General features: G+C 40.4%; 1 protein-coding gene across 12 annotated transcripts; it reads left to right on the plus strand.

Annotated features, from left to right (window-relative positions):
* Window positions 1-428,155: 428,155 nt before the first annotated feature.
* GRM7 (glutamate metabotropic receptor 7) lies at window positions 428,156-966,741 on the plus strand. Of its 12 annotated transcripts, none has more exons than XM_073351193.1 (12): window positions 428,156-428,895; window positions 449,637-449,672; window positions 587,988-588,204; window positions 691,496-691,637; window positions 697,314-697,468; window positions 753,656-753,796; window positions 780,620-780,820; window positions 791,943-792,082; window positions 839,716-840,651; window positions 905,539-905,785; window positions 915,631-915,723; window positions 965,540-966,741. In XM_073351193.1, the coding sequence occupies exons 1-11, from the start codon at window positions 428,317-428,319 to the stop codon at window positions 915,699-915,701; spliced, it is 2,865 nt and encodes a 954-aa protein (XP_073207294.1). In that variant the 5' UTR covers window positions 428,156-428,316; the 3' UTR covers window positions 915,702-915,723; window positions 965,540-966,741. The 12 variants fall into 12 exon arrangements, with proteins under 12 accessions (XP_073207294.1, XP_073207290.1, XP_073207292.1 ...); XM_073351189.1 differs by lacking the exon at window positions 449,637-449,672 and adding an exon at window positions 522,399-522,470; XM_073351191.1 differs by lacking the exon at window positions 449,637-449,672 and adding an exon at window positions 522,402-522,470.
* The last annotated feature ends 186,692 nt before the right edge of the window (window positions 966,742-1,153,433 follow it).

The following is a 1,153,433-nucleotide window of genomic DNA, read 5'->3' on the forward strand; positions in this document are numbered from 1 at the left end:
ATATTTGGTTTCTCTTTGTATAAATAACTTTGGTGGATTTAAGCAGTCTCTTTGTATAAGGTTGTTTGAGTTTCTTTGCATATACCTCTCCTATGGATGGATGAATATGCTTTTAAAATCCACATTTGGATAGACTGGGGTGAGCTATCTGACTTTTTTTTTCATATTCCATAAAAATAAAGGCACTTAGAGAAATGCTAAAGCTACACAGCTAAACTGCAGTATGTATTTGTATGGGGCGGGGTAGTGCCTAGGAGGCCCAGCCAAAGACCAGAACCTGGGGTACATATCCTTGAGCAAGGATGAGTGGGGGAGTGTGTGTTTGGGGTGGAGAATGGATCTGTGAGTCATTATTCCTTTTTTTGCCCTTCTCCTGGTGCAGTCTAGCAATCTACTGCCCCTTGCTATGGTTGTGTTAATGACACAATGTAGCTAAAAATGTAAATGTAGCTAAAAAAATGTACTATTCCTACAGTCTTCAGATCACTCCTACACAGCGTCTATTACATTTTTTTGTTACATTTCATGTACACTTGCACTATCTTTTGTCAAAATGGCTCAGTATATCTTTTGACCTAGAGTGAGATTCTGCCTCAGTTACACTTGTTGTAAACCTAAAATGACTGAAGTGAAACCGTTAGGAATCTTTTTTTTTTTTTTTTTTTTAAAAACTTCTCTTATCTTGAAAATGTTTTCAGTTTGCTCAGCAGATTTTTTTCCTTTCAAACAGCCTGGCTTTCCATAGTTGTAATTCAGGGGTTATGATAGTTTCTGTAAGTATGAAACTAGTTTGCATGTACATACACAGTTCTTTTCTTAGGTGCAATTCAGTGACTACAGAGGTAGGTGGTCTGCATATAACTTATGCAGCCATATAGATGGCAGCATATAACTTGGTGGTTGTACCAGTGTTTTAACTCATATGGATAACTGTAACTGGGTGTCAGACTGAGACCCTATTTATTCTGGTGATTCAGCATGATAGATTAGATTCCATTATCTTTACTAAAGACCCTTAAATGCTGAATATCTGAAAATTAAAGGAGCTAAGGAGATCATCAGCAGTCTTGGTAGAAATACTCAGAAGCCTTAACCCTCCAGCTGCCTTATGTTTAAAGTACATTCCAGCCTCACGGGGGTGGTTGTTATATGACTAAAGGCAATTCCAGGAAAGGGGAGAGCTTGGACAATATCCATTGTTGCTGTGTTAGCAGGCCAATGGTGATATCACCTGTTTACAGTGATTTTCATGGCCTGTCTCTTGTACACAGAATAATACAAACAGCTGGAAGATGATATCCATGAGCAACTAAGGGGGTGAGGTAAGGAGACTTGTTTGCTCAGCAAGGGCCATAATAGACTTTTACCAACTTCCTTGTCAACCAGCATCAGTTATTCCTCCCCCACTCCCCTCTGGAGATTTAAGGTCAGCTTCTGAGTCCTGGAACACTGTACTTTTGGACACCATAGAGAGTACAAAGAGTATGATGGAAATATATGCTAACATACCATAAATCTGAACAAAGTTCTATTAGAAAATATCTTGTATTCCCAAGTAGGTCTTCAGCTCTAAAATGTCTGTTAGAACTTCATTTAACTTTTATTCCAATTCTTCACTAGTAATCTTCATTACCTAGGGCACAAAGAAGCAGTTGTCCCTCCCATCTTTCCCACTTGGCAGAAACATAAGGTTGCATACATCAGGGCTAATTGAACAAAAATGCTTGTGAAGCTGAATACAGATCCCTGTTTTCTCAGCTTTTGCTCACGTTGAGTAATACTTACCTATTAGTCCCACTGAACACAGAGGGACAAGTCATTTATTGAGAGAATGGGTTGCAGAATTGGGCCCCAGGACAAAGTTACTTTCCAATTCTATCAAACAGAATATTTTCTGGTTAAAAATAGGCACTACACTTATGCATCCCAAGAGGTGACAGTAATTATCTCTGGCAATTTTCAAAGATGACCTTGCAGACATTATTGAAAGTATGCAAAATAAACTATCAAAATGCAGCGGTTTCTCTGCCTTGAACACATTGTGTTGGTCACATACTGGCTAAAGCTTTCAACTTTAATCACCCATACAAATGACATTGCAATAGTGACTTCAAGCTGAGGAGGTCCGCAGGTGGCCATATCCACCAGCAGTGGAAGTATCCACATGAATTTGTCTGAGTGGAAAACACCAAGCTAAGTAAACCACTAACATGGATTACGGTATTTGTCCTTTCCTTGCCATTTTAGTGAGCTATTTGTTCATTTTTTGGCACTCATCAACTGCAAAATCTAAAGTCTACTTTCCTTCAGAGGACCATCTTTGTGGTAGGGGTATAGTATTTACAGAAGATCAATCAAACACTTAAGTGTGTGGCGTCCAGATACAATATTTCAATTCTGTTCTAATGCTCAGAGCTACTCAAGCACTGTCCTAGAGCCATGCATCATTCAATGCTTAATGGACTACGCTATACAAACTAATGACATTTTACAATTGGTCCAATGTTGTACACTTTGCTCAGGCAAACGTACCATTCATCGAGCATAATGACCCTGTGTGGAGGTGAGGTGAACATTCTGGCCTATCCTATTTTCACTGTGTTGTATCCCTTGTTCTTGTTTACCTTTTACCCAAGAAAATATTTACTGTCAATTGTTTTCATATGTCACAGGGTGACTGGTCCCTTTTAAAGGGAGATGGGGGTGGGAGGGCAACCATACCTGTGTCTGCTTCTCAGTCTGAGAGGATGGGACTAAGGAGGGTTAGGTGATACCTCAATGGACATGAGTCTTATAAAAGGACTGAAAGATCAGTTGGGGAGTTGGAATCACAGTGAGTGGGAAGACTCCTGTGGAAGGCCTGGAGCCAGGGTCTGGAGGAAGCTAGGTACTCCAGGGGAACTAATTTGGTGGCAGAGTGCCCTATCCTAGAGCCAGAAAGACTTGCACAGGTAGCTCAGAAAGGTGCTGAGAACAGGGCCTGGAAGTGGGCTGAAGAGAAGTCACTGAAAGGCAGAAGAACCTTTGTTTGCTGGGATTTCAGTTTGGACAATTGCTGTCCCTGAAAGGGTTAAGTTTTTTTTTGTTTTTGTTTTTGTTTTTTGCTGGAGGGCTAAGACCTATCTTCAGCACACAGTTGTGTGGAGAGTCAAGGAGACACATTTTGGGGAAGGAAAGTGAGGCAGGAAGTGATGGTAGCACTATGTTTGTTTGTCCAGCAGGGTGCTGTGCTCCACACCAACATATAAAATAGATAGTACTGATGTCACTGCTTCTTTCACAGATTGTACATCTAACAGAGATATAAGTTCCAGTGTTCTAATAATCTGCACAGCAGTCACAATAAAAGCAGAACATCAAAATAGGGCATTTTTAAGTTACTAAAAAAATCAAAGCCTTTCAAATCTAAAACTTGATTCCTATCTAATGAGACTGACAGCCAAACAGATTGCTGGCTATTATATACTGAATCAAAACCTAGCCCCATCTACCTTTTATGCTCTTGATTGGTTGAAGCTTGTGGTAAGCACTTCTGTAATGCAGCTATTCATTATGGGGACAATAAGTAACTGTCATTCAGCTACATTGACAGCAGACACAAACAAGAACATCTCCATCAATTATTTGTCGGAAAATAAATAGACAATGTAATCAAATGCAATTACAGGATCCACACTTCTTACTTTGAAAAATAAGATTTGGCTTTGTCCTGACATGTTTTCTTGTCAATGTCTGCACCTCATTGCGGCCGTTATCTGACAGCAAGAGACCATTATGTCTGAACAACATTCTATTCCACTGACAATCTCTTAAACAAACCAATAGCTCTCATGTTCCTTCCCCTAGTGCCCTTTGCTGTACTCAAGAGATGTCTCTCACAATAAAGTATGTGCAGGGCAATTAGTGTGGCTGAATCTGTTACCTGGACTGGAAAAGTAAATTTTTGAAGCTTCTACATAGTTTCCCAGAGCACTTACTTAAGGAGTTCAAAATATCCTCCTTTATTAACAAGATCTAGAGGACTTTGGCCATGTGACTACATTTCCATTTATTTTTCTACACATCATAATTAGCACATTGATATCTTGCTTTTTCTTTAGCACGTTCAGATCTTAACGTGCATTACAGATATCTGCAACTTTAAACTTTATGCACCACCCCTCTACCGATAAAGGCAGGGATGGGTATTGCCAGCTGGCAAGATACTGTGGTAATCCCTAATTGGTGGATGGCACCTTGGGCGGGTCATACCCCATCAGCATAAATTAGAAAAACCCCAAAGCTTTGCTAATCTTCCTCAGTAATAGGATAAGCACAGAAATGGACCCAGAATCAGAGTTGCAGCCAGATCCGTTGTAGCTTCCTCTCTCAGTTCTGCACAGCTGAAGCAGAAGATGGGTGCAGCTGAGAATCTGAGCTGTAGTTTCACAGTAAAAATAAATAAATAAATAAAAAATCAGTTTGCATTCTTTGGATTTTTTTCTTTCAATTAGGACATTTTTATATCCGTTATATTGGCTAAAATTTGGACCCACAAAGACTTTCTATAAGTTTTTTTCAGTCCTTACCAGTTTGTTTTCCATATGCCTGCCTCATTAGTACCATGATGGGAGTCCATTCAGTCCATGTCTACACTGCAGCGGGGAAGTGTAATTCCCAACTCGGGTAGATTGAGCTAGCATGCTAAAAATAGTGCAGCTGTGGTGGCCCAGGTGGTATCTTGGACTAGCTGCCTGAGAATGCACCCAAAAACTGAGATGGGATTGTACGTGGGTGGCTAGCCTGAGCTGCCATCTAGGCTGCTGTAGCCACACTTCTACTTTTAGCATGCTAGCTTGATCAGAGCTAGCATGTGTACATCTACCTAAGCTAGGAATTAGCCTTCCCAGCTGCTGCATAGCAATAACTTCTCTGTCAAACACAACAGTTCCTTTCAAATCCAATCAGCACATTGCCACAAGTGGCCTGGGGGATTAAAGCTGGCTGAGCCAGGATTCTGCAATAACATAGCTAAAGGAGGTTATTGTAAACTGGATAGCCACGTTTCTAGTGATGTAGTTGACCCTCAGTCATTTTACTCATCTGAAAATAGAATGTAATATTAAAGTAATTTTTCATCACTTAGTGCTACAAAATGTCATGCCTGGATAGTTATTTTCATAGAGACAAGGTGGGTGAGGTAATATCTTTTATTGGAACAACTTCTGTTGGTGAGAGAGATAAGCTCTTGAGTTTACAGAGACAAGTTTGAAAGCTTGTCTCTCTCACCAAGAGAAGTTGGTCCAATAAAAGATTTAACCTCACTCACCTTGTCTGTCTAATATCCTGAGATCGGCACACAGCTACAACAACGCTGTGTATTCATTTTTATGGTTATTAAAACTAGCAGTGGTGCTCAATACTTAATGTCCTTAATCCAGCTGTGCAGTTCTGTGCCCTGATCACACTCCATTCTGAATCCTGTAGCTGCCAGTCTTCTGCACCGTTATCCTGCTGGTTCAAAAAAGTCACGTAACTATGTATCACTTCTTACATTTTTCATGAAGATAAAAGCTCTTAATTTGCATTTTCAGTCTGCAAAGAATTGTGAAGAGTACAACAGTCATCCCTTGCCATGGTAAAACTCATTGGAGGGGCTCTGAGGGAGGAAACCCCTCTTGCTCTGCTATTTCCCTTTCATCGCACATTATCCAATCAGGCAGGTGGGGTTGGCTCCCTGCAAAGAGGCCATGGGACCTTCCCTGATCCTGGTGGATTCCCAGTGATCTGTATGAGTAGAGTCCTTTTTGCCTCTTTCATGCAGTGTTTTGTTCCAAGCCCATTGGAGTCAATGGGAAGACTACTTTTTACTCCAGGGCCTTTGAATCAGGCCCTTCATGTGGCACCTACATCACCTCTCAGTTTGGGGCAGCATAACTCCATTGAGTCTTGGACCCAGAGTCTTCCATTTCTGTGACTACCCTGAACCACCTTGAAACCGTCCATCCCTTTTGCCTGCCCATGCAGGGGGCTCTATGGCAAGGATAATACACCTCCATTTTCTGACTCCCTTTGACCCCACAGCCTGTAAAGATGATGTGCATCTTCCCCAGGGAGTGCAGGAAAGTGCAAGGCTTCCAGAAGGGGCTTTGGTGATGTGGCTTATTGAGCTCTTGATGTATTCATCCTGCTGTTTAGGGCAGTGCCCTTGATGGGCTCTCATCGTATGTGAATCATATAACAGTTTTTGTCAAGGCCTTTTAGAGCTTGAGGTGGGTGCTCTTTTATGTAGCTAGTACAAATCTCAATAAATAAATGAAAAGTATTTAAATAATGAACATTCGTATCAATAGACCTCTGTATTCCACTCTGGTAATACCCTGTTTAGGAAACTAAGTGCCAAAACAGTGCATGTAATTTATTTCCAAACAATTTATGGACTCTGAAACCTGTTCTTTAATAGTGTGACTTTTAAAAGTCTTATTAACATTTTATCTAGTGTATCTAATGGAGTGTAAAGTAATGGAGAAATAATTTGAGAAATGAAGACCCTAATTTTTTTCACAACTACACTGACTGCTTTAATAAGAGTAACCCCAGAGAAGATTACCTAGCTTCCTGGGACTCTGTCTGCTGGCGGCTGAGGGAGAGGCACACTGTCCCTGGGAGGGAGAGGGAGCCAAGGCAGACTCAGAGTCTGCCCGGCAACCAATAGGGAGTGAGGAGCCCTTCCCAGGGTGTCCAGGAAAGGGGAGAAGCCATTTTTGAGTCAGTCTGGAGCCAGCTAGGCCAAGGGCAGGACTGGCTGTGTTGGGAGCTGGTGAGTCCCAGGCCTGCATGCACGGTTCTCCCTGAAAACTGGCCTCCAGGGATCTGAAAGCAAAATCCCTCAGCTGGGCTTTTCCCTCTCCACTGATGACTCCCAGTTTGTAGAGTTTTGCTGGGAAACTTCCCCAGCGAGGCTGAGTTAGCCCTCCAGCTCCCTAGGTGGTCCGCTCTGCTAGTTCAGGCCTGCTGTGTGTGTGTCTGGATACTGGGCTAGGAGACTACAGTTTGGATTTTAGTACAGTTGTGTAATCTGCACCTGGAACCCTGCACCCCTTTTTGTGGTGAGGGGAAATCCTGAGACTGAAGCAGCCTGATTCCTGCCTGACGAGGATCCCTGCCAGCAGAGATCAGCCCCTCTGCAGTGTCTGAGGAGTCCAGAGTCATCTCTGAACCTGAGGATCATTCATGGAGTTTGTGGGTGCACCATCTTTCAGTCAGGGAATTTGTTTTGGGGACCCCCCCTACTCCCTGAACTGTGTCCTTAAGCCAGGGAGTAAGGGTTTGGGGATTTTATAACCTGCTGCATATTAAACCTGTGGAGGGATTTACCACCTTCTCCCACTTGTGAGTCCTTTGGGCTGTACTGAACCCAGTCAGCCACACTGCTAAACCACTGCAGAGAAGAATTTTGTGGTCATAGGTCATCAAGGGCCCCAACAAAGTACGCGTACCAAAGGGACACTGATCTTACATTTGCTACATCAAGTCATGTGACTTGGAAAAGTCACAGGTATTAGCAGCGTGGGTGCTGGTGAACCTAAAAATAGTGTTTTACCCGGTTATGTTATATTTGTCTCCTGTTTAATATAATTATCATGCTGAATATATTGTATGTGTCTGTGTTTATTTCTTGGAAGTTTCCAACTATCTGGCAAGTAAGTGGGGATTACCCTGTGGTTAGAATTTTCCTCCCAAGCGGCCCTGGTGACCCTGCCAGGAAGGAGCGACGGGAGTGGAGGCACCGCCAAATAAATTCATAGGGAAAAATAAAGAAGATACACCCTGCCGAGTGGGTGGCGGGATCCAGAAGAACCCAGACCTGTCCATCAAAACCTGTAAGCAGATTGGCATTAAAGAAGGTAACCAGGTGGAGAGGGGGTGCTACATAAGGTACTTAAAAAACACCATAATCCTTTGACACTAATGCCTTCTTACTAAAAGTCCCCAGTTACATACATATTCCAACTTGCTTTTATTTTCTGCATTAAATCTATTTTTTTTGGTTCAAACAAGTGATCTTATTGCTATTAAACAGCACCATTAAATTACATAGGGTTTCTTAATGTCTGTTTTACAACATGTGATTTTAGTAGCTCATCATGGCAAATGACATATTTCACAGCTATTGTTCCATCTTTTCATGAGACCTGATCCTGCTAATGCTTTCTAAGGAGCAGAATGCTTTCCCATTGAAACAGAGGTTTGCAGGCTTGGGCCCATGATGATCAAATCTCATTCGGAGCTATTTTTGTTCCAAGCAATGAGCTGATACAAGCAACTCCCTGCACTACCCTGGCCTGCTCTTCCCCAGGTTGGAGTCACACCCGCAAGAGGATATATGACTGCAACCATTGCCTCCTCTGGAGTTTCCAACAAGACCTTTCCAGGGCCCTTCTGGATGAGGCTGCATTAAAATGGATTTCTATTGGCTCCATTAGCCATAGCCCTTGCTCAGTCAGCACTATCCATTGTATGCTCTGCTACTCACAGGCCTCCCCCTCCCCCGAAAAAGGTGGGGATCCTACACAATTCCCCCAGCTTATACAGGAAAAAGGATAAATATGGCCTTCTGTGAACTACTGAATGGGAGAGGGTTTGGATGAGAAAAGGCTTTGCAGTATATGATCCTAATATTTGAGCAGAATTTTATCCGGTCTGTTTCTTCAGGTCTTCCAGATCCTTTACTGTTTCTCCCCCTCCTTCTCCCCCCGCCAATCCAACTTGATTCCCCAGTTCATCCTTCATTCACTTGATCATTCTTCAGTAATGTTCTCACGCTTTTTACCCTAACTGTGGCTGGTATGAAAGAAAAGATTTAGCATAGTTATGAAGAGATCTGTGGATGCACTTAAAATAGGTGCAGGGAACATCCATGAAACCTCAGCTATCTACCCCAGAAGAACCAGGTAATCTCTGTAGAATTAGAGGTGTACCTGTTGCAGTCATGCTCACTCAATATGGCATGAGTCTGTGTCCTTGCAAATCTAAACCCTCCATTGGAAGGACTGGATATGCTTTATGTAAATGACATAAAATATATTGGACTGGGACTTGGGAGATATAGGTTCTGTACCCAGCTTTGTAATAGACTTCTTGTGAAACTGTGGGCAAGTCTCTTAATATATCTGTGAATCCTGGCCCCCAGTGAATTCAATGGCAAAACTCCCATTAACTTCAACAGGGGCAGGATTGCACTCTCTGTCTCCGTTCCCCGTTTGTAGAATAGAGGTAATACTTTCTTACCTTGTGGAATGTTGTCAATTTACCTACAACAGTGAATGGGGCCACAGAAGTACCATCTATAAATAGATTTATGTGAAGCTCTATAAAAATTGTAGAGGGTTTGGTGGAAAAAACCTTTAAGGTATTTAAAAAGTCAAGTTAGTTACCAAGTAAGCAAAAAGAAAATCAAACCCAGTGTGTCAGCCCTGATAACAATTAGACGAAACTCTCCAACGTATAATTCTACCTGTTTACAAATGCTGATAAAATAGACACAATCTTTCTCTCAAGCTTTAGCAACAGTAAAGGTTGGAAAAAGACCCCCAAGCTGTTTTTATTATGAAAAAGTGAGGAACAGCTGTTACTAATGCCAAGAAACTGAGATCCAGCTTTTTATTTTTAAGAAAATAGACTATAGATCAAAGTACAAAATATGTGACAATTTTGTTGTGGGCAGGGTGAAACCTTATGGGTTGAGTGAAAACCCCAGTGAGATTGATAGGTGTGAACTCACCCTTCAATTAACATAACTGTAAGCATAAGCCCCCATCTAAGGAAAAAAGGGGTGGGTGCATGAGAGAGAGAGAGGAAAAAACCCCACAGACTGATTCGGAGCTTTTGGCTGAGTAGTGTTTTGGGTGCCGGGAAGGGATGTATGTGTGGGAAGAGATCACATAGAAATCGATAACAGACAAGAACAGCGAAAGAGGCAAAAAAGTGAGACCAGAGCCTGTGAGGCTGGAAAAAGCTAGATCATGCTTTCGGACCTGGTGTTGGCTAAAGAGTTTTCGCAGATATGAGCTAAGAAAGCTTCTGCATTCAGGGACGGGGCTTTGTACATTCCTTGTAAATCAAGATTGCATCAAAGAAAATATCAACTACATCAATTTCAACTTCCAAATGGAACATCCCCAGGGCCCTGAAGTTTGACAAGTTGCTCAGCTCAAAGAGGGGCAACATTATATAAGTGAATACTTGATCAGCCACATGTAACATAATTGATGAAGACGTGGTAAATTACCTATCTGCCGTGAATTTTAGATACCAAGGAACCTTATACTTCCTAGGTGTAAAAATCTTAATTCCATACGAATGAGGCAATTATAAAGTTGCAGGCCTTCTTCCTTTTGTCAGTGATATTCCCCTGTTTGTAAGCATTTAATCTAACGGGGTTTATTAGGAAGAAACCTAATAGAAATTGCGTCACTTCCTTGATAGCAATAGTTGTTCACAGAAAATGGAGGGAATATAATACTCCAAAATTATATCTGGTGTGAGGGGTCATAGCTTTATTGATTTCAGTGGAGCTGAGAAACCTGGTTTCTGAACCTGGTTCTGAGTCATCTTTGTCTCATAAAAAGTTTGTTATATTTAAATGCAACTTATGACTTCTAGTTGATGTCCATTTATATGCTCCTCGTTTCAGTGCAACCTTCACAAATATGGGTAATTTTAATAATTGGTCCCTACCCTGATTTGAGGCTTATCAATATATCTGGAGACTCTATTACTGGAATAGTAGTAAACCATCCAGGTGTAATGGGAAACACGAACACAATTATTTTGAGACATGAGCGGACAGTGTTTACCTAAGAAATCATAATGAACTCAGTGGGACAACTTACTCATGTGAGAGAGCCTCTTCCATGTAAGGATTGTAAAACTGAGTCTGAGTGGGCTAGCATTTTCTTTAGACATAATGTTCAGCTAAAAAGGTACCCTTGGATGAAGCTGGAGATGAAGGATGAAATCCTGGCTCCACTGAATTCATTGGGGCCAGAATTTCACCCAAAATTGGTCAAGGAGCCTTGCATTTGGAACAAGTTAGTGGCATAGATAACTTTAAGCTTAATCTTCAAACACACGGCAAGGTTTAGGATATGTCTGCACTTTGAGCTGAAGGTGTAAATGCCAGTTCAAGGGGACATACCTGTGCTAGCTCCGAGCGAGCTAGTGCACTAAATATAGAGTGTAGCTGTGGTGGCGGGAGGGGTAGCTGTCCTGACTGTACCCATCTGAGACAGTTAGGCACATGCTCGGGGGACCTAGTCCCACTTGCCATACTCACTGCCTGTACCGACACTCTATTTTTAGCCTGCCAGCTTGATCAGAGCTAGCGCGGGTATGTCTTCAAACGGGAGATGGAAGTTTCCACTCAAGAAGCGTAGAAATACTTACTGACTTTGCGTAAGGCTTCCTACCATAATAGAAGTCAAGGAAACACTACCATGAAAACAAACATCTAGAGTTACTCCTGGAATTTGGTCATGGCAAAGAAGAGAATCCAGTAAGGAAAGTGCTTTGCAGATCTGTCTTCCCAGTTCAGCACTATGTTGCTGTCATTGTTTACAATAGTGCTTAGCACTTTATGGGCGCTTTCTGAAGATTTAAGAAAGAGATTAGTCCCTGCTCCACAGACTATTGGGACAGACAGATGTGAGGAATTAGGTAAGAGGAACAGCAATAAGCAATTTATATACAAGTCACCTCAACTGGCGTTGAGCAGTGTGGAAGATGTGGGTATCTGAGTGTCTTAATTGTGGACAAGATAGTGATCTTGTGAATGAGTTGTAGTGATACGTACATATGCGCGGTCTCATTTTTTAGAGAGAGAGACTATAGAAATAATGGAATTCTGTGTGACCAGACTGGTAAGAATTTCCAGCTGCCTTGTAGAATTGGCCAAATAATTAAATGCATTTTTTCACTTTTGTGTGTTTGTGTGCGTGGAAGGGGAATTCTGTTTTTCTTCAAAAATTGCAAATGAGATTCAAATACTGATTGCTTCCAGTATAGGAGCAAACAGCACCGCTCATTATTTTAAACCTACCAGGTAAAGAGCTGACTTGAGTTTGATATAGGATCAGGCTGATTGAATTTACCTTTAAAGATCTTTTAACGAATGGCATGTTCAAGTGTTGTTAATGCTCCATATAATATGTACCCTAGTCTGCGTAGCTGTTTATGAGTCATGGTACACAGAGATCAATTTTTTTGTTAAAGGCATCCTTTTTTTTTCTGGCTGGAAGCTAACTGGCTTGTTTTTCAGTTACCAGCCAAATATTTGAAATAGGTGCATTATATTATCCAATACAAGAAGATAAACAAATTCTGGTTTCACAAGAATGGGGCCTATAATAGTTACGAGGAATTGTGGGCTGTCAACTTGCAATGAAGCCCAGGAGTGCCAAGAGTTTTTATCCCCTCACAGGATCAGGGTCTAGAATTACAAGGATTTGAACTGTATTTAAAAAAAAAAAAAACATTTGTGGAAAACTCAGATTCTTAACTTGATTCGCCTGCTAGGTTTCTGTTCCTCTTATGACTTGCAATTAATCTCTCCTCCATTCTGAAGAATGGTTTCCAGTTGCCAGTTTAAAGTACAGGGATATGTACTAGAACATTAAGAAAAGACATCTCTCAAATTGCCTCTTGCTCACTGGGTTATTTGATTATCTGTCCTCAGTGGCCCTACTACACCTTCGATTCGATAAGATAACGTGTGTGGAGAGGGGTGCTGGAATTTACTGCTGGCAATCACATTTTTGATGGACTAGTGACTTTACTCTGCGGAGGGAGAATGTGATGTGATCAAATGTGGCTGCTTCACGCTCAAGAAATTTGAGGGTGACACAGAGCCTGAGATTATCCAAGCTGTTTAAGGGAATTGGATACAAAATTCCCATTAATTTTCATGGGAGTTAAATATCCACGTCCCCTAGCTGGCTTCACAAAATCTCGACCTTGCGTTGATTGGAAGCTCTTTGGGTCAGGGACTGTCTCTTCATTTTGCATCTGTACTGCGCCTAGCACAACAGGGCTCTGGTGTGTGACAGAGGCTGTGATGCACTATTGCAATACAAATAATCTGACACCCTCCCCGCCCTTCCAAGGCTAATTTACAGCATTTTCCTTGCTTTCATTTGCCTAGACATGTTATGCTAGATGTTAATTGGTGCCATACACCAATTAAAAACCTAAGTGTACATTGCCACTTCCTACAAAAACTAATTTTGCACATGGATAATTGCCATTCTACTGGATTTATTCTTCTTAGCACAATTACTCAGCCTGTATTTAAAAAAAAAACCCTAAGAATAAGGTCTACAAATCTCTATGCAAGCAAATCAAATTAAACACAGGCAGGAGGTTTAGTGTCTGATTAAAAATAATTTTAAAAAATGAACAAGCTTCCACCTGTGCCACCCACTTTTAAACTCTTGTCCCATACTCATTTTTGTCTTCGAAGTGGAATCAAATAACTGTAACGTGCAGCTATCATACTAACAGAATATTGCAGTGAAAGAAGGGGATTGAACTTGGTTATTCAGTCATCTGCTAAATGGAAGGTTTTAGGGAAAATTTACCGAAGCTGCTTTTAAGATAATGCTTTCATGTTACTACACTTTAATCTGCCATCAGAGTACCTTTTTCTCCTAAGTATGTATCTCCTTATATTGTATATAGTCAGCTCCTGTTTCTTACTTTGATTTTTGGTGCTAAAGCTTCAATTCCTAAAAGTATGTGTGTACTTAACTTTAAACAGAGTAGTCCCACTTACGTCAAGATGGTAAAGATGTACTATCAATATGGGTTCATATGTCTGACCTTAATATAAAAAGTGGGTTTTCAGGGGAGTTTTAAATAAAGGGTGGGAACCTTCATTACTGGGATAAGGAGATTGTGTCTGTCTGTCTGTGGTACTGGGGGCAGCATGAAAGAATATTATGAAGATTCAATTGAGAGGAAGAAATTAACGGTGGTGAAGTTGGCCTGGGAGCAAGCAATGAGAAGCAGAAGTGTATGCAGGGGCACTTTGTTCCACTGTGGTGAAGGTAAAGAGAGAAATCTTGAATTTGATCTGGTCAGTGGGAAGAAAAGCAAGAGGTCACTTGGTTGGGGAGAGAGAGGGAAACCATTCTGTTGGTAAACAGTATCCAAACCCCTGGGGTATGATTTCTGATCTCAGTTGTGTTAGTGTAAACTAAGAAGAAAAGGAGGACTTGTGGCACCTTAGAGACTAACCAATTTATTAGAGCATGAGCTTTCGTGAGCTACAGCTCACTTCTTCAGATGCATATCGTGGAAACTGCAGCAGGCTTTATATATACACAGAGAATATGAAACAATACCTATTCCCACCCCACTGTCCTGCTGGTAATAGCTTATCTAAAGTGATTTCCAGCACAAATCCAGGTTTTCTCACCCTCCACCCCCCCACACAAATTCACTCTCCTGCTGGTGATAGCCCATCCAAAGTGAACCTGGATTTATGCAGGAAATAGCCCAGCTTAATTGTCATGCACATTGTGTAAAGAGTTATCACTTTGGATGGGCTATCACCAGCAGGAGAGTGAATTTGTGTGGGGGGGTGGAGGGTGAGAAAACCTGGATTTGTGCTGGAAATCACTTTAGATAAGCTATTACCAGCAGGACAGTGGGGTGGGAATAGGTATTGTTTCATATTCTCTGTGTATATATAAAGCCTGCTGCAGTTTCCACGATATGCATCTGAAGAAGTGAGCTGTAGCTCACGAAAGCTCATGCTCTAATAAATTGGTTAGTCTCTAAGGTGCCACAAGTCCTCCTTTTCTTTTTGCGAATACAGACTAACACGGCTGTTACTCTGAAACCTGTAAACTAAGAGAAGCTCTGCTACTGTCAGTGGTGTAAAACTAGCATGAGATCAGAATCTGGTACTGTTCATGAGCCCTGAACTCACTGTAAATATGTATATCTTTGCACACACTCTGTCTTATTGATTTTTTTTTTTAATGAAAGGAAGTAAGTGCCTCCATGCATTTCAAGTGCGAACTTTTTTAAAATGAAAAAATCTTATAGAAGTTACCTTTAGCCTTCACAGTTATTGATTTAATACAATGAATTTGGCTTCCATTTGTTTGCCTCCAGTGATTTACCTCCCCCCTCCCAGGGAAAAAAACACACTTCTTTAGACTTTATTTTACTCTTTTAACTTTTCCTTGGCTGGTGGAAACTTCAGCCTGCACAGAGGAGAGGCTGAAGGAACATAATGAGCTATGAAAGAGTTTCTCTGGAAAGTCCTGAAAATAGAATAAGGAAAATTGATGGAAATGAGGCAGGCCTGGAAACCTGCCTGGTTTCCTGCCAGTGTGCCCCCTCCCCCGACACCTCAGCAGCCCACCTGGTGGGCTGATGGGGAGTCCCAGCTCAGTATCAGAATCTAGAAAGGCTGGCTTCCAGTACACATGAGGAACTAACAGCTTGTCTGCTGGAGGACCCATTTGTAGAGATGCCCCAAGATCCACAGAACTAGATAGCTGTGTATTCTGTGGGACATGACGCTTGCATCCTCTGAATATCATTGTGCCATCTTACAGGTGGACGGGTAAATGGCTCACCCAAGTCTATACAGTGAGACAATAGCAGAGAAGGAAATAGATCCTGGTCTCCCGACTACTGCTCCTGTGCACTGGACCACATGGCCTCTCTCTCAATGTACTTATTACCATTTTAAAATCACTCTTAAGATGTGTTCGTTGTTATGATTTATTGGCACAATTCAGTCGCCACTATTCATGAAGGTTAGAACAGTACTAAAAATCTTGCAAAATAGCACTTAAAATATTAATGTTTACCTGCCATAATGCCGTACCACACTGCAATATGTAAACATGCCGTTTCCAGGAGGATAGTGGGTGTAGAGAACTCTAACCTATAAGGAAGGCTGAAGAGTGAAAGAATAAAAACGCTAAAGGGCCCTGTCATTGCCAGTTCATATAGGAAGCTTATGTGGGGAGCTGAAGGGGGAAAATGCATTTCTATAATAGACTAAAATAAATGAAAAGCGAGGATGACACAGTTATTGGTCTAAATGATGGTAGTGTCCCATAATCCTTTAAAATAGCAGTCAAACTTTCTTCTGAAAGCCTTTGTATTGGTTTGATTTGTTGAGTCCCTCTTGACTGAGAGGGAAAGTGAATTCTGCTTCAGTGGTGCAAGTGAACTGCACTGAGATACGAGACCTGCTTTTCCACAGTCTTGTATAATCATACTGTGCAAGATACGCTTAAAATATTCCTAGTCACATTGATGAATGGAGTATTCCGACATGTTTGGTTTTTTTGCAGTCATTGTATATAGATGCAAATGACCACACGTGTGGATAATTCGGGTTCTGTACTTGTATTTTATTATTACAAAGGATAAATATTCCAACAGTGGCTCTTAAGGAGACTGTCCTTCAGAGAGGATATTCATTAGACAGGATTATCTGTAATGGAATTATCCTAGAATGAGGTAAACCACTGCTGAGTTTGTGCTGTTATCATAGTCCTAAAAGGTTTTATAAAAAAGCATAAAGGAAGGACATCTGTTTTAACAGCCATCCGCACATGAGAACACAGAGGAGGAAACTGAAGGCTAGATCTTCAGCTGGTGTAGGATTACATAATTCCATTAGTTTCCATAATTCCATGGAGCTACTCTGAATTACATCAGCTGAGAATCAGACACTAAAGTCCTATGTGTGCAGGAAGATCTTTCAGTTGCATTGAAACAACTGGTTAAGGAGGAACAAATACTGATGACCTTCTCTCTGAGAATTAGGAATTGGTGAATTTCATGGAATTTGAGCTTTTGTAAACCAAGTTTCTTTTTTTTTTAGATTGGAGAAAGTGCTACAAGTTCCTGAGTCATGTATTTCTGTAGCTTAACCCTTAACAAGGTTGACTAAGTTTAAACAAGCAGACATGACTTTCCAGCTGAAGGGGAGTCTGTGCTAGTGGGGGGGAGGGAACTCACTTTAGGGTAGGTGTCATAAATATAAAGGGAAGGGTAAACCCCTTTGAAATCCCTCCTGGCCAGGGGAAAGCTCCTCTCACCTGTAAAGGGTTAAGAAGCTAAAGGTAACCTCGCTGGCACCTGACCAAAATGACCAATGAGGAGACAAGATACTTTCAAAAGCTGGGAGGAGGGAGAGAAACAAAGGGTCTGTGTCTGTCTGTATGCTGCGCTTGCCAGGGACAGAACAGGAATGGAGTCTTAGAACTTTTAGTAAGTAATCTAGCTAGGTATGTGTTAGATTATGATTTCTTTAAATGGCTGAGAAAAGAATTGTGCTGAATAGAATAACTATTTCTGTCTGTGTATCTTTTTTGTAACTTAAGGTTTTGCCTAGAGGGGTTCTCTATGTTTTTGAATCTAATTACCCTGTAAGATATCTACCATCCTGATTTTACAGGGGGGATTTCTTTATTTCTATTTACTTCTATTTTTTATTAAAAGTCTTCTTGTAAAACACTGAATGTTTTTTCATTGTTCTCAGATCCAAGGGTTTGGGTCTGTGGTCACCTATGCAAATTGGTGAGGCTTTTTATCCAACATTTCCCAGGAAAGGGGGGGTGCAAGTGTTGGGAGGATTGTTCATTGTTCTTAAGATCCAAGGGTCTGGGTCTGTAGTCACCTAGGCAAATTGGTGAGGCTTTTTACCAAACCTTGTCCAGGAAGTGGGGTGCAAGGTTTTGGGAAGTATTTTGGGGGGAAGGACGCGTCCAAACAGCTCTTCCCCAGTAACCAGTATTAGTTTGGTGGTGGTAGCGGCCAGTCCAAGGATAACGGGGGTAATATTTTGTACCTTGGGGAAGTTTTGACCTAAGCTGGTAAAGATAAGCTTAGGAGGTTTTTCATGCAGGTCCCCACATCTGTACCCTAGAGTTCAGAGTGGGGGAGGAACCTTGACAGTAGGCTAGACATGTGGGTGTTCTAATATAGACAGAATATATATTCTAACATTTAGATTTCCTCTCTGCCTCACTTTGTTTCCTTTTTCACACTAAAGTTCCATTGGATGTTCCTTCATCTTACAGATTTTTCCACAGTTTCTCCTATTAATAGAACACAAACCTAATCCCATTCCCATAGGGGCAGAGTTGCTTTGTGTGTTTGGACGTTTTGGAATGCCAGGGTCCCAGTTTGATCATGATGGTGGAAATGCTAAGCCGCTTGTTGGATGATTCTAATTGCTCTGTGTGAGTATCTGATCTACAGTAAGCAAACATAGCAGTATTACTAAAAAACAGTGCTTTGGGTATTGTATGCACACAGGCAGAAAAAAAATACTACACCCATGCATCTTTTGAAATAGTGAATTGGAAAAGTAACATTGAAAATACCTACCTTGCTTGGAAACACTCTTCCGAATTCTGTCAAGATAGACTCCTCCCTTAATCCTGCTGATAGATAAATTCTACACATACCTTTTGGAAAAGACCTAAAGGCCGCTGTCTGATCTGCTGTGTGGGGACATTAACTATCCCAGCAACTTTTTTTTGTAAGTGTGTTCATTTGGCCAAAAAGTCTAGTGGCTTTGGCCAAAAAAGGTCCACTCTCCAACTGTTTTGCATCATGCTTCCAGTACAGAGAGAGTCTACCTAAAGTTGTTAATTCTGCATGGGAATCAGTTAAATGCCTGGTATTTGAAAGCAAAAATTCTAAGGCCAGAAGGGACCGTTGTGATCATCTAGTTTGAAATCCTATGTAACACAGACCAGCAAAATAATTCCTGGAGCATGTCTATCTCTTGGAAAAACATCTGATTTTGATTTAAAATGGTCAGTGATGGAGAATCCACCACAACCTCTTGGTAAATTTGTGCCAATGGCTAATTACCCTTGCATTAAAAATTTACCTTGTTTCCGTTTTGAATTTGTTTAGCTCCAACTTTCAGCCATTGGATCGTGTTATACCTTTCTCTGTTAGATTAAAAAGCCCATTATTAAATATTTGTTCCCCATGTCGGTATATAGACTGTAATCAAGTGACTCTTTTATCATTCTGTTAAGCTAGATAGATATAGAGATTGAACTGAGTCTAAGGCATGTTGTTTTTTTAATCTTTTGATCGTTCTTGTGGCTACTCTCTGAGCCCTCTGCAGTTTGTCAACATCCTTCTTGAACTGGACATAGGATTCCCGCAGTGGTCATACCGCTGTCAAATACAGAGGTAAAATAACCTCTCTACACCAATTCCCCTGTCTGCATCACAGGATTGCATTAGCTCTTTGGCCACAGCAACACACTAGGAGCTCATGTTCAGCTGATTGGCCGCCATCATCCCAAAATCTTTTTCAGAGTCACTGCTTCCCAGAATACTCCCCTATCCTATAAGTATGGCCTACATTCTTGATCCTAGATGTATACATTTACATTTATCCTTACTAAAATGCATATTGTTTGCTTGCACCCAGTTTACCAAGCAATCCAGATCACTCTGAATCAGTGATAGGTCCTTCATTATTTACCACTCCCCCAATTTTTGTGTCGCCTACTAACTTTCAGTGCTGATTTGTATGTTTTCTTCCAGATCACTGATAAAAATTGTAAAATAGCATAGGGCCAAGAACTGATTCTTGCAGGAACCACTGGAAATGTACCTGCTTGATGTTAATTCCCCTCTTTAGTTACATTTTGAATTCAATGAGCCAGGTTTTAATCCATTTAAAAAACTAGAATATAAAATTAACCTGGCACACATTAATCAGTGTCACACAGTATCAAGTCAAATGCCTTACAGAAGACTAAGTATATGATGTAAACACTATCACTTTATCAACCAACCTTGTAGTCTCATTAAAAAAAATCCAAAATAGTTGGACAAGATCTATTTTCGATAAACCCATGTTGATTGGTATTCATTACATTACCCTCCTTTAATTCCTTATTGAGTCCCATATCAGGAGCTCCATTCTTGTGTGGGATCAATCCCAGGCAGACTATAATTACCCAGGTCATTTCATTTATCCTTTTAGAGCAGGAAGAGGGCATTGTAGTGCCCCTCCCCCAGGTATAACAAAGCTGTGGTCTAAGGTTTAAACCATCCTACTTGTCTGTCATTCACTCGCCTGCTTGTCCTCAAGTTACTAGTGCATTGCTGAAGACTGTTTTCATTAAATATATTGATTTTTTTTGTTTATATCAAGAGGTTGCTTGATATAAAGGTGGCAAATAAACTGAGCAACTTTTAAAAATATGGCTTAATTGAAAGACTATATCCAATATTCATTAATATCTCTCACAGCTAGTCCATTTGAAATTTGCAAAAGAGCAGATCATGCTTCAGGGCAGCCACTAACAATTTTGTCTTTTTTTTTTTTTTATTCTAGTATTGCAGAACAGATAGAGGTGGAAGCCAGTTAACTGTGACCTTTAAAGTCTAATGTAACAATACACACGCTTTCATGATGAACACCACTGAAAACTTAGATTAGAAAGACATTTTTCTTTGTAACATAAATGCTGCATTAGAATTCTGTTAACCCAATGACACAGCATTAATTTCTAATTCCAAGTCAAAGGCTTTCACGATAACTAACTGGGGAGAGGTGCACATCAACTGAAAAGAAATCTGATTTCCTACATTGCAATTTAATATTTATTTTTGTAATGGTCTGTCTTCACAAGGGATAAAGAAACCTAAGGCATATGTCTATACTGAGTAGTGTCAACAAGATATCATAGATCATATTGTGGAATCATTTTTATAGCACTAGTTGAGTTTAGCACAAGAAAGTTTGACAAACTATTCCCATCAAACTATTTTCTAGAGCTACCTGACTTCTTGAATTTTTTAAAATTTTGCAGTGTTTCCATTGAAATGTCAAAGTATTGTAATTCCTTCCCTCCTCCCCTGTATTTTGATTATAGTTATGGCTTGCTTCTGCAAGTGACTTGTATCACTTTCCTTTTACAAGGAATTTAAGCCTTTATTTTGTAGCTGACTACATGGGGTAAATTCAGCAGTTAGCCAGTTCACTGTCAATTACAGAACTGGGGCCCTTATATTTGCCAATAAATATACACTTTCCAATCCATTGTATTGCCTATTATTTTAAAGAGACTTTTCCCACAGGTCTTACCTGTCCCCAAAATAGTGTCCATACTTATGCCATGGTGTTGGTCACTCCCCCAGCAGTATGTGGAGTCCTTTGGAAATCTGTATTCTTCTAGAGTACTCGTACAAAATAGCAGCCATTTGGAATAGTTCACATGGCCATCCTGCCACTCTTAGGGAAGGCGGCCGTGAACTCAGCCATCCCCAGAACTGACAGCCAACTGCAACAGGACATCATCACCAATGAGGACCAGAAGATGATCATGATGGTGGACATCTCAGTGCCCTTTGAGAACAGGACCCTAGCCTTCCGCAACGCCTGAGCTCAAAAGGTGGAGAAATACGCCCCTCCAGCCGAAACCTTGAGAGCTAAGGGTTACCAGGTTCAGACACATGTGCTGATCTTCAGAGCCCTGGGTGCATGGGACCGAGCAATGAGCGAGTGTTGCGGGAATGCAGAATTGGTCAATGCTATGCTCGTTGGATACGGCAACTCCTGGTGTCTGACGCCATCAGATGGTTGAGGTACATCTATCTAGAACACGTCACTGGGTATCAGTAATACCGGGAAAGATGAGCTGGAGCGCTGATGAGAAGCGAAATCAGAAAGTAATAACTACTTCTGATGGTTGTCCCTTAGTCGATATAATCGCATCCTAAATCCTCAATGACTGAGGGACAATCTATACTCCATTCCTATATTTTCTTTCTACAACCAACTGTCAGTATGACTTTTCATGAGTGATTTACGCGAGTATTCGGATTCTAATTTCTAAACTGTATTGTTATATTTATCTAAATTTGGGTTATTGCAGATTATGTACTATATGTATCTTTGGAGTTTTTAAATAAATTTTGTATTTGTGGATAATCTAAGCACTATACCCAGATGTACAGACACTTTTTCTTAACCTGTGTATTATATAATTTTTTAACAAGTATCCTGTTAGTGTATTAATTTAAATGTGAAGGTAATACCCACACAATTTTCATCACTAATTATTGGCTGGACAAATGTTAAAAAATGAATGACTATTCATTCAAATTCTTTAACTTTTTTTGCCTGTGCTAACCCCTCCCCCTATTCAATTGTTTTCTGTAGTTAGTCAAGCAAACAATATTCTTACCAGGAATATGTGTAGGACTGAAACTAATATTACTGATTTGGAGAAATTAACTTTTACACTTGTAATTATGGAGACAAGGCGAGTAAGGTAATATCTTTCATTGGACTACCTTCTATAGTTGAGAGAGTCAAGCTTACACAACACTTCTCAGGTCTGGGGAAGGTACTGTATACAAGGTGGAACAGATGGTTTAGCAGAAGTAGTTAACACATTCCAAGGTAAAGTGGCCTGTTAACATTTTTCCAGTCATAAGGGCGGTGGGGAGAAGATGGGGCAGGGGGTTTACTGGATTACAGATTTATGTAACAAGCCATACATCCAGTGTCTCTCTTGAGTCTTTGGTGTGGTGTGTGTTTGTTTGTTTAGTGTTTAGGAAAGTTTTGAATGTAAGCTCCCAGGCTTTTCTTTTGAAGAAGTTGTGTGGATTTCTGTTGTGGATGAGGACTGAGCAGTCTGATATGGAGTGATCGCTTTGTGAAAGTGGTTGCCCACAGGTGATATGCTGTTAATCTTTTTAAATCCATTTTCTGTGAGCGTTCATTTGAGAGTGTAGTGATTGTCTCATTTCACCCACAATTATATGAATTCACACTGGAAACTAGGATGAAGTCCTGGTCCCATTGAGTTATGGCAAAATGCCCATTCATTTCAGTGGCACTAGGATTTCACCATAGGTCCTTAGAGTTGACCTCATCTCAGAAAACATACCTTGTGACCTGTGTGCAATCAAAATAGCTTATATTTGGAATGTCTAACACTTACTTATTATGAACTGGTCACAAATCTGTAGATCAAAAATATTCAGCAAATATTCTGGATAAGAAACAAGTTTGCAAAACTCCCAATTTTTGTTTTTTCTGTTCAATCTACAGTCTATTGATTTGGATTAATTAGTGTAGTTACTTGCCTCTTTAATTGTGTACATTGTGTACTTTTTATTTTGCGTATAGATAAATATTTTTGCTATCAAATTTACTATTCTTAACTAGCATCTCTTAATCAATTAAACAGACACTTTCCCTGGTTTACTGTAATTTTGCAGTTTCATAATACATATGCAAATGAAATTAGTGCTGGCAAAAATAATTATAGTTGCTCCTAGGAGGATTAGTACCTAAAGCCTTCCCTGCTTCTGTTGAGTTTAATTTAATTTTTTTGTTGCGTGTATTAAATGAGGAAATTAATTATGATCTTTTGTTTGTCAGTTAATGTGCAGTCACATGAATACATGTTTAATTACACTGAGTAATAGGGGCCATGTGTAAATATATATTTGCATGTCTGTTGTTAAGATACAGATATTGGTAAGTAGTCTGTGAATAATGCTGGCCCAGTGCTTCAGAATGACATGCTGTAGTAACCATTAAAATATTGCCATTCACAGCTTGAAAGAAATTAGTGTTACTACATTATTACAGGTATGTTTATAAGATAACATAGTATAAACTGTCCCCTTATAGGGCAAGTTCAAAACATTTCATGGAAATCAGACGTATAGAATGTTTAGGTTTAATATAGAGAATTCTGTAGCAGAGCTATAAATCACTTGAATTTGTGCCTGCTTTTCCACTCAGTTACATTTGGTTTAGGCCAGTGAATTCTCCTAATGGAGAATCAGGCCCAAAGTGTTGATGTGAAAATTCTGTGGAAAGGATTTGACTGCTGATTCCACTCTAGATAGTGCTGAAATTACATCGGTAATTAATTAGATTAAAGGCCAAGATTGCATATAAAAAAATAAATGACAGTTGTTGTGTGGCAGTCATGTGCCCTGAGTGAGATGTTAGTTGTTAAAGCCTTGTCTACGCTGGTGGCAGTGTGTAGGGTACATCTAGCTAACGAGCACAGTGAAAGCCAGGCTGCGTCCACAGTGCGGTGTGTAGCTACATGCAGGAGGGAGGCTCTGCTAGTGGAGAGCTGTTGTAGCCTTTTCCTGCAATGGGGAAAGCTCCAGGGGTGGGACACTACACTGCTTTAAAAAAGGGAAAAAACAAACAAACCCCACAGCCTACACATGGATGACACTGTTTGGATATGAATGGAGCCATATAAGGTACGTACCTTAAGATTCTCGCCTTTTTCTACTTGCCTTAGCAATTCCACACTGTCTATACTTTTTGTTTTTACCCATGCTAGGGGTGGCATACTGTGGCGTGCTACCAGTGTAAGTGTCGAGACAGCCTAAATTTGATCTCTGTCCCCAAGCCGAAACTGCCATATGGAAAACTTGTGGAAACACTATTTCTGTGCAAGATAGGGAAGCCTTTCCCGCCCCACCTGTATCCTTCTCCATGTCATTCTTAGCACACCTGTTCCCTGGCTTGTTCAACAATTATGGGAACGGAGGGCATGATGACAAACCCCAGCAAGTTAAGCGAGTTGATTGAAAATTACCCACCAGCATCTCAAACCCATTTATCTAAGTAGCAATGTGCTTAAGAAAAGTAGTGATCCAGTTCAGTTACATGATTTGATCATGACTCTCTACCTCTGTCTGGATACTGACATCCCTAGACCCTAGAGGTTCCTCAGACACACGGTATCCTTCATGCATGGTGAGGGACTCTTCCAGCAGTTCAGGCTGTCAGAAAGGGATTGAGAATAGCAGTTGCCAAGGTCAACTTTGTCCCATGGAGAAACAAGTATAGGAATTCTTTCCTGATCCCTTGGGCGCTCTGTTTAGACCCTGTTGCATGCTATTTGATTGATTAGGTTGCCATGCATAATCGTAAATCTTAGGACCAATCAACAGCACTCAATTCCCAGTGAAATCAATAGGAGTTGAGGGCACTCAGCACCTGGCAGGATTGAGTCCTTTCTAAGTGGTCATGTAACTATCTGGCCCTTTTAAAATATCTTGCTATAGTATTTGAGCTCATGACTTCCAGCAGCAATGAATTCCACATGCTGACTGGATGTTGTATGAAGATTGAGTATTTCCTTTAATTTGTTTTAAATGTATTGTCCATTAACTAATGGAAGCATTGATTTTTCTGAAATTCTGGTTGCTGAATGAATGCCTCGCTGCAGGAGAAGGGAAGGTGCTAACTTTAAACAACAAGGGATAGGCAGAGCAGTTTCGGAAACAATCGCATGAAAACCTTTAAGTTTCTAAACCTAGCCTTGTGGTGTAGAAATGAAATAACTGATTTTTGGGGGTAGATCCTTAGCTGGTGTAAATTATTATAGCTCCATAAGACATCTGGCCCCTTTCATATTTTGTGCCCTTTCACAAGTGCATTGCTACAATCTGAGAGAATTCATGGATATAATGTACACTATCAAGTGATTACATACATTCAGCATCTGTAATAAAGCTATTCTAAAATTTCAAAGATTTAATAGATTCTAAGGCCTGGAAGACTGTTCAACAGTCATTGATCAACAGTCAATGATCCTGACTGTTACACCAGCAATAGAGGTCTCCCTACAGGATGGGGAGCAGGCAGATACCAGACACAGTGTTAGCATACAATATTCTAAATGCTGTTTATTATTACAAAACGAACCTTACTCATTCCACATTCACACCCCAAACATACTATACCAGAGTCCAAACGTCAGAATGGTCCCGATGACCAGTCGAGATTCCTTCCAATCATAAGATGTGGGGACCTGGTGAAAACCACATCTGTATCCACACAGGACTCTGGATCAATAAACGACTCCAATTTGCAGAAGTCATAGGCAACCATTTATAGTCCATTCCATCACATTGGTTCTTTGCCTTTGTTTACGAGGCCTTCTACCCACACAATTCCAAAGAGACCATCCTGGGTGGGCCGCCGTGATCCAAGGGGGTGTGTGTGTGTATAATCTCCCAACATTCCCCACTCTTGAGACAATAATTAATGGCATTAATCATCTATCACTTTATATAAAATTGAATTGCTTGGAAATTATATCACTTGTTCCAAAACTTCTTGTTGCTTTCTTATTTGGCAGTATGAACATAGCATAATAAAGGTTGTTCAAATCATTAATGCAAATAATATGACAATGGGATGTAGCATTAAATTTAGAAAAGCTGTGACACTGGGAGTCCATTCTTTAAAAATATCATACCAATGAGAAATTTCCAATTCTTCTCCTTTCCCCAATTTTAATATTTGACCGTTGTGGATCAAAATGTTTATTTTTCCCAGCTGAGCAGACTTAGATACATCTTTTGCATATTGCCTGATTTTTTTCGCTTTCATCCATGAACTTTTCCCATTGTTCCCAATGTATCCCCAAATCAAAGGCCCAGTCCACATCTTTTGGTTCCCAAACAATTTCCTTTTTCAAAAATAGAGGACATCTGTAAATAATTCCATTAATATTGTCTTCTGTTATGTTACATTTGCATGACTGAATTAGGCCTTTTTCTCTCATACTTCCCCAAAATACATGTTTTTCAGTGGTTACCACACAAATACACCCATTGCCTAAATCAAACTCTTGTGCCATTAGAGGCTAAATATTGCATGGTACATTGTCTGTCTGCTTGAATGGTTCAAATGACATCCCTCTAGGGACCAGGTTAGTTGTGGGCATACCCATTTACTTTGTTCCCACTCTTCAGAATGTTTCGTTAATTCTACGAATTTATAAACCCTTCCTTCTTCAATCAAGTGTGTCCCACTTATTTCTATTTGCCATAATTCTCCATTAATAATTTTTGGCAACACACAGGCAATTGCTGCTTTTTCTTGCTTCCCTGTGTTCTGTAACAGTATTCTGCCTTTCTACTCTCCCCTCAGCATTGCTAGACCCCAATGAAACTCCATATATTTCTTCCATCCTGCAATTCGTTGATTCCATATATGAGGATCTTTGAACGGCTCAAAAGGCCATTGCCCATTACTTAACAGATTAACCACTCTCTATATGTATTGAATCCTATAAGTTTACACATTGTATTGCTAGTACAGTTTTATGGTCAGTCTCAGACATACCATAAGGCTTGGCTTGTTTCAACTGGAGTTCCACACTTCTTATTCCTCGTTCCGATAATGCACCAACATTTTGTCACATGTCTATATAGCCCCCCAAATCTTACCCAAAGCTGACATTTTCCCTTTTAAACTCATTTGATATTGAGACGTTACAACTCCAGCTCCAGCACCAATGATACCTATGATATATTCCCCTGTAGCTCTTATTTTGTATAGTCCCATCTCCCCATTGTTGTTGCCACTCTTATAACAGAGACAAGGCATACGGCATACATTCCGGATGTTGTGCACTTATGCTTACTTGCGCTTCTTACAACCAGATTGTTTGATCCACGATAGTTGGGGCTTCGATTACTTCTCCGCTCCTATATGGGTGCTCATCTGCCATGATTCTTGATGCAATCTTGTTTACTGGTATCTGATTGATAAATGTAAAAATCTGACCATATCCCTGAAAATATATTCCACCATTAAATTTTCTAAAACAACTCATTCTTGTCATTATGGAAGGATTTGCTATTATACCATATTCCCATAATTTAAGAGCCATTGACTCATTCCATCCCACATGAGTATTAGCCCGTTCTTGTTCATTAGTCACATCTACTAGGGTGACTACATCAAATCCCAAACTCCAAAAGGTACAGTTCAGGGTACTCCTATTCAGATTGTTCTCATAACTAAATCTAAACATTTGGTGACCTTCCCTACTTAGTATGTACAAATACCTCCATTGCTCTTCCAAATCTTTTGACTTTAGATACTCTCTCTCATGTCACGTTTTTGCCATCTTCCCATTATATTTCAAATTTTACCTCAAGGTTTTTCTTTGCATCTGGTTTTGTTTGTTCCTGTTTTTCCCATTCTGTCCCACGAATAGTCGAATGTATTATTCCCTTTGATCCATATGAGGTGCTCCCATATGTATATCCATGTACCCCTACATTTCTCCAAATATTCAAAAAACATAAAAGCCAAAACCCATATTTCCACCCTTGTTGAATTTGAATTATGAATTATCCTCTATTGAAGCCATGACCATTATTCCATAGGAATAATGTCTGATGCTTCTGGCTGTATTCTAAATATTTACACTAACCTCTTTTATCTTCGCTCGAGCTCTGGTGGTTTTTTTTTTTTTTTTTGCTTCCTGAAATACAATGCACACAACACAATTCTTCTCCTAATCACAAAATTCAAAACAAGCATAAGCAATAAACCAATTACAAAAATTCTAGCACCGTATCCACACTCCAAATCCAAGGTCCATACAGGATAATCTCTGGTGCAATTGGACATTCCTTTCCCTCTGTAAGATAAACTCAAAGAAAAAGAAAGGAACATTATTTAATCTTTAGGTCATAACTTTAATTGTGATGTGTGGACCCACTTTCTTTTCTCTTCTCCCTCACCTCCTTGTTAATCTGCACTACAGGAGGTGAAATTTTATTCATGATGGAAAATGGTCCAACCCATCTAGACTCCAGGACATGATTTTTTGATGTTAATTTCAAATATGTTACTTTATCTCCAATTTTCCGTAATTTACTGTCCTGAGCCACACAAGAATCCACATTGTGTCTCTTGCTTTTTCAATGGCGTCAGTTTAAATTCCATTTTTTTTTAAGTTCTATCGCTAACTCCCTTACCCATTGGCAGGGGTGAAAGTAAGTCGACTGACTTTCCGGTATGCTAGGGCCAGCTCTGGCCTGCGGCAGGGGCGGAGCTGAGGGGGTCAGAGCCAGCCCACCCTGTAAGGTAAGAGCCCCCCTTTTTCCTCCCCCCCTCCCACCGGGGAAGCGGTAGCAGCAGCAGCAGCCCAGGGCTCCCGGGGCTATTTAAAGGGCCCAGGGCTCCACTGCTTCTACTGCCCCGGTCCTTTAATTAGCCGCCGGAGCCCTGGGGAAGCAGTGGGGCTCCAGCGGCTATTTAAAGGACCGGGGTGGCAGAGGCAGCGGGAGCCCCTGCCCTTTAAATAGCCTCTGGAGCCCCGCCACTTCCCCAGGGCTCTGGGGGCTATTTAAGGGACCTGTGGCTCCCCTGCTTCTACCGCCCTGGTTCTTTAAATAGCCTCCAGAGCTCTGGAGTAGCAGCAGTGGGGCTCTGGCGGCTATTTAAAGGGCTGGGGTGGTAGAAGCAGGGGAGCCCCAGTCCTGCTAAAATAGCCGGTGGAGCCCCACAGCTGCTACCCCAGGGCTCCAGCAGCGGGGCTCTGGAAGCAATTTAAATGGCCCGGGATTCCAGCCACTGCTGGGAGGCCCAGGACCTTTAAATTGCCCCCTGGGGAAGCCGGGCTCCCCCAGTACCGGGGCGCACCAGCTTATTTTCACCTCTGCCCATTGGGTAACTTATACCACTTCTTCTTTTGGGTACAGTAAAGGGCTCCACAATCTCATAGGCCTTCCAAAGAGAATTTGATAAGGCTGGTAGCCAGTACCCAATCGATCGCTACTTCGGATTGCCGCCAAAACCACTGGCATTTTATCATCCCAATCTTTGCCAGTTTCTTACACTACTTTGCGTAGAGCTTGTTTGTTGGTTTGATTCATCCTTTCTTCTGTCCCTGACGATTGATGATAGGGGATATGTAGTTGTTGCTTTATTTCTAAAGCTTTTAATAAACTTTTTATTACTCCTACAAAATATGCCCATTATCTGAATCAATTACTTTTGGAGTTCCATATTTACTAAACACTACTTCCCACAACTTTTTGGCAGTGGTCTCTGCAGTATGATTTCTGATGGAAATCACCTCCACCCATCCAGAAAAGGAATCTATTATCACTAATAAATACTGATTCTTCCTTTGGGTCTTAGGCAGTTTATCAATATAATCAACCTGTATTCTACTCCATGGCCCCACAATTCTTTGGTGCAATAAGGGTCCAAAATGTGGTGGTCTACTCCCATCTGCTACACATCTTATGCAGTTTTTAACCAAAGTTTTCTATGTCCTTTTGCACCTTAGGCCATATTCCGATTTGTTTTACCTTAAAGACAGTATTCTGTATTTCTTGGTGGGACATAGTGACACAGGTTAATAATCTCTTCTCTTTGAAGTTTGTCAGGTACCCACTTTACCTCTCCTGGTTTCTTATTCACCACATAGCCACTTTGAATTTTCCAGTTTCCCACCTGTCATAAACATACAGCTAAGAGTAGCATAAAATCCCCTTCTTTATCTGTAAGGGGTTAAGAAGCTCAAATAACCTGGTTGGCACCTGACTAAAAGAACCAATAAGGGAAGAAGATCCTTTCAAATCTTTGGGGGATTTTGTTTTGTGCTTTGTTTGTTGTTCTCTCCGGGACAGAGAGAGATCAAGCAAGTAATCCAGCTTCTACTGAAATGATACATCTAAAATTACAGAAATTGTAAGTAACAGCAAGGAAATGCGTTAAATTATCTTTTGTTTTAGCTTGTGAATTTTCCCTATGCTAAGAGGGAGGTTTATTCCAGTTTTTTGTAACTTTGAAGTTTTGCCTAGAGGGGAATCCTCTGTGTTTTAAATCTTTATTACCCTGTAAAATTACTTTCCATCCTGATTTTACAGAGGTGCTTCTTTTACTTTTTCCTTTATAATAAAGTTCTGCTTTTAAGAACCTGATTGGTTTTTAGTGCCCTAAAAACCCAAGGGTCTGCTCTGTGCTCACCTTCTTTACCTATTTGGTTGGTATATTATTCTCAAGCCTCCCCAGGAAAGGGGGTGAAGGGGCTTGGGGGGATATTTTGGAGAAACGGGAACTCCAAGTGGTCCTTTTCCTGAATCTTTGTCTAACTCACTTGGTGGTGGCAGCACTACCATCCAAGGACAAGGAAGAATTTGTGCCTTGGGGAAGTTTTAACCTAAGCTGGTAGAAATAAGCATAGGGTATCTTTCATTCAGGTCCCTACATTCTAGATGATCATAATGGTCCTTTCTGACCTTAATATCTATGAATCTGTACCCTAGAATTCACAGTGGGGAGGGAACCCTCACACCACCTTTTGTCAGGTTAACCTCCTGTTTTATGGCTTGAGCTTTAGTAACCTCCATAACTCTCGTCTGTTTTATCATTCCAATATCATCATCCCTTCTCGCTTTTGATGACCTTTAATATGTCTTGCTCTTAATTTTCCCTGGGTGTTTTTTCCAACCAATCATAAATGGATTTCCAGTGCTCCTTTTGGAGCAAATTTTTCCCCTGAGCTGTTTCCCAATGATTCTTTTTCCAAATCCCAATCCAGTGTAACAGTCCCTGTACTGCAGTCTGAATCCATATAGACATAAACAGTCTGCAACACTATTTTTCTGTTCAAGCAGATCACTGAGAGCTCTGCTCTCTGAGCTGAAGTCATACTCCTAGAATCAGAAATAGTTTCCCCATCAATTTGTACAGCAGCATATCCCGTATATCAAGTTCTCATGGTATGAACTACCATCTGTAAACCAAACCTCCGAGGCTTAACACTTCATCTACTGGGGGTGCTTCTTCAACTAACTTTAGTTCTGTTTCTGGAAGTGGGCATTCATGCTCCTTTCCTTCCATCAGGAGGGCATATGGTAACATCCTTGTTTGTTGTTTGTTCTCATAAGTAACATCTCTACTAGTTAACATCAAGGTCCATTGGGTCATCCTGGTATTTGATACTCCTTTCCCCTGATAAAATATACTTCAGGGCAGAGTGAGGTGTTTGTATTATAATAGGGGCTGTGCCAGTAGTCAAGCAAAAGCTTCAATACCCCACAGAGCAGCTAAACACTCTCTTTCGCAGATCCCAAACTGCTGCTCTATAGGGGTTAACCTTCTAGAATCGTATGCTACCATTATTAATTTCCTGCATTAATACTGCTGCTAGACTCTGTTGGGTTGCTGCCAACGTAATCACAAACGGCTTGTTTATCTCTGGGAATTTCAATGATGGAGCTTGCATCAAGGCTTGTTTTAAATTATAGAAAGCTTTTTCTTGTTCAGGCCCCCCACTTCCATTCTTCTTTCTTTTTAGTAAACGCCACAAGGGTCCACTTATAATGGCAGAATTCCAGATGTGTTTCTTGAAATAGTTAAACCCTCCTAACATCACCCTCAACACACGAGAATCCTCTGGTCTTGGTACGTTCATTAATGATTTAACCTTTTGTTGATCTACCTGAATTCCTTGTTCCCTTAGGGTCACCCCCAAATAATTCACTCTCCTCTGCACTAGTTGAGCTTTCTCTTTTTTAGTCTTGAAATCCGTTTCCTGGAGGAGTCTCAACACTTTTTTTTTTTTAGTCTGCTCAGTCACCTCCTCTTTAGTGTCTTCTCCTACCCCCCCCCCCCCCATATGTCATCTTCATATGAGGTGACATTCTCCCGATTCTCTTTGGATAATTTATCCAGCATTCGCATCACATGTTGGTGCGCAATAGCTGGAGTGCAGTGTTGGCCCTGGGGAATTCTTTTAAATAAGTACTGTTGCCCCTTAAAAGTAAACACAAAGCAGGCCCAAAAATCAGGATGCAATGGATGGCAAAAAAAACATTTGCCAAATCTAAGACCAAGAACCATTTAGGGGCCCTCTGTACTCTTGCCATCACTTGAGGTAGATCTACTATTGGTGCCATCGGGGGTAACTTTATTAATTTGTCTAAAATCCACTGTCATTCTCCACTCTCCTGACGCTTTTAATGTGGGCCAAATTGGGCTATCGTATGTGGAATTCCCCTTTTCAATAACTCCCTGTTCTAATCAATTCCTACCTCTGCTTGCACAGGATATTTATATTGTCTCTCTGGTGGCACTTTGTCCCCCATGATTTTAACACATGTTTTGATTTTACCGCATTCTGCTTTATTCTTAATCCATACATCGGGAAACTCCTTTACCCACACATCCTGTGGATCCAATATAATTTCCTCCACTGCTTCTGCAGCACATACTCTTGAAAATGTGCCCTGCTGTCAGGACGCTTTCCACCCAGCCGGGCACATGCCACAGAACTCTATTAGTTAAATCCGAAACTAACCGATTGCTTCTCAAAAAAGGAGTCCCCAATATTACTGGCTCAGCTACTTGAGCTATCTGAAGCATTTGTTCTTTACAACTAAACTCCCCCACTCTCTCTCTGGGTAATAGCTATTTATACTGAATGATACATTTTTCCTGTTGTCACTCCTTCCCCAATATAGAGTCAAATCACAACTTCTATTTACAATATTTACACCAGCCCCTCTGTCCAATAGGGCATCTTTGGGTCCATTATCTCCCACAGTGACAGTTGTCCTTGGCCTCCCATTTGAATCCCATCTTAAACTCAGGACAGTCCGTATTTTTCTCGGAACATAAGATTGGTTTTACACAAATAGTTCTAATAGTTCTTGACCTTATGGGGTCCAAACCCCAATAAATCCGTTTTACCTTGTATAAAGTTTGTACAGGGTAAACTCATAATTTATTCGCCCTTTAAAACTCTGATAGAGAGAGATGCACAGCTGGTTGCCCCCCAGGTATTAATACAACTCTGGGTTAATTAATAAGTAAAAAGTGATTTTATTAAATACAAAAAGTAGGATTTAAGTGGTTCCAAGTGATGACAGAACAAAATAAATTATCAAATAAAATAAAACATGCAAATCTAAACCTAATACAGTAAGAAAGTGATTACAGATGAAATCTCACCCTCAGAGATGTTCCAATAAGTTTCTTTTACAGACTAGCCTCCTTCTAGTCTGGGTCCAACAATCACTCACACCCCTGTAGTTTCTATCCTTTTTTCCAGTTTCTTTCAGGTATCTTTTGGGGGTGGAGAGGTTACCTCTTGAGCCAGCTGAAGACAAAATGGAGGGGTATCCCAGGGGCTTAAATAGACTTTCTCTTGTGGGTGGAGACCCCCTCTTCTCTCCTATACAGAATCCAGCTCCAAGATGGAGTTTTGGAGTCACATGGGCAAATCACATGTCCATTCATGACTGAGTTCCTTACCAGCCAGGCCACATTCCCGGGAAAGCTCAGATGTGGATTGGCATCTCCAAGTTCATTGTCAGCTTAAGTGTTTCTTGACTGGGCACTTACTGAGAATAATCTTTTCTCAGGAAGCTGACCAACTACTTCACTGAGGCTACTTAAAATTAAACAAGTACGTAGCCAATATTCATAACTTCGAATACAAAATGGTACATGCATACAAATAGGATGAATATATCCAGTAGATCATAACCTTTGCAAAGATATGTTACATGGCATATCTAGCATAAAACCTATTCCAGTTATGTCATATTTACTTTCATAAGCATATTTCCATAAAGCATTATGGGGTGCAATGTTACACCCTTTATTAAATATTTGTTCCCCTTGTAGATGTTTATAGACTGTAATCAAGTCACCCCTTAATCTTTCCTCTGTTAGACTGAGCTCCTTGAGTCTATTCAATTTATCAGTTTAAGGCATGGTTTTTTAAAATCTTTTAATCATTCATGTAGTTCTTCTCTGAACCTCTCCAATTTATCAATATCCTTGAATTGTGGCCGCAAGAACTGGACACTGCATTCCAGCTACAGTCACACCAGTGCCAAGTACAGTGGTAAAATAGCCTCTATTCCTACGTGAGAATCCCCTGTTTATGCATCCAAGGGGATCAAATCAGCCCCTTTTGGTCACAGCAATGCCAGTTATGCAAGCAACTGTAATAAGGTACACATGGGACAGTATATCCTCTGTCAGTGCACATCATTTGCACCCTCTGTCAGTGCACTGGCAGTTTGCTGCAAACTGAGGGTATTGTGGTCCTTTGCTTCATTCTGGAATTTTTCTCACTGTGCATTGTGGGATAGCTAGCAGAAGCCAGTCTTTCATATTTTCAAAATCCTGTGATTCATCTGATTCCACCCCTTATTCTTTTTGAGTGGACTAGCCAAGGGAATATGGCTTGGGACTTCCCCTGCTGCAGCACTGAGCAGGTGATGTGGTGGTGGCGGCGGCAGCTACAGCAGCAGGAGCGTCTTTGGTGGTGCAACTGGAACACACGAGGAAGATACCAAACAACTGATAGTAGAATACAGGTTCCTGGAATGGCTTCACAGTTCCATATCTGGGCTTGGAAAGCCATTGGTGGGAGAGGATTGCTCTGCAGACCTGGAATGAACTGCGGTGGTAAGAGAATTTCAGGTTGGGGAAGGCAACCTTTTTGGAGACGTGTAGAACTAACAATGGACCTATAGCAGCCATGTCCAACATGCAGTTCTCTAGACCCATGGACAAGTGGGTAGCAATTGCCATCTGGAAGCTGGTCACCCCTGGATACTACCAAGCATTGCAAACCATTTTGTCATGGAGAGACCATCTGTTGGCACCATTGTCACGTAGATGTGTGATATGGTAAAGGTATTGTTGGCCTAGGTAAACTTAGCAGTTGTCAGGAGGTTATTGATGGCTTTACACGCATGGCATTCGCAAACTGTACTAGGGCAGCTGATATGCACCAGCTTAAACAAGGGAGGGGACATTGGTCAACTTGACCCCAGAGGGGGGAGTGGGAGGGATGGTGACACACATGTAAACCGACAATTCAGCAAAAGTTACTCGCAAAGTTATGCGAGATAGTTGTTGGAAGACTACTAAAGCAGTACACAGTGGCATTGAGAACCCTTGAATCATAGAACAGACTGAGTTGCTTCGCAGCAAAATGTAGCTCACTTTGAAAGAGGACTCCAGAGTGTGTGTGGAGCCTGTGTGCTACAATGAATTGCATACACCTGATGCAAGTGTTTGCAGCTTTTTTTAGTTCATCCACCTTGCAGATTAAACCCCCTTCTAGACAAGCCATTGGTGTACGATGAGAGACAACAGATAGATAAAACAAATAGCTTGTGGGGAGGCAGGACAAAGTACCCATGACACCCATCATGTAATAAGCAGGAGTGCCAACATGTCAGTTGCCTAGCTAGGTAAAGATTGAGGCTCTGAACATATGGTCATTAAACATCCCCTGGCATTTATTGCAATTTAGAGTATGGACAGTCAGCTTTTGACTTAAAATTGCCTTGCTACTTGGAGAAGTACTTCTCCTGCTCCGCCCTTCCCCTTAAAAATAGGAAAGAAAAAAAAAAAAAAGGAAAGTTGGATTCTTACTACAGTGTGGTTTGTGTGTTCCAACCTATTCAAGGCTGAAGATACCAATCCATGCAACTTGTGGAGTGTTTTTATAACTTTCCTGGATAAAAGTACTACATAAAAGTAAGGCAATATTTATTGCCATTGACAGTGTTATTTAGGTACTCCTGAGAGAGGTGAGATCCTCAGGCAACAGAACACTCTAATGAAAGCTGGAGACAAAGTATTCTCAGCGGTTGTCCCTTAAAAGCTATGCAGTTCTTTGCCAAAGGGGTTGAGAATGAGCAGGCCTAAGCTTTTAGGACAAGAAGCAGAAGTCCTCTCACTTTACTCTAACTCAGGAAAACAACTTGAACTTGGAAGTGAAGGGAAAATCTGAGTCTTGTGGTTGGATTTATTGATGAGAAGGCTGGTCTAGCAGCAAAGTCACTGGACTGTGACTCAAGAATTAACCCGCAACTCTGCCTCACCCTCAGCAAATCACCTAATTTGCCCTGTGCCATGGCTCCTCATCTCTAAAATGGGGATAGTACTTCTCTACATGACCGGGATATTGTGGGGGTAAAATCCATTGATTGGGAAATGGTCCTTATCATTGCTGTGTCAGAACATATAAGCACATAGATCTACATTTTGAGGTGCTCACGTACTACAGTAATTGCGGCAGCATAACTACCTACACCTGATTCGAGCAATGACTCCATGTGGATGGAAATCTGTACTCATGTGGAGCTTCACTGGGTGTAGGGGCCTGCTCATCTGCAGCAGCTGGCTGAATTGAGGCCATAGGCAAGTATCTGTAGATAATTCTAGTACAGAATAATAAAACTTGGACTCTTTTTTATTGCAATTATATGCTGAAGGAGAATCAGGTGATTTTAAATTGAATTTTCAAGAGAAATATATTTTTGCAAGTAGTTTATCTAAGCTTCAAAGATAAAAGGTGCTCAGATACTATAAATCCTGATCTTACTCATTAGCAAAATGAATATGATTTTGTATGGAAATAAATTGCATTTTTTTATTTTACAGTTTAGGGCCCAATCCCGCAGGCTTTTACATAGGCAAATTTCACTAGTACTGGCGGTAAAATCATAATCTATAATGAATTATGAGCAGTTTTGCCTGTGCCATGGCTGCAGAATCAGACCAAAACCATGGGCTGCTCTGTAAAAATATTAGCTACTGTACTTGACCAATGTTCAGTGCTCTGTTTTACCTACTGAATAGTTTAATCTTTAGAGAACCCAAATGCTCCTGTAATAAAAAGCTTTAAAATACACAACCTGGTACTTTCACATATCAAACTGATAGTGTCTAACTTACTGTTAGAAATTCTTGATCCTAAAATAAAATAACACAGATCACCAGAACCCCGGTTAGACTGGCCTGGGACTGCACGTGACTTTAGGTATTTTGACGTTAGTTTTCATTTTCTGTTTGGCTGTAGATGGAAAATAATATTTCATAGGCCTTTGCTTTTTGTATTCCATGGTACTTTATTTTTCCATAATAAACCATTGAAATACCAGATTGCAGACATAAGCAAAGGGTTAAGCTGAATAATTTGATGTGGATGGATTCACATTAAAACCTTTTATGAGCAAAAAAAGAACCATAACATTAGCACAAGTGCACATATCTATGCAGTTCTAGTATTAAGGGTCAAATACTGCCATAAGGAACGCTGTTGAAACCAGGATTAACTGAGAGCGGAAGCTGTAATGTAAGGTAAAGAAGAACATCCAGATGTATTAGCAATCACTAAGTCAGATAAATTATCTGATTTTTTTGACAGCCAGTCTTCTCCATATCTTCTGTGTCATTTATATCAGTTGCCCTGAACAATGCACATGGCACAGGGTTCAAATAGTCAATAGCACATTCTCTCCCTGGAAAAGGCAGGTGGGTGTTAAGTCTGAGCTATGCCCGATACTTTGTTTGGGAACAGCCCTACAGGCAAAATATGCATCTATTCAAATGGCCTGTTTTTAATACACCTGTTATCTTTTTTTTCAGTGCCAACATTTTCCCCCCACTGAATTGTTTTTTGTGTGACTTGTTTTCTACTGTACTATTGAAATCTGCAACCGTGTTTGTAATGGTAGCTTGATTCAGTATAACTTTTGTACCAGTATTAAAAATCATTTTAAAAAAAAATCAAGATCAAATAGCTTTTTAAAAGCTGAAGCAATAGCTGGCACACAGTTTTCATGGGGGTCAGTTTCTGTTGCAATTTATCTGCACTTCTGCTAGCCCCCTGACTAATGCTCATATGGATTTGACTCTCCCTGAATGGAACTCATGATGGGAATGAGGCATTATTTTGTGACTGGGGTTGAATCTGTTCTGCATCTAGAAAGTTATAACTAACCTCTAATTCTTCTGTCACCTTTTATTGGCCACTTTTTTTGTGTATCCAGCAAACCTTCCCATCCACATGCAGCTGATTTGCAAATGAGAAGAGGACAGATGTATATGATTCTATGATTTCCAGTCAGATGCATGACCATCTTTTTCTCACTCACTAGCTAGGTGCCTGACTACTTTCTTCAAGTCTCTTCACCATTCTGTCTCAGGGCTGGTTCTATTTAATGTGATATCTGTTCCAAGTTATTGCTAGGTACATGAATACTGTTTGTGTGCTATCTCCCGTCATACTAAATTCTGGGATTGAATAAGATTTGACCAATTTTGGGTGCACCCTTTCACTTCCTTCCCACCTTCTAAAAGAAAACATGCTGCTTAAGCGAATTTGTGTCAAGATATGCCTTTGAAGAGGTTCTCAGCTTCACTATCCGCATCGTGCTGCATTCACTGAAACCTATTGCCATGTATATTGTTCACCTTGAATGCCTAAGTGATAAAGCAATTTTACAGTGGCTCATCTACATAAAACTATTTCCTTCATAGTCAGAGTTCACATTCCCATAACTGCTAGGGATACATACTGTTTCAGATTTTTAAATGAGAGATTAAATAGCACAAGACTGCTGAATGACTCATTCCCCCACTTCAGTCAGTGAACAATGTCTGGTAGAATTGCTAAAGGAAGCTTTCTTCATGGCTTATTTTAGATCTTGGCTTTTTCCTACCACCAGTAGAGCTGAGACTGCAGCTCCACTGCAGAGATGTGCTGCCAAAATTCTGACAAGAGCCTACCTTAAATGTTCTGCATGAGTCAGTGATGCAAGCAACATGCTCTGGCAAAAATTATTCCCCTCCTCCTCCTTCCCCTGCCCCTGAAAAATCCATTAATTTCATCTTTTTCTCACTCCCATATCTATCACTTTCCCATCCCTGTGCTCTGGCCCAATATCCCTGGAACTACCATGCTACCCCTTCCTCATTACCTGTGATGCTGCCCTAGATAGCTCCCCCGTCCCCCTGGGAGTGGTTTCTTGCAGCACTAGGTGGGTTATGTTGCAGCTTTTGCTGACACACTGTTGTCATCCTGTGGTTTCTAGCTCAGCGGTGGATAGTCACTGGAATGTGATGGGCTGGGGGTCGGGGTGGGAGGGTCACTTTTAAGGAATTGGGTCCCCTTTGTTTCTTGAGGTGGCCTGGCTTCCCTGATGGGTGGAAGTCTCCTGTAGCTTGCTTCGTAGCTGGAAGAAGCAGTCTACCCATGCTGCTGTGGGTGAGAACAGGGCTTCAAGCTCTCTCCAAATAGCGCGTCTTCAGATGCTGGCCTGGCACTGGGCAGAGAAGCATTAGCCGGAATGTAACTGGACCATAATGGTTCGAGAGCTCCCACTGAGGGCAATAGTGACCTGGTTCCTGGTTCTCTCCTCCTCTTGCATGATGTTGGGAGTTGCAGAGAGTGTGGTGTGTTTCCTGTGTGCTGGTAGAAGAATACAAAAATGAATAATCGTTGCAGCAGCTGCCATGATAGTGGGGGTGGGGCCAGTGAGGAGGGGTGGGATCTTGTCTTGGCTTCAGCCACTTCCTGTCCACGTGCTTCAGGGCAGCAATGGGACTAGAACTCAGATTTGCTATCTCTGAAAGCACTGACGCCTGTCACTTGAGATCCTCTCCCTCTCTCCCCAGTTCTATCAGCTTAGAGGATGCAGTACAGGTAGCTATCTGGGCAAAATTAATTCAATCCATGAAATGGCTGTGAAACATGTGTACACTAGGTGGTTCACCCTTTCTAGAGGGAGTTGTAGAGGTACAGAGAAATTAGGTACCTGGGGTAGAATCCTGTCCTCATTGAAATCAGTGGGCCAGCACTGTACCCTGATATTATTGTTAAAAGTATATGCACAATTATGTATGTAAAATGCATATCAAATGTTTTTTTTAATGTATGCCCTCATTACTGGGATGGGACATGCAAATTGGATATTGGTCAAGCACCTATCCAGTTGTCATCTTAGAGAAGGTCAAAAATAACCATATTATATGTACAACTTTTAAGAATTATAAAGTGTAAGAATTATAAGAATTATAAAGGAATTTGAAAGTGGTTTAGTTTCTGTGCATCTTCTATAACAGTGAATACTTCAACTGAATTGCTAGCTTTGTAACTTACTACAGCAATACACTCCATCTGCTTCAGCAAAATGGCACTAGTGGGATTATTTTTCTTTTCAGCTGCCACTAAAGGCTGTAGTATATCAAACACAGGTGCTTTCTCTACACTGTATCAATGGATCATATACTTAAAGTACAGACTTAAAATTGGCAAACAGTAGCAATGACCCGTTCTAGGCTACAAGGCTCCTTTGGGCTAGATAACCTATCAGTGGATATATAAAGAATTAGCCAAGACTGGGAAGCATGATTATAATATACTTTCTATAAAATGGATTCTTAATGCTTTACATGCAGGAAGAGCTCCATATTTTGGCTCTTTATATCTTTAAAAGTATAGATTATAAATAGCTTTTTGAAGCTTTTACTTTAAATGAAAGGGCACAGAATGTCTCTAAACAAAGGTTTCAGAGTAGCAGCCATGTTAGTCTGTATTCGCAAAAAGAAAAGGAGGACTTGTGGCACCTTCGAGACTAACCAATTTATTTGAGCATAAGCTTTCGTGAGCTACAGCTCACTTCATCGGATGCATACTGTGGAAAGTGTAGAAGATCTTTTGTGTAATATACACTTTCCACGGTATGCATCCGATGAAGTGAGCTGTAGCTCACGAAAGCTTATGCTCAAATAAATTGGTTAGTCTCTAAGGTGCCACAAGTACTCCTTTTTCTTTTTTTTCTAAACAAAGTACATTTTGAGACCTTTCTTTTTTCTTTGCAGATATGTAATCTGAAGATCAGATTACTTTTAAAGTGTCAAAACAGTTTGGACTTTGTTCTCCATGTACTTCATGTCAGCATTAACAAACAAAAATCCAATCCCCGATCTTAAAATAGGGGTTTACAATGCAATGGATTACCAAAGTTTACAGTATATGCAGTACATGCATAATCTCTGCATATGTACAAAGAAAATGGAAACGGCAATCTTTACTCTACCTTAGTGACCAAACCATGTCTCTCCCAGCGAGCTGCTTCCTCAAGTTTGTTCCTGTATTTGCTTTTATTACTCCTTTTGCTTCACCTGAACTTTCTCATAAGTAGATCATAGGCACGTAGGGCTGGAAGGGACCTCGAAGTTGTCAAATGTATTCCCTGCACTGAGGCAGGCATAAGTAAACCTAGACCATTCTAGACAGGTATTTGTCCAACCTGTTCTTAAAAACCTCCAATGGATTTTTGAGGATTCCCAAACATCCTTTAGAGGCCTATTCCAGAGCTTTTCCCTACCCTCATAGTTAGATGAGATATTTGGAAAATAAATCTCCCTTGCTGCAGATTAAGCCCATTACTTCTTGTCCTACCTTTAGTGATCATGGAGAACAATTGATCACTCTCCTCTTTATAACAGCCCTTACCATATTTGACGAAGTTTTCAGGTCCCCCGCCCCCACCATCGTCTTTTTTCAAGACTAAACATACCTAGGTTTCTAACCTTTCATCATAGGTCAGCATAACAGGGTATGCTCCCTCACCCTGGATTTCTTTTCAAGTCTCACTTTTATGTACATTCACCACAGTGCACTTCATTTGCAATGTCTTATGCAGCTTCATGCCCCATCACCTTAAAGCTTTCCCCAAGCTTCAATGTACTCCCTAGTTGCAGGGTGGGATGAGAGGTCCAACCTCTGAGATCCTGGACTGCTTTGCCCTTCCTGTCAGCCTCCTCCCCCCCACTTCTTGTCTCCCTTTTAACTGTCCTCAGCACCGGAGCGGAATCTCCTTGCTAATTGGTTAATCGTGCAATCCTAATCAGTTACCTCCCCAATTTTGCCTCTGGGGGGAAGCTTACAGAATGGTGAGTCAGCCTTAGGCTACTCCCGCCCTGTCAGGTTTTTATTTATTTATTTATTTTTGTTCTCTGGACTCTCTCTCCAATTTGTCCACCTGTCCTAAAGTGGGGTACCCAGATTGGGCACAGTGCTCTGGTTGAGGGCTTATCATTAGCAAGTGGTAGGACCGTTACCCCCCATGACTAACATGTGACATGCATGTTACCCTGCAGAACAGTAGCCTTTTTTTACAGCAACATCACATTAATTACGTTCAAGTTGTGCCCCACTATAACCCCCCAAACCCTTGCCAGCGGTACTACCACGAGCCAATTTATTCTCTGTTTTGCAGCTGCGCATTTATGTTTTTCTCTTCATAAGTGTAGTGCTTTCCACTTGTCTTGATTGAATTTCATTCTGTTGAATTTAGACTAGTTTTCCAATTTGTCAGTCATTTTGAATTCTGATCCTGTAAACCCCTCCCAAGTCGGTGTCATCTGCAAAATTTATAACCATACTCTCCACTCCATTATCCAAGTCCATTAATGAAAATATTGAATAGTACCAGATCCAGGACGGATCGTTTGGGACCCCACTAGATATGTCTTTCCGTGTTTGACAGCAAACCACTGATACCTATTCTTTAAGTATGATCTTTCAATCAGTTGTGGACCAACTTTATAGTAACTTCCTTTACACTGCATGTCTGTAGTTTGTTTATGAGACTGTCATGTGGGACTGTGTCAAAAGCCTTCCTAATATCAAGATATATTGCATTGCTGCTTTCCCACTAACTAATTGGCCAGTAACCCTATCAAAGAAGGAAATTAGATTGGTTTAGCATGGTTTATTCTTGACAAATCCATGCTGGCGATTCCTTATAATCCTATTGTCCTCTAGACAATGCTTACAAATCTTGCTTACAAATTTTGTTGTTTTATAGTTTGTTCCAATAGCCTTCCAAGTTACAAAGTTAGGCTGAGTGGTCTATAATTTCCTGGATTGTCTTCATCCTCCTTTTTAAAGATAGGTAGTATGTTTGCCCTTTTCTAGCCCTCTGGGATCTCACTCATACTCCATGAGTTCCTGAAGATAATTGCTTCATCTTGTTCCATAAGAACCTTAGAGTGAATTTCATCAGACCCCGCTAACTGTACATTTTCTTTAACCTATCATTTCTCTGTTTTGGCTTGCGTGCCTTCCCCCATTGTTGAGTATCTTTTCAGTCAAGTTTGATGCAAAATAAACATTAAACACTGCAGCCTTCTTGATGTCATCAGTTATTAGCTCTCTTTCCCTGCTAAGTACAGGACCTACTTTTCTTTGTCTTTGTCTTGTTCCTAATGTATTTAAAGAACCTCTTATTTCCTCTGTCCTTTGCTAGGCGAAATTCATTTTATCCTTCGCTTTTGATATTGTCCCTGTATGGTTGTGGTATTCATTTGTAGTTCTCAGTTTTGTAGGATTCCTTTCTGATTTTTCAGGTCCTTGAAGAGCTCCTTATGGATCTATATTGGCTTCTTGCTATTCTTCCTATATTTCCTTCAGATTGGGATAGTTTTGCGATTGTGTCTTTAATATTGTCACTTTGAGAAACTGCCCTCTTAAATTTCTTTATCACTTTCATTTTCTTCCCATGAGACCTTACCTACCAGTTCTGAGTTGGCTGAAATTTGCTTTTTTGAAGTCCATTATCCTTATTCTGCTGCTCTCACTCCTTCCCTTCCTTCAGAACTTGAAATCATCATCATTGCATGATCGCTTTCAGCCAAATTAGCTTCCATCTTCATCTTTAAAAGAAATTCCTCCAAGTTAGTCAGAATCAAATTTAAAATGGCTCCACCTTCCCCCCTGCCCCCATGACTTCCTCCACTTTCTCAAACAAAGAGTTGTCCTCAATACATTCCAAGAACTTGTTGGAAATTTTGTGTCTTGCCATATCTGTTTTCCAAGAGATGTCTGGGCAGTTAATATTGCCTATTATTACCCAGCAACATTACTACTACTAAATGGCACAAGTAAAGTCCAGGAAAAAATTGCAAATATTAAAGATCTTGAGCTAATTTCACCAAAAAAAACCACTGTTCTGGTGAACATCGTGGGAAGTGTATGCTAACAATGTCTTGCTTGTTATTAAATAGTATAAATGTAGCGTACAGAGGAATAATGTCATCTTAAATACTTGATTTTTTTTACAATTGCACAAGGCTTTAACATTTAAATAGATAGTTTTACACTTACCCAGGGTATATAAGTTAGTAATTATCTGCAAATGCTTATTAAAAGCTTTCTTGCCTCCCTAGTAGCCATCCCATAATTTCTTACTTCATCTGCCTAACCTATGACATTTGTGTTACGGTGCAGAATGGCAGCCTTTTTTTTTTTTTTTTTACAACAGCATCACGTTAATTACATTCAAGTTGTGACCCACTATAACCCCCAGATCCTTGTCAGCAGTACTACCTCATCAAGGTCATAATTTGTTGGAAACTACTGCTGACTTGATTGGCTAATTGTAATTGTACCCAGAATGATTCACTCTGTAATTATGAATCAGCCAGAACCCAAATAAAGCTATATCCAGTTAAGAATCATAGAATCATAGAATATCAGGGTTGGAAGGGAGCCCTGAAGGTCATCTAGTCCAACCCCCTGCTCGAAGCAGGACCAATTCCCAGTTAAATCATCCCAGCCAGGGCTTTGTCAAGCCTCACCTTAAAAACCTCTAAGGAAGGAGATTCTACCACCTCCCTAGGTAACGCATTCCAGTGTTTCACCACCCTCTTAGTGAAAAAGTTTTTCCTAATATCCAATCTAAACCTCCCCCACTGCAACTTGAGACCATTACTCCTCGTTCTGTCATCTGCTACCATTGAGAACAGTCTAGAGCCATCCTCTTTGGAACCCCCTTTCAGGTAGTTGAAAGCAGCTATCAAATCCCCCCTCATTCTTCTCTTCTGCAGGCTAAACAATCCCAGCTCCCTCAGCCTCTCCTCATAACTCATGTGTTCTAGACCCCTAATCATTTTTGTTGCCCTTCGCTGGACTCTCTCCAATTTATCCACATCCTTCTTGTAGTGTGGGGCCCAAAACTGGACACAGTACTCCAGATGAGGCCTCACCAATGTCGAATAGAGGGGAACGATCACGTCCCTCGATCTGCTCGCTATGCCCCTACTTATACATCCCAAAATGCCATTGGCCTTCTTGGCAACAAGGGCACACTGCTGACTCATATCCAGCTTCTCGTCCACTGTCACTCCTAGGTCCTTTTCCGCAGAACTGCTGCCTAGCCATTCGGTCCCTAGTCTGTAGCGGTGCATTGGATTCTTCCATCCTAAGTGCAGGACCCTGCACTTATCCTTATTGAACCTCATCAGATTTCTTTTGGCCCAATCCTCCAATTTGTCTAGGTCCTTCTGTATCCTATCCCTCCCCTCCAGCGTATCTACCACTCCTCCCAGTTTAGTATCATCCGCAAATTTGCTGAGAGTGCAATCCACACCATCCTCCAGATCATTTATGAAGATATTGAACAAAACCGGCCCCAGGACCGACCCTTGGGGCAGTCCACTTGATACCGGCTGCCAACTAGACATGGAGCCATTGATCACTACCCGTTGAGCCCGACAATCTAGCCAGCTTTCTACCCACCTTATAGTGCATTCATCCAGCCCATACTTCCTTAACTTGCTGACAAGAATACTGTGGGAGACCGTGTCAAAAGCTTTGCTAAAGTCAAGAAACAATACATCCACTGCTTTCCCTTCATCCACAGAACCAGTAATCTCATCATAAAAGGCAATTAGATTAGTCAGGCATGACCTTCCCTTGGTGAATCCATGCTGGCTGTTCCTGATCACCTTCCTCTCATGCAAGTGCTTCAGGATTGATTCTTTGAGGACCTGCTCCATGATTTTTCCAGGGACTGAGGTGAGGCTGAATGGCCTGTAGTTCCCAGGATCATCCTCCTTCCCTTTTTTAAAGATTGGCACTACATTAGCCTTTTTCCAGTCATCCGGGACTTCTCCGGTTCGCCACGAGTTTTCAAAGATAATGGCCAATGGCTCTGCAATCACAGCCGCCAATTCCTTCAGGACTCTCGGGTGCAACTCGTCCGGCCCCATGGACTTGTGCACATCCAGCTTTTCTAAATAGTCCCTAACCACCTCTATCTCCACAGAGGGCTGGCCATCTCTTCCCCATTTTGTGATGCCCAGCGCAGCAGTCTGGGAGCTGACCTTGTTAGTGAAGACAGAGGCAAAAAAAGCATTGAGTACATTAGCTTTTTCCACATCCTCTGTCACTAAGACGACAGTTCATCCTACTTCAAGAATGAGGTTTAAGGGTAACATTTTCAAAAGAGCTTAAGTGTTTAAGGTGCTTGGGGCCCAGATCCTCAAAGGAATTTTGGTGCCTAACTCTTATTGACTTTCAATGAGACTTAAGTTCCTAAAGGCCAAATCTTTAATGGCATGTAGGTACCAAAAGTTGCAGATGGGAAATGGATGGGAATTAGCTAACTAGGTGCTTAGTGTGATTTTTTCAAAAGTGCCTATTTGCATCTTTATGCTTCTAAATCTTTTAAAAATCTGGCCCTAGGTACCTAAATCACTTATAAGAATCAGAACTAAGCTTTTAAAACTTTATCCTAAATGTTTAAGTGCCCAATTATGCCGTCTACATTCAGGGAGAACTCCATGGGTGCACAAAGATTCTCTGTTAATAAGTCATTCTGATGAAGCTTTTCCAGCACAGCTAGAGTACGCAAATGATCACTTTCAAGTGTTTACAAGCTCCAGGGACTTGATACTCCTAGCTGAAGCACATAACATTTAAATATTTCTGTATTCTTTCTCCTTCTCTGTATCACACACACTGTAGTTGCGGTCCTGGCACTTTTTATTATACATACTGTGACAGGGCAAGGCCAGATAGCTGTAGAAAAGTAGTGGGAGATAGATATCTATTCGTTCCAGGCTAAACAAATCCCTGGTACCAGGATAAGTGAAATGGCAGCTGCTCCAGGTCAATTAAAGCACCTGGGAAAATAAGAACTTTCCAGAAGGCAGGGAGAAGGCTAGGTTGATTGGGACACCTGAAGCCAATCAGGGGCTGGCTGAAGTTAAAAGCCTCCAGTTAGTCAGGTGGGTGTGCATGTCAGGAGCTGTGGGAGGGAGTTGTGCTGTTGGAGAGACTGAGTAGTACACACCATATCAGGCACAAGGAAGGAGGCCCTGAGGTAAGGGTGAAGTGGAGCTTCAGGAAGTGAGGGCTGCTGTGGGGGAAGTAGCCCAGGGAATTGTACATGTCCTGTTTCTAAAAGATCAGCTACTATAGCTGATACTATGAGGGTCCCTGGGCTGGAGCCTGGAATAGAGGGTGGGCCCGGGCTCCCCCCCCCTTTTGCCCCCTGATTAATCACTGAGACTGGGAGACAACAGAGACTGTGCAAGGAAGGATAACTTCTCCTCACCTCCCTTGCTGGCTTATGATGAAAATGGCTCAGTAGACTGTGACCCTTGTCTCTAGAGAAAGAAGGATTACGTGGAGGGTCGCAGTGAGCCTCTGAGGCTAGTGAAATTCGCCACGGAGACAAGGACAAAGCTTTGTCACAATACATACACATTTTGTCATAGTAAAAGCACCACAGTGTCACATCACAATGAATGGTAGACAAAACACAGAAGCATTGTCCAGCAATCTTCCTTCACGTTGTCCAGTCTTCACACAGCCTTGAAAAATGCAGTATACTGAATCCTATCCAGTCAGCCACATCAGTGAACGACACTCGCTGCAGGTGCCCCTGCCCCTGCTGGCCATCCTTGCAACACTTACTTCAGCAGTCTTCCTCCACTCATCTGACCCATGTGTCCTACAAACTCAAGTTTTCTTCACCAGATTGTTTTGATATCAGGTATCTCTCCAGACATGCTGTAAATTTGGGCCACTACAGCCTCATTAGTTGTGTGTGGAGTATAGCTAAGGCACAGCAATCACACATAACATTTAATTTGTAGGCAGAGAGCCTCAATGTTTTCTCCTTAACATCCAGTCTCAGTGTGGCCAAATGCACCCCTGTATTCACACCCGACATATCATTGTCATAATCTTTGTACAAAATATACCTTGTAAGGTATTAGTTAAAAACTAATAAGTTGTAGGTCAATAATATCATACTGAAATGTATGTATAGGAAGATGCTGAAGACAAGAGAGTGCAATTTCATTTTACACTTCTTGATAAAACCTTTGCTTCTCAAAATGGGACAGAGTATTTCCAGAGCAGCAGTTGCAAGATGAGTTCTAAATCCTGATGAACATCCCTTGTAGTCCTACTACCCAGACATTTTAAGTGCTCAACAAACTCCAGTGCCTCCTCAGATTTGGGTAGGAATATCTTCATCTTTTCAACACACCTAGAGGTTACCCTGGTCTGTCTCTTTCTGCACAATCTGTAGGCCTAACTTCTCTGCTTCCACACTATTGTTTTTAGCAATTTTGCACGTCCTTTTGTGAGAATCCAATCAGCTGAGGATCACTGATGAAGCACAGATTAACTTTTCATCCTCCAGGAGATACACCCTCCTGTAAATTTCTGTTCTTAAGATTTCTTCAAGATCACAGTTGAAGTTGGTTGGTGATAGCAAGTTGTCCTGTGTTGCACTATCCTCAAGTCAAACCAACTACTCTGCTCATGCCCCACAAATGTTGAAGCCATCATACTTCCACAGATATTTTGTATCAGGCTTATTACACTTCACTAACTCTGAGCAGCCACACGGGTGCCCAAAGAGGTTTGTCATATGCTATCAACTGCCTTAATGAAATCAAACATGGACCACCTTCTATCATCCTCCAGCACAGTTCCTGCAGATCGAATATTTGCTTCAATGTACTACTTTTGAGCCTAAACCAGCCTTGTTCTTCAGCCATGAAGTTCTCTACCTTGGTTGCAATTCTCTTCAGCATGATGCACAGCAGTATTTTGCTAGGATGTGTCAATAAGCTTGTATTCTAACTTCTACAAACTGCCAAATCCTCATGATTCCTATATATATATATATATATATATATATATAAGAGGGGACTGTATCCAAGCCTTGGGACACCTTCCACAATACCAAATTATGTTGACAAGCTTATGGCATACCTGGGTGAGTACCACTCCTCCACTTTTAATTTAGTTTTGTTAGTATGTCATCCATCCTAGGGGCATCATTTTTTTTCAGAGTCTGTGCTGGTTCCTCAACTTCAATTGTAGGAGGAGGTTCATAAGGATAAATCAAGCTGCTTGCATAAACATCCTCTACTTATTTCATTTTCAACTTAGAATTTGTGTCACTCATAATACCTGTTTCCAAGCAATACCTACCCCAAGTGTTGGGTGAAATTATATTTTTCCTGCTAGAGAAACCTCTTGAGACATGAGGGTTTGGTAGACCTTCCTAATGGCATTTGCCCCAAAAGAGTCCTGTATACTGTTGTTCAGGCCAATCTTCTTTTGCCACTTTAATCAGTGCATTCAGATCGTATGGGAATATTTCACTCTTGCAGTTTCATCAGTCTTTCTCTGTGCTCCTAAGTCCCTCATTGAGTTGTGTGATTAGTCTTCTCGTGATCCAAGATTTCTTTAAGATCTGTGTTTCCCCAGGAGTTTATCTGCACTCTCTGTATAGTGCAGCAGGAGATGTTTTCAGTCTGATCAATGCTACTTGTGCAGAGGTCCATGGTTTGCAGCTTTTGTTCAATTGTCTTCTTGAATTCCACTTGGGTTTCATGGGCTTTCAGTTTGTCACCACTCTAATGGACTCTGAAGATGCTTGCTAAATTTTCTTGCTTCACAGTTTGGGCGGCGTTGCTTCTAAGTTATGATTGGATCCTATGTTGGCTTTTTTGAAGATTTGACTGGCATCACATTGGAACCCCATCTCTTTGAAACGGTCATGATGAGGACATTCTGATTCAGCAAATCCAGTGATGTTCAAGTCCATCACCATGCTGGTTTGTGCTTAAACAAAGCATTTAATACTAAGTTGTTTGCAGTCACAAACTGCATGAGTTGCAGTCCTCTGCTGTTTGTCTTGCTATACCCAAACTTCCCAATATAGCTGAACCATTTTGGATAACTCCCAGGAGCAGCACATGCATTGTAGTCAATAGGTACAAGAAGGGAGATATGTCTCTGGTAAGCAGCTACTAACTCCTCCTCAATGTCACTGTAGAATTTTTCAACCTCTTAATCATCACAGTTGCTAGTATGGCCATAACTTTAGAAAACAGTTCCATTAAAAGGATGAGCTGCCAATCTGAGGGTCATCAACCTGCTGCTGACTGATTTGTAGGCCATTGTGTTGGGGCTGATCTGGTTTTTGATCAGCAGCACATCCCTGTGCTGTCTTATCCTGTCACCACTCCAGATCAGCATGTTTCCTTCCTCAGCAATCGTCATTCCATTCCCAGTCCATATGGACTCTCGCAAACCAATCACATCCTCTATATACAAGGAGATTTCATTTTGTACTAGCTGGAGGTAACCTGCTTTCATTTTACAAACATTCCACGTGCCGATGGAGAAAACTTGTTTTGACCAGTTTAATTTGCTTGGAATCCAGGCACCCCTTCTCAAATGCACTGCTAGAATTACCCAATAAAAATGTATTGATTTCCCTGAACAGGGCAGCAAATTTGTCCACATCTGTGCTGAAGTGTTGCTATATCATCGTCCGTGATTATGGACAATAATGGTCAGTAGTGTCCATCTCCCCTTGAACATCCACTGTTGTTTTTGTCCATCCTGAGTGGCATGGCACCCTGCTTTGTTAGGAGTTCCTTCTCCTAGGTGGGCTGTCTACCAAGACTGAAGAGGATAGCCTTCCCTGAGCATCTGGTTTCTTTATAAGAAACCAGTACTCACCTTTCATCAGCAAGGAAGTATATGCTCTAGAATGGTGGCCAAAGCAAGAAGAGGCATACAAATGTTTAGCATATCTGGCACATAAATACCTTGCAATACTGGCTACTCCACTTTCTGGTGACATTATAAATAAGAAGAGGGCAGCATTATCTCCTGTAAATGTGAACAGACTTGTTTGTCTTAGTGATTGGCTAAACAAGAAGTAGCACTGAATGGACTTGTAGGCTCTGAAGCTTCACATTGTTTTGTTTTTGAGTGCAGTTATGTAACAAAAAAAATCTACATGTGTAAGCTGTACTTTCACAGCAAAGAGATTGCACTACAGTACCTTTGTATGAGGTGAATTGAAAAATACTGTTTATCATTTTTATAGTACAAATATTTGTAATCCATAATATACCCTTTGATTTCAGTTATAACACAATACAATATATATGAAAATGTAGATAAACATCTGAAATATTTAATAAATTTCAATTGCTATTCTGTTGCTTAACAGTGCGATTAAAACTGATTGTGATTTTTTTAAATCACAATTAATTGTTTGAGTTAATCACGTGAGTTAACTGCAATTAATCAACAGCCATAAAAGGGGAATATATGAAGACAGGAATTTGATCCAGAAACTCTCATTCATATCACTTCCTGAGTCCTATTTTTGAACTTGTCGGCAATGAATGGAGATGAGGAATATTTGGCTCTGCTTCTGACGTTGTAGATAATAAAGAATTTCTGTTGTAACCTCTGTCTAAGCACAAGATTGGAGTTTATTGGGGTGTCTATCCAAGACTTGCCCTTGTTTGGATTACGTGATTTATCCCATTGTAGCTATATTGTTTGTTTTTTATGTCTCTTGTAAAATATATTTCTTTTCACACTATAGACCATGCTATATTATCTTAATAGCCTATGTATGAATTTCTCTGGTACTGAAAGAACTTTAAGGGTCGGATCCTCGAGTGCTGTAAATCACTTGAGCTCCAGTGAGACCAGTGGAGCTAGGCTAATTTACAGAACCTGAGGCCTTCAGCTTCTAACCTCATGATTCACTACATACCATAATAACTTTAAAATTAAATCTGCAAACATCATGGTAAATCAATATAACTCCATTAACAATAGTCCAACTATTGAGTAAACCAGCTCACGGAATAAATTACTGCAGAGAGTGATGACAGAAAACCTTGAACATACCTATTAATGTAACAAAGCAAAAAATGCTGCCATTGTCTGTTTAGTTACATGCATCTCTGATGTTGGAGGTCATGGCAATGTCGTTGCTCGGATGCTATGATGGTTTGCTATTCATGATATATATAAAAATGCTATAATAACCAATACCCACTTTTATCTTTTTCCAACAACAAAGGTATCAGCTATCTCTTTACAGCTGGTTATTCAGTCATGCTCTTCAAATTCACTGATTTTGTGTTCCTCATATGTGGTACTGTATTGTATGATTAAGTAGACATAGTGGCAATGTGATAGATTTCCCAGTTACCTCCTTTCTGTGAGATAAAGCTGGACCATTTTGCTTTAATCAAGTTTTTTTTATTTTCGTTTCATAAATTTACACAGTTAAGCATAAGACCATATCCTAATATGGCAGCATTTTATATCAAATATTTTTACTGCTTCCAGACAACACAATCATGGCAGTGAGACCCAAATGACCTCTCCCTCTCGACTACAGGGAGAAATCAATCTAAGCTACGCAATTTGAGTTACGTGAATAGCATAACTCAAGTTGACGTAGCAAAGATCTACTTACTGCGGGGTCCACGCTCTGTGATGTTGATCCGGTGGAGTACAGGAGTCAACGGGAGAGCGATCCGCAGTTGATTTAGCGGGTCTTCACTAGACCCGCTAAATTGACTGCCGATGCATCGATCGCCATGTATCGATCCCCCGGTAAGTGTACACAAGCCCTTAGATCCACTCGTCTATCTCCTTGATGCAGGATTGTGATCTACAATATTTTCGAATGTCTTGTTTACTTTAATTCTGAATGCCCTAAGCCATAGGGATTCTAGGACTTCTCTGAGGGAGATTATTCTACCACTTAAAGCCGCACCCACGCTTACTTGCTGGGTGAGGCCATGAAATGACAGGGAGAGGGAGGAGGCTGGACAGCCTTATGGTTCAGATGAATGTCAATGAAATTTTTCCCTCCGTGTTTCTCCAAGAGGGGGAAAAGGGAAGTCTCTTTTCATGGAGGAGGGTGGGTGAAGTATTTTCCATAGAGGTTCTTTATAAAATAACTTCCTATTAAGAAGTACAGTAGAAAATGCTGTGCTATCTTGTAACTGCACTCCTAAAAGTTGCTCCTTAATTCCTTTCCAGCTTCTTCTATAGATAATTAAATACATTTTAAAACAGATTCACAAATTCTTGATTTTTTTTAATATCCTACACCTTGGGCAAAGTTAATCATTTAATTTTCATTCACTGTTTTTTTTCTTAGAAATTTTGTCAATGTTTTAAATGACAGATCATTTTTAATTCTTTTGCTATTAACTTTACTCCTATTAATCAAGAAAAAAGACTTTGGGCCCTAATGAAGATGTAATAGGTAATTTTGAATAAATTTAATTCTTCTTGTGATCACCATGAGTGGCATTATTAATTATAGAGGTATCTACAGTTACACATATTTACCAACTCTTTTAAACTAAGCCATGGCTTTTGTTTAACCAGAGGGTCCTTTGTGATTCCCATGTAACCCCATTGAAGTAAAACGGTTGGAGATGGGGTTATTGAATAAATAATTTTTGAGAGCTCTTGTCAGCACTTGGTAAAAATTGTCAATGAGGGAATCCATGGTAGTGGCTTTGAATGCTAGTGTTACACTCTCAGACCTGCAGTTTCAGATTAGAGTATTTGATTAAAGTTTGTGCTAGAAACAGCCTGCACCTCAGTTTGTACAAGCCCCCCTCCTGCAGAGCTTTCCTAGAGCACCATACTGTGCTGCAGGAACACCTTTCACCTGACCTATGATGTTCTGACCTTTCAGTAGACCGAGTACTGGAAAACGCAGTCCCGGCCTTTCATCCAGTACCGGGTAAAATGGACATTTTACACAAAGGAAGCAGGCCCCACTTACACTAGTGTACACATTTCAATTTTTGAGTGGTACATTAGGACCTACCGTCTGTTTTTGGCCTTAAGAATTTGCAACTGAACAAAAGGAAGCAAATCCAGAGCTAGCCTTTACTGCTTTATAAGGTACATATTATCTGAAAGACGTTTATAAATACATTTTCCTTTACTTTGTTGATAATCCTTACGGTTAAGGGTATTTTTGAGTTAAATATTTTAGGGGACATTCATGCCTGGTGTCACTGTATTGAAAGCCATGGGATGAATTTGGCTCTTTTGCTCTCTGGCCAAATTATAAATACAATACTTGAGTCAGGGAAACGCATTTAACTTTCCAAAAATAGGAATGGCTGACACTTCATATAATGAAAATCCACAGCAATCAGGACAAGGTTCCATTAAAGGACAGACTTTAAATGCACAAAGCTTTGTGATGTTGTCACAAGGTGGCAGCATAACCTCCAGTTCTTTAAAACATATTGGGCTTCATTCTTTATTGAAACGGCCCTTTCCCCTGCTGCTATCAACCATAATGCAGTCCCTTATTGATACCCTTAATATCTTGTTAAATGTGTTTGTAATCCATTAATAGAAGTGAATGCTAAAAATCAACAAGCTCCATGCCTCAGGAATCCAAATGGACAGAAAGCTTTTTATTTTCTACAAAGCCTAATACATGAGTTCATTGATCAAACTAAAGCTGTAGCTGTGCTACGGTGACACAGTGGGCTGTTTCTGTGATAAATGGCCGTTAAAGTTCTATAACTAGGAATACCAACCATTATCCCCCACCCATTAATATTTGCCAACTGCCATAAAGTTGACTAACACTTCTGGACAACCTGGGGGTTGAGTTTTTATGAACTACACAGAAGGGGATGTATGGCATGTGGCTGCTCTGGTAATTGTCTTCTCTCTCAGTATCAAGTTCATTTGGGTCTCATGTGAACAGACAGTTCATTTCTCTCTATCAAGGTTGCTTCCATCTACATTTAGTTTGTAGTCAAATTTGCTGTAGCAATGCAGAAGTGGCAGGCAGCTTTATAAATGACACAAGAGAAATTGCAGAGTACTCACTCATCAGACTCTGTTCCATATTTTATTCATTATGTGATTGAGCTATGCCAGTTAGTCCTTTGCCTTTCCCAGGGTTGAAATAATAGCATTCTTTTTCCCTCTGAATTGCTACTGAGTATTGAACATGTTTAGATTTGATTAAAAATCTAGACGTTAACAACTGATTTAAGAAGAGCTATTTCTCTTCCAGAGCTTGTTTCTGCAAGGTGCTGAGCACTTGCAACCCTGATCAAGCAAAACCCTGAAGCATGTGAGCTGTTCTGTTGTGCTTGTTTTATAGGATGACTCAAATTCCTGGTTAAACACATACTTTGCTGGACCAGGGTTTAGAATGCTCAGAGCCTAGAAGGATTGAGCCCCACAGGATATTCTTTATCTACATAGCCATATATGCAAAAAAGCACTGCTTTAGGTAACTGTCCCAAAAGTTACATGAAAACAATCAAGCAAAAGTCCATTCCCTAGTGAGGTGAGGACACATTTAAAGACACAGTCCCTTCTCCAATGGATGTCCCACAGAAATTCAAATAAGACCTAACGTGCGCATCCTAGACAAAAACGGGAGCGGGGGAGCAGGCCTGGGAGGACCAAGTTGACAGTAAGATGACCTCGTGGCTACTCAGGGAAGTAGGTGCCCATCTTGGCCCAGATTTCCCACTCCTAAAGTTGTCAGTCTCCAGGCAACCACCAAGATCTTGGTGCATTCAGTGTGAAGCCAAGGTAATTGTTCAGAGGCTCTGTGACCGCATTCACTCTTTTATCCTCGTGGCTTTGGTGCCTCCCCCTCCCACTCCTTCACCTAGTTCCTGTATTGCCTGTCTAATAATGTCTGCTGGGCATGAGTATTTCTCCAAAGCCCTACCTCTGCCTGCTCACTCCTTCCCTGCACCAGCCCACCCTGTATACATCCCTTCTAGGCCTGCATAGCATTTAACTCCCAGAATGCATTGTATGGGATCTGGGGAAGATGGGAGTGACACTTCTGTAGAGGTTGCTGAGCCCCAATTCCACACTTGGAGGGTCACGTCCATAGACAAATCGGGTGGTGGTGGTGCTCTGACTTCTGGCATGCTGATAAGAAGAATATAAATATATGGGCAGACAAAGAAAATGGGATTCAATACCAGCTGATGCATCAAAATAAGTGAATTTATATTCCAATTGCTATGCACAAAGAACCCAAAACTTGATTTCCAGTTAAGTTTACTGTGATATCAGTGAGAAAAATCTTTTGCTTGTGATCTGAGCAAACTCCTAGACTCAGTTAAGGTGGACGGACTCCAGGATGCTATTTTTACACTTTTTTTTTTCAGAGTATTACTGTACTTTAGCTCTCAGGATGCAAAATTAAATGAATGATGAATAGATTAAGGGATTTTCCACCACCTATTGAACTATTATAAACAGCAGATATTGGACATTGTTCTAGACTGGAATGCTTAAGGCTCTCTCTATTTATTTGGGTTTTCTGAGAGATGTAGCAAATCAAATTTCTAGTGAATTTACTGAAAAAGAAATGCTCCATCCCCGCCCCCCCCCCGCCCCAACTTGACTGTCCCAAGAGAAGGACAACTTAATTGTAGAGAGAAAATGATTTCTCAGATGTCAACTCAATACAATATATTAATAGTACTCGACCAAGAGAAAACACTAGCAGAGAACATAGACTATCAGACCATACAGCAGACCATACTTCCTCTTTTTCACACTATGGGAATTTTGGCATGTCATTTGTGGTGGGGGTGGGGAGACGGAAGGTAGAATGATCCAGGAAATATCAATGCTTTATTTATGACCACATCAGATTAACTTTTTTGTGCATGAATTGACTTTTGATTACAGTAGAGAAACCTAGATCTGATTTTTTTAAAAGTAATGGGCAAAAATGGTTGTGTAAATGTTTGAGAAATTACTGAAGTTGAACATGCAAGTGGCATAATTGCACATGCAAGTGAATGATTATTTTCACACTATCCAAGTTGTGCATGCAATTATTGTAATTGTCTATGTCAGTTAGGCATGCAATTGTGTGTGTGTATTTATATATATATATATATATATATATATATATATATATATATATATATATATATTTAAATTGGGGCATACGAGTCTATTTATTGTGTGAGAGAGAGCATGTCATTCTATTTTTTGTGGCTGCTGTTCATACTTCCCATATTGTATCTACACTGTTAGCAGTAAAAATCAGAGGCTTCTCATAACAACCACGGCGGTGAAAATGTTACATCTGAACTATAGTGTATTTTACTTCATAGGGGAAAATAAACACTTACTAAATCGTGATACAACCCTAATTTGAACTCTAATAGTTTCAAAATGGTCTACAATATGAACAACATTTTATCAGGTACTAATACTTTGCAAAGGGATCTCATCAAGCATTTTTTTAAACACGTCTGTTACTAACAATAACATTGTAGGGCTAATAATATCTTTTCACCATGTATTTGTTCAAATTTCTTGGCAAAGTCATCACATTAGAGCATCAAGAGATATGGTCCAGGGTCAAATATAATACCCATTCATGTATGTTAGCGTGTCGTCCACAGTATTTTGAAACCAAAAGAGCTATAATATTTTGTGTTACAGACTATTTAAAAATTCAGTATGCTTCTGTTGTATGTGTTTAGATGATTCACTCAATTTCTAATAGTGGGATAATAGCTCTTTTTTTTTTACAGTGTTACCAGTGGAAGCCATTAGCATTGTGTTTCAATATTATCAGTGTTTCAGAGGGATTTGTGGAGCTGGACTAAAGAAAAATGACACTGGTGTGTTTAATTTATTATTTTTAGTACTTCAGAGCAGGAGTACTTATAAAGACCTATACCACCTAATCAGAGGGGAATTTTAGAATTGATGTAGCAAATAAAATGCTAAATGGGAATATCATTGTTATTAAAATGCACCAACACTATTAAAATGCAATAAATATATTTAGCCTCTCAACTGTGCGCTTACAACTCCACCTAATGTTTGAAGAGGCCAAGCAGGTCACTCATTTACATGACAAATAGAAGATCTCCTACCAAGAACAGAAATGTGTAGTTTTAGATGACAGAATTGCCATGGAAACTGAAAGTAAATCAAAAACTAAATGGGGCTGTGAATATCTGGTCTGCAGCATTAAGCTCATGGTGCTTCAAAATGGAAATTCAGAGGAATCATGCAACTGCTTATCCACCGCTGGAGATGGAGACGCAGTAGGAGCAGTCTAACTTCAACTGGATGTGAGGTTCTCAACAGCATATTTCTCTATCTGTCCAGCTGCTTTAGTGTACCTCAGGCTGTCTGCTTAGCTTATGTGTTTGTGTTGTCCCAGTTTAGCCAGTTTATATGTGCAGTTGTGGGTTTATTCATGGACACCAAGCCATGTGACTCTTGTGCTAGCCTTTGAGAATGTAGTCCTAGACACTTTACTGGTGGGGTTATGTTGTTTTGTGTTGTGTTGGGACAAAGTGTTGATAATGGGGACATCAAATACTTGGAGAGAATCTCTCTCTCAAATTAACTCTTTGTTGTCAGACATGTTTTTCCAAGTCCTCCTTCCCTACAGTTCAAGTTTCATTAAAATTCTAGACCAAGATTTTCAAAAGTAGGAATAAAAAGTTAGGCTGTTAAATAAATTATTCAATTTTCAAAATGCTGAATAATCGCTCAGTAGCCTCTGACTTCCATGGATGCCATTTTCTACATTCAAAACAATAAAATAGTATCGATTAAGTAGTTGATTCTCCAAAGATATATGCATGTGCCCCACTTTATGCATTGTGCACCAGATTAAGCACATGCCTCAGTCTTTGAAGAATTGGAACCCAGTTAGGGAACTAAAAAAGGGAATCCCTAAATCCTATTTTCATCAGTCCCCAAATCCTCGTTACTGATGAAAATTCCAACCTCAATATCTTGGTGAAGACCTAGGATAAAATTTTCAGTGATGTCCACTAATTTTGGGTGCATAGGCACTGACTCTGTGGTTGCGCTGGGTCTGAAGCACCCATGGGAAAAAAAAGGGTGCTCAGGAGCCCGGCCGATCAGCTCCTTCCCCTTCCTGCAGTGTCTTCTGCCCATTGATAATCAGCCACTCAGCAGTGTGTGGAAGGTTCTGAAGCGGCAGGAGGAGCCAGGGAAGGTGTGGGGGAGATGGTGGCACATGGTGGGAGGCAGAAGGGGTGGAGAAGGGAAGAGGCAGAGCGAGGGTCGGGGCTTAGGGGAAGGGGTGGAGTGGGGGAGGAGCCTGGGACAGAACAGGAATCTAGCACCCCCGGGAACTCAGGAAGTTGGCGTCTATGTTTGGGTGCCTCAGACTTTGGGTGTTGCATGATTGTAAAAGTAAATCTGTTACCTGCTGCAGGGAATCACGCCTAATTATAAAACCTTTTTGCATGTTCTCATGCAATCTGTTAAAAATTGATATGAAATTTTCTGACTGAGAGTATTCCGTATATTTAAATAAATTCAGTATTTAAAATACAAGGGCACAACCCTGTACTCAAGTCAGTGGCAGAGAATCAGTTGACTTCAGACCTCCAAAAGTTCTATTCTTTCTTTTTCTTTTTCTTTTTTTTTTTTAAATCCAGATTTATGAACCAGACCCTGGATAGAAGTCATGCCCTAAATAGTAGAGAATGGTGTTCTCTTGAGGCTTCTGGTCTAATTTTGTAAAAAAATATACTGTTTATTGAATTAAGAATGGTGTAAAAAAACAAAACAAAAAAACAACTTCAGCTTTATTCCCCTGTGAGATCCAAAGCATACAAATAAAGTGCTTCATTACAGGCTTCTCTTTTTGCCTCCCTTCTTATTAAGCAAAAGTAACATGCTAGCTGTACTGCACACTCTCATTAACGAAGCGTTGGATTCCCCTGTGGTCCCTGTGCTATTCATCACTCTTACCTTGTGCTTTCAAACCTGAATGTATTGTATGATGGGATTGACAGTAAAAACTGCAATCCAGTTTTGTAGGGTGGGTCTAGTGAACAATAGGCAAAATTCTGTGAACCTTCCTTTCTAGTATTTTGCTATTTTATAATATCTATTGTACATATAATTTATAATTCTCTCCCTTTCTCTCAGGGTTAATTATTGGTTTCTTGCCAAAGTATCTGACCTTCTATCCTTTGGTTACAAGTGGTTCCCTTTATATTCTGCACAGAAATGTCACCAAGATTTAATCCATTCTCCAAATGCTATCCTGTCAATTCTAGCTGTAAATCCAGCAGCAAGGTCACTTTCCACCTTGGGGGCTGAATGCTGCTTTCAGATCAGTGCATTTCGGGGGGGGCAGGATCAAGCTCTCTCTTTCCAATGTCTGAAGGGCAAATAAGTGGTGCTTCTCCCTGACTATGTACAATACTGTGGTACAGAAACATCAATTTTCATATATCTTGAAAAGGAGCCAGAGGCTATAGAAGTCAGGCCCTTCAAAAAAAGCTTGTTAGGTTAAGAGAACTTAAAGTATTCTCTGGCCTAAAGGAAAACTAATTTAAAATCTGCAGGTCAGATCCTCAGCTGGTGTAAATAGATGTAGCTCCACCGAAGTCTGTAAGACTCAACAGATTTGTACCAGTTGAACATCCAGTCCTTTATTTAAAATATTTAAGGTTGGGAGTCCCAGTAAGGTTAAATACATTTCCAGCAGCATCCTGGGCAGACAAAGGAAGCAAGAAAAGTAAATACTTGTTTATACATTCATGACAGGACAAATAATTTGTGAGCTATTTTTTATTTTATTTTTATTTTTGATGGTGTTGGGTAACCTGTGGTTTGCTGTGCATTCTGGGTTCCTGTCTGTGCCTGATCCACAGGTGATCTGAGTCTGCTGTAGCTCTCAACCATGAGGCTGATTCCTTTAGCTTATGTCTTAGAGACTTCTGTTCTCGGCTCAGGATGTCTCAAGTCTGAATGCACGTGATGGCAAGGAAGATGGTTGTTACATTTGCTCTTTTGGGAGCGGAGGAAGAGAGAGGACAGTTTCTATCCTATAATATACCCCTTGAATCTTAGTGAATTTCCCTGGGTCTGATGGGGGTCTTTGCACAGATTTATCCAGAGCCTTCAATGTACTTTGAAACCATACCAAGGCAATCCATTAGACCAATATAAGATGTCTAATGTAGACATCCAATTATTCTAATGATAAAGGGACTTCAATAAACTGTCTTTGCTATGTTGCTTGTGATGCACTACACTGCCAGCCTGGAAAGTTTGGGAAAAGCCTGAACTTGTATATGGTGAACTCAAATGGTGATAAGACCACTCACTGAGGGACCTCTTGGGCTAGTCAGCAATAAATAGTGCCTGATTCTCCTTTGCCCTACATCTTGCATAGTCGTTGACACCAGTATAAAGTATGTACAAAATGCTACCAAGTCAGAAAGATAGAATTCTATGCCCACTCTTCAGGGGTGTAAATGCCATGCAGATGCAGGGCAACTGAGAATAAAGCTTTTACTTTTGTTACAATTGCCTTAAGTGACTTCCTTTAACTATATTTGTGTATTAAGTGCATTAAAATTAGAGTTTAACTAGCATTTTAAAATGTTTTTATTTCAGCTCATAGTCCTCACCGCTCCTGATTGGAGTATTATTTGGACATCGTATCCAATAGTCCATTACAGAGGTAGGGCTTGCACTGAAACCAAAAGACCTCTTCAGCAGAAAAGTATAGGGAGAAAGGGTAGGGGGAGGAAAAGGCCTCGATTGTTCTCTCTAGAATTTTCATCTTGACTGAACTCCTTTCTCTATTTTACATTATATGAAAACAATAGCTTATTTTATCATATTTGGAACACCACCTAAAAAAGTAATAAGTAAGGCTCAATTTGCATCATTTTATTTTGCTGAAAATAAGATTGTAACCTTGACTTTTTTGAAGCTGTGCTTCTATTAGCAACCTAACCATTAATTCAGAAACCATGTTGCTTTCAAGCATATTAATCCTGTTGTTTATATATCTAGATACATGGTGATGCATAACAGTCTAAATGAACTTGGCAGTTTTGAATTACGGTATTAGTCTGGCAAATGATTTACATTTATCACCTCCACCTCACTTGATTCTAACAGCAGGAAACATGGAGTACTCTTGAGGTCTCTTCATATACTGCCGGAAATATAGGCAATTTATTTAATGAGTTTTAAGTAGCATGTGTCATTTGGCTGTTTAGTGCTCACCTACAAAGAATTTCCTTATTAGTATTTTGCTGGTTTCTTGGTAGATACAGTGACTAAATAAAAAATACAAGAGGCTTCCAAAGTTAAGTCTATGTTACACTGTCAAATGAAAAAGCCTGTCAGATGTTATGGAAATATTTTTCTTTCTATTGCTTTCCAGACTGATTTTGTTCCTCACATACCTGAAGCCACATACAATTATTATAGTTACTACAATAGGACAAGCACAAACAAACAAAAAAAAAACCCAAACCAAAAAACCATACCCTAAGAATTTTGGAAATGATATAAACCATCATACTACAAGGCTAAAACTATTGGAATAGGAGGAACATAGGAATTGCTACACTACATGTAACACAAAGTCCATTGTGCCCACTATCCTGTCTTCAGCCGTGGTCAGCACCAGATGCTCCTGAGGAAGGAGTAAGAATCGTGCAGTAGGGGGATTTGGGATAATCTACTTCCCCACATTATGCTTCACCCTGGTCTCTGGTAGTTAAAGATTGGTGTAAACCCTAAAGCGTGAGGTATAAGATAATTTCCAAAAATGTTCTTAGCATTTATTATGACAACTCTGGATATTCTTGATATCCATATAAATGTCCAATTCCTATTTTTCAATCTTGCTAAGTCTTGGTCTCAACAATTTGCTGTGACAAAAAGTTCCACAGACTAATTACAAATTATGTTGAAAAAGTATTTCATTTTATCAGTTTTGAATCTCCCACCTTGTAAGTAACTTTCCCTGAGGACAGGTTATTCCATTATTTCATTCTGCAGGATTTCTTACACCTTTCTCTGACACATGTGGTACTGGCCACTCTCGGTGGCAGGATACTGGACTACATGGACTGGACTTCAGGTCTGATGTATTTGGGCAATTCCTGTGCTTCCAAAACAATACAATAATGAAAACAAAGGTGCACTGAATTACAGAGATTCATCGCCACTGCTTCTCCCTGGGGTTTTCCGCTGTATGTTCTGATGAAAGCTGAATAAGAGGAAGCCCCTGGGGTCAGGGACTGTCTTTTTGATCTGTGTGCATAAAGCACGTAACATAGTGAGGTCCTGGTCCATGGCTATGGGTCTGAGGCACTTCAATAATACAAATAACAAATAATAATGAGCATAGCCCAACCATCGTAGTCCAGATTGGCCACTCCAATTTTGTGGGCTGCACTAACCAGTTCTGGGTTTTCCATGTAGAGTGAGCATTGAGCCAAATGGAGGTGGTAACTTGGGTCTTATTGACAAGCTGATACAATGCAGAGAGAATTGAGCTCTGAGAGCTTACTTTTGCTCTCGTTTATTTGGCGCTGCAACTGGAATGATTCCAGTATCCTCTAGTGTAACTGAGACCAGAATCTGACTCTTAATTGTCTTTGTTTAAAAGTATATTATGAAATGTGGACTGCATCCTCAGCTCACATACATCATTGCAATTGCTTTGACTTCAGTTGAGCTATAGTAGCAGTTTACACCAGCTGAGGACCTGGCCCAATATATATACTCTGAAGAGTCCCTTCTCAAGCTTTAAGTTTCACATTGTGCCTTTTATTCTGTTTGGCCTTAGAGGATTTCATATTTGTGTGAGTGCAGCAGTAGCCATCTGTGAGTCATGCATGCATCACAATTTTTGAGCTGAAGGGGAGTCAAGAAAGTTACAAATTCCTCAATGTGTTAATGCCAAGGTATTGATTGTTTCTCTGTCGGACACTAGAAATGTGTAAAAATGGATTTGAGAGTGAGCCAATAAAAAAGGGCTTTTCAAGTCATTGCTTTGACATTTTACTTAGGACACATCATTTATTGGTGTGTGTCATTTGAAAATGTGTCCACAAAAGTATTACACATAACAAGATGACTATTTGAAAGGTCCTACTCTCTTTATTTTGGTGTATATTAAGATAATACAGAAATTTTTTCAACAAACACTAATTTTAGACTGGAACTTGATCTTTGGAAAATATTGTGTCCTATGTAATTGACTAGTTAGAGTTGTGATCAAACCCACTGAAATACAGAAAATTACCTTATTTATCAAATAAATTTACAATATAAAATGCAAGGAGAGGCAACATCTCTTCCTTTTGTCATCCTGATTCCTTGAAATTTCAGTTTGTTTGGTTCCAAATAATGATGTTACAGAGTCCACAAAGCTCAGAATGTAACTTTGGTTTACATTAACTCCCAAAGGTTTGGATACTTATCAAGGCTATCTGAACTTTGTGAGTCTATCACACATCTGCCATTGTTGGTTGTTCTAGGATGCAGTAACATCTGTTTTATAGACCCATGATACTTCCAGTGATGAAAGTCTTTGTGTCAGGAATATGGATTTGTATCTTCCCTGCACATCTGGTATAGCAAGTGAGCAACGTCTCTCTCAAAGTTAACAGTCCAAAGTTAACAGATCACCTAGGGGTAACTTGGGATTGCAAACTTGCAAACATACAATATGTAATTTTTTTCTATGCTTTTACAGTACCTTTGAAAGCATGTTGATTGGACTTCTAAAGATGACTCATGCCACTCCATGTCAGCAGCACAGATCATTAAATAGTATGTGGAATATATTGTCATGCATTAAGTGGGTGCTTGCTCATGCAGTATAAATGTTACATCGTATTTGTGTTATGTTCCAAACAACATCCACTTATAGCTGACTCTCTTTGTACAGTATCGTAATAAAGTACTTTTAGAATCTAATACAGTAGAAACTCTGTTACGAACGCCTTGGAAATAGAGGTTGTTTGTAACTCTGAACAAAATGTTATAGTTGTTCTTTCAAAAGTTTTCAACTGAATATTGACATTATAGAGCTTTGACACTTTACTATGCAGAAGAAAAATGCTGCTTTCCCTTTGTTATTTTTAGTAGTTTTCATTTTACACGGTACTGTACTGTATTTGCTTTTTTTTTTTCTGCTTGATTGCGTATTTCCAGTTCCAAACGAAGTGTGTGGTTGACTGGTCAGTTCGTAACTCTGTTGTTCGTAACTCTGAAGTTCTACTGTACTGCTAATGCTAACAGCATATGGCAGAGTTCCACCAGTGTGGCCCCCTTACTGCAGTATAGTTAAGGCAACTGTATTGACCCATTAAGTCACATGCAATGTTGTGTATGTACAGCGAGAAAGTGCTGATGCCACTGTATGAAAATAAGCTTTCCTTTTTGGCTTGATCCCATTATTTTACTTAGGCAAAACTCCCACTGATAACTATTTTTATATTAATATGACTAGCAGCTACTATATTTAATATTTTCCTTGTCTGGATCTCTTGGTAATTTTTCTGTCCTTCATATATGTTTAAATGGTTGGCCCACACGGATGGAATTTGCTGAGCTTCACAATTTGACCTACTATACAATTCTTAGGATCTGGAAACCAAGCTTCTTCAGGATCTAAATTGCCCCCTGTTTGCATTGTTCTTGGGGAAAATAAAAACCAAGTTAGGGATGTTAGGGATTTGCCTTCCTCCAATACATAGGGTTTTGTTCATGAGCTTATGTCAACCTTACTCAAGCTGCCTAATTGCTGTAAATTGGGACAGAATTCTTACAAGGATAGAAATGTCCAATATTACTTGGTTCCAATCAAGCCAGAAATATTGTACCATGTCAACAACTTTTTTTCTCCGTGTTTTGGCTCTTCTAATACCAGCTGGAGGTCAGAAGTACATGAAAGGCTGAAACAGTTCTCAGTATTATCTGCATTCAGGTTTGATTTTAATTTGAGTCTAGAAGTTCAGGTCAGACCTTATTTTAGCTAAAAACATTTCTGCCATTCCTAAACAAAATAACCAAAACCATAATCCAGCAAGGCACTTAAGCATAACTTGAAGCTGGTCCATTGACTTCAATTATTCTAACTTTGCACATGCTTTAATGATTGGCTGGACCAGAGCCAAATAAGTTTGAGGCTTACTGCACTGTGATGTATTGGTTCTAATAAAAGAGTGACACAGAGAAGAACTGGTAGAAGGCTACTACTTTATTTATGGGAACCAATGACCTGACGTGAGTTAGGGTTACAAAAACGTTAATATACTGTCACATGGCAGGAATCGGTACCCTTGACTATATTGGCTAGTAAACTGTGCATTATGCAGTGGTATCAAACTTGCTGATCCTGGATATGTGCATATTCCTGCTGATGTCATTAAATTCCTAGTGCACAGCAAGATTATAAATAAAAGAAACCACACTAGCTTCAAAACTTCTGTCACTAAATGAGGTAAAAAGGTTTTCACAATAGAAAAACGTAAAATAAATGAGGATTTTAGAGATTCTCAGATGACAAATACTGAAGAGGAAAAATGAGAAGCAGGTGACAATATTCCTTTAAAATATATAATGTGGTCAAGGTAGATGAATTGGGAAGCTGGTGAATTCAGAGTTTGTTTTCTCTTTGATGGAACAAGTGATGCAAAAATAATATATTGGTTCTGAAGAAATATTGCTCATGCAGGCTCCTGTAACCCTATCTCTATTTCAATAGGATGCTAAACTTTACAACACAATAACCTTGTGTGCATCCAAGGTGCTGCCTTCTGCACAAAATATAATCTCATTTAGAAGTACCTGTTTTATAGCATTGAATTGAAAGAGTAATTTAATATGGAACTGTCATTCCATTCACTGCCATTCACAATTTCATAAAGGTCTCAACTCATCAAATATCTGCTGCACATTGAAGAGCAGATTCTGTGTTTCCTGTGTCTCTCTAGATTATTGTTTACCTGACTTGGTGCTTGTTTATATAGAAACCCGGTATGGCTTTAGATGCAAGCTGGATTGGGCTCTGCATTTTTAGAGGGCATCATGACTTTGGAAGCAATTTCATGACAGAAAGAAATTGTCCACTATGAAAGATCCACACTCTCACATTGCACAAGCCCATCTCCAGTGCTAGGGCAGCAAGAATAGACCATCTGGCCCAAATACACTGTGCTCTAGGCCACGTCCCAAGAATCATGGGTTGGGGGAGAAGCCAGCTACCTTAAAAGACTCATTTCCCATTTTAGCACTGATCCCCCAACACTTGATGTGTCAGGGTTACAACTGCGGGAATAGAGAAGAAGAAAAAGGAGGCTAAACTTTTTTGATTGGCAGAATTGGGGGGGGGGAGGTGGTGGTGTCAAAAATTCTTCAATGCATGCAGCAGTACAGTTAGGGTCATCCACAACCAATAATGTGCATTATTTGTACTCTCATAGGATTGTATGTTACTAAACTGTTTTCTATAATTTTAGGATAAAGTCCATTTTATTTTATTACTGAGAGCTGAAAATTCTCTCCCACTATCTCCTAGCTATTCTGCCAGAGGCAAAGCTTTTCTTCCTCTTAAAATGTAGAGGCAGCAATATTAAAAGTATTCATTTCCCAAATACACAGAGGTGTTTACAACTCAAATATGTGAAATACACTTTATCCATTTTTAGAATACGCACTAGATTTTGAAAAGAGGAAGCATAATTGCAGCACTAAGTACTCACTGAAGCAGAACTATTTCCCTGTGTTGTTCAGTTTAACAGTATAGTTAGTTATTGTGCAGTGATATCACAGAACTCACACAACTGTCACTTTTTAGAAATTAATATGCCAGTATTCAAATTTTATTTTGACCAGCTAAATTTGTAACCACCAAAAAGAGGCTCCTTGTATTAAAACAAATTCCCCATATAGTGGCACCCATCTGAAAGAAATGGGGATGGAAACCCCTGTTTGTTTGGTTTTTTTTATGCAGCAGTGAGAAGCCATTAATATGGACTGTGACATTAATTTCACGGGGAAAAATGTGGAGTCTGTAGCCTTATACATCCTTTGTCATGTATTTGTGAGCAGCGTGATTGCTTATTTTTCATAAGAACCTGCTTGCTCTCATGTTGTCCAGTCTTACACATCAAGATGCAAATGCTTTGGTCCTGCAAATCCTTGTGAGGTGCCAGGCATGGGACATAAAGTTCTTGCGCAAGTGCAAGACGTGGGCGGTATGTGCAAACAGGTAATAGTCCTCCCTGAGCATATCTCAAATGTCCACTTCCTTATTCACAAGGGCACAGGATACAAAGAAGGGTAAGGCATGAGCAGAGAAGATAGGTCTGAGAGGATGTGGGCTTGAGTGTGATCCTCATCATGTCCATGAGGTGCTGCTCTGTTACCTGCTCTCCTCTTAGGACACAAGTGTCCTCCCATTGGCTTCAGTGAGTGTTTCACTATTGATTTCAGTGGAAGAAGGATCAGACCTATAGGACTGACTCCTGCAACTAGGCAGAAGTAAGTTGGCAGCTGCACAGCAGGTCTGATTAATGCAGGGCTATATTCCCCTGCTTCTTGACCGGGACTTATATAGGTGCCACTCTGCACCAGCACTGAGCAGAATGACACCCGAAGCAGCTAAACAGAAATCATTGTACCAAAATATGTACTATTTTCAGGCATAGAGCTACACAGTCTTTGTGGGTGAAACTGTTTATTAGAATACTGAAATGGTCCACATTTCATCCCTTTGCCTAAAATGAACCAAATTCTAATTTTTTCAATGTACCATTTCAGTAAGACACTATCTGCTTTTTCCTATCACTTACCTAGACTCTCTGCCCCACCTGCCTTTCCCAATTAAGAGCTCCAGTCATGCAAGCTTGCCACCCATCAGCAGAACCACTGCTAAGCTGTGGTGTTCCTCTATCAGTGAACTTGGTGCCTTTCATCCACATTCTGGGTTATTGAGAAGCACAGTAACCGCTCTTTGAAATTTTAATCCAAAATGTTGTCTTTTTCTAAAGTCCTCAATCAAAACTCCCACTGGATTCTATGAGAGGTTTTTAAAAATATTTTGTTAGGGCCCATAGAGTGTGGGATGTTTTTCTCTTCTAACCCACACGCACTCACTGTGGAGCAGTAGCCCGCTCTGGTGGTGGGTGGGCCACCTATAGAAGTTGATGCGCCTTGAACGCAGGCCAGGCTAACAGATGTCAATGACTTATCTCAGAGAATAGCATTTTGTGCCTATAAAAGCAGAAGTCCTACATTCAATCCCCACTGCCGAGGGTCTTCTTGAAGATGTTACCTTACATTATACAGAGAGAAGCACCTGGTGACAAAAAAGGGTGATTTCATGTGAGAAGAAAAGGGAATGTATACAAGATATGAACATGACAGGAAGTTACTATCAGGCAAGAGCCAAACTGATACGTAGTCAACTATTTAAAGGTACACTCCTGATTTCATTGGTTTTGGTAGGAGTGCAATCTTTTACTATGTTCCTCGCTATAAGCAAGATTCAGGTAAAACTATAACCCTGATTCAGTAAGTTACTTCATCACATGCTGAACTTTAATCAACTGATTGCTACCCACATGCTTAAAATTAGGCACTGTGACGGGGCAAGGCCAGATGGCTGTAGAAAAGTAGTGGGAGATAGATATATATTAGTTCCAGGCTAAACAAATCCCTGGTACCAGGTTAAGTGAAATGGCCAGCTGCTCCAGGTCAATTAAGACACCTGGGGCCAATTAAGAACTTTCCAGAAGGCAGGGAGAAGGCTAGGTTGATTGGGACACCTGAAGCTAATCAAGGGCTGGCTGAAACTAATTAAAAGCCTCCCAGTTAGTCAGGTGGGTGTGCATGTCAGGAGCTGTGGGAGGAAGTTGCGCTGTTGGAGACGCTGAGTAGCACACACCATATCAGGCACAAGGAAGGAGGCCCTGAGGTAAGGGTGAAGTGGAGCTTGAGGAAGTGAGGGCTGCTTGGGGGAAGTAGCCCAGGGAATTGTACATGTCATGTTTCTAAAAGGTCAGCTACCATAGCTGATACTATGAGGATCCCTGGGCTGGAGCCCGGAGTAGAGGGTGGGCCCAGGCTCCCCCCACCCACCCTTTGCCCCTTGATTAATCACTGAGACTGGGAGACAACAGAGACTGTGCAAGGAAGGATAACTTCTCCTCACCTCCCTTGCTGGCTTATGATGAAAATGGCTCAGTAGACTGTGACCCTTATCTCTAGAAAAAGAAGGGTTACGTGGAGGGTCACAGTGAGTCTCTGAGGCTAGCGAAATCCACCAGGAAACGTGGGACCCACGGAGGCAAGGACAGAGGTTTGTCACAGCACATACTTCAATTCCATACTAAACTGGAACCTACATTTACATTTTGCTGTTAATCCAACAGGCTGAGCTATTGGTTAAGTGTTTTGTTCCTCTCTTGAATAAACTTTTTTAGTTTTTATTCAGTAATTAACTCAACAGACATTGCTTTCAGAAGCTTTTCAAGAAGAATGAGCACAGTTTGTCTTGATTTCCATTATTTTTGTTGGTGTTGGTAAAGGACCCTTTGAAAGAGTAAGTGAATTGTTGCAGTGAGAAAAACAGCGAACAACTATTTTCTAGATATTTAAATTCTGGAAATCAAGGCTGTATACTCTAAAGAACACTTGGGATAAATCCTTTATATGTCCATTAGACTCACTTTGCTCATTCCCACAGCATGTGTCTGATTACTTCCTGGGGAAACCCTGCTAAACACTTTAGCTGAGTCCTGTCTCTGAAGCAGTCAGCTAAGCAGCAGCAGTATTGGGAAAAGGTTTTACTTTTCTTTGAAATGAGGGAGTGAATAGGAGAATCCATACTTTCTTTTTACAAATAGTCACTGGAGTTTACAATAGGTGAGATGAGGAGAGATTTTGGAAGACAGGATGGGAACACAAATGAAAACCAGGAGGTTTTATTACTGTCACATCATGGGGACTTTTTAAAAAAAAACAATTAGCCTTCACAACATGCAAGAACTTTAAGCATAAAAAGGAGAAAGGTATTGTTTGAAATTTATCCCCAGAAGTCACTAATAAATCCTGACCATGAACCAACTCTATAGGTTGGGTAGTCAGGAGTTTTATTAAACCCTCCTGCATTTTAGGTGCTCAAAAGTCTAGTCCTCCTTTGAGTTCCCTTAAAATTCTCACAGCAATTAAGAGCACTGTGTTCTGGAGATCAGTGATTGTGCTTGGGCTGTTCATCCATACCCTTTGGGATTCCTCCAAGTGCTCGATGGCATTGTCTTTATTTCAGTTCTCCATAATTGTTCCACTTTGTGGTAGAGTTCTTCCTACTTTGCTCTCTTTTTTTTTAATGTTTCTGTTTGCTTGGCATAGCAATATCAATTAACATGGTGTGATGGAGTTTGCAGACCTCCTATTAAGGCTAAAGGAATGGTGGAGCAGTATTGGGCCAAGAAGGCCCTGCCCTTCAGCAGCTGCAGAGCATGTTCCAAATGGAGGTCTGACGTAAGAGGACTCTGACAGTCAAACTGGGGTGGGGGAGTGAGTGTGACTGTCTCTAGGAAGGCAGCTAGGCTTTAGATTTTGGGACAGGGTGATCTATAGGGGATGGGCCTGGATTGTAGTGAAGACCTGACTGGGATGCCAGAGGCCTGACCCTTTTTCTCCCACCTTCTCTCTCTGAAACTGGACATTCAAACTGAGCTGGGAAGCCCCAGCTAGTTATTTGATGAGATTGGGAGAGCAGCCCTTTGAGAGGAAAGCAGAGTGCCAGGATCATGCCCCAAACTGAAAGAAGAATAGGAAGGTAGGAAGAGGCCTAGGGGAGGCTGGCCTGATATATCAGCTAACAGGGCACTGACACTCTCCTCACCTCTTCCCCTTGAGCCTTGGGCTGGGCCCTGGTGGAGAATGAGGACCTGGGTCTCTGTATCCTTTCCTTCTTCTCCTCCTCCTCCGGCCAACTGGAAGACTGTCCAGCAAGGCCATCCCAAGACTCTGGGAGGCTGCTGAGCTACAGCCTGCCAGCCCCCAGGTGAACCCCACTACACATGGTCTTGTCATCTTTTCTACAACATCTATGTCCAACCCGTTTGCCTGGACTGTTTGGTCTGTGGTGATTTGCAGACCCCATAAAATCTTAGCCACTTGGTCCTCTGGAGAGCTTTCAATTAGGTGATCATAATCCTGCATAGTTTGTTTGTTTAATTCTGTACTTGCCAGAGAGACTCCAATGCAGACACTTGGTGACCTCATTGTGTCTGTTCATATATTCTCTCCCAGCCAGGCTCCTGCAGGCGCTCAGTACATGCTCCACTGCCTCTTCCTTTTTGGAACATATTCTGTAGTTCAGAGAGCAGTTCTGTTGGTCATTTTTCTTTAGAAAGTAATTAAGCCTTAAGGACTGCTCTAGTGCAGTCATAATGAGGCTCACTGTCTCTCTTTTGAGGTACCCTTCTAAAAGCCAGGTGTTTGTTAACCGTTGATCACTAATGGGCTTGATCTTTCTCTCTCCACCACTGTCCATGCATTGATTTCTGTGTAAATCTTTCAAGTCTTTCTTTGACTATTTGCTTTATCCTTTCTTTTTTTGCTTTCTTGGGTTGGGATGCATGTTCAGCCATTGTTTATCACAACCAGATGATATTTTACTCTGGCTCTTACTCCCTGTGGCAGGGTGGACCAGGTCCAGAGGCTCCCTGGTGGAGGCCTTGTGGCCCTGCATCGTCCTGCCCAAGAATATAGCAGAGGGAAGTCCTCCAGGCAGCGTAGAGTGGCCACAGAGGAGCGGCTAATCAGAGGGGCTGATGGAGCAGCCATTCTGGGGCCAGAAGAGCCCTATATAAGGCAAGCAGCAGAGCAGAGTTCAATTGCTGTGTGGAGTTCGAGGAGTGAAGGCTGGGTGCTGACTGGCTGGAAGAGCAGCAGTACCATGGACAGTTCACTGTGGCGAATTCACTGCAGACAGGACTGAAGGCCAGGGAAGGCTGCTGAAGGCCAGGTGCCTGGCTGTCAGGAAGAACAGCAGGACCAGCAGAAGGTCAGTGTGGGCAGGCTGAAGCCCACGGGGACTGAGCACAGAACCTGGCTGGGCCAGAGAGGGTATTGAGATGGGCCCCTCTGGTTTGGTTGGAGACTGCACCCAGAGAGGCCTACTGAAACACCACCAGCTGGGGGTATTGAGATGGGCCCTGTCTGGGTGGTTGAAGAAGGCAGTGCCTCTGCGAGAAGCCTTAGCGCTATGGCCTCATACCAGGGCCAACATGAGAACTTGGACTGTATACACTGGAAGGGGGTACAGTGTATGTGGCTCGGCCAGGAGGCTGAGTCACTGAAGACCCACCAAGAGAACCATCAGCTGGGGGGGGGGTGTGCTTGCGAGAGGCAGGTGCCACCCCAATATAAGAATTAAACCCAAAAGTAGGCTCACACCCAACCAACCAAAGGGGGCTACCCATGAGAGGTGGGTGCCACCCCAAAAGAAGACTGTAATTGCAGGTATATCAGCCAGAGAAAAGGGGGCACTTGCAAGAGATGGATGCTGACCCCGTTATACTCCTGTATATTTTGATGTTGTAGTCTTCATTGTCAGTTGCTTCCTCTACGGATAGCAGACCTTTTCCTCCATTGCACTGTTGAATATACATCTTGTCTTCATTTTGAATGATACTCATTATGCTATTTGTTATCTTGAGCTTTCTTCTATGGATTTCACTTGTTTCTTCTTCTCTTTTTTTCGCTCCAGCAATATACCATATGATTGGTACTGCCCATATATTAATGGTTTGGAACAATTTCTTTGAGTTGAGTTTTGTTCTTAAAGTAGTTCTTATTAATCTCTAATATTCCTTCCTCATTTCTCCTTTGAGTTCCTTATGTTGTTGTTCCAACGTTTCCCTGATTCCATGTTCTTTGTAGGATTCATGCTGAGAGACCGCTTGGGTAGTACCTTGGTTAAGTTGTATGCCATCTGTTTGTATCCGTTTGTCCCTCTTAACAGATATCAACACACATTTAGCCTATCCTAGCCAAGACAACCCACAGCATTATATCTTCACCGTCAGTCTCCATATCCCCTTTTGTCACCATCCAGATAGTTTCAGATTATCCACGTATAAATGGTTAACTGCTTGTTGCACTCTCCTGATCTGGTAACTACAATTTACCTCACGAAGCAGCCATGTCAGTGACAGCATCGCTACCATGAACAGCACTGGTGATAAGGAATCTCCTTGAAAGATTCCTGTTTTAATGTGGATCTCAGTGACAGTCTCTTCAAGGTAGAGTCAAGTGTTCTGCATTTCTGCAAACCATTGATTGCTGCAGAAAGGAAATGATCTTTGGATGTGCATTTTCAGTGTTTTATGCATCCACAAATGTGGGAGGCTGTCATATGCTTTTGGGTAGTTGTTCACACCATCTCTACATTTTTGTTTTTTATCTTCTGCAATCCTCCAGTTCAGCCGAAGTGGTCTTTTGTCCCACTTGTGTTTTACTGTACAGTCACTTTTGCTCATGAGGCAACATTCCTTTGAGCTAGCGCTATCCAGAACTTCTTGGCAAGAAATGACATTTAGAAGTTTCCATATGGTTGGTAAAAAATATGATTAGTCTTTAACTCACAGGATCACGACAGCCTTCTCTATTCTTATTCTTATTATTTTTCATATGAGGACAGTTTTTCCTGTCACCATCCATCTTGGATATCCATTCTTGATACATTTGGTAAGTTCTTCAAGTAATCAGTGATGGAGAGTTGTTAGGTGTTTCATCTATTAAACCTATTTTGTCTGGGTCCTTTCCCATTTTTCATTCCTCTCAATAACTCATCTCTTCCATTGATATTCCTTGAATTCCTCTATTGCGTGGCTTTTAAAAACTTTTATAGTTTACATTATTTATTTATTATTAGAACTGTCACTTTTGATTGTGGCATCCAAGCTTGAAATAGACGTGGTTTAAAATAGTGATGAAGTGTACTTTTTGTCTTTCCAGTTACTGTAAAGTGGCATCCAAATTTGTGCCAGCCCAGACTGGTTTTTGATGATGTAGCTAGAAATGTTTGCTCCTGAGATGTTACAAGATGGTATCATGTTACCATATAGATCAAATCATGATCATACAGCCCACTGTGAACCATATATGGGACCAAAATAAGATGAACTCCAGCCTTTTCACTGGATGGAATGGAAATACCTTGAAATGGCCAGCTCTTGCAATATTTTGCCCCGTACATGGCCATCAGTAATTAAATACCTTTTTAGCTACAGATGATGTAGCATCCCTGTTGTAGCTATAAGGTATTACATGTGAGGCTGTCTATAGGGCCACTGTGTCACAGTTCACATTCACTATCTCCTTACTCCTTCCTATTTACACAGCTGAGATCATGCACTTTGCCTCTGTGGCTGAAGAGGGGACAAATACTGGTTGGTCGAGGACTGCATCTGTGGCATCATTTTTCCCTTTCCCTAGATTCCATGGAAGCAGCTGTGTTCAGAGCAGAATCCATGGCTAGAGAAGTGGTGAGGCATTAGTACTGACTTTTCTGTGTGGTGCCCTCTTTGTGCTGTGGAAACCACAATTCCTTCCTGAGTGGAACTTTTGGGGAGCATGGCAAGAACAGGAGCTCCACTGCCAGAGAGGGGCTGTGAAAGTACAGGGTAAACAGTGAGGCTGCTGTTTACTTAGGTCTCACTAACTTAGGTCCTGACTGTTACCTATGCAGAAGGACTTTCCAGCTCCTTCTGTGTAGGTAACAGTCAGGACCTAAGTTAGTTCAACAATAAATTTAAGTTCATGCTAGGGACCAGGCTCCCGAAACTCCCATTGAAGGTGTACATGTCTTGTGTCTGAGTTCTCTGCATATGGGTGTATTTCACACTATGCAAATTAGTCAGCCATATGCTGTGTGTGCTAGCTACCAGATGTGAGTATTAGTGTGACTGTATTAGGAATAAAGCTATTTGTATGCAAATAACTCTCAGAGGCATTTCTCCTTATTAGACGATGGAGGAGATCATCTGAAAAAAGATGTGGTATGCTTCATCTCTGGTTTAGCAAATTTGTATTGTCTCAACAGCATTCTAACAACAAGACCAATTGAATAATGCAAAAAGAAAGCACAGGAGACATATGGTTTATGACACTTACGTTACCTTTACTGTGCAAGGTGGGTGTGAAATTTTTTATGGCGAGACAAAAAGATGATGTGCAATTAACTATAAACTCATGCAGCAGGTTTATCGTATGCTCAGCTCATCGATCTGCAGCTGTCTCCAGGGGACTCATGAGTTTCATCAAGAAAGCCATTTGCAAGCCAGCAGCCCAAAACAGATCATTTTCAGCTTCAAATTCACTCAAGGTTTCTCCCTAGTTTTGCTCTATTTTTAAGATTCATGGATACTGCATGCACACAGTAATAAAAGATGGTCAGATTATCTTTATTACTTCCGGTGGGCCTGTATATTGAAGTATATCTCATTAGGAACCCAAATCTGCAACACCACTGCCTATGAGTAACTTTATACACACAAATAATTCCAATAAACTCAATGTAGTGAAGTGGAAAATGCAATATGTAACTTCATTTGATTTTTTTCAACTTCCTAATTTTGATGATGACCATGATAAATTAGGCTCAGAGACTGGACCTTGAGGTTAAAGCACTAGACTGGTACTCAAGAGATTGAAGTTCAGTTTCCAACACATCCACAGACTCTGTGTGTGACCTTCAGTAAGTCACTTGATCTCCTTGTGCCTCAGTTCCTGATCTGTAAAATGGGGATAATTCTACTTTGTCTTGTCTAGTTAAAGAGCAGATTCTTTGGGATGAAGACAGTCTCTGAAGACGCCTGATACAAACATGCACCAATCTCATTCGAGTACTGTAGGTACTTATACAATATAAATACTGATTGGTAATGGAATGCTGAGCTTTTCAGCCCAGGGTTACTTGTCCCTTGTCCCATTCAGATCAGAAGTGACTGACTGAGTTTTCGGTGGCCCACATGAAGTGAGTTGATGGTCTTAATTAGGATCCCAAAATTCTGGAGTATCTGCACTGTGTAAACAAATAAAAACGAATATCAAAATGTATACTTATCTGGCAGCATGTTGCAGCTCTAGCGGGTAGCTTGTTCTCCTTTGCTGTTCGATTTTTGCTCCATGTGCAATTTTATTCCTCAGGGTGGTTCCCTCTCAATAGAGGTAAAGGCCTAGATCCTACAAAACTACTTAGGCACCTAACTTTCACTTTAGGTGCCAAAATCCAAAATTTAGGTACCACTGAGATCACCAACCCCCCTGCTCAGCTGCCTCCTAACACGGGAGGTGTCCAAAATCCCTTGGCACCTAAACTTCTGCTGTAAAAATCCATCTGTCTTTGGGCTATGTATTAAACTGAAGTGCACGTCTTCGGTCAAATTAACAGGCTGGTGTGTGCTCTGTCTCTCTGGAGGCAGTGAACCTAACTTTGGTGAGAGGCAGACCTTGCAGGGGAGATGATTTTGGGAAGACTCAGGACTAGAAGTGCTGTTGGTATCACCCTGCAAGGAGTACCCAAAGTTGGGGGAAACCAGCATGAGGCCACTGTGCTGTGTGCAGGCTGCTGGTGTTAGGACTCTGAGTCAAAGCAGCACAGCAGAGAAACACCCAGGGCAGGCAGTGATATAACCCCTTTCTTATCTGGGTAAAGCTCCAAAGCATCACAAGGTGACTGGCAGCCAACTCACACTTGAGCCCCAGCAGGATCCTCAAAGCTGGTGACTCCAGATGTTTTCTCACCTATCTTGCCTGTGGGTCCAATCCAGTCGGGGTTATCAAAGTATGCCTGATTAGACACACTCACTTGTGCATTGTCCCAATGTATATTTAATTATACGCAGTGGAATGACTTCAGTGGAGACGGGGAGAGAGAGAGAGACCAACATCACAATATCGCAGATCTGAGTTGTTAGGGCACTCACCTGAGTGGTGGGACACCAATGTTTAAACCCCTTCTCCTCCTCTGGGAGAGGGAGGAATTGAACTGAGGTCTCCCACATTCTGGGTGAGTGTCCTCACCACTGGGTCAAAGGTTACAAAGGCCCTTTCCTCCTTCCTTCCCCTCTGGCTGTTTCATGTGGAGTTCAGTGTGCACCACCACTGTTCTTGCTAGAAACAGTTTGGGCATCTGACCCCCAGAGAGAGGTCCCGGCTGTGGATCTCCAGTTGCTTCCTCCCAGCCTGGATTTCATTGCTTAACTCATGAGAGGGATGAGGCTTAAGACATCTCTCCACTCAGCATGTGCTGTTGACTAGGTTAGGTAAATTCTCACCTACAGCATTGGCTTTTTTGGATCCCATTGTTCATTAGTTGCCTTTCTCCCCATGGGTAGGGATAGTGCAAGCAGTCCTCACCATCCTATTTTCTGTCCTGTGTATAAATGAAGGCTGCTTGCACTGTCACTACCCACGTTATCAATTAACTTTTTGTTATTTCATTGCATTGTGTTATTGCTTTAAGTGCCCCAATCATGGTTCCATGTTGTAAGTACTGTCCAAACACTTAAGAAAATGATTATCTAAAGAGGAGTTTACACCAAACCGGTTTAGTTCAGTCTACTACTTTCCTATGACTAGTTAGTTATGCCTTTTTTAAATCCCAGATCTCTTTCCAGTAAAAGTTGAGTATGATGTAGTCATGCTGCTGTCTTCCAAAAGGTAAACAGAACTCATTATGATACATTTACCGAATCTGTACCGATAGACTTGCTCATAACTGCTGTCTCAAAACTAGAAATGTCCCCGAGACCTGGACTGGTGGGTTCTGGCTGATGGAGCCGCAAGGAATCACCCACGCTGGTGAGCCTGGAAACCCTGATGCTCAATGGACTACATCGTCTGGAAGTGCAGTAGGAAGTGACCCAGGGAGAGTGCACAAGCGGTACCTCCCACTCGAGTGAGGTCAGCGTGTTTCAGTAGGAGTCCCCGCTGACCTAATGGTGGACCACTCTGCCACTGTCGGGGCCCTGGGTTGAGGCCCAGTGGGGTCGGGTGGGACCAGGCCTCCCTACACTGGTCTCCATCCCCTAGTGGCAGCCCCTTCCTTCTCCCTGGGTACTGGCCATTGGGCCACACGGCCCTACGTCTAGGGGCTGCTATATTGACTCTAGCCATTGGTTTGCACTGTCCTGTACCCGAAGGCTGTTATATTGACACTGGTCCTTGAGTGTCACCACGCCACGCATACGGGCTGCGATATTGACTCTGGCCATCAGGCCACAATACTCCACACCAGAGGGCTGTTATGTGGACCCTGGCCATTAGGCCATATTGCCCTGCTCCTGAGGGCGGTTATATTGACTCTGGGCGCTAGGCTGCCCTGAATGCCAGGGCTGCTAGACCATCTCCAGTCTCTGGGTCATGCCGCTTTCGGCCTAAGGAGTGTCAGGGAGACTGTGACAGCAGCGGTATCTCAACTCTACCCCGCCCCAAAAAGGGGACAGGATGTGTATAGCCCTCAACAGTGCTCCACAATAACCCTTGAGAATTCTCACCTAATCCTATTCCACCATTTATCAGACATGGGTCTCTCGTAACCAGCCACCTTCATTGGAGGAGCGGCTATCTGATACAATTTACTGTAGTGAATGGCTCACTGACGTTCCGTGCTAGCATGATACCACATAGTCTCCTCACCCTGATGAGCTGCTCTCATGGCTTTTTCTGGATTTTTATTATGAAAAGTACCTTGACTTTGATAGCAATAGCAGTGTCAATTAATGGGATGGGAACCAAAACTACAAAATTTGGGCCTTTTGCACATTTCACACATGGCTGGAAAACTAACTGCAGCCCCAAAATATCTGAGTGAGTTACAAGTTCTCATTTTCTCCCTGATTCAAATCCCCATGAAGTCAACTGAAGGATTCCCCCTTGATTTATATGGGCTTTGGATCAGATCCTTTTGTTTCTGCTTGTAAAAACTAGAGCTTCAGAGCAAATTCTCTCTCCAGTCTACATGGCAGACCTAATCTGCTCTGTTAATGGCTCCTCTTCGGCCAATAGTCAATAAAATCTCGGTTTTGTCAGGGAATAGTGCAAATCGTATATCTTTCTTCAGCATTTTCCTAAGGGGGTGGATTGAGTGATGGATGAGTGGATTAAAAAGGGAGAATGTGATTTGTTGTAGATTATTTGTTTTTGTGACTTATCCATTTAAATGTGTGTGTGTTTAGTAAAATTATAAAGGATCAAAACATTAGTTATACACTTGACTAAATGAAAAAACCCAAAATGATTATGGATGCAGAAATAGATTTATTTTTCTATTAAAATTTTTTTCTTTTACTGCAAGAGGGGATGGTGTGGAAGACATGAATTTGGAGTTAAAATCCTTGCTGCATTGAAGTCAGTGACAGTTTGGCCATTGATTGCAGTGGGTTAGGCATTTCACCCTTGATGGAGCAGTAGAGCAGTTTACATTTTTATTCTACCAAACTTTTTATTAGCTTTATCAGTGTATGATCTAGTCTTAGCCCCTCTTTCTATTTGTAAAATAAAGAAACATATAATCTGAGGGTTTTGTTGACAATTTAATTCATCCCTAAACCCCCCCCCCCCGACTTCTTTTTCTGTAATCAAGTGGGAGGAATTATGAAAATCTTATGGTATGCTCAGATTTAGAGACTGAAGAGATTGGAATATGCACAGAACTCAGCCTTCCCCTCTCGCTCTCATTTTCAAAATCTATCAAAGTCTCTACAAGCTTTAAAACGCAGATCAAGTTTAATTATGGTCAACAAAGGGCGGGAGGGAAGAGACGCTGGGGAGAAAGCTGCTCTCTTACTTGCATACACTTTCACCTCGGTAGCCCTTGTTAACTTTACCCTTGAAGGTCTTCTGTTGCAGATGTCTGCCTACTGCTGTAACTGTAAAAATTACAAAGTCCTGAAGATGTTACTCATGCAAAGCTCCCTTTGAATTTAAGCAACTAGATGAGGAATGCAGTAGATGGACTGGAAAATGGAATTATCATATCCCTGGAAGATAAATTTTTTGCCGATTAAAATGAGTTAGCTATGTTCAGTGAGAGTTGAGTATTTCAAATGGTTGAAGTCAATAGGCCAAATTCTCATGTGCTTTTCAGTGTGAGTAAAAATATCAAAATCTAGCCCTAAAATTAAAAAGCTTAGTAGTGTGTTGCCATATGTAATTTCAAATCCAAGGTATGCAAGTATGAACATATCACAGTTAATGATTCAACACCATGCCTTTCCTCTAGCCCTCTGTTTTATTTAGATAATGAGGAACTGTTCCCTACTGTGGAGGTTCATCTTAAGGTTCTCAATTTCCTCTTATATTTGTTGCTCTCAAATGGTAACCAGGACATTTGTTCTTTGCCACATGCTCCCAGAGTTTGTCTTCTGGTCCGTTTCATTGAAGAAAAATAAAATGCAAAATGCACAAATATGAGTGTGGCATTTTCACATAGTGCATAGTTGTTTCATTCCAAAATGATTAGAATTAATGCTAACATTCAAGTTAATATTTCATTATTCAGAAAGCAATAGTAATTGTACATGTATAAAAACAGATATACATGATGGAACAGAGCCTAGGAAGTTGGGCCTCACTCCACAAAGTGACTCAGGGGTTGCACCTATGAACAATGCAATGCCTAACTTTTAGGCACCCTACTGCCTAGTTAAATCCACAAGTAGGTAGCCAGGCTGCCTATACATTGCAGAGGAGAGGGAGGCACTGTGATGGATTCCCTGCCTGGGTTGCCACCTGGAACTTGGATACTCTGACTCACCAGCCTGACTCACCAGCCTGTTGTCCTTCTCTCACTGTGCTGCTGTGACAAGCTGAAGACCCGCTCCTGATCCTACACTTCCATTAGCATTCACACAGATAGGGATACACCCAGCTGCAGTTACATGCAGGCTCTCTGACTAGACAATAAAAAGGCTACAGCCAAAGTAACCACCAGTTTTCTAGGGCTCTACGGTCCTGCCCTGGTCCAAATCCAAACCAGTATGAATTTATTATCCAGTTCACCTCCCCCTCAATCTGGAGAGGAATATGCAACAGCCCCTCTGATCTTAGATTTCCACACACTTTGCTCCAAACTCATTGGTTTAGATTAAGCAAAAACAAGTTTATTAACTACAAAAGAGAGATTTTAAGTGATCAAAGGTGATAGCAAACAGATAAAAGCAGATTATGTAGTAAATTGACTTAGTTTGTGTTTTTGTTTAAGAAACTAGAAAGATGGGATATGAATTAACAAATCCTCACCCTAGCGGAGGATACAAGCAGGCTGCAGATTCTTGAGGGACAGGCTGCACTTGTTTTACAGCTTGGAATCCTTAAGTCTTTCATACACAGGCTAGAAATCCCTTTAGCCTGAGTCTAGCACTTCTCCCAGTTCAGTCTTTGTTCCTCAGGTGTTTCCAGGCGTCTTCTTGTGTGGAGAGTGAAGAACAACAGATAATGTAACTCCCTGGCTTATATAACTTTAGCATATGGTGGGAACCCTTGGTTTCAAAGCTTGGTTCCCAGACTAGTTTGTGAAAAAATACTGGCATCCCAAGACGGAGTCCAGAATCATGTGGCTGGGTCACATGTCCTTGTAGAGTCATAGCAGCCATCACTTACAGGCTGTCTGGAGTGTTCTCAGGAAGACTCACCAGGTGGGAGTTAAGCTTCACCTAAGGCCTATTGTTTTCCTAATGGCTCAGTGCCCTGAATAGCCCTTCTCAACCAGCATCGGGTCTAGTGCACATTACCCAGATGTAACTACAACTGAAGTACAGATACAGTCAGTATTTATAATTTCAGATACAAAAATGATACATGCATACAAATAGAACAATCATATTCAGAAAATGATAACTTTTCCAATGACACCTCACATGACCTGTCTTGCATAAAATGCATCCTCATTATACTATAATCATATCATAATATCACTATAAAGAATATGGGGTGCAGTGTGACAGGCACCTTAGTACGGCATCCACAAAACCCAGCATGTTACGTGGGAAACCACCTAACCTAGCACAAAGCAGCTGTCTAAGTCATTTCTTGTAAGAATAGCTGCAGTGAGTGCCTAACTCCACACAACACAGCCAGAGGTGAGGAGACCACTCTTATAACCTTGAACCCAGGGGGTACGCACTCAATCTGAGAGACCCCAGTTCAATTCTCTCCTCTGCTTGATGAAGAGATGGGATCTGAACATGGGTTTCCAATCTTTCATGTGAGTGCCCTTATTACAGGACTATGAGATATTCTGATGTAAGAGTCTCTCCTCTTAAAGCCATTCCCCTTTGTAGAAATAATTAAATATGGTCTGGGACAGAGACAGATTGAGAGTGACACCCTTGTGCAGTGGTTAGGGCAGAGGTGGAAAACCCTTTTTCAAATTCCTTATCCTCATCAGGTTATATGGGAGCTCATCTCCCATTCCTAGGCCAGTTTGGGGGGGATCAGGCCCAACTGGTAAGATAGGTGAAGTCTTAAGCATGATGAGGTAGATGTCCAGAGACAGAAATTAGGCACCTGTGGGACTTTAACTGTGGAAATTTAGGTACCTACATAGTTTTGGGTGCCTACAGAGTTTAGGTGGCAGCTGAATAAAGGAGTTTTGTGGATTACATTAGTGCTTAAATCCCTCTGGGGATTTGGGTTACAAAGCCTGTCCACCATTCAAATCCCACTACATAGACTGTATGCTGAAGGAGGGGGAGGAGGCATCTTTTTGTTCTGTTTGTACAGCACCTAGCCCAATAGGGCCTTGATACACAATTGTGACTCATAAGTGCTGCTACAATACAGATAGATAAGTTGAACTGCATAGGCCCAGTCTTATAACAGTTAAAACCAATGGCAACACTTCTAGCCACTCCTCTGGTTCAGGACCCAGTCCTACATAGTAAGGGCTGCTTACACAAGTAAGACTTGCTGGATTTGGATTAGAACGATTGCACATTACTGATCTCTGTTTCAAGCTAATATGGCATCATATGGCTTTTACAAGCTGCAGACTTTCCATTCAGAACATACAGTGCTGTTTTTCTGTCCATATTACTTTCAAACGTTTAACAGAAATTCTAGCAAAGAGAGCTAGAGCATGCAGGTCAATGAAATAGACAAAGCACTGGTTTCAGCATGCTGGCAAAGTGCATCCAAATTTGTAGAGTTCATTACCTTCACAGCTCACAGATAATCAGTCAGTTTCAGGAACTTCAGCTGTAGTTAATTTACATTAATTATCTACAGACTGGAGACACCTTTGCAAAGTTTTACAGTATAGTTGCTAAATTGTTTATTAGCATGTGAAGAATGCTGATGAACTTTCTTCCCCCTCCCCAGCCCACACAATACCTAACACCTCTCATCTCTAATGTTAACAACACTCCTCTTGAGGCCTGAGCGTCTGCTGCTACATTAATGTCAATGGAACTACACTGATCTACACCAGCTGAAGCTCTGCATCTGACTAGTTTGGTTTAAGGGCTCTTTTCTGCTCAAGCAATATTCCCTCCACTGTAATCCCACGCTATAAGAATCACTAACCAGGATTTAATAGAGGGAGTAATATTATTTTAATACTAATAGCCAGATACATGCTATATTTTATTAATTCAATGCATTTTATTAAGTTTGATCCAGTAGGTATCCAATGACCTTAAGAAATTAATTAGATGTTTCATCCCAGATGACTTTCCTCACTTTTAATGAAAAGGATAGTTTTTTCAGGGGTCTCGGTAGCAGTAGCCATTTGTGTTGTCCCTGCAAAATGACAGTTTTTCTTAGTGGATCTCACTCCAGGATCCAGGTGTTAGGTATTGTGTGGGCTGGGGAGGGGGAAGAAAGTTCATCAGCATTCTTCACATGCTAATAAACAATTTAGCAACTATACTGTAAAACTCCAGGATCAGGACCAAAGTTTGTAAGTGTGTTGACTTGCATGATTAAACCCTCACATTTGTGTATGCAATTAGGTGTTTTTTCAAGCCCTTACTTGATTCTTGGGTGTACCTAAACATTTTATGCATATGTTTATACAGTACTGCAGATGTTTTTTATCTGCTTACTGTGTGTGACTTAAACTTTTTGAATGCCTGAAGCAAAGGAGAGGCCCTTCTAAAATATAAATATGAAGAAATAAAAAATGGTTGCAATGCAAATTTTGCAGTTGCATTGAAAGAATACTTGGCCATAAGTGCTTTAGTTATAGAAAACCCAAAGTGGTCTGGGATTTGCCAGTTTCAGAGTTTATCTTTCTCCTGGTGTTATACTGCCATAAATATAATCAGCAGATGCATTTAGAGTGGCTTACAAGGGACAAGGACTGCAGGGAATTCTATCGCCTGTATTATGTTGGCAGTCAGACTAGATGATCACAGTGGTACCTTCTGGCCTGTAAATCTAGGACTCTATTAATGAAGTAGGGTGACCAGACAGCAAGTGTGAAAAATCAGGACAGGGTGAGAGGGGTAATAGCACTTCTATAAAACAAAGCCCCAAATATCGGGACAGTCCCTATAAAATTGAGACATCTGGTCACTCTATAATGAAGTGAGGTAATTCTGCTATCAAACAGATGCATCTGAAAAGCAGTAAGAAATGACTTGACTGTTTTCTTAGTGGAGCAGGGCTCACTGGGCACTACACAGCAGACATAGTAACCACAGAGTGGCTCTTTTCATGCACAGATCAAATAACCCAGGAGGACAGGGTTCAGTTCCCACTTCTGCTATGGAATTCCTTGGAAGTCACTTAGTATCCTTGTGCCTCAGTTACCCATCTGTAAAATAGGGATGGTATTTTTTTTTCCTCACGGGGATGTTGTGAATATAAATTGATTAATGTTTATATGCTCAGGAACTACTGTGATAAGCCAAGTAAGCAGATATTTTCTGGAATGTTTTTTCCCCAAAATATGCTAAATATATAAAGTAATAACAGCTGAAAGGGGTTAATGATTTAAATTAAATGATCAAATAATTAAGCTCTCATAAGTGAGTGCATACAGATTACATAGCTAATAGGATGCACTGGATATATTTTAAATAATTAATGATTGATTAAATACCAAGCAGTCACTATTCTATGTCCTTAAATTCTAATTACCTAATGAAAGTTAATGATTATTTTTTAAACATGTGTTAAGATTGAACAGCCCTAAAGTGGATACACAGCTGATACTTAGAGTACAAATTTCAGTAAATAGGTTTTGATAAGTGAAATATTTTAAAATACAAACTAACTGTTTTATAAAGAAAAAATACAATCTGTGAATCTTTGGGAATCTTAATTGAAAACCTTGCTAAGATAAGAATTAAACAATGAGGTATGGGTGCTAGACACTTTGGAAAACCAGGCCAGACACAGTTTCAGGTGGAAACAATTTTTTTTCTCTAGAAGCAATAAACTCAGAAAAATGAGGCTTACAAAAAAAAATTCCTTAAACTATTTTTACAGTAATTGGCATTGTTATATTTTGATTGGGTAACAGTCGTAAGGCATTCACGACTAAATTTACACTATCTAGAGCTTCTTATTGAGTTTTATGCTTGGCATGTTCTGGACATTGTGAAGCTATATATTGAGGTTACTTGATCTGCTGGGTTCCCATTAATAGAGGTTGGGAAGCAGCAATGGGAGTGAGAAGGGTCAAGGCTTGTAACAAGAGATCTGTAGGGACTACATCAAGGATTGGCAGATGATATGGTCTTACTTGGATCCCTATAGGTTACAGAAGAATCTGAACCAAACCTCCAAACCACTTTTAGTTTACCCATCACTAGTTACTGCAGTTACATTCTGACTGAACTTAACTGGAGGCCAAGCAGTTGATTCTGTGCATATATACGAGTAACTTCTCAGCAAACACTTTTCCAGATGCTCATGCTATAATATCTATTTTCCATCTACAAAACAAGAAACCATGCACTATTCCACATTAAATAGCCTATATGGTACTGTAGGAACTTAGGTGGCATTTTGGTCAGCGGCTTGTCCCCAGATCTTTTAGCCTTGGGTTTACTGCTGTAGATACTGGTGCCAAAACAACAGGATACAATTGGTAAAAATTGAGACATCTTACCATCCGCATGGCTTGACCTTTCTCATCACTGGACATTGTTTGATACTCAGAAACCCTATGTATAGCATGGGGAGACCTACCCATAGGAACCCTAACCCCGGGATGGGGAGCCCTACTCATAGGTACCTTAACCCTAGCCCCAAGTCCCCTACCCATAGGAACCATAACCCGAGGGCGGGGAATCCTATGCATAGGAACCCTAAACATAGGACAGGGAGCATTACCCATAGGTAACCTACCCTAGCCTCAAGTTCCCTACCCATAGAAACCCTAATCCTTCCCCAAGACCCCTACCCATTGGAACCCTAACCCTAAGGCTGGGAGCCCTACCCATAGGTACCCTAAACCTAGGTCAGGGACCTCTACCCATAAGAATCCTAACCCTTGCCCTAAGTCTGCTTACACATAGGAATTCTAACTCTAGCCCCAAGTCCCCTATCCATAGGTACACTAACCCCAGGGTTGAGAGTCCTACCTGTAGGAACCCTAACCCTAGCCCCAAGTCTCCGACCCACAGTATCCTAACCGTAGGGAAGGGAGCGGTACCCATGGGAACCCTAAACCTAGGGCAGGGAGCCCTACTCATAGGAACCCTAAGCCTAAGGTGGGGAGACCTATCCATAGGAACACTATCCCTAGGGCAGGGAGCTCTACCCATAAGAATCCTAAACCTTGCCCCAATTCCGCTACCTCTAGGAACTCTAACCCTCGGGTAGAGAGCCCTATGTATAGGAACCCTAACCCTAGCCCCAAGTTCCCTACTCACAATACCCTAACTGTAGGGCAAGGAGCCATACCCATAGGAACCCTAACCCTAGCCCACAGTCCCCTCCCACAGGAATCCTGACCCTAGCCCCACATCTCCTACCCCTAAGTACCCTAACCTGAGAGCAGGGAGCCCTACCCATAGGAACCGTAAAGCTAGGGCAGGGAGCCCTACCCATAGGAATCCTAACCCTAACCCCACGTCCCCTACCCATAGGAACACTAGCCCCAAGTCCCCTATCCATAGGAACCCTAACCTTAAGGCTGGGAGACCTACCCATAGGAATGCTAACATTAGGGCAGGGACCCCTACCCATAGGAACCCTAACCCTATGGTGGGGAGCCCTACCCATGGCAACCCTAGCCACAAGCCCCATACCCATAGGTATTCTATCTCTAAGACTGGGAGCCGTAGCCATTGGAACCCTAACCCTAGGATAGGGAGTCCTGCCCACAGGTACCCTAACCATAGGGTGGGGAACCCTACCCAAAAGAACCCTAACCTTAGCTCCAAGTCCCCTTACTATAGGAACCCTAACCCTAGGATGGTAAATCCTACCCATAGGGTGGAGAACTCTACCCATAAGTATCCTAACCCTAGCCCGAAGTAATTCTTACCCTAATGCAGAGTCCTACGTATAGGAACCCTAACCCTAGACCCAAGACCCCTACCCATAGGTTCCATAATCTTGTGGTGAGGAGCCCTACCTGTAGGTAGCCTAGTGTTAGGGTAGGGCTCCCTGCCTTAATGTTAGGTTTCCTGTTGGTAGGGGATTTCTGGCTAGGATTAGGGTTCCTATGGGTTGGGCTCCCCACCCTAGGGTTAGGGTTCCTATAGATAGGGCTCCCCACCCTAGCTTAGGGGACTTGGGCTAGATTTTGGGTTCCTATGGGTAGGGCTCCAGCTCTTGTGTCAGGGTTCCTATGGGCAGTGGGCTTGGGGCTAGGGTTAGGGTTCCTATGGGTAGGGCTCCTATAATTCTATTATTCTTTTCCCTAATGTCCAACTTAAACCTCCCTTTGTGCAACTTAAGCTCATTGCTTCTTGTCCTATCCCTAGAGGTTAATGAGAACTGTGTTTGTGTGTGTGTGTACGTACATACGTAAATACCCCAAAAAAACCAACAGTCATAGACATCATCCTATCCATTTCATTTTGATGGAGGGAATAAAAAGGGGGTGAGGAATTGAAAATCTTTTGGTGAAAGTTATTTCAGTTTTAATAGGCTATTTTTCATTTGACCACCTTTAACAGAGAGTTTAATAAATTTCCTGTTAAAAAGAGGCCAGGAGGGGGATGTACTACTGCAAATCTGTCTGACCAGCATTAAAATGGGACAGAAAAGGAAAACGTTTCACCCTCCTATCCAGTAAGTCAGATTCACCCCTGCTGGTTAAAATTTCTTTTGCTATTTTACATAAATTCATGTATTTCTCTGTAACTTTCTGGATAGAGTGCCTAACAGTTCTCAAAGGCTGGGTCCGGGAGGTGAGGTGTTCAGAGATCCGCTTCTTGAGTTGTGACACTTAATTAAAATGAACGAAAATATTTCCCCCACCCTCACTCTCTCGTTCATGCAGCTCTTTTGATTAGTGACCAGACATCTTTTGCGTGCACGCACACAAAAAAAGGCCAGCATGTCATTGCAATGGAGATGAATGGCAAATGTTAGCATTAAAAGGAGCCCGTGACAAAGGCTGCTATTCTGTTACCTGGTAGTGATTGCAAACAGAGTTGAGAATTTTTAAAGAGTGAGTTGAAAGCAATAACATGCCAGTGAAAATAAAATAGAGGGATTTGTGAGAAATATAGCAAGGAAAAAAAAAGTCATTGTTATGGTTCTTTAGAGAGGCCTGGTATCAGGAGCCAGAAACTAGAATTCTAATCCTGATTCTAGTTCCCATCGTGGACTTGGAGAAGTTGTGAAACCTTTCTGTGCCTCTTTCCCCATCTGTAGAACAAAGCTATTAATGCATCTGAACCACACATGAGTAATTTGAAAATTTAATATTGGTACACTGCTTTGAAGGTGAAATGTGCAAAATGGAAGCTAATTAGCATCATGGTAATTTATGTGCTTTACAAGGGAGAGACTTACCAGGAGTTAGATGGGTAGGGTTCTGTCCTGGCTGTGCCACTGCCTTGCTGGGTGACCTTGAGCAAGTCACTTCCTTTGTCTGTACCCCATTTGTAAACAATGAAGAATGACGCTTGTCCATCTCTGTCAAGTGTGCTGAGACCTCAGGACAGAACGTGCTATGAAAGTGCTAAGCATTACTAACAAAGCGACCAGAAAATAATAGTGGCTGATGCGTGACATTATGAAATTGCTGAATGGCTGGAGCTTCCCATGCTATCTCACTGTCTGTTGGTGGCACCTCACAGCCTCTGTCTCTTTGTAATATAAGCACTAAGGTAATTCTCTTAAATTAAGGTTTATTCTACTGTTGTTACTGGTTCTTGCAAAATATATTTTGGAGTTAGGGGAGAATTTACTACTAACATAGTAACACTGGATTGGGACTAGAGGTGCAATCTTAGGGTTTTATCCTGCCACTGGTCACTATGGTATGAATGCTTTCCATGGAGTAAACCTCAGTTGGGGATGTGGCAATATATTCTCATGTCTCTAAATGTAGTTTGTTTTTTCCTTTATAGTGTGCACTGATTCTCTTTTGCCAGACGAAGTCCAGCTCAAGGACAGACAGCTATTTCCTCATTGTAATTAAAATGAAAGTCCTGCCTGGAAAGTTCTTCCATTGAATATGTAACAACAAAAGCACAACAAAACAAGGGGGGAGGAAATCAACCCTGTCTGAACCATTGCCGGCAAATTAATTCCTGGGGACAAATGCAATTTTATTAGCTTCCGAATACTTAAATCATGGTGAGCTGCTTTGCAGAATTTCCAGTTATAAAATACCCTTACACTGTACAACTATATGTTGGAAAGGCTCTCATTATAAATAATGTTTGGTTGTCACCTCTGTGCCTCAGTACAGAGCTGCCTTCACCACTTCACATCATCATTCATCTTGCTATAAAATGCAGCATTGTCTTAATGTTTAATTAAAAGCCATTTTTAGTAGTTGAAGTTCCTCTCCGTTTTGCCTATGGTGGAAGAGATGTGTCTCAGCAGACATCATGTATAATCTCCTGTGGCTGAAATCAACCCACATAAGGCTTTTCCCACCATTTAAGTCTTATGTTGCCTCTCTGTATAATATCTCACTGGTCCCAGATCAGCTACTGTGTGGCTACTGAAGCTGGATTTAAATCCTCTGCGTTGTGGGATGCAAATTGCCTGCAGGTGCTCTCATATTCCACTGTTCATTGTGTGTGTTCTGTTTTCCCCCATCCAATGCCTGATCCACAGAGGATATGAATCTGCTACAGCACCCCAGCTAGGGTCTTGTTCTTTAAGCTCAAGCTCTAGAGGCTCATGTTCTGAGCTCTAGAGGTCCAAGTTTCAATTCCTGGTGATTGCCGACATGATAATTTCTTGTGTTGAAATACTAGTTGCAGCAGGGCTTCATTGCAGCAACACAGACAGCATGGGGATTGTTAGATGTGGATTCTAACTGTATCTCAATGCTCGGGCAATTCCTTGCCTGGAGCCTGATGATAGGGTTGCCAAGATTCTAATCGCACAAAATCTAACACCCTTGCCCTGCCCCTGCCTTCTCAGAGGCCCCACCCCGCACTCACTTCATCCCCCCCTCCCTGTGTCGCTTGCTCACCCCCACCCTCACTCACTTTCACTGGGCTGGTGCAAGGGGTTGGGGGGTGAGGGCTCTGGTTGGGGGTGGGGGCTCTGGGGTAGGGCCAGAAATGAGGGGTTCAGGGTGCAGGAAGAGGCTCAGGGCTTGGGCAGGAGGTTGGGGTGTGAGAGGAGGTGTGGGCTGTGGCTGGGGGTGCAGGCTTTGGGGTGGGGCTGAGGATGAGGGGTTTGGGGTAAAGGAGGGGGCTAAGAGCTGGGGCAGGGGTACAGGCTCTGGGCGGAGTTTAGGGTGCGGGAGGGGGTTCCAACTTGGGGCACGGGGTGTGGGAGGGGGTTCAGGCTCCAGACGGGCGGCGCTTATCTCAGGCGGCTAAGGCAGGCTCCCTGCCTGACCTGGCTCCGTGCCTCTGCCAGAAGTGGCCAGCATGTCCAGCCCCTAGGCGGAGGTGCGGCCAGGCCGATCTGCATGATTCATGCTGCCTGACCCCCACTGCTCCCATTGGTCACGGTTCCCAGTCAGTGGGAGCGACAGAGGCGGCACCCCAGGCGAGAGCAGCACGCAGAGCTTCGTGGATCACCCCTGTGCCTAGGGGCTGCAGGGACATGCTAGCTGCTTTGGGGAGCTGGGTGGAGCCAGAGTAGGCAGGGAGCCTGCCTCACCCCTGCTGCACCGCTGACCGGACTTTTAAAGGCCCAGTCAGGGCTGCTGACCGGAGCCACTAGGGTCCCTTTTCGCCCGGGCGTTCCGGTCAAAAACCGGATGCCTGGCAACCCTACTTGATTATAGCATTAGACTGTGTAAAACTCAGCCTTCTTGTTTAGCAAACTTAACCTAGAGCTCTGCTTCAGAACCACAGTAGCATGCTAACTCTTAGAGCATTATGGACGGTTTTGTTTGTTGTCTTCGTAGGAATAAAAAGAGGTTAGTGTTTCATAAAGTAACCATGTTCTGAAGCACAAATGGCACATTTAAAAAGCAACACCAGAATGGAATCTAACAGAACATGAACTTCAGTCAGGTGAATCTGTCAGTCTGTCTAATATGTATATCTATCTGAGAATCTAAAAATGTACTGCTTTAAAATAATTAGATTCCGTGCAGACTTAAGTAGGAAAACTGGTATCCACTCTCCAGGATTCTCAAAAATGTGCTGTACAGAATTGGCTAAAGGTACCTGTGATGGGGTGGACTCCCCACACTAGTCCTGCAAGAGCTGAATTAAGCCAGCTGGGCCTAATCAGGTAATTAGGTTGGAGGTAGCTAAATTAAGGTCAGGCTCACCAGTGCAGGAACAGGTAGGGTAGCTAGTTGACTGTTGAGCTGGAGGCCGTTGTTGGAAAAGGCTACAGTGGTGGGATTCGGAAAGCTGGCAAACCCAGCCCAGGGGGGAAGCCAGATAAGTAGGAAGAAGCTCAGGGAAACAGCAGTAAGGGATAAGACTATGCATAGTCCTTGGCTGCTTATTATAGGGACTGATGGCAGTGTACAGGGCATACCTGGGTTCCCCTACCAGACACTGGGGAGCAACAACAACATTAGAGACAGCGGGTCTGGAAGTACTTTGATTTCCCTGGAAGGGCAGGACCTTAGTGACCTGGCTGGAGGGCCAAGCTGCAAACAGGAGACTGCAACCCCTGAAGTGAAAGGGGCTTCAGGGTGAGATAACACAGGGGATGACCCTGCTGGAGTGGGGAGTGCAGTGCCTGGCGAAGCTAATTTGCAGGACGGTGAGCAGGAGGCACCGTTAGCGGTGAGTAAACCCGGTGATGGCATCATGTTGGTGTTTTTAATAAATTATTTCTCCTTTTAAGTTCCAGCTTCTGCTACTCCACTTTTTTTTTTAATTGAACATTGTAACAGTCTTGGGGTTCATTAAATAACAAACCAGTGAAAGAGAAAGGAATACAATTTTAATAGCCATGTAATGTTCCCAACCCCTACCTTCAGGGCACATCTCCAAATTCCTATGTTCGTAATATGATCCCTTATGAGGGAGGGTCTCTGATAATAGTTTACAACAATATCTGTACAAAAATATACTATAAAAGCTCGGCATATAGACAGGACTAGGATTTTACTGCAGTTATCTAGCCAAAGGAAACGGATGGTTGTGCAGGAGAAGTCTGGATTTGGACACAAACAGCTTTTATCATTTTAACAAGGGAAATAAAAGGAAGGTGGGGAGGAAGTGAAGGATTGGCCCCTTTAATTTTTTCAACAAAAGAAGTCTCCTTTTGCAAACTTGCTCTACTGTGAAGGCCATTTCCTCAACAAGAGTTCTAAGGGTTTTTCTGTATTATGGCTACGTTAGTTATTTCCACACTATTGATGACCATATGTAACTCAGAAGTAGCAAAGCAAAACAGAGCCACTGATTAATTATGTAAAAGGTCAGCAATGATGAGTTAAAGAAATGTATTCACAGCCATTCCACTAGGCCTTGTATTTATGTAACTGTGTTTTTAAATATCAGATTATTGGGATGCCTTTTGTTAGTTATTGTCTTTTTGGCACTCTTTCCATTCACTTCCCCCAAGATGCATATTGGCTCTTTTTACTGGTTGTATTGTATTCTACAGGATGAATCCTAGTGCTCTTATTCAGGCAAAAACTCACACTGAAGCAAATGTGCCTTTCAAAAAGTGGGAAGCCCAAAACTTAATGGATCTAAACTAAAACCTAAGTGAAGTCATCATCTGGTCTCCATGGCACCACAGTGAGTTGCACAGAAGCAGATGTAAAAAATATTTATCCATGGGCTGGGGAGGACCTGCTGGAGGTGGAGCAACTCCCCAGGAGCAGTAGCCACTTCCCCAGCAACAGCCACAATCAGGGAAAGGTCCACTTGACCCTCCCCTCTAGACTGACAAGGCCTCAGAATGCCAGAGATGATGTTAGGCTGCTGTTCATAATTGGAACCTTGTGCATTTAGTGTCTGCTTCCTTGGTCACTTACCCTGACCACCTCTGTCATCTTCACACTCTCTCTGCTGGTAGCTTTTCCAGTCATCCTTTTCTCCTCCCCCTCCTCCCCAGCTGTTGTACCTCTTTACTCATCCCAGCTACCATTTCCCATGCTCGTAATAAAAGAATGGTCCTTATTGCCACCTTTGTCACTTTGTATGCTGCACCCCTTTGCTTCCCTGTTGTATCCCTCTGTGTTCCATCCTCTTACACTATGAGCAGTTGAGGACAGAAACTGTCATTGTGAATGTTTGTACTGTGCCCAGGCACAGAGAAGTACCAATCCTGATTGAGACCTTTTGAGTGGGGCTGTCATTAAATAATGACAAAGGAATGTTTTATGTATGGCACAGGGTAAGGAATTAGAATGCCATTTATGTAACATCCCTGATCCAAAGAGTTTACATTCTAAGTCCCTGATCCAGAGCCTATTAAAGTCAATGAAAAGAGTCAAACTGACTTCAATGGAATTTGCATCAGGCCTTAAAGGGCCAATATGGGACAACGTGTAGAGAGAGTGTGTATGTACATAAGTGTGTGGGTGTGTATCTATATATAGGCTCTACACGTCCCACTGGATATGGGTCTGAACTATGCAGCCTAGGTCTGGAGCTAAACATTCTCAAAGCCCAACTTTCCACAGAACAGGTATGGTGTGGGTTGCGAAGCATTGAATATACAGTAGCTAACCATGAGGCATTAGCAGCAAGAGTCAATGAATCCTAAATAATATTACTTACACAAAAAAAAAATTCCCAGTGATCAAAAATGGTCAAGGAAAGTATTGTGATCTGTAAAGAAAATTACTTACTCTTTGTGAAAAGTCTAGTGCATATTTAAGATCAAAAATCAAGTAACATTTAAGAAATTTCATTTATTCTCCTTTCTCATAACTTCGAGGTTCCTTAGACACAATACTTTAGTCATAAATTATGAATCGCATTGCTTCACCTCCATTATGCAGTATGTCTACATGCACCAGCTGCCCACTGATAACTAGCGAAATAGAAGGGGAAGCCATAAAATGCTTTATGGAGAGCATTGAGAAAATACAAAGTGTCTATCCAAACTACATTATTTCTTTTCTCTAATCTTAGAGCCATGATCCAGAAGACTGATGATGATCCAGGAATTAATTTGTACCTTTTACATAATGCTAGCTAATTTTCTTAGAGCTTGTCAAACAGCTTTTGGAAGCATTATGTGTGTGTTGTATGCCTCACTAGTTTCTTTTCAACTAGGGGACTGCATACTTATTTTTACTTTCCACCTTTGATCATTGCATTTGAAGCATATTTGACAATGGCTTTTAGCACTCCAGGACTACAAATCTCAGCAAGAATTTGGAATCGAGATAGGGAGTGAAGCCAATGGTAGAAAAACTAAGTAGCGTAAAACTGACAGTCAAAGAAATTCATGAGTTTTCCACTCTATTACGGATAAACCAAATTTCACAGTATATAAATATCTGAGCTGTAAAATCAGAGCTCTAGAAACTCAGGAGGCTGCATATTTACTAAGTTGAGTCCTAAGTTTCAAATGTCTAGACAATTTCTGAATTATGAATTTGAGGAGAGTTGGTTTCTCATGTTTGCACCAGTTATTATACTGTCATTGATTTAGGGGAAGTATAGAACAGACAAAGTAATGCAGTAGTTAAATTAGAAAATATCACTCAATATTGCATATACAATTATTAATTCTCGATGATGTGCAGACATGCTACCTGCACTTAGTCTAATTAATGTTTTGTAATCCAAATGAGTTTGTCTTGATATACCCAGGAATGAGAGAGAGCCTGTATCACTGATCAGTGACATTGGGACTTATCTGAAGAATTTAGGCTTTCACTGAAACAAATTTCAAACACTAATTGTTGCAAAGGTAACCTTCTGAGTGTGAAAATCTCCCCTATTCTTTCTTTTTCACTAACTTAGGTGTACAGTGTTGGACATGTTTGCTTGTAACTGTTCATAAAAAACAAAACCAAAGCTGATGTGTGCTCGTGTGTGTGCTAAAGCTGAAAACCTGACCGGTTAGCTTTAAAAGGAGTGAACTGCATCCTTCACCTGTATTGGTGTTGTCTGTGAAACCTATTGATGACTTAAATGTCAGTTCTGATGGTTTTGGCAGAAACCTCCAGTTACTCTGGAATTATTTACAGATCTTGAGTGGGATACTACTGTAAATCTTCCCTAACCTGACTCCGGGACCTTCCCAGTGTCCAGTTATAACACTGTCTGTAGAAAGTATAATTTTCCTTCATAAAGAATTTGATCTCCAACAAAAAGCAGCACTCCCTACCAAAATGCTAGAGCACTTCTTCAGTAGTGTCTCATGGAAAAATGCCTCCTACTGAATCTCCAGGATTACTTCCTAGACCACTGAGGAGTCCCATTAAAAGAAAATGATTCCGCTTAGATCTTAAGCTTACAATATGGGGAAGTATGGATGCTGAAACTAAAGATTGTCAGATTTTAAAGATTTCTGTGTCCTTTGGTTTTTCTCTTCTCTGAAATTCAGAGATGTTGATTCGTTTGTTCTAACAGAATGTTTTTAATAGGCAAACTAATGTTTAGTTATAGGACATTTGTGTTGTCTTTTAACTCATGAATGTTTACCTGATTCCAAAACACTGAAATTCCATGAGACCCTGACTTGAACTCTTTATGAAAAAATCACTTTTCTCTATTAATTACACATCTCTGTGCATGCAGCTATGCATAGGGATTAGAGCGGGGTGAAAGTTTTGGTCAAACAGTTCCTCCTCCCCAAATGAAAAATGCAGATTTGGATTGACTGACTGAAGCAATTTGCAAATTTGGGTTGAATTCACTGAATAGTTTAACACCCCAACCGCCCCCACCCAAAATATAGAAAAAAAAATATTTCAACACTTTTTTGAAATAAGTGTTTCACTTAAAAATGTAGAATGCCTTTCTGCTTTGAACTTTACTTCAGTTTTATTTAAAAAAAAAAAAAAAGTGGGTCAAATGATCCTGGCTCTATCAATATCAATGGGAATTTTGAGATGGAATGTTACACAATTGGCTGGATTCTCTGCTGCTTTCATCTGCTAATGCTCTCAACTCATGAGGCAGAAACTTCCCACAGAATACACACAAATGACTTGACTCTCCAATGCCTTGCACCTCTGCAAATTACTACTATGTTTTATTTGGAAGCACTTTATGCTCACATTGTACCATTCAAAATATCCTTTCAAATCAAATAGTATCACTTCATGCCCCCTCTGCACTCACTTTGCACAGGTCTGAGTGACTATACAACATACAAGGTGTGGCGAATCCAGCCCCAATATGTTACTGGATAGGACTGAGCACAACTGCAACATCTGGGATCACCAATGTAGCACTCTCTTAAGGTTTTGCTGCTGTTTATCTGTAAGGAGGCAAACATAAGGGAACTGCTGTCCTGCATAGTTCTGATTGTAGACAGTTCCTTGAATCCCCTTTTCTCCATGCCACTCACAAGGTTCAGAAGGATTATTGCAGGTGGTAGACTACAGCCCAGGGGCTAGTAGCCCTATCATTTTGAAAATACTTTCATGGGTGAAGATGTCTGTTTCTGCATGATCATTTTTCAGCTACGCTAAAAGGTACAGTACACTGTCACCATATTAACCAATAGCTGGTGTGCCCCAGCCCATCATTTAACAGGTGCTAACACTTTCAATCATGAACCAAGTTACAGTTTCATATTTTGTCCTCTTGGACTTGCTGAATCAATAGCAGAACCTGTTTTGTCCTCTGATCTCACCTCTGGGCAGATTTACTGCTGCTGTGCCACCTACAAGAAAACAGAAATGACTGGGGCAAAAATAAACCAAAACCCCACTTATTTTTAATTATAACAATCTAGCTGTCTACACCCAACTGTCTCATGTAGGCACATGAACTTGTGGCCTTCATTCCACCTCCTGTTGTGAGTATGACAGACTTGGTCACAGCTTCTGTTAAATTAGATTGTAAACTATTTGGGCCAGAAACTTCTTATGTGTTTGTCCAGTGCTTGATGCAGTGGTATCCTGGTCACAGTTTAGGTCCTACTGTAGTACACAAAATTAATAATGATTATTAAACACTGGTCTCTCATTAACTTTAATTAAAAAGGATTACTTCCAAAGACCGGTCTCTCCAAACCAATTTACCCCAGCAGATCCAAAGGTTGTTGCACTTGTCTCATTTTGCACACACATGATGTAGAAAAATCACTGAATTGTTGTGGTTTTGTGCCTATTACCAGAGGAACAGATGCAATATTAGTCACTAGTACCACTCCTCCCCAAACTCATCCAAATACATTAACATAAAGACTTTGGCTGCCAGGTCCTCTGAGGCCATCTAAAATCAGGGCATATGACTCTTACCTGGGCAATGGTTACGTAAACAAGAAAGATGAAGTTACTATACAAGATGCTTCATTTCTGGCGTGCTTGAATGGCCACATTTAATTTCTCAGCTATCAAAACATGTAATAACGGCACAGTCCCCTGGCAACGCAGGAGTTTCCCCATAGGAATTGTTTGGCCCCTCTGAAAAGGAACCAATAAAAACAAGGAAGAAGAAATCGAGCCCCCATGATCACTTTAAAATGCTTCAGAAATTCCCTTTAGGCTAATGAACATCTGCACACTATATTGCCATACGTTGTTTCTCTGTAAATTGAGTCAGTTGCTATGTGTGTACAGATGAAGGAAGATCCCTGCTTCATTCTGCATAATACCCAAAGGTGGATATAAAATAAGGTAGCCCTATCTTATTCAGTGCACACTTGAATTGGTCTTGTAGGATGAGGCAAGAGAAATAATTGGAGTTCCATGGTTCTTCTTTTTCTCTTCAATATTGTCTCTTTTTTGAGAACTGCACTGTCCTTGTAATCCAGATGCGGATACTGACTTGTGAGTAGGTGTCCTAATGGCAAAACTTACTAGCATGGTGATTTACATCAGAGAGCCAATTTAATCATTGCCCTTGCATAAAATACCATGATGTCCGATATATGGCATGCATTTAAGAACTTGATAGTCCTGCAGTAGGTGTTAAACATGTAATCAGCAAATTGTATTGTGCCATCCTCTTATTAATGTTAATGCAGATATGGCTAGGGATTTTCACTTTCCTAGTGGCTGTTATAAAATGCAATAATTTCTTTTTGTTTAATTCACATGGCGTCAACTTCTGCCGGGTTTCTTAGTTGTAACATCTTCCACTGAAGGAAGAAAGACAGAAATATTTACTGCCAATGTGCTTGTGGGTTAAAACTGAATGTGTGGTGATCAGGAGAAAGGAATGCAGTGTCGTCATTCATTTCAATGATAAAATGTCATTCTCCATGAATGTGTCACTGTGAATAGCATCATTATTGGTTATATCTAATTTGACATCTTAAGGGATTTAAAAAAAACACAATGATGATTCTTTCTAAATCTTGTGATTAATTTGAATTTGCAATTTGAGACTTTGCTGTTCATACCTGGTAGGCATGCCAGAGCATCAGAACATAGTTTTGGTAACTTTAGAATCTAAGGATCTATGTCTGAGTAATGCCACTGACTTCAGCATAGGGTGGGAGGGGAAACTGAGATGTGTGCATCCTTGTTAGGTCACTTCACTTAAGTCAGTGGCAGACCTGGGAACAAATCCTAGGTCTTCTGACACATTAACCATTAGACCACACTATCTCCCCCAAATCTTCAAGTTTATCATCAAGTATGTGTAGCCAACTCTCTCATAACCTAAACGATCAGTTACAAGACTGAGTTAATATCCGCATAAGATACTTTGCCATTTTTTTCCCTTGTGGTATCTGTAGAATATCAAATAGTGAGAGTGGTTTGTGAATAATTTATACAGCCAATATAAGGCAAACTTTGCCAAATTTAGATTTATAAATACCTCTAATAAATATTCTGGATTCAGTAGTCTGTGACTTTTTAGTGTTTTTACAATAATAGGTATTGATGACAACACTATGCGTCTTCTCTTTGCAGTTATTCAGTGTTCTGCATTGCATCTTGAATGAAAAACAGAAATCTCAGCACATGGCATTTATTGTGCGTGCGAGAGAGCCTTTACTTAGAAATACATGACACCTGCTCAAAATTATGCCCTTCTCTGAATGAACTGGGCAGCATGAGAATCTGAGTAACAAAGAAAACTTCGCTGAAATGACACAATGGTCACATTTTATCTTAAAGGGTGCCTGGCCCGAGCAGTGTTTCAGTAATGTTGTCCCACCAATGTGACTTCAGTTTCTGAATAAAATGTCTAAGTAGTCATTCAGGTGTGTTATGAAAACTAAAGAAAAAAAGCCTTTATTTTTATACAGTACCATTTACTATCATTAGCCTGAATTTCTGACTTTCCAGAATACTTTCCATGCGCTAAATCATGGTCTTAATGAATTCCGTGACAAAACTCTGCTTGACTTCACTAGGGCCACATATAGTTAACATACCAATAGTTCATTCCATAAAATTATTCAGTTTTTTCCTGTCTGTTACCACAAAAGTAATTAAAAATCCCTTGTTTTTAAGCATTATTGGTTTAATATTTCCCAGAAGTCTTAAAGCAAACTTTGTCTTGAAAAACCTTATGTTCTGCTCTCCCCCTCTTACATATTGTTAGTTACCACAGTATTCTCTAGCTGTGAAACAGGTACATAAAAGCAGTAATGTGTAACGGGTTTCTGCTGTTAGTAACCTAGTCATGCTGTAGAGCAGGGTGGGCAAACTATGGCCTGCGGCCACATCGGGACCATCCTGTCTGGCCCCGTAGCTCCTGGCTGGGGAGGCTAGTCCCCACCCCCTCGTCTGTGCCCCCTCCCCCGCAGCCTGAGTGCACTGCACGGGCAGCGCAGCTTGCACCTGCCCACCTCCCAGGCTTTCACATAAGCCTGTCCTGCCACTCTGAGGGGAGGGCAGGAGGTCACGGGGGACAGTCAAGGGATAGGGGGCAGTTGGATGGGGCAGAGGTTCGGGGGGGGATGGTCAGGAGACAGGGAGCAGGGGGTTGGATAGGGGGTGTGGTCCCGGGGGGGCAGTTAGGGATGGGGGCCCTGGAAGGGGGCGGTCAGGGGACAAGGAGTGGGGGAGGGAAGGGTGGGTGAGTGGATGGATGGGTCAGGGGTCCCAGGGGGCCCGGTGGGGGTGTGGATAGGGGTTGGGGCAGTCAGGGGACAGGGGGGTTTGATAGGGTGTGGGGTTCTGGGGGGGTGAGTGGGGGCAGTCAGGGGACAAGGAGCGGGGGGGATTAGATGGGTCAGAAGTTCTTAGGGGAGCAGTCAGGGGGCAGATAGAGGGTGGGGGCCAGGCTGTTTGGGGAGGCACAGCCTTCCCTACCCGGCCCTCCATACTGTTTTGCAACCCTGATGTGGCCCTCAGGCCAAAAAGTTTGCCCACCTCTGCTGTAGAGGAAGAAGGGTCTGTGTTTAGAGATGGGCACTTGTCCTGTGAAGCTTAGCTGAAACCTTTACCTCTACAAGAAGCTGCTCTGTGCTGTTCTGAGACCGGCTTTACTATCATATACATGAATAAATGGAAAAATGTCTCTCAAAGATGAAGTCTAAACATGTACTACAGTTGAAATATTGTCTACTCTTACCCCTGCTGAAATGACAGGAGAACAACCCAGAGCAATTTTAAACATACAGCACACAGGAAAATATTTATATTGGAGTCTTTAGTGGGATTTAATGAGGGCTGTATTTGGACAGGGAATCTATTTTCACTAGCTGATGCTTTCTTAAGTGAATAAGTCACTGTTCTGTAGACTGCTAGCCTAGTCATGAGGGATGCTGAGCACCCTCAGCTCCCCTTGAAGGCAATAGTGGTTGAAGGTTCACAGTTCTTCCTAGGAGAGTTCTGCAATCAGCGGGCTACCTCAACTTAAACAGAGAGAGAGAGAAAAGAGTGCTACTTGGTATTTTTGTAGGACTCTAATGTTTATATTGATTATCGCATATTCTGTAGAAAGAAGGAACTGATTAATTAGTTCAGGAAAACTGACCATTTCCCTTCAGATAAATAGAAACCTCTGCATACTTATCACAAAATGATCCTCTGTTTACTTAAAACCCATTTATGTTTTGTTTAGTAGTTAGAGCTTGGGCAAGTCACTTCACCTCTCTATGCCTTTTTGTTTCCTCATCCGTAAAATACGGATAGTGATACTGATCACCTTTATAAAGTGCTTTGAGATCAATTGGTGGAAAAGGTCTATATGAGAGCCAGAGGGGAGTGGGGTTTATTTACAAGTCGACACATGACCTAAAATTGCTGAGACCTACAAGAAAAGCTGTTCTGATGAGAATTTCAGGTCCAGTTCCTGCAAACCTAAGAGTTTTCAATGGTGTGGATAAACTTTGAATAAACATGCAGGCTTATCTAAATAGAAACTAAAACTTCCTAATCCTTTTGGAGGCTTTATTATCAGGAAGAACCAATGTTTGAGAGAGAACAAAATCTTTCAATGTAAGGAGGGAATTATCATCATTTCACTTCTTAAAAACTAGGTGGCTGATTACTCAAAACAGCTGTGGTACCTTTTAGACCACTTATTGAGATGTTCTATTGAAAGGGGGTGGACCTGGGGAGGGACAAGCAGATTTGCTTCTTTTTGGAGATGGTGGAAATTGTAGCATTGCCTTAATCAGACTAGCCCCACCAAATTTCAGTTTGCAAAGTAAGACACCAATCATGGTGTTTCTTCAACAGAAGGGGTAAACTGAAGTGACAGCAGATATCTGAATTACCTCAATGAAGGACATTTTGGGAGTGACCAGATCCTGCTGCCAGACTTGTACAAGCCTATGTGAATTAGCACTATCTTAGAGCCTGATCCAGTATTACTGAAGTTAATGCTAAATAATCTGACTTCAATGGGCTTTATTACTGCCCCCTTTCCAGAGTAGTTGCCCTGGGCATGCATCAACCTGTACTGATTTAAAGGAGGTTTTATTGTAGAGTCTTTCTGAGGCCTAAAAGATGATGCAGACCGCCTTGCACAGAACATGCGGTAAGGTGCCTGATCTGGTAATTTTCAGAGCACCTGATGCACCTGAGTTCTGTGTTCTGCTCTCCTACTCACTTGCACTTGCCCAAAGTTACAGAGCTTAACTATTCTGTGTCTCATTTTTTCCATTTGTAAATAATTAACCATGACACTGAGATGCTGTAAAACTTAGTCTTTTGCAAGACTCTCAGATGAGGTGTTCTATAAGGAGGGCTGGCTGGAAAACAATAATTCCATTTCACAAAAGTTTTTGAAGTTTCAACATTTGTTTCCATTCTGATGTGGAACAGAATGAAGGTTTTTCGTGAGAGAGTGAGTGAGACACACACCTACCTTAGAATACCAGTAGCTTGTCGGGTAGCTAACTAACCTGGGATGTTGGAGCCCCAGATTTAATCCCTGGTTTGCCTGATTTTGGAGTAGGTACTTATCTGGGCCTACCGTATCGCAGGAGAGTGATACCCTATCTGCTGGGCTGTTAGTTTAGATTTGGAAACTATCATCAGCCAGAGTTTTATTTGAGACACTACATAGACCCCAGTGCAACGAAGCACATGTTTAACTTTAAGTCAATGACTGCAGTGAAATCACGCACAGAACGTGCTCTAGTGGTTACTTCTGTATCAGGACGTTATTTCTGTTTCTTGTTTAATTCAGTATCTTGGAGACTATAGTGTGAAAACTGGGTAAATACTGACAGTGAAACAGTTAAAATGAGAAAAGGAATATCTTCTGATTAAAAAAATAAATAAATAACCTTCAAAATGATAGAGTTTTTATGTGAAGACCGGATTAGGAATAAATGCATAAGCTAAAGAACCATTTTGTGCATCACAAAGTGAATTAACATATTGTGTTGTCAGCTTGAAAGAATCCATTTGGGGTATAACTGGATGATAGTTTTCTTTTAAACAGGCATGGTACGTGTTAAAGAAATAATTACAATATCTTTTTGAATATGAATCAACATTATGTGCTGCTCAGGTTCATCCGTAGCATAAATAGGAAATCAAACACCCAACAAGTTTGTTACATTTCTACTGAAAGTCTGGAGGCTTAATTTATTCAACAAACTGAATTAATTATCCTATTAAATAGATGTTTTTTAAAATGTGTATTTAAAAAGTGACTTATTTTTTTTTTTTTTTACTCACTGGTTGTTCTGTGACTCATTCCTAATAAGTTGTAGTTAGTTTCGACAAGCTTTCTGTTGCCTGGTTGCCTGGATTGCTTCAGTTTTAAGCATTTCAAATTTTGCTGCCTGTGAAGAGTTTGATTTCTATTGGAATCTTCCCAGAACAAATTTCACAAGGGGTTAGGAGAAGCAGAATATGCTGTTTGTGGTTTTTTTTTAAATATTGTGCTTATTGAGTTAAAAGGAATATTATTTCAGCTTTTTCCCCTGGTATCCTTAATGGTTGTATGCCATTATATGTCAGCTGTCCAGAAATTCTTACGTTTTAACACAGCTATTTGAGACTGTATTTTTCCTGACACGCTCTCGGGCAATGTCTTTGACTAAATCTCTCTCACCTTACTTCCATGTGTTTAGACATGTTGCAGTCAACTGGGCTTTCTGAAGTCTATAGCTGTACTGGCAAAGCCTTCTACTGTAGATGCAGCTTACACCAGCAAAAAAATGGTTTTCCAGTATAGTTCCACAAACAAAATAAGCCATACTGGCAAAAGTATATTCTGCAAGTACAACTGCATCTATGCTAGGGTTTTTGCTGGTATAGAAATTTTGGTTTTAAAAATCGTACCCCTAAATGACATTACCAGAAAAAGTTTCTAGCATAGACCTGGCCTGAATAAGACTAAGGCCTTGTCTAGATTCATAAATGGATCCAGTTACATTAACGGTAACTATATTGGTACAGGTAAAGCATTACAACACCTATTGTAGCCACAGTATACTGGTGTAGGTATTCTCATAAAGGTGTCAACAGTAGAACTTGTGCTTGGATATCCATAAAAAAAAAATTAGTTCTACTTTCAAGTGTAGACTAAGTCTAACAGAATTCAGCCTGTTGGCAGAATACACACAAGATCAAATGATTTATATGGGGCATAATTACACCTTAGAGTTCTGCTCTGCAACTGATAGCATGCAGATAGATTTTCACACCTGTGTGAAGTCCTATGGACGGTTAAGGAGGCCAAGTGTTGATGCAGTAGTCTATATCCTACCAATTGCAGGATCTTGGCTGACGACAACAGTCAGAGTTAATGGTTTTTTGGTACGGTTTTTGATATTTTGTGTAAATTTGACGACATAAAAATGGGTCAATTACAAAGGCTTAAAAACAAAACATCATGGACAATCTTTGTGAAAATATCAGGTTATAGTGTGTGACCAGCTATAGTTGATGACAGCTACAGGTGTTAGCACCTCTAACAACTGGGCCATAACTACATATGTCTGCCATTTTGGCACATGACCTCCCATTAATATTTTGCTGGTTTCACTGGAGTTTTCCGAATTACTATGCCATCTAGCTGGCAGATAGCAATTCCATCCCACAGCTGTGCCCTGATGTGATTCAATAGGCCATCTGTGATGCAAGGTTGGGTTTTTCCTGAATTGCATTTGCCTATTTACATCTTTTGCATGATGCAGTTTCCACCTACCTCATTGAACTTACCCTACCTTACATCAAACTTCTGAATCTGGCCACTGGGGAGGAAATCAGTCTTTAGGCTATTAATTGGGCCTAGTCCAGTGCCTTTCCAGGGCAGGGGCTTCTGCTCAGGCTGATTTTTATATCCTGTTCAATCCCAAATTATGTCAACAGAATTGCCTTGGGGTTATAAATCAACCCTGGTTCTGGTGTGTGGGTGTGGGGGAGACCTGTGTTTTTTACCTTGCCTTAGTTTGCTTGAGTCCCCTGCCTTTTATCAACTGTAGCCAAGTTTGCAATTCCCTCAGGCTCTTTTGTGAAGCTTTAACTCTTTGCTTGCTTCAAAAGGCACTGACCTCTGGTGATTGATAAACTTCCATTAATCAATGCTGTAGTAGTTGGTCTCCCTTCCTGTGGCACAATGCATAATGGGTTAGCTTTGCAGGATGTGGATGCAACCAAATTCCTTAATTGGCTTGGTTACTTCAGCTGCATTTTCTTTACTCCACTTACGCACTCTTCAGGTCAAACCTCCTATCTACTTGGATTCTGGGATTTTCAGATGTAGGCTGATTTAATGAGTGTGAGGACAGCTATCCAAACATCAGCTGCTCTCTTACCTAAATGAGGACAAAAGCTAAAATATTTGAGGAGGAAGAGGGGATTTGAAGAAAGCAGATGCTCTGCTTCTTTTTATTACTTTCTTCTTAAGTATTATGGTATTCCTTAAAAGAGACAGAAGCAGTTGAAGAATTTATCTGCTTAACAGCTAGTTGTGTCATTCTTAACTTTCATAGCCTAAAAGCATTCTGCTTTTTCTTCCCTATTTCCATAAGCTAATACAGCAGGTCTCCTGCATTTGAGGTTTTAGGTCCTTTTTTGGAATGTGAACTCGTAATCAGTCTTCTGTGTCTAACTAGAAAATGAAGTTTCATCCAAGTGTTTATTAGGAATATTTATTTTATTTGACCAGTGCAATGTGTAGGCATTAAAGAATATAATGGAAAATATACAGAAAATGTAGAAAGCACATTTGTCACTTGTATTCTTGCCTTCCTTCTGGCCTAATAAGTATTTTTTTTCTTTGCCTGCTGTTTCTGTCCTTTGTTACTTAGCTATGCCCTCTAGTTTTATCTTCCTCCTCCAGGTAAAGCTACATTTTGCTGCAGTTGCAGTTCTGGACAAATGTGATCAAGAGATGGGAACTGACTCATCACCTTTTCTTGAATGTTCTGGAACTGCATTGGCAACTCTCCTAAAGGGGAAAGATCAGGGCCATATGATTTCAATTTAGATTTCAAGGAGAGAAGTGGTGTGTGGTTTTTTTTTTTTTAAAGGCTATTGTCTAGTGTTGTGGCTGTTTAGGTTCTGATCTTTCTTGCTGTGACTTCCACAAGAGAAGAGCTGGAAAGATGCTGGATTGCTACCTCTTGGAAGTTAATTACCATTTCAGAGCAGCTACATCCTAGGGAAACGGCAGTGAGAGTTTTCTCCCCACATTGCTCTGTCAATATACTGCTATCTATGGATGCAGTAATTCATTTTCCATTCCTGTTCATCAGTAGGTCCTTTTTCAGTGACTGCCTGCCATCATATGCTCTCTTTAATGGTGGATTTAACATTGATCCCTACCCACCAGTAACTGGATTGAAATGATCAATTCATTTCTAACAGTCTGCTGAATCTCACTCACTAAAATTTGGCCACTACCAACCTGAACTTGACTTCAAATGGCAAACTACAGGCAATAGCCTTCCTAGGCACCACATTGAGTGCCTAGATACTGCAGTGCATGAATTAGGAGTACCCAAGTACTACATCTCCCGTCACCAACCCACTGCTGTACTTCGCAACATCTCTTCTTCCTTGACATTCGGATGGATTACGTAATGTGACATAGTGGTGTGAAAGATGTAATTACAAAGGTCAGCAAGGAATGCCATGGGACTTAAAGATCTGTGATCTTCAGTTATTATGGTGCACAGCACTAATATTTAGGCAGCGAACCAATTAGGAGAAATAGTTTGACAAAACTTCACCAGAAACCTTCTTTTTAATATATTGATACAAGGTATTGGTAATGTTGGATGTCTCTAAGAGCTGCAAGGCATTTTTTTTTCCTAATAGGGAAGTCATCACATTTTAAAGAATTTCACTGTCTGAGAACATATTATTTTTAACTCGTATCATCTTTTACATAGTAAGTAAACTAAATCAATAGATAACTGGCCCCATATGATTTTGAGAATAGTAAATGACTAAAATAGCTTTCGATGAGAAAAAGGCATTAAAATATTTGATCACTGTTTTTTCTGTAAAATATATATGATGCATGTGGCTTACAGAGAATGAAAATGTACATAGACACTGAATGAGTAGCTCACATACAGAAAAGCCATAATTCTTGAACTAGAAATAAAACCTTATCCCAGGAGTACAGAGAAGAGAACCATAGACCACAATGCTTTCATGCATTGTTAAAAAGATCATTTGCCACTTGAGAGAGCTGCATTTTAGTGGTGAGTGAAGCAATCCTTATATAAAGAGAGCAAAATCCTGTTCACGTCAGTCAGACAAATACTTCCAGTGACTTCAGCTGGATTTCAGTGGATTCAGCTGGATAAAGAAAAGGAGGATTTGTTCAGATTTTGTAAAATGTAGCTAAAATCAGAATTTTGGTCAAGCAAGAATGTCAGGATTGGACCCTTTTAAGCCAGCTGTGCTCACATTGTTATTGGCAGACACACTGGTAGTCTGTGGAAAAGTGACTTGCCATCTAGGGCTGGCCTTCTGCTTGTTTCCAGCTGGTAAACCACATTAACACAATGACCAGTTAATTTGATTTTTATTTTTCTGTGTAAGCTGTAGTTGTCAGAGGCAAGTTATGTGAGGTTTTTTTAATGGAAAAGGAAGTTGTCCATGCCAGCGTGGGTTAGATGGAATGTGATCATGAGCCAGGCTATATACTGTGATGTGGTTATGCCCAAGAAGAACAAAATGGCTGTTTCAAGCTGGAGGAGAAATATTTGTGCCCCCAAATTCAGCACCAAACATCCCAAAGTTTGTGGCTTTAGTTTTTCTCATTATAATGCTAAAATGAAGCTGTTAAAACAGAATCTGGCCTCTGATTTCAACCTTGATCCTTCCCATTCCAAAGTTGAGGTATGTTTGAATCCAGGTTTTCAGTTCAGGCCATCCCTAGGTGAAATAGTTCTGGTTTTTATACTAGGCTGCAATAGGTTGGACTGTGTTTCCCAGCTCGGTTAGAATGCATATTCAGCCATTACATTTTTTATGTCCTTTTCCCCCTAACTCCTCCTCTTAATTGTATGAAATGTTGAAAAGAAAAAAAGCTGTTTGACTTCATGTGCATCTAGGAGGGGGCTGTTTGAAAATACAGTTCTCTGAAGATTCATTTTCAATCTCCTGTATAGGTAAAATGTTCCTTTTAAGAAAAGGGTAATGCTTGTCTAATCTCTACTGATCTGCACACAGCTATTGCCATGCAGCAGCCTCCATTTCAGATTTATCAGTCACATTTGGGGTTTGGTTTTGTTTTACCAGGAGGGAGGTTTTTAATGTTGAAATCGATTCCATTTCAGGAAAAAAGGTACAGTACATGAAATGCTGTTGTGATGTGTAAAAGGTTTTGTTTCTTTTGGCTTATCTTTTCCCCAGACTTTTTATATTCCACTAGCCTGAATGTGAAATGCAAGGTCAAATAGAAGATATGGTCCCTTCACTTCAATTTGTCAGACAAGTGAAAACCTATTGATTGTTGAAAGTAACATAGCAAACTGAGAGTGCATGGTTGGGACAATAGTATAAGAGGAAAATGGAGAATTTAAAGGCATGGCATACCTGTGTATGTGGTTTGAATTTGTAAATTTGTATGCATATTTCTTTAATTTCTATGCACCATGTTTTTTGATTCAAGCTTAAATCCCTTTGTGTGATTTAAATAGATCTTGCATTTCCACCACATACTGTAATTGTGGAAGGGAGCAAGGACATAAAGGACATAAAATCTTTAAAAGTTTGTCTCTATTGGATTGAAGTTTAGTCAGTTGGTTTATATTCTTTTAGTGAATGTACCTTGGCGAGCCAGTTTATAGCAGACTTTTGTCAAATTCAGTTTTCCTTCCTTCACCTGGATGTATCCCCCTTCAGCCTGCCAGAATTCACTTTTGAGTTTGCTCTCCAATGAATTGAAACTGACAAGTTTCACCTGGTTTGCTGGTGGGACTGAGGACTTCTCATAATTTTGCATGCACAATGGTAAACTGGCCCAGAGGTTTTCTACCATGTGAGCAATGTGAACACAGGTTTGCTCCTAAGGTTATCAGAACTTTAAGGATCCCATTCTGAGTGTTAGGTTTCCAATGAAATTTAAAAACATGATGCAGAAAGACACAAGATTGGAGGAATAGATAGGGTTGGAAGATTAAAGTTCAGTTTTGGTCACAGTTAACTTAATTTGATAGCAAGATTTCCATGATGGGATGTTGGAATAGTCAGGTACTTTAAAGGTGGCATTTGGAACAATGACTGCAGATATCATCACCCAAAAATATGTTGTAAAATGAGAAGAGGAGAGGACCACAGGAGCTCCTATGAATGTATATCGCCGAGCCTCTGTCTTTTTCTCTGTCATCTCCTGCATGTCTCAAGGAAGAGGACCTGTAAAAAAGATACCGAAGGGAACACCAGAAAGATTAGAGGAATACTAGGAAAGGGCAGGAGCCCAAAAGCCTGGAAGGGATACAATATCTGGAATGGAGGGTATGATCTCTAGAGCAGCAAAGAGGCCAAGGAAGATGACGTTGCAAGTTTTTGTATGATTTTCGTGTTCTTATTTTAGCTAACATGTTAAAGATTTGTGTTCTCATGATGTAGTGTACCTCCATTTGCACTCCTAGATCAATATAAATCGTTCAGTAATCAAGTGTGGGGTATGTTGTGTGGTTTTTTTTGTTTTTTTTTCAAAGCCTCATGATCCCTTGGGGGGGGGGGAGAAATGGTCACATATGAAAATAATACAGAACTTGCTCTCAAGATAGAATCCACATTTGTTATCCCTTTGAAAAATATTTTTTACTCACATATTATCGTGTGTGGCAGAACTATTGATTGTTCTTGAGGTCTATACAATGTTCATTAATGTGTACAGCACATAACTTCAGTGCTTAAAAAGAGACAATGACAGTGAGGTTCCTGACAAGTTCAGGCACTAATATCTGTAATATACTTTCGTCCTGGGGATTTGGAGACCTGCTTGGCAGTAACTAAACTAAGACTCTGAAATATCTAAGTGAGGATGGAACAGTCTTTGTGGATTTTTGCAGACCTCAAGCTATTTTTTTCCGTGTTTTCATACATAGTTTGTGCATCTGTTTTCTTAGCAATTTAAACACATGTTGGGGTTGTTTTTTTTTCAAGACCAATTCAGTTTTAGAGCTGGTAAAATGGTCAAAGCAACTGATACATTTCTCCAGTAGTGGGAAAATGTGGCTCATATATTCATCAAATAGCATTTGATCAACTTACTTTCTCTCTCAACTGAATGAAGTGGCCACATTTTCAAAAAGCTCAGCTCCCACTGACACACAGCTGAAATGCTCATATTTTCAATTGGGTTCATTGCCCAGCAGCTCCCGTTATTGTCAACAAGTAAATAGTAAACATGTGGATTCCATTGCTCTCGGTGGGAGCTGCTAGGTGCTCAATGTTGTTGGAAAAATTGGCGGCTACTTTTAGATGCTTAAATGGTAGATGAGGTCTCCGGGAAATGTTCAATGGGATTGGATCAGGCCTTTATTGAGGTGCCTAAATGGGAGCTGTGGGATGGCAAGCTCTTTGAAAATCTGGCCCTAAATGTTTTTTTTTTCTATATGGTGTGGATCAAAGAACCCAAGCAGTGTTATCACCATGTTTATTACTGATGGCATTTGAGGCACTCATCCCAGGTAGCATCGGGATGCTTTTTTTTTTAACTTATACAGCCCCTTAAATAGACAGACAAGGTCCCTGCCCTGTAGAGGTTAAATCTAATTTTAGTCATCCTGTGACATGAGAGGAGATAACAACATTTTGGGGATTGGTTGAAGAGCGGCAGGTCTTGGTTTGCAGCAATGAGATCAGTTACTTGGTTTGGGTATGGGAAAAGGGTGATACAACTTTTGTTTTTGATATGTTTAACAATAGTATTGTTAGCATAGTACTTGCATGCATTGTGGAATGAATCATAGAATATCAGGGTTGGAAGGGACCCCTGAAGGTCATCTAGTCCAACCCCCTGCTCAAAGCAGGACCAATTCCCAGTTAAATCATCCCAGCCAGGGCTTTGTCAAGCCTGACCTTAAAAACCTCTAAGGAAGGAGATTCTACCACCTCCCTAGGTAACGCATTCCAGTGTTTCACCACCCTCTTAGTGAAAAAGTTTTTCCTAATATCCAATCTAAACCTCCCCCACTGCAACTTGAGACCATTACTCCTCGTTCTGTCATCTGCTACCATTGAGAACAGTCTAGAGCCATCCTCTTTGGAACCCCCTTTTAGGTAGTTGAAAGCAGCTATCAAATCCCCCCTCATTCTTCTCTTCTGCAGGCTAAACAATCCCAGCTCCCTCAGCCTCTCCTCATAAGTCATGTGTTCTAGACCCCTAATCATTTTTGTTGCCCTTCGCTGGACTCTCTCCAATTTATCCACATCCTTCTTGTAGTGTGGGGCCCAAAACTGGACACAGTACTCCAGATGAGGCCTCACCAATGTGAGTTTTAGGCTGGGAACTTCAGTGACCCTCTTTGCAAAGTTTTGATATTATAACAATCGCATTTCTCAATTAAAACACCATCCTTTCCACCCCCTTCCATAGCACTGAACTTGATCAACTTTGAGGTGGAGAAACCCAGCTCAAAGGTCATATGATGGCAGACTCCAGATCATGTAGGTAGTAAAAAGGCTTGGATAAAGTCTTGCATCTTGGGTTTGATTCAAACTTTTGAATCCCGAGTTCTGTATCCAGTGCACTTTATACTGGACACAACTACTCTAGTTCATCTATGTATACTTCCATATAACTCTCCCTCTGGTATTTCATTGCTGGGAAAAGTGCATTAGCTGGAAGATTCCTATTCACTAATTACAAGTTTTTGTTTGTTTTGCTGGAGCTGAGAGAATAATTCATTCAGATTAAACCTCTGTTTTTCCATATGCAATCACGATGAGTTCAGAGAAACTTTCTCAAATGTGTTAATTGTTTGAAATCAACTTTTTAATTAAAATTAATGACTTATCTTGCTGTTAAAGCTGTGTTGCTTACCTGTGAATAGTTGCATGTGTCTTATAATAATGTTTCTTTAGCTAGATTTGATTAATGCGACACACAAATTATCCAAGCTCTGAACACACGCAGAAAAGGAAATAGAACACTTCCTTTATTGAAGCATTTCAGGGTCTGAGCTCATAATTCAGGTTTTCCAAGTATTCGTGCTAGTGAGGCTTGATCACATGATACTTGTGCAAAGCAAAGTGGCTGAGGTGAATTTTTCCTTCAGAAATTAGAAATGTTCACAGAATGTTTGTATCTGTGCACGCAGTGATTGACTGGCTCCAGGATCTGTTAATGAAACTACTATATAGGGTTATGCATGTTAGTTAGAGGACAGTCCAGTTGGCATTTTGATCATTATTTATTCTCTGTTACTAGAATTTAAAGTCCTGAGAAGTGTTGACAATAAAGCCGCAAACCATGTGAAGCCCAACTGACACCAAGTTTCACTACAAACTCTTGACTCAGAGCTAACCCAATTTTGCAGAGGTTTGTGTATCTAATGAGCAAATGAGGGCTCAGGTTCCATTAGATGTTTTGCATCAGTCATCTGAAATTCATGGTTTCATCTGCTTTCAATGCAAAACCAGGTGAAACTTGGGGTTCTATAGACTGCTTTGGTTATAAAATCTTTTATAGAGAACTCCATGAAGAGGAAAATTAAACAAAATGTTTCCACAGACCCTTCTGAAGAGAAACCACCACACCACACAGTTTTCATTCTCAAGTCAGAGAAATGGCAATCAGAAATTAAATCCCTGTTTACTTTTTATAAATACTGGACACAGCCTAATTATGAACTTCACATTTTTGCTGTCAGCTCAGTCTCTGCAGTGATGGCACAATGTGGTGGCAAGAAATATTGTACGTTCAGGAGAACCTATGTCTTTCAGGAACATTTTCTGTGTGTGTGTATGCGCTGTCAAAGTATTATGTGTCATCCTGAATTATTTGGTAGCAATGGGAAAAAACACCTGCTTCCTGGATGTATTTCTTTCAATTACCTGGAAAAATTCTTGTTGGTGATGTATTATTTAAAGTGGTAATGGCAACCTGATTTAAAAAAATAGGGTACGTTATTCTGTTTTACCATGTGACACCAGCATTTGCAAAATGAAATAAACATGTAACAGTTTTTATCCATTACATGCATGTATGTATAAGGTATACTAAGCCTTTTGAAATTCACTGTGCAGCAAATGTTCCTTTTTAATTATAAATATGCATACAATATGGAAAAAAAGATAAATCTGATAGGCACAAAGAGTAGAGCAAGAACAAGAAAACTGCATGGGGCAGAATCAGGGGTACTGAGCAGAGCTTCATGACAAGAGCACCAGTGCTAAAAACTCAGTGGGTTGCACTGATTGTCCTTTAGGGATGCAGGCTGAACCATTATGGAAAATGATAGTTTAATAGGAAAAATAGCCTTGCTTTAACTTGTTTTGAACCCTCTGACTATTTAGTTATTTTAAAACATACCTTGATAGGGAGCAGAGTTCATGTTGAGAGAACTCTAAGAATTACATGTGCCCCATCTCTTTAAACTCTGAGGCAAAAGAGGCATAGAACAGTCTGCTATGTTGATACCATCCTCTAGAATTTAAAATTCCTATAATGGATTTCGGTAGGGTGGTACAAAGGGTGGAACCGTTTTGTATTAAAATCTGTGGGTTTTTAAAAAAAAAAAAAACCCACAGATTTTTTTTAAAAAAAAACCCACAGATTTTTTTAATTTTCCACAGAAAGTAACCTTAAAATCCCTATCAAATTCTGTATGATTTTACCTGAAGGAGGTAAATCATTTTAAGGAATCATTTTAATAATGATTGATTGCTGGGTACTTTATTGAAGTGGGAAGGATAGCCCAGTGTGTGATATTGTGACATACATGATTTCAGTTATTTATATATTTAAATTTACATCCCCTGTTAAACTCTCCTCATTTTCCTCACCCTCCTTTTGCAAATCTAAGCAGAGAGGCTCAGGGTGAATGGCCAGGAAACTGAGTTACCTTTTCATGCCAAGGGGGAGTGTCTCTCCTTGTCAGAATTGAAGCACGTGCGTGGTCCAGTGCAAGCAAAGCTTGCACTGTACTCTTTGTTGCAATAGGATGCTAAGTGGGGTCCAGAATTTGGGTCCTAGTGTCCATCATTTGTTCCCTGAGAACCTTTGAGAGAGTGAGTGTTGCTCTCAAATGCTCCCTCTGAATATGCTTATCTGTCAGATGTCACATTGCATCAAATGAATATTAAGGAGCGCTGGACAGCACCCTCCTTAGCCAGAATGAGTGTGATCACATTACAGAACTTGGGGTAAGAACATGAATAAAGCAGGAGGGCTAGGAGACCCCCAAGGGTAACTATATGTAGGTGTTGCTCTGTTTGTGCAACAAAAGGGTTGTTCCATCCTGGTCACTAAATCCCATGTTCAATGTGAAAGGTACAGTTCAAACCTCTCTGCAGAGCCCTTTCCTGTGCAAAATATAATTTCTTAAAGAGCAAATGTCACTGGTTGTTTTTACACTCTTTACAGCCTGGTGTGTGTTCCCTTTGACAATCCATAATTAGGACCAAATCATATCCTTGGATTCTGATAAAACCCCACACAAAGGCAATGGGGTCACAGGGGTATAAAGGTGTCCTCAATTGCCCATGAAACCCCATTGAAGTCCGTGTGAAATTTATTGGAGTAAAGACTGTGGCATTTTGCCCATAGTAAGCAAAGCCTGGAGTTACGCTACGAGTTTTCACTGAGAGCATTTGTTTAATTTGAGTTTTTCAATAAGTGGTCCTTTATTTCTCTTGCATTAATTATTCTAAGTTCCACGAGGCCAGAACAGCCTTTTGTTGAAGCCAACAGAAGTTTTGACTGAATTATGCTTACAAACTTACCCCATTGTTTAATCTTGCCTTAGAGAGAATAATATTTGGTCCTGTACATATATGGTATCTGATAATAGGCCACAGGCTACACTGTTAAGCTGGCGTAAATACGGAATAATACCTCTGTCTACATTTACACTAGTGAAACTAAGAGCACCTTTTTGACCCTTAAGGCCTGATCCAAAGCCCCACCCCAAGTGAGTGGAAAGAATACATTTGACTTCAATGGACTTGGATTAGGCCCATAGTGCCTATAACTACTCTAAATAATACCTATTTAGAAGGTCAAATCACCTCATGCAGTCTGTCTTAGAGGCATTATTTTTTTATATTTATATATATATTATAAATATAAAAAAAAGTTGGCTCTTGCCTGACCTAAATTAATATGATAGCAAGAAATGCATAAAACAAGTTAAATTACACTTTAGCAGAAATCACAAGCAAGAGACACTTTTTTCTATGAATATTTCATAACAGGTATTAATAATTCTGTTGGAATATGAAGATCAGAAAGTGACTGCTTGAATCATGTAGGGCATTTATGTAAGGTTCATTTCTTTGTACATGCTATAATAGATGCTATTCATTCATGAAATTCAAGTCATGTATGAACAAAAGTGACACATTTCCTTAATTTCTTTTAAATAGATTTTTATTTAGTTTAGTTGGGGCTGAAATACACATAGCAAGTTCTTCCTCTCTCTCCCCACCAAAGAAAGCTTTATTAAGACATTCCAAATCATGCAGATCATAATTTATGGGTAATGGAATGTTTTATTCATTAGCTCTAATACATGGGTTAATACATCAGTTTCCAAGAAATACGAGTGCTTGTTACATTACTCATACTTAGAAGTCTCTCAAGCCTTCAGGTGATCATAAAAATAAACTCCAAAACAACACTTGATTGTTCTTAACCCCTCTTCTGATGGTTTTGAAATTGTTTCAGTGAATGGTGCATCTATTTAACTTTGAGTCTGCGAGGGAAATGAAAACTTTGTGAACTGCTAGCTTTAATTATTCAGAAAAGCAAAATACCATTTTTTTAAAAGTGATATTGGCAGCTCTATATTGGATGGGAGTAGCAGACGTACAGGCCAACAGTAACTCTGTAAGTAGATGCAACTCCATTAACTAGAGCAGGTGTGACTTCTTTAACAGAGCCTTTCTTGGGAAATTATCTGCATTGATCCAGGGAGTATCATAAATTTGCATGGTTCTATAGTGTTGCCAACTCATGATTTTACTGTGAGTGTTGTGATTTTTTGGTGTCTCTGTTCAAGCCCTAGCTCCTGGAGTAAAGTGAATTGGTGAGACTCATTCTATAAAAAATTAAATTTCTAGCCCATATGCGGGGGGGGGGGCAAAAAGACTGAAAACCTGACTTGAGCGCACCCTAAAGACTCAAACGGCAGAAAGTAAAAAGAACCCCACATTTATTTTTAAAATATCTATTTTTAAGGCACTCATTTATTTTGAGGGGCCTGAACTTGTTGCTTGTTGAATTCTTGGGGTTGGCAACAGTCCTCCCCACATTTTCTGGCATCCCTCACTAGGAACCATGATGTCATTGGCAATCTCTACGTTTGAATGTGTCCTGGTAGTTGAAGACAGTTCGCTATGCGGAGCTGAATACTCCCAACATGGTGGTACTCTTCCAGAGCTTAAATGTTAATGCCATAGAAACCTTCCCACCTCTTCCCATGGTGGTTACATGAAACATGGGGCAGTACTGGCAAACCAAAGTATGAAACTGTAAATCTGAGCGGGGATCTTGGAGGTGGGAGTATTAATTAGTTCAGTTTATAAAAATGTCTTATCACAATGGACTTCTTATATGCTTTAAATAAAACCTCATACTTTTATTCTGTGTCCTTAACCTTTACCCCAACAAACAATTTCTACCTTTTGTCAAGAACTATTGTACAGAGGTCCACTGCTATCACTTTTCTTCTCCTTCTCAGACCTCTTCCACATATCAAGTTAGGACTGATCTGTAGTTGGGGTATAAAAACGACTAAAGAGACTGTCTAATTTAATATCCCATCAGAAACTCAAATACAACAGGGCGCTTTTCATAGTATAAAATCAACTCATGTAGGAGAGATCCTCTTTCCTGCAGAAAGTATAAGTTTTTCTAGACCTCAGCCCGCCCTCCTGCTCAAATAGTTGAGAGAGAACTCAAGCCTTTGCAGCATTCTCTGAAAGTTAACCGATCTGGGCAGGGAAGGGAGTGAATCGTAAAATTCAGGGTCCAGGGGAGAACATTCTCCTATTGCTATCCTGTCTTTCATTTTGAAGCAGGACCATTGTGAACACTTTGATCCCACCTGCATCAATATGGCACAGAGAGAGAAGGTCTTTCTGGTAACTAGGTCTCAAAGCATTTTGAGTTTTAGGAGTTAAAACCATCAGCTGGAACTCCACCTAGAAATTTACCAACTGCTAGTGTGGGTCCTGGAGCAATGATATACCATAGTCCCAGGGTGAATTTGGCTGCCACAGTCTGCAAGGATTTCATTCCCTGAGTGGTATAAATGAGTAGGCCCATGTAGAGATCATTGCAGTAATCTATTCTCAGGGTGACCAAGATATGAGTAATAGGGAAAGTCTGTCTTGGAGAGTGAAGCTTATGTCTGTAACTAACAGAATTAGGAATCTGAGAACCTTCCAGTGATCTATGTTACACAATAGGTTTTATTTTTATCACCCTCATCCCCATTATGTATTATCAATATGTCGCCACTTGTAAGTTACTAACAACTGAGTAATTGTTCATGGTTTTAGTCTTCTCATCTGTGTATTATCTAGTCAAATAAGACCATCAAAAGAACACTTATTTTGCTTTACCATGCATAATTAAGAAAAAGCAATAAACATTCAGTTAACTATTGTTTGTTTCTTGGCTTAGATATTGCCTCTAGTTCAATGTAGTAAAACTAGAATGTACTTATTTCCAGTATTATGTCTACGCTGCAGTTCATTACCATTTTTCACTGCCCTATGATCTGTTCTGCAGTGTCAAATGTGCTATTAGTACATGATAAATTTTCACAATTTTACTGTTGGAAGAGCTTCTGTTTTTTTTTTCTTTCCACTTAAAAAAAATCATTTGTACAACACTGCAGATTTTATTAGAATGTGTTGACCTTCTGGGGTCCCTTCCCACCCTGATATTCTATGACCTCTAGAGATAGCATGGTACTGGTCAAAAGCAAGCAAGCAAAACAAAATGTGAGGCCAAGTTCAATAGTATATAAATAGTAAAGTAATGTAGCTTGCACAGAGATGCTTATTTAGTGGGTATGAAGGAGTTAGAAAGGGAGGGGGAGCAGTAACATCAGTCAACAAGAGGGGATAAATTAAACATGGGTGGAATAGATTACATTTTGACTTCAGAGGAATTACTCTGGAATTCTATTAGTGTAATTGAAATCACAATAGAGCTCAGTTACCAAAGTTATTGCCTATTTTAAGTGTAGGGGAAAATCAAGGTACTGGAAATACCACTACTACCTCTTGAGCAAATGCAGATTTTTTTTTTTAAATGCCATCTCTTGTACTTTGCCATTTGTGTCCATTTTCTATCCAGTTCAGAGCTGATGTAAAATTTGTGTCACTGTATACATTGCCTGTGAATTTGTCTCCAACATCATGGAAGTTGAATTGGCATCCTCCAAGAATTTGGTTTACTACATTGATTGGCATAAGCGGTCATCTGTAGAAGTGGTTTTTAAAGATGGCTTGATTATACAGAGGTTACATTAAAAAAAAAAAAGTTAGCTACATGATACTTATTTTGGGTCACTACTAATGTGGATTTGAACCATAGCCTAGTGATGAAGAACTCTGTATCTAGGACAGGGGTGGGCAAACTATGGCCCACGGGCCACATTTGGCCCAACAGTCTATTTTAATCTGGCCCTCGAGCTCCTGCTGGGGAGCAGGGTCTGGGTCTTGCCTCGTTCCCATGCTCTAGCCAGGGAGTGGGGTCGAGGCCACTTCATGCAAGTGTGCCACAGCTCTCTGCAGCTCCCGAAGCAGCAGCACGTCCACCTTCCAGTTTCTATGTGTAGGGGCAGCCAGGGGCCTCCACATGATGCCCCTGCCCCAAGCACCATCGCCACAGTTCCCATTGGCCAGGAACTGTGGCCAATGGGAGCTGCAGGGGTGGCGCCTACGGACGAGGCAGCGTGCAGCGCCGCCTGGCTGCGGCTCTGCATAGGAGCCGGAGAGAAGATATGCTACTGCTTCCGGGAGCTGTTTGAGGTAAGCGCTACCTGGAGCCTGCACCCCGGTCCTCTTCCTTGCCCTCCAAACCCCTCAGTCCCAGCCTGGAGCACCCTCATGCACCCCAAACCCCTCATCCCCCCCGCTCCATCCTGCAGTCTGCAACCCCAAGTTGGAGCCCTCACCCCCCCCCACCATGCCCCAATCCCCTGCCCCAGCCTGGAGCCCCCTCCCACACTCTGAATCACTCAGTCCCAGCCTGGAGCACCCTCCTACACCCCAAACCCTTCATCCCCACTCCCAGCTGGAGCTCTCAACCCCTCCTGCACCCCAACCCTAATTTCATGGGTATTCATGGCCCATCATGCAATTTCCCTACTCCTGTTTGGCCCTTGAGCCAAAAAGTTTTCCCACCCCAATCTAGGAGCTAGAATTTTGATATTACAGAAACTGGTGAAGTTCCATGAGTAACTTCATGTTTAGAGAGGATAATGTGAGATGCACATTAAGTAGAGCTAAATGGATCCTCCAGAGTCAGAATAGCAGGGATTAACAGTGTATCTAGGAACCTCTGTATCCACACAAGGTGAATGGGCAAGATTAGTTTCACCATATAACTGCCCCATGTTTTGTGTTGTTTAAATAGGGCAGAATAGAATCTTTCATTCTCAAGCCTCACAAGAAAACAGCACTGATGTTTCCAAAATTTCTTTCCTTTCTTAGTCATTTTGCAATCCCTTTTACTAATCAATGCCTGGATAATCGAAATTCCCTTCATCAGTTCTGTGGGTATATCTCCAATCCTCCTTTATCTGCATAAACATTTGCCGATCTATCTTCTATTTCCAACCTGTAACTATAAGCGTAGTGTCTCGCCATAATTTACTTACTGTTTCAATTCAAACTCACTCTGCACACTCTACTATTATAATATAGTTCTGCATGTCATGGAATAAGAGGGAAAGTCCTGTCATGGATTGGTAACTGATTAAAAGATAGGAAACAAAAGGTAGTTATAAATGGTCCGTTCTTAGAATGGAGAGAGGTACATAGTGGTGTCCCCCATGGGTCTGTACTGGAACCAGTCCTATTCACCATATTAATAAATGATCTGGAAAAAAGGGTCAGCAGTGAGGTGGCAAAATTTGCAGATGGTACAAAACTTCTCAAGATAGTGAAGTCCCAGGCAGACTGCGAAGAGCTACAAAAGGATCTCTCAAAACTGGGTGACTGGGCAACAAAATGGCAGATGAAACTCGATAAATGCAAAGTAATGTACACAGGAAAACATAACCCCAATGACACACAAAAATGATGGGGTCTAAATTCACTGTTACCACTGAAGAAAGTGATCTTGGCATCATTGTGGATAGCTCTCTGAAAACATCCACTCAGTGTGCAGCAGCAATCAAAAAAGCGAACAGAATGTTGGGAATCATTTAGAAAGGGATAAGAGAAAGTATCCTATTGCCTCTATATAAATCCATAGTATGCCCACATCTTGAATACTGCATGCAGATGTGGTTGCCCCGTCTCAGAAAAGATATATTGGAAAGGGTTCAGAAAAGGGCAACAAAAATGATTAGGGTTATGGAACAGCTTCCATATGAGGAGAGATTAATAAAACTGGGGCTTTTTGTCTTGGAAAAGAGACAACTAAGGGGGGATATGAAGAGGTCTATAAAATCATGACTGGTGTGGAGAAAGTAAATAAGGAAGTGTTGTTTACTCCTCCTCCTAACACAAGAACTAGGGGTCACCAAATGAAATTAATAGGCTGCAGGTTTAAAACCAACAAACAAAAGGAAGTATTTCTTCACACAATGCACAGTCAACCTGTGGAACTCTGTGCCAGAGGATATTGTGAAGGCCAGGACTCTAACAGGGTTTAAAAAAGAACTAGATAAATTCATGGAGAATAGGTCCATCAATGGCTATTAGCCAGGATGGGCAGAGATGGTGTCCCTAACTACTGTTTGCCAGAAGCTGGGAATGGGCGATAGGGGATGGATCACTCGATTACCTGTTATGTTCATTCCCTCTAGGGCACCTGGCATTGGCCACTGTTGGAAGACAGGATACTGGGCTAGATTGCACCTATGGTCTGACCCAGTATGGCTGTTCCCATGTGCTATGTCTTCCTCAGACATATTAGCTTTTATCCATAGAGCCATAAACTGTCCCATCCTGATGCCTAAATCACTTGCTATAGGTTATAAAGCCTTTTTAATTTACCACACTGTTTCATATCCCATACTTTATATTTTGTACTTAGCATTTAACAATTATTGACCCTTTTTAAATATGCTGAGCAACCCAGAACATCCATCTTTGACTGACTGGCAGGAAAACGTAATGAACCACTTTACACATCAGTCATCATGTAACGTAGGATGTTTGAATGCTATTGTTCATAACCTTAGCCTTACTTTCCATTACATTATTCATTGCCAAATGTCTTATCACAATGGACTTCTTATATGCTTTAAATAAAACCTCATACTTTTATTCTGTGTCCTTAACCTTTACCCCAACAAACAATTTCTACCTTTTGTCAAGAACTATTGTACAGAGGTCCACTGCTATCACTTTTCTTCTCCTTCTCAGACCTCTTCCACATATCAAGTTAGGACTGATCTGTAGTTGGGGGAGGGGAGGGGGATTGAACAAAGTTACGCAACTTCAGCTATGTGAATAACTTAGCTGAAGTCGACATACTTGTATCTACTTACCAAGGTGTCTTCACTGTGGTAAGTCGATGACTGACTCTCTCCTGTTGACTCTGCCTGCGCCTCTCACCCTGGTGGAGTGCTGGAGTCGATGGGAGAGCACTCGGCGGTCTATTTATTGCGTCTAGACTAGATGCAATAAATCAACCTCCACTGGATTGATCGCTGCCTGTCAATTCAGCAGGTAATGTAGAAAATCCCTTAATTTCAGCTTGTTTTCCTTTCATTCTGTAGTTGGCCTGCTTCTTTGGCCTACTCTGAGTTCTCCCATGTTTTCCTTCTATGCTTTTACTTCATTCCCTGTATTTAGTTATGAATTCTCCTGTTGGCTGTTTTCCTATTTTTCCTTTTACATTCTAAGAAGATGAAGAGAATATTCTTAATTAAGAAAACTTTCCTTAAAAAATGTAATGAAAATTTTGAGATGAAACACAAGTTATTTGACCAGCTCAACCAAGGAAAAAAACAAGCTACATATATGTTAACTTTATTGTGTGAAGTGGACTTGACACATCACTTTTCACAATTAACATCTTTATAATTTTACCTTTCTGCCTAATAAGTATTATGGCTGTATTGTGGTAATCTTTCTATTAATATAAGAAATAACATGGTTAGGGTTATTACTTGTGAATGACAGCCATAAAGATTTTAATACTAATATTCATGTTCATTATCAAGACCAATATTTCACAGTGCTAATGGCTCATAACGAGACACTATTTCATAGTCCCTGGCCTAATTTAAATAGGAGGTATGCCACTCTTATTTGTGTGCTGAACAACTTCTTGGTGTGTGGTGTGGTTTTTTTTTTGGGGGGGGGGGAGGGGGTTGGTTAGAAGTAGAGAGATCAACAGAAGTTTCACAAGGGATGAAGTCCATCCAGAGAGATTATATTAGTGGAGATCATTAACATTTTTCAAATCACAAAACTTTAATACATCTTGTCAATTTGAAAGTTTGATTTTTTTTTTTAAATGACAACTTGATAGTTGACCAACTAGAGAGCTGATTTGATGTTTGGGGAATTAATTACATTTAAAACTTTACTTTTGATGAAAACATGGGGTGACAAATAATTTCTTCCCCTGTTTTTGGACCAGCTCTAGATATTATTGGCTTCCCCCTCTATCAATAGCATATGAGTAAATCTTATAATGATTAAGCACATAAGAAATGTCAAAGAAAATTGCAAATACCCAGGTGACAGGTATGTGTATGTATAATAATCCTAATGTTTTTAAAATTACTTTATATATTTAATGTTGGTGTATTTCAAGTAGTACATAGTAAGAGTTCAATAAAGCATATTACAAGTATCCCATACGGCAACCTTCAGGTGTTACTTAACATCTATCTACTATAATTCCCTAGAGTATTTTAAAGCAGATAGAGCTGCTACAGAATTTACAACATAACTGAGCTAAGTGTTATCCTCACAGCTCCCACTGAAACAAATGGGGACACTTCTGTACTTCCTGAACTTCAACAAAGTTGCCATTCAATATTTAAATAGCAGAACTAGATGATGATCCCCTTCAAATGAAACCTCATGAGTGAATGTAACAGGACAACTGTTCAGCTTCCTTGGAGAAGTCCAAAAGACTGTCCTGTAGAAAAGCGATAGGACATGATGAAGGCTAAAATGTTTCATGCAGTGTATCCACTAAATGTTTTAGCCAGTTATCAAAATATGTATTTGTGTTTGACTCTCATTCAAATTACAGGAATTTGTATCGGTATGTCTCAAGCAGAGGTGTTAACTTTTCCCTTTCATATTTATTTTAACTTCAGCTATATTGGAAAAACGTGCAAGGTAAGGAGCTGAATGCAGCCAGCTATAAAATCCTGTGGCTACTGCATATAAAAACTAAGTTTCTTGGCGTTCTAAACTTCCTGCCTCTCTGAGCTAAACTCTTCAGAATCCTGCACTAATTATTGTAGAGGCTGCTCAACTTCTGCTGGAAATTTTACATAATCTACTAGACTTGTGATAACTCCTGAGTTAAAATGCACCAGTTGGTCAGTGGTGGCACAGGCTCTGATCTTGTTGAGTGGAAGCATTTCCAAGGTAGAATTAGCAAATCCAGAGGAATGTCAGACTCCATCCCCTCTAACCTCATTCAGCCTGCATGGTAGATGATGGGAAGAAGGGTCTGTCAATTCTGGCTGCTGTTGAACTTGCTTATGGAGCTGGCTGGAAAATTTTTCCACTGAAACCATTTTTGGGTGGGGGAAAAAAATCATCTTTCAATTGAACAAACATCCTGAAAAAGTGTTCCCTTTTGATATGGGAAAAATGGCCCTATTGTCCAAAAATTGAAGCCTTTTTGGATTTCCAGACAAGTCAAACATATATTTTCTCCATTCAAATTTTTATGGGGATGAGGAGGAAATATGGATTTGGTCAAATACGGATTTGTTTCGTACTAAAATGGAATTTTGTAAATTCCGCATGGGCAGTGATAAATCTATTTCCTCTTGAAAGAAAGAGGAAAATTTAATTCCCCTTTATATTTTTATGGGATTCTTTCCCTCCTCTATAGAATATCTCCAATACCTGCCACAATAGCTGGCTGTTAGTTATTGTATTGTACTTTGTAATGTTAAACAGGAAAACATGTTAAGTTTTGAGGGCTTTTTGCCTGTTCCTAGTGCCTTTTTAGAGTGGGGGCAGATGCTGCATTTTTCTGTGGATGTTACTGGAGTTTTTCATTTGACCCTCATGAACTCTTTTGTCTCCCTGTACCAGTGTTTCTCCCTGCCTCTAGCCCCCCTTTCCCCGCAGTAGCATGATTTTGTGATCACACCCGTAGGTATTGAGGGACATAACAATATTTCAGCTCTGCTCATCCTGTCAGACTCATTTTAATCTTTGGGAAAGGAAAGAGCCTTTTTTCCCCCCTCCCTTCTGTCAAGAAGTGCTATTGACTTAAAAGGAAATTTAGAATAATTTTATACAATGAAGCACAGTCCTAGTTGCATAATTTTTACCTATGAAAATAAATGACAGGACCTCCTGCCACTGTTAGCAACTGCTCAGCAAACAATAGAAGAAGGAAAAGATTGCAACAGGAGTAGGCAAGTTTCCAGTAGCTTTTTTTCACCAGTATTTCTAAAAAACTGAGGGAGTGGGGAAACCCACTATTTATGTTTTTGCAAGCTAATCTGTCATGTTTGGGAGTAAAACTTCCACTGCTGCATTAGATCTAACATCCACCAGTTCTATTAATGCCAAATATAAAGAAGCTAAAACTATAAATGTGTACAGTAAAAGAGCATGTCCGTTTCCCTGGTCTCTTGGGGCCTGATGTTAGGACAGTACTGATGCTCCCAACTTCCATTAAAAGTAGTGGAATGGTGCACATCAGCTCACATAATTGGGCCAGGTGGTGGTGGTTTTTGTTTTCACTATCTTACAGATATGGCTACTACTTCTAGAATATGAAAGTATTACCTAAAACGTTTATTTTAAAGCTACATATCACTGTTCAAACTCCCACCCCCACCCTGAGGAAAACAACAACACAGGCAGTGCTAAGGAACAGAGGGACAAGAGAGGACAGAGTAACCATGGTAGAGCAGTTCAGTTGATCCACACTTGGGGGGATTCTTTCTTGGTGGCTTGGGCTGTGTAATGCCTTTGGCGCTTTATCAGGGTGGTCGTCTTTCATTCTGTGCAATAGAAACAATATGAAGAAACTACATGGGGAAAGTGAGATTCCAAATAACCATATTTACTAAATACATACAAGTACTTCAGGCTTCCCTAGATAGTGCACTCTGACTAGTTTCAGGCCTTGTCTTCCTGGTAGATCCCTGCGCAGGACTTCTTAAAATCTCACTCCCGCTATTCTGGCAGTGGGTCCTGCAGAAGCTGTGGGATCCCAGTCCCACGCAGGGCTTTACTTCACAGTTCCAGCAGAGTGCACGAGAGGGGTGTGATTTGTAAAGTGCTTGAAGGTATTGTCTGCTTTTGTATTGTGCCCAAGGAACTGGGACTTTGTGCACATTCTTTGTAAACAAACAAGCTTGCCCCCAAAGAATGTACCTGACTTGTAGAATCACTTTTTTCCCCTTCTATGGAAACAATTCTGCAAGGCTCAAAATATTGTCTAACCCCTTTGGCCAAAGGGGGAACACCCGCATCATAGAATGCCCATCTCTCTCCATCTTCCTTCTTTATAGTCTCTTTACCTCTGCTTCACTCCATACCCGCCCCTCTTTCTTCTCATCCCCTCTCTTCACTTTTTCCATTAAGCTTCCCACCTGCTAACTAAGTCTGCACCCCCAAATATTATGGAACTAACATAACATTCGCTGCCATCGCATTGTTCACTTTGTGTGTTATCAGTTCCCCCCCACTCTGTCTGCCTTGTTTATTCAGATTATAGACTCAGCAGGCCGGGGACTCTCTGCTACTGTCTGTACAGCACCTAGTACAAAGGGCCTGCACTCTTAGTAGGTCCTTAGGCTGTGCCATAATAAACATGAGACTAAAAATAAAATATGCAATAAAGGAGACTACAAAATGGGCTTTGTAAGGTATTTTTATGTGGTAAATCCTGGAATCATTTTTTCCTGTATGTACATACATCACTGATGTAAACATACCGAGCATGCTAAAGTTCCGTGATTTGGGAGCTTAAATGAATACAAGGAAAAGATTCATAACAGTCAATTTACTGTTCCCTTTGCCTTTTGTTTTAAGGTCTTATCTCTCAAAACATTGACGTGTTCAATGTACATTGATTGTGCACACTAAAAATGATTCAAGGTCCTATTGATTCATGTAGTCATTACCACTTATCCTTGTCCCTTATATTCAATTACATTTTATTTTTCCTGTGCTTAAAATCATAGCAACAATATACAAAGTGTAAGTGCAAATGAATTGCAAATAAGGTCTCGGCATTTTCTGTTTTTAATTAGTAATATTTTAATTTTTTTAAATGGCAGAAAAATATTAGCTTTTTTTCCTGTAGTCATTACTGCAGGAAAATAGACTGGGAATTTCAAAATTGCACAGTACTGGCCTAATTCTGCTCCCATTGAAATCCATGGTCAAACTCCCTGTGACGTGAATTGGAGAAAAGTTAGACAAATGCTGAGCACTTTTGGAAATCTCCTATAAGTGAATTTATATTTTCAAATATTTTCCCAGGTTATAACTTGGTCACAGAAATTACTTTTTTTTTCCAGAAAACCTATGGCTAGATACTTCTTCCCTGACTCCTCTATTTCATGTGTGACGGGGGGGAATAAGATTGCATACCACTTTCCCTTGTAATCATTTACAACATTTTTCAAACTTTAGTTGCTCAGGCTGAAATCTCTCATGTGTCCTGCTGCCTCAGGTAGACTTTTTTTGCTTTTCTTTTAAGTTTTCACTCAAAACAGTTGTTACTTATTTATTTTTTTAAATGAAGTTAAGCACATTTGTAAAAACTACCAGTGTTTAACTAACTGAAGAATTCTTATTGAAGAGTTCAGATTTTGGCTCTTTCTGTCTTCCTTGATCCAGCTCTGAGATGCTGCTACCTCTGGGTCAGAACACAGGTTGTATAATAGTACATATCTGTTCAGAATGAGCACAGAAACAACAACAAACAAATCCACAATTGTATCCACACAACCAGGTGAGTTTACAAACGTTTGTTTCAGTATTCTTGTGGTGTTCTTGACTGTGTAACACACACAGTGTCTTCTCAGACAAATAAAATAAACTTGAATCTTTGTTACTCGCAGATACATTCTAACGTACTTTAAAAAACCACAAAGCATTTGACTTCAAGAGAGACAATGTTCTCTTGCTAGAAAATGGAATGAGGACTTGCGTTCCTGTTGCTACAGTATATGACACTTACTAAGCATAGCATGTCAAGTTATGGCAGGTTAACCATACATAATTATATATAACATGCCTTCAGACTGTCACTTTTTTCACACTTAAAGTTTGGTGAATTTGATCACTGTACACTGCCTATGAGAATGGGGAGTTCTCTATCAAGAAGTAGGATAAAGTAACATGTCTATGTGCTTCTGTAACATAAATGATCTAGAATAAATTGTAAGTTTCAAGGTAATTGTTAAAAATCAGGGAGTTCCCATGGCAGTGATGACTTCATGAACTAAATAGTCTTCCACCTCTGTAGATTTGACTTAAATCATAAATAAAATGAGTTTGACATCATCTTCATGCCAAGAGAATACTGCTCTCATAGGACAAATCCTTCTTGCAGTAATTCTTGCAAGTTTTATTGCTGGGTTTTGTTATACTTATTACATAATAGATCAGGATTGGTCCTACATTAATTGAACTTTCATTGGTCCCCATTCCAAGAGCTAAAACAAAACCTTCTAGTCTGTAAGTACACAAAATCCATCAGACACAGGTGTGGAATGGCAAATAGAACTGATCGTTCTGTCTCCAATAAAATGATTGGCGGAGGGGAAGGGATGTTGCTGGGATTCTTAATAGTTAACAACTAAAAAGAAATGTATGTTTGGATGTGAAGTTACTGGCTCAGTAGCAACAGTTGTTCTTTTCATATTAAATGATTGTGTGCATTCAGAAAATAAACTTATTTTTTGAGTCTAAATACCATTCAGATTTTCTCTATATTAGATCAGATAAATACAACAGGGAACTGACAACTGAGTGAGGTGTGGTATTGCTCAATTATATATGTATTTTGCAGACTTAGGAAAACTGAAGTAGGATTTATTTATTTTTTTAAATTTTAGGGCCAGGTGCTTACCCCTACATGGGTGTTTCTTGGAATTATTCCTTAAGGGAGACTGTAGTGGGGAAGGCTGGCTCCAGCAAGAATCAAAGGAGGTCAGCTGTCAAGACCGCTGGAACATCTGAGTCTCCATGTTCTCACATCTACTCCATGGCTCCCATAGCAAAATGACTCCTACAAGAGCTCCCCTCTAGGGTTCCCTTTATAGACTACTCTCTTCAAAACCCTTTCAGTAATACAGGGTTTCATATGGCTCTGGGAGAACTGGAGTTGACACCAAAAACCCCTGTAGGGTTGGGGGGGTTGCATGACTTGATGTACAACAGGTATTCCCTCACAATTCCAAGTCAACCCACCCCTTCATTTCCAGTGGGTTTTCGGGGGTAGTAGGACTGGCAATTTTTTATCTAGCAGTCCACTCCCTGTAATGCCATAGGGAGAATCTGTGCTTTCTTGACTAATTCCACCTATGGCTGTTAGGTATATACGTGGAGACCCTTTTGTCTAGGAAGACACCTTGGAACTGTGGTTAAGTTTCTGTATGCAATGATTGCAACACTAGCATGGATCATATTGTTTTCATATATGAATTTTTCCCCATAGCCTCTATCCTTGCTGTTTACACCTGAAACTGAGTGATTTTTCCATGCAGAAGTAACATTGATATCAAGAAGAACTTTCATATTTATAAAAACAATGAAATCTTTAGTAGCAACAGTATTATTGAACCTGAGGAAATATCTCACAAGACAAGGTTTTTTTGTTTTTTAAACCCCATTACATTAATGTTGGACTTTAGCAGTGCCAACAATGTGATCTGTACTATCCCCTTTCTGTAACTGCTAGTTGTTGGGGTGTGGCTTTTTTTAAGCTCCCATCTATTCAATCCCTGTAGGCAGTACCATACATTATTGTTAGCATCCACTACAGGTTTATTCCAAACAAATTTTTCCATTCTCTAACTCGAGCTGAGAAAGTAAATGTCTGGTATATGAATTATGGTTACTTTTCTTAGTTCATGTGTAGTTATCAATTTTACTAATCTCTTCTTGGTAAATTTTGGAATACATCTATGTCAACTTACACTTTCTTTCTGTGCCAATATCTTAATTGCTGAGCCATCCTAAAAGTTCTCAAATGAAGATGTGGCTCTTTCTTCCTGTTTCTTCTTGCTGTTTCTTCCCTTGGATGGCAAACTTGGCACGTGTGGCTTACTGCCTGGATAACAGTACTCAATCCTGGCTAATGAATGGCATTCAACACTCAATTCTTCCAGAAGATGTAATCATTTTGGGGTCAGGCAGGTCACAAATGATTATATGTGAGAGCAGTGCTCAATTAGAAGGGAGGCCTTGTAATCAAACGCATAAAAAGAAACCTCTTTTCCGGGCCTCTAAAGGTTCTCAAACATGTTTTACCATAGTCTGGCTGAGGTTTTGTAAAATATACACCACCTAGATATTCAGTTCACTATGTGTGGTGTGCTTATAATCTACATACAAAACAAGGAGGAACATTAGCACGTCCAGCAAATGAAAGAAATTATCTATCCTTAAAATAAAGAAAAGGAAAGATGAATATATAGAACAGTGGTTCTCAAAATAGGCCCGTCGCTTGTTCAGGGAAAGCCCCTGGCGGGCTGGGCTGGCTTGTTTACCTGCCAAGTCCACAGCTTCGGCCGATCGCAGCTCCCACTGGCCGCTGTTCGCCGCTCCAGGCCAATGGGGGCTGCGGGAAGCGGCGCGTGCCGAGGGATATGCTGGCCGCGGAGTGGCAAACTATGGCCAGTGGGAGACTGCATCTGCAGGTTCAGCCAATCGCGTCTCCCACTGGCCATAGTTGGCCATCTGGCTTTGCCAAAGAGCAAGGTTAAAATACTATCTAAAAGGTCTGGATTTCAAGTTGAATGAGAAAGGTGTGTTAGTTAATATTTCTGACTATTAAAATAGGGACTAAAACCAAAATAAGATCTTAACGGCTCCATGCAGGGGAAGGAAAGTGCAGTACTATTTAGGACTTGACAGATGTGTTCAATTTCAAGCAATGCCAGACTTCCTGTGTGACCTTCAGCAAGTCACTTATCCTCTCTGTGCATGAGGTCTTGTCTACATTACGGGGAGAGACCAATCTAAGTTAATCAACTTCAGCTACGTGAATAACATACATTGAGTACAGTTCTGGTGATTTGCCAGTGTGGTGTTTGGATGATTTCTAAGCAGAAGTTTATGCAGCTCTCTGTAGTTGACCTTCCCCTTTCACCTGTAGATGGTAGCAGAGAGCACCTTCTATTGTCCAGCTTCCCTCCATTCTTTCTCTTGTTCACGAACAGATGGTAGCAGCAAGCTTGCTACCCTCTTTAACTTCAGGCCCCATGACTTACACTAGCAACACAGGAGTGGGGAGGGTTCATTAGAAGGCAGTGTAATGCATTAAAGTGCTTTAAAGTATCTGAACGTGTTTGCAAGCAGGTCTTGCAGTACATATTTAATCTTTCAATTAATCCACAATGGAGACTATCTAATGCAAGAATAAAAATGATTGTCCTTCACTTTTGAAGAGGGGAACCCTGGGAAGAGGTAGTGTTATCACACCCCTTTTGGTAAGTGTCTATACAACTCATAATGTTTTTGTATATATTTTTTTTAAAAGCCCAGCAAGGTCTTGATTTTTATATATAAAACTCAAGGCTTCACAAAAAAGCTATTTCTTGCCTGTTTCTGACTGAATGATACAGTCAAAGGAAACCTGTGTTCTGTTTTATGCACTATGTGAAGGCCATTTATTCAGGTTTGCACAACTGACAAAAAAAAAAACTTCAAAAACAGATTCCAATGAGAAACTGCAGAACTGGAATTAATTTGCAAACTTGAAACCATCAAATTAGGCCTGAACAAAGACTAGGAATGGATGGGTCACTACAAAAAGTAATTTCCCTCTGCTGATACTCACACCACCTTGTCAACTATTTGAAATGGGCTATCTTGATTGCATTGACCTCATTAGCACTACAAAAGTGATTTTTTTCCCTACCTTGGTATTCCCCCCCCACCCCTTGTTGAGAATAGGCTACTTCTACCTTAATTGAATTGGCTCGTTAGCACTGACCCCCCCCCCTCCCCCACTTGGTAAGACACTCCCATCTTTTCATGTACTGTGTATTTATACCTGCCTACTGTATTTTCCACTCCATACAGCTGATGAAGTGCGTTTTAGCCCACGAAAGCTTATGCCCAAATAAATTTGTTAGTCTCTAAGGTGCCACAAAGACTCCTCATTGTTTTTGCTGATACAGATTAACATGTCATTTGGCTCCAAGTGATTTTTCCACCTTTTGGTTTCCAGTGAAACAACAATAAACATTGTGTGACAGGAAAAGGTATTTCCTGGAAAATTCTGCTTTGCCAATATGTTCCCTGATCACTTGCGCACAGGAATTTACCAGATTATATTTATCTGAATAAAACAGTAAGCAAAATATATGAAAATGTGCTTTCTTACTTTAATAGCAGGGGAACAAAATACACAGTAATCATCTCAAGGAGTGTATTATCATTTACGAAAAATAAGTATTTGTTAAAGTGTGGTTGCTTGTATTAGATGTGAGTTTATGTATGAAATTCTGATCCCCTGATGTCAATAGCAAAGCTGTCATTGACTTCAGTAGTATGGATTGGGCCAAGAGAGGGAGACACAAACTGTTTCAAGCTCCTCACCATTCCAAGCGGTGCTACATACTCCTTCACTGACATTGACTCTCACTGCTAACACGGGGCTCAATCTTAAACACACACACACACACACACACACACAAATAAACCCCATCTCACAATAAATTCATGGCAGAGGTTTGCTATTGACCTGCAAACTCAAATCGGGATGGAGATCCTTCAATGCAATAGGTTCTCAATGGAATGCATAGGTTTGTAGCTTGCTGTGAGTACCAGGTGAATGGTTTGGCCATCCTACCCTAACACAATCTAATCTAATACAATCTGTTTTAGTTCCTTAAATCACACTGTTCCTACACCTATGTGAATACACTGATGTGAATAGTAGCTACCCAACAAAAGTGAAGGAAAATGATTCTTCCCTTCTTAGGTAGACTCCATTTTGGGTTAAAGTGGGAATATTTAATGTGTAATGCAAGACCTGCTTTCAGACAGGTTCAGATACTTATAAGCACTTCTGCTAAATCACTTTTGTCAGTTTTCCAGTTGGCTCCATTAATGAGCACCATACTGAACTGAATTTCACAGTCTGGAAGCAGAGCTATCTGCTAGCTTACTAATACATATATACAGATATGGCCAGCCTTCTAGCATTCTAAAGCTTACAGTGCATAGAATGACCGAGATAACACCACTACCCTTAAAACAGCCGATAACATATGAAGAACATTAGTCAATGTGGACTATTTTTTTTTGTTTAAACTGCTTTGAATCTGGTGACAAGTACAACAGAAAGCTAGGGCTTTTGTGCCCCAAGGTCATGGCAATTCTTACTGCAGAGGTAATAATTCCAACGTTCTTCATGAAAAGGCAAAAAGAAGGAGAGTGTAGTAACACTAATTTGTTTTTGTTGAAACTCCCTTTGGCTGTTTACAAGACAGGGGGCTGTCAGAAACATGTCTTGTGTGTGTCCCTCTACCCTGGAATTCACTGTCATCCATTTCTGTCAAGCAGTTGCCATCTGGTGACCTCTAATGCATATAGAAAGGGTCATCTTGGATGGACATTTTGGGGATGGGGCACTGTGTGGAAAGGATGTGTATTCTAATCTTTGCAGAAGGACTTGGTTTTCTGGGATCTGCTAAGAATGGTGGGTTTTTGGTTTGTTTTTTTTTTTGGAGGGGGGGGGGGAAGTTAATTGTTTTCAATTTTTTCCATTTTTATGGATGGGGGTATTAATATTTTTCCGTGCCAGGAATCTGTTTTTATTTAAAAAGGGATAAATAAAATCATGCAGGCAGCAACTGTAGAGGTATATGGGCCCCATGACTGTCGAGGCAAAAGAAGAGTATTTGGAAAGGGCATGTGGGTAGGAATTTGGTTTTTGTTTCTGGGAAACAGGCCAGCTGTGAAAAAGTAGGAAAAAGACTGCACGGTGAACTGTGGATAGTAGCCTCAAGATACTATAAATCAGGACGGGTACTTTAAATTGATCTCACTTCTTACTCTGTCCAAGCTCCTGAGGCCTAGATTTTTAAAGCTATTTAAGAGTCGCGCTTCTGAATATTTCAGTTCCTAAGTCTCATTTTCAAAAGTGCCTTAGGTGCTTAAATTCCATTGACTTTCAATGAGACAGGCTCCCAGGGCTAGACTTTTAAAAGTATTTAGGAACTAATCTCTCATTGAAAATTGAGTTAAATACCTAAGTAGTTCTAAAAATAGGGTCTTAAGTCACTTCAAAATGAGACTTGGGCGCCTCAGTTAGTCATTGTAATGCTGGGCAGAACAATGCCTAAATGCCTTCAAAAATTTGGTCTGGAGACACATTAATACCCCATCACCTTGCAATTTTCTCAGTCTCAATTTAATACTAATTATAAATAATAAAAGGGGAGAAAATAGACTGGCAACTGAGAAGCAGGGAAATTATATGGACAGCTCTGCTTGATGAAGGCAACATCATAGTAGCAAAACTTCTGATTGTCCTTAATATGAACCCTGTATCATCTGTTAACCTATAATTATCAAGTAGCTTTTGCCAAAAGAAAATATTACACTTTGGTGTTCCAATCTAGACCTGTTGATTTCAATATATTGAAATAATGACTTTTTCAGATACTTTTCCTTTTTAAAACTGAAAGCAAAAAATAATTTTTTTTAGGTACACAGAAACCAAAGAAGATGCACTTCAATAAGCCAATATGGCAAGCTGTTATTCCTAAAAAGGCTGGTAATTGATAGTATTGATTAGATCAAGGTGACCTACTCTCTTACAATGTAGCTCTTAAGATCTGAAATTCATAACAAGTATGGTAACTAGGATTAATAGGACAAATTTGCTATGCCCAGATAGCACTCTTAACATAGCTTCATATGACTGGGTTTGTATTCTAGATTCAGAGTACACTAACATCAGATCTAACACAATGTAAGTATGGATCTTAAATTCAAGAGCAGTACAAAATTATGTCAGAGCCTTTTAATGAGGAGCATATGGACTATATCCTCAAAGCATCTCCATTGATATTACCTTTTTTTTGGGGGGGGGGGAGAGGCTTTCTTCCCCCTTCTCCTCAGCAAAAAATCCAAGTTTATTTTGCACTGGCTTCATTTATTTCTCTTTTCATCCTTTGTTTCAGCTTGAGGTTAGTCAAGTTCTTTGCACAGTATGCAGCACACATGGTTGACTCAAAAATCATTTGAAAGATACTAGTTGAAATAAGGAAATCTTTATGAAAACATGTCAATAGTACAGTGTTAAAATGGTGTCAGGGAAGGAGAGGTAGATGGCATTGTATCTGCATGGATTTCCCTACTCTATTTCTAAAACGATCTCAGAATTTCAGGGGGTTGGTTTTTCCACAGAGGATTCTAACATGAGGAAAAAGGAAAAAGCCATAGTAACAACCACTATAAAACCCAGGTTAGTGATATATTAACGATATATATTGTTTTCAAAACTATATATGTAAGTATAACTGGACAAACATAATGCATAGCATGTATGTTAATACTCTTTTTAACTGTGAATAAACTTTAATTTGTCTCCCCCCCGCGCCCCAGCAGGCTGTATCTCTGAAATAGTCTCTCAGCTCAGCAATCACACTTACTCTACTTCTCTCCATCACACCTATCTCCTTTATTCTGTCATACTGATTATTATATCCAGAATGTCTTGAGATGACCAGTTACATCCACTGGAACAGGGGTTCTCAAACTGGGGACTGGGACCTCTCAGGGGGTTGTGACCTTATTACTTGGGGGGGTCTCCACCCCAGATCCTGCTTTGCCTCCAGGATTTATAATGGTGTTAAATATATAAAAAGTGTTTTTAATATATACGTGGGGCAGGGGAGGTTTACACTCAGAGGCTTCCTATCTGAAAGGGGTCACCAGTACAAAAGTTTGAGAACCGCTGATCTAGTCTAACCCCCTTCCAAGATGGAGGATTTGGTGTGTCTAAACCAGCAGTTCTCACACTGTGGGTCAGGACCCTATTTTAATGGGATTGCCAAGGGCTGGCATTAGACTTGCTGGGCCCAAGGCCAAAGCCCGAGCCCCACTGCCCAAGGCCAAAGATTCAGGGCTGAAGCCCTTGGTGTGGCAGGGCTCAAGTTACGGGTCCCCCGCCTGGGGCTGAAGCCCTTGAGGATTTGGCTTTGGGGCCTGCCTACTCTAGGCGGCAGGGCTTGGATGGGCTCAGGCTTCAGTTCCCCTTCCTGGGGTCATGTAGCAATTTTCGTTGTCAGAAGGTGGTCATGCTGCAAAGAAGTTTAAGAACCCCTGTTCTAGAAACAAATACACTACTTACTTCCAACTAACTTCACTATAACACTTTAGCCATTATGGAAGAAGAACATGCTGAGTCCAGAGAAGAAATATGCCAGATTAATTGTCCCCCAAATGATGAATACACCAACAAGGCCAATTGAGGTGACGGTATAGTATATATCTAAATAAACACTCTGTTTATATAAAACCTATATTAGTTGATGGGCTTATTCTACTTATCTGCAGCCAATCAATATCACACTGTTCTTTAAAACTGTCTAAAAGACATGCATACATTCTTTTATCTGAGGAATGTAGACAGTATTTTGGCACAAAATGATATTTAGTTCACTTGTGGGTCCAAGCTGAACACAGCAGTTATACCTGAGAAAATCATACCGCAGAAGAGAGAGATTCAGGCAGAAGAATACTTGGAACATGCAGAACTTTTGAAAGCAAACTGCATCACAGCTCACAATCACTTCTCCCTGGTCTAACGTTAAGATATACAGAAGGACCAGGATTAGCAGTAGCTCTAGCTGGTGATATAATGTTGCAATAACCAAATTTAAATCAGCCTGATTATATTTGTTCTCAATTGAATCCTTTTTCTTCTTCCCCATACAAGAAAATAAAATTGGGTTAAATTCTAAATTTAATTGAAGATATTGAGGCCATGCAGAAAAAAGAATAGTGAATGAGCTAAAGAGAGAGAGGGAAACTAGCCCAGTGTGGAGAGAGAAACCAAATAGCCATGGAACCAGAAGGAGAGAAGGAATATTTCCTAGAGAGAACTTGAGAGAGGAAGACAAAGTGTTCGTAAGCTCTTTATGGGAGGGAACATCTAACAAATAACGAGAGGAACTTGCTGACCCAAGGAAATTACTCATGTGAGTCATCTTGTGTGAAAGTCAGAATACAGTAGATGTTGAGTGCCAGAGTAACCAAGGCTCAGTATTTACTCGATTACTTGAACACTGCAACAGGAAGAAGATCCTTTGTTCTGCCAAAGAGTCAAACTTGATGAAATTTCAGCTGACTCATGCCAATTACAGCAGAAGCCTTGGAAAGAGGGAGCTGAGTACCATAGCACCTACTATTTGGCTTTTTTTTAATATTACATCACCCTATTTTACCTGAAAGCTGCAACTTTTAGTTTTCTTTAAAGTTTTTTACTTTAATCTCTTTATAGCAATTTTTCAAGGTCTGTAGATACCAGGGAAATGATGTACCTACTGGCTGATCACAGAAGACTTACTCTCATGAGTAATCAAAACTCATAACAGGAATAAAATGTTGTGAGTTTTGATTACTTGTGTTAATTTGTAAGAATTTATAGAATCTGGCACTGTATCAACCCTTAATGAAACCTCCACAATGTCAAATTATCCAGTTATCCATCAGTATGTTAATGCAGATATGTAGTAGAGCCAAGTGTCAGTGAACAGATTACAAGTATCTCTGTCATTGGCTGGGGATGTGACCGTCAGAGAATTTTCAGCACAGTAACTGCATTTCATCAGTTTTGTGATGGTGTCTGACAGTCAGATGAAACATAGGAAAAGAAAAGGAGATGCTGAAATGTATATAAATACAAATAATCTGACGGGTATTATTGCATTATTCCCCATATTTCGTTCAGGAATGTCAAGATGGATGCTTCAAAGCTATTACGAACAAGAAATTACTTGGCAACCTGAATATTGGGGAGAATTACTAATCAGGTGGACGAATTTAATTGACTCAGAAGCGAACAGAGTGGATAAGCAGACTTTCTACACGAAGTCTTTCCCTACAATCAATGAAATGATAGGGAATGATAGTCCTACTCCATCATGAGAACTGGCGTTTAGATAATGAAGTGGAATTGGGTTCTAATATGACAACAAGTCCGTTAACTTGTCACTTTTGCAGACCTATCCCATGCAAGGAGAAATGTGTTTCTCAATAATAAGGGAATTTTCCGACTTATACTGTTAAGTGAAGGATGATAAAGTATCCAGCGTACAAAAAATCAGGTTGCAGGAATCTAAGTAAGGAGACTGTGCATAAAACAGGCTACATCATTTGCTTGCTGTGTACAGCGTATAAATGAATTTAAAAGTGCTTTCGGCACAGTAATGATCTCGTTTTTTGTCTTCAGTATGCCAAAACTGTAGAGAAAAATGTTACTTAAGTTAATAAATCATTCAATAAGAGTGCAGTGGTGTAGTCCTTGCACAACATAATTAACAAGCTAAATTGTGTATGTGGCATATCAAGGTGTAGAGATGATTTTTAATTAAAAGTAGGACAGCTTCTAGTGATTTGATTTTGTTTCAAGTTAGTTTCTGACTTTTACACAGTGGAATGTTAATCTGGATTTTATAAACTGAAAACCTTTGTGGGGTTTACTTTCAGGTACTGAAATTAAATAATGGGTTTCCAACTTGTATTTTTGTGGAATGCTAGGTTTCTCACACTAATGCTATGAACAGTGCTCAGAAATTCTGAGAACAAAGTCCCCTAGGGATGGTGGAGAGGTGGGTTAACTAAAACTACACATTGAAACTTTAAAGTAATTTCAGGACTGAAGTTTTCTTGCCAAAAGCAACTCTATGCACATCGGTATTCCGTAAAGCTTCATCTCTCATATTTAAATGTTTACAGGATTATGGCCTATATTTGAAATCTGTATAAACAGGCACATTTGGGATTTACTAGGCCTGATGGGAGAGCACCAGAACAGTTTGTTTCTGAGTTATCGTGCTTGAGTAAAGAATGGAGTGGCACTATGGTCCAGTGGCTAGGATACCAGCTTCAGACTTGGGAGACGTGTGTTCAATTCCCTGCTGTGCCATAGACTTCCTGTGTGACCCTGGGCAAGTCAATAAGCCTCTCTGTGCCTGAGTCTTGATCTGTAAAATGGGCTAATAGTAGATCCCTATCTCACAGTGGCGTGATGAGATTAAATAATTTAAAGTTTGTAAGGTGCTCATATCCCAAAGTAATGGGGACCAGATAAGTACTTATGATATGTATACGGCTTGCCTGATGAGCGCTTTACTGCTGTTGCAAAAGAGGTCCACAATGTGAAAACGCTATCCCTAAATGCTGGGAAGCTCCAAACTGGATAACCACACTAATTCAGGCCTATGGAATGTTGCCGGATGTATTAGGTGGACTCCTTGCCTGGGTGCTAAGAGTGTTAAGTCCCTGTTTCTGCCTTGCACATTGTTACATATTTGAGGATTCAGGGATTTGTATTAGTATTGTAAATAATTTAAAGTTTGTAAGGTGCTCATATCCCAAAGTAATGGGGACCAGATAAGTACTTATGATATGTATACGGCTTGCCTGATGAGCGCTTTACTGCTGTTGCAAAAGAGGTCCACAATGTGAAAACGCTATCCCTAAATGCTGGGAAGCTCCAAACTGGATAACCACACTAATTCAGGCCTATGGAATGTTGCCGGATGTATTAGGTGGACTCCTTGCCTGGGTGCTAAGAGTGTTAAGTCCCTGTTTCTGCCTTGCACATTGTTACATATTTGAGGATTCAGGGATTTGTATTAGTATTGTATTCGGGGAAAGAAGCTGTTCTCTCTCTCTTTTTTTTTTTTCCCCTCCCCTCCCTTTAATTGATAAAGCTGCAGCTTAAATTGTTTAGAACCTGAAGCTGGAAAAGGACAATTAGTAGATGTGTATTTAAGTGAGAGACTAATGATACCATATGTACTATTACAATAATAGCAGGAAGTTATTGTAGAAAATCAAACTGCTAATTACTGATTAGTGGCAAGAATATATTCATTATTGAAAGTAACCCCAATTAAGAATTTCAGCTTTGCCATTTTACTCAGAAATAAAAAGTCCCTTTGAATTGCAAATGGAGAGATAGGTCTTTGCTTGTCTTTAATTGCTAAGGCTGTATAAAGACAATCCACGCTGTCTGTTACTATAGGAGACAACACTTAACTTTGGCTTTTCAGTCAGCAGCTTTAACTTTTTTTTTAGACTAATATTAAAAATGCTAATGATGAATGCTACTAACGTTTCTTTTAGGCTAACATGAATCTTTCAAAGACAGGGACTAATCTCTATGAAAAGTCTGTGAAGTCTTAATAAAAAATAAATTCAAAATCGTTTTCTAAGAAATGCTAGCAGCAAGCAGAACAGAAAATCCCGATGCTGTGTTTTACTTGACATTATAATTAAATCAGGCTGTATTTTTAAAAGAAAAGACATAAAAAATCCTAACTTGAAAAACTTATGACTGACTTCGGAAATCTGGCAAAATCATAATGGGAAGACTTCGCTCATTACTAATCTATACAAAGAGCATGGAAGATACCAATGTTCAACGTTGGTGTTACGACTTTTTAATTCGGGAAGTCTGGCATAATTCTTGTTTGAAAGGGATTTTCCTTTTACTCCAGGCATCTGGAAAACTCAAATTACTGAGAGAAACCTATTGCTGCTTTTGCATAGAGGATTAAATTCACTAGTGCAAAGATCATGTATTGCTTCAAACCTATTTGAAGGACTTAAATGGTGCATAAGCCTTGTGATGAGCTTCTGCACAAGGGTGACTTTCACCTGAAGAAAATAGTTGCCACATGTGGCTGTGAACTCCTAAAATATAATATACTTTTGGATTCTGCTAGTTTTTGATCTCATTAACACCATTTTACAAATCGAGCAACTAAGACGCCATCAGATTAAGGTACTTCCTTGCAAGTCAATTTGGTCTAAAAGATGAAGAGTGGGATTGGAAATCACAAAGCCTGGGTGATATTTTGGCCCCACTGATGTCAATGGGAGTTTTGCCATTTCTTCAATGGGGCTGGGACTTTAATCCTGTCTTTTTATCCTATTTCTGACACTGAATTGCTGTATGACTTTGAGCAAGTCACTTTACATCTTGGGCCTTTGCCTCCATTTGTGTACGTACTTAATGGGGCATTGTGAGGCAAAGATGGTATGTTCATAATGTACAAGTTTGAAAGGTGTTATTAAATAAGTCACTGGTATAAACTGGAATAGCATTCAGAGTTTTGGGTTCGCAGTCACGTACTTAATCCTTAGGGTCATGTGCAACCTACAGAGGTACCACATTTTTTCATTTGGCAAGTCACTCTATAACCCCAGTTACAGTCCTTAGGGTAGGGGTTGGCAAACCTTTTGGCCTGAGGGCCACATTAGGGTATGGAAATTGTATGGTGGCCCATGAATGCTCATACAATTGGGGGTTGGGGTGTGGGAGAGGGTGAGGGCTCTGGCTGGGGGGGTGCAGGCTCTGGAGTGAGGCTGGGCATGGGGGGGTGGGGTGCAGGAGAGTGCTCTGGGCTGGGACTGAGGGGTTCAGAGGGTGGGATGGGGATCAGGGTTGGGGTAGGGGTTTGGGGTGTGGAAAGAGGTCAGGGGTTCAAGCTCTGGGCAGCACTTACCTCAAGCAATTCCTAGAAGCTGTGGCATGTCCCCTCTTCAGCTCCTACATGGCAGCATGGGCAGGTGGCTCTGCACCTGCCCCGTCTGCAGGTGCCGCCCCCACAGCTCTTGGAAGCAGTGGTATATCTGCTCTCCAGCCCCTATGCGGAGGCATGGCACCACCAGGTGGCTCTACGTGCTGCCCCATGTGCAGGCGCCATCCCTGCAGCTCCCAATTGGCCGGAGTTCCCAGCCAATGGGAGCTGCAGAGCCGGTGCTTAGGATGGGGGCAGCGTGTGGAGTCTCCTGGCTGCCCCTAAGCGTAGGAGCTGAAAGGGGGACATGCCACTGCTAACGGGAGCCGCGTGGAGCCACGACATGTGTGGGGCAAAGCCCCTGACCCCGCTCCGTGGCTGGAGCGCCGGAGTGGGGAAAGCCTCTGACCCTGCTCTCCGGCAGGAGCTCGAGGGTCGGATTAAAATGTCTGATGGTCCGGACGTGGCCTGTGGGCTGTAGTTTGCCCACCCCTGCCTTAGGGGCTACTTGCCTACTTAAGTGCTTTCTGGTTTGGGGCCAGCTCTGGACAACATTTTGCATGCAAGGTGGCTTTTTTTTTTTTTTTTTCATGCTCTAGGTAAAACTTTTTCAATTTTCTGAAACTCTGTGGGAAAAACTGGGCAAGGGATTCAAAATCATGGTAACAAATGGTGTTTTCACAACTTTGTATGAATTGTCTCCTCTTCTTGCAAACACAAACGCCCTGTCTGTGACCCCTGGAAGTACACTCATGAGTAGGAAGCCAAATATAATTTGCATTATGGTGAAACAATATTTACTGCAAATGTAATGTTTCCCAGCAAACATGGTCTTTGGCCTGCTGTTTGTTTTTTTTTTTTTTTTTATTTTGCAGTAAGCTATTATGTTTGTTGTAGTTTATTTAACACCGTTCACATCTTTAAAAGCCTTTTAAATTATATTTAGTATTTTAAATTTTTTCTTCATGAGCTGTCTTGATATAGTTTGCATACAGCACTATTTCCTGCCTCTGGCTACCAAAATATAGATAATTATACTGAATTTTAAAATGCTCTGAATCTTCCTTAGTCCATGATAGTGAACAGTCTATGTGCTATATATGCTGTATATGAAATTGAGGTTTTTCTGAAACATGTCATCTTCCCAATTACACTGAATTCCATAATCCTCATATTTTCCTCATCACTCAACATTTCTCTGGTGGGAAGTCATTATTTCTTATCTGTGGACCAATAACATCCTCTCCCTCATACCCTACATACTCGCATATGGTATGAAGCAGAAAAGCTAAAAGCTTTTTTTCAAACTTAATCCCTCATTGGATTTGAACTTTCTAAATTGCATTCCCCTGTTTGCATCAATTTCAGTTTAATTGGTGGCATCATTTAGCATTCTACCCTCTGTCATGCTTCATGTCACTGGTGTGAATAGCAGTGACAAATTAAGACAAAAATACCTGAACAAAACTTGACATAATGACTCCTACAATGTCACAAGAGTATATAAATTTTTGAAGGTAGAAATATTGTAAATAATAAAAATATTTGAAAATGAGGGTGGGGGTCATTTTTTTCTTTAAATTTACAAATTATCTCTCTGATCTTGCAATGGTCTCGGCTAATGGGGCTCTGTGGATTCATGGTATCCATCCCCCGCACAGAGGTCACTGCAGGATTGAGACCCATAATATAAATAATTGGACCATGAGTTACACTTGCTGTAAATATTTTTTGTTTGTTTTCCCCATGAAATCCAGACTAAATTCCTTGTTTCTGTTTTCTCCAAGGTGGGGAGGGAAGACAGTATTAGGATTTTGTTTAAAATAAATAGCTTATACCTTATATTGCTCTTCCTCTTTGAATGCTTCTAATTAGAATTTAGCCAAAGTGCTGACCATTTTTAACAACTAAACCAGAGGTGGGCAAACAATGGCCTGCGGGACCCTCCTGCCCGGCCCCTGAGCTCCTGGCCAGGGAGGCTAGTCCCCGGCCCCCCTCGCTGTCCCTCCTCCTCCGCAGCCTCAGTGCGCTGCGCCACTGGCCCAATGCTCTGGGCAGTGCTGTTGCGGACCCGCGGCCTGACCCAGTGCCCTGGGTGGCACGGCTGTAGCACCCCCAGCCACCGGAGCTCCAGGCAGCGCGGTAAGGGGGCAGAGTGCAGGGGGGGGTTGGCTAGAGGGCATGGGAGTTGGGGGTGGTGGTCAGGGGGCGGAGGTGTGGATAGGTGTCGGGGCGGTCAGAGGGTGGGGAACAGGGGGTTGGATGGGGCAGGGGTCCCGGGAAGCGGGAGCAGTCAGGAAGGAGAAGCAGGATTGGATGGGGTGGCGGGAGGAGTCAGGGGCAGGGGTTCCGGGGGCAGTCAGGGGACAGGGAGCAGGGGGTGGTGGATGGAGTAGGAGTTCCGGGAGGCCCATCAGGGGACAGGGCGGGTTGGATGGGGCAGGAGTCCTAGGGGAGCCATCAGGGGGCAAGAAGCAGGGACGGGGGGGGGGGGGAGAAAGGGGTTGGATAGGAGGCAGGCGCCCGGCAACGCCTGGCTGTTTGGGGAGACACAGCCTCCCCTAACTGGCCCTCCATACCTTGCCCGTCCCTGCACTAAATACTGCTAGATTTAACTGATGCCTATTGCTCATTTCCCAAACAGTTTACCTGTTAGATCTAAAAAAGCTCTAGGTATTCTATACCTTTGATTCAGTCAGTAACACTAATGTTAGTGTAGCATGACGATGGACACTGTACTTTAAAAGGTGCAAAAGATTCACGTCTCCCTGCAAAGCAAAATACTTTGTTGTTTTATCTGGAATTTCTTTCATGGTCTAGGTAATTTCTAACTGGTAAGTAGTAGTAGTAAATCAGCTATTCCATTTTACACTGATTTACCTCATAAAAGCAAAATTACTAGGCCTAATTCCACCCTATTGCAACAGATGTAGTTATTTTTTCTTAAGCGTAATTGCATTGGACTAAAGTGAATTTCTTTGCCAGCAGTTCATTATGCAAAGTGAAACATATTCATCTAAAACATAAGCTTGTATTGATTACCCAACCAAATGAAATTATTACTGGCAGGCAGGAAACAATGATTTAGAAGTCGTGGCAGCATCGAGTCAGATGAGTTGTACACACTTCTTATCACCAGTAACCATCTGATTTCTGTTCAGATTCTTTTGAGTTCCCAGCAATGGATCACAATGAAAGGAATTAATTTGTTGAAAGCAACAATCTTTTATTTTATTTCTGAAATCTCAACTCCAAACCTCACTGTTAGTAAACATTAGTCTGGAACAAAGCTGTACTTTAAAGCCTCTACTGTGACAATCAAAGGAACTCAGAGTTAATTCCCTCATTTAGTTTTTATTATTTCCTCCTCTGCTTTCTGTATAGGCCTGGTGTAAACTACAAGGTTTTGCCAGTGCAGTGCTGTCAATCAGGGGTGTGAAACAATCATATGCACCCAGTTGACATAGCTGTGCCAGCCAGACCTCCAGCGTAGACACAACTATGTTGACTGAAGAGTGTTTCTGTCAACTTAGCTAATGTTGTTTGGGAAGGTGGTGCCACTATGGTGGCAGAAGAACTTCAGTCAGTTTACATTGTGTCTGCACTACTGGGCTCTGGCAGCATAGTTCTGTTAGTGTAATCAAGGCTCTGGGAGTGGATGACAGGAGATGGATAACTCAATGATTGCCTGTTCTTTTCATTCTCTCTAAAGCACCTGGCGTTGGCCACTGTTGGAAGACAGGATACTGGTGACATTCACCGATGTGCAGAAGGCCTGCCCTAAGGCCTGTTCATAAGGCCTTAATGTGGGCCCAAATCATTCCCTCCTTCCTTTAAGAACTGTGAGGGGCCCTCTGGTGAATGAAATACCTGTGTGGATCTTGCAATGGAGGCGACATTTATTTCTCCACAGGGAGGCATGCAAGGCCTGCCTCTAAACTTTGTGTTGGTCTCTGATAGGAAGGCAAAATATGCATCCTTTGAGACTGGGTGGCTTAAGGATTTGGGAAAGGGATACAGAGTCTTGGGCTGGTTTTAATTTGGCTTAGGGCCTTAATGCCTGAAAGGTCATTGCCACCTGGCATCTACTTAGCAGTTTCTTTGAAATATGGTGTTTTTTCAGACTAGTTTCTAATGAACAAATAGACACATTGTTAAAGGGGATGGGGAAGGAAGAAACAGAAAGGCAAAGTTGGTGCTGGTTGATGTTCTCAGCATTTGGTTTAAAAAAAAATCATGCTCCCTCACTGTGGCCAAAAAGGCTAATGCAGTCCTTGGATGCATAAACAGGGGAATCTGAAGTACGAGTAGAGAAGTTTTTACCTCTGTATGTGGCACTGGTGCAATCCCTGCTGGAATACTGTGTACAGTATTCAGTGTAGACAGTTCTGGTGTCTACAGATCAAGAAGGATGATAAATTTAGAGTTTAGAGAAGAATCATGAGAATTATTAAAGAATTTAAAAAAAGACTCAAGGAGCTCAATCTATTTAGCTTAATGAAGAGAAGGTCTAGTGGGTGACTTGATTAGTCTATAAGTAGCTACAGAGGGAACAAATATTTGATGATGGGCTCTTCAATCTAGCAGAAAAAGATATAACATGAGCCAATGGCTAGAAGTTGAAGCTAGATGGAAAATAAAGCATACATTTTAAACTGTGAAGGTAACTAACCATTGAAAGAATTTACTAAGAATGGTGGTGGATTCTCCATCACTGGCAATTTTTAAATGAAGATTGGATGTTTTTTCTGAAAGGTCTGCTCTAGGAATTATTTTGGGAAAGTTCTGTGATTACATGACCACAGTAGTCCCTTCTGGTCTTGAAATATATGAATCAGTTGAATGAACATTGAAACTAAGTCAGCCACTCATCTCTAGGTGGTGGTGTCCTTCTAGAACTTGACTGAGGTTCTCACTTGCAGAGCAGGATGGAAAAGATTGCAACAGTGCTGCCTCTAAAGGCCTTTTTCATGGGATACAATAAGATGTAATTGACTATAGTAAACCCTTTAGTTTTTCCTCATCCACTTTCACCAACTTCTAATGATGTAGATAATTAGAGGACTCCACTTTCTAGAGTTGAAATTGATTTGAAAAAAATTATAGGAGGAAACATTCGTTACCTTTAATGCTGTTGCACATCTTTGAACTTCTGAAACCCACTTGGCAGTGCCAATACACACTGTTCATGTAAAATGTAGAACCTACTTAATAAATAGATGCATACCTAAAGTTCTTCTAAAAAGTTTTTATGGTTCATATAAAATATTAGGCAAGTTGCATATTCATCTTATTTTTGTGGGAGAAGCCTTTGGTGCATGATGGCTAAAACAATTTAAAAAGATGGGGCTATTTTGCTCTAAGGATCCCATTTTTTACTGCAATCTCATTCTCATTGAAGAAAATAAAAGCGAAGACTAAGACATTTAGGCTCCTAAGTCCCACTGACTTTCAGTGAGACTTTAGCCTATATTTTTAAGGGTATTTAGTTATTGCAATACCTAAGTATCGTTTTCAGAAGTGTCACAGGCATTTAGGAGCCTGTCCCAAAGAAAGTCTACTCGTTGTTCTGATTACAACCTATTCCGTCCTTCAATTGAGATGATGAATGAAGGTGCCATTGTTCCCCCTTCTCCAGTGGTTGTCCAAATCTAAATTAAAATTCCATAATACATCTTTGAATTAGTGGGGAACAGTATTCTATTCAGAAATACATGTATTTGGAAACATTACCCAATGTAATGCTTAGAGCTTGGGCTGTTCAGTAGGTGTGAATTTTTTTTCTCATACTTTTACTGATGGAGAACTTGGAAAAGAAGGAGGCTAAGTGACTTCCCCAAAACTATAGAGCTATTCAGGATATGTCTACACTTCGAAATGAGGTGTCATTTCCAGCTCAAGGAGACATACCTGTGCTAGCTCTGATCAAGGCAGAGTGCTAAAAATAGTGTCTAACCCTAGGGCACAAGCAGCAGGAGGGGTATGTACTTGGGGTGGTCAGCTGCTCCTGCTGCTTGTGGCACCACAGCTACACTCCATTTTTAGCTCTCCTAGAGCTAGTATGGCTATCTTTCCTTGAATTGAGAGAATTACACTCCCATCTTGAGAAGTAGACCTATGCACTGCGTCAGAACCTGGATTTGTAACTCAGGATTTCCTGGCTCCCAGTCCCATTGCTCAGTCCTCCAGGTCACACAATCCTCTTCTCAACTCTGAATAAAATGTTCATGTGTTCAAGCCTGCATGGAACTTACTGTACTTCTGAACTCTCTCTCTCTCGATCTCTCTCTGTGTTATGGCCCTTTACAATAATCAGATTTGAATTTTGAAAATTTTCAGTTGAGTGGCAAAGAGGACACGTGTTTTTGTTTGTTTGTCTGTTTGCTTTTGAAGTTTTGTGAAAAAAATTCTCATTTTACTACCAGGTATAATATATAACTTAATTAAGAAGCCTATTTAGGATTTTCCTAGGATAAGGCTTTCACAACTGAGTCTTGAATAATTCTGGATCAATAGTCACACCTGGTTTAATGAACTTTTTTTATTTTAAGAAAAGCATTTTACATTTTTTCACATTTCCCTCTTTTGCATGGGGAAGAGAGGTGGTCCCAATTAAACCTTGTTGCAAATGATTAACACTTTATGAGATTTCAGGAGTAAGTTATCCTGCTACAGATAACACAGGGTCATCTGAATGCTTAGTCTTGTCTGCCATCTCAGGATTGTAGTATGTTTGCAACTAATAATCATTAATAATCATTGAAAAAAATAGAATTACAAAATGATATTAAGCATGCTATCAGCATTGCTCTTAAAGCACATTTAACTTCTACTCTTTATTAAATACTAATCATAGTAGCTGTTTTAGGGCCTGAAGCCTCTAGAGGGCAACAAGACCACATACGCTTCAAAGATATAATTATTACAGCCTGGGTAATACCAGTGATCACACTAGTTTCCCTAGGTCTGATATGCCATCCAGTAGAAGGCCATGGTACATATTAGCATGTCCTGCTACAAAGTGTATAGTTGTATTGTTCAGTGTGGCTCTGCTAAGTGGTTGGTTTATTTTAAAAAATTGAAGCTGTTTTCTTTTTGCAAGATTTGAAACAGACTTTTTTTTTAAAACCATCTTTGGTGAAATTTTATTGAATTTTGTTATAAATTTGTATCCATTTTATCAGAGTGATTGTTGAAATGGTTAGCAAAGTTTCATTTAAAAAAAAGTCAAGAGTTTTGCAAAATTTTTCATTTTTAAAAAAGGCATTTCTTCAATTTAATTTTTTTTCATGGAAAAAAATCAAGCAGCTGAAGGCTTGGCACAGTGAGGTGTCCAATCTAATGGTGTACTTCTAAAAAGTCTGGGATGATGGCAGCCATTGTAAGTCTGACCTCTAGAGAACAAAGCAATGAAAGAATTTGTTTCTGACTTGAAGTTTTTTTTGTTTTTCATCTTGTGGGTCTATTTAGATGCTGATTTTTAATGAAGGTCAACCTGCAAGAGAGAGTTTGATTCTCCTTTTCACAGGTGTAAATGACTACACTAGGTTCAGGTAGGGTGACCAGATAGCAAATGTAAAACATTGGGACGGGGTTGGGGGGAAATAGGAGCCTATATAAGAAAAAGCCCCTAAAATCAGGACTGTCCCTATAAAATCGGGACATCTGGTCACCCTAGGTGCAGGGCAAATTGGGAGTAAGAATGGTAGCTTTTACACCTATTTTTTCACAAGTATAAATAACTACACAAGATGCAGGAAATGAAGAATCATGTCCATAGAGTTTAGTAGAATGCTAAAGCTGTTAGCACACATTCCATCAAGCACATTATTGTTCAGCTTACCATAGTGATGAGTACAGCATAAATAAATAGAAAAAAACCCCAACATTTCAAAAGGAATTAACATCAAATACGTTATTATGGAAGCATTACAGAGGGAATCAAGCACAGCAAATCTATATGGACCCCTGCTGAATTATGTTTGGCACTGACACGAACATAATTTTCTCTGCTGGACTTTTAATCAAAAATCTGAAATGTATGTTTCTTTCTATACTTCAGATCACATCTTTGTACGTGAAATAAGAACACTCTCTGGAAGCATTTAAGATTAAAATCAATTTACAGTTATTCCATTGAACGTATATATGGGGTTGAAAAGATTAGCTGGCAGCTTATTCTGAATTTTCAGTTTGGACCTTCATGTAATGGTGAGTGTATATATGGCAAAACTAAGGGATCTCATCTTGCATCTTTTCACAAGGCAGTGCTGCGGAGACCCTATGAAGCGATGAAAGAAATATAACAATATTCCATTGGAGTATATTATTTCCAGTTCCACAGCCTCTAAATTTAATGACTTGGTTTGACTTTTTTTATGAAGCCATGATGCATCCCCTGAAGATTATATTTTTTTCAAAACTCAAATCTGTTGGAATCAGTTTCATTTGGATCCCAATCTGAAATGTACTTCAGTGAATGATTGATGTAATGTATTTCACTGGGCTTTGGATCAGGCTCTGCATTTCTAACCATGTTCCTATGGGTATTTTTGGTATTTTAAAATTTCTAAAGAAAAGACTGACTTCTTAATATTATTATTTTGCATTCTTTTATTGCAAAGGAGAAGACATTTTACAGAAAAAAATACATTTTTCACATGTGAAAATGACTTCTGCAGCTGGAACATTTCGGAAAGGAAGTGAAGGCTCCAAAACTGACTGCTCAGATCAGTAGCCAGTTATTGGTGAGCAAGCATCATATCTGATTATGTAATTGGTGTGGGAACGCATGACTGTGTCCAGATACTATGGGCCAGATTCTGCCAGAATAATACTATTGAAGTTAGTAGAGATACACAAGGTTAAATCGGTATGTGAGCGGATGATTTTCCCAAGAGGTTCCAATTCAAACTCTCTTTCCTAGAGTTTGGCTTTTTTTTTTAAGCAGAGAAGCTGACAAAAAATAAGGTTACTTAAAGTTCTTGTCAGTTTCACTGCTACTGAGGTTCCTACCCCAGAAATGTTCAGCACATGTTCGAGGTCATCTCCCAGTAGAGCTACTGTCACCACTTTGACTAATGAGCCATCCCCAGTAAATCAGAATTATATACTTTTTCCCAATGGGATAAAGACTAGCTAGCAGGTAAACATTGCCAATCTATTGCACAATGTAACTAAGATCAGAATTTAATCTTGGGTACAGCCTAGCCTGGCTTGAGGTTGGATTACATGAGTAACTTGGTGGAACATATCCAATTATCAGCATGAACTTGAGTTCCTTGATCACTCAAAACTCTCATTGAAACAGGGATGGATTATCTGAGTTACAAGCCAAAATGCTAATGTACTGATGATACACTCTTGGATATCTGATATATTCTGTAATGGGAATGTGATCTTTTTCTTAAACATTCAATATTACATGAACCACCAAAGGTAGGAGGCTGTGCCAGGCAGCATTGGAAAGTGAGGATTTCTAGTTTTGCAATTATTGCATTCTATTTTTTTCCATGGAGGGTTATAACTTCTTATCCCTTTGTAGAGGCCACTAGTCACCCAGACTATGCGTAAATATAACAAGTCATCACAGGCTATTAAATTGATGGGTCAGGATCTGCTTTTAGCATCCCAACCACCCTCAGACTATACACATCTGCATCAAAGTAAGTGAGAGTTCTAAGTGTGCAAGAAATGCAGGATCAGATGTCAGAAGCACCAGTTCCAGTGATGCCACATTTAATTGATACTTTATATGACCTGACATCAGAAGTGTAGTAGTGAAGAAAGAGAGTCATTGTGATGTCTATTCAATTCACCAGTAGAATACAGTTGGATCATATTTTTGTTAACAAACTTTAACACTGAGCAATATGTGTGAGTTTGTATCAGTAATTGTTTGACTCCAGTCCTGATCATAATGTGATAGGTCCTTCACATCTCAAACCTCTATTAGTTTATTTAGCGCATATGTCCCAGTGCAAGATTATTCACGATAATGTTTTCCAGTACTTTTCTAATGTTCAAGGAACCGGTTTTATTAAGCTTGGTTATTGTGAGCTGCAAGGTCACTTGCATATAAGAGCATTTCTTTAAAGGGGTTAAACGTCTAATTTGAAGGTGTAATTGAACGAGACTATCTCTGATTGCCAGCAAAATTGGCATGGAATGATGTTCTAACTGGCTGGTAAAATATCACCCCTGCTGTTCCCTGGTACTAGTCTGTTGATTGCAAGTGTGAAAACCAAGGACTTTTTCTGCTAGTTATAAGGAATTTTAATAACATCTTGCAATTGATTATAGGGTAGGCTTTTCTAAGTATCCTGATGTGAGACACATAGTATGAATTAACTATTCAGTGTGGTTCAGACCATTTTGATTTATAAAAAAGAAATTTGAGGAAATTTCTTCCCGTTTTGGTTCCCTAATCTGTCAGAGGTAGGCAGAACATAGAACCATCTGCCAGATCTGGGGGGAGATTCCTTTCTTTCTCTTGAACAAGGGGTCAATTTGCTGAAGGTTTTGACTACATTTTAAGCAGATCTGGCCTTATTCTTGTCTTGGACCTGAAAAGAGTCAGTACATTTTTGTTAGACTCACTGCCTAGGAGGCTGTCTCTCTGACATCTGGTTTAGAACATCTTTCATCATTGAAGACATATAGGGAGAGGAGAGGAGAAGAGCTCCAAAAAGTTTTTGTCCTACTGGCAAAATCAAGCTGGCAAGCTGTTCAAAATTTAGAAATTTACTGCCCGTTAGTAATCTTGCTCTCTGCTGCAAGCCTGAATACCTTCATTAGGCATCTCAAGATGAACATGAGCCTAAAAGGAAACTTGTGCCACCACACTGGCATGATATTCAGGTTTTGCCCAGTAAAGGAGCCAATTATGATGAGGGAAAAGAGAAATACCTATGCTGAGAGAATTCTGAATGTGGTTTTTAGCTTACTTTTCAGATTAATTCCATGAAGGGACTGTAGGGAATCTTCACTCAAGGAATGTCCTTCACGTTATTCTGTGGACCGATTTTCTGCCCTTTCCAATTCTGCTTGGAGGAAGGAAAAGGCAGTCAGCTGAGGGAACCTGGATACCACAATATGGGTCCACCTCTACAGTGTACCTCTACACTGCTTCCCAGCCTCCCTCAATGCTTCCATGCCTCCATTATAGTACACCAGCATAGTACAGTGTAGTTACCTCGTTGTTTGCTCCCTCCAAACATGGGAGAATCAGCCTAAATTAATGCTGATCTAGGGTATCCCCATAGGGTTGAGAAGCCACTGTCTTCCTTGATGTTTTTCTGTCCCCAGTCCAGTCCTTCCAATTGGTGGTTCTGGACTCCATAGAACATCCATGGAAGGAGGTCCATGGGGACAGAAGGAGGAGTAAATAAAGCCAAAGAGGTGACAGTCTTCCCTTCCCCATCCCTGTCCAGGTCCACTGGCTTTTCTCCCCTTCCATTTTAGTGATCTCAGACTGCACTAGGTGAATTCAAAATATTATTTTGAAGAGAGAAGCAGAAACTCCATAGAGCTTCTCTCCCACCTCTATCCCCATTATTCAGGCACAGTGTAATGAGCTAGTGAATTTACTCTGAGGATTTCAGTCAGAGTCAAAATCCTTTATCCTTTTAACTTGGCTGACCTGATTCGGTGTTAATGGATGGGACTGAGAGCAGTAGCTGTTGAAGATACTTCAGTTGCTCAGCCTGGCTCTGTCTGACCTCTGGGTGAAAGAAAGACTGGAAGTGGGAGGGCAGGAACTAGCAGAGAGTTGAAGAGAGAAAATGACCACAAGGGATATGTTGCATTTACTGCAGCCATTGTTAGAGGAGAAAGAAAGGTTGGAAGGGGGAGGGGGGGTGGCGGGAAATGTGTACTTGCAAGGGTGGACTGATCCAGGATGTGAGTTGGTGGAAGTATCCTATTCTGTTTGGAAAATGACCTACGTTTTTACCTGGTCTGAGACACTGGTTACCCTTTGCTCTCATGAGGTACCATGGATATAAATTTAGTGCTATACAACAATGGAATACTGAGGGACTTCAGCTTTCCAGTGGTGCATAGTAATTTCTAGTTCTGGTGTGTCGTGTAATATCAGAATTTAAAAATCATATTATTCAGATTACAGCCTTTCCTGGTAGATCCATTTTGTACATATAAAAGAATATCCTAGCCTGTGACCTGGCCTGTTCATCCCTGTTGCTCCTCAGCTGCATGAAAGTACATCATCCAGTGTATTATTCACTACACGACACTTTTTCCCATTAAGTTCTGTTGTTTAATTGCTTGTAATAGTAATTCTTAATCTTGCTAATTATTGTAAATCATGCTTTGTCAATCAACCTTTCTTTCAATGGCAGTAAGCCCTCATACCCCCCTTCCTGTGAAAATGATGCAGTTTATTATAATTAAAGTATATCCATAATTAAGATTTTATTAGCAAGGGTGATAGAGGAGTGTTTGGCTGTACATGAAAACAACATGCTGGGAAAAAAAGTATGCATTTCTTAACATTAAAGCATTTCATTGACGTTAGTGGCATCCAGTAGAGTTTTAATTGTATGTCTAACCTAAAGTAGCCCAATATATGCCCTCTAATTAAAATCATTAGATGCTTGCGGCATTGCTGACAAATTGTTTGACAGTTGGAATTTTACCTCCAAGCAATTAGCATTTTCAGCAGCGCCTGCTGGCGACAATGTCATTCTCCTTCAGGTGATAATCTTCTAAGTCTTTGTATACATACTGTATTTTACTTCATGGCTCCGCTTTTTCTTCTAACATCTCTGCAGCTGTTCTTTGTTCTACGAAATGTTGCAAAAAATAATCCCCGTTTAAAAGAAACTTGCATACTGAGAGAAAGCAGGATGCTTTTAATCTTTTGTGACAAAATGGTCTGGACTGGCTCATGTAATAGACAATAGCTTGCTAATGTCATTGGTTGTTGAATGGACTCAGTGTCAGATTTGTTAAAAAACAAAAAAACAAACAAAAAAAACCACAAACCCATATAAAGCACATATTTATGTATTCAGCAATTTTAATTAACCATGATGCATGCATTTGTAAAAAGGACCAGTAGCAGACTGAAGTATTGGACCAAGGTTTTCAAATTTGAATGGTTCCTAATTTCTTCTTTAGGCAGCTAAATCGCTTGATTTCAAAGGACAGTGGTCAGCAACCACAACTGGGGGCCAACTTTCCAAGACCACTCAATTACCTAAATGGAGCGATCAGATTTCCAAGAGTGTTCCACACCCAGCAACTTCCAATAAGTGCACATTTAAAAAATAAATAAATCTGGGCATTTTTGTTTAGGTGCCAAAACCTGGTCAAGTAGGGTCTGCTGAATGCTCAGCACTCCTGAAAATCTGGTCACTGCCTTAATGAGGGGTTAGCCTGAATTAAGGTTCCTATTTATAAAAATCTCAGCCTTTGTGGTCCTTCCCCATAGAGCTTTATTTGGCAATTTCACAGGGAAAAATTGTTTAAATAACTTGTGGAGACTGTTTTCTGTTCAGTGTGATCTCATTAAAAGTTCTGCAGCTGCATTTCTGAGAATGAAATTCCTTTAACAAACATTGGTTTGTTTTATGTAAAATGAAAGTTATAATATACTTGAAAGTAATTATCTCTGTAATTATCTCATTATAGAGGGATGGATAAATCAGTTACCAATGTGGATGACATAATAATGAGGATAGTGATTGTGCAATATGTTATAAAACAGTGATATAGCAATGTACATTTGCATTCTACTTTCTGGGACATGTCTCCATATACTTGTTTTTCATTTCTACAGTGCTTTCCGTCAAGTGTCTTCAAAACCTATCAATAACCTTGATTTAAGTATGCATAACTAGAGACAGTTGATGAGATCCTCAACTGATATAGATCAGTTGAAATCAATGACCTTGATTTACTAGCTAGGGATTTGGTTTAGGGAATCTGGATCTAGGTTGTTTAAATAGGGTGACCAGATGTCCCAATTTTATAGGGACAGTCCCGATTTTTTTGGCCTTTTTCTTTGATATGTTCCTATTTCCCCCGCGCGTGCGCCCCCCCCAATTTTTCACATTTGCTGTCTGGTCACCCTAGGTTTAAATGAGGGTTCTGATCCAGATTAGATTTTATGTGAGGGTTCAGAATTTGAACGGTCTTTCTGTGTATTTATAACATGGATCATTATCATTGCATCTGAGCACTTTAAGCATGATGTAGAAGGCAGCTTCTGAGTTTCAACTAAGGGTGAGTGAAGTATACAATTATGAGTTTTTTGTGTTTCAAGAGAACAAGTATTTAACAGGCACAGTCTATAGAATACAGACCTGCTGATTAGCCTGGGAAGTATAATAGAAATAAATGAGGAAACCACCAGAAATGGTATGGTTATTTTCATAAAAGCAAACAAATACTGGATTTTTTAAAATGGGAGACTAGAACACATTGGTGATGGTTATAAATGGAAGAATAAAATGCTGGATTTATAATACAATATTATCTCTTCATATATGAATGTTGTCCACTATTACTGCATGTCTAATTGCATTCACTGCACAACTCACTAGGCCTGAATTAATATAACACAGTTCACACCCTGTCATGTCTTATTCCACCCAGCTGTGCTCATAACTGGTAACTACAGATATTAGCTAGGTCAGACTTGACAGTCCTCTTAACCTGATTTCATTCCATTATGTGCTTATGTTCCAATCCTATAGTCTATAAATAGCTACTACTTTTCAACTCCCATTCATTCCATTACATTCCTATCTTTCTATTTTGTACTTATTAAACAGTAACTACATCTTGTGACCCAAAAAAGTGATCATTAAAACCTAGGCTAGTTTCTCCATCTGACTTCTAGCTTTAGAAGGGGATTTTTAATTGTGAAAATTAGATGAGCATTCATTATCTCCCACATCTCAATTTACATAGCTAGTCTCATTAATAATTACTTAGTATAGATGTAAAACAGATTATTGGCATATTTAACAGGCAATTATAGGTTGTCGTCTAACTGTGCAACATAATTGAAATCGTTTGGTTTGTAAATGTGAGACACTTGTTAGAATGTAGTATTTGCTGGAAATATTTTGTAATTTGGGGAGGGCACCTAACATTAATTGATCCAGTTAACTTCTGTCCCCAAAAGTTCTTCCATTATTATTTGTTGTTTCTATTACAACAGCATCGATAGGTCAGGGCACCATTATGCTAGAGCTGTACAAATGCAGAGAGTCCCTGCCCCAAAGAGCTTACAATCTAAATTGACAAGATGGACAAAAGAAGTAATCTTATTCTCACTCTATAGAGGGGGAAATGAGGCACCAAGAGATGAAGAGAGAGTTACCCAAAATTTCACAGGTTCACTCTATAGAGGGGGAAATGAGGCACCAAGAGATGAAGAGAGAGTTACCCAAAATTTCACAGGACATTGATGGTAGTGCTGGGAATTAAACTCATCTTTCCTGAGTTCTAGTCCAGTACGTTAATCACAAAACCAATTTTTCTCTTATTTGTCCCATTTCAATTGGGAGATAATTTAAGACTCGTTAAGAGATTAGCATCTATAATGCATTACAGAAACAATTTTCAGAATTAACCTTTGGCTTTAGGTGTCTCAATTTTTCTGTGCTCTAAATATGAGGCCTTTGGCACCCCAAATTAATGGCAACTTTTAAAGAATTGTCTGAAGAGGCAGATTTGGTTTGCTTCATCCATAAATAGAATTTTCTGAGTCAAGTTGCTGCCACCTTTTTACATCTTTGCATGTAAATTGATTAATACGTATAGTGAGAGAGAGTTTATTCACTGTCTAGGATTCACAGTGTAAATCTGAAACATTAAGCAAATACCAGCATCAAGGCTTCTGTATCAGTATTAGCTCAGCTGTGTTGGACAGGCTATCCTTGAAGGAATGCATACAACTCCCATGAAAATGAGTGAATCCACACGGTGTAAGAAAGTGGCCCCACGTGTCTGCAGCTAAATTACATTACGGTATATCAACATGGTTTTAATTTGTAACGATCCAAACCACTCTATTCAAATCTGAATTTGGATCCAAATTTTTTTAGTTGCAGTTCAGGCCCATTTCTATTGATTAATGATACAGTTTGCAGTCCCAGCAATGTGTATCCAAATCTACACTACAAATCAATGTGGGGCTCATTTTCAGTATAAAGAGATTGATTCTCTGATATCTTGCATATCACATATGCCTTTCCATCTATGCAAGAGGAGTGCTAAGTGGAGATGAGGCTGGTGCTGGGGGATGGATTGTACTGTTTTGATTTGGTAACATATTATGCCCACTCTGTACAGGCGTGAATGTCTTCACACTTTTAAACTAATGTGCTTTGTGCTGCTTCCCCTTTAGTGTTACTATTCTACCAATACTTGAACCATATTCCACAAATGTTTCATCCACTTATTTTCTGTTTGTGGAAACATTTTTATTCTGGTACAAGAGTGCTTGTACAATTTTAAATTTGCACATGCAGGAATTAACGCAGGAAGTGCTTGTATGTTTATCTAGTCAGGGAACAGAAATGATGCCCTGTGATATGAAACCTCACTTGAATGCCAAATAATCATGATAATTTCACAGAGTTAAAAAAAATTCCCAAAGATGTTTGTGGAATAAATATGAAGTGAATATGACTGGTGAAATTAGTTGCATGAATATTCCAGGAACAGAAAACACTGTAATTTTATAAAGTTATATATTTTTGGTTTTTGGCCTTACATTATAGTAATGGGGGCTCCTCAAGAAAATATCTATACCTCAAGGTATATCTTTCACCGCTCAGTGCCTGAATTTGTGGTGTTCTTTTCTCCCCCCTTGGATTTAGGAAAAAGCAAATTGATATTTTTCACTTGTCTCTGGCAATTCCCCTTCACACATCCAGGTAAATTGTTCTTTAACCCAATAAGTTTTGTGCAAACATTTGTGTTCACCGTGTAAATAAACAGAGATAAGGAAACTAGACTCAGATTCCTATGCTGGAGTCATGATTGCCCAGCCTAAGGGAGTTAGTAAAGATTGACAGAGGTACTGACATTTTGATTAGTTTATCTCCAGGAATGTTAGTGATCATAAGCTCAAGCTGTGTTAAACATGACTTCTTTAATCCATCTGAGCAAAAACAAAACAAAATATCTTGATATAGAAAATTTGCCTCCAGATTAGTGTAGTCCTTTCACTTCAACATTTACTTACTTAAAATGGTTGATAGTAGAGATGGATATGTACTGAAATGCTGAATCCCCAAATCCTTGAACTGTGGAAGGAAGCAGAGTGGTTGGGTGGAGGCACAATGGGATTTTAAAATCCATATTCAAACCCAGTTCTGAATTATGAAATGCAGGACTTAACCCTATTTAGAAGGTTGGTATTTAGGACTGAGAGCTTTTGGGTTCTTTTTCTAGTTCACTCTAGTGCAGGGGTGGGCAAACTACGGCCCGCGGGCTGCATCCGGCCCATGAGCTCCTGATGGGGAGTGGGGTCTGGGGCTCAGCCCTGCTCCAGCTGGGTCGTTGGGTTGGGGGCACCACCATGCAGCTCCCAGAAACCGCAGCATGGCCCCGCTCTGGCTCCTTCCAGTCGCCCCCTCCAGCACTCCAATGGGAATTGCAGGGGCTGTACCTGCGGATGGGGCTACAGCGCAAAAAATTAAAATAAAATCCTTCTCGTCAGTAAAGCAACTCCCAGCAAAAAAAAAAAAAAAGTAGACATCCAGATCTCAGGTCAGCTATTCACACTTTATCCATTCTCATGAATATGTCATGTTATCTATTCTGACTAGCAACACTGTGCAGCTGTGCAGGTGTTTTGTCTTCCTAAGCAAAAGATTGAATTATTCCTGACTATGTGGTATGTCCTTTTCCTGTTTATAGTGGCTGAGTACACAAAATGGCTGTGGCTATGTCAAGAACAGTTCTCATAACAAAATGACCCATTTTATCATTCTGACCCATTATAAATTTGCCCTTTCAGAGCAGCTGGAGAGAAAGAAATGAAAGAGACAACAGTTGCCAGTGGTCAGGATTTCAAACTTCCCATTTGACATAAATGTGGCCACAATTTCTTCTGATATATTAACTTTTCTACACCTTTTTAAAAGTCCTGTGGTATAGCAAGATGAGCTGGTCTACACTAATGCTGTAAGTTGATCTAACTTACACTATTTCAGTTAGGTAAGTTTCGTAACTGAAGTCAAGGTAACTTAGGTAGACTTACAGCGATGTCTACACTGTGCTATGTTGACGGGAGATGTTCTCCCATTGACACAAATTCCATCTCTCGGGGAGGTAGAGTACAGACATCCATGGGAGAATGCTCTCCCATCAATTTAGTGTGTGTTCACCAGACCCGCTTAATTGACACCACTGCATCAAACGCAGCAGAGCCGATTTAGCTGGTAGTTTAGACATGGCCTGAGAATACTGGTCTTCCATGTCTGTAGAAAATAGTCAGGAACATTCAAATAATTATTGTAATTAGGGATTAAATTAGCTTGGTAAAAATAACAGATAGCTGGAAGTATTTGCTCCAAAATAAAAATAAATATTTTTGAAGTTTACAATATTTGGTTAATTTAAAAATATATTTTTCACTTGTGAAGGGTTGTCGCCCCCAATGTGCGTGGGAAGTGCTGTGGGCTCTAACCCCCAAGCTGGGCAGACCTTTCTCACACGGCTTTGTCGGAGATTCAGACAGCCTCACCAGGCCCTGTTATTACCCAACACGACAGCAGGTGGTGCCACACACCCAACTGAATAACCTGAGTGCTTTACCTAAGCCACTCTAGGACATAAAGCCAATTTTCCAGCTTCCCTGCCTTGCACCCCCACTGGAATATAAATTCAGAATTATACTGTCTTACACTGCACAGGGACCTGTACAAAGTAAGCTCATTAATATAGGTTACTCTCCCCTTGATGTGGGAAAGATATGCACGACAAGCTTGTGTTAACCAAGCTGAGATTTTCCCCAGACACTCAAAACGCACTGGTAAAGATGAAAACATAAAACAAGCTGATTAACTACAGAAAGATAGATTTTAAATGATCATAACTAATAGCAAACAGATCAAAGCAGATTACCTAGCAAATAAACAAAAACACAAACTATGTCTAACATACTAGATGGAAAGGATTTGAATTACCAATTTCTCACCCTCACTGATGTTACAATCAGTCCACCAAGTTTCCATACACAGGCTAGAAATCCCTTTAGCCTGGGATCAGCACTTCCCACAGTTCAGTCTTTGGTGTTTCCAGGAGCTCTCTTGTGTGGGGAGTGAGGCTAAGAGATTTCACTCCTACCTTATGTAGCTTTTCTATATGGCAGGAACCGTTTGTTCCAAACTCAGTTCCTCGTCCAATTTGTGGAAAAATATGGGTACCAAAATGAAGTTCAGTGTCATGTGGTTTGGTCACATGCCCTTGCATGCCTTGCTGAGTCCTAGCAGCCGTTATCCATAGGCTGTCTGGAGCACTCTCAGGAAGGCTCACCAGGTGGGGGATAAGCTTCTCCTAAGGCCTATTGTTTTCAATAATGGCCCGTTACCTTGAATAAGCCCTTCCCAACCAGCTGTCTAGACTGGAAGCATCTTGCCTAGTGGGTGTCACCCAGGTGTAACTACATTTGGAATACAGATACATAGTCAATATTCATAACTTCATATACAAAAATATGTGCATACGAATAGGATAATTCTATTCAGCACATCATAACTTTTCCATAGACACCTTACAAGACACATCTTGTACAAAATTCATCATAATTATGTCATCATTGTATCATAATCCTACAACTATGAAGAATACGGGGTGCCGTATCACATCACTTTCAACTATGTCTGTATGTCATGTTTGCAGCTAGAAGCAGAAGTGCTGAAATACCATGATTGACGGTACTCTGAAAAGATGATCTTATGGCTAGGAATTAGATGGAAATAGGTTTGATTTCTTGCTGTGTGTCTGTTGACCTCTTAGTTTCCCCATCTATAAAATAGGAATTGTGTAACTACATTATTATTTGTAAATCTCTTTGGTGTTCCTAAATAGCAGAAAATGTGGAAGTGCAAAGAAGTAGGATTATTATTATTATTACCAATGCCATTTTTTTGCTGATAAGTTTGGGATCAATAAGAAAATTGAAAGGTGGATAAGGAATTGGTTAAAGGGGAGACTACAACGGGTCCTACTGAAAGGTGAACTGTCAGGCTGGAGGGAGGTTACTAGTGGAGTTCCTCAAGGATCGGTTTTGGGACCAATCTTATTTAATCTTTTTATTACTGACCTGGGCACAAAAAGTGGGAGTGTGCTAATAAAGTTTGCGGATGATACAAAGCTGGGAGGTATTGCTAATTTAGAGAAGGACAGGGATAACTTACAGGAGGATCTGGATGACCTTGTAAACTGGAGTAATAGTAATAGGATGAAATTTAATAGTGAGAAGTGTAAGGTCATGCATTTAGGGATTAATAACAAGAATTTTAGTTATAAGCTAGGGACGCATCAATTAAAAGTAATGGAGGAGGAAAAGGATCTTGGAGTATTGGTTGATCATAGGATGACTCTGAGCCGCCAAAGTGATACGGCTGTGAAAAAAGCTAATGCGGTCTTGGGATGCATCAGGAGAGGTATTTCCAGCAGGGATAAGGAGATTTTAGTACTGTTATACAAGGCACTGGTGAGACCTCACCTGGAATACTGTGTGCAGTTCTGGTCTCCCATGTTTAAGAAGGATGAATTCAAACTGGAACAGGTACAGAGAAGGGCTACTAGGATGATCCGAGGAATGGAAAACTTGTCTTATGAAAGGAGACTCGGGGAGCTTGGCTTGTTTAGCCTAACTAAGAGAAGGTTGAGGGGAGATATGATTGCTCTCTATAAATATATCAGAGGGATAAATACCGGAGAGGGAGAGGAATTATTTAAGCTCAATACCAATGTGGACACAAGAACAAATGGATATAAACTGGCCACTAGGAAATTTAGACTAGAAATTAGACGAAGGTTTCTAACCATCAGAGGAGTGAAGTTTTGGAATAGCCTTCCAAGGGAAGCAGTGGGGGCAAAAGATCTATCTGGCTTTAAGATTAAACTCGATAAGTTTGTGGAGGAGATGGTATGATGGGATAACATGGTTTTGGTAATTAAATATTCATGGTAAATAGGCCCAATGGCCTGTGATGGGCTATTAGATGGGGTAAGATCCGAGTTACCCAGGAAAGAATTTTCTGTAGTATCTGGCTGAGGAATCTTGCCTATATGCTTAGGGTTTAGCTGATCGCCATATTTGGGGTTGGGAAGGAATTTTGGGGTCGGGAAGAGGCCCTGGAGGTTTTTCGCCTTCCTCTGTAGCATGGGGCATGGGTCACTTGCTGGAGGATTCTCTGCTCCTTGAAGTCTTTAAACTACGATTTGAGGACTTCAGTAGCACAGATATAAGTGTGAGGTTTTTTTGTAGGAGTGGTGGGTGAAATTCTGTGGCCTGCATTGTACAGGAGGTCAAACTAGATGATCATAATGGTCCCTTCTGACCTAAATATCTATGAATATATGAATCTTAAAAATGCACAGAATAAAAAGACATGGTTGTTCAACATATGTTTCCAACATGGCCATTGTTACCGTTGCAACAATCTCAGCTTCTAAGTAAACCTCTCAAGGTGGTAACTTAAATCTGATATGTAATCATCATAATGAAGTACCAATATCTCCCTAAGTATAAATAGATTAAAATGAGTTAGCTAAATTCTGAACATTATATCTAGTAGAGACTAGGAAATCGACACCAGGTCCTCAACTCCTTCATTTATTTTGCAGTTAGTGGTAGTTGCTTCTGCATTGTCTTTATTTGTTCTTTAATGAAGAAATTCTCTCAAAAGATAACAGGCTTTATCCTTTTTGGTCTGAGTTGGCATGTGAACATGTTCGGTCATGCTGCTCGTTTAGTTGGATGTGTGATTTCAATTTATGTGACTTTCTTTGAGGAACAAAAAAAATATCTATCTATAGCGTATTTTGTGGCCTCCATCTTACTAGAAAAGAGACTGAAATAGTTTGGCAAATTCAATCCCTCATTCAACTTCCACCGCTGGTTCATCTAGGTTGGGATGCTCAGTTTGTGGATGGAGGGAAGGCGATAAGGCCATATCCCAACCCACTCTAGGCCCCTCTTTTGGGTGTCTTGCACTACTAATGGCATTATGAAATCTCCACTCCCCTTCCCCCCTTTTTAGGGCATGCAAGATGCAAACAGGACTCTGCCTGCCCACAGTAATGGACTGCATAGAAGGAGGGTTCTCTTTGTGAGATCACATGTTCTCACCTCTCTTGTGCTGCCATTTAAGTAACTGTCTCTGTAAGATGTTTTTCGGTGCTTGAAAAGGTGAAGTTGGTGAGGTTGGGCAGGTCAAGCAGCTTTCATTTCTGCACTTTCTCTGCAAATAGTGGCCTCTTTATCTTTATTCTCTGTGTGGTTATTAAGGTGTTTACAGCAAAAACAACGAGGAGTCCTTGTGGCACCTTAGAGACTAACACAATTATCTGGGCATAAGCTTTCGTGGGCTAGAACCCACTTCATCAGATACATGGAGTGGAAAATACAGGAGCAGGTACCCATCTTTTCATGTATTTATACCTGCTCCTATATTTTCCACTCCATGCATCTGATGAAGTGGGTTCTAGCCCACAAAAGCTTATCCCCAAATAAATGTGTTAGTCTCTAAGGTGCCCCAAGGACTCCTCGTTGTTTTTGCTGATACAGACTAATATGGCTACCACTCTGAAAGGTGTTTACAGTCACTTGTCAGGTTGATCTTGTCAAGTCCAACCCATTAGACTACTTCACACCAGGTTGCCTCAGTCATATTGTGTTACGTTATTTGGTTACTCATGCAACCTGAAGTAAGTCACCACAATGCAGCATATGTCAACTGGAAAGTTAAAAGGGAATCTTTGTTTTTTTAAAGTGCAGCTAATACAAGCTTCCATCTGGTTGTGTGTGGGGTTTTCTTATTTTTTTTTTTTTTAAGTGAACTAAGTCTATTAAAAAAGTGTGGCTGTTTGGGAGATGTTAATACAGGAATATTTCTGTAAAATAAAACCTATCCTTTTTATTTTCTCGAATTCCTTAGGATAGACGCAGCTTTTAGCGACATTGCTATGGCACTAGAGCCGCGCCGCTAAAAGACATGCAGTGTAGTCGCTGTTTGTCGGCAGGAGAGAGCTCTCCTGCAGACAAAAAACTTCCACCCCCAATGAGCGTTGTTGCGTTGTCAGCCGGAGAGCGCTCCTGCCAACAAAGCACTGATCACACCAGCGCTTGTCATCTGCAGAACTTTTGTCTTTCAGGGGGAGGAGGGTTAACACCTCTGAAACACAACAGTTTTATCTTTCACTTGTCAGTGTAGGCAAAGCCTTACTCGGGTCCTACACAAGCAAATCTCTGTTTGGACCAAATTTTGTACTTCTCAACATCAACAGCAGGTTTGCCTGTGTCAGGACGGCAGGATTAGGGACAAAGCTGATACTACTTTTGACTTCACTGGCAGCAGAGTTAGGGCAATGCAGAGTGCTTGGAAAATCCCACCCATAGGCTGTTGTGATTTGGATTGTTAACAGATCTTTTCATTCCATATTGTGATTTGATTTTATTATAATTTTGTCCAGAAAATAAAACCATAAACCTTTTGATATCATTCACACTGTATCCTCTGAAATAGAGGTCTGTTACACTGTTTTGCTTTTATTAGTCTATATTTAATTTGTTCCTCATTCTATCTCCTTTTCAGATGTTAACTTCCTTATAAATTATGAGATCTAATACATTCAGATATTGTTCTTTTTTCTAATAACAAATGCTGTAACATGGTTACAGAAAAGGGTAATAGTATAGATTTTTACCTTTAGTCATTATTGCATACTCTTAGAAGTTTGCTATTCCAAAATCCGGATGAATTTACTTTGTAGCATGTAGATTTCATACTGTATTATATGTAATATGGACCATTTCATTTCCAAGTAACAGAGGCCTGAATGATTTAGCCCTTGTTTACAAAGGGGTCTCTCTCTCTTTCTAAACCACATTAAAAGTGTGAAAATTGAGAAACGGAAGTGGCAAAAGGTTAAAAAGATTATTTCCAGCTCTGAAGAAGATCTTGGAGTTCAACAAAGGAAAACAAGCTAGAAATATTTTCCCATCTCTGATATCACTGCATATCTTAAGAGGCTATGTGGCGCTTCAATCCAGTAATTAGTTTATTTTTGAACGAAGAGAAATAATTGCTAGAGCTAAGCAAATACCACACATTACACCTGCACCTACCCTCAAATATTGGAAAAAACTATCTACATCACCCCCATGTATTCTAATGAGGAGCTTTCCTAGAGAACAATTTGAATTAAAATAGAATTGGCCAACATGATTAGCAGGAAAGCAAAGACAATGTGTCTTTTGTTCTGAATAGTCCTAACAAAAAAGGGAAGAGAACCTATTAGCCATTCTGAAAACATCCTTCTCTATTTTATTTTTCAGGCCTTACAAATAAATGATGAGAGAGATCCCTCTATCTACTACCTCAGGGGATATGTATCTTCTTTGTTTGTGCATGTACAACAAAAGAAAGATGTCAAATCAATTACTAGATTTAGAGACTGAAGAAGAAAGAGCAGAATGGTCCAATTCCACTGTATTCTTCTCTTTCTCATATGTGAGCTGGGGTCTTTCTTACCTTTCCTTCAAAGGCACCAAGCTGGGAGTGTCATTTCAATTTGAGTGCCTGCACCCAGACAAGATTTGCTCTGCATTTGCTCCTTTATAGCCTACTGAATATTGTATAACATTTTCCTTCATCCCTTCTGCGGCTGATACCTTTTGTTGTGAGACAGCATGTTTGCCTCTATCATAGGGTTACACTTAGCAACATGGGTTTTATAACCTACTACAACTGGGTGTGCTTTCCAGATTTGCTTTTTCCTTAACAACCAAAATGTAATAAATACTAATATTTCTGTTTTCCGACACAAGTGCAGAAAGGAGTTGGTTCTTAGAAGGGATTCAAATGAAGTGGCAGCCACTGAGTCTTTATCAGATATCTTGTTCTCGTGTTTTTAAGGTGCTTCCTGATCATTGCCAGAATTATAATATATAATGCCCAGGATACTAGTCCCTAACCTGAACAGGTAATTTATAGTGAACTCATGAACTGATATAGTGAACTGAATTCCCAGTGCAGTTAATAGGAGCAAGAGGCCACTGATAGTTCTTATTTTTCTGCTCTCTGAATGTATCTGAGCAGATTATTTCCTTGGATTTTATTTGTTATACAAATTTGCATGCTCCTTTATAAAGAGTTTTCTTTTTTACTCTATAGACTGATCACAGGTAGTTCACTGGTAGTATTCAGTTTGTGATGTTTGACACCCAAAATGTTAATGATATTGGTGATGAGTTAGTATGCTGTTGTTTCTGTTCCCCGTATGGATGACTTTCATAGCACCGGATTCATGCCTGTAGAAGTCAATGAGCACTTTTAATGTTTACACCCTCAGTCTTTACACTTGTATTCTGCCAGGTATAATATGCAGAGCAAAATGGCAGACATGCTAAGGTTGGGTTTCACAGCGGAAATTTAGATGCTGCTATTAGGAGCATTGCAGCATTTATGTTTTAGGTTTTCTGCCACCTAATGGAATTCACAACCCTGAATTAGGCACCCGGGATCCCTGTGCAATGCATAGGGAGAGTTAGGTACTTCAAAAAGGAATTTACAAAAGCCAGCATGAAATGAAGAGGAGTCGGGCCTAAACCCTGCCCTTCAAAGGGAGTTAGGTGCCTTAATCTGGGTCAAAGGGAGGCATCTATCTCCAGCTAGAGTTAGGTACCTGTTCTAAGTAATTTCTTTTTCAAAAAAGGAACTGGTGCCCCCTTTATAACTCTTAGCCCAGTGGCTAGAGCTCTTACCCAGAACATGAGACCCAGGTTCAAATGTTCCCTCTGTCTGATGAGGAGCAAAGACTTGAACATGGGTCTCCTACCTGCCAGGAGAATGCCCTAACCACAGGTAGTCAAGTACAGGTTTCTCTCCATCTCTCCTGTTCCACTGTGTCTAAATAGTTAAATAGTAATTGGACCAGAAAGCGTGAGAGAGGCATCCTTCATCTCGAAAGCAGCAATGGGATAGTGATGCTGTAGGAAGGAAAAATAAATAGAAGGTGGGCTAAATTTATGGTGAAATGGAAACCAGTGAGAGGTCCCTAGATCAAAGACTGCCGGCAGCAAAGATGGAAAAATGATCTAATGTTGGCAAAAAGCTCTTTTAATCACATCGGATATACAGCAGGGATGCTTGGTTGACATAATGATTTGTTTAAGTGGCCATTTTGAATCTGTATTAATAAATGCACACAAGCATTTAATATTAGCTCCATAAATAAAAATAATAGAAATATATTTAGCAATCTTTTACAAGCTCCCCACCTGTGCCAAGGCCAGCTCCCTTGGCCCCAGTAAATAATGTATTTTATATTTAGCATCTGGAAGGAGGTAGAATGGCATCAATGCCAGGAAGAAATGGTTGGGCTTGAGGAATAAAGAGAAGAATGGAATTGGGCTTATTTGCCCTGATTCAGTAAAGCACTTAAATACTTACTGAAGTCCTGTTGACTGAATGGAACCTAAGTACGTGCTCCAAGTTAAGCACATACGTAAAAGCTTTGCTGATTTGAGGCTGAAAAAATAATAAGATGCAGAGATAAAGGAAGAAAGACCACGTAAGCTTCGGTTACTGTATTTCAGCCAGGTGTTAACATATTTTGGTGTTTCTTCCCAAACTGAAGCTTTAAGAGAGCCTTGTCCTTTTGCATCTGTGAATTGACAAGCAAAACTTGTCTTGCAAGATCTAGAAAACTGCAACAACAATTAAAACAGATCTGAAAATTTGTTTAAAAATTCTGACCATTTATTTCCTTTCTGATGCTTGCAAAAATCAGAAAATCTTGCAAGACCTATTTATGCAATTGTATCTCAGAAGTTGTACTGTACTTTAAACTGTGGTACTTCATCAAGTATTCCTCAGGTTCTTTTAATAATGTGTCAGTCAGAGTCTCTAGAGTCGATGACATTTAGCAATGCCATATGTTCAGCTTCAAAAATGCATTTCAGTTGCAACCTTCCCATTCATCACAATCTGACAATTTTAATATATGATGTACATTAGTTATATAACCATATCTGGAAGGGAGTGTGTGTGTTTATATACAATATAAAAAATATTTATTCTGTATAAATTTTTCTCCAGAGTCTCATAACTCTCTAAATCAGACTAAGATTTGTTTTACCCAAAATACTCGAAAGAATGTTTGTTTATAGTTGTGGAAAGTTTGAGAAATCCATATGAAATTAGGTTTCTTCTGAGTCAAATTATAAAGGAGGCCTTATTCAGGTTTTATTTGTACTCCTGTACTTTTGCACGTGGACAAGTGTAATGTCTCAAGTGGGATTGGCACTTATAGATTTGGCACTTATAGATTTTTATTGCCTGCATGTGCAAATTCTGGAGGCAATTATCTGCATATGTACAACAGTTGTGAAAATGCATGTGCTAATAACTGCATCTGCAGAGCTGGACATCTACAAAGGGGAAAAGGATGGGGTGATTGGTGCTGAACATATTTTTACTTCATTGCGGTATTTTGATAATACTTCTTTTCTTGTAACATGCACTATAGAATCCTTACAGGAATATCTGTTCTACATAGCAATCAGCTGAACTTTTGTTTTTGTTCTGTGTCTTTATAAAGAGTTTTTGCCACTGTAATATCTGTTAAAACCTTTTTTTTTTTTTTAATTCAGTTCCTATGGGCTCAGACTGCAGAAGTTCTCCTTAGAATTTCAGGCTCAAATACATAAAAGAACGCCGTGATAGCCTAAGCTAATGAGTTTGTGTTACTAGACCTAGGTGAGCTGAAAGCCTGTGAACCAAAGCAAATGTTGCAATCATCCTGTCTGGAGTATGGGTTGTAATGAAAGTTCTGTGTTGTTGTACTGAGCATGTTAGATCTGCAGAGTTCTCATACCCTATCAGGCTTGTATCTTGATGTATTCTACTGCCAACCCACTAGGCCGTTTGTTATCAAAGTTGTGTTTTCTCAATAGCGTCAGAAATCTCAGTAAAAATAGAGGTGATTTTTTGATGAATTGCCGCATAAAAAATTATGGCCCAAGATTATACATCAGAAACTTGGTACTGACTGAATCATGAGAAACCAAAACAAAAAAGCAACAGACAACCCTGTATCAATAGAGGAGGGAAATGCAGCCAGTGCAAGTTTACTACATGCTTTGTACTGACTCACCTTTAAGTTAACATCAGAGCAAAACATATTGAGAGGAAAAGAAGTGTTGTTGTACTGAAAGGGCAAGGAGAGAAAAATTATGAAGAGGGACTGGGGGAGGTTTCTCTTTAGCACTTGGAATAGAACCATCAGTTTTTAAATCTTAGAGATTAAACAGAGATGATAAATCTGCTTAATGGGAATCCGCCTTTCAGGGCCTGTTGCCTTATTTTTGGAGGTTAATATTATTATTTTGGATAGTATAGGTTATAGGCTTGCCAATTAATCTCTGATCAGAAGTTAATAAGGTTCTTGTCCCAGGATCAGACCACATAGAGTTTGCAGAGGACCCTCAGGGGTATGACAGGATGCTCACACTGAGATAAGTATAGCCTTGAAGACTTTTTTTACTGAGATAAATGGAATTATAATCAAATGGTAAAATAATCAGAATTACAAATGCAATAATATTGTACTAGAGAGGCATGTTATCTTATATACTATAACTCTTTTGGTTAATATACTCACACCCTTCTTTGATAACCTGGTGGTAAGAGACAAAGGACCAGCCTGGCCTCTGGCATGCCAGGAGAGTTCAGGTCCAGGTTCCTCAGTTCTTGAGTTGGAGCTGTGGAGTTTAGGAGAAGCTAAAGAGCTATTGAAGCTAACTTACAGCTTTACTTAACTGACTGAAAACTTACAATTAAGACTAATAGACTAATAAACAAAGAACTAAGAGCGAAGAAGCTTGGAGCTTAGAAAACTTCGAAAACAAGCTTCCTTGGCAAGGTAGGTCACTGCTTTTATAGGGCATGGGTGCTTGAGCCCTCCTTCTATGTCCCAGACATATGTATGCTAACTTTGCCTTAGCTCAACATACAGGATGTGGCCTGTAGGTCCCTTGCGTTACAGACAAACTACTTTAATATAAACTGATAAACCTATTATAATAAAACAATCAAACTCATAAGAAAATACGAAATCTATAAGAAAAGATATATATGTAAGCAAGTAGGTTAGCCCTATAGGCTACAGGCCCAGAAATAATGAGTTATAAACCACTGGGTGCCACTGGCTGGGTCTGTGATGGTGCACAAAGAAGATGGGAGAGCAGCTCAAGTAGGCTTCCTTACACCTGTTTTACTCCTGGGCTAAGATCAGCCACTTCTGAAGCAGGGAAACATGAGTGCCAGATGTCCCTGGCCTCCCCTAAGGTGGGATGGAATGTAACAGTGGGGCTATGACTCCCTCCTTAACCAGTCAGAGGTGTTGCAGGGTGGGTAGATGGACGGGATAGAGGGTGGAGAGAGCCTACAGTGCACCCTTCTAGTCCAAAGTGTGGTGGAGCTTTTCCTCTAGTGATTGCTCCCCAGAAGCCCCAGAGGCGTTCTGGCTGACTCACACGGATGGAATGCCTCTAGGATCCTCCCACAGTTGTCTCTCTCCCCCACACAACCTGCCTGAGTCACATGTTTACATTCCTACTTAAAGCAGAATATTTACTTTCCTATTATGAGACATAAGTGCATGCCTTCAGTTTTCTTCTCTCTGCCCCACCCCCTACAATCTGAAACATTAGACTGGGAAAGATTTTAGCAAGCTCTAGCTATGTGGGAATTTATTTAGAAGACATCAGTTTTCTGAAATGTGCTATGTCATGGATGAGCTGGCAGTTGAGTCCCACATAGCTTAGATTTAGTGTGCTATTTGAATTAGGGAGCCATTTGAAGATAGGCAATTTACAGAAGTAAAGTACAGAGGAAAAGACAGAAGAGAGGACAGAAAAGAAAACAGAAGACACTAAATTTAAGCAATGTCCTCAACTTCCTATTTTTAAAAAATGATTAATAAGAAAGTAAGGTAACAGGAAAAGGAGAAAATAGTGTCTCTTGGCCCAACCCCAGCAGAAGCCAGAGGCAGCATTGATTGAAAGATGTAAAATGCTGAGGGAGAAACTATGGGAACTACAGGAAAGCAGCATAAAACTTGAAGCAAGGGCTAAGTCACTCAAATGAAAAACAGAATGCTCACTTTCTGACTGTCTAAATGAGAAGCCCTTCTGGGTGGTGGTTTTGTTTCTATCATCAAACACTTCATTCCTTCTACCAAATTAAGCATCCAGATCAGTAAACCTTTGGCTCCAGTGAGGCTATTTGTGTGAATCAAGACTATTCACTTGATTAAGGGTTTGCAGGATGATGCTCTAAACTTAATACAGAAATTCCAAGAGAAGCAGAGATCCGTGTGGTGGTTTGTAGCACTGTTGCTATAAAATGCTATGTTTTAGACCGTCATTTGGGAATAATTTACAGTTATAACATGATGTCATCACATTCATTTTAAGACAATTGGTTGTAAATTGTTGTGCCTCATCCATAGTGGAGTCAGAAGCTATGGACAAGTCTCCATGTTTAACTTTTGTTTATAGAACTGTTCTACAATCTAATTTACCCCTTCATCAGATTCCAAATGCCTAAAGATTTAAGACCTTCCAGTTCTGAGCCAGGTCGACTTCTTTTTTTTTTTTTTTAAGCTATGTCTACACTTGTACACATACCTGAGTAGTGGAGCACAGAATGTTCCCAAATGCTTCCCGTACCCATGCCCAAGAGACTGTGTGCTGTGCTGGACATGGGTATAACACTGTGTGCACATGTATACGTGTGTCCATGCTGCCGCTGTTGATATGTGACATTAGAGCTACCATTCTGGGGGCAGTGACCCAGGTTTCTGTGTCGCAGCGAGATACTCTAGGACCCGCACTTAGCTGTGTGGTGTTGGTACTGTCCCCTGCCTTCACACATTTTGCCAGTGCCAGTTCCTGATCACATCACCCCAGATGATGGGCGATGTTTTGGTTTTGCCCCTTTATTGAGGGGCATGTGCAGTGGAGTGGGTGCTCGGCAAAATGCTGGGTGGAATTTGGGCAGCATTATCTGACATGTCTGTGATGGCTGACCTTGAGAATCAAAGACAATTCATTCAGCTCACACTGTACAAATATGGTGAATGCCATTATTGTCCTCACATGCCCTTTTTATTGACTATCACTTCTGGTGCAGGAGAACCAGCATGGTGTCGGTTCACATCATTTTGGAAACCTGGGATGACCAGCAGTGGCTTCTGAACATCCAAGTGAGGTAACAGACCTTCGTGGAGCTGTGTGAGAAGGTTGCACTAAACCTTCTGTTCTAAAACATTTGATTCAGAGAAGCTATGCCAGTTCAGAAGTGGGTTGCTATTGTACTGTGGAAGCTGGCTATACCAGACTGCTATTGGTCTGTTGCAAACCACTTTGGGGTATACAGATTTGTGAAACATTTAACAGTGTGATTTTTTTTCTATGGGTAGTTGCCATAAGAACAGTTCCAGAAATAATAACTGGATTTCAGAGGACAGGGTTTCCAAGGGGCTATTGAGGCCTATACCAATACTTTGCTGACAAGGCAAGTGAGTATGTGAAACAAAAGGGTTACCATTCAGTTCTGCAAGGATTAATGGACCACAGGGGCAGAATTCCGAATACAAATATGGGTAACACTTGAAAGATTCAGGATGCTGAGGAGATTCAGGATTGTACCTGAAGCGGGAAGAAGGGACTTTATTTCTCAGAAATTATATGGTTCTGTACGGCATGTCTGTGTCAAATGTTGTTTTGGAAGACCCTGTATACCCACTCCTGCCTTGTCTCATGAAACCGTACCCCAGCATCAATGACCCTGAAAAAGTGAAGTCAGTCACAAGTTAAATAGCTGCAGAATGGTTGTGGAGTGTGCATTTGGTAGGCTGAAAGCTCATTGGCACTGCCTACACATCTATCTGGATACCAATATGGGAAAAGTCATTCATATAAATGTCACCTGCTGCATGCTGCAGAACATTAGTGAGGGATAAGGGGAATGCTTCAATCCCAAGTAGGCTCAGGACAAGTCAGGTCTACAAATTCTGTGAAGGCAGTCAGATCCCACTCACAGGCACATGGGTCCTGGTCTCCCATAGGCAAGGGACATCAGGGATGCCATAAGTGCACATTCTTGGCACAGCAGGGTGGTAGAGGATGACATCTGCCTGTGCTGAGGGACACCTTCACATCCTGTACAACTGCTGGAAATGCACATGAGCAAACATTGGTACTATCTGTGGGGCTACGTTGCTTTGTGAAGGTTTTGTTCCTAAAAGTAGCCAAAGATCATTAGCCCTTCTTTCACGTGACATTACACACATTTAAAAACAATTATAACCCAATGAAGGTGCCCTATTACATTGGGGTTGATTTGTGCCATGGAAGGCAGCAGCCAAGTTGTTGTTCGTAATGCTTTTGTCTTCACTATTCACACTTCTTCAGCTCTGATCGTGAACACTTCAACTTTTTAATGAGCTTATGACAGTTTTATTTGGGTGGGAAATAGTGCACCCATTGTGGTTTTTGACTTTTTATTGTCAGCTTTGCTAAGTGCAATTACCAGTCTTAGAGAGCACTAACCTTAAGGCTGAAACCTCTTCAGGTTGCAAGGAAGGGCATGTAGTGGCAGACACTGATGTTGCTGGTATGTTCCCCTTTCTTTGTTCTTGGGTTTTGATTTTCCACAGGTGTAATAAAGCCCTTGAAAACATTGATTGACCTCTTTTGTATGTGTTAGGTTTCTGCTATGTAGAAAAATAGTAGTGCTTTTAAAAAACATTTTACACCATACACTGCACTTTCCCCATCCCTCCCATGTAGCTGTACAACTTTGTGGGTGAGACTCAAAAATACTTGCACTATGATGGAACATGATTTTTACGCACCATTCTGTTATGTGACGTAGGAAGCTTGAGGCCCATTCAAGAACCCCCAAAACCCTTCAGCTCATCATTGGGAAGGAGGACCCCCACACAGTGAAACAAAGCATTTCATTTATTAAAAGTATGAAGTGGAATGTTTAACAGAAATATTTTGAAATCAAAACTACAACATATTGTTATGGAAGTAATGGTTCACCATTGAGAACACTGCTGATAGTTTAATGTTTTTGCACCCATCTCCTTCCTCTCCTCATCCAGAAAGGATGAATGACCACAGACAATGATGTCCCCGATTCTCACTGAGCATCTCCTGTGAGTGGTATTGGGGGGGCAGTATATTTGTGATGGTCTGATACTCCTGCAGGCTCTGTGTTCTTCTTCTGGCTGGTCGGGGGAGTGTCATTGCAACAGGATCCTCTAGGTTTGCAGCACCGTGGATAGCAGCTGGAAGAGGAGGAGATAGTGATTGAGGGGCTGGTTTTTAGGCCCACCATAGCTGGCAGACACTGCACTCTTTTGGCCACTAGTTTAATGAATGTTCCTATTCCCCATGTTGTGTCTAAGTGCCCATTTTATAATTTGATGATTTTATAAATGTCTCCTCCTGCTGAAGAGACAGCTACTTTCACACCCTGAAGAATGCAAATAGCTCTTGATTTCTTCTGTCCATCCCTATGAGCAGCTCCTCAAGGGGCCTTTTCTGTCTGCTTCTGATGTCTCTGGAGTGCTGCTCCTGCCCTCTTGATGGCATGGTTTTGTTCTTGGGAGCCTTAAGTCCTGCCAATTTAAAGAGCAGAGGAACGCTATATTTTTGATATTTGGAAGAAGCTGAGAAATCTCACCCACATAAAGTAATTTTGCGTTAGACCACAATTTTGATACTCTTCATCATTCCAGGAATGTGGCTATCTCACTATCCTTGCATCTCAAACAACCTTTTCAGCTCTTGAGGAAGGAGCAGGGGCTAATAATGGTAAGTAAAGTGTGTTAGTGTTTTTAACAATTTAAAATTTTCATAATGTCTCAATGGGAGTGAGGGGAGGTGGGGTAATTTCTTCCATGGGCTGTGTTAACAGTTAACAATTTCTTCCCTTAAGTCTGGCCAACATTTGGAGAACATAGCATTTTTCAAAGTACCAGAATGGGAAAAAGATGTGGCTTTGCCAGATCTCCTCCACAGGGCTGGAATCTATGCCAGCAGTAGATGTCTGCTAATGGTCATCCTTCTACATATTGCTGACTGGATGGGTTTGGTTAGCAATGAAGGGGGATAAGCAGATTTGCAATACTGGTGAACCTTAAGAACCAGCTGGAGTTTTTGTTGCAGCAAGAAATTTGGTGGTATGTGCTTATAGGATTGGGAGGCAGTTCCATTGGAAATTTGACTACATTTTCAGCTAGCACAGGGAAGTTTCATGCAAAAGGAGATCTGAATCATGAGCCGCTCCCACTCGTCCGACTCAGCTTTACCTGAAAATCCTGGCCCTGTGCCTACCTAACAATGGTGAAAGGGACAGGGAAAGACAGAGACACACCTCATATTCACTGGGTTTCCTGATGATTCTGCTTGGTGCTAAAACCCCTCTGTGGCAGTCTGTATCCCCTATGTTCACCCCTTTTTATAGGAGTATTCATAGTTATTAAGGTCAGAAGGGACCATTATGATCATCTAGTCTGACCTCCTGCACAATGCAGGCCACAGAATCTCATCCACCCACTCCTGCGATAAACCTCTCACCTATACCTGAGCTATTGAAGTCCTCAAATCATGGTTTGATAAATTCGTACAAAATATGCCTTGTGAGGTATCATTTGAAAACTAACAATGTGCTGATTATTGTCCTTGTAAAATGTGTGGCATGTAAAGTTATAGAATTACCAGACATGTGCTAAGACTGGGGGGAGCAGTCACAAACCAGTTACACAGAGACAAAAGGCTAGCCAACGCCTCAGCCAGGTGTCAGCCAAATCTATTGGACCATCACCTGGTTAAACGGCCATTCTTTGGCAGGAAAGAATATGTGGGCAAAAATCTACATCTTGACAAAGAAATAGTTGGGGGTTCCCATCCACACAGACTTTCGGTCTCCTGAGCTGGAGATGATTCTCAAAGAAGAGAAAAGACTATAAGAAAGGAGGCAGGAGATGCCCCAAATACTTCCTCCCTTTCTCTCGATCCATGGTGTCCACAACAGCTGAAGAACAAAGAAAAAAAGCTTTGGACTGGAGGAGGGCTCCTGACTGAAAGGAGTTCAGGTAGGAAGACTGCTGAAGCATGTGGTAAGAGACTTTTGCTTTGAATTCATTTAGCTTGTTAAGTTAGGTATTTATTGAGTTTTACTTTTATTTTCTTGTAACCAATTCTGACTTCTATGCCTCATTACTTGTAGTCACTTAAAATCTATCTTTTTGTAGTGAATAAACTTTTTTATTTTATCTAAATCTGTGTGTTTGGAAAACTCCATTTGAGATAACAGGATTTGTGCATATCCTTCTCTATTAATAAATGATGGACTTTATATGAGCTTGCGTTGTCCAGGAGAGAGCTGGGTAGTACAAGACATACATTTCTGGGGAAAGTCTGGGACTGGGAATTTGCTGACATTGCTTTGCAGTATCATTCAAGAGTGACTGGATATAACACTCATATAACTGGGAGTAACTTACGTGCTGGAGGCTGTGTGAGAGGATATCAGGAGTAGGAACTCTCACAGTGGACCAGTTAAAAAGGCACCCCAGCTTGGAGAACTGAGGAAGCAGAGCAGTTCATCAGTCCAGACTGTACCTTGGGTAATATTACACCCTCTTTTCAGATAACTAGAGAGGGACATGGCGCTGTTTTTAGCTGATTGCCAGACCAGATCCTTCTCTGTCTCCCACTCCCCACCAGTTCTATGTCGAAGATAGACACTGGGGACAGAGACTGTAATGACTTTGTAATCTTCCAAGGGAGAAAACACTGGCATAACTAACTTTTCCTTAGACAACCAACTGTTCCCTTCCCCAGCCGAGGCCTTATCAAGCCCCCTGGGGCCATCGCTGCCTGACGGTTGGCTGAGAAATGCACTGACACCAGGGTGCACTGATTTTTCTTTAAACAGTGTTTGAAAAAATTGCTTTAAAGTTGTAATTGTTCACCAGAAATCAATAAAATAATTGATTCAGAACTCTTTCTTGAGATCCATTTTGGGGTGAAGTAGAGTGGGGGCTGGATGGAGGGGGGTAAGTTGGAGGCATTTGGTAAGGGGAGGGACATGATAATACCATAGCTATAGTACTGCAGTTCAAACACACACAGATGTAGCAGTACTTGGCATGTTATCCAAGGAGGAAAGGTCAGTGCACAGTACTTCAAATGACCTTGATCTTTAAAATCAGAATTTGGCATCAGAGCAAGAGGGGATCCTGGTGAGCAGGATGGAGGTCCATTGTAACTTACCAGCCTCAGCTCCTAGTTCCAGCTGTGGCTCAGGGTCTTCTCAGCTCATCAGGGAGAGGGCTTCTTCAACTGGCTCCTCCGGGAAGAAGAGCAAAATGGCATGTTCCTCATGCTTTGGGCATTCTCCACGGTCTGACTGCCAGCTCACCTTGGCTCTTATCAGCAACCTGGAGGACAATGAGGCTGATCGAGTTGAGGAAGGCATCATGGAGCCAGTACGATGAGCCCTCCCGAAGTGACTGTTCAATGTACAGGAGCCTCAAATGCTTGATGTGTTCCTGGGCCAGAGTCCAATTAATCCCTTCCTGCTGCAGCCTCATTATATTTTCCAGTACAAGTGAATGTTCCTGCCACTCCACGGGGTAGTCATGGAGGCTGGTGTACTCTGACCACACGTTGATCAGTACTCAGGTGTGGTCAGCATTCTAGGCTGCTGCTCTTGGAGCAGCATCCATGTTCACTTGTAATGATCTGTAGAGCTCATCAGAAAGCTGTTCTGAGGTGGTTAGACTAGATTGGGTAAGGGTCAGGGAGAAAACCAGTGCATTGTGGGAATGAGGCTAGAGTACTATTGAAACTCAAGACTTGGTACATGCGTCTTGCCTCTGTTCATACTGCAAACTGGCATGGGTATGGGCCAAGGCACAGATGAGGTATGTACTTACCCATACCCTCAGGTGTACTAGCTTACTTTCCCTCCACTTGCCTTCAGACACGTGTTCTGGGGTTTAAGTGTGGACAATATGAATGTTATGGCACAGTTAGACGTGCATAGACACATGTACCGTTGCTACTGTAGACTCGCCTTTGAGTTTTAAAGGCTTTTTTTGGGTGTGGAATCCATCCTGGATTATACTGGTATGACTGTGTGTCTTTCTGCAAAGAATGTATAATCTTTTGCAGCTCATCCTTTGTTTTTGTACATCTCGCTGTCTGTGTTTGTGGTTTTTTTTTTGTCTACCACCAGCCAAACCAGTTGCTTTTCTTCAGTAGCTCCCCAAGAATTGTATAGGACTTTACTGTGATTAACTGGGAGGTATAGATTTTTAACATCTGTTTCATAATATGGTCAAGAAAATTATTTAATAGCATGCTCAGATGGTGTGCAAAGCACACCAAAGATAGGAAGATGCCAATTCAAAAGACATTCTCGACTGTCAGTGAGGATAAGGATGTTGGGGAATAACCCAAATCTATATCTTAGCTGTTGTGTAGATGTTAAAAATATATAGCTTCTTTTTGTGGCTTACTACTAATGTCTGAGGCGGGTATATTTCGGAATGAAACACTGTCCATTGTAAAATGAATGTAATGCAGTGTTTATGCACTTGTGCACACACTCTGCCTCTATTCTCGTTTGGATTGGGTGCATTGTTGTACAATTGCAGGGAGGGTCAATGTTTCAAAACTATATTCAAGATGCTATAGTAAACCTTGACCTACCATGGGCAGCAATTTTGAGGTATTGGCTTTGTGTATTGCATAGCATAAAAAGTTTACCAACTGTGCCAGTTGCTGTCTAGTTGCAGTGATCATAGGTTCCAGCGTGTGGTGATGATCATGTTTGTAGTTTGCTGTTTGTTTTGTGATGTCTACAGCTGTTTGACATTTAAAGAAGAAAAAAGGGCATTTTCTCAAAACTATTTTTTTTTGTGGAAGATTTTCATATTTTTAAATGTTCTGCTTTTTTTTTAATTAAAAACAAAAATCAATTTTCCAAAGCCAAAATTACTTTGTTTGCTGGCTGAGAAACTGGAAAATTTCCATGAAAGTTTGGGGAAAAGGCCCCAAATGTTTTGTTTCTTTGGAAATTTTTTGCTGAGAATTCTTACCCTTTACTGACTAGCTCAAGTGATATTCTTAGGGAGATATTTTTGCCTTCAGGAAGCATAAGGACCTGCTTCTTTAAGCAAGACTATCCAATTATAATTTTTCTTTTATAACATGTCTGCCAGTCTTGTGAAAATACAGCTTCATATTTACAAAATAAAAGAATGGGAGCCTGTCAAGACGACAGACATCAGTGATGGTGTGGAAGGACAGATGAGCTGCTGTTGACCCCAAGGGTTTCACCATCATTGTCTGAGTCAAACTGTATAATGACAAGACTGAATAAAGATGAGTGAACTTTGAAAGATGTGGAGGTTCAGACCTGCACTTTGCTTAAATTCTCTGCCTCCCCTTACACTAGGCAAGGGCTGTCTCTTTACCCCCTCCCATCTGCACACTGCATGGCCATGCAAGGAGAGCTGAAATCTTGACCTTACCTGCCTTACCCAATACAGCAAATTACCCAACTGAGTTCTACACTTCAATGACAAAATTGGTCATCTTTGTCAGTTATTTGAGACAGAATGGAAAAATAAGGACAGGGCTTTTTGATTTCTAAGCCCTTACTTAGGTAGCTATAAAGTGGGTTAATTTTAAAAATTGCTGATCACCTAGCAGCTCCCACTGACTTCAACGTGAGATTCTGTTCACCACTTTTGAATATCAGGCCATATGTCTAGCTGCCTAAAAAAGGATGCTGGCACGTAGAAATAATTTTCAAGAGTGCCTAAGGGAGTTAGGTGCCCAGCTTGTGTTGAATGTAGATAGGAGTTTGGCAGCTCACTGCCCTTAGGTGCCTTTGAAAATCCTTCTATGGGGCTTTTTAAATCTTAGTCCTGGAAAACAAAAAGAAAAGTAATGAAGAAAGGAGAGAAATATACAATCTCTAATGTGTGTAAATTAGCAGGAGAGGAAAGTCATAAACATGCTGTGGCATCTCAGAAGGTACATTAAATCTACTAAAAAAATCAAAGAGAAAAACATAACCAGAGAAAAAAATACAATCAAATAAAAAGGGTGGTGGGGTGGGGAGAGCACTGCACTCGGACATGATAGCAACAAATAGCAGATAAAACCACCAGCATGAGGAGGAATGCAGAGAAAGCAAAAGCACCAGGATGAGAGAAAATGAATGATACAGGACTCCTAGGGAGTGGGCTTACATTCCCCTCAGGTTCCCAATTTAAATAAAGGAGGCACCTGTGGGAAAGTTGTGCCCTCTCTGTAGGAACATTGCACTGTTCAGTGTTCAGCATTAGAAGAAGAAAGAGAACGCTGCGATGAAAAAACCAATAGAGACCAAAGACTCGAAAAGGCTCTCTAGTGGGGAAGCTGTGTGTGTGTTTGTGTCTGTGTGGGGAGGGGGGAGCGTGTGTGGGGAGGAAGGGGTGGTGCAGAAAACGAAATGTGTTTAATACAGAGCCTGTGGGTAAAACAGCTTTATTCTATTTTAAAGGTCTGTGTTTGTGGAGTGGAAGAGAATGTTTTAGTAAATCATTGTTTTGCTGGTGTGGTCACTAAACTGGGTGTTAGGACAGTGACTTAGTTCATGAGCACAGGTAAATCTGTATCCAGAAAACTAGAGACTATTTACTACTACAAGTATATATGTGACCATGAAAATATGCTAAATCAATCAAATAAGTTATTCACTGTAAGTTCATCTCTCAGCTCTGTTGGCTGGGATTTCTTTCTATTTATTGTGTTTTAAAAAAAAAGCATAAACTGTAAACAAGCCTCTCTCTCACCCATGGAAAATTACTCAAGTAATTTCTCACTGGAAAATTGTTTCAAAAATGTTAATAAAGCCATGAATATATTGTGAACATTTTAATTGCATATTTTAAAGCAATTATCCAGCTAATCTTATAACATTAATGTTTAGTGGTATATGAGGAAAATATTTAGTGTTATTTTGGAAAGTAATTTGTACACTGGTAGGAAAGATCAGAATATGCTCTAATAAAAAGCAGTTGCTAACTCGCTGTCTGTTAGGAGCCTATATCAGTTTTTAAGAACCACTGTTTTCACAACAGCCGTTGGTAGTAGCACTGCCCGTTTCAGTAGTTTCTAAACTATTTTTAGTAGAGCAGATAAAACAATATAGTGGCAAGGAAAGTGGTGGCTGGTACACTGCAAAATATTGTGATTTTCTATGAAATCCAAACCATCCAAATTGAGAGACGGGTGAAATCTATAGCAATAGCTTCTTTGGCTGTTAAATGCTTCCTCTCTGGATTCCTCATTTTTCTGTAGGTTGAGAGACTTGAATATTCTTGAACGGAAGAAAACAATACAAGTCTTCATGAGCTAACACTAAAGCACGCATCGTTGATGAATGAATAAACTGGTTGGAGGACACATCTTCCCTACCCCAAACTTTTACTCTGCTTTATTACAGCTTCCTATTGACCTCTCTTTTCAGATGCATCATCCCACCTTTGACTCTTAAACCTCCATTTGCATCACCCCTAAAGCAACCTGTGATGGTGTGTACAAACCCCACACTGGAGTGGAAAGGGTTAAGGGCCTGCTCAGGGTCCAGGCAGCTCCACCCTGCCACATCTGCAATCATGCACAGGCTGGAGGAGATGTTTTAGAGGGGAACAGAGTAGCTCGCTTGCAGGCAGCCAGTGGAGTGCCTGGCACTCCCTCTCTAGACAAAAAGAAAAGGAGGACTTGTGGCACCTTAGAGACTAACACATTTATTTGAGCATAAGCTTTCGTGAGCTACAGCTCACTTCACATGCATCTGATGAAGTGAGCTGTAGCTCACGAAAGCTTATGCTCAAATAAATGTGTTAGTCTCTAAGGTGCCACAAATCCTCCTTTTCTTTTTGCAGATACAGACTAACACGGCTGCTACTCTGAAACCTCTGCAGACAGTGGGCGGCATCTGAGGCAAGTGGACCACTTCACATGATCCTTCCTTTGCATCTCTGACACAGTCACGGGTCCTCATGTAATCTTGCCGTGCGCGCGCAAACAGCATTATCTGGCCATCTCTTAAATCTGTTGTAGAGCTATTGAAGCAATTTAGTATTTATCTATTTGTATTATCGTAGAGCCTTGGAGCCCAGCTGTGGACCTAGCATTTTAAATCCTTATCCTGTAATACACATAGATCTAACAAAGCACTTAGGATGTGCTTAATTTTAAGTACATGAGAAATCCTCCTGACTTCAACAGGACTATTCACATGCTTATGTGGTTTGCTGGACTGGGGCCTTAAAATGTCCTGCTCTTAGTGAAATGGCCTGAATTCCATGTTTTACCAAAAAGTCAAGTTTTAAATGGCTTCCCCTAGCGCCTCTCTTCATAATTATGAACACCTTTACTACGTTGCTGTAAAGTTCACTTTCTCTGCTGAGAAGAATTGCAAACTCTAAAAATAGGCTTTAAAGCCTACGCGAACATCCTGTGTGCCTGCTTTATCCTGGACGTTGTATCTTATCCTTCCCATGAGCCAGTGACTAAATCTGAACAAATGGGGCCAGATTGACAAACTCAGATTTTTCAAGTGCTCAGCAGCCATAAAAATGCTCAACAACCAAAAGCTCCCATTGTGACACTTGTGGCCAGATTTTCAAAAGTGCTCAGTACTTGGCAGTTGCTAACCATTGGAGGTGCTGGCCACTCACTTTGCATCTTAAATGACAGCCAAGCTGTGGTGCTCAGCACTTTTAAAAGTTAGGCCCTTTATAATCTAGGTGGGATTTAACTAGCATTTAATACTGTTTATAGTAACATTCTATGTGATTGATACTCTTTGTAACAGAACGGAAAGACTTGTGCTTCTAGGTATCCGTTACGGTATTTCAGTAAATGCGAGAAGCCTACTTTCTCACCAACTAATATTACTGATGATATGTAAAGAGAATTTTCTACTTATCGCTTACCGTATCTACCCTCGATTGCCTTCTGTCAGCTTCATATGCCTTTGTGCATCTAATGATAATCCATAGCAAGAGAAGCCCCTGCAGCTTGGAATGCCATGTATCCTTAATTTTTGTATTATTTAAGTTTGTTTATCCTGTCAATTGAACTGCCTCTGATTTTCACTTTTTTCTATGCACGTAAATCATGATACGATTTATGTTTGTTTCAACATTTTGATTTTTCTATCTGATCCCTCTTTGGTTTTTCTTGACGTAAATCTGTTAGGTAAAATATGCCTATATTAACATTATACTTTCCATTTGCCTCCCCAACCATCTTCGAGATGCTCAACATCTGAACAATACTTTGTGCTTGTCGTTCCTTACTTTGGCATGTAATCAGTATCTTCAACAGATATTTAATATGATTACTTGATATATCAGTTGAGCAGGATCCTGTTCCCATTCAGGTTCATGGGAATTTTGACAGACTGCAAAGGAAGCAGCATTATGCCCACAATGTATGCCTGTATTAGTATTCTTATACATCACTTAATAACTAGGCTAGATTACATATGAAGAGATCACATATTTACTAACACATGTTTTTCCTTTTTGGGGGGGTCAGATTTATATAATTGAACTAGTGTTGATTTAAATAAAGACAGACAACCAGCTCCTTTCAGCTGATGTAAGTCAACCTAGTACCATGGATTTCAATAGAGCCATGCCAGTTTACATCAGCTGAGAATTGGTCAACAGTTTCAAAAATTATGAATGGTTTACCATTTGTTGAAAAAAGTTCATGCTTGTAGAAAGGAAAGACCTTGTGTTCTGGTAAAGTTTCTTTACTTTGGAGTCCAAAGTGTCCCATTCCTGCTTTCCCAGGATTTCTGTGCACAGTCCTAGAATGAGTACTTTCTTATCCTTTTTTCTGATACTATTTCTCTCTCTTTTCTGGCTAATGTACTCAATGCTTTTTTTGCCTCTGTCTTCACTAACAAGGTCAGCTCCCAGATTGCTGCGCTGGGCATCACAACATGGGGAATAGATGGCCAGCCCTCTGTGGAGAAAGAGGTGGTTAGGGACTATTTGGAAAAGCTGGATGTGCACAAGTCCATGGGGCCGGACTAGTTGCATCTGAGAGTGCTAAAGGAATTGGCGGCTGTGATTGCAGAGCCATTGGCCATTATCTTTGAAAACTCGTGGCGAACGGGGGAAGTCCCGGATGACTGGAAAAAGGCTAATGTAGTGCCAATCTTTAAAAAAGGGAAGAAGGAGGATCCTGGGAACTACAGGCCAGTGAGCCTCACCTCAGTCCCTGGAAAAATCATGGAGCAGGTCCTCAAAGAATCAATCCTGAAGCACTTAGAGGAGAGGAAAGTGATGAGGAACAGTCAGCATGGATTCACCAAGGGAAGGTCATGCCTGACTAATCTAATCGCCTTCTATGATGAGATTACTGGTTCTGTGGATGAAGGGAAAGCAGTGGATGTATTGTTTCTTGACTTTAGCAAAGCTTTTGACACTGTGTCTCACAGTATTCGTGTCAGCAAGTTAAAGTATGGGCTGGATGAATGCACTATAAGGTGGGTAGAAAGTTGGCTAGATTGTTGGGCTCAATGGGTAGTGATCAATGACTCCATGTCTAGTTGGCAGCCGGTGTCAAGTGGAGTGCCCCGGGGTCGGTCCTGGGGCCGGTTTTGTTCAATATCTTCATAAATTATCTGGAGGATGGTGTGGATTGCACTCTCAGCAAATTTGCGGATGATACTAAACTGGGAGGAGTGGTGGATACGCTGGAGGGCAGGGATAGGATACAGAGGGACCTAGACAAATTGGAGGACTGGGCCAAAAGAAATCTGATGAGGTTCAATAAGGATAAGTGCAGGGTCCTGCACTTAGGATGGAATAACCCAATGCACAGCTACAGACTAAGGACCGAATGGCTAGGCAGCAGTGCTGCGGAAAAGGACCTAGGGGTGACAGTGGATGAGAAGCTGGATATGAGTCAGCAGTTGCCAAGAAGGCCAATGGCATTTTGGGATGTATAAGTAGGGGCATAGCAAGCAGATTGAGGGACGTGATCGTCCCCCTCTATTCGACATTGGTGAGGCCTCATCTGGAATACTGTGTCCAGTTTTGGGCCCCACACTACAAGAAGGATGTGGATAAATTGGAGAGAGTCCAGCGAAGGGCAACAAAAATGATTAGGGGTCTAGAACACATGAGTTATGAGGAGAGGCTGAGGGAACTGGGATTGTTTAGTCTGCAGAAGAGAAGAATGAGGGGGGATTTGATCGCTGCTTTTAACTACCTGAGAGGTGGTTCCAGAGAGGATGTTTCTAGACTATTCTCAGTGGTAGAAGAGGACAGGACAAGGAGTAATGGTTTCAAGTTGCAGTGGGGGAGGTTTAGGTTGGATATTAGGAAAATCTTTTTCTCTAGGAGGGTGGTGAAACACTGGAATGCGTTGCCTAGGGAGATGGTAGAATCTCCTTCCTTAGAAGTTTTTAAGGTCAGGCTTGACAAAGCCCTGGCTGGGATGATTTGATTGGGGATTGGTCCTGCTTTGAGCAGGGGGTTGGACTAGATGACCTCCTGAGGTCCCTTCCAACCCTGATACTCTATGATTCTATGACAAGATCTGCAGATAAGGCACTGGCACACCTTGCTTCTGTTTTATAGAGCAGAAGACGCTTATGAAGGTTCCTGCTCAGTCTTAGCTCCCAGCAGAAGATATCTTTTTCTCTTTGTTTAGGCGAATATTCCCTATGGCCTCTTTCCAAGCCTATTCTGATTCAGGAAAACATTGAAGCGTGGGCCTAACTATAAATAAGTGCTTAAGTGCTTTGCTGTATTGGGTTACTGACCTGAAGATGGGTCCCATCCCAACCTACCTTCCCAAGTATTTAGTTCTATTTAAATATTTCAATCTGTTTTTTTCCCCATGCCTGCTCAAACTGACTCTTGGGATATGTTTGCACTGTAGTTGGATGCATGCTACCCAGTCTGAGTAGACAGACATAGAGTAGTTCTGTTTGCCCTAGCTCACTAAAAATAACAGTGTAGCTAAGGGTAGCGTGGGCAGTAACTTGGGCTAGCTCCGTCAAGACCTAAACAGGGGTTCAGACTGGTTTGTACTCAGGTTGCTGGTTGCTAGCCCAAGCAACTCCTCAACTACCTACAGCTACACTGCTACTTTTAGAGCTCTAGCTTGAACGAAGCTAGCATGTATCTGTCAAGCTGGGAAGTATGCTCCAAGCTGCAGTGTACACGTACCCTAAGGAACTTTCTCTCCATTCTCCATTTCTGCCTCCTCTATCTCTCTCTGCTCCTTCCTTTGTTTTCTCCGCAGGCCCTGTTTCTTTCCCTGGACACATACGTATCATTTTTACCTTTTTTTTTATTGTCTTCCTAATGCTGCTGATGCCACCCTGCATTGCTTTTAAAGTATTTATGCTACAACATACCGATTTCGAGGCCAGGCACTTGGGAAATAAGTGTATTCTAACATAGTCTGCGTACCATTATAAGGACTTTCAGGGACACCAATGCAGTTTAACCCCGCTCCCTTGGGGCTCACTCTACCAGGGAAAGGATCGGTCTTTCAAAAGGTTCCTGTCCATGAATAAAAATCCAAGTGATTAAATTTGAGGGGTTGAGAAATGTATTTGCACACATCCCCACCCATTCCTAATATACAGGGAAAAAAGCTAAAGTAGGACAGCACTCTCATTTGCGTGACAAAGATAATAATGCAAACAGAGAATGGCTCAAGATTAGTGTCCTCTTGAGACACTGAATACAAATGAGAGTGCAAAAGGTGCCAACTGAATGCCTTCTCATTGGAAGCTTTAGACTGATTTATTGTAGTCCTTCTTGGACAATGTAAGAAGGGTATTAGTGGAGGCATCTTGTCACATGGATTATTGTGTTGGTTTGAGAAGGCATGCAATATATACTGGTTACACTTTCATATTTGTAGTCCTGATGTACCTTTCTGGCCACTTGGTTTATTGTAAGGTGCCTTTTTTAAAAAAACTGGAAATGTGTGCAAACTATGTATATCCACACCGTTGACTTTGTCTGAAAAGAGGGTGGCAACATCTTTAAGCCACCTGGTTTATTTCTGCAGGTAAGCGCTGCCTCTAGCAGGTTGCTATAAATGATTGATTCTGCTTATGCAGTCTGTTAAACTCAGCTGTCAGTTGTCTTGTGCAGGTATTTTCTAGGAGATATTAGCTTTTCCTTTGAGGGCATTATGTACTTCAAACCAGTGTCATATCTTAGTCTAATAGTTAGGAATATCTATACCTATGTGTCAGGGTAAACTAGTTATTATATATCAATCTATTTTTACATAAGCTTCGTCATGTAAATCTGCAGACGTTATATTTCGCTTTCATTTTAAAAAATGATGACATCCAGGAATATCTTGACATTTAGATTATTTTTTATCTGCCTGTGCTCATGTTACACCTGTGGATGCACATCGTGCATGACTAAGAATACTGCTTTCTCCTTCTCCCTGCTAAACCTTTATGCAGTCCTATCAGGCTGGTTTATCAGAAGTCACCATCAGTGTAAGCAGTTGAGTAGTTTTACTGAGGCTGCTCCACCAGGAGTCTCAAGACTTTAAAGGAGTCTAGTAGAGAATAAAGACCTGATACAAAGCTTATTGAAGTCAGTGTCAAAGCTTCTATTGATCGATGGTCTACAGATATGGCTGTAAGGGAGAATAATAACATTCTGTAGAATGGCAAAGGGCTATAATGGCGTATTCTGCTGCAGATGTAACATTATACAACTCTGTTAATTTATTTTATGTATTTCTTTCGATGTATACACACATGCTAACCAAGAGCACTATTCCATATGGTCTAGGTGTCCCTGACCTAACCAAAACCACAACAATATTAATGGCCAAACATAACTAAAGTGCAGCGATACAGGAAAGTTATAATATTCCCCATCCTTGTAGTCCCCCTCTTCTTCCACCCTCATATTCAGATGAGGGGATAAAATAAATTTACCATATGCCTTGAATCTCATCAACTTCCGACTATTTCAGATCATGGTGGGGAATGATTCTACAAGGTCCTCACAGGAAATAAGCAGCTGTGTATACCATGGAGCCTCAGATCCAGCACCTTTGATATCTTGACCATAGTGTATATGGGAAGAGTGTCTCTATCATATAGATAGTGCCTTAAGTCATTGAGGGCTTTGTAGGTCAAAACCAACACCTTAAACAGCACCCAGAAACCTACAGGCATCCAGAAGGAATTTTTGCAACCATCAGTAAATGATTAAAAAGCCAACCTGGCCATAGCAGCTACCTGATCTTGAAGTAGAATTCAGAGTCCAACCAGACTCTTTGGTTATAAACCCAGTCAACAAATGGTGGACATGCATCCTCATTTAAAATGGTACATAAGGTAGTGACTGGGCAAGGCCAGATGGCTATAGAAAAGTAGTGGGAGATAGAGATATTAGCTCCAGGCTAAACAAATCCCTGGTATCAGGATAAATGAAATGGAAACTGCTCCAGGTCAATTAAGACACCTGGGGCATATTAAAGAACTTTCCAGAAGGCAGGGAGAAGGCTAGGTTGATTGGGACACCTGAAGCCAATTAGGGGCTGGCTGAAACTTGTTAAAAGCCTCCCAGTTAGTTAGGTGGGGGTGCATATCAGGAGCTGTGGGAGGAAGTTGCGCTGTTGGAGAGGCTGAGTAGCACACACCATATCAGGCACAAGGAAGGAGGCCCTGAGGTAAGGGTGAAGTGGAGCTTGAGGAAGTGGGGGCTGCTGTGTGGGGGAAGTAGCCCAGGGAATTGTACATTTTATGTTTCTAAAAGGTCAGCTACCATAGCTGATACTAATAGGGTCCCTGGGCTGGAGCCTGGAGTAGAGGGTGGGCCCGGGCTCCCCCCCCATCTTTGCCCCCTGATTAATCACCTAGACTGGGAGACAACAGAGACTGTGCAAGGAAGGATAACTTCTCCTCACCTCCCTCGCTGGCTTATGATGAAAATGGCTCAGTAGACTGTGCCCCTTGTCTCTAGAGAGAAGGGTTACGTGGAGGGTCACAGTGAGCCTCTGAGGCTAGTGAAATCCGCCAGGAAACGTGGGACCCCCGGAGGCAAGGACAGAGCTTTGTCACAGTATCTAGATGCTTATCTAGTTCTCTTTTAAACCCTGTTGTATTCCTAGCCTTCACAATCTCCTCAGGCAAGGAGTTCCACAGGTTGACCGTACGCTGTGTGAAGAACTACTTCCTTTTATTTGTTTTAAACCTGCTGCCCATTAATTTCATTTGGTGGCCCCTAGTTCTTATATTATGGGAACAAGTAAATAACTTTTCCTTCTTCACTTTCTCCACCCCTCTCATGATTTTTTATACCTCTATCATATCCTCCCTTAGTCTCCTCTTTTCCAAGCTGAAAAGTCTCTCCTCATATGGGACCCGTTCCAAACCCCTAATCATGTTACTTGCCTTTCTCTGAACCTTTTCTAATGCCAGTATCTTTTCTGAGATGCGGAGACCACATCTGTATGCAGTATTCAAGACGTGGGCATACCATGGATTTATAGAAGGGCAATAAGATATTCTCAGTCTTATTCTCTATCCCTTTTTTAATGATTCCTAACATCCCGTTTGCTTTTTGACTGCTGCTGCACACTGCGTGGATGTGTTCAGAGAACTATCCACGATGATTCCAAGATCTTTCTCCTGATTAGCTGTAGCTAAATTAGCACCCATCATATTGTACGTATAGTTGGGATTATTTTTTCCAATGTGCATTACTTCATTTGCCATTTCGTTGCCCAATCACTTAGGTTTGTGACAGGTTTCGGAGTAGCAGCCGTGTTAGTCTGTATCCGCAAAAAGAAAAGGAGGACTTGTTGCCCTTTGTTAGTCTCTAAGGTGCCACAAGTACTCATTTTCTTGTTTTAGTTCTGTGAGATCTTTTTGAAGTTCTGCACAGTCTGCTTTGGTCTTAACTATCTTGAGCAGTTTCGTATCGTCACCCATCCTGCCGTTTCATATGTGAATCAAACATGTTGGCACAATTGGCAAATGCACATACACAGCCACCTGAGTTCTGCCTGTACATCACTTAAACACCTAAATGTTGGTGCACAGTTTTGAAATCAGGGCCTAAGAATGGGATTTTCAAAGTCACCTAAGTGACTTAAAAGCATGTTTCCTTTTGAAACTCTAGGGGACTTGTGGTTCTGAAAATCCCATCCTTAATGTGCAGCTTTAGTTCACCGCATGCTCCATTTATGATCCTGTTCAGGATGTGGTTTTATGTCTAGGAATCTAAGCAAAGTGCAGTGTCATAATAGTCATCGCTAGCAGTTGAATGGTATGCTGTTCTCATACATAAGTACTTGCATGCCAGTGCTTATTTTAAGGCTTCGCTTTTAAATTTATGTACCTTAATGGGAGTTCTTATTCACTAAACAGCCTTTTTTGTTCCCATACGGTCTTCTGGTTATAAACTCTATGAATATCTGTTGGCTAGAAAACCACTTTTAATTTGGATCCAGTGAACGAGATTCTGGGCTTCACTACCACTTCTGTGCACCACTCCCTGGGGGTCCTCAGGCACTGGGCTATTGTAGCCATTTTATACCAAGATTTGATTGTATCTACTCCAGCACAGCCTCATCAGATACTTATTTTCTGATTTTAAGACTAGAAACTGATATATATTTTGCTAAACTAAATTATTCAGCTTTGTATCGCATTAATCATAGCCGTGTGCCACACAGCCCTGCAAATCCTGTCTGAAAAAGTCTAGCAATGCATAACAAACCGTTTAAAAATATCTCTGCTTTTGATCAGACATATGCAATTTATGTTGAATGCGGGGAGAATGAATACAGAAGAAAAGGCCCTTTAGAAACACTTTCTGGGTATCTTTCAAACTGAGAGAATTTAAATAATTCATGGAAAATTCAGTGCAGATCTCTAATTAAAACTAATTAGAATCACTCCATTTTATCACATGCAGTTTGTCTCTGAACAGTCTCTGTCTCTCTCCCCTATTCATATGTATGCATTAGTTTGGTCTGTGATTATTGCAGATTTTAAAAATACCTATTGTGAAATGTGGGTGGGTGGGGAGTGGGTTGAGGAGCAGTTTAAGTCTAAAAAAGGAGGAAAATAAGTGTCTCGTCTCTTCATGCTGAAGAGGATTGTATATCTAAGAAGAAAATGCAGCAGGGTCTTTTATAACACTTCATGTGAACAGCCAAGAAACCTTTGCATTCCTGAAGCACTGTATTTTAATATTTGGCCCCTGTCATACAACTTTATTAAAACTGGGTTGCACTAATAATCTCCTTAAGGCAAACTAATTTCTGAACAACACAATTTGAAAGAATTTATTAGTAAAAGCTACACCCCAAGGTGGGTTTGTTTTAGTTATTTATATAGCCTGCCTGTTTCACATACACGTTTCTATGTTCAGCCATCACTTCAGTGCTTGAGGCTGTCAGGGTTCCCTCCCCACTCTGAACTCTAGGGTACAGGTGTGGGGACCCACATGAAAGACCCCCAAAGCTTATTTCTACCAGCTTATGGTAAAACTTCCCCAAGGCACAAACTTTTTGCCCTTGGGGGGTATGCTGCCACAACCAAGTGATTTAACAAAGAATCGGGGAAAGGAGCACCTGGAGTTCCTATTCCCTCAAAATATTCCCCCAAGCCTTACTCCCCCTTCCTGGAGTGGCTTGAGAATAATATCCTAACCAATTGGTTACAAAGTGATCACAGACTCAAACCTCTGGGTCTTAGGATCATAGAGAAATCAGTCAGGCTCTTAAAAGAAACAGAACTTTATTAGAAAGGAAAAAGGTAAAAGAAGCACCTCTGTGAAATTAGAATGGAAGATAATCTTACAGGCAGTCAGATTCAAAACATAGAGAATCCCTCTCGGCAAAACCTTAAGTTACAAAAAGACAAAAAACAGGAATACCCATTCCCTTCAGCACAGCGAATTTCATAAGCCAAAACAAAAAAAAAATCTAACGCATTTTCTAGCTAGATTACTTACTAACTCTATAGGAGTTGGATTGCTTTCTTTCTTGATCAGTCCCCGGGCAGAGGTATCACACAGATAGACAAAGCTTGCAGATCATCGAATGAATTTTTCATATGAAAGTATCTTGTCCCCTTACTGGTCTTTTTGGTCAGGTGCCAGCCAAGTTAGTTGAGCTTCTTAACCCTTCACAGGTAAGAGGATATTATAGTACTGTATCAGAGCTTCTTAACCCTTTCCCTTTATATTTATGACAGAGGCACTGATGGAATCTTTTTGAACATGCAAGGTCAGCACTAATACTCCTCAAAACACATCTATAACAATACTGTCTGGAAGTAGGAGAGTGGTGTGACAGGCGATATTGTTACATTTGTCTTCTATTTTATGGTCTTTGCTCAGTTGTCTGTAGGCAGAGTAACATGCTGCCATGTGGGGTTCAGAGTTTGGGCCCTGATCTCAGTCCTCAGTGAGGTCAAGAGCTTTGTATTGCACTCAAGTCCCCACTTCAGGCCAGCCTAGGAGTGGTATTGGTGGGCGCCCCAGGGAGCTCTGTCCTGATCTATTCTCTTGGAAGGAAGTGTGTAAGCTAATGAGAATGGATTTAAAAGGGTATTTATGGAGGATTGCCTCTGCCCACCTCTTGCAAAAATATTATGAGACAAAACAAGTCACAGGGGCTTGACATGTTTTCTGATGTCAATTGCAGAATTAGGGCCTAACTCATTTTGGGGTGTTGTAACTGTTGTGCAATTAATATATAGTAATATTATCATTGTTCTTTGCATGGCTCTGTGTATTACCATTTATGGGCATTGTGCCACCAGGTGGCACCTAACAGTAGCCCCTTCTCCAAGAATCCTCTTCCTCAGTCCTTCCCTCAGCATTTTTTAATGTTCTGAAGGTGAGGCTATATAAGGGGGTGCTGCATCCTCTACCACCTCAGTTCCTTCTCACCATTGCACCAGCTGGAAATGAACTGCTCCAGTACATTCAGATCTGTTTCGCCCCCCCCCCCATTGTTGGTGCTTTTTGTAGTTTTTGTTGTTCGTGTGTAGTGTAGTTAGTTTACTATAGTTGGTGTTGGGTTTGGTTTTGTGTTAGAGAACTATTAGCAATTATCTTTGAGAACTCGTGGAGGACAGATGAGGTCCCAGAAAACTGGAAAAGGGAAAAAAAAAAAAAACAACAACCTTGTTCCCCTTTTTAAAAATGGGTACTAAGACGGATCGGTAAACTTTTTGGCCTGTGCCACATCAGGATTGCGAAACTGTATGGAGGGCCGGGTAGGGAAGGCTGTGCCTCCACAAACAGCCTGGCCCCCCGTTCCTATCCACCCCTGACCCATCCACACCCCACCCGCTCCTTGTCCCTTGAGCGCCCCCTCCGGGACCCCCGAACCATCCAACCCCCTCTGCTCCCAGGACCCCCCGCCCCAACCGTCCCCCTGGGAGCCCCACCCCCTATCCACATGCCCGCCCCCTGACAGGCCCTCCGCGACTCCCATGCCTGTTCAATCCCCCCCATTCCCCGTCCGCTGACTGCCTTTCCCCCCCAGAACCTCTGCCTCATCCAACCGCCCCTTGTCCCCTGACTGCCCCCGGGACCCCCTGCCCCTTACCCAGCCTCCCGCTCCCCGCCCCCTTACCATGCCGGAGCAAGCCATGCTGCTGCACTGCCCGGCAGGAGTGGCGGACCAGAGTCCTGGTGGTGCGGCAGTGTGGCTGCAAGGGGGGGACAGCAGGGGAGGGGCAGAGGGCTAGCCTCCCTGGCTGGGAGCTCAAGGGCCGGTAGGACAGTCCTGCAGGCTGGATGTCCCATCTCTGTATGAAGAGGAACTGGGGAATTGTGGACCAGTTAGCCTAACTTGGATCCTGGAAAGATACAGGAAGCAATTATTAAACAAAGAGTTTGTAAGTTCCTAGAGAATAGTGTTTTAAGGAATAGGCAGCAGTTACTGGCCTAGTGGATAGGGGGAAAGCAAGAGACACAAAATCTTGAGTTTTAGTAAGGCTTTTGACTCAGTCCAATATGCCATTTTTATAAGCAAACTAGGAACATGTAATTTTATCCAGACTACTATAGGGTGGGTGCAAAGCTGGTTGAAGGGCTATTCTCAGAGTAGTTACTGGTTCACTGTCAAATTGGGAAGACTTATCTAATGTGCCCCAATGGGGTCAATTCTGGGTCCAGAACTAGTCAATATTTTCATTAATGACTTGGATAATGGAGTGGAGAATATGCTTATACAATGTGTGGATGACACTAAGCTGGGAGGGGTTGCAAGCACTTTTGAAGACAGGTTTATAATTTAAAATGACCTTGGCCAATTGGAATGTGGGTCTGAAATCAAAAGATAAGTACAAAGATGTCAGTTAAGCAAAAAAAAAAAAAAAAAGCAGCGCACAACTAGAAAATGAGGAATAACTGACTAGGTGATTGTACTGCTGAAAAGGATCTGAGGTTATAATGGATCACAAATTGAGTATGAGTCAACGTGATGCAGTTGCAAAAAAGGCAAATATCACTCTGGGATGTTGTGATAGGGTATACAAACCCCACAGTATGACGGAAAGTGTTAAAGGACAGAATTGGGCACAGGTAGCCCCATCCCTTCAACCCTACAGACATACTCCAGCTGGAGACAGGGTTGGAAAGGAAGTGACCCAATTCAGAAGGGAGGGGAGCTAGGGAGGAAGACGGACCTATCCTGAAGGCTCCTGAGAAAGGGGCTGGAGAAGGCTCCCGAGGCAATAAGACCATATGTTAAACTCGGTTGGGGATGATGGTTTGGTTTCCTTTTCTTTTTCCCTTATCTGGGACCAGAAGATGTGGAAGGAAATCAATAGGAAGTGATCCAAGGAGGGTAACTCAAAGGGCCCCCTTGCAGGTCAATTGTTGCTGATCCTCCTAGAGCCTTGGGTCAGAGCCTGGTGATGTCGGTGGACCTGGGCTCCCCTAACAATGCCCCCACTACTGGGTGGGTGCTAACCACTAGGCCACCTGGCCCACAAAAGACCTATTACACGTGCATTAACAGGTGTCCTATATGTAAAACATGGTAGGTAATTGTCCTGCTCCAGTCGGCACTGGTGAGGCCTCTGACTTAATACTGTGTCCAATTCTGGGTGCCACATTTCAAGAAAGAGATGGATCAATTGGGGAGAGTCCAGTTTAGGAAACATGACCTCTGAGGAAAGGTTATGAAAACTGGGAGTTTTAATCTTGAGAAAAGACTTGGGGGGACAGGACCTGATAAGTCTTCAAATATATTTAGGGCTGTTTAGAAAGAGGATAGTGATCAATTGTTCTCCATGTCCACTGAAGGTAGCACAAGTAATAAGGGGCTTAATCTTCAGCAAAGGAGATTTAGGTTAGATATTAGGAAAAACTTTAATTCTGATCTGGAATAAGCTTCCAAGGGTGGTTGTGGAATCCCCATCAGTAGAAGTTTTTTAAGAACAGGTTGGACAAACACCTGCCAGATTTACTTCGTCCTGCCTCAGTGCAAAGGGCTGCACTTTATGACTTCTCAAGGTTCTTTCCAGCCCTACATGTCTGTGATTCCGTGACACAACTGAAGAAGAAGAAACCAGGATTTAAGAGATGTGCTTTATGATTAGTTGTCTTCCCAGTGTGGGATGACCATGTGTCTGAAGTGCTTCAGGGGAAGGTCATTCTTCTTCTGGGTGTTCCATTGTCAGACTTTGATGCTCAGAGCATGCAAAGAGAGGCAGAATACACTGAGGTGCTTCTCCTTAAGGAAGCTCTAGCTTCTAAACCCTCCAGTTCCAGATGGTTGTCACATCTGAAGCATAAGATATTGGGTTTGACTCCTGTGGCTTCCTCCAGCAAGACTAAGCTGCTTAAAGCTTCCAGGACATCAGGATCTTCATTGGTTCCAGCTCTGTTAAAGTTGTCAAGATGCTGTTAGTTGAAAAAGGCCATCTGCCTGCAAAGGGACCTGGAGCCACATCATGGGCTCCAGCTATATTGGTTCCAAGGAAGAAGGCAAGAGAGAAGATGACCACAGTTAGCAGTACTAGATTCTGAACATCAGACTGATCAGAGCTGTCTAATTCTGACATGGCGTCTGTGGTTCTGACTCTGAAAGCCCAGTCGGTTCTGGGTTCAACTTGAAAGATCAGAGCTGAATATTTCTTTGGATCTGATACTTTCCAGGGCCATAGGACTGGCTCAGTCTTCTGCTCCTGTTCCAGGATCATCCTAGGGTCTGAAGAGGACTTTTACAGTGGTGGCTGATGTGTACCTTCCTGTGTCTCAGCATTCCTCAGATGTGAGAGAAAGGCACATGGTGATGAGGAAGAGACAGGTATCTTTGTTTCTGGGTCTGCATCTTTTTCACCTAAAAATAGGAGAAGAGACGAGGAGGTTGTTAGCCTTTCTCTGGATCCATCTACAACACCTCTTCCTGAGACTCCTACGGGATCCCCTGGAAGATCTTTTTCATTTTTTTTCCCTTTCTCTTCACCCTCCAGTTCCATTGTTGTTTCCAGCGCAATCCCTAGTGGATCTGATGTTGGATATTGATTTAGAGTAGGGTAGAGGCAGAATTAAGAGATCTTGCTCCTGATTTGTCATCTGGTGAACATATGGGCATGGCTTCTGCTGCTTCTGAGGATGCTTTGCAGTTCCATGATCTGGAGAATTATATGGCATCCACATTGAACCCTTTTTTGGTAATATGCTGACAGGAAGTAGATGTTCACCAAATACTCTTAGCAGGCTGTAAAAGATCATCAAGAATTGGAAATTACATCATATTCCTGGAGGAGGGCTCAAAATGTCTTTTTGTTCTGGAGTCGGCATAGAAAGAGGTCTTTCAGATCCATACCGAGGATGAAACAACATGTTTCCTCCTCTTCATTTCCATTGAATACCAAGCCTCAGATATGATGCGAGGATCATGAATTGTGGACAAATCAATGAGGACCTGTCCCTTCCTTTATTTGGAAACTGGCTAGTCCAATGTTTCAATAAAAGGAGGCGTATTACATCAGACTTCTGGGTACTAGAAATTATAGAGAAGGAATAAGCCACTCAATTTGAAAACCTGCCCCTTTTCAGTTCATCCTACCCTTTCCTTTTCAGGGAACCTGAAAGTAGAATAACTTCATGAGAAGAAGTATGGAAATTGCTCTAGATAGCAGCTGTCAAGGAGGTACCCCAACATCTATGGGGACAGGGTTTTTATTTAAGGTACTTTCTGGTACAGAACAAAAGTTGGGGTTTCAGTCCAGTTTTCAGTTTTAGAAAATTGAACAGATACATTTGGAAGTTCTGTTTATGTATGTTAACCCCAGCTTCTTTTCGAAATTTGAATGCTGTTTTGGTGACTAGTAGATCACTGTGCATGATACACTTAAAAAGTTTATGTAGGGGCGATCTAATAAGTATCCTCCTTTGAGAAATCCAGTTCCCTCTTGGAACCTTTAATCTGGTTTTATCTAGGTTGATGAAACCACTTTTCTGAACACTTGGCAGGCTGTTCCTTATTTTCTTTATTAAAATGGTATTCATTATTGCCAAAAGGGTGAGTGAATTTCATGCTCTAATGGTTGATCCACTTTTCATAAACAAGGTGGTTCTTAGACATGCTCCCAGGTTTTACCGAAAATAGTGGCTGACTTTCAGATTATGAAAGTTACCAGTATTTTTTCCAAAGCCATATGATAATAAAGGGGCATATGTTATATATTTTAGATGCTAAAAGAATGCTTACATATTTAAATAAAATTGTTTCAGAAAATAACCTAGTTTGGTTGGTTGTCTATGCTAAGAATTGTATGAGGTCTGCTCAGTGTCTGCTCAGACTATTTCTAGATGTGATAAACAGTGTATCGTTGAAAATTACGAGTTATGAAATTCCTGTGCATGCTGGAAATTGTACAGCCTGATGATGCTAGCTCTCTAGTAGAACCTTTTGCTGGTCTTAAACATGTTCCTCTAGGGGAAATTTGCAGGGCTTCTACTTGGAAGTCAGCACATTCATTCACTCAGTATTATGCTCCAGATTCTGCTTGGAGAGCAGATGTCCAATTTGGCAGAGCAGTGATTCAGTCATTACTTAACTAGGACTCTGTTCCCTCCTCCTGAGTTTTCAACACTGCTTGTCCAATTACCCGTAAGTGGGAATATGCAGAGCTACTCAATGAAGATAACTGATGTCTAATTGCAGTTGCTTGATATGACTCTGCCTAGTTACACTTTCCACCCATCTTCCCCTCTTTCTCAGTTTTATTATGATTTCTGTAGGTTGGCGATTAAAGGAATTTAAAAGGTGTATGCCCCCGTATACAACTTTGCTCTCCAAATGCTCAAAAATGCCGAGGAAAGAGTAGGAGGGGGTCAGGTGACTGTGTGCTCTAACTCCAAAGCTTGGTGAAGATTCTAGCATTAGGTGGTGCAATACTCACAAGAATCAATATGCCAAGTCATCTGGAAGAACTGTAATATGTAATATAATGTAATAATCCAGTTGTCTGGAAGAACTTTGGCTACCAGTAAATAACCTTCATTTATTTCTCAATATCAAGGCTTCTAGTGACCAAAAAAAAATTTTTTTTAAATGCACAATTTCAGAGGAACTCCTACACGGACATAATTCCCCTACCTGCCTTCTTATCACCCTCTCATGCCTGCACACCACACCCTCAAAAATGTATCTGCTTCGGCCTCAAAGAATACTAGAAATGCCCTCAGAGGGCTATCCCAAGAGAGAGAAACCAGGTGTTAAAGTTCCCATAGAACTTTTGTTAACGTTTTTAACAAGAAGGGTGTTTAATCTTGGTATCCTGACTCGGTTCCAACTGGAGATAATTAAATTCTGCCTGTTCAAACCTTCCCCCTGTAGTTTCGAAAGGGTACTGTATTGATTGTTTTCTATCCTATGCTACTGTGTAGTATAGCTGTTAGCTATTATTCAGTTGTTTCAATCTACACTTGGCTGCATTTCAGGATGGGGGATGTGGGAAAAGATCACTTTATGTGGCTTGTAAATTTGCAATGTGGATTAGAATCTAACAACAAATATCACATTATTTTTATTATTTAGTATATAACAGGAAAAATTCATATGATGATCTACAAGTTTTCATTTTTACCCGATAAGTTAGAGAGTGGTTAGATTGTTTTAAAACATTCCTTATTTTTGTGTAGCTTTAAGTCTTACTAGTGGAGTTTAAGACTTGTACGTGCATTTTGGTGTATTCTTATGTTAATATTTTATACATATTACATATAATATCTGAAAATATAATGAAACTGCCCAACCTTCAAAAATTTACAAATTCTTTTCAGTATTTCTACCTTCTGATGTTCAATATTCTTCAAATACTGCAATAAAAAATCACTCAGGGAATACAATAGAAGGATGACAAATTTCTTCCATTCACACAGCTTTTAGTGCAAGACTTTGATGTTCAAGTCAATCATTTTAACTAAAGCATATATTCTGTTTAACTATCAAACAGCACGTTTTGTGGCCTTTATTATTAATAAAGGTACATAGTAATTGCTTACTTTACACTCAGTAAATGCTACATATTGTCAATGACCCTGATTCGACAAAACAGTTAAGCACATGCTTAATTTTAAGCACATGCTTGAGAGATGGATTTAAGCCTATGCTTAAAGTTAAGCATGCATTTAAGTGCTTTCCTGAATCAGGGGCTTTGTGTATCTTTTCCTTGTTTCTTGCCTTGTTTGTTTCCGCACAATCTAAAAATGGGTAGTTCAAATGGGTTTCTAAAGGACTCTTCCCCCTTCTTACTTTTTGAATCCAAGACCACCTCTACTTGTCCGTTCTAAACGCTAAACTAACTTCTCTTCCACTAAAAGCAATAAGTGTTTGTTTTTCTTGCCCTATGGAGGGTGATCTAGCTGTCTCATTTTGTTGCACTTTTAGATACCTGAACAGTCTTACTTTCTTCTGCATTGAGAGATTTTGGGTAAGAGAACTGAAGTGACCCTTTACAAAGTTCTAAACGTCTCCTGTTAGCACAGAGACTTGTCACTTACAGTGCTCCCTGGAACAGTAACAGACACAGGAAGCTGGCCATCCAAATGCCAGCTCCATGGGCTAAGTGCTAATTAGTTCATGAGGGTTGGCCAGAAGCAAAACAATTCAACTACCAACTAGATCTGGGTCCATGTATGTAGCTGTAACAATGTGTTTATTTAAAAAAAAAGGTCATATGCTAAAATTCCTTAACATTAATCCTTCCATTCTCCAACTCCTTCTATCACTTTAGATAAGCTATTACCAACAGGAGAGTGTGGGGGGTGAGAAAACCTGGATTTGTGCTGGAAATGGCCCACCTTGATTATCCTACACATTGTAAGGAGAGTGATCACTTTAGATAAGCTATTACCAGCAGGAGAGTGGGGTGGGGGGAGAGAAAACCTTTTGTAGTGATAAACACCCATTTTTTTTCATGGTCTGTGTGTATAAAAACATCTTCTGTATTTTCCACAGTATGCATCTGATGAAGTGAGCTGTAGCTCATGAAAGCTTATGCTCAATTAAATTGGTTAGTCTCTAAGTACTCCTTTTCTTTTTGCGAATCCAGACTAACACGGCTGTTACTCTGAATCCTTCCTCCCAGTATCTGATGAGCCTCAGTGACTTATTCAGGAGTTCTTACTATCTTAAAAATAATGATCACCCAATCAGGGAACAAAAATAACACCATAATGGGTTTCAAGTGACTGACCCCACAGCTCAAATATCAAATTGCAAATCCTCTTAGTGAACAGGCCATAAGAAATCCATTGTTTACACAAAAAATTCATTGAATAAATACAAAGAACTAATGATTCCATATAAACCATGATTTGTTGTTTGAAAATACACAGGAAAAAATTGACCATTTGATCGTTTCATAAGCATCACTTGCATACCTGTTACCACTCACTGTACTGACCTGAGCATATGACTTTGTACAAGGATGGAGCATTTGTCTTTATTGCTGCATATGGCATACTAGTATGTAGTCTCAGTGCCAAGTGTTATATAGCAGTGTGGGTATGGAGGATGGACACTGAATTGAGTGTGGTCCATCCAGGTTTGGATGTATTTGAGTTATTGTAGTATAGGATTTCAATAGGTTGATATGATGATGAACACGGCTGAGGTGAGATAACAGAGTAGAAAATATCGTCCACAATAGACTCCATCAGGAGGAGGGAGAAAGAAGGGCTTGTCATTCTTCCAGCATAAGAAGCTGGTTAATCAAGTTGCTGAATGGAACTGCAAGTGCCCTACCCAGCAAACATCTCAGCAAACAGTGATAGGAGGCCAGCCAAGCAAAAGGACAGTGAGCATAGGGAAGCATGGTGGGGGACAGCTTTGTGCTGGTGGCTGATCACAGCAGGAGAGCAGCTGGCAGATAAGACAGCCAAACAAGAGGGCAGAAGGCTTCAGCACCTAGACCAGCCAAGCTGGCAGAAGTCCCAGCTAAGTAGGAAGGCAGAAAAAACCAAAAGGGTAGCACAGACATCAGAGTCGGGGTCAGCTAAGTTGGCAGAGGAAGTAATATGCATTAACACCCACTAGTGAACTATTGTAGTCGCAAGAAACACCTAGTCATGAATCTGGAGTGTGTGTGTGTGGGAAAGTATAAGTAATACTGTTTTATTAATGCTAAATATTCTATCTGTGACAGCCTAATGGTTACAAATAAAGCTACTTGGAAGACGTCCTAAAATGTTTTACATATATACACATGCTCGCTTTCTCTGGCATATGCAAATATATCATCACTTGGGCATGGATTATCGTGCTGGGCATTGCTCCAATGTTCCCTAGGTTAGCAGCGTTTGAGAGACACTATAATACAGTGTGCAGAAGCAAATAATATGGCTAGAATTCTGTATAGCCTGCAAATACAATTCTATAGAAATAGTATATCAGATGGCAATTGGAACTATACTCAGCAAAATGATCAATGCTATAACCTACTTGTTGTGTAAAAATATGCAATGTACATATCAAATAATACATTAAAAGTATAGTGATATTAGTGCAATTAAGCAATATTTATAATACATTTTATTTCCATATTAGCATTTTATTATGCAGAATAATCCTACTTTAAAGAGAAAAGTTTTGAGATGGGTTTTACAAATGGGGGAAAAGAGAATTTCCTGGCAAGTTGATTAAGCAGAGTCAAACCGGTACCAGTTTTTAGAGTTAGAACAGGTCAGAATATATTGAAAACTGGAAATTTCAAAAACATTTTTCCACAATTATAAAAAAAAATCACAAAAATATTTCCCTATTTTTCACAGAATCATAGAATATCAGGGTTGGAAGGGACCTCAGGAGGTCATCAGTCCAATCCCCTGCTCAAAGTAGGACCAATCCCCAACTAAATCATCCCAGCCAGGGCTTTGTCAAGCCTGACCTTAAAAACCTCTAAGGAAGGAGATTCCATCACCTCCCTAGGTAACCCAGTCCAGTGCTATTTTTCAGTTAGTACAACTCAGAGGTTTATGTAACAGAACATAAGACTGGCCTTACTGGTTCAGACCAGTGGTCCATCTAGCTCAGCATCCCATCTTCCAACAGTGACCAATGCGAGGTCATTAAGAGGGAATGAACAGAACAGGGCAATTATTGAGTGATCATCCTGTCGGCCCATCTCAACTTCTGGCAGTCAGAGGTTTAGGGACACCCAGAGCATGGGGTTTGGAATGTTGCAAGTATTTGTGCTGGAGGTGAATTAGTGGGCACACAACAGGTGAGGCAATCAAAGGTGCATGTTAAACTAATTTATCAGAAGGCTTTGCAATTTATCATCCTAGATATCACCCCCATACCTGCATGTGCTTTCACAGGTCGCAATTGATATTAGGACCCCATTGCATAATCACTACACAAATACATAGTAAGTGATGGTCCCTGTCCAGAAGAAGGAAGATGATAGAGAGGTTTAAAAATTTAACAAGAGTGTTTAGTGCTAGGTGAGTGGGTCCGGTATATTGTTAAATTATCAGTGTTCACTTTAACCTTGGCACTTGTTAAGGATTTTTTGGTACGCTACTGAAAGCATTGCCCTGAATGCAGAACATTCAAAAATTGTGTTTGCTGTGTTGGAAGCTTCTCATTGGTTTGGTTTAAGTGGTGATGCCATTCCATGAAGTATTCCACAGGCTGGGTATTTGGTGTGATAGTCATGGGTGCACCTTGATTTCAAAATCATATTGTTAATCCAAATGGTCTGTGTCAGTGTCTCTGAATGTGATATCCTTCCAACATTAGAATGAGATTCCATCAGAATAAATTGCAAAGCTGCATGGGATGGTGAAATCTCTGAGGAATGATTCAGAGACCATAACTAGTCAAATGTGCAATGTGTCTGTCCTCAAGAGGGTGAGGTACTTGGTGTGTTGAAATAAGCTGAAAGCTTTTCTTAGGCTTTGAGTTTTAGAGGTGAGAGGAAACATCACACAAGATACTGATTTATGCTACATCTTGCATAACAGTACAGTCAAAAAGGCTGTGGTTTGAAATTCTAAGTTTATTAGGTTATGGCTAACAAAAATCTTCACTTAACAGCGCATAGGTGCTGGAACTAAGCGGGCTGGGGGAGCTCTCCCCACCCCCAGGTTAAAGTGGTTTCCATCATATGTAGGGTTTACAGTGTGGGTGAATGGCTCTTGGCACCCCCACAATTCAAATTGTTTCAGCACCCTTGTAAATGTGTTGCCTCTGATATAAATATTGCTAATTTTTACTAAGTGTTAGAACTCAAAGAATTTTCTCTTCCTCTGAGAAATTATCTTTAGGCTGAGAACCAGAGAAATTCACTGTTTGGTGGTCAGTCACCTTCAACTAATACTAAATTCACCAAGGTGGTGAGGTTTTTTTAATGGTGAAGAAGGAACTCTGATCTTCAACATTGGCATGACACAAAGGTCTAGATACAAGAAGAAGGAAGATTCTGTACTGCAGCAAAAATTACATATTGGAGTGGGATTAAGGGGCAATAAACAAAAAATAAATCTTAATTCCAAAGAGTATACGTTTTAAATTAACATATTTAAAACGTACTAATCCTATTGAAATCAATAGCAGAGAACTCTGTGGTCATCAGTGGAAGAGGGATTGGTTTTTAACAATATTACAAGAGAAATAGTCAAGGCTTCAGCCGTCTAGAATGTTTGTTTTGTTAAAAAAAACACAGCTTGAAATGAGATGTTACAATGATTAAGTCTTTTAATATTGACTGATGTTTATGTATTTATTTTATAAGAAAAAACTTGTAAAAACTGAGGATTTAAACGTGAAAACCTACTTCTGAGCATGTGCAGTTTTCATAATCTTTTTGCAGACATCAGTACCAAATTGAAACCTTGGTCTCAATCTGTGAAGTATTAACTTTCAATTTTCATGTTGTGATATCTGAGCTGTTTCCAATTACAGGTATGTTAAAGGGGAACATGTGTCTGGCTGTTGTTGATTTCCCCCCCCCCTTGGGGGGAAAAACACAGTATCAGTGACACTTTAGGATGAGCATAACATGGACACTAAGATGTGTCTGCATGTTATTCAAGGGCAGTATATATTTTTGATCTTCTATGAGGCAATCCCCCAATCCCACTGTAATTGTGAGACTTGCTGTCCTGCTTCATGGTGTGTGTGTGGGGAAACAGGGGGAGGTGTCAAAGAAGTGACGGGGGGGGGGAGGGATAGTTCAGTGGTTTGAGCATTGGCCTGCTAAACCCAGGGTTGTGAGTTCAATCCTTGAGGGGGCCATTTAGGGATCTGGGGCAAAAATTGGGGATTCATCCTGCTTTGAGCAGGGGGTTGGACTAGATGACCTCCTGAGGTCTCTTCCAACCCTGATATTCTATGATTCTAAGTGAGGAGGCCACGTATGGGGAATCCAGTCTTCAACTTTATGGAAAAGTACAATATTCTATCCTTGCTACAGATTTTTATGGGATTGTTCAAGAAAACCTAGGGAAGAAATATCCTTCTGTATTCAGTTCTATGACATGGTGTTATTTTTAGAGAACCCTTTTCGTTTGACATTTCCATAATATTCTATTGGTTTAATCCTTATTAACGCCTAAACTTTTGTTCTATGTGAGCTGCATAGCACAGAGCTGAATTCATGGAAGAGCACAACAGAAGCGCATGAGAGGTTTGTGACCTGGGTCAGAGGACCTAGGTGTTTGCAAATATATAAGTCCACTCACCACAAAGCCTGATGGGAATTCACAGATGTAGGCCATAGCTGCAACTATTAAACATAGGCTATGATGCCAGCTGTGAGCCAGTGTTTCTTTCAATGCATTAAGCAAGTGGGTCAGGGAGGATTCGACGCCCTTCAAGCTGTGTAGGTTCCCATCTCCAGTGTGCACGGTCTGTAGTGGGCTAGAAACTCATGCGGTATGAACTGGCATAGCTTCATTGAAGTCACATGATCAGTGGATTTCTTTTTTTTTTCCACCCAAACTGAAGCTTAGTGTCTATAAACAAGAAATAGCTTGGTTTGTTTGTTTTTGCTTGTTTTAATAGAATGCTTTTATAGGCCAGACAAACTAAACTCATAGGGCCAAAGTTTGAAAGGCTCTTTAACTTGGCCTCTCAGTCTGAGCATTCTGTACTTTTATGCCTGCAAATCAGATAGCTAGATGTCCTGTATGCTCACAATTGGTTGTACACAAAATCGTAGAAACCATTTTTAAAAATTGGTTCATAGTGAAAATCATTAACCTTGTGTCTTGAACTGTTTTTGGGTGCTCTTTGCTTTTAAATTTCATTATTACTAGCTATTTCTCTTGCTGAGCATGACACTGAAAAACAAAATTTAAAAAGGGGGAAAATCAAGTAATTTTACAAGGGGCTTCCTTGTACTTCCATAGGAGAAACCATTTAAAACTCTTGTATCTTTCCCCAGAAATCTCCTAGTGATACATTCCATTATCTTTAGTAGCAAGCATTTTAGACTTTCCAAAAGCTTTTGGGAGCACAGTAGCTGAAGTTACTATCTTTGACGTGTACCGTACATTTGTTAATTATACAGTGATCACCACTTACAAAGTCAGAATTGGTCACACAGTGGTATCTGAGATAAAACAGGAAATGATTTGACAAGATTCTGAAAGTAAACTCATGTTGGGCTACTCCTGGCCTGGGGGAATTCTGCACTGCTGTGTGTGCACAGAATTCATGATCCCGCAGATTTCTTTGCTTTCCTGCAGAAAAATGACTTGTTACGGGGAAGCAAACGGAAGGCACATGAGCAGGCACATCATTTCTAGTGCCCGGAGAAGTTGGCAGAGAGAGAAATCACAGCAGAGGGGTAGGGATGGGGATGCCCCAACTGGAGGCTCCTACCCTGCACTAGGCTCAGCTGCTAGTCCCAACTGGGCTGAGGGCAGGGGAGGATGCCCCTCAGCCCCTTACTCTTTCCCTGCAAGGGGTGGGGCCGGTCAGACCCACCCCCAGAAACCTCCACTGGCTGCAGGAAGCCATACCCTCCCACATTTCTTGCCCCCATCATTCCTCAGCTGTGGGGGGAGGGATCACTGTATGGGAAGTTGCTCCCCATACATCCAGACCCTCCTGTTGAGCCCCACCCCCTGAATCTGGAGACCCCCTGAACCCAGACCATCCCCCACAGAATCTCTTGAACTCAAACCCCCACACCCCTGCACCTGGGCCATCACCCTACTGAGCCCCAACCTGCTGCACCTGAATCCCCACTCCGCTCAGCCCCATTCCCATAGCACCCAGATTCTCCCCACTGAGCCCCCCACACCAGAACCCCCATGCAGAGTCCCAATCCTCCTGCACCCAAACACCCTTGTGCATCCAGATACTCCCACACCCACCAAATTGCCTGCACCCAGATTGCCCCACACAGAGCCCTATCACCTCACACCTGGATTTCCCCACACTAAGCCCTTCCACACTTGTATCCTGCTGGGCTGAGCCTGCCTGCTCCACAGCTGGACAGGGGGCCAGGGCTGGGTGTGCATGCGAGCAAGATTCTGTCCCTCTCGCTTACTACCTTGGTATGCCTGATGTGGAGGGGCAAGGCCACAGCCCCGGGGTGTTTCTGGGGCAGGTCTGACTCTTGTGTTGTGTTAGGGTTCGGTGCAACTTGACTGCCAAGCCTGTGTCTTGGGTGAGGCGGGGCTGCAGGGTGATCTCCCACTTGCATGTAGCCAGTGACCTTTGCTCCCCACTGCTATGCTGAAGCTTCCAGATTATTTATCGACAAACAAAATAGGCAGAATTTTAGGGGGTGAGAGAACCTGGATTTGTGCAGGAAATGGCCCAACTTTATTATCATGCACATTGTGTAAAGAGTTGTCACTTTGGATGGGCTATCACCAGCAGGAGAGTGAATTTGTGTTGGGGGGTGGAGGGTGAGAAAACCTGGATTTGTGCTGGAAATGGCCCACCTGATGATCACTTTAGATAAGCTATTACCAGCAGGACAGTGGGGTGGGAGGAGGTATTGTTTCATATTCTCTGTGTATAAATAAAGTCTGCTGCAGTTTCCACGGCATGCATCCGATGAAGTGAGCTGTAGCTCACGAAAGCTCATGCTCAGATAAATTGGTTAGTCTCTAAGGTGCCACAAGTACTCCTTTTCTTTTTGCAGAATTTTAAAACATTGTGCCCAGAATTTTTGTGTGTGCATGCGCAGAATTCCCTCAGGAGTATTGGGTGAAAAATTCTTTGCCCCACATACGGGTTATTATAGATTAAGACACTTACTCATAATGAGTAGTATATCAGAATTTGTCCCTTGGAAAAGGTAATTGGGTGTTTTCTTTTTAATTGCAAATACTTTATAGTAGGAAAGATGCATATCCACTTTTCTCCTTCTGACATTTGTTTGCTGTAGGGAAATAAAATCCACTTTAAAAATGTGTTAAAATAAATGAAAGAGGTTTTCTATTAATGTAGCGTGCTGTGCTTTCTTGGGCAACAAGGAGAGTTTCATAAACATATATTTCCCCAAACATAAGAGAATCACAAAGACTCATGCCACTAAACAGAGCAGCACTAATCTAATTTCATTACTTTCAATAGAACAATGGAACTTCTAGGCTATTAAGTTTATCCAAGCATAATAATTTCTTCTTATAAATCAGAAAAAAAGGAGAGAAAACACTTTTGCACAGACATGTCCAAAGGAAACAATATTGGTGGGTTGGTCACAATCTGTAAAGGGCTTTTCAGGATCAGTTTATCAGTTATATTATTGAACAGTGCAGCTAAAAATCAAAACAACTAGATTCAGAACATCATCATTTATTTTTATTAAGAACAGATGGATGGAAAACTCCTTTGAGTGCTTTATTAACTGTCTGCCATTCACTGAATGGCAGCCAATAATGCACTCAGTGGACTTTTCCGTCCATCTGTTAGTCTATCCATCCAAATTTCCCTGGCTTAGGAAACATTTCAAACTCAAAACTTCAAACATCATAGTTAAATGTCAGATATTTTGTAGTATTTATAGATTACTAGTTCAGATTCCAGAATACCTTTTGTGATTCATCTTTTTTCTCCATTTTTATTCATATTTTATTTATGATTAACAGATCATCTTAATATGATGTATACATTGTTATAGGTGTGCACAGAGTTATACTGCAAGATATTTAGGATGGTGATGAGAATTTACATAACCTAATATGGTACAGTTCACTATTGCTTAACTTTTATATGTATATCAGTTCACATTAGATGTACTGTTTTTTGTCCAACAGATTCTACTACGTTGGCCAGAAACAGAAGAGTGCATTTTGTTTGTGTGGGTTTTTTTTCTCTTTAGTAGAGGTTTGCTTAGTTCTGTTAGTCACTTGCCCTTTGTCCAAGCATCTGTGGGAAGGGAGAAGGAAGAGTTTGAGTTAAAATTCCATGTTCACTAGGACCAGGGAGTACCAATGGCATGCACCAATAGCAAACAGTTGATAGTTTATTACCATCTTTGGATTCTACACAGTATGCAAGTTGTGTTGCTCATGATTATCTGCACTGCATTAGTGCCTTCAATGTGCTAGATGCTGTACAAACACAGAGAAAAATACAATCCTTGTGCCAAAGACATAAACCCATTATTGAGATACCAAACACACCTGTGACTTCGTTTCTTAGGACTGTCATTCAAATATTAGTTTGTTCACATGTAACAATGTTTTTTTCTCGTTCTCACGGTAGCCTGGTTTCTCCCTATCTCTGATGAGGAATCAGGATTCTGCTGGCGAAAATCTTGGCCAGAGTATAAATCAGGAGAGGTTGAAATTGGTAACAAAGCTACTGTTAGGGGGCTTATTCCTTCACCCACTTACTTCCCTGGTCCTTCTCGCATGAACAGAAAGCAACAATACCCGAAGTCCAAAGGTGCAAACAATTCGATGTTTATTGGGGTGAACTTCCAGCAAGCATGATTCCAGTTTCCTTCCTTAGTGTCCTCCTTCCCAGCTCTGACACCACAGAGCCTTACCTGTGTCCCTGTTCCCATTCCTACCCTTAGCCAAACATGATTCCAATTTTCTTACCCCCATTCCCTGTTCCCATCTCCCACCCACACCCACTCACTTCCTCATTGACTACAGATTATATAGTAAAACTTGAGTTCTGCTTAGCTATACCTTAACCAATCATTTTCCTGAAATTTAACTAACCAATCCTAACATATTGTAACATGATTATGTACCCAATTATATCCCACCACCTTAATAGTTTACACCCAGCAAAATTAATTATACAGCAGACAAGAACAATCACAGAAACAGACAGAGATTATACAGACAAACAATAGCAAAGTAGGAACTATAATGACAAAACAATACAGAAGAGAGGATTTCACATCCCAGCTATTGATAAGTGAGTTCTTGCCAGACAGGATGCTATCAAACTAAGTTTCCTTTTACATTTTCTAGGCACTTCCCTTTCTCTGGAGGTGATAGGAATACAGGACAGGATTGTATTCCTAACAGCCGAATAGCACCTTATTTCAGTGTGACTAGTTTGGAATGTGAGGATGTGACCATTCGCTTCCCAGCTTATGGCTGCCTCTGCTGCTTAGCCAAAGGCCTTAGCCTAAGAACAGGGCCTCAGACTGTCACAGTAAGAGAAGGCCCTTACACCAGCAGACAGTGATTTTGATTCTTCTTTTATACCTCTAGAACTAGCCAAGTGATAAGAATACCCCTAAATTCTTAAAGTACAGGCCTTTGCAGACAGGCCTGAATATCTATATCTTAACAGCTACCATCAAGGGGAGGCAGCTTCACATGCTGGAATTCTCTGAAGTGGGTCTTAAAGAGGTTCCTATGATGGGCTGCAGGTGAATGTTCCAATAAGTTCCATAACTTTTGGGGATGAAGCCGTGTGAGTAATGAATGGCCTGGTTTTATGGAGAGCCTTGTTCTGGATAAGTTGTGAGTTTTGTTGTGTACTGGTACTTTCCATTTAAATCTTTAAATATTTAGAGGTTTTTTATTTAAAAAAATAAAAACCCTTTTTTAAATGCACCCAATGTACATTTGGGCACTGATGGCTTAAAATTTTGCACTTTTCCGATCTAGGTACTGCTGTTGACAGGTCCATCTTGCTTTACTATATTAGCACAGCTGGAGAACTGCTCCAATTTATGCAGGGCTGCAACAGACACAAGAGGCAAAAAGCACAGATGAGGGATCTGCATATTTCAGGAGTATCCTCCTCACACCTCCTATTCCTACACCCAAATACTCTTTTTCTTGACAAACAAGCAGCAAGGAGGGTGACTGGTGTAAAAGTTCTGCACCACCAAAATATCACCCTTACACTGGGACAACCCTCCCTACCTGGATGCTTAAGACAGGCTTATGTCTGAAGTGTGAAGCAAGTGGCTGCACAACACTGGAGGATCTGGCCCATTATTTGCTGTATATAACATAAACTCTTAGCTGTCTCACTCTGAGTAGAATGTGATGGATACCCAGGAATCCCTTCATGAAATCAGTGTTTCTGAACACTTTCTGGATAAATCTATCTATCTAATCTAGTCTATTTTATCTAATCTATCCATCCATCTAAGGTCCAGATTGCACTTGTAAACACAACAGGACTTCTGCATCCTTGCTTTTAAGTTGACCCAGTGGTGGGGTATAAGTATTTTTAGTTCAGGCATTTTCTCCTCATGTTGAAATTGCATAGCTAGAAGAAAAGGCTTTGAAATAGACAAGATTTGGAGGGGAAGTGCAAGCAGCTATTAAACAACAACAACAAGAAATGGCAGAAAGGATAGTAATGAATACAAATAAGAAGATAGGAATTATAGAAAATCGATAAGAGAAGTAAAGGGACATAAAGAGAAATTTATGGCCTGCAGAGTTAAGGACAATAAAAAGAACTTGTTTAAGTATAATGGGAGCAAAAAGAATCCTGATAATGGTACTGATCCAATACTAGATGGAAATGGTAGACTTATCCATAATAATGTGGAAAAGGCATAAGTGTGCAATAAATATTTCTGTTCAGTATCTGGGGGGAAAAACAGAGGATATAGTTTTCATCATATAATAACTCTTTTCCATTCCACTAATATATCCGGAGGATGTTAAACAGCAGCTACTGAAGTTAGATTTTTTTTAAGTCAGCGTGTCAGGGTAATTTTCATCCAAGAGTTTTAAAAGAGCTGCTTGAGGAACTCAATGAACCATTAGTGTTGATTTTTTTTCAATAGGTCTTGGAACACCAGGGAAGTTCCAGAAGACTGGAAGAAAACTAATGTGCCAATATTTTAAAAAGAGTAAAAAGAATGATCTGGGTAATTATAGGCCTGTCAGTCTGACATTGATCCCAGGCAACATAATGGAGTGGCTGATATAGGACTCCAATTAATAAAGAATTAAGGGAGAGTAATATAATGTGATGCCAATCAACATGGGTTCATGGAAGATAGCTCCTGTCAAACTAACTTGATATGGGTTTTTTTGGATGAGATAAGTTTGGTTGATAAAAGTAACAGTCTTGCTGTAATAGACTTCAGTACAGCATTTGACTTGTTACCACATGACATTTTTGATTAGGACATTGGAGAAATATAAAGTTAATATGGCATACATAAAATGGATCAAAAGCTGGCTAATTGATAGTCTCAATGCAGTTGTAAATGGGAATAATCACTGAATACATGGGCAGTGGGTATAATAGGCCAGAGGAGACTAAGTCTTCCCTAAGCCAGGCCCTGGCCCTGCCCAAGCCAATGCTCCACCGTCCGCAAAGCCAGCAGGACCTCAGCTCTGGCTGGAGGCCAGCAGCCGGCTGGGGCCAAGAGTCAGCCCGGTGCTGGGGTGGGTGGGGCTCCGGGCTTGGACTAAGGGATCGGGGAGGGGGGGGGAGGGGGAGGTAAGAACGGGGCCTTGGGTGGAAGGGCTAGCCTCCCATGATTGAACAGGTGGGTTTTCAGTGGAGTATTGATGGGATCCATTCTAGGCCCTACTCCCATGTACTAATGGGTTGGAAGAAAACATAAAATCATCACTGCTAAAATCTGAAGATGACACAAAAGTTGGGGGAGTGGTAAATAATGAAGAGGACAGGTCACTGATCGTCATCTGGATTGCATAGTAAGCTGGGTACGGATGAACAGTATGTGTTTTAATATGGCTAAATGTATATATCTAGGAATAAAGAATATAGGCCATACATAAAACAGTGGGAACTCTCTGTTGGGAAACGGTGACTCTGACAAAGATTTGGGAGTTGTGGTGGATAATTAGCTGAACATGAGCTTCTAGGATGACATTGTGGCCAAAAGGGCTAAAGCAATCCATGGACTCATAAAGAGGAGACTCCTGAGTAGAGTAGCAAGGTTATTTTACCTCTATATGTGCAATCGTTGCTGGAATACTTTGTCCAGTTCTAGCATCCACAATTGAAGAAGAATGTTGATAAATTGGTGTGGGTTCAGAGAAGAACCTCATGAATGATTAAAAGATTAGAAAACAGGCTTCATAGTTATAGGCTCAAGGAGGTCATTCTATTCAGCTTAACAAAGAGAAGGTCAAGGATGACTTGATTACTGTCTACAAGTACCTACATGGGGAACAAATATTTAACAATTGGCTCTTCAATCTAGCAGAGAAAGATGTAAGGTGATCCAATGACTGGAAGTTGAAGCTAGACAAATTCAGATCGGAAACAAGGCATACATTTTTAACACTGAGAGTAATTAACTATTGAAACATCTTCCCAAGGGTCATGGCGGATCCTCCATCACTGATAATTTTTAAACTAAGATTTGAAGTTTTTCTAAAATATATTCTCTAGGAATTATTTTGGGCAAGTTCCTTGGTCTCTGGCCTATGTAGGCTGTAAGCATGGTCCCCCTAACCTTGGAATCTATGAATCTAGGATGCAATGCTGAGAGCCATCAGGATATCTGAACATGAATGATTATTTTTAGAAATTGGAAAATTTTTAGAAATTTAGAAAGACTTGGAGTCACTTGGGCCTATGGCATCACTTATACTTCTCCATCAGACCCACAGATTAGTGAGACCCACAAAGTCCAGCAGTAAAGTTGTTGTGGAGATATCCATAACATAAAATAGTTAAGCATAGTGCTGGTTGGCTTTTCCTCTGTTCTGTTGTTTCTGTTTAGTACACATTTTGTACCTGATTCTGGTCTCTCTCTGATTTTTTTCATTAATATAATGCCATTGGCTTACATGGACTTACTCCTGACTTTTATGAGTATGACAGCAGAATCAAACCTTTACTCTCAGTGAGTTTGGCCTTTTTATGTTATCCACGTGACTTTTGTGAGTAGCTTCACAGCCCTCTATTTGACTTTTGATAAATTGACTGCTAAATAGCTCAATCTTGAGGTTCCTTCTATATTTTGATATATTTGGTGTCTTTGATGCTAAATACTGTTTTAGTTGAATCAGACAACAGCTCATTGATTTGCAATTTAATCATCTATGGAAAGTCATTTGTAGTTGAGGGACAGTATATAAACTAAAATGAATAAAATTTCTATTGCTTGTGATTAGAGCCAAATTTTCAAGAACTTTTGTATATGGTAGATAGCCCACATAAAGTGCTTATAGTCTAGATAAGCAATGAGATGTATGCCATCTATTCAGAAACTCCTTAAGTTACTGTACAATATCAGTGTCGTTGATATGCTACCAAAGAGGCTAATTTCAATACAACATTATACTTCCATTTCCTGCAAGGAAAATATTTAGAAATACACCCTTCTAAGTTCCTTTTTACTCCCAAAAGAGATGTTAGTCGACACTGCAGAATCTGCCTGTGCAATATAACAGCTGAAACACCACTGAAATATAGTTGCAGGAGGAAGTTAAATGTATTTTTTTCTTAGCATTATACTTGACATGACGTTTGCCTACTTGTTTGATATTTATATTTGGCATTTTGTAGTAGCAGCTTTCTTCCTGGGCTTGATGTGGTCAGGTGGGCCACTAGACCAGAGAAGTTTAAAGAGCCATCCGTCTGCACCTACAAAGAGGTGGTTTACTTTTAGAAAAATACTGTTTTGAATATTTAAGATCCTTTTCCATGTTTTCTGTTTCAGGGTCTGTAAAGTATGTTAATTTTTAAATGTCCTGGGCAAACTTAATGCAGCATAGGATAAAGGTTCTGTACATCCTTTGTTGCGTCCACCGTAACAGTCTGACTCTCCAGGCACAAGCAAAAGGTACATAAGTTCTTTGCTCTGATTTTTGTCTCCTAGGTGGTCTAGTGACAGTGGGTCAGATTTCAGTTTGAAATTGTGTGTTGTATTTGATTGCATGTTAAATTAATTCATTTAAAGTGAACCTCATGGTATTGTCTTTATTACACCGCATAAGAGTTAGACTCAAGAGTAATTTAAAAAAAAATCCAAGTAGAGTTTGATATTACTTTTAAGACCAGGTGTCTTGCAAAATATTTTGTGATCTCATTGAAGATGAGTTTGGAAAACTGTCCAAGAGCTATGCCAGTTTATAATTGTAACTGGTGAATTGATTCCAATCCCATTTCCCCCTCCTCAGTCCCCCCCCCACATCTAACCCCCCAAAAAACCCAACCCAACCTAAAACAAAAAGTAAACTTTCAGATTAGATGGAATAAATTTTGTCTTTGAATGGAATCAGTAGTAATTTCTGAAGAATGAATGTACATTTTGGGTTTAGATTTACTGCCTGTCTGCTAAAGAACAGAACACATAAGGGCAAAATGCTTGCATTCTTTGAAAAAATAGTTGCAAGAAAGTTCATTCTAAACTAGTAGGAAGTCAGAAGTGCAGAGGCATCTTAAAGAGAAGAAATATTGAATCTCTGAAATATTCTATATAGGGCTGTCAAGCGATTAAAAAATTAATCACGTGATTAATCGCACTGTTAAACAATAATAGAAAACCATTTATTTAAATATTTTTGGATGTTTTCTACATTTTCAAATATATTTATTTCAATTACAATGCAGAATACAAAGTGTACAGTGTTCACTTTGTATTTATTTTTTATTACAGATATTTGCACTGTAAAAAACAGAATAAATTGTATATTTCAGCTCACCTAATACAAATCCTGTAGTGCAATCTCTTTATCATGAAAGTTGAACTTACAAATGTAGAATTATGTACAAAAAACTGTTTTATTTTTGAATGCAATGTAAAACTTTAGAACCTACAAGTCCACTCAGTCTTACTTCTTGTTCAGCCAGTCACTCAGACAAAAAAGTTTGATTACAATTTTCAGGAGATAATGCTGCCCACATCTTGTTTACAGTGTCACCTGAAAGTGAGAACAGGCATTCACATGGCATTGTGTAGCCAGTGTTGCAAAATATTTACATGCCAGATGCACTAAACATTCATACGTCCCTTCATGCTTCAACTGCCATTCCAGAAGACATGCGTCCATGCTGATGATGGGTTTTGCTCAATAACAATCCAAGCAGAGCAGACTGACGCATGTTCATTTTCATCGTCAGATGCCACCAGCAGAAGGTTGACTTTCTTTTTTGGTGGTTTGGGTTCTGTAGTTTCCGCATTAGCGTGTTGCTCTTTTAAGACATCTGAAAGCATGCTTCTCCCCTCGTCCCTCTCAGATTTTGGAAGGCACTTCAGATTCTTAAACCTTGGGTCAAGTGCTGTATTTATCCTTAGAAATCTCACACTGGTAACTTCTTTGCATTTTGTCAAATCTGCTGTGAAAGTGTTCTTAAAACGAACATGTGATGGGTCATCATCTGAGACTGCTATAACATGAAATATTGGGCAGAATGTGGGTAAAATAGAACAGGAGACATACAATTCTCCCCCAAGGAATTGAGTGACAAATTTAATTAATGCTTTTTTTTTTTTTAACAAACATCATCAGCATGGAAGCATGTCTTCTGGAATGGTGGCCGAAGCATGAAGGGGGATATGAATGTTTAGCATATCTGGCATGTAAATACCTTGCAATGCCTGCTACAAAAGTGCCATGCGAACACCTGTTCTCACTTTCAGGTGACATTGTAAATGAGAAGCAGTCAGCAGTATCTCCTGTAAATGTAAACATACTTGTTTGTCTTAGCAATTGGCTGAACAAGAATTAGGACTGAGTGGATTTGTAGGCTCTAAAGTTTTTCATTGTTTTGTTTTTGAGTGCAGTTATGTAACCAAAAAACTTTACATTTTCTAAGTTACACTCTCACAATAAAGAGATTGCACTTCAGTACTTGTATGAGGTGAGTTGAAAAATACTATTTATTTTATCATTTTTACAGTGTAAATATTTGTAATAAAAATAATATAAAGTGAGCACTGTACACGTTGTATTCTGTTGTAATATAAATCAGTATATTTGAAAATGTAAAAAACCCCAAAATATATAATAAATTTCAATTAGTATTCTATTGTTTAACAGTGTGATTAATCATGATTAATTTTTTTAAATCACAGTTAATTTTTTGAGTTAATTGTGTGAGTTAACATGATTAATCAACAGCCCTAATTCTATATGAATGTTGAACGCATGTATAGGGACAATTCTTGTTTCATTCAAAGCAGTTTGCCTGTCCAACTGTTGAACCATTCTCAGAGACATGACCATCTTCAAAAATTCTTGTGAAATAAATACGATGAGGATGAAGGATTCTGTGAGGATTTACAAAGAAGTAACCTTATATAGGATTTTTATTCTCAGTCATGCATGGATCACTGATAGTTCCCTTGTACAGAATACTAGATGTTTCCTAGGGTTGGCTAGAAATATGTAAAGCTAAGTCCAAGAGCTCATGGCAGTACAGAGTTAATAGGTATGTTGCAGTTTCAGAGTATGTGCTATAGTGTGCCGTACAAAAGGTAATTTAAAACAGGTTTTGATCAGTTCAAGTGGTCTAGTTTAAAAATGAATGTGAACAAGGGTGTATTATTTCAGAGTGAAGAAATTTATCTGGGCCATTCAATTAGTGTAAAGGGATTTCTCTTGCTCCAAGACAAACCCAGACAGCACAAAAATGGCTAACTCCATCTGTGTTAGGGGACATCTATGGACTTATAGAGCTTTATATCTATTATTGTAAGGTTATCCCAGTTTAGCTGATCGAGCAAAGACCACTCATAAATTCATTGTAAAAATGCAATAATTTGTTTGGAAAGGGTATTTTATGGCATAAATCCAGCAGCAAAATCAGGCTGTGATCATACCAAATCTCAGATACCCAAGATTTCAATCCCATTTGCTCTTAGATACATATGCCATTAAGGTAGGGATAAGAATGGCTTTTTCCCCAGAAACAGTATAGGTAAGCAAAGGTGGCTATATAGTCCTATTGTAAATAATTTACAAGGGAAGTCAATCTGTTAGGTATCTTCAAACTGATTGATCAATTTCACTCATTCTGTGAATCTGTTTTTGTTGAGAATATGATGAATGAAGCAGGTATCCACTGCAGTCCTATCTCATTCAGTGCAATTGTCCTAAAATGTGCATTGGGCTATATACATTTTTTGTGCACTGGACTGAGCCATATACTATAAAGTGTTTGTTTGTGTATTCAAGGTGCATGTGTTTAAAATATCAATTTCTGAGGCTTATATTTTGCATGCTGTATGCTGAATTTATTGAATGCCTTCTCTCCTTCATAGCACATTGTGTATGGTGCCCCCACAGTCCAAGGAGAAAGAAAAGGAGTACTTGTGGCACCTTAGAGACTAACAAATTTATGCTCAAATAAATTTGTTAGTCTCTAAGGTGCCACAAGTCCTCCTTTTCTTTTTGCGGATACAGACTAACACGGCTGCTACTCTGAGTCCAAGGAGACAAGACCTGCAGGAGCCGCAATCAGTATGGCAGAGCTGTTCAGGTTCATTCCAGTGCACAGTTAGAAGGGTAAAATCTGTGCAGCTTCTAAGGTGTGTAAATGAGAGTCTTGTGTCTCATAAGATGCGTACAATAGAGCATTAAGGTTGCCTTAAGAATTTTATGTATCTTGAGGGAGGGAAAGAATCCTAGACTGAATGAAAGGTAGAAACATAAAATAAGAGACTGTCAACTTCGAGACCATTGCTACAGGTCCTTGTGGGGGGGGGAGGCATGTGCATGCGCAGGGGATGGTGATGTTGGAAGAAGGCAATTTGTCAACAAGTTAACTAAATGATTAAAGGATGGAAAACATGCCTTATAGCGAAAGCCATGTACTCTATCTATTTAGCTTATCAAAGAGGAGGTTAAGTGGTGACTTGATCAGTCTATAAGTACTTACACGGGAAACAGAAATTTGATAAAAGGACCTTCAGTCTATCAGACCAAAGGTGTAACGGAATTAATTGCTGGGAGCTGAAGCTAGACAAATTCAGACTGGAAATAAGGTTCACGTTTATAACAGTGAAAGTAATTAACCATTGGAACAACGTAGCAAGGGATGTTGTGGATTATCCATCACTGGAAATTTTGAAATTAAGTTTAGATGTTTTCCGAAAGATACACGTTTTATTTTAACCACCGCTACTGGACTTGAAGCAGTGATCAATTCAGGGTAGTCATATGCAGGATGTCAGATTTAGACCATCTCAAAGGTACCTTTTGATCTTAAAAGGTATTATTCTGAATTCATTGTTCCTTGGAATTTACAGTAACAACAATCAGGTTTATCATCCGGAAAAAGAGAAATGGTAAGTCATGCCCTGGAAAAATCCCAAAAGGTTACATAGTTTGAATAAATGACCAGCATTTATTGGGTTATCTGTTTCAGAGATGAGATTGTTTTAGGGCTTTAAAAAAAAAAATATTAATATGCATTGTGGGACAAATATAACTCCTACTGAATTTAATGGAATAGCTCACATGGACTTAAATGGAAGTTGGATTGGGCCCTGTGGGCCTTTCATATTTGTACATGATTCAAGTAATTACTAAGGTATTAATATACTTACTCACTATGGAGATGAAATCATGGATGCACCTAAATAGGTGGGAAGGTTCTATGCCTTCAGAACTGACGATCAGAACTGGCCAAGAGAATATGATGAATGAAGCAGGTATCCACTGCAGTCCTATCTCATTCAATGCAATTGTCCAGAATGCTTTCTATTGACCAGAATGCTCTGTAGCTGATGTCCAATGACTGATCAGTGCAGAATCCTTGCCAAAAAGCAGCAGTGGCAAGCATTAAAGGTTAAGGTTCCTTATACAAGGAAGGTGGTATTATTTGTAATTGTTATAAAAGCAAATGAGGGAACTTATTGTCATAATCTTCTAAAAGACATCTTTATTCTAAAACCAAGAGGTAAGCAAAACCAGTAAATGTTGGTGAGGGGTCTGAGCCCAGGAAATATTCACTTGAACATATATAAATACTAAGTTATTAATAAATTATGTAAGATGCGTATATTAATTTACATCAGCTAAAATGAAAAATAAGCCGATTCCCAACCTTAATATTTTTATAATAACAGTCCATACAAAGGTTACTACCCAGCAATGTAGCAAGGGCCCCAAACATCAAAATTAAACTCGCCAGACAGTAATTCAAACACCAAAATATACCCCATGATACTCATACCCTCAATCCACCTCAAGCACTGGATAATAGATGGTCTTTGCAGCATGCTTTCTTGTTCAACAAAATGTGTGCACTACTGCAGATCAGGGGAGGGGAGAGCAAGTTCTAGAACCAAAGAGCCTTTAAGCTGGTGGGCTTCTTCACCAGCCTGAGAAGAATTCATTGCCAGGCCCAAGTCTCATTTCAGATCCTACCCTGAGGACACAGGTTGTTAATAAATACAGAAACTTACAGGAATATCTAAACCAAAAGCTATTCCTCGAGAACAGACAGGCCGCGAGGACTCAGAGGTTTCTTCCCTTTTCCCAGAAATGGATACACGCCTTCCTAGAAAGCCCTGCTGAATTACATGACAGACAGTCCTTAACCATTCATTCCACTCTGTCACAGGCCCGCACTTAGAATACACTACCAGCAGCATCCTCTTTCACTATAAGGATATGTTTATAGAGGCATTGCACAGCCATGTGATCAGTTTAATTTATCACCTTTGCCACTTGCAATCTGCCTACTAATCTGTCCCCCCCAAGCATATGTTGAATTGCCATACCTCTGAGCAGCATTTAAAAGGTGCCATTTTCAGGTTAAAACCAGGCCACTTTGCACAGTTCTGATTTGAAACCAGGCATGACTGGTTATATTTACAGGTGAGTTTCTCCTTGGGTTTGTTCTAACCTGAGTCTCAAAACAAAATTCTGAGGGTGAAATACTAGCCCCCTTGAAGCTGATGGCAAAATTCTCTTTGACTTCAGTGATGCCAGGATTTCATTCCATGGTAACGGGGTGTGATTGCAGCTAATGTAGTCATACCTGAGCTAGCTTTAATCTCACTAGCTCAGGTGTTAGAATAATGAAGCAATGGCTTGAAATCCAGAGTAGCTATTCAGGTGGCTAGCATGTACTGAAGCTAGAACACCACCTTGTCACTCTTACTTTTGAATTTGAGATGAGCATTCTCCTATCACAGATCACTTGCACATTTCTCTCCATTTACTCCATGGCTTTTCTGTTGTGCTTTCAAGTGCATAATTGAGTTCACCTTTATCGTGTACTATTAAACCTGAGTACCACAATTTTTGTACCTTTTTGGTAGTGTTTCCCCCCCTCCCGACTTAGTCTTGTTGTCTTCCTGCAAGGTACCATCAAATCAACCAACCATATAATCTGTTCTATTTCTGGTGATTCATGCCATTCCTTCTAGGTGTGTACTTCCATCGCTAAATCTTCTTGCACTTCCTTTTTGCTCTTCCTCACAAGCAATATATCATCTGAAAAAAAGCAGTCACCAGGGTGCTACTCTCTGGATGTTTTCTGTAAGTGCAATGAGCACCAATGAGTACAAAAGTGGCTTAGCATCAAGCCACATGGCTTTCTAATGGTAATCGCACCCTTGTACACATTCTAGACAAATCTGATATAGTCTTCCTGCATCTGTTTCAATCTCATACATCATCAGGTGGTTTCTCTTGTAATGTGGTCATAAGTATTCTCAAGATCAGTGAATAATATGTGCTGGGTTTTCCTCTTTTCTCTGTTTTTTCCACAAGCAATCTTAATGCAAAGATAGTATCCATTGTTGACCTGCGAGGCATGAATCAAAACTGATTGCAACTGACATTTCCTTCTTTTTGTAGTCTTTTATCGATAACTTTCTCCTAAATCTTCTACATGTGGCTAATGAGTTTAACGGTGTGGTAGTTATCACTGTCTTGTATGTCTCCTTTTTTTCTCTTAAATACATATCTCCAGGAAGGTATTAAACTACTACTAATGAAATGTAGAAATGCATATTAAATTGAAATCTCCAAGAATGTTATGGAACTTCATGACTCATAAAAATGCAAATAAATAGAAAATTGCATATATTTTTGGAAGATAAAGTGAATTTTGCTGCTTTACAGATCACTCTTAGTTCCCTTCTTTAAATAATATCTGTCACAATTGCCTTGGTGCTTTTTATAGGACCAAATCTCAGTGCTCTTACTATGCTATTTTTCTTATTTTTATTAGTGGTTGAGGAGCGGGTAGTATGCATTCACTCAGTCCAATTAGTGAAACAAAGACCTATATGGCTGACAAGTCTTTTTTTTTTTTTAATTGACTCCACCCAGCAATGCTGTGGTGTTTGCCACAATATATGAAGTTCATGGGTTCTCGATATTGGAGTTGTTACCCCTGAGGTGTATCAAACATTTCCGTGGAGTCCCTGACCTCCTGACCATGTGGGTGACGTATTCTGAAAATTTATTTGTTTGTAACATTGGGTCCTGGTATGGAAGCGGCTGAGTGCCACTGTGCATGGCTCCTTTCAAATGAGTTCTAGTGCAGAAGAGTTTTGAAAGTATGAAAAATGGCTGAAACTTTTAATACTATTCTATGAAAAAGAACAAAAACTCATAAGGGGTGAATGGGTAAAAGGGTAAGACTCTCTCCTTACATCTGGCAGTAAGTGGAAAAGAGGACATTGGCAGCAGAATAGCAATAAAGGAGATAGTGAAGAAGGAGAAAAATAAACTGAGTTTAGACCTACCTTGTTTTTTATAAGTGGAGTAGAGAAGAGAGGGCCTGATCTAAAACACACCGAAGTCAGTGGTAAAGCTCTCATTTTCTTCAGTGGGCTTTCGATCAGGCCCCTAATGAAGATGGCAGTTAGACTTCGTCACCTACAAAGTCATCCCAATAGAGCGAAAAAAAGCTAACTGTGATGTCTCCAGCAGCTAACAAGAAGGAATGCCAAGAGGTGGTTGTTCTTATTAAAGTAAGGCAAACTGCTAACCTTTGATCTTGCCCTACTAGTATTGACATCTGAATGTAATGAAAACATGTGAGAGAGACAAACTCTGTCTAATATGCCTCTTGTTCTGTTTCAGTTGCATGTGGGATGCCCTTTAACCTTTATATCATCATCTGCTAATGAGATGTTAGAGAAGAGTAAAGGAACTCTGCTGAGGGTTCCTCCTCAAGCAGAAGGTCATAGCAGTCTTCATGACACACAAACTTTATTTTGTGTACAGTTATCTATGGTAAAACTTGGTGTTTGAGAATAATAATATCAAGAACCTGTACAAACAGCTGTAGAAATTTTTTTCATGTCTTGTTTGTATGAAAACCTTTTGAATAATTACCACAGTAAGTTCCTTTCAATACACACTGTAGTATCAAATGCTTTTTTTACCTAATTAGCAATTGCAGCAAGAAATGGGTAAAGAGCTGACAAACAATTCTTTTCTCCTGATAATAACAACCATTATTATTTTAATGCCTTTCATACAATGACTTAAAACGTAATTCAGAAGCAATCAATCAACAACTAAAAGATAGAGGTTGGCATGTGTCCTCCAGTTTGCAAATACTTGCTTTCTTAACACAGCAAGTTAAAGGCTGTAGCATCCTATTGACTGAGAGAGAATTTAGGTCTGAGAAGAATGACGTTAATACATTGATTTATTTGCATTGCTTCAATTCTTTCACTTCAAGTGACTGTTTTTTTTATTTCAGGACATTCAGCGACTTTTAATAATATTCATTGGTGGAATCCTTGTAAAAAATTCATGTTAACATTAATCAAATAACATATTTTTACTAAAAAGCCGTTTGTAACTTTCTTACAGCGCTTAGGTGGTACTGTCTGTGGGTCTATTCCTACAAACCTTTTCTCCTGCACTGTTCCACTGAAATCAATGGGGTTCCATACAGGAACTTCAAAAGACATGATTGTAGCTGTTTGCTGTTGTGGGCTGATGTGTAATCCATATTTTACAGTGTATGAACTTGTAAAACCCTTGTTAAGGTCATGCCATCTTGTTTGTTTTAAAGCTACTTGTGAGGGGGTAAATACTTTAAATTAAAAAAAAAAGGTAAATAAACACTTTTAGAGTACAAGCTCAGTAGGGAGTAAGAAAACTCAGGTCCTCTGGCTTATCCCAAAATGCTGCTTGAAGGAATTATAGTTTAGCCATTCATAGCGGTCTGTTGAAGCCAGTTGAGAATATGGATGTTTAAACTTGGAGACTGATTTCCAATGGGGTTTTACTCAGGCACAAAGGTGACCATAGGATTGGGCTCTTGTTTGATCAATTTGAAACTCATTAAACCTCTGCATAAAGTTTTACTTGGATCAGATGCCATTGGGTTTGTTGTTCCACTAATGAGAAATTATGAAGGGGTGGGGGAAAGCAGTGAAAAATCGTGCACAGGATGGCCTAAATGTAACTCCAGAAATACCCAAACCTTCAGACTTCTTAAGGACCTTCAGAGGAGGAATTGTTTATGGCCACACAAGGGGATAACTAGGAATCAGGTTATTAAGGAGAGTTTAAAGTTTATCGGGGGGAAAAGAAACTTCTCAATGGTAAGATCACTGTCCTCACTGAAGGCCAGTATTGGAAAGCCAATCATTTTCACAATTTAAAACTGGAGTGGACAAAATATGGGCAGATAGTCTGAAGGAAAGAGTATTACACTGGATAGGATGACTCAAGAGTGTTTTTCATCTCCTCTATATTTTCACAGTGAATCATAATGCATGTCCCAGTAAATGTTTGGATGCATACTGAAGAGGCCAGAAGCCCTACTGACTCCTAAACAGGATAAATGTTTTGCTGTCAGTCCCATTATTTTACTGCATTGGTATTAGCATGGTACTAGAAATCATTGCTATTCATTTTTAGGGATGAACAAACCACTTCCAATGTAAAAATAATCGACTTCAACTTTCAGCCGAAACTTAATGTTGTTTTATTAAAAAAAAAATGTTTATGCATCTCTGCATTTTCTGAGTTTGTCTGGAAGATGAAATACAGGACAAAAATGATATTTTTGTAGTAGTTCTGACCCAAAATGAAACCAGAAAGCTATTTCTCATAATGATCCAAGTTCTGAAGTTTTACTCACTTTTTACTGAGACCTCATTGATGCAAACTCTCCTCTGAAGCCAGTGTAGCAGAGAGATTGTGGATTGAAGCCAACAGATATTTTGCCTTGGGAGGAACGGAGTAAAATTAAGTAAAGACTTCAGGATTTCACCCAAAATTTCCAGCGTGATTGTTGGATGTATGGCTAATGGGAAAATATGGTGAGAGAGACTAGATGATGCCAAATACTGCACTATTATGTTCCATGCTTGTAATAATTTAATTGAAATATGCCCCTTTATAACACAAATGTCCCTTGTTCAGTGGTGCTTGCAGTATGCTCCTGCTGAAACACTGCATTAAGACAGCTGCTAAGCAAAATGTGGCGTATTTTGAAAGAGCATTTAAATGACATCATTATTCTGAGCATCCAAAGCTTTGAACGGATTGAGTAGCTGAACGTCAAAATTTCTTAACATTCTACCATAACCACTCACTGGGGGGCCAGACTCTCATTGGTGAACAATTACTCACATAAGTAGATTATATGATCCTGCAAGCATGTACACGTGGGTAACTCTGTTTGTGACTTCAATGTGAGTATTAATATAAGTGAGGAGTTCTCAATTCAGCCCTGTAGTTTGAATTTTTAAGCAGATATGTTTTTAAAATATATAAAACTCCCTGGTCTAAAGGATTAAAGGACTGCAGTTATTTTACTGTAACAAGACCATTCCTTTGGCAATGCACATCATATAATTTTTATAGCAAATGTTTCTGGGGTGAGGGTGGACCACATGTGTGTGATGGACATCAATCAGCTTTCAACAGTGTTGTTATAGTCTGATGGTTTCGTATATCAGTAGGTGTCAGCATTCGGTTACTGTGTAATTGAACAGTGTGATTGAATACTCATGGCAGTGTGCCTGTAGAATTAATGCCAAGCACTCTGCAAACTGTGCTTTAGGATATGATTATTCAACCAGAAGTTTCCTGATCTGAAAAGGGGGGGAGAAAATCCTTAAATCTCTGTTCTCTGTCCAAAAACCTAATTTAACTGCTAAAAATAACACCATCCTACTTCACACTTGTTTGATTAGTACAATTGAGAAACATAAGTATTTATCCATGCAGAATCTCTCTTTGGTTTGTATGCTTTTATTCACTTAAATGCGGTTGCTGTATCTGTGCAATTCAAGGTATCAGTGACTGGGTCTAAAGAGCTGGTTATGTAAGATGTTGTTTTCCTCAGATCCCGCTGAGATGGCAGAGATCAGCTGGAATGCTCTTTCTTCTCAGTTCCTGGAGTAAAACTGTGAGCTTTGCTGTCTTTGGACTCCCCCCTCAGACCATGCTGCCACAGCTCAAGTCTGCTGAGTTTAAAAGCATGTTTATGTTGTTTTACATTGGGCAAGTTTGTGTTCATTTACAGTATTTAGCCTTCCGCTTTGGGGGCGGGAGGGAAGTGATGCAGAGCTGTACTATGCCAGGGGGCATATGGATTGATATTCTGCTTCAGAGATGTTTTGTGGCACTTCTGGGTGCCCAGGGGAGCATACAAACTGCAATGCTATTTGGTAAAGGAGGGTGGTGGAGCTATGACCACCTATTCCTCACCCCTTCGCAGCATCTTTTCTGCAAGATGCTCTTGTGGGGGGAACAAATCTATAGCTGCCTTTGCTCTCCTGCAAGTGCATACACTGCAATTCTGGCCAGCCATAATATGGGCTATGCACGGAGGGCGACTGAGGCATCATGATACTAGATATGCTCCAAAGAGATTACAGCCTAAGATTTGGTCCCATTGAAATAAAGTGACCAAAGGGTAATTCTCATGAATAAATATTTGTAATATGATTTGGACATAAAAACACTACAGCTCCTAGGTATTGCTACTACTTTTAACAAATCAAGGCTTTGATCTTGCAAACACTTATGGGTGTGAGCAACTATGTAAACACCTTTTGTACACCAAGTGTTTGAGTTCAGTGGGACTATTCACATGCACGGTTAGGTGTGTGAGTAAAGGCGTTGCAGAATTGGTGCCCAATTTATTTTACAGTATAATGGTTTCTTCTAGCTTTTATACCCATCCTACCTTGATTTCCTCTGTGTTTAAACCAAAAACAGAAAAGCTCCTCTCTGTCACCTCTGCTTCAAAGCAGGGCTACTGCACCTCTGTTCTGATTTCAGCTGAGTGTCAGGGGCAACAGCAAGCAGCAGTCTTGTTTGACAAACGTAAAGGGTGAATGACATTGCGTGTATTAGCCTGAAGGAATCTTGCTCACCTTACTAATCTACATCTTCATCAGAAAGTTCACTACAGCGCCAAAAATCCATATTAAAAAAAAAAAAAGTAAGGGCTAGATTCTCTGCTAGGTCCGGCTTTCAGTGGATATAGCAGAGAGCAAGGAGATCAGAATTGGCTATGGCTTCCAAATCCTACGACTGGCCCAAGGTGCAGGTTCGATCCAGCATCAGCTGGCAAGGATTTCTAAGAAATTGTCAAACCCTTCTGCCTGACATGCTCCCTGCACTGAGCCTGTGGGGAATTAGGGATAGGAGCCAGCTCTGTTGGATTCTACACGTTCTGGAGACTCTCTCCAATCCAAGGGAATCCCCAGCTGCAGGCCAGGTTCTGCTCTCTTTATAGTTCTTAAGCAGCACAAAGGGAGTGGAGCATCTTAGAGAAGCTGCCCCTAAAATTTTTAATTTTACAGTAATTATCGTAAGTAAAATATAACTAATTTTATTTTTCTGATCATTTATTTTGGAGTTGGTTTGATTTGATGATTCGTTTGGAATTGGGGAGACAGTGTAGCCTAGTGGAGCAGTAGACTTGCACTTAAGAGACTATGCCTATTCCTTGTTCTGTAACTGGCCTGCTGTGTGACCTTGGGGAAGTCACTTGACCTCTCTGTGCCTCAGTTTCCCTATCTGTAAAATGGGGATAATAATACTTACTACCTTTGTCAAGTGCATTGAGATCTACTGGTGAACAACTGCTACATAAGGGCTTTTCAGAATATTATTGGGTTAAAATATTGGTAAAGGAAAAAAGATTCAAATGTTGTGTCAAAGTTTCTTAAAAAAATATCTGGATGCATTATTAAATAATTAGAGCTTCATTGAGCTGTTAGAATGTATCTAATAGCAACAGCCAATATGCTTACAGGCTTTCATGAAATATGCAGGCTTGTTTCCCTCATTTCACCCATGCTGATTGTTTCTATCTCATTTTACCTTGCTATTACTCTAAAGAGTAATGCTCCTGGTCCAAGACTTTAGCCAGTCCTGATTGACATGGTGATCCTTCCTGAAGAGGCTCTCATGTTTTCCTGGATGCCACAGCATAGCTCAGTAGAACATTCAAACCTTAAAATAATGACTTCAAGTTATGACGCTAAAACGTTTTTCTTCTCGGGACTTTAAATTATTCTACCTCTTGCTTAGCTGCTGTCTTCATAGAGTGCTTGAGCAAGCAGCATTGAACCAGGAGCATACGTATTATGAAGTGGCATGTTTTAATGAAATAACTATTTTGACAATGGAACATAATAGTTCAGTATTTTACCTCATCTAGTCTTTCTGATCAAATTCTCCCAAGTTCTAAAACACTTTCCAAAGGAAGAGGAGAAATCTCTCTTGTCTCCGTAGGATTGAGAGCATTGGTTGGATACAGCGTTCACCAAATTTGTGTTTTTTATGTTACAATCAAGATAAATGAAATCTTAAAGTATGTTTTATGTGAATTGGGTTTATTTATTTATTCTTCTTCTCTCTGATCTCCTATGTAGCTGTCTGTACCAGATCTCTTTCTTTACTAACATTACAAATATGAGTGAAGGTAGATAACAGGAGGTAGAGACTTGCTCAGCTACTGACTCAGTGGCAGAGCTTGCAATGAAACCTTGGGGTCCTGAAAAAAAAAATCAAAATGTTTTTTTGAAAATATTCCCTTGTATTTTTTTTTTTCAACCAGCTCTAATTTTCATTACTGTTTGGGGAGAAATCCACTGTACCCTGAGTTATCAGGCTTTCTGTGGGAGAGATGCATGTGGGCCAGGACATAGGACTGCAGGATATCTTCGCTCCCTCTGCCTCCCTACAGCTGGTACTCCAATCATGAGCCCCAAGGGCAGTAACCCTTCCATCCCATTTGTATGAAATGGTACGGGCCACATTAGCTATGTAGCTGTGCATTCCTGACCTACTGCTTGATCTAACCTGATGCCACCTTGGTTGTGTGGCAAACTTCCTGTGATTCATAAGGGATACAGAAACCTCCCCATGCGTAGTGTCTCCCCACTATGCCTCTCAATGTGGATCTCAAATGATGTGTAGGACCTTGTGGTGGCAAGGGATGTTTGTTGAATTACACTCAAAGAAATCGGTGAACGCTAATCTGATTTTACATGCTTTGGGAGAGACTGTTATTGAGTAAGAAACATACTGGCACTGCAGTTATAATTACACAATCAGGTATCAAAGGAGTTGGGGGCATATAATGTTAGCACGTTCTCCCTAGAACAGGAAACAGGCATCATTAGGAGGTTTCCTGGAGGTAGCCCATAACTCAGGGCACAGTTTCAGAGTGTCTCGTAACAGAGATGCTCCAGTGGGACTGCTGCTGTTTGAAATTTTTGCAGAGCTTTCCAAATACTCCTTAAAATGTACCACTTGTATAATAAGCTAGCTCAGTCAAAAAGAAAAAGTTAACCGCTAACCTACATTGGACCCTGACATTAATTCTTCAGGGGCATAATACTGGGGCTGTACTGATGTCAATTCCTTTTGCTTTCTTTCCCTCTTGTCTTTTTATTATTATCATTTTGTGTGGGTACGCTAATCTTGCATAAATTCGGATGCTCAGAAAGATAGGGCAGCACTTCTGCATTGTTACTTAATCCCATTTTCCTCCTTTGCATAAGCAGTTTACCAATGCGTGCTGATTTGACTTTCCTGGCACCCCACTTACATTTCACTTTTCTTTATCGGTTGATTTGCTGCTTCCAGACAGAAGATGAATAGTTTGCACTGTGTACTTTTAAATCAAAACAGAATGGAAAAGACTGGTTTAATCATATTTTATTGCAGCCCTACTTATCTCCATCACCTATTGCTTAGCCCTGTCAGGAATGATATGTCTGCAATATCCTATCTTCTGCTGTTAGCTCATCACAATGCCAGGGGTTTTGCTTATTCATGAATCCAGCTTTGTTTTAGAACAAAGCTGCATAGAAAACTCACAGAACAGCTTATCTGTGAATATGAGGGTCTAAACCATTGGCCAGATTTTAATCTGGAATAATATTTCAATAATGAGTAACTGTAATAGTTTGAGTGGTATTTATTTTACTGATAGCAGTACAAATAACTGACATAATATTTATTTTAACTACTCACATGGTGAAAGTTAAGCACCTGCTCAAGTATCTTGCTGATTCAGGGCCTGAAGCCAGAAGGTGGATTCACATTTCTGGATTTGAATTTGCAATTTTGATTCCAGTTGGATTCAAAGCCAGAAATGAAGAGCTATACCAGTTATAATAATTAAATTAGATTTTTAATGTTTTTCATGTTTTGATCATCTAGTGTCATTAACATGGGGGGAAAAATATCAAGGCCCAGACTTCCAGCCAGACGCTCACAAATCTCTTGGTCTCATCCATATGTGTGTACATCCTGATACACGTGCATTTTGGGGAATTTGGGTGTATGCATTTGAAAGCATTGGCCATGATTCTTATGCTTACGTTATTCCACAATTGGTATAATATGCAGTGAAAAGAACTGTAAAATCTACTGTAGTTCAGCAATACAAAATGTTTTATGATTAATTTTAAAGCTTTATTTTGGGTGAACGGCCTTTGAAATGTTAAAAGCTTCATTAGTGAAGATGGGTAATTTCCCACCCCCTTTAATGCTACCTGAAATTGGATGATTTGGTCTGTCTGGCTTGCTGAAAAATCAAGACAATGATGTATTGATGTATAAGTTGAAGGCTATCTTTACAACCAAAAGGGATAGAAGCAGAATTTTATTTTAGATGAAGATTTTGGTTCTGTAGACCAAAAATAGCTGCAGACAGAACCCAGAACAATAACATTCAGACATTTCAGTTGTATTAAATATAATAATGACTTGAAAAACATTGTTTGTGAGAAAACTATTTGACCCAGGAAATTCACACTTTAATGTTGAATCTATAGAGAACAGGGGTTCTGAATATGGTTAGTTTAAACCCTGAGGTAGAAAAAGCATCCCGGTATTTAGCACACATCCTTGTATTACCAAGTATTCAGAAAGAGCAGGTCCTGGGGCCCACTCCCTAGCTGTGCAATGCCTGACACACAAAGCAAAAGCCACATTTCTGCTGTGTTTGGAGCTCAGGAAGAAGAGGGCCTAGCAGAGTGGACTCTCTCATTCTCAGTATGGTGCTGGGCTTGCTCTGAGGGAACGGGAAGGAATATTGAGAGGACTATGGAGTAGCAAAGCTCTATCGATCCATTAGACGACAACCCTCGTGGAGAGTGGATGGTCTTGGTACTGTTACAAGAGAAGATACTGTAGCACAGTGCCTGGTTCCATAAGTTCTCCAGAAACTGATTTTAGGTTTGTTTTTTTTTAAAAATGTGCCTTTCACATGTCCATTATAAAAATAATAACAAACACGCACACATACAAGAAACCAAGATCAAATTGCAAACTTATCCCATCCAGCCCAGTAGGACTGACACTCTCCTTAATACAGTTACACCTTCCTCAACTCACACCGCTTTAATTTGCTTGAAAGTCATGAGCTCTATGGGAGTGGCCCCCTGGCCCTTGCCCCTGCTCAGAGCCTCATTGCAAGATCAGGTCCTGTACTGGGAAGTATTCAGTTTTGATCCTATGGCAAAATGTGCACTCCTGGTCACACGTGTACCGTCTTTACAAAACACAAGCCTTCTAGTTTAAAAGTTTCTTTTTCATTTGTTCATCTTACCTTGACTATAACATTGTTACTGAGTAGAGAAATTTTTGATGTAAGCAGTGTGTATTTTATTAGTGGTAGAGCACAATTGAAATAAATGTAATGTTTGAACCATTGGCTCCAGCGAAATCCCTGTGTTAGGAATAATGCATGGTAATGTTGCATGTAAAGATATTTTATAATGAGGATAATGTGGTTAGGGATATGCTTTATTTGATAACAGTCTGTGACAACTTTCATATTCGTTCCATCATGTACTTTTCCCTATTGTTTTTCTACTCAAAGTACATAGTGATGAACAAGGACCTGTTCTGGCACAGAACATGTGACACTGAAGAATGGCACATTCCCTTCAGTCTTAGACAGTTTCTTCAGCATTTTGAAAGCTTCCATTTCCACAGCCACAGCACAGGCATGCTTTGCCAGTGAGCCTTATGCTGAGCCATAGAACTCCGAATGAAAGAATAACATGCAAAAATATGGTGTGTTTTAAAGTTGTGTTGAACGACCAGCAGCTAGAGATTCATGCACTAAAGTAGGCAGTGGGTAACATTATTAAAAGCATCTCAGGCTCCTAAATCCCATCTTCAAAACAGATTTAGGCATGGAGGCCCAGATCCACAAAGGTATTCAGGCGCCTAACCCCCACTGCTATGGGTGGTCTGGGATACCCCTGTTCAAATCCTTTTGACCCTGCTGGAGGGTGGAATTGAACCGATGTCTCCTTCATCCCAGGTCAGTGCTCTAATCATAGGTTTAAAAAATTATAAGGCGGCTGCTGCTGCCACCACTCCCACTTTCTCCTCCGGCCATTTTGTGTGGAGCAAGGTGTCTGCCTCATTCGTTCTCATAAGAAATGACTTAGGGACCTAAGCAGCCTGACTCTAGGAAATGGATTCTAGCAGAGAGAGTCCCTTCCCTGTATTGTGGATTTAGGCATCTAGCTTCAGGAGAGCGGTAGGATTTAGGACACGCCCTTCTTCTCAGCATCTTCCATTGGCTAACTTAGGCGGCTCCCCACCTAGCATGCTGGCTTTTGTGAATCCCATTCTGAAACACTTAGCACGCCCCATTCATTTTATAGGACACAGGCACTTAACGCAGGCTTCGTGGATTGCAGTGATATTCCTATGATTTTTTCTAGGTGCCTGAAAGGTAGGTGTTGTGACTCCTACGTACCTTTGTGGATCTGGTCCTGAGGGCCCACATTTACAAAGGTATTTAGGCATCTAAAGATGCAGACAGGCATCTAGTGGAATTTACAAAGGTGCCTAAGCAGGTTAGGCACCAAACTCGTATTGAAAGTCAGTCCAATAGGATTTAGATGCCTAACCTGCTTAGACACTTTTGTAAACCCCATTAAGCACCTATCAGTATCTTTAGGTGCCTAAATACCTTTGTAAATTTAGCCTTTAGGAACCTAAATCTCACTAAAATCTAATGGGATTTAGGATCCCAAATAAATCACTTTTGATAAAAGGACTTAGGTGACTAAGTTACTTAAGCACTTTTGAAAAATTTACTTCACACATTTCTTTTAGTGGCAGTAAGGTAACGTGAAAGGAGGAACTCATGTGAATCAAAATGGGCTAAAAAGGGGGCTCGGTCTGGCTTCAGTTGAAGCGAAGAGCATTAGCCACTAATTTCAGTATACCAGGATTGGGCCCCAAGAATGCATGCTCACCTGAGTTCCAAAATAGTTGAGTTTCACAAGACTCTAGTTAAAAATAGCTTGCTGGCCAGGTGGGGCGCTCATGCTCTGCCTGAGCAGCACATGCTGTCCTGTTCTTTTCTCGCTTTGATAACATTTTCATGGCATTCTGTATAATCCAATTAATAAATGCCACTTGTTCTATTTTGACCAATCATGCTTTTATTGCGCAGAAGCTCCTTTTTTCAAGAGTCAAAGGACGCTCCAAGTGCTGCCTTACTGAGATAAAAGACAACTCTGAATTCAGTCAGGCCAGTTGAATTATTGGCCACCTCCACGTGCGAGCTACTGCATGAATCACCATGGAAGTGATTCATGCTGAACAACCACAGGCTTGCTGGAGAGGGCGGTGAAAGGATGGGATGTGCTGTGAGCAGCTAATGCCAGTTTTAACCTTTTTATATGTGTAAAAATGCATTTGGCTTCAAAGGTCCCAGCTTGTCCAGACCGAAACGCTTATTTTTTAAATTACATATTTATTTGTACACTTCAGCTTTATGCAGCTGGAAGTTGTTTTTAATGTCTCATGCCTTCACAAAGCTGCTATTGCAGTCACATTTGGTATCACTCTGATGTTACAATTCCCTTCTTATAAATCTACTTTGTTGAACCTAGAGCTTTACGTTTTGCCCAAGTAAGTTATAAATAAGATGCTGTTCAATATTATATCAAAACCATTGATGGGCACTGATCAGAACCCAGGATCTCATACAACCTGCCAGTGAGGACAGATCACAATCCAGATCTGAACAATGTGGAGCAGACTTGTCTTGAATCAGAACCAATGAAAAACCAAAGAAGCACACAAAATATAGCTTTATTTATAAAGCATCATTTGTTGCCCCTGCCTGAATAGTCAAGAAATGATACAACTATTTCTACATTCAGTATCAACATCATAAAACACAATAACAAATACCAGAAGAATCTGTAGAATAACCTGCTCCCAGGTAAAGCTGTAGAAACTCCCAGTGTTTTATTCTCACTGTTTATTACCTAGAAAAATGATTACAGACTAACATAAGGATATTGAAAACAGCTGCTTCTCTAATTAACATACTGACTGCTTATATGATTTTGTTTCAAAGTGTCAAACTGTTACATTGCAATGCAAATGGAAGACAATTTGATGTAAAAACTGAGAGAGAGTCTGCCCTTAACGATGTGAAAAATCAAACTAATTTGAACAATAAAATAAAAATTGACTATTTCAACTTTCATATTATGACATCAGTAGCTAGCTGTGCATAATATGATACAATGTCGTCATGATTTGGGGTATGTTATGCACTGCTGCTACTGATGTGAAATAATATAAAAATTAAAAAATGAAAAATAAAAGGCAATTTCAGAATTCTTGTTTCTCAGGATACTTTGAAAATATTTTTTTCTATTACAAACAAATTTTGAAATGTCAGAATTTCCAATTTAGGAAATTTTGACAAGTTTTAACCATTTTGAGTGGAGGAATGGATTGACATTTTTTATTTTACATTGATGTCCAAGTTTTTCTTGTCTGTTCCATGCGTTTCACATCAATTTGATTTGAGACTGGTCTTTCAGAAGTTGAGATCAATCTTTATTATTTTTATCCTATTGATAGCTCAGTGCATCTGAGAGAGTTTCACACACTCCTCAATGAGATGTATCCGGTTTATTATTTCTCTGCGTTTAGCTTGAATTCAATATATGGCTTGCTCCAAGGTGAATGAATCATGATTAAGACGGTATAAAGTTTTTGTAACTACACCAGGCAAATAATCTCAGTTTCTGGTTGTTGGAGGTTGGGGAAACTAACACAAGTTTTTAACCAACCCACTGCTCCTCAAAGAAAAGTTTTTTCCATCAAAACCAAGCAAAAATCAAGAGTTTTTGACAGAATTTCAGATTCAAACTCCAAGAGAAACATGGTTGCAAACCAAATAAATTATCGGAAGCAAAAAAGCAAGTTTCCCATTAATCTAATTCTGATATAGTTGTAGTTCTGGTCTTTGATATCTTTTTTTCCCTCCACTTTTGAAACAAGTAATTTCAGGAAAAAAATATTCAGGTTTATTAAGTTCCTTCCTCAATATGAAGTCTTTGATATCATTATCCTCTAGATATCAGACACTTAGACACATTCGATTATTCACAAAGTGTCTGATGTCAAAAATAGACTCACTCTGATATATTTTCAGGACAGCACATAGGAGAGTTATTATTTTACAAAGCAACAGCTTACAGTATTGTTTAAAGTGAAGTAATATATTGGAAGAGAGATGATGTTGGAAGTGACCAGCTCTGAAAAATGCCTCATTTTTCCCCCAAACCCTTTCTGCACTCCACCACTGAATGTTGTTCTGAAGACTTCTACTTGAGTTTAGTCACTGTCACATATTCTCAGTGCTATTGGTGGGAGCTGAACACACAACCCGTATTTTCAATGCACTGAAAACATACGTTTTCACTGGAAGCAAGGAAAATGGAGGATACAAAAGGTTTAAAAGAGGACTGTGAAGTGAATCCTCAAAACAAGTGTCTAGGGCAAAGACAGTGAATGGGGGAAGAGGGGAAGCTCACCATTTTAGTCTTACGGACTAAAAGTAACAGCCACATTTGTGTTGCTTTGAGCACAAACCAAAAGAAAATTTTGCTGAACATATTGTACATTTTCTTTGTCAGGGACCTCTTGCTGAGCAGTCGTCATGGAGTGAAGTAGGTTTTCTTTTGTGAACCATCAGGGAATGAAAAGACTGAGACACAAACACATCCCTGTTATAACTTACATGAAGTCACTGGAGTGACATCAGGCATAAAATCACCTCTAAGAACTTTATGGAATTCCTTTTAATTTAGGGCTAGATGGTGCATATATACTAGCTTATGCTAGCCCCGGAGTAGCACAAGGCATGATTCCTTACATTGTCACACGTTTCAGGTGCTAAGTAAACCACTACTGACAGTTACCATCAGCAGATTACCAGTCACCTGCACTAGATGGTGCTTTAGAGCAGTGACTCTCAACATTTCCATATTACTGTACCCCTTTCCAGAGTCTGATTTGTCTTGTGTATCCCCAAGTTTCACCTCACTTAAAAACTACTTGCTTACAACATCAGCATGAGAAGTGTCTCAGTACACTATTACTGAAAAATTGCTTGCTTACTTATTTTTACCTTGTAATTATAAAATAAATCAATTGGCATATAAATACTGTACTTACATTTTAGTGTATAGTATATAGAGCAATATAAACAAGTCATTGTATGAAATTTTAGTTTGTACTGATTTGCTAGTGCTTTTTATATAGCTTGTTGTAAAACTGCGCAAATATCTAGAGTGGATGTACCCCCTGGAAGACCTCTGAGTACCCCCAGGGGTACATGTACCGCTGGTTGAGAAACACTGCTTTAGATGGGGCAGAGCCAAAGCTCTGCCCACTTATTGAGGGGAAAAGTATCAGCATGTAGTACCTACTTTACCACAACGCACTTGGACCCAAGCTCCAGGATGACTGTGCAGAGGGGTGTGTGTGTGTGAGTGAGAGAGAGAGAGACACACACATCTGTGTAGCTGTATAGGCAGGCCACAAAGTAGCCTTATTTAATTAGCTTTAATGAGAACATGTGGTTGTGAAAGAGAAATGAGCTCAAGCCAACACTTTGTATCAGAACATAGATTTTTTGAATACCCCTAAATTCAGTGATGTTAGAAATTGGAGTTTTGAGGCAGCCTATAATGACAATTCGCAAAATTCAAAATTGGGTTTGGATTTCACACCTATCAAGGTGTGTGAGTATTCAGATTTAGGGGGTTGGTTCAGACACACTTCTATTGCACAGTCCTATCAGATTGCTACTGTGTTATCACACCAGGGATGAAATCAATGGTAATATTGCCATTAACTTCAGTGGGATCAGGATTTCACCCTAGGTGCCTTTGACTGGAGAATACCATGACAGGGCAAGACAGAATGAGCAACAGCCAAATGATTTAGGAACAAAATATTCTATTGTGTGTTTGTAAAGTGAACATTTAAGTAAGTAGCCATAAGGAATGTACAGAAGGAAGTATTTTGCAGAGTGAAAAAAGCATGATTATTCCTAGTACTGTCTAGTGTCTAACAATGAACACATTTTTAAAGTTTAGCTCTTGGTAACAGAATAAAAGATGTCCTTTACTTTGCTGTATTCTGATAACATTCATGCCCATGGAATTTAAATACGTCTTAAATTTGTTCTAACTTATATCCTTCTTTTCTGCCTCACCGTTAAAGCAGTTCTATAATGTGTATGTGATTCATTGAAACTAATCCTATTATCTGTATAACTCTCCTTATCTCTATTAAGTCTCCGGTTCCTTATTTGCCTGCATTTCTCTCTTTAATATGCAGTGGATATATTCCATCTCAGACTTTTCATTATGCATTTAAGGGAAGATGCATACATGGGTAAACCCTAAACGTAATTCAGAAATGCATTCCTGCACGTGAAAGGAGATCTTAATACTTGGTGTGTAATTATCCTTTTGAACTATGTACCTGAAAGCCAAGAAATGAATGACATCTGCTCTCTAGAACAGTGGTTCTCAAGGTGTCTGGGGGCCCCTGGGGTGCCACAAACAGGTTTCAGGGGGTCCTCCAAGGAGGGCAAGTGTTAGACTCACTGGGGCCCAGGGAAGAAAGCCAAAGCCCCACTGCCTGGGGCTGAAGCCCGGGGCCCTGAGCCCCACCACCTGGGGCTGAAGTCAAAGCCTGAGCAACTTAGCTTCACAGTTTCTGTGGGCTTTGTTAATGGGGCCCACTTTTCATTCCCTGGCCACTTTCCCTCTACAAGTACATGTATTCAGTGTCTCCTCCTCATTGATTCACTGCCTATTTTCAAGTCACGTCTGAAAACGTATTTCTTCTTCAGTGGTTATGTCTCCTAATTTCTCTTTTCTTCTGCTATTATTTTAAGTTTATAACAGTATTATATTCATTCTGTGAAATAATTTCTATGAAATACATTACGTGGAATAAAGTTATTGTATTGTGTCAGTAATTTATCCATAAATTCTTATCACAAGACTCCCCAAGTAGGTCAGACTAATGGCTTTACACAACATTTGCTCAAGCTTATTAGTATTGTGAAACTCTGAATGTTACAGTCTTGCCGTTCAGCTGTATCTTTCAACTTGATGTATTATCTTGGCTGTCATGGGAATGATTATAAAGAATGTGATTCCAAAATGGCATAACAGGCTTGTAGCTCTTAAGCCAACTCTTTTAAAAGGTGCACATGATTGACAATGGGGATACTTAATCAATGTGATCAACAAGGTGACAACATCTAACTAATAGTATATATTGCCTAGACAGGATAGTGGAATGAAATTTCAGAGAATGGTCACTGAAATTTGTAAGTGAATTCAAGTCTGAATTTATTCATAGTTCATTTTTGAGTTCATTGTCTGTGAATATCTTTGGATTTAAGCTTTTTATTGGTACATACACTTGTGCTTGAATAATCACTGAAAGGAAATTTCAAAATGTATAATAGCTGTAGTTACCTCTATAAGTTATATGGTATTGCATTTGTTCCGTGATTGGTTGACTTGATTACTTAACCCATGGTGTGTGAATTGCAAATATTACACTTTAATATGAAGTTATAAATTAACTTGTGTGGTGAATATTTTGTGAGTTAATTCAGCAAGTTTATTTACATAAATTGCAGTTGTATATTTGACTGTAATAGTAACCATTTGCACTTGCTACACTAGAAAGCCAATAATTATTTACTGACGAAATTCAAAAGTAATGAATGCATTTGATGATTTTCTTCTTATGTATTCCAGAATAGGAAAAAAAATATTCTATAGTGCATTCTTTGCTCAGCTTTAAAATGAAAAAACAGCCAATGAAGTTAGTCATTAAGGACATGTCTACATTGCAGTGTATAAGCCCAGGATTAGTGGAACTTGAGTTAGCAGATCCTGGGTTTGTTAATTGGCTTGAACATCTACACTCATTTGTAACCCCAGGTCAGGAATTGTTGAGCCTTGGATCCCAAAGTGGGGCTCCAGTGTTTATACACTGCTTTATGTGGGTCCAAGTCCAAACACCCATATGCCAGACTTCCTTGTGCCCTCAGAAAATGTGGTTGCTCTATCCCTTTGTTCATGGAGCAGTGTGGGAAAACTTGGCTGTCCACCAAACTTGATTGTCCAGAGAACAAAGGAAGTTGGTCCATAGGATTATGAAATACTTTTGATGGACTCCCAGAGCGCAAGTCCAGTGGAGTTGCATCTACAGTGCAAAGCAATAGAGCTTGAACCCTGTGTGTCGTGGCTTGACTCCAGCTCAGACCCTCCACTTGAACCTCAAGGCTCATGTTTCGAGCCTTGAGTTGGCATAATTTGTGTGTGGATGGAAGTGGGGGAGTTAGGCTTGAACCTGGACTTGTATTGCAGTGTAGACATACCCTAAGATCTTGATTCATCAAAGTCTCACTGATTTCTGTGGGGGTTGGGCACACAGATGCTTTTGAAAATCCCACTAGGTGCCTTTCTGAATCTTTATGTACTTAAATATCTTTAAAATTCTGGCCCTAATTGCTTTGGTGATTCAGGACCTAAGGTAGAGTAAGTCCCTGTAGGGCCTGATTCTGCAAACACTTAAGCATATGAGTAACTTTCCTTACATGAAGAAAATTCAATGCAACTACTCGTGTGTAAATTTAACTGCTTAGTCTCTGTCATAGTGTAATTTAAAAAAAAAAATCATGTCACCCAGCTTGATTGATCTAGTTTTTTTCCTGGCTCTCATTACACTGGTCCAAGTAAAAGAAGGTTTTTCCTGCACCAGCATGGACCAATATAGTCTCCCACCACCTTTCTGTTCACCTGGTGGGCAGGAATGAGTCAGCATCCCCATGCTAACCTATTCTGCCACTGCAACAGAAAGTCACTCCATGGTTTTCTAGCTCTTAAAGCGGAACACACTTTTCCCCAACAAGCCAAACAGCCCCCCACTGCTTAACATGTGGTCATTTCTGAGGTCGTATTGCTTGTTTATAAAAGTGGAAGGTGCTTTATATATCACATTGTTTTTTGTTTTTGTTTTTTAATTGCTCAGTAGCAGGAATTTTCCAGACTTTCAAACCACTGTTAGATAAACTATGGAGAGGCTTTTATCAACCTTCTTTCCTGCATAATTTCACCATTAATTCTGGCTGAACTAAACATTCTTAACTGAGCACTGGCAGTTTTGGTTTGTCTGTTGCCAGCTACCAGTGCGTTCCCATGGACTTCATTTCCAGTTACAAATCAATTGATGCTTTCCCGCTTCACTTTTAGGAAAACTATTGGTAAACATGAAATAGGAGTCAGCTTCTTACATGCAGCGCCCGCTCTAAACAATGCAGTGAAACCTCTCCTTTTCGTGGAAATGAAAATAGTTTTATATAGAATTACTAAGCATTACCCCTTTAAAGTGGGAAAGTTTCACTTGTATTTTTTGGAGTGTGTGTGTGTTAGGACTGATCAAAACTGTCCATCAAAACTGGTTTTTAATGGAAAATTGGGTTTTTAGTCACTTTCTATGCAAATGAAAATTGAAATGCTTTCCTTTAATTATTGTTCATTATCTAGCTGTATAGATGAAATCCAAGAATTTTCACTGTAAAACAAAAAATTCGGTTATAAACGAAAAACTTTGTTCAGAAAATTGATGAATTTGATTTTCAGTCTTTGACAAAAAGTGTTATCTGAAGAAAAAAATCATTTTCTGAGCAGCTGTAATGTGTGCACGCGCGCACATGCCCATGCGTTTGTATAAATACTTTGCCAGGCCCTCCTCTTTGACAGAGCACCTAGCATCTTCAACTATAACTGGCATGATGATGGTAAAGGAAAACAATTATTTGCCAAGCAAAGACTCGTTTAAATAGGAAAGGGAGAAGAGCAGAAAGTGCCATAAGGTCTATTATGAAACCTTGCCATGCAGATTTAATTTACCTAGGCAACATTTAGATATGATATTTAATAGAGGCTATGGAAACATATACATATATATATATATATATAATGTCTGTAATATATGGGACGCATGCAAAACACATGATGGTGTGGTGTAAAATTTTACCTTTACTCATCTGCATAACTTATTTAGGGCTTCAGTACTTCTGAGTAACACGACCATCCTGAACTCATGCTAGGTTTTTCCTCATAAAGGCACATTCAGTGAATACTGACAGTTCAGACTAGATAATCAATGATTTGTATAAGTTGTCTGTTTTTATTTAATGTAAAGAGTTAAATTAACCCCCCCGTCCCTTAAATACAAAAAAAAAAGGCTCTCATGAAAAGCTCAGAGCCCTGGGGATTTTAATCTTCGTGTTAGCTACAGGCAATTTCTGCTCGTGCACCACTGATGTGCCATAATCCTGATTTGGCAAGACCATCTCTAGAGGTTGAGAGAATTGTTCAAATTCCATTTAGTCCTTGACCTTCTTGCTGAGATAAGAGGAAGTACAGTGTATTTATAATGTGGACATGTATCCTGTAGGAAATGGACTATGCTCAAAAGGTCATAGGTGAGTGAAAAGACAACAGAGATTTATGAAATTATCTCTGCAACTATGAGATCTCTGGTGAGCAGCAGTTGCTTGGCAAAGTTTCATTGGTGCTTTCATTTGTCATTCTGGCTGCTGGACATTCTTTATCACAGACTCTAGTAAATATTAATGTGAACCAGCTGGAGACATACTAGGTACTTTATACAAACACACAGTACAAATCTGTATCACAACAATGTAAGTAATGAGTGATATCTGTTCTTGATTTGTAGATTAGGTTATCATAGTACTACTTTCAGTAAGCATATCAGTGAATCACAAGGAAATGCTTCCTGGTGGATGAATAATCTTTGGGTAGCCAAGTGCTTTCCCCCCTGTATAGACCAGATTGAATCATGTGCTTTAATCACCTGGAAATAATGACTAGGAGAGAGGAGGGTGCTTCTCTTTTAAAATCAGATGGTGTCTTAACATTTATAAAAAAAAAAATGGTAATGAGTAGATTTTCCTCAAACTGCGTGGATTTGTACTTAAAATTGGCAAAGCTATCACGATGGCCTAAAAAGGTCACTTTTTTTCCAGCCAAACTGATTCAGAGCTTGGATTTAATTGTCTGACTTTTTCATCCACTCCTTTTGATGGATGGAAATAACTGAAGATATCTTAAGCAAGCGCTGCTTCCAAATGTCTTATGGAGAAAAAATATATATAGTTCCTGTTGTGTGGCTTAAGAAGTTGAACTGTTAATACCATGCTTTTAAAAAAAACCACTTTTTTGTATTATCCCTTGTGGAAAGTCTCAGAACTTAAAAGAGAACATATCTGTAGGTTTTTTGAACAATCCTCTTTGATTACCCCCCATGTAGAATTCTATAGATGTTTTAAAAACCTATAAAAGGAATATAATTCTTTTATATTCTACATGATTACTCAAAAACCCCATCAAAAGGTTATCACTCTGTTTTAAATTCTAGGGGCCTGATTCTCATTAACACTAAGGCTGCTTTACATAGCTCTGGGCCTTTAAGTGGACGTTAATCCTCATCTCACCTTTGATGGGGCTAGGAGCCATGGATGCACCTTATAGGGCTGGGGAGTGGAGGAGGGAGGGAAAGGCAGATTTCAACTGGAACCAGCTGAGGCAGTTTTCTACGTTCCCCTCCCCCCCACACTTTCTTTTCTCATTCTTCTTCCCTTTTTTTTTTTCAGACAGAATCGGGGGTCTGCTGTGTCTCTTCCCCATGCCCCTTTACTGCCTCTTCCTTTCTCATGCTGGTGGTAGGGGAGGTAAAAGGCGGGCTACATGCTGCATCTGGGCTCTGGGGTTTATCCCATGCTCTGCTGCTGCCACTGGGTGGTATGGGTGGGTGATTGGCTTCCATTTGGCAGTGGAGCATGAGAGGGTTGATACGGTTTGCTTCTAAGGAGGAGCCATTGTGGGTTTCCTGTTTTGCGCTCCATCCCACTCTAAATCTAGGCTGGACCTCTTGTCCAGCTGAACTAGGGTAAGTAGCTTTGGGACCTGGAAGAGATTTTTCCCATATGGCAAAACTGTCAAACAGCTGTGTAATTTTTTTTTAATTATTATTACTATTTTTTATCCTCCATTAGACTTCTTTAAAGGTCTGGTTTGGATGTCGTAAATAACATGCATCTCAACTTTGGCAGGTTACAATGCAGTTGATCGTTTAGAAAGGGTCAGACTGAGGTTCCTGTAACCTAGTGGATTGCTTGGGCATTGGTCCTGGGCATGCCATTGCAAGGTGAGGGGCTGTGCTTCTGTCTCATGCAGCTTGTCGCTCCACTTATCTTATCTCTCCTACTTCCAGTCAGGAGGACTGGAGTGGCTTGGGACTCTGACTTTCACTTAGGGTTCCTTGTCCAGCCTGAAGGTGTACTCACCCTCTGGTTTATAGTCCTCCAGGAATCATTGTTGCCACTTGAGATCCAGAATGGAAGAACCCTGCCAGGTGGCTTTGGGGTAGTTAGCCCAGTGAGATAACCGTTTTAAATAAAGTTGAGGTCTCTCCATTTAATGATATTATGACATCTTTCTCCCATTGTTTCCTGATCCACATCAGTGTGCTCTGGTAGACTATGGAGGCCTTAAAGTGGGCATAAATGTGTGTCCTTTTTAAGGTCCCTTTTCACTGCCAGAATGGTATAAAGGGACCCTTAGTGTAAATGAGAATCAGGACCTAAATATTTTAGACTAGTTTTTATAGAATACAACTGGATTCACCCCTATTCAAGTCCATGACAGGGAATACTAAAAATCCCCCTAGCTTCCTCTCTTTAATCTGTCCAGTAACTTATTTGTTTTCCTTCTCTCATAGCAACCTGCTTTTGAGAAAAATGTGCATAGTCCCCTAAAATATGTAATGTTATTGTTGTAACCAGCACTATGCAAACTGGAAAAATTGCAGGTACTTTACATAAATATCTCAGGAGCAGTGGTCTCCACGCTTCATCCGCTTAGCGTATTCAGTCACTCAACTGTCTACACTGTTGCATGTTTAATTCACTTTCCGATACAGCAAAGCAAAATATTTTTACATTTGGGCAATCAAATTGTCACTTGTACCGAGCTCCCAGTGTGACACTCTGTGCTTCAAAGTAGCATCCTGGAACCCCCATATTCACCACTGTCGTATGATTACGATATGTTTTGTACAATGCATGCCTTGTTGAGGTATCATTTTAAAAGTCTTGATCTGTTGAATCTTAATATCATGCTTAATTGTATGTATTATTGCATGTGAAGTTATGAAATATTGCTAATGTGTTACGAAATATGTTGCGAGGTTGGGAGACACCCACAGCTGGCCTTTCAGAAGTGACAAAGGAGCAACTATTCCTGGCCAGACAGGAGTTGATGGTCCATCAAGAAGAATCCACTATCCCAGAGACTCCTCGGAGAAGGCACATAAACAATGAGGGCTGTCTTGCCCCCCACGTCACAGCAAGGATCTTTCTAGCATCTGGAAGAAAGTATGAAAGAGGGACAGTGACATTATCACTTGGCCTCTCTCCTCCCCTATCTCAATGCCTGGAAGACAGACTTTGAACTGGGAGATTGGTCCCAGGTTGGGAAGGGAATCCAGCCTCTGTATTGAGAACTGAGAGCTGCCTGTAACATCTATTAGGGTGAGAGACTGCATAGTCTGTAAACTGATTCTTATTTCTTACATAACTCTGATCGCTGTGCCTGCTACTTATAATCACAGAATCGTAGCATCATAGAATATCAGCGTTGGAAGGGACCTCAAGAGGTCATCTAGTCCAACCCCCTGCTCAGAGCAGGACTTAATCCCCAACTAAATCATCCCAGCCAGGGCTTTGTCAAGCCTGACCTTAAAAACCTCTAAAGAAGATTCCACCACCTCCCTAGGTAACGCATTCCAGTGTTTCATGACCCTCCTAGTGAAAAAGTTTTTCCTAATATCCAACCTAAACCTCCCCCACTGCAACTTGAGACCATTACTCCTTGTTCTGTCATCTGCTACCACTGAGAATAGTCCAGATCCATCCTCTTGGGAACCCCCTTTAGGTAGTTGAAAGCAGCTATCAAATCCCCCCTCATTCTTCTCTTCTGCAGACTAAATAATCACAGTTCCCTCAGCCTCTCCTCATGAGTCATGTGCTCCAGCCCCCTAATCATTTTTGTTGCCCTCTGCTGGATGTTTTCCAAATTATCCACATCCTCCTTGTAGTGTGGGGCCCAAAACTGGACACAGGACTCCAGATGAGGGCCCACCAATGCCGAATGATCACGTCCCTTGATCTGCTGGCAATGCTCCTACTTACACAGCGCAAAATGCCATTAGCCTTCTTGGCAACAAGGGCATGCTGTTGACTTATATCCAGCTTCTTGTCCACTGCAACCCCGAGGTCCTTTTCGGCAGAATTGCTGCCAAGCCATTTGGTCCCTCGTCTGTAGTGGTGCATGGGATTCTTCCGTCCTAAGTGCAGGACTCTGCACTTGTCCTTGTTGAACCTCATCGGATATTTTTGGCCCTATCCTCTACTTTGTCTAGGTGCCTCTGTGTCCTATCCCTACCCTCCAGCGTATCTACCACTCCTCCCAGTTTAGGGTCATCTGCAAACTTGCTGAGGGTGCAATCCACGCCATCCTCCAGATCATTTTATGAAGGTATTGAACAAAATCGGCCCGAGGACCAACCCTTAGGGCACTCCGCTTGATACTAGCTGACAACTAGACATGAACCATTGATCACTACCCATTGAGCCTGACCATCTAGCCAGCTTTCTGTCCACGTTATATAATCTTAAAATCTTAAAATCTATCTTTCTGTAGTTAATCCATTTTATACTTTAACCAAAACCACAGTGTTTTGGTAAAGTGCTTGGGGAATCTCAACCCAAGTGAACAAGGGCTGTTGCACATCCATTACTCTTTTGTCAGAATAGCAAACTAATTAATGAGCTTGCACTGTCCAAGTATGTTTTGAGCCATGTAAGATGGTATATTTCTGGGGTGCAAGGCTGGGGGCTGGGGTGATTGGCTGGGGCCTCTCTCTCTGTTTCATGAGTGGCTCAGGGAGCATTCATTCAATTTAGCTGGGTGAGGGGCTCCACATGCTGATGGCTGAGTGATCACAGTGCCTGGAGGGGTTTGCTGCTTGTCACTGGCATAGCTTTATGAGAGACAATCCAGGCTAGAGAGTTAAGGAGGCACAGCAGTCCCACGGTTCCAGGCTGTACCCCGGGGATCCCATCACACCTAGTAAGTAGGTATGAGTAAAATAGATCAAATGTCAGGGGAAGAAAAAATGACTTACACTTTTTCATCTATTTTAGTTTTTTTTTCTTTTCCCTTCTATGTGCAATTTTTCAGATGTCACTGAAATTTAAACTGCTACTGGTAATGGAACCTAAAATAAATGGCTTTCTGAAAAAAAAAGGATGATGATGAACTCAGGCTTTTATAGCTTGAATGGTGATATTCTTCTATAGAAACGCTTCTATATAAGCAGATCCTACTGTATATGCATTTAATAATGGTGCAGCTGAAAATTATATTATGCAGCTAACTAGAACAGAGTCTACATATGGGACTCAGGGTCTGACCCAAATCTCATTAAAATCAATGGAAAGACTTCCATTCATTCTGATGAGGGGAGGATCATAGAATCATAGAATATCAGGGTTGGAAGGGACCCCTGAAGGTCATCTAGTCCAACCCCCTGCTCGAAGCAGGACCAATTCCCAGTTAAATCATCCCAACCAGGGCTTTGTCAAGCCTGACCTTAAAAACCTCTAAGGAAGGAGATTCTACCACCTCCCTAGGTAACGCATTCCAGTGTTTCACCACCCTCTTAGTGAAAAAGTTTTTCCGAATATCCAATCTAAACCTCCCCCACTGCAACTTGAGACCATTACTCCTCGTTCTGTCATCTGCTACCATTGAGAACAGTCTAGAGCCATCCTCTTTGGAACCCCCTTTCAGGTAGTTGAAAGCAGCTATCAAATCCCCCCTCATTCTTCTCTTCTGCAGGCTAAACAATCCCAGCTCCCTCAGCCTCTCCTCATAACTCATGTGTTCCAGTCCCCTAATCATTTTTGTTGCCCTTCGCTGGACTCTCTCCAATTTATCCACATCCTTCTTGTAGTGTGGGGCCCAAAACTGGACACAGTACTCCCAGATGAGGCCTCACCAATGTCGAATAGAGGGGAACGATCACGTCCCTCGATCTGCTCGCTATGCCCCTACTTATACATCCCAAAATGCCATTGGCCTTCTTGGCAACAAGGGCACACTGCTCACTCATATCCAGCTTCTCGTCCACTGTCACCCCTAGGTCCTTTTCCGCAGAACTGCTGCCTAGCCCTTCGGTCCCTAGTCTGTAGCAGTGCATTGGATTCTTCCATCCTAAATGCAGGACCCTGCACTTATCCTTATTGAACCTCATCAGATTTCTTTTGGCCCAATCCTCCAATTTGTCTAGGTCCTTCTGTATCCTATCCCTCCCCTCCAGCGTATCTACCACTCCTCCCAGTTTAGTATCATCCGCAAATTTGCTGAGAGTGCAATCCAAACCATCCTCCAGATCATTTATGAAGATATTGAACAAAACCGGCCCCAGGACCGATCCTTGGGGCACTCCACTTGATACCGGCTGCCAACTAGACATGGAGCCATTGATCACTACCCGTTGAGCCCGACAATCTAGCCAGCTTTCTACCCACCTTATAGTGCATTCATCCAGCCCATACTTCCTTAACTTGCTGACAAGAATACTGTGGGAGACTGTGTCAAAAGCTTTGCTAAAGTCAAGAAACAATACATCCACTGCTTTCCCTTCATCCACAGAACCAGTAATCTCATCATAAAAGGCGATTAGATTAGTCAGGCATGACCTTCCCTTGGTGAATCCATGCTGGCTGTTCCTGATCACTTTCCTCTCATGCAAGTGCATCAGGATTGATTCTTTGAGGACCTGCTCCATGATTTTTCCAGGGACTGAGGTGAGGCTGACTGGCCTGTAGTTCCCAGAATCCTCCTTCTTCCCTTTTTTAAAGATGGGCACTACATTAGCCTTTTTCCAGTCATCCGGGACTTCCCCGGTTCGCCACGAGTTTTCAAAGATAATGGCCAATGGCTCTGCAATCACAGCCGCCAATTCCTTCAGCACTCTCGGATGCAACTCGTCCGGCCCCATGGACTTGTGCACATCCAGCTTTTCTAAATAGTCCCTAACCACCTCTATCTCCACAGAGGGCTGGCCATCTATTCCCCATGTTGTGATGCCCAGCACAGCAGTCTGGGAGCTGACCTTGTTAGTGAAGACAGAGGCAAAAAAAGCAATGAGTACATTAGCTTTTTCCACATCCTCTGTCACTAGGTTGCCTCCCTCATTCAGTAAGGGGCCCACACTTTCCTTGGCTTTCTTCTTGTTGCCAACATGCCTGAAGAAACCCTTCTTGTTACTCTTGACATCTCTTGCTAGCTGCAGCTCCAGGTGCGATTTGGCCCTCCTGATATCATTCCTACATGCCCGAGCAATATTTTTATACTCTTCCCTGGTCATATGTCCAACCTTACACTTCTTGTAAGCTTCTTTTTTATGTTTAAGATCCACTAGGATTTCACTATTAAGCCAAGCTGGTTGCCTGCCATATTTACTATTCTTTTGACTCATCGGGATGGTTTGTCCCTGTAACCTCAACAGGGATTCCTTGAAATACAGCCAGCTCTCCTGGACTCCTATCCCCTTCAAGTTAGTCCCCCAGGGGATCCTGGCCATCCGTTCCCTGAGGGAGTCGAAGTCTGCTTTCCTGAAGTCCAGGGTCTGTATCCTGCTGCTTACCTTTCTTCCCTGCGTCAGGATCCTGAACTCAACCAACTCATGGTCACTGCCTCCCAGATTCCCATCCACTTTTGCTTCCCCCACTAATTCTACCCAGTTTGTGAGCAGCAGGTCAAGAAAAGCACCCCCCCTAGTTGGCTCCTCTAGCACTTGCACCAGGAAATTGTCCCCTACGCTTTCCAAAAACTTCCTGGATTGTCTATGCACCGCTGTATTGCTCTCCCAGCAGATATCAGGAAAATTAAAGTCACCCATGAGAATCAGGGCATGCGATCTAGTAGCTTCCATGAGCTGCCGGAAGAAAGCCTCATCTACCTCATCCCCCTGGTCCGGTGGTCTATAGCAGACTCCCATCACTACATCACTCTTGTTGCACACACTTCTAAACTTAATCCAGAGACGCTCAGGTTTTTCTACAGTTTCGTACCGGAGCTCTGAGCAGTCATACTGCTCCCTTACATACAGTGCTTCTGCCCTGCCTGCCTTCCTGAACAGTTTATAACCATCCATGACAGTACTCCAGTCATGTGAGTTATCCCACCAAGTCTCTGTTATTCCAATCACGTCATAGTTCCTTGACATCACCAGGACCTCCAGTTCTCCCTGCTTGTTTCCAAGGCTTTGTGCATTCGTATATAAGCACTTGAGATCACCTGTTGATCGCCCCTCATTCCCAGTATGAGGCAGGAGCCCTCCCCTCACAGACATTCCTGCCTGTGCTTCCTCCTGGTATCCCGCTTTCCCACTTACCTCAGGGCTTTGGTCTCCTTCCCCCGGTGAACCTAGTTTAAAGCCCTCCTCACTAGGTTAGCCAGCCTGCTGGCAAAGATGCTCTTCCCTCTCTTCGTAAGATGGAGCCCGTCTCTGCCCAGCACTCCTCTTTCATGGAACACCATCTCATGGTCAAAGAATCCAAAGCCTTCTCTCCAACACCACCTGCATAGCCATTCGTTGACTTCCACGATTCGACGGTCCCTACCCAGGCCTTTTCCTTCCACGGGGAAGATGGACGAGAACACCACTTGCGCCTCCAACTCCTTTATCCTTCTTCCCAGAGCCACGTAGTCCGCAGTGATCCGCTCAAGGTCATTCTTGGCAGTATCATTGGTGCCCACGTGGAGAAGCAGGAAGGGGTAGCGATCCGAGGGCTTGATGAGTCTCGGCAGTCTCTCCGTCACATCGTGAATCTTAGCCCCTGGCAAGCAGCAGACTTCTCGGTTTTCCCAGTCAGGGCGGCAGATAGATGACTCAGTCCCCCAGAGGAGAGAGTCCCCGACCACCACCACCCGCCTTCTCCTCTTGGGAGTGGTGGTCGTGGAACCCCCAACCTCGGGACATCGCATCTCATGCATTCCAACCAGCAGAGTCTCCTTCTGCTTTCTCGCCCCAGACATATCATCTGGTCCACTCTCCGTAATGGTACCTGTGGAGAGAACATGAAAGCGGTTAGTTATCTGTGTCTGTGTTACTGGAACCCGGACATTCCGCTTACCTCTTCTGGAGGTCACGTGTTGCCAAGCTTCTTCACTGGCCTCTTGGCTCCTCTGTGCAACCTGCTCTATATCTTTAGAGCTTTGTGCCCCTAGAAGCACATCCTGAGTTTTGTCCAGAAAATCCTCAGTTTCTCGTATGCAATGCAGGGTCGTTATCTGTTGCTCCAGACCTTCAATCTTCTCTTCCAATATGGAGACCAGCTTGCACTTTGTACAGACAAAGTCGCTTCTGTCCTGTGGAAGAAAGACAAACATGGCACATCCAGTGCAGGTCACAACAGCTGAACCCCCCCCCCTTCCATATCACCTTCCTACTATGAGCTTCCTCAGAGCAGTTTGCAAGACGTAAGCCTCACTGGGCTCACTCCAGGCAAACTCCCAGGCAAACTCCTGCTGTGAGCTGCTCTGCTGTCCCCTGCTGCTCAGCTGGTTCGCCGCCGCTCAGCTGGTTCGCGAAGCTCTGGCTATTTTTAAACAGCCAGGCTTCTTTGAGGCAAACAGACAGACACCCTAATGCCCGCCCCCTGCAGGCTAGCAGCCAATCAGATACTCACTCAGGCTCTCACACTGCCCTCCCAGCAAACACACGCTCGGATACTTCCTCAGCAAGCAAACAAACACACACTGCAGGGGGCGGGCCTGGATCAGGCCCTTAATGACTGGAAAAATCAATTCCCATGTTTCATTTTTCATATAAGGTTTGAACAAGTAGGGAATACCTTATGAATGATTTTTGAATGCTCCGAATTGCCAAAGAGCCAGATTGAGAGCATCCTCTGAATTGTTTCCTCCGATGGTCTTGTGATGAAGTGGGGATTCTCGGTAAGTGTGTGAATTACTTCTCTTTCTGGTCCTCATGATGATGTGCAAATCAGTCAGTTCAGTGAGTTCCAAAATAAGCACAGGACAAAAGTGGGGAGATGAAAGCAGCTTCTTGTGGAGCTTGTGCACGAGACTAGCCCTGTGAATAAAAGCATGTAGTGCCGTGTCCATCAAAGGCTTCTATTAGATGAGCTAAAATGTTGGCAGCTAGAACTTTCAAATCACAGAAGACTTCCCTCAGGTGGTTCAGGGATTCACAGAGAAAATTTCCACTATTCACTATCTGTTAAAGCATAATGCAGCATAATGATCAAAGGAGAAGTTGACACAAAGAAATTTAATTCTTCTTTGCCTCCAAAAAAATGCCAAACCCAACCCAGTTTCAAAGGTAACCATAGAGCAGGAATGAGGACATCAGGGTCGGAGCAACGTGCTGCCTGAATAACATGAGCTGAGAAAAGAATGAATGTAAATAGTGGAGTAGAAAATGCATTAGTTGTCAGTCTGAGAGAGAATATTGTGGCAGAGGCTTACAGATCATTGAAATGAAGAAAACAAAAGGGTGCAAGTTAAATACATTCCAGAGTCTATATGTTTTACTACTTGCATGCCTTGCTGTGTGTGTTTATTTTTGTAACAATCTGCAGGGCTAGAACCTGGGACCATTGGGATTCTAGGCTGCTGATGCCACTGGAGGGTTAGGCTGGGCTCCCACGGGAGGATCCTGTGAGTCTGGGCTCTACGGGAAGTACCACCCAGCAGGCCCTGAGTGGCAGCCCCTTATAGCCCACTGGTTGGCTAATACGAGTACTTAAAACCAGGAAGCCATGAAAGGGAGCTGTCTGAACAAAAACAGAGGCCGCCTGACTGTCTCTGCTCTAGACCCTACTTGCTATAGACCCTGGGCTTTGGTTTCCAACCCTGGTTTGTCCTTGTCTTCATGTCTCAATTGCTGTGTGTAACCTGGTGCCTGACCCTGATCTCCTGGTAATCTGACCTTGCCTGCCTCCTGCCTCTTGGTTTGGTTTGTCCTCTGGCATATCTGAGTCTGACCTCCCAGTGCCTGACTCGGCCTGACTCCTGCCCCGACCACTAGCTCTGACTGCCCTCATCTCTGTTGTGACAATCATAACTAAAAGTCATTAATGTAAGAACTAATGGAAGCCAGAAGAGGCCACTTCCTCATTATCTTGCAATTCCACAATATTTAATGGGGACATGATTTTGTGCAAGGAAAGATATACAGTACAAGGGGACAAAATGTGTATAAATAATGAATATGAAGAATATAGTGATCTAATACTTTGATAGTTATGGATATCATATACAGCATGGAGAAAAACTTTGTGAGGCATTTAATATGTAAGCTACTTGTAGCTCTGTCTTAAAATCAAGTCCCATAGCTCATTAAAGTTAATAGGAGTCTTTCCATTACTGTTACTTTTGCATCTAAGAGTATTTTGAAGTGACCCCGTGAGAAACCCTACGCTGCTTTGCTCAGAAGGGATTTAAGATTTTGATTTCATTTCATATAGGGTTGTGAGATTCTCTTTCAGGACTTTCCCTTGGAAGTACATTAGGAAGTAACAACTTTGGGCCAAGTTGCCTGCCAGTGGGCATTTTGGCTTTCAGCACTTTTAGTAGTTGTGTATATAAGGGCTTTCATGTATTTGCAGCAGTGAAGCTGCAGCAGCATAAGCATCAGCGTGGCTTGTTGCAAATCCAGCTGGAACCCTAGGTAATTATTCTTTCGTTAACCAAAGAGTCTTTGATGATAGCAATTTCAAGAATCTGATATGACATATTAACAGAATGATACCTGGTAGGATTACAGGAGGGGAAAATAAGACTCCACAGTTGTCTTACAAATGTATTACGGCACTGGATCACATTCATGAAAATATCATAGATACAAATAAGGTAGTTAAAGTAATGCCATGTATGCCACTTGACAACTTTGTTTCTACCACAAAGCATTGTTACAGTGCACATAATGTATTTTGAGACCTACTAGCACAAGAAGCTCATGTTACTGTATCCGCTTATTTTTGAGTAATGCACAATTAAAAGAATGTCCCAGCGCAATGGAAAAGTGTCATTTCACAATCTGGCATGCTAAGGTTGTTTTTGCAATGAAACCTATGCATTATAATACTGAACATGCTTAAATGTCACTCTTAGATGCTGGGGAAGATGAATCGCCATAAAGTAGAAACACAGAATCTTAATTTTAAACTGAGTCACTAAATAGCCTTGTTTATAAAGGGTAGATTACTCTGCTTCAAGAGCTGGATCCTACCAGGTGCTGAATAAGGTGAGATTTTCAAAAGCACTAGACATTGAACTAACTGTGACCATTAACGCCAGTGAGAGCAGAGATATACCAATACCTATTTATAGTTTCTCCTTAGAATGTGTTGGCCAACCCCAGTGTTTCTAGGGTTGTTTGTTCATCTGCAATGGACTACTGTTCAAAGATTGCATTCTTGCATTATTTCCACAGACATGGTCATAGATATGTGTGGTCTCGTCCATTGGCATGATTTCACCCAAGTCTGTGTTGTCTTATAATCTTGCATCTATCACGTTCTCTTTTCACTGCTATAATTGGAAGTGTTCAAGACGCATAGCTTTCTTGTAATCATTTAAAAAAGAAATACAGTAATCAGTTATACAGAAGAGTCCCATTAACTGAAACACATTCATATCCATTAGTCAGGGGTGCTGGAACAATTTTTATAGTGGGGGCACGGAGAGCCATTGAACCAAACTGTAAACCCTGCGTATGATGGAAACTTTCAAACCAGTGGTTGCGGCAGCATGCTCAGCACCCCTAGTTCCAGCACCTCTGCTATTACTGTTTTCACATTCAGAGAGAATCTTGATTTAACAGAAGGCATGTATTGTTGCTATTATCATTAGCAAAGAATTGGCTTGACTTTCGGATGCCAGTTTGAGTTTAAAGCACTAGTTTGAGTTTGAAGCAATAGTTACAATGCTTCTTTTACTGCAGCTGTCTATGGATTTATTTATGTATTTTTATTGGTTTTGTTTTACTTTTTTGATGATTTTTTCAGATAAACTTCAACTGGGCAAAATGGAGGGAAATTTCACAAACTTATCGGTTTCCCATTTTTTAATCAGCAGTACTTTTTTTTGGTAAACTGAGTATATTTGATATAGAAATTATAGTTCCAATAAATATGGAACACCATAATGTGGAGAAAGTGATTTTGTAGACCTCTATCATATCCCCACTTAGTCTTCTGTTTTCTAAACTCAACAGTCCCAGACTTTTTAAACTAAGTTTTGTTGCCCTTTATTTTATTGTATTGAGATGGGATAACCAGAATTGCATGCAGTATTCAAGGTGTGGCATTGGATTTATATAGTGGCATTGTGATATTTTCCATCTTGTATATCCCCTTTCTAATGGTTCCTAACATTCTGTTAGCTTTTTTGACTGATGCTGCACATTGAGCAGATATTTTCAGAGACCTATCCGTGATGACTCCAAGATCTGTTTCTTGGGTGGTAACAGCTAATTGAGATCCCATCATTTTGTATGTATAGCTGGGATTGTTTTCCAAAGTGCATTATTTTGCATTTGTCAGCATTGAATTTTATCTGCCACTTTGTTGCCTCATCACCCAGTTTAGTGAGATCCTTCTGTAACTCTTCACAGTCAGGTTTGGAATTAATTATATTGAGTAATTTTGTATTGTCTGCAAAATTTGCCATCTCACTGTTTACCACCCTTTTCCAAATCGTTTATGGTTGAAAAGTATATATGCCCATACCACTTGAGCTAGAACTAAATGAGAATGAAAATCTTCATTTGTTCTTAACTTTATCAGGGATGTGTCACATTGGTGAGCATTTCTGGTGCTGTCTAGGAGATGGCAGTTGTCCACATAGGCGTAGCCAATTTTGCTAAAATAAAAAATTACAATAGAAATAAATAAATTTCTGCATGCTTGAAAATACACACAGAAAAATGAGAAACTAGAAAAAATAAGCAGGTGTTTGATTCTAGATAAAATGTATAGAGAATAGAAATGCCAGTCAGTTCCTATCTCATGAAAAAAGTTTGTACTGAACTTTTTTTTTAAGGTGGTGTTCACCTGCTGTGTAAAGATGCAGAGGCATGAATAAGGGAGGTAGAAACAAGGGCTGCACTAAAGAAAGACCTCAGGGGGGAGAGTATATTTCTATCCTGTGGAAATGCTGTGCAAGTTGTGGGAGGAGTTCTTGCCAACGTTCTGGAAGGGGTTTTTGTTTAGTGCTTTTTGAGGTGAGTCAGAGGGCACAGGGAGATAAGGAAAGAAAAGATAGATTTATCTTTATCGTTGAGATCTGCTATTTTGATGGGAACGTGGTCAGCCACATATCTGGAAGGAAAATTGTTATATTCACAGCCCATTGATTTTTACAGTGGTGAGTTCAATTGAGGATTATCCCCAATAGAAAACCAGATGTTTCCCCTGCCTCCCATACTATACTCTTTCCCTCTGTTTAAAATAAAAGTGTCTCTTTTTTGGAAACTATATAGTGTCTATGGCTCCAATTTAGCAGTCTGTTCCTATTCAGCAAAGCACTTAAGTATGTGCTAACTGCCCAAGGGACTGGGGCAGGATCGATACCTAAATGGACAGGGTGGCTGCACTTCCCTGATTCATCCTTGATAGTGATCCTTCCAGATCAAGACCTAGGCATACTAGTGGAAGGAGGGAGCAGGGGCTGCTGCGTTTTGTTTTATGGATTAAAAATGCCTGATCCAAAACTACTGAAGTTAATGGAAAGACTGCCATTTCGCTTTGGGTAAGGCCCTAAAAGTATGTCTACACAGCAATTTGAAACCTGCGGCTGGCCTGTGCCAGCTGTCCTGTGCAGGCTAAGGGGCTGTTTAATTGCAGTGTAGATGTTTGGGCTCAGCCTGGAGCCTGGGCTTTAAGACCCTGCAAGGTGGAAGGGTACCAGAGCTTGGGCTGAACCTGAGCCTGAACGTCTACACTGCAATTAAACAGCCCCTGAGCCCGAGTCCTGTGAGCCTGAGTCACATAGCACAAGCCAGCTGTGAGTTTTAAAATGCAGTATAGATGTACGCTAAGAGAGAATTCTGTTGGCAGAGCTTTCACTCCTTAATATCAGCCAGCTAACCTCTCTCCTCCCAGCCCCCCCAAAATATGGAAAATGAAAAATCACAGCCAAGGACTTCTCAAGGCTGATCCTTCCTCACAAGGATTTTACACTAACATAACTCCATTGACTTCAACAGAGCTACTGCTGATGTTCAGCGGTGTAAGTTAGGTGCAATTCATGCCCTTCCTTTGACAAATAATAGAGAAAATTCACTGTGTTACATTATGGCTCTGCCAGTTCTCATGTTTCCATTCATGGCCATTCCATCGTTGAATGTGTTGGGTGCAAATGTTTTGTGGCTGCAAGATTTTGCCAAGTTCTTCCTAATTGGTAAAACATCTGCTTTTGTTGAAGTTAATCCAACTTTTTTCTGCAGATACAATATAGATGAAAGTCTCATCTGGGCTGAGTGCCAGATAGGCACTATGCTTAAGCAATAAGCACAATTATCTTGCTAATAAACACCAACTAGGAATTAAACTCATGTCTGCAGATATATGGGACACTTAAATGCTAAGTGGAATTAATTACAATCTAAAAGAGCTTCTGTTACAGACATAGATATAATAATAAATCATTGTGTGCTTTCAATGTCACAATTACCTCACTTTTTGCTCCTTTCAAAATCCAGTGTTTACATTTACTCCCTGTTTACCATGTGAAAAAGCTTTAGCTAAACTGTGAAAAGTTTACACAAATAAAAGTTTTCTTTTAAAATCATGTCAGTAAATTAACCAATACAACTGTGTAAAGGAAATCTTGTGAGTATATGGTTCCCTGCATGATAACTCCAAGTCCATGGGAAAAGGTATGTATTCATTAATAGCCCAGTAACATTTCATATGTTGGGAGTCTTCAGTTAGATATTTCCACTGAGACCTATTTAGTTCAGGTTAAATTACTTTTAGAGCACAATTCTCTGCTCTGATCTTCATGGAGAATCTTGCCTCTAATATTCTACTCTTTCCACACCCACGGTTCTCCAACTGACATTAATGAGAGATCTCTGTAAAGAGAAAATAGGAAATTGGAGCTGGGAATTTCTGTAAAGATCACATGAGATTATTGCCCATAATGTCTGAGAGAGCTCAAATTATTTTTCCTGAATGATTTACCTGCCCCTTGAATTTTTTCCTGTTCCATGAGGCTTACATACATTGACAAAGTACTCTACATATTAAGAGAGAGATTGTTAGTTGTAGAGAACAGATTTTTAGATTTCTAGTTTAAAATCTTTGTCAGGTGACGTAGGATGCAGAATTATTTTGTTACGCTGCGATTCATGACGCTGTGTTGATTCCAGGTTTAGGGCCAGCCCATCTTGGGAGCAGAGCCAGCGTCATTGCAGTAACACTTGTCGTGGCAGAAAAGGCCCAGCTAGAAGCAGTGCTAGCCCACTGGGGACCCTAAGCAGGAATATTTTTGAGGACCACTCACACACACACACAAGACATACTACAAAAGTGAAGAGGGGGCCCTCTTGAGCTGCTCAGGGCCCTAAGCAATTGTCGAGTCCGTTTATGCCTAGCGCTGGCTCCGGGCACCGCTGAGCTGTGTGGGCTGCATACCCACCAGTTTTGGGCAGGTTGGTTCTGGGTACAGTTGATTCATGCTTCTGCTGCCACTACCTGTGCTCGTGTGGCAAGACTGCTGTTTACATGAATGTTAGCTCGATGAGAGCTAGCGGGTGTGTGTGGGCGCAGGCAGGGGAATCACACCCTTACCTTATAGTGCAGACGTAGCCGATTTCATTTATTTTCCATTCAAGTGTCATGCAGGTATTTGTATCTCAGGTGGAGAAGAGGGCACCATCTACATGAATCCTCTCTTCTTTCCTTTCAGGTTGCAGAATGTTTGTTCCATTCCCTGTCAAACCCCCTGGCAGGTGCTTTTGTTTGAATCCTTCATAAATCTCAAATATCTGGGCAGTTATTCACCTTCATGATATTTTCTTTTTGTTTTTGTCATATTTGGGATTTTTGTAGATATGTATTTTATTGCATTGAATTAACCAACAATCCTTATTCGTGGGGCAGTGTGTGGTGCAGAGGTCCACTTGTGTAGAGCTCATTGCAGGACCAGGACCAAAGTGTCCTTTTACAAAATGCTGCTCATTTTCCTCTTCCTCGCTTATCTTCCTCACCTATTTCCTTTCTCTTTCATCTTTTTCAGAGCTTCATTTGCCCTCAGTCCTAAATCCTTCCTAGACACATCACACACCCCTTCCTCATTTGCCCAGATAGTATTTTTAGCTTTGGCTTTCATTTTTTCTTCATGTTGCATTTTCAGAGCCTGGTCATGTGCCTGATAGCGTGATTCACGGGCTGTCATAAATATAAAGGGAAGGGTAAACCCCTTTAAAATCTCTCCTGGCTAGAGGAAAAATCCTCTCACCTGTAAAGGGTTAAGAAGCTAAAAGTAATCTCGCTGGCACCTGACCAAAATGACCAATGAGGAGACAAGATACTTTCAAAAGCTGGGAGGAGGGAGAGAAACAAAGGGTCTGGATCTGTCTGTATACTGCTTTTGCCGGGGATAGAACAGGAATGGTGTCTTAGATCTTTTAGTAAGTAATCTAGCTAGGTATGTGTTAGATTATGATTTCTTTAAATGGCTGAGAAAGGAACTGTGCTGAATAGAATGACTATTTCTGTCTGTGTCTCTTTTTTGTAACTTAAGGTTTTGCCTAGAGGGATTCTCTATGTTTTGAATCTAATTACCCTGTAAGGTGTCTACCATCCTGATTTTATAGAGGTGATTCCTTTACTTCTATTAAAAGTCTTCTTGTAAGAAAACTGAATGTTTTTTTTCATTGTTCTAAGATACAAGGGTTTGGGTCTGTGGTCACCTATGCAAATTGGTGAGGATTTTTACCAAACCTTTCCCAGGAAGTGGGGTGCAAGGCTTGGGAGGATTTTGGGGGAAAAGACGTGTCCAAACTACGTTTCCCAGTAAACCCAGTTAGAGTTTGGTGGTGGCAGTGGAGATCCAGGTACAAAGGATAAAATTAATTTGTACCTTGGGGAAGTTTTAACCTAAGCTGGTGAAAGTAAGCTTAGGAGGTTTTCATGCAGGTCCCCACATCTGTACCCTAGAGTACAGAGTGGGGGAGGAACCTTGACATGGGCCTGACTCTTAAAGAGGCAGTCACGGCTGTTGCTTTTCTGTGACTGTCAAAAGATGCTACTTTGGGGCTTTTTACCAGAGCTGAATTACCCCCCACCCCCACCCCTACCCTGAAAATCCAGCTTCCCTAGTGTCCTGGTCATCTTCCCTGTCAGAAGGGTGAATTGCTTGCTTGCACCTTTGAAGGGTATCAATAAGGACAAATCTACTTTGTGGAAACACTCTGCATGGAGAAAGGAAACAAAAAGATGGAAAAGAAAAACTAAACTATCTGTAACAAAAATGCTTTTCAGCATTTTAATTGGACTCAATTGTGCTATGCAGTGTAGAAAACTACTGCTAAGAATGGAGCTAATTAGGCAACATTGGGTTAATAGAGGGCAGAGTAGTCAAATAAATGGAACATTTCTCACTAAGGCTGACGAGTACAATGAAGAATATAAATGCTATCAGGGAAAAATTACATTCAAAAGAAGATTTCACCATGGTTAATTTAAAACAAGGCACAATCGGCTGAAATGGGGGATAGAAAGAAGAAGGAAATTTCATTTAAAAAACAAACACATATATATGTTCTTAGTTGTTTGCATAAATTCCTCTTGTCCAAACTAAAGTATAAGTTAAACATTTTCCTGGGGTCTCAAATAACTCTCAGCAGTTTACCTTTAAGGTATAACATTCAATTCAAAGTTTTTAGCTATTTTAACATATGCATTTGTGACCAGTGTGTTAAATTCTGGCTGACAATGCACAAAGACTGCAGTGAAAGCTGGCCATGAGTTCTACCTCCTGTGTAAAGTCATGGAGAGAGTGCCCTACATGACTGACTTCTCTGAAGGGGAAGTGGGCTGTGGCCACAGAAGAGAGTGTGGTCTCCATGCATAAAGCATGATCCCTGTGCATAGATCCCAGCACATATTATTCCTGCTCTCAGCAGAAGAAGACTAGACAGGTCTTTTGGCAGGATGAATACATACGCACTTTCCCACCACTTGTGCAATGGATATATGTGCACTATGTTTGGAGGCGTTAACTCCACTTTCTCCACCCAGCCAGAGTTTTGCCCACTGTAGAGTGAAGTTAAAATATGGTTGAAAATGGAATCAGAAAAGCAATAGATACTCTACTTCATGTACACCACGGGGTTCCAAAGAATTAGGAGAGGTTTGGGTATGAGACAACCTTTCATGGAGCTAATGCTTAAATAATAAATGTCACGATCAGAGAAGATAAATGGCTGGAGTGTCACATCCCACAGAAAAGCCAATGAAAGGAGAATTGGGAGGATTCCTTCAGAGTTCCTCACTAATCATTTAGTTGGGAGTGGACATAGCCCTCTTTCCAGGTGGGTTAGGCTATAGAACCACGCAGAAACCATACGGGTCATGAGGGTTCTGCAAGAAGCCAGGGTCATCCATGCAAAGCACTAGCTACAGAGAGCCCTAATGCTTCCTGACAGCATGACTCCAGTGCAGCCACAGTGCCAAACCTCCCCAAGGTAGGGCTGGCCACCAGGATTGGCTAGAAGCCGTTCCCCTCCCGCAGAAGGGTTAAGTCAATAGGATCTCTTCCATTTAAATCACTGGGAGCAGCTTCAGGCTTAACATTACTAGGGGCCAGTTTCTGACATTATTACTCGTACTATTTAGTATCTTACCCCATGAGTAACACATCACCTTCCTTGACTTCACGGGGACTATTCTCAAGGTAAGGTAGCTCTCAATTTGGGTAAGACTTCCAGAATCTGGTCCTAGGAAAGGCTGCTGATTTTATTATTATGGTTCTTCCCTCAAATCTACACCAATTTTAGTTCTTCTGAGCATCTTAGAACTGGGATCATAAGTTCTTAGCAAACTGCTATGGCTAATGAGCAGTACTTCCTGTTTCACAGTTAGAAAAAACAGGTTATATTATCCCTTGTAACTAGACTAGCTGAATCCAGTTTAACAAGAAGCATGGAAGAAAAAGCTGAGATGTAGATCCAAATGCTCTGAGGATGCAGGAACATGCTTCATTCCATTAATCTTGAGACAATGATATGCCAGCAATACGATCCCATAATGATTCTGTTCCTGCTTCTTGAAATGGTTTATGAAAATGGGATTCACCCACACACCATCTTTTTTATTTAGTTATATATTATCAGCCTCGCCTACAATAATGGCCTTATCTTTTAGACGGAGATACACAAATTTGTAAATTACAAGTGATTAAATAAATATTTTCAGGATAAATTATACTTGAATTCCTTTCAAAGAGTGACCCAAATATTTTTTTCAAGGTCAAATGTAACACCTGCCTGCAGTCAGTTATCCCAACAAGATCATATCTTTCCAGTCAATCAAATAGGGATATTCTGAACAGGTGTGTCTACGAAGCAACAAAGTTTAATTTTGTATGGTGTATCCCACTCAGTAAAAGCTTGATAAGTAGCTTTAAAGTTTTTTTTATCTAATAACTGCTGTTAGAAGAACAGAAAATGGCTTAATCACATCGCTCTGCATTTTCATACACCTTGGGATATTTTCCTTTTCCCAATCATGAAGCCAGCACATCCCCGGCACAGAAGAAGCTATAGATGATCACTGTTAGAGCTCGGTGAGTATCTCAACACTCTCAGTGGATATTTGATCAAATAAAAAAAATGAATTAGTTTCTCTGTCTTCATACTCTTCTTGAATTTGCTTTCTGTGACTATTTGAGCCATCATGATTACTAGGAAGAATATTTGTAGGCAGCAAATATTAGAGAATATTTATGAAAAGTGAAGTTTGAACTCGATCATGAATATTAGTAACCAAAATCTGTGTCTAAGAGTTACACGGATTCATACAGATAACAGCAATATTTCAATGTGATCTATGTGTCCATTCAAAACCAACAAACACAACTCAGATTTGGTAACAAAGTATGAACTAGAAACAGCAATTACACACACAAATCATTTAAAATTAACAAAAAATGTTAAGTGACTCTCAGAGAATTTAAAAATGGGAACAGGTGCACAGACGGTTGATCTTATAAAATCCAATGTAGATTAATAGGTAAAATAGCAAAAATTAATCAAATATATTATTTTCTCTGAGGGGATGCACTCAGGTCTAATAATTGTCATTGCTCGCCATATTTAGTCCACCTATTTTAAATATTTCTTTCAACTAAATACAAGTTGGCTTCCTTTCCTTTTAAAATCTGCCTGTAAACTATTCAAAATGCCATACCGCCAAATATGAGAGACTTAAGACCATGAAAGGGCTGCAGGCCTGAGTTTGCCCCTGGAATGATGTGGCTCAAAAGGTACTGGTTAAAGCTGAGACAAAACAGGATATTCTGGATTTGAGCAGAGAAAGGGCTGCTTTCTCTCTCTTTCACGGCTGCCAGGAAAGATTCATTTGGGAGTTATCTTGTTTGAAGTTAAGTGTAATAAATTGGCTGCCACTTGGCCAAAAAGATTCTCATGTCTGCAAGTGGGAGGGGCCCAGGAGGACAGAGACAAACAGTCTCACCCACAGGAGGTCCCCTTTTTTTCCCTTGACAGCTTAAAGGATGTTGTTCCTGTCTCTGAATTTTGATAAAGTCAGGGTCAATGTTCCACCAGGTTCACATATGTTTTATAGCACTCTCATGGGAATGCTAGTGCACTTGTCAATGTGGATGGATTCATGCCTTAAATCAGCAACCACAATTTTAGACAACATTTTTCCTTACCACGGGTTAACTGCATCAGATCCTGTCATTCCTGGGGTGATGCTAAGAACTCAAATTATTTGTAATTTGTTGTTTATTATCCAGTGTTTTAACAGCACGTCTGTGGACAGAGGACTTCTTACAGTGCATTGTCCTCTTTTGGATTAATAAGATAAGTTTTCCTTTCAGTTTAGATTCTGTTTGAATGTGTAGTCTTGCTTTTTAGTCCTTTGAGCTACAAAACCTTGTTTATTTTAGCTATGGTGATTTTGAATCTTTTCTTTTCCCCAAAAGCATTGCTGAACTTCTGTGATGTATCTGTTTGAGCAGGGAGAAATTTTATTAAGTGGTACAGAGAGCTTCCCTGCTCAAAATTTTCTGGCTGCATACTAACTTGTGCTGTTAGAGAATGGAGTGTCTGAAGCCCAGCCTTTGAGCCCTGTGATCATGACATTAAAAAGTTTGTGTTTTCAGTCTTACCATTTCCTTTAGGCATTATGGGTTTTTTAGCAAGCTCCTTACTTGAAACTTACTGACTCTTGTTGCAGTTTGGATCAGTGACTTCAGTATATGTGGTCTGCCTTGTAGGGACTGATACTAACCATGTCTGTTCCCCATGCTGGCTACTTTTGCCTTCCCCCAAGATGCCATATTACCTAAATAGTCTGTTAATTTTGTTTCTCTTGTGATCCATAAGCTTAAGGATATAGTATCCTTGCCTGCAAGGGATCCATGTTCAGAGTTTCCCTTCGTTGTTATAAATTACAGGCATTTTGCAGTATGGCTGAAAGGCCACAGTAAGGATTATGGCTCTCTGTGCTAAGAGCTGTAAAAGGTCTCTGTCCTGAATTGTTTACAGGACATTTTAAGACCAGACACACAAAAGGAAAAATGACAAGCAACAGCAGGGTGGTGATGCTGGGAGGGGGATGCAATGACAACATGTTGACATAGGGTTACAAAGTGTGTAATAAACCTATTCAATTAAATTCTTTACATTTATATATATGTATAAAAGTAAGTAATTATGAACAATACCCTCTAACCTTTCTCCTAGCTATTGTTAGTGGCCAGTTTGCTGTAAGCATCAGGATAGAAGTAGCTCTTCAGAAGGCATGTGAAAGAGGAAAGGGAAGTGGCTTTATCAGCTAGTTCAGGGAAGTCACTGGGAGTTCCCCATTCACAGCGCTTTCAGAATCAGTCCCATTAGTGTTAATGGGAGTTTGAATAAGAAAAACTCCAAAATGTTGGCATTTTGATGCTTTTATTGGGAGAACCATATACAGTAGAAAACATTTCAACTGTATCCATAGAGAATTATATATGCACATCTGATGATTTAACTGGGAATGGGTCCTGCTTTGAGCAGGGGGTTGGACTAGATGACCTTCTGGGGTCCCTTCCAACCCTGATATTCTATGATTCTATGATCTATACCGAAGGGTATAGACCCTGCTTCCTTCTACGGCTGTATATCAGGGCCTCATGAAATATGATGACACATCACGTGGTTGTGTTATGTTGCATTTCCAAATATGTGTAAGGTGATGAGTCACTCCTGTGCTAGGCTTCAGCCAATCCACAAGCCAGGAATTGGTCTGGTGACTCTCAGGGAATGTATATAAACCTTACAGGAGGAACAGCAGCTCAGCCTGCTCAGTGTCACTCTATTGGCTTTTCTCTTGCCTGACAGTGGCAGCAGACTCCCCAAGCCTTAGCCTCTTCAGCCTTCCTGTTGCTCCCACCCTGTTCCTAGACCTGCTCCGGACTTGCTCCAATTCTGCTCTGGAGTCTGGATTCTGTCTCTGACTCCTGGCTCCAAATATTAGGCATGACTGCTACAGCTCTGACCACTCTGCCTGACCATCTCCATCACTGTTTTTGACCATACTCTATTTAGAAAACATTAGTTTTAGCATGAGGAACAACACAGCATAGTATCAATGAGCTGTCATCATATTATCAGACTGAGCAATCATTTCATAAAATCTTACACATTTCTAGTTATATCTCAATAACTCTCTCCTAATCCATGTACTCATGGGTGTAATATTTTCAAAGGTATTTAGGTGCCTAAGATACAGATAGGCATCTAGTGGGATTTCAATGGAAGTTAGGCACCTAACCTGCTTAGGTGCTTGTGAAAATCTCACTTGGTGCCTATCTGTGTCTTTAAGCACCTAAATACCTTTGGAAATCGGGCCCTCGGCCTTTGTGGTCCAATAAAAGGAGTGTATCTCTGCAAACTGTTGTGACTTTATTAGATATGTAGTATACTTGCAGAAATATTTACATTACTAAAGAAATTCCATTTTGTTGGAGGCACCAAATACACATTCTGCAAGCTAGGTTTATTAGAGGGCATAAAAGAAAACTCTCGTAATCAGTTGGGTAAAAGTAGATTTATAGTACGAATTGCATTGCTTGGACTGAGAGACCATTTTGATTGTGACTTTCTTAGAGGAAGAGCTTGATGTTTATAAAACCAGACAGCACATCTGAAATGACAACCATAAATGGATTCTGAACTTAGAATCATAGAATATCAGGATTGGAAGGGACCTTAGAACTGCCACCTTCATCTTTTAATTAGTACAAATAACCATATTTTGTTAAATAGACTTATCACCGAGTTCATTATTTCCCAGTGAGATTAAAGAACACTTGGTTTTCACTCTTGGTCCCAGGGGTATGATAATCCCTGTAATTACACTATATTATCCACAGTTACTCACATATATCATCTCTAGAGATACTGAGATCTTTTGTAGATCCTTTGACTACATTAAACAAATAATTGCTAATCCACTTTATTCTCATTCTACAGAGGATGGTTACTACGTTGTCTGTTATAAATCTACTGCAATTGCCTTTTACTTACATGCTATATTAATCACCCTGCTGATGACACCTATTGTACTCAAAATACTTTAAATACTGGGATCCAAAAAGCAGTGGTTCAAATAAGATGTGTATCCCCCATTGTATAAGCCTAAGGGCAAGAGCTGGTTGTCTATGTAGAGAAAGTATTGTACATTGCTGCTGTGCTCAGTTAGAAGATACCCTGGTGGCAGTTTTATCCCCCCCCCCCACAAAAAAATGTAAAATGGACATAATCTCTCTTTCTGCATCCTCCGATGGTATTATGAGATGTGAAGATTTGCTTGAGATCCTAGGATGGAAGGTGCAGTGAAATGTAGTGGCTCAGTTGTGGAAGCCGTGTGCCACCACCCTCCCCATGGGAGTAGCATGGAGTTGCACGCTGGGAGCACGGCTGCTGCAGCACTTTTAAAGAAGGGACAAATTCTCTTCCGCTCAATACCCATCCCCTCTCGACTGGCTGACGTGGAGTCGAATGGCCCCTTTCCCTTTGAAGAGTGGTCAGCAGCACTCACACTGCAGAGTTCCATTGGACTTGGCCTTGCACTGGGGCGCCAGAGGGATTTCTTGGTCCCTGTCCGTTCTTGTGTGCGACCATCTGGGGGCCTGGCCCAATAAATGTGACTTCATGTCACAACACATCTTACTGATGCTAAGATCCATCAGGGATGGTAAAGGATCACACCAGGAGGTGACATTTGTTCTCCGCCAGTGACCTCCAAAACCGGTTGCTGGTACTTGCAATGACCCCAAATCCATAATCCATTGTGGACACATCCTATTGACCCCTTTGGCCCATGAAACTGGGCAGTGGCGTGAAGCAAGTGCAGACTTTGGGGGGGGGGGTGAGTGTAGAGGGGCCGCTGGCTGTAGGGAGGGTGGAATGACTGAAGGAATGCTGAATGAGATGAGAATGAGGGGAGTCAGGGAATGCCTGGTGGGTGATGCAGGTAGTGAGCCTCGCATGGGATGCGCTTGGTGTGTGTATGTTGGAGGGCAGGGTACGGCTTGCTGGAGAAGAAGATACTCCTTCCCTCCTCCTTTCCTTCCTACCTGCCTGTGCCATGTTTAGACGCAGGAAGGTACCAGTGTGGAAGCATCTGCCTGATCTCCAATTTCTCATGACATTCAGCCAGCTCCACTTCTTCCTTTAGTCATGCTTCCCTAGAGCTGACTGCGGTACAGCTGATTGGCAGCTACAGGGAATGGATGACCTATGCGGAAACATTGAAAGTTTTGGGCATTTTTAGTCTAGAGAAAAGAAGGCAGGGGTGGAGTGGGAGGGGGGCAGGGAACACAAGTCTTCAAATATGTAAAAGGTTTTTATAAGGAGGATGGTGATTAGTTGTTCTCCTTGTCCACTGAGGGTAAGACAGGAAGTCATCTGCTTTATTAGCAGCAAGGGAGGTTTACATCAGATATGGAAAAACTTTCTAATGATAACAATAGTTAAGCACTGGAACAGGTTACCAAGGGAAACTCTGGAATCCCCATCACTGGTGATTTTTAAGATCAGGTTCCACAAACACTTGTCAGGGATGGTCTAGGTATATTGTTCCTGCCTCCATGCAGGGGGATGGATTAGATGACTTCTTGAGGTCACTTTCATCCCACCTTTCCATGATTTTGTGAATGTCTCTTCTCTTGCTGGATCCTGGGTGCTGCCCTCTGAAATGTTGTCCCAAATAGTTTTTAGGAAGAGATCTTGGCTGCTATCCAGTTGACCACCTGCCTCATGACCTCTGGGCTGTTGTGGCCCCCAGGCAGAGAACTGCAGGACTATGTTAACAGATGTATGTACAATGAGTACTTAACACATTAAACCATTAGTGATCTGGGGCCAGATCCTCAGCTGTTATAAATCTCCATGAACTTCAACAGAGCTGTTCCCTTTTATTGCAATGGAGGTGGCCACCTAAACAAGAAGTGCTGAGGTTCAAGTTTAGAATACACCTCTGCAAAATGTGTGATCCTCCCAAATGATTTAATTGAGCCCAAAGATTTGGCTGTCAGCATGTTCTCTGTTGCCCTTCCTAGCCGCAATGTACACTACCAAACTGATTCACTTCTATAGCAGCATCTGATTAGGAAGAGTGACTTTTTGATTCTGAAGCAACACCTTTCTAGCTTTTTACCTGAAACAATGTTCTTACACTCTGGTTTTTCAATATATTTTTGGTCATACAGCTATTGTGTGGGAAGCACAAGAAGGAGCAAGCATCTGGATTGCAGATTAGTCTGTTGACCTGACATTCGCCAAGCTTTAGTGTGTGCGCGCTATAGAATGGGCTATAATTGAGAACACCTTCTCAACTATGTTTCTGAAGAAAATCCCTCTACTGGGGAAACTGCAGTTAAAAGCTGGTTGAGCATGAGAAATGATGCAAAAAAATGCACCTCTTATAAGCAATTAAAATTAAAATTGCGCAGGAATATGTGATGGCTTCTCTCTTATATTTCAGTGTAGGCACAGAGATAGAGAGTAAATTGGATTTCTCTCTATTTTATTAAATTTGTAAGTCATCTGAAAACACACACAACTGCAGTTCTTTGCCCATCTCCCACTCAGCTGTGCGAGGATGGTGAAAGGAATGGCTGAAAAGGTTTTCCTTCTTCGTCTTAGTCATACATCAAATTGACTACTTGTTTTGCAACAGACAAACATTGATGAGTCCTGGGATTGGAGATGCTGTGTTCGCTTTTCCTCCTACACTTTCCAAGGAACTAATCCATTTAGTCTACTACTTTTACATCCTCCCATATTTTTGGCATTTTTCTAATGTCTTCTTGATGGGTAGACAAAATAGAAAGTGGACTTTTTTGGACCCTAATGTTTAGCTTATTGGGGCCAGCTATTCAGCTGGTGTAAATTGGTGTCATTCCAGTGAAGACAGTGCAGCTTCTCTGACTTACACCAGCTGAGGATATGGCTCTGAAAAGTAATTCATAGAGTATGTGCATTTTGTTGGCTGACTGTAGGAAATATTGCCCTCCTACAAGAATAAACACAAAGCCAGTGCATTGACAAAAATACTTCCCAAGGTGAAAAAACACCTTGCAGTTCAGACATTTCAAGATAAATGAGGAGAAGATGATAAATATTACAAGCGCCGGAAGAATATCACACAACGGTGGGCCTGCGCCACTGAGGATCTGGCCCTCAACTTTCAAATTATTTAAACATCTGTGCTTCATGTAGTGCTAACCTCTACTGATTCTACAAGGTGAAGAATGGAAGACATTTGTGCTGCTAATTTGTAAGGAGCATTCTCCCATTGAAATCAAGGTGATTTGATGTCACAATATGGTCGATATTAATTTGTCATGACCGCTAGCGAATGTGAAATCGTACTCTCTGCTGGTGGAATGACAGCGGGTTAAAAACCAACAACAAAACAAAAAAGCAACAAGGTCTCTTCTTATTTTACATTACGAGAGCAAAGTAAGTTAGTATAGCCAGAAAGTAATCGCAAAATCTTCCCAGTTTGGGGCTGAAACCATTCCTATTGCACTTGAACAGAAGACCAACATTTTAAAAGATCTTCTCTGATACGAGCATGCCTATAGCCCTTTCCCTGAGCACCTGTGCAAGGGACGCCAAACTGGAGTTAACGCCTTGTTTACCAAGGAGTACAATTGCACCCTGTTTCATACACTTAACATGATGTACAAAGGGGAGATCTCCAAGGGCACAAAGGAGAGCAATTTTCCAACTCCCATTGGAAAAATAACACAGTAGTATGAAATATCTTCCGGTCCCAACGGCATCGCAGATAGCACTCATCTTTGCTGTGAAAGCATAAATTAATAAATAAGAGTCATAAATAAAGGGAGGGCCATCTTGCCTTAGGAACACAACTTGATATCAATGATCTCATCCTTATTATCGGAGACAATCAGAACCTTTATATATGCAAACTTTCTTTATTTGATTTAAGAAAACAATGGGTCTCTCAGGGCTAGCCTCACTCATACATGTTGGATTTTTGTGTGGTTTGCCAAGGGGCACTCTAACTCAGGCATACATCAGTGCAATGCAAACAATATAACGCTCAGTCTCAAATAGCAGACAACAATGAGCATTCACTATTTCAGGGCATCTTTATTGTAAGCTCCTTATGAGAAAGGTTTAGTTTCTAGATACTGGACAGTGCTGAGTGCTTGTTTCACACTCATTTTAGTTACTTGGGTTTGAATGCCCAAAAGGCTGCCTACTGGAGTTTGTTTTAGTAGGGTTAACAGTTGTAGCAATATTGGTTCTAAGAGCTCCTGGACCATGAATAAAATAACAGTATTAATTGTGATAAACTCAGGACAGACAGCTGCAAGGGTGGGGCAACTGGGGAGGGGTGACTACAGGTCAATCAGGTTCAGCTGAGAAGGGGTTACCAGAGATTAATTAGGATCAGCTGAGAGAGAGTTACCTGAGGACAGTTAGGATCAGCTGATTCCAACAAGGGCTGCCTGATACCTTTTTAAACCCTCCCCTGGCAGGGGGGAGGGTAGGGAGAGTCAAGCTGCCAGTAGGTGAGGAACAGCAAGCCTCACCAGGAGGGGAGGCTGCGTTCCCTCCCATAGGGGAGAAAAATAAGCCTAAAAGACTGAGAGAAGGAGCGGACTGCTCCTGTGCAGCCAAGAGGGACTGTTTTACCCGAAGCTCGTCTCTCCAAGGCTAAAAACAGCTGAGGCTGGTGAGACCAAGAAGGAGCTTTGCCACATAACACATAAATACCTTCCACTGTCAGCAGTTTTTATCTGTAAATATGAAACTATTTCACAAAGGAACGTAAGTATTATTAGCCCCACTTTACAGATGGGAGAGTTGAGGCCCAGAGAGACTGAATGATTTGCCCCAGACCACAAAGAGCTTCAGTGGAAGAGCTAGCAATAAAACAAAGGTCTCTTTTCTCCCAGAGATCTGTCTGCAAGACCACAGTGGGCTTCCTCAAGCTACACACCCATCAAGGATCCATTTTGGATATACTTTAGCACACAGAGGAATTCGATCTATGTAGATCCTTCCACGGCTCACATACTTTAGCATCTAAGCACTTACGTTTTGTGGCTTAAAGTTACAGGCTACTTTACTTTTCGTAGTCAAACCACATGTTTCTGAATGCTGTAAAAAGAACCACATTCATATACACTGTGACTACACTTTGCAAAAGGATATGTGTATCTGATGGGAAACTGTCTCCCTTAGGACTACATTAGCCACCAGAGGAGTCTGACTTGGGCATACAACAAATAGTGGGTATGTATGCAAAATCCACCTCTAAAGGCTGCATCATGTGTTGAGATGAATGGTTAAAGTTGCTGAAGGGAGTAAGGACACAGAGCAGAATAAGATGGAGAGCAGAGTGGAGTAGAATCCTTTACTACCCCAGATTTTTGCTCACCTGTATTCTGAATAATGTACCCTAGCCAATGCATATAATACTCAGAACCCAATTCTATACCTATAATTATCGTTTACTGACGTGTTAGATTACTCTCTAGATAAAGTGTATGCTATCCAGCCACTCTGGAGACAATAGCTTCCAGAAAACCTGTGTGGTTTTACAATCCTAAAATCAAGGACTGAGGAGATGAGCTAGAGAAGCTGCCAAGCAGCAGAGAAGTTGAACATTTTGGGGGCTACAATTTCAAGGCAGTGTGAAACAGTTTCACGTACAAATCCCATTACTGATTAATGGAATTTGTGCATACCACTCCTACACAACCCTCTGACAAGCTACCCGTGAGAACGTAGTGATTTAAAATGAATGATGGGCTAGGATTCAAACATTCCTCCATTCAGTGCTCATCATGTGTGGGGAAATGCCTGCTGATTCCAGCACTATCTTCCCATGTGGTACAATCAAACACTTAAGGAGAATTTACTGTACCAGAAGTGCTGGGAAAGCAACAGCAGCAGCTGCTGCTCTTCCATTTGGCTCCTGCCATTTTACAGGGCTAAGGTATTGATTTTTAAAAACTGCTGCAAGATGGTTGGAAAGAAACAGCATGTACTTGGCAGAAATGGATAAATTAGTACTTAAATTCTGTGGACAATGGACTTAATCTGCTCATTGATAATGGTTGCACTGTTTTGGATGCAATTTATCACACACAGACAAGAGAAAAGGGAGAACAATTTTAGAAAACGGTTGAGCTGTGCTAGCAAATTAACAAGACTTTTGGCTGGAAGCTTAATGATAAGTATGCAATCTCTAAACAACATTTGTAAAGTAAACCCAGCTGAAATGGGCTACAATTCAGGTCTGTTTATAGTACAGTATGCATTTGATGATTCCCCACAGCTGTTACCCAAAAAAGTTCCTGTATTGTTCATTCCTCTTCAGCAATTTGCTCTCCTAATAATTGCTCCTTCAGCCTCAGTGGGTCTGATCCTGCCCTGAGGCACAATGCTTCAGCTCCTATTGAAGTTGTACCTGTACATCTGAAGGCAGAAATGGGTTCAGTGGCATGGATTCATCCCTAGTCTGCACCCCCACTGTATCAGCATAGTCCCTGCACTGAGCTGTGACAAATGTCCCCTGTACCTTGGGCAAGCAGGTGACAAAAGGGACAAACTGGGAGCGGAAGTAGTTACAGCTGGGATATTGATCATTCTCCAGTTATCCTGCAGTGGACGATGTCCCATAGGAATTGTCACAGCCAGAATGCAAATTCTAATCTGGACTGGTGGCCAAGCTAGCAGGAGAGGGGACAAACTTTGCCTTCTCCCTTGGTGGTTGTGCCAGGTTTAGCTCTACTACAGGAATAAAACGGGGACTATATTTATCATTGTTTGCAGGACCCGCTGCAATTTAAATTTATATTTAATCCTGCAATACCTGAGAAACTCATGGATTTTGGCCTCAACCCACTTAAAGCACATGCTTAACTTTAATCAGGTGGTGCCACTGGGACTATTTTATGTGCTTAAAGTTAAAAACATGCTTAAAAGGTCACAGCTAAGAAAGGCGTTTTTTGTATATGAAAAATGGGCCCTCAGTATAATAAAGTTTGGTAAAAGTCACTGTAATCTGAACCGATGTCATTTCTGGTGTCAGTCCAGAGGAGGGTTGCAGTAGGGGTGATCTTGTCCCTTCCTATCAAAATACTGTATATCCCCAATCATACAGTCAGCAGCGATTCTCAAAGCCGGTCCACCACTCGTGCCGGGAAAGCCCCTGGCGGGCAGGGCCGGTTTATTTACCTGCCGTGTCCACAGGTTTGGCCGATCGCGGCTCCCACTGGCTGCGGTTTGCCGCTCCAGGCCAATGGGGGCTGTGGGAAGGGCAGCCAGCATGTCCCTGGGCCCACGCCGCTTCCGACAGCCCCCATTGGCCTGGAGCGGCGAACCGCGGCCACTGGGAGCCGCGATCGGATGAACCTGCGGATGTGGCAGGTAAACAAACCGGTCTGGCGCGCCAGGGGCTTTCCCTGAACCAGCGGCGGACTGTCTTTGAGAACCACTCTAGTACAGCATGTCCTACATTTCAACACTTTTCCTCAAGTCTCCTTAAAGGAATGTTTAATTTTTAATAACTTCTTGGAACTGAAAAAAAGGTAGGTCAAATTTTGGAGCCTCCTATTTTTGAGAGAATCTCTTTAAGCTGTGTAGCTGATCCTGAGTGTATACTCCGTGACCAAGATTATTGTCTAATAGACTTACTTCTTCAGAGTCTTAATGCCAGGTGGGGTACCTGGTAATTTTAACCTTCTCCTAATAATGTTCAGCCATGCTATTTAAATATAAATTGGGATAATACAGCACACCTGCTCTTTGTACTTAGTGCTAATACTTCATTAAGAATTATGCATTATATGTATTTCCATAGCACTTATGAGCCCGAGCCATGGACGAGGGCCCCATTGTGCTACGTGCTATACAAACACAGAACACGAAGATGGTCCCTTCCCTAAAGAGCTTACAATCAAAGTAGACTTTGGATCTTCCTAGTAATATTTATCAGTAGTCATTATATTCTTGCAATTTATTTATTTAGTTACTAATTTGTACTTATAAATGAACTCTCTGGTCCACATATACAGAAATTACTGGATTGGGCTGTGTGTATATGTGATCATGACTCCCTCTACTGGCTATTATCTTCAAGGGTAAAGCCATGCTACTTATTCATAGCTCTGATAGCTGTTTGTGGGTCACAGGATGTTACTCTTACCCACACTGAATAAGAGCTCTCTCACTCTGGCACAAATTGGTAGGTCCAAAACTACACTCAGAGGAAGAATGGTCTAGGGCAGTGTTTCCCAAATTTGGGATGCCGCTTGTTCAGGGAAAGTTCCTAGCGGGCCAGGCCAGTTTGTTTACCTGCCGCGTCCACAGGTTTGGCCAATCGGGTCTCTGACTGGCTGTGGTTTACCACTGCAGGCCAGTGGGGGCTGCGGGAAGCGGCGTGGGCTGAGGGACATACTGGCCGCCGCTTCCCGCAGCCCCATTGGCCTGAAGCAATGAACCATGGCCAGTGCGAGCTGCGATCGGCCGAACCTGCGGACGTGGCAGGTAAACAAACCAGCCTGGCCCGCCAGGGGCTTTCCCTGAACAAGCAGCATCCCAAGTTTGGGAAACACTGATCTAGGGGTTAGAGTATTAGCCTAGATCTTGAGAGATCCTGGTTTTGTCTTCGCCTCTACCACAGCTTCCTTAGGCAATTCACTCTCTCTCGCTCTGCCCATGTTCTCATGCTGTGAAAAGAGGAGCATATCACTTCCCTACCTCACAGGGGTATTATGAAGATAAATGCATTAAAGACTGTGAGGTGCTCAGATACTATGGTGATGGAGGCCGTATAAGTACCAGATAGACAAAGAACCACCCCATCATTCTGTGATGATCACAGACTAGCATCATCATTCTATGATGATCATAAACCCTTTACTTGGGGAAAAAATTACTGTTTCTTCTTCTCATGCTCTTATTCTTGAAGTGAGCCAACCACTGTAGGAGAGACATGATTTCCTTTATATAACCAGCATGTTACACAATCTCAACACAATACAATACAGAAATAAAGAGCTCTGTATGTCTTTCTTGAGGACAAAATTTATCAGGACATTCAAGTGAATTCTGCCTGCAGCAGCTGACCCGTTTCACATTTTTTAGTTTTCCAACCATATGCATGTAGTAGGAAGAAAGAACTTCTTGGCAGCCAGAGTCAAAACCTCTCTTGCTTGATATTTAACAATAATTAGTAATATATATCATAGTCAATAGAGCTATCCTAGATTTATTCCATTGTAAACAAGAACAGAATTTGCTCACTAGAAATAAACATAGACTAATGGGAGAGACTTTCAAAGACATAACTGGAGTTAAGTTCTCCACACCCATTGGCTTTCAGTTTTTGTTGGGCACCTAGCTGCCTTTTGTACCTTTGAAGAACTCTCCCTAAAAGGTTATCCCAAGCCTGTGTTTCCTCATTTCCTTCCCAACAAGGAATTAAGTCCAAAAGCTTCTTGAACTCTCTAAAACAAGGACAATAAATGAAGAGACACTTGAGTGCTTACTCTCTTTAACTCATATTAATCCCTGATACAGTAAGGGCCAGATTTACAAAGGTAGGGAGGTACCTAAAGATGCAAACAGACACCTAGTTGGGTTTACAAATGCACTTAAGCAGGTTTGCGGCCTGACTCCCACTGAAGTTACTGTGGTGGTGGGGAGCACATACCTGCCATTGATTTTCATTGGAATTGTGGGTGGCCAGTGAAAATCCAGTCCTAAAGCTGCAAATTCTGCCCTCACTTATACCTCAATCAACCCCATTACTTGAAGCCCATTCCTTATTGCCTTGTACCTTGTAAGTACAAAACTCTACTGCTCTGATTGGGTAGCATTGTACAGCCTCTTTGTACTGGTGTAAATGACTACATAAGGCAAAACAAGCAACAAGGAACTGGGGTCCAATGCGGTTGTGGAAGAAGCCAAAATTTGTCCTTGATAGTTTATACTAGCAAACAAGACAGGAAATAAGGGAATGAATCTCAGTTACCCCATTTCTGCGATAGAGGCAGGATGGAGGTGATAGAGGTTAAAGCCCCTTTTCACCCCCTCTTCTGGAGCTGTGGAGGGGCCTGGTGTGAGTTAGAGCAGCTTTTAGATCTGTATGGATCCTGGGAAGCAGAGAACAGCTGTAGTTCAGCTGATATGCCATCCTTTGGCAGGGTCTGGGTGTGGTGCTGGTATATAGTCCTTACCAACTGTACTCTGGCCAAAAAGAGTCTTTTGTATAGGGAGTATGATTGGGGGGCATTTATTCCCATTTTAACTCCCCTTTATGCTGCCAGCGGTAACTGAAAAATCAGCACCAGCCGACTTGGGCTCATGGAGTGTGGGCTGTGAGGATGTTTCATTGCAATGTAGACTTCCAGGCCTGGAAGTCTACGCCGCAATGAAAGAGCCCTGCAGCCCAAGCCAGCGAGAATTGGTTGGCCATGTTTAGACATACCCAGAGAGTGCGGAGAATACAATACTGTTTTGACAGCTATTGCAGGTGTTTTGCCAGCTTCTAAAACTGTAGCATGCTGTGATAGAATGCTTGTACAGAACTTACTTTGGCACGCCATCCAGTTTACTTTTTTTGTCTCTGCAGGAAATCAACTGCAAATTGTTTGTGTCACTGTGGCATTTCATGTTCAAATGCATATTAATTACAATATGGGTTTATTTTAACAGAGATGCCGGGGATTGTCTCTCCTTTCAATGAAAAATTAAAGCTGTTTTCCATTTAATTAGCATGACTGACTTGTAGCTCAGTTTCACCAGGCACCTTTCTACTACCAGGATCTAACCAGATGTTTCATGATGCATAATAAGGTAATCTCTCTCTGACATTAGATTATTTTAACACATTAGGGTTTAGAAGTAATTTGATATTTAGCAAAAAATTAGTCACGGGAAGTGTTTTCCCCAAACTTCAATAGGATTTTTGGGCTGAGAACAGAGTAGGTACAGCAGGATTTGATGTATGAAAGAAGGTCAGAGTTGAAGTGTATGGGTCCACAGACTGTGCCCTCCAATGCTACACCTATTCCAAGCAGGAATCTCTCTCCTCCCACATGGAGAGTCAGCCACCTTGGTGGCACTGTCTTCCCTCCCGCAAGGGGCTTAGGATCTGTGTGAGAGAAGGGCAGGGAGACTAGGGGTGCAGAAGAGGCAACCACATGTTGACTGGGAGTTGGATCTGGGGTCTGGACATTGTATATCTTCCAGCCTCAGGGATATTCCTTCCATGAAAGGTTCCCACAGAACTTCCCCCTTGGCAGGGAATCCCCCATTAAGCATATCCCATAGCAGCTCTGGCCAAAGGAAGTCCTCGGAAGTATGGTTCCATTTGACCTCTGCTATCAGGAAGGACACACCAGGGAGCATCTAAACAGCCACATAGATACAGACCAGTGGCAGCGAGGGAGTTTGTGTTTAAGGCGCTAAACTGGGCCTCTGGAAATCTGGGTTCAATTCCAATCTTTACACGGGCTTCTTGTGGGACCTTGAGCAAATTACTGGGTGGAATTTTCAAAAGGGTCTAACTCAAAGCACCCAACTACCACTGATTGGGTGGTATTTGTACTTTCCTATATTGAGAGGTCTTTTGGGGGTAGGGCTCGTCTGGAATTTTTCAACCAAACTTTTTGTTTGGGTCAGAAAATGCCAATTTGTTGAAACTGAAACTTTTTGTGGAAATGTATCAATTTGGACAAAACAGTTTCTCAGGTGAGAGAGTGATGCAGGTTATAGAGTCAATGGGAGTTGTTTCCTAACCACTAGGCTATTGGATATTCTGGGGTCACACTCACTCTTTCTTTCTTTCTTTCTTTCTTTCTTTCTTTCTTTCTTTCTTTCTTTCTTTCTTTCTTTCTTTCTTTCTTTCTTTCTTTCTTTCTTTCTTTCTTTCTTTCTTTCTTTCTTTCTTTCTTTCTTTCTTTCTTTCTTTCTTTTTCTTATTCTAATGGGGAACAAAAATGAATTTCAAACCCTCTAAATTTTTCACATAACAGCGTTCTTTTCCAGCCAATTGGGAGTCATCAGAAGTTGCTAGAATAAAGCAACTTAGCTAAGTGTTGTTCGAGTCCCTTCTCTCTCTTGTCTTTGGATGTGGCTTTATTTGGAAATTGATTTGGAAATTGCATGATTTTTCTGTAATTTTTGGATAACAGTTGACAATGGATTTAAAATAAATGATGATCAAAATAGGATGCAAAACTAGCCAAGTTGTGAGTTCTTAGATGATTCATACCTACAGGAACGTTTTTTAAACCAAACTTTTCTTTTCATAAGGCGATTGAACTGAAAAGCAAATACAGTGTCGTCATCTTCAGGAAATTCTATTAGTAAATTGTCAGACGATAGTCGTATGTCTTGCAGCAATGATTCACCTCCATTTCCACCTCCACATGATTTAGCAGCAACCATGACATTCCTGGTCAATGTCCATGTGGCGACTGCTTGTCAGGCCCAGGTGCCAAGCTGTGGAATATAATTTCCTGACAATGTATGGTATCTGGGTGTGTAATTGGCCTCCTGACTGTCCTGGTCTGCTATAGGCTCTTTTACTATGTCTCACAGCTAGTAGTTTTTAATAACTGTGAAAATTCATCCCGTCTGTTTATGGATTGTCCAGCCTCTGGAGCACTGATTCTTCAATTCTACATTTCTTGCTCTATCTTGCTTAAGGGTCTGCCCAGAAATATTTCATGTCCAATCCATGATTTATTATTTAAAACGGCTATTAAGCAAAGATATAGTTTTTTTTTTTAATTCGTGTGAGGGGGTGGGGGGAAATCATCAACATGCAAGTGAACACCTAAGGTTAAAACTGAGTAAAATTTCCAGCCTCCTCAAGCACTGCCAGACCAGATCGTATCCCTTGTCGCATGCTCATGCAGTGAGGTTGGAAAGTCTAATGGTCCCTCCTCACTCCCCTCTGCTTGCTGCCTGTATCATGGTTAGCTGTGGCTGGGTCTTTAATCCCCTTCCCATATGGGTGGGTGGGGAGGGTGTGGAGCTTTCACTCCATTTCCTCAGGGTGCTGGCAAGCACAGCTGAGTAGCACGGATGGGGGGAAAGTAAGTTGCACCAGGAGAAGAGCTAGCACAGTTTATTTCCTCACCAAAGCAAAAAAAGAAAGCACTATGAGTCACAGGTTTGTCCCTGGCCTGCTCCAGATATAACACAATTACATACTGCACCTTATTTGGGACAGATTGCAAGATTACAATGCAATCCTAATTGCTTCACAATACTCTCATGAAATAGGTACAGTGTCTGTTATTACATATGGGGGGAAATGAGGCATAGAGAGATGCCTTCCTCAGTGAATTGGACCACAGGATTAGAGTTTAATCTATCTATTAGACATTTCCTTTCTTCCTCCCTTCTGTAAAACATGGAACGTGCATTCGGGTTTTAGTCTGACATGTTGCCTACATCCAAATAATTCAGTATATTTAGAAGCTTTGAAAATCTGTAATATGTTTCCCATGAAGAGATCTAGTGTTAGGACCTGATTCTATAAGCTGCCAAGTACCTCCTGCAAGGTGGTAAATGCTCTCCACATCAGGCCTTTAGTGCTGTTTATGCTTATTGTTCAGCCCTTAAAGTATGTTTGCCTCGTATCCTATTTCAATTGTATGGCTTCCCTAATTTCCCTCCCTCCCATATACATCAGCTCTTATGTTACATTATATTACTCTGATTTAATGAGATCAGAATAGTATGAATCACAAAACTGGTGTCACACAAAATCTAGTGCTACGTGAATGAACCTCCCATCAATATAAGATTCCGCCTTTGCTAAATTTTGTTCTCAATGTGGGATCCTCAACAGACATTTCAAAATCCTCAGAGTCATGGGTGGGGTGTGACAAGTTGAGAACATCTATTATAATATCATACTAGGCTAGGGTGACCAGACAGCAAGTGTGAAAAATCGGGACGGGTTTGGGGGGTAATTGGTGCCTATGTAAGAAAAAGCTCCAAAAATGAGGACTGTCCCTATAAAACCGGGACATCTGGTCACCCTATACTAGGTAGCTGTCTCTTTCCAAATGCTATTGACTGGGCAGATAATCATGAATAATGAGACAGATTTCACCATTTTTTGTGTGTGTTCACAGATAGGGATTTTTTCAACATAGTCACAATTTTTTCCTGCTTGTGGGCTCAATTCTGCAAGGTATTAAGCATTTCCAGTTAAGTTCAGACACTCTTGACTCTGGTTGAAGTGAATGGGAGTTATGGGTGGTCAACACATTGAAGGATCAGGTCCTTTGGGGCCTCATCCAAAGCCCCAAGTAAATGAGACTCTTTCCTGGTCTTTGTAACCGGTATCAAGTCAGGGCGCAAATTAACTCCCATGAAATCAGTGGAAAGACTCCTGCTGACTTCAGTGGGAGCTGGGTCAGCCCCTAACTAGCTTGAATAGTTAACTTCAAAAGTTCAGACTTCAGAATATGAGCAGCCTCGGTTAGCTACATAAGTCATGGTCTATTATTTCTCTTCTCTGATTGGATCACAAAGATGGGTAAATTGAAATCAGTTATAGAATTAAAGTAAATATACACAGACATTTTTCCTACTATTTGCTCACCACTCCCAATGAAAGCCATAAAAGAAAAGGATATTAATGAATGCTGGTGCACATAATTCAGCAGTACCTTGGCACCTAAATAAAATCTAAAGCATTTAAATGGCTGCTTATTTATAAGCCTTAATACATTTCAATCAGTCCCAGTAATTAGTTTTTTTATCCAGATCCTGTAGTAACATATTTCAATGTGCAACATATGAATTGTTAGTATTTTCTTGTTTCTTTTTTACCATTTTAGCATTTTGCTAAGATCGACACCTCCTTTCCTCACCCCCTCATGAGGACATCTGTACCTCACCATGTAAACGAGGGGGTGTTAATTTAATACTTTGCTGGTTCTTGTTAAACTAATTTATAATTCGTAGTCTTTTGAGTTCATTAACACCTTGTCTCCAGCACTGGTAGCCTATCTCATTGCTTTAGCATGCTGTAAACTGAAGAATAAAAACTATGCCACCAAACATTAACTACGTGAAGAGGTAATAAATTCATACCTAATCAGAGGGACTTCAACACTGAATAAATCTTGTTGTTCTTCACATTGTACGAACGCTATAATCATGTGCCACAGTGGGAATTACTCATATATTTCCAACTTGCATTCACTGCAGTGGGAGATGGAAATACTGAATACCTTGCAGGATGCTCTCAACATGTCCCAGGCTCAATCTCTTATGGACTAATGAGCTCTGCTTTTGTAGGTTCCTCTGGGGATGAATGGGGGTATTACGTGTTACTCATTGACAACCTCTGTATCAACAAGGGAAAATACAAGTAGGCACATAAAACGCTTGAATATTTTTAAATAGGGTTATAACATAAGATAGAAAAAAGCTCATTATATAATAAGGCTACAGTCTTGTTTTTTAGCTATTTCCAGTGTTCACATCTGGGAGCTAGTACTCATGCAGTCCTTCCTCAGTCAAAGCTCCCAGTTAGGCCAATGGACATTTTAGATGAGTAAGAACTATAGGATTGGAATGGTTAGTACCACTCATTAGTGCTTCAGGTCAAAGCATTTAAGAGAACATGTTCTCTATCTTGATGTTAAAAAACCCCCAAACACATCAACCTATTTTATCACAGTATATTTCATAAGTACTAAAGATCATTTTGCTTCCCTCCGAATCATTTTATTTAAAATCAACTTATTCATGGAGTACAATAAAGAAAAAGAAAGGAAATCAGACTCCGTAATTTGGTTATGCTTCCAGTAGTTGTTTTTTACTTTATTACTTGCCAAAATGCCAGAACTGACAAATTATCCAATAACACAAAACCGAAAGCAGTCTCCAGCTTTCTGGTCACCGTAAAGCAGGATTAGTTTGTAAAATATCCTTGCTGGGTTTCATTAAAAGAGTAACTTATATACAGCAAACCTATTGTAGCTTCTTACATGCTATTTCTTGTTTTTTGTTTCTGGCAATAAAAGGAGCAGGAGAGTTAGACATTTATTTACTTGTCAAAATGGAAGAAAGTCTTCAAAAAGAAAAATTGTAGGTTACCTCAAATGTTTTAACAGTTCAAAGGAAAATGTGTTGATTTCTAGTTAGCCTGAGATTCTCTGACTAGTTATGTTCATGACTTGGGGGAAAATACATATCTTTAGCTGCATTGTAATTATCGAGTACTGTTCTTTGTCTAGATACTGTGTTTATATTCGTTAATATCCAGCTTCGAATTTGCTTAGAAATAATGCATCAGAGTTGCCAGCGATGGCTTTTGGGTATTTGCTTTTACAGTTGTGAACTGTAACTACCCTCTAAACTTTTAGGTATCAATGGATTTTGTTGTATGTGGAAGGCAACAGTATGGGCCCAGATAAGGCAACCTCACTTGTGTTGAAATCAGTGAACGGATTGTGGAATAAGGTACTATTCACATAAATAAGGGGGTAGAAGTAGGCCCTTAGGGGACATTAGATTTTATTTGTATTTATTTTTTTACACTCTGCTGACTTTTAAAAGAGTTCAGGGTAGACTGTGATTCTAGGCAGAGCCTTGTGCAACATGTGGTGTGTAAGCCTCACTACTTCAGGAGTAGCAAAGGAGGGGATGGGAAAGGGATCTCTGTAACTCAGAAATAACCCCCCAAGTCATAATTCTTCCCTGCTCTACTAAGGTAGTAATTTATTGCTGGCTGATACTTCCAGCAAATCAACACTATCCATATTAGCTCAGATGTGCTGTCCGGGAAGTAGAGGGGTGGAGCCAACATTGCCTTAATTTTTTTCACCACTTCACCCAGTCCTTCTGGGTAGGGCGGGGGCAACACCACACAGCACCTGCTTAGTCTCATGCTCCTGGACTCAAGATCTATCTAGCTCATCCAGGAGTGTAAGAAGAACTCTTAAGCTATCTTACTCCCTTGCATGGGCAGATAGGCTGTCACAATCCAGCCCTACATTGTGTAATAGTATTACTGAGAATTAATAAATATAGGGCCAGGTCCTCAGACATAGCCAAGACAGAGCAAATGGAACATCACCTACAATGATGGCATAAAACTCACATTTGCACTCCCTTGATCCCGGTACTGCTCCTGTCAAGCTGTTCCTGCCACGATATGGAGCTTGAAGGGCTGCTCTAGTTTATATTAGGTTTCAACAGAGGCAAGGGCTGAATCCACAGCTGAACAATGGCAGAAAGGTAGGCCGTCGTTGCCACCTCCCCTTTCCTGAAGGTATGGCTCCTTTTCCCCCTTATTCAGGTTCCTCACAGGAACCTGGATAGGAGGAAAAATCAGCTCTATGACATCAGAGGATCATGCCAATTATGTCATGATCCTTTCTTGGGCTTTTAAACTGGCTTTACGCTAGGAAAGCTGATGCAGTGCCCCTCAGAAAAATTAGAAAGCGTGCTACTTGGCAGCCTAGCCCTTCCATTGTCCAGATGAGGAGCCATATAAGGGATGGAACTTCTTAGAAATTGCCTGGAAGGTGGCATGAGCCCTTAAAAGAGGCACTGAACTGGGAATCAGGAGAAGGAAGGATGGTCCAATGGTTAGGATATTAGCCTGGAAGACTTGGGTTCAAGTTCTTGCTCCAGCTTAGACTTACTGTGGGACGTTGGCCTCTCTGTGACTCAGTTCCTCACCTGTAGAATGGATATAATAGCACTTCCCTATTTTGCAGGACTGAAAGGAGAACAAATACATTAAAAAGTGTGAGGTGCCCCAGTACCTCAGTAATGGGGACCATGCCAGTACCTTAGATAGACAGACAACTATGCTCCCACTATGCTATTCATTCACCATGCCATCTTGAGCACTTCTTAGTGCCTCAGTTTCCCCATTTGTAAAATGCAGGTAATGATATTGTCCCATATTTGAAAACACCTTTAAGTAGATGAAAAGTACTATCTAAATTATCCATGTTAGTAATCACAGTATCAAGGGGCTTGTAGCAGAGGTAATGCTGCCAACTTTTGTGATATTTGGTGCTTTTCTTAAAGCTGCAGCTTCTGGAGTCATGTGACTATGTGATCCCAGTGTTCATTTTTAAGGAAGTAAGTTACTAGCCTTCATGGTTGTTGGCAAGAACTTGAAAATGTGAAGCCAAAAGGCTCAAATGAAAAGCCCTCCCAATTTATTATATTAAAATCTCATTATGTTTAAACTGATCTTTAGGGGAGCCTGGGTCCTCCCCTCCCTCATTTTTGGAATTATTGGGGTTAGTAATATTGCAAATTGCTCATTTGTCAACTCTGCCTGTTGGCAGGGGAGAGAAACCTTCTGACTCATAGTGACAGGTGTGGCTCATTTAATTCACCTTGGTTAAGAAGCAGATGGGAGTAACTCTCAAGAGAGGAGCTAGTTCTGAAGACAAGACAAGCCAAGGGATTAAAGTATTGGCTAAGATTTGTGGTGTGTTTGAGCTACCAGTGTAGCTAAAGTGTGGGGATAGGAGTGAGTTTGGGCACAAACTTTGTCTGTGTGCTCTTTTGAGGATAAGGCAAGGATTCAGCCCTTCACAGAGCTCTAAAGTAGGAATAAGGGGAAATCAGTGAGTATACCGGAAATTATTAAAACAGTTTGGCAGTAACAGATCAGAGAGTGAAGGGTGAGTTAGTTTTCCTTACAAAAAGAGTTCATATGTAGCTTATGAGGATTACATTACCCCTTCTAAAAGCCTGATCCAGACATGCCTTTAAACATAATTTCCCCGTACTTTGTTTGCTGTTTTTCAGTCTTTTGAGGACAGCAGATTCTGAGGATACTAAAACATATATGCCCGTGACAATGGACGCAGCTCAGTGAATGGCTGGACTTTTCATTCCCCCCTTTTGTGTTCAAAGATACCCCTCTGAGATACATCTTTATACCCTGATACAAACAAGTTAGTACTACCTCTGACATAGTTAGTAACTGCCCCCGAAATGGCTAGTTATTACCCATCACCTTGTACATGTTGGTTTGATCAAAACATCTCTATTATGTACTATAATCCTGACCTTATCTTTTAGGAGGGGCCAGTATGTTTCTGTTATCCTTGGGGAATGTTTTTGTACCATCCATGATATAGGAATGTTCTGGTTCCACTTGATATTGAGATGTGTTTGCATGAGTACTCTGTGCTTAGCACTTCTTAGGAATGTGTATTTCTGCATTTTCAGCCCTGTTCTTGCCAGATTCTGTGAGCAGGACCTGCCTCACACCAGGCCTCTGATGCAAGGGCTTATGTCTCAGGCTCTCTTCTTACTACAATGGCAGGTTTCAGAGTAGCAGCCGTGTTAGCCTGTATATGCAAAAAGAAAAGGAGGACTTGTGGCACCTTAGAGACTAACAAATTTATTTGAGCAAAAGCTTTCGTGAGCTACAGCTCACTTCATCGGGTGCATTGAAGTGAGCTGTAGCTCACGAAAGCTTATGCTCAAATAAATTTGTTAGTCTCTAAGGTGCCACAAGTCCTCCTTTTCTTTTTTCCTACTACAATGGGAACAAATACATCCATGGCATTTAAATGCTTGTGAGGGCTCCTTTACTGTTAATGTTTATAGGAGGAGAGATTTTGTTTTCATTATTGTGGGGTTTAATGACTATAAAAAGTGCCCAATAGGCCAGAAAAGTATTAACTGAAAGGAGAACTCTCACAATAAGTCTGGATAAACCAATGGGCCTTGTCTTGCCCACTGAATGGTTGGTAGGGGATACCCAAGAATCCCTAATCACACTGCAGTGAGGTTTATTAGGTGAAACTTTCCCTTCTAAGTAATTGCAGAGGGAGTGGGAATTTCCCATCCCCAAGAAGACTTTTAGCGAGTCAGTACCCTTGGTAGGTAATTCCTGATGACCTACAGAATGGAGTGACACAGATCCTGCTTTAGGACCTAGGGGATGGAGGCAAGATGCGGGCAGGTAAATATCCCTGGAGATATTTAGTGGTAAGGAGGAAGCCTGGGGGAGCGGAATGCCAGGGAAGGCCTAGAGAGTGGTTGTGTGTCTGACTGATTCACTAGCATCTGCCAACCTTGCGAATTGTCCGCGGATTTGTGTTCTTCCAAAGGAACTGAAAAATTCACTTGTGTTAATTCAGTCTGCTAGAGATAAAAATGCCTAGGTTTTGAGAATGGACTCAGCTTTTGGTTTCCCACACCCTGCTGATGAGAAACTTAACATCTTTGGAAGCAGAAATCTTCCCATTTGCTGTGCGGGGTGCAAGAGAAGGAGGGCTACTCCAAATCTCCCTCCATCCCACTTGGGAGAGCAGTTGATCACAGTCTGACCCTTGGTAAACTCCTGCCAGATCACGCAGCTTCATCATTATTTAATGGATTATCATTGATCAGCAGGGTGGGAGCTGGCCAATTTGCCGTGTTACTTTACCGGTTCGGCTCGGTTTGTGGTAATAATCAAAAACTAGAAGGAAGATGTTGAGGCAAATCACACATTGATTTATTCTTGAAACTTTGATAACGTGTCAGCTGCTGTGTGAGCCTTGTGAAATCTAGATGCAGAAACATCTGTTTCCTCAAAGCTGATGCCACTGACTCAGGCAGATGTTTATTTTTTAAACAGACACCCAGCAAGCTATGACAATCATGAAGCAGTCGAGATTTTGTTCCCATGTCAGTTGACACTGAAGGAGAATATGCTTATACATGTTCTGTTGCTAGGCTTGTCTGAATTAACTCTCTCAGTGCTGCTGTTGGATGGTGGAGCAACCCACCTAGCCATTTCTCCTTAGTGTATCTTCCATTTCCTTCTTGCTCTTGAAATGGAGTGAAATTATCCTCCTTACCCTTCAGTTCTTCTCTTTGATTGAGCTCATGGTTTGATCCCTGACCAAGGGGATACAGAAGGGAAATTTCCCGGTAATGTAAACCCAATGTGTCCTCCACTCCTCCTAGGTGTAGCAGGGCATTGCTGGGTAGGCATGGTGAAGGACTGAAGCCAGAATGCACTTGTGCTTGAGCAATCTCCAGCCAAATAGGGAACCACCAATTTGACCTCCAGCTGGGTTGAGTCTCAGGGGAGGGAGAAGATGGGTGATGCAGAGCTACCCTTCCCCCCCAACTGGGTGCTGAGCTGAATACAGTTTAGCCATTCCTGGGTTGTGGCCTTTATGGTCTAGATTCAGGCTTGCTGTTGATAGCAGAATTGGAACTTAACGTTAGGAAAGGGAGACTTCATTTAAAAAAAAAGAATCTAATTGAAAATATTAGGTTCTACACCTTAAACTTTTCTAAATCGGGAGATTTAATATCATTTGGGGGGCCTGGCAAAACTCAAGTTCTTAGCTTTTCCTGTTTTGCTACTTGACAGTCCTAGGGCTAAGGAAGAATGACTTTCAAACAAGAATCCTTCACATTTGCATAGGATGAGTACAGAATTCCATTCAAGTAATATAAGGGGCCTACCAACAATCAAACGTAGGCCCTGACCCCTAAACCCCCCCCCACTTGTTACCCTAAGACCCACCCCTCGGGGATATTAATTCTGGGGTTAAGACAGACATGTAACCGGAAGGAAAAGGTGTCATGTGATGCCTCTAAGAAGTCCTTCCATTGCCCACTATTAATCAGGATGGGTTTCACCCCCCCGGGACTGCTCCAAGGGGAGATTTGACCAATCGGGGTGTTCTGGGGTGGAGTGACCCATCTGGAAGTGGGTTGTGTGACCCCTCTAAGAACTCCACCCACCACTCTCTACCAATCAGGATGAGTTTCAGACACAGAGGACCTCCCCGAGAGCAGATTTGACCAATCAGGGTGTATTTTGGGATGTAGTGACCTGCCCGGAAGAGGGTCATGTGACCCCTCTAAGAGCTCCATCTGAGGAAGGAACAATGAGTTGTCACCATCACCTACAGTAAACTTAATTACGTCCCTGTCAGTAAACGCCACATCAACACCGTCACCATTGAAATAAAGACAGATCAGAACAGACACATTTCATTTCGCTTTGGCAAGGAGATTGTCAAGCTGCACCTGTGTTCCCAGAGAGAGTGAGGTTTCTAAAAAGCAAAGCGCTATGGTGCCCTAAAATATTACGGCAACCCCACCATCTACAGCAACTATTACAAAGCCCAGGCTTGATATGCCCTTTCTGGGTATCATGGGGCCCCTGTGATGTACGGGGCTGGTGTGGACGGAATATTTTGCAGCCTCTTTTGAAAAGCTGCACCACTTTTGAGGAGGGGGCTAGAGATTATTAAACGCCATGTAAAAAACGCCACTCAGAATATAGCTGTTCTGGAGAAGGTGGAGAATCCAGCTGCACAGGAAGGATCGGGGCTGATGTACATTAAAAGGAGAAAGAGAAATGCATCAGACCCGTGACGCACAGGTCCCCCAAAACCCTCTAAAAGAAGGGCTTTGACATGCAGGCCGGCCATAAGTGAAAGTCCAAGAGGAAGCCTGGGCGAAAGAGGAGACACTCTCTACCTGGTAAAAGAGAATGAGTTTAATCAACGTGGCTTTTGTTCACTGCAGGTCTGAAGAGTGCACTAAACCTGAACTAGACTTGTTCCAAATAGCCCCTACGCAGACCAGCATCGAGAAAAGCATCTACATCGAGGTGCCACCTCTATTGGCCATTACGGAGGCTGCCTCCATTGACTTTTTTTTAGCAAGGAATGGCATAGATTATATGGATCTATAAACAACGCACTGCTCTACCTTTTTTGCAAGATTGTAAAAGGAGACGGAACTGAACTCACCAGGGACACCGAGGTGGGCCTAAGCAATTACCCCATGGCATCTATTTTCAGTCCGTTGGATGTCACACTTCCGGTCATGTGTCTATCTCAACCCCACAAGTAATACCCCAGGGGGCGGGTCTTTGGGTGACAGGTGGGCGGGGCCTGAGGGGTCAGAGAGCGAGGCCTATGTTTGATTGACAGTAGGCCCCTTACACTACTCAGTCAGTTTAAAAAGACACGTGTTTTGGTTACAATCCTCTTGAAAGACAATGATTTAAATTAAGAGGAAGAAAAAACTTTTTTTGTGAGCCTCGGTAAGGAAAGTTTAGCAACAGCCAGAACCTTAGGAGCTTTCACACAATCCTGACCAGCTCCCAAGGTCCAGCCCTTCTTCCCAGTATAAAAATGACACAAGCATTGACAGCCAGGTGACTATAAAGCTGAACCCATGAATTTGATAAATGTTGTGGTTCAAATGATTTTACTTCCATGAATAATTTTTCTGCCCAAATACCTTTATTTTTGGAGTAGGATGACTTCTGGCACCCCCTCTCTGAGAAATCCTCATAGGTCCTTCAAGTATTTCCTCTTCAGCGTTCTTATTTGTTTGTGTGCTTCATGTTTGTACTACAGTTTTGTTCTTCCTGTGCAGGCCAACAGAATCTCTGCTTCCATTATTATTCCTCTGTTCCTTGATTTTTCAGTCAATTGAGGATGTTTTAGAACAAATGTTCTTTATTTTTGTCTTTGTACCTAATCAAATATGCCATAGACAGCCATAGAGGTGGGCAAATACATGCAAGCAGCAATTTTAATATTTGTACTATCGTTAATTTAGTATTTTAATATCTGCAGTGCATTTAGCTGTCTATTATTTTCTGCTTCCTTGATGGGTGTTCCATTATAATAATTTTCAAACACCTCTAAGATTTATTTTTTCAGTTGAAATATTTTTTGTTTTAGTTTTTTTCAGAAAAAAATATGTTTGACTAAAACATGTTTTTTAATAAATACTTGAAAATTTGTTTTGATGAAAATGAAAATATTTCAATTTGTACCTGAATTTTTCACAGAGGAGAGAGATCATTTCCCTGCCAGCTCTACTGAACATGCAAGAAAAACATGATATTTGGTTTGGGAGTCCCCCTTTCTTTTACCATTATTGAATGGTTTCAGAGAGAATATTAACTAGTTATTTTTAAGCAGACCCTTTACAGTCAAGTTGGGATTGGTGTTAAATACAGGCACATTCAGGCTAGGAAAGAGAAACTGTATGTCTCTTTGCCAGGCCAATATATGGGCTGCCTGCTAGCAGAACACAGTACTCTTTCCCTCAGAGCATTTTCAGGGAAAATGCTGTTATGATGCTGCTCAGGGCAAATGACCGGACACATTCCCTTACAATTACAGGTGATATAAGTGGCCAAGATTATCCTCCCTGATACTGTATCATAAATACAATAAGTTACTGTATCTGATACTCTCAGTGGAAAAACAGGAGAGGACTAACTCTTCTTGTGAATTCACCTCCATGGATAATTCAGTAGCCCATATAGGGCTGGTTAAAAATGCCCCAGATGGACTTCATCTCCCATGATGCACTATGGCCATGGAATGGTCATGATGCACCACTTCCCCTCACCAAGAGGGGAGACTGCAGTCCATCATGGGAGACATAGTCCAACCATTGGGTCAGGCCAATAGGGGAGAAGGGTTGCATGAGGTACCTGAGCACCAGCTCCCATGAAGCACGTTGGCAGAGCTGCAAGGTCTTGTCATTTATACTCGTATCTCTATTGACTTGAAAAAGAATGACTAACGGTTTACATCAGCAAAAGTGAGGGGAGAATCCACACCCACAGTACCTAAATTCTCCGACTATTGCATGGATCAAAATGGCTTTGAACATAATCATTCAGCTACACACAGCTGTGCAATGAATATGATTCAAGGTATTTGAGAATGGCATAATATAGAGAAGGCTTTAAGGAAGAGGAATTCTCCTAGGTGGGGCTTTTTAGCTCATTTGTGTTTAAGACAAGCAATAAATGTATAGGTTCGTAAGGGACATGGGATTTCATCCTTCAGTGGGTTGATACTTCCAGACTCAATTGCATTCAGAACATTTGGGGACATTCAATGCTTTGCAGAATTGACCCCACAACAGAAACCTTAGCATAGTTGTTCTCTTGAAATCTATAAACAGCTACTTATTGTCTCTGTGTTTCTGTGATTTTCTTATGAAAAATTTATCCTTATTGTTAGAATTCAGTGGATAGAAACAGCATTATTGCAGGAAGATATGCACATTTCCAATCTCACTTCACACAGCTTAGGAGGAATTGATCACCATTGTTGCAGCTTCCACCCTTATGACCAGGGTCAGGTTAACACTCATATGGACACAGGGCTATTAGATTTTGTGGGGCCCCTGTATACAAGTCTTTTTCCTAAGTTAAAACAAAATTATCAGAATTATGGCATTGAGGCTATTAATGCTATACTAAACTTGCCTTTTAATTAACATAAAGCCATTCTGTGGTTACATTTCAGTCTTAAAACATGTAGAATATTGTTAATTCAAAATAGCCTACTTCTTACCTTAGAACAGCTATTATATTAGTTTATTTCTGGGAGGGAGTTTGGGTGCAGGAGGAGGCTCCAGGCTGGGGCAGAGTGTTGGGGTGCAGGAGAGAGTGAGGGGTGTGGGCTCTGGGAGTTTGGTTAAGGAGGGGATTCTGATCTGGGGCAGCGGGTTGGGGTGCAGGAAGGAGCGCAGGGTCTTGGAGGGAGTTTGGTACAGGAGGGGATTCTGACTTGGGGCAGGAGTTTCGGGTGCAGGAGGGGATGTAAGGTCTGGGCTCTGGCTTGGAGGTGGTACCACAGGTGGCTCTCGGCCGGCAATGTAGCAGGGCTCAGGCAGGCTGCCTCTCTGCATGCCTTGGTCCCATGCCACTCCTGGAAGCGGCCGGCTGCTGGCATGTCTCTGCGTGCCCCTAGTGGGAGGGGGCAGCGTGTCTCCGTGCACTGCCAATGTCCGCAGCCAATGGGAGCTGCGGGGACGGCGCTGAGGGAGGGGACAGCATGCAAAACCACCTCCCCCTTTCCCCACCAGGGGCTGCAGAGATGTGCCAGCAGCCGGCCGCTTCCAGGAGCAGCATGAGGCCATAGCATGCAGGCTGCCTGCCTGAGCCCTGCTGCCATGGGCCCCCCTTTAGCCCTGGGCTGCAGCCCCTAACCCCCCTGAATTAATCTGACCCTGCTTATGACAAATAAAATTTCTCCTTATGATGAAGTCTAGGCCCTGCATGAGCAATGAAAGAAAACAGAAGTAGGGAAACAGGTTAACAATAGGCAAAATATAAACTCACAAGTAGACTTGTAAATAACAGATAATTAGTAAAGAAATAGTCAGAAGAGTAATGTGTGATAAGCTTGCAGACGCAGCTTTGCTTATTAGCATACTTTGCAGTTTGTGGACAGTTAATCATCTGTACAGGGATTGGTTACAAACATTAGTAGACACTCATAAACTGTGTTTTACAATGCATTAACCAATAGTATTAAGTGTAAGTGTGTATATGAGCTGATTTGTGATTATGTACACTGGATGTGTGGTATGCCCTATGCTCACCCCCTATGCTTGTCTTTAATCAACTTGACATAGCTTTGTTGTATGCCAAACAAAGGAACCTCAGTGGTGAGGCTGGAGTCGAACTGAGTTCTTGGGGAACTGAGTGGAAAAGGTCTTGGGGGACCCCCAACATGAAGTTGCAAAGCAGTTGGCATTTATAAGAAGTTTGATTTTAAGCTTGTCTAGCCAGTGACAGCTATAGTTTTTTTTAATATCCAGCTCTGTGTTTGGGATATTTTACTTGCAAAATATGTAACTGAAATAAAAAAGGGCCAAGATTACAGCTGTTCAAAGTCTGTATGAAACTATAAGCCTGCTCAAACTGTGCCTTGGTTCTGAGATTAGATGCATTCATGAACCTTGGGATTGGTTAATGAAAATTCAGAAAACATGAGCTGAGATTGTGAGCAGAGCTGGGAAACTATTGAATTTCTGTTCTTACTGCAGCATGTCTCCTTCCTGTGCAGCCAACCATCTCTTAGGACCCTCCCTCAAAATGTTTGAAAGATCCTGAAGCTTCTTGGTGGGAAGAAGCATCTGGAGTAGCTTGACCTTGGAACTTTGAGGATGGATTAATTCATATGTCCAAGAAAAACTACAGGGCTGGTTTACTTATTTCTCTAAATGATAACCAAACTTCAAGGTTCATAAATCCCTTGAGATCTTACATGTAACTTCAGCTAGGTCCAAATATTCCTTCTCCTACACAGCCAAATTACCACCCTAGTGTCTTCAAATGTACAGAAATATCGCACGTAACTGCTTTCCAATTTAACTGCATTCATAAACCCTAGCAGCACGGGAGAGTCGCTATAGTAAAGAGTGTTTCCAGATGAATCTACAGTCTTCACTTTGTGGTTTGACTGCCATTTGCTCTGGCTATAAAACAGCTTTAAAATTAAAGTGTGGTATTAAGAAGCTAGTTCATGAAATATATACAGATATATCGTTTGCCACTGGTTTCTCCTTTGTCTCACGCTAGAGAGGAAAAAGTGCTGAGTCTCAACTAGCAAAGGAAAGTTCATTATGTCATCTTTGCTGGTTAGATGATAAATTGTACCACACAGAAGGGATCAGATACATCTAATAGCCTTCATCATGGAAATAATGCTTTAAAAAAGCAGTATGGGATGAGCGTAGGGCTTACACACGTGGCATTGACTAGTATCAGGGATGGTAAATACAAGTGAGCATTGCAAAATATTACACCACTTAATTACACCACCACACTACTTACATCTCTTCCTAAGGACTTCTTGCTAATCCAGGTGGACAAATACAGGGGGAAATTGTAAAATGCGTTAGTGGTGTTGATGTACAAATCCTTTGTTAAAGGGCTAGAAAATTAATTAGTTCCCACGCAGATTATAGATAGAAACTAACTAAGTTTAAAGTGTTTATTGGTGGCAAAAAAGTGGAGTTCTGGGCTGGGGAGGAAGGAGGGTTTTTGGCTGCTAGAAGGCAGGTTGGGTTCCAACTTGTCCAGAATTTCCCATTTCCTGGTCTGATGATGTCACCAATAGCTCATTCCTTCTTTGGGCTAGTACCTGACAGACCATGACAGGTCATACTGCCAATTTCTAGGCAGGTTCAGAGAAGGAGGACCAGCTTGGAGCTTGAGTGGGTCTATGTAGCAGGTGGGTCTTGCAAATAGGAGAGATGTGAGTATGAAGCCAAAACCGTGCATTAGGGTCGGAAAGGGTGGTTGTCTGGATCCTCATATCTTGCAGCAATGAAAAGCTACAGTGTTCTATATTACTAGCCTCAAACTTTGCAGTATCCCTATTGTTGCAATGTTTGAGGGGAGCCCTGTAGAATGCTCTCATACTCTTTTTTTTTTCTTTGCAAGGAGAGGTTGATTTATGGGGCAGTTCAAAAGCGAGGAAGGACTTTGTCCTCTTTGGTAGGGGATAGTGATAAAAAAGGGTTGAGACAGAAAGACTCTGATTAGTGGAGAGGGATGAGTATACTCCTTCTGTTCTCTGATGGGAAGAGTGCTGCCTAACTCAATTAGCTATTTAGCAAGGCACATGTAGAGCTATCCTTTCCAGGCACTGGTGCCCTACTCTGTTACATTAGTCAGTATGAGAAATTGGGGTAATGAGAAATGTTAATCAGTAAAAGAATAAAAACAAAAGGAAGATAAAGATGCCTTTGTAATGCCGTTACACCATGGAGACTTCAGAGTTAACACAAATTACAGAATGCTTTGCTGAAGCTGGTGTGTAAGGTTGAATCTGTCCATATTTCTCTCCCCCAAGTCTCATTAACTATTTTGCTGAACATTACAATCATTACTCTTCTGCCAGGTTATATCACATTTTTCAACCTTTTAGGTGTAGACCTTAGAATTATTGATCCAATGAATCACACTGACTTGGGTGTTGGTTGCTGCAAAAGCACTTCTGGGGAAAGCAGAATGTTGGCTGAGTATCAGACCAATAGATTTTGTTTTCAGTGTATCCTTTGAGGGAGGAGGCAAATGGTAACTAGTCTTCTAAAGAGTTGACAAGATAACTTATGCCTCCTAACAGAGGCTAACACCCTCTGAATATTTTTGTACTATCAATATATGCCCTTGAATCATCCGATAACAATGAAACATAATCTAAATGCACAACCCCAAATAAGGCTAATTGTATATTTCCCCCCTTGCTTCCAGTGTACTGAATAAAATAAGAAAGGCTAGCTGTGTGTAGAAGAGGTCATCTTGCATTGCTCTCCAGAGCCCAGTTCCACAGTATTAGAGCGACAGCATTTGGCAGAGTTGTTGGTTGTGAGAACACCTAAATTAATGCATGCACAGTAAACGACTGTTATCTGTGCCAAAGCGTACCTGGCACAGCCTTTTCCATTGTCTGTTCAGACTGGAAGCTGTACAGGGTGAGCGCTGTGCCTTCCTTCTGTCGGAGTGCTCCTCACATTGTGGGTATTATTAGAAAGGGCTAATATATAATGTCTGAAAATTCCATGGGCCTGGTTCTCTAGTGCTTTGGATTTTGTATGGTCACATACACATGTGCCAAGTGTGTATAAAATGCTACCAAGTCAGACTGGTAACACTTTGTACCCTCTTTGCATGGGTGTAAATGACTACACAAAGTGCAGGGCAGTGGAGAATCAGGCCCCAGGCATGCTATTTTTTTAAAACAAACTTTGCCAATTAATAGATATGCTTGGTTCTTTATAGAAAGTTTCCTGCACCAATCTAAGTCAGACAATTCAAAACAAGGGGTATAAATGTCCATTATGTCACTCTACCCATCTCTTTATATTGAATATAATTTGTAAAATAAATTATTGACAGCAAAGATTAATATTTCTCCAAGGAACAGAGAAGCAAGATGTTAAAGGGGAAGGTGCCAAAAGCTGAGATGGCCATATTTGTGGTTGGCATATGGATGGGGATTTCTGAGGGCAATAGCCAATCAGATTGCATGGAGAGGGGAATGAAGATCATAGTTCGGTAGAATAACTTAAATGCGGGCTGTTGACCTGATGGCAACAACAATATCTAAGGCTATAAACGCGTTGCGTTTAGCCTCAGAAACAGAAAACACTTTCTATCCAACATGTGAAAGCCTGTGATTTAATTAATAGTTTGGTTCTAGAGTTTAAACCAAAGAGTGAGTAATTCTAACCTAATGCTAGTCATTTCCCAAGAAGGACAGTGCTGTTGCAGATAAGCTTTGGTCATTATGTCACTTTAAATAAAAAAAAGAGAGAGTCTGAAACGTAGAAGTCTGAATTTTTTTATTTATTTTTTTAGTGTGTGAACGACAGAGTGACACACACCCATTGATGTGATCTCATCCCTAGCAGCTTTACACTTTGAGTTTTGATGACTCTGATCTTAATCAGGACCTCTCTGAGAGCAAAAAACCCTGGGCATACAGTTTACATGCCACGTTTTTATTACCAGAGTCTCTAGAATCAATTTCCATTCCCATGTGGTGTACTCTCCCAGACTGTGATATTAAATAGCTATAGAAAATGGGCAATAAAAGATTAGATCTTTCACAGAGGAAATTGCAAAACTAATGGAGTAATCTAATTCAGTCAGGAATATAGGAAGTACACTCCAACTTTTATAGCTTTAGCCTGTTACATTAGGTATATCAGTAATCACTGATGAGCTTCTGTCAGAAGACACAATAACATCTTAAATTCTAAAACTACTAGTCTGTTGGTGTTAAAGCTGAGAAATTCTGTAGCTAGACTCTGAGAAGCCTTATACATACAACTTAATCTCACTAAAATCAGCAGTAATACACAAACCTCAAATTTGGGTCCAGGTCAGGTCAGGAGAGATGGAAGAATATGAAACACTTTAGGGCCAGCAGAATTTTGAAGGATCCTAAACTTAATCCACTTGTTTGTAAATTACTGCAAGAGTGGGAGTTTTTTGGGACAGGTCTGAGAAGAGAAGTTAATAAAGAAAAGAGGAAAACAGGAAGGATACTTTATTGCTTTGTCTCTTGGGGAAATTATTAATTTATATTTGTATTACACGAATACTTACAAGCCACAACAGAGATTGGAGCTTTATGGTGATAGGCCCTATACAAACACACAGTTCCTGCTCTGAAGACAAATGGACAACACACAAATAAATAAATGGCCAACATTGACAAATATAAAAGTATTCTCTTAATTTTTCATATAGCACAGAGAGATTAAATGACTTGATCAAAGTTATACAAGAGGTCTGTAGCAGAAGGTGAAATTGAATGCTCACTGCCTGTGTCTGGTCCAGTGTCTGAATTACAAGACGATTCTACCTCTCTTTTGAATATTTCAAAATGACTATCAGTTTGGGTTCTCTGTCATAAAATGACATACTCAGGTTTAAGAGTGGTGTGTGAACTCACGTGCTTCCCTCCACCCTCCAAAGTGTAACACAAATATCATAACTAAATAAAAATACAATTTTGTCCCCAAATAATACCAGCATGAGTTGTAATGACTTGTGAAATTCTTATAAGCATAACAACTTTATTGCTTTGTATTTGTAGAACAAATGCATAATTAATAAGTGACTGTGCCATGCAGCTCCTAACATTAAGCTGGGACAAATTGGTCTACCAAAAAAAGCAGACGGTTATTAGATTTACCTCAATACACATTGGCAGTTAACTTAAGAAAGACAACATATTGTGACAGTTCTCTGTTACTCTCCTTAGCACACATAAAGAATGAGTTGTCTGACTTGTTTTTTAGGCAAATATTGTGATTTCATACTTAATAGTCTATTATTTGTCAATTCATTGATATTCATTTTCTTTTTAAAAAATAGATGGATGAATTGGAATCGCTACTGACAAAATAGTCTTGCATGAAGTCAACGCTTAAAAACACAAAACAAAGAAAGTTACGGTATTCTATAACAGTGGTCCAAAATAATTAGGCAATAATGAGCAGTGCACAAGCAGACCTCAATTGTTGTTAGCTTAATAATACATTTGTTATTGTAGTTTTATGTAATAGTAATATGCTATTATGGAAATTTGGAAATGAAGAAATAAGAAAGTAGCATTTTGTTAGATGGCCAGAAGAACTTTTTCCTGTCATAGAACTGTAGGTCAATGCTTGAACAATTGGTATGATAACCTAGTGGGGGAAATGTTGCATCTTGGACAGAGCACAGTCAGAATATATGAGGTTTGGTTGGGCTTTCTTCCAATCTAAGTGACAGCACAATGTTGTGAGAATTCAGAAAACATTAATATCACTGTGCTAACCCCCTTGGGACAAGGGCAATCCTTTAGAGAGAGTTAAACTCCTTGAGATAAACTGCTGTTAGTAAGAAACTGTACTTAGCAACCATGATAATGTATAAAACTCTATGAGGAGACAAATCTCTGGCCTGCAGTAGGGCTCCAGGAGGCGCCCAATACAATGGAACTGTTCTGGCTGCAGATACGCTATGTGGGGTGATTCTGCAACCCTTGTGTACCACAGAGCACTCCTCCATGGTAGCATTCAGTGTGGCAGGTATGGGGATAGGTTGAGATTGGGCCAAGAGAGGGACCTAGATTTGTTACTATAAGTATTCAATGAGTCTTCAATATAGGTATGTTAGCCATCTAGTTGTAAGTATGTTTTACTCTCCAAGTGTACAGATATTTAAAAGGCAATTGTGGATATATTCTATTTTTGCTCCATTATTTAAATACCCTCTTTAATTGTGCAGTTGGTCATTCATAAAAAAGTGAGCTTTTAGAAAGTATTCCATATTCACCTAATTTCTGCTTCCATTGGAGACCATGGTAAAACTCCCACAAATTTCAGTGGGAGCCAAGTTTGGCCAAAAATAAGGGTTGCTGAAAATTCTGCCATGGGACTGGTTAACTAAAGCACAAAAGGACATTAAAAGAACATCAAGGTTGCAAAGTCAGACACTCAAAAATTAGGCAATGCCAGATTTAATGTTGTCTCTGCAACCTTAATTCAGCCCTCTTGTTCTTAAGATTATGAAAATCTTTGGTTATATGATTACATACAATTTTTTCCACAGGACCCCTGCCTCATTGAGTGAACAGGTAGTTATTCAAAATGTCTTTCAAACTACAAAAGTATATTGATATCAGTGCCTGTTTAAAATCTGTGATTTTTTTTAAAAAGTTTGATATTAATGACTGAACTTTATATTTCACACCTATAGATGCATCTCTTGCAGTTAACATATGAGATATTACAATAACTGCTTGTGTTTATACACTTCTCCATTTCACTAGAAATAGACCATACATCAAGCAAATATATTTTCATTGAGCAGAAGAGGTGACTTCAGTTTAAGCCCCAACCAATATATGTTGAATATGCTGCATATTTCCAGTTTGGAGAGTTATGAACGGACTTAGGAGAGCTAGTCCCAGGTCAGATAATGCTGAGTGTTTTGTAGTAGTCAAATGAAGTCTCTCTACGGGTGTTGGGTAATGACGTTCATACCATTTGGTTCATGACTGGTAGTTACCTCCACTCTGGAAAGTTCCAGTGTATAAAACAGTATATATACTTCATTTAAAAGTGCCTTGTATTTAAGAATTATTGTGTTTTGGCTTTATGTGGGACCACTTATGCTCAAAAACTCCAGTGGTCTTGGAAATACATTATTCTAACTTTCCAGGATCTGTGTACCTACATTAGACCCCAGTACTGTGGATCTTCTTAACAATGACTTCACTGACTAAGGAGTACCCCATAGGATTGTGTCTTTGAAAAGGAAGGGACAGAAGCAGGAATATTTTAAAACAAGATTAGACAAAGCATGGGAAGAAGCATTATTATTTGATTATTTTGAGCAGCAAAATAAGTGCTGATTTGAGGCCTAAATGTTCTGTAGGGAACAAACCTACATTGGTGCTAGGTCTTTCCATCTCTAGGTTTTGCCATCCATTCTTTGGTAAGCATTCAAAACCTCTGAAACAACAGGGTTTCCTCACTTCTTAAAAATAAAGAAGAAATGGGCCCACTTAATTCCTGGTGTGGTTCTGATGTACAGGCTTTGTGGGTGTGACTGAGCGATGAGATTCACCCAGGGGATAAGCAGTTTATAGCTCTTGTAGGTGTCAGTTCTTCTATAGCTCAAGTAGGAGAAGTTTCATCTTCAGCTCACCCTTCTCTCTAGACCCACGCATCCAGGATGCATCCAAGTCCTGACACTTGCAGCTTCATAATTACTAATCAGTCTGTCCAGATTTCTAAAGTTCTTATTCTGGTCCTTAGTATCTATAGATACTAAGTGGTCTGCTAATCTTCCTTTTAATCCCTCCTTGCAATGCATATCTGCTGTGTTGCTTACAAATCACTCCCTCGTGTCACTGGCTGGTCAAATGACAAGCTGTGATTTCTGTTTTTCTGCTGAGGCTTGTTTGTTTTGTTACTTCTGCCTCCCACCCAATCTTTCTTTTTTGTCCTCCTGTGGTGTCTTGCCTATAAAGTAGATTTTGAGCGCTCTGGAGCATGAGCTGTCTCCTTTCTAATATGTCTATACCAGGGGTGGCAAAATTTGCTGGCCCTCTGAGCCGCATACAACAATCTTCAGAAGTTGAAGAGCCAGGGCGTGCCTGCTGGGGGACAGGGCATGGGGCTTCAGCCCCACGGTAGGTGCATGACAGAGCTCGGGGCTTGAGCTTGGGGCTTCAGCCCTGCTCCTGCTGAAACCTCGAGCCCTAGCAGGGGTGTCCTGCAAGTCTGAAGCTCTGAGGACCCCCCCCTCCACTGTGCACAAGAGCACTCTGCTGCAAGGCAGGGGTCCTGAGCTTCCCCCCATTTCCCCATTCTGAAAGGTGGAGAATGGGGAGCGGGGGGCATTCTGCAAGCTTCACTTTAATGGTAAAAGAGCCACATGTGGCTCACAAGCCACAGTTTGGCCACCCCTGGTCTATATAGTGCCTAACAAAATGGGGTCCCGACCCCTGATTGGGATTTCTAGGGACTACCATTATATAAATAATGCAGATTATAGTCTCTATTACCTGTGTATGTGATTCACTTAGTGATTGTATCTGTTGTAGCCTATGGATACATTATATAGTTACAACAGGGATACATTTGGGTTTTAGTGATTACTTGTGAGACTATATACCAAATCCTTTTTTTTTTTATTTCAGTATTTATTTTCCTGCTGGTGTTTGGAAAACAGAAATCTTAGATTTTTAAAATAATATAGATCAAAAATTTCTGTCCAAACAATGTTTTTCGGTGGGAAATTATTCATTATTTCCTGAATTAATTTTTGTGAAAAGGGTTTGCTCTTTGGAAAATTTAGGCTTTTACTTTTCAAAAAAACCAAAAGCTTTTTGGACAAAAACTTCTGGGTTTTCACTGAAAAGTCATGATTCCTGTGTTCTACCCCACCCCCAGATGGCTCAACTAGAAAACCACATAATTAATCCTCAACGTTTGCGATATTATCTGTGCTAACCATAGGTAAGACACAACTGCTGCAGTAACGTTATCTAATTATTTAAGACAAGCCTAGTAAGCTCAAAGTGATCACTGCTTTTCATTCACACATACTCCTAACTACGTCAGAAGAAGCCAAAATTCATATGCTATTTTTCTCTTCCTCCCTTATCTATAATAATAATCAAATTGTAGGATTAACACTCAAAAAAATCTTCACACTAGATGGATTTGAATTTTAGCAGATCAATTCAAGTACCTCAGTCATCTGTAGAAGCCACATGGTTCATTGTAAGCATGGCATGTGGTGGGCTTTTTTTTTTTTTTAGAATTCAGAAAGGAAACCTCAGATATTCAGAAGATAATATGAACAGAATAGACCAAACCACTGGTGTGAGCTAAATTTTTGTGGTGTTGATTCCCATCTGAGAGTTGCTTTCCATTGCAATTCAAATGCCAGCATGTGGCTGTGATAGATATTGCAACCCCATGCAGTACCTTTTGTCTCCAATGTTTCAAATAAATGGTTTATGTCAGAATGTGCTGTACTCCATGAAGGAGGGCTACCCAGCTCCTCCAGGAACTAAAAAGAGTGGATGGTGATTCAGCCAGGTTTACCCTCTTATTTTCTCCCACGGCCCCGCAAAAAAATACCAGCTCCTGAGGAGATGCTTATATACTAGTTCAAAGTAGATTCTTCAGAGGCCAACAGAGAAGTAGAGGATTTTTGGATAAACAGCTTGAGTTTCGATTGACCCAGTGCCTTCTTTCCAATCCAGCAAATGGGCAGGACCTTCTGCCTAAAAATGGGGCCAATTCTTATAGAAGGGTGGAAGGACTTCACCTATTAGAGACCCATAAGATTGATGAATGCCCTCTGGTAAACTTTTGGTGTGATATGCTTTCTCTGTAATGCTTTCACCTTAAGAATAAATGTGCTTGTTTAGAAGGAACAATTTGGTAACTTGTGACTTCAGGCAATACACTGGGCATAGCCTTTGGTGAAAAAGCAAAGCATAGGCACTGGCCTGTTCAGGCATTCTGGCTTGCTGGGGATGTCACAGTGTAATCCAGGGAGCTGTGCAGCCTTAAAACCCAGGTCCGGAGGGAGTGAGATATGGGTCTTTGCCCAAGAGAGGTGACAGCTGGGAGTCTAAAAGTGGGTGCCCTTGGTGGACCATGGAGGGGGAATACCGATATAGTTAGCCTGAAACTGTAACAGCAGCAATACTCAAATGCTTCCTCATGTCGTGGCATGGAGCTCTGACTTGATGTAGGCAGGAGATGTGTATATATGAAGACAGAATTTAGCCCATGATGGCAGCTTATAGATTCAATTTCATTTTCCTGGAGCTCTTTTGGGTTTCTTTTGGGTCTCAAAGCCAGCCAATCAGGGAAGGATTTCTCTTAGGGGATATGCTATACAGTTGCCCTGCTCCTTTTTAAATTGTCAGAATTTTGGCTTAAAGCCCATCTTGGAACAGTACACTTCAGCCATAGTGTGGCAAAGCATCGGAACTAAGGCTGTCAGTTACTCACCATTAACATGTGTGATTAATGCACAGCATAATTAATGCGTTAATTTTTTTTAACACACGTTGGTCGCAGACCCTTTGGGTGGGAGGGGAGCATCACCTGCTGCAGAGAACCTATGTCTGGTCAGGCACAGTAATGCAAGCCATCACTGGAGGGCGGGAAGAGAAGAGGCTAGAGAAAGATGTGGTTCTCATCCTGGCTCCAGCAGAGAAGTAGAGATCTTGACACCTCCCCACCCAGGGTGGCCATATTTCTTAAAGTAAAAACAGGATGGCCAGGGGCTCGCCCAAGCCGCCCTCCCCATGTCGCCTGCAGCTGGTGCCAATCCCCCTCCCCCAGATCCACGCCTCCCCCGGCTGAGGCTGAGCCCTCCCCCCAGCTCTGTGCCACCCAGAGGTCAGCTCTGAACCCAGCATTGCCCTCCAGTGGCAAATTTCTCCGCTTTCCTGCTGGTGGGCAGTGCTACCTTCAACTGATCTCTGGGCAGCAGCCGCCACTCTGGGCAGCAGCCGGGACAAATGCCCAGTTTGGGTGAAAAATTAGGGATGGCCAGGTCAGAGCTGAAAAAGAGAACTTTCCTGGCCAAAACAGGACATATCATCACCTGAGCCAGCCTATGCCCTATTGTTCCCAGCTGGTCCATCACTCCCAGGACCAATGCCCTTGCATCATGCCCCATTGCCCTTAGCCAGCCACTTGCCCCAGGGGTACCCCATAGAGAACATGGGCCTGGCAATCTCAGCATCCCTGCACCAGCCTCTCCTCTCCTGCAGTATGATGAGTCTCTGCGGTAAAATTCACCCTCTCTTGCAAACAAGGGTTCACTCAGCAAAGGGAGCCCACCTAGCTCAGTAAAAGAAGGTTAGTCCAGTACCAGAAACCACCCTTCCAGAAGCAGCAGCAAGACACCTCCCTCATCATCCTCCTGTGCATGTTATTGCTGGCTTCTCCCCATTTCACCCCCTGTCCTCCCAGACTCTCCTCCTGCACAAGTCATTGCTTACTTTCCTCCTCCCCGTCCTCCCCCAACACTGGACGTTTGTTTGTCTGAGTGATTGGCTGAACAAGAAGTAGGACTGAGTGGGCTTGTAGGCTCTAAAGTTTTAAATTGTTTTATTGTTACGTGCAGTTATCCTTTTTTACATAATTCTACATTTGTAAGTTCAACTTTCATGATAAAGAGATTAAACTACAGTACTTCAATGAGGTGAACTGAAGTTTCTTTTTTAAAGTGCAAATGTTTGTAACAAAAAAAAAGGGAGCACTGTCCACTTTGTATTCTGTGTTGTAATTGAAATCAATATATATGAAAATGTAGTAAACATCCAAAAATATTTAAATAAATGGTATTCTATTGTTTAACTGTGCAATTAATCACAATTATTTATTGCATGATTAATTGCAATTAATTTTTTTTAATTGCTTGACAGCCCTAATTGGTACCACTGGCTATCTTAAGGTTTACTAATAACTGACATTTAAACTTACCCTCTTGTGAATTGCTCAGATTCTGTCATTTACAATAACTGATTTGCAATGTTACTACATCCCTGAATGATGCTACAAGAAGAGTTTTAGCTTTTATGTTTAAGAAAATCCTGCATTTTTTCACACAGACTTTGCCTAACTTGTACTGAAGAAATATGAGTCTAATGGGATGCTCTCATCACTGTGTGTGTGTGGTGTGTGTGTGTTGCTTGATTCATTTACCTTTGCTTTCCACTAGCTGTGGTTGGTCGAAGTGTGCCCTATGGATCAAATGTGACTCCGGCAATTTTACTGTACAGCTTGTAAAAGCCCAGAAAGATTGCAGACCTTACCATGCAATGTTCCAGCTGCAACAAAGTGGTCCCTTGGTGGAGGATTATATAAGCAGAAAAAAAAACCCTTAAGCCCACAGGATGCTGAGCATAAAGTCACCCCAGCTGTGATTGATCATCAATAATAATACACGCACACACAGGTAAAGTAGCGTTCTTGTTAGGGTATTGGGTGATTATTTATCCTGGATGAGCTAGTAATTTCTAGTTTTAGCAAAACCACTACGGTTTGTTGCTGTCAGAGCTCGTTTCATAATGTAGGGTGGGATGCTCCTCTCCATTTGCGTTGGTGGAAGGGAGTTAACTAGACATCATGGCACAAAATTGGGATGGGCTGTAGCAGCTAGGGTTCCAACCACCTGTCTTGAGTCCAAGGGATCCCTTTCTTAGCCTCAGGAGTTTGAGCCTCCAAGATTCAGGGGCAATAAGGGGTGGATCCAGGTGGCTTGGCTCACTCTGAGTTCATTAAATTTCTGAGGAGAATTCTGTGTATAATTAATTACATGTCAGTAATTCTTCTTTCCCATAACTTTTTTGTTCCTTTTGCAGGGTGGTTCAGGGAAGGTTCACATTTCAACCCAGCCTAGGTGGGGTTGTAACTGAGCTTCTTAAGCTCTGCAAAGGTACTGCAGAATTTCCGGGCTACAACTGTTCACTAGAGGTATCATAATGTTAGAAATGGGAGAGCATGCTTGGGCCAATAGTAAATTATTATTAATAGAAAATTAAACCATTAACACTAGCTCTCACACATATTAAGGATGCACAATTTTCTTCAACACAAATTGTTCTTTCATAATCTTTTCATGCCCAGTTATGTCTGATTTTTTTAACAAGATCACAAAACTATTGAAACTTTACATTCTTTGTATCACACATGATGGATTCTAGTTCACAGGGATCCCAGCTTACCGAGCATGCTGGAGGCTTTACTCAGTGAACATATAGTACTTACTTTACTAAGTATTTTTATTCCACCAGTTTGTAGGTGTCTGTTTTCCAGTACATTTTCATGAATGTACAAGCCACAAAATCCTAATGTAAATGATAAAAACAAACACGAATTAAAAATAAAGGAATCACAGAGAGGCACATAAATCCCAAATTGCACTACTGCTCAAGAATGAGTGATTATCTTTGTGATTCTTCTGAGAGATTGTCTTCATAGTTACTGCTCCTGGGAAATAAACACACAGACAAAAGCAGTCTAATGAAAATATCTTAATCTGCCCATAAATATTGAGGGGGGAGAGCGATTGTGGTAGGCAATAGAGTTGGGTGCCTTTGGCGACTGGGTAATAGTCCAGCCCTGGTAATCTGAATATTCATATTTACACTCCTTTATGAGATTCACAGGAGCAAGCTTTATAAACAACAGTACAGGAAAGATTGAGATCTGCTCCATTTCACTGTTTATACCTCATTGTTCTGCTTCTGATCCAGCTCCCATTGAAGTCAATGGCAGATTCCTGTAAATTTCAACTTGGATTAGTTTCTTCTTCATTAATTTTCAGTTTTCAGCACCAAGGACAGGTCCATCAGGACATTGTCTCTAGCCTCTAGATATTCTGAAAAACCTTCCATGTGGTGGTTAGGGAATTTTTGTTTTGATGAGCTTAAAGCAGGAGTCTTTCCCATTGGAGTCCAATATTCTCATCTCTCAAATTATGGCAAAAATATTGCACAATATTGACAATGATAGCAATTTTCTGTACTGGGCAAATCTGATAATTTTCCTATTGAAGCTCAAATGAGTAAGAAGATATACCATTGGTAAAACATGTTTTCAACTTCCTTCACAGACTGCATGTTATAATCAAATAACAAAAATCTTGCAAATGAGGGAGGAAAAGTAAAAGACTGGAAAAATGTTTAAACACTTCATTAAAATTTGATATCTCTCATCAAATTTGGTTCAGATCCATCTATGTAAGATTCATAAAAGAAATCTTCTTCTTGTTTACTGTGTATAATAATTTCACATAGAATAGTTTTACAATAGTCTACAAAACTTCTTATGCATAATCCTTTCCCCTATAGATATGGCAATATACTTGCTGGAATCAAGTGGATAGTGACAAAGGGACTTTACAATGATGTGGAAGCTCTGCTTACTATATCTCTCTGTGCACCATAATTGATTGCTGAAGATGGCTCTGTTCTTGCTAGTTTAAAAGATGGCACTTAAGAAAATGGGGTTACTGATTAGAAGTATTCAGCTGGGAGGTCCGATATTTCTGAAAATAAATCTTCTTAAACTCAGGAAATGATTTTATTGTTCAGACTCTTATCCCTTATAAACATTGGGAGAAAAAAAATTGCAAATTAGACACAAATGACTAAAGAAATCTTTTAAAATGTAATTCTTCTTTCTTACCAGTTTTACACTGGTGCAACTCTAGTGAGTTTAATGGGATTACTGTTGATTACACCATTGTAAGTGAAAGTAGAGTCAGGCCTGTCAAATCAAAGCAGGAGTGTAGAATAGTGGTCAAGAGGGTATAGAAAAAGGACAAAGAAAATGTTGCATTGGGTTGAAAGTACTTTGAATCTGTTGATAATCTATGAGACTCTAGAGAATAGATTGGAAAATATGAGAACAGTGTAAAAATAGCATTTAGTTCAGCTTTGCATGTGTAGGATGGTTACAGTATTTCCAGTACCGAATTGTGTTACCATGTTTTTAAAAAAATGTGGCTTAACAGGATAAATGGTATGAGGAACTGATTCTAGAACCACTAGTTACATAAACTAATGGTCAGAACTGTTGAAATTGTTCAAAATTTTAAAAATTGAGTTAAAATTTACAATTTCGATGAGAAATTTGTCACAGATGAATTCTTCCTTCCTTTTTTAAAAATAAAAGCAGCAGGGTTATTAATGACATAGTGGCTATAATAGTGTGTTTGTAATAGCATTTTCTTTCCGTGTGATAATTGTGGTTAACTCCACTGGAACCAATAACAAGAGCACATTTTACTTTAAGAAGTTCATGTTCTATAATTGTACAATTACATCATATAACCAGTCTATTTAACTGACATTTCCCATAACCTTTAAGTTCCTATGTAGCTTTTTCTCATTTCCTTGTTATCATAGATTCAGATCCTGTGGTTCAATGTCTGGCATGGTGCATATTTCTGTAGGGCAAAACATTGTCTCATATTGGTGCATCCAACTGCTGCTAACACTGTTGTTATTACTATTGCCTTTAGCAAAATCACTTCCTGTGCACATATAAAGGAAGTTTTTCCTTCTTGAAATAGATCCTTAAATATATATTCAAAAACAAGTGCAACAGAAGAGCAAAAGATTCATGTATATTCCAATACATCAGACTGAAACTATTGTATTTATGCATGCTTTATATATACATTACTTGGTGACCCATCTTCTTATTGTTTGTAACGTATAGATCACGTTTTATCTAGCTCTCTGTATTATTGTTTGCTCTATTATCTGTGCCCTTTTTCTGTTTTCAGCTTCTCCTGTCCTCTTGGTAAAACGACACAAAACCAGAAATGGTTACGGTTGGCTGACGGTAGGCGGACGCCATAAGAGCTGTCCTTCTCCATCCCCATCCTCTAAGCCACAGAGTGGTCCTTAGGTGATATAAATGCCCTCTCTCTCCTCCAAACCGTCCTCCCCAATCCACATAGTGAGAACTCCCACAGAACTGAAATCCATGCTGCACAAGGTGTATCCAATATCTGTATGCAATTTAGATTCTGCTTTCTTCCCCAATGCAATTGAACCTCAGTGGTTCTGGTGTAGGCAGGGGCCCCTGAAAACAAAAGGAAAACGAGACAAGATTTTGGGTGATTGTGTACAGCAAGTTTATGCTCATGTATATAATCAACAGGGTCACTTTAAAAAAAAAATTTAAAATAAAATTACAGAGAGGATCAAGGGGTAAATTTTTGTCTATCCCCTCTCTTTTCAGGCACAATTTGCATCTTCACATCTTTATCTTTAAATGAATTGTGTGTGCAAATCAGAGTGTTTCCACCTATAATTACCTCTTATGCTTCCAGTCAGTAAATCAGAGGTTCAGGCATTTTGATTTGTGCCCAGAATTTAACTGTGGCTAAAAGTCAGTTCACGATTTTCTGTCTTCAACTCTTGTGCACACACAATATTTTTGGGTCCAAATATCCTTTCAATTCATAAAGATATTTCTTTTTGGGGAAATAAAAGGGCAATTCCTTACATATTTGATCTGTGGCAGCTCTTTCTATTAAGATATCAGCTGTGTAAGGTTGAGTATGTTCAGAGATGCCAGGGTATGTCTGTTTGGACTCTGACAGAACAATTTCCAATACCAAAATAACAGTGCAAGTGTAGCAACCACACAACTTCTCGGCCAGACCTCAAACAAGTAATTAAGATATGAAGCTACGAAACACTGCCCTAAATGCAAACGTTTGTCTGCAGCTGCCAAAGCAAGCTTATTTTTGGCCATTGGCACTGGCTGTGATACTTGAATAAACAGCACTGAAATGAAAAGAGGATGCACAATGAACACAAGATGCTAGAGTGTTGGTGCCAAGTTACTGCTGACTCTGCATGTGCCAAATGATGTTTTAATTGCTTTTTTACACTGTTTGTATGGTCAAAGAAGTCCGTTCTTGGAACAGGTATCTTTTGCCTAAATCTTAAATATGAAGCAAGTTAGTCAGTGCAACATACTGTAGTCAGCCGAATGATGATTAAGTATTTTCATGGGATAATCCTTTTTATCCCCTTTAAAATTACAAAAGACTTGCATATATCCACCAGGTAACTAAATGGCTCAAGAGTCTTGTTTATGCCTTTCTTTGCTGTGTATCTAAAGATTGTGTCTGTTTCTATTTTTGAAAACACAAGCCATAGTAACATAATGTTGTTAAACTACAGATGAGCTCAAGCAGCATAATTTGTATCCAGATTTTTATCTCAAATTCACCAGATATTTGGGAATTTTAAGTTGTGTGTAGGTTTTTTAGGGGGATGAAAGTGATGAGATGAACATATTTGGATCTGTGGGTTTGGTCCTTTATAGTATTGGGGTCCCTGTACAGAAGTTCTATTTGCATCTGATTTGCAATGCAAATTGCTTAAATATGGGACATCAGTTCAAGCCTACCTCTATTTACAATTGTTTTAGTAGCAAACAATCTTTTAAAGATCTGGTTTCTATAAGTTCACAGATATTTAATGGCAGAAGGTACTAATATAGGTCAGAGAATTTCACCTAATTGCTTCTGTATTGAACCCAAAAAATTGTTTGACTATAGCATATCTTCCAATCAGGCATGGAGTCTTATAGCAAATATACATGCAGTAGCTACTACTGCCATTTTTTTTATTGATTAGAAACTCCTATTTTGAATCTGAGCCAGTGTTGAAAGGGCAAATAATTGATTAAAGGTGCAAATGCTGCACAGTGATTTTAAACCATTGTGATGCAATCAGATAAATTCAATCATTTTTACTGGCAAATAACTGTGAATGCAACTACTTGAAATTATAAAATTGCACCAACAGTATTCAAAATTGGGTTTAAGGTCCCTTGACAAATCAAGTCCACACTATAACTTTGGCTGCACAACAAATTTTTTTTTTTCCAAAAAGAAGGCTGGCAAAACACTTCTAAAAGATTACAGTTCATTATGAATTAAAGGTTAAGCTACATCAAACTATACACACAACACTTTGTCATATGAATATTTTCTTTAATAAATACTAATGAATCACTGGGGATGCCACTTCTGTATTTCTCCAGATCAAGCAACCAAACAATCCAAAACAAAAAACCTCAATCTTCTCTCATTTTTTAAAGTAAGAAAAAAAGCAACAAAAATGACAAAAATTTCCTAAAACACACATTAGAGTAAATATTATGCTGAGAAATATCAAGATTCTGCATCATTTTAACTGGAAGTCAAAGTTCCCCCAAGCCAACTGCCTGACCCACTTAACATACATCAGTTTCATATACAACAGTACACAGGGAGCCAGCATCACATCCAAGCACCGTTGACTTCCCTAATCTGATGGATCAGGTACTTATTTTGCAGCTGAGTGAACGGGAAGTGATCTTTCAGTATGAGACTGAGTGAGATTCAAACACACAACCTCCAGGATTGTAGTAAAGTATCTTAACCACTCAGCTGCCACAACTACAATCAGTGATAGGGGATGGATCAGTTGATGGTTGGGCGACGGGATGGATCACTTGATGGTTCCCTGTTCTGTTCATTCCCTCTCGTGCACCTGGAATTGGCCACTGTCAGAAGACAGGATACTGGGGTAGACCTTGGTCTTACCCAATATGGTTGTTCTTATGTACAACTGGAAGTCCTAGAGCAAATAAAATAAAGGGGGCAGGCTGGTACTTGAGAAGAAATGCCCAGTATACTAGAATGTTACAATAGTTCCTTAGAATATTAGGCTGATAAATTCCAGTAAAGGTTGCCAGTCCCTTGGTGTTTGGTTTAACCATAGGTTTTACCATTCCCTCCATCTTGCTTCAAAGTCAAATTGTTCCTTGGACTCAAATATCTCTCCTTGTTTTGATACTTTTTTGGTCTAAAGTGACAAAGGACAAATTTTTCTTTCTTTTTAAAGAAACTTCTTAATAAATATTGCACAAGACCTAGAGTTGAGATTGCTTGTGAAGTAATTAAGTAGACAGCTTCTTGGAGCTGCAGAGCTAATATGCTGGGTTTAGTGCCTGCAGTGAGATGCTGCATAGCCATCAGTGAGAGAGACCTCCGTGCTGTTTTCTGAGTAAAGAGCTAGCTTAGCATTTCAAATACATTTGCTAAAATGTCTATGATGATGATAGGTCTAAGATGCGACCCCAATCTGTTTTTTCCCTCCCACTTGTAAAATAAATGTGGGTTATTTTTTCTGATCCTGCTGTGTGTTAGTGTAGCATGAAAGCCCCATTTATTGAAAAATTGGTTGCATAGTGAGTTCCAGAGCTTGAATTTGCTCACATATATCATAAGACACACTGTGGATACTCCTACAGGGTTTAAGATCATAAGGGTTAAGAGTGAATTATAACATTTTAATGGGATATTAACTTCAGATAATCCAACTTCACTGATGTGTCTTCAGAAAAAAAAATACTTGAAATACAGCTATTGCATTTTGTAAATTAGAGATTGTGATCTGGGCCAGAGCCTGTTCCCGATGGCAAAACTCCAATGATTTCAAGGAAAGTGCCCAATACTTTGAAGTATAACACTATTATGTCAGAGCCCAGTTTTGCACTTGATTACAAGTGTGTAACACACACCTGGTTCCCATGGTAAAATGGCCATTGACTTCATAGAATCACAGAATATCGGGGTTGGAAGGGACCTCAAGAGGTCATCTAGTCCAACCCCCTGCTCAAAGCAGGATCAATCCCCAACTAAATCATGCCAGCCAGGGCTTTGTCAAGCCTGACCTTAAAAAAAATCTAAGGAAGGAGATTCCACCACCTCCTGAGGTAAGCCATTCCAGTGCTTCACCACCCTCCAATTGAAAAAGTTTTTCCAAATATCCAACCTAAACCTCCCCCACTTCAACTTGAGACCATTACTCCTCATTCTGTCATCTGGTACCACTGAGAACAGTCCTTCAATGGGACTAGGATCCAACCAGAAATCCACGAAGCTGCTCCTGTGTGACTGAGGTAAGAATTGGGCCTTCCAGGTTTATAAAACCCACAAACCAAGCTGTACCTCTAAGCCATAGAGCATTAAAGCAGTTCAGGGATGTGGGAAGAAGTAATATCACTTAGAAATAATCATAGTTAATATTTTAAAATATTTTTATTTGCAATGAAAATATTAATTGAATAAATGTAGCTGCTAATGATTTGTCTGCTTCAGGCAATGCTTGTGTATTCTGGAGGAAGCTGACCAACTAGAACATTAATATCATGAGCAGTCTAAGTGATAAGACTCAAGGGAAACAGATTAATAAAAGTCATTTATCCAGAAATTAACCTCCTTAGATGAACAATTTAATTTTCAAGAATCTCCTGAGAGAAAGATGCTCTGTGGTAACTGGTACTTCAAGTAGATTTATAGAAACATACATTTTTTTTCATAAAATCAGCATCATAAAGCCCTGCTGTTTGGTTTAAAAAAATACAACAACTTATAAATACTGTTAGATTCATGTAAAAAACACAGGGATATGAAAAGGCTTCTGAAGTTGATGCAGGACTTGGAGGACAGGAAGAAGTATGCTGGAAATTTCAGCAAATGGACCTGATTTTTCTATGGATTGTTCAGCTCCATGGTTTTCCAGGCCCTTGCCTCCTGTATGTTCCATAGCCATGGTCCTAGAGCACTCCCATGAAGTGTATCTACTTGAAACCCTTATGATCTTTTGTCTCCCATTTGTTACCATGTACAATGAGGTTGCTCATATTTAACGATCAAAGGCCTGACCCAAAGCACAGTGAAACTGAGTTCTTCCATTTATTTCAATGGGTTTTGGATTGATTGTACCTGTTAATAAATATTGACCCTTTTATTCCTCTTCTTTGAGTATTAATTTCATTTATATATTAATTATTTTCCCAAAATCTTTATGGTATTGTGTGTTTTGAATAGTAAGGCCAGAGTGACCTCTGTTCAGGAATTTCAGATGATTGAGTACTGGACCATAATTCAACGTGGCTGGCACCTCCAAGTCTGTGGGAAAAGAGATGTTCAGTAAAGATCCTCCTCAATTACCAAAAGTATCTACGAAGATTTAAGCAGGATTGCTTAATAAGGAACCAGTGTTGTTGCAGATGCTTTCTGTAATGATGAAATGGGGATCCATTAAAAGATGTTTTGGGGAACTGGCACTTCACCCAGCTGTTAGAGATAGTGACCAGATTAGAATTCCCTTTTTTGCCTGTCAGTCATGTAACATACAAATACCATAAAGGAAATTCCATAAGTAACGAGGTTAACAAAAATGTTTAAAACACAACATATAGTGAGATTGGGAAAGTATTATTCCATCCACAACAAGGGGTTTCTTTGTCTTGTATCCTATAAAATGACAGAGGTATTGGGACTTATGTAGAGAAAGCAAAACTGCCAGCATCTCACCAGATACAGAGACGAGGGAGACAGAGGCAAACGCTTAACCTTACACCAATGATGGCAATGTATCTATTCTTTCTGCATTCTGTTATGGTGCTGTACTAATCTCTGACTAATAATCTTTGATGAAATAATTCCATTTGAGCCTGTTATTTGAGAATCTCAAATTGTTGTTAAATTCAGACACACAACAGGGCCAAGCCCCAAATCGATAGCTTCTTAGCAGCAGGTACTTGCCCAATTTATTTTCATTCATAAATTAAAATACGTAGTCTGGTATCCATTACTTATAAATTGTCATGATCTCTTGCTTAACTTTAATATTTGAGGAATCTAAAATTTCACTTCATTCTTCGAAGTATCCAAACAACAGGGAAAGGAACCCTATGATTTACATGGAGACAATACTGAAAAGGAAAATAACTGCCCCCCCTTTCCCTCAAATCTGCTTTTGCCACCCAGCTGAAGCATGTTTTATTTCCTAATAGGATTTAAACATGTAGCATCTTCTCACATAGATAAAATGCTTCTGTTGTAAGGAAACAGACAGTCAATTCTTCTGAAACTCCTCAGGGTATAAATTTGTGAGAGCTGTCGAAATATATTGCCTATCTTCAGTTCACTGCCAATGTGCATTGTTTGGTATGCTTGATAGCCATGTGCTTTTTGTATTCAGATTAGTCTCTACCTCACATTGGAATCTGCATGGCATTGGAATTCCAATGGTGCTTTTATATATACAAATACAAGAAATGTTTGCATGCTAATAAAAAAAAAAATACTACAAGAGATACTTCCTGAGAGTGGCATTCTTTACAGTATCCATAAAGACTGCTTATGGGGAAGGAGAATGTGCACCACCAGCCAGTGGATTTATTATGTCTATGCAGGCCAGTTGGAGCAGAAGGAGCAGTGGGGGCAAGTAGCACGCAACAGAAGCAGTTAGTATTCCTGTAAAGCAGGGGGGCACACATCCCACCAATACAGCTGTCTGAGGTTAGTTTACCAAGCCTGATCACAATGCTGAGGAGAATTAAGATTTTTGGGGGATCAGTGGGAACGCGAATTTGAGATGGAAGGTCTGTGGCGGGACGGGAGAGTATTTACTGTTGATACTTTTAAGGTGATGAAGAAAAGGCAGAAGGTTGCTCCTGTCCATTAAAACAAGTTTAAGTGATTTCTTGGGAGCCTGCTGTTATTAGCCACAGCACTGTTACATTATGCATGATTCTTCACTGATCAGAGCCTGAATAAACTGCAGAATGTTTCATTAGTGATTTTTCCTGTTTATGCTTATTCTTCTAATCATAGACAGCCCATTACAATGGGTTTTGCTTTTCTAGACAAATTAACAAAATCGCCTTCCATCTGTTAATATAAACATTTTGATAACTGGCATCGAGTGTTGTGTAAACACACAGAAATCAAGGGTTTCATTGTGGTACTGTGTTGTAAACACACACAGGAATTTAACTGCCTCCCTGTGAGACATGTATTTAGAGGGATGTATACAACTGCCTTGCTACTTTTAGAGCTGATAAGAATATCTAACTGCAGGTGAGGTTAATGTGGTTATATTAAATTTGGAGGGTAGAGGTGTGTTTCAAGTTAATGTATCTCTGTTTCAGATTTGCTTTTACCAAGAGGGAATCACATGTAACTTGCTCTTTTCCATGCTTCTCACCTTTCCTTAGTAATTATAAATTATGAGCACTTCCTTCCATAAGACTAAAGATGCCAGTGTTGCAGCAGGCAATTTAATGGATGTTACAATCCTTATTTCCAATCACTTGAATTCCAAAGTTTCCCAGTAGGGTTTTTGTTTAAAATGTGCACAAATCTGGGTTCAGAGGCTTAATGAGGACAGGATATGGCATTAACTAATAACTGTTAAGCTTTGTTCTATTGTCCTGGAATTGTAAGCAGTTAATCACGCACATGCACAGAGTTTGCTGAGCTTTTAAAAATCTCAAGTACGAGTGCACTTGTATACAGGTTAGATAGAGAATACTATGGGGAACTTACTTTATTATGTGCCTTTTGACAGCCATTTAGAAAAATACTTAAAATTCACCAATTTCCCTGGTTCCTCCTTCCCCTTAGGAATAAATTGAAACCAAATATATTTGTCTCATTCTTTTCCAGGACTGTAGTATACCCAGCAGTATCTTAGCAGCATCCAATACTTCCAAGTCAGTATGATTCATTGAATCAGTAATTCTAAGGCACTACCTAAAAAGATGAAGACTGTGATATGACGTATTAGATGAGTAATGATTGTAATGGTCAGCAAAATGGCTGGGGTATATTTTGTGAGAACAACAATGTCACACTTCAGCCAAATTGTAGAGATTTCTTATTTTGTGTTTCAATATTTACTAGTTAGCACCTTAAACATATGTGATCTGGCACTACTATGTTATGCTGCTGTACCAGATTTGGAGTGGTTGCAAAGTTTGCTTATGCACTCCAGATGTGTTCATCATAAGATCCTTTAATGCTCTGCCATGTATGGCTGACTTTCATTTAAATAATGTATTTTACACACAGTGCCACCTAGTGGCAAAATGTATAATATGGCTTAGCATTCCATTACATCTTCCCCTTTCAGTTCTGCATTCATACCATTTATGATATTTACACTATCACTCTGTCTTTGAAGTTAGTACATATCAGCCTAAATGTCTTTGAATCATACTGTTTTTCTAATGACATGACCTGACCATATACAAACTTCATCATCTGACTGTGGTTGGTCTTCTTGTTCTGCATCTGCCACTTGTAGAGTTTGTTCTGTTAATTGTTCTTTCTGAGGAATACACTGTAGATGTCAGTGATTTCTGTTGAACTCTCTATTGTCAGTCTTGATCACATATGATCTAGGTGCTGAAATCTTTTTCTTTATGATAGTTGGAGTGGTCTACCCTTTTTCTTCATCCAATTTGATGTGAACAGTTACCAGATTCTAGACCCAGCAGATCTCTGACTGAGTAATGTCCGTTGTAGAAGTGATGTGATATGTGATAAGGCCACTGTCTTCATGGCCATGTTGGAGATGGAGATAGAACTACTATTCCAACTTCATCCAATTTGACGTGAACAGTTACCAGATTCTAGACCCAGCAGACCTCTGACTGAGTAATGTCCATTGTACAAGTAATGTGATATGGCCACATTGGAGTTAGAATTACTGTTCCAACTTTGGAAAAGAACCTGTGTTGTCTTCACTCAGGAGTTGTGCTGCACTATATCCAGTAGCAGCAATTGGTGGTGTTCTGTAACTCAGAAGAACAAAGAATGGATCTTCTTTTTGTAAAGTTTTCTTGGCTGTTTGTACAGCTCTCTCAGCCTCTCCATTCACTTGTGGTTAATGTGGGCTGCAGGTAATATGATCAAAATCACATTTCAGAATGATTTAAATTCTGCTGTAGTAAACTGTGGTCTGTTGTCAATCATTAGTTGTTCTGGAATACCTAAGTGAGCAAAAGTGAACTTCAGTTTCTTGATAACATTGCAACAAGTACATTATTTCTATATACATGCAAAAATAGTCCTCAATAACAAGGTAATGATGGCCTCTGAATTTGCATAAATCTTCCAACATCTCTCTCGTAGACTTGTTTGTACGCTTCATGATTCAACATTGTCTCTTAAATTCATTTGTACTGGATCACCTCTCATAAGTCCTATATCATCAAATCCTCCATCAAGTTCTTCCACCTTTCGTATGAGGCCCATCAGGGTTGCCACATAGCAGCTGAGAAGGTAGTCTGTTTGTGGTCCTTTGACCACATACACAGAATGGATCACTTTTGTCTTTGTTAGTTGTTTCTATGGTGAACTGGCTCATGCGTTTAAGAATACCTTCAGGGCTGGTCAGAGCTGTAAGGGAACTTCAACTCTGGGAGTGGGCCGAAGATAATTTAAAGTCCCTTGTGAGATGACTGTGACACCAGCTCCTGAGTCAATTTTAAACTCAACAGTCTTGTCATGAATATTCAGTTTTGCTCTTGAGGCAGGCTCTATGCCAGTACATGTGAGAGATTGCAGAAACAATGGCTCTTGACTGTCTGTAATGTGAGTCAACTCCCTGATAACTTTAGTGCTGCAAACAACTAAAAATGTCCATATTTTGTGCATTCATTAAACCATGCGCCTCTTGCTGGACATGCATAATCTCTTGGGATATCACTTTTACCACACTTTGTGCTGGAATTTTTCCCTCTTATCTTGGGAGTTCTTTCTCCTCATCTCAGGGGTTATATGATAATTACTTTTAACACTCAAGTGCCTGTTTATAACTTCTAAAATATGTTCAGGTTTTTCAAGTTGTTCCTGTCTTTGTTTTATTGTTTGACTAATTCTGACGGATTTGCTATCTGCATAGCTGTGGCTTGGGTTAATTATCTGTTCAGCTGTAGCTGCTGTGAAAGGTTTCTAACTGTAAACCCAATAATCAGCGTCTCTGATATTTTTATGTTTTGCATTCCTAAAGTCACAGTTTTCAGCCAATGTATGCAAAGCTCTTATAAAACATTCAGCATTTCCCCCTCATTCTTGAATTTGCTGGTGAAAACATGCTCTTTCATAAAATACATTTCTCTGAGGTATAAAGTATGAATCAAACATAGAACCCTTCCATAGTCATCTTTGTGACCGTCTTCAGTAAAGTCAAAGGATTTAAAGACATGCTTTGCTAACTTCTCCATAGAATAAATTAAAGATGATACCTGTATATCTCCAGTTTCTTTGTGCAGCTTGGTAGCAATGTGAAATCTTGAAAAATATTGTTTTCCAGTCTGTCCATTGCGAAGGTTTGTCAAAGCTGAAGTTCTCTGGGGCATCAAAGAGTGGTATGTTGATGCCATCCTGCAAACTTTGTTGCTTTGTTCTTTCTGTTCGCAACCTTTGTTGTTGTTTTTCCTTCCTCCTTTCATTCCTTCATTCTGTTAATTTCCTACTCACACCATGTACTTCTGTACCAAATATGGACTGAAGCTTGCTTAGACACACCATATGTGTTCATAAGATCTTTTAATGCTCTACCAGGTATGGCTGAGGTTCTTTTTAATAAGTTATTTTATACACAGTGCTTCCTAGTGACAGAAGAGTATGATATGTTTTAGCATTCCATTATACACTCCAAACCTTATATTTAAGTCTGTGTTTGTTTAGCTATACTTTATTGAGGCAGTATTTATTTTATTCAGATACCAGTTTGCACTCATTCATGGTATTTTTCATCCAACCACTTTTATGATCTTAATTTTGATCCTGTTTCAGCAAAGTACATAAATACATGGATAACTTTAAGCACAAAAGTAGTCCTACTGACTTTGTCTTGCTTGCAGTAGGCACTCAAATCCATGGGTCTGCTTGAGTACTTAAAGTTAATCATGTGCATAAGTACCTTGCTGAATCAAGATCCTTCTAGCTAAAGGCTCAGTTCTGATCTTACTGAGGCGAAATTCCATTTGCTTTCAATGGTAGCAGGATTGGACTCTGTTCTATATGTTGCAAATGTATTTGATGTTAGAACAGAGGGTAAGAAATCGACATATAGTGCTTGATGGTGAGATTCCCCCAGGCCAGAAGGCATGACAAATTATACTGGGGAGGGGGCTCTGGCAATTAAGAGTAGAAGCTGTGGTAATGATGGTGCAGTACCAAATCCTTTGGGAAGTACAGTGTCTGATGATTGCACCAAGGAAAAGAATGACTTAAACTTTCAAAAAGACTCAGCAGAGTAGGAACACAAAATGTGAGTAATATGTAAGAAGGGAAGCTCATCATCCAGACCATCTTTCCAATTCTTTGTAAGATAGAAATAAGTGGAATCTCAGAGCAGCATTGGAAGAATAGGGGTGACTTTGTGACAATGGATGGATATGCATTGTACTACTCTGGATCTGAGAAAATGGGGTTGCATTTATGTTACCCAGGGAGAAGTCAAAGTGTGTGCTTGAATATGGAGCACAAGTCCATGAGGCCGGATGCGCTGCATCCAAGAGTGCCAAAGGAGTTAGCGGATGTGATTGCGGAGCCATTGGCCATTATCTTTGAAAACTCCTGGCGATCGGGGGAGGTCCCAGATGACTGGAAAAGGGGTAATGTAGTGCCCATCTTTAAAAAAGGGAAGAAGGAGGATCCTGGGAACTACAGGCCAGTCAGCCTCACCTCAGTCCCCGGAAAAATCATGGAGCAGGTCCTCAAGGAATCAATTCTGAAGCACTTAGAGGAGAGAAAAGTGACCAGGAACGGTCAGCATGGATTCACCAAGGGCAAGTCATGCCTGACTAATCTAATTCCCTTCTATGACGAGATAACTGGCTCTGTGGATGAGGGGAAAGCAGGGATCTGTTGTTCCTTGACTTTAGCAAAGCTTTTGACACGGTCTCCCACAGTATTCTTGCCAGCAAGTTAAAGAGGTATGGGCTGGATGAATGGACTATAAGGTGGATAGAAAGTTGGCTAGATCTTCGGGCTCAGTGGGTAGCGATCAATGACTACATGTCTAGTTGGCAGCCGGTATCAAGTGGAGTGCCCCAGTTTTGTTCAATATCTTCATAAATGATCAGGAGGATGGTGTGGATTGCACCCTCAGCAAGTTTGCAGATGACACTAAACTGGGAGGAGAGGTAGATATGCTGGAGTGTAGGGATAGGATACAGAGGGACCTAGACAAATTGGAGGATTGGGCCAAAAGAAATCTGATGAAGTTCAACAAAGACAAGTGCAAGGTCCTGCACTTAGGATGGAATAATCCCATGCACCGCTACAGACTAGGGACCGAATGGCTCGGCAGCAGTTCTGCAGAAAAGGACCTCGGGGTTACAGTGGACGAGAAGCTGGATGAGAATCAACAGTGTGCCCTTATTGCCAAGAAGGCCAATGGCATATGGGGATGTATAAGTAGGGGCATTGCCAGCAGATCGAGGGACATGATCGTTCCCCTCTATTCAACATTGGTGAGGCCTCATCTGGAGTACTGTGTCCAGTTTTGGGCCCCACACTACAAGAAGGATATGGAAAAATTGGAAAGCGTCCAGCGGAGGCCAACAAAAATGATTAGGGGACTGGAACATATGAGTTATGAGGAGAGGCTGAGGGAACTGGGATTGTTTAGTCTGTGGAAGAGAAGAATGAGGGGGGATTTGATAACTGCTTTCAACTACCTGAAAGGGGGTTCCAAAGAGGATGGCTCTAGACTGTTCTCAGTGGTAGCAGATGACAGAACAAGGAGTAATGGTCTCAAGTTGCAGTGGGGGAGGTTTAGGTTGGATATTAGGAAAAACTTTTTCACTAGGAGGGTGGTGAACCACTGGAATGCATTACCTAGGGAGGTGGTGGAATCTCCTTCCTTAGAAGTTTTTAAGGTCAGGCTAGATAAAGCCCTGGCTGGGATGATTTAGTTGGGGATTGGTCTGCTTTGAGCAGGGAGTTGGACTAGATGACCTCCTGAGGTCCCTTCCAATCCTGATATTCTATGAAAACATAATTCAATCAGCAATAGAATAATTACAATGTGCTTTCAGGAAATGACAGTCAATATGCCTACCATACAGGTTTATGCCCCCACAACATCATGAGTTCTATGAACGACTTGAAGAGACACTAACTCAAACATGAAATAAAGATATCACTCTTGTAAATGGGGACTTGACTGAACAAGCTGGATCTGTAAACTCTCATAAAGAAATAAGGGGAAATTATGGTCTGGGTTCACAAAATGAAATAGGAAAGCATTTAGTTGAATTCTGGTCCTCTGCTCACACATTCATTATAAACACCATCTTCACCCAACATCCTAGACGTTCATACACTTGGAGGTCACCAAACGGAATGGCAAAGAAAAATTACTATGTAGTACAGCAATGCTGGAGATCAAGTGTCCAAATCACAAAGACTTTCCCAAGTGCAGAGTATGTGTCAGACCACCAGCCGTAAGCCTCAAACGTAAAATTAAAACTTAATAAATACAGCAAGTGATACTGTGTTTAGACTTGTTCAGAATCATGGAAAATTATATAACTTCTGTGTGGAATGCTATTCTGCTTGAACCAAAAAAGCACATATTCTAGAAAGCTATGTTCAACATCATGCTTAACTCAGTTGTTTGAGCTGGTAGCAAAACCAGAATTACCAGAACAACAAGATTTCAGAGAAGACCAAATCACACATGACTAAATCACGAATATCCATCACATGACTGAAAAATGCAGAGTACAGTCACCCAATGATCATGTGCTTCATTGGCTACTAAATAAATATTTGACACCATCCATCCATGACTTCTCTGGGTGATACTGACAGACATGGGGATTCCAAAGCATCTAAATGAACTCATTGCAAGTCTCGACCAGTCTAACACCAGTGCACAGTGCAAAAGGTGAGTTTCTGGATTATTTTTGAAAGCAGTTCCCATTCTGCTAGACATCAGGAGTTCTTTAAAAGAACCAGGACTATGCCTCCTTTTTAAACAAGAGTATGTTGTCATACGGGCAATAAAATATTCAGATGAAGTTCAGCCATTTATTTGTATCCCCAGGATACTTGTATTGTTTTGTTCTGTTGTATGGATCTTGGGTTTCCTTGCAACAAGTTTAGGACCAGTCCTGCAAGCTTCTTCTCACTGGCAGTGCCCTATCCCTACAAGGAACCCCACTGACGTGGAGCCAGATTGCATTACACAGACAAATGCACGTTGATTTGTCAGGTGTCTCTGTGAGCGCTGGGTTTTATTTGCATAGAACAGCTTGCAGGATCAGGGCCTTAGTCTCAAACTAAAGTAACCGGATCTGCCTCATATTCTTAGGGCAGGTGGGCTTTTTTCTCATTTGTATGTAGAAATAATATAAGCTTGCAATGGTTATATATATTAGGCAAAGGAAGGCTTGCTTTCTTAATATAATTTTGTTTTGTTTTGTTTTTAGCTCAAATTCATTACTGGAATAAGTGGATACTTGCTCCTCTTGATTCATAATTAAATTTATTTTTTTCCTTTTTGGCAACTAATACATCAGCATACACTTGATATATTCCTGTATATTCTTTGTGGCTACAATTTTAACAAATGTTTTGAAGTGATGACAGAGAAAATTACTTTCCCTTGCCTACATTAACAAGTAGGTGTTGTGTGTTTTAATTACTGTGACCAAGCTGCAATTACAGCTGATAAACGTATGGAGATTAAGCTGCTAAAGAAATGAAACATTTACATTTTCTAAAGGAAATGCCACCTAGAATAATAGAAAAAAGGCGGCAGTGCAGGGGGAAAGACTATGCCAAACATACTCATTATTAATAATTACAATACTCTACACTTACGGTATATAGCAAACTGCATTTCAGGATCTCAAAGAACTTGACAAACATTTAAATAAATTAGACTCCAAACACCACTGTGAGGAAAATAAGTTGTCATTGGAAATAAACTTGGGCACCAAGTGATTAAGAGGCAGATATTCTGAAAAACTGTGTATGCACAACTGTGATGGCAACAGGTGAAAACTGAATGCATGTATAGTTACATAATCATATATGCAAATAGTCTGGACATACTATTCCAGTAGTAGTTGTACGACTGCCAAATACAAAGGCAATATAACCTCTCTAATCCTACTTGGTATATTCCTGTTTATATATCAAAGTATGACATTAGCCCTTTTGGCCAGTGTCACACCTGGAGCTTATATTCAGCTGATTATCTGTCATGACTCTCAAGTCTTTATCAAAGTCACTACTTCCCAGGTTAGAGTCCTCCATGCTCTAGGTATGGCCTACATGCATATGTGCATAATTTGGAAAATTAGACCATAGGTGATTTGCCGAAAGATCACACAGGATGTCTGTATTGACTCCCGTGTTACTGCCCTGACCTCCTGGTTGTCAGGCCTGTCATTTCACCATAAGGCTATAATTTTTCTCAACAAGATTCATGTAGGGAAGTTTTCCCTGCATTTGGATGTTAATAGCTGTAACCTGAGGCCTTCTGGGGAGAAGTGTTTTGAAGATGACAAACTGATGAACACTTTGAGCACTGAACTTGAATGTTTCTGAAGAGATTGGAAGGACCAATGTTGATGATCTAGGCACTTCTGTAGGGCGGATATTCTATAATGTGTATAATTTAAAATGGAGCTTTGACAGCCTGGTAGCCTCCTTCAGGGAAGGCTTTACTGAAGAGCTGCCCTATGCTCTTGCTGTGAACATGTGACATTTTGTTGTTGTTGTGCCATGTCTAGTAGCTTCATGCATGTCCTTTTAGACAAGAATAGGACACAATGACATGTCTTCTTACTTTGTGACGGTCAAGGACATCAACTGACATCTGGCATTGAGGAAAGCTTATGAAGAGATTTTTCAGTCGAATAAATTGTTCCGCTAAAAATACACTGAAGGAAAGAAACCATTGGCTTTCTTGTCCCTGTTGAAATGCACATGTATTAATTGATCCATAGTATCCTTTAAAATCTATTGAAAATGATGCTTCTGTGCCTTCAGTGCATTACAGTAAAGATCTGCCCAAGTGTAGAAATATTGATGTATAACAGAATATGGTACAGTGTAAATGGCAAAAGAAAGAGGGTGTGACTGACAGAGAAGATGGGATTTACTTTTATAAATTATGACCGAATATTGTTTGAGAGAGTGTGTTTGCCACATACTTGATGCTGAAGCTTCTTGCCTGAAAGAACCTGAAATGAGCCCAAACCCGAGATTCAAATATCCCTTGAACTTTGGGTAAAGTTCTAATTCTACCTTGGCAACTCATGTTCCTCTCTCGTTAAACCACAAGAGGGCACATCCTTAGCTGATATAAGTTGTCAGCAGTCCATTGTTATCAATGGAGTTCTGACAACATAATGCCAGCTGAGGCTCTGTTCCCAGATGTTCACTAGCAGAGAGACATGAGCCCCTTACATAATCTTATGTTCCCACCAATTTACCCATGTGGAAAATCCATGATAATATCTGAGTTTTTAATCCTATGTTAATGTGAGCATTTTATATGTGGAGGTACATATTTCTTTTTACTAAGTTGGTAGCTTGATTTAATTTAGGACAGAAGAATCCAATGCACTGCTAAAGACTAGGGACCGAATGGCTAGGCAGCAGTTCTGCAGAAAAGGACCTAAGGGTTACAGTGGACGAGAAGCTGGATATGAGTTAACAGTGTGCCCTTGTTGCCAAGAAGGCCAATGGCATTTTGGGATGTATAAGTAGGCGCATTGCCAGTAGATCGAGGGACGTGATCGTTCCCCTCTATTCGACACTGGTGAGGCCTCATCTGGAGTACTGTGTCCAGTTTTGGGCCCTACACTACAAGAAGGATGTGGAAAAATTGGAAAGAGTCCAACGGAGGGCAAGAAAAATTATTAGGGGACTGGAACACATGAGTTATGAGGAGAGGCTGAGGGAACTGGGGATGTTTAGTCTACGAAAGAGAAGAATAAGGGGGGATTTGATAGCTGCTTTCAACTACCTGAAAGGGGGTTCCAAAGAGGATGGCTCTAGACTGTTCTCAGTGGTAGCAGATGACAGAACAAGGAGTAATGGTTTCAAGTTGCAGTGGGGGACATTTAGGTTGGATATTAGGAAAAACTTTTTCACTAGGAGGGTGGTGAACCTAGGGAGGTGGTGGAATCTCCTTCCTTAGAAGTTTTTAAGGTCAGGCTTGACAAAGCCCTGGCTGGGATGATTAATTGGGGCTTGGTCCTGCTTTGAGCAGGGGGTTGGACTAGATGACCTCCTGAGGTCCCTTCCAACCCTGATATTCTATTCTATGATTTATTTGTTGTATGAGAATTTCAAGGCAAGATATATTACATTATGTATGAAGATACTGTATTGTGTATCTTGAATAAAGATATTTACATTATAGCATATTCTATTTTACAGTGCTAGATACCAAGATAGCAATCCTAAGAAACAATATGTTGGCGTGGTGGTGGTAAGACATAGAAATTCATGGGGCTTCTTGTGGCTGTACATTTTATGGTAAACTCACCCAGTTGTCAAGAGTCATTGTAAGACCTTCGGTGACACTAGAGACTTGGAGTGGGGTGACTATGGGGAGTTCTCCACGCCTCAACATCTTCAAATAGTTCATTAGGATTGATTATCCATTGGTTTTGGGCTTTGGGAGCCATGGTCCCAAAACTTCTATATAGGCTGGACGAGTGACTCTAGATGGGTTGTGTTACAGCCTGCTGCCTGCCCAGAGCCTGGAGGAATAAATTCCATTCCTACCTCTACTCTTGCGTCCTTCCCTGTTGACTTGCATTTTACCCTTTCTGCTAGTCTTGCCTTTGAATCTGTGTTAATAACTTGAGCAAAATACTGTGGGATTCAGTCTCTTGTCAGAACTTGGCCTCATCACAAATGCTGGCACAGATTAATACTATTGTACACTTCAGTCCCTTACATTTTTATACATCTGTTGCACATAAAAATGTCAGCATCTGCTTATATGTTTCTAATGCTGACAATGGTAAAGATTAATTATCAGCAACCAAAATTGCCTAGATAACATCAATGTCCTAAAGGCATGAGTTGTATTCCAGTGGGCTGTTGAAGCCGGTAGCGAAACTCCCATTGACTATGTGTGATATTTTTAAAGGAACTTGGGCCCCTAGAGAGGCTAATAGTCAGCTAAACACGTTGGAAAATTCCACTAGGTAACTAGTTGCGACTTTAGGCAGCTAAATATTCTTAAAAACTGTCCCTATGTGATAAAACGTGATGCTTTGGGAGTAGTGGGACACTTCATGATTTGAACTAGAAAGCCAGAGTTTGTGGGCCAAATTCTTCTGTGTAACAGCCATACAAATCTGCAGGGCTTCCACTGACATTCAGTAAGACATAATGGATTTTAACCCGCACACATGAGAACAGAATGGGTCCTTTGTCTCTTAATGGGTCTTTGTGTATATATTGAGGAAAGATAAAATGTAGATTCCCACCCCAAGATTCCAACTTCACTAGAAGTTGGAACTTTGAGTAGTTAGTTTTGTGAATGGTATTTCATTGACCAGTAAAATCACTGTTGTACAATTCAGTTTCTCAGCCAAGCTCAGGTTAGAAAATATTCACCACAGTTTCCAGAGATTTTCCTTTAGAGTAATAAACACAGAACCCTTCAGCCATAACTTCTTGTTATTAACATGCAGAAATGTTAATTGCCACCATTTCATGTTTTCCTTTATAATTAATAGAAATGAGATTCTAATGCTTTTCATGGCAATTACTCACAATTGAAACTAATTTGCTTGTTCAGTGTAGGAGAAAGTGTAACACAGTTTAAAAGAATATTGTAAAATAGTATACATTTTAAAATGCATCATCTTTCCAGTATATTGGCTGGCTACATTTCAGAATATAAATGCACCTAAGAAGGTTTTATATTGTATTAAAATTCTTAAAGAAATGTACATGGTTAGAATAGCATCTTGAATTTTGGTTTGGCTAAAGGCTTCTTGAAATCAATGGAAGAGGAAAGTAATTCGCAGGTTGCTAACTTTATTGAGCATGTGATGGTGGTGATATAGATGTCATGTGGAGTAATTGTTGTTGCCTAAGACTTTCCATAATAAATGGCCATTTTCAGTTGCTTATTACTTTCTCAAAGTTGCATCCTTTTAGGTAGAAAAAAAAGTCACTTACTGTTTTCGCCCGTAAAGATCCTGCCTCATTCACTGCACATGTAGGATGGTGACTAATGCAGGTTTGTATCAATGAACTGGTCTACTTATGCAGACCTATTCACTGCATTAATTGTATTGTGTATCATGAGTGAGGTGGATGTCCATCATTCACTGCAGAAATTGAATAGTGCGTAGTGATGGAAGCAGGGGACTGCTGCCAGAGAGAGAATGGTTTTGTGATTGAGGTAGTATACCAGGACACAGAAAATCTTGTTTCTGTATCCTGCCTCTGCTCCCTAGAACTCTTCTGACCTTAGACAAGTCATTTTAATCTCTCTCTGCCTCAGGTTTGCATCTGAAAATGGGGAAATAGCACTTATACTTCCTGACCTCATGAGGTATTGTGAGGATATATTCATCTATCTTTGAGGGACTCGTTTATAATAAGGGATGCTCTGATTTATGTCATCTGCACATGGTCACAAGGGGCCAAAAGTACTGTCAAGGATGAGTATGGTGTTGGATCACCTTAGCCATTTCCCTTTTCCCTGCTTGGGGGGTGTCATAAATATAAAGGGAAGGGTAACCATCTTTCTGTCCACAGTGCTATAAAATCCGTCCTGGCCAGAGGCAAAACCCTTTCACCTGTAAAGGGTTAAGAAGCTAAGATAACCTCGCTGGCACCTGACCAAAATGACCAATGAGGAGACAAGTTACTTTCAAAGCTGGAGGCGGGGGGAACAAAGGCTCTGTCTGTCTGTGTGATGCTTTTGCTGGCAACAGATCAGGAATTCTCTTCAGAACTTCTGTTAAATGAGTAAGTAATCTAGCTAGAAATGAGTTAGATTTTCTTTTGTTTAATGGCTGGTAAAATAGCTGTGCTAAATGGAATGTATATTCCTGTTTTTGTGTCTTTTTGTAATTTAAGGTTTAGCCTAGAGGGATTCTCTGTGTTTTGAATCTGATTACCCTGTAAGGTATTTACCATCCTGATTTTACAGAGGTGATTCTTTTACTTTTTCTTTAAAATTCTCCTTTTAAGAACCGGATTGCTTTTTCATTGGTCTTAAGATCCAAGGGTTTGGGTCTGTGTTCACCTATGCAAATTGGTGAGGATTTGTATCAAGCCTTCCCCAGGAAAGGGGGTATAGGGCTTGGGGGGAAGACGTCTCCAAGTGGGCTCTTTCCCTGTTCTTCTTTTTTTAACACACTTGGTGGCAGCAGCATAGGGTTCAAGGACAAGACAAAGTTTTTACCTTGAGGAAGTTTTTAACCTAAGCTGGTAAGAATAAGCTTAGGGGGGTTTTCATGCAGGTCCCCACATCTGTACCCTAGAGTTCAGAGTGGGGAGGGAACCTTGGCAGGGGGTGTCATATGTGACCCCTGATGTCAGCTCTGTGCCACACGAAGATCACACTTGCACTGGAGTGATACTTTTTGGCTGGTTAAATCTGCTTCAGGGTCAGATTCTGCCAATATGGCGGTGTAAAACAGACACATTGCACTGGCGATCTGGCCCACGTTGGCTTATCCTCACCTGACAATGAGATGGCTCTAGGACAGTATGTGTGTGCGGGTGGGAGGGTGCAACATCTGCCTCACAAAGGTACAGCCTAGTCTGAAAATGTTTTACGAGCTGCAAAATCTCATTTCAGCTAAAAACTCTGTAAAATTCTAATCAGATGTTGTAGCAGGTAAAAGGGGGAAATCTTGATTTTTAAGAACAGTTTCCCAGGTTTAACACTGTCCCCTGGGACTTTTCACTAACATTACAGGATGCCGGGTATATTTAATTAAATTTTGCATTTAACTGGGAATAGTAAAACTTTCTTAATTAAATAATGATATAGTAAATAGGAGTATTGTGTATGTACAAGGACAGTGTGATCAATGGCCGCACGTCAACTCCTCAGAGATGCAGGCACTGAAGGCTGCCATTTATCATCCATATCTGTGCACAAAATCATTCAGTCTCAAGACCTACATATACAGTATGAGTAATCTTAAGAACCATACTTCCTTCCAAACAGAATAATATGCAGCCTCTGCTGACTTCATTGCAAACAGAAGTTCTGAGCACCAGGCATTCTCTGAATCACAAAGTTACTGCTGCCTCCTTTTCTAATCTCTCAACATGAAACTAACATAGACACCCATCACTTTCTTTCTTTATATATTCAAAGTACAGCTCTGAACATCAAATCCATTACATATTAAGTGATGAGTTTATGAACTTCCCAAAATGGAGGGAGTTGTGTTAACAGTTGCCAAAGGGTGGAATTATGGAAGTCACTTTGTTTACAGTTAATTGTTTTTTTTCTATAGCAATACAGTAATTTCAACACTAAAACATCAACATCTCCACCTCTGAATTTGCTGTGCAGCCATATAAATACCTCCTCAAGTAATTCCATATGTGGTTGTGTTTTTGCTTTGAAAAAACAAACCTCAGTAGTTCTAACTTTTTTGTTTGAAAACTTGCCTGGTCTGGCTAAATCTGGACTGAAAACCTATCAAAGCCTAAATAACTACCTATAATCAGTGTGAGGCAGGTAATCTGTGTGAATTATGGATGTGTCCTCCTCTATGTCCCATACACAGAGACGTGGGTCTGTTCCGGCTCTCAGCTACAATGCCTGGCTCTCTAACTGAAGCTGTAAAGACTCATGCTTTTAGCTCTGGTTCAATGTTCATTCCTAGTGTTGACTAAGATTGCAGCTCTCGGGGTTAAATGTCACTTGCAGTCCGTACCAACAGTGTATTAATTAACAATGAGCCTGAAGTTATGCCAATAAACTGTATGAGGTTGTACCTATGAGCTGAGTACAGCAGTCCTAATAGAATCAGCACTGCCGTTGATATCAATGGAACTGCAGGCCCTGGTTCATTGGCTTCAATATGGTTAAATGTCTAGGGATTAAAATGAATTCTTATGGTTATGTATGAATATGGTTAAATCCCTACATATACGGCATTGAGACTTGAGAGGCTAATGCATTTTGACAGCTTTAAGTTGAACCTACAGTTTATAGGATATATGTAAGGATGTCATTTATCTATAATATATGTGTTGATTTGACATCGGTACCATAGAAATGGTCGTCTTCATTGTGGTTAAAAACATTTTTGCTTAAGGAGTTAATTTATGCCTAAAGATTTGCTGTAGTTTACAATTAAAGAAAGAGAAAAGAATCTTTCAAGCCACTCAGGATTGAATTTTTCAATTTCATCTGATTAGGCGAGAAGGCTGTTTTGTTGTCTTAAATTATATTTCTTGTCTTTCAATAAATCTTCTGAAATGTTTGCATGCCTACGGGAATTATAAAACCCTACCCATGTCTAAATTTAATATTCCCAATATTGCTACACGAATCTTCCAAGGTAATAAACTTTTAGTAGTCTTGGCAAGTTTTATGACTCAATGGGTCCACTGTGTTGTGTATCATATTTCACAGTAGTGTGCCTGAATAGATTAAATCAATTTTATCTCCTAATTTGTTTTGGGTTTTTTTTTCTACCATGAACCATGATTCATGGTTCCTAAATTTACAGATTATTTGAATTGCATTTAAAGAAAAACAGTTTTGGCACAGATACAATATTATACATTTCTGTGGTACAAAGGAGTCTGGAATAATAGAAGGTAGATAAGGAAAACAATGTATTCATAGATCCCAAGGCCAGAAGGGATGATAGTGATAATCTAGTCTGACCTCCTGTATAAAACAGGCTGTAGAACTCCCCCAAAATAGTTTCTAGAGCAGATCTTTTACAAAAACATCCGATCTTGATTTAAAAATTGTCACTGATGAAGAATTCACCATTACTCTTGGTAAATTGTTCCAATGCTTAATTACCCTCACTGTCAAAAATATACAGTCTATTTCCAGTCTCAATTTATTTAGCTTCAACTTCCAGCCATTGGAGCATGAGTCTAGTACAGTCCATTTCCTTCCCAGTTCAGGATTGGTACCTATTGTATATTTCCTAGTTTTTGGCTAGCATAATTTAAATGTACCAATTGCTTGGGCTTTTTGTCAGTTCCCTTGGTAGATTTCTCTAAAGGCTAATCAATCTCACTGTCTGGAAGCCCTTTTCCCCTTGATATTCAATATAAGCATTCACTTTCTTAATTTCACCCCATTATTTTTAGTTATATACTTTTTATTATTCTAGGGAAGATTTTTATTATTCAGGGAAGGTGGGGGAAGGGCAAAAAGATTAGTATGCACCCAACTCCTATTGTCTAAACTTCAGTGTGGCTTTGAAAATCTCTTCTATTGTGTTTGTTTACACACTGCAGTCACCCTGGAAACCCAGATTTGCCTTTCATAATTAGATAAAGGTTGCCACTGTATTCGAAGTAGGGACTAACCTGGTAATGTTGTTTAGTTATAAAGGCAATTGGAAAAGTATTTTAGAGTAACTACTGTACTGAGGTATTGAGAGGCAGTGTTCTATAAATAGTGTTAAGAGAAACACATAATACTCTATATAAAAAGGTTTAAAAGTACTATCAAAGATACCATAGAAGGGTTTCTTGGGGCTTTTTGAATCTGCGTATTAAAATTCAGCCAGCAGTTGAAGGAAAATTTGGGGTGATGCTGGTAAACTGTCCTTACTAGAGACAATTTGTCTCGGAGTTGCATATAAATATTTCTAAGGAGCAAATGTTTTGTCTCTGGAATGCAGCAGCTTGCACCAAATGGCAGTTATATTCAAAATTTGTTAGAGGAGGAAGCCTCTAGACTCTACTATAAGGTTTTCATCAGTTCTCTTGAAATTACACAAGCAGAGCACTGTTCTGCTTTATCACTATATTCCAATCAGATTTTCAGGAACCAAAGTAAAAAAACACTTCCAGCAAATGCATTTAGTATAAGATTGTTTCCTACCTGTCTGTGTAATTTTATAGTTTTCTATAGTACCCATCCCCTTCATATATTCCATATTCCTTAGTTATGATGACAAGAGAGCATTGTTGTTGAAATGAGAATATGAATAAATAGGTTGCTTCACCCCTCTTGCTGCTTTCTCTTGCACCTGAGGTGCCCCTGAGACTCTGGGATTTACCACAGACCAAGTGTACAATGTTCACAGGAGTCCTTATTTAAAATATTGGCAACCCATCTCTGAAATATTTACATCTTCAGGCTTCTCATATCCACCATAGATTGTATAGCTAAAAATGTTTGCAACATACATTAGAAATTGAGTTCTTCTGTGTTTGACTTGATATCTATTCTGTATCTCATTTCAGGGCTTTCTACAGTACTTTGTTCCATTCTTTCATGCAGTAGGAATAAAATTCACACTCTCATACCCTATTCGACTGTTGCTAGGTAGCTGGGCGCATAATTCATATGTGGATGCAATTATCATTAATCTGTGTGGAGAAAAGCAGATTTATCTCTGAAGAAAAGGGACCTTCCAAATCTTGCAGAAATCAGTTCAGTGTTGACCTTCATATAAATGTTTGACGTCAGCTGGCATCCTATTGCTTTTAATTCTGATTTGGTTCACAAGGAGTAAGCAGATATTTCCCATCATGAACATTTAATATGGTACACTCCTATTTTAAAATTAATATATTTGGGATTCTTTTTATTTTCTTTCTGGGTTTTAAGCTATTAGGGTTTTGGTTCATATACTCAAGTGTTTCTCTTCAACCATGGGGGCTAGATACTTTCTATTCAAGATCAATTTATATGGAGGGAGGCTCGGTTTGGCAAAAATCTGACATTTACGTTGTCCTGATCAGGGTGCTCGTTAACTGATATTTCACTTTTCTGAAAATAAGGTAACTGTTCGCTGGTTTTTAAAATATCTTTTAGTTGGACATTGCTGAGAAGGGAAGTGGCTGTGGAAGGAAAGGAGGGACTTATTATCTATGCTCTTGATGAGAAATAGACAATATGATGATCTGGAAAAGAGGAAGAGAAGATGCTCTAGGAAAGAGAAGAACAGTGCACTAGAAATACAGCTAGACTGTGTGTGTGTGTCTGTGTGTGTGTGTGTGAGAGAGATTTTGCTAGGGAACAAATGATAGGGCAGCATTATCCAGAGAAAGAACAAGTAATGGCAGACAGCAGGTGTTTTGAATCTGACCTAATTTCCATGAATTGCCATCCATAAAATCTTTTGCTTTAAATCTTTTTTTCTAAATGTGTAATGTGTGGAGTCCAAAACAGATTTTCCCAGGGTCCAGGCTAAGTGACAGGGAATACTGTGGTGCTGCAAAAATTAGAGAACATGGGAAGACTCCCATTGACTTCCAGGGGGCCAGTATTGCACCCAAGTAGTTTTGGCCATATTCAGTTCATGCTGATAGTAAGATCAGATTTGAGGAAAACCTGGGAAAAGGGAACTCTAGGAAGATGAATTTTGTTCTTTGAATTTTTCCACAAAAACTACCTGTGAAAGAATCTCTGATACCAGGAGAAATACTGGGGAAAAGGAAACCTTTGTTGTGGAGGAGGTTTTTCTACTTGACCAGAAATCCATGGGCATTATTTTTCGGTGTTTGTTTTGGCCTTTAGTGCCCACAAAGAACTTTCCACATGGCCTTGTGAATTATTCCACATGCATGCCCATGTAAATCCATATTCACACATCCATACATCTGTCTCTTTCCACAAATGTACTTTGCTCATAGGAATGTTCAGTGCAAAAGGTCACAGATACCATCAGTGTGAATCAGTGGTTTGTATTTGAATTAAAGTATTCACACAGTTCTTCTTAGGAGACGATCTGGTATAAATATGCTTTTTTTTTAAACTGTATATTCACATTGAGTATATGAGGTCTGATTCTACACCACTGAAATTTAAATGGAGTTTCGTCATTGAGTGTTGCCGTTTCTCAGGATTTTATCATGAGACTGATGACATTTGGTTGTTTTTTGAATGCTGGGGATTGGTAATACTGCAGTGACCTAATGGAGTGTAGGTTCAGGCCTCTAGAGAACAGGATGTCTGTAAAAGTATGTAGCTTTATTGTTGACCTTCAGCATGTGAAAATATTCTAATTTATGTTTTTGCATTTAAACCTGTCAGGAATACTTGTCTCAATTGTCACCACAGCTGCGAGAGAGAAGTTCCCAGGGAGTGAATGTGTGTTCACCCAAATACAGGTCTTTTAAGTCTATAGCTTCATTTTATGTTACTATGGAATGGAGCTTACTGCTCTGGCTGTGAAATTGTAATGAGTGTGGGATAATTTGCCTAAGCAGGTCTCATCTCCACAGTGTGTACTTTACAAAAACCAACAAAACCAACCAAAAAACCTTTGTATTTTAAACAAATAACACACCATCCACTGTATGCGAGTATGTAGATGGACTGATGCAATATCACAGTGCAAGTCAGAAAGGATTTGAATAAATGCAATTAGAAAAGGAAACAGCAACATAAGGATGCATCAGCAATAAATGTAACGTAATGTATCTATGAACATGTAAAAACATGATTTCTCTCTTGCCTACTGAGGAGTTAAAGTGAAGCCAAAAAATGGTAATACTCCAAATGTTCTACAAGCATTAAGCTTCCCAATCTTGCTCTTTGGTAAGTATTATCCTCGTTTTACAGAGAGGGACCCAGAGGAAGAGAAGTTAAGTGTCCTGCCCAAGTCTCTATGGAGAGTGAGAAGCAGAAATGTTCCTGACTGCCTCTTCTGTGCTCAGATTGCTAGACCATGCTGCTTCTCCAAAGAAGGAGGTTGTAAGAGGTAATTAAGGCTATGTACTCTGGCAGCACAAGTAGGGTACGCATAGCTACACGCTGCGGTGGAAAGCCTGCTGCGTCCATACTGGTTTGGGCAAATAGAGTGTGTGTCGGCAGTGTATTCTCATATATCTCCACACCCTTCAGGTGTGTCTTTACTCACCTAAGCCATATCTCACTGGCTATAGTACTATTTATACTATATACTATTTATATATATATTTATATACTAGGGGAGTTATGCACATATGTACTTTAAACACCACTGAAATGCGTGTGCAGTGTAATTGTACCTTCAGAATAGGATATGGATTGTGAATAATGGAAGACCAGGATTCAGAGAGAGACAAGATGAGGAAGATGAGCTCTGTTTAAAAAAAATAGCTTTTGCAGCTTCCCAACAAAAGTACTGAGGGCTAAAGCAATCTCCAAAACTCAGAGAAAACTGAAAATATCCCTATTATCAAATACATCCCTGTTACCAATTTTCAAATACAATTTTAAAGGACTCAGCCTGCTTCTCTGGGTCCCAGAGTATGTACATTTTTTTGGCATTTCATGTCAAGTCTTTAATTAACTTGTTTAGTGAGTCTCCAGACATCATGTGAAGTGAGCCAGAGAGGTTTTCAAGATTCATGGTTAAACTCTCTTCCATGGAGTTTAACCCATTTGCCCCACAGTCTCAAATTGTGGAACCTCTGTGCTTTGGAGCTATGACAGTTCCCGTTCCTGAGATGAGCCAGGGAATAATATATGCCAGTTATCTGACTCTTCTTCTGCCTCAGGACTAGGAGGTGTGGTAGTAGGAAATAGCTTATATATTCTGGCTGCATGATCTTGGGATCAGAGGGTTTGTTAGCCAGGGAAGAGAATTTGAGGGAGCACTACATAATGATGATGACACTGCCTGAGGACAGCAGTCCTCCCACTCCACTGACAGCAGTCCTCCCACCCCACTCCCGCATGCAAAGAACCTCCTCCTCAGCTGTATTTCTTTGTGTGTGGGGAGCTGCCATACATAGCTGTATTTCCCTTTCATGGTCATGCAGGTGTTTATTCCAGCCTTAGCTTTTAAAGACTGGGCCATATTCTCATCTCACTTCAAAGAAGCTTTGCCTGCTTAAGCCAAAGTTGAATGTGGCCCATTGTAGTTTGCCACATGTCCACATTCGTGTCTCACTCAGGGTGTCATGCGGTATGAGGACAGAGATTGATTCTCAAATGAATAAATTGTTTTCCCATGAAGACAGGGTCTATGTCTTTCTGGAGCTCCAAGAGCCTCATGTGGTCCAAATCTTCTGTTTACAGTTTGCTGGTTTGTTTTACATAAGGCCTGTGTTCTATATGGCAATCTACAGAGGAAAAGGAATCTGGGGCAAGAGGTACAGGATTAAAAAGATTCAAGTACATGAGGAGGAAGAGGTGAGTGAAAGAGATAAACAGGCTTCTAGGAGAGAGTTAGGAGATAATTGATTTGACGACTGCCTCTTTTGTCAATGAATTTGGGGTTCCTTGTCCACAAAGGGTGGGGGAGGCATTTGCCAAAAACAGGCATTAATTTTGTGAGGGAAGGAGGCAATGAACTACTGAAAGAAATAAGGATAGTGTCTGAACAGGTGATCAAGAAACTCTGACTCAAGTTTCAAGTTTCTGACTCAAGTGTGACACAATTCCTGGGCCAGAAAGATCTGTCTGTGAATGTTGAAGGCAGCTGCAAAAGAGATAAATGGCTGACCTTTAGCAGTTAAACTCCTGTGGAACCGAATGTTAAACTCCTCTGGAAAAGGATGAAAACCTGCTGTGACACTTACACGCTTAAGAAAAGTTTTGAGTGATTCAGTAAACTGCAGACTTGTAAACAACACTTAAGCTATAGGGAAGACACTAATCAGGGGATTACGTGGGGGAATTATGACTGAAGAAAGAATAATCTGCATGGGCTCAGAGGTTGGTCTAAAAAAATCCTATGACTAAAGCATCTCAGAGGATTACATTCAAGGCAATACTTTTATAACAATCCTGCTGGGATTAATAGCACCCAGAGGCAGTAAGTATGGCGATAAGACTGGTGTATGTGCCCTATTGTTGACACTAGGGGTTCTCCTTCAAATCTCACCTTGGTACCTGAACCTCCCTGTTTCTTCTCCTCCCTGTGAATTGCCTGCCAAAATAAACAGTTAGTCCCAGCGCCTCTCTCCGATTATCATGTGCTCCTTCTATTTCCTCCCACAGCACAGGTTGCTTTCTGGAGTATATTGAGCCTCATGGATGGTGTAAGACAAGTAGGACACTTATTTGGTGTAAATTTTAAAGGATGAAAAGATAGAGCTAGGGAAAGAGGGGGGAAATGAGTGTCCTGATTGGGTCCCAGTGCCTTACTATGATGATTAGACCACACACAAACAAAATTCAAAGTTACAGAGAAGAAACTAAAGAGCAAATTAAGGATTCAGGCATTGTTGTGGATACAACTTTCACTGAGTTGCAGTCCAGGTTGTACATTAAAGACACTGTGGATTTCCTGTAACTAATAGTGTGTTTCACAAACCCATAAAAGTAGAATACTTAAAAAATATCTGTGTATATTAAATATGTATATGCTACAGAGCAATTATGTAAAGAAGAATCTGCCATACACACAAAAGTACATAGATATCTCTAATTGCTTTATGATATGTATATAAGACCCTATGGTGACTGATTATATCACTGTAAAACACAACTTCTTTGGAATAAATTACCTTTAGTGTTTGACTCAGCACTTCACAAACTAATAGGAGAACATCTATTTAGACATTATTAAGAACCCTAGAGGCAGAACAACCTAGTTTCAGAGAAGCTTAAAAGAATGTAATGTGTCTGGAGAAAGAAGTAGCAAGGACTGGAATAATAATTTTTTCTTTAAATTTTATTTAATTTTATACTGAACTTAACATAAATAAAGGCATAGAAGGTGTCAGATGGGGAAACTGCCCTCTACACCTTTTGCTGGGGAGGGAAACTGGAAAGGAAGTAGGTTTTCCCATGAGCAAGAACCGGTTCCTTCGGTTGCTCTGGGTCTTCGGTGGCAGGTCCTTCAGTCGCTCCAGGTCTTCGGTGGCACTTCGGCAGCAGGTCCTTCAGTTGCTCCGGGTCTTCGGCGGCACTGCGAACTGGCTCCAGCTCACTACTGCCTTAGGTACCTATGGCCCCCGTAAAAGTAGGATCTGAGAGTTTCACAGTCTTGGGTATATCTATCTTCACGATACCCCTGTGAGGTAGGCCAGTGCTGTTATCCCCATTTTACAGGTGGGGAATTTGAGGAGCGGAGAAGCTAAGTCAAACAGGGTATGTCTACAGTGCAATGAAGCCCCTTCAGATGGCCTATGCAGCTGGCTCAGGCTGTAGGGCTATAAAATTGCAGCTTGGACGTTCAGGCTTGGGCAGGAGCCTAGGATCTGGGCCCCTACTGCTTCACAGGGCCAGGGAGCCTGGGATCTAGCCCAAGCCTGAACATCTACACTGCAGTTTTATAGCCCCAACACTATGAGTCCAAGTCAGCTGACATGGGCCAGACTATGTATTTTATGAATATTTCTTAATGTATGGCTACACTACAATGTAATCCCACGATTTAACCCCCTGACCACCCTTTGGTCTACACAAAAATCACACTCACCTAAGACTCAGAGTCAGGATCCCAGGATCTACCGAGGGTGGCGGTGGAGGGTATCTGAGTCTGAATCAAGCTGGGACCCAGGGTTCAAGCCCTATTGCTTTGCATTTTAGACAGCCCCAATGGACTCAAGCTCAGGAAGTCTACCAAAAGTATCCCATAGGCTGACTTCCTTTGCCCTCTGGACAATCAAGTTTGGTGGACAGTGAAGTTTTCCCATGCTGCACCACAAACAAAAGGCTAAAGCAGCCACATTTTGGGATAGTGTGAGGAAGTAAGGGATATAGGTGGTCAGATTTGAGCCCACATAATGCAGTTTAGACCCTGGAGCCCCAGATTGGGACCCGGGGTCAAAAATTCCTGACCTGAGGTTACAAATAAGTGTAGATGCTCAAGTCCTAGGATAATAAACCTAGGGCCTGCTAACTCAAATTCTGCTAACCCTGGGCTTACATTGCTCTGTAGACATACTCATGAGAATACCTGAACCCGTGACTTCCAGGTCCTAGGTTAATCACTGGATCATCCTTCCTCTCATCCATGTCAGCAAATAATTCATGCTAATTAATCAATTCACTTCAGCTGTCTTTCTGCTCACTAACTGTCCACAAATAGATTGTTTGTTTTCTTGACATTATTCATTATTTTAAATAACTTTCCAAATGATCTCTGCAAATAATTCTTTGTAGCTTGTTCAAGAGCCATTCACTGCAAGCATTTGCCATTGGATATCTTTTGATTAGACCTGTATCTTTCCAGAGTATTTATTTTCTAGGATTGATCCAGAATAAACTTTAGAATCTGGTTTCAATGTGAGTGCTCATACTTAGAAATTCATAATATTCTGCTATATTCACTTAAAATTCATTATCTTGGTGAAAGTTATTGGCTCTGATTTCATTTGCTACTCTGTTTGCACAAAACAAACCCCAAAGGGGCACAAACCTATTTTAATTGTATTGTGTGCACCACAATATAGCAATGTATTTCAATACAGATACTTTACTATATTGGCTGTGTTTCACTCTGTGCTTCCTCATGATTTAGCAGTGGTGTTACCAAAGAGTAATATTAAAACACAACAGGAAAGAATAAAGCAAAAGCTTTTTCAGATGAAATTTTAGATCTTGGGGTGAAAGTCTTTGTAACCTCAGAGTTGGATACAGAATTTCACCAAGCTCTCAAAAGATGTGTGTAATGTATGTGTAATGTGTGGTGGTAGGTAACTGCCGTACAAGTTTATGCTAATCAAATATTCAATGGTTTCCTAATATTTAATGGCAGTAAAATCCTAAATTATGCAATTAGCTCTTTCAACATTAATGAGTACAAAACATCGATTGAATTGCAGAGTTTATTTCAAATTAAAAAAAAAGACATTTTTAGCATTATTAGTCTGAATATCAGCGGTTTGTGGTATGCTTTGATTAGATTATCACAAATATCACAAGGTCAACTCTTGTGGTATTTTAATGCCTTGGTAAAATAAATATATCACACACATCTATACATTAACTGCCCAAACCGTCTCTCATATCATACCTGGACACTATTTTAATGTATTATGTGTCTTGTTTTCACTCAATTGTTAAAATAGACTGTTCTGCTTAAAACGGATTACAATGTAAAAGCCAGCTGGCATGATTCATTGAGGCTTTCAGTGGTGACTCCAGGGTCCAGTACAAAGTTCTTTGAGAACTACTCTTTTGTAACCCTGTTATTTTTATTAATGCATCACAGTTAAGGTCACAATATTTCGGTGAATTGGGTCCATAAGGCATACATAATTAGAGTTGTGTCCCACAGTATTTGTGTTTACAAGCCAACCATAAAAATTAAGTAACCGTTTTACCCAAGTTACACTTCCTTTTCCCCCTTGAAATTATTTAAACTGCTCTGGGAGCAATTTGAACTAGATGTTACCACTCAAGAATGAGATCTTGGAGTAATAGTGGATAGTTCTCTGCAAACATCTGCTCAATGTGCTCTGGCAGTCAAAAAAGCTAACAGTATTAGGAGCCATTAGAAAAGAGAGAGAGAATAAGATGAAAAATATCACAACGCCATTATATAAGTCCATGGCATGCCTCCATATTGAATACTGCATGCAGATCTGGCCACCCCATTTCAAGTAAAAATGTAGTAGAATTAGAAAAAGTGCAAAGGAGACCAACAAAAATGATGAGGGGTATGGGACTGTTCAGCTTAGAAAAGAGATGACTAAGGGGGAATATAATAAAGATTTATAGAATCATGACTGGTGTAGAGAACATGAATAAGGAAGTGTTGTTTTACCCCTTCACATAATACAAGAACCAGGGGTCAACCAATTAAATTAAGAGGGAGCAGATTTAAAGCAAACATGAGGAAGTTCTTTTTCACACAAACCACAGTCAACCTGTGGAACTCATTGCCAGGGAATTTTGTGAAGGCCAAAAGTATAACTGGTTCAAAAATGAATTAGATAAATACATGGAGGACAGGTCTATTAATGACTATTAGCCAAGATGGTCAGAGAGACAACCCCATGCTCTGAGCATCCCTAAACCTCTGACTGCCTCAGGCTGGGTCTAGATGACGGGACAGATCCTCAATAAATTGCCCTGTTCTGATCATTCCCTCTGAACTATCTGGCACCAGTTACTGTCAGAAGACAGAATATTGGGTTAGTTGGATCATTTGTCTGACCCAGTAAGCAGGGCAATTTAAATCCAAAGGAAGGATTGTGTCTTAATCCAAATTGTTTTCTGTGGTTTTGGCCATAGATTCCATTATGCTTCTGTGGTTATGTCCAAATGAGGGATAATGTGATTCTATACCCACATGTTGTTTGGCATGGCCTCAGCTAGACTGCAAATCTGGGCGATAAAAACATGCCTGACTGATGTGTATCTAAATTAAATTTATCATGTGAATGTGTCCATATATGAGAGAGACCAGAGCAATTTCCTCAAAAGAACCTACATGAACATATTCTGATTGATACCAATTCCCATGAGGGAAGGAAGGCAGCGGGGAACATCGGATGCTCCCTAATAAACATGAACTGAGAAGCAAAACCGTCTCTTCTTGTGCTTGTCTTTTCCCGCTCCTTAGTGATTTATACATTTAGACAGGACACCCTGTCATCTGTAAGGCTGTCTCTCTTCTAACCTATTTCCCCCCTAAACATTTCTTATGAGTGCTGTTTCAGCAGTGGTATAAGGGGTGGGAGTGCTAAAGTAGCCCAGCCACTAACGCTCTAACTACCATGTCATGCAAGCTCAGAGAAAGTCTAGATGATGTGGTGATTAAAGTACCAGAACGTTCATGCTAGCTCTCCCACCACCTGTGGATATATACTTGGTGGTGGCAATGAGGGGGAATTTTAAGGGGAAAAGATTGATTAGTATTGGCAAGACCACAGGGTGAGCAGAGTTCAGGTTTCAGCCTTATGTGACGTAGATATTCAGCTTCTCAGAAGATCGTGCCAACCTATTTGTAATTCTCTGCTTGTTCTAGTCTTGTACAACATCAATATTCAGCTCTTCAAGCTTATTTCCAATTCTCTGCTTCTCCCAGCTGCACAGAGATGTCTCCATTTGTTCTCCCACCGTCCCAAAACACCCACATTTTTTTCCAGACTATTTACATTACACTTATCTAGCTATGATGGGGTTTCCATACAACACAGGGCTGGAAAGGGTTAAGGTGGTCAGATAGGCCTATTAACTCCATAGGCTCACCTGGAGGAAGAGCCAGGGAGCAGGGAATTGATTACAAGCAGGCTCAGCTGGGCAGGAAGAGGTAGGGCTGCTGGAAAAGGCTGCAGTCACTGCCTGGGAAAAGGGAGTTGGAAGTTGGAGCTGGTATACCCAGAGGAAAGAATGGAGAGCAGAAGAGTAGGAAGTAGTCTAGGGAAGGAGCAGTGAGGGATGAGAGAGTAAAGTCTGGGTTAAGGGTCCCTCAACTAGAACCTGGAGTAGAGAAGAGGGTGGGCCTGGATTCCCCTACCAGCCACTGAACGAGTGGCACCTGAGGCAGTGAATGGGAAGACTTCCTTGGGCTGCTGAAGGAAAGAATTTGATATATGCTGAAAGAGGGGAAATGCTGAGTGTCCTGTCCAGAGGGCTGTCATGAAGAGGATGCTGCAGTTACTGGAGTGAGAGAGGGGCTGCAGACCAGAGAGAGAGAGAGACGGAGTGATGATGTGCAACTGTGGGAATGGGCATTGACCTAATGAAATAATACCCAGAGCAGCCAGGAGGAGGCACCAGACTCACGGTAAGTGGTGCACCCTATCACACTAGGCAATGGTGTTGCAGCTGCCTTTGCCAATAGTGTATTTAGTTCATTGTCGACAGATACAATCAGTTAGATGAAACATGATTGCTGGCATAGAGGGATGGACATTACTCAGATTTGCTCATGGAAACCCCTCACTGCTTGTCATCTATGTAGTAAGTATGCTAGGTGCAAGGCAGCTTGCAAGCCTGGGTGTTGGATAGTTTAAACACAATGCAGCGAAGTCAGTGGTGCAATTCAGCACATGCTTTGGCCCCATGTATGACTTGATGTAGGTTTGCTGAGAACTGTGTATCATCAGGTGAGAGCACCAAAATTTCCCATAGTCTGTTTTGACTATATGACTGATAGTAGTACTCCAGCTTGTGAAAAAGTTAATTCATCACAAAGATTAATTAAGGTAAAACAAAATTCTCTTGTTGTAAGCCAGCTCTGGGCAAAAATGTGGCTCTGATAGTCATTCTGCCTGTTTTTTTTTGTGTGTGTTGAAAGATCCAGTTGAATGGAAAATGTATTAAGTTTCTTATGCTCCTTTAAAAATTCCAGCCACATTCAAAGGAACCTAGGAACTTAATACATTTTTCACTGAAGATGTGGGCCTAACAACATGCACTGGGAAGCTAGTAAGGTTTTCTCCTGCATCCAAAAAAATCTTGCAGTAGTGGCGATTTTATACTCTAAGTGCATTCCATTTACTAGTTGGTTCCCTTACTTGTCTAGATGTTGTCTGTGTACATACAATCCTAGCACTGTGATAGTTAGGTACACTGTGAAGTAAGAGAGGAAAAAATGGCTTCTGTTCCATTAAGCAATCAAAAAATTAAATCTCCAAACTAATATTTAGCCACATCCTGAAATGTAACTTCCCCTCCCCTTTGAACTATAGATCTTTTAGGATTCTTCCAAAGCTTGTTGATATAATTCATCTCCTACCAACAGGACAACTCTATTCAGGATTCTTCTAATACCAGCACAGACAATTCTTGCCCTTCAGAGCCACCCATCGGGTCTTGAGACCAGAGTGACTGAACTGGAGGATAGAGAGAGAGAATTATGTACAGAGAGTGTCTGAAGGAACATTGTAGAGTGGGGACTACCTTAGAGCTGGCTGGCCTCATCATCTCCTAGTTGAAAAAGCTGGTCTAATTAAAATGGGTAAACTTAATTTATCCCTGTCATTACTCAGTTGTTAGTTTATATCCCTTATAAACTTCCCCTATGGACAGGCTTTTCCATAACTCATTGTGGCGAGATTCCTTGACTCTTCCACTCAAATATGTACTGCTGATTACTAGCAGGCGCTGTTAGCGGAACACTGATCACTGATTTGGCAATTCGTATATTCCTATATCAATTTGTGCACTGAGTGCCATTTTTGTCATTTCTTTTTGATTTTCTCCTGAGAAACTTAGTATTTCCACCTTCCCCAAACCCTCTCCTTCTTATGTCTAAAAGTTGCTGATTATATAAGTAAAAGTGTGGGCCCCTTAATGAATGAGGGAGGCAACCTAGTGACGGAGGATGTGGAAAAAGCTAATGTGCTCAATGCTTTTTTTGCCTCTGTCTTCACGAACAAGGTCAGATCCCAGACTGCTGTGCTGGGCATCACAACATGGGGAATAGATGGCCAGCCCTCTGTGGAGAAAGAGGTGGTTAGGGACTATTTAGAAAAGCTGGACGTACACAAGTCCATGGGGCCGGACGAGTTGCATCCGAGAGTGCTAAAGGAACTGGTGGCTGTGATTGCAGAGCCATTGGCCATTATCTTTGAAAACTCGTGGCGAACGGGGGAACTCCCAGATGACTGGAAAAAGGCTAATGTAGTGCCCATCTTTAAAAAAGGGAAGAAGGAGGATCCTGGGAACTACAGGCCAGTAAGCCTCACTTCAGTCCCCAGAAAAATCATGGAGCAGGTCCTCAAAGAATCAATCCTGAAGCACTTACATGAGAGGAAAGTGATCAGGAACAGTCAGCATGGATTCACCGAGGGAAGGTCATGCCTGACTAATCTAATCACCTTCTATGATGAGATTACTGGTTCTGTGGATGAAGGGAAAGCAGTGGATGTATTGTATCTTGACTTTAGCAAAGCTTTTGACACGGTCAACCATAGTATTCTTGTCAGCAAGTTAAGGAAGTATGAGCTGGATGAATGCACTATAAGGTGGGTAGAAAGTTGGCTAGATTGTTGGGCTCAATGGGTAGTGATCAATGGCTCCATGTCTAGTTGGCAGCCGGTGTCAAGTGGAGTGCCCCAGGGGTCGGTCCTGGGGCCGGTTTTGTTCAATATCTTCATAAATGATCTGGAGGATGGTGTGGATTGCACTCTCAGCAAATTTGCGGATGATACTAAACTGGGAGGAGTGGTAGATACACTGGAGGGCAGGGATACGATACAGAGGGACCTAGACAAATTGGAGGATTGGGCCAAAAGAAATCTGATGAGGTTCAATAAGGATAAGTGCAGGGTCCTGCACTTAGGATGGAAGAACCCAATGCACAGCTACAGACTAGGGACCGAAGGGCTAGGCAGCAGTTTTGCGGAAAAGGACCTAGGGGTGACAGTGGACGAGAAGCTAGATATGAGTCAGCAGTGTGCCCTTGTTGCCAAGAAGGCCAATGGCATTTTGGGATGTATAAGTAGGGGCATAGCGAGCAGATCGAGGGACGTGATCGTCCCCCTCTATTTGACATTGGTGAGGCCTCATCTGGAGTACCGTGTCCAGTTTTGGGCCCCACACTACAAGAAGGATGTGGATAAATTGGAGAGAGTCCAGCGAAGGGCAACAAAAATGATTAGGGGTCTGGAACACATGAGTTATGAGGAGAGGCTGAGGGAATTGGGATTGTTGAGTCTGTGGAAGAGAAGAATGAGGGGGGATTTGATAGCTGCTTTCAACTACCTGAGAGGTAGTTCCAGAGAGGATGGTTCTAGACTATTCTCAGTGGTGGAAGAGGACAGGACAAGGAGTAATGGTCTCAAGTTGCAGTGGGGGAGGTTTAGGTTGGATATTAGGAAAAACTTTTTCACTAGGAGGGTGGTGAAACACTGGAATGCATTGCCTAGGGAGGTGGTGGAATCTCCTTCCTTAGAAGTTTTTAAGGTCAGGCTTGACAAAGCCCTGCCTGGGATGATTTAATTGGGTATGGGTCCTGCTTTTGAGCAGGGGGTTGGACTAGATGACCTCCTGAGGTCCCTTCCAACCCTGATATTCTTTGATTCAGCTTGTAAGACGATAAAATGTATTATAGCATTTAGAGGCTATTTCCTGACTTTCAGTACTCCCCGTATCCAGTAATTCCCACGTTTTCATTTTGCTAAGCACAGAACCATTTTCTCTGGCAAACAGTTCCTCACTGAAGGTGAAAATGGACCAAATAAGCGAAACAAAACATGGATTTTTTTGGTCTTTTTACGGCCATCTATTATTTATAACTTATAAAGCAGGAAATCTGTGAGCTCTGTGGAGGAGACTTCTGCACACCTCCATAGGCCATGATCCACACATGACTAAGTGTTTGTTTTAGGAGATTTCATTGTTTAACAACTTTCTATTGCTCTAAATTTTCAGTGGGGGCAACTTTTTCATAATGCATCATAACTTCGCATATCAATGTCATGCCTGTAAGTGACCGGGCCACCTCCAGTACACATTTTGTGACATATTTGGCTCACAATAAACATTTCACCATCAGTTAACATGCTCGCTTTTCCATCTAAAGACTTATAATGAGCTAGCATAGAGTGAATATTCATAGCAGGCTAAAATCCCCATAGTGGTCATTAATCTGAGTCAGCAATGAAGTAGAAATAGAATTGAATGAATATTTTGCAGCAAATAATTTAATGAATTTTGCCTCATTTTCCCATTTGCTAAATGAACAGTGTATATGAATGTCTTGATTTTTCTTTCAGTTAATTTCCAAATAATATTGGAAAATAGTTTGTGCGTACTCTTTGATGATGGAAATTTTAGCTACGTGAGTTATCTTTCACTGGACTCAGACTATTTGATGTGTCTGTTCTCTAATTGTTTACTTTATCAGTTAGACTCAGCAACAGTTCAATGACGATTTTATAACATTTTTATAACGTCTGATATAATTTTTGGGGAAAACATTTTGCGAAAAATTAGACATTTTAACAGTATTGACAATTTTTCATTAACTCTTTCATTTTTCTACCGAATTAAGTTTTATTCAAAAAATGTCAACCTTCTCTAAAGAACTATGTTACATTATTGTATTTGGAATGGACCCTTTTCCTGGACTTACTGAATCCCTCTTACATGTCAGAAGTTATTGCATATATTCATCTGAAATTGGTAGGATCATCTGGCCTTCCATACTCTCTGGCAAAATGATCACAATCATAGAATATCAGGGTTGGAAGGGACCTTATCTAGTCCAACCCCCTGCTCAGAGCAGGACCAATCTGCAATTTCTGCCCCAGATCCCTAAATGCCCCCTCAAGGATTGAACTCTCAACCCTGGGTTTAGCAGGTCAATGCTCAAACCACTGAGCTATCCTTCCCCCCCCCACCCGAAGCTGACACAATCAAGGAGGCTGCATGATATTCAGTAAGGATCTTATGCCCGGCAGATATTTAGTTCTAATTGTCATTTTTAGAAATTGCAGGTATCATTTATGGGCAAAGTCTAACGCAACATGTATTTTGCTTGTGGCATAGTCCTGCAGAAAGTGCATTGCTCCATTGTGAAGTATTTGAATGTAAATATGTAGTTTCCCTGTGTCTGAATCCTTTTCTAGTTGCACAAAAAACATCTACTGCTGGAGCTCTGAACATACTTTGGAATTCCTGTAGATTCCAACTGACCATGAAAGAAATGTATAATATGTAACCCATTACTACTTTTAATGTTAGATCTTGTAATGCCTACATGCATCAAAAAGGACAGGGGGACCCTACTGTGCTGTTCAAAATAAGATCTGCTGTCTGCCCTGAAGTTTACAATCTAGTGTAAGAGGGTGTGAGTGAGTTACAAATGATAGAAAGACACATGGAGGGAAGACATAGGTGAGAATGAGATTATGCATTCACAGCATACACAACCTGTGTTCGAACCATACAAGACCAATTTCCAGAAAGACTTTATACTTTCCGTTTTCCTCTTTTGACTCTCTCTCTCTCTCTTCTTGGTACACTGCACAGGTTACATTAGAATCTTTAGCATGCTGTACTGATCTCCTCTTATTGGTTCCATGTCTACAGACACTTCCTCTCTACTTGAGCCTGCAAAATGGCTGTTGGGTCAGATATCACCTTCCCCAATATGTGACTTCAAGGGATCAGGAAGAATCCCCTTCAGTTATGCTGTATAGCCTATACACAGATCTCCAAATTATTTCAAGCTGACTCATAGTTACACAGCTAGGCAAGGCGCCAGGAAAAGGAAAATATGTCTAAAACTGGATCAGGCATTCTTGCCTTCCTGAGAATGACCGCTAATCTTGTTTTAGAGCTATCATATTGTGTGCAAAGTTAACACCCCTTTCATATGAATATAGTAGATCATACCTAACCTCTCCTGTAACAATGTATTTAATTTTAAAAATACAAACAACAAGCATAAGTCACACACTCCTGGAAAACCTGCCAAGCTTTTGTAGTCTCCTAAAGCCCAAACTATTCTTTAGTGAGATAACAGAACTTCTACAAAAAAAATTACCCACAAAAAACATAAACAATACTGAGAAAGTTGCCAAATGGAGGAAGCAAAACTGAAAATAGTAAACAGAAACCCACAAAAAACATTCTACTGGTGTTATGCAAAATCATAAGATTTTTTTGAAAAAAAAAAGCTTTTCAATTTACATTAACCCAAGTCATCCACACTAGCATCAAAGAATACTTCTACACATCATTTCAGAGCAAAGGGGAGCGAGTCTCCCAGCCTCGGTTGACGGACTTCGGCTAGTTGGGACTCATGCTAGGGCTCTTTAAAAAACAAAAAGCAACAACAAAAAAAAGCTGGATAGACAGTTTCAAACATAAGAACGGCCATACAGGGTCAGATCAAAGGTCCATTTAGCCCAATAGCCTGACAGTGGCCAATGCCAGGAGTTGCGGCTCAGACTGGGGCTTGGGCTCTACTGCCAAAGTAAAGGGTTGGCTTCAGAGCATGAGCTCCGGTCGGAGCCTGTTTATTTTTATTTATTTATTCTCCATCCTTCATTCAGACCCTATGGGCAGATTCTTATACCCAGAATCCTATTGACATTAACTGCAGATGTGGGGATCCCATTGCAGAATCAGGGCCATCACTTTTGTAATAAACATGAGCTGAAAGTGACCATCAGACCACTAGCTGTTGCTGAAAGGGCAGCTGGGCTTTTAAAGAGTTGGAATTGAAGGCATGGGAGTCTAAATAAAGGCAATAAACAAATAGAAATCTGGAGACTCGAGTGCCAGCTTAATTCTGCTCCAGGCTCTCTGTATGACCTGAGCAAGTTTCTTAACCGCTCTGTGCCTAAATTTCCGCATCTGTGAAATGTGTATAATAGCTATCCTCCCTTTGTAAACTGTTCTGGTACCATTGATAAAAATAAATGCAAATTATCTGAAAATTGTCCAGATATCTTTGAGAGAGAAAACATTCACAATAATAGAGAAAATGTATTTATAACATTTTTCCTTCTCTTATCATTCTATTGGTAACTACTTTAACTAGTGGAAGGACACAGTCCATGTACACCCCTAACATTACCCCCCCCCATCTTCCCTCCACAAACACACTTTTAAACTATTCTTTTAAATAAAACACTTTTTAAATGTAAAATTAAAGCTATTTAGTGAAATGAGAGTTAAATGCCAATTAAAATACCATGCAACTTTTAAAATATTTTAGTGTTGAGAGAAAATGTTCCTTTAAATAAAATTATCTAATAAGATAGAAAAACTCTTGATACATGCTATCAGCTGAAAGCAGCTGTAAAACTTGACACTGCTAGTTTGTGTAGTCATCCCCCGCCTTCGTAGCCCTCCCCCCATCTGTTGCTTCAAGCAATGGCTCAGCACCACTTAATAGTTTTCAATTCCAGTCAATGAAAAAATTCAAGGTTCTTTATTTTTCGAAGGTGAGAAGAGAAAACGCCACAATGCAAGCACTCTTGCCTTCAGTACATCATATTAGGCTGGTGTACCAGTCTAATGTTTTCTAATCTGTAAGTCTAAAAGAGATTGCAGTAGAAACCTGAGGTGAGAGCAATGGTCAGTTATGGCAAAATCATAAACTTGAATACCGTTATAATGATAAATATATTTACATGAGTAGAGTACTTGCGACGCTCCAAGGGCATGACCCAAAGACGACTGATGTCAAGCCCCCTTGGGTCCCTTGTGACTTATTACTATATGAGATAATTTAGTCCTGGGCACTTGTTCACTCAGGGAACTCCATAGGGGCAGGGACAGGAATTTCCCTCTGTTTTCTGTCCGGGTATTTTATTGGGCATTGTAGCAGGGCACAGCAGGGCCCTCTTGGCTCCTGCCCCTGCTGTGCTGACAGTCACTCGGAGACCCTCAGTGCCATCTATTTACAGGTGGTTCCATTTATTTACAGGTGGTTCCATCTATTTACAGGTGGTTCCATCTATTTACAGGTGGTGCTCCGACCACCTTTCCCCATACACAGCTTGAGTTCTGGTGTCTGCACCCAGGAGAGCTAGAGCTATTGCTCTGTTTCTGTTTCTGCTTCTGCTCCCTCTCCCCCTGGAGTCCTTCCTCCCAGCCTTTTACATAGCCCCAGGCTAATTGGGCAGGCAGCTGTCTCCCATTCCCCAGTTAGGTGCAGGTTTTCTACAGCCAGCTATAATTTACTTCTCTTAATGGGAGCTGGCATGACAGAAGGCTGAGTCAGCAGTTCTTGCCCAGCACCCTGTCACAGGCATGTTTAATCCCTGTGAAAATGCAGCTTTCAAAGAAAATATGCTATTTTGAGTGGAAGACTCTTCTTTATCAGTTTGACTTAATCAGTATTATAAATGAATCCTAAAATAAAGAAAATCTTTGAGCCATGGGCTAGTAATAGAATCCTGGACCCAATCCTGGCCTATGGCTTCATTAGCCAATAGGTAATAGAAAGCTACTTCACCATGGATTCCCCTGATGAAGGTGGAATCTCCAGGTGGTGGGAAGCTGGCATAGCAAGCTTTCTACCACCCACTTTCGCCTTACCCCACATATGTGCCTGAGATTATGTGATGTTCATAGGTGGAATGGGAACAGGAAGGCACAATGCCCGTGCACAACAAGGTCTACGGGGGGTCACCAGGGGAAAACTATAGCTGCCGTTATTGGGATTGGCTCTTAGGTTGTTGGAAGTTACACTGGGAGCTGCTTTATTCTCCTTTCAGGCTAAGGATCATGTGACAGAAAGGTGGCTTAGCATTATCTTTCCTCCCCTCCGGCAGGTCCTGAGATTGGGGAAGCTCATCCAGATCTGGGTATCTGGCCCCATGCTTTGCGATTAGACATATTTTGCTCTGACAAAAGCTTCATAATTTCTAATAGTTGTATTTTAAATTTTATGATTAGGCCAGGGGCTGCCGCTCTATGTCCTGGTGATGCTTTTTAGATTTAAACAAACACAGAATTTGAGCTCATGTATCAGATAAATATCATGATCTGTTGAAGGCAGGAGTGTTTCTGTTTTGGAGTTTGCCCTTCTTGCCCCAGAAAAGTAAAGAATCTTGAACTTTTTCACTCACTGAATTGGAAACTGTTAAATTGTGCTGAACCATTGCTTGAAGCAAGGGACAAAAAGAGGGAAAAAGTAGTTTTCTTAATAACTACACAAACTAGAACTGCTTGTTCTTCATCTACTGTGATCAACTGTCAAGATTTTTTTTCTTTGAGGTCAATAAAAAGTCCACCTTTTCCATGTTAATATTCCACAATATTGGAAAAAGTTGAATTGTATGTTAGCAGCAAAACTTCTGTTTTTAGGAATTTTGTGGCAGTGGCTGCAAACTTCCACATATAGTGTACTTCTAAAGGCTTGATTTTTTTTTTATATCTCCTTTATGCTGAAGGAAACTATGCATGACTCCATTTAAATTTGTGATGGTAATTCTATTACGAGCAATGTAAGTGATATCAGAATCAGGTTTGTCTTCTTTTATTTTCCTATGCTGAAACAGTCTTTACCAAACAATACGGCTATGTTTGTTAACTTTGCCTTTATGCTTTAATTTCAGAGGAGACTTCCTTAGTTTTGACTGCCTCTGCTGCCTGTGTATTAGAACCTCTTACCATAAGATTTTCAATGCACTGATTTTTTCTTTCTCTACCTCCCCTCCGTCCCAGTTCTTGACTTGCTATTTAATCTGTCCTCAGCAGTTTTTGTTCATCTGCCATTTTTGAAACCTTGGGTGACTTTGAAACCTTGGGTGACATTGTAGATAGTTTAACAGCTCATGTTGGTCTTCCTGACATCACTTTGTCCTGGTTCATGGTTTTTCATGTTTTTTGACACAACATGGACATTTACTCTTCTTCCTACTTACAAATGAGCTTTAAAAAAAGATAAAGTGGGCTTTAAAAATGGAGGTTTTATCTTCAATGATATATGTTGCCTTTTGGGTTCTATAAATGCTGATGCATTATTTTCAGTGTACCAGCTTCTACCAGCATGTATTTGAAATTTTTATCTTCAATGATATATGTTGCCTTTTGGGTTCTATAAATGCTGATGCATTATTTTCAGTGTACCAGCTTCTACCAGCATGTATTTGAAACAGATATGAAACAAATGAAATAGCTGAAATTTCAGTGTGTTTAATTTGTATTTTCACAAAATTGTATTAGTGGAAAATGGTATTTTTCAAAAATAAAAACTTTCTGTGCAAAACTGTCAGTAGAATCAAATTTTCCATTTTTTTGCCAAATTTCCACAGCTTTTAAACCATTTTATGGAAATCATTATTGAAATATTTTGGTTACCAAAACTCACATTTTCTTACTGGAAACTGGATTTTCAGTAAATAAGATTTTTCAAAAGCAATTGCAAACATTATTTTGATTTAAAATATTGTGGGAAAACTTAGCCAAAAAACGGGTGGAGCAAAAAGGGGAAATGAGTCAATTTTGAACCCCATGAAATGGAAACAACTTCAAAATTTTGAAACTTTTCACAAAATAGCTTTTCCTAATTTTTGACCACCTCTAGTTGAAATGATGATGCTGAAGTTTAGACTGGATGTGAATTCTTTGTCGTCCTGATTTGAGTCAACGTGGGCTGGTAACGTCAATCCAATTTTATACCAACACAGTTGTCATTACCGTTGCTCAAAGTGGAAAGTCCAGGTTTTGAACAGTCAAGGGAAATGAACCCATAAATATGGTTTCAATAGCTCAGGGATTAGGTATGTTCTTAAGGCAAAATTAGAATGCTTGCATTTCCGCTGTCTGTATTATACTTGTTCATTCTTGCATGCTATCAGCTAATACTGTTTTTGAGCACTAAAATTTACATACAGTTTTATTTTAAAATGTGTTGGGTGCATGTTTTTCTCTCGTGTGACAAGTAAATACAGCTGCAAGCATTTTAGAGAAGGCATTTGCCCACTCTCTGAGTGATGCACTGTGACACTAAGCATAAAAGAAATTCAACACTTTGTCACTTTAGCCGCTGCCACCCATGAGTCATAAAACTGAGGTCCCAACCATTTATGCAAATGTAGAATCTAACAGCCCTATTTTTGCAAGTGCAGAGGTGTTAGTCCTAGACTGCTGACAAATTCCTACTTGGGTAATGGGAAATATTTTATCTAACTTAGTCTAAGCTATTTTGCAGGATTGCCTGTGTACTGGTGAATGTCATGTTTATACCATTGTGACTATGGCTGTATTTCTAGGGTGGGTGAAAAGGATCTGTTTTATGTGGGACCCAAATCTAAGAAAAGGAGCCGGAACCCTTGAGAAAGGCCTACTGCTTATTGTCACAGCCTAAGTAATTATCACACTCAAAATATTCGTCTGCATCAGAAATCAGTGCACCTGGCTTCTGTGCTGGGTTTGACTGATCTGCACGACTGACCTCTTTTTCCTCCTCCTATGTTCCTTGCAAAGCCTCACCATACGTATCACATATATGATGTGAGTGGCAACATCTTACATCAATTCCCTGAACCAGCACAGAAGCCATTCATAAGGCACTATAGAAATGTTGCATTTATTATTGAGTAGTTGGTGTCAAACCACCAACTTCATTTGATATGTATGTGATATCACTGAGATCACAATCGTGGTTTCATTTTTACAAACAGCAAAGCATTGACCAATGGTGGTGATTACAAGCAGCCAGAGTTTTATTTTGTTTGTTTGTTTTGAAACCCCTTCATTTTATTGTGGTGTCTGGTTAAAAATATCTAGAACCGATGGGTGAACATTCTTTGCAAAGTGGGCTACAACTATTTTGACAGCCAATTTACATACAGGAGGAGGAAAAAATTGTAATATTCCCAGGGAAATTAAAAATGATTGTTTAGCTTTTGTTTTTTTCTTCACTCTCTTTCTCTAAGCCATACTGTCTTCTGATAAGAGACACTCCTAAGGAAAGTAATTCAATTGTTTACAGATTGAGGGAGGCTGAGGTACTTGCGTCATATTTGAAAAAGGTAGACAGACATTTGTTGTTTATCTTCTGGCTTTAAGACTGGTCTCACATAAAAAAAAAATAAAAAGGAAGAATAAAAGATAAACGTGTTTGAAATACAAGATATTCTTTGAAGCGCTTTCTTACCATATTTTGTGACTTTTTCCTACAGCTATATACTCTGTGCACTTGTCTGTTTTATGCTCTGATACATTACGCATTTATTTATCAACCTTAATTTGATTTTCTTTTAATAACACTGTTCACAAAAATATCCGGAGAAAAAGAGGGCTAAACTGGTATCAGATAATCCGCAACTGATTATGAGGAGTTTTTTTTAAATTAGATACATGTACACATTGTATAGTAAATCTGCTTAAAGATTTCATGGATTTAGGAGCAAACATTATAAAAAATATTATTATTTTTTAAAAGGATACAAGATGTTAGTTCATTTTTGCTTGTCTTACGCTCTGTACTTGTCTTCTCACCGAAAGGGAAACTGTAGACCATTCAATTAAAGCATGCAGTATCAAGCCACCGCACATAAACAAACATGGGAAGGCGCTGGGTGGGCTGAATTCCCTGCAAGGACTCCCCCACAGCAGTGTGTAAACAGGGAATTTGTCCCACCGTAGCGGGGCAATTTCTCTATGTACACAGTACCCCAGTGGAACCAAGTGACAAAAGGATCTGGTCCCCAACCCAAGTCACTTCACTCTGGCTCCTACCTACCTTTACTTCCTCTCCTGGCCCTGTGTGAACAGACCTCAAATCACACAGGGAGGACTGAGGCCAGGTGTTACTGGGTATTTACCTCAGTATCTCCGTGGACAGCTCTGGGCGGGGACAAGGGTGACCCTGCTGCAGGATACTCCTAACTCACTTGTTACCCTTTTAACCCATGATCACTGCAATTCACTTAAACACATATACAACTGAGTTACACAAAACAGGTTCTTTGGGGATTAAAGAGCAGGTCACAGCATAAGCACTATAGGGAAATGGCTTGGGTAAGGTTCAATGCAGTAGTCTCTAAAGTGTAATAGACTTTACAGTTACAACAAATTTATGAGCCCGGTGTCATCTTCCTGGATCTGGATGCTGCTGATGTGGCTTTCACCCAGGATGGATTTGGACATCCATCTATGTGACAGAACCCATTCTCTACCTTTGGTTCTGGCCCTTCTGTCAGGCCACATCCCCCTCTGGATCTGGCACTAATCATGCTCTACCTGCTTTGGAAAAGGGGCCTGTCTCTTCCTAGACCACACAAATGACCCTGCTGCAAGCGCGGGAGACTCACCTCACCAATATTGCTCTGACGCTTCTCCAATTCTGGGCTGCTGCACTCTCTCTTTTGTGCCTTACTGTAAGCACATGGCCCCAGCTCACACAGGGGATGGACCCTGGCCTGCATGCCCTGTCAATCCAGCTGACTTGCAGGGCTGGTCCTGGGGGTAGAGCTCTTCCAATTTCCCTGGGAACCTGTCAGCCCCAGGATCCTGAATCTTCCTCGGCCCTTCTCCTCAGTTGGAATTGTGAGATGGCCAACCAAAAAAATCCACTACATTTCAGTAAGGGACCAACAGCACTCATAGAAATCTCTCCCCTGTTTTTCTACTGAGAGGGTGGAGTTTTCCCACCAAGAATGGATTATATCAAGCCTGGTGATCACCAAGGGTGAAACATATGCCATTGATTACAATGGAGCCAAACTCCCACTGACTGCAGTGGGGATGAGGATTTTTCTTCAGGAATCTTCTGGAGATCTGGTCAATCCAGATCAGCTTTGACTCCTGCCAGCCCACAGCTCTCTGCCTCCTCCAGCTCCATTGGTGAGAGACAGTACCAGGAATGGCCACCATGGTTCTTGGTAATACACACAGGTTGTATTCTCACTTCCACTTAAACTGAGAGTGGGGACAATTTGTACTTTCCCTATAACCCCACATTTGTGTATTGCACATCTGCCAATTTGTGATCATGATTTTTATTCCCTCTCCCACATCATAGAGTGGGACGGGTGCTCTCTTGTTAGAGTGAAATTTACCTTAGAGAACAGGTTTATTCTTTATTTCATTCAAGCAGGAATCTCTTCATTCTGAAAATTACAGGGATTCCCCTTTTTCCTCTCCACCCTCCTTTTTTTTGTTCTTGTTTTTTACCCACAGTTATGTGAATGTTGGATTCTGATAGTGCCAGTTTTGTATTTGGTCATCTATATATAAGTGGACAGCAATGTGGCTGATTGTTATTTTCTTGTTTGTATACCCAGACAAAAACCTATGCAGAGAACAGTGCATTACTCCAGGATGGCTGTTCCCTGAATGGCAGATGAAATAAAATAATTGAGGGTGATCTTATAGCGGTTTCTTAAGCTGTAGTTTACATTTGTATGGTACATGGTTAAGGGCCTACTCCTGCCCTCAGACACGTGTAAACAGCACCCTTTAAATTCAGCGACACTTGCAGAGATGTGTCGTATCCAAGGAAAGCGTAGTATCCTTGGTCTCTGAGTTCCCAAAAATTCTGCATGCCATACTATTTATTTAGGGCTCAGCTCTGCAAGGGCAACTTCCACAGATTGCAGCACCTTGCAGGACTGAGGCCTGACTGAATACTGTACTGACCGAGTCTAAGATTGTTAGAAATACTATATATTGTGTCATCAACTACTTACACCGTATTGGCCATGGAAAGCACCTGAGCTATATTGATTGTGTTTGTATGCAGTGGCGTGTTACCTCCACTTGGAGTTTGCCAGCTCCTGGAGTGCGGGACTGATCCTCTAGAGGGCCCTACCAAAATTATTACAACCAAGATGGTGACCTTCATTTCCCAGTATCCTTGGAGTCAGGGGTGGGGACTGAAAGAGCTAGCCAGGGCTACAGAGCCCCCAGGGAGCAGACAGCCTGCCTCTATGCAAATGAGAAAGAGATCCCTCCTTCAAGGGGAGGGATAGCTCAGTGGTTTGAGCATTGGCCTGCTAAACCCAGGGTTGTAAGCTCAATCCTTGAGGGGGCCATTTAGGGATCTGGGGCAAAAATTGGGGATTGGTCCTGCTTTGAGTAGGGGTTTGGACTAGATGACCACCTGAGGTCCCTTCCAACTCTGATATTCTATGATTAGTTTGAGGGGGTTTTTTTTTGGTTTAGAAGCTGATAGATCAATGGCAAGATCAGAGCCACTGCGAAATTCCCACTCCCCAACCAAAAGTTAATTTTTGCACTGCTGAGAGACTCTAGTTGCATGTATCAGGAAGTTCCAGCATTGCAGTGACCAGCATCCTGGAGAGAGAGAGAGTTGACCCTGCCTCAGCTAAAAAGTGTCAGAATCATAGAATATCAGGGTTGGAAGGGACTTCAGGAGGTCATCTAGTCCAACCCCCTGCTTAAAGCAGGACCGATCCCTAACTAAATCATCCCAGCCAGGGCTTTGTCAAGCCTGACCTTAAAAACCTCTAAGGAAGGAGATTCTACCACCTCCCTAGGTAACGCATTCCAGTGTTTCACCACCCTCTTAGTGAAAAAGTTTTTCCTAATATCCAATTTAAACCTCCCCCACTGCAACTTGAGACCATTACTCCTCGTTCTGTCATCTGCTACCACTGAGAACAGTCTAGAGCCATCCTCTTTGGAACCCCCTTTCAGGTAGTTGAAAGCAGCTATCAAATCCCCCCTCATTCTTCTCTTCTGAAGACTAAGCATCCCCAGTTCCCTCAGCCTCTCCGCATAAGTCATGTGTTCCAGTCCCCTAATAATTTTTCTTGCCCTCTGCTGGACTCTTTCCAATTTATCCACATCCTTCTTGTAGTGTAGGGCCCAAAACTGGACACAGTACTCCAGATGAGGCCTCACCAATGTCGAATAGAGGGGAACGATCACGTCCCTCGATCTGCTGGCAATGCCCCTACTTATACATCCCAAAATGCCATTGGCCTTCTTGGCAACAAGGGCACACTGTTGACTCATATCCAACTTCTTGTCCACTGTAACCCCTAGATCCTTTTCTGCAGAACTGCTGCCTAGCCATTCGGTCCCTAGTCTGTAGCGGTGCATTGGATTCTTCCGTCCTATGTGCAGGACTCTGCACTTGTCCTTGTTGAACCTCATCAGATTTCTTTTGGCCCAATCCTCCAATTTGTCTAGGTCCCTCTGTATCCTATCCCTACCCTCCAGCGTATCTACCACTCCTCCCAGTTTAGTATCATCCGCAAATTTGCTGAGGGTGCAATCGACACCATCCTCCAGATCGTTTATGAAGATATTGAACAAAACCGGCCCCAGGACCGACCCCTGGAGCACTCCACTTGATACCGGCTGCCAACTAGACATGGAGCCATTGATCACTACCCACTGAGCCCGAAGATCTAGCCAACTTTCTATCCACCTTATAGTCCATTCATCCAGCCCATACTTCTTTAACTTGCTGGCAAGAATACTGTGGGAGACAGTGTCAAAAGCTTTGCTAAAGTCAAGGAACAACACGTCCACTGCTTTCCCCTCATCCACAGAGCCAGTTATCTCATCATAGAAGGCAATTAGATTAGTCAGGCATGACTTACCCTTGGTGAATCCATACTGACTGTTCCTGATCACTTTCCTCTCCTTCAGAGTGCTTCAGAATTGATTCCTTGAGGACCTGCTCCATGATTTTTCCAGGGACTGAGGTGAGGCTGACTGGCCTGTAGTTCTCAGGATCCTTCTTCTTCCCTATTTTAAAGATGGGCACTACATTAGCCTTTTTCCAGTCATCTGGGACTTCCCCCGATCGCCATGAGTTTTCAAAGATAATGGCCAATGGCTCTGCAATCACATCCGCCAACTCCTTTAGCACTCTCGGATGCAACGCAACCGGCCCCATGGACTTGTGCTCGTCCAGCTTTTCTAAATAGTCCCAAACCACTTCTTTCTCCACAGAGGGCTGGTCACCTTCTCCCCATGCTGTGCTGCCCAGTGCAGTAGTCTGGGAGCTGACCTTGTTCTTGAAGACCGAGGCAAAAAAAGCATTGAGTACATTAGCTTTTTCCACATCCTCTGTCACTAAGTTGCCTCCCTCATTCAGTAAGGGGCCCACACTTTCCTTGACTTTCTTCTTGTTGCTAACATACCTGAAGAAACCCTTCTTGTTACGCTTAACATCTCTTGCTAGCTGTAACTCCAGGTGTGATTTGGCCTTCCTGATTTCACTCCTGCAAGCCTGAGTAATATCTTTATATTCATCCCTGGTCATTTGTCCAATCTTCCACTTCTTGTAAACTTCTTTTTTGTATTTAAGAGCAGCAAGGATTTCACTGTTAAGCCAAGCTGGTCAACTGCCATATTTACTATTCTTTCTACACATCGGGATGGTTTGTCCCTGTAACCTCAATAAGGATTCTTTAAAATACAGCCAGCTCTCCTGGACTCCTTTCCCCCTCATGTTATTCTCCCAGGGGATCTTGCCCATCAGTTCCCTGAGGGATTCAAAGACTGCTTTTCTGAAGTCCAGGGTCTGTATTCTGCTGCTCTCCTTTCTTCCTTGTGTTAGGATCCTGAACTCGACCATTTCATGGTCACTGCCTCCCAGATTCCCATCCACTTTAGCTTCCCCTACTAATTCTTCCTGGTTTGTGAGCAGCAGGTCAAGAAGCGCTCTGCCCCAGTTGGTTCCTCCAGCACTTGAACCAGGAAATTGTCCCCTACATTTTCCAAAAACTTCCTGGATTGTCTGTGCACTGCTGTATTGCTCTCCCAGCAGATATCAGGGTGATTGAAGTCTCCCATGAGAACCAGGGCCTGCGATCTGGTAACTTCCGTGAGTTGCCGGAAGAAAGCCTCGTCCACCTCATCCCTCTGGTCCGGTGGTCTATAGCAGACTCCCACCACAACATCACCCTTGTTGCTCACACTTCTAAACTTAATCCAGAGACTCTCAGGTTTTTCTGCAGTTTCATACTTGAGCTCTGAGCAGTCATACTGCTCTCTTACATACAGTGCAACTCCCCCACCTTTTCTGCCCTTCCTGTCCTTCCTGAACAGCTTATATCTATTCATGACAGTACTCCAGTCATGTGAGTTATCCCACCAAGTCTCTGTTATTCCAATCACATCATAATTCCTTGACTGTGCCAGGACTTCCCGTTCTCCCTGCTTGTTTCCCAGGCTTCGTGCATTTGTATATAGGCACTTGAGGTAACCTGCTGATCACCAAGACAACAGGAGGATTCCAGACCAGGGAGCCAGCAAGACTGGTAGGGGTCAGGAGAGAACCCTGCTTTACCCACGGGTGTAGAATAAAGTAAAGTGACTTATTTAAGCTGACCATCCCCACTGTGCTACAACACTCTGTCTCTGCAGACAGCACCTCAGCCTATCATCTCCTTCAGGAAAGGGGCCAGGCAGGTTGCTGGGGGTTGGAGGAGTTTGTGCCTTTTGGGAGGCAGGGAATTGGTTTATTTAATGTTTATTAGTTAACCTTAATCCTTTCCTTCTCGAGATCCTGTCGCTTTGTTACACTGTTATTTTGGGTGTGTCATTCATTTGCTAGGGTTTGTTATGTACTTTGTGGTCCTTCTGTATAATGAGGTTTATACTCCTTGCCAGCTAGTTGTATGGATTTTTCTCAAAGGACAGCACCACTCTGCATGGCACAGTGAGGAGTCACCTTGGGTGGAGGCACCAGGTCCAAGAAAAAGAACCTAGGACCAAATCCAAGCCAGGAGAGGGGAGAAGCCACTCCAAATATTGGTGATAGCCAGCACCATGGAGAGAGAAGGGAGGAGGCTTGAGTCACACCTCAGAAGGGGCTACACACAGATTTACAAGTCACCCACATTATAGTTACATGAGTGAACTACATGCAGTATAATTTGGTACCGACATATAATAGCCTAGTCTCCTGTGGACTATATTACTTTAGTCTAATTTTAGTGGCTGGGTTTAGTGTGCAGATGCTGGATGGTGTGGGTGGTCTATAATATACAGAAGGTCAGACTATTATATGAAGGCTGCAAATATGAGTGGTGATGTTGTGTAAATCTACAGTATAATAGTACTCATTAGTTTGCTCCATACCTTGAATTGATGTTTCTTTCAGTCACAAGCTAATGGGACTTCATACTTTTCAATAAAAGCAATTTTTAAACCACAAAAAAAAGGTCGTGGTTGTGCTCTAATAATGCAGGTTCAGATTCTGCCACTTATCCTGAGTATTTCTTTACTCCATTAATGACTTCCATTGGAAATCAAAGGGGCTACTCATGAGTCAAGGCAGCAGCCCTTAATAGTTACATGGTACTTTGTCTCCAAATGGAGACTGAATTTTGCCACATTTTAAATGTCTGACTATAGAAGACCCATGGCAGCACTCGATGCCAAGTTCCTCTATTTAGTCACAGAACAGGTGAAATATTGACATCTTCTTGCAAACTTATGCACCAACAGGCCTCATCCGTGGCCCTGCATAGATCACTTCTAAAGGGTAATTCAGTATCTCTGCTGTCTAAACATCTAAAAGTAAGAATAATGTTCTTCCTTTTCAAGTTAGTAGGGTTCTCTGCAGGGAATATGACTATTCAAGCTGTACTTCTGGCCATTTTAATTTTATATAGATTCTCTCAGGGTTTCTGCTGCTGAATCTGCATTGTTGGTTTTGAATAGTGAGCCTTTTGATTTAATGGGAAAGTTTTATATTCTCTCAGCTGTGTACTATTTTGCCATATACCGTGCATGAAAAATGCTTCCAGGTTTGTTCTATATACACATCACTTTATTTTTATTTCCTTTCTCCTTGGGAACAATGAACAGACAAAAATATAGATGAAGGCTGGAGAGGGTCATAAGAAAATCTGGCTTAACCATGCAATATATCTAGTGTTTTAAAGAAATCCCTTTACATATAAGAAATGTATTTAAAACTGCTTAAATCTGGGCTTATTCTAATGTTGTTTAGTCAAATCCTGGCAATATAAAGATCCTATTTCAGGTAAGTTGAAAGGTCAGAGTATCCTCTTCTATGCAAAAAGATGTGAAGGGGAAACAATGATGGGGGTCTTGAGGGTAAAGAACATGTCATATCAGACCCTTTCTGTTGGCTGGTCCCAGTGAAAAAGTTTTGCACATGAGCTCCCAGTTTGATGCTGTGGCCAAAAAAAAGCTAATGAAATCATGGGATGGATAAACAAGGGAATCTTGAGTAGGATTAGAGAGGTTATTCTACCTCTATATTTGGCACTGGTATGACCACTGCTGAAACCCTGTCCAGTTTTGGTGCCCACAGTTCAAGAGGGATATTGATAAATTGGAGAGGGTTCAGTGAAGAGTCTTGAGAATAATTAAAGGATTAGAAAACATGTTGATAGTGGTAAACTCAAAGAGCTCAATCTATTTAGTTTAACAAAGAGATGGTTAAGGGGTGACTTGATTACACTCTGTAAGTACATATGTAGGGGGAAAATATTTAATTCAGTCTAGCAAAGAAGGATATAACTATCCAATTGCTAGCAGTTGAAACTAGAGAAATTCAGGCTGGAAATAAAGCATACATTTTTAATGGTGAGAATAACCACGGAAACAACTTTCCATGGGTTCAGGTGGATTCTCTGTCCTATCTTAGAATAACATTGTGTCTGAAACACATAAAGAGTGAGCCAAAAAAAGAAGTCCTAATCACAGAGCGCCCGTACAAAATTTGAAGTGAAAATGCACTCTTTTTGATGCTTTTACAGGATGGATGTGGGAGGGAATTGAACTCATAAAGGAAGGCAAAGTTCAGCTTTAGATTGTTCAAGGAATCTTTTAGAAGGCAAGTTTCAGCTTTTAGATTGTTTGAGTAAAATTATTATGTTAACCTAAAGAAACTTTCTCTGCTACTGTATTTGTTCCCTAAATGGAGAACTTCAGTTTTCACAGGTGTCAATGTGGCTTCTTTAAGGCCTAAATTAAATAAAAATAATCATTCATATAGGCATTCATGGCTTAGTTTTGCATATTTTAACATCTTTAGGACAATGGGGCTGTGTTTTAACAGCTAAAAGAGACCATTCTTCCAGAACACTGGCTAGGAAATATGAGATTGCAATGACAATATATTTGTTACCACTTGCTGCTGTTTGCTGCTTCTGATTGAAAAACATGTGGGAATTCAACCTACAGAGTGATTCATTTCTACTTTATTTCAAATAATGCTTATTTTCCTGTGGTTCACTCTGATATGCAAGGAAACAGATGAATTTGTAACTCCACCCCCTCAAGTGACACAAATGTTCTATTTTATATGTTAAATCAATGCTGAACCCTTTTTAACATGTATACGCTATATATAACAAACAATATATATTATATGTACCGTAAATGATTGTCCCATTTGGAATCTCATCTTTGTTGAAATGGGAGTTAGAAGAAACGACTAGTAAAGTTTAATTATGTAATAATACCTGGTGTAACTATTGGTCTTGGTAAATTGTTGTAATAGTTCTAATTAAGGGCACTTTCATTACTTTGTTCAGCAGACGGATATTAGGGTAAGGGGGAAAGTATTGAGCTTGGAAAGCCTGGAACAGTATGCTTATCACAATAAGACTGTTAAAAAATCAGAAAAAGAAAACATAAATCATCTTCTGACTTTATTTACTGTAGAAATAGGTTATAAGAGAGGCATTTTATTTCAGTGGGGAAAAATCTGGAATCCATCTTGGCAACTCACTTGAGGGACTAGAAGGAAGCGGAAGTGAAAGTGAAGTAGTTCACAGCACAATTCAAGACCAATACCTATTTGTAGAAGTGTCTCTTTGTCATTGTTTGTGCTCCCCTCACCCTGGATTCATTCTGCATCTTCCAATTCCCTCAAGCTGTTCTAAATTGAGCCAGTTGCCAGCAGCCTGAAGAAACTGTGCCAGCAGCCAGGAATCCCTGAAGCTCATCTATATTGCTTATAGAGGCTCAAGGTCAGACTCTCAGGAAGATAGTATGTTTGCTTTCATGGGAAAAGTTGGTCAATTCCACCTCCTTAGAACATACACCACTATACTGTATAAAAGGCCGCACCGTTTGCACAAACTTCTTAGATAGAAAAAATTCCAGGAAAAAGAGCCCTTTGGCATCAACTTGAAACAGATGATCTCAAATAGGATACAGCTTCCTATTCATTACTATCTTCTGCACCCTTCCCCGCACCCCATAAAAAAAGGAAAAGTCAATAGAAAGGTAGAGTTTTGTCCTGAAGTTTTAGTGCTGATGCATATTTTTAATGTTCTGCTATTAGAACATAAAATAAAAATAATCATCCAGTGGGAGGACTATCGCACTCGCTAGAGATCCCTTATAGTGCTAATCATTCTAAGATTACATTTTAGTTTTCACTTCCTCTAAATGAATGCTGTTTTTTTTTAATTAAAAACCTACACTGTACTGAACAGTTAAGAATCAAGCACACTAGCTGTATGGATGTGCTGCAGTGCTGGAATATTGAAATACTAGGTTGTGTTGACATTGAAAATAATTCAGTAACTATGGTTGATATGAAATCAGTGCAATATATTTAATAGTTAATGGATCTGTCGATCACGTGATTCTGTGAAGAAGATGAAAAATCAAGATACAGTGTACGTTGAGAAAATAGGTCTGGAAGCATTGATGTCATGGTAACAAGGAAAGGCTTAATATATATAAATATCTGAACATTTCACTGTTCATTCTCTTCCAGTTCACACATTCTATAACTTTGCAATGACCTCAGTACAAAACTAAGTTACATGACAAAATTCCCCATTAGAAAAAGCACTTTCTATATAGCAGTTAACATTTATAAAATTGGGCTAATTGTACAGCTTTATTCATTCAAGGGGGAGGAAAAATACTGACTTTACAGATTTTAATTTATGATTAATTTGAATTTCCTATTACTTCTAACAGACCTCATCAAATATTTAAAAAATACCAAAGTCTGATATTGTACAATTGTTAATTATAATGCTTTATATACAAACAACTCCCCATCAACCCATGACTAATCTGATGATATAAGAAACTGACCAAGCTGCAGGTCAACAAACTAGAAAACCAAAAAGCTACTGATGCCTCAAGGACAACTTTGGCAAGATCACTCTTGTGATACATCCCATAGGCCAAATTCTGCTTATTATTCAATAGGAAAAGGTATGAATTATCCAAAAAATACATGCATTCCCATGTGCATGAAATGGGAATAATCAGTTTCTGTATTCTGGGTGAGCTCAGATTAAATATTTTTGCATAAATCTATAGAGGCATGGTTAGCAGGTTTCTACTATCCACCCCAATATATAATCAGGCTTGGCAAAATTCTCTATATATTTTTGTATAATTTTGATGGATAGAATCAATGGTTTATTTGAAGCATTTTTTTGCAGTTGCACAAATTATGGATTTAAGCATTTTTTCTATTTTTATTGACTTAAATTTTCACAGTTGTGGAAAGAATGGGTCAGACATTCATTATTTAATGCCAGTAGAGATTAAAAATGTTGACAATTTGTTTAACATTTATAAAACTACATCACATGTCAAAAGATACAAGGTAAATCTCCTTATATCAAACTCTAATCAATTCTCAAGCAGTATTTTTCTTAATTTGCTCTTTCGAATTTCAATTATCAATGGAAATAGTTTTCAACATTTTGTATATCCAGATTCTAACAATTTATGTATTAAAAGAATGCAACTGGGGGAATAAGTAACTCAGATATGCAGTTAACCTTCTGCTTATAAAAATCCTTGTTAATTACATTTTGAAGAGCAAATATCCATAGTAATTACAGTATAATTGTAATGTAATCATAGTGTGACCTTGATTTAAATAGGAGTTGATGGTGTTCTTATGCCCTCTTCATTTGTTTTAAGTTTTGTTGTTCACCATACTCATATAGCCGCCTTCCTCCTTTTTCTGCATTCCTTGTTGCAACTCATGCAATGCCTGCAATTCTATGTTTACAAATGCTCATCAGCTACCTAGAATTTAGGCACTGCATTTCAACAGTGTGTAGCAGATTCTGCAGAGTTTAACTACTTGATTTAGTGTATTAATTTTGTACGTATTCCTACATGGATTTTGATCCAGAATTTGACTATGTATAAGGCAGTTTCTTCCCTTTCATATTTTTAATACTATAGGTATTTGCATTAAAAGAGAGACTCCAGTGATTGGACTAAGCTACTCCTGCTGCTTTCCCCTCATCTGAAGTCCTAACTCTGTTTATGATATCGTAATCATTTCCATTAAATGTGATATCACAAATTGGGAATTATGACTTAGTCTTCATTCAAAGTGGCAGGAGCAGATGAACTGTGAAGCAGTAAAGATCCTGATTTCATGCAAGTGTTGCGAGGGGAAGAGAGAGACAGAAAACATGGTATGTAGGCAAAACTGTCTCTAAACAGAATAGTTTTCAAAGTCTTTCACAAGGCATCAGATGGTCTTTAAACAATTGATGAAAGTCTGAAATTAAAAAATGTATCTCAGAGGAAAGGTTTTAACAGTGAAAATGATTTGAAACTACAGTAGAACCTCAGAGTTATGAACACCAGAGTTATGAACTGACCGGTCAACCACACACTTTATTTGGAACCGGAAGTACGCAATCAGGCAGCAGCAGAGACAAAAAAAACAAAACAAAACAAAAAAAATACAGCACAGTACTGTGTTAAATTTAAAATACTAAAAAAGGGAGGTTTTTTTAGAGCTGGTTTGAAAATTCCCAAGCTCTTGGAACTTGGATGAAAAAGGAAGGAACAAATCCTGGAATTGGAGGGGGAGGAGTGGGGTTTTTGTTTGTTTGTTTGTTTTTAAGAATTTCCATTTCTCAAACAGTGCTAGCATTTACTGTCACTAATATTACTACTTTTGTACTACTGCTATAATTAAATATACTTCCCAGATAGTTCAGCTGGAAAACCTGTTCTGGCTTTAGAGTGTATTTTTTTTAAACCAGCCCTTCTCTATAATAGTACCTTAAATATTATTAATTATTATTTTATTTTATTATTTGTTTTATCATTCCTACAAGTCAGGGACCAGAAAGATAGTCCTTGCCCCAAAGAGCTTACAGTTTAAATATAAGACAAAAGACAGCAGATGGATGTAGGCAGACTGATGGGAGTACAAGGAAACAATGAGACAATATTGGTCAGCATGATAGGCTGTGGTTGCAGATGTGATCGTTAGCATGTGAAAAGAGTGCTGCATACAAAACTTGGGTTCCTATATTCAAGCAAAGACTAAGTGCTTGAATAATCATATTGACCCCACAGGTTTTATGTGCATAAAGTCACTCATATGCTCAAGTCTTTGTAGGATCAACCCCCTTTGTCTGGCATCACCTTTTATGAGCATGCTTTCAGAGGCCCATTGAAAACTTTGGCAATGATAGCACTTTTTCAAAAACCTCTCCAGACAAATATTAGAACTGAGTGAGTGAAAAATCCAGAGCAAAAAAAAATTTTATTGAATTTAGCATTTTTTTCTGTTTGCTAAGTGTCCACAAGCTGCATATGTATGATTTTTTGGAAAACATGTTGATCAAATTTTTTTGCCAAAAATATTATTTGTCCATAGACTGTTTGAAGTAGCTTCTTGCATGTATTCAAAATGCAAGCTCTGTTCGTTAGTTTTGCATCTGATATAAAGGTAAAAACTTTCAGTATGGCTTGCAGACATTAGGAATGCATAACACTTAAACCCCAATCCTGCAACAACTTATGCAATTGCTTAAAATCATCTGCAAGTTCATCTGCAAGTCTTTGCAGAATTGGAGCCTTAATTACCAGCATTTCTTTCAGAACAAATGCTCCACCAACAATCTCTGTTGCACTTTATTTAGATAACCAGTCATTAAAGTTCATCAATGAACATCTAGAGAGCCCCAGTCTTCATTCCAGCTCAGTCCTTTTCTGCATGGCTTAGATTTGCTTATCTGTACTCATGTCAAGTTCTTACTCTCATAGGACTGGAAAAAGTTCAATATGTATTATTTTAATTGCTGAAGCAGAATTGATGCAAATACTGTGAAATGTCTCCCAATAAAATGCATCAGTTGTCTATGGTTCAGAGATTATATTAGTTGCATCATAGTTATGAGTCTGACAGGGCTTTATTTTTACTATGTAGGAAAAAGAAAAATGAAGACAGAAGCATGAATAGCTAATTTCTGTTGATGTAATAAAATTGTGTAAATGAGATCTATGGGGGCATCACTGGGGAGATATATTCCTGGGCAGTGTATCACTAGTGATGGGATAATGATGAAATCATATAATCCTCATTGGAAATGGAATATTGTGATTCTCCTCACGTTTGTGTTGGGAGAATGGATTGATTAGCCCCCAATGGGTCTTAAATGAAGAATAGATATAAATAGATGCCCCAAAACTTAGATTTGCAGTAAGTTTAATCACTGTACAAGTGAAGACTCATTTACTGTCTTTGTTAGCAGAATGCACTAACTCAAAACTCAGAGGCCAATAAAAAATTGTTCAGGAATTTTATAATTAGAACATGAGATGAATTTCATCATTCAACTGCTCTAGAACATAAGACCCAATACGTAGAGAGCACATATGGATACTGCCAACATGCATGAAACTCCCACAGTATTGACATCAGTAAGATTTTGTCTGAATCTTAGGCCAAATTTAAATACCTGCATTACAAGATAAACTAGATGTTGTGGATAAGCTTTATAGTGGCAGTATAACTGAGATGTCTAAAACCTGTGAATGAGAAAACTTCAAGAGTTTTGCAGGGTAAGTCTGGCTGCTCATCCCAACACTGAGGTGCTCCCCTTCCATGATGCCTCCTTTATTTCTCTTCTCCTTTTGTTGTGGGTAGACTTCATTGTCCCAGAAGAAGCACGCTGTGTGGCTAGAGGAAGTTTGACAGCCCACCTCTTCATCTGAAGGGTGGGTAGGCTTAGGGTCTTTCTCCTCATCACAGCAGGTTTTGATAGGAGAATTTCCATTGTCCTAATTGGCCCATGTTGAGTCTTATGCACTCTGATTCACGTCAAAAGCAAGTCCATTAAGCCCCGGGTTAAGTACACTGTTCAGTGCATTGCCAGTAGCTAGTGAGCAGCAGCAGTAGATGGAGATCTAACCATAAGTGTAATTAGAGTAGAGATGAGGGAAGATAGGTTCCATAATTAATATTTACATAGGATCCCAATCCAAACAAACTGTAACGCTGATCAGAAAACTGAGTGAGCCAATCAAACATCAGGGTTAAAGACCGTGATAACTAGTCTCTACTGACTGCTACATATTTATTCTTAAGTACACACTGTGTGTGTGTGTGTGTGTGTGTTGCTGTGATGGAAGGCTATGGGGGAAAAATAAAACAAAAAAAAGCCTCGTAGACTGACAGAGCAGGTAATCACAATAATGCACCGCTGTGTTAATCCTACTCAATTTAAGGCTAGAGAAGATCTAAGTGAAGGTAAAGATCTAAAATTATAGCCCACAAATCGATGTTTCTGTAGCTCAGTATGTGAGGCAGGTACGATATTTCTATCTCTTGGGCAGTTTTGCAGCAGACAAGCTGACATAACCCCCAAGTTACATACTAATAAGTATAAGTTGGTGGTGAATGGATGAATAATTTGTTATAATGTGCCTTACACAGCACATAAGTTATTGGAAGGTTGTGTGATCTTAAAACAATATCATTTTTATTTGTATTAAAATTACTTCCTAAACCTCTGCTTTAAGGTGGCTGAGGAAACATGGAATTGGACCTGAACTACGACTTAGAGATCAAACATAGATTTGTGATACTGGATTTTGGTCCACTGTATCTTGAGCATGGTATAAATGTGATACATTTGAGAGGGAGAATGTAAACCATGCTATGCTCTCTCATACAGCACTCAAGCTAACTGAACCTTTTGGAGTCGTCAGCAGCGCTGGACTTCATCTATCAGAGCTTCGAGAAACTTCCTTATGCAGCCTTGTGAGTTCATGAATAGAAACTGCCTTAGGGAACAGGCAAAAATTCAGAGGAGAATGTAGTTTGAAATGTCCTCTTCAAAATACAGTCAGTTTCCAGTGTTGTCCTCCTTTAGAGTATTTTCTGGATACAGAAGCAATATTCCTTTATTTTGTCTGTAGGGTTTAGCAAGTACACATTTAAAAGAATTATTCTCAGTATCTGTGACAGAGAAATAAGGTCATTCGTTTTCATAACAGTGATCTGAGATTTGATCATATGCTGCAGCGTTCTCACAGTTCAGTTGTGTGTCCATTTTGGGATATGCTCTCCTATATTTGAGGCAATGCTATCGTTGAGCTCTCAGAACTATGGGGGGAGGGTCTAACATTTTTCTGGTCTTCGTTTAATAGCAATTGCAATATTAGTAGAGATCATTTAAATGCACCAAACCTCACATTGGCTTACACAAATCAGGGGACTGCACACACAGATATTTGTGTAGTTACTATTTGCACAGCAAAATGCAGACTTATGTGCACAGACATGGGGATCTGCAGAGGCAAATGGGCATGCCTGAAAACATTGTGGGGAGAACTGAGTATCTATCAGTGGATGATTTGGTGCTTAGTGTGTTTGCACTTGATAGTGTTAATTCCTTTCAGCATCTTTGTTCTTCCATTTAAAATGTCCCTCTACAGATTTGTCTATGGGACAAGCTATTGCACAGCCAGGGTGTGAATCTACAATACATCAGTTTGCTGTGCAGTAACTCGCCACGTGGACACTGCTACAGTGCAGTAAAAGTCATGGAGTGCAGCCTAGCATACCGCTGCTTGAAAGCACTGCATTGTAGTTACGTGGTGGGTTACTGTGCAGCAAGCTCATGCACTGTGAATTCACACCTTGGCTTGCCACACGTTAACTTTTCCTGTGGACAAGCCCTAAGTTAGCAGAGATGTACGTTTGTTTATTTGGTCCCTTTTCACATCAGCTATTATTTCACTTTACTTGGACTTTACTCATGCTGATCACAGATCACCGGGGAAAGGGACCTTATCTTTGGCAGTCAGAAAGTAGAGGCCTGAGACTATATTCCCATAAGAGGCGGAAGGATCAGGCCAACTGACTCTGTCCCTCCAGACCTCTCCTCCAGTTGAGGGAGAATAGGGCAAGGGGTTTTGAGTTTGTTCTTCCTTTCCTCTTCCGAGGGAGCTGCGGCATCAGGTCTGCCTATTCACCTTTCTTTTCTGGGTCAAAACTCACCTTGCTTCTCTTTAGAGTGAGGGAAAGGGGAAGGATTGGCCATGAACAAACACTCTTTCCCTTTGGATGGTGCAAGCCTACTTCCCTGCATTTGCTATACTTTCGAAGGAGTTTCCATTGCATCAACATTTCTGAAGTAAATGCTGTGCTAGGAAACTGCAGCACTGGTTGGAAAGGAGGAAGGATAGCCATGTGGTTACGACACTGGACTAGGCATAAGGAGATTTGTATTCTGTTCCCAGCACTATCCTACATTTGCCCTACCTCCAAGGGCTGTTGGAAGAATAAGCTCAAGTTTGTGAGGTGTATGGATACCATGATTTAATAAGCCTTTTTTGAAAGAAAAAAAAAGTAGAATAAGCCTTGTATTAGAGTCACAGTACATAAAATGACGTCTGCGTGCCTTATCCTTTACTGAAAACCATCTGGACGTTTACTCAATAATTCATTAAATGATAACCCTATAGTAGCGCTGGGCATCTATCCCAAATGTAGACCCAAAAGCAAAGCTGTTAGATTGCAAATTTGTGTGTTTACATAACAGGAATGAAAAGTTTCACAATAATAAGCTGAAAAAAACTATTCAGTTGCCAGGAAGGGGAAAATATTGAGAGAGGATTTTTCAATTTATACTTCCAAATTTTATGGGCTAAACCCTGAGTGGTATTGAGCAACTGCTGCAGGATACTCAGTACCTCTCAGGATTTGTCCCTGTGACTTGAATGTGGAATCTTTGTCATGGCTTTAAATATATTTATCCCCACAACTCCTTAATAGGCAGCAAGATTCCAATCTAACCTAAAGAGTCGTGTCAGGGATGAATGTGGTCTATAGACTCTTCCAGGAATTATTTTCCTCGCTTCTATCTGGGGACTTGGGTTCATGTATGTATTTAATGCAAGACAAAGTATATAATAAGAATTGGAGTGAGGGGAAGGAAGGTAATTTCTTAACACATATACAGCACTTCATTCCTTCAGATAACTGCTTAACTATGTGAGAAAGGCAAAGAAATATTTTCCCTCTATTTTAGCAACTGAGAAATTGAATCATAGTGATGAAGTGTTGCTCAGACTACTTAGCAAGTCAGTGACAGAACCGGGATTAGCACTCTGTAGTTCCTGACTCCATTCTAACCTTGTGCTCATGCTTAGTCTAAACTTTACTGAGAGGTAAACCTTTCCAAACTACGGTACCCCTTTCAGGAATCTGGTTTGTCTTGCGTACCCCAAGTTTCACCTCACTTAAAAACTACTTGCTGAGAAAATCAGACATAAAAATAGAAAACTGTCCTAGCACACTTTTACTGAAAAATTTCTTATTTTCTCATTTTTACCATATAATTATAAAATAAATCAAGTGGAATATAAATATTGTACTTACATTTCATTGTATAGGGTATAGAGCCGTATAAACAAGTCATTGTCTGTATGAAATTTTAGTTTGCACTGACTTTGCTAGTGCTTTTTATGTAGCCTGTTGTAAAACTAGGCAAATATCTAGATGAGTTGATTTACCCCTGGAAGATCTCTGCGTATTCCCAGTGATACGCATAACCATGGTTGAGAACCACTGCTTTGGAGGACAGTAGTTTGTGGAGGTGGAGCAGCATAACTTTTACAATAACGAAACATTTAAAGCTGGGCTGTAGTAATAAAAGAATCCAAAGCTTTTATGAAGTTCACATTCTAAAATTTCAAGAATTATACATTTTTTTTTAAAATATAGTTATGCTCCGAAAAGTGACTGTGGAAACGTGGCCATTTCTTACTGCACAGACCTGTGTCATTGTGTCTTCAAGTCAAATCTTATAACCTGCTGAAGGGGAAAAAAATATTCATTTGGCATGAAACAGCTATAGAGAAAGGAATTATGTCCTGTTCTGTTTCATGCATCCTGTATCCCTTAGTTCTGACTGGAGAATCATTGTTTCTGAGGATGCAGTAAGGAGCAGAAAACGTACAACTTGATTTTTTTCATGAGTTTGTAGAATGGGTAATTTTAAGCAAAAATGAAATGAAACGAAACAAAAACACACCACTTTTCTTTTCACTTGTACACTGAGGAAATTTGTCCTGGGATCTTTTGGAGAGACCATAAGTCCATAATGCCATTTGAGTTATATTGAGAAAATAATTATACTTTAAGCTTCTGTCATATAGAATTTGGAACTAGACAGGGAGTTTTTGTTGTAAAGTGTATGGGGCGACGTGTCTGAAATCTAAAATCTTGCAGTACCTATTCCCACATTTTTTATGAAGTTCTAATCCTCTGAATTTTCCCCATTCTTAACAGCAACTGCTTTCCTTTCAACAAACTGCATTGCCAAAACGAACAACAGAAACCCTTTTCAGGTAGCCAATGCTCTGAATAGTAAATGAAAGTCTGTACTGATTTAAACCTCATGCACCCTCCATCCATAAGTACAATCTGTACAGAATAGTTAAATATGAGACAGCCTTTCTATGTAAATATTAGCATAAAGAACAATTAATTATGCCCACTCTATTAATAAGCCTTGGGCTGCATTTTATCTTCTTATTTGGTACAGAGAGAAGAAGAGGGCACTTAATCCCACAAAGAAAGTAAAGTGGTTAGGTAGTTTGTTCCCTTTCCCACATAGCTGCCACTAACTCCTCTGCCTAACTAAGATGGGGAGCAACTAGTCTTATGTTCTGTGGAATCATCTGCATCATAGTTCTTTTTTCTGATTCCCACAAAGATGCTCTACCTTTACTATAATAACCTTCATCTTTTACTTTAATTTTCAATATTAATTTTTTCTATGCTAACTTCTAGCATCCAGGGTGGAAATGTGGTTCAGTTTTCTTACCCCATCACCAGCACCATTTCCGGGCTCAAATCCTGAAATCCTTTCTCAGGCAAGTTTCAGAGTAACAGCCGTGCTAGTCTGTATTCACAAAAAGAAAAGGAGTACTTGTGGCACCTTAGAGACTAACCAATTTATTTGAGCATAAGCTTTCGTGAGCTACAGCTTATGCTCAAATAAATTGGTTAGTCTCTAAGGTGCCACAAGTACTCCTTTTCTTTTCTCAGGCAATCTACCATGGGCTTCTCAGTGAAGTCAATCTGAGCTCTGCCTGAGTGAAGTCCTGAATAAAAATGGAATAAGGTCCTCAGGATCTGGCTAAGAGAATGGAGGACTCTGTTTGCTGTAAAGATTTACCAATGTATTTAACATAAAACCATGGAAAATTTAACCTATATTTAAAGTATAGGTATCCGGTAGGTGATCCTTTCCAATGTTTCAGAGTAACAGCCGTGTTAGTCTGTATTCGCAAAAAGAAAAGGAGTATTTGTGGCACCTTAGAGACTAACCAATTTATTTGAGCATGAGCTTTCGTGAGCTACAGCTCACTTCATCGGATGCATACCGTGGAAACTGCAGAAGACATTATATACACACAGAGACCATGAAACAATACCTCCTCCCACCCCACTGTCCTGCTGGTAATAGCTTATCTAAAGTAATCATCAAGTTGGGCCATTTCCAGCACAAATCCAGGTTTTCTCACGCCCCCACCTCCATACACACACAAACTCACTCTCCTGCTGGTAATAGCTCATCCAAAGTGACCACTCCCCCTACAATGTGCATGGTAATCAATGTTGTTTGTTTAACATTCTCACACAGTAAAAGGGGGAAAAGGCCTTCTACAACTATATTCTTCCTGTACTTTGTTACGCAGGAGTCAGATAGTGTAAATATAAATGTGTACATAATAATAATAAACTGTTCTTAAACTTATATGTACAGAAAAATATTGGCTAAAACTAAATATAGTTTTGAAATGGCTTCCACATCAGTAATCTGTGAAAAGGAAAGTGTGTCTTCAACTGAAGCAGGGAGACTTCTGCCATTATCAATTTCTTCAGAAGGGGGCACACTTGTGCTTTTACTAGAAAACACATTCTGACTGGTTAGTATGTGTGTTTCATATAGTGGTTTCAGTTGACAGTAGTAATTGAGTTTATTCATTGTTATCAATACATGTATGATTTGCATGAGTTTAATAAATGATAGTTTTTAATAAGTCAGCTATTCCACACAGTTTCAAAGATGTAAAACTTCTTTTAAAAAATGCTGATTTGTGTAAATATTTACTATAGTATAGCATTTATGGCTAACTGTGCATTTTTACCACACGTCTTTTTTATGAAGAAGAATATATGCATGTACAAGTAAGAAAAGATTGTTTTTATTCTTCACACACTTACATGCTTTTCTTCTTTTACATGTCGAGGTCAAAATGTACAAATTTAGAAAATGAAATGGATTTTTATGCTACAGGAATAAACTTTAGTGAATTGAACAAAATAACAAACTTTGATGATTCCATGAAGAAATGGACTAAACAAAAAGTTTGGTATCATCTAATATACTAATATATAGTACTTATTGGGAACTTTGTATGTTCAAAGTGTTTTGCACACATTAATCAATCAGTCCTCCTAGCACCCTTATAAGACACACAGTACGTTGTCATGCTTTACAGATAGGAGAAATGAGTCAGAGAGGCAAAGTGCCTTGCAGAAGGCCACCAAGAAAATCGGTGGTAGAAACCAAAAAGTCTGTTGATTCCCAGTCCGATGTTGCAACCATTGGTCCATGCTTCTACTCAAATTTAATGAAAAGTAATCATTGTCAGCACAGCTAATTTTCCTACTGAGTAGACCAGGTAAACATGATTTATAGCTGTAGCCTTAGGTTATTAATTCATTACTTTTATTTTTAATGCTAATAATGTACTCAAATGTAAAAAACAAAAATAATGAAAGTGCATACCCCAGTCTAAAGCCCAATCCTGCAAAAAAATGATGCTGATGCTTAATTGTATGAACTGTGAGTAGTCCCTTTAAGTTTCTGGGGCCTAGCCCCCTCATTCTCATAGAAGTCAGGATATACTGAATAATTCAGGTGTGGGAATAAAGCACTTTTTTGTTGGTGTTCTTTTTATTTCTGACATACTTGCAATAGACTCAAGTCTTATTGGCACAGTGGAAGGAGTAAGTTTTTAGCAATATGTGTATTGTATTTTGGTAAATGGCTACATCCTGTTTCTAGTTATATGAAGTTCTACAAATGTGGAGATTCTATACTCTACGGGATGAATAACTATAAAATCACTTGTGATTTAAAGGAAAGGCTCTATCCAAAGCAAAAATATGAAGTGGAAAGAAATCACTTATTGCTATGTCATATGCCAAGTGTGTTGCTACACATGATCTGAGATCAAACTGGCAGAAATCTGTCATATAAAGGAAGAAAAACACTGTATCTAATGACTGTGAGAACCCAGCAAACCTATTTCTCCTGCTACTTTTATCTATTAATGGAGTGTGTCAAGCTCCCTGTAAAGATCTGATGTGATACTCCTACCAAAGATTGGCACAATATTGTCCTGAAAACATCCCTTTAACTTCATTATACAGGCTGGGATATAGACCTTTATACTTCTAAACCTTATAATTCCTTTGGGGTTTTTTTGTTTTTGTTTTTGATCTCTTATATTTTCAGTAATGGAAATTTAACAACCATGAGATATTTAAACATGAAAAAAAATACTTTGAAAAGCCCTAGTGTGGATGTCTCTCTCTTTTTTTCTTTTTTTTTTTTTGTAATGTTGAAAAAGCTCAGTTCCATCAGACTTATGACCTGGTCAATAGGCTTTTATTAGTGGTATCAAAACGGACTCGGTCTAGAAATGCTGTTGCTACCAACCAGAAATACCACAATGAGCAGTCTTTCTTTTGGTATTTCATCATCCCTGTGCTCCAGACTGTACATGGAAGCAGAAAGACACAAAACAGGCATGGGTGGGGAAGAGTAATCTAAATATTTCCAACACTCAGAGTTTGAGTCCAGTTCGAAGAGAGGTTGTAGGGTGCTAGGGGTTATTTTAATCAAGACAGTAACAGTACACTAAATATATATTGGTGAAAATAGTAAGGGAATATTTCAGATGTTTAAACTATTGTTTTGATGATCGAAGCAAATAAACTAGGTTGATATAATGCCAAAATATTTAAGGCTGATGCTTTAATTTCACAATGGTGGTACCTTTTGTTGATCAATAAAAGAAACACCAATTAGTAATTATTGCATTTCCCCCTGCCCCCAAACAGCAGTAGGGTAACTCTTAGAGCATTCTTTGATATAGATGTAATGTAAATTAGCTTTCTTGTTTGAGCGTTTTGTGCTCTAAAAACAAACAAGTGTGCTACTCAATTGCCTTAAGGGATTCAGGGGGCTCCAGGTATATTTAGATTTAAAATGAACCATGTTACCATTTTTATGACAAATAGTTAAGCTATTTCATGGGGGAGCATTCCACAAGGTTTCTTCATCTGAATTACCCCTGAGCTTTAGAATCTCTTATCCATCCACCTTGCTGCTGTCAGGGATTCAAGCCTCCATTCTCCACATACAATTCAGAGGAGTGGTAGTGGTTTATGCATTTTGGCTACAGATCCAAGATGACTCCATGCTATTATTGATCTGCTGGCTAGGGGCTTGAGTCCAAAGCAAAGGCCAGAAAAGCCAGCATGGGAGAGTAGATCCTGCTGACCAGCTTCTTTTCTCTTCAAGCTGTACACAATTACGACCTTATACCGATTCCCCCTTGCTATCCTAACCTACAGTGGCCCATTCAGCTCAAAAAAACAACTCACTGTATAAGATCTGGGTAGATCAAAGAAGCACTCAGTTCCCCTGTCTGGGTCCTGACTATAGTCTTTCAGGAAGCCGGCTCTCTGATCAGCTAAGCGCCTTTTGCTGGCAAACTTAAGGGCCCTTCTAGCACAGAGCCTAAATCCCAAGGATCTTCTTTTATTCATTTTGATGTTCTCACAGGATATTAAGGGGAGGACTCAGAGTATCTGATATTTGGGGGCAAGGGAATGGTTAGTATGGGTCTCAAACTACAGTATGGTAGGGTACAGTGTTAATGAAGGCTGGTATTAACTAAAGACTACCTTCATTGCTCTCATTTAGCTCTACCTTAATCCTGGCACTATAGTCTACTGTGATGGTGTCTTTCTCTTCCCTCCCCCCCCACCCCCACTCCCAAACCAGGTTAAAAAGGACCAATTAACTTGATAGGCTGCACCTGGAGGAGAGCCAGGGCCTGATAAAATCTAATTGAAGATGAAGCCCAGCTAGGCAGGTTGAGCTTGTACAAAGCCAGAAAGTGATTTTAGGGAGGAACTCGGAAGTCATGCCCTGAAACGAAGGGGAGTTGGCTAGGGGGTGTTTTAGAGGGAGCGTAAATCTTAGGATCCCACTCTGGACTACAGAGTCTGGTAAGGAGCTGAGAGGGGTGGAGTAGCCACTGGGAGTGGAGGAAATTTGGTCTGGTAAATCCAGAGGTGGGCCATGAGGTAAAAAAGGAGCCCTGGAAGATCGCATCAGGGTCTGAGTAGACTGTGGTCCTTAAGCATACGGATACCTGGGTCTGCCCACTATTCTAGGTTCCAGCCCAGGGACCCTTCTAGCCACTGGATAAGTAGGACTGGACGTGGACTTGAAGACTACCTGACATAATTTATGGACAGCTTGTCCAGTGGGACTTTGATACGCTAGAGCAGGAGGACTAAGTAGTGACCTGGCTGAAGAGTTGGAGGCATCAGGCCCTGTAAGAGCTAATCCCGAAAGTCAGCCACAAGGAGATGCCCTAATGGTGAGTGAGAACAATATAAGTACATGTAACAGGATACAAACTCCTTGACCTTAATGAGGAAATTTGTCTGTGAATATGGTACTAGCAGCTAAAGAAAGTTTATATTTAGCTCAAATGGTAGAAGGATGTGTTTTGGGGATTGGTTTCAAGTTTCATTATATATGTCACATTTGTGTAACATAGTTGATGGTTGAATGCATACATGTTTTGTCAACATGTTTCTCTGGCTGTCTACACGAGGATTTGCTCCATTAACACCATTAAGATCCCATGTTATGGGTGTTGTTTTTTTTATGGTTATATCCAAGTTAACTTATCAAAGATCGTGTATATAACTTTCTAAAATTAGTAAACGATAAGTTAAAGATACATCCTACTCTTTTAAACTGGTCTTAATCTGAAATAACCCAAGAAAATAAAGAAAAGGAGTACTTGTGGCACCTTAGAGACTAACCAATTTATTTGAGCATAAGCTTTTGTGAGCTACAGCTCACTTCATCGGATGCTGTAGCTCACAAAAGCTTATGCTCAAATAAATTGGTTAGTCTCTAAGGTGCCACAAGTACTCCTTTTCTTTTTGCGAATACAGACTAACATGGCTGCTACTCTGAAACCAAGAGAATAAGTCTACACTAGCTTTAGACTGAAGCAAATGAGATCTTTACTGTCCAAGCAGCAAACTTGCTGCAAATGAATTTAGATATAATAGAGAGGATAAATTGTGAATTATAACTATTGATTAGTTCTCAATAAACTTCATTAGGGATTTCCTCCCTTCCCCAACCTCAACTGGTTTGTATTTCCATTTAATTTATGGATGTCATTATGGCCTGATCAATAGCCTTCTTATGCTTCAGTTTCTGAGTTTGTTCATTAATGAGAATAATGTTCTCTCTTTTTTTTTTTTTTTGTCAAGACAGTAAAAAGCAGCAAAAAGCTCTTCAGTCTGTAGGCACTTTTTCATGTTCCATACTTCTAATTATATTCATTTTTTCCCCACTTTTAGTTTCTTCAACTAATGCTAAAAATCAGCTAAACAATAGGAAAAGAGAAGAAAATTGAAGGTTTGGGGTTTTTTTACAATACAGTAATTTACATTAAAAAGCATGAGGAAGTGGCATGACATGAGTATCTCACCATTCATTTATCATGTGGTCAAATTTTTTGGTATTTGAATTATAAAAATTATGTTCACTTTGCTATAATAAAGGACCTGTCACCATTCCCACTAAAAATGCTAGGTTTTAGGATTTTTCATCTTGTCTGCAAACAATAACTCTGGGCTAAAAATTAATATGCACAGTGTTAATCCAGAATTGACTCTGTATTCCAACCAGGGGTGGCAGGTTTGTAGAAATCTTGGTGGTACCCAGAACCCTACCCCAAACTCTGCCCCCCCAAACTCCGCCCACCACCTGCCCAAGGCTCTGGGAGGGAGTTTGGGTGGGGGAGGAGGTCTGGGGTGCAGGCCCTAGGCTGGGGCAGGTGGTGGGGTTGGGGATTGGGGTGCAGGCTCTGGGAGGGAGTTTGGGGATGGGATGGGGTGCAGAGGGAGGGGATACAGGGGTGAGGGCTGTGGGGTGAGGGCTCTGGCTGGGGCAGGAGTTGAGGGGTTTGTGGTGTTGGGGGGCTCAGGGCTGGGGCAGAGGATTGGAGTGCAGGGGGATGAGGGCTCGGGCTGGGGCTGGAGATGAGGGTTTATGGTGTTGGAGGGGTTCAGGGCTGGGGCAGAGGGTTGAGGGTGCAGTGGTGGGTGAAAGCTCTCACTGAGGGTCTGGGCTCTGGGGTGGGGCAGGGCTGGGGATGAGTTTGGGCTGCAGGAAGTCTTTCGGGCAGCACCGAGCTCTGGGGGAGGACCTCCCCTTTCCCACCCCCCCACCAGCACACTCACCCCCACCATTGTCACTGCATGTGCTCCTAGGGCCCCTCTCAGGTCCAGGAATCTCCCTCACCTCCCACGCGGTGGGTGCCGGGGGTGCTGTGTACACCTCCTCCCCTGCTGTTGCCCCTGACTGTAGCCTCACTGGGGATCAGGGGTGGCGCTGCTCCTTGTCCAGCATGGGGCAGGAGTGGTGACTGCGGGCCGAGGGGCCCTCTGTGCCGGTAGAAGGTCCCACCGGAAAAGGGAAGGGTCTGAGGTGGAAGGGCAGGATCAGAGTCAGTGTGCCCTGGCATTGGAGATGGGGGGCACTAGGACCCTGTGGCAGCAGTTGCTGCAGGGAGGCGGCATGGAGCTGCATGGAAGAGGCAGAGGCAGGGATGCTCTGCTCTGGAGCCTGGGGAGGCACCACGGGCGGGGGCGGGGGGAGCAGCAAGAGGGGGCTGGGGGACACTTGGGGGAGGCGCAGGGAGGATTGGGGGGGACGGACGGACACCCAGCCCCAAATATTGGTGGAGCTGGGCCCCTGGGCTCTGAATATTGTTGGTGCTAAGGCACCACGTGGAGATATAACTCGCCATCCCCGATTCCAACAGCTATAAAAATAAAATACTTATTCATTTTTCAGACCTAAAAGGACATCTTCCTCTTTCCAGAAGACAGGGCTTACAAATACCTTTATAGTGCCTACTAATTATAAGTTTAAAAACCAAGGAACAAATCCTGCTGTAAATCATTGCTCTCAATGACGTTACAATAGAGAGGTGCCAATGTACACCAGCTAAGATTCTGAGGGGATTTTTTAAACTATAATTTTGAAGACATACACTGTGTCATAAAGTCTTCAGCCTAAGTCTCCTCCCTACACACACACACACACTTCCCATAGTTTCGTTTTGCTGACTGCAGAAGCACTTGAATCTTTTAAAATAGTATTGAGCTTTTATATTTGTCAAGTATTCCATCTAAAGGACTTGCAGATCCATTTTGCTCAGTTTAGAGGTAAAAAGTTGTCTGACTTCAAGCCCTTCAACTTGATGTCCGATATGAAAGTGAAGTTGAATTCTTTTTGCTTCTTACATCTTTTCTGAATCAAAAAAATGTTGTGGGGAAGAATAGAAAACCTGACATCCTCTAGCTGTCTGACACCATAGTAATCAAACCTTATTTTGTCAGTAAAATAAATACATCTCTGATCTGGAAGACACAGATGTTTCATATGAATGTGCCATTTTCATATGATTTTTTCTGAATACAAACATGCTTTAAATAAGATAAGTAGGTGCATCCTAAATGATTCACTTGAACTTAGGTATGTTTTGGATAAAAAGAAGTGTGTGTGGTAGTGTGTGTGGTTTACAAAACATTTGCAAATGTCAGTAGTTTCCAAGTTTAGTTTCCAGTATTATATACCTAACCCAAGAGACAAAGGTACAAACTGTGGACATACATGTTTGTACATCTTTAGCGTTTGTTCAGTTTTAAATATCTCTTAAAAGAGATTTTTAGAATTCAGACATGCAACTGACATTAAGCACATCTGAATAATTTGATATTAATGTTTCAAAGTATTGATGACATGGACTGGTGTGGCCAATCATATCCGGAATCAAATATGCAAAACGTTTCTTAGCATTTATTGCTATGTATGTGTTGTAACAACTCAGAAACACCTCTTCTTAAAGGGAAATAGCTTAACCAATATAAAATACATATTTAACCATCAAATCAAGACAGCTATGAAAAATATACTGTAGCCTATCAGCATTTTAAAACACTTGTTACATGTAGTCAGTCATTTGGACCAAAATAAACAACTTTAGAAGCCTGAAATGCATTTTGACTTGAAACATGGTAACAACTAAGTCATGCTGACCAACCGGATATACAAGATGTGATCAGATTGGTGCAGAGACATTCAAGATTTGTAATAAAAATGCAAATAAAATTTCTGCGCACAAGTTAAAGGCACTCACTAAAAATAAGTCAGTGTCACTAACAGGTGTGCTGAGTCTCAGGTTCAGTGATTTTTTTTCAGAGTACCAACTCCATATAACAGAATAAAGAAATACAGATGCTAAGTTTTATATACAGGTTCCTTATGTAAAGAAACAGAATGAAGAAATGGAAAGCAGAAATTACAGATGACTGGGACGGTCATAAACAATAAACAGCATGGGCTAAATTGTAGCTATGCGCCAAACTCTCGTGGACTGCAGTCAGAGCTGTGAATGTGTATTTGAAGGAAGAATTTGGTCCTTGTAATCCAGAGCCTCCTCTTTAAAGATCTGCTGTGGTGAAGACAGTGGAAGCAGAAATGTGGCCTTACAAAGCATGAGCCAAATTTTTGAGTCTGGCTCAGCTGTACACAGTGAGGGACCCAAGGAGGAGGAGTCAGGGGGGATAGGGTGCCTCTGGTGTAAGTCAGGGCATCCCTGGATTACACTATCCAAAAGCGAACCCTATAGCAGTCCTGTCAGTGGGAATCAGTAGAATATAAAGAGCTTGGGTCATGCCTCCTCCCTCCTACTAGGAGTAGGTGCTATACAGCCAGCTACACACTCTGCTCAAGCAGATTTCTCCTGAGCCTGGGGAATCCCTATCTGTCCTTCTAGGGCAGTTGGAATGGAGTTAAGGGGCCAAAGACAGGAGCAACTGTTTAGCCTCATAGCTTTCATTGTTCTGACTGTATAGTGTACTCATTATAGTGGGCCAGATGTCACCCTCAGACATGTGTACAACTCCTACTGAGCTCAATGGGAGGGGTGGCTAGGTGTGTATTTGAGGAAGGAAACTGGTATGTATTTCTCAGTAGGGACCAGTCCTGGTTCCAGTGGAGTTGATGATTAAAGCCCAATTGATTTTGAGAGGAGCATCAGGGCCACAATGTTTCTTAGATTTTTTTTTTTTAATTCTTGCCCATATAGAAGTTCAGACAATTTTTGCTGTGCAGATTACCTACCCAGTGCATCAGAATAACTTCTTTTCATAGAATCATAGAATATCAGGGTTGGAAGGGACCCCAGAAGGTCATCTAGTCCAACCCCCTGCTCGAAGCAGGACCAATTCCCAGTTAAATCATCCCAGCCAGGGCTTTGTCAAGCCTGACCTTAAAAACCTCTAAGGAAGGAGATTCAACCACCTCCCTAGGTAACGCATTCCAGTGTTTCACCACCCTCTTAGTGAAAAAGTTTTTCCTAAAATCTAATCTAAACCTCCCCCACTGCAACTTGAGACCATTACTCCTCGTTCTGTCATCTGCTACCATTGAGAACAGTCTAGAGCCATCCTCTTTGGAACCCCCTTTCAGGTAGTTGAAAGCAGCTATCAAATCCCCCCTCATTCTTCTCTTCTGCAGGCTAAACAATCCCAGCTCCCTCAGCCTCTCCTCATAACTCATGTGTTCCAGTCCCCTAATCATTTTTGTTGCCCTTCGCTGGACTCTCTCCAATTTATCCACATCCTTCTTGTAGTGTGGGGCCCAAAACTGGACACAGTACTCCAGATGAGGCCTCACCAATGTCGAATAGAGGGGAACGATCACGTCCCTCGATCTGCTCGCTATGCCCCTACTTATACATCCCAAAATGCCATTGGCCTTCTTGGCAACAAGGGCACACTGCTGACTTTTTGCAGTTGTTGCATGTATATTTACTTTAGGACCTCTAAGGAGTCTTCAAAATACAGACAAATGACAAGTCAACATAATTGAAATATCAATACCAAAATATTCACTAGCTGTGCACATCAAAAATAATGATATATCCCTTTAAGACTCCAGGGACTACTAGTATGTTTTGTTCCATCATTGATTGATTTAATATTCTCCACCCACCCCTTTGCTATGGGAACCTTGAGAGTTTGCCCAGTGACCCATCTCCTGAAATTAAATGAGTAATAAAGATTCTGCATTCAGAATGTAGCTGACAAAATTGTTAAAAGCTGTGGTAGGGAAATTAAAAATCCAGTTCCTTGGTTCATAGATGGGTCCATAATTTGGAAACCACCTCTCTCCCCATATGACATTACAGTAGTCATACCTCAAAATTTGCCAAGTCCCAAATGTGGAATGCAGGGAAGAGAGACAGATTTAAAATAAAGGGCACACAAAATGATTCATGAAGGATACTTTTAAATGCTGTGGGAATTATCCCTTGATGTTACCGGAAGATTTGGAATCACTTTTACTAATTTTTCTAATCCGATAATCAAGGTTGTGGTCCCCCCTAAAGGAAATTCCAGGGAAAGCTGCAGCTTGCTAACTTTCCCTTGAAAGGACAGGGATAAAGTCCTCTGGTCAAGAACAGGCAAGCAAGCAGCAAATTATTTGAAAACAAAAATAATATTTATTTAGAAGTGAGTGGTTACAGTAAAAAAAAAAAAGTAGAGAGATAAAAATAGGGTTACAGTTAAAGGAATGAAGAGGCATGGCAAATAAAAATGCAACACTACAACTCTGGCATATAACAATATAACAGTAGAATCATTCACTTAATACTTTATACCTTAATACAATATAACAATCAAACACGTAACAATATATTTACTAAACATTCAATATTAAATACTTAAAACTAAGTATCTAGTAAGCGCTGGCCTGGTGGTTACTAAATTGGCAGGAGACGATCTCACTCAGACCACAAGCATCCAGCTTTATTTACACTTGAAACCCATACATGTGAGGGATAAATGAGTAAAGAGAAAGATTAGGCTTACAAGAACCTTCCTTTTAATCCCTCGGAGACCGTCTTTGGTCCTTCTGCTCTGTCTTGATGCTCGGGAGTGTGGTTTGTGGGTCACTGGTGTGGAGCGGCTATGCAGGTAGCAGATATGGAAACCAGCTAAGGTAACAGCTGTGGTGGCCTCCTGCTGGCTGGGTGGCAGGAAGAGCCATTGTCAGGGGCAACCATGAAACCCTGGATGGACTGCTGTTACTGCTTTCTGCGAGGGCTGCTTGGGAAGGATGCTAGCCAGTGTGGGTTGTGGTGCTACCGTGTGGCGTGGCTCGGGTGAAAAGGCTGTTAACTACTTCGCAGAGGCTGTTGCTATGGCTTATGGTGCTCTTGTAGTAGGAGCGGCTTTGTGAGCGATGGCCACTAGTGAGCGTTGTCAGAGGCTAGTGAGCACTGTCGATGCTTGTGATCGTGGGTAGCTTGCTACTCTGCTGCTGTAAGGCAATATTTAGCTTTCTTACCCAGCTGTGCTCCACTCGTGTGGCTGCTGCAGCTCTGAGAGTGTCTTCTTTCTTCCAGGTATCCTGCAGCACTCCGCTCTCCTTCAGGTGCCTGTCCCCTACAAGGTTTTAGCCTGCTGGCTGTTGCCTTTATATATGATTTACAGCTCATTGGCTGAATTACAATAATACAGTATAGTTAGTTAGTATCATGGATTTGCATATGCTCATTTGTCAGTGTACTAACATGTGACACTCAAGTTTAGTTAATCAGCTTCCAGAGATTAGCATATGTTATGTTAGTCACATGTTTTTGTAGTACCTTCTCCTCCCATAGACTTCTATGGCCTCAACATATTCCTATGGAGTTTTTCAGCTGACCTTTGGATGAATCCTAGCTACTTCCTGTTTGAAAGTCCCATGTATTCCTATGGGTTTCAATGTATCTCTATGGGATTTTGCTGAGTTACTCCTCACAGGAAGTGGAATTTACCATTGCATCATAAGAAGTGGATTCATTACATCATAGACAATGGATCCCCATGTGACCAAGAAGGGGATCTTCCATTATATTACATCATCCTATAGCCACCATTACTAGATTTTTCTAATGTAAACTATTCTTAATTTTTTTTTAATTACAGATTTAGTCCTAAAACGAATTACTGTTCTGAGCATTTAAAACAAGTGGTGACAGTATCAGGACTCTTTTATGTCCAATTAAGCAGTTTATCATTTTTCCGAAAACCTGTCCTGAGGTTTTTCTACAAATTTCCAATTTAAAGTGTTCTAAGGCATTTTGGGCAACTGAGGCAAAAATCTCTGGTCACATTAAGAATAAATTGTTTTCTACAACCTCAGAGTAATTTCATTATTTCTTGGGTAAATAGTTTTTAGTGATTTAAAAGTAAAGGTAGCAGATTTGTGTGGAACACTGGAAGCTTTGAGTCTGAAATTACTAACATCCTTTCTCTTTCAAGAGGTTTGAGGTCAGTCAGCCAAGATTCTCTGCTAGAGCTGCCTTGATTGAGGGCTCAAATGGTGCCTGATCTTGCTCCATTTCAAGTCAATGGGAGCTTTACATTGACTTGGATAAGTGCAGGTTCAAGCCCCGATACAGTACTTTTTGAAGTCAATGGGAGTGTTATCCTTGACTTCAGTGAGCTAAGTATTCTGTTTTTTTTTTCAGGAAGCATGCTCAGGTCCCCTTGACTTTGATGGCTCTTAAGCACATGCTTAAAGGATAGTCTTAAGTGCTTTCCAAAATCAGTGCCTTAAATGGGAAGGAGCTGACAGCAGGATGCTCTGTAGAGGACCTCTGATTTGTTCACTTTCTGACCTTGCAGTGAACTCAGTCAGTGCCCATGATTGATTGAATGGGGTTGTTTCTATTGTCTTGAATGGCTTTTTTTTTTTTTTTTTTTTTAAACCTCAGACTCTATAGTGTGTATTTGGGCCTTTCAGCAATTGGTTTTAGACTGTTGATTTGTTTGTGTTTTTCCTTATCCTAGCACTAGGAATAGGAGCTCTATGAACTGAACTAAATAAGTAGTATTAAACTTATTTTTAATAATCACATTTTTAGAAAGCTTCATTTTTATAATAAAATTACTGCCTATAATTAGTGATTACATAAAATGCTGTTTATGTACGTAATAGGTATCTAACAAAGGTAAATCTGTCTCAGTCACCATTCCTGAGTTTAATATTGTTGTACATTCTAACACAAGACTACTTGCACTGCAGTATGTTGAAGGAAGAGTTTTAATAGAATCATGTTTTTAAAGATTATTTTTAACATATGATCAGTCCTACCTAAATTAACACTGGCAATGTGTAGGTTTTAAGCTCAGCATTTGCACATTACTGTTTTGTGGCTTTAGCTCTCAAAGGCTTGCAACTAGTTTTTTATAGTATTTTCTCCTTTGCTATTGTAAATAAATCACATATACAAAAGTAATGAGCAGAAAGGTGGCTGTTCAGTTGAATTTTAAACTAAAGTGACCTAATTCCTGTCAAAAATAATTAGGATAAAAAAATGTACTCCCTAAACAACTGTTTCAAGCCATAAAACTGGGTGGGCTATAGTCCGTGGTCTAATTGTTTTATGTTTGAGAGCCATATACTATATGGTTAATCATATAAGTACAAGCTGTGTGACTCATTTTGGACTAGATCTTGGATCAGTACCAGATTCCCCAGCCCTGCAGGTCAAACATTTTAATGATAAAAGACTTCAGCTTTTGGCCCACTGATACTTTAGGCAGAATAGGCTTGATCACTGAAGTCAATGCTGGGAATATTTTTCCATTGGCTTCAGTGAGCATTGGCTAGCACAGTGGTGCATACATTTCTACACATGATGAAATGTTTGCAGGCTCAGGCCCTTTTGATGTGTTTTTTTTCCCACTAACACAAATGATATTCATAACCACTTAATAGACGGTAGCTTGAAGAAAAAATCTCATCCCCAAATGTTCTTCAACCTGAGTCAGCCTTAGAGCTAGGTCCTTCCTTATTGTAGCCCATGGACAATAATACTCTATATACATTGAATCTTAATCCATCAGAAGCATCTATAAAGCTCTGCACTTCTGGTTTTGCAACCTGTTCCACTAGCCTGATGCAAACCCTTGTGTGACTATAATGAAATGGATTGGTTTCTTTGCAATAGCCGTAGCTGCAGCTATATCCTGCTACAAAAGTTTTACCTAAAGAGACCACTTGACAAGTAAGTTTAGATCTAGTGTAGCACTAATGGAAAATATCTGAATGTCAAAAGCTCCTCTGCTAGTGTTAACTGCTAGCATTATGTAATTTCACCTTGTTGGGTCTACAACCTTGGTGTTTGGGATGTCAAAGAAGGGTTTTGGGTGATTTCTTGTTTAAAAAAAAATGGTAGCCTAACAGTTTGGTGGCATCAATAATTCCCTTATTAAGCCCACCCATTATAGTTGTGTTTTTACTTGTTTCCCCAAGTTAGTTTCTAGGCAACCAATAAGAACTGAATTGCATTAAGCTATTATTTCAAGACTGCAACCCAGCTCAGGATTCTTCAGCATGTTTGTTGTTCTCTCTCTCTCTCTCTCTCAAGTTTCCTCGTAACCCCTTTATTGGTTTAATCTTCATTGGTACCCAGTCTAGAGAATTGATTTTTAACTCTCATATTAATTCAAAAAGACCCTGATATGGAAATAGTTGGGTCATAGCTGTCAAAACTGGGGGGGAAACACATAGAATGCATTTAAAATTGACTTTATGGTAACCAGTGAACTATAAATAACAAGTTGAAGCTTTCCTAGATTCAGAAGCACATGATACAGTACTTGTGTTGGGTGTAATTGACACCAGGATCAAACACATTGTTTTAGAAAGGTACATATTATGCAGGTATTGGCGGTCAAACTTGACCCCATATTTAGACAATGAAAACACATAGCAAGAGCCACAATATAAAAGTCACAGATGTGGTCAAGTGGTGGTACATAGCTTATTACTTGAAGTAAATGGCACAAATAAATGACTCAAGAACAGATGTAACATCTTCCCCATTTCTCAAGCTCACTCTGGATCAATACCCCGCACACTCAATGCTGCTGCCCTAGACGCCTGAGACAAGGCTGTGTTCCCTTCCTGTACCAGTTCTTTCACCATGTCTGTACCCAGGCACCTGAGAAGCATCTGTTTGCTTCTTACTCAAAGGTTTATTGTGCCATTTAACAAAATCCAAACAATATATACATTCAGACATGCGATGTGCAAGTGCAATGCAACAGTGAGTCTTTGCCCCAGAAACAGCGAGTCTTTCCCCAACATCAGCATTTGTCAAGTGTGGCTTCCCCAGAAACTCCTCCTAGCAAGTTCAGGTTTCAAAAAAAATCAGTCTGACAGTATTATCTTGAAAGAAATTCGGTTTACTGGACAATTGGAGTGACACATGAGCTAAATGTTATGCTGGGGAGGGGGAAGATCTCAGAGACCCCAAAGAATCTTTTGGTGCATTTTGGCAGGAGGACACTGTGGCTATGATGATAAAAACAATGCTGAAAGTTTCATCTAATCATGACTCCTGCCTCCAAACAAAATGATGCTGGAAGACCTGTGTAATTTGGGGTTTAACTCTAATACCATTAGAGATTTTTTTCTATGCAAAAAACATAATGAACAAGATAAATCCAATGCAGAAAGATTGACGTCCTAGTTTGAGTATATTTAATACATGAAGACGCAGGCATGAGAATTTTTTATTTTTGTGTGTTGGGATCAGACCCCAAAACATTAGGAGGGTTAAAATTGCAGTGTCTGCACTTGTGTGGTTTTAACAACTACCTTTCTGGTACATCTCCTTATTATTTGTGATCTTTAGTAAAGGTCACTGAGGAGTGGATGGTACTGTTTCTGGTTTGCTATTGGTTCAACAGATTCTTCCACTTAAAGGAACTGATCCTTTATTATTCTTCAAGACTACATAACTCAATACTGGCTGACCCTAAATCAAAACTCAGATAACATTGATGATTTCCTTATGGGAGGCAATTTAGAGATCTTGTACTAGGAGTCAAATTTCCATGCTGACCAGGACTGACCAGCTACCAATAAAATAAATCTAGAGTGCTGTACCATCTATCCATTTAAAATCATTCTCTCTTCTTTTTTTTTTCTATAGGCCTTCAGACTTGTATTTTAAAATCCCCTGAACCTACAGAATGAGACTTGTTTTTTCACTATTGACTGGGAGTCCCTGTAAAAACACGTAATAGCAAATCAAAACTAGCTTGCTAACCACAGAGTCCAGAAGGATATTTTTTTCTTGCCAGCATTCCATTACATGACTATAGTCTCCTCTTCCACCTGCAGTGCCTTAAGATGAATGACCCTCCACTACTCTCCCCTAAGTTCCATTCAGTAGAAATTATTTGACAAGAAAGGAAGCTACAACTGCTTAAAAGATGCTTGTAGCCCTAACTAGTGACATTTTAGTTTATAAGATGCTATTACTGATTACATGTCCTCCTCTAGCATTTCACCTCTGGATTCCTGTTGAACTTGCTTAACGTCTTGGCAATTTCCCAGTGGCATTGAAAGCCCTCTTCTCGGGCTATAGTGTGGAGATCAGTCACGTTTCTTGGCCATGTAGTGGTTGGCTTACATTGGTTCCTGTCTTTTTAAACCGTATTTCTCACTTCTGGGGCCCCAGCACTGACCCCTTCATTGCTTCTGTGATCTCTTTAATATGGCAGGTAAGGAAGCTTCCTGGCTGTGCACATGTAGTCAGAATGACAGCAGAGGATCTGTAAAATAGCTGATATGACTGGGTATCTTGGTTGCTCTGAGACTTCTAGTAAGTGAATTCAGCTTAAATGGTGTGGCAAAGAGGAAGGAAGGCTACTACAATTACAATAATTCAGGCAGAATGTCACAAGGGATTATATAAGAGTATCTGCATCCCCATGAAACAATTTATTTTAATTTTCAGCCTACATCTATAAGATGGCAATATGAAGCCTTAATCTGACTAGTGTGAGCCTCCAAGAGCAAACAAGTCAAAATTGACCCCAAGGTTAGAAACTAATGGTAACAGGAGAAAGATATGGTGATCATCAGTGTGGGGGAATATTCAGAGGAAAGAGAGGACAGCATTTGAACAGACTTAAGGAGCAACAGTTCAATTTTTTGTCCACATTTGTTTTGCGAGAAATTGGATGATGGGCAAAGATGACTATCAAGAAAGGCAATCAGGCAACACAGAGTTGTTGCCTGGTTGTCATAAATGACGGAAAACTAATTTATAGTCAGCTGTATACATACAATATTGATATTTATAAGAATTGTATAATGTTTCTGTAGCTATAGGTCTCTTGTTGCTAAGACAGGACCCAGAAAAGATCCCTAGCATGGGGAGACACAAGTACTATTTGGATCATAATAGTGATGCTTTAGTCTCTGGTGACAATGTGAAAGAAACAGGAATTAAACCAGTCCATAATAGTGCCTGATGAGCTGGTATTAGAGTCAGAAATTTGAAGTTAGCCCTACTGTGGTGTTAAGATACCTATGATTAAATAGCCATTAAGGAAAATTATTACAATTAACTTAATCAGTTCTTGGGCTTTCCCCACCATGATTTACCAACATGACCCAGTAGAGGCTAGTGACATCTGAAAGCGGGAAGGTAAAGCTGGCATGTGTGTTTGGACTGAAATTACAGCCATGTGTAAAGATTTATATATTAGATATAAAACCAGGCAGACACTGCCTAGCCTCCATGCACTTTGGAGCTGACTCACCCTCACCTGAAGGTAGAAAGTGTGTCCAGTCTGGATCCTCTGCATACACAGAACCAGATCTGAAACCCATTGAAGTCAGTGGGAGTCTTCTCTTGGCTTTGGATCTAAGCCACACTTGGTAAAGGTGTGAATTAGTGCCAGTTGTGTTAGTGGTTTTTGGTGAAGCTGAGCCTGGAGTTAAGGGAAGAACTACCAATGAATTTCACACAAGGCACTGTCATAAAAAACTCATGGTCTTACAAACCAAGTTCTAAAAGAAATGCCTTTTCAGATGAAGATGGATAGCATCTAGGGAAAAAATGCAGCTGGAATCAAGATGGAACAATAATCTAACTCATTAGTAGGTTTTTTTTAAAGTGCAGTTTTTTATTTTAAATTTTATAGCTGTATAATAGCCAATCACATCAAAATGTGTCAAACTAAGTGGAACAAAAGGAAACAATGTCTCAAAGCTTCCTTTAAAAATCAAAATAATTACAAAGGCCTGCCATCCAAATGACAGTGATGTAAACAATTTCCACACTATAGCCCTGTTCTAGAAGCCATAAGGAATTTTATAGCCCCCAAAGAATGCAAGTGATGGCATTGATGGCATAGAAAGCTCAAGCAATAAACATTGAACGAGGTCAGAAATTCTTACTGTTACTACTGTAATGATGTTTCAACATATCATCTTGCCATCCTGTAGAATCATTGTGGAATCACCCTGTAAGGTCATTGGGAATGCCCCACCCCATCAGCAAATAAGAAAATGGAACAGTTGTGGCCAAAATATTGCTTCTAATTGTGTTCCATTGCTGGGGCATATTTTATTAAACATTTTCATCACTTTAAATGACACACACACGCCACACCAGATTTATTTCTGTAATTAAGTGAATTGTTATTTACCAGCAGAAATAAAGCTGATGGAAGACACCCCATTGGCAACATAATTCAAATGTCATGAATTATTACTGAGATCAGCCTAATGGAATAATTATTTTTCACTACAGGTTAGTGAATTGTATCTCATGTCTCTCTCCTCTGGAAATTGTTCCAGAAATCTGAGGCGGGGGGGGGGGGGGCAGGGGGAGACAAGGGAGGGAGCAATTTGTCCAGTTATATATCTGAAAGCTATGGAATCAGGTATACAGTGGAGGAATGTGTTCATCTCCAAGACCCTTGTTCAGTAGCAAGAGATTTTTAGATAGCACAGTTACTAGCAGACGGCGTGTTTAAATTTGAATATTAGGCCAGTTTTTTGAAAATGGCTGCCACACAGCCTCCCATTTCATGGCTGAAAATTTGCACTAGTAAATAATTGTGAGCTAAATTGTGCTGGCACAAGTGATGCCATTAAGACATTTAGTTGCCTGAGTTGATTTAAATTATGTGATTTGCATGCACCACATAGGAGGCTGCTTCTGGAAAAACTGCACCATTATTCATATCTGAAAGGTGCAACAGTATCGTCAAAACATTGCTGGGCATCGAATGCAGTTTGTGAAACGAGGGGCAGCCTGCTGCTAAGAGAGAATCACTCTGTTGTAGATGGGTGCTGTTGCAATTGTAGGATCAGCTGGTCAAATAAGCAGCATGCTAGTGTTATGCGGAAGGTTAATAATAGCAGAACAGTGGTTGGAGGTTAGAGCTGCTATACATACGTAATTTAACCGGATGGCTTTCGGGGGTGGGGAAAACCACATAAATTGAGACTGTGGAAGAAAGGAAAATGTGAAACCGGTTCAATACAGTGTGGATTGTGTAAACTCAGAAAAGAAATACCCAGCTTTACTTATCCATTCTTGATTCTTTTAGATCCCCATTACTGTGGTACCCGAACACTCCTAGTCTCTAATGTAACTATTCTCACAACATCCTGTTGAGGTAGGGGGAAGTACCTTTATCTCTGTTTTTATGGATGGGGAATTGAGGCACAGAGATAAATGACTTGCCCAAGATCACACAGGAAGTTAGTGGTGGAGGTGGAAATTTAACCTAGGTCTCCAGTGACTGAAGCCCTCACCCTAACCACTAGACTATATCCTTCCTCTGATCTTAAGAACTGAGTAACAGGACCAGGAATCTACGTGTCCAGAATGACTTTTATAAGGTCAATTAAAACAAACTTTGAGACAGGTAAATTGTGGGTAATCTTCTCAAGAAGGCCCCAAAGGCATTCAGCTTTCTCTTTGTGGATTCAAACTGCTGCTAAATTCCTGGTTTCTTGAAGCTTCCGTTTGATCGATAATGAAAGTTTCAAATCACTTTGACACACACAGACTGGAAGTTTCAGCAACAGATGGATTGCTGGAAGCAGCCCAAACTGGACCTTTTTAGAGCGGTCATTTTCAGATGTAAGTTTCCTTCCTCCCTCCCTTCTTCCCTCAGTTATATTTAAGTGTATGTTTCAGACAAGGCAAGCAGTACATGGATTTCAAACCAAATAGGAAGAAATGGTGGTGGTTGGTTTTTTGTTTGGTTGGCTTTTTTGAGAACTTTTAAGGCTTTAAAACAAAAAGAGAGCTTTGATGTGAAACTGATAAATTGCTAGCAACATTTATGTACTTGCTCATCTCATTTGAGTCCATGAAAATAGGCTTTGGAGTATTGACTTCAAAAGGCTTTGGATCAGGTCCAACATTAAAAGTGTATGTGTATAAATATATATAAAAAAAAAAGGTTGTCCATTGTACAGTTTTCAGGATCACAGAACTTTTTCTTCTGCTTAGTTCAACAGTTTTACTACTGATATGAAGGTCTACCAATTCAAAGATTTAAATGACAATTGTAAACAGTATAACTGAGACACTTACCAGTATAGGCATTTGCCTTTTGTTGATAGTACCATGCTGGCCTTTACCTTGTCACTGTGCAGTACCTATTGCATCTCCATTCTCCCTGTCCTTCATCAAATCACCATCTTCATTGTTGAACTTGAGACCTATCAGCGAGAGAACCATAGTTGTGCACATTATTAAACAGAAACAGCACTCTCTCACAATGGTGATTCTTCTGCTCGAGACTCTAGCCCCATGTGACCTGGTGTGTTCTGAGATCTGGAACAGTTCACGCTCTTTGTAAGGTAGATTGCACACAACAGAACTGAAGGTTAGAAGATAGCTAAGTCTTGCACAGGGGTTGACAGTCTGAACCTACAGTTCCTCCCACAGAGTTCCAAAATTGCTGGCTGCAGGGTATATGTATTGCTGGTACAGAAAATGGAAAACTAGCATAGTTGACTGAAAATGTGAGATATTGCTGATATACCATAAACTTCTGTTAGGAAACTATGTTCAGAGGTCAATGTGTGTGATGTGCTAAGTTTGTACCCAGCAGAGTCTGATGTATTGCATTATCGGCTTTCCTTTCCTTCCCTTCATTATTCTGATTGCCTTAAAACTGAAAATGTTTAAACCACAAGCAAAAAGTCTTACTTTATGAATACAGATATGAACTCTGAAATATTTTGATCTAGCGAGTCTGAGTCTGTTTCTAATGGGAATTAAAAAAGAAGTTTGAGTATTTTGTTTCAAATGCATTCATAACTTTTCACTTCATAACAACAGAATGTGCATTTTTCAAACTAATAAATACGTAATATAAGGCAAAGGTAATGCTCTGTTTTCAGAAGAATTGCTTGTGGTTACTGTGATTCCTAATTATGTAGCCTTAATGCTCAACACATCTTAATCTTGCCTACTGTAAAATGCTCCTTGATCATAAACCAATGTGCCACAGTTTTGAAGCAGAATTCATGTTGAGAATAAAGTGCATTGGCAAAATTAAATGAATACAAAATCATGACTTCTTTTACAAATTTTCTGATCTGATCAGAGGAGCTATCAATGGAATGCTTGCACTGAGTTGCAATGTGTGCTTAAGTACTTCCATTGGCTTCATGGAGTGTAAACAGGCCAGGGGTTGACTCCTGGCCCTGCCAAAGTCAATGGTAGTTATCCTTGCTACTGCTTGTTGTATTGCAATATTCACTCTTTAAATACTTAAGCATTATATATAAGTTAAGGATGAAGTGATACATTTAACACTGAATTTTCTTGGTGGTTTATTAATTTATAATGATACGCTTTCAGTGGAATGTGGGCATGATCCAAAGCCTATCAAAGATTCATTGACTCTTGTGGGTTTTGGATCACATCCTATGTCATGCAGTTCCCATTAATGTTAATGGAAGTGGCATATTTAAATCTCCACCTCTCTTTGAAAATGTATTGGTTAAATTAAATTTAGACCCAATAATGCATAAAAAAACAATTATACCTAGGCAAATGGGAACAATTAAAACTTATTCTATGGGATAAAATAGTGTAATTGCAATCAGAATGAATATACTCTATGGGATATTATACATTTTTACTGCTCTATTGTATCTATACATTTAAGTTCCCCTTAATGTTAATGTAGCCTGTTTTCTTTGTTTCACTCCGTTTAATATGAAATGTGTGGTACTTATTTTAACATCCCGAAGGATCTGATATTATTGAAACTCTATAAGAAGGGAAAAAATAATTAAAAATCGTCTTGAAATCCTAATTAGGTTGATATTACTCTGTACATGAGATACACATACTGAAACTATTTTTTTAATCTTCAATTCACAGTATATTGGATCTGCAGATCCCTCAGGTCTGATATAATAACACTGGCACAGTTTCATTGCAGTGAGCTAAAAATTACTTGATGCTCTACTCCTGCGTATACAGCATCGCAGATTTCAGAGTAACAGCCGTGTTAGTCTGTATTCGCAAAAAGAAAAGGAGTACTTGTGGTACCTTAGAGACTAACCAATTTATTTGAGCATAAGCTTTTGTGAAGTGAGCTGTAGCTCACGAAAGCTTATGCTCAAATTAAATTAGCATCACAGAGAAAGGAACCCTGTACAGCTGTAATGAGAACTTATCACTTATAAAATGGTAAAATATTGACATTTTCACTGTTTCCTCAAAGTTTTCAAATTTAAAAAAATGAAAACCAGAAAAGTATGTTCCATTGTCCTTCTTTTTTCTGTTCCTCTCCTCCCCTCCCCTCGCATCCTGCCCCTCAACCCTTTTCTCTTCGTAATACCATTTGTCACTGAAATGGGAGAGTGGGGTAGGGGGGACGGGACAAATAAAAGAGAACCAGTATTTAGCTTCATGTTTGGGTTCTGTTTGTTTTTTTTTTAAAACCTTATTTAAAAAAAAATTGAATTGTTTTTGTTGTGTTAACTATATCTGAAACATTAAATCTGCTTTGTATGATCTCAACAGCAGGAAGAGTAGACATTTAAGAAACTGGTGATAAACTAGAAAGGTTCAGAAAGGTCTTCAGAAGTGATTCAAGGCTTGGAAAACCTGTCATGCTCTGAGAAACTCAGTCTAGTTAGTTTATTCAAAAGAAGATTAAGAGGTGACTTGATGATGATCTATAAGTAACTACATATGGAGAAGGTTTTTGAGGGCACATGGATCTTATGCCTTTGTCTGATAGATTAAATTACTGGAAGCTGATACCAGACAAATTCAAAGTAGCGCTAAAGCGTACTATTTAATACTGAGCATTTATTACCCTTTGCATCATGTCCCTAGGTAAGTTGTTTCAATGGGATTCTTCATCACTTGAAAACTTTAAATCAAGATTGGATATCTTTCTAAGATATACTGTAGCTCAATCGCACATTATGGGCTTGATGCAGGAGCTGCTTGGTGAATATCTGTGGCCTGTATTATATAGGAGGCCAGACTAAATGATGATACTGTCCTTAAAGTCTGTGAATGTTGGATGCAGTTCAAAGAAAGTACAAATATGGAGAAAGGCAAGAACTTGGAAACTGCAGGGAGGTATTAGTTGACAGCACTCAAAGATATTCAAACTCATTCGTGATTCTATGATTTATCTCGCTGTCCCACAATTTTCTATGTAATAGATTCTAGAGTCTTCTCACTGTCATCTTGGTTTTCTTTCTGTATTTGCTGTATCCTCCTGTTGCCTCTCATACTCAGATTACAAGCTTTTTGTGGCAGAGACTTTGTTATATGTGTTGTGACAAAGTTCCTCCTCTACTTTGGTGGGTCTTGCACATATTGGCGGATTTGCTCGCCTTGGAGCTTCACGGCAGCTTGACCGTTTTCGTGAACCCACAGTCCAGGTCAACTCCTCCTGTGTCTGACTAGGAGTTGGGAGGTTTGGGGGGAACCGGGGCCCACCCTCTACTCCAGGTTCCAGCCCAGGGCCCTGTGGAATGCAGCTGTCTAGAGTGCCTCCTGGAACAGCTGTGTGACAGCTACAACTCCCTGGGCTACTTCCCCATGGCCTCCTCCAACACCTTCTTTATCCTCACCATAGGACCTTCCTCCTGGAGTCTGATAATGCTTGTACTCCTCAGTCCTCCAACAGTATGTGTTCTAACTCCTAGCGCCTCTTGCTCCCAGCTCCTTACACGCACACCACAACTAAATTGAGCTCCTTTTTAAACCCAGGTTTAAAATCAGGTGCCCTGATTAGCCAGCCTTAATTGAGTCTAGCAGCTTCTTGATTGGCTGCTGGTGTTCTAATCAGCCTGTCTTTCTTAATTGTCTCCAGAAGGTTCCTGATTGTTCTGGAACCTTCCCTGTTACCTTACCCAGGGAAAAGACCTATATAACCTGGGGCTAATATATCTGCCTTCTATTTCTCTCCTGTAGCCATCTGGCCCGACCCTGTCACATAATGTACAATGTTTACCACTGTGGGGCCTCTGTTCCTGACCAGGATATCTAAATGCTAACATAATAGAAATTATTATATAGTATAACCATATAGAATTTATGGTATATTCTGTGTGTACATCTTTCATTCCAAATACAGGGCTTGATTCTGCAAGGTGTTGAGCACCCTGCCCCCAATTCATCAAAGCACTTAAGCACATGCTTAGCTCTAACTCTTAATTAGTCCCACTGGAATCATCGGGACTGCTTATATGCTTGATGTTAAACACCATCTTGAATGTGTTGCTGGACTAGATCCAGAGTGTCAAGCATCATACAGGATTTGGCTCATATGTAACCTGATGGAATTCTGATTTGCTTTGTTATAAAGGAAAGACGTTCTGGGAATACTAACTATTCTGTATCTAATTCTTAGTAATAGAAAAATAATCTTAGAGTTCGTATAGTTGAAATAGGAATTGCTCAGATTAGAATCTGTCCTTAAAGTCCTCTCTGAAAAGCATAACTCTTTCAGTAATGACTGCTCATCACAATTCTTAGACCTTTTATAGCTACATTTGGTGGATCAAGAGATGATAAAGGTAGATTTGCAGCATAAAAGGCGGACTGTCTACTTGCTGACTTCTAGCAATTGATTATGTGAATATATTGACAGATGGTGGGCCAGATCCTGCACCTATGCTCTGGCAAATCTTCCATTTAAATCAATGTTTCTCCACTCTGTGTGGTAATAATTAAGCAGTCTCTTTTGTGTCATGTAGATCCAACTTTATAACCAATTGATCAATCAAATGTACTTGGAAGAGGCTTACTAGATTTGAAAATTGTGGTCAGTAGTTACAGGAGGACTTTATCTGTGCTCCAGAAAGCCTTTTTAGGACAGTTTCCAGTCTGGCTAATTTCTGTTTCGAGCACATCCTTTCTAAGAGTCTTACAGGACTCCCTTTTTTAGCAGGCTTCTGCTCATGCACAATTTGTGTATACTTATACATGCACACGCTTCATCTGTCCCAACGCTGCTGTGATGCAGGCATGTAGCAAGCAGGTAGATACAATAGGGAACAAAGTGCACACAGGTGGATTCTCATGCCAGGTTAAACCCTGCATGCCACTTGCCATGTATATGTCCCCGTGAAAAATTAGGCCTGCAATCCTGTTACTTACAGCCTTGTTAGTATTTCATCATCAAGCCTTTCGAAATGCTTCATAATTTCCTACTAAAATAGCCAAGGGAGGTATTGTGAGTAGACCGTGCAGGACTAGCCTCATCATATTTCTGTGAGATTTTTCTTTAAGCCATGACATGTGCCAGTCTTAGTGTGACACAGGCCTACTTTCCATATGCACTGGGGCCTGGGTGCACCAAAGGAGTTAGATGCCCAAGTCCCTATTTTTTAAGCCTCAAAGTCCCAGTGTTGGGACCACTGCCATGCCCAAAATTCCTGCTGAACCCTGTAGGTGCCTAAAACTTACTCAGCACCTAAAGTGTGTTTGGTTTTATGTCGGGGGCAGGGTGAGGGGAGTCAATAGGTCATTAAGTTTCTGTCTCAGGCTTCCAGACACCTAGAACATCCATGCCCAATCTCCTGTCTATGGTAGCAATTCTCAAACTTTAGCCACCCAAGGAGCCTGATTTTTATTTAAATTTTTTCAGCCCCAACCCCTCGCAAGCCTCCCCCTCAGCACCAGGCAACACCCCCACTTCACCCCTCCCCATAGGCCCCACTCCTCCCCCTCTCTCCCAGTGCCTCCTGTGTGCCGCTGAACAGCTATTCCTCAGCATGCAGGAGGCACTGGGAGGGAGGGGAAGGAGTTGATCAGCGGGGCCAGTGGATCCCCAGGGGTCTGCCGATCCCAGTTTGAGAAACGCTGCCCTAAGCAATTCACAAAGCAGGGAAAGATAGGTGTTCAAGCATCTGAGTTGCATGTAGGGCTCAATTTGGTAGGCACTTTCTGAGTATGCCTATTGGATCAGGCCCCTCAGTTACACAAAACAGCGAGAGGGGGGGACTTACCTTATGACTTTTAGCCAAGTTGTTAAGGTACTCACCTGAAATGAGGGACACCCCTCCACCTGAGGGGGAGAAGAAATTAGAACATTTTGCCACCACTTCAAGACGTCCAATAACCACCACACTGAGAGATTCTGGGGATGTGGGGCTCCCTCAGTCTTTGTTGGAACGGTGCTGCCACACGGTGCCACTGTTAGAGCTTCCGTGTGTTGCATTGATATGCCTTCCGCAACTGCCCTCCAGGCCCCCAGAAGGATGATTCGGCATCAAGGAATGGAACACAGAAATTCAACACAGTCTGGGACTGTGCTGTCTTTCTGGGAAGTCTGTACAGGGCTGCTGGAAGGACAAGGTGCATCCCTGCCTTCTGGGCCTTCTCACTCTGTCTCCTGTGAGAATTCCAGAGCCTTCCACGGCCTCCAGAGAAATGCTGCTACAAAGGCAGCTTCCCCCTTTTTTGCATGGGAGAGGTAAATCCATACGTGGACCTGTGACTGTCTATTTGTGTTACAACAGTATCTAGATTTCTCCATCAAGATTACGGTCCCATTGTGCCAATGCTGTAAATGTATATTGTAAAGATGGTCCCTGCCCCAAAACCTTACAATCTAAATGGACATGATAGACAATGAGTGTGAGAAAAAGTGTGATCCCCATTTTAAAAGTGGTCCCACAAGAAACGTGTGGCAGAGCCAGGAATTGAACCCAGATACCTCGTGTCCCAGTTCAGTCTAGTAGAACTTGATTCACTTTTCACAATTTTCAACTACCCTTCCAATTGAATAATCTGGCTTAATGCATATTAGTCTCTTCATTTTAACTTAGTTTTATTTTCTCCTGAATTGAATCCTCTTCTACGCACTCTTAATTATTCTCCCCAGGTGCCAATCCCACATCTCCATTTGTTTGTGTTTTGAAAAGCATCAGTAACATTTTTGTCTAGCATTGGACTTTGCTTTAACCAAAGGCATGTGGGAAAACAGAATACAAGATAACTTATGAACATGGAGATAATACTGGGACATTATTGGCTTAGTTAATTAAAAAGGGAAGGGGGGAACCTTGTAATTTTTGGAATTAAACAATAGGGGAAAACGAGTGCTTCCATGAAGAGCTTTTTTTAGTGTTAAAAAATTGTATAAGCCTGAATCAAGAAAAATGATGCTAAAATTAAGCAATACTTTCAAAACTTTGGATTTAACATGAATGAATGAGGTTCAGTAAGAGATTCCAAATTGTCTTGATGGAAAGTGAGATAACAGATGTGAATTATCTTCAGGTGGTGATGAGTTTCCAGCTGATTATTTTACAAAATATTTAGGAGAAAACTAACACCTTTCGGCCCTGGTCCTGCACCTACTTATGCATGTGAGAATTCCCACTGGGTTTAATGCAGCTGTCCACATGCATATGTAGGTGCAGGTTCAGAACTGAGATTACTGGCAATTTAAAGAGGCATTTGACATAGGATCTTTTCCCGTGTCTTTGAAAGGAAGCAAACTGATCAATTATACTAAAGTGGAGAAAATCTAGTACAAATTCTATCACTAATTTTTATTATTAAATAAGTTAGCTGAAATTCTTCCTCTGGACTTCAAAATATATTCCCTTGGATATAGACCTTCCAGATATTTTTATTTTAGAGAGTTTGCAATAAAGGAAGGAATTTTAATTTTCCAGAATAGCATGGGGAGATGATTCATGTGTGTGGCCCCACTGGGGAATGAAACTGGAATGACCCAGAGGAAGATGGGTCTTTTCTTAAGAGCATCAATGAGGCAAGTCAGGAGGAAGATGGAATAAGTGGAAAATAGTCTCCCACGGACACCCCTTATGTTTCCATTAGTTAGCCAGCCCCACAGAATGACTTTTTACAAAGTTAAGGAAATGCCCACACAGAAAGTTACAGTCCTCAAACAAGGCATCACATATTCATCCTCTAGCAATATCCTTGAAAAAATTATGTAATTAATCCATAACCACCTGTTTAATTTCATCAATGCCCACAAAACAGTTTTCTTCAATCCGAGTCTCATGGACATTGGGGGACTTTATGGTCATGTACGGAACACATACAAGAATTTTGCAAATTTCCAGTCAGATAAAGAAAAGCATCTTGAAGGCATTCCTTCCCTATTGTCCGGTAAAATCCTGATTCTAAAGCCATTGAAGTCACTTGACAGACTCCCATTGACTTCAATGAGCATGTGATCAGATATCTCAGAGAGGGTGTTAAACTAAGCCACAGGATTGGGCCTTATGATTACATGTTCATTTTTTGGTTACATGGTAGTAACAAGCAAAATGTCTCTAGATGTAGAGCAAAGCTGTTTGTAAACATCATATGCCCAAATCATGCTACTAGAGAACTTGCATGAAAACAGTAAAAGCTACAGAAGCAACAAATCATCATGCTTTGTACATGCAAATAAGCAAATAATAAAACCGATGTTCTGCAATGCTCATAGTCTATAGCTTACATACAAAGAAGAGAAAATGGTGGGCTGGGATCTCTGTGTAATAAGAGAGAAGATAGTTTGGGTGCATTGTTGAAGTGCAACCTTATCACAGTCTCTGCTGGGTTTCTAAATCTGGAGGGTTTATTTTTTTTAAAGGTAATGCTTTTGAAAGGTAATAGACCTGCAACCTTAATTATCTCAAGAATTTTTGGGAGGAGGGTGGGGAGAAAATTATAATTGCAGCACTGCGATTATTTCTTTTTTTTTTAAGCTGTAGATGGTCTTAATCACTCACTCTATCAAACTAGTTTTATCAAAACTGGAGATGAACCAAACTTATTAGCAGGACTCTACTGATGGTTTCTGTGCAGTCCCTACTGGGAAAAGTGTTCACATCACACACAAAAATCATGATCACAGTTGGCACTAATTAGCTACCTTGTTGGCAGTCTTAGCTGAGAAGCCAAGGATAAAATCAACATAAAATGCCAGATCCTTGGCTGGTGCTAATTGATGTCGCTCCACTCACATCAATGGAACTATGGAGGTTTATGCTAGGCGAGGATCTCTCCCAAGGGCAGAACTGCATTCCTATACTTTGGGTATGCCTACCCAGCAACTGGGAGCATGCTTCCCAGTGTGGGTAGCTAGACACAAGCTAGCATGCTAAAAATAGCATTTGGCTGCAGTGACATGAACGGTGGCTTGGGTTAGCTGTCTGAGTACGAACCTGCCTTATCCCTTGGGTGTGTACTCGTGTGCTAGCCCGTGCCAATGCAACCACACTATTTTTAGTGCACTAGCTCAAACACAGTGGTCACGTCTCTGTCCAACCTGTGTTGGGGAAACATGCTTGCATCTCCTGTGTAGACATACCCTTCTTAAAGTATCGGGATAGCCATGTTAGTCTGTATCCACAAAAATAATGAGTCCGGTGGCACCTTAAAGACTGACAGATTTATTTGGGCATAAGCTTTCGTGGGTAAAAAAACCACCCTTCTTAAAGGAGTCTCTTCAGGCAGAGTTCAACACTACATCAGTGTTATATGGAAAGTTTGCCTTGAAACTCAGCTGGCCATGTTTACCTGATCACTGGATTCATATAATGTTCAGTTCTGTAACTCTGACGCCTTTCATTAATATTAAATTCACTTTAAAGCAGGTCTATATAGACCATCAAATCAGAGTTATCATACACGAGTAACAAAGGGAAGCCTAGGACCTTAATTATACTCAAGCCACAGAACTCAGAAGTTCTACATGTGGGCAGCTGATATAATATCAAATAACTGGAAAAGGTACATTTAAAAAAGAAAATAGAACTTCTGGAGAAATATACAAACTCTCTGAACAACTGATGTTTTTGGCAATGGGAGCAAAATATACAAAAGCTTTGAGATATCTGACAGACGCCTGGATTCTCCTTGTATCTGTCTCTAGTGTAGTAACAGGTTGCTCGCAAGGGATCTTGTTACATTTGTTAGCAGGTCTGATAGAGTATCCCTTAGTGGGATGGCTTAGTTTTCTATTCATAGAGGTTAAACTTAAATGGCAGCCTGTGAATGTGTGTCTATTTTTTTTTCTTGGACTTTTGCTTAGAGTATTTACTCTCACAAGTGAAGGTGGGTCTATCTGTGACTGTAGCACAGAAGGCCTCTTTCAGGATATCAGCGAAGACTGACTAGTTTTTTTGTCATCTTTGCATTTTGTGCTTTGTGGTTTTACGTTTCTCAGTGTGTGACTTATTCTTTTTATTTTAGATTTTGCAAGCTATTTCAAATCTTTTTATAGTTTTATTGATCAAAATGCAGGTGGAGATAACAAAAATGTAATACATAAGCCAACATTTGTCCAGATTTACTATAAAGTGTGTTAACAGTGTGGTTAGATGTTGACTCTTAAATGGTGCACATTGTAGAAGAAAGCATGGATAGGACTTCAAAACTTGCAATATTAGTGGTTTTCTCATATGAAAAAGGTGTTTTTTTTTTAAAGATCGTTAATTCTATGAAGGCTAAAGTTGCTGATATTCAATGGGAATAATTTGTTCAGTAAAATTAGGCATATTTAATTTGACTATTTTTTATGAATGAATAACTTTAGTGAAAGGTTTAGTTGATAGCATATTTACCAAATGTGTTTCTTTATTAAACCAGCTCTAGAATTTCAACACCTACTCCTCTAGTAATCCATAGATACACATTTCCTGGGCTAAATGAAGGAATCATGCCAAAACAGTCAAATGCAGTGCAAGAATTTTTAGAAGTTCAGCTTGACATTTCTTGTTTTCAGGGTTGCTGAGAACCTACAGCTTCCATTGACTTTATCTGGTACTTCTGAACATCAGCACCATTGTATCTCAGGTTGAGCATGCAGAAATGGAGCAACCCAAAATCAGTGGTACTTCTGGAACAAAAATGTCTTAAATGTTTTAACTTTAAGACTTTATGCTGCTCCTCTTGAAGTCACTGGGATTTCTGCCATTGACTTCACTGGAAACAGGAATGATCCCTAGGTTGGAAGGCATATACCAAATCACTTTCAACTATTAAGCCATTTCTGTAGTCCATGTTCAAAAATAAATAAAATCCATATGCCACACTGTTCATTCTGGGCCCAGTCCTGCCAGTCTTCCATGTGTGGAACTCTCATTGCCTTCACTGGGTTCTGTGTCCAGAGGATAAACAGGGCTGGCCTCTTTTATTTGTGTCACACAGTTTAACATAATTCAGATGAAGGGATCTTTTCACCAATATTTGTCTGTGACAATTCTGAATGACCACATAAAAACTCTTTTTTAAAAAAAAATGCTTGTAACTGATGCTGTATAAATGATTAGAAGTTGTGATTTATGTATTGAATATGCCTGCAATTATATATCGTCTGTATCTCTCCTCTTACCATTAGCATCACTCTATTTTGTCGGTGCTTTATACATTTAAAGAGAGACTTTTAATTCAAGGAAGGGAAGTAAGTGTGTGTGTGTGTGTGTGCGCGCACAAGTGTGAGCAGAGAGAATGGAGCAATGCTGTTTGCTCATAAAACCAGCAAACATCTTCATTAGTAACAAATATCGAACTAGTTGATGGTGGTTTGAAATTCCTTTTTATTTCACAACCAGGAACACTAATCATTCCAAACAAGGACAGAATTTTAAAAATCTTTGTGATGCGGTGTGTACTTTTTTAAACCTGCCATTGCGTGGGGTGAGTGACATGCCACAGAGATGAACTGGGTCAGCTGAGGCTTTTGGAGTTCTTGTTTTGAGATTGTCTAGCAGGCATTGTTGCATCTGATTATCTACGGTTGAGAATTTGAAGCTTTTCCTTGCAACTATAATGGACAGAAACTTTTTTTTTTTAATTAAAGCTTGGACTGTTGTACGTAAAGTAGAGAGCTCAACACCCTTCCTTCTCCTGCAGCACCTCATCTCCCCCACAGAAAAACACCAGCCTTATTAAGCTGTAGCAACCTTAGTGCAGTTTGACCCCTGATATTATTGAAAATATCAAGATTTTGAGAGAGACTAAATTGTGTGTTCCAGGTTCTGCATTGCAAGACTGGCAAACTGAAAATGTTTACTTTCAGACACAGCTGTATTCTCTACAGTTTTATAAAGGCAACCACATCATAAAAACAGTCATCTTGGAGGGAAAAAATACTGAGTGGAGTAAGGAAAATAGGAATTAATATGGGGATGCATCAGTGCTGATCATCCCACAGCACCCTCAAATATGTCTCCCTTCCCCAGGGTTTGGAGGGACCTGTAAGGGAGGGTCAGATCTGGGTTCCTACCTGGTAGGGTTGTGGTTCTCTGTGGCACTGGAACAATTTTTAGAGTGGGGGTGCTGAGAGCCATTGAACCAAACTGGAAACCCTGGATATGATGGAAACCACTTCAAACTGGGGATACAGCAGCACCCCTAGTTCCAGAACCTATGGTGAGCTTTCCTTGCAGCAGCCTTGCATAGTGGGCAGGGTTTCCTTGCCTTCTGCCATGATCTGACTGCCCCACTTCCAGGGCTTCAGGGGGCTGCTTTTGGTTAAGTCCCCCTTTCCAAATGGGGAGAAGAGAGACGCTGCCTTGAAAGACTCCTTATGGGTGTAGGACATTTGTGCCCAAATTCTTCTTCTCCTTCCACTTCCCTGGGCCTTCCTCTCTCTCGCTCTCCCCCGCCCCCGGCCCCTGTCCCCAGTTTGTTACCATAGTTTGTTTTCTGCTTGGCTTCCTGATCTGCTCTGGGTTCTAACAATGCTCCTGTCAGGGCTAGGAAGGATTTCGCCTCACCTCAGAACTGACATAATGCAGTGTGGGTTTTTGCCTTCCTCAGGACACCCAAGAGTTTTAGCTTCACGTGGAAAGAGGAGGGGTGCTTTCTGTTTGTTGGGTTTTGTTCTCCCCTTTTTTGCAGGTGAGGGCAGGATAATGGGCTAGGGGAGTGGGGGGTCAACAGCAGCTGCATTCTAATACATTGGCTCGGTGGCATCTCACTGGGGGTTGTGCTTTTCTTTGCAGGATGAGAAGAGGGCTTTAATGTCTGCAGAAAGTGGCTTCTCTTGCCTAGATTCTAGATTAATAGAAGTCAAGGAGATGTTGTGGCTACCTCCATATTGGTCCTGGATTGATTTAGCAAAATTCTGTAGGGATTAGGCTTGGCCTTCATCATAATTTGTCAGAGAAGTCCATTGGACTCATTCTGCCTGGCAGCTGTGTGTGGACAATGTGGAGTCGTTCCACAGTCCCTCCCTAAGTCTGTACATATTATAGTTATTAAGTTGCAGGCTTCTTTTAACTTTATTTAAGGGGGAGGGGCTATGTCTTATTTCCTGATGTGTCCATACAAGCAATGATCTCGTCCGAAAATGAGTCCACATGGTGTTGGAGGTAATGCAGCTGATTCAGTAGGTGGTACTCTTCTCTCCAAGTCTGTGCTGTACCAGTTCATCAACTTGTCATTATGGGGTATTGTGATGTTGTAGATACTACACCAGATCCTCTACTAATGTAAACCTATGTAGTGGCCCTGAAGTCAACAAAGCGACACTGACTTAGGCTTTGTCCACACTGGCAGGTGAAAGACAAAACTTCAGTTGTTCAGAGGTGTTAAACACACATCCTGAAAGACACAAGTTTTGTCACCGACAAGCGCTGGTGTAAACTGTGCTTTGTCGGCAGGAGCTCTCTCCTGCTGACCAAGCTAACGCCGCTCTCTCCCGCCGACAGACAGCAGCTACGCTGCACGCTTTTCCGTGGCACAGTCGTGTCCCTAAAAGCTGTGTAGAGTAGACAGAGCCTTACACTAGAAGAGGATCAGACCCCTTGTCTCTTGGATGCAGAAACATTATGGGGTGAAGGGGGAGAGGATCGGATATTGCACTAAAAATACTTGTTCTTGGGGATGTTAGCCTTCCCTGTGTTTCCCCAGGATTTCAGATTCATGTTGGATTCTGCAACACTCAGAAAGTAAAGATATTTTTGTTTTAGCCATATTTCAGTCTTCAGGTTCATTCTAGCTTCCTTTTTTAGTGGCACTCAAACTTGAGGTCCAGATCTTCTCTGAATTAAATTAATGAGAATGTTATTGACTTCAGGGGAAGCAGGACGGGCTTCTGAATAGCTATCCCAACTGGCATTGGATTTAAAAATAGTTCACCTATTGAGTCCACCACCTCAGACCACATGGTCTTGAATTGATGTTACCAAATCACATTAAATCAGCTGTATCTATCCTGCTGTTCACAGAGGGAAGAGTGCTACTAATGAATTTTTTTTTTGTTCTATAGTAACTTCAGCCTGGGTTATTTCAAATTCCTCTTCACACCATTTTAGTTTAAACAACCCATCCACAAAGCTTTATTAGCCCAGGATTTTCTAAGGCAGGAAATCTTTTTTTTTTCTTCCTTCTCCCTGTTCTCAAATGATGTTTGATCCATTTCATTTGATCATTCTAAGAAAATATTCCAACCAATGGGAAAAAATACTCCTCCAAATCATAGATCAGAGACCTCTCCTATTAGTGATAAACGTTTTGGGTACAGAAATGCAGCACATCCTGGGTGTGGAGAGTGTTCTAAAACTGCTAAGTTGTTGTTTCTGATGTGGAAATTTCAATATTTGAGAACAGTTTATGAGCATAGCCTGAAGTGCATCTTCATTTTTAAAAGTGCTGTCAAATGACTGTGTCCTGACCTAGACAATTGTAAGTGAAGTGGAGAGGGGAGGTGTCTGCATGGATTGGGGAGAATGTTCTCTCCTTGGGATCTCTAAAACACAGTGGCATTGAAAATGCATTGGGAGACTGCACAGTCGGACAATCATTATAAGTGACATTCTCGTAGGGCTAGGTTGGCCACCTCAACAACTGGTAGCTGCAATTAATCTACTCTGTAGCCACTACATCCTTGGGGCTTGAGTATGCACTACAGGACATTTTCTTGCTTTCCCACTTCCAAGGCACCTCATACAAGAGCCCAGAAGGCTGGCTTAGAGCAGTGCTTCTCAACAACCGGTCCATGGACCAGTACTGGTCCCTGAGGTTTTCCCTCACACTGTTCAAGAAGCTAACAAGCCAGTCCCTGGTATCAAAAAGTTGAGAAACACTGGGCTAGAGGATCCTCACAGCAACAGACCCACTGTTCTCGCTCCTTCCTTTGAGCTGGTCCAAAATTCATGGATTTCTATGGATTTTGGCTCAAATCCATATCTAAACCCCAAATGCATTGCCAGAGTTCCCTCCAATTGTTCCCACGCATGTGCAGAATGAATTTTGTTATGTGCACCAGTATACAGGGCCGGGTTGGGGCAGGGGAGGGGCACCCTCTGCTGGGGACCTGAGCACCTGTGCGGCGCTTAATAGGCTGCTGTGCAGCCATGCAGCTGAGAGGGAACTTAGCATTGGATGTGCATTAGGAGCTCTGAACCTCCTGACTTCTTCTCCCTTCAGCATTCTGCAGCAGGAAAGGCTTGACTCTCTCCCTTTTGCTTGCTCCCCAAATCTTCCATACCTGCCCAGTGATACTAAATTGAATTCGGAATACTTCTGAGAACTTCAAGTACATCGTTCGCTCTATACAAAAGCAAATGTAGGATGAACAAGCTGGAGGCACTAGATGGTTTAGCATGGAATTACCAGATGGTAACTTCTGTTGAGATTAACGTCAATGTTTATTGACTCATAAACTGAATATTGACGGGATGAAGATAAGGATGATAGTCACTTTACGGGACAATATGCTTTGATGTAAAGCCAAATAGCTGATATTAAACCATAAAAAAGGAAGCAAATGTAGTGATAAATGTCTAATATTAGCCCCATCAGTATAAAGGGACAAAAGTAAAACTGTATCTCCATTTTAAACACATGTGGATGGAAGTGAGAATGATAGTTATGTCCTTGTGTTTTGAGTCTGAACATATATTCTTAACAATGTATACATTAAAAATGATAGATAAAATCATAACAGCAAGCTTTTAATAGGTTTTTTTTAATGGAGGAAATAAAAGGATTAGCTTGCAATATTGAAGAATCTGAATTTGTAATTCTAGTAAGTACATAGCTACAAGGGGATCTTTGGAAATTAACTTTTAAAAACAATTCCCTGATCATGTCATGAAATGTGCCAGAGCAGCCCTGGAGACTAAATTAGGATATCCATAGAACAAGAGTGACAGGGATACTATTAGTGCATGTTTCAGAGTAGCAGCTGTGTTAGTCTATATGCTTCCTCAAACTACTCCTACTAGTCTTAGGCTTGATTCCTATCCTGATAAAAGGCTAATTCTTTCATAGTTAGCGGAGATTCCAAGAACTGAATAAGACTGATTGCAAGAATGCTCGCCGTGATGGTGGTGGTTTGTGATCTGGCCCCTTTTTCACAGGGAACTCAATTTAGACCATCAACCTGTTACATTGAAACTATTAAGTAGCACTGAGGTGGTGGTGACTTTTGACTGCTTGTAAGTTGAGCCCGACTTGAACAGGTGACTTAAAGGTGAAAAGCTGTGTATACAGTTATCTATCCTTTTGAGCTGCTTTAAGGCATATGCTTCCTTAACCATGTGCTTCAGGGAGTGAGGTGAGAGGGGGATGGATTGTTTGTGGGGAACGGAACCGTTTTTTTCTCTTATAAAAAAGGAGTGGAGAATATCTATCCATGCAATTTATTAAATTGCGTATATGTACCCTTTGTCATGTGGAGGGGCACAATATAAAATACGTCAATCTAAAACGCGGGGTGGGCGTAAGGGTAGAGATGTTTAAATTCAGGCTGGGATGGGACTGGAAGTTGCAAGACTTGGCATGTGAGATTTCACTCTGGGGTTAACTCTTCGGCTGGTTTATAAACCTCTGAAGAGAGGCGCATGCCTGTGGGGTTTCTAATGCCAGCTGCTGGTGGAGCGCCTCAGTCCAAGCAGGAGGGGCCCTGCCTTTTAGAACAGGAGGATCTCGATTCTGTAAAAGTGTTGCTGACCTTTGGAGCTGCCACAGTGTGAAGGTTAGTGACGACTAGGCCTGGCAGAAATTTTTCAGGCAAAAAGCATCTTTAACTTTTTGTTTTTAAAAAGATTTAAATACAAATGAAATTTTTTTGGGTCAAACCAAATATTTCATTTGATCTGAAGTGAAAATTTTTTTTTAGCCTTGTTTGAATTTTTCTTGGTTGGTTTTTTTGTTTGTTTGCTTGTGGGGTTGTTTTTTTTTTTTTGTTTGGACCTGCCAGGTGAACTGAAAAATCAGCGAGCAGAGGTTTTGTTGTTTGTATGTCCTTTATGCTCAGCATTATATAAAATCTATTTATCTGTATTTAAATCTCCAGAAACCCATACCACTGAGACATGGTCTCAAACCCAAGGAGCTTACCATCTAAAGCCCTGATCCTGCAAAGCTAATCTTAGTGGGTAAATGCTTGAATCCATGCAAGTCAACATTGACTTGAATTGGACTCCATGTGCACATAACGATTTGCTCAGGTAGCAGCCTGTATGATCCTGAAAATCCTTATACCCATATGAGTAGTTTTGGGCATGTAGACTGTACTCCAGTGATTGGTCACATTGATATTTCTGCCAGTACTGACTTCTGGCATGAATGACGGTAAGTCACTCAAGGGTTTGGAGGCTCAAAATCCAAAGCCCCTCTACTCTTTGCGTAGGGAAAATTAAAGGGGAGGTTGACATGTGCATGGAAAGCAGGACTGGACCTAAATCTGGCATAGACAATGAAGTATGGGCACGTGATATGCTAGATGAGTGTCCACACTGAAGACAATTGTGTGTTTGTTTTTTAATTTTTTTATTTATTTTTTTAAACTAATCCTTTGGCAGATCATGTTATTGGCAGGCTTTACAGAGTGGTGGTGAAGGAGAGAAATACTAGTATTTATATTTAAAAAAAAATTAAAAATCCTTAGTCGCTGAAGAAAGCGGAAGTGTTTCAAATAAGGAGTGAATAATTTGGTACCAAATGTTCTTAGTAAATTGGAAACCAATATCATTGTATGTGTTTGGAGGTGGGGCGGGGAATGATGTTCTCTGAGAACTGCAATGATTTTGATTTGGCTTGAGTGCTCCTCTAATATATCTGCCTGTTTGTTCCTTTGAGATAGCAAATATTTCAGTTTTAAAGTTTTTCTCCTGCATAATTGATTGATCTCTTCCTTTTAAAGGCTTGGATGGCTTTCAAAGTAATGAGACATGCATTGATGTGACTTTGAGGGAGACATGTGTTTTACATGGTCTGAAAAAATGCCAAAAACTTCTCTTGCAAGGAGAATGAATATAGAGATGCCCAAATATATAGATGGAGTAAATAGATTTCCCATTTAGGAAAGTGACACTATTCAAACTTGGCACTGCAAATTGCTTTTTGAAGTAGGGATTGCTATTTAAAAAAAATATCCAGATACTCTGCTGACTTTCATACCCTTCAGAGGAAAGACAATAGAATCCCTATTATGCCCTCTCATGGAATACCAATCTTTAAAACAGTAAAAGCTACTTGCAACAGTCTGGCTGTTTTTGTCCCATTTGCAAAATTTTCAAGGGACCATGAAGCTGGAGTGGAAGAAAGGGGAAAGAGCAGGGTTCACTATTCCATGATGTAGGAAGGATGTGAGGTCCTCTAACCTTGTGACTTTCCTGAGATCCACTGGAAAAATCCAGAAAATTTCTAGGACTCCAAAAATGGCTGATTTTCTTGTGGGGAGGTCTTGGCTTTTCCATTCTATTCTGAGATCTCTAGAAACCAGTTTTGATCTGGAGCCAGGCTGCTAGTAATTCCTCAAGGACACTGAGTGGCTGGGAGTGTAGTGTGGTAATCCATGGTAACAAATGCTGCCATCAACTCTGCTAATTTCCAGTGATACCTTCTGGGTTTGCAGAAGATGATGCCACATACAGCAGCTGTGTCCCAGCAAAATCCCCCTTCTTGTCCATTTACACTATCTAAATCTGCAAGTATTGTGGGCTTGTCTACTCTTAAGTTTTGTCATTTTAATTATGGTAGGATAGTTAAAATGGCAAACACCTCCTCTAATGCAGACACAGTTATACCTGTATGGCTTATTCCAGTGGAAAGTGAAATAAACCATGTCTGCATAATGAATCTTATCAAGCAGAGCTTGATAAACTGGTGGGAAACTCTGTTCGCACGACACACAAATTTGAGATTTCAAAAATAATGACTCTCCCAAATTGAGACAAAAATCAAAACAGTGAAAATTTTCCAAACCTAAAATCTGAATTGGGGGAGGGGAGGGAAATATTCAACCAAAATGTTTCATTTCAATAATTTTGAAATGTTCTGTTTTGATTTAAACTATTTGTACTATATTAGCTTAAATATGAAACTAATGAAAAAAATTTCTTCCAGTTCAAAACCTAAGGGTGTTTAGACAACCTCAAACAATTTTTCAAGGCAAGAAATTAGACTAAATAGACTCTTTCCTGCAAGAAGTTTCAGCTTTGATCAGTTGGTGTTTTTAATGTCCAGTGCTTAATCAAAAAATTCCTGATCAACTCTCTAAAAGCAGGCTGGCTGCATCCACACTAGGGCCTTTATGGACATAACTGTCATCAACAAATCACCCCCTCCTCCCAATCCAACGGAGTTATGCCAATGAAAGCCTTAGTGTAGAAAAGTCCTCAAATTCCCACTGTTCACATTGTGGGACTTCAGTGGGATCAGATGGAGTAGTGATTATGACATACTGGCTTCCTCTCTTGCAGGCAGGGACTGAGTACAGGAAGATGTGAAACATTCATTTTTGTGGTGTTTTTCAATGAGTAGCACCATGGATGAGCAGGTTCCTTTAAAGAGAGGAAGGACAAGGTCCTTGCTTCAAAAGGCCAATTATTAGCAGTATTGCCAGCTGTCCCTCTTTACGATGAGTGTTGTGATATTTAATCTTTTCTTTAAAACTCCAGCTTCTGGAGTCTTGTGATTACATGAGAATCACAGCTTTCATTTAAAAATTAGTTTCTAGCTATCCTGATTGTGGGGAAAAGCTGGAGAATGTGACTCCTGAAAGGCTCAAACACCAGACAAGAAATAAAGACCCCGTATATTTAAAAAATCTTATTATTTTAAAATCACTCCTGATTTTCATGGGCCTGACTCACTTTTGAACACTTTGGGTTGGCAGTCCTGACAATATATGTCAACTTTAAGTTTAATGGCTTGAATGACAGATGTATAAAGGTCAGTCTCTTCTAAATATGTGCTACATAAATGTACACGGTGACACATTTTTATTTTCCTAAATGTGGCTGGTACGCAGTTTGGTTCTCACAACTAAAATAGCCTGCCTGTATTTAGTGACATTCTGATTTTGTCTTGTTCATGTAATTTATTACTGAAACTATCCTCTGAGCAGAAGCATTTGTGGCTTGAAATGCTGACCAGATGAAATGAAGAGCCCAATATTTTGAACAGTTAAATTATTTCTTCCTATTTATCCTGCATGATTCTAAATATCAGACCACTGCTGCTTTAAGTAAGTGCCCTGTACTCAGATAAAATAGTAGATTAAAGCCCCAATGCTGCAATGAGGTCTGCACAAGGGTTTGATTGCATGATTGATCTGATGTGCTAAGTCCTTTGTTCCTATGGTCATCTATTTAGTCCAGTATCTCGTCTCTGACAGTGGCCAGCACCTGATGCTTCAGAGGAAGTTGCCAAAATGCCACAGGAGGCAGACATAGGATAATTTGTCCCCAACAAAAATCTCCTCATAGTCCCTCATGGTTACAGATTGGTTTACACTCTGAAGCATGAGGTTTTGTATCCCTTCAAATGCTGCTTTTGGTTAAGCAATAACTATTGTAACTCTGGATATAGGATAGGACATAGAACGCAAGAGCTCAGAGGTGACAGAAGATGGAGTAAATGAGGTGTATACATTCACTTCTTTTGTAGATTTAAGATAGATCCTTGATATTGATTTTTATTATTTATTGTTTAATATTGTATCCAATAAAAATAAGATCTATCAAAGGGCCCATAGATGTTGTTTTCTCAGAGAATTTGCTGGTTTTTCTAACACCAGGAGCTATAAACAGACATTGTAACTTCTTCTGAGTTAAGGATCAGAGGCTTTTTCACTGGTTTCAATGCCAAAAATCACTATTTGCTTGATGCCAGATAATCAGGAGCCCTGGCTCAAGTTCTACCATTGACTTCAACCAAAAAATTAATTGCTTGTATCACATCCATTCATTTAGTATGAAACTACCTCCAACTGTGTGCTGTATTGTCATACTACGCTACCAGTTTTTTAAAATATTGTTTTGTTTATATTGTCAGCTTTGCTTCGCTTCCACTGGTCTGTTATGTTCTTTTTTTATATGGACCATGCTGGATAGCTGCATAAAAACCAGTGCCCGTGTTTTTTGTTAGTTTTTTTTTTAAACTGTGTCTTCAGCAATAAATACAGGGCCAGATCCTTGGCTAGAGTACTTTTCTGTAGCTTCATTGAAAGATGCCAGCTGTTATGCTGACTTTTTGGCAACTGATTGCCTTCTGTGATGAGATAACTGGCTCTGTGGATATGGGGAAATCAGTGGACATGATATATCTTGACTTTAGCAAAGCTTTAGATACAGTCTTCCACAGTATTCTTGCCAGCAAGTTAAAGTATGGATTGGATTAATGGACTATCAGGTAGTAGAAAGCTGGCTAGATCATCGGGCTGAACCGGTAGTGATCAACAGCTTGACGTCTAGTTGGCAGCCACTTTCAAGCAGAGTGCCCCAGGGGTCGGTCCTGGGGCCGGTTTTGTTCCAGATCCTCATTAATGATCTGGATGATGGGATGGATTGCACCCTCGGCAAGTTTGCAGATGACACTAAAATGGGGGGTAGGGGAGAGGTAGATATGCTGGAGGGTAGGGATAAGGTCCAGAGTGACCTAGACAAATTGGAAGATTGGGCCAATAGAGATCTGATGAGGTTCAACAAGTGCAGAGTGCTGCACTTGGGACAGAAGAATCCCATGCACTGCTACAGGCTCGGGACTGACCTGGCTAAGCAGCAGTTCCACAGAAAAGGACCTGGGGATTATAGTGGATGAGAAGCTGCAGATGTGCCCTTGTTGCCAAGAAGGCTAATGGCATATTTGGGTGAGTTAGTAGGATCATTGCCAGCAGATTGAGGGAAGTGATTATTCCCCTCTATTCAGCACTGGTGAGGCCACATCTGGAGTACTGTGTCCAATTTTGGGCCCCCCAACCACGGAAAGGATGTGGACAAATTGGAGAAAGTCCAGCGAAGGGCAATGAAAATGATTAGGGGGCTGGGGCCATGACTTATGAGGAAAGGCTGGGGGAACTGGGCTTATTTAGTCTGCAGAAGAGAAGCGTGAGGGGGATTTGATAGAAGCCTTCAACTACCTGAAGGGGGGTTCCAAAGAGGATGGAGCTCGGCTGTTCTCAGTGGTGGCAGATGACAAACAAGAAGCAGTGGTCTCAAGTTGCAGAGGGGGAGTCTAGGTTGGATATTAGGAAACACCATTTCACTAGGAGGGTGGTGAAGCACTGGAATGGGTTCCCTAGTGAGGTGGTGGCATCTCCATCCTTAGAGGTTTTTAGGCCTGGCTTGACAAAGCCCTGGCTGGGATGATTTAGATGGGGTTGGTCCTGCTTTGAGTAGGGGGTTGGACTAGATGACCTCCTGAAGTGTCTTGCAACCCTGATCCTCTATGATTCTAGGAACGTCTGAACCTATCCAATAGAAATTAGGATGATGGATTCAGCCATTTGACAGACAAGTTAAAGGGCCCGCTTCTTGGATATGTGTAACACATCACTCACCATTCAGCTTCAGCATTAAGGTTTCTAAACTAAGTCTTTCCTAAAAAAAAAAATTCTCTTACTGATTTTCATACCCAACTCCATGCCGTGTTTTTTGTTTGTGTTTTTTTAACACTAGCATAGTAGGAAGGGTTCATCCTTTCTCTATGGTAGGCATGAGCATTGCCATACATCTACTCTAGATTGAAGGGAGTGCAACTTACTATGTTTGTACAATGCCTAGCACAACAGGGTTGAATCTGATTTGTCCTCTAGGCAGTGCCGTAATATGTGTTCATCCACATTTAAAAGAAGATTAAATCTCTTTCAGGAGTTGGAATAGCTCTCACCAGCAGTGATGCTCTCAAGTTCTAGCTGAAGCAATGACTAGAGAGTTCTTTCTCAACTTGGGCATCAATCAGCAGCTATGGGGTTAGTGCTACCCCTAACCATATCCTCTTCCATATATAAGGCTAAACTTCATTTGGGCCCTACCAGAGCAGCAAGAGTCATGTATTTGTCCAATGAGGCCCTTTTTATTTCAGCTTGTCGCTGCTTTAAGATTCAGGCAGGACAAACCTTCCCCCGATCGCCTAAATTCAGTACTGTGAGCCAGATTTAAATTTGTGACCTAGAGACTTTACTTTCCATTTATCTCATCAGTTAAGTTGTACACCAGTTGTACAAAATTAGTTTTTCTGAGATCTTGTGTATAAAAGGTATATAGGGCTGTCAACCCTCCAGGATTGGCCTGGAGTCACCCGGAATTGACATTGATCTCCCAGGGACTATTGAAAGCAATCCGGGAGATTTTAATAGGATATTTTAAGAAAATGATATTACGTCATGTTGGGGGCGGGGGGTGGAATCTCCTGGAATAGCTTCAGTCAAAGTCGGCAACCCTAAAGTTATAGCATTTTTTTTAAAGGCCTCAAGCATTTGCAGTCGCTTAATCCATAATGAATACTAGCACCTATTTGATATTTCTTCTTCAGAGACCAGAAGGATCCAGTACAGAAGTGTGGTGTCAAACAGTATTCCCAGACCTGTCAAGTGCTACACTTAGCATGTGTCTCGTGGAAGTTGTCCCACTCTGCTGCATTCATCTGTGCCTGCTGGAACCAAACTCCCATCCATTGCTCCTCTCTGGCTGCAGTTCAGCCACCTGTGTCTGACTCCCAGCATATAGTCTCCCTGCCTCCTGCATGTGCAGGCTGAAAACCCTGGATTTAGGCAACAATCGTCTACAGTTGGAACCATTTTCCTGCAGCTCTTCTCCTCTTCCATCCCTGCACTCTGGTGAGGCCTCGAACTGCTAGCCAGGTCTCGCTGCCTCCCCTATTGTGTTCAATCTCAACCTCCTTTCAGATGCCAAATCTTCTGGAAACCTTTATTATGAAAAGCCAATTTCCCCTCTTTCACTCACCCTCCAGCTGCCAAACCGACTGTCATCCCCTGCTTCCAGTAACACCCCCCCCCCCCACAGATCTGTCTCATGCACTCAAGGCTTTGCATCATAGTTCATTTTCCTGCTATGCAAAACCATGGTAAAATGTCAGTTGTGCAAATACATGGCGTAAAAATGCACTGACCTTTGTGGGTTCTGTGTATGTCTTTAATATTATGTGTAGCAGTGTGTGTGTGTATGTATTAAAAATGGAAATGCAAAAATCCCACCCCAGCCTATCCTCCTTCTAGTAACAGGAACAATAATGGCTCAATTCACATCATATTGATCCCAAAATCTATTTGTTCTGTGAGCACAATTCTCCAACTATGCCAAATTAAAATTTGTAAAGAAAATATCCAGTGACAGTCAAGGACTGTAATCTTTCTCAGGACACTGTATAGCACAAAAATGACTAGTGGATATTCATTTCAATACTATGTTTTCATCCTAACTAGAGTATGTAGAAGAAGAGAAGGAAATTTGCTCTCACCACCACTTAAATCAGTACTGTTATCAAATGGTACAAACGTCCTATCGGCTGTTAAAGTCTTTCGGCTGTGTAATGTAATGGCTTGCCAGTTGCCAGCCATTTGGTACAGATTACAGACACAATTTAAACATGATGTGGGATATTTTGATCCTAAACTTCTGCCAAATGACTGGTGGAGGAGGAGTTAATCTTGTTTTTTTTTCACTGGACACAGTCTGATTTTTGGCTTGGAAACTGCTCTGCATCTTCCTCTGAGTTTTTCCCACTGTAGTTACAGCGCTGGTATTTGGAAGGTCATAAGTGATGAGATGGTCTCTGGCACAGTCAGAGCTTAGTCTGTTAAAGGTCTTTGTAAAAGAGTTCAGCAGGGAAGCAGATTGGGAGCCTGTGGAGGGTGGGTAGCTGCAGAGGGATACCACTTTGAATAATGAAGACCAGAATGAGTGTGTCGCCTGGTGATGTACAGTGCTTCAATACCGTGATGAAAGGCTCCTTACAAGTACATGAAATGAATAGAAGTGCTAAATGCATAGATTACCATGCCTTATTCCTTGTCGGAGAGGACAATAAATGATTGGGGGGGGAGGCTGACTGCATGTGGTCAATGGGAATAACACAGTAAAATGATGAGTTCGATAAATGACTAAAGGGCTAAAAATTAAAGATGGGGGAATTCAAAAATGATAAATACCCACATCACACATAATAAAAACTGTGAACTCCTTGCTATAGGAAGTCACTGAAGCAAGGACTTAAGATTCAAAAAGGAACTGGACATTTACATGGATCTCAAGAATATCCGGTTATTAATATAACAGTTTGTGATAAGGATATTTAATTCTCTGGTTTAACTGTGAAGCAAATCTCTAACTAGATTATCGTGGGGGTTTATTATCCCACATCTGACAGATGTGCAGTTCTTGTACTTCATTCTGAAGCATCTGATGCTGACCACTGTTGGAGACGGAATACTGGACCAAATGGACATTGGGTCTGATCCAGTCTGGCAATTCCTATGTTCCTATGACTGGGTATCGGGGCATTTCATGTAAGGTTATGTTGACTATTTTTTGAGGTGACAGGTTGTGGGGAAAAGGCGCATAAGGTAGGTAGCTGTACCTTACAGCACCTTACTGTATCTGTGTGAGGGTAGGTATAGTGAATGTAGCTGCAGATTTTCCAAGCACAAGTATTCAAAAATCATTATTTGTCTTAAATTAAGACTGAAAAAATGTTTCTCTTTATTTGCTTTCTGGTTTTTGAGTATTTAGGATGGGGCTCAGTCATGTTTTCAAGATTTTTTTTTTCTCCACCACTGCAAGGGCTAGAAATTTACTCTTTCTCTTTAAAAATGAAAGCTGAGATTCTCACCTAGTCAATGGATTCCAAATGCTTGAGTTTTAGGGAAAACACTCGCTATCTTCATTAGAGTAGCCCTACTCTGTGTGGGAATAGGTATGAGGGCATAAGGGGGTAGCAGTTGATGTTAACAACGTGTGTGTGTGTGTGATAGTGTAAAGGTGAACAAGGTAGGCATTCGATTGAGAAACAAACAATGGAACTGACTAATAGATTAGGCTATATGAGTGAGGGATGATGAATGGGCAGTAGGTGGGTTGCAATTTGTTTGGGCGGTGGACACGTCAAAACCTGTGGGTATGAAGTGGGCAGCAGTCGAGTTGCCTGTAGAGATGTGAAATTCCCACTGACACTTTTGGCCTTATCTCTGACCAGATGTGGATAACTGTTTATGCCACCATCCCAGGCTCCTCTGCTTAAACTGACACCTTGTCCCAATTGTGTCAACATGATGATGAGCAATAGTTAAACTACATACGAACAGAAAGAGAAGGGGAGGGGGAAATCCCACATATGAACAGCCCCATAGTCAATGAGTTAACATTCTTGTCTGAGGGGGCTGACTTTGCTTTAATAACAAATCAAACTTTTAAGAAATATAAATCTGGGAGTAGCTGACATACAGCTCAATGAATAATTGATATTGAATTGAATAATGAATATTGAGCATTTTAGTCACTGTATAATTTTTTGAGTCAGAGGGTCTAGGGGTGTGTGGCTTTTTAAAGTTTTTTTTATTCATAACCAGATAATATGAAATCACAAGAAGTTATATTTGTCCCAGAACCTGGATCCTCCCAAATTTTAGCCCCAAACATCCTATTCAAAAAATCCACCTCAATCCTGCTGGGTCCTGCCCTTTCTGACCCTGTTTTCCAAATTTCGCCATGTGAAGAGAGCAATGTATCTTTCCAGGAAATTCTGGACCCTCAAGAGCATCAGCTACATATCTATCTAGCACCTGAACCCATCATTTTTTTGCTAAATGCTACTGTTTAAATAGAGTAAAAATGTAGCAGTTACTAGTGCACCCAAAAATGCAGACCATGTTCCAAATTAGTGCACGTGTTCAGCATCCAAATCCTCTCCATTTCAGAAATCTAATCTCTGAATTACTCTCGGATCTAGACCCCAGTTCATCCAATCCTTGTATTCGATGCACTGAGGTACCCCCCTCCCCACCCACCCCTGCTTCAAAGGCATCTAGAGATGTAAAAATCCACTTTCCATTGAAAATTTATGAAAGACATGTCTGAATCTCCTAGACTGCTTTGAAAATATCAATCAAGAGTTTGGTTAAAACCATATTTAATATGATCATTCACATCTGCTAGCCCAGTTTTACTGAAATATTTCAATTTTATGGGATGAAATGTGGCAGTATCAGAGGGTTGAGAAGAATGTCAGCTATGGGTTGCCGAGGCTTCATTGAAAGGCAGTGTATTGGATACAGATTATCTGCTGGCTAGCTAAAGGTAAAAATTGGGGGATCTAGGTGGGGGAAAATGGACACAACCCTGCTGTAGCTGCACCCATCCTGGATTTGTCAAGTGCTCCTGTACCAGGATGTATCTGGGCCAGATTATTGTAGTGGACTAGAAGCAGCTATACGTGTAGTCTAATTATGCAATAGACTTTTATGGTAGAGTTTTATGGCAAAAAATGTTCTGGATCTGGCAAGACCCAGGTGCCATAAATATATTTTGAATCACTCTTGCACTGGGAAAGTGTCAGAACATGGATTTGTCTGGTTTAGGAGGAGTGGTGAGATGTCTGTGTACTTTGACAATTTAAGGGACGGCACTTAAAAATGATATGCTCCAACAGGCTCCAGGTGCTGGATATGTGGTGTTTTGTGGGGGACAAAGAGGGACTGTGGAGTAGGGATGCTTCAGGCTCTGGATTTCTGTTGTGAAATTGGAGCAACTGCACTTCAATTTTTCGGTTACTCTAAAAAACCGAAACCCTACGTGCCAGATGTTTTGGGACCAAATATTAGTAGAATCCAGGTACCAGGCATATGTTGTGTTGCGGTGGGTTTTTTTCCCATGTGCTGTTGGGCTGAGATACATCAGGGTTCTGATGATTCTCCTAGTGAAGTCGAAGCTGCCATACTTGTATTTTCTTTGAGGCCAAAACTTGCCAAGCTGGATCCAGGTACCAGAAAGAGATGTTTGTGGTGCTGTTATGCCAGGATGCATCAAGGTCAAGATTCTGTGTGCAGTAGAAGCAGCTACGCTTCATTACCATTTAGACAGTAGAATGGGGATGGCTGCTGCCAGAAACTGGCAGGATTCAACTATCAGATCCAGGTTTTTTGGTACCAGCACACTTTTTTTTTTTGGTGCCAGGCGGGGAGCAGAGAGCATGGAATCTGCCAGGATCAGGTTTTGGGGTGAGATCTAGCTATTTTTAATGCACTAGCAGCTGCTAGAGGTGCTCTCTGGATAGGCAGTGGAAAGTGGGGCTTGAGGGCCGTAACTGGGCAGCCCTGAGTGCCAGATGCAGGGTGTTTGTGACTAGATCCATCAGGGTCGGGGTTGTGTTTTCTTGGGAAGTAGAAGTGGCTGGGCTTTTCTATTTTCATGGTACTATTTGGGGCCAAAAATCACGAAGATCCAGCAGGGTGGAGCCAGCTATATTCCTTCCCCTCTCACAGCCCCCCTCCTACAAGCTGAAGATACCGAGAGGGCAGGGCACTGGCTGCGCGCTTCCCAGCGGGCGGCGGGGAGGAATTAAACCAAGAGCACGGGTGGAGAGGCTGCAGTAGGCGCTGAGCGCGACCTAGCCCAGCCTCGGGAGCCCCCCAGCCCCATCCCTCCCTCGCTGCCTCCGGTTACCTCAGCCCGCATCTCTGCGTAATGACGCGCCGGGAGAGCCGGGATGGGGAGGGTGAGAGCAGGAGGTGGGGAGAGTGGGAGGAGGAGAGCAGCCGAGCGACCCTTTAAAGCGATAGCAAACCCTTACCTTTCCCCAGTGCTGTGCCGCTGGAGAGGGCGGACGGCAGGAGACGGACCTTCCCACCCCATCCCCTCCCCACCCCACACACCGGCAGGGAATCTCCCCCTCCTCTGCCCATGAAGCCGCAGGGGTGCCCCGCTGGCCACGCCAGGGCATCTGGCCATCGCCCGAGCAGCGGCAGCACCATGATCCGGCTGGGGAGGCTCTTCCATCTCCTGACTTTGATCAAGTTGCCCTGCTGCCTGCTGGAGTTTCTCCTCTCTGCGGTGGCTCACGGGCAGGAGATGTACGCCCCCCACTCCATCCGGATAGAGGGAGACATCACCCTGGGGGGGCTCTTCCCCGTCCACGCCAAGGGACCCACCGGAGTGCCTTGCGGGGACATCAAGAAAGAGAACGGCATCCACCGGCTCGAGGCCATGCTGTACGCGCTGGACCAGATCAACAGCGACCCGGACCTGCTGCCCAACGTGACGCTGGGGGCTCGGATCTTGGACACTTGTTCCAGGGACACCTATGCCTTGGAGCAGTCGCTCACTTTTGTCCAGGCGCTGATCCAGAAGGACACCTCCGACGTGCGGTGCACCAATGGGGAACCACCGGTCTTTGTCAAGCCAGAGAAAGTGGTTGGAGTGATTGGGGCATCTGGAAGTTCAGTGTCCATTATGGTAGCGAACATCTTAAGGCTTTTCCAGGTAGGGGCTCCGGAGTCGTCAGTTTGTTTGGCAGTGGGGGTGGTGGTGGTGGTGGGGGGCTTAGTTTGGGTTTGTCATTGAAACGGATGGATTTATTGCTCCCTTCGTCATGTCTACTCTACTGTGGCTTCCCCACTGTACAGGGGTAGCAGGGGCTCGCAGAGTTGCGATGCACTTTTTACACTCTCCATTTTCATTTAGGTGTGTTTTTTTTCCCCTTTAATTCCCCTAAACATCGTTCCACTCCTACCCCCTACCTCTCTCTCTTAACAACGCCCCACCCCTCTCTATTCCACCGTGCATGACACTTTCTGGATTTATCGCCCCATTTGCAAGAAGCAATCCGTGGAAAAAAACAAGGCTGTGATTTAAATGGGTTTGCAGTAGAGTGAAATATGGCTCGGCAAACCCGCTTGTAAAAGGCAACAGAACAGGGGCGCGCGCACAAATGGTTTCAAACAGGAAATATGACAGGTTTTTGATGAGGACATGTTTTGGGTACCGCAGGTTCCGCCGAACAGCCCCCTGGATTAGTTTAGTATGAGTTACACGGGAATGAGAGTGCACATCGCCGCAACCAAATGCGTGTGTATGTATATAAGAGAGAGAATATGTGCATTTTTCATTTGATTTTTCTCCCCCATTATTTCACTTGCCTTTTAATTTCCACTCCTGTCACCACTTTACAGCTGCAGAAGTCGGTCTGTGTTTAAACATCTTCATCCAGCTAAACAATAAGCCATAGTTTGATCTACTTTAAATGACATTTTTCTCTTCCCAGCTGGTAGATAAACCAGAACTCCAGTTCCGAAATCACCTCGCGAGATTCATATATGGGAGGAAATGCAGAGGGATATATTTCAGTAACCCCCCCCCCCCCGAAAAACCCAGCCCTTGCAACTGAAACCCTTAAGTCCGTTTCAACCCCGGACTCTTTAAAACCCTGTCCAGACACGTAGCTGGGTAGCGCAGGGAGGATGTAGGGACAGCTCCTGCTGGATTGCTTCAGGCTTTAATTCCTCCTTCAAGTGCTAAAGGATGAGTTGAGAAGACGGATTAAAGGATTGGGGTGTGTGGATTGCTGCAGTGCTTCCCGTTTCTCTCCTCCCCGCTTCATTCAGATACATGCCCCCGTTATGTGAGTCCCTGCACTGAAATCCCCCTGCATGGGCCCATGCGCTGCTGTATTTAAGGATTCAAAGAGGCAAGTCTCTCCCCAAGTTTTTCCTTCTGGACTTGTATCCAGGCAGTTGCTTTTCTGCCGCCGCTTTGAAATCCCCCCATCTATGCGGCGAAGTGTGGATGGTGCTGGGGGGGGGGGGGGGGAGAGATAGCAAGTGATTTGATTAACCTAAAGCACAGCCTCTGCCAAAGAGTTCGGGAAGGGATCGGGCCCAGGGAGCGTCTCCATCATTAGGCGCTGCTTTTGGACAGGAGGCTGGATGATCCCTTTCTCTCTGAATGTGAGAGGGTCGGGGAGGCGAGCGTGAGCGGTCGTGGTACTGTGAGCGGCAGGGAGAAAAGCGCAAACCCGAGCTAGGCAGGGAGGGTGGAGCCAAAACGCCAAGCGCAGCAGGACCAGATCATTTTTAGTCCGCTTTGCAAATTGCAACTGTTCGTCCAGGGTGGAGGAGCCGAATCTCCTGGGGGGGGGGGGGGGGGGGCTGAGCTCTCGCCGCGCCGAAAGCGGGGGGGCTGGGCTGCAGGTAGAATAGATGCATCCACTTGTAGCGTGCAGGTTGGCTCACTGAGGCACCTCGCATTGTTTTACGCACCCCCCCCCCCCCCAGCGCCACTTCCCCGTTCTCCTTCGCCCCTGCGTTTTCCAGGTTCAGCCCTCGGAGGGATCGCATTGCATGAGTATCGGTATCGGCCTAGAAGGAGGGTGGGGGTGGCAGAGAGAGATCGTGTGTGTGTGTGTGGGGGGGGGGGGTGGATGGGAGTGTAATGCAGAAAGCCTGGCGAGCGCCCACATCGTTCAAAGGCTGTGCCCAGCCTGGCAGAGGGAAAGGGGGCGCGGGGGGCTGATGGAAAGGGTAGCTCGCCTCTAACCCGGTGCTGATCGCTCCGTGGTTCATAATGGTTTCCATCTCTCTCTCTCTCTCTCACACACACACCCCCCTCCCCGCCCAACAGGGAAGCGGGGAAGGCGCCTTCATCAGCCCTCAGGTTCCAGCGGCTGGCTCGGGTTCGGCTCGCGGTCGCCGGCCCATCCCGCCATGGGCGCTGTGTCGGGGGCGATCGCGGCGCTTCCGTGCCAGACGCCTCGGGCTTCCGACGGGGAAGCGTGAAGCGCTGCCAGTGACCCCCCCGCCAGACACATCATTGCTGGTACCGGGGTTTCTCGCGCCCCAGCCCAGCCCCAGCCCAGCCCCAGCCCTCCTCACGTTATTTTGCAACAGGCGAGTTTGTTTGTTTTTGTTTTTTTCCGGCTACAGACGCGGGAACTCCTGGCAAATTCACTTTTCTGTTTCAAGAACTCACGGGGGCTCCTTTCTTGCCATCTGGCTGCCAGGGGCAGTCGTCACCTACAAGGCACAAAGTGAGCCGCTGATCACTGCTGTCCCTGCCCCTCCTCCTCCCCTCCACGGATTGAGAGTTGGATCATCAGCATCAGCATCATTATTATTTTTGCCACACCTTGAAGAACACCGAGGAGCAATTTTTAGTTGAGATTCTCGTCTCCAGCCACCACAACCCCTCCCCCTCCCCCCCGCTCAAATTTAAGAAGTGGTACAAAATTGGATTTTAACTACAACACAGCATTAAAGCTGCAGATACAACAATAGAACGGCCCTTCGTAGTAACATCAGACCTGGTAGATCACACAACTGGCAGAAATACAAATAACCCGTGTGTGTGTGTGAGAGAGAGAGAATTAGATCTAGTGGAGGGGTTAATGCATTCAAGGCGTCTTACTGAATTATAACAGGGACTCAGTGAAAAATAAATGATCTCAAGCTACACTACAAATGCGAAACACTTCCTGTGGAGGATGCACATGAGAAAATGCCGAGGTCCTAGTTAAACAGTATTTGCTTTAGGCTTTCACAAGCAACTGTGTCAAAATCAACCAACCTACTTTATGCATCATTCCAAAGCAAATCTTGGTACTGTGCTCCTTCTATGTAGTGAAACAGTGTCTGTAAGATCTCCCGGTTTTGTTATGTAACTGAGTTTGAATGCATGCAATAACATCTAACTTACTCCTACATATTACAATGTATGTCCAGAATAACACAATTCAAGGATACCTTTAATCAAAGCATGCTAAAAACAGGAAGTTCTAAATATTGCTATGTAATTGTACTGACTACATATTTTACAGCGTTCTGCTTTGCTTAAACGGCTCCAATCGCACAGAAATCTATTCTCTCTCTCTCTCTCTCACTCTCAATATTTGTTGCATTTCAGAATATCTCATGTAGAGAGGATAGAATGGAAGATGTATATCTAAAAACAGGGTCGGAAGAAGGAAAATAGCCTAAATATGCAAACTAGCATTGGGTGGGGAGTAAGTTTATCTGGGGGGAGGGGAAGGGGGAGGTGGAATTGTGTCAGTTCCCCAAGCATCTTTAGCATGTGCACCCAGCACGTACTCCACAGATCACTGTAGGTTTCACCGACCTTGACAACATTACGGGGGTTATATTTTTAACATGGATGAACGGTTCTTGAACATTTATTTTATGCAGTAAGCACAAACAGGTTTTCCTCAGCATCATGCAGATCAGCTCTTTCTTTCCATCTGTTGAGGCTAGTGCAAAGAAAATTCCACTCATTAACGTTTCCATTTCCCTCACAGTATCTTAGGAGAGAACAGAGGATCTTGTATTGCACCCTTTATATTCAAACCATATGCATGCAGCCTATGCACAACTTGGTGCATATCACTAATGACTCCAGAGAGCTACATTTTGTGGTGTTCTCCCCCCTCGCCCCCGGGAGGAGATTATACATGGAATGAGGTGAATAAAGGTTAACGATGCAGGTTTCTGTACTGTGCCCTGGCGTCAGCTGTAGAGGTTGGGAACATCACAGATGATACCATCAGGTGCATCAGCTTGGGTAAACAGTGTTTTGAATGCTTCTCACTTTTAATTCATCCTTGCAGTTGCAGGTGGAGGATGCTATTTGGTGAAAAATGATGTGGGTGTATATACACTTGGCAATTAACTTGCTCATTTTCCTTATGTAATTAATAAAGACCTCTCCTTTCTCCCACTTGCATACCACTCTAAGAGCTTGTCTACCTGATGAGTTATTCTGGAATAGCTGTTTGTGATTTGTTGGCATCATGGAGTTCACTAACTTGGAAAAAGGGCATTTTTATTCCAGGATAAGAGCATTAAACACACAATGAATAGTTAATCTACGTTAAATTCACCATACCTTACCATGCATTACCAGTTGAGATGGGTTCCTAATCCTGTTATAGTTTTCTTTTCCCACAATCCTGTTAAGGCTTTCTTTTGTCCATGTATATATCCAAATGGTAAGCATGACATCATTAGTCTTTCTTACAGAGCACTGAAGTGTTTTTATAGAAATGGGAATATATTCAAAAGCATCTAAGGGACTTAAGGGCACAAGTCTCACTGATTTTTCAAAAGGATTGTGCTCCTAAATCCCTTAGTGATTTTGAAAGTCTCCCCCTTTTAGATGACCATTTCCAAAAGAATTAGTATTAGTAAGGACAGTTCATCTATCACTGATTTACACCATCGTTAGAACGATAGTATGAGTAGACTGGATATTTTATATTTAGGATACCATGAGCTGTATTCTTATTCCAGATCCAAGCACAGATCCCTCAGAAGTCCAAAAGCAGCATGAACATATTGGGCTAATATGCTCATTCTGATGAAGGGAAGCTCTCTCAGGGAAAGAGAGAGTGATGCACTAGTCAAAATTGGGTCACTACACTCCCTTTGAAGCATGCATGGAGATGGATCGTAGTCAGGCACAGGGAATAAAGGCAGTACATGTCCCATAAAACCACATCCTTCTATGATTTCTCATGCCAAATTCTGAGTGAAGTTTTGAGAGATGCAATCAGTTGCTCTCACACAAACGTAGCCATTAAAGAAGGCTGGATTTGTCATTAAGGCAGTGGACTGGAATTTAGATCTGGGTTCATTTGATGGCTTTCCACAGCCTTCCTAGGTGACCTTGGGCTAGGGAAAAATGTTCAAAAGTGCTGAGGTCCCATTTTCAACAGTGACTTAGGAACAGAGGAGTCTAAGAGTCATTCAAAGTCGGTGTGTCTTGAGACTAGGTGCCTAAATCACTTTTTGAAAATGGTGTACTGGCTCCTAAATCACTTAGGGACTTTTGAAGGTGTTAGTCTCTGCACTTTGGATTCCCTCTGTCTAGTGAATATAAAATACTTCCTTTCTCTCTGTGTAATGTCTTTCTATATTGTAAGGTTTTTTGGGGTTGGCATTGTCTCTTACTGTGTGAGTGCCTGGCACAATGGGTCCCTTATCTTTGGTAGGGACAGTAAACATTAATATCATATAAGATTTAGTAAACTTTGGACAATAATTGAATGGGTATACCTGATGCGGGGAATGTAAATATAAGTGCATATGTTAAATATGTCCTATTGATTTTGGACTAAAATTCTGTTAGGAAGTGCCAATAAAGATTATGGCAATTGTAAATTAAACTTCCAGTTTAAAAATAAAATAGGATCAGTTTGGAAAACTGTTTTGAAATGCATCATGAATTTCAAAACAGTGTTTTTATTTACACTTTATGTTGTATTACAACACTACTATTAGTCCTAATGGTACAAGGTAATATAATTTATTTCATTATGAACGTAGTGTCCATGAAAGTCAGTAACTATGTTGAAAAAATTACTAAATACTTTCACTAAATATGTAAAATGGATAATGAAATTATGTAGCATGGGGAAATCAACACTTTCTTTAAAACACATTGTAAAAATAACTTCTCTTAGAATCCACAAACATACTTAAAATTTTGAACTAAATTGTTGCCTTAGCTTCTGTCTTCAGCAAGTATAATTCCTGGTCAATAGACAGTTTTCTTTATCTAAATATCATCTTTCCTTACCAATATTAATTCTTTTGGAAATGGTCATCTAAAAGGGGGAGACTTTCAAAATCACTAAGGGATTTAGGAGCACAATCCTTTTGAAAATCAGTGAGACTTGTTCCCCTAAATCCCTTAAATGCTTTTGAATATATTCCCATTTCTGTAAACACGTCAGTGCTCTGTAAGAGAGACCAATGTTTTCATGCTTACCATTTGGATATATACATGAACAAAAGAAAGCCTTAACAGGATTGTAGGAAAGGAAAGCTATAACAGGGTAGGAACGCATCTCAACTGGAATACTAAGGTGAAAGTGGGTAAGGTAGGAAGGGTCATTTTAATTTATTAGATTTTTTCTTTTTCTTTTTTGAAGTAAAAGTATTAAGCATCAGAATAACTTGTCACACAGTGCCTGAATCAAAGCCTCGTAAAGTCAATAGAAGTCTTTTCCAGTGGAGTTTGGATCAGGCCTATGGCAACTTCCACAGTGTCTGTCCCTCCTCTGCTCTTTCTCCTTCATCTAACTGCTACTTTGTGATATTATCACTGGTTTAAGAATTGTGGATGATAGGTTCAGAGAGAGCCATCAAAAATGGAAGAGAAATCTAAAAGCAACTTACTCCTTGGAAAACTGGCAGTGGCTCTGCATGAACGAGATAGGGTTGGAGGCTCTGCAGCTTTTGGGTGGATGCGGCTGGAACTAGGGAAGAACCACTCTGTTCATTATGAGCTCTTGGCCTGTGCGAAGTAATGGTGACCCAGTCAGGGAGTTCCTATTGTATGTTTGCTGCCCCCCTCCTGAACAAGTGGGAAAACCGTGGTATAATGGCTCCTTAAGGAGTTCTGGGGATTAAGTGGAAGGGACTGGCCCTTTGAAGAACATACTAATCTTCCAGACAATTTCCCCTCCGATATTGGAGCATCTGTGTGGTTTGGAAAGATGATTCCTATGTTTGTTTTAAATTAGATTGTATAGTGCCTGTTTAATGTGCTTTCACAAAGCCCCTTGCACCTATTGCTAAGGTATTTAGAACTTCACAAATTGAGACTGAGTTTTCCTTCATATCTTTGCTTTTCTCATCATTTCCAGTGGGGAAACATGATATTGGTCCATACACTTTGATCCTGAAATCAGATCTGCACAGGGGGAGCCCTGCATGCATGCAGAGTCCCATCTGATTGGATTTGAGTTAACAATACAAATAATATGCCAAATTACTAATTTGAATGAATCTACTGGATTATGCATTCTTCAGGGCAGGGACGGAATCATCCTCTGACTGGAAAGTACCTAGCCTATTTTTAATCAACATTTTTTTTTTTTTTTGAATCCTGCTCAGAAGTCTTTCCAGACATTTTTGTAAAGGAGATAATTCAATAACTTCAAAACTACTTCAATAAAGTTTTGAGTATTGTACAATTTTCATTTTTTGACTAAACCATGAAAATGTTTTAGTTTTAAAGCCCGTGAAATGGAATCAAATTCAACATCTTGCCATTTTTCACCAAATTGTGTTCTCATTTTTCAACAAGCTATGTTCTCCGTCTTAAGTGCTTTTCCTTGTTTTTACTGTTCTACCTAAATAATTTTAACAAGATGAGGTAATGAACATATTTTACTCTATTATTGTTTACTCTGTTTTTCTAGGTGCTGTACAGAGTAAAAGACAATCCTTGCCCCCAAAGAGTTGGCAATCTTGGATGCCAAGTTACAGGTGGATGAAATTAACAGATGGGACAGAGTTTAGGGTCAGAGTAACATGAACATATTTTTTCATAGACTAGCTATGTGCAGTATTTTGGCACGAACGCTTATTTTGTTGTTAATAGAGTCAAAGAAGCATATCAGTAGCAGTAGTTTCAGCTAGCCACCAGCATAGCAGTTGTCAGCTGACAGCCGTCTGTAGACTTCATGGTACAAACAAGTCTTTAGAAGGGATTTGGGGGAAGATATGGTAGTGGCTTTAGAGGATTTTTTTTCAGGGGGGGACATTGCATGTATAAGGGGTGGCATGGAAGAAAGGTGATGGTGCATGCAGGAGAAAAGGTCAAGCAGTTGATTAAGGCTGACATAATTGGCAGAGTCAGGGCATCCATTGATGATGGAGATGTGGGAATTAAAAGGTAGCAGTTCATTCAGTGAAAATATATATTCAGCAAACAAAATTGTGCAATTTCTTCACTTCAAAGAATACATTGGTAAAGTGACCAATTTGAAATGTCATGTAGACAGGAGTCATTTTAAAACATTAATTTTCATAAAGAATATTCACATTTTGAGCCCCACAATGCCAACAGTATAAAACTACATAGCACATTTCATATTTTATCTGAGTAATCAGTTTTGCCTGAAGGCATTAAAACCTTCCAACACAATACACTGAATCATATCAGATGCCACTATTTCTATTGTTAGTATATGCAAATTAATCTCAACATGACAATATAGAGTATCCCAGGGATAGGAATATGATGAATTTGATCATAATATTGGAAGATCTGAAGCATGTAATTAGAGCAATTTGAATAGCAAGGTATTCAATAAATTCACAGTAATAGGACAGAGGGTAGGCATTCTGGGCAAAGTGATTTTCCTCACAAAATTCTACACTGGTTTCATAATAACAGATTCTGCTCTGTTACATCGGTGTAAATCTGGACTGATTCCCCTGAAGGCAACAGTTACACTGGTGAAAATCCAGAGTAACAGGGAGGAGGGGGAAGGTCATAGCGCCACATAGGCCCTAATCCTGCAAAGACTTAATCACATGGTTGACTTTAAGCATGAGTTAGTCCCATTCAGTTTGTGAGACTACTCATTTGTATAGCATTAAGCATGTGAGTAAGTCGTTTCAGGTTCTGATCCTTATGCGGAATTGTGAACACACTCCACTCAAAACTCTGGCCCCTCCATGCTAGGTAAAGGGGGTGGAGCAGCTTAAAGGGGCTCTGAAAGTCCTGGTTCCAGCTGAGCAAGGATCCCCCAGTGCAGGAGCTATGAAAGGCAGCCATATAGACTGTTTTCTGAAGACCTCCTTGCAAGTCCTGGCACAGGGGACTAGGAGGTGGGGAGGAGAGTGTCAAGGGCACTCACAAGCAGTGCTGTGGAGATCCTGAGGAGCCTGAGGAAGCTGTTGTAAGTTAGTTAGCTCTTTAGCAGTATCTAAATTATAACAGGGACCAGCCCCTGGAGCAGTTTAGAATGTGGAACGTGTAAAGGTGACTTTGTCCTTCCTCCCTCTGGGTTGCATGTGACCTGCTGGGCATCTTAGAGACCCAGCACAGAATCTCTCCCATAAATCTTAGTTGTGTGGAGCAACTCTTTCTATTTCAAAGCCATTCTCTTCGTCCACACAACTGTGCTCACATCTTGCAGATACTAGCAGGAAGGTCTTTTGTTCTGAAAGAGATAGGGAGAAAAGGTGACTTTGTGGCTGAACTGGGGCTAGAAAAAGATTCAAACTGACTGATTTCAAAAATAACAGGCTTGGGTTAGAAGTTCCTCCTCTCTGAAAACCCCTCTGCTCTCAGACAGGCCTTTAATGTCTACTACAGTTCTGAGTCTCCATGAAGTAACGCAGAATCTTTGCACAGATGGTACAGCCCAAGCTCGCTGAGGCTGGGCTTCCATGACCTATTTTATTTTGTAACTCAGGGACTATTGAGCATGTTAGCACTTGTGTGAGGTTGTGATGTCAAGGCTTGTGAGTGTTATGCTTTATAATTACAGAACCTGATAGACACCAACGCACATGTGTATTGTGATCTGACACCAGCTAGTCTGTCCGTGTATCCTTAGCGTGCGTGCGTGTGTGTTTGACTGGGAGAAATTTGCTTCCTAAAACTAGGCTGATACAGAATGGTAGCGAGGTCATCAGTTTTGGGGCCATCTCTCAATTCTTCTGAGGGTCAGCACTTCCTTGGATATCTTCCTTGATGTTTAACGTTACATTTTTAAATAGACTCTAACTGCTGCAGCAGCACACTACCAGACTCTTCTCTAACGTAGCGTGGCTTATAGTTTGACCATTGATACTTTTGCTGTGTCATTTTCAGGTCACTAAGGCAAGGATTAGCATATTATGTTAAGGCATGTGTTGCAAAGGGAGTATTTAGTGACTTTCTGGATGAAGGGGCATTACAAGCAAAAGTCTTTGGAGTATTTTAAAATGAATACTTAATTATGCGCGTGCGCGCGCACACACAAAAAGCAAGCTCTCGTAGTGCTCTTACTTAAAGATTACCTTTCTCCTTGCGTTGTGATCATCTGAGGCACTTGAACTAACAGGCTTCTGATTTAAATGGGAAGGGAGCTGTGGCTTTAGCAGGAGACGCTTGGTTCTGAAACTCATTCCCCCTGTTTGCTGTGACAGATAACATCTCTTAGCCCTTGCTGTGTGCCCTAAATGGTAAGTTCTCTCCAAGGGCAGAGTGAGTGGGTGGGAAGATTGTTTGGGGAGTTAGAAAGGTATTTCTGTTTATCTAGCTACGCTTACGCTGTTGTAAGATGCATACTTGTGGCTGTAAAGACAAGGTGGGCAATCTATTTTATTGTGCCAACAGAAGTTGGTGAGAGACAAGCTTACAGAGAGCCCTTCTTGAGGTCTGGGAAATGTACTCTGTGTCACAGCTAAATGCAATGTGGAATGAATTGTTTGGCATAAGTAGTTAACACACACTTCAGGGGACTGTTGAAGGTGAAGTGGCCCATTTACACACACCCCTGTTCCTCCTCCCCCCCCCCCCCCCGTCATGGGAGGGGGGGACGAAAAAGATGCAAGATGCAGTTAATGGTTTATAGATTGGATTCATGGCTTGCTACAGCAGTTTCTTTATTCAATCCATGAATTTGTCATTTTAGCAGAGTTATGAATTTAAGCTCCCAGACTTGTGTTGTGCAGGTTTCCTTTGAGGACTGAGAGGTTGGATACAGTGATGGCTTTGTGAGAAGTGTTCACTCTCAGGTGATATGGTTGTGATAGGCATGTGTAGAACCCATGGATTTCAAAAGGGGTGTTGTTGGGGTGGTGGGTGTTGATCATCATAGCAGTAGAGATCTCTACAGGTTCTGGTGGGGGCTGGTGCCTCTGAGTTGGTGGTCTTGGTCTGTGGAGAGCTTTTTGATAAGCTCATGAGAGGTTAGAGGGTTGTTTGAAGGCCTCATCCAACTTGTATTTCTCATATCCTGGGAACAACACTGAATAGTTGTGGCTAGCATTTTGGTTTTTGTTAACAAATTGAAGGAAATTTGAGCCAGAAGCCTTATTAAAAAACGCAGTCAATTGTGAACTGAGTGAGCAGACAACAGGCAAACAGAGGGAGTTCACCTAGGGGAGATCCCACCGAGGTGTGTTTTATGGTTTTTTTTGCCTTTCAGGCTTCTGTGAGCAGTAAATGCAACATCTGAAGAGGCTCTTAGAAGGAAGACAATATGGATAGTGAGTGATCCGCTGTTGTGACCTGCATAGGATGTGCCATGTTTGTCTTTCTCTCAAAAGACAAAAGTGACTTCGTCTGTACAAAGTACAAGCTGGTCTCCATATTGGAAGAGCAGGTTAAAGGACTAGAGACTCAAGTATCAACCTGCGTTGCATCAGAGAGAATGAAGATTTTCTGGATAGAAGTCAGCGTTTGGTACTGCAGGCACAGCATGCGGAAGAATCAGAGAGGGCACTGCAGAACAGGGAAGAAAATTGGCAGCATGTGACCTCCAGAAGAAGAAGAAAGAGGAGAACCACAATGCAGATAGAGGTAAGAAACCATTTTCAGGCTCTCTGCACAGGTACTATGGCAGAGAATGGTTTGGAAGAGTCATCTGAGGGAAAGGATCAGAAGGAGACTCCACTGACAAGAAGGCATGGGATGCATTGTTCTAGGGATGGGGTTTCCATGACCACCACTTCCAAGAGGGGGAGATGGCTGGTGGTGGCCAGGGACTCCTTCCTAAGGGGGACGGAGTCATCCGTCTGCTGTCTAGACCAGGAAACTCGAAGTGTGCTGCTTATCTGGAGCTAGAATTCAGGATCTGATGGAGTCTCTGCCGAGGAAGCCCTCAGACTGCTATCCCTTCCTACTTCTCCACATGTGCACCAATGATACTGCCAAGAATGACTTTGAGTGGGTCACGGCAGACTGTGTCTCTGGGAAGAAGGTTAAAGGAGTTTGAGGTGCAAGTCGTGTTCTTGTCCATCCTCTCTGTTGAAGGAAAAGGCCCAGGTAGGACCATCGAATTGTGGAAGTAAATGTGTGGTTACACAGGTGGTGTCGGAGAGAGGGCTTTGGATTCTTCAACCATGGGATGTTCTTCCAGGAAGAAGGATTGCTAGGAAGAGATGGGATCTACCTAATGAAGACAGGGAAGAGCATCTTTGCAGGCAGGCTTGCTAACTTAGTGAGGAGGGCTTTAAACTAGGTTCACCGGGTGATAGAGACTTATTCTCTGAGGTAAGTGGGGAAGTGGGATAACAGGAGGAAACATAATGAGGAGGGCGCAAGAAGTGAGGCCTCCTGATTCATAGTGAGAAAGAAGGGCAATTGGCTAATTATCTTAGGTGCCCGTACACAAAGCCTGGGAAAGAAGCAGAAGGAACTGAAGTCTTGGCACAGTCAAGGAACTATGATGTGATTGGAATAACAAACTTGGTGGGGTAACTCACGTGACTGGAGCACGGTCATGGATGGATATAAACTGTTCAGGAAGGACAGGCGAGGGAGAAAAGGTGGAGGAGTTGCACTGTAAGTAAGAGCAGTATGATTGCTCAGAGCTCTAATATGAAACTGGAGAAAAGCCTGTTGAGAATCTTTGGGTTAAGTTTTAGAGGCGAGAGCACCAAGTATGATGTCATGGTGAGCATCTTCTATAGACCACTAGACCAGAAGGATGAGATAGACAAGGCTTTCTTAGGACAACTAACAAGTTTTCACATCACAGGCCCTGGTTCTCGTGGGAGACTTAAATCATAGAAGATTAGGTTTGGAAGAGAAGTCAGGAGGTCATCTAGTCCAACCCTCTGCCCAAAGCAGGACCAGCCCCAACTAAATCATCCCAGCCAGGGCATTGTCAAGCCGGGCCTTAAAAACCTCCAAGGATGGAGATTCCACCACCTCCCTAGGTAAACCATTCCAGTGCTTCACCACTCTCCTAGTGAAACAGGTTTCAGAGTAGCAGCCATGTTAGTCTATATCCACAAAAAGAAAAGGAGTACTTGTGACACCTTAGAGACTAACAAATATATTTGAGCGTAAGCTTTCATGAGTTACAGCTCACTTCATCAGATGCATCCCGGACGATTTAAAAAAGGCAAATATAGTGTCCATCTTTAAAAAAGGGAAAAGGAGAATCCAGGGAACTACAATCCCTGGAAAAATCATGGAGCAGGTGCTCAAGGAATCCATGTTGAAGCACTTGGAGGAGAGGAAGGTGATCAGGAACAGTCAAAATGGATTCACCAAGGGTAAGTCATGCCTGACCAACCTGATTGCCTTCTGTGATGAGAAAACTGACTCTGTGGATATGGGGAAAGCGGTGGATGTGATATATCTCAACTTTAGCAAAGCTTTTGATACGGTCTCTCACAGTATTCTTGCCAGCAAGTTAAAGAAGTATGGATTGGATGAATGGATTATAAAGTGGATAGAAAGCTGGCTAGATTGTCAGGCTCAATGGGTAGTGATCAATGGCTCGATGCCTAGTTGGCAGCTGGTATCAAGCAGAGTGCCCCAGGGGTTGGTTCTCGGGCAGGTTTTGTTCAACATCTTTGTTAATGATCTGGATGATGGGGTGAATTGCACCTCAGCAAGTTTGCGGATGACACTAAGCTGGGGGTGTAGAGGAAGATACCCTGGAGGGTAGGGATAGGGTCCAGAGTGACCTATACAAATTGGAGGATTGGGCCAAAAGAAATCTGAGGTTCAACAAGGACAAGTGCAGAGTCCTGCACTTAGGATGGAGGGATCCCATGCACTGCTACAGGCTGTGGACTGACTGGCTAAGCAGCAGTTCTGCAGAAAAGGACCTGGGGATTACAGGGGAAGAGAAGCTGGATATGAATCAACAGTGTGACCTTGGTGCCAAGAAGGCTAACTGCATATTGGGCTGCATTAGTAGGAGCATTGCCAGCAGATCAAGGGAAGTGATTATTCCCCTCTATTTGGTGCTGGTGAGGCTACATGTGGAGTATTGTGTCCAGTTTTGGGTCCCCCAATTCAGAAAGGATGTGGACAAATTGGAGAAAGTCCAGTGGAGTGCAATGAAAATGATTAGGGGGCTGGGACACATGACTTATGAGGAGAGGCTGAGGGAACGAGGCTTATTTAGTCTGCAGAAGAGAAGAGTGGTGGTGGGGGGGAGGATTTGACAGCAGCATTCAACTACCTGAAGTGGGGTTCCAAAGAGGATGGACCTACGTTGTTCTCAGTGGTGGCAAATGACAGAACAAGGAGCGATGGTCTCAAGTTGCAGTGGGAGAGGTCTAGGTAGGATATAAGGAAAAACTATTCCACTAGGAGCATGGTGAAGCACTGGAATGGGTTACCTAGGGAGGTGGTGGAATCCCCATCTTTAAAGATTTTTAAGGCCCAGCTTGACAAAGCCCTGGCTGGGATGATTTAGTTGGTTTGAGCCAGGGGGTTGGACTAAGTGACCTCCTGACTTCTCTTACAATCCTAATTTTCTATGATAAATGAAAAATATATAGAACAAGTGAAGTGAAATAAATAAAATGGTAAGTTGACGTGTGTTAATGGTTAGTTGAAGGATAGCACTAACGAGGTCACTCATAGAAATAAGGCTGGGGAGCCAGTAAGAGCCCCTCCCCAATTCTCTGAATGAAGATCTGGATTCTGAGTGTGGAGGGGAGAGCAGAGTCTGTAAGTCCCCCGTTGGCGTGTTGGCAAGGATGGAATGGACAGGAGGTTGGCTATAGCTCTGTTTTCCCAATGTACCAATCAGCCTAGTTGGGCCAGCACAAGGTGAGAAGTAAATTAGTGTTCTGTGAAGGGTGTGTCAACTTACTCTTGCTCCGGGGAACAAAGACACAGGGCGGATGTGATTCAGAATCACAGTTCCTTCTCCTTCTCCTGAGATGGTGCAGCTGCACATCACCCCTAACACAGGGATAAATATGTATGGACATATCATATACATGTTACATACATAACATTATATACACATCTGTAGCCATATTGAGAGGAAATCTATGCTTTTATATAGTACTCTTTTATTTCAAAGTACTTTATGTACTGTAAAAAGCACCAGGGGATCTTTCTTCACAAATGGCCAGAACCTCAGTTTTACACTGGGTCTGGAAGATGCCATGTAATGCTATCTATCACCTTTCTATGGCATTGATTTCATGCTGACCTGGGGTATGGCTACACTGCAGCTGTAGGTGTAGTTTCCAGCGTGAGCAGACATGTTCATTACCTCTGACTGAGCTAGTTCACTAAAAAATAAGTGTGCCCATGGTGGCGTGTGTCAAGGGATGGGCTAACTGCTGTGAATATAATCCCATCTGTGACCCTGGGTAGGTACTTGGGTGGCTAACCCTTCCCAAATGTGGCTACACTTCTATATCTAATGTGCTAGCTAGATCAAAGCTAGTGATCGTATGTCTTCCCGAGCAGGAAATTATACCTCCAACGTGTGTGCAGATGTTCCTTTGGAGAGAAGTGTGCAATTCGTGGGTGTCCTTTGACACCTCATTTGCATCTGAGAACGGTTGGTATGACTGCACATAGAAGCCATAGCAGTAGCTTTAAAATATTGTTCCTCTGATGTGTTCGGATTGGTCTCTTAGACTTAAGATGAGTAAAACAAATCAATCTGTTTTGAGTTGTATTCTAGTTCTGCTCCACTGTATGATTATTTCATTTCTCTCTCTCTTCCCCCCCCACCCCCTTAAAATAAATTTCAGATGAACTAAAGTAGATTTTATAATCTGATTAAAGACAGCTTCACTCTAATTTTAAGACAAGACCATTTGAAAGACACTTATCAGTGCAGTACCTAAATTCAAAAGTCAGCTGCTGGCTCATTGGCTTACTGATTCCTGAGATGTCTGTCTGTCTGTCTGTCTGTCTCTCTCTCTCTGTAGATGTTATATCAGGCCTCAGAAGAGCCAAAAAATTGACAGCAGGTACCCGTTAAAAGGTGGAGCTGGTGCCAAACGGCTAGAAAATGTGGAGAAATGTACATCGTGATCACACTCATTTTGTTATTCTGTACAAATTACCTTACTGTATTGAGCAAGGGAGCGCTTTGCCACAGAGTATATACAAATGGCAATGCAGCCATAAAATAGAAGTGATCCTCCTGACTGAAACCCAGCCACTGGTTATAAAGTAACGAGAAGAAGTTTGTAAAATGCTGGCATGAGAAGTTCTCAGTCACTGTATTAAAAGGTTTCACCAGGCGAATGCTGCTTTCTTGAACTGGTAGAATAAGCATGCTTAAAGTGAGTCCTCTCATTTTTGGCCAAATCTTAAAGAATAGATTTTAAGAGGTTTTTATAGATTCACAAATGCTGGCTTTTCAGCTGTGGGTTTAATACCAGCTGGCAGCTGAGAAATGCCCATTTGATCAAAAACGTTAAGCTGAAGTTGAACTGAAAAATTACTAAGCCACTGTGGTCCAAGCTCTGCTCTCAGTAATGGTGACAAATCTATATTCACTGCTAACTTCATCAGAGGGATGTTAACAGCAGAATTTGGCCCTGTTGAAAAAGCAGCACTAAAGCACTCAATGTTTGCAGCACATGTGAGTGGTGAGTGCCTATTTATCAGACTCAAATAGTCTTTACTCCTGTTAGCACTGCAGAGTGCATATGTTGTAAAATAGGTTGGGATTCTATTGTCTTTTGCATCACTAAATACTATTTTAAAAGTCAAAGGATGGCTTTTCCAGCTAGCTCTGAAAACTCAACCCACAATCTGAAACTCAGCTGTGAGCAGCCTCTGCCACCATTGACAGCGACAAAGATTTTGCAAGTTTTGGGTCTGGAAATAATGGTGAAAGAAGGGATGTGGAACCCCACATGTGATTATTACAGGAGCAGTTTCTTGATGCAGCCACATATGGGCACTAACCCTGAAGTCCTTACCAGGTGAAAATAAATAATGCATCTAAATCCTAATGCATTAGGGGACACAAGCCTTAAAGATAGGGGAAATTTCTTTCTAACCCACATGTGTAGATTGCCCGGCATCTCTGCTGGAAGCAGCTGGTACTGGCTGCTATCAGTGAGAAAATTGTAAACTAAATGGAGCATTGGTCTGATCTATTGTTCCAATGCTCCAAACCTCCAGTTTGCTGGAGTAACAACATCAAGACTCAGTCCCTATTGACTAGCTAAGCCAGATAAAAATTGCTTCTATTATCCCCATAGGGACTATAGAATTCTAGGTTTAATATAATTTAAATCTAGTGCTGCTTAATTTTCACTTAGTTTTTTTTTAATGAGTAAAAAAAGTCAGAAAACCTAAGCCTTCAAAAGTCATTAAGTTTGGAGTTGAGGTATTTTACTCAACACATCCAGTTTTTACCTAGTTATTATGATACATTATCTAGGTACCATATGCATTATGCAGCATTGCCCATGGTTAGTCCTAACCTTTAAATATTACTTAACATAAGATGTTTGGTCAGTATATTTTTTCTTTTGATCTTGCTTCTGGTGTCATTTGAAGTCAATGTATGTTTTACTGTTGACTGCAAGCATTATAATCACAAGATTCTTCCGGCAACATCTATTCTGTTGTAGTTGTTCTCTTCTATTTCATGCCATTAATGCTCAACATTAGAAAAGCCATTCCAGGGTAAGAGAAGTCATTCTTATTGAGTAATAAAATTATCTGCAACTCTTTTGATTATTCTATTTCCACTTGGCTTTAGAAATAAAAGGCAGCAATAATAAACATGGAAGCAAACCTGTTTACAATATTAAAACATCACAAGCCAAGTTGTTCAAGAACCACTACCCACATCTGTTCTCAGATATTTTTGGTTAACCTGTAAGGTTGAACCCACCACTATAGAGAGGGCCTGCATAAATATGAAGCCCCAAATATGAAAAGTATGTGGCTCTTACTGCAAAACCTTCTTTGGTGGATTTCACTGCTAAGCCCAAAGTGTGGCAGACTGACATAGGTCCCTCTGTTCAAATTAAACTCTGTGGAGAGGCTTTTATGGGAGCCAGCCACCTGAAACACAGGTCAGGTTACCACAGAACAAGTCTTTGTTATGACCTCTGCAGGGCTAATGTGGAAGGGAGGCCATGTGGAGGCCCATGAAGCCTTGTTTATGCAGATTGGTGTCCCTGGAGTGCCACACTATCTGGGGTGGGGCGAAATGTCTACTATTCTAACCTACAAATTGGGGTAGTAGCAGAGCTCAGCCCTTGTTCTTGAGTGGGAGAAATTCGCCTTCTGGATAGAGAGAGAATTAATACTCAGGTTTTATGCGAGTGGAGTGAATTTCCCCATCCCCCCACCCCCCCGGCTGAGCTAGGGGCCTGATCATGAAAGGTGCAGTTTCTCCCACGAAGTGATGGATTCACTTGACATCCTTAGGTCTTGACATGTAACTGGTGTCAATGAGAGAATGGCAGGTCTTGTGCTTCTCACTGAAATCAACTTATCAGGCCCATATTCCTTCCAGAGTCTGACCTAAGTCAAAAAGGAAATGAAATGACATTGGAAAACTAGCTATGGAAAACATGCATGGTTATGCCTGAAGACGGGGTCTATTCACCTGAGTAGGGAGTGGAACATTGATCACAAGAGGTGTTCCAGGTACCTGCACTTGCTTGTGCATAGACTACAGAGCAGGCAACTCAGCTGGTGCATTATAATGGCAATGTCAGTCAGTGTTTCAGCACAGCTGCTTATTCAAACAGCATAAGGGAACTGTGCTGCAAGATGGTCAGTGCCTCCTGAGTCAGTAGCCAGAGAGGGGACTTGTGCCTTGTAGGTTTGTCTACTGGATTTCTCTTTTTTCTCAAGACCGCATTCTGCAATTCTTATGCCAAGTGATTTCTAATTATTTCTTCAATATTTGAATAATGCCAACTTATTCATCAGACTGGAGATGCTTTCTCATGTCCACTCAAATCCATGGAAAGTTCACCATTGACTTCAATCTGTCTAAGGGTAGGTGTTTAAAATGTGTATGTTCAGTGGGAGCAAGCCTTGGCTCCTTATTTGATCTGACTTCCCTGAATATTTTGGTGTATTTTATTTGTTATCTTCTCTGACAATTTGAGGTTTTCACTGAGGTACTGAAATGTAGTGTTACTGTATTTATAAAGATCTCAGACCACTTTAGCGCCACCTGTCAGTTCTGCTACGATCATGCCTTCCTGTAAAAAGAGCACATGTCCATAGTCATATCAAGTTGTTGTCTGATAAAAAAAACAAATCCTACTTTTACCAACAGAAAATAGCAGATTGGGAGGGGGAAGTAAAAGCATAAATTAAAGGGGAACTGCCAACTGAAATTTTGGCCTCAAATTAACATTTTGTAAAAACAGGTTTTTTTAAAACCCAAGACCAATAGAAATGCTTCCATGAGTTTTAAATAAACATTTCTCTGTAGCATGTGAGATCCAAACTTTGCAGCACAAACCACCTGACAGTGAAATCTCATTTGAGATGTCATTGGCCTGTCTGAAAGTAATGCAAACAAAATCACCCCCCTCCCCCAAAACAATTAGCAATGAAATGTATTTTTAAAGTGCTTTCACATTTAATAATAGGGAGATTTCAAATGCACAAAGGGCATTTAGATGCCCAGTTCCCGTGGAAAGTCAGACACCTAATGCACATTTGAAACTTTGACAATCTTCCCCATATTGTGGTGGTAATAAATAAATCACTTCACTCATTATACTACATATGATTTTTAAGTTGACACTGTCCTTTTAAATTAAAAATGCCTTTATATGAAAATGACTTGTCATGAAGGCTGAGAGTAAGCACAGCATCAGTCATTAGGGACTTGCATCTTGTTTCAAATAAAAAAAATAACTTGACCTTTCCATTCCTCAGTCTCTCCTGTGGGGGCGGGGCGGGGGTCATGCCTATTCACATGAGTGTTGTGAAACTTAATTTGTTTAATGTCTGCAAGGTGCTTTGAGATCTTTGGTAGAGGTTGGTGTGTGTTTGGTTTTTTTTATGTAGCAATCCAAAGCTGTACTATAAAACTCCTGTTAAATGTGGTTATCAAGAACAATGTGTTTTTGCAATATGATGGGCCTGGGAGGACGTTAGGTTAATAAAGCAATGAATGTATCACATGAATTTATAAATACCATACTTTTACTAGTTATGGGTATAATTTTGCTACAGTATAAAATTGTTCATGTTACCTAAAGAAAATCTGTATCCCTTTCCTTAAGAGGAGACCTTTAATACTTCAAAAGAAAATAAGCACCTCTGTGCATGAGTACATTTAGAAAATGAGGGCGATGGGTCTTATAAAACTTCCTGCTAGATATGCGCAGAATGGATTAGAAATTGCCATGTTGGGTTACCATAGTTGATGCATGAGGAATGCATATGTCAATAAGAGACAGAGCTGTCCCTTGGGTAGGTTGAATTGGGGCGACCGCCCTGGGCCTAGTGCTTCGATAAAACTGGGACTGTCCCAATATTTAGCCCTTTGTCTTGTGTCCCGACAGATGTACGATCGGGATGCCATTTGTCCCAATATTCAGGTGAGGAGGCGGGCGAGGAGATGAAGCAGGCGAGCGGGGTGAAGAGGTGAACAGGGAGGCGAGCAGGAGGGTAGGAGACAGGCGGATGGACTGCAAGGAGGAGAGCGGCTGGCAGACAGGTGAGGAGGTGGGTGGCAGGCAGTCCAGCGGGAGTGAGGTGAGGGGGTGGGCAGTGAGGAGGCTGTCGGTCGGGCAGACGACAAGGAGACTAGTGGGGAGGCGAGTGGCAGGCAGGCGGATGAGGAGGAGTGTGGCAGCTGGGCCCCGCACCACTCTAGGGACAGCTCTGATAAGCGACACCATGCACATGCTTTTGGTGTGACATGTTGGCTGGGTGATGCCATAAACTTCACACATTTGTTTTTCTTAGTTACCACAACCATGCTGCTGTTCTGTGCTCAAAAATCCCATTGGCTCCAGTGTGCCATGTTCAGAATTAGAATAAGACTGTCAGTTTTAGTGCTGTAGCATGTCTTTGACATAGGGGTGGAACTCCCATTAAAGCTAACGAATTACAGTCACATCTTAATAAGAGAGTAAACCCCACAGCAGTAAATCAGCTGAAACACAAGTCATTCTTTGGATTACGAGAAATGTTGCAACAGTTTATTAAAAATATCAACCATTTTATAGTGTGAACCAGTTCATTTGCAGGAGTTGTAGTGTAAGCATGTTTCTTTCATGTACAGGATTTTGTTGTTTAGTGGTTAGTATGGTCTAGTTTTTTGTGGAATTTTTTTTTCTTCCCTTTTTTCCTGCTTCCAGCTTTAATTCTTATGTGATAAATTTATTTATTTTTCTGAAAACTCCTAAGAAGTCTGGGTAATTGATCTGACAGTTGATCCAAATCTCCAGGGTGAATCTTAGATAAGATGCTATGTAGTTCATAGAAAGAAGGAAAACAATCTGCTTGTGCTAGTACAAAGATATCATTGACATAACTAAGACAGCAAACTGCTCTTTCTTCTTTCATATTCTGTATTTTTCATATGTCCCATTTAAACCTTATTCAGCATAAATTAAGTGTGGCGTGTCTTAAAAATAACACAAGCTGTAAGAATCAGATGTTTTGGAGAAAATTTGATCTTTTTAATTTTGTTGTATATTCACTGACCTCGTCATCTTTGAGTTTTTGTGTCACAACAGTGAATGCGTTCTGTAAAACCAAATTAAAAATCCATTTTGTGAAATGTTGTAAACTCCAGAGTTGCACTGAGAATTATACTGCTTGGCTCTCTGGCTCACGCCTTGCCATGCTCATGAGGCTCATGTATGTCTCAATAGAATTGCAGTGGTTTCTTAGAAACAAAAATACAAGCTGTGTAGGCATCATAAATAAGTTGGTGACATTACCTGGCACACTAGCAGAAACCTATCTTATGGCACAACAAGCAAATCTTTTTAAATGGTATAAGCTGATGAGCATGAGTATAACAAAAAATCCCCTTCCATTATCCTCATTCTCCCCCCACCCCACCCTAAACCTGGTGAATAAATCATTGCATTTAATATGCACATAAGATTAATGGGTCACTTTTTCTTAATCAGTCATGACATCTGAAGTCTTGACAATGGGGTGAGTTAGAACTGCAGTGAGCTGTTCAAAACAGATTCACACTCGTGAAAATTTACTTAAATCCTGATCCTACAATCCCTTATGCACATGAGTCATCCTTATTTGTGTGAATTGGTCCCACTGAAAGGAATGACACTCATGGGGCTTTGCAGAATCAGTCCTTTGGTTTGCTGGGGAGGAGAGCTCCGAAGCAAGAAAAGCTAAAACCTGCTATTTTTATGTGTTTGCTGTTTGTTACTGTCTCTGAGACCAGTCACAGAGAGAGAGAGATGGGGGGCAGCAAGTCAGGGGGAGGGTACCAAACAAGAATATGTTCTAAGTGCGATGCTAGTAGACAGCTTGTATATTCTGGCCCCGATCATGTGCCACAAGTCAGGGTCACAAAAGTTAATATGCCAGTTACGTGGCAGGAGTTGGTGTCCGCTGCCTAGTAGCTACTATTATAGACCTGACTTGGGCAAACTTCCTGTTGCAGTCTGTGGAACTTGTGCCTGAGTAAAATCAGCAGGATTGGGCCTATGACTGGGATTAGTCTTCCAAAAAACCATAGGTGTCCACTTTGTCCCACAGGCCTTCAGTTCTAGTTTTTCCTGGAAAGGATTCTGTGCTCCTTCTCTCTTGAGAGTCCAGATGTCTCAGTCCAGAGGGAGGGAAGATGCATGGCTTTATGCCATCTGACTCTACCGGTAGGAGCTACTGTAAATTAGGGCAACATTACTTGCGCTGTTCTGCAGCTGAGAATCCCCTACAGTGCTCCACACAACAGGTAGGTCCCCTATGCTGCAGGGGATGCAAGATGGACAGAGATGCTTATGTCAGCTCTATACTGTTCCTGCACCGGGATATTTTCCCCTTGACCCATCATATTCCCCTTATGCCATCACAAGTAGGATGTGGGCCCATAATTGGTCCTATTGACTCCATTTAAATCCCAGAATATGACTCTTAGTACTACTGTCAAAAAAGCTGATTACATGCTTCATAAACTGCCCTGTATATTTTATTACAGGGAAAGGGCACACCCTAACTAAATGAAAGGTAGGTTGTTGCCCAGAGCCATCAATATTCTTAAAAGCTACAGTGATTTTAAAAATAGCAATCAGAAAAGAAAATGGACTGGAGGTACAGAGCACTCAAGCATCTAGGGATAGCCCCTTGATGGATCTCAATATCTGGTATGGGAGAATGGTAGCCAGATGGGGTTATCTGCTACTAAGGAGCATAATTGCTTTTCTCAAGCCTAATTCTGACAAGACACAAAAACAAAATAAAAACCGCAACAACCTCAGGCCTTTCGTGATTCTGCACAGACTTGATCCATTGAGTTACCCTGGCCTAGCCACACAACCATGCAGCTGAACAGCTTATCTGTCCTTCGAACTGAGCTCTGTGACCTTCCATGCTACACTGGGTCACAGATCATTACCACTCTACAGAGCTTTATGGTAACCCCAAGGGGAAAACCCCACATCTTTATAGGACTGATTCTTTGTAAAAACATGCATCCTGTAAAGTCACTGGATCTGTTTGAGTGTATTTAGTTGCTAATTTTACAAGGTCCAATTGTAATATATGGCCCAAATTATCTGGGTTGCAGATAAGCACTTGGTGCCAGTCTAGAAGAGGGGAGAAGCCTGACTTTGATACCTTTGCATGCTCCTTTATCCCCCAGTCCTGAGATCTAACCAAAATCTGCTCTGTCAGCAGCTGCCAGGGGCCATGATTGTGGGTTGGGATCACCTGAGCCGAGGCATTCCCCTGATGATTTGTGTTCATAGAGGAATCCTACTGTGGCCAGCTAAATTGTTCTTAAAGCTTCTTTGTGATGACAGAGTGGTGCAAAGCAGCCCTAAAATACTAGTGAACTGGCCCCCTGGGGTGTGTCTGAACAGAATCTGGCTGTGTTTTCCCTCCTTCAAATTTAAAGCAGCTCTCCCAACCTTTACAAGCCTGGCAAGCTTTTCTTTTTTATGTCATAGGGGGGAAAGCTTGCTCTCCGGTGGGTTTTTTTCCCGAACTCTCAGAGCTCTCATATAAATTAAGTGAAGCATGCTACATTTAGAATCTGTTTTTCTGAACAGTTGGCAAAGTGTGGCACATACTATTAAACCTGAATTCTCTGACAGATGCGGGGGAGGTAAGTAGCTCCCTGCATTCATTTAAAGGTATATAGTCCCATTTCTTTCTTTTCTTTTCTTTTTTTTTCCCCCCAGGCATCAGATTAAAAACATACATGTGAAGAAATGATTTGTAACTATTTAATTTTGATTTATAAAATACACCCTTTCATAGACATTGAAGTATAAATTAAAATTTTGTTAGATTGTAAACTCTTTGAAGCAAGGACTGATTATGTACAAAAAGAACAGGAGTACTTGTGGCACCTTAGAGACTAACAAATTTATCTGAGCATAAGCTTTTGTTGAAGTGAGCTGTAGCTCATGAAAGCTTATGCTTAAATAAATTTGTTAGCCTCTAAGGTGCCACAAGTCCTCCTTTTTCTTTTTGCAGATACAGACTAATATGGCTGCTACTCTGAAACCTGTGATTATGTACAGTGATTAGTGAATACTATGCATATGTAATCTCAGTTGGGGTCTCTACATGCTACTGTAATACAGATAAATAGTTATAACGATAAATACCCAGAAATGACAGGGACCAGTTGGTCAGTTGGTGTAAATCAGTCAGTGGCACTATGCTGATTTGCACCATCTGAGAATCTAGCACATTGGCTTTCAGAGGTGAGCAAAAAACAGGCAAGCAAACAACTCTAACCCCTCCAGGCAACCAATTCACCACCTCCTCTCAACGTTCTTGGGCAAAACAGAGAAACCCAACAGATAATAAGAGGAATCATCTTCTAGAGTAAAGGAAATTTCTGATGTCTTTCCCTCCCTCCCCCCTGACAGATTAACCTCTGGTCACCAGGACTGCAACTCTCCTCCCTTGATTCTCAGATTACATGGAGGATCATGGGAAGATGTTCATGTATGTTTGGATTAAGTATTAATAAATACTTCTGTTGTTTTTTGTCATTTTGTGTGCAGTTATTGTTGATAGGCAGAGTTGAATCATAGGTGAAAATATTGCTTGCGTGAATAAGCACTTACCGTTGGGAATAAGTGTTACACCATCTGGCCCATAGACTACACCTACCTTTCAGTGCTATAGTCACTGTCTGTGGACCAAGAGAAGTGTTGTCATCTTTTCTGTTTTTTATTGTGTGAGGCACTTTTTAAATTGGGATGCATGAAAGACATTTCTTTAATGCGCTGCATTTGTTTACCTAATTTTTCCAAGTTAAATAGAGGTTGGAAAAGGGGTACCACTTAATGACTCCCTTTTTGATAAGTGTTTTGGGTTTTACTTGCCTATGGTTTACCTTATCTTTATGATTTTTGATTAATTGTGTTACATTTAAAGGAGAGAGAAAATAGAAGGAAATAATACAGCTGCAATCATTCAACAATTGAGTAGAAATAATCCTGTTTGTTGTGTGTTAAACTTGGTTCTATCTTTATTATATGTATTCAGAGGGATTCAAGTTGTGAGAGGCACACAATGCATTGGTATTCTGAAGTCTTGTAAATATGCTGTCTGATCCAGTTCCATTATTCAGGCTATGGTAGCTGTACCAGGATTTGATTTCTCCCTGCCTTTTTTGGACCTTTTTACTAACTAAGCATTTTTACCCATCATGTTCATATATCTCCCGTCTTCTGAGGACTAAATTAATCTCGGTGTCAAGGGCAGGTGCAAGGCCCTCTACGCCACTCTGGATCTATTCCAGGTATCAGATGGCTCTGGCAGTCCAGGGCTGCCTTAGTGTGAACCATGGAACTGGTCTCCATGCTGGCCTATGTGAAGATAAAGAACAGCTCCTTATTGGTCTGCCTGGACCCTAAAATATCACAGTGCCCCACAAAGTTACACTATCCTTCTCTTCCAGCAGGCTCTGTCTTCCTGGAATTCTTTCCTTGAAGTCAGAGAGGCTCCATAATCTATTATCTCTCTCTTTCCCGCCCCGAATATTCTTCCTCTCTTGAGTGTTCAATGTGTGAGGGGAAAACCTATTCATGGTAAATTGTAGATGCTTCTAAAATTGATAACTTGAGATTTCCCTCTTCCCCGAGGCATGAAAAGATGGCCGGTTTTCAGAAAAAGGGGTATGAAATATATTCCCAACACTTTAAACTATCAACTTTTAACTGTTTTTAGCTACAAGTGGAATATTCAGAATATATGGTGGTGTGGTATAAAGATTTTAATAACTCACAATTTGGAAGTGTTGCATAGCTCACTTGTGGCTTTGTCACTTATCTATTGCTGTCTCTAATTAGGATAATTAAAACCACATCGTAGGTGCATAGACATAGCGATATTATTTATAATGAAAGTGAGATGCCAAAACTCTGTCATGACCCATTAAGCTGTACAGTGAGATGGCAAACAGAGGTAGCTACCAATTTTGTAATGTTCTCTGCACCACAGGAATCAACTGAGATGACTGCAGGCTGTAGTTGACCTATCTGTCTTTGAATTAAAGGGAAATTGAACCAAACAGCCTAATGAATCTTTTTTGATTTTGCCAATTCTTATTGACTCCTGTAATTGTCTTAATGAGGCACTGCATTTAAGTTGTCCACCCACTTTCTCTTTGGAGCTGTTCCAAAAGTCTGATTTCATATGCACACTGTCTTGAAGCTGTAGCTATGCTTTAGAGACTGTACTTGCATAACTACATCACCTTAGTTATGCTGGTTTAACCCCATAGTGCAGATGCAGCCGACACTGATTTGAAGGGGTTTTCCCATTTGTGTAGGAATTCCACCTCCCCTAAGGAAGTTAGCTGCACTGATGGATCCATTTCTTCAATCAGCTTAGCTGCATCTACGTTGGACATTAAAATACCATTGCTGTGGTTTTTTTTCACATCCCTACCTGAGATAGTTATGTCAACCTAACCAGTGATGAGCTGTCAAAATCTTAACAACGGGTTCCCTCCTCACCCCACGAGGGGGTTGTTGACTGCCCCCAGAACCGGGCAGGAGGGTCTCGTGGGCCACCGTAGTGGGTTCCCACCCCACCCCACCCCACCCCTAAGAGCCAGAGGCACCTGCCGGGGGGCGAGGTGGGGAGTCCCGGCAGTGCTTACCTGGGGCAGCTCCCAGGAAACATCCGGTAGGTCCCTCTGGCTCCTAGGGGCGGGGGAGCATAGCTAGGGGGGAGCAGGGGGAGCGGCCGCTCCCCCACTGATCACATCAAAAGTGGCACCTTAGGCACAGACTCCCTGGGTGCTCTGGGGCTGGAGCACCCAAGGGGAAAATTTGGTGGGTGCAGAGCACCCACTGGCAGCTCCCCATCCCATGCCTGGCTGCAGCTCACCTCCGTTCTGCCTCCACCTCCTCCCCTGAATGCACCGCCCCACTCTGCTTCTCCGTGCCCCCGCCCCTCCCCGCTGGCTTCCCGCGAATCAGCTGTTCGGCGGGAAGCCTGGGAGGGCTGAGAAGCAGGCGGTGGCTTCACACTCAGGCTGAGGGTGGTGGAGGTGAGCTGGGGCGGGGAGCGGTTCCCCTGCGCCCCTCCCCGCCAGGTTACCTGCTGCGGCGTGGGCGGCCCTCCTCGTGCCCTCCCCCCTGCCCCTGCTCACCTCTGCTCCGCCTCCCTGGGCCTGAGCGGGAAGCCGTCACTTGCTTCTCAGCCTGACCCGGCTTCCTGCCAAAGAGCTGATTCTCAGGAAGCCTGGGGGGGGGGGGGGGGCAGAGAAGCAGAGCGGGGCGGCATGTTCAGGGGAGGAGGCAGAGGTGAGGTGAGCTGGGGCTGGAGGTGGGGCGGGGAGCTGCCGGTCGGTGCTCTGCACCCACCAAATTTTCCCCTTGGGTGCTCCAGGGCTGGAGCACCCGTGGAGTTGGCGCCTAAGACGCCACTTTTGGCTGGTTAAATTTAGAAGCCCTTTTAGAACCGGTTGTCCCTCGCGGAACAACCGGTTCTAAAAGGGCTTCTAAATTTAACAACCGGTTCTAGCAAACCGGCTCCAGCTCACCACTGAACCTAACTTTTTAAAATGTAGATCAAACCTGAGGTTAATAGCTTTTAAAAGACAAAGTTTCTGTGTTTGTTTAAACATTCCTAGAAGAATGATGTTTTACACAGAGAAACTGTATGTTTCCTTTTCAGGAAAAGTTTCAGGCTTTAACAGTCTGGTTACAATTGTTTTGTAGGGTGTTTTTGCTTGTTTTGTTTTTAATTAACTTGAACTTGTTCTTAAATATTTTATGCAAGATATAAAATCCAGATAGAGATAAAGCTGCTTCTGTTTATAAAAGTGACTATTGTTTTTTAGATTAATTGCAATAAGTTACAATAATTGTGGGTGCAAAAATGTGGTGATAAAAATGCTTCTCTGCATATATCCGCTATTTGTCACACTTGACTAATTTTTTACCTATTAAAGAACTCAGAATTTATAATATTGTGTGTGTGTGTGTATGTATATGTGTGTATATATATATATAATTCCCTGGCAGTTATTTTTATATGATCTGTTCTTTCCAGATGAATAGTTTATTTTTCCCTCAACCCAGCTCTAGATAGGATGTGTATTGCAATAAGGCCTTCCGAGGGTTACGCAGAAGGAGATTATTGAAAAAGGATTAAGGGATGCATTTGACTTTAGAAGAGGAATTGGTTAACAGGGAGACTACAGCGTGTCGTACTGAAAGGTGAACTGTCAGGCTGGAGGGAGGTTACCAATGGAGTTCCTCAGGGATCGGTTTTGGGACCAGTCTTATTTAATCTTTTTATTACTCACCTCGGCACAAAAAGTGGGAGTGTGCTAATAAAGTTTGCAGATGATACAAAGCCAATTTAGAGAGAGACCGGGATATCATACAGGAAGATCTGGATGACCTTCTGGAGTAATAGTAATAGGATGAAATTTAATACTGAGAAGTGTAAGGTCATGCATTTAGGAATTAATAACAAGAATTTTAGTTATAAGCTAGGGACGCATCAATTAGAAGTAACAGAGGAGGAGAAGGACCTTGGAGTATTGGTTGATCATAGGATGACTATGAGCTGTCAATGTGATATGGCTGTGAGAAAAGCTAATACGGTCTTGGGATGCATTAGGCAAGGTATTTCCAGTAGAGATAAGGAGGTTTTAGTACCGTTATACAAGGCACTGGTGAGACCTCACCGGGAATACTGTGTGCAGTTCTGGTCTCTCATATTAAAGAAGGATGAATTCAAACTGGAACAGGTACAGAGAAGGGCTACTAGGATGATCCGAGGAATGGAAAACCTGTCTTATGAAAGGAGACTCAAGGAGCTTGGCTTGTTTAGCCTAACCAAAAGAAGGGTTGAGGGGAGATATGATTGCTCCCTCTAAATATACCAGAGGGATAAATACCAGAGAGGGAGAGGAATTATTTAAGCTCAGTACCAATGTGGACACAAGAACTAATGGATACAAACTGGTTATCGGAAGTTTAGACTTGAAATTAGACGAAGGTTTCTAACCATCAGAGGAGTGAACTTTTGGAATAGCCTTCCAAGGGAAGCAGTGGGGGCAAAAGACCTGTCTGGCTTTAAGATTAAACTAGATAAGTTTATGGAGGAGATGGTATGATGGGATAGTATGATTTTGGCAATTAATTATCTTTAAATATTCATAGTAAATAGGCCAATGGCCTGTGATGGGATGTTAGATGGGGTGGGATCTGAGTTATTACAGAGAATTCTTTCCTGGGTATCTGGCTGGTGAATCTTGCCCATATGCTCAGGGTTCAGCTGATCGCCATATTTAAGGTTGGGAAGGAATTTTCCTCCAGGGCAGATTGGAAGAGGCTCTGGAGGTTTTTTGCCTTCCTCTGTAGCCTGGGGCACGGGTCACTTGCCGGAGAATTCTCTGCTCCTTGAAGTCTTTAAACCATGATTTGAGGACTTCAATAGCTCAGACATAGGTGAGAGGTTGATCGCAGGAGTGGGTGGGTGAGATTCTGTGGCCTGCATTGTGCAGGAGGTCAGACTAGATGATCTTAATGGTCCCTTCTGACCTTGATATCTGTGAATTTGAGTTTATTCCTGGATAGATGGACACAGCCATCAGGTAAACAAGAAACTGTCCACAGCATGGAGCATCTCTGAATCAGATCACTGTTGTTAGTGTTTAAAAATACCTCCACCATCTGTTCCTCTTTGTAACATGCAGTTTCCCAGTCCATAGTAGCACTGCTTTCTTAAATAAGGATACATTGTTTGACAGCTATTGTATGGAGTTGGTTTAGTTGGGGAAGTGTATCTGTATACTTGATTTGGGATTGTTGGTATAATTTCTTCATTTCCATAGTCCCAGGACATCGTTGGCATTCAAAGAGGTTCCACCCTCATGGGAAGAACAACAAATCCACAGATCAAGTGGTGCAAAGGTTACAGAAAAGGGCTAGGAAGAGCTCTGTAATTTTATTCTAAAAGGTTTTATACATGGCAGGCAGGGCCTATAATAGAATAGACTGAGTTCTCTGAGCCAGGGTTGTTGGATATGGTGGCCTAGTGTTACCATAGTTTTACTTATACAGAAGTACATATTTCATTATTGAGTGAACTTGGTTGCCATGAAAGTTACCAAAATGGCAACCTTGAAGACTGAATGCTGAGGTTATCCCAGCTGAACAAAATATTCTTATAGGCCACCAAACATCCATCAGATGGTAACAAGTTTTGATTATTACCAGTCTGGGCAGATTTGAACAAGTGACTCAGAGGTCCTTTTGGGATCCAGGAAGTGGGTGGGCAGAAGCCCGGTCACTGCTAAAGGACCTCCCCCGAGCCTAAGGGGAGGATCCACAGGTCCAGGATTCCAAATAATTACAGGGGACAACTAAGGAGATAAAATAAATGGGACTCAGAGGTGAAAGGCAGGCATATTCCATTGCTGGAAAGTTTTTTTTTTTTTGGGGGGGGGGGACAAGAAAAAGTTTATTCACTGAAAGTCAGTTCATTTTCATCATGAATTTGCCAAATAGCTTGGAGGGCCTAAAATATTTGGGGGTCTGGATTCAGAAGGAGACTTAGAGGCACCATCTGCGAAACGAGGGGAGAAAGTGGTTGCCATTCACCTGTAATGTGGGAGACCCAGGTTCAAATCCCTGCTCCAAATCAGGCAGAGTGGGGACTTGAAACCAGTCTCCAACATTCTTGTGCTCTAATCATGGGGCTATAAGGTACAGGCAAGGGGAGCACCACGAACTCTGTTTTTTGTGAATGGCATTTCTAAAATTTCCTTCACTTTTAATTTTTTTAAATGAAATATTTTATTTCAACCAAAATGCAGATCTCCCCCCCCGCCCGGGGGGCAGAAAATTAAAACAAACAACCTCCCCCCCCCACACACACACATCTTTTTTGTTTAGGGTCAACCTGAAATTTTTTTTTTACAACTTACTGTAATCCAATCTAAAAAACAAATCACTTATTTCCACAGCTTTAATTACCAGTCTCCCAGCCATCCAGTCCTCCTGTGTTTATGCACATACTCATGTAGACTGGATTGGTTAGGGATGTGTGAATCACCATACAGGTCAGAATATGTTGAGTTTTAAGGATTGCTTATTTAAGGGAAAGCATTAACTGTAAATACGGAGTAATTTTACCATGACCACCACATTCATTAGGCTTGAAATTATTTCCTTTTGTATGCTGAAATTTGTTGACAATTAGGCATGCAAAATGACCCATAGGATTGTTTTTGTTCTGTAACATGAGGGAACTTTACTTGTATTTACAAAAAGCCAGGCATATGCCTTTAAATATGTTTTAAATACTGACCTTTTTGAAAAGCTATGATAGATATGAACAAGTGAAATTCATTAAAATATTTCTAATTTCCTGACATTAAAATAGGAAGGACTTCTTATTGTGCATCTACTCAAACAGACCTCATCAAATGTCCTAGTTTAACAAAGGGCCCTTGACTGTGTGCACGCCAATGAACTTGACTATTGAATTTACAAATCTGTGCTAATACATGCTCGACAAAAGTCAGGGGGTTCTTTCTGTGTAGACACAGATGTCTTACAATTCATTAGTGTGGTATAAATAGAGCATTTCAGGGCAACATTAAATTCAGGACACATTTAAAATACAAAAGACTGACTAATATTAATATACATACTTTCAAGATGGCTCTAATTTATTTATAATGTGGGCAAAATTGGACTTCTAGCCACTTGCTATACCATAATGATGAATAAAACCACTTGGATTTAGAGTTTGTCAGAATTTTTCCAATCGAACATGCTCTGTTGGAAAATACTGACTCATGGAAACCAAATTATTCTCAAGAAAGGGTCAATTGTGATTGATTGCAATCTAACTTTTTTTTTTACAGTGTTTGAAATTGTCAAAACATTTTTTTCAGAACATTTTTGAAAGCCAATTATAGATTAAAACAAATACTTAAATTACTGCAATGTAACATTCCAATGGATTTGAAAGGAAACCTTTTGGATTTTTGGCTTCCAAAAATTTGAGATTTCGACTTTTTGGCCTGATATAAGATGGGAAAATTTTCAATATCTCAATTTTTCACAGGACGAGAAATCTGTTTCCACCCAATTCAACTTGAGTTTCACTGGATATTGAAAATAATAGACAGAATTGTGCCTTGATGCCCATTTGTTTACTATTTTGATTGTATTATGATAGCCCCTAAAGGTCCCAATCAGGATTAGGGACCCATTGTGCTAGTCTGTACAAATATAGACAGTTTCTGCCCTAAAACACTTGAAATATAAATGAAAAAGATAAAGGATAGGAGGAAAGCTGAATTATCTCAATTTCTCAGATAGAGAATTGAGAGACAGAGAGATGAAGTGAATTGGCTTAGATCATAGGAAGTGTGAGAGAAAGATGGGAATTGAATTTTGATATCCTGAGTCTTAAACACAAGATCACCCTTGTCCTGGACTGTAAAGGAAGAATTTGGCTCAGTACAGTAAGGCCTAGATCTGAGAAAAAGATTTGTGGGCTGGCTATCCATGTAATACTTTCCTCAGCATCCTTTTTGTCTCTTTAAGTTTCTCCTTTCTAAGGCAAAATCCTGCTACCAGATCAGTAGTGGGTCTTGACAACAATGATTTGCTCTCCCAGGGTGCCCAGATCATCATCATTGTTGTCAGATTTTTATTTTTTTTTGCAGTAAGGACAGCAAATCACCGACTGATATTTGTTGTATGGATTTGAGAGCATACTTTTGTCCTTAAATCACCTCATTTTCTGTCCTGTTATTTTGTTACTATGCTCAAATGATTATATTAAATAGCAGGCATCAAAATGTCAAGCAGAGGCAAAATTAAGTACCAGTTTGTTAAAAATACAATACATGGTGGAATTCGTACTTTATATCCAAAGAGAAAACAGCACAAAGTGGAGATGAATGGAAAACAGTGACATGGCTGAGGGGAGATCCAGCAGGAAAAGAATGGGCCAAAAGAGAGATGGGGCAGGGGGAGAGGATAGACGAGGGAGTAAGACTGGCAAAAGAAAAAATAAACACAAATATTGATGAAACATGCATTTGTTATAAAATCAATAATGAAGTCAGACACAAAGTATTTTCTGTTGCTACAAAGAGAAGATGAATATTCACAAGCAAGTCCGTTCAATATATACTGTATGTGCATGCAAATATTTTTTCCAAAGGAAATTCAGCAGAGTTATTTGTTCTTTCATTTTCCTGCCCAGAGATTTCTCAAATGTCCTTGTAGGAAAAGGTTGAGAGTTCCCAAAGACAATTCTTCTTTAAGAATGTGTTTCACCTGTGGGTAGATGACACTGATGCTGAGAAATGAAGTACTTTGAGAGTTGAACTGATTAGAAAGCTAGTAGCACAGTCTCAGAAAAAAATCCCCCATTGCTATAAAGTGTCTGTGAATCTGAGTGTTTTTGCAGTAATTTCTTTGGTATCCTGCCCATTAGAATCCAACCAATCCTGTATATTAAACCCATCTGAATAAGCAGAACAAAGTTTCAGTTTGATACGGTATTCTTCTCTGCTTCCTGCTCTAAACTGTTGAGTAATTTTGCTGGAGTCTCCTTCTGTGCCTATTGAGGTGAATAGGATGATTGAATAAGCACAGAATCAGTAAGTTGATCAGCAACTGCTTTTCACCCAGAAGTAGTTGTCGTTGAGGTGTGTGTGTGTGTGAAGTGATCTCTAGATACAGCCTAATCGCTCTCTTTTTTGGGAGGAGGAAAGGTAGGATGTGGGGTAAAGCACTTCAGGTGTCTTTAGGGTAGAGGAAAGTAAATAAAAGATTATTCTTTTAATTTATTAATACCTTGCATTCTGTCTGCCCCAATGAAAAAAATAATGATTTTCCCCTTATGTAAGAACACTTATCAAATAAATGTGCTAGTCTCTAAGGTGCCACAGGTACTCCTTTTCTTTTCGAGAATACAGACTAACACGGCGGCTACTCTGAAACCTGGCTAACTCTATGCATCTTTCTCAAGGCTTTACTCTCTCTTCCAGGAACAGCTTGCGATGTATTTTCCAGAAAATTTGCCTGAACTGCAGTTTTTATTCATAATGAGCAACTTTATTTGTGAAGTCCATAATTACATTTATTTTTGTATGAGTAACCACATATGAATTGTTCTATTAGCTAAGTGCCATGAGGACAATTGGCCATAAATAAGATACATTCAAGCCACGTTATGATTGATCAAAAATGATGCATTACAGTTTTTTTCTATAACAAAGCTATTGAATTCAGTGTTCTGTTGTCATGAATTTCTCACTCATCCACAAAAAGTCACTCTCCTTCAAAACTACATTTCATATCATCTCTGCGTTCTCCAAATGAGGCAATAATTCAAATAAATCTACACTTACTGAGTAAAATAAAAATGAACTGTGCATTATTGGTAATAAATATCCAACTTATTTATTTAGAGCAGAGGTAAACCAATCCAGTTCCAAGCTCATGATCTGTCTGTGCGTAGGGTTGCCGACTCTGACTGAAGCTATTCCCGGATATTATTTTGTACAACATGACGTAATCTCATTTTCTTAAAATATCCTATTTAAAATCTCCTGAATTGCTTTCAATAGTCACCAGGATGTCAATGTCTATTCTGGGAGACTCCAGGCCAATCCTGCAGGGTTGGCAACCCAATCTGTGTGGCGGATAGTCTACCCGGTGGCCTGTATTGAGTGCCTGAGAAAACTGAGGAATTTTCAGTTGTATTCAGAAGTGGATATGACCATCTCAGCACACATGACATCACATGTACAACAGGCTGAATAAAATACAGGCTTAGTTTGTGTGTGTTTTGAGACCCCAGAGAAGTAATATCACATTAATCATGGCAAAAACCCCAAACCGTTTTTAGACCTTTTAATGTGGATTGCCAGTAGCAGGACCTTAAGGACCATGCTGTCCTCTACACCTCCACAGAAGGAAGGGATCAAATTGTGATAGATGTGCTGGGGGGGGGTGGATGAGGGGGGGGGCGGGAAGGTAGCATCATACTCACTTCCTCCCAACCTTCCAGAGCTGTGTATGTGTGGGAGGGAATGGGGCTGCAGGTGCTTTCCATGACTTTACCATGACATTTCCCTCCCACACCAAGGAATGGAGGGGAAAAGCCTCAGCCCTCATGGTGGGTGAGGCTATGAGGTCAGCTGCTGGATGACACAGCCCCTGGCACTACAGATGAGGGAGACTGGGAGCCGGTACAGAGAACTCCTGTGATTTCCCCCACCCTCCCTTAATATTCTCCCCCCCCCCCCCCACAAATAAATCTTTCCACATCCTATTAACTTTAGAGGGATGAAGTGTCATGGGAGGAGGATGAACCCCCTGCTACTTCAGGGGATGAAAACAAACTCTTCAGAACCTCAAAATAGGTTCTGTTAATTTCTCACTGAAAATTAGCCAGGCCTTTTTTTTGCCAGAACCAATATTCTAGCTTTTTTTCCATAGATATGGCATTTTTAATAGGACATTTATGGACTTGAAGGAGGCCCTATCCTGTGTGTAATATGCACACAGTCCCTGCTGACTTTAATTGTACTTGCGTGTTTGCATCTGAGGGTAGAATCGGGGCCCACTAATCAATATTGTGCTGATAATGAGGGGGGAAATTTGTAACCCCATATATGACTTAAGCAGGAATCCATGTGAAAATCTGCTACACCAAGGGTTTTTTTACGGTTTTTTTTTTAAAGCAATCTAAGTTGCTAAAAGTCAACCTTTTTTCATAAGCCAGACAACTGGCACATGTTTACATCCTTATTTCAGTTTATTGGTACAATGCAGCTATTGCCTCAAGCAGGAACAAAGCCAGCCTAAAGGCAACATGTTTGGTTGGATAGCTATATGAAGTGAAGCATTTTCAAGCAACATCATAACAAATAGCAGCATGGTTTGAAACATAAGCTGACACGTTGGGAGAGCAATGAACATGAAGTTTTGTATATAATTGCATACAGATACTAGGTCATTTATTCCTGGTTTAACTGTATTAACACCAATAGTACTGTACCCAGGATGAATTCGACCTACTGTTTTTTTCCAACCCATTGCCATTTAGAGTCACTTACGGTATGTCTACACTGCAATTCAATGACTCGGGCTCATGGGGCTTGGGCTAAGGCAGTGTTTAATTGTCGCTTAGATGCTTGGGCTGGAGCCTAGGCTCTAGGACCCTGCGAGGTAAGAAGACCCCAGAGTCTACACTGCAATTAAACATCCCCTTACCCTGATCCCTGTGAGTCCGCATCAGCTTGTGGGTTTTTAATGGCAATTTAGACATTCCCACTGAAACCATAAGCCAAATTCATCCTTGGTGTAACTCCACTGAACTTATTATAGTCAAGTCTTTTTATCTCTGCAAGTTCCAATGTGTCACAGAAAAATGTCAAAGCAGGATTTACATGTGTGAGGAATCCCCATGCTGGAGAGATTGCGTTGTGGTTTGAAATATAGCATTCAAAAAGTGTATCGGCCTGCGCAGATTTGTATATATCAAAGGACATGTGTGAAGGCTTGACTGTGTTTCTTTCTGTGACGATGTAACAATACAAGAGACAGCTCAGTGAAAACTGCACACTGGGTCACATGTTTAGTCTTTAGATTGCTAGTATTACAATCTGCAAAAATATTTGAGTTAAACCTACATGTACCCAAAAGTTCGATTGTCAATTGATGACAATCGCAAAATAAGCTATACTATGTGCATATTAAACAAGATAGGAACTTGTCCTTAGGATGAGTCATTTCAATGATAGAAGAAAATGTTCGGCTATTCACACAAGGGGCTCCTTGCATTGAAAATGTTGTCAGGAGAGAGGGCTTTTGTGCCCCAGCCTCCTACGTGTCACTCATATCATAGGTGAGTCATATTTTCAAGTCATGTTCACAAAGAAAAGGACTAAAAACTTTTCAGAATTGTGATAAAACTTTTGTTTCTAATTCCATCTTCATGGACCCAAAAGCTCTGCATTTGGCTGTTATGTAGAACAATGGCAACAGTGGGGCAGGGTTGGTAAGATGAATGAGCCTCAGGTACAGTTTTAAGATAGGGCCTTCGCCACAGAAGGGACAAAATCTTGTAATGCTCTTCCCACACCTCTCGGTGCTCCCCAGACTCTCTGTTGCTTTCTTCTGTGTAATGCCTACTTGGAATCCTCTCCCCGCTCTATTGTGGTCTGTGTTTACTCTGTATTTTTTTATGTATGGTTTGTTAGGGGTCGATTTCTAGGTATTTATGGTTGAGTTCAGATTTAATTAGTAATTACTAGCAGGGAAGCAGTGCAATGGCTGATGCTACCAGCATGGAAGGAGTTGAATGGCTGATCTGGAGGTGAAAGGCTCCAGACTTCATGACTAGTCCCCTGAAGCTGCTGGTTCCCAATGAATCACTATGGAGAACTCCAAAATAACAATAAGAAGATTCTGATATATCATCCTTCACCCTTGCACTATCTGTTTTGAAATGACATTATATCCAATTAGTGAATTTCTGTGTTCATGTTTGTATTAAATATAGTGACTGATATTGGCTTTACCCTGCAATTTGCTGCTTATCCTTTTCTGCACAGATTGTCAAATAGCATATTGTGAACACTTTCACAGCAGAACAGAGCTTACAGAGTCTTCATTTACCTCGTCTGTTTCAGAGTTCCATTGACTGGAACTATATTAAAGGGCTTGTAAGCAAACACCCAAATCAAATGAAAGTTGCCTGTTTTTGTGGTTTTTGTTACAAACTTAACGTGGCTGAGGTTTCACTGAAAGTGCTGTGATCGTTTTGGGTGAACTTAAGTCGATCTGTTTTGCACAGGAAAAAATATGTGCAATTTCTGGCTCTTGAAATTGGTACATGAAATTGGTGACTGTGGACCCTGGCTCTTGACCACTAGGACTGCTTTTCCAATGTTCATAGAATTGATAGAATCAAACAGGTGATGCGCTCTCTCTCTCCCTCTCCCACCTCCCCAAATATATTCCTAAATGGCTTTTCATTACAAACTGTAGCCACTTAAAGCTCATAATTGTAGCCTTCTGAGCTATTTACTTTCAGAGAGTCTCCATTAAGTGGAAGATGCTGCACTAATAAGTAGTGCCTTTGAGTGCTTGTTTGTTAGTCCCTGTGAATAGGGTCCTTGTTGAACTGGCAACTTTCATGGGCATTAAATGTCATGCAATTAAAATGATTGCAGAAGGCTCTAGCTTCTTTGTACATGTCTGGCAGAAAATGTGATTAGACTACACTGAGAGAGCACTTAAGGATCCATTGCCTTTGATAGCAAATAAATGAAATATTACTGCAAATCAATGAAGGTATTGGGAAAATTAGGGCCAAAATTGGACTGGAAGGCCAAATGGATTCATTTTTTGGGGTGGTGGGGGAGGTGTGGGTGTGCATATTGCAAGTGGCATGTAGGAGCGAACTCATGGACCAGTGACAGGTTCTCTACAAATGCCTAATACCAGGTTTAATAGTTTGTGCTGTTTTTGCAAGAAAAGCTCCAAGCCAAAACATTTTCTTATGCTTAAAAAAATGGGAAAGGGGGGAGTAGCAGCAAAAGAATAAATTGAGCAAGACAAATATATTTAGGTGATATGAAGTCACATTTATGTTTTTAAAAATCCACATTTTTATTTCCTCTTCTAGTTTTTTTTCCCCTTTCCCTACTTCTAATCTTAGAGTAGTTTTCCACCACTCAAATCCATGAGGCACAATCAGAATTCAGATACATACTTCAGGTATATGGTTGCAAATATATCATGAAATATGTTGCCATAAAATTGATGATAATGAGTCAGTGAAATTTACTCCATGTAGAAAGTTCACATAAGCGGCGCACACACCCTATTTATCCCGTGTGTTACCGGAGTTAAGTGATGCATAGGACTGTGGGAGGGTCTTTGTACTGTAATTTGTATTAAAAATTAGAATCAATACACTTTTTTTACTTGTGAAAGATACAGTGAAAAGTAAGCAAGAAGAAGAGAATGAACTAAAGATACTTGAGTCAGTCTAGTTAGGTCTAGAAAATCTTTTCCTGTCCACTGTTTTTTTTCCCAATGTACAGGTAGGAATACACTGAAACTTGTTTTAAGTGACCGTCCAAGTTAAGGACTAGAGAAAAGGGTAATCACTTACTTGAGGTAATATTCAACAGCGTGAGGGGAAAGTAAGCTGCACTCTATAAAGGGTGGCTGTAACTTATTTCTCCCCTGAAGCAAAAGGGAACCAAAGAAAGACTTCAAATGGCTGTTACACAACTGGTGCAGTTATACATCTCCTTTCTCGGGCTAAATGTTCAGTCCTTACCCGGGTGCAGTAGGAGAAAATGCATTTCTACAAACTTTCAAAACATTTTTGAATGGCGGATGAAAGAGACACAGGCCTGTTCTACACTTCAGTTTTGCCAGCCTAGCTAGGTCAGCTAGGAGTAAACCATGGCAGGGGCAGCAAAACCCACAGTGTAGATTCAACTGTACCAGCAGTGTGTTTCTGTCAATGTAGTGAATGTCATTTGGGGAGGTGGAATTACTTTGCCACCAGATAAACTCCTCCTGTTGGCATACTCTGTGTTTTTAGCAGGGCATGCCAGCATAGATTTTATAATGTATACATATCTGCATTTTTCAAGACAATGCAGGATTCTTAAAATCAAATGCATTTTTGAAGTTCAATTTCATATAGTTGAGAGCCGTATTAATTATTTGTTGTTCCCTTACACCATAGGAGAACTCTGCTGCTCATATACTTTATTTATTTTATTTATATATAAAAAAAAATCTGGGATACTCATCCATGTACCGTCATGACCCTTGAACCTGGGTCCACATGAAGAGCCATGCTTCAACCTTCCACTTGACAGCCTCTTGACAACTGCTGGCTCAGGCCCAATTTTGAGGTTCCGTCCCTAACGTCCCATTGGCAGAGTCCCAGAGCAGCCGATTGGCCCACTGGCCCTACTTAAACCACAAACAGGAAACTGTGCGAACAACTGGGATCCGCCCTGTTCTGGACTGTGTACCTTGTGCCTCCTGCTCCCGCTTCTACTCTCACTCCCCTGGCTTGACTGCCTGGTGTCCAGACCCAGCCTGACTCTTGGCTTATGACTGTGGAGCCTGGCTGTTGACCACTAGGACTGGCTGCCTATGACCCGGCCCTGACATGTACAGTATTTGGGTGAGGTTAGACTTATCAGGATGGAATATCATGCTTTGCCAATATAATTTTCATACAAAAAATTCTGAGCCCTATGGGGTGTACAACCTGAGGACTCTTGCTTCTACAGTAAATATAAAGGTGTGCAGAAAATTAGCTATGAGTTAGGGGCACAGGTAACAGTGAAGAGATGCCATGGAGGAAAATGCTTACTACCTTAATTAGGCCTTGCGTTACTGGAATTATGTATGATATGTTAGAGGAACACCTATCAGGGATGGTCTAGATAATACGTAGTCCTGCCATGAGTGCAGGGGACTGGACTAGATGACCCCTTGAGGTTCCTTCCAGTCCTATGATTGTATGAACTTACAGGACAAGGAGAGATGGAAATGGAGACAGATTAAACCAAATATATACTGCTTGCTTAAGGATGAAACCTTTCTAATGAATTGGAAATTTCACTGAAGGAATTCATTCAAAGGTGAAGCTACCCTAAATTACCCTCAGTTGGATTGGGATGTTAATTACAAGTTCCTGCATTTTATTTTTAGTGTGAATGTCAGTGAGACATACAGACAGCCGAACTTTTTCCTTTATTCCCAACCCAGAGGAGAAGAGAGAGAACTACAGACCAAACTGGAGGGATTGCTGGTAGAATATAGAACTGTGAAAGAATAATTGTCCCTTACAAAGGAAATAACAAAGGCTATAGGACCCGGCTGGTGGATATTGTTAACAATGAAGATGTCATGTAAAGCTAAAATCATAGCTTGTAAGTGGTTTCTAAATGGGAATCATGTCAGTATTTCTGAGGACATTATGTAATCAAACTTCCAGAGAAGTGAAGAGAGAAGGAAAAGACTAATGAAGCCTTTCAAAAGTTTTTATCCACAAAGTTCGAAACCTTTTGTTTCTGAAGAACAAGTGACTGAGTATACAAATAGTTCATGAGTGAAAATAACATTATTGAGATTCCCCTTCAACCTGTCCCTGTCCCAGATCTATCATTTCTTCACCCCTGGCTCATAGTGCCATTTTCTTTACCAAGCCAGTCCCAGCTCTACTCCTCAGGCTTCTCATCCTAATAGAGTCTCCTTGTCCAGCCAGTCTTAGTCTCCTGCCCTGGACTTGCTGTCAAAGTCCCAATTTTGCCTCTCCCTGCACCGAGTCCTAGTAAAGCAAAAGCTTCAAACATTGTACATTTACTTTGTACAAGATAGCAGGATTTGGCAAATCTCCCAAACTAAACAGCAACTAGTCCGAATTTATGCTATTAAATATCATAAATCAGTGCCAGACATTTCTGATTAAATGTGTTCCTACAGGGTTTTGTTACCTGGAAATACAATTAGGTGAAGAATTGTTAAATTGAGATGAGTTAGATGTTCCAAGTTTCCACTGTAACTTTGGGAAGCGGTGAATTTTAAACAGTGTTAACCGTGGTGTCCTAGCCAAATTCCAGTGCGGCTAGTTATATTTTGCTTACATTAAAAATAAATTCTCCTTTGGATTCAATTGGATAAATTTATCTCCTTTTCCAAAATTGTTGCATAGAATTGTCGTGTGCTGTGAAACACCAGCCGTATTTTATTTCAGAGACCACTGTATTCGAGCACTGAGAGATGCACTTCCTACATTTAGTTCATACAACATCTTAAATCAGTTGGAAATCCTTCTGGAAGAAAAACATAATTATAACTAGAAATGTACTGGTCATATTTAGCCTGTCCATGATTTCTACGGAGCAGCAAACATAGTGGTAGATATTTGTCCAACAAAGAAAAATACATAAGTTTATTGTAAAGAACATGTATTTTTCAGGGTGAATGAAGAGTACACAGTGGTGAAGGAGAGTGATTGATTGATCTAAACATTTTTATTCCCATATAAAGAAAATAATTTATCTGTGTGCTCCACTTCACTCCACAGGATTGAATCTGACTTGCTCAATGTGTTCCATAAGCGTGTATTGTTAGCAGCTGAAGGAAAGTCTCCTTTAGCTCAAGTAGCGTGTGCAGGGGATTTTGGAGCAGGTAGTGTTCTAAATTTGATACTTGCTCTTGTTGGGAACTTCTGAACAGCCGTGGTGCAGCTTAGTCACGACCACACTGATCCTAGTAGACAGTTATTTCTTATGTTACATACCTACCATAGCGATGTGGTAAAACAAGATTTTATAATCCTGAATGCTGAGACATAATTTCCTTTTTACATAAAGACAGAAGTTCAGATGCTCATCTGAAGCTCATTCATGCTTCTGATTATCTTAGATGTCAAGAAGGAAATATCACTAGGAGAAGATTTTTTGGGACTTCATTGTTCTGGCTGAATTGAAAAACCTTTTTTTTTTCTTTTTTAAAAGCCTCTTGTGTTTGTCGTCTTGCATGTTAGGTCTCAGCTGATGCCGAGAAATCAGCCAACCCTCCCCCCCTCCCCCCCCAGCCCCAAGACTAAATAAATAAATATTAACTGCACTTCCTCAAACCTCCCAAGGTTCAGTCTGGATTTTGGGACAAAAATTGGTCCCTATTATAATGGCTTTACCCATCTTCAATAGTAAAACAGTAATAAACATAGATGGCATTTTTCACCCAGGGATCTCAAATTGCTTAGTGAAGCTGTATTTTACAGACCTATAAGATGGAAAGATTAAGTGATTTTTCCCAAAATCAGCAGCAATGCTAGGCCCCCATCCTGTGCTAACACTAGACTGTGGGGTCTCCCAGCAATAATGCAATTTGTTTGGTATAATATCCCAAGCAGGGGAAAAATACATTTGGGAAGTCTGGTCATGTAAGTGCAGGCTTTATCTTAGTAGTAACCTACCTAGAGATCTCTCATCATACTGTATAGCTGTAAGATATCTCTAATCACTTGAACGAAACTGACTGCCAGAGTCCTTTTTGTATGTCTCAAAATTATGCATAAGGAACTGTGCTCAGTGAGGCATGATGCTTGTAAAGAATCTTCAGTCATTAGTTCAGTTTGACTCAACAGGATTTTGGAGGGGACAGAAAGTAGGAAAATATTAGATTATTTTAGCATTTGAAGAGATGCGAACATTTACACAGTTTGCCACTGTCTGCTCTGGAGGGGCAGCCACACTTGTATTCACTACAGTTTTGTACTCTCATTACTCTTGAAGAAACAGAACATTACACAGGTTGTAAAAAGCTGTGCTTTCTCCTGGACTTACAGGATTTTAAACCTGTAGTGTTAGAGGCTAGTTTGACCTCTCATCTTAGAGTACATCAGGAGCCAAAAATGGAAGCAAAATTAACCCCATTGAACATACTGGGCTTGAGCCAGAGCTTATTGAAGTCAATGGAAATGTTCTCATTGATGTTGATGGATTTTTGGGGGCATTGAATAAGCATTTCAATGAGAAGGTTTCCATCCCCAAACTAAGTTTGCAAAGTTATTTTACTGAAGTTGGATGAGGTGTCTAAATGATCCTTTTATTATTTATTTCAGGGACACATAGAGACCCTAGCTGAGACCAGGACCACATTGTGCTAGGTGCAGTCTGAATACAGAGACAGTAACACAGGTCACATGACACATACACAGCGGGATAAGGTATCTTGTCACATTTTGGTGACAGAGCTAGGAATAGAAACCAGGTCTCCTGAGTGCTAGTCCTTAGTCCTACCCAGTGAAGTACACGGTGATAGTTAGCCACTTGACTATCCAGTGATGCTAATGCTAAGTTCCACTGCAAGGAAAGATGAGCAGTGGTGAGCAGCATTTTTGTTGGCACTTTATATCACTCTTCCTTCTTTCTTTGTAGACCACAAGCACACAATCCAGATACTAAGTTATGGAATCTTTTAGTAACATCTGTCACTTTGGCAGGCTTTGCAGACAGTTGTGTTTAGTAGTTTTTGAACAGATTGGGTTTCACAATGGCTGTTTTAATCTATCGGGCACTATTTTCCTTTGACTCATCTTTAAATAACTTTGTGCCAGTTTGATTTATTTGTAAGCTCTTATAAAATACATACAAACAAATCTGTTTGTGATGAAATGTGGTTTTTCTCCATAAACTATGCAGACTTTCCCTCACCCTCCAAAATTAATTTGTGTAGTGTCCTCGATTATGTGACTATCCCTGTTCAGAAGTAATTTACAAGACAAATGAGAGATCTAAAACAAACAGCAACAAACAGCCCCCCCCCCACACACACACAGAGTTTAGGATTAAATTGAAAACGCAGTACAGTATGTGATTCAGAAGTACTGTGGCTGGAGTGTTTAACAAACTTCCCCAGTAATTAGTAACACCAATTAATTCAAAGCAGACCTGGATTGAGTGTTGGGCAAAAATAAATTAGGAGTTCATATGATGAGCTCCAACAGGATTTGACTGATCTTTCCTGTACTTGGTTGGAATGAATTTGATTGGACTTAATTAATGTGTTATGTTCTGTCTTTGATATAACCATTGCACTGTTATTGCTGTACAATTCTGTACAACAGTTGTGGGCATTTTTGCACCTCCAGGGTAAGGCTGGCTTATAAAATCAACAAATTATGGGCCATATAGTAGCACCAATTTGGTCATCATTGGACTTTCTGCTTAAAAATAGATGCATTGATATAGCCCATTTCCCCACCACAACCACACACAATTTCTTTGTATGTTGAGGGTGCGGGGAGAAATACTGCATGAATTATGTAAATATAGATAGCATTATATGTGGGCGAGACCGGAGAGTTGGCAGCAGAGTTTAAGGTTCTGATCCAAAGCCCATTAAAATCAATGGAATGATATCCATCAACTTCAGTGGGATTTGGATCAAGCCATAAACAATCAACAGTATACACAATAACAAAATATGAACACAAAGGCCTGATATTTGTTTAAAATGGCAGAATTACATCTTTAAAAGAAACAGATGTATACTGTGTCTCTTGAATTTGCTTTTTTCCATATCTGTGTTAGACTCTCCTATAATCCAGACTTGCTGCGGTGATATCTACACAGCATTTTGGACTGAGCAGGAGCGAGCCTCCCAGCCAGGGTTGACAGACTCAGGTTAGCGTGGGTTGTGCTGGTGCCTTTAAAGATAACTGTATATACAGCGCTTCTGAAGCCATGCCCGCTCCTAGGCTTCAGAGTCCGAGCTCCAGCCCAAGGCACAACTTCAAAGCATTGTCTGTACAATTATATAGAGAACACTAGCGTGAGTTCTGCTAACCCAAGTCTGTTGAGCCAGATTGGGATGCCTGCTCCTGCTCAGTCCAGACTGCTGTGTAGACATACCCAACAGGGCCTTATTTTGGTACCTTCCAATAAAGCAATTTTTGCAGACTGGTTTAATCCCCATTGTGATTGGCGGGGTGCAGGGCTATGTTAGAAAATGTGGACAGGAAGCAGTGCAGATGAATCTGTCACTCCTTTCTGTGGCAGATAGAGCTGGATAAGAAAAACTATTTTGTGAGCCATCTGTTCTCATCTATTTAAGGCCCATACCTAGAGGCAAATAGTAGTTATCAGTTTGAGCTAGTCTGAAGTTAAGGAGGATAATTTGTTACAGCTGCTATCAGTTTCAAAAGTGATTAAAAATGCTATCTACTGAAGGTGCTGCTTCGAGGCAAAAAATTCACCTAATGTGGTAACAGTGCCAGGCTCAAGCATAACCTGAGGAAAACTAGGACTCTGGAAAGTTGTGGGCATTTTTGTGGCAGTTCATTTTTCCCCCTTTGATTATTTCGGGTTTGTGTCTCTCTCTTTTTTTTTTCACTTGACATGAATTACAATTATTCTACCAGCTGTGAATTTTAGGCATATGGAAATATATAGTATTTTCTTCCCCAACTTATGATATAAAACCAAATTTCATTATGATGCATCCCATGAAGCTAGTTACACTCACCTTACAGGACTGTATCTCTCCAAATGAATACAAGACTCGCTTGGTAAAAGTCTACCACCTGCCTTATGCCAGAGGGCCGACTACATGAGCATAATGGTCCTTTCTGCCCTTTTGTCTCTGAATCTGTGTAACTCTTGCAGTGCTTTTGGCGGCCTATGTCCTTTCTAAAATAGTGACTCCATCTTTGGAAGTTAAATGTGCTTAATTAACAGGGAAAAGGAAAAGCTTTCTGTTATTGGGACACTCTCCATATTTTTAAACTAACAGATTACTTGGAGTCGTAGCCTCAGTGGGTGCAAGAACACGTGTGCAGGTAATATTCTTTCTGAGGCTCAAGTCCCGCGGTACTACTCTTAGACAGATGCTGACTAATTTGCAGTATTGTCTAAAGCAGGGGTCTCCAAACTTTGAGACAAGGGCCATATTAGATTTTTGAAGGGGCTTCGTGGGCCGAAGCAACTGTGGAAAAAAATTAAATATATGCAAAATCGTTAAAAAAACAAAACTACTCTGTGTCAATATTGCATTAAATTCTAAATCAGGCTCCCCTTTTTGGGTCTGCTCTGCCCCGTGCCTGCTCCGTTCTCCCTGTGCCTGCTAGGCATGCCTGCTCTGCTGAAGAAAATGACAAAGGATCGAAAGTTTGGCTGTACTTTGGTAAGAGAAGCTCCAGGTTCCCATTGTTGCTTGGGACTGTTTGGTTCTATTAGTGCTGTAGTTAAAATGTAACCATTATGAAATTGTTAATTTCCATCTTCTTTACTCCATTTATTGGAGATGTAATTAAGCATCTGGCTTGTGTTTTTACTCTAAGGCAAGGGCCTCGGCTGCAGCAGTAAGTCTCTCCTAAGTTGGCTCCCCTTTTGGGGGGACACTGGCTCCTGGGGGCACTCACCCCTCCACACAGCTCAGCTGTGCTGCTGCCCTGCGTGAGCTGCTGCTGGCGGGCCCTCCCCCCTGCCTGCTCAGGGTGCCTACTCAGCCATTTGCTTCTCCCCGTTGCCTGGAGGGCCGGACAAATGGAAGCCCTGGGCCGGATCCGGCCCGCTGGCAGTAGTTTGGAGACCCCTGGTCTAAAGGAAAGCTCAAGCAAAGAATATTATTTGCCAGCATTCGAAGATGGATATATAATGACTTTTGCTCTCCTTCAAGTGCACTTGCAGATTTGCTTTTTTCTAAGTAGGATTTGTCTTGCTTGCTCTAAAATCTCATCAGCCACTGTGTAGTCCTAGAATGATCACTTCTAAAATGACAGACACACATTTTGTGAAGATAACTGAGGACTGATGATGTCATCCTTGCAGGCAGTTTCTGCATACAGACTTCAGAGTAGCAGCCGTGTTAGTCTGTATCCGCAAAAAGAAAAGGAGGACTTGTGGCACCTTAGAGACTAACAAATTTATTTAAGCATAAGCTTTCGTGAGCTACAGCTCACTTCATCGGATGCATGCAGTGGAAAATACAGTAGGGAGATTTTATATACACAGAGAACATGAAACAATGGGTGTTACCATACAAACTGTAACGAGAGTGATCGGGTAAGGTGAGCTATTACCAGCAGGAGAGGGGAAAAAAACCTTTTGTAGTGATAATCAAGGTGGGCCATTTCCAGCAGTTGACAGGAACATGTTCCTCACACGTTCCTGTCAACTGCTGGAAATGGCCCACCTTGATTATCACTACAAAAGGTTTTTTTCCCCTCTCCTGCTGGTAATAGCTCACCTTACCCGATCACTCTCGTTACAGTTTGTATGGTAACACCCATTGTTTCATGTTCTCTGTGTATATAAAATCTCCCTACTGTATTTTCCACTGCATGCATCCGATGAAGTGAGCTGTAGCTCACGAAAGCTTATGCTCAAATAAATTTTTTAGTACTTGTGGCACCTTAGAGACTCCTTTTCCTTTTGCATATAGATTGTTACAGTGACTATGCAAATGAACTCTGATGTTATTTCAGAGAGGAACAAAAGATAAAAGGGTTAAGTCTACATGTGAACACTTGCAAATCAGTGGCCCAATCTTGCAGATTATTTGTGAAGTCATGCTTCCTGCTATGAGTTATCAGCCTGGTGCTTCCTCGAGATGATGATGTAAATTAGTAAGCATCATAGCATGTGCCATGTTTCCCTTTTTGGACCAAGTAGTTAGCCAAAATTTGGGTCTTTGCTAGGATGTTTCCATTAGAATGAGAAATCAGTGATATAAATGAGGTATATTCTTGGTGTGATGCTTTATTTACAAACATACATGAAATACTGTTTCCCTGAATACAATAGAAACAAAAAATAGCAGGCAATTGCTTTGCTCAGAAATCCTTAAGTCTGACACTCCAGCGTGCTTTGTGCTAAAGAACCCATTACTTTGCTTCCTCTCAGGGTCACACTCGCAACAACATCTCCTGCCTCCAACACACACCGTCTACACAGCTTAGCCTAATACCTAGACCCCGAGGTGTTTTCACTATATAAAGTGTCTTGTGGCCCCTCTGAGCCTGAAAGAGTGTTTGGCACAGGCTTTGCTTTTAAAGAAGTCTGAGTGCCTGTGGATCCAACACTCCCCTGCTGGCAGCCATTAACATCTTCTTCCAGCGTAACATACCCTATACAATTTTGTTATAATCCTATTTATTTATGGCTGAAAGAGAAATTGACATAAAACCTTCACGTGCTTTGATCACCTAATATTCATCCAAGATCATGAACCTTGTAAAGTAAGGAAAGTTAGTAAACAAACAAACACCACCACCACCATCAACAATATGCTCCCCCACCCCTGCACACAGCCTATCTTAGTCTTTAGCAGGTACAAACATCAATAAAATTCCATCCTGTCCTCACTCTGAAAGACAAACAATATCAAAAGACAAAATAACCAATTATAATAAAGCAACAAAAACATTCTTCTCCTTTTAGAGGCATTTGCTGAATCTTTGTGTAGTGGAGCGTATTCCTTCCTGAAGATGGTGGGCATATCGGGGGTGTAGAAGCCCTTGCTACTCCATGAAATTGTGCATGTATTTTCAACTGTGAGGTCCATATCTAATTTAGAACCAGGCCTCCTGGTATTTCATATGGATGATTACTCCTCTTGAAGGACACTGGGTGCCTGACCTGAAATATTTGTCAGCTTGGCACTCTCCCAGACCAAAGAACTGAAGTGAATTAGTTTTGGTAGGAGATGGGAGCACTGCAAATGGAATGAGAAATTGAAAATTAAAGTGCTCCTGTGCATCAGTCTAGGTTAGTGTAAGTAAATGATACAAATTTTCATTGGACTGGAACTCTTTTGAGCATGCAATATATTAAGAGGTAATGCTCCTGGGGTGCTTTCCTATAGTAGTCACACGCTTAAGAATTGGAGGCTTCAGACTTTAGAAGCAGATCATACCTCAAGAAATCAGAGTATGTGACCCTTGTCTCTTCTAAATTACCCTCTCTGAGATAGATCATGGCCCCTGTGTAACTAGCTCAAAACAGCCAAAAGCATCCTTAGCTATTATCTGAGTAGAAAAATTCATGTGGTGATGTAGAGTCAGAAAAAGCAGCTCTTACTCACCCTTCCTGGTTCCCTCCTGAAACAGGATATGATAGCAAAGAGGAGAGTGTGGTACTCCGGCACTAGAACAGCCCTTTTGGGGGGGGGGATTCTTGAAACTAGGTACAAATTAAAGCAGCCCTGAGGCTTGTGTAGGAGCTGGACCAACTCCTAGCTAGCCCCAGAATCAGGGCAAGAGAGAAGTGGAGTACAGCAATCTTTTTTCCCCATTGAGTCCTGCGCTGAGCAGAGCTTGACCATGACCCATGGATCTAACCTACTTTGTATAAGAACACATTTGGCCATATTCAGGTCTTGCTGGTTATGCAGGTTACCCACAGTCACTCCAGTGATGTAAATACTAATGTGCAAAAGCTTGAAGGGCAGTGATGATAAACTACCAGAAGTCAAGTAGTTGCTGCCTGACCATTGTTCATCACTTCAAAGTATTCACAAGTGATTATGCTCTACTGCAGGGTAAAGTATTTTACAATCACATTACATTATTGTCTTTGGACTTCTGGCATCAGATGTTGTCTTCCGAGTAGTTATGTAATGAGTCCTCTGCATGTAACTGTTACATAATGGTTAAATCAAAATCTTCCTTCCATTATACAACACTTGCCAATAAAACAGAGGTTTCTTATGGCTTATTACTCCTTCCATTCTTACAACTATTGCTTTATACCATCTTGTGCTAACTTTCCAGCTGGACAGTTAAGTGCTCTGCTGCCCTTCACTAGGAAAACAATGTGTTAAAACCTGAAAACTTTGGGCCAGGCCAATTTGTATTTAAACAATGGACACTAATATGAAAACATGATGAGCATTATTGTCTATTTTAAGTAGTAATTACCATAGTAACTGAACACTTCACCATCTTCAGCGTATTTGTCCTCACAAAGTACCATAATCCCATTTTAGAAATGGAGAATTGAAGCGCACAGACACTAAAGGTATAGCTACACTGCAATGAGACACCCATGGCAGGCAATGTTCCCTCTAGTTTTTAACAGGCTGTGTGTGCAAAAAATTTCTTCTGTGCAAATGTTTGTGCACCTGGTGTTTCACCGTGGGCGCGGGGTTTCGGATCTGGGTGCGTGCACACAGCTTCGAGGGAACAGTGGTGGCAGGCCCGTGCTAGCTGAGTCAGGCTCACAGGGCTTGGGCTAAGGGTTTTTTTAATGGCAGTGTCGACGTTCAGGCTCATTCTGTAGCCCAGGCTCTGGGACTCTCTCTCAGGCTTCTAGAATCTAGGTTCCAGCCTGAAACTAAATGTCTACACTGCAATTTAAAACCTCCTCTGCCAGAGGCCTGTGAACCTGAGTCAGCTGGCACAGTCCAGCTGCAGGTTTTTAACTGCAGTGGAGACGATCCCTTAGTGACCTGCTCAAGGGTCATGTAAAAAGTCCTGTGTCACAGCAAGGAGTTGAAGCTGGGTCACCTGAGTCTCAGGCTAGTGCCCTAACTGCTGGACTGTCCTTCATCTCCATGGATTCTCCTTCTTGTCAGCATCACCCATTATTGCAATGACCTCTTGATTCTGTAGTAACTATGGGGTAGACTGACCTGCAGAAGGAGACCTGGAAGGAACTATGGCTCTGAAGTTCATCTAGTGGTTTCTTTCCCCTTTGGCCCTGGAGGAAATAGCTCATTGCAGCCCTTTAATGGATGCAAGTTAATGACCCCACCCTTGTGTTGGCTCAGCTCTGCTGGCCTGTGTGTTGGGGCCGGTGGCTCTGCTAGCTCCCTGATGGGAGCACCACACAACCACCCTGTTCTCCCCGCATGCTCCAGCTCTTAGGGGAGTGCTAATGCTGCCATGGAGGGAGGCTGGGGGAGAGGATCACAATCTGACCCTGTGTTACTTCTGAAGGACTATGGATTTTATTGAAGAAAAATTGATAATCTTCACTTCTGTGGCTACTGTCACACGAAGATCACAAGTTGGTTTGTAAATATTTAACCACAGAAAATCTCTAGCTAATTGGTTGGATGAGAGGCAGGTAATCAGCACGTTTGTATTCCAATCCTGAGTTTGCCATTGACTCACTTTGTGACCTTGGGCAAATCAATTAATTTCCCTGTAACCTGGGTATAAAATCCACCTTTTGGAGATGTTGTGAGGTTTATTTCATGTTTCAGATAAGACACTGTAAATGCAAAGTATTATTAAATCTTAAACAGGTACTTAACTAGAGTGTGATCCTCTTGTAATGTACAGCAACTTCCTGTAGCTGGTAGAATTGCTTGGGGAATAAGTTGCTACTCAATGTAAGTAAGGGTATAGAAATCTGACCTCCGAGGATGTTTCCAAATAATAGGAGAGAGAGAGAGAGAGAGACACTAGTACTGCCTGAATAAACTTGTGATTCTACTGTCTCTCACTCTCCTCACAAGAATATTGTCACTGCAGTGAAAAATGCTATACAGCCAAGCTGCCCGAGCAGAACATTTGCAGGTAAACAAAGATACACTAAGTGCAAACCAGATTCTGAATAGCATCCCTTAGATGTCAGAAACATACTAGTAATGCTGTGACTGAAAAGCACCTACAGACTCAGAATGACATGAATACAACTGAAATTATATACTGACATCTTCCTGGCTTGTTGTGTTCCTGCAATGGTTAGCAGCACGGTTTGGTTTGGTTTTTTCCCCTGTGGTTGTAAGTGGATTTTACCCATTTCAATTCTTTTTCTTCCCTTTCTCGTTTATCTGGGCCATTTTATGTGTGTGTGTACACACATACAATTTTTTTTTTTTTTTAGTGATAGGTAAGGTTCCATCAGAGCACTCCCCCACAGCCTGAAAGCATGGAAATAAGAATTGAAGGGGAAAGTCTCTTACACCCCTTGTTTTTGTCACATTGCTGACACATCGATTGATGATAAACTCCAGTGATTCATAAGGCACTTGCATCGCCAACAGACTGAAGCACAACCCAACTTCATCCAATGCCTCACTTTAACACAGAACCTTAATGACAACCTTGTGCTACCTTGTATCAACAGATTAGCACAATTGACTGTCACACAGCCCATTCATTTGGGAGGCTGTTGCCTTAATGGTACTGAGGTTGCTATGTAAAGTTCCGCATTAGAGCGTGTGTTTGAAATTGGGGAACCTACTGCTAATCTCTCTGAACTTTTTTCCTAAAATGGTGGAGCTGCGTATCTGTCTCTAACTGCCTTCTAGGCTTGGAGCTCAATGCCTTGATCAATAATAAGAGTGGTGAAATGCCTGGACATATGAAGAGTCGGAGGGGAGTCTTCAGCTGAGGAGTCTGGGGTCTTTTGTGATTGCCCGGAGGGGAGTTATTGGTGGCTCAAATATTCTGAAAACCTCTCACATTGTTAGATAAACACGATCAATTATAACTGGCAGTGCAGTCTGAGGTGCATATGGAGCTCAGCATGTCTCATGTTTCTTGCAAAAGTAGTTGGGGGGAGGTGAGATACTTCAGTAGAAATTTCAAATCATGGTGATTTTTGAACTCTTGTTCTCTATTGATCATTTTTTTTCATCAAATCACCATGAAAAATTCATAAACTGAAACAAGTTTACAAAACAAATAAAGCTTTTTAATTCCTAGTAAACTGAACCCTTCCTCCCAGCCTCTACTATGCTACCACAACCAGATCCGGCATAAACTATTCAAAACAAAACAAAAAAGTTTCAAAAATCAATTCTGCTGCAAAGTGACAAAACTGTAATTACATATCACATAATTTACAAAGCCCCAACTCTGAACTATTCATTTCCCTTCTTTTTTTAAAAGTAATCATAAGACACAAATTGTCATCATAACTACACTATGGTGAGAAATGCCTGTTTCATCACAACACAACTGAAACTCTGACCCATGGATTTTTTAAATTTATTTTATTGCTTTTTGTTACCTTTTTTTTTTTGGTATCACAAAATTTCTTTTCTAGGATGCTGCTAATTCGAAAATTTGAGCAGCTAGGATAATTGACATTGGGATATTTTGGTAATATATCTACAACTGCTGTTTCCTGGAAATGTTTTATGTGTAGTTTAACAGGAAAGTGAATAATAATTTACAGGAGAAGTATGCGTGTAGAACTGCATTTGAGGCTGATCAAGATATATAATTGATGCGTTCATGTATAAATTTTATATTTACATTTTGCAAGGGTTTTCTGATTACTGGTGAATTAGCAGCACTGGGTTACAGTTAAGGGTGTTGTGTTGTGATACAGAATGAATTTCTTTATATTTGATAAGAATATGAGATGTGTTCATTAAGAGGGCAGTGGCTGTGTGTCAATACCAGTGCTATAATGGGAGACTAGTGTCTCACCTTAATATATACTGCTCAGTGATATAATTGTACTCTCCATGGTAACAGGAGAGAATACACAAAATAAAGAGATTTATGCCATTTTTTTTCTCACAGATGAGGAGTTATTTGACCATACATCATTTCTGTATATGAGTGGTCTAAGCAGGGACAAGCTCATTTCATCCAGGCAAGTGAATCAGATGTTCTGGATCTTTAATTATGTTCAACACTAGAAAAAGCTTAACCAGTCATTCTCAACAACATGTTAACTGCCCCAGATTCCAGTGACCTGTTTAAGCAAGGTTTGCTGGTCTCAGGCTATGTCTACACTAGCACTTTTGTTAGGGGAGTGAAACCCCACCCCCTCCCCCCGACTGACAAGAGATTTGCTGACAAAAGCACCAGTGTGGACAGCTCTATATCAGCAGGAGAGCATCTCCCGGCAACATAGCTACTGCCACTTGTTAAAAGAAAAGGAGTACTTGTGGCACCTTAGAGACTAACCAATTTATTTGAGCATGAGCTTTCGTGAACTACAGCTCACTTCATCAGATGCATGCCGTGGAAACTGCAGCAGACTTTATATATACACAGAGAATATGAAAAAATACCTCTTCCCACCCCATTGTCCAGCTGGTAATAGCTTAACACGGCTGTTACTCTGAAACCTGCCACTTGTTGGGGCGGTTTAATTATGCTGGCAGGAGAGCTCTCTTCTGCAGGCATAGAGTGGCTACACGGGAGAACTTGCAGCAGTACAGCTGTGCTGCTGTAAAGTCCATAGTGTAGACATAGCCTTAGATCCTGGGGAAATTATTTCAAGTATCTATCTCCTAAAGTACAATAAGTAAGACCATCAATGGCTTTGCTGAGAGAAATTAATGTCCAGCAACCATTCTAGTGATTTCTACACTCCGTGTCATTACCTCGGGTATAATATGGACTGATGAACAGCTGTGTCCTGTCAGTTTTTCTACCTGGGGTGCTTTTTTTACTGTATCACTGTGAGAGAGATACCACCCCTGGTCTGCACCTTCACCCCAGACTCCTGCATGTAAGTTACTCCCAGTTATATTGTTTGAGTGCTATAGCCAGCCACTCATGAATTAGACTGCAGAACAACACCAGCAAATGCCTAGTCCCAGACATTCCCCCAGAAATCTACATCATGTACTGCCCAGCTTTCTCCTGGACATAACAAGCTCATAAAGTTTGTCATTTTATTAATAGAAAATGATATGCACAAATCCTGTTAACCCAAATGGAGTTTCCCAAACACTGCAGTCCAAACACACTGGTTTATATAAAACAATAAAACAAATTTATTAGTAACAGAAGGGTAGATTTTAAGTGACTATAAGTAATGAGGCATAAGAGTCAGAATTGGTTGCAAGAAAATAAAAATAAAATGCAACTAAGTTAATTCAAAGCGAACATTTGACCAAATGTTTCATCAGTCTTATTGGTTGAATTTCTTTCAGCCAGTGATTCCTCCCCCAGTCCAATGCTGCTTTCTTTGTTCTTCAAGTGTTGTCGATGCTGGGTAGAGAGATTGGGAGAGAGAATTCGGGGTATCTGCTCTCCCTTCCTTGAGAATCCTGTGAAGTTCAGGACACAAAGTCTTAGTGAAAGCAAACCCCAACCTGTTTCTTTGTCCATATATAGATTTTTTTTCACTGACCCCCTCTTTCCTGCCAAAGAATGGTCACTTAACTAGGTGATGGTCCATTTGATTTTGTTGACACCTGGCTGAGGCATCAGCTAGCCTTTTCTCTGGGGTACTGGATTGTGACTTCTCTCCAGACTTGGAACATGTCTTTATTAATATTATACAGTAGAATTTTATAACTTTACATACAAGGTTGCCACACATTATACCAGGACAATAATCAGGAAATTGAATTTTCAAGTGATACCTCACAAGGCATACTTCATACAAAATTTACCATAATCTTATAAAATGGGTCAACGTAGGGGTACAGACTCACACCCATATTGGTATGCAATATATATTATTCCCCTGTCTCTGTCATTGTCTTTTATTTTATCCTTTGTTCAAGTGAAAGGTGCTGATTGGACACCAGATTACTTTAAATTTCCCCGATGAATAGGTTAGAAACCTCCTGTGTTTCTGTCTGTCTGTCATTCACCCCACTGAAGATCACGTGAGACAGAATCTGCACTAATGGCTTTATAGATGTGATCAAATTTCTGCTCTTCCCAGGTAGAGCAGAAAAGTGAAGGAAGCTACAAAACATTAACGAAATATATACTGAAAACAGAAAATTAGGTTCTGGTCCACACAGGTCGATTGAAGTCAGTGCAGCGTTGCCTAAGTGTAGGTGTCCAGTCATGCTGAGCAGCTTGCAGGATCAGGTACTTGATATGGATGTGCCATTTGAACCCTCTACCTTTTTTCTTAGATGTAACATTAGTTAGTTAGCTTCTTAGAAGTTAAGTTAGAAGTGCTGACACCAAACTGATTCTGTGCTAACTAGAATAAAATTTGTTGAAAATAAATTAAAAAAATAAAACTTTTACATACTTTAATCATCACCATAACTACCTGCCCTCCATGTAGAGTCCTGAATGTAAATTCCTCTTCCCATACTAGATTGTTCCCTTGTATATAGGGCCTTATCCCAACCATAGTAAAGTCAATGAAAAGACTCCAGTTGACTTTAATGGATTTGATGCAAAGACCACAGGAATTATATATTTGTTTCTTAGGTATCCTAATATGATAGCCGACATCCAAAAGGCAAGCAGAGGCATGGGGCTAATAGCCCACCCTGGGACAACTGGAGGGGATAGGGAAAGCCCTTGATTATACCACCAACTAGCTATGATGTTTGAAAAATGGAATGGCTGTAAAAGACATTAACAGAAAGTAATTGTCATTTAATTCTGGGGTTGGCAGGAAACCAAACAGAAGATATGTTTTATTTCAGCAGCTTTTGAATGCTTGGCATTTCAGAGACCTTGCTGAAAGTCTCATGCTCAGTTGACTTGAACCTATATGAAATTAGCCCCATCTTCAGTTGCTGCTTTCATTGGGCAGTGCCATGAAGCAAGTTCAAGGGGGCAAGTGCTTGTATCTCCCACACTTGAGCAGATCATCATCTTGCCAACGACTGAGGAGCTGTAGAATGGTGTGTTTAGGATTTCAGTAGATTACGTTAAAAATTAAAGTAAATCTTAGGCACCAGTGACATCAGGTTTGCCTTCATCTTTTTGCTGTAACAAATTCAGTATATACAGTCTATGAATGAATTCCCGCTCTCCCACACGTTCTGTAACAATTTGTTAAAGCCACAGTTACAGACAGGCATCGTATCTCTGTGTGCGCAGCATTCTCATTAAGCTAATGAGCAAAATATGACCCAGCACTTAAGATTTATACACATAAAACAAATATAATGAAAGTACCAAATGTTCTGGTGTACCTGTGAGTGTAGCTGAATCACTAATATTCAGGCTCGTCTTCCTCTCTTTGCAAAATTTATCATCCTACATGTTCTAAAGCTTGTTCTGCAACATGCCTTTGTTGTTGTCACATTTTTAAACCTTTATTTCTTATGCAGATTTTCTGCTTAATAATATGCTGGTCGTGCCTCAATCTCTGGCTGATCAACATGTAAGATTGCGTGTAGCCTCTGAACTGTTCAGTTGCATCTCACTGTTGTGTTCGCTCATCATAGCTTGTCAAGATGACATTCTTACCTGCAGAGGAACATCAGAGTGGAACGCTAGTAATGAAGAAGAGATACCATTATTACATACAAATTAAGCTGTCTCTTAAAAGCTGGGGCACTCTGCTGTATATGTAGTTCTTCCCTGATCATTTCTAGGGCTTGTTTAAGATCTGTCATTCACCGTTGCGTTTCTTATTATTGTACCTTTCATGTGAAAAGAACACAGATTTACAGAAGACATGACTTAGTTTTTTTTTTTTTCTTAAATGTTTGTGGGAAGTAAATTATTCCAGTTTTGAAGGTGGGAAAACTGAGGCACAGAACAATTAAGTGATTTTGTCTAAAATCCCAGCAGTCCCTTTCTCTGACTATTAGACAACATAGGTATATTTCTTCATGGGATATTTCAGCAAAGCTTCATTTTTTTCATACCATCAAACTTTCCAGACTAGAACTGCATTGAAAGTCCAGCTGCATCCTGACTGGTAACATCACTTTTGTGCCTTCCATGAGCCCAAACAATCATTTACAGTCGTCTGAACCAACATAACAATGGTGGGTGAATGGAAGGATATTTATGCCTTAATTCTGAATGGCCCATTTGAAGTGGCCAAAGCTGGAATTCTGGTCAGAACTCTTATTTGAAATTTGGGAGCTTTAGCGCTCTGTCTTACCACTCGAACCATCCATTCTACAGTTTTATTTCTTGTCCAGATCGCTAACTGGAAAAGTAGGCCCATTATGGTTTTCTTTAGAGTGCAGCCATTCTCGTGGGAATTTGGTTGCAAATGGTTGAAATTTTGTGACTTGAGCTCTTTCAATCCACTGCTTGAGGGCAAAAGCCTACAAGAATTGCTCATCAGATTTTGGCACTATCAAATCTGAGCCCATTACCTGGTCATTATTTTGGTTGTGAATAATAATCCTAGGCCATAAATCTACAATCTAGCCTCAGTATAATCCAACCCCAACAGAATCCTCTGCCTGTCTCTTGTAGAGATTAAGAACACTGTTGAATAGACTTTAACTTTGCTGGAATTACATATTGTGCCTCTGAAGAACCCTCTTTTGCTTTGCAATGTGGAGCCTAAGGCCAAGATTTTCAAAAAATAGAAACCTACAGTTAGGCTCCTAACATCGAATTTTTGAAATTGCCTAAGTTTCGGGGAATCCATGTTCCATTGGAAGTGAATGGGACTTGTGCTCCTAAGTCAACTAGGTGCATGTGGACATCCCGGCTCTAACCAATCAACAGCTTCCAGCTGAGTGGGAGCTGTTGAGTCCTTTGTGCTTTCGAAAATCAGGTGGGTGCCTAACTAGGGTCTGATAAGTGATTGGCTCTCAGTTTGAAAATCTTGGGCATAATTTATAAGATCCTTCAGTTACTCCATATGTACATAAACTAAGCTAGAGGCATCTAGGAAAGGACAAGTTGTTCACTCTAGAAATATGTCCAAGATAATAAGATAATTTGATGTTCCTATTGGCTTTCTTAGATGTTCTCTGGCCTTTTTCATGTCCCTCCAGTCTTTTCTCCTGCATTATTAGCAAGTGATGAATCTTGAGAAATATGGCTATCCCATAAGTTTGATATGGTCTTCTCTAAAACTCTCTCTTCCAAGCTGTCTCTGCATCTCTTCTCATTCGCCTCCCTTCCTATTTTTCTGCAGCATCAAATTGCCCTTCATAATGGTGAGTGATGTACTGTAGTGAAGGAAGTGTGGCTGAAGATATTTGAAATTAAAGTGTCAGGAGTAGAACATTAATTCCGTGTAACGGATTGCCCTATATTATCTAATGTGTGTGCCTCATCATGAACTTTTAACTGCTGCTGCTCTTGAATGATTTCCAAATCAGAGATCATTTCAGTAGAAAAACATATTTAATATAAATAAAATATATCATGAGTTCTAATGAGGTTTGTGTATGTGTAACTCACCCCGTTGATGTCTTGAAGCATCAGCCTGTGTGTCACTTATATTTTTAACTATAATTTGTCATCCACTCCATTAGGTTTCAAGATAAGAAAGATGCTTTATACAAGTGTTTTTAATTCTTTTTTTGGGGGGGAGGGGGGAGAAGAGCTTTACATTTTCCACTGCAGATTTCAGAGACTGATTAACTGTAGCCAAAATGAAAACAATTACCACAGTGGCTTCAATTAATAACAGAAAGATCTGCTTTTGGTGTCACTAACAGTACAAATAAACCACTCGCATCAGTACAGTTCCAGAGTAGAATATTTATTCCTAAGGACCAAGGATAATGTTTGTGCTGCTAAGGAAAGCACAATCATTTTATTCTCTAGGATTCAAACATCTGAAGTGAGGAAGAAGGAAAATAAAACTATCCTTCACGTTTCTCAATGGCTTAAAAATGAAAACCTTAGTTGGAGATTGAAGCAGCTGCTCTGTAATATAGGGCAGTAAGAGACAGTCAGTTCAGCAGCTAAGCTTTTAGTTCTGGGTGAGAATACATTAACTGTATCTGGTGACTCTGTCCAGAAGGATTAGTCTTGCACTTTCAGGAATATGCTTACCATGTTCCTTTCTCTCCACGTGCAATGTGTTTCTTTGGAGTTACAAGGTGTGTCCATTGGCTTCAGTCCACTTGGCATTATAGAAGACACCTTCCCTACCCTGAGAAGAAATATTTACTAGCATCTAGTATTGAGGAATTGTGAGTAATAATCCCACTCCTACTGTGGCAGGTTGGTGTTGCCCACAAAATGCTGAAGTAATGAGGGGTTGCTAAAAAAAAATCTGGACTTCAGACAATCTGTACTCTTGCAGCTGCTCCCAGCAATGCCTTTAAACTTAATAAACTGACTGGAGTTCCTTGGGGGAGATATGGGAAAGCTTAACTGGCAGCAGTCACCTCATTGCCCTAGAGAGGATGAGGAATATAAACTAGCAACAGGGAGAGCGTGTGTGGAGAGGATGATGCTCAACGTGGTCATAGATCCATTGTGTGCTACCCATGATGTTCAATCCTCTATTTTGAAACTTTAAACTTGCACTAGGTTTTTACTAATCCTCATGGATTTAAGAGAAGGGATATAATTTACATTGCAGGGATGGACCTTATACAGTAATTCTTTATATGAATACAGGTAAGGGTGGGGGCAAACTGCATACAGTGTATTAGACCAGAATCTCTAGAGGAAAAATATGAATCATGGTACCTCTAACTTGCCATCTTTTTTTTTCCTCTGAGATGGGGCTTTATTGTAGACCTTTCTGGCCTTCCCAGACCCCACACCAGTTACAAGTGTACAGCCTCCCCAAGGGAAATGCCATGTGTTAATAATTTTCATTGCAGTTGTGCTTCATTCTCTTTGCTTTGGCAGCATTTAAGCTTGGGCAAAATCCATCCCTGTATTCCACAGTTCACTGCTCTCAGTCATTTCTGGTAGCAACTACCTTTCCCATTGTATTGCCTTTCCTGCAAAAGGTTTGAGAGGGTGTAATTCCAGATCTCCCTGGGACTCTTTCATGAGAAATGCTATGTGCCCTGATAGCACCGAGAACCTCCTGGGATTGGCATAAAGAAAGACAATCCCTCTTCCCCATTTACCTACTGTACAGGATACCAGAATAGTCAGCTGAAATTTATTTCAACTGTTTTCTCTCACTTGGTAGACACACACTGAATAACTAACACATTCCCTTTCGTCTTTCTCTATATGTTTCTACAGTGCAACTCACATTTTGGTTGCTGCTGAAATATAAATAATTACTGCCTTTTTTTGTTAATGAGGAAATTCTTCCATAAGATTCACATTTTATTTATTTTCTGAATTTATAAAGCCACAAAGAATATTCTGCAGAGAATATTTAATTTTTTCATGTGACTTTGGTATCTCTGACAAGACTAGTTTTTTTGTTTTGTTTTTTTTAATGAGACAGATCTTCAGTTATTGTAAATTTGTGTAGCTCCATTGAAGCCAAGAGGGTCACTGATTGACACCAGTTAACAATCTGGCCCACAGCTTTCAAGAAAAAGATTGCAATTGATTTGGAGCTACAATGTTATCTATTTATCATATTTGTAGCAACCTGCATGGAACTTGGAGGGAAGAGCACAGGTTGCAGGAGAGTTTGGAGGAGACACCAGGAATTCAGTGTGTTTGTCTGATAGCTGAAGTTGCAGCATCTCTGTAAATAGTTCTCTTAATAAAAAGCCAGTTTAGTTTTAGAAACATGGAATCCTCATCTTCATACAGAGTACAGGGTACATGAAAGCTATCTTTACTTTCAACGCAGCGCAAAAAAAAAGTGATTGTAATACACGTTTGTGTATTTTTTGCCAACTCTTTTCATTTAAATGCAACAGTTTTTGTTGCATAACTTGTAAGAACCTATTTTTAAATATGTATAGTTTCAAAACTTCACCCAAGGTAATTTGTCTCCTAGGAGTGGTCCAAATATACTAGCCACCAGGAAAATTCCATAGCAAAATTGTAAACCCCCACAGAGCAATGCAGTTGTAACAAACGTTCTGGAAGACCCTGTGCTTTAAGCACTTTGCAGTGGCAATGCTATAATAATGCAGGAAAATAATTTTTAACCATTATTATTTTACTTTTCAAATTTAAACAGCTTCTTTGTCTGTTGCTATTATCAGTCACAATTTGATTATGGAGAAGTAATTCTTTAAGGTTAACTATAGAGAGAAAGAAATCATTATTTCAGAAAACCTGCCAAAGGGCCCATGTTAAGACAGGTCCTCTGTGCTATGTAATTAAGTAAGATTACAGTGTATCTTGACTTCCCATGCTGCCCTTTAAAGGGCTTCCTTTTATCATGATTTCCCCCCTCCCCCGCTTTTTTTTTTAAGTGGTCAGCATTTTGCTAACATTGGGTGTTTTTGTTTCAAAGCAAGCACCAACAAAATTTGAGACTACGTATGTAATTCTGGATGGAAGTGTTATATTGAAATATTAGCAGATTTCTTATCTCTGTAATTTTGGTGGTAAGATCTAGAATATAATTCATTAAGAACTCTTTGTATTTACCAGTGAACGTATTTACCAATGTATGTACTGGAGTTGGAGATGAAATCTAACAGAGAACTGTCAGTGGAAAAAAAATATTGATGCTGATTTGGTGCTTTCCACTGTGGATATGAAAATTCAGTTAAAATTCAAACTTGCACAATTAAAACAATAATTTTTAAAGCAAAATTATTAAAGGAGAGGACCTCCCAAAATTAGAAACTTCAGTAAAGCAGAGGGGGAAAAGCTTTTTGACAATTCTCCTCTTCCCCCCAAAAAAACAAAACAAAACAAAAACAAACCTTGAGTAACTTCTCATTATGTCAGAGTGTGCTGGTCTAGAAAATCATACAACCTTTTGTGTATGGGAGGGGGTAAAAGGCAGTGATTCTACTGGGAAACTTTTCAGTCTCTATACATTTTTATGATAGTGAAAGCTGAGGAATGATCTCAATATAGCCAAGGACCAGGTGCAGCGCACACTAACTGTGCTTGTTTCCTCTTCATATTACGAAAATTCTGCTGTCCTACTCTGGAGGGATTACCTTAAGAGGTAGTTCATTGAGAATTCAGTTTCAATATCCATCACATCTTAAGATGCTCTTCTGAAACTGCCAGCCCCAGTTGTAATTATTGTTAACTCTGGTTGTGGGTGTTCTATAATGATCTGTCCAACGTAACTAGAATGAGACCTACCAAACAACTACTCATGTTCATTATCAAAATGTACATCAAACATAGGGTGACCAAATGTCCAGTTTTTAAAGGGACAGTCTCATATTTAAGCCCTCCTGCAGGGGTCCTGACTTTTTCTTTAAAATGGGCAAATTGTCCCATATTTTCTGTCTCCTGATCTGTACTGGCAGGTCCTGCTGCTGGCTGGATCCCTGCTCACCAGCCACCCACCCACCAGCACTGACCTGGGAGGGGGGGCATCCAGTGGCCGACTGGGGGTGGGTGTGCAAGGCTGGTGGCGGGGCAAAGATGCTGCGCGCAGGGCCGGCCGTTCTCTCTGCTGGTCTGTCAGCACACCCCTCACTGCATGGCAGCTCTCAGCCAGCAGGGCCCCACCCCCTGGCCCATTTCCATTCAGCACGGGCTGCGGTGGCTGGTGAGTGCAGGCAGGTGCCAGGCAGCGGCCGGTTACATGACGTCTCTGCTGCCTACCCATCAGCCCTTTATGTGCTTCCCCTCTCGCTGTCCTCTTCCTGCTTTGCCCCTTTGCCCCCCACCTCCAGCTCTGCTGCTCCTCCATGTTCCCCCCATGGCAGGGTACATCCTGCTCCCAGGGCTGTGCAGAGAACCTGCCCCTGGTCAGAGCTCTCAGCTCACCAACAGCCTGGCTGGCAGATTCCTTCCTTCGCTCACTGCCTCGGGCTGGCCTGGTGCCCTGGGAAAGCCCAAGACAAGCCAGCCTGGGGCGCTGGCCGGGAGGAGCCAAGCCCTGCATGTGCCAAAGCCCTGCACAGCGCTGGCACGGGGAAGCCTCTCAGCTAAGTTCTGGAGTGGCAAGGGTGGGAGGAAGCCATTTCCAGCCTGTTCACGCCTCAGCCCTGCAGGCTCCACAGTAGCCCCCTGGACCCGGGCTTAGCACCCTCTTTATCTACCCCGGGTCCTACCCACAGGGAGTGCCTCTGTCCCCTAGGCATCCTTCCTGCTGAGCCGCCTCTCCGGCTGGGTTTGCTGAAGCCCCTGCAGTCAGGTGCCCTGGTGCACAATGCATCGTTAGGGCTTACCCCCTTCCTGCCTGCGCTGTAGCCAGGGGACAGGAGGCAGCTGGGTTATGTCGATGGCCAGCAGCCAGGAGGCGTTAGGTGCTTTTCAACCCTGTGCAGGCAGGAATGGACAATCTGCTTCCAGCCATGGGGGTAGGGGGGAGAAGAGATGAGCTCTGCAAAGACACAGGCCAGGTTATCCCTTCTCCCACTCCCCTTCCTTATGGCTGGAAGCAGCTCCCATCCCTTTCCTCCCATACAGTGCCAAAAGGCTACTGCTGGCCACATACTGGTGTGAACCCTGGCAGAAATCTGGGGAGGGGAGGCATGTGACCCCACGTTCCTCCTCCCCACCCGCTGCCACCCATATGTTGCCTTGGGAGGACGTGGCGCCAGGTACCAGGAGAGGTGGGTCCATTCCCTGAGGCCCAGCCAGGCATGGAGGGCAGAGAACAGCAGGGAAGGTCGGGTTGGGTCAGTCACCCCCCATGTGAGAGAGGGGTATGTGTGTGTCCCCTCTCCCATGTGAACCCTAAAGCCTTAAAGATAAGAAGGTAAATAAAAGAATCCAGCTATGCAGTATTTCTTTTTAACATGGGCTCAGTCAACTTGATGTTAATTTGCAGGTTTGTACTGCCTAGTTCTGATTGATTGCCATTAACTTGCTTGAATATGAGTAATTTTACCAGGTGTCCCATATTCAGCATAGAGAAATATGGTCACTCTCATCAAACATTTACCCGGCATATCTATAAACTTCAGCCAGGTTCCATGCTGGATTACAAACTATCATGGAAATTGACCCAAACCTTGAACCAGATCCTCAGCAGGTGCAAATTGTCATGAGTTCATTGAAATCAATAGAGCTATACCCATTTACACCGTACCCTAATTGGTGGATTATTATCATAGAATCATAGAATCATAGAATATTAGGGTTGGAAGGGACCTCAGGAGGTCATCTAGTCCAACCCCCTGCTCAAAGCAGGACCAATCCCCAATTAAATCATCCCAGCCAGGGCTTTGTCAAGCCTGACCTTAAAAACTTCTAAGGAAGGAGATTCTACCACCTCCCTAGGTAACGCATTCCAGTGTTTCACCACCCTCCTAGTGAAAAAGTTTTTCCTAATATCCAACCTAAACCTCCCCCACTGCAACTTGAGACCATTACTCCTTGTTCTGGCATCTGCTACCAGTGAGAACAGTCTAGCTCCATCCTCTTTGGAACCCCCTTTCATTATATTTATTAATCTCTTAGACCAGTGCTTCTCAAGCTATCTGATGTGGGGGACTGGCATTTTTTTTTCAATGTGCATGCAGACCGGCAGCCGATGGCTCGCGGACGGGTGCCACCACTTTGAGTAGCACTGTCTTATACCACAGAGGTCAATAAGGGTTTAGTCTTCTGAGCTGCTACAGCATCAGGAAGATTACCACCAAGGTCGTTAGAATAAGAGACCCAAAGAGCGCACAAGAATAAAGGCATTGGATTGTTTCTCATAAACAATTTTGTTTAACAAGCTAAACTGATACAATGTAGCATGTGATCCTAAGAGGAGAGAAAGAATACAGACTGGCCAGCCCTTGCATTACTCTCTCTATCCCCTGCGGGGAACCCAGAAGTGTCAGTCATTATCTCCCTCATCATCATCATCATTGTCATTGTCACCAGTGGGTGTCATCCTGGTGTGTCCCAAGGCACAGAGGACAGGATACAACTTTTATAATGCGTTAGGCTGACACCCACTGGGGTTCAAACGTGTTTATGAAGGTTTTAACCCCTATTTCTTATTTATACTTTTACACCTCACTAAATCTGTTTTTCATAACAAGGCTAACTACTTAGTTCCCTTTACAGTCATTAATGTTGTCACTCTTTCACCATAACTGGTGATTAATACACTCACTGCTGACACGCTATATCTGGAAAAAATCCCCAAAATATTCTAACCAGACTACCTTGTATATTGCAATATACATTTCCTAAATATCAGCAGTTAATACTTCTGTATGTGTAAATGTTTCATCTTGTGATAGGCTGACATGATGAATGACTGTATATCTTTAGGCTTGAGGCTTTGTTTAGCTAAGCTTACAGGCCGGAGGCCTGTAGGCCCTATTACAGCATTAATTAATACTTAGATTTCATCTCTATATCCAAAATACACCTGTTATCTTTTATCCATGGCTACAACATCAATATCAAAAATATAAAAAGAAAAAGGTCTCATGTGTTTTCTTAACAAAAGTGAAGGCATGTACCATTCTAAATCCAGGCAACAAGAATAGGGATAAGAAAGGGGTTATGAATCTCCAGCCTGTGGAAAAATGAAATTTTTGCTGTGAGGAAAAATAAGTATGGAAGATAACGCCTCAGTTTTTAAAATTGGTTCATGAACTGTTCAGTGCTTCAGGTGCAGTTTAAAGTAGTATAATACTACCCTTGTTTAACAAATTAATGAATGTGTTTATTTTGGTAGGGGCCATGGTTTAGTGTTTAGAAATGGGAACCGGGAATGCTGACACTCAGGTTTGACTTCTAGCTTTACCATTGACTTGTGTGTAAACTTGGGGGTAGGGGACAACCAACCAAGTTTTTTGTGACTCCATTTATCCACCTCACATGGCTGTTCTGTGTCTTGCTTAATTAGTGTTTGTAGAGCACTTTGACAAGATCTAAATGCTGTCTGTATACAGTTTTATTATTTAATTTGTACTTTCACAGCTGGCCTGCTAGTCCTGCTTACTACTTGACAAAATAATTGGAGCAATTACAGATTGAGGAAGTTGTCACTATAGCATTATGAAATGAAAATCTTTAGCTATGTTTTGCAAGTGAAATATTGTTGCAAATTGATGTCTACCTCTAAGTCTTTTTCATCATGCTACACATTATGCCCCACCAGACCTTTACAACAACAGTGGAAAGAGATTTTTAATCTTCTTGCTTCCAAAAGCAAAGGCCTGAGCTAAAAGGCATATCTCCTTTAGCTGTCTGCAATATAGGTCCTATGACACACAGTTCAGATTCTGTCCACAAGAAGTGAGTGGTACAATCTAGCCAATTATTATTTGTATAGTGCTTTAGGGGCCTATAGCATCTTGTATGGAGAAAATCAGACCTTGTGCTTGACCCGAGGACCGTACAAGCAAATATTGACAAACAAACAAAACTGCTCTCCTCCTCACAAATTAAAAGGTGTGGGCAGGTGGGATGAAACAATCCTTTGAAGTCAGCCATGGTAGGCGAAGCAAAATATGTGGATTAGTAGAAGTCTGAGGGAGGAGATGAGGGATGCTTGGCAAACAGGAATAATTTCCTTCTTCCAAGCACAGAAATCAAATATAATAACAACCCTTCCTGCACTCTGTCCTTCTCCCTCCTCCGCGAAGAGTCGTATGTAAGTTGCAATGACACCAGAAATTTTTATATTCTTCCTGGCTATGCTGATTCATGAAATACAAGCTAATTAATCAAAGACTTTTTTTTACGTTCTCAATTTCCTGCACTGCAGACCTCCATATTGATAATACACAGTCACACATTTTTCTTCTACTTGGCAAATGCTATAGGCAGTATTCCTAGATCTAACCCATGATTCATCCCCTTTAATCCGCAAGGCCAGAAAGTTAGATAGATAGATAAATGGCAAGTAGAAAGCAGTCTGACGCTGGGCCCAGGAACTGTGAGCAATATGCATGCACATAGATTTTTCACGTACAAGTGGATGTATTAAAATGGAGGCCAAATTAAGTCTGGCTGACAGTCTTAACTAGTGAGATGAACTTACTAAATTTCTACTTCTGGTTAGGCAGTCAACAGAATGGTTCTAGCTGTCTATGATGTATATGAATTTGAGAGAGTAAAAGGATTTATTTCTAACATATAGGAGCTTTGTGTCTGACTCTGTTAACATTGCTAAGGATACGAGTGCTTTTAAGTATTCATGTCGGAGCACATTTACATTTAAGTACATGTTCTTGGGTGAAGGCTCTGATTCAGACTTGTACATAGTTTCCAGTATGGAAGCAATGCAACCTTTTTTATGGAGCTGCCAGGTCGGTATTGGATGGGAGATCACCAAAGAATATTTAGGTGCTGAAGGATGTGGTTTTAGTGGTTTCATCCTTTGAGACAGTAGTAAATTACTGTACCAGCATAGTATTATGGACACTATGCTGTTGGTATTGTTATCACTCATATGAAACATAAAACCATGGTCTTTACCAGCCTGGCCATTAAAGATTCCATGGCACTTTTCCAAAGAATAGATGTATTCATTATGGTGTCTTATATCAAATCCCAACTCAAATAATTAAATGTTCCCTTGCTAAATTTCCTCTCTGAATTGGAAACAGTATTTTTTTCATCTGTATTTTTATATTGCACACATCATTCTTCATTTGATGTCAGACATTATGTAGTGTTGCTGTGTACTGTTAACTGTGGGGTTCTATCCCAGAAATGTCTATATTTTAATACTGGATGAAGTGATTGCTATATCGTACCAGTAAACTACTTCATACCTGGTATTGCACAGCCAAATTGTTTAATGGTTGTAAAGCACTTTGAGAGCCCTCCATTGAAAGGAGCGCTAGATCTAAAAGGCATGATCAGTTAGTGTTATAAATCCCAGAAATTTGGAGTGCTACTTTGACAGAAAAAAACATTTTAAAGTGAGATTTACTGAAAATCAGTTTGTACCCTACTAATAGGTCAATTTTAACAATGAAGTGAGCAGGTTGAGAGGTGGTGTTATTATTTATTATTGTAGGTTCAGGGTTTTGAATGGATGTTAAATTATATTACATTTACTGTCAATGCAATCTCAGTAAACATAAACAAGTCATAGACTTTCTTTTTTCTAGAAGTATGAGCACTTTGTCTTTTGTGCTAATAACATTGTCTTAGGGAGAGAGCTGTGTGGTTTATGAAACTAAACTTGGTTATTTTATAACTTGCCCAAGCTTTCTGTGCCAAATCTGTTCATTTTGGAAATTATCAGCAGATGCAGAAAATATTCTTTTTAATCTACCAGTCAATAGGAAAACTTATTTTAAGATAAACATCTTTCAAAAAAGGGTACCCCATCCTGCCCCCGCATTAGATGGGTAGTGAGCTTTCTACTTATTGAAACCATTTCTTATGATTACATTCTTCGTATGCTGCTTCAAAAAGAGAGGTGATGAATGTTCCATAGTTCTGCTCACAGCAAGCAATGACTGAGTGTATTGAGAGCCCCAGACCTGCACGCTGCTTTGGAGGGTGGCCTTCAGACACATGAAATACCAGTGATGCTCCGCCCATGTACAAAAGCTAACAAAATTGGCCTAAGATGTAAACTACGTGAGGAAGAGGCTGTCTTTCGCTGTGTTTGTACAACACTCAGTGTAATAGGGACCTGATCCTAATTGGTGCTTCTAAGCATAATCGTAACACCAGTAGTATAATTAACAGCTATATTCCAAAACACTAAATATTGTGTTTTTGTTACCATGTCTAATGAATTTCAGCTTTGATGTATTTCTGAAGGGGAGGGGGAATTTCAAAAGCACTCCTAAGTCATTTGGATGGTTTTGAAAATGTTACCTTTGCACTACTCTATTCATGTGAATTAAAATTTCTTTTGTTTCTGATGCCTACAAGGAAAAACAAATAATTTTTCTGGAAAAACTAAAATACAGGACCATGTTAGTAATTATTAGTAGGGATTTTATAAAGAATAACTGAGTTTAGTGATTAACGAACAGGACAGTTAATTTCTCTTGGAGCCCTTGCAATAATACGTGCCTAACGCAACCAAGGATTGTTTGTAAAATGGAGTATGCAAGGCATCAGCACTGATTCTTCAAGAAAGCTGACAGTAGCTATTGTGTAACATGTTCTGATCTCATATATGTCAAAACTCCATGTGTCACTTCTACTTCTTTTCAGTGCCTGTTGTTTTCACACAGTGTAAGTGTAATGTTTTGCTTTGTATTTTGTACAATTCTTTTTTCTTTGAATTCTTTTTTTTTCTGTTTTTTTAAATGAAAGCATTTGCTATGTCAGCTACTTTCATGTATTTGGTTTTGAAATCTCTTTTTTGTTCCTTTTTGTTTTGAAAATAAATGGAAAGACGATCTTGCATTGGCTGCAAAAATACCCACTGGCTCTGCAAATGTTTATCACTTAAGACTAATTTCTAGTGATGGACAGACTTCAAAAGGCTTAGCTTTTGTGTTTGGTTTGGATAAGCAGCCTAAATTTCTGTTGCTTTTCCAAACTCTCAGTACTTCCCATCTGCAATATTCATCTGGAAATCAAGTGAGACTTTCTCAGAAGATTTCTGGTGTTTCCTGAAGACAATTGGGCTGAAAATTCTCTTAGTATCTTGGCATTTGAGCTTTGAGTTCTGGTAGGAAACGTATGCAACAAAAGCTCTGAAGTAAAAATAGATGGGGTAAGAGCGTTTATTACCCTCAAAGCTTCTGCTTAGATTCAGACTGTGATTTATTTTAACCAAACCAGTTTGCTCAGTCCCATTACAACCTCTACAAGTATTTGATTTTTAAATTGGGTCATGACACATGATGAAACTGAAGTCATCTGGCAGTCTGAAGGATACAAAGACAAGACAATCTTGTTCTGCAGCCATCTAAAAAGCAAATGGTCACGATTTTTCTTAGAGGAGCATCCAAAAGTAGGAAACCATCAGGCATATGCTAAAATAAATAGAGCACAGCAATTACTGGGTCGGACTGAAAGTGACACCAGTCTTCTCCATTTCTGCATGACTTTTGTTACTCTCCTGTAGAAAGAAGACCTGTTTAAATCTAGTTGAACTGCTTTCCCTCCTCCTCCAATAGGTCCTTATTGGCATAGTTTTCTTTGACTGCAAAGATTTCATGCAAGATTTCTATTAATGGCAATGACTATATGATCAATCATGTGATAGGGTGGGCTCTGGGAAAGCCAGTGCTCATTTGCTCCACTGAAGTCAATGAAGCTACATTTGATTTACACCAGCTGAGGATCGTGCCCCACAAATTGAGGTCTGCTGAGGGAAATCTCATTAACTCCTAGAATATACCTTTCTCACAAGACCTTTATTCTTCATTGACCAGTCACTTGCATTGCCATTTACAGTCAGGCAAAGTCAGTGCAAAGATGCCACTGAATCAAAGGAGTAGAATTTTACACCCTCTTTGCCCAAGGTAAAGGATGACCCAAGGTACAAGGCAGTAGACAATCAAGTTCCATATCTCTCATCTGTTCTTAGCTTTCTAAGGCTGGCCAACTGTTTGTTTCTTAATGCTTCCCCTTCATTTTTTCCATGGTCAGTGCAGGTACTCCCTAATCACCTCAGATGACACTAAAATTCACTCTCCTGAGTCAGCTTAAGCATTGGGCCTCTAGAAGCTCTCTCCTGCTGAGCATTGCAGCTAAAAATATCATAAAACCCGATGGTTAAGAGGCTAAAACCTTGAGGGAGACAAAGACAGAGACAGAAACCTCACTTTTCCATGGTGAGCATTCCACTTGTGTTCTCTTTATTTTCAGTTTACTGTTTGGAGCAGGTGAAGGCTCAAGTACGTGTTTAAAAAGAATTCCTGGAGAAAAGCTTGGAAAGGAGTTCTCATCTTCCACAGCTGTCTCTGGGTCCCTGCTGCTTTGGATCTTGTGGTGTTTATCCCTATGCAGATGTTACCCATCGGAATGGCCCAGATCACACACTCCCAGAATAAAGTTGAGGGGGGAAGGTTGTGGTGGGAAGCAGTTTCCATGAGGCAGTCCTCCCCTGCCCTCCCAAACACTACTTTGGGAAGACCATGAAAAATAATAGAGCATGGGGCTCTATCTTATTCTGAAATTCTCTGCAGAACTGGGAAAGGGAATGATGCACATGTCCCCTGCCTGGGACTTGGACCTTGCTGAAAGGCCTCTGGAGAGTGGGAGGTATAGGAAGACAGCTTTGTGGAGGTTGTTGAGCCCTCTTCCTACAGAGGGAGACTTGTGCACAGAGGATCTAAGGCACATGAGCGGAGTCATTTTTAAACCCACTCTGTTCTTATTTGGCACAGATTTATCAGTGAATGAGTGCACTCTCATCTAGAGCTAGCAAAGAATTTTCTGATGAAATAAGGCTTTGTTGGAAAATACCAGTTTGTCAAACCTGGAATGTGTAGTAGATTGTTGGAAGCAGATCATTCATAACTGTGCTGAAAAATGTTGGGTGAGAACACATCCCTGAATGAGCCAGGGTTTTTGGGTCCCTGGTGTGCTCTGTTTATTGCCTCATGTTGCATGGAATTGTCTGTTTCAAAGCATCATTTCTGCAGCTGTGACAACTCACTGCGGTAACATCACTGACATCTTGACCGGAAGGCAAGTGTTCCAGGTGGTATCCTATGCTGTTGTCATGTCAAGTAGCACAGCTCCTGTCTTTTCCTTCATTTGAAAACCATTTTCTATATAAGTGGTAAGAGCAAGAACTTGGTCACAAGTGCTCCTTTTAAGTCTGAAACCTGCCTGGTCATCACTCAGACCTTGTTCTACTGTGGGCATGATTCTCTGCAGAAATAGTGGTTCCAAAAGTTTGTAAGCCCAGCTCAGAAGTGACACTGGCCAGTAGCTAGATAGAAAGGACCAGTCTTTTTCTTGTTTTGGTATAACTATCATTGGAGCTTTCCGCTACATCTTAGGCATCTTGTTCTCTTGGATAACATGGAATATGAAAATTTACTGACATTTTATGTTCTTTTTACCAAGGTGTAGTAGCATTTCTGGTGAAATCTTGTACTGCTTCCTGCAGCTCAATCCTGTCTACAGTTCCTCAGTGGAAAAAGGCTGAAAGATATCATCACTCCAAGATGGGGGGGTCGGTTTGTATCAGTGCTATTCCTCTTTGACTGACTCCTCAAAGGACTTGTCCAGGTTGGATTTTGTTATGTTAGACAGGTGTGTGACAATGATGTTCAGGGACCCTGTACACTGATTCTTACAATGTCACAATGAGAGTGAGGCAAAATAGCTACAATCTTAATGGCAAATATGGTAAAACCGTTTATGCGAAATCCGATACCGACTACTTTGCCTCATGCCCATTGTGTCATTCATATCCTTATTCAATAGGATGACATGTATTCAGTCAGAAATGCTTTGGGGTTTGGTTTGTAAGCTATTGGGCAGCACTTATTTTATTTCCCTTCCTCTGTTTCTCCATTCTTGATTCCTGTGCTCTTAAATAAACCAGAAGTTATGTATAAGCCCTCAAACAAAAATTGGACTATGTAAGAATGGGTGTCTAAGTGCATATCACAAGATCCTGCTTCTTTCCAGGCTTCCTTTAGAGTGTCTGGGGTTGTAATGTAAAGAACGTTACTGGAGGCTAGGGCTTACTCTGTGAGCAGTGTAACAGCAGTAGGCAGGACTGGGTGAGGGACTTGTCTGGCTATTTCTGAGTCTTTAGGCTTGATTCCACACCATTAAAATCAATTTGGTTTTGTCATTGACTTCAAAGGCACCAGGACCAGGCCTTTAGTACGCATTTCTTTTTTAATATCCTCTCCCAAGAAAAGGAAACAACCCCCAAGCTGAAACACAGTATGCAACAGCTCTTGTAGATTGTGTCTTGACCTGTGGGTGCTCTCTTTGCTAAAAGATTGAATGAAATGATCCTGTATATGCTTAATCAAAACCTCTCTCAATCTTGTATCAATGCAATAATGGAATTAGTGTTTAATGAAGAGTCAAACCAGGATGTCACACATTCTTATAGAATCCAGAAGATTTTCATGTCATAACAGGCTATACGTTCAATTAATGGGAGTTAGTAGCAGATTAGTAGCCTTTATAAGTGTTCTCTATTGCCAAGCAGGAAGCCTGGGCTCGTTTAATGACCAGTGAAAAGCACTACTTTTAAGATGAAAAAAAATCAAGTCCACAACTACGAAATGGGGAATAACTGGCTATGCTGTAGTACTGCAGAAAAGATCTGGAGGTTAGCGGATCACAAATTGAATATGAGTGAACAATATGGTGTAGTTGCAAAAAAAAAGCTAATATCATTCTGGGTATGTTAACAGGACTCTCCTATGTAAAACACAAGATGTAATTGGTCCACTCTACTCTACTCTGCACTGGTGAGGACTCAGATGGAGTATTTTGTGCAGTTTTGGGTGCACGCTTTAAGAAAGTGGTGGGCAAAGTAAAGTCCAGAAAAAAGCAACAAAATTGATAAAAGGTTTAGAAAACCTGAGCTATGAGGAAACATTAAAACAACTCATTACGTTTAGTCTTGAGAAAAGACTGAAGTGGGACCTGATAGTCTTCAAATATGTTAAGGGATGTTATAAAGAGGATGGTGATCTTCTGTTCTCCTTCACTGAAGGTAAAACAAGAAGTAATCACCTTAATCTGCAGCAAGAGGGTTGATGTTAGGAAAAACTTTCTGACTATAAAGGTAGTTAAAAACTGGAATTAGTTACCATGGGAGGTTGTGGAATCCTCATCATTGGAGGCTTTTAAGAACAGTTCAGACAAACACCTGTCAGGGATGGCCTAGGTATACTTGGTCCTGCCTCAGTATGGAGGGCTGGACTAGATCTCTTTAGCTCTCTTCCAGCCCTACATGTCTGATAGCAGGATTTCTGTGCTCCTGAAGCTGGGATGTGAGGTGTTGAAGACCACTGGAAAACCTACCACTTGAGATAAAGAAGAATCTTTGTTTGCTGTATTTGTATTTAGGCATGTAAGCCCTGTAAGACTCCAGACACTATAGAGATATGATTGCATACAATTTAGCAGGTCTGACATTCTGTCTATTGCTTGATCAGAGCTCACATGGCAATTTTGCAGTTATACATAAAGCATGACCCACAGGCCACATTTTGGGACTTGGCAGCCCAAATTTCATGCATTTTTTATTTATGTGGACAAACATAAGTGCCCATCACTGTAGTAGCTAAGTGCATCCCATTTAGTAGAAGGCAGTTTTTCCTCTGTGTAATATCCACGGCATATACAAAGGATCAGACTCTGAGACACTCCTCTACTTTTCATTCCTTAAACCAGTGGTTCCCAAACTTGTTCCGCTGCTTGTGCAGGGAAAGCCCCTGGTGGGCCGGGCCAGTTTGTTTACTTGCCGCGTCCGCAGGTTCAGCCAATCACGCCTCCCACTGGCCGCGGTTCGCTGCTCCAGGCCAATGGGAGCTGCTGGAAGTGGTGCGGGCCGGGGGATGTACTGGCCATCACTTCCAGCAGCCCTCATTGGCCTGGAGCAGCGAACCATGGCCAGTGCGAGCTGCGATCGGCCGAACCTGCGGACGTGGCAGGTAAACAAACCGGCCCGGCCTGCCAGGGGCTTTGCCTGCACAAGCGGTGGAACAAGTTTGGGAACCAGTGCCTTAAACAGTATTTCTATAAGAATAGGAATGTCATGGGGGGTCTGCTAACCACTGTTGGATGTTTGAACACCCTGTGAAACTTCCTACTACCTTCTTTGAAATAGCAAACCTCCTGTAATCCCAAGAAGCTACATTATCACAAAGTGAAGGTTTCAGTTTATCTTCATGTAAATTTTTGTCTCCCTGAGGCAACCAACTAATAATCCCCAAATAGAACAAAGATATCTGATGAAGTGAGCTGTAGCTCATGAAAGTTTATGCTCAAATAGATTTGTTAGTCTCTAAGGTGCCACAAGTCCTCCTCATTCTTTTTGCGAATACAGACGAACACAGCTGCTACTCTGAAACCTGCCACTATGGACTGTAGCTCATGTCATATGCGGTGGGCTTTGTAGACTTTAGAGTGAGTATTGGAAATTCCTTTCACTTCTTTCCTGGGTAATGAAGAATCCTTTATGAATAGCTGTCTGTCAACTGGTACTTAAGTTAGCCTAGATCACAGCTCCCTGTATCTGTTAGTTAAAATCACATTGTGTATTCTTATTTGATACCATGCAGTTTCCCCTGATGGAAGGATATAATCTTTGTAGGTGTGAATAGCTGTATGGTGGCCTAAATGATTAATAGAGGCCTGGAGTGAATTTCCTCCCAAAGAAGTATGTCTTTGTTTTTGATTTCTGACGTCATGTAATTCTTCCAATTGGAAAGATATAATCCCTTTCATAAAACAAACAAACAAAAACCTAAACCAAACATTCCCCACAAAATAGTAGGCAGTGAATAAAATCAAAGATGAATATTCTATCACAAGAGGCCAGCACTACACCTTTATAGGTGCTTTGAGCTGTTGCAGACTTTTACCTCTGATACTAAAACATGAAAGTTATGCACTTTCTACACATTGCTCTGAACATCCAGATGAATATATGTACAGACTAACACGGCTACTACTCTGAAAAGGTCCTGAAGGACAGCCTAGAAAACTTTGCTTCCAGTAAGTAGCATTTGTCCTTAAAGGTTAAGAATGCTTCAACTATGGCCTGCCAATTTCTCAGATATGGCCTATGGATCATGCTTTATCAGTAGCTGTCAATGAAGCAATGCCAGGAGTTCAAGAGGCAAAGTTATTAAGTTTTGGTTCTTGTGGCATAGGTGTTGTGTGTGGTTTAGGGATGGAGAGGGGGATAACTAAATGAGACAGTTACACGTATTGATACTGGAAATATGGAGTAAATGATCGTGTGAGGTTTTTCTCTTTCCCAATCCTTTTCCATCAGAACAATAGGGACAGTGTATTAAGACCAGCCTGGGTCTTGTCTAGTTTAGACAAAACAAAACAACTAGCCTGGTAGCCTCACGCCGTGATCCATTTTTAATGGTTAGACTCCCAAAAAGTAATGGACCAGATCTTCAACAGGTGCAAATTCATTATTGCTGCTTTGAAATTGACATCAGCTCTACCAGTTTACATAGACTCAGGATCTGGTTTTATGACTCATTGATTTCCATCAATTCTCACAAGAACACCTGCAAGAATCAAAGTATTATAAAAGATGAATGTCCTATTTTTTCTCCGTCTACAGTAGATATGACTGAAAAAGGGTGGATGATTTACTCTCTGTGGATATGGCAATCTATAATTCTGTCTAATAATCGCTGGGTGAAATCCTTCATATTTATGGCTGTGGATTGCCATAGTAAAGACCCCCAATGAATTAGCACACAGGCCAAAAAAATCTGCAGCTCATTACAGGGCTTAGCATTCACAGTATACCTGGACCTTGTCAAAATAGTTTCTGGAGAAATTTGTCAAGACGCATTTCCGTCTTCTTACAGAAGCTTATCAAAACATTTGTAAACAAGAACAACAACATAAGTTGAATCGGTAGTAATTTGTACAAGTTTATGGCTCATCATGTCATGCTTATGCAAAGTGCTAAGGAAATGTTAATGTCAGTACTGTGGGATTTAAATTTGAGTTATAATGGCGTATATGGATTCACTCTATGAACAGGATTATCCAACATGTAGCAAAATATAACAGTAAATATTCTACACTGTAAACTCCAGAGAGGCTGGTGTCTGTTGTCAAATCAGAAATTGGTAAGTAAATAAATCTATAATTATATGAGCAATAGAAGAGGGAATCTCTTTTTTTTTTCTTAAAGAATAAGAAATCATCAATGAAAAAGGAACCTGGCTTAAACAAAGAGCCAGGTCACTATGCTTTCCCCATACTCAAAAGCAATCAGGAAGAAAGATCTCAACAAAGAGGAAGATGATTGGGGAAAATAATATGAGATTCTTTAAAAAAAAAATAGGGAGAAAAGCCACATTTTCTCTTGACACGAGAAGTATAAAATTGGTGAGCTGAGTTGAGAGAGATGGGTAATAAATTATTACATCAAAAAGATGGATGAAGAAAGCTGCATAAGAATGTTTTGGCTTTGCTAATGAGCAAGTATTCTCCTCAGGGTTTGTAAACAGACCTTCCTTTTTTTTGTTCAGGGTGCAAAAATTTTCTGAAACTTGGTAAAATATTTTGTGTTCCTGAAGCTGCTGCTATCAGATTAATGTTTCAGAAGGACACATGGATTCTCCAGAGAAATACATAAGAAATAATGATTGTTGAGCTCTGAAAGATTTAGCAGGCCACTTTCAGATGCTTAATCTGAAATACGTTGGGCCTGCTTTACATTCTTTCCATTCCTGCAACTGGGACAGGGATGAAAACTGAATCTTTAAGGCACTTACATGCACCCTATATTCTGAGATGATACAAGTGATAGGTCCCAGGAAGGAGAACACAGGTGCAGTATAGTGCTTTCTGATGATACGCCCTGACAGGCCCCAAATCTATGCCATGGGTCTGGGCCATTGGGTGGCATAGAGCCTGTATAACAATTCTGCACCGGCCAGAGAAGTCCTGCTCCTTAGTACCTGGAGCATTACTAGAGATGCAGGGCTGGCTCCAGGCACCAGCTTTCCATGCAGGTGCTTGGGGCGGCATTCAGAACGGGGCGGCAGTCCGTGTCCCGCGACGGCCATTCGGCGGCAGCTCGGCTGCTCTTCCCGCCGCGGCGGCTTTTGGGAGGCAGCTCCGCTGCTCTTCTGGGGCTGGCAGGAATTCAGTGGCAACTCCGCCGCTATTGGGGCGGTGGCAATTTGGTGGCGGCTGCTTGGGGCGGCAAAATTGGTAGAGCCGCCCCTGTAGAGATGGGGTGGGAGGGTGCATATTCACTCTTTATGGTTGTTTAATGCTACTGGAGCTGGATAAAGGGGACTTTGTGTAACAGTCGTACATGTTTTCTCCTCTTTTGTTTAGTTTTTTTTTTCTTTTACCTTCACCACTGTTTGTACTTGGTTGAGCTAGAAATGTTGCTCTTAGTCTCGTGCACCTTTCTTGTCTGAGGGAATAAATTAATTAACTTACAGTACGGCATGTGGGATAGGGCCTGATCTTTAAATGAATATAAGGACATAAGGCATAAGTTAGCAGGTTTGCTCATGTCTTGAACTCCAGAAGGAAAATTTGGGGTTTTTATGAGTTGTAGCAGAACCCCAAGATTAGATTACACACTGCATGTTCTTCTTCAGTGACTTGAAGAAGAGCTCCATGTAAGCTTGGAAGCTTGTCTCTTTCACCAACAGAAGTTGGTCCTATAAAAGATATTACCTCACCCACCTTGTCTCTCCATTACACACTATTAATATTTAAATTGTGACGTTTTATGTTTAGTTGCAAAGCACTTAAAATGATTTCGTAGGCTCTGGGCTAAATAAACCTCATGGTGAGGTAGGAGGAGTGTGTACTGCATGTGTTTTTGAAAGACCATGAGAATGCTGCTCCAGATCATCAGGTGGTGTAAATCAGCGTAGCCTCAGTTTGAACCGGCAGTTATTCCTAAATTTCATACAGTGTGTCATGTCTGAGAAGAAAGCTTGCTTCAAAATATACTTACAAGCACGCTCTCTCTCTCTCTCTTTCTGTGATGATGGAGGGGAAACTTAAAACTGGCAGCAGATGCTGAGTAATTTAAAACAAATAGTAATGCATCAGCGTAGCCACATTTTGATAACATTCTCTTTTCCCTGGCTGCTTTTGCTGGATATTAAGATTTGGACCCAGTTCTGGATGTTCAGAAGTTTGGGGAAGTCCGTTTTGCTTTTACCCATTTATAATGTAATCTAAGCTTCACAGGAAGGAAATCGCCAGTTACTTTGTGTTATCATCTAAATTTCATGTTCATAAAAAAAATGCCCAGGGGAGGGATAGCTCAGTGGTTTGAGCATTGGCCTGCATTGGCCCAGGGTTGTGAGTTCAATCCTTGAGGGGGCCATTTAGGGATCTGGGGCAAACTTTGGGGACTGGTTCTGCTTTGAGTAGGGGGTTGGACTAGATGACCTCCTGAGGTCCCTTCCAACTCTGATATTCTATGATTCTATGATAAAAGGTTGCAAGGGAACCTGTTATATAAGCAGTGCAGAGCAGAACTGGTGCTGCATAGTTTATAATGCAATAACTATCTGTGTGGCCCCCAGATACCTTGAAATTACAAGAAAATAGCATGCATATTTGAAACTATTTAGCTACAAGACTACATTTGCTAACTATGGGTCTTGCCCAACACCTTTTCTGTCAATAGGAATTTTACTGTTGATTTCAAAGAGTACAGTATTGCGGCAGGAATCATCTAATGAAATATAGCTCCATATACAGCATCTATGATGATTAACTTTTTAATTGAACAGCTGTATTTTATTTGAGAAATAATTGTTTGACACTTTTTTGACACTTAATGTTGTTGTCTTATGGCACTAGTTTAGAGGGTCATAATTCAGGAATCTCTTGTCCAATTCACTATGGAGGACAATATATGAAAATCATCTTTTTGGAGGAGAATTCACATTTAAATGCACTATTGCTGACTATGGAAAACAAAGTCTATAAACCTCATGTAGATGTATTCCCTGGGATAGCAGCAACTTTAGGGCTGTTTTTATTTTAGCTTGATATTATTTGGCGGGAGAAAAGTTGAGTCCTACGGAAAGTAAGCTGACTGTGAAAAGCTTATGGGTGAAGGGCCTGACCCCTTTACAATAACAGACCCTATGCAGGTGAATAGGGATGCTCAGCATATACCTAGAAACTGCACCAGCTATCAGAACTGTCACACAAGTAGAACAAGGATGAATATGGCCATGTTGGGGTCTTTACACCATATAATTTCTTGTTACTTGATGCCTATGACAATCTCTGCATGGGTGGGGAGGGTGTAGAACAGCATCAGGTTGGCATTGACCCTTAGACATCACATAAGCCTGTTGTCTCCAGCCACTTCCTGTGGGCTGACTTTGCCTGAGACGTTACCAGATAGCTGTTCATTTAGGCAGTTTGGTGAGTGGCTGGAGAGGAATGTGGGGATAGATGTTGTAACTATAGGAGTTCCTGAGGTCAAGAATGCCATGAAGGGGATGGGGACTTGTACTGAAGGAAATGTGTATTGCCTGGGAGATCTGTGGATTGTTTTCTAGATGATTTATCCTAGGCTGTCCTGTGGATTGAGGAGAGAGAGAAGTTGGATATGTAAGGAGGATGGGCCAGATGCAGATTTTCATGTAGTAGGAACCTTTTGACACAAGATCTGCACGTAACTAAATGTCTTTCCAGGAAAGCACCTAAGCAAGTGCTTAAGGTACTTTATTTTTATAGACTTTCTCTGCCTATCCTTTGTCAGCTTCCAGCATTCAAAAATCAGGAGCCTGGCTCCATTAAAAATGACATTTTAAAAATATTACATTTTGAGGTTTTTGAGATTATTTTTCTGGTTCTTGTATATGTGTTTATATATATTTGCAACCATGAGGGCTAGACATTTACTTTAAAAAAATAAAGCTGTGATTCCCATAACCACATGACACTAGGAGCCAGGGATTTAAGAAAAACACCAAATAGTGTAAGGCTCAAGATGAATTCACAAGAGTCTGCAACACTGCTATCCTGTCCCGGTCAACTGGGCTGGCTCACGTTTGTTGTAATGTGCCTTGCTTGTAACTTCTTTGGAACTGGGACCGAAGGGAAGATCTTTCAGGACTTATTCCATGCAAACTCCCATCAGTGGAGCCAGGCATCATCTCTGGCATAGAGCCAGAAAAAAATTTGAATGCTTCTGTAGCATATTGTCTTTACTGATGGGAGATTAAGATTTGGGTATTTTGCATATCTTTTCTGTTTCAATCATTATGACCTATTGTCAGGACTAAAGGTAATAAAAATACTAAAAGTAATCATTGTGTAAATTTCCTCTCAATTGTGTATTATGGATAGTATGTAGCAATATTAATTATCTAGTATTTTCCATGTACCAAGGTCTCACTAAGGCTAATGCAAATGTCTTCACTGCAAGCTCTATTATCTCCAAAAAGAAAGTTAAGAAACCCCATGAAGCCATTAGTAAATCATTCTCCAAATTTAAAGGACATCTGGATTCTGAGATTTATTTTTGCCAACAGAAGCCACCAAGCTAAAGATATTAATAGAAGGAATATTTATTTATATGGGCAATAAATAGAGAAGGTAATATATTAATTGTATTTCCAGTTTATCTTATATATTCTGAAAGGTGCAGTCTTGCACAGGAGTTTTAAGAAAATGGCATGCAGAATAAAGTAACTTGATGCTGTGTGTGTGGCTTACTGTAATTTCATATATTGTCTTGCAAATGAATGCCCCTTCAGAATAATGTGTTTTTCCTGCAGAATATTTTTTTTTTCAGTAACAGTTTCCACGCAACATATATTACCTCTTTCAGTTGTATGGAATGGAGTGTGGAATGTGCATTTCACATCATATCCATGCAGCAGAAAGAATAATGTTATGTTGAATATAACTTCATTTTATTTACACAAACAAAATATTTCTTATGCTAAGGGTAATTCCACATCAAAGACAAACAGGATTTCATAACTATTTCTTATGCAGGAAGGTTCCATGCCTTGACAAAACACCTATGCCATGTCAAAAAGACAAGCAATAAAAAAAAAAAGCTTGATGATATTGATTTTACAAGGATAATACAAACTGAGGAAGATACGCTTTGTTAATTCATTTTCTTAAGCTCCCAGTGCCATTGAATAGAAATTCAGCTATAATATATTTGACACCTAGTTGTTACACCATAATGAATACCAGCTGACTTGATGAAAAATTTACCAGAAAATGGACTTGTGTTCTGGGATTTAAAAATTTGATTGCACTGTGCTTTATTTTTTTTAGAGAAATATTACCCCTTTGTAAAATTCCTACAAAATTTAAGACAATTATAACCATTCTATACAAACCATCCACTTGATATAGAATATCAGATCTCTGCTAAATACTTTGATATCAAATTCCATAGGATCAGAATACTTGCTATAAGACATTATCAATTTCATCCCCATTAAATTTAAAAGACTTTTCTGTTGGTGACTATTTGCTCTTAGTATTGTGCTTTTCATCTGATGACCTCAAAATGCCATTCTTTTGACTGTCACAGTTGACACTCCCTTTTCCTGGACGCTCTCTCTCTCTTCCCTTTGTTTCCAAGACTTTGGGCTCTCCTGGATTTTACCCGTGTCTTAGGCAATTCCTCTAGTGTCTCCTCCTTTAGTAGTTTCTCAACACCACCCCCCATCCTCATTCTCTATTGGTCACTCAAAGCTCTGTTTTTTGCCGCTCTTCTATACTTTATCCCTGAGCAATTTAATTCACCCGTAGATTCAGTTACCACCTCTTCAAGAGAGACTCTCAGATCCACATCTCCAAACATTTTCTGTTTAGTCTTGCATCTCCAGCTTCCTGTTCAGCTTCAGTTATTAGATAATCTGCCCTCAACTCAAATTAACAGGGCAGAAACTGATCTCCATGGATAGAATTCTAGTCCTATTTAAGTCAATGCCATTAAGTTTTCCCATGGACTTCAGTTGGTCCAGGATTTCATCCTTCTCTTTCCACCAAAGGCCTCCTCACTTCTGTATAATCATTGGCAATTCCAAACAGGCTCACAACCTTGGCTTTGTGTTCAAAAGGCTCTCTCTTCTCTGTCTCTCCACAAACTGTTAGTAAATCCCCCCTGTTTTAATTCTATATCCTCTCCAAAATCCTTCCATTTCTCTCTGTTCCCAGTGCCAAGATTTTGGGAGAGCTTATCACCAACTTATTTTCTAGCTTCCATATCAACTCACCCCTCTTCAATCCATCCAAAACACTGCTTGCAAAAAATATGATCATGTCCATCTTTTTTTCAAATCCCTTTACTAACTTTCCTCTGTTTCACATAATCTTCAAGCTCTTTATTTTTGCCTTTAAGGCTTTCACCATATAACCCCTGTCTGTCTGCTCTCATCTGTTTTCACTTTCCCATTACTTCTCCAAATCTCTGTCTAACCATTCCACATCTCTTCCTACTCTTGACTTTTTTTTTTTCCTGGCCATGATTATGGGTGTGGAGCATTTGAAAATATAGGCCTATGTAAATAAAGATTTTGAAGTCTGGTAAGCAAATGTGCAAAGCAATTCACACTTCTCACAGGTACCACAGAGGGTTAGCATGAGTGTGGGCCTTGACCCCTAGGAAATTTCTCTAACTCATTGGACAACTACGACAAAGTGCAGAAAAGAGCAAATAGGATATTGGTGGAGTATGAGAAAAATTTCAGATCAGGACTTTCAATTAGTGGTTATCTTCTCATTGTCTTTAGGACACCTCTGTATAGACAAATACCCATAGCAGACCTGGGAATAGGTCAGAGATCCTAACTCTCAATGCATCTGCCCCAAACCATTAGAAAACACTGCCTCCCACACTGGAAAGAGTAAAGAAAAGGGAAAGAAAGAGATACTTGTTGCATTAGGAGGGAAGTTAAGGGCAGATAATCTGCTTGCACATGTTGTTAGACTCGCAATAGAGGTCTCTCTACGGGATGGGAAGCAAATATACCAGACATAGTGTTGGTAAACAATACTCTAAATGGTCTTTATTGATTACAAAACAAACCTTACTCACTCCACATTTAGACCACAAACCTACTACATCAGAGTCCAAAGGTCAGAATGGTCCCGATGATCAGCTAAGGTTCCTTCCGTCAGGATAAGATCATAAGATATGGGGAGCCGTCAAAAACCACATCTATATCCACACGGGACTCTGGATTAATAAACGACTCCGATTTGCAGAAATTATAGGCATCCATTTATAGTCCATTCTGTCGCATCTTCAGTTCTTTGCCTTTGTTTACTAGGCCTTCTTCCCACATAATTCCAAAGAGACAATCCTGGGTAGGCTGCCATGATCCAAGGCATGCTATTTCCTCCAATTATTTTACAATGTTCTTTTTATATCAGTCTAGCTGGTGTTATTTCCTTTTCTAATGATTTTCTGTATTTTTCTCGAACATAAGATTGTTTTTGCACAAAGAGTTCTAAGAGCCCTTGACCTTGCTTCCGTTGCTAACTTGCAATGCATGCATTCATGTCAAGCACGTGTCATTCATACCAGGCCTCAATGACCTATAACATATTACATGGATATATGAATCTCAATGTATATTGATATCTATCACTATAGATATAGGTATCTATATATCTCTATATACACCCCAACAACGGAGGCAGTACAATACTTTGTTAGTGCTTGTCTCCCACTCTTGCTTTTTCTCAACTATTCTCTGTAGGCAAACACCAACACTGTTGTAAAGATACTTCTCTCTTTATTTGATCATACAACATGCCTGAGCTTATTCAGAATTTCCTTATATTTATGAAAACAATACAAGATCAATCCAGTTTAGAAACTAACAGTAAAAACATGGCATAGACCCAAAATCTTTCTCAAACAAACTCGTGGCAAAGATGCTGTCGTGGAGCAACTGTCTACTAAATTCTATTTTCTCACATTGCAAAGTCAGTGCATAAAAGTCCAAAGCACATGATAGTCAGCAGGAGGCTTCCTGGCGTCTTCACTGGGCTTTGGATCAGGCCCCAAATTGATGCACCTTGAAATTTGAGCCAAAATTGCAGTTAAAGACAACTGGATGAACAATGAAGAAGTGTATTTTTTATACATTTCCAGTGATTTATTCAGAGCTAAAATTCCCATTGATTTCAGTGGGCTTTGGATGCTGTCCTTTGTCTTCTAACTATTGTAACTAATGTAGTGTGTTTAGCAAAGCTGCTAAATTATTCTACATAATTCTCATTATGGAAGGGCTATAACGCTATCAATCCTACTTCACTTGTTTTGCCAATTAGATCGTAAACCCTCTGATAAGATAATTTTAGCTATGTTTGTAGACCATCTTACACAATGGGGATGAATCAGGCCCTTGAGGATACCATATTTTGTTGTTAGAAGCACTGGACATAGATGTGGGTGGGAAACATTTTCAAGAGTTAAAAAATCCTGTTCTGTATTGGAATGAGACTAAGATCTTTTGAAAATTTTCAAGGGGAGATAGACATCCCCCCGCCCCCTTCCAGAATAACCTGTTGGGTAGGGCACCTCCATAGGAGACGCATGTTTGGGAGGTAGACACTTGAATCTGGGTCTCCCACATCCCAGGTGAGTGCCCTAGCCACCAGACTATTCTTGAGTGAGGGAAGGGGAGAGAGAGTGGTCTTTTCTCTTACTCCTTTTAACCAGAAAGTCTATCCTGAGTCTACAAAACCAAAAAGGCTCTACAAAAAGTTTTGGTTTTGATGAAATTTTTGGTATTTTCAGATGAAAAACACTTCATCAGAAATTTCTGGCCAACTCTAATTAGAAACATTTTTGTCAACTTCAATGAGTTGTCCTATGCAGCCAGAAAGGATAGAAATAAATCAAACTAGCTTACCATGTGGCTTTTGATATTACTTAGGGCTAACTCTACGTGTTTGTTTATAAGGGTGTTGAGTGTATTCTGGTCATTCTGAGACAAAATAGATTTCTTACTCATTTTTAGAATATTCATTTTTTTCTGGAGTTTTAAAAAAAGATTATGAATGTATAGTTGGTGAGCACAGTGAGTTAAAAAGAAATAGAATTAAGATCATCTGTGTAAAGCCATTTAAAATGGTAGAGGGGGACTGCGTCTTCCCTATGGTGGAGCAGAGTGGGTCTTATTAGCGGGGTGGAGCAATTCAGGCTGGCAGGGAAGATCGGGGTTTATTGTATCATTGAACAGAGCAAAACAGAGTGATGGCGAAGCAGGACTGTGTACATAGCCAGGACTGGAAGCCAGGTGCTGGAGCAGAGTGGTTTGTGTGGGGTACATGGGACTAGTATGATTTTTTTACCTTCTGTTTTGATCTCTGGTTTTACAGATTAACTTCAGATTTCTGACCATTATATTAACGCTTGCTGCTATTGATTCCTGTGAAAGTTGGATGCTACTGTATAATTCCTTCCTGCTCCAAAGTAACAGCACTGAATGAAGTTACTGAGCATGTACGTAAATGAGTAAAAGTTTTGATATATCTATATGTCCTGCCCTACCAAGGGATACGGTGCTGATATAACCTATTTGTTCCTTATTCATTTGTATAGATCTCTCTCTCTCTCTCTGATTCTGTTTGCCTTCCTGCCTGTGTCTCTCTCATTCTTGCTTGTTTTTTTTTTTTTTTTTCAGAAATGCTGATCATCCACAATTTCCACTAACACTGCCAAAACTCAGGCCCATAATCTTCACCTACATATGCATTGTATACGTGTGAGTGTATCTGCCACCAATTCTCTGGGGCTAGACAATGACTAAGCATCTGTTTTTTCATTTCTTATCACCTGCTTCTACTCAAATAGAAAGGAGCAAATAGGTCATGTCAGTATAGTTTGTCACATGATATGGCATGATACAGGTTGACGTAACCTTATGCATTTGGGTGCATGAGTCACACTGCATCAAATATATATCTATATCTATAAGGAAACCTGTAGGTATGCGACACTGGAGATAGATAAATAACAATGCTACCTGCAACTTGGTAGGCAACCTGTGGTCAGTGAACCTAGGGTTAATGGCTGATAGTTCAACAGATCTCTAGGTTGTTTTTTTAAAGAAATGCAGTTAAATGAGCATCATTAGTGTTCACATTCTCAGCATGAGGGTGACTAGAGACTGAAATAAAGCTAATATTCTTTTCCCATGCCCAAATAACATTCTCTAAGAGTTACAAACAGAATGACTCGGAGAGGTAAGCATTTTCTATATCTCCTGTGTCAGAATACAGTATTCATATGCTGTAATCGAGCAAATGGCCCATGAGTCAATCCAGATATATTTAAATGCACAAAAGTGAAGTGATGTCCTGCAAATATTTTCAGGTTTTCAAAGTCTGATACCCCTACTCATGTTGAGTAGCACCTTAATCCCAGTAAATTGTAAAGTAGTCCCACTGAAATTAGTGAGACTGGGCACTCATAAGGGTACTGTTCAGCATGAATAACAGTGGGAGAATCTGGCCCTTTGTGTTTTGAAGAGCATATAAAGCAGAGTAAATATTAAGCAGAACTTCTACCAATGTAGGGATTCCTCAGAAAGTGGATGTTTTATAAACATACTTTAAAAGCAGGTAATTAGAATAAATGATTGAGAGGCTCTTTAATGTTTAATTTCCTGTCATGCTTTCTAGCAAATAAGGATCTATGAAAATTATCTGATTTATTTTGGTGCTTCCTGTAAACTCTGCATTATTATGTTGTTAATAAACATTTACATACATCAAATGTACATTTGTACAAAATATAGAAAAAGACTTGCTACCTTTCCGATGGAGTATAAGGCCTGATCTAAAGCCCATTGATATCAGTAGAAAGACTTCAATTGACTGCCCTAGACTTTGCATTAGGTGCTTTAATTCTTGACCTTACACCATTGGAGTAGATGGGAGTTACGCCATTGACTAGAGGCTTCTATAATTAGAGGCAAGCTGGTCAGCTGCCTATGGGGGCAGGTTTCTGGGCAGCTGGCTAGGGGGCAGAGTTGACCCTGATGCCCTGAGAAAGGGATGGCTGGCCCAAATTTGAGTGGCATGCTGAAGTGTTGTCTAGATAGACCGCTTTTGTTGAGCAGCCTCTGCCACTGACTTCAGTGGTCTTTGGATAAAGCATTTACAGAGTAAAATAGACAAAACACAGTACAGCTCCTTTCTAGGCAGCAAAAAAAACCTTGATTTTTAGGCATCAGGATTCTGAAGTGAAATTTAATGGGAGCCTAGAAGTCTCAGTTGTCCAAAGACAACAGTCTAAATGAGTTGGCTGCCTGCTTCAGTCAATCATGAAGCCCAATAGAGGTTTTTAACTTGTGAATGTGCAGAAACAGGTGCTGGGAGCTAGGTTGTGTCCCTGTCAAATTAGAGGGCCCAGGAACTGATAAGTTACTTTAGCTCATTTGAAGTGGAATCACTTCAAATGAATGGAAATGTATAATGGAAAACATTGACTTCAACAGATATAATATAGTTGGTTTACATGTGTCTTAATGGAAATGATGATTTTGGATTTAATGGCATTCTTAGAATCTTATAGGAATGTGATAGAAAATAATAATCTGTAACTGAAAATTAATTCAAATAATTCCCATTAATAATTAACACTCCTATCTTAGAATCATCTAACATCTATAATTTAGTGCAAGGGCAAGGAGAAACACAGCTAGTAGAGAGTTTAATCTCTCTTTGTTCTGGAGCTCTCAGGTTTACACTCTGCCAAGAAAAATACTGAGCTGAACTAATCTGCACTTGATTCACTGTTTGCAACTCCCACTGGCATTAATGGGAGTTATGGATGCAGACTGAGAAGGGAATAGGCTCTGTATTATGTTCACTGGCGTTTTTCAATTAATCATAGTGCCACAAGTGAGCTTCTGTTGACACTATTTAGTACCGGGAGTCACAATATTAACTGGAAATAGTTTCTGAGTGCCAGTAATGTGCATTTAGGCTTCAGTTCAGCAAAACACTTAAGCTGGTGCATAACTTTTAAACATTGAAGCCAGTGGAAGTGGAGCACATGCTCAAAGCTAAAGAGAGGGGTGGATGGATTTAAAGTTAAGCACCAGCTTAAATGATTTGCTGAATGATGGCCTGGACCAGCCTTTCTCTGAAAGCTGTGCATTTCCTTCTGATGTCTTTAACAGCCATGCAAACTCATTCGTGAGCAGAATTTCCCTTGCACATTTTGAGGTGGGCACACCCAAAGAAGCTCTTCTATCATAAGGTTATTGGGGCAGGGCATGTGTCTTTATGTTGTATAGGACTTAGCACACTGGGTACCTGATCCTGCATGGGGCCTCTAGGTGCTAGTCTAATACAAATAATAACAAACTCATATGTAATATCCATTTTTTCCAAACCCACACTGGTCGAAATCTCCAAGGATAAGGCTATTGTGAGTCAGCAGCATAAGGAAATGTTACACAGATACCGTCCCAAAGCAGTGATGCTCCTTTTGAACCACAATCTTGTTTGGGTTCAGTTCAGCAGACCTGAATTTAGCTGGTTCAGGCTGGCCTAGCTTTCTGTCTGGGTCTTTGCCCAGCTCTGGTATTTTGTTTAAGAATTGTAGGTTCTGGGATGTCTGCACTAAGAATACTCTGGATGATCAATATAGCATAGTAACCTGTGTCACCACTTTCAGTGTACTTCTACTACTTACTCATGGGAATAAGGTAGCGATGATTTGGCCCATAGACTTTACACAGCAAACACCGTCAGGCTGAGTGAACTATAAACTTGTAGTATTGTGAGTTTCCTGGTTGGTGCATGGATCATCCCCTTCTATGGAAAAAAAAAGTGGGTCCAAGCACTCTGAAGGAGGAAATTCCTGTGGTGACTGGCTTCTTGAAATTGCCCTATATTATCCTGTGAGACGTGGGGTTTTCCCACATTCCCACACAGAAAAGTCTGCAGGGCCCACCCCCAGTCTGCAGATCTGGGGTTGGCTATGTTCCATATGTGAAAAGGACCTATGCCTCCACGCTAGCTAAGGCCCCAAAGGCCACTCCCCTCCAATTCCTTTTCTGTGTATGCCCCCTGATCCTCCTTGGGTGGCTATACGCAAAAGGTAACACCACCTCAGTCTGTGTTCTCTTTTTAGCTTCATTTCTGCGGGGCTGGAAGAGAGGACAATATGCATCCCTGCTCCATCCTGTTCTCCCTCAGACCCACCCAGTCTCCAATTCTTGTTCAACACAGAGCTCAGACCACAAGCAGAAGCTTCCATAGTATCCAGGGTGCTGGGGGTGCTGTGTGAGTGGCCACGTGGAAGTGTGGGAGGTTCCTTCCTCCATGGGTGGATCTAATAGGGGCATGATATGGGTTTGCTAGGTCAAGTAGATCACTGCCTACAGCACTGCATCAGCAACTATCCTTGTAACTTAAAATGTGGATGTATTAAATGGCATTACTCTCCTGCTAAAAGCCTGATTCTGAGAGGTGGTAAGCACCTGAAGCTCTCATTGCCTTCAGTGCATAAATGTTCAGCACCTGTTAGGATCAGACCCTAATACTGGAATCATATGTAATTTAATACCATTGTGTACCGATTTATTAACAATTCGGAATATGCACCCATAGCAATTTAATTTCCCATCTACTGGCTGTCTGCTGCAGTGTTTTCTTTGAACCACAGATCTTCATTTGTCTTTGGGATTGCCCTCATCAATTCTTATCTGCACCAGGTCAGCACTCTGTTTCTTGTTCTTGAGGACCACCCATATGGTACAGCCATGCCCTGAACTTGCAGTAGGAATGCTGCTTGCATTGAGGTGATAAAGACTGAGAGTAACATGTATGGATTATCTGATTAAAATGTAGACAAGCTAAAATACTGCTCACAAGGCCTTTTGCTCATTGAGAGGAAATTTGCATGTAAATCATTTCTGTGACCTGTTTAAGGTCCCAATTCAACACACAACTTCTGTGGGGCTATATCCAAAAGGATATGGAATGGCAGAAAAAAATACATCATATGGTTTTAAGCAATCCAGAGTCCTGCTATGATGCCACACTCCATATTAAGAATCTCCATCTGAGACCTGATCCAAAGCCCACAAAAGTGATGGGAGCCTTGTCCTGCATTTGGGATATGAGGTGCTCAGCACCTCACTGGTTCAGACCCCTAATTGTCCAGTTCAGTGAGAAATTGCATCTCCAAAGAGAACAGCAGTTAGAATGCAATTTAACTGAGAAGTAATGGCCCTATATTGCAAGTATCTTAATTGAGAACCTTTCCTTTCAGAAGAGTTGTACATCATTTAATAGTACAAGCACTCATTTTCAATTTCATTTTCACACTGCCATTTCCAAATAATTTAAAAATAATTCCCCTGAATGCAACTTTTATCAATTTCTACAGAGATTATTAAACCAAGTGTCAGTTTAACAATGGCTCCCTTCCTAATTATAGATTCAATTCCACATAAAACCTCCTTTCTTTTTAATTACTCTTTGACATTTGATCTGCACAATTTCACAGCTACCAACAGTTGCTTCCCCTCCCCCACCGTTAAACAGATCCACTAAATTACTTTTGTTTTCTAAGAAACATTCTAAATTCTTGATTAAGCAATTGAAGCCATACATAGAGCAGAATCTTTCTGCTTTTTACACCTACACTTACCCATAACCCTGGCGATGGACACTTTTTATCAATATTGTGAATAGATGAGATTAGTCTATAGATTTGTTATGATTCCTTTGTGAGACAGGTACATGTAGGTCCCATGTTATGATTCCTCTGAACACCGATTTTGTGTATATAGTTCAGGTACTTTAGGAGCAGTGGATAGAGAGCATTACCCTGGTACTCATGATACCTGTGTTGTATTCTTGGCTTGGTTGTGTTTACCATCCCTTGTAAAAAGTTCTGAAATCTATCATTTCACTCAGTTGATTGATTCTAATTTCTTCAGCAGAAAGAATCTCATCCGAAGCTGACAAATCAACAAGACTCTTTCCACTATCTTCAACAGGCTTCAGATCAGGTCCCATGTTGTTCTGTTTAGCCCTGGTCTAGTGAAGCATGTGTTTAACTTTGACTTTAATAGGACTGCTCACAAGCTCAACGACTGTATTTATGAGTTCAAAGTTAAGCATTTAAATACATGCTTTGCAGGATCAGGGCCTTTAATACTATGCAAAGACCTCAAATAGCATACTTCACCTGTACCTTTCTTATGTTTGAGATAATGAGCTACATTAATTGCACAGTGAAATCTCAGATTCAGCAAGCATTACTCAATAGACCTTATTTTAAAAAGATGTCACTGTCTAACAAACACCACTGAAAGGGACTATTTATTTAAATAGCACGAACAAGGATCTGATTTGAATCAATGTGATAATTCAGGGTTTCTCATGCCAGCTGATGTGAATTGTTTTGTCAGTCTGAAATGTGTGCTTCATTGTGTATTGTTTTTACCTCTTGTTTAATTTGAAGGGGGCTCAGAGATTATAGTGTGTGTGCTTTAGCAACAATCGCATGTGGAGGATCCTTAAAATAGGACAGTGTCAAAGACTGGAGGCAATTAACAAGCTTGCCACACACAAGCATCTGTATAATATCCCTTTAAACCCCTGTATGAAAAGGTAGGATATAGCACATTGAGTAGAACACTTAGGCCTGGTCTATGCTGGGGGGTGGGAATCGATCTAAGTTACGCAACTTCAGCTACGTGAATAACATAGCTGAAGTCGACGTACTTAGATCGACTTACCGTGGTGTCTTCACTGTGGTGAGTCGACTGCTGCCACTCCCCTGTTGACTCCGCCTGCGCCTCTCGCGGAGGTGGAGTGCAGGAGTCAACGGGAGAGCACTCGGGAATTGATTTATCGCATCTAGACTAGACACAATAAATCGATCCCTGCTGGATCGATCGCTGTCTGCCGATCCGGTGGGTAGTGATGAGATACCCTTAGAAATTCTCTGAGAAATGGAGGCTGGGGGGGCGCGGGGGGCGAATAAGCATGACGTCTGGCTCTAATATATTCATCATAATACAAGGAAGGGTGGTCACAGAATCCTCAAAGAGAAAATATATATTAAGGAGGTTTCAAAATTTCCTATTGTTAAATGATAAACAGAGAATTCATAAACAGTAAGGTAGAAGCCCAATTTGTAAGAAGGAGGGATAAGGGTTCCTCTCTGTAGTGCTCCTAAAGAAGTGACAATAAAAGAAGTGACAATTTCCTTAGGCAATAATGACTTTGATTATGCTAAATTGTGGGTTTGTCTATTAAGGATGAATAAGAACCATCCTTCTCCCCACCCCCACATGGGATGGGCAACCCCCACTGCACACACTTTGGCCAGCAGCACTGAGTTGGTATGAGGATGTTGTACTTTGCTGCTGGTGCGGATGAGCAGGAAATCTCTCTCACCCTGCAGCTAAAGCGGAAGAGGGGAGTAGTTGGCTAAGAGAAGACATTGCCTTCCCTGGGATGCTCTTGGGGGTCATGCAGTATTGCACTGCCCTGTGCTACAGATTTATTTTATCCTTCTGGCACAAATTAGCCATAAATAATTGCACTGCAATATTTTGTACCTTCCACTAGTATCTCCTATAGTAAGTATAGAGAATACAGCTAGTAATGACTCTGATCTGTTTATCTAAAGCAAATTTGGTAAATATACAAGTGAAACTGCTGAGGAAATGCACATTTCTCCACGGTCTTCCACCTTGCGTCATCACTTCCACCTGTTCATGGTGATTTGAAACAATAACAGCAGTGTGTGGAAGTAGGGAATTCAGATTTGGTAGCATTTTTATACCCACTATGCACAGGTGGAGATGATGATCTGAGGTGCTGAATCAAGCCCATTACATGTAAAGGGAGTCTAATTGTCAGACACATTATAGGAGTGATAAAAATTATTCTTGCAATTGTTGCTCACAATAGAATGGAATCATCTGAGCAAACAAATAAAGAAAAAATGAAGCATAATAGAACTTTATGAGCATTAGCTAACTAATTTCCATGGCAGCCATGGGAAAGAAATACCAATATTCATAATGTACAGACAAGGCAGAGAAGTTATGACTTACTGCAGACACAGAGGGAGCAACTGTAAGACCTGTGATTACCCACGAGGATATTTTGGTTTCCAGTCCTGTGTTTAGATCAAGCTGCCCTAACTTCATTTATCTTCATTTAAATATAAAAACTGTGGTTAATTTTCCCTTCACTCGATGAAACTCTAGAAGCACATTTTATATCACAAAAGTTTAATTTTGGGGGGCCTTCAGAGAACCATCTTCAACATTTAGATACCAAGTAACAGGTCCTTAAGAACTATCCAAGATAGATAATTATAGAGTGAAAGGTAGGGATTTGCCCTAATAGAACTTCGAAAGGACTCACCTCAGAGCACTATGAAAACTTAGACCTAGTGAACTACTGTGTCTCTTCGTATCCACAGTATTGACATAATGCTGTATGTTTCTTTTTGAAGAAACCAGTCCCTCAGGGAATACAGTAGAAAGCAAATTGATTTCGTTTAAGTGAACAGTTATTTATAGTGTGTGTGTGTGTGTGTATTTATATATATATACATTTCTGACAAGGTACTATTTAGATGAAAAGTGCCATTTATGATTTCATTCTTTCAGTGAAGTGAATTCAAGTAAAAAAAAAACAACCTTCATTATCATGGGAATTAGTAATATTTTTTCCTCTTTAGCTATGCTGAGCTGAAGTGCATAATAATAATGCTGCATTGGTATAATTTTGTTGGATGGAGGACAAAATAGTCAAGCTATTTCCCATTTATAACAAAATGGTAAGTGCAACCTCTGAAGTGCAAAAAAGAGTGAGTCGTTCTAACTTGCTCTCAGTAAGTAGTCAAGATTGTAATTTCTCCTGTGTGCCTTCACAAGGGAGTAAAGGCCATAATCTCATTATCACCTGAACAATGCTGCTGTATGTGCTGGGGTGAGAAAAGGAGCAGGCTCTATGCAACTCTTCTCCACTTAGGTAAGCAGTAAATTGGTGGAGGAGGGGAGGAGAAGAGTGAAACAGTGGAGCCTTGGCTCTGTGCCCACTAATGCCACAGCCAGTAAAGATGGGCTGGTACAGTTGAACAAATCTGCTCCTGGTCAGAGATAGTAGCAGATCATATCGGGGGTTGGACTAGATGACCTCCTGAGGTCTCTTCCAACCCTGATATTCTATGATTCTATGATATCCCCACTCTTTTCCCCCAGATGAGTTCCTTCCCTAGGCTGCTGCTGAGCAGTGCCTCTGTGAGCCAACCCTTATGTCTCAATCTTTCACTGATGGCAGACAGTGACTGTGGTGCATATGGACATTAATAACCCAGAGATGTGTAGGAGAAAGGTCCTAGAAGCTAAAACGTAGTTTAATACAGAAAAAGGCTTTGGACCAGGGTCTCTGAGGAAGCTTTCTCTAATGTACACTGAGTTGCACAAGTAGAGAAACCTAAATAGAAGAAACTTCTGTCTCAATGTGTGGATGAGAAGATGGTATAAACAAGAATGGGGTTAAAATTTATTAGGCACTGGGGAAATTTTTGCAGATGGGAAAGCTGATTAATTCTGGACACATACAAGGTCAACAACACAAAAGAACTTCTACCTCTGGTAAAGAAAAGGATAGAGACCAAGGCTGTAGTGGAAGAGAGGCTTGCTTTACTAATTGACATAAATTCTGGAAAAACAAGAAGTGTCATGGCATGTGGCCAGACATAAACGTTTTAAATGTCTATATACCAGCGTGAGAAGCTTAAAAGCAAGAATAGGTGAACAAAAATGCCTGGTAATGGAAGAGGAACTTGACATAATAGGCATAAGAGAATCATGGTTGAATGACAAAATCAATAGGATACTGTAGTATGTGATCATAAAATACACAGGAAGGCCAGACTAGGTTGAAGAGGTGGGGTAGTAGAATTGGATCTAAAAGATTTTTTAGACTCTAAATAGAATAAATGTCTGTAGTAGAATCTGAGTAAATGCAAATACCAATTTATAAGAATAAGCATATTAGTAAAAAGAAAAGGAGTACTTGTGGCACCTTAGAGACTAACCAATTTATTTGAGCATAAGCTTTCGTGAGCTACAGCTCACTTCATCGGATGCATACTGTGGAAAGTGTAGAAGATCTTTTTATACACACAAAGCATGAAAAAATACCTTCCCCCACCCCACTCTCCTGCTGGTAATAGCTTACCTAAAGTGATCACTCCCCTTACAATGTGTATGATAATCAAGTTGGGCCATTTCCAGCACAAATCCAGGTTTTCTCACCCCCCCCCCCCACCCCACACACAAACCCACTCTCCTGCTGGTAATAGCTTATCTAAAGTGACCACTCTCCTTACAATGTGAATGATAATCAAGGTGAGCAATTTTCAGCACAAATTCAGGGTTTAACAAGAATGTCTGGGGGGGGGGGGGGTAGGAAAAAACAAGGGGAAATAGGTTACCTTGCATAATGACTTAGCCACTCCCAGTCTCTATTCAAGCCTAAGTTAATTGTATCCAATTTGCAAATGAATTCCAATTCAACAGTTTCTCGCTGGAGTCTGGATTTGAAGTGTTTTTGTTGTAATATCACAACTTGCATGTCTGTAATCGCGTGACCAGAGAGATTGAAGTGTTCTCCGACTGGTTTATTAATTTAATTATTTAATTTAATTTATTTATTTAATTAACTTAGGCTTGAATAGAGACTGGGAGTGGCTAAGTCATTATGCAAGGTAACCTATTTCCCCTTGTTTTTTCCTCCCCCCTCCCCCCCCAGACATTCTTGTTAAACCCTGAATTTGTGCTGGAAATTGCTCACCTTGATTATCATTCACATTGTAAGGAGAGTGGTCACTTTAGATAAGTTATTACCAGCAGGAGAGTGGGTGGGGGGAGGTATTTTTTCATGCTTTGTGTGTATAAAAAGATCTTCTACACTTTCCACAGTATGCATCCGATGAAGTGAGCTGTAGCTCACGAAAGCTTATGCTCAAATAAATTGGTTAGCCTCTAAGGTGCCACAAGTACTCCTTTTCTTTTTGCGAATACAGACTAACACGGCTGCTACTCTGAAACCTGTCATATTAGTAAAGTTATACTACTGGCATCTTAATCAGGAAAAGGGTAATGAGTGTGCAATGTTAAAGGAAGATCCAGAAACAAAAAATTCTAATAAAACTGTGATAATGAATTAGTTCAAATGTCCGAACAAGACAAGATTTATTTGATACCATAAACAATTGCTTATTGGAACAGTTAGTCCAAGAGCTCATGACAGGAAAGAGTATTCTCTGTTTAATCTTAAGCTACAGACGGGAGCTGTTTCCAGATGTAACTAAATATGTACCTATGTTTTATAAAAGTGCTAGAGAAGATGCTGAGAATTGCAAACCATTAAGCCTTATTTCACGATGGGGAATTTGTCTGAAATGATTAAAAATAGAATCATTAAACACCTCAAATGAAAATGAGATGATAGGGGAAAACCAGCCTGGCTTCTGTAAATGAAAATCATGCAACTTTAACCTATTAGAATTATTTGAGCTTGACATAAAAATGAGGCTGGCAGCAGATGAACTCTGATAGTAGGAGAAAGGCAGGAGAAACTCAGAGCAACCAGCCATCACCAGAGTGTGAAGAAAGTGACTGAGTAATGTAGTCTCTTGTTGACATCACTGGGGTCTAAGGGTTGTGAAGATACCTGGTGGTCCTACTTCCCACAGTTAGAGAAGTGATTGTGCCACTCAAGGGAGATGCCTATCCTGCTGCCCATGTGGCTGGAGGAGGAGAGGCCATGAGGGGCATAGGTCCACAGAGATGAGGCAGTACTTGGTGAAAAGTAGGGAAGAGGAACTCAGGAGGCCCCAGCTAGGTTGCTGTCTTCCTTTCTTGCTCACGCTCCCCGCTGCTGGAAAGGTGTCAATGCCTGCACGGTTTAGGGATTCAATTCCAAATAACTTCTCTAATGTATTGATTAAATCTCTCTGCTTAAAATAAAATAGAAATATCCCCAGCAAATTACAGACAGTCTCTTACTAAGCAATTAATCAAATTATCATCAAGAAAATATTGGTTAAATAGACTGGAACTATAGAGGTTTAATATTAATTAACTTCCCATGACATGAAAGCAGTTAAACTGCAGTTTTGATCCCCATGATGCATTCATCATTCCAGAACCCAGCAGATCTCCTGAGTTCAGCTCTTCTAATATAAAAATCCTCTGCCATGGTTTGATTTCCTGTATGTTTAATTATCTCTGACTTGCTAGGAAACCATTGTCCGATATCAGAGCTTAGTGAAATGAGAGATTACGCTATTTCTTGAAACTTACATTCATTCCTTGAAACTTCTTTTTGCCAGAGTACTCTCGATAGGAACATGATTGCCTAGAACCTAATAATATAGATTGAATTTGAATTAATTCAGGACTCTAGTTTATGGTTTTATCCTGTAATAGGTTTGCTTTTCCTTTCCTTGATAATGCAGGAAAAACATGTTATCCCTCCTTGTGACATTGATTTAAGTGACACCAGCCTCATAGTATCTTCACATCCTCCCTAAAAACACTACCACTGCATAAGGCCTAATGGGATGAATTTACCACTTGCTTAAAAAATGTGCTCGTCCACTGAAACCGGTTATTCCAGCAATGTATATACAGCCTGTCTGAAAATTTCAGTAGTACTAGTTAATTTAATATCTCTGCCTCTCATAGAGGCAACAGGGAATTGCAATGCAAATGCCATCACCACCTTGCCAGTCTGCCCACCAGAAAAAGGTGTGATGATTGCCTGTTGTGATAGAGACAAGGAGTGCATGAGTGAGCATGCTGGAAGAGAGGGCATGTGGGCAGGAAATAGCAGGGAGGAACAGTACTGGCAAAGTTCTCAGCAGTACAAGAAATAGCACACTGCTGCTAACTGGCAGTGCAAGCAGAGAGGAAGAACTGGAAATATTTGCTGTTCTTATGTGTACAGATATTTTAACTCCATGGGCCACATCCTCACCAGCCTATCTCTGAAGTCAATAGAGAGATACCTGTTTACACTAGTTAAGGCTCTGGCCCCATGAATCTAATGAAAATGAATTTCTAGTTTTACTGTGTTTTTGCATTTGATAAAAAGTACTCTAGCCTGGGACATACTGATTTGTATTTGTGTGTGTGTGTGTGTGTGTGTGTGTATAAATGTTCTATTGTGGTGTCAGGGGAACCCAAGAATAAGAATCCTATTCTACCAGGTCCTGAGCACCTCCTGGAAGATGCTAATTTCTCACTACTTTTGTGTATCATATTAGAATTGAAGCTGGTTTGCATCTTGCAGTATTGAATCCTGTTAAAGAAGGTAGAAATAACTTAAAATAGTCAGTGTTGACTATCTTCTAGTAGTCCAGTGAGTCATCAGCAGTAGAGCTTGCTGAAATTCTTTGAACCAAAAGTTTATGTCAAAAGAAGTTTCACAGAAAATTCTGATAATTGTTGATTTTTTTTCACTTTGCGCAGAGCATTTTGTGTCTTTCTAAAAATAAACAATTTTTATTGAAAACACTATTGAAATGGCTATGAAAAAGTCATTTGCCAAAACCCAGGGGTTTTGGTACATTAAAAATAGTGATTACCATTTCAATATTTTTAATGTGGGGGGGAATCACACAAGTATCAGAAAAACCCCAAACCAAAAATGTATGAGTTTCCAGTACTGTGAAATTAAAACAACTTCAAAATTTCAAACATTTGCATGAAAGTAGCTTTTCATTTTTGACCATCTCTAATAAGTAGTGGTCTCACTGAGGGCATATTTAGAGTATCTCCAGGTGATTAGTTTGAGCTCCATTCACTTAGCTTTCAATTGAGAAAATCTGAATGGAGCCTGTGAGTGCTGAATCTCAGGCTAGCACCCTAGACCTTCATCCCTCCCTCTTTAGGAGTGACTATACAAGTTTGATGTCAATCTGAACTTGTCCCTTTCTGATTTGTAAGAGTTCATTCAAAGCTGTCTGTTTTTGCAGGGAAGTATTCTAACAAGCCCCTTATACTTTTTGAGAACTAGAGATGAAAAGCCGTTTAGAAGACCAACATTATTATTACTATTTTATTTTAATTGTCTAAGTCCTAAGCTCTAAAGGGAAATATTTTTTTTCTTTTAAAGGTAACACACAAATTGATGTGGTTGATAGTATTGGATTTCAAGTGCAAGTCTGGACATTTTTCAAGCTCATCCTAATATCTTAGAATGAGGTTTTCCTCTCTGTCATAGAAACAGCAGATGAATAAAAGCTGGATTGTGGCTAGACAAGCCATTCATCGAGTTTTTAGCCAGGTAGTCCTGGTTTTGTTAACTTTTTAACCCATCCCCATTTAAACGTAGTTTTGATGATATCAGAGTGTGCTACTCTGCCTTTGGCAGGCTACCTTTATAAATGGAACTACATTTCGCGTTTTAAAACACAATGCGTGAGTCTCTTACTCAATGATTCTGGTCTTTTCCCCTCTAAATACAAATTGCTTCACAATTAGGAAAGGCGTATATACATATGCTACAAAATATGCTACAAAATCTCCGTTCACTTCCATTTTTTTCACTAGAGGGAAGCCACTTAGCAGAAGATGGTTCAATCCATTGCCTTTGTTTCTAAAAGAGTTGGCTCAGATTTGTTTTAATTAAAAAAGGGTGTTTTAAGATAGCCTTTTAAGATATTCAGTGGCACATAAATGCACTCAGCATTTCATTTCTCTCAGGCAGAATGTGCTGCATGTTTTACAGTATGTTTCACTGGTGGTCACTGAAAGAGGCCATTGCTAGAACTCATAGTATTGGGAAACACTCAACCACCAGGAGTCTTAGTTTCAATGAATCACCTACTCAATAAATGAAGAGTCAAAAAGATGGTTTGAAACAAATTCCTGACTCAATATAGAGCTCATTTTCTTCCTTTGGAAACCGAGTCAGCAAAAGTATATGGAGCAATCAGATGTGGGGTTGCTATTGATATTTCCATGGACTATGTATTGTGCTTGTAGTCACCTTGAGAGGTAGGATAGTCCAGTGGTTAGGGTAGTACCCTGGGATTTAGAAGAGGCGAGTTCAATTCCCTGCTCTGCCAGAAACTTCCTGTGTGACTTTGGGCATGTCACTTAGTCTCCCTGATGTTGCCTGATCTATAGTTTATGTATTAATTATATTGATTACTTAAGAATTGCCAGTTATCACTTTGAGGGTTGACAGGTTCTTGTCCCAAAATCCAGGCCTACTAGTATTTAAATTACCGTATAGGTGGGGACCCAGGTGTTCATTGTTGCAATACTCGCATTATAGGAACCCTTCCGTATTTAAAATAGTTTATTAATATGTTTTTGCTAAGTCACAAACACTCTAACTCAGCAATGTAGATAGAGTAATACGGTATGAATATCCATACTCATATATCCCTTGCAGAACAACCTGAAATGTTAGCCGTTACCTTCCTCATTGCCATCACCTTCTTCCTCATCACCAGTGGCCATCATTTTGGCCCCTCCCAGGGGCTACATCTCTCTCTCCTCCCGCACACAGGTTGGGACACAGTTTTATAATAGTTATGCTGACTCCCCTATGTCTACTGCATATTCAATAGGGGCTTTTCCCCTCTTCCTTATTTGTATTTCCTCACCCTACCAATGTTGAGGTGCCCTTCTCCTATAGGTTAGTATATTAATGATCTCAACTTATTACCATATACGTGAATGTGTTGCCATGGCATTCTTGTGGTCAGACATCTGTGGATGTTAGCTCATATTCCTATGGTTGGCTGGGGGTGTTATGGTAAAGTCCTATACATTCTGACAAAATTCTCCATCACACACACTATTCTCAGTTCCCAAAAGTTGGGGGTTACTGTTGGGCCATTCATCTGTACCAACGTTCATAGGTCGCAAGCCTTATGCAAGCTGCTGAACCTAATGTCTTACAGGTTACAGGCCTGTAGGTTCCTTGCATTGCTGCTGATTATAATAAAGGCAGAATATAATGAAGGCAAAGCAGTGAATATAATAAAGACTAGCTCGCCCTATAGGTTACACTGTGCCTTGGTTTCCTTATCCATAAAATGATGAGAATTGTAGGCCAAATACTGTAAAAGGTTGTGTAGTGCTTGATACTATGGGAATGGGGGCCATATAAGTACCTAAGATATGGGGAGTTCATCAGGTTTGGGGGGAGGTATTTTTTGGTATTACATGTATTTTTCAATATTAAAAGCATCTATATCTAGGGATAGGTACTTTCCTAAGCTGATGGAAATAAAATACTGTTGTCCCTTCCATATTCCGATACCACTATCCTGTTCTGCTGCCAATATTGCCCCTCTGCTGAACGTATGAAATATCTGGGGCATTATAGGTTAGCTTCCCTATAAAGAAAGCAGTGTTGCAGTGCATAGTACAGTTTAAGTGTTTTATTTAGACACACGCACCATCCTGGAACAGACATTGTCAGACAGCATGTAAAATAATCCATTGTCTCAGGAATCTCAGCCCAACACCCATACCAGGATTCCAGACAGCAACTCTGTCTTAAGAATGGACTCTAATCAGGGATGAAGGCAAAGTGCAAACTCTCCTTCTACTCTCACTGCCTGGTTTCACAGACCTGCTTCTACCAGAACCATACATAATGAGGATGACCAGATAGCAACTGTGAAAAAACAGGACCAGGGGGTTGGAATAGGCATCTATATAAGAAAAAATCCCTAAAAACAGGACTGTCCCTTTAAAAATGGGACATCTGGTCACCATATACATAATGCAAAAGAGCAACACAGCATGCCTTCCCAATATTGAATACTTGCTCACGTGCTGAGGAAAAAGATACTGGGAAGACAATGAATACAAACACCAGCTGTTGCCACTTGCTCTAACAATACATACGTGAGTTCTTGATCGTGGATTATGCCCACTCTTGGTAAATTTGCAGGGGAGGAGGTAAAAAAAAAATCACATTTACATTTTAAGCCTTCTGCCCTGGAAAGTATTCATTTAAAGGATCACAAGTGTTCGGAATCTATGTATGCACTTCGGTCATGTTCCCTAGATTTTTCTACACAATCATGGGGGCTAAAAATGTATTTAAAAATGCTGAGATTCTCATGTGATCTCTTAATTCCAGGAGCTGGGGATTTGAGAAAAACACCAGCTTTTGTGAGACTTATGATAAAATCCTGAGAGTTGGCACTACTGACTGTATTGTCTTTTTTTTAAATTAAATTCTGTTCCTTTACAAACTCTGGGCTAGCTTCTCAGCTGGAGTAAACAGCATAGTTCCAATGAGCTCACTAGAGTCAGTTTACTCCAAATGAGGATATGGCCCTCTTTGTTTTAATGTCTTTCCTTGATGCTTCTATACTTTTAAGGCAGCTTGTTTATTTATCTTTCTGTCTCTCTGGTCCTGTGAAGATGGACCCCTCCGACTTTCTGTTGCCTAGAATGTGGTTTCCTTGCTGTAGCAATTCTCTTCCTGACCTACAGCCCAGTTTCTCTGCAGGAGCTGCCATTTTTCTCTCTCTGCTGCTATTTCTTTGGGATGGGATATGCCATCTCCTCCCGTGCAGATCTTTTCGTGCCTTAGCTGCTACCTCATTTCATCTCAGGCAGGCTGTCCAAGCCTGAGGGAAACAATACCTCACTTCTCTGCAGAAGAGTGCCCCTGATTTGTTGTTTTCCTCTGCTTCTGCCTTTTTCCTGGAACTGGGTTCCAGCTGGCTCTGACATGTCATGTGGTGTAGAGACGCTTGTTGTTGCAACAAAGGTATTGATTGGTAGTAAGTTCTGCAATGTGATGCAGATGGGTGGATTCCTGCACCCATATGGCGCCTCACTGCAAACAATTGGGTCAGCATGGATGTAGGGGTCTGTTCATGCAGACCACATAGCAGGATTAGAGCCATAATCACTGTCATTTCTAGTTGCAGTGAGACTTTTATGAATTCTTAAAGTGCCTTACAGCGTAACTAATTAAACATCCACTAGTCACCCCAAGGTTTTATTCTTGCAAGATTGGGAATGTTAAGATACATGTTAGTTGCAGGGGAAATTCTGGCTTGATAACAGAACCAAAATATTTTAAACTGGATAAAATGTGGTCACGCCTGTTTACGTTTGGATAGAAAGGTATTACTCGGATGTTTCATGCCAATCTGTTTGAGGCCTCGTCATGTCATAGCTGTTCTCTGCAACTTGCAAGGACTGTTACTGTGCTTGAAATTTAAATACAGATAGAAAAAGAAACTGAACTTCCTAAGTTCTGAAATAAATTAATAGAATATTCTTTGTTTAATGTAATTTGTTCTAAGCAGCCACTGATGACTGAAGAGCAAATGAGGCAGATTAGATTGTGGCTTGGAGAACAGGTGCAGGTTGTGGGGGGGGGATGTACATTTATTTTCTTAAATAATGTGTGTGTATTTTTACCTGACTTCCCCTTACTTATAGTGGGATCTTACACGAGAGCGGATTGGTGATTTTCCTCTGTCATCTCTATCTCTGTAGTATGGTATATGTTTACTGAATACTGTATATAGAAATAGTTATGGCCTTTGTTCAATAAGATACAGAAGCATGTGCATAACTTTAAGTTTGCAAACAATCCAGCTGAGTCTGATGAAATTCTCATGTGCTTAAGCATCTCACTGAATCAAGGCCTACATGCTTCTCTTTAATTTAAAAATAACGTTTTAAAAAGAAAAATTCGTCCCATTATATAAATAAGATCATTGTGATAATTGTTTCACTTAATGGTATTTTTGTATATGTGGGCCATAGAATTCTTAAACTTGCAGTTAAACTAACGTGGGCTAAGATCTCATGAACCAATCAGGATCAGGCCTGGTCAGCAGTTCGATCGAAAACTTCCAGAAAGGGCCTCAGGTTGCTCCAGAAAGCACTGTCGGACACTTGTCCCCCCGTCCCCCCCGTCCCCCCCACCCTGTTTAACAATGGTGCAGTATCCCAACATGATGTTAGGAGCTGGGGAGCTCACTCTCCAGGGCCGGCTCTAGGTTTTTTGCCGCCCCAAGCTCCAAAAGCACAATTGCCCAAACAAACAAACAAACAAACAAACAAACAAACAAACAAACAAACAAACAAACAAACAAAAAAAAAACGCTGGAAGGCTGCCCCTGGAACTGTGCCACCCCAAGTACGTGCTTGCTTTGCTGGTGCTTAGAGCCGGACCTGTCGTTCTCTCTCTGGTACTGGAGGTGCATTATTTTGTAGTTGGCTGCCTTTCAGTGGTGGGTAAGTAAATTCTTTATGTAGGCTGTAAAGTGCTGTGGGATGAATCATCCTCCTCATTCTTCCTGCACCATCAGGTACATAAGGCAGAGGTCAAACTCGTGTGATAACTGTACATTTATATAGTAACATTAATCAATCATTTATAGTGATCACAGAACACTGAAATTAATAAGATGGTTTAAGAAACAATACATATTTTTTTTATAAAAAAAATAATCAGGCATGTTCAAAATGTACCAATGCTGGGTTAAAAAACAAAAACAAAACACTTTGTTAACTTTGTTAACTATGACTGTATTATATCAGTAATGATATACCGGCTCAATAAGCCAGTATTGGCAGCCAACAGGCAGATGACACCTTTGACCAATTAATTCACTATGAATAAAATCCATGCCTGAAATAGACTCTGATGTGCCCTTGGGCTCAGCTCACAGAGAGGCCAGATTAATTTTTTTTCTTGAGTTGGAATATGCAATAATTGTTGTGTCTCAGCAGGTGGTATGAGTAGTAAATTTATTTTCTTCCCTGTGCTAGTCAAAACATGCTCCTTCATTTTAGGTAATGAACTTTTTGAGAGGAACCTTCCAGGAGTTGCAGCTTTGTTCAAAATTCCAACAAGCCGGGTTGAAAGTAGCTCACTTGAATCTTGATAGTCTTTATAACTAGCATGTCTTTTTATTTTAAGTGGCTTTTTATGTTTAAATAATGGAACTTTGGAAGAACAACCCTCTTCTCATTTTCTCTCAACAGTACTCTGTAACATTAAAATACCTCCATCTCATTGACTTGCCGTTCATTTTGAGATCACATCAGAAAACATCCCTCTTCTCCTTAGCCTGCAAATGTTATTTTTTGTTTCTCTTTTAATACTTTGTTTTTTATTAACTGTGTCATTTAATTAAATGTGAAGCATTTTGGGATGAAGTTCAAATGAAAGATGTTCTTCAGAATAGCATTGTATTTCATTGTGTATTTTAATTATGTGGGTTTTTTTTCCCTCCCTTAAAGCTTAAATGTGTATTGAAGTACACAATGCAACATTCACACATCTTGTGCAATTAGCCACTGTGTGCAGTGTCTGATTTTAGAAGATATGGATTCATTTACCTTAGGGCATGTTGAAGCTATTCACATAATTTAAATTGTTTTCTGTGCTCAGATTTCTTCTTCTCATACTGTACTTAGAGTAGGTTGGTTGCAGAATTTTATTTTATGTAACTGGATTAGCTGTGCCTGTCTGTTAATACTCTGAAATACTAGGATATTGCTTTATACATGCTGTATTTTCACTTGTTAAATGTTTAGTGAAGTTAGTACCCATGAAAGATGGCAAACAGATGGCTCTGGAGAGAACATGTAAAGCACAAACATTGGCACTATAAGCTTCCCAAACTAGTCCTCAGAAATATGCCTCAACCTTCATCTGGGGGGGACCATATCCTAGAAAATATCCTAGTTTCAATGGCCTATTTAGTTTGTGGTCTCAGTGCTAAGACTGTCAATAAGGTCAATCATAGTGATGGTTTGGAGATTTACTTATTAGGATTTGGGACCACCTATATGTAAGCTACTGGAGAACCTTCTGATAGTAACAACTTCCAGTCATTCCTGAGCCTGGCCAGATTTGAATTGGTGAGCTAGAGGTGAAAGACTCTTATTAACAATATTGTGACCTATTTAGTGCCACTGCAGTTATGCTTATGAATAAATTCACACTGTGCTATGGGAGAGGAACACATTCCAAGGGTTCAAAACAGTGTGAAGCAGGAATGACAGGTTGTAATGCCCTTAAACTATGCAGGAGTAACTCCACTTCATCAGGATGGTCAGTCCAGTGCAGGAGGAGAAGTGCAAGGTGTTTGGGTACTGATTAAATGGTTGCCCAAGAATTGGGTCCAAAACCAATTGAAATCAGTGAGGGTCATTCTGTTGACTTAAATGAACTTTGGATCAGACCTAAAGAGGGGTTAACTCATCAGCATGTGTACGCTTCTTCTTGGATGTAAGACAGGCCAAAATTTTGGCTCTGTCTACACTGTAGAACCCAATATGGGGAGGATTCAGTGCCAAGTTAACAGTACATTTAGAATGGTTTCTTAAATGTTTGTCTGCGTAAGCGCTGTTAATTATGTTGTGCCTTTCATTTAAACAACAGGGTATAAATAGTAAGGCCACCTATGGGGATTACAGGATTTGTCAACAGCAATCTATTAAAAATTAATGCAAGAAGGGGGTGAAAGAATCTTTTTAAATTTTTTTTCTTCTTCTTATATGCTTTAGATCTGCTAATCGGATCCCTTTAAAAAAAGAGTGAATGTGTTTTAATGGTTTAAGCAATTAAAATAATTCTTATCTAAAATGACAAAGGTGTCATGGACTTTTTATATCCTCTGCTAACATGTCTGTTTGAATAGTTTCCTGTTGTGGCTGGTTGTTTTAGAAGTCCATAGAGAGTGGTATATTTATGAAGAAACTACTAGAGGATTCGAATTCTCTGTGAAATCTGTTCCACATCAGTCCTTGTCATAGTCTGCAAATTCTAATTTGCACCAAACACTTCAATTCTGAAGAGCCCCAGTCCTGAAGTTATGCTGTTTGGAGGTGTATAATTTCTTTTTTTTAATATTCAAATTGCATTCTGGCGCTTGTTGCAGAGGAAGTTTGGCTTTGTTTTCTTTGCCTGATTTGAAGTCGGGGAGCAGGGAAAAGGGAGATTGATTTCTATATGTACCATAAAAATTCGCAAAACTTTGTCTCATAACTATACTGGACTATCAGATATATATCTACATTAGAAAAGAGGGGATTATTTATTTTATTTATATTTTACAGTATTAAGAGAAGCTAAATTCATAATGCCACACAGCATCGCAATTATAAACAGGAGCAGGTTTCAGAGCTCTGTTCTGAATTATAGACGTAGTGTCATACTGTAGCTGTATGATAAGCATAAAATGCAATACTCATAAAGATGGGAAGGAAATAATGATAAAGAGGAAAATTGTCTTGGTTAAATCATGACATATATACTGAGTAGGTGGTTGTGAACCTGTGACTAGAAATTTGTGTGATCAAGGAGAATATTATTTAAAATATATACACCATGGGCATATACTGCACTCAGCTACCTCAGTGGCTTGTCTTCCTATCTATCTGCCAGTTGATGCCCCCAGACCCTGATTCTGGCAGCTTGTGGAGTACACAGCCATGAAAGTAACCCATGCACAAAGAACCTAGTGGCCACTTTGCCATCTGCTAATGGATCTGGTGAGAGGGAAGAGAATATGGCTAGACACACTAGGTAAATATGAAGAGTGGGGCAGAGGCGACAGATAATGCCTTGAGTGCAGGGGACTGGATTAGATGACTTCTTGAGGTCCCTTCCAGTTCTATGATTCTATGATAATTGGGAAAACAACGGTAGATGCATGTTTTGTTTTCAGGGTAGTAAGGAGATGGTGTGGACCAGGCTGGTTCTTCTTCAAGTGATGGTCCCTATTGTATTCCACTGAGGGCTATGTGCCATGCATCTGGAGCCTGTAGTAGTTGGCAAAGTAGTAGTGTTTGTTGGTCTGCGCATGCGCCCTTGCATTGCCTTGTGATTTCGCCCGAGGTGATAAAGGGTGGAGTGGACGGATCATGTCTTCAGTTCCTTCTCGCTGCCGCATGGTCTGAGTCAGCTTCAGCTTTTCTCTTGTCCTTGGTTACGAGCTTTTCAAACTTCCAGAAAAAAATGTTTTTTTTAATTGCTTATAGTTAGGATTTTATAAATTGGTTAGTCTCTAAGGTGCCACAAGTACTCCTTTTCTTTTTGCGAATACAGACTAACACGGCTGTTCCTCTGAAAACTGATTTTTGTAGTAGTTTTAGTGTTCATAATAATTTTTCTAGGATTAAGGACTTTGGGATGCCGCTTTGGCGGTTTCTCCCCATCCCCCAGCACCTGTGTCTGGGTACTGATTATGGCGAAGATGCTGGGATTCAAGGTCTGCCCTACTTGCCTTCACTCCTTTTCGCTCTGAGACAAGCATTGACTCTATTTTTACTGCTTAGGGGAAGCCCATGTTGCATCCAGGTGCAGTATCTGCCTCTCCTTCCTTGCCCGTACTCGGGAAGGCTGGGCACTATGCCTTAAGAAACACCTCATGGACACTGCCATGGGGCCACAGTCCGATCCTGGCCAGGTAAACGTTTAACCAGTAGAATTTTAATAAGCTACAAAATTACTGGTTTTACATGTTATTTACATCCCTACCACACATCTCGAAGAATCTCCAGTTACAGGTAAGTAACCTCCCTATATTTTCAATTAGTTGAGAAAAGGGGGTGAGAATGGAAATGAGGGCTCTTCTATCACACCCTTGGACCGAAAGCAAGCCTGCCACACTTAACTTTAATACATGCTAATGACTAAGAACTGTCCGTATTCCTCTGCAAAACACAGAACTGGTAATACTGACAGATCCCTTCTTTTCCAGAAGTTCAAAAAGATGGAAAAGATGTAGTTTAAAGCATCTGTTTCTGTATTTCTGAAGCTGTCACTGAATTCATTGCAGACCAATCTAAATTGAAAAGTGTTGAAAATGCCAGAGAGGACAGAGAGTAACAGAGATATAGAACAGGTTTCAGAGTAACAGCCGTGTTAGTCTGTATTCGCAAAAAGAAAAGGAGGTGATATAGAAGAGTTAGATATGTAAACACTAACATTCAGGTTCAACCTGGAGAAATAAAAGCTTAACATTCGTCAAGGGGAAAATATATATCAACTAGTGGTCATTTGTGGGAAAGAGATACTTGGAAAGTAGCAATGCCCAAAAGACCAAAAAGTGGAAAGTAAATTGTAGAGCTGGTTGGAATATTCTGGATGAAATTTTATATTATCTAAATACTTCATATTGATTCGTTGAAATCACATTTCCTGGAGACCTCAATTTTGACAAAGGTTGCATTTGGAAAAAGAGAGTGTCTCTCTTTATAATTTGGTGGTTAGGCCACTGACCTTGGATGTGGGAAATCCAGGTGCAAGATTACCATGCTCTGTCTGATTTAGAGTGGTCTAAAATGAAAATCTCTGCTCTGAATCAGAGTGGGACTTGGGCAGCTCAGCGTCAAGTCCCTCTCTTCTATTTCCTTGGCCAGTGTCCTAGCCATGAACGGATGGATGGGCATGCACATAGGAAGGGATTTCTTCTCCCCACAAAAGTAATTTTTGTGGGTGTTAGATTTAAAAAAAAAACAATTTCTTCTGAAGTATCAAGGATGGAATGGGAAAGTGGTAGGGAGGGGTGGGACAGAGCTCTGAGGTGGCCCTGAGTATTCTCTCTCTCTGAGGTGCTTGGCGGGCTGATTATCAGTATAAAATGCAATGCAAGGTCTTGATCCTGAAAAGCCAAAGAAGTACTCTGTGTCCCCTGGAGATAAGGATTTGTTGGTGCTTTTCTGCTGTCTTACTGCCCCTGATCCTGGGGGACTGCTGGGTCCTCAGAGCAAGTCCGAGCCGAAGTAAATTGCATCTTGGATAGCAGCTCCCTGAGATCTGCTCTTCTGTCTATCGTCATTGGAGCACAAGGGGCTCCTTGCTCCCAGCCCACTCTAGAATATCCCTTTTCTGGTGGCACACTACACAAAGGAGCTGAGAATCTGGCCCAAAAGATAAACAAATCTATTTTTTCTTGCTGGTTATGTACAATGCATTCTCTGTTGCGGTTCAAATACAAGACAGAACAAGGCTTTAAGCAAGCAAGCAGGCTGGTCTGCTGACGGGCTGGTCTCCTGTCACCTTTCCACCCTCTCTTTTATCCTTTCTCTCCCCCCGCGCATTACATACTCCAACAGATAAAAGGAATACACTAGCTTTGTTTAATATTCTTATTTACCAATATCTATCTACCGCATTCCTTGCTCTCGGGCCTTGAGCCCAGTCCTGGGAGGCTTCCCATGGTTCATGTCATCTGGCGAGATTCCAAGGTTCATGCCCTTGAGAGGAGCCGTGTGTGCACTGCTCCTACACAACACTCCGGGTGTGCCCTGAATGTTGCCAAGTGCATGAACCTTGCATGAATGCTACAATTCTCTGTAACATAAAGAATTTTAATAGAATGCTACATAGCTACACTAGCTATCTAAAATACCTTTATAAATGACTGGGAAACAAAGTAAAATTACCCCCTGAAGGGTGCAGTTCTCCTTTTTTGAAGTGGTCCCTTTCCCTCCTTACATAACATTGTTTATTTGGTGTAGGAATGACCCTTTTTGGCAGTCTCTCTTCCCATTTTTACTTGCCTGCACATCTGGAGTCCCATTATTTTATTAGATCATTTGTGTACAGCAGAAGGAAGGCTTGTATGAATAGCAAAATTCCATCATTTATTTGTTCTTGATGTTTTCCAACCTTTTATAGGAACACATTTGGCAGCAGACCTGTATAAATAGGTCATAACTCTTAATTAAAATGGGCACTTAGTGACAAATTATGTGTTGGGTTTTGTTTAACAGTGGAGCAGAATGGAGTTAAAAGCTAAAAATTATTGAAGAGGTGTTGATTGGTTCAGCTGTAATATAACTGTAGACTTGGGGTTCCCACTTAGCTACATACACAACAGGTATTTCCTGATCTGTGTTGCAATTAACTAACAAGCAGATCTCTGTGTTATGAATTCTAGATGGCTATTCTTATGCAGCTTTTTCTAAATATTTTACAAGAGACAATGTTTTCCTGCTATTTGTGTACAGAGGCATGAGGACAATTCTGGCAGCAGGATTTTTCTACAAATAAGTCCTATATCGGGCTAGACCGGGATGATCAAGTATCTTTATATAAAATGCTGGATCTGTGTCTGTCTTCTCACAGTGGGTCATATCATTAGTGGCGATGAGCACTTTCAACACACACACTGAAGTCAACTGAACTAGCAAAAACTTGGAACCATTTGGGAATTGGGATTGGACCAATTTGTTTTCATGTTGCACTGCCTTCTGCTGGATGGAAAGTGTCACAAGGCTCAAAATATAAGAGTTATGTTGCCATCCAGTAAATGCAGGCAACACAGACTTTATGTCCTAATATTACCTACACATGCATGTTTCTTGGTCTATCACCACTGTCTTATAAGACATTTTATATGGGCCTTCTACTCTATAGCTTTAGAGTACTGCATTTCAGATTTACGTATGTTCACATGTACTGTGTTTTCATCCCGGGTTTAGTGTAATACAGCAAGACCACTTCAAATTATATGCACTCTAAAAATGAGGTTTTCTGAGGAAAAAATGAGTTGTTTCATTTCGTTACTACTGTTTTTCTTCCACATTCATTGTGTGGCAGTCTTTTGGGGACTTAATCATATTAAATTATCAAATTAGTTCTCTTTTGACATATCATAGTTTAAGGGTAGAAGAGAATGGTACAGAAATGTTAAGGATGGCAACTGCTATAGATCCAATTAGTGGCAGATGAAACTTGATTTTTAGTTTTCAGAGTAGCAGCCGTGTTAGTCTGTATCCGCAAAAAGAAAAGGAGTACTTGTGGCACCTTAGAGACTAACCAATTTATTTGAGCATGAGCTTTCGTGAGCTACAGCTCACTTCATCTCTAAGGTGCCACAAGCACTCCTTTTCTTTTTGATTTTTAGTGGCTACTCAGGGATCCATAAAGGGCTATACATATACAAGGGCTAAATTCTCCCTTGTAATAAAGTCATAAATACAATCTTCATCAGACTCATGCCTTAGAGAAGATATATTTCCTCTTGAAATATATCTGAAAGCAAATGGTCATGATCTGAAAGAATAGCTAAATTCCTTTCTTTTGTGACTCCACTGAATTCATGGACTTACTTTGATAATTGATTTGTTTTCATTTTGACTTATTATATATCTAATAGTGTGCACATACTTGTTGTTTGTGGTGTTTCTTCCATGAGGTATTACTAAAACGAAGATAAAATGTGAACAGTTGCATTGCTTTTCATAATATAATGGTAAAACTTTACCCTATGGACGAATTCACAAAAATTTGAAAAGGGGAGAAAAAAGCCACATAAAGTACTGATATTTTGGTTTGTGAATTTCAACAAAGTTCAGTGCATTGATTGTGTTTTTGCCACAACCATGGCCCATGTGTAATCAGAACACATCTAATTTGAACTGCATCTGAAGTCCCCCATCCCAATCTGATCAGTGTAACTATCTGACCAGCAGGTGGAAGCAGAAAAAAAATTACATTCAAGTATGTATCAACACTATCTATAAAAAAACCAACTGTTTTTCATCTAAAATTTTGAATAGCTGCATGATGATACATTGTATAACTTTTGTGAATTTCCTTACCAGCCTCTAACAGCCCAATGTGTTTTTTAACAGCTGACTGTTCTTCTTCACTTTTTATGCACCATAAACAATGAAAAAAGCAAGTTTGCAGTCAAATTCTGTGGTTTGTTTATTATTTATTAAATGAAGCTGCTGCCCTGCAGAACCATAGTACATCACAAAGACTCATCTACCACAATCTTGGCTACACAGAGATTCTATTATTATTCCATTCCCCTCTTCTGCAAAGAACGTATGAGCATTGAATCCAGACTCTTTGCTTAACTCCCACCCACCCCATTATTGTAAAGAATAATTTTACTATGTAGATATTTGCCTGTGTGTTATCACTGTAACTATCTGTCTTTCCACAGGCTCCAGAAAAAAATGAAAGCTGTGTAGGTAATCAAATTTTGTATTAATTTAGGCCCATATGCATTGTTGTTCCTGTGAGGTGGAGTGTTGCTTCACACAGATGAAATGTGTAAGCTGTCAAGCCTAACTGATAACTAGCTCCATCCTCACTGTGGCTGCAACACTGGTGCTCAGTGATTGAAGTGGAGAGCAAAGGGATAGAATCAGGGGAACAGCTGCTCAGCTAGGTGTGGTCTCTTCTAAATTCCTTTTAAATTCAGTACCACTTGCCATGCCAAATGCATCTTAAGTTATAGACATTCAAGACAGTAGTAATCCTCATTTGTAGCTTTAACAGACCACAGGGAGGGGGAAAACTGCTGGGTGGTCATCAAGGAACTTCATATTTTTATTATTCCACACCTACCCTTTGTCTGTCTTGTCCATTTACATGGTAAGCTCTTCGGGGCAGGGACTGAGTTTCACCAGGTGCATGTACAGCACCTAGCACAATCAAGCCCCATTCATTCTCAGTTGGACCTGTAGGGACCACTGTACTATAAATAATGACTATCTGGTATAGCAGTGCTGCATGTCACCAGAAAAGCAGAGGAAAACACCATCAAATACTCCATATTTTACATGCTGCAGTGTGGTAACCGGTGGCAAATTTTGACTTTTTAATCATGATTAATGTGTGGTGAGTTAGAAACACTGGATTTACGGTATATGTTTACCTGATGAGTTAGCGGTTAATGTTTGCTTTCTTCATGCTAAACTAAACTCTTTTAGATATCTGCTTTATATCTCAACCATTTGGTGATGGCTTGTGATTCCCAGTACATAATGAATATACATCAGTGTTCATTATTAATGCAGTGTGGGCAGTTGCTAAACAATGGTCATCCTCAGTTTGTGAATAGAAGTGAAAATTCTCAGTCTGCTGTGAGTCAGTATAATTTGTTAATGCTGGCTAAGTATATATAATCATATTTTTTCCCCATGAAATGGTTTAATTTTCCTCTGTTTTCAGTAGATTCCAGGCTTGTAACTTCAATTTGTTGGCACTGTTTCGGGGTGGGAGGTGGGTGAGAAAATGTTACGAAAGGAAATAAATGTATAAGCATATTTCTATACCTACAAAAAAAGAGCACATAAGGTTTAACAAGTCGTACAATCAGCCATTTCATATACTGAAACCTGTTTGAGATCAGATACTTTAAAAAGAAAGTAACAATGTGAAATCTAGAAAGAGAACAAAGGTGTCAAATTATAAAGTCCCATTAAACCAGTGAAATGAAGACTTATTCATTATGGGCCAGTTTGAAGCAGTCACAGCACTAGAATTTGGCAAGCAGAGATGACAAATTTATCTCCATTCACTTTGCAATAACAGAAGCTCTGTACGTACTTGTTCACAGAAAAAATATCCTTCCTAAATAATGTTTTTAGTCAAAAAACACTGTTTCTGTTGGCTTAGCTGATAAACCCAAACATGGACCTGTGTTTCTCAGACACTTGCTACCAAAGCTGGTATAAATTGCAGGACATGTACCATAGATCTCACCATTGGTCAAAGGATCCTAAGGCTCCTTTTAGATGCTAGGTTTTCAGGTCTCTACTCAGTGTATGTGATAAATATTACATTGTTCAAACAAGCACTTTCAGGTATTCTTATTAATATATGCTTTTAAAAATGCTTCTTACTGCGATTGGAGCTTTAGTAGAATGGCATACCAATAGCTTTCACTCTTTTCATAAAAAATTAGCCTCCTACCAATGATGAGTTTTCAATTTGTAATCGAGCTAAAGCAACAGGAGTAATTGGTGAAATGAGTTGGGATGGTTACATGAATATCTATGCATTCCTGCAATACCATCATGCTAACTAGTAATTTTGCCCCTTTTTATGGTGGAAATAGGAAATACTGCAAGTCAGAGATAAGAGTCTACAATGACTCTGGTCGCAAGTTTGAGATATACCACTTGATCTCACTGGTGCCCATTTAAGCTTTATCAGTGTTGAAATATCATATTATAGAGACATTCAGGGAACAAGGCAAAGGGAACCATACAAATTCCTAGATATCAAGGAGCAATGGAAGCTTGTTCCTGAGAAAGGACAGAAGTCATGTTATTCAGCAGTAGGTTTGGTAAAGCTTTTGTAAATTTAATTCAGGGAATACTTCTCTGCTTTGGCATGGAGATAGAACAGATGGTCTGAAAGATCTCTTTTACCCGTAGTTTCTATATTTCTACAAAATCACAGAAAGGTGGTCAGAAAGTTTTTTTTTGTTCTTCAAGCAACACCATTTAAAAGAAAAGTTCCACTAATATTGCATAGGTAAATAGCTAGAAATTCTTCCCCTTTACACAATTCATTTTAAAGCATTGCTTTTTATTAAATGGAACCAAACATATCTAAACATGAGTGATACTTCTCATGTTGGAAATGATGTGCTTTATTCACCAAGGTTGTGAGCTGTAATTGATCATAGCCAGATCACTTCTTCCCATATGGAAGGGCAGATGTGGGGTCAGCCATCACTATCTTAGTACATTTTTTTCCCTGGATGTGTCTCCATAGGTCACGAGATCTGCACAATGTTCGGAAACAGGAGGGGAATCCCAGTCTGAAGTCAGGTGTTCATGCCTGACACATGAGCCACTGGGATTCATAGGATTTTGAGGCAGGACGCCTCAATTTTTCCTACTTCTTTCTAGATAGTAAAAGAGAGGAGAGAATACCTGACACCTCCACTTCCATTGTCTAGAGCAGTGGTTCTCAACATATTTACCATCGTGGGCTGCATCCAATACTACCTGTATGGCCCCGAGGATGTGACATGGGCTACAGTTCTGTACTGATTGGGCTGCAAGCAGCCTGTAGGCTGCAGGTTGAGAACTACTGAGCTCGGAGAATCAAATAACAACTGGTCTAAAGTCATGTAGTGGTCTGTTTATCTAGCTTCACCTTCACTTTCATTGTAGCTTCAATTAAAATGCTGACTGCACACTCAGGATCTGATTTCAATGCATCAATGCCACATTTGTTCACACGGAGTCAGGCTTATTGACATGACATCTACTAACTTGCATCATGTTCTAATGTGCCACAGTCTGATGACTTGGTTTGACAGCAAAAAAGCAGTGAAACTTGAAATGCTCTATCGTAAGCATTCAGCATTTATATAAACTGGTACCTTTTAAAATCTCTTGTTTTACCACAGTGAACGATAGATAGGATTTGTAACTTTTTCAAATGCAGGAGGAAAAACTAAGAGATTCTCTTATCTCCTATACTATTTAATTTTTAGTGGATGGTACCTTGAAGTTTTTACTCAGTGCTTACTCAGGAGAAATTTTCATGGATTTCAGAGTGAGTTTTGATTACGTATCTTGTATTTGGGCTAAAAAATGCAGACTTACCAATAAGAAAGTGAACAGATTTGTGGGATGACTCTGCACTTTGATGATTTGCAAATTCAAAATAACTTGAAACTAAACATAGTTTTTTCTTCAGTGTTCAAATGTGGGCACCTAATTTAGGGAACCTGATTTCCACCTTTGGGTGCTCAAACTGACACATATGTGCCTAAGTAGATATTTGGACACCTAATTGCCAGTTTTGGGAACATAAAGGCAGAATGTCCAAATTTGAAACCTGGGCCCAGTAGTTCTAATTTTTTGGATCTGATATATTCTGTATTTTGCAGTATATAATATAAGCTGTTCCTGTTTGTTAATGGGGTATCTAATCATATTTTGACATTTAGATGAGCAAGGAGTGATCTTCATCTGTTGCCTCCACTCACACCAGAACCCAACACCTCTTGAACTCAAAATTATTTAATTTCATGAAGAAGATTACGCCCATCTAAGTGGCTTCATAGGCCACCAAGAACAGCAAGAAAACAGGAACACAAGTAGCATCGTGTTTCCAAGAATGTAGGCCATTCAAGTAGTAGTCCATGGAAACACTGGCAGCAATCAAAGCCACAAGATATTACTGTGAACGCTGCTGTTCCTGGATAGTAAAAGAGAGTAGAGAATACCTAATACCTCCACTTCAATTGTCTAAGGGAATCAAATACCTCCTCTAAAATCATGCAGTAGTCTGTATACCTAGTTTCAACTCAGCTTTGTGATATTAAACTCTCTGATTTCCAATCTGTCATCATGGCTGTTAAAATTTCCTGGTATTTCTGTTGTGTATGGCTATAAAATAGTTGTTAAGAAAGCAAAGCCCCAAATAAACAAGTTCCATACTTAGTTCCAAGTTCAGTTGGCAATCGACAACTGCATAACAGTACTGGCTGCCTGGAAGCATTGCTGGAATGAAGTACAGACAAGGAAGTAAGGCACCATGAACAACCAAGGTTCCAAATGGATGCAGATAGTGTTAAATGACTGAGGACTTTGTATGTCTTCTGTGCCAGTTACTGTCTCATCCTGCGTGATGGCCAAATACATGGCAGTGAGATTTTAATAGTAAATATAGTGGTGAGTAGCTGATTGCCATTTTAAGTAGCTGGTGGAAATGCATAGCTAATGATTAAAGCAGACACCCTTTGCAAGCCATTTGCTGAGTAGTTTATTGGGAAATGTAAAATGATAACTAAAGGTTGGCAGTGCACCCTAAATTGCAATGACTGGCATTCTTCACCAGTGCTTTCAAACTGACACCTGCTTTAAAAATTCGAAACAACTGAACACTTGCTGGGAATCCTTGTCTGCTGCTGAATGGCTATAGAGAAATTGATAAGATCTGCTACATACCTAACTCACCCCAGACTGACAGTTGTCTTGAGTTATTCATAATGATGTCTGTCACTTACTCTTGCTATTGAACAGTCAGTGTTCTGTCACTAAAGGTAATACATATCCATCTAAAGCTACTCACAGAGCAGTGTTAATGTGTGGGGGGGAAGGGGGGCGGAAGAGAGAGTTGACTTGAGTCACCCAGTTGTGACCATATAATGACTCTGTATACAAATTAGGAAGATTTACATAATGCTTATCTAAATTAGGTTGCCATTTTACAATGCTAATTTTCCTGTTGCTTGCTTGTGATCTGAGAACACAGCATTTCAGAAATTCCTGTTTTTCACAACTTTTGAAAATGTGGCTTGATGCAGTGCCTCAGTAAACTGCAGGGTGAGCATACCCACTGAGCTTCAGTGAAGGAACTCCAGTCTGATCCTTTTGAACTGCTTGTAAGGTTGATAACTGTGACTGCAGTAATTAGTAGCAAGTTGACAGATCTTGATGAAGTATGCACAAGGGACCTGTTCCTTTACCCTCTGGAGGAATAAATAACTGGAGGGTAGGGAACTGAAAAAAGCCCGTGTTTTATTTAGGCAGCTTGGTGCTTGGGAATCTGACTGGCATTTGCAAGATTGAACTGTAAAAGGGCTTGCATTAGAAATGCTACTAGTAAGTAGGTAAAGATGCAGCTGAATCGTGGCGACAGTTGCACTAAGAGGAGCAAAAATCCCATGTTGTATGTTTAATAAAAATATCTTCAGTATTATTAAGGATCACCAACATTTTGTTGCTATACAGGACACAAAAATAGAGTCCCAGCTCCAGTGAGCTTCCACTGTAGGCAAGTTTGTCAGCCCTTGCTCTTAGCACTCGCATCACTTTTTCATCCATCAAGTTCTAAGAACTTCACATAGGAGGGTAAGGATAATTCTCCCCATATGCCAAAAGGGGAGTGCAGCCCAATCCTTAGCTACTAAGAATGGAGCTCATCAAGTCTATAAACCTTTTTACATCTCCCAGGAACCTGTGACTGCCCTAACTTAGGACAGTGACAACAATCGACTAAGGGCTGATTTGCTAGCCAGGGATTGGCAGAGTGCAGCACATTCCAGCTCCCCTATGCAAACACCCACCTTTCTGCACTCAATGGCCCCAACACACCTTAATAAGCCATTGAATTTAGAGAAAGTGAGTGGATCAATTGTCCTGTCAAATAACGATACCTTACACATAACTAACCTTGCATTTATTTTAACAGTTGTAATTTGGAGTGATCATTAATCATCAAATTCTCTGGCTCCATTTTATTCTGAAGTTTCTAATAATTATGCAAAGCATTGAATTCAGTCTAAATAACCTGTCCTATTTAATGATCAATTTTTTAAGATCTGTCAAACAATATATTTTAAAAACCCTGATCAATAGAATTCTAGCAGTTTCTCTGTCTTCAAGTTGTAACTGATGAAGACGTGTATGTTCAACTGCATATCAAACAAACTTGGCACCAAACATTTTGAGGATCTGTATGACTGAAAAACAGGTTCAATGAGAAATGGAAAATGTTGTTTAGAGTGTCTGTATATACATATGGATGACTTAAAAACATGAAAAACTCACTTGAATACGATTGGTATAACTGGTTGATAATATATCGATTTGTAGAGCACCAATCAAGTGTATGGGCTGAATCCTCAAATTGTTGACTGTCATAGCTCCTGACTGTCCACAGAGCTATGAGGTGGAGATTAAAGATAATCTATCTATGGCCCAACACCTCAACGAATACTTTCCCTCCATTTTTAATAGGGTTGTGAGGGGTTGTCATCCTAGGGTGCAGTCTGGGAGCGATGGGAATTGCTGCCCCACTTTAACCTCCCAGCTGGGCTGGCCTCTCCTGCGCTGCTTTGTTGGTGACTCACAGACTCTTCAGGCCCTGTTGTCACCCAACACGACAGCAGGTGCACCACACACCCAAACGGAGCTACCTGAGTGCCTTACTCAAAAACAGGCAGGAGACAACAACCAATTTCCTAGCTCCTCCACCCTGCACCCTTGCTGCTGTATAAACCCCAAACTGTATGGTCTTGCACTGCACAGGGATCTGTACAATGTAAGTGCATAATGTTTGCCCTCCCCTCAATGTGGGAAGGATATGCTCAATACGCTTGTGTTAACCAAACTGAGATTTTTTTCCCAGGCGCTTCACTCAAAGGTACGCTGGTTTAGATAAAGCAAAAACAAGTTTATTAACGACAAAAAGATATATCTTAAGTGATTATCAGTGCTAACAAATAGGTCAAAGGAGATTACCTAGTAAATAAACAAAACCGCAAACTAAGCCTAAAATACTAGAAATGTGGGATATGAATTCGCAATTTCTTACCCTGACTGATGATACAAGCAGGCTCGCAGATCCTCAAGGCTCAAGCTGCACTTGCTTTGCAGCTTGAGCTCCCCACCCGCATTCCAACTCCTTTTCTTTCAGTGTGTCTCTCAAGTGTTGTGTTGTGAGGGAGTGAAGAACAACAGATGATGTCATTCCCTGCCTTATCTAGCTTTTCCAAAGGGCGGTAACTCTTTTGTTTCAAACTTGGTTCCCAGACCAGTTTGTGGAAAAATACAGGTACCCAAAATGGAGTTCAGAATCATTCAGAATCATGACTTGCAGAGTCATAGCAGCCATTACTTACAGGCTGGCCAAAATGTTAACAGGAAGGCTAAGCTATTCCGCAGCCCATTGTCTTTGTTGAGGAGCCATTAGCACTGTCTGGCTTCTTCACTGTTGTAGCTGAAAGGCTGACTGTGGGTGTTTTCCAGAGTAAGCCCATTTGAATATAGTCAATATTTATAACTCCAGATACAAAAATGATACATGCATACAAATAGGATAACTATATTCCGCGAATCATAAACTTTTCCAATGATACCTTACATGGCCCATCTTATACAAAATGCATCATAATTATGCCATAATCATATCATATATATAATATTACTATGATAAATATGGGATGTAGTGTCACAAAGGTAATGAGTGGCAGGGGAGAACAAGGATATGGAAGTAGAAATTACCCCATCCAAGTTGAAAACCAAGCTCAAATATCTTAATAAAATCAAATCTGGAATCCCAGGTAATCTCCATCCTAATATATTACAGGAACTAGCCCGTAAAATTGCAAGCCTGCTAGAAAGGATTTTTAGTGAATCTGTAAATTCAGGGGTCGTACCCTATGAATAGAGAATTGCAAATATAGTGTCTATATTTAAGAAAGGGGGGGAGGGGAATGGTCCAGAAACTACAGGCCTGTTAGTTTGATCTCAATTGTATGTAAGGTCTTAGAACAAATTTTGAAAGAGAGTAGTTAACGACATAGAGGTAACCAATAATTGGGGTAAAATCCAACATGGTAAGTCAGGCCAGACCAGTCTGATCTCTTTCTTTTGAGAAGATAACCAATGTTCTTGACAAAGCAAATGTAGTAGATCTAATCTACCCAGATTTAAGTAAAACATTTAATACAGTTCCCCAGGGGAAATTATTAGTTCATTTGGAGAAGATGCACATTAATACGAGAATTGACAAATCAGTGCAGAACTGGTTAAAAGGGAGATTACAACTGGTCATACCAAAATGTAAAATGTCAGTCTGAGGGAAGTTACTAGTGAAGTTCCTCAATGACTAGTCTTGGGGCCAATCTTATTTAACATTTTTATTAATAAACTTGGCACAAAATGTGGGAGTGTGCTAATAAAATTTGCGGATGTCACAAAGTTGGGAGGTATTGTCAAAATGCAGGTGAACCAGAATGTCATACAAGAAGATTTGGATGACCTTGAAAACTGGAATAATGGAAATTGGATGAAATTTAAGAGTGCAAAGTGCAACATCATGCACTTAGGGACTAACAACAAGAATTTTTCTATAAGCTGGGCCTGTATCAATTGGAGGCAACAGAGGCCGAGAAAGATCTGGGCATATTGGTTGATCACATGATAACTATGAACCACTAGTGAGATGTGCAAAAGGCTAATGCACTCCTGGGACTCGTCAGATGAGGTATTTTCAGTAGAAGTAGGGAAATGGTTTTTTACAAGGCACTGGTGGGACCTGGAATACTGTGTGCAGTTCTGGTCTCCCATTTAAGAAAGATTAATTCAAACTGGAACAGGTGCAAAGAAGGGCTACTAGGATGATCAGAAAAATGGAGAACCTACCTTATGAGAGGTGACATAAGGAGCTTGGTTTGTTTAGCCTAACAAAACGAAGGATGAGGAGAGATATGATTGTTCTCGATAAATACCTCAGAAGGATAAATACCAGTGAGGAACTATTGACGTTAAGGGCCAATGTTGGCACAAGAACAAATTGATATAAATGGACCATCAATAAATTTACACTTGAAATTAGATGAAGGTTTTTAACCATCATAGGAGTGAAGTCCTGGATCAACCTTCCAACAGAACATCGGGGACAAAAAACCTAAGTGGTTTCAAGGCTGAGCTTGATATGTTTTTGAAGGGGATGGTAGGGTAAGATTGCCTACAATGGCATATGGTCCATCTCTGACTGCTATTATCAAAAATCTCCAGTGGCTGGAGATGGGGCATTAGAGGAGGAGGGCTCTGAGTTACGGCAGAGAATTCATTCCGAGACGTGTGTCTTGTGTGTCTTACCCACATGCTCAAGATCTCACTGATTGCCAGGGTTGGAGTAAGGAACTAATTTCCCCCCAGATCAGATTGGCAGAGACCCGGGTGGTATATACCTTCCTCTGTTGTGTGGGGCATGAGTCACTTGCTGGTTTGAAGAAGAGTAAATGGTGGATTCTCTGTAACTTGAAGTCTTTAAATCAAAATTGAGGATTTTTGTATCTCAGCCAGAAGTTTTGACCCTACTGCAGGAGTGAGTGGGTGAGGTTCTATGGCCTGCAGTATGCCAGAGATCAGACTAGATGATCATAGTGGTCACTTCTGTCCTTAAAGTCTCTGACAATTTACACCAGTTGAGGATCTGACCCTGTTTCTGTGTCATATTCTCTCCCTGAGGGGTACAATTTGACATTTATTAGTACCAAAATCTTTCCTTGCTGCCTGCAGACTTCACTGATTATCTCTGTCCAGGACCCTTTTCATTTTTGGTTCTGACAGCTCTTGCTTTTGTTCCCCCCCAAGTTTGGGTTTTATCCACCAAGTTGATCAGTGAAGCATCTGTGGATCTTCAAGAAGTAACGCTTCCTGCTAGTTCTAGCCCAGTCCAGCATGGTTAGAAGGGTACTGGACTGGGCTACAACTAGCAGGAAGTGTTGCTGCTTAATAATTGACAGAGTTCCTTGCTACACGTCAGAATGACACCACTGAGACCGAATCAACTCTTTGGGGCATTGTTTGAGAACTACTGACCTAGACGTGAAAGGTTACCAACTTCCTGAGTTCTCTGTCCTGTCTGTTTGGAAGGAAGACCTTTAAATGACTCAGTTACAGTCTCTTTACTAAAAAGAAAAGGAGTACTAGTGGCACCTTAGAGACTAACCAATTTGTTTGAGCATAAACTTTCGTGAGCTACAGCTCACTGCATGCATCCGATGAAGTGAGCTGTAGCTCACGAAAGCTTATGCTCAAATAAATTGGTTAGTCTCTAAGGTGCCACAAGTCCTCCTTTTCTTTTTGCGAATACAGACTAACACAGCTGCTACGCTGAAACCAGTCTCTTTACTGCATATGTGCCATCTTTTTTTCCCAATAAAACGTAATGAAGATTTCTAACATGCAGAAGTTGTTTGCATACTGCAGTTTAGACCATCGTCTGTCCTGGGGGCTGATAGAATATAATTAAGCATAACATTTCAGTTTGTTAAAAAAGGAACAAATAAAAATGCTAAAATATGAATGAAAGTATGTTCTGAAAATTAGTGGGAAAAATGACATTGCACTTTGATTCCTTATGAGGAAATGTTGTCTATGAAATATTCTCCATGCAATCTAGTTTCTTTGGATGACTGTATTTTGATCTTTGACTTTTATTGTTTGACTATAACTATATACTTGATGCACTTCTATCTGAATATACTTCAGCATTAAGTGCTTGATCCTGTAAGGCCCAATATGCAGCCTCTGATCCAGCAAAGCACTTAATTATGTGCTTTAACTTTAAGTACCCGTGTAGTAGTCCCATTGACTTTAGTGCTGCTTAAAATGAAGCATTAAGTGCTCTGCTGGATCAGAGCCCTGGGTACTAAGCACCTTGCAAGATCAAGTTCTGAATGAGCATGTGTGCGCTGTGTAACAACATATTGGCACATGTCTATAAGAGAACACTTTCCATTTTTTAAAATAAGACTTTATGTAAAGAGTCGCCGAATTCATTTATTTCAGTAGTAAATGCATGCAACAGCAGAGAATCCAAATATTTCATTCCTTTATAAAACAGTCAAAGGGTAGTTTGAAGAGAAGTGAGCTGTACCATTATCGAAAGTTTTTCCCCACCCACGTTAAATCCCAATAATAACAATGGCTCAACTAATTGTCAGTTAAGCAAGTGTGAGTCTCACAATCATTAATATAAATCTCTATGGGGGATGGGGGGAGAGGACCTTTCAAATAAGTTATTCTTATGTTTAAGAGTCCACTCTCCAAGAAAATGCCAGCATGTTCTAAAAGTACACAGCTTGTGAGGTTCAAAGACTGCTTCACTACTGCCTAGTGAGAAGTTGGGAGCAAAAAATGTTTTGTTGAAAGTTACCTAACACTCAAATAGGTTATTTGAAACAGAAATTTGAACTGTCAAGCACTTTCCAGAATCAGCTGCTTTGCCTTTTGTCGTGGGTGCTGCTAGGGGTCAGAATGAGCTCTTTCATTTTAACACAGGTTCCGAGCCCTGAGTGTGGATACAATGAAAAAATAATATGCAAAAATTTCAGATTGTAACTGACAGCAAAATCCTCCCAATTGAAGATCAGTCAAACAGGAAAAAAGGTTACAAAAGTACAAGACAGCCCAGTCAGCCCATTAGCAGTTTGATCCCTGAAGAGCTTAGAGACAACTTGCAGACACAGCAGTGAGCCAGCCAAAAAGCCAATCCAAAAGCAAGTGAACAGCCAACAAAAGTCCCACATGTCATTCTGCTGAAGAAAAATAATTTTCAGAGTTTGTCATCTGGGTCCTGTGATTGCCAGGCTAATCTGTTTTCCTCGGTCCTCTGTTGTTGTGTTTTTTGTTTTTTTTGCCACAGCTAGAGGAAGAAAACGAAAGGAGAGGGATGGCAGGATGGAGCAGGGAAAGCTACCAAATCTGCACTGAAATCTCCTGAATAACTGAACTAATGTACTCTCCTTTTTGTTTTCAAGTTAAAAAAAAATACATAGAACTGTGTCAATATGCAAAAAGTAGCAATTGATGGGCCATGTTTAGCCCTAATATGACACTGCTCAAATCAACAGTACTATAGGAGATTTGGATTTGGCCCTATATGTATTGAAAGGGAAAATACAATGGCCCCCATTTTCTGCTGGTGTATACTTTTGTGTAGACATTTACAGCAGTACAAAGTTGGGGCAATTCTCATTTTTAGTAGCATTTCAAACCTACTTTGCATTGTTGTACATGATGAGACAGAGGGCAAGACATTGGCAAATCAGGCTGAATACATTTGGAAGGATAGCAAATGATATGGAGACAAGACTAACACTGGGCACAGACAGTGCATTTTGTCACATTCAGGCAAAGCAGTGGAAAAAGGGGAGGAGGAGGAAGAGTTATATGTTTGATTAGCAACCCTGAACCCTTGAAAATTATTGATTTTAGCCAACACTGTTAGTAGGTCTATACAGCATCAAGTGGCTACAATATGTTTTGTACTTTTTATTTCTGCCACATAAAGTGAGGGTTTCTTCCCCATCAGTACTGGACCCCTTACTTTGTGTATCCAACTCATTGTGTGCAGAGGGAGAGCAAAAGTTTCATTCTTGGATGATTTTTTTAATGATACCTATTAGCCACCATGAATTTATTAATAGAAGCCATTCCACAGTAACGCTGCTTTTGGAAACTGAAAATAGCATGTTTAGTGTAAGATAGACTCTTATATACAGTATAATTATGTAGGTATTCTGAATTTTTGTTGGTGGCAAAGATTACATAATGCAGACATTTGTCATCTGTATCATTGTGTATCAACTCAAAAAGTTGTGGGACAGAAATTTATTGCTCTCTTTGAACATGTAACTGTACTGAATTGCGTATATTACCTGCTCTGAAAGGGACAGTATTTGCAGCATTGAAAATAAAGCCAATATTTGGTCAATATATATATATATGAATTAAACACATTTAATACAGGGGGGGAAGGGTAACAAAATAATAGAATGAAGAACATGGGAAACTTCTGCATTACTTTTATGAATGTATGACTCAGTTTCCCTACTTACATTTGTTTTGTAGTCTACATGGAGTCAAAGGGTTAACTCCTGCCAGAAGCTCTCCACATAGGAGACCAGGAAGAGAGACAATTATCTGAATTAACCCAATCACCTAATACTTCACCAACCACACAGGTTATAAGGACTGTAAAGTAATGTCTCTGGCCCAGCTGGGCAGGCTCCTTTAGCTTGGGGTAAGGAAGGGTCAATCACTGAGGTGGGAAAGTTTTTAAAAAAAAAAAAAAAAAAAGATTTGGTTCTGTTAAAAAACAACAACAACAACAACAACAAAAAACAAAAAACAAAAAACCCAGCCCTGACAAGCTGAAAAAGGGGAGAGACTTGGAGATACGCTTGCAGGCCATTGGAGATAGCAGCTGCAGCCTTTCCTGCAACCCTAGACTGAAGACTGCCTGGACTAAGTAGGGCCTACTGAACTAATCAAGGAGAAACTAAAAGATTAGGTATCAATCCTGTGTCATGGCTTCTTTTTTTATTTTAATCCACATTAATGACTACTCTGCTCCTGTTGACAATGAAATTATGCCTGGTTTGAAAAGACTGAACTGGTTACAAAGCTCCTAAGAGGGAAGACTCCTGCAGGGAGCTAAGCCAAATTGGCCCTGCTAAAGGGGCCATAGTGTGAAATAGGGTTCTGAAGTCGAGAGACACAGTCTGAGAGGTGGCAGAGTTCTGGGACACCCCTTGATTTGCCGAGGGCCTGTCATTCGAAAGGGTACACTCATGGGACTGCAGATGATACAAGGTATAGCACACACTGTCACCTAGGACCAATAGCAATTGGCAAATATTACTCAAGCTAAAATAAATTCTTCCCTCTCTCCAAAGATCTCAGTACCTCTAGCGCCAAATCGAGCTAATCATGGAATTGGAAGGGACCTCAAGAGGTCATTGTCCAGTCCCCTGCACTCAAGGCAGGACTAAGCATTATCTTGACCATCCTTGACAGGTGTTTGTCCAACCTGCTCTTAAAAATCCCCAATGATGGAGATTCCACAACCTCCCTAGGCAATTTATTCCAGTGCTTAACCACTCTGACAGTTAGGAAGTTTTTCCTAATGTCCAACCTAAACCGCCCTTGCTTCAATTTAAGCCCATTGCTTCTTGCCCTATCCTCAGAGGTTAAGAACAATTTTTCTCCCTCCTCCTTGTAACAACGTTTTAAGTACTTGAAAACGGTTATGTCCCATCTCAGTCTTCTCCTCTCCAGACTAAACAAACCCAATTTTTTCAATCTTCCCTCATAGGTCATGTTTTCTACATGTTTAATCATTTTTGTTGCTCTTCTCTGGACTTTCTCCAGTTTGTCCACATCTTTTCTGAAATGTGGCACCCAGAGCTGGACACAATACTCCAGCTGAAGCCTAATCAGTGCAGAGTACAGCGGAAGAATTACTTCTTGTGTCTTGCTTACAGTACTCCTGCTAATACATCCCAGAAAGATGGTTGTTTTTTTTTGTTTTTTGTTTTTTTTTTTTTTGCAACAGCGTTACACTCTTGACTCATATTTAGCTTGTGATCTACTATGATCCCCAGATCCCTTTCCACAGTGCTCCTTGCTAAGCAGTCATTTCCCATTTTGTATGTGTGCAACTGATTGTTCCTTCCTAAGTGGAGTACTTGGCATTTGTCCTTATTGAATTTCATCCTATTTACATCAGACCATTTCTCCAGTTTGTCCAGATCATTTTGAATTCTAATCCTATCCTCCAAAGCACTTGCAACCCCTCCCAGCTTGGTATCGTCTGCAAACTTTAAGTGTTCTCTGTCTGCCATTATCCAAATCATTGATGAAGATACTGAACAGAACTGGACCCAGAACCGGTCGCTGTGGGACCCCACTTATGTCCTTCCAGCTTGACTGTGAACCACTGATAACTACTCTCTGGGAATAATTTTCCATCCAGTTATGTACCCACCTTATCGTAGCTCCATCTAGGTTGTATTACCCTAGTTTGTTTATGTTTATAATATGATACAAGTCATTATTGAGGACATGGCATGAATGCTATAAAACAAAAAGGATCACAGGTCTGCCACTGGAGTTGCCATTAAAATTCCCCCTGACTTGCAGGAACACAGTACTAATTAACTGGGATTCACATAAGAGGATGGGTGTAATTTCAGGCTGCAGAACAGTGCATGGTTTCCCACACCTTCATCCACCCCACTCTTATGTGTGTTGAAGATGTGTGGGGCCTGTGACTCGTACAATCCAGTTGCAGTGGCAGCACGCCAGCTTGCATCATCTACACCAAATCATATACCTGGGGCCAGTGAAGTAAAGAAGGTTCCTTCCTTTATATCTTTTCAGGTCTCCATGCACAATAACTTTTGTTGGAGGACATAATTTTGTCCTCAGTAAGGACTGTACATTTTGGCCCTGATATGCCAATTTTGAAATCCCAACATAAAAAGAAAATGTGACTTGTTATGCCTGTTTCTTGCAACATGAATTTCATCATGGCCTAATAGGCTTGTTTCTAATTTTTCTAATCTGGTAGTTTACCCCTTTCCTTCTATTACATCAGACTTCATAACTGTGTAATGAGAGCAGCGTTGCTGATTGTGTTTGGTGGTTTGGATTTTGTTAGGATGTAGAAGGACGGAATCTGTGAGTGATATTTTTGTTAAATTATAAGACAGGGCACAGCTGTTATTCTGTAGCAAGTTGCTTCTGCATATTTCTAATAGCATGGCTCTTAGAAAGCAATTTAAATTAATTAGAATGTTTGGGCACTTTTGCGATAAAGACATGGCTAGTAATTATCCAGTGTCTGGCGTATCTATGTAGCCGGCGAAGTTAAGTCTGAAAATTATTCTCTCCTAAGTATTTGTCTTTCTAGCTGTATTTCTATTATTGAATTTTGTTTTCCCATAAGTTAGGTAAAAGTAAAGGCAAGTATTTAGCTGGCAAACTTAATGCTAAGGAAATGTGGATTGTTCCCTGAAAACATCCGCTCAATGTGCAGTAGCAGTCAAAAAAGCTAATGGAGTGTTAAGAACCATTAGGAAAGGGACAGATAATAAAACAGAAAATATCATAATGCCACTATATAAGTCCCACACATTGAATACTGTGTGCAGTTCTGATCACCTCAGCTCAGAAAAGACATATCACAATAGAAAAGGCGCAAAGAAGGGCAACATGAGTCAACGTGTAACACTGTTGTAAAGAAAAAAAACCATCATTCTGGGATGTGTTAGCAGGAGTGTTGTACAGGGGTGCAGGAACACTTTTTATAGTGCTTGTGTTGAAAGCCATTGAACCAAACTGTAAACCCTGTATATAATGGAAACTACTTCAAGCCGGGGGTGTGGCAGCACCCCTAGTTCCAGCCCCAATGCTGGTGTAAGCGAGACACAAGAAGTAATTCTTCTGCTCTACTCTATGCTCATTAGGTCTCCATCGGATTATCATGTCCAGATCTGAGCGTCCTATTTCAGGAAAGATGTGGACAAATTGGAGTAAGGCCAGAGAAGAGCAACAAAAATGATTAAAGGTCTGGAAAACATGACCTACGAGGAAAGATTAAAAACATTGGGTTTGTTTAGTCTGGAGAAGAGAAGACTGAGAGGGGAGAGTTTTCAAGTACATAAAAGGTTGCTGCAAGGACAGAGGGAGAAAAATTGTTCTCTTTTAACCTCTGAGGCTAGGACAAGAAGCGATGGGCTTAAATTGAAGCAAGGGCGGTTTAGGTTGGACAGTAAGAAAAACTTCCTAACTGTCAGGGTAGTTAGGCACTAGAATAAATTGCCTAGGGAGGTTGTGGAATCTCCATCATTGGGGATTTTTAAGAGTAGGTTGGACAAACACCTGTCAGGGATGGTCCAGATAATACTTAGTCCTGCCTTGAGTGCAGAGGACTAGACTAGAAGACCTCTTGAGATCCGTTCCAGTCCTATATTTCTATGATTACGTGCAGCATCACAGCATCCTGTCCCAGTCATGCAACAACAGAACTACCTGTACCTACTCTACTGAAGTCAGGGTCTTCTGCAGAGGCAAGGATTAAGCTCCCCAGTTTTGTAATGTTTTAACCAATGCTGTGTGCTAGAGATGGTAGAGTTCATACCTGCACCCTGGGATCTATTGTGGAGCTGTGCCAAATGTGGCATGTTCATTTCATAGGGGTTCCAAAAAGCCTTCCCCCCCTCCCTTATTGCAGTCTTCATGGGTTTTCCCCCACCTGTGAAATTCTGTTTTGAGTATTTCATTTGAAAGAAACCCAACATTACAAAGTCAAACTTATTTGAAACCAGCAAGTTTCATCTGGTTTCACTTCAAAACTATGGAAAAATCACACATCCTTATGATTTTTATGTAAATGCAAAATCCACCCTGTGCTACTTGGAACAACGTATGAGAACATGAGTCTTTTGATGGATGTGGGTCAGGTTCCACATTTTGTATTGAAACCCAACATTCAGGTGAGTGAAGATTATACTCCACTCCAGTCTGTTCTTCTGTCGCTATTGATCCATTTCTCTCATTAGCATTAATGGGAGTTAACTGTGCTTTTCAAGGTGAGGCTAAATCCCTGATTCTTGCTAATTCTATCAGACCCTCACTTCTCTGAGCATCAAATTCATTCAGCACTAATGTAAAATAATTAAAATTGAAATAAAATAAACCAGCAGATGGTACCTTTGATGCCGCAAATCATTTTATAAAGCCATGAGCTATATACTATGTACCTGACTCTCTTCTCATGTCCACCAATGAAAATCAGGAATAACTCCACTTTCTTACCATTGAGTGAAATTCATTGCAGAGCTGAGTCCATACACAAGGCCATATGCATCATTTAAACACTACTTAAGTATTGCATTGAGATTATAAATGGGACTTAAGTTGTGTACAGGCCTTCCATGGCTCACTTTACTCTAGGTTACTCTAGTTTGAATTTCACCCAGAGTATGGACTACTCATATGTGTAATTGATGGCAGGATGAAGACCATTGTTTGTTAAACTAAATTTAATCACAGAAGTCCCAATCTTGCAAATAAGTATGCATGTGTTTAATTTTAAACATGTGAATAGTCCCAGGGACTATTCTCCCATTCAAAAGTTGGCACATGCCGAAATGGGTACCTTAGTTTGTAATCTAATCTAATTTTTTTTAAATTAGCTTTTCTTGTATTTCTTGAGGTGTCTTCTCTGTTTTCAGCATGAGTTATATTATGTTAATATCCTATGCATCCTTGTATACAGTTCATAATTCAAAATTATTCATAGTTATAGTTTACATCTCATTTGTTTACTGTAAAATGCATTTACATTATATTTGGTTATGGTTTAATAGATTTTTTTTTCCCCAGTGCAGTACTGTCATTACTAAAGCATGGGATGACTTTTAGTAGAGTGCTGCAAATGATTTATGATGGATTTTGTGACACACAGATAAACTCAAATATCCCAGACTAATGCTTCAGTGATGTGAAGGCATTCAGATATTGTCCTTGAATACACAGAGCTTTAGCCCCAAATGTTTGATATATTTGGGTGACATATTTATTGCAGTTTTGCCAGAACATTTCTAATAGGGTTAGAAAAACTTAAATACTATGTTTAGAGAGATCCTATTAATCAAAGAATTGCAAAGGCAAATCGTGTGTGCACACACACACCGTTTGCCACTACAACTCATAATGTAGCACTTCATTTTAATGACCCCACATCTCTTCTTCTAAGTACAGAAGACACGGTTGTTAGCACAACTTTGTGTAACATTCCGTGATGAGTTTTTAATTGGCCCCACTGCACTTTTAAAAACAAATATTCAGACAGTAGCAAATCAACCCTCTTTATAGAAAGAGAGATCTATTAAGAACTGGTATGAGGTGTGGAGGGGATGCCTGCCATATGTGGTGCTCCAAAAAGATCATGAGATGCTGTGGCCATGTGCCAGGTATGGCTCTCCTGGGCATTCCCAGTGCAGGGTTGGCATCCTGTTCTTGCTTTGGTGGCAGTCTGGTCCCAACAATTTTTGAATGTTTGTGTTCAGTTCTGTTTTGGAATGCTGCCCTTTTTTTTTTTCTGAGCAATGCAAGCAAGAGAAAGGAAATGGCAATTTTTAATGGTTTATAACTTAGCTAAACCTGAATGGAACTTCTCTAATCTGAGGTCTTTCTCCCTCCCAGATTTAAAAGGCCTGCTGCAAACCATGAAGGTGTTAGAGCTTCCTGAAAAAAAGGATGCATGTATTTGTAATAATGGAAAGTCGTTAGGCACCCTAAATAAGAACCATAGGAACGATTACATTGTCTCAGACCAAAAGTCCATCTAGTCCAGTATCTCTTCAACAGTGGCCATCCCCAAATGCTTTAGAGGCAGGTACAAGGTTCCTGCAGTAGGCAGATGTCGGATAATCTGCCCTGCACATAAGGTCTCATCCTAACAATTGAAGATTGGCTTATGCCCTGAAGCATGAGTTTTTTAATATCCTTTCCACAATTTTTGTTAGCAGTAACTATTATAGTTCTTCATATTATGGTTATCCACATAAGTGTTCAGTCTCTTTTTCAATATGAGTTACTACCAGGTCCTCCTGTAATATTAGGACCCACACTTATATGTATTGAGGACCCTGTGCCCTAAAGTGACTTTCACTTGCTTGGCATGAATGAGACTACTTGCTGGAGGAATGATTACTCCCATGAATAAAGGTGCTGTTTGAGGGCAGAGGATATTTTCCCTTTGAATATGTCCAAGGGGGATATATAAATGATTTAATTTATCTTTTCTATTTGTATAGTGACTGCTGGCATAAAGCTGTCTGCTGAACAACAAATTAAACACCCAAATAATGTAATAATGGCCCAGTTTAAAGCAGCTACTCTGCCAAGAAGAAGGCGGGGGGGGGGGGGGGCGAAGAGCCTTCAGTGAAAGGACTGGTAAAACAGGTAGGCATAAATGGCCAAAGATGAAGTGACCCAAATAGGCAGATCTTTCACTAAGCCTTATCAACAGAGTGCTCAATACCTATGTTTTTTTTCTTGTAGGCATAAGCCTGTAAAAATGAGCAAACCCAAATAAAAGTGCTTTACTTAGAGACAAAAATATGCCAAAAACACAATGGGGCTCAGAAGCCGTATTATCATGGGCTACGTTCCCTGCATATCGGACCCACCCTTGCCACTGCTGTATATTGGGGGTGAAAACCAGAGTCCACTGCACAGCACCTATGTAAGGGTTGGGCCCCATGAATCTGTCCTGTATGTGTGTTTACTGGTCACAGCGTGCTTTGTGGACAACGTGCCTATTTTTGCCTCACATTCCTCTGAGGAGACTCAGCTCAGATGTAAAATTCCCCTTGGCTACTAACACCAGTTGAGTTCCACTGAGGTTAGTGATGTTGGAAGATGTAATATAGGTGCTGGGTGGATGTTGCCAGCATTTTTAATACTCTGTTGATTAGATCTGCTACATGACAGTATTAAAAACGCCTGCAGCAGCCTGTCTACTATCGGGTTTCTTTCTCTGCTGAACAAGCAACAATGAGAAACAGAAATTGTCCCTAGTATAGATGGAGCCTGAGGCAGTGAACAGCTCAACCTTTTATACCCAAATAAACTTTTAAAGGTTTGACCGACACGATGAGTAAAACCCATAGTTTCTTTCGATAATATGTGATGGTTATACTGGAGTTCGACCATGCCTGTGCTTCGTGAGTCCACATAAGAAAAAAGGAATCTTTAAATCCTGCCTAGCTGGGCACTGATCAAGTTTTTAAAGTGTCTGTTTTTTTCTTGAACAGAGACCCAGCTATCATTACTTACCATGGAAAATCATTTGAGTATTCTTAGGTAGTATTTTGACACATTTTGAAGTGGGAAAAACATGTGAATACTCTGATGGAGGGAGAGAAGGAACAAAGAGAACACCAGAAGTCTTGTTACAACATTGTGTTACTATTAAAAAGCACAGCTTATACCCTTGGGATCAATTGGTAGATAACTGGCCATTACACAGAAAGTTGAGGGGGAAATGTCTCATTTTGAAAGAGTTAGCCTCAGCCTGCTTCCACTGAAGTAATGTGAGTTTGAATCCTTAATTTTGTAACCTCTGACCATTAAAACTTTTTGTCTGGCACTTTTAGATTTGCTAATAGTGAAAACTGCATGCTGGCAAAAGTTGGGCCTTTGCTGTGAAAAATGTCAATAAACTCTAGCAAATAATTTTTTGGTACTGACAGATTTTGGGTTTAATGTTTCCCTTCTTTACACCTGGCTAAGTATAAGAAGGTTGTAGGCGTCATTCATCTTCATCATAAGCCACTTGGGAATACTCTAGCATATTTAAATATTCAAATCACAACCTGCAGATTTACTTAATTTTCCACCACTGGAATATGGACACTCAACTGTGAATGCAGCGATGTGTTCAATATGCTGATTTGGCAGCTTTCATTTAGTCTAAAAACTATACTTTGAAAGATAGTTATGCTTCACAGTATGCCACATTAATGTTTTATTTCTACTGAAATTGTGTATGTAGTTTCAGAAAACTGTTACATATTATTCTTTCCTACATATCAAACCAGCTACCCATAAACTATTACATTTGTTTTCTGTTGATAGGTCTGTGTGGCTGCTTTTAAAGCAAATGCAATTTATACAGGCAGATTAAAACATCTTTTTAAAATATCCATGAACAATAAAATCTGCAATAATATTATGTTTACGATGGCTGGAAAAATGCATATGTATACTTACAACTTAGGTTAGCTTGCTGTATTTGTCCACTGGTTCTGATTTTTATTCAAAGGAATTAGGGTTTCTGACTCTACTGTGTATACAAGATTCTTGAAATATGTAACCTCACCTATCCATTTATTCAAGAATGGCGCCGTTGGTGTTCTCAATTTCATGGTATGTAGATTTTAGCACACAAGAGCAGTATGTGTAGAAGGTTGATCACAGGGCTGAGAATAAATATAGTTACTAGCCATAACGTTTAGGGTGGGATGCATAGTTCCTCTTATTCTCTGTCCAGCACATCTGTGCCTGTTTGGACAATTTCTTTGGAGATTGTATTAAGTCTGGCAAAGATCCACACACTATATTCAATATGTTCTCCTAGTCACTTAAACATCTTCATTATTTTTTCTGTGTTCAGAATACATATTACTGAAATAGCCTGGATGTACGGTACAAATGATGCAACAGTCAGAAATGCCTTTTTATTTTTCTTTATTTTACATGGCATGATAAAGCTTGATACAATCCTCTCTGCCTACATGAGCTTCTCAAATTTGTTTACATTAGACATTACATTGATTTCTAAGCATTTATTATGAACATAGACATAAACACTAAACACATGATTTTACAGCATTCATTGACCAGGCTTTATTTTCTTCACTTTTTGAAATGTCTTCACCAAGTATCTGACCTGGAGAAATCTATTATGCTTTCCTTAGAGAAGCAGGTATTGACAGAAGCAAGAGTCTGGCAAAGAACATTTAGTCGTGAGACAAGCTGAATGAAGATAGGGTATGGCCCTCCTCTGCTCCTTCCTTCTCCTCCTCCCACACACTGCATCGTTACCTTTTTACATTGTGCTATGTCGTGCAAGGAAAGTGAGGAAAAATAGCTATATATGTCACAGACTGACTTTGAATCAAAATGTTGACGTGGGAAAAAAAAAACCAGTCGCAGTATAAGCAACTTTGTTGTAACGTGTAATTACAAAAAGGTGTTAATTAGAAAGGTGAAGGGGTTCCTAGTACACCTACAACCATATGTGAGCTCAACTTAGTGATTGGTTTGAAGTATTAGCTCAAAATAGACAAGTGCTTTGGAAGTTTTGTTGAGATTTCAAATAATCTTTCGCACAGTGCCATCTATTATTTTAATGCTGTTCTCAAACTCCAGTGTTGGAGTTAAAATATGCAGAGTTGTGCACATTCACAGTACAAATGATGGGCAATCGCCACTAATATTTTAACTGATATGTCCAAGGAGGAATCACTTAGTTAATATTATAAAATCGATGCCTACCTACCAGTGTTCTGTGTTGATCATATCTTGTACAAATGCACCATATATCATAAGCTGATTCAAATCAGTAGAACTTTATTATCTTACTACTGTATTAGCAGCTCTGTTAAAATGCTGCACCATCACAAATATATAACTCTAAAATATTGAATGATACAAGTTCTTTTTAACTTAATTATCAAGAATGTATCTGATCTTACAGTGGAGAAATAATTTTGCTTGCAGCTGGAAATCTGATAGAGATTTAGTGTAACACTCTGTTATCCACATTATGGAAATTCTAGGCTGTTTTGTGGCAGCTGAGAAACCTTCTGTAACTCAGGCAAGCTCCCAAGGGCTGTCACTAGGGGCTGCTTCAATTCCCAGAGCAGCACAGAATCGGAAGGGCTTAAAGGCACCTTAGCCTGCCCTCCTGTTGGGCTGTGAATTTTGTGCTATGATCTTAGAGGCACAGCATGAAATCTCACTCTGAGAGTTTGTGACAGTAGTCTTATAGGTTATAAATCAAGATATATGCTACTGATTCCTAATCTTGATCTTCAAACATAGCCCCTTCTTCCTCCATAGCTTATTAGTAGTTAAAATAATTCTTGAGCTACTTTTGAAAATTAAGCTGTTGAAATCTTGCACACCTGAAACTTTACAACCAAAGAGGAATTTTCACACACAAAGTGGGTAATTGTGTATCTAACTTATATGATCAAGTGCTCATTATAAATACAAACTGGATGTGCACATAATTTTGGGAGTGCAGTTTCAGAGTCGGCTTTTGAAAATTTGTCACCAAGTGTTTACTATATTTAATGAATAAGTTTAATTATGTACTGAGGAAAAAAAATACTGTTGGAGAATAATGCATTTGATTTTACTGACCTCAGAATAAATGGGGCGGATGACCTCAAATAGGAAGCACTCAATTTATGTTCATTGTGTCTGTCCAGTGTGGTAATTGAGCCCACTGAAATGTAAGACCAATATGACAGTGTGGGTGAACACCCATTTTCAAAAGCATCCTAATGGCATGATTTTCAATGAGTCATCCATGTCCAGCTACAGTGTGGGTTTATTCTCTTTTTTTTTCTTTTTTTACATAATTCTCTAAAGGACATAAAGTGTGAGAGAGTTTAATTCCATTTGGACATCTACTCTTTCTGAAACAATATGCAACATTTGTAACAATGTCAAAATTATTTTCCAGTTTTCTCAAAGGCATCAATTGCAGTTTTTGTACATATAATAGAAACAATAGAAAGTGTTTTTTTGTGCAGATCCTTACAAGTTTGGTTCAAAGGTGTATGCAATTTTTTTTAAATATCAGAACCCATCTGGATTGGGTCACTGTGATGGGCCCCCACCCCTGAGGCTCTGCTGGGCATGCTCCACCTGGAAGTCAGGTATAAAAGCCTGCATAGGTGGTCAGTCAGGGCAGACCACCGGAGGGGAAGGAGGGTCATCACTCTCTCCAGCAGAGTGGCCCACACACCAGGACGCAGAGGCCAGACATGCAGAGATGTGCTGCAGAGGGGAAGCAGAGGACACCAGAGATCTGGTTGAATCTGAGGAAGGGGTAGGAAGTGACCCAGGGAATCCTTAATGGGGAACGGTATGAATACTCTTCTGGCTGGTGTGTTTCAGGAGGATCCCCGCCGGGCAACTGGTGAGGAGAACTCGCCGCAAATGGGCCCTGCGTCGGGACCCAGGGCAGGGGGCAGTACCGAGTCCCGCTACCTCTCACACCCACCTTTGAAAGGGGGTGGCCCCACACAGTGAGTTGGTTGGACTCCGGCTGCTAGGCTGCATTACCCCACTAGAGGATCGGAATTAGATGGACTCTGGCCCTTGAGCCACACTGTGCTAACTACAGAGGGGTTTAGAACATGGACTTGGGCGTAGAGAGGCTGGGTTACCTACCACCCCCTTGACTTAAGGGGCCATCGAGGTACAAGCCCCGCTAGAGTCACAGACCCTTGTTCAAAGGGAGATGTATTGCCTAAGACTTCCATATGGGAAGAGACTGAAGTTATTAGGACTCTTCTCTTCAGAGAGAAGAAAACACAATAGAGACATGAAAGGGGGTGTGTACATGTGTAAGACTTGTGTCCATTTCTCCCTGCCCCTTTCTCTGGTATTGGGCAGTGCTAGAGACAGGATACTGGACTAGATGGACTAATTGTCTAGTGCAGTGTGGCTAGTCCTATGCTTGAATCTCATTGCAAACTCATCAGGAAGTTGTATGTTCTGGTCTTCATGGTTTCAGATTAGGTTTGCTGGAATTAGAAATGGGAACCAGGGCCATATTAGAGATCCACATTTGACTTGCCCCTTCTGAGTTACCCCAGAGAGTATAGCTTGTACTCAAAGTATAGCAGGAAAAGCAGCTGGAAAAAAATTATGCTCATATCCTGATAAAACATAAGCTCTTCAAAAGCTTGAACAGGCAGGTCAAACACACTGCAAACTCTTGATTGATCTTTGCTGGTGCAGGAATACAGATTGAATCAGCCTTGGCTTGAGTTTGAAGTTCAGGTCACAACTTCCACATAGATCTACATAGATCTATGGGGGTTCTTCCACTACGGGTCCATGGGAGGCTAGTCCACCTCACCACATCCCTGAGCGTCGCCTATCATGGAGAATTAGTGAGGTGACAACAGTCTCCAGCTCGGGCTCACCTTCAGAGGGTGAGCACTACGCACAGTTAGGGGCCTTGGCCCTTAGTCAAGGCGGGGCAACAAGAGTCTGTGGCCTATGGTCAGTGCTGAGCAGCCAACACAGTTAAGGGAGTCAGACCCTCAGTCAGGGCAGGGCAATAAAGGTCTCTGTCTTGGGCCTGTAGTCAGGGCTGAGCAGCAAACACAGCTACGGAGCCTGGGCAATGGGGGGTAATGAGAGTCAATATCTCAGGCCTGTAGTCAGAGCCAAGCAGCAAGGTTGTTCAGGCATCCTATCGCCTGCAGATGGCCAAGAAACACTGGCTCTGTGGTCTAGAGAGGGGGACTACCAGCCGAGGGTTGGGTTGACGGGGGGGACACAAGCTCACCCACTCCACTGTGTCCCAGCCCAGAGCCCTACCAGTGGTGGAGTGATCTGCCACTGGGTCAGCAGGGATCCTGACTGCAACACGCTGACCTAATCTCCAGCAGCGCTGCAGCCAGATGAGGGTTGGCTGCCCCTGGGCCATTTCCTAACTCCCCCTCGGGGTTTACCTGGATCAGTGGAGGGTCCTCCAGATCTTCAGGGTAGAAGGACTGTGGCAATCCTGGTCGGGTCAGCATGTGGCTCTGGCCAGTCCTCAGTTCCACGGGGGCCTGTAGTAGTCTCCCAGCTCAGGAGCAAGCAGGAGACCTCTGGCTCCTCCAGTGGCTGCAGCAGAACTGAGCTCCCAAGACCCACCTTTCATACTTTCTGTCTTCCCCACTGACTTTTGGTGGGAGGAGCAAGCACAGCTTGGCTCCAGCCACCAGAGCTCAGGAAGGGGTTCCTCCCACCGTGGGTCTGTGGGAGGCCTCTCTGCCTTACTACAAGGGGAAAGACTAATAGCCTATTCTACAATTTCATACTCTTAATAACAACAAATATTACTTGTATTACTTTCATCCATAGATTTCAAAGCACTTTACTAATGAGGTTGGTATCATTATCTCCATTTTACAGACTAAGGAACTGAGGCACAGAGAGCAGAAATAACTTGCACGAGGGCCAGCTAATCAGTTGCTGATAAGTGGGAATAGAACCCAAGTCTTCTGAGTCCCAGTCTAGCACTGACATGCTACCACACTTGAATAATCCTTAGTCAAGCAAGTACTCCTGTTGATTTTAAGGGGAGTACTCACACAAATAAGGACTGCAGACCCCCTTTTGGATCAATAAGGTTTCACAATTGTTTCTAGGTAATTAAACGTGGACTTTTTGTTTTGTTCCAGTCTGTTGCTAGCTGCTCTGTGTGTATCAGGTTTTGATTAATTCTCTAAGGCCAGATATTTTGTCTGAAGCTCATAAAGGAAGGCTTGTCTTGAGAATGCAAAAAGAACAGGAGGACTTGTGGCACCTTAGAGACTAACAAATTTATTTGAGCATAAGCTTTCGTGAGCTACAGCTCACTTCATCGGAGAATGTGGATTCTGAATTCAAACCTATAATTCATGCTGCTCTTTTCTCTATTGCACCTAGTCCCACCTGGCTAATATATAGTGTGTCTGATGTCACTCAGTTTCTCCAAAATGAGTAGTAGTTTATTGCTCCAGGTACTTTTACTGTGTTTTATGACAGTGTTCAAGAACCATGACTAGCTGATTGGTCAGAGGGGAATAGGTCATAGTAGCTGTCATTGCAATAAATGGAAGGATATTGTTATGGAAGAAGAGCAGAGGGCAGCAGTATAATGTAGTGCAGCAGGAGAGATTTTTAACGCATTGCCTTGTAACTGAGAGGGAAGGAATATGATTTTGTAAATTCATTTATAAACTGCTTCATATTAAAGGATTTGCTGGGTCTTAGCCATCTTGTTGGCTTCAATAAGACACAAGTGTCTAACATTCCTGCATGTACACACAAAAAATATAAGGGATAAAATCATAAATATATCTTAATGCATATCTTGTAAGCTCTTTGAGGCATGTACCATGTTTTGGTTTGCCATGTAAAATCTCTGCCTACCTATGGCACGATTTAAAAATGTTTATTAATAATAAAGAGAAAGTGTTTGCTTTTGTGATAGTATTAAATAAATATTTCCATTATGTCTATCCTGCCATAACTGTTGTCCACCTAGAGGTCTCAAAGCACTGAATTGAAAGACCAAACCCAACTTTTATTCTTGGTCACCAGCTGTTTTGCAAACGTGCAAGCCAAAGTGGCATTATAAATGTACAGGTGTTGTGATGGGGACTTCATTCTGAACATGCTTTTTGCTATGAAATAGCTGAAAGCTCTCATTCTTATTATATATTATAGTTATGATTTCTCCCCTGCCTATTTCTCTTTGAGCAGATAAAGAGCTCTTATGAGCTGTGTGGTGAGTACTAATTACTGTGATTTGTCACCTCAGTAATTCACTGTTACATTTTTTCACTGTCTAGGAAGAGGGAGGCATAGGAGAACTTATACGTATACAAAGTTTCTCAGCTGTACCCATATTAGTGAAGATGTTTTGCTATTTGATTTTGCCCCAGTTTATGCTAGAGCATGAAGCTTGATGTATATATCAGGAGGTGACAGGTTTCAGAGTAGCAGCCGTGTTAGTCTGTATCTGCAAAAAAGAACAGGAGAACTTGTGGCACCTTAGAGACTAACAAATTTATTTGAGCATAAGCTTTCGTGGGCTTATGCTCAAATAAATTTGTTAGTCTCTAAGGTGCCACAAGTCCTCCTGTTCTTATATCAGGAGGTGGTTTCTTTTCTTAGACTCTCTGCAGATGTTTTGGTTAAAAAAGAAAAGTGCACTTTGGGGCACATTTGTATAGAACAGTTCTGCTTCAAGGCTAATGCCATAGATAGAGAGAAACCTAAGTAGAGTGAATTATTTGTTCCTATTACACAGTGCATACATTGTACTATCATGATTGGAAGGCATGTAAATTTTGTCAAGGTCCTGTTAAGCAGAGTAATAGTTTCTAATGCCCCAAGCCCACTCATTGTCAGATCATTTCTGGATGGTCAAGTCAGTGGAGCACCGCTATCTCCTAACAGATGTATTATGGTCTATGACCGTATCTGTCTGTTACAGTTGTTTCTCTATTATAGAGAGCTTTCCACAGCTAATCTGCAGTGAGGAATCCCCATGGCTACTCCAGCATCTAACAATGCTATGTTTAAACTGAACTAAAAATTGTAAAGCAAGACAATTCAGAAAAGGCAAATTATTGAAAAAGGAAATGAACTCCCTGTTAATCTCCACTCCTCTTCTTCCCATACTTTGTCATCCCACTTCTTCCCCATTCTCCCTTTCATCCCCTCACCAACATGTTGTGCTGTCTTACTCCAGTCTCTTCTGAGACTAGAAGTTCCTCAGTGCGGGGACCTTCTCTTCTTGTATATTTATAAAATGTCACACACAATCATATTGCCATATAAATAACAAGTAGTAACTCGGAAATGATTTTCTATCCTATCCATCATAGAGTTTGTTTCAATTTAATTTTTCCTAAGATGCCAGTTAATTAGTGTAAACTGGTGGGAAGATGCATGCGAAGTAAGCAAAGAATGCTGTATTAACGAAAAGTACAAAACCAAATTAAGCTACAAACTGTGTAGTATTTTAATGTATAAATGCATGTTTTCCATTGTGTGAGACAATCTAACAGTTACTTCACTTGTGAATACAGATCAACACTTTTGCTGGGTAGCTACGTACCCAGATCTGCTGAAAGTAAAACATTACATATAGATAATAATTTTAGAGAAACGTGAAGCCCTTCCTCCTCCACTGATATCTGGGTGTTTTTGAGTTGCAAGGAGAAGCATGAGTATATTGATTGGAATCCAAACCTGGACCCAGATCTTAATTTCACAGCTAGTCCCTATTTATGTTATAGTTTAAGTAAAATCCAGGATCCCAATCGACATGCAATTTTGAGGTGGTGTGGAGGGGAGTTCAGTAACTAGATCTGAATTTTTCTTGAGAGTTGTACATCATGTAATAAAATGGTACATAAATTAGTATTACTTACATTGCAGTAGTTCCTAGGAGCCCTGTTCGTGTACCAGGACCACTCGGTTCTAAGAAGCACTGTACAAACACAGAACAACAAAGAGCTTAAATGGGAGCTGGGCTCTTTTTGGCAATCTGTTCCCAATTGTGAGCGCAGAGCCCTTGAGTTGTTTTTACACTTGGGGGAATGGACTGCTTACTTGATCTCTCAATATCAGTCTTAGTCTCTAGGGGCAAGCTTAGCTATGCTCCTATTGACCTTACATGTGCTGATAGGCAGGTTATTTGTGAGCTCATGTAGAGGGATGAGATTTATACTGTAGAACAACTATTTTATACAACATTTGCTCTCTCTGTCTGTCTCTTTCTCTCACACACTCATGCTCACAAAATATGATCATGTACTTGGTTTGTGTTCTTAGTATTTATATTGTTGCTATGGTTTACTAAATGCTTCCTCCATCCTCCCAAGCTAGCTTTTCATTGAGTTTGATCTTGTTTATATTTGTATTCCTGTACCTTGTGAAATCTGTCCATTTTCTGTATGTGATTCTAGATGATTGTGTGAGATTTCTAATTTGCCATTATGAATTCACTGCAAGGATAAAATAGGCTGTGAGCAAACAGGATCTTGTTTGAACACAAATAGCTTTAGTAATTGGCAAACCTGAGAAAAATAAGGGGAAAACATGTGAACTGTAAATAGATTAATGTTTTTTAAAAAAATTCCATTATATGATAGTCCTTAGGTCCTCCTTTTGTTTAATGGATTTTCCCTCAGTCTAACTTTCACATAGAGCAACTAGACCTCCATATATAAACAGTGTAAATAGTATGTTAGGGATGTGTAAAACAGGTGACTTTTCTGTGTGTATGTAGACTGTTATACAAACTTTTTTCAGTGGTGAATCCACATGGGTTTATGGAAAACAGATCCTGTCAAATTAACTTGATTTTTTTTTTCTATGAGATAAGAAGTTTGACTGAGAAACTTAATAGTATTGACATAATATACTTGGACTTCTATAAGGCAGTTGACTTAATACTGCATGACATTTTGATTAAAAAAAACTAGAACAATATATAATTAACATTGTGCATGTTAAATAGATTAAAAACTTCCAAATTGATATTTGGTCTCAAAATATAATTGTAAAAGGGAAATCATCATGTGGTGTGTTTCCTGTAGATTCCACAGGGATCAGTTCTTGGCCCTACGCTAATTAACATTTTTATCGATGACCTGGAAGAAAACATAAAATCATCACTGATAAAATTTGCAGACCACACAAACATTAGAGGAGTGGTAAATAATGAAGATATGTCACTGATACAGAGCAATCTGGATTGATTGATAAATTGGGTGCAAGCAAACAATAAACATTTTGATATGACTAAATGTACACATCTAGGAACAAAGAATGTAGGCCATACTTACACAATGGGAGACTCTATCCTGGGAAGCAGGGATTCTATTAAAAAAAAAAAATTTGGGGGTGGTGCTAATGAGATCCTTGGACACACAACCAGGGGATTCTCAAGTAGGAATATTTTACCTCTGTATTTGGTACTGGTGTGACCACTGCTAGCATATGGGGTCCACAATTTAAGAAGGATGTTGATAAATTGGAGAGGGTTCATAGAAGAGCCACAAGAATGATTAAAGGATTAGAAAACAAGCCTTAGAGTGAGAGACTCAAGGAGTTTAATCTATTTAGCTTATCAAAGAAAAGGTTAAGGAGTGACCTGAGTACAGTCTGTAAATACCTATAGGGGAAACAAATATTTGATAATGGGCTCTTCAGTCTAGCAGAGAAAGTGATAACACATTCCAATGTCTGGAAATTGAAGCATGGCAAATTTAGACTAGAAATATGGTGTAAATATTTAATAGTGAGGGTAATTAAGCACTGGAACAATTTACCAAGGGTCTTGGTTGATTCTCCATCACTGGCAATTTTAAAATCAAGATTGGATGTATTTCTAAAAGATCTTCTCTAGAAATTATTTTGGGGAAATTCTATGGCTAGTGTTATACAGGAGTCAGACTAGATGACTACAGTGGACCCTTCTGGCCTTGTATTTATGTAGCTTAGCCCTGGTCTAACCTGGCGGGGGTGGAATCGATCTAAGTTACGCAACTTCAGCTACATGAATAACGTAGCTGAAGTCGAAGTACTTAGACCTACTCACTGTGGTGTCTTCAGTAGGGTGAGTCAACTGCTGCCACTCCCCCGTCGACTCCACCTGCGCCTCTCATGGCGGTGGAATACAGGAGTCGATGGGAGAGTGCTCGGGGGTCGATTTATCGCATCTTGACTAGACGCAATAAATTGACCCCTGCTGGATCGATCGCTCCCCACCAATCTGGGCAGACATACCCTTAGAAACTCTGGCTACTGGTCCGTCCATTCTGTTTTTACTCTGTCCTTACTCAGGCAAAACTCCCACTGGTGAAAGTTTTTCTCATGATTAAGAATCAGTAGAAACTGAGGAAGGCCTTCTGGGTTTGGCCTGCAGAAAATAGCTAGTACAAAAGTTCATGTAATTTTAATTCATGGGAATGAAACTATTATATGCAATTCACAGGATGCTGAAGCCATTTCTTATGCAATTAGAGAAGTAAACTGTGAACAAAGAATAGTTCTACTAACTGATGATTAAGTCCTGACACAAGAAATTTCTACATGAGTAAATCTAGGGGCTAAACTGATTCACGGCGGTTAGTCATGCATCAGTCCACACCAAAGAGTTTTACAACCAAGTGAAAATTCTGCAATGTCTTCTCACTTTGGAAAGCAAAGTTATTGGCAGGGTTGTTGATGCAAGGAGACTGATGCTGCATTTCCAAATCAGATAAGTTCAAGAGACTTTCAGTTTTTTTTTATAGTCAGGAAATCATATCAATAAAACTTTTATTAGGAAGTTGAAAGTGAAATTATAACAAACTGAATTTAATAATACCCCAGTGGGAGCTCGTTAATATCTCAATAGGTATACTCATGCATTATCTTAATTGCACATGATCCTTAGTGAAAATGCCTTTTTTGAAGTTTTGTCACAACTGTCCTTTGTCAGGTGCCATCATTTTATTAAACTTTTACTGTGTGACTAAGTAAAGGGATGGCATAATTCAATCACCTTAAAGTAGCATGGCTGCAATATTTTTTGTAATGCCACCATTAATATGCATAAAGAAAAGGAGTACTTGTGGCACCTTAGAGACTAACAAATTTATTTGAGCATAAGCTTTCATGAGCTACAGCTCACTTCATCGGATGCATTCAATGGAAAATACAGTGGGGAGATTTATATACATCGAGAACATGAAACAATGGGTGTTACCATACACACTGTAAGGAGAGTGATCATTTAAGATGAGTTATTACCAGCAGGAGAGGGAGGGGAGGAGAAAACCTTTTGGAGTGATAATCAAGGTGGGCCATTTCCAGCAGTTGACAAGAACGTCTGAGGAACAGTGTGGGGAGGGAGGAAAATATGTTTTACTTGTAATGACCCATCCACTCTGTCATAAATATAAAGGGAAGGGTAAACCCCTTTAAAATTCCTCCTGGCCAGAGGAAAAATCCTCTCACCTGTAAAGGGTTAAGAAGCTAAAGGTAACCTCGCTGGCATCTGACCAAAATGACCAATGAGGAGACAAGATACTTTCAGAAGCTGGGAGGAGGGAGAGAAAGAAAGGGTGTATCTGTTGGTATGCTGCTTTGCCGGGGATAGAACAGGAATGGAGTCTTAAAACTTTTAGTAAGTAATCTAGCTAGGTATGCGTTAGATTATGATTTCTTTACATGGCTGAGAAAAGAATTATGCTGAATAGAATGACTATTTCTGTCTGTGTGTCTTTTTTGTAACTTAAGGTTTTGCCTAGAGGGATTCTCTATGTTTTGAATCTAATTACCCTGTAAGGTATCTACCATCCTGATTTTACAGGGGTGATTCCTTTACTCCTATTTACTTCTATTTCTATTAAAAGTCTTCTTGTAAGAAAACTGAATGCTTTTTAATTGTTCTCAGATCCAAGGGTTTGGGTCTGTGGTCACCTATGCAAATTGGTGAGGATTTTTACCAAACCTTTCCCAGGAAGTGGGGTGCAAGGGTTGGGAGGATTTTGGGGAGAAAGACGTGTCCAAACTACGTTTCCCAGTAAACCCAGTTAGGGTTTGGTGGTGGCAGTGGTTATTCCAAGGACAAAAGATAAAATTAATTTGTACCTTGGGGAAGTTTTAACCTAAGCTGGTAAAAGTAAGCTTAGGAGGTTTTCATGCAGGTCCCCACATCTGTACCCTAGAGTTCAGAGTGGGGAAGGAACCTTGACACACTCCCAGTCTCTATTCAAGCCTAAGTTAATTGTATCCAGTTTGCAAATTAATTCCAATTCAGCAGTCTTTTGTTGGAGTCTGTTTCTGAAGTTTTTTTGTTGAACAATTGCCACTTTTAGGTCTGTAATCAAAGTGACCAGAGAGATTGAAGTGTTCTCCGACTGGTTTTTGAATATTATAATTCTTGACGTCTGATTTGTGTCCACTTATTCTTATAGATATGTGGACACAGTTGGCAACGGGCTTTATTGCAAGGATAGGTTCCTGGGTTAGTGTTTTTGTTGTGTGGTTGCTGGTGAGTATTTGCTTCAGGTTGGGGGGCTGTCTGTAAGCAAGGACTGGCCTGTCTCCCAAGATCTGTGAGAGTGATGGGTTGTCCTTCAGGCTCTTTGCAGAATGGGAGAGTCAAAAGGGGTGAGAGGAAAAATGGGAGTGGGTGAATGAAGTTGTAGGCTCAGTGGGATTATGCAGAATCTGAATGGTTAGTATCCGGAATGGTAAAACAGAAATTCCTAATTTGTATTCTGTGAGCCCTTGCTGATGCTCCACTGAAAGCTTCCTTATCTCAGGGTGCTAGCTCTCTTCATTGCTTCCAGCTGGGAAATACATAACAGAAGGGAGGGAGAGATGAAATATAGAGGAAAAGTGAACCCTCAACAGACTAAAAAAACATTTTAAAATACATAAATTAGGGCTGTCAATTAATTACATTTAACTCACGTGATAACTCAAAATATTAATTGTGATTAAAAAAATAATTGCAATTAGTTTTAATCGCACTGTTAAACAATAGAATACCAATTGAAATTTATTAAATATTTTGGATGTTTTTCTACATTTTAAAATATATTAATTTACGTTACACCACAGAATACAAAGTGTACAATGCTCATTTTATATTATTTTTATTACAAATCTTTGCACTGTAAAAATGATAATCAAAAGAAATAGTATTTTTCAATTCACCTCACACAAGTATTGTAGTGCAATCTCTTTACTGTGAATGTGCAGCTTACAAACATAGATTTTTTTGTTACATAACTGCACTCAGAAACAAAACAATGTTAAATGTTAAAGCCTACAAGTCCACTCAGTCCTACTTCTTGTTCAGCCAGTTGCTAAGAGAAGTTTGTTTACATTTATGGGAGATAATGCTGTCTGCTTCTCATTTACAATGTCACCTGAAAGTGAGAACAGGCGTTTGTGAGGCACTTTTGTAGCCAGCATTGTAAGTATTTACATGCTAGATATGCTAAACATTCGTATTCCTCTTCATGCTTTGGCCACCATTCTGGAGGACATGCTTCCATGCTGACGGCACTCATTAAAAAAATAATGCATTAATTAAGTTTGTGACTGAACTCCTTGGGGGAGAATTGTATGTCTCCTGCTCTGCATTTTACCCACATTCTGCCATATATTATAGCAGTCTTGCATGATGACCCAGCACATGTTGTTCGTTTTAAGAACACTTTCACTGCAGACAAAATGCAAAAAAAATACTAATGTGAGATTTCTAAAGATAGCTTCAGCACTCAACCCAAGGTTTAAGGACCTGAAGTGCCTTCCAAAATCTGAGAGGGATGAGATGTGGAGCATACTTTCAGAAGTCTTAGAAGAGCAACACTCTGATGCAGAAACTACAGAACCCAAACCACCAAAAAAGAAAATCAATTTTCTGCTGGTGGCATCTGACCTAGATGATGAAAATGAACATGTGTCAGTCTGCACTGCTTTGGATTGTTATTGAGCAGAACCCATCATCAGCATGGGTGCATGTCCTCTGGAATGGTGGTTGAAGCATGAAGGGACATATGAATCTCTTGCCCATCTGGCACATAATTATCTTTCAATGCCGGCTACAACAGTGCCATGCGAACGCCTGTTCTCACTTTTGGAGACATTGTAAACAAGAAGTGGGCTTGTTTGTCTGAGCAACTGGCTGAACAAGAAGTAGGACTGATTGGACTTGTAGGCTCTAAAGTTTGATATTGTTTTATTTTTGAAAGCCGTTTTTTGTGCATAATTTTACATTTGTAAGTTAAACTTACATGATAAAGATATTTCACTATAATACTTGCATTAAGTGAATTGAAAAATACTATTTCCAGAGGTGAAAGTAAGCTGGTACGGGCCAGTACGGTGTACTGGTGAGAAAGTGGCCACCAGTACGGGCCAGTACACAGCCGACGGTACACGGGCCGGGCAGCACTGAAGGGCTGGCTGGAGGAGTCTGGCCCCAGCCCTGCCCCTTCCACCTGAGGGTCTGCCCCTTCTGGGCCCCCCCCGCACCTTGTCCAGGAACCTGGCTGCCCTTTGTACTGGTAAATCCTTTAAGTTACTTTCACCCCTGACTATTTCTTTTATTTTCACAGTGCAAATATTTGTAATAAAAATAAATATGAAGTGAGCACTGTACACTTTGTATTCTGTGTTGAAATTGAAATCAATATATTTGAAAATGTGGAAAACATCCAAAATATTTAAATAAATGGTATTCTATTATTGTTTAACAGCACGATTAATCATGATTAATTTTTTAATCGCTTGACAGCCCTAACAAAAAATACTTTCCTAATACTGGTTTATCATGTATGCAATGGCCATAGTTGCCACAAGGGTGCTACAGTATGGCAAATAGGACAAGACATTCATGTTATTAAGATGTGGATTGCATGATGGAAAATCTTAGGAACTCCACTGTGAATTCATTTTAGGAGATCATGCTGTGCCAAAAATTACTTGATGTTTAGAATAGATGTCTTTCCTTGCTTACTCTGGGATGCACATGAGTACATTTCAGACCCCTGGATTTGAGAATCATAGAATATCAGGGTTGGAAGGGACCTCAGGAGGTCATCTAGTCCAACCCCCTGCTCAAAGCAGGACCAGTCCCCAATTTTTGCCCCAGATCCCTAAATGGCCCCCTCAAGGATTGAGCTCACAACCCTGGACTTAGCAGGCCAACGCTCAAACCACTGAGCTATCCCTCCCCCTAGTTAGGTGTATGTATAACAAACTGATTGTGTATGTTGGTCATCAAGGATCAAATTATGCCCCTTGATGGGAGAGCTGTGCTAGATAATAGAGTAGGAGGTGTACTGCTAACTGGGCCTGGTTGGAGCCACTTTAGGGAGGACAGTGAGCAACTACGCACCAGCGTAATATAGTCTAGCACTTCTGTCCCCGGCCCTTTATACTGTAGTGCAGTAGTTCCCAAACTTGTTCCGCCGCTTGTGCAGGGAAAGCCCAGTAGCACGGGCTGAGGGACGTACTGGCCGCCGCTTCCAGCAGCTCCCATTTTCCTGGAGCAGCGAACCTCGGCCACTGGGAGCCGTGATTGGCCGAACTGCGGACGCAGCAGGTAAACAAATCAGCCCAGCCCGGCAGGGACTTTCCCTGCACAAGCAGCAGAACAAGTTTGGGAACCACTGCTCTACTGCACTTTCAGGCAAAATGGCTGTCTCATTCATAGAAGTGAGGGGGTGGAGAGAGGAGGTGCATTCTACAGAAATTTCCCCTCATGGCCTAGCCACGCAGAGTCAACTTTGTATCAAGTTTGTATTCCATTTGTCTTTTAGTTGCAGTTCTGCTTTTAGAAGAGGTTTTGATGTTTGAAATTGTAGCTTAGTAGATCATGGAAAACATCTAATTTCTACAGTGTGGTTTTATTCTTAGTATGTTTTCTGTACAGACTCATTGTGCCTGTTATAGAATATCCTATGGTGTTCAGTGTGTTCAGTAAACTCCGCTTCTCAGAACAGCTAAATGTTGTAAAGGGATCGAGTAGAGAGAACTGTTCATTAAAGGAAAAAATGAAACAGACTCATGCTAATGTCCAATATAAAAAATAAATTACAACTCTTACTTAATCATTGACTTATGCAATGTAATCAGTTTCAATTTTCCTTTGTTATTTTAAGCAGAATGCCATCTATGAGGAACATCTTAACCAGTTCTATGTAACATCCAATGAAATACCGCAAATACAGAGTGACTTTATAAAAATCTGACACTTCATTGTGGGTTTGATCAGCATTTCTCAAACTTTTGAATTCTTGGTCCCCTTCAGAAAAATGAAGTCAATTGTACTTCCTTGCCACTTTTCCATATGATGCTGATAAAGGCCTGTGTGTCTTATTGTATACATCACAGTGGACCCTTGTGCCCCCTATCTTTGGGACACACTGGGTTGGATTGTGCCTGTCTGTTGCATGCGTGCACACTGAGGGATATGGAGGAAGGTATAATAATTTTTCCCCTGTGCTTTTCCAGGCTGTGAAAAGACCAGCAGGAACTGAAGTCCTTGTGCTTGCAGAGCACAAGTCTGCCACCAAGATACAAGGGCTGTTCAGAGAACAGACTTTTCATGCTGTGGGAAATACTGACATTTCAAAATTAGTTTCTGTTCTGAATGAGAATGGAAAGTCAAAATACCAAAAAAAAGGGTAATGGAAGAAAACATTCTGAAAAGTTTCAAGTCCAAAATGATGCAATGAAAATTTTTGATCAAAATTAACCACATTGTCATTTTGAATTGACATTTTGGCATAAAATGTATATTTGTTTTTTAAAGCAGTAAAACCAAAAAAAGTCATGTTACCATCATAATGAAGTGAATACTATCACTTTGATTCCAAATACTGTTTAAAACTGTAATTTTTGGTTCAGTTTCTTGCCAGAGAATTGAAATTTTTCATTAGAATTGACATTTCTTTCATTAAATAGCAGAGCTGGAATGAAAAGACACTCTAGTTGTTCTTGTTAAATTGTTAGGAAGAGGAAAGAAATGAGGAGTAGTTCTTTATTTACTTGATAAATATGCATCATTTGATCCCTGCTTAGAAGAGTTCTGGATGAGAATCCTTGAAGTTAGCTAAATTGACACATACCATAGATTTAAGATTGGGCTCTAATGCTGGGATGGTGTTCCATATACATTATACATGGCTTATAAAATAGATTTATGAGCCTTTTTTGTGAATTATCCAATACATTTTTGCTTAAACAAATTCTGTCTTCCCTTCAGCCTTTCTTCTCTTGCTTCTTAAATCCTTCAGAGAAGTCACTGTAATGCTGGCATCCCAACGATTCCCAGTGCAGCAGGGTGTGATGTTTCAAACCTAGGATCAAACAGGTCCGTCAATGTCTATTAGCCAGGATGGGCAGGGATGGTGTCTCTAACTTCTGTTTGCCAGAATCTGGGAATGGGCAACAGGGGATGGATCACTTGATGATTACCTGTTCTGTTCCCTATGGGGCACCTGACATTGGCTACTGTCAGAAGACAGGATACTGTGCTAGATGGACCTTTGGTCTGGCCTAGTATGGCCGTTCTTATTCTAAAAGATGCTTTTAAAAGTGAAGTATGGGCGGAGAGGATAGTACTAACTTTTTAGGTAAATTGATTGGTCAAGATAGACAAAAGCTTCCCTTTGATTTTCAGGTAGACTCCAGAGCACATTAGTTGTTACCATCTAATGGCTCTTAGTGGCATAGGTGAATGGTATTGGCAGTCTCCAAATGTCTACATCACAAAATGTGATCAGAACTGACACTTAGTGATACGATTGTAGGTGGTTTCAGCAAATAGCCTAAGGACTGATTGTATCATGCAGAATAAACTTTCTCATTCCTTAAATGTTGTCCCTAATGATCAAGATTCATTAACAGTGGTGCTGCAGGGTAGCTTACACTGCCACTGTCTGAGTTATCCTGCATTGGATATTTGGGTGGTGGGAGTGGCAAGTCAGCATCTTTTCTGAACACTAAATTCACATTTACCAAACTTTGAACGCTGTGAATCTCCTTGTATAGGAAGTAAAATGGCCATTATTGGAATGTTAGATCTGAACCCCATTGATTTTTCCATGGGCATGTGGATCTGAATTTCAGGATTCATCGGTAAAATTAAGGCCCTATTGATGTCAATGAGAACATTCCCATTGACTTCTGTGGGGCCAGAATTCTACCCCATATATATATATATATAGTATACTGTTCCAAACCCAGAACCTGCACCTTTTCTAGTTCTGGTTTAGGCATGGTTGAAATCTCACAATATTTTAGTTCAAGATGGTAGAGAATGGCTGATTTCATTAAAGCTTTGCCATTTTTATCTGCAATCTGATGTGGACAGGTTCATTGAATCCAGATGTGAAACCTACATCTGAAGTGGTCTCAGACTAGAAGCATAGACTCATCCTAATTTGAATCCAAACACAACCTTCTGGGGCCATCTCCAGTGAGGAAAAAATATATTATGAATTGTCATTAAAACTTCAAAACAAAATGAAATGGTGCTTAATCTTGTGAGCCCAAAAAGTTTGTTTAAACTCACTAGAGACTCTTAAAGAGGAAAATAGAAACTTAAATGTTCTATTTTCATTACTTCTTACATAAGACTCGATTTTTCCATCTTAATACCACCCTCACTCAAAACAGCACAATACCACTGTGACAGAGGGTTCCTGTTTCAGTTAAAGGGGGATGTGTCCACTTAGCTGAAGCCAGAATATTGTCCATAAACATATCAACAGTTATTCCAACAGTTAAGCATCTCATGTATCTTATTCCAGGGATAATTTGTAGTTCAAGAGTCCAGTTCTCTCTGGCCTACAGCTGTCACCTTTTTAATTATTTGATCTCTTAATAAGATAGGCCTGATTTTTTAAAAATTCAACAGCAAAAGAAATAATATATTCTATAGGTTTCAGCTGACTTGAACAGCTGTTCACTTTGTACATCTGGGATGCTGACTGTGTGCAGGAAAAGGAGCTTGGGAATAGTAGATATCCTTCCGTGGTACAGGTAATGGAATGGAAGCGCTGACCTATTGTACAAAGTTGAATTGCAATGTTCGCAGTGCATATTAGACCTGGCTTTTATTTTTTTTTCTCCTGCTACATTAAGAAAATCTTTCTAAAGTTCATGTCTTTGTTCAACATTCTTAGACATTGTGAAGGAAACTGTATGAATAACAGGGTTGGTTTTAATGTTGTAACTGCTGCATGCAGATTGAAACAGACAGGTCTGATTAACATTTCATAAGTGAGAAAAAAAGATTTTGAAAGCAAAAGATTTTTTAAATAATGAAAACTTTGGGCAAAATTCAGTGAAGTTTTGCTCCATATAGGAGTGAAAAGTGTATCCTTTGGTTTTAGTTAATAAACATTTACTGTCAATTTGATACATACATTAGGATTCCTTTTGTTCACACATATCTGAATATGTAAGATACACTTTTTAACCTCTATGTATTTTACATTAACGGCACTCAGCCCATTGCACAGTTGTTCAGTACACAATATTGCATATTGGACCAGACTTTAATCTGATTAGTAGTGTGTATACAATGCCATACCATTGTCCACGGTTAACTATGCTTTCCTGATACCATCCTAATAGGATGACAACTGAGCTGAGACCCAATGAAATAAACTCTGTTTGCAGCACTTTACAGAGTGGGAAAAGAAAATCCCTCTTAATAAGACAAAGAGAGCACTCCGGTCACCTTCACAAAATTGCCAATAGCTGTAAGTGTAACAATACTATCAATGCAGGTACCTGGAGTAATCGTTAGGGTGCAGATCTTCCAGTGGTGTAAACTGTCATAAATGAAGTTATGGCAATTTATGTCAGCAGAGAATCTGCCTGTAGATATCTCCTATAGTCAGTGTAAGGAATACTACTGAAACTGATGCAATAGATCTATCGATCTAAGGAAACCCTGGCAAGTCTTTATGGGTGACCACTATCTGCAGCGTCCTAGCTCTTAACATACTAAGCCTCAGATTTTTGAAACTAGTCTTTTAAAGTGCATGACCAAACACTCAACATAACAGAAATGAAAGGCAGAATACTACAATGAAGAATTCATTTCTCTAACAGAGGTAGCAATTTCTATAAACCCAGTGGAAATTTTAAGCATTTTTTATGGTTAATAATTTATAGCAATGAAGAGTGAGATTCGGCAAGCTCTTTGCATACAGAGTTCCTACTAATTTCAGTAGGAGTTCTGCGCAAGGAGCATAGGTAGGACTAGGCCCAGACTTCTGTGGAATGGAACTAAATGGCTGCTCATTAAGTGATGTACCTCATAATGGGCTACATCAGAGAGGTATTTGAAGCATTATATGGTTCAGCAACTGTTGGGATTGTTAACACTTTATGTAGTTTCAGTAAATGTATATATCTGCTGGCTACTTTATTGTTGTGCTGCTGTCTTTCCATAATTATCTAAAGGCATATTTGGGCCCTTATCCTGTAAGATTGATTCTTGGAGAAGTTGAGTAATTCTCAACTTCCACTGATCTCAGTGGGAGTTGAAGGAACGGAGGCTTTTCCAGGATTGAACCCTGGGGTGTATAGTATTGTTCCCTCCTTTGAGATGGAGAGAAGAGCAATATATATTGGTAGGAATGCTTTTGTAAAGATAGAAGATGACTCTCAGAGCATACAGAATATACCTGTATTGTAGCATGAAATATTGATGTTTCTGCAGGCTGAAACCATCTTAAATTTATTATCATGCTTGGGCATGTGGTGAGTCCTCCTCTCTCAGCTGAACTTCAGGATCCCAAATGGCTAGATTCTAATGCAATCTGATTACTAGTAAAATGGACATGTACACAGATGGATTCTGTTCACTGCTATGTTTGGCTATGGTATCCTCAAGGGACGATATAAATAGTTTGATTTGAAATAGCTTAATCCCAAAAAGATACAAGAACTCAGAGGGGAGTTTGGAAGAATAATTATTTTTAAATGGTTCTACAATGGTTTTCTTATGAATGAGCCACTTGTTTTAACTTGGAAGCTGGAGATCATGGCTTATTAAAAAAGTGTCACCCTTTCAACCTCTGCCATAGGAGAGAACAGAACTGTCAATACGAGACTGTAATATCTAGGGTCTGATTTTGAAAATGTCAGGTGCAAAACTGCAATTGCATGGACAATATGTGCATACTAATATGGCTCCATTTACAAAATTGGATATCTGTCAATGTAAATGAACAGTTAGATGAACAACTGGCCATTTGTATATGCCACACTTGCTATGCGTAGGCAACAACAAGTAATTCTGTGTGCAAATTAGTCATTCCGTAGCACAACTGACATTTTTGAGTATCAGTCCCTTAAAAGTGCAAGAGAATTTTCAGAAAGAACAGAAAATATTTTAATTCACTGATTACTTTTCCTGTAATTTGTTCACTCCCTATGTAATTTAAGAGATGGATTATTTGACTTGTACTGAAATACTGATGGAGAAAGGAAATAACAGATGGATGTGGGGTGGACTAACAGAGATTCAGCTAAAGCTAATGCTAGAAATTTGGTGAATTTATGAACATATTATTTACCAATAACTGTTTTTTTCCCCTACAGATTCCCCAGATCAGTTATGCCTCAACTGCACCAGAGTTAAGTGATGACAGGCGCTACGATTTCTTCTCACGAGTGGTCCCTCCAGATTCCTTCCAAGCACAGGCAATGGTTGACATTGTAAAAGCTTTGGGGTGGAATTATGTGTCAACGTTGGCATCTGAAGGAAATTATGGAGAAAAAGGCGTGGAGTCCTTCATGCAGATTTCCAGAGAGGCAGGTAGGCAAAGACAGGATTGTATGGATCGGATAGATATTTATGTGTTACATGTTGTACTGTTCTTCTCTGAACAGAAATTTGACTCGAAAATTGTTCGACTTCTTCATAATTCCTCAGTAATGGCTCCCTTACACTCTCATTCTTAAACTGCTCATGGGGTTCCAGAAACAAAGCACTCAAGGGTTTGAAACTTGAATGGTTTTCGTGCACGGTTGGAGAAAATATAAAATACTGAATTGCTTCTGGTATTCTAGTGGAAAATATTATATTATGATGACATGGTACAAGACAGATTTTTAAATACTGAGCTTTTATCTCTACACAGCTAGAAGTTCTTTGAAGGCAGAAAATTATTAGACACTGACTCAGGTCATATTTTACCTGTCCACCTTTCAAGCAGTTATGAGATATTGTATCAATTTTCTTCTTTGTCATTTCGTTTGGCAAATTCACTGAGGAAATCCATTCTCTTCTATTTGAAGGGAGGAAGCTTACTGGCCTGGAGAGAGAGGTCAAATGCATTTATTCAAGAAAAAATACTTCAGGGCATAGGAGTATTTGGGGCCCAGGGCATGTCATGAAGTTTTGGTGCTAGGATTGCCTATGACTTCAGTTGCTGATGAAATCACATTCCCCAAAGTCCAGCTAAGAAATACTTCAAGGAAGAAATACTTCAACATGTCTGTTGGATAATACTGATGTTCTAAGCAAACAGGGAAATAAATTGTCACACTGGCTTAGATTTCCCCAGATAGGCTGGGAATCTGGAAGGCATCTGTGGGCATTAATGATCTGGAGGATGGCGTGGATTGCACTCTCAGCAAGTTTGCAGATGACACTAAACTGGGAGGAGTGGTAGAAACGCTGGAGGGTAGTGATAAGATATGAAGGGACCTAGACAAATTAGAGGATTGGGCCAAAAGAAATCTGATGAGCTTCAACAAGGACAAGTGCATTAGGTTGGAAGAATCCCATGCACTGCTACAGACTAGGGACAGAGTGGCTAGACAGCAGTTCTGCAGAAAAGGACCTAGGGGTTACAGTGGACGAGAAGCTGGATAGGAGTCAACAGTGTGCCCTTGTTGCCAAGAAGGCTAATGGCATTTTGGGATGTATAAGTAGGGGCATTGCCAGCAGATTGAGGGACATGATCATTCCCCTCTATTCGGCATTGGTGAAGCCTCATTTGGAGTACTGTGTCCAGTTTTGGCCCCACACTACAAAAAGGATGTGGAAAAATTGGAGAGAGTCCAATGGAGGGCAAAAAAAAATGATTAGGGGGCTGGAGCACATGATTTATGAGGAGAGGCTGAGGGAACTGGGATTATTTAGTCTGCAGAAGAGAAGAATGAGGGGGGTTTGATAGCTGCTTTCAGCTACCTGAAAGGGAGTTCCAAAGAGGATGGATCTAGATTGTTCTCAGTGGTAGCAGATGACATAACAAGGAATAATGGTCTCAAGTTGCAGTGGGGGAGGTTTAGGTTGGATATTAGGGAAAAACATTTTCACTAAGAGGGTGGCGAAGCACTAGGGAGGTGGTGGAATCTCCTTCCTTAGAGGTTTTTAAGGTCAAGCTTGACAAAGCCCTGGCTGGGATGATTTAGTTGGGGATTGGTTCTGCTTTGAGCAGGGAATTGGACTAGATGACCTCTTGAGGTCCCTTCCAATCCTGATATTCTGTGATTCTATAGGAAAATGAATCCACCACAACTTAACTTCTTGGAAGTCATTGTTTTTGGTTTTTCTGGGCTGAAGTATTTGAGGATCCCTCATGTGCCAGTTAGCGGTAGGGTACTCAGAAGATGCTATTCACTTTCAGTGCCTTTTATAAAATTCAATTCTATAGACATATGGTGATATGTCCTGGCAAGGGTTAACATGGTAAATAGAAATGAATGTTTCATTATGAACGTTTCATTATTTTGATGAGAGCAGTGTCTGAACCTACCATCTGTAAACAAGTAAAACTTTCATTGACTTGAATTGGAGTAAACACTGCAGGACTTGGAACCATAATTCTCTCTCCATACCATTAAGGAGAAAGCATTCTGAAATGCAGAGATTATAGTGGGGTTTACAGTGCTTTCAAACAACCATCTGAGGTTTGTATTTTCCATTATTATAAAGCTGGTTCAGAAGCATACGTCATGCGTTTACAGATTGCCTGTATTATCCACGAGTCAGAGGGTGTTAGCTTGTTTGCTCACTCCCCAAACTGTCATTGAGTAAGTCACTGCATCTCGTTTGTCAGCATAATCCATGTAAGAATTGCGGAGGTGATGCTGCTGCACTTCAGGGCCTTAGAAAGAGGGAGTGTGGAATTGTTTCCCTAGGTTGATATTACAGAAGAAGTTGGAATTTGCATAAATTCATCTGTTCATTTGAATGCATATTTATGTGGTATTAAAACTATTTTGGATTTAATACCACAGGAAGTGACAATATGCAGTATTCATTATCATTTAAAATTCAAATGAATCACAAACACTCTTGCAATATAATACTGAGCATGTGTTTTCCACATGAAGGACAAGCTATAGTTCTGGAATAATTTTGTGCTTTAGATGCCCTACAGAAATAACTAAGTGGAAAGTTGTTCATGTAGTCAACATGAAATGAAACATATGTTAAAAATAAAGCATGATAATTGCGTGGGTACCCTATTAAAACCAATGGGAAATGCATGGTAATGTAGGTTACGCCTACAACACTGAGAATCTGGCAGGTATAGTGCATAAACTTTCTTTAATGTAGGCAGCTTGTCTAGTCTTGGAACGCATACTATCTACTCTTCAAATGCTGTGCAGCATCATTTTCTTCTTAAGATTGCATTGAATTGATACGTGTTGCACTGATACAGCTTAGGTGGCATTCTGTGTATTTAACACCTGTCAACCATTTCCCCTGCTTCTTTAAAAAGTTTAGAATGAACAGAAAATCCTAGGTGGTCCCATTTCCTAAATATTTCACAGTGATGAGAACCAAATTTTCAAGTATTGTTTACTGGCGGCAGATATTGATCACAGTAATAACATGCAATGAAATGGATGCCACCCACCCATCTCAACGAGTAGAAAACTTGATGGTACCAGCAATGACCGGGGAAGTCCCAGTAGAAAGGAGAAGGAAAGCACATGTGGAGCGATGCAGGGGTGGCACCTCCTCTTCTAGAATCTGTCTCTACTCATTGACCAGTTGAGGGAGGGGTAAGCTTAGGAGAGTCTATCCTAAGTTAAATGGTGTGAGCACTATGACCCCTGTACTGGAACCAATTAAAAAGCCTGGTATGTGGGAGTATGTGTGATGGGGCTGGCAGTGGTCCTCCCCTGCATTAAGGGTAAGAGCGGCAGCCTGTTGCTTAAAATCCATCCCTGTGTCTGTTTTCATTCACCACTATGTCCAGATCAAGGATTTTTCTGTTACTTCAGGGATGTATTGTAGGTATATCACAAACACTTTTATGGGGCACTGGGTAGCTGTGTTGCCAGAGGAGCAGACATTGTGATCTGCTTCCTGAGTCCCCTGTGATCTGAGGGGCACAAACCATATACTTGTTCCCCAGCTCACTGGTGCAGCTGAACTGGCCGGGTCACCAGGGGGCCAAGCCAAAGCTCCCAACTACTCCCACCCACCAGCACAGGATGGACATAGCAGTTCTGTGGAGGTCAGTCTCCTGTCTGTGTTGCTACCCATGGTATGGATGCAAAACAGTCCCTTACTCCTCAGTAGGTATGCAGAATGGGCCAAACTTCATAACTTACCTGTGGGCCTGTGTGTACGGAATTCACTCCCTCCGGTGGTTTGCCTTCAGCATACAGTGTAAAACATACATGTTTAACCAGCCATGTTTGGCTAACCACTGTGATATCAGCATATGAGCCATCTGAAGAGGTGATAAAGGGAAGTATTTTTATTGAGTTGGTGAGGGTTTTTTTTTCTTGTATCTGTTGGTTTGAACTACTTAGAAGGGACTCAGGTGAACATCAGTGAAGACATACTTGATGAATAAAGAGGTACTGAAAGAGCAGTAGATAGTGAGAAATGCATCTCGGTATCAAGCAGTCATCACAAGGCATGTGCACTTAGAACAGTAAGTGTATTTGAATGTGATCAAACATCCATGGCCTAAAAAGAGTAGATCATGTGTAATATTTTCAAAAATGTACTCAAGCACAGATAGAATATGTGATGCCATGATAAGAGTGAGATGGGAAATCCTATTCTGGCAAGAAGGAAACAAAGGAAGGGACACTACTGGGTTGCGCCCAGTGCTGTTGTATGAGTGGGTTGACATTGTGAAGAGAAGTACTGATCTGAAAAGGCTAGCAGGCTGAAGCTACAGGTGGGAAACACTTAGAAAAGCTAATGCTACCAGGAATAAAACCACCACCAAAATGGGGATGAGGATTTAGGCCAAGATTTTTTCCTTGGCCCTTTGTAAAAAAAATCTCTGGTTCCTGGGAAAACTGGAACATTTCAGGGTTACCTATCCTTTTTCCAACCCAAGTGTTATATATGACAGATGTCTCATCAGAATAGAGGTTGTTGCCTAAATGGAATGCTAGCTTTAGTTTTCCCCACTTCTAGTGTGCTATCATCTAAGACAGTGGTTCTCAACCAAGGGTACGTGTACCTGTAGGGGTACAAAGAGGTCTTCCGGGGTACATCGACTCATCTAGATATTTGCCTAGTTTTACAACAGTCTACACAAAAGTATAAGCAAAGTACGTACAAATACAGACAATTACTTATTTATACTGCTCTGTATACTATACACTGATATTTATATTCTCATTAATTTATTTTATAATCGTATGGTAAAAATGAGAAAGTAAGCAGTTTTCAGTAACAGTGTGCTGCGACACTTTTTTGAATTTTTGTCTGATTTTTTAAGCAAGTAGTTTAAGTGAGGTGTAACTTGGGGGTTCTGAAGACAAATCAGACTACTGAAAGGGGTACAGTAGTCTGGAAAGATTGAGAGCCACTGAACTAAGACATAGAATATTAATTGGGATGACTTACATTATGTGTATATATACTGAACTCTTGATTCACTTCTTGAGATTTGGCCTTATTCCCCAGCTGCATACTTAGCTCATGTGAAATAGTGCAACTACATGCTCAGATCAGGTATTTGCAACCGCCCTCCCCCCAAAAAAATAGCAGCAAGAGATACAACAGATTCATTACAGAAACAATAGGTCTGCACACACTTATAGATATTTAGATTGTAAACTCTCTGGGGCAGCACCTAGCGTAATAGGGTCATTGTCTATGACTAAGACTCCTATACTACATTCATTAAAATAACATAACAATGGTACTGTTCATTCAGATTACTCATTTATACATGTTTATGAATCAGGTACCCAATATATAAATAAATGCATCAGTAAATAAAGATGTGTGAATATATATCTTTGCCTAAATGTGTTTTCAGAAGCACACCAAACTGTGTACCTTGCAAATACGTCCATACAGAGACCCAGATTCGCAATCCCAGCTCCTTTCACTTTGTGCTGCCTGAGATGTGATAAAAGGATTTGATTTGGATGCAGTTGGCCAGTTGAGAATTTTCCTGGCAGTTGGGATTTCTCAGCTGGTGTAAATCTGCAGAACCAGGGCCTGTGCCAAGTGCCCTCTACTTATCTGGCATAGGGATGAAGTGGGTGGGGAGCATGCAGAGGAGAGCTCCGGTCCACTGTATCAATTCTCCAGATGGTTTGTAGTCCCTTAGGGCTGCTATACGTAAAGTCAGGGTTGGGAGAGTTTGAAAATTGGGAGCCATAATTGGCTCATGGACAGCCCCTCTAACCACCTCACAATGAGTTAATTTTAATGCAAAAGGAAATCTGATTGATAGATGCTAACACATTTATCTTCAACCACCAATCTGTAGCAAATTAATTACCTTAAATTCTGTGTTGTACCAAGACTGGTTGCCGATTCAGCCGTCATCCTAGGAATTGCAATAGTGACTAGAGAGTGTTATCTGCTCTGGATTTTAAAATTTACTTCCAAAATATAAAGACTTTTGCCTGATCCTTTGAGTTAATAATTTGTCACAAAGTGACTTTTATTATGAGTGCTTCAAGCCAGTTTGGTTATGTCATTGTGACAGAAGATGAAGATTTGAATCACTCCAAAATCTGTGGGATTACTAAATTAAGAGAACACTCTAATCATAGAATATCTAAAGGACAATTTCAGGTTATTAAGGAATATATAAATTTCAAAGATTATTTCAACTTAGGTTTTCATCTTTTAAAAATCAATACCACAAGGTTAATTGCTGGGTAAAAGAATATGTACATGGATGTCTTTAGTGACAGACATCACTGCTGTACTTTACATATGTCTCCTAAAAGAGAGGCCCTAATTTCTATATTTTTTCTAAATATTCAATTCCATTTTTCCAGTTTCCACATTCCTGAATTCACCCTCCTCCAAAAGGCATCCTGACTGCCTCCCACACTGCACAGATCCTCCGGTGCTCACTGCACAGGCTGGGGTTATATGGGAAAGGTGGTGAATTGCGACAGTACAGTTGTACTTCTATTACTGCCTCTCTTTCCTTACCCTTTTGGGTCTTTACTGAGAGCCTACTCAGATTACGTGCTGGGTTGGGCATTCATCCCAAAATGATCTAATTTCAGCTGTGTGTCTATTTAGCTGTTTCCAAATATTCTGAAGGGAAGGAGAACAGAAATTATGGATATAGTATTTCTTTTCTTTTGATGTTGGTAAAAGACATGAAGAAAAAAAAAACAAAAACACAAAAAACAATTACATCTCCTGAACCTTTCACACAAGGCTTTTGTAGTGTCTTTGTTAAAAGGTTATCACCACCTGGAAACACCATCAGAAACTTCTCCCTTCATCCACTTTAAGATTCTTGCCTATAACTAGGATGCACAACGTAGCAGTCTGTCCGTCCGTCTGTCAGGATGGAATAATGGATTAGCCAAGGATAACTATTTTCAAGTATTCATTATTTTAGTGCCTTTTATTTTTAGAATCTTTTAAGCACTGTATAAATGTTTGTTTAATTTAGCTTCACTTAACCTCTGTGCAGTAGGTAAGATTTATATACACTTGTGGGTGGGCAGGCAAAGACATTTCAGAACATAAGTGACTTCTCAAATGACAGTCATTGACAGTGCGGAAAAGAACCTGGAAATCCTGAATCCCAGTTCTTTCCTTTTAATAAACAGACACTCTTTCCAACTAAAATATCGAACAACTTCTACTAAATCAGAGTCCTTTTCTTTCCCCATGTTATACTTGAGTAACACTTTTCAAACTTCCCCTCCTTATAATTATGACAGAAGGAGATTTCTATATAAATGGGGCATTTCAGTCTCATAGTCATGCTTAATAGATTTTAAATAGTAGGTCACTCATTCAAATAAAGCAAATAATCTAAGGTTTGCATGTATGTACCACATATATAGTCACTACAATAGCAAAACTGTATTTTTAAAATGACTTTAATTATATATCATTTTGAACCCTGATAGAACATTTCCAGGCAGCAGCTGCAGAATTGTGAGAATGCAGCTTAATCCTCTGAAAAGCTCTCTCCTCTGGATGGGCTGTAGTTGGAAGGTGAGTGCTGGCTCCTTAAAGATTGAAGCACTTTCTTTTACAGCACAGTGTTTGTTTTCTTGAAGGCAGTCACTGGACTTATGTTCCTGAAAATGCTTGTGATCTAATGATTACAAGAAATGATTGGAACCATTTGATCAAACTTTCTGTAAAACCCTAATGAGAAGCATATTGTAATACAGAATTTTAAATCAGTACTTTAGGTTTTTTTTATCAGCTATGGAAAATGCCATGGAAAAAAAACAAACACCAAACCATCCATCAAGAAGTCACACAACTTCATGCCAAGTTACTCTAAGTCTTTCTATCTGTCTGCAACTCATCCTACTGCCTGGCAACCCTTAATTGTCCATTTTAAAGACATAAGGTAGGTGAGATAATATCATTTTATTGGGCCACCTTCTGTTGGCAGAAAGATGCTTTTCAAACTTCACAGAGCTCTTCATCAAGTCTTCCAGTACAACTCCAGACTTAAGGAAGAGTTCTGTGAAGCTCAAAATCTTCCTTCTACTAACAAAAGTGGTTTCAATAAAAGATATTACCTCATGTATCTCGTCTCTCTCATACCCTGGGACCAACACAGCTATAACCACACTTCATTTTAAGTGGTCTCCTACCGCTTATGTTTAACAATTTGTCCCACTTTTTGATTATCTCAGATACTCTGCTTACTTTCTCCAGACCTGGGGAAGAACTCTCTGAAGTCTGAAGGCTTGTCTTTTCCTCCTGTCGAAGTTGGTCCAGTAAAAGATACTACCTCACCTACCTTCTCTCTCCCGTATTCCAACATCTGTGTTTATTAATGGAAGCTGATTTTTGTCCTGTGTCGGGTATTGCATTTAGCACAAGCTATTGCTAGATAACAGGAGAGGGTGACATCACTTGGTTATCTGGAGTTGTACTCACGCATCAATATTTGGTATCAAGTGCAGGGGAAAGGGGTAACGAAGGTGTTCCTCCTAGCTTTTCAATTTCAGCTGTAATATAAGTTTCAGAGTAGCAGCCGTGTTAGTCTGTATTCGCAAAAAGAAAAGGAGGACTTGTGGCACCTTAGAAACTAACCAATTTATTTGAGCATAAGCTTTCGTGAGCTACAGCTCACTTCACATGCATCTGATGAAGTGAGCTGTAGCTCATGAAAGCTTATGCTCAAATAAATTGGTTAGTCTCTAAGGTGTAATATAAGTGACATTCTTTTGTAGGTTCAACTAGAATTACCAGAATCTGAGTAAAGTTTAGATTGATATTGTTTTTGTCTTTTGTAGTGTAATAAGCGCCCTGTTAGTGGACTGCAGTCCACACACACACACAATTGTTGTTGGAGTATTTTACAATAAAGAGAAATTCTCTCTCTGATAAAGCTCCAGGTTAAGAAAACTTAGCAATGGTTTAAACTTGTAAAATAAAGAAACGGAAAGGTGATGAGGGCAGGAGACAGAAAATTTAAAGTTCCTTATGCAAAAAGCAGCTTTGTGAAAGGAATGAACTTCGAAATAATTTAGCATGTTATGAAAGAGGTCTCGGGAAGGCATGAAGTGCTGAACCCAAAATCACTGGTTTACTGAATAACACAGGATTTTGGAAGTAATGGTAATAAAATCTTACGTTCAGTGCACTGGATAATTGGAAAGCAGTGTGGATCACAGATAAATACAGTACAATAAATTACTGTTGAATGAAATGAAAGAGAAGACCAAAGTGTGTGGGTAGTATGTTTTTGTTTGTTTGTTTAAATACTAGCTAATCTAGGATAAAACCTTACTTAGCTTTATTTCTGTGAACTAGCCATCTTAAAATTTTGGGAAAGTATTGCTGTTTTTATTATGCTGTTCCTGTTGGACAAGTTTGTACTAAATAATATTGCATTAATGTATAATTGAAATCACATTAAATTGAGGTTGGAGGATACTGTTTTGGTCTTATGGTGCCATTGAAGTCCTGGAGTGGAATCCTAGCCCCAGTGACATAGATGGAACTAAGATTTGTCCCCCAGTAGTTAGCAGTTTGCAAGGAAGGAAATTTCTGCATGACCAGGCCAGTATTCTGTTAATCACTTAGTTAATGCATGTCAATGGAATTTCTGTACATTAAATCTATGGAAAGTATTTTGACCCATCCCAGTCTTTTCATGAGAAACAATAGTGCTTCATGCTCTGTTTTACCATTTACAAAGACCTAAATGGAAAAGAATCACTTTGCAAATGTTACTGATCAGATCTTGTCTTTCTGGGAGAAGCTGGGCTAACATGATCTATCTGACCTAGGGTGACCAGATAGCAACTGTGAAAAAAATGTGACAAGGGGTGGAGGGTAATAGGTGTCTATATAAGAAAAAGTCCCCCAAACGGGACTGTCCCTTTAAAAACGGGACGTCTGGTCAACCTAATCTGACCTCATAACATTTTATTTAATTGAAAAAAAATCTACCTTTACTGAAAATTGTCCTTCGTTCTCTTCCAGTAGTAACTGGGGGGAACTCAATAGCAGCAGCAACAAAAACCAAAATAAACCCCTCTAGTTATGTGAGAGAGCCCTTTGATCATAGACATTTAGTTGACAAATAGATCATACTATACAGTAGATATCTTTTTTAACATAGGCCATGGCCTATCCTCAAAGAACCTAAAAATTCCTCAGATACATGTTGATATTTTATTAAATGTTTATTAAATATTTTATTAAAAGCAGCCTTTGATTTTTATTTGTTAAATTCCAGATGTATGCAAGCGCACCAGCTTGTTTTCTCTTCTGCAATACTAGGCTTGCATCTCTGGTATAATCTACTTCTATTCACCTTGACTGTAAAGGAACTAGTCCTAAAAGTTTGGTTTCAGAGTAACAGCCGTGTTAGTCTGTATTCACAAAAAGAAAAGGAGTACTTGTGGCACCTTAGAGACTAACCAATTTATTTGAGCATAAGCTTTCGTGAGCTACAGCTCACTTCATCGGGTGCATACTGTGGAAAGCACAGAAGATCTTTTTATACACACAAACCATGAAAAAATGGGTGTTTACCACTACAAAAGGTGGGGGAAGAGAAAACCTTTTGTAGTGGTAAACCTTTTGTAGAGTTTCAATAGCATCCCCTTTGGTGCAAAGGATGGGAAGAAGAAATTTATTGCCTCAGAGAGGATTAGCCTCGAAGAGAGTCAGGGGTCCTGATCTCCTACACAAGCAGACCTTGTGAAGTCCCAGTCCTAATCCCACACATCTCAGTGCATCCTGATGGAGTTCTGGCCCCAACACACTGTTCCCCAGCCCTGTCTCCTCCCTGGCAGACAGTTTGATTTGTCAGCGGGTCTGGTCCTGACAGCCTAGCTGTGTTGGCTGATGCAGGTAAGAAGTATGGGAATCACATTAATGCTGCTCTCGTTGGCATAAACATTCAATGGATTTTGCAGTGGTACTTCTAATCTCTTGCCCTCCAGTAATGCCCAGAGAGGCTGTATCAGCTCAGGTCTCTTATCTGACTGGACAGATCACCTGAGCTCACTTGGAATCTGGATTGTGAAGTGTTCACATAAAGGGATGTCCCCCATCTTAGGAGGAAGAAGGGACAAAGTTGGGCTCAATTTGCCCCTTCGTCAGTTGTTACCTGCATTATACACACTTATTAGTGGTATAGGTAATATAGCCCTTGGGTTTGGCATCCATTTAGTCTTCATTCTGATAAATCACGACAAGATGAAAGAACAATATTTATGTAATGAAAAACAGCAGAGTGATGCAGGAGTTACTAGGCTGCTGCAAATGTTACACTTGTCTAGTAAGAAGCATAATTTATTCACCTGCTTTTTTGACCATGAAAAATGATTCTGCTTTCTGATCACATAGACCTATATTCATTTTTAGTGCATCTATTTTAATCTCATGGGACAAATGCAGTAAAAAGAAATATATAACATATTAATGAAATAGTATGTGTTTTTATCTTATAGTGCACCTTATTGTACATAAAATATTTTTCAATGCAGATTTTCCTTTTTGTGTTTACTTCAGTTATCATTTTCAGTAGTGTTCTTTTAGATGTTTTATGATAGTATGTTAAATATGGAGTCTTATTTCTGTAATTTAGATTTTTTGGTATTCTCATTTTAAACCAGTGTTACTGAAACTTATGCTTCCTAGTGTTGTACCAACATCAATGTCACTTGATGCAGTTCAACTTTCACATTTGACGTTTTTCCCTCCCAGCACAAGCAATATTCATATTCTGTGTTCGCTAACAGTGCTAAAGCCATGGAGAAATCTTTACCAAGATCTTTTTTGCTAGGATGTAAAAGAACAATGGCAGTAACATTTCTAGATTATTCAGCACTCCCAGCTGAAATCTTGTCACTTTCATGTGAAATGCTAATCAACCTATTTACTTTGGAAGCTAGTGGAAATGTATTTTATTTATCCTTGGCTGGTAACATAACTTATATTTATGTAGATTTATTTTACATTTTGTTGATACAACTATTAATGGTTTAAATGAAGTTTCCTTTAAGCTGCTACTGATCTAGTAGAAGATACATCAGACTTTATCCTCCAGGTTGTTTTGGATTCTATCAGCAATTTAGTAGTAATAGTTACCTCCGAAAGAGAAAAAGACAAAACGGTGTACAAAACTGAAGTACTGGCCTGCTACTAATAAAATTAACTATCTCCTTTCTGGGCTTGCTCAGGCTTTCGCCCACCATGCTGTGGCTTCCTGCATAATTTAAATGGAAACGTTATGTGGTTGTCCATTTAGATGAATGGATGATCTTGTGGTTAAGGTATTGGGCTAGAACTCGGGAAACATGGATTTAATTCCTGGCTCTGCCACAGACTTCTGTCTGACTTTGGGCAAGACTGGTTAGGTGTCTAACTCCCGTTGACTTCTAAGATTTCTTCAGGTGCTTTGTAAATTCCACTAGATATCCATCTGCATCTTTGAGTGAGTAAATACCTTTACAGATTTGTCCCTTAATCTCTCAGGAGCAGATTTTTATAAATATTTAAGTCATTTTCAAAAGGCATTTAGAGACTTGTAAGTAGGGCTGTCGATTAATTGCAGCTAACTCAAGTTTAACTCAAAATTAATTGCAATTAAAAAAAATTAATCGCGATTAATCACAGTTTTAATTGCACTGTTAAACAACAGAATACCAATTGAAATTAATTAAATATTTTGGATGTTTTGCTACATTTTCAATCATATTGATGTCAATTACAACACAGAACACAAAGTGTACATTGCTCACTATATATTATTTTTTTGTTACAAATAACTGCACTGTAAAAATGATAAACAAAAGAAATAGTATTTTTCAGTTCACCTCATACAAGTACTGTAGTGCAATCTTTTAATCGTGAAAATGCAACTTACATATGTCAATTTTTTGTTACATAACTGCACTCAAAAACAAACAGTGCAAAACTTTAGAGCCTACAAGGCCACTCAGTCCTAGTTCTTGTTCAGTCAGTCACTCAGACAAACAAGTTTGTTTACATTTAAGGGAGATACTGCTGCCTGCTTCTCATTTACAATGTCACCAGAAAGTGAGAACAGGCGTTCACATGGGAGTTTTGTAGCCAGCATTGCAAGGTATTTATGTGCCAGATATGCTAAACATTCGTATGCCCCTTCATGGTCCGGCCACCATTCCAGAGGACATGCTTCCATGCTCATTTAAAAAAAAATGTGTTAATTAAATTTGCGACTGAACTCCTTGGGGGAGAATTGTATGTCTTTGGCTTTGTTTTACCCACATTCTGCCATATATTTCATGTTATAGCAGTCTCGGCTGATGACCCAGCACATGTTGTTCATTTTAAGAACACTTTTGCTGCAGATGTGACAAAACGCAAAGAAGGTACCAATGTGAGATTTCTAAAGACAGCTAAAGCACTTGATCCATGGTTTAAGAATCTGAAGTGCCTTCCAAAATCTGAGAGGGACGAGGTGTGGAGCATGCTTTCAGAAGTCTTAAAAGAACAACGCTCCGATGCAGAAACGAAAGAACACGAACTACCAAAAAAAGAAAATCAACCTGCTGGTGGCAGCTAACTCAGACGATGAAAATGAAAATGTGTCAGTCCTCTCTGCTTTGGATCGTTATTGAGCAGAACCTGACATCAGCATCGGTGCATGTCCTCTGGAATGGTGGATGCAGGAACATATGAATCTTTAGCTCATCTGGCAAGTAAATATCTTGCGATGTCAGCTGCAACAGTGCCATGCAAATGCCTGTTCTCACTTTCAGGTGATATTGTGAACAAGAAGCAGGCAGCATTATCTCCTGCAAATGGAAACAAACTTGTCTGTCTGAGCAATTGGATGAACAAGAAATAGGAATGAGTGGACTTGTGATCTCTAAAGTTTTACATGGGTTTATTTCAGAATGCAGTTTATTTTTTGTACATAATTCTACATTTGTAAATTCAACTTTCATGATAACGTGATTGCACTACAGGCCTTGTATGAGGTGAATTGAAAAATACTATTTTGTTTTTTCAAGTGCAAATATTGTAATAAAAATAAATATGAAGTAAGCACTGTACACTTCGTATTCTGTGTTATAATGGGAATCAATATATTTGAAAATGTAAAAAGCATCCAAAAATATTTAAATAAATGATATTCTGTTATTGTTTAACAGTGTTATTAATTGCATGATTAAATTTTTTAACAGTGCAATTAAATATTTTAACTGCGCAGCAGCCCTCTTATAAGCCTAAATCTCATTGACAGTCCTCTTCAGATCAGGTTCCTAAAATCCTAAATCTGTTTTGAAAATTGGTGCTCCTAAATCAGTTAGGTATTGCAACACTGTGCACAACAGAACCTAAATATTTTTAAAAATCTGGACCCCAAGTGTCAAATTTCCCCATATGTAAAAAAAGGGAAGTGATGAAATTTCCCTTCTTTACATGACTATCATGAAGATAAATACATTATTAATAATTGTGGTGCACTGAAGCCCTATTTTTGAAAACACTGAAGTCAATGGGACTTTAGCACATGCTTCAGTGCTTTCCTGAATCAGAAACTCATATATTACCGTAATGGAAGCCATATAAGGACATAATTGAGTAGATTATATCATATAATTATGTGTTGACATTATCAGAGCTCAGAGCAATTTTTGATCATTAAACAGGTAGATGAAGAACTGATGAGAGAAAATCTAGTAACTATTCTCTGATTTGGTGAGTGCTTGGCTATAGATAACAGATTTCTTGGTGTGCCTGGGGTGGTTGTTAGATCTTTGGAGGCAAGTATGGTGATCCGTGGGTTTCCTGTATATAATTGTTGTAGGGTTCCATTATTTAAGCTTGTCGTGCTGTCCAGGGAGTTGATGCTGGGGTGGGAGTGTTCTAGAGAGAATTTGATGCATGGGTGGTGGTTGTTGAAATTGTGGTGGAAATCAATAGGGGAATTTAGATCATCTGTCCAAATGATGAAAATACCATTGATGTATGTCAGGTATATCATTGGTTTCACAGTGCATTTTTCCAGTAATTCTTCCTCGAGGCAGCCCAAAGAGAGGTTACCATATAGGGCAGCTATTCTAGCATCCATGGCTGTTGCCAAGGTTTGGATAATGTGTTGTTAAAGATGAAGTTGTTATGGGTGAGGATAAAATGGATGAGTTTAGTGATATGTTTAGGGTGGATTTCCAAGCATTCTACATTATATTGTAGGTGTTTGAGGTAGGCAACAATGCCATCATGGTGAGGGATGTTGGCGTATAGAGAGGTGACATCTATGGCAATAAGGATGTTGTCCTGGGTGAGGCTGCTGATGTTATGGAGTTTCTGGAGGAGGGCAGTACTGTTTTGGAGGAAGCTGGCCCTTTGTGTGATGTGAGGCGAGAATAAGCAAATATGGGGTGCTTTGGGGATAGCGGCTTGCACAAGTGATGGGATAGAAAAGTGGGTGCTGTTTGAGTGGAAAAAGGGGGCAGACTGGCAATAAGGCTGGAGGGATTTATGGAGCTAGCTGCTGACAGGAGGGGGAATAAGGGTTGCTGAAGTGGGGAAGGAGGAAGGGTAGTGTACTCCAGATTAGGTTGAGAAGTTGAGCCAGGGGAGGGAAAGTTTTGATGCAAGGGAAGAATTGTAGTACAGCTTGCTGGAAAAGGGAATTTTCACCCACGGAAAGTTGAGATTTTGGAAACTTTTCATCCTTAGGATGAAAAATAAAAACCTTGAACTTTCTGAGAGACAGAAATTTAAAAAAATCTGTTTTGGGGAAACAAAACCCCAATTTTTTGGCAGGCAGAAAGTGAAATAGACAAGAGTCTTTCAGGTGGGCAGCTGGGGTGCTATCATTTGTTTACTGAAGGAAAAAAAAATAGGTTTATTGGCAAAATGTTATTTTCCCATAGAAAACTTTGAGGAAAAGGCATTTTCTTTTGAGATTGACTGTTGTAGCCCAGCAGGAAACAGAAAGTGTCTTCCCCATCCCCTGTCCACTACACTTTCATTGTCTCTTTGCCCTTATAGTGGGGGTACTTGTCACTTGTCCTTATAGTGGGGGTACATGGAAAATTGTTCACAGACCCAGAAAAGCAGCAGCATATAGACAACACTGGTATTTCCATCCCTTCAAGCTCCTCTTTTTTGCTCCTTCTTTATGTCACCCTCTTGTATTACAGAGTGCCAATAATACTTTACCCTCTTCGCTCCTTTGAATGACGTCTTTCTATGGGGCTGATGAATTAATGAGCATGCCCAAAATATTCCATGACTGCTGCTGACCAATTCTACAAGCTGTTTAAGTCCTTGCCTCTCTAACTTCCTCCAAGGGAACAAAATACATCATTAGCAAAAGAGAAAGAGAAGACCTCTGGCCCCAGTGTTACAGAATTACAGTAGATGTGTCATAAATTCTGACCAGGGCAATTTATGTTCCTTCCATATATATTCATACAAAAGTGATTTTTTGTGGTGATATTTGAAATAACCAGGCTTTTCTGCTCCAGCATACAGTTGTATATTTAGCAAGGCTCTTGGCTGAAAACACAAACCACAACCATACAGCTCAAGTGGTTTGCACATACAGTATTGCAAAGAGAAGAAAATACAGAGTGTGGGTGTGGGGGGGTCTTCTCTCTTTTGCTCTTTTTTCCTGTTGATCGTTTTAGATTAATAGATTTTAAGGACCCAAGGGACATCTAGTCTCAGCTGTTTAACACGGAATGTAGAATTCTTTTAACTTCCCATCTAGATTAAAGGTCTAGAAAACATGACCTAGGAGGGAAGATTGAAAAGATTAGGTTTCTTTTTTCTGGAAAAGACAAGACTGAGAGGGGACATAACAGTTATCAAGTATGTAAAAGATTGTTACAAGGAGGAGGAAGAAAAATTGTTTTTCTTAACCTCTGAGGATAGGACAAAAAGCAATGGGCTTAAATTGCAGCAAGGGAGGTTTAGGTTGGACATTAGGAAAAATTTCCTAACTGTCAGAGTTGTTAAGCACTAGAATAAATTGCCTAAAGAGGTTGTGGAATCTCTGTAATTGGAAAAAGAAAAGGAGTACTTGTGGCACCTTAGAGACTAACAAATTTATTTGAGCATAATCTTTCGTGAGCTACAGCTCACTTCATCGGATTCATCGTAAGTGACCTGTAGCTCATGAAAGATTATGCTCAAAAAAATTTCTTAGACTCCAAGGTGCCACAAGTACTCCTTTTCTTTTTGCGGATACAGAGTAACATGGCTGCTACTCTGAAATCTATAACTGGAGATTTTTAAGAGCAGGTTAGACAAACACCTGTCAGGAAAAGGGTACGTCTGCTACCCCACACTGTAGGCAAGTAAGGTAAGACTAAGGCACAAAGAGCTGTCAGTAAAATGACTGATTTTAGGTCCAGATTTTTCCTATCTTCCTCAGGCTGAGGGATGCTTTACTATTTCAACTCCACTGGAATCCTGAGGAAATGTCCAGATTTCCCCCCCCCCCCCCCAAACAGTTTATCTAACTATACTTCGCTGATAATGGCACAGCTCTCCACACTGGGAGGGGCATATCTTTCTGGAAAATTTTAGGCACAGGTCATTGTATTAGGATAATAATGACAAAGCAAATGTTCACCCTGAAAAAGAAACAAACCACCTGTATATCTCTACAGTGCAGTTGCCCTTTCATGGGAAGCTACTCCTGGAGTAATGCCATCCACAGGCAAAGAGCTGGAACTTACTACCTGAATTTATTACCAATGAAATAGTATCTATAAACACCAAACCTTTTCCCAGCTATGTATTTTGTTCCTCCCCTTAATTTCACTAATCCCTATGTCTAATTCCTTTTTTAATTATTCTCATTTTATATTGTATCTATAATTTGTTTTTTTTTCTAGCCTGTTTTTGACTTGAAAATAACATATTCCTTTCTTTAGATACTCTGCTGGCTTGCTTTCTGAGTGAATATATATAAAATGCCTTGCTCAGGCAGAACCTCTCTTAAGGTCAGCGAGCATGGAAATCAGGACCTAGCTTCACCTGTCCCTCTCTGTCGCTAGTGCCAGTCTCTACAAATTGCTGGCTTCTACTTGGAACATTTGTTTGCCATCTCATTAACAGGTGGGACCCTCTCTGAACTTCTCTTCAAATCCTGAAAGAGCCAGAAGCAGCTTTTCCCAGCTTTTCTTTCTGGTGTAAACTGGAGGACTGCCCCCCCCACCCCGCCCCGATCTACACTCTTCATAGCGACAGTGAGTCTTACTGTATTGGTAAAGACCATTCTAAAGCTAATACTACTTGAAACACAGACTAAGACTTCTCCCTAGCCTTGACTTCTCCTAAACTTTGTTTCTTCAGGATGGCTGTTCTTATGGTTCCTTCAACCAGAAGCTGTCCATTACAGACCCCTGTAGCATTGGATAGGGTCCCACGTGAACGTCATTTAGTCAGGCCTTTTGTGAGCAGGGTCCTCTTGCAGGACTAAAGTTTAGCAAAGTTGGACTCTAATTATGAACATACAGGATAGTTGTGAAAAATGTTTGTGTCTTAGTCTAGTACTTATACTCAGTACCGATTAAATGCTTCATTATGTGAAGAATCTTTAATTTAGTTTTAATTTTGAAATAAAGAGTGCAAAGAGCAATTTAAAAAAGAAACTTTGACAGCCCCACTAAGAACACTTTTCATGGCTGTTTAGATGGGTTTTTTGGGGGGAGGATGCTAGGGGCAGGGTGGGATTAAAGCCAATTTTATATCAAGGCAACTGAAAGTGTAGACAGAATGTCTAAAAATATTTATTGGCCAATTTAGATATTACTCCTGGCATTTCTCTGCTGAATGGTAAATGGAATGTTATAAGAGATGCTCTTTATTTATTGTAACCCGTGCCTTTCAGCATAACTTGGCGATTGCTTTTATTACTGCTTGGTATTGCTGCCTTCATGTTGGCTTACATAGCTTTAAAAAATACTTTCCACACATGAGTGCCTAAATTTGGGCACCTAAATCCATATATGGGATATAAATGTATTGACTGACCGCGTTGCTGGGCATCTGCAGTTTCCATTTAAATTAACTGGAGTTTCAGGTGCTCAGCACCCTTGAAAATCAGGATGCTTATTTGGGCATCTGACTTTACACACCTGGGTTTCAAAATTTGGCCTTAGAGTTTGTGTACGGTGGCACCCCTGGGAAGTGAAGTCCTCTAACCATGGGGAAGGTGCAGTCTGAACATCTATGGGACAGGTTTTCACATGCTCCCTTACTGATGCACCTCAATGGAGAAACAGTCCAAAAGAGCTCTCTTTCAGAATGAAAAACAGTTAATATTCATAAATACATTATCTCTTCACTGAGGGTGCTGGTTTATGGCAAGATAGTCTCTTGTGTGATGCACGCAAGTTGGCCATTAAGAATTACACTGAGACCACTCGTTCATTTCGTATGGGTGAAAAGTCTTTACAGAGCAATGCCTGTTTTGCACAACTGAGCCTGGGACCAATCAGTGAAAGTTTCAATAGTCCATTAGCATTTCCCTTAACTAACTAGCCTCCGGTGTCCTTTCCTTACAAGAAAGCTCAGAGCTATCACTGCAAACATCACTTCATCAACTCTCCAGTTATTTTAATCAAATATCTTGTATTTAGTAGCATCAAAAGGAATTCAGCACTCTAGAGGGAAGAAAAGCATTGCATAAACTAAAGAATATAATATGCAAGCTGTCAGGTTGCTTCTTGAAATAAACATCTTCGAAACATCTCTGCAGAAGCAGTCGGAAGCTATGGCTCTTTTCTGGCTTTTCACACTTAGATGCTGTATTGTACCAGTGTTCCATTAGATGCACTAAAAAAGCAATTAGCACTTTTGAGTGCTTTGCAAAATTTTATTAGTTTTGTGCCTCTTGAGGCTCTTACAAATAATGCTGTTTCACTGAAGATCTTTGATGCAGTGTTTTTTCAGTCTTCTCCAATAAAAAAAGAGATGAAGTTACAGTGCAGTAAATCCAGAGTTTGTTTACAATCCTAGCTCTTGTTCATTTTAAAACCCATTAAAACACCATCTCTTTTTAAAGTGGAACTGTACCCTTTTCTGCTCCTTTCTGGAACTGCTGTGGTTCTCCAAGAAAATATGGGTTAAGGGCAGCAGAGACTTTGCTATGCGGGAAAGAAGGTTTCTCTGTAACAGGAATGAATGAAGTATCTCACATGCTGTTAGCCAGTTCCTCAAATGCATTGGCATGCTTCACTGAAAAACTGTAAAAAGTCAGTGGCACTCCTGCAAAAACAGGATTAGGAATTATTTATATTGGGCTTGATTGTGCATTTTCTTGTAACTCCAAAGTGCAGCAAAATCATCCCAATGTAGGAAGCATATCTTAGAGAGGTACAATTCCTCTCTTGTTCCTGGGTCCTAGTAACCTTGCTAATGGGCCTTTTTAGTAGATGATTGAGGGAACTGAGCCAAGGACTCATCCATTCCCCATTGCTCTCTGCCGAATTTTTGCCTACCTGTGCAGAGGGAGGGGTAGTATCTGGAGGGCATCCTTTGCACCTTCCACACCATAGACAAAGGTCAAGGAAACTGGATCAGATGCTGGGGGTTTAGTCTCTATCATACCTTTGTCCCCTTGCATGGTCCTGCACAGGTCATGCTATGATCTGGCTCCTTAACGTATATCACTATATCAGGGAAATAAACCATGTTTTGGCCACCTGTAATGTTCATCCTGGTTACTTTTCTTGAATGTAATTAAGTCCTTAAGGATGCCCTGCTACTATTTAGTATTTCTGAAGTGGTCAGAGTGTCCTTTGCGTTGTGCCAGACCCAGAAGATGATGATTGCCCAGAAAAGCTTACCATCTTAAAAAGTCAGATTCTGCCATTTTTATCACATTGGGTAGAACTTTGTTTGGAAATCAGTGGGTCTCCTCTCAAAGCAAGGTCTTATTCAGTGGAAGCAAGAGGTGATGTCATCTGGCCCAGAGTAATTTAATAATTATGTCGCAGGAAAACCAACTCCCTGGCTTTTGGCCAAACAATTTATTTTATTTCCTATTACTACCTTGATCTTTGGCCTCTTGTCCCGTCTCTCCCCCTCCCCCGCTCCCCATTCACTATACATTACCTGGCAGACAGGAAATACCCTCAAGCTGTCTGATAATTGTGCTCATTTTGAGCATGCGCAACTCTTCTGCATGGTTCTCTGGTTTGCACTGAATGTAAGCGAAGCAAAATGAAATAACTTTTTATAGAGGCCTTTTTGGATAAATTTATGTGACCTGCCTTACATTAAAAGCAAAACCGATTATTCTCATATTGTTCTAACTTGAACAGGTTTTGTTGTGAAACCTGTTCTATGATCCTTGTCGGCTCTTAAAGGCTTTCCTTAAAGCAGAGAGATATTGATTAAGCTGTGACACACTCTTTAAAAATGATGCTTTGAATCATAGACAGTAAAGATGGGAAAGGCGTATTTTGGATGTCATTAGTACATAAGCTGCTTTTCTCTAATACATCATCAGGGCTCTATGTCACATGGACGAGATTGCTGTTAGTTTTGAGAGTGGAGACTCTGCCTATCCTACCTCTATATCAGTAGTAGATGGAAATTGGCAAATATTTGGCTATTTTTAAAGATGTCTTTGCCTTGTTAACATTTCTTTGGATCATTGTAAAGTGAGCTCCACCCAGAATGAGGTCTTCCCCACTTCCCCTCTGCACCCCTCCACACACACAAAAAATCAGGCCTATACCTTTTGAGCTTGTCTTATGCAGCTAATAGAGGGATAAGGTGGGCGAGGTAATATCTTTTAAAGAACCAACTTCTGTTGATGGAAGAGACAAGCTTTCAAGCTACACCAAGCTCTTCTTTAGATCTGGAAAAAGTATTTGGTATCTAACGTGGCTAATACAGACATGAAAATCCATCACCAGCTAAATTCCTGATCTAGAATGAGTAATGCTAGATTGGGCAGACTGTGCACCCACATGTTACCTTTGCAGGGTCAAGACCATAGTTGTCAACAGGACAGCCCTTAGCAATTTTAGGCATGCCAACAAAACATTTAATTGGAGACCAAACTGCCCCTCCCACCAAATATGACCACTTCATGTCCACTATTATCATTCTGCTGGGCGCAGGGCTGGGAATGGACTAGGGATGTTGGGTGGGGTCAGCAAGATCATACTTTGGGATGCAACTCAATTTTAACTATGCCGTTAAAAAATATGATATGGGTAGGTGGGATTAATGCCTGCCCCCTCTTCCTTCTCTCCCATCTCCTGCTGCAGAAGTGAAGTCTATCTGTTGGTAGTTCTTTGAGTGCTTGCACATGTCTATTCCACTTCAGGTGTGTGCACAGTGCACTGACATGCACACACTTGAAGTGAAATGGACATGTGCAACACTCGTCAAAGCACAATAGTTACAAATAGGAATATTGTCATTTTTGCCTTGCAACCTTTGGGATAGGATTACATCATCTTATATTTTCAAGGCTATCTTTGCTAATAAATGTACTATGTTGGATTAAAACGGAACTACTTCTTCATTTCTAGTTCCTTCCCAAACTGAGGCTCCCATGGCAAGTTGGCTCTCCAGGACCCAAAGGACAGATATGAATCTCAGATGCACATCCTACTGTTCACATTTCAAAGTAATAATATGGAACAGAAGGACAAATTTCACTTCTCTTGCCTTGGTATTTTTATTAGGGAAACAAAGTTAGTCCCCATTATAAAAAATAAAAATGCTAACAAGGCTATATTCTGCCTCTAGGATTGTTTATTGCAGTACTGGATTTCATTACGAGCGGAGTTATAGACATGAGCATTAGCAGGGAATTAATCTAGCAAAAGACTGGTTGACAGCTCAAAATATGCAAATAACAGTGTCACATAAAGAAATCCAAAGATCTAGAAAATGGATCAAGAAAGTGCAGAATCTTAAATATGCAAAGGCAAAATGTATGACAATGACATGATCAGACAAAGAGTCACATTATTTTAACAAAGACCCATATTTAGAACAGCTTGAGAGAACATTTTTTCTGGGTAGCTAAATCTGCATGAGTGAGAAAAACAAATTATCCTCTCAACTTTCACTTTCTATGATCCAGTATATGGGCTTGGGGAAAGTGGTTTTAAAACAAAGATCAGTAATGTCAGTACATCAGTAAGATTTAACCTGAAACAGATGATTAACTGCTGGGCATTACAACTGGAGATGAAATGGTTGCCAGGCACAACTGATGGGAGAGAAGAATTGGAGATAAGAAATGGTAGATGAGTAATTAATTCTAGCATTTGAGCATTTAAAGACAGTTGTCATTGTCTGTGTCTATATCATATTTAGGAAGGGAATCTGCCTAGTAAATGAATAATCTTTGAACTTTAATGAAGATGCTCTTATGAACAAAAGATTTGATTTGGTTTTTGAAAGAATATTTTTGGCAAATGGCAATGACCCAGCAGAAAGATGATAGTGACAACATGATCTTCTTTTTTAATAATTACCAGAAAACAAGGCAAGTATCTAACTTTTGGCCATGTGAGTCACCCAGCTGCATGTGAATTTCTGAAGATCTAGCCTATTAAATAGCTATTCCTCAGGTCTATAGTATGTTAAATATCAAGAGCATTCCTGCTCAAAATGAAGTAAGTCCCATAGAATTAGGCCCCTAAATGACTTAGGCACATCTGAAAATGTTACCCTCTATCACTATCCATGGAAAAGCAATTGGGAGAAGCTTCTCATTTTCTCATAAATGTTCTGTTAGAAACCAGATGCTGGATTTAAGTACCTTTAACTCATATCCAAGAGGGTTCTAGAACCATGCTTGGAAATACAGGACTATTTTGCTGACTCATCTGACCTTACTGTCTGGGTGAGTTTTTAATGGAAGTGAGCTGGCTTGTGAGTGAAACAAGAGGATTTTGCAAAGAAAACCACAGAAACAGGAGGAAACTCAGGCTAAGCTTTATGATGATTTACTTAAGTTGAAAAAATAAAAAAAATAGCAGAAATGGTCTGGGGATGGGCAGTAGTTCTGGACACTAATTCAGTATGTGTGTCTATATTAAAAGCAGATCAGGGACTCTGCCCACTGTGACAAAGCTCTGTCCTTGCCTCCGTGGGTCCCGCATTTCCTGGCAGATTTTGCTAGCCTCAGAGGCTCACTGCAACCCTCCACGTAACCCTTCTCTCTCTAGAGACAAGGGTCACAGTCTACTGAGCCATTTTCATCATAAGCCAGCGAGGGAGGTGAGGAGAAGTTATCCTTCCTTGCACAGTCTCTGTTGTCTCCCAGTCTCAGTGATTAATCAGGGGGCAAAGGTGAGGTGGGGGAGCCCAGGCCCACCCTCTACTCCAGGCTCCAGCCCAGGGACCCTAATAGTATCAGCTATGGTAGCTGACCTTTTAGAAACATAACATGTACAATTCCCTGGGCTACTTCCCCCACAGCAGCCCTCACTTCGTCAAGCTCCACTTCACCCTTACCTCAGGGCTTCCTTCCTTGTGCCTGCTATGGTGTGTACTACTCAGCCTCTCCAACAGTGCAGCTTCCTCCCACAGCTCCTGACATGCACACCCACCTGACTAAAACCTGGGGGGCTTTTAACTAGTTTCAGCCAGCCCCTGATTGGCTTCAGGAGTCCCAATCAACCTAGCCTTCCCCCTGTCTTCTGGAAAGTTCTTAGTTTTTCCAGGTGTCTTAATTGACCTGGAGCAGTTGCCATTTCACTTATCCTGGTACCAGGGATTTGGTTAGCCTGGAGCTAATATATCTATCTCCCACTACTTTTCCATAGCCATCTGGCCTTGCCCCGACACACCACTTACATTCTGCAATCTTTCTTCTTGCTTTGACTCTGTGTTTAAAATCCCTCTTTAAAAGGCAAATGCATGAGACTACCAAAGCAGGACACTCAGTGGTGCAGAAGGTGGGACCTTGCATTGTAACAGCAAACTCTCCCCAAGCGCTTAGAGAGGACATAATGAGGAGTACAGGGAAAAAGTGCTTTGTTACTGAGCCATTTCACTATACCATTTTGACCTGATGACAACCAGAGAGATCCCTAGGTAGAAGTGTAGAGTCATGAAAACCCTTGATGTACAGGATCTAAGTGAAGAGTATAAAAGCCTTGATATTCCTTTTAGATTGGATACTTTTGCTGGCAGAATACAGAAGCTGGAGGTGTACTCGCAACGTGTGTTCATATAGCATGCATATTTTGACAACGGAAGTTCAGATATTGATGAGACCGCCAGTTTTACATGTACTACTTAAAAATATTTTGTGTTACTTCTGTTAAAAACAGAGCTCCATTCATTACTTTTACTGAATATGTCCTGGGCAAGTGCTTTAATTGCAACACTGTAGGGCACATTATTATTATTTTACATTTGCATTTAGTGCAGTAGATAGTCATGATCCTTTACATGGCAAGTATGGCCAAATTCTGCTTTCAATTAGACCAGCATAAATCAGGAGTAACTCTATTAACTTAATTGGAGCTATTCTAGATTTAAGCTTGTGCAACAGAATTTGGTGTATGGTCTCTGCACCAAAGAGCTTTAGAATCTGAATTTATTATAACAAGACAGGACACCAAGGGGAATGACAAGGAACGAGAATGAAGGGAGGTGATGACGAAAAACAAAGAATAAGATTAAGGGTCTGATTGTATGTTAAAATGGTGGTCCGTATTTGTTTCTAGTTTCTCTCTGTCATTCTCTCCAATTACATTTTAATAATTAAAGGGAATCAGAGAATGTTCAAGGAATTATGGGAAATGGGGTGTGAGGAGATGAGAGGCTGTGCAGTTTATAGGACCAGGGAGGACGTTCAAGTTGCTGAGATGGATGAAGGTGGAACTGGTAAACAGCAAGGTCCAAACAGAAGAATGGCTAGAGGCCAGTGAAGGGATGTAGATAAGGACAGAGGCTTGAAGTGAGGAGAAAAGGAGCTTGAAACTGATGCAAAATGGGAAACAGAGGCATTGATAGGGATGACTTAGTGGGGAAGATGAGTTTAATAGTGGCTTTTGGATTTACTGGAGGGGAACAAGAAAGAGAGCTCTGTACCGAATAGTAATGCTGGCTGCGTCTGCACTAGAGCGAGGGGTGTGATTCCCCTGCTTGTGCACACAGGACTCGTGCTAGCTGTCATTGAGATAGTGCGAGTATAAACAGCCGCCGTGGTAGCTCAGGTAGCAGCAGCAGAGGCACAAGGACAAACCCACCTGACACCAGGGGGTCTGTACTCGGCATGGCTCGGCCATGCCTCCACCTCCACAGTCATCACTCCACAGCTACCCTGCCATTTCGACTCTCACTCGCTCGATGAGAGCTAGTGCTAATAGACAAGCAAGGGAATCCCACTCCTAGCTCATAGTGTAGACATAGCCTGAGTTACTTACATGGTAATAACTGAGCATTTTCCAGTGTATAATGTACTTATCCTCACAATGGCCCTGTGAGGTATGGGAGTGGTACTATCCCCGTATCACAAATGGGAGAATTAAGGTACAGAGAGGCTAAGCAATTTGCCTAAGGTCATAGAGAAAGTCAGTGGCATAGCAGGGACTTGAACTCAGGTCGCCCAAGTCCTAAGCGAATGCCCTATCACTGGATCCTCCTTCAAGCTGCAATGATATGGGCTGTAAATACCACAAATAAATTTAAACTTAAACAAAAATCTGTGATCTGTGAAAATTGTTTTTGTTTTTAATCATGAGAATAACTTGTTTTCAATATATTTTGTAAAAACCAAACTTGAATAATGGGTCTAACCTTCCTGACAGCAGGCAAAATTTTCAAAAGCACCCAAGTGTCTTGTTTTTAAAATTGGATTTGGTATTTGGAAGCCTAAGTTTTGCCAACTTTCTTAATGAGTCATTTTTGACAATGGGACTTCAGCTCCTAAATCACTTATGCATATCTGAAAATTCTACCCTGTATCTCTTTCACTTGGTCCATGGTAATACAAGATATGCAGATCTAGTCTGTTCCAGGCAGGATTCCAACTAGTCTAGCCTTCCAAGGGATTTCTAATCCAATTATTGTTGAGTGGCTAAAGTTCTTGTTGCCAGTCTCTAAATATCCTGATCAAGTTTAAATGTCTCATTGCTTTAGCAGTTGATGTTTTCCTTGAAAAATTAACTGTTTTTTAGAAATGACATATTTGCAGTGAGATAAGCTATTTGGTCGTATCGGTTCCATATAAAGCCACAAATCAAATACGTTTAAGAGGGACCTGTTTAGACATCACTTACGTATTGTATGTTGTTTCATGTAATTTAAATAAAATATTGTCACTCCCCTTTTGTTTAAATTAGATGAAATGTGTTCTTTCACCAGTTAAGTCATATGCATCATAGACACGCAAGAATACATTTTCTACAAGAGAAGACAGAAAATGCATTAGATGCTAAAATGAGGAAATGTTTTTAAAAGGAAAAGAAACATAAATTAAATCTCATCCTGTGTAGTTTTGTTCATCCATCTGCTGCTTTCTGGACTTCTTATATCTTGAGTCCCCTTCTTCCGTAATTGAACACTGCATATCAACTGTCCCTAAATTTTCTGTGCCTATTGGAAAATTCCAGTTATTGGGGAGAGAGATTTTCCCAGTGCCAGAATTCACCAACTGTTTTTGGTTGCTTTCGGACATTATTTTCTGCTGGAGTTTATATGGAAAGTGACTTGAGAGTATTTTTAAGTGTTCAGACACCAGGGTGAAAAGCATGGTGTAAATAACACAGGCATTTAATTGGTTAAATAGAATGCTCATTTATAGTTTGCATGTGTATTGTAATATGGCAAGCTATTGCAGATGATATTCTGAAAAGGGTTTAGTAGATGGGCACCAGTGTCAGAGGGAAGGTGGGGCAGGAGCTATTTAACTGCGTAGATACTGAACTTGAGCTCACAGGCATTAGGTACATGAGATACAGAAAGAATCCTGCTCTTATAACACATGTAACACCCTGGGAGGCCGTCCAGGGTTTCCAGTCATGTGTTGTGCACGTCTAGCCAGTGGAATGAGAACCCATTGAAAACTACATACATTAGTTTGCACCTTGATTAGTGATAAGAATTTTTTCTTCCAATATCTTTACCCAAAGCCTGACTCAAAACTGAATCTCTTTTTGAAGGTTGGGGCTGGGTACTCTAATCTATGCTGGCTAATAACAGCTCCAAAGAAGCTAAGGATGGCTGGAGTGCACTGAAATCTGTCCACAACCTCTCTCTGCCTCAGCCTGGCCACACTGTGAAGAGCTCGCTGCCCACTGGGGAGGAAGTTGGTTTCTGGTAGCTTTACACTGTTCTGGATAGAGTGGACCAGAGAATCTGACCTATTGTCTCTAAGTTGAGGAATGCCTCGTTGCAGCCTAGGCGTGCAAACAAACTTGTAAAACACCTGCTTGGCTCAACTTCTCTTAAACTGCTGTGTGATCAGTCATAAGCTGCTACTGCCCTAGCTAAACAGCAAAGCTTTACATCATGTGCCTGTCAGATGTCAGACAACATCTGTGTATGATGACCTACGACCCACAGGCAAAGAAAGCAAGGTGCAGGCAACAGTATATACCTTTTCTACGCCTTCTGGGGAAAGCCATCCTTAGGCTGTGACTGATGCAGAAACATAGCAAATGGCAGAGAAAGTGGAAGCTTATGGAAACACACAGCAAACCTTAAGATCAATATGTGATTCATTGTTACAACACATCAGACAGGCCACTATTGGAAAAACTGGAACTTTAGATACTGTTAGAGGTTAGGAAAAATGGCTAGACTCAATATATTAGAAATGTAGTCCAGGAATGAAGTCCAGATACGTTTCTCAAAGTACTCTTGTAGAATCAAATGGAATTGTATGTCACGGAGAAAGGATAATGTCAAAATAACCCTATAAGATTCTGTGATGACTCTTTGAACATTTATAAATGTCATGAACCAACAAATATGTCTGCCTGGTATCCAGGGAATGGGAAAATCCACGCAGACTATCGTGTCTGTCTAAAATACATTCTGATATAGGCCCTATCACAACAGTGACTTAACCCCTTTTCACAAACATTAGTCTTTACAACACCCATGTGGGGTAAGGAAACCACACCTACCCAGTGTAAGAAACCTAAACAGTTCCTTAGCTGCCACACAGACCCTGGAAGACCATGGGAGCTGACATCTGTAGTTTACACAAAGAGAGGTATTTGGCTTCTGTTGACTGATAGTTAGAAATCACACAGATATACATGAACAGCATGTTGGAAAGTCCAAACAAACAAGGCATGGACAATAGTGGCCCACAATTTGTGGCAGAAGAATTAATTTAATTTTTGCACAAGTATATTTTATTCCACAATACAACAAGCCTGTGTTATCCTCAAGCTAATGGCAAGTCCAAGACAGCTTATTAAACTACTCTTAAATAAGATGATCCACTTCTAGCTTGACTCCATTAGTGACCAATTCCAATAAATACTGCTAAACATAGCCCAGCACAGCTGATGATGAGGAGATAGTGTAGCACACCAGTTTCTACTCAAAAGGATTAAATACATCCTAAGTGGCTAACTCTCAAACCAGTCAAACAGGCTGTGAAACAAAGCAGAAGTTTCACACACATTTCATTTTGAGAAAAAGGAAGACTAGTGGGCAAATGAGAATAATAGGGAGACCATTTCAACTCAGTTCAGAAACAGAAAAGTCCCAGATTCAGTTACCCAGAGACATCATCAGTTACAATTTTACATTGGAACTAGACTCCGATCTGCCACTGTAGACAGTTTTGCTTGGTAGTAATATTCCTCAGGGGGTACAATAACTGATTCTTCAAGTTGTCTGATCCAGACCTTGTGTAGCATGGGGATCAGGAAACCAAAGCATTTTAAAGTTCTGAATATGTATTAGACATAACTCTGGAATAAAAATCTCCACTTTTCTTCTGGGTACCTGCTATCATGTCCAGTGACTCTAGGAAAGTAAAAAAAAATTTCTGGCTTTCTTTAATATTGCACTGAATAAACTATATAGTGTGGAACAAAGCAGTGTTTAACTCAAAGAAGTTAAGAAGACTATAAAATATGGCATTTGGTACAGGAAAGCTACAAGGAACTTAAAGTCATTTTCTGAGGAGTTGTAGGGATTGTTTTCAGTGAGAGAGAGAGAGAGAGAGCACAAAATACCAGAAGCTGGTGTTCTATGTAAGCAAGTTATTGATTGTTGTATACAACACTAAAATATCCTGGTTTTATAGTACAGTCTGCTGTCTGCCTCTATGTTACCTATTTATTTTAATAGATTTTTATAAAAATAGAAATTCACCTTTAACATCCATTTAAAAAGGGCAATTCAACTTAAACAACAGAAATCAAGCCAGCAATGTTCCCAAACCAACAGAGATTGAAAAAGCTCCCCCTCACAACAGTTCCCAGCCACACAAAAACATCCCCAGCATTCAGTTCCCTGCTTGCTTCTCTAAACCCTCAAAATAGAGATGGGCTTTATAATGCATCTTAAATCATCATCCCATTAGGCTATTCCAGACCAGTGAGAGTACCTCAGATTAATGGCATAATCACAGAAGATGTGTATTTGGGCTGAAAAGTTAAGACAAGGATAAGGTTTAATAACTGCCCAGATCTTTTTCTTTTTGTGGTTTTCTGGTGAGGTTATGTGTTAGTACACAGGCATTAGCCTAGTTAATTGCATACAGCTTGTACGTGATATCTGTGTGGTATCCACAGCCTGACCCTTGAGAAGTTTTTAGTCAGTGGAGCAGTTGCACAGGCAAATATTGGCCATTGTTGTTTGCCTCCAATTTTACAAAAACCGAAACCCTATATTTTTCAGTGTGAATAATCCATGAAGCAAAAATAGCAAGTTTTATCGAGCTCAGTCTTCTTCTCATTATTGCACACAGGTAGCGCGAGTTCAGTCTGCACAGTGGCGATTTTGCAGGGGAACTGATGATAGCACTGAAAGTGTCGTGTGTTCATTTTTGAAACAAACATGACAAGATAGGAAGAGAGATGCAGAGAAATGGAGTGCCTGTGGATGTGAAAGGGAGCGAGTTGAGTAGATGCTTGTTACTGGGCTGCCTTAACCGATTTGTTTGGTATATGAAATCTTTAGAAACGAGCTGCTGAGTAAAGATGTACGTGAGCTGTAAGAATGTCATTTCTTTGTCAAAATTATACGCACAGGGGGGCTAACATACAGGCAGACAACCCAGTTGGTTAAATATGCTGTCTGGCCGGCTTCCTCGAGTAGATGTTACCCTTATGTTTAAAACAATAATAAAATAATAAAAATAATAATCATTCCATAAAATTTAGAGATTGTAGTTACTGTTCTCTAACCAGCTGCACCCCCACCCCTCCACCTCGGTATTCTGAAAGTAATATAATATATGTTCAGAATATCCCTGGGCTTGATCAAAGGATGGGAGTAAGTGTGGTCGATGGTAAAAATCTAATGATAGGAGTAAGGAGCTTGGGTTGTATTTCTAGCTTTGCTACAGTTTAAATGGTTGGCCTTGGCCATCTTCCTTCTAGTCTGTTCCAAGGCCAGTGAGGTCAATGGAGATCTTTTGACTTCCGTGGTCTTTGGATGAGGCCCTTAACCAGCATGCCTCAGCTTTCCCGATGGTAAAATAGGGATACTACTTACCTATTACATATTGGGACTGTGACAATTAAGTTAAATGTTGACAAATGGCTTTGAGATCTTCACAGAAGGCACTACAGAAAAGTAACGTTGTTCATATTTTTACTAATGTGTGGAACATTAGGTACTATTCCAGCAAATGCTAGCAGGCCTGTGAAAGACTCAGTTATTACTCTGCACAGTGGTTCTTGCCTAAATCATTTCTTCAGTGGCGATCCATGTGGAGTTTTAACCTCTGCTACCATTTTGAGTTTTAGATATTAATGAACTTTAAAATGAATCCATCCAAAATATGTAGTTTCTTCTGGTTTGGGGACAAAATCATCAGGAGCTCTGAACTTTACATGAATCATAACTTGGCCCAGGTTGTCTTGAACAGGGTTCAGGGTACCTCTGAATATTCTTGTAATTTCAATAAACCCAATGGAAACCCCAAGAATGGCAAGTTTTATGTTGGTGTGTGATTTGTTACAAATACTTTGCATGTTCTAAGAACTGACCAGTGTGTCCAAGTCTTGTCATCACTACACATGTCCTGCTGTGTTTGTATTCAGACTTTGAAAAACCACAAAACTAGCTGGATTGGCTCTGAGCCAATTCCAACAATCTGCATTCGCTTCACTGAATATTTTCCATCTTCTCTTCATATCCTAGTGGTTACTTTTTTAACCAACTTTTATGAGCCATTGAGCAAAAAGCAAAGAGGTGTTTCATGGTGAGAGAGCTTTAAGGACTGTATTGAAAGACTAAATTGCTCTCTGAGTTCTGTAAATTCTTTGGAAGAGAATCCAAATTCTTTCATTGCATGGCTGAACCAAAAGAGAAGCTTCTTTTTACGTCCTTGATTTTTTTTATAGCAGTTTCTCTCATGTGCTCTATGAAAAGAGGTTGTGTGAAAACAAAACAGAACAAAAGAAAGAGACAGAGAGAGGAAAGGGGTGGATGGATGTTCCACAGCTTTATTTGTTTATTTTCCTCATTCACTATTGACAAAAAATTGAGTCTCTTGGCAGATATTGCTTAATGTATCAAAGCTTTCGAAATAATATTTCTAGATGTTGATTAACAATATTTTAACTTATTTCCCCGCATATCTGAAGCTTCTGGATACTCTTTGAAATCAAACGCAGAATAAAAATATCAGCAGCCGAGGAACTAAGGACTTGATCCTATAAGATGCTGAATGCTCTGGCCTGATCCAGCAAAACACTTAAGTACATGGATAGCCTCGTTAACTTCAGTAGGACTACTCACCTGCTTAAATTTACACACATGCTCAAGTACTTGCTAAATCACAGCCTATGTTAAAACACTTGTTTGTATCCTAACATGGTGCCAGGGAATAAAGTAGAGAAGAAATCATCTGTAGGCAGCTCAGCTATTATTGTCAGTCACTCTTTGACAAACCTGTTCTATGCACTCTCTCCGAAAGTGGGACCAACACAAGGGGCCTGAACCCTGTCACTTACTGTCCACTTTGTGGAGTCTTGTGCTGTTGTGATTTATTTGCAGAGTCCTTGCATACATGGGAACATAGGAACGTAATTATTCCCAAGACTGCATAAGGTGCATGCTACTCACATCCTCTCCCCAACCTTGCACATCGATGCAAGTTAAGTGAGACTCCAGCCTCCTGTATTTTCAATCGTATTGCTTTCTGTTATGACTTGCATGGTTCCTTGGATTCTGAAAAAATATTCCTTTTTAAAACCAGTTTGAATAACTGAAAAATAAATTAATCAACATTAAATTGCCTGCAGCTCAGAACATCTTTCTGTGTAAATTTGAGTACATTGATTTTTTGCTGAAGTTAAAAATAATGCTATGCATCTGCTAGTCGTGAACTCAGCTGTGTCAGTGTGGTGTATATTTGTGAAATTGCTAATAGGTTAGAGAGACCATCAGATTTGTAAGTGAGGAGCAAGAGTTAAAAGGGGAGAAAAAAATTGACAATTACCTTGTTTTTATAATCTCCACGGCACAAATATTTAAATGTATAAGGGAAGAGTTGCTTCTTTCATGTTACAATCCTTTTTCTTTAAATGTTGCCTATTTATATTTTCATGTGCAAGGCAGTAATTTTGTATCTACCTCTCTGATGGTGATTAGTGCTGAGATCCGGAACAACTTCGACCAATCAGATTGCATATACGAATTACTGTATTCTAATTGGTCACAGTTGAGTTCAGTGAAAAAAATATTAACCTTTTATAGGTCAATATGTGCCTTCATAATTGTGTGACATTTTGGGTCAGTTAATGTTTGATAAATTTCCCTAGCCATCTTTTGAGTTTTACAGCAATTAATTCAGATAGACCATACTCATCAGACATCTCTCCTACGTACAAATGATCTTTCCTTACCTGTGAACATTCTATTTTTTTAAAAAAAAAACATTGTCGTTTATCCTCATCTTTTTGAGCGGTACTGATTGAATCAGGGACATTGAGAGAATACTGCAATGTTAGCATATGGGGAATTTGCTTAGTTTTTGACTCAATATTTGCTTTTTTACTAGTTGCAGGGAATCATGGCTTACATTCCTCAGGATTTTCTTTGGTACTGACTTTTTTCATTAAAGATGAACAAGATTTGTGACATCACAAATTATTCCCCCCCCCCGCAAGTATTAAAAGAAGGTAGAAAATACAGTATATCAGGAAATACAGAAGAGCTGAGGCAGATTATGGATTCTTAATTACAGTAGGTATACAAATTGTTTTTGTAAACAAATCCTTATTTTAAAAAAGTCTGTTCTTCCAATTTGGCTCATCTTTCTTCAAATGGCTGAGCTGTTCAGCTATTATTGGCAGTCATTTGCTTCCATTTCTCTTGATTCTGCTCAACCGCATTTCTGAAGTCATTTTGCAACCATAGTAATAGACATCTATTGGCTGCAGTCAGAAGAACCCTGAACAGTAGCTATATGTCTCTTTATAATTTCAGCCAATCAAGATGCATTTTTAACAACTTTAAACCTCTTTAGTAATGTTTCAACTACTTTGTATTAATTTGTCTATTTTAGTCATTTTTTGTGCCCATCTCTATGGCATTTGGATGCATGATCCATCAGTGGGAAATCTTCTCTACTGATGATCCAAAAATATATGTCTTTTGCTATGCTTTGTAGACCAGTAAATGTGGATGCAAGCCGAACACCAGCCAATATAGAGATGGGCTTCAAGCTGGCCCTTTTTGACCTAGTGTTTTGGAATATCATAACGTTACTTACCCTGACATTTTAATCTCTCTTGTTCCTCTTTTCTATTCTTAGAGTGCATATCCAGCAATAAGGATTTAATGAGTGTGTAACTTCATAGAGCATGTTCCAGCTGGCATTGCATGGGTCATTCACTGGGAGATGTACTTCTACTATGATGTGGTTGCTTTTCTGTCAAATAGCCAAAAGATGCTTGACTTCCAGTTGCCGGAGCAGACCTGTACTTCTGAGCTACCCCTCAGAGTGCTCTTGCTCTCCTGATTTTTCCATTCTTGAAAATAGAAATGTTTTGGGGTCTGTCAGGGAGGTGGAGAGCAATCCACTCCTGGTGATGGCCTTGGTCCTACAAACCCTCACATGAGCATGATGCATACAAACCCTCAAATGGGCATGATGCAAATAAACTTGAGCACTAGGCATGCTCCCCTGCACTGACAGATAGTATGCCTCAGATCCTGTTTGTACTCGCTATTATGTCGGCTTAAAGAGGGCAAAGAATTTATGATCTTCAGCATTCAAATGAGGTATTCAGGGACCCCTCGTTGGCCTTACTTCTGCTATTTGGAGTAATTTGGTGGCTGCATAGTTCTCTCATTAGTCCAGATCCAGGTTGCCCAATCCTGCTCGATCCTTTGTAAATTGTGCTTGTGTGCACAACACTCCACAATTGTGCTGTGTATGATAAAGCTAATTCCCATTACCTACCCCTCCATTACTAAAGAAAGAGCTTTAGCTTGGATTTCTTATGTAATGTGCCACTCAGAATATTTTTCAGCATGAAAATGGGGTTTTGTGAAAATAATGGTGCTAAATAAAGACACAGTAATACCAATATTTGTTGCAAATAGCACATTATAAGATGCCAGTATAACTAGTGTGCAGGAGCCAATCCAACTGAGCTAAGCAGTAGCCACTTTCCATAGTCCTCATGGACTGAGATTTAAAAGCATGGAACTGGAAGCCAATTCCCAATTGTTACAGAACTGCTAGACAGAGGATCTACCTTTAAGTTTTTTTTAACTTTTAGGGAGAGAGGAAAAGAGGGAGTGAAGCAGAAAGAAAGGGTCCAGGGTGTTGCCTGATCTTTAGATTGTGTATTAATTATTTAGATTACTTAAGAATCCCCAGTTATCACTTTGAGGGTTGACAGGTTCTTGTCCCAAGATCAGGCCCGTATTATTTAAATTATTATATAGTTTGGAAACCCGATGTGCACAGTTGCAACACTCACACTATAGGAACTCTTTTATATTTACAAATATAGTTCAGTAATACATTTAGCACCATCACAAACACCCCAACTCAGTAAGGTAGATAAAGCTATTACAGAATGTACATCTGCACATCCATATACTCACACCGTCTCCTGTAGAACGACCTGAAGTCTTAGCCATCACCTTCCCCATCATTACCAGTGGCCATCATTCAGGCACCTCCCAAGGACTACATCTCTGACTTCTACTGCCCCTAGGCTGGGATGCCAGTTTTATAATATGTTACGCTGACGCTGTTATGTTTGATGCATATTTCAGTAGGGGATTTCCCCCCCCCCCTTTTCCTTATTTGTATTTCCTCACCATACCAGTGTTGGAGTGTCTTTTTCCTATAGGTTAGTGAATCAGTGATCTCAACGTATTATCATATACGTCAATTCATTACTATGGTCCTTTTGTGGTTAGGTATCACATTTGTTGTTTCTGTCCTAACAGATTATTTTGGTTTCTTCCAAGTTGCAAGTTGTGGTGTACCTGTTAAATTTAAAAGGGTATGACATTAGGAAAGCCCCTATGCCAGCCTGCTTTAACACATCCTATATGTTAAAGGTCACAGCCATACATGGACCTTATGCTTTAGTTCATCACTATCAATATAGGTCCCAAACACATGCACGCTAACTTTTCCTTAGCTCAACATACAGGATGTGGCCTGCAGCTCCCTTGTGTTACAGCCAAAATATACTTCTAAAAACCTATTAATAAAACAAATAATCAAACCCATAAGAAACTTATGAGAAAATATGTAAAGGCAAGCAAGCAGGCTAGCCTATAGGCTACATGGATGTCACTTTATAAGGGTGATTGTAGCAGGGTGGTTACCTCGCTCCTGAAATAAGAAGAGTGAGAACAGCTGGGGGAAGCTGACTGAGTAGCTGACCACAGGGGTGGCCAGCTCAAGCAGGGCTCAGCTCGCCCTGATAAGAGGGCTGGAGGCCAGGAGCTGTGGAGAGAGAAGGACCTAGCTGTCTCAGAGACAGGGTACCTGAAGCAGAGCAGGGCTGGGGAAAGGCAAGAGGAGCTGGGGAGCTCCAGCCTGGCAACTCCCCAGGCTGCAGGCCTTGTTGAGGGCCTAAGGAGATACTGGGGCTGCAGAGGTGCAGCCCAGAGTTAAGCAGAGGCAGCTGGTCCAATCCCCCTTGCCAATGATGAGTGGCCATTATACTGCAGCCTGCCCCGATGAACGGGGGCTAGATGATGACTGGCAGTAGCCACTGAAGCGCGGTGGGGATAGGGAAATGGGCATTCCCTGGGGAGGGGAAACTACAGGGGCAGTACCGCGAGGTAAAGGGCACCAGGGTGTGGGAGGGACATGGGGCCTGAGGCCACCAGGAGGTGCTCTGAGGCTGAAGAGCTAATTCCCAAGGCGATCAGCAGGAGGCGCCACGCGGGTGAGTCTTCACTACAGTGATTGATGGTGAAAAAATGATTGATATAGGCAATATAATGATAGAAAAAGGCTTGAAATTAGTTAACCATTGATCTGTGGGTAAGTAGTGTCAGCTTTCTCAAGACCACATTGGGCTGTGGTATCTCAGGTCTCAGAAGATCAGCATGTTTTGTTTTTTGACTGAGACACCTCAAAAGATGATCCCAAGTGCAGCAGGAAATAGTGATGGTGATTCCATATGTGGTACATTTCTCTGTGAGCCTTTACTGAGCCACACTGATCCTGTGAAGTCAATTAGTGTTCCCACTGACTTCAGTGAGCTTTAAATTGGGCCCGTAATACCCCAGCATGGTATTAGAAACTCAGCAGTGCTAAATGTGATATAACCCCAGGATCTGGACCATTTGTGGTCGTTAAAAAAATCACATCTTATATTTTGCTAATGGAGAGCGCTGCCTCCACATTCTAATCATTCCAATTTGGATAACTTTTTTCTTTCTCTGTTAATTTTCCCTGCAGTTTGCCTGATACATTATGATGATTTACTTTCTGTGCTAAACTAATTAATGGTGCTGTGTGCTGGTCTAGAGCTGCTGTGTCCCTGCCTTTTCTCAGACCAGAGATAGCTGTTGCAAAGTGATTCTCTTATAAATGTCTAAACTACTTTGAGGTATAATGGTGGAAGGTATTAAAAACAAAACAGAAGTTAGGAAATATTAAATCCAAAGTAGCAGAATTGTGTGTGTGTGTGTGTATGCAGGTGCATGTGGTTTCTTTTTTTTTTTTTGGAAGAAAATAGATACATGAATTTTAGGAACTCATTGGCTGTACAAATTGAACTTGTTTGCTGCATTTGTTGAACTGCTTGATTTAAAATGGCACATTTGTCGCTTGTCAAAGGATCTGCAATGATAACCAAGCAAACTGCATACATTTAAGTTCCAATTCTAAAATAATAATAAAAAAAACCAATGTGTGCTCTCATTTCCCAGAGTGGTTGGGATTTGAAGAGAAGTGCCTGGAAAATTATGTAATAGATTCATGTTTGCAGTATTGTAGTAGCTGTGTCAGTCCCAGGATATTAGAGAGACAAGGTGGGTGAGACAGTATCTTTTGTTGGTGAAAGAGAAGCGTTTGAGCTACACAGACCTGAAGAAGAGCTCCGTGGAGCTCAAAAGCTTGTCTCTTTCACCAACAAAAATTGGTCCAATAATAGAATCACAGGGCTGAAGGCCAGAAGGGACCACCAGGTCATCTAGTCTGATCTCTTGTATATCACAGGCCACCAACACCACCCAGCACCCACCTGCTAACCCCAATAACTGAACTTATACCAAAGCATTACAACCCTATTATTTGCCACAGGCAGAGAATAGGAGGAATCAAGGTGCACCAGTGCTTAAGGCCCTGCAGTGCCAGTTAAATGATTAACACTGCCAATCTGACCTGGAGAAAATTTCCTTCCCAATCCCACATATGGTGACCAGTTAGAATCTGAGAGTGAGAGCAAGAACAAGCCAGTGAAGTACCTGAGCGAATGCTTGATGCCACTTCAAATCCCTGGCCCTCCTGTCCAATGTCCCATACCCAGCCTATAGATACATTCTGATGCTTTAGTGGAAGGAGATCAAAACCTGAAACCCAGGATACACTGAGGGTAAAAAAATCCCTTCCTGACCTCTATAGGAGGTTGGCTGAAACCCTGAAGCATGAGCTTTTAGGAACATAAGATATCAACTGGAAATGAGACCTAGGGCTCTTGAGCCCTTCCCCCTACAATCATAAGCAATCACATCCCACAATTACACTCATACATTTGTCCACCTCTGTCTTAAAACAAATTAAGTTGTTTGCCTGCAAAACTCCTGTTACGAGGCTGCTCCAGAACATCATCCCTCTGATTATTAGGGGCCTCTTCTGAAGCTGATTAAGGAATTGGACATATGGATGGGTTTCAAAGGGACCCCCTACCCTGTCTCTTTTGGAACAATTCTTTATGATATGCAGTTTTGAGATCAAGGAAGAGCTAAGCTGATTAGAAATGGAGGGATTCTCAGTATGGTGGCAGGAATATAGAGGACTCCAAAGAAAACAGGAACACTGGAGTTCTGAAAAAAAACCAACCACGTCAGTTTGCCATTAAAGATACTCTAACACCTAATAAAATTATGCATATAAAAGAAAATAACTAGTAGGCCTTAGGAGATTTTTGAGTAGTAAAGGGACATTGTCAAGATTGCTAGATCTGTCAACCGTATTTTGTTTTGATCCAATTGTGTATTTGTAGGCTTTATCACCACTCTGTTTTGCCTGCTTAACCCATTCCTATGAGCAGGTAGGGTATTGAAATATAATAATTTATATCTTCATGCCTTTTGTACTGTGGGATTTCTGGGTTATAGGAGTCTCTTAACTTATATCTTGCTGTATGGGCATATACAGATTTAGAGAAGAGTAACAAATATATGTCTCAAGAACTTGAAATTTACGTTTTATGTGTAGCTGCATTTTCAAATACCAAAAAATATTCAATTGTATCAGAAAACGCAAACACATTAAACTTGCGCCTTTTTATTTTTTTAACAAATGACAGATTCCTTATGATCTAGGCTAGACTTCATTATGATTGCCAATGTTAGATTAGCCATTGAATGGAGTTTGTTTTATAGTTCCATTAATACAATAGAGACACATTGGTAAAGATAAAGAAAATAGTCACTCAAAATTATATACAAGGGCTGTATACCATACTGCTCTCTAAGATCAATATATCTGCAAAGCCATGATAATGGGATATTATTCATTCTCTGTATTTTCTTCTTTATCCAAAGCATGTGAAGAAAAATGAAAATGAGAAAACAGTCAAGTCAAATTTTGTATCATAGAGTTTAAGGCCAGAAAGGACCACTATGTCATCTAGGCTGACCTCCTGCACATCACAGGCCATTGAATTCTGCCCAGTTTTAACCCAGCATTGAGCCCAATAATCTAGATTAGACTAAAGTATTGCAGTCCTCCAGAGACGAAACTATTGTTTGCCATATGCAGAGAATAGGAGGGACCAAGATGTGTCGATGCTGAGGCCCTTGCAATGGCAGGGAATTGATTTGATGCGATATAGCCAGATGGACCTAGATTAATCTTTTACCACTTTCTAAATTATAAATTAACTATGTGAACAATTGTTTGGTGGGTAACAAATTGGTCCATGTGTCCTTCCTCTGCACAGAAAGGAACTCAAGTATGAGTCTGTTGTGCAATGTAGTCTTTTAATAATAACTAAATGCTTCACTGGTCCTTTCTGCTTCATAGAAGTGCTGGTCTCAGAGCTCTGGGAACAGGCAGAAGATTGGCATACCCTTGCTTACTAGGTTGATTGTTTTTCTTTCTCTCCCCCCCCCCAAGTGTTTGTAAAAGAGAAATGATAAGAAATTACACGTTTCTGGAACTTCCACATCTGTTCTCAGCGAGGTCTTGAGCATGCAAAATGTATGATGAAATAACAGGGAGTAAAAAGTTAACTGAACTTACTTTTTAAAATTTACAACATTTTTTTTCTTGCATAGAATATGTCGTAGCGTAGGCACACACAAAGAAGGATAACCTTTTGAAAATCTGTAGTGTCGAAGAATTGCTTAGTGCCCCTTTAAATAGTTTGGGAGCTGTCTAGTGGACCTCCTTATCTTCTGCTGCAGAAGCCACAAGGACCTAACAGAGCAGTAGAGTATATATGTAGCCCTGTATGCATATAAATTTAGTAAACCTGTTGTTTGGAACTCAGCTGTGTCCATGGTTTTGTCATATTTTTAATGTTGTGTAGAGAGCAAAGACAGAACAGAGTCTGAGCCATATAACTGTTGTTTCATACATGAGCTGCCGTGTTTTCACAAAAATATTCTTGAAGATACTTTGTTCAGTTACTTTACCATAAGCAGAATTTCTGAACACAAAGCTCTGATAAGCTAAACAATCCTTCTCTCAAATGACATTAAAATCCTCATTGATACTAAATGTCACCCACTCTTGTCATTTCTTTTCCTTGTAGACTACTCCCTTGAGCAATTACTGACTGGGTAAAATCCTGGTTCCTTCATAGTCAATGGCCAATTCCTTTTGAGTGTTGTTGGACCAGCATATAGTTCTTTGTGAACATGGCAGACCTTGAAATTAAAATCAGTTGAAGATTCAAGAGGGTACTAATGCAGGCTTTTCCATCCTTCCTGAAGCAACAGAGAATTGTTTTTTAACTTGTTTGTATTCATGCTTCTGGGGCAAGTTCTCAATAAACAGCTTTTACATTTATCAACAGACTCAGCTTGGATTTGAATTTGAATCACATTCTAAAGCTGACTATTGATTTGTACATTCCTTCGTCTTGAACATTATCTCTTAAGGAGAAGGATCTTAAAGTAGAAATGATCCTTTTTCTCCTTCTGACTCTTATCCTAAAAGCATTGTGAGTTTGTATTAACTGTTCATGCAAAACAGAATCAGTCCTAGCTGAAGAGATGTTAATCTTCCACTGTATTAAGGGCTGGAAAAAATCCTAAAAAGACTCTTACTGAAATATTTTACTGTATGCTACATTTGTGACATGAAACAGTGACATTGCAGGGGAAGTTTCTAATGTTCATGGAGTCATTATGGTTGATGGGGAAATTGGTAAATCCTTTTTTTCCTCTAATGAGAACATCATAGCCAAAGATGTGAAGCGACAGTGTTTTTAGATCTGGTGCTTTAGTTACAACCACTGTACTCAGAAGTATCCAGTGACAAGGTTCCTCAAGTGTCATTTCTTTGAATAATATGATAGTACAACTGGGGATATGCTAGCTCCAATGTAAAGGAACTCATGCTTTTGGGCTGACTGCAAGTGATTATAAATATTCATACCACATTTAATGAGAAATTAAATGTTTAAAGTATCATTCTTAAAATGTCATTTCATGAGCCTTAATAGGCTAGCACATGCTGAAGAGACTTCCTTGTCTAAAGAGCCTCAGCTCCATTCTTTCTCAATGCTTCATAAATAATCAGTAACCTTCACTGGTTTATGAAACTAATTTAGTTCCACTGATCACATCTCTAGATATTTAATTGCTACACAAATGTATGGGCCAGAGCCGGTTTCCTGTAATCTCTCAAATCTTCATGAAATGATCATTTAAGTAAAGAGAGTTTCTACCAGGGCTGTAAACTGGGCACAAAAAAATAAGTAATAGGAAGTCATATAAAGATTTGTCTTGGTCTTGATTTGAAAGTTTTGTTTTGTTCTTTCTGGCCTCTGGCAGACTTTTACTAAGTGGTTAAGAAGAGTAGGACCAAATTTTGCTCTCTTGCTCTAGGTAAATCTTCAGTAAAGAATCAAGTCAATTTTTACGCCTCCCCAGCTGCAGCCTATGGGCAGGCTAACAGCAGCAGTGATAAAAAGGCTGCTACAGCCCAGCCTAAACAGAGCAGCTGTGGAAGAGACACAGAGCTGCAGGGAAGGGGCTCCATAAGGTCAGGCCAGAGAGAGCTGCCCAGAGAAACTAGTTCTTTGCCAGAAAGGATCAGAGAAGATTGTCAGGTAGGCAGTACCTGCAAGGCCAGAGGTAGGGAGCAGTCCAGGGAAACAGTAGAAGATTTAAACAAATAAGTCCCTGACTGCACCACCCAGGGGAATTGGGCTTGGACCCAAAGGAGAGAGTGGGCCTGGGTTCGCACCCCCCAACCCCCCCCCCAACTTCTGCACAGATAGCAAGGGTGGAGAACCCAAACCAGGGGTGGCAACAATAACAGGAATATTTCACTTTGTCTTTGTGTTCCTGCTTTAACAGACTTTATTTCTGCCCTCTTGAAGAAAGAAGGGGAAAAATACCTGTAAAGGGAGCAGCACTGGAAAAGGGTTAGGAAAGGCCTTCAGGTAAAAGCCCAGACTCCTGAGACTATTGAGCAAAGCTCCAAAAAAGGGGCCTGGAGAACTTTGGGTGGGACCAGACTCCTTTCAGTCAGATGACTTGAGTTATAGATGAAGATTGTGGGGTATCTGTTCCATCCCTGAATCAACTCAGGGAAACTGAAGCAGGGATAACCACAATTCCACAGCAGATAGCCAGGGGATGGTATAGGGCTGAGATCGCTCAGTTATATGAAGTCTCTGGGATTTTTCTTTCACTCAAAATTGCCTCATTTTCAGCAAAAGTATTAAAATTTGGAATTCTCATATCTGAACATGCAAAATATCTTTCATACAAATCAATGAGTGCAAAAATATGCCAAATTTCATGTCATATGTCTTGAATGTGAAAAAGGACTCGCATAGAGGCATCTCATCCCTTCTGCACAGCTCTAATCACATTCTTCACTTGCTGCAACGTCCAACGCCCTTTCCTGCTAAACACTTTGGTGCGTGGAATAGCTTTATAAAGTACAGTACTTTATGGGAACTTAATTTTTGTGGAAGTTAACAAAATGATGGCACTAGAAAAGGAAACAGTCCTCTTTTTATCTAGAGAAAAGATACAGTCTGGGTAGGAGCAGTGCAGCCTTCCTAACAATGCCCCATCGTTGTTCTCGAAGTGATATCTACAGGGAAGTTCGGACTCCGTGTCCGTCAGGCTCTCTGCTTCAGATGACTAAACAGAGGCTGCCAGTTTATTTTCATCACTTGGATATTATACAATCAATCATACATAATATGAGGTTCGTAGAGAGGCTAAACATATACAGCCAAGGTGCAATCCTCCCAAGAATTGGGGATGGTGGCTGCTTAGAATAGGGATCAAGTAAGTTATCTTGTGAATGAAAGTGTTCTAAATAGTATGAGGGAACCTTTCTTCAGTCTCTTATCATACATCATCTTCTGAATGGCAGGCATAAAACAGAAGAAATAAACTAGAATTCTGCTGAGTATAATGAATACGTCATAAATCTGTTTAAACTACACAGCTTATATATCAGTGTGGAAGAACTATACTGCCAACCCATTCACAGAAGAACTAAAAAGTCATCAGATATTGATGAAATAGGCTGGATTTCAACTAGTGACCTATAATAAATGGGTCTGTGACAGGAGGCCTGGATGGGCTACCTTGAGGATGCTATGCTCATGGCAGACTGCAAGGAAGAGGGCAGACAATCCCCACAACTGGTGGTTTATTCTATAATTAGATTCACGAAGCCAGCAACAAAAGAACTTCTGTTGTACCACACGGTTAACAAAAAGCCAAATACAGTCCCCTTCAGGCATCTCAGCCTTTGGTTCTCCTTTACACAACCATTTCTAATATGGTGAGAGGTTACTAAAAAACATATTCACCATACTTAGTTCTACCAATCCCAAAGGTCAATATGAATCTCAGATCTCACCCAAGTAGGATATCTAAGAGGCAAAGAAAAAAAGAAAGAAGAGCATTATAAATGGTTAAGAGGTCCATATACATACAAATCAATGTAAAGTCCTTAGGTCAGTTTTATAGCAGAGATGGTGAGGCTACTGATTTGTAAAAGTTTCTCTGGAATCATCCCAAAAAGTTCAAATCCAAAATGCATCTTAGATGTACAATCTGATAGTCTTTCCATGCATTTTCCAAAGTATTCCAAATAATTATATGGAAGATCTCATTCCTACAGCTTACACTTTCCCTGTTCAAAGCTTAAGCAGACTAGCGATGACAGGATCAGGCCAGAGGCTTCTCTTTTATACTTCCCTAGCAGGCTGAGGAGCCTCCTCACAGAAATTGTCACAGCAGGGCTGTCCTCTGGGGAAGAAAAGGCAGTGTAGATAGAAGATTAATTTCAAAGCAATGGTCCACAAACTATTTCCTATGCATAAATGGGTAATTTAGTTACACTGTAAGACAGCAAGTCGGTCATTCATTATAACAAAAATAGTTAAGCTGAAGACAGTGTAGATAATATTAGTTTCCTGCAGTATCTCACATCTTTGATCTGAAGGTTAACTGGACACAGTCGCATACATAATATAAGGCAATTAAGATATGAAAGGGAATTAGCATCTAAAATCTGATTGAGTTCCATTGATAAAGATGCAGGTAATCACAGACAAATAAACTTAGCAACTATTCTTAGATTCTTATCAATACAAAGTGAATGAGTTGGGGGTTGCTAGCCTAATTAACGTTTCTTTCAGAGTAGCGGCCCTGTTAGTCTAACAGTTCTTTGATACCCATACATAAGTGGGTTGCCTTTATTTCAGTTTCAATGCCTTTTGTGAAGTTATGGGTCATACACAGGTTGGCTGGTCTGTCAGTGTCAGAGGGTCTTTGGATTTTTCTTATTTTAATGAATTAGTCTCTTTGGGTGAGCATTTAAATGTTGATGTGAGGTGAGCACAATATTTTAGCAGCTAGAGCAGTGGGTATGGAAAATCTGTAGCAATGAATTCTGGACCAATAATCCAAATCTTAATTGACGATTGTATGCAGTGTTGCTCCTAGGATATGAGAGACTAGGTGGGTGAGAGAATCTTTTATTGGATCAACTAGTGTTGATGACAGAAGACAAGCTTTTGAGCCAAATAGAGCTCTTCAGGTCTGAGAAATATGCTCAGAGTGTCACCGCTAAATGCAAGATGGAACAGATTGTTTAGCTTAAATAGTTAACACACGTTTTGAGGGACCTTTCAAGGTGAAGTGGCCTGTTAACACATCTCCAGTCACCGGGGCAAAGAACAAATGAAAAAGGAGGCTGGGGTTGGGGTTAAGTGGGTTACAGATTATTGTAATGAGCCATAAATCCAGTGTGTCTGTTCACTCCATGATTTTTTTAGTATTTAGGAAAGTAATGAGTTTAAGCTACCAGGCTCTGTAACCAACTTAAACACCCTCCCCCAGCCTCTTTTAATTTTTTCCTCTTTCCCCCTGTGTCTAGAAAGGTATGAATGGGCCACTTCTCCTTGAATGGTTCCTTGAAATATGTAACTATTTATGCTAAATGATCTATTCCACCGTGAGGGCTGATCTACATTGGGAACTTACATCAGCATAACTCTGTCACCAGCCAACATAGCTACCTCCGCTCGTTAGAGGTGGTTTAATTATGTCGAGGGAAGCGCTCTTTCCATAGGCATAGAGCATCTATGCGAGCAATCTTACAGTGGCACAGCTGCATCGGTACAGCTCTGCCGCTATACGCTCGCTAGTGTAGACATGGCCATAGCTATACTGATGTAACCCATGGGGTAGACAATGCCAGGTTGATGGAAGAATTCTTCAGTCTACCTAGGTTCCACATCTCAGGACGGTGTCTCACTTACACCGATGGGAGGACCCCTCCCCTTTGTTGGCATAGGAAGTGTCTACGCTGAAGAGCTACAGCTGCAGCTGTGCCTTTGTTGCAGTTGAAGTGTGGACATATGGTGAGTATATTTCCCAGACACGAAGAAGAGCTCTGTTTAGTTTGCAAGCTTGTGTCTCTCACCAAAAGAAGTTGCTTCAATAAAAGCTATGACCTCATCCACCTTGTCTCACAAATAATAATGTGAGTTTTATTTACATTCTTTGGTTATACTCCAGATATGAATGTGTGTGATAACGGTTTAATCCAGCAAGTAAAATTCTAAAGCATGTTGCTAGCTTTGGACCACAGTGGTTTATTGCAATTGTTTTTTTCAAAGTGCTCATATGTAGTACATCTAGTTGAGTTATAGCAAGGGGAACAAAGATTGATGATTGGCTGGTTTAATGAAGTTCTTACCAACAATTCACAGAGATTAGGAGGTGGTTCTGTTGGACATATATCACGGGAGACTTGGGGATTGCTTTCTGAAGTCATTTTGATTTGGCAAGTAATGGATAGCTTTTTTTGGTAGCTCTTTTTATGTGCAGGTTCAGCTAACTGAAAATCAAGCACCAAGGGTTGTTTATCATTATTTTTGAATATCTTTCAAATCACAGCATTTCCGTACATCACTGGTTTCTGACTAATGCAAGACAGACAACATTAAAACAGTGTGTAATAAGCAGAAATGGACAATCCATAGAGACTTCCCCATTGGGGCTTAAACACTAAGAAGTTTATTCAGTTCTTTTAAAAATAGCTTACTAGTGCAGTGTGCCACAGAATTTTATTGTTAGGCAGTTAGAAGTATTAGGGAAATTCCTTTGATCCTAACTTTATCAGAATTAACTCATTTAAAATGGTTGATAAGTTGTGAGGTATGGGGAGAAGATGCTGGCTGATGGCAGGTATAAAGGAGATTAAATGAGCCACTGTTACACATCTGGGGATGTATAATATGGGATATATCATTTGTCTTAGATTCATTGATTTGTGCATGTTTTGCCCAGTCAACTTCATGCTCTAATGGCAAAACAATAGGATATGACCACACTCAGATTAAAGAGTTTCTTCTTGTTTTATTGCTGACAGTTAAATACTTCTTTTTATTTTTATATCCCTCCCTTTGTTTTTATTTAAATTAAAAAGAATCAAAATAATATTTGGCTGGGAAAAAAAGAAATTTATCAACCAGTGAATTATTCTGAAGCAGATAATATATCATTTGCTGCATGAAACTGACCATTGAGCTATGACTAGTACAAAAAAGCTGAGATCCACTCGATTAGTGGAGCTGCAGGACGGAATACATTATATCTATGATTAGCATCTGTGTTAGGGCCTATGCTGTTCAACATACTCATAAATGTTTCGGAAAATAAAGTAAACAATGTGGTACTAAATCACTCAAGGTCGTTAAGTCCAAAACTGGCTGTGAAGAGTTAACAAAGAGACCTCACAAAACTGGGTGACTGGGTAACCAAATGGCAGATGGAATTGTATGTTGACAAGTGCAAAGTAATAAACATTGAAAAATATAATCCCACCTATACCTACACAATGATGGAGTCTAAATTAGTTGTTATCATTCAAGAATGAGCTGTTGGAGTCATAGTGAATAGTTTTCTGAAAATATCCGTTGAATGTGCAGCATCAGTCAAAGCAACTAACCAAAATAGGAAAGGGATAGATAATAAAACAGAAAATATTATATTGCACTATAGAAATCCATGGTATATCCACCTTGAATTTTGGTTACCCCATCTCAAAAATATAGTTTACCTTTTTCCTATTCTAATATATGTGGGTATGACCAACTATGAAAAGAGACACTCTCCTGTATTTTGGTAGGTTAGGTCTACCCCTGATAGGGCTATGCATTGATTGGGATTTGTTCCCATGTCCATTTGTCATTACTCTCCATTTCTGACCTGGTGGCAGATTGCTACACAAAGCAATGCCACACATGTTTGTCCATGTCATTTTGAAAATCAGGCAACAAAAATGGTTAGGGGTATGGAACGGTTCCCATAAAAGGACAGATTAAAAAGGTTGGGATTTTTCAGTTTAGAAAAGAGATGACTAAGGGAGATATGACAGATAAAATCATAAATAACGTGGAGAAAGTGAATAGGGAAGTGTTATTTACCTCTTCACATAACAGAAGAACCAGGGGGTCACCCAATGAAATGAATAGGCAGCAGGTTTAAAACAAATATGAGGAAGTTCACACAACCTGTGGAACTCATTGCCATGGGATGTTGTGAAGGCCAAAATTGTAACTGGGTTTAATAATTTAAAAAAAAAAAAACTAGGTAAGTGCATGGAGAACAGGTGCATCAATGTCCATTAGCCATTCTCTGTTTCCCTAAACCTCTGACTGCCAGAAGCTGGGAATGGATGACGGGATGGATCAATCAATAATTGCTCTATTCTGTTAGTTCCGTCTGGAGCATCTGGTGCTGGCCACTGTTGACAGGATACCCGGCTTGAGGACCAGTGGCCTGACCCTGTATGGTCATTCTAATGTTTTTATGTTCTAAAGCACACTAACTGTTAATGTGCATCAGCAAGGTCCATGTGGACACCTAGTGCACAGCAGGATAGTGCGGGGCAGATTCACACCCCAGTTTGCCACAAACCAAACAGTTGCCTAAACAAGCCCTGGGCTGTTTTTTCTGTAGCGTCTACGACTGAGGGATCCCAGCTTGCTTGAGGCTTTTAGTATTGCTGCTGCAATACTAATAATTAATAATACCATTGGGCTCCATGCAGCAAATTGTCCTAGTTCCTTATTCACACCCAGAACAGCTCAGAGTTTTTCATGCTTTTGTTTTAGTGGGTTAAATTAGGAAAATTGGTAATAAGCCTCCAACGTTGATCAGTGACAGAGATTGAACCAGGAACCTTCAGTGTGGATGACCTCAACCAGTGCCTTGGATAGCTTCACATGCGGACCTAAAAGCATGAACTTCTACCGTGCTTCAGCTAAAAGAATATCTCCATTAATGGGTAGCTCTCGTAGATTCTTATCATCGTGCGTGGACCAGCAAGTACTTGGGTTAAATATACCCCCTCTCCTGGTGCGGGTTACAGTGATCAGCCTCCAAAATTGAGTGAGTCTGTTTTTTAGTTAGCATTATATTTTTATTGTCTAAGATTTTTTTACATGCCGTGCCCGCCCTCCCCAATGATAACTGTGATGGATACACTTTTATACAAATCAAACTTAAAAAAAACCCACTATTGAAGCACACAAATAAAAATGCAATTATTTTTTCCCCTTTTCATTAGATATTTAATATGCATGTTCAGCTCTTTGCTCTGTTTTAGGAGTGAATGGTGTCTTTCAATTGTTGCCAGGGAAACACAGACCCTTGGACTCCATTTTTGGTAGGTAACAAATGATTCAGTTACTCTTTAAACTGCGGGTGAAATCCAACTATTGACATTTAAAAACAAAAAAATATTTAACTCATAATATCTAGTATAAAGAAAAGGAGTACTTGTGGCACCTTAGAGACTAACCAATTTATTAGAGCATAAGCTTTCGTGAGCTACAGCTCACTTCATCAGATGCATATCGTGGAAACTGCAGCAGACTTTATATACACACAGAGAATATGAAACAATACCTCCTCCCACCCCACTGTCCTGCTGGTAATAGCTTATCTAAAGTGATCATCAGGTGGGCCATTTCCAGCACAAATCCAGGTTTTCTCACCCTCCACCCCCCCACACAAATTCACTCTCCTGCTGGTGATAGCCCATCCAAAGTGACAACTCTTTACAAAATAGCCCAACTTGATTGTCATGCACATTGTGTAAAGAGTTGTCACTTTGGATGGGCTATCACCAGCAGGAGAGTGAATTTGTGTGGGGGGGTGGAGGGTGAGAAAACCTGGATTTGTGCTGGAAATGGCCCACCTGATGATCACTTTAGATAAGCTGTTACCAGCAGGACAGTGGGGTGGGAGGAGGTATTGTTTCATATTCTCTGTGTATATATAAAGTCTGCTGCAGTTTCCACGATATGCATCTGATGAAGTGAGCTGTAGCTCACGAAAGCTTATGCTCTAATAAATTGGTTAGTCTCTAAGGTGCCACAAGTACTCCTTTTCTTTTTGCGAATACAGACTAACACGGCTGTTACTCTGAAAAATATCTAGTATGTTATACAAATTAAGTTATATACCTGGCTGATCTGCAAAGTAAGAATTAGTACCAAAAAATAGTTAGTACTTTTCATGGCTGGATGTTTCATGGCCCCAAATTTTTGCTTTTAGAGAAACTTTTTGCCAATTGCTAGCTTTTGTTTCAAATAGGCCAAATTGTTCAATTTCTCCTTATGAAGTGAACATAGATTTTTATTTTGATGGACTAAATTTTAATTTAGCCCCTTTTGGAATTTAGAAATGTTCTGTGAAAAGTAGAATACTCAAAAATGGTTTTGTTTTCAACTGAGAAAAATCAGATTTTTTTTCATGAAATTTGGCCAGTTTGTAGATTTGAAATGAAATGTGAAAACCTCCAATTCTGAGCGTCTTTTATGTATTCAAATTTCATTGCATATATTTCACACTGTCTAGTCACAATTTCATTGTGGACTTCATCCCTGAGTGGAATTCATCCCTGAGTCCAGAGATGGAATAAGGTGCATGCACCATCAAAATCCTGTTTTGAGGGCCTCTGTGGGACTTAAGTGGTATATAGATCTACCACAGGCCCTCTGCAGTGGGGACAAATCTCACCCAGTAGAGCCCCACTTAGCTAGGCAGGTACATTTGTGTGGGAATACACAATTCTTAGGGTAAAATCCTTCTACCTCAAGCACAATCAGGTAGTGAACAACTGGAAATCAGTGAGATCATGTAGGGGGACTTCACAGCTCTCGGTCACTATGGAGTTCACTTCATCAATGGCTCTTTCCTGAGGGGTGTATGTGTATGTATGTATAGTGGGGAGACTGGTCAAGGGGATGGTCAGAGGTGCATAAACTCTGTGGTTCCACTCCTATATACAGTTCAATAGTATGCCATATAGGCATTACTCATGGAGCGTAACAGCAATTGTAGCTTAGTTGTGCAGATCTCTTGATCCCTGCCTTTAGGTGGTGACTAAGGTTTGTGCCTCCCAATCCCCCTGCATTACTCCCATGTGCCAAGTCCATTTAACCAGTCTTTGGACGGAAATGTGAACTTCATGCTAGTGTGTAGGTTTCTCCAAGAAGGGGGTGATTGCTGAGTCTATGTGGCCCAAATAACTGTGAGCCAGATGAAACATAATTACAATCTAGAGTAATTAATTCCTTGTCTTCACAGATATGCTAAATATTTAAAGATTATAACTTTTTTCCTCTGTCAGCTGTATAACAATTTTTAACATTTCTTCTAATTTTCAGGTGCTATGAGTGTTTGAGTTTTATGACTGTTAGAGGTTCCCCAGAGAATGCAGTGTTTTCAGTTCACCCAGATGTATGTCATAAGGGATATTTCCACCTTGCAGTGTGCTACTGATTGATTTAATCTAATGTCAGCAGTGTATGCAGCTCATCTGCAGGGGAGGAGCTTTAGTAGCAATTGCTTGTGAAAGAAAGAGGAGCTAAGCATGAAAAGAGAGCTGAAGATTCATATGAGTAAATGTGTATATCATATGCATATTATGGCAAAATCTCAGTGATAAGATTAATGCAGGATGGTTACCAAGTCTGTTGTTTGAAAGAAAGTACGATTAAATTCCGTTGGGGCTTTTACCCCATCACAAAAGAAGAGATTCTTGATCTTTGAATCAATCAATGTAGCCATCTACAGCATTACCTGATTTCCAATTCTGTATTGCATTGGATTTCATACTCTTCTGATACGGCTACTGCTTACAAAAAGATTAGGCTGTCTATTTATAAGCCTTGTGTGCTGCTTTAGCTTTCTGACAACCGTCATCTGTCAAGCTGTGCTCTTATACCTCTCAAAACCTGCTGAATCTTCCGTGTGCCACAGATATATGATCTCTTGACACCAGAAGTGGAGATATCTCATTTTCACCACTGGGGATGTGCAGTGACCATTTTATTAAAGGAAGCCTGTTCATGTCAGACTAGGATTAGGGAGAAGGGCAATAAAACATTTTGGTTTGTGAGGCAAATAAGTAGTTTAAACCTGTGAATGTAGCGATTGACATATCAGAACAAACTAAGGCACTCACCCTGCAAGTTACTCTGCATACGTGAATGAAACCCTGCACTGTGCAGAGACCCTCTTCTCCCATTGAGGCCAATCAATGGGATTCCCTAGAGGTGCAGGGGTCATCCACGCAAAATAAGTTGTTTCCTGGAGACAATGGACTATAATCTGTTCTCACTTAAACTGGTGTAAACATGAATCAATTCCATTAATTTACACCAGAGTAACTGAGTATTGGCTCAATACTGGATTTTGTATGCTTCAGAAAATGGTGACAACCCTTTCCCCATAATAATCCTAACAGTTAAATATCATTCCATGGGGGAAACTGGAGTTTATCCTAATCTTATTTCCTGTAGCCTGGGGATTTATAGCTCTTGTAGATTTTATCCTAGCTAGAATAAAAATGTGGTTCTCCATAAAGGGAAGGCCTATCAAAGTTTTGTATGTATAGTGGTGAATTAATAAAGGTAAAGTAAAATGCACCGTTCTTGCAAAACCTTTCCTCTAAAAGGAAATTTCTCTCAGGATATTTCTCTGACAGATCTGACATGGTGTCTGTCCTCAGCTGATGAACAGGTCTGTCTCACTGGCTAATATGCCCACTCATGTCGTTTTACATGAAAATTCACCTCCGAGGAAGGACTGTTGGCATTGTATATAGATACTGACTCTACCACTGATGAGTTACTGCTACATAGTTTACATTATTATTTGTTTTAAGTGGGTTACAGGGAGCTTAATTTCATCTTCAGAAAAAGTAACAAAACCTAAATTAGTGGCTATTACCTTGAGAAGATGCTGCTTCCCATCTGATGAAGTGAGCCAAAGCTTATGCTCAAATAAATTTGTTAGTCTCTAAGGTGCCACAAGTCCTCCTTTTCTTCCCAGGGGAGGAGCTGTTCTTCTGAAGCCATGTGCTCGTTAGGTCTCAAGTTGCAATGAAATCAATCCAATAATGTAAGCTTTGTGTTAGGGCTGCATGCAGGTGATTGAAGTGCACCCTTCCTGGCATGACATGAAAAGCATATTTTAAAAAAAAAATTACATTGATCTTTCACAATCCCCCCACAGACGTTTTTAATTTCCCCATTACTATTTTTTTTAATAATTTTAATTTTTTTTCCAAATATCTGGCAGAATTTTCTGAGCCAGAAATTTGTAAAGGGATACTTCTGATGAAGGAAATCCAGGAAGCTTCCTCCAAAATAATAAAAGTTCTGGAGGTTGTGGAGCTCCCAAAGCATCCTGTCCAAATACATTCATAAGTAAATGCTTTAACTGAAGATATTTCCATGCTTGATATCAGGGCAAACCTAATTGTTGCTGAAGATCTACAAATGGCTACTCTGTCATCCAGTCCCTTGACATCAAGGTTTTGCCAGTGATTTTAAGAATAGGATTGCCCCATAGGCCACCTCTACATGGAAGAATGGAAGGATGCAGAACTTCTTAGTTTGACCTAGCTTGCATCACAAACATTATGGTGGGAGCTCTGGAGCCTTCAAATCTATAATAATTTGAACCTTCACTGCCTGATAGGGGGAACAGGGTGTACCAATTCTCATTCAATATGAACCTAAGGTGGGGTCTGTGTGGTCATAGGTAAAAGCCACTAAGATGCCTGACTTAACAAAAAGAAGACATGATGATTTTCCGAGTTGGGAAAATAAAATCCTCCCACAGATAGGGGGAGCTGTAATATGTACAGCACCAGCTTAGGTTTCTGCATCCCAAGGGAACATTCTGAAAATACTACCGAATTTCTTAAAATAAGTTTGAAGAATAGAAATAGGGAGAGCCCTCAGGTCATACAAAATTCTAGGAAGGACATTCATTGTCTGTATATTTATTTTATCCCACAAACTGAGGGTTAACACACTCCATCTCCCCAAAGGTTAGCCACTTGGACAATAATTGTTCTATATTTATTTTAGCAATGTCCTGAATATTTTGTGGAACCAGTATCCCTAAATATTTCATAGAAGAAGATTGCTGTTGAAAGTCTTTTTGTGGGCATATTTGTTAATACCTAAGATTTCTGATTTACCCCAATTAATTTTATATCCTGAGAGAAATCTAAACTTATTAATAGTGGTCAGAAGGTTAGGAATGGTAACATTGGGCTTAGCTACAAATACAAGAGCATCATCTGCATAAGCATAATTTTGTGCTCTGTTTCACTCACCCTGATATCACAAATATGTTGATTTTGCTTGGATGATAATGGCTGAAGGTTCTAGAGCTAAATGAAACAGAAGAGAAGAAAGAGAGAAGCCCCGCAACGTACCCCTCTGTAATGGAAATGGGGCAGAAAGAATATCATTGGTAACTACTCTGAAGTTGGGTTAGAGTATAAAAACTTAATCCAAGCAATAAAATGGTTACCAAATCTAAATTTTACTAACAAATTAAAAATATATTCCCAGGCTGTACAGTCAGTCTTTTTCGGCAGCTAAAGAAATGATCACTAAGGGCTCTTTAGAGTCTCTCCAAAGCAGCAATAATATCAATCGGTTGACACACAATATCTGAGCCATGTCTATTATGAAGAAAGCGTACCTGATCTATGTGTACAACATGTGAGAACTTTGGACAATCATATAGCAAGAGTTTTCGCTAAAATCTTAGAGTCACAATTGATTAAAGAAATTGGCCTGAAATTACTACATAGTTCAAGGTCTTTCCCAGGTTTAGGAATAACTGAAATTACAGCTTCTCTTAGAATAGTGGGTAGAGTTTAGTCATTCTTTGCCTCAGTGAACATACTCAATCTAGGTATTAAAATTTGAGAACTTTAATTTCTCAAATTCAGTTGGGAACCTGTCTGCAGCAGGAGTCTTTCCAACTTCATTTCTTTTATAGCCTGAGTCAGTTCTGTGATTTCTAAAGTGGTATCTAAAAGTTCCTTCTGAGAGTCAGAGATCTGTGGCAGAGACAATCCACTAAAAAAGTTGTCTAGGGCATCTTTACTGATTCCCTCTTCCACTAAATATAGTTTTGAATAACACTGCTGAAATTGTTGTATATAATTTATTGCTGCTATTCATGATAATAGCAATCTTATTTCTGCTAGCCATTTGCTTAAGTCTATATGCAAATAGCTTGCCAGCTATCTTTCCAGATTCCCAGTAGTTTTGCTTCAAACAGAATAATGCAAATTCATTCTTTTGGGATAGAAGTTTGTTGATTTCTTATCTTAGGTTGATGAGGGTTCTGAGTTTCTCTGGGGAGGGCAGAGAAATCATAGTCTACATCCAAGGCCTTAAATTCCTCTGCAAGGGTATCAATTCAATGTTCTCTCCATTGCTTTTTAAAGGTGGCATAACAGTTGATACAGCCTCTGATAAAGGCTTTCAAGATTTCCCAAAATGTAGTAGCCAATGAAGCATTGGGGACATTGTTTAATTCCAACTCCTGTTGGCTGGAGTTAACAAATGATGGATCAAACAGCAGAGAGAGATTTAATCTCCACATTTTAGCTGGGGGGGGGCACACCCTGGAGTCCTAAAAGATGTGTGTAGGATTATGATTAGATATAACAATAGTACTAATGCCACAATCAGTTACTGAATTAATCAAGTCTTGAAACACTAACTTGATCATGTTGAATGAGCAACAGGAAATACCACACCCAGTAGTCTCTGGCTGTAGGATTACCCAATGTCCACAAACCCTGTGAGCTTAAATTAGCCATGTATGTACCTGATCAGTATTAGTGTTTTTATATCAAGATGGAGATATCAAGAACTGGATGTCAGCGACAGTAACAGGATGATGGCCCATGTCCTGTGCACACATAAAAATGTGAAAAATCTGCGGTCATCCTGGTTTGACCTGCAGAGATATACAAAGTTGAATACAGAGTTGCCAGTTTCTGCTTTGAGGATAGTAAATCTGCCCTCACTGTCAGGCCTGGTGGTCAAAATATTAACATTTAACTTATTATGTATTAGTATAGCAATGCCATTTGCTTTAGAATTAAAGCAACTAGAAACTGAGGACTATCCAATCTCTTTTCAATTTACCATATTCAAATTCTGTCAGATGTCTCTCCTGGAGCATGACAACATCAACATTCTCTCTCTCTCTCTCTCTCCTTTTTTAAACATTAAGTATATATTTTTATTTTAATGGGGTTAATAAAACTCTGGATATTCCAGGAGACACATTTACTTATCACAGACATCCAGTTTTAAATATACTGGATAAAATATAAAGTCACTTTGTGAATAAATGAAAAACTGCAATTTTCCCTAAGCAGCATACAGTTCTTGAATATCAGCAAAGCAGCCAAAGTTACATAATCCAGGGATAGGGTGTCACTTCTCAGTACATATGCTACATGAGAAGGCAGGAAATTCCCAGCATGGGAGGGTAACAGGCGGGGGACAGAAAGAGGAATTAAATAAGTGAAACAAAACAGAAGACAGTGGATAGAAATACACATTGGTACCATAAAATCAAAATGAAGAATCTGTTTAAAACATCCAAAATACACACGACACCCAGAGTGGGCAGCCGAATCAGGTGAAACTTGAAGATCCTCACAGCCCCTAGGTTCCCAAACATTACAACTATAGTAATCCCAAATTACCTATAGAATCTTTATACATTAGTCTACAAGATAACACCATCTAATAAAGTGCTATATATGAACTAATCAAATGATAGATTTTTACATTGACGCTCCTTTCCCAGGAGTTAAGGCAATAGGGAGTAAATTGATAATCCTTTAACCCTTCCATCCCAGTGAAAAAGGGGGAAAAAGGAACTGACATATCAATATCAGTTAGTATCCATCAACTTGTTTAGAGTAACTAGGTCAGATCTCAGAGAGCAATATGTAAATTCCATGTGGTCTGATCATTCCATACATGTCTCCTCTTGTGAGGGAGGAGTTTGTATATTTTTGAGATTTTTTTTTCTGCCTGTTGAGGAGAACTGAATGATGCTATCTTCTCACCATTCTTAATATGGAGCAATGCCAGGTATTTCATAAAATCCTTCAAGACCATCTTCTGGGCCAATTGTTTCACTTGGTTAAAAGCTGCCCTCATTGCAAACACATCACAGGCATCATCTTGAAAGAGAAGTATTTCAATTGCTGGTTCTCCCCTAACAGCTCCTATTTTTTGTATTTCTGCAATATAAGTGCCTTAGTGGTAAACTTCAGAAACTTCACAATCAGTGGTCTAGGCCATCTTCCCAGAGCTGGCTTAGGGGCAAGTGTGCCCGTTCTATACCGAAACAAATATCTACCAGCAGATCCAGCAACTCAAAAAAGAATTAGATATGTTCCTGGAGGATAGGTCCATCAGTGGCTATTAGCCAGGATGGGCAGTGATGCAAAACCATGATCTGAAGTGTCCTTTGCCTCTCTTTGCCAGAAGCTGGGAATGGGTGACAGGGAATGGATCACTTGATGATTACTTCTTCTGTTCATTCCCTCCGAAGCACCAGTTGGCCATTGTCAGAAGACAGGATACTGGTCTGGATAGACCATTGGTCTGACCCAATATGGCCATTCTTATGTTCATTTAGTAGTTTAGTGACACATTCAGATGGTTTACCTTTTTCCTCTGCCTCCGGCACACCCACAATCATCTTGAGTTGCTTTCCAGATGGTCTTAATAGTTTGATACCATTAATGTTCTTCATAAACTGTAATTTGTTCTCTTTAAAATCATCTTCCACTTCAGAAATCATTTTCTGCTTCATCCACCCATCTGGACAGAGCCTGTAGTGCACTCTGAATCTCAATCATGGTGATCTGTAGGGTGTAAACTGTAGATTTAATTTCAACAGTATTTGCAGCCATCTGTTGTAGTACAGCCATCAGCTGCATTCCATCAGGCTCAGGAACCATTTTGTTGTAGAAATGGAGGAGGCAGATCCCCTGTTTCTTTGGGGCTTTTGGATTCAGAGAGGAAGTTGCAGAGCCGCAGGGCATCTTGAAGGTTTCAGTAGTCAGGCCCAATATTTCTTGGGGTTGGATGGTGGGGTTTAGGGGATGATGTTTGAGGATTCCTCATGGGCCACTTCAGAGATCAAGCAACCTATGTCCACCTCAGTTGCAGCATCCTCTGGTGTCCTCTTGATTACTTTTTAAAAAATATCTTTTGCAAGCCGTTTAAACACACTTTCTAACAAACAGAGGAGACATGCTGCAAGGAAACAGGGATAGAAAGTAGGAAGGAGACACTCAAATAGGATAGCTTCTTATTTTACTTTAAAACAAAGTTCTACAAATATTTCTCCCTTAGCCCTCTAATAATAAGCCATGTAATTCAGTTTTACCTCATTTTTGGATTGACCTCGTTTGAGTATTCTTATGACAGAGATAGGCTATAGTGGAGTGCTATCTGGACAAATATTCACCTGTGATTGGTTCTGTGCTGACAGCAACTATTCCCACTTTATCTTGTTGGGAAAATTCTCTTAAGGCAACACTTGAAGGATGAGAAGGCTGGTGAATAGCAGGAGGGTAGTATGAGAATGGTAGGAAGTTCAGAGAATTCTAGGAGGTCCAGTTGGAACACTTATCTGAAGAGTCATTGTCTGATGAAAATATTCAACCATCTATGATCCCACTGGGTAATGTTGCAGTATGGTGTGGGGCTTAACTCTTTAAATTTTTTATTGAAATTATTATTTTTCCAAAGGCATTGTCATCCTCATGTTTTTTCTGCAGTAAAACTTGGAAATGAAGTGTAGAGGAGTGTCAATTGGTATATCTAGTCATTCTGTGAATGTATGCTCTTTTCATTTAGTCTCAAATGTGTCAGGTAGACAAGAGAATTACAGTGAGGCCTGGGAAGCTACCTGAAATGCTTAGCTATGTTAGGTTCTAATGCAAAAGTTTTAGATAGGTTACAAACACACACGTTTTTTAATCTTTTCACTTGCCTTAGTTATTCGCATTATTATTGCAAAAGCTATTTGCTGCTGTTGTATGTCTATTATGAGGGGTTTGTTGATTAAAATTGAAATAAAAGATCTCATTCTGAGAAAGTTTTGGGTTTTTTTTGCAAACTTTTTTCCTTAAATGGCTGGACAGGATTTCTTTTTGATAAAGAACTATTACAGTGCCACATATTGTCCTTAGTTGCTGCTTGCAACTCTCAATGATATCAATAGGGATTGTATGGGCAGTTTGAATGCAGTTTATAATTATACAAGTTCAATTTTTATGTTAGCCTAAAATGAAAAACAGAAGGCTTACTAAAAATGAATTCAAAGTACTTACCATTCTTATCTGGGGGACATATTTTCAGAAATAGGTGCTCAAAATCACCACATTTACAGGTGTAACTGAAACAAATGCATGTGAAAATGATCATTTAGACTCCTTTCTGCTCATGTGTTATGTGTAATGGCTGCAATTGTGCACACAATCATGTTTATTCCACATGCAAACAGTGTGTGTGAATGTTGTGTGTGCAGTTGCTAAACAACAACAAAAAATGATTCAAAACTGTTCAAAAAACCTTTCACTTGCCCTTTGCCCTTCAAACGTAGCCGGAGACTAAAAAGACCCTATGAAACCTTGTAACATGTTTCATCCCAATTTGAATTTAATAGCTGCATTTTTTAAACTGCTTTTAAAAAGGGCTTTATATCTGAAATGATGGCGTAAATGACAACAGCATTATAGATTGGGTATGAACAAAGGATATTGTTTATCTTCTTGAAGTATATTTCTAGTGCTGTCAGTATACATGTAAGAGAGGGTTTAAGCGGCTTGTTTTTTGAATTTGAATGCTCTCATGAATTCCAACGTTCTTATTAATGAACTTGAACTGAGATATTAATGACACGTTTGAAAACTGAGATTTGATGAGCTTTTAAAACACGCTTTTATCAGACAGTATTAATAAATATAAGACTAAACATTGCAACATAATTTCCTGTTTCTAATACACTGTTTTACTTGCCCAGAATGATTCATTTGAAACCTTATTTTAAAATCCCATTTATTTGTCTAAAGAAAAATAAACATTTTCAGCACATTCCTACTGCATATTGATTCTGTGGGGAGGGGAGCGATTCTTCAATGGATGGTCTCTGATGACGAAGAGGATCTATAAACCAGCATGGAGAATGTATTATCTCTATAGCCCTCTCCATGCTTGACTGTGTGCTACAGCAAATTCATGAGAACATCATATTCTTTACAAAGTGATGGGGGAGACAATGATGTTCAGATGCAGAAATTGATTTCTACCTGTTTTTTTTTGTTTGTTTGTTTGTGGCATTTCACTGTGGGTTTCAGAAGCGAAAGCATATTTTTGAATATGGCGTGCAGTGCCCTCAGCTCCTTGGCAGGAGGTCCCTTAGTAAGAATAATAGTTTTATTTTTTCTTATTTTAAAGCCTGTGGGAACATTCATTATGCAGTTAAAATGTTCCAAAATTTCCTCTTTACTGTAATCTCCTCCGCTGCACAAAGGCAATGCCCTGAAATGCAGAGTGCATTAATATTCAGTAAATCCAGTGAGATAAAGTGAAAGGCTTTGAACTATGTGCATTTACACTACACAGAACGTACAGTTCACCAGGTTTCTAAACTACTGAGTACAGTTTAAAAATAATAGAGCTGCTTGCCATTTCTAGAAAGGTGTTGGGGGGAAAGGCTGGAATATCAGTGATGATTATTATTAGTGTATATTACTTGTAATAGTTAGTTACATCTTGAGGGAGCCCAAAGCACTTCACAAACATTACATACATAGGAGCTGCTTCACTTACCAATTAAATGAAGCTGCCTCTCGGATATAATATGACAGCTATTTAAGAGTGTGCAGCAACACCACATGTCAATTTTGGATGGGTATTCCATATCCACTTGACATTGTAGCAGCCATATTGGATTATCCTCACATCTGGGGGACAAAAAACTCTGGTTGCATGAATCTAGTTTCCTACAAGTGCTTTTATCAAAGGATGGGGCTTGCACTTCCTCCTCTAGAAATTGAGCTCCAAATCTCCAAGGATTCACAGTGGCCAAGGATAATCCATGTGGAGGTCCTGGGTTTACACGCTGGCCCTCATTCTGCACCCCTGCAAGTCCCTTGGCAGCCTGGCTAGGGTGGTAATAGAGTCCCTGTGTGTGGGGGCAGCGGCGGGGGAGACTGGCAAATTAATGGTAACTGAGTTAAAGATGAGCAGATGTACAGGGATGGCAATACCACTGTGAGCAGCCTTCATCTTGGCCACTACCTCACAACTCTGCTCTCCCTCATTCTTAGAACCTGAGGAGGGCCGTTTATGGAGTGGCTTGGAATGGCGTCACAGAGGGAGTCCACTTTCCCATTCCATGTCGTTCCTGTCAAGATCTAAGTGCTTTTCTTCCCCTCCACATGTGGCTGAAGGGAGGGATTATATAGCTCGGAGTGTTTCCTCAAACTGATTTTGTGCCAGGGCACTGAGAGGGTACATGGTCTTGTGGTTAAGGCACTGGCCTGGAACACAAGATGTCTGGGCTGAATTCCTGGCTCAAATACAGATTTTTCTGTGTGACACTGGAACAGTCACTTAACCTCTGACTGCCTCATTTCTTGTATGTAAATTTTGATAATAATCTGTCCCTGCTTCTCAGCAGCATTGTGAGGATGAATTTTTGAGATACTCAGATATTACAATGTTGGAGGCACTATACATACCTGAACAGACACTGGAATTAACTCCTTCAATCTTGCAAAAAGAAGTACCGGTACGTCATCTTTAATGAAGAAACCCAGTGTCTTGGATTACTTTTTTCCCTTCTGTTAATATTTTGAAAATAATTACAGGTATTCAGTGATGATCATCGAATCCTAGGACTGGAACTGATCTCAAGAGTTTTTCTATTCTGGACTCCTGTATTCAGTGCAGAACTAAGTATAATCTAGACCGTCCACGACAAGTGTTTGTGTAACCTGCTCTTAAAAATCCCCAATGATGGACATTCCACAACCTCCATAGGCAATTTATTCCAGTGCTTAACCATCCTGAAAGGAATTTTTTTCTCATGTCCAACCTAACCCGCGCTTATTGCAATTTAAGCCCATTGCGTCTTGTCCTATCCTCAGAGGATAACCAGAATATTTTTTCTCTCTCCTCCTTGTAACAACCTTTTATGTACTTGAAAACTGTTATGTCCCCCCTCAGTCTTCTCTTCTCCAGACTAAAGAAACCCATTTTTTTTCAATCTTCTCTCACAGGTCATGTTTTCTAGACCTTTAATCATTTTTATAGCTCTTCTCTGGAGTTTCTCCAGTTTGTTCACATCTTTCCTGAAATGTGGCATCCAGAGCTGGACACAATACTCCAGTTGAGGCCTAATCAGCACACAGTAGAGCAGAAGAATTACTTCTCATGTCTTGCTTACAAACTCCTGCTAATATATCCCAGAATGATGTTTGCTTTTTTTTTTTTTTTTTGCACAGCAGTGTTACACTGTTCACTCATATTTAGCTTGTGGTACACCATGACCCCCAGATATCTTTCTGCGGTACTTCTTCCTAGGCAGTCATTTCTCATTTTGTATGTTGCAACTGATGTTCACTGTGCACTAAGGTGGAGTACTTTGCGGTTGTCCTTATTGAATTTCATCCTGTTTTCTTCAGACTATTTCTCCAGTTTGTCCAGATCATTTTGCATTTTAATCCTATCCTCCAAAGCACTTGCAACCTCTCCCAGCTTGGTATCCTCTTTATAAATGTACTCTCTATGCCATTATCTAAATCATTGATGAAGATATTGAACAGAAACAGACACATAACTGATCCCTGCAGGACTCCACTTTATATGCCCTTCCATGACAGTGAACCACTGATAACTACTCTCTGGGAACAGTTTTCCAATCAGTTATACAGTCACCGTATAGTAGCTCCATCTAGGTTGTATTTCTCTAGTTTGCATATGCGAGACAGTGTCAAAAGGAATCAATTTTGAAGCATTTTGATGAGAGGAAAGTGATCAGGAACAGTCAGCATGGATTCACCAAGGGCAAGTCATGCCAGACTAATCTAATTGACTTCTATGATGAGATAACTGGTTCTGTGGATGAAGGGAAAGCAGTGGACGTGTTGTTCCTTGACTTTAGCAAAGCTTTTGACACAGTCTCCCACAGTATTCTTGTCAGCAAGTTAAAGAAGTATGGCTGGATGAATGCACTATAAGGTGGGTAGAAAGTTGGCTAGATTGTCGGGCTCAACGGGTAGTGATCAATGGCTCCAAGTCTAGTTAGCAGTCGGTATCAAGCGGAGTGCCCCAAGAGTCGGTCCTGGGGCCGGTTTTGTTCAATATCTTCATAAATGATCTGGAGGATGGTGTGGATTGCACCCACAGCAAGTTTGCAGATAACACTAAAGTGGGAGGAGTGGTAGATACGCTGGAGGGTAGGGATAGGATACAGAGGGACCCAGACAAATTGGAGGATTGGACCAAAAGAAATCTGATGAGGTTCAACAAGGACAAGTGCAGAGTCCTGCACTTAGGATAGAAGAATCCAATGCACCGCTACAGACTAGGGACTGAATGGCTAGGCAGCAGTTCTGCAGAAAAGGACCTAGGAGTTACAGTGAATGAGAAGCTAGATATGAGTCAATAGTGTGCCCTTGTTGCCAAGAAGGCCAATGGCATTTTGGGCTGTATAAGTAGAGGCATTGCCAGCAGATCGAGGGAGGTGATCGTTCCCCTCTATTCGACATTGGTGAGGCCTCATCTGGACTACTGTGTCCAGTTTTGGGCCCCACACTACAAGAAGGATGTGGAAAAATTGGAGAGAGTCCAGCGGAGGGCAACAAAAATGATTAGGGACAATCCTGGAGAATAAAGATTTTTTTTATTTTTTTTTTAGTTAATCAGAGAATAGGTTAAAGGTGAGGAAAGAATCCCAACAACACCCTGCTAATCATGACCTGCAGAGACCACATCCACAGTGGGGTAACCATGCCCATGCTGTGCTTTGGCCTCTGCTAAGAATACAAATATGGTGATCCTGATTCTTACATTAAGGTTCATTTTACCCCTTTCTGGCAGTGTAAAGGGGCATTAAAGTGGATAAAAATTAGTTACACCCATCTGAAAAATCCCTTTTACCGCCAGAGTGGCATAAATAAGAACCCAATGTGTCGTGTCATACCAGCACCTGTCTGCTAGGAAATGGGCTGAGACCACCCGCGCATGTCAGGCTACTGAACAGCCATCATCAGATAGCAATAGCTTGAAGTCAGTACTTGAGGTAGTCAGGAAATTACCATTTAAATGAAATTTCACCAAAATCACACAATTTTGTTACGAATATTTTCCCACCAACTTTAAACTGTACCAATTTAGGCTTGATTTGAATGCATGACCTAGAGGTGAAAGGTACTGTGCTCTGCTGAAAATCCTGAATTGTCCCATACTCCTCTCCTGCTTCTGGAATTAGTAACTGAATGAGTCTTACACTTTCTGAATCCTCCAGCAGGTCTATACACCTATGGAGTGAAGATGCCAGGGCATCCATGGAGCTTTCCACCCTAAATGTTAGAGATTCAGCTAAAGAGATGTCCCCTGACAGTTTTCTTTGATTGTCAAGTGCGTGTCTTCCCTTAGGCAGCCACAGATGATATGGAAAAGCTGTGAGCCTCCCTTTAATACTCTTAGTTTTTAGTCATGTGGAAACAGTGCTAAGTTGGAATATTCATGGACAGATATGCTTAGTCTGAATCCCATCTGTACACCACAGACACATTGCCTTGATTCTCCTGGTTTGCAGTAACAGCCTCGTTATTAATATTTGAAACATATGATTTTCACTTATCCGTGATCTCCTGGGAGACCGCAAGAAAGACTGTGTAGGAGGGCATTTTAAAAGCTTATCTTTAAAACCACGGTGTGTTGTGATTTTAAAATTAAATACGGATTAACAAATTGAGAACTGACACTGTCTGGGGAATTGATATTCAATGCAGTGGGAAAAAGAGCATGACTCAACAAATAGCTTTACCCCAGTAAACTAAAGCTATTGGTGCACATATGGCACTTGAATGAAGTGGAGCTGTTCAAAGTATTTGAGTCAAATACCTATCCAGCTAAACGGATATGCAGTCAGCTTCGTTTAAAAGCACTCACTCCCCCAAAAGAACAAATTTAAGTAAAAACCTAAATGACAAAAAAGCATGAGTCTTTTGAATTTACTTATATATTCCTCTCTTTAGTACCTGTTTCCCTAACGGTAGAGGAGCTACCTTTGTGATACTCCAGTAAGAGTCTAATATTCTGATAGCTTGGAATAGAGTAGCTCTTCTAGGTGGAAGGACCACGCAGAGGCAGCTGCAGTTGTGCATCGTATTTTATAGCGTACGTTCCAGAGGAGGGCTCCGCAATAGTAACAGCTGCATTGAACAACCTGGCAGTCTAGGAGAGAGTGCTCAGGGGCACATCTGTAAGTGGAATGCTGGCTCAGCTGAAGTCAATGGGACTTCTGTCATTGATTTAAATGGAGCTAGCATTACACCCAAGGCAAGTTACAGTGCCCCACTTAAAATTTTGACCTAGAACCACCATTCTCCTTAAGAAGGTTCTCCTACCATTTAAAGCTGCAATTACTTTATAAACACATAAGTAACACGTTCTGTAGTTTTGCTTTCAATGGGCCAGATTCTGCCACACTTACCTGTGCTTAGTAGAATCTGACTGTGATGTAGTTTCACCTATTTCAGTCGAACAATTTGTGGAATTAGATTTTATTCAATATGAGTAAGGGTGGAAGGTGCTGGTCACATATAATGAATTCTTATCGTTCATAGAAAGTGAAAAGAGTGCCGTAGAAAAGGGAAAGGATATTTATTTAGGCTGAAAAGTTAATGGATGTTTTTATTTCCTTTGACAGTACGTTTAGGAGAATATAGACCTTCCTGTTTGAGTTTTTGCTAGAAACTGAATGCTGAAATGGCTAGTACATGACCACAATTAGTTGGCCGGGGGAAAAAAAAATAGAGGTTTCAAGTTCAAAGTGTGACTTTCACTGTGGATCAAACTTGAGAAGAGAGGAGGAAAGAACATTTATAGCACAAGCTCTTTATTAGCCGGTCCCATTCTGCATTTCACTGGCTTTTATATCGCTCTGCTCCCAGTTGCATGGAAAAATAAATTAAGGTGGTGTTTGTGATATCAGTCTGTTGCTTTGGAAATACTATTTTAATGTCAAAGATTCCATATTGTTGTGATTTCACAGCTGGGTCAGACGCGAGGATGCTAGACTGTGAAGGAGGATGCCCTAAATGAAACACAAATGTCTTGAAAATTAGCAAAAGTGTTTTGTGTGTGTATATGAAGATATAAGAAAGGAGGAGGGATTGTCTGATTTCCCCCTCGCCGCAAAAAATCCGTCTTTAACTACGAAAAAGTTAAACAATAAATAAGATTTTCAGCGACTTACAGTGCCTGCAAGGACATGAGATTATATATTGTCTCCTCTGTGTACAGCATCCCTACCACGTCATGAAGAAAAATGCATTCATAAGGACAATAGGGTATTAAAGGACAGCAAAGAAAAGAAGCATTTTTAATTGTGCGTTTCTGTCTAAACTGGTTCTTTTACACAACAATCCCTAATTAACGTCAAGGGAAACAGAATGGTAAGTCTATATTGCTTCCTTCAGGCCTGATTCTCTATTGACATCAAAGGCAATTTGAAAAGGGTATGGAGGGGAGAATCAAGTTCCCAGTCAGCTATCGCCTCTTACGTACAAATTGTTACTGCTGTGTATTTCTCATTATGATCTCAATCATAAGATCTTAGTAAGATGTGGCATATTTTCGCACTACCCTTGGAGCAGCCCAAAGAGTCCCAGTCATAGGGAGTGAACTGCATTCAGCTTGTGCTTCTGTTCCAGGCCTGTTACCTATGATATGGATAATCTGAAACATTAGGTTAAGGGACAGCACCACTAGCCAGGTCACAATATGGCCCTATAATTTATTGTTTATATATATTATCATCAGTGCTCTATGCATTTATTTTGTACTTTATTCTGAGTCAAATATCAGACCAGATTCTATTATTTACTCCTGTGTAATTCTGAGTTTAATAGGGTTTCATGGTAGAAAATGACAGCAGAAATACTCTTTAGCTAACCCACAAGCACTCCTCTGAGATAGGTCAAGGATAATTTCTCTCACCATTGAAATGCAGCACCTTTGGGGTGAAATAGGTTTTAAAAATTCACAGAAGAAATAGACAATTTTTCAAGAGGAAAGCTAAGGAAGAGTACTGTGTGCAGAGGAAACCCCATAGTGAATTTAACAAATATTATTTTGTAGGACTATCAGTGCCATGGTATCTCTGAAGATCATGTATGTTACGTGCCTCTCTTTTACCTGCTATCCAAGCCAAGTATCTCCATGAACACAACATTCCCTAATTCTAGGTGGGGTCATTCAGCACAAACTTCTGACTCATCAGGGTAACTTCCAGCAGTTTGGTGTTTTTTCCCTGCAAGTTTCCTATTAAAATATGGATTATATAACTAATTTTTACAAAACAATTTACAATGCCTTGTGAGATCACCATCCAAGACTAGATAGCTGCGGATCTAATTACAGCAACTTCAGACACATTTTACTTATTCTGTATGGCTGGGATACCATTATTTACCAGGTATAAGAGTGTGCAACATGTGTTTGTATTTATACTCCCCATCTTTAAACATATTAACTGTGTAGTCCCAATGCTCGGAGACTTTGGTATACAAGACATGCCCACATTAATGTTAAAACAAGACTTTAAAGTTCATCTTCACAAATATATAAAGAGTCCCCCACTTATTCTGGATATTTGCTGATTAAAAGATTCTGTATTAATCACAGGAAAATGTGGCATGATTAACTAATTACTTTAATGATTAACCTTGACTTTAATTGAAAAACTTCAAAATGAGTGGTAAGTATGAAAATATTATGATGGCTCTGGGAATGTGGACCATGAAGTGATCTGATATTTTCTCTCGTTTCAAGAACTAAAATATTATATACAAAGTTAAATATTCTCAATTCAAAAAAGGTTTATGTAGCATTTTGTGCTTGGTCAAGGAACCATTAAAATGTGTGCATAAAATATTGCAATGAGGTTCTAAAATAGTGGTGAGCTCTCTTCAGCAAATCATTTAAAAATCCACCCTCTCACATTTCCTCACGAAATAACTAGAATTTCAAAATATGATTTAAGAATGATTAAATTAAGACCTTTTGAAATGGAGGTGAACATCTGAAATTATATTTCAATGTTAATTTCTTGTACACACGTTGAGGTAGTAAATGACAAGAGGTTTACTTTGGTAATCTTCCCAGCCACAAAGTGAGCAAAAAATAAGTAAAGCCAATCTGTTTTTTCTGGAGGCAAAGTTAACTCTTTCCTCTCTCTTTTGTAAAAGTGGAATTTGTTTAAAATAAATTCGAACATTTAGACTGTTTACCCAAGATGTCACTTAGATTCCTTCATTCATGCAATGGGCCTGGGTCTTCCAAGAGAAATGATGCAGCACTATGAGTTTATAAAGTAATTTAATGTCTGTTCCATGGTAAAGAGGCTGAAGCCTTAACAGGTCTCAGCTGGTCACTTGGCTTCTCATGGCAGAGCATAACAGGAAGGGGAAGCTGGATCACAGAGAGGCTGTGTCCTCTTCCTTCATGGCTGGCTGAAGCAGGGAAAGCCTCTGTGGACTAGTGCTCATTATTTTTCAGCTGATTTATTTTTGTTCTGCGTTTTTGATCATAAAACAAGCCCTAAGGAAAGGGCCTTAAAAGGATTAATGCTTGGAGCTTTATTTGTCTTCCCTGGTTGCGAAACTGCCCAGTAGGATCTGATTAACTTCAACAGGCCTTGAAAGTCCACCCTTTACAAAAAAAATTAAGGCATGCATTTTCAATTGCAGTCACTTAGTACCAAAATCCAAGGATGAAATTATTGAAAACTAATAGAATTCTTAGACGACACTAATAAAAAATGCAATACAAAAGAGCAAGCTCTTCTCTTGATCAGTAATTCACAAGTTATTTTGTATAAATGTAGAAATTTGGGGACAGCTCCTGTAGACAGTTCTTGCTCTGTTCTCACTCAGGAAAAAAATGTTACACTGATTTAGATGAGTGTTCTGGTGGTATTGAGTGGTGGTGGTAAAGAGTATTCCTAGTTCTGATTGATTCAGTGAGTAGACAACATTGAGAATGGATGAAAAGTCAGCCAGTCATTTTGTGCTCATTGCACAGATTGCCTTTGGTAGTGTGATGCATCATTTTTTTTATTTATAGTATGTGTATTGTTGAGACAGCTGAGGGTAAAGGTAAGTTAGTTTCAGTGAAATAGGTACAACTACAATAATAAAGAAAATAACCTAAAAACTTCTGTGACTACACTAGGAGCCTGAAATCAGGGAACTATTGCTCTTTGGAGAACATAGATCTAAGCACATCTACACATGAAAATTCAGTGGTGTAGTCTCATCTTGAAGTACAGGGATTTATAGTTCAAGCAAAATTACTCTTAATGCCAATTAGTTATACATAAATCCTCAGACCTCAAGATGAGCTCATATCTCTCTTAAATTCCCATCAGATATGATAAATGGACAGCTAAAATGATGGACCACCCAGCAGTGTAGCTCTAGGTCAGAGGTGGGCAAGCTACGGACCGCAGGCCACATCCGGCCTGCGGGACTGTCCTGCCTGGCCCCTGAGCTCCTGGCCTGGGAGGCTAGTCCCTGGTCCCTTCCCCACTGTTCCCCCCCCACACGTAGTTACGCCGCCGCGCTGGCAGCGGGGCTGTGAGCTCCTGCCGCTCTGAGCGGCATGGTAAGGGGGCTGCAGCAGTGCATGCGTGCACGCGACAGTGGGGGGATTGGGTGGGGGGCACTCAGGGGACAGGGAGCCGGGGGCGGTTGGATGGGGCAGAGGTTCTGGGGAGGTCGGGGAACAGGGAGGATTGGACAGGGCGTTGGAATCCCGGGGGGCCTGTCAGGGGTGGGGGTGTGGGTAGGGGTTGGGACAGTCAGGGGACAGGGAGCAGGGGGGGTTGGATAGGGGGCGTGATCCCAGGGGGAGGGGGCGATTTGGTGCTGGGTTCCCAGGAGGGGGCAGTTAGGGGACGAGGAGCAAGGGGGGTTGGATGGGTCAGGAGTTCTGAGAGGGACAGTCGGGGTGGGAAGTGGGAGGGGGAAATAGGAGGAGGGGGTGGGGGCCAGGCTTTTTGGGGGGCACAGCCCTCCATACAATTTCACACCCCGATGTGGCCCTCGGGCCAAAAAGTTGGCCCACCTCTGCTATAGGTGCATACCATCAGGAGTAGACGTGCATTAAATTTGATCTAAAAATTAACAAAACTTAATTAAAATTAGCCTAATATAATGAATGCCGCCAACAAGGATAAGAGGTGCATTCAGAATATTAATTTTAAATTTCTCTTACTTTTTCATCTTTTTAGTCCTCTGAATTCCAGACTCACTGTTTTCCACTCCATAGAACATCCCATTATGCACTATAGTGAAGTCTCCATAGAAGTTCACTGGGTAATAACACTGCTAAACTAGTGCATGTTATAGAGGCTTCAGAGTTTTTGTGATTGCTCATGTCGTACCGGGTGAGGTAGCAAAACATAGAAACTAAATATTTTGCAACTCCCCACAAAATAATTTTTTTGGGAAAAAAATCACCTTTCAATAGGCTAGTATTGTGTTATAGTGAATTTCTGTGGTGGGTGTGATTCTTCCGGTTCTTAGCACACTTTAACAACATCAGATGCAGGAACCACAGAATCAGGACTTCACAGGATCTGAAAGACAAAATGGAGAAGGTACATTTTGTGCTTGATTCTCCTTTTGCTTGCATGAGGACCAAATCCATGCAAGTCAATAGAGTCCATTATAAAACCGGGTAAGAAAGAGGAGAATCAGGCCTTTAATGTTAATAACGTGCTGACCACCCTTCTCCCCCTTGCTCTTTGGGGCATTCAGCATTTTAATTTAATGTCAATCACATTTTCATACTCCTATTTGCATATCACCTTTAAAACTTACTGGACAAGGAATGATTTGTGATAAGCAGTTGCCTGATATTTTGCCCACAGCATCCATTTTAAGAAAATGTAAGCGTTTTTACTGTTGCTTGAGAAAAGTTCCAGCTACCCCTGATAAGACAGAGATCATTCTAGAAATGCTGAAACCTTGTTCTTGCATTTTTCTTTCTATTCTTTATTACACACTCACACATTTTGACTCATGTCATACAAAAATCTGATTTATTCAAGTGAACTGGTAGCAGATATTTTTGCTCTGAAGTTCCCTTCTCTAACCTGAGCTGCATAGTTTGTGAGCTATGTGGTTCAGGCATCTCTCAGGATTCCCTAACGTCAACCTTAGAGATGTCTGTCTATTTCTGCAAGTGCTAACACTTGTTTTTTGGCATCATCATCACACACCCACCAAAGGAGAGAAAAATTGAATCCTTCTCTGTTCTTCCTTTTCTGAAGGAATAGGATGACTCTTAAAATGTTGGCTTCCATAGCTCCACTGACAGGGCAATGAAGCCTTTAAAGCACCTTAATATTTTCATATAGTTTCTTGAGCAGGTTGGATTTCACTGGAGGAATTGCGAAGGACACTTCTTCAGTCACCGCTTTTCACTTGGTTAAAGTCAGACTTAGGCAGTCCAAATATTGACACATCTTTCATCCACCTCTTGAGTTTGGTGTCTGTGCAAAGAAAAGTTTAGGATCCCAAATGAAGAATCATAGAATCATAGAATATCAGGGTTGGAAGGGACCTCAGGAGGTCATCTAGTCCAACCCCCTGCTGAAAAGCAGGACCCATCCCCAATTAAATCATCCCAACCAGGGCTTTGTCAAGCCTGACCTTAAAAACTTCTAAGGAAGGAGATTCCACCACCTCCCTAGGCAACGCATTCCAGTGTTGCACCACCCTCCTAGTGAAAAAGTTTTTCCTAATATCCAACCTAAACCTCCCCCACTGCAACTTGAGACCATTACTCCTTGTCCTGTCCTCTTCCACCACTGAGAATAATCTAGAACCATCCTCTCTGGAACTACCTCTCAGGTAGTTGAAAGCAGCTATCAAATCCCCCCTCATTCTTCTCTTTCGCAGACTAAACAATCCCAGTTCCCTCAGCCTCTCCTCATAACTCATGTGTTCCAGACCCCTAATCATTTTTGTTGCCCTTCGCTGGACTCTCTCCAATTTATCCACATCCTTCATTTAGTGTGGGGCCCAAAACTGGACACAGTACTCCAGATGAGGCCTCACCAACGTCGAATAGAGGGGGACGATCACGTCCCTCGATCTGCTCGCTATGCCCCTACTTATACATCCCAAAATGCCATTGGCCTTCTTGGCAACAAGGGCACACTGCTGACTCATATCCAGCTTCTCGTCCACTGTCACCCCTAGGTCCTTTTCCGCAGCACTGCTGCCTAGCCATTCGGTCCCTAGTCTGTAGCTGTGCATTGGGTTCTTCCGTCCTAAGTGCAGGACCCTGCACTTATCCTTATTGAACCTCATCAGATTTCTTTTGGCCCAATCCTCCAATTTGTCTAGGTCCCTCTGTATCCTATCCCTCCCCTCCAGCGTATCTACCACTCCTCCCAGTTTAGTATCATCCGCAAATTTGCTGAGAGTGCAATCCACACCATCCTCCAGATCATTTATGAAGATATTGAACAAAACCGGCCCCAGGACCGACCCCTGGGGCACTCCACTTGACACCGGCTGCCAACTAGACATGGAGCCATTGATCACTACCCGTTGAGCCCGACAATCTAGCCAACTTTCTACCCACCTTATAGTGCATTCATCCAGCCATACTTCTTTAACTTGCTGACAAGAATACTGTGGGAGACCGTGTCAAAAGCTTTGCTAAAGTCAAGATACAATACATCCACTGCTTTCCCTTCATCCACAGAACCAGTAATCTCATCATAGAAGGCGATTAGATTAGTCAGGCATGACCTTCCCTTGGTGAATCCATGCTGACTGTTCCTGATCACTTTCCTCTCATGTAAGTGCTTCAGAACTGATTCTTTGAGGACCTGCTCCATGATTTTTCCGGGGACTGAAGTGAGGCTCACTGGCCTGTAGTTCTCAGGATCCTCCTTCTTCCCTTTTTTAAAGATTGGCACTACATTAGCCTTTTTCCAGTCATCCGGGACTTCCCTCGTTCGCCACGAGTTTTCAAAAATAATGGCCAATGGCTCTGCAATCACAGCCGCCAGTTCCTTTAGCACTCTCGGATGCAACTCGTCCAGCCCCATGGACTTGTGCACGTCCAGCTTTTCTAAATAGTCCCTAACCACCTCTTTCTCCACAGAGGGCTGGCCATCTATTCCCCATGTTGTGATGCCCAGCACAGCAGTCTGGGAGCTGACCTTGTTCGTGAAGACAGAGGCAAAAAAAGCATTGAGTACATTAGCTTTTTCCACATCCTCTGTCACTAGGTTGCCTCCCTCATTCATTAAGGGGCCCACACTTTCCTTGGCTTTCTTCTTGTTGCCAACATACCTGAAGAAACCCTTCTTGTTACTCTTGACATCTCTCGCTAGCTGCAGCTCCAGGTGCGATTTGGCCCTCCTAATTTCATTCCTACATGCCCGAGCAATATTTTTATATTCTTCCCTGGTCATATGTCCAACCTTCCACTTCTTGAAAGCTTCTTTTTTATGCTTAAGATCCGCTAGGATTTCACCATTAAGCCAAGCTGGTCGCTGCCATATTTACTATTCTTTCGACACATCGGGATGGTTTGTCCCTGTAACCTCAACAGTGATTCCTTGAAATACAGCCAGCTCTCCTGGACTCCCTTCATGTTAGTCCCCCAGGGGATCCTACCCATCTGTTCCCTGAGGGAGTCGAAGTCTGCTTTTCTGAAGTCAAGGGTCTGTATCCTGCTGCTTACCTTTCTTCCCTGTGTCAGGATCCTGAACTCAACCAACTCGTGGTCACTGCCTCCCAGATTCCCATCCACTTTTGCTCCCCCTACTAATTCTTCCCAGTTTGTGAGCAGCAGGTCAAGAAAAGCTCCCCCCCAGTTGGCTCCTCTAGCACTTGCACCAGGAAATTGTCCCCTACGCTTTCCAAAAACTTCCTGGATTGTCTATGCACCGCTGTATTTCTCTCCCAGCAGATATCAGGAAAATTAAAGTCACCCATGAGAACCAGGGCATGCGATCTAGTAGTTTCCGCGAGCTGCCGGAAGAAAGCCTCATCCACCTCATCCCCTGGTCCGGTGGTCTATAGCAGACTCCCACCACTACATCACTCCTGTTGCTCACACTTCTAAACTTAATCCAGAGACACTCAGGTTTTTCTGCAGTTTCATACCGGAGCTCTGAGCAGTCATACTGCTCCCTTACATACAGTGCTACTCCCCACCTTTTCTGCCCTGCCTGTCCTTCCTGAACAGTTTATAACCATCCATGACAGTACTCCAATCATGTGAGTTATCCCACCAAGTCTCTGTTATTCCAATCACGTCATAATTCCTTGACATCACCAGGACCTCCAGTTCTCCCTGCTTGTTTCCAAGGCTTTGTGCATATGTATGTAAGCACTTGAGATAACCTGCTGATCGCCCCTCATTCTCAGTATGAGGCAGGAGCCCTCCCCTCACAGACATTCCTGCCTGTGCTTCCTCCCGGTATCCCGCTTTCCCACTTACCTCAGGGCTTTGGTCTCCTTCCCCCGGTGAACCTAGTTTAAAGCCCTCCTCACTAGGTTAGCCAGCCTGCTTGCAAAGATGCTCTTCCCTCTCTTCATAAGGTGGAGCCCGTCTCTGCCCAGCACTTCTCCTTCATGGAACACCATCCCATGGTCAAAGAATCCAAAGCCTTCTCTCCAACACCACCTGCGTAGCCATTCGTTGACTTCCACTATTCGACGGTCCCTACCCAGGCCTTTTCCTTCCACGGGGAGGATGGACGAGAACACCACTCGAGAGATGCAGATGGTCTTTTCCAGGCTCTTCATTGAAAGGCATCTCTGGAAAATGTTAAATAAAAACAGTGTCATGTAGTAGGTGCTTATTAATTTCTTCTTAGCTCATCTTGATCGCTGGTCAGTGCAGCAGTACATTAGAAGGATACATGGCAATTGAAGAAGATACCAAAATTTCTTACATACTACAATGGTAACTAATCCTGGGGCCAAATCCTGATGTCTTTACTTGTTGAGTTCAGTCTTTACTCCAGCAAAACTCTCACAAAATTCAATGAACCAGATCTTCTGCTAGAGTAAATCATACACACCAATGCGCTCCATTGGCTATGCTGGCTGTAACGCAGTGGAGGAGTTGGCTCTTACTATTTTTCTACCCCTTCATTGTACCTGTTTCAAAGGTCTGTATCTGAGAAGGTTGTTGTTGAACATGGGGAATAGTTCTTTTTCCTGCTTTAAGTATACAGGACTAATAAGCAAATCTTAAAAGGTTTGAGAATTAGGTTTACTTTGGATAAAATGAGACAATTTGGATGTTTACCAAAATATTTTTTCTTCTTCCAAAGCAGATACATTTTTTGTATCTTTCTGTCTTCTCTGCCCCTCTACTTCTCCTGGCCTGTTTTCGTGCCAACAAGCACACTTACTGATCTCCCTATGCAGATCTAGTGAGTACCATGTCTGTCCACCCCTGGATGTTTATCTTTCTATTTCATTATGCTCTCTGGTTCTATGTCTTGGTCTTCCCATCTTTCATAACCCAAGACCTGTTCTGCCAGCAGTCCCCACCTACCTTTTTGACATTCCTAATCCACTGTGGGATCTTCAGCAAGCCAGGCATTTACCACTGTTTTTTATTGGTAAATGCCTGGCTCTACTTAGCCTAACAGATGAACAATCACCAAGAAAATACAGGTTTCAGAGTGGTAGCCGTGTTAGTCTGTATCTGCAAAAAAACCAAGGGAGTACTTGTGGCACCTTAGAGACTAACAAAGTTATTTGGGCATAAGCTTTCGTGGGCTAAAACCCACTTCATCAGATGCATGCAGTGGAAAATACAGTAGGAAGAGGAATATACACCGAGAACATGAAAAAATGGGTGTTGTTATACCAACAGTAATGAGACCAATTAATTAAGGTGGACTATTAGCAGGAGAAAAAAACCCTTTTGTAGTGATAATCACGATGGCCCATTTCAAACAGTTGACAAGACGGTGTGAGTAACAGTAGGGGGGAAAATTAGCATGGGGAAATAGCTTTTACTTTGTGTAGTACAGTCAACTGCAAAAAAGGTTAAAATGCTATGCACATTTAGGAAAAAATAAAGTTGAAAAACTCCAAAACATAGTTAGAAAAGCCTCATCATTCGAGATCATTTTGTGCTTGCAGTTTATCATGATTCACCACCCAGAGGTGGTATCGTTATTACCCGTGGGCAAAACTCCTTGTAAGAATAGCACAGCACTGAACAATCTCCTCAATTACAGGGTGAAGTTCCAAGACGTGGTTCAGACAAATAAATCCATGTCATAGAGCATAGGATTCTTTAGTGTATGTGGAAGTTGAAGGAAACTGCTTTTTGCAAGGTAGCCAAAGCAACCTCGGAAGGTATTGTTTGTGAGCAGTGTTGCACCCAGACATTTTAGTCAGCAAACAAATAACTGAAAATTAGAAATGAGTGAGTGTGGATGCCCACTGCACACATTTATATCATGCTGGGCGATGACAAGCACTCAGCTGGAATCTCTTTTTTTGGACAGGTAACAGCTCTATTATTTTCAGACTCCACAACGGCTCAACTCTGGCAGTTACAAAAACTTGTGTTTTGATACAAAGAAACACTTATGTAAAAGAAAATAATTAGAAAGCAACATATGAACTGACATACTGCACCGAACTGTTTTGGAACCTAATTTAGGCCCCAATCCTCCAATCAGATCTAGGCAGGAAAATTGTGCCCCATTGGTGTCAATAGGGTCCTAATCAGTGAAAGGGCCCAGGTGCAGGATTGGGGCATTATTATTTATTGTATATTGCAGATGGGCCCAAGCTTCAAAGTTTGGATTAGGTCTTCAAGCCCCCCAACATTCAGAGGAGTTTGGGTTAAACCCACTATAGAAATAGGGTCCTTCTGCAAAAGCTGGATCCTAAAATGAAGTTGTAGGTTGGGGAGGGCTCTAATTTTTATGGCTGTCCGGATATACAGCACACTTTTTGCATTATATTTTGGATTTGTTTGTTTCTGCCTGTGATGGCAGGCAGCTGTGGTAGTTCATAAAGCGTTAGGGAATTTAGTTTGTAAAACATTCTGACACCATTTCTAAGAACTTCACCTTAGCTATTTTTGTGCATTCATATCCATAGCACAGGGGTGCCAATCTTAGTCTGACAGTCTGAATCACATTGCCGCAGGAAGAGGGAGAGATGCATTATTTTTGGATTTGGAATGTACTAGATTGCACAAAGTGGTTTGTATTATCACGATTTCTCCCCCCAGGGGACCAGAACATATACCCAAGAATCCTTTACAGTTTTTTCCTCAGCATCTCTGCAATATTTGAACTCTAGGGTTCCAGTTTTCTAATGTGGGTGCTGAAATAGGATGTTGGAAATGGGCCTGCACCACAACTGTAGATCCAAACAATCCCAAACCTTGGGGTGCTCAGAATCCAAACCTGGATCTAGATCTGTAAGCTCTTTGGGGCATGGGCTGTCTCTTTCTATACACAGCGCTTAGCACGGTGGAGCCCAGGTCTTGGCTGGTGCCACTAGGCACTACTGTAATACAAACAGAATCAATAGTGATAATGTATTTAATGTTAAACCTAAAATTAGGGTGTTTGCTCTGAGTTCTTATTGTATCTACATGGATATGTTAAAAGGCTTAAATCTATTACATGCATTCTTTATTAAATGGGAGTTTGGGATTGGCCATATACTTCCATTGTAAAACAAATGTTTAGACTGTGATCTCTGACACACTAGAGCATATCACTGAGTGTCTTGAGAAATGAATAAATGTGAATTCATGAGAACAGGTAGTTGATTTAATAAGATACAAGGCACTGTAAGCCCACAGCTTTCTGAGATCAGAATCAGCTCATCAAACTAAGCTATGCTATCTTTCCCATCTCTTCCATAATTATCATTTTATACCATTCTTAGCTTTTAATTTAGTCTTCCAGTGACTGTCTTGATTTTTCTATATTATGGGAGTCTGATTTAACTGTCATAATAAAGGAGTCTTTGAGATGATAAAATCCACCAGGGAGCTGCATTAAAAATGCACCAAAAATTATAATGACAACTTTAATTGAATAAAGTTTTAATTAACTAATCTGTGCTAGAAATGTTAGTTTCCCTTCCAATTTGTTTACTGAGTCTTCTGTTTGGTGTTGAGTGTTTACCATGGTTGGGGGAAGGGGGAGAAAACCAATCAATAAATAAAAAGAAAAACACATTTGAAAAATATTTTATGTAAAGAATCTTTATGGACACTTTCTAAAACAAGCTTCATTTTCATCCACAGAGATGTGTTTGATGATTTGATTGAACTATATGATGTTTCTTCAAATACTCATTGAATGTATATTTTCAACGGAAGAGTTGTTTTCAGCTTTATTTAACCATTAGTGCATATTTTAACTTTACAAGCAGTTGTCTGATAAAATGGAGATTCCCTTGGATTTCTAGACAGTGCTCACAATGCATTTTGAAGATTTTCCTGGGTTACAGAACTCTTATTAGTCATGGTACTGGAAAGTTTTCAATTGAAATAGTTTTGGATCAGGCCCCTAGTTAACTTAAGCCAATGGGACTCTTTCAAATGCCTTTGATGGGACTTTAGTAAGGCTTTTGAGAGAGTCCTCTGTGATAGTCTCATAAAAAATTAGGGAAATGTGGTCTAAATGAAATTTAGTATAAGGGGAGTGCACAACTGGTTGAAAAATTTTACTCAAAGAGTAGTTATCTATGGTTATGGTTTGCTGTCAAACTGGGAGAATGTATTTAATGGGGTCCCTCAGAGGTCTGTCCTGGGTTCAGTGCTATTCAGTGTTTTCATTAATGACTTTTGGGTGATGGAGTGGAGAGTATGCTTATAAAATTTGCAGATGACATCAATTTGGGAAGGGTTGCAAGGAATTTGGAGGACAGGTTTAGAATTCAAAAAGACCTCGATAAATTGGAGAATTGGTCAGTAATCAATCAGATGAAATTCAATAAAGATATGCACCAAGTACTATACTTAGGAAGGGAAAAAATCAAATGAACAAATACAAACCGGGGAATAACTGTGTAGGTGGTAGTACTGATGAAAAGGATCTGGGTGTTGTACTGGATTACAAATTGAATGAGAGTCAACTATGTGAAGTAGTTGCAAAAAAGGCTAATATTCTGGGGTTTATTAAGAAGAGTGTCATTTGTAAGACACAGGAGGTAATGGTCCTGATCTACTCAGCACTGGTGTGGCCTCAACTGGATTACTGTGTCTAATTTTGAATACTACCTTTTAAGAAAGTAGTGGTCAAATTCAAGAAAATTCAGAGAGCAGCGAATATAATAAATGGTTTTGAGAATCTGACCTATAAGGAAAGGTTAAAAAAAACTGGACATATTTAGTCTTGAGAAAAGAAGACTGAGGTGGGACCTGATAATAGCCCTTAACACATTTGGAGACTGTCACAAAGATACTGTCTCCATGTCCACTGAAAGTAGGACAGAAAATAATGGCTTAATCTGCAGCAAGGGAGATTTACGTTAGATATTAGGAAAAACTTTCTAACTATAAGGATAGTTAAGCACTGGGATAGGTTTCCAAATGAGGTTGTGAATTTCTTTTTAAGAACAGGCTAGTCAAACACCAGTTAGGGATAGTCTAAGTATATTTGATCCTGATTCAGTGCAGGGGGCTGGACAAGATGACGTCTCAAGTTTCCTTCCAGCCCTACATTTCTGTGATTGGGATTTCTGAATGCTTTCTATTCGATATTTGTTTGACTTGCAGATTTTTCCACAAAACCTGCACATTCTCTACATGCTGTCCCATTTTTTTATTATTTTCTGTGTCCAGGAAAGGCCTGATTCTCTGGTTTTATAATGTGGTGATTTCAGTGGGAGTCTGTCCTAATTTACCTCAGCAAACACTGAAGCAGAGTCAGCTCCACGGTTGTCCTCATCAGAGGGCAATGCAAAGAAAGCTGCATTAATGTTTTCTTTCCAGTCTTAGCCACAGTGCATTGAAGCCAAAGCATTAATCTATTTTCATTTCAGAAATTCAACAAACAGTTCATGAATTGACAGAATGCCACAAAGTGTTTGTAGTAACAAGCTAATTTCTATATAATTAGATTCAGATTTTGGTTCATGCTGGCTGCCAAAATTATTCTCTGTGACATGGTCGACTGAACTGCCCAGAGGGCTGGGATAGTGATACATAGAACCAGTAATGTACAGTTGAAAGGCTAATAATGCAAGATGGAGTAGTAGTAAGTGTAATTCTTTGCCATCAGATGACTGTTTAGTACAGGGGTAGGCAACCTATGGCTCGCGTGCCAAAGGCAGCACGTGAGCCGATTTTCAGTGGCACTCACACTGCCCAGGTCCTGGCCACCAGTCTGGGGGGCTCTGCATTTTAATTTAATTTTAAATGAAGCTTCTTAAACATTTTAAAAACCTGATTTACTTTACATACAACAATAGTTTAGTTATATATTATAGACTTATAGAAAGAGACCACCTAAAAACGTTAAAATGCATTACTGGTACGCAAAACCTTAAATTAGAGTGAATAAATGACGACTCGGGGCACCGCTTCTGAAAGGTTGCCAACACCTAGTTTAGTAGCTTAAATGGAATGCATGGATGTCCTCAGTCCAGTTCCCACACAATTTATGTCCACCTTACAAAAAGCCGTGATCATAAATAGCGATGGGAGAACCTCCAGTGTCAGAGGTTACAAGTAATGTTTAAAAGTTCTAATGCTTATCCAAAGGCATGTGAATCTCATTCGTTTGGGATTGGGACTGGAAACCTTGCAAACACAGGCTTACTTAAGACAACAGCAGCAAATCCCAGTGTTTCCTGGTTTGGGAAGACCATAAATACGGAGAGAAATCTTCCTTAGAGCCTTATAGTACTTCTGCCTTAGTTTTAGCCAAAACCAAGGAGGGCAGGGGCTCGCAAAGATTATTTCTTGCTTTAATATTTGAAAGAGGTAATTGAAATGTTTGGAAGTTGTTGCTTATTGGTTAGCTTTTGATTCAGGTTAGTTCTAATCTATTCCTAAACAAAACTGACATGAGCGTAGACCAGTGGGGAGCAAACAGGAGTCGGAGTCGGGAAATTTGACTTCTGTTCCCAGCCTTGCCACTGATACTAACAGAAGTGTAGCCAATTGCTTAACTATACTTGCAGCTCAATATTAAAGAGACCACATAAGCAAAATTAGTCAAAGACAAAGCAGTGCAATACAGAAAGGAAACAGTTAATACTTTACCAACCTGATCTGGAGAACAGAGCCTCACAACATTCAATTTTTCTCTGAAAATATGTATTCAAAACTAGCTGAATATGTAGCATGGTTGTTTACAAGTTAAATAACATTTGATATGCCAGGCAAGATTTAACCCACCAATCAGCTTTTTGTCTTGTTTTTCTGTACCTTTGTTTTGAACACTGCTTTCCAGGTACCAATGGGCTGTGGAAGTACCTCCCAACCTGTTCCAGGACAAACTACGCATGTATCTTGTCTCTGACAGATTTTGTATTTGCCCATACCAAGAGCTGAATTCAGCTTTGCAAAGTATAATGGGATATATACCTTAGCATGAGTGACCAGGAAAAAAACACTATTCTAGGAAAGCATAATAAAATTCAGTTAGCAGAACTACCCAGCATTCATATGTGATATAATGTTTGCAGTATTAATAGCTTGTAACAGGGTTTTCTCATCACCTCTAGAGATGCTTTAGTTGGGGATTGGTCCTGCTTTGAGCAGGGGGTTGGACTAGATGACCTCGTGAGGTCCCTTCCAACCCTGATATTCTATGATTCTGTGCCTCCTCCTGGCAGTTCTGGGGATTAGCCCCACCCAGACTGTTTTATATTCGCTCTACTTGTTCCTTCTCACTGGGTTCCATCATCAATTGGTGTTGTATAGCAAACCTAATTCCCCTCAGGGTGTGGCGCTCTCCCAGCCTCATTAACCCTTTCCAGACTAGTGTGAGTTTCCATTCATATTGCTATAAACATGAACGTGATGTGTAGTACATATTAATGTGGTATACACTAGGAATAACATTGACTAGCTAACACTGACTTTCTGTGTTAAAGGGGTCATCAAGGTATTAACTAGATTACTCAGATTGTCACAGGTTGGAGCTATGCTCTACCCCTCCCTCACTTGCTGTTTAATTAATGTGTGTTTTCTCCCCTTCCCTAATCATTATGTAGCTGAATAAAACAGCACATTCTCAGCCTGCAGTACTGTAAGTAGTTTGTTTCTTGTGCACTGAGCAGTCCCTTTACAAAACCTGGCATGTAACTGCTGTAAAATGGGGTAAATGCATCACTTTTTAAAATCCATGGTCTTGGAAAATGCTGTGCAAGTACTAACTGTTGAATTATAGTTGGCAGTCTTGGCAGAAAGGCCAAAGATTGAATAATTTGGAGGTTGAAAAGGACTAGTCCTTCCACTAGAAATGGTGCCTCCAGACCAGACTTTGAGGCACAGTGGCTGGGCAGCATGGAAAATTTTGCAGAGCTGATATCTGTGCTGAACCTGTTCTGTGGATAAAGAGAACATCAACATCCAGGGCAGTTAATAATCATCTGTCATTATGAAGTCATATAATTATTAGGGCTGTCAATTAATCGCAGTTAACTCATGCAATTAACTCAAAAAACTTAATCACCATTTTAATTGCACTATTAAACAATAGAATACCAATTGAAATTTATTAAATATTTTGGATGTTTTTCTGCATTTTCACATATATTGTATTCTGCGTTGTAACTGAAATCAAAGTGAATATCATTTTTGATTATAAATATTTGCACTGTAAAAATGTAAACAAAAGAAATAGTATTTTTCAATTCACCTCATAAAAGTACTGTAGTAAATTCTTTGCCGTGAAAGTGCAACTTAAACTTAGATTTTTTTTGTTACATGACTGCAGTCAGAAACAAAACAATGTAAAATTTCAGTGCCTACAAGTCCATTCAGTCCTACTTCTTGTTCAGCCAATTTTTAAGACGAACAATTTTGTTTACATTTACAGAAGATAATGCTGCCCGCTTCTTATTTACAATGTAACCAGAAAGTGAGAACAGGCATTGCAAGATATTTACATGGCAGATATGCTAAACATTCGTATGCCCCTTCATGCTTCAGTCACCATTCCAGAGGACACGCTTCCATGCTGATGATGCTCGTTAAAAAAATGTGTTAATTAAATCTGTGACTGAACTCCTTGGGGGAGAATTGTATGTCTTCTGCTCCGTTTTACCCACATGCTGCCATATATTTCATATTATAGCAGTCTCGGATGATGACCCAGCACATGTTGTTCATTTTAAGAACACTTTCACTGCAGATTTGATAAAATGCAAAGAAGGTACCAATATGAGATTTCTAAAGGTAGTTACAGAACTCGACCCAAGGTTTCAGAATCTGAAGTGCCTTCCAAAATCTGAGAGGGACGAGGTGTGGAGCATGTTTTCAGAAATCTTAAAAGAGCAACACTCGGATTCGGAAATTACAGAACCTGAACCACCAAAAAAGAAAGCTTTGGATTGTTATGAGCAGAACTTGTCATAAGCATGGATGCATGTCCTCTGGAATGGCGATTGAAGCATAAAGGGAAGCTTTAGCGCATCTGGCACGTAAATATCTTGCGACACCAGCTACAAAAGTGCCATGAGAATGCCTGTTCTCACTTTCAGGTGACATTGTGCACAAGAATCAGGCAGCATTATCTCCTGCAAAGATAAACAAACTTGTTTGTCTGAGTGATTGGCTGAACAAGAAGTAGGACTGAGTGGACTTGCCGGCTCTAAAATTTTGCATTGTTTGCTTTATTTTTGAATGCCTTTTTTTGTACATAATTCTACATTTGTAAGTTCAACTTTCATGATAAAGAGATTGCACTACAATACTTATATTAGGTGAATTTAAAAATACTATTTCTTTTGTGTTTTTAGAGTGCAAATACTTGTAATCAAAAATAAATATAAAGTGAGCTCTGTACACTTTGTATTCTGTGTTGTAATTGAAATCAATATATTTGAAAATGTAGAAAACATTTTAAAAATGGTATTCTGTTATTGTTTAACAGTGAAATTAATCATGTGATTAATCAATTTTTTTTAAATCACCAGATAGCCCTAATAATTATTAATTGTTGTATTTGTGAAAGATGGATACTATGTTGCTATACAAGACAGGTCTATTGAGAGAGCCATGTCCTGGAGACATTACTCAATATTAAGGCAACCCACCAACTGCATTGTGTCTTTCTATTTTTTCCGCGACTCACCCAGAGTCCAATTCGTGTGTGTGCGTGTGTTGGGAATTGAAAATCATACACCAGGTTTCTTCTCTTTCTCTGCTGCCACTCCTCCTCACTGCATGGAGGGGGCCCAGACCACCAGTCACAGCACCCTCTGCCCCAGCACCACAGCCCTAGCCTGGCCAGTTGGGGGAATTGGAAAATGAGCCTGCCCTGCACTAAGACCACAGTAGTGGCTCCTGTCCTACGGAGCTAAGCCTGGATCGCTACTCTGGGCATTACTACCTGGTGCACAGGGTCACAGCACCACAGAGAGGTAGCTGGGCCAAACCTAAGTGATGCAGTGACTCCATGCACCAAATCACAACATTGGAGTGGTAAGCCAGGCCCAGCCTTGTGGCTCAGGAGCCACTGCTTGCAGGGTGAGTACAGGATGGGTTTGTTCTCCAACCCTCCTTCCCACTGGGACCTCCTTTCAGCACCCGGGCACACACCCCATCTAAAACCTTCCTGTGACTGGTTGGGAAAAAACATCTTATAATGGAGACAACAAAACACCCTGGGAGGCTCAAAGGAAGGGGAGTCACTTTAGATCCTCCCCCCTACCAGTCTGTAAAGGTTTCTTGCATGTTTTGATGTCGGCGAGGGTTGGGTGTGGTGGTCCATTTAGAAGGGAGGGGAATGACAGAGAGAGTGAAGGCCTGGTGCAGAGGGCTTTGAGAGGACATACCTTGATTCAGTGGAAGAAGGTGGCATGAAGGAGGTGCATTGACGCTGGGTTATTGACTGGGTTGATGAGGAGGAACTTTGTTGGTTCAGATAATAGGGAACCCAGATCAAACTAAAAAGCAGGGATAGTTCAGGCTTTACAAAATGGATGAGCTATTTCAACTGCAAAACCCAGTGTTCTTAACCCATCTGCACCATGTTGGACAACCGCTTTATCCAAGAACGGCGTTAATTATTGTAGTATTCATAATTGCCGAGGTTTGTTCTGCTCCATGTGTGACATTGCATGCAAGTTATTTAATATAAATAATTTCATTTGCTAATTTGCAAATAATTTGAACATAGTCACAGGCTCATGGTCAATATACCCCGCCCTGATCAATGTGTGTGTAGCAGGGAGAGGACTTGGAGCTGCAAAGTGGGGTGTGGATGCTGGGGTTTAGGGGATTGCTGGAGGACTGGGGCTTGTTTAAATGACTGAGGGGGAGCAAGCTCCAGCTTATGCGGGGGTGGGGGGGGGAGAAAGGGAGCTGGAACTCGTTCTACTGCCCCTGTAGCCTATTCTTGTCATTGCCTCTTGGCGGCTGGTTTCATGCTGTGATACAGAAGGGGAGACATTGGGTTGTCTGTTTGTGCCAACTTGGCCTCTAGTGGCCAAATGGTGCAATGACAGGCAAATGCGTGCTGGCTTTCCTCAAGTTCATCTCGATTTGTGATGTACCTGCTAAGAGGTGGACTTATAATAGACTGAGCTGCCAAATGCATGGTTGTCACACACACAGCAGCCAAGGTAGTTATAGTCTAACTTAGCATCTTCTTTTTATTTACTCTGGAGACTTTTCTTCTCTCCTGGAAGGTCAAAGCCTTGAGACTAGTTGTGGGGTCTTTTATCTCACACAGAGACATATGCAACAAGAGTGAAAGATCACCCAGGAGCAGAAGGCTTATGCGATGTCTTACACACCATTTAAGCCTTGTGTGAGATCCCAGGCCGGGAGAGTGTCCACAATCTGTCAGTGACCCTAAATATACCAGTATGATGGGCAGCTGTCATGCTTCCACTGACTCCAACACCTTGACCAGCAACATGCAGAGGGTGCAGACACTTTTGTAGGTGGTGGGCTGGAGTAGCAGCCATGAGGCTTGCATTGCAGCGCTGTCCCTAGGGCAGGAGAGATTTTGCCTTTCTGGACAGATATGAAGTTCTGGGTCTCCTGATCAAGATTATCAGGCCATTTTTTTTTTTTAATTTATTTTTTTGAAAACCAGTGCTCTAGTGAACGAGAGGCCTTGACGTATCCCAAACAAATCACCCTAAAATCTCTTCTTCATACCTGACCAAAAAGAAAAGGAGTACTTGTGGCACCTTAGAGACTAACAAATTTATTTGAGCATGAGCTTTCGTGAGCTACAGCTCACTTCATCGGATGCATGTAGTGCATGCATCCGATGAAGTGAACTCACGCAAGCTTATGCTCAAATACATTTGTTAGTCTCTAAGGTGCCACAAGTACTCCATTTCTTTTTGTGGATACAGACTAACGCAGCTGCTACTCTGATACCTGACCAAGTGCCTCATAACTTTTATTCTTTTCCCCAAACAGGCAGTTGAGTTCTGTATTGACTTTTCAATAATTACTTTGAGGATAGTTTGTGGGTTTTGCGCCATTTGTTTGAATAACTCTGACTCTGAGCTGCAGGGCATGGTTCCATGTCAAGGATATGTGGTGTACACTATCATTCTAGTTCCTTCATTCTGTAGCTCAGCTTTCTAATGATGGCACCCTGAATTGTGGTTTAAGCACCCTTGTGCAATTTCTCTAATGTCAGTCTTTGGGGCTGCTAAATGCAGTACTACACTTATTAAGATTTGTATTTACTACAATAATTTTTGTCTTGTATATTGTACAGCTGAAACTCTAAGAAATACAAGGAATAATGCTGAAATTAGTTCCAAAATATAGCTAAGATAGTGTGTATACAGTGTACAAACCTACACCACATGTTTGAAAATGATGTGATAAACTGCGGAACCATGACATAGGTGTACACGTTTGACCTTTTTGCCTGCCCTCTGCCCTCTCTCTTTCCTTGGACTGCATGTAATATTCCAAGCATCTGAAAAGCTTCTTAAATTAAGCTCCTAGAGAAGTCTCTTCTCCTTCCTCCTCCTAATGTGGCATATTTCCTAGTTTTGTTTTGTTTCATTCTGTAGTGCTGCCCTTCACCGTGGTATCTGAGCATGATCTATATAAAATTAGTAGTAATAATAAAGTCCCTAGTAGACTTCATGGAGTCCATTGCACTTTTCACTGTGGGGTCATAACCCTACTTTCAGGGTAGGATTTATTTTTTGATTTTTAAAAAGACCCTAGTTTGATGGGAATCCCATCAAATTAGCACAGCCCAAGGCTCAGGGTGGTGCATTACAGTCTTGGGTCAGAGAGAGCTTCTTAAACACATAATAATGTCACCTTTTAAATGTCCAATAATTTGTGACCTAGTGGGATTCAAAATACATACAGCTGAAAGGGAGAGATTCCTAGCTCCCCAAAGGAATCCAGTACTCACCCCAACCCTACCACACATTCCTAAAGTAGCTTCTCTGTCACATGTAGTGTATACTGAATATATGATAGTGTGGCCGAAAGGTTTTATTAGACACACTCTTAGGTGACAAGAGGGTGTGGTGATTAGCTGAAGGGAGTGACCAGTGTGGGCATGTGTCTGGGGATGACTTTTGTACAATTACTGTATGTGTACATTTGGCTCAGGTGTTGGGGGAGTGGGGGACAAGAATAAATTGGAACAGGAAAGAAGAGAGAGAGGTTTTGGGGCATGCATGTGAATTTTAGCTGAGCAATAACTAGCATAAGCAGCAAAGAGTCCTGTGGCACCTTATAGACTAACGGATGTATTGGAGCATAAGCTTTCGTGCCTTTGTCATCTGCATGCATCTGACAAAGTGGGTATTCACCCACGAAAGCTTATGCTTCAATAGGTCCATTAGCCTATAAGGTGCCATAGGACTCTTTGCCGCTTTTACAGATCCAGACTAACACAGCTACCCCTCTGATACTTCACAATAACTAGCATGTTACAGTTAGTGCATGCTCCTTTATGCCTGAACATTTTCCCTTGTAAATAAGATACACACACAAAATAAATGTGCTCTAACAGCATCTCAATGCCAGTCAGACTCAGATAATGTTATATTCTACAAGGCACCTTAAAGCACTATAAGGAAATCTGCAAGTTTTCACATTCAGCAAGCAACTGAGACTAATTAGAAATGCTACCCAAGTCCGCATACTCTGTGTAGGCCTTCCTGGGGGATCTGAGTGTGATGAAAATTATTCTTTTGTGAATAATTGCTCCTTTTGATGGAGTCTCCAGCCAGTTTTAATGAAGAAACAGCACAGAAACACCACACTTCCTTATATGTCTCCCCTTTGCCAGCAGCCCAGCCTGGGTGCTGGAGCTACTGTTGTTCCTCAGAGCTCCGCTGCACTACAGATGTGTACATTTGCTCAGTGAATCCCTGTAACTTGTGTTCAGGATGTAAAAGACAGACACATAACACTAAGCCCTAGAGACCCCCCTGCCTCCCAACCCACAGAATACTAGTTAAAGCAAAATGTCTCTTTTGAGGTTAGGGAGAAAGGAAGATCTAGTTGGGTTAGAAAGATGGGAGGATTAAAGGCAGGGACTTATAAATGGGGAAGAGATGGGAGAGGGTGAATTAAAATGGCTTGGATAACTTCAGAGCTGTGCTTTTCTGGGATATAGAACTAAAGAAGTATCAAGCTTTGTAATTACTCTGACACAATCCCTGTAGAATGATACATTCGAGGAATGTTTAGGGTCTTGAAAAGAAATCAAGCTGTTTCCTTTTAAAAGGTAGGGGGAAATTTCCCTGATCTTATTCTTTGTTCAGAAATTCTGATAAACACATCAATGAAACAATTTTTCATGGCTCTTAATTTAAAGTAACCTGTGAATCAAATTTAATTCAAAATGGGGGTTTACTGTTAGTAGTTTGAAAGCAGATAATATGGAAATGTTGCTTCAGCAAGTTATGCTATCAAAAATGTCTGTGTAAAGAACACAAATAATTTTTTAAAAAAATGTCTATGGCTAGCTGATTATCCAATTAAATTGTGATAAGGAAAGGGTCTTCTGGAGAATGTCAGAGAAGTGGAGTATTATTGTTGCACTGGAATCAAAATACTACACAATCACAGGTATCCATGGATACTGAAGCAGCACTCTGATTACTAGATACATCCATTTCCTTTAAATATTGGAGTTAGGTGTGTGACACCCTGAACAAGTATTAGTTTGTGACTAGTTGAACTTAAACAAAGTATTCATAGAATCACAGAAGTGTAGGACTGTTAGGGACCTCAATAGGTCACCTAGCCCAATCCCCTGCACTCAAGGTAGGAGTATGGGGTATGAATCTTAGAGGTACAGTGCAAAACTTGTAGCCCAAGGGAGGGTGGCTATGGTGGCTTTAAGCCAACTTTGCTCTTTCCCAGTTCTGGGCTGTTTCGCCTTTGCTGAGTGGTGCCTATCTGTACCCAGCTGTCTATGGGACAAAGCATTGCCAGGAATCTCCACAGCACAGCCCTGCCCCCAGAATACCCCCCACCCCATCAGAACCTGTGAAGGACTTCTAGGAGGGCAGCCTTGTGGGGGTCTTCCACAGTGCCTACAGCAGGAAACCCTCTCCTGACCAGATTGGTGGGGTTTACAGACCTTTTGTGATATTCTCGCCTGTTAACACTGGGTAAAAGGATCTGCATATAAGAGCTTCCAACCTCCCTCTGATTGGTTTTAAGGAAATATTACAAGAGGAAGAAAAATAATATGTAAATTACAAGACATCAAGGATTGAGCTTTAGGCATCTACTTCTGGGGGCTATTTAAGAGAGAGAGACACACACACACACACATATCCTCCTCTGCCTTGGTGGGTCCTGCGCTTATTGGTGGATTTTCTTGCCTCAGAGATTCATGGCAGCCCACAGTTTGGCCACTCTTGCTAGTGGCTCAAACCTGCTGTCCACTCAGCTAACCTTATCGATGGCCAGCATGGGGGAAACGGAGAACAATCCCCGCAGTCTTTGTGTCCCACCTAGTGGGTCGGGGACAGGGCAGATACTTTTCCAATTTAGACCTTCCCTTCTGGTGTTTCTCACAGACCAGGTCAACTCCTCCTCTGTCCGATCAGGGGATGGGGGGGAACCCGGGCCCACTCTCTACACCAGGTTCCAGCCCAGGCCCTGTGGATAGCAGCTGTCCACAATGTTCCCTGTATCAGCTGCGTGACAGCTAGAACTCCTTGGGCTACTTCCCCATTGCCTTCCTCCCAGCACCTTCTTTATCCTCACTGCAGGATCTTCCTCCTGAAGCCTGATCACACTTGAACTCTTCACTCCTCCAGCAGCACACCTTCTCACTCCCTGCTCCTGGCACGCTCCCCCTACTAACCGATGGGAGGTCCTTTTTAAACTGATTAGCCTGCCTGCCATAATTGAATCTAGAAAGTTCTTAATTGGCTCCAGGTGTCTTGATTAGCTTGCCTGTCTTAATTGGTTCTGGCAGGTTCCTGATTGCTCTAGGGCAGCCCATGCTCTGGTCACTCAGGGAACAGAAAACTGTTCATCCAGTGGCCAATAGATTTGCCTTCTACCAGACTCCTGTATCCCCCTGGTCTGGGTCTGTCACAATATATATTATTTCAGGTGGAAAAAATATAAGGTGGGATTTTTAAAAGTGCTCAGTATTGGCCTAACTCTGTTCTCATTAATGGTAAAACTCCAATTAACTTCAATGGGAGCAGAATTAGGCCAATGGTCAGAGCTTGAGAAAATTCTTACATAATATTTGAGGCAGGAATAAACTACTGGCATAAAGAAAGATTGAAGCACAATCCTTCAGATGAAGTTTCGTTCACCCGTCAGAGACCCTCCAAAACTTACACTATACCTTAAAAGGTAACATGTAAATGACATAAAGCACTTGCAACTTATAGTGCTTAACTTTAATTTAAAAATGATTAGTTCTGTTTGCTGGAGAAAACGTTGGAAAAGTTTGAAAGTGTCTGAAATGGAGAAATAAATGAAAATAAAAAAGAATGGAAGAGGCTTGTATCAGAAAGGTTCCATGTGATGCAACACACTGTAGTTTGTGAAGTATTTGGGGAATGTTCTCACATCTTTTTTTTTTTCCCCTTGCCCAGTGATTTTCCCTGTTTTTTTTAATTTCATTTTCTTATACTATCTTTTTGTTTACAGAAAAAAGCCCTTTCCCATTATCAAATCATAGAAATGTAGAGCTATAAAGGACATCAAGAGGTCTTCTAGTCCAGTGGTTCTCAAAGCCAGTCCGCCGCTTGTTCAAGGAAAGCCCCTGGTGGGCCGGACCGGTTTGTTTACCAGCCGCATCCGCAGGTCCGGCCAGTTGCGGCTCCCACTGGCTGCAGTTCGCTGCTCCAGGCCACTGGGGGCTGCGGGAAGCGGCGCGGGCCAAGGGACGTGCTGGCTGCCCTTCCCGCAGCCTCCATTGGCCCGGAGTGGCGAACCGCAGCCAGTGGGAGCCGCGATCTGCCGAACCTGCAAGTAAACAAACCGGTCCGGCCCACCAGGGGCTTTCCCTGAGCAAGCGACGGACCGGCTTTGAGAACCACTGATCTAGTCCAGCCCCTCCCGAGGCTGGAATGAGTACACCTAGACCATCCCTGACAAATATTTGTTTCACATGTTCTTAAAAACGTCCTGTGATAGGGATTCCACAACCTCCCTAGGTAACCTGTTCTAGGCTTTAAGATCCTTATTGTTAGAGAGTTTTCTAAAGCTCCCTTGCCACAAACTGTGCATGTTAAAAGTCAACTTGTTTCACTAATTTTTCAGAATGAAACAAGTATATATAATGGAAGGAAAAATTGAGGCAGTTATAAAATACGTACTTGGGGGAAGGGTGGAGAGGAGGGGGAAAGAAACAAACCAAAAAGCCCATGTTCTATGCCACTGGGGAGACAGTGGTTTTGGGGAGCTGTTCTTGACAGTAATTGAGGAAAGTGGTTTCTCCCAATGAGCCATTCTGCTCAAAGTAAAAGCAGGAACTAGAAAACAGATGTCATGGCATCCCATTTACTACAAAAGTAGTCTTTCAGTTTGTCATTTGGCTCTGTGAACTCATTGTACTCTTCATACTTATACCCAGCCTTCTGGTCACCACTTACCATTCTGTTTCATACTTTCCCCTTTTATCCCTGCACTCTAAGCAGTATCTTAAGATTGAAGCCCCTGGGTTTCCAGCCTCACTTTATCAATTAAAACTCCTCTGGCAGAATGTGAGAGCACAGTGGCCATTGTAAGGATCAAAGTGAAACAAAAGAAGGTTCTCTTTGCACAGGGATTAGCTGGTGCTAATGTTTCTTCCTCCTTAACCACTTGTGCTCAGAAAAGTTTTCATTTTAAAAGTAGAATTTGGGAGCAAAATGTGTGTTTCATGCCTGTAAATGTGGGGTCCTTTTGTTGCTATTACTGTTTTCCTGGACCTCCTAAAAGGCCTGGTGCAGTGGATATTTGTAATTTTTAATTACAATAATTATTATTTCTGTCGGATAACACTGGAGTAGACATATTGAAATAAGATGCTGAAGGGAACAGCCATGCTCTACTTGGACTGGACACAGGCAGCCTTGACCTATGGCTTGGCCAGTTCTCCTAAGCTAAGCAGTGTCAGGCCTGGTCAGTCCCCAGATAGACTTTTAAATCCTACAGCTATTCTGCAGTCTGCAGAGCAGACTGTTGGCACATGGAGAGGGTTGCTATAACCTAGGGCAGCCTACAAGGTTACTGTAATTTGTACTGAGGGCTGCGTCAGCCTGCAGCTAGCCCAGAATCTGGGTAAGTACTTAAAGACACCTTTACTACCTCTGAGTTGGGCCTTCTCTGCTGTGCTGTGACATGCAGTACAGAATCATTCCTCTCTATTCTCACCAATGGGATTTCCACACCTTCATGCTCCTGCATTATTCCTCCATGTTTGTTTTTTGCCAGAGTTAGATTGTCAATTTTTTGGAACTTCACTGTCAGTCTCATATACTTCATAGAATCATAGAAGATTAGGGTTGGAAGAGACCTCAGGAGGTCATCTAGTCCAACCCCCTACTCAAAGCAGGCCCAACCCCAACTAAATCATCCCAGCCAGGGCTTTGTCAAGTCAGGCCTTAAAAAAGTCAAGAGATGGAGATTCCACCACCTCCCTAGGTAACCCATTCCAGTGCTTCACCACCCTCCTAGTGAAATAGTTTTTCCTAATATCTAACCTAGACCTCTCACACTGCAACTTGAGATCATTGCTCCATCTTCTGTCATCTGCAACCACTGAGAACGGCCGAGCTCCATCTTCTTTGGAACCCCCCTACAGGTAGTTGAAGGCTGCTATCAAATCCCCCCTCACTCTTCTTTTCTGCAGACTAAATAAGCCCAGTTCCCTCAGCCTCTTCTCATAAGTCATGTGCCCCAGCCTCCTAATAATTTTTCTTGCTCTCTGCTGCACTCTCTCCAATTTGTCCACATCCTTTCTGAAGTGGAGGGCCCAAAACTGGATGCAATACTCCAGATCTGGCTACACCAGTGCTGAATAGAAGGGAATAATCGCTTCCCTCCGTCTGCTGGTAATGCTACTACTAATGCAGCCCAATATGCCATTAGCCTTCTTGGCAACAAGGGCACACTTGACTCATATCCAGCTTCTCATCCATTATAATCCCCAGGTCCTTTTCTGTAGAACTGCTGCCTAGCCAGTTGGTCCCTAGTCTGTTGCAGTGCATGGGATCCTTCCATCCTAAGTGCAGGACTCTGCACTTGTCCATGTTGAACCTCATCAGATTTCTTTTGGCCCAATCCTCCAATTTGTCTAGGTCACTCTGGACCCTATCCCTACCCTCCAGTGTATCTACCTCTCTCCCCAGCTTAGTGTCATCCACGAACTTGCTGAGGGTGCAATCCAACCCATCATCCAGATAATTAACGAAGATCAAACCCTGGGGCACTCTGCTTGATACCAGCTGTCAACTAGACATTGAGCTGTTGATTGCTACCCGTTGAGCCAGACAGTCTAGCCAGCTTTCTATCCACCTTATAATCCATTCATCCAATCCATACTTCTTTAACTTGCTGGCAAGAATACTGTGGGCAACCGTATCAACAGCTTTGCTAAAGTTGAGATATATCACATCCACTGCTTTCCCCATATCCACAGTCAGTTTTCTCATCACAGAAGGCAATCAGGTTGGTCAGGCATGACTTACCCTTGGTGAATCGATTTTGACTGTTCCTGATCACCTTCCAAGTGCTTCCTCAAGGAATCTATTTTGACCTGTTTCATGATTTTTCCAGGGACAGAGGTGAGGCTGCCCGGTCTGTAGGTGCCCAGATTCTCCTTTTTCCCTTTTTAAAAGATGGGCACTATGTTTGCCTTTTTTAAATCATCTGGTACCTCTTCCAGTCGCCTGGAGTTTTCAAAAATAATGGGCAATGGCTCTGCAGTCACATCGGCCAACTCCCTCAGATGCATTAGGTCCAGAACCATGGACTTGTGCATGTCCAGCTTTTCTAAATAGCCCTTAACCTCTCCTTTCGCCACTGAGGGCTGCTCACCTCCTCTCCTTACTGTGCTCCCTCGTGCAGCAGTCTGGGAGTTGACCTTGTCTGTGAAGACAGAGGCAAAAAAAGCATTGAGCACTTCAGCTTTTTCCACATCGTCTGTCACTAGGTTACCTCCCCCATTCAGGAAGGGTCCTACACTTTTCCTGACCATCTTCGTGTTGCTAACATACCTGTAGAAACCCTCCTTGTTACCTTTCACATTCCTTGCTAGCTGAAACTCCAGTTGTGCTTTGGCCTTCCTGATTACACCCCGCATGCTTGAGCAATATTTTTATACTCCTCCCTAGTCATCTGTCCAAGTTTCCACTTCTTGTAAGCTTCCTTTTTGTGTTTAAGCTCACCGAAGATTTCTCTGTTAAGCCAAGCTGGTCGCCTGACATATTTGCTATTCTTTCTGCACATAGGGATGGTTTGTTTCTGCACCCTCAATACGGCTTCTTTAAAATACAGCCAGTTCTCCTGGACTCCTTTTAGCCACCCAGGGGATCCTGGTCATCAGTTCCCTGAGGAAGTCAGTCTACTTTTTCTGAAGTCCAGGGTCCATATTCTGCTGCTCTCCTTTGTTCCTTTTGTCAGGATCCTGAACTCAACCATCTCATGGTCACTGCTGCCCAGGTTGCCACCAAGTTCTACTTCCCCTGCCAATTCTTCTCTGTTTGTGAGCAGCAGTTCAATAGGAGTGCAGTCCCTAGTTGGTTCCTCCCACACTTGCACTAGGAAGTTGTCCCCAACCCTCTCCAAAAACCTCCTGGATTGTCTGTGCGCCGCTGTATTGCTCTCCCTGCAGATGTCAGGGTGATTGAAGTCCCCCATGAGAACCAGGGCCTGTGATCTGGAAACCTGTTAGTTGTCCAAAGAAAGCCTCATTTACCTCATCCTTCTGGTCTGGTGGTCTATAGCAGACACCCACTTGCTCTTTCCTTTTCCAAATGCCTAGGTTTTACATTTATTTTTTACAATAGAAGGACTTGACTTAACTTCTGACAGCACTGTCTGCCTGAGGAAGGAGGTCCTGGAGGTGGCCACCCTAGTGCTTAACCCTATGTGGTCTGTAATGCCCCATGTTGTGTTGTTTTTAAATATATGAAAAGGATGTTCAGAGTCTTGGATGCATGGTTTGGAGTTTAAAAAAAAAATCCAAATAAATAAATACCTATGGGAGCCAAACTTCTTTCCCCTCCCTAAATTATTTCCACCTCATATTTGAATTTTGTTCATTCATTTATTCTTTGGACCATACATTAGAGCTGGAGCATGGATAGAACCTTCTGCATGAAATATTTGGCTGGCCCTTTGCTAAGTACATTAGCACTAAGAGCTTGTTCTTTCTGGCATACTTTAAAGAAAAAAGGAAGGGGAACATTTGCAATGGTTACAAAGTTCAAACATGGTTTCAAATGGGCTAAGCCAGATTTTTTGCCAGTGTGAAGCAAGTTCTTTCAGGTGCACAAATGTCAATAAGTGACCTAGGAAAACTACAAGCAATAAAGCCAGAGAGAGGTTCCGCAAAATGAAGAGGCAGTGTAACAGAGTCATTCCTAAAATGCTCTTTCATTTATCTCTGAGGCTTCCCAGGAATTACATTTGAATCACATAGATGTCAATTTCTTAAATAGCAGCACATAGAAGACTAGCTGCAATTTGAATACACTTTGTTGAATTTTAAAAGACCTTTAAATTCCTTTCCACAGCAACGGTTGTTCCTTTGCATTCACATGACTGGCATTGGCTCTGCTATTGTGTTCATGTGTTAAAATTCTTGTCTCACCCAGATTTGATATTGCCTTACATGTTGCAGTCACCGCTCGAAGAGGTGAAACTATACCATTGTATAGTTGGGCTGATGTTAATGTCTTTGCCTTGCCCCAGTGAAGAATGGCAAAATAAATAGCACACTGACACCTACTGCAGGATGACACAAATTGTGTGCTCTGAAGTAAAGCATGTTACATCGAACCATTTGAAAACAGACCAGATTAAGAAACTTTAGGGAACAAACATATTATGTGATTGGTGTTCATTTGCTCTGCATTTTGTGCACAAAAATGGAGGAGATGTCTTTAAAAAAGACTCAATTCAACCCAGTGATGACCTGCAAAGGATCCATAATCCGGACAGACACCTTGATCAGTCCCATAATCTGTTCATGCTCAGGCCTCCAAGCAGCAGTGAACTGTTGAAATGTCACAGCCCCCAACTTTTCCCATGTGGTTGAGCTTGTTACCAAGACTCCCAAGAACTAATGCTACCTGTGTCAGAATTCCCCAGAGTGGCTAATCAGAGCCTTCCACATTTTCTACCAGTCAAGACAGAAAAGGTAAGCTTTGTTTTGTTTGCTAAAAAAAGATTTGGAGATCTTGTTAGAGAGTTTCAGTCTAAATGTTGTTGTGGGTTTGCTCTCGCTACTTTCAGGGTCTTGCAGTTTTGGGAAAGGTTATGACTGGAACAATTTAAAACAATTGGGTCTGTTTGCCAGAAAGGCTCAAACCAGTAGGAAAGCAAGTAACTGTAAAACAAAGCAATTTTCAAGTTATTGTTTGGAGGAAACAGTTTGTCTTGTGCTCTCTCCCTTGTTGTGGATCAGTGTTCTATTTTAATTCCTTATAAGATGAACAAAGGCATATCTGGAGAATGTCTCTGTCAGGTCTATTTCTGGTAGTCTATTCATAGACTTTTTGTACCGCAAAACTATTTGGTTGTGCTAGAGAAGGGGTTAAAAAAATGCCAGAAAGAAGACTCTGTTAGAATTCTATGAATAGCAAGGTAGAGAAAAGAGTTTCAAGAAGTGGGTGCCATCATCCTGCAAACACATGAACAGGTCTCCAAAGGATCAGGGTTATGTAAGTGGTGTTTGGCTGTTGGAACAACGATTTGGGAAACTTTAGTAATATACGATGTGTGTCAAATTGCTGTCCTCAACTTGCCTTTTAATGCACCTGTTTTCATGAATGCAACAGCTTGTTTCACTAAGGCATACGGCTATTCTATATATGTGAATCAGATTCTGTATATGTGAATCAGATTTGCTACCCAAAAAGCATGCAAAATGGCCATGCACCAATATTTGAGGACACAATCAAAAACCCATCTTGAACTGTGGTCTTCTTAACCATCTATTTGACTATACCAGGAAAATGTCAGAATTCTTAAAGATCATTTATATTACTAATCTTCCCAACATCTCCTATGGGAAGAAAAAAGAAAAAAATACTTTTATTAATCAAGGAGCTATTCTCCAAGCTCATGCACTTGCAGAAATCTGTTGACACTGATGGGAGATACTCAGTACACATCAAAGGGAGAATGAATTATGCCCTTCAATGTTTCCATAACATTTCCATTTCTACTCCCTCCCCTTTCGTATTTGGATGATATCATTAGTGCTAAAAAGAATCAAAATCTTAATGATGCAGCTGCTTGTTCAAACATCTAAAGGGACCATGTTTATGCTTCCAGAATACTATATCTCCCCTTCTCCAAGCATAATGGAAACTTGACTATCTGGCATCTGCCTTCTGGGATGAACATACTCTACTGAGGATAGCAAGATGGGGGGAACATGGTGTCTGCTTGCAGCATTGCTTGAAAGCCAGCAAGCTTCTCAAATGTACTGCAATTCAAATCTTTTCAGATGCCTTCCATTCGCCATTTATCACTACAAAGGACTTCTGCATTAGGTTGCAACATGTCAATTATTTCCCTCTTAAGTCACTAGACAAAAACAGCAACAAAAATCTCTCTCAGTGAGCAATGGATCTAGAGCATTATTCTTAGTGGAAACCAATCTGTGAGATGACTCCAAGGTTCCTTGGTACTGCTGTGTTTATAGATTGTCAGCTGTGATGGGTGTGCCATGAAGTTACTTATCAGCGGAATGATCCAGGATCAGTTTAACTTAAAGAACTATGAGATTCACTGTAATTGCTGTGGCAGTTTGTAGCTACTCAGAGCATTTGTCAGTTTTTCTTCTTCTTCAGTGAAGGGTAATATAGTACTGCAGTGGTCCTGTGACAAAATCCTTAATTTGCAACTTTTACAATTTTACCACTTAATTCCCGCTGAGGGCTTTACCTCAGGAATACTGTGAATTAATTTGACAGTTTAAATAACTGCATTTCCTCTTGTCTTAGGAGTGCACGTTGAGTACAAGAAAGTGACATTTATGCTATATATGCCACTTGGACAAATTGTAACAGTAAGGCATATTTTTTGTCCATTCCCCATCCAATTAATTAGGAATATATTATTGTTACGGAATTAAAAATGACAAATGGCTATCTGTAATGAGCTCTTCAATATAGATTTAAACTCTTCAAAATGAGTTTATAAGCTCGAATAGAAACATTAGCTAATTACATTTGTCTAGCATTTGTGTGTCTCCTTGCCATTACTTTAAAATAGATTTTGCTGTCTTGCAGTGTGCTGGTCTGTTTGGACTGGGGTGAGACAAAGAAGGGCCAAAAAAGCAAATAATATTGTTGCCAGATTTGTTTGGGAAATGTTTTTGTTTGTTTGTTGGTGGGCTATTTTCTCTGGTGGTAGAGACTTTGATATAAATTTAGGGCATATTCCCCTAAATTTATATTCACAAAATGCAAATCAGTCCTGTTACCCTTGAACAGAGGTAGCAAAAATGACAGCAAAACTTCACACTGGCCATTTGGTTTTCAAAAGTGTCAGCCAAGATACTTCTGTGTGTAGCCCTGTAGCAGCACCCTCAGACATTATCCTGCTTTAAGAACCCTAGGTCTTTCTGGCCCCTGTACTGTCACCTAGGAATTCCTTTAGTCCCAAATCAGAGTCCTTTGTTCTCAGTACTGACCATAGGCCTGGCCTTTGGTTCTAGTTCAAATGGACCCGGACTTAGTTCTCCTTCTACCCAGCTGCTCTACACAAAGAGATTCCTCAGACACATTCAGTGGTAACCAGTGTGTGTGGCAGCTGGATTTTGCCTCTCTTCCATGCAGACAGCAGAAAGTGTGTGACCCACAGAATACATAATATCTATCTGAGGTGTGGCTGCAACATCTGAAGTCCTTGGTATTTAAGATTTTCTATCAAGTACTATTGTAGCAAATATAACCCATTTATTCAATATCAACTAGTAATTTCATTACCAGCTTTGTCATAACAGTGTATCAGCTGGCCTATCTGAAGGATAATGTTTCTATGGATTCAAACAATCTTTAGTGCAGCTGGAGCCTTCAATACAGAAATGCCTTTGTCATTGATTACAGCTCTCAACCTCATCTCCCCGCACCTTCCTCTGTGTCTTTATCTCCACTCTCTCCTCCCATCAACCTGCAGAGCAGGGAAACATTACAATATCTGCATCTTGTCATGCACACCTGAGGACAGCCTGTTGTAAAGCAATCTTCCTTCCCAGCCTAAAGAGTTCTTAAAGTTTCTTGATGATACCGACTTTAAAATATGCTCATTGTCCACATCCACGATTTTCTGTGCACGTCTCTGGTTCCCCCTCTGATGGTAGCTTGAAATTTGCTGATTTATCTCTGTATCTAAGTTATGGAGAGTTATATTGGATTACAGAGCACCTCAGCACTAGCTTCAGATATGTCTAAATAATGGTTCCATCTAGGACACTAAGGCTCCTTAGTGTTGACACTGTGAAATATGCCTACTTCTGTTCACTGCTATGTCAGAGTAGGAGCCTCTTGAAAGAACATTGTAGCTGGAGTGTATATATTTTCAAGTGACAGGTCTGGCACTTTGCAGCAATCTGCTTTCACCTCCCCCACCCCAATGAATTCTCCCAAGTTCCCAAATCTTACTTACAGGAGAAATGGGAAGCTCTTGAGGGAGATACAAAGTGGAAACCATGGCTTGATGGAGTGCCAGAGAGGCCTTAAAGTAACAGTGCCTTAAAGTCACAGCTAATAAGCTTTCTTTAGGCAGAGAGATTTTTCATTCTAAAAGACAGAGGGGGAGAGAGAGAGAGTGAGCTTGGTCATCAAACTAAAGTCACTTAGTGGCAAGTAGATATTAATTGCTTTCTCTGTCCACTTCAATGCAGGGCCCATCTACTGGTATCTTTGTCTGTATTAAATCCACAAATTTATTCACAGATGTGCTTGGCTACATGAGGGTTTTTCTTTCAATATTTAGTCTCTCTGTAGTGGCCCTACCCACAAAAAAAATTCCACGTTGAAGGAGTTATTCTTTTGCAGTGAGAAATATAATCCGAGATTTTGCCCACGGTGGTGTGTGAGTCGTCTTCTCCACTGCTCCTTTGCTCTGGAACAGAGTTTCAATCTTCCTCATCAATTCTCCCTTTATTTTAAACCTTATCTGAAAACATCTCTTTTCTCTTTTGCTTCAAGTACTTAATTACACATCCTCACTGCTGTTTCCTATCATGCATATCTGAGAATTTATTAATTAACACTATGAAGTATTCTGAGGGAGAGAGAGTTTGTATCTAAGATGATAGATATTATAATTAGGTAACAAAAGAAGAAACACATTCATATGAATCCACCCCCCCCCTTCATGTGAAGAACTCCACAGAAGATGTAAAATAGTAAATGAAACTATTTTTCTAAAACAAGATTAATAAATTAAACCTAATTAAATGAATTATGTTTGTTGAGTAGCTTTTGCATCCTGGCTTCTGTTTTGCGACCATTATACTGGCTGCAATTATTGTTCTTTAATTCTGGTTACTAACTGTGGGTTAAATCATGCAAATGTTTACTCTCCCATGAATTTTTATTCAGATGGGGTAACCCCATTCACTTTAAAGGTGGACACCTGCATGAACAAGCATGTGTGAGATTGATCTCTGTGTATTCACAATATTTGGACTTCTGTATTATTCCTGTTTTGATTTAACTTGTCAGAGCGGTTTCTTTTGATTTTCTTTCTATTTATGAAGTTAAAAAAAATTAAAGCTATTACGCCAAATAAAGTTGTTCAGTATTTTGTATGTTTGTGTATGCCATTATCAACCTCCATTGCCTTTCAGTTTACTTTATTTCAGTATTTTTTTATCTTGTCCATTTCCATCATCTCTTTACTGTCTGGTTAGTTTGTTTTTTCTCTTTTGCATGGTTTATTTTTTGTCCATTTGTGACTCTATCCACCCATGCATATTGTATGTATCCTGTCACATAGCATACACTTCCAAAGAGAAAAAAGAACAACAACAAAAAACCAAGACTGGATTACAGGGCTTAACATGAGCTTAACTACTTCCTCAGGATGGTGATCGAATAGTGATTTTTATTTTCTTCTCCAACTTCTGTGTATTTTCCACACTCTTCTCCTTGCTCTTCATTTACAGATTTTTTTTCTTCTTCTTTTTCTCTAAACAGGTGGGCTCTGCATTGCCCAGTCACTGAAAATTCCCCAGGATCGCAAAGAGAAGACCATTGACTTTGATAAAATTATCAAGCAGCTCCTGGACACTCCCAATGCCAGGGCCATCGTTATTTTTGCCAACGATGAGGATATAAAGTAAGTGTGACTGAGAAAATTAATACATTTGTGCTTGCTGGCTTTATGGAGTAGACAAAGTAAATAAGAATGTACAGAGAAATGTAATGAGTGATCTATTTTTAGGAACCTGTGGATCACTTTATAGAGAGATAGCAGAAGAATACATAGTATATTGTTGAAAGTCTCTGGGTAAGGTTAAAAGGGGTAAAAAACAAGGGTGATGTCATGGTAGGGGTCTACTACAGACCACCAAACCAGGAAAAAGAGGTGGATGAGGATTTTTTAAAACAACTAACAAAATCGTCCAAATCACAGGACTTGGTGGTGATGGGGGACTTCAACTACCCAGCTATCTGTTGGGAAAATAACACAGCAGGGCACAGATTATCCAACAAGTTCCTGGAATGTACTGGAGATTTTTTTTTTAATTTCACAAGGTGGAGAAAGCTACTGTTCTAGATTTGATTTTGATAAATAGGGAGGAACTGGTTGAGAATTTGAAAGTGGAAGGCAAATTGGGCGAAAGTGATCATGAAATGGTAGAGTTTATGATTCTAAGGAATGGTTGGAGAGAGAACAGCAAAATAAAGACAATGGATTTCAAGAAGGCAGACTTTAGCAAACTCGGGGAGTTGGTAGGTAAAATCCCATGGGAAGCAAGTCTAAGGGGAAAAACAACTGAAGACAGTTGGCAGTTTTCCAAAGAGACATTATTAAGGGTACAAGAGCAAATTATCCCAGTGCATAGGAAAGATAGGAAGTATGTCAAGAGACCACCCTGGCTTAACCAGGAGATCTTCAATGATCTAAAACTCGAAAGAGAGTCCTACAAAAAGTGGAAACTTGGTCAAATTACAAAGGATGAATATAAACAAATAACACAAGTACGTAGGGACAAAATTATAAAAGCCGAGACACAAACCGAGATCAAACTAGCTAGGGACATAAAAGGAAATCAGAAAACATTCTACAAATACATTAGAAGCAAGAGGAAAACCAAGGACAGAGTAGGCCCGTTACTCAATGAAGGGGGCAAGACAATAACAGAAAATGTGGAAATAGCAGAGGTGCTTAATGACTTCTTTGTTTTGGTTTTCACTGAGAAGGGTGGTGGCAAGTGGGTGTCTAACACAGTGAATGCCAGTGAAAATGAGGTAGCATCAGAGACTAAAAGAGGGAAAGAACAAGTCAAAAATTACTTAGACAAGATAGATATATTCAAATCACCAGGGCCTGATGGAAATGCATCCTACAATACTCAAGGAGCTGACTGAGGAGATATCTGAGCCATTAGCAATTATCTTTGAAAAGTCATGGAAGACTGGAGACATTCCAGAAGACTAGAAAAGGGCAAATATAGTGCCCATCCATAAAAAGGGAAATAAGGACAACCCGAGGAATTACAGACCAGTCAGATTAACTTCTGTACCTGGAAATATAATGGAGCAAATGATTAAGCAATCACTTGCAAACACTTATAAGATAACAAGGTGATAAATAACAGTCATCATGGATTTGTCAAGAACAAATCATGTCAAACCAACCTAACAGCTTTCTTTGACGTGGTAACAACCCTTGTAGATAGCGGGGAAGTGGTAGATGTGGTATATCTTGACTTTAGTAAGGCTTTTGATACTGTCTCGCATGACCGTCTCATAAACAAACTAAGGAAATCAACTTGGATGGTGCTACTATAAGGTGGATGCATAACTGGTTGGAAAATCATTCCCAGGGAGTAGTTATCAGTGGTTCACCGTCATGCTGGAAGGGCATAACCAGTGGGCTCCCACAGGGATCGGTTCTGGGTATGGTTCTGCTCAATATCTTCATCAATGATTTAAATAATGGCATAGATAGTACACTTATAAAGTTTGCAGATGATACCAAGTTGAGAGGGGTTGCAAGTCCTTTAGTGGATAGGATTAAAATTCAAAGTGATCTCGACAAACCGGAGAAATGGTCTGAAGTACATAGGATGAAATTCCATAAGGACAAATGTAAAGTACTCCACTTAGGAAGGAATAATCAGTTGCACACATACAAAATAGGAAATGACTGCCTAGGAAGGAGTACTGTGGAAAGGGGTCATAATGGATCACAAGCTAAATATGAGTCAACAGTGTAACGTTGTTGTAAAAAAAGCGAACATCATTCTGGTATGTATTAGCAGGAGTATTGTAAGCAAGACACAAGAAGTAATTCTTCCGCTCTACTCCGCACTGATTACGCCTCAACTGGAATATTGTGTCCAGTTGTGGGTGCCACATTTCAGGAAAGATGTGGGCAAATTGGAGAAAGTCCAGAGAAGAGCAACAAAAATGATTAAAGGTCTAGCAAAAATGACCTATGAGGGAAGATTGGAAAAAAATGGGTTTGTTTAGTCTAGAGAAGAAAAGACTGAGAGGGGACGTGATAATAGTTTTCAAGTGCATAAAAGGTTGTTACAAGGAGGAGGGAGAAAAATTGTTTTTCTTAACCTCTGAGGATAAGACAAGAAGCAATGGGTTAAATTGCAGCAAGGGTGGTTTAGGTTGGACATTAGGAAAAACTTCCTATCTGTCAGAGTGGTTAAGCACTGGAATAAATTGCCTAGGGAAGTTGTGGAATCTCCATCATTGGGGATTTTTAAGAGCAGGTTGGACGAACACCTGTCAAGGATCATCTACATAATACTTAGTGTTGCCTTGAGTGCAGGGAACTGGACTAGATGACCTCTCAAGGTCCCTTCCAGTTCTATGATTCTATGAGTATATATTTTGCTATACCCTAGATGGGAAAATGATTTCTTGGTAGGCATTTTTACTCTTATGATAAGAAATTAATTTAATAATGAAAGGACATAAGATGTGCATAACTATTACAATTTCAAATTCAGCCTAAAATAAATAGTATTCTCTGGCATTTTTTTCCTATATCGTATCGCACCCCAGGTGATCCCAAAGCTCTTTATAATCTGAGGGCTTTGTTATGTAGTTCCTTTGAATACAAAACTCCCATTGGATCTAAATGCAAGTTATCCTCACTTAAGGGATACAGGATTATGTTATCCAGTGTTGACGTTCAGCCAACTCTGCTATAGGAAAGTGGTAGCAAGCCATGCAACAAACACACAGAATTCTGCACAACAGGGATGGGGGAAAGGAATTTTGACCAAGGTCACAAAACTGAATCTTTAGTATTATAAATAACATCAAGGGATCATTAATATTTTTACATAGCAGACAGGATGTTGGCTCTTAAAGATTCATCTGAAAGACCCCACCCTCTTCAATAAACTTGACAAAAGTCAGCATATCTACATGGTAAGGATGAAGAGCTGAATTTAACCAACCTGTGTCTTACAGTGACTAGTTAATGCACAAATAATTTCCATTCATCTCTTAAACCTTAATATACTACTATTCTAAGCAAGATCATTTATAATATCACTACTCTTTCACCTGGGCAGATGTGGACTTTTGCTCAAAGGACTCTGTCTAGTATAAATAGTAGGGAAAAGCCACTGATTCTTACAATAGTATCTGGAATGTCTTGACCTGGAGGCAAGAGCCACCCATACTTTGCAAAGCGCTGATTCCTTCACCAGGGCTTAGAAGCAAATGCTATACCAGAACCATGCTGAGCTGCCACCATTTTGCTCTGACCCTTCACAACTCTTTTGATTCCACTGGCCTGTATGAGACTGTGGTACAAAACTTTGGCAATGCAGTTGTGTCACATTAATATAAGAGCCTCCTCTCAGGCAGTTGCTTCCCCACCAGCTTGGAGCATAGGGAGCACCACTGAATCTGGAGCTTCTGCCGCTGCCGGAGCTGGAGGCTCCATCGCTGCCAGGGTCCCTTCCCTACTGGGCAGCCAGAGGAAAACGTCCAAGGAGCTGTTGCTGCTGTAGCAGGAGTACAGCCCAGTGCAGGACCCCAGACACCAGTGAGGTACCCTAGCACTCACCTGTGAGAGACTACTGACTGGGATCCTACAATGTTCCAATGCAGGACACCAGAGCCCAGTGTAGAAAGACCAGAGCTCTGGAAAGACCCTGGTGAGACACCCTGGTGCAGGACTCCAGAACATTCCATTGCAGGACCCCAGGATGCAGTGTAGGACATCTATCAGATCTCAGTGAAAGGACTCCAGTGAGAGCCCCCAGACCCTATGTAGGTCCCCACTGAAACACCCCAGTGAGAAAATCCAGACCCTAGTTCATACCAGTGCAGGGCTACAACAGAGATCCTAGATCTTTGGGCATACCAGTGCAGTACCCTAGTGTGGGGCCCCAAAGACGGACCTGAAGTCCCTATAAGTGATCCCAGTACACCATCATTGGTACCTGTGAAATTTGGTGTTGCTCTTCTCTGATATCTAATTGTGCCTCAGTAGCTTCTATCCATCACCCTAGAGATGAGCGTGTTGGTTTTGAATGGACAGAGACCAGTGCTTAATTTGTGCCAGGGCTGAGCCCCGGCACCTCTGAGCTTGCCCCGTCAATTATGAAAGTAAAAAAAAAAAAAACCCATAAAAAACCAGCTTAAGCTCTGGCACCTCTTTCATTACAAATTAAGCACTAGTGGAGACTGAGTTGCAGTAGAGTGCAGAAAGTACCATCACTTTGTTTTCCCCAAAATCTGACCCCGTCCTACGATATATAGATATTTCTTCATTTCAGTAACTTCACTTTTATACGTTTGTGTAAACAAAACTGATGTAATTATGGCAAAATATTAAAATATATCCAGATATTGTTTTGTTTTAATTCAATATAAGCTGGCTATGGGAAGGATTTGTGAATCAGAACTCCTCTGTTCTGCTCCTCACTCTGTGATTGACTCACTTTGCAACTATGGGCAAATTACTAATCACTTGAACATTCTGTGTGCAGGCAGACAGCTACATATGTGCGGAGCCTCATTGGCTGCAGTGGGGGGCTTTGTGTGGGGCCAGCACTCCACCAGTGTGCAAGGCATTCCAGGCTCAGAGCTTTAAAGTTCTGTGACTCAAGGATAGTGATAACACTAACCTATCTCACTGGGAGATTGTGAGACTTCATGATTAAATGGTTGTAAAACATTTGAGTTTCTTGCATGGAAGTTGCTATATACACTGCACTGATGGGTGCCCTATAAATGCTAATATTAATAAACAATATATTTGCTGTTACTAATTGCAGCTGTTAATGATAAAATGACTTGGACGTTCAATAGCACCTGCACTGATCAGATTTCATTTGCTTTTCAGGATATTTTAATAATTTAATTTAAAAGCAATTAAATCCCCTATCTACCCTTCACCAGAAATACATCTGCTTATTCCAGAGTCATTTGTGGTGTATCTTCTAAATTACCAGAGGGTTGTGAGGGTTCTGTCAGTTGATAGTGGTGTAACTATTGCAACTGTTACTAAGATTTCACAAAATAGTTGAGATGAAATCCTGTCTCCATGAAACTCAGTGGCAAAACTCAAGCTGACTTAAATGGGGCCAGGAGTTCATCCTTAGAATAAAAGAATAAAGAGGAAGATAGACTGTTCTGAAAACTTTGTGATCATGTGGATTGTTAAATTTCTGAGCTAAAAGTTAGTTACAGATATGTTATTTCTGCTCATTCGGCAATCTTGCTCTCCTTGTTGTTTTTCCTGGGTGACTAAATACTGTTCCATTCATCTTGCATTCATGTATGAATTATATGTGTCTTTCTACAGGCAGATCCTTGCAGCTGCAAAAAGGGCTGATCAAGTCGGTCATTTTCTGTGGGTGGGATCAGACACTTGGGGCTCCAAAATAAATCCACTAATTCAGCAAGAAGACATTGCTGAGGGAGCAATCACCATTCTGCCTAAGAGAGCAACCATAGAGGGTAAGAATTCTATTCTGATAGTCTTTCTGTCACAGTTTCTTATCTGTTTCCTCATTTAATTGAACGTTGTTGATATCTAACTGAAACACCGGTGGACCAATACACTGACCATGTACAAAAATGTACATATGGTATGATTCAGAGACTTGACATCAGTTCAATATAAAATAAGCTAAATCTAAATACCCTGAGGTTCTCCTAAAATTGGACATCTCCTATCTATCTGCCCAGCTGTCATGCTATGCTATGCTATTCTATACTATTTGTGATGATACATTTTCTGCAAGGATAAAATTATTTGTAAGTTTTTACACATCAGTTATGTAGTGGGATAATATATGATAAACACCATTTGGGTGTGTGTGCGCGTACACGCACAAACTCTTTATTATCTGTAATGCACACATGCACTTTTGTATAAAAAGTATAAATACTATAAAGTAGATATATAACAAACACAAACACACACAGGTTTCCAGATAATGCTTTTTTCCTTTTTCAACTTTTGTTTCTTTTTTCTTTTTTCTATGACTTTACTTTCTAATACTTCTTCTCTTAGCTATGCCCCTTGTGTCTGTACAGATGTTTAGAAACCTAATTGGCATCCTTCTGGGCTAACAAAACTTGCTGATTAGAATTTATGTTCTCATTTAATTTGAAAAAAAAAGTTCTTTATAAAGGAGACACTATGTAAAGAAAAAGAAACTCCTCTGTTGGTACGTTGTTTTGTAGTTCTTGTCTGTCAGGCCAGGTCTCCGGTGAATCCGCCAAACATGTTTCACGCATTAAAATGAGCTCCACCATCTTCACTGAAAGGAAGATCAAATATTTACATTCCTTTTTACTCTGTCTACACTACTGCCTCACTAATTATTCGTCTCAGAACTATAATGCACTACAGCATTTTATTTTATTTTTAAACCCAGGTGACTTTTTTTCCCATCTCAGTTTCCTATAAATATCTAAAGAACATACTGGGATATTGTTTGTGGAAAAACAAGCAATTGCTGTCACAATCATACTGTCTATATTGCACCCCTGGGCATTTCTAACAAAGATGCTTGTTAGCAGTAACTTGTATGAAAGTCTTCTACAGTATTTCCCAACAATATCTTTACTGTGTATTAAACATGTTCTATACATTATACATCATGGAAAAAGTTGAGTATTCAGTTGCAAACAATACTTTAGGTTGACACAGGGACATGGTCAAGGTGTATACTTTATCAGTTAAACTCTTGCAGCCACATTTCAAATGTAAGCACAGGGGATGCATCTTCAAAAATGTGTCCACTGAGCAAGCTAATTCCTACTTCTCAATGTGGAATTCAGTATTTAACCATAAAGTCAGTTAAGTTAACTTTGATCTGCAGTTACCCATTTTGCATGTTCACTTGGAATTGTGATCTTTAAAGTCATATTTCAAATATAGTCAATACGGTATACATGTACATTTTCTCCAAGAGCTTGATAATAGTGGGAAGGCATGGTAAGATGGCCTAGCTTTTCAAAGCTAATAGTGTTAATGCTAGTTATGGATGAATATCAGTATGACTGGGGAGGCACCTTCATACTAGGATAAGCATCTGGAGCTTTGGAGTTGAGTCAAACTTTTCTGAACTTCTCCTGTTTGGAAATTGGCCTGAGTGTCTCATTAGGAAGAAAAAAAAATATTCTCACAAGATTTCCCGTACATCTTGGTGATGCATGAAAAATACTGTAAGAATAGAATTTCCCTGCCCAAATTGTAATGATATTTTTGCTTCAAATCTGAAAGCAAAAAAAAAAAAAAAAATTGTGGAGCTGGATGAATATATGGGGGGAAAGGGGGGAGCAGCAAATGGTTCCTGAACTTTCTTTAAACATGAAAAGGTTCTTGCCTTATTCAAACCATTTCAAACATCCATAATCACCATCTGTATTTGCCATCTGCGTAGTCCTACTGAGAGGGTGATGGGTAAGAAGGAGGATATTTTTCTTCGTTTTGCGTACCTTCTTTCTGAGCAATTTTCAAAATGTTCATAGTGACTAATCGTGGTATAAAATGTTTTCCCATAGGAAAGAATGTCTTGTTTCAGACCAATTATACCATCTTATTTGATCTGTGATGATAACGTCTCCGAGCATTCTGTTAATTATAGAATGTCAATTATGGTTATGTACTATTATTTTTTGCTTGGTGAAATGGTTACCTTTCATGTATGTGTGTGTATCTTACCATGAAAGCTTTCCAGGTTTATAAATTGGACTGCCATGTTTTCTTTCTTATCGTTTGGTTATGAAGCTAAGTGAAATGAGAACGGACATTTTAATGTCATTTTTTTTTAATCATCTAGCAGGAAGCATCTGCTCCCAAAAGTTTACCAGCACATTTCTTCTGACAAAAATAAATAAATAAAACAAGCAGCTATTTTTTTTCTATTTAAATTGATAGACAGGAAACTAAATCGATAAAATGTAAGTGAATTTGCCCCTGAAGGATCTTATGTTCAGCAGGATCATAGCTTAGTATAGTCTACTTTTAATACAGTGCTGTATAAAAATGTTGCACTCCGTGCCTTGGGCTCTGAGGCACTGATTCCATAAAGCACCTAAACATCTGCTTAAGACCCACTGAAGTCAATGAGACTTAAGCACATGCTTATAAGTACTCTTCTCAATAGGGATGTAGTGTTTTGATTAATGAAGGTCTTAAAGTCTGGATTGCAGTAGATGCAGTTTTACGGCACAGTTGGCAGGGTATGGAGAGTCCGTGAGGTGGCAGATGACGGACAGCCGTAATGGGGTGCTGAGATATCTCCTGTGCCTCATAGAGGTTGAAGTCAAATGCAAGGGCCATGGCAGTGGACCGCTATATCAGTGAAGTTATGGTTCTTCCAGCACTTTTCTGCAGGGGAGGATACCATACCTTGGCCTGGGCAGCACCCTTGCCAAAGGCTCTTTAACTTTGGCTTTGCTCAGGCATAGCAGATTTCCCCATCCATTACTATCACATGAAATTCCATGTTCCAGTTTTTAGAGATTCAAACGCTATAGATTTAATGCCATAAAATGCTTCCCCTTGTATATGCTAAGAAGTGCTTGTGTAGATCAAAAAGACTGTAGTTCTGGTTTGGGCAACTGATGAGCTGCTTCATTTCATATAATCAAAAGCTGAATTACTTGGAAATGTATATATTACTGTACATTTCCCTTATTCATATTTTGAAAAGTGTTGGCTTAAATTTTCTTAAATTAAACATATTTTGATGTCTTAGCTTTTGGATGCCTAACTTGAGACACTCAAATGGATCTGATTTTGAGACGGCAAATATTCCTGCCTTTTTCAAAATCAGTTCCCTCTAAATATGTATGTACCTACATACATATCTTCTACAAATATGTACATATATGCAGATATGTGCACAAGTGTTCAAATTTATATTTACTTTGTGGAGTAAAGGTGCTTCAGAATTTCCCATCTAAATCACTTTCATTTGGCTACATAAATATTACACCCTGATCCACCAATGCATTCTAAGGCAATGCATTTAAAATCATCTTATTGAGCCACATTAACATTCCCTCTTTTTCTGTAGATGCTTGGGTGATGTGATGCTCCTGTGGTTCCAACACCTATCCTCTTTTGGCTGTTGGTGCAGGTGCCATATCAAGGGAAAAAATGGAATGGTGGGTTTACTGGTAGTGTCCTTTGTGACTTTTAGCTGTCAATATAAAGTAGAAAGCATCCAGATTGATTTAAACCAGAGGTCCAGTTCAGTGCAGATTGACCTCCAAGATCAGGACAGAACAAAAGTGATACAAAATCAACTTTGCCACCCCCTCTCTAAGGCTGCACTGGACACAGTATGAATATACTCAAGGATCTAGCCCCACTGTGTGTGTTAAGAATACACAAGAGTAGAATAATGTTGGTTTTTTTAAGTTACTGTTTATGGCCAACTTTTTCCATTAATCCCTACTCTGAAGCTTTGAAGGCTGCCTACATAGTATTCAGTGATGTTCACATTTTGTGCCCGGCTAATGGTGTGAAAAGGACCTTACATTTCATATTTTTCTTCCTGGGTAACTACTTTAACTCCCCAGAGCACTCCATATCATTCCTCCTCAAATTCTTCTTATCACTATGGTGAGTTATATTTGTGCCACATTAGAGAAAGTTTTCCCACAGACTTAAATGGAAACTTGAATCTCAGCAGCTTTTTTTTCCCTTGGGGGTGTTTTTGTTGTTAATGTGAGAATAACATTTTTGCTTCTTAAAGATGTCATGCAGCCAGCCTTTTGTACTCACACTTAAGAAATATTAGGCTAGTGAGCGAATGTTAAATCTCACTGAAATTGACTGTGGCTGCATACTAAAATATATGCTTCTGGAATTTTCAACATTTTATAGAGTAAGGGCTACTGTTAAAATATCAACCCACATAGTCCATACAGTAAAATGATACATCATTTTTCTGAAAAATATTTTCAAATGAACTTTTCTCTCCCCAAAATCGTAGCTTCTCAATTCAAACTATAGAATGAAAACAATCCTCCTAGACGTTTGCTTAAATACATCTTGCTCTGAATGCCCTAAACTTTGAGATTCCGAGTGTTCTCCACACTCTATGGCTTCAGCAGGAATTGAGGGCTTTTAGCATCTTGCAGGAACAGGGGCCAGGTAAGGAATTATTTCTTCAGGTGCTTGACATCACCCATGGGACAAAATTTTCTTGGTTACTATCCCACTGGTTGACTTAGGGAACCATTGCATGAACTGAGTTTAGTCAGCTTAAGTCCGCCTTAATATGCCCTAGTCAAGTTTGATGTAAATGAAAGGATAAAGTCACATCTGATTTATATTATCACAGGGACAAAGAGGGAGTACACACTTAAATAGTAATCACTTTATAAAAAGCTGAATATGAAAAGTTTTAATCAGAGCTACTAGGTGTTGGTAACCAATCACTCATATCCAACTTGGACCAGTAATCAGAACTTGGGGCAGAACTTGATTTTCTTCACTTAAGTGTTTTCCAAACCTTATTTAGGAAAAAATAATGTATTTATTTTGGAACACCCACCACAGGTGAATGTGATATCCCAGTTATCAATGTACTGAACTCTTAGATAAAAAGGAACTTTGTCCTCATTGTCACAGGAGACAAGAAAAAACAGAGCCACAATTCTGTGATACAGCATGTATATTTTCAGGAATGCATGCAATACATTAGGCCTTGATATTGCAGGCACAATACTTGTGTGTAAGAGTTTATTGTCTCAGGGCTTAATTTTGTATAATATTTTACACAGATGATATTCCCCCAAATACTTGCCAGAGTGATGTAATACAATTGCAGAGTGCGTATTAGTGACCGAAGGTAAGAGAAATGAAGATGTTTAGGCAAGAGAGAGAGAGGTGTTTTCTAAATAAATTTAGGCATGGTATGAGATCTATCCTCATCATTATTATTATTTTTTCAATTTATAATAATCAGCCCAGCTGCTGCTCTGGTTACCTTTGAGATTAATTAAAATAACAATGAAATAAACAAAACAGCAGCAAAACTCCACCCCCAACCAAATTGGCAGGATTTCTCCACAGCAACTCTATCCTGTGTAAACAGCCACTCCCATCCTGCTCCAGTGTCTTCAGATGCCTGGCAAAAAGATAGGTCTTTTTGATCAAAGAAACTAGTTCCATGGCAAGATGCTGTGGAAGAGCAGAGAGAAGCCAGTGCTGATCTAGAAAAGGGAATGAAGAAGGAATAAAAAAGAGGGAATGTTTGTAAAGTAGGAGAAGGGGAGGTGGGGGGAATTAGAAATGAAAATGTGATCACAATCATAGGGGAAATAAGAGATATTCAGGCCAATGTATAAAATCTGTACAAATAGCATAAGGATTTTGGTAGCTCTGTGAAAATGGGTGAATGGTAGTAAAACAAGGATTTTGTTTTTACAGCACAGTTGGGCATTGTGCCCTCAACCTTACAAATGGTTGGTTATCCATGGGTATCTTCTCTCTTAGCACGCTAGTCAGGAGAACATTGTTCATCTGCAACATTTTTATTTGCATTTCCCGAAGCAGCAGGACTAGGAAAAAGCAAACAAAATACTGTATGGGAACACCACACTGGATTCCTGTAGGTCCTACCATTACTGTACTATTCTTGAGATGAAGTCCAAGTACCACTACTTCAGGACTAACAACTCCACTGCTATTCCTCTATAAATGTAAATGAACTTCTTCTATGGTATCCTTTTTAATCACACACTGACCTTTAAGAATGCCACTTTACTTCTTCATTTTGCACTAGATTTAATAAACTTTAAAGCATTTCTGTCATCTTGTTATCACTATGATACCAAAATCTAATTATACTTTTTAACTGCCTGGGGTAGCTATCTTCATGCTGCCATATACCTATATGGGAGCTAACAGGATGTCCCTCTGATTAAAGAGGATAACACTGCTGGTCCTGATATCCATTTAAGTTCTTCCTGTCAGACGATAATTTTTAAGCAAGGGCTTCCTAAATTTTGTTGCTAGAGGAAAAGCTTGTGCCAGTGATAAAGTATCCATTGCACAAGGGAAGGAACTAAAAGTGGATTTCACCACATGCTGGACTAGATTTACAATGATTTATTAAATTAAGTATGGCACATCCTAAGAGATAAAAGGCTGCTGCATCCATACTGGCCTATCTCAGCCCCAATAAAGCACTATGAAGATGGGCTTGGGTGTATGGAGTACCAGAAGATGACCATCTTTCTACTTCTCATTCCTCACCTTCCATAAGGCTCACTTCTTCTGTCACATCTACAAGAAGGGAGTCAGTCAATATGTGTTTGTACGTAGCCATATGCCGAAATGAGTAGCCACATGCTCCTTTGTCCTCACCTCATTCCCTCTCTATGGTTTGTTGGTCTCACTGATTGTCATTTCTGAAATGTAGATTGTGAATTCTCCATGGCAAGCCATGGGTCTTTCTTTATTCTACAAAGGACCCAACAAACTCCCCTGGGCACTGTGAAATTAATAGTGATCAGTGACAAGATGAGGAAGGACTGACTTCTCGATTTTAAGTGGGTCTCTGTGGAGTTCAGGAAAGGAGGGAGGACAGGAGATAATAGCTCACCTTAAGTGATCACTCTCATTATAGTATGTATGGTAACACCCATTGTTTCATGTTCTCTGTGTATATAAATCTCCCCACTGTATTTTCCACTGAATGCATCCGATGAAGTGAGTTGTAGCTCACGAAAGCTTATGCGCAAATAAATTTGTTAGTCTCTAAGGTGCCACAAGTCCTCCTTTACTTTTTGTTTATGGGGAGCAATCCATGTGGGAGATTATACAGCTCAGTGTTGTATTACCATCCTCTCATCCTATCAGCAATGGCAGTGTGGCTAGCTGCAGTGGGGGACCTGCAGAGCAACAACCATCCCTTCAAGACAGCCCCTCTGTCTTCCCTTCAACGTGTCCTTCTACTATGGATCCCTAGAATCCATTGAATGGGCTTTGGGCAGAGTTCCAAAATGCACAGTCCCTAGATGGGATGGTTTCCTTGATTGTCCTCTCCAACTTTCTTGCTCAAGTTTTTGCAGTTGAAAGGGTATTTTTTCTCTGAGGTAAGATGTTTAGGATTTGGCCCACAGATGGAGATTTGTGATTTATTGTACCTTGTATGGGAAACTGATCTGGTAGCAATGACCCATATTTTCCAAAGTGGTTTATGCATGCTTCAAGTTTGAGATGCCCAACCTGAGTCACCTTTAGTGGATCTAACACACGGAAAGTGTTGAGCTCCCACCCACTGAGAATCAGCATCCTTCTGGTAGCCTCAAGGTGGGCATGCAAAAAATGAGCACCCAAAAAATCTTGGCTGGTGTTTTTAGAGTACTGAGGGCTGCAAGTAAATTGATTAGCATTTTTAAATCAAATGAACTTTCCTCCAACTCCTGCAAGATTTTTTAAAAATTTTTATGTATTTAATTTTGTGCAACTAAGAGAGACTCCCTTGTCAGATACTTCTCTTATACCATCTCAAGCGAAGGTAGTTTAAGTGATTTCTGACTCTCTTTTTGCCTTTGAATCAGAAGAAAGATAAATGTTAATAGAATTATTCATCTGCTGACTTTCTTTTGGTCTCTTTTTTCCCCCTTTCTGATTTACTTCCTATTTACTGTCATAAAATGTCTTATGGAGCTGTTACAGCTCATTTCTTCTTGGGTTTTTTTTATCAGCCGGGCTACTGACTTTGGACTCCAAGATGTCTTGTTCTTGTTCTTTTTTTTAAAAAAAAAATTCTCCTTCTCATTGTCCTTACTTCTCTGTGATCGTTTTTTAACGGACACTCAGTCATAGTGAAATAAGTGGGGGAGAGGGGCTGAGGACAGATAGAAGAGAAAGCTAGACTGATAAATAATGTAATACTGATTATTTTAAGTGTGTGGAAAAATACTTTGGGCAGTAATGAAAAAATATAATTTATTGTCTGAGCTCAAAGCCTAATGTAAGTAAACAATGGGATTCAAATGCATTTAAGATTAATTATTCAGTTCAAGCCAGCTAGCAGCGTGGATGTGACTAATTTTTGTGGTCCTGTGAAGTTCTCAGATAAGAGGCTACAGATGACACAAACCCAGCAGAATTAGACACATATTTATTAAACGCCGAGAGCCATCTCCTCGGGTGGTATAAATTTAGTACAGATGTATTGTGGGGCTATGCCGGTTTACACCAGCTGAGAAGCTGGCCCTGTATTTTCTAGTTGTCCCTTTATCTGCCATTTGTTTGTCTTCCAAACAGGTGGTGGATTGAGGCCTCAAGATTTTATTTAGCTTTTTTTAATTTCCAATTATTTTTGTTTTCTGCTTTCTTTTTAGGCAATGAAAGGATAGCAACTTAAACAAAGTTACGAGTGAAGGCATACTCAGTGTCCATTGCTCTAGACCATTCCAAACATTCATTTCTTAAAAACCCATTAATGTCGTAATTCTAGTGTCTCTTCTCTATAAACTGTACACATGTGCAAACACGCATCTCCTCTCTTTGTGTCTGCTTCCCGGCTTGTTCCACAGTAAAGAGGAAACACATCCTGGATATGAGATAATTACTGTAATTAAAAATGTTAGCTTCTGTTGAACAGCGGCAAAGAGATTTTTTGTGAATAAACAGTTTAATCAGCTTTAGAAGATGAAGGTTCACTAATCAGTGGGCCTTCTAAGACCAAATCCTGAAGTTCTGTCCTTATTTCTACCTAGTCATTATACGCTGGCAAGTCTGCTGTTGATCTCTCTGAGGCAAGGACTTCAGGATAGTCTTTAGCTGGTTAACGGGGGAAACAGTTTCTTTCAAATTAGGGATCTGTCTGGTTTCTCTTTGGAAATACTGCTTTAGAATAACACAGATGACTCTCTCACAGATGTCAGTCAGTGTTGCACTAGTTCTGCAGTCCTCAAATATTTTATCTGCATACCCAACTCCTATCAAAGCTAAAGAGTTCAAATTCCACCTTCCCACGTGGAAGAAAAAATATTCAGCTCGATAGCTATATCCACTAGTAATGAAATACTGGAATGCTCTCTTAGTTACATCTATTACTGCCTGTACACAAACATGTTTCAGTGAAATGAATGGGTTTGTTTCTGTGCACAGCTTATCCATCTGTAAAAGGAGGTTTTTGGAAAGCAAGGGAGAATGAGGGAGGAGATGAGTACGAACAACACCAAAGTGATTCAGTCCCACCCCCCAAAAAATCATGAGGCTGGCTTACAAATCATGAAGGGTTTTTGTAAAATAATATATTTTGCATTATTTTTTCTTTGTTTTCTGGTTTTGAGCCTTTAGGCTGCACTCCCTTCAGGTTTTCAATCTTTTCTTTGCAACCAGGAGGGCTAGAAGCTTATTTTAAAAGTAAATAAAAGCTGTGATTACCTTGTGGCCTCTTGATTCCACCAGCTGGGGTGGTGAGCAATACACCAAATATCTTAAGACTGACAATAAAATCCTGAGAGTTTGCAACACGGGAAAAGGTGATTGGGGAGCAGGTTACTAGGTGGGAATTGGGCAGTGGAAGGAAAAGTCTGGGGTCAGTGGAAGGTGAGTGAGCGCATGAAGGCCAATGGGTTGTTTGGGAAGGATCCTGGAGAAGCCTTCCCTCTTCTGCCCTTTCTTTTCATTGACCCCTTTATGACCTGCTCACCCCAGCCTGTGACCGCTCCGACTCTCGCCTCTGTTCTGTCCCCCTTTGTTCGGTGCTGCCAAGGGCCTGAAACACTCAAATTCTGTCCTTTACGGCAGCCACGTGCTAACTCAGAGCAGAGCAGGAGAGAGAATCTCCCTATCCTCAATGTTTTCATTCAGTGGCTGGGAAACCTCGCTCAGCTGTTCCCGCTCTGCTGCATGTGTGGAAGAGGCTTCTGTTGGAGCTGGGAAATTCCATGCAATGACTTAGATTTTCTTATTGTCAGGATGTAAGGGATAAAATTGTTTTGAAAAAATAAGAAAAGAGTTCCAGGCCCCACTCAAATACCATACAGGACCCATAGTCTGAGTGCCGGTGCTTATCTCACTTAGGATATTTTCTTTTGGTTATAGGTGAAATTTGCATGAAGTACAATGTGAATAAATGTGTACTTATTTGCATATTTTTTTCTGGAACATTGCCCTTGTTATGTATAGAGTCTACCTACTAGCAGCATTCAGTGCTCATGCTTAATTAGTGTTCTCACCTTTTAAAATGATTTTTTATGTGTGTTCATCCAGTCATTTAATCCACAGTAAATTCTAATGAACACCTACTCTCAGCTGAAGTTGCTTATTCCTTACTGACACCACTGGAGTGCACAGGTGCAGATGCAGGTAGACTTCGGCTCTTTGTTCTTTATTGCTCAATCAGTACAATGTTTCAAGTCATTCTGTCTTCCAACTTGATGGGAATATATCTTTTGTAGTGCTGAGGAACCTGCTAATTGATTTTTAATTAATACTGCAGTTACCTACAAATCTGAGAAACACTTGCACCAGCCAAAAGTTCATTGCATATTGATTTGAACATCTTGAAAAGTCACTCTGGGAGTTAAGATCCGCTTTGATTTCCCCCTCACTTAGTGCTGAATCTTGTTTCCTCTTGCCTGGGTTGCAGGGTTCATAGGAAGGACCATAAGCCTGTTCTGTTTGTCCATATAAATGTTTAGAACTGGCCAGACAGTAGGCAGATCTGAGCATCGCAACATAATGCACTCCATCAGTATTATGGGCAATATTTTGTGAGCCAGACATCATATGACACTCCCCCACCCCTTGCATTCTTTCATGGTTTGCCAGTTTGCAGCTTCATTATGAAAAACACTGTGCAATTAAATAGTGGTTTGACTGCCACTTTTCAGTGATGCACAGTCTCAGGAGATTGATAGATATGGTAATGTTGTTGAGATCCAGCCAAACAGACAGGGTCTATTCCCAGATTGCATATACAACTGCATACTCAGTGCGGTGTTTCAGAGAAATACACTGCTTAACTTTCAAAGGCTGAAAAGAAGGCTTTTGGGAGAGTTTGAGTACCTTCAGAGAGCCAGGAACTTTAGGGAAGTGTTACTTTTTGATATGCAGCTATAGGGAGGCTAGGAAATGCAATTTTTCTGCAGTAAAGTTGGGTGTTATCAGCTTAATGTAGTTTCTCAGCTCCTAATAACTTGTTCAAAGCAGTGCAGCTTTCTTTCTTCTCTTTTATTTCTAAGATCTCCTCTACCTTGAACAGAAAAAGTCACCGAGAGGCGCAATATCAGAGTTAATCGTTAGCTTGCTGTACTTCGAAAGCCAGAATGTGGCAAAGCAAATGCCTTCATGTTTAAGACTCGACATCTGTGATTCTATATTATGTGATCAGAACTTCTGTAAGTCTTTACATGTTGAGCTGCCATGTATAAGAATAAACTTCCTGCATGGAAAACCAGAGGCAGAATAATTATATTCTGGTGTGGCATTTCACTAAATGCTTTGTATCTCTGTGGTCTTTGATCATCTTCCATGACTACATTTTTAGGCTTACTTAAAAAGGTTACAGAACTGATATTTTTAGAACTGTGAGAAGAGTTGCTTACCACTCATCAATGCAAGAGACAATTAATATCGGGAACAGCTTTATCAAGATGTTTTTCCCCCTTATCCAAAGCGATGAGTTTTAACCAGTACTATCACAATACAAAAAGAGGATGCTTTTATTAGAGGGTATTGCCTTATGAAAAAAGTAACTCCGTATAAGATTCAAATTGGACCACACAACAAAGATTTGAGATGCTCCTTTTCAGTTCATTGAAATGAAAGAAACTATTTGCCAAAGACATAGAAGAAATTTGCATGTTCACATTAGAGATATTTATTGACTAAGATGTATACCTTATTTATATTAGGGTTATTTCCTCTTCGGAGTAATGCGTTCGGTTCTTTGACAAAATTGGTTTGCTGCCGTTGCTAGTGTGTGTGTGTAGTTGTGACCAATAGTATGACGGGCATAGTGAGGAGAACTTATTCAACAGGGGAGAAACATTAATGATGGGTTACTGTCAGGATGCTGGAGCTGATAATTTTTCATTTATTCTAAATCCCATCTGTTAACCTATATGTACCCTGTACCAATTTAATATTCGGTGGAGTCTGCTGCGTGATGTTCAGAAAGAATATTTCAATCAACAAATACAAAGATGTTATTGACAGAGAGCATATTATAGGGATGTCCTGCGAGAATTCCAGATCTGCAGGTTCTATGGTAAGAAGGATGGATATGACTGTTCATTAGGGATGTTTTATGGGGAGGAATGCTGTAGTATAGTTAATAAAAGACCTTCACCCACACCGTGGGTGTGCTAGAGGAGGGATCGTCCACAGGGAGATCATTCTTCCTCCACAGGAGACAGCGATAGATTGTTTGTTTGTTTGTTTTGCCAGCATCCTGGGGAGCAAGCAGAGCAGAGAACAGCAAAGAAAATTTTCTATCCCTGTGAGGGGGTGTCCAGGAAGAATGTCTGTGGGTAGTGGCCCTTCCACACCAGCTAACAGATGGAGGACTGGGCTTGGAGGGCAAATAATTGATTGCTACAGGCACAGCAAGCCCAAAAGCATACCTTACACCCTGCCCCGGTGCCCATGAAAAAAGCATAATGTCTGCAGGCACAGCTACTCAGGCTGTACGCTTCCTTCCTGCTTTTAGGATGGCTCAGAGGTGTAAGACTCATTGACTTGATGGGCGTTCATTTTCAGTCTGTTAATAAAAGGGGCAGAGTTTCCAGAATCCACAATTCCCACTGGGATTGGGTTTGTAGCCAAGTGTTTTATATAGCCCCTTTGGGAGTCTCTGTTACGTAATACTAGCCAAGAGTAAAGAGCAATCCGGATGAATGCACTGAAAAGGCTCACAGCCATCTGGGGATCTGAAAGGTGGTATTTTTGCAGATAGACAATAATTCAATAAAGTGCTGCTGTGTGTCACCAAATGCAGGAAACTGGGTTAGCTTTTGTGTATAGCGAAGCCCTCCAGGTCTGGCAATAGGCAGTGTCAACAATCAGATCTTCTTTACTGGAACTTGACTTGCAGGAAAGGAGAATTCCATTGTGGATGAGCTGAGCCATTTTTCAAACACTTCAGAAATGTCAAAGCATCACTGGCTGATTTGAATTTGCATCAATCTCCTTTTAAGATTCAGTGCTTTGAGGGAATGATGGAACTCAATGGATAAATCACTTGACCCTGAAATAGTGGAATTTCCAGGCTGCTGAACCTAACCTTAGACCATATAGAAGTGTGAAAATAGCTATTTTTGAATGGGTATTTGTTACAAGATTAAATATAAAACTCCCATTTTTCACCTACAGGAAAGGAAGAAAGGCACATTGCCAGTGTCGCACATTCTCCATTCACATTGCACATATCCTTACTCTCTTGTACCTCAAATGGGGAAGATTCTAAGACACATGAGAAGAGACAAAGAATTCTTCCTCCTTAGTCAGAATTGTGTATATCGGACTAAATAATTGGGTTTATTTGTTAGGCAGAAGTGTCCACAAATGATCCAATTTACTTATATTTTAAAAATAGAGTTCTAGTAGATTTCATAGGCTATTGCTAATGGTATAGAGAACTTTGAATCACTAGGATATTGCTTCAGATCTGGTCCAGGTTAATAGTAGACAGCTGTCTGGTGCTTTATGTGACATAAGTTTGTAGTTTTAGCCCAATGTCTAATGAACAAACTATACTCATCACAAAATCTATGACCAAATGTGTCTCTTACTGGAGCCAAGATGGTCCTTTTAATAAATTTACTCAGATTTCATATTAGCACGTGTTTTGGTTCAATAAAAAGCACCCAATAAAGACTTTGGGATTGGGTCAGGTAAAACAGGGAGTTGTTTCATCTCATCTATATTTCTTGGTTATATTTTATTTCAAGTGGGCAACAGTGAAAATACAGTGTGCACATAAAGTCTGTTTGTACTGTAAGCTGATAGAAAGTCTGAACTGGAAAAATAAAAGTTGCAATCAGCAAAGTCTTTTCCTCCAGGGTGTAATTTTTATAACAAGAAATTAAAATAATTGTATAGAATTAGCAATTAAAATTAAAGGAGAAGACATCCCTGACCTTGTAGTTAAACTCCGCCTTTCAGGTCTAAAGTCAGACCTTCCCAAAGATACTCTCTCCTCTCTATCTGCCAAGCAGTCACCCTTGTAGGCCCTCCTGATGAGCATCTGTGAAAGGGGAGGAAGAAGCCAAGCTAGAGTGAACCTCTTGGTCACTGGTCACTAGATAATACCCCTTTACCTTGTCTCACTGTCATACAGTAGCAAACCAGGTCAAGTATAGTACTACTTTTAACTCAATGTACAGTGTATTTAAAAAGTTAAGTTAGGATCATTAGTTGGTAGCCAGGTGAAATCTAAATGCTTTAAACGCACAAACATCCAGTTACATCTCAGAGCAACCAGGAGACTTAGTCAGTTTTAGATTGTCCTTTATTAGGATGGCATTACCCCCAAATAAAATGTTTTACTGTAAGTGATCTGTCATCCACATCTGGCTGACTTGCATATAAATACAGCTGTCTGTACAAAGAAGATGCAGATTCTACTTTGCAGATTTTGCAGGTAAACATGAAGGTCTAGGCTGAAAATCTGGTCTATAATGTTCACATTTTTTAAGAAATGGTAATTTTAAAAAAAGTTTTACTTCACATTCGGAAGTATTCTTTTTTGTCAATGGTATCCCAGTTGCTCCAGTCACCTGTGTTGATTTCTTGTATGATACATTTCTTTGCAGTTTAGGTGAACGCCATTCTTCACACATGAATGATTTTGAAGGACAGATATACTGCTGAACATATTTGTAAAATTTCTTCCAAGGAACTTAACTATAGCAAATGTTTCACTCTTTGCCTTTCAACATCCTTTGTGCACCCCATGTATAATGGTCCTGAGGTTTTGATTTCCTTTCCCTGCATGGATCCTAGGAATTTCTGTTGGGTCTTTGAGGATCTCACCATTTCTTCTGTTACCCTTAAGATCTGAATCACATTCTGTAATTTTCAGTACAAAAGCACTGACCAGAAATCTGCTTTACCCTCAGTCGTCGCTTCTCCTTCCTCAGTCACAGAGATCAGGTTTGAAAGATGAATCCTTCCTCTTCCCACCAGAGGTGGAGTATGCTGATAACCTACTAACTTACAGCATCTGCTGCAGCGGGAAATGTGAGGAATAGGCTTAAAGAATCGAACCAGCAGACTATTGGGCGACATTTACACATCTTAGTTTGTCTGAGTTGTCTGCTTCTGAAACAGGCTGAGCGCAAGTGGCTAAGATGCAATGAGGGGAGAAAAATCAAGTATGAAATAATACTAATGGAAGAATTGCAGGAAATGAGTAGAGACTTTTTGGTTTGGTTTTGTTTTTAGGTTTGCATTTTAATGTTGTCATGATTACAAGCTTTTGAAATGGTATGTTAGGAACAAATACCTGTTGTCATTTTCATTTAGAAAAATAACACAGTGAATGTCAAAGTGCAAACCTTGTTTGTGCTGGGTTAACAAAACTACTTAAGAGAATAATGTTTTCGTTTTATTGACAGGTGTTGCTGAAAGCATATTAAGAGGCAAAGGGAATGGAATATAACTGAGAAAAATTTTCCTGAGTGTATCTGTGTTTAGGAAATCTTAAAGGAAATTAAATATCAAGAGCTATAAAGGACAGGTGTCAAACTTTATATCCTGAGAGAAGTAAGGTAAATACAACCATTTTGCCTCATCAGTGTTGAAATTAAATTCTATGTTTGTAAATGAAAATAGCACCATGTGTAATTTAAACCTTCCAATACTGACCTGATAGTAAAATTAGTTAAGTAGTTTTTATGCAGCTCAGAATTGTTTGTCACTGCTCCATTTCCATGGAAAGATGTCGATTGAGATAAGAAATTTCCATTAGCTGGAACAGGACTAGGGTTTTTAGTCCTCCAAATGATCTGAACTGACTCAGATTTCCACCCATCCCTTTTATCTTTAAGCTTCAATGACATCTGTCCTTTATAGATATCCATTTTTAATTTCCCTAAAGATTTCTTAAACATAGATAAGTCCAAGCAATTTTGTCGTCTTTTCCATTTCCTTTGGCTGTTAATGTGGTTTTAGCAAGGGCTGTCAATAAAGTGGCTTCTTCCCCCTCAACCCTCTTTTTTGTTTCACCAATACTCTCCCTTACTTGACATGGCTCTTCCTCAATCATGGTAGAAATCTTTTCGGAGCACAGCATCTCTTCTAGCAACTTCTCTGCTCGACTCTAGTTGCTGGTGGAGTAGAATTTTGTTTTGCTTTGATGCATGCAATGTATTTGGGGCACATACCTTCTACAGCACAACATTTTAATTCAGGCACCAGTGGGGAGGCTGCGAGAGGTGCTCTGTCGTTCTTGATTAAGCTCCATGTATGGACGGGTATGTCAGATTTATCAGTGTGTGTTCTAAGAAATATGTACTCACACTTTAATTTCTGTTTAGTGTCTCCCTTCTTCTATTACACTGGTAATGTTCCTAGAAAGTTTATTCTCTCTCTGTCTAAGGAGCAGGTATCATTATAGATCAATGGCTTGCTAGCGGTTTAGACTTGGCTCTTTTGAACACAAATTTATCTGCACAGATACTGGAAATCAGCTCTGTTTCTAATTACAGGGTAGGAGGAAGTGGGGAGATGGACTGGCTTGTCTATATCCCTCTCCTGAATTTAATATGCAAAACCCATCTACTGTGTATCCACCCTCTGAGTAGCTGAGCCAGAACAGTTCTGCTGTGTCATTGGGCATGGACAGAGTTTTCAGGAGCCAAATGCTGTGAGTTCTGTTACCAGGATTGCAGATACCCAGATGGTGCTGATATTGGTGTCTATTTGCACTTCTTGTGGTCCATTATTAGCTCTGCAAGGGCTGCAATGTAAATAGGGAATCAAGTCCAAAATCAAGCAAAGGCTTTTACATCTTAAGTCTTTTTGCTTAAGCCAGAGAGAACGTTCAGGTTTCATAATATAGACCATTTGAATAAGCTGTTCAGTGAGGAAGTTACCAAAAGTACTTGCTACCATTCTGAAACAGTCAGCATGGATACAAATCAGTGTCAATTATAATGGTGACTAAGTTATGTGGTATGCAACTGACACTGTTTGACAAGGAACTGTCAGTTGCATACCATATAACTTAGTCACCATTACAATTGACACTGATTTGTATCCATGCTGGCTGTTTCAGAATGGCCAAGTATTAAGATTCCTTCTTAAGGCTTGATCCTGAAGTCATCACACAGGTAGAACTTTGACTTCAATATGTTTTTTTCCATATGTAAGATCACGCCCTTTGTCTCTTGTCTAGTGAATATGATGGGCCTGGTTCTTTATAGTGTGAAAATGATTTAATTCCATTGACTCCTTTGGCTGAATAAGCCTTAACCATATATTTCCTTTAGCTACAGCAAACCAAACTTTTCTTTCTGTTTCTCTTTCTTCAGTTTTATTCACTGCAGTATTTACAGTGACTAGCATGGTATACATATTATTTCATTATTATTTTAATGATCAAGTGATTTTAACCTTTATTTTGAATTTATATCCGTGTTTTCCAGTTTAATTACCATTTTCAGCTGCCCCAAACCCCTGGAGAATATAGGGGAACCCCCTTGGATCTCAGTTAAGGAGTTGTGAATGGCTTCTGGAAACGGTTGAAATCCTTTAGCAATAATTCTGCTTATATATCATATAAATCTGGGTGTATTTTTTACTTGGTACATTTCAATGCAAATATATTTAGCATTAAGGACTACTTGTTCTTCATGCTTATTCCTTAGGTTTGCTCATAATACCTGTAACATCCTAATCACTTTCACAGCCACTGTAAAGGCAAGTCACCAATGAGGGATTTAAAGATGGGGAGAAAAATGCTTGGCACACAGGACTAAGGATGTTGAAAGATTCTGTTTTCATGCAAATATCTAGCAACATGATATGGGGACACTAAATTAAAAAAAAACTTAGCTGGTGGGGTAATTGTTTACAAATGCAGGGTCAAGTTTTTAACAGACCAGTAGGCGTGCGTTAGCTATGTTGTGCACACACATCTCTGAACTGCACACTCACATTGTACATAAGTATGAGCATTTCTAAATAGAATGGTTTTCAAAGTTTTCCAAGAGCAATAAGCACCTACTTAAATGAAACCTAAGTGGGGATTTGGCCGTGACACCTAGGATGTTTTGCAAAGTTTCTCTGGAGATATCAGCAAGTATTTATACCAACAAAAGCAAACAAAAAAGAAACAAAGTCAGACTAGTTATGGCTACAGCTCTGTGCTTAACCTATTACATTTGTTTTCTGTATAACAAAACAGCACTCAGAGAATGAAACTGACCTCATTCTTAGTTAAAGTAGTTCTCTGTGATAGGACCAAATATAAAGTTTGAAATAAAACATGAGAAGTTAAATTGGTTGTATTAATACAAAATCCAAAAATCTCATCCACACCTGAACTCTTTCATTTAGAGTGTATTCATAATTTAAATTTTATTTTTAACTATTGCAATTATTTAAAATGCTGGTGTATCAATCCCCAAGGTAAGTACTTGACTCAAGTATTGCCACTTGAAATTTTGGGAAGCCACACACATGTTCATCTACTCATTATAGAAATAATGTAGTTAGTTAATGTGTTGGTGTGAAGAGAGGTGAATACAAATTATCTTACAACTAGAGAGCTATTAAAACTTTCTTTCTAGTTGGAGTGCTTTATTCATCAGTAATAAATACATTTCTGGTTGGGGCAGGTCCCCTCCATCTCTGACAGCTCTGAATCCCTCTCTCCAGTTACTCTTATGTGCATGACTCCTGTGAATTCCACATCATCCCTTGTTCTTCAAGGTCTTCTGTTGCACACATAGGACTTCTGGCTAAGGAGGGATCAATGTGATTCACTTTGGAGCATCTGCTGAAGCATCTACTGAGCCAGCGGTTCTCAAACTTCATTGCACCATAGAATCATAGAATCATAGAATATCAGGGTTGGAAGGGACCCCAGAAGGTCATCTAGTCCAACCCCCTGCTCGAAGCAGGACCAATTCCCAGTTAAATCATCCCAGCCAGGGCTTTGTCAAGCCTGACCTTAAAAACCTCTAAGGAAGGAGATTCTACCACCTCCCTAGGTAACGCATTCCAGTGTTTCACCACCCTCTTAGTGAAAAAGTTTTTCCTAATATCCAATCTAAACCTCCCCCACTGCAACTTGAGACCATTACTCCTCGTTCTGTCATCTGCTACCATTTAGAACAGTCTAGAGCCATCCTCTTTGGAACCCCCTTTCAGGTAGTTGAAAGCAGCTATCAAATCCCCCCTCATTCTTCTCTTCTGCAGGCTAAACAATCCCAGCTCCCTCAGCCTCTCCTCATAACTCATGTGTTCCAGACCCCTAATCATTTTTGTTGCCCTTCGCTGGACTCTCTCCAATTTATCCACATCCTTCTTGAAGTGTGGGGCCCAAAACTGCACACAGTACTCCAGATGAGGCCTCACCAATGTCGAATAGAGGGGAACGATCACGTCCCTCGATCTGCTCGCTATGCCCCTACTTATACATCCCAAAATGCCACCATGACCCCCTTCTGACAACAAAAATTACTACATGACCCCAGGAGGGGGGACCGAAGCCCAAGCCTGCATGAGCCCTGCCACCCCGGGCAGGAGGGCCAAAGGGAGGTCCAGGGGGGCATGGGACCCAAAGGCAAAATCCCAGGCCCCAACAAATCTAACACCAGCCCTGGCGACTGCATTAAAACAGGGTTGTGACCCACTTTGAGGTCCCAACCCACAGTTTGAAAATTGCTGTACTAAGCCAAGCAGTGCATACTCACACAGACTTTTAAGGCTGGAGGGGACCATTGCGATAATCTAGTTTGACCTCCTACACAATGTAGGCCACAGAACCTCACCCACACACTCTTGTAATAGACCCATAACCACTGGTTGAGTTACTGATGTCCTCAAATCATGACTTAAAGACTTCACGTTACAGAGAATCCATCATTTACTGTACCTCAAACCAGCAAGTGACCCATGCCCCATACTTCAGAGGAAGGTGACCAACACCCCCGCCACCCCCACCGCCAAGGTCTCTGCCAATTTGAACTGGAGGAAAGTTGCTTCCTGACCCCAATTATGGCAGTCAGTTAGACCCTGAACATATCATCAAGACTCACCAGACAGATACCTGAGAAAGAATTCTTTGTACTAACTCAGAGCTCTCCCTTTTTAGTGTCCCATCTCTGGCTATAGGGGATATTTGTTACCAGCAGTCACAGATGGGCCACTTGCCATTGTAGGCAGTAGCATCACACCATCCCCTTCAAGAACTTATCAAGCTCAGTCTTGAAGCTAGTTAGGGTTTTTGCTCCCCACTGGTCCCTTAGAAGGCTGTTCCAGAACTTCTCTCTTCTGATTGTTATAAACCTTTGGTTAATGTCAACAGCAAACATAACCAATCAGTGGAAAGCCTACCAACGGATATAGTAGAGTCTTCATCAATTGAGAGCTTTTCATCAAAACTGGATGTCTCTCAAAGATGCATTATATTTCAACCAAAAGTTATTAGGCTCAATGCAGGAGTTAATGGATGAAATTTTGTGCCCTGTGCTATGCAGGGTGTCTGACTAGAATGGTCAGAACGGTCCCTTCTGTTCTTAGAAATGTTTTGGTGACATTTTTATATATTTTCCCTACATAAAATACGTCCGATCACCTTTATGTATAGTAATTGTAGTTTATTGTGATTAATGGGCACAGTACAGTATGAGTGAAAGCTGAAACTTTTAGCAGCACCAGTTGTGTGAGCTGTATAGTGGGAGGAAAAGAACAGTAATAATTATACTGCAGTGCCTTTCATCACAACAGACTGTGCTTGGATGCCATTATTAAAGACTTTTTCAGTTAAAATAAATCAATTGTCAAAAATAAAGGAGGTAAAAATATTTTAAATAAAAATCTATGGTCAAAAATGAGAGCAAGCAAAGCAACTATGGTTTGAGGGTTTTTTTTCTCAGTTCATTATCTCAGGAGAATTTGAAAGTAAGATTGATAGTGGATGCAGCAGCCTCAAACACAATGAGAAATTACTTTCCTGTGTAGCCACAACCAATTATAATAAATCCAATATGGTCACCATGTGGGTTGTTACTACTGTGTCTACTTACGTGTTAGCTTTACCTTACTGCAGTTCACAGTACCCACTGGCACAAGTCTCCCATGCAAGCTGTGTAATTGATGTACCAGCTGAAAAAAGGGGGCACTGCATTATAGTAACTATTTCCTTTCAAATTGCTGTTTAATTTAGCTGAAGTATTTCCATGTCAACAGTTTTGGTATCTAACTATCTATCTAGCTTGTCTTCGCGCTCTCTCTCTTTCTAATCTAATGTGTATATGTATATTTATAGACATCATTTTTTTCTGTTGATAAGGTATTACTTGAGCTGTGTACACCGAGGGGGAGAGTGTGCCCTAAATATTCAAAGAATAAAGATTCAGCATAAATAAGTAACATTTTAGAAATGTTAATCTGCTAATTGATGCCTAGATTGGAGCTAGCCCTTAGTGAGGTGGGGAAGAGAATAATGCACCAAATGGAGGGCAGAAGGTAGGTGGAGCAGGAGCAGCATCCCTCCTATGCCCCGGCCAGCAGAGCTCAAATATGCTTCTCCCTATAAAGGGAGATGTAACACACTCCTCCTCCTACCCCCAGGACAGGTGGGAAACTCCTGGAGAAGTTTTTCCTCTCTGCCATGCTCACTTTGAGAGGTGTGCCCATGGGCTGTGCATAACTGGCACAGTTGAGCAGTGAGTTTGTTCTCATAAATGGGTAACATTTGAGTAACTCTATAAAAAAAAAAGTTTAGCTGTTGGTCTGTACACTTACCTGCAGGAAGATAATTATTTCCCCTTTTGGCTTCAAGCCCATAACTTAAGCCTGACAACTTATTAAAAAACAATGAAAAATTACTTTTCAAGTGGCGTGACCTTCAGACCCTGAGTAATCTTCATCTTCAATCATTTTTACCCTAATGCCCAAATTACAGCATGTGTATATTCATGTTCACTTTCTTCTCTTAAGTTTCTGCAGAACTCTTTTAAAACAGGTTATATCAATTAACCTCAGTTCTTCCTCTGCGGAGGACGTTAGGATTTGTGATGGCAGCATTTCCTCTTTTTAATGTAGTACTTTGACTTGGTGTCCCATTTAGTTTGACACTTTCAATTTGTGTGTTAATTGATTGCTTTAGCTTTTGATCATGTTTAATGTTGGCTCTAGGTTACTGTGTTTATTATATAAAGGTATCTCTGTGTTATATAATTTTTTTGTTTTTACTCACTTGGGTTAGGAGTGTGACGGGTTGGATCACAGCAAACCCCTTGGGAATTGCCAACTGATGTGCTGAGGCTGCCCATGAGCCTGTTTCCCCTGGCAGTTTGGGATTTCAGTGTCCTGCCTGGGTTGAGCCAGACACACTAGCCTGCTGCAAACGCAGACCCAGGTCTGAACCATGTCCCCTAAAAGCTGCAGGCTTAACTGAAAACAGCTTAAGAAGTGTTCCTGTCTCCAAGACTCAGATGCCCAACTCACAATGGGGTCTAAACCCCAAATAAATCCATTTTACACTGTATAAAGCTTATGCAGGGTAAACTCATAAATTGTTTGCCCTCTATAGCACTGATAGAGAGAGATGCACAGCTGTTTGCCCCCCCACCCCGGTATTAATACATACTCTGGGTTAATTAATAAGTAAAAAGTGATTTTATTAAATACAAAAAGTAGGATTTAAGTAATTCCAAGTAATAACAGACAGAACAAAGCAAATTACCAAGCAAAATAAAATAAAACATGCAAGTCTATGCCTAATACAGTAAGAAAACTGAATACAGATAAAATCTCACCCTCAGAGATATTTCAGTAATATCTTCCATCCCAGACTGGACGCTTTCCTAGTCTAGGTCCAATCCTTTCCCCTGGTACAGCCCTTGCTCCAGTTCATGTGGTAGCTAGGGGATTTCTCATGACTGCAGCCCCCTTTGTTCTGTTCCACCTCCCTATATATCTTTTGCATAAGGCAGGAATCCTTTGTCCCTCTCTGGGTTCCCACCCCTCCTTCTAAATGGAAAAGCAACAGGTTAAAGATGCATCCCAGTTCAGGTGACAGGATCACATGTCACTGTAAGACTTCAAACCCTCATTCTTCCCAGCCTGACTCACAGGAAGGTCTGCAGGCAAACAGAGTCATCCACAGTCAATTGTCCTGGTTGATGGGAGCCATCAAGATTCCAAACCACCATTAATGGCCCACAATTTGCATAACTACAATAGGACCTCAGGGTTACATTTCATATTTCTAGTTTCAGATACAAGAGTAAGAAGAGGAGTACTTGTGGCACCTTAGAGACTAACCAATTTATTAGAGCATAAGCTTTCGTGAGCTACAGCTCACTTCATCAGATGCATATCGTGGAAACTGCAGCAGACTTTATATATACACAGAGAATATGAACCAATACCTCCTCCCACCCCACTGTCCTGCTGGTAATAGCTTATCTAAAGTAATCATCAGGTGGGCCATTTCCAGCACAAATCCAGATTTTCTCACCCTCCACCCCCCACACAAATTCACTCTCCTGCTGGTGATAGCCCATCCAAAGTGACAACTCTTTACACAATGTGCATGACAATCAAGTTGGGCTATTTCCTGCACAAATCCAGGTTTTCTCACATCCCCCCCACCCCCATACACACACAAACTCACTCTCCTGCTGGTAATAGCTCATCCAAACTGACCACTCTTCAAGTTTAAATCCAAGTTAAACCAGAACATCTGGGGGGGGTAGGAAAAAACAAGAGGAAACAGGCTACCTTGCATAATGACTTAGCCACTCCAAGTCTCTATTTAAGCCTAAATTAATAGTATCCAATTTGCAAATGAATTCCAATTCAGCAGTTTCTCGCTGGAGTCTGGATTTGAAGTTTTTTTGTTTTAAGATAGCGACCTTCATGTCTGTGATTGCGTGACCAGAGAGATTGAAGTGTTCTCCGACTGGTTTATGAATGTTATAATTCTTGACATCTGATTTCTGTCCATTTATTCTTTTACGTAGAGACTGTCCAGTTTGACCAATGTACATGGCAGAGGGGCATTGCTGGCACATGATGGCATATATCACATTGGTGGATGTGCAGGTGAACGAGCCTCTGATAGTGTGGCTGATGTTATTAGGCCCTGTGATGGTGTCCCCTGAATAGATATGTGGGCACAATTGGCAACGGGCTTTGTTGCAAGGATAAGTTCCTGGGTTAGTGGTTCTGTTGTGTGGTATGTGGTTGTTGGTGAGTATTTGCTTCAGGTTGGGGGGCTGTCTGTAGGCAAGGACTGGCCTGTCTCCCAAGATTTGTGAGAGTGTTGGGTCATCCTTTAGGATAGGTTGTAGATCCTTAATAATGCGTTGGAGGGGTTTTAGTTGGGGGCTGAAGGTGACGGCTAGTGGCGTTCTGTTATTTTCTTTGTTAGGCCTGTCCTGTAGTAGGTAACTTCTGGGAACTCTTCTGGCTCTATCAATCTGTTTCTTTACTTCTGCAGGTGGGTATTGTAGTTGTAAGAAAGCTTGACAGAGATCTTGTAGGTGTTTGTCTCTGTCTGAGGGGTTGGAGCAAATGCGGTTGTATCGCAGAGCTTGGCTGTAGACGATGGATCGTGTGGTGTGGTCAGGGTGAAAGCTGGAGGCATGCAGGTAGGAATAGCGGTCAGTAGGTTTCCGGTATAGGGTGGTGTTTATGTGACCATTGTTTATTAGCACTGTAATGTCCAGGAAGTGGATCTCTTGTGTGGACTGGACCAGGCTGAGGTTGGTGGTGGGATGGAAATTGTTGAAATCATGGTGGAATTCCTCAAGGGCTTCTTTTCCATGGGTCCAGATGATGAAGATGTCATCAATATAGCGCAAGTAGAGTAGGGGCTTTAGGGGACGAGAGCTGAGGAAGCGTTGTTCTAAATCAGCCATAAAAATGTTGGCATACTGTGGGGCCATGCGGGTACCCATAGCAGTGCCGCTGATCTGAAGGTATACATTGTCCCCAAATGTGAAGTAGTTATGGGTAAGGACAAAGTCACAAAGTTCAGCCACCAGGTTAGCCGTGACATTATCGGGGATAGTGTTCTTGACAGCTTGTAGTCCATCTTTGTGTGGAATGTTGGTGTAGAGGGCTTCTACATCCACAGTGGCCAGGATGGTGTTATCAGGAAGATCACCGATGGATTGAAGTTTCCTCAGGAAGTCAGTGGTGTCTCAAAGGTACAAGATACAAGAGTGATACATTTATACAAATAGCACGGCCACACTCAGTAGATTATAAACTTTGCAATGATACTTTGCAAGAGACTTTTTTCATGAAGCATATTCTAATTATATTATATTCACAGTCATTAACATATTTTCCTAAAATCATATAGAGTGCAACTCACAAAGAGGGGCTATGGATGTTTTATCTGTTATGGACAGCAAAAGACTTTAGAAGTGGGTGTCCCTTCTTGATCTTACCTTCACATGTTGTTAAAAATTCATAGGTCAAGCACTGTAAGGTCTGGTCAGAGTCTAAGAGGTGATGAGCAACATCACACTAGAACAAAGAAGGGAGTGTGGTTAACAAACAAACAAACAAATAAAAACCCAAATAGCTTAAAGATAGAAAAAAGGAGTAGCTATACCAAGAGAACAGCTCATAGCAACAACTGGATGCTGGGGATAAGTGTTATTTGCTGAACAGGGCAGTAACTGAAATCTAGGCATTCAGCCTCTGATTTATCGTTGCTTTACTCCAGTTTTACACTGGGGAAACTCCATTAATTTTATTCAAGTTATCCTGACGTAAATGAGGAAAGCAGAGATTAATCTGTTTTTCTACATTAAATAACATTAGATCATTACAACAATGGTCAAATGCTGAAACACAAGAATGATCCTGCTGCAAAGAAAAAGAGAAGACTGATCGCTGACTGGTTTGCCTTGGCTTTACAGTCAGTAAAACGTTGCCTTTGGCACATGAGAGTTTGCAATGCATATACCAGATGAGAAAGATACCAAGACCATAAAGTGCAGGTAGGGAAGGATGAGTTGTGGGGGAATGTGTTTGTCTCCTCATCATGGTTTTAAAGCTTATATACTTGGCCAGATTCAGGCAATAAAGGTTTTAGGACAGACTTTGGCAACCATTAGCAAAAGCAGTGTATTAAATTGGCCCTGGATCTGTGCACAGTGCCTTGTTAATATTTTTCAAGCCAGGGGTCATTTGAATGAGAACTGGGGTAGTCAGGTTGAGAGGTACACAGCATGCACAAGACAACACAGATAACTCATATTGACTTCTACCTAGAATGACCAGGTCTGTGGTTTCAGGTGTAGATGTCCTGTAGAATATGAACACAGCTTCTGGGGAAGAGGGACATAAAAGGTGCTCCTTCTGTCTTCTCCTTCCTAGAGCATTGTTGACACTTTGAGGCTTGGAGTTGGTCCATCATCTATGTTTATAGAGAAAATATTTGTCCTGTCCCCTTCAGACTGAAAAATGTGACACCTTGTGGGATATTATGCCTGAAGCCTGTGCCATTCCAGAAGAAGAAGATCTGGATGCAAGGAAGTCCTGTTGAGATTATAAACTTCTCAAGCCAGGGACTACCTCTTCATTGTGCCTATTACAATAGAGACCTGATCCCTGATTGGTTCCTCTAGCTGATACTTCGATACAAATAATAAATAGTAATAATTTCAGATTATTTTACTCTCTCTCTTTATACTGATACCAGTGGGAGTTTTTTCATAGTAAGGACTGCTTTAGGGCCCTAAAATGTAGAATAATTAATAATCTGTTAGTGTATTAACCTTTATTTTGCAGTAGTGTCTAGAGGACAATCAGGTCAGAATCCCATTGTACTACATGCTGTACAACCATATCAGATTATGATAATAGTACTTAGCCTTTATGTAGGGATTCCCAAAATAGAGATGCTCAATAATATAATTTCCCCAATTTGCCCTAAGAACAAGAACCTGCATCTGTTTTAGACAATCTCATCTCTATACATCGAAAACATGTCAAACCAGTTTTCTTTTTCCATTTTGCCCCAGAGTGCCTATTTTTTAATCTTTTGACAATCTGAAAGCATTTTTATTATACATGCTAGTAAGTTATTAAAATCACTCAGAAGTATTCCCTTTTTTATTGGGCAAGGAGGTCTAGAGAGCTTCTGTAAAGTATCTTAATAGTTCCATAAAAATATGTAGTCTACTGCTCAGACAAGATAATAAAAATGGAAAAATGAGTGAATACCTTAATGTTGATCGCTTTAGTCATTCCACATTTAACATTTTCATCTCGGATTTAATCTTATTATATAAAACTACTTTGGCTTGAGTGCTAAAGAAATCAGACAATTATTTGAGAGCAGTTGAGTCCAACTCACAGGCTCAGCAGTCTTTCGGAAGTGCTGATTTACTAGAGCAATACCTTTTGGACATGTAAGTAAAGTTTGTATTTTGATCACGGTCCATGACAGTTTGAATGTCTTTAGTTACTTGGAGAAGAGCAGAGGTGAAATAAAAGAATAAGAAAGAAGCACCGTTTGAAATTGGATTAATATGTTATATTTAGACACAAACCACATTGCCTGAAATGAAAACATTTTACTTGAGGCACAAGAGAAATAAAGTAGGTCAACAATTTTGTTTTTAAATTTGACCATATTATTGTCGTCATTATGTAATATCTGACTCTAGCACATTGTCCCATAAATTGTGATTGACTCATAAAGAAAGATGCTTGGTAGTGTATATCAACAATATGTTGAGTAATAAACCCTGCAGAACTTTTAATTTAAAAAAAAAATCAGATTTATTTGCCTCAGTGATTTCACTGTGTTATAGATGTCCAAAGCAAGCCTGCAGTTCAAAGCAAGATGAGATGATTACAAGTGGTTTAAATAGCACATCAGAATTTCACCTGGTGTAAATTTGCGTAGCTCCCAATAACTTCATCATCTCGTCTGATCTCCTGCACATTGTGTAACTCACACATGTCCTGGCACCAAGGCCACTTGGAGAGAGATTAACGAGTCTGCTACATCTCTAGCTAAAGGCCACATGGCTTTTAGCTCATGTGGTAGAGACTTATGCATTTAGCTCTAGAGGTCACAGGTTTGATCCCACCCACCAGCTACCGGGGTCTGTCAGTATTACAATTGCAAGCCACAGAACCTTACCCACCCACTCCTGTAATAAACCCATAACCTGTAGCTGAGTTACTGATGTCCTCAAATCATGATTTAAAGAATTCAAGTCACAGAGAAGCCACAATTTATACTAGTTTACACCTGCAAGAGACCTCTGCCCCATACTGAAGAGGAAGGTGAAAAATCCCAGGGTCTCTGCCAATCCAAACTGAGAGAAAATTCCTTCCTGACCCCGTATATGGTGATCAGTTACACCCTGAGCGTGTTGGCCAGACCTACAAGCCAGACACCTGGGGAAGAATTAACTGTAGGTAAGTCAGAGCCCTCCCCAACTAGTGCCCCATCTCTTGACAACTAATAGTTTCAGATGGGCCACATGCCATTGTAGGCAGCTCATCATACCACCCCCAATATAAACTTTATCAAGCTCGGTCTTGTAACCACTTAGGTTTTTTGCCCCCACTGCTCCCTTGGAAGGCTGTTCCAGAACGTCACTCCTCTGATGGTTAGAAACCTTTGGTTAACATCAAGCCTAAACTTGTTGATGGCCAGTTGAAATCCATTTATTCTTGTGCCAATATTGGTGCTTAACTTAAATAGCTCCTCTCCTTCCCTAGTATTTATCCTGTTTATGTATTTATAGAGACCAATCATATCTCCCCTCACCTTTATTTGCTTAGGCTAAACAAGCCAAGCTCAAATCTCCTCTCATAAGATAGGTCTTTCATTCCTCTGATCATTCTAGTAACCACTCTCTGCTCCTGTTCCTGTCTGAATTCATCTTTTTTTTTTAAAATGGGAGACCAGAACTGCACACAGTATTCCAGTTGAGGTCTCACCAGTGTCTTGTATAGTGGTAATAAGGCTTATCTATCTCTCCTGGAAATTCACCTCACCCAATGCGTCCTAGGATTGCATTAGCACAGTGACATCACATTGGTGACCCAGGATTGACCAATATACCCAGGTCTTTCTCCTCCTCTGTCACTTCCAATGAATATGTCCCCAGCTTACAGCAAAAAAATCTTGTTGTTAGTCCCTAAATGCATAACTTTGAACTTTGCATGATTAAATTTCATCCTCTTCCTATTATTCCAGCTTTTATGTCTAAATCTTTTTCTAGGATACTCCTATCCTCCTCCATATTGACAATACCTCCCAACTTTGGGTCATCCACAAAGTTTATTTGTGCACACTGGCTTTTTGTGCCACAATCGTTAATGAAAATGTTAAATAAGATTGGTCCCAAGACTGATTCCTGAGGAACTCCACTAGTAACCTCCCTCCTTTCTGATAATTCATCTTTCAATATGACCAAGGATATGATTCAGTCATGGAGGTCACAGAAATCATGGATTCTGTGACTTTAATGGACCTCTGTGACTTTTACTTCAGCTGACAGCAGCGGGCACAGAGCTGGAGCTGTGCGTCCCTGACCTGCAGCTTTGGTGTTGGGGCTGTGCAACCCCACCACCCATGGCTTGAGCTGGAGCTGTGCATCCCTGACCTGCAGCTTCAGCCGGGGCCAGAGCAGTGCACCCCACTGTGTCAGGAGCCTAGGTTGTGTGCCCCACAGCTGTGGCCAGGGCTGGAGCTGGACTGTGTACTCCAGGGCTGCGTGCCCTCCTGCATCTGTGGCTGGAGCATGGTCTGTGTGCCCCCATGGCTTTGGCCAATGCCAGATCTACATTCTCCCCGTGCCACCATGGCTGTGTCTGGAGCCTGGGCTGTGTGCCCCGCCCTCCCAGCCCCCATGGCTTTAGCTGAAGCCAGAGCCGAGGCTATATGACCCCCACCCCAGCACTTCACAGTTTTGGCTGGAGCCAGAGCCGGAGCCACTCCTATGTGTCCCCACCTGCGACTTCTGCCAGAGCTGAAGCCGGGGCTGTGTGCCCACCCTTCCCCCCAATGTCTGCAGTGGGGGCTGGAGACAGGGCTGCCCCCCCACCCCGTGATGGTGGGACTGGGACTGTCAATCCCTCTCCCCATGGGACTCCAGCTGTCATTCCTCCCTCTCCCTCCTGCACCGTAGCCTTCTCTTCCCCTGTTATTTTATAGCAAAAGCCAGAACAGGTCACGGCTTCCATGAATTTTTGTTTATTGCCCACAACTGCCCGTGACTCTTACTAAAAATAACCATGACAAAATCTTAACCTTAAATATGACCCACTGTCATCTCCCCTTTAATCAGTTCCTAATTCACCTTTCAATTCTTCTACTAATCCCCATCTTTTCCAATTTAAGCAATAATTTTTCATGTGGAACTGTATCAAATTTCTTACTACAATCCAGGTAGATTAGATCTATTGCATTTCCTTTGTCTAGAAAATTAGTTGTCTTCTCAAAGAGAGAGATCTGGTTGGTCTGGTACAATCCACCTTTTGTAGAAACATGTGTCTTTTATCCCAATTACTGTTTACCTCTCTGTCCTTAACTACTTTCTCTTTCAAAATTTGTTCCAAGACCTTGCATATAATTGAGGTTAAAATAACAGGCCCATATTTCCCTGTGAATCACTTTTTAAATTCTCCAGTCATAGGGTACAACTGCTGTGTTTACGGATTCATTGAAAATCGTTGTTATTGGGCTTGCAATTTCATGTACCAGTTCCTTTAATATTCTTCAATGGAGATTATTCTGGCTCCTGATTTGGTCCCATTAAACTGTTTGAATTTGACTTCATGTGGTAATTTCTATTTCCATATCCGCATTCCCATTAGCCACCCTGCCACTACCTCTAATCTCTTCAATATTTATTTTAAAACCTGAGGCAAAGAGTTGGACCATGATTAGATTATGTTTAATCTCCATCCCATTTCAGCAGTTCCACTTCTTCTTTCCTTGTTTTCTCTTTATTTATGTGGCTAAAGAACTTTTTACTATTGGTTTTAATTTATTTTGAAGGGTCCAACTCTTCTTGGGTTTTGGCATTTCTCACTTTTCCACTACACATTCTGACTTCCAAGAAGTAGCTTTTCTTGCTGATCCATCACTTCTTCCATTCTTTGTAGGTTTTCTGCTTTCTTTTAATAACCCGGTAGAGGTGCTTGTTCATCCAGTTTGGTCTATAAACCTTCCTTGGAATGCAGACTTCGGATAGTTTCTGCAACTCTGACTTCAAGTAATTCCAATCCTCCTCCACATTCAGATCCTTGTGTTCTTCAGTCCAGTCCACTTCCCTACTTCCCTTCCGTTTTTTTAAAAGTTTGCCCTTTTGAAATCAAGGGACCTAGTTGCAGACTTACTTTTGTTTATCCTTCCATTCAGTTTAAACTGATGTAGCTCATGATCACTCAAACCAAGGTTGTACTCCACAACCCGTTCTTCTGTGAGTTTTTTGCTACTTACCAATACTAAATCTAAAATGGCATCACCTCCTTCTTGGTTTGGTGATTATTTGGTGAAAAAATCTGTCAGCTATCATGTCCAGGAATATCTGGGCCCTAATATTATTAGCAGCACTCGTCCCCCCAGTTTATATTTGGGAAATAAGTCTCCCATAATCACACAATTACTAGCATTATTTATTTAATTAGAAATCATAGAGGTCTCTATCCTTATCCAAATCAGATATTGGGGCTCTGTAGCAAACCCCAAGCATTATCCTAGTAGAGCCTATATTACCTTTCTTCTCCAAAGTGATTTTGACCCAAACAGATTCTGTTTTATCCATTCCATCACTTCTAATTTCTTAATATACAGTGCTACTCCACCACCTTTAGCTTTATTTCTGTCTTTCCCGAACAGCACATACCCTTCAATACCTGTGTTCCAGGCATGACTACTATTCCATCATATTTCTGTTATCCCTATAATATCTACTTTCAGTTTCTACACCAGTAATTCTAGTTCCTCCATTTTGTTACCCAGGTTCTTTGCGTTGGTGTACAGACATCTTGGTTGTTTCTGCTTTGCCCAGATTTCTTGCTTAGCTAGGTATAGTCATTCTACTTTAAGTATCACCTACCTGACTGTTAGTGTCACTGGTACTGGCACCATCTTTCTTCTTGATGTCCATTCTTCTACCATCCATTTTTCCTTTTCTCCATTGCTGTATCCTCTCTTACTTAATTTTCCGCCCAATAAATAGTAGAATCAGACATGGAGATTACATGATCATCTCCCAATTCTCTCCCTCAAATTCTTAGTTTAAAACTTTTAATCAGTTGTTTGAACCTCCATCCTAGAAGTCTATTTCCCTCCCTACTCGGGTGGAGTCAATCCCATGAGAACAGTCCTCTGTCCATGAATGCCTCCCAGTGGTTGAACATCCCAAAGCCCTGCTGATAGCACCATTGCCTGAGCCACCCATCAATCATCATAATCTTTTTTTGCCTTCACTCTCCTCCTCTAGGGACAGCAGAATCCCACAGAAGATGACCTGAGCCTCCATTTCTTTAAGCATCTTCCCCAGCTGGACATAATTTCCCCAATGTGTTCGAGCTAGATTCTAGCTGGATCATTTTTTTCCTACATGCAGGACAACCAGTGGATTCTTTCTTGTCCCCATTAGGATCATCTTCAGTGTCAGGTCCATATCCCATAGGTTAGCTCCCAGCAGACAGCTCACCCTTCTGTTCTCCGGATCAGCTCTGGTGACAGGTCTGTCTCCTCTTTCTAACAGGGAGTCCCCAGTCATGTAGACCTGCCTCTTCCTGGTGTTTGTGCAATTCTCCAGGGTTTCTCCTTCTGTTCTTTCTGATTTCAAGTACTCTTGTCTTTTGTTCTCATTTGCAGTCTTCTGTCCTCCGGGGCAGGGCCGGCTCCAGGCAGCAGCGTTCCAAGCAGGCGTTTGGGGCGGCAGTTCCTCCGGGTGCAGCGGCAATTCAGCGGCAGCATTTCTGTTCTGCCCGCTGCCGCGGCAAATCAGCAGCATCTTCTTCCTTTTGCAGTCCAGGATGGCAGTTTTTTTCAGTGCTTGGGGCGGCAAAAACTGTAGAGCTGGCCCTGCTCCGGGGACTCTGAACTCTGGCCATCTCCATTGACTTTTCTTCTCTTTTTGTAGGACTAGCTGCTTTCCTCTTCTTCTTTGCCCTGCTACCTTCTGTTACTCCCTGCTGCACCTCTTCATTTTTCAACTTGGCAATCCTGTTCCTTAGCACTCTTTGCTAACTGGCCTTTTCCTCTGCCTTGAACGGATCTGCACCAGTTAACTCCAGATGAAGATTTGGCCCAAATTTTTAAAAAAATATTATTGGAATTACTCAATTTTTCCTACACCTCTTATTGCCACTCTGACCATCTGCGAAGAAGCATGGGACCACAGGGATGCTACTGAGCTGCTGTAGCAAGGCAGAGATGGAATATCAGAACAGCAGCACATTCCTGGCTCCACAGAATATGTTGTCCATTTTTCTCATTTGCAGGCTGTACTTTTCCTACTCGCATGTGCTTGATAGGTTCACCATGATAAATGGCTTCTTTGTGAAACTTTGCCTTTTCTCCATAACGCAGCTGTCCATCGAAACCTAAATTCCTACTTGTGAAGCCCAGATTATCCTCTAAAGCATGTACAATTCCTTCAGCCATCTCTGCCAAGGAAGCTGAGCATTATGTTCTGAGGCAGAAAGTGGGCAAAATATAACATCAGATGTGAGGAAAAGATATGAGTGTAACATTTCAGATAAAAAGAAAAGGAGTACCTGTGGCACCTTAGAGACTAACCAATTTATTTGAGCATGAGCTTTCGTGAGCTACAGCTCACTTCATCGGATGCATACCGTGGAAACTGCAGAAGACATTATATACACACAGAGACCATGAAACAATACCTCCTCCCACCCCACTGTCCTGCTGGTAATAGCTTATCTAAAGTGATCATCAAGTTGGGCCATTTCCAGCACAAATCCAGGTTTTCTCACCCTCCACCCCCCCACACACAAACTCACTCTCCTGCTGGTAATAGCCCATCCAAAGTGACCACTCTCTTCACAATGTGTATGATAATCAAGGTGGGCCATTTCCAGCACAAATCCAGGTTTTCTCACCCCCCCCCCCACCCCCATACACACACAAACTCACTCTCCTGCTGGTAATAGCTTATCTAAAGTGATCATCAAGTTGGGCCATTTCCAGCACAAATCCAGGTTTTCTTACCCTCCACCCCCCCCCCCCCACACACAAACTCACTCTCCTGCTGGTAATACCCATCCAAAGTGACCACTCTCTTCACAATGTGTATGATAATCAAGGTGGGCCATTTCCTGCACAAATCCAGGTTCTCTCACCCCCTCACCCCCCTCCAAAAACCACACACACAAACTCACTCTCCTGCTGGTAATAGCACATCCAAAGTGACCATTCTCCCTACAATGTGCATGGTAATCAAGGTGGGCCATTTCCAGCACAAATCCAGGCTTTCTCACCCCCCCCCCGCCCCCGGAAACACACACACACACACAAACTCACTCTCCTGCTGACAATAGCTCATCCAAACTGACCACTCTCCAAGTTTAAATTCAAGTTTAACCAGAACGTCTGGGGGGGGCGGGGGTAGGAAAAAACAAGGGGAAATAGGCTACCTTGCATAATGACTTAGCCACTCCCAGAAGTCACCTACTACAGGACAGGCCTAACAAAGAAAATAACAGAACGCCACTAGCCGTCACCTTCAGCCCCCAACTAAAACCCCTCCAACGCATTATTAAGGATCTACAACCTATCCTGAAGGATGACCCAACACTCTCACAAATCTTGGGAGACAGGCCAGTCCTTGCCTACAGACAGCCCCCCAACCTGAAGCAAATACTCACCAACAACCACATACCACACAACAGAACCACTAACCCAGGAACCTATCCTTGCAACAAAGCCCATTGCCAACTGTGCCCACATATCTATTCAGGGGACACCATCACAGGGCCTAATAACATCAGCCACACTATCAGAGGCTCGTTCACCTGCACATCCACCAATGTGATATATGCCATCATGTGCCAGCAATGCCCCTCTGCCATGTACATTGGTCAAACTGGACAGTCTCTACGTAAAAGAATAAATGGACACAAATCAGATGTCAAGAATTATAACATTCATAAACCAGTCGGAGAACACTTCAATCTCTCTGGTCACGCAATCACAGACATAAAGGTCGCTATCTTACAACAAAAAAACTTCAAATCCAGACTCCAGCGAGAAACTGCTGAATTGGAATTCATTTGCAAATTGGATACTATTAATTTAGGCTTAAATAGAGACTGGGAGTGGTTAAGTCATTATGCAAGGTAGCCTATTTCCCCTTGTTTTTTCCTAACCCCCCCCCCCCCCAGATGTTCTGGTTAAACTTGGATTTAAACTTGGAGAGTGGTCAGTTTGGATGAGCTATTACCAGCAGGAGAGTGAGTTTGTGTGTGTGTGTGTGTGTTTCCGGGGGGTGTGTGTGTGAGAAAGCCTGGATTTGTGCTGGAAATGGCCCACCTTGATTACCATGCACATTGTAGGGAAAGTGGTCACTTTGGATGAGCTATTACCAGAAGGAGAGTGAGTTTGTGTGTGTATGGGGGTGGGGGGGTGAGAAAACCTGGATTTGTGCTGGAAATGGCCTACCTTGATTATCATGCACATTGTAGGGAGAGTGGTCACTTTGGATGAGCTATTACCAGCAGGAGAGTGAGTTTGTGTGTGTGGTTTTTGGAGGGGGGTGAGGGAGTGAGAGAACCTGGATTTGTGCAGGAAATGGCTCACCTTGATTATCATACACATTGTGAAGAGAAAAGGAGTACTTGTGGCACCTTAGAGACTAACCAATTTATTTGAGCATGAGCTTTCGTGAGCTACAGCTCACTTCATCAGATGTATGCCGTGGAAACTGCAGCAGACTTTATATATACACAGAGAATATGAAAAAAATACCTCCTCCCACCCCATTGTCCAGCTGGTAATAGCTTATCTAAAGTGATCATCAGGTGGGCCATTTCCAGCACAAATCCAGGTTTTCTCACCCTCCACCCTCCCACACAAATTCACTCTCCTGCTGGTGATAGCCCATCCAAAGTGACAACTCTTTACACAATGTGCATGATAATAAAGTTGGGCCATTTCCTGCACAAATCCAGGTTCTCTCACCCCCTCTGTGTGTGTGTGTGGGGGGGGGGGGGGGCGCGGAGGGTGAGAAAACCTGGATTTGTGCTGGAAATGGCCCAACTTGATGATCACTTTAGATAAGCTATTACCAGCAGGACAGTGGGGTGGGAGGAGGTATTGTTTCATGGTCTCTGTGTGTATATAATGTCTTCTGCAGTTTCCACGGTATGCATCCGATGAAGTGAGCTGTAGCTCACGAAAGCTCATGCTCAAATAAATTGGTTAGTCTCTAAGGTGCCACAAGTACTCCTTTTCTTTTTGCGAAGACAGACTAACACGGCTGTTACTCTGAAACCTATCATTTCAGATAAATAATCTTTGGGGCATTGAAAACAACTAAAGTCAACAGGTCTTGTTTTCCATTTTAGTGTTAGGCTATAGAGGTGATTAACATTTCAGGTATTTTTGCCAAGACTCCATCACCATCTCTATCTATTTCCTATTTCATTTTACATAGCAATCATGTGAAATTTCCAAATAGTTGTGCCAACTGATAAGAAGTCTGTGGCATTGCTCTAATTTTCAGAGGAAAGCAGGGAAATGCCTGAAAGGTCTAGAAGGGGAAACAGGTAGGTATTTTCTGGTTTTCTTGATTTTAAATTTGAAGCCCTGATCACAGACGTTAAAGATGAAATAACCGTGCTTATAAATAATCTTTTTTTTTTTTTTTTTGGTGTGGGGAGAAGTAGGCAGGAGAGGGTATCTATGGAGAGGAAAGATAACCAAGACACACATGCACTTTGATCTTCATTTGGTTTTAGAAAGTGACACTGTTCCTACATGGTTCCACATCTACACTTGAGCTGCAGTTGGGGTGTGGGAGTACTCTGATGCCAGAATGTGAAAGTAGTTTAAAAGCTCCTGGGGAATTCACCAGATCTTTCATGAGTCAGAAGTGATGGTGGAGTTATGGGTATATATTATTTTTAGTGACTTCATGAGCTTCTGAAGGGTGGTACTGGTCTACAGTACAGGAGACTAAAGCCCCTTATTTACCCATATGGACACTGTGCAATATTGGCAGTGGTGCTGCTCTACGACAATACTTCATACTTATTCTGATGAAACTACCCCTTGCAGTGAGAGCATGGGTCATTTTCCACTGCAATTCCACTGAAACTACTGACTAGTGTGGCAGCTGGTATGGTTGTTTTTGTGAAGTAAATATTTGTCCACTTTGAACTAGACTAAGACCAGAGAGTGAGACTGACACATACATGCTAGGTCACATTAGAAGCATCAGATGGTAATGACTTTCCACTACTATCTTATTATCCGGTGTTTATGACATTCACACTATAGTCTTTCAGTACAGTTGGATTTAAATTACTGTAATCAAATGACCAATAAGATACAGAACAGGTACAATACACTTTGTCTAGTTTTTAAAGTTCTGACCAAAGAAACTCAGCACTTTTGCTACAGAAGGATCTGTCTACAGTATGACAGTAGAGTCTAAAGCTAGTTACTAAAAATCTGCCAGTAAAATAAATGTGCTCTTGGGTATGTGCCAGGAATTGATATTTACAAGACACTGTCCACGTGGTTGTAAAAGTGACCAACTTATGAATACACTGATTCAGACACAGGCTCACTGGAAGATCCATTGTAGCCTGCTTCTGTCACTGTTTTAAATTAAAGGTCCTCCTCCCTGCCATACTCTGCAAAGTTTAGTTAATGTTTTCAGTGCTCCATTTAATGAAGAGAGAAGAACAGTTCCTTTTCCCGTCTTCTCACTCTCTCTTCTACTTCTCTTTAAAGTAGCAACCACTTTCGAACCATTCTACTGTCCTCCTTCTTCCACCTGTTCTATTTGTTTTCTATTAGTACTACTTTTATCTTATTTGTCTGGAACTTTTCGTGCCCTTTTCAAGTATTTATGGATGATGCATGTAGTTTGATCCCTTAGGTCTCTGATTCAGTGTCAGACACCGCACTTTCTTCAGAGTGCTGCAGAAACAGGCAAATGTGCCGGGATGGTGAAGACACAGGTGCCCCATGAGGTGCTGTGTGAGCCAAAAGCTAAGCCCTGAATATTAGACACACAAGTGAAAGACATTTTAAATGGTTCTAGCCTTTGGACTGTTTCAGCGTAGAACTAATTGACCAAATAGAAACTGACAGAAGCAGACTATACTAGGACTTCCAGTGAGCCAGCGTCTGAATCATTGTATTCGTATATTGGTCACTTTTACAACCACATGGACAGTGTCTTGTAAATATTAATTTCAGGCACATACACAAGAGTACATCTATTTTACTGACAGATTTTTCGTAGCCAGCTTTAGAACCAATGAGTATTGAGCCCAGATTTCCAAAGTCCTAAGCTAGTGCCCAATGTGGACCATCCTTCCTCCCAAACTATGGAAAATACATTAGCAGTGCTGATGACTGATTGAACTTTTATTGTTTTTCTTAAGAAAAAAATACAATATTTGAAAAGAGATTTAGGACATTACTTCACATTCTCATCTAATTCTTTTTGAATGAAAACTACTTCTCTTGTATATTTTTTGAACCAATTACAAGCTGGCATTTTTCCAAGGGTTAACAAATTACAAGTTAGCTGGAATTCAGCTTCAAACATGTTGTCTAACATTGGAGACAGTGACTCAATATTAGTCGTTATGAGATTTGTGAAATTCCTCTAAAGAGAATGCTTACAAAAATTGCTCGTGGTTTGGTTTTTAATCATTATCATCACAATTTCAGGAAATACCAACATTTATAAAAAAAAGTATAACAAAGTAATATGGAAAATTAAAAACACTATCTTTTGAATGGACAGTAAATGAAGAAAATGTAATTAATTACTGGAATTTCAGACATTTCCTCCCCATCCTTAATTGTTTTTTTTTAGGTCCTGATCCTGCAATAAGATATGTGTGGGCAGATCCTCTGTGCATTCCTAATACCCCAGGGAAGACAATATAACTCTGCAGATATCCACCCATATAGCATAGCAGGACTGGGGTCTCACAGTGTAAGAAATGACCTTTTATATGGTCTCATAAATATATATCCCAGTCAGTCAATATTTTGCTAATACTTTAGGATGCCTTATACATCACATTCATTTCCCCCTCTCCCCCCGTAGCTGGATGTAAAGAGTGTCAGATAGTGATCAGTGGGCATTGTAAATAAGTAATAGCTACAGACACTGAAGCTCATCTTTACTGAAGTCACTCTGAAGCAACAAAACTTTGATGTCTTAACTATTCCTTATGAAGATTCTAGGTGAAACCCTGGCCCCATTGGAGTTTTGCCAGTGACTTCAATGGGGTCTGACTTTCACCCTATGTGTACTGAAATTGGCTTACCTACATCTTGGTATTCTCAATGGAAATATTTTGGTTAATACCTGCAGGTATTACTTCCTTCAATTTTCCTCTTACCTCAAAGCTTGCAGCAAATTGCATAGCATCACAGCCCTTAAAGTACCCTTGAAAGTTTGCATTTTGTGCACCTGTTACCACAAATAGTTAACTTTAAAAAATATAGATGATCTCTGTCTCTTTTTGAGGGCATTTTCCTATAAATGGGTAAACACCAAGGAAAAAAAACAAATGCGGGGGGGGGGATGGGCTGTTTGGCTTGTGGGAAAAGGTCTGTGTCCCCTTTAAGGGCTACATAGCTAGAGAATGACTTGCTAGGGCAGCTTCAGAGCAGGTCAACACAGGGACACTAACCCATCCCCTCTCCCCAGGTGACTGGAAGAGAGGGGAGAGGATTTAGGATCACTCTGGTACAGGAAAAGTCCATTTTTACCTGCACTGGGCAGAGCAGCAAGAACAGCAGCCTAGCAAACTTTGTTCTCTTGTGGTGCCACCTAGCAGCAGACCAGTGAGAACGCGTAAGGTAGGGGGGGAAGAGCTCCCTGCAATGCAATGATTGAAGCAGGTGGTCGGCAATGGAGGGGGAGGGAGTTTCATAGTTGGGGGAAGGAGCCTCCACCCCCTTCCAGCCCTGTGTGGCAGAAATGGGCATTTTGTAGCAGAAAGGGAAGAGGAAGGCTGTTCAAACTCCTCATTGTAGGGCCGGAGCAGACTACTGAGATTGTCCCTCTCCCCTCATTCCAGCTGGCCATAGTAGGTGTATTATGGCAGACGGGAGGGAATTCCAAACCCAGCTCAGTGGGGATGGAGTGTGGCTCAAGGCACCATGGGAGACTGGGGTGGGAATCCGAGCCAGTGGACCCAGGAGGGCAGATCCCAGGGTGGTTTGTCTGTCTACCAAATGGATTCCCCTCTACCAGGAAGCAGTGTGGATCCTGGGGGAGTGAACTCTTTGAGTGGTGAGCAAGCTGTGTTTGGGGGTGGGGCAGCCAACAGAGAATTGATTCAAGTCTTCTGGGCAGTTGCTGCAGAAACAATTTCAGCAGAAACTATGCAAATTCAGCAAACAAATTCAGGCTTACAAGGTGTGTGGGTTGTCCAGAGCCAGGACGTCTGAACAAACGGATTGCAGGACAGGAGAGTGTGCGTGGCTGGCAGGGATGAGTGCGATGAGCACCAGATGGAACTTGCAGGGGCAGGGTGTGAAAGTGAGTCCCTTCCATCCATTGCTGCAATGGGTGTCTGTTGGAGTGACTTCACTGGGGTTCAGGGAACTTGCCCATTTTTCCTCTTGGGGGACCTAAGTGTGGGAGGGGAGAGCGATCACTTACTCCTCCCCTCCTGGACGGCAGGAGATGCAGAACCTTGTGGGGTAGTGAAACTAGCAAAATGACTGTGTGGGGGAGGGGGTATCCTAGGAGCTGTGTTGGGGTACTCACACTTTCTACAGAAGCTAATGGCATTGCACAGCCCTTGCAAGCTAACCTTCAGTTGGAGCAGCAGCTGGGAGTTTCCATGGATGGAGGGGCTGGTGTGCTGCTAATGGAAACCCAGCATGGACTCAAGTTTGGGAGACAGACAATAGTCAGGTCGTACAGATCCCTCACCAGGGAGTGGGAGCCCTTAATGGGGGTGTGATTTACAAGTACCCTACAACTGACTGACTGATAAGGAATGTGAATTCATGGGATAGAATTGCTGATCCGGGGCAACTGTGGAGCCACAGGACACTGAGGGTATGTTAACACTGCAATTAACCCCCCCCCCCCCCCCCCGGCTGACCTGTGCCAGCTGACTCAGGCTCAGGGGTTCAGACTAAGGGGCTGTTTAATTGCAGTGTAGATGTTTGGGGTCAGGATGGAGCCTGGGCTTTAGAACCCCGCGAAGTCCCAGAGCTCAGGCTGCAGCTCAAGCCTGAACATCTACTCCACAGTTAACCAGCCCTGCAGCCCGCATCAGCTGGCACAGGCCAATCAGGGCATTTTAATTGCAGTGTAGACATAGCCAGAGGGCGCCCCAGTGGTCAGTCACAAATATGGTTATGCTGGGGTGGCTGACCCAATGGGAGTTCACCTTTTCAGTACTACTAAACACTAATGCTGAGAGGTGAATATGTAGACATATTATCACTGTTGCACAGGAGGGGCTGAGAGAGAGTCAGCCAGGGCAGAGAAGCAGGGCAATAAAATGCCCTGGTGGCTAAGGGTGGCTAGAACATGGGAAAATTGGGAAGCCACCTTATCTATGCAGGCATTATTGCAGAAGCTTACCCGGACAGAAGACCAGCATTGTTCAAATGTATGGATATAATCAAGTGAATATAAAATATGTTTAGGAGCATGGCTTAGTTTAACTATGATGGACAGTTTTGATTGAGGGCAGCAACACAATCCAGGATCTGGTGGGATATGCATCAGATATAGGGCCCTACCAAATCCACGGTCTTTTTTGGTCAATTTCATGGTCATAGGATTTTAAAAATCATAAATTTCACGGTTTCAGATATTTAAATATGAAATTTCACACTGTTGTAACTCTGGGGGTCCTGACCCAAAATGGTATTGTGGGGGTGAGGGGTCTCAAGACTATTGGGGGGGTTATTGCCCCCCTTACTTCTGCCCTGCTGGTGCTGTTTTCACAGCTGGGCTTCCGGTTAGCCACTGCCACTCTCCAGAAAGTCTTGCTGGTTGCAAATTAATCTGAACTAATTGTTGTAGTGTTAGAGGCTACCTATGTTGGTTGCCAAATACAATGGAATTTGGGTAACCTAGTGTCTTTCTTCCTGGAGATATCCCTGTGAACTTTATGATCATAAGTATGGTACAAGCAGAGCCACTATGCATAGAAAAATATAACTCAGGTACTGTCTTAAACCTCAAAATGCATCAAAAGCCATTATTGGCACAAAATGTACAAGAGGTTCCAAGTTGTAAATGGCAATCACATTGAGCCTGTCATAAATATAAAGGGAAGGGTAAACCCCTTTGAAATCCCTCCTGGCCAGGGGAAAGCTCCTCTCACCTGTAAAGGGTTAAGAAGCTAAAGGTAACCTCGCTGGCACCTGACCAAAATGACCAATGAGGAGACAAGATACTTTCAAAAGCTGGGAGGAGGGAGAGAAACAAAGGGTCTGTGTCTGTCTGTAGTCGTCTTGGCCAGGGACAGAACAGGAATGGAGTCTTAGAACTTTTAGTAAGTAATCTAGCTAGGTATGTGTTAGATTATGATTTCTTTAAATGGCTGAGAAAAGAATTGTGCTGAATAGAATAACTATTTCTGTCTGTGTATCTTTTTTGTAACTTAAGGTTTTGCCTAGAGGGGTTCTCTATGTTTTTGGATCTAATTACCCTGTAAGATATCTACCATCCTGATTTTACAGGGGGGATTTCTTTATTTCTATTTACTTCTATTTTTTATTAAAAGTCTCCTTGTAAAACACTGAATGCTTTTTCATTGTTCTCAGATCCAAGGGTTTGGGTCTGTGGTCACCTATGCAAATTGGTGAGGCTTTTTATCCAACATTTCCCAGGAAAGGGGGGGTGCAAGTGTTGGGAGGATTGTTCATTGTTCTTAAGATCCAAGGGTCTGGGTCTGTAGTCACCTAGGCAAATTGGTGAGGCTTTTTACCAAACCTTGTCCAGGAAGTGGGGTGCAAGGTTTTGGGAAAAATTTTGGGGGGAAGGACGCGTCCAAACAGCTCTTCCGCAGTAACCAGTATTAGTTTGGTGGTGGTAGCGGCCAGTCCAAGGTGTAATATTTTGTACCTTGGGGAAGTTTTGACCTAAGCTGGTAAAGATAAGCTTAGGAGGTTTTTCATGCAGGTCCCCACATCTGTACCCTAGAGTTCAGAGTTGGGGAGGAACCGTGACAGAGCCTCTGACTGGCCCTGGCTCAATACATCAAGTATCCAGCCGGAACTGAGCTTCCATATTAGCAGAGAAATAAATAACTGAGGTTTTATCCCTTGTTATTCATTAGATGCTATTTTCCATATCTGACTTGGTGACAGGATATTTTAGGGTTTCGATATAATCTCTGTCCTCTCTTTTCTTTCTACTATAGTTACACAGTTTTTCTTTCTTTCTTTTGGATGGAAAAGTCTTTTATTTACCCATAGGGCCTGATGCAAAGCCCATTTAAGTCAATGGGAGTCTTTTTCATTGATTTTAATGGGTTATTTGTTCCTTCTAGAACCTAGATATCTGTGTAGCACTGAGTATTACTTGATTTTCAGCAGGATTATTTGCTCAACTGGTTTAGAAGTTAGTATACTTAAATCCTGAGGAGTTACTGATACATTTGAGTGCTGCATATTGTTGTCTTGTTCTTGTTTTTAGCCCCCTAACACCTTGTGTTGGTGGTGGTAGAATGTAGTGCTTTGAGGTTACACTAGACGTTCTGTTATCTTTCCTGTTTGGTGATAAGCAAGAATCATTGTCTTAGTTCTGCCCTAGTGCCATAGATTGAAGAATTTCTGAATGTAATGTTTGAGTGCAAAACTGCAGGTGTTAGTGCTTCTATAGCCCTCCTGGAACATCCCGCTGCACTTCTTGTTAGACATGTATTGTGTGGTTTATGATGCAGTCTAGCTCTATGCCTGTGAAGTAAAGGCTGACTCTGTTTTCAGGGTAGTTTTGCAGGATCATGACGTTGCTTTTCTCTACACTTCGTGATAGAACCATGAATGGGAAATGAATTAGTACTGCAGTTAGGTCAATGTGTACTGAGTTATACTGCTGCTGAGGATCCATCCCTGTTTAACCCACCTTTTGGTTTGAAAACATTTGTTTGCCTGTTCTCTGTTGTTATCCTAAAATATTGGACTGGTATGCGAACTCAATTATGCCATATGTTTTGCCTCTGACTCCATTTTGTAGTATAGGGTACCTGTCAGAAGACAGGATATTGAGCTAGATGGACCATTGGTCTGACCCAGTATGGCTGTTCTTATGTTCAGATTAAGTCAGCTTCCCAAACTGTTTTACTGAGAGGGAATGTTGGTCATTATGTCTGGGTTATTTTTCCCTGTGGTATATTTATTGTCAGATGTTGGGCTATGTGCGTGTGTTCCCTCTGCATGCTGCACTGGCTCTGGCCAGATAGCCCATACATCAGACTGCGACTGAACTGCCCAATAACCACAGATCCATTAGTCGCGAAGGCTTTCGGTCATTTTATTGTCGATGAAGCACGGTATTAGTAACCTATACTTGCTCCAAGTACACTGAGTACATGTATGCCTGTGACTATGGAGGCAGCTCCATCAATGGTAGGATTTTCCACTGCCCCATAGGCTGGACGAAGGGTTAAAGCAGGGTCTCCCAACATTTATAGATGGAGACAATCTGGGACAAACAACTTACGTATCACTGTACGTGTTTCATGACATGTTTGTTAACTTCCCTTGTACTTTTCTCCTGATATTTCAGACAAGATATCACTGTTCTTCACTTCTGTCAAAACATTTTATCATGCGTAGGTGGGGGTGTTCTTGTGCCGGCCTTCTGGAATGTGTTTAAACAATGCTAGCAATAGTGGTGCAGAGTTCATGTACCAGACACTGACCTGCAGGCAAGCGTCTGCTTTGGACAGGGCCTGACTCTTGTTCATAGCATAACTTTTGCTGACTTTGGTTCAGGCCTCAAGCCTTGAACCAGGCCCATATTTAAGCTCTCTCTTTCTACTACAGAAGGTAGAGGGTCACCTACTGAGCCACCTGTGACAGTCAGGGTCCACACAGCCCAAGGGCAGAACAGGGGGTTTGAACCCCGAAGAATAAGCATTTCTATTAACTGGTTGTATACCAAGGGATTTTATGAAAACTTGTAATGCTCTGAACCTGATGGTCTTTATTAGCTATGTATGCAGACTGTGATTACTTATCTGTGCATTTATGTATACAGAATACTGTGCTCATGACCTGATTACAATTCCAAGTACACCTCATAGCAGGGAGGGGCTGCTTCCCTGTCAGTTGTTTACATAAAACTAACTTAAAATACCCATCCGTTGTCCAGCCAGGAAAAGACAATGGTCAACCATTAGAGTTAACGGGGAAATACTGAAACAACTTGAAACTGAAAAGAAAACCCTTGTCTTGGAAAACTAGGAGAGGGTGAATTTCCTCACCATGAATCCCGATAGTTTGAGAGAAAGGGGAAAAAACCTTCAAATCCTTAGGCTATGTCTACACTGGCAACTGAACTACAAAACTTTTGTCTTTCAGAGGTGTTAAACACACACACACACACACACACGCACATGCTGAAAGACAAAAGTTTTGCCAACAACAAGTGCCGATGTGAACAGCTATTTGTCAGCAGGAGAGCTGACAAACTGCGGCTATGCGCCTTTTAGCGACACAGCTGTAGTGATCTGTTGCTAAAAGCTGCATAGTGTAGACATAGCCTTAGAAGGGGTTTGAAGTGAAGGACATCCAGAAACTGAGAGGCAGGGACAACCTCTAAGTGGGAAGCTGTCCATGAGAGGCTGGGTCCTCTCTATGTTTGGGGGTAGGTTGGGAAACTGTTTAGAGGCAGTAGGCAACTTATATTAGAAAAGAGAATTTAGCGAGTATCGAAGTGTAAAGCCGGACGGTGTGACTTTGTGGCTTTTCCTTGTACTTGTATGTGTGTGTTTTCCTTTCTTCCTTATCCCAAGCAAGTCTCTGGTGTGCAAACTGTGTGCAGTGTGGGTCTGAAAGTGAGCTGATAATTGGGGGCAGGCTTCACTCCTTCAGTGGTGATGGACCAGAGCAGGAAAGTCTGAGTGTCTGGTGGTTAAGAACTCAGGGTAGATGGATTTGGGAAGACTTGGGACTGCAACGGTTGTTGTGGTCACCATGCAAGGAGCAACTAGGCTGGCGGAAGCCAGGGTGAGACCTTTATGCTTATGGGCTAGCTACTGGTATTAAGGATCTGAGCTATAGCAGCATTGCATTAAGGTGTCCAAGGCTGCAGGGCAGCTGGTGACAAAACTCCTTATTGGTCTGAGTGATCCCCAAAATGTCACACCACTATCACCATTTCCTAGAGCAGGTATTGCTTCATGTTCTTAGGAGGTCTGCCATCCCAATATTGACCTAGTCTTATCCAGCTTAGCCTGTGAGAGCTAAATGGAGTTACAGTCACAAAGTAGTATGGCTAAAGAAATAAAAGCAGTAGAAACAGTGATTGGCTCTTGTGGTAAGTTCTGATACCTTTTTTGGGGAGCGGGGGGATACCCACATGCATGCTTGTCGTTGAATTACAGCCTGTCTTCAATGTCTGCTTTGTTGTTGTAGCTATGTTGGTCCCAGGATATTAGAGAAGGTGGGTGAGGTAATGTATTTTATTGGAACAACTTCTACTGGTGAAAGAGAGAGAGAGAAGCATTCTGTGTAGCTCAAAAGCTTGTCTCTCTCACCAGCAGACGTTGTTTCAATAAAAGATATTACCTCACCCACCTTGTCTCAGCCTATCTTCAATTAATATTTGAAAGGAGATCGGAGTGTATTGATCTTGTTGTCTTTCACATTGGTTAACATCTTTCAAAATAGATTATCTCTTGGGCTATAAAAATAATAAAGGTCGGTAATTGTGTCTGTGCTTCTTTATTTGCCTCCATACAGATTATTTCTTTACCAAACAAACAAGACAGGCAAACAAAGGTTAGCGTTAAAGTAAAGAAATGGATTGAAGCAGGCCATTCAGAGGCCAGTCAGCCATAAGCCTGAGGCACAATGCACCATTTAGCTGAGCAGGAGATTTCTAATCCTGTAATGCATGACTTGTTTTGAGAGTGCAGTGATCACTGCTAGTCACTGCTCTCTCATGCTGCATGAAGTCCCATTAATATCTATCAGTGCAGTATCACCCAAACTGATACTGTGGTCTGTGCATTTGAACCACACTGACATTCTGATTCTTTTTTTGTTTGTTTGTTTTCATACCACGCTTTCATGTGATCTTTATTTGTTACTGGACTCTAGGTCAGACGTCAGGCTAGTGTTTAGGTTATCTGTCCATTGATTTGCAATAATTTTTCAGTACGAGTTCATTCGAGAGCATAGTGATTATCTCATTTCACTTACTTAGTTGTAATTGGGGCATTCAGTGCATTTAGAGTACTTCATCTGGTAAATGAAATGCCCCAGTAACAACTAGGTGGGTGACTGAAACTCTCGAATGAACTCATACAGAAACATGATGATAAAAGACAAAAACACCATATTGCCTATGTGTGAACTCTCTTCACAAATGTATCATTGTATATCTCACTGCTTAGTCCCAAAGAAAACCTGCCCAACACCTTCAAAAGATGACCCTGGGAGTTTAAATTGATAACTTTGCTAGACACTTAAAAATCATGGACTGAATAGACGCACTAGATTTAAGGCTTTTTACAACAATCTATAAGCTACTTAATGTGCCCTCCCGCCCCCATTACTGGAGAGATGTTAAAAGGACACTTCATCTTGAATTGTCCCTTGAAATGTGTGTTAACTGCTTTTGCTAAAAATTTGTTCCACTTTGTATTTATCTTTGACACTGAGGCCTGGTCTACATTACAAAGTTAAGTCGATGCAAGGCAGCTTATGCTGATCTAACTCTATGTGTCTATACTAAAATGTTGCTCCCGCTGTTGTAACTCGCTTGCTGTGCCGACTTAATAATTCCACCTCCGTGAGAGGCATAGCGCTTAGGTTGATGTAGTTAGGTCGACATAGTGTCAGTGTAGACACTGCGTTACTTACGTTGACTATAGTGGCTTCCAGGAGGTGTCCCACAGTGCTCAATTGTGACTGCTCTGGTCACCATTTTGAACTCCACTCCACTCCATTTCCTGTTTGCTTGGTGTGGAGAGCTCACATAGCAATTGCCCAGCTGACCATGCCAACTTCATACAGCAAATGCGCTCCTGCCTGGAGAATACAAGAGGTGGTGGATCTCCCGGGTCTGTGGAGAGAGGAGGCTGTCCAGGCACATCTCCGATTCTGCTGTAGAAATATCAATATCTATGAGCACATTTCTCGGGGCATGTGGGAGAAGGGCTACAACAGGGACACGCAGCTGTGCTGTGTGAAAATCAAGGTGCTGCGGCAGGTGTACCAGAAGGCAAGGGAGAGCAGAGCCAAAAGCATGCGGCTGGTTCAAAGAACAGCACGCCATCCTGCGGGAGACCCCACCACCACCAAGAGCCTGTGGATACTTCGGGGGAACTGAAGTCACAGGCCTCCACAGTGCACAGTGAGGAGGAGGTGATGGACAAGGAGGAGGAGTATGGGGGACAGGGAACTGGGGGATCCAGTGGTGTGGCGAGATGGGACCTCTTTCTGATGCCGGAGCAGATGAACCAATCCCTACTGTCCAGCACTGGCGAGCCCGATGTAGGTGAAGGAACCTCTGGTAAGTATGCAGTTTGTTTTGATATTGCAGGGACACATCTGTTCATTTACTACTTTTTAATCAGGCTAGAAGGGGTAGTGAAATAACTAATTGAGGAAGAATTGTTATCTGCTTCTTATTCCTTGTTACAGCTAAGCAGAGGGGGCCCTGAGGAACAGTTTGTTTATGTGCATCAGGATGTCCCTTGAATTCTCCATAGAGATCTCAAAGAAACTTTCCTGGGGGTAGTCTGCTGCAATCATCTGCTGAACATGTCTGGGGAGGGCTACCTTATTTCTTCCACCATGGTAGGACACTTTCCTACACCAATCAGCAATAACTTCAGCAGGCACACAGGCTAGCAGCATACGACCCAGTCTGCAGCCAGATGCATGCCGGAGGTGTTCCCTTTCAGCCTCTGTTATTCTCAGAAGTGCGATGTAAGCTAAAATCACCACCATCTGTGGGAAATGGTGTCAATATTCAGTTCAGTTGCCCTATCTGCATATCCTGATGGCCATGTGTCCCAAATAACCCTCTACCCCACTGGGCCATACGTACCACAGCTGGGACTGCCACCATGCTCTGTGAATCCCAAGCTGAAGTGAGAAGGTAGTACTTGTAGCTTGTGTGGATCAAGGGCAGTGAAAATACTCACAATAGTATTTCTGTATGTTGTGTCTTTTGCAGCGGGAAATGTGGCCTTGGGTCTCCCTCCATCCACCATCAGGAAGCAGCTCAGCCAGATAAGGAGGAGAAGAAAGAGGACTCAGGGTGACGTGTTCCAAGAAATCCTGTGGATACCAAGCAGAGGGCTTGGAGGAGCACCCTTGTGGACAGAATGGAAAGGGAGAGTGTGGAGAGGAGAAACATACAGCAAAAGGACAGAACGCAAAGCAGGACATGATAGCGCTTCTCAAGCACCAGAAGGACACGCTAGAGACTCTTATAGACCTTCAGGTTCAAGTCACCTGTGCTTGCTTCCCACTGATGCCTATCAATAACCGCATTCTGGGACCTTCCTACACCCCACCCTCAACATTCCACATATACTCAGGGGCCACTGCAGCACTCCAACCCGAGGGAGAGTACAGACAATCACAGCTGCACAGACACTCACCTGTGAGAGACACGCTTTGTGTTCTGTGTGTTGGAAATAAGAATGACTGTTCTTTCCCCTTCAAAAGTTATTTTCCCTGTATTTATTTCAGTTTCATTTACAGTTTCAATTATTTTTGTTTGCATGTGTTTGGAATAAAAGTCTATTTATGGAATATTAGTTCATTTTTATTAGTTCACAACATAAGATGGCTGGGGCTGACATCATTCAACGATAATAACCATAGGTGCATTTGCAATGCTATATTACCACACATGCAGAATTCATTACAAGGTTCATAGCGGGGTACTAAAACCAATGCCAAGCAGAGCACACTACAATAACACACTATTGTGGCTAACTATTGAAATGGTCTTTCAAAGCCTCCATGAGCAGTATAGCTCCCCATTGAGCTCTTCTTATAACCCTGGTATCTGACTTCTCAAAATCAGCAGCCAGGCATTCCACTTCCATGCTCCACCCAGCGGAAACTTTTCCCTCTTTGCTTCACAGATATTATGAAGCACAAAGCAGGCAGCTGTAACCGTGGGGGGATATTTTTAAACTAAAGTCTAATTGTGTGAGTGGACATGCCAGCGCCCTTCCAGTGGCCAAAGGCACATTCACCAGTCGTTCTTCACCGACTGAGCCTGTAGTTCAGTGGTGGGAAACCTCTGGCCGGACTGCATGCGGCCCATCAGAGTAATCTGCAGGTGGGCCGCAAGACAGTTTGTTTACATTGAGCGTCCGCAGGCACAGCCGCCTGCAGCTCCCAGTAGCTGCGGTTCACTGTTCCCAGCCAATGGGAGCTGCAGGAAGCAGTGCGACCAGCTCGTCCCATTGGCTGGGAATGGCAAACCATGGTCCCTGGGAGCTGTGGATGGCTGTGCAAATGTAAACAAACTGTTTGGCAGCCTGCCAGCGGATTACCCTGAAGGCCGTGTGCAGGCCACAGGTTGCTCACCTCTACTGTTGTCAAAGCACTCAAGGCTGCTGTCAAGGTGGCTGATGTATGGCTTCATAAGCCATGGGAGTAAGAGGTAGGCTGGGTCTCCAAGGATCACTGTTAGTATTTCCATATCCCCAATGGTAATCCACCAGTCTGGAAAGGAAGTCCCTGCTTGCATCTTTCTGAACAGGCCTGTGTTTTTAGAGATGCATGCATCATACACCTTTCCTGCCCATCCCGCCTTGTTGTTGGTAAAATATCCCTAGTGATCCACCAGCACTTGCAGTACCATAGAAAAAATAGCCCTTTCTGTTGATGTACTCTTTGGCAAGGTGGTCTGGTGCAAAAATATGGTCCCAGTCCTTTGTAGCAGGATGCTTGTATTGCAGCAACCCCCACAGTGGCTTTCCCAACTCCAAATTGCTACTGATCAGTTGAGAATCAATTTGGCATGGCAGCTTTGGCACAGCAATCACCACTCACTTCTCCACCATGAGTGCAGTCCTCATTTTGGTGTTACTGTGCTGGAGGGCTGGGGCAAGAAGTTCCATGAATGTGGCCTTGTACATCCCAAACCTGCATAATGATGCAATCTCACCAGTCTGTGCTTGTTTCTCCGGTCCACAATAGGCACTCTCCATCATCTGCTACTGCTCCATGAATGCTCCTTTGGTGGCTCTGTCAGTATTGAAGGACCAGATGCGTTGTGTTTGTAATGGTCAGCACAATACTGAAGAGCAGTGCAGGATCCATGCTTCTCACAGAGATGGTGCACATGTGTGTTCACTGGGCTTTTGAAAAAGGCACAAAACATTATGGGCTGCAGATATTATGGGATGGAAAAAACTGAATCATGGGACATGGAAATCATGTTCCCAGTCACCTCTGTGCAACTCGTTTGCCTCCATGATGCTTTGCAAACGCTTCCAAAAACACCCTGCACCAGATGGTGGTGGGTTGCATGATGGGATATCTACCCACAGAGCACCGCTCTCTGCATTGATGCACACGCTGCTCGTGAGGATATGCACCGCTGACACAAGGAGCATACTGTAGACATGCAAAAGTGATTTAATTATTGCAGCGGTTGTATGGCGATATAACTTAGGTGGACTTAATTTTGTAGTGCAGCCTTGCCCTGAATATGTTTCCCAGACCTGAAGAGGAGCTCTATGAAAGTTTGAAAGCTTGTTTCTCTTACCAGTAGAAGTTGGTCCAATAAAAGATATTACTTCACCCACCTTTTCTCTCTAATATCCTGGGAGCAAGACAGCCATAGCAACACTGCATAAAAGAAAGGGGCATTGAGGAAATTGTTAGAAGATATTTGACCTGAATTAAAAATTGCATGCATTTGTTCACAAGTTCATATTGGCAATGTAATTCCTGTGTTTCATGGTGCTTGTAAATTTGAAGGTTGCAAGTTGATTTTAAAAAACAAACAAAATAGCAATAAAACTGTACATTAGTTTTGACATTTCAAACCCCAAGGCTAAGTTACTGTATCAGTCTGATGATCCTTAACAGGATGAAACAATGATCTGTAACTGCTTACTTGTTTAGTTAATGTAAACACAAAATAGTAATGCTGGAAATAGGAATACTAAGAGTGGTGCTTAACTTCGGCAGTACCCAGAATACTTTTCCAGCTCACAGCAGTTTCATAGCAAGACTGTTTGCGCTCGGAGCGCAAACTGGAAGTTTTGAATTTACTCTTCCATGCAATGAGTTCTATTCTGTATGATTTACAGGAACCTGAAATAGCAAACCAATGGATAGAATGTCTTTGTGATGCACATAGATGGGATGCAGCAAGACAAGATAAAACAGGAGGGAAGAGAGAAGAATAAATGAATAAACCATTTTACTTGTTTTGTATCCTTTCTTTTGTGTTTGTTTGTGTATGTTTTGCCATTTAATGGCCCCATCCATTGAAGTCAGTCAGGAAAGTCCCATTGACTGAAATAGGAGCTGGATCAGGCCCAGATCTACACTATGGCTTAAGTTAATCTAATTTATATTGTTCAGGGGTGTGAAAAAGCCTCCCTCCCCGAACGACGCAAGTTTTGCTCTGCCCTTACTGGTGCTATGTTGGTGAGAGATGCTTTCCTGTTCACATAGCTTTCGCTTCTCACCAAGGTGAAGTACCTGTGTTGACGGGAAAGCACTCTCCCGTCGGCATAACACGTCTTCACCAGATGCGCTACAGCGGTGCAGCTGAATTGATGCACCTGCGCTGATGTGGTGCTGTAATAGACATGCCCTTACTCAGAGTCTTTTGAAAGGGATCTTGTACATGTTGGGGTACTATAAGCTAGATTTTCAAGTGTTTAGCATGCCCAATTGGGGCCAAATTTTGAAAGAGCTGTGTTCCCACTGGGGCACTTGAATAAAGGCCCTATTTCCAGAGGGGCTCAGCACTCAACATGCTGGATTCTTTTAGAAATCTGGCCCCGATTGTGGATGGTGAGACCTAGTCTTGAGCAGACATACTCCCTGTCTGGGTTCAGGTGACTAATATTGGTTACGGATTTTCTGACAAAACTTTTTTTTTTTTTTGGTTGGAAAATGCTGGTGGGTCAAAACCAAAACGTTTTGGTCAGGTTTCTCAGGTCCAGGGTGGAATTTCTGGTCACAGGCAGAGAGAGATTCAGACCCCAGAACAGGCCCGTGATGTGGGAGAATAGGGTTCAAGACCCTGGTCTGAATTAGGCAGAGTAGAACTTGAACCTGGGTCTTTGATATGCCAGGTGAATGCCCTAACCCCTGGGTTAGGGGCTATTCTGAGATGGGATTTCTCTTTCACTGTGTTTTTTTACCCAACCCCCTGCCCCCAAAATCACCCACAAACTGGACACGTCTCCATTTCATCCCACTGCAGACCAGGAACACTTGAAATCTCAGTTCTGTGGGATGGGAAATCCAGTACATCATGACTATCTCTTTATCATCAGAATACTGAACAAATACCAACCGTGGAAAATATCAGGTTTCTTACGATTTTTTCTTTTCTGACTCTCTCATAAGTACAGTGAGGTAATAAGCACAGTAGGGGAAAGTGTTACTTCCACATACACAATATTACCTGCCCCAAGCATTTAAAACAATATTACATTTTGAGTTCTTTGTATTTGCTCTTCTTGTTTTTGAGCCTGTAGGGTTTACTTCGGGCACATTTTCAAGCTTTTCTCTGCAGTCACAAGAGCTATACACTTCTTAAAAAAATGAAAGCTGACATTCTCGTATCATCACATGCCTTCAGAAGGTTAAGGAAAGGCATACAAAGTCATGAGACTCATGATCAGAGTTGCCAACACTGCATGCATGTAGAGTAATTGCTGTGCATAATCAATAAGCGTGGAAGGCTGAACGTAGCTCAGCCATGGAAGCATTAATATCAGGGCTTCTGAACTCTTGGACAAACTTCCACTGCATTTTTTTGGTTTTTATTGAACCAGTCCCTCTGATAACAGAATAATGTTGTATGAAGGTTTCCTGAAGAAAGCTGTTTTGCTCTTGCAGCCCAGAAAACTGCCTGTGGCAAGATTTTTCTCTCGGTTTAATAATCGACCCTCACAAGTCTGACCTGAGAAACTTTTACTGTTTTCACATTAGGACATATAATTCAAGAGTCTGGTAACTGGAGGTGATTTATAGTTGCCTGGCAGAAGTTTTTCCTCTGTTCCCTAATACCTGTGTGAAGTAGATGAACAGAAAATGTGTAATAGCCTATTTTGGCCTATGTTCTCTTATGTAGATCGTGGACAATGGATGAGAAATACATAACAGTAAAATTATGTTCTCTGGAGGGCTGGAGATGTTAATTACAGAATTACAATTCCACTGATCTCACTCAAAAATTCCCAGCATATTTTCATTTATCTCTGTATTTCTCCGTCTCTTTATCAATCTATATTTAATCCATACTTATTGCTTATAGAACAGGGATCGACAACCTTTGGCACGTGGCCCATCAGAGAAATCTGTTGGCAGGCCGGGATGGTTTGTTTACCTGCACCGTCCGCAGGTTTGGCCGATCGCAGCTCCCACTGACCGAAGTTCGTCATTCCAGGCCAATAGGGGCTGCGGGAAGCGGTGTGGGCTGAGGGATGTGCTGGCTGCCGCTTCCTGCAGCCCCCATTGGCCTGGAACAGCAAACCACGGTCAGTGGGAGCTGCGGTTGGCCGAACCTGCGGATGCTGCAGGTAAACAAACTGTCCCAGTCCACCAATGGATTTCCCTGATGGGCCACATGCCAAAGGTTGCTGATCCCTGTTATAGAATGTAATAAAATATCTCATAATTTAAAATTATTTTACATGACTTGAGAACTTACAATGCATGGCAGAATCATCTACTTATAAAGCATAGTTGATAATACAAGACATGAAACTGATGTCCATTCTTTCCTTTAGTCTCTCTCCGCTAGCTATGTAAATGTCTGCTGTATAGTCAAGAAAATGTAAACCGTGAATTATTTTTAGGGTCTCAGTACTTCCATGAAAAACACGTTCCCTATTTCAGCTTTCTGCTCATTTCCTTTTAGGATTTGATACCTACTTTACCTCGCGCACCCTGGAGAACAACCGAAGAAATGTGTGGTTTGCAGAGTATTGGGAGGAGAACTTCAATTGCAAGTTAACGATTAGCGGATCAAAAAAGGAAGACACAGACCGTAAATGCACAGGTAATTTCATCCACTTCACCCTTCTTCTATTGTATGCGGTCCATATAGGAATGTCTGCATAGCTGATGTATGGAAGCTTAGTTGGAGACAAACTGAAAAAAAAATATATTGAATTTTAATAGGTTGTAGAGAAAATGGAACAGGAGCATAAGCCTTCCAGGACAGGAGAAATAGATGGAGGGAGGCAAAAATACATTCTTTCATTTTCTTTTTCTGCCTGTCCATCCAGAAATAATTGACATTTTCTATTGATTCTGTGGATTCAGAGGAATATACGGTGGCTGGTTGTGTTTGCATTTTGGTTTTGTTTCGTTTTTTTTTTTTAAGAAAAGTATCTTCATAAATATTGGTTTGTCATCTGGCCATGAAATATAAACTGTTTGGACATATACAGACTGTATGTTCCTGATTCAGAATGTTTTGAATAGCAGTGTTACAATAAGTTCTGTATTTGAACTCAGCTTTTGAGGAAATACATCAGTAGAAATTGTGATAATATGGTACCATGTATTCTAATTTTAGTTACTATAACACTGCTGTCAAGATTCTCATTTGAATAAGAAAGTTAAGAAGTGTTCTTCTAGCTTTGCCTCAGTAATACAGAAAGCCTCAACTTCATAGCCATCTTGCCTATAGGGTCAGCAGTGACTGTCAGATTCATTGCCTTTTTTCTTTTTTTATTATGTATCTCCCATTTTGGGTCTTGAAAAATGTAATGCGCATTTAAAGTGTAATGTTTTCTAGGAGGGTCTCTTCATGGTTAAAGTCTGGTTCAGGAGATTTATTTTCATCAGAAAGATGCTAAGATGGTTATAGGAATTTTATAACCTCCTTCCTCTTCTCCCATCTCTCACAAGTGCATATTGATCCAGCAGTTCTCCACCACTGTGTTCTCCATCCCCAGTGGGATTGTTTAGGGGTTGTGGACCCTGTTTCCAGTCTTCCACTGAAATGAGTTTTGACACTCATTTTCAACAACTTCCTCAAACACGCTGGAGAACCCTGGATCAGGGACCATGAGCTACCTTTCAAGCGCTGTGAGATCAGTTTTCTTATTTTTGAAAGTATGATGATAAATAATTCTGGAATGAATTTGGAGATGCAAGTGGCAGACTGTGGATTCATGGAGTGAAAAATTAAAATCTTTGAGAGTGTCCTTTTGATTTAATATAACTGTAGCTTCTTTATTTTAAACTTAGGAGGACAAACAGTCCATGCTGTATGTAGTGATACAGTACATTGGACAATGGTATATTTTTCTAAAGGAAATGCATGAAAGAATGCTCATTCCTGGAATTATTCACACAGGGGCCTAACTAAGTGTTGGCAAATGTTCTGTTGGGACAACCTCACAATGACAGGCTGATTACTTTATGCTGAGTTATGCTAAGTTAGGCTGCTCACCATTAAGAGTGATGCAAAATCAGATGAATCTATTGATTTGAATACTGCACTTGCAAAAACAGTCCCAAATTTCCTAAAATTTTTCCCAGTTTCACAAGTATTTCCTTCAGAGAGAGACAAGCGGTTTTCCAGCTCTATGATTTGTGTCAAGCTGGGCCACAAGCTATCCCTGAAGTTATACATAGATATATTACACATTTTTCACAAACCCTTTCCTTTAGCTCTTTGTTTGATAGGTTAAGCAGAGTATCGCGTGTTGGTTTTGATACATACATAAGCACTGATTGACAGAATGGATCACCCATTCACCTTAGTCATTTCTATGCTAGAGGTTTCCTTGGTGTGGCCATTAAGATCTTCCTTTTCAGTTTTGACAGCTGTGGTTAATGATGGACATTTGGCTTGATACAAGGATCTCAGAATTTGGTCCAAGGGAAATTATGCATACGGAGCTTCTCTTGGGCCAAATACTACTTTTACTTTCATTTGGCAGATCTTGTCCAAGATCTGCTTTGTGTCCCCTACGGTGGAACTCCTACACATAGAAAGAAAGCAAATGCCAGAGTGGGGTCTGAAAGGAAAATGTTGGCATAAAAGTCAGCGAGATGCTGAATCTCTCATCTAATGGCAGAATTTGGCCACAAATTAAGAAATTATCTTGAAGGTAATTTATTAAAATGATTTGCCAGCACATCAGCATTGAGACTCTTAAAGTCACATTGGAGTAATATTATCCTGTGTTATTCTTTTCTAAACCTTCATTCACAACACATTGTGAACAAGTGAGATGTTAGACTGCTGACAATGAGTTTCCAAGAGGAAGGAAGGTCCAATGGTTAGAATATGAGCCTGGACTTGGGAGAGCAGGGTTCAATTCCCTGCTCTGCCACAGGCATCCTGTGTGACCTCGGGGAAATCACTTTGTCTCTCTGTGTTCCTGTAAAAGGAGGATAACAGCACTTCTATGTCTCACAGGGGTGTTGCACGAACAAATACATTAAACATTGTGAAGGGAGATAGGGGCCATGTAAGTACTATTGATAGCTCTAGGGCTAAATCCTACTAATCTTACTCATGTGAGCAATCCAGCTCTTCTAGAAGAAAACTTCATACAGGGTTAGAAACCTGTAGGCTTCTATAAAACTACTGTTCTAAAATCCTAGAAAATTGTAGTTGGCTATTGGTACCTTTTTTCTGCAGGTTTTTTTGACCCATTCTATAACAAGGAATATAATTCTTTATTGATTTCTAGAGGATCCTTAACAAAATAGAGAAGTTACCATTTTCTATTAAACTCTATGAAGTTTTTCCATAAGAGCACTGATTACAGTGGGACTATTCACATAACTAAGGTGAACAGGAGTCTGTCCTATGCTAGTAATATAGCCTTGGCTTTCTAGAGGCAGTGTTCAGAAAATGATTACTCTGTGTTGCTGCTGACCTGCAGAGCTCCATAGGCCTCTTGGGCTTCATTGCTGTGGAAACTATTCACAGTTCACATTAGGCATTCCAAGCTGCCTCTGATTTCATCTCTGAGCCTGTAGCACTCCTTGGTTTCATTGCCATATGATGACTATCATACAGACACCTGCTGCTCATGACTATAGGGTTCCTCTGAGCATGTTTAGGAACTGCACTGGCAATGGTAAGCCAAGCTGCATCAGATATCAGCCAGGGAAAGACTCACAGCCAAATGTGCTCTTCCTCGCACATAGTTTTCAAGGCAAATTCAGCCCAGCACCGCGGAGCTGTCCAAAGTCCTCCACAATTCCCCCGTAAGTCTATGGAAAAAGGCCTCAGCAGAGCAGCTGTACAGGGATCTCCATGCCAACTCCATGTAGGTGAACACAAGTGGAAGCACTGGACAGGGAGTCAGGGGCAGGAGTAAGCCATAGTAGCAGCCATAAGGGATCATGTAGCTCATTGCCCTGCCTCCAGGAGTGGATGAATTTCACCTTGACAGGCATAGGATTTTGCATCCCTCCAGCTCACCTACATAAAGCTGAGTTACTCTGGCAGCATGCAAGAGAAGTGAATTTCATTCCAATAGAGAAAATGAATGATGCAGCTGACTAATATTCAAATCTCTGTAGCAGTCCTCTGAAAAGACCAGATGATCAATCAAGGAAGAACTCCAAAACTTCCTCCTCCTCCTTTTCCCCCTACCCTAACCAACACTGAATCTCAATCTGCTATTAAGTTTGTAGACAGCTAGAAATATTACTCACCTCTACCCCACTCCATTAATCTAGCTAGAGATACCAAGCATATATTTAGGATCTTCTGTATTAAGTTAATCTACGAAAATGATTCCCTAAGCCTGTCCCCATTCTTCATGCTTTTTGGGAGGTGGTTCTCCAGTCTTAAGCAAAAAAAGAAAAGTTTTTCTAAGAATACACTTTTGTGAACTAGTTGACTTCTAGTATGGAATTTTGTCATGTACTTTCCACAGCATTCTGTATCATAATATTTTTGAAATATTTGTTTCAGAGCCTTGAATGAATCAGTGCCTTGAATGAATATAATTTAGATGTATTGAAGCTCGGGAAAGTTGCTTTGATTGTGACAGACACTGTTAGAATTTGGGAAAATAGAACACTTGTACATGCATTAAATATGTCTAGACAACATTAGATCCAATGTATTATTTATTAATAATAGTATCATTAGGAATTTTCATCTTTTCTTTCAAATTGATTTATTGTGGTATCAATGAGGAATCAATCAGGTGCTTCGATTAAGGAATTATAAACAAGCACTCCTGGAGTACATCCCTTTTTTTTCCTGCCATCTAAAGTAAACTAACCCCTGATTCAACACAATATTTAAACACATGCTTTGCTGAATCAGGGCATCAGTATTTAAAATGACTTACTATTTTGCTTTGGAAAGTAACTTAACCTCTCGATGGCTGATTTTATGCATCTTTATGCATCCGCTTTACCACACCAGGCTGTTGAAGCTTAATTTGGTAATGTTTCAGAAAAGCAATTTGAAATCGCCAAGTGGACAGTGGTACATAAGAACAATAATTATTATGATAATAATTATTTTGCATAGAAAAGCCTTTGAATAGGTGAAGATAATAATACCTTACAATGAGCCCATTACAGATTATGATCCCATTTCTGCAAAGAGACCCACAATGGTACAAGGATCTGCAGTTCTGTCTGCAGGCTTGGGGCCTACGCATATACTATGAAGTCTGTGTATGGATCACTTCTTCACTGAAATGAAGCTGCCTGAAATTCTAAGATATAATCTGGCTCAAACTTTACTACTGCAATAAAACTTTTTTTCTACTACAATCATTGGTACTAAGCCAAATAAATAAATAAATAAATAAATAAAGAGAAAGAGGGAGAGGAAATGAATAGCCCGGGATAGAGATGGAAATAATTAAGGCTACGTCTCTCTAAAATAGTGGTTGGAGTTAATATACCTTACACTAAGATTCTATTGATCAGCCAGTGCATCAATATTTAATTATGGAATTTCTTAGAATTAATAGGTGATAAAATAGTGCTTTCCAGATATACTGGCATATATTGTAATCTCTTTAATTTCCAAAGTGATTACTGAAATCAAGCATGCACTGCAGAATTTATCCTATTTTCAGTGCCTGATTGGAACTTAGTACCAGTTTTTAGGAGACAATACTGTGCCTATAAGCAGCATGTTTTGGTGTGTTCTCTGCATGAATTCAGATTGTGGGATACAGTATTTGGTGACCAATCGTTCACATCGTTTGCTACTTGGAAATCAAAACCCAAAGTCTTGACACAGGCAATGATGTGAAACCTATATGGTGATCAATCTATCACATTCAGTCCCCAAATGAGCAGGAGATCAGAGTGATTTTTAGGGTTTAGTGAATGTTGCAAAAATAAAATAAAAAATAAATAAAAAATCCACAAACACATCCACTAGCATTCAACTTTACTGGCAAGAATGTTCACAGAAACATCTAAAAGATAGACTTTAGTTCAATCAGGAATTATTTTTGGGAAGTTCTGTGTCCTGTGGCATTCAGGGGTCAGATTAGATGATCATAGTGGTCCCTTCTGCCTTTATGATCTCTGAATCTCTGAAAACCATGAATTTTAAATCAACACAGGAGAATATTCACAGAACCTAACCTCTGAATTTTTAAATGGGATATTTTTTGTTGCTGGTGTTTTGAAATATAGCCTCACCTGAAGAAGCAGAATATTTCTAAGTACATCAGATGCACACTACTAGTATGGTGGCTGTGTGATTCTTTTATTTTATTTTTAAAGAAAATCTAAGCATTATATTACAAATACAAAGCATTACAAATACACATGTACATTAACTCATTTTTAATTAACTATGCCTATTGGGTATAGTACGGACTGAAAAGAAAATCCCAACACTTGACTGTAGGTGTAGCAGTTTTCACTCGTTAAACATAGGTTTTAATTTAGCCTACCTCCCAGTTGACAAGACATAATTAAGTGATATAAGGGTGATGTCACCCTGGATGTCATTTATCAGAATGTCTATTACTTGGAGAGATTTTCTAATTATCTGGAAATGTAATCGTTCTGAAGGTGCAGCCCAGATGATGGCTCACACAGTAAACCACTCTAAAGGACGTGTTTGGAGGAAGGTCTTTGCATAGCGAAAGGCCAGACATTTAGCAAGAGGGTTTGTAAAAGGCTGAGTTTTTGTACGTGTTCTTAGAGACAGAACTGGAAAAGACAGTATCCAAATCAGAAATATATCTACAAAGGACCTGATTCCTTTCTCACTCCAGTGTAACCCCACTGTCTTCAGCAGGGATACTCCTGATCTACACTGGTATACATGAGAATCAGGCCCCTGCACCTAATCTCAGAGCTTGTTTATGCTGAGGATGCTATGTCCATATCCTAGAAACATGTTTAAAACAATGTTAAATCCAATGTTTTGTTCGAAGTGCAAGTTGAAATGATATATATATCCAAACCAGATCACTGGAGGAGCTGTGAATTGTAGCATTCATGTAGCAGACCAGCAGTGCTGATCTGAAATGTAAGGATGTGTGGAAGGGGAAAGAAAAGCTCACCTGGGAAGAAAAGAAGAGGGGCCAATGAAGATATGGGGAGACTTGGTTCTTCAGAAGGACGCAAGATTTTCTACTTTATTGGGTAAGCCGTCAGAAAAGCTTAATCCTAAAGGTGAGGTTCAGGGCAAATGGAGATGTGGAAGACCTCTGTACAGAAAGGAGAGCCCTGCTCTGGGCAGGTAAATAGCACCACTAGAAGTTACTGTAAATAGCCATTTCAGTCTCATTGCAATAAAGTTCTGTTCAGAGGCTCACGCAAGCCTTTTGGTGCTTGAATATTCTCTCCAACTGTCTCTGCAGTACAGAGCACAACATACACTTATTTGAAAATCCTTTCAGTTTGAGACTGAAAAGCAGTGGAAGACAAGGAAGGCCTGGGTAATAGGAATGCTGTTTGAGTATGCAGGCATATGCTTGAACTTGTCTGTAACATTCCTTTGGAGCAAAGCACTTGGTTTCTAAAATGGATGCCTAAAACAGACTCAGAGAACTAGTGCAATAGTGGTGGATAGTTTAACATGTTCTTACTGCCTGTAGTTTGGGAAGAGTAGGGAAAGGTCAGAATTTCCCCTTGTGTAAGAAAACTGTAGTTATACCAGCAAGGAATTCATTTGACGCACATTCATTTTGAGAATAAAATTGTAGACAAAATATAAATGTCCTGCTATATGTGTCTCAGCAGAATTTACTGTACCTGTTTCTAGAAGAACCTGACTATCCAGTCTCCTTAAGTACCTACAAATCTTTCATTGAGTTACTCAGCACTGTCTAAAAAGGAGGGGTGTGTGTGTGTGTATATATATAAAGATGAAGAGGATCCTCTTTTATAGCCCTTTTGTAATACTAATTTACACAGTCTAAGATTTGAATTTTCTTTCTTTCTTTCTTTCTTTCTTTCTTTCTTTCTTTCTTTCTTTCTTTCTTTCTTTCTTTCTTTCTTTCTTTCTTTCTTTCTTTCTTTCCATTTACGGTATGTTTTTGATAATGTAAATGAATCAACACATTAATATCAGTACTAGGGCTAAAAACTTGTTCTTTAGGCTTTCAATAGTAAACTTTCAGATGTCCTCAATGATGCTTCCTTGGGAAGCCATGCATCTTGATGAGATTCTCGAATCACTACCTTTGAGGTCTGAAATAACCAGGTCAGTCCTATCTTTCTCTCAGCAGAGAATGCTGCTAAATATCTACAGGGTAGGCCGATAGGGGAGAGAATCTGTGTGCTCTGTTCCTATGGCAATCTAGTTTTTACACATCACTTATCTCTGTGGTGTCTGAGTATGTTCCAAATATAAGACAATCACAGTGACTAACATTCGTCACAGGTAGTTGATTCTCCTACACGTGAAGCAAAAACACATGTGATTTTGAAAAAAACCCTAATGTTGTGGTGTTTGGGAAGATAATGTGGAAGATGAATGCTTTGACTAGGACTCTAAGGCCCCAGAATTTAAGGTTATTACTGGCTTCTGTGGGAGTAAAATCGATAATCTTGAACCATCCCCCAAGAATGCCACTTCTTATGCACAAACAAGTGTCATCCTTGCAGTACCTCTCAAATTTACCCTGTGTTGAGGGATGTCACTCATTTCAGCTCCAAGGCTACCTACATTCCACATAAGTTTAGTGTCAAGAATAATTTACAACAGAAATAAAGTATTCCATAGCTGAGGTATTCAAGTTATTGGCACTAAATCAATGAACCCCACAGCACTTTAAATTTCCTGCATCAATAGGGCTATTTTTTGGGGGAGGGAATGTCCCTCATTTTGAATCTTTATCGCATTGTAACACTGTTGAGCCTTGGTGGGATGAGAGGGAGGGATTATGGATATTTTTAATGCCCGCGATGTTTAGCAGCTTTACATATTGTGTGGCAGAATTCAGCTTCTCTTGGTTAACTGGCAGTATAGTAGGGAAGGTTGCGGGCTGCAGGTATTGCTATTGCCATCTATGTTTTTTATATAAGAAAAATGGCTTTTTAGTAGAAAGAAGTCCACACCACAATGTTAAGAGCTCCATTTTATTTGAATTTTCCCAAAGCACAGAGATGTTCTTTTCTGAAGTTTTCTTTCAACCATCCATAGAAATATCTTGGGTCTCCAAGCTTTCCCAAAGCTCTCTAGATCATGAGCTTTGGTTCATGACCATCTTTACCTTTAAAGAGTATAGCAAACAAAACCAAAAGCCATGGAGACCGTTTTAAGCCATCTCTAAGTGTTAGAGAGAAATGAGAAACAAAAGATGTGGCAAATAACACAGCCTGAGGATACAAGAATGCTAGTTATAAACTGAACCACAAAAGTGATCTGGTGCATTAGTAAAGTGTGCAATTTATTACAGAAGGAAAATTTTAGTATATTAAATGCCATCAGAATGTTCCATCTCAGAAAAAAAAAACCTGAGATGTTTTAAACAACTCTGTGACCCATGGCCAAAATCTGGAACAGCTTTTTTACAAATACCAAGAGCCATAGTGTGTCTGATTCACATTTAAGTCTAGATTTATGATATTCATTAGCATGAATATTTGTTGGACTTCCAGAGTGTCTGACAAGCTGAACTATTAAATCATACAGGTCATAAGGTCTAAATTTACACCTTCTTAGTAAAGATGTAAAGGCAGGTAGTGTTCCCTTTCAAGATCTTCTCAAGGTTTGGGATGACAGCCTTCTACAAATGAATGTTTCATGTGTGTGAAACATGAGGACAGACTTTGAATGCTGCAAGAAAGCATGTTTAGTTTCTTTAGTTTACGGATAACATTGGCAGCAATGTACTGAAGTCTTGTGGATTCTTCAGTAGCCCCTATTTGCCCTTACTCATAATATTTGTGGTGATAAATAGAGATGCTGAGGTAGAATCCTCCATTAAATATCATCAACCCTGCAGAAAAGATAGGATTTGGAGGCTCCAGAGCCAGGTGAAACATATTGTTATTTTATTCTAAATTCCTATGCCCTAAAACAGCTGTGTCCCTCATTTAAGGTGTAATTCAATGTCCATTTAAGTCAATGGAAAGGCTTCCACTGACTTCAAGTAAATGGCCTCCTTTAAAAGTTTCTAAAGAAAATTATACATCCACATCTATAAACTTTTAAAATCTCTTGATAACCATGTACAGTTTCAAAGTCAAAATCCATTTTGTAGGGAAACCAATAAATTCTTGCAGCATGCTTGGGAAAGGTGTGAGGGGTGGGGTGGGGAGAGGGGGCAAATCCTCAACTGATGTAAATCAGCATAGTTCCCGGAATTGGTCATGCAATTTTAATGTTAAAAATTGTGTGTTCTTTGCAATATCAGGGAAAGCCAAAGTGTAATTAATTGAATGAATACACCCATGTTTGTGCAAAATTAAGGTTGCACAGTAAAATACACCAAAGTAATTAAATGTGAAAATTACTGTTGTCCAAATAAGTTTCATTATGTCCTCTCCTACATATGTATTGTGAGGCTGTAGATTTTTCAGATAATCTAGATTCATGCAGTTTTTGTATAGCTTTACGTGTGGAAAAAGAAGATCAAGAGATTTGTTCAATGTGACACAGAAAATGTCTCACATGTAAAATGGGGCAAAGGTTTTTCTTCAATAGCTATGCTTTATAGACATGAAAAAACATTATTGTCACAATGCATACATAAGAGCTGAAGCAATATGCCTGATAAGCACTGTGGTGTAGCGGATAAGACTTCAGAGGTCTGGGGTCCGTTCCCATCTCTGCTACAAATTTCCGTTGCAGAGGAAGTTTTTTTCAAAAAAAAAAAGCAGGAATTTTGACCAAAAATTGCTAAAATGTAAACATTTTGACCAGTTATTACACTTTCAATATGGCAAGTGTCTTAAATATCTCTGTGCCTGAGTTATCCCACCCTGAAATTGGAGAAATGGTAAAGCTAAGTTAATGGTGCAGTATATGATTTACTGGAGGCTTGATCCAGTGCTCAGTGAAATCAATGACAAAGCTTCTGTTGACTCAGCTGTGCAGATTAGGCTCTGTTTGCGCATTTAACGCTCAACCAAAACCCATTCAAGACTCCCATTAACTTCAGTGCGCTTTGGGTTGGGGCAGTAACATGAGTAGCAAATCTTTACTGTAAATGTACATGATTTTTCACATGTTCATCACTGGGTCATTTCACACTCATTTCGTCTAAACCAATATTATGTTACTACTCCTTCAAGAAAATAATTTGCATGGCAAATTGTAAAAAGTCACCTACAATGGGGAAAGTGTAGGGTTTTTTGCACTCTATTCTTTCAGAAAAACAGCTGAACACCTTTAGCTCAAACTTTCCATAACAATTCACCTTTAGACTAAGCTGAAGAGGAGATGTTTCAGAAAGTAAAAGCACCTAAAATGATGGATTAAAATGAAGAGGCAAGGTGGGTGAGATATATCTTTTATTGGACCAAAAGAGACAAGCTTTTGAGCCAGACAGAGCTCTTCTTCAAGTCTGGGAAAGGGACTCGAGTATCACAACTCAATGCAAGATGGAACAAATTGTTTAGCACAAGCAATTGGCACGTATTCTAAGAGACCATTCAAGGTAGAGTGGCCCGTTAACACATCTGCAATTATAGTTAAAAAGGGGTGTGGGTGGGTTATAGATTGTGATAATAAAACATAAATACAGTGTCTCTGTTCAGTCCCTGATTTCTAGTATCTAGCAGATTTATGAATTTAAGCTCCCAGGCTCATCTTTTGAAAGTGTTGTGCAGGTTTCCTTTGAGGATGAGGACTGATAGGTCAGAAATAGAGTGACCACTTTCTGAAAAGTGCTTACCCATAGGTGACAAGGTGTTTTTGTCTTTTATCATTTTCCTGTGTGAGTTCGTTAGAGTGTAGTGATTGTCTGGTTTCACCTACGTAGTTGTTATTAGGGTATTTAGGGCAGTAGATGAGGTATAACACATGTAGTGACAGGCATGTGTCGGATTCATGGATCTTGAATGGTGTATTGTGGGGGGTGTTGATTGTTGTACCAATGGAGATATTGCCTGCAGCTTTTCCATATGTTTTTCTGACAGAGTCTGGGGCTACTTTGAGTTGGTGTGTCTTGATCTGGGGGGAGCTTGCTTCTGATGATGAGCTTGGAGAGGTTTCGGTGTTGTTTGAAGTCCAAAAGTGGGGATTCAGGAAAGACTTCTTTCAGGATGGGGTCCCCATTAAGTATAGGTTGTAGTTGTTTGACAATACCCTGTATGGGTTCCTTTGTGGGATGGTGGGTGACAGCTAGGCGTATATGGTCTCTCTCTCTCAAAACATAAGTTTGTCCAGTAAAAGAGATCACTTCACCCACCTTGTCTATTTAATATCCTAGGACCTAAACAGCTACATGAAAACTGTTTTGTAACCTGAATGGTATCTTTTATGGTTGCTATCCACTGGTGCTCATCACAGTAGAATCTTTGGTACATTGTATAATTAAATCCTATTTAAACATCAGTCCTTAAAAACTGATCACTTAAACATCATAATGTCTGCTAGTTGAGGTCTTGAGTCTAGAAATAGTTAAGATGATGTTTAGCTGAGCTTGATGGTATTGATCTTGTGTGCAAAATTGTAGAATAATTTGGAAAGGGTCAAATTCTTCCCTTTGGTACACATACAGAACTCCCATTGAACTCAGCAGTACATATCTCGGCAGATTATGACCCAACATGTGTTCTGTGACTGATGACTTTAAAAGGAACAAGAAATCTTTTGACTAGAACTTTCTTAAAGGTTGCTGCTTGCTATTTCTCTTCCACATTCTGATGAATTAAATGCAGCTCTCTCTGTGTGTTTTCATGTAAAATACATAATATTTCATTGCAGAGAGTGTAAAAATAAAATGTGTCTTTCTTTGGTTGCTCGGATAGCTATAAGTGAGGTTAAAGGGCAGCCTATGGTGTAAAATTTATTTTCTCAATTACATCCTGTGTTCTGATGCAGATAAATAAGTGTGCTAAGTTATTCTTCCTCTGGTCTCCCAGTGAATCCCATTCCCTCTATCTCAGACTTTGAGGCCCTAATAGTGCATTTTGCTCCACATTGGAGAAGAGCTCTAGCCTTGCATATCCTATTGCAATTTCAGAGCCTTTGATTATAGGCTGTTATGTGCAGCGACCATGTTCATTTGCTGCCTAGGAGAGCATTAAACCCATTCTAAGCACTTTATTATTATTATTATTTATTAATAAATTGTTAATAAAACATTATTGCCATTACTGTTGTTTATTGATGTAGCACCTCGAAGCCCCAGTCACGGACTTCGTCCCTCTTCTGATAGGGTCTGTATGAACACAGACCAAAAAGATAGTCGATGGCCCAAAGAGCTTACAATCCAATAATATCAATGCTAACTGCACAAGCAAAAACTAAGTTACAAACGCGTTATTAAGGTTTCAAAGTCAAGCACTCAAAATTTGGAAATGCCAAATTAAGGTTGCCTGTGCAATTTTAAATTCAGGCTCCGTTGTGTGTATGCATTATAACAGTCTTTAATTACATGATCACCTACCATGTTTTTCCCCACATAACCCCTGCCTCATTCAGTGCACAAGATAAACAGCGCTCAATTAATGAGCAGTTTTTCAGTATTTTGTTTTCCCCTCGTTGTTCCGTGTGGCCCCATACATTATTTCCTGCACGCTATTCAAATTCTGCTCTGGAGACAGCATTATTAATTTCCTCATGAGAATTTCTATGTTGCTCATCACTATGTATCTGGGTGCTTTACAACCAATCTAAATGCATTTTCACAATTCCCTGTAAAGGGAGGTGGTATTATCTTCATTTTACAGGTAAGGAGCTGAAGTACAGATTAAGGTTAAAAAATTCCACTAATTTTGGGTATACAATTTGAGATGCCTAGGATCTGATTTTTTGGGGTACTTAGCATTTTATAGCACTTCATATTTTGAAAACACAGCTCCCATTGACTTCAGATGCAGTTGTGGGTGCTCAGCAATTGTGCAAATCAGACCCCAAAATAGCAGTTGGGCACCCAGAAAATGAGGAACACACAATTAGTGATCACCTATGAAAAGTTTAGGAGTACTTGTGGCACCTTAGAGATGAACACATTTATGTATTTTAAGTCTTCAAAATTCGAATCATATTTGTAATTTACTTCTGAATTAGTGAGTATTCAAATAAAATAACCACTATTTATACAGGGCCTAAGTAAAAAAAAAATGTTTTCAGGTTCTTATGTTCCATCTGGTAACTTGTCAGCAACAGTTGCGTAGCAGAGCCAATTTTCAAAGTTGTGCTGGAACCATTGTTAATTATGAGAACAAATAAGCAAAATATTGTTAATATAAAGCTCTATTAGAAATACAGTAGTTGAATCAATCATTTCAAGTAGGAAATGTTAGGAAAATAAAGTCTTAAAAATTCAATTATATAAAAAAAATATTAAGGATGACATTCTTTCTTTGGAATTTGTTTCTTCTCTGTAAATTTCATTCTCACTTTAAATCTTTAACACAAATGTGATCATAAAGTTTTTTAATAAATGTAATGCTGATTAACAATTTTAAAATCACAATGATTTGCACTTTAATATTGCCTTTTACTTAGATATCCAGTATTTTACAAACAGCTCTCCTTTGAGATATGTAAAAATAATCATACTAAGCATGCCAATTTTGGTTGGATGTATTGCTGGAGGTTTAATCACATTATATAATCTTTAATTTCTGGAGACTCCAGGATGATCCGGGAGGGCTGGCAACACTAAAACATACCCTTCTACGAGAGAAATAAACTGAATCCTGTTGGGGCAAATTAATCCCTGACATAAGTCCAACGACTTCACTGTTTTCACCAGGAATTAATTTATCTGAGATTTTAAAATTGTTTGTACTTGGTTGCATGGAGAGTGGTAGAGTGGGAAATAGAATCCAGGAGTCCTGGTGTCCAGTCCCATGGTTTTCAGACTAGATTGCACTCTACCTTATTTTGCTACTGCTTCACTGTTGTCTAATGTGCCTATACATATGACATACATCATCATTGAAATGAAAAGTCAGCTTTTTTGTAAAAAAAGTAATGTGGATTGGTCCAGGAGTAAGTGGAATCTGTAATACCCTAGTCTGAAAGTTGACTGGCTATGTGCAACTGTTTCTAAACAAAATATTTTCTCTGTAATATCCCAATGCATAACCCTGCATTATAGACTAATGACCTGTGAAATTTCATTTTAAAAAATAAATCTCTTTTAGGGTTATATGACTTCAAATATATGTCTGAATTCCAAAAAGGACACTGCCAAGGTGGATGCATCCAAAATTTAACCAACCTTGAAATGTCCATTTTTAATGTAAAAGTTCTCTGTGGTTATAAAATTGTTCATCTTCCTAAAATGCAAGCTGTTGCATTGCTTACTTTTCCATGTTCTAGAAGTGACGTGCCAAGAACAAAACCAAGCTGTAGTTTGGCTTTCTCCTGTACGTGCAATGCGACCATTTGTACTCATGTTACATGTTTCTTCCTATGACACAAATATAAAGCTAGTATCACAGATCCAATTATAAATCACCCAATCATGGCTCTCTTCTTTATATTTATTTTCTTGATCATTGATGCCATTCACTAGAAACTTGTTCTGCTTGCCCATTAAGATGCTAGGCTTCTGTAGTATAGTATGCTGAGTCCATTGTTCCTTGACCACACTGAATCTATTAAAATGCCAACAATATTCATGGCTGTGGTTCTCAGTGTTACATGGGATGTTTTGACAGGAATACGAAGTGTATTGAATATGGCTCGAGCCGTAACTGATGGAAAGTATAAAAGGTCTGTCTTAGATCTAACCTATAATATATTACATACATGCACACATGTAACTGAGAGCATCAGCTGGCATATTGGTGATGTAACTGAGAATAGAAAGTGACCCAACAGATGAAAGCTCCATGTCATCAGGGCTTTGTGCAACCCTCTCCAGCCTTAAGGCTTGAAGATTGGCTGCTGCGACTTGCACCCCCGAGAAGGAGTTTCTTGGCTTCATCCATCCCAAAACTAGGACTTTTGAGGGTTTCCTCTATCCTTCTCACTGAGCATGTGGGTCACGCATTAGCCCACTCCTTACAAGTCTTGTCTGCTCACAGTGCTCCCGTACAGGCTCATCGCAGGTGGGGCAGAGAGGTGGATTACACCAAATGGGTAAGGTAAACCTAGAGATATGGAACCCTTCCACTCAAGGTTAAGATGCTGTTATAAATTAATGTAATCAAAATGACTGTATTTCAGAATATTGGTAATCTTAGCAATAACATCTAGAGTACTCAATGCTAATGACTCCATAATAGTTGTTAACTTTATTAGTAATTTGTGAAGGCCAGTTACAGTACAGGAATTTCCTTATGATGTCAGTGGAGGAATAAGTTGTAAGGCATAGTTACAGCCTGATTCTCCTGTTACCTACATCAGTTTTCCATTCATTTCAATGGAGTTATCTCTTATTTACCTCAGTGTTGGTGGGAGTAGAATCAGGTTCTTAATGTCTATTATTGCAAATATCCTACAGGGAAACCAGTAAAAATGGACATTAACTAGCAAAGTCCACATTATAAAAGACATTCCTGCCCATCATTTATATAGGGCAATCATTCTGATTTCCAAATTTGTCTTCAGATATGAGGTTATCGCTATTTGTTAGAGTAATGGTACCTTGGAGAGTTAGTTTGATGTTGAAGGTTACCTGCAGAACAGATTAGAGGAGAGGCTTATTCAATCGTTACAGTTAAGCCACAAATGTTTTGGGCCCTGTCTATCTGAGGGATTGCCTTTCTCTTTCCCTGGCTTATAGCACAGCCTGAGCGTACAGCTTCTCTGGTTTAGAAAGGTGTGGTCTTTGAGTAGAACTGGCACCCCCTTGGTCTGAAAGAGGTTTGTTTTTGTTAATTTTGAATAGAAACTTGAAAGTATTCTTCTAGATTTTACCATGTGGAGTGGAGTGAGGATTTTGTGGTAGGGGCCGAAAGGTCTTATTATTTATGGTGGCTTTAGATTGATATACAAGTTTTACTATGCAGTTATGTTATGGGATATGGTGGTGTTATCCAATGGGAGTGGGCTTTATGTTTTGCTTCTATCTTTGCAACTTATGGCAGCATGGAGAGTTGTAGTGGCTTCTCATTTTATACCTGAAATTTGAGCCCATCTGTTGGTTCTTTATCATGTCAATCCTTAGTCTTCTGAGATTTGTGATGGGGTGTGTTCCTCACACTGACCCTGAGAGTGTGGAATTAGGCCAGGTGGGCCCAATCAGCCAATTAAATGCAAATGGGGGAGATGTAGGCTGAGTGGAGGGAGTTAATTAGAAGGAAACTCACCTGTAAGGGAACAGGTGGGGCTTCTATAAAGCCAGAAGGCTGGAAAAAGTGGGATGGGATGGGATGGGCAGGGAGGAAGCCTGCAGTTTCTCTCCCTGAGGTAAGGGAGACAGAAGGGATGATGGGAACTCCTGAGAAAAGGGCGAGGACCTCATAAGGAAGGGTTTAACTCAGTGGTGGGCAACCTGAAGCCTGCGGGCCGTCAGGGTAATCTGCTGGTGGGCCGCAAGACAGTTTGTTTACATTGAATGTCCTCAGCCATGGCTGCCCGCAGCTCCCAGTGGCCACGGTTCACTGTTCCCGGCCAATGGGAGCTGTGGGAAGCGGCAGCCAGCATGTCCTTGGAAGGGGAAATCACTGTGTGACCTGGCCAAAGGGCTAAGTCATGAAGCAGCCATACTTGTGATTCTGTGAGCGGGAGAAGAACAGCAATGTTGGAAGGCCAGAAAGAGGGCGCTGACCTGGGTGGGATAATCCCCCCAAATCGTGAGGAAGCAGTGCCACCCAGTGGTGAGCAGAGCACCCCATGACAGGATTATATTATAAAGTGGCTTGGTTGTCAGATCCTTAGTATTTTGAATTAATTATATTTTACTCCTCAGTTTGTTGTTAGTATGTCTAGAGCTCAGAGGGGGTATTCTATTAAATTTTAAACAGAGGTATAAATCATATGAGCTAGCTTCTTTGACATACAAGCAGAGTTGGTCTTCAGACGCCCTGCACTGCTGATATTTATAGCTCTGCCTATATCAACTCTGCCTATATCAACAAAGAAACCTTAATATATATATATATATATGGGTGTGTATGTGTGTGTTACATAACTCTGAATGTCGTTACAGAATAATATATTTGAAATAGCTGACACCAGTAACAGATACTGCCATTTACAGATGAAGAATGTATACAGACAATAGGAAGAATTTTGACAGCATCCACAGAATTTAGGGATATGTAGACTGTGGCTATAATATCTACCCTATATGCTGGATTCACAAACATATGAGGAGTGAATATTTTGATGTCTGCACTTAGCCAGCTGCTGAAATATTGTTTACATAAATTATGGCTGCTTATTTGATACCATAAGCATGCTGGATTTTTTAAATTAAATCACTTTTAATAATTGCCATCAGGTCTTAATAATGTTGAGCGTTCTGTGACTACCTTTTGAAGGCTTGTTTAATGACTTCTTCAGAAATACAAGAAATCTGTCACAAGAGACTCCTGAATTAATATAATAAAAGCACCATTGAAACAAGGTTTTGATTCTTGCCCAGCACGAGTTGCATGCCATGAAAATTATAGTTGCTGTATTCTACATGCTGCATGTCATGCTCCACTGAAGTATGTGAAGACCTGGATTAACCAAAGATTGAACAGGAAAGACCAAAAACTGAAAGAGAGATTTTGAGAAAGAGAAGGTGTAGAAATCATCCAGTTGGCTACTTTCTCAGAGAAAACATAATGTTGCTATATGAAGAGACAAAGGAGAATCAGCAAATCTAAACCAGTGTTCAATTTCTACCTTGTTTAGAACTGCTCATACAAGAGACTTTCTTCCTTGCTGTTTTGTTTTCCATTCTTCTGTGTTCCAGTTTTGTCCTATTCAAAAGAATTGCATGAAACTGATAGGAGGATCATGTCCTTTCTACTCTTCTGTGGGAATCACAATGATGTACAGCTGAGAATATAGTGAGAGATGAGATTAAACTTTCTGTCAACATCTTCAGATAAATCTTTTGGAAGTGACTCAGACTCTTGGTCCGTAAATAGCTACTGTGTTTTCTCCTCCTCCTGCTGTACTTAAATATTCCTTTTCAAATCCAATGGGTCAATAATGCACTCTCCTTTAACTATGTTTTGTCTTTAAATTTGAGCTGTCAGGTGTGTTGACCGTGCAGGTAATAGAGTTGATGCATGACCAGGAATATACCTCTAACTGGAAAAACAAACAGAAACAGCTGTGTGATAGAAACAACAATAGATTCAAGATCACAATGGGAGTGGGTTTTATGTTTTGCTTCTATCTTTGCATCTTATGGCAGCATAGAGAGTTGTAGTGGCTTCTCATTTAATACCTGAAATTTGAGTCCATCTGTTGGTTCTATATTGTGTCAATCCTTAGTCTTCTGAGATTCTCCAGGGACATCTTAATGCTCTTTGGCCGTGGATTCAAGAAGAGTATCTCCCAGCAGAGACACAAATGTATGATGTTGAAGCTACAGAAGAAAAAAAAGAGTTACTTGTAACACTCTAATGGCTTTTTGTTTTTTCCAGGTATATTTAACAATAATAGTTGCGGGAGGCAGAGCATGTAAGTGAATTTACTTCTGGAGCCATATGTACAGCAGAATACAACATTCTGCTTAGCTACTTCAGAGGGCATGAAAGGGGAGAGCATCTGCAAGACTGATGCTGAAGATGGGGTTGGAGGTAAGAGTGCTTGGCTATCACTTGCCCTTACCCCAACTGACTGAGTGATTAGGATATCTTCACGGAGACTGGATTTGGAAAGCACAAAATGGGCCCAGATTACCTCTCTGTTACTACAGTGTTACACTGGTTTTACTCCATTGAAACTGAGTAAACTGCAGTAATTCAGAGGTTACTCGGGTTCGATGGTTGTTAGCAGAATGGATGTTAAGGATACTTTCTGTATTATCTTTTGGCTCCATTGTTCATGTTAGTAACAAGATAAATTGCACAGAAGTTTGGTGGGTAGAACTTTTACAATACCCATGTTTAGATCTCTTTTAACATAGCTTATCATTATTTTTTCTATGAGGGGCTTTTGACCTAGTTCTTGAGATCTCTACCACTTTTCTTCCCTTTCAGCTCTTATGTAGGCTTTGTGATTAGCAACCTTTATCTGAAGAAGTCTGGTTGAGGCGCTATTCAATGGCCATTTACAATGCTCTGTAACAGGCTATAGAATACATGAGTTATTGATATGAGACACTCCCTCACATAATGTTTAGGGTTGCATCTTTTTCCTTAAACCCTGTGGTTTCAAACGCAATGTTTAAAAGCCACATTTTCTATGTGACAGCACATAGCAACATGAAATAACTGCAGGGTCAGCCCTAGCTTTGATTATATCTTGCTTGCCAGAGAAATAAAAAACCCCAAGGTTTCAAAAATGGTTTTTGATATTGCATGTTCCATCCGTGTCACCTTCTTACGTATCCTCCTTATTTAGCTCTCAATAACTCTTTACATCTTTCCTGGTTTTACTATCAGTCTCTTGACTATGGATTGAATAAGTGTTTGAGGTGGTCTTCCTCTTGGTTGCCTATGCAGCTTTCCATGTAACCTTGCCCTTCTTTCAACCAGACTCCAGCGACTTCTCAACCTTTGCTTGTGCTCTTTCACATCACTCTTAAAAAGAAAAGGAGTACTTGTGGCACCTTAGAGACGAACCAAATTGGTTCGTCTCTAAGGTGCCACAAGTACTCCTTTTCTTTTTGCGAATACAGACTAACACGGCTGTTACTCTGAAACCTATCACTCTTAAAGTAGCCCAGTCTGACTGTACTGATGAACTTTGGATGCCTCTTGATCACTTTGGCATATGTATGTTACGGCACTCAGTATTGTGCAATGGCTGATATCAATAGCAGTTCCAGAAGAGAACTGCATTTCTTCATCTTGTGTCTAAGAATTTGTGAGCATTCCTAATTATTATGCAGTAGGAGGCTTCAATATGGAAGCAGCGCCAGTATCATCTTCCCTCTTGAACTGAGGTAGCAGTCAGCATCCTCCAGGGCTTTATTAGGAGCAAAGAAGGAGATTCAATTTGGACTTCCTGTCCGTATGCTTCACTCCCCTAATGTCATAGAAGGGAGGAGTAACGTGAGGAATGTGTATGAAATTTTAAAATGTGAAAAGCAAGTGTATCATGACAGTACACACAATCAATACCAATATTATACATATTTAAATTCTACTGTTTTTTTTTACTGTGCATGAAAGATATTAACAACAATGAGACTAAACCAAAAGTAAAAAGCAAACAGCCTCCTTTCTCACATGCCCACCAAAAACTATTCAGAGTAATAGCCTAAAATACTGTAGCAACATTATTATTAATTGTCTTCAAGTTCCCCTTTCTGAGGTGCCTTATTCCATGTTCCTTCAAATTTTTTTCTCTGCCTAAACTGCCAAAAATGGTCCAACTCTTGTTTGTTTATTATATAGGAGATTTCTTTTTAAAATAAAAGATTACATGGTAGTTTGTTGTAAGCGGAGTCCTCAGATATTAATAGAGTTTATTATATAGCCACTTACAGCTGGTTGTAACTTTGTGAGGTGCTTGTTAAAATTATGATTTTGCTCCATTTAGAAAAATCTGACAGGTTCATGCATGGACTCTGTTTTTCCTTTGCCACTGCCCAGGGCTTATTGTTGAGTTCTAGAAGTGCTCTGCATGTTCAAAGATTGACTGAGATTTTTTTTTATAGTCGTACAGTAGCAATTTTAATGTGATGGTATAATTTAGCTTTAAGTAACTGAATGAATTTATGTAATAAATTCAGTGTGACTCATTAAACGTGAATTCCCAAATGTCCATTTATCGGAATGTTAAGTTTGATGGAGCATGAAGTGAAAGAGAAAGAGCTGATTGGCCAGCTGGGCTCTCAATCGCTCAGAGTTAGGCGATGGACTTCCCTTCCCATCCTGGATTGGGAAACTTTCTATAAAACTCCCTAGCTTCTGGCTGAGAGAGTTGCATGAGGAGTGGTCATTTGAAAAAAGTCTGGGCCTACTGGTGGTATTTATTCCTTGTTGTTTGTTCCGGTATTTTCTTTTGTTGTTGTTGTTGTTGTTTGGAAGAAAAAAGAAAAGAAAAGAACCTGGGCATTATTTTTGTAAAACACTTCCGAACTGGGTCTGGCTGCTTACTGGACAATCTTGATGCTGCACTGTGCCACATAGTGATTATTCAAGCTGCGTTCCTATCTGCACACTACTGCCCAGAAATCTCTTCTAGCTTGCACCTGTTCGAGTGGTACAGGTATCTGAGTTCTGAAAACCAAACAAAAGTTTTGTGTATGCTGTTACGATCACTGAGTTATTTTCTAAGGTGTGCTTTGTTCCCAACAATTTGTGCAGTGCTTTGTGCAATAATTTCCATCTCTTGCTTGAGAATTACTTAAAATAAAAAGTCCATACCACTCAACTGTTACCATATACATAGTTTTAGATGAATTTACCATAAAATTGTATTAAAAAGAACAATTTTGTAGACTATATATATAAACAATTTCATTGCTCTGCAGAGGCTTTTGTCAATTTAAAATAGGCATGGCATGGAAAGTTTATTCCAAAGACATGTCAGTCTCCTTTGAGTGGATTTTTAAATCTTCTTTTAGCATAAGTAAAACTGTGATTGCACGTGCGAGTCCAGAAATTACACATGTAAATTGTAAGCATACATTTTTGTATGCACATGTTGCACATGCACGGTTCTACAAATCTGGGGCTTATAGTATGCATATGTGCTGGGTATATAGTATACAGATAAGAACTAGCTATTTTGAGCTATAAATAATCATATGATCACTGCAAGTTCTTCTCAGTTTTCAGCCCTTTATTTACCTTCATATTATGAATGCAACTTTGTTTTATGAATTTTTGCTCAGTCTCCTTCCACAGATAAACTTTTCTACTAAAGGTTTTCTTTCCCCTTATGTATTTCTTATGTATATGCTTCTTGCATTTAATATGTTTAATCAGTATTGTTTGTGTTCAGAGTTTCAATTCCAAGATCACTTCCCTTGGCTTGCCTTTCTGTTGCATTACTAATTTGGTTATGTAGCTCAGCTCAGCTAAGGCCATTTAAAAGCATTTTCCTTGTCAGTGTCTGGAAATGTAATCTGGTCTGTAATCAACGAGAGCAGAGTGGAATGATAAAAAAGGACAGTAGGTAAATCTTCAAAACCGGGAACCTATTTCACCTTGCTGAATTATTTGAAAGGAACTGGATGTTTCTAGTCTAGATTTGAATTATAATTGAGCTTTACACCAGATGATATCTTAATCATAATGTGTAGGTTGGCAGAACAGAGCTTTGCAGTTTGATACTTTGCAGTTTGGCAGCCTGTATGGGGGAGGGAAATTGCACAAATGTTGAAAATGTATATGGAGGAATTTTATATTTGCTGGTCTCAAGTACAACTGAGTGAATGATTCACTGCAAATAATTTCTGAGACATATTTAGACGCTTTCTAGTAAAGAAATACCCATAGGAAGATAGTGATCTCCTTAGCTGTCCTCATTATACAACATTTACTCAATTATGTTTTATTGTTACAATCAGTTGGATTGATTGTGAGCAGTTTGTGTGTTTGGTTCAAGTTGGGTTGATCATATATTAAATCTTTGCGTTTCCCCCACAAAACTGCATTCACTACAGAAATGACCTAAAAAAAACTTAGGACATTTTGCCTACAACCCCTGTGCCCAAAGTTAACTATTATTGATGCTGTTTTTTACAGTGGTGCCTACAAACCAACCTAAAACAGGGCCACATTGTGCTAGGCATGATACAAACATGGAGAAAGTAGACAGTCCCTGACCTGAAGCCATTACAATCTAAATAAGCAAGACAGAGAGAGGACGGGGGGAAAGGATAGAAAATATAAGCAGAATTCACTGTAAATAATTTATAGGATGTATTTAGTCTCAATTTGTGCTATTTGTGATCCTCAGGTTTATCCTAGGTGCAGCTGAGCAGAGTGTAAAGTTAAAAAAGGTCCTAATACCCCTTTGTGTACCCTGATCTTGGGTTGACTAGGGACCTAAATGGCTCTGAGTAATTGAAAGCACCCTGGGAGGTAACATCTTTTGGGAAATCCTTGGTTGATCTTTTAGGACAGCTTTCTGTTGTCTTTGTGCTTTCTCAGCCCAAGGCTGAGAATCTGGCCATGTGAGTGGGAGGGAGAAGCAATTCATTAACCCAATCAAGTTCTTACCACAGTCAAAGATGGAATTCTGCCATGGTTCTTTTAATCAGAAAACAAACAAAAAAACAAACCTTTTCTGCAGCAGAAATGGTGAATTTTGTCCTCTGCCACATTCATGTGTTTTGCAAAAACTCCTTAACAGTATGACTTTTCACATACCCAATCTAAAAGTGAAAACTGATGTGAGCTAGAGCTTGCAATTCTGTTAGTACCATTCAAATTAAGGATGATAGCAAAAATAATTTCTTCTCATGAATCTCCATCCTAAATTGTTAAAGATCACTGACATTTTTGTGAGAACGTGCTCAGGGGTGGCACGGTCTTTAAAAGCCTGCATACTTATTCTTTCATATTGCCACTGAGAGCCAGTTCCTTGTTAGGCCCAGATCAAGTCCATATAGAGCTCCACTAACTTTAGTGGGACTCTACATAAGTACCAGGGGTCTGACTGCACATAGCTCATCGTAAGACTGGGATCTTTGTAACTGCAGAAGGCTGAGGTTGGAAGAAGGTGTCATATAGTAAGTAACTGAACAATTGGACTGTGATATTACAGCTGTTCAAAAAGTAATATTTTGCAGTGTCATACCATTATATCATCAAAGTATCTCAGAACACTTAACAATCAGTGATTACATTTTGCAAAACCCTGGTGAGACTGATAAGTATAACAACACATATTACAGCTGGACAAATTGAATCATGTGGGTGTTTCTTGCCAAAGGTAAAACAAGATAGTGGCAGACTTGGGGAATAAAACCTAGGAGCCCTCCTAATATTGTACTTTGTTTACCCCTCAGACATCATTGTCCCAATTTATTACTGGCAGATGTTGTCACAGTTCAGGGCAACTGCACTTGTATTCCCCCTTTATAGTCCAGCAAGGGCACCTACTCACAGGCTTCTAGCTCCCTGGCTGTAACCGCTCTTGGGTGGAGACATACGCCTCTCTCCCTCATGACCAGGGTATTTTCAGGATGCACAGTTCCCTGATTATACTCTGAATTCACTAGCAAAGTCAAATTGCCGACGTAGACCTGCTATGCCTTTCTCCTTAAAGATGGTGAATGATGCAATTGTCACAATTATAAGTTACCGCACAACACTTCCTATGGAATCCTGTTTTATTCTTAGGGTATAAGCCTTTCAGAGAAAACATATTAACAATAATAGAAGAACCTACACAAAAGCTAATAAGCTTACCAGAGCTCACCCCACTTGCTCCAACATGGGCTCTGGCAGGTGATTCCTTCAAAAGAGGTCTCTTTTGTGGTCACAAGTTCACAACAGTGTTAGCTTAGAACTGGTATGCAGTCTTATGGGGCCTCAGTAAGCCAAGTCCTTCTTACCCTTCCCTAAGGATTGGGGCCCTCCATGGACCCAGAGGTCTTGTCTATTTGATGGATCAGGAAGACAGCCCTAAGCCTGTTTAAAAAACAGACTATTTATCAAAAAATTGTCTTTGTCTGTTAGTCCCTGGAAAATCCAGACTGGGTCTTTGAACTGTCTTTGAACAGATGATCAGCAGACCAAAGGTCCTCCACTCCAGGCGAAGCTTCAACGGCTAAGTCCGTAGGTGAGGGCTTGCAATCCCCGCCTCCTCAGTACTTCCTAGGAATTCCACTTCACACTCATTGTTGCAAAAGATCAATTGTGTCTGCTATATTGTTGAACACACTCTTCTGAAGTTCACATTGGACCCCAAAGATATTAAATGTAATTCAGTAAGGTATATTAACTGAATTCATAAGGTTTTCCCAGGATATTGTCATATCTGTCACAAATGTGTCCAGCTGTGTGTACTTTTTTACATGAGGAATGGTGACTCTCTCTCTCACACACACACACATATATAATATAGTTTAGGGACAGGTAGGTAATAATCTCTGAATAAAGTATATAAGAAATTTCATAAATGGTATTCAGATATTATATTGGATGAATATTTTTTTTGACTAGCTCTAGTTTTGTTTCTTTACTTTTTGACATAAACTATCATTTTTTTTAAAATCCAATAAATAACTATTTTTGTAGTCCCATTGTCAATCACATTATTTGTTTATCACAATTTGCTAATGACAGAAAGGAACAATGGCTAAGGCTCTATACTCATACTCAGACTATTGGTTTCAATTTCAGGCTCTACTACAGAGTTCCTGTGTGACCTTGGGAAAACCATTTAATCTCTCTGTGCCTATGTTCCCTACCTATAAAATGTGGATAATATTTAGTGTGTAAGATCTTTGTTACAGGATATGTGCAGCGCCTAACACAGACCCTAAATTCCATTGCTAATGGTAATACAAATAAGAAATAATAAAACATTTAAAATAATTATTCTTGAAGCATCACTGCTTATTTCCTTTTTAGTATTTGGTGACAGTACCAATTCATTTGACTGTATAAATTTGGAATCTTTAAGCTAAGGTTCTGTATTTTGATGGCAATCAATGGATTTTGAAGGGCTCATTAATTCCTACAGGAAGAGAAGAGAAGTGCATAGTAAACATATGCAAACTGTGCTGCTTCAGGTTGCATTTACAGTAGGCATGTTAACTGAATTCTCATGAGCTTCCTTTAGTTTGATTCTTCCCTTTCTCTATCTGGCTATGTCTTTCAGTGAGAGACTGGTTTATGAAAGGCAGAATGTAACACCAGACTTTAAAACACCATCTCTGCATTGTTTTAATGTGCTTTCTTCATTAAAAGACTCCAGCGTTTTCAGCATACAGAGTCCAGGCTCTCTCTCTCGGAGATGGATCCCTGTTGATTGTACTGCCATGTCTGTTGTTAGGACTAGATTTGCCTTTGTGAATTCTTTGTCTATAAGTTGAATGGTTGCAGTGTCAAGGGTTGAAGATTTTTTTTCATTTAAAAATGCAAGAAAAAAATGAAATCATAACCACACTATTCAAAATCCTGCACTGGCTAACAACCTTCATTTCTTTAATGCTGCATGAAGTGGCTTGACTTGTATTCATCACCCAGAGAATTCTGTTCTTCACCATCTTTCTCTTTGTGTGTGTGCATTTGTGTTTGTTTTTATGTGCAGGGCAGGAGAGAATTGGAAAAGATTCCCATTATGAACAAGAGGGGAAAGTTCAGTTTGTGATTGATGCTGTGTATGCCATGGCTCATGCCCTCCATCATATGAACAAGGATCTTTGTGCTGATTATGCTGGAATCTGTCCGGAGATGGAACAAGCAGGAGGCAAGAAATTGCTGAAGTATATACGCAATGTTAACTTTAACGGTGAGTCCAAAGCAATGTGTATCCAAAGCACTTCAGAGAACATACGATTTTTAAATTTAATTAGTCAATCAATTATTCATTATTTCACTGGATTTCTTAGCAAATGGAGTGGCCATCATTTATATAGTCCAAGTTTAGCATTCATTTGATTGTGTACTGCTTTCCTTGAAGCAGTGAGTTTTATATATATGATTATATTTCTGACATGCAGTACTCCAGCTAGTCAAGTCCTTAGCTTCTATTGTGCAAAAGATACTAAATTGTGCAACCATTTTATGATGGCTGCACTTGGAAATTAGGATGAAACCACTGAACTCTGCTAATAACCTCAAATTTGCTCTCATCAGCAAAAGTGGGTGATAGACAAAATATATATATGTCCCATCTGTCTGAGTTATATAATGCCTAATTTGGACTTCAGTGCTTAAAAAAGAAAGCCACAGCAACTATGGGTAATGTATAGTTTCTTGGAGTCATCCAAAGCATATTCTTTGATGTGTATCATTTCCACCTACTTGGGGCAAAAAAATAAAGGCACTTCTTTGTCACACAGGACTCAGCCTGTCTGTCATTTTCACTAGGACAACAGTTTAGAGTGTAAGGAACAGATTCATTTTCAGGTTTCAAACCAAGTGACTTAGACCTGCTAAGCAGAAAGTCTCCTGTGGTGAAGGTTGTTGCAACTTCCATTCCCCCAGAAAGCTTATAGTGAGAATACAGCGCAAAAGGCAAATGTGGATGTGGACAAGCTAAAGTTAGTTTGATTCAATATATCACCTCAGCTGCCTATAATTCATCCTCCAAATAAAGGTGCTCCCACTGATCCCAATAAGGACATTGGTAACTCTAACACCAGCCCTTCCTTGAGGTACAGGATAGGCTTTCATATTTACTTCCCTGCGCCAGTGTCTATATGTCAATCTGGCTTAAATATGTGTCAGATCTGTCAATCTGGCTTAAATACTATAGCAGGATTTCCCAACCTCTGAAAATTTTGTTTAAAGGTTATTTGCTTCATTAACATACATGAGGAGATTCACGTGAGCCCACCCCCAGTGCCAGGACAATTGAACAGTCACAGAAGTTAGCTTGTAATACTAACACTTTTTCCTCCTTATAAACTTTGCTAATATATGTAACAGGAGTTTTTAAACTGTCTGCCTCAGCGCTTTACAAGATGGAGACCCAGACTTACATTTTAAAACCTGGTAGCCTAAAGTTAGACATCTAAATCCATATTTAGGCCTAAATGAGGACTCATGTTCAAAAGTGCTACATGGGAGTCATGCAACTCCTATTAAAGTTTTTGTGATAGCCAAAGACGCCCAGCACTTCTGAAAATCAGTTTTGTGACCATACTGGGACTATTCACAAACTGAAAGTTTTGCATAAACGAAAGTGCTTTGCTAGATCACGGTTTTATTTAGGTGCCTGCCTATTGGTAGAAGTGTTCAATTTTAGGTTCATAAGTCTTGAAAATTTTCGCCACCTTCCCTGCTCCTAGAAATTTACAATCTAATAAAAAGAGAGAGAGAGAGAGTAGAAGAAAAGGGACTGGGAGACCCAGATGAGGAAGATAAATCTTGTACTTCATGTTCTAACTTCATCACTGTAAGGGTCAGGAAGGATTTTTTTCCCTCCAAGTAAAGTATTGCATAATTGGCACAGAGTATCAAAAGAGATGCATGAGATTTCCCTCCCTTCTTTGGATTACTTGTTGCTAGCTACTGCCAGAAGCCAAATACTGCTGGATTAATAAACTGAGCAGATAGGATTTTCCATATCTTCCTATTTCTGGAAAAAGAACACAAACGGAATGTTACAAAGCAAAAATAATACTAATTTCAGAGAAATTTGGTATTTGTGTAAATTTTACTAATTTGGCCATCCTAGAATTCTGTAGCAGATCATTTATCTCTCTCTCCTCCAAAGGCCTCAAGGAGGTTCTTGGAAAGCAGAGCAGTTGAATGGTCATCTTATTTTAAGAGAGCGGAGGAAATAATCTACTTAGTGGAATTTGCCTGGATTTCAGTTTTCTCAAGTATATTCATTATTTCAATTTATTCACCCATTTTTGCAAGATTTTTTCCTCTAGTTGTAGTTGGTCACATAAGCCAGATGGTATTTTTTTTTATATACCACTCATAAACAGCATGGAGGCTTCAAGAAGGTAGCAGAACTTTAAAATAATAATTTTAAACTATTTAGTCTCTTGACCATTTAGGGCTGGCCCTAGATAATGTTCCTGGAAACATGAGGTGTCTTTAAGATGTATTATTCATGTGCAGAGTTTATTTTCTCTTGGCCCATTCACGTGGAATAATTGCAGCCACATCTGAGGCTTATTGCCAAGGCGCTGGAGAGATATTCTTGGAGCCCTTTTCTCTTTCTATTTCATGCCCCCATCTATTGTAAAATATACCAGGTCTGTAATGTTCTATTACTGTAGTCACAATAAATGTGTGTGCTTTCCTAGTTGTAAAGGGGTAGGGCCAGTTCTTTGTCTGGCTTGTTTAACTCTGTGCCAGGCCTTTTGCAGAAGGGCTTTTGGGAACCCTGTCTCCCTGCTGAGTCAAGCAGTGTCCTATCCTATGTAAAATATACCCCTTCCCAAACGAACATTTGCTGGTATGAGCTTAAAATTTGTTCTTAAAATTTATTTGAGCATAAGCTTTCGTGAGTTACAGCTCACTTCATCGGATGCATACTGTGGAAAGTGTAGACGATCTTTTTATATACACACAAAGCATGAAAAAATACCTCCCACCACCCCACTCTCCTGCTGGTAATAGCTTATCTAAAGTGATCACTCTCCTTACAATGTGTATGATAATCAAGTTGGGCCATTTCCAGCACAAATCCAGGGGTTAACAAGAACGTCTGGGGGTGGGGGGTAGGAAAAAACAAGGGGAAATAGGTTACCTTGCATAATGACTTAGTCACTCCCAGTCTCTATTCAAGCCTAAGTTAATTGTATCCAATTTGCAAATGAATTCCAATTCAACAGTTTCTCCCTGGAGTCTGGATTTGAAGTTTTTTTGTTGTAATATCACAACTTTCATGTCTGTAATCGCGTGACCAGAGAGATTGAAGTGTTCTCTGACTGGTTTATGAATGTTATAATTCTTGACATCTGATTTGTGTCCATTTATTCTTTTACGTAGAGACTGTCCAGTTTGACCAATGTACATGGCAGAGGGGCATTGCTGGCACATGATGGCATATATCACATTGGTGGATGTGCAGGTGAACGAGCCTCTGATAGTGTGGCTGATGTTATTAGGCCCTGTGATGGTGTCCCCTGAATAGATATGTGGGCACAGTTGGCAACGGGCTTTGTTGCAAGGATAGGTTCCTGGGTTAGTGGTTCTGTTGTGTGGTATGTGGTTGCTGGTGAGTATTTGCTTCAGGTTGGGGGGCTGTCTGTAGGCAAGGACTGGCCTGTCTCCCAAGATTTGTGAGAGTGTTGGGTCATCCTTCAGGATAGGTTGTAGATCCTTAATAATGCGTTGGAGGGGTTTTAGTTGGGGGCTGAAGGTGACGGCTAGTGGCGTTCTGTTATTTTCTTTGTTAGGCCTGTCCTGTAGTAGGTGACTTCTGGGAACTCTTCTGGCTCTATCAATCTGTTTCTTCACTTCCGCAGGTGGGTATTGTACTTGTAAGAATGCTTGATAGAGATCTTGTAGGTGTTTGTCTCTGTCTGAGGGGTTGGAGCAAATGCGGTTTTATCGCAGAGCTTGGCTATAGACGATGGATTGTGTGGTGTGGTCAGGGTGAAAGCTGGAGGCATGTAGGTAGGAATAGCGGTCAGTAGGTTTCCGGTATAAGGTGGTGTTTATGTGACCATCGTTTATTAGCACTGTAGTGTCCAGGAAGTGGATCTCTTGTGTGGACTGGACCAGGCTGAGGTTGATGGTAGGATGGAAATTGTTGAAATCATGGTGGTATTCCTCACGGACTTCTTTTCCATGGGTCCAGATGATGAAGATGTCATCAATATAGTGCAAGTAGAGTAGGGGCGTTAGGGGACGAGAGCTGAGGAAGCGTTGTTCTAAGTCAGCCATAAAAATGTTGGCATACTGTGGGGCCATGCGGGTACCCATAGCAGTGCCGCTGACTTGAAGGTATACATTGTCCCCAAATGTGAAGTAGTTATGGGTAAGGACAAAGTCACAAAGTTCAGCCACCAGCTTAGCCGTGACATTATCGGGGATAGTGTTCTTGACGGCTTGTAGTCCATCTTTGTGTGGAATGTTGGTGTAGAGGGCTTCTACATCCATAGTGGCCAGGATGGTGTTATCAGGAAGATCACCGATGGATTGTAGTTTCCTCAGGAAGTCAGTGGTGTCTCAGAGATAGCTGGGAGTGCTGGTAGCGTAGGGCCTGAGGAGGGAGTCTACATAGCCAGACAATCCTGCTGTCAGGGTGCCAATGCCTGAGATGATGGTGCGCCCAGGATTTTCAGGTTTATGGATCTTGGGTAGTAGATAGAATATCCCAGGTCGGGGTTCCAGGGGTGTGTCTGTGCGGATTTGATCTTGTGCTTTTTCAGGGAGTTTCTTGAGCAAATGCTGTATTTTCTTTTGGTAACTCTCAGTGGGATCAGAGGGTAATGGCTTGTAGAAAGTGGTGTTGGAGAGCTGCCGAGCAGCCTCTTGTTCATATTCCGACCTATTCATGATGACGACAGCACCTCCTTTGTCAGCCTTTTTGATTATGATGTCAGAATTGTTTCTGAAGCTATGGATGGCATTGTGTTCCACACTGCTGAGGTTGTGGGGCAAGTGATGCTGCTTTTCCACAATTTCAGCCCATGCACATCGGCGGAAGCACTCTATGTAGAAGTCCAATCTGCTGTTTCGACCTTCAGGAGGAGTCCACCTAGAATCCTTCTTTTTGTAGTGTTGGTAAGGAGGTCTCTGTGAATTAGTATGTTGTTCAGAGGTATGTTGGAAATATTCCTTGAGTCGGAGACGTCGAAAATAGGATTCTAGGTCACCACAGAACTGTATCATGTTTGTGGGGGTGGAGGGGCAGAAGGAGAGGCCCCGAGATAGGACAGCAGCTTCTGCTGGGCTGAGAGTATAGTATAGTTCCCATAAGTCTCCTACTACAGGACAGGCCTAACAAAGAAAATAACAGAACGCCACTAGCCGTCACCTTCAGCCCCCAACTAAAACCCCTCCAACGCATTATTAAGGATCTACAACCTATCCTGAAGGATGACCCAACACTCTCACAAATCTTGGGAGACAGGCCAGTCGTTGCCTACAGACAGCCCCCCAACCTGAAGCAAATACTCACCAGCAACCACATACCACACAACAGAACCACTAACCCAGGAACCTATCCTTGCAACAAAGCCCGTTGCCAACTGTGCCCACATATCTATTCAGGGGACACCATCACAGGGCCTAATAACATCAGCCACACTATCAGAGGCTCGTTCACCTGCACATCCACCAATGTGATATATGCCATCATGTGCCAGCAATGCCCCTCTGCCATGTACATTGGTCAAACTGGACAGTCTCTACGTAAAAGAATAAATGGACACAAATCAGATGTCAAGAATTATAACATTCATAAACCAGTCAGAGAACACTTCAATCTCTCTGGTCACGCGATTACAGACATGAAAGTTGTGATATTACAACAAAAAAACTTCAAATCCAGACTCCAGGGAGAAACTGTTGAATTGGAATTCATTTGCAAATTGGATACAATTAACTTAGGCTTGAATAGAGACTGGGAGTGACTAAGTCATTATGCAAGGTAACCTATTTCCCCTTGTTTTTTCCTACCCCCCACCCCCAGACGTTCTTGTTAAACCCTGGATTTGTGCTGGAAATGGCCCAACTTGATTATCATACACATTGTAAGGAGAGTGATCACTTTAGATAAGCTATTACCAGCAGGAGAGTGGGGTGGTGGGAGGTATTTTTTCATGCTTTGTGTGTATATAAAAAGATCTTCTACACTTTCCACAGTATGCATCCGATGAAGTGAGCTGTAGCTCACAAAAGCTTATGCTCAAATAAATTGGTTAGTCTCTAAGGTGCCACAAGTACTCCTTTTCTTTTTGCGAATACAGACTAACACGGCTGTTACTCTGAAACCTTACACACTACTATAATTCACTAAACAGATAGGACCAGATTGTGACAGAGCACAAGGATCCTATTTCCTGATGGCATGGTACATTCCAAGTGCTTGTTGTTGCCCCAGTCCCTGCACTTGGAGAGCACGAAGAGTAATCCATTGGTGTGCTTCTGACAGTGCATGCCATTCCAACTTGGATCGGGAAGAAGCAGAGCCCCTGGCCTAAATGGGTTGCAATCTGTACTGTTCTCCTGCATACTGAGCCACTCAGCTGAGTGCCCCCTTTTGGTGCACCCCCCGGGGAGGGTAGGACACCTAACACTGCTTCTGGGAGGGCCAGTGGCTGAATGTCACCATTTGACATATACATAATTAAACTTCTCTCTCATTCTTGTTACAAGACTTGTAATCAGAACAGAGAATGGCACAACATGAATCCTTTCTCCTGACAGTGTGAAGGAAAAAATGTGTATCCCATTCTTGTGCATTTTAAGCTTATGATCTTGTGATCCAATCCTATTTTGCATTTAGGTATGCAAACAGATCTCCTTGTAACTATGGCTAACACGGCTGTTACTCTGAAACCTATGCAGCTGAAATCATCTTGCCTGTGCATGCTTCAGGGATTTTTTCCCCCCTTACAAAGACCATGACATTCATAAAGGAAGAGCTCAAGCGATATTTTAATGAATAGAGACTGTGGATTTGTACTAGGAGCTCAGTATGAATTCCAATGTTGTCTCACAATGTTGAGAATAATTTTTTAGAAAGTCCAGATGCAGTAAGATTCTGTATATTCAATTTATGATGCAAAGTGTCTGTGTTCCCCCTCCCCTCCACGATGACCTGAAAAACGGATTATTTTTATATGAACCATAGCTGCTCCTCAGAACTGCAGTGACTGTGAGTCATAAAAAGATATCTTAGCTTGTCACACTTAACAAGACTCTGACCCATCTCCTATTGCACTTTTCTTCATGATGAGTTTTTTTCTGCTGATTAAGAGACACAAATCCCGCAAAATCCCATAAATTGTGTCTTTGCAGTGAGATTTTCAATGTGAAAGGGGCATCATGTACTGAATTTAGTGTGTGTGTTACTTAGTCGTTGGGAACAGATGGATTAATATTTTATAACACTGATTGTGCAGGCAGCACCACGGAAGAGCATGTTACTAGGTTTCCCAGTTGCCTGATGGGACTGTGGAGACTTACAATTCTCAATGAAAGAAAAAAAAAAAAAGGTATGTCAGCCTGAATCCTCAAGAAAATCTTCCCCCTCCCTGTTATAATAAGAAAAATTAAAATAATAAATGGCACCAGTTATGAAAATAATATGCTTCAGCCTGCAGGTTTCCTAGTACCACTTCTCATTGTTTCTTATAGTCTGCATAAATAAACAGAGCACTGAGTAAAATACTGTAGCAACTTTAAAACATGCACATGAAAGAATTAGATCCTCCAATCAAATGGTGGGGCACTGTGTGCCAAAATATGCTATCAGACCCACACTGGGATCGAAGAGTGAGTAAGGACTGTAGGATTTGCACTTACTAAGCAAACCTTTTGGTTGATAGTCCAGTTGCTCCATCTTTAATAAGACAGGCAACTCAGAAATCTTCTACTTGAATTATAACCTGAGATGATCACAACTATGTACCATTCCTTACTCCAAATAGCTTCCCTCACTTTTCACTTCCTTTTGGTGTGTGGGTAGATTTCCAGATGAAGTAAATTTAAACTCATGAAAGAGGACAAGCCTGAAAAAGTAGCAAATATCAACTATGCTGCTAATTATTACTATAAATATATACTAATGGTGAATACATATTAATATAGAATCACATTTAAAATTATGTTGCTGTACTTAACTTAGAATAAAACACATGATGATTCTAGAGATAGAACCACACTGGGTAGGGTGGGCGAGCTGCATAGATGATGTCTGGAAGAATTATGCATTTAGAGGCCAGGAGTAGGCATCCAGCACCAGATTAAGAAAAGCACTTGAGCACATGCTTAATGATAATCACATACTCAAGAGATTTCTTGAACAGCGGTGCTTTCATGAACCAGAGAGCAGGCTGACCAGCAGCAGTAACTACTCTGGTGGAGCAGCTGTGATATTTAAGAACTGCATTGAAAAGCTGCATGAAGGAAGCCATTAGCAGTGCACAACAAGAAGTTGTATTGATCCTTCGAAACCCAGAAATAGGCCTGCATATTCTTGAGCACTGGCTACTGGCCCTTTACCCAGTTAACTATTTACACATGCACAGGCAAGGCTCTCGTATAGTGCATTCTTGTGACAATATACATTGTCACTAGGAAAGCTTGCCAGGCCCTGACTGTTGCACAGGGCCATACCCCTGCAGGGCCCTGAACACTGTCAGCAACGTTAATGGTCCACCATCACTACCAGCAAGTGCAAGCAGCCAAACTATCCACTTAATGTTTAACAGCCCAGGAGTGAAAAGGGACTCCATGCCTTGTTTCTCCCCAACACAGTCTCCCTACCCCAGCTGTCATTTGGACTTTATTATTTATAGATTCCATTTAAAAACTAAAAGAAAAGAAGTACTTGTGGCACCTTAGAGACCAATAAATTTGTTAGTCTCTAAAGTGCCACTAGTACTCCTTTTCTTTTTGCGAATACAGACTAACACGGCTGCTACTCTGAAATCTGTCATTTAAAAACTAGATATCATACTAATCTGCAGATATGAAATAACAAAGCTCTATACTTTCACAGGGCAACTTTTAACCTCGACTCTTGTTGATACACACCAAGTTTATTCTGCATCTATTTAGAAGGAGAAAAAAACCTACAGTTTTATGCATGCACATGTATGTATGTGAGTAATACCCTATCTGCATTACTGCCCAATTTATGGAATAGATCCTCAGGTGGTGAAAATTTATATCAGGTGAAGATCTGACCCCTAGTGTATAAAAAACACCCATTTTTTTGTGTTAGTGTCATTTGGGGACGTAAGGATATACCTACAAATATTATGGAGGGCCAGATTGGACTCTTATGCTCTGAATTGTATTCTTTTATGTCAGATGCAACAATATGTAGCTTGGCTAATCATATAAACGCTTTAAAAAGTCATGATTAGCTAAATCCCATTTACTATTTTTGCTGACTTTGAGAAGGAATTTATGAATTATCGCCCTTATGCACCTAAAAATGTTTTCCCACCATAAAGATGTTCTGGCTGCATGAATCCGTAACAACAATTACATATCAGCTTAGTATCCATAAGGAGTCAGAGACAAGAGATTTCTGTGGAAGATTTTCTGTACCAGTCTTTGAACTTAATCAGTGTCTGATCTCAGAGAGGCTGCAGTATAGACAAGAAATAATTTACGAGGGTTAGAATTTGGAAACTATGCTAATTCACTCCTTCAAACCTTCTTTCACTCTCTGAAATTCAGTGAAGAATAGGAATCATGAGGAAAACCATAAACTTAAAGTTCAGTACTACAACTGAAGAGATTTTTCATACCCGCCCTCCCTCCCACCAAGCAATGTGGTAGGAGAAAGTTTTGAATATAGATATACTAATGATCTTCTATCTTGACACAATATTGCTTTACTTCCCAGAAACCTATTTTAATGCATCTTGAAACACATGTGGTCCTGGAAGCTTTCATTTAGATCTATCTGAAAATACTAAATTTCTTTGAACACTCATTTTAAGAAGTAGCCATACAGCCTTATAGTGTTAACTGAGTTGCACATCTTCTGATTGGGATTCTTTTCGCAATAGCATCTCAAATGTATTAATTAGCTATCAGAATTTAACGCCTGGCTGTCATGTAACATGTGTGTGTTTATTTTGCCCCCTTATTCTAACCTGTCTTGTTTGGATGTGCTAAGAGGATTAGGTGCTGGGGACCACCTCCTCCTACAAAGCTCCTGGATAGGCAAAGGGCAGGACAGGCACATATTAGAAAGCTTGGGCAGGGATGCTGGAACAATCTGTATAATGGGGTGCTGAGAGCCATTGAACCAAACTGAAACCCTGTGTGTGATGGAAACCATTTCAAGCCAGGGTGTCTGGCAGCACCCCTAGTTCTAGCACCTATGCCCTGTGGGAGGCTACACTAATACCCAATTCTGGTCCACGGCCCCAAAAGGACTGTTCCCATGAGCTGGCTTCGGGTGTGTGGCCCCACCCCGGATATTCTGTACATATGATGCATCCAAGCAAGCCGCACTAGGGGCATGCAGTCAGCTACTTTAGCAGGTTGAAGCATTGTTTAGTGTATTGCACTCGGGGCCCTGACCCATCCAAGCAAGGTGGTTCTGACATCCTTAGATCTGCTGTTGCCACTTCATTGCCTCTCTCACATCACTCTACCTAGCATGCTTCACAAGAAACAGTCCAGAATCTGGCCCTATATTGTTCATGACTAAGCTACTTTTCGGCAAGTATCAGTGTCCTAGGGTGTAAACAAAGCAGCGTACAAGGAGAGATTAGGAATAGTTTTCCGATAATGTCCTCTGTTCTGTTCCATCTCAGTTGCATGCTGATTACTGGAATAAGAACAAATTGTGGAGGAGGAAGCTATTTCTGGATGCCAGTCAAGAGTCACTAAACCTGGGCTGTCTTCTGATGGCGGTATCTCTCAGAAGCAGAAGGAACATTTTCTGGGGAAAAAAAAATCATATAGAGGCTCCATTCACAGGACTAATATTCACTAAAGAACTCCCTCAGGGGAGAAGGGGGCAGAGGCGGGGAGGGAAGCCCGTATGATATTTCATGATACGAAGCAAGGCTCATGTCATTTTACTTTACTTTTACGTTTCACCTAGTGGTATGAGTCATGATAATTAATCACAGAAAGAGGGATAGGATTATGGCACGATGTCCTAAAGCGTCCATTTAAACTGCTGTGATGATGGATGGCCTCTGCCTGAGCTGTGATACCAGTCGAAAGCTTTTAGCCATGACAAAATAAACAAAACAAGCATTGTAAAGCTTTGGCTGTTTTTTTGCTTCCTTCCTCAGGCAGTGCAGGCACTCCAGTGATGTTTAATAAAAACGGTGATGCACCAGGGCGCTATGACATCTTTCAGTATCACACAACAAACACCACCACTCCAGGCTACCACCTGATTGGCCAGTGGACAGATGACCTGCAGCTCAGCGTGAGTCCAGTTTCCTCTATACTTGCTCACTTTCATCAGCATATAGTTATTCGCTTGACTTTCGTCACCAAGAAGGAACTAGTGTAGGGGACAGTACTTAAGTTGTTTTTGTACAGTATCTTCCGTTGTTCTATATGCAGTTTGTTCTCGCATAGTTCCCTATCTGGACTGATTTATACTGAGCTCTGATGACCGTGCATTTTTTTATTGTTATTTCTTTATTTTTTTGCTCATGGGAGCTCTCTAGCCGCTAACTGGGACAGTGGCTTTTTCTCTGTAATACATAGCTGCTTGAAACCTCTGGGATTTCATCTTTAGAATTGCAAATTGCTCCAAGTGTCTCCAACTTGGTGCAAAAGAAATGGATTTTTTTTTTTGAGTGGCTCTCATTTCCCAAGGGATATTTTTATGCACTTAGCAGTGAGGCCACTCTTACATGTGTGGCTGTCCTTTCATAATGAAGTCTAGCTGAAAGGTAAGGCAATCAAATGTCTCCCAGTTATTCTTGATGTTGCCCATGTGAAATAATGAATATGATTACTTCCTTCCGCGGAGGCAAACTTTGTTCATCTGTGGAGTCTGAGTCTTTACTTTTAAATACATTTTTCATTACAAACTAAAGTCCAGAACGAAAACACACAAACAAAAAGAATACCTGCCCCTTGATCTGTAGAATAGAGCTGGCATGTGTCTACCTCAGAGAGGAGTTGCAAGGGTGAAATCCATTGTTGATTGTAAGGCGCTCAGATCCTACGGTGGTAAGAGGCATTTATACTCCTAGACAGGTGGAAATATTATAATTTGGAAATGTAACTTAATCTACTACATTTTCTCCTCACTTTAATTAATGCAGTGTATGTCTTAACAAAGTAACACCAGTAATTAATGTGGGGAACCAAGGGTCACTCTCTGGAGAATATTGGGCTTCCTCTTAAATTCCATACACATTAAGGTATGTGATGTGTTTTGTCAGCATTATTTAAGCTGCTGTGTTTTATTTAAAGCACACTGTCTTATTAACTTGCAATTTACAATTCTTTTCTGCCAAAATATCAATATTTTTATTTTCTAAATACTACTTAGTATAAACTACTCATCCTGACCTATTATAATTGAAATCAGAAATTAATAGCACCTTTGTTGTTCTGCAGCAATTGGGTTCAGAGTTTTCATACAAAGCACTTTCCCCCCTGCTCTGGGCTTGGCTAGATTGTGTTATATCAGTGGGGTTACTACAGCAACTTCCATTCTATCTGCCTGTGTGTTCCACAAGCCAAATGCCTCCAGGAATTTGCCTCCATTGGTTTGCTAGTCCTCCATGGAACTTTTCAAGAACAAGGTAAATTTTGCAGCTTCAAAAGTAGTTAGGAATTCTCTGGCCAAGGGGACCAGACTATTGACTACTATTAAATAGGTCCCAAGAGAAACTGCCAAATCCTGTAGTTCATCTTGTAGGTTTATTTATGAGGATGACTCCCTGGATGTATCCCTGTTTCTCTATTTATATCAGTCTTGCAAATTTCTTCCGACCAACTAGCAAAAGGGGAAAATGTAAGAAGGATGGTCCAGTGAAAGGGAGACCCAGATTCAATTCCCTACTCTGCCACAGACTTCCTGTGTGAGCATGGCAAGCCTTGTAGCCTGTATGTGCTTCAGTTTCCCACCTGTAAAATCGGGACAATGGTACTTCTCTATTTCACAGGGCTGTTGTATGACACACGAGGCACTCAGACATTACAGAGATGAGGGCCATGTGATAGCGAAGGTTGGGTTTTTTTTGTTTTGGGCTGGGTTGTTTTTTTTTTGCTATAGAGAAATAACATATTTGGGTTTTTTTCCCTCACTCATTTTCACCACCTCCACCATAAAGGATGAGAAAATAGATTTTGCTATTAAATGATCATGGCACTATTGCAAGGCTGATGTAGATTCAGTTTATATTGAAGAGGACAAAATACAATTTACTTTCACGTTCACATTTTGGGGTTTTTTTGGAGGTGGGTAGTTTTATTCTTGATACTTTTGATAACTCTAGGGTATGTTTTCATGTCCAGTTAGCAAATAGTTTCTTCTTACAATATGGAGCACTTTCATTCTTTTGAAGCACACCTGCATGGGCTATCTGTTAGATGAACAGAAAAGGCTTAAAGCATAACATTCAGGAGGCCTCTGGGTGTTCTGTATATGTTTTTCTTTTTGTCATCATCTTACTTACAGAGCCAGTTTTATGAAGTGTCTGAGACTGGGCATTTTTCTCAGGCCTGGTTGCCTCCATGTATCTTTATATTACCTTTGATTTCACACTTCTGGCAGGAATGTTTGCAAAAACAGGGCTCGAGTTGTGCTGGAATGCTGTTCTGGCACTTTTCTCACGGGAGGTTGTAATGGCGTTCTGGTGCTATCGTTTTCTGGAAGTGTGTTCCGGCACTTCTTTATTTAGGATGAGAGTGAAGTGCAGCATCTCTTTTTTTAGGATTGGAGCACAGCGCTAAAGACATATACTTTTTTATCTGTGCATTCAAAGGGCCAGATTCTGAGCTCTCTTACAGTCAGGGTAAATATGGAATACCTTCTCTGATTTCTCATGAGTTACCCTGGATTTACATCACTATTTCTTGCATCAGAAAGTGAGTGAGAAAATATCTGTAACATTTTTGCTGCAACAAACTCTGGCCATAAATTATGAATTTTCCACGGGGGAGAGAGGGTAGTATAATCACCAAATCTCCTTATGGTGTGATTATTTTCTAACACCTAAAACGTCTCTTCCTGGGACATAAATCACGATTTAGTGAACACTCTGGATGCATTTCATAGTGAGGATAAAATGAGCTGATGTCTAATTTTAAATGGGTTGACCAATATTCTACTGAAAAATGTTGGAAGTTGCATACACCCTGTAGTCAAGCGGAGTTCCGATTACAAAAATATCAGTCTACCTCCCACTAAGAGGTCCTGCAAGTACATCCTGCCTCCCACTGTTTTTTGAAGATTTTTAACATCTCTTCCAGCCCCCTTGTGACCTGCCTCGCACATATTTGATACACAGTATTTATACTTTCTCTCCTCTTTGCAGCTTGAAATGCCTGATCCTGGATTTTAGAATCAGAAATCAGACCAGCTCCATACCCATTCAAATGCAATATCTTGACCTACCGTACATGCCAAATTGCTCAAGATTAAAGTTAATGTAATTAGACAATAAAACTGTTAAACATGGTAATGTTATCATATGAAAGCAGGTCTGTATTACAGTTTGCTTATGTTGAGGGGACACTTGTGCATAATATGAAATAATGTAGAGAGAATGGCATCATTTCAAGGAGGAGAAATGCCTTGAATGTGTTCAGCATTAAATGAATCATAATTCAGCTAAAGTAAAATGGGATCGTTGGGTTGTCAATGCCCATGGTGCAGTATATAAAGTTTCATGGGTGTATGTTACCAATGGCTGTGGTTTTTATAAAACTTAAATTCAAGAAAAGACCATGATTAAACTCTCATGTTTCTTGATAGAAAGCTGCATGGATTGAGAAATTATTCCTATTGGCTATTTACTGTCCCAAAAGGAAAGAGGAGAGGATGGGGAATAGCAAGAAAGTGTGCAAAGCCACAGCTACTCTTGGAATAGTGTCTTTCCAGATGTTAATTATGTTGTTACAAATTAACTTTTCTTTTTCAATAAGAGATGCTCAAACATTTTTCACACCATAAATATATCATATTTAATATAGCCTGTCACGGTTCCTCCCCCACTCTGAACTCTAGGGTACAGATGTGGGGACCTGCATGAAAAACCTCCTAAGCTTATCTTTACCAGCTTAGGTCAAAACTTCCCCAAGGTACAAAATATTACACCGTTATCCTTGGACTGGCCGCTACCACCACCAAACTAATACTGGTTACTGGGGAAGAGCTGTTTGGACGCGTCCTTCCCCCCAAAATACTTCCCAAAACCTTGCACCCCACTTCCTGGACAAGGTTTGGTAAAAAGCCTCACCAATTTGCCTAGGTGACTACAGACCCAGACCCTTGGATCTTAAGAACAATGAACAATCCTCCCAAAACTTGCACCCCCCCTTTCCTGGGAAATGTTGGATAAAAAGCCTCACCAATTTGCATAGGTGACCACAGACCCAAACCCTTGGATCTGAGAACAATGAAAAAGCATTCAGTGTTTTACAAGAAGACTTTTAATAAAAAATAGAAGTAAATAGAAATAAAGAAATCCCCCCTGTAAAATCAGGATAGTAGATATCTTACAGGGTAATTAGATTCAAAAACATAGAGAACCCCTCTAGGCAAAACCTTAAGTTACAAAAAAGATACACAGACAGAAATAGTTATTCTATTCAGCACAATTCTTTTCTCAGCCATTTAAAGAAATCATAATCTAACACATACCTAGCTAGATTACTTACTACAAGTTCTAAGACTCCATTCCTGTTCTGTCCCTGGCCAAGACGACTACAGACAGACACAGACCCTTTGTTTCTCTCCCTCCTCCCAGCTTTTGAAAGTATCTTGTCTCCTCATTGGTCATTTTGGTCAGGTGCCAGCGAGGTTACCTTTAGCTTCTTAACCCTTTACAGGTGAGAGGAGCTTTCCCCTGGCCAGGAGGGATTTCAAAGGGGTTTACCCTTCCCTTTATATTTATGACATAGCCTATGTCATAGGACAACACCATTTTCAACACCAGAAAAGCAGGTTATCATCAGGTTATTCATTAAGCCTCAGGCACATACAGACTAACATGGCTGCCCCCGATACTTGACCTCAGGCACTGTAACTTCGGGTTCACTAACGTACTTTTCTATTTAACTATTGATCGTGTGATTATCTATCTTTGGGCCTGTTGTTTTGTCATGGCATGTTTTAGTAACCATTCAAAGAGATCATGTCGACTGGAAAAAAAGGTGTCATGGGCATTGGGGTTTTTTTTTGTTTTTGTTTTTTAAGTTTGCTTTCAAACAAAATAACTTTTATTACTTACTCAGATATAGTACTTGTGCTTTGATACCACTGGAAAATAGAGAGATGATTTTTGTGGATAAAGAACAAAGCTAGTTGTCAAGAGACATGTGTTCTATTTCCAGTTCTTTCTCAAGCTGCTTGTGTCAATGTAAGCAAGTTATTTATCTTCTTGGTGCCTTTGTTTTCTGTATTTATAAAATAGGTACAAGAACAATACTAACCTACTTGAGAGGGGCATTGTGCATATTTGTTCATTGATCTTTGTAAAGAAAGTCGAGCTTCATAGGTAGAAAGCATGATCGAAGTGCAGATGATTGTGGACGATACCAAGCTGGGAGGGGTTGCAAGTGCTTTGGAGGCTAGGATTAACATTCAAAATGATCTGGACAAACTGGAGAAATAGTCTGACATAAATAGGATGAAATTCAGTATGGACCAAATGCAACGTACTCCACTTAGGAAGGAACAATCAGTTGTGCACATGCTAAAGGGAAATGACTGCCTAGGAATGAGTACTAAAGAAAGGAATCTGGGGGTCATAGTAGATCACAAGCTAAATGAGAGTCAACAATGTAACATTGTTTCAAAAAAAAAGTAAACATAATTCTGGAATGTATCAGCAGATGTTCTTAGCAAGACATGAGAAGTAATTCTTCTGTAATGAGAATTAATTCTTCTGCTCCTCTCTGCACTGATTAGGCCTCAACTGGAGTATTGTGTTCAGTTCTGGGTGCCACATTTCGGGAAAGATGTGGACAAACTGAAGAAAGTACAAAGAAGACCAACAAAAATTTATTAAAGGTCTAGAAAACACAACCTATGAGGGAAGACTGAAAATACTGGATTTGTTTAGTCTGCAAAAGAGAAGACTAAGTGGGGGACATAACAGTTTTCAAGTACATAAAATGTTGTACAAGGATAAGGGAGAAAAATTGTTGCTCTTAATCTCTGATATAGGACAAGAAGCAATGGGCTTAAATTACAGCAAGGGCAGTTTAAGCTGGACATTAGGAAAAACTTCTTAACTGTCAGGGTAGTTAAGCACTGGAATAATTTCCTACGGAGGCTATGGAATCACCATCATTGAAGATTTTTAGAAGCAGGTTAGACAAACACCTATCAGGAATAGTCTGAATAATACTTAGTCCTGCCATGAGTGCAGAGGACTGGACTAGATAACCTCTCAATGGTTCCTACGACTCTATGATTGACAGAACGTTGTTGGTCAAACACAGCTGATCTTTGTAACCACCACTTATTTTAAAGTGTTTGGCAGAGGTAGAAACTCATCGCTCCTGGAAGAACTGGACGTTTTCACTGGGAATTTGATGCTGTGGGTCACTATCACTTCAGCATTGTTGCTGAGAACCTGTTGTCTCTTAAGGTATGTCTACACTGCAATGAAACAGCCACAGCTGGCCTATGTCAACTGACTCAGGCTGGGGCTGCGGAGCTATAAAATTGCAATGCAGACATTGAGGCTTGTGCTGGTGTCTGGGCTCTCGGAACACTCCCCCTTCACAACGTGTTCCTTGCAGTCCAGGATTTAACTGTGCATGTCTAAAGTTTCAGATTCACTGAACCCCATGCAAGTATCCCAAAATCTCAAAATTCTTATCTATTTAAAAAAAAACAACAATAAATTACTTCAAAAATTACTTCAAAATCTCAAACTCCCATATCAGCAGATGTGGTGATTGGGCAAGGAGGGGAAGTTGCCTAGCTAATAGTTAGAATGTTTTATAAATGTGATTTGCACCAAATTTTAATCCAATAACTAGAGCAGTGGTGGAACGGTGAACTGCGGCCACTCGGAGCTGTGGAGGGCTGTGCCTGTGCACGGTCAACGTCAACAAAATGTCTTGCAGCCCGCGATTAGATTACCCTGATAGGCTGCATGTGGCCCACGGGCTGCAGGTTGCTCACCACTGAACTAGAGAGTTAATTAATTTTGAGATATTTGCACATAGGTTAAATTAGAGTTCGAGGGTGAAATGTTGGCTCCGTTTGAAGTCAATGGCAAACTCTCGTTGATTTCAGTGGAGCCAGGATTTCACGCCCAAGTGTGAGCCTGTTTCCTATTGGCTAGAAGTTCTTAGAGTCACTGAAAGAAGCATGTCTATAGTTTTCTGCACCTCAGGATTCTCACATACTCTGGTTGTACATATCTCACTAGATAACAGGTAGAACTGGATCTGAACAGAAAAGAGCTGTCTGGAAGGAAGTTTGACTGCTGCATTTGAACACTAAGTTCCTTGGGCTTTTCTTTAAGCATTCTGAACATGTAGATGCTGAGCTACAGAGGAGGTGTCTGGGTCAGGTGTTCAGCATGGGGCTCTGTTAAAGAAATCCATGTGGTTTTATTTTGTGTCTTAGTACCCGGTGAAAGGTTTTTAATTTCATTGCAGTACATTACATTCCTTGTACAACTTGCAGTGTCACAGTATGCATGACATTTTGTTATAATCAAATTCATGCTTGTACTGGTGAGTAGCAAAACCGTTACAGAAAACTTGCACATACGTCATTGAAGAATAATATATTCCTATAGCAGCTAACATTTTTCAGTCTGTTTATCTAATTAATGCTTTACTTTGAGCCTGTTAGCATCTTTACAGGTTGCTTCATTTTGTTTTAATTGCCTCAGCATCTCCAACTTGTCAAATGCACTCTTCCAATTCAATATTATAGCTCATAAAGGTGTTACTGGGCATGAGGGTATTGATCAGACTTTGCATCATATTCTCAGGAAGACTGAAGATGCTATATGCAGGCTCGATAAAGATGGATGGTGGAAAATACGCCATTCTGCCCATTATTGCTGCTTTGTAGAGTTCCTAAATTGTCCACACTGAAACAACTTTCATTTCTAATGTACTAATAGTGGTTAAATGTTACTCTCCAAATAAACTGATGATCTCCCTCCAGTTAATTTGTTTTCAGAAAGATAATTTCTATAGTAAAGAGCCCCAAATCTACTATGTACAGCAATAAAAAGTATAAATAAATCTGTTCTATGCTAGATAAATGCCCTCTAATTGTAAATTGTTAAGTAACTCTTAAGATGGGGCATAGCCTGAAATATGATTGCCACTAAATGGATCAGTTTACATTCAGGAGTTAGCAGGGTACTTAGAATTCCTTTCTTTTTCAGAATCTCCTCCAGCAATCAGTGATGAATTACTACAATCTTCCTACCAAAGTGCTTGGAAGATTAATAGTACTTATAATTATCAATATAGTTGTACAAACATGTACGTTATATAGATGTAGCACCCCAATAAATCCCTGTTTGCATTGCTTCTGGCCAAGTGAATCACTTTATGTTTATTAGTAGAATTCCATGTTCTTTGAGGAAATAACTGAATTGCATTATTTTCTTCACTACAGGCTTGGGGAGTATTTTAAAGGAATGGGAAGACAAAGAGAAATCAGGTTTTCATTAAACAATATGCATGTACTATAGTGTCTCACTGGTCTTAAAACACAGAAGCATAGCTTATGGCTTAATGGTCAGCCTTTTTCGCCTGCACAGACACATGGAAAGCAAAGGATAGTGAGGAGACTGAATCTCATCTGTGCAGATGCAAAATAAAACCAGCAGCCAGAAATGTCATTCCAAAGGGAATGATTGACAAAAGGAGCTATGTAACTTGCATACTGTGGTTCTGTTGCCCCCAAAATAGAAATTTATAAAATCTTTGCACTCATCTGTGCAGTTTATGCAAATCCTGTGTACTTCAACACCTATTGAATCTCTTTGTGCTCAGACTAATCTGTTTAAGTGTTGTAAACATCTCTGTTACCAAATTTGGAAATAAAACATTATGAATATTGGGGCAATGAATAGAGCAATAAAAGGTCTAAGCCTCTGGCAGGAGCCTGAATGTACCTGGCAATTTGGAGAAATATTCAGAATGACAATTAGATCTGAGCAAATAATTTTACTCTTTTAAGTTTGATGCTTGGAGACATTCACAAGCAGATGGTAATTTGCTATATATATATTTCATATATTTCTTTCTTTCTTTCTTTCTTTCTTTCTTTCTTTCTTTCTTTCTTTCTTTCTTTCTTTCTTTCTTTCTTTCTTTCTTTCTTTCTTTCTTTCTTTCTTTCTTTCTTTCTTTCTTTCTTTCTTTCAAGTTTAGTTGATCTTTCCATCTGTCTGTCTATTTCTGGAATGGAGAATATTCAGTGCAACCAGAATGTCCAGAAAATGTAGTGGCCGTACACTAACAGCTCATCACTGAGCATGTGCAAACTGAGTTTTTTTGAAGTCATGTAATTTAGTCAAATTTGGGGTGAATTTTCAAGGGAACAAGAAAAGACAGATCTGGAGGGAGACCACCTGCCAGATTAAATATCTGTACATCAAAGCGTGGAGGCACAAGAGAGTTGCTCAACTAAATGGTTGTAGACATTTCTTAGATGTATATTTTTCCTTAACTTCTTTCTCAGAAATGACTGAACCATTTTAGCTGAAACTTAAAATAAAATACACACACCAGCTTGGAAAATTTCAGGCCAAACAAGTATAATTTGGAAAAGATGTGAGGAAAAGAAAATGGTATCTTATAACAGGTTAGAGCTAGACAATGTTAATTATACGCTCACCCTCTAGTATACGTGTGTGTTTATGTGTGTGCACATGCACAGACAATTGTGTGCATACTTGTCTGTGCCTGAGCGCACAGATATATATTCTGCACAAAGACACACACACAATTGAGGCTATTTGAGATCCCGATATTACTTTATAGCATCCAACAGACTTTAAAATACTAGTTTCAAGATTTCAACGAAATGGGTAAAAAAATTGGTATCATTTTCCTTCTTCATTTCGGTTACTGTCACTTAAATTGTCCCATGTAGTGCCATTTCCCACTTTTGTTACAGGTGGTAACGAGTAGCTGATAGTACAAAGGTACTACACTTGTGTTACAAAATTTCAGTTTTAAGATTGTAACTAAGATGAAAGATTTTCATGATGGTATGCATAATGCATGTGTTAAAAATTCTTATTAAGTCAATTCAGAAAATTAGGTCTGAGTGTTGTTTAAAATTCAGATTTTATATATTAGGTCTGACAAGGATCTTTTCTTTTTTCTAGTGTCATTACAGCATTGAAGGCGTTCCATTGACACAGCTTCTGGTTCTCATTAAAAATTACGACAGTTTAAAATCCTTCATAAAGTCCATAGACTCCCTCATATTTATTTAAATGTGGATTACTGGATAGTGACATCTTTGGAGATGTAGTTGTGTCCAGAGTTATCTAGCTTTAGGATAGACGGAAAAAAATACAGAATTACAAATGGCCATATACACTTCAGCTATACTTTCTGAATTATTTCTCACTAATATATGGTATAGCAAAAACACTTTACTGATCGGGTCACTATCTTCTGCTGCACACAAAGAAAAGAATTGTGGGATGGTATAAAGGCCTAGTTCATGGAAATGGCTAATATTTTTGTATATGAAAATGACAGTGTTTATTATATAAATGGTACGATTGAAAAATTTAATTTCTCTTTTGATTAATTCATGTTTTTCATTAACACTATCTATCTATCTATCTATCTATCTATCTATCTATCTATCTATCTATCTATCTAATGAGTTCTATATATTTTATTGTTTAAATAGTCCACCTCTAATCCTGGAAACATCTCAAGGAAATACCCCACTATTTGTTCACGGTGTACCTATACATACATATTTACACCAAACAAACACAAAGCCGTAAAGTAATGGTCCAAAAATGATCTTTGTTTAGAGGTACTGCAGTGTTTGAAGCTATAAGAGTAGAATATTATTTTAAGAAAAGAAAATATGAAGTTGTAATTTGGTGTGGTTCATGAGCTTTTGGGGCCAGATCATTGTTCTTCTGAATCATTGGTCTCTCCAAGATAATGATGTTCTGCATCCACATAAAATCTAAAATTCTGGTCAAAGATGTATGGCTGGCTATATGGGAATTAGTCCACGGAATATCTGTGCGTAAATACAAAGTCTTATTATCTGTACTTCTAAATTATCGTATTTCATCATGTCCTGTCCCTTCCTTGGCACAAACCTCATTCAAAATTGATTAGTTCTAGGTCTCTAGCACAGCCCTTTATCCTTCTAAACTTCCTTTCAGGACACTTGCCTGTGAATATTGGGTGATCCTGGTTGCTTTTCTTAATTCTGTTTAGAGGGCCCTGGAGTTCTCTTCAAAATCCCACTAATTGACTATGTCTCCAACTTCTGGGTTTGGAAAAAAACACTAAACTTTTATTTAACCAAAGTAAATATAACATAAAAGTAACAGTAGTTTTCAGTAACCTTCTACTTCTTACTTCTAGAGAGAGAGCCTAATTTTATAAGACCTCAGCACTTCTTCCCTTCCTGAACATCAGTCTGGCTCCCTGACCCCACTGTGATCCTGCCCCGTCTCTTTTGCCCTTGCTTTTCCTGTTAAGCATGATGGAGTTTCAACAACTCTCTCATTCCCTCTCTCTCGCTGTCAGTAACTGAAGTCTGAGTCTCTCCTGCATCTCTGCATTGTCCACGGTTGCTCTTTCATTTGATCTTTCCTATTTGTGCCATTTATTTATTGGTATTTTTCAGAATTCTGCTTTCATAGAATCATAGAATCATAGAATATCAAGGTTGGAAGGGACCTCAGGAGGGCCTCTAGTCCAACCCCCTGCTCAAAGCAGGACCAAGCCCCAATTAAATCATCCCAGCCAGGGCTTTGTCAAGCCTGACCTTAAAAACTTCTAAGGAAGGAGATTCTACCACATCCCTAGGTAACACATTCCAGTGTTTCACCACCCTCCTAGTGAAACAGTTTTTCCTAATATCCAACCTAAACCTCCCCCACTGCAACTTGAGACCATTACTCCTTGTCCTGTCCTCTTCTACCACTGAGAATAGTCTAGAACCATCCTCTCTGGAACCACCTCTCAGGTAGTTGAAAGCAGCTATCAAATCCCCCTTCATTCTTCTCTTCTGCAGACTAAACAATCCCAGTTCCCTCAGCCTCTCCTCATAAGTCATGTGTTCCAGTCCCCTAATCATTTTTGTTGCCCTTCGCTGGACTCTCTCCAATTTATCCACATCCTTCTTGTAGTGTGGGGTCCAAAACTGGACACAGTACTCCAGATGAGGCCTCACCAATATCAAATAGAGGGGAACGATCACGTCCCTCGATCTGCTCGCTGTGCCCCTACTTATACATCCCAAAATGCCATTGGCCTTCTTGGCAACAAGGGCACACTGCTGACTCATCACCCACCATCTCGTCCACTGTCACCCCTAGGTCCTTTTCCGCAGAACTGCTGCCTAGCCATTCAGTCCCTAGTCTGTAGCTGTGCATTGGGTTCTTCCGTCCTAAGTGCAGGACCCTGCACTTACCCTTATTGAACCTCATCAGATTTCTTTTGGCCCAATCCTCCAATTTGTCTAGGTCCCTCTGTATCCTATCCCTGCCCTCCAGTGTATCTACCACTCCTCCCAGTTTAGTATCATCCGCAAATTTGCTGAGAGTGCAATCCACACCATCCTCCAGATCATTTATGAAGATATTGAACAAAACCGGCTCCAGGACAGACCCCTGGGGCACTCCACTTGACACCGGCTGCCAACTAGACATGGAGCCATTGATCACTACCCGTTGAGCCCGACAATCTAGCCAACTTTCTACCCACTTTATAGTGCATTCATCCAGCCCATACTTCTTTAACTTGCTGACAAGAATACTGTGGGAGACCGTGTCAAAAGCTTTGCTAAAGTCAAGAAACAATACATCCACTGCTTTCCCTTCATCCATAGAACCAGTAATCTCATCACAGAAGGCGATTAGATTAGTCAGGCATGACCTTCCCTTGGTGAATCCATGCTGACTGTTCCTGATCACTTTCCTCTCATCTAAGTGCTTCAGGATTGATTCCTTGAGGACCTGCTCCATGATTTTTCCGGGGACTGAGGCGAGGCTGACTGGCCTGTAGTTCACAGGATCCTCCATTGTGTATTAGCTTTCTCCATTGTGCTTTCAGCCAAATTACCATCCAGATAAAAAATAAAATTGTACAAAATATGTTTAGAGTGCCACTAAAATCCATTATCACCATCACACATGTCCTTTGGTTTCCACGATATTATTGCCATGGGTGCCACACAAATGCTCTGTCTATCCACATATCTAATCTGATATTTTGTTCTCTCATTAGATTCTCAAAAAGAAAAGGAGTACTTGTGGCACCTTAGAGACTAACAAATTTATTTGAGCATAAGCTGTCGTGAGCTACAGCTCACTGCATTGGATGCATTCAGTGGGAAAAAGTGCATTAGATTCTGTTATCCTTCATTGTTCAGATCAACCATGATGGGCTTGAATACCCTTAATTGGCCTTAACTTGCAGTCTTAATTCTCTCTGAGCTAACTGCATGGGAATTTTTCAGACCATTGGGCTGCTGAATGACCATATGCTTATTCCTTAATCTTCAATCATATGTTTAAAATGTATACTAGTAGGTAGGATAGAAATCACATAAGTCCCACTCACATGCTGTGATTATGGAACTGATTTCAGTTTTCATGGAATAAAACTGATGATGGGTGTAACACAATAGACATTTTTGGCTATTAAGTTTACATACTGCCATAGTAAAGTAAAAGAAGGTCAACAGCTGAGCTTCTACCCACAGTTGCCAACTTTCACGTGGTAAATAAGCATCCCAACTCTCACAATAAACCAAAAATCAAGCTAATCCCATTTCAAAACAAGGTCAAAATAAGCCAATCCCTAAGAACCCCAACACTCTATGTAACTAGTTCCTTCTGGCATGCAGTTTGGGACTGTGGTGGCCTGCTGTGCACCCCTGACTCTCTCCCCCCCTTGCCCCAGCTTGATCCCCCTTGTACCTGCTTGCTGGGAGCTGATTAAAAAAAACAAGCAACAAGCTACAAGCCAAAAACTAGCTAACAAGCAACTCACAAGCCAATTGAGCCAAAAACAAGCCCAATTTCTGCTTTTTCCCCTCGGGTTTGGCATGTCTGCTCCTACCCCAATAAATACAAAACCGGAAAATACAATATTATCCATGCAAGTGGCCATGTGCTATATTTCTGTATTTCACAGAGAAGAATTGAGCAAAGAATTGCAAAACAATAATATGTGCATTATAATCAAATTCATGTCTGGGATACTCAAAGAAGCTATTAGGGTTTAGTTTCCTATTTCTCTGAGGCTGCTTTCAAAATTTCACCCAGTGTGCATTGTAATCCAGAGAATGTTTCAATCCTCCTCAGCATTTCCTTGGATACAAACACTTTGCATATAATGCCAAATTTAAACCAAAAAAACCCCTTGGGAGCAATGAGATATGGACTCTGATAACATAGACACACACAATACAAAATAGCTTTTCTCTCTGTCACATTAATAGACAGTATAAAAATCAGACTGCAGATAAAGTATGTAGAACAAAAGGGTATGCTGAGAAGGTATCTTATTTATGTAGTTGTTTACTTCGTTATTTGTAGAACCTTTTTATTTTTTAAGTGACAGTCCTGAACAAGCCTTTGACATAGTTAAATGTACATAAAAGAAATGTTTGACATAACACAATGATATAAAAATAGATAGCCGCTCCTTCCCCTCACCCCAAAACCAGAGAAAAGGAAAACAACCATTGAGAGATTAAACCAAACCATTGCAGAAACTTGCCTTGCCTTCCAACCCTTATTGTGTCCCTGCCTTCCCCAAAAGCCTCAGTAAAGAGATTAATCTGAAGGTCAGCTGATTTGAGCCATTTCAAACCTACCCTGGGGGAGTAAATTCCCAAGGTTGGAGACTGCTAATGGGAAATACTTTTTCAGCAGTCCTCACTCTTTTATATTAAAGGGACTCCATCAGAAGTGTCTATGTTGATGGCATCTGTGGCAAAGTGGCACGGAGAGATGGTATGTATTTCAGAAAGGCATGTTCCAAGCCATTTTAAGGCTTTGTAGATCAAAAAACAGCACCTGCAACGACATCTAGAAACTTATAAGAAGCCAGTCAGATTCCAAAGGTATGGCCAGATACAGCCATTAATACACAGACAGCCAGATTCTGCACCAGCTCCAGTTTGCGGGATGATTTAAGCTGCAGTTCCCTTGGGGAGAACATTGTAATTGTCTAGGCTTGAGGTGAAGGAGGCATGGACCATGGTAAGATTTTCGTTGGACAGCAGGAGATAGGTCTGGAATAAGGAGGTAAATCTGTATATTGTTGGCATAGAAATGGTAGCTGAATTTGTGTTTGTGTGTGAGATTAGCTAGAGATGAGTTGTAGAGGGAGAAGAGAAGGGGACCAAGGACCTCCAAAGAAAGGGACCCCATAGAAAGGGATGAGGAGGATCCTCCAGCTGACATGGTGAAGGAGTGGTTGGAGAAGCAGGAGGAGAACGAGGAGAAGACATAGTCCTAGGAGACAAGGGGAAAGAAGATTTCAGGAAGAGGAGCATGGTCCACTGTGTCAAAGGTGACTGACAAAGTAAGGAGTATGAGGATCGAGAAGTGGTTCTGACATTGGCTAGAAGGCAGTTTGGGTGGCATGCAAAAGGCAGAAGGTACCTAGAGGAACTCCAGCCAATGATTGTAGACAGTGCATTCAGTGAGCTTACAGATGAAAGGGAAATGGGGTGGCGGTTGGAGAGGCAGCTGGAGTCAAGAGTGAGGGTTTGTTTGTTTTTTTAAGTTGGGAGAGCATAAAGCATGCTTGTATTATGAAAAGTAAGCAGAGGTACTGGAGGCGTGAGGTTAAACAGGAAGGGGGAGATGGAGCCAACTGCCGGACAAAGGAGGATGAGGACAGATGTTATGCTGCAGAAGAGTGGTGTGGTTCTAACTTTCAAGAGGAGGTTTTGGACTCTTTTGTTCATTGTGTCTCCCTTCTGGGTTTTAGGAGAGCCATTGTGTGGAGGGGAGGTCAAAAGAGAGGAACAGATGGAGGGTGGTTTATGCTTTGTAAAGCAATGCAGAATCCATTGTTGACATTGATGTGGTGAGCCCTACTCTTTTGCATCTGAGAAGTTATGGGGCTTAATTACACACCCAAGAAAAATCTTACCCACTGTAGTGAGTCTTGTGACTGCTGCCTACCTGGGTGATGGAAGGGTTTGGGAGTTGTGGTGAGAGGCTGTGCTGGTAAGGGAAGATTTGTGCACCCCCCTCTGTGTGATACATTCTGTGCCATTCACCAGCCCAATATCTTGCTGGTAACAAGGGGATGGCGTACGCATCTAAATGTTTGCCACACAAAATATTTCTTTGGTTTATCTAATGTAGCTTCTAAATTTTGTGGGTTGTTTTCTTCCTAGAATCAGTAAAAAGAAATATTACCAGATGCTGGAAAATTAAACTCCCGCATACAGCGGAGAGAGCTGAAAAATTGCTTCCTTTCTCTTTTCTACAGTTTTTCTTGTGAATAACATCTGCAGTTTGCCGCAGCAGAATTGGAGCCAGGAGCTCCCTGTGCAGCTACAGGGCACCCTTTATTAGAAGGTGGGGTGTGCTTCTTGCAGTAGGTCTAATGTTTTTTAAAGTTAAAAGGGATCATTAATCTGTCTTTTCAGGGTTCTTGAAACTGTTCCAGAGGTCTGCTTGGAGGTATAAAAACAATTAGACCCACTGCATGTGCTGGATGCCTTTGCTACCATCCTCCCCGTAACAAATCCATGTGATGCATTCAGCTGAGGCAATTACTAGAAAAATCTCTCTCACCCACGCACACACACACACAGGGAGCTGGAACTAAAACTCTGTTTCTTCAGCTCCAAAAGCTTAGGCTTCTACCACTTGAGCTAAAGTTCTCTGTCATTTGGCACTACTAGTGTATCCATTAACCTCCCTGTGGTCCAGCCAGTGGATGTAACCTCTCTCTCTCTCTCTCTCTCACACACACACACACACCCCTCCCCCAAGGGCTAGCCATGGTTCTGTGGCTCACAGGAATTGAAATCTAGCCATTTATATTTACATCATAGCAATGATGCACTTTATATTTCATTCCTTTTCAATCTGCATTCCTCTGAGGCAGGAGTTTTGACAATCTGGCTTAACCAAGCATAGGTGGCCCCATTTCAGAGAATCAGTTAGGGGCTTTTTACCTACAAATGCAATCTTTCTGATCGGAAACATCATTTACATGGGTATTTGTAATTATAATATATAATAGATTATCCTCTCACTGCTTTAGTGTAGAAGGACTTTGACTGGACAGCAAGCAACACAAGAAGCCCAATATGCATGAATGGCAGGAAGTGGGGTTGCCACCCCCACTTCCATTCCCCAGTTCTCTGCTCAGCTGTTGGCTGGGCAATGGAAATAGGGTCAGGTGCCTCTCTCCCACACACCTTGCTTATATAAACTAAACCTGGACTCCTCAAAAGCATCTCTACTCTGTAGTTAGATGCCCCACCCTTCTTCCCCTTTGTTGCAGATTAGGAGCTGTGTTGCTTATGATACTGTGGGTCTGACTGATTCCCTGATTTTAGGGATCGGGAAGGAATTTTCCCCATTGCGCCAAACTGGCATGTGACCCAGTGAGTTTTTTGCTTTCCTCGCAGCCTCCTGGCACAGTTGGGTTAGAAATTATAGAATCTGAGGGTCATATAATGTGGTTAAGATTAATGACTCATTGCAACTAGTGATTAGTGTCCAGTGGGGGAAAAGGCTGTGAGGGCCCCAGCTCCTAGTGGTAAGCAAAACCTGGGATTGCACAGTTGGAGCATGCGGTCATGAGGAGAGAGAGGGAGAAAGAGTCTGAAGTCTTCGCAGACTGAGTGTCTCCCCGCCCCCCCCCCCCCCCCCCCCCCCCCGCAGCCAGCTTTGTGTCCCCTCCACAGGGAAGTCCACATGTGTGGAACCACACGTGACCTGAGTCCATGGTATAGAACATAGAGGGCAGTCATTCAAGAAGTAAAGTAACTGCCCATGGAGTGTGATACAACACTTTGGAATTCTTTGGAATTCCAGCCATTTGGGCCTGGATGCAATTCCTCTCCACATCCAACACATCCTTATTGCCTATTTGGGTGCAGGCAGGAGGTGTGCCTAAGATCAGCAGAGGCTGATCAAATCTTAGGCAAGCAATTGCAGCATGGGGCATAGACACTACTTTAAGTATTAATCTCTTCTGAGTAAAGACTGTCCCTTACTCTGTTTGTACAGTACTCTGTATGATGGGGCCCTGATGTTGCTTGAGGACTGTTAGTGCTACTCTAATACAACTAATAATAATCAGTAATACAGCAGGCCACCTACTCACAGGATGTGGTGCCACCAGTAGGCTGCTCTAAGGAATACTCATGGACTGATCTTCCAGATCCTTGGTAGGAGCGGTCTCTGGATGTATGAATTAAGATGCCTACATTTGTAAATGAATTGGGCATCATTAAAGAAGCAGATATTTCACATGTTTTTGGAAAATATGGAACCAGCTTTTTATGTATATTCTGTTTCCTGCTGTCATGTCTGCAGTTAGATAGAATGTGTTCACTTAATATCTTTGTCTCTGTGAGTTGTAAATGGCTACATTCAGCTTCAAGAGGTCTTGCCGTGGCTGGAGGCATAAGATGATAGAGAGAAAGTGGGGTGTCTCTTAATCACACTGAATGGAAACAAACAGCCAATAGTGCAGAGTTATTTATTTGCGAGAGTTATTTACTGGCAATTAAATCAGAAAACACAGTTTTCAACAATATACAGATATTTTATTTCCCCTGTGGGATATAGTCTATTTCCCAGTGGACCACTCAACTTATTTACAATCTAACGAGGAGGCAGGAATCATTCTTCTACCCATCTACAGAATGCGTTTAAGAGCACCTCCTCTGAAGTGTGTTGTAAGGAGTAATGCAATGCTACTTGTAAAGCATTGTGAGATCTTCTAATGGAAGGTGCCACAGAGGCATGAATTGATACAGTAGCATTACAATATAAAATGTAAAGTTTATCTTTTATTATGCTTGTACAAAGGAAATGCCCTGAAATACAAAATATTTTGTGTGAGATTTTCAAAGCAGTTCTAGGGAATTTAGATATATACTTTCCATTAATTTTTGTAGTGTGAATCTATAGAATATGAATAGCATGTATAGCAGTTCTGTAAAGTGTATGAAATGCATTTGTGACATCACAGGAAAGTACATTGCAACTAAATAATAGATGAATATGAATTCCACCAGATGTTTGCCATGAATGTAGTTTTCGGTTGAAGCTGAACATTTGTGTCACTGAGGAAAGAGAAGAGAAAGGTTGATAATACAGCTGCATCTTCAGTAGCTTAAAACAAAAAGTTTGTCATTCTCTTTTAGGATGGCATTTTTAAAAGTGCTCAGGAGTAGTCTTAATTCTGTTCCCATTGCAGTTTTACTATTGATTTCAGTGGGAGTAGAGTTAGGCCAACACTGAGTGCTTTTAAAAATCCCATTGTTAAACTCCATTGTTAAAGTTAATGTGGAAAAAAAATACTACGAAGTCTGGGATCACAGTTTGCTCTGCAGACCTCTGTTTGGAGAGACTATGCTTTGGAGCAGATCCTTGGCTGCTGAAAATTGTCCTATCTCCATTGAAGTCACCAGGGTTGTGACAATCTACAGCAGCTGAAGATTTGCCCATTTGTCTTTAAATTTATTTACCAAGTCTGCAAACTAAATAGGTTTTGACTATTTTTAAGGTGAGACTATTAACATAATAGTTATTAGCGTCTTACTATTTTTTTCACTCCTAAAAAAGCCAACTGTGTTTTATGAAGTGACATTTTGAAAACAGATGCAAGTGCCATGGACATTTTTTTGGGGTAGGAAATGAGAAGAGAATTTAAGATGCTTCCAAAGTATTATCTTGTTTTTTTACAAGAAGAAAACATCCTGAAAAGAGTATTTAGAAGATAAGCCCAGCATATATAAGCATCAGCTGAACGATCCACAAAGTCTTCATGTAGTAAGTGCAACATAGTGTTCCCCAAAGGAGTCTATACAGCCAGTGGGTCAAAAATAATCATTTTAAAGAAATCCCTAAATGCTGATTTGCATAGTAAACCTTAGTGGTTTGAGGCAAGGCTATTATATTGGCTATATAATGTGCATCTTAATGAGTCTCTAGTTACATATTGACATGATAGGCAATAACAGCCCAGATAAATAGCTGTAAAGCGTCTTCAATCTGTGCTTAAAATTTGAAGGAAAGTTTTTTTTCCTGCCCTCTCCTTCCATTGAGATGCAGATGACCTGTTCATATGAAAGAATTTCATGAACTGATGCACATGACACACCTATGTTTGCTTATTAATTACACAGTCTGTTACCCTTTAATGACATGGAAATCATGTATTTGACCACAGTTGCTTCTATCAAATATATTGCTTGAAATTCTAGCTTTAATGGTGGCTAGAAATTGAAGTTGTTTTTTAACAGGATTTTACTTGTTCAGTGGGGGTGTCTGTGTAAGGCAAGCGGAGATAGGCCCTTTGGGAACGGAGCTTTTGGCACAGTAGTATGCACTGGAAAAATGCGTTTGTGGTCTAGTGGATTGTGGATGGAATTCCAAGACCTGTGTTCTGATCCTGGCTTTGACTCTCTAGCCAAGTCCTTTAACCTCTCTGTGCCTTAGTTTCTCTATTTGTAAAATGTGGATAATAATATTTACTGATTTTGTAAAGTGTCTTGCAATATACAGATGGAAACCATTCTAGAAGCAAAACCTATTTACTCTTATGGGTGTGGTCTAGTGGATAAAGCACTAGGCTGGGACTCTGCAGATTGATGTTCTGTTCCTGCTCTGCCATTAATTTGCTGGGTGACCTTGGGCGAATCACTGCACCTCATTTTCCCCATTGGTAAAATGGGGATAACGATATTGACCTCCTGTGTAAAGTTCTTCGAGATCTCTGGATGGAAAGTGATGTACAAGATCTAGGTATTACTATTACTACTTTATTATACAAAAAACACAATGAGGCACATCATTCTTTAGCTTTGAGAATTGAATGTAAAAGATTAAATCTTCTTGGATGTATTTACTAGAACATTTGAGTGGAATTTCAACAGGCAATATTACAATCATCATTCCATTATCTTCTCCAGATGGATGATACAGGATGACCAAGCTATTTATTCTTCTTTACTCTATTTTTGTGACCTGATGCAATAATTTGACTAGCACGTAGTGGTCTACAAAAATGTACTGCATTATCCAGTTATGTTCTTGGATTGTTTTACATGCTGTTCTCAGCTACTTGCTGTAATGTGTAAGCCCATTTCTGTCTACTTTTCAAAGCAAATACTAAATTGGCAATTCACATAGCCTTCAGTGTCAAAGTAACTCATGTGATTTTAGTATTCATCCATCCTCCCTTGTAGTAACTGTCTGTCACAAGCCACACTATTTTCTCTTTTCTCTCCTTCTGTGCTGCATCAGCGGGACATGACAGCAGCGTTGATGGGAGACTATCCCCAAATGAAGTATAATTAAAATCCAATCAGCCAAATCTAATTTTCTGTGTACCAACTATAGTTGTCTTAGGGATTGATTGATTGACGAGCATAACTCGAGCAAGATAATTTAATAGTTTTAATAACACTGCAACAATCCAATTATGTCCTAGAAAAGACAGGTGCTGGGACATTACTCTGAATTTTGTATTACTTTCTTTAATATTATTTTCCTGGCCCAAGCCAATGATATGTAAAGTTAGACATGATAGGAAAATTCCTGCAATGTTGATGTTGATCTGTTTTAAAAGGGAAAACCAGGACTAAATCATTTGACTAGCAAATACTGGTCTTGACTCAATCTGGGAATTGGTGAGATAAATAGGGTGAAGTACTTTGAGTTGATGGGAACTTAAAGGTAAATGCTATCCAAATTACACACATGCCATTTGGTACGTCTCTAGTTATCATTTCCACTTTTTTAAAAAAAGAAATATATTAGTTTTGGCAGACACATTCATATTTCAGCCATAAATAATAGAAAAGTCTCATTTGATGAGCAGGGATAAAAAAGCAGAAAGAAATAGATCAATACCTTCCTGAGAGCCTGGGGCAAAGGCAGTGCATACCAGTACCACCTCAGGAGCCCTGAAAAGGAGTTGTATCAGAATTTCTGGGTTCTATTCCAGTTTTGCCATAAGCTTCCTAGGTGACTTTGACCAAGTTACTTAGGGCTCGATCCTGCAAGACGCAGAGTATTCTGATCCAGATCCAGAAGAGCACTTCAGCACCTGCTTAACTTTAACTCTGTGAGTAAGTACATGAGAAGTCTGAATGGACTAAAGTTAAACAGGTGCTTAAAAGCTTTGCCATATTGGAACCAGAGTCCTCAGCATCTTGCAAGCTTGATTTATCAAGATATTGAAGAATGTGCATAGCTTTAGGCAAGAATGTAGTTGATTTTATGGGACAACTCACACACTTTAAAGTTATGCAGATGCTTATCTTGCTGAATTTGGGCCTATATCTCCTTGTACATCAGTTTCTATATCTATAAATTGGGGATAGCATTACCTGCCTACCTTCCACTTAACTTACTATATGATTAAATTAATGAATGTTTGTCTCGTCATTTCAGATCCCTGGATAGAAAACAATATAGAAGTGCAAAGTACAACAGCCTAGTGTTTGTTGTTTTAGCCTGTGTAAGGAGTAACCCAAATCTAACCTCATTACACTAATTTTTCTATTCTAGTTGCAGTGAAGAGGTTCTGAAATTAAACACAAACAAAATGTATCTAAGTTTTCCAAATCTCTCTCTCTCAAAAAAAGGGCAATTTCACTGTTTGAATGAAGGTTCATTCTGACTCTTACTATCTGAGCTGGTTCACCCTCCCATATTCATAAATGGCACAGTTTTCTCTGCATGCAATCTGAATCATAGATTCATAGATTCATAGATATTTAGGTCAGAAGGGACCATTATGATCATCTAGTCTGACCTCCTGCACAACGCAGGCCACAGAATTTCACCCACCACTCCTGCAAAAAACCTCACACCTATATCTATCCTATTGAAGTCCTCAAATCATAGTTTAAAGACTTCAAGGAGCAGAGAATTCTCCAGCAAGTGACCCGTGCTCCATGCTACAGAGGAAGGCAAAAAACCTCCAGGGCCTCTTCCAATCTGCCCTGGAGGAAAATTCCTTCCCGAACCCAAATATGGCGATCAGCTAAACTTTGAGCATATGGACAAGATTCATCAGCCAGGTACTACAGAAAATTCTTTCCTGGGTAACTCAGACCCCACCCCATCTAATATCCCATCACAGGCCATTGGGCCTATTTACCATGAATATTTAATTACCAAAATCATGTTATCCCATCATACAATCTCCTCCATAAACTTATCGAGTTTAATCTTAAAGCCAGATAGATCTTTTGCCCCCACTGCTTCCCTTGGAAGGCTATTCCAAAACTTCATTCCTATGGTGGTTAGAAATTTCGTCTAATTTCTAGTCTAAATTTCCTGGTGGCCAGTTTATATCCATTTGTTCTTGTATCCACATAGGTACTGAACTTAAAGAATTCCTCTCCCTCTCCAGTATTTATCCCTCTGATATATTTATAGAGAGTAATCATATCTCCCCTCAACCTTCTCTTAGTTAGGCTAAACAAGCCAAGCTCCTTGAGTCTCCTTTCATAAGGCAAGTTTTCCATTCCTCGGACCATCCTAGTAGCCCTTCTCTGTACCTGTTCCAGTTTGAATTCATCCTTCTTAAACATGGGAGACCAGAACTGCACACAGTATTCCAGGTGAGGTCTCACCAGTGACTTGTATAATGGTACTAAAACCTCCTTATCCCTACTTGAAATACCTCTCCTGATGCATCCCAAGACCGCATTAGCTTTTTTCACTGCCATATCACATTGGCGGCTCATAGTCCTCCTATGATCAACCAATACTCCAAGGTCCTTTTCCTCCTCTGTTACTTCTAATTGATGCATCCCTAACTTATAACTAAAATTCTTGTTATTAATCCCTAAATGCATGATCTTACACTTCTCACTATTAAATTTCATCCTATTACTATTACTCCAGTTTACAAGGTCATCCAGATCCTCCTGTAGGATATCCCTGTCCTTCTCTAAATTGGCAATACCTCCCAGCTTTGTATCATCCGTAAACTTTATTAGCACACTCCTACTTTTTGTGCCAAGCTCAGTAATAAAAAGATTAAATAAGATTGGTCCCAAAACCGATCCTTGAGGAACTCCACTGGTAACCTCCCTCCAGCCTGACAGTTCACCTTTCAGTAGGACCCGTTGTAGTCTCCCCTTTAACCAATTCCTTATCCACCTTTCAATTTTCCTATTGATCCCCATCTTATCCAATTTAACTAATAATTCCCCATGTGGCACGGTATCAAATGCCTTACTGAAATCTAAGTAAATTAGATCCACTGCATTTCCTTTGTCTAAAAAATCTGTTACTTTCTCAAAGAAGGAGATTGGGTTGGTTTGGCACGATCTACCTTTTGTAAAACCATGTTGTATTTTGTCCCATTTACCATTGACTTCAATGTCCTTAACTACCTTCTCCTTCAAAAATTTTTCCAAGAGCTTGCATACTACAGATGTCAAACTAACAGGCCTATAGTTACCATGATCACTTTTTTTCCCTTTCTTAAAAATAGGAACTATGTTAGCAATTCTCCAATCATACGGTACAACCCCTGAGTTTACAGATCCATTAAAGATTCTTGCTAATGGGCTTGCAATTTCATGTGCCAATTCCTTTAATATTCTTGGATGAAGATTATCTGGGGCCCCCGATTTAGTCCCGTTAAGCTGTTTGAGTTTCGCTTCTACCTCAAATATGGTAATGTCTACCTCCATATCCTCATTCCCATTTGTCATGCTACCATTATCCCTAAGATCCTCTTTAGTCTTATTAAAGACTGAGGCAAAGTATTTGTTTAGATATTGGGCCATGCCTAGATTATCCTTGACCTCCACTCCATCCTTAGTGTTTAGCACTCCCACTTCTTCTTTCTTTGTTTTCTTCTTATTTATATGGCTATAGAATCTTTTACTATTGGTTTTAATTCCCTTTGCAAGGTCCAACTCTACCATGACTTTTAGCCTGTCTCACTTTATCCCTACATGTTCTGACCTCAATAAGGTAGCTTTCCTTGCTGGTCCCTCCCTTCTTCCACTCCCTGTATGCTTTCTGCTTTTTCTTAATCACCTCTCTGAGATGCTAGCTCATCCAGCTTGGTCTACAGCTCTTGCCTATGAATTTTTTTCCCCTTTCTTGGGATGCAGGCTTCTGATAGCTTCTGCAGCTTTGATTTAAAATAATCCCAGGCCTCCTCTACCTTTAGATCCATAAATTCTTTGTAAAATTCTGAACAGTCTCTCTGAATTTAACTGTGTGTTTATAATTGTACCAGCTAACTTGACTAGCTATTTTTAAAGGGAATCTTTCATCTGCTGCCTTTATTCTCTTCTGTATCACACAGACTATATGAATCCCATTTTGATCAGACCTCTAATACTGGGTGTTTTGGTACTTGACATGTTGAGGCATGGCTGCAGACACAACTGAGTCTAGTCCTCTATCTTTCTAATATCGAAAGATGTGTGCTGTATAGATCAAAAAAGGCACAATCTTGAGTTGCAGTGCAGTGGTCATGAAAAGCCAAGCACTGTGACCTGTTGTCATTATGATGGAGTGGATTCCTCATTACAGAGTGTGTTCTCATTCATCAAAGATGCCAGCTTTCATTTTTTCAGCTGTATTTCACCTAAGTTCATGACACTTAGGGACAAGCTATTTTATGCCAAAAGAGCATAAAACACTTGGGGGTTGCTCAGGCCACTTTTTTCATGGGTATTTTTGATTGTCCCAATCGCTAACCAGACAAGCTGTAAATCACTTCTTTAGCTAAGCAGAATTTTAGCTTGTTGTATGTGATCAGAGAAGCATTAGGAGTTGGCAGAAGTGCAGCTTGTGGGAAATGACCGAACAAATACAAATTTTCCTGTTTGGAGCCTGAAGTGAGTGAATTATGCCAGACTCTTACTCTGAACTTTACCAAATTACTTAACTATTCCATTAATTTCCCCATGTATATATAAAAAAAGGTTTAGTAATGCTTATTTAGCTATCTCCTATGGGGAGTTTTAAAGTAACAACTAAATAATATTTGTAAATAAGTACAGACGTTCTAAATGTTATTGGGACAAACCCCAAAGTCCTATTCCGATTTTACTCAATTATTTCTGAAGCAAATGCCTTTGTGTAAGTTTAGGTAACTCTTACCTGAGTCAAGACATCAGGATTTTACTGAAATATTATTACTACTTTTGTCATGGTTCTAGGGCTAGCTGCACCTTTTGACCACGTCTCTGGTCTCTCTCAGTGCACCTCCACAGGTGTTAGGCCCATTTTCTGAGATGGAATCCCATGATTCTCCCATCAGCAAAATTTGAAATCAGCAAAAGGCCGATACACAAGTCTAACTTACCTAGAGTCTAACCATCCTCCCCCTCTAACTTCACTCAGAATCTCAACCTCTGGATTCATCTTTGCATTCTGTTTGATTCTGAGAGGAGTTCTAAATTGAGCCCCAAGTTTTTGTTTTCCCAGCTCACACTCTTGGAACTGGCTGCCCAATGCCTGTTTAGTGAGCAAAGCAGGGTATCGCAGGTGGAACTTCAGAGCAGATGGTTCTTACATTGCATCTTAAGTGTTTGCTGGGAAGTGTCCACACCCTCATTCTGGGGTGCATTTGCTCTGAGATATACTGATGCATTGCACTATGTAAGAGCTATAATATTACAGGCAGCTCCAAATTCATCCCAACTTTTCTGAGAAAGCTCTTTTATAAATCAAATATTTTAAAGGAATGAGATGGAATCTTGTTCTTTGTTAATTAAAAGGACTGACAGAATTATCTGATTCTCGGAGTTTTGGTTGTAAGGGATACAGTCTGTGACAATTAGAATTCTGCAGCACATGTGCCCTTCTTATAGCAAGTACTTTGTGATAAAACCAGCATGGTGGTATTAGTGCTAGTGATGTTTAATGTAGCTGCGAGCTCAGTATGCATGAACTACTTTGAGATTTGCTGGATCCCCTTAATCGAGAGTTCTGGCTGGGAATGTTGTGGTAACAAGCTCTCTTCTTCCAAACACTTTTGATCTGTTGGCATTGAGAAATGTCTCAGCATTCTGCAATGAATTTGACAGTATTGGTTTTGTACATCTTTGAATAGTGTTTACTGTATTTTTTTTACAGTTTTTCTTATTTTTTTATAACAAAGTGTAGTCACAATACAGTAAAAGGTACTTTAGAATGAGAGACACAGAGAGATGTATTTGCATATTAACTATTAACCATTAGAGACTCACCTATCAAGCTGCAAATCCTAGATCAGGCTATTAAACTGTTGCCGTTGTAGGGTACCACAGCTATTGATAATTTCTATTGTTACAGATGGATACTAAAAATTAGAACTAATCCCGAACCAAAACCTGAGCTCCCGACACCTCAGAATTTTACAGGAGGTTCAGATTCTGACCTAGTTTCCAGAACTGAGTTTCCTGGCTCCCCCATTTCTATTATGAATTAAATCCTATTATGAATTAAAATCCTAAATCCAAATATCCACAAACTTTGAGAGGGCTATTCATTGAACTAGGTATTCTGATGTAAAATTCACAAGCTCAGACCCATCTCTAATAAATATGCTGTTGAAACATATACTAACCATGCAGCTTTTTTATAATGGAAAAACAGAACTATTTTAGACAAATTACTTGTCTGTGGTCAAATAACTGGTCAGTAGTAGAGGTGGAAATAGAAACTCTTCTCCTCTAGCCACTACGTCACACTCCTTTAAAAAGAAAATATTAAATGATTTCATCAACATACTCACAGACCATTTCTGATATCAGTTGCTCAAAGATAGCGCTGCAACATTGAAGTAATCTGCAAGTGCTTGGAAGGTAATCTGTGTGATAATTAAACGGCGATCCTTCAGTCTTTACTCAGGCAACACTCCAACTGAAATCAGGGGGAATGTCATTCAATTTAAGAGTTCAGTTTTGGATCCATAGCAAGCTGTCATTTTCCCTGCATGATGCTGAAATTTTGTATTTAAATATCTTCCAAATGAAATGCAATAGTCTCTCCTTTCTTTTGAGCAACTGGTGCAATCAGAACTGTTTTTTTTTTTAAATAAAAAGCTAAGATTTCATATAGCTCACGTTAGATCGGTATGCACTTCGATAAATTTTCAGCTGGAAGCAAACAACAAGACTTCTTGAGGGACCTAGGGGTAAACTTTCCAGAACATATTTGTCGTTTTGATGAGGGGAATATATGACTGCAATACAATGAACAGCTAATAGAGAAAACAGATTGTTTTTATTAATTTTTAAATGAATACACTGGATTCTGAACTTAAGTCCAGGAGATAGGAACAGCTCTCCATTTGGGATCTTCAGGTAATTTTCTGTATGCATGTGATTCATCAGAGAATCATGAGGTTAAAAGACATTCCCGTTTTGCTTATTTTATTTTGTTTGTGGGTTTTGTTGGAATGGATTGTGTTTGGGTCAATGTAGTCCTGATGAAAGGTGCTGAAAAGACAATGCTGGGAAGTTAGGCCCTGGTCCAGCAAAGCAACTTAATCATGGAGCAGTCCCATTATCTTAAATGAGATGTCATGTTCTAAAGTTAAGCATATGCTTGCTGGTTAGGAGCCAAAATGTTTCTGTTTCTCTACAGAACAGTGCAAGACTCACCACAGACATTATTATTTATTTGTATTATCATAGCCCCAGTAGGGTGACCACATGTCCTGATTTTATAGGAATAGTCCCATTTTAAGGTCTTTTTCTTATATAGGCTCCTATAACCCACTGCAGGGTATGAAGGTATTTGATGTTCCATTCCTGTTTAATTATTGGTCTTTTTCTGAGATTGCCAGCAAGGTTATTGGTTAGTGCTGGCTTTGATGATATGGTTGGACACCTTGGGAACAGTAATTAGATATAATTTCCAGCGTTGGTTATTTGACAGTGGCTCCATTATCTGCACCTTCATTTGATGACCTACAAAAATTTAGTTGGTAATCCTAGCCCAGTCCCCAGTATTTAGGTATCTGTATAAATCTGGGGATTTATGGGAAAAGAAAGGATAAAGGAAACTTTATTCAGAAATGTGATTTATATAACAGTGTCAGATGGAGGATGAGAAAATAATGTGAGGTAGGGGTTAGAATTTTGCCTCAGCTAAAATTTCTCAGTGTTTTTGGTCTTGTCTAAATTACAGGAATACAATTTGGGAGTGTGAGGAGTCATCAAAACCCCAAACCAGAAAATTATCAGGACGACAATTAAATTGTCACCCAAACAACCTCATTTCTGTCACCATGAAAGAAGGGAAAAAACCCTAATCCACCTTTAAAAATCAGTGTAATCTCATCTGGAGCACAAACACTGAAATGGTTCAGTCATGATTGTAATGTTATTGCATGGCATCAATATTGAGCAGAGTTAAAATTGTTTTTGCGCATTAACGGTTCATTTCCATACCTGGTACACCCATATACGGTAATGGGTTGAGATTTCTTTTCAGTCTAACTTTCACTGGAAATGTTCTGGGTTTGTAATGCTTAGTTTGGGGATAATTACACTATCTGCCTTAACTACCTGATATGTACTCTCAACCTTATCTCCATTTTAACATAGTGGGTTTCTGGTTTTTTGTTCTGGAAAACATATGCTGCATCAATTCAGTTTAAATTCACATTGAATATTGCCATGTTTTGGTAATTAAAAATATTAAAAACATTGCAGTAAATTAATCTGGGGATGGAGGAGGGTAATAGAAGCACGCTTTCTACCCACATCCATGCTTGAAAATAAAACACAAAGTTATAGTCAGGCTTAATAGCATTTAAATAATTAATCTACAGGTTTACTATGCATCAATACAAATTTATGACAATAATAATTTTCTCTGAAATTGCAGATGAAGCACTTTTCTGAGTGCAGTAAGCATGCTAAAATGTGCTGGGTTGAATGCAGAATTAATAGCCCTTTGGATCTCATTAAGGGCATTATTAGAAGCACTCAGTACATCTAGATTGCCTTTGGCTGTTACAATAGCTAACTGGTGGGAAACGATAACAAATATTAAAGCAGAAAAATGAATAACAGAAGGAGAATAGAGCAGGATGAAACTTCCTGGACAAATATTTTATTAGCCAAAACATCAAAACATTTCAATTTTTTGTTTTGAAACATTTTGTTTTGAAATTTTCATAAATATAATTTTAAAAAAAACTAAACACACCTGACAACAACAACAAAAAACATTTTGGTCAACCCCAAACAATTATTTTTGCAGCCAGTGAATTGAAGAAATCAATTATTCACACGGTTCTAGCACACACAGAAAAAAACATTAAAAGAAGCCCTTAGCCAAGAACTTACCATGAAGTAAGCAAGAAGATCACTAGGGGTAGAAATAAATACAGTGCAGAAATAAAGGTGATATTTAGGCTATGTCTACACTTAAACCATTACAGTGACACAATGGTTTTGGAAGTTCTGAAGTGCTTCAGAACAGTGCGATGGGGGTGCAGAGTATTTCTATCACTGTAGGTAATCCACTTCCCCAAGAGACTGTGGTTAGGTTGATGAAAGAATTCAACCCCCTGAGCCCATTCAAATGGTTACCATTTTAGTTCAAACAACCTGCTAAGGAAATATTTCTGTCATTCCCACAGAAGTGGAATTTCCCACAAAACCGTTTAAAATGTATGATTATTATTTTATAATATTATATCTTTTGCCTTTGTGCTCACAGAGGGGAATGGGGAAACAAGTGCCAGAAAGCAGCTTTTGTTTAGGAGAAGAAGAAGAAATCACAGAAAGATGTTTGTATCTTGACGAGGCAAAGCAATTAACCGATTAGAGACATGACATAAAAATAAAAGCAGGGACTACCGAATACAAAATTCTGGAGTGTGTAGCAAAAGTGTGTGATTGCAGTCTTTAGTGAATGTAGTTTTATTACCCATTTCAAAACAGAAAAGGTACCGATAGATAAAAGAGGGCAATAAAATAAAGCCCAGTGTTTGCCTGAGTTTTAGCTCCAGCACAATTCACAGAGGACTATTATGAGGACAACTTACACTTTGAAATGATGATATGGCATGAGGGATGCAAAGAAGGTTAGAGGAACTAAGGGTCAGGTTCTTTGCTGCCTCATACCAAACGCTATCACTTGCACCTATGCAACGTGGATTTCAAATGACACCATCCTGATCTAGGGGACTTCCACACCCACTTAGCACAGATGTGAATGGCAACTCCACCTGTGAGCCAGTGGAAAATCAGGTCCTAAATTTGTGTAATTTGGGGGGGCGGGCAGGGACCATCTTTCTTTTCCTGTGTTTCTACAGTGCCTAGTGCAATGGGGTCCTGGTCCATAAGTCAGGCTCCTAGGTGCTACTATAGTACAAATAACAGTGTCACCTAAAGAAACATAGTGACCCCAAAATATTGGAGACACTGTAATTCTGGGATCAGCTATGGATATGGAGCCTGATCATAGAATCATAGATGATTAAGGTTGGAAGAAACCTCAGGAGGTCATCTAGTCCAACCCCCTGCTCAAAGCAGGACCAACACCGCCTAAAACATCCCAGCCAGGGCTTTTCAAGCCAGGCCTTGAAAACCTCTAAGGATGAAGATTCTACCCCCTCCCTAGATAACCCATTCCAGTGCTTCACCACCCTCCTAGTGAAATAGTTTTTCCTAATATCCAATGTAGACCTCCCCCACTGCAACTTGAGACCATTGCTCCTTGTTCTGTCATCTGCCATCACTGAGAACAGCCGAGCTCCATCCTCTTTGAAACCCCCCTTCAGGTAGTTGAAGGGTACTATCAAATCCCCCCTCACTCTTCTCTTCTGCAAACTAAATAAGCCCAGTTCCCTCAGCCTTTCCTCATAAGTCATGTGTCCCAGTCTTGGATTGTCTGTGCACTGCTGTATTGCTCTCCCAGCAGATGTCAGGGTGATTGAAGTCCCCCATGAGAACCAGGGCCTGTGATCTGGAAACTTCTGTCAGTTGTCTGAAGAAAGTCTCGTCTACCTCATCTTCCTGGTCTGATGGTCTATAGCAGATGGCCACCACGACATCACCGTTGTTGCTCTGGCCTCTAAATTTGATCCAAAGACTCTGAACAGGCTTTATTCCAGTTTCATACTGGAGCTCGGAGCAATCATACTGCTCTCTTACATACCGTGCAATTCCTCCACCTTTTCTCCTCCATCTGTCCTTTCTGAACAGTTTATACCCATCCACAACAGTGCTCCAGTCATGTGAGTTATCCCACCAAGTTTCTGTTATTCCAATCTGTTGATCCTGGAAACCTTTCAGGGCATACTACTTTGTTCATATATGGCCCAGTAGTAAGTATATGATGTTTTAGGCCCTGAGTGTGAGGTGTTGAGCACTATTGGAATAGTAATAGGTAAAGCTATGTATCACCTGCATATTACTAATACTAGAGTCCATGTAATCTGATCAGTTCACCCAGTGGTTTCATGTAGATGTTGAAAAGGAACATGGAAAGAACTGAGTCTTGCTAGATTCACCCAGTAAAATTTTCTGTCAACTCTTGAGTCAGGTGGATTGCAAATCACTAATAAGGTACCCATCAGTCTGAATCTCTTATGATTTACTAGATGTGTCAAGGAAAATCTTGGCAATCAAGTGAAGGGGATGAAAGGTCCATCCATAAAGGCTGGCAACAAAGCAGAGAGAAAAACAGTATCAGACAAGATCCACAGCCCAAGAGAAGTGAATAAGAAATATTGCGAAGTAGTAATGCTTTCATTAAACAAGAATAGACATGCTGGCTAAGAAAAAATCCTGACCACAACGTTAAAGTTCCTCAGGAAATCAAGAGCGATAAATTGTTCCTTCAGAATCGTATTCAAAATAGAAAAAGACGCTGTGAAAGAAAATCCAGCAGTCAATTGCAGAATTCATGATTGGATTTCTAATGGTATAATCAATACTCTTTTGGAATATAATAGCAGTGCTCAGAGCTCTACTCATGCCCACTGGAGTTCTAGAAATCATTTTATCTTAACACAGAAATGTTCTTACAGGAACTGGTGATCAATTTAGACACTGTATCTTGTCTCTGTTGCTTGAGAAGCATTAGTTAATGTGTCACACTCTTGGCCATTGTCAATACAATAGTATTCTAAAGGGTATTTTGAAAGTTGCCAGATTTAGACTTCTGATTTAAAACAAAAAGTAGAAAGAAAATGAGAGAGAAGGACAGACACAGCTGCATCCTTAACTCGTTCAGTTGTGCCTGGTTTTTGAAGCATATAGAGATATTCTGTGAGGTTAGACACTGGCTCTCAGTTACACCAGTGTAAACACAGACTAACTCCATTGAAGCCCAATGTGCTGAGAGCATCCTTGTCAATCCTACTTAAGAACTAGGGTATAATTTGAGGATGGAGCGAAACAGTTAAATTTGAATGCATTTTCTCTGTATGCTGAATTATCAAATGCAAACTTGGTGTCATGAAGGCACAAGCTTGTAACATGACACAATGATTTTGTCCTTTGTCACTAAGGGCTACATTGTGTTATTTCTCCAGACTGCTGAGTAGAGCTGGTGAGGAATGTCCTGACTTCTAGGAACTGTAGGAGGGACCGTGTTACAGGAGAGACACCAGGAAAGTGAGCACGATTCATCTCTATTATTTTGATACAGGGTGAACAAAGCTAAAATTGGTTCCTTAGCCCTGCTTACTTATTTGTGGCTGATGTAGAAGGAAACCAGGTCCATGACGCTGCGTGACACTCCCTGGGTTACCCATGGTTATGAGGCACCTTGCTACCACCTGCCCGTAGCGTAAGGGAGCTTTATCTAGTCTAGTCTGTCTAGTTGGCAGCCGGTATCAAGTGGAGTGCCCCAAGGGTCGGTCCTGGGGCCGGTTTTGTTCAATATCTTCATAAATGATCTGGAGGATGGTGTGGATTGCACTCTCAGCAAATTTGCGGATGATACTAAACTGGGAGGAGTGGTAGATACACTGGAGGGCAGGGATAGGATACAGAAGGACCTAGACAAATTGGAGGATTGGGCCAAAAGAAATCTGATGAGGTTCAATAAGGATAAGTGCAGGGTCCTGCACTTAGGATGGAAGAATCCAATGCACTGCTACAGACTAGGGACCGAATGGCTAGGCAGCAGTTCTGCGGAAAAGGACCTAGGGGTGACAGTGGACAAGAAGCTGGATATGAGTCAGCAGTGTGCCCTTGTTGCCAAGAAGGCCAATGGCATTTTGGGATGTATAAGTAGGGGCATAGCGAGCAGATCGAGAGATGTGATCGTTCCCCTCTATTCGACATTGGTGAGGCCTCATCTGGAGTACTGTGTCCAGTTTTGGGCCCCACACTACAAGAAGGATGTGGATAAATTGGAGAGAGTCCAGCGAAGGGCAACAAAAATGATTAGGGGTCTAGAACACATGACTTATGAGGAGAGGCTGAGGGAGCTGGGATTGATTAGCCTGCAGAAGAGAAGAATGAGGGGGGATTTGATAGCTGCTTTCAACTACCTGAAAGGTGATTCCAAAGAGGATGGCTCTCGACTGTTCTCAATGGTAGCAGATGACAGAACAAGGAGTAATGGTCTCAAGTTGCAGTGGGGGAGGTTTAGGTTGGATATTAGGAAAAACTTTTTCACTAAGAGGGTGGTGAAACACTGGAATGCGTTACCTAGGGAGGTGGTAGAATCTCCTTCCTTAGAGGTTTTTAAGGTCAGGCTTGACAAAGCCCTGGCTGGGATGATTTAACTGGGAATTGGTCCTACTTCGAGCAGGGGGTTGGACTAGATGACCTTCAGGGGTCCCTTCCAACCCTGATATTCTATGATTCTATGACTCTCCCAGCTATGAGCAGCACAAGCATTCCCCTCTTGGTGCGTGTGGGCCCTGCTGTCCCTCATGCAGACTACCAGTAGGCACATTCCAACCCCCCGAGTCCTCAGAGGATACCCTTGTGATATCCAGCCCCTTATCCAGTGGACACTCACAGAATTACCAGGCCTGCTGTTACCAAAGGAACAGTGAACCACCGCTTACTAGCTTGCCTTAGGATATGGCTCCGCCTAAAACACTGTACTTAGATTTGTTTATGGAGAAACCACATATACGTTTATTTAATAAAAAGTAAGAGATTCATATGCTAGCAAACAGAAGGGTTATGTATAAACCAACTGACATGCTTTCTATGGCCTAAACCTAACTAACAATTTATCCTCCTGCCTAAAGCAGTTTATCTCACCCAAAGTTCTTTCCAGCATTTTCAGCCAAGCCTGGTTTGAATCCTTTTATGAAGTAAACCCTCTGTCAGTTTACTTCTTAGGTGAAGGTTAACTGGATTCATCTGCTCATCAACCCAGATATGGTTCCAAAAGTGGACTCTTTACTCGTAAATAGAGTGACCCCTGCTGTTTTTGTTTTTTCTTGCATCTCCAGCAAATTATTGAATAGCATTTTGATCAGACTATAAATGGCTGTCCTTTGTGAACTGTACAATACATAATATTCACAATAATAGCCAGAGAGAAAAAATGTCTCTTCCCCCCTGTCTGGCAGGACTATGTGGATCACCATTTGCTGATCTGCCTTAACTTGCAGACCTAGATAATGTACTTTTCAGCGTATATATGCTCACATCATTTTCCATACATACATCTTGAAATGACCTGTGACATACAAGCTTTCACTAGAGACCTTACATGACATTTTTTGGTGGACTAGTATATAGCTACCAGACCCAGGGGATTCCTATAACCCTTATGTATCCCTGTGCCCCCTGCCAGTCATCAAAAACTGGTCACTGAGTCATACCCTGCCTCCTCCCTACTCCCTCTGTGGTTATGTGCACCCGAAGGGTGAACCATACTCATGCTCTCCTGAGCTTAGGGATGATGATTATTCATGGTCCTTGTGTGAGTGCATAAAGTGCGCAGAAGGCTCTTTGTTCCCCCAGGAAGACGGGCTAGGGAGAATACGGCCTTAAAGGTGAAAATCCTAGCTTATCTGTAATATCAATTGTCCACTGCTATCTGGCTGCTGTGTTCTCGTCATCAGTCAGAGTTCTGACATTTGCCAGCATTCTGCTCTTTAAGTGAACTCTAGTACCAGCCAATTCACAGGAATAGAACAGGAAGAATAAGAGTGCAATGAATGACTGAATATATTCATGACTGAAGAAAAACCTGCCACCTTAAGTGTCTGGTTTTGTCACCGTGCTGTTCACTGGGACTTTATCTGTACTGCAGTCCACCTGGAGAGCTCTATCGATCTATCCATGATCTAAGTGGAAATTATTTGTTCTTTTAATGTAAGGACTGATTCTAAAAACTAGCAGGAATAGTTATATGGGACTGTCCTCTCTCAGGTGCTATAATATCTTCTAAGAGTATTATATTTTTAAAAAGAAGCTTAAATATTTTAAAGCTGCTTTTAATATATATATATATATATATATATAAAGGGATACAAAATAAGGGAGAACAACTTGTACTTTAGGGCACATCAGTAACTTTATTTCCAATACTGCTGTGCTTACTGGAGCCATTATTAGTTACTTTGAAAATGTCTTCCAGGTGTAACATATATACATATATATTTACACACACAAAACCAAAGAGCAACCTGACCTACATCCACTCCACCCCATGATAGCCATTAAGAACAATACAATTTAAAATCAGTTGGAGATGGGAACACTGAACACCTTTGTAGATCAAGCTCTTAAATTGTAGGAAATAATCAAGGTCTTGATGCTTCAACATGATCCACACAGGCAGGTCCTTTCACCCACAGAGAATCCCACTGAAGTCAGAGTGTGTCTGCACAAGAGCAACACCCTGCCAATCCAGTTCAGATTCCAGGACTAGAATCTCAGAAAATCATTCTTCAGTCTTCTCACAGAAACCAGGCAAGGATGAATACAGTTGTTTTACAACCAGCACATTTTCAAATATAGTCTGTTCCTTGCTACTGTTTAAAAAAAAAAGGGGGGGGGGGACTTTAAAAGGCTTTTTAAAGTTAACCTGCAGTTACATATTCTTAAAACTTTCAGTGATAATCTTCTATGATTTCTTGAGAACTAAGTGATTGATTAGGCACAATCAGAAATCTCCAAGATTTAAGTCTGTAAAACTCCCGTTCCTCTTTAACTGTTTTCAGTTAATCCCATGCAGACAGTGACATTAAAATAAAATAACAACAAAAAGAAAACTCCTTTTAGTTGCAATGCATTGGGATGTTAGTGGTGCAGATTTGCATCTTTTCCTGGTAGGTTGGTTTATTTTGTTGTTGTGATCTATTTAATAAAAGAAAGTTTAGTTCAGATATTGCAATTGGCTATATTGACTGTGTATTATTGACGTATGCTTAGCTTAAAACCATTATCATTTTAAAGACCAGGATTTAGAAATTAATTAGAAGACATTAATGGCTAAGCCCTAGGAGCTAAGTCATGAAAATATTATCATCTGTAAGACTGAATATACAAAAAACTGTTTAAACTGCTGACTTAGTAACTGGAGTCTGCAACCAATCTCTAAGGTAGTAATAAAGCTGAGAATGATCCTCAACAATTGTTTTCCAATATGTCCATAAAAATCATGGCATAGTTGTTGTTAAAGCCAGAAGATGGAAAGTGGTTATTTTTTCTAGCAGAGTATATTAATTAACACTAATGTAATTATTTCTGAACTGATTTTGATGTTAAACATTGTGTGAAATAATTTTGTTTGGTACAAGTGTCTCATAATACAAATGTTCATGTTGAAGAGGAAAAAAGTAATGTTTATATTATATATGTATAGTAACAGTTGTTTTATTCATTACCATGGAGAATTAGGACAATGTCTTGTCCATAGTGAGCATAATTAGAATACATATTGGAAATTGATGAAATAATTCTGAACTTTGAGCCTTTCTGGAATAGGGGATGGGCAGAAGTTTAAGGAGAACGGGATTATGAATTAGAGAGAACCCAGAGCCAAAATGGATTTTTCTGTGCTGTAGGGGAAATAATTCATGAGGAAGTATGGTTTTGTGGTTAAGGCCTTGCACTTGGACTCAAGAGCAGAGTTCATTTCCCAGCCTGGTCACAGATTTTCTGTGTGACATTCGGCAAGCCATTTAATCTCTCTGTGATTCAGTTTTGGCCTCTCAGCAAAAGCTATATGAGTGCTAGCTTGATCTCCTTTGCTGGTCACAACTGCTGTGGTCCCACACGAGCAAAGGCAATCTTTCAAGTAGCTAGGGCCCAAACCAATTTGCATCCTTATTTATTACAATCAGATCTTGAATTGCACCCAGAAAATGAACTAGCAACTAGTACAGATATAATGTATTTCCTGCAAGAAGTACTGGTAAACAGGAGTGCTGCTTCATTTGAAGTTTCCAGATGTTCTTTAGATAAAGCCCTGTGTACAGCCTCTTAGACCTTGTCTACACTTGTCCACACTTGTAACCCTTTGTAGGGTACATGTAGCTACTTCAGTGAAAGGCAGGCTGTGTCCATGCTCACTGTGGTGTGTAGCTACACAGGGCAGGGAACGGCTCTGGGAGGGGGGAGCTGCCAGAGCTTTTCCCTTCTACCTCCCCGTGCCAGAACCTTCCCCCACTACTGGAGTCTTTCACTGCAGCAAGGAAAGACTCCAGCAGTGGGTCGGCAGCTGGGACCCTACTACAAATATGGACGCTACTACAAATAAGCAGTGCTTGGGTGTGTAGAGAGCAGTGTAGGGTATATACCCTAGGCTTAAGACATGCAGGGCACTCTGGTCACCTAAGCAGTACCTTACTATCTATACTGCTGTTTATGAGCATGCTAGTTTGGCATGCACTCTCTGTACTCTACACCCCCATCATAAGTGTAGACCTTCTCTTACCATACAGTAATTTGGGGGCAAGGAGTAGCTAGGACATACAGGCCTGAAGGTTCAGGAAGCAGCCCGTCCGCCCGAGTTTCTTTTCTCTGCTCCCATAACACTTCGAGTGTCACCAAAGGATGCTCCCAGCCACAAGCTGCATGTATCCTTCTGGTGAGTGAGGGAGCAGCAAGGGAAGGGGGAAATAGTGTAACCAAATGGAAGGGAGACAAGAGTTAGCAAAAACATGTAAAAGGGCCACAAAGGGACCAGAATAAACAGGACAGGAAAAGAAAGGGAGAAAAGGAATGGAAAAAGAGTCCATGGCAACTGTGTCAGAGGGCATGTTGCAAAGGGACATGGGTGAATACCCTGCCAGTCCTGGTGATGTTTTTTTTTTTTAACAGATAATGTTTGGAAATCACTTTGCAATAACATTGCCTTTAAGTCTTTGTTACTGTGGTAATAAAGATAATGACTATCAACACTCAGCATCATACTCCATTTCACCTAACTTTGCATACACAGTAAAACAATGGAAATAAAACCAACCCACATGAGAGGTGTGTGTGGAAAAAGTGGAATTGGTGCAGATAAAAGGTACTAAATAGTACTTATCCCAGAATAATGACTTAGAACAATCCAGTCCTCACAGTCAGATCAGTATTACTTTCTGACCAACAGTGTCCAAACCAATGGGGAAATCTTACATGATTGGTATGTAAGTAATGGATTATCACTCTGAGGTCATCCATCAAACACACCAACACCATATCTGTGCCTTATAGGGCCAGAAAACAAACTACCAGGCTCTCTTCAGATGCCTTTGGAATAGCCTCTTTCTTAATCACTTCTACATTAAAAGGAAGGTTCAGGACTGAAGGGATAGATGAATTTCAAATCGTAATCAAGAGCCTGTGATTTCAGCTTTTCCTCCGGTGTGAATGCAGTAGCACCTGCAAACATGTGCATGCAATTAAAATTTGCAGGCATCATAGTAATTATTCACAGAAAATAGGCATGCATTTCTGGAAATCTAGGTCATTACCTGGAACAGAATCCAAACATTCACACATTTCAGCTGAGTGAATAGGAAGGAGGTGATGATATTTCATTGTAGTGCCCTTCCCAATGGCCTCCACAAACCATGACATGCAAAATTTCTATATGCAGATGGGTAGCATTTGTTTCCCTCAAGCATGCTCTTCATCAAAGGATGGAAGCCAGCCAAATCCAGCCAGGATAAAAGATTTTTTTCTTTGCTCCTTGTCTTTCTGGTAGGAGGAAAACTGTCTTGAATAGGACTATTTTTATTAGCAAGGAAAGATGTAAATTCCTCCCACAATTTGAATGATAAATGTGTTTCAAGAAAGAGACAATCTTACTGAAGTAGAATCCTCTTTATACTGAACCGGTCAGCTGGATAGATCTATGCTACATTCTTAATTTAAAAAACTTGAACACATGGAAGTACCTCCCCTGCCCTCCGTGTATTACTCTGTGCAGTCCTGCTCGCTACCTGGTTAATCATGTGAATATGTGTGAAAGTGTTTGTGCGTTCACGTCTGGGAAGCAGTGTGGGTATTGTTTTTGTGTTCCTTGTAGAACCAGTGACATTGCTTTGCCCCATCAAGGATTGTCTCTTTTTTTTTCCTGCCAGATGAGCTGTTGAAATAAGATCAAGAGGTGATGTAAAGCAACAGTAATAAGTGCTAAAGAACTTGTACCAGGTGTTCCTAGAACAAGGTGCTGTAGTAACATCTGGTGCCCTTCTGATTTCAACACAACAATTCTTTCCCCATTTTAAGTATCTGAATCAAGGTAGGGATGTCAGAGAAATGCTTCTGAATTATAAACAATGAACCTCTGATACAGTGGATTCAGCTCCATCTTTGTGCTACAAGTGTAGACACCCTGTCTCTTTTAAAACATACACACCATCACAAGCATCTACACAAGAACCACTGCTTTGCTACAGAATAGTGGTTTAAGTATGGCATATGCCATCAAATAGCTTTTGTGTTAGATAGCCAGAGTTTTGCAACACTCAGAGGAGAAATGATGTGCTGAAAATCACCCAACAGGCCAGTGGCAGATCCAGGATGAGAATTCCAATCCCCTGAGTCCAAGTTTGTTATTCTGTTGTCTAGGCCACATTGCCTCCACAAATTGTAAACCTCTTTGGTATGGATGTGATTAAGAAAGATATTTTCAGGCACTCAGATTGGAGGAAATGGCAGGGTGCTGTTAACATACACTCTCACTTTGTAGTTGTTCTCCTCACAAAATACTTTACTATGTTGGGAGTTGGCCCATTTGAGAAATAGGCTCCTGGATGAAGTGGGTTCAGTTTGTACTTGTCATGGGACAATCTGACGCTTTGTTTTCTTCCAGATTGTATCACTGCATGAGAATGGCCACACTGGGTCAAACCAATGGTCTGTCTAGCCCAGTATCCTTTCTTCCAACAGTGGCTAGTGCCAAAAGCTTTGGAGGGAATGCACTGAACAGGGAAATTGAGTGATCCATTCCCCATTGTCCAGTCCCAGCTTTTGGCAGTCAGAGGTTTAGGGACACCCAGAGTATGGGGTTGCATCCTGACCTTCTTGGATAACAACCCATTGATCAACCTGTCCTCCATGAACTTATCTAATTCTTTTTTTGATCCCAGTTATACTTGTGGCCTTCACAATACCACACGACAATGTGTTCCTTAAGTTGAATGTGTGTTGTGTGAAGTACTTACACTTTTAGCCTTCACAACATCTCCTGACAACAAGTTCCACTGGTTAACTGGGCATTGTGTGAAGAAGCGTTCCTTTTGTTTGTTTTAAACCTTCTGCCTATTAATTTAATTGGGTGACCCCTGGTTCTTGTGTTATGTGAAGGAGTAAATATTCACTTCCACTACATCATTCATGATTGTATCAGCCTCTATCATATACTGCCTTAGTTGTATCTTTTCTAAGGCCCAATCTTCTTAACCTCTCCTCATATGGAATCTGTTCCATACCCCTAATAATTTTTGTTGTCCTTGTCTGTACTTTTCCCAATTCTAATATATTTTTTTGAGATATGGCGACCAGAACTGCATGCATTATTCAAGGTGTGAGCATACCATGCATTTATATAGTGGCATTATGATTTTTCTGTTATTATCTATCTCTTTCCTAGTGGTTCCTGACATTCTGTTAGCTTTTTTGACTGCCACTGCACATTAAGCAGATGTTTTCAGAGAATTACCCTCAAAGATCTTTGAGTGGTAACACTTAATTTAAAGCCCATCATTTTTTATGTATAGTTGCGATTATGTTTTCTAAAGTGTCTTACTTTGCATTTATCAGCATTGAGTTTTATCTGCTCAGTTACCCAGTTTTGTGAGACCCCTTTGTAACTCTTCACAATCAGCTTTGGACTTAACTATCTTTAGTAATTTGTCGGCAAATTTTGCCATCTCACTGTTTAGCTCCTTTTCCAGAACATTTATGAAAATATTGAACAGTTTATTGAACTATTTATTCCTACCTTTTGTTTCCTATCTTTTAACCAGTTATTGATCCACAAAAGAACCTTCCCTCTTATCCCATGACTGCTTAGTTTACTTAAGAATCTTTGGTGAGGGACCTTGTCAAAGGCTTTCTAAAAGTCCAGGTACACTATATCAACTAGATCACCCTTGTCCGTATGCTTGTTGACCCCCTCAGAGAATTCTAATACATTGGTGAGGCATGATTTCCCTTCACAGAAGCCATGTTGACTCTTCTCCAACGTATCTTGTTTGTTTGTTTCAACTCTAATTGCGGATGTGTCTTTCCTATCAATTAGCTTGCCATCAGCAGCAGAGTGGGGCCTGAAAGAAATAATACTCAACTGTTAAAAATGCAGTGGAAGCTTCCACCCCTTCGAAACATGAAAAGAAAGAATCTAGCCCTGCAGGCCTTACACAAGCAAAACTCCCCTTGACTTTGATGGGTGTTTGGCCTGAATGAGGAGCCCCAAGGGACAGGCAAATAAAAGAAATAATGACATTTCTTTGTAACAGTGAAATGAAAAGCTTTTTCTCTGGCCAAGACACAGTTTTTGTATTTCTTCAGTAACAGCTGAGAAGCTCTCTCTAACATCTAACCACCTTGCATTGCTTAAGCTGCTTTTGACTTTAGCAGTGTCGTTAACTGAAAGAAGAGAAGCAAAACCTTGAGTTTTGGTTATGTCAGCTATGTGAAGGAAGAACAGATTTAAAAAATATTTTGTTTTTTTTTTAAAAAAGACTGTCCATTTGTAAATTATAAGGGTCCTTGAGTACTGTTTAGGTTCTCAACCAATTTGATTATTTAAATAGCATTTCAGTTCACCTCTTTAAAAGAAGCCTCAGAAGCACATGTTTTCAGGTGAACTATTTTGAAAATACTGCATCTTACCTGGGTATGATCCTATCTGCAATTAATAAAAAATATTCGAAGTGTGGCATAAAAAGAGCTACCAGTTTTGTAAATAATGCAAGTGCAAGCAGTAATCAAATATGATTTGACAAATGGAAATTACTGTGGTAGCAGAATTCTCTTTCAGATGCAGGATTTCAAAACCAAAATTAGATTCAAGGCAGTTGAGAGAATAAATAATAATAATAATAATAATAATAATAAACCTCCTCATAATTTACCATCTCTTGGAAAACAAGCTGATAACCTTAGAAATACCTAAGACCTAAAGTATAGACAATATGTAATATATAAACAAACATTTTGTTGTTGTTTGGGTTTCTTTAAGAAGTTATAAACCAATAAGTTACTTTAAAGACAAACATATCTCAGATATGGTCTTTTCTTTGTGGGGAAAGTGTCTGTAGCTACAATCAGATCTGTAATCTCACTATGACAGCCTTCTATGTCAGGTGGCATATTTGAGAGGCAGATTTTCATTCTTAATTTTTTAGCCAGAAGCAAAAGAACACTAACAAATCTTTGAGGCCAATGATATTGAGCTATCATGGTGTATACCCAGTCAACAAATAAAGGACTTTCCATAGTTTTGCCTGATCATCTGTTTATCTCTCTTTGCACATAGTATATGCACAAAATGAGATACCTTTAGGCTGTCCCAAATATCAGGCCATGCTATAGAATACTTTTGAGAATATGGAAATTCACCCATTATAAGCTTATAATAGAAGAAAAGTATGATAATGTATTAAGGATTCAGTTGTATGGTTCCTTGATATTTTAGCACACAGAAAATTAGTACAAATCCCTCAACTACTGCAGATTAGGTTAGAATAGAAATATGAGATCTATGAAACTCTGTATGGTAGTTAGAATGGGGAAGATGGGAATCAGAATGCGTAAATTCGGTCTCACAACTTTCTTGTGGTGCAACCTTAAATAAGTTAGTTTAAGATCTCTCCTTCTCAGTCTGCCTACCTATGAAATGGTTATAATACAACCAAATGGGTGTATAACTATGTGAAGCTTAAGACAGACAACATCTCCTCTATTTTTCATCATGTTGGACGACTGGACCAAAAGAAATCTGATGAGGTTCAGCAAGGACAAGTGCAGAGTCCTGCATTTAGGAAGGAAGAATCCCATGCACCGCTACAGACTGGGGACTGACTGGCTGAGCGGTAGTTCTGCAGAAAAGGACCTGGGGATTACAGTGGATGATAAGCTGGAAATGAGTCAGCAGTGTGGCCTCATTGCCAAGAAGGCCAACGGCATATTGGGCTTTATTAGTAGGAGCATTGCCAGCAGATCGAGGGAAGTGATTATTCCCCTCTATTAGGCACTGTTGAGGCCACACATGGAGTGTTGAGTCCAGTTTTTGTCCCCCCCACTACAGAAGGGATGTGGACAAATTGGAGAACATCCAGCAGAGGGCAACGTAAATGATTAGGGGATTCGGGCACATGACTTACAAGGAGAGGCTGAGGGAACTGGGGTTATTTAGTCTGCAGAAGAGAAGAATGAGGGGGGATTTGATAGCATCCTTCAACTACCTGCAGCAGGATTCCAAAGAGGATGGATCTCAGCTGTTCTCAGTGGTACCAGATGACAGAACAAGGAGTAATGGTCTCAAGTTGCAGTGAGGGAGGCCTAGGTTGGATATTAGGAAACACTATTTCACTAGGAGGGCGGTGAAGCACTGGAATGGGTTACCTAGGGAGGTGATAGAATCTCCATCCTTGGAGGTTTTTAAGGCCCAGCTTGACAAAGCCTTGGCTGGGTGATTTAGTTAGAGTTGGTCCTGCTTAAAGCAGGGGTTTGGACTAGATGACCTCCTGAGGTCTCTTCCAACCCTAAGATTCTATGATTCTATGTTTTTCATTGCTCTTTTAGGGTCTTTTTTTTAAGGGGTCTTGTCTTTTATGTGATTTGTAGAGTTAAAAATCCTATCCCATTTCAACTTCTTATCATAGGTGCTGGAACTAGGGATGCTGGGGCTGCTACCAAACCTCCTGGCTTGAAGCGGTTTCTGTCATATACAGGGTTTACAGTTTGGTTGAATGGCTCTCAGCACCCCCACAATACAAATTGTTCCAGCACTTATATTTCCCTCTTGCTTCCTTTTCCTTCTGCAACAATTCATTCTGACTTCTCAGCGTGTAACTTAGACACTCACCACTTTACTACAATTTATGTAATTTACACCACCACTTACATCACCTGGCTATTTGGCCCAAGGAGTGTAAGTGACTTGCCTTGGTTGATCTGACGAATCGGTAGCAGAATTGGGATTAGAACTCTGTAGTTCCTGGCACCTGGTGCCCAGCTTTTCAGTGAGACCACTTTGTCTTTATTATTATAATTAAATAATTATATTTATTCATTTAAACTACTGGAGTCAATATTCTTTTGGCTTCTATAAATTATGCACCTTTAACTCAGCAGAGTTGTGTATAAATTGTGTATATTGAAGGTTAATGAAGTTTCTAATACAGTGCCAGACCTTTGGAATATCTATTATTGTGGGATTATTTTTCTAACATTCTCAGCAGTGTCCCTTGGTAGCATAGCAAGAAGATTAAACATTTGGAGCGGCATGTGATTTTTTAAATTTTTTTAAATATATTAAATGAAGTTGAGCCAGGACCAATTTTGAATTAAATCAGGAAAGTATGACCTAACCCTTCATGTAAGACTTCCAAACCGTAGCTTTCCTATATATATTAATAGTCACAAAAAGCTAACTCATTGTCTTTAAGGTCAGAAGGGACCATCATGATCATCTAGTCTGACCTCCTGTACATTGCAGGCCACAGAACCTCACTTACCCATTCCTGTAATAGACCCCTAACCTGGTGTCTGGCTGAGTTATTGAAGTCCTTAAGTCATGATTTAAAGACTTAAAGTTATAGATAATTGACAATTTACACTAGTTTAAACCTGCAAGTGACCCTCCCTCATGCTGCAGAGGAAGGCAAAAAAAACAAACAAAAAAATAAAACAGCAACCCAGGGTCTCCGCAAATCTAACCCAGGGGGAAATTCCTTTTTGACCCCAAATATGGTGATCAGTTAGATCCTGTGCATGTAGGCAAGATCCCTCAGCCAGACACTTTGGAAAGAATTCTCTTTAGTAACTCAGAGCCCTCTCCCATCTCGTGGTTGCATCTGTGGTAGAACTCGTGGTCCTTTGTGGCACTAAGATCAGAATGTGGTCTGATAAATTCACATTAGGTCTGTTAGGACCTATAAAGTGGTCATTTCTGGTTCTGCTTTGGCATATTTTGAAGATGTTTACAGTTTGTATCTTGTCTAGTACTTGAAACCTTTGTTCACCAGCCCAGAGATATGGAAGAGTGCAAGGCTAGAGACAGGTTTCAGAGTAGCAGCCGTGTTAGTCTGTATTTGCAAAAAGAAAAGGAGTACTTGTGGCACCTTAGAGACTAACCAATTTATTTGAGCATAAGCTTTCGTGAGCTACAGCTCACTTCATCAGATGCATACTGTGGAAAGTGTAGAAGATCTTTTTATATACACACAAAGCATGAAAAAACACCTCCTCCCACCCCACTCTCCTGCTGCTAATAGCTTATCTAAAGTGATCACTCTCCTTACAATGTGTATGATAATCAAGTTGGGCCATTTCCAGCACAAATCCAGGTTTTCTCACCCCCCCCCCCCCACAAACCCACTCTCCTGCTGGTAATAGCTTATCTAAAGTGACCACTCTCCTTACAATGTGTATGATAATCAAGGTGGGCCATTTCCAGCATAAATCCAGGGTTTAACAAGAACATCTGAGGGGGGGTGTAGGAAAAAACAAGGGGAAATAGGTTACCTTGCATAATGACTTAGCCACTCCCAGTCTCTATTCAAGCCTAAGTTAATTGTATCCAATTTGCAAATGAATTCCAATTCAACAGTTTCTCGCTGGAGTCTGGATTTGAAGTTTTTTTGTTGTAATATCACAACTTTCATGTCTGTAATCGCGTGACCAGAAAGATTGAAGTGTTCTCTGACTGGTTTATGAATGTTATAATTCTTGACATCTGATTTGTGTCCATTTATTCTTTTACGTATTCAATTCCCGCTAAAACACATGAAGCCATCTGTGTTTTTATTGCTTGCTTGATTTTTTTGGCTAAGTAACAACTCAGTTCAATTCCCTAGCAATACCTGACACTAACATACAAATAACCCCCCTCTTTGTATTTCACATTTCTCATTTCACAGATTGAAGACATGCAATGGGGTAAAGGAATACGTGAGATCCCATCATCTGTCTGCAGTCTGCCTTGTAAACCAGGTGAAAGGAAGAAGATGGTTAAAGGGATGCCATGCTGTTGGCACTGTGAGCTCTGTGATGGGTACCAGTACCAAGCTGATGAGGTGACATGTTTGCTCTGCTCATATAATGAGCGACCTAATGAGAACCGCACTGGATGCCGCCCTATACCCATTGTGAAATTGGAATGGCACTCTCCATGGGCCGTCATACCAGTCTTCTTGGCTATGCTTGGAATTATTGCCACCATTTTTGTAATGGCGACCTTCATTAGATATAATGACACTCCCATCGTCCGGGCTTCTGGAAGGGAACTCAGCTATGTCCTGTTGACTGGAATATTTCTTTGTTATATAATTACTTTCCTGATGATTGCCAAACCAGATGTTGCAGTGTGCTCCTTCCGACGTATCTTCTTGGGCTTGGGGATGTGCATCAGTTATGCAGCCCTTTTAACTAAAACAAACCGCATCTACCGCATATTTGAACAGGGCAAAAAGTCAGTGACAGCACCTCGGCTTATAAGCCCAACATCACAGCTGGCGATTACTTCAAGTTTAATATCAATTCAGCTTCTAGGGGTTTTCATTTGGTTTGCAGTTGACCCACCCAACATCATCATAGATTATGATGAGCAGAAGACTATGGACCCTGACCAAGCCAGAGGAGTTCTCAAATGTGACATTACGGATCTACAAATCATTTGCTCCTTGGGGTATAGCATTCTCCTAATGGTTACATGTACTGTGTATGCCATCAAGACTCGGGGTGTCCCAGAGAATTTTAATGAAGCTAAACCCATTGGATTCACTATGTATACTACCTGTATAGTATGGCTTGCCTTCATTCCAATATTTTTTGGTACTGCACAGTCAGCTGAAAAGGTAGGTGAAAATGAACTGTTAGACTGATATATCAGGAGTCACTGCAGCTATAAATTACAGTCCGAATAGACCAAAAAAGAGCTAGCTATATAAAATATATTACTGTTACGTGTAGCAGAATATAACCTTACTTTTCTTCCAATTACTTGGTGGGCCATTCATTTGATAAATTGGCAGATGAGCAACAGGAATCAGTTGAACTATTAATTTCATTGTTGTGTCTGTTTCAGTTGTACCTTTCCAGTATGGTGAATGGGGTAGCTGTCATGCTACCTGAAATGATGGCTCTTAAGTAAGTTATTTTGAGTATGAGAGAGAAACTTAGCATCTGTGAACAAAAAATAAACATGGCAATTATTGTACATGTTTGCACTTCTGGAGTTCAGCACTAAGGAGAGTGAACAGTTGTCCTGCTGAGTCTTCTGCTTCACAAAGAATACAATTCTAAATCATCCAGAGCAACATACAGTCCTGGCATAAGCCAATTCCATTAAAATTAGTGGAGCACATTCTGCTAATACCCAGGACTGAATCTGACGCATTTAAGTTCTGCAGAATAGGCATCAAAACCTGGGATCTAATCCATGTGCTTGATCCAAAGCCCATTAAACTGAATTAAAAGACTCCTGTTGACTTCACTAGGCTTTAGATAAAACCCAACCTCCTTTTGTTGTTGTTCTAAAACCTACAAGCAATTGACTTGACATGTTTTCTCCCACACAAAGATAGGAAACAAGTCAGCTGAGGAAAAGGTACCATTACATTAAAAATAAAGATGCTTATGCAAACAAGAGCAAGTTGGACAACCTCGAACTATGCTACTCTCAGTAATCAATTCTAAGGTGCAATTTATGATGCAATTCTAAGGTGCAATTTATGAATTAAACAGACTGGCATAGCTCTGTTGAAATCAGTGGGCCTACACTAATTTGCTCCACCTGAGAGTTTGGCCTAGTGTTTGCAGTTGTTGCTGTAACTCTTCAACCCAAACATGAAAGCCCAGATCTGCAAAGGTATTTAGGCACCTAACTCTTATTGAAATCAACGGGAGTTAGGCACCTAAACATCTTTGAGAATCTAGGCGTAGGTGCTTTCTTTTTCCCTAATCAAACCAACAAACAAAAATGAATTCTTCTCTTCCCATTTTATTTACACAGTGGAGCAATGCACAGTAAGAAGTGAGGCATTAATCGATACAGAGACAGCATGTCCAAAAATGATATATTTTCCAAAATTATGTGTGTACAGGGAGTCCGTTCAAATTCAGTCATTAGCTGTGTCTTCAGGTTACCTATTTCCCCTTATTAAATTCCTTAAACTGTGTTTTCCTCATCCATGAGCACTGTGAAAAAAACAGAAAACTTTTGTTCACCACTACAATGAGCAAGACTAAGTGAAGTTTTGAGTTTTAGATTACTTTAATTGTGCTTAGGAATGTGATTGCAGCTTTGGAGATGTATTGCATAACTGCATCCATTTGTGAGTGTGAAAAGGGGGTTCTATAGTGTGAGCTTTGCAAAATTTCTCCTGCTGGATGCCTTCCTATTGCATTTGTAGAATCCCAGCCTCCCACTTCCTCTTGTCCTCCTGAGTCCTCTGCTTTGCACTCCCCCTCCATCCTCTTAAAGGAGCAGCAGCACAGAGGCCAGTTTTATCCTCACTGCCTCTCAATATCTGGTGAAAAGTGGCTCAAGGACTGCTTTGCTCTGTCTTCTCTGTCCCATCTTCTTTAAAAAAAGTAGCAGATACAACCACTTTTCTCCTTGCCTCATAAAGAGCTAACAGTGTCTAGGCTGCTCTACTCCCAACTTCCCCTTCCATTAAAGGAGAAGTGGGACTTTATCCATTCTGCTCCTTTCCTCCCCATAGACCCCAGAATCACAGACTCTGACCCAGCTCAGCCTACTCATACAGGCAAAATGTCTTCTCCGCTTAGGTGAGTGGGCAAGTGGGTAGTTCAGGTCCCCATTCAAATGATTTATTTTACACCTGCAGTAAACGTGCTACAACAAAAAAATTGCATCACTAAAATCTGATACAGAAAGTCACATGATCTGTTAAAGTATGTCTAAAAATATCAATAACACAACACATTTTTGTGTGGGCATCAGTATGGACATTAAGTTCGGCAGGCTGATACTTCAGTTACTTGAAGTTTTCACTGTCAAGGTAACAAAAAATGGTTCTTTAGAATTCAGAAGTTTTTTGTCTTACTAAGATTTGCAATTTAAGACTAGTCTCAGAGTTGGGTTACACTAGTAGGATGCAGAGTCCCCAGCAGCAAAAGTCTTCAGTGGGAAGATTGCAACAGCTCAGCTTGACCACTGTCTCCTCTCTGCAATGGACTCCATGACAGCCGTCACAGCCACAAAGGGGTGTAGTGCTAGCTGAGAAAGGGGATGTTATCTCAGCAGGAAGGGGATGCACATTGTGAGTGTATCCCTGGTACAGTTTCCACCAGTGAGGCATTTGTAGGAGAAACAAGAAGTAAGTACTACAAGCAACTTTAAACAATATTGGGTCCATTTCTTTATTGTTCATAACTGTGTTCTTAATTAGCAATTGCAATGTTCAGAATAGCAATGCTCAAATATTGTCTGAGCTGTGATGAACGGAGTCTATAGTTGACATGTGAAGGGATGGCTAAATGTGTTGTTTAAACTGTTCTTTGAAAAGACTTAAGCAAACTGATATAAAAACTAGCTGATCTCAAATAGTATTGTCAAAAGTTTGAAGTCATGGGGTTTAAAGTTAATGAGAACTGCAAAGCTAAAAACACGTCATTCTTTGAATCCATACACTGCAGACAACAGACATTTATTAGCTTAATCTTACTTCTAACAGAGAAGATGGTGCTCGTAAAACAATAGGCCTCTACCTCTTGAGCTAAAGGAGATCTTCCTAGCTATCCAGTAGTTGGCCCCTTATCCTCTATCTGAGCCTAGAGAGCAATATGATCACAAAACCAGAATATTACAGTTTGCCTGTTATCTCAACAGATTGTATCCAATGGCTCTTTGTTCTTGTTCTGCCCAGCTTCCACAGATATTCATGAATACTGGGCTGTTAGAGGCACAGTAACGAGACTTGCCACCAAACTTTTTTCTTTACGTACAAAATCTGCGATCTGTGCAGAAATCAGTCTGGTAGCTATTTGTCTGAAACAGGTCTTCATATGAACACTAATGATTTCCTGTCAGTAATTTCCTCTTGAACATACTGTGTGGAAGATCAGCCATGCAGTTCTCTTAACTTTAATAAAAGGAGTTGGGTCAGGACAAAAGTCCCTCAACATTTTATCCTTACCAGGAAGTGATGTTCTGTGTAGAGTTGTGACTTTCATTGTGTGGGCTTATTCTTTTACTAACAAGCACAAACATATCATCAATTGGGCGTGTGTGATCTGCTCTCTTTCTGACAAAGATATGCCACTAAAGCAGAGAAAAATTATATCATAAGTAATGCTGTAGTAAAACAATGACTGAGAAGGATGATCTCAACAGCTGTGTTTTAACAGACTGGAAGGGGGAAGTGTGGGGTTTAAGGAAGGCCAGAGAGGGAGGAGGCTGTACTGAAAATTTTATTTAAAAACCTATCTGGAGACCATCTCTCGTGCGTGAGCTATTACATTAACTTGGTTAATTTACATGTCGTTCAGACTGCCATTTACACAGTTGACCATTTTTTTTGCTTGCTATTTAATATCTGATCTGCTACATGTGTTTCGTGAATTATTATAGTTTGATTTGTTATGGGGCTTGTTATGTTTTTGGTGAAACTGGTATATGCTTATATTTAATAGGCTTAACAGGTTTTTGAGGCTGTTTAGTTCTTGACTGAGGTATCCACATATTGACTTCTTTACATATAATTTATAAACATAATTGATTTATATTATAGTTTATCTATTACAGTATATGCTAATCTCTTGTTGATTTGGGTGGAATTAGAGTAACTCTCTCAATGAAACTAGTATCCATTCATACATCATCTTAGTAGAAAAAACATCCTTTTTTGAAGATATATTTCGTACAATGTCCCTGAACGTGGCACTGGCTAGTTCCTTCTGAGAATAATGTGTCACTTGTTGTTGAACTTTAAGCAGCTTCTAACAATCACAGCTGTCCTTAACTGAAGTGCTTGTGGGTTTTTAGGGTTCAAGATAGTTGACAATGTTCATACATCATCTGCTGCCCAACTAAGCATGATGGTGTAGCACAGCTTGTTAACATGTACCTTTGGAGAGTGGCTGTACAAAAGAAACATTAGTTTTAACTCTCCTGGTATAATTGGTTTTGACAACAAAACTATTTTAAATTCTCAGTGAATGTGTGGGACTTATCAGTTCTAAGCTAATTATAGAAGTTATAGGTTTATGTTAGAGTCAGTACAAATGGCACTTGAAAAGAACACAGACTGATCTGTAAGGTCAAGTAAAGTACAACTAAATCAATAAGCCAAATTGAGCCAAAACTTTAAACTACAAAAGTAAAAAGATAAGGAGAGAAGTAATACAAGTTGTTTCTATAACAATGTATTCCTCTGAAAAACTTGATTTGTAGGTGACTGCTGTACAGAACATCAAATGCAATTATTCCCTGACACTCTGCTCTTTATTTACTAATCAATTTTAACTTTGAATGATATTTTCTCTCTTATAATGTGACTGGAAAGTCTACATTTGTGTGTCAGGTAGTGGAGAAAGCAATTTTAAATTCAGGATGACTTAATTAAGATTTCATATGCATAAGATAAATGGTACAGTATAAGATGTAAGTATCCTCATATTCTTGGATGTAAACATATTGTTTGGAGTCAGAAATTCCCAGCACCTCAAATTGTATGATATTTTCAGGTGAAGATTTTATGCTTTTCTTTAAATTATCCAGTGCTACTTGAGACAGGACACTGAATTAGATGACCACTGGTGTGATCTAGTATAGGAATTATTGGGCCAGATCCTCAGTTAGTATCAATGGAGCCTTTTATTACCCCAAATTTGTGTCACTAGTTATAAATATCAGAGATTGCAATCCTTTAACATTATTGGAATAGATTTACTTATCATTTTAGATAGAAGATCATGTACATGTAGCAGTGCACTGATGTTTAAACAAAATCTTAAAAGATATAGTCCAGATTGAATTTGAGAGACCTTGTTACACTTATTCATTGTCCGCTTTCTTTTGATTGTTTTCTATTCACAGATATAATCATACAGAGAGACATCATGTCATATGATGCAATTATTCAAACATAGTTTGGAAATGTATATTATATGATTCTATAATAGTATGTTACTATCTTTATTATTAATGTACCCTAATATAAATTTTACTTTAGACTTACAACTGAAAAGTTTCTCAGAGGCAATGCATTTATGGTAAAGGTGAAGAAAAATAAAACAAAGATAGTATCTGGCCTGAAAAATTAGTGTATAATTAACTAATTGTGGTATGTCGGTCTTTCAGATTTTTTTTTTTCACTTTTGTATTTGTTAAAGTTGCTTAATTGAATACTTTGTCTGTATCAGAGTTGATAGCTCTTGGAGACAGTTTGCATAGGAAGGAGAAACTTCCAAAATTCTTCATCTTAGAAACATTTATTTATCTACATTTCTGTTTTTCCACTTAATCTTATTTGTTTTTCAATTTTGGTAATATAAAGGACAAAGCAGACAGATAAAAAATGTACATATCAAATCCAGATAGAATATTTAGTTTAAATACACCTTCAGTTCACATAGAGATATAATAATATTTACAGAAATGATTCTCCTGCATTGACTCCCAGACTAACCCAGCACAAATCCTAGACAGTAAATTAAACACAAAAACACAACCAGTATGTTCTTTGATCTGGAAACCCAGATGAGATGATGTCTTCCCAGGAGCTGGCAGAGACAGCAAAGGCTTAGTCCCAACAAGATATTGGTGATGAATGGTTGGGGGAAAATTAGGCCTCATCCAAAGCTCATGCAAGTTATTGGAAAGACATGCATGGACTTTAGTAGGCTTTCTATCAAGTAAGACTATAGAACTAGGAGTGTCAGACTGCCCAATTATTGGCAATTATGGCAAACCAGATGAAACCAGATTTATTTTAAACAAACAATATGGCACCTCTGTGTGTGTGTTTCTTCCTCCAGAGAACCCAGGCCTTCCTGAGTCTGAGATCTGGTAGCAAAGTTAAAACAAACAATTAAAACCTCCTACCTCAGGACTAGGTTCTCTTTCCCAGCAGCTACCTCCTTTGTTCAGTGGGCCTTTGTTTGTGGCAAAACCCCTTGATCGCAGTACCAAACGCCTTGTAGACTTTCCTCTATAACCTTAAAGGGTCAGTATACCCCATATGTAATTTAAGTTTCTGGAAAATGTCCCAGACCTATGTTGTTTTGAACTCAGAGAACGATGGTAGAATAGTATTGCTGACTTGAGTCACATTTCTGCATCACGTTGGGCATAAAAGTAGATCACTCGGGCAGAATTTCTTTAAAAATTGCATGCGGCTCTGCCTAGCACCAGCCCTTTTTTCCCTTCCGCTGCGAATGTTAAGCGTACGTAATGAAGGCATTGTGAAATCACAAATTAATATTGGATAACTGTAGAGGAAGAAACTGTCATCTACTTTCTGTTACTTAAATTAAATTCCCTGAATATCTAGAATGTAATCATGAAAAATTAGATTGCTTAATGGCAATCCTGAATATCAATCTATGTTCTGTAGCAGGCAAACCAGGATCTGCTTGGTTTGTCAGAAATATAATGCTCCTTTGCATTATTACACCAGAACATTCAGCATTTTGTTCAGAATGCTTGCATAGACTTCAGAAGAATTGCACAACTTCTTCATATGTACAGAAATATGTCTTCCTGTGACCACCCTCTTAACATTTCTAAGAAGAAATGCAATTTGGAAACAAGCCTTATCTATAAATGTTATGGTACAAGAAATTCTGGTTTCCCCAAGTTTAAAGGTCATATTATAGCCTGGAACTATATTGCCAAATGGAATTGTGTATGTAGAACAGAGGTGGGCAACCTGCGGCCCCTCCGCGTAATCCCTGTCCCCAGCCAATGGGAGCTGCAGGAAGTAGCAGCCAGCCTGCGCCACTTCCTGCAGCCCCCATTGGCCAGCAACAGTGAACCGTGGCCACTGGGAGCTACAGGTGGATGTGCCTGTGGATGGTCAGTGTAAACAAACTGTCTCGTGGCCCACCAGCGGATTACCACATGTGTCCCACGGCCTCCAGGCTGTCCACCACTGATGTAGAATATGCCCCTAAGATCTTATTTCCTCAAATCAGGTGACTGAAGTACTACATAGGGATCTGTCGTCATTCTGTTTAGATATGTTGTATTGAGAATGTTATCACCAGATGTCTGTGATTACTCTTTATTTTTAGTAATTGCTAATATCGAAGTCATCCTGTGATCGGTCATTCTGGATGGCTAGACTGCCTAGTGGTTAGAGGGCATGGCCTCCAGCCCCCGGCTTGGTTGCCGGCCTCAGTCTGGAAGGTAGGGGGACCCAAGTCCACCCTCTCCACCAGATCCCAGCACATGGCTTGGTGTTTGTCAACCCCTGAACAGGGGCAGCCCTCCCAGCAGGGAGTCTAAAGGGCTACTTCCTACCAGTGTCTGTTCAGTTTGGGGCATGGCCCTCTAGTCCACTTAGTTGGGTGGCCTGCTTCCTGTAGGGTCCCCTTGTGGGTCTTGAGATGGGCCTGGTCATGGTCCCAAGTTCCATCAGGAAGGCAGCCATCAGTTGGTGAGACTGAGACCCACCATCTCTCCTTTTCTCCTCCCTCCAGGCCTGGCGTTGGCTGCAGGTATAACAGGGTGGAGCTAGCTGGACCCAGGGGCTGTCTTTAACCCCTGCTGTGCTGACTGGTAGTTACTCTGTTTCATCACTTCCTCAAAACTGATACAAAATTGTCTCAGTGCACTTAGCTCTGTTATCCTTATGGGATGTTTTTAAGCTACTGTGGAGATGTTTGTAGAATAAGAAGGTTGTAACTATTACTCTAAATGAGTAATGATGGTTTCGCTCCCAATATGATCCTTTTCTTTGGGTACAGTTTAGCCATGAATTCAGATGGGCAGGGACAATCAGCAGCTTGTATTCTTTGTCCATAGCCAAGAATTTGTTTTGGTGTCCAAATTACATAAATCTCTGTCACTTTTTCCTTTCCATTTCTTTGTATGACCACCAGTGTGAAATGTGAAACCCTTAATCCCATTTATTGTGGAACCCTCCTGCTTACTCCTCTGCTGACATTTTTGAGGATGGCTATTCCATTCAAATCGATAGAATAATCAGGATGCCCGTTACATTTGGCAGCACACATTTGTACTTATTGTATAAAATGTAACATAAATACAATAATTCACAGGCACACACCAACTGGATTCTTATTCAGATTAAACAATGCCACATTACATGGCAGTGACACTTTATATATTGTACAGTTGGTAAAAGAGAGATACTCTCTAGTTCTTTGCAATATAAATATTGATTAACCAGGTTGAACAAGCTTATATTTCTCACTGAGGAATGCTTGATATGGCAGTTGCTATAGCGACTATACCTTTGGGGATGTCTGTCAGAGTCAAACATTTGTTGCTGCATGTATCACTGTATGAGCGAGAGAACTAGCGTCTGTAGCTCATGCAGCCTGTGACTGCAGACTTCCCGTAATTCGGGGCACACAGAAATATAAAGGAGAATCTCAGCTTTCACTTAAAAAGAAAGTAAATTTTAAACCATTTTTAAAATGACAAATATTAAACAATGGGACAATTTACCAAAAAATAATTGAAAGCCCCTAAAATTGATGATGCAAATGAAGACTAGTTTTGATGGCAATAGCAGTATAAAATTATGGCACATCACGTGTCCTCCATCGTTGTTCTATTGGTTAGTCTTTGCAGAACTCTTGTTTTCAGCTAGCTGTCAGTGGTCTGCATGGTCAGGCACTGAAGCTTTTAATTTTAGTCAGCTTCAAGACCATGTCTTTCAGAGATCATCATGGAATTTAATGAGCTGACACTTGTATTTGGTCTAAGAGAAGCCACGTTTAAAAAAAAAGGTTCAAGGAAAAAGGTTTTTGCCATCTTTGCTAAAAATCTATTGAGAATTTCAATTAAGGACCTTCAACGTAGAACTGGTGCTCCTTCAAGAAAAGAATGGGCTATTTTTAATGAGAACATTGTCTTTTAATAAAGAAAAAAATAAACATTCTTTAAAACCCACAAATGATGAAAACAAATAATAAGTTAAATATTTTAGATTAAAAAAGAGGACGGATTAAAAGGATTGTGATTTCATAGATTTTATCAGAATAGCCTCATTAATGTAAAAATGTGTATACAGTAGACCATTAAACATCTATAGAAAAGTTTCAAAGATTTAAAATGTGCTTAGACCCACTCAAAATCCTTAATTATATAGCACCACAGTAATAGCGTGGCAACTGCTCTTAAAATTATTATTTATTTTATTGCTTTCTGCCTATAATTTTTCTTTCAGCACAGTGGGCGGTTGCTAAGGAGTGTTAAGTCAAGAGTAGCACAAAAGGGATATACCACATGACTGGCTACAGTAGCTTTACCTTGCTGTGAATAAGATTATGTTTACATCTACGTTATTTATTATGTAAGCACCGCAGAACTGAATAGGAGTTTCAAATTCTGGGGTTATTGATTTTTCAAAGGGCAAGTTTCCCTCTCACTGATCTATTGGCAGTGGGTTCATCCCCTAAACCAGTAATTATACCTACATCCACCTATAGATATCCTATGCCCTTTAAGCAGCTGGTTCTAAGAACCCCTACAGCAGAGTGTGACTCAGCAGAGAGGATCATCACATTTTAAAATTATATATAACATACTTTTCCCAACCAATTCTCAGAGGAGAATTAGTGAAGTGCTACAGCAGGGGCGGCCCACCTGAGCCTGAGAAGGAGCCAGAATTTACCAATGTATATTGCCAAAGAGCCAAAGTAATACGTCACCAGCCCCTCATCCGCTCCCCAGCCCGCAGCACCTCCTGCCTACTGGCAGGCCCCGCCAATCAGCACCTACTCCCGCATCCTCCCGCAATCAGCTGTTTCACATGTGCAGGAGCTATGGGGGGGGGGGAGGAGCGAAGGCATGGCAGGCTCAGGGGAAGAGGCAGGGGCCTTTGGAGAAGGGGTGGAGTGGGGGGCAGGGCTTGGGGCAGAGCAGCGGGTTGAGCAGTGAGCACCCCCCGGCACAGTGGAAAGTTAGCATCTATAGCTCCAGCCCCGGAATCCATGCCTAGGTAAGGAGCCGCATATTAACCTCTGAAGAACCACATGCAGCTCCAGAGCCACAGGTTGGCCACCCCTGTGCCTCAGCTACTTGCTGACTGCTGTTAGCACCACCGCAGCTGTCCATGCTCACACCAATACCCCTGATTCACAGATGTCCTGTGATAGAAAAAGCAATAAAAGAGCAAATTTGAGTAACAGTGGTAGAAAATGCTGCCTGATACAGGCAGACTCAGAAGCTGAGCATTTTTACAAATCTATATCACCGTTGTAAAAGAGGTGGGATGGGGGGGGGGGAGACCCTACTTTTCCGCTGCTGTAGAGCGAAGTCATGCCTCATAGAACCTCTCTGGCCCAAAATTGTTTTGTGGAAGAGTGACTTCTCTCCATTCCACCCTAGGACACAGCACCACCCGTGGTAAGGAATTGTCAATGTATTGCACATAGGCTATGAAAATAACAAGCCAAGAGAAGGATCAGAAACATAATGCTTTTTTTCCAAGAAAATGGCCCATTCATACACCTAGAAAAAATACAGGTGGTGAAAACAGTGAGAGCCACCAATTGAGTCTCTTACCCCAACCCTTCCTAAATGGTAAATGAGAGAAGAAAACCCCTGCACTACCTGCTAGCTGAGATTGTCCATACTTCCTTTGGTGAGGGGAATCTAACTACTCTACAACGTGTTCAGAAAGCAGAACTTTCACAAGACCATGGAACTCACTCCTGCAAGCAACAGTGACAACTGATCTTTCCGTATTCAGAGCTAAATGCAAAACCCATTTCTCCAAAGTAGTTTTTCATCAGCACTAACACACAGGTGCACTCACGTAAACAGATGTAAATTGTTATTTCTATTTTTAAATTATTGGGAGCTGCTCGAGTATTTTACTGATGGGGGCCAAGTCAGTACCTGGATAGAAAGGTAGATGACAGGCTGGAGGATTCCAAAAGGAGTAGTGGGTTGTTGTTGCTACTACCACTGTTTTCTCTTCTCTGTGGATTGAGTTTACAGGCAGCATTTAATATTCAGTTTTGGAATTCAAGGTTTGTTTGTTGTGACATGGTGGTATATTTGTCCCCTGACTAGATGAGCATGACCCCTCATCATAGGGAAAGTTGGAAGAAGTCCCAAGGGGTCTGGGACTTTCAGTGAAAGGTGAGGTGGCAGATATACTGGAGTAGGGATTTTTTAGAAAAATATTAAATCATTTTCTCTAAGGGCAATGTAGGACATACTCGAGGCAGCTTTCCTAGGGAAAGAAATAGTCCACTATGAGATTTATTGGTTGAGTGCAGAGTTTAATTTATTTTTCTCTGGTCACAGAAGAGTTGTGTGCATATACTAAAGACCATGGTTGGATCCTAGTCTGCCTTGTTTAGTTGCCTGTGATGGGGTTTCGGAAAACTTGTGCCCTTGATGGGTCAAACCCTGTTTCATCCCATATAAAATATAGTAAGGATGTTGGATTTACTGCATTCACCACAGTCACTGATCCCAGGTCTTTTCATGTGTAGTCCTAAGTGCAGAGAGTGAAGTCAATCTAGCCCAGTATCCTGTCTTCTGACAGTGGCCAATGCTAGATGCTTCAGAGGGAATGAACAGAACTTGGTAATTTCTAATGATCCATCCGCTAACATCCCATCCCAGTTTCTGGCAGCTGGAGGTTTTGGGCCCTCCAGGAGCATGGGGTTACGTTCCTGAACCTTTTTGGCTAATATCCATAGATCTATCTTCCATGACAAATCTAATTCTTTTTTGAACCCAGTTATACTTTTGGCCTTCACAATATCCCATAGCAATGAATTCCACAGGTTGAGTGTGTGTTGTGTGAAGAAGTACTTCCTCATGTTTGTTTTAAACTTGCAGCACATTAATTTAATCAGCTGACCCCTAGTTCTTGTGTTACATGAAGGGGTAAATGACAATTCCTTATTTACTTTCTACCATTAATGATTTTATAGATCTCTATCATATTTTCCCTTAGCTGTCTCTTTTCCAAGCTGAAAAGTTCCAGTCTTTTTAATCTCACCTGGTATGGAAGCTGTTCCATGCCCCTAATAATTTTTGTTGCCATTGTCTGTACCTTTTCCAATTCTAAGGTATCTTTTTTATAGATGGAGGAACAGGACTGCACACAGTATTCAAAGTGTGAGCATACCATGGATTTATATAGTGGCAATATGATATTTTCTATTTTATTACCTATCTCTGTCATAATGATTCCTAATATTCTGTTAGCTGCTTTTTTCTTCTTTTTTTTTTGACTACCTCTGCACATTGTATGGATGTTTTCAGAGAATTATCTGTGATAACTCCAAAATCTCTTTCTTGAGTGACAACAGCTACTCCAGACCCCATCATTTTGTACGTACACTTGGGATTATTTTTTCCAATGTGTATTATTTTCCACTTATCAACACAGAAATTCATCTGCCATTTTGTTGCTGAGTCCCTCAGCTTCGTGAGATACCTTGCAATGTTTCACAGTCAGCTTTGGCCTTGCCTATCTTGAATAAATTTGCATATTCCTCAAATTTTGCCACCTCACTGTTCCACCCCCCTTTTCAAGATCATTTATGAAAATGTTGAACAGCACTAGTTGCAGTAGAGATCTTTGGGGGACCCAGCTATTTACCTCTCTCCATTGTGAAAACTAGCCATTTATTCCTAGCTTTTGCTTCCTATCTTTTAACCAGTTACTGATCCACAAAAGTACCTTCTATTTTATCCTATGACTTCTTAGTTGGTTTAAGAAACTTTGGTCCTCTTACTGTATTTTTTATTTGGGGTATACTTTTAGTTTGAGCCTCTATTATGGTCTCCATGTAGTTTTCAGGCATTTCTCCCTTGTGATTATTCCTTTTAATTTAACTAGCGTCTTCATTTCTGTGTAGTTCCTCTTTTTAAAAATTAAATGCTACTCTTGTTTCTTTGGCATTCCCCCCCCTCCCCCCATGAGGATGTTAAATTTCATTATATTATGGTCACTATTACCAAATGGTTCAGCCTGTTCAGCTCTTAAACCAGATCCTGTGCTCCATTTAGAACTCAAATCAAGAATCTCCTCTTCCCTAGTGGGTTCCAAGACAAGCTGCTCCAAGAAGCAGTCATTTGTAGTATCTAGAAATTTTATCTCTAGATCCCTTTCTGAGGTGACATATACACAGTCAATGTGAGGGTAGCTGAAATCCCCATTATTATTGCGTTTTCTGCCGTGGTAGCTTGTAATCTCCCTAAGCATTTCACAATCATCATCTCCATCCTCATCAAATAGTTGGTAGCATTCCTATTCCTATAGTCTAATAGTTCAAGCATGGAATTTCTATCCATAGAGATTCTATGGCATATTTTGATTCATTTATAATTTTCCCCTTATTTGACCCCATGCTTTCTTTCACAGTTACTCATTCCTTGTAAAATATGCATCTCAGATATGGAATGAATTCCAGCTAACTAAGGACCATCACAAACCTCACCCCATTCTGCTCCAAGTGCAAGGAGCACTTTTTGACTTTGCCTTCTCTAACATACACACTATGTGTTTATGTTTAAAAACCACCTAAACCTACAAAAACAAAGCACTATCCTGCACACACAGTTCTACACCTGGGGAGAGGATGAGAGAAAGAACAAACCATGTGTGACCAATATTAGTCATGTCACTTAATGCACTGCTGGAAGATGCCCAGGTACTACGAAGATGAGAGCAGTATAAGAACATATATTAAATAGAATAGAAAACATTCCACTGTGAATACTCATATATGCAAATTAAGCATTAACTCATCTTGCTGCCTGTGCAAACTTAATAGTGTCTGCAAACCATGTAAAGTATGTGAGAAAAGCTGGATCAATCAAATCTTTGTAGGAAGCAAATGCCAAATAAGTTCAAAGCATGGCTGAAATGAATTTAATTTAAAATTTAGGTGAATGCTTACAATTTTCCCCCCCAATATTCCCGCAGCTTAACAATAATAAAACCCTTCTGCCAGTTCATATATAAAACTTCCATACCCACTTCTCTTACTAAGCTGATGTACATTATGCTTAAAATACCTGTACAAGATGTACTCAAAAATGAATGCAGAGTAAATTTTTCTTACACAGCCCTATACAAAAACACACAAACTGGGAAATGCTATTATAAATTTGGTTATTGAAGGAGAGCCTCTTTTTGCTTTACTGTTTTGGAGAAACTGCTCAAGGATAGTTTACCCATGTGAAAATATATTCCTATAATGCTTCATGGGTCAGTAACCTCCACTGTGTTTTCATGAGTTATTGCTGGGAGCGTGCATTAGAGTCACCTGTAAACGCTAGAGTCACCTGTAAATTATATTCCTAAAATTTACAAAGAGAGACATAGGTGAGGAAACTTGCTTATTGAAACATTTACTCGCCTTTTTGTTTCTTTCTGGATCAGAGAATCCCCTGTCTCTCATCCACCTACTCCCATCACACATACTCTAATAAGTTTCTTCACTCATGCCTCAAAACCTAATGACTTTTACTTATTCCTGTGCAGAATGAACCTCACAATATTTGGTCTTTGAGTTTAGTTCACATACAAATCCCAATGTCCAGATGAATAAGCAAGGAGGTGTGGTCTAGTGGTTAAAGCACAATACAGGAAAGCAGAGGAACTGGGTTATATTCTCAGATCTTTTGTAGAATCTCTATGAATTTTGAACAAATCCCTTCAGTTTTCTGTGCCTCAGTTTTTCAAGCTGTAAAATTTGTTCTGGGGGACAAATCTAGCTGCCCCCCGTTACGTCCATGTGAATCTAAAGTAATTCCATTAACATCAGTGGGGTTCACAGTATAACGAAAAGAAAAAAAAAGACACAGTATTTGAATCCCTCAAATGAAAGGCACTATATCAAAGTGTGAAATATTATCATAGCTGGTGCTTCTCCACGTCTCTAGAATCTGCAGAACTGGGCTACACATTGCATAAGAAAATACTTTCTTGTGAGACTTTTTTATACTTCCATGTCTAGTCTCAGCAGGAAACAGAAAGTCAGAAAAAATGTATCTGAATGTTTTAATATGTTAAATTTCAGTTTGAATTTAGTTCTAGAAATGTATAATGGTTCAGAGAGGTCTTTTTTTTTCCCCTGAGCCATATAGTTCATCACAATTGATATTATGTATATAGAGTACAGCGTGGAATGTTTTAGAAATACTACTTCTATAATAATAATAATAAATGGTTCCTTGCATGCAGAAGAACCGTAAAGCATTTTACCGATGGATTTATAAGCGGTATGCAAAGTATATAAAACATTCACCTACCACTGAAATGCACTAACTTAATAGCACTCAGAAACATTGCACTACAGAGTAAAGCAGAAAATTCTATTCTGTTCCGTCACAATTCAGGACACCTGCACCTCTTTTCCCCTTCTGTGGCCCACCCAGGACACCCACTCTGGGCTCCCTGTTCCTCGGCTGTCACTTCTCTTGAGGGTAGACCTGCATCTTTCCCCCTTTTGATTGGGGTATTTCCAGCCTGCATAGTTTCCTGCCTACACTGTGATATCCTCAGCAAGTCAGATGGCCTAAATGGGTCTGTTTCTGCTCTTTGCTTTCTCCTCAGATGCTATAAACAATGTGATTGCCCACAGTCATGAGTTACTCTGCAGCCCTTTGTAAGCAAGCACATTTATTCTTAAGGAAAAAGTATTACAGAGAAAACATGTTAAATACAATGAAAAAACTTACACTCATACCAATAAGTTGACCAGAGACCACCTCCTGACTCCACCCTGGGCTGTGGTAAGATTCAGTCCTTCAAACCTCACAAAGGGTTTTTTCATCTGTTTACCATTTAATAAGAGTTTTCATATGTTAGCCTTTATGCAGCTGGAATCTTAGATCTTCACAGACCATGAATAAGTAAATACTCACACAGTGATTCTTTCCTTAGGCATAGCTTCAAAAGGTTGGGTCCAGACCTCTCCCCCAGGTATTTCCGAGGAAAACCCACTTATGTTTGTTTGTCCCAAAAGTTCCTTCTTGCCTGGCACATTGTGTGAAGCTCATAACACTTCCCATGGATTTACATTGGGCAGGACTCCTCCCTAGAGAAGTTACATACAATCCTGCAATAATAAATACATTTTGCATTTATAATACAATGGACCCCAAAGCTATTTAAACATAATTCAATAAGATCTCCCAAAGATGTTGCAGGATACTGCCTTATCTGTCACATATTCTATATAGGTTCTCATTCTGCGCTAATCACTGTGCTTTTGGCAGTACATTAAGCCAGTTAAGAAGAGCATATCTGCTAGAGCAGCAGCAGGAATTTAAACTAGGCAGCATATAATCACTTAAATTGTAATTTTGATAAGGGTAATGGAGTTAACACCCCTGTTCTTGCAAAGAGTGCTTTGGGATCTTTAATGACTGGAAGAAGTCAGAAGTTAGTTGTTTTTCTTTTCTTTTCTTTTCTTTTCTTTTCTTTTCTTTTCTTTTCTTTTCTTTTCTTTTCTTTTGTTTAAATCTTATTCAAGAGACTACACATCCAGAAACACAATGCCAGGTCATCAGTTAAATACTCTGAAAAGGAAAGATTACTACTTTATTGTCTCACCAACACTAGACCCGGAGCACAGGCTTTTCCTTGGAGGTCTCTTATTCAAGTATTGATAGGGTCTGACCCCATTTAGTTTATAAGAGCTGACAAGATCACAGCCAGAGGTGGTAGAGCTTCAGGGCTCTGTTATCAAGGTGCATATTTAAATTTAGAATACAGAAAACTCCAAGCTACTCCCAGTGAAGTAAGAGCTGATTAGTATAATTAGATCCTCTTAGAAGACTTATATTAATGGAATTATGATTCTTGAAACAACAGAAAGAGCATACATAAGTTTAAAGTTGATCTGTTTTATCACATTTGCCGCATTGTAATACTCCTTTAATGTTAGTATGCACTTCTGTGGTAAAAATCTAATTTAAAATATTGAACTGATAGAGCTTAAGGCCACAATCATGCTCTACATAATTACCTAAGGAGTAGAGTGCACATTTCCAATGAAGAGGTGCCATCAGCTGTTAGGATGGCATGAAAAATGTACGCAGTGTGCTCGTGCGGTAATAGCCTCCCCTATCTCTAATAGGAATATACAGGTGAATACTAAAGGATAATTAACAACAAATTCATTTTGTGAATTTTTCAATTATTGAATCAGGTATCTTCACAATGGAACAATGATATTTCATTAATATTTATATATAACTGTCTCATAATGGCAATGTATTCATTTAAGCAGAAATTACTTTTTTTAAGTTAGCACCCCCGGAGGTAGGTCTTCAGTCACGGAGGGATTCTTTGAAGCCTGCAAGCATTAGTGCTTTGATGTTTGATGCAGAAAGTGAGGGATATTTCTCAATGTGATCATTCTAACCTCTTTTTTTCCATTCCCTTCTGTACTAAAAAGGCAGGGGGGGGAAGTTTTACACCCCCGCTCCCCCACAAAAAAGTCTGGGTTAAAACATAGAAAAAATAAATGGAACTGACCAAGAGAGAGTGTAAGCTGTGACCTGAATTCTCGGTAATTAATCACTGTGCCCCATTGTGCAATGTGGTCTAGTAGATATAAAATCAAGGGAAGACGGGACCTGGGGCCAGATTCTCTATTGTATTATGTGGCCTTTTTGTATTGCTCAAACAACACAGGGGAGCTGGCCACAAATGCCCTGCAGAAAATACACCTTTTGGAGGGGAGCCCCCCGGTAGTTCAAGTGTGCTGTAGCTGGGTCCTCAGCCTACATCCTCCCCAGTCTTGATGTAGGTGGCATATTGGGTTCAGGAAGGGGAGGCGGCAGAGTAAAACTCTGCCTATCTTCCACTAGCATGTGATTCATTAAGGACTATTACCTTATACCAGTGGCACAGTTTAGAACAACTTAGCAGCTGCTCTAAATCACCTCAGGCCTCAAGTAGGTGAGGCCCGAAGAGTCAGGGAGCCATAACAGGCTCCTTGACTGTCCCTCACCTCTCCTGCTTTGAGCTTTGTTTAGTTAACGCAGGAAGAAGCAGAAATGATGGGAAATATCATGATAAAAACCGATACCTGCGACAATAGCAGCACTGTTTCTAGAGCAAAGAAGGAAAAATAAGCCCTGGGTAAGCCTCTGTGCTATTTCGATGCTTGTTGTAGTGAGCTTTTTTGGCATTCACTAACTATTAATGCAAATGAAATTGCTGATGGATTCTTAAACTGAGCCGTGTCAAATTACACAATGCTAAGGAAGGGACACAAGAACAACTACATTATCTTTGACTACAAACAATTGTCCTAACTCTATTACTATTATTATCTATATGTCTGACAGTCCCACCAACTGGCCCAAGTCAAGATCACTACTCCATTGTCCTAAGAATCGTGCTATAAAATGGTGCTGTTGTTCTCTAAAATCATGACTGGTGTTACAAAATCATGACTAGTGTGGAGAAAGTAAATAAGGAAGTGGCATTTACTCCTTCTCATAACACAAGAACTAGGGGCCCCAAATGAAATTAATTTGCAGCAGGTTTAAAACAAACAAAAGGAAGTATTTTTTTCACACAATGTACAGTCAACCTGTGGAACTCCTTGCCAGAGGATGTTGTGAATGCCAAGACTATAACATGGGTAGGATGGATAGGATACCCTGGGGGCTAACATGAAGGGGATAGGAGTCCAGGAGAGCTGGCTGTATTTCAAGGAATCCCTGTTGAGGTTACAGGGACAAACCATCCCGATGTGTCGAAAGAATAGTAAATATGGCAAGCCACCAGCTTGGCTTAATGGTGAAATCCTAGCAGATCTTAAACATAAAAAAGAAGCTTACAAGAAGTGGAAGGTTGGGCATATGACCAGGGAAGAGTATAAAAATATTGCTTGGGCATGTAGGAATGAAATCAGGAGGGCCAAATCGTACCTGGAGCTGCAGCTAGCAAGAGATGTCAAGAGTAACAAGAAGGGTTTCTTCAGGTATGTTGGCAACAAGAAGAAAGCCAAGGAAAGTGTAGGCCCCTTAATGAATGAGGGAGGCAACCTAGTGACAGAGGATGTGGAAAAATCTAATGTATTCAATGCTTTTTTTGCCTCTGTCTTCACTAACAAGGTCAGCTCCCAGACTGCTGCACTGGGCATCACAGCATGGGGAGTAGATGGCCAGCCCTCTGTGGAGAAAGAGGTGGTTAGGGACTATTTAGAAAGCTGGACATGCACAAGTCCATGGGGCTGGACGCGTTGCATCCGAGAGTGCGAAAGAAATTGGCGGCTGTGATTGCAGAGCCATTGGCCATTATCTTTGAAAACTCGTGGCGAACGAGGGAAGTCCCAGATAACTGAAAAAAGGCTAATGTAGTGCCAATCTTTAAAAAAGGGAAGAAGGAGGATCCTGGGAACTACAGGCCAGTCAGCCTCACCTCAGTCCCCGGAAAAATCATGGAGCAGGTCCTCAAGGAATCAGTCCTGAAGCACTTAGATGAGAGGAAAGTGATCAGGAACAGTCAGCATGGATTCACCAAGGGAAGGTCATGCCTGACTAATCTAATCACCTTCTATGATGAGATTACTGGTTCTGTGGATGAAGGGAAAGCAGTGGATGTATTGTTTCTTGACTTTAGCAAAGCTTTTGACACGGTCTCCCACAGTATTCTTGTCAGCAAGTTAAGGAAGTATGGGCTGGATGAATGCACTATAAGGTGGGTAGAAAGCTGGCTAGATTGTCGGGCTCAACGGGTAGTGATCAATGGCTCCATGTCTAGTTGGCAGCCGGTATCAAGTGGAGTGCCCCAAGGATCGGTCCTGGGGCCGGTTTTGTTCATAAATGATCTGGAGGATGGTGTGGATTGCACTCTCAGCAAATTTGCGGATGATACTAAACTAGGAGGAGTGGTAGATATGCTGGAGGGCAGGGATAGGATACAGAGGGACCTAGACAAATTGGAGGATTGGGCCAAAAGAAATCTGATGAGGTTCAATAAGGGTAAGTGCAGGGTCCTGCACTTAGGACGGAAGAACCCAATGCACAGCTACAGACTAGGGACTGAATGGCTAGGCAGCAGTTCTATGGAAAAGGACCTAGGGGTGACAGTGGACGAGAAGCTAGATATGAGTCAGCAGTGTGCCAAGAAGGCCAATGGCATTTTGGGATGTATAAGTAGGGGCATAGCGAGCAGATCGAGGGACGTGATCGTCCCCCTCTATTCGACATTGGTGAGGCCTCATCTGCAGTACTGTGTCCAGTTTTGGGCCTCACACTAGAAGAAGGATGTGGGTAAATTGGAGAGAGTCCAGAGAAGGGCAACAAACATGATTAGGGGTCTTGAACACATGACTTATGAGGAGAGGCTGAGGGAACTGGGATTGTTTAGTCTGCAGAAGAGAAGAATGAAGTGGGATTTGATAGCTGCTTTCAACTACCTGAGAGGTGGTTCCAGAGAGGATGGTTCTAGACTATTCTCAGTGGTAGAAGAGGACAGAACAAGGAGTAATGGTCTCAAGTTGCAGTGGGGGAGGTTTAGGTTGGATATTAGGAAAAACTTTTTCACTAGGAGGGTGGTGAAACACTGGAATGCGTTACCTAGGGATGTGGTAGAATCTCCTTCCTTAGAAGTTTTTAAGGTCAGGCTTGACAAAGCCCTGGCTGGGATGATTTAATTGGGGAATGGTCCTGCTTTGAGCAGGGGGTTGGACTAGATGACCTCCTGAGGTCCCTTCCAACCCTGATATTCTATGATTCTATGAACAGTGTTCAAAAAAGAACAGATAATTTCATGGAGGGTAGGTCCATCAATGGCGTTCCTGTGCCAGAAGCTAGGAATGGGCGACGGGGGATGGATCACTTAATGATTACCTGTTCTGTTCATTCCCTTTGAGGCACCTGGCATTGACTACTGTCAGAAGACAGGATACTGGGCTCGATGGACCTTGGTCTGACCCAGTATGGCCTTTCTTATGTTCTTTTGAATCAAATGAACACATAGTAGAAGATATTTCCGGACTTGAGGGATTTACAATTTAAATAGACAATGGGTAGAAAAAGGATATTTGATTATCCTAATTTTATTGTTGAAAGGAACTGAGGCACAAAGAGATGAAGTGACTTGCCCAAGGACATCTGGGAATTCTGTGTCAGAAATTGAATCTAAATGTCATGTGGCATAAATCGAGTGCCTTAATCACAAGACCATCCTTCCTCTCTGGCTCTCAGTGAACTTCACTGTCTGAATCTTATTAATATTTTAGCCTCAAAGTCACTACTTCTGATGAAAATTTGCCTAAGTTGTGCATCATAGATGTTGTAATTAATCATCTAAAATTGTCGACAGCAACGGATCACTCTTGAACCCATTTCATTATTAAAGCTGTTCTGGTCTCCCTGGAGGTACTGTCATTTGCTGTATGTTTGTACATCATCTAGTACTGTGGGGCCCTGTCATGTTGGACCTCCAAGTGCCACCACAGTGTAAATGATAAATAACAAGTATGTGCTTTAAAGGCTAATATGGAATAATTTCCTACAGATTCTACAAGCTCATATATGTTTGCAAAGTATAAAATAAATGTCCATTAAAATGTTTTTTAATGTGAATATGCAGCATTTCCCCCCAGTGTTAGGCCACTTATTCAAAGTCACGGCCGCTCAGGAAGGGCTTGTCTGCGCTCGCAATTTTCTTAAAATGACCCACTGGTGCAGCTTCATCAGTCATAGCAATGGTGAAAACAAAAGCATAGACCATCGATCTGCACTTTGCATGCTGTGTTGTCACGGTCTGCTCTGAGCAGAGTTAGGCGGTAAAAATACAGGTGGCTGGTCTACCCCGGTGCTCCCGCTGTTGCTGTAATACTTATTCTTTGTATTGCAGAAAGGGGTAGGAGACTCCGTCATGGGCCAAGACCACATTGTGCTATGTGCTCTTACAACTTCACTGGAGCTGCAACTCTGGCTGTGCAACAGTCAGAGCCACCCCTTGGGTACAGTGAATTGGGGAGACTGCTCTGGGCCCCACACTTTGGGGGACCCCGCAGAGCAGTGTGGTTGGTCCCAGAAGTGGTGGCTCGGTCCCAGAAGTGATGGATTCGTCACTTCTGCCCCAGGCTCCGCACTCCCCTAGGGGCGGCCCTGGCAACAGGGAGGAATTTTCGGAAAAAATGCTTGTGTAGACACAGGCTTAGTTATGACTGCAAACTGCACCCCCAAAAATTCCGTTTTTTTAAAGGTATTTGGAAACTGAAATTTGGCTCCAGAAACCGTTGAAATCACCAATTTTTCATGTTTTCATAATGCAAACAATTGTGCTTAGAAAAAAAATTGTGAAAAGATGTTATGAATGTAGGATCAAGTTAAAGACCTGATATAAACAGTGCATGAAAATGCGATAAAAATCAGTTTTAATGAAATAGGAAAAAAGACTTCAACTCAAGTATTTAAGGTTATGTCCTCCTTCTAACAGGACTATGTTAATGCAAACTAGGTACCTGCTAGATTTGTGCCAGCAGTGTCCATGTGGGGCACGGAGAGCACCACACTTTGGTACACTCCGGAATTCACACCACTGAAGTGCACAGCGGTGGAGGGTAGACAAGCCCTTAGATTTTGTTATGAATATTTTAAACACCAGCTTATGGCTCAATTCAAATCTACGGTGGTCGTTGATTTAGGAGTAGATTTTCAAAGGCACAAATAGGTGTTGACCTTCAATGGGAGTTGGACACCTAACCATCCCCTCTGTCTTTGAAAAATCCCCCTCTCTTCCGCAATCCCAGTTTCTAAAGGACAGGGATCTGCAGAAGAAAAAAAAATATCAATGGGCACTGATATCCCTGTTGGCAGTCTCAGTAGAGAAGCAAAGAACTGAAATGACATGAGGCTTGTCTTCACTGCAAAGTTAACTCAAGTCATAACTCAAGTATTGCCCCTAATTCAAGTCCCATCCACACACACAAACCCTTAACTTGACTATTGTGGTGCTTTTAACTCAAGCTGCCTGGCTTGTCAGATGTATAGTCTAAAACTCAAGGTAGTGCAACTCGTCACTAGCAAACAAAATCACTCTGCAGTGTGAAATCAGGCTAGCTCCACTTGAGTACCCCTAGTCCTCCAATGCCTTCCCATAATTCCCACCATGTGCCTTCTGGAAAGGCCAGACAAGTTCTCCCACAATTTGCTTGGAAGGAATGTATAGAATGGGTCAACCTACTGCAATGCAAAGAACCATGGGATGTTCCCCCAGAAGTCTTAGTGCCACACATGAGTGAGTACAGTACCAATGTGGACACAGCTGCTCAAGTGTTGTTTCACAATGCAGCTGTGCTAACTTGAGAGAAGTGACCTGAGTGTAGGTAATGTGAGTTAACGCCACAGTTTAGATGTACCGTACAGAAGTGGTTCTTCCAGATTAGGTTGATGTATATTAGTCTGACAGTGTGGGGATCCTTGTATTATCATATTCCATGTTGTATGAATAAACATGGGATTGCAAACCCCAGTTTTCAAATGTTCATGTGCATCACATGCCACATTCACAGCAATCAGTGCATGCCTGCAAGACAAGGTAGATCACACACATTCCTGACTAGTGGGCCCTCATCACAAATTTGGTGTGCGCGGAAGTACTCAAATATTTTGAGAGTTTTCTGCCTCCACTGTGTTTTGTTTGTTTGCCTCCACTGTGTATTTGTGTGTGTGTTGCATCATTCTGGAACTTTCCACAAGTACTACATTAATTCTAAAGGAAATTTTTAGGGAGGGGAAAAAGTATCTTTCCCTTTTGGTTTCTGGTGCATATTTAACTGCCTCTGGATAAAAAGCAAAATAATTTTGAAAACTAAAATTTTGCAAGAATTTAATGCATAGTGTTGACATGTGCCTTTTAGTTTTCTTTCTTTAGGAAATGTAAAACTGCCAGGGGAGTTTTACATTTGAAAAGCAATCATTGCATATGCACACAATAATGTTACAGAACACTTTTTATCTACAACATAAGCTGGCAAAACCTTAACATGAAATAATTATCGTTCCATTGACAATGTTTTGAGTCCAAAAGAGTAATTACTTTGTTGATTAAATTCTCCTCTCTGCTTGCATTTTGAAATCATTACAATGTCAAACATTCTTGAATTGACAGTATAATTTTCTCCTGCAGAGCTGTTACAATGGCCATCCTACTGCTGTTATGGCATCAGTGGAAGATTAATTTGTATCTTAATGTATTTTGGTGCTAACAGCATTAAGAGATCAATCCACCAAAATCTGTGTACATGAGTATTTGTTACATGGATAGTCCCATCCCACTCAGGGTGGCTACTTGTGTGAGTTAGGAGCAACCACATAAAGATTTGCAAGATAGTTACATTATTGAGAAGGGAAAAAATCAAATATGTCTTTAAAGATCAGTTTCATTCACTCTAGGACCGCAAACACTAAACCTTCATTATATGCTTACTGTGTCAATACAAGGAAAGCTTTTGGGTGCCCTAACTTTGTATTGCCATACTTTTTTGGAATTTTGAATTTCTTGAGTTTGTAATACTTTTTGGGGGGGAGGGCAATAACAATATTCCTGAAATGTACTTGTCCCTTAGGTATTGATCTGTTCTCTCAACCTTGACTTCATCATAATGTAATTTTTTGTCTGTGAATTCTATTGCAGAGATACAAATGTAGGATGGCTTAAAATATATAGAAAGGCCTGCATTTTCTACTAAATTCTATGGAGCTTTTCCACAAAGACTAGCGAAAGAATAACATATTCTACCAGAAATGTACTATATACGGTGTAGTTTGCCTTTGAAATTGCTGTGGAAAACCTTGGTTCCCATTAATGCTTCTTTGTTTGAACAAGAATTAATCATCTTTTCAGAGAAATCCTTTAGAACATGTCTAACATTATAAGCTGAATGCCAGAGACTAAAGTAGTATTTAGTAAGAGCATATCTTAACCAGTTTCTGAACCCCTTGGGTACTGTAAGAACATAATAATGTTATTTTGAGTAAGAAATAATGGCTGCTGATTCTAAGCTCATCCAGGAGCATAAAGAAAACCATGAAGGGCTTATTTAATACAAAGCAAGCTATGCAGATGTTCCTCAATTTTCTTGCTGAACTTTCATGCAGGAGTCAGGGCTTCATTTGATAAACCTTTTCAACAGTAAGAATAGGTCCTTCAGTATTTTTGCTGTTGCAAATTAATGGATTATGAAAGCAGCATGCAAAAGGATACTAACTCAAATGGCAGCCGAAGTTATGTTTTTCATTGTCCTTACATGGAGCAATCACACATTCATAGCTAGATTTTTCGACTGCTTGTTTCAGAATAGCAGAAACCAAATGGAAGCTGAAAAGACTAGAAGCAACAGGTGTCCAAAGTTGCTACCTTGCAGTCAAATGGAGCTGTGCCATTGATTTCTGTGGAACGCCTACAATCCAAGTCTCACTGCTTGCCCTTGGTGTTCCTTTTATTACCGTTAATCGTTATTGCTATGAATAACTATACAAAGCACTGTAAACACGTACATTTAAGTTGAGCTATGAATTCGACTATTTTTCAACTGACATTTTACTGAGGGGGGAAACAGATTTTCCCCTGCAAAATCATTAAATTTGCCCTTAGGCAGAATTGTGGGGAATCCTCAATTTTGCTCGTTATTAATTTTTTCCTGAAGAAAAGTCTCTTTTTCTTATGATAATTTTCATACTACCATTCTGTGGCCACTTATGGGAATTGGACATTCGTATCTTCTAGGTGTCTTTGGAAATCCCTTATATTATTTTGGCTACATGGACTCTTATGAAGCATCTAAGGACCAATTTCAGAGAATCAGTGTCTCACCATAAATTAAAGGCCTTTCAGAAAGAGTAAAGTTGGTCTGAGATTTTTGAAACAGAGATGCATGCTAGCATAAATAAGAAGGAAAGGTTAAGAAGTGAACTGGAAGTGAAAAGGAAATCTATGAGAAGAGACCTAAGAAAATAGAGAAAATATTGTTTTTCTTCTTTTTTTTTTTAATAGAAGAGTTGCACTTGAGGAATTCCTAAAAGAGTCTCACAAAGGAAGCACTTGGCTTTGTCTGAAGCAATGACATTTTTATTTGTATCCTTATCTAATCCTTTCCCTGAAAGACTGAACATGTTGCATGCATTTCCAGTGGCTCAAGATGCCACGTAAATGTCAATATCATTTGAACTGAGCTGCCAGGACATTTTGAAATGCTTTGTGAATGGCCAGTTGATGAATGGGCTTTAGGTGGCTGTATTAGTCAAGTGGTGCTATTGTTTTTTGGGTCACATGAAAAAAAAATATGAAAGAGGCAGGAGGTATGCAAACAAAACAAAAAAATTAGAATGGGGGGAAAGCAAGTTTTGTCCAGCATTGATTTTCTACCAAGGTAGTTATTATGATCAAGTGAACATCTCTATGTTTCATTTAGAAAAATCTATACTTGAGCAAACTGACCTCTCATCAGGTATTTCCTTCCAGATAATGACCAGCCATAGGAGATGAAAGCTGTAGACCTTAACCCAGATTGGCCATTAACTACCAAGAAATGTGTAACCTGGAGGTTGTCATTGCCATTATAAACTGTACAAATATAAAATTGCAAAGGGAAAAAAGTAATTATCTTCTTATGTGTTGAAATGTTTAAAAAGAACATCATGTCCAACTTTTAAGTACTGACCTGGTCTTTCTCTACCAGTAAAAATGAGTGGAATAGCTATCGAGAAAGCAGGACATTCTGTTAGGTCCAAAATAGCCTACAGAGCAGTTGTGCTGCCCTACTGTGGTTAATGAATAAAGAGATTACCTTTCAGTACAGGTGTGTTTAAGAAATGGGAAAAAGAAGAATCTTGCCTGTACTATTAGAACCTGTCCATCTCCCAATTTATATGCCAGAAGATTTAAAAAACATCAGTTAGGGCTTAATTTTTAAATTGGGGTGCTTACAGACGGATGTCCAGATCTGTATTTAGGGATCTAAACAACCAACTTGAGTACATAAATTCTAATTCTGACATCTAGATTGTCATGTGGCCTGCCCCAAATTGATTCAAGCCCAACCTGACCTCTCCACTGAATTGGACTTGAGCTTAAGACACTCTGCATAATGCCTAGCACCTGGCAAAATCAACTGTGTTTTTTTATCAAGAAAATTAAAGTACTTGGAGCTTCTACAGATAGTTTGTGTTGACCTGATGATCATGTTCCACTCCCCCACACCTCTCCCAGCTCACACGCCTTTTTAAAAAAAGCATTGGCTGGAATACTTCATGTAATAGATGCCGCTCATCAAAGAAGATGCCAAGAATCTGAATTACTGTCGAAGATAACCCAAGTGTTCTCTATTCCACAGGATGAGCAAGGGTCAGAGTCATAGTTGGTGGGCCCTGATTGTTGTGGTTGCTTCCAGGACTACTTCCTCAGAGAACAGGCCAAGTTTTTGGGAATAAAGGCATTGTGATTCCAGTCCTACCTTTGGCTTATTGTTCTTCCTAGCCTATGTGTAATAAGTAACCATTCCTCACACAGAGACATCCTGTGTTCTGGGATTGAGGGAAGGAAGGCTGGATTTATTAACTGAATTGCATCCTGGAAAAGTTCTGGGGGCATGATTTCACAGCTTCTACAGCAGAGGAGAAATAGGTGGTCTTTGCCTGCTTTATGGCAGCATTAGAGGTTGGCAACAATTCTTTGTGTCTGAATCTGGTTGTCTATCAAACTATTAGCCACAGCCAAAGATTGAATTTTCCTCCTTCCTGCTTTTTCTCCTACAAGTCACCCAAGAATCAGGGGCACTGGTATGGGTGGCTGCATGGGACAGTGTTAGTGTGTTTAGCAGTGATTGGGAAGTGGTTGGAGTGCCTACTCGTTATACCTATACTATACTGCATTTTTTGGCATTTTCTATAGCCAAGTTTTGAAATTTGTCCATGGTCCAGGAGTTTTTAGGAGTAAACAATGAGTATTTCTTCTTCTTTTACCACGGGGGAAGCATTTCTTCTTCTTTTACTATGGCCTGGGGCCTCCAAGATATACAAGGGGAGGATCAGCATCTCCATGTACTAAGTCCCCTTAGCTGGCATATACCTTCTTGCCCCAAATCCGTGCTAACTGGGTCAGCTAGTTGGGTACATTAAAACCTTGTCTGTGACTCATTTAATTTTCAGGGCTTCAGGAAGAGGTTGTGGAACATCTGTCCTCCACCGTGTCAAGCCGTTTTTCTATTTGCAATATTTAATATAAGATCCTTGTGAGTTTAAAGTTAATTGTGCACAAGCATTTGTGCAAGTAAAACTCCATCACTCCAGTGTCCTCGTGGAGAGCATGAGCACAACCAGAGTGATGTGCCCTTTAAATTAAAAAAGATAACTTGCAAAAAATGTTTTTCTGTGTTCTCCCAGCTCTAGCCATTTCATGTCAGCCTCTCACCATCCATCAACTGGTAGCCATTTTCATTCGTTACCGACCTTGAGTTGGAGAAAGGCACCATACAGTGTAACCCGTTACCAGTTATTTGAGTCATCCAGTCCCAGTGATAAAGCAATCTGAAGGCTGTGTTGCAAAAGCTACAAAATTTATATGTATCATAAGCAGAAACAACCATGTTTTCCTTTTATTGTTCACAACATATTAGTCAAACAGTAGGTCTAAGAGGGAACATTTGTTTAAGGACTTAGTGAGGGTGTAGGAGGATAAAACAGTACATGAACAGTATGCCCTGGCCTTTCCTTTATTCTCTGTGATTTACATTTTCCACATTAGAGCAAGCTGCAGTTTAACAGAGGTAATTAAAGGTAATTTGAAGACTAGTTTGCTTTTTTTTAGTAGTGGAGCAGATCCTGATAACAATCTGAGCTATCAATGGTAATTTACTAGGTAATGTGAAAAGTAAGATGCACTTAAAAGCTAAAGCATAAACTGATGTCAAGTGTCACTAATATGGGGTGAAAAATCACCTACAACAGTTGAGACGGTCAGTGCTTGAAATACATATCTGCAGTGGGGATGGGATGTTCTGCAAATAAAACAATAAATTGTTTTATATTGGTACCATCCTGTGAGAACTGTGGCAGGTTTCAGTGGGAAAAAAACCCTAGTGTGTTGATACCTGAGTACTTGCTAAATCAATGTAGTTCATTAGCTTATTTCATGGATCAGAAATAAAGGCCTGGACCTTTAAAGATTGATTTCTCGCAATCATGGACATGTGCTCCACCACCATCCCCTTAGGTAGCTGTACATTATTTCAGATGAAGTCAGAATAGAGCAAAGGGCACTGGCATTCAGACAGAGTGGCAATTCAAGAAGCACATGCAGTCTGATCTGAAAGCGAGCAAGGGCTTGTTTGGGAGAAAATAAAATCCATCTTTTAGATGTATGCCTAGGTACTCTCTTGTGAACTGTGAATTGAATGCCCAGTGGTATATTACTGTGACTCAAGAAATGTAGCAAGGGGAAGACAACTCTTACAAAAATGCACTGCTGTCTAGGAGAAAATGTGTCTGGATCTGATTATAACCTCCCCAAAATGCATTTTTGCAAGGTTCATTGAAATGTTAACTATAGGCAGTTTGGTTTATCTTTCTCTGGAAGCCAATGGTTCATATGCTCTGACTTATTTATAGTTTTTCAAGAATTCAAGTTTTGATTTTGATTTCTGGTGTTAGTGTTATAGAATTGCTTCCTCATCTGTGGGAAGGAGGATTCCCAGGATACTCAACAGGCATGTATAGGTATTTGATACTCAGGGGTAGAAGGGTGTAAATGCATGTGTCCCAGTCTTACATAAAGGCAGGGAGAAAAGTTTGTTAAAAAATGTACTTAATATTTAAATGTATAGGTGCAGTTTAGTGTCTGTGTGTTTATTAGCTTTATTCACTTTGTGGGTTAGTGAAGGGTACATACTATCTTGTCTTAAACCAAACATTTTCTGACTTCTCAATAATATTTTATGTAGCATTCTGTAAATACCCTAAATTTTCTGCTGAGAAATAGCTACAAATAATACTTACCTACTTGTCGTGTTATCTCTGATTTAGGTACAACTACCGTGTACTATTACAACAACACACAGGAGTTAATGTCTGGGTTGCCTCACGATCTGGAATAAGAAATCATGTGCTTTCATGCTGTAACATAAGATACAGTGTCACAGAGTTGGAGGATTGGCAAAATAGATTGAACATTACCATAGGTCACCACTGTAGCACCACAATTGAGAAAGGAAATCTGTGTGTTAATCCATAGACTGCAATAAATAAATGCAATATTAGAAAATTAAAAAAGGGAAGGGTTTTATTTGAGTTGCACATTGATACCTCCCTAACCACACACAGATCAGAGGGATCGTATAATGACTGAAACTTGGCACCAGGATCTAAAATGATAGTCTCTTTATGATGAAATCTTATTTAAATGAGCACCTAAATCATCTTGTGTTCTGAGATTACCAAATCCCAATTTAGCATGACAATAAATGCCCATCTGCATGTCAGAGAAACTCAAGGATTCCATAAGCTTAAAAGCAAGCCCACTTCAGTTTATGAATTATGATAGATTTAGCAGTTTCCATGGTTACAATTTGTTCTAATTGGGATACATTAGTACCAACAAGAATTGGATGGCTCAAGTTGTGTAGTTAATTAAATGCAAACTTGGATGCTGCCAAAGGAATAATAAATTAAATGAGCACCTACTGGAATACACCTGTATAATATGAATACGTCATTGCTAGTGCAGGATTTTTTTTTTTTACAGAATATTTATGGATTCTCAGCACATCTTTCATAGCCTTACATGTCCTACTATGGGGATGTCTTCTCATTTATTTTAAAGTGCTCAGCGGGATGAAGTATGACATCACTGATCAATGAAACATGTTCCTTGGTTCAAACCAATAAAGCATGTTAGATTTCAGCTGGTGTGGGAGATGGGAAGAGGGAAGTGTGGTTTACAGCGATTATACCAGATGATTAATCCACAATTCCTTGACTAGTACATTTAGCCACTGAAAGCAGGGGTTTATAATGGAAAAAGCTAACACACCCTTTACTGTAATATCACAGATACATTCTTAACATCAGACAAAGCCCCATCTTGCTTTCAGAAAGGAAAATGTCAAGGTTTGCTGGTAGGTTTTTAATAGCTAGATCTGGGATAAAAGATGTTGGTTCATGATTCATGCGGTCTATAAATGCTGCAACACACGTAACATGTCTTACTGTGCTGTTGGCAATGATGGCTCAGTGAGGAAAGCATGCACAAAGGTATTTTTGGTCTGCTATCCTCGTACAGTGAATGTGTCTTGAATTTATCACAGGCATTGCTAAAAACAATATACTTGTGTTTCACCTATCCTCTGGTAATCAGAGAAGTCTTATGGTATTTTGGGTACAAGTGTGTTTAAGTCATGACTAAATTTTCAGACTTTGTTACTTAAGTTTCAGCCATAGTATAATAGAATTCTCCATTGCACCTGCAAAATGTGTATCCCAATAAGATACATATACACAGTTAATACAAACAAGTGTGCTTTATGAGCACAAAGGATTAATGAACATAATTTAACTGAGTTGTTAAGGTTTGAACATTTAAACTTCTGATGAAGGAGTGGATATTTGCATATTAGCTACCTCAGCCTTTCTTAATCTCGTAGACATCTATATTTATCAATCGCTAAACTCAATTTTTATGAGAAGTGGGGGGTGAGGGTTATACCCCTGTCTGAACTTCTGGAACAGCTTTAGCAACTTTCAGAGCATACAACTAATTCCAACTGTGTAAATAACTTCAATGCATACATACTGTACTTTTCAAAATATAAGCTGTACCTTGAACCCAAAGCAGTTTGAGTGGATTTGAAATTTGATGCAAATATTTTACCTGAGATTGTTGTATTTGCAGAATTTTTATAAAGTATGCACACAGAGAACCAACATTGTTTTAATTTTAACTTTGGACACTCAGATTCTACATGACTCTTCAGAAAGCTAGATTACATGAGTGCAAATTGATTGAATTTTCTCTGTGACATAAAGACGTCATTGGCTTGAGCTATTATTACTAGCAAAGCTAAAATGAATTATACTAGAAGCTGTTTATCTCATTCTAGAAACGGTGACTGTTACATACGTTTTAAAAACATGTACGAAAAATTACGTTTGTCATTTCAGATATAAATGACCATTGCAATTTATACTTTTCCAACCTCTTAAACACACACACATACACACACACACACACGCAAAACTATGAGTTGGCCATTGTAATGAAAAATACGGCTTTTGCCAACAAGCCCTTTACAGTTGCTTCATGATCCTTGTAAAGAGAATGGGCACACACTCCGATTTTTGAAAGGTAATGTTAATCTGCAACCTCATCCTGCAGTGTTTTGTGTCACCCCTTATTTTGAGGTAATGTTGCTACATCAAAAGGGTGGTATATTCTGACATAACCAACAAAAAAGAGGAAAAAGAAAATCTTTCTTAATGTACAGCACTTTTTTTCTTTAAAACTGTGTCCTGCAGCAGGAAAACTTTATGATGGGTTATCATGATGGGTTTGGAGTATGGGAGGGGACTACGGGCTGAGGCAGGGGCTTGGGGTGTTGGAGGGGGTATGGACTCTGGGCTGGGGGGGTGCAGGTTCCAGGGTGGGGCCAGGAATGAAGGGTTCAGAGTGCAGGCTGGTGCTCTGAGTGGGACAAGGGGTTGGGCTGTGGGGCATGTGAGGGCTCTGGCTGGGGGTGCAGACTCTGGAGTGGGGCTGGGGATGAGGGATGAGAGGAAAAGTGATGGAAAAAGGAATCTCATTCTGAGAGCTCCTTTTATGAGGAGTAAATACCACTGTTAATTTGTTACTACAAATCCAGGTGCACACAAATCTAGGAGCACTTGCAGTGGAGTTGTTGAGAATGTCCTGGCAACCTGGCTTTTCTATTTTTGTGCCTTATAGTAGAATCAGTGATCAGGAAAGCTCAAAGAGATGTACTCCTCCTAGCTAGGTACATGAGCATCTCCTAAGAATTCAAGAATAGAAAGAAAAAGAATCACCTCTTAATCTTTCTTCCTTCCAAGCCTTCAGAAGAAATAACATGATTAATTTACAGGCAGGCTTTGTTTGCTTGTTCATGTCTGCACATGTAAGAATTTAGGCCCTGGTTTGGGAAAGCAATTGAACATGTTTCATTGAAATCAGTGGGACTTAAGCACATTGCAAAGTTAATCAAATGCTTAAGAGTGTTATTTATAAGGCTGGATTAAAACATATGCTTGAAGTGCTTTTCTGAATTGCGGCCTTTTTGAAGGAAAGCTAGATGGAAGAAATAAGCTTAATATTTAGGTCTGTGGTCACCCTTATCTTGTCCAGTTCCATAATGTAGGTCCAGCTCTTGTGAAAGTTCTGTCTTCAGCACTTTTGAGTTTCCCTTTGTTATTTGTTAGTTTCATTGTTTCAGTGGAAAGTAGCTGCCATAGGAGATTATGATGGGCAGGACCAATCCCATGGAGGTCTGTCTTTGAATTTCAACATGGAGATCATGAACTAGACTGTATCCAGTCAAGAGAAAGTATGGAGGGTGGAGCACTGGGTGAGGTGTCCATGATGAACTGTGTAACAAAGTAGATGGGGTTTGTATCTCTTGGAAAAATTTCAGGGTCTGTGGATTATTCCCTATATAAGCAATTGCAGCAATCCAGTGTGGGGTTCATGAATGCATGGATCACCAAGGCCAGGTCTCTGGTAGCATGTGGCACTTTCTTCTGCACAGTCACCTACAGAAGTGGATGTTGTTGTTACCATCGCTGCGTGGGTATCCACTAGCATCGAGAATCCAAAAGGAGCCCAGTGCAACAGACCAATTTAACAGTGAGCGCAGATGAACTCAGTTGTGTGGGATGTTTAGAGGAAAATAGTTCTTCCAAATGCTTCCCAATATGCTTCTCTGTCTTTCTGGATTCAGCTGGCTGTTCTCCATCTAGATGTAGATTTTAAATAGCATTGAGAAACTGAGAGATGTAAAAGGAGATGTAGAACTGTGTGTTGTATGTACTACTGGCACTTCAGCTTGTATTCTCACACCAACCCTGTGAATAGCTTCATGTAGATGTGGGATAATTTAGAGAGACCATTGAGCTTTGTGGGACTCCTCAGATAAGGGTTCTGGAGATGGAGAAACAGTTGTCTATAGTTGTCTATGTCTGTATATCCCAACAGCTTGTTTTACGGACAGGGATATTTGGTGGAGTTGAATGGAGTTTTCTGGGTTACAAGGTCAGCCGTCTCTATTCAGAAATCAAAGATCATAGCATCTCAGCCCTTAGCCACCTTCAGGGATTCACAGAATGTTCAGTTATATGAACTCAAGACTTGTTCTCCAGAAGATCATTTGTTTTATGGTGAGATTCACCCTGGTACAGAGAGTTTGCTCCTGGACCCTCCACACACCAACAGTTGATGGGTGAGGCTGGATAGACTATGATGTGGGACACTGGACATAGGCTGTGCTGGAGAGACAGTGTGACCTAGTGGATAAAAAACTGATCTGGGACTCAGGAGAGCTGGGAACAGAACCACTGGGTGCTTCAGTCTCCCTATATGTCAAATGAAGATCTTGATACTAACCTCCTTTATAATGTACTTTGTGACCCACTCATGAAAATCACTCCTCACTGTATTTTCCACTGAATGCATCCGATGAAGTGGGTTTTAGCCCACGAAAGCTTAAGCTCAAATAAATTGGTTAGTCTCTAAGGTGCCACTAGTACTCCTTTTCTTTTTGCGAATACAGACTAACACGGCTGCTACTCTGAAACCTATATAAGACTAGGTATTATTATTTTTGCACCCACTGTGCAGACACAGGGGGGCTTTCAAATAGACCAGCCAACAGAGGGCTTACATTGATCTTTAATCCAGCTGCTTCACATCCATGCAGAGGAGATGCCAAGGAGCTATTACATCCCTTAGGCTAGAAAAGTGGCTGCAGACGGGTTGCATGCTAGCCCCACAGCCTGCCTACACAAGGAATTGTATTCTGTCTCATCCAACCCTTAAAAAACCCAGTTACCGAGCTTGGTGCTGTGGTGACCTTTACACAGGGGAAGGTAATTTCTTTCATCATTGTATCGGATGTGGATTGTGCCTAGAATACTGCTCACCTACTCACCTGGATTTCACTTTTTGCCATATTTTCTCCCAGGGTTTAATCTCAATGAAAGGTGCCCATTAAAATCAGAGAAGATTACATCTGATGGAGTGTTTTCTGGAGTGGCTCTTGTCTTAGAACAATCTCTAATCACAAATCCTTTCTGCTTTTCCTGATAAAAGTTTAGTGAATAATTATCTGTTTATCTTAGGGTATGTCTACACTACGAAATTAGGTCGAATTTATAGAAGTCGGTTATTTAGAAATCAGTTTTATATATTCGAGTGTGTGTGTGTCCCCACAGAAAATGCTCTAAGTGCATTAAGTGAATTAACTCGGCGGAGTGCTTCCACAGTAGATGATTGTAGATGTAGATGAGTAGATGAGGCTAGAGTCGACTTCCAGAGTGTTGCACTGTGGGTAGCTATCCCACAGTTCCCGCAGTCTCCGCTGCCCATTGGAATTCTGGGTTGAGATCCCAATGCCTGATGGGGCTAAAACATTGTCACGGGTGGTTCTGGGTACATATCGTCAGGCCCCCGTTCCCTCCCTCCCTCCGTGAAAGCAAGGGCAGACAATCGTTTCGCGCCTTTTTTCCTGAGTTACCTGTGCAGACACCATACCACGGCAAGCATGGAGCCTGCTCAGGTAACCGTCACAGTATGTCTCCTGGGTGCTGGCAGACGCGGTACTGCATTGCTACACAGTAGCAGCAACCCATTGCCTTGTGGCAGCAGACGGTGCAATACGACTGGTAGCCGTCATCATCATGTCGGAGGTGCTCCTGGCCGTGTCGGCCAGGAACGCCTGGGCAGACATGGGCGCAGGGACTAAATTTGGAGTGACTTGACCAGGTCATTCTCTTTAGTCCTGCAGTCAGTCCTATTGAACCATCTTATGGTGAGCAGGCAGGCAATATGGATTGCTAGCAGTCGTATTGTACCATCTTCTGCTAGGCAGGCAAGAGATGAGGATGGCTAGCAGTCGTATTGTACCATCTTCTGCCGAGCAGCCCTGAGATGTGGATGGCTTGCAGTCCTTCTGCACCGTCTGCTGCCAGCCAAAGATGTAAAAGATAGATGGAGTGGATCAAAACAAGAAATAGACCAGATTTGTTTTGTACTCATTTGCTTCCCCCTATCCCCCATCTAGGGGACTCATTCCTCTAGGTCACACTGCAGTCACTCACAGAGAAGGTGCAGCGAGGTAAATCTAGCCATGTATCAATCAGAGGCCAGACTAATCTCCTTGTTCCAATAAGAACAATAACTTAGGTGCACCATTTCTTATTGGAACCCTCCGTGAAGTCCTGCCTGAAATACTCCTTGATGTAAAGCCACCCTCTTTGTTGATTTTAGCTCCCTGAAGCCAACCCTGTAAGCCGTGTCATCAGTCGCCCCTCCCTGCATCAGAGCAACAGCAAACAATCGTGCATCTGAGTTGAGAGTGCTGTCCAGAGCAGTCACAATGGAGCACTCTGATGGGGCTAAAACATTGTCGCGGGTGGTTCTGGATACATATCATCAGGCCCCCATTCCCTCCCTCCCTCCCACCCTCCCTCCATGAAAGCAAGGGCAGACAATTGTTTCGCGCCTTTTTTCCAGAGTTACCTGTGCAGACGCCATACCAAGGCAAGCATGGAGCCCGCTCAGGTAACCATCACCGTATGTCTCCTGGGTGCTGGCAGACGTGGTACTGCATTGCTACACAGTAGCAGCAACCCATTGCCTTCTGGCAGCAGACAGTGCAATACGACTGGTAGCCGTCATCGTCATGTCCAAGGTGCTCCTGGCCACGTCGGCCAGTTGCGCCTGGGCAGACATGGGCACAGGGACAAAATTTGGAGTGACTTGACCAGGTCATTCTCTTTAGTCCTGCAGTCAGTCCTATTGAACCATCTTATGGTGAGCAGGCAGGTGATATGGATTGCTAGCAGTCCTATTGCATCATCTTCTGCCGGGCAGCCATGAGATGTGGATGGCATGCAGTCCTTCTGCACTGTCTGCTGCCAGCCAAAGATGTAAGGGATAGATGGAGTGGATCAAAACAAGAAATAGACCAGATTTGTTTTGTACTCATTTGCTTCCCCCCCCACCCCCATCTAGCTCCCTGAAGCCAACCCTGTAAGCCGTGTCATCAGTCTCCCCTCCTCCGTCAGAGCAACAGCAGACAATCGTTCCGCGCCTTTTTTCTGTGCGGACGCCATACCAAGGCAAGCATGGAGGCTGCTCAGCTCACTTTGGCAGTTAGGAGCACATTAAACAGCACATGCATTATCCAGCAGTATATGCAGCACCAGAACCTGGCAAAGCGATACCGGGCGAGTAGGTGACGTCAGCGCGGTCGCGTGAGTGATCAGGACATGGACACAGATTTCTCTGAAAGCATGGGCCCTGCCAATGCATGCATCATGGTGCTAATGGGGCAGGTTCATGCTGTGGAATGCTGATTCTGGGCTCGGGAAACAAGCACAAACTGGTGGGACCGCATAGTGTTGCAGGTCTGGGACGATTCCCAGTGGCTGCGAAACTTTCGCATGCGTAAGGGCACTTTCGTAGAACTTTGTGACTTGCTTTCCCCTGCCCTGAAGCGCATGAATATCAAGATGAGAACAGCCCTCACAGTTGAGAAGCGAGTGGCGATAGCCCTGTGGAAGCTTGCAACGCCAGACAGCTACCGGTCAGTTGGGAATCAATTTGGAGTGGACAAATCTACTGTGGGGGCTGCTGTGATGCAAGTAGCCCACGCAATCAAAGATCTGCTGATATCAAGGGTACTGACCCTGGGAAATGTGCAGGTCATAGTGGATGGCTTTGCTGCAATGGGATTCCCTAACTGTGGTGGGGCTATAGACGGAACCCATATCCCTATCTTGGCACCGGAGCACCAAGCTGGCGAGTACATAAACCGCAAGGGGTACTTTTCAATAGTGCTGCAAGCTCTGGTGGATCACAAGGCACGTTTCACCAACATCAATGTGGGATGGCCGGGAAAGGTACATGACGCTCGCATCTTCAGGAACTCTGGTCTGTTTCAAAAGCTGCAGGAAGGGACTTTATTCCCAGACCAGAAAATAACTGTTGGGGATGTTTAAAAGTCTATAGTTATCCTTGGGGACCCAGCCTAACCCTTAATGCCATGGCTCATGAAGCCATACACAGGCAGCCTGGACAGTAGTCAGGAGCTGTTCAACTACAGGCTGAGCAAGTGCAGAATGGTGGTAGAATGTGCATTTGGACGTTTAAAGGCGCGCTGGCGCAGTTTACTGACTCGCTTAGACCTCAGCGAAACCAGTATTCCCACTGTTAATTACTGCTTGCTGTTTGCTCCACAATATCTGTGAGAATAAGAGGGAGACATTTATGGCAGGGTGGGAGGTTGAAGTAAATCGCCTGCCTGCTGGTTATGCGCAGCCGGACACCAGGGCGGTTAGAAGAGCACAGGAGGGCGCGGTACGCATCAGAGAAGCTTTGAAAACCAGTTTCATAACTGGCCAGGCTACGGTGTGAAAGTTCTGTTTGTTTCTCCTTGATGAAACCCCCCACCCCTTGGTTCACTCTACTTCCCTGTAAGCTAACCACACTCCCGTCCTCCCTTCCATCACCGCTTGCAGAGACAATAAAGCCATTGTTGCTTCACATTCGTGCATTCTTTATTCATTCTTCACACAAATAGAGGGATGACTACCAAGGTAGCCCAGGAGGGGTGGTGGAGGAGGGAAGGAAAATGCCGCACAGCACTTTAAGCACAGCACTTTAAAAGTTTACAACTTTAAAATTTATTGAATGCCAGCCTTCTTTTTTTGGGCAATCCTCTGTGGTGGAGTGGCTGGCTGGCCGGTGGCCCCCCCCACCGTGTTCTTGGGCGTCTGGGTGTGGAGGCTATGGAACCTGGGGAGGAGGGCGGTTGGTTACACAGGGGCTATAGTGGCAGTCTGTGCTCCAGCTGCCTCTGCAGCTCAACCATACACTGGAGCATACTGGTTTGATCCTCCAGCAGCCTCAGCATTGAATCCTGCCTCCTCTCATCACGCTGCCACCACATTTGAGCTTCAGCCCTGTCTTCAGCCCGCCACTTACTTTCTTCAGCCCACCACCTCTCCTCCCGGTCATTTTGTGCTTTCCTGCACTCTGACATTATTTGCCTCCATGCATTCGTCTGTGCTCTGTCAGTGTGGGAGGACAGCATAAGCTCAGAGAACATTTCATCACGAGTGCATTTTTCTTTCTTTCTAATCTTCCCTAGCCTCTGGGAAGGAGAAGATCCTGTGATCATTGAAACACATGCAGCTGGTGGAGAAAAAAAAAAGGGACAGCGGTATTTAAAAAGACACATTTTATAAAACAGTCACTACACTCTTTCAGGGTAAACCTTGCTGTTAACATTACATACATAGCACATGTGCTTTCGTTACAAGGTCGCATTTTGCCTCCTCCCACCGCGTGACTACCCCCTCAACCTTCCCCCCTCCCTGTGGCTAACAGCGGGGAACATTTCTGTTTAGCCACAGGCAAACAGCCCAGCAGGAATGGGCTCCTCTGAGTGTCCCCTGAAGAAAAGCACCCTATTTCAACCAGGTGACCATGAATGATATCTCACTCTCCTGAGGATAACACAGAGAGATAAAGAACAGATGTTGTTTGAACGCCAGCAAACATACACTGCAATGCTTTGTTGTACGATGATTCCCGAGTACGTGTTACTGGCCTGGAGTGGTAAAGTGTCCTACCGTGAAGGACGCAATAAGGCTGCCCTCCCCAGAAACCTTTTGCAAAGGCTTTGGGAGTACATCCAGGAGAGCCGCGAATGCCAGGGCAAATTAATCCTTTCACATGCTTGCTTTTAAACCATGTATAGTATTTTAAAAGATACACTCACCGAAGTTCCCTTCTCCACCTGCCGGGTCCAGGAGGCAGCCTTGGGTGGGTTCGGGGGGTACTGGCTCCAGGTCCAGGGTGAGAAACAGTTCCTGGCTGTCAGGAAAACCGTTTTCTCGCTTGCTTGCTGTGAGCTATCTACAACCTCCTCATCATCATCATCATCTTCTTCGTCCCCAAAACCTGCTTCCGTGTTGCCTCCATCTCCATTGAAGGAGTCAAACAACCCGCTGGGGTAGTGGTGGCTGAACCCCCTAAAATGGCATGCAGCTCATCATAGAAGCGGCATGTTTGGGCTCTGACCCGGAGCGGCTGTTCGCCCCTCTGGTTTTCTGGTAGACTTGCCTCAGCTCCTTAAGTTTCACGCGGCACTGCTTCGGGTCCCTGTTATGGCCTCTGTCCTTCATGCCCTGGGAGATTTTGACAAAGGTTTTGGCATTTCGAAAACTGGAACGGAGTTCTGATAGCACGGATTCCTCTCCCCATACAGCGATCAGATCCCGTACCTCCCGTTCAGTCCATGCTGGAGCTCTTTTGCGATTCTGGGACTCCATCATGGTCACCTCTGCTGATGAGCTCTGCATGGTCACCTGCAGCTTGCCACGCTGGCCAAACAGGAAATGAGATTCAAAAGTTCACAGTTCTTTTCCTGTCTACCTGGCCAGTGCATCTGAGTTGAGAGCGCTGTCCAGAGCGGTCACAATGGAGCACTCTGGGATAGCTCCCGGAGGCCAATACTGTCGAATTGTGTCCACAGTAGCCCAAATTCGACCCGGCAAGGCTGATTTAAGTGCTAATCCACTTGTCAGGGGTGGAGTAAGGAAATCGATTTTAAGAGCCCTTTAAGTTGAAATAAAGGGCTTCATCATGTGGACGGGTGCAGGTTTACATCGATTTAATGCTGCTAAATTCGACCTAAAGTCCTAGTGTGGACCAGGGCATAGTTATTATAGTGCCTAGCACCATAGAATCAAAATGCTGACTGCACAAACAAAACCTTATAATACTCTTACTTTTATATAGCACCATTTATCCTAAATGCTCCAAAAGTAAATTTAGAGTATTAAGAAAATTTCTCCAGATGGATATTTAAATTAATAACTTTTCAATACTATTTCATGTTTTCATTATTATTATGTATTATTTATTGAGGCCATCATTGACCTTGGTGCTTCTCTGAGGCTATAGGAAGACAATATTTTACATCTCTAGTGATCTGCTTAGGGCCTCTTGAGAGAGACAATACCCAGCAGCTGCAAGTGCCGTTGAAGTGAATTACACAGTGGAGTTTGGATACATACCACTGATACATGCCTGTTGACTAGATGAAGTAACATCAAAGTGAATTTATGGTGAGTGGCTGCAGTATTTGCCCAGCTGTAGTGGAAGATAGATTAGATTAGTAGCAATTCAGTGGGAGATTGCTTATCACATCCAATTTCCACGTTTTAGAACAAATTCAGGTCAATAAAAACATTTTTAAAATGGCAAGATGGCTCTAAAGCAAGGGAAGCTTTAAATATTATACTTTCTCCATATTCTTCATATGCTACTGCATACCTTTGAATTCACACAATCATAAATTTCAGTAACTGTTACTTTTTGTAATTTACAAATATGATTCATAAATGAAATCAGGTAATGTCAGCTTCATTTTTCATGCCTCCGCATTATTATTCATTCCTTATGCATGTTTCTATAGCCAGTGTGAATTAGACTTAATTGTCTTCCAGCTAACAAGAGTTTTGGTTTTTTGATTCAGTGTCATAGTACTTGAATTTATGGGTTCAGAACCCAAAGCAATTGCTACCTTCACAGAGAGGAGAAAACCCACCTCTTAATCAATGCTACATTTGTAGCATGAATAGATATAGCACTGTCGCTAATGCTTTCATGTGATTAGCTGTTTTATATTGGTTACTCAGTTTTAATTTTTTTTTAACTCTTTTCTTGAAAGGTCATCAGCTGGCAAATTATTTACTTTGAAGTATGAAATATGAAATGTAAGTGCCATCCCTGCTCAGTCCACTGGCATGCTTCTGACAATAAATACCTTGTTATATTCTCCCAGAAACACCTTCAAATTCTTCCTAGTTTCAGCGGCACAAATGAGGAATATATCTAATTTCAAAGCTCAAACCCCCAAATGTAATTACTTTCAACAATTAATTGGCATAAGTAACCAAAGCAGTCTTAAATTGTCCACATTAAAATGTATTCTCACCTTCTGAAATCTCTCTATTTCTAATTCAGCTCTAGGGTGTGTACACCTGGCTTCCATTTAACCCTCCAAAGGCAGAGTTTGGACTCTCTACTTACCTACACACTTACTTATATAGCCCACGTCATCTTAGTGGTAGTACCTGAGTGCCATGGTGCAGATCTGAAGCAAATAGGTACAGTTTCCCTTTAAATATTGTGAGAACCAAGTTCCAAACTGTGTGTGTGTGTGTACATGCGTGCACACACACACACACTCTTACATGTATATGGTATTGGGATATATATATATAATACCAAATACGCACGTGTCTAAATACCAGATACACACACACGCACGTGTGTGTATAAATTAAAAATGTGAATTTGGTATTATATTTTGAAATCTCAGAAATCAGGGATGAACTAAGCAGATTTTTTTCAGTCAACAATGTTAACTGATCCATTGGGAGAGAACAAAATAGGCCCAAATTATCCCCCAAAATGGGAGCGGATTGAGGCTCATCACTTTTACTGCATTGACATGGATTCTATGACCCACTTATTTTTCAGATGTGACATATCAGTGCAATTTAGGCTTTGCCATGGAACTTGTCATAAAATACTGCATGCCCCTCTTCTTCTTTTGGAAGTTGAATTCTTTGTGACAGTACTGGTAACCTAGAGTAAATAAGTGATATGTTTTTATTAAGACATTTAGGTGAAAGTTTTTTCTTGAATAATTTTGCAGATTATCCATCATTTTAGTGGCCCTTCAGAAGATATATTACATAAAATGATGTCATTCACAGTTAAGATGATGTTGACCAGTGTAATTTCAGGCTAGCTAATTAATATTACTTGGGGTTTTACACTGATGAATTGCACTGTAAAGCTATGAGGATGTACAGGTGACACTAAGGGAATAGAAAGATTAAAGCAGAAAGAAGAAAAGAAAAAAGGGGACGCAGCAATTTGTGCAGGAGAGCAGAGCCATTTATGGACAATTACAACAGGATTTCATATGTTTTGGTTGCCAACACAATTCTATGATGATGGGTGTCTTAGAATGTTGTTTAAAAAGTGTCATGTATAATTTTAGCTGTATCTTTTCTGAAAATCAAGCCATGACACTCAGTTAAACCCCTTTGGCCTGCTTTTTAGACATGATGAGCAATGAGAGCAGCAAGTCTTCGGCACTTCTGAAAACCCAGGCCACTTATCAAGTGTGAAAAATTCAGAGTAAAAAGTCTGTTATATAGTGTTATATAGTCATCTATATTATAGTAAGTCAAGCTCTATGAAACTGTAGAGTTTGTACTGTGTGGCTATGCAGGAGCAGGTGATCAATTATCAGCAGGATGAATGTCTTAATAGTAGTACTTAAACAACTGGAAAAAGTCACTAGAAAAGATGCCTAGCCCTGTACTCTTAAACTGATTGACAACATGAGGGAGCTTGGAGAGAAACCAAATAGAATATTGGCAGCAGTAACAAGAAATACATCCATTGTCTCAAGAATATTGGGATATATAGTTTGAACATAACATTGTCATATCTACTTGAACTATTTAATGAGATGATATATCCCATCAATATCTTCTGTGATACAGTCATTAAGATTTCTAATTAAATTCATTATTTGTCAACTAAAAGCTATACATTGTCCCCGAGTCATAAGCACAGCACAAATCTCCTTGATCTCAATGGACAATATTTTTTTCTTAAATCTATCATCCTATCTGTAAACTTGTGTTTGGGTTGTATTACACAATAATGATAGTCATCTATGGAGACAAGTGGTATGACATGAACCAGGCTTCATACTTATTTATAGTACTGGAAATATATTACAGTAACTAACACAAGAGCTTAAAGTTTTAAAGAATATGTTAGCCCTTTTTATACAGTATATCAGAATAAGTACAGATCATAAATAGCAGCATCACTTGCGGAGGAGAATGAGTGGTTACAGGTGACATTATACAAATACTTTAAATATTGTTTTTGGACATCTTTTGAGGTACATGCTAGAGGTACAGAAGTGGTGTCTGTATGACAACATATTAACCAATCAATTGAGTGAATATGATGTAGATAACTATTGTTAACAATATAACGGAAAAAAAAGAAAGATTAGGGGAAAAAAAAGGAACATTCACCACAGCCCTCTGGTTTGTAGCCAGATATTGTAACAATCCTGGTCTCTTCCTCAGTTTTAACTGGGTTTCTATTTGTCTCCCATCTCCCTATTGTCTGAGCACCTCCTAAGAATTAAAAATAACAGCAATACCAACATTGTAAAAAAATATCCTCTGTGTTGTAGATTGTTGTCCATCTCAGGCATAGTCAAGTGTACTCAAAACTAATTTGTGTCCTTCCCACTTATCTAACTGATGAAATCTCCCTTAGGATGTGGTTCCCACATACTGTGGCTTTTGATAGCTTGATATTTTTGAATTCTCACTTTAAAAAGGACATATTTCCAGAGGTGATCTCTTGGGCTGTGCAGGTAAGCAACAATGGAGAGGAGAGAAGGAGATAAAGAGAGATTGGGATTCCCAAATGCAGTTTGAAGCCATATGACTTTAGCACAATAATCTGGGAATCCTAAATAATAGCTTATTGCTCCAGCTATCTCTATAGCACAGTAGAATGGGTCTGTTTGAGTAAGAGCATCTTGGGATCCTGGATGTTTCCTGTGGGTGCTTCCACAGAAGCAACACCCAGTTTCACATTAATAGGATTTTGCTCAGAGCTTCATGGTGCTTATATGGGTTAAGCATCTGTTGCTAGTCAACAGGACATGTACAAGATCTGATCTGACTCACCCCCAACACCATCATCTTGAGACAGATCTGAAAGATCCACATTTTGTTAGTCTCCCATTGACTTCAGTAAGCTTTGAATCAGAACCTTTAACTCTGGGGAAGCTTTGAGTCCAGAAGCTAAGAACAAATGGCTTCTAGATTGGGCCCCACTCTCAGTGTGTGTTTGGAGAATGCTTTCCTTTTGTAGCATGGGCTGGATATGGCAAGGAGTTCCACAACCCTGAGCCAGGGATCAAAACAAACTGGACCATCATAAATGACATGATGAGCAGGATATGTGTTCTCTGAAATTGTGTGATCCTATCCCATTTAGGGTTTTATAGATCCATAGGACAGCTTTGAACTGGATGCAGATAAGAACATCATAAGGACATAGAACATAAGAGCGGCCATACTGGGTCAGACCAAGGTCCATCTAGCCCAGTATCCTGTCTTCTGACAGTAGCCAATGCCAGCTGCCCCATAGGGAACAGAACAGGTAATCATCAAGTGAGCCATCCCCTGTCGCACATTCCCAGTTTCTGGCAAACAGAGGCTAGGGACGCCATCCCTGTCCATCCTGGCTAATAGCCATTGATGTATCTATCCTCTATGAACTTATCTAGTTCTTTTTTGAACCCTGTTATAGTCTTGGCCTTCACAACATTCTCTGGCAAAGAATTCCACAGACTGTGTGTTGTGTGAAAGTATACTTCTTTTTGTTTGTTTTAAATCTGCTGCCTATTAATTTCATTTGTGACCCCTAGTTCTTGTGCTATGAGGAGGAGTAAATAACACTTTATTTACTTTCTCCACAGCAGTCTTGATTTTATAGACTTCAATCATACCTCCCCTTAGTCGTCTCTTTTCCAAGCTGAAAAGTCCCAATCTTATTAATCTTTCCTCAGACGGAAGCCATTCCATACCCCTACGCATTTTTTTTTTGGCCCTTTTCTGAACCTTTTCCAGTTCCTATATCTTTTTTGAAATGGGGCGACCACATCTGCATGCAGTAATCAAGATGTGGGCATACCATGGATTTATATAGAGGCAATATGATATTTTCTTCCTTATTATCTATCCCTTTCTTAATGATTCCCAACTTTCTGTTAACTTTTTTGACTTTCTGACTTTTTTCACTTTTTTAATTAGCTAGTACAATATAATGTAATATGCTGTTTGTGTTCATTTTAGGACACAGACCAATCTGTTATGTACCAGCTTAGAGTGTTGTGGGTTTTTTTAAGTCCAAGTAATAGTGAATAACAATAACATGTCCTAGACATGATGAACAAATGGACTGCCTTGGCCAGGTCATCACTGAGAGGAACAGAGAGTCTTCTTAAAAACTGAAGGTGGAAGACACTGGGTTTGGTGACTACAACTATTAAAGTACTCTTTGTAAATAAAGATTCCGCATGATTTCGTGACCATATTATCTTAATACCAGAAAGAATAGCCATTAACTCAGGGTGAGATGTTGGAACTAGCCAGTTCCGTTAAGCATTTCTATCTTCCAAGCAGCATCAGTTCTGTCTTTCCTGGATTCTCTTGAGCCAGCTATTCTCCATCCAGGCTCCAGTTTCATATGTGCAGTGAGATATCAGGGACACCCTACTGTCTCGGTTGGTGAAGAAAGACACACAGACCCAAGTAATGCATACACATATGGGCACAGAATTAAAGTTGCTCCAGTCAAACTCTCACTTTTTGGGACTTAAAATTTCAAACTTAGTTTTGCATTATTTTTTTTTCTGTTGAATTATTCAATAGACATTTCTATTAAAAATTAAAGATTTCTAGACTAGAAATGTTTTGAATATAAGAAGGATAGAAATCTATTTCATTTGAACTTTAATCTCTGGTCATGTATAAAATGAATAAAATGCAATAAGTGTAGAGAAATATGATTTATCACAGTAGCTGAAGTCTGGAATTGAATACCATAAAATTCCAAGATTGTGTGTCAGTCAGTTTAGTGGTGCATTGGTGGATGCAAAGAATGAAACAAAAGCTGGAAAATTCCCTCCAATGATGTAATCCTTAGGAGAAAAGGGGAAATCACACCTCAAGAATTATGCCTAGCTAATTAAAGCCATATGAGTAGCAAGAGGGAGTGGAGAAAGCCCTTATTTTAATACTAAATTTTGGGGAAAGAAAAAACTTCTGTTGCATTGTGTTTATCTGTCTTAGGAAAGTGTAATTTCTGTTATAGCCATTGTGAAAAACAAGCAAGGGGCATCAGACAGTTTAGGGGATTGGTAGTGGGATTTTTGAGCCATTCACCTCATGCAGGTGAATGCAGTGATTGAAATCTGGCCAAACTTTACTGTGGCTGAAATTCTTTATCATCGGAAGGCCATTTAGTGGCCCAAATGAAATGATTTGGGGAGTCTCAGTACAGTTCCCTAGTGGACAAGTGTTCCCATTGAAATCCCTGTTGACAGTCTCATTGGAGAGAGGCTAAGGACTGTTTGGGCAAGCAGAGAGTATTAACCTTTCACCTATACATATGGTCTCCCTAGTTCAGGACTGATGCATATCTGCGTAGGTGAGCATTGATACAGGTTGGTGAGACAATGTGGGGAAGCTGCACTGCTTCTCAGAATACATAACCTTAGAAACCAAGGGCTGGGTCCACTCATCATTGCCTGCTGCCTAGTGGAATCCACAGCCCCAAGTTAGGTGCCCAGGCAGCGTTGGGGAGAGTTAGGTGCCTAAGAAAGGGGATCACAAAAGGCAGCATGCTGAGCAGTGAGCTGCCTGAGCTAGCCAGTAGGAAATGCGAGGACAGCAGTGTGGCCTAAGCCCTGAATGTCAAAGGGAGTTAGGTGCCTAACTCTGGACCAGAGAGAGGCACCTTTCTCCACCTGGGATTCACAGTCGTGAATCCTCTTCTGGAGTTAGGGCTGATATAGCTTAGGTGCCTTTCTCACAAAAAATGGAGGTGGTGGTGATCCCCTTATGATTTAGTTTCCTGGCTAAGGCACAGCCTGGGGAGGTGGGAGATTTGGGTTCAAGTTGTGCTCTGAGTCAGACGGAATGGGGATTTGCTGGCCCAAGGCTCTTATCTCCCACTCACATGTTCTAAACACTGGGCTTTGGGTACTGGGGCGGGGGGGGCAGCAGCACCTCCTCATTCTCTTCTTTTTTGTGGGGCCTGATCCAACAGGGGTGCTCAGAGACAGGGGCCTCAATATTTTTTTAATATAGTCCCCAAATCCTCTACTAGCCCATAAATATTAAAACAATAAACAATTCAAAAGATAAATAACAGGAGCATAGACATCTGCTTTCACTGCCTGTCACTTCACCCAGTTATCTTTGTTTAGTATCTCAGTTAATTATAGTGGGAATGATTATGATATTGCACCCAGACTTCAGGTCAGGAGCAAAACACAAGACCAGAAGAAATCCAAAGGATCAACGATTCTGGGTCAGACCTTCAGCTGATTTATCTGTCCTCAGTCCATTAACTTCAACTGGGACTATGGCAATTTACTCCAATGAGGGTCTCTCTCCCTCTAGTTTCATATAAATCACTCTATTAATAAAAAGTATAGGGAAAGAAAAATATTGGCATATATACTGCTTTATGTTCTTTTTTAGAGTAAAAAAGGCTAGTATATTATATAACAGCATTTTTATCTTTATATAAACCAATTGTCAGTAGTTTCTATGAGTTTCAATGACTTTTTAAATGCATTCAGAATATTACTAGACTTGCAAGATTATTTTCTTGGCACATCCTTATGTGCAAACTTTCTGCTTCTAAGAGACCATGAAATTATGAAATCCATGTTATATCACAGCATGCAGTCTGTTCATGGAAGTCATAGGCTCACAACAAGTTTAATCTCTTCCTGATTTAAGACAAGACCCTCACTATTCATTTCTGAGCTGGGTATTTTTAAATGGTTTGAAGTAGTTTACAGAATCCCTTTTAATGACTATAAAGCTGACATACAAGCACATACTACACCTTTCCCTAATGGATGCACAGTTAATAGGTGCATGCTCTGTATCAGCAATTTGACTTTGGAAGGTGGTAGTTTTCTGTGATTCTGCCGCAGTTTTCTCTGTTAGCCATTTGATGTCCTTTGACAGTAGCTGCATGCTTCTGCTTCATTGCTCTGTCCAATTACCTGAATAATTTAATTTCCTCCCAGATTAGCTGTTGTAGTTTCTATGTGGTAAGGGTGGAGAGAGACCAAATTGTTTATTTCTCTACACTTAAATCATCAGGTTAAATGCTGTAAAATTTAATAAACTGTTTTGATTTATCACACAAACTGTGGATCCATAAATATTCATTAGTTTTTACTTAGGCACTTTTCTTTCTCTCCCTTTTCCAAAGAAGCTCCTATTATAATGGAAAAAGACGCATAAAATATTTAGCTCAAAAGAGGCCCAAAACTCCTTAGAAAATGTATACTGTAGTTTATCTGTGCTTTACATTTTCTGCTTTGCCTTTCTTAGGACTGTGAAATACAAGCTAGAAAACCAGCCATGTGCTAGGTGCTCTGTTTTGTAAGACATGAAAATTTAAGTTGGTTACAGCACTGTGACACTAGAAGAAACAGTTCTTACAATGCTGGCAGGGGAAATCAAAAATTAGTCCTTGTGGATCTGTTTACTGTTGTACTGTCTGCCTTTGTGCTTGGCCTCTGCAGGTGGTAATCTTTCCCAATATGACCCCAATTTTCCCTTTGGTATCTAAGCCCTCCTGCTGTTAGCACCATATTGAAACATAATTCATCACACCCATTACCTGCATAACTATGGAATATAATGTTGTCACTGCAAAGTTGGTATCTGCCAGAACCTTGAAACAGGAGGCATGAATGCTTGTAAACACATTTAGGTGTTTACCATTATTATCAAACTCACACTCTTCTTCCCGCGGTAGGATAACTCTGTTTTGTTCTCTGTCATGTTTTATCACGTTTTTAGGAGGGAGTCAGAGCTCACCCAAAAGTAAAAGCAATATTTGTGCCAACTGGAATTTTACAGCTCCAGCACCATATTGGTTATGTTCTTCTCCACTTTAATGTGACTTATAGTTGCTTTTCAGAGCATCCCAGTCAGTCGATTTGTGGCCAGAACTGTCACATCCAATATCAAAGATCCTGGTAATATTGGTTACCTGGCATCCTGGCAGAGTGGAACCATGTGTTTTAAAGCAAACATTGATTTCTGCTGTATAATCTTTTAGCATTTGTAGTTTGCCTAGAGCTATGAAGATGATTCAGTGCTCTGCATGTGTGTATGAAGGGGACACACTCCCAAGTGCAGTGTTAAGCTATTCTCTTTTCCATTTATAGGTCTGGTGAGATTTATTTCTTCTCCTTGAGAGGCAGGGTGGAGAAGGGAGGAAAAACTGGAGATCTATTGAAGGGATGTTTAGAGAGTAACAAGGTTGTTTTTGGGGATAGGTCACAAAGAAGATTCACCAAGTTGGCCAGGAGTGGCAGGATAGCCTGAAAAAGTTGGCATAATTGAGATAAGCTTGAGAGGTTTAGAAGTTCATTTTAAAACTGATATTTATATTGAATTGATCTGTACCTTGTTACCACCTAAAATCGGAGTTTTGATTGTCTGCATCCCAGAGAGTTAATACCCTCCGAATACTCCCATGGCATGACTTTCTAAGAGGCTGAGCACCAGTAGCTCCCTTTGACTTAAATAGGACTGGTACCTCAAGGTGCTTAGCAACTCTGAAAATCCAGACACCAGAACTTTTTTGAATAATTACTGTTGCTTCAAGCAATGAATCTTTTTAGATCATAATCCTTTTATTCACTTTCATTTTGCTGCAACAGCTATTGATTATATAACCTCTTATCAAAAAGTTTTTGCCTTCCTCTTCAGCATGGGGTCACTTGCTGGTTTGAACTAGACGGAATGGTGTATTCTGCATCACTTGAAGTCTTTAAATCAAAATTTGAGGTCTTCAGTAACTCAGCCAGAAGTTATGGGCCTATTGCAGGAGTGAGTAGGTGAGGTTGTACAGCGTGCAGGAGGTCAGACTAGATGATCATAACAGTCTCTTCTGGACATAAAGTCTGTGAGTTTATCTCTAACAAATAAAAAGAAGAAAAAGAGCCACTGCTTTGTACGCACTTATATCAGTGAATACTTATGTCAGTGAATACCTTAATACAGGATTTTAAAGCTTTTTTACGGGACAAAGGGATGCTGCACTGTCACAGGTGTCCTTTTCCAGATGCAGCATTAAAACAAAGGTCATTCTGATTATTTTCAGTGGCTTTTTCAGGTAGAAATTAAAAAACCTGTTCAGTGTTTTTTCTAAAGGGTAGATGTCAGATCTGATGGGCCCAATCCTCTGTGAAAAATTGGTGTAGCTCCACTGAAGTTAATGAAACCCTGATGATTTACACCATCTGAGAATCTGGCCAGTCCATGAAGTGTTGCTAAGCATGTGGTAGTTGTTATATGGGATCCCATAGTCATTGATGTCCCAAATATCTAACTCGTTATTGTAAAACAGTGGGCCACCTTGTGTATGAATATGTTATAAACCCAAATTTTGTGCTACGTAGTCTATTTATTAAATACTCATACTATTACAGGGAATTAAGTAAAATCTATTGTAATTAAATTGAAGAATGGTAGATGGTTATCTGTGGTCCAAACGCAATGTTCAAAGAAGTAATTGTAGAGTGAATTGTTTCTACATTTCTATGCCCAATAGAACTGAACATTAGTTTCAAGTATTGTGTTTATGGCTAACAAAATCTCTGCCTTTGGTCAAGAGATAAAAGCATGGAAACTTAATTGATGAAGCCAAGGTATGTTTATATATATCATGGGAGGCATGGTTAGTTTCCAAGAGAGATAAATGGTGTGTTTTGCTTTTCCGCTTCAAAGATGGTCATTCAAGTCAGAACCTTTTTTAAACTCCTACCTCATTATTTTAGCAAGAATAAAAAAATCCATCTCACAGTAAAATACATAAGAAAACGCACTCAGGCACCAGTTGTTTTTGAGTTGTTTTTGTCAAGCTGTATAAGCAGAAATAATTTATAATGTGTATAGTGTATTTGGAATACTTCATATTCATTTCAGGAGAGCAAGGAGCAGACAGCGATCACTATTTAAGAAAAGATACACACAGGTCTGTGGTATTTATTCCCCCTCCTCCCCCCAGTACAAAGCTTCGGGAGCATAATAATTTGTTGAAGAAATACTAAACCACACAGTAATGAAAATTCAGTTTCTTCAGATCCTTAGAAATGTAAGTCTTCTAGCACCAGGTTATGCAAAAAAAAAAATTGAAACAATTTCACATTTTCAAGAAATAATAAGTGTTTTTAACAAATATTTTTGGAAGGAGAGTAGTGGGGAAGGAAATTTGCTGCTTCTTGTTTCAACACACGCTGTCTGAATTACTCATTTTCTTTATAGTACTTAAGACTGACCATGATAAATGACATGATCTTGCAGTTCATGGACCTACAAGCTATAATTTTCTTTTTTCTAGTTTAAAGCCAACATCAGCAAGAGAAGTGTTTTCTCATGAATCCAGGAAGGGAATTTAACAAGCCTTTAAAGTAAAAGTAATCTTCCCCCTGACTCTTGCTCAAAAGCTTTGAGCTGAGCTTCCTCTGTTGTCAATTTACTGTCCAAGCTTCTCATCTCAATTGTGGTATCAGTGCTATATTGACTGTTTGCTTCTATTTCAATTCCATCTTCTCTTGTTATTTTTAGATGTCAGCATAAGACAATTATTTATGTAATATGTTGCTGCAACACTCGTTTTCTATGTGGACTAATAGATATCTGAGCAGATATCCTTTTGTGAGAGCTAGATTTTTATTATTAATTATTATTATTATTAGTAGTAGTATTTTTTATTTATTATGTAAAGAAGAACAGTAATTCACCTCCATCCTCTGAGTGGGATTTTATGTAAACATGGAGAGCCTTCCCACTGGAATCAAGTTGCATGAGGGAAAGATAAGGGAAAGGGGCAGACTTACATGAGAATTGGGTCTTCTTTCCTGCCATATAACAGACGCTCTCAGGATATGGACACTGTGGCTCCACCCTCTTCAATGAACTTCCCCTGCCCCTTTCCCTGTTAATTTTGAAGGTATATCCTCTAGGTAAACTCACAAAGCTTCCTGACCTATCAAACCCCTTTCATTGGGTATCTTCACAGGAGGTATAATTTAGTAGTAAATTATTAGTTCAGTGGACTAACCTAATAGACCAGTTAATTGCACTGAGAAAATCGTGCAAGGTATTGTAGCTGCAAAGTCTGACAAAATTTGAAAACTAGTTGTTCAATGTACATAACTCATGGGATGGTTTCAAGTAGGTAAATAGGCACATCAGGTTGAAAATCATACCAATTCATAGGAAGGAAAAATTTGTTTTAGCATGCAAAGAATAGCTGTCTGCCTTCATCACCTTTTAATCCTGCTGGGGTCCATTTGACAGATAATTAACTACTTTAGTCATAAATGTATCATGCATGTGTACATTACCCAATAGAATGTATAAAATATTATTTTTAGTACATTGCTTGCTGTAGACACTAATGGATGATGTTGGAGTCTATGTCAGGGGTCTATTGATTGCAAAGTGTCTTCCTCATGTGATTCATCAATACCGTTGGCTATTTTCTGATCTCATACTGGTTTTAAACACTGCAACTCCATGACTGCATAGGAGGGAGTTATTCTTGATTTACATCAATTCAAACTCAGAATTAGAGATGGGCAAAATTTTTCAGAGGAAACTTTTTTCCTGCTGAAAAGTGCAGATTCAAGCTGAAATATTTTTTGAATTCATGTTGCCAAATGGTTTGTCATATCCCCTCAAGAAAATCAGAAAAAAATCAAAACATTTCCTTTTGACATTTTTGAAACAAAATGTGTTTTTTATTCACAATGACTTTTCATTTTTATATTTCCATCTATTTTATTTTTAAAAAAATCTCAGCCCGAACCAAAACATTCTGTTCAACCCAAAACCAAGGTGTTGGGTTTTTTAAATTTTTATATTTTTTCAGATTGGATAGTGAACCAAAAAAAGAGAGAGAACCAGTTTTTCTCACAGCTCTTATCAGAATGAAAACCACTTTGTTCTGAACTCATTGGATCAAAATAATGTACAATACAAATTCAGGGAAGGGGGAAGATTTTAAAAAATATATATGCATATCCAGGAATACCTCTCAGAAAAAAATACAAGGGGTGAAATCTCATAGTTGGAGTTTTGTCATTGACTTCTGTGGGGTCAACAACATCTAAGAAAATGTGAAAATACATCAGAAGTCATTTTCAAATGTCTCTGTTAGTTCACATCCAACTAAGTTTGCTACATTTTATCAAGTGGCAGAACATATTAATCCAATTCCTCCATGATCTTTCTTGTTTTTAATAGCAAATCAGTATTCCCTCCATCCAACTCGCAAAATTACCAACTTTATTAAAAAGAAAATGTGTTAACAGTAAATTCCTATCATTTTCTTGTCCCTGAAGAGAGTATCACCTTTTGTTTAATTACAGGGCATTGAATTTATATAATCAAATGGTGTGAATGATTCCATGACATTGCCAGTGAAATTTCAGAAAGACCATTTGTATGCCTTCTTTTTTTTCTACAGTAATAGCTGCAATCGTCATAGCTACTACCATTTGTTTATCAAATGTCCCTGGGGTGGCATCCTTTGTCATTTTTAAAGCTTCACACTCTAATAATAATAGTAATAATCTGCATAGAAATACCTACACTGCTTTGACATCCAGTTATATTTTCAAACCATCCTCAACATTTGCCTGTCCCAAAGAAACTCTCCACTGCGTCTCAAGCACTGCAAAATTTGCAGGAGGATCAGAATGAACAATACAGATGGCTTTACTCATGGTCACAGCTGTTCTTTACTCTAGCAAACCAGGTCAAATTCAATCCTTTTCCTGTCTCTGGTCTCCACCTTTCCCAATGCCTAGCTCAAATGTTGGTTCTATAGACCAAGACACCTATTAGCCTTCCCTTCATCCCTCAATCAGACATGAAGAGTAAGCTGATTATTCACCGTCTCCCACCAGGTATCCAAAAGAACGTCACCAACCAGTTTCTGATGTCCACCAGAAAAATATGGAAACCTGAGCCTCACAAACTTACCCACTCATTGCTATACAACACTGGGCATTTGCCACTGTTGTGATTGTGCAGGTTGTGGAAGAGGAATGGTGCTGGTACCCTAAGGGCCAGGAGGACCGGCTTGCTGTCAAAGCCACCAGATTGCCACCTGGTGGGAGAGAAGACTGATCCTAGCCCGCAGTTGTTGTCTCCATCATGGGATGAAGAGAAGTGCAGGGCCGCTTTTCATTGCAATGACTTGTTTAGTGGCTGTGGTTGCCTTCCAGATCCTTACACTAGTCGTTTTTTAAATAATGAATAGCGGGAAACTAAGGCTGCATCAGCATGGTGAGCTGGGAGAGGCTAGGATGTAGGGTGCCCTTTCTAACTTCATTCCTATAGACACCTACACAGGGATCAGATATAATTTGTCTGTTCATCTGGGAAGCAGAGTTAGTAATCTGAGGAAAGAGAGGGGAGGACCATGGGCATACACATTCCAGGTGGCTAAGATTGCACTTTATCCCCTCTCTAGTACAGATCAACCTTGTAAGAGGCCATTGAAACTTTAGTCTGTCTTCCCTCTACTGTTCCCAACTAAAACACAAAACTGCACCAAATGTCAGCATGAAAAAGGTTAAGAATAGTGTGTGTGTGTGTGTGTGTGTGTGTGTATAGGCTAGAGATGACCGAGTTATTAGACAGTTCTAGATATGAATGGACCCATGGTCTCCATGTGGTCCTATACTACTGTGTAACTATGCAATGAAGAATAGAAAGGTTTAAAAAAACTTCCTTATGTCAGATCTTTTCCAGTCTTAACTGACAATTCTGTCCCCTGGGGTGTACTGTGTGCTAAGTCGACCATGTTTCCAGGTGGAAAAACTGGAACAGCACATCAAGAAGTAGTTGTAAGCAGGATCAGCTTTTTATCTCTGATATCACCATGCTCATAACTTGGTATTCCATATCTCTGTAGTAATAAATGTATACGCTAGTGAAAATATAACTTGATAATTCTAAATGATCATATTGCACTAACATTAATGATCACATTAGTTTTTGTGTTTGCTTGTTTCGATATAGAGATTGAGGTTTGATCACAGGTGCTTGTGAAATATTCACAATACAAAAGTAAAAAGGCTCAGAAGTCAAGTCTTGCCACTTTGGTATGAACTGAAAAAAAAGGTTGTTTGATAAATTTTATAAATACCCTGTTCAGAAATAATCCCAATGCAGTTGCATTGAAGTCAATGGAGCTGTGCCCATGTACATCAGCAGAAAGCTTGGACGAGTAATTTAAAAGACATTTTGGGGAGAGTGAAGTGTGTCACATGCAAAATCACCCAAAGTTAAATGGTATGGATTTTTTAAAACTATTTTGTACCACTTTAGCTTTTGCTTACATAATAGTATGCTGATAAGATAGTTTTATAATGTGCAGGTTTATTTATGATTTTGTGTGACATTAACAAATTTTATATGATGTTGAGCCAGGTACTAAACAAAGGACTGCAGTACAGAAGTTGCTAATAGCCTAAAGTATTAGTGAAGGGAAAGCATTGATGGGATGTGTAAAAGATAAGGGATATATTTGTCCTTTCCTCGGCAGCACAGCAGAAGTATGTCAGATTCAGGTGACAGAATTCTATTGCAGTGAGTGGGGTTAGCCACAACACCTCCTACCTCTTCTGTTGCCACCTATGAAATGCAACATGCAGAGGTTGGTTACATGGAGGGCTAAAAAAGAACATCATTAGGGACTTTGGGATGTCACTTTAAAGCACTTTAAATTTCTCGTATCAAATTAGGATATCAGGTGAATTAGCATATTGCTGTTTCTAAAGCACATTACTAATCAATCAATCGGTCCCACTACAAATGTTAACAATGGGTAATGTCAACAAAATGTAGGCAAACATGGGGAAGAGTAGACTTTTTATGTAAAATACTGGGCCTGATTATTCACCACATCACCATTATTCTACATTTTAGCCAGTGTAACTCCTCTGACTTCAGTGTAGACCGGGGTTGGCAACCTTTCAGAAGTGGTGTACTGAGTCTTTATTTATTCACTGTAATTTAAGGTTTTGCGTGCCAGTAATACATTTGAATATTTTTAGAAGGTCTCTTTCTATAAGTCCATAATATATAACTAAACTATTGTTGTATGTAAAGTAAATAAGGTTTTAAAAATGTTTCAGAAACTTCATTTAAAATTAAATTAAAATGCAGAGCCCACCGGACCGGTGGCCAGGACCCAATCAATGTGAGTGCCACTGAAAATCATCTTGCATGCCGCCTTTGGCATGTGTGCCATAGGTTGCCTACCCCTGGTGTAGACACAAAAAAAAAAGGCTTAAATAGAATTTAAGTGATCTGAGGCCCTTGTCCTGCCCCCTGCATAGTGGTGAATTTTATCCACAAAGAGGAACTGCTTTCTAGCTGTACTCTCTGCCTCTTTCCAGTTGGGCACTATTTCTTCCTCTCCTCTCAACCCTCTCCCCTAAACATTTTCATGGAGCCTCAGTTATGTAGTTTTCCCACAGAGTTGTTCTGTCTCCCTAATGTGAGGGGAAGCACTGCAGTGCCAAGGTTCAACTCAATAATTCCTCACTTAGGCCCAGATGCTGCAAAACACTGAATCATGTGCTCAGTTTTTAAACAAGTCAATGGGACTAGTCACCTGGTTAATCTTAAGCAGGTTTCTGAGTGCCTTTCTGGATCAGGTCCTGACTGTTCATGTTTACCTGACATTTTTGCTTATTTTCTATTTTTGTACATACCCACCAAGAAGGAAGTTTTTAATTAACTTCCTGCAAGTATCGAATAGTAAAGTGAAACATGTAGGCCTGACTTCCAAAGCCACCTGGTGTGCAATGTTGTACCATGCTCAATGTGAGTCTTTGCATATGCAGATAGGTCATGTAGGTAGCTAACTGCGTGACTTGCTTGTCGATATTCCTGATTTTTGTGTGCACACCAGGTATTTTTCTGCATTATTATAATTTTTATTAATTAGTACTGTATTCTGGGAGAACACAGATGTCCGATTGTATTAATGTGAAGAAATTGCAATCTAGACACACACACACACACACACACACACACACACACGTATGTATAAAAATATTTTATAGGGGAGGCTGGATGCTAAGCCAGACTCTGGGACTTTTACTTCTCAATAACAGTATCCACATGACAAGTTCGTGGTCAGCAAGCTGGTTCATGGTAGATTCTCACTGTGCACAAACTTGCCTTTTAGCTAAGTCTTGAGAACAGTCATGTCAGAACAATGAGAAAAGTGTGTGTGTTTGTCCTTTAGTCAACAAGAAATGACCCTTTCCAGTCATTTGCCATTTTTGGCTTTATATCTATTAAAATGGACCTGATTAAAAATAACGGAGCGGGAGCTGCGGCCTGGCTTATTAGGTAGTATTTCAAAGTATTCTCACAGAAACTTCCACTGACCTCTGAACACTACTTTGACCCTAGTTCGCCCAGGTAAGAAGGTTCTTTGGTCCAGACTATCCAACCCAGGAAGATTGCTGTGTAAAGAGTAACATTGGCATGTTATCACACCATACTTAAGGGATGATTACGTTATATGTACGCAGGAGTGAGCAGTGTTTTTGAAAATTAGAGAATAACTAAGCTTCAGGGTAAGCATTATTTACTGCTCAAAGGTTCCAGTCCCTGTGAGGAAAGAGAGAGAATGTGTCCATGGGAATTAACAGCAGGCACCTGGAAATATGGAAAGGCTGTTGGAAAGGCATAGTGAGCATGAGAAGAGGAGTACTGAGCCAGATCTGTGAAGGGAGAAGACAGGATTGCTTCATATATAATTCTTTACATGTGTCAGACCATAAAAGAATACAAGCCTTGCAGAAGGCATGTTTTTTTTAGATAAAGTTATTGTTTCTTGGAACCTCCATAAATCAAGCTGTCCAAAGAAAGCAGATACATGTTTATTTTTGCAGTTGACGATATTTTTGGAGTTAAATATGAAAATACTTCCCAAAAGAAGGGCTTCCTCTGCTTTCCATACTTTATATTTCCTTATGGTCTACAGCCATAACCAACCTAGGCTGTGATCTCAGCCAAGCAGAGCTTAGGTGGAAAATGGGCAGAGAAACCTCAGTTTGATGCAGGAAGTGCTGTTGATTAACAGTGCTAATTTGATCCATCTAATCCAGCCTTAAATCAGCATGATTTTAGGAGGTGCTGTGTTGCTTGAGGTTCTTCATTTTTTCATAAGATGTTAAAGGAAGGTTTTGTCTGCACTGGACAGGATAGCAGCAGAGTTGCTCTTTGTGAAGATTATTGTGTCTCTTTTGCATTAGTTCAGGCACTGAACAAATTATTAAACATCTTTGGATCCAGAAGTTAGTTGTACTTTTTAGTAGGGTGGGTTTAAAAAACAAAATACAAGAAATATACATATGTAAGATGGTATTTCCATCCCTTTTTATGGTCTGCAGAATGCCAAGATAATTTCTGTGTGGTGGGAATAGCAACCGAGACAAAAGAGAAAAGACTATAAACCGTTTATATTTAAGTTCTCTTGTTTTCCATCATTTTGTAGCCCCAGAATACAATCGCTGTCCAGGACTTGTGGCTCCTGAATCTAAATTTTCATTAAAAATACGTTTCTCAACTTTATGGTTAGATAAGGAACTGTAGGGTGTTGTCTTCAACCAACCTGACACAATTGGTCTGAAACAGCTTTGAACTGACCTATTCATCTCAATGGGATGGACCAAGGTTGATTCTAATACTGACATAAATGTGAAATAAATCAGGCTGAGAAAAATCTTTTTTTAATCTATTTGTGAGTTAGTGGAAATGCAAAAGAATATATTTCAAAGTATTAAACTTAATTTCCCATAATCATGAGGAGAAACAATTCAGTGGATGATTTTTTTTAAAAAAAATCATGTCAGCCAAAAAAAAAAAAGGCAATTTGCTGCTGGACTCAGATTATGTTCACCAACTTTTAATTTCCAGCACATACTTAGAGTTTATGAACTCTCTATACAGACTTTTATAAGAGAAATGCTCTTGACTGTAATGTCCCAGTTATTGCATATGTAGTCACTGGATACACAAGAATTAAGAGCCTGATCCCACAGTGCTTTACTCATGTTAGTTATCCTTATTCACCCAAACAGTGCCATTGATACTATATGTGCTTTAAAAATTGCTAGCTAATAGATCTGTATATTCAAGACCAATCTGATCTTCTCTTGAGCTTTTTAAGGCAATTTTCATCATTTGCATGAATAAAACACGAATGTGGAAAACATAGGAATCTAAAATTCAGATGAAAATCCTTTATGTAAAATAAATGATAAAATCTGGGTGCCTTTGCATCTGAATGATATCCTTAGGGCCTAATTTTCTCTAATGTGCTCCTTCAAAGTCTGATCTCTGATGCCAGCACGACATGTTTTAAGCTGTACAAAGTTAAAATTTGTAAAGTTTTTAGAGCCTTATCCTCCTACATCTTATTCATGTGAATAGTCCTTTTTTAGCAACAAAACTAGTTATTCTGTGGCACATACAGAATGGTACAATTTCCTTCTGCCCAAATAAATTCTGCTGTGAGTTCCATGTGGGAATAGGGGTCTGTCCATAAAGACCTCATTGCAGGATCAGAGCCCAAAATAAACAAACTTTAGCACAGGTTACTGTTATCTTCTTCAGAAATATATTGCACTTCATTGGCTAAGAAAGAATCATCCCTTCCCATTATCCCTAAATATAGGAAGGTCACAGTGTCCATCAGATTTCAAATAAAATGGGTTTCATTCTCTCACATGCTTCTTGCTAGACAATCAATTAAATGCTCGCAATGCATGTGCGCAATTGGCCAATGTTGTTAACCAGCGAGGTTCAGCTCACTGCTGGCTCTTTCACGGTGTGCAAAAATACACAAGACCTATTCCTGTGCATTACTTCTCCTACTAATACTCCATGCAACACGAAGGGGGCAGGACCATGTTCCCAGTCCTCAATCTGTACCAGCCAGTAGAGCTATTGAGGCCCAAATAGGGAAGCATGATTTACCATCCTAAAGGATAATGCTGCATCCCTGAGCACTGGGAAGTTTCAGGAGGAATTGTACCTCCTGAGGCACAATCTCTGCCAGAGCAGCCACATGTGTTGCGTGGCTCCACACCACCCCTTACTCAGGTCTGCACCTTATATGACATAACAGCCCTAAGATTGGAAACTGCCTTCTGCTCCCATTGTTCAGCCTTACACTGGCCACCCATAAAAGGCATTCATGAAGTAAGAGGTTTCCTGAGTAATTTACATCTCAATCTATGTGTTTCAAAATACTGATTTGCATTCATCAGAAGTATTTGCAAAGAGTTATCAAATACATGAAACAAGGAATGAAATCTTTGCATGTAAATTGCATTTCATGTGTAAACGTATCTAGTAATTTCCCTTACAGTTCCCATTTGTCATGAGACTCATTGTGCATCACTCAGTTTCTCATTCTTCAAAGGTTCTTCTCTTGCCCGCTCCTCCTTCCATCATTGTGCAATGTGTAAGTTAGGGAACCTCACTGGAATTATAGAACCAGATGCTGTAAAAGGCACTGTTGACTAAATATTACTACAAGATCACCAGTTAACTGTAGGGAATAGAAATGAACGACCTTGTGCCCCCAAATAAAAACGCTACTGACATTCTATGCTCTGATGAAAACAAGTGCAAGCTGCGTGTTATGCAGACTGATGACAGCTTTTGCAGTTGCACTAGTGTTGATTTATACTTTAGAGCTTTAGACCAAATCCTCAGCTGGTATAAATCAGCGTTGCTCCGCTGATGTCAGTTGAGCTGCACTGGTGTGCAACAGCTGAGAACCTGGCCTGCTGCCTTCGAACACTATGGTCTCCTGTCCTCAGAATGTCTTATTTTGATGGGTTATAAAGGATCTGTATAATTTACTATTAATCCAGGAAACTCATTGCCATGGACTAGCTGCACAGTCAGTGAAATCTGGCTTAGAGAAGCAGAAAATAGATTTATGTCCAGGGTGAGATATATGTATATATATATATATATATATATATATATATATATATATATCACCATCAATAACCTCTTACAAAAAAGGGCTAAGCCCGGTGGACAGTATAGCTAAGGAAATTAGTCAGAGAGAAAGAAAAAATAGTTTGATGTTATACTGATGTATTATGTCAGTGGGCCAAATTTAGTTCTGGTGTAGCCACATTGACTTTTCTTAAAAACTGTGACACATCGTCATGGAGAGAAGCCAATGATTATAAGCTACTGGTATGAACATGCTTGAATAACTGGGAGATTTCTGCTTTCTGACCTGCATGATGGATCTCAACCCCTATACAGTGTTCTCCCTACCCACCTTTTGGCACCCGTGGGAAGTCAGAAGGATCAGAATCCATCATGTGGACCTGACAGGAGAATTTTGCCCTTCGTTTATATTATAAACTGCAGGTTCAAAAATTCAGGAGACTCTTTATTTATCTAATTAATTTTGTTCTTACCTAAGATCCATATTAAAAAAAGAAAAAAAAGATACTTTCAACTAGGTAAGATTTAAAAAAAAATCTCTTAGTTACAGTTTGATATATGTTTATTTCCTTTTGCTCTTTTCATGATTTTCTTAGACTCTAAAACATTTTGTGCTGAAACTTGCATTGTGTCCACCTAACCTATCTGCTTCTCATACTGTGAGGCTGTTGTAAAGTCATCATGTTGCATTTATGACACTGTCCTGATTTCAGAGGGAGTCCTTTACTCCATTGCATTACTATTCTATAACCTGTTATTCCCCATTTTGTAGTTGTGCATTTGATTTTTCCTTTCTAACTGTTATACTTTGCATTTGTCTTTATTGAATGTCACCTTATTGATTTCAGACCAATTCTCTAATTTATCAAGGACATCTTGAATTAATAATCCCGTCCTCCAAGGGTTTGCAACCCCTCCTAGCTTGGTGTAATCTGCAAATTTTACAAGCATACTTTCCACTCCATTATCCAAGCCATGAATGAAAAGATGGACCCTTGCAGGACCCTATTAGAGATGCCCTCTCAGTTTCACAACAAACCACTGATAACTGCTCTTTCTGTATGTTTTTTCCATTATTTTATTAATGAATTATTATATATTGTTACCAGTTTAAAAGAGATATTAAGGGACCCACTTCTCCTTTCAAGTACACCAGTATAATGTCACTGACATCAGTGCAACTTCTCCTCATTACACTAGTGTCACTCAGAAGGGAATCAGACATTAAGAAATCTGAGCAGAGGTTATACTTTTAAATGGCAATGTAGTTGTATATGAGTAAGAGAATATATATGGTGTATATCTAGATAGAAATAGAGATAAATATACATATCTGAACATATAAAATATAGACAGATATTTGTATTTGGTCCATCATATATTTTCACAGTCTTGAAGTCCTTTCTCTTGCAAAAGTCCATTGAAGATGAGTTTGGTCTGAGTGCGGAGTGAATAGAAATTGAGTAAGCACTTTAGTTTTAAGCTATGTGCTCCTTCATAGTTATATACTTATTCCACTTTATGTATTGAAAAGATAAGTTTAAACAAAATTACAGCACTTCCAGTTATGTATGTGTGTAACATCTTTAAACAAAGGACGTGTTATGGATTTCTTTAATTCATATCTCACAGTACTAGCATTCTCTGAGTATTGCACATACCATTTTTGCTAACAAGCTTAACTGCAAGTCAGCAGTATGCAAATCCATTTTATATTCTTTGGGTACTTATATTACTCATTTTGAATAAACAGCAGAAATTTGAAATACGGTTGTTGAAAAGTTACCAGAATTTAGAAGACAGCTTTAATAAAATTTCTAAACAAGTTGAACTGTTACATTTATAGTGTTCATCTTCCCTAATGGGGGAATCTGGTTTCAGTTAAAAGAGAGTTAATTCTAGATTTACACTAGTGTAACTGAAACCAGAATCTGACCTTCACATGCTGAATAAAATGTAAAATAAAATAAAATAAAATAAAATAAATAAAGCTATACTTGCAGAGTATGCCCAAAATCAGAGCAGTAAGAGCTTTTGCAAGATCCTGAGCGTCCTCAGCTGCTACTGATTTCATGGTAGTTGATGCCCATTGGTAGAGAAGAGCTCTCAGTAATTTGCTGGATCAGATTCTATGTTAGTGGCTGTTATTTGTAAACTCAATAGAAGGTTTTTCAGAATGTTAATAAATTACTAAAGCCTACTTAAGTGTTACTCTTCTCTTTCTGTTGCATCTCACAAAGCATGATGCTTTGTTGCCTAGACGTTTAGCCCATCTCAAGAAGCATGATTATACTTAACACCTCCTCTTTAAGTGCTACTACATATTTCCCAATCATTTTATTTGTAATAGTGTCTCATGTGTTATGTCTCCTAGCTCTACATACAAACTACCACACTTACAATATCCATGAACTTAAGTGCTTCAGTGGCCCTGGGGATGCTTTACATGCCGAAAGTGTACATCATCATCTTCCATCCTGAACTAAATGTCCAGAAACGGAAACGCAGCTTCAAGGCCGTAGTGACGGCAGCGACCATGTCATCACGGCTTTCGCACAAAGCAAGTGACAGGCCCAATGGGGAAGCAAAAACAGAACTTTGTGAAAATGTAGACCCAAACAGTAAGTATTTCTAAACCTATTACTTGGCTATTTGTGTGTTCTGGGAATGTGTTGACCAATATTCTATTTTTAGATCCTTCATATAATCTGATCTCCTCAATTAAAGTTTTTATGTAATACATTTCTTTTAATATCTCCATGGATGTCCTTTTTATGACATTCGCTCTTTTCTTCCCACCTTTTGATGCTTGCCTACTAGGAAAAACTCTTCAGACTATGCTTGATAGCTGGGAGCAACTCCTCCTCCTCCTTCTCCTCCTCTGGGAACATTGCTCTAAGAACAGTAGCCTTTTAGAGTATTGACCCCACCACTGTGCAATAATACATGCCCCGATGTAATGAGATCTAAGTTCCATCCCAATTCCTGCAGCTATAATGTCCAGTCTGAACTGTGGAGGCAGGACTCAAACCATAGTATTCAGGAGCAGTGGGTTGTCTTAATCCTTTCTGTGTTTATGTGCTTGGGCTGTGGTTATTTACTTATAACGTGCATAACCAAATACTTGTACACACACAAAGAAACCTCTGTTAAACGCCCTGAGAGCATTCCCATCTAATGGTTTGATCCATCTCCCTGTAAGAAAGATATATCTCACTGAAGTTCATTTGAGTCTTTCCACTGATTTTGGAGGAATCTGGACAGAAAGGATGTTTCCAGTTTCTTTAATTTCCTTAATGTGGATGTCATGGTATAGTGTAGCACAAAATCACATACTGAGGCCATCACATTTTATTTGCATTTGTATTTGAACCTGCATGGAATTCAGGAAGGGAGATAGCTGCACAGCATACTGTAAAGGTTTAGACACATCTGCAATTTTGGGTAAACCAGATCAGAATGTGAAGAAATGCCCTTGCTTTGCTCAGATTCAGTTCATCCATTTGCTGCTGAAACCCCTGCCGCTTTCTGTCAGTTAAAGGATGGCCTGAATAGCTGCCCTGAAGTAGAAACTCCACTGCCAAAGCAAAGTGGAAATGGCTAGCAAACACCGCATTTCCCCTGGGTGGTTGTATCATACAGCTGTACAAAATGTGTTCTAACTGAACTGAGAAACCAGAATTTTTTCTTCAAAAGGGATGGGCACCCTTATTAAGGATTGGTAGTAGAGTCACAGTCATTAAAGGAAACAATCCTGATCAATCAGGGCCAATATTCTGCCATTCTTACTCAGGCTGAATAGAACCTTACTCATGAGGATTGCTATAGAAGTCAACAGGATAGGATTACTTGAAGAGTAAGGAGCTACCCTGCATGAATTAAGGAGGCAGAATATTACCCTAAATTAAATTCCTATTATTCAGTACAGTAAATCTGTCTATTTCATCATATAAAATCCCTCCCCTCCAAAATTATCCCTGTCCTTTAAATCCACTCACTGCTGTGATTTCTGTGCTGCTAAGGTCCAGTCACACAATGTTCTGAGCACCTTCAGCTTCCACTGATTTTAACACCTAACACAGCCAAGCCTGAGATGAGCTAAATTGGCCTTTTGAATGAGGAATGGGAGAAGAGAGGGAAGGAGGAACAATAACAACAAAAGCATAGGAAGAAGGAATCTACTAAGATGAAATATAGCTAGGGAAGGGAATGAGAAAATGAGTGTGTAATTGAGTGGCATTTTCACAGATTACTATTTTCGTGGAGCTGATGGGAATATTTTTTTTCATGGAAAATTTTGACTTTTCAGTAAAAAATCAAAAGCTGAAAAAACAAAAATTGTCAGTCAAATGCTTTTGGTTTAAAGTGGAAAAATTCAATCGGGAAATACTGCCTTGGTGACTCATGGGATTCACATCTGAGGTGCCTCGTGACTTTGTTTTCCTCCATGGGTCAAGATCCTTGAGTGGACTACATAAGAGCAGCCATACTGGGTCAAACCGATAGTCCATCTAGCCCAGTATTGTGTACCTGACAGTGGCCAAAACCAGATGCTTTAGAGGCAATGAACAGAATTGAGTGATTTGTCCCCTGTCAGTTAGAAGTATAGGGACACAAGGAGAATGGGGTTGCATCCTTGACCATTGTGGCTGATTGCCATTGATGTCCTCCATAAACTTATCCATTCTTTTTTGAACCCAGTTATACTTTTGGCCTTCCCAACAACAAAGGGCAATGAGTTCCACAGGTTGGTTCTGTGTTGTGTGAAGAAGTACTTTCTTTTGTTTGTTTTAAACCTGTTGCCTATTAATTTCATCAGATGACCCCTTGTGTTACCTGAAGGGGTAAATGGCACTTCCCTATTCAGTTTCTCTACACCATTCATGATTTTATAGACCTCCATCATATCCATTTTAGTCATCTTTTATAAGATGAACAGTTTCAGACTTTTTAATTTCCTCTTATAGAAGCTGTTCCATAACTCTACTGATGTTTTGTTGTCATCCTCTGAACCTTTTACAATTCTAATACATATTTTTGAGATGGGACAACCAGAACTGCAAACAGTACTCAAGGTGTGGGTGTACCAGGCATTTATATATATTATTTGTCTTATTATCTATCCCTTCCCTAATGGATCCTAATATTCTGTTAGCTTTTTTGCCTGCTGCTTCACATTGAGTGGTTGTTTTCAGAGAACTACCCACAATGACTCCAAGATCTTTTTATTGAGTTGTAACAGCTAATTTAGACTCCGTCATTTTGTAGATATTGTTGGGATTATTTTTTTCCAATGTGCATTACTATGCACTTATCAACATTGAATTTGTCGCCCAGTCACCCAGTTTAGTGAGATCACTTCGTAAGTCTTTGCAGTCAGTTTTGAACTTAACTGTCTGGATTAATTTTGTATTATCTGCAAATTTTGTCACTTCACTGTTCCTCCACCTTTTCTAGATCTTTTGTGAATAAGTTGAACAGCACAGATCCCAAGAGAGATCACTGGGGGAGCCCACTATTTATCTTTTCTGAAAACTGACCATTTATTTCTACTGTTTGTTTCCTATCTTTTAACCATTTCCATGAGAGGACCTACCTTCTTATCCCATGACTGCTTACTTTTCTTAAGAGCCTTTGGTAAGGGATCTTGTCAAAGAATTTCTGAAAGTCCCAGTACACTAAATCAACTGGATCATCCTTTTCCACATGCTTGTTGACTCTCACAGAGAATTCAAATAGATTGGTGAGGCATGATTTCCCTTTAGAAAAACCACATTGACTCTTCTCCAACCTATCATATTTATTTATCTAGGTGTGTTATCATTCTGCTGTTTGCTATAGTTTCAACCAATTTGCCTGGTACTGAAATTAGGCTTACCAGTCTGTAATTACCAGGATTACCTCTGGAGCCTTTTTTAAGAATAGGCATTACATTAGCTACCCTCCAATCATCTGGTATAGGAGCTGATTTAAGGTTACATACCACATTAAGTAATTCTGCAATTTCATATTTGAGTTCCTTCAGAATTCTTGATGACTTATTCCTGTTTAATTAATCGGTTCATTCCAAAAACACCCCTGTTGACACCTCCATCTGGAATAGTTCCTCAGAATTGCCACCTAAAAAGAATGGCTCTGGTGTGCGGATCTCCCCCATATCTGCTGTGAAGACCAATGCAAGAATTTGTTTAGTTTCTCTACAAAGGCCTTGTCTTCCTTGAGTGCTCCTTCAGCACCTCAATCTTCCACTGGCACCACTTCCTGTTTGGCAAGCTTCCTGCTTCTGATGTACTTAATTATTTTGTTGTTACTTTCTGTATCTTTAGCTAGTTGTTCTTCAGATTCTTTCTTGGCCTACCTTTTTATACTTTTACAGTTGACTTGCCAGAGTTTATGCTCCTTTCTATTTTCCTCACTAGGATATGACTTCCAATTTTTAAAGGATACCTTTTTTACTCTGCTGTTTAGCCATGGTAGCATTATTTTGGGGCCCTTAGTATTTTATTTAATTATTTACTGGTTTGTTTATTTATTTAGCATTTTAGTTAATATACTTTGAGCCATATTATAGTGTTTTTAAATAGTCGCCATGCAGTTTGCAGTCATTTCAGCCTTGTGATTTTTCCTTTTAAATTCCATTTAATAAGTTTACTTGTCTTTATGTAGTTCCCCTTTTTGAAGTTAAATCCTACTGTGGTAAGTTTCTTTGGCATTTTTCCCCTGAAAGGATGTTAAATTTAATTTATATTATGGTCGTGATTACCTAGTGCTTCAGCTGTATTCACCTGTATGACCAGATTCTGTATTCCATTTAGGATTACATGAAGAATTGCCTCTCCTCTTGTGGGTTCCAAGACAAACTCCTCCAAGGCACTCTAGTTCACCCATCTTACTATTTAGACTTCTAGTAGTTGCGTATAAGCACTTGTACATTTTCATAGAATCATAGAATATCAGGGTTGGAAGGGACCTCAGGAGGTCATCTAGTCCAACCCCCTGCTCAAAGCAGGACCAATCCCCAATTAAATCATCCCAGCCAGGGCTTTGTCAAGCCTGACCTTAAAAACTTCTAAGGAAGGAGATTCTACCACCTCCCTAGGTAACGCATTCCAGTGTTTCACCACCCTCCTAGTGAAAAAGTTTTTCCTAATATCCAACCTAAACCTCCCCTACTGCAACTTGAGACCATTACTCCTTGTCCTGTCCTCTTCTACCACTGAGAATAGTCTAGAACCATCCTCTCTGGAACCACCTCTCAGGTAGTTGAAAGCAGCTATCAAACCCCCCCTCATTCTTCATTTTGTCAATATTCAGTGCTCTCTTTCATGTTACATTTAATTGCTCCTCACTAGCTCTTACCAGTATTTTACCAACTTCTTTCCTATCGTCTTTATTAGGAGATAGAGTTCTCCCTTTAATAAATTCATCCCTAAGGGATGTCTCTGCCAGAACCATGTGCTCATCTGCACTTGTCGACTTTCCCCCAACCCTTACTTTAAAAAATCCTCTAACTTTTTAATTTTACATGCCAGCTGTCTGGTGCCATTTTGGTTTAAGTGGGGCCCATCTCTCCTGTTCCTAAAAAGGTACCCAGTTCTGAATAAACCTAAAACCCTCTTCCCTACAGCATCCATGATCTGTTTTGTCTTTGTGGCCCTGTGCATGGAACTGGAAGCATTTCAGAGAATACTACTATGGAGGTCCTGGGATTTACATCTCCTATGATGCACCTTGATGGCATTTCTTAATTGACCCTTTTGCAGTTGATGCATATTTAGTTTTGAATTTTGTGTAATTAAAATTTTCAATGAAAAGGAGACTTTTTCATGAAAAATGTTGTCTAGTTTAGAATCCAATTTTCCTTAGAAAGCCTGTTTTGGTTTTTTTTGCCATTCCTATGTTGTAGGCTTGGATTTCCAAAAGCACCTAACAGAGTTAGGTGTCCAAATCTCATAAAAATCAACGAGGTTTAGGCACCTAACTCTGTCAATCTCCTTTGAAAATCCCATCCTCAAGGACCAATTTTTGATCTCTTTTATACTACTTTTTAAAACTAGAGTACATTGTTACTGAGAGCAGAATCTTACAAAGGGTAATACAATTAATAATAATTAATAATAATTCTAACTCACATATGCAGGGAGAATGGTTTTTTGTATTCTCCTTCATATGCATATCATATTCCTAAATATCTACGTACATTTCTCATGTTGTCTTATCAGGAGCAGTATGACTACATACTGTGTTAACCTTTCTGCAAATACCATATTGTGTAATTTTACATGATTAACAAGCTGAAATTTTCTTTGAAGTATATATATATATGTATATGTGTGTGTATGTGTACATACACATGCAATACTATTCTATGTTAATACCATAGATATTCTTCATTTATAGAACACGTGCACTCATGACAATTGTTAGAAAATCTAATCTAACAAACTAGACAGCTCATGTGCTTAAGATGTTTTAGTACCATGACCCTGCAACATTAATGTTAATGAGAGCCTTGCCATTGACTTCAATGAGTGTAGGCTCAAACTCATAGGACATATTCTGTGAACTTCTAGATTGGATAATTTTGGTGAAAAATGTTGAAATTTCACTTTTCAATGTCCAAATATTTTAAAAGAAATATTGGTAGAATTCTTGCAATGGTTTTGTTGTTTCAGACAGCTATAACAGATGAGGACTGTTTCATTTTTAAAAAAGCATTTCAAAGAAATGTTGAAAAAATTCCAATATCAAAAAGACACTGAAAAGCTTGTGGAAAATTTTTACCAGTGTTTCAGTAATAACATGTTTTTTCTAGCACCGATGGAACAAACATTTGATGAAATTTCAGAATTTTGAAATTTGAAAAATATACAAGAACAATGGTCCTCCTCCTCCATTTTTCAAACAACTATCAGCTGGTCATTTTTTTTTTAATTTCTAAATGTTGATTTTCCCCCCCTAAAATTATTGTAAGTGTTCTTCCGTCCCCCCTCCCCCTTTTCTGTGTGACCCATTTAATATTTTTATAGTGAGTAGACTACAGCTAATTGTCATCAGTGGAGGAAACTGAGGGGGTTGGAACAAAAGCAGTGGATGTCCCCTCTGAGTTCTGAACTGTTGTGAGATAACACAAAGATGATTAAACATAGATTGTCATTTCCCGGTTTCCATCATTACACAGTATGTTACATCTGAAGGCAAAAATGGAAAGAGGGTTGAAGGATGAGGAGGAGCACATATAGTCAGTATTAGAAAGTGCTGCCTTAGGGTACAGATCTAATTTTCACATCAAAAGTTTTTATTTGTTTCAAGTGAGTAAGCACAGTTTTATTTACAAGTTTGATTTTTAAAGGCATTTCCTGGTAACTCTATTGCTTTGAAATTTGTTCAAGCATTTTATGGTGAGGGTGCCATTATATTTTGGGGAGGGGGAATGTTGAACGTTTTATACTGAGAGTAATTCTGTGCTGAACCACCAGCATGAGATTCATGTACCTCCAAACATTGGGGTGACTGATGACTGAACCCAAGTAAACCAGATGTTGGTTGCCAAGGCTATTTAGCTGCCAAACGCTTAGGATCAAAAAGAAAATTACTTTACCAAATGAAAGAAAGAAAGAAAGAAAGAAAGAAAGAAAGAAAGAAAGAAAGAAAGAAAGAAAGAAAGAATATCTTTTACTAAACCTCTATGTGTACTGCTGGCATTTAATCTAAAGAAAAAGAAAAGAAATTATGCAGTGAACCAGAAATGTTTCATGTAAAGCATTGACACCAGTATATTTGTAAGCACAAAGGTTTTTTTAGCTTTATTGGCATTCTGTAAGGGCTTGATCCTGCATGGGGCTGAGCATCCCCAACTTCCATGAGACTTGAAGGTGCTCAAAGCTGTGTAGAGAAGCACTTAGCAGGACTGAGCCTAAATGGGGAAGTTTAAAAGTGAGTGCAAAGAGTAGAACTGCAATCATGGAGGAAGAAAAACAACCCAAGATGCAGGGGCAATGATTTTATGTCCCACCCAGTAGGGGAAATTAGGAGTGTTACTGACCTTGGGTTGGGATATGAGAGGAGTGGGAAATGTCACAAGCTGTGCTCGCCTGATCTCAATTGAAACAGGTTTCATGATCAATGGAATGCTTTGAGACCAAGCTTTTCAAACTTTAATAATCTCATTTTTAACAATTCTGATAATCATTACATCTGGTATGTGCATGCTTTTACTCATTTAACAACTTTGTTCTGCTATTACATGTTTGCATTAAAAATGTTCTCCAGCAGCTTAAGACGAGCAGAAATTGGTGCACAGCAGCTTTCTTCTTTAAACAAGTTCATTCTTCTCTCGTGCGTTTCTTTGGTTGAATTTCACACTATTTGAAAAGACGCTCTTCATCATGTCTTAAATTGAGTGAATAGAGAATTCCCATTCTGCCTTATCCATCATGTATTTGTGTTTCCGCTGCAAGAGTAGAAGGTCAAACTTGGACAAAAATAAAAATCTCCAACCCATACTTAGCTTACGGTGAGGATTATGTATAATTACTGCTTACACTTAGCCACTTACATGAATGTATGGCTTTTGCAAAATACAGCAACAAGAAAACAAGATCTCAGTGGTTTGGTAATGAGAGAATTGTCTCTCTAACAAGCTAGACATAGTATACCTTACAGACAGGCCATTTGCTTTTCAAGCATTCTAGCGTTTAAGAATCCTTGAGTAGCAAAGTATTCTGCATGTTTCCATTGGTGTGACTGCAAAACTGCCTCCTTTTTTAGGATTTTCCAGTGTTCCCTTCACAGAGCAATTTTCATGGTGAAAAAGTGCACCTACAAGATAAGTAAAAGAACTAGACTAATGATATTTACTCAAACTGTCATAGCTGACTCCTGAATCAACAATTCTAAATTGGGTGGAGAATGTTAACTAACCTGGCAATGTGATTCCAGTGTGTAGCTATGAGGAGAACAGCTGGCTTTCTTATCTTGTCCTTGCCAACTGAAGTTTGTTCTATGTGACTTTTTGTTGTTTCAAAACCCTCTCAAGCGTACAGTACATAGTGTCCCCATGATCTGGAACTCCTGAGACCAGTGTTTTGGCAAGTTGTTTTCTTTGCAGGAGCAGACCAAGGATTTTTTGTGACTGATGAAATCAATAGATTGCCCTGCAATTGCAGATGCCACCCTCTGACACGTTCAAGAAATTGGACCCACAGAAATATCTGTGGGCATTTTTTTTTCATTTTTGTGATTTCCCTACTTAGCTTTTGCTTTGTGATTGACAGTGGTCTTTCTCAGAGAGTAGTCTACTAACTTATGATAGTGGGTAGCAGAGGTGACAGATCAGTATGATATAAGCCAAACATAGTAGTAAGCAAAGTGAAGTAAAACAGAGGGTGAGAAAGAGTAGCTTGTTCAGTTAAGGTCCACTCACCTCGCTTGGAGATGAGGTACCTTAGCTTGTTGAGATGTGGCAAAAAGAATGGTGTCACCAACTATCTATGGCAGAACTTTCAATATGGCCTGGTTTTTAGAATTTTGAGCAACCACAACTCCTATTGAAATAAATGGGGGTTTCTGGTGCTCAGCACATCTATAAATCTGTCCAAAGTGACTTCTTCTCTTTCCCTTTGACTATGTGTTGAGTAGAAATTACTAGGCAATCAATGTAGCTTGCAGTTTTTACTGAGATGTAATTGGTGCCTTTTATAACTAAACAAAATGTGATGTATTTGTTTTCTTTATAAAATAACTTTTTATAATATGTTATCCGAGATATGTGGCTCTCCGGTTAGTGCAGTGTAAGCAGATCAAAAATGAAAGCCCCACTCTGACATGCTTCTCTATCTCCGAAATGCAAGATAATAAGAATACAACTTTGTCAAGCCTCATTTTTGTGGGTGTTAAGAATGGATATTGGCTGCGTGGATTCCCATCAGCAAGCTGTGAGTGGTGTATATGAAATGAAAACATCCCATGTCTCAGAGAGAATTATAGACACTGCTGCACAAATGCCACTTTGCTGTGCTGTTTTGTTTTTGTTTCTTCATTTGTGTTGAATCCTAACATCACTGACACAACGTTGCCTGTTACGTCTTTCTGAGAAAAACCTTAAATGGCTGTTGGTGTTGCTGGGAAACCTCAGAGCGATTGCATGGATGAGGGTAGCTGAATTCTGAGAGAAAGGGGAACTAAACAAAGCTTTTCCAGGGCTGGTGCAGATGGGAAGTATCCAATCAGTCCCTCTCATATGTAGTAGGCAGCTGCTCCTATGTTCAGAGGTACCTGAACTTTTGTGAACTGGTTTGTTTATTTTTAATCCACAGCAAATTGTTTATACTGCAAGCTTTTCACTCTTACTGTTCTAATCCCAGATCTTCAATCGAATAAATTTTATGATCTCAGTGACAGGACAAAGCAAAATGATTCTATTGTGAACATATTGTACATATCAATATATTTACTTTTCCTGTAGACTGCATACCACCAGTAAGAAAGAGTGTACAAAAATCTGTTACTTGGTACACTATTCCACCTACAGTATAGCTTTTGCCTGCTTTCCAAGAAGGTAAGAAATAATCTAGCTTTTTTACTTTATTATATGTTTATTTTATATTAATATCAAAAAGAAAAGAATATTAGAACTGTGCACTGGTATCGTTGTGTTGGAACAAGAATCTACCCTAAACGTTGTTCATATTTCAACTAGCAAGAAGGAAAGACTATAAAAAAATAGAAATGTTGGGCCAAAACTTGAGATGATGTAAATTGGTATAGCTCGAGAGCTAGGTGGTGATGTTATTATTGAACTTGGTGGAGCTACATCAGTTTAAACCTGATGAGGATCTAGCCCATTCACTAGAAATTAAATCTGAATAAAAAGTTAGCAAAAGTTACTTACAGCAATCATGTCTAAGAACTGGCAAGATGATTTCTGAATCATTTCTAGAAATCTCCCATAGGTTGGCTGGGAGCATAAAAGTAATATAGCACTCTTATGTGGTCAGTTTTCTAATGGTGTTAAAATAAACAGATTTACAAGCATTTTTGTAGGGTAGAGAATCACAGTGGAATGATGTCTATTCTGGAATAGGGGTTTCTGACCAAGTTTTGAGGGTTGATTTTACTGAGTGTTATTACTACACACTTTGTGGACAGGTGAATTAATTTTGTGTTCGTGGACTTATCAAGGAGGACGTGCTGTGTTCCAGAGGAATTTGGGTAATAAGAGTCCATCTGATAATTTTGTGAAAAGCAATAATGTTAATAAACATTTTTTATTTCTGAAATTGTGTGTGTGTTGGTGTTGTGTTTTGGCCTTTTCTTTCTGATTTTGCCCATATATGAAAAACATAGTCGTTGTTATGGTGTTACTCATATTATGTGCTGGAAAATAAATCTGTGTAGCTTTTTCGTGGAGCTACAGGGTCATGAAAGTTCCAGTCAGCTGAGCCAGAATACCTGCGACTTTACAATTGCAGGCCTAGGAATGGTTAACAGGGGTATTACTTGAATCATGTCTATATTGTCAAAGGGAAAGATCAGAGATAAAGGGTCAGAATCTTTGTTGGAATAAATCAGCGTAGCAACATTGAAAATAAGTTTGGATTCAGTGAGACTTCTGAACATTCTAATTGGTCCTTATTTCATTTGAATCCGTTCATGTAATCCTAACTTAAAGCAGAAAGATTTATTATATATATGAAGATCATAAAGGCACAGAGATAAGAAAGGAGCATAATCACTGGGGTCAAAAATAACTAGTATGGAGAGGACATGCAAGATATTATTTCAGGTCAAATGAGGGGTAGCAGGTAACCACAGGAAGACCAAATTGCCAAGGAGGAAAATGAGAAAGGTAGAAATAAATAAATGAGGTTGGAGAGGTTGCCAGCCTCGAAAGAAATAACTGTTTTTAATTGCCTCCATTTTTACATTTACATATTTACATAGTTACATATTTACAGATATAAGGATTTGGCACAACACACTCTCAAGCAGAATATTCCTTGTAATGCTCCTGGATATTGTGAAAACCACAGTTATCCTCATGCGTGGTAGGCATTAATTAGTTGATTCTTGTTCATTGCTTTCAACACGTCAAGGGGTATTGTCAAAACCATGCAAGAGATTCAGATGCTTGATTCCTATTAAAAATTAAAGGACTTCAAACCCCTTAGGCTGATTTGAAAATATCAGCCCTACAGTGCTACAGAAGTGCTAAGAAGGAGGAGGATGATGATCTGATCCTGAGGTTCTCTCTCAAACTGTAGAACTCTTCTGTTTCCATCCTTCTTCAACAAATATTTTCTTAACTTGTGCTGATTGTTTGTCTGGATGCTATAACCTTTTGGTTTGCTTTTCCAGAAAAGAACAGGAAAAAATCTGCATTCCCTCATGTGCTGTATTAAAAGCAAACACAATGTTATCAGAAGGGGGAGGGGGAGAAATCAACACTTATGAACAGATATTTGTTTTGCTTACTAACCAATCTGTGTTTACACGTAAGTATTGTATTACCCTATTACCTGACTATGTCAATTTCCCATAAATGGTGTATGGAAACATGTATTTATAAACCTTTTCAGTTGGTTCCCGGGAGTGACAACAATATTTCTTTACTTTTAAAATGGATAAAAACACAAAAAACTCTATATAGTATCTAGGGAAGGGTAGTTAAAGTTGTGTCTTGCCTGAGTGATGTGAAGAAATAATGAGAGTGAGAGGGTGGGTGAGGTAATAGCTTTTATAGGACCAACATCTGTTGATGAGCTAGATAAGCTTTCAAGCACCAAAGAGCTCGTCTTCAGACACCTGAAGAAGACCTCTGAGTAGCTCAAAGGAGGGTAAGGGGAAGACGCATCTTTACTTTCTAAACTCTAGCCTCTGGAGTCAACAGGGGGTCAGTATCCAGTGTTATATTACCCTCCCTTGAGGGTTAGGAAGGGCTTCTTTTTAGGTATTGGGGAGATCATTTATAGTGGAAGCATTATTTCTTCTCTCTCCTCAGTCTGAAAGGTCCTCCTGTGGACTAAGGTGGTATGTTCCTTCCAAACACCCCCTCTCGTAGTCAAGAAAGGGAAGCAATGAGTGAAAATGTATGGTTGTGTGAAAAGCGGGTGTTGCCTGCTAGCAGCTGGCAATGGGAAAATGTCAGTTCATTTCAGAACAAGAACCTCAGATGAGCTAATTTTCAAACTAAATGGATTCAGCATTAGGCAAATTGTGTTTACTTATTCCTACCATAAAGACTTTTGCATTTTTCCTTGGTGAATATTTACAGGAATACAAATTAAGCCTATTGTGCGTGCCTTGTAAATTTTGGACATGTACTGACATCACAAGGACTTTAGTTTCTATAATTTTTATGCAAGCAGCTGTTTCACTCCTTCATAGCAATGCAGTTTGCCCTAGATTTTAAATAAAACATTTATTTGCAGCAAGGATGTACCTGCAGTCCTTTGGCATTTCACGTTCCTTCAGCAGAGGTGATTGTGAAAAACACTGCAACTCATTAATACTCCTTAATCATTTGAGTCTGTTTTCCAGTGAATTATGACATCTTGCTGAACAGATGCTAGGCAGATATAAATCAGAATAGCTCCACTGTCTTTTCTGGAGCTATGCCAATTTACACCAGCTGAGGTTCTGGCCGCATATCTTCAAACACCAGTGATCTTTTTCATCTGGGCTAGGTTTTGCAGCTTTCAGTTGTAAGAAGTTAAGAACAAAAAGATTTGAGGCTATCACCCACCAAAAATATTGTGTGAACCAGAAACTGCAACTGGAACCTTCCAGAAGAACCCTGTTCTTGATGTTCCTCTTAGAGTCAGTTTAGAGTAAGCTTGTTTTGTGCGCTGCTTTAGGCTAAAAGCAGGTTTGCAGTACTAACTGAATTAATCTGAAAATGCCAATCATTGAATATCTCTGCAAGGGCAGCTTTGTTTCTTTAGAATTCCTAAAGAGCTGTGAGAGCAAGCTTTTATACAAAGCAGGATGATTAACACCAGCGAGACTATTCAACAGTTATAATAGTATTAGAAGTTACAATAGCTCAGCCTTAATCCAAGGCAGGGTCTCTAACATTCTGTGACTGGGGTATAGTATTCTCCTTCAGGCAGATTTTCAGTTGCTTTAAAAGTAATTTTTTGCTAAAGAACAAATCTATATGCATAGAAGTTTCTATGGTGATTGCTAAGCACTGAAATCATTTGTAATGTATGTGCAACAACAGGCTGGTAGAAATTGTTCCATACTATGGTCATAGCTTTTTTAGAATATATTTACACAGTTATTTAAAATTATGCACAATAAGATGATGCTCTTGTGATGTTTACTACAAAGTGGAATTAATCCAATGTGTCCTTTCCTGAAGAGTAAAATTGTTTATGAGTTGCGTGCTATATACCATAATAACAATCATCTTCTTGCCTTTTCTTCTTTCTGGGGGATGTTCTGTACACCCTTAACTCCCAGCCAAGTCACCCGACAGGGGACACCTTTCAGGAGCACTCAGCACTTCACAAGATCAGGCCACAAGTAATGTGTTAAAGCAATTTATGTGTTCTGGAGCTCATTGTATCTCAGGCTATTTGGAACAGAATAATGACACCCTAATGTAGCCTGAATTCAAACCCCATTTTCACTTTGTAACAAGTTAGTTTCATCTTCAGAAATAGTGCTCAATTTCTAACCTCTCCTGAATGATCTTCTGTTCAGCACAGACTGATGAGAGATGATAATAGGCAGTCAAAACTGAGACATAAAGAGGTTTTGACAAGCCTCCACTGCATCTATTTGTATTTTAAAATTGATGGCTGAAAAACTAAACCTTTAACATGGATACCTGCTAATGATGTTAACATGGTCACATTTTAAATTTTTTAGATCTATATGCATGTAAGTAAATCTCAGGTATGGAACCCTTCAAGTATACTTTAAGGTAACACTAATCCCTGATATTTATTTTCTCATATCCCAATTTCTCAACTTGGAAATACAGGTATTAACATGATAAACTCACAAATGTTCTCCATTAATCATTTAACAACTCTTTTTAAAATAAATTAATTGAAATAAATGAATGTTTTTATTTGCTGTACAACATTGATGCTCCCATTTCCACATATTTGTCAAATCTTTCAGCTTTATTCTTTATCAAAGTCATAATACCAAGAAGAGTTGCTACTAGACTGTAAGCTCTTTGGGCCGGGATGGTGTACTGCACGGTATTTGTACAGGGCATAGCACAGTGGGGCCCTGTTCTCAGTTGGTCCCTAGACATCTCTGTAATAAATATGATTAATAATATGTCACAATAAATATAAAAGAAAATGATGGATTCATTTTAGATCTAAAGCTCAAGTTTTTTAACTCTAATCACTAGAACTGAGTGAATAATTTTTAGTGAATAATTTATTCACCTAGTTATGCAATAGATTCTGAGAACCTTACTTAATATTTTACTCCACAAATAGTCCCACTGAGACTGGCATAGTAAAGTACAATTCAATATGATTTACAAGTGGCAGGATCTTTCCTTACGTATCTTATTCTTATGTAAATTTTCCACAAACTGTTTGCGAATTTTTATTCAGATGTATTTGTTATAGGAGAATATTTGCAACATAATTTGTATGCATAATTCTTGGCTGGTACAGTACTTTGGGAGTATTAACTGCATGAAGTTCAGCACTGGGGCTTTGTTGATTGGCTTTGTTTGGACATGGAGATCACATGACTTGGATGGGGCTATCCCTCAGAATCAGGATTCTGTCTGGAGCAAATACTCATGTTTACAAATTAATAATTCATTTTCCTTAATATTTCCTGATATTTGCTTAAAAATCACCATTTCCATGAATATTCCTAACACTAAACTTGATCTATAAAATATTCATTGAAAGCATACACACCATGCATGAACAGAAGACCATGAACTTTCTGATTTGAGTAAATATCAGTGGTATTTTTTCAACTCTGTTGTTGAGGTTCCCCCCCAACTCTGAACTCTGGGGTACACATGTGGGGACCCGCATGAAAGACCCTGTAAGCTTATATTCTACCAGTTAGATTAAAACATCTCTAAGGCACTAATTCCTTAGATTGATATTGCTGCCACCACCAAGTGATTTACACAGAATATTTAGGGAAGGGTCACTTGGAATCCCTATCCCCTCGAAATATCCCCACAAACCCATTCACCCTCTTTCCTGGGGAGGCTTGAGAATAAGAATACCAACCAGTTGCCTTAGCAATGTGAGCACAGACCAGACCATTTGTCTTCAGGACACTGAAATCAATCAGGTTCTTAAAAGAACTTTATTTAAAAAGAACAGAGTGAAAGAATCACACCTGCAAAATCAGGATGGAAGGTAACTTTACAGGGTAATAAAAAGATTTAAAACACAGAGGATTCCCCTCTGGGTTCAGCTTCACAGTTACTACCTCTGTAGCATAGGAAAATTCACAAGCCAAAACAAAAGATAACCTACCGCATTTCCTTGCCCTACTCACAGTTTCTGTGGTTTTAGATGGATTATTCCAGGTATATTTTTCAAGAGATATTGTACCTGCTTGGCTTCTCCCTCCATCCGAACAACAAACAGAACAACAAACACGTCCTTTCCCACCCCAGATTTGAAAGTATTTTCTTTACTCATTGGTCCTTCTGGTCAGGTGCCAACTAGGTTATTTGAACTGCTTAACTCTTTACAGGTAAGGCAATCCAGTACAGCTGCCAAGCATACATAAATGTTGCTACCCTTCCCCCTCTATTCATGACATCTGTTGATGACCAGAAACGTAATCTTCCAAAGTGCTGAATCCTTCAAGTCCCACTGTTTTCAGTGAAGCTGAAGACATTCAGCATCTTGTAGGACATGGTATCAGGGTTAGACACTAGCTAATAACATCCATGTATAGTAGGTTGGCTTTAAAACTTATTTTCGGCTATATTATTTTGCTTAACTTAAGCATTTTCCCAGTGTTTCTTAGCTGACACTTCAGCTGCTATTGCCCGTTGCTTCACATATAGTGTGAGGACTAAGAAATAAATGGGAAACCTATCAGGAATATATTTTCATTGCGGAGTCTTTCACACCACACATGCATTACCAAATGGTTACATCAGATTAATGGATGCAGAGCAGGTGGTAAAAAGAAACGGCTGACATAATAGCAACACATTACATGCTTATGGTGTAGTTATAACTAGAAATGGCCCTGAGCTACAAGGTTGGGATTGGGATCCAGACATCATAAAGTCTGGGCTTCTCTTTTTGTTATGATGCCACAAGGTTAGCCTATCAACGTTGTGATCTCCATCATCATGTGTGCTGCACCATATGCAAGAGGCCAAAAATGTCTTCTTATCACAGTGAATATAGTAAATTTGTGTAAGTCAGTGCAAAAGGATGCTATTTTGCAGTCCCTTGGTGTGGTGTCTTAGGGTCTTGCACTTTAGGTGTACACAGCCCATGAATAGTCACTTAAGGGACCAAGGGAAAAAGGAATCTATTCATGTAAAATCCATGAATCCACCTCATGTATGTTTGAAAATGAAAAAAAAAATGTTTAGTTTAAAGTTGCTTCCTTATTCTCTTCTCCATGCACACCAATGTCTCAACAGTGCAAGACTGACACCCAAAGGAGTGGTGTGTTTATCTGGTGATAACTGTTAGCAGAGTGGTATTGGAGATGATCCTGGTGACCAGCAACGGAGACTGCAAATTCAAGACAAGACGGGACAAGATAATTTATGGATGCAGTGCAGCTAACTTACTATTAGATCTATTAGCAGTAAGCACCTATGAATCAGGATAAATCAAGCACAGATCATCACAGCCACTTGTACCATTTTGCTGGTGACCCAGCAACAATCTTCAGATAGAAGGTTTATTCATGCCAGGCATCCGCTTACCAGATGCCAGTGTGGTATAGATATTGAATATTCAACCCCCATCCCCATTTCATGTTGGTGACTATGCGGGTCACGTGAGGTTGACCTACTCTGTTGCTCTTGTCCTTTGCTTGCTTTTATGAACCTTCAGGTCCCTGTTCATTCTATCTTTTTCCTGGTGCATTTCTCTATTTTCTGGTGCATTGCTCCTTGCCCCCTCCAACTGGACCAAATATTGGCATGGTTTGTACATCTTGATTCTGTTGTGTGGTGGAAAAATTATTTCCTGATTTCAGCACATTTTAGCCTTGATCTTGCAAGCCCTTGAATAGTGTCAGCAGGGAGCACAGAACTGATGCGCTCCAGTACAGGTCTGAAGAGAGACTATGTATAGACATAAGTATCTCTTTCTCTCTCTAGCAAGCTATTTACATGGACCCAATAACCACAGTACCCTTCTGTTTTACTGTTCATATTCTTTCTCTCTCACACACTCAACTCTGCATGCTCAGTCTCTAATTTGCTCATGTTACCTGTCTTAAATATATGGCAAATTCACTAAAGCCTCTGTGAATATCTTTTAATTCATCAAAGCCCAGGTGTTTCAGATACTTTTCCAGGGTAAAACTGCTTCTTTAATCTTTAGATACATCCATATGCTTCCCCTTTATTACCTATTGTTGCACAATCCTAAATGGTATGATTAATAAATCCTGCTGCAGTTTGTTTTTAAGAGAGAAGAATTTGGAAAGGCTTCTTTTGTTTCCTGTTTCATCACTACAGCACTAAAGCTAAAGATGGTTCAATAGAGCATAGATAAAGATTAGTTAAACTGTATTAATGCAACAGATAACATCATTTATATTCATAAAGTTTAAAAATCTTTGTTTTATACTTACTGTTTTTTTTCTCAGTCAAACTGAAATGTAAACTTTTTTTCCCCCCTGTCCCTGTTTAGGATAGTTTTGGAAAGATAGTGCTCAGTTTTGCAGTTAGTATATGCCATTCCATGGACCTCAGATGCATTTTTAATTTTAGATTCCCTTTGAATTGTAGATAACAATCTCCCTTTTATTATGAACTCCATGTATATTTTTCTTGAGCTTTTTCTCAAGTACTAGCTAATAAGTATGAAGTTCACTTTATATCTTTGACCTGTTTCAGAGGCATCTCTAACTTGCATAAATTGATTGAGAGATGCAAATAGGTCTCTTCTATGCGTAATTTATCTGATGACACTTGTACTTTTGTAAACTTCAGATGGAAGCTTGACTCATGTAAGTGTTTGTTAAATAATTATTTATGCTATAGTGTATGTTCTGAGAGTTATAGCCCATCTCCATTTGATGAGATTGAGGATGTCAAGCAGTAGTTAATTTTGCTATATTTACAGTATAAGAGTTAGTACTTTGGAATTTCCTCTTTGGGCCTTGGTTCACACACATTTTTGTGCCAATATAACTGTGTTGATTATGGCTTTGATTATTTTACGAAAATAGTTATACTGATACAATCCCGTGTGTGTGTGTAGTTATAAACGTGCCTTATACTGATGTAGCTTATTCCCTTTCCTGTATGAGACTAAGCTATAATGGTATAAGCACGTTTAGAGTGGTATGAATGCATCTACTTGTACCCCTTGAACTATATCGGTAGTTTTGTTTGTGAACATAAAGAGGGAGAACTAAGATAGTGCAACATTCAGGCTTTATTCTTTCCTTCATATACATTGGGTTCTCTCAACATGTACTTCCTACAAGTTCCTATATACAGTCATACCATTCTTCCCCCTACTGGGAAGCTATTCAACATAATACAGTTACAGGTGTACACTAGTGGGTAAACAAGCCTTAAAAGGAAGGCTATAAGGAGAGATAAAATGCATTTGGGGCAATACATTGGAAAAGAAAACCTAGTGATTTGTGAACTTCAACAGGTTGTGTAGTCTATTTGACGTGTGTGTGTGTATTAATTACTTACATTTTTTTAGGTTTCCTCTCTTCAGCCATCTTTTCCATACCCCATTTGCCAATAGTACAACCTTTAGCAGGTCAGTTAAAAGGGGAACAACTTCTCATGAGTGGGCTGGAGAGATAGTATATGCATTGATCTGAAGCAAGTGAGTCATCAGTTATTGCTGTTCTTGATGTAATATCATTAATTGTAGCTCAATCAAAACTAAATTCTCACTAGGATTTGGATTGTATTATTACTGACAATGCCTGGGACAACTATAAGTAGAAGAGGCAGCTCCCTCTTTCTTGTATCCAATTGCTCCTCCCATCTACATCTCAGTAAAGCGTTGAGGCAACAGAGTAATCACTGTCTATGCCAATTGAACAGTTGATTAAGCCAGGCTTCCAGGTTTATCATTTAAAAACAACAAAAGTCTGGAGTTTTGTTCCAAGTATTTAATTCCTCTTTTCCACATTTCAGTTGCATTTGCACATTGTTTGCATTTTAATTGTCTCTGGTTGATCAAGGTCTTAGTACCTTGAGTCATTGTTTTCCTTCAGGTTTTATGCATCCATGACAACATCCTCTTGCCCAGTAGCCTAGTTACAGTCAAACATCCCATCTTTTTCTAATCATCTGAGCGTTATCAAGTGATTTTTGCAGTAACTCTTCTGAGTACCACAATTTGGTTCTTTCTTACAAGATCTCTAAGTTTGAAAGACAGCACATCACTACTTTATTTACTTTTAGAATATGTATATCAAGTAACCACAGAGTAATGTATGTGATTAAAAATGCAATGTGTTATTTAAAGTTTGTTTATAAGATCCCTCATAAATAAGTCAGATGCAGTGATTGATGCTGTGTAAGTGCTGTAATAATGTCCACTCTCATTTTTACTACAGGAATTTTGCTTGATATTTGATGGAAAGTGGTTTCATGTGGGATTTTCAAACTCACCTACCTAAGTTAGAAGCACAGATCCCACTGACTTTTAATGGGACTTGTCCTCCTAACGCTGTTGAGAGTATGCTGCCAGAGGAAGCAGGGCTAGACCTGAGTGGCACTGTGGCACTGTGTGCCGGGTCATGCCACCACTCACTCAAATTTGGCCTAGCTCCCCTGCCCCCACCCCCTGTTCATGATGGAGGGAGGTGGTCAGGCCAACCCTGAATGTGTGGCACTGCAACCTGGTGCTTGCCCTCCACTCTTCCCCTCCCCCACTTCTACCATAATCACCAAACCATCAGGAGGCTCGCCACATCTCCCCTCAAAAAAGTCCAATGCATCTCACTGGTTAAGAACCTCTGATCTAGGGTGGAGAAAGGGGGCGGCACACTGAAGTTTTGCCTAGGGCAGCAGATTGTCTTGAGCATCCTCTGCTCACATTGGATATCATGTGAATGTCACCTTAAATTGAGACCTGTGTTTTTCCAATGACTGTACTGTATACATTTTGTCTTCCCCCCTCCGTACTTTATTAACAAGTCATATTAAGCATGGATGGGATTCAGATTAACTATGTGATTTTTGATTATAGAAACAACTTAACTTTGTTTTCTCTGTGTCCATAATGAGAGAGTAAATATCACCAAGCCTCTAGAATTCACAAACCGTGGGCACAACCCAGATCCCACTGAAGTCTATGGTAAAATCCCCATCGATTTCAGTGTGTTGGGATTGGGCCTCTTTATATCTGAAAATAACTAGATTTGATAGATTGCATTCATCCATCTAAATAAATGAATGTTCCCAAATTTACTCCCCTGCCCCAAATCCCTCCCATCATTCATGTCTGTTAGTTGGCTTAGGTGCTTCCTGTGTGCTTGCTTGCTTGAAGATTATAGTGTAGTCTCTTTTGGGGGCTTAGTGCTGAGCCAGGCTAGACTGAAAGATTTCTAACAAAGCTCTAATCTGCTATCCTTTGATCTCTAGCCCCTTTAGGATTCCTTGACAATGGGGTGGGGCTAACTCCGGGAGAAGAGGAGTTTAAAAAGCCAGTTCCAAAGTGACCAGAGGAACTAGAGAACAGGGAAAGTTTATGAGTGAGTCCAGAAATGGAGTATGAGAGGCTGATACACCTAACAAACATACTTTAAACTTAGGCTAATAACCACCCCCACTCTCCCCCCAAAAAGCTTTGCAAGTGTAAAAATAATGCAGGCAGAAGTCCAGCAGCAGAGTGAGAGCTATCCAGCTTATTGCACTGTGTGCAGCTTGTATAACTAATTGCCTTTTGGGCAGGTAGCTTATGTGTGCAAGCAGCTCATGGCCCTCAAAAACACAGTATGGGCTCCTGAGAGCAGAGTAGCTGAACTGCAGGAGATAAGGGAAACAGAGAGGTACATAGAGGAGACTTAAGGGACACCAAAGTGGTTCCACGCCGAGTGTGGTGCTCTCTGTGCTATTAAGGAGGATGAAAGTATTGGGGGGCAGGGGAAAATCAAGCTGGAGCAGAAGGAAACAATCCCATAGTTGGCACCCTCCTTTCATATAATGTCATTGTATCCTCTTGCACTAATGTCGCCCCCCCCCCAAATCAGGTCCAAGTAGAGCCAGGTAATAGTTATGGGATATTTGATTATTAGACATAAGAAATATAGACAGTTGGCTTTGTGATGACCAGGAGAAACCCCATGGTAAATTGCCTGCCAGGTGTGAAGGCTGTAGATCTCTTGAGACATCTAGACAGACTTTTGTGCAGTGCTGTGGAGTTGCTGGCAATCATGGTACCTGTACTTACCAATGACATAGAGAAAGGTAGGAGAGAGGTCCCAGAGGCCAAATTTTTGGCTGCTATATAAGAAATTAAAGTCAAGAGTCTCCGTGGTAGCATTCTCTGAAATGCTTCTAGTTCCACGCACAGGACCAAAAAGAAACAACTGCAGGGTCTCCATGAATGGATGAGACAATGGTGTAGGGAGGAGGGTTTAAGATTTATTAGGAACTGGCTAATAAATAGGGTAGTTAAACATCAATTAAAAGGAACATTGCAAACTTCATGGTGACTATAGAAAACCACCAGAATAGAAGCCCAAACTAAATGTATACCCCAAGCAAAAAAATACACAGTAAGATAACCAAAATAAATAAATAGATAAATAATTAAAGGCCACCAGGGCAAAACAGAAGAGTAAAGAGGTGGTTAGAGGCAAAAAGGTATCTTTTAAAAATTGGAAAACTAGCAAGGAGCATAAACTCTGACAAGTTAACTGTAAAAGTATAAAAACGTAGGCCAAGAAAGAATTTGAAGAGCAACTAGCTAAAGACTGAAAAAGTAACGGCAAATCAATTAAGTACATCAACAGCACAAAGCTTGCCAAACAGTCAGTGGGGCCACTGGAAGATCAAGGTGCTTAAGGAGCACTCAAGGAAGACAAGGCCTTTGCAGATAACTAAATGGATTCTTTGCATCTGTCTTCACAGCACATATGGGGGAGATCTGCACGCCACAGCCATTCTTTTTTAGGTGGCAAATCTGAGGAACTATTCCAGATGGAAGTGTCAATAGAGGAGGTGTCACGGTTCCTCCCCCACTCTGAACTCTAGGGTACAGATGTGGGGACCTGCATGAAAAACCTCCTAAGCTTATCTTTACCAGCTTAGGTCAAAACTTCCCCAAGGTACAAAATATTACCCCCGTTATCCTTGGACTGGCCGCTACCACCACCAAACTAATACTGGTTACTGGGGAAGAGCTGTTTGGACACGTCCTTCCCCCCAAAATACTTCCCAAAACCTTGCACCCCACTTCCTGGACAAGGTTTGGTAAAAAGCCTCACCAATTTGCCTAGGTGACTACAGACCCAGACCCTTGGATCTTAAGAACAATGAACAATCCTCCCAACACTTGCACCCCCCCTTTCCTGGGAAATGTTGGATAAAAAGCCTCACCAATTTGCATAGGTGACCACAGACCCAAACCCTTGGATCTGAGAACAATGAAAAAGCATTCAGTGTTTTACAAGGAGACTTTTAATAAAAAATAGAAGTAAATAGAAATAAAGAAATCCCCCCTGTAAAATCAGGATGGTAGATATCTTACAGGGTAATTAGATTCAAAAACATAGAGAACCCCTCTAGGCAAAACCTTAAGTTACAAAAAAGATACACAGACAGAAATAGTTATTCTATTCAGCACAATTCTTTTCTCAGCCATTTAAAGAAATCATAATCTAACACATACCTAGCTAGATTACTTACTAAAAGTTCTAAGACTCCATTCCTGTTCTGTCCCCGGCCAAAACGACTACAGACAGACACAGACCCTTTGTTTCTCTCCCTCCTCCCAGCTTTTGAAAGTATCTTGTCTCCTCATTGGTCATTTTGGTCAGGTGCCAGCGAGGTTACCTTTAGCTTCTTAACCCTTTACAGGTGAGAGGAGCTTTCCCCTGGCCAGGAGGGATTTCAAAGGGGTTTACCCTTCCCTTTATATTTATGACAGGAGGGTTTGGAACAAACCAATAAATTAAAAATAAGTTATCAAGAGTTATGAAGGAACTCAAATATGAAATTGCAGAACTACTCACAGTGGTATGTAACCTTAAATCAGCCTGTGTACCAAATGATTGGAAGGTAGCTAATGTAATGCCTATTCTTAAAAGGTTTCAGAGTAGCAGCTGTGTTAGTCTGTATCCACAAAAAGAAAAGGAGTACTTGTGGCACCTTAGAGACTAAGAAATTTATTTGAGCATAAGCTTTCAAAAGCTTTTTATTTGAGCATAAGCTTTCAAAAGCTTATGCTCAAATAAATTTCTTAGTCTCTAAGGTGCCACAAGTACTCCTATTCTTAAAAGAGGCTCTTGAAGTAATTACAGACCGGTAAGCCTAACTTCAGTACCAACCAAATTGGTTGAAACTATAGCAAAGAGCAAAATTATCAGGCATCTAAGATAAACACGATAGTTTGGGGAAGAGTCAATGTGGCTTTTGTAAAGGGAAATAATTTCTCACCAATCTATTAGAATTCTTTGTGGGAGCCAACAAGCATGCAGACAAGGGTGATCCAGTCAAAATAGTGTACTTGGTCTTTTAAAAACTCTTTGACAAGCTCCTTCACCAAAGGCTCTTAAGAAAAGTAAGCAGTTAAAGGTTAAAAACGAAGTTCCTTTCATGGACCTGTAACTGTAAAAGATATGAAACAAAGAGTTGGAATAAATGGTCAGTTTTCACAATGGAGAGAGGTAAGTATTTGTGTCCCACAAAGATCTTTACTGGGACCTGTGTTGTTCAAATGATCTGGAAAAAGGGGGTGAACGGTGAGATGGCAAAGTTTGCAGATGATACAAAGTTGATAGTGAAGTCCAAAATTTGCAGACAATACAAGAGAGTTAAGTCCAAAGCTGACTGCAAAGAGTTATAAAGGGATCTCACAAAACTGGGTGACTGAGCAACAAAAAGGCAGATAAACTTCAATCTTGATATGTGCAAAGTAATGCACAGTGGAAAAAATAATCCAAACTATACTTACAAAATCATGGGATATAAATTGGCTGTTACCACTCAAGCAATTGATCTTGGCATCAACTTGGACAGTTTTCTTAAAACATCTGCTCAATGTACAGCAGCAGGCAAAACAGCTAACTAAATGTAAGGAACCATTAGGGAAAGGATAAATAATAAGACAGAAAATATCATTATACCACTATATAAATTCATGGTACACCCACACCTCAAGTACTGCATGCAGTTCTGATCACACCATCTCAAAAAAGATATATTAGAATTGGAAAAGGTACAGAGAAGGGAAACAAAATGATCCAAGGTATGGGACTGCTTCCATACAGGAGAGATGAAAAAAAACAGGACTCTTCAGTTTAGAAAAGAAATGACTAATGGGGGATATGAGAGAGGTCTATAGAATCATGAATGGTGTGGAGAAAGTGACTAGGGAAGTGTTATTTACCTCTTCACATAACACAAGATCTAGGGGGTCACCCAATGAAATTAACAGGCAGCAAGTGTAAAACAAAGGAAAGTACATCTTCACACAACGAACAACCAAAAGTGTAATTTGGTTAAAAAAAGGATTAGATAAGTTCCTGGAGGATAGGGCCATCAATGACTATTAGCCAATGTGATCAGTGTGTCCCAAAGCCTCCACATTGCAGAAGGTGGGACTAGACAATGTGGGATGGATCACTCAAACTTGCTAGTTCTGTTTGTTCTGAAGCATCTGCCACTGGCCACCATCAGAAACAGGATTCTGGGTTAGATGGACCATTGGTTGACCTAGCCTGGCTGTTCTTATATTTGGTTTATACTAAAACTTTTGTATGTGGGGAAAATATAGAAAACATCCATATTTTCTTGTACCAAGATTCTTTGTAGGGAGATCCTTTAAATATACAGAGTGAGATCTGAGCAACATGTTAACGAAAATATTTTATGCTTGACTACATTTACATGTGGATTTTTTCCTTAAAGTGCTTTGGTATATTAAAGGATATATATATGTAGATTAAAGAGTATGTCTGTGATTTTCCTTCAAATCTGATATCTATATGAATGTTAATATCACTTTTTGTGAAACTGTTTCTTTCTTTACTTTATTTTCTCAGTTTTCTTCTCTCCTTGGAGATACAAAAGAAAAGCAAGCTGTAAATCTTGCATATATTGTATGACTTCTACACTAGTTTCGCTGTTGTTCTTTGGCCTTATAAACTCTTGGTTGTGCAAAGTTACCTCTGACTAATTTATCAGTCTTACATGCTCTCAGGGAGAATGTGTCAAATTCATAAATTGTAATATCAATGAAGGAAACAAAGGCTTTTGGCTCCCTTATCTTCCATATATATATATATAATTAATCTCTTTCTTCTGTGCAGAGTAAATGTCACCTCAATTAATTTAACATAATAGTATTCTCAGGTGGTAAGATCAGATAAGTAAGGGTTGCAGGATCAGGAAATAAAACTGTAGAGTCTGAGTCTTCTTTCACTGAAGTTGCTAGAGTAACCCCTAATGTAGAACTTTTAGATTAGAATCAGTCCCTGTGTGATTTGAAAACTCTTCTTCTTCTCCCCCCCCCCCCCCCCGACTCACATTGACATTTTTTTCACAGCTTTCAAGGTGTATGTGCTTTTTATTATTATTGCTACTATAGCGATAACAACAAATATTACCAAATACAGCAGTGTTAGACTGAAATTCAAGTTGAGGTCCATAGCACACATGGTTGTGTAATAAGATAAGAAGGCTCTTCCAGTGATCCACCATTTTAGGAGATCTTAGGGAATCCTGCTGTAGTTCTACTAACCCATGGTGTCCAGTGCAGCTCATGAAGTTCACCCAGACGATAAGAGAGGTGAGAGTGATTCCTGAGAGAGGGAGGTAGGAAAGAAGAAATTCTAGAGTGTCCAGGGACAACTAAACTGAAGAACAGATGAAGTTTAATCTGAGGTTTGTGTTGTGTTGTTGGCTGTTGAGCTACAAATAAAGCAAAACTCTAGGAAGAATGTGGGTTTGGACATTATCTCAGGGTCTTTGTTCTCTGTTGAGGATGTGTTAGGGACTCACCTTGGGTACACTCAGAATGGAGCAGCTGACGATTCCATGTCTGATAATGTCAGGTAATGAAGACCTTTCTCTATGGCACTTGCTGCTGACACTGCTTCTGTTCAGAAGGCATGGCAGAGAGCACCCGGCACTTGGCTGATACCCAGCTGCCACTCTGGTCCCCATGGTACCGCTGCAGCTGGAAGAGGTAGGCGCTCCACATTTCACCAGAGACTATTTTGGCCTCCAGCTGTCCCAGAGAGAATGGAAAAGGGATTTAGAGCCACTAATCCCATCCCCAATTCCTTCCCTAGTTTAGCTGTGATGAATATCATGCCCCAGTAGTTGGCTTTAATGTGTAAAATATTTCTGTATGATTTTTAATAATACATAGAGCAAGGTGCATGCTGCTCAGAAGTTTGAATCGGGCTTATTTCTAGTAACATTCTCTTTACTTGTACCATAATTAAATCGTTTTTCTTTTATTTTCATTAACAAATTAACTACTTAATTCTTGGGGGGTTCTAGTACTATTTTGTACCTGGTTGCTTTTAAGGATTAAACACATTGGGTGAAATCCTCATCCCTATTCCTTTATGCCAGATAAAGGGGCCAAAACTGTGTAAATGAGCTCTAAAAGCCCAGTTTTGTCCAGCAGGAGGAGGGAAAGAATTTCTCCTGGCACAGACACTGTGGAAGACAGGCATAAGATAGCCCTCTGAGCTCCCCATTGCAAACTCTGGTGTAGGGGGTGGGACTGGTAGCCGGAAGGACATGTTAGGGGATGGGCCACAGCACTCAACGCTGTGGAAATTCTAGTCATCGCTGTTGCCCATAGGGCAGCCCAGGGAGGCTACTAGAACAGAGAGGGGGCCCAAGGGCTTCTAAATTACCGTGGGGGCTACAGCAGACTGTGGAGCAGCCCAGGATTAAAGACACCCACCTACACACATACACCCAGGCTGCAAGTTCTGTGTTGCTCCTCTAGGAGAATCTTACTCTTTGTCTATAAAATATCTGTGATGTAATTCCATTGGCCTCAGTACAGTTATACCAGTGAGGGATTTTGCCTATTCTCTTCATACATCTCAAGCATATTGGGCTTTCCAATTTTTGCCAAACTAACCAGTAATAAATTCCTTGTAATAACATTGTTTATTTTTATAATTGCGGAAGCAAGTTGTAATTTCTGATTTTATATGATAAATCTTCAAGCCTTATTGGTTGAATAAAGAATATTAAGAAACACTGGTTTTTGCTCTGAAGAAAGGATATTTAAGGACAACAGTACCATATCATCTATCGCACATTTGAGGAAGGAAAGGTCGCATATTTTGAGGACGGCTAACAGCTAGTGTGAATGTAAGTAGTTTAGAATTGTGAAGGAAAAATATATAGTTGACAGGGTTAAGTGCAAAACCTGTATCAAATGGGTGACTTGTTATTTCCCTTAGGTATGAGAAAAGCTCTACTCATATTCACCACAGACGCTAAAAGAACTGGACATTTGTGGTAGTAAAGTTCAATCAATAAAAATCCCACAAGTGTATCTGAAATGAGAACGCCCCTCCCTGCTGGGGAAAGAAAAGAATGCTGAAATTATTTAAACTGGTTCTGAAATGTTTGTGGACCAGACACAAAGCCTTCAGGTTTGTGACTGGGATTATGGACAAGGTGGTTGGGAGGTGGTGAGGTGGCTTTTTTACTGTATTCAGCTGTGCCTCACCTGACTGTGATTTCTGTTTACCTGCTGCCTAAGAGTGAAACACTTGACTTTTCTGTGTTTGTTTGGGAGTGGGGAGGGAGTTTGTTCAGAACTGACTGAATCCTCTCTGCTGTTATGGATTTAGCTTTGGATAAAAATGAGGCTTACTTAAAATCTCATATTATTTAAGAGTGCCCAGCTTACAGTTAGAGAAAGGTCTTTAGCTGTGGTTTTCCTGTGAGTAAATAGATGTTTTTTTTTCCCATTGGCAGACAATTTTTCTTGAAGTCTAGTGAAAGAGTGTCTAGGTAACACTTAAGTCTTGTTGCTTATTTTGCCAGGGAAAAGGTAGTCAGATCTTGCCTGTGTGGAGACCTGTGCTTTGTCCTTTCCTTAGGGCACATGAATATATGCAGGTTCCTTTATAGGTGTGTTGTTCCTCCTGTCCACTAATCAGAATACAGTAAGTTATTTTATAAAATGTAATTTTACGAATCTGAAAAAAGAAACTATTCGTTTTGTTTTTAATTGAATCCATTCTCTACTTTTTACAAATTTTTAAAGTGAATTTAGTGCTAAGATGACATTGCAAAATACCATTAAATGACAGATTATCTGCAATGTCACATTGGTATGACAATGTGCTTCAACTTGGAGGGATCAGCTGTGGCAAACTGATTAGGTCAGTCTCCAGCCCACATTCAGTTCTTGCCCTCTTCTTGAGAATGTGACTGGGGCTTCCAGTTACTACCCGTGCTAGCAAATATGGCCGGCTAAAAGTCTGCTGAAGTTGATGGAGGTACTCATATTGAATTTAGTGGATTTTGGATCAAGCCTCATAATTGGCCAGCTATCCACTGAGAAATGGACTCCAGCTACGAATCTCATTTTGCATCAGCTCTCAGATATACACTTCTTTTTTCATATAGGAATCTAAGTTTCATTAAAATGTCAGTGACTAAACTGAAAAAACATTTTGATTGTCAATGAAATTTCAAAATTTATACCAGGCAAATTTGACAAAATTTTCAAAAATATATTTACCAACGTGAAAGCTGTTCAGTTTTTTTCAGATTTTGATGACATTTTCAGATAAGGAAAAATTGAAAACAAAATAGTGGTTTCCATCTTCCATTTTCACTCTCCCACTTCCACGCACACCCCGTCCCCCCATCTCCAATAATTGCCACTTGTTTTCTGGACATTTTTTTTTCTCTCTCTCATGTGCTCTCAAATTTGTTCACTGAAATTTCCATTAGCTTCTGAGGCTAAGGATTCTTCTTTGTGTTTATTTTGAAGGAAGAGGCTGGGTGTGTTTTCTCTTTGGTTTATTTCAATGAGGTTCAGTCTGAAGTCTTTATAGTGATCTCTTCAGTGGGAGTACTGGGGCACTGAAAGCAGTGGCAGATTAGCCACTGGACCAACAGGGCCCGTGCCCAGGGGCCCTGGCCGATTGGGGGGGGGCAGAAAAATGTGCACCCCTGCTATCTCCGCCTACCTGGCATTCCTGCCTGGGAGCAGGGTTGGCACATGGGGCTTGCCCTGCTCTGTTCGGATGGCATGCCTGCCAGAGAGCGGGGAAGCCTTCATACCCCAACCCCGCACCCTGGCAGCAGGCGGGGGAACTGCAGGCAGAAGGGGTAGCGAGGGGCCGTCACTTCTTCTGGCCCAGGGCCCCACAAAACTGTAATCTGCCTGTGGCTGAAAGTTAAGCAGACATGTAAGTGCTTCCAAGATCAGGAGCACTAGTTCATCACAGAGGGTGGTGTTTGCACAGAAACTGAAAATTAAGCAAACAAGCTCCAGATGACAAAACACTTAATGGAGTGAAATATCCAGAAAAGCAAGAACTCTGCAGTGTGAAGGGTGAGAATTAGATGACACCTTCAGAAATATAGATAAAAAACACTTCTGGGTACTTGGTTTTGGGCTTGTATTACAGGGGTTCAGCTTTGTACAATTCACCAACAGTGCTTACTCTAACCCTGCAGGATGACCAGCTGGCTTTCAGATATCAAGCTGAAAAGTCAGAATAAATGAATTTCCTCTGCCCTGTGACAAGCTGAAGAGAAATCCATTAGTATATGTACATTCTAGTCAGCATTTGCAAGATTGTGCTTCCAACTATTACTGAGTGCATGACAGGCTTTCAAACTTAACAATGCTCTTCTCTCATCTCAAAATGCCTTTTTTTATGCCAAAGACCTTTCACAAAGACTACTGGGCTGTATATAGAGGTTGCTGAGCTTGCAATAGCAGTAGCTAAGACAGCTGGGTCTTTCAGCTCAGGCAGCAGAAGCTTAGGCTTTAAGAGCCATAGGTTCCCGAGTCAATCCTTTCTTCTTACAACCCACACAGGGATGGTGCATAACACTTGAAGAGAACTGCCATGCCGGAAAAGGAGGCCAGTTATTAAAAACCTGCTGCTTTGGGCATTCCTCTGCTATTGAGTTTATAGGAAAATTTATAGAAGCTAATGACCTGATTTTTTTTTAACACTACAAACAGCAAATATCTGTTTTAGTAGCTCTATATGTGTGAACATACTCACATATTGTTTGTGTAGATCACGTAGAAACCAGTTGACTCTTGTGCACACACTCCTGATGAATTAGGGGAGCGTACACCTAAAATGGGCTTTCATTTGTGCATGGAAACAAAATAATACCATAAAATGAGGAGACAGGCTATTTTACCTGGAGACAGACTTATCAAATGAATAGAAAATATGTCTGTGCAGCTTTGGTTTGGCTCAACTCAAACAGCAGCAAATCAAAGAATGGTACATAAGAAATTGATCTCCATCTCTCTTTGTTTCTCTCTTATTGCAAATGGACAACTGCTTCTTGCACCAGCAAACTTCTCTGAAAATATCGTATTTGTTTTTTCTGTTCTTTTTTGCTTCAGACAAAAATGTATTTGTGTTTTTTTCTGAGAAAAAAATGGACAAGATACAGACAAAAGAATCCTTTTTGTCAAGGAAACACAATTTTGAGCTTTTATGCAGTTCATGATCCCTCAATCTACATATAAATATATTGTATGAGAGACAGCTCCTTTTTGTACCCAGAGATTGTGCTAACACTTGAAAATATAGGAGGGTTAGGTAAAATGGCTAAACACTACACACCCAGAAATAGCCATTAATCACACCTATGGAAATAATACAAATGGAAATAAAGGAGGATGAATCTGTTCTCTGGATCAGATTTGGCTTTTACTTGTACCCGTGCTAACTCAGTGTATTGAGAGAGTTTCCACAGCCGTACCTGAGAGCAGAATTCGTGACTCTCTGGCTAATGTGCTATCTGTTCTTGCTGTTCAATAATAATACACACACACACACACACACACACACACACACAAGACAAAGAAAAAACAAAACAAAACAGTTGCTATAGTTACTACCACTTGACAGAATACCTGTCATGCTTCTGGGTTAAAGAGCCTCTTTTTAAATCAACACACTTACTAATATCAAATGGGAGCTTTTAAAACAACTTTCTGCACTGAGATAAAATGTTAATTGTCGCAAACTGTAACTTGTAACCACTCCGATTAAGTTTAGTAATTGAGTTAGTCACTCTGCAGTAGAGCTGGTTGAATTATATAGCATGAATAAATTATCCAATGAATTTAACCCCACTTGTTCTTCATGAACCAGTTTACTTGTTACTTGCAAGTATTTCCTTAAGGAAATAAATATCAGCTTTTGGGGTGATTACCTTAAGTATTTCTGCTATAGAATTGGGTGCCTTAGTCTCCTGGCATTGTTTTTGCTCACCATTGGACTTACTAAGGGTTTGTCTACTCTGTCTATTAGTCTGCACAAGAGGAGTGTACATTCCAGAACACCTTAGTGTGGCGTGCACTAACTGTCCTGTGTGGACCCTCCTGGCATACGCTAAATGTTCCCTAGTGCACAACAGGGTCCATGTGGGCCTGTTAGTGTATGACATGCAGCCTAAGAGTTACACCCCTTCGCTATGAAATAGAGCACCATGTAGACAAGCTTTTAGGAACAATGAATGGTGGGTATTTTGCACACAAATACCCATGCCCAATTTCATATACAGAACCGGCACAGCCTAAATTTTTATGCAAACAGAACCCCATTTGCACAAGTGTTCACTGTTCATGAAACAATCAGGGAGACCATGCATGCTTGAACCCCCTCGCAGTTTGGAATTTCATCTGATATCCACAAACTGTATTTTGCAGGATTTGAACAGCTCTATAGTTACACATGCTTCTTTCCAAGACTGGTGTGTCCCACTGGGTCACTCATGTCCCGTGGGTCAATATTAAGCTGCTGATTAGGAGAATATTATTTGATGTATAAAAATATTCCCTAGAGAACTTATTACTTGTGTGATGGGCAGATGCTGCAAGGGTACAGAGCTTCGTCACCTCCCATCAAGGGACTAACCCTGCTCCCACTGTGAAGTGAAGTTTTGCATCCCCCTAATTATCTATGAGGCAGTATTCTTGAGATATTCATTCACAACCACTTAACTAAGAGTAGAATCTAGACGCACTGTTTATGATCCATTTTCTGGGCTATCTGTCGTATGAAAATAGGACACTATACGCACTGATTTAGTTATGGCAGAACATTTGAACAACAGCAGAATAGACACTAAAGTATATTTCTTCTCTAGTTTCCCATACAGAAAAATTCTGTATAAATAGGGAGGAAACTAAGAAGATTCCATAACATATATAAAAAAACCTATAGAAACTAATGGAGATAAATAGAAATTACTCTAAAACTTTATAGGGTGAAATCCTGGTTCAACAAATGTCTCTGGAAGTTTTGCTATTGACTTCAATGGGCCTAAGATTGCACACATAAACTTAATAAAGAATAATATCTATTCCATTGAGCTATATTTAGGATATAATTCTCTATTTACTTCTATGGGATGGTTTAAGAATGGAAAGTTTGATATTTTGTATTGAGTTCTATAGGACTTTTCCAGAATGGTTCATATTTAATTTATTACTTGCTTGTGCATAAGCCACTATAGTTTGTTATTATCAATGAGATGCTATAAAAGTGAAATTGTTACCCAGTGTGGTTAGAACAGACCTTTCAAACATAAAATAGTATTTCTTCTCCCTGGTGTTAGGGAGATATGACTTTGATGTCAGTACTTGAGACTGTGCACTAGATGGAAAATGATATCTATGCCAAAATGTGCCTCACATTCAAATAAACAAAAGAAAATATCCTTTTCTTTCTTCTTTCCTTCATCTCAAGGAAAATGTGTGTACTGACTTTGTGGAGTAATTCCTACATCACATGGCTAATGATGTATGGGAAAAAATAGCCCATACTGATGGAAAACTTTTATGATGCTTCCGCTGCTGTGGTATTTGCTATGTGTTGTAAAAAAGACACAGAAGTCTTGATTAACCTAATTTACATGAGCATAATTTAGGAGTAACTGCACTGAAGCCAATGGGATTCAGCATAGCTGACTCTTGCAATATTTGATATTTCCTGAAAATTCCAAATTCTGAAGTCCAATGTTTGCATGAGAATCTTAGCATTCTTTTTTTAAATAAATTCCTAGCCCTCATGGCTGTAGATTAAAGCTTGAAAACATGAACCCTAAAGGCTATGTGAACATCCACTCTCCACTCCAGAGCTGGCTACACGTAGCAATTCTGAATCTAGTTATGCCCAAATCCTGTTCACCAAAGTCTCAATCCTACAAGGTGCTGAGCAAAACACTTGAGCCCATGGGTTAATTTAAACGCATGATTCCCTACTGTTTTGAGGAAATAACCCCCCCAAAATAGGTGGAATTAAGAGAGCCCAGGAAGTCTTTGATACTTTTTAACACTAAGAACTTTGGTCTTCTCTTGTTATTTTTAAAGATTTGAAAACAGCAACAACTACTAATCTGCATATCCCTCAAGATGTGTGTATGAATAACCAATGCAACTGTAAAGGAGTACTTGTGGCACCTTAGAGACTAACCAATTTATTTGAGCATAAGCTTTCGTGAGCTACAGCTCACTTCATCGGATGCATACTGTGGAAAGTACAGAAGATCTTTTTATACACACAAACCATGAAAAAATGGGTGTTTACCACTACAAAAGGTTTTCTCTCCCCCCACCCCACTCTCCTGCTGGTAATAGCTTATCTAAAGTGATCACTCTCCTTACAATGTGTATGATAATCAAGTTGGACCATTTCCAGCACAAATCCAGGTTTTCTCCCCACCCTCCCCACAAACCCACTCTCCTGTTGGTAATAGCTTATCTAAAGTGATCATTCTCCTTACAATGTGTATGATAATCAAGGTGGGCCATTTCCAGCACAAATCCAGGGTTTAACAAGAACGTCTGGGGCGGGGTGGTAGGAAAAAACAAGGGGAAATAGGTTACCTTACATAATGACTTAGCCACTCCCAGTCTCTATTCAAGCGTAAGTTAATTGTATCCAATTTGCAAATGAATTCCACTTCAACAGTCTCTCGCTGGAGTCTGGTTTTGAAGTTTTTCTGTTGTAATATCGCAACTTTCATGTCTGTAAACAAAGTCCGTTGCCAACTGTGCCCACATATCTATTCAGGGGACACCATCACAGGGCCTAATAACATCAGCCATACTATCAGAGGCTCGTTCACCTGAACATCCACCAAAGTGATATATGCCATCATGTGCCAGCAATGCCCCTCTGCCATGTACATTGGTCAAACTGGACAGTCTCTACGTAAAAGAATAAATGGACACAAATCAGATGTCAAGAATTATAACATTCATAAACCAGTCGGAGAACACTTCAATCTCTCTGGCCACGCGATTACAGACATTAAAGTTGCGATATTACAATAGAAAAACTTCAAAACCGGACTCCAGCAAGAGACTGTTGAAGTGGAATTCATTTGCAAATTGGATACTATTAACTAAGGCTTGAATAGAGACTGGGAGTGGCTAAGTCATTATGCAAGGTAACATATTTCCCCTTAAAAAGAAAAGGAGTACTTGTGGCACCTTAGAGACTAACCAATTTATTTGAGCATGAGCTTTCGTGAGCTACAGCTCACTTCATCGGATGCATGCCGTGGAAACTGCAGCAGACTTTATTTATACACAGAGTCTGCTGCAGTTTCCACGGCATGCATCCGATGAAGTGAGCTGTAGCTCACGAAAGCTCATGCTCAAATAAATTGGTTAGTCTCTAAGGTGCCACAAGTACTCCTTTTCTTTTTGCGAATACAGACTAACACGGCTGTTACTCTGAAATATTTCCCCTTGTTTTTTCCTACCCGCCCCCGCCCAGACGTTCTTGTTAAACCCTGGATTTGTGCTGGAAATGGCCCACCTTGATTATCATACACATTGTAAGGAGAGTGATCAATTTAGATAAGCTATTACCAACAAGAGAGTGGGTTTGTGGGGAGGGTGGGGAGAAAACCTGGATTTGTGCTGGAAATGGTCCAACTTGATTATCATACACATTGTAAGGAGAGTGATCACTTTAGATAAGCTATTACCAGCAGGAGAGTGGGGTGGGGGGAGAGAAAACCTTTTGTAGTGGTAAACACCCATTTTTTCATGGTTTGTGTGTATAAAAAGATCTTCTGTACTTTCCACAGTATGCATCCGATGAAGTGAGCTGTAGCTCACGAAAGCTTATGCTCAAATAAATTAGTCTCTAAGGTGCCACAAGTACTCTTTTTCTTTTTGCGAATACAGACTAACACGGCTGTTACTCTGAAACAAAGCAACTGTGTGATCTTATTGCTGTGACCTTTCTCCACCTAATCTCTCTTTATGTTACCTTCTCTTTTCAGGCCATGTAGGTACTTACATTGTAACCTCTTTAGGGCAATACTGCAGTATTACATTGCCCGCAAAATTCCTAGCTCACTTATGGTGTTGTATAGATAAAAATTGCAAATAATTATAGCAAATTTGAGTGATGCCGTGGCTGTAATCTGCTTAGATTTTGAAAGAACATATAACAAAGTTGAAAAGTAGAGGAACAGAGAAGAGTAATAAGCATGGTGCAGAAAGCATTGTCATTGAATTAATAAAATACTGGTTAGGTGAGCGAGGGCAGATTGTAATGACTAAAGGTGATGTGGGTTATAAATGAGGAAGAGTCTCATGAGAATTAGCAGTGGAGTCATTTTGTATTTCTGTCATTCAATTTTATTGTAGTTATTTGATCTTGACAAAGGTGTGAGCCATGTTACTGTGTGAATAAATGGTTCAGATGAAAGTACAGCTAGCAAAGTGTGTGGTGTACAGGTGTTATATTAAAAGCTAGTTCGTTCAGTGCATTAGGCACTGGACTGGGACTCAGGAAACATTGGTTCTGTTCCTGGCCTCTGCCAGTGATGTGCTGTGTGACTTGGGCAAGTCACTTTCATCTCCCTTTGCTTATGCCTTTGTTTCTCCTCCCACCCCTTGTCTTTCTGGTTTGTTTAGATTGTTGGGTCTTCAAGGCAACATTTCTCTTTCACTATGTGTTTGGACAGTGCCTTGCAAAGCCACACCCGGTCACTTTTTGGGGTCTTTACATGCTAGTATAAGGTAAATAATTAGTAACAATAATGTCACCAAATTTATCAGTGAATAATATAGAAGTGATACAGGTTTCAATAGATTTAAACAAATGGATCATTTCCTCTGACTTATAGAAAGTTTAGGATTATGAACAGCCAATGAAGAATATATCCAGTTATTTTTCTGTATATTATAGAGCAGAAAAGGGAACAAAGAGCTAGCTCTTAGATACAATAAGTATGGACACTATTAGAAAACTCTAAAACAGAACCAAGTGGATAGAACCATCAGCACAATACACTGATGGAATTAAAATGAGGAAACAAAATACCGGAACATATCATTACGGGGGAATAATACACACAAGGGGGAAAAAGGTCTAGTGAAGATGTCTGGGTGAGTGGCAGAGCTAAATTGCATCCTTTCAATGGCTAGAATAAATTACTTCCTCCCTGGAGCAGAAGGGGAGTAATTGTGACTCCTGGTGCTACACATAGGGTGTCTCAATGCCCCTTATGCAAGGGCCTAAGACCACAATTAGTCACTGTTGAATATGCGAGCACCCTACGCTAGGTTTCAGAATTTAGCCCTATAATTTTTTAGTGATTTTTTTAAGAATGGTTGACACTGACAGGCAAGCAAGCCATGGCAAGCAAGTACAGTCCTTTACTGAAAGAGCTGCATATTAAAAAAAAAGGTATATTAAGTCCTTCCATGCTAATATCAGCATGCAGTTCATTTTAGATTATTTATTGAACCATATATGTTGCTGGCATTCTATGTGCCATGAAGATCTCATGTTTCTGATCACTCCCTAGAAAATCCTTTATTATAAGGATTGAGAGTTTCATTAGAAATGTTTATTAAATAGTTCCAGCAGGCTAATACCTGCATTTAATTTATAGTAAGTGGCTTCCTAAGTAGTTTGACAACCATCATATGTGCATTTACTTTATATTAGTGGATGTCCATTTAGTAATAAAAATGTTCTGGACATATCTAAACCATTTGTAAAGAAATGTTCAGTGATTTTAATGAAGCAAACTCCCTCATAATAGTGGTTGATGTCTTTTTTGTGCTGTAAGTGGATTTTACATTATTTTAGGGATTATGTACATTAATGGATACCAGCTGTCGTGTGCTTATGTCCCACTGAGTCTTTATAGTGCATTGGTTAGTTGTGTATAGCGTTATAAAGAATAAGTCAGACATTAGCATGCTCCAGATGGCATACAATAACATATACATTTGCTACAAATGGTTTACAGTCTGCTTACAGTACAGAAGAGACATCGACAATCACTTCAGAGTGGTTATGAAGTACTAAGATTAAAAAAAGACACTGTTTCTGCAAGTGTTTTGCTTATTGTATTGTCATAGAATCATAGACTATCAGGGTTGAAAGGAACCTCAGGAGGTCATCAAATCCAACCCCCTGCTCAAAGTAGGCCCAATCCCCAATTTTTGCCCCAGATCCCTAAATGGCCCCCTCAAGGATTGAACTCACAACCCTGGATTTAGCAGGCCAATGCTCAAACCACTGAACTAATCCCTCCGTCCCACTGAGCAATCCCTATTAGTAACCCCACAAAGCTTATTTTAACCGAATTACAGTAGCAACTCTATTTTTTTTTCACTTTTAAAGCTAATTCTAGCAATGCTTGTTGTCATAAAACCCCACTGCAAATCTTTTTCTCTCTTCTCTTTGTTTCTCCCAGCCCAATCTACTACCATTTTATTGTGATCTTTATGAGAGGCAGCCCATCCTTCCTTTGGACTTATGCAGTGAAAAATCTGGCCGCATTGAATTCAATGGGAAGTTTGTCATTGACTTCAGTGAACCAGGATTTCACGAATGGCTTTGTATTGCAGTGGTAACTCCTCTTCAACATCGTTGCTTCCTCTGTATTATCTACAATTAAGAGTTTTCTTTGCCCTTTTTCACTATTCTCTTAGACCTAAATTCTTCAATTCAAATTTCTTTCTATTTAACTCTCTGAGGAGAGGGCTAAGGCCCTTTGATCTTCATCATTTAACCCAGATTGTTAGCGTTAGCCCTTGAGAGCTCCCACAAGAGATTCCAATGATACAGTCACTCACCTGTATCATTGTTAGAACAATAAAAGTTATGTTTAGATCTAGAGTGTTCAAATGTGTATAAGAACCAAATGTTGGTTCCATTGAAGGTAATGGTTGATTTGACTTTGATTTGAAGGAACCAAAATTTGGCCCCAAAATATGTTTGTTTTTAGGAGATGAACTGAATATTTAGCTTTATGGAGTATCACTGAAGGCCTATGGGTAGAACATGAATTGGGCTTACTCAATACATCTCCTAACATGCCATCATCTTGTTTGAGCAATACCAATTAGCTGTCATTGTACCTTTTATCCCCTTAGCTTTAGTGCAGTGTTCTTGTTAAATTCTGTTTCCAAGTTGGTGGCAACTCTCATCAGAAAAGCTAATATCTTAATTTTGAATGCCATTTACCCAAGAAAATGCTTTTTTATTGTTTTTTCTAATTTTGTATTGGGTACGTGGTCCTTGCTATTTTTTTTTTTTTTAAACTACAGTAAGAAATATGCAGTAGCTGGCAAAGTTTGAAAGTATGGTCATCTGATGAGAGCAGCTGTTTTAAATTTGTCCTATAAGCTAAAAAAATATAGAAAAAATAGACTTGGATTGAAGAAAAAGCCTACTTCAAATCCCAAGATGCTCTGGGGATCAGACAAAGTTATATTTCTGCTTCCTATTAAATCTTTTTGGGAACTTCAAAGCAATCCCAGTTAAAAGAAACCATTACTTTGGATATTTTTAATTGTTACTTATGAAACTCACACTGTTCCATGCGGTATTTTACTAGTCCCCTGGGTATCAGGCTCACTTCAAGAGCAGTTATATAATTTACTTCACTAGATATGCTGAGTTTGCTTAGCGGTTGTACAAGAGTAGACATGATAAATATCCATTTCTAAAAGGACTAATAATAAGAAAGCCATGTGGGTAAAATTTAACTATGGATAAGTCAAGAAACACTTAAAAAGTGATACACATATTCACAAATGACTGACATACAAATGACTGACATATCAACATATATTTCAAGTGTGCTTATTGGCATTTCATACCATACAGAATATGTTACATATACATGTAAATACAATAATTTTATTAATTGTAAATGACCATTTTTCTTATGAATTTGGTAAATTTTTAAAACAATTGAAGTGAACTAAGTCATCAGCTGCATGTCAGCAGATCTTTAAGCAAGATGACTGAACAGTTAAAAACTGCACCAGAAACCATTCCAGATAATCAAACATATAAAGTAATAGAGCAATAATAAAGATATCTTGCTGAATGTTGTTTGGTGACAATAATACTTTAGCCTTACATTGCATTACTATCTACACATTAGTTAATCCTCATAACACTGACCCTCCTGAGGCAAGTTAGCACATAAGTGTTATATCCATTTTACAGCTGAGCCATAAACATGTTAGATGACTTGTTCAATGCCATGCAGCGAATCATCAGTTTAGACAGGATGGGCATCTTGCATCTCAGCTCTTTATTCATTCCTCTGGACCACAAACTACCTCACTTTAGAGTTACAGAAATATAGGGCTTGAAGGGACTGCAAAAAATGATATTAGCCTCTTTTGTGTTTGAGTTTTCTTGCCTAAGTGAAGCACTTTGTGCTCATCTGTACTGAATTTCATCTTGTTGAATTCAAACCAATTGTCCAATTTCTCAAGGTCATTTTGAATTCTAATTCTGTCCTCCAAAGTGCTTGCAACCCTCTTCAGCTTGGGTATCAACTGCAAATTTTATAAGCATAGTATACATTCCATTATCCAAATTATTAATGAAAATATTGAACAGTACTAGACCCAGGAGTGACCCCAGTGGGACCTTACTAGATACCCTCACAGTTTGCCAAAAAAGTCAAAAAGGCAATGGAGTTGTAGTAGCAGAGAACTTGGCCTTGGGTTTTTAGATTATATGTTCTTTGCAGCAGGGACTTTGTGTTTTCAAGGTGCCTTATAGGTAGGTGAACTCTTTGTGTGAGATTTGGCATAGCACAGAACTTTCATCGCAGTGGCTAGGGGGCCTTAGACAGCTTTAGTTACTGCAGTCTCTCCGGACCTGCCATATGGGCCACAGTGTTGGCCGGAATCTCTGTAGTGCTGCGTGCTGCAGCCCATCCCCCTTCCTGACATGTCCCCTAGAAGAGTCATCAGAAAGGAGCCATAGGATTGTCCTCCTCAGTGACTGTGCCAGGATATTCTTCCACAGCCTGAAACAATGCTGTTAGGGTATCTGCCCTTTTACATGGTGTAAAGGAGTCAGAGTGGGAATGAGTATCTCACCCTCTCTTTCTCTTGTCTATAAGCTTATTATTGTATTAAATAGCAACACAATCCCTGTAGTGAATCTAGCCTGGGAACTGTAGATGTATTTTCCTGCACAATCTTTAAGCAGACAGAGACTGAGAAATAGACACTCTTACTAACATACTTGTGAGAATCACAAGGAATACATGCTGCCTCCAAACTCCCAAACTGCCTTTATTGCCTCAGTAACTTTCACAAGAGGTAAAATTACAATCTGTTGGAGCTAATCTTCTTGTTTGTTATGAATTTATCTGAAGCAGTTAGCTTTTTTATTTCTATTTGTGAATTATCTGACAAAGAATTTGATATTTTTATTCACTTCTTGTTTTTCCTAACTGTTTGAACAGTGTACGTGAAGAAACTTCAACACATGGATTATTTGTGAACTCTTTGCTCTGTCTGTATGCACTATTTATTATCTGAGCAGTCTAATTGGTTGCATAAGTCAGAAAGAGTTGTTCCTGGTTGAAGTTGTTTTTTTTTTTTTTCCAAACTGGAATATATTGAATAACAAACATTCTTTTTAGAATATGAATACTTTCATCTGCACGAAACTGCTGGTATGGTATTTGTTCAGAGAATGACCTTTCCCCCAAACAATTGTGTAAACAAAATCTGCCTTATGTGAACATTCTCTATTAGTGAATAAAAAGGCGCACAAACATGGCGGAAGTTCACAGCTGTTCAAACAAATGCTTGTGAATCCCGTTTTGCAGGACTCACTCACCCATCAGATTCAGCAAAGCTAACCCAAATTCCAAATGACCCATCAGTAATTTCTTGGGTATAAAATTCACCTCCGGTATAAGACAGATGGGGAAACATTCAAATTGCATTTAACAGATTTGTACAGATTTTCCAAAGGGGTGGCTCTGTTTCATTTTTTTGGAGTGGCAACCTGCAGCAGCTTAGTTTAAACAAATAAAACAGCAAGAAAATACATTAAATTAATGTCAAGATGAAGGGGAGGGGGCGGAAATCTGTACTGAATTAAAAAAGCAGGTGCAACTCCTTCAGGGGCTCTCTTTCAATACTGCATAAAAAAAGAGAAACTCACAATCTCTATCATAGTGCTGAAGTTCTCTGCCACCAACTCAAGCTGAGAAGGCAAATATCAGTTTAGCATGTAAGTAGAGTTTAATGTTCTCTCTACAGAAGGATCTTAAATGAATGTCTCCAAAATTGCATTATTCCCAATGGTGAATGAAAGGGGAGACCTAATATATAGCTATCCAAGAGCTCTAAACACCATAGAAGCCCAGTTGACTCCTTTTATTTCAGTCGTCCGAGGCTCTGCAAATTAGACTTGCAGAATGATAATGGTTATTGTGTCTGTTGTTATAATGGTGTGTAAAAGCACACCACTGTTATGTAAAACACAAAATGAACGCTGCAGGTCTACATGCCATGTAGAGGCAGACTCAGTGTTCATTTAAATACACTAATGTTGAATGTGAGCAAACTAAGTGGAGAACTGTAGTCAGGAAGGGAATGGCCTGTCTTCTAGAAGATTGTCTTGAAATAAAATCTTGATTATGACTCTGAACAAGCAGCTTTTCCTGTTACCGGCTTTGTACATCCGAGACCTCATTAGTCAGAGCCATGTAGCACAGGTCTGAAGGCCCCCAAGGGAATATAGACAGTGCAGGGGGCCCCAACATCCAGGCACAGCTAATAACTATGCACCATCACTGCAGCAGCCCTAGAAGAGCAGAGATAAGGCCTGGGTGACCCAGAGGAGAGAGGGAGTCAGAACTGGAGATGGACCTGTATCCAGGCAACAGTGCAAAATCAAAACCCCATAAGGACCATTAGAACATGGGTGCAAGTTACAGGAGCCAATTTATAATTAAACTATAATGACCACCTTCCAGTTAAAATTAAGGAAGAAACTTGAGAATCTGCCTTTATTTCAGCATTACCAGTTCTGGAAAATTGATCGAATGCTGGCTAAACACAAATTGTGATGACTTAAAGTTACAGAGAATTTCACACCTCTGTCGTAGGAAAACAGTTGAAACTGAGCAATGGGGTGAGCTTGAAGAATTTATCAGCAGGACTGTAAATGGAGAGATGGCTTTGGCAACCTTGTAGGTGGATGTTTTTAAATCATTCAAGAAGCTGCCTGTTCATCTGAACATTAGGAAAATGAATTCAAAAAATTTAGTGCTTATGTAAGGCTGAAGTTCTCTATCCATAGATGAGAATGGTGACAATGTAAACTTTGTCAAAGTTGCCTTGCCAAAGAGCCTTAAACCTACTCTAGAAAGACCACCTTTAGGCATGAAAGAGTAGTTTAGTTCACCAGACCATTCAGCCTGTGACCTCCCCTTGGAATTGAAGTCATTGGTGATACCACCAACCCATCTCACTCATGGCAGTGAACAGCTATTAGTAGTGATGAGCTGCCAAAATCTTAACAACGCGTTCCCTCCTCACCCCACTAGGGGGTCGTTGCCCACCCCCGCCCCCTAGGACTCCTGCCCCATCCAACCCCCTGCATTCCTTGACACCCCCCCCCAGGACCCCTGCCTCATCCACCCCTCTCCCCTGTCCCCTGACTGCCCCCAGAACCGGGCAGGAGGGTCTCATGGGTCACCGTAGAGGGTGCCCACCCCACCCCTAAGAGCCAGAGGCACCTGCCGGGAGGTGAGGTGGGGAGTTCCAGCGGTGCTTACCTGGGGCAGCTCCCAGGAAGCATCCGGCAGGTCCCTCTGGCTCCTAGGGGCAGGGGAGCATAGCTGGGGAGGAGCGGGGGAGCAGCCGCTCCCTCACTGATCACATCAAAAGTGAAGCCTTAGGCACCGACTCCCTGGGTGCTCTGGGGCTGGAGCACCCACGGGGAAAATTTGGTGGGTGCAGAGCACCCACCGGCAGCTCCGCGCCTGGCCCCAGATCACCTCACCTCCGCTCCACCTCCTCCGCTGAACGTGCTGCCCCGCTCTGCTTCTCCAGCCCCTCCGCTGGCTTCCCGCGAATCAGCTGTTCGGCGGGAAGCTGGGGAGGGCTGAGAAGCAGGTGGCGGCTTCCCGCTCAGGCTGAGGGTGGCGGAGGTGAGCTGGGGTGGGGAACAGTTCCCCTGCGCGCCTTCCCCCCCCCCCGCCCCCCGGGTTACCTGCTGCAGCGCGGGCGGCCCTCCTTGCGGCCCCCCCCCTCACCCCAGCTCACCTCCGCCTCCCTGGGACTGAGCGGGAAGCAACCGCCTGCTTCTCAGCCTGCCCCAGCTTCCCACGCAAACAGCTGATTCGCGGGAAGCCTGGGGGGGACGGAGAAGCAGAGCGGGGTGGCGCGTTCAGGGGAGGAGGCAGAGGCGGAGGTGAGCTAGGGTCAGGGGTGGGGCGGGGAGCTGCCGGTGGGTGCTCTGCACCCACCAAATTCCCCCCTTGGGTACTCCAGGCCTGGAGCACCCATGGAGTCGGTGCCTAAGGCGCCACTTTTGGCCGGTTAAATTTAGAAGCCTTTTTAGAACCGGTTGTCCCTCACAGAACAACCGGTTCTAAAAGGGCTTCTCAATTTAACAACCGGTTCTAGCGAACCGGCTCCAGCTCACCACTGGCTATTAGACTTTCATTAGCTACTGCCCTGGAGTAAACCAGAACTGGCAACATTGTGGTGAAAGAGTATTAGTGGCACACAGAGTCTGAGCCATTCAGTCTTGGTCTGTAGTACTCATTGCTGGCAACAAAGTTTACTCTGTCAGTCCTATGGCATAGTCTTGTGGTCCTTATACTACATAAAGTAGCTTAATTTGTTGCACAGTGAAATGGCAAATCTCCCCCATATTACAAGAAGAAATTCCAAAAGTATCTAGACTCCATTCATATAATACACAGAAAAAGGAGCGGTTACTAGGCAACCTGGAAATCTTTCTTCTTTTATGCCATTCTACTCCCGGACTATAGCTGCTTAATTTGATCCTATTTGAAGTGACAATTTAGGGCCTTATAGCTTGGATACCTATTCACATGAAATGTAAAAAGCATCACACTAACAAGCTACATTTTGTTTTGTACCTTGGGAAACTGGAATAAAAAGAGTGGGTTTGTGTCTCTTGGAATCCATATGGACTACTAAATCTGCTGCTATAATATCATAACCCCATTATCTCCCCCATGCCTTGCCCCCTCATCCTTACACAGGACTCTTAGCCTTTCATCAGCCTTTAATTACGGTATCTGCAATTTCCTGAACTTTTAAAACAATAACCAACCCTCATGCCTCCCTTGTCACATGTATTTTTCCCTCATTATTATAGTATCCAGAATGCCCTTCATACACATATATGAACTCACACTTCTTCTCTGCCTTCTTTATTTCTTTAAAATAACTGAGGTGTAGTCTGGTTTTGTTTGCTAGCATCATCTCATCCCACCCAAGAACATTAACAATATCTAAAGAGAGAAAATTGATTCCATGATAGGAAATATTTTGTTGTTAATAACACACACACACATACACACAAAGTCTTACCCACAACATACCCACTTTAATTAAATGAAGTTGGTAGAGTTATACCTTAACCCACATGAGGATCTGGCCCATCATTTTCTATTTAATTCTAATTTTTACACCCTGTTTTGTAAACGTTGACGTTTTGCATGCACAGTCTTACAACCTACTCTTTCAATCACTTTCCTCCCACAATCTCTTCCCTACCTTAGTGTGGACTTTGGCAAAGGCTAGGAAATACCAACCCAGTGATCCCAGCTAGAGTAAGGAATCTGAGCAAAGTCATTCTGGGCATGTCAGTGGGTCACTTGCTTTAGAATGTTTTCACATGCAACTTGCCCACAAAAAAAAATCTATATTCCCATGTTTAAAAAAAAGAATAAAAAATGTACACTATTCAGTTAGGCCCTGGTCTACCAAATCATTTAAACAATGGGGATTACTCTCATACTACTCTCATATGCTTACAAGTAAACACATGCCAAAGTGCTCTGTTGGATTGAGACTTTAAGGACTCTTAACAAAAGCTCTGTCCAGCTCTGCATCGTGGAGACCTGTATAAATGACACAGAGAATATAGGCTGCCTCTCTCACTGCTTATGGATTTTATTGGCTTTGGTCCTCAGTGGAAAATACTGGGCAGACGAGTGGAATGGAAACTGTTATATTTTGTTCGAAAAGAAAAATCTGAGCTAACTTTGTATGAGCTACATCTCCTTTAAGCATATCACAAGATCCCTATACTGAGGGCACTATGCATGCATGGGGGAGGGCATGAATTGGAATAGCAGGTGTGCTGCAGTGTAGGGGTATCGATACGGGTGTTTATTGGAATTAATTCAGTTCTTGCCCACACTCTGTTTATTTCAAGCCAGTATAATTCTTTCTATTGTTTCACAAGAACTCAATTTATTGCCATAGTTTTAATTAAAAATCCTATATTATCTTTATATTCACATTTTTATCAGCTGATCTTGGGTACAGTGCTCAGGCTCACATGTTAGGGTATTATCTATGCGCCAGTTCCATGTATGCATATGAAAACCCAGAGAGCAAAGGCAAATGGGACTGCAATGTAACACCAGAATTATCACGCCTTACAACACAGTTCTCAGGGCAAAATGTGTTGGCACTGTAATTTTTTTTTAAAAGAGAGGGCTGTTGTTGCCACTGAACTTGGCGCCAGGTTACTCTTATGGTATTTATGCACTAGCTTAATTAGAAATCAGGAAAAAGAAACCATTTTTTTTAGCAACTTCTGATTCCCTGTTGTAATTTTTGATCTGTTGATAAACCTCCAAGGCAACTAGGACAGCACTACTATTTCTGGCTCTGTTTAGTGATGAGTTGCTAATTGTTTCTGCTTTACCAAGACTGACAAGGAGCCATGCCAGCTAATGTGTAATTGATGAGAAGAGAAGGCCATAAAGCAATCTTAGGAGAAATACCATTTTGGGTGATATTTTATTTTTAGCTTCATATATTTAATTATTAAAATATGAGGTTCTTTACGCTGATCTCCTTAAAAGCCAACACTCAGTTCAGACGGTGGTTACAGAAACACACAACTAACCACAAAAAAAAAAAAAAAAAAAACCCACCAAATTTACAGATTATCCTAGTTTTGGCATTTATGTACTGGAAAAGCCATTGGCATACTTTCATAATGAGAAAAGAGTGCAGTTCTGAAAATATGATGATGACATAGTATGATCTGTAAAAAATGTTTTCATTTAAATATTAAAGCCTCAGCATTAGCATTTTAAGTTTTCACATTTGTAGGATTAAAATAAACATTAGGAGAGCATTTCAGGACCTCATCATCATCATCATCTCTCTCTAACATACATTCAAAAAAAAACCAGGAAGAGTCATCAACATAACTGTTAAAATGGATATTGCAATTTTCCAATCACTAATCCACAGGGATGCCCAGGTGTAACTGTGGCCATCTCAGCATTTCATACAAAAAGCAGCTTCATTCCCCTGAATCCAGTGCAGGCAATCTACAACATCCATTGTCAGGAATAAGGGCTGGAGTTTCAAATTCGTAGTCACCACAATGATGGGGCTCTCTCCAACATCGGAAATACTAAGAAAACCATGTTTCCTACTTTTAATAGCTTGAGATGCCTGTAGGCTGTAATAAAAGTCATCTTTTGCACTGTAAATCTTTTCTCTTTAGGATTGGAAAACGTAATAAATGTGCATATAATTGAAGTGAAAATGATGAAAATCTCACTCTGACTATTGACAGATTTGCCTTCCTTTTGGACTCTGCAGGAGCTTCTTTGTTTGTGGCCCATGATGAAGATAATGAAAACCAATCCAGTGATTAAACTTTATATCCAAAGAGGAGTTTGATCTGTTCATTTTTTTTTAATATGACTTTAGAGCAAGAGATGCAGTCATTTCAAAAGACTGTTAAACCATCATCTGCTGCGGGAAGTCATGAAATACCAGTGCCACTGGTGGGTTGACCTAAAAGTAATTTAACAAAGAAAATGAATATGTGTGAATCAGTAGCAGAGGCAGCTTTCAAGCTGTTGGAGAGCCAAGAAGAGTGATGGGTCATCCGATGAAGTGAGCTGTAGCTCACGAAAGCTTATGCTCAAATAAATTGGTTAGTCTCTAAGTGCTTCTTTTCTTTTTGCGCATACAGACTAACGGCTGTTACTCTGAAACGGGTCATTCATTGGCGGTGGCACTTTCATTAAAGCTATTGGCTTGAAAAGGTGCCACACATACGCCTATTAGCTCCATCACTTGTTTGAATTAAATGTTAAGTTGGAGCTAAATGCTTTTGTGTTTTTCATGTAGTTAGACACAGGCCATCTTCACTTCAGTCTCCACTAATTATCACGAAAGAAAAAGACTTTCCTATTAGGTTGCTCTGATGAATGGCATGTGAAGTATATCCTAAAATAGACCCCATTCGTGAAACAGTAGATACTTGCTTGTAAAAGTGAAAGGCCAATATCTTTTTTGGGGCAGGGGACGGACAAAAAACCTTTGGGCAATGGTGGAGAGGGGTGGAATGCAACTAAGAGGACAACTGATAGCTCACAGTGTAAGTGAGAAAAGGAGACTACTGATACATGATCATCTCCTTAAGATAAATGTCATGTTGGTGAACTTGTAGGATTTTGTGGAGCTCAAGATGCCTTCTTTATTATTATGGCTTCTCCAGAGAATCAAATTCTAGTTAGCAAAAGGCCCGTTTCAGCTTGCTTGTAAAATCTCACCACCTCACTGTTTATCTGCATCTGAAAACAAAGCAAAACTGAGGCTTCTTGTTTATTTTCAAATTGTATGTTCATTTAATGCTCAGAAAACTTACAGACCAAAAGTCATGATTATTGCCAAGCACAAGCATGTGATATGTGCTAGTTGTGCCTTGCTCCCATGCCAGTATTATATATCTTAATAATAATAATAATAATAATTAATAATGAATACCTTCTGGCATTTCTGTTAGTCTATGCAACAACTCATTGAGCAGATATTGCTAACCATGTCAAAGTGTAATGTCTTAGCCCAGTTTCCACTGGTAACGCATGCAAACTGATTTGCACATATGACCTGAGTTAGGATTTTAAGTCAGCTCTCCAGAACAGTGAATGCAAAGCCAATGTACAACTGTAAAAGAAGTGCCTGCCATACCGTAAAAGAAAAGACATGCATATTTACCCTTCAAGTGAGGTTGCATTTTTCAACTGTGTCCATGGAATGGAACACATTTTGCTCTCATTTATGTTGTTCCTAGTCCATTAAAGTCAACAGAGTGGAGACAAAGCAAAATGTAGCTCTTATGTGTAAATGTTGAGGTTCATTATCAGAGAAATTTCTGCATTACTGCTGTGTACTTCAATGACTTGTTTGTTTGTAAACTTAACCTTGTGCAGGTGATTAATACCAACCCACTCTATTTCCAGTTATATCTGTATTCAATATTTAGAAATAATCATGCCAGACCAGAGTCAGTTCATTTTAGATCCAGGTTTGTTGTGCATTCACTCTTCTGCATTCAGCTCAAGAAATGAGTTTACATATTTTGGTGTTGTTTATTTTGGTACTAAATATATAGGCCAGCATGTTTAGAGTTGGATATCTGTTACATACCTAAATCCATAGATAGGCAACTAAATAAATGGACTGATTTTCAAAAGTGCTTAGCATCTCTTAAATCACATTGGACACAGTGGAAACTGAGGGTCTTCAGCAACCCTGAAAATTAGGTAACGATTTAAGTGTTAAGCATTTAGCTATCGCACTCAAGATTGAAAATCTTGTCCATATTCCTCTATTAAGATCAGTTAATATTGATTTTTTAAAAATTCTCTATATTCATATGAGCTACTAGCATTCTTGTATACAGTGGAATTATATAGATTTAAGTAAATCTACATTGCATATTGTATATTAGTTTAGAACAAAGAAAAATCCTTTCTCATGCTTGGCTTATTAATTCAAAATAAGACCAATGATATTTGTAATTTATCACTACTGGGACAATATGTAACCATAATTAGCTCTTAGTTCTTAGCCATTCATCCATCCATTAATGTTTTGCTGTTATATTGATTATAGATCACACATGCTATGCCACAAATTCCTTGTCCATTTTGTCAGTTACAGAGAATGTATGAGCATCTTTATCAGTTACATCATTGTGTCCATTTCAAGACATTGCTATAACAACATTTGTCTTTATATACCATGTGTGTGAACAGAAAAGAGACAAAGAAAATGAATAAGAGTATTGATTGTAGACTTCTTTTCAAGGTATATTCCTTATGTAATTGATAAGCTAACGACATCTGTTCAACAATCCATTTTTCTCAGTTACAAAAGATATCTTTAACCAAGTCATCATCACATAAATACTCTATAAACTAAGTGCGTGTTTCAATTGCTTATTTTATTAAGCACAGAAAATACCATATCAATTAAAAGTAGTTCCTTTCTGGATTTCTGCACACATTTCCCTGAGGGTCAAGTGCCAGAGTAAAATGTCACACAATCTGTTATTTACCAACACACTAAGGTCCAGCTAAAATTTAGCTTATTGATAACACAATAGGGTCTGGTAAAGTTCAGGGTAAAATGAGAATGGTTAGTAAAGTGCAAACCTACTAGGCCAAAAGAAAACACTCTAACATTAGTGTTTAGTCAGCACCTTTGGCTAGCACAGAAAAGATTTGGGGATGTTTGGCTATGAAATCATGAGAGTTTAAAATAAAAAAGAGTAATAAAAATTAATATTTACTCAGAATATGTACTGTCCAATGCTATACAATTTTTTCAGTCACCTTTACCTGGTCAGTGATGAACATTAAAGCAATTGCCAACAGTTAGCACCCAGTGGAATTTCTCCCGTATTTAGAATAAAGAGTGTTTGTGGTTAACTGTTAACAATGAGTGGGAAATGTTGACATTTTAGTAGCTTTTTACTGCTGATCTTTTAATTGTCTCTTTTTTTACTACACAACAATATCACCGTAAAACTATGAAAATATAATTGTCCTTTATTTGAAAGGAAAAGTATTTTTCTGTGAAAGTAATATGCCCAGGGTATTGGTTTTGCTGCAAATTGTATTCAGTTAATCCCAAATCCCAGTATATCATTTATAAAACTTCACCCATTAAACAGGCATCTCTTTTACTCTCATTTACTAGAAAAACTGTTTGTAATCTTGTTGCTGTGATCTCTTGGTAAGTCTGATGTACTTTAGAGTGGCTTTCAAATGTCCAAATTTAAAATACAGCACTGTACTTCTAAAATAATCATATTAGAGTTGGAGTTCTGCAACTATCTCAGCAAACTGAATAAACACAGTGGCATTAGGAATCTGATGCTCCAGCATATGTTTTTTTGGTTTTTCTACACTCAAAAATGCTACTAAATTACACCATCAATCAAGTTACCCAGAAGTTAGCTGTAAATCTCACAGATTGCTTTAGGGTTGTTCCACAACAGACTCTCTATGTACTTCAAAGGATGTTGTAAATGAATCTTTCAAAATCATGTCAATCATTGTTTTGAAGTGTTACATCTTATAACACAAATTAGGTTTCCTTCGGGTCATTGGAGGCATTTGTTTTCTCTTTTCTGTGTAGAAATAACAAACAGATTTCCCAGTTTCATGCTAGATTGTTTTTGGCTCATTCTGCCTTTTCATTATAAGTAGAAGGAGTGATAAAGTGTTGAGCGCTACAGTTGAGATCTGATTCGCTGATAACAGTGGTTTAGCATTGTGTAATAGCACAAACTATACACCTGAAAAATATTGGCAAGTAAAATAAGTTCAGCCTCAGTCTCTTGGAATCATTGGATCTCATTGGAATCATATAACAGATGATCGGTCACAGAACAGAGCTCCATATTTGTTACCCTCTAAGTAAAATGAAGACAAATAAAATGATACAAATAAAATCTAGTGATTAAATTGTCTCCCCCCCCCAAAAAAAATCTCCTAATGATATTTCAGTTGTGAGATGGTGGAAATACCAAGAGATCTTCCCATAAATGACCCAGGGAAGTTAAAAAGCTATGGAATACATTTAAAAATACCAAGATGATTCAATAGAGCATTTCAACAATACCCATTAATAAAACTGGAAAAAAATCACTCATGGTGGAAAGATATAGCTTAAAGAAAAAAAAATAGTGCTGAGAATCAAAGCAGTAAAAGTACCGAAATAGTTAAGATTAAGTTAAAAATTAGGGTAAATGAGGAAAGAGAAATGTACAGAAACCTATTTTGCCCAGTTGAAAGTGACTTGATTCACTTTATGATGGTTCCAGTTTTGGTTTAATTTTTGTTTAACTCTTGCACAGTGTCCCAGATAGTAAATGTGGAGAATACGTGCCTTTGAAAATAAATAAATAGCTTTATTTGTGTACCCTAACAACTGAAACTGGAAGAAGGTATATTTTTAGAACCCAGATAATCAGTCCACCAATGGCGCTGAGTGTTGGGCAATGAAGAAGAAACATGAGTAAAAAAAAGCTGTTTCACAGAATTGCAAATGTTGAGAAGGATGAGTGGAATAAGAAAAAAAGATCTGACGAGGAATGTGCATGTTAGAGACATACTGAAAGCAACACCCATAAACAAAAAGAAACTGGAGTGCAGGCTCAGATGATTTGGTCTTGTGGTGTGCAGTCCTGACAAGTGGGTTACACAATCCAGCAGATCCAAACTGAAGGAAAAAGACAGAGCAGCTGACCCAGCAAGAAGTGGTGGGCTGTCATAAAGTTAGTTAGCATGTGATGTAAGAGGGTGTGTGGCATTGAGCAGAATACTTTGGAAGGAGATGACTCCTAAAGCACACCCCATATGATGGGACTAAAAAAGATGATAACCAGTCCAACCGCACTGTAGTTGGACATTTTAGGGCGGGGCAAGAATCAAATTTCATACTTGACAATGTTTAACAGGGAAACAGAAAAGTTTTAATGATTTTTAGACCGAGAAGGGACTATGAATCTGTTATAGTCCTCCTGGAATAAAGCACATAGCTGAAAATGAATGCCTGTTTCTGCTTGAAAGAAATTAAACCTGTAGAGTTTGGTAGCTTTTATTACAAGCAAGTCTGGTAGTGTTGTCTATAGCTAAAGTTGCCCAACACTTTCCATTATAAGACACTGTTTTCACTTGTTTATAACGTTCCCAAACATTCACTGTTCTGACGGTACTATCCCATGCTGATTTTCTGTCTGAGGCTGACTTTTAGAAAGTTTCAGCAAAAATGGTTCAACCATTTCCAATAATGAGATTAGAGAAAAAGATTGTTTTGCCCAGATTAAAAAAGAAAATTCTTACAACTGTTTCACTGAGCAACTTGTCTATATAACTAGTCTTCATACATATGTGTGTGTCTTTTCACCAAGTGAATTGAGCTGAACAGTGAAATCCCCAGTAATTTGCACACGTTGTATTTAACATTCGTATTATGGTAGTGGCCAAAGGCTTCAAACAGGATCAGGGCTGAGTGTAATAAAAACACCTACAAAGACCTGGTTCCTGCCCTGAAGAACTTAAAATACTCAAAATATAATAGCAGAAATAAGCAGATAGATCAACAGTGCAGCAGATCCCAACTGAGGATCAGGACCTGCAAATCTAAGTTAAAGACTGGATGGAGCCCACTTCTGTAGTGATAGCACTTTACACAGGGCTGGCCTTACCATGAGGCAAACTGAGGCAGTCGCCTCAGGTGTCAGACTGTGGGGGGTGGGGGAGGCACTAGGACCCAGAGAGTAGAAAATTGTGTTTGCTGCTGGTGCATATGTATTCTCTCTGCTCTAGATGCACAGAGATGGTAGAGTGCTGTGCTGGAGGAAGGAGGGCACAAGAGACATAACAGGCAGGCAGGAGAAAAGGTGAGAGGGAATAACAGAAAGCAGCAGGAGCTGCACGGAGAGAGAGAGGAGGAGCCTCTTATGCACCTTTCTAGCACCCTCAGGAGCCTGGACTGATTAACACCAGCTTCTCAGGGAGTTTCCTGTTTTCTACTGCTTCCCTGAACCCACTTGAGGAGAACAGGCAGTCAACTGAAGTAGTAGGAGCCAGTTAGACCCTTAAGACGCTGATATCTTCCCTCACTCAGGCCCTGCTACCAGCCTGCTTATTTGTCCCCTTCAGTTGCGCATTGAGAGCCACTATAGCTGGCATAGAACAGCACTCATGAGTGAAAGAAGAAAAGGCCCCTCTGGGGCAGCATTCAGAAAAAGAAAGAAAGCAAAGGAAGCTTTTCTATCTAAGCAGGAAGGAGCTCTCCTGAGATACATAGACACAAATGTTCACGGTGAGCCTTCTGGCCCCAGTGAGGATGAGAGTGTTGAGGAGATGCCTGATCTTCTAGTTAGTCAGAGTGCAAGTGACCTGGCAGCTACTGCAGCATCCATATCTCCATCTCAAATGGATGTAACATGCACATTGTAGATCAAAGAAGAGTGTGATGGAGGCGCAAGAAACATCTGCTGCTGAGTTTAGTTTCTTAAGTCTAGATGATCCAGGACTGTGGACCCACTTGAGCAGTAGCCTGAGGGACTTCCTTGTACTGCATGGGCCACAGCAAGCGAAAAACTTCATGGTCCCCAAAGACAATGAAAATAGAAGTTTCCATCCAACAAATTACTAGCATGAAATCCCCAATGGTGACAAAGTGAGAGACCATGGCTTATGTACTCAAAAACCCAGAATGCTGCATACTGTTTTTGTTGCAAACTCTTCCAGTCTAATGTTCCAGTCACATTGGGTTCTACAGGAACAAAGGACTGGAAAAATCTGGCTAGAAGTCTGGCATGCCATGAGAAGGCAGCAAATCACCAGAGAGCATTCCATAGGTGGAAAGAGCTTGAAATGAGACTAAGGTTAAAGGCCACCATAGATGATAAGCATCCAGAGAAGATTGCATCAGAGTCTCTTTACTTGCAAAATGTTCATGCAGCTCAAGGAACACAGCAGTATATTTGGGATGTTGTATGATATTCCCAGACTCCTCACTTTTCCTGAAGAAGACCTACACCAGCAATGCAGGGCACTAGAGACAGTGTTGACACATGATGACATGCGCAGTATTGATGCAAGTGATTTAGGTGATGAACTGACAGCCCTTTCAAGATACGTTTCAGCAGGATCAACTCCAAAGGCTGTTCTGGAATATATGTGCACAAATAAGATGACCATCCTCTTTCCAAATGCTTTTGTTGCTCTGTGCGTACTTCTAACACTTCCTGTAACAGTTGCCAGCGAGAACGCAGCTTCTCCAAGCTGAAGTTAATAAAATCACATCTATGCTCCACAATGACACAGGAGAGGCTGGTCAACCTTGCAACCATTTCGACAGAGCATGAGCTGGCCCAGACTGTGGACCTTCAGCAGGAAGCAGTTCAAATCTTTGCAATCAGGAAGGCACAGAAAGCACCACTTTGTTTACTCAAGCAGATAAAAATGCCAGTGTTTACTATGCAGACAAGAAAAGTTACATTTGCCATTCAGGCGTTTGAAAGTTAAGTGTTACTTAAAATTGTTGAACAAGGCATTTTAAGTTGTTAGTTCTCCTTTATTGGGGTAGGTAGCAGAGCAGTACCATGAGAGCAGTAGAACAGGAAGAAGGCAGGATTGAGACCTTTCAAAGTTTTGGCCCAAGCGAGGGGGCATGGGGGCGTCATTTGAGCTCCCCTCCTCAGGTGCCAAAGTGTTGTGGGCTAGCCCTGACTTTACACAGGGAATTGTAACGTGTAGTTTGTTCAAATGTTTTTTTGTTTTGAATAGATGCTCAATGAAGGAGCACGGTCCATCCAGCATATTGAATGGAGCAAGGGTCCTGTTGGAAAAAAAATCGTATGATCATGTAATCTAAAACTGTATATCATCATGGATACACCCAAGAGGGGCAAATTAATATTGCATGGGCAACTGTAAATCTGGCATTTCCTAAATTATGAGTTCTCAACTCTCAACCTAAAAACACTCTTTAATGTTGTTTTTTTTTAAATGTCATAGTACATAGAAAAAAGAAAAGGAGTACTTGTGGCACCTTAGTGACTAAGGTACTCCTTTTCTTTTTGTGAATACAGACTAACACGGCTGCTACTCTGAAACATAGTATATAGTGTGAAAGTACATTAGCTTACATATGGAAAGACATAGTTACACAGAAGAGAGTCAGTATTTGCCATTAAAATGCTACCACTTATTAACAGTTAGCATAGCACAGTACCTTTGATACTCTACCTATTTTCCATTCTAGGTACAGGGGAATACTCAGGTATCTCAGATTAAAGCATGGTGACTGTTGGTAGATGCTGAGGTTTCATTGGCACACGCTCTATGCATGGAAGTTTCTTTCTTTGAGAATATTTTATCCCTACCTGCTTCATCATTCTAATTCCCCAAAACACTGAAGAGCTGAGACAGCAATAGTAAATCACTTACAAGGGAAAAGGTTAATTCTCCATCTCTAAAGTCTTGAAATCAAGACTAGATGCCTTTCTGGAAGATGTACTTTAGTCAAACACAAATTATTGAGCTCATTACAGAGGCAACTGGTGAAATTCTATGGCCTGTACTATACAGCAGGTATCCACTCGTCCCTCTGGCCTTAAAATCGATGAATTAAGAGAAATTCCCTTTCCTCCCCCACAGAATTTAAGAAATACATAGCTATTCTTGGGATATTATTTTATCCAGATCAATTATGTTGTATTTGTCAACTGTAGAAAAGCATTATTTTGTTAAAATATAAAGGGGAAAATATGTACTAAAGACAACCTCATGAGCTATGATTTCATTGTTTGTATTCTGTCTTTTCAATGTGAGCAAACAAAAATATATACTCACAAAAATTTATTTTCATTTGAGCTTTCTGGTTGGTGTATTTGATTGATATTGTTGCTTAGGCAGGCTGAAAAATGACAAATGAGATATTTAGGTTGATACTGGAGGATAACCAGTCAAAGCAAAGCTTTAGCTGCAGAGAAAATAATTATTTCATTGGTGGGAGAGGGAAAAATCTGAAAACTTTGGAAAGGGATGACAATTTATGGACCAAGATTTGAGTTTATCTAAATCGCCGTCTCTTTATTGGTATAAATGCAATAAACTCTCTGCTGCTTTTTGAAATCCTGAAAATATAATGGTACAAAGCCAAAGTGTGTGTGACATCATAATACAGATCATTACTATGTAAACCTTCTGTGAATAAAATTGTTTAACCCATTATTTGTTACTCACCCACATTTGGCCCATTTGTCAAGATACCACTGCATCCTGTGAAATGCTGAGCATCCTCCACTCCCAGAGATGTTGTTGAAGGTGTTCTTCATTTTCCCTTAGTTGGGATTGAATAGATTTCTTTGACACATACAGTGAATCCGGAAGTGGGTTTAGACTAAGAATATAAAATGGCAAAGTTACATTCAAGATTCTTCAATGACACTGTTGACAGTACCTAAATGTAAAATTGTTTCCTTATTTCTCTTGATCTGAGCACTTTGGGAAGTAGCCAGTGAAGAAAATGAATATTGTGACAAGAGTATTTGTGTTTGGTTGCATCCTTGTACATTATATTCTTGAAACAGTCTGTGCTGTTGGTGAAAACCTTCCTTATGAAAACAAAACATTGCACTCGCCAAACCATTGTTTGGCGACTCATGAACCTGTTATATCAAAGTTTGAGGAAAGAATTAATAGTGCTCCCAATTTAGATTGATTAGACACACTGCGAGCGGATTCTCAGGGGTAAATTAACATATACACAAACTGAGGACCTCCCCCAAACTATTTAGAAAACATGTGGCAGCTCAGTTGTACTCTTTTGTGAAGATGCACAAAGCCATCTCCAAAAGATATGGGTATATGTGGAGACGAGCATTTCTGACAATTAGTTTTAGAAATATAAATGTTTATAAATGTGGTCTAACTTTTTTTGAAGGGCAGGTATTAATGATTTTTTTTTCAAGTGTTAGCTTTTAAATAGCTTCAGGAGTGCAATGGCTCCTGATTTTCATAGGTGCTAAGCACACACAGTTGTATTTGACCCCAAAGGGAGCAGCAAATATTAAATATCCCAGAAACTCAGGCCTTGTGTCTTTTGTCTACATTTTGCAAGTTTAACTCTTATCAGGAGGATGCCTTAAAGCTCACTTTTAATTGCATGTTATGTTACTTTCTGTGCATTTTTTATGATACACCTTTCTACTGTTTTTGTGTTCAAGTTGCTCAAAGAACACAATTATCAAATAATAGTTAATAACGGCAACAATTACTTATCATGATTATAAAATGAATTTTAAACTTTTGGGATATTAAGAAATACAGAAAAAATGCTCAGTATAGTTGTATGGTATATTATATACATGATTTCAAAGGTTTTTAAAAACTTTTCTGCAAAGACATTTGTTTCATACACATGCTCATTTTTATGTTACATACGTGGATGTGGTGTAATATATGAAAAAACATATTTATATAAGTAGCATATGTTTATAAGCTTATATATTGAATCATACAGAGTTCAAATATAAGCAATGGAGATTTTTTTTTTTTTTGTTGTTCCACATGGGAGCCGCTTGATAAACACTATAGACTCAAATGTCATTGAATTATGTGTATGGTTGCCATTGCACAAATGTTCACAATTTTTACTATCAAAAAGTAGCATAATTCATAACTTATTTATTGACTGGTTATTTATTTGTTTGTTTATTTGTTTATTTAGCAAACTCAGATATAAATTGATGGGCCTAACAGATCAGATTTGTTGATCTCCAGCAGTGAAAATTTAAAGTTCCCAGCAATCATTAAACTTGAATAGAAAATATTTTATTTTTATATCTGAGAAAATGAAATTTAGCCCACAAATCTTCCCTGGAGCCACTCTTTTCCTAGGTCCGCTTCAGGGGTCTCCTCCTCAGCTACCCCCCTGCCTTCTGTTATGGGTCTATTACAGGATTGGGTGGCTGAGGTTCTGTGGCACAAAGTGCAAGAGGTCAGACTAGATGCTCACGATGCTCCCTTCCAGCCTTCAAGTCTATGAGTCTATGAGAGTTCAGAAGTGGGAGAATGTGTAACCATAAAACATAAAAACAAAAAACCCTTAATGGAATCTAGTCATTGTGACTCAGTACTGCAAAAACATAGAGACTGCAAAACTATGAAAAGTAAATTTATGGTAATTTTGTTTGTTATATTCAGAACTAGAGACACCACTTAAATTGATCTAATAAGTAATCTTCTTAGATTAATATTAATAAACAGATGTCTTCTAAGGGGAAGTAGTTGACAGGTAAAGATATCAATGCAAAGCAGTCACCATCTGCTTATCTTCTCTCATCACTGTGTCAACTAATTAGGGAATAATAATAGGCCTTTTTAAGGACAGTTTCAGATTTCCAGGTCAATGACTGCTTTCCATCTTCCTCCTTTCTTTCAGGCCCTGCTGCAAAAAAGAAGTATGTCAGTTATAATAACCTGGTTATCTAGTCCGTTTCTTCAGACAGAATTGAGGAAGGATGAAGATTTTCATCCATTCAGCCACCCAAACTGCCATAGGCCTCTTCCTGACCTGCAGTGTATCCACCGCTGGAGAAGTTTAAAGGCTAGGCAGTTAATATGGAGACCAATGTAAGAGGACCAAGCATTCTGAACAGCTGCTATATGAAATATCCTTAATTATTCTTGGCTTAATAAGTCACTGGCACTGTCCTTGGGCTGTGACCTTGGACCTTCTCTATGTATGGGAAGTATGAAAACTGAGTACCCAGCTCCAGACATGAATACCCAGCTCTTTATGGGTGAACTGCATTTAGTGACAATGACTTTACAGGGGCTAATTCTGTCTTTATATGTACTTCCAGACTGCAAGTTTTTGAAATTTCTGTACAGTTTGTGAGGAATTTTGCATATTTCCATCCATGTTGTTTCAAAGATTCACTCTTTGTTTTGAATGCACAGTTGCATTGAAGACCTATTCTCTCAGATGTTAGCACATTAAAAACAAATCCCTGAGGATTTAAAAGAACTATGTACATGACTTGTATAATTATTATTGTGTCACTGCAATCCATATGTTTGTTTTTGTTTTTGTTTTTTAAATTCAACAACAACAACAACAACAAAAAGTTATTTAAAGACCAAAAACTGTGCTGGCGAAGTGAGCCCCTGCCTTTCATAAGTATGATGGGCTGCAGAGGAAGCAAGAAGGATATTGCTTGGTTTTAATAGAGGTCTTGATGTGTGGAATGCATGCCAGTAATGTATTTTACAGTACATGTTAATAACTTGTTTGATATTTGTATTTGTGTTCTATTTTGTTATTTTAGTTACGATATATGACTATTTTGCAATAATTTCAATTATTCTTACAATACTTGGAAGAAGGAATATGGCTTTTACATGTCTTAAGGTTTTTCTTTGTTGATGCCCACCATGATTGACCAGTGTGATGAGGACTTCAAAAAACAAAACAAAAAAAAAGCATGTATGGTTTATACTGTTTGTAATAAGTAATTTCGTTAATCTTGCTGCTTATGTGCCAATTAGTGAAAACCATCTTTCCTGCAAACTCCTCCCCCCTTTCCTCTCTTTGATCCTGTGATATTGTCCAAGAATGTATCAATAAAAGGTTTTGGTTAACTTTTTTTTTATTTATGGCAATAAATATCTTTAGTTGTTTCCTCCCCTCCCCCTTTTAGTTAGTTTGTTCATGAGGGTTGTCACGGGGGAGCTGTAAAAAGATGTAAAAGTACTTTAACCAGATGGGGCCTAAATTTTTGAAAAGTCACTAGGCACTCAACTTGAAACACTGTAAAGGGGCCTGTTTTGTTTTTTTTTTCAGAATGAGCTGAGCCCCTGCCCTCTTCAAATCAGGTCTTTTAATATGTGTCAGTGTGAACACTCCAAAATTGAGGCTCCCCAAATCACTAATCACGTATGAAAATGTAGGCCACAAAGTGGTTCAGTAATGTTGCTCCATTAATTTCTATGGAATAATGCCAATGCAAAACTGGACTAATCAACACGAGTCATCAGTAATGAATCAGATCCACACTTTCCAAATGTGGAGCAGGAACCAAAACTCAGACTCACTTGAAAAGTGGTTGGAAAGAGCAGGGTTGAAACAATAGGCTGAAACAACAAGAACAAAATTCTGCCCTCTTCCAACCTCCATAGCTCAACAAGTAGTTCCCCATTTCAAGTGTCTACAAGAGCATCCCTTGTACCTGTAGAACACCGATGGCAAGATCAAAACTGAGCTGAAAATCACTTTAATCATTAGTCATTGCTTAGCCTATTTTAACTTGCATGGTCCTTAGACATTCTTTGCTTACTGACTACTGGGTTGTTGTTTTTTCCAAATCTTTCAACCTGGGCTTATAAACCTTGAACACTGATCACTTCTCTGGTGCCTTTTTGGTCTTAACACAGTAGCAGCTCTGAAGCCAAGCTGATATTTAGGACTGGTTGGATGGGTAAGTGCTATAAGTGGCTAGAGACATTTGATCACATTTTGGGGACTAATGGCAGAAGCTCTTCTGCAGCCTCTCTTGACCACAGCAGCCTTCAGGGGACCATGACAGAAGTAGGGGGCGGGAGGAAACCCTTAGCTTGATAGCACAATTATCAGTGCATTGTGTCTCTTCAACAAAGTGAGCACCTACTACTCCAGGTAATACTCTAACTGGGATTGATGGGGGTTTTGACAGAGTAGGGAGAACAGAATTGAGCCCAGTAACTGTAAGAATGAAGAAATGCTTCCTTGCTTCCATTATGTGGAGGGAATTAATCGAATCTGGTTTTACAGCTCAGAACTTCACAAAATACAGTTACTATTGATATTTCAGAGCCATGAGTACAGCCTTGGTTCTTTAGATCTCAAACATGCAATATGTCAAGTATCCTTCCATAGCCTCATTCTAGAAGAAGCCATATATGTATTCCTGTGATCTAGAACAAAAGTAAACAAACCAAGGGCTCTACCAAATACCTTGAGCTGTCTAACACCAGCCTAAAATGACTGCACCTTCACTGGGACTTGAAAAATACCAAAGTTGTTAAACTGTCTCGTGCTTGAAGAACATGACCTTCCCTTCCTGAACACTCAAAGGTCAATTTGCAGGGCACTTGTGGAGTGAGAGAGCGGAGGGAAAAGGTGGTAAAGTGACACAGCCAGGGAGACGCAATTAATTTAAATTACCATTGCAGCACAAGAGAAAAAAATGTCACACTAGTATACTACCTTTGGTGCTGCAACAATCTTTTGAGAGCAATTTGAGGATCATTTTCTAAAGTATTTAGCTTCCCATTTTATCGAGACAACTTGATAAATTACACTGATGAAGGTAATCAGCATCAAAAGAAAATTTGAACAGCTGCAACGTAGTTTGCCCACAACAGATAGGGTATGAAAGACTCTGTTTGCCAAATCTATTGACTCTTCATGCATATATCATAAGAGGAGTAGTTTGGTATTTTTTCAAATATAGAGATAGGTAGATTGAATTATAGCTTAATTAAATTAATAAAATCCCAATTATGGGATTTCAAGGACTATCGGGGCAGTGACTAATAAAGGTAGAAAAGCTGGTGTTCATTTAAAAAAAAATTCTCATGGTACTTACCTAAACTCTATGCAATATCCATAAACACAAGGCCAGAGCTTTCAGCTGGTGTAAGTCCATATCATTTAATTGAACACTTAGGTCCCATTTATAAAAGCATTAAATTGTCCCAATCAAAATAACTCTTCCCTCAAGCAAAGCTCCTGTTTCCAAATGCCTACTCACTCCCTTCCATCAGGAAAAACTGCAGCATGTCCTGTAATCTGGAATTTAGTAAACCACTGGGGGAAATAAATCTCAGAGCCAACAATATCAAACCATGAAGCCTTTCCATCAAGCCCCTAGTCAAGGGTGTGCAGGGGACTATTCACTCAAGTGACTTGGACACTTAAATGGGGGGCCCAAGCCAAACAAGGGGTGAGTTTGGTGGCTTCCACAATGGAAGAGGGAATGAAAGGACAAGACAGGCCATGTCCCTGTAAAATTTCCAGCCCCCATAGGACTTGCAGGGGAGGAGGGGACAGGCTAGAGGTCTTACAGTCTGTGGTATGAGATTTGGATCCTATGAATGATCCCTGTTTGCTGGTTTGTCCATAGCTGCTTAAACGCAGATGCAGGCAGACGCCTCAGTCAGGCATTGTTTTGCCTCTGACCCTTCACCCTCAGACTTAGCCTGGCTGAGCAGCAGGAGGCCAGAGCGAATAACATCAGTGGAAGGTGCAGAAAGGGACCCAGGTCCATGCATGAGTCAGCATTGCTAACACTGTGAGTCCCTGCCTAGGATGGTGCTGCATAGCCCGGTAGGCTGAGAAGGGGACTGCTGTGTAAGGAAAGAGGTTCTTGTGTCTGGGTGCAGGGCTTGGTGCCCTGGAACCCCACTAGCCTCAGCTGTACCTGAGCTCCAGTGCCCTGCCCCCTTACATGTGTTCACCACCACCAGAGAGAGCCCATGCCTCACAGGGACAGACCCTTGCCTGGTCCAAGGGTGGCTTAAATGGGCCCCCTAAGATTGAGCCCATACCCAGTTCTCCTGTCCTGCTTTGATGCCACAGTGTAGGCAACTCTTGTGCTAGGACACTGCCCCAACCAGAGTTCAGAGGGGCTGGGATGTGGATGCCCCAGGTCAAGCTGTTGTGTTTGAGATAGCCAAAAATTGTCTGTATGGGCCTGAGCTAATACATCACCTGGGGTGAGTTCCTCCTGCAAGGGTCCTACGCCTTCCTCTGGGATTCTACTGCTGTGTGAGCTGGGACGCTGGCTGGAGGGAACCATGGGGCTGGCCGTGGGAGCTGTTCTGAGCCCAAATCCACCAGCCCCAGCACTAGCTGAGCCCATCCTTTGCGGGGGTGGAGGGCAGGGGCTCAACATGCTTTGCTGTTTGGCAAGATGTTGGCTTTGTTTTTATTGTGTCGAAAATATCCCCTGCGCCCAGTGAGCCGCAGCCCAGCCTCAAGCTGCGTCAGGTCTCAAGTTGTGCTGGCCCTAAGAAGCTAGGAGGCGCTTGAAAAATGGGATTGCCTTCAGCAAGGGATCACTGGGCTGAGTGAGAATCCAAACAAACCTGCCTGACAGTGAGCAGATCAAGGCGTGCGTGCTGCTTTGTTTTTATCCAAGAGCAGACTGAGCGCCATGTGGAGCAGAGCTGCTACAAGGGGAACTTATTTCTGAGAGTCGGGGGGAGGGTTAACCCTTCCTGAGCAAGCGCTAATGGCTGGGCAGTAAAGATCATTAATTGCAATAAGACACGATGCCGCAACAATAATTAGCCACTGGAGCAACTTGACATGGCAGGGGTCAACGTGCTAGCACACACTCCAAATAAAGGCTGGGTGTCTTTCTCAAAACGATTTTTCTAGCTTGGCCACACACTGCTGGGTTTGACTGTGTTACTTATGTAGCAGGTCAGTCTAGTGCCAGCCACTCGGGGTGGGGGCGTTCTCTGGCCTGTGTTAGCCATCGTTTTGTTTCTTGTTTTGGGGCATGGGGGTTAGGCCAGAAGTGACCATTGTGCTCACCTAATCTGACCTGTATTGGTGGGCAGACAGGGTCAGGCAGTGAGTCCTGCGATGAGCCCTATAACGTATCGATGAACTGGAGCACGTTTTGTAGCCAGGCAATTTAAACAACCATTGCTACTGACAGTACCCTCCAACCAATCGGCCACTCCTGCTAAGCAGCTGCCCACATAAAGTAACCACCGCCAAGTGGCCTCAAATGTCCAGCGTGTATTTCCACTCCATCTTTATTGGCAAAACCATCCCCACTGAAAGGGCATGGTGGGCTTGTGCTCTAGTGAGTTTCTGTTGTCTCAGGTGCCTGGACTCCCCTGAGTGCTCCCATGCCCCTGGCCCTGACACCCTCCTCTTGTCCTGAGCATTCTTTAAGTAGCTCTCTATGAAGGCTGCCCCAACATGCAGCCCAAACTCCTGTAGAGTGGGACTAGGGCCAACGTGATTGACAAATATGGTGTCACCAATTAACATAGGTGCTTAAAGGGATTATCTCAACAAGGCAGCTGCACTATACTTGTGGGACGATTTTGTTCAGGGTTTGAGGAGGCCAAATGAAGGGCCAAGGGTGCACAGCATGGCACATCACCTTTGGCTATTGTCCTTGGCTGTGTCATCCCTGCTTGAGGTATTTGTTTGTGCAGGGTGGCAGGTACTTTACAACAACTCTGTTGCCTAAGCTCCATATCACCGCCCTGCACCTTGTCCCTAAGAACGTGCCCGATGAGTATTACGTTGTTCACCATAGGGTGGCTAGGGTCTCAAGGAAGGCCAGCTGGAAAATAGTGACATGGATGAGGTCTCCATCCTGGCTAGGTTATTGGACATGGCCACACAGCCCAGAGTGTCGCCAAACTTTAGCAAGAGGATAGTGTGCGCTTCTCTGATATAAGTGCCAATTTGTTCCTAGACAATCTTGGTTTTGGGTTGGCCAAACTCCAAGGTAGCTGGGTGGGGTGGGGTGGAGGTAGTCAAACTGATGCTGGCATTTCCTTATGGCAGGTGCACAGTTCAGGCACTCACTGGTTTAGACTCCAGCGCCAAAAAAGGTAACAAAGTGGGCAACCCAAGGCCATCTCCTTACCAGCTGGGGGCAGCGGGTCTAGCACAATCATGGGTGGGGAGGGGCGTGTGTGTGCAGCTGTGAACCGGGGGTCATGACACTACACTAGGGGGATTGTCTCAGCCAGTGACAATTATGGTAGTACTAGTGGGTTTCTGGGGTGAGAATCAGTGCATTGGGTTCTTCCCCAACAAGAACCGAGGCTGTAATTTGACTAAGAAAGTTGCATCCTCATTAAAATCCATTCCACATGTCCTTTTCTTCTTCCTGGTGATGGCCATGCCAGTGGTTGCATTATAAGGGAAGACAGGTGGTCACTCAGCTAAGTACAACCCAAAACAGTTGGTACCCGTGAAGTACATCCATTCGTATCCAGTGTTATTTACATTACATTAGAAAATGTCTAATAAAAAAAATTATGGGTGTGACTCTGAAGGCTAGTTAATAGACACAATAAGGTTCTACAAACATATCCGTAAGTACAGTACTTTGGCTTCTTACGGGTTCCATTCTCCTTCCTTTACCAAGGTCAGCACCATCAAATGAGAGTGGGCAAACACTTGAGATTTCGGTAGCCTCCCATCCCACTTGGGCAATTATCCTGGGTGGAGGGGGGAACTTACGCTAAGAAGTATGGGGAGAGTCCCATGCCTGCAATGGCTTGTATACTTTCAACCGATAGCTGAGGAAAGGAAATTCACAGGCATTCTATTTTTGAAAACCACATGCAGCTTTGTTTTGCTTTCATGGTGTGCTATAGCAGCAGCTTTGCACTTACAAGAGGATTCACTCAAAGAGATTTAGGAAGAGAACTAAGACAACATTACTACTAAATGCAACAGCTTCCAAAAAAAAACACAGTCAACATGAGGAACTCTGTGCCAGAGGATATTGTGAAGGCCAAAACACTAACACAGGTCAAAAACGAATTAGATAAATTCATGGAAGATAGGTCCATCGATTTCTGTTAGCGAGGATGCATAGGCGCGAGAACTGGCTTCCTGCTCCTGGGTCCCGGCTGCTGGATCTGGCGAGGGGCATGGACAGAGCTAAGGGGGCTGGCTTTCAGCACTCCCACTATTTGAAGTGTTCCTGCACCACTGCCAGGAGGGGCAGCGATGGTGTCCCGAGCCTCTGTTTGCCAGAAGCTGGGAATGGGCAGGAGGGGATGGATCATTTGATGGTTGTTCTGTTCATTCCCTCTGGGGCACCTGGCATTGGGCACTATCAGAAGTCAGGACACTGGGCAAGATGGACTTTTACTCTGAGCCAGTAAAGCTGTTCTTATGTACTTCACCACACCTAATGCCAGATGTTTCTTGCATCCCCAAGTGCTTGTACATTTAGTTCAAAAGAACATGGGCATCAACAGATGGTATTAAGACACATAATTTACAATAACATATGATTGACCCTAACGTCATTCAGTTGGCATCCAGAACTATTTCTGAATTAGCTGAAGAAAGATGGGGCAGGAGTTGGGGACTGGTTGAAGAAAGCTGGAGGATCAGTGGTTTGGGTTTCTCTTGAAATTGATTTGCCCTCCAAAAATGGTTGCAAGCCCCTTTGTGACTCAATCATTGCTGGGTGTACAAAGCTTTAGTTATTGCAGGGTTTTGATTGTGCATGCAACCATATATAGCACTTGCACCTGTTTTGCAGTTCTAAAAAATGTAGCAGAAATGTTGCATTGCTTTACATTTTTGAAGCGTGTGCTAACCCCAAGTCATCACTGTGATGCAGAGTGCAGTGAACCAAAACACAGTGAACTTTTGAAGGAACAATCATGTTTAATAAACACTCTGTAAACTTTGTTAAATTAGATTTCAAATGCAATAAAAAATACCTAAAAGTCACTTAGCTGAAGGAAATGCATGAAAACTTTTATCAGAAATTGTCATAATTTCTTGGCAGAGTGAAGTAGGTGTAATCAGGTCTATATGTAATCAGGTCTCTTGAATCATGCCCAAACTTTGAATAACAGTTTGAATAACAGTTTGAATAACAGCAATGACAAGACAAAATCATCAGCTCCAACGATGATTTATTTCCTTTGAGTGGGTGGGGAGTCTCTCTCTCCCCTTCTCTCTTTGGTAACTAGTTTAGAGATTTTTGTAACTATGCAAGAGTTAATAAAATATTTACAGTTAATTAAAAGGCTGTGGAAACTGAGTTTACCTAATTTTGAACACTCTCCCTCCTGTAGGTTAGAAAATTTGCCTCAAATTTTACACTTATTAGTTTCACAACTCACTTAGGAGAGATTGGGGTGGTGGGAAGAGCACAGCGCTAGAGAAAGAAAATGTCTAATAAAAAATTATGGGCATGCCCCTTAGCCAGGATAACTCGGTATATTTTTTTTAATAGCAGCTTAGATTACGGTCCTAAGATCCTGCATCCCATCACACCAGTTTTAAAATAGTGTATTGCCTTTTATTTCAGTGGGGTTAATTCTGATTATACGCTGGTGTGAAGTGAGAATCAAATTCTATTTGCAAATACGTGGGTACAACCATTCAAATCTAGGGCATCCACTTTCAACACACAGGAGGGGATTGTCTCCTCGTCCAAATACATGGGATAGCTAGCCCTTCAGTGACAGAATGTAGGCCAGCCTCTAAGAGATGCAGCAGAGCACCCGTTAGTGAAAGTTGTAGCGGCTCAGATCCTTTTAGAATTTGTCAGCGCTGACTGGAGCATGACAATTCAGGCGGACGGTAGCTTTTGAGATTTCAAAATTTGTTTTTGTTTTACATTAGCGCTAAAGCAAAATCTTTCAAACATTTTTTTGCAAAAGTAGAATTATGGCACAAAGTCCACTTTTGCCTTAGAAGTGTATGCATGCACACAGACACACACACTCTTCTGATTGACAAAGTTTTCAAAAATACACAGCAAAGTGGGAGGATACATCTGGTGGGGTCCTGGGTTCCGGACTATTCAATATTTTCACTAATGACTTGGATTCTGAGGTGGAGAGCATAACGATAAAATTTGCAGATAACACCAAGATGGAAGGGATGGCAAGCACTTCGGGGGACCAGATTAAAATTAAAAATGGCCTTGATGAATTGGAGAATTGGTCTGAAATCAACAAGATGAAATTCAATAAAGACAAGAAAAAGAAATCACATGCTCACATACTAAATGGTAACAACTGGGTAAGCAATAGTACTGCAGAAAAGCATCCAGGCTTTATTGTGGAACACATATTGAATCTGAGAAGCAACATGATGTGGAAGAAATTAATTAATTAATTAAACACTTAAATCACGAGGACCAGATGGTATTAATCAGAGAGTCCTGAAGAAACTCAAATATGAAATTGCAGAACTGCTAACTGTGGTATGTAACCTATCACTTACATCAGCTTCTGTACCAACTGACTGGAAGATAGTTAATGTAATTGCAATTTTAAAAGAAGGCTCCAGAGGCAATTACTGGCCAGTAAGCCTAACTTCAATACCAGGCAAATTGGTTGAAATGATAGCAAAGAACAGAATTATCAGACACATAAATTAGTACAGTTTGTTAGGGAAATCATGCCTCACCAATCTATTAGCATTCTTTGAGGAGCTCAAACTAACATGTGAGCAAGGGTGATCCAGTGCATGTAGTGTACTTGGATTTTCAGAAAGACTTTGAAAAAGTCCCTCACCAAAACAAACTAAGCAATCATGGGATAAGAGGAAAGGTCCTCTCATGGATCAGTAACTGGTTAAAAGATAGGAAACAAAGGGTAGGAATAAATGGTCAGAATGGAAAGAGGTAAATAAGGGTGTCTCCCTGAGATCTGCATTGACACCAGTGCTGTTCAATCTATTCATAAATGATTTGGAAAAGGGGGTAAACAGTGAGGAGATAAAGTTTGCAGAGGATACAAAATTACTCAAGCGAGTTAAGTCCAAAGTTGACTGCAAAGGATTACAAAGGGATCTCACAAAACTGGGTGACTGGGCAACAAAATGGCAGCTGAACTTCAATGTTGATAAATGCAAAATAATGCAAAGTGGAAAACATAATCCCAATTTTACATACAAAATGATGGGGTCTAAATTAGCTGTTACAACTCAAGACAAACAACTTCAAGTCATTGTGGATAATTCTCTGAAAAACAGCCACTCAATGAGTGGTGGCAGTCAAAAAAGCTAAAACAGAATTTTAGGAAGCACTAGGAAAGGGAAAACTATTAAAACAGTAAATAGCATAACGTCACTGTAAAAAATCCATTGTATGCCCACACCTTGAATATACTCTGGTCATCCCATCTCAAAAAAAAAAAAAAAAAAAAAAAGAGAGATCAGAAATGTCAAAGGTACAGATAAGGACAACAAAAATGACTAAGGGTATGGCACAGCTTCCATATGAGGAGAGAGTAAACAGACTGGGACCGTCCAACTTGGAGAAGCAATGACTAAAGGGGGACTATGCTATAAGTCTATAAAATCATGCATGGTGTGGAGAAAGTGACTAAGTGAGTATTATTACACCTTCACATAACATGACCCAGGGACACCCAGGGAAAACAAACAGAAGTATGTCTTCATCCAACCCACAGTCAACCTGTGGAACTCATTGCCAGGTGATGTTGTGAAGACCAAATGTATATAACTGGATTGACGAGAATAATTAGATAAATTCTTGGAGAATAGGTCCATCAATGGTTGTTAGCTAAGATGGTCAGGGACACAACCCTCATGTCCTAGACAACAGGGTGATGGATCACTTGATAATTGTCCTGTTCCGATCATTCCCTTTGAAGGCTATAGCACTGGCCACTGTCAAAAGTCTGGATAGTGGGCTAGATGAACCCACTATGAACATGCTTATCTTTTCATATTCTTATGAAGTTTCAAAAGAGGCTTATATTCTTGGGGGCGTTAAGAGGAGTGTTTGATGTAAGATATGAGAGGTACTTTTTCTGCTCTACTTGGCACTGGTGAGGCAGGAGTAGTGCGTCATATGTTGGGTGCCATACTTTAAAAAAGAAGACGGAAAACTAGGGAGATTCCAGAGCAGAGCAACAAAAATAAGACATGGTTTTGACCTGTAAACAAAGTTTAAAAAAAAAAAACTGATTATATTTAGTCTTGAGAAAAGAAGACTGGGGATGGGGGGACCTTGAAAATACTCATCAAGTATATTAAGGGCTGTTATAAAGAAGACAATGACCAATCGTTCTCAATGTTCACTGAAGGTAGGCAAAGAAGAAATCAGTTTAATCTGAACCAAGGGAGATTTAGGTTAAATATGAGGGAACACTTTCTAACTACCAAGAGAGTTAAGCTCTGGAATAGGTTTCCAAGAGAGATTGTGGAATTTCCACCACTAGAGGTTTTTAAGAACTGGTTAGACAAATACTTGTCAGGCATTTTCATGGTTAAAGTTGGTCCTGCCTCAGCACAAGGGGGATGAACTAGATGACCTCTTGAGGGTCCTTCCAGTGCTACATTTCTATGGTTCTATCTCTGCAAAATTTAACTTAGTAGCCAATGTTACAGCCACCTCTAGGATTTAGCCCCATGTTGGTTTTATTTCAAGTTAAAGGATTATTTAAAGAACATTGTGTGGATAAGTTCATTTTAATTGAGTACCCTAGACTTAAGCACATGCCTAAGTGCTTTTCAGGAAAAAAGGCATAAACCTCTGCCATAAAGATGCAAATAGGAGGGGTTTTTCCCATAATTATATAGGGCTTTCTGTGTGTGGCTCCCATTAAAGTTATAGCATGGTTTAGGGAAATAAGGCTTTGTCCTGCAACTACCTATGCACATGTGGAAACTTGCCCACTTAGACAACCCCCTAATACCTTGTGTATCAGTGTTTGCAGTACTGGGGGGCCTAGGTCTGTTCCCTAAACCCAGCTGAATGCAGTTCTTCTATAGTAATAGTATAATATAAGGCAACATGCAGGACAAATATTCATTAGAACAAGTAATTAAATCTTCATCAAACATCTTATGAGGCAGAAATAGAGTCATTGTAATGTGCACTGTTACAGGGTCAAGGTCTCCTGCTGTGAAAACATATCAGCATGTATTTAGCAGCCAGAAACCATTATCTTTCAATAATGTTGCATTCCCCTGATATTAATTGAAATAATATGGAAAAGTAGTATTAGCCAATCAAGACCAACAAAAACAATTATCCCCTAACAAACCTTAAAGAAAAATCTGATTGAGCCTAATTTTCAGTGATGGATATGAGCAGTTAGGTCAGATCTGAGTGATAAGGCAATGTCCATGTATATTTTTGAGCACCCCCATGCCTGTTTGGTGATGAAGTTTGATAACAGGGTGTGACATTCCCCAGGGTGCAATCTGGACTGTTGAACGGTGGTATCCTCTGAACTCTCCAGCTTGGGGTGCCTTTAACACAGCTTTACTTCCAGAACAGCCAGTTCTGGTCTGCTCATGCAGCCATCAGCATGTAGATTCACTCCCAGCTAAATACATGAGTGCTCTCCGAGGCACTCATGAGCTACGTACAGTGCAACACCTGCAAATTCCCAGCCTTGTTCCCCAGAAATGTGCATCTTGCCCTGCTCAGTATTGTCTTAGAGAGTGCAAGCTCATAGACAGTCTGTCATCCCAAGAATGGAAAATGATTATACACCAGTCCTGTTAACCAGTGTGTGTTTGGATTAAAGTCTGTGAGGAAACTCCATTTGGGATAAGAAACAATAAGATAAAAGTTTAACTATAGAAAGGTACATTTTCAGTGATTACAAGTATAGATGCATATAAGTCAGGATTGGTTACAAAAGAACTAAAAAGATAAAAACACAAGCTAATACCTATATGAATTTAAAAGCAAAATGTCTCTCTCACCATTAGCTGCAACAGTTCACAGGCTGGATTTCCTTTTTCAGCCAGGGACTCCTTCCCCAGTCCAAGGCTCTTCAGGTATTCATTGATGCCATGAGCAGAGAGATGGGAGGAGGAGAGAGGGGTGGTGTAAAGATCACTTATTTTTATACCCTCCTCCTCCCTTTGTCTACATCCTGTTGGGGGTAATTCTCAAACAGCCCCCTGTATACATGAGATCCGAACCATCTCTGGGATGAAATGTAAATTTCTTGTTTACATCTACCCCCACTGCTGGTGAATGGACAGTTAATCACAAAATGACTTCTTAGCACCTTGCTGACATGTTAGTGTCTCTTTGCTCTATGATTGTTACTGAAATACATTGTAACACCCACAAACCAATTTCTCAGAGACAAAGTCTCATAATTGTATATGTTCACATTTCCTGTGCCTGACACTACAGTTGCCCCCAGCATCTTGGACAAGCAATTGCTGGGAAAGTCCCACTCAGCCTCTACAGAAGTAGGCTGGAGCCTGCTCAGTGTAGACATACTTTTCAGAGAATTTAGCTGCCCAACTTTAAGAAGTCCCCACTGAGCATGTGAAAAAATAAGAATTTTTTTGAAAGGCTTATAAGTCAGCCAAATGTAGGTGTTTCCACTCAGAAACAGTAAAAAAGCACATCCCTGATGCTAGGGGGGACTCCCACCCCTTCTGCCAAATTTTGAGTCCCTGGTCCAAAGCATGCAGGTACTAAAATTTTTCAATGAAATATTTGTAAAGATGGTTTTATTTTAAAGATGGGCAAAACAATGTATTTACCCCATAGCTTGTTCCTACAAAAGACTGACACAATTTTGCTGAAAATTTCCAGAAATGTTCAGCTTGAGGCAGACGTCTAGCATGGAAATTATCAGCCAAAATGCTTAAAGTTTGGCATAGCTATAAACAATGGATAATAGAAAGCATTTGGCAAGCTTAAAAATAGGCATTGCACTGACTATAATAAATATTTTTAAAAACAATCTTAGTTTGCCATAAAGGAGCACTAATGCATGGATGCACAATATACTGTGCTCTGAATAAACAGCTTTGCTTCTAGGTTTCTCCCACTGGCATATATTAATTGTGCTGTTTATTCCTTGAATTCATTTGTTATAATGAAATTTACCAGACAAACAAACCCCTCCACATTTGTTTATTTCTGTGGTCAGAACTCAGAGCCAGATTCTTTATGATAATCCAAAGCCGCTGTGGCATTCTGGTGGCCTAAAAGTACAAATAAAGCCAGCATATCACTTCCACTGGAGAGTCATCTCACATTGAATAGAGCCAGCGTAGTCTTGCAATCCCCAGCATGTCCATCAGGGCTGTGACTGGGGGTCCAGTAGTACTCTAGCCGTGCTTGCCTGATGTAATTGTCATAGGGCCATAGCCAGGTGTCATAGTTTAGAGTTGCCCTCAGGCTGAGCCAGGATTAGGGAGCCACATCTCCTTTGAATATGCCCCTGTAGAGAGACAAGAAGCAGCCCAGAGATGTTTTAAGGGCAGGAACTCCATTGTAGCTGTGCCTGAACTTACCCAGTGTCTGTATGATCATAGACACGCAGCATTTGAATTGTTCAAATTTTAATATATAGATTATATTTAATACAATTATGCTGAAAAATCAGTAAGCATTAAATATTTCTGTATAATTAAAACAGCAGGAGTTTCCCATCCATTTAAGAATTGTAGTCAGGTCGACTTTGGCCTCCGAGGGTATATAGCCTAAAATACACTTGTTGCCCCATAAAGAGTAAGAAACTTGAGTTATTGCCTTAGCATCTATTAAAATATGGATGGTACCATGGAGACACTTATGGTCAGGCTCTATTTAAAAGTTCAAAACAAATCTATTATTCCTCGGTAGAGTAAAATAAAGACCTGTTACGTGCCAGCATGAAAAATCTGTTTCAAATCCCTCTCAAAACATTGACTTTATGTGATCCATTTGTTCATTTAAAAAAAATTATACTTTAACTGGAATTAAATCACTTTTCTATGATCGCGTACTAAGTGATTTTCAATCATGTATAGTATCAATATGCCAAAACTGCTGATTTCAACTGGATGTAGAAAATAGGAGAGGCTAGATACTAACATCATAACAGAACTCTTGGGAAAATGACTCTGACCAAAAGAGTTGGGTCAGATTCTGAGACTCCTCTCCACGTTGAATAGTAGCTTACTCCACTAGTGACCCCATTCAAATGTACAGGATTACTTGCTGAGTCACACTTTATAAATAAGAGTATCATAATATGACCCTACATGTAAAGAAGTCAAAATAGAGGGGGGTGAATCCTTGCCCTATTGACATCAATGGAAAAACTATGGACTACAGTGGAGCCAGGAGTTTACTCAATGCCCCACCCAACGGTAGCACTGAATCAGGAAAAAAATCCATATTCACAACAGCACTTAACTAAGTCCTTAAGTCCAATGAAGAAAATGGGATTTAAGCACATGTTTAAATGTAAGAACGCATTTAAGTGCTGTCCTGAACAGGGATGGACTTAAGCCTGTGATTAAATGTTTTCCTGAATGAGGATCAATGAGAGGGAGAGTTTTCTTGAAGATTTCCTGTAAAATAAGGACCAAGACCTAACGGATTCCATATGACAGATCTGATGACACTTTATGACTGATGGAATCCTAAGATTAGGTTAACTAAAGATTTTCATAGTGGCTGATGGGTTCAGGAAAATAGCTAATGCTACTTAAATACATTTTACACATATGATTAGGCTACTAAGAAAACCCATTTGCTCATTGACGATCACCAACTGTCCATGCTACTCACGCTGTATGTACTTCAAGACAAATTATTTATACAATTAATTCCACTACTGAGCAAGAAACTGGGGCAAGAAGTTATATTTCACTAAATTATTTTTCTCTGAAATATTTTCAGATGAAATACAACCACACAAATGTAGCCACTATTATTTTCTAGTTGTCATTGAGCTCTAGTGAAAATTCCTTAAATTAAACTACATCATTTTAACAGCATGAATTGGTCAAATCAAAAATTTCATTTGATCAGAAAACTATTAGATAACACAATATTAAACCAGGTGTTAGCAGAACGTGTTCCCATTAAAATAATTCATTCATCCTAAATTGGGAATAGAAGTTTACTTGGCTTATAAGCAATTTACTTCATTCCTACCTATTGTCTATTATTAAATATTCGTATAAGCTTTCTCACAATCCTCCTCTCTTAAAATATCAAAAGGAACAGAAGCTATTACTGAGTCATTTATCTATGGGCAAAATAAGGAGTGTTTACGCATGCTATATATGATTCTTATACATAAATTCATATTTCATTAAGGATTACCACATACACTAAAGGGTTCATCTTTTCCTCCTTGACCACGTGTTCAACAGCTTGGCTCAGCCTGTAAAGCATTACAGGGAAAGTAATAACCTAATAAGTAGGTTTTCAGTGAAGAGAATTCTAAATAGCTGATTCATTTTGGGAAAAGTGAAGCTTCTGCATTTTTCCTTGTTTCTGTCCCACTGCCCCCATAACCCTATCATCATGTTGTACCTTCCTTAGATTGAGGGGAGATACATCTTCAGCTGGAGCCCATCAGAACTGTTCCTCTCACTCAGAGCCTGAGGTAAAGAATTATTTCCTTCCACCCAAATGCTAAAATGCTGCCTCCAGAAAACTTCTAGCTAGAGCTAAAGCACTCTGGTTTCAGTGTGCAACAAGTACCTCATTTGGTTTGTTTTTTTTGTGGACTTGTAGCCTCTGAGTGATGTTTTGCATTTTCAGATTATAAATCCTGAAAACTTCAAGAAAAATTCTACCTTTGTTTCAACTGCAACAACAAATCTACTGGAATCTGTGAAAAAGTGGATTCTCATCCGCAACTTGGCAAAGGTTTCCCCGAAACTCAGTTTTTGGTGTTCTCATTAACCACGGATGATATGCTTCTCTGTACACAAACAGCATACAAATATTTTCACTAAGAATAATTCTTACTTAAAATTGAGAGAATAACAGCAAGAAAGAAAGGAAGAACAACATTAATTCTGTCTTAAGTCATGACCTTGGGGGTGGGGGTGTTGGCATCAGGGAATCAAACTTGGTATTTATGGATATGAAACTATAATCCATTACTGCCTTAGCTAAAAGAAGGTTCTCTGTTAGCCAAGGCTTTAGCATGCTCAACTATAGGTCTCCCAGCTACCATAACAGGTACACAGAACACCTTACTAAGTAGGGAAGTTAAATCTGTATTGTGAAAGCACAGTGTAAGTATCTCTAATGGGAGGGAGAGGGATCGCTCAGTGGTTTGAGCATTAGCCTCCTACACCCAGAATTGTGAGCTCAACCCTTGAGGGGGCCATTTAGGGATCTGGGGCAAAAATTGGGGATTGGTCCTTCTTTGAGCAGGGGGTTGGACTAGATGACCTCCTGAGGTCCCTTCCAACTCTGATATTCTATGAACAGTCTGAACTGAGTTCTGAGAACAAAAATGGCTGCTGAATTCTTATTTCAGGGACAATGCTTAAAAGTTTAAAGGTTCAAGACACAGAAGACAAAAAACATACTAGTTTTATAGACGCATTGTTCATAATGATGAACCTCTGGATAAACTTAAAGTACTTGCTTTTGGAACATTTTCTAAAACTTCTGTATCTCTCAAAAAGAAAAGGAGTACTTGTGGCACCTTAGAGACTAACCAATTTATTTGAGCATAAGCTTTCGTGAGCTACAGCTCACTTCATCGGTTGGTACAATGTCCATCTGTTTTCATTTGGAAAGGAAGATGATGTCTGTCTGTATCTGTATGAGTTTTTTCATGAAGTTGATAGATTTCCACTCCATACGGCTAAATGCAGTGCCTTGCATAATGACAGGTTTCAGAGTAGCAGCCATGTTAGTGAGCTGTAGCTCATGAAAGCTTATGCTCAAATAAATTGGTTAGTCTCTAAGGTGCCACAAGTACTCCTTTTCTTTTTGCGAATACAGACTAACACGGCTGCTACTCTGAATTCTGTATCTCTATTCTTCCAGACTTTTCTAGCATTACGAACCTGGGACCCGAACATAAATACCCAGCCTTGCATTGCCACTATATCAGCAGGTCAGTGCAAAATTGTGCAGCACTGTATTGCTCTCATTCTCACCTTATTAGAGTGGGACGTTATTTTGTTATTCAGTGGAAATGCCAAGACTTTCAACAGCCTTCCTTCATCACCCCTCCCCACCCCAAAAATCCCCTCTCCTTCTCTAACAGAGTTTCCTTATTGGGAGGAAATGATCTATATTTATAAAAGGAAAATTCCAGCTGACTACAAATAAAAAAAAACATTTGCCACTTTAGTTTTAAAGAGCACAAGAATAAAATCACAACCATTAATATTCACTATGTGATTTTATTGCCACCTGGAAAATGAGTAAAATGAATATATTAATCTAGCCAGGCAGAGTGCACTGGGAAATAGATCCTATCTCTCTGGCTCATTCTGTAAGGCCAGACTTTAAATCAACACCCATAGGTGCTGGAACTAGGGATGTGGGGGGTGCTGTAGCACCCCCTGGTTTGAAGTGGTTTCCATCAGATCCAGGGTTTACAGTTTGGTTCAATGTCTCTCAGCACCCCCACTATGTAAATTGTTCCAGCGCCTCGGTCAACACCGTGTTAAAAAGGGAAGTGAGCGTGCCACCGTTGGTGGTAAACACTGAAAGGTTAATATTTAGGTGAGATGGGGCCAAGATTGAACTGCCCATCCTGGCAACTGGGTAAAAGAAGGAGAACCAGCTGAGCTGTAGTACTCACTGCACTGCTCCTAATCACCTTACTCCTCCCTTCCCCGTGCTCCTTTAAAGGAAATAGGACATCATTCCCAACTGATGATCCCTCCTGCTCTGTCTACAAGAACTGATCCCCTTCCCACAAGCCCACTTCTGGCACACAAATGGCCAGATCGTGAATCCCTTAGCAAGGGGAGTTACTCAGATGAATAGTTTTACTGACGTCAATGAGAATAACCATTCCGGGTCAGCAGTGACAGTAAAAGGTTCACAGACTTTCCGCAGAGAAAGCACAGGTGTTGTTGTACCAATAAAATAAAAACCAGCAGGATCTTATTAAAGGGAAAAAGGCAAAATACCACATTTATTGTGAATACAGAAAGAATCATAGTAAGCAGTTAGTTATAGCTATAACATTCCATTCAATCTCATATTTATTCACACATTCATTCATACAAACACACACACACACACATACACACCCCCACACACAGGTTCTGCAGGGTTGTTAACATAGTTACCAGCCTTAGAGTTGCTCATGCCAAGCCACTGGCCAGGTGGCCTGGACATGAGGAGGGAGCAGGGCCTTGTCAGATGCTCATCTGATGCTCCTGGAAGTTGGTTTGCAGAATCAGACCCCAAAGTTCTCACTTTTTAGAGTCTATTTTTATAGGAATTTCTTCCTATGCCAGTCTATGGGAATTGCTTCATCATGCTGTTGCTGAATCAATCAGCAGATAGCACATTCCTGACGGCTCCAAGATGTTATCTTGTTCTTTGGTTCTCCCATTCTTGAGGCTGTTGGGTGGATTCCAGTCTGCCCACCGGGGGTGGTCCTCTGATTATTTCCACTTGACGCCTTCTTCAGCCGATGGACACTGGATTCTTAGGCTGGCACCTCCCTGATCATTCAGTTATTATCCACACCAAGCATCCATCCACATACATCCTCTATCTCTATTTTAATCACAATTGTTAATACAACAAAAGGGCGGGGAGTCTCTGGGTGCTGTTTCTGTTGTTAGAGAGGGAGAGAAACAGTACCAAAAACCAAGAGACTTCTTAATTAGTAATTTAAACTCTGGGGAATCAAACTCATTTGTGATTTTAATACAGAACTTCTTTAATATGATCCAACAGTGTCTTCACTCTCCTTGCTCCTGTGACAGTCTGCACCCCTATGTTCACCCCTTTTAGAGGATTATGATCAAACTTGCACAAAGTATGCCTTGTGAGGTATCATTTGAAAATTCATGATTTGCTGATCATTATTGTCTTGGTAAAATGTGTGGCAGCAATGTATGTACGGTTATAAGATTCCACTGTATAATATTACTGACACATGTTCCAACATGTTCTTGAGGGCAGTCACAAACCAGTTCCCCATAGACAAAAGAAGAACTAGCACCTCAGCCAGGTGTCAAAGAAATCAAAGGGACCATCACCTGATTAAGTGGCCACTCTTTGGCAGGAGTGAGAGCATAGCCAAAGAATCTACACTTTGACATAGGCAGCTTGAGTCTCCTGACCATACAGACTTTCTGTCTCAGCTGGAGATGTTTTGTGAGCAAGATAAATGAATATAAGAAGAGACAGCAAATGCCCCAAAATCCTCTCTCCCTTTCGCTCTGCCAACAAACAAGCACCTGAAGAACAAAGGAGCAGCATTAGACTGGGGAGAGAGAGCCTGACTGAAAGATTCAGCCAGTAAGACTGTTGGAACTTGTGTGTGTATGTGCGCACTTTTGCTTTGAATTAAATTTAAGCTTGTTCCTTTAGCTATCATTTGCATTTTACCTTTTATGTCTTGTACAAATTCTAACTCATTACTTGTAATCACTTAATATCTATCTTTCTGTGTTTAATAAATCTGTTGTGTTGTTTTAGCTAAACCAGTGTGTTTGGATTGAAGTGTTTGGGAAACGTCATTTGGAATAAGAGGGTTTGTGCATATCATTTTCTGTTAATGAAATGACAGGCATTTCTGGGGGAAAGCCTGCTACTGGGAGTTTGCTGGTGTTGCCCTGCAGTGTAATTCATGACTGGCTGACTATAATACTTATACAGTATAATTGGGAGTAACTTACATGCTGGAGGCAGTGTGTGAGTGGACCCAGAGTGGGTGCACACACAACAAGCAGTGTAAAAGGCACCCCAGGTTGGAGAATTGAACAGCTGTGTCCCCTCATCGGTCCAGAGCATATCCTGGGTAATGCCACCCCTACAGCTTAACTATTATTTACTGAAATGTCAATGTCATAGAGAAGTAGCATGTGAGGTAGATCACACACATGCATAGTGAGGATTCAGTCAGTGTTTCTGACAATTGGGAAGCAGGCTGGGTTTGGGCAAGAATCCAATCCTCCACTAATTTCCCTTCCTCTGACCTTCTTCCATGGGATAGAATCCCCTAACTGCCCTGCCTATATCTGTAGCTGCCAGTCACTTGGAAACCCATCAGTGTAGTAGGTCTACATCTTAAAATCCTCAACCACTGTTACTCTAGGTAAACAAGACTCCAAAATCTTTGTCTCACTTCTTGGTTCTCTATTTGCATGAGCTAGAATCATCTCCCAGCCGCCCTGCCTCTCAATCCCCCGCTCTCTCCCCACTGCCTCTCAACCATCCTCTGAAGAAAAAGGTAATGTGGACAACAACCTGTGTGATAAATAACCTTCCTTCTTTGATGTCACAGATCACACTCTGAACTTCCATAGCTCCACACATGGCAGGTGGGGAGGGTGGGGGTCATATCACAGAGGTTTTACATACGTTGTTACCCATGGCACCCACTACAGAGCTCACCAAAGAGGTAATTAAGTCCCGTACTGTATTTTGTTTCTTCTTGGGACACTGGAGAACAGACACTACTGGAGCCTTGGTGTCATGTAAGGCAAGCAGAGGGGCCTCCAAACGGAAACCATGTAACTCCAGTAAATGACTATGATCAGTGCAGAACTTAAGGAACTTGCAGTCTTGGGGAGATAGATCTGCTGCTTATTCCATAGAAGGGAAGGGGCAAAACCTCTTTTCTCTCCTCCCCGAAATGGAATAATGTTTGAGATAACTCTGAAATGGGAAGCTCATGGAGTTTTGACCCCGTTCAGTGGATTTTACTATAGAAGGTCACGATCTGACCCATAGTTGTTAATGGGAACAAGATAGAGTACTTACCTAGTTCATATTTTTTACTTGTAGTTTTCAAGATTCTTAACTCTCTCACAAGTGCTCTCGCAATGGATGTACTTTTTGTACTTGTGGTGTACGCCTGGGGCAATGCCCTTAGCTAGAGCACAGTGGTGTCCCAGGGTCAGAGCTAGCTTTGTAAAACTGCTATTTGATAATGTACTAAGCACACAGTAGCAAGTGTGACATGGATCTAGTTAACTGCTAGCAAGTGAATTGGGATTATGAGCAAGAGAGAAATGAAACTGGCTGCTGGTAGCTAATTCCAGTTGGGTGAAAAAGGCCCATCTTTGTTGTAATCGTGTTGCAGTTATGACCATATAATCCCATTGTGTTTCAAAACTGTTGGCACATGGGAATGACAGAAGCACTGGCCCACTGAGGACAGCCACTTTTCTTTTTAATGTCTAACTGTTATAGGAGAATCACTTTCTTCTGCATGCTTTGTGTTCTTTAGTTATATCTGGTGATGATGAAATGAGAAACAAGGTGTATTCTAGAGTTCCAAACTTACGTTGTTTAGATCCATCTAAATACCCCTTTCCTCACCCCAAGCAAAGTTCTGAGCCTGTAAAGGAAGAAATGTTAGACGCTCCATGAAGTCCATCTGGGACTTCACTGTTGCTATTCATTTATACATGAGTGAAGCTCAGATACTACAGTGAGGGGCAGCAAGCTAAAACTTTGAGATAACATAGCTCTTTTCTCATACAAAAATATAATATAAATCATATCTGGCATTAAGATATCATGGAGCTGGGCATAGTATAAGAACTTGGACAGAATGAAATAAAAGAGAAGGGAATATGGTTTAGTTAACATATTTCCTCTTCAAGTGAAGCCTGTGCTATGTATTACTGGTAGAATGACATTCACAACTGATGGAGTTTGGCTTGCAAATTGAAGTCAAGGACAGCCACAGAATTCAGATGTATATGTCTGTGTATGTGTGTGCATATATGTGATATGGTTAAAGATTTGAAACACCTTTGTTTACCCATCCTACCCCCTCTCAAAAGTTCAGCAGTCTTCCGAGCAGAGACCTTGGTTTGGAATTGGCTTGGCACTGGCTGATTTTGGCCTGGAATTTGATTACAGGAGTGATTTTGCAAATGGTACCCAGCTGACTTACACACTAGGGCTGTCTAATGCCCATGCAAATAACAATGTTTAATTGATAAGCATCGTAATTTGCCCAAAGCGGCTTTCCCCTTCCCTTTGTGTTTGCAGAAATTGATGGCAGTTCACATGGAAGCACAAAAAAATTAAATATTTGACCTCCCTGTGGTTTAGTAACTTGCTATTCAGGGTAGACACACAAATTCAGGCCTTCTATAAGCTTGCACGTGCAAATGCAGAAGCCAACTGTATTTTATTGACATATCAATCGAAGGAATGCAGGTAATACAAGATGGGGCTTGATATAAAAAAGAAAGGTAATAGTTGTTAGGCAGATAATTAGCTTTGCTGTTGTTAGGTAGATTAAGATTGTTTAAATGGGGTTGCTTTTGTGTTAGTTAAAACCACAACCAGGGGCGGCTCTACCAATTTTGCCACCCCAAGCAGCTGCCGCCGAATTGCCGCCACTGCAACAGCGGCGGAGCTGCTGCCGAATGGCCGCCGCGGGACACGGACTGCCGCCCCGTTCTGAATGCCGCCCCAAGCACCTGCTTGGAAAGCTGGTGCCTGGAGCTGGCCCTGACCACAGCACTAGTTTAAGAGAGCTGTTTTAAACCAGAATCATAGGAAGGTTTGTAACTGCAGCTAGAGAAAGTGTCTGAGACAAGCAGACAAAAAAAAAAGAACATAAACAAAAATTCCACAAATTCCAATATAAGATTTTTGTTGTTTGTTTCCAAATTAGAGCAGATAGCAAGGTTTGTCAGGCCAAAATGTGATCTTTTTCTTATGTTAAGAAATGGATAAGTTATCGAGGTTCAAACATATATTTAAGGTAGTTTGTCATTTTTTATCCCAGTCCTTGCTAAAAACAGCTTAATTTTAAAATTTAACTCTGCTCCATTAATGAATAGTAAAATATTATGAAGTATACAAGACATAGTCTCTCTAACATTTCAAACTGTTTAAGGGAAAAACCTGGCACATAAGTTTCAAGCTTGGATACAAAAATCCATCTCAGCCAAGATACCACTGAAGTCAAAGATCGAGATTCCCTCCACCTCTTGTAAACCTTACCTGACCTAAATGACAGCTTTCTCTGCACACTTTGTGCTGATGGAAATGGTGACAGAAGGTAAAGGTAGTAGAAACTCAGGCCTACATTCTCCCCTTGTTGACCTTCAGACACTATATGAAGTAAACAGTTTTCTGTGTGAGATCAAGGGGGAAAGGGGACAGCAAATAGCCCTTTATTTTGAGATAATTACATAAATATCAGACTAAAGGAAAACACTGCTTTTTGCAGAACAGTTGGATGAATGGGAGCTAGCTTGGTGAATAAGAATACACCATTAACATTTTAAAAACAACAATATTAGCTAATACCTCTGGATGTTTCAATGACTGTGAGTTGCTCTGGCTTTATAGCCAGGCACCTAATGTCTTTCAGTCTAAAGAGCAACATGGTCTATGTTTTATCTATCCCTTCCCAGCCCCTGCATGGTTCTTTCCAGATCAAGCTCGTTAACTGTCCAGCATGTTACATGCCACAGCTACTATGACCCCTTCCCAACCAGGCTTAGCTTGACTAGGCTCCCTGAAAGTATTGACCACACAATCTAAAGGGTTTAAACACAACTTGCCCTGTTTACAGTCTGTACAAATCTTATTGTTTTAAAATATGGCAGATTTTCCTCATCCAGATATAATTCGGATGATTATGGGGACAGAGAAAAACAAACCAATATTGTTCCCCTAGCTTTGTGCTATTTGTCCTTTGTCTTGCAAAAAAAGTGTTATCTGCTAGGTGTTAAGTAAGTTTTATCTCTTTAAAGTTAACTCCATGTGATCTCGTCATCCAGTCAGAAACCACTTTTACTTTTCTGGATTATACATAGGGAATTACATTGTGAGGATCAAACAAATAAAGAGAAAAGATTTAAACTAAGAGAATTCTTAAATTTTAAAAAAGAAGAAAAATGGAGATTTCTTTCAACATGCAGTAAGATTATATTTAATTGCATAAGAGTTACTGCAGATAAATGCTAGTGAAATACAGTACAAAAATGGTGGTTGTTTCAACTACACACGTGGCAAATTACAAAACAAATGAGCTTCAACAAGTTGGCCAACAACATTAATTAATGGATTATCATAGAATCATAGAATCACAGAATAACAGAGTTGGAAGGGACCTCTGGAGGCCATCTCGTCCAACCCCGTGCCCAGAGCAGGACCAATCCCAACTAAATCATCCCAGCCAGAGCTTTGTCAAGCCTGACCTTAAAAACTTCTAAGGAAGGGGATTCCACCACCTCCCTAGGTAACGCATTCCAGTGTTTCACCACCCTCATAGTGAATTTTTTTTTCCTAATATCCAACCTAAACCTCCCCCACTGCAATTTGAGACCATTACTCCTTGTCCTGTCATTTGCTATCACTGAGGATAGTCTAGATCCATCCTCTTTGAATCCACCTTTCAGGCAGTTAAAAGCAGCTATCAAATCCCCCCTCATTCTTCTCTTCCGTAGACTAAACAATCCCAGTTCCCTCAGCCTCTCCTCATAATTCATGTGTTCCAGTCCCCTAATCATTTTTGTTGCCCTTCGCTGGACTCTCTCCAATTTTTCCACAATTGGATTCAATAAGGCCACTCCCTCTTCTCGAACTCTTTGTTTAACTGACCATGGCAGGGCTTAAATTCAGCCAGGGCTGACTTGAGAGGAGCTCCAGTAAATATTTTCAATCCCACTGGAGTTTTCATAATATGTAGGGGGGAGGTGTGGGGAGCTCTGGGAAATACTCTATAGGAATTTAAGCCCTGGACTATGGCATTGGTAAAATAATTTGTTTGACAAGTGATATAATTGTATTGCAGCAGCACTTAGGCCATGTCTACACTACAAGCTTTGATCAACAGAAGGTACTTTGGTATGAGGAAGTCTTTCCTGTGCCCAACGGGGTGTCAGCTTCCTGACATCACCAGCCTGTCAGCCACTCAAGCACTCACCTCTGGGCTATGCCAGCACTGTCTTTGCCTTGTAGGTTAACAATAGGTGCAACCCAGTCCCCGAGTCCCTTTTAATCATTCCCCTGTGTGCCTCGCCTCTGACACTAGCTACTTACAGAAATCCCAGATCCTCTGCCCCCACAGGATCAGTGTGCCCCAGTTTACTAGTATTACCTTAAACCACACCTCCTGTATAACACGGAGAACTTGTAATCTATACCGGGACCTGTGCTGTTCAATATATTCATAAATGGTCTGGTAAGGGGATGCACAGTGAGGTGGCAATATGCTGAAAACAAAAAATTACTCAAAATAGTTAAGTCCAAAGCTGACTGCAAAGAGTTAAAGAGGGATCTCAATAAACTGGGGGACTAGGCTACAAAATGGCAGATGAAATTCAGTGTCAATAAGTACACAGTAATGCACACTGGAAAACAATCTCAACAATACATATAAAATGATGGGGTCTACATTAGCTGTTACCACTCAAGAAAGCGATCTTGGAGTCATTGTAGACGGTTGTGAAAACACTTCCATGTGCAGCAGCAGTCAAAAAAGCTAACAACATTAGGAACATTAGGAAAGGAATAGATAATAAAACGGAATATATCATAATGCAACTATATAAAGCCAGCGTATGCCCACACCTTGAATACTGCGTGCTGTCATATATCTCTCAGGAGGATACAAGGGACTTCCCTTTGTAAACAAACAAATGGATCCATGTCTCTCCCCCCCGGTCCCAACCTCTGCCTAACCCAACAGTGGAGTGAAACGCAGATGCCAACTTTACCTGTTTGTACCGCTACCTCTTCTCATAGGAGTAAAAAAATGAGATGTTGATACCTGTGTCTTATTAACTTGAGGACGAGCCAGGGAGCCATCTTTTAAATTTAAATTTTGTCAGGAAAAAAAATCCATGTACAATTACTCGAGGTTCATTCCCTTTCATTGGGTTCATTTGGGCTCAGCTGGTGGCTAGATTGTGGTGACATCTTGAACAGGTCCTGGCTCATGGAATGGTTGGAGCCCCCTGCTGCATCTCCCCCTGCCCCCTTCTCCTTGCTGTTCATAGCATGGGTTTCTGTCTTGGAATCCTCTGAGGCATCCATAGTGGTCAGCGGGGTGGTCTTGGGTCATGCAGCTCATAAAAGCAACAGGTCTGTGGCTCAGCACCAGATTATTTGATGGCTTCCCTGGCTTTATAGTATGCCGGGCACAGTCCCTTCATTTTCACACAGTACTGCTGCTGTTCCCTGTCATATCACTTTGCCTGAATCCCCTGTGCAATCTGTTCATAGATTGTGCTTGCATAGCTTCTTCTCCCCACAAGCAAAGGAGATCTACTATCTCTAGTCTACTGCAGGATGGAGCATGTAGCCAGTATGTTGGTTGTGCAGTTGCACACAAGAAAGGAGAGTTGCTTGCTGTGCTTGCCAAGATGGACGATCAGGAAAAGGCATTTCAAAAATATGCTGGGGATTTTAAAGGGGGCTGGCTGTGGCTTCCCATCTCTGTGATCCCTGGGCAGTGGAGTGTACATTTGTGACCTGAGTGATCACTGTTGACAGGGAATGGGGCTTTGTGGGACAGCTGCTGGAGGATTTTTAGGGTTGATATAGGTCATGCAGCATCTACACTCAGTTGACCATGGCTTCAAGATAGTCGGGAACATGGTTTTACTGCATCACCATAACGGGACACTTATGATGGCCAGAAGCATAGCTGAATGTAGAAACATGTAAAAATAGATTGATGTCAGTCACCTTGTTTCGACCTAACTTTGAAGTGTAGACTAGGTTATAGGTATGCTACTCAAGGTCCTGGAGTTCTGGGGACTGCCAGACAACAGTAAAAAGAAAAACTCTCCCTCAGGGAGGTCAACAGTCTAGGTAAAGACAAGATGTGACAGTTACATGACACATACATTCATGGTGATGATGGAGGAAACACAAGGGGAAAATTACTATGGACTAAGCAAAGATCTCCACCTGCCAAGTCATTACCAGCTGCACCCCCAATCTTGCAAAGACATAAGTGCTTAGCTTTGTGCACGTGAATAGTCCCATTTATGCACATAAGTTGTACCATTGACTTAAAGTAAAACACTTTAAGAAGACCTTGCAGGACTAGGGTCTATATTCGGTTGTATTTTTGTGTACGTACCTGCCAGTTATGTCAATGAGAATATTGCCTTTTTTATGCCCACCGTTTCAGGCTAAAATTTCCTTGCTTTGGTAGATTTACTGATGAGTAAGGGTGAAATCCTACCTCACTGATGTCAATGGCAAAACTCCCATTGACTTCAGTGAGGACAGGATTTATTTTTTGATTAAACTAGTGTAAATAATTTTAATTGAGTGCACAGCACAAAAAGCAATTAACATAATATTTTTTAAAATCCTATCAACAAAGGCTTCATACACAAAAACATTATAGACTTTTTTAAAAAAGCCCTAAAATTAGTAAATACATTTGATTAGCACATGCCTGGATGCATAAATTTTGTAATGGAAGAATTAGAGTGCCTTTAATGATATAGTAAATGCAATTAATGTCATAAATGAAGACTAAGCGCTGACTCAGCCTAAAAAAATGGTCATCAAATATTGTATAGAGCTCCCAGGAAGCTTGACTGTATAATGATATTTGTGAACAATTAACCTAGAATTATAATATTAAAACCAGTTTGGGTAGAATTCAGACTAAGGAGAAAAAATATAGAGGAAGTCCTTTATTATCACATTTCATCTAGCCATCTATTTTAGATTTTTTACAACATATTTACCATCTTGAGATTCTAAGCACAAATCAACCTCTTGTCTAATATTTCCTGCTACACTAGATCGCTTTCCAGGTTTCCAGTCTCACTGAATGTACATGTTTCAGTTTATTTCCTGCAGATGGATTGCCTTAGATTTTTCTGAGCAGAAAGAGACACTGGGCCAGCTCTGCCTCAAAACAATGAGACTGAATTAATTATACTTTTTGGATGAATGTAGACCAGGCAACTGTAGTGCTAGAATGAACTATCAACAATAAGATTAACTAATAACCTTTTCTACATGAGGAACTTATATGCCCTTAAGTATTATAACATCTGAGCACCTTAATAATCTTTAATGTATTTATACTCTCAGCACACTTGTGAGATAGGGAAGTACAATTTATTCCCAAAGTAAGGATGGAAAACTGGTGCACAGAGGGATTAAAGGCTAGTTTATTTATAGGTAAATATGCAGAGACACACTTAGCAGGCTTTTCAAAAGCATCAAACTCCCCATTAACTTCCACATTCTTGAAATAAATTCGGGGGGCATATTCTGCTTCCTAACTTTATGCCTACTTTGCTGTATGCTACATCCACTTGTAGGGTCTTAGCCTTTTCTTAGGTTATGTCTACACTACAGTTGCTAAGACACTGACACTGTAGCACCAAAGTGTAGACATGCACTACAGTGACAGAAGTGGTTATCCTTGTGGCTGTGTAGGAAGTCCACACCCTTGAGAGGCAGTAGCTGGGTCAACAGAAGAATTCTTCCATCAACCTAGATGTGTCTGCACTGGAGCTTAGGTCAGCTTAACTATGTCTTTTGGAGATGTGAACATGGCTTGTCAACCTCCATTTTATGTGTAAGCCATTCCTTAGTTTCTGCACGAGACCCTTAACAACTAACTTTATTATTGCATATTTATATAGCACAACCCATCACAATAGGGCTTTAGTTCAGAGTGTGGCCACTGAAGGCTACTGTACTACATACAATAAAAAAATAGTAGCGAGAATGCAGACAGCCCCCGCAGAAAATAACAGGTATTCTGATTTTTTTAAAGGATTCAGGATGTGTCTTTTCTTCAATAGATATAATTTTAAATAACAAAAAATATACACACGTATGAAAAGAAAAGGTCAGACATGTCTGTGTACTTCAGGCTAATAGGTATAATAACACATTGACAGACAGCAAAATAGAACTATAATAATACTGCACAGTGAAATGGTGAAAAGATGAAGACATTACGAAAACTAAGACAGCACTGCCATTGTCCATAGTCTATTAGGTAGTAAAACAAACGAATCTAAATGGATCTATGGGCTCATTTGTTTAAGGTCTAAAATGTGCCGCATAGGTGTAATACGCATGGGGCAAGTAGATGAATAAAACATAAATAAATAAAAACTCAACGTTAACAGCTTCAAAATGTCTAAGAACTGGTTACAATGCCTTTGCTGTGCAGATCAGTGAGTCACTTAGGATTGTGATTCAATGTAGACTTTGATTTTAATATAACTCTGGATAAGGAAGTCACATGCATTGCACCCTCTCTTTGCCTTATCAGGTTATTGAAACCAGATGACTGTTGAACTTGCTGGCTCCACCAATGGGCTAGTTTAGTGGGATTTTAGTGAAAAAAGGCAAGCTGTTCAAATGAGAGAGAGCTTCCTCCGCAGTATTTCCTAGATTAAAAAACACCACACACAGATTTCTGAGCTTTGCCTTACTTATTTTTTTACAGGCAGTGCTTGGAAATAGATATAGATAGATAGATAGATCAGGATAGATAAATAATTAAGGATGTGAGTCAGTGTCAACCTACAGCAGAGTAATGGGGAACATTGACGGTGATACAGAGCATGCTCAGAGGAATGTCTGATAATGCAGTCAGATGTTCGTTAAAGGTTAGATTACTGATATTTTATACAGGCCGTCACAGATCTGAGTCATCTTTTGACTTCTTTTTTTTAAAAATCACTCAGCACCAGTTCTGTGCTCTCTCTTCTGTACCTGTTTTCCCATGTCTACATATGCCGCATGACCCAATGGTTGTGATAGAACTTGTTCTACTGGTTCAAATGTTTTGAGCTATTCCACACTGGTGAAATTCATGGATGATCAGCACAGACCTATTTAGAATAGGGCAGAAGTGGCATATAAACTTTATGTTGTCCCTCTATATAAGGAGGAATTTTACTCCATAAGGAGTCCACTGCCATTTCAAAGTGCATCCAAAGCTTTATATGGACATATGTAGATCTTAGGTGTTTCTCTTTTAACACTGGCTAATTCAACACTCGTGGAAACGAAAGTTTGAGAGCCAGAGGTGATGTGGAATTTGTAAATTCATCTTGGAGATTCATCTCAAAGCTGACTTGCAGGGCTGAAGGCCCACTCCAAGACCCGCTGAAGTCACTGGAAACTTTCCACTGTCTTCAATGGGACTTGCATCAGGCACCAAGTGGGGAGTCAACATTCTCAGTCCCAGAGAGAAAAGTACATTGAATGACACTGCTATGTCCACATCTACACTTTCAGGTGATATGTATTCTATGAATATGATAGGCCGTGTCCTGCACACATATTTCTCATTGACATCAATGTGATATTGGCCTGTATAAGTGGAGTGCACAGTTGTGTACATGAGTATGTGCATAAGGAGATCATGACTATTCTTTATACACAAAGGGTATGTCTACCCTGCAATCAGGAGGTGTGCTTGCAACACACATAGACAGACATAAACTTCCTGTGATCTAGCTAAATCAAAGCTAGCTTTGAATAACCATAGCAGTGAAGCTGTGGCAGCATGGGGCTAGCCCTGGGATCATGGGTACATGCTTATTTAGCTAGCCTGTATCACCATGACTTCAAAGCTAGCTCGAGTAAAAATAGCAGTAATCTAGCTAAATCAAAGCTATCTCTGGTATGTTTACATGTTCTACAATCACACCTCCTAACTGGTGTATAGAGATACCAATAGTCTTTCTTTTAGTCCCTCACAAAAAAAAAAAAAGCCAAAAAAACAAAACCAAAACCAAAACCAAAACCACTGTTCTATTGTATTTATGTGTATCTGACTATTTTTAGTTCAATGACTACAATTGGTCATTTCTTTAAAAGAATCTCACCCAAGAACAAACCAATCCACCAAGTTACCTAGATGCTGGAGAGCATTAACATTAAATTGCATTGTCTTTGCATTTTCTGGCTAATTTTGTAGGTGAATACATATGCATTGTATAGAACCAATGTGACTGAATGATTTCCCTGTACATTGAGAAATATTCTTGGTAAAATAACTTTAAAGTAATACACTCTTGCTTATATCAGGTTTACTGTCCCTGCCAAGATTTATTAAATCCAGCAAGTGACAGCAGTTACTCTTAGCCACAAGTTTTTATTTGTCATTAAAGTCTTAAATAACATCTCAGATAACAATGAACATCATGTCTGTATCAATGAGTCCCTTGAAGGGCATTTAGTTAATCCATAGTATGTCTTGTTTAAGCTATAAAACATGGATGACAATTGCTGCGTTAAATCTTGATGAGCTTTTTAAGAGGTTTTAGGCCCACACCTGCCCCTTCATATGTTGCTTTGGGAGTGGTAATTTCTGTTGCATATCCCCCACTTGGAGGTCAGGCTAGCAGTGCAGATGAATTGGCAAAGAATGGAGCTTCAAAATGCATGGAGGCAGAGGACCTGGAAGACAAACAGGGAGGACTATTGGAGATTTGGTTGTCAGCACTCTTGACAGGTTATCCCATCTGTGCTACTATTGGCTTGCTACCTCTACCAAGAATGGAGGGAGCTACGAGTAAAAGCAGTGGACACAATCTCCAGAGTCTGGACCACCACCATTTTCAGAGGGAAATTAGAAGTATATGCAAAGAAAGGGAAACGAAATGGCGATGGAGACAAGAGTAGTGAATTCATGTGCAAAAAAGCTTTTTCTTTCTATGATGGAAATACTGGCAGTATTAGCTATTGCTGCATATGCTTTATTTGGATTCATTTATGGCGTAACTTGTCTTGACTTAATGCTAAAGTCTCATTGACCGACCTGTAGACAGAAGTATTTAAGGGAGAAAGTTGTTTATTTATTTATTTTTTACAAGAAGTGTGTGTACTTCCATGTTTGCCTATAGACCAGCTTATTTTGTGAATTGTACCCTGACATTCCAATTGCTATTTTAGCAGCATTCCTTCCTCCTAAGAGTGTAGCTCAGTATCTTCCTGGGTGGGATGGGGGGTGTCCTCTGATTACATGAGTGAAGCGCATGGACATGAAAGTGCTTTCAAAGGCTAGCAAGGAAGTAAGCCTTATGTTATTCAAATACAAATAGGAGGAAATATTGAATGAAAGGGAACTGTACATGCAGGAAGCATATGGCCTTGAAAAAAGCTTACTGTTATGCTAATAAATAGCCTGAATATATACCCCAATCAGGCAGAATGGCAGTCACACAGACACATCTACCCACACCAACTGTTTGATGCTGCATCTGTAAAGTGTCTTCCTGCCTTGCTCTAAAATGTGTTCCAGAGTCCAGAACTCTCCAAGGCTAAGGTTCATATCTTGAGGGTAGAGAAAATATACATTATATGAAAGTAGGGTGACCAGACAGCAAATGTGAAAAATCGAGACGGGGGTAGTAGGAGCCTATATAAGAAAAAGACCCAAAAATCGGGACTGTCCCTATAAAATCAGGACATCTGGTCACCCTATATGAAAGAAACCCTGGATCTATTTGTAATAAACCATACAAAGAAATCTCCCAATAACTAAAGCATTTTAAACCTCGAAACAAATAAAACAGAGCAGCTTTTCCTTAAACCAAGGCAGTTATGCTCTCCAAAAATGTAAAGTAGCATAGGCAGCAGCACAATGGTAGCTTAATCCCAGAAACAAGAGCAACCCTGAAGCTGCACACAGAACTATCCAAACTCCTAAGCAGCCAGACGCCACTGAAAAATATCTTATGTTACAGTTTGGCTGCTGGCATGAGGGTCCCTGTCATAGCACCTGTCATACAATACATTCAGGTTGTTACTTGTATAAAGATAATTTTAAAAGTAAAAAATCATCTTGCAAGACAAAAGAAAAAATCTATAATTTGAATTATAATTTGAAAAGAAATAACCCTTGAACAGTACGGTGACAGTAATGAGTCCAATCCTGCAACCTGTGTTCAGATGAGTAAGGACCACAGGATTGGACCCACGGCTTACACCAGTATGGGGGGCCCCAATTTCCCCTCTTTCCTCACGTGTAGGGAGACAAGGGAAAGGGCCAAGATCTGCCTAATTCTCCCTAGTCCTAAACTTGCAGTTCACTGAAGCATAAGTTCTCAGTGCTGCATTCCCCCCCTCTAGAAATCACTGGAAGTTACACGAGCCAACGGGAGCGTAGCTCAAATAACACAAGAGTGGCAATGAGCTGAGAGGATGACGTGTCAGAGCAGAGGCACCTAAGAACCACCTTCAAAGCACGTGTGGGATTTCCTCATGTCTACCTCTGACACAAGCCAAGAATCGAGCAGGAACAGAGATTAAAACACTCTGAAAATCATTATATACAGAACTCTGCCTTAGTAAAGAGATTTAATAATGACAGACCAAATGGTACCCATAACTCCTGCAAAGCCCAAGGAGTTTTATACAGGGGATCTAGGAGAAGTTAGAAGGAGGAATCTCTGTGTTGTGTCAGCAGCTGGGGTCCTTGTACACCCCTATTTATCCATATAGTGGTGGATCCTCCAACAATTCCAACAGCCTATCCCACCATGCCCAATACAGCTCAGAGGGAGAGAGAGAGAGAGAGAGAGAGAGAAGAGTCTCCTAGTAAGTGGTTTTCCATTGGCCTGAACACTTTAAAAGCACAAATCCAACAATTCTGCTTCATAGGGCCTTCCATAGCTGCAGAAGAGGGAGTAGCATATGGCCCATACAATAATAAACAGATTCCTTTTACTTACATCATTAAATAAAAAGGGACCATGACTCCACGTCTCCTAGCCAAACATAGCCTCACGTATTAGACGCTGTGTGAAAGTGATTCTGTTCTTGAAGAGATGCAGTAGTCAGTGGCAAGGAAAGGAAGCATTGAAATCTATATATGGAATGAAAAAAAGAAACCCACACATACACATTGTTGTTTTATGGGTCTAGCTTAGGTTCCATACACAGGTTTCAGAGTAGCAGCCGTGTTAGTCTGTATTCGCAAAAAGAAAAGGAGGACTTGTGGCACCTTAGAGGCTAACCAATTTATTTGAACATAAGCTTTTGTGTGAGCTGTAGCTCACGGAAGCTTATGCTCAAATAAATTGGTTAGTCTCTAAGGTGCCACAAGTCCTCCTTTTCTTGTTTCATACACAGAGTGCCCAGATACTATAGTGATGAGTTCTAAAAGGTTGTGGGTGCATTAGTTGTAATAACTAGTAGTTCCTATTAGTACTGAGTCCTTGGGATTATTTTTGGTTCAAGATTAAAAATGTCTATTTCACCATACATTTGTTAGAGCAGCTGTTCATCACCAATGATGAAATACGGCTATGCTGCTCCACATACCTCCAAGTTACTATTTAATTAGAAACTAAGTTTTGGAGACACCAAGATCACTAACTCAGATATTCAAATATATCATCTGAGGCAGTTGCGAGGATTTCTGATTGATTAGTTCCTCCCTCCCCCCTTAATTCATAAATGTGCTAAATTATTTTGATCGTCTAATAAGGAAAAAGCCTACTTAACAGGAAACTAGGTATAAGTTTCATGGGAGTGAAATCCTGCTTTGATGTATATTCCCTTATCATTAATTCCTCCAGGAATGGTTCCTGCCCGTATTTCCCTATCATCCCCTCTAGCTCTTTGGCACAGGGGATGAAATTCAGTAGATGTGGGTGCGGTTCCCCCACCCGGTCCCTTGCTTCAAGTCCCCTCAAAAACCCTTCATTGGGCTACCTACAAGCTGCGTAGCTGGGAATCAGGCAGGGAGGACAAAGCTGCTTTTTGCTACATCGTTTCTTATATTTCACATTACTTCCCCAAGCAAGCCGTCTAAACATCCAAGAAGCATCTAGTGTAGACAGACTAGTGCACACGGACCCATAGGGGTGACATTTTGATCACACTGGAGTCAAAACTAATTTCTATTGACTTCAAAATTTCACCCTAGGGCAGTGTTTCCCAAATTTGGGACGCCGCTTCTTCAGGGAAAGCCCCTGGCGGGCCGGGCCTGTTTGTTTACCTGCCGCGTCCGCAGGTTTGGCCAATCGCGGCTCCTAGTGGCCATAGTTCTCCGTTCTAGGCCAGTGGGGGCTGCGGGAAGGGCGGCCAGAACATCCCTTGGCCCATGCCGCTTCCCGCTGCCCCCATTGGCCTGGAGCCGCGATTGGCCAAACCTGTGGATGCGGCAGGTAAACAAACTGGCCCGGCCCGCCAGGGGCTTTCCCTGAACAAGTGACGTCCCAAGTTTGGGAAACACTGCCCTAGGTGAATAGAATCTTTAGCACTGATGTGTGCATATTATTCTCTTGGTTGAATTCATTATTGTGATTTGATTGCAGCCATACCACTTTGTAAGTGATACTGTCTGGGTTGGGCTGGGTCATTACTTAGGTAGCAGACTTTCTAGGGAGACTTAGATACACTTGTAAGATTTAGTAGGGGGCCCTTTCTGAGTCAATCACAAGCTAATTCCTACACACGGTATAAGGAGATCATGTGCTGCTGGCTGTGGCATCTTGTTAGGGCCACACTTAACACACATCACAGAATCTTTACATTAAATTTTCAGTGGCACTTTTCTTGAGACTGGCAAAGGTGTTAATCTCAGTGTGCTGGTCAAAATTTAGATAATTAAATTCTTCCCTCTTAAATTCCAGCTGGAGTTTTGACGTGATACAGAATTGTTGTTCACTCCTAGAAATAGACTGAGGTAGCGTTGGTGTGCACTGTTGTACTATTGCTGTGTAGTATCCACTTTTCAGCAGTGGGTAAAACTGATACTTCAAAGATGTTGACAGTATGAGCTGTTCTGGGCTAAATCGGACTTGTCCTGGGTGCTTCTGGTGTGAAGGAAGGAAAGCACATGCAGTAAGTGCTCCTAACCAGAGAATCTCAGAAGGACACATGTAGAATTCTGACATTAATTGAGAATTGGCTGTAAGCTACCAGGCTGAGTGCTCCATTTCCTCAGTGAGCTTTTCTGGCACCTTGGCCTGGCCGCAATCCCATATATGTCTTCTAGAATCTACCCATGGGCTGTTGAATTCATAAGAACATAAGAATGGCCATACTGGATCAGACCAAAGGTCCATCTAGCCCAGTATCCTGTCTACCTGTTCCATTCATTCCCTCTGGGGCACCTGGCATTGGCCACTGTTGGAAATCATCAAGTGATCCATCCCCTGTTGCCTATTCCCAGCTTCTGGCAAAAAAAAAAAAGAGTAGGGACACCATCTCTGCTCAACCTGGCTAATAGCCATCGATGGACCTATCTTCCATGAACTTATCTAGCTCTTTTTAAACCCTGTTATAGTCTTGACCTTCACACTACTACTTTTCACCCATGGGGGTAAAATGTGCTATACGATCCTTCCCCCGCTCCCCTAGGTACTAACACATTCTCTGTGTGTTGATCCTGTGAAGGCATAATCCCTCTGAGCACTTCCACTTGATGACTAGAGAGCAGCACCAAGCACATACTTAACCCTTAATGTTTATAAAGTGTTTACAGCTCATCAGATGAAAGGAGCTAGATAGGGAAGTGTGAAGTATTTTTGTCATCCTATATTTTGGGTGTGTGTATTTTCTTCCTTCACTTGTATTAGCCTTGTCCATTCACTAGACACTACATATTACTTAATGTGACTCTCTCTTTATAAATAAAGCTTTCTATATACACAGCTGTATGAATGGGTACTCTATGTGTGAATATCTCAATTTTCTCATAGGAACAAAATGATAAATCACACAGAATCATTAGGGAACTTTAGCTGTCACATTCTAGTAAGCGATAGTTTTCAAGGCTAGAAAAATTCTCAACAGATACGACAAAGGAATGAAGAATTTACAAAGTGTCTATAACTTATGCTTTATGGCATTCTGGGAAGAAGCAGGAGTGCAGATGGAAAGAATTTCAGGTAAACTTAAAACATATATTACAGGAGGGAAAATGCAGTAATCAGCAAAGCAGTACTTCAGGTTTGCCAAATGATTTAACAGTCCTGAAGACAGCAAAATGTATGCCTCGTTTTAAGGTGCAGAAGATAGTAGGTGTTTCTTTTTGTGTTTGAACAGACTTACCTTTCTAGCCTATGGGAATTTATAGCTGTCAGAAACGTTATGCAGAATTTTAATGAACGAACTGCAAGAGAAAGACATTCTTCCTCTTCTCAGAAATGCAACAGGGTTGGTATGCCAGCTTACTAGTGCTGAGTCTCAGTACCTATCATGGTTGATATTAGACTACATTCAGGGCTTACATTTAGGGCTTTGCTCACATGAGAAACCTTTTCACACCTACTTAGTCCCAGTATTTTCAATGGAAATACACGGGTGAGCAAAGGATTGTGGGGAGGGGATTGCAATATCAGGCTCTGAGGGTAGGTCTACATTTGAGATCGGACATGTGATTCCCAGCTTGTGTAGAAATGCCTCCGCTAGCTGAGCTCAAGCTAGCACCTAAAAAATAGCAGTGTGTCCACAGCAGCACAGGCCGCGCCTTGGTCTAACCCCCTTCCACCAACCTCCCCACCCCCCGCAAGGGGGCACCAAGGAGGTTAAGCATAATTGTACTTGGTGTGTCTAGCCTGAGGAACCTCCATGCTTCCACAGACATGCTGCTATTTTAGGTGCTAACAGCACAGATACCTCTACAAGAGCTGGCAATCACACCTCCCAGATAAAGTGTAGACATACCATAAGATGCTAAGCTTTTCTGGGCAGGACCTTGTTTGTTTTGGTGCAATTGAGCCGAAAGGAAGGACAGTTAAAACTGAAGGAATTGAATATAAGTAAAGTCCTAACATTGTAAGCATCTTCTACAGTCTTCCATATTAGCTATTCTCCATCCAGCATTCTGTCTTATAGAAACTATAATAGAGGATAAGTTATACTATTGCATCTGTGTGTCCACACACACACACACACACACAGTATGTAGAGGCTAAAAGCTAATTTTTGAGAATTTCAAGTAGCCATTAAAAGCTAAATTAAGACAGAATTTGGGAATAACCTTGTATGATGATTAAAGGAGGCTCTATTGTCTCAAAACAAAAAAAAAGAAGAAGAAAAGGAGGACCTGTGGCACCCTAGAGACTAACAAATTTATTTGAACATAAGCTTTCGTGAGCTACAGCTCACTTCATCAGACAGCCGATGAAGTGAGCTGTAGCTCACGAAAGCTTATGTTCAAATAAATTTGTTAGTCTCTGAGGTGCCACAAGTCCTCCTTTTCTTTTTGCGGATACAGACTAACATGGCTGCTACTCTGAAATCTATGTTCTCAGAGGTTTCTGACTTATTTGTGTGTTCCATTAACAATAAAAGCATTTTGTGTTCCTAACTCCCAGTCTGGTACGTCTTTGAAAAAACCCCCACAGAAAAGAAAGAAATTGTCCAGGATAGTTGATGTATTTCACTGCACAAACCATTGAAGTGTTCGCTTAAGATAAGAAAAGATCACTTACAGACTTGCCCTCTAGTGTCTGCATTCTGTATGACAATTGCTAGAGAGTAGCAGAAGTAGTGAGTCAGATACAGCACCTGATATTCAGAGAACCATGCTAATTATAGACCTGATACTGCACCCTTGCTCATGTGAGTTACCCTTACATGTGCAAACAGTCTTCTTGAAAGGACACTGCTATTTCACCACTGCCAAGATGGGTTGCCTTTATTTGTTATCTTGTTAGTTTGCTGAACTTAGTTATATAAACATATGTATATATATACACACACACACTATTTGACCATAAATTGTACTTATCTACACACATTTCATAGAATCATAGAATATCAGGGTTGGAAGGGACCCCAGAAGGTCATCTAGTCCAACCCCCTGCTCGAAGCAGGACCAATTCCCAGTTAAATCTATTTAACTATTCTACATTTAAATCTATTTAACTATTTAACTATTCTATCTACATTTGTAGATAGATAACATAGTATACTATACACATTACACACAAAACTACATTAAAAGAACATTAAGGTTTCAAAAATCAAGAACTCCTAAATTAGGAAATGCCAGACTTAAGATTGCTCATGTAACCTGAAATCATCCCTGTAAAGGTTTGGAGCCTACCTTATAGTACCCTCTTCCAGCTGGACCCAGGCTTATGCCTGCTGAGCCCATTCCCTCCCTGGGTAAATTCTGCCTGGAGCCCTCTCACAGAATCCAGATAAGGCAGTCTCCAGTCCAATTAATTGCTGTGGGTTTTATTTCAAACCTTCATAATGAAAAGAAGGTCAAAGCTTCACAGCCTCTCCCCTCAAAGGCTATACAGGGGAAGTCCCTTTCCCCAAGTCTGTCCCTCATCCCATGAGTTAATTAACCCAAAAGTTCCTGGCTCTTATGTCAGAGCCTTTCTGATAACAGGACTTTCCCCAGTCTCCTTTCTGTCCCTTTGTTTCTTAGAGCTGCTCCTCCCAGCTCTTGCTCCAGCCCCTGTCCAGTTCCTGCTCCTCCTTTTATAGGGATCAGCCAATCTCTTCCCCGGTGTAGCAGTGGAGCTAATTATCCAGCCAGCTCCAGGCCCCTGACCACAGAGGAGTGGTATCCCTTATACCTTCACAAACCCCAATTGTGCATCTGCATTAATTACAGCATGTCTGTGTACTTCAAGCTAATAGGTATAATAATATATGATTATGAATTACATGATCACATACTATTTTTCCAGTGCCCTTAGTCCAAAAGTCCTAGTCCCACCCTTCCATACTCCCCATCTTAGTCTACCAGGGACCCAGTCTCCTTGCCTACCATTCCAAATTTTCCACACAGCTCCTTATCTCCAGTCTCCTTACCCAGCCAGTATTTGTTCCTCCATATTCCTGGAGCTCATTCTCATTCCCCAATGGTGCCTTCCAGTCACAGCCCCTGGCCCATGTTCACCTCTACAGGAGGTCTCCCCAATGGGACCTCCAGTCCCAATCTCAATTCCTAGGCTTCTCATCTAATCTCAGTATCCCCTTCATCCCCTCCTCCTCTGGCTTCTTGTCAGTCACAATTCCTACCCACACTCAGACTTCTTGTCAGAGCTATCTCCCCTCCCCCATTCCCAGTGCTTCTTAGTTCTGATACCCTTGCCCAGCCAATCCCCTTCCCCCCAAATCATAATCCAATCTCATTCTTCCTGCAACACCATACACACACACTGACTCCCAAGCCCCCCATGGACCTCTCCAGTTCCCAATCTGAGTCCATTTGTCCAGTCATTTCCCATTTCCTTTACTGAGCAGTCTCCCCCAACCTCAGTTCCCAGCTTCCTCCTCCACCCGGCCTGGGCCCAGCAGGGAATCATTGATCACATAGGAGAGTGAAGTCCTACTCTCAGTTCAGATTCCTGGACCTTGACCTGGCACAGCCCAGAGCAACTCGACAGCTCCAATTGCAGGAAAAGTTCTGCTCAAACCCAGGTCAGATTTTCATGGGGATAGCAAAATGAACATCCCTAACACAAAGCAACCCCCAAAGTATGGAGACTCAAAGCTTTTCAAAAAGAAAATCACCAGAATTTTTCACATGGTTAAAACAATATATTTTCCCTTAGCCTCACTCTCAGAAACATCTGAATAGTTTTGGCTGAAATTTTCCAAGAAAGAAAGAAACAGCCTGAAGCAAACACCTATTAAAGAAAATTTCAGGCCAAATAGTTAAAATTTACCAAAAAGTTATAAGCAAATGAAAAAAAGGGTCATAGAATGGGAAGTGTTGGGCAGCCTTAATAACAGATGGTGCTACCTGTTCCATCTATAATATTATAGGTTTAATTGGTAATGCCATTATATTTAAGGTTGTATGGCCCTTCTTCTTAGATACACATACATATCAATAAAATCCTCTGCCAGATGCTAAGGACTTCAAGATGAGTCAGGATCAATCTAGGGGACCCTTTCCCTATAATAAATAAAATTATGGTTCAAATCCCCACTCAGAGCCACAGTTTTATTTCTGACTCTGGAAAATTAAAAAAACAAATCTCGTTGGTCACCTTTGCAGGTGATTTTTCCCCCACTCACAAGTACTCAGAGTCCTCTGGGAACATGAAACAAAATTATTTATTTATTTGTTTGGGAAAACAGAAGTAATCGGTCAAAACAAACATGAAACCCCTTTGTGTGTATATTTCCTTTATGCACATATAAATATATATTAGCAACTCCAGTCAATGCATTGGCCAGCACTCCCATGCCCAGCTCCTTCACAAGCCCCACTCCCCTAAAACCTTACTTACAGTCCAAGTTAGTGTCAGTGGTAGTCAAGGAGCATTTGTGGATGCTCCACTATGCTGGTCTGCTCCAGGTGTTAGAGAACTGCTCCACCAGGTCCCACTCTGATATGTAGCTGGTGCCATTCTGTGATTTCAACTCCACTTCCACTGGATGGGTGGGTCAGGGTACGGTCAAGTCAGCTCAGCCCTGCTGCTGCCCATCAGGTTGGACCTCACTGTGGAGTCAGCTGTCCTCTGCCACACCCATTGCTGGTCTGGTCAGTCCTGGCTGTTGCCTGAGCTCTGCTTCGTCTGCTAGTGGTCTGCCTGGTCTAGTCCACACAGAGTACAAAACTCCCCAGGTGACGAATGCAGAACAAAACAGGACCTTCGGAGAGAGACCCTGCTTCCTGGAAGATAACCCTTCCCCCGTTTTTGTTTCCTGAGCTTCATTACCCAACCAAAATCCAGCCCAGTCCATTAGTCATACAGTCAGTGTGATCCTTCATCCAAGGCAGTCTTGCATTATTCTTAACCCCTTTCATGGATACACTAACAATAATAATTTATTATCTCATTTGCACATCAAAACAAGCAAATCCCAAATAAAACAACAAAACTCAGTAGGTGGAATTATGGGTAAACAGCAGTATAATTCATGCAAATTAAGGTGACCAGAGCTGGCTTTTTCTCTCCCCAGTAGAGGGAGCAGAGAGCTTCATCCCTCTATGTCTCTCAGGTCTCCCATACACATATCTACATTCACTCGCATCTGAACTTTGCAATAACAGTTTCAGGTATATAGATTTTTTTTCCCCATTGAGTTCAGTTAGATTGTGAAGGGTCAGTCTAGCCCTGTGTTATAGGAAATGGGAGAAGAGTTGGTCCACAAAACAATCTCTCTAATTAGATGCAGTCCATACTATGAAACCATTTGATAACCCCGGTTTGTAGAATTTCACATCTTTCCAACATGCTATTTCTTCTAATTAAAATGACAGTTTATCCTTCAGAAGCCATACTTTTTCCCCTACCCCTCTTGCCTAATCTCTAATAAAGGACTGTACAACTGGGGAAAAAAAAAACAGTTCTGGAAAAGACAAAAGTGCTTTCCTACAGTGAATAACAATTCATAGACGGAGCAGACATCATAATTCTGATGCACAATTTTTATGCTCCAGGAAGATTGCAATGAAAATTAAAAAAAAAAAAAAAAAAAAACCCTGCAAAAATATCTATTCCCCTGATAAGTGTAAGCAGGAGATTCTCCTTGAATGCTCATCATAACAAGAACCAGACAAAAATATATCATTTCTAGCTCAGGTGGTGTCCTGTATGTAGTTAAAAAAAAAGTAACTGATACTGCACAAGAAGGTTTGTGCAATGTGACAAGAATAAGCAGAGACTCAGAAAATGAAAGTTGGTATATTAAAGGCATACAGTGGTGCAGGAACACTGAAAAGAAGCCTCATGTGAGAGATGTTTGGCCCTAATGTTAAAATATTAGTATCAGAAGCAGTTGATAAGTATTCCCTAGCCATGCCTAGAACTGTAAGAACCCCTTTGGGATGAGCATTTGAAGTGGTGTGACTAGAGAAGGGTGCTTTAGTTTATTAGTGCTACCAGACTATTATAAATAAATTAATTAATTGTGCAACATATAAATCTGATCGCAATTGCTGTTACTGTCATAGCTGCACTCTGACTAGTACAGAAGGAACATCTTGTGTTAATAATAATAAGTGTACCTAGCTCTTATATGTTGCTTTTCATCAGTTTTTCAAATGATTTTAAAAAACGGAGTCTATTTATTATTCCCATTTTAAAGATATGAAAACTGAGGCACAGAGCAGTGAAGTGACTTCCCCAGGGTGACCCAGGAAGCCAATTCAGAAATAGAACTCCAGACTTCTGAATTGCAGTCCAGTGCTCTAATAACTAGGCTACAGTGCCTTGAGTTGTGCTGCCATTTGTACAAACCTGTTTTAGTTAATCTCTAAGGACAAATTTAAAACTATAGTTTCATCCCTGAAATAGAAGAAATGTCTTGATATGATCATAGACGACATGCCTTCCTACCAGTGTGAAAAGAAAGGGAAACACAGAAGAGAAGGTGAATGGTATCATGGCATCAGCACAGGGAGTCAGCTGTTATTGGAGTCAAGGGCCTCAACCCTGATCCCAGTTCCTTTCCCTTTGTGCGGCTGTTGCAGCATAGAGGTCACAAAGCAGCCAGATCTCCCCAGCTAAGAATCGCCCCCTCCAGTGAAGAGTACACAAATGGCATAGCCAATTTTTATATTACCAGCCCTGCAGCCCTTGTCATAAGGCATTCCAAAGGTGGGGTTGTGACTGCAGGATGTCATGCTCCAACTGATCTCTGCTGGCCCTCTGGGCCATCTATAGCTAGCTGGACATAATTTAGCACAGCCTCATACTGAGGGCTGGTACCACAAACCAGGTGCTGCATACAGATACACCCACTGGATATTGGGCTCAGCTGTGGACTGAAGCCACGAATTTTGTTGCTCAAATAATTACAGAGATCTTTTGGAATATCTGCATGTCATATACCAATATTTGAAAGATTAATAGACCAAATTTCTTAACAACTTTCAAGTCATAACTCTCATTTATCTGAAATATAGGAACATTTTGCATTATTAATAGTAGCAGTAGTGTTACTGTAGCACCTAGGAATTCTAGTTATGGACCAGCAGCCCATTGTGATAACCCATTAAGGAGAGATATGGCAGACTATCTAGCTAATTAAAGAGGAGCATATTGAAAACTATGAAAACAGAGTATATACAGCTGCAAAGCCATGCATGAATGGTAGACTTAGCAATGAACCACCGATACAATTTAGCAAGGAACAAAGAGGACATCTGGAATACTTTACTGTCAGCAGGATCTGATCACACATGAGGAAGAAGTCCTTTCCAGTTTCCGTAACTGTTCTGTGCATAGACTGAAGGACTGATGAGAATTCAGACCAATCCATAATAAACTGTCCGAACAGAGAATTTAATGATCTTTACTTGCATATAGCTTGAAACTTTAAGTTAATTTCCTCCTCAGACAAAATGGATGTCAACTAAAAGTGGATTTTAATGTAGTGGTATCCTGGTATATAAACAGGTATCCTTGTAAAAGTAAAAAATCCCTCTCTACCTAGGTTCTCAGTCAGGACCGTTGATGGTCTGTGATACTAAACTTTAAAAAGGGCATCAGTGGCTCCACCAGAAACACCAGTAAACAGCTTAGGAAGAACCTAACACACAGGTTTCCTCTCTCTAAAATGCTGAAGAGTTTTATGATTAGTCATTTCTAATGTCAACAATTTGTAGCAATTTCCTGAATCCTGGATCACTGACAAATTTTCCCTTTCAGACAATGCCACAGTCTTCCAAGCCATTCAACTCTTGGATTTAGAAGGCTATTACTATTACCATTGCTTCAGTCCCTTCTTAAGCTCCCTGTTTCAAAGACCTCATGTGGGTTCAAATAGACCTGCTCTGTACACTGAGCCAAATTCTGCACACAGAGATAACCTACATTATTCTGATAGGCAGCCAAAGCTTTCCTTTGGAGAGCGGATTTGTCCTAGTGGCTAAAGCGAAACTGAAGGTTAGGTGATTCAGTAACTCAAATTGTTGCCACACAGGGAGAGATCAAAAATTAGTACCTGGAATTACCAGTATGATTGGCACATGTTCAGCTCCTGGTTGAAAGAGCTAACATTGAGCTGTGGTTTACTGAACACAGAACATAAGAAGGGGATGAATTAAGCTAGTAAGCTCTTAGGTAGACTAATTATGAGCTACTGAGATTCTAAAGCAATACCTGTGGATAAGGAAACAAGAGGATTAGGGCATAGAAATGTTCCTCTAGTCAAGAGATGTTGTACAATTATGAAAACACCTGTACCTCTTGAAGAATTTGGGTCTGAGCACTGTTTCAACAAATGGTTTTTGCTGGTTTCATGTTCCCGAGGGATTGCCTAAATATTTATTCTTACAAAAAATAAAGGCCAGATCCTCGGCTGGTGTAAATTGGCAATGCTCCTATGAAATCAGTGCAGCCACACTTATATACCAAAGCTCAGGAACTGGCCCAATATCTATTGGATACACCAATTATTCCTGTCTTTCTCTCTCAAGCTTAGGAAGCATCTGACAGATTTGGTCTTGACTATTACACATAACTGGATAATTATTGGAAATGTCTTCCTCCAGTTTAGATGTTTCTAGTTTCTATGTGCATTGGGAAGCCACCTACGTATTTTAATTCCAGCACATAAGGCCTTTTTCCTTAAGGATAATAGGTTTTGTTTGTGGTGCTTTTTTTAAAAAAACAACCTTTTAGCTGTGTGATATTTTTGACCCCTATTATTTATATGTCAGCCAAAGGTGTAACAAGGAGATGAGACCTAGACAACATGGCTTTCTGCTCCTCTAAGCATGGAAGCGTGCAAAAGGAACCAATTTAAAATCACTGGAAATGCTCCTTTTGATTTCAACTAATATTGAATCAAGCCCTAAAATTGGTGCTTAGGTTCTTCAGCACAATCAATAGACCAGATACAGAGTTGCCCTGCAGAGCCTGCTTCAGACTAATAGCTGAAAGAGCTTCCGTAGATGCTTACACAAACCTGTGCATAGGGCAGCACAGGAGGATCTGCTTAATATTGGATCATCCAGCTTTTTCTTTGATCCACCACTTTGAGCAGGGAGATCAGAAGGAGCATAGTCTGAGCAGCATGAGGGTGGGTGTACCCTCTGCAAGCCACTGTCCCTATATCCAGCTGCCTTTTTATGAAGTGGAAGCACAATCTTCTATTGCCTAGGGAGCCTCTGCTGCCATGGAGAAGGGGCATTTGTGTTACTACTTGTTTATGGTTATGAGTATTTCTTTGAGGTTTGTATACCTGTGCAAATTCCCTGGGATCCAGCCAAGGAGCATTCATCACAAATCAAGAATGGGAGGAGAGGGCAAAAATGGATTAAAGCTACCTTGGTGCGCACCTGATCCTACATTAGTTCTGCACTGGCTCAGTTGCCAGGTGCAAGTTAGAGCAGCTTGAAGCCTTCTTTATCTTGTGCCAGCCAGCGACCAACCCAAGGGACCACCTGAGCGTAGGCATATCATGGCTCTACTCTCTTTCCTCTAGGCACAATCCATTCAGTGGCTTCAGGTAGCAGGGGTGGCATAGGAGGAGCTATCATGACTTTGCACTATCACCAATGCCCTCTATGCTTGGGGAAATATTTCTCTAGACCAGTTAAGCTGGCTTTAAGGATGCCTCCTGCTAGTGGAGCAGTGCAAGCTGCACTAATGCCGGGGAGAATCTGGCCCATCACTCTTAAATAGTTTGATTCTTTTCTGTCTGCATTTAGCTATTATTTTTCTAATACATTTCCAGACTTTGGCTGGACATTGGAATAAAGAATTTCTTTAAAAAATCCTCTGTGGCATAATATTTGGAAGCAATGAGAATTTCACAGAAAGATGAAAAAAAGAGTGTGTCATTTGTGAGAAATGTCAGTATCCTAACTCCCTCCCTGGCCCGCCACCAAATAAACCAATGTATTAAATGCAGACACAGGCAAATGCTTCGCCCTACAAGTTAGAGATGCCAAGAAATACACAGTACAGTTGTCAACAGATCTGAAGGTACCGATTTTCACAGCTGGTGCTTCCACATACCTACACAGTAGAAATCAAAAAGGCCACTGTACTCACAATATAGCCAGATGAGAGATAGAAAGTAAATCCACTATTAAAGAATGCTTGCAACAGAACGATGAGGTAAGAGTAACTGATGAATAGCTGCTATCTGGCAAGAGGAGATAAAAACTACACAGATGGGGGAAACAATTCTAGAGAGAGTTTCTGCAAAAGTTATCTTGGAACTGAAAACAAAATTGAAGGCCGCCGAGATAATAGTTTGGCCTAGCACAATAGAACAAACTGATGATAGTATCTGGCTGTTTTCTATTTATGCAAGTGGAAAGAGGAAGTAGTAACAAGAACCACAATATCCTGACTTGCATACACAGATGAGCCTGTAGAAAGGCTGGGTAATTCTTGAATATTAAATTGAAGATCATAACTAATCTTTCTCTATACTATACTCAAAATACTACATTAAAAGAATATTACATTTGCAAAACCAAGCAGTCTCAAGTTAGGAAATGCTAGAATTAAGGTTACATGTACAGACTTAATTCAGCCCCCTTGTGCCCAGGTATTCAAATCTAGGTTTTGGAGAGATGTGTCCTCTAGTGGTTATGGACCATTATGCTCCTGCAGGTTCAGCCTGCCTTTCTCCTGCTCTTTTCCGATCCACCTCTCACCTTATCTCCTGTCCCCCTTTCCTCCTACCTGACCCACACTGGCTCCAGTCCCTATTCCCCTACCATACTACTCAATTCCAATTCTCAATTCCAGCTCCTCCTCCCCTTCCTCTCGGATCCTAACAACACACATCTCCTAGTCCATCCCCTACTTTGTTTCTATTCATACCCCCATCTCACGCCTCTGCCCCTTGCCCTCTACATTTATCTTTTCCTTACCTATGTGCCTTACTGCCTCTCTGCTCCTATCCACCAAATTCCACCCCAGCTATTAACCCCCCTCCACTCCTAACCAACCCACCTCCCCTGTCTCCTGACTTTCTCTTCCTCTGTGCATCTCCATCCTCTAGCTCCTGCTCCTTCCCCATCTGCACCTATCCTTCCTCTTCCCCCATCTCTTGGCGTCTGTCACCTCTATTTACTTAGAGGTAGCCCATCATCTGGAAGTGGATTGTAAACCGACGTCACAGGGTTGCAATCCCCTGCCTGTCCTATATTCTTAAATAGTTAGAAGGCCGTGATTACTAGGGAGAGGAGGAATTCTAAGGTGGGGGTTTCAGCATGGAAAAGTGTGGGTCCTATATGGAAAATGATTAGGAACATTGACAGAGAAAACAAGGAAACCCATCATGTTAAACTGATTAGTGTCTTGGTTCCTACTGTGCTGGAGAGTTCCTAGCGAAAGGACAGGGGCTCCTAGGCACTGTTCCCTCTGAGCTGTACGCATGTGCGCGCGCACACAGATCCTAAACCCCGCCCACATGGCGAAACACCGCACGCACAAAAATTTGCACGGAAGCACAACAAATTGCACAGAAGAAATTGTTTGCGCACACGGCCTGTCAAAAATTAGAGGGAACATTGCTCCTAGGCCCTCTGGAAATGCAAATAACAATACAGGACAGCAGATCTATGAGTGGGAGCATTCTCATAGTGGCAGGAAAACTGTGGGAGTCCCATAGCTCTAATAATTTAAAACAGGGCTGGGAAAGGTAATGGAGAATACACCTTGCATTAGGAGAAGGATGGAGAGATGACCAGTTAGTACTTTGTTTCCATCTTAGATTTATATGGCGGGTCAAGTGACAAATTTATGGACATGCTAGTACTTTGAGATGAATCTATTTTGTTTATCTTATGTTACCAATACAATTCTAAGCAGCAACATAATCACTCTACCAAATAAAAAGAGCTTTGTGTTTTACACCCAGCTGCTTGGTTGCCAAACAGAGTGTAAAATGAGAGTAAAGTATATCCCATGGGGACAAAGTAAAAATGTCTTCTTTGTTGAGAAAATGAATGGTCCATATGCAAAAGCATCTGTTGAAGGGTCTTCTTCAGTCACTACTGAGGAGAATGGCTAGGAAAGCCAAAAAGACAATGATCCCAGGACTATTCTGCATATTATCTTGTCACACTGTGGAAATCAACTGCCAACTGATTTCTAGTGATATCTTATTAGGCCTGAAGAGCAATAATGCTTTTGTTAAATTATACTGGCATTCGGTCTATAAAATTTCTTTTTCTCTCTGAACAGAATGGCATTATGGGATTAAGAATATATTTCTATTTTCCCTCTGATTGTTCAGACAGTTTTTAAGTACATCTCCAGTTGCAAGTATAGATGTCTAAATGCATGCAGTCAGTACTGTGAAGGTAATTGGACAAAGTATTTCTGCCACTTTATTCTGCTTAACATAATTATAATTTCAAATGCAACAGCACTTGGAAATTCGGCAAAGGCTGCTTTTTATTTTCATTATTTTTTAACACAAAGCCACCTTTGGAATTCATTTAAATGAGGTAAACATCCCAGAGTGAAGTCAGTGACAACAAAACCAGATTTGGATTTGGAAATATCTATGGGAGTCACTAGTCCAAGACTTCAAAGATGTCATGAAGAGTCATGCCGCAAGGAAGAGGAAGGCAGGGAAGGGGTTAATCAGATTCTTCTTCAATGAGTACCTTATGTAAAAGTTTTAAACCTTTTCCTCTCTATACACAATAAAACAAAAAATAAAGGGTAACTGAACTAAGAATAAAGAATGAATATCAGTAGAAAAGTGACTCTGTTGACAAAAATCAAACAACCCGTGTGCTGAATGAAGATTACTGTTCACAATCAGGAAGAAAAGAACATTGAATTCTTTAAATGACTAGATGTATTTTTGAATTATATGCTACCTTGTGGCATTGCTGATCTTATTAAAAGCATTGTGACGTGTTCATGCTTTAATGGCTAATCACATACCACGGTGTCTGTGACAACCTCTTTAACCTGCCTTACGGTGGTATCTCTTCCAGAGAAACTGGGTATTACTGACTAAAAGGAGTTTGTAACAGAAGCAAAGCTATTTGCACCAACTGAAGAAGGAATGTTATATATATATATATATATATATATATATATATATATATATATATATATATATATATATATATGCAGAGATTTTGTATCTTCATGGACATAACTGCATGCAGCTCTTCACAAAACAGTGCACATTTCAGGATCTTCTCTACTTATCTATTTCTTGGAGAAGGTGAGGAAGGTGGACAAACATTTGAGACTTGGAAAATAGGGGACTGCTAAAACAGTTTTACTTAATCAGAGCTGGGAAAATAGCTCCGAATGTTTTTGAACATTTTCACTCTGACTTTTTAAACAACTCGCTTCAGCCATGCTCACAGCCCTTTTGTGTTTGCTTTCCTCAAATATTCATACCATTGAGTTTTACTGGCATGAATGTTGGTTTTGTTAATACCCATTTAACTGCAATGGGAGAAGAGCTCTCTGTTAAATATTCAACGCTCCTGTCTCTGTAATTGAAGGCTGAAAAAATTCCCACTCCAGTCTCTCAACCTCCAAGGAATCCTTCAGCAAAAACACAAAGGTCAAGTCTGGATACTCTTGATATTTGCCAAGCAAAATAGAAATGCGGAAAAATGAATTCAGACCCTTTCTATACATCATAAAGAGGCAAAAATGGGCACAAACACATTTGTGTTTCCTTTGCATGTTCTCTGGTTATCTTGAATTTTTTTGCATCTACCATTTCTATTATAGAAAACTTTTTTCTAATTCACTTTGTCTCTCTTGCATTTGTTCTTTCCCCTTTCTTTTCAGTCTTCTTTTGTTTTGCTTTCATGTTTGTCTTCTTATCTTTCTCATTCTATTTCCCCTCAGTATCATGCTTCTACATTGTATAGTAATTGTTCTCTTTATTTCTCTTTCCCTTCTATGTTCCAATCTCTCTCCCTTCATCACTTCGCCCTATTCCAAATGCCAGTCTCTAACCACTCACTCCCACTTCCCTCACCAAGAACTCTCTCACACACACTCTTTTTTTTTCCACCCACCAAATCACACACACACACTCTCCGCTGTCTCACATCCACAATCTCTCCTTCACACACAAGCCTTCCCTTCACAATCAGGTGAATGGGCAAACACTTGGAGATTCCTCCAGAATTCCCACACACAGGCCAGCTCCTTCTCCTCCATTCCCAGACCCATTCACACCAATACAAGCTGGCTTCCCAGGTCAAACAGTCTGTTTATCCGGCCTTCTTCCCCAGAACACACACACACACACACTCTCCTCTCCAACACAAGCAGTCAACTCCTCTCACGTGCTCGCTCTCTCTCTCACTTGCCCCCAACCCTCCCATTCTGACCCTCATCCTATTCACAGGTTTCTCCACCTGCTGTTCTCTCAATGAGGCTGATTCTCTCTGTTCCCCCCACCCCCCACACATACATTCTGCCTCTCCCTCTCCTCACTGTCTCCCCAGACTTGCTTGCCTCCCACCTAGACTCGCTCTTTTTCTCTCCCCTTATACACCCCCTCAAGCTTCTTTCTATCGCCTCCTTCCCAGGCCCTAGGCACCATCCCAGATTCAATCCCCCACTCTTTACCTCATGGGGATTCCCACCGTACCCTTGTAGTTTGGTTAGCGGCAGGGCAGAGAGAGATGACGCACTGATGTGTCTGTGCTTTCTCCTCTCCCAGCAGGCTCTGTTGTGTGCAGCAGCTCAGGAGCCAGCTGGCACCGACAAGAACTAGGGTGAGGGAGGCAGAAAACAGTTTAGTCCAGGGGACAATTCAGTGGGGAAAATCTACAGCAGGATGGCCTGTTTTAGGGGAAGGTGGAGGAGCATTGGAGAGATATTGAGAGTGAGTAGAGGAAAGAGACACACATGATTTCAGGGAGACAGCAGAGAGATGAGACACGAGCTACTTTAGCACCTGACCTGCCTTAGGCACCAAACTCCAGAAAAAAGTACATGGCTGAGGATCCCAAGGGGAGGGAAGTGCCTATCTCTGGCTTGTCAACCAGATACCAGGTCAACCTTACAGACACCTAAACCTCTTTTCTCTCCCTGTCTCCCCCCCACACACACCCTTTTTTGGCATTTCACAAGATGGAAATATATCATGGTACTTGCAACAGTAGCAAGGTGGGATGGTGGGGATTACCCGAGAGGGAAAAGTTGGGAGGTTATGTTTCCCACACCATTACTCCAGGGGTTGTGTCTATGCATGTGTTGAGCAGCCCAGGATTTGGCAATGCAGGGGAATACAAATGAGAGATTTTGCGCTACCTTTGCATCTTCCTCTGGACTTGTATTCCATATTCTTTGCCTGTATCCAAGAACTGATCCAGGATATTTCATTTCCATTATACACCCAGCTTTCTGTTTCATTATGGCACTTTGATGTCATAGTACAACTAAAGAATTATTTGGCTTCAATGGGACTTCTCACATGATTCGGGTCAGGAATGTGTTTAGGGACCTAACTGAATCAGGGCCTTCGTTTAGAAGCTCTTTAAAGCAAGGAATATGTCTAATCATTATGACAGGTTTCAGAGTAACAGCCGTGTTAGTCTGTATTCGCAAAAAGAAAAGGAGGACTTGTGGCACCTTAGAGACTAACCAATTTATTAGAGCATAAGCTTTCGTGAGCTACAGCTCACTTCTTCAGATGCATATCGTGGAAACTGCAGCAGGCTTTATATATACACAGAGAATATGAAACAATACCTATTCCCACCCCACTGTCCTGCTGGTAATAGCTTATCTAAAGTGATTTCCAGGTGAGAAAACCTGGATTTGTGCTGGAAATCACTTTAGATAAGCTATTACCAGCAGGACAGTGGGGTGGGAATAGGTATTGTTTCATATTCTCTGTGTATATATAAAGCCTGCTGCAGTTTCCACGATATGCATCTGAAGAAGTGAGCTGTAGCTCACGAAAGCTTATGCTCTAATAAATTGGTTAGTCTCTAAGGTGCCACAAGTCCTCCTTTTCTAATCATTATGACGTCTTGCATACATTTGCCACACTATATAACTGATTATTACTAACAATGTGTATTGTAAAGTAAAAAGAGATCTTTCCATGATTCTTACTATAAAGCTGTCGAGTATACCCAAGTGGTATTTTCCCACTGTGTTTAAAAATTCATATAAGTCATGCAGCTTTGCAGCAAATCACATCTAATGCATATTGCTCATCTGTCATATCTTGTCAGTACATTGTGCAAACTTTATATTTTTTGTACATGCACTGCTAGTAGTTAATAAGGTACAGACCGTATACTGCTTTCCGCCATTTCAGGGCACTTCTACAGGGATACACATTTGAATCTGTTTGCATATTTTTTTCCCCTTAGCATGAACAATTAACATCACCACTTTTCATTTCTGTTGTAATTAAACAACATAGTCTAAAGTCATTCCTACAATGAATTTAATAGGGCAACACCAGGAATAAACTGAGCCCGATTCATTCATTCATTCATGCATTTGCTATTATTGTCAGGCATATTCCTTTCTAGTGTCAGCAACTGATTATTTTCAAATCAGAACACATCCTACAAACCTACTGTAGCTGCATTAATGCAAAGAATATTATTTGTGAGTCTATGAAAAGATTGTAACAAACAAGGAGATGCACGTTTTTCTTCTTCGCAAAGTTGAAATTGTCAATAATTACTTGAACAATCTCATCAAGGATAAATTTCTATTAAATTGATAAAGCTGGTTTGCATCTATCATCATATTTGTGGCATGGTTTACGTTCTGTACACAACAGCCAGGAAACAACACAACACAAAATAATCATGTCTTCTAACTATATACACACGTTAAAGGCCTAGTTACATACATATACAGTTACTCTGTTAGGTTCTGGTGGCTTCTGCATTCAAAGACAGGTTGGGCCACTAGAGGGCTCCCAAACTATCTAAAGGGATACTACCCAATTTCTGTACAAGTTATGAAAGATTTATACTGTATACCTCATATTAATTATTATAAGGAGAACAGTTTGATGTTCCTCCAGGTGTTATCAAACTGTTCACAAAACTAAATAAGCTAGATGACATAGCGAGCCAAAACATATTACAGTGTAATAAGAAAAGTGGACAAAGGTTCCTAAAATTCAGATTATGGGAATCTGAAAATATCACAGCAGTGAAACGTTCTGCTTTCAGTACTCCATGGTGACCAACCCACGATATGATTGTTTTATTTATTTATTTTATTTTATTTTAGTTAGTTAGTTAGAGATCATAAAATTCTGGGACTTTTGTACAATGGAGAAAGTTAGAGGTGGAAGGAAATAGAAAAGGGAGGACAAATGTCAAAGCCACTAAACAGTAAGGGCCAGATCTGAGGATGGCATAAAATGGTGCAGTTCCACTTCCCTTAATGGCGCTACCTTGATTTACACCAGTTGTGAATCTGACCAAAAGAGCTCTATTCTATATCTCACTGCAAGTGCTGTCCCACAGGCTATATCTTTAAATGTACAATAAGAGATTCCTCAGCTCCTTACAGCACAGTGTCTCCCTCAAAGTGCCTTTGCTGCTCCCTCCATCCCACCCTAGCCTGGTATACACACAAAGCTAAATTGGTTTAACTAAAAGTGTGTTGTACTGGTTAAGTTAAACCGATGCCACTTTACCACACTTACATTGGTTTAAATCTGATTTATAGCAGTTTATAGCTTGCCCCTTGCAGCACTCTAGTAGCTTCAGAACCACCATTTGGCTCTAAAAATTCTACAGCCACACATGCATATTCATACTATCAATTATTCATGTCTATATAGAGTAATACATATCACAGATGTAATAAACTTAGTGTGCCCATTTTTGGCTTCAGTGGGAGAGAGTATATCTTACCAAAATAATGGTTGCACATTTAAGCCATTTAGGATGTGTCCTCACTAGGGAAAAGGGTATGTTCTTAACTCAAGTTAGTTAACACACAGTAACTCATATGAGGTAAAATCCTAGACAAGAGAAGGCAATTTGTAGTTCCTGCTAACTCATGTGAAACCTACAGAGTGCCTTGTCTTCACTAGGATTTTACCTTGTGTTAATTATCTCATTATGCAACTCAAATTCAGAACACATCTTTTTTCCTATTGAAGACAAGACCTTATATGAAAACATTATTTAGTCAGCAATGTACACTGTCTGACTGAGGTACAGAAAAAAGAAGGACTGATTTTCATGCTCAGATCAACTCTGTGTTAAGTTGCAGGTTTTTCCAAACCTCACAGCTACAAGATATGATGACTTATTGAAGACAATAAAAAGCACTGGCAGTTTCCAGTGTGTAATTAATACAAATCCCATTATTCTTCCATCTAAATGCTTAATAATAATTTATTTGGGCCTCAGGCTCCATTTATAAATCAGCAGGTCGTCAGTTGATAATGTATTTTTTTCCTTTTTCCAAAAGGAGAGATTTAGAGATAAGACACTACATGATAAAGACAAATATTGACAAAGGAGATAAAACAAGTTGTTATGATAATGAGAATAGTGAAATGTTGTTTATAAAGCCATAGTCAGGAATGGATGTCTTTTTTCCTGCTGTGGAGTATTGATTCTCTCAAGAAAAGAAAATGAGTTTTATTCAATCCACTGTATTTACACCTACAACAGAAATATCTGATCCTTAAGAATACAGTAATAGTCCCAGTTAACAAGCTGGCTGCTTGTTAAGTATTTTATAAATTTAATGCAATCAATTATGAAGTGGATGGCTGAGGCAAAATTTTGTTCAAAATCATCTTCTACACATGCGTGGACAAATTCTGCTCTCAATTGCCACAGTGTGAATCTGGAATAATATCACTGACTCTTGAAAATGAAAAGCCGAGTTTGAGCTACAGAAGGATTTCAGAACCATGCCATTCCTGAACTCCCTACTTACTCATAACTCCTATCCATTTCAGTATAACTAATATCTAGAAATTACACACGAAAAACATCTATTACGGGTACTTCTACACTGCGATAAAGATCCCCTGGCACCAACTCAGAGATCCCAAGTCATCTGACCCAGGCCAACCACAGCCATGCCATGGGTCTTTTATTGTAGTGTAGACATGGACCTGAGCCTGCAGCCCTCTCTCACCTGAGCAGTTCTATTTAGGTAATATGGCTAGACTGAGTTGCTTCTAGACTGTGTAAGGGATGCAACTACACTCCCTTGGTGTAGCACAGGAAAGGAATTGTGCCTCATTACCCCTTTCCTCAGCCCATGCTCCTTTCCCTTGGTTGTGCCTCCTATGCCAAGGGCTAAACAGGGTGTGGTATAGGAGCTACTATTCTAGTTCTATCCCAGCTGAGGATTTCCCTATAGAGGGGAGATCCGCCAGGGGCTGCACTGGTGGAGTGGCACAAAGGGGCAAGAGCATATCTGAGGATCAGGACTCCAAAGTGCACCTGTCCTTAACTAATGACATACACACTAACAGATTAGAAGGGATTATATTATATTATACATCTAGCTAAGAGGTATGTCTTCCTCATGATGAATACATGTATAGCATCAAGAAACTTGTCTAACGTTAACACAGATCCAATGATCATTTTCTGGGAATAAAGAAGACTGAGAAAAAAATAATTTATCAAGGACCTTTATTCCTGACCTATCTAGCTGATGTCTATAAAAAGCAAAAAAGAAATTAAACCATAGAAAGAGTCTTCATTGAATGGCAAGATTTTAACACAGAACTTAGCCAACTCTTCTATCATTGGACTATCAATACCAGTGGTGGTATTCCATGTCAAAGCAAAGAGAAGTTGGAGACATCTTTCCTTAGATAAGGTTAAATGGAAAGGACAGTAACAATATTTCAATTAAAGGAACTAATTTACAGCTGCTCATGAGACAATTGTTTGCCTAAAATTTTTGCACTAGACTGCATTCACTAATAATTAAACTAGCCAAGATTTCTCTCCAGCCTTAAACTCTGTTCCTTACAAGAGAATCATGTAGATAAATATAAAATCCTTTGACAAGCTATTTTTAAATTTAAAATGCTTAATTAGTTGTTTACACCCTGCCAGCTTCAAGGGATTCTTTTTTAAATCTCTTGACAGTGATATTTCATACAGCAGCTTCAATTTTTTTCCAGTTCAATGCTTTCTGTTTGAATTCAAAAAGGCTGTGTTGTCGGATGAGTGTACTTTTAAAAGATATAGCTGCAGTTTGAAAATTATAAATATAAAGGGCATGATTATGACTTTGTGAGTGAGAAGGGAATGCCATCCCCAGTCATTACATCTGAACCCATGTGTTTGCCCCTCTCTACCTCCCCTGGGGAGTCTAGTGCCACCTGACAGAACTAGGTTGTTCTGATCTTTGAACTCCAGGTCAGCAAGCACCAGGATTGTATTTGACGCCTGTGGAGGGATATAAGGGAGAGAAGGTTTCTTTTGTGCTCCTGCTCAGTGGTACACAAAATATAGCCCTCAATGGGAGTCACATAACTGACAATGGTTATTTATGACCAAAGCGTGAATCATATTTCTGAGAAGAATAATTAATAGTAAATAAAGAACAAATACATTTCTGGGGGGAATTATTTCGGGGAGGGGAAATTGGAGTTATTTGAAGATTGTTGAACTCTTGGTGAATCACATCTCTCTGTAGTATCCCTTCTACGCCATAGAATGACATCAGCAATCAAACAGTGAACTGACCCCAGTGCTTTTACCCAGCTAAAATCTACAACTTGTCTCATAATAATTTGAGGAACAACTGGGAAAAGACAAAAATAACACTGCTGTTATTTTTGTAAGTACCTCAGTAGCAGGGAGACTGGCAAACAATCAGTGGGGCCATGGGATGACTGAGGTGCTGAACGAGCACTAAGGAAAGACAAGGCTATTGCAGAGAAACTAAATGAAGTCTTTGCATCTGTCTTCACTGCGGAGAATGTGAGGGAGATGCCCACACCTGAGCCATTCTTAGGTGACAAATCTGAAGAACTGTCTCAAACAGAGAGATGTCAGGAGAGGAGGTTTTGGAACAAATTGATAAATTAAAGAGTAATAACTAAGTTGCCAGGACAAGATGGTATTCACCCAAGAATTTTAAAGGAACTCAGATATGAAACTGCAGAACTGCTAAAAGTAGTATGTAACCTCGCTCTTAAATCAGCCTCTGGACCAGCTGACTGGAGGATAGCTAATGTGATGCCACGAAAAAAAAAAAAAAAAAAAAAAAGGCTGCAGAGGCAATCATGTCTATTACAGGCCAAGAAGCCTAAATTCAGTAACAGGAAAATTGGTTGAAAATATAGTAAAGAACAGAATTATCAGGCACATAGATGACCAAAATATGTCGGGGAAGAGTCAGCATGGTTTTTGTAAAGGGAAATCATGCCTCAGCAATCTATTAGAATTCTTTGAGGGTGTCAACAAGCATATGGGCAAGGGGGATCCAGTGGATGTAGTGTACTTGGAATTTCAGAACGCCTTTGCCAAGGCCCTTTACCAAAGGCTCTTAAGCAAACTAAAAAATCATGGGATAAAAGGAACGGTCCTCTCATGGATCAGTAACTGATTAAAAGACAAAAAACTGAGGGTTGGAATAAATGGTTATTTTTCACTCTGGAGAGAAGTAAATAGTAGGGTCCCCAGAAGGATCTGTGCTGGGACCAGTACTGTTCAACATATTTATGAATGATCTGGAAAAACAGTGAGGTACCAAATTTGTAGATGATATAAAATTACTCAAAGTCCAAAGTTGACTGCAAAGAATTACAAAGGGATCTCACAAAACTGGGTGACTGGGTAACAAAATGGCAGGTTAACGAAAATGCTGATAAATGTAAAGTAAAGTATACATATAAAATAATGGGGTTTAAATTAACTGTTATCATCCAAGAAAGAGATATTGAAGTCATTGTGGATAGTTCTCTGAAAACATCTGCTTAATGTTAGTGGCAGTCAAAAAAAAGCTAACAGAATGTTAGGAATGATTAGGAAAGGGATACAAAGCATGACAGGTAATATCACAATGACATTATATACATCCATAGTATGCCTACACCTTGAATACTATATTTTAGGATTGGAAAAAGTACAGAAAAGGGCAATAAAAATGAGTAAAAGTATGGAACAGCTTCCCTATGAGGAGATATTAAAAAGACTGGGACTGCTCAGATTAGAAAAGAGACGACTAAGGAGGGATAGAATAGAGGTCTATAAAATCATGAATGGTGTGGAAAAAGTGAATGGGGAAGTGTCATTTACTTCTTCACAGAACACAAGAACAACTCTAATGTTTCTCTAATATCCTGGGACCAACACAGCTACAACTACACTGAATACAAGAACAAGGGGTCACCCAATGAAATTAATAGGCAGCAGGTCTAAAAGAAACATAAGGAAGTACTTCTTCACACATTGCACAATCAATCTGAGAAACTTGTTGCCAGGGCTAAAAGTATAACTGGGTCTAAAAAAAAATTAGATGAGTTCATGGACAATAGGTCCATCAATGGCTGTTTTCCAAGATGGTCAGGGATGCAATCCCATGCTCTGGGTGTCCCTAAACCTCTGACTGCCAGAAGCTGGGACTTGATGACGGAGAATGGATTACTTGATAATTGCCTTGTTCTGTTCCTTCTTTCTGAAGCAGCTGGCTCCAGCCACTGTTGGAAAACAGGATACTGGGCTAGTTGGACCATTGATCTGACCCAGTATGGCCATTCTTATGTTCTTATAGTAACTGTGCTGATTATCTTTTGAAAATAAGTTACATACCTTTTGCTACCAATATCACTGGAACTACTTAACTCTAGTGTGACAGACTGTCATGGTTCATGTCAGATGAAACCCAATGATCTCAAATTTCCTTGGAGTTTCTGCAATCCATCACTGAAATGAAATTATATCAGTTACCATAGAAACATCTTGACTAATAGCCTGAAAACATATTTACAGGAAATAAATATAGTTTCACTAAAGCAAAAACCTGCAACTCCTTCTGTGCTATGTTTTGAATAAGCAGCTATTCTGTTCACTGACCCACACACGCAGCAAATGGTAACCTTTAGAATTTTGCCTTAGTATATAATTAACAAGTTATTTTTCCCACTAGTATTTTATGAATAAATTGCTGAGTAACACAGAGCTGTAAAGAGAAAAGGCAAAAAAAGTTATTTAGTTCAGGTCTCATATTAATGTGCACATTTAGAATTCTATATTTTTATTCAAGAAATACATTCTTTGATGTTGGTAGTATACCCACATTTTATCTTAGAGAAAATTGGACGCTAATGAGAACCCGCTACAAAAGAAAAAAATATATGACATGCAAAAGCAACATTAATTCAGGAAATAGAACTGAAATGTTGACTTACGCTGGGATGATAATGATGATCATCATTATAATAACATCCTTATTATTAATTATTATTATTATTATTATTTGTTTTACAGTAGTTTTCGGGAGAGCCCCAGTCACAGACGAGGAGCCCCTGGGCTAGGTGCTGCACAAAAACACATAACTCCCAAGAATGGAATTTGGGGGCCTAACTTGCTTAGCCCCCTTTGAAAATCCTTGTTTTATTTAGGCCTTCGGAAACCACAGAATTATGTGTGGTATAAAAACCTAAACAGAACAGAAAAGAATGGATTGGGATCATTGTCTAGCTCTTGGTTAGCTAATCGGAGTAGGATATATAGATTTTTGTTGGCATTTCATTGCTTCAAAGGTCTGGTACATGTCTGTGTGTTTTGATGGAGAGAGATTCAAATGATTTTTCCTTGCATATAACCACCCTGTATCTTCCCCTTCGGGACCCTCATCAACTGTTTTTGTTTTTTGTAAAGCAGACTTAAGAAATTATATTTGCCTTATTCCCATAATTGAGCTAAGGATTAGATCCAAATTATATTGCACAGTAACATATTTACTGTTTGCGGAACCTCTAGTACATATAATCATTAATCTTAAGATATTATGACACACTTTTCTTATCCCAGAGTAGATTAGACCACATTTCCTTGTAGCGACTATTGGTGGTTCCGTTACGTTAATTCAGTCATATCTCCGAATGCACATACACCACATTTTTATACTTACAATTTATGCTTGCCCTATTAAATTGTTTAAATGAATGTGACATTGCAAAAATAATATTCCTGAATACAAGCTCAGGACCTTTCCTTCTGTTCGCATTAAATTAGGCTGATTTTTGACATTGTGACAAAGTTCCTCCTCTACCTTGGTGGGTCTTGCGCTTATTGGCGGATTTGCTTACCTCGGAGATTCACAGCAGCCCTCAGTTTGGCTGTTTTCGTGAACCCACAGTCCAGATCAACTCCTCCTGTGTCTGATCAGGAGTTGGGAGGATTTGGGGGGAACCCGGGCCCGCCCTCTAATCCGGGTTCCAGCCCAGGGCCCTGTAAATGCAGCTGTCTAGAGTGCCTCCTGGAACAGCTGTGCAACAGCTACAACTCCCTGGGCTACTTCCCCATGGCCTCCTCCCAACACCTTCTTTATCCTCACCATAGGACCTTCCTCCTGGAGTCTGATAATGCTTGTACTCCTCAGTTCTCCAGCAGTATGCCTTCTCACTCTCAGCTCCTAGTGCCTCTTGCTCCCAGCTCCTCACATGCGCACCACAAACTGAAGTGAGCTCCTTTTTAAACCCAGGTGCCCTGATTAGCCTGCCTTAATTGATTCTAGCATCTTCTTGATTGGCTGCAGGTGTTCTAATCAGCCTGTCTGCCTTAATTGTTTCCAGAAAGTTCCTGATTGTTCTGGAACCTTCCCTGTTACCTTACCCAGGGAAAAGGGACCTACTTAACCTGGGGCTAATATATCTGCCGTCTATCACTCTCCTGTAGCCATCTGACCCAACCCTGTCACAACATCTACAGTAAGTTTTTTAAAAAATCATGTGAGATCCCAAGACTTGTGTTTTCAACCCAAATGAAAGCTGTTATGAATATTTTTGCACATAATCTATACTTTCACTGATTGCCTAAAATGAAAACCCAAAGCAGGGAATCATAATAGTCATGGTTTAATATAAATTAATCATGGGCATAGACAGAACATCTTCAATCATATTATGAATACAAGATAACTCAATTCCCACTAGTGTCTTCAGTGATTCAGTTTGTTTCCTGGGTATGTTAATCTTCTAAACCCATGGGACAAAACTATGGCAATATTTGATAAGTAATCATTAGGAATTAATACTCAAACAACTCTATAATTAATCAGAAAAAGGTTAATTGAGTATTAAATTATTCAAGGTACTAGTTTTATGCATATTATTGGCACCAATTTCATTTGTGTAATATTCAGACTATTAATATCAATAAAAGATATCTATTCAGAGACCCTAGCAGGAAGAATCCCCAGTGATTTGTTTTTTTCAGTTGCAGAAACAATGCATGCTATTGAAATACTTACAGAATAACTGTTTGTAGTTTCTTTGTGTTTAATATTGCGTGGAAAAGATAATGCATAGTCAGCCATAAAACCCCGATCCCTTATATATTCATTTAATGTAATTTCACAGTAAACTACACTACCATTGGCCAAATTATGCTTTCAGCTACCCCAGTATTAATCTGGATTTCCATGAGCTATTGTGGGGTAACTGAGAGCAGGTTTGGGTTCAGTCATTTTAATGATATTTTTACTGGCCTGTAGACTTTAGAATTGGGCCCAAAGTAATTCAGCTTGTGTGTAACTCTGATAAGACTGTCAGTTTTAAGGAAAGATAACTCATTGCTAGCTTTAAAAAGAAAGGATCAACAAATCCATGTTTGTCAGCAGCATATTAAAACTTTTCCCCTATCTAACAGCCTTTGATGTACTGCAATAGACTGTATAATTACAATGATTCATAGAGCTCCATACTGTCTAAGATAGCAATATAATTATTTTCTGTAAAGCTATAACTTTATATAATTTTCCAAACTTCAGTCTTCATGATTCAACTTCTGTGATTCAGCATTTGAAGTGTTTGCAAATCAGCTCAAGAAGTTGATATCCATTCTGAGTTAGTTGTTTCTGAGCCGAAATGAAAACTTCCATTCTGAAGATAAAATATACAGTAGATTCCCTTGTTTACTCAAACCTACCAAAAGGAATAGGTATCTGAAATTAACCTGGAACTGAAAAATAAAAACAGGGTAGCCATGTAGATAAAGTGAACAAGCAAAGTGCATCAGCAGATTAGAACACAGATTTGAAATGGTAAATGTTATCAGGCTAATCCACTGTGTTCAAAATGAACTGCCTATTACTAAACTTCTTTGAAAAGTAGATCAGCCTCACTGACTTACCTTAAACACTCCCAACATATTTTTTCATAAAAGACAAAGACTGTGAAGAACACCTAGTGTGTACGTACAGGAGATTTACTAATAATTTCAGACTTACGTGAGCATCACGTTCTTAGTTTCATGACTATATGACATCCTTTATGACTTCGTCTGTGACTTATCCAACCTGTATAAACATAGAAAAACTACAAACGTATATATGTTCCCAGACAAACAAATATGCTAAAATGGAGTAAAGTTTCAGAGTATATATCAGTAATTTAGCGTAAAATACATTAAAAGGATATGTTGTAGTTATCCTAGAACCAAACATTATAAAGCCAGGAAATTCAGTGGCAAGGCTGAACTTCAGAGAAATCTGACATACACATGTGTTAAGGTAGTGATTCTCAAACTTTTGTACTGGTGACCCCTTTCAAATAGAAAGCCTCTGAGTGTGACCCCCCCTTTATAAATTAAAAAACATTTTTTATTTAACACCATTATAAATGCTGGATGCAAAGCAGGGTTTGGGGTGGAGGCTGACAGCTCGCGACCCCCCCCCCCATGTAATAACCTCACGACCCCCTGAGGGGTCTCGACCCCCCGTTTGATAAGCCCTGTGTTAAGGTATGGAACTCAACTCAACCTTAACCATGGAGTCACAACTGTTATCTCCACAATATAAAAACAGTTGCCATTTAGATGTCTGTATTATGGACAATGAGCATCAGTTGCAGTCAAAGTAGTCATATTTCACTCGTCCATTCTTGTTGCTCATATTGGTGATAAGAACAAATCTGTAATAGGGTCATTTGTTCTTTGTAGCTGAATAATATAATTCATTGCCTTTCGTTTTCATCTCTTCTTTTCCTACTTCCGTTTCCAGGAACATGTGCCCGGAGCAAAGTCCATTGATATCAATGAGTTTCTTTGCATTTACTTAACAGCCTAAATAACAATAAAAATAAAAAACAACATGTGGTAACTGGGTAAATGTAGACTTGTAATGGTGACCTCTGTATTAATATTCATAAAGATGCATTGTGCTTTATACTACCTTTCATCTAAGGATCTCAAATTGCTTAATAAATAGCAGTTAATAAGGCTTTAAAACACCCTTACAGATGGGTAAACTAAGGCATGGGGTTGGCATGACTTGCCCAAAGTCACATGGTGAGTCATTTGCAGAACTGGGAATAGAGTCCAGGAAACTTTATTTTCAGTATCCTTCTGTAATCACTAGATACACTCCCTCTGTTATTAGTCTGTAAAAAAACAACCCTTATCCTATCAAAGAGAAATTCACACAGGATGAGGCTTACCTCTCAGGTTTCATTTTAGAAACCAGAAATAAGTCAATATTATTCCTTGAGTTCTAGAGAAAATTCTGTTGATGCTAAACAGAATTATAAATAGAAGAATAATGATTTTTTATGAAGGGTATGAAGGGAATAGCTTATATTGTGATTAATATAATGTTAACAGTCTGGAAGTCAGTCAAGAAAAATAGGCTCACTAATATTTATTAAACACAATCTTAATAGCACCCCAGTGATTGCAGAATCTCTGTTGTTTCTAAATAGCCATTGTAGGATTCTCCATTCCCAACTTGCTGTCTTGATTACCCTAAGACTGTTCATATTGGAAATACTAAAATACATAGGCAATGAAACATTCTTGTGTTATCATTTTGACACTTTAGGCATTCTGGTCATACATTTCATTTTCACTGACCTAGAGCAAGAAACATTCATGTCAAAGTAACACAAAGTACATAAGTAAGGAGATATTTGTATTATTTAGAAAGTTATGTATAAGAATATGGGATCCAAGTAATAAGATGGCAACCTAGAAATTCCAGCTAGAGACATGTGTAGATATCATTTTGCTACAACTAACAACCTGGATGGATAGCAGTCACATAATTTTATTACTTAAAAGAGAAAATGTTATCTTCGAAAAGGAAGACACATAACAAATATAAAATAATAGGAATTAAAATAATGCTAAAAAAAATCAAAGCTTTTAACTGGGGTTGGAGAGGGGAGAACCACAAACAGACAAACAAAACCCAAAAGCAAAAAAGAAAAAAAGACATCTGGAGTCTATGGGGAGGTGAAGGAACTTGAAACAGAACGGAATTCTAGACTCTTTGCTTGACAATTTTGAAATTCTGGAAACAAATTTCTGCATTTTAGAAGATTTCAAGACATTTCAAAATGAAAGCTGTATTAAAAATAAGTAATCTTACCTTATGCTTAAATAAATTGGTTAGTCTCTAAGGTGCCACAAGTACTCCTTTTCTTTTTGTGAATACAGACTAACACGGCTGCTACTCTGAAACTAATCTTACCTGGTATTTATAGTTTGTGTATGTATATGTAACTATTATGATTTTGTTGGTGTACTACACTTTTAAATTTCTAAGGCACCTTCAGATGCACTTGCAATTCTGTTAGGCATAGTAGATGCATTATGTTACAGGGGAAGCACACAATGTGCTCTTTCTTTGAGACTTTACCTTCGTTCTTTCTTGTTTTGTGATTTCCTCGCATCTAAAAAACAGCCATTCAACCTGAAATGACAATATATGGTTGCTCTTTATGTATGGAAACCATGACGGTATGAATATGGAAGTCTAATCTGGAGGGATAAAAAGGGCTTCTTGTTACATCATATCTACCAGTGGGTTTCTTCAGGACCATGGCACCCTCACAACATTTTGTTTAACTTCAGAGAAACCTGCATGAGGTTGCAAGATCTGCTGGAAATGATACAAAGGGCAGTCTAAAAATCCAGAAACAAGGGATATAATCAGAAGGAAGAGGTAAAGTCTTTCACTGTTTCTCACTCACCACTGAGTAGGTCTCTTTTAAAGAGTCTTCAGCTTAACAGAGTCAGGACCACTCAGGTTCTTTGTTGCAGAAGAAAATAATTCAAGCAAATATATTGCTTGCAATCTCAGCAGCAGTACAATTTCCTTATTTTTCTCTTGTTACTAGGGCTTCCAAGCAAGAAAAAGATTGTACAAGACATAAAACAGCATCACAAAAGTCTTGTAAAAAACAAGGCTCCTAGTCAATGCTTCAAGCTGCTCCAGTAAATCAATAATCCATAACGATGTCATTCACCTGTCCAGTTAAGAGGTAAATGAGCACATAGGTTTAGTTGGTACATAAGTAGATGCTTCAGACACAGCTGTAGTAAACGCTCCAGTTACCCACACCAGCAAGCGGCTTTCACAACTGTGGGTATTTGTTGTCTAGATGGTTTAGTTTCATATTGATTGGTTTATTCACTGTAAAAAAAATCCAATTAAATAGTCAAGACGTAACATGAAGGTGAAATCGTATCATTAATAGACTGTACGACATACATAGGCAGCTATACACACAATCCAACCCTTTACTTTCATCCACATAATTTCTAGTTATACTCAGTGTAGTATTAGAAGCAATAGATTTGGCAGAATGGGCTTTGTTTAAGTGAGCTCTATCCATCAATGTGTGAAACTAATAACAGTGAATACTGTACAGTAGTATCTTTTCCAAGAACCTGTTCATACTGCTTCTAACTAGATAATTCTGTAGTGTTTTATAATAGAACAGCTATAATTGATATCAGAACATAAGAGCCCAATTTTCAAATGTGGACACATTAATAGGACATCCATAGCTCCTTTTTGACATGCAAAATGACACACTTAAGTACCCAAATATAGTATTTGGATTCATAATTTAAGTGACCGCATCTGAATATCTTTCCACTTGAAATGATAATATCAGCCCTGCAATCAAACCAGGTAGAGAAAATTGCAAAGAGCTTGTTCCCCTCTCCCCACCACCACCCCTTTTCTTGCTGAACTAGAGGCCAATGAATTTCAGACTATCATTCTTCAAGACACTTCCCCAGTACCTCTTTTTATAGTTTATGGGTTAACAGGTCATTGCTGTGCGGATGGCTTTGTACTTTGCAATGCTTTCAGATCTGGGCATCCTAGCCTGTAGCTAGAGTATGAGTATGCAGACAGAGCTCATAAAGTCTTAATGTGACTTTCATTTTCCTTATACATTACCTTGGTTTTATTTGATTTGTATTTTTAGTTTCAGTCTATTCTTGCTTGGAATTTGAAGAACCAATGCACTCTCTATTTTCTATAGGCTGTGACCATCTGCCTTTTAATTACTGAAGTTCAAGGAACTCACTTCAGGTCTAGATCCTCATTCAATATCTTACTCTATCAACAGCCCTACTGAAGTAAATGAGAATACTTATAGAGTAAGATACTATTAAGCATTAGAAAGGATATCAGAATCCGGCCCCTAATATTTGCAGCATACATCTATTGGTGTGCTGTTCTTACACGGTGTGTACTGCTTCGTGCACTTTTATGCAGAGTGTGCACCAATTAAACGTGCCATTTAAGCAGCAGTGCATGATGTATTTCACTGAATGCCAAGCCCTTTCACTTTGCCAAGCTACCTCACATGAAGCTTCTTGAACCTTACCTTTGCTACCACCTTCACTCTACAATTTTCCAAGAGTCATGATACTTCATTCATTCCCACCTGGCTCCTCACCTCAAACCTACTCCTCTCTCCTTCCCTACTTCTAACTCCTCCTATTGTATTCTTTGCTCTTCCCATCTAGCATGTAGAAAAGGAGGACTTGTGGCACCTTAGAGACTAACCAATTTATTTGAGCATAAGCTTTCGTGAGCTACAGTTCACTTCTTCGGAAAGATATGTCTAATGTTTGTAATATCTAAATCCAGATCATAGGCTCTTTGACGTAGAGAACATGTCTTCTGGAAAGCACCAAGTTTATTTTAGGCATGGGGCAAAATTTTCAAAAGCATCCAAGGGAATTAGGATCCTAAGTCCCATTGACTTTCAGTGAGACATATTTCTAAGTGACTTAGATGCTTTAGAATGTTTTACACATAATAAATAATGATTATTATAATAACACTGCTATTTAGATTGTGAGGTGTGGCTGAAATGTATTTCCATGAGCTGCCAGCAGCTTTCTACTAAAATCATGATTTTCAGTGTTTTTTTCCAGTTGAATCCTCCTTTGAAATCATGACAACTTAGAAGAATATATGGATAATTTGTTCAGCTCTAAAAAAAGACACTCCTACCCCAAAATTTGAAATCAAAACCAGAGAGCATGTGTGGAGCCTGAAGATCCAGGCAGAACCAGTGATCTTGCTGCAAACATTGTGCCTCAGACTGTTATAAGACTTCACCTTTGTCATGTAGTCCGGAAGAATAGACCTGCTTGTATAGGTCTACATGGGGATGACCCTAGACCAAATGGTGCCCTAGTGCAAGGAGCATCTTCGTTCCTTCCCCATTTGTTAAACTTTTGAATACCTTATTTTTTATTAAAAAGAATAGGAGTACTTATGGCACCTTAGAGACTAACAAATTTATTTGCGCATAAGCTTTCGTGGGCTACAGCCCACTTCATCGGATGCATGCAGTGGAAAATACAGTACGAAGATTTTGTATATACAGAGAACATGAAACAATGGGTGTTACCATGCACACTATAACAAGAGTGATCAGTTAAGGTGACAGGTTTCAGAGTAACAGCCGTGTTAGTCTGTATTCGCAAAAAGAAAAGGAGTACTTGTGGCACCTTAGAGACTAACCAATTTATTTGAGCATGAGCTTTCGTGAGCTACAGCTCACTTCATCGGATGCATACTGTGGAAACTGCAGAAGACATTATATACACACAGAGACCATGAAACAATACCTCCTCCCACCCCACTGTCCTGCTGGTAATAGCTTATCTAAAGTGATCATCAAGTTGGGCCATTTCCAGCACAAATCCAGGTTTTCTCATCCTCCGCCCCACCCACCCCCCCACAAACTCACTCTCCTTCTGGTAATAGCCCATCCAAAGTGACCACTCTCTTCACAATGTATATGATAATCAAGGTGGGCCATTTCCTGCACAAATCCAGGTTCTCTCACACCCTCACCCCCCTCCAAAAACCACACACACAAACTCACTCTCCTGCTGGTAATAGCTTATCCAAAGTGACCACTCTCCCTACAATGTGCATGATAATCAAGGTGGGCCATTTCCAGCACAAATCCAGGTTTTCTCACTCCCCCACCCCCATACACACACAAACTCACTCTCCTGCTGGTAATAGCTCATCCAAAGTGACCACTCTCCCTACAATGTGCATGGTAATCAAGGTGGGCCATTTCCAGCACTCTATTTCCAGAACTCAGTTAAGGTGAGAGAGGTTTTTTTCTCTCCTGCTGGTAATACCTCACCTTAACTGATCACTCTCGTTATAGTGTGCATGGTAACACCCATTGTTTCATGTTCTCTGTACATATAAAATCATCCTACTGTATTTTCCACTGCATGCATCCGATGAAGTGGGCTGTAGCCCACGAAAGCTTATGCTCAAATAAATTGGTTAGTCTCTAAGGTGCCACAGGTACTCCTGTTCTTTTTGCGGATACAGACTAACATGGCTGCTACTCTGAAACTTATTTTTATTGCATTTCTAGCCCACTTCACAACTTTGATGCATGATTTGCATGCATGATTTATCCCTGTCACATAAAAGTCTTAAAACACAAGTACACTTTCACAATTACACAATAAAACAAGGTTCACAATACTGCAGCTGAGCTCTCACTTCAGTTTGCTTCGTTTTTATATCTCACTGACTGACTGGCAACACCCCGCCCTGTATGTACATGTAGGGCATGTCTGACAATATTCTAGGAGGTTCAAGGAAAATGTAGTCCTCAGAAAGTCTGGAAAGTTCCACGACATTCTACAAAAGTCCAGAACATTCTAGGAGGTTAGTGAAAAATGAATCCACATATGGATCACCTGAAACATTTTATTTCAAACATTCTATTTTCCCTTTTATTGGTAATAACAAAAACAGCACCCCAAGCCTGGTGCCCCCGAGCCTAGCACCCCACAAGATCATCTGGGTTGCCTGCCCCTAAATCCAGCACCAAGACTGCAGCATCATGTTACAGCCGTGTAACTGAGGGTCATTGCCACTGAGACAGTGCAGACCACCGTGCTCTTCCACTAGCAACTGCTGGAGAGCAAAAGTGACTAACAGAGAAGAATGGCAGAGGATATTGAAAAAAGTAGACACAGAAGCTACTTTCATACAATTGGTCAGCTGCAGTGAATTAAGAATTCAGATCTGCTAGGATCTTTTTTTGTTCAGTTCGATTCAAGCATTTTTAAACCTGGAGATAAATGGAGATTGAGAGGGGAAATTAAAGATTGGTCAAACATACAGTGGCCCCAGTTCAGGTGGGCAGGGACACACTATTCAAAACCTTGGATTTAGCAGTCTACAATTATAGAGATAGGCAAGCCAATCTACATCCCCCTGAATACCTCGGCTCACTGGCCCACCATGTCTATTTTTCTCTCATCATTCTCTAAAATGGACACAGGATGGAAGAATGGCAAAAAACTAGGAAAACAGATGTATCCATCATAACCAGCCTGTTTACACATGTACCATGTATAAATACCATGGCACTAACGTCTGTCAGATTTACACGTAGTCTTTCTCCAATACCATCTGTGCAACTGCCATTTACAATGTGTGCAATATTTAGCCATCCATATTTTTAAGAATCAGTTCCCAGTTTGGGTCAGACACCCCTGCTTTTGTATTAGTGTGGTTTTCACATAAACAACAAATCTAGCAAAACCAACATCAAGTGCAACAAAAATGTCCTTTAAAGTGGAGGCTAAATCTTCCTAAGTAACATTTCAGTTGTTTGAAGGCAACTGGAATACATAACAACGTATTCTCCAGTGAAGGTAACACAGATTTCTGAATCAAGGCAATGAACAATCCTATGGCATGTAGCTGACTCTGGAAGAAAAAAAAAGAAAGAAAAGCCTTTATACTTCTAGTGGGAATACAAAGCAGATGGTAATTATGTTTGTTCCTGTCAGGCAGCAGCAAAGAACTCCTTTGACTGAGCCAGTCTTGTCAGCTACCTAAAATAAGTAGACCTACCAATTCTTAATACTATCCAGTAAATAATACCCTTTGGATCTAAATAGGTCTCTTTTTCATAAATATTAGTGCTGTTTACTGCTCAACCTGTGTCCCTTGCAGTATTAATACCATGAATTATTTTAATTTCTGCAGGGTTGCTTACTTGTCCATTAGGAGAGACGTTATGGCTCACTCCTGAGATTGTCTGCTATATTAAAAATTCACTTCTTCTACTGAACTGTATTAACCTTCTCTCTCAAACAACCCATGTACCATATGTTACAGAAGTTGGGTACATTACATCTGTAATATTTAGAAATGGGAATAAGTGGTTTTCTGCAGGTGCATTTATTTTAAAATAAACAATAAATACATACAAATAAACCTCCAGGCTCCAAAGTAATCCATTCAATGACAATGTAAAGTAGCCTGATTGTAAACTGTTTTTATTTTCATTAAACCTTTAACAGCTTATGGAAAGTTATAACGGAAAAAAATGAGGTAAGGAATATATTTCCTGAGTGGGATTTTGAAAGACATTTTGTACTATATATGGATTGAAGGTATTCATCTACCCAAATGCTTAGACTAACAGTTCCCTGTCTGTGGTCCATGGAACTTGCTGGTCCAAGGAGAGCTGGTAGCCACGCAGTATTCTCTCTCTCTCTCCTCCTGTTGACAGGTGCTAGATCTCATTAAAATAAGTTAAAATTATATATTAAATTAAATATTTTCCTAATATTACGTTTCCATTGATGCAGTTGCCACAGGGATGTTATTTGATCATGAGAGAGGGGACATGAGTGAGAGAGGACATCCAGGATACCAATGAGAGAAGACATATCTATCAAGATGTGGTACACACTATGGAGAATGTTGGGATTCCCTGGCTTGCACCCTGGACAAAATTAACCAAGTGTGAAACTACTGTTCATCTCTATTTTCAGTATTTTACACTGAGCCCCATTCTCCTCTCTCTTAAGTCCTCATTCAGTGACAGTTCAATCAATTTCAGTATTTCTATTGATTCCAATGGACTTTGGTTCAGTTTCACACTGTAACTCCATTGACTGTCCACATATTCTGTAATGAATATGGTTCAAGAGTTTGCTTTTACTAGAGAAAGACTTAAATATTGAGACAATATGACTGAGGCACTCGCTGGTTGTAGCACTTAGATTGGCCTTGCTGATTGTCCCTCTTTATAATCTCATGAGGATGGCATATTATCTCCTGTGTCACATTTAGCAGTCCATTAATAGAATGCAGACTCGGGGCTTCACCCTACTCCCCTTTGCTGTGGTGTAAGTCAGGAATGGTGTCACTGGAGTTATACAGTGCAAAACCTGTACTATTGGGAAGATAATCAGCTCCTCTATTTCTTCACTAGTGTAGAGACCCACATGTTATGACCCTTGCCACTAGCATTTATTTTCATGCATGGTGGATTGCAGCCTGGCCTCGTTAGCAATCCAGTATCCATTATTGGTTTACTTTCTGTTGCAGCAGAGCAGTAACGGTAATGACAGCAGACTCCTATTGAAGAGCAGGAGGTCTTACAGCAGGCACACTAGTGGCAATGGCAGGAAACCACAGCAGTTTTCCTTGGTACAACAATTTTGAAAATTTGCTATAGAATTGCTGTAAATGTCAGCTAACCAAGTGGACTAGCTAGTTACTAAATACTGTGGAGACATCATATGTTTAAAATGGTAGGAATGTTTTCATTTCCCACATGGATTTTCAAATGCTTCTGTGTTTGCTCAAAATCTGGCTATATGTCTGAAGATATATTTATTTTTAAACACCAATGTGTCCACCAAACTAGTAGAATCAAACCTCAGGTACATTCTCCATTTACAAACAATTCCTCCCTGTTTCAACGCCTTCAGTGAGACTACACCAGAAATGAATATGGTTCAATCAATCCTAGTATTGTACCTACTGCTGCAACACAGCTTCCAGGAATTGAGTCTGGTTATATTAAACATTAGCTAAGCCTTGCTTGGAAGTGATGAAGAAATACTAATGGGTTTTACAATTGGACCAGATTGTCACTCAGTTCACATTGCTTTCCTGAGTTCTCAATGTTGCACAGTCAGTTTATTGTCAAGCTTTGCCTGGATTTGTTGTTTGCTTTGTTCTTTTATGTTTGCTCTTGTCTTATAAAAATAGTCTGTATTTATGCCTTTGTTTATAATTATTACACTCTAAGATGGGAGAAGGGGTAAAATTTTCAAAAGTGTCTAAGTCCCATTTTCAAAGGGACTTAGGCACTTAGGACCCTTTGCCCCATTGACTATGACACAGTCTTCTCAATGTCTGTGACTTTTGAAAATTTTACCCACAATCTATGAGTCATACTCCTAGCTGAACAGAACATAATTGAATGTATGCTAGAACACCCTGTGGTGCCACATCTAACTGGATTTAATGATATCTGTTGTGTGTTGAAGACATAGCACAAATCCCTGATTAGAAACACAGGCATATACACACGGTTGGAGCCATGGTAGCTGACTGACTGTATCAGAAAAAGAGAGAAGAAACATAGTAACCACTATATAACAGATTCAACATAAGCAATTGCTTAAGAAACTGTTAGTGCAAATTCACAAACAGGTTCAAACTCTGGTCAATACATTCAAATACATCACATCTATCCTCTCCTGAAATGAAATGAACACAACAACTTCAGAAGTACCTGTGGGGAACAACCCAAGGTACAGTTACAAGACAAATGCACCTCTGTACAAAATATTGCTTGCAAGGTATCATCTGAAAGCTAATAACTTGCTGGACAATAATATCCTGGTGGAATGTATGTAGCAACATTAGGTGTAAAGCTATTAATTCCCCCTGAATGATGTTGGGAGCACATGTTCAAACCCACATAGCGCCAATTAGCCAGAACTGGTCAAGCAGGTCTCAAACAAAGGATTGTGTGTTTACCTCAATTTATGTATAAATTGTAAACAGGGTTCTCAGACATTGAGAGGGAGAAAACAGGAGACAAGAAAAACCTACATTTCAGCAAACAGGTGAGAAAAAAAAGCATGGAATCTAGTTTCTACTAAACACCACGTCACCCCTTTTACTGTTTGAATAAACTTTGCTTTGAGGGAAAATACATCTCAGAGGGGTCTGGACTATAAAAGTGAGGAGCAAACACACTTCAAGTTGTCTCTCCCTATCCATTTTTCTTTTCATCTAATACAACACAGGAAGCAGCCACTGGACTTTAGGAGCAGATCATAGAATCATAGAATATCAGGGTTGGAAGGGACCCCAGAAGGTCATCTAGTCCAACCCCCTGCTCAAAGCAGGACCAATTCCCAGTTAAATCATTCCAGCCAGGGCTTTGTCAAGCCTGACCTTAAAAACCTCTAAGGAAGGAGATTCTACCACCTCCCTAGGTAACGCATTACAGTGTTTCACCACCCTCTTAGTGAAAAAGTTTTTCCTAATATCCAATCTAAACCTCCCCCACTGCAACTTGAGACCATTACTCCTCGTTCTGTCATCTGCTACCATTGAGAACAGTCTAGAGCCATCCTCTTTGGAACCCCCTTTCAGGTAGTTGAAAGCAGCTATCAAATCCCCCCTCATTCTTCTCTTCTGCAGGCTAAACAATCTCAGCTCCCTCAGCCTCTCCTCATAACTCATGTGTTCCAGTCCCCTAATCAGATCCGAGACTTCGGTCAGCAGTTTTATTGGAAACATGTGGTAAGGGACTTCACCTTGAACCAAGACTAGTTTGTTAAGTTTAGTAAGTGTTTTATCTTATAACCATTTATGACTTTAATATCTCATTATTTGTACTCACTTAAATTCTCTTTGTATGTAAATAAATCGATTTCATTCTTTAATTAAAACTATTCCAGTGTTGTGAATTGTTGAACTCCATTTAAAGTAGCATTCTCAGCTAGGATTATTTTAGCCTTTGTGTGTTTTAGAGTTCTAATGCCTTCTGCGAACACTCCCGATGCCTGATTTAGTATTCCTTCCAGCTGTATCAACTGTTTTAGTGGAGCCTTCTGAAAGTGACTGCAGCATCTTTATGGATTTCCAACCCAGAGGAACCTTACGTAACCATTCATGGCCCCATGGGGCAGTCCCCCCTTCTCAACAACATATAAGTCTAATAAAAAGTACTTATTTTTATACTCCACATTCACTTGCATCACTCCAATTGACACTATCTTTTCTCTCATATAAGTTTTCAGTAGCATCAGTGTCTCTCTCAGTTTGGTATTTTTAGAAGTCTCATTTTCCAAACATGAGATAACAGACACTGTGGAGCCTATGTTCAATTCCATTTTGACTGTTTTTCCCACCACCCCTGGTGTCAGACAGATTGCTCACTGTCATTTTTCCTCACATTATGTATAACCAGGTGGGCTACTCCACTCTCAGTCTGTGTCACTACTGTATTTGTCTAAAGAGTGTACCTTGATATTCCTTTTTCTATGCCCTGATTTGGCCTCTTCCTTATTTCTCTTAGTGCGACAAACCACTTGGATATGACCTTATTTATTACAGCTTCTGTAATATGAATGCTTACATTGGCAATAACAAGGCATATGGAACCCTTTTCCACACTGATAATGTGTCTGTCTGCTGAGTGAACAGGTTCTTGCTTGGGTTATGGATAGTTTATGTATTCCGACTTCTGTTTTAATGCCAGTACACAATTCTGTTGCATCTCTTGTTGCAGTTTCCATCATTGCTTCAATTTCTACTATGTGTTTAAAGGTAAGATTTTCCCCAGTTGCAGGCTCTTCTGTATGCTTTCATTAAGCAGGCCACACACAAATCTGTCTCTTAGGGCCTTGTTAAGCCCATCCTTAAAAGCACAGTGTTCTGATAATCTTTTTAACACTGTTGCAAAGGATGAAACAGATTCACCTTCAAGCTAATTCCACTTACGAAACCTGAACTTTTCGCCTATCATCAGGAGATTGGTTCACAAGTGCTCTTGAACAATTTGCACTGATGGCTTCTCTGTGGCGATCAGATTGCATACTAAACTGTATGTTTTTCCTCCCATCACTCTCAGTAATGCTGCTACAGGTTTGTTTTTTTTTTTCTGGGGGAATCTCATTTATTTCCAATACTCTTCCAGCCTCTCTGTATAGGCCAGACTTCCGTGGCATTGTCAAAGACCTTCATTTTTCCAAATATTGCCTGCCGTGTCACCTCACTACTATTAGTTTAGTAGTTCAGAGTACTCGTTGTAGCAGACTCTCTTTCCCACCAGGACTGCAAGTAATGTCAAAGCTTGTTTTGCTACTCGGATGCACACAAGGTCTTTGAAATCCTCGTCGCCAGTTGTTGTGTATTGCAAACATAGCATGAATCCCTGACATTAGGTTGGAGCCATGAAGGCTGATTGACTTTGAATCGCAGAGAGAGAAGAAGAAACATAGTAACCACTATATAACAACAGAGTCACCCTAAGCAACTTCTTAAGAAATGATAACTGCAAGATTCAACACTCTGCTCAATACATTCAAATACATCACACCTTCTAAGTAGGGCCTAAAGTAACAGAGAGCAGGAAAGAGCATAAAGGGAAACCCCCCTCCTCCTCTGCATAGCTTGTGGGAGCAGCATCTCCTTTACAGATCTCCCTTTGTCATGAGTTGTGTAATCAGGCAGCCATTTTCAATGCACCCCCCCAACAGTAACTTTATTGCTTATAAACCTGTGAACAATTCTACACAATTTATTTATTTATTTGTCAGTAGATGGTGCTTTATATGGGGCCTGATTATGGAAAGAATCCCATTGACTACAAAGGGCTTTGGATTGGTGCCTACATTTGCTATCTACATACACACAGATCTTTAATATAGAATACTTGTAACACTCTCCTTATTGGCTGGTTTGGTGAGAACTCCCTCTCCTGTTTCAATCGAACTAATGCTGTTAAGGCCTGACCCAGCGTGGAACTACATTGCCCAAGTGGGAGCTGCAGGAAGCATTGTGCTTCCCAGAGCCCCCAGCTGTGCAGAGAGCTGTATTAAGAGGGTTTTATGTGCATGCCCCTCTGTCATCAGCAACTCCACTGGCCCAGGAGGAAGGAATAGACCTCTTTCTCCTCTCTGCTCCTCCTGTTCGTGTGGCTAGAAATATTAGTGGTGCTAACCAAGTCTAGCATAGTAACATAACCAGTCACATGGGTACAAGGTCTGTAATGATGGCTGGCACTTGCGTGGCAAAGAGGTGCTAGGTACAGGAGAGAAGATCCTTGCACCTTCTCCTTCCCCAATACATCTGTGCCAGGACCAGCTACACCGCTCGTGTTGGATGAAACCAATGCAAACACTTAAGGACAAAACAACTCCCCCCCTCCCCCCCAAAAAAATACAAACACTATGAGGTTACTCTTTTCTTTCCTTGCTACATGCTGACATTACTGGAACCCATTCAGAATATGAAAAAAGCATCAAAAATCTATATTGTTAACTAGCTTTATTTCATTTCCTCTGATGATGGGCCAAATTGTTTTTGTTTTTTGTACTGCTCGACACCACTTCCTACCTCTGTATTTGGCATACAATGCTATTCCATATCACTTATGCTAAGTATATACATTAATGGTATGTACTCTTTAGCAATTTCCCTCCCCGCTCCCTAATTACAAATAAACATAATACACAGACATCAAGGTATAGGACATTTCCCCAAAGGATCTCATCTTAGCAGTCTAGCTGCCTTAGCCTGCTCAGCATCAATGAGCAGCATAAAAGTTACATTTCATCAAAGATCTTTTTCCTGGAGTGACTACCAGCTGTCCTTGATATAAAGTTGTATTTGTGTTTTAGTGGATGAGTGAATATACCTACCCTCACCCCATGCAAGTTTGCTATTGTACAGCTCAGCACATCTTTACTTGGCAAATTCATTTTGCAAGTAAGTCTACATTCTGTCTCACCAGCACACACATTTACATCCTTTGTGAATCCAGATTAAACTGCTGCACCCACACAAATGGTTTCTAAGCACTTCTCAGTGTCAAGGATTTTGACAAAATGTGCACATAAGATGCTGATTTTTAGACAAGAGTCCTATCACTTTGCACTGGCTAAAATGCTGCCTTTAATTTATTACACATTTTCATCCTGTTTTTTGGCACATGTGACATGGAACAAAATCAAGTTTGGAGAACTTTAGGGATAGAAATGTATGGAAGTTATTATCTGAATAAATGGAATTAAATTAAGACACAGCAGCGCATCTACATGGGGAAAATAATACCTAAGATTTATTACTTCTAGGTTAACATTTGATTTACTGGATTTTTGTATAGATTTAGTCCTCCATCCTTCTTCCTTAGTCAAATCAGATCTGCACAATCCTACTCAGAAAAATAATGGGACAGATTTTTAACTCGTGTAAATTGGTATAGCTCCATTGAGTGTTAGTACAGTCCTGGTCCTTGAAAATTTTTCTGTACCTGCAGGGTGAATTCCACTGAATAACACTGAGTTCCTGCAAATAAGACACTCTCTTTCTGTAGGACAGGAAGAATTTTAAAGGGCTTAGTCTAACACTAATAATTAGAATCCTATTATTTTCCCTGACAATTCATTCTCAAATGGGAAGGGGGCATTCAGACCACTGCCCTTTTGCCTCACTGATATTGGGTCAAATTCTATTTTGACTTGCCAGTGTAAATCTGGAGTAAATACATTACAATCACTATACTTATTCTGCATTTACAAAAGTGCAACTGCAAGCACAGTTCAGAAATCATCTTTTATTACTTAAAATGACATTGTCAACTTAAAAGTTACACGTCAGCCTGAATATTGTTTACTTACTATTGTTATAAGTCAAGTGACATCTAAGATGACTAGAACCAAAAAGGGGAAATGAGGAAAAAAATCAATTTTTCCAGTTCATTTACTTTGTGATTTGACAGCACTGTGTATAGTCAATTTAATATTCCCCCTTCTATAGTCAGTTATTGTGTTATCATTAATCACTATTTGTATTATGGTAGAGCCTATTGTCCCCATCAAAATCAGGTCCATAGTTTGCTAGGGTCTGTGTAAACCACATAGGAGAACATAGTCTCTGCCCCAAGGAGCTTAAATCAAAGAGGATAAGTGGCATATGAAAGGGGAGGAGAAAGATATAATGGAATGTATGCACTTTATATTCATTCATTTCATATACCATTGTTTGTCTGGACCATTCACACATCACAGGGCTGAGAAAAATTTAAAATATGAAAAAAGTGTTTTTAAACCTGCAAAATCTGGCAGGGGGACTCAACAGCAGATTAGCCACTGAAACTACTTTTAGCTCATTTTACTTAAAACTTACTAGATAAAAGCATGAAGGAGTCTCTCTAAGAGAAGGCGTCTGATGGTGTCAGCATAGCTATGGGGAAAATAAATCCATCTCTTTGCAAACCACCACATCCAATATGCAATATGATATAATATGATTGTGATACAGTCTATTCCTGGGAAAGGGCAAGAGCACGACACAAATAAAATTATTTCCAATAAGGGTGGACTTTTTCACTTTGAATTAAAGTCCCTGAGAAATCAGCTGGTGGCAAAACCATGCTCTGTGGATGAAAAAGATGCTTTGCATTCCAGAGCTGCAACTTCAAAGTCCAATAGTTTTTGTAAGGACAATGCACATTGACCCTAAAAATGAATAAAAGAAATCATGGCTCACTAAACTGAGCAAAGTACTGGGCTTCAAGCCAAAGCTATGGTGATCTTCAATATTTCTGTACAATCTCTAGGTGTTCAGAGAAGCCTATAATAACATGCTTATGGCAAGTCTATGTGCAAAGTGTAATAAAATGCAAGACCAATGTAAGTCAATTTCAAAAGGTATGCAGAAAAGTAATTTATCATTTGTAGCATACACATATGAAGAGTGAAGCAAGATGAGGAGTTATGGGGTATTGTACTGATGAGTGTGAAAGCAGTACCTCCACCAATAGATGGCACTGTATTTTTTTCTGAGTATTAAGTGTCGTCTTATATGTTATTATGTTGCTGTATCTGATCGTGTGTCAGAGGAGAAGGAGAAGGTTTGGTAGGACATCTAAATCCTACCTGGTGTTCTGGAATTGTTACTTGCACTGTCTTTTCAATGCTTTGTAAGCGAGCCTTCCAGTATGCGTCCTTTCTCGCAAACAGTGTAACTTTGTAATCTGAAGTTTTCTTCTCACACAGGCAGCACAATGTAGCTGCTGGGAAGGGTTGAGGGTGAACCAGTTATAGCTGATAGCAAAACAGTGGTGTTTGATGATGCTAACAAGTTCATAGTAGTACTAAGTCTAGGGGTTATTTTTGATAAGATGATGGAACAAGAGATCACCATAAACCATGAACTATCACAAAGATATTTTGACACAAATGAGTATTGTTTAATGATTCGGGTACATTCACAGCAAAACAGTTATAAACTCAGTGTCAGTTCTCTTTCAATTAGTGACGAAGACACCTTTAGTTAACTGGGTGACGGTTAAATTAGCGGTAACGTGAAAAATGCAGACAATATTTTTTTAAGGATACAGTGCACTCTATTTGGAAACTAACAATTAAATCATGCACCAAAGCCACTTATTTTAATGTGTCAGGTTTAAATTATATAACAGTTCAATTATTTTTCTTAGGAGAAAGTTGTCCAAGTCTGAATGCTGTTCTCTATTTTCCTAGTGTGGATTTTCTGCCTACTATTTAAAATCAGGATAGCTCAGTAATATGTATGGAAGATGTTGGGTTTACTAATTTCAGACATCCCTCAAAGTTTAAATCCTACCAGCACAATAATCTAGATTCATGGAACAAAGATCTAAATGCATTCAATTATCTAGGAAAGCAATATTTTCATTTATTCAAGGCCAAGTCTTGACGTTCTTTGAAGAACAGAAATTCCCTTTTGTTAAAAGCAAATCACTCCCTTGGGAGAGGAGAATCAAATAATGGATCACTTCTTGCTTGCAGTAGGCACTCTTTGGATTGATCAAGATAACTCTATGTTCAAGATCTGTTGATCATTAGGTGAGGATGCTACTACTTATCTGTGGTCATGTGTTTTCTTTCATGCATTCTTCTTTCATTCAGTTGCACTGATGAACTAGATTGTCCCCTCCTAGAAGGATCAATTGTTTGATGTTGGCACCTTTTCACTGGGCATCACAAATTTTGGGATGATACAACTTGGGTTACAGGTGATAAATTCATCATTTAAGCACGTCAGATGTAATTCCATTTTTCTACCCATTCAGAAGGTGGCCGCTCAATTTCAGAAAAGTATGTCAGAAACGTATGCATAGTTTCAGTTCTTCCTTGAATTCTTTAGTTCCTATTGAGCATGTAACTTAAAAATGTCTAATACAAACAGAATTATTTAAGAAGTGTTTTAGTTCTGTTTTTTGTTAATTCTTTTTGAAACATTTAACAACAGTTTAACAGTCTTTTTCATATTCTGTTGTAATTTGAGTGGTATTTTATTGTCATTTCATTAATCTTGGAGATTAATGTTTAGTCTTCATTCTTTTTACAATTAGCCTTAATTACAGGAGAATTTATCCTATCCTGTCTTCAAGTTTAGGAAGGTTTTATTCCCCAGATTGATTCTAATTTCTAACAACTTCCAGGGTTCATTATGAAATTAATATCCTAACTTAAAGTATTTACAGTACTCTTGTTATTTTAGGCATTATCCTAGATAACTTCAAAAACATTAGTAATACAAACAAGAACACTATTTCTAACCAATAATATCTCCTTATGTTAAATTCACAGTTCTTCCTCTTAATCTTTGTATACACATTCCTATATTCAATAGTATGTCACTAGGCATCTCAACACCATCACTCATACTAGTAACTTAAGAATTCTTCCTACACTAATATAAAATGCCTACTTACAAATATAAGGTATATAACAAATTTAGCTACATAGTCATGAATTTACTATACTTAATTCAAAGTTCCATGCCGTATTATAATACAAGAATTTGTAGTTGTTAGCAAATATCTTAAATATCTAAATTTCAGGAATGGTTCAGGGATTCAGAAAAGTTGTTCAGAGACAAGGAAACTCCCTCTGAAATAAATTAGAATATCTCTTTCCTTTCAGCAATAACTATAAGTATGTGGCCTTAACGTTTGTTGATAGGCATCATTTATGCCTCATTAGTGTGAGCCTTAACACTTGTAACAGGATTCTTCATTTGCTTTTGTACAAAGCAAATTATATTACAGCATTCTTTTTTTAGGTAAAATTTTTGCACTCCCTTAAGAGACATTAAATTACTGGTTTAGGGATTAAACATATATTGAGACCTTTGGTGGGTTAAATCTTATTTCCCACTTTTACCAATGCATCCATTCAATATCTGTAGCTTATAATATAAGGGCATAGGACTATGCATGGTTGTAAATTAAGGTACTAATGCAATGAGGCCTATAAAACAATAGCTGAGCTAAACTAATCAAGGCCTAAAGCCCTAAAAGCCTTAAAATAAGTAGCTCTCCAAGAGTAACCCTAGATCATAAGATATCACAAGATAGAATGCTGTAATGACTAAACTGCTGACTGGTAACCACAAGATGCTAGTTTATACCAGCTTGGGATATTTTAAGTTAGGAACATCAGCATATGTCCCAGCATGAGATGCTATGGTAACTAATGCATACGTATGTTAATGGACTTGAGGTAAAAGGATCAATAACCTATGGGAAAAGGGCACACCAACATTAGTAGGGTGAGGAACTACAAATAAAGAAAAGGGGCTGAAACCTCTACAGTATATACATGAGACATCGTGGTGTCAGTATAACACATTGTAACAGCTGTATTCCAGCCTGCGTGCATTGGGAGACGCCAGGATGATGAACACTGGTGATCGTGAGGGGGAAAAAGAGGGACAATGCTTCAGGTTGTTCTGCAAGGGATCGCTTGTGTATATGGATGCTCAGCTCATTCTGTATTCTCTCTACCTACTTTACAGGGCTGGAGTGTTTGGAACCTTGCTTACTGTGTTACAAACACAGAAGGTTTTTCCTAAGTGTGAGTGTTGCCACTCTGCACATTGGGGTTCCCAATTAACCAGGAATTGTAATAATACTGGGCCTGATCTTGGGATGAGAACCAATCAAACCTCAGAGTGTTAATTCGGAATTTTTAAGTAACCAGTATAATTAATACATAATCAATAGATCAGGCAACATATTCAAGCTATCTAAAGTGCCCAAGTAGGAATTTGCCAAAGAAAGGGAGGAGGAAAAGGAGTATAGAGTGTCATTTCTTCCCTCTTTTTGAAGCATTTGCAATGTTTAATGATGTTAAGGGCACTGCATGTCCCTCACATAACAATGTATTCCTTTCCTTGAAAGCAGCGAATAAGGATTGCATACCTTATAAACAGCTAGCGATAATAATATTAAAATGGCATATTTGGGGTCAAAATTGACATTTAGGTTCCATACACCCTATGGTTCATAGCACTGGGGAGACAGCTGGGCAGGGAGTGGGAGAAGCTTTGATCGTACTCCTCACCCACACAGTGCACTGACCAATAGGAGCAGAGCAGTTTGCTTGCAGCAAGCAAGATGAGAATTGTGACTGTCAGTTACAATGTGTTCCTTGGTTGGCTTGGGGACAGCACAGCCAACCACTACCCAGCAACTGTTTATATCCTCATCTATTCCTTTACAACTACAGTTGCACTTGGCTATTCCAAACAAGCTCTTGGTACATGTCACTACACCTACTTCCCATTACAGTGTGCTCCAGATGGTTTTTTTTAAAAAAAATCTCATGTTTTTATGCCAATCTTATGATTTTTGAGGCCTGATATGATTTTTGAATGGTTGGGGTTGGCAGTACAGTAATTATAGATACATTTTGGCTTAGAATGCATTAGATTTTTTTTTAAAAAAGAAAACATTTGGGCTTTTTTTTCATTTGCCTTCTGGTTTCTAAGCTTTTATGGTGCACTTGGGCCACTTTTTCAAGCCAAAACATCACTTTTGTTTTTAAATGAAAGCTGAGAGTCTCACATAATCCCATCACTCCAAGCAGTGAGTATGTAATAAAAAACATTTAATATGATAAAGTCACAAAAGTTGGGAATATCAAAATTATTTATGCATGCAATTAAATGCAGACACAAGATCAGATGCTACCTCTGAAAATCTGGCCAGACATATTTAACTGAAGCAACAACGGAATCCAGTGCCGACTGCTAAATGTTGAATTGAAGCAACAAGGGAATGTAGGTGGGCAGGATGTAATTATCCAAGCTGAAGTCTGATCCCCTGTGACATCTGCCTTGCTACTACTCTAATCCTGCTCACTTGCTGAGGTAAAAGTGGAATGACCCAGAAAGAAAGAAAAATGAACAGGCTGCTCCTGTCAATGGAATTTAAAACTACAGCATTAGTTAATCATTTTTATGATCTCATTCCAGTGAAGGTCCTTTGGCCTTTCTCACAGTCTCAGTCTTGGTACTGTTTGCGTTCAGGGAGATATGAGCGATATTTTTCAGTGCTATGAAAAAGCATTTTAAACCCTAGCTCCCATTTTGCTCTTCTGGTGGAAAAATAACAGGTACAAACTCATCAGAGTTTAAATTATTTGAGGATTGACCCTTGCAGAGCGCTAGCAGTATGATGTGCAACTTCAGAGGAGTCCAAGGATCCGTACGAAATGCAAAAGACAATCCTGCAGATTTCTGGACATCCCTAAAAGCTTCCAACCCTCCATATTGCTCTCCTGGCTCCTCCTACTTGTGCCTTGTAATGGTCTGTTCCTTTAAGTCTACTGTTTGGCAAAATGAGATGCTTAGAACTGCTGGATATTAATCTTTTCCAAGGGCTGATAGTGCGTGGAACAGATTGCTGGAGCTCTGCTAATCAAAGAACAGTAGCATCATATTTGGATTTACTTCCACCCAACACTACAACTGAACCTGGATGGATGGAAGGTAGTCTAGTGTGACAAATCTGCAGTCAGACAGTACTTTTGGCAAGAGAACAAGTTACCTCAGCTCACAATGAGAAACAGTGAGAAAACTGAGCCGTGAGCACAACAAAGTGTAGCCACAGTTTCTGAAATGATGCTGGTCACAGTTTGGTCCTGTCTACACACGGAGTTAAGCTTTTTTTGACACTGGACCAGGTTCACCAAATATTGATACCAGTTGTTAGCAATGGGTAAATTTCCTACTACAGTTAGACAAGGTTACAGATGACAAAATTCACTTCCAAGTCAAAAACAAAAAAGAAAAAAAAGGGAATGACATCTACTATTGGCAGATGTACAGCTAAGGTGCTATAACTCCAGGCTGGTCAGACATTCACTATTGGAGAAAAGGCACTCAACATACCTCCATGTGTTACAGCCTATCAGAACTATAGTGGCCTGAAAGCAGGACTGGAGGAGAAAGAGTTCTATCAACGTTTATAAGGAATGTTATCTGGAATATGTGCCTGCCAAAGAATGAACAAAAGAAGGAAAATATGGAAAGGAATGTGTAAGCCACAATGAAGATGTTCTCACAACACAGACTCAAGACTTCAAGCATTTGCTGGTTGTTAAGGAAGTGCTTTAAAATGAACTCCTGATGGCAAATGACACGAGTGAAGGATTTACAAAAAGGAAGAGTAAAAAGAGGTTAAGACACACAGAAACATAGACTGCAAGCTAACATCCAATGGTAAACATAGACAAAGGAAATATAAAACTGCTGTTGGGGAAACTCGGCATGTGCATCGACAGCGTCACGTAGCACAGAAAAGGCAGAACAGAGAGGATAAATACATCCTGACTTTTATTCTGTGGCCATCCAGAGGCACCAAAGGGAGAAACAAGCAGGTTATATATGGAGAAAATAAAATGTGCTGAAGCAAAAAAGAGCCAGAAAGCTGTTGATGATAAAATGACTGCAATACTCTTAGCAGTTCTTTGGGAAGCTTTGAAAAGCAGACCTTTCTAACGCCATGGCAATCCTGAATTTGGATGTGACTAGTGAAGAAGGTTTGCAGGGCTGTAATAATGACAGTGCTTTATATGACATACGCATGACGGAGCTGCAAAGGTCTGGCCTGAGATTTGCATATTGACATTGTGCATCTAAATCCCCTCACGGGGCTTTGAACATCTCAGCGGTTTTTGTTTATTATTCCCCCATCCATCCACCCACACCCATGTAGGTTTGTGAAGCTCTGAGGGAGGAATTTAATGATTTTGCCTTTTGTTGTAATTTGAGAATCCCGATCCTACTGGAAATTAGCCTTGTACACTAATCATTAAAATGTGAAGCAGATGACTGGAGCCCAGCCAACAAGGGTATGTCTAAACAGCATCTGGGAGCATGTTTCCAGATGTCGGTAAACAGAGGCAGTTTAGCTGAGCTCCAGCTTAGTGCACGAACTTGAGTGGAACTAGTGGTTGTCTCTCTGCCAAAGCCAATGCTGAGAAGCACGCTCCCTGCTGCATTGTAGACATACGCTAAAAGAGCATCAAACTCTGTGCTTGTGCCTGGATTTACTTCCAGAAGACGCTATGCATCCTTCCCCACTTTGGAAAAGGATAGAAGGTACAAAGGGGAAGTAATTACCAAGCATATTTCCACTTAGAAAATAAGAGGTTTGATGAGCTAGCCAGGGTATGTGCGACATGGTGTGGCCACGCCTCTGCTCCACTATCTCCGCCCCACACCAGAACTACCTAGTGCTGGCCCAGTGGAGATGAAAACATTTGATCTCTGTGGTGTGTGGAGAGAGGGGACAACCTGGCCTTCTGGTTGGGACGGGACTTTGCTGCTGCTTTTTATTCTCCTTTGTAATGTGCTGCTAGGGCAGAAAGATGGTGTCAGAAGAGATCAGATTTCACCATAAGAAAAGATATTCCATTTGCTTTGCCTTGTTGCCTCAATTACATACAGTAGTCATCCTCATCTTTGTAGTGTTGCTAACAGTATTAAGGGCTACCACAAGTCTCATCAGGAATGGATGCATTTCAGTTCTAAATGAAGTGTGTAGTTTCCAAGTCTGTGAAATGACTTGATGTCTGTGAAAGGTGTTATAAAAATCAATCGATTTAATGATATGATATTAATGTTAATAACCACAACAATCAGCAGCTGACATAAAAGGGCACTATGTGCCCTCAGACATTTAACTAATTAGCAGACCCAGGATTAAATTAGGTTGTGACATTTGGCAAGCCAACAAAAGAAATGAAAGTTTGGGACAAATTTTTAAAAGTGTGCAGCTAAACCCTGTGCACACAAAGCCTGGTTTCCTCCTGCAGAGTGTGCATGTGTGTGTGTGTGTGTGTGAGAGAGAGAGAGACGGACATGCATGACTCATGGCTGGCATGCACTCACGCTGGAGTTTGTATTGTGCAAGTTGAGGGAGCTCAGAACTGTTCATGTAGCGTACTCTTTTGAAAATTTGGCCTACTTAGTTAAATTACGTTTTTCTCCCCAATTCATAAAATAAGTGTCTCCTTTTCCATGAGAAAATAATTATGTTTTCTTCTGTATAGCAGATATGGTCAGAGAATCAAATCCCAAATGTTTTGTCAGCTGCTGCTGTCTATATTTTGCACTGTGAAGAGAAGTTCTGAGTCTGCCCCCAAATTCCTGTGGGAAGATAATCTGGCCAATAGCTACAACTCTTCTAAGTGCCTTCATTTTTTTGTTCTAATTACTTTGTAGTGTAATACAAAAGCTTCCTTGTTTTATAACTACAGGATTTGGAAACTGCAAACGGATATGATCATCATGAAACATTACAGCCTTCTGCAAAGTTGTCTACCTGAATACATATATTTGAAAAGAGTGAGACTTTGTGCCTTGTTCCTGATACTGGAATTTGACTCTCTCTTTGGAGGGATATAACATTTTATTCTCAGTTCTTCATTCCAGAACGAATGGGCTGGCACAAGACTTTTATGTATATTGGTCCCATTATGTGAAAATCAGTAATGCCATTATTGCTCCAGGACTCTCCATTTACTGTGTGAACGTTTCACTGAAAATATGGTCTGACTCGGATGCCAGTGCTTTAAAAAAGCAAACACTGAATTTATAGGAACACATTTCACCTGTGAAAAGTGGCTCACTGGGATCTGTTCTGTGTAAGCTTGAAAGCTTGTCTCTCTCTCCAATACAAGTTGGTCCAATAAAAGATATTACCTCACCCACCTTGTCTCTCTAATATCCTGGGACCGACAGGTACAACACTGCATACATTATGTGCGTGACACTCGTGTGACTCAACTTCTTTAAAGCTCATCTCAAAGTATTTCATTGAGTTGTTTCAGACTGAAAACAATCTCACAGCAGCAATGCACATATAATGTAGTGGTACAGTGGCTAGATCTTTCAACAAAAGGTTATCTTAATTATCAAAGCAAGAAACACCTGCACTCCAAATATAAGAAAGGTATATCATATTTAAAAGGAATTTCATTCACTTCAGGCTTCACCCAGGACCCCCAGAAGTCAATGAAAGATTCCTATTGTCTTCAAAGGACACTTTATGTTTACATGGTTATACAAAACCCTGAACTTGTCTTATTCAAAAGACACTGCTCTCAGCTTCACAGCCTTAGAAACATTATGGAACCATCAACTCTTGAATTGTTTGTATGGTTACACTTCTATGGCTTGGAAGGTGACTTTTTGCGGGGGCGGGGGAACAGTAGAACAATCAGGAATGGCATGAGAGCTTTTGAAAATGATGAAGACAATGCTATTAAGGTGTCAGGGCAACTGTAATGGCAAGCAGGGCCACCCAGCTGGAAAAAAATAACAGCATTCAGGTCAAGATCATGGTCATAGTCAAACCACACAATCAACCCAAGACATTGGAGAAGTCAGTCTGCCAACGGCCTTGGAACGCCTATAAACCTGTTTGAAAGTTACCTCATGCTCTTTGAAACCTCAGTGGTCTGTGATGGTGTCAAGGCACCAAAGAATTGGGCTTTGAAACCTTGGGTTGTTACTAGGCTTTAGTTGTGGGGTCAAATATGCTGTAAATCTCTATAACAGTGGCAAACAAACAGGCAAGCACCTCAGTGCCTTCTATTAATATTGAATTCTGTGCTGACCAATAGAAATGTACCCTAGAAATTTTCTATAATTCATAAAAACAACAAGGAGTCTGGTGCTACCTTTTTTTTTGTGGATACAGACTAACACGGCTACCTCCTGATCCTTGACTCTATAATTCATGCCACTGCAACAGCAAAAGGACGAGGAATATGTTCTGGATATTTACACCAAGTGTTGCACAGTGGTGAGAGAAGGGACCAAAGAGCCATGACTTTTGGGACAAGATTGTGCTGGACTCCAGCACAGATAAGTGATCTGATTTCATGTAGAGAGGTCCCAAGTGATATAGGGATTTATAGGTCAAAAGTGATCAGCTGGCTATCAGAGTTTTTTTTCTTTTTTAACCTTTTCTTCTATTCATCTTTGTTTTCTCAGCTAAGAGGCTATTTGAAGTTATGTTTTCATTCCTGTTCTGCACTTCTTGGTTCTTTAAAAGTGATTAAGGAGCACAAGGTTAATATAAACCAAAGTAAGCTTTAAGAAAATTTCAGTTCCATTTACTAAATGGAAGGCTAGTGTAGCTGCCAATTTAGAATGGGTATTTAACATCTAATCTATCCATCAAAGCTATTGAATCTGTAGTTCTGGACTCTAGAGATCTTGGCTAAATGCACTCACCAGCCTCTAAATGTTATAAGTTTGAGTAGGGTAGCAGGCTCACACAGAACCATCTGTGTTTAAGATCATTCTTTTCTTCATTAAGAAGGCAGACAAGCAAGCCTCAGGGACTTGGAGTAGCTTTTGCCAGGTTTGAAGCAAATATGGTGCCACGAAGCTCATACTGCTCTGGTAATAATTCATTTGGTCTTGAAATCCCTAAGGCTACTTCATAGAAAATGTATTTTGAGACTCTTTTTTAAGCCAAAAGACAAGATAACAGATGATACACATTCAGCTCTTTTCCCTCTCAAGATGGTGAGTATCATAATAAAAAATGGTACCTTAACTCACCTTATGAGATAGATTTTCCCACCTCTAACAACAGACTTGTGGCTTTGTCCCTCCAATGTCAACACATATTGTCCTGGCATATATCTTAAGGGTTTACTTAAGGAAGGGATTGTTTGTAACTGAAACCACAACGCACTAAATAAACTGATAATAAAAGTTTCTCTTGATGCTCTTTCTGTTTGAGTTGCCTTATTCTTATTTTTTGTACAGCATTTCTGAACTTTATGACAGCCACTCAGTAATGTCCTTTCTGTGGCACAAATAACAGATTAGTGTCAGATTTTTTCTCTGTGAGGTTGTGCTTTGCTCTCAGTAAGTGTTTGTTGGTGTTTGGTATATTCCAAATAAATAATTTGGTCAATCATGTAGATCAAAAAGTAAATTTTGTTGGTATCTTAGATCTTATGAAGATGCATTACCAGTAAACATCTTGAATCGGACATAAAACTACAAATGTCTTACATTCTGTGGATGTGAATATTATTATATTTGTGAATTAAATGACAAAACAATAGAGGTCAGAGCCTTGTTCTTCTGTAAGACACATACTTTTTGGCACTTTTCGGCACAATCTACTGGTGTTTCATTGCCCCAGCTTAATGAAATATAAAATTAAATTAACACTTTAAATCAGGAAAAATACATTTTGTTTTAACAATCTAGGGTGTAACTTACAAGAAAACATATGCTTGCTTTTTTTCTTGACAGCTTCATTTCAAGTTAGTTTTTCACATATTAAAAATATTATTGATGATTAAAAAGAGTGCAAAATATTCAATGCCTTTTTTCCTTGCAAAGCCCTTAAAGATATATCTTTCCTATCTCCCTCTCCCGCATTACTATAAACTTAATCTTGATAGGTTTCTATTTTATTTCCCCTCACTTCTTCAAAATGAGCAGAGCGTAAATGATTTTTATTTTCTGTAGCTTGTCTCACATGTTCTAGAAGGCTTTGCATTCTCGGCTTTGCATTCTCTTTATAGCTTTGATATTTTCGTAAGTCTCCTTTTGAACTGATATTGCATTTATAAAACATCTTTCTTAATATCTGTTGCCTGAGATTTTTCTGGATAACAGCCAATGAGCTAATCGTGTTCCATGCTAATTTCAAAAGCATGTTTGGGCCAGGCAAATTGATAGATGAATTTGTAAACATCTTTTAAAACTGGCTCAGATATAATTAAACCATTCACATGAGGGTGAATGTGTATGGAAAAGAATGGATCTGGCTACAACTTTCAGTTGATCAGAAACTCTACTGGGTTAAGAAAGCATTTTCCCCCCAGCATCTTTGGGTAAACTCCAGAATGTAGCTTGGAAGTGTAGGAGGTTGCATCATAAAAGGTAACAGAGAACTTGTATAATTGTACCTGCTGGGTTTACCAGCTTTTAGGAAGCTTGGTCAGTTTCACCAGCTCACGAAAAATATGTGCATGGTGGAGAGATTGGAGGGGCCTCAGAAATGGAGGGAAAAGACAAATTTGGAAAGGCAGGAAGCAGCTGACGTTCATGCCTCAGTTACTGAGTGATGCAGTGGGAGGGCAATGTCAGAGAAACAATAGCTGAAGGAAGTACAAGAAGCCGAGAGGCTGCAGTGCTGAGAGAGGGGGAGTTATATGTGTGCCAGCTGTCCAGCGTCTTCCAGACTGGTTTTTCAGGTTTACAGGATATTACCTCACTCACCTTGTCTCTCTAATGTCCCAGGACCAGCACAGCTATAATAAAAAAGCTCAGCATGGGTCATCCTTTGGAAGACCCTGGGTGGCAATATGACCTTTTCACAAGCAACAGTAAGAAACCTCTATAACTTTACTTTCTCTCTGCAATTGGTATTGGCTGCATTGGCAATAAAACTGAATCTTTACAAGTCTGGAACTTTGTCTTTGTACATTAGCGTTCAAGAGCCATTAGCTCACAAAAGCAATACATCCAAACTATATCAAGATGCTCAAGTGACAAGGGATTTGAGGAGCTGGTTTGGGAAATGGATATTACATTAAGGATCCAAGTCTGTAACCGGGAGTTTTCGAAATTGCCATCAATGAGTTGTAAATCAAAGTGACTCTGTCGGCTTGACTTCAGCATATAAGTGCCACTGAAACTAAGCAAAGAGTTAACAGTGAGAGAAACTCAGGCACAGACAGCAATATGTTATGATAGCCTTCCACAAGAACATTATTAAAATATTTAAACTATGTATTTTAGATAGTCTCCAATCCTGCATGTGTGCAGTTGTGGCTTTCAGTGCCTCCTTACACTAGTTTTACATTTTACCTCCTTTGCAGCTCACAGCTGATGACTGTTAAAGGCTAAGAGCAACCTCTATATAACATAACCTTACTGTTGGTCTTGTTAAATGGGCTAGTAATATGTTTCTTTGCTCAGCTAGAGTGTGGTTATGATTCACACACACAATTTGGGGTTGGAGAATCAGGGGTGCATTAATACTGCACCTGGATTGACAATAATATCCACAGGTGGTAAAGTGGTGGAGATGGGGACATGTCTCTATATACCCAAAGTGTTTGTGCCTAGCTAACAGGTGAACACTAAATAATCCCCAGAAGATGCTTTACAGTAACACATCAGAATACAGATCATATGCATGATGGCTCCACTCACTAAAGTAGATTTTTCTTGGTGTTGATTAAATATTGAAATCTGGAAACCTTTGTCAAAAGCGACCAACGTGAGTGGCTGGTGTACTACACTGTAACAATGCAAAGTGACAGCATTTAATAGACCATTAGTGTAAGAATATGGAGTTCTTACCCTGCTCTGAACAGAAGCTATACATGCAGGGCTAGAGACTCAGCTGTTGTAAAATCAACATATCTCCAGTGAAGTTACTGGAGCTAGGCTGATTCATTGCAACAGTTAAGGATAAAACTCCCATGAGTTTCATAGATTTATAGATTTTGAGTCCAGAAAGGTCCAGTAAATCGCCTAGTTTGACCTCCTATATTACACAGGCCATAGACTTCCACCCAGTTACTCCTCTATTGAGCTCAATAACTTGTATTTGACATAAGCAGATTTTACTAGTAACACAATAAACACCCAAAAAGAAAAGGAGTACTTGTGGCACCTTAGAGACTAACCAATTTATTTGAGCATGAGCTTTCGTGAGCTACAGCTTCACTTCACGAGCTCACGAAAGCTCATGCTCAAATAAATTGGTTAGTCTCTAAGGTGCCACAAGTACTCCTTTTCTTTTTGCGAATACAGACTAACACGGCTGTTCCTCTGAAACAATAAACACCAACAACATTATAAAGCATGAGCAGACTTGTCACAGATTACATTGAGCACCCCTTCCTGGCCTGGCCCACTAATATTGATGCAAGGAGTATCTAAGACTCTGCTGCTCTGTATCCCTAGAGTTTTGAAGCTGCTGGAGTCTGAATGGAGTCCAGCCACTGCCCCAATCTTGGGGTTCCCAGGCACTCACTGAGGGTGCAGGCTTTGTTTCTGGCATCCTTCTCCGAGTGCTGCAACATGCTGTCCAGCTGCCTAGCCCCTCTGGTCACAGTGCTGAGCCTTCAGATTCCCCAGTATTTAAACGCACCGATCTCCTGGAACTCCACCCAATAGGTGTGGAACTTCTGGTTTACAATTTCTCTCTCGCAGGGGCATGCAATCATTATGAAGCAGTCAGCACACACATTTCCCTGTCTTAAGATCTTTATGCTTGTTTATTATTAATCACGTAAAGCACAGGAGAGTATAGATTATACACAACAATAAATACTGAATGCATGTCCTGGTCTCAGTTACCTCACCACTCCCTGGGGGGGCAGTCTGGATCCAGGAAGACAGGAAGGCGGGGTATCCCCTGCCTTATGCATGTTTCATGGTAAGTGATCTCTCCCTCACACACTGGAGAAAATGGCCCCTGACCCAAGTAGACCAGGCTCTGCCTTTTTAAAACCTTCAGCACCGTGTCAGGTGACATCCTTGACAGCTTTCCCACAAACCTCTGCCACATGGCTTTGTTGCCAAGCTGACCTCCTCCCGCACCTCCCTTAAACTAGTTCTTCTGGACAGGGTCCAGTCTTTTGTCTAGACTGAATAGATTTCCAAAGGTTGGGTATTTAAAAGTCAGATACACTCTATAGTTATTCTTTGGCCATCAGCCTTTGGCATAGCTCTGTGTAAGTTCAAAAGCTTGTCTCTCTCTCACCAACAGAAGTTGTTCCAATAAAAGATATTACCTCACCCACATTGTCTCTAATATCCTGGAACTGACATAACGACAACAGCACTGCATACAACCCAACATAGAGACACACACCGCCTAGAGAAGGCAAAAAGACTAAACATTCAAAATGGAGTTTGCCTCCTCACAGGTTCATAGGGTTCATAATTTCAAACAGAATTAATCAATTGTACGGCTATATTCCCCATTCATCACAAGATCTCTCTGCCCTTAAGAGCCACAATAGCCTCCCTTATTACCAGGCTGTCACTGAAAAGCTGCACCTGTGAAAAGGAGTCAGAAGGAATAGGTCAGTGGCTTTATGATAACTCCTGCTAAGAGGTCCATGCAACAGAAAAATGTTGCAAATCTGTTCTAACTGAAAATACTAACTTCCTTCCACCAAAAAAGTTCAAGCTTTTAAACCGGCTTTACTTTGCCTAATTCTGATTTATTTATGTGATATATATGGTGGAGATAGGAAGTGCAAATCCTTTCTTTTATTGCTTTAATGATAATTTATACTTGAGCAGAAGTTTTTAGCTTGTGCACTTTGGATCAAGAACTTCGCTACCGGAAATTAAATGATTGGTTTTAATGGAAAGGTCTCACAATTGCCCCAAACTATCTTCTGTTATGTCTACTTACAATAAAATAAAACGCTGAAATGTGCATGATGTTAAGGCTTATTTAGGGCAATGCACTGAGCAGTAAGAGTAAGCTTTCCAGAAGAAATGTAGTGAATGGTGCCACAAACAAACAAACAAATAAATAAATATAGAACTCTCTGAATATGTAGTGTGCCCTTTGAAGCAAAATCCAGCAGGGGACAATGATTCATGCACCTTTGTAGAAGCTCTGTGGTTAAAATAAAAATGCAGAGTTGTGATTTAAATTCAGTCAGGCATTAGGCAATAACTTCCAAAGCTTAAGCTAAAAATGTTGATATGCATTTGTAGCAGTCTTATGTGATCCACTCTATGCATCTCTGGAGTTACATTTTCTTCTGCAAATGCCTTTGCTTCTTCAGAGAGATACCCACCCTGCCAAAATTCCAAGGATAAATGCATCACTGCAGTTCATAAAACGAATGCACCATTGGTAGAACAAGAAAGACATTGCCACTTCAAGGGACAGTTCAGATGTTAGTTCTAAGCAATGTGCATCTACTGTACTAATAGCAATAAGCTTACCCAACTTGGTTTTGAAAAAATCTGTCTTACATTCAGGGGTACACTGTATAAGATGTTTATTAAAAGTAATTTAACTGGTTGTTAGGTTTCCTGGATGCGTGTTGAAATATAAAGCAAAAACCTCATTAACTTCTGATCGGTTACCATAGCAACATTAAGAAGTCGCAGCTCACGAGAATTTTTCTCAGGAGCCTCACAATGGGCTGTAAACCTCAATTGCTACTTTAGGGAAAATGCTAAACAAATGGCATGAATACATTTTCTGTGAAGAAGAGCATAACTTGCCGGCTGAAACCAAATATTTGACATTTGGGGATTCTTATGGATTAAATATAAAAAAGAAAAAAAAAAACAAATTTCCTGTTCTCATACCCTTTGTCTGTATGTAGGCCCTGAACCTACAAAGGCTTATGCGTGTGCTTATCTTTACTCCTCATGAGTAGTAGTATGTGCATAAGTATTTGCCTTAGACTGTAAGCTCCTCAGGGAAAGGACTGTTTCTTGTGTATGTACAGCATTAAAAACAAAGGGGGGCTAATCATAGCTGAAGCGGCAATGCACTACTGGAATATTAATTTGGGAAAGAAAAAAGTCATTGACAATAGGCCAAATTCCTCCAACTAAGTTCATTTACACTACACTACAATTGAATTTGACCCAATGTATAGGCATAATTATGGATACATCGTAATATATGTTACCATCATTCCTTCATTTCACTCTGAAGATAGAAGGCCATGATTCCATGTTGCTATAGCCTTCCATTCTGTCGAAACTGGCACAGTTCATACACTTTGAGAAACATTGAAAAAAAACCCAGAGTGGATGGTTTTCTTATACTGCTTTAGGTGCTTACAATGTCAAATAAACGGTCTTTTCCCACCCTGTGATTTAGTGCTCCTTTTGACATCCCTAGTGAGTAGATTAATATCTTTAGCCACAAAAGTTGCAGCATGCAGAGCAGATGTGCCAGCTTCCTTATACTGTCCACCAGTGTGTTTCAGTCCGATGAGGTTGGATGAGGCAGCAGAGTCTCTTTCCCCATTCAGCCCTTGGTGTATCTGCTTAAAACTGTCAAAAGAATTCAGCACTCAAGGTAAAAATTTCAAAACCAGGTAAGTGATGTAGAAGCCTAAATCCCATTTTCAAAAGTGACGTCGGCTCCATGCAGTGCCTTAGTCACTTCTGAAATGGGATTCAGGCCCCATGTCACTTAGGTGGTTTTAGTTTTCATACAAGGGGTACAACTTTCAAAAGTTTTTTTTTGAAACATTGGTTTCCTGGCATAAGCTAGAACTTATCATGACATTAGAGGTTCCTTGGCAAAGTAAGTACATTGTTACACTGATAAATTAAGCTTGAGGAAATTAATTCATCTTTAGAAAGAACTCTTAATATGTTCTGAGATACAGATCACTGAGTTTTGATCAATGGGTGTGCTATAATTGAAAATGTGCTTTTACAGTTGGGTATGCCGTGTTCCTAATTCCCAGAAAGCTTTGTTAGCTTTGACTGATGTAGAATAAAAGTGAAGAAAATGAACTACCATCTGTATTTAGCTGTTTGATGTATGAGTTTATTTATTAAGTTCCAAATCATCTCTTCAAAAGTGTGAGGGTGTTTTTTATTATATTATTATTTGCTGTTAAAGACATGCGATATACATGATATAAAAACCTTTAATATACACACAAGAGAAATTATTCACAACTAACATACAACAACATTTTAAAAGAATTTTCTTAGCAATTTCTTTTTAATGTAGAAAGAAAACCCACAAGAATGAAAAATAGACTAGCTACCATTGGTTCCCCGTTCCCTCTTCCTCTTGTTAAAATAAATGGCTGAAATGGGTTTTCATTTAACATTTTCTAAAAGAAAAGCAGTGGTGGTGATTAGAAGGCCTGATCTGAAGCCCACTGAAGTATTTCCATTGACCAGTGGATATTGGATTAGGTCCTAATTTAATTGCAGGACAACCAAATATATTGGCCTCACAGGAGGCTTTCAGCACCTTGCAATTCTGTGCCCATATTCTGTTGTAGTTAGAAGGGATATTGATTAATAGCCTTATCCTACCAGGTGTTGATGGAATGCCTCCTAGTGATAACTTGACATCTCCTGCTGAAGTTAATGGGAGTGGAGTGCTGAGCTATTTTCAAGAGGCACTCAGTGCTTGTCAGAATCAAACATCAGACGTGTACAGAATGTTACAATAATATTTCTCTTGATGCAACTAAGTAAGTGAAAGGGAGTTGAGCTACGATAGGAGATCAGGTATATGGAAGTCAATGTCATCTAGGAACTCCTGCAGTGTAACTGTCTATGCTGACACTGCTATTCATGAATGTGTTCTCCTCTGCTGAATCTTTACTTTTCTTTGTATGAACTTTATTATAGTAGATGGGAAAGAAGAATATTTGATGTTTTGGTAGATCTCAGGCTTTATCCAAGTGTCACTGAGGTAAATGGGAAATCTTTCCTTCAACTTTACTGGGCCCATGTACCAGACCAGACTTCATTTCAGCCTGTGAGCCTGTTCCATTGCAGCTAGTTGAAACTCACTGTATCTTCACTTTTATTTGTAGAGTTACTGGACAATGTTTAGACTCCTGCCACAAGGTAACTCAGACCTGCTTCCTCCAGGACTGAACTTGGCCCGGATACTCCATTATGGAACAGTCATAAAGCAGCAGTGAAAAATATATTTTGAGACCCTAAAACCCAAGAAATGAACTCCTTGTTGTCACAATTACTTGCAAGCAGACTAGCTATGAGCAAAGCCTCTATTTTAGTAATAACATTAACATCACATCCAGAGATCTCAGTCAGGATTAGGGTCCCATTGTGGTAAGTACTATACAAACATATAGGAAGACAGAATCTCTACCACAAATAGCTTACACTCTAAAAAGACAAAGAACAGAAATAAGGTGGAGGAAAAGGATGTTATCACAGACAATTCCTTTTATTTCTCCTCTTAATGGTAGTCTCAAAGCTAACCACATTACAACTGTCAAGATTCCTTCCCCACTCTGAACTCTAGGGTTCAGATGTCAGGACCTGCATGAAAACCTCCTAAGCTTACTTTTACCAGCTTAGGTTAAAACTTCCCCAAGGTACAAACTATTTTACCCTTTGCCCTTGGACTTCCACTGCCACCACCAAATGTTTATCCGGGTTTATTTTATTAGGAAAGTGTTGTTTGGAAACGTCTTTCCCCCCAAAATCCTCCCAACCCTTGCACCCCACTTTCTGGGGAAGGTTTGGTAAAAATCCTCACCAATTTGCATAGGTGACCACAGACCCAAACCCTTGGATCTTAAGAACCATGAAAAAAACATTCAGTTCTTGAAAAGAAGAATTTTAATAGAAGAAACAGTAAAAAAGAATCACCTCTGTAAAATCAGGATGGTAAATACCTTACAGGGTAACTAGATTCAAAAAATAGAGAATCCCTCTAGGCAAAACCTTAAGTTACAAAAAGACACACAGACAGGAATATCCATTCTATACAGCACAGCTTATTTTCTCAGCCGTTTAAAGAAATCATAATCTAACGCATATCTAGCTAGATTACTTACTAAATTCTAAGACACCATTCCTGTTCTGTCCCCGGCAAAAGCATCACACAGACAGACACAGACCCTTTGTTTTTCTCCCTCCTCCCAGCTTTTGAAAGTATCTTGTCTCCTCGTTGGTCATTTTGGTCAGGTGCCAGTGAGGTTATCCTACCTTCTTAACCCTTTACAGGTGAAAGGATTTTTCCTCTGGCCAGGAGGGATTTTAAAGGTGTTTACCCTTCCCTTTATATTTATGACAACAACAAATGGCAGATACCCAAACAGGGAAAATATGTGTCAGAGAAGTACCATATAAGAAAAGAAGCTGTCTAGAAATGACAGGTTTCAGAGTAACAGCCGTGTTAGTCTGTATTCGCAAAAAGAAAAGGAGTACTTGTGGCACCTTAGAGACTAACCAATTTATTTGAGCATGAGCTTTCGTGAGCTACAGCTCACTTCAGATGAAGTGAGCTGTAGCTCACGAAAGCTCATGCTCAAATAAATTGGTTAGTCTCTAAGGTGCCACAAGTACTCCTTTTCTTTTTGTCTAGAAATGGTTATCAATAATAGCAATATACTGGAATAAATCCTAAATAAGCATAATCTAATGCTGCTACAGTGCTTAGAGCTTTCATTACAGAACATTAGTGGCTGTTGTTAAGAAGAGTCAGATCTTGTCCTTCTCAGGAAAGTCATTTAAAAAAAATCTTACCCTTTGGTTGTTGGAAGCATCATTAGAGTCAGGTTAAAGCAGAGTGTTTTATTCATTAGGGGCATAATTCACTCCCAAGAAATTGGTCTCTGGACAAGTAGACAGTGGGATAGGGATGGAGTGAAACCTATTTTCAATGTGGGGCTAAGGTGTGGGTCTGTTATGCAGCTCCCCACTCCTACTGGCTGGAAGTACTGCTGTAATCTCTTCACACCAGGGCATTGGGAGCCAAAAGATTAATGTAAGTGCATAGGCAGTGACTCCTCTCCTGATCCCAAAAGAAATGGCACAGAACATGAAAGGCACAAGTGGGGTGTGACAATCAGTGTCCAAACACTCCAAGGGAAGAATAAGATGAACTCCAAAGCTGTTGATCAACTGGTTGTGTTCCATGTTATTGTGCATGAAAATATGCCACACACACACACATCTGATGAAGTGAGCTGTAGCTCACGAAAGCTTATGCTCAAATAAATTTATTAGTCTCTAAGGTGCCACAAGTCCTCCTTTTCTTTTTACGGATACAGACTAACACGGCTGTGTCAAGGTTCCTCCCCCACTCTGAACTCTAGGGTACAGATGTGGGGACCTGCATGAAAAACCTCCTAAGCTTATCTTTACCAGCTTAGGTCAAAACTTCCCCAAGGTACAAAATATTCCACCCGTTGTCCTTGGACTGGCCGCTACCACCACCAAACTAATACTGGTTACTGGGGAAGAGCTGTTTGGACGCGTCTTTCCCCCCAAAATACTTCCCAAAACCTTGCACCCCACTTCCTGGACAAGGTTTGGTAAAAAGCCTCACCAATTTGCATAGGTGACTACAGACCCAGACCCTTGGATCTTAAGAACAATGAACAATCCTCCCAACACTTGCACTCCCCCTTTCCTGGGAAATGTTGGATAAAAAGCCTCACCAATTTGCATAGGTGACCACAGACCCAAACCCATGGATCTGAGAACAATGAAAAAGCATTCAGTTTCTTACAAGAAGACTTTTAATAAAAATAGAAGTAAATAGAAATAAAGAAATCCCCCCTGTAAAATCAGGATGGTAGATATCTTACAGGGTAATTAGATTCAAAAACATAGAGAACCCCTCTAGGCAAAACCTTAAGTTACAAAAAAGATACACAGACAGAAATAGTTATTCTATTCAGCACAATTCTTTTCTCAGCCATTTAAAGAAATCATAATCTAACACATACCTACCTAGATTACTTACTAAAAGTTCTAAGACTCCATTCCTGGTCTATCCCCGACAAAGACCAGCATATAGACAGACACAGACCCTTTGTTTCTCTCCCTCCTCCCAGCTTTTGAAAGTATCTTGTCTCCTCATTGGTCATTTTGGTCAGGTGCCAGCAAGGTTACCTTTAGCTTCTTAACCCTTTACAGGTGAGAGGAGCTTTCCCCTGGCCAGGAGGGATTTCAAAGGGGTTTACCCTTCCCTTTATATTTATGACAGGCTGCTACTCTGAAACACACAGAATTGTAACTGTGGTGCAAGTTCAATATCATCTCACAACAGGGCAGTGAAGCAATCAGGCAAGGAGGGGCTGCCTCCTCAACCAGAAGAGACTAGCTCCAAGCACCTAGCATTGTACAACTCTGGAAAAACAAAAGCACATGATGGGCCATTAGGATTAATGGGAAAACAGTAAGACATCCCAGCTAGAATTATTCCACCCTAAGTAGCCAAGGGTCACTGTGCCAGGAGGAAAAAAAAAACTTTAAAAAGCCCTTTTAAAAGGAGGTTTGACACTGAAATCTTCCTCTAGAACTGAAGAACAGAACTGTCTGTGAACACCTGATCCCCTGTATGGCAGAGGGTAGGTACACTGGGAGACCATTCAAAGGTATTAGGTAACTTGTATTAGAAAACGGAATTTTTCTAAGATAAATTTCTGAGATAATTTTTTCTGTGTAACTTGTTTGTGTTTGCATTCCCTTGCTATTTTATCTTTGAATCTGTGATTTTTCTATTGAATAAACTTCTTGTTTATTTTAATCCTAAGCAGGTCTCTGTTTTGCAAACTGTGTGGAGTGTGTGTCCCAGTTAACTCATAAATGAGGGCAAGTTTCACACCTTCAGGGCTACTAACCGGAGGGGGAAGTCCGAGCTTCTGGTAGTTCAGAACTCCGGATGGACAGATTTGGGGAGACTCAGGACCAGAAGGTTTGTTGAAGTCACCCAACCAGGATGACGACTAGGCTGGTGGAAACCAGAGTGAGGCCTTTATGTTTGTGGGCTGGCTACAGGTCTGAGTCCTAAGCCATAGCAGCATAGCATTAAGGCCACACACTGTTACCAGGCAGGTGGTGACAGGACCCCCTCTTGGTCTGGATTATCCCCAAAATGTCACCTCAATTTTTATTTATCTTCTGTGTTCTCCAGTTGTTTGGGGGAAAACAAAGCTAAGTAAAATAATAAACACACCTTTTCTATCATTCTGACAAAAAAGGGGGAAAAAAAACAAAATAAACCTGACCTAATTTTGCCAAGTTTTGCCAATTATACCTATTTATGGAGTAAATGTAAGACAAGTTTCACTTTGTAGGTTTATCTTGCAGTCTAAAATGAAGTTCTATTTTGAATAGTGACCACGTAAAAAATGACATGATGTGCTCCCAGTTTTGTTGTCCCGGGGTTCTAGGTTAAACTTGTTCAGTAAACTGCCAGCCTTTCAAACTCAACTTGGGATCTGAAAGTTCAGCTGGTTCATTTCCTTTTCATAAGTCAACATCAGTAATACAGATCCATGAACAGGCTGGCAGTTGTGTGATGCCAGAGGAGCATGAGATTCAAAGAAAGCAATATTAAAAATGTTACATTAGAGCAGTGGTGGGCAACCGGCCGCATGTGGGTTGCCCACCACTGCATTAGAGTGAAATTGATAGCCAAAAACCTCATCAGATTTAAATGGAAAGTTTTGACTCTAGAGGATGTGGGGTCAAATCCTTCTTGCCTTATTCACCTGAGCATCCTCAATAGCTCAGTTATTCAGAAACACAAACACCAGGTTTAAGTAACTAATGACCAATCTAAATGTCCAAAGGAGATACGGGATGTCCTGGTAACTAAGGTACAATCTAGAGGGTTGTTTTCCTTTGTAAAGACCTTCTGTGCACAGAGATTCATGTGTTTATCACATGAACACTATAAGGTGTTACACACTACGCACTATAATTTAATTTCACACTACGCACTATAAGGTGGGTAGAAAGCTGGCTAGATTGTCGGGCTCAACGGGTAGTGATCAATGGCTCCATGTCTAGTTGGCAGCTGGTATCAAGTGGAGTGCCCCAAGGGTCGGTCCTGGGGCCGGTTTTATTCAATATCTTCATAAATGATCTGGAGGATGGTGTGGATTGCACTCTCAGCAAATTTGCGGATGATACTAAACTGGGAGGAGTGGTAGATACGCTGGAGGGGAGGGATAGGATACAGAAGGACCTAGACCAATTGGAAGATTGGGCCAAAAGGAATCTGATGAGGTTCCATAAGGATAAGTGCAGGGTCCTGCACTTAGGACGGAAGAACCCAATGCACAGCTACAGACTAGGGACCGAATGGCTAGGCAGCAGTTCTGCGGAAAAGGACCTAGGGGTGACAGTGGACGAGAAGCTGGATATGAGTCAGCAGTGTGCCCTTGTTGCCAAGAAGGCCAATGGCATTTTGGGATGTATAAGTAGGGGCATAGCGAGCAGATCGAGGGACGTGATCGTTCCCCTCTATTCGACATTGGTGAGGCCTCATCTGGAGTACTGTGTCCAGTTTTGGGCCCCACACTTCAAGAAGGATGTGGATAAATTGGAGAGAGTCCAGCGAAGGGCAACAAAAATGATTAGGGGACTGGAACACATGAGTTATGAGGAGAGGCTGAGGGAGCTGGGATTGTTTAGCCTGCAGAAGAGAAGAATGAGGGGGGATTTGATAGCTGCTTTCAACTACCTGAAAGGGGGTTCCAAAGAAGATGGCTCTAGACTGTTCTCAATGGTAGCAGATGACAGAACGAGGAGTAATGGTCTCAAGTTGCAGTGGGGGAGGTTTAGATTGGATATTAGGAAAAACTTTTTCACTAAGAGGGTGGTGAAACACTGGAATGCGTTACCTAGGGAGGTGGTAGAATCTCCTTCCTTAGAGGTTTTTAAGGTCAGGCTTGACAAAGCCCTGGCTGGGATGATTTAACTAGGAATTGGTCCTGCTTTGAGCAGGGGGTTGGACTAGATGACCTTCTGGGGTCCCTTCCAACCCTGATATTCTATGATTCTATGAACAGCTCAGTATCTTTATTAATATATGTTTCAGTTTCCACTTGTATTACATACCCAAGAAGTCAGTGAGACCAGTGAGAGCTCTACTAATATTAGATACATAATTCATTGTGAATAAATATTTAATTTAACACCTGCTATAATACCCCATTCTTAAGAAATGATTTCAAAGCCTGTGACTAGACACAGAAAGCATGAATCTCAGTAACCCTGCATCTTGTGTAGCCATTGACACCAGAGAAAAATACAAACTGCTACTGTTCTGATTTGTTAATGTTTTACAGCCACTTTACACTGTAATGCGGTGAAATGACAACACTAGGTGCAGGGCAATAGAAAGGCAGGTCTACAAACTTACAGTTCTATCTGAAATGCCCTATTCATACCCACTAAACCCCAACACTTTCAAATTGATCCAAAATGTAGTGCATATTGAGAATGCCTCATGGCATAACCATAAAAGTGTTAGGTATTTGCATGGGCTTTGTTTACACCAAGGATGAGTACAAATATTTGGAACTGACATCATTACTAGTTTCACAGGGCTAGCAGAGTTACACCTCACCATGTTATAATCGGAGGGCAGAACTGGCCCTTTGTACCATCATAGTCTTTCCCTCCATTTGCTGTGGACAGAGTAAAAAAGTAGAACTCCTAAACCAGAGGACACACTGATTCTGTGGGATCCCACAAGGAATCAAAGAAATCGGTTACACCTTGATTTCCTGAAATTTCCTACACTGGGATTCACAGAAACAACATCTTTTGATGTTGCCACTGAACATTTCATGTGACTATTGCTATTTTTGTCCATGTTTGTAAGTCTCCCAGGCTTGTAAGGAGGCTCTTCTCCTGCTCTTTCAGAGGAGCATCCAACCCTTCCAAAAGGGGGGCTGCTCACAAGGTAAAAATAAAGAAAAAGAAACACCCTGAAATCTAACTGAGTTGCAAGTTAGCATTATCACATATTTTAGCCCTTAGGGCTAAAAAATAATGCTAGGACATTTGTGTTTCTTTGGGAAGGTGCTGGTATCTTGGAGATAGTGAATGGCTCATGTCATGGGGCAGTTGCTATAGCAACTAGGCAAGTATACTTTTTTAAAAACTATAGTAAATAGTCGCCAAAGTCCAAGTGTATAGAGAAGAAGTCCCTTAGCAAGTCTAAATTAAGAAATGTCTTTAATGAGTTTCTATTTTCTCTCTCTATTCTCCTGAGAAGGAAGTGTTTCTGTTGTGGCCTTCTAGTCTGATGTTTATTTTTAATTTACATATCCATATCTTTTTTCTTCTCTATTGGTTTCCCAAATAACAAAGAAGGGATAAGCCATTGTAGAAGAGTGGACTCACAGTCTCATGTACAGCTACCAACCCTCCAGGATTGGCCAGGAGTCTCCAGGAATTAAAGATTAATCTTGAATTAAAGATTATGTCATGTGATGAAATCTCCAGGAATATATCTAACCCAAACTGGCAACCCTAGCCTCGTGGCATATCAGGCTGTTTCCTCTCTAGTGCCCCTGACCAACAGTCACTTTAGCCTTGAGGTTGTCTCTGTTCTAGTAACTCTGGCCAGGTCATGCTTGAGTTCTACTCCTTCTGTAGCAGACAAATGAAAGTCCAAAGGTCCTTACGAAAAAGTTCTGTGGCACCAACTCTGGGCCCTATAGTCCTCACACCCTTCTCTCAAGATTTCTGTAAACCTTATCCCCTTCTCCAGCCTCACACCACCTTACCAGTAGCTGGTAGGGGAATCCAGGCCTTCCCCATTACACCATGATACGTCCAGGGACCCCATAACCAGGTCTGTTCCTTTCAACTCCTTGCTACTGCCTCCCTGGGTGACTTCATACCATAGCCTCAGGCCTTTTTACCAGCTACCTCTCTCTAGGATCACCTTCCTCTCAGGGCTAGGACTCACAGGGCTCTCCCTTGAAAACCCAAACTTAAAGTACAAACATAAAATGTAATTTCTGTCCTTCACAGTCTTCACCTTTTAACCCTCTCTGCTGCTCGGTTTCCCCTGCTTTTTTCCTCAGCTGAATACCTCCCAGGGGTCTCTCCCAGGATCTTCTGATTCTGTTCTTTTATCAGGGCTTACCCACAAAACCTGCTCCAGCCAAGTGGCTGCTAGCGTACCCTACTCAGGAGTGAATCCCAGGACCAATACTCCCCCTAGCCTTTCTCCCCACGTTATCTTAATTCTAGTAGTGACTGCAGAGTTCTTCCTTCTCTCCCTGCAGTCTTCTTCTGCCTTCAACTTCCTGTTCAACTTCAAAACCATCACCCAGCTCCTCTCCCAGCTGGGACTCATCATTAATTAAGTACGGCCCAGCCTGCAGGTGCAGCCAGGTAGAATAATTGCCCTCTCAGGCCTGCGTTAACCCTTTCAGAGCCTGTGCAGGATATACACCTCATCACAGCCCTAACTGGTCATCACAAGTGGATGCACACTGATCTGGGAAACTATGGTAGAATTGTCAAAGGTGCCCAAGTGGTTTAGGAGTCTATATTCCATTTTTAAAAGAGCACAAATTTAGCACCCTTGATATCATTTAAAAACAGTAGGACTCAAGTTCCTAGGGACGGATGTACAAAGGTAGTTAGGTGCCTAATGATGCACAAAGGTACCTAGTGGGATTTACAAAAGCATCCATGTGAGTTAGGCCCTTAAGACCCAAATTTCAGAAGTGCCTAAGCAGGGCAGGTGCCTAAAACACTTGTGAAATGGACTTAAGAAATCTTGAAAATGTTCCCCTTAGTCTCTCATATGATTAATGGACATTTCCAAACATGGGCATAGTATTCAAAAGAGGAACTCCTTCTCTTCCCCTTCTGCCACCAAATGTGCCATGTTTTGATGAGCAATGTTCTTGGGGACTTCTCCTTGGAGTGCTTGCTATCTCAAAAGAGGCAGAGAAATACAAGGGAACAAATGGGCACATGGCACTGCCTTCTGCAAGAGACAGCAAGAATGTGTTGCCCTGGAATCTGAGAAGCACTAGTAGAAAAGGAGAGTCTTCTTGATGCAGGGAGATGACTTGAGAGAGCTTTTTTCAGCCTTGTCTATAATTCTGCCATTGTGCTTTGTGATAAATTGTTCTCTTGTGCAGCTAAGATTCCCTATGCTTCAACAGAAAATCTGCAGGCAAATCTGCTTTGGCAAAAAGCCCTCCCACTACCAACCAGGACAGGGGTCTACATGTGTTTCTGTGTTGAAGAATTTAGATTCTGAGACATATCCACAGCACATAAGAAGTTTAAAGATAATGAAAATGTTAGTTTGCCTGCAGCAGTGTTAATCAGAAGGAAAATAGCTTATATGATTAGGCCATGATGAGTTATAGATTTTTTTTTTAGATTTTCAATATAATTTCATTACTATGCATATAAATGCATAGCCAAAAAATGAAGACATCCTATTGGCTATGGTCCAGGTAACTGTATGTGAAGTTAAGATTAGGAAGATTCTACAAAGCAATATATAACACCTCTGCAAAGATCTATCTACATGTTCAACGTTTATTATATAAGGTAATTACAGTATGGTATAAGTGGGTAATACCCCGGTTTTCTAATGCTAGATACTATTGGCCAAATTGATGTGCAATTTAGAGCCATTATACTTACTCAGAGTGTCTTGTGCTTGTAAAACATCCTTAGAATTATGATATCCACTCTAATGTAAACTAACTTGCTATAACCTCCTACATGCTGAGAAACCAGAATCTATTTTAGGTACTTCTATGCCCCCTGTTACTACAGTAGCTGAGAACCTTGCAATATGCAATATATTTATCCTCATAACACCCTTGTGAGGTAGGAAAGCACTATTCTTTCCCTTTTACAGAAGGGGAATTGAGGCATAAAGAAGATAAGTGACTTGCCCACCGTTGGCTGTGACAAAGGAGAGAGTTGGACACCAGTCTCCCAAATCCAGGCTAGCACACATCCTCCCCCTCCCCTGCTGACACACAGACACTTCCCAGACCAGCTTTTGTGGTCACACACCCTTATTTTCACAGCAGCACGAATAAACAAAAGCTGGTCTGGGAAGTGTCTGTGCGTCGGTGGGGGAGGGGGAGGCTGATGAACGTCCCTAAACCTTTTTCTGGCTCCTCATTGTGTAAATCCCAGTGGCATATGCTCTTTTAGACATTAGCAGGGTGGGTGTATATGGCTCTAAGGGATTCTAAATGAGTGTGAATTAGTCTGAGTGCAAGAAGATCAAAATTGCGTACCGCCTCTGAATTTGGCCCATGAGTCTAGAGAAAGTCAAACCTCATCTAATGTATACATTGAGGGGACTGGTAAGTAAAACCACCTTATACTTTCACAAGACTTTCTTAGAATCAGTTTCAGATCTAACCCTCTGTATCCCATGCATCTGAGTTCTGAATGGCGATGGGTGGATGCTGAAGAGATGATTGCATCAGGGCTGATAAATAGAATTCCAAAATCCACACTCATGCTGGGTATGTGCAGAATCAAATGGTTAGTTCTAGATCTAAATTTGGACATATGGGTAAACCTATAGGTCTAAAGATGTATTTGCTCTAAACAAAATATTTTTCATGTGTCATATTTGGGGCCCTTTAAAGGTGAATATTTTTTTCTTTTATTTAACCATCTCTGTGATTAGATATTATAGTTATGGACACATAGCTGCCTCTATCTTAAATATAATAAAGCTATTGGATAGATTAGGTGTCAGAGGTCTTGATTACCATTTGAGTTTTGCTCTTATTTTCAAGAGTGGCTAATAAGTTCTCAGTGAGGAGTTTAATGAAGTACTCATTCTACATAATGCAGTGCTACTGGATTCAATTGCTTGAAAAAAAAAATTGCTAATGGTTTCCGCTGATCAAAGTATGGGGTAGAACACAATCACAGGACATACTGAATATCAAATTTCAGTGACTGGGCTTCTTTCAGGCACAAAGTGTTCTCTCACAAACAGGAAGTGTGAAGTGTCATAATTTGCTTTAAAACTCTACAGACAGCTATTACTGCATCTCCTCAATGTGAAAGAATCACATTAAGACTGTATTAGAAAGCTAGCCCTTTTATTCACATCCTAACCATTACCATGCTGCTGCATGATTGCATTTGATGGACTCTGAGTGAAAGACAAAAGCTAATACCTTGGGGAAAAAAAACACCTTTCATTGAGACTGTAAACATCCCAAGCAATTTACAATCTAAGTGACATGTGGATACAACAAACAGAAAGGGAAAAGAAATGTAGGAAAGAGACAACCCATTGATCCAATGGTAGACAAATGGGGTGTTGCAACATGTAGTGTGGCATGGTACATGATAATATATGTTTCCAGTGGGATCAAGGGGCCAGACAGTCAACTTGCACTTTTATTTTGTAAAAAGAAAAAAAAAAGAGTACTTGGGGCACCTTAGAGACTAACCAATTTGAGCATAAGCTTTCATGAGCTATAGCTCACTTCATCGGATGCAACTGTAGCTCACGAAAGCTTATGCTCAAATAAATTGGTTAGTCTCTAAGGTGCCACAAGTACTCCTTTTCTTTTTGCTAACACAGACTAACACGGCTGTTACTCTGAAACTTTTATTTTGTATGATCATTTACCCAAGTGCAGAATGATCTGGCTGTGTCTTAACCTCACTTTACACATTCCACATCCTTAGGTCATTCTATACAGTTAATTTCACAAGTTTTGGTGCCTAACATGTTTGGTTCTACTGACTCATGCACTGACAAAAAGAATACATATTAGATGTGCAGAAGAGCTAGTAGGATCCCCTAGTTCAGATCCACAGGCAATTTAGGAGCGTGTTTTTTCTTTACACAGGAAGAAAGATGTCCATGCAACAACTTCATTCTTCAGATTGAAAGGCTTGATGTAAATGTAAAATATTAATGTATAAATGTAGGATCATTATTAGCATTGACAATATTATTATTCTTAGTATTCTGCACTGAAATATTGAAGATGGGTATTGTCTTCAACTTCTCTTTGTACCCTCTAAGATAAAAAAAAACAAAAAAATCCCTTCTGCTATCCTAGATCTCATTTGCAACCCCCCCCCCCCAATCCCCTCCGCCCAACCGCACAGATATCCTTTCTTAGGAAGTTGCTGGCTTTCTGTTCACCACCACCACTCAGCTCTTTGTTCAGCACTGCTCCTGGTCACATTGAGTTTCTACTCCAGTCTCCACTTCCAAGATGAGCAATGTCCTGACCTCCTGCAAATGTCAAACCATAGTGTCAGATTAGAAGATGTCAGGGGGAGGAAATTCATGTCAGTAGGTTAAACCAGGGGTGACAGAGAATTGCAACAAAGAGATAGGAACAGAGAGTAGAGAAAAAAGAGCATGGATGGACTCTTGTCTAGAATCTTTCCTTCCTCTGCTGTTCTTTGTCAGACCTTAAGTAATCCCTATGAAGCAGCCCATTCCCAGGTGTCATTGAGATTAAAAACACTTTGTTCCCTAAGGGTCAGGGCTCCCTGTGGATGTACTGCAACTGAAAAAATGTAGGTCACTCTGCCTTTCAGACAGATAATAAAGCATGTTCCCCACCTCTTTCCCTACCCTGGTTGTCAAGGTTCCTCCCCCACTCTGAACTCTAGGGTACAGATGTGGGGACCTGCATGAAAAAACCTCCTAAGCTTATCTTTACCAGCTTAGGTCAAAACTTCCCCAAGGTACAAAATATTCCCCCCGTTGTCCTTGGACTGGCCGCTACCACCACCAAACTAATACTGGTTACTGGGGAAGAGCTGTTTGGACGAGTCTTTCCCCCCAAAATACTTCCCAAAACCCTGCACCCCACTTCCTGGACAAGGTTTGGTAAAAAGCCTCACCAATTTGCCTAGGTGACTACAGACCCAGACCCTTGGATCTTAAGAACAATGAACAATCCTCCCAACACTTGCACCCCCGCTTTCCTGGGAAATGTTGGATAAAAAGCCTCACCAATTTGCATAGGTGACCACAGACCCAAACCCTTGGATCTGAGAACAATGAAAAAGCATTCAGTTTCTTACAAGACGACTTTTAATAAAAATAGAAGTAAATAGAAATAAAGAAATCCCCCCTGTAAAATCAGGATGGTAGATATCTTACAGGGTAATTAGATTCAAAAACATAGAGAACCCCTCTAGGCAAAACCTTAAGTTACAAAAAAGATACACAGACAGAAATAGTTATTCTATTCAGCACAATTCTTTTCTCAGCCATTTAAAGAAATCATAATCTAACACATACCTAGCTAGATTACTTACTAAAAGTTCTAAGACTCCATTCCTGTTCTGTCCCTGGCAAGAGCAGCATACAGACAGACACAGACCCTTTGTTTCTCTCCCTCCTCCCAGCTTTTGAAAGTATCTTGTCTCCTCATTGGTCATTTTGGTCAGGTGCCAGCGAGGTTACCTTTAGCTTCTTAACCCTTTACAGGTGAGAGGAGCTTTCCCCTGGCCAGGAGGGATTTCAAAGGGGTTTACCCTTCCCTTTATATTTATGACACTGGTCTATCCCTGTACTTCCCCTTTGCCCAAATAACTATGTTTCCCATGTCACTTTTATATTCCCCTTCTCACCCTATCACAGGGAACTTAGATTCCTCTTGTGACCCATGTTTTCGAGAAGGGATTCCAGAGCACTTGGGTCTTCCTGATTCTGAAACACCTCCCAGACTCAGTGCACCCCAGGTTCCTGCCTCTCCAGACTATAGCTTAGTCCCCCTGCCAAAAGTTAGATAAAAACCTGTTAGAGGAATAATAGACTTATTATAAGAGTGGTATTTCAGTGCCACAGGATTACAATGATCTTTTTATTAAAAGCTATTAAAAACCTCCCAGTCACCTTAGATAAATAAATAATGTTACCTCCATTCTTGCAGTATTCCCTAGCCATTCTGTATAATAAACATAGGGAAGGGTAGGGAATACTGCAAACACCAAGGTAACATTTTCCAAAATTGGAAGATGTTTAAGGGTGACCACTGTACCTTTTCAGCTGATTTGCTCTATTGTATAGTGCAGCAACGATCTATTATTCATATTCAAATTGCATTCAAAACACAAACAGGTTATGTCTCATTCCATAATGTCGTACATCAGTCAGCTTGAAAAATTGGTCTTTTTTAAAAACAATTGTGTTCAGACCAGATTATGAGGCCAGGAGCTCAGTCTGAACACCATCCATTTCAGCAGCTCCACTGGATATGAGTTAGCTTGTCTTACATTCCAAATAGTCTAAAAAAAAAGAAGATAATGCAACCTGGTTGCAGTGTGGAGTCAATATGGGAAGAAAGTATGATTGTGTCCGCTGTGAACGCCCACTTTGACCAGAATTGGAAAGTTTGCTCAATAACTTTCTGTTATGTGCACAGTCAATTGAAACTATCTGCTTTGCAGAAACAGGGGATGCTCATTTCCTAAATGCAGATCTGACATTGATTTACTAGGGTCTTACATGATGAAGGACACAGCCTGACTCAATAGTTTTAGTTCCCTTAACTCCTGACCAACTTCATAACAGTTAAAATATTTCAGGGTCTACAGTTGATCTAGCAATTTCACAATCACGGAATACATTTTAACCCATCTGTGCCTCCCCAGTCTCTGGTTAAGGAGAAGCAAAACATCCTCCTCAGAATCCTTCAGGATTCACCCAGCAGGAGGATAACCAACAGTGAGTGATAGTTGGCAACTGTACCCCAATTCAGCATGTCACTTCTGCAATGCCTCAGTTACAGACTAGTTATTAAATGAAATGGGTTCATAATGGTCCTTTTTGGCTTTATAATCCAGGGAATTATGAATTATATAATCTATCCTCATGTATGACAGACTTCTTCCTGATTCCCATTTCAATCTAGCTTCTTTTCACTAGAGTATCTGAGTGTCTTACAAGAATTGATGACTGTATCCTCATAACACCTCCCAATGATATTATCACCTCCATTTTAGCAATGGAGAATTGAAGCATAGCAAGGTTAAGTGTCACGTGTTAATCAAATGGGAAATCTGTGTCAGAACTGAAAACTGAAGCCAGATGATGTCTTGAGTCCCATCACAAAAGATGCCTTTTCTCTTGCCTTAAAACTGCTGCTAAACTCATATGAGTGATTTATAGTCAGATCAGTAAACACTCACATAATATACTATAAACACTTGATTCACTGCTCTTTTACATGGATGTTTTCCATGTTGGGTCATGAAATGAAAACATCATAAAAGTGGAAAACTAGTCTCCATATCTATCTTTTAAAATAGAATAAAAATACTTATTTCACCACACTTTTTTAAAAAAAATATTTTAGTCCCTGGTCCTGTAATTTACTCCATGCAGGTGAGCTCCTTTCAAGGGTTACCCACAGAGTTAATTGCAGGACCAGAGACTTAGTTTCCCTTCTCCTTTACTGTCAAAGTACAGGCAACCTAAACGCTGGCATGTCCCCACATTGAGTGCTTGACTTTGCAACCTCAATGTTCTTCTAATTTAGCTTTTACTATGTAATACACCTAGATATCATGCTGGTATTAGTTTTTTTTTCAAATATGTGTCATCTTTGGTCTGATTTTTTTTTTAGACGAATTGATCATTTTCTTGCATGTGTTTAACATGGCATCTATTCAAATACTTTAATAAAAATATTTAAAGTTTACAAACAAGACAAAGATCTCAGACCATAAACCAGGTAATTACTAGAAAGTAAAATCTCCAACAAAATAGGGATTTCCTGTCTTCATCTTCCACCTAATTGATTACTTAGTGATCATTAGATATGTTATCAAGATTTGAGAATTGCATTTTCTTGAGATTATTCCCACATAAAAGTCAGATTTATCTTTTAATTGATCTATAGTGCATTTACATATAAATCTGGTTTGAGAAGATTGCCTTAAATGAGCAACACAAACTTTTGCAAAACATAGATGGGTGTGTAGAGAAGACACTTTCCTCTAAATTAAGGAGAAGGAAACAAGAGGTTTAACAATAAATTTTTGTAGGATTCATACAGGGTTCATGCGCTTGGCAACATTCAGGGTACACCCTGAGTGTTGTGTAGGAGCAGTGCACACACGGCTCCTCTCAAGGGCATGAACCTTGGAAACTCGCCCAGATGACATGAACCGTGGGAAGCCTCCCAGGACTGGGCTCAAGGCCTGAGAGCAAGGAATACGGTAGATAGAAATTGGTAATTAAGAATATTAAACAAAGCCAGTGTATTCCTTTTATCTGTTGGAGCATGTAATGCACAGGAGGAGGGAGAGAAATAAGAGGGTGGAAAGCTGACAAGAGACCAGCCCGTCAGCAGACCACCCTGCTTGCTTGAAGCCTTGTTCTGTCTTGTATTTGAACTGCAAGAACTGGTGCCCAACGTGGGGCTCTCAGCACTCACATTGCCCGGCAAAGGTTTCAGACGTGTCACTCATCCGCTTCGCGGATCCCAGTGAGTATTTTTTGTCGTGATAAGTATGGGAAGCTCCCTCTCTGCTTTGCAAGTGCAACACCGCAATGAGCTACAGTATTTGCTGCGTAAGGCTCAGCATGATTGCCCCACTCGAGGACTCACTCCTGCTACAGGAGGTGAGTGCCCAATGCCTGTGGTACCCTGAAGCCAGAACCCTTAAGCTAGTGGACTGGGAGCGGTTGGGCCAGACATTGCACAAAGAGCCTTGGGTGCCCATGCAGGCTTTACATGCCTGGCACCTCTGCCGTGATGTGACACAGTGTGTCGCCTCGGAAAGGCCGTCCCTCGCGCCAATAGAGAGGCTGGTGATCTCGCCACTCCCGTCTGCTCCTGCAGCCATCCCCCCTCCTGGCGATGCGACACAGCGTGTCACTTCGGAAAGACCATCTCCCGCGCCAATAGAGGGGCTGCCAATCTCGCCACCCCCATCCACTCCTGCAGCCATCCCTCCCCCTGCTTCGCCCCCAGTGCCTCAATTACTGCCACCTCCTTTGTCTTCCCCTCTGAAGCTGGTGAGTGGTCACCATCCCCCTGTGGGGCCCCATGCTCTGGGGCCCTCCAGGGCATCATCCGTGTCTGCTCAGGGGCTTTCGCTGGTGCAACAAATGGTTCACGCAGCGAAGACTCGCCCAGATCTTACAGCAGAGGAATTAGCTGATCTGGTCTCAGTTTGCCCGGTGACCTGGCAGGATGATGGCCAGGGCAACCAGCTTGCAAACTGTGTCAGTTTGCCTTACTCGGTGATCAGAGAGGTAAAGAAAGCAATTTGCGAGTTTGGCCTCACTAGCATGTATGTACGTGGTCTCCTTGAAGGGCTAGGTACTGGGTACACCCTGGTCCCTGAAGATTGGAAGGCGCTGTTGTGCATGATGCTGACGCCCAGTTAGTATGTTATTTGGCTTAGTGAGTATTGGCAGATGGCGAACGCCAAGCCCAGGTATATATAGCGCAAGGTGTCACTTATGAGCAGTTAGCAGGGGAGGGCCCGTTTGCTACCGTTCAGCTGCAGTCTCAACTCCAGCAGGCTGTCTTCCCCATTATTTCTGCCTGCGCCCAGCATGCTTTCCAGAAGGTCCCGGATTCAGGCAAGCCTTATCAAAAGCTTTGCCAGTATCCGTCAGGGTGCATCAGAGTCCTTTATGGATTTTACCAACAGATTGCAGGAGGCTATCCTCCGACAGGTGGATAACCCTGCGGCAGCTCAGGAGATTCTGTTAAAAATGGTGGTTGAAAATTCGAACGAGGATTGCCGCCATGCTCTCCAGGCGGTACAAGCCTCTGGGATTCTAGAGCTGTCGGACATGCTGTGGGCGTGCCAAAACATCGGAACTCAAGCACATAAAGCTGGAGTTCTGGCTGCCACCCTGCAGAGAAGCGGGAAGGAGGGGAAGCGTTGTTACCACTGTGGTAAGGAGTGTCACTTTCAGCAGGAGTGCTGCTCATTGATGATGCCCACCCGCCCCTCAAAGAAGTGCCCCAAGTGTCGGAAGGGCTATCACTGGGCTAATCAGTGTCGTAGCGGGTCGGGAAACCACACAACGGGTCCCCCCCAAACCCAGGGCCAAATGGGGGTGTTCCCCACTCAGACAACTGTTCCTCTGCCTTACAATCCATAGACTTCATGAGGGTGGCGACTGCTGGAAGTGCAGGGCTTGATTTGATTACGCAGGAGGATGCTGATTTTCAGTTGCTGGGGGAGGTTTGTGCCATACCTATATAGGTGATGGGACCTCTCCCTGCCGGATTTGTGGGTCTGGTTCTCCCTTGCTCACACGCTGGGAAACAGGGTTGTGTCATCCAAGGGGTCATTGATGCCTATTACACCGGTGTTAAGGTTCAGGTGTGGACACATCTTCCGCAGTCGCTCCCGCGTGGACAGTCAATTGCACAATTGATTTTAGTCCCCTATCAGATGCCAGTTGCAGAGGATCGAGCCTGGGGCGGAGGCGGCTTTGGATCAACGCTATCTCAGTCACCTCCTCACGACACGTCCTCTCAATTTGTTGCTCTAACAATGTCGCTCCACCCCTCGAAACCTCAGTTAACACTTCTTTTAAAATAATTTTCCTTTTACAGTGCTAGTGGACACTGGAGCTGATGTTATGGTGATTCGTGATCAGGACTGGCCGGTCAGTTGGCCAACAGTTCCTTCTAGAGTTGTGGGGGGATCGGGGGTAGCAAACCTGGGCGCCAAAGTTTGTCTTGAGTCACAGTCTCTAAACCAGGAGGCCATGCCCTTGCTACAATCTGCCCTTTTGTACCTACCTCAATATTTGGGGCCGTGACTTACTTGTAAAGCTAGACACCACCCTCGATATTAATATATAATGGCCCAAAACCCTCCCTCACCCACTTTGCCCTCCGCATTACCATTGGTATGGCAATCCTTAGAGCCCGTATGGATTGACCAGTGACCTCTCTCCCTAGAAAAGCTGGAAGCGCTTCATTCGCTTTTGTGACAACATTTGCATGCACAGCGCTTGGAGAGCTCCACTAGTCCTTGGAACACCCTGGTGTTTGTTATTAAGAAAAAATTTGGTGCATGGCAGCTGTTACATGATTTAAGGGAAATAAATAAATGCATCCAACCCATGGGCCCCTTGCAGTTTGGGTTGCCAAACCCGAATTTAATTCTTCAAACCGATCAGCTTTGTGTGTTAGATTTAAAAGATTGTTTTTTTACAATCCCTTTGCCCACAAGATTGTGAAAAATTTGTGTTTATGGTGCCAGAATATAATAATCAGCGACCCTCTCAAAGGTATCAGTGGAAAGTCTTGCCCCAGGGAATGCAAAATAGTCCAACCTTGTGTCAATTTTTTGTGGATCGGGCCCTCGCCCCTTTTCGTGCCCGATACCCCACACTAAAGGTCTACCATTATATGGATGATATTTTGCTTAGTGGTCCCCAGGTCACGGCACAACAGCTTGAATATTTGTCTCAGATTCTTGGCCAAAATGGCCTGTTAGTGGCACCAGAAAAAATTCAACGCTCTTATCCCTACCGATATCTCGGGCATAAGGTTTTACAAACCTATGCTGCCCCTGTTCGCCTGGAAGTGGTCCTACCCCAACCCCTAACCCTCGTTAAATTACAACAAATTTTGGGTTATTTAAATTGGATTCGACCCTACTTCCGTCTCCCCACATCGATGCTGCAGCCGTTGTTCGAGCTCCTACGTGGAGCTCGGGCACTGGGCGCAGTTATTGCCATCACTGAGGAGCACATTGCCTGCATTCGACAGATCAATGCAGTGTTGAGTCAGTTTGTGGATAGACTCACTGAGGTTTGTCCCCTGCGGTTAGTTCTCCTTGCCACCCCTCATATGCCTACTGCGGCTCTGTTTGTACCTTGTACAGACACAGCCGTCTCTATTATAGAGTAGATATATTTGTCTTCCACTCCTCCTCGGAATATTTATCCTTATTTAGACGCCCTGTCCGACCTTGTTTGTAAAGCCTGCCACTGTGCAGTGCAACTCACAGGCACTGATTTAGTTGCCATTGTTTTTCCCTTATCACGTAGGGGATTTGATTCCTTGTACCAGACCTCCTTGGCCTGGCAGGTTGCTCTTTGTGATTATGTGGGAGAAATTTCTTATAATCCCCCAAAAGATCCTTGGTTGGTGATCACACAAAAGGTGCCACTAATTGTACATCGTCTTAGCTGCTCTCGACCTATTGTTTCAGCTATCACTCTTTTTACTGATGGCTCTCCACATCGCGGTGTTGTCACCTATCGATTAGGTGACCCCCCTCGTTGGCATTCTTGTTTTATGCTGCCTCAGCGTTCCGCGCAGCGCTCAGAACTGGCTGCTGTTATTTTGGCCTTTCAACTTTTTGCTGATTGTCCCTTTAATTTAATTGTGGACACCCATTATGTTTATCAGGTAATTGATCATTTACCCCTTGCCCTCATAACCCCTCAGATTGATGCGGACCTTCTTTGCCTGTTTGTCCTTACATTATCTCATCACAACTCGTAATTTTCCTTATTTTGTTGCACATATTCGCAGTCATACCCCTCTGCCTGGGCTACTCACTGAGGGCAATGCGCGCGCTGATCGCGCGTTACGTGGTCAGGTAAATTCCCTTTTTTTCTGACCCCATCAAAAGCCATTCCTTTTTTCATGAGTCTGCCTCTGTTTTGGCCTGACAGTTTCACATTCCTGCTGATCATGCACGTTCTATTGTTCGTTCCTGCCCCCACTGTGCCGCTGCTGCCCCTACCTTTTCTTATGCCGTTAACCCCAGAGGTACTGCAGCAAATCAGCTGTGGCAAATGGATGTTACTCACGTGCCACAATTCCGCCCCTATTTGTTTTTACATGTTTCCATTGATACCTATTTGGGATTCCTCTGGGCGACCCCACAGTATGGGGAAGCCACTCCCAAAGTTATTCACCATTTGCTAGCCTGTTTTGCTGTTATGGGTCGCCCGAGCCAGATAAAGAAAGGAGAGCAGCAGAATATGGATCCTGGACTTCAGAAAAGCAGATTTTGACTCCCTCGGGGAACTGATGGGCAGGATCCCCTGGGAGAACATAAGGGGGAAAGGGTTCAGAGTAACAGCCGTGTTAGTCTGTATTCGCAAAAAGAAAAGGGGACTGGTCCTGCTTTGAGCAGGGGTTGGACTAGATGACCTCCTGAGGTCCCTTCCAACCCTGATATGCTATGATTCTATTCTATGATTCTAACAAGGGCTAGAGTCATAGATACTCGCAGGGTGCTGGGTAGAGACCCTGGAGAGTTATTCATGGTTTCCAACTCTACACCTAAGCGGATTTTTCTGAGGGATGCAGTAATCTGAACAATATGAGAAATATGTTGAATGGCACATTTATTTATCCAAGCATTTCAAGAGCTTCCATTAAACCAATCAAATGTGGTTTTAAAATGAGGGCTCTGTGCTTCTAAAGATTAGCCCTGACCCCTGTGCCCACTCATTCAGTGTTAACTACCAAAAAGATTCTAATTCCAATCACACGATGAAAAGCTTTTGGTATTGGCATTTTATCTAACAGAGGTCCTTTGTTTCATTATTTTCATTTCAAAGGTTTTAATTTCAATCAGTGTACACCCACCCACACACTGTAGTTTCACTTTTATATATTTAAAATATTTAAATACCTGAATGGTTTCAAAACAGCTTGTTTGAAAAACCATGGGATCCTTCAGTTTATCTTTGATTTTCGTCAGACTGGGTCCTTATTGAAAGTACTAGCCTGGTGCTTCTTAACATTGACCCAATTGTCTCTGATTCTAGCCTTGTGGAAGGTTGTTTACTTCTCATTACATAAAATGTCTAGGAAAGTGTCCAATAATTGCCATTGAGGGCTGGATTTTAAAACAAGACCTAACAGATTTCAAGAGCAGCAGGTAATGAATGAGGATATACAGAAAGAAAAGGAGTACTTGTGGCACCTTAGAGGCTAACCAATTTATTTGAACACCTTAGTCTCTAAGGTGCCACAAGTACTCCTTTTCTTTTTGCAAACACAGACTAACACAGCTGCTACTCTGAAACCTGATATAGAGAAACAATGGGATAACTTTAAACTTGTCTACCAGGAAGCTGCCACAACTTCACTTGAGCCAAGGACAGAAGAATGGAAATTGATTGAAGAAAGAACAGTCATAAAAAAAAGAGGCAAGGACCGTCAACACAACAAGAACAAAGGACGCTGCAATGGGAGTATGTTGAACATTCAAAGAAGTTGTCAGGAATGAGGGCCTGTAGCTATGCCAATCAGTGAGTGCAGCAAGGCCACAACAGAACCACCTGAGTGGCTAAGGCAGTCAGGTGGCTTGCTCTTTAGCTCAGCAGCTGCAGGGGATCAGCAGTTTCTCAACACACAGGCCCATGGATTCTCTGCCTCCCTATGCTCACTTCACTCCAAACCCTGCTCCAGCCTGGACCCTGTCCTGCACCCAGCCTTATTCCAGTCCTAGTCCCAGCCTTGATTCTGCCTTGGAATCAGCCCTTCTCCTGCCATACCCGATTTCAGGTAATCCAGTTCTGACTTTTGGCTCTGATTCCCAACTCCAGCTCTGTCTTGACCCTTGGCTCTGGCATTTGGATTCTGACTATGGTTCTGTCTCTCGGCCCTGGTTCTGACTCTGCTTTGACCCTAGGCTTTGGTGTTTTTACTCTGACCACTAGGCCAGACTACTGCTATGACCATTAAGTCTGTTTGCCTACAACCTAGTGTCTTGAGAAAACAAAAGAAGATATGTTGGAAAGATAAGCGAGAATAGTTTTATAAAAAAAACTAGAGAAGCCAAAGAAGCAACAGTGAGACATGATTCTAAGAAACTGTTTTACATGTGTAAGAGATTGTCACCACAGTTCGAGTCACAGTGGTACCATTAAAATGATAGATGGAAGTTACTTAACAGTGAAAGCAGAACAAAAGGAATGGCGGTAAGAACATTTTAGTGAAGTGTTCAGCCAACCAGACTCACCAACTCAAAACAATGGATGCAAACAAAGTAAAAAATTAAACATTTCACTGCTAGAAATGTCAGGAGGAGAAATAGAGAAAGTAATTAAGCATCTAAGAAACAAAATACCTGGTCAACATAAAATCACTGCTTAAATGCTTAAAGCTGGTAAGGATTTGGTAGTACCTGAAAACAAACTTTGTAATATAGTATGGGGAAAAGGCAACCAAGTGGTGTGTGATAACTGGTGAGACCAACATTACTTTCAGTACACGGAAATCAAACGGTTCATAGATGAAAAACTGTGTAATGAGTAAGGAGGCTTTAGACTGAAAACATGATATGTAGATTGATTGAGAAAAGTCTCGCCCACCAGAGAAGATTAGTTTTGAATTTCATAGATTTCACTAAAGCTTTCTACTAAATTGATAGAGTCACTATTGCAGATCTTGGAACAATATGTGCTTCTGAGAAAGATAGTGTCACTGATCAAGATGCTGTTTGAGGATTCAAAAAGCTGTGTAAGCGCAGAAAATAGAGAGACTGATTAGTTTGGTATTATCACATGAGTGCAATACATTTTAATTTTATCACCTCTTTTCTTCACTGTAATAGATTACGTGATGTGAAGAGCAACATCAAAGGAAGATACACAAGTTATACAGAGTAGAGAAAAATGTCAAGATCTTGACTTTGCAGATGGCATTGTCCTGTTGGACACAGATGGCAAGGCCATGAAAAAAACCACTATCAATAACAAGTGTGAGACCTCCAAAGAAGGATTACAAATCAGCAAAAATTAAATGAAAGTTATGACTGTTGAAAGAGGAGTCAGCAATGATGGTGTATATGTGATTGACAGTAAAGCTTATTGCAAGGTTAAAGCAATTTTGCTTCCAAGATACACAATCAGTGCTCATGACCAACTCCATAAGGGGGGTAAAACCAAAAACTGGGAAGACAAGTGGAGCTTTTTCATGACTGGCAAATATTTTGAAAAAATAGACTCACAAAAACCAAGATAAAGTTACACAAGGTCATTGTGATACCAACATTGTTATATGCTTCTGAAACTTGGCAAATGCTAGACATGAGACTTAACACATTCCATCAGAGATGCTTGCACAGAATACTTCATGTCCACTGGTGGGATAAAATAACTAATGCTGGTGTGTTACAAAGGAATGGCCAACAAACTGGCCAGACAAATATTTGAGAAAGAAGGCTAAAGTTGTTTGGGCATGTTGTATGGATATCAGACATATTCCTAGACAAACCGTTGATGCGATACCAGTTGGTGGAAGATGGAAAAGAGGAGGACAACAGATGACATAAGATAAACCATTAAGACATATTACTGTCATGGAAGCAGACTACAATGGAGGAAGAAACATGGCACTAGACAGATGGAGATGGAAATACTGAGTTGCCTTATCTGTCAAAAGGTACAAGAGCATCTCATCATAAAGGGCTATGGCCATTCAGTCAGCTAGAAATCAAGATTCCATGGTTTTGGTCTCTAGATTATAGGGCTAGAAGCTGAACTGATTCAGAAATCAAAGGTTGCACGAGGATCACTGAATCCCAATCCTCTTGATACACTACAGATTCACCTGATCTATAGTTCAAACTCCATGGAGTGGGTGAGATCCCACTCTTCTCTCTCTGTTTTCTTTTCTACCTCAGGTATTAACCTTTAATAATGCAATTGGTATGTTTGTTTAGCCCTCCTTGTGTACTTATCACTATTATTCAATAAATAACTTTTATGGTTAAGCTGGTTGCTTCTCTCTCTCTGAACTTTACTTTTATGGGTTTTTAACTTCCCCCATTTACTCTGCAGCAACGCTTCTTTTACCTAAGCTAAAGATCCCTGTAGCGCCCAAAAATACTGTGGTGTTTGCTCATCAAGTGGGTTACTACCAGTACAATTGGTAGTGAAAGTGGGGATAGGGACATGTTAAACCTGTGGCACATACGGGGGGTGGGGCAGCTGAAAGTGCTGCTCAGCCCAGCCTATTGAGACCAGGGGCACATAAGGGTGAGAGCTTGAAAATGCTGCTTGATCCAGTTCATTGAGTACAGGGACATATAAGGGGGTCAGCCTGAGAGTGCTGATTGACCCGGTCCACTCAGACTTGCTCGGTTAGAGAGAAAGTGTGTGTGTGCGCACATGTTCATCTGGTTCTAGGGCTGGAGGAACCCAGTCCTGGGGAACCGAGGTCCTGCAGGGTAGCTCCATTGGGAGGGGACTTGCAGAAGGAAGGAGTAGAGCTCCATATGAACACACAAGTGATATAAGTAGTACATTAATAGAATTACAGACCCTCCTCCCCAGAAGAGTAACCCTAATAAATGAGGATACCACAAAGTAACAGGCACATCTGGTAAAAACTTCCACCACATTCTAGGTTGGGAGATTCATAGATACTAAGGTCAGAAGGGACTACTATGATCATCTAGTCTGACCTGGTTTTGTCAGTCTACTGAAATATTTACAGACATGTCTACTGTTAACATAATAGTGGTGGTGCTGCCAGACATTTCAGGGGGAAAAAAGTAAATGTATTTTATCATGGTGTAGGTACAGATGTGGAGGAAGCAAATTATCTGCCAAATTGAGTGTGCTGCTCTCAAACTATCCATATCACGTGAATACCTCATTCCCTGATTACGTGCTCACTTTCCTTTCAGACTCCTTTTTTGCAGATTTCGTATCTGAGAAGTGTGGTTAGTGTGATGCAAAGTGACACACCAAATGTAGTTGGCACCAGGTTTGAGATTCTGAAGCTGTGGGAGAATCCACCTGACGTGTATACTTATTTATTTTTAGCTTATGCAAAATGAGAAACATTTTGGTGCTGGGACTAGCTTAAATAAAGTGACGGTAGTAAATGTGAGGGTTGACCAGGGAGAAGGAAAGAAAAGTAATAGCGAGGGAGAATGAAGGCAGCAAGAAATTTACAAAGTCCTCCAGCTTGGAAAGATCCCAAGAGGAACCTGCTAGAAGTCATTCAGGATAAAAAGGATAAAATGTGCCAAGGAAGGATAAGTTCATGTGGAAAAGGTAACTAAGCACTAGCTGATTCTGAGTCCACTTATGCAGTGAATGTACTCAGAACAATTCAGATAGCAATCAGAAGACATGGATCTATATTATCCAGCCGTTTTAATATGGTCAGTCCTCATGCTAAGTAAATAAGCCCCAGTATAACCTGAGAAGCAAACGTAGTTCCCACAGACCTTCACTGGGAGCTCTATGCATATAACCAACATCAGAGTTTGACCCTGGTCATGATTAGTTTTCCAATAGCCATTCAATACTCTTGGCTTGTATCACTACCACATTGCTCCAGTTTTACATCAATGTCACCCTATTGAAACTGCTAGAGTTTCATCTGAAAAAAAGTGGAGTAATGCAGTGGGATACAGCTATCCTGGCTTTTTTTGCCTCTCTTGTGTAATCTAACTACAGGTCCAATTCTACTCACTTATTCTATAAGCACACCCATTAACTATAATAGTATTTCTCATTATGAGTAAGGTGGACAGGTTTTGGCATTCTGCAAGAAGCTGGTCCTGAAAGGTTGTAAACCCTGAAATTCCTATGGTTAGCATGTTACAAGAGTAGGTCCTGAATATCTAATATGATTTAGAGACAGCTACATAAATTCATTAAGGAATTTTCCCTTTGGAATTTAAAGAGATTAAACCAATTGTGTTCTATGGAAATTTAGGGCCAGCACATAGGACATCTTCACCATGGGCTGCTGCTCCCACAGCTGCACACTTATGGGCAAGCAGGGATTCCAGGAATGGGCAGAGTCTAGATTCCACCTCTAAAGCAACAGCCAGAACAACTCACAGATGACTAATCTTCCACTAGTATACAACAGATTACTTCCCCCTAGAGAAATGTGAAGCTGAACAGGGAATTGTGATTCCATTAATTCCCTCTTTTTCAGGACAGATTGTAAACTGATCATGTAGCCCATAATAGGAAGTTAGAAAAAAATTACTCTAAAAACCTAGATTTTAATAGGTAATTCTAACCTTTCTGTAATTTTGGACTCAAATTTTATAGAAGGCTGATCCATCTCTAACAGATTTCATATGACTTTTTAGGAATGGATGCTATTCAAGTGCATGTAAAATATATATGAGATATCACTAATTACAAACCTTTGATTTCAACAGGGAATTCTAATTGGGACAGATAGTGTATTTAATATAATGTGACTTAAGATTGAGTTCTGAAGACTTATCTATATTAATGTCCAAATAAATTTTCCTCCCTTGAAAGTCAGTTTAAAATAAGCTTTCATATTTTTGCGAACAATCCACACCTTTGCTTTGAAATTTTCTTATAAACATCAGGCTGTTTTTTACAGGTAGAGAAAGCTTTCATCACAAAGCTATACGAAATAATTAATTTCTGCCTGGAACAAAGGAACCTGCCAAAAATAATCATCAAATTTCACTATGAAGCCAGTTAAAATTTCATGACAAAATTTGTCCACATTTGGGAAATTATCTGAATCAAATCTCCAAATATTATACTTTCCATGAGGATCACTGTCAAATAGATATGATGATATTGTTATGGCAGTCATCATCAGGAGACACTAGTAGTCTTTTCAAAAAGAAAAGGAGTACTTGTGGCACCTTAGAGACTAACCAATTTATTTGAGCATGAGCTTTCGTGAGCTACAGCTTCATGAAGTGAGCTGTAGCTCACGAAAGCTCATGCTCAAATAAATTGGTTAGTCTCTAAGGTGCCACAAGTACTCCTTTTCTTTTTGCGAATACAGACTAACACGGCTGTTACTCTGAAACCTGTCATAGTAGTCTTTTAAGTTCTTTCTGTGTGAGCAAATGTTCAGTCTTGGGAAGATGTACTATACTGCTGTTAGTTTGCATTTTGCAAGTTTCTCTACAAAGGCAGAGCTGAGAGATGGGAGAGTGTGAGCAGCCAGAGCATTTGCTCACAGCCTTAGTGTAATGGGGGGTACTCACCTCTTACAAGTACCCCCCTCCTCCCCAGCAGACTGTGTGCCTGCACTTTCTCTATGCCTTGTGGCAAGTCTTCAGCAACTCAGCCCTCCAGCCAAGTCACACATAGTTTGTATGTGAAATAAAAAGCAAACCCATTCCAGGGTACAAGTCCAACAGTGGCCTCTGTCATGTCTTTTTATCTGCAGCCCTATCCCTGGGCTCAGTCTTCAGTCAGTCCAGCAGGGCCTATCACAGTACCCTGGTTAAACCGTCTCTCAGCCCATTCTGGGCTCTCTCAAAGTGTCCCTATTCTGGTATAGAGCAGTGCCTCAGGGCTCCTTCCCTGGAAGGAATGATTTCACCCTCTCTGGACCTTTCTGGCCTTAGCTCTACTGCTGGGCCACTAAAAGAGTTCAGTTCCCCTTCTGGGATGCATCAAAAGTCCAGGCCACTTCCCCAGTGGCTAATGGACCCAGCACATTTTTCACCCTTACCTCAGGGCTTTGTCCTGGTTGAGTCCCAGCAACCAGCCTGGAGCTCCTTCTTGCTCCCCTCAGTCTCTGCCAACACTGCCAACTTGCTCCCCTCAGTCTCTGCCAACACTTTGTCACCTTGGCCCTGCAGCTCTTTTTATATTAGCCTGCTGGGCCCTGATTGGCTGCTCCCTGCAGCCCCTCCCATTTGGCTGAGTCCCACAAGCCATTCTAGGCAGCTTGGAGGAACCTCTCCACTGCCCTTTTCTGGGGCAAGGTGTGTCAGGGCTATGAGGCCTCCAGCAGGGGCCTGAGGGCCTACTCCACCCCATCACACTTGGTGTCTGAGTAAAGTCAATTCTTGAGGCAAAATTGCTTCCTAGGAAAACAGCATTGGTGTTGGGCTGAGATTCCTTATAGCAGGGATTGTCATATATACAGTTTGACCACCTCTGTGGCAAGTTATTCTTAAAAGATACATAGGCCCTGTGTCAGTCATTTCTCTGACATATAGGCTACCTCTCAGCAGAAGAGGGACAACAACATAAAATAGAAAGTAGAAAAAAGGCAGCTTGGAGTTCAAGCACAAATTAGTGCTGGCCAGAGGCATTTTTATGCACAACAGTTCTGGTTTCTTGAGGTTTAGGGAATTCATAAAAGTATTTGGTTTCTTTAATGGCCTGTTTGTTTAAAAATTAATAAGTGTTTACACTTCAATTCAGTATAACTCAATTGGTCTGATGAGCTATATAAATGTGACCAAGGTGTGAAAAAGAGAAACCAACCCCCCACCAACTATCTGTCAGAGATAGATACAATTCGTCTAGGCAGGACTTCACACTGTATAGGATTTTGTCTTGTATCCATTTGTCATTGGTTCTAAATAGCAATAATTCAAACCAGCAACCACATCACAAAAGCCATTCTAAAAACCAGCACTTTTCAGCATCCATGAAGCCCAAGCACTGACCATGAAGCCAGATCAAGCCCCACACATTAATAATTTTCTTAGTTTCACAGATTTTAAGGCCAGAAGGGACCAATAGATTATTTAATCTGACCTTCTTTATACCACAGGCCATTAAATGTCAGCTGATTTCCCCTGTATTTAGCCAATAACTTGTGTTTGACTAAAGCATAACTTCCAGAAAGGCATCCAGTCTTGATCTGAAGCCATCAAAAGATGGAAAGTCCACCACTTTTCGTGGTAGTTTGTGCCAATGGTTAATTGCTCTCAGTATAAACATGTGTACCTTATTTCTAATTTGAATTGTCTGAGTTTAACTTCCAACCATTTGTTCTGGTTATACCTTTCTCTGCTAGATTAAAGAGCCCTTTAGTACAGTATTTTCCTCCCATGAAGGTACTTATACACAAGCACTCTTGCTTGTCCACCTTAGACGTGCTTTCAAGGGCGGGGAGGGGGACCTTATATTTCCATTGTTCATCCCTTCTTTGTTCTGTGATTAAACAGCAGATATCACAGTTTTCAGTGACACAAATCTAGCAATTTTTAAGAACACTAAAACTTCCCCTCCCCACAAATCCAATCTTGTCTGTGCAGGCAAAGAGCATTTATTTTCAGGTGATCTTTTGAACCCCCCAATATCAGGTGCCTACTCCCTCCACTTCAGATTTTGACAACAGTTAAGGATGCATAGACAAATGTCATAGCTGAATGTAGCCTGTTCATGGCTTAGATGAAGGGTTTACACTGCAATTTTGTTGTTTAATGGCAAGGAAATACATCCATATAGTGGATGGAGACAAGTTCACAAAGCCTTAAAAATCTTTTCTCTGTGGTTCACAACAAGCTGTAAAAGTATGAATGCTGATCTGGTGATTATAGATAAGCTGTTCTTCCCTGATTGGATGAGCTTTACAGGAAGAGATTTGCATAGAATTACTCATCTTGCTTTGGCTTTTTGGAAGACAATACAGGTTATTGTCTGCTATCAAAATGTTTCTGAATCAATATTCTTTGGCCCAGAATATTTATTTCCTCCTCCTACCTTCACACCCTTACAGAACAAGTACTGTTGGTTTAAACTCATCTGTAGCTATTATAATTTTGATTATGCAAATGTAGTGTGTCATCTCCTAGATCATCTCTGAAAGATTAAAAAAATAAGGAGATGCTTTAATACAAGGCAGCTAGGTTAGTGACTGCTTTACCGAGGTGTGTGTTTCTCTGTTAAAAGATAAAACCAACTTGTTTCAGCTTTTCCTTCGCAGATAATAGCATTCCCCTGTTCTCATTTTAATGTGATACTACAGTTACCTTTGTTGTTCCATAAAAGATATTGTGGAGCAAAACAAGAGTAACAATATTAAAAAAGAAGGAAAAATCTCACTAGCAATTGTTCCGTTTTATTACTTCAAAAGATACTCAATTGAATTTGTTTAATACGCTTATCTGATAATGAAAGGAAGGAGCAAATTTGTTATTTTCTAATAAAATCTAGAAAGACACAGTATCTCATTTGAAACCCAAATAAAAGGCAATGCATTATATTTGGCTACATCTATTTTAATGTTCAGTGTTGCTCTCCCTGTGTTGGTCCCAGGATTTTAGAGAGACAAGGTAATATCTTTTACTGGACCAATTTCTGTTAGTGAAAGAGAAAAGTTTTGAGCTTATACTGAGTTCTTCTTCAGGTCTGGGAAAGGTACTCAGAGTGTCAGAGCTTAATACAAGTTGGAACAGATTGCTAAGCATAAGGAGTTAACACATGTTCAAGAGACCATTCAAAGTGAATTGGGTAGTCAACACCTCTGCAGTCATAGGACAAAGGAGGGTAGTGGGTCACAGATTGTTGTAATGAGCCATAAATCCAGTGTCTTGATTGGGTTCATAATATTTAGTGTCTAGCAAAATTATGAATCAAAGCTGCCTGGCTTGTCTTTTGAAGGTGTTGTGCAGGTTTCCTTTGAGGAGAAGGACTAAGAAGTCAGATATGGAGTGATCATTTTGTGAAAAGTGATTGCCCATGGGTGATATGTTTTTTTGTCTTTTGTCATTTTTCTGTGTGAGTTCATCTGTGAGTACAGTGATTGTCTCATTTAACCCACATTGTTGTTATTGGGGCATTTAGATTATCTTTACACTGCAAATAAGCACCTGTGACAGGCCTGTGTCAGCTTACTCAGATTATGGGGCTGTTCAATAGCTGTGTAAATGTTTGGGCTCAGGCTGAAGCCCTGGCTCTGGGATTGTTCCTGCTTGTGGAGTCCCAGATCCCAAGCTCCATCTATATTTCAATTAAACAGCCCCATAGCCTGAACCCTGGGAGCCTGAGTCAGCTGACACAGGCCAGCCACAAGTGTTTAATTGCAGTGTAGTCAAACCCTTAGTGCACTGGATGAGGTACACCCGTTGTGATAGGCATATTTAAGACCCATGGGTCTTGAAAGGTGTGTTTTGGGGGGTACTGAACATAGTAGGAGTGGAGAAAAGTCTGTAGAGTTTGCTTGTGTTGTTATGGCCACTGTAAGCTGATGTGTTTCAAAGGAAACCTGCAAAGGACACAACACCTTCCAAAGATGAGCCAGGGAGCTTAAATTTATAACTTTGCTAGACACTAAAAGTCACGGACTCAATAAAGCCAGTGGATTTATGGTTTGGTACAACAATCTGAAGCCCACTAACCACTAACCCACCTTTGCCCTACAGAGATGTTAACTACCCATTTTACCTGGTATGATCTTTTGCAACAAGTGTTAACTCCTTATGCTTAGCAAACTGTTTTACCTTGTTTCAGAGTAACAGCCGTGTTAGTCTGTATTCGCAAAAAGAAAAGGAGGACTTGTGGCACCTTAGAGACTAACCAATTTATTTGAGCATGAGCTTTCGTGAGCTACAGCTCACTTCACGAAAGCTCATGCTCAAATAAATTGGTTAGTCTCTAAGGTGCCACAAGTACTCCTTTTCTGTTTTACCTTGTATTTAGCGATGACACCTGGAGTACCTTTCCCAGATCTGAAGAGCTCTGAGTAAGATCAAAACTTGTCTATTTCAACAACAGAAGTAGGTCCAATAAAAGATATTACCTCACCCACCTTATCTTTTTTTATGTCAGTTCAGAGAAGAGGAAGGAGTGAGCAAGGAAATTAAAGCTACCCACCTTAAAAATGAATTGATACCAGAGGGCCTTTTGCCTCCAGAACCTGAACTGGGGCATTACATCTCTCAGAAAAATGAGAGGTTAATATTATGCTAAGAGTTGTTAATTTAACAGAGTGGCTCCCCAAATGAAGTATCCAGGAGATGGCAGCTCAACCTTCACCCTAAATTGCACACACATATTCTAATAGAAGTATTCCAAAGCAACAAGGTGTCATTAAACAGACTCTGGAAGCTACAGGAAAGGCTGAGGTGCACTTTCATGTGTAACTGTAATTAATGTGCCTTTGTGCGCTGGAGAGTTACAGAGACTTTCCTAAGTACTGGCCTAAAGCTATCACTGACTGCTGAACTGATCTATAGGAATGAGTCATTTAAAAGTTTAACTGGATTGATTCATTTTATGCCTTACCAGAAGCCCACACATCTGAGAAGGTAAAAATTTCACAACAAAGTCATTCTGTGTGTCAGTTCCCATATACACTTCTGTCAGTCTTATCTATGTTTCTACCAGAACCCATGAAACTGTGGTCACCTTTGCCCCTACATTGAAGAGGGTCCTTCTTTATCATCTTGTAAGCAGAGTGCATTTGTCATGACTGTACAAGAATGTGTTTCTTTTGTATTTGTATTCTCCTTTTCAAACCTATAGATTAATAGATGCTAATACTTTAGCACCAATGACTCTCTCCCCTTTGTAATATTCTATGCATTATGATGCAGCGTTCCACTCACAGAACCCTTGGCTTTGTTTAACTGGTTAAAAATATCCATGCAATCATTACTCCTTACTTTCATTTACTTTCCTATAACTATATTATAGTATCTAGATTATAATCAAAGAATTATTTTTTAAGATCAGTTTAAAAATAAACACTTTATTGTACTGCAGTCTGCAAACTTGGTAGATGCCTTTATCAAGCCATTTAGCCACTAGTGCTGTTTGCTCAGTACTTGTCTGGATGATTTTAAGGCTCAGTCATGCCATGGGTGTTGGAAGGGAGTACCATACTAGATGATGCAAGCTCAGCAGAACAGCCATCCATTGCTTTGTGCTTCTCTGAAAAGGGAGGAAGAGGGGCTGGTATAGTAATGGAATTGGATGACCGCAAATGTAGGTAATGGTGTTAAAATAAGCTCTCATGGTGTTTGCACTTCCCAGTTTCAGCTGAGTGTGAAAACAAGACAATAACCCATGGCCTATCAGGAGATATTAACTGATCCTGCTGACACGAGGCATGGAAAGTAAACAAACAAACAAACAAAACCCCAAACAAGATTAACCCAGCCTTAACAGCTGGTTTCACATTTCTTGGTGGCTTTCAGATAAAATATATTCAATATACAAATAGATGGATGGCTTGTGTATAATTAACACATCTACAGACATAACCTGGGATCTGAAAGGCAAGCTCTGTTTTCTTTTTCCTGATTCATGCATCATAACCAGGAATAAAGGTTTCACGTTGGGAATGCAGCTAGCAATTCTGTTGGTGAGGGGACCAGAAAAGGATCTAGGTCACCAAGACTATTTTTTGACAGTAATGCAAGCAGATAAGACTATAAATACACAGAGGATGCAAATCTGTTTAATAAGAAAATGTCACTTTCCCACAAGCACTATTTTAAAAAAGTATTACTGTACATTCAAATATCTGATTTACTTTGGTTCAAGTTTTGGCTTGTGATTCAAAACAATTAATTTATTCAGATCTAATAGCCTGTCTCTTATTTTTACAGTGCTCTTGTCAATATCTTTGTTCACAGCATTCATGAAACTTACCATAAGATTAAGTTCTAAATGTATCATAACCCGCCACCCCATATTTCCAAGCATAGGTTGCTCTTGTCTGAGCAATAGCTTACATTCCTTTGATTACACTTGTAGCTGTGACATCTACACTACACGTTTCAAAGGCAGATGCTGTAGGTAATTCAGTTGATACTCAGTAGCTTCACTACAAGTTCACAACAGCATTAATGTCAAGCGATCTTAAAATAAAGATGACCTTTACTTATGGTCTGATGGAACAGAAAAATAGCAACTCGGGTATGATTTGACTGGCATAGAAGGCAATCACAATCTTAGTTCCTTTAAATCAATATAATTGTCAATAGTAAAGTGTGTATCTCAAATGTAAAGGCAGGATAGTAACCAGCACATTAGTAATGCTGGGCAAATGACCCATTTTCAAATTAGGACTTCCTGGATCTTGAAAGATTGATTAAAAATGGAATGGATCCAACTCTACAGACCTGTGTTCCCAATTTGAGAATAGATGTGTTTTAATATGGAAAATGTAAATGTATACCTCTAGGAACGAAGAATATAGGCCATACCTACAAGACTGGGGACACTACTATGCAAAGCAGTGACTGAAAAATATTTGGGACAAATTAACAGGATGGATAATCAGCTGAACATGAGCTCTCAGTGTCATGCTGTGGCCAAAAGGGCTAATAAGATCCTTGGATACATAAACGGGGAAAATCAAGCAGGGATAGAGAGGTTATTTCATCTCTGGCCACGTCTACACTACCTGCCAGATCGGCGGGTAGTGATCGATCTATCAGGGATCGATTTATTGTGTTTAGTGTAGACGCGATAAATCAATCCCCGATTGCTCTGCCATCGACTCCGGAACTCCACCACAGTGAGAGGCAGAAGTGAAGTCAACGGGGGAGTGGCAGCTGTCAATCCCATGCTGCGAGGACACAAAGTAAGTGATTCTAAGTCGATCTAAGATATGTCGACTTCAGCTACACTATTCTCGTAGCTGAAGTTGCGAATCTTAGATCAATCCTCCCACCCAGCATAGACCAGGCCTCTGTAATTGGCACTGGTTTGACCACTACTGGAATACTGTGTCCAATTCTGATGCTCGCAATTCAAGAAGGACGTGGGAAAATTGGAGATGGTTCAGAGAAGAGCCATGGGAATTATTAAAGGATTAGAAAAACTCCCTTATAGTGAGAGACTCAAGGAGCTCACTTTATTTAGTTTAACAAAGAGAAGGGTGACTTGATTACAGTCTACAAGTACCTACATGGGGAACAAATATTTAATAATGGGCTCTTCAATCCAGCAGAGAAAGGTATAAGATGATTGTAATGCGGTGCTGTCTCACCAGCACTGTGCCTCCTGCTGGCTTGCTCTGGGAATTAGCTCCATCAGCTGTGGAGCACCCTCTGCACGTGGTGTTTTACCCATTGTCTGCTCTGCTCTGCTGTCTGGGACCTGCGTTGCTCCCTGGCTTGCAGCATCCTCTTCTGGAGGCAGCCCTCTGGCTGTGCCCTTGCCCTATCTTCCCACTTCCAGGGGTATCAGCAGTACTCAGTCTGCACCTGCCTTCATGGCCACCTGCAGCCCCAAAGTCTAGTCGCTTTCCTCAGGGCCAAGGCACAGTCCATCAGCCATGCTCCTCCGTGGCCAGGTGTAGTGTAAGGGAGGGACCAAGGCCCACCCACTACTCTGGGTCCCGACCCAGGGACCTTCTGGCGCAGCCATGTCTTGCTCCCCTTCTCTTCCCTCTACTGCTCACGCTCCCTGGGCCACTACCCCTTGGCCTGTGCACCTTCTTGGCCTTTTCATCAGGGGCCTCAGCCTGGCAGGTAACAGGCTGGAGCTTTCCCTCTGCTCCCCTGAGCCTGCCCAGCACTGCTGTATCTAAGGTGATATCTCTACAGGGAGTCAGTCCTTCTCCCTTGCCTATCAGGAAGAGACTGCCTTCTCCTCTGCTTTGCAGCCTTTATATAGGGCCCAGCTGGGTCCTGATTGGCTGCCTTTCTGCCCTTCTCTGATTGGCCGGGTTCTGCACAGGCTCCCTCCAGCCTGTTTTAACCCCTCCCCGGGTAAAGTGGGGCAACTGCCCCACTACAACGATCCAATGGCTCAAAGATGAAGCTATGGTTTTAACAGTGAGCATGATCAATCATTGGAGCAAATTACCAAGGGTTTTGGTGGAATTTTAAAATCAAAATTGGATGTTTTTCTGAGAATGCTCTCAGAATTATTTTGGGAAAGGTCTAAGGTGTATGTTAAACAGGAAGTCAGACTAGATGATCACAGTGGTCCCCTCTGGCCTTGGAATCTATGAATCTATGTTCTGGTGACATTATCAATTTAATTTACTGGGAACAAGATGCCCTTGCAAAATGTCCAGGGTGGCTGAGAAGACGATGAAACGTGTAGATGAAGGTTAACTGGAGCAGAGAAAAGTAACTTAATGTACTCCATATTTGTAATGTCTCTTCACCTCTACTTGTCCTTGGTTGGAATGATGTTGGTTACTATGGATGAGAACATCAATGATGCTAATAGAGAGAGTAGTATCAGATGGAATCCTAAGGGTTCTGGAAATGATATGAATGATTCTCTTAGGAAAAAAGAGGTAAAGATAAACATCTAAGTATCTACATAATATGTTCTTATGATGTTTCTACAGAGAAAATTCATTAGACTATCTAATTAATTACATTATAATAGAACTATGGAAGAGACTCTTAGTTCTGACAGACAACAAAACTTTAAATCCCTAAAGGACATTCTTTTAAATAACGGCCTGAAACATGAATGAATTAAAATTCAGTAGGGAGCAGAAAAAAAGAAGAAGCTTATCAGGGGAGGTTCTAATATTCACTGCGAGTATGTGGAATAGCAAGAAGTTGTCTACATCAAAAGCCTGAGTAAACATTTGGGGCTAAACTAATCTATGGATAAATTGTGCAATATCTTTGAAGTAAGTGGGTTCACGTGGGTTTTATTTAGGGCAAAATATAGCCCAATATTTACAAGCAAATTAGAAAAAGTAGCTTTAATTCATGGAATTAGAGAAAACTATATTAATCCAGGAGTAGATTTTCACAACTGCTTCTGAACAATGTGTGTACAGTTGCATACAAAATGTCCATGACTGTGCACAGTCACTGTAATTATATGCACAAATGGCCAGTGAGATGGGAAATTGCTCATCTGAGAATGAATTCACCATGATTGCATATGAAAATGTTGTAAATGAGTACAAAAATGAAGCATGGAAATGCATGTGCACTTTTGCACATGCAGTTGTGCTAATAGGGATTTATTCTCTTCTCAGTTATGCCAACGTAAATCAGAGTAAGTCCACTGAAATAGATGAAGCTACATCCATGTAAAATCTGTACAAATATCAGGCCCATAAAATACTGAAAATGTAGGCACCAATGTCAAAGTCAAATTTCAAAACTAATGACAAAGGCCCCACTTAAACCTGACAGTCTAAGAAATAGATAAGAGCATGACATACTTAGATACTGCAATGAGGAATGTGGCATTGTACGTGAGGCTGGTAGTATTACCTATTATTAAGATTGACTGAAACTTCCCATTGAAAGACCTTGTTTTCGGTAATTTCTAACTTTGCAAAATTTTAACTGTTTAGGCTGAAATTTTCCATGCTGGGTGTCTGCTTCAGGCTGAAGTATTCTGGAAAATTTCAGCCAAAATTGTTCAACTATGTTTGAGAATCAGGCTGGGGGGAATACACTGTTTTTCTCATGTTCAAAATGCTTGAGACCTTTGTTTGAAATTTGGGAGGGGGTGGCCTTTGTGTCATGGATATGCCTTAGGCCTGTGAAAATCTGCCCAAACCTGGCCACATTTTAAACCTTTCAAAAACCACATCCTTCAATCTCATTGGAGGCTTCTTTGATGTTAACAGCTAAAATCTCTGAAGAGTCCTCTCTGAGTATACTCCAGCTTCTCACAGTTCCTAGTGCTGACCGGACGACACATGAGCAACCCTGACAGAGCATCTGAGCCTCCTCCAGTCCAGGCCTATGGGTACACAGAAAGACCTTACTTTTAATGGTTTCTCTGGGCTTCGGTGTGGCTGGGCATTGAAACTGAGAGCAGGAAGTCTGTCTCTTGTGCTCTCAGCGACCCCCTGTGGGGATTCTGGAAGTGCAGAGAGGAGAAAGCTATCAAATCTTAATGCATAGGAGGGCAAAAGTCGAACCAGGAGAGGGGAACGAATAAATTGGGATAAGGAGTCTAATAAGACTGGGACTGAAGGGGAGAGAAACTGGTAGTTGGAGGGGGGAGAATGGAATTGGAACAAGGAGACGGGTGGAAAAGAAACAGGACTAAGACAATGACAGGTTGGAGGGGATGAGGCAGTAAGGGTCAAACTCAGGGGAAACTAGCAGAGAGTTTATGCCCACTAGAGCGTCCCCTCTATCCCCTCCAGAGCCAGGAATGGAACACAAGATTTCTGAGTCTCACCATTCCTCTGCTGTCAGCAAATATCTGTGATAAAGTGTGTCCAGGCAACCTTAATTCTGACATTTCCTAACTTGGTGTTCACTTTGCAACCTTCATAATCTTCTGTAAACATGGTTTTGTCGTGTATAAAATAGATAGATAGATAGATAGATAGATTAGATTAGATACACAGACATGCATCGTGGCTCTTATTATTGAACTGCATGATATAGTGCAAGAGATCATTTCCTATAAGGGATCTTGGACATTTGGTTAGTTAGGATCGGGTGACATCCTGAACCATTGACATCAGTGGGCAGGAGTTTCACTCCATATATTGACTAGAATTATCATGCCTACTTTTTTGAAGCAGGAATGGAGTAGAATGACTACTCAATACTCTGTCTCCTTCTGGCTGGTGGTGAAATGAACATGGCACTGACTTCATTCTCAGAGGTGGCTGTTCTTTTGCACACATAGGCAAAACAAAAATCATTTCATGTACGGTCTTCAGAAGTGGTGCAGGAGATTTAAGCTTGAGGGCACAATAGAGATTCTCAGTACTTTTCCTGGACTTGTCCTCACAAACCAAATATAAGTGCAGAGAAAAGATTCATAAAATAACACACTCACCTCCACCCCAAGGGCTGAAATAATTGATTAAAGTAGGAGATTTTAAACTGTTTTAGCCCAAGAAATAAACTTTCAATAAGAACAATCACCAGCAGATTTTTCATTCCATAGCACCAGTAACTGTACCATATAATCTATGAAATGGTCTCTTTAGCTAGGTGGGTTTAAAAGGAACAAATTACCAAGGCAATTGTATAAACTCTATCTACATATCTGTATCTTTCTATCATTGTACATCTAATACCCCCATTGCTATGTTATATGACTTACAAGTGCCCAATTGTGCATTCTTTATTTACTGTAGTGAGCCCTTACTCACAAGAGTAATCCAATTGAAGTCAGTAGGACATCAAAAAGATAATGGTATGGGGGCACTTGCAATTCAATCAGCTCTTGGGAGTGGTGTTGTGTGTAATCCTTAAGGGTCTTCTTGTACAGGACTTGCATAGTGTTTCATTAACGGGGAAACTGGTGTGTCCACTGCAAAATGCTAATTTATAGCATGCCAATTATGCAAAGCCCAGAGTAATGGGTGATGCAGAGCTCTACCATCTGAAGCGGATATTGGGGAAAAAATTATCTCTTCATTTCGTACCCAAATCCCTGGTTGCTACTATGCTGGAGAAAGGAGGTATGGGAGGGAGAGTGTAGTAATTTGCACCATCCCTTGGACTGCAGCATAATCTTCACTGCCAGAAGGGGGAGAATCCCTGACTCCAATTACTCCCTGCTAAGTATTGTCAGGGCCTGCTATTCTAAGCAGTCCTTATGTAGACTTTACAAAAGAGGCTGCATTGGAAAGGAGGTTAACCTAGCCCTAGCCAGGGCAAGAATGACTACTTATGCAGTAGCTAGAGATCCCCTGGATACTCCCTTACAATTATACACTGGGAAACACCCTAAAACTCCTGGCCTGAGATTGCAAAGGAGGTTGGTGTTTGGCTTACAGAGTTGTTAGGGGCTGACCATATACATATAAATCAATGCTACAGCAAAGCACAATACTTCATGCTGGGTTTGTGGAGTATGAGGCAATGTTTTTTGCTTTGAAGAAACAACAACAATCCATCAGCTTCCCAGTGAACCCCAAACTCCAGTTTAATGCAGTATCTGATTTTGTTGCTTGTGTGCCCTGGCAATGAGTGAGAGAAAGGGGAAGGAGGACATCTCGGGATGTAATTGAAATGAGAACTGTCACTTTGAGTTCAGTGTTACTGAGCTCATACCGAAGTCCTGACTGGAAAAAAGGCATTTACAAGAAATACAGAACCTGGGCAAGACACAACCATCTTTTATTAATATTTGACTTTTCTTCTTTTCATATCGACTGTGGTGAGATGGCTGTCACCAAGCTGAGTCACGCAATTGCTATGACATGCAATTTCCTTATAGAATTACATTTCTGGAAAGGCTGAACTTTAGAGTAGGCTTGTCAGACTGTACACACGTCAAAGCCATTTCAGAGTAACTTGCTCAATAATTAAAGTGCAGGCAAGGTTATGCAATGTAAGGTCTTCTGTGTCTCTGCACAATATATTTATCTATAGCATTGCTAAAAACTGAAATGGCTCTTTATTTCTTTTTAACTGATATAAAACAAGAATTCTAGATTGATTTGAATGACTTGCAGATTTTGGTCACACTGCATGTGCCTATTCCATTTGTGGCCTGATCCAAAGCACACTGAAGGCAGTAGAGAGGCTTCCATTAACTTTACTGTACTTTGAATCAGGCCCATAATGACTGATTTTAACATTTTGGCATCTACAGTTTAGATTAGCAAATAATGCTATGTTGGCTGGTAATATTAACTATCACATTCCATTCTCCTATAATGCTTGTAGAATCACAAGATGTTCATGATTAGCCTGCATTGATCATTTCTGCCTGTGTCTATAGACTAGTGGTTTCCCTGCATGTCTGAACTCAGCCGAGCTTTTTATGAATTTCTTTCCCCCCAATTTTAGTATCTAAAAATTATCTGAGGCTGCTGGTTTTGATTTCAAAATTCCCTAGAAATGTTATAGCCCTGCAGCTCGAGCTCTGCGAGCCTCAGCGAACTCTGGCCAGCCATGGGTGCTTTGTTGCAGTGTAGTCATACCATAAGACTCATTCTAGTTCCCATCGAGAAGTGAAAGTCAGTGGAAGCCCAAACCTGTTGGGAAAATCCAAGTCACAAGGAAGAAAGAGGAAGTTGCCACTGTCCAAAGCCACAACATACTTCCCTCTCTGCTTGCCTCTGTGGAGGGTCCTCCCTTTGGGCAGCTTCATCAGTGCCTTTATGTTTCGTTTCGCTCTGCTGGCTACAGCTGTGCTCACCTTCAGCAGTGCTCACCAACTGAGCTAATTTGCTGCCTTTTAATTCCTCCAGCAGATGGAGCATTTGCTGCAGGTGTGGCAGGGTGGGGCTGGCTGAGCTCAAAATGAGCCCTTAAGCCCTTGTTGCTCAGTGTGGGGTTTGTACACCCCACCACAACAGGTCATAGGCAATAAAGAAAAATTCAGGTGACCTGTCCCTGACTTTTAGTAAAAATATCCATGGGAAGCTGCTGGGTCCCCACAACCCCCTTGGTGGCTGGGCAGCTATGGGGGCCTGCTCAGAGCTCCGGGGGCTCCCACTGACAGCAGTGGCTCAGAGCTGTGGGGGTCTCTCACTGCCCGTGTTATCCCCACAGGTATCCCCGCAGCCTGTGGCAGTTCAGAGCTCCAGATGGCCCCCGCTGCCCAGGGTGGCTGGGAGCTGCAGGGTTCCCCACGGCAGCCCAGAGCTCCGCTGCAGGGTCCCCCTACCACCCACGGTGGCCAGGATCTGTGGGATACGCCTGCCACTCAATGGTACCCCCACCAACAAAATCAGAGCCTTAGACATGACAGAGAAAGGATGGGAGGGAAAACAGAGACACAGAAGTCATTGAATCATAGTTATGTAGGACTTGAAGGGATCTTAATTGCTCATCTGGTCAAGACCACTGCACTGAGGCAGGGCTAAGTATTATCTAGAATATACCATCCCTAACAGGTGTTAGTCTAACCTGTTTTTCTAAAAATCTCCTTAGGTACTGTGTTCCGCTGTTTAGCTATCCTTACAATTAGGAGATTTTTCCTAATGTATAACCTAAATCTTTCTTGCTTCAATTTAACCCCATTACTTCTTGTCTTGTCCTCAGTAGATAAGGAGGAAGAATTTGTCCTTGTGCACTTCCTCCTTTTTATAACAATCTTTGATGTACTTGAAGACTATGTTCCTCCTCAGTCTTCTTTTCTCCAGATTAAAAAAAAAATTACATTTTTTTAAAAGGTTTCAGAGTAACAGCCGTGTTAGTCTGTATTTGCAAAAAGAAAAGGAGTACTTGTGGCACCTTAGAGACTAACCAATTTATTTGAGCATGAGCTTTCGTGAGCTACAGCTGAAGTGAGCTGTAGCTCACGAAAGCTCATGCTCAAATAAATTGGTTAGTCTCTAAGGTGCCACAAGTACTCCTTTTCATTTTTTTTAAAAAATCTTTCCCCATAGGTCATGTTTTCTGGACCTTTAATCATTTCTGTTGGTGTCCTCTGGACTTTCCCCCAATTTTTCACATCTTTCCTGGAGTGTGCTACCCGGAACTGGACACAGTACTGCAGTTGAGGTCTTATCAGTGCTGAGTAAAGTAGAATAATTACTTCTTGTGTCTTGCTTACAACACTCTTTCTAATACATTCCCAAATGACATTTGCTTTTTTTGCAACAGCATTACACTGTTGACTCATATATCGTTTGTGATCCACTATAGACCCCAGATCCTTTTCTGCAGTACTCCTTCATAGGCAGTCATTTCCCATTTTGTATTTGTGCAATTGATTACTTCTTCCTAAGTGTAGTACTTCCTTAGTACTTCCTTATTGAATTTCATTCAATTTATTTCAGACCGTTTCCTCGGTTTGTAAAGATTATTTTGAATTCTAAGCCTGTCCTCCAAAGCGTTTGCAATCCCTCCTAGCTTGGTATAATCTGCAAACTATATGTGTACTCTCTATGCCATTACCAAAATCATTTATGAAGATATTGAATAGACTTGCCCAAATGAAGTGATGTCCAAATTCACACAGCAGATATCCCTGTAATGACCAACAGAGATTCAAAGAACACACTATCTGCTTACAGTTACAATTTATTTCATAAAATTGGAGAGTATAGTAACTGTAGTGAGAAAAAAGTTACAAAAACCACGTTAAACTGAAAATAAATAGAAGCTAATAAAACTACAGCCAAAAACATTACAGACTTAACAGAAAATTATGAGAATTTTCTGAGGGGGGGGGGGGGAGAAATATTTACACTTTTGCCTAAAATGATAAAATAAGAACATCATTCTGTGCTGTATCCTGGGGAAAAAATCTGTTTGAAAAATCAATGCAGAAAAATTCAATCCAAAGAAATAAGCTCAAAGAGAAACATTCATATTAGGAAGCAAATCCTCTATTGAACTGTATACAATATATTGGGGGAGGAAATGAACCTATAAATTTGGGAGATTTATTATTATGGAAGAACAAGAAATATATCAGCTCCTAAGAGATAATGCGGAGCCTAAAAATTGTTAGAATATAAAACAACTATAACTCACAAAGTAGAACAAATAGAATCATATGCATACATTTTGAGGGATTGCTCTCTGGGGTGAACTCCATGGAATGAGAGTCAGGACCTGGAAGTTCTTTAACTGTTCTTTTCTAATATTTACTAGGGCAAGTAGAACAGACATAAACAAAATATTTTCTATCAGAAAACATCAACATCTTCTACAGGAAAAGATTGATTTTTAGAGGAATTTTCTGTCAGGAAAATAAAAATAAAACATTTTGGTTTAGTTTGTTGAACTGAAATGAAACATTTAATTACAGACTGGGTTGGATTTAATATCTGTGTCTGTCTTCTGAGTTGTAGTTCTGAGTTCCAGTTGTTCCCATATGGCCCAGCCCCATACATGAATTAAAACTCCCATGATGCATAGTAGTCTCTTACTGTGGTTGAGTTTATGCAGTGTGTCATGAGAGCAGACAAACTGAAATGAAACATTTTGATTTGGGAATTTCAAAAGGTTTAGTTTCCATCTGAAATATCAAAAAGAAACATTTAAATATTTCTGAGTCTATTTGGGGGGGACAAAAGGGGCATGGGTTGGAATTTTTTGTTGCACAAAAGTTTGGATATTTTGACTTTTCACCCTAAATTGTGACAAAAGCAAATGTCAAAATACTGGAATTTTCTGTGGAATGGAAATTCTATTTTTCAGTGAGCTCTAGTAGTTTCCTCCCTTATATTGTGAGTTTTAACTAACGTTTAGGAAGCTACCTTTTGACAAAAAATAATTACTGAATTCAGAAATCTTCACCTGCTATTTTTTTTTTAAAAAAAGTTACCTAAGTGTAGTCCAGTGACATGATTTATTTAATCTGGAAGTTAGTCATGAATTGTGATTAGAATTGTGGGCATTTAATTCACAGCACAGGTTTTAGGGGTGCAAAATATTGTGTGCAAACCTGGAGGTTGGGTTTAAAACCTTTCCAAAAATCAGTGCTAAAATGTGTTTCTAAAAGGAAACATTATCTAAAAAAAGACTATTGACAGAATGGAGGACCTAAGTATCTTGTCCTCATTAAAGCACTTTCTCTTGGATATCAAGATACTACATTTAGTTTCTCCTCACCCTTGATATTATTCTAAGCAGTTCATTTTATTATGCATAAAATACAAAAGTCTAAGGCTCCTGAGGATATATCTTAAAGAGAAGGAAGAGTCCATTAAAATTTATTAAAATAAAACCAGCTAGAAGACCTCCAAAGCAATGAAATAAATTCAAAGTACAGAAGAGTAAAACTGCTTTGGTGAATAAAAATATAAATGCAAAAATAATAATAGTATGTAGATCACATAAATTAAATATTCCTTTTTACATTTGCTAATTGTAAGCCTAAAACAAGACAGTAAACATGGTAGAGGAAACACATCCAGTTAAATACAAGCAAAGGATAACAGTAATATTTTAACAGACAGGCATGTAGCATTTTCATTTATTTCATTAATACCCAGCAAATGATTGAACTGTCCTATGCTATAAATACAAAAAAGGTTTTCAAGGGGTTGTGGCTTTTTGGCCATAAACCACGAACTACATACAAAAGCTATATGCTTACAGAACACACTGGATTATGTGAGATGATACAGAAAATATCTGAATGGCATTTAAAGTCAGTTCAGACATTTGGATGAGTATACAGTAGAGGGCAAGCATATGGATGTTAGTATTAATATAAAAAAATCCAAAGTTATAGAGTCTTTTAGCAATTTGTCTATATTAGCTGGAATTTAGGGACAATTAACATTTACATGAATTGAATGACTGCAAAGATTAAATGATTCAACACAGAAGAATAAAACAATATTTTTCAATTATATTGCACCTTTTATCTGAGGCTGGTACTAGACCCTTCGTAGGAGGATCTCAAGATGCTTTACAAACATCAATTAATAGCTTGTAAGGCAAGACAATACCATTGTGATCCTCTAGGCTGACCTCCTGCATAACAGAGTCTATAACATTCTACTGTGTGGATCCTGCATCATACTCAGTGACCTGTAGTTGAACTAGACCATGTCTTTTAAAAGATATCCAATCTTGATTTACAATATCACAATTAATTAACAAATATCAACAATCACAACATCTTTGTACCTGACGTATCATTATGGTGTCAAACCCTGGCCTTGGCCACACCTACCAAGGTCTCATATGACCTTTTGTACACTAGGAGTGAAATTCTGGCCCTTCTGAACTCATCATCAAAACTCCCATTGACTTCAATAGGTCAGAAGCAGATCTGATCTTTTTAATGCAGGGTCATCAATCCTGTTTTGAACAGGTTTAAACAACACAGCACACAGATGCCTGGGTCTTGTCCAGTCTACAGTTTCCAGAGCTGTTACCATTAGTGTAACTATGCTCACTGGGAATTATAGGGCTGATGAATCCTAGTGTAGTCAAGGTCAGTGAATCCCTGACAGAGCCAGAAACAGAATAAAAAAGTCCTGACTCTGTGGGCTTCAGTCACTAGACTACATTCTCCCTACATCCCAACAATGTATATTATATTAGTAGAGATGGATTAGAAAGATCTGAAATCCAGGTCTGAATTTCCTGTTTCCTTAAAGAAGTAAACTCTCTACACTGGGAGTTTGAAGACCACACTGAAATCCAAACTTCCCCAAAGTTTGAGTTTTAGAGTTTCATAGTTAGACTGAAGCAGTGAATGCAGATCCATACTGGTATCCAGGGTTTTTGTTTAGGCCTTTCTCTATACAATTAATTAGTATGTAGAACACGCATGTATTTGCATAACGAAGTACAAGTAAAGTTGGAGGGGACTGCAAAAATGACAGAAATCTACTTCCCATAACCTGCCATAATCCAACACTGGGTAATGCACAGGTGGCCAAGTCAAAATTAGCATAAAGTAAAATCACTTCTTCTGTTTATATAATTTGTATGCATTTGTAATCAGTGAAATGACAGAACATAAAATAGGACTACCTGCTGAGATGCAATCTTTAACCTTTGTCACAGATTAATCACCTACCTATAAAATAATAGAGACTCTTCTATTATAATTAAACTGACTATAAATGACTAAAACTGCAGACAATTCTTAGCTGTTTTGTCAAAAATGTTTGATGCCATTTGGAGGATTTATAAAGAAATAAGGAGATTCCAGATTTCAGGGGTTAGAATACGTATCTCTAGTATCTGAACCAATGCACTTTAACTGTGCAGAGAGGTTTCCACTTGAGTAACCATGAAAGGGGGCAGGGGGCCCATCTGCTGCATAGCACAGAGTCCAGTTGTGTAAGGGATTCTCTTTCTAGCAGTACATGGGCGGAGGGGGAGAAGTACAGAATGGGGGTGGGGTTGGGACAACAGTATCTGCACTGATCTTTTGGGCTTAGCGCCCCTGAAATGAGAATGTTTTGAGGCCAGGGTGGCTACTTCAGCCAAGCTGGTGGAAAGCATTCTTTCCCAGAACTCCACCCTCATCCAACCCTCCTAAGGAAGTATCCAACACATGGCCCAATAACTGGTGCTGGGCCCCTATATTTAGCCCAATAAGAATAATGCTTTCCCACCACTAGTGCCTTTCATTTTTGGATCTCAATGTGATTAACATTAATTAGCAAAGTTCAAAACACTTCATTGTGATTGGGAGGTATCTCACAGTAAAAATTAACAATGTAGGGTATTAAGCATCGCTAAGAAAATTGGCAATGTCTAGAAAATATCTAGAGGTCTCTTCCCCCATCACAGACATGCAGCTACTTCAGATGGAACACAGCAGTTGTTTAAGAGCATATATCCACACACAGCAAAAATACACAGCAGTCTGGGACAAGAGGGGAATAATGATACCTTCTAAATAAATGGCAGGAAAAATTTAAGCAGGCAAAGTGTAATTAGGCAGCTGGAATTTGGTCAGGATACTGGGATTAACATACTTAGTCTTATGCTGTGTGATTTTTAATTATAAGATGTAGTCAGGACTTTGTTTTTACATCTTTCCCAAAAGATGACACCTCTAGCGGCCCCTGGGGCTCTAGTTTAGCATTAACTCAAAGAGATGGTGCTGAATTGTACTGAACTGTAATAGCCCCAATGATAGATTCACATTAGCTTTAACAGAGTCTGATTGTGCACATTCTCTTTGCTACCAAATCAATGGGGCAGGCAACAGACTTTTAGGTACATTTAACAAAAGGGTTAAGGGGATAAATAAAGGGGCAATACGTCCCAAACTCATACCAATGGCTGAATCTTGACCCATCCTATGCCACATTTCTGCACATATCTATAACATTAATTAAAAAGGACTCTGTTACAACTATAGGGAGGGTGGAAGTAAACTAACAAACATTTCAAAAAGAAATAATTCTGCAATGCTGATTTTTTTCTGAAATTAACATTGCAACATACAGTGTGGCTCCGAACTTCATTATACTTCCTACATCTTTCTTTATAATCTGCAATATTCATAAAGCTGTAAACAGCTTGCAAACTGTTAGATTTAGATTGCAAGCTCTTCAGATCTGGGGCCTTGTTTACAGACTTGTCGGCAAAGTGTCTAGCACATTGTTGGTGCGATATGAATTATAAATAGCAATAATATTGCTGCTGATGAATGTACCTGCTTCAGCTACATTATTTCTACAGGACATGTTTATCCGTCTTGTTAGCACTCCTGCCATTAAACAGACAGAGAAACACATGCACCCGACATGTCCGAAGCATTAGTATAGTGAGCAAAATTGGCTACTCCAGAATGTAACAGCAATGCAAGAGGGTCTGGTATTGCTGCTCAGTACATGAATAAAGACAGATGGCACATGAAATAGCTAATCCAATGAAATAATGTATCAAGTCATCCAAAATCATCCAAAGCTCTAGTAACTGGTACTGAATGTCATAAACAGCAAGAACCACGGACGGAAAACTGCTTATTCTTTGCAGAGAGTTTGGCTCACTCATAAAAGAGCCATAATAATTTTTGTGTGTGTTCATACTATGCCCGTTAGGAAGAGAGGGTGCAGAAAAGTTGAAACTAATAATTTATAGGCAGCAGCAGAAATAGCTGCCGAGCCACTGAGAAGTTGCAAGTATTTGCTGTGTATCCATTTCTCTCCCACATAATGATTTCTAGGCTATTACTTTGCTTTGCTAGGGAGGATACAAATAAACCTCCCTAATTTGTATCTGTCCTACTTCATTTATCATTTTTAAAATAATTTTAATGTTTCACTGTACATGAAAGTGAGCTGCTTTCCTTGCTAGTATCTTTTCAGATAGTGGGGAAAGGGGAAGTGGGATGGTGGAGCGGAATAGAGTGAATGTGCATGAACAAAGTGAAAGTAGGCAACCTTTTTGCAAGTAAGTAATATTTACTTACATAAGACATCCTACTTAACTTAGGAGAACTGGACCCTGGGAGAGGCGATTTATACATTTAATAGCATGTTTAATTAAGACAATATGTTGTAGTGGTTATTCCCTGAGATTTTTCAAAGTCATTTAGGGGATTTGGACACTTAATCCCTGTTCAATTTTAGAGAAATCAGCCATCCAGATCCTTTAGGCATCTCTGAAAATCTCAGCCTTAACATTTTAGTTTTTGTTCATATTTTAGGATTAATCAAAATAGCGGCTAAATAGTCTAACATTGCAAATGGCAATTGGCTCAGTCCTGCTTTGGCTAAGATCTGCAGTAAAATTCTTCTTGACGTGATCCAGTGGGAGCAGAATCAGGACTGGTGTTTGGCAAGAGTCTGTTAGAAGTTGAGAAACTCAGTGGTTTCACTACATAGGGGCTCATATGAATGTAATACTGTTCACACACTAATGGCTGTAAGCAAGGATCACACCTTCAACACAAAGGGCTTGATCCAAAGCCTGTTCATATCAGTAGTGAGCCTGCCATTGACTTTAGTGGGCTTTGTATCATGCATCCCAAATACAACTCCCTAGCACCGATCGTAAGGAGAACTCCTTTAGTTATATGTAACAAGCTACTGTTGTCAATATGCCATTTAGAGGACAAAAAAATCATGCAGAGCAAACACCACTAGTTTACACAAAGATGTTGGACCAGATTCTGTTACCGAAGAAGTCCCATGGGTTTCAAAAGCACAGTTGATTTCAATGGAGTAGGATGAGTAAGTATGCTTGAATCCGGATGGGGTCAATTTTGGTTTTGATCTGCTTGGGTTCATGGTCATACTTCATCACTCTCACTTAGAGTTTCAAATTAACCCAAAATCTTAAACATTTATCTTGTCCATTATTATTCTTTCTAGGAGCATGAAGGCAGAGGAAAGATGCCCTTGAATCCTAAACTGATAATTGTTTTAAATTCAGTAGTGAATTATTTTGCTAATTCAGCAAGTTTCCAGCATTTGATTTAAAGCAATGAATATTTAAATGTATATTTTAAGTAGCTTGTGTTTTCAGACATTTTTAGACATAGGGAATATGATGCTAAATCATCATCTGAAATGTTAACATTTGAAAAAAAATCAAGACAACAGTACACATTCATGCTGCTTCTGTAATAAGTCAAATGAATGCAAGAATTGCATAAAAAGCAGAGTACAGATCTTGGGACTGCAAACAGATGTACTAGTGGAGGTCCCTGTGCCCATGCACAAGGTGAAATACCGGCCCCATTGAAGTCAATGGTAAGCCTCCCAGAATCCTGATAAAATAAATGAGACTCTATGCAGAATGCTCCAGTACATCTGTTTGCAGGATCAGGGTTTTACATTGTAGGTAAAGGCCTAGATCCTTGGCAACAGCTGAGGAATACACAAGACAACTCAGCTGGGGAGAAAGGAAGAGGGGAGTTTAGCCTTTACATTCCCCCAATCATGGATAAAAAAATGTCTCCAAGAATAGATTTCTGCTTGTATTCATATTACCCTTCAATCCACCAAGTAATTATGCAGATAGTTCTGCTTTGCTATCAAAGTCAGATGCTCTTCACATTTACACAGTGATGGGACACTAGATGGGGAGGGCTGTGAGTTACTAAAGAGAATTATTTCCCAGATATCTGCCTGATGAGTCTTGCCTACGTGCTCAGGGGTCTAACTGATTGCCATGTTTGTGGTCAGGAAGGAATTTTCCCCCTGGTCACATTAGCAGAGACTTTGGGGTTTTTTTGCCTTCCTCTTCAGCATGGGTCAAGGGAGGGAGCGCCACCTCCTCCCCCTGACTCACTCAGCCTGTCTGGACTGTGGGGGGACGCAAAAAAAAATATAACTTGATGGGGGGACTCTGCTCAAAATATTTGAAAATCATTCAGGGTGTAGGGAGGGGATAGTTAGGAGCCGTGTGCAGGCCAGGGAGTAGCTCAGGGGCAGGGAGGACGTAGTTAGGGGCTGTGTACAGGTGAGGGGGGGCTCCCAGGTTCAGCGGGGCGGATGGCACTGGGGGTCCCGGCGTCAGCCCTTCGCTGCTCCTTGCTTGCTGGGGGAGATTTGCCATCTTCAGCCCCGTGCCACTCCCAGCTTGGGGGGGACGCTTGCTTCAGCCCACACCAGTCTCAGTTGGGGGAGGGCGCCTGCTTCAGCTCCACGCTGCTTCCGGTTGGGGGTAGGGGGGCACACCAGCTTCAGCCCTGCACCACTCCCGACTTGGGATGGGGTGGGGGGGCGCTAGCTTCAATCGTGTGCGCTGGGGCTTGGGGCACCAGGTTTCAGCCATAGGGCTCCGTGGCCCTCCTGAATGGGCTCTGGTTGAGAACCGCTGCAATAGTACATACTAGCATGACAGATGTATATAGATCTAGGCAACAAAGCCCATTAATTATTTTAGATATGGCTGAGGAGGTAGGGAGAAATTTCCATTATTTACATATATAAGCAGTTAGCTTAATTAAAGTTCTAAATTATCCCTGCAATAAAAGAAAAAGAAAAAAAAATCTTAATTTGTAGATTCAAAAAAAAAAAAGCCTATGGAGACAAAAGATACCAGAGACAGGAACCATGAACAAAATAGACAAAATGAAATGACCTACCACTGACATAGAAGTCCCATTAGTAACAGACAATTTACAGTCTCAATGCGTTGAGAATTACACGCTTTCTAAAATCAGATTTTTTGTAATGATTTTTAAAAAGATCAAAATATTAGAAGCTATTTTCTAGCCCATCTGATTGTACTCTTCAATCTAGGGACAAATAAGAACAGAAATGATAATGTCTATGTTTATAATCCTCCCCCTAGCCCTGACCCAAAGGAAAACATCACTAGACAATGATACAAGATGAGATCAATTATAACAACAGATAATTTTGCGGGACAATTAGACCTATTGTTTTAAAAGGCTGGCCTTGCTTTTGCATGTGCACATAATTATGCCTATCATTGTCAGGTGCACAAACCCACTGCTCCTGAAGAAAACTAACCACCTGTGTCCTTATGTAACATTGACAGACCCTGGTCATCGGCGGGCGGGATCGAATCTGGGACCTCTGGAGCTTAGTGCATGAATTTCTACCACATGAGCTAAAAGTCAACTGGCTGTTAGCTAAGTTTATAGAGTAGACTCAATCTCTCTCTCTCTAAGTGGCCTTCATGCCACAAAATGGGACAGAACACCACACCCAGAAGGTGTGTGGGTTACACTTACATTAACTAATGTATCACCTGTGGACATCCAAGAGTTTGAATTTGTACCCAGAAAGGTGCAAATTCAACCTCCTTTATGACCACCATTTAAAGACAAATGCAAGTAAGGGACATGTTTATATCATGCTTGTGTGGTTTTGTGTTTGAAAAGTGGAGGCACAAGTATGTGAGCAAACAATTTTGCACGTGTGCTGCTTCAGCTAAGCAAAATCTGACTTGAAAATGTGCCCTTTAATTTCAATACATAACAATCCTGTTATTGAACTGGAGCTCTGAAGAACTGGAGATGGAGCTTTTAATTGTTGGATGATTTGCATCAAGTACTGGATTAAATTAGTTTCCATGCTTTTGCTGGACTATATCACAAATAGAGATGGACCCAAGTTGCAAAAATGGGATCAAGACCTGGAGTGAAATCCTGACCACACTGAAGTCAATAAGGGTTTTTTCTTTGACTTCAATGGGGCCAGGATTTCTCACCTTAACTTCCCCGATGTTCAAAGGTGTTCAGATCCTGGGTTTTTATTTGGCCTGTTATATAGCTGGGGAACAGCTGTACAGTTAAAATCTGGAGCTGAATTTCGCTTAGGACAACAATGTTTGGAACTGTAGTTTTGGTTTTGGTCCTCTCTCGGAACAAATAATATTAACATCCTTTTAATTCTGTTATCTTGAGAAACAAAAAAATACACGACTGTCTCATTTTTTAAAAGTATAAGATCACAGACATGCTTCTATCATGATGATTTATTCATATCCCTTTCTCCAAATTAAAATAGTAGCCACCATTAGGAACATAAAATGAAAAATGGTCATTGTTCAGAGTGAGAGGTAAGAACAAGATTCTCAGCTGCTGTAAATGAGCACAGTTCCTTTCACTTCAGTAGCACCACATACATTTATACCTGGTAAGAATCAAGCCCTAAGTTCCCCTATTTGTAGTTTAGACTCTAAAATATTTCAGAGTAACTGAGGGTGTATCGTTTGGATTTCCTTTCACCTGATAGGTTTTTTGTACTGTTTAAAGCCAAATCCAAGAATTTCACAGTAAAAATAAGATTTTTAGCTCTTTGTCCTAATTTAAAGAGAAAAGGATGATAAAAAATGTACCTCTGGATTAACAGAACAAAATGTTTCAAAATTATATATATATATATATATATATATATATATATATATATATACATTATTTTATGGCAGGATTACAAACCTTCTATGTAAATGTAAGAAGTCTCTTTCTGATCTTAAATTCCAAACTGCATTATTCATATAGAGCTCATTAAAAACAAATAGGAAAAAATCCTCATCTCCACATCCTTCTTACAGATCTCTCTCATCTTAGGACTGATACTGTATGTTGTCACCTGTAACACAGAAAAAAAGAAAAATACAAATGCAAACTATGTTCCGTGGGAAGCAGTGTGAAGTATAGATCTGTAGTCAAACATACACATTCAAGCTGAATTATACTGTCCTTTGGGACAGAATGTCGGAGCTGAAATCCTCAAAAAGTGCAGCTACTTAATCCACACGGACACACTCTGTAGCTCCATTCCTAAAATGTAGATGCCCCCTCTCTACTCTGGAGTCTATCATCATGTTTGATCAGACAGTGGGGTTGATTAAAATATCTCATTTTCCATTCTCTCATAAGTTTGGTGAGGAAAAAGTAACAACAAAAATATCAAAAGACAGATGTTACCACAGTAAGATTGTCCAAAACTTAGATGAATGGCAAGCCAGAATGGTAAGGAGACAAGTGGTAAGATTTGTCACACTGTGAAGAATTTTGTATTTCCTTCACAGATTCAATCAATTGAATTTTGGTCAGGTAGGAGTGTCTGGGGGGAACAAAATGTGGTGAAGTAGATCAGCATAGATCTATTTACTCCAATGTAGTCATGCCAATTTACATCAACTAAGGCTCAGGTCAACATATAATTTAGCTGAATTTCAGTCATTTCTGCTGCCTGTGACTCAAACTGAGGAAATTTTGTCTGGTAACCTCGATCCATGTCCCTCCTGCCTTGAAAGATCTATTATATTCCACCAAAGTTATTATACTACTCTCATACCATGGTGTCTGAGCCCTGTCCAGTAGTGCATTAAGCATTGGGACTAGCAACTGTCACATGTGGTTCATTCTTTCTCTCATATTCTCCACAGAAGGATAATTGTGTGTGCAGTACAGTATTTTCTTTTGGTACGATTGGGTGGGGGGTTGATGCATTTTGTTTTTTAATGTACACATTGCTCTGTGTTTATGTTTGATGAGGGAAAGTGAAAGTGGACCTTGCACTTTGAAGGTGGCAAGATTTGGAGTCCTTAGTTCCTGTGACAGTTCATTCCAAAGTCTCTGAGAAAGCAGTCTGCTGCACAGATGAGCTTTATCCTGATGATAGGACATCCCATTGTGTCTGAAGAACAGAGTTGTCAGCCATGGAAAGTTCCAAACTTTTTCTATTCAGAAATATTGACGTTTTGGTTTGGCTTGGTGAACTGAATCATGTTTCATTTTGGGTCAGATTTGAACTGCATCTGCCTGAGCTTCCACAGTGCCTTATGGGAGTTGTAGTTCAGGTATCTTAGGCCCCCATTCTGAAATACAGGCCAGGCACCCCAGCCAGACTATATATTCAATGATGCACCACAGTCATAGGACTTCCATAACACCCTGCAGCAATTCAATCAGAGGGGAGACCTTGGTGTGTCCCAGGTGACGTAGTCCACCCATAAGCAGTTCCCAAGGGCTGTCTCAATTATATCCCTACAGCAGCCCAAAATTGACTTACCCATCTCCTCTTCGGCCTTTTTAAACTCTTCTGCTGTGCCTCTTATAGGAACTGCATAAAAGCTCAACACAAATTATTAAAGCAGGTGCCTAAAATGAGTCATCTAGATTCACATTTAGGCACCTGATTTTCAAAACACCCACAACTCAAGTTGAGTTAACTAGGAGCCACTGGATGCTTAGCATCTTTGAAAATCAGGGGATTTTTACAGGTGCCTAACTTTAGGTAACCCACGTTTGAAAATGTTATCTTAGTCCTCTCCCAGTCATATAGCCTCAACTGTTTGTTCACAAAAGTTCGTAAATTTATTATGAGATTATAAAATCTTGATTACATCTCAGCCCCTCTCTAGAGTTCAACTCCATTACTTATTGCAATTCAACAATCCTTGTCTGAAAAAGCCTGGATGGGGTCCAGTAAAATTTGAATTTGAAACCACCAGAACTTTCATCTGGTTTTCCTAGCAGGCTGATAAGAAACAATCATTCTCTTTCATTGACCGTCTTCTATTTCTTCCTGCAATATTTGATCTCATTTAAATTTAAGTTTAACAAGAATTGTACTTGGGAAGAAATGATTTAATAATTGGGCTTGTCATATGGAAGGAACTAAATGCATTGTTACTGTTATATCTCAGAGCACTGTAATAACTGAGGAAGACTGATGATCAGATAAGCCCATGGATTTTAAGTATAGTATGTGTCATTATAATCGAGCACAGGGCATTATTTGATAATGGGTCTGTTTCTCCAATGTTCCCAGCTTTAGCTTGGCACAGGAGAGAAGGGGACTGGAAAGGAGCCGATTACAACTCCCTGATTCTCAGGGTGAATCTGCACTAATATTGGTTAAAACAACTTGGAGGCTTCTCTGACTTACACTAACTGGCTATGGTCCCTAAGGAACTATATATCAGCTGGGAATATCCAGAGCACGGCACTTTCCAATCACACCTATCCCCATCCTGATAGGCCTCATCAGTGGGGCTGAGTAGGAAAGGTAGAGGGTGGTGCAGACGACAGTGCCATATGAGAGCTCTCTCACACCAGGGATCTCTCAGCTAGCCAGATCTGGCACCTTTCTGTCCCATGGTACTTTGCAGCTAAGAATCTTGCCCAATCTATCCAACCCCAAACACTTTCAGAAATATAGTAAAGTGAAGTCAACGCAATGGCAAAATCCCATTGATTTAAATGAGGCCAAGATTTCACCCATAGAAATTAGTTCAAACCTGCTGCTTGAATTCTTTGAACCTTTTAATATTCAATGTTGATTGAGAATGATAAAACTCACTTAAGAAATATTTAAGATAAATAACAGTAATATTACAAACGCAGCTCTCCTCACAGTTTTCTTTTTCAGGCTAAAGCAAGGTAGTATCTGAATATTAACAAAAAGCACTTAATTCTGCTAGATAGTTGAACCCATAAATGTAAGTGAAATACCATGTAATGAAGTAGAAGCAAAGAGTGACCCCTGGAGTTGATATGTCTGACCCCTAAAGTTGATATGTCTGTAGACTCTGATTATTACTAGAACATGACAGAAAGACCTTTATGTTCATCTCCCTGAAAAACAAAATGTTGTAAAAAGCAAGTCATATCTTTCTTTTGCAGAAAATGAGAGGCAAGAAGTTAGAAAAAAAGTCTCTTTTTTAAAAGAGAGGGCAGATGATTAAATGACAGCAATGGACTAAAATTGAAAGTATGGTTGCTTCCTAAGTTCTACTCAAACATTTAGATTTTTTGTACATTGTACAGGTGGGATGAAAGGCAGAAATCATAGGACTTAAATATTAAATAAATTAATTAATTAAATAAAAGTCCAACAGCAACAGCTGTCAAACAGTCATTACTGTTGAGTGTAAACATGCCTGTTAGGATAGTGCACTTTTGAAGGAGCTTCGAAAATACGCTGTTTAGCAGATAGCAGTAGTTCTATTTTCTTGCTGTGCAACTCATTGGCAACAAGTTAAAGTTCCCAAGAAGTGAGCATCATATGGCTGCAGTCTTGGAAATGGAGTATTCTGTTTTCATAACAGATAAGAATAAGCATAATGTTTGCAGTGGAGCTGGAACAGTTTTTGGAGTGGGGGTGCTGAGCTGCACCGCTCTTATCCATGTCCGCGCCCCACACCGACCCTCAGAGCTGGGACCACAAGCAGGGCTGTGGCTGGTGGGGAGCCTGGGGGCTGCCCCAAACAGGAGTAAGGTGGCGGAGGCTGGGGCCACAGCTAGGGGTGGATGCAGAGCCCCAGCATGTGGGCCAGTGGCCAGGATCCTGGGGCTGGCATGGAGCCCCTGGGTGTGGGGCTGGCAGCCGGGATCCATATGGTGGCAGGGCCGGCTGCCGGGTGGGACCCCGGGCTGGCAGCAGAGCCCCTGGGTGCAGGGCCAGCATCTGAGCAGGATCCAGGGTCGAGTGGGACCTGGGGCCGGCAGCGGAGCTCCCGGGGCAGCAGTGGGGCTGGCGGCCGACAACCCGGGTGGCAGGGACGCGGAGACAGCAGCTGGGACCTTGGGCAGCAGTGGCTCAGGAGCAGCAATGGGATGCTGGGTGCAAAACCTGCCACTGCCCTACTTCCTGTACCTATGAATGTGTGAATAAACTTTGTTTAACATACCCCTGTTTTTGCCTGTTCCAGGATTTGCAGCAAAGCCTATATTTAGAATGAGAATACCATAAATATTATGTTAGCTACGGTGAATGGTAAATTTCTAATTTGTAATGGCACTGTCTGGAGAAAGGCTAGATTGGTCAGGAAAGAAAAGCTCTGACTAACTGAAACAGAAAGACAACTGGTTGATTCTGATCTCACACTGAATTTACGCTGGTGTAACTATTGACTTGAGTGGAATTACTCCTGACTTACAGTCATGCAGAATAATCAAGGGTAGCTTGACGTTTAAAGTAGTCAAGTCTGATTTCCAGGTCTGGTTGCACTGCATTTACTTCAGACCCCGAGATGTAAATGTATTTATGCTTCCTTTGCGGCTCCTTCATTCTGGGGTTGGCAGTGTTGCCAGTTTGGCCCCCAGCATAAGTGAGATTAGCCTCAGACCTACTCTGGCTGTCCATGGCCCCAGAGAGGGCATCCAGCAGCCAGGATTAGCCAGAGCATAAACTCTGCAGTCATTGCCTTTCCACAGGCCATTGCCTCTGGGCGTGAGGTTGTAAGAAGGGGTTGCAATGAGCAACTATGGGGAATCCCCTTTCACAGCGGGAATTTCCAGCTGCCCAAATCTGTTGCCTTCATGGCTCTTTGTGCCACTGGAGCTATTCTGGGCAGCCCCCTAGCAGGCTGCACTCCTTACTCACTCTTCCCACACCAGAAACTTGTTACATGAAGCCACGTTGTGGCCCTGAACTGTCTTTGGTTGTCTCTGCACAAGCCTTAACTCCAATGACACTTTAAAAACATTCTTCAACATTGTTTACCTCCCAGGGGATAAATTTTACCTCTAATTCAAATAGCTGTTTGACAGACAGAGAACTTCACACAGTTTCCATGCAATTACACTTTGCCATAGATTAATTCACACCAGTGCAAGATATTTATTTCTGCCGAAGGTGCCCTATATCACGGGGGATACAGAATAAGAAGGAAAGTATGGCAAATAATTTACATGGACTACATAAAACAGTGTATGGAAAATGCTTAATTTCACTGAAACACTAGGAGAATTTGGTTTTATATACAGTCTTTCATACCCAAGGTTCCCCAAAACATGTGAGGTGAGTGCAACTAATACCAGGGGTAGAGTAAGCTGGGATAAAAATTATTCAAATATACTTCATCTGTCTCTAACTCCCTTCAACTAAAACATTTGGTGTATGTGGAAAATATGAAATTGTAAGGCAAAATTCTTTCCTTGAATATTGCCATTAATACAAAACCTTTATACAGAATCATAAAATTACATGGTGATTTAAAAACCCATGGTGCAGTGCAAAGCCCAGTGAAGTCAATGGGAGTCCTTCCATTGACTTCCTTGTCTTTAGAAGTCCCTATAGGTATCAGTCCTACAACTAGATCCTTTTGGGTGGACCCTAGTGCCCATGCTGGGTCCCAAATTCCTCTGTATGAGGACTATGTTCTCCTGTCCAAAGTTCATTGCAGGATCAAGGCCTGAGATAGACAAGAAAAACACAAGTATTAGGATAACATTTTAGTGAGGAGAGAGAGGAGACGAGAAGAAGATTATTGGAAAAATTTGGTTTTAAGAACCAGAGAGATGCGTGGATCTGAAGTGTGAGAATGTTCTAGCCAAACAGAATGGACCGCAGAGTAGAAAGCATCAACTGAAAGGTGTGAAAAACACTATAAAGGGAAAAACACTAGCCGACTGGGAGGAGAACAAGTGAAACTCCCATTAAAATCTATAGCCACAAATCCACATCTGAAGTCAGACTCTGATCCTCAGAAAAAATTCGGGGTGAAGTCAATGGAAAAACTCACAAGGAAGTCAGTTGGGCCAGAATTTTATCCCTAGGTGTGCATTATGCTCAGATCAACAGCTTTACATCCTCATTGGCATAATGTATCTTTATGACTATCATTGCACTACTGGTGGTCCTCAAAATGATGTTTGTACACCACAGGATTTTGACTGCTGCTGATGAATAAACCTAGTTGATGTATAGTGGCAATCGGTGCCATCGGGTGAAGAATAGTAATGCTGAATTCTGGCATGGAAGTGCTTTATCTGTGGCACCTGCAGTGAATGAATTGACTTAAATGGAACTAAGGGAGTGGAACACTAAAATAAATGTAAAGTAAAAATGGAAATGCTTAGTTAGTCTATTTTCTCTTTGGTGTGTAACTTCTATATATCCCAAAGGCAGGTTACATATACCTTCAGGAAGAACACCAGTTTGCCATATTTGTTTCTTTTTACTACTACATAATTTAAAACAAATAAAAATGTTGACAAAATACCAAGATTTGCAAGGAATAATTTACTGCATGAATGATATTTTAATTCACTAATAAGATACACCAGGGTTTGAAATATTGGACAATTATTCACACAGATACGCTGTGTTAGTCATAACACCTGAGCATAAGTTATTGCACAGCAATATAAGCCTTAATAGCTCTAATTGCAAATATAACTTCATTTGTATGTTAGGTGGGTTTGTGAGGTGATTTTAAGGGGACTACTGGAAGGGTAATTTACTGTTCAGTGTGAGTGAAGAGAGCAGAATCAGTCCCTCTGTGAATTGAAAAACAACAGAAAATTTGTTTTAAACAATAAATCTGGTGTTCTTAAATACAGCTGGTGGCTTCACACGGGCTGTAAAAAGACTGAGAAGGACTATCAAGACAGAAAGAAAAGGAGTACTTGTGGCACCTTAGAGACTAACATATTTATTTGAGCATAAGCTTTCGTGAGCTACAGCTCACTTCATCGGATGCTGTAGCTCACAAAAGCTTATGCTCAAATAAATTTGTTAGTCTCTGAGGTGCCACAAGTACTCCTTTTCTTTTTGCAAATACAGACTAACACGGCTGCTACTCTGAAACCTATCAAGACAGAGAAAATGGCTTGAAATTAAGTTGGACTTCCAAAGGCCCCTAAAGCAAGGTACCCAAGCACATCTAACTTTAGGTTTATGAGTAGTCTCTCTGAAGCTCATGAGACTATTTGTGTGTTTATAGTTAGGTGCATACCAAACTATCTCATTGAATCAGGGCCAAAGTCCTCATTTAGTTCCTACCCAGGCAAGCAGCCCCCTGACGTAAAGAGCTGGGTAATGTAAGTTTCATGCTAGATTCTACAGCTATAGTTATTTCAATCTGATCAATATTTACCACTGTTAATAATGGTTTTAATACTTAGCACATTTCAATTTCAAGCTCTGCAAACATTATTTAATCTCAATGGCCCTGTGAGGAAGGTTAGCCAATATTGCTATCCCAGTTTTACAGATGTGGAAACCAAAGCACGAGCAAGTCAAGTGACTTGCCCATGTCTACAGGGTAAATCATTTTCATAAGTGGGAGTCTAAGTCAGGAGTTCCTGTCTCCCCATCCTGTGTTAATTCCATAATTCAGACCCAACCTTCCTAGTTGTTTCTCAGAGAGCTTCCCTGACACTGTATCTTTAAAACTTTTTAAAGTGCCTTCAGACACTTGCATGAAGTATAATCTAAGTGAAAAATATCATCTTGATTGTTCTGAGAAACACTGAAACTGCATCAGAATATCCTGTGATTTCTGAAACTTCAACTGAACTAATGGGAAAACTATGCAGCTAAATCAGACGAGAGAGACTACACCTGTAACAAACATGTTTAGCATGTAAAAAGAACAGGAGTACTTGTGGCACCTTAGAGACTAACACATTTATTAGAGCATAAGCTTTCATGGGCTACAGCCCACTTCATTGGATGCATAGAATGGAACATATAGTAAGAAGAAATATATATATACATACAAAGAAGGTGTTCTTTTTGCAGATACAGACTAACACAGCTGCTACTCTGAAACCATGTTTATCATGTGTGGGTATTAATATGGCAAAACTGCTATAAATATGGAAACATTCATTGTGCCAGAGAAATAGCACATTGGAAATAAACAAAACATTCCAGGAGATATTACACAAACAGTGCAAAAGTTTCTTTTATTTCTTCAGGCAAATATCTACCATTTCTCCAATCGGTAATGTCATGAAAATTCATATTTTGCTCTAAGTGGAATTTAATAATTTCTGAATGCATAACCTGTCCTTGTTTACAGATGTGGTGAAATAGTGCTCTTGAGGCCCAAATTACGTAAAACTTCTATTCAACATTTCAGAATTTGCAAGAATTTTCCATATTTTGTCATTTTGCAAGATATTCCTCTAGTTGTCACAGTAGTTTAGATGGTGCCTGTAATTCAAAAGTGATGTTAAAAATGCCTTATTTTTAATCATTTAAATCATCACTATCTTTTCTCCACACTGTACTTTGAATGGAAAATGCAAGAGCAACAGGCTTCTTCTGTCCCATGTAGCATGAAAATGGAGCTTCAACACCTATGGACTAAGCATCACATCATGATCAGAGGAGTCAACTTCTCACTATGCTGTAGCAGACTAAAAGAGATGAGGTAATCAGGGAGTTCCAGGTTCTCTTCAGATCCTCATCATTCCTGTTTCAGGTGTTCAGACAAGCAGTTAATCTGCTGGAAAGATTGAAAATGAACTAGCAGTGATTATTTACTAATTCTAAATTGGGTCTCAGGTTAAAGGTTTAGGTGTGGACAGGCAGATCTTGAAAAATTCCCTTTCTGTTTTAAGATGGTGGGTTTTTTATATTATATCTTTCATAAATAAACTCTAATTTTGCCATTTACAAAACAAATGGCCAGAAATACACATCCGTATCATACCCTCCCATAGTAAATGGGGACTGACAGCTCAGAAAACTCATTGGCCTGGTCTAAATGGCAATGATTTACTGTGTCTGAGCATGGCTATCAAGGAGGGACATTTGAACAATTCGTTTTTCAATCACAATGAGCTGGCATGAAGCTGACCACTGGTTGTCCTGGTCTATGTCGACCACTGAACTTCACTTGGCATCATCAGCTATGATGATTTTTGACAACTCTGTTCAGACACAGTAGCATTTTGTAATGTAGGCCTTCAAGGTTCCTCAAAAGGGTTTCCAACTTTCTCCTTAGCTCAGGGAGTGTTCAGTGGATCAAGGGAGGTAGGACTATTCACCCTGCAGGTGCTACCAATCCGCAGGGAAAGGAGGCATTAATCCTGAAAAGGCAATCCTCCTCCTGCTGGAAACATAGGTGCTATGATGCTCTATCACCACTACGGGGAAGTATGAAGCAATATGAAGCCCCTCCCCAACTGGTGTGGAGTTGGCGCTAATACTTCCAGGAACAACACTATCCAACACATGGATATACATTGGGATTGGCTGCTTCCTGGCCCCACTCTGTCCCGTAGATCCCTGATCTCATGGAGTAGAGAAAGTTGGGGAATATACGGTAAAAGATTCTCATGGCCTGCATTCCCTGTCTCATTGTCCACCCAACTTCTGCTCCCTTCTGCCTGCACCGATGGAGGTGAGTTAGGCTCTTCATTATTAATGCCAATAAAGCATTATGCAATGGTAGTTCCAATGCAGAAGACATACATTTCAGGTTTATACAGTGTGTGTTATTTGTAAATAGACTGGAAGAAATGCAGTGCCTAGATTGGGGGTTTTGAGTATTCTGACTATTTAAATCAATGCAGCATAATTTACAGAATGGAACTCATTAGCGAAATCATTTTTGTCATCTCAGTTCTTCTGAGTAAGAACTGGAAAAACAAGAGGAAAAAAAAAGAACTCACACTTTTTTCCCCATATTTATTTGACTATAATGAATTTGAACCTCTTTGGTCTTTACAGCTCTGTAATAACCAGCAAATGACCCTGCTGCAGAATAACGGCTCTGTAATAAGGAGAACATTCCGTGACTTTTTCAGGTCACATCTTCTAAAGATAATGTTATTTCTACAGTTCAGTCTAAAGCTACATCTTCAATCCTGGTGTCAGATACATGTGCAGGCTTTGTGTTTGTGCAGATCCAATTATAGATCTCTGCCTAGAGTAGCTGAACCCTGGCAAATGAGGCCATAAGGTGGCTTGGATCTGTGATTATTTGTTCTCTGCACCATTGATTAGAGATAATCACCATTAATTGGAGAGGGATCTGCCATCTTGTATTCAGATGCAGCCTGCTACAAAGGAGGCACAAACACTGGGCTCTCCCCTGAGGTTGTACATTTGTTCTTCCTTGGTTTGTAGTAGACTCTTAGGAAATAAAGGAAATTTTAAGTGAAAACAAATAAGCTAGATTCATTAAGCAAAATACAAAAAATATTGTATGAGGCCACACACCTGTGAGCAGTGTTTCTGGGGTTTGAATTTATTGACAATAAGAAAACATAAAGCCTCATCCAAGCTTCCTTTATAATCTGCTGCTACTAGAGTACTTAGGTCAGGTCTGCCCAGTCCATCCTCTAAATCCTATCTGCCACAGGGCTGCAGCACCAGTTGGAAGGCCTTCCCCTGCAGCCTTTATGCTTCTGACAGGTGTTGTGGAGGAGGGCTAGCATCAGACCCTGTACCCATGTGGAGAATTAACCCCTTCCTGCACCCATGCAGTGTGGAGTTTATTCAATCAAAGATATAGGCATGGAATCTATGAAACAAACATCAAAATGATGATCAATAATGTATTATAGTAGAGACAGAGAGAGAGAGCTGGTAGCACTGGCCTGGTGAAAGATCTAAGGCCGGAACCAGAGGCTGTGAAACAAAGTCAGGCCAAGTATTAAAGCAGATGCTTACAAATTCACTGTCTGGTACACGAACTTGGCAAAGCTGTTGCCAGTGTACTAGGCACTAGATATTTATGTAAATATATTCCAGCTAGTAGAGATACATCCCAATCTAGCACAAGATAAGATGGTTTGACCAAACAATGAATGGGGATGTTTTGTCTAAGACAGTGTTTCCCAAACTTTGTCCACTGCTTATTCAGGGAAAGCCCCTGGTGGGCCAGGCCAGTTTGTTTACCTTCACGTCTGCAGGTTCGGCCGATCACAGCTCCCACTGGCCGCGGTTCGCCACTGCAGGCCAATGGGGGCCACGGGGAGAGGTGCGGGCCAAGTACGTACCTGCCACTGCTTCCTGCAGCCCTCATTGGCCTGGAGCAGTGAACCACGGCCAGTGGGAGCCGCGGTTGGCCGAACCTGCGGACGTGGCAGGTAAACAAACCGGCCCAGCCCGCCAGGGGCTTTCCCTGAACAAGCGGCATCCCAAGTTTGGGAAACACTGGTCTAAGATATCAGGAACAAGGGGAGGTAACAAATAGATGTCATAAAATATGTGAGATGGTATGTAGGTTATGTATATTAGTTGTTTGTTTTCATCTATAAATGTAGGGATACTTTGCCTTAATTCTTTGTTCGGCTGAGGGGACAGTGAAGAGTCCTGTGACTGACTGAGCTGTTCCTTGACACAGAGCACTCATGTGTTAGCATACCTGTAACCATGGAGCCAGGCCACTAGGACTCTGTCTTGACAGCAATAAACCTGGCCAAGTGCTTTTGTCACTGAACTGTGCCTGTGGTCTTTCTTTATGAGAAACATCAAAGTCTGCTGAACTAACATGCTGCATTGCCTCCTAATAAAATTGACGCTTCAAGGACAGAAGCCCTGAGAAACCTAAACAGCACTACCCAGGCAATGACATTTCAGCTGAACCAGCTACCTGTGCAGAGCTGGGAAAGCACGTCGAAAGAACTCACAAACATGCAAGCCAACTGACAACATGCATCACTTAAAAAGGATTGGGGGAAAAAAGTTCACCAAGTGGTGGCTGTTGTGTGGGTGGATGTGATTCCTCCCAAGCAGAGGTCAGGTCATGTTCATGCTTTTACGATAATATGCAGCTTCCAGCCACCTTATCCATACCCTTTGTCTTTCCACCATGACCCACTTTCAAGCTGTGCTGGCTATTTGTAGGCCTCCCAATTTAGCAGAGGCTACCATCATAATTCCCTTCCAGGTGGACTTTCTATCATCAAGGGCCCTAAATTTTGGGCTGCCCTGACAGCGGCCTCCATTATTCAGGGTTGAATCAAGACCTTTGCCTGTGGTCATTCCAGTCAGAAACAGCAACTTTTACCCAGGCAGCCCCTAAATATTTATACTCCTAAATATTTAGAAAGAATTTCCAGCAATATAGAGACTGTTTTTTATCTGGACCTCTATAAATAGGCAACAAAATGAGATGGTCATACTGATAATTTACTGTACCTAAATACAGGTTTCAGAGGAACAGCCGTGTTAGTCTGTATTCGCAAAAAGAAAAGGAGTACTTGTGGCACCTTAGAGACTAACCAATTTATTTGAGCATGAGCTTTCGTGAGCTACAGCTCACTTCATCAGATGTTTACCGTGGAAACTGCAGCAGACTTTATATACACACAGAAATCATGAAACAATACCTCCTCCCACCCCACTGTCCTGCTGGTAATAGCTTATCTAAAGTGATCAACAGGTGGGACATTTCCAGCACAAATCCAGGTTTTCTCACCCTCCACCCCGCCACACAAATTCACTCTCCTGCTGGTGCTAGCCCATCCAAAGTGACAACTCTTTACATAATCAAGTCGGGCTATTTCCTGCATAGATCAAGGTTTTCTCACATCCCCCCCACCCCCATACACACACAAACTCACTCTCCTGCTGGTAATAGCTCATCTAAACTGACCATTCTCCAGGTTTAAATCCAAGTTAAACCAGAACATCTGGGGGGGGGGGGGGTAGGAAAAAACAAGAGGAAACAGGCTACCTTGCATAATGACTTAGCCACTCCCAGTCTGAATTGGAATTCATTTGCAAATTGGATACTATTAATTTAGGCTTAAATAGAGACTGGGAGTGGCTAAGTCATTATGCAAGGTAGCCTGTTTCCTCTTGTTTTTTCCTACCCCCCCCCCCAGATGTTCTGGTTTAACTTGGATTTAAACCTGGAGAATAGTCAGTTTAGATGAGCTATTACCAGCAGGAGAGTGAGTTTGTGTGTGTATGGGGGTGGGGGGGATGTGAGAAAACCTTGATCTATGCAGGAAATAGCCCGACTTGATTATGTAAAGAGTTGTCACTTTGGATGGGCTAGCACCAGCAGGAGAGTGAATTTGTGTGGCGGGGTGGAGGGTGAGAAAACCTGGATTTGTACTGGAAATGTCCCACCTGTTGATCACTTTAGATAAGCTATTACCAGCAGGACAGTGGGGTGGGAGGAGGTATTGTTTCATGATTTCTGTGTGTATATAAAGTCTGCTGCAGTTTCCACGGTAAACATCTGATGAAGTGAGCTGTAGCTCACGAAAGCTCATGCTCAAATAAATTGGTTAGTCTCTAAGGTGCCACAAGTACTCCTTTTCTTTTTGCGAATACAGACTAACACGGCTGTTCCTCTGAAACCTGTCATTATGCAAGGCACTGCATTTAGCCGTATGGAGTGGAAATCTATCAACTGCATGAAGAAACTTGTACAGATACAGACAGACATCATCTTCCTTTCCAAATGCAAACAGATGGACATCGTACCAAAAGGACTGAAGGTCAAAAATCCATTACAATCTACATACCACACAGACTATGCTGACAGCTTGTGCCTCACGCTCTCAAAGAAACTGCGGAATCACCTGATCAAGATCCTCTACAGCAAACAGGGAAAGATTAAGAATGAGCTCTCAAAAATGGATACTCTCATAAAGAACCAACCTTCCACACAAACTTCCTCGTGGCTGGATTTTACTAAAACTAGACAAGCCATTTACAACGCACACTTTGCTTCTCTACAAAAGAAAAAAGACACTAAACTTTCTAAACTACTACATGCTACAAGGGGCCACAGCAATGGTTCCCTCACCCCACCTAGCAATATTGTTAACCTATCCAACTATACTCTCAGCCCAGCAGAAGCAGCTGTTCTATCTCGGGGCCTCTCCTTCTGCCCCTCCACCCCCACGAACATGATACAGTTCTGTGGTGACCTAGAATCCTATTTTCGACGTCTCCGTCTCAAGGAATATTTCCAAAATACCTCTGAACAACATACTAATCCACAGAGGAGGTCTCCCTGCCAACACTACAGAAAGAGGGATTCTAGATGGACTCCTCCTGAAGGTCGAAACAGCAGACTGGACTTCTACATAGAGTGCTTCCGCCGACGTGCACGGGCTGAAATTGTGGAAAAGCAGCATCACTTGCCCCATAACCTCAGCCATGCGGAACGCAATGCCATCCACAGCCTCAGAAACAACTCTGACATCATAATCAAAAAGGCTGACAAAGGAGGTGCTGTTGTCATCATGAATAGGTCGGAATATGAACAAGAGGCTGCTCGGCAGCTCTCCAACACGAGTTTCTACAAGCCATTACCCTATGATCCCACTGAGAGTTACCAAAAGCAACTACAGCATTTGCTCAAGAAACTTCCTGAAAAAGCACAAGATCAAATCCGCACAGACACACCCCTGGAACCCCGACCTGGGATATTCTATCTACTACCCAAGATCCATAAACCTGGAAATCCTGGGCGCCCCATCATCTCAGGCATTGGCACCCTGACAGCAGGATTGTCTGGCTATGTAGACTCCCTCCTCAGGCCCTACGCTACCAGCACTCCCAGCTACCTTCGAGACACCACTGACTTCCTGAGGAAACTTCAATCCATCGGTGATCTTCCTGATAACACCATCCTGGCTACTATGGATGTAGAAGCCCTCTACACCAACATTCCACACAAAGATGGACTACAAGCCGTCAAGAACACTATCCCCGATAATGTCACGGCTAACCTGGTGGCTGAACTTTGTGACTTTGTCCTTACCCATAACTATTTCACATTTGGGGACAATGTATACCTTCAGATCAGCGGCACTGCTATGGGTACCCGCATGGCCCCACAGTATGCCAACATTTTTATGGCTGATTTAGAACAACGCTTCCTCAGCTCTCGTCCCCTAAAGCCCCTACTCTACTTGCGCTATATTGATGACATCTTCATCATCTGGACCCATGGAAAAGAAGCCCTTGAGGAATTCCACCATGATTTCAACAATTTCCATCCCACCACCAACCTCAGCCTGGTCCAGTCCACACAAGAGATCCACTTCCTGGACACTACAGTGCTAATAAACAATGGCCACATAAACACCACCCTATACCGTAAACCTACTGACCGCTATTCCTACCTGCATGCCTCCAGCTTTCACCCTGACCACACCACACGATCCATCGTCTACAGCCAAGCTCTGCGATACAACCGCATTTGCTCCAACCCCTCAGACAGAGACAAACACCTACAAGATCTCTGTCAAGCTTTCTTACAACTACAATACCCACCTGCAGAAGTAAAGAAACAGATTGATAGAGCCAGAAGAGTTCCCAGAAGTTACCTACTACAGGACAGGCCTAACAAAGAAAATAACAGAACGCCACTAGCCGTCACCTTCAGCCCCCAACTAAAACCCCTCCAACGCATTATTAAGGATCTACAACCTATCCTAAAGGATGACCCAACACTCTCACAAGTCTTGGGAGACAGGCCAGTCCTTGCCTACAGACAGCCCCGCAACCTGAAGCAAATACTCACCAACAACCACATACCACACAACAGAACCACTAACCCAGGAACTTATCCTTGCAACAAAGCCCGTTGCCAATTGTGCCCACATATCTATTCAGGGGACACCATCACAGGGCCTAATAACATCAGCCACACTATCAGAGGCTCGTTCACCTGCACATCCACCAATGTGATCTATGCCATCATGTGCCAGCAATGCCCCTCTGCCATGTACATTGGTCAAACTGGACAGTCTCTACGTAAAAGAATAAATGGACACAAATCAGATGTCAAGAATTATAACATTCATAAACCAGTCGGAGAACACTTCAATCTCTCTGGTCACGCAATCACAGACATGAAGGTCGCTATCTTAAAACAAAAAAACTTCAAATCCAGACTCCAGCGAGAAACTGCTGAATTGGAATTCATTTGCAAATTGGATACTATTAATTTAGGCTTAAATAGAGACTGGGAGTGGCTAAGTCATTATGCAAGGTAGCCTGTTTCCTCTTGTTTTTTCCTACCCCCCCCCCCCAGATGTTCTGGTTTAACTTGGATTTAAACCTGGAGAATGGTCAGTTTAGATGAGCTATTACCAGCAGGAGAGTGAGTTTGTGTGTGTATGGGGGTGGGGGGGATGTGAGAAAACCTTGATCTATGCAGGAAATAGCCCGACTTGATTATGTAAAGAGTTGTCACTTTGGATGGGCTAGCACCAGCAGGAGAGTGAATTTGTGTGGGGGGGTGGAGGGTGAGAAAACCTGGATTTGTGCTGGAAATGTCCCACCTGTTGATCACTTTAGATAAGCTATTACCAGCAGGACAGTGGGGTGGGAGGAGGTATTGTTTCATGATTTCTGTGTGTATATAAAGTCTGCTGCAGTTTCCACGGTAAACATCTGATGAAGTGAGCTGTAGCTCACGAAAGCTCATGCTCAAATAAATTGGTTAGTCTCTAAGGTGCCACAAGTACTCCTTTTCTTTTTGTACCTAAATACTATGCTAAATCAATGTTCTTTTTAAATATCAGGAAAGACCACATGGTACTGGCAAAAATCTATCAGAAAATGTCAGAGGCAATTGAAGGATATGCTCTAGCTTCACAGGAGGGAAAAGGTATTGCACGGTTGATGCACAGTTTGTCAGTTGAAGGTATCCATTTGCAGGACATATGAGTTTGGTGATACATTCTTACACTTTATGCATAAACTTCAGGGTTAAAAAATGAGCATGTTGTGTATGTTGCCAGAGTAAATTAGTGCCAGTATATTTGAAGCATTATATTTCCAAATGTTCCCAATATTTTCTCCCGAGAGCTCTAAATGGGGAAAAAATTGATAAGGTGAAAACATCTGTTTAAAAAATCCTGAATTTCTTAAAACGTATCACTGAAGGCAAAGATTTTTTCCAAAACCACACATATTAATTTAAATAGAGAATTAATGCTCAGTTGATATAATTGAAATAGTTGTATTTAACATTCTTTATGAATAGCCATTGTCTGAAAGGTATAATAGTGTTCCAGAAAGCAAATAAAGTCTATAATTGCCTAATCCTGCATGGAACTGGGAACTTCCCAAGAGATATTGAGTCACTTCAAATCTCATTAATATCTCTGGGATTTGAATGCACTCAGAACTTTGCAGTATTCACCCTTACAGGAGATTAGTGAGTACACATATTTGTCTATGAACGTACAGCTCTGACTAGATAAATATATGTTAGTTCTTTGGAAATCATTTTAATTTATGGTTATATCCATGTACAACAGATTAAAGCCAGAAATAAGAACAGGCACTTAAAGTCAACAACTGGGATTCAAAATACACGCTTCTCTGTAGTAAACAACAGTTTACGAATTAGCTGTTCAGCTCCAGTGAGCTCAAAAATGTATTTGCTGCAGATTTCTCTGCCAAGAGAGTGGACTTGCAATCTGTGAGTGATTGTGATTCCAAGCTGCGCTCATAGACCCAGCAACACACTTAAGCCCATGCTTAACTTTAAGCACATGAGTAGTCCCATGGAAGTCAAATCTTATTGAAGTAATATGAGTAGCCCCATTGAAGCCAGTGGGATTACTCATGTACTTAAACGTTAAGTGCTTTGCTGGATGGAGGGTATATAGATAGACAGTTTAATGGAATGATTTTATAAGCGATGCTCTTTCCACTACCCTTGCATCTTATTCCATGCAGGTGGATCCCTGTATGTACATGGAGTCCCATTGACTTTACTGTGGGTCCATGAAGTTAAAGTGGTCCACCTGTATTGAAGAATTTCCAAGATCAATCTAAAGAAAAGGAGAACTTGTGGCACCTTAGAGACTAACCAATTTATTAGAGCATAAGCTTTCGTGAGCTACAGCTCACTTCATCAGATGCATATCGTGGAAACTGCAGCAGACTTTATATATACACAGAGAATATGAAACAATACCTCCTCCCACCCCACTGTATTTCTAACTACATTATACACACCACAGAATTCCTTTCAAAGGGCAACATTAATTGTTTTTATTTATTAGCTATTTTTCCTGTTCTCATTTTGTGCATTTTTTATTGTAGGCAACATCTGCAACTGTTTATTGATGTGTGCGGTGGAAACACCTTTCATTTGAATGAGCACATAGAACTCATCATCCAAAAGGAAATGCTATGTCTAGAGAATTCACTTTTAAGGCTTTACCTAGAAGGTACTGGGATCCTCATCTGTCATTGTAGGGAGATGTGGGTGGTCAAGAACCCTCAGGATGTTCACAGCACCTTGCAGGATTGGGCCTACTTATATGGCTGATACTGCAGGGGTGACACTGTCTTAATTTGGTGCAAAATGAAGGACTCTAGTCAGCACAGGCCAGAGGAACAAGTCCACAGAGAAGGAATGTCTTTGCCCACTACCAGACTATGCTACTCCATAGATTCCAGAAACCTGAATAACAAGTCAGTTCTTACTGAACAAACAGTTCAAACTGCCTTCCCACTTAAGTCCCTTAGGATAAGAATAAATGGTCAGTTTTCACAGTGGAGAGAGGTAAATAGCAGGGTCCCCCAAGGTTCTGTACTGGGGCAAATGCTGTTCAATATAGTCATAAATGATCTGGAAAAAGGAGTAAACAGTGAGGTGGCAAAGTTTACAGACAATACAAAATTACTCAAGATAGTTAAGTCCAAAGCTGAATGAGAAGAGTTTCAAAGGGAGCTCACAAAACTGGGTGACTGGGCAACAAAATGGCAAATGAAATGTAATAATTAAAAGGCACAATAATGCACACTGGAAAACGTAATCCAACTCTACATACAAAATGATGGGGTCTAAATTAGCTGTCCACTCAAGAAAGAGAACTTGGCATCATTATGGACAGTTCTCTAAAAATATTTGCTCAGTGTGCAGGGGCAGTCTAAAAAGCTAACAGAATGTTAGGAACGATTAGGAAGGGGATTGGAAATAAGGCAGAAAATATAATAATGCCACTATAAAGATCCAAGATATTCCCACATCTTGAATACTGTTTGCAGTTCCGGTTGCCCAAGGGCAACAAAAATGATTAGGAGTATAAAACAGCTTCTATATGAGAAGAGATTAAAAAGATTGGTACTGTTCAGCTTGGCAAAGAGATGACTAAGGAGGGATATGACAGAGGTCTATAAAATCAAAGTGTAGAGAAAGTGAATAATGCAGTGTTATTTATCCCCTTTACATAACACAAGAATCGGAGGTCATGCAATGAAATTAATAAGCAGCAGGTTTAAAACAAACACAAGGAAGTAGTTCTTCACGCAATGCACTCTGAACTCATTGTCTGGCATATTGTGAAGGCTGAAAGTATAACTGGGTGTAAAAAAGAATTAGATAAATTTATGGCGCATAGGTCCATCAATCGCTGGTAGCCAAGATGGTCAGGAATGCAACCCCATATTTCCTAAACCTCTGATTGCCAGAATCTGGGGACTGGATAATGAGAATGGATCACTTGATAAATTGCCCAGTCACTGTTGGAATACATGACAGCGGGCTAGATGGACCGCTGGTCTGACCCAGTTTGTCCATTCTTATGTTCTTATGAGGCACCACCTGCATTGTATCCTATTGTATTGCACTCTCATTGTACTACCACTCACACTAACAATATATTCGCCCCAGTAGCCGTTTCATCTTTCCTTGTAATGCTACTTTAGCTCTGTTCCTGTCCAGCACTCACAACGTCAGAGACTGTAAGAAGAAAGTCTTTCAGAGGATTGGACCAAAAATATCTAAGGGATCAAAGAGGATTCAGAGACAGACTGCAGCCCTCATGCTGGGATTCAACTATGCATCACCCCCAGCCTCAGGGCTTGTGATACTCATACACCCAGCATCCCACAGCTGGTATGAAATCAGCCCAGCAAAAGGCTGTTCCTGATTCTGATTTCCTGGGGCCGGGCCCTAAGAATCCATTCACTGAATTATCCAGGTGCGCAGAGGGTGGAGACACTATCCAGTCATCTGATCCAGGGTTGCCAGCAAAAGTAAAGCCTACTTGCTAGTGGAAAGTCTAGGATGAGAGACAGCAACCTGCTCAACGAGAGCCACAAATGCACTGACTGTAGCTGTGGGAAATGCCCACAGAATGGGTGGCTTTAAACAGAGAGTCTTCAGGTTGCAGGATTGATGTCTGAAAGGTCAAGAACCTAACTGGGAATGGTCTAATTTCTGTGAAGTTGAATAATCTGCTGGACACTGAATCCTATGGGAGCTATTATCCATATGGGAGTTGGAGAGAGATTAGTGGGAGGGAATTTAAGCACTGGCAACAGAGAATCCCTAAAACCTGATACAATTAGAGACTAGAAATGGGCTCAGACTCCTTCATATGGAGTACCTTTAATTTGGTTCCACATCTCCTAGCTTTTCCTCTTCACTCTACCCTTCCCTTTAAGGTCTGAAGGAGATTTTAGAAGACTATAGGCTGTGATGTAGCTAATGACTGATACTTTCCTGTAATATTCTACTGTTGTATTTTGCTATATCTTGGTTTCTGAAGTACTACCATAAGGTCACTGTCAATTTTCTATCCAATATACAGTATTGTGATGCTGCTAAAAAATCCATATCCTAAATTCGGCAAGTTCCTTTGCTGACTCCCTTTTTAAATTTTATTTGATTTAGTTTCAAATGTTTATAGGACACTAAGACAAGGTATATGGTACAAGAAGTTTGACAGTGGGGCACAGTCCATCACTCCGCAAGATCAATACTTTGTATATAAGCTTGGCAGAATTAACTTTTTATATTTTTTACAATTTTACCTAATAATATCAAAGTTTATTTTTAAGCATTTTTTCTATTTTTATTACGTTAAATTTTCAGTTGTGGGAAATCATAGGGGTGGTGGTCAGACAATAATTATTTAACGACAGTGGACATTGAGTTTCAAAAAGTTAAAGCTTTATAACCATTAAAACACAAATTGTCAACATCATATGTTAAAATATACAGTGTAAATAACCTTAAATCAAACTCTAATAAGTTTTCAAGCAGCATTTTCCTTACTTTGCTTATCTATCCATTTCAATTATTAACAATGGAAATTTTTCATATAATCCTTTCAAGCCTACTTGTATATAACGTACACATGCTCATCATCCGATAAGAATTCAGGATTCATTGAGCTTTCAAATGGATGCCAAAGTTCCTCTATTCCTGTGAGAACAGAATATGCTGCTGCTTGTAATGATTTCTAGCTAAGAGATGATGTGTGTCCCTCTGCACATAATATTTTGTAAATAAATGCACTAGAACAATGTAAAGGTCTTTTTTTTTAATTGTTACATTTAATAAATATTTTGAACATTATCTCAAGAAGCAAGGTTTTATTCTTTTGCCTGGCTTGTTTGAGGCACTCAACTTTAATAATACTATTATAGTAGTGACAAAATCCAAGTTGGCAGACATATTATTTATCCATAATTTACCTGAAGAAATCTAGTTTGGTGAACAGAAATTGAGTCACATCCAGGTGACAACCTTGTCTTTTACAGTGATTTTTTGTCACTTACTGTTCCAAAAGTTACATTGATTTTGTTGGCCATAGCAAACAGTGCAGAAAAGTAAGGCCTGGTGTATGAGTAATTCCTAAAAAATAGATGTATCATTTCCAGGGAGAGAACAGAATCTGTCCGATCATAAAATGCTGAAGGCAGTCTGGAATGTTGGAAATCCTCAAACAAAATCCTTCCAGCTGTTTGCTAGTCGCTTCTTGTAAAATAATTATGAAAGGGGAACGTCCATGTACCAGCAACGCAGATACAGGTAAGTAACCGTTTTCATGTTCTCTCCACAGGTACTAATGCGGAGAGTGGACTAGATGATACATCTGACGGAAGGGAACAGAAGGAGACTCCACCGATTGGAAGGCATGAGATGCACTGTCCTAGGGTTGGGGGTTCCACGACCACCACTCCCAAGAGAAGGAGGTGGGTGGTGGTGATTGGGGACTTTCTCCTCAGGGGGACTGAGTCATCTATCTGCCGCCCCAACCAGGAAAACCAAGAAGTCTGCTGCTTGCCAGGAGCTAGGATTCACGATATGACGGAGAGACTGCCGAGACTCATCAAGCCCTCGGATCGCTACCCCTTCCTGCTTCTCCACATGGGCACCAATGATACTGCCAAGAATGACCTTGAGCGGATCACTGTGGACTACGTGGCTCTGGGAAGAAGGATAAAGGAGTTTGAGGCGCAAGTGGTTTCCATATTCCCTGTGGAAGGAAAAGGCCTGGGTAGAAGCCATTGAATTGTGGAAGTCAAAGAATGGCTACATAGGTGGTGTCAGAGAGAAGGCTTTGGATTCTTTGACCATGGGATGGTGTTCCAAGAAGGAGGAGTGCTAGGCAGAGATGGGCTCCACCTAACGAAGAGAGGGAAGAGCATCTTCGCAAGCAGGCTGGCTAACCTAGTGAGGAGGGCTTTAAACTAGGTTCACCGGGGGAAGGAGACCAAAGCCCTCAGGTAAGTGGGGAAGTGGGATACCGGGAGGAAGCACGAACAGGAGCGCGCGAGAGGGCAGGGCTCCTGCCTCATACTGAGAAAGAGGGGCGATCAGCGAGTTATCTCAAGTGCCTATACACAAATGCAAGAAGCCTGGGAAACAAGCAGGGAGAACTGGAAGTCCTGGCACAGTCAAGGAATTATGATGTGATTGGAATAACAGAGACTTGGTGGGATAACTCACATGACTGGAGTACTGTCATGGATGGATATAAACTGTTCAGGAAGGACAGGCAGGGCAGAAAAGGTGGGGGAGTTGCACTGTATGTAAGGGAGCAGTATGACTGCTCAGAGCTCAAGTATGAAACTGCAGAAAAACCTGAGTGTCTCTGGATTAAGTTTAGAAGTGTGAGCAACAAGGGTGATATTGTGGTGGGAGTCTGCTATAGACCACTGGACCAGGGGGATGAAGTGGACAAGGCTTTCTTCCGGCAACTCACGGAAGTTACTAGATTGCAGGCCCTGGTTCTCATGGGAGACTTCAATCATCCTGATATCTGCTGGGAGAGCAATACAGCGGTGCACAAACAATCCAAGAAGTTTTTGGAAAGGGTAGGGGACAATTTCCTGGTGCAAGTGCTGGAGGAACCAACTAGGGGCAGAGCTCTTCCTGACCTGCTGCTCACAAACCAGGAAGAATTAGTGGGGGAAGCTAAAGTGGATGGGAACCTGGGAGGCAGTGACCATGAGATGGTCGAGTTCAGGATCTTGACACAGGGAAGAAAGGAGAGCAGCAGAATATGGACCCTGGACTTCAGAAAAGCAGACTTTGACTCCCTCAGGGAACTGATGGGCAGGATCCCCTGGGAGAATAACATGAGGGGGAAAGGAGTCCAGGAGAGCTGGCTGTATTTTAAAGAATCCTTATTGAAGTTACAGGGACAAACCATCCCGATGTGTAGAAAGAATAGTAAATATGGCAGGCGACCAGCTTGGCTTCACAGTGAAATCCTTGCTGATCTTAAACACAAAAAAGAAGCTTACAAGAAGTGGAAGATTGAACAAATAACCAGGGAAGAGTATAAAAATATTGCTCGGGGATGCAGGAGTGAAATCAGGAAAGCCAAATCACACCTGGAGTTGCAGCTAGCAGGAGATGTTAAGAGTAACAAGAAGGGTTTCTTCAGGTATGTTAGCAACAAGAAGAAAGTCAAGGAAAGTGTGGGCCCCTTACTGAATGATGGAGGCAACCTAGTGACAGAGGATGTGGAAAAAGCTAATGTATTCAACGCTTTTTTTGCCTCTGTCTTCACGAACAAAGTCAGCTCCCAGACTGCTGCACTGGGCAGCACAGCATGGGGAGGAGGTGACCAGCCCTCTCTGGAGAAAGAAGTGGTTCGGGACTATTTAGAAAAGCTGGACGAGCACAAGTCCATGGGGCTGGATGCGCTGCATCTGAGAATGCTAAAGGAGTTGGCGGATGTAATCGCAGAGCCATTGGTCATTATCTTTGAAAACTCATGGCAATCGGGGGAAGTCCAGGATGACTGGAAAAGGGCTAATGTAGTGCCGATCTTTAAAAAAGGGAAGAAGGAGGATCCTGGGAACTACAGGCCAGTCAGCCTCACCTCAGTCCCTGGAAAAATCATGGAGCAGGTCCTCAAGGAATCAATTCTGTAGCACTCAGAGGAGAGGAAAGTGATCAGGAACAGTCAGCAGGGGTTCACCAAGGGCAAGTCATGCCTGACTAATCTAATTGCCTTCTATGATGAGATAACTGGCTCTGTGGATGAGGGGAAAGAGGTGGACATATTGTTCCTTGACTTTAGCAAAGCCTTTGACACTGTCTCCCACAGTATTCTTGCCAGCAAGTTAAAGAAGTATGGGCTGGATGAATGGACTATAAGGTGGATAGAAAGTTGGCTAGATTGTCGGGCTCAACGGGTAGCGATCAATGGCGCCATGTCTAGTTGGCAGTCGGTATCAAGTGGAGTGCCCCAAGGGTCGGTCCTCGGACCGGTTTTGTTCAATATCTTCATTAATGATCTGGAGGATGGTGTGGATTGCACCCTCAGCAAGTTTTCAGTTGACACTAAACTGGGAGGAGAGGTAGATAAGCTGGAGGGTAGGGATAGGATACAGAGGGAACTAGACAAATTAGAGGATTGGGCCAAAAGAAATCTGATGAGGTTCAACAAGGACAAGTGCAGAGTCCTGCACTTAGGACGGAAGAATCCCATGCACCGCTACAGACTCGGGACCGAATGGCTCGGCAGCAGTTCTGCAGAAAAGGACCTAGGGGTTACAGTGGATGAGAAGCTGGATATGAGTCAAGAGTGTGCCCTTGTTGCCAAGAAGGCCAGTGGCATTTTGGGCTGTAAAAGTAGGGGCATTGCCAGCAGATCGAGGGACGTGATTGTTCCCCTCTATTCGACATTGGTGAGGCCTCATCTGGAGTACTGTGTCCAGTTTTGGGCCCCACACTACAAGAAGGATGTGGAAAAATTGGAAAGAGTCCAGCAGAGGGCAACAAAAATGATTAGGGGACTGGAACACATGACTTATGAGGATAGGCTGAGGGAACTGGGATTGTTTGTTTGCGGAAGAGAAGAATGAGGTGGGATTTGATAGCTGCTTTCAACTACCTGAAAGGAGATTCCAAAGAGGATGGCTCTAGACTGTTCTCAGTGGTAACAGATGACAGAACAAGGAGTAATGGTCTCAAGTTGCAGTGGGGGAAGTTTAGGTTGGATATTAGGAAAAGCTTTTTCACTAGGAGGGTGGTGAAACACTGGAATGCGTTACCTAGGGAGGTGGTGTAATCTCCTTCCTTGAGGTTTTTAAGGTCAGGCTTGACAAAGCCATGGCTGGGATGATTTAGTTGGGAATTGGTCCTGCTTTGAGCAGGGGGTTGGACTAGATGACCTCCTGAGGTCCCTTCCAACGCTGATATTCTATGATTCTATGATTCTATGAAAGCATTTTCAATCTGGAATTTAACGCTGAACAATCCTATCTTCAGGAACAAAGCAACATTTTAGAATCAGAAATTATTAAATGTCTGAAGTTTGGTGGTATCTTAGAAACTTAAGCACACTGACATGATTACAGGGGAAATGGAGAAAACCCAGAATACAGGTTGATTGCTTGGATCTTTGATTTTGCCATGTATGGTCAGTTGTATATCTGTGTGTTTAATACAAAAGTATTTCTTTGGAAGATGCCATCTGCTTGAAACAGTTTGAGTAACTGTAACCCACACACCTCCTGGGTGTGGTGTTCTGTCCCATCTAGTGGCACCGAGTCCAGTTAGAGAGAGAGTTAAATGAGTCTGCTCTGTAGCCTTGGCTAAGAGCCAGTTGGCTTTTAGCTCATGTGATAGAGGCTCATGCATTAAGCTCCAGAGGTCCCTGGTTCAATCCCACCTGCCAACGACCGGGGTCTGTCGACATTACATAAGCACAAAAGAATCCAAGAGTTTTTGAAACCAACCACTGAAATGTTGGATTTCGGTGTTCAGCCAGGGCTATAATCATTTTCTCACTATTGTCCAAACACATCTAGTTTAAATGTATTTGAATACGCTGCTAAATGACTGGATGAGTTGGTGAAGCACTGAACCCATTGAGGTTTGTCAATTACATACCGAAAACTCCTGTTGTCTTCAATGGGGCTTTTAAGTGAACAAAGAATTAGCCCTCAGACCATGGGTAGCTCCCAACCATATACAGAAATAGGAGGAGAGGTATTTAAAGGTTGTGGACTCCAGGATAGGCAAGAGTGCTGTGAGGATGTGTATTTTTTAACATGATAATAGGAAACCAGAAAGGAGGACTGGAGAAGATCCTAGGGTGAATCTCTATAGTGTAGCATGAAGAGAGGCAGAACTAGAGCAACAGTCGAGAATAATATTTTCTATCATCTTCTTTTGGCTAGGAGTCTCCTTTCCATTCTGGCGGATGATGACCTCCACTCAGTTATTCATGTCTCCATCACCTTTCTGCCAGAATACGGCAATGCAATATACCTGGTCATGAAACCTTTAGCACTTGAAAACTCCAACAAGTAAAAATGCTGCTGTGCGTCTTTGCAGCAACAGACTGCTGTGAACACATCAGACCTATGCTTTCCATATAATTTTGAATCAAGTTCAAGGTCTTGCTCCTTATCTTCAAGGCACTCCATCACCTGGGCCCAGGACACCTAAAAGATTGTCTAATCATAGAATCATAGAATATCAGGGTTGGAAGGGACCTCAAGAGGTCATCTAGTCCAACCCCAATTCCCAACTAAATCATCCCAGCCATGGCTTTGTCAATCCTGACCTTAAAAACCTCAAGGAAGGAGATTCCACCACCTCCCTAGGTAACGCATTCCAGTGCTTCACCACCCTCCTAGTGAAAAAGTTTTTCCTAATATCCAACCTAAACTTCCCCCACTGCAACTTGAGACCATTACTCCTTGTTCTGTCATCTGTTACCACTGAGAGCAGTCTAGAGCCATCCTCTTTGGAATCCCCTTTCAGGTAGTTGAAAGCAGCTATAAAATCCCACCTCATTCTTCTCTTCCGCAAACTAAACAATCCCAGTTCCCTCAGCCTTTCCTCATAAGTCATGTGTTCCAGTCCCCTAATCATTTTTGTTGCCCTCCGCTGGATGTTTTCCAATTTTTCCACATCCTTCTTGTAGTGTGGGGCCCAAAACTGGACACAGTACTCAAGATGAGGCCTCACCAATGTCGAATAGAGGGGAACAATCACGTCCCTCGATCTGCTGGCAATGCCCCTACATATACAGCCCAAAATGCTGTTAACCTTCTTGGCTAATACTCTGGGATGAAGATCATGGTTGATAGCTACACTCCTCTGGTACAATGGAACTCTTAAAAATAAGAGAAAAGCTTGCCTGTGCATTTCTTTGACTTTGCTTTTGTAATATAAACACATAACGGGTATATTTATTTTTAAAACGACAACAAAGACACTCCATTGCACATGCTTCTCCCTCTGCTAAGCCACCGCAACCATGGAAAACTAATTTCTGCTTAATATCCCTAAATGATTAAATTAATCCCCTTGACACCACTTCTCAAAAATGAACCACAGGGCAGTGTTTTTTTGTACTCCATTTTGTCTCATAAATATATCTACAGTTACCAGCTTCAACATGTTGTGGTATCTTCTTAGCTCCGGAGACAATAGATATTTGTTCAAAAAAGTCTCTATTTTTATAGTAGGAACAATAAAAATGATTTTTATTGCATTTGCCAATGGAATATCCCACAGGGTCACACTGACTATTGCAGAAACCTTTTTTAAAAAAAATTTCTGATATTTCACATATAAGATTCACATAAAATATCCTACTATGTTATCCTACACCCCACTATAATCTTTCACCATGTTATTTTTTTGTAATTTGTTAAATTTTAGACAGAACATGATAATTTCACTATTAATCAAAATCTCTCAACTCTGTTTTGTAACATGTAGAAAGACATTGGTCACACCCTCCACTGGGATAAATTATCATGACTCCCTTGAATTCACTGTAGCTATGCCATTCAATACCAGCAGAAGATCTGGGGAAATGGGCATAAATGAGGATGGAATTTGGCCATGCATCTTTTAAAGAGGTTCTAGTAGTTATTGTAGAGGACTGAAAAGAAGTAACTCCACAGTTCCAATCCAACCTCTGCAGATTTGAGGGTGTAAATCACTTAAACTCTATGCCTCTCTATCTCGAGGTACAAAATTTGGGTGATAATAGTTATGTTTTGCTTGTGACCACAATACAAATATTTATTGGATAATACGAATACATGCTTATCTACCTAACATGGGTGCTGTGAGGAGGATCATTTAGTTAATGTATGTAGAACAATCTGAGCATGAAAAGTGCTATATAGTGTTGTGTTATTATTCACATTTTCAAAAGCGTTCATTCAGGAGAAGCGTATTAAGTAGGGAAAACGTTTTGACTGATGTGCAAACAATGATATTTCACTTAATACATTTCTAGCTTTCACAAAGATTGGCACTTGATTAAGTTCAGGATACAACCTGTCAATTGCAGCTACTCAAGCAAAAAAAGTCACCATCTGCTTTCACAAAACACAGGTACTTATTGTATGAGTTTAGTAAGAAAAAAAAGATGATCATTTCTCAAATGTATAGAAATATCTTTTAAGATGTACGAATAGACTACTTTCCTGTTAAAGATGTTTGATTTTGGTGTCCAATGGGGTAATATTGGCTTTGTGAATATTATAATATTTAAGGTATCCAAAATGAACTTCTGATTGCAGTTATTAGTGTTTATTATTTGTGTTACAGTAACACCTAGATCAGTGCCTTGTGATAGCATACAGAAACAAAGTAAGAGACACTTACTGCCCCAAAGAGATTATAATCTAAATAGACATGATAAAGGAAGGGTGGGGAAAAGTAAATATTATTGCCCCATTCGACAGAGGGAAACTCAGGCACAGAGAGATGGAATGACTTTCTAAAGGCCATACAGGAAGTGTGTGGCAGAAGTAGGAACTGTTCCCCAGGCCAAAGTTCCAAGTCCACTGTCTGAACCAGAAGATCATCTCTCCACTTTGCATGAGGAATAGTGGGTGTGTGTCAAAGTGAGACTGAAACACCTGTCTTGTCTTCACTGCTTAAAAATATGCATTTTTACCTCAAGGTAACAGTCATGTCTCTTACAATGAAAGTGAGATGGTGGCATGGTCTTCTTTGTTAAAAACAGTATATTTTTTATATTGAGGCAACTAACACACATGAGCTATGCTTAGTCAAAAACACACTGAAGACCAGCCACTTTAGTTCTTCCTGAAGTAAATGATAAGGTAAACAACCCTATCCCCTCTCCACGTATTGACCTTCGTGAATTAATAGTAGAAATGAAGTGCCTAGTCCTCACTGTGTTTTTATGTCTGCATAGCTCATGTGCATGAATTATCCTGAGGTAAAAAAATACACTTTTTTTTTAGCAGTGAAGACAAGGTAACGATCTCACTTGGGTTATGAGAGATAATGAGTGGGAGACAGAAAAATAACTTTCCTGTGTGATCCTGATACTTCACAGGAGATTATGACAGATATTCAACAGTGTTAAAAAACAACAACAATATACAGGAATCAAAGCCCCAAAACAAACTAGTATACTCACATCTCTAGACCCACTTTTTTTTTTTCTCTGAGGCGAGACATCTTTCATATGAAGCTTTTTAAATCCAATCTAGGACTTGTGAATATAAATTGAAGTGTTTTATGTAATACATATGGACTTTGGAAGTTTCATGGATCAAAATGATAACCCCTAATTGTCTGATCAAAGAAAACAGATATATACAATGGCCTCAAGATTACACTGACTGCAATGAGAGGGAAGTCTCACAATTTTTCTGGTGGAAATACTTCTGTTTTCTGATGAAGGTTCATCTCTAATTAGTGTGCCATCCCCCATTAAATATAAAAGCCTTTTCTTTTTTTCTTTTTATGTGAAGGTTGAAATGTTTCTTTAGAACTGAACAAAAAGACAAGAATTTAGTAATAGGACTAGAAGACCACAATATGCTCATCTGAATAAACAATTATACAATTTTGCACTTTTATAGTGCCTTTCATCCAAGGACTTCAAAAACCTTTATAGCTATTCATCCATTAAGTTTTGCCACATCTCTATAATGGCAGACAAAGTATGCATGTAGAATGGGGGAACAAAGAGACAATGAAGTTAAAGACGAGGATGCTATGTCTTTTTGATGGAAAATGTCTTTTAGATTAAATGGAAACTTACACAAAAACACACAAAAGGTTTTCATCCAAAAAATTGTGGGTAAACTAAAATATCTACAAAACTACAATTTTAAACCAATTTTTAATGGGAAAAAATAATTTCTACTCCAGACCTCATAGGATGCGCCCTTTAAGGGATATTCTGATAATGTTAATGAGGTTGAATAATTTGGAGCAGATTTTCTTCAAGTCAATGGAGCTATGACAATTTACACGAAGTGAACATCTGCCTATAGCATCTAATTCACTTTAAAATGAATGAAGGCCATTTGAATTCTGAATGAGGGTGTTCACATAGGGTTTAATGTGGTTTAACTAATCCACTTCAAATTCATACCTTTAGTTAATTTTTATTAATTTTCTGAATGTCCCTGTATAGACAAGTACTAACACTCTGACTAGTCCAGATCATGGAGTTAGATATTTGATCAGCCTGACTGAAGATATTCAGAATCTGGTGCAAAGTGACTTTCTCTAAGTCACTCACACCAAGTCAGTGGCAGTGCTGGGAATGGAATCCAGAATGTCCCATTCCCACTACTGTGCTCAAAGCACTGTACTGTATGTAAAGGTAATTTGCTTTTGTCCCTTCTCATGAGTTTTGTTTTTCAGGATAAAATGCCCAAATAATTCATAGCTCAGGGATCTTCCAGGAAGCTGACCTAATTCTTCTATCTTAATGTAGAGACCCTTCAGGAACCCAGTTGAGAATGTCTCCTGAAATTAAAAGGAAGAAGATCAATATTGTGGCGTTATCAGTAACAGCTGTTCACTATTCATCAAAAAGAGTTTGACTGTGAATTAGTAGCATGTGTAATACAGCACTAATTAGAAATGTGCATTCTCTGTAAAATCCTTCTAATTAGTGACATGAGGGTTGCTAATTCATCGGTGGAAATGAACTTAGCAGAGGAAGTTTGGCAGGATCCTATTTTAGAGACTCAAGATATATGCAAAAGGCAGATATTTCCTTTGACTGTCCCATACTGCTTATTTTGATAGTTTTTCCTGCTTTGTTCCCTTGAAATATTGCACTGCCAATGAGACAGCAAATGTAAAAAGAGAGGCATAGTGTGTTGCTCACCCACACTTCCCTTAGTCGGAAGGGTAGCTACTTCATCTATATTTATAAGATTGTTCTTTAGCATAATACCCTCTTGGGACCCACATGATGCTACTGTCAGGAAGGAGGTGTTAAAATGCAGCAGAGGCAGAGGTCAAGGCACAATAGCCTTCGAAGACGTTGGTTAAACTTTTATACACAAATATTTTTAATTAACTCTGTATTCCTAAATTCTAGCCAACACTGGACATCCTAGTGCCAAAAGACCATGACAAAGACTTATGACAATTCACAGGCAATTTGACATAATCATAGAATTCAGATAAATTTTGTATTGACATCTAAACTTTGGGGTCCTGATCCTGCAAACTGTTGAATGAGGGTAGGCCCTTGCACCCAAGCTGTACTCGATGTGACTTTGCATAGGTTCAGAAGTCCAAACTGCACATAGCAGTTTTCAGGACTGGGACCTCAATCATGAAACTTTTTGCAGATTATAACCAAGGTAGAACATATTAGGAAGGAGATCAGATTTCATTTGCACATAAATTCATGGACAATGGAGATAATCAGACTCCTTCAGTATTTTAAACAAAATAAAAGAGGTATTTTGAAATTTGCATTCTCAAAGTAACTAATGCATAGTTACAGAATAGCAGCCGTGTTAGTCTGTATTCGCAAAAAGAAAAGGAGGACTTGTGGCACCTTAGAGACTAACCAATTTATCTGAGCATCAGCTTTCGTGAGCTACGAGACACCTAATAAGTGGCCTAATTTTCAGTAGTGCTGAGCACCCAGCAGCTCAAATTTAAGTCATCATTAATATAAGAATGAGCAAATATTCTGGAGATTATACATGCCAATAATACTCTCATACCCTTTTGCAAAACCTTTTTTGTTATTCACATACTAGATTAATCGAACACTTCTGTAATGTTTGTGAACAGAAGAAGGTGCTCCTCCTACTTGCAAAGTTTAAGTCACCCAATCAGAGAAGAAAAATCATAACAGATGATTTAGGATACCATTCACAGATTGCAAATAACAAACAGCAAATACCAGTTCATGAGTAAATCCGAGGTTAAATTTTGTTTAATGTCAGAGTTTTAGAGGACAAGAAGATGAACAAGTCAATTACTGTATGTCTAGCTCTTCATCTTCTTGAAGTAATTGAAGATTCAGTATCATTTTTGTTGAGTTATTTTTAATTGATCTCATTTGCTGAAGCAAATTAGGTGTAGCATTGTTCTCAGCATGATATACGCATCTGTGCAAATAGGAAAGAAAATGTGCAAGATTATAAAAAAACCCACCGTGGAAAAACAGTCAAAAGCAGATAAATGCAATTCATTTGTAAACCTGGTCTTGAAAGATTATGATCAAATCTATGTATTAGATTGTTAGTGATTAGTTTCCATCAAGGTCAGGATAAATTGCTCAATTAATAAATGTCTGCTTGAACCTGACAACCATAAAACTTTCCCTTGAGTGTAATGAATTGACCTTAGTCACAGCTACTGAGGGCTTCCTTGCAGCCATAAATGTATACTCATAAAACCAGACTTTCAAAAGAGCTTAGGACCCAGTTGCTCCCATAGACAGCCCAACCGTGGATGCTGAGGACCTTTGAAAATCTGCCTCCACTGTCAATAATACAAAAAATCTTCACTATGGACAGTATTTTCAAAAGCACTTACCTTTGGCCTATCTCTGATCCCATTTAAATCAATGGTAAAACTCCCATTCATTTCAGTGGGAGCAGGTAGGTCATTGTGCAATGCTTCTGAAAATCCAACCTTACATATACAAAGTGTAAATACTAGCCCAGATTCTTTCACTCATTGGTTTCTGCCAGTTTTGCAGGCAAAATCTGCACAGTAGATCCCTACCAGCAAGAAGTCTACCACGAGCATGCCTCCTCCCCCAACAATGATCTTGCCTGTGTTCTCTTTTTCCCTCATTACCAATCCTGTTTTCACAGAGCATGTATTCCATGGGGCTATTGAGAGACCCAACCAGGTGTGAGATACTGCATCACAGAGGAATGATCCCAAAACTAAAGTTGAACATTTTTTCTGAAAAATGGTTAATGAAGAAAATGAGGCAGAAACTCAAATGGTCATCGATGGGGTGATGCTAGTTTGATAATTAAAACCCTAAAGGAATGGCCAGAGGAACTACAATAGAAGAAACCAGTTGTCTGTCTAGACCAGTAGCCTTTTCTCACCAGTGACTTATAAATGCAGATTTAAAGGAAAGGAAAATAAATCACAATGCACATTATGATATTTTACAAGGGGGAGGGGAGCACTAGTTATCTTCCTGGCCCCAGCTGGGCTCCAATTGATGCCTTGCAGCATGAGGTTCAATGGCCTTTATAACAGTCAACCTAGCTCATATAAATTCAGAGGCTACTCTATTTCATGTGCTTAATCCCCTTTGGGGTCTTGCTGAGCTAGTTTTTTCAGTGATACCCTGAAGCAGAGCTGTATGGGATATAGTGAAAAATAACTGGATGAAAAATAAATCGTCTGATCCGTAAATCAAAGTGTTGGGCTGTTAACAGAGTTTAGCATAGCTTGGCAAAGAGATTTTGAAGAACAGAGCTGTTAGTGCTCATGACTGTATTTCATTTATTTAAAAGGTTACATAAAATTAGCTAGGTAGATTTTTTTTAGCAATAGCTAAAGACAAGGAATATGCACAATGCATTTGCACAAATTGTTAATGATCAGGCCAAAGCTGTACAAACCCTGCAGTATTTGATTCACAGAGATTAGAACCAAAGCAAACACTTTCTGGGGTTGAATCTGCAAGGGAATACCTTTCAGGAGTTCTCCAAGTGGGGCGGAGAAGACCAGAGCTATTCTATCCAGGTTTTATATTGAAGTCCATCACCATATGAGGACTTGGATGATTATTTGTGGTGATTACAACTCTCACCTAGTATATGTGTACTTCTCCTGAGTTTGGGCTCTGGTGTACAAATACATTGACCAAAGCAGGCTTGAGTTGCAAGGCAAGTATATTGCACAGCTCTGCTTCAGACTCTGAGGTCTGGCTATGCCCAGATGTCATGGACAGATTCTCTTCTGCAGCTGAGGCCTGCTAAATGCAACGGGAAAGTTCCATGCTTCTCCCTCAGGCACTTGTACCAATGTCACCATCTCAGATCCAGGGAAG

The sequence above is a fragment of the Lepidochelys kempii genome, chromosome 7 (assembly GCF_965140265.1).
Source record: "Lepidochelys kempii isolate rLepKem1 chromosome 7, rLepKem1.hap2, whole genome shotgun sequence".
In the NCBI taxonomy this organism is placed as follows: Eukaryota; Metazoa; Chordata; order Testudines; family Cheloniidae; genus Lepidochelys; species Lepidochelys kempii.

Bases quoted from the DNA above. Each gene is read 5' to 3' on its own strand.
- GRM7 (XM_073351189.1), top strand. From the start codon at position 428,317: ATGAAGCCGCAGGGGTGCCCCGCTGGCCACGCCAGGGCATCTGGCCAT. The intron at 753,797-780,619 runs GTAATTTCATCC...TTTTATGTGCAG, and splicing joins CACAGACCGTAAATGCACAG to GGCAGGAGAGAATTGGAAAA. The intron at 905,786-915,630 runs GTAAGTATTTCT...CTTTTCCTGTAG, and splicing joins TGAAAATGTAGACCCAAACA to ACTGCATACCACCAGTAAGA.